Consider the following 1,153,433-nt stretch of genomic DNA (forward strand, 5'->3'; position numbering starts at 1 on the left):
TGCTATCTTATGATATAAAAAAGTTACAATTAAAGTTTTGCAATGTTCGGCAATGCGGAGTCCCGCAAGGGATGCGCGCGCCCTCTGTATGAATCCGCCACAGGAATGAAAACGTGATTCAGTTTCAAGAAAAAATGGCCGTTTATCGGTTTGAAGTTCTTTATTTGAAATTATGCGGAAGGGCTTCAAATTGATTATTAATTTCCAGATCTTTTATCGCAGTTTAACTTGATCAAACATTATTAATTTATCTCTTATCCATTTGAATGACATGGTCCCACGCAAATAAAAACGATAGCATGATTACTAATGAAATATGGTGGTATTGATAAATCGTTTGAATGAAAGACTTTCGGGATTTAACAAAACATTTATGGAAATATCTTAAAAGGTTTAAAAACTCTTGGTCTCTCTCACAATGTGTCTTCATACAGTACGCTTTTTGTTCACTCAAGTTGGCTACTACGACAACAATCAACACAAAATTCTACTTTTTAAATAAATAAACAAACAAACAAAAACAAATGCCCGGCAACACATTTTAAATTTAACTTCTAACAAAATATGTTTCTGAAGACAATATTAAATGAAAATTTTCGAACCAATATCATTTTTCACAAATTTCAGGTCGGAAAGGTCGGGGACTTTTTTTTTCCTTGAAAGGCGAAAATAATTGAGCCTTTCACACTTTCGCTTTCTCTCTCTCTCATCATCCGATTAGCTCGCGCTCATCGGACGGCGAAGAATGCGGAGTATTTTATCAATGTCAATCCAATAAGCATTAATTCAATATTGACCGTGGCCAAGGCCTACGAAACCCCACCTGGCTCAAAGGATCTATGCCTTGCGCTCACCGAGTGTCTATCATTCTACACAAGGGAGTGTAGTCGCCAAATGGATAACACACGATAGCGGATTCCTCCCAACTTGATGAGTCAACCGCGCGATAAGGCGTCAGTGTTTGGACGCAGTTGACGTGCGAAGTGCATTTGCAGTTATGAGAACTTCATGAACAAGTTCTACTATCAGTGCGTCCTCACCTTAAGATTCTTCCCGCTGCACCAAAGGATTCCCATGACACCGATGTACTGATCCTGCATTGATTTTGGATATCTAACTTCATCAACCCAAACATGGACCCAGAAGACTATTTGATCTTTGAGGTAATTAAAAAAATATATTTCTAATACTTTTTCTGCGATAATCTCCTCATATTTGATCCTGAAAAAATTTTAAGAAAATTTATGCTCTCTCAGAGTAATCTTAGTCTCTATTTTTCTAATGGTTTTTATCTATACAGAAATAAAGACATGTGTTGATAGTATTAGAGTTTATAATGTAACGGAATTATATCACTAGACCCGGCACGGCGTGTCGTCACATGCCTAGCAAACAAGCATTCAATCGATGTCTCCGATATTGTTCCGGTCAATAGTTTTTTGCTGTTGGCGAGATGGGGAACGATTATGATTTTTATATCTCTGTTTACTCGCTATTCTTCAGTCAGTGTTCGGAGAAGGTTTGACGGCTATACATGCGGAGAGGACGCCGATCTTGGGGACATGCGAAATCGCGACCAATTTAACTCGCGTGCTCCTTCCTTGCCTCACGATAGTGGAATTAACCTCGTCTAACCCCGATGATATGCGAAATAGGTCCACCCGAAAAAAGGCTTCGTCTCTTTGCCCTGTATCTGCCCTTGACGTGACTCCACTCAGGAATTCGAAATCGGTTCGACGTTCAGAGAATATCCATCATCATCCAACCATTTTGCCGTTTTCGAAGTTTTTCAAATAAGGAATTTTCTTTGCAATGAAAAAATTAATTGCAAAATAGATTTAGAAAAGATGGGCTCTCCGCATAATTTCAAAATTACATCGCAGTGTTTGTGGTCTATATTTCAGGGAGGGGGGGGACCCGGACCCCTCCCTCGCTACGCCACTATTCCACCACGCGTAGCTTTGTCCTTGTAAAAGCTTGATAATAATTATTTTGACACGCTTTTTTCCAATGCGAAAGGTGAACTAAACGCAACCCTTGCTTGATCGGTGTTCTTTTTTTTATCACGAATTACTTCTTAAAACTTTTTCTCGTCTTAAAATGTTCGGATGATATACAGTGAGTTCTTATTAATAATGAAATACACTTTGTTACCTCCACAAAATTCAATTTGAATTTCGATTCAGTGAATTCTTGTCGAGATTTGCCTATGCCTCAAATTTTAAAATTTGCTTCAGTTTCTTCTCATGGGAAAACATCTCATATTTGAGATTCTGGCAAAGCTTGGAAAGAATCGACTGCCTGTGCTCTTAAAATATCGAGATAATAGCGCGTGTTTGAAACTAATTATACACCGCGAAACAAAAAACAAATTACCACCGGTCCAGCAGGAGTGATGTTTCCATTTAAGCACATGCAAGCATCCACACGCACAAACGTAACTCATTATATAAATCTAGCTTCAGGCTGATTCACGAAGTTAGAGAATGCTCTCCGTGGACAGTTCAGCTACAAATTCATAAGAAGTTTAATAATTGAGTATTTAATAATTAAGGTGAAGAACTGGACCGAAAAAATACTTCCACCGCGCGTAGCTTTGCCCTTGTAAATTTTATCGTGATTATTTTGACCCGCCACTTTCCAATGCGTTAGATGAGTGATTACTCCCTCAGAGTATATGTATACGAATGATAGCTTGGTAAATGAGGGTAGACCTCATCTATTAACCGCATGAAATTCAGGTATTCAAGATAATGGAGGACCGTAACCTTTGCCGGACTCACCTCAAATCAAAACCAAAGTTTTGAAAGCAATTCAGAGTTTTACTACGAGCATTTGAGATGGGGATAATAGCACATAATTCCTCATGTTATTATCTGAAATGTTTCCTTTTCGCCCTCGGATTTTAGCCCTACTTCTTAAACCAATCCTAACAATAACTTCTTCGAAAATTTAATCCTAATTTTCTCATCATATCTGATCATGCTTCATTATGTGGCCGATGTGTCTCATCCTTTTATTTTAGGTTTTTTTTTCAAAAGGAAGAGAATTTATGAAACCCAAGGAACAAGTCGGAACAAATAAACTGGAAATTACAATAACCAGTTAACGCCTAGCGGTACCATATGGTACCAGCCGATAGCGAAATGCTAAACGTGACTTTTTTGTCACTTATCGTAATTTATTTGGGTTTATGAGAGCTTAAAACAAAAGAAGAATGTTTTTGTTTATATTTTTCCGAAATTTTTGCTTTTTTAAAGCTGAAATTAACACATTTAGAGCCGTTTGAAACTTGAGAATTTTCAATTACCCGAAAAAAACGTAATTTTTCGTGCAAGCATTTCGATTTTCTGTAGTTGCGTCTTATGTACTCATAATTCGAAGATTTTTTTTGTGTAACTATGATTTTTATAACATTTAAATTTCTTATTAAGTATGGTTTTTTGATGTGAGCCTAATATTTGGGATGTTATGATGCAAAACATTTTGGTGGTACCTACCATATGGCACCGCTAGGCACTTACACTACCGTGTTTTTGCGGAAAGGGTAGATATGAGTATTTCTTTTATTTTTCATCATTTATTTTCATTATTATAAATTTAGCGTTATTTAGATGTTTTAATGCATATAAAATGTGTATGTACGTTAATTTTTTATTATAAGGGCGTCATCCAAGTGCATAAGGCCCTTAAGCATGATGGTCTGATGAAGGCATTCGTCCAAGGATAAATGAACGGAAAGAAAGGCAAAGGCCTCGAGCGTGTTATATACGATTTTTTAAGGTTACAAAGAGCAGGAGCGCAGCTAGGAATTAAGGCTAGGGGGAGTTTTAGGCCCAACCGGCCAAACTAATACTGCAGAGTCTGGGGGCCCTCCTCCAGAAAAAAATTAAGCTAAATAATTCAAAATGGTGAGTTTTTCGGCTTTCTGAGGGATATTTTATCAATACTCACACTATTCTATAAGTAATATGAATCCAATTAAGTGAAATTGATTACATTTTTTAAAATTCTATGGACTCTGGGGAGTTTTTTATTCCCCTAAACCCCCCCTCGCTGCGCCACTGGCAAAGAGTATAGATAAAAGATTAAATACATGAATATGATGAGGTTATATGAAAGGAGGGCGGAATGGAGAGCAGATTAAACCAATATTCGGATTGCTGGCGTATGATGCTGATGATCTGCATTCAAAATTCAGCCGATTTATTCACGAAAAGTTATCAAGGATGCGAAATAGCAAATGTTCATAAATGTGAAGAGGTTAGCTAATAGAAGGCAGGAGTATGGAGCCTCGTCAAACCTATCTTCGGATTGTTCAAAGCAGTAGCTTTGTACGCAGTCATGCAAACGGGTTCAAATTTATAAACACCTAGGATGAATAAATAAAACGAACAAACTTTGTATTAATCAATTAATTAATGTGCATTATTTATTGAAATGAACTTCCACAAAGCTGAGCCTGTGAATATAGAGATTACCAAGGATGAAGTTCGCCATTAAAAAATACAGTTCGCTCTGGCAATATGTCGTGGTGGTGTAACTGGCAAACAAGCCTGATTGGGAAATCCGGGTTCAAATCCCGACTCAGCCAAATATTTTTGCCATGGAAAACTTCATCCTTGAGGTTTATAAATGCGGATTGTTCATTTACGACGATGACGATCATCAAATTCTAATATACAGCCGGCTCATAATGCTGGGGCATTGAGCGTGTTGAAAAACTCGCAGCGCTTACTAGTGGCAATTAATCTCTGCGCGGAGTGACAACCGGGAAATAAGCAAACAGACGACAGGGAGAGAGGGATCTCTTCGAGGGAATCTCTTCGCTTCGCCGCATTTCATGCAAAAAAAAAGTCCTGCTTCGCCCGAAAGAATTCTTTCTCCTCCTCTCCGCGCGCACTCCCACAGACGACTCAAGGCCTCGAAGTCTTCCTTCCGCCTGCTGCTTTCTTTTCCCTGCCCTCCGTGATTGACCGCGTCTGAGGCCCAATATAGCATCGCGTCCAAAGCTCCCGAAATCTCTTTCCAATCATGCACGTGTCCCCCTTCCGCTTGGGCATGGGCTTCCACGAAACCCCCCCCCCCCCTTCCGAAAGACGAGAAAATACGCGGAAAATCGTTTATGCAAATATTCACCATTTTTTTATGATTCGCATTCGTCTGCCTCGGTGAGGACGGGGTAAAGTCATCGCCTAAATCTAAGGTAGCAAGTTCGAGTCCCACAGGGTAGGTTGCCCCTGTCCGGAGCGTGAATGTTCGTGTTCGTTTAATTGTTAAATTTTATAATAACCCCGTTGTAAAGGCCAAACAGCACTGTTTTCGGTGGTGTGGCAAAAAATAAAAATTGAAAAAATTAATTAATTGCGTAAGGTCAATTATAATTAATATTCTTTGCCAACTTTTTAGTGGTTTCAGTAATTTCATAATTCCATCTTGAGAAGTATTAAACCTTTATGAAGAAGTCTGCATCCACAAACAAAATTATAAATAATTATATTAATTTACCTACATTATAAATTAACTTTTCTCGAGTTTCCGCGCTGGTAAGATATTCTAAGAAGGCCGACGTTTTGGATTCCGACTCGTCATTCATTCTCAATTCTACCTCAATCCATTATAATTTAAAGTATACATAATTTACCAGCAGTTCCCCAAATTTACCTCAGAACTTTAACCGACTTTAATGATATACAATTAGAACGTTAGCATAAATTGGTGGAATACATACAATGTTTATTAACGTGAAAATTATTATCAAGCAGGGCCGCCCAAGTTTCCCACCGTAAGTTACGCTACACAAATATAATTTGGGGGCCGAGGGATTCTAAATTTTAAAGGGAAATGAAAAATTTGGAAGGGATTTTAAAATGCATGCCATCTGCCGTGGGGGGTGGGGATTTGTTGCCTTTTGAGAGAATGCGACATCACCCCATTTGTCAAGAAATATTATAAAATATAGATTAATATCAAATGCATGTTAAAATGTTTCAAATGAATAACATAGGTACATACACACCAAATAATAGAAATTAACTCTTCCCCGAGTGCAGAATAAAGTATTTATTTTAGTAATATGAATTAATAAAAATATTAATTATTCCTGCCAAGTGACGAAGTAACTGCGCTACACTGTGTAAAAATAATAAATTAATTTATCAACACCCGGGCCGCGCTGAGATATTTATGAGCCTGGTGTTTTTCCCCACTTCTTCCCCACCTTTAAGAGCGCTGAGAATAGTTTTCAACGTACACCACCAGAGACAATCGATAAAAGATATGCATATAAAATTAGCTGGAGTACGATATCTTCTGTTGTATAAGTACACATTTTTATTCCATATGTTTTTATTACTAACGCTACGCCGAAATAATGTCTTCATTGTTAACAAACTGTACATGATTCATTACTGAAGAGTATCACCTCTATCAGAATATAAAAGGAGATTCATAGCATAAATATTGTTGCGTATAGAGTCCAATGATTGCTTCATCCTCAGTTGTGCGTTCCACCAAGTTCAACTAGATTGAGCTTTATTGCCGAGCAAATTTTCGGAAGTAAATCTCTTTTAGTAATGATAGTGTTAATTAAAAGTTATTTTTCCATTCAAATTCTAATGCTATTGCATGGACTGAAAACAGTGTAATCCATTCCCGAGTATATTTAAGTACCATACATTTCACCAAAATTAGTGAAAACAATATAGTGGTTGCATTCGCAATGTTAACCAAACAATGACAAGGCGTCAGAATAAATTTATTAGGCTCTTCCCCTTGTCTGCACGTAGACAGTACGAGAACTTTGCTATATATGGATAATTTTGAACGCGAACATTTGCTAACTTCATCCAGTTGCCTTTCGTGTAATACTAAGAAGGTTCAGCTGGGTTCACAAGAACTACGGTGGAAATTACGGAAAAGGAAAATGAATTTATCACATTTGTAATGCATCAAACGGAAAGCGGTCGGTGGATACAGGGGAGAGTTGCCTAAATCGCACCGCTTCCCATATCGCACCACCATCCTAGAAAACAAAGTATTAGATATGAATGCATTCTAATGGCTTCATTTAGAACACCCTGCATCACCAAGCATACCACATTTCAATTGTGGCCACCAGTGTAGTGACAAGTTATGTGCGTAGGTATTAAGAGAAGAAGTGTCTCTTCTGCTATTTCTTTCGTCTTTTCACAAGAATATTGAAAACAAATAAGGAATATTCACGTAGTTTAAGCTAGATCTCATATTTTTGAAGTCTATTGTGTTTCATTTAGTGCTATTAACGGCGTGGAATGATCACTTGTTTAGGCAGTGTAAATGATTTCATATAAAATGGCAGTCGCTCCCAGTGGCGCAGCGAGGGGGGTTTTGGGGGATAACCCCCCCCCCACCCCAGAGCTCAGAGAATTTTTTTAATTTAACCCATTTTACTTAATTTGATTGATTTTATTAATATAATATTGTAAGGATTAATAAAATATCCCTCAGAAAGCCGTAAAACTCACCATTTTGAACCATTTATCTACAAAATTCCGCAATTTATTAATCTCGTTCCTACCGCTTATCCTGGTGGGTATTCCATGCCCCACACGCCCCGGTATTAGTTGCACCTAAACCCCCCCCCCCCCAGCCTTAATTCCTAGCTGCGCCCCTGGTCGCTCCCATATCGCACGTCTCTCTAAACCTGTGCGATGTAAGAAGTCTTAAAAAAAGCTGCCGTGAAATGACTATTCTAAAGCATAAACACTTCTACAAAAGACTTGTACATTTTTTCCAATTATTGCAGGGTTTTTTATCAAGCAAAAAAATAACACCTATAATTAATGTCAAAGATATGACTTACTTAATTTTTTCGTTCCTTAGTTTACGGGTATTTTAATGTACATGTTTGCTCTGTTATGAGATCTAAAACATAACCTTAAATAACTTGCCTGTCTGCCTCTAATTTTCGTTGAAATATTATTTCCTAATTTTGGCCTCCAGTGATGCGATTTTGGGAAACCGGTTGCCTAAATCGCATCGTTTGCATAAGTTTGAAATTGAATTTTTATACACGTGTTCAACTTGGAATTGACTGTCCCCAAAAATTATGAGAGAAGAAGACATTCCACCTCACATAAAGCAGCATTAAAAACTTATATTGCGTCACTTGTTTTTGATTTAATTCGTTTTTTTCCAAAATTGGTGCGATTTAGGCAACCTTAACCTACCTTTTAAGTGGATAATAATGATTGACCATATGCTTATCCGCTTTCCGCTCGTTCCGCAGATTAGATGGCATGAGAACCCAGCTCAATTTTTATACTCATGAAAATGTTCTAAACCAATTTTGAATGAGGGATCATTTAAACCAATCTCAAGCTTTCGTCAATGACTTTGGGAAAAATAAGCACCTGGCATTTTCATGAATGGAGTTTATCTTGTGGTAATGTTTCGGCGACGCTTATCTCTACCCGCCAGATATGAGTAGGTATTGACTGGATATCCGGGATTGTTTACCTAAGGCTTACTCCAGTTTATTATCGTTCAATCTGGGAAGAAATATTGAGATGCTGGAGAAAATATTTGGAGGCGTGAGTGAGAAATACGCGGAAAAAAATCTAAAACTTTCATTCTCCATGAAATATGAATCTTGAAATTGTTAAAATCCCCAAGTATTTTATCGATTAAAAGACGTTGCGTCAAAAAAAAATTAGGTCACAAAATTGATTTCCTCCGTGTTATTTTGCATGTAATAACTGCAACTTTATCTTACAGACACACTTATGAGATGCAACGAAATATTCGAATATGAATTTATGGACAAAAATGAATTGTCGTATCAAAAGTTTTTTCTCAAATTACATCGTTAAAATAATTTTAGCTTAATGAAATTAGTCATTCATATCATAATTTATCATAGGAATCTTTGAAAACATCAATAGTCTCACTTCACGAAGTGTTTTGGTAATTCACCGCTCACTTTGATGAGTCATGTTCGAGGTCGTCTGAGAGTGAGTATTGTGAGTGATCCTGAAATAATTTGAAACTTTCACATCAATGATTATGGTCATAATCACCCAATGTCAATTTTCTTCTCGGTATTTTTTTCCATCTGCTTCTCCAACCGCCGTCAGTATCACTTTGTAGTCCTGCCACGAAAATATACTCACTAATTTTTAGTTCTCTTCTTTGTTTTTCGATTCTAATCGAGCACATATCCCATAATTTTCTTTATTCATTTCATCTTCATAAGAATAAAATAATAATTCCGTATTACTGTATTCCATTTCCCGTAGATTTTTTGAAGTGGTAGTTTATTTAAGCCAAATCTGATCATAGCGTGTATTATCTATTTCGCCAAAGCCTCATAATTTAACCAATAACTTTCTGAAACAATGAGGAGTTGAATATGAGAGCAGTCATTGACTACATTGCGGTGTTTTTATTTTAAAATTAAATCGATAAATTTTATATCTCAACGTATTTTTTGCACTATTTGGACGCGTGAAGACAGTGTGCCAAAGATTAGAAGTTAAAATGCCGGGCGACAAGCGCACCCATCGGCTGAAAGTTGTTATTTACTTTTCATTAGTACATATTACGATAGTTTTGTGGAAGAGAGACAGATGGAGGACATTTACTGCAAAGAGAATACTTGTTTTGATTCTCCTCGATGATTTAGACCTTTATCCGTTTATAGTAACTCGGTCGTGTGAGCTGAGTGTTTTTTTTTTCATACTGTAACCCCATTTCACGAGTGCACAGACTCATTGGGTCGATGAACATGGAAATGAGATAAGCGCCCCATAGGTCTCGTTTGGCCGATTCTTTGGAGAAAACTAATGGCATCAGAGAACCATTGGGAATATATAAATTATAATCAAGGGAATAGTGTACGGGTAAAGTGAGGTCATTACGTGGAAGAAATAATTTGGGCATCTCTCACCTAGATTCGAACCTTAAATTCAAGGTCTATTTATTTCCAACTTCCCTTTATTATTTATTTTCATTCATTTAATTAATTTAAATGTTCGTAAAAAACATACATGTGAATTAAAATCAATTCTCAAAAAGGTGAAAACTAAGCGGGTGTTCTAAGATAGCTTGAGATAATGGCACATTGAAATATATAGTTTACTCGCGATACTTACTAAATGTTTGCGGTAAAAAGAAATGAGACGATGATTAGGGATGGATTAGTGCTTGCGGCATGTCTAGTTGCGAAAGAGGCGCTCAAAAATGGATATTAATTAGAAAATTATTCACTTCAATTTTACAATAGGGTGGTTTCCTGTTATTTTTTATTGCCTAAGTCGAAAGATTATTACTCCTGGAGTATGCATTTCACGCTCTTAGATTTTTAAATGCCGATGTCTATTTTTCACGATTAAATGAAAAGTGAAAATTTTCATTTAATCGTGAAAACGTGACGGCTAAGTGTGAATGCTGGGAAAATCCCGTGTGACGTATTTCTGGTTCCCGCTACCGCCGTGTGAGATGACCTTGGGGCGAGGCTTTAAGCGCCGCTACGATGCAGGCTGCTAGCAGGTAGCAGAGTAACCAGCTAGCAGGTAGGGCTTGGCTTATATAAGGATTATTATTATCCTATCAGAAGAAGAAAACTTTCCCACCTTAGGCAATTTTAATGGGCGATTATTAAGAGATGCTTCCCTGAGCTCTGTGCCTCATGCATGCATTAGTAATCTCAAACGATGTAAAACTCCTGACTCCTTATGCAGGCTTCCGCGGGTCGATGAATATGAAGATACGTCTCTTTCGGGTAATACACCGCGTGGGTCCATTGCGAGAACAATGGACCCACGCGGTGTATTACCCGAAAGAGACGTATCTTCAAAACTCCTGACTATTCGTTTAGCATCTAGGTCGCTGTGACGTCACGTGGAATGGCATCACATGGCCGCCAATCTGGCCTTCTTCAAAATAGGTTAAAATTTTCCATTAACATTCGTCTAAACTGGGATTTCTAAAACCAAATAATTTGTATATTATGAATACACTAATGGTGGGTAACGAATCGCAATCAACGCATTTCGTTTTCTTTGATGAAGGAAACTACCCTAATTGCACAATTTTTGCATAAAAATTTAGTTTCCTAAGTTTTTTATTTATTTACAAAGGTGCTCATGAATCATGACAAATAAAAGATAAAATGGGCTCATTTGTAAATTTCCAACTTTGAAATTTTCTATGAGACCTTCACAGAGCGTGGTAGCCTAGTATATAAAGCTGTCGGCTGGTCAAAGGGTGCCCGGTTCAAATTCTGGCCGAAGCCTTCGGACCCCTGCGAAACAGATATTCTTGCAGTTGGAGGTGAAACAGGGAAAGAAACTTGCCCCACCTGGTAGCGCAAAAACAATTTAATGTGTTTAAAATTCATATGTCTTCTATTGAGGCCTGGTTACACAGTACGTTATATATATGCGTGTTATAACATGCAGGAGTTAATTTGTGAATTCTTGCACGATTTTGGCGGACCGGAACAGAATATGTACGATGCATAAACCAAATTATAGAATAGGTTCTATTTTCTGTTAATGCGTTCGTGCATAAACTTGCACGAACGCATTCCAAGGTGTGATTCCAAGGTGAATTTTCGTGTTCATTCACGCGTTCTTATATTTAGACATTAACTCGTATGTTTAAATTAATCGTGTAACCAGGCCTTTAGACTGTGGTGGGCTCTACGATCACCGATTCAAACCAGCCTTGGGATTTGGTCTCTGTGTGAGTAGAATATGGCCGAGACATCTATTTAGAAACTCCTTTATATAATTATAGTATATTAAAGTCTTACTTCTTTATGCAGATATATCTACGAACTCTAACTCTAGTTCGGCGTGTATATTACCTAATTTATCTTGTCATCAGATCGACTGGATATTTTTTGCCGAATCTTTATTCATCATAAACTTTAATAAATTCATTTAAAAATAATTATATTTAGCTGTTTAAAATATTTAAATCATTCATCACGTGTATTTTTACGAATAAAATCGCATACTGCACAGGCGATCGGACTTCTCTGTGATTTGAACCAACCGCGCGAAATTATGGTTCACTTATGGGCCTGTAGATGTCCTCACTCAAAAAACAAAAGACAATTTGGAGGTCACCTTGACCGCAAGCTTTGACTTCTGCAGGGACTTCTTCGGTCGACCTTTGCAGTTTGGCACCCCAGGGTACAACCACCACTGCACTCTTATTTGACAGCCTTTATCTAAGAGGTTTGGCAATCGCCCCTGTTACGCCCTCTCCCATTCAAAAAGTGTTTTTGTTTTCATATTGATATGGTTTTATTACCGTATCGGTGTTTGTGCCACTGATTTAGTTTTTCTTCGCTCAGGTTACTCCTAGGGACCGACCAAAATACAAGATGCATGAAGAAAAGACACGATTTATAGAGAGGGGGTCCCACAAGGGAAAAGGTATAGCTGTATTTACTAGCGGAGGAGATTCCCAGGGTAAGTTGATTCTTTGGTCGGTTTTTCAGTTTTTTTAATGTGCTATAACTGTGGAAATGAAGCCATACCTTTATTTGGGGTTATATTTTAGTAATAGACTGCCGTGAAATTTCATTGTTTTGTCTCATCCATACCTCACTCATTCAGTATAATACGATGTTTCTAGGTATGAATGCTGCTGTTAGGGCAGTAGTTCGCATGGGAATATACCTGGGATGCAAAGTCTACTTCATTAAAGAGGGTTACCAAGGAATGGTAGATGGAGACAAATATATTGTTGAAGCCACATGGTCGTCCGTATCTTCCATAATTCACAAGGTAAGCTTGCTTAGAGCTGTATATTTACCGGCATGCACCTATGTGATTACCTACCCAATGTTTACTGGAATTCCTGACCACCCCAGATATAAGTACTATTTAGAGCCAGCCGGTGATAACTCTTGATATCCAAAAAATTTTCGTACGCATTCAAAATTACCGGAATAATCTACCGAATTCGTCATCTGCGTCCACTATGTGGATCATACTCATCATGAGTGTGTGATGTAGCTGTGTTTTTTTTCGAACTTGCGTCGTAGATATCAGTGTAAACGAAGTGTTTTTTGGCTAAAGTGTTCTAACATGCCAAAATGAGATGATTTCTTGTATGATTGTTGGAATAATTTTTTGCATTGCCTATAAATTGCATCATTCTTGCCCATTATAATCTCTTCAGACACCTGCTCCTCAGATTGCCAGGTGTTGTAGTTTTCATTTAATTTCCAATCTTAGTCTTCCAATAATACCAGATTATATGCCCTGTTCACCTTTCAAATATTAACACCAAAAGAACTCCTGTTATGTACATAACAGTGCCTTCAGTTGATGCATTTTTATGAGTAAATGGTTAGTGGCCATTGTGAATGACCTTTCAAGGACTTTGACCTCTAAGTTAAAAATGTATTTAAATAAGGCCGAGAACATGAGATAGACTGATCTGTTTCACACATCCTTCCATTTATTGGAGAATGCTTTGAGAGTATCACTAACGTCATAGGTAAACCTTTTAATATCTGGTAGTTATTGTGGAGAGCTAGTGTTGTGTTTGACAGAAGTATGTCAGTCTCAGGAAAATCATGTGTTTAAACTTGGGAAAATATCCTAGCTTTTCCTCAAGCTTAACTACTGATAGTATATTACTGTTTCTGTTCAATTTAATGAGCTTAATTTATCTTGATCGCTGTATATGTGGAAGCGTCATGTATTTTTCTGGCTCCAACAGTCATGCAGATCATAATTGTAAATGATAGTATGCTCTCAGATGTGCTCCTCTATTCTTCCTCCATTCATTGAATTGAAAAAGAGCTAATGTTAGTGGCCGGTTATTTGGCTATGTTTATTGTCTCTGAATAATCCATTTCTTTGGTAGGAAGATGTAATTTTAGCTTTTGCCGTCCTATTCTTTAAAGCAAGCAAAATAATTGCTGTGAGAAGATTATATTGAAGACTTTTTCTCTCAAAGATACACAGATTATTCTTTGTTACATGCTTCCATTTGGAACTTTTTTCTGTTCTCTGAGTATGGCTTCTTGCACTTAAAGGTTTCTACTGTACTAATTTTGTATTTCTGTGTTAAGAATTAGTTCACTGCTGACTATATTCAAAAAGATCTTTTTATTTCGTTGTTTCAATTGCTCCTTTTATCTTATCTGAAATATTGTTTGATGATGCTATATACTATCAGTGATATCCCTTATACATATTTTGTTTGTATGTGTACCTCATTTTAATGTATCACTGCTTTCTATTCATTTAGTATCTTTTCTTTTCAGGGAGGTACTGCTATTGGCTCGGCTCGGTGTTCTGATTTTCGAGAACGAGCTGGGCGCCTTAAAGCAGCCAAAAATTTAGTTAGCAAAGGAATTACCAATCTGGTTGTTATCGGTGGTGATGGATCTTTAACTGGTGCTAATCTCTTCAAGCAAGAATGGGGCAGCCTTCTTGATGAACTGCTCTCTCAGGGTTAGTTACAAATACTTTTTTCTCTCAAGGTTATGTGTAATGTTCAACATATATTATGATATAACCATTGTTGGATTAAGTATGCTTGTGAGGTTAATTATGCTTACCTATAGGTTTGGCCGAGAGATCCCTGAAAGTTTTTTCTCCCTAATACCTCAATGATTTGCAACACTCTCTCCCCATTTGCTCAAGGGGAATCATTACTTGCTCTGTCTACAAGGCCCCAGGGGTGTCAATCCAGCTCTGTTCGTTTGACCTCTACTTTCCTTAAAGTTGAGTTGGAGAAAAAAGTATGTGTGGATGAGTTGTATTCTCTAAGTATGAGGTCATTCATTCAGACCCAAAATCACAATTCATTTAAAGAATTTTTTTGATCGAAGGAAAAAGTAGGCTGCGATGAAAAAAATCTTCCCGAGTCAGTCTCTCACATGTAATTCTGAAATAAGAAAGCATGTAAGTTGGTGCACACTTTTGATGAAAGAAACAGCAACACTTTGCAGGGGACGAGGGTGTCATCAATTTGTCTGGGAAATAGTCGATTTTTTAGTGCAAATACATATGTAGATTTAGCAATAGGCGTTGGGTGGAATAATAGAAAAATACGGGTCTCCTTAAATTCTCTATCTCTACTGAATCGGGAAAGAGGTCAATAAGATAATTTGCTAAGCTTTTAAAAAAATATGTATTTTATCTGCAAAAAATAATTTGGGCTCCCATGATATTCTCCATGTCAGGCATCCCTTTTGCTAAGTCTTGTGCCTTTTCCATGCATAGAATATGTCTCTGATTAAAATTATATGCAGGCAATAGGGTCATGAAATTCCTGAATTATCATTGACCTTGAAGTGAGAGGAAATAAAACATGTGGTCATACCAAGGTCATGATCTTGACCTTGGATTGTCATTTCAAAAAAGTATAGGTTGTATATATGAACTGAAAGTTCCCAAAAATGTGTAATCCCAATAGGTAATCGATCCATCCTATGAATCCGATTCATTCCAAGGGTTTTACCTTATGTTATTTTCAGACTGAGCTCACTATTAAAATTATTATAACCTCACAGGGAAAAGCTGAATTTATCCTTGTTCTCTTATGACTAAAACAGAATTTCTATGAAAGACTTAAAGGGTCTAGCCGGTTAAGATGGTGAAAAGTGCCCCCCGAGATTTTGAAAAATAAAAAATATACACATAAAGTGCATCCAAAATAATATATTTCCCCAAAGTTTCAGGCCTCAACAATGGAAAATAACTCTAAAAAAATTGAAACACGATTTTTAGTTTGTTAACCATATCTCCAGTATTTATTTCTTAAAAATCGTTATCGTGATTTTAAAATGTAAATACAGTTATGTTTTACCATCCTGATTTTTTTCAAAAATTTTTGATCCAAAACTCAACTTTTACATAAGTTTGAAATTTTCAAAATTAAATTAAAGAATTTAGGAAACAATAGTCACTCTGAAAAAAATATATGTTGTCACCCCTACCCTGAAGTATAATCTAAATTTTTTTCAGATTTTTAAAAATTGGTGGAACACTGTCAAAAACACGAATAACTGCTTCATGCCATTTGCATCTATGTATTCCAAAAGGATATTTGATTTGATTGTTGAGAGCAACTATTGTTGATCAGTTTCTAATATTATTGAGTAAGAATAAACATTAACATGAACAATGCCTATCACACTTAGATTGATCGTAATTATTTTTTATTACCATACTGTTAAACTTTAAATTCCTAATTACTGCGCGAATATGACAGAAGCGGTGATAATTGGTATATCGCCTTTTCGAATATGCATAATGGCCGTTTCCCTGGAAAAATCATTGCGCAGGTTAGTATTGAAAACATTTGTTGAAATTGCGAGAATCCGAGCCTGCAGTGAGAGGAGGGCCTATTTTCCGAGGGCAGCACATTCTCTCGTGCGTTGTAGCAATTCACCGCTTTACACGAAGCAATTTTGACTCTGCTTTCGTACATACGTAAGATTGCGCAGTGATGTGACCGGAGTAAAACGGCCTAAGTCATACTAGTACACCATTTACGGCACAAAATATCTTTGAACCAGACCACGTCACTAATTTCCTAAGAAATTCCTTCATAAACTAAGCTGTGTTAAGCGACTTTTTGTGTGCGATTTTTCCTTGCAGTGAATGCCACGCCTTACACATTTTAATCCATATTGTTTCCTTGTTGGCATGACTGTCCATTAGAACAGATATATTGGCTTTAATGTAATGCTCTACCGATGAAGTTATTAACAGTATGTTTGTAAAACCAAGAAATAGAATGGGTATACAATTTAAAAATGAAGTCATATGTTGCAGTAGCTATGCTTTATTGCAAAATGATTTTTTATATTACATTTTAAAATTAATTGTAAACAATATCTCCAATATATAATACCATTCATAGAAAAGGGCGAAAAACACTCTTTATTTTTTTACAATAAACGTTTCGTCATACCATCGTTAACATCACAATCTCTAACCCTGTCAGTTATTTAATATAGGGTATCGTATCTCTTCGCGTTCCTAAACTTAGAAATGGAACCCTCTACGACTCAACTTCGTATGTCATAGGGCAGCTGCCTGGTTCCTTTGGAATACAATAATTGCACTTTTCTCAAGTTGAAATTCCGCCATTGCTCCTTCCGAATGTGGTGTCTCTGGTTCCTCTTCCGTCTCGGTGAATACCAGGTGCCAACGGACGAGATTATTCGACTGCCCTATTTTTTCTACGGAATTGGACTAACTCTTACAATGTACACGCATGTAGACTTTTATAATCAACATTCATGGAAACCTGTCTCTCACTTAGCAATTTATCCGAATAATTTTCTCTCTCAGTGCTGCACGTGACTCGTACGTATTGTTTCACATTCACTGATTAAGAAATTAGGCATCAGAGAAGGCCTATTGCTGGCATTAACAATGAGGAGGTGTCATTGCCTTGTCAAAAACCCTTCCCCGAATATTCAGTCATATTCTCATACTATTAGGAAGTTGGCTTAAATGTAGGTGATAAATACATAGTTAATTAGAGTCAGGAGATCATTCTTAAAAATCATTTTGGGCAGACGTATTTGTAGAAGCGTGGGGGCTAACTTAACCTTTCGTCAGGCGCAGTATTGGAATTGCTGTGTTCAGGCGCAATTTGCCTAGCAGGCAAAGATGTAAAATAACATAAATAACTCTTAGCGCGGCTCAGTAGTTCGTCTTTAAACTCATAAGCGCCTTTATTAGCGTAGTCTAACACTTAAATTAATTAAAATTTGTTATGTATAATACAAGGATATATTATATATCCGATCAAGTTTTTATTTCGCTTTATTTTACCATTATTTTGCTTAATTATGCTTGGCAGGGAAAGCCTATTGCTGGCATTAACCATAAAATTCTTAACTGATATGTTGGCATAAATGTGGAAACCAAAAGGCTGCATGTAGCATTAGAAAGCAAACAGATACTATGAGTATAAAAGGTCTATGACACCTATTGGCAAGAAAAGCGCAGAGTCTGTCAGATCCATTGCTCCCGAATGAAGATTAAAGTTTAACAGTATGGTTATAAAAAATAATTACGATCAATCTAAGTGTGATAGGCATTGTTCATGTTAATGTTTATTCTTACTCAATAATATTAGAAACTGATCAACAATAGTTGCTCTCAACAATCAAATCAAATATCCTTTTGGAATACATAGATGCAAATGGCATGAAGCAGTTATTCGTGTTTTTGACCGTGTTCCACCAATTTTTAAAAATCTGAAAAAAATTTAAATTATACTTCAGGGTAGGGGTGACAACATATATTTTTTTCAGAGTGACTATTGTTTCCTAAATTCTTTAATTTAATTTTGAAAATTTCAAACTTATGTAAAAGTTGAGTTTTGGATAAAAAATTTTTGAAAAAAATCAGGATGGTAAAACGTAACTGTATTTACATTTTAAAATCACGATAACGATTTTAAAGAAATAAATACTGGAGATATAGTTAAAAAACTAAAAATCGTGTTTCAATTTTTTTAGAGTTATTTTCCATTGTTGAGGCCTGAAACTTTGGGGAAACATATTATTTTGGATGCACTTTATGTGTATATTTTTTATTTTTCAAAATCTCGGGGGGCACTTTTCACCATCTTAACCTGCTAGACCCTTTGCTGTTGATGAATATGAAGTGAAATGTGTTGTGCTTCATTAGTACTTATTGTACACTCTTTGACAATGGTGTAACTTATAGATTGGTTAAATATTGCTTAATTTGATATTTATTCTTCTTTATAAGGAAGAAATCATTAAATGTTTATCACACTAAATCCAACATGTGGTTTGTAGGTCTTGATTAGAGGATATGAAAGAATGGGAAAGTTTGGTTCTAAGAGAGACAAATAGACTTTTTTTAGATGTTAAAATTAAGAATGACCATTAGCGGTGATCTTAATTATTTGTATGGTTTTTATCTTATCTGATGATACATATGTATCACTTTTTTTAACTCAAATGAAAAACTTCAAACCCTTTTTCTTATGTCATTTTCCTGGCCCCTTGTATTTGTTCAGTCTTGATTATGTGATGGTTATATTTCCTTGCCATAGCATGTGTACCGTAATTAAGGACTGTTTTTTCACTACTGTAAAATTCCCAAATTTTAGCTATATTTTATATTCACTCTGTTATTTTAGCATTGTAATGACATGCTATGGAATGACAGGTATTGGTGCCTATAACCCTTTTTTCCATATAATATCATCTGCTGTAGTTAAGCAATGCATCAAAAACTCAACGATTGGTAATACAGTAAGTCCTCTGTGTACGAACATTTAACAAACGAACTTTCAAAGATAGAACATTCAAAAATTCAAGCGTGCCCAAAATTTCAAATTTGGCATCATTGAGGTCGTCCAATGCAATGTCATGTGATGTAGAGAAACTCAATTATAAACTTCAGTGAAGTCAGGAACTGTTCAGCATTTCGCCTGTTCTTCCTTTCCGCCGGCAGCAAATTTTTTTCGGCTCCAGTCGCATTGTATGTGCAGCTAGATGAGTTTGTCACCATCATAAGTTAATGCAAAATTGTAATGTAGCTTTGCATTCTGCAGCATAACTACTCTTTTCAATACCTTGGTTAGGTTTTTTTTTTACTTACAAACAAGGTCTCTGAACGCATCATGTTTGTATGTCGAGGACTTAACTGTAATGCAAAAATTTCATCTACCCACTCCTCTTTTACCCTGATTTTTTTTTGTTCTCAGTCATGGATTTCCTTGTCTTTGAATATTATCATACAAAATCTCATCAAATCCTGACTAAAAAATTTGAGCATATCTTTCGTTTACATAAACTAGATCAACTCTCTGTAGCACCTTTTGAATGAAGTCAATGTCAGGAATACATATGTAGATGTAAGCATTATTATTTTCTTGCAGTTTGGTATTATTTATGAATACATTGCTTTCTTAATTTTACTGCTGCTTTTAAATTTTAACTATGCAGTGTGACTTTTCAAAGTTTTTTTTTTTATTGGCTCCTACATATATTGAATTGCAACCAGCTTTGACTTCATTGCTTTGTATCTATGTATTTGTATAAAAAATTATATTTGACATTTATTTCTTCAACCATTATCTGTGCACTTTTGTTTCCCTGGATCATTTAGAGGGTAGGGAGCGTTGTACATTTTTAAACGGCTCCTTGCATTTTTCCCTGTTTTTTTATGTACTTATCATGCTTACAGGTGCTCAAGTTATTTTTTTAGTTTCTCGAATCTTTATTTTATTAATTTTTTTCCCCAAGTAGTTTTGTCATACCTATAGCAAAACACCTTAGTTGCTATAATTTCATCATTAGCATTCCTTTTGATTTTTAGGTGAAATTACTAAAGAAGCTCGAGAAAAATACAGCCATCTTCACATAGCAGGGATGGTAGGGTCTATTGACAATGACTTTTGTGGTACTGACATGACCATTGGCACAGACTCTGCTTTGCATCGCATCATAGAAGCTACTGATGCTATCGTATCTACAGCTTACTCTCACCAGCGTACATTCATTATGGAAGTCATGGGAAGGCACTGTGGGTAAGACCCTGCTGGCATTATTTATTCATTTTTCACCTGTCTGTGGATTTTCTTCAAAATGTATCTTATATTTTAGTCTCTAGACGCCATACATGATTGGTAAATTAAATTAACTATGGTTAATTGTGGATATATGGCACTGAAACAAATTTAATCATCAACATACTGTGTAAATTCGTAATATGTTTATCTGTGTGTATTTATTTTAGGAAAACCTTCTATTTGTATAAGTTAAGTCCAATCTAAAATTAAGTTTATCCAGAGTATCGCCATGATTTTACTAGGCTATATCTATTGCATGAAATAGAGAATACACATAACAGTAGAAAGCTTATTTATGCCCCTTTATTGGTGGGTTGGATTATAGTCACTAACATTCAACAAAACATTTGTTCAAATCAGTTCCTTCCTAAGCTGATAATTTTTCATCACATTGTTCATTGGGTATTTCGGTTAACTCTCAAGTTGTGTGCTGAAATTGTAAACAAGTTAATACGCACATTCATTTATCAGAAAAATTAAGTTTCTTGTGTTTTTGGCATATAATTCATCATTTTAAAGTCGGGTAACTATTGGAAAACACATTCTTAGTAATGAAGAAACTCTACGTATTCAATTTTTTTGGGCTATATTTCCTTTATTTTCATAGACACACTTGCTGAGTGCATATGCATTAACATATTTGCATGCTACTGAAAAGGATTTATGAATAAAAAATATTTGGCTGGCTTCTGTTCCTGGTTTTTGAAAATCTTGATTAGATGACTAGAACTGATGTAGTGATGTTCATGGGGGTAAACATAGCTTGATTGACTGTGTAGTGGGTTTTAGTCCATATTCTCAATCAAACAGAATGTTATAGGGTTGCACATGATTGCGGGTGGCATAATGAATTGATTGGGTGAGGGAGATTAATGATCGAAATTTCTGATGTTAGTTTGTTAACATTAGCTGAAAGAGTGGGATTTACGTGACTTGGAAAAATACTGCCAGTTTCAAGGATAAACTTTGCTGAGAAAACTTATTTGGCTTGGCCAGAACCACATAAATGGTTAATATGTGTTTCTGGTCAAATTTGACCCTAACAACACTTTTAAACTTCCAAAAAAATAATGCTTACAACATGTTCCAATATACTTCATGGAACTCGTAACTTAGTGCACAGTTGCCTGCTGAGGTGCAAAGTCACGAATGCCAAGGATAAAATGTCCTCTGAAAAGGTCATTTAGTTTGCCTTGGTTTTGAACCAGGATATCACAATTAACAGTCAAGTAGTAACTAGTTACACCACCTTCAGTAACATTCCTTGGAGATAAATTGCAGGGTAGTTTTTCCATATGAGGTGTTTGTGTCAAATCCTCATTTAGAACGGGAGACATATTTTGTAAGTTATTTTCCAGCCTCAATGGGGGTGGGGTAAAGTCTTCGCCTGTTAAACCAAAGGTCTTGGGTTCGAGTCCCGAGAGGTTGGACAAAGGCATGGATATTTTTGATCACCCATCGTTACTTATTGTCAGCCTCCTTGGTGTAAAGGCCTAGTTATTCTGTCTCCAAGGAAATTAAGTCAAACAAATACATGTACCCACAGTTGAACTGGCTTTTCTCCTCTAAAGCTATATTTCCCCCACCACATATATCTTCCATGCAGTCATGAGGACTTTCCACCACACCATAATACCGTGTCGACTAAAAAAATATAATCTGAAATTTGTCTAGGAAGAAGATAGGTTCATAGTGTAATGATTGTCATACCTGTCAGTTTTGAAATCAAGGTTTGATTCCCAGTAAAGCTGAACAATTATTTCCCTAAAGATTTAATCCTTCGTCTTAATGACTCTGTGCCTTTGTATGTGATTGAATGCAAAGTTATTTATTCCATGCAATGCTTGTGAATATGTTGCTTGTATGATGAAGTAATCAGGTCGTAAAGAACCTGCAAAACTAGTCAAACAAAGAAAAAACAGTTTTGGGTGTATTTCAAATAATAATTATTTTTGCATATTTTTATTAGGGAATTGATATTCCACTCCCCCCAAATTTTATCGGAGCTCAATTTCATCATCTCTGTTAATTATTTTAACACAATTTCCCCATGCAGAACTCTTTATTTTTACCGGCAAGTGGCTACTTCCTATTACTCATAATTCCCATCATAAATCATTTGTTCAATTTAGTTTGTTGCCCATCATAATTAAAGCCTTAGTGCTCTAGTTTGAAATCATGTGTTCTAATTGTAATTTGAAACCAACCATTGAAATAGTTGTTACATTACACCTAATATGATTGTTGTGCCTTACGTTTAATGCTGTTTTCAAGATTCTTTTGTTGCCTTTAAAAATTTTGATTTCTTTTAATGAAATTGAGGTGGTGAAATTGTAGTTTTAAGCCTTTACCCAAGATAGAATGATATGCTATTTTGTGGCTGTGGTTTTAATTTTTCTATTAACTTATAGTTTCACTAGTCATGATTCATCTTTTTCCAGTTACATATTTTGTTTTAGGAATTTATATCATCTCATCACTAAGAAGATTTGGTATTAGTCAAGGGTGGGTTTTAGCTTAACCATTGAAATTGTTACGTATGTAGACATTTTGAATTGATTGCATATAATAATTACACTGTACATGTATTTATTTATTAAATGCTGCAGTTTTTGTTCACCATTAGTATATTTAACAAGTTGACCATTTCTGTGATGTTTCAATTTTAATTTTAATTTTGGATAAATGTGATAAATTCATTCTACAAGTTGGTATTTTATTCATGGATTTAATATATTGGGAATCATCAAATTTCTCTCTTGTGTGTATTTTTTTTCATTGAGTCAACTTTTCTTTTCACTGAATATTTACCAGATTTTTATCTGAACTCTAGTGCCGATGTTTCCCCTTGTCTGCTTTCCTCAGAATTTGCATACAAAATACGTTAAAAATTTCAATAGCTATCTGCGTAAAAATAGGGTTGAATGCCTTGAAAATCCGATTTGTTTAAAACTTGAACAGGATTTTAGTATTTAAAAGATCAGTAATATCTCATGGCTATTTCGATAAGCCATTACATACGTGAAAAAGTTTACAGGGATCATTGACACTTGAATTATTAATGACAAGTGCTGAAAATGAATTATCAAAAATGATGAACTGATCTCTGAAGTAATCATCGGAAGACATGACATTAACTCAAAAGTATTCACTAACAAAATTCATAGTGGAAAATATTTGTCTTTGCTCAATATGTACTCTTCAAAGGCAGAGGAACTTAGATAGTTGAAAATTCTAATATTTCAAATCACCAATGCTTGGAACTTCTGAAACCAAACGTACAGCATCTTGATTCCAAAAAAAAATTTATGCAAATGAACTTTTTAGTTGAAGCAAATAAACCATTCATGATCAATATTTTTTCATAATAAATATCTTTACAGATGCTATTGTTCAATAAGTGTTTTTGTAACTGCATATATTTAAAAAATTCCAATTATGTATTCAAAAATTTCACCTCGATTCTGGCTTGAATTACCTTGTTTGACTCTATTTCTTTTTTTTGCCAGGGATGTGGATTAACAGGTGTTTGGGTGAAAATTGTCTTTGTGTCACAAAATCGATAATTTTTGGCTGAGAAGCCATTGTGTCTGCATCCAAAAGTATCGGCTTTGGTGCTTTACGGGGAGATGTGCTTTCCTATACCTCATTCCTTTTGCTATCTGACTTGCTGCTTTGGAACAGGTACCTATCCATAGTGGCGGCGCTCACCAGCGAGGCGGACTATGTATTTTGCCCTGAGAGTCCACCTCCCCAAGACTGGCCTGAAAAGCTGTGCAAAAAGCTGGAGCAGGCAAGGCCGAATCTCATATTGCCACTATTTTTCAGGATACCTTTTTGAAGCCCCTCGTTTTCCCCCTATTAACTGTGCTTTCCTGCATTAAGTGTGTTAGTGTGGTGAAGCATAATATAATTAACTTTTTTTTGAGCCAGATTAATGCTGCTGCAATGACAATACACCAGATATCATGTTTGAATATCTGTCTTTTCTCATCCTATTGCGAGAGATGTTCTTAAATCTTTCTGCTTTTTAGTGATGCTTAGTTTTTTTGAAATTTTGATTATTAGTTTTATAGCGTTGCTGCTTAGAAAGGTATTTTGCTCAAGGATGAATAAACTCTTTACTGTCCTTCTGCGGCTGTGAAAATAGATTTATACTTAAACGATTTTGATTTTGACAATTCAGTCGTATTGCCATATGTTTTGGATAATGACTTGTCTTCCATTTTCAAGGTATGCACTTTGAGTAACACATGTGAAATTGGACATTCATTGAGTAGCGTGCCTTAAAAATGGAAGACAAGTCATTTTCCGAAACGTTGGCCAATACAACTGAATTTACATGGTTTAGAACCAGAGATTGATTTGTTAAGATTTACACTTATTTTAAATGTGGAAAAATGGAAGTGTTTAGATGTTTTACAAGCATTTATTCTTTGAATGAATGTATGAGAATTAACTCGATATTCAGACAGTCTCATGAAAGCATCTTGGGCAAGAAACCAATTCTTTAGTCATGAATTTCTCTCTTAGGCACTGCTTGCCTTTCTCTTGCTGTGGAGAACTATAGCTGCTATTTCAGTTGTTAATCATGACAATGCACTCCCATATTAAAAGCAGCACCAATTCATGAATCACTGGTGAAACATTTTTAACTGTCAACTTTTGTATATGTATAATATGTGATCTCACAACGTGTGCATTCTACCATGGTTTCGATTTGTGATTAAAATTTGCATTTGGTGTGTTACAAATTCTGTAAATGTGTTTATCTAATCGCCAATCCAATTTTTTGGGTGTGATTTAACTGTTCTGTACATTGTTCAGAGAAAGTACAAAGAGGAAAACCGATGGATACTATACATAAAATATTTTCAAAATCCTTTTTGGTGATCCATATGGAGACATTTTTGGCAGGTTGTAGATTCATCCAAGTTTTTTTTTATCCTAACAGGTCATTGTGATGAAATTACTGGAAACAACTCTGTTTTCCCATTATTAGTGGATTATTCAAATTCAAACAGTTTGCATTTATAGGAATAAACATTTCATTGTATGTTGCGGACATATCTGTGAAGCGTTGGTATTTAAGTATCGTGTAATAGCTCACTATTTAAGTATCGTGTAATAGCTCACTATTTAGCTATTTCTTTTTTCATTGTGAAACAATTACTAGTGCTTTGTGATGGTTATCCTCTTTGTGTGATGCTCTGATGAGGTTTTAAAAATAGTTCTATCTGTGCTGTTTTTCTCAGCATTTTTTCTGGTGGTAATAAGACACTTCCAGTGATTCAGTGAATTTAATACATATTCTAATGAATATTCTATGGTAATAACATATGTATAGCATGTTTGTGGAGTCAATCCTCTGTGCTGGAAATTACCCTGTTATTTCTTTAAGAATTTTACATCTGAATTATATCATGTTTCAAATTCACTCCTTCTCCGCATTTAATCTGAAAATCAAATTAAAAAATCTTTAAAAATAGGTACTTACTTTGAACCATTAAAAAAAGAAAATATGTATTCCAATCCCATGAGTTGTAGGAGATTTTGATCTGTTGGAATGTGAGAGAGGAGTGGACATCCTATTGCATTTTCCCTGCATTTTCCTCTCTGTTAATTTTGAAAAGCATCATTGGATATAGAATGGTTTCTTTTGGCCGCAATTATGTTGATTCATTGCACTGTCTTGAGCGATAGCCTCTCTAAATGAAATAAGCTTGTTACAAATCTGCCATTTCAATTTTTTGGCATGCATGAATATTTGCTCCAGGCATTTTATTTTGTCATAAATCATATTCTCAATTCATATGTATCTCAATGGATGAAATTTTATCTCCTTTTAATAATTTCATACTTTTTCTTCATTCATTGCCTATTCGTTCATCCATTTCCTTCATACCATTGGTGAAATACTTTTTATGAATCAACCATTCAGTTTTTTTTTTGCTATAGAATCATCTGTTCATTGACAATTATTTCCTCTGCATTATTTATAGGTCTCATAAATCTAGCTAGATAGTCAGGAATGTGAATTTGAAATCATGCAAATATTTGCCATCTCGTATTTTATGTTGCAATTACTGTGGCTGCATTCTGCAAAAAGCTGTCTTAGTTCAAAATTGGTTTTGAAGTTGGCTGGGTGATATGAAATGAAAAATTTCATGGGTATGATGATCGTAAATTAACAAAATATATAATCTGTTAAGTGTATGGGTTGTATGAAGTTAACTGATTTCATATATATTTCATAAATGTAATGATCTGTCTTGAACAATTGGCTAACTATTTTTTTTTTCGAAATTTCAGGACATAATATCCTTTCTCCATTCTATATAGACATCATCCTGTAAATCATTCATCACCATATAATCATCATCTTTGTTATTCTGCATCAGCAAAGTGCTGTTAACCGGATGATCCAGTTTTCTTCTCTATTAATTATTTTTCAACCAATTTCCAATGCTCTATGCATGATTGTCTAAAGTTTGGGTTGACGGTGTCATACCACTGAATGTTGTTTGAAATGTTGACAGTGTCATACCACTTTGAACCTACATCCATACCTGAGCTTGTATGGCCAGTGCCAGTGTATTAATATTGGATACCACAGCTTGTGATTAACTGGCTTGGTCACCATCTACTGTACTTGCACAAATCTGAGACAACGTTGTTTTTTCCGCTTCCGGACCTCTGAGGAAATGTGGGTTTGTCTTGCAACTGGAAGCCAACCCTTCATTCTGTGCCATCAAGATAGAGAAGAACTCCCCTTTGGCATTTTCCCTGGGCTGTAAAAGTAGTGCTGAAAGCAGGAAGCTTAAAATGTGGGGTAAAGCTGTAGGAGCGATATTTGATTGAATATTAAGAAAACAGTGCGAAATTGTGGGAAACATATAATGAGGGAATGAGAAAATAAGCTTCCAATGTATGTGGTTTTGACAATTTTGAATGCTTTTAGAGATTGTGTGAAGATTTCTCAAGATTGCTACCTGGTCAGGAACTGCATTACTGCCGACGTTTGACATAGTCCCTGAGGACTGTGTCCACCTTGACCATCATCCTCAAGGCTACGAGTCTCGAGTGAGAACTTTCCTTCCTTGTATACAGTCACTCTGGTGGACAGGTGGCTGATGAGTGACTATGACCACCATGGTGACTACATAAGCAAGGAAAATTCTCACCCGACATTCATTGCCCTTAGGACGATGGCCTAGTCGAACATCCAAACATCGGCAGTAATTCAGTACCTGACCCAGTGGCGATCCTGAGAACTCTTCACAGTGGCAGATTCATATGGAGGGCACCTGCCCCTCCCCCCCCCTTGCAGGGCTGACCGCATTGCAAAACAATGCTGAACCACAATTTTAAATTTTTTATATCATAAGATGGCGTCTTGTGTATGCGTATAATCAGTTTAAATAAAACTATCTAAAATTTTGCATGTAACTTCATTATTTTTCATTACGATAAAAGTATAGGTAGTGCAAAATATCTTTTTTGCCCCCTTTGAGTTTTTTCTATATCTACTACTGACTCTTCCCCCAGTCTATTTGCCGGGAAAGCACTAAATCTTTCTTCGCTTTTAAAGAATATTGCTTTCTATATTTTAGAATTTTTCAGGCACATGATAAATTTCAATGATCTGAATGCTTTAATGCTCCTTAAATAGATATCATTAGAAATTATCATTAGAAATTCAGTTTTTTCCAATCTCACTCACTCTGTGATTCAACTTCAAGGTTGATTTGTGTAGATGCTTGGTAAGGTAGAAGGTTAATAGGGAGGAGCTCACTCCAGATCCACCCCACTCCAGACAATAGAAAATAAGAATATGAAAAGAAGAATAACAATGCCTTAAGAATTCTGTTTGCCCCAGATTTGTGCAGATACAGTTTGCATGTTGTATCATGTTGTTATCCCTTACCCAAGCCATTTGCTTCTTGCCTCATTGCATCCATTTCTCTCGGGTTGACTGCTGGGAAAACAGCTACCTGGCACTCGTGGCATCGCTGACAAGTGAGGCAGACTTTGTCTTTGTACCAGAATGGCCGCCAGAGAGTGATTGGCCGAGCAAGATGTGTAAGAAGTTGTTGCAGGCAAGCAATCGGTCCAGTTAGGGAGGTTCAGGTGGAAGTGCACTTAAAGAAAGGGCTTATGCTTCGAGCGCTTGATGATGAAATTACATACATATATGAGTTGATCATTTAGTTCAAGACTAGTGTTTTTTTGATGGTACAAGAAACAAAAAAAAATAGACTAAATACTTGTGTACTTGATATGTTTTTAGAGGGGCGTGGATAGGCTGACACTATAAGAAAGAGGTATAGATGCTCTCAAAAATTCCTGATTATGTCTCATTCCTATTCTGTTTTATGCACATCATTTTTATGGAATACAGTAGTATATCATTTGTGCTATGAGCTATCTATACTTGGGTAAATAATATTCACTTGGTTTTATGTTCTTGGCCCATTAAAATGTTGGAGCAGTCGCCATAAGTAAGTTTTCAAATCCATCTTAAATAGAATTGAGAAGCTAAATACCGACTCTTTCAATATAGTTTTTGAATCCTTCTTTTCTGATGTATGAATTCAAAATTGTATGACTACATAGCAAAAAATTATAGATATCATGGACTTTTACAATGTTGAGTGCTGAATATCAAAATCCACATCACTTGTTGCTAGTAAAAGATTATTAGTACTTCTTTGTCCCTTCACTTATCTAATTTGCTGAGTGTAGGTCACTATCTAGGGCAAAATAAATTATTAAGGTAGTTAATTAGATATATATTCAATTATTGAGCGATATTTTTTTCCTAGATCTTTTTAAACAATTAATTTTCTGGAATTAGAGTCATCATGGAAGTTCACATTCAGCTGTTAAGGTCACATTATCAAGATTAAGCTAATCAATTTACCAGTCTGAGACCGTTCATCAACTTGGTTTTCATATAATTCATTTTGGTAATTGCTTTTTTTTTGACCAAAATGAATTTTAATCCCTGTAGAGGACAAAATAATAGTGCATATTCAATGTGCATTTTTAATGCTTGTGGTTTTCTGTACTAATGACTAGAATAGGTGGGTGTTCAATGTCCCTGCACTTTTTCATTTAGAAAATGCTTTAAAATTAGAATAGTGGATGATGTTTCAGCACTAATTGTTCTGTTTTTGGCACTAATATCTACTTCAATATTATTAGCTATTCAACATTCATGTGATCCAAACTGCTTTTAAGAGTTGAATTAGTATAAACATTAAGCCCTTGGGGAATTGATAACAATTATTTCTTAAATATTTATACCTAATGGCATTCAGTTTAAATGAATAAAAGAAATGCACAATGCAAGGCTCTATGCCTTTGATAAGTTGATTTAAATTCAGTTTTTCTCCTTTCAGAAAGTCAAATTTATATGCATTTATGTACTACTTTCGCACTTTCAATTAATTCCATGATATTTTAACTAATGGAATATTTTTACTAATCAGCCTCTGCTAAAGATCAAACAGACTAACGATATCCAAGCTGCTTATAGATTTTGTCTTAATTATTTGTCTAATTATTATGGTGTTTATGTAGGAGAGAGAAGCTGGACAACGATTGAACATTATTATCGTTGCTGAGGGAGCTATTGATCGGAATGGTGAACCTATTACTGCAGAAAAGGTGCGACAAGTTGTTGTTGAAAACATAGGTCAGGATACCAGGATCACCGTGTTGGGACATGTTCAACGAGGTGGAAGCCCCTCGGCTTTTGACAGAGTGCTTGTAAGTTTATTGGCTCAATAATTTTCTTAGTAAGTTTAAGTGCTTATGATAAACTTATGATCCAAGGATAATTTGTTTAGTGAGGGTGGGATGTGTGGAGAGGGCTTCAGCTTCTCCAAATTTTCTTCATATTTCTTAACAATCATGTGGAAATAAAATTGGTATTAGTGCACCGATCAATTACTAACATATAATTGCTTACATCATGGGTTTTTTCTTTTTACACTTATTTATTTTAACATGTTCCCATTGTTACTTAAAAATGATATTCTTAATTATACCCTTAGTTTTCGCTGCAGAAAAGTTTATGGGCTTAAGTAGAGAAACTTTTGAATAATTACTCATGATCCAGGGATAATTTGTTAAGTGAGAGTGAGGTGTGTAGAGAGGGCTTAACCGTCTCCAAGTTTTGAATATCAATTGAGGAAATAATATAAGAAATATCATTATTGATGTCTGTGGAGATTCATTTGCAGTAAATTATCATATTTTTCTAAGGGATGTCGTATGGGAGCCGAGGCTGTAATGGCCCTGATGGAAGCCACAAATGACACTGAAGCTTGTGTGGTGTCTTTGGATGGGAATCAAGCTGTGCGACTTCCTCTCATGGAGTGTGTGGAGAAGACCAAAGCAGTCTCCAAGGCTTTGGCTGACAAGCAGTGGGAGTTAGCTGTGCAACTCAGAGGAAGGTTTGTGAATATAAGAGCTACATGTCATGAAAAATCCCTTGTAACTTTTTATCTGATAGACTTCCCAGTTCGAATAATTGTAGATAGCATTTCAAGTAAAAATTTATCCCATGCTTGCCCATAATAATTGTGCATGCTATGCGTGATATGTAATATGTTGTAAGTATTTAAAATGCACTAATTTTTTAGTGTAGATTCTGGAATCCAACTTTTGATTTCTTTTTCATCCATGAATTTTGTTATTACTTTAGCTTTTTTAGCCTAATTTGTTATTGAATCTTTATTCAGTCCTAGGAGAATGTATTTTTACAATCAGAGTTATTAGATTCAGGAAAGCTTATCCTTCATTTTTTATCTCTCTTTTGTTTGAATGCCACTCAATGAAATTCGTTTTCTCTTCCTATAGGAGTTTTGCCCGGAACCTGGAGACCTACAAGATGCTGACAAGGCTCAAACCTCCAAAGTCAGCTTTTAATGAAGCTGGGCAGGGAGTTGTAAGTAATTTTCTTTTATTTAAGTCATCTTAAAGGAACTGATTCCTTACATATAAATATACGTACGTATACGTATACCTTACATTCTTGATTTAAAATGGGATAAAATGATATTTTAAGCTGTGGACATATTCTGTATTATAGCTCCCCCTGAAATTCCAAAGTCCCTTATCAAATTATGCTCTGGTGACCCTGTGATAACATATTAATGGTGTCATAATCACTTATTTTTGTGTGGGTTTACCTATCACATGTACCAAAGTCATCAACCATGATTTTACTCCCCTTGTGTTAACAATTTTACATAGTAATATGCGCTAATTGATGAATAACTCTTCACCAATCTACATAAATAAAAATATAATTTTAATGAGATGTTTTTGAATATTTTAGCAACTAGAAACCGTTGAATACTCTGTTTGGCTCTACCCAATTTTTAGTTCATCCTCATTTTTCAATTTGGAAGTTTTTACCAAGTATTTTTAGCCTTGTAGAAAGAGTAATTTTATGTTCCTGAATATTTCTAATGGTTACACAATCCCTGATTATGATGGATATTTTTAACCTATTTACAGAATAATGTGAAGTTGGTGCTAATGTTTTTGTGATCATAAGGTTTACTCTATCTTTGTTGAGCTTTGTTACCTAAAATACAAATGATTATCTATGGTATTTAATCACATCATTATATGTTTATCAGTTGGAGAGTAAGGAATCATCTGAAATCTAGGTGTTAATACAGTGTTATTGCCAACTTTCGAATTTAAAAACATCGATTGGCTGATTTTATTTTATTCATTAAATCACAGTGAATAGATTTTGTGTATATGTAGAGGTGTTTTCAGTTTTAAGGAAACAACTTGAGGCTATCATCATTACCTTTCATCTAATTCTAGGATTTAAGTCTCTATGCGTAAGACTATGAATAAAGTTTAATTAGCATTTGAATTTAGGCATGCTGGTATGTAATGCCTACTGTTATAAATTGTTTGGTAGGAGGATTATTAGTTAATGTAGTTGTTTACCTTGAGCTCCTTAGCAGGTTTTTGTATTGGTTCAGTGTTAGCATGAGGGATGTTTGCATGTAGTTAGGAACTGTATCTATTTTTAAATTCCAAAGTATCATCTGGTAATGGTGGATTGGCTCCTTATTATCTAGGGTATGAATTTTTCATTTGCCTCAGGAAAGTGGTATGATTTGAATCAACTTGCATGGAAGTTTTTAGGACATAGACATTAGTATTCTGGTTAATGAGAACTGGATGTAATTATAGCTCTACTTCATGTTAAGCATATATATATATTTGGAATTAGATAAATATGAATTATGCACATTCCACTGTGTGGAAAAAATATTCTTAGAAAACATTAATGATTGAATGTTAGGGACACAGTTATCTATTACACAGTTTTTATCTGCTGAATTAATTCAAGTAGACTGATGAATTTATTGTAAGGTGGCTTGTAACATGGTTGTGGGTGTAGGGAATGGCAAAGAATGGCGGTACATATGAACATACAAATATAACTCAAAAATGTAACAGCTACAGTGGATTTTCACTGGATTTCATTTTTAAGGGAACAAATCTTAAATTGATAATAAGAGAAACCTGTCAAACATATTAGCCTCTCCCAGGATAGAATGGACATTAAAGTGGAGGTTTTACTCTTGGGGGAATATTACATTTGAGTTCATTCAAGTATGACTCATTGGTGCTTCCAGCCCCCCGTGGAAATGAGGATGTATATATGCCACTGGTCGATAGTGCTTGAAATAAGGTATTCAGCAATTTCTGATGCACAAATGTTGGCTCAAGGGCCATTGAATCATATCCTTCTGAAGCCTTTAGTAGTCCAAATTTTACTGAAATCATTAATTCCATTCCCAAAAGCTCTTGAAGATCTCCAAAAATATGGATTTATATGTAGCTTATTTGATGGCATAGTACACTCCTATTTGAATTTTTTAGGATTTTCAGTGGCTTAAGCATAAGTCATTAGATGGTGGTCTAAGCAATACTAAATGTTTTTCTGGACCCCCCCACTATGAGGTAGTCTCATTGTTGTGGCAATGTAAATTGTTAAAATTAAAAATAGGTGAAAATATACACTGATGAGATGCAGTTAATATTTTGCCCTAAATAGGGAGTTTGCTCTACTTTGGCGTTTTGATCTTTTGTCATTGCTCAGATGTGTCGTCATGGTCATAAGGGTAAGTGAAAGCAATGTATGCATAGTTCTACCTGTGGCAGATTGATGTAGGCATGTGGTAATGTATTTACCTATTATACTTTTGATATTGACGATGCATTGGAAACCAATATGATGAAATAATAACCTTGGTGTTTTATATTTATGCAACCAATCAGAAATTATCTTGTTCATGATACTGTAGGCAAGTTATTACACTGAGGACTGTAGAGTATTTGAAATATTATTGTTATAGCTAATGTAAGTGAGTCAGATGTGGTTCAAAGTTGTCAAATTGTTATTTTTATTTTTTATTTGCACAAGTTTGACAGGTAGTTGCCTAATGACTCCTGTGCTGGAAAAAGTCACAATATTTTCAGTTATTTCACCAAAAGCATTAACTGCTGAATAATTTGTAATCTGCTGATGACCTTGTGCCCTTAATTTTATTTTACCTCCCTTTGTTTTTTAAAACCACAGGCTTATATAAGCACATGACTCTTTAACTGTGTTTAATACAGCACATAATGTCAACTAAAATATTAATTCAATTATTTTTTCCTCTATGCATTCGAAAATGAAGAAGCTTCCCAAGGTATGAACATATTTTGTTCTTATAGATGCAGTATATGTCACTGCATGATGATATGTCACTTAGACTAGTGCTTCTTTTTAGAAGCTGAATCACTCGTAGTTCAATTTGAAGAGTTTCAAAAATTGACAGTGCAGCTAACATTGTAACTAGTAAATGCATTGTGGTTGATGTATAGAAAATTGCTTTCAATTAACAATATATTAATACGTTCAATGCTGACAAAATAATAGTAATTTGACTTTTCTTTGCACTAATGATGGCACTGATAGAAACTTTGAGATCATAATTAGAACATGCCTTTAATCCAAATGCTTATGCTGATCTGTTAGTGATTAGTAAAAAAAATCTGATAAGGCAAAAGATTCTTTTGTACAAACAAATATACACTTCTTATTTCTTCCTTTCTTCTTCAGCAAGATACCTTATGGGGTCAGGTAAGATATGAACGATTGTTTCAGTCACTGTTAGATGTTTTGTGTTAAAAGTGATGGAGTTCAAACTTTTCCAGTGTTAACTAAGTATTACTTTGACTATATTCTGACATCTTAGATCAATTGCCATTTTCACTTACCCATTGGAAAATCATTGGTGTAGTTTTATGGTTACATAGTGCTTTATTTTTATTATGAGTATTAATTTTGTTCAGTAATAATTTTATATTATTTTATTGGATTTGTTATGTTGGCTAATACTAAGGGATAATGCATAAAAAAATTATAATTAGAGAATATGTTATTCTTTTTCAAAACTTTGCTTACATATATATGTAATTCCTCAGCTTAGTGATTATGATAAAATTTATGCTTAGTAAGATATACTGCGCACAAAGAATGAATTCAACTGTGGAGTTACAAACATAATTGGTGTTTTTTTTTTGTTGTTTTCAAACTTGAGTTGCTGTGGACATTAATTTCTGTTATGGATTTTATTTTTTATTATTCTGTATTATTTATTTGTTTAGGCTTCAAGATATTTTATTTATTCATATTAGAAATTAGTTATTTGCAAATTTTCATTTTTGGATAAAATATATTATTTACAAGTACTGAGCAGCAGCAAATACAGTACTTAAAACCTCATTCACACTGTCAGCATCTTTAAGAATTTTTTTCTAGAACAATAATATGTAATTGATAAGGAGGCTAGAGGTTTGATTTGGAATTCAGGTGCCGATTACAAAAAATCCTAATTCATTCTCTCTCGGATTCAAAAGGTCTGAGTCATTATCACCTCAAGTACTCTCCCTTGCCTCTCTTCATGCTTTCTATCTATGCTTAGCAATTGTTGCTTAAGCAGTTATGCGGTAAAATGCATTAATTTGGGATGTTTTGCCTGATAAATTATGGCAGTACTGTTAGTTATCAATTTGTCTAGAGTTATATTTTGTTTCTAGATTGATATGTATATGGATAAAAATATCATTTTTTATCAATTAATATTGCAGGAGCCAATTTTTTTCCTGTTCATTACATATTTCAGTGAAGTTTTATGTCTTATTAAATGTTAAAATGTAGACAATTTATACTTGCTTAGCTACATATCATATTATAGTTATCATTGTGTTTAGATATCAATCACAAACCCTTCATCCTGAGTATGAATATTACCTGCGTAGTATGTAGTATAGTTCTGTCTCATTTGATGTTTGCATCATTTGAATATGTTTGTGAATTTGCATTCATTTACATAGTTTCTTTAAAGGAAATGGCATGAATTTGGGGCATTTTCTTCTTGCCTGACATTAAAGCACTGTACATATTTTACACACAATCTTTACTCTAGGGTGGCTATTTGCTGTTTAACCAGAATCATTCTGGGGAATGGCTGTTTTTTTATACTTGTCAATATTGCAATTATTAGTCTAATTGAATATGTTGATCCCTGTTCATGCAGGCAATTCAAGAATCTCATGATTGGTATTTTTGGAGTTGGTATGAATGTTTTTGTGTTCCATTTTCTATTTTGTTATTGTACATATGGTGTTCACATGGCATACATCCAGAGATGTATGCTGTCACAAGGTGGCAATAGAATTAGGGCATGGATAAGTCCTCCATGCTTCTAAAATTTTGATACTCTTTTGAATTTGAAAAAAATATAATACATTTTTGCCTAAGTAATCAATAATTTGGTTCCCCTTGAATATCATCGTGAGTTGCGATTCTTTGCAGACATGATTGCTTGCTGAGTGGTCAATTTGGTGTGTGTCTGTCTTTGAAATATGAATTGGGCCATGTTTGGAGACATGAAAAATTATGGAATATCTTTAGATTAATTTGAATTTTTAACTTCCAATTTATTTTTCCTGCCACAGAAATGTAATCATCTAATTCTTGCCTACATTTTCATTAAAGAAATTGTTCATGAAGAAGTGGCCAAATTACGATTAGATTGTGCATCATTTGAGAAGCTATAAAATGGAGATACAAAATAGATATACAAAAGTACCCTAAGTTTTCAGAAATTTATATTAGAGTTTGACACATAGTTTGAGTGAAATAATTTTAAAACGTGACAAAATGACTGAGGAAGTCATGATTAAATTTCATTGTTGAAATTTTCCTGAAAATTCTGTTGCCACTGACGTGTAAATGTTTTCTCTTCCTTTTGATTATATGTATATATGCTTTTATTTCTTTTCAATTAGGATTTTAAAAAGTCCATTTAATCCATATCAATTAGGATGCAATAAATTTACATGTATGTATAGCATCTTTTTCTTATAACATCTTTCTTTGTGCTAGAGAGCTTTATTTCTTGCTGTTAAATGTTTTTTCAAACATGTATGAAGTTAGAAAAGTACGTGGAATTGTACTTGTTGTGTCTAATGCTTATTTTTCATCAAATTAGGAAGGATACACGCTGGCTGTAATGCACATTGGTGCTCCAGCTTGTGGGATGAATGCTGCTGTACGATCCTTTGTCAGAAATTGCATCTACCGTGGTGATACAGTATATGGAGTTCACGATGGCATTGAAGGATTAATTGTTGGAAATGTAAGTAAGAAAATTCCTACTAGCTATAAATGATTTTTAATTACCATTGCTAGCCTTATTTCTAAGTTATCATGGCTCGTAGTCTCTGGCGCGAGGAAAGATTTTGTGGAATGTAATAATACAAAATAATACAAAAAAGTTTTTGTTTATTTCCACTTCAAAAACTTCACTGTACAGCTAGTTTTCTCCCGTCAGTGCATCATCTGCAAGTACTACTACATCTTGTGCTCCCTAAGAAATATACAATCCCAAAAGTTTGTCATGTTAGCCTTCTATGTCATTCGTAAAATGCTGTAATTTATGCAGGCAATTCAAGAATCTCATGATTGGTATTTTTGGAGCTGGTATGAATGTTTTTGTGGTCCATTTTCTCTAATGTTATTGCACGTATGGTGCTCACATAGTATACATCCAAAGGTGTATGCTGTTGCAAGGCGGCAATAGAATTAGGGCTTGGAAAAGTCCTAATTCTATTGCCACCTTAAAAAAAATGCTGCGACTCTGTTCCTTGAGTAATTCCTTATATGTAATCGGAGATGAATCAATGGGTACTATAATCTGTTGTGTCTTGGTAATCGATTACTATAAAACAAATGCAAAGCATCATTCAAGGAGAACTAGACATAACTTTTAGCTTTAGCTGGAGCATTTAAAACACGAGAAACTTGATGTTAATGTTGAGAAGTAGTGAAGCTTTTTATGGTAAATATGTGTCATGAAATGGTGTGCTAAATTTTTTATATTTTCCTCTCAGATCAAATCGATGGGTTGGTCGGATGTCACAGGCTGGGTAGGCCAAGGTGGAGCATTTTTAGGCACCAAGAGGACGTTGCCTGGGGAGAGGTTGGACAAGATTGCTGCTCGCTTGGCTGAATTCAAAATTCAAGCTTTGCTTATTATCGGTGGATTTGAGGTTGGTGGTCATATCATCTTTATGCAGTGAATGTTTTTCATAAGTGTTGGAAACTATTAAGAGGGAAAAATTTTATAAATTAACTTGTATCTACCTTAGAATTTTTCTCCATTAATTACTGCAGTTGATTGGAATGAAAAGCTATTTGCATTAAATTGTTTTGTTCTCTTCGTCAAAATTGTCGATAATTTATATTAATCACATCATTTGTAGATAATATTTATATTCATATATGTATGTACACCTGACTAATCTTTAGTGCTGATAATTTCAGTAGATATTCTTTTTCTAAGTAATATTTTACTTGTACTTTTATGTTATGTTATCCATTATATTCTTCCTTCAGGCATACCAAGCAGGATTGCAGCTGTTTGAAGCTCGAGACAAATTCAAGGAATTTTGTATTCCTCTTGCTGTTATTCCTTCTACCATTAGTAACAATGTTCCTGGCACAGAATTTTCCTTGGGGTGTGACACAGCTTTAAATGAAATAACAGAGGTTGGTTATTATTTCATTATTTATTTGCATAGGCATTTTGGAATCAAATCCTATCATATGGTTTATTTTTACCCTCAGCCATTAATTATGAATAAGTATGTTGTGTTAAGTCACCATCTTTCTTTTAACTAGCATGTCTTTGTATGAAATTCATCATAATCGTTGAACTTTTCTTTTGTTTGTAGATTTGTGACAGAATTCGACAATCAGCTCAAGGAACTAAGAGACGTGTCTTTGTTATTGAAACTATGGGAGGATACTGCGGTTATTTGGCCACAGTTGCTGGTAAGAGCATTAAATTTGGAAGTACAATGCCATCATATGAGAAAACTTTATCATTTATAGTCCAATGTGTTTTAAATATTTGTTTTATGAGCATTCATAGGCCCCTCAACTTTTAGTAGCATTTCTCAAACAAATATGTATGACTGGATTCCAGAATAGACTGATGGGCGTAGCCATTACTGACAACCAATTGATGTCACTGAAACAATACTCAATGGCACAAACACATTTTTGTATGCATTTTGTGCTCCTGGAAGAAATTCAAGCTGTAAATCATTTATCCGTACCTAAGATATTAATTTCACTTCGTACTTGCTCTGCAGACTTGCTTTTCAAATTTTGAAGTTCAATGAAATATGAAATAAATGATAATAAAATGACCTTGCTTTCTTGTGGTTATCTCAAACTTTTTATGTATTTGTGAGCATTTCTTTGCATTGATATCTTCTCTATCATAACTGTGGAAAATGTATGAAAACTCATCAGAAAACTTCATCCATTGTTTTTGTTTTAAGTAAATTTTTTCTCTGTAGTTGTTTGCTCATAGATAATTCATTTTGTACTTCGTATTTCATAGGTTTGGCTGGTGGTGCCGATGCAGCATACATTTATGAGGAGAAATTCTCCATTAAAGATTTGCAGCAAGATGTTTATCACATGGCTGCCAAGATGGGTGATGGTGTGCAGAGAGGTCTAATTTTGAGGTAATTTATCTTGATATTGATCTCCAGTGGTGCCATTCCATTACGTCCTCCGTGAAAATGATGGAGATTGGAAATTTCTTTTTGCATACTTAGGTGATTGCCAGTTTTCCCTGTTTCTGTAAAAGTAAGTTTTAGTCGATTTTATGAGAAAGCTGATATGTTTTCTTAGTGTTAATCACGCACTCTGTTCAAGCTCAGCATTTCGTTGATGACAATATCATTTATCTTTGGGATATTGGATAGTAGCTTTTGATGATTTTGGGAACATAGATACATAATAATTTTTGAGGAGTCGAGCTATCAATGAACTTGTATTTATTTTCACATTATTCATTGGCATGCCTAGATACAGGCATTTCATTCATGATAGAATGACTTAAGGCTACTATAGAAAGTTCCTTTAGAGGGTGATTAATTTGATATTTTATATTTACTTTCATGTTGATTTGTTTTCTAATAAAGCTTAGTTGAATGGCATGGTTCTTGTGAGCCAGTTGTATTTAATTGCTTGACGTGTACTTGGTATAAATTCATAGTACATACTTACATTCATATTTTTTTTACTTATCTAGTCTCTTATTATCATACTAAGAGGAAATAGTTTTTAAAAAGGGGTCCAGAATTGACTATTTTTGATTGTAGGGCTTTTTTTCCCCTACCGAAGGGAACATCCACACTGATGACACTGTGCAAGCAAGTCTGCACAAATATGCAGCACCACAGAAAAAGTGAAGTGGCTTGCAAGTCATATTTTAGGAGTTGCTATTCCCCCTCTGAGTGTAAATCCACTTTAGAGCATATATGTATTGCTCTTCTTGCAGCATGCCTCCTTGCTAGTCTATCACTTTATGTTCTAGGGATATCATAGTCTTCTGAACGCATTCATTCCCAAGTACATATTCTTTTGTGCTTTTCTGTCGTAGAATATCTTAAAAGGCTACTTGGGCTGGAGATGGGAACAGACTGGGTTCCCGAAACATCATTTAACCTTTCCATATTTTTTACCAAAGCTTGCCAAATTACTTTAAGAGGCAAAGTTTTTTTCGACGACACGACAAATGACAAAATTTCTTAAATTGCCTTTAAGAGGCAAAATAGACTTCCCAGAAATGAAGAATCTAAAGTTTTTTTTCCGTAATTATAATTTGTTAGAGATATCAATGAATAGTTTTTAAACAGAAAAATTTGTGTATATTTCATGTCAATTTTTCTCTCGTAGCTACAACCCTTATCCATTACCCTCCCTTGATGAAAGGTACCTCTTTTACCCCCATCCTTCTCTCTTGTCCCCTCCTCTCCTTATTCCCCTCATCCCAGGGACCTTAACGACTATGGAGTCACACAAAGTGAGTGACTCATTGGTGTGTTGTGTGTGCTGCATGACGGCTCTCTCAAAAGTATCTCATTTTCCACCACTAATCCAGAGAGTGCCTTTCATAATGATGTACGAAAGCATATTGTTAATGTTTAAGTCAACCTAAGGTACTTCCTTTGTGGTGTGAAAGTCAAAAAGTATTTCTGTCCCTCAATCGAAGAAATAAACATGTTGCTGATGTAGTTTCTATGAATTGTGTGCCCAATTTTTAATTTTTTTGCACATCTTTGGATTTCATGATAATATAATACTTTTATACACATTTACAGGAATGAAAAAGCCAATGACAACTACACGACTGATTTTATTTTCCACCTATACTCTGAGGAAGGAAAAGGACTCTTCAGCGCTCGACAGAATGTGCTTGGTAAGTTAAACAACTACTAAAAGGGAAAAAAACAACCAAATTTCTAGCACTCCAGTCCAAAGCTGCTATTTTGAAATTTCAAATTTTATTGTATTTAACTTTTATTTAATTCATTTAAAAAATCTACTTTGGAACAGTAAATGCAAAGTGCAGTGAAAATTTAATAAAAGTAAGTTATGAAGTAGGTGCATAATGTGGCATAGGTTTATATTAGAAAACCTTTAAATAATGTATTTTTAGGTCATGTCCTGTAATAATAAAAACTTTACTTTTGAATCTAGGTCACATGCAGCAAGGTGGCTCCCCAACTCCTTTTGACCGAAACATGGGCACAAAGATGGCAGCTAAGGCAGTAGAATGGATGATAGAGCAGCTTGTCAAAAATACTCAACCTGATGGAACAGTTATGGCCAAGTCATTGGAGTCAACAGCTATGATTGGTATTGTTCGAAGACAGTACTGTTTCACTCCATTTGAAGAACTCAAGGCAGAAACTGACTTCCAGTGAGTAAAATGGACTCTCATCTTTGTTTTTCCAGCCTTTATATCAACTCACCAACCTGTCTGTTTGTCTGTTTGTTTGTCTGTTTGTCTGGTACAAATCTTGTAACTCAAATTTGACTCACTTCCTGTGAAGCAAAAACGCTGAAATTTTGCACACTTCTTCATTTCCGATGACAATACATGAAAATATAACTTTTTCTCTCCAACCCCCCTTTAACCACCCCCCAGTCAACCTATAGCCCCCCAAAACATGTTTTTGATCTAAGAAGTTCCAAATGGTCGATTTTCGTGTTTTGCGACCACAGTAAAAGTTATCCACTTTAGGCATATCCACATAGTAGGCATTTAAAAGCATAGGGGTGGCATTTTGAAACATAGGGGGCTTACCATTCACTGAAAATTTAATAAATATAGTGACTTTTTTAATACGTCACTTTTGGTTTTTCGGGGTCACTGAGTTTTTTTGCTTTGTGTCATATATAAACGTTGCTCATCCCCTGTAATCTAAATATAAAGGCTGGTTTAAAAAAAAAATTTTTTTATAAGAGCTTATTTATATTCTACTCAAGACTACTCTACTATAGACTCAAATCTTTTGGTGTAAATTTCAATTTCATTCCATTTCCTTGCAGTTAGGGCTGAAGGAGGGTTGGGTGGTTCTCATTGTGTGGGACCTGGATTCAATCTGGGCAGTAACATAAAATTTATCTTACATTTAGAGAAACATTAAGTCTTGCTCCTCGAGAAGGAGGCAAGTGCCGACCCAGGCATTTATAAATATCATGCTAGATGTTATGCTGCCAAGATACTGAGTGCTGACAGGGACTTGCTGGGTAACCCATTATAGTAGACTCTCGTTACTACCAACACTATTATTAAGAAGTTCTCATTATTATGAAGAAAATCGTTTGTCCCAACAGGTTAATCAACTTACGAACAAGGCCTGGGAATGCATCTAGTTGGTATACCGAGGAGTTACTGCATTCGGGAGGTTATCAACCCTCGAATGCATCCTGCTGCATTCTTCTATTGAGAAACTAAAACGAATTTTCGTGTTTTAATATATTTGCGCATAATTTAATCGTGTATGTTATATACTTTTTATTTAAACAATTCCTAAAAGAAACGTTCATACAAACTTCGTTATTACGAACCTTCGTAATAACAAAAGTCTAATGTAATCATCATGGCATTCACTCATTAATGGGGCACTTGTTGCAAGTAGTTATCTGAGAATTTTTATAGGTCAATTTTACCATTTGTTATTTCTTTTTTCAAGTTAGTCTAAAAGGCATTCCTAGATACCTAGATTCAATTGGTGCCAATTCCAGAGATCAGAGTTTGAATCCCAGTCAAGAGAAATGATTTTTCTAGTGTGGTTGCACCTTAAGTGCATGGTCCATTTGTCTGTTTGTTTCTTCATGTGATGAATTATTTTTTTAAACATATTTTCATCTTTTATATTGGGATTCCAAAAAAAAAAACAATGAAGTTTTTAAAATGGTTATCATGCACTCATTGCAGGCACCGTATACCAAAAACCCAATGGTGGCTTAAACTCCGCCCCTTGCTTCGTATCCTGGCCAAGCATGACAGCACATACGAGGAGGAAGGACTTTACATCACTGTTGAAGAGAATGTGGAGGCTGACTCAAGCATCATCTAAAATGTTCTAGGAGGCTTCTTAGAATACGTTTGTGTTGAGTGTTCATATAGCTCATTAATGTACACGAGGTAATTACATTTCTTTGTCACTGCCACATGCTCTGAAATTAATTTTTTATCACTTGCATCATTCAGTATAAAAATTAAACACTGTCAGTAACAGAATACTTTTCTCATTTTCCATCCATTACTCATTTAGGATTTTTTTCTGGTAGTCACCTAAGATTTTTTTGTTGGTAAATTTTACCAATTGTCATATTTTTTTGAAGTTGGTCCAAATTAATTGGAAACAGTTTGAAAGTTCAGCCTCCTAAGAATCTCCTTGTTCTTCCCAATATCACCAAACTTCTCATTAACTTTGAGAAATTTTTAATATTTTTCTGTGATTAACTTATGTATTAAAATTTTGTTGTTGTTTGAATGCCATTTTACCACATGTTCTGTGGGCTATGTTGACTATTTATTGTATTTAAAATCACCATCTGCTTTAGGCGTATCTCTTCAATACTTCTGTTCCTAGGATTATCCGAGGTGAGAGATATGCATTGTTAACAATGAGGCTTCCTATGGTAGCCAGTGTTAAGTTATTTCAAAATTAACTCTCAGTATTTTATGAAGAACTTCTACATTATTGTGTAGTTGGTTTCATTTTAGTATACCTATTCAGCAGTATCATTGATCGCATTGTGATGTATGTTGGAATTTTATAATGTCTATTCAGAATGTTATTTTTGACGGTATATTTGACAGTTTGTATTGTGAATCATGAAACATGTGGCATTACCTTGAAATACATGGCATCACATAGTACCAAAGTTATGGTTAAATTTACAAACTTTGTTACAAATGCATTTTTTTACCATAGTAGTGTCAATTAATTAAATTTTTTGAAGCTCTGTGACGCATAGAAATCAGGAAACTTTTAATTTAAAAAAATTGTATCCTTTTTCATTCCATTTGAAGCACACAAATAAATGATTTTGACTTAACATAGCCTAGCTTCATCCTGTTTGTCGGCCACATTCCTTGGATACGTAACATGCTGTTATATATACCAGTTGATTTATCAGTAATTGTGATTTGCAAAATTTTATTTTTGGAAAATTCTGTGTTGGGTAGTTGCATACTTTCATGGTCATTTAGCAACATTTTTCTGGTGTTTTCACTCTGATGATTTATTGTTTTAGTGATAACAGTTTGGATCTACTGGTGCAATTAATTGGTATAGTTCAAGGTATGTGAATGGTTATGAATGTAGTTCAAACTAGCTGCTTTATAAGAGTTACTCAATACAAAATTATTTATCCTTAAGATGTGTTTTATTTATTATTGTTATGTAGCAAGGTTAAAAATGTTATCTTTGATCCATCTATTATTCCATTTTTGCTCATCATGAAGACTGCCTTCATGAAAAAAACATCTCATTATACAAGTTGCAATTATTTTGTGGAGTGAATGGTCTCTAAAGCTCCTTGTTTATTTTTACTGTTAACCTTCCAAGTTACATGGCTTTTCTTCAGATTTGAAAAAGTTTTGATCTTGGACTCTCTGCAATAACAGGAACTTCCGTTTTGAAGCAAGGAATCTAAAAAACCACCTCCTAACAATCATTAGCATTTAATTTTATCCTGAATTGTTTTATTATAGTTTACAATTTTCTGTATACCCTGCTAGTAAATGTAGTACATCAAATGTTATTTTGTAATATCATTCTAAGAGGTTGTTGAAATTTAAGTACATACCTCGGTCACTGATCAGCAATGTATGTGTGGTCACCTGGCTTTAAGCTGGGTCATAAATAGGTCCTCTGCTATAGGGAATCTTAACTGTTGCATGTATATGTGCAAGGCTAAGTGTGGTATGTTCAAAGGGAATTATTATTTGGGTAAATATTGAAATTGTGGGATTCTTTGCGTGGATTCTTTCATAATAATTTTGAGGAAAGAAGCATAGATCTCCATATATCTGGGCTAATAATTATTTAATTAATATGTTATACATTCAGTAATTCCGAGCAGGAAATTTTGGATTTCAGGATATTGATCTGGACAGAGAGTTTAAAATGATTTAAAACAACATTATAATGTATGCTTAAAAAATTTATTTTGATGATGCATCATAAATATTCATGATTGAACAAATGGAATTAAATAGTGGATGAAATGATCTCTTTCATATTTGAAAATTATCATTCCAAATGGTTAATACATATGTGGTCATAAAATAAGTGCTGAGCAAACATTGATAGAAAATAATACTTGAATCAATACTTCCAAAGATTGAGGAAAAATGACATTAATAAGTGCAATAGGCACACTTGAACATATTCCAATCACTTAATACGTAGTGATTTTAGGACCAATTAAATTGTATTAATCATCTGATATTTTGATACAATGCATGACTAGTTTGATTATTTTCAGAAAAAATCAATCAATAAATACAATAAATAATGAAATCAAACCATTCATGTTATGGGACAATATTTCTCCGTAATTTCACATTTCAGTCGCATCTGGCTGACTTTAAAAATTACGCCTTATTTACGATTCCTTGATGAGAAGTACACACCAATATTGTGTGCTGTAATAATGCTTGTCAAATTCAATGCATTGCAAATTGATTTCCACAGTTTTAAGCAACTTGCTTTCAAATAAATTAAAATATAGATGCACATACCCACATACTTCATCCACTTTTATCATAGCAAATACAATCATTATAGATCTTATTTGCCAAACTTTCTCATATTTCAAATCGTGGGTGAAAAGGCTTAAATACCTTTGCTCTTTCATCTTATAAAATATTTCACCATATAAAATTTTACATACAATTCTCTTATGAAAGAGCTGCCCAGCAATAACTGAATATCATATATCCATGAGATAGGCCCTTCATATCACTGCAATGGATTTTAGCTACCTGGCAATTATTCAAATGATGGCACATTTTCACCCAGGGGATAGAAACAAGACTGCATCACCTTCACAACCCATCTTGGATGATAATGCAGTGTAACGTCATACCATAGTGTTTGATCATGTTTCTGGTTATGTGACCTCTTCCAAAGGTACAAAATTCCATGAAATTTGTTGCCAAGTTGGCCTCAGTCACACTCTTCAGAAACTTATAGCTTCTTCTTTACTCCCGGCTACATTAGGCAGGACATAGCCTTCAACCAAGGAATTACTTGATGTGAACAATTTCATTTGATGATATTAAATAGGTAAAAAAATAATACTGCTCAAATTAGGAGCACAAAGTTGAGCTCGCATCTCATGTAAAATGAGATGAGTGCTTATCACATACAATAATACAATAGTCAAATGATTAGAACTAACTACCCATAATTGCAATGCCTGCTCTTTTTCTTCACCGTGTAGGCTATTTTAGCCTGAAAGTCCTTCCCCACTGGTTAGAGATTTCTACCCAAAATAATGCTATGTACACCAGCCATTTGTCCTCTAAAGTAAGTGAATGTTATCTGTTGATTGTAATGGGTTCAGTTGGTTCAAATAGATGATCCTGTGCATCATCAGATCCATCTCCAAGATGCCTCCTCCTCCTTCCTCTGAAATAAGAAAAATGCCTTACATTAATATTGTTTCAATTAGGTACTGACTTATGTTAGTGAAAAATAGCTTGTCTTTCATCAAATGAAGAGAGAATATTTTTCTCAATAGGGTGGATTCCTATCTTTTTTTAATTACCTAAATCGCAAGATTATTACTCCTGGAGTATGCATTTCACGCTCTTATATTTTTAAATGACAATGTCTATTTTTCCCGATATAATGACAAGTGAAAATTTACAAGCGCGCGAAAACGCGACGGCTAAGTATGAATGCTGGGTAAAGCCCGTGTGAGATGACCTTGGGGCAAGGCTTTGAGCACCACTACAATGCAGGCTGCTAGCAGGTAGAAGAGTAACCAGCTAGCAGGTAGGGCTTGGCATAAATAAGGATTATTATTACCCTATCTAACGAAGAAAACTTTCTGACCTTAGGCAATTTTAATGGGTGATTATTAAGAGATGTTTCCCTGAGCTCTGTGCCTCATGCATGCATTGGTAATCTCAGACGATGTAAAACTCCTGACTACTCGTATAGCATCTAGCCCCTGTGACATCACGTGGAGTGGCATCATCTAGCCTTTTTCAAAATAGGTTAAAATTGACCATTAACATTTGTCTAAACTGGGATTCCTAAAACCAAATGATTTGTATATTACGAATACACTAATGGTGGGTAACAAATCGCAATCAATGCCTTTCAATTTCTTGGATGAAGGAAACTACCCTATTGTTACTCCAATATAAATAGTGAAGATTAATTTAAAGTATACCGGGACTAGCCGCGGTGATAACTTTTACGGGAGTCACCCGCAATGCACAATCGTGCGAAAGTTCCACAGAGAAAAAAATCATTCGCCTTGACCGGGATTCGAAGCCGGATCCCCCGATTTCCGGTCGAGTGCTTTATCCAGTTAAGCTACCGAGGCGTCATTCTTCCCTGTGGATATTTTTAGTCTAGAGCGAACACCTCTTTGTGTTCTATGTCCGGGCCTGCTCTCCGGCTGTGGCGCTGTGCGCACGATTTGGACTGCTTGTGGTATCATATGCTCAGCAGTCCAGCAACATCTTGTCCGGTAGTGTCCAATAATATCCACAGGGAAGAATGACGCCTCGGTAGCTTAACTGGCTAAAGCACTCTACCGTAAATCGGGGGTCGAATCCCGGTCAAGGTGAATGACCTTTTCTCTGTGGAACTTTCGCACGAGTGAAGATTAATTTTTCAAGTTGAGTCCAAGGCAGTCATACAGCCAAAAATTCATTTTGATGGGGGGCTAAGTTTTAAGTTGAGTGGCTACTTTCAAGAAGACTTTAGATACATGATCAGCCATTTAAGCCTCTAAGTTGATGTAATGCAAGTCAGCCTTCCCCGTTAATTAGCCCATTGTAGTGGAAATACACGAAAAATTGTTGAAATATGCATTCATAAATATGGTGAGTTTTTATAAAAATGATCATACACTAACTCTTCATTTAGTGTATTTAGTTGTGCATTGTATTTTAGGGAAAACTTAGCTCCAGAAATCATGAATATGTACACTAATGGAGTATGAAAGAGAGGAAATTCATAAATCTGAAAAGTTAAGGTGACAGGAGAGTTGAGTAGAGAATTATGGCAAACTGATATCCGGGTTTATGATAATGAAGATGTACAATATGGACTTGTGCTTGAAAAAGTCCTGCATTCAAAAGATTACTATGATTTTTACTCTCCATTTTTGTGATGCGATACTTGAGTACACATTTAACAAGGAAAATTATAAACTTCAAATTCGTCTCAGATTGGTAAGAGAGGTATTCAACCTATAATAATAAATTGAAAAACACTGTGTAAGGCTTATTGTGTGCATATGTTGTTGCTTTATTTAAATTTAATTTGATTTAAAATTTCACATCTTTTAATTTCAACAGAGGAGATTTTAAAAAAATCAATTTACTTACAATTTTTGGGGATCCACAACTCCAAATCCAATAGGAACGGTGACCATCTTTTCCTTCATTTTTGATAATGCTATAAGTGTTTCCAACTCTGCTAATCGTTGATCAGACACCCTCTTGGCTCTAAAAAGAAAGAAAACAATTCTGTTCATTATTTTGATTTAATTTACGAAAATTTTTACCTTTTCTTTAACTTTCACATCTTTCTTGATCATGAAAATGTAACACAAGATGGAATTGGTTGATAAAATCAAATATTTTATCAATACAGTTTGATGCTATAAAACACATATGTACTTCCATGGGGTTAATGTATGGTTTTATTTATATTCTGAAGTAGCCCGGACATTAATGCAGCCCTGCATGTTCATGCCTTATCAAATTTACTCACTCAACCCAATTGGTGTGGATAGTTGGAGGTCAGTTTAACACTTAGCGTGCTACAGGCGTAATATTATGCCATCCATCTTTTGAAAAATTGTAGTTTGCAATTTTTTTAACATAATGCTCAAATCTGTATCTAACCTTTAAATTAAAAAATGAAAAAAAAATAGCAAAATTTAGTTTTTCTAAATGATGCCAAACACTTATTCCTCGCATTAAAGGTTGTTTATTAAGATATAACACTAAACTATTAAAAATGACTGAAAAGCACTGGGGTACAGATTCACAATACCTAATAAGGGCAGCACGGTAAGTGTTAAATAAGTTAGGGCAGAGTCATCCCAAAAATAATCCAGGGGATATGAACTTCATTCATTCATAGTAGTAAGGGTAGTTCCTTGCCCTGCACCACTGGAAACATTTACTTAACTGCAGGGGTGCCGACTTACAAAAAATATTGGGGGGGCCCAAACCGGGGACCTTGCCCTGGTAAATTTTATAAGTAGTGAATTTTAAGTTTTTTAAGCATTTTAGAAGAGTCATATGATCAACATTAGAAACCTGATCACTCAAATCTCGCTCGATATCTGGACACTTCAGGGAAAATCGACAAGCCTGACATATTTTTTCCTCACATCTGGAACGATTTTTGGGGGAGCTCGGGCCCCTCAGGCCCCAAGGAGTCGGCGCCACTGCTTAAATGTAATTATCAGACATTGGAGAGGTACTCAAAGGCTTTACCTCGATTGGAACTGGGCATTGGTGTAAAGCCAAGCACACTCACCACTACATCATATCTGCAAAATTTCATGGTGTGTAATATTTCCAAGCCTGCTGCGTGAATAGTGGTGAAATATACATGAATTGCCATGAAGGAAAAAAATAACCCTGAACCAGGAATAAAACCTTGGGTTTGCCGGGTCACTGCACAGACCACTACGCTCTCCAGGTTCCTGAATTCTCATGGCAATGTAAATTTTTTTCCCATGGAAAGTCATGTGTATCATAGAATAGTAGTCCTGGTACAAAATATCTTATAAAACTGGCCCAACTGCAAGAGTCCAAGCTGCTACTCCAGCTCATGATTATTGGCAAGAAAAAATTTACTGGAGGAATGTCTAGTTTTAGGTCGAGGGGCATTCATTTCAGATGACTAAATTCCTTGTCCCTCTTTGCTTTGCCAGCTGAGTAATCTGCTTATGAAAACATTTGGGCTCTGAATCGACTAAGTATAAATGGAGGTTTGTGTGTGGGTGGAAAATGAACAAGCATGTCATAGCACCTGACTGGAAAGCATTTTGTATGGTCCTTATTCATCTTTTCATGCTCCAATTTATCATTCCCTGTAAACTTCTTTCTTGCTGTTTCCTGCCATCGAATCCCCACACTCAGATATTATGCCCGTGACGCTATCCTTTCCTCCCTCAGGATATCTAACATAACAAGCCGCCGTGTCTTATCTGACCTCATGTTTCTGCATAGAATCTTTAGCGGTTCTCTACGTACAAACGAAATTCTCCCTCTTTTCCGTTTTCATACTCCTCCTTGCCCCTTAAGAAACAACTCTCTGCTTCACATTCCGCGATTCCGTCTCTCAATGCTCTCTGTTCTACCGATTCCCATCCTTGTTTAACTCCATAGCTTCAAAAATCCCTTCCCTGGACCTATTTTCCTCTGACACTAGTTACAAAGCCACCTTAAAATGCCATCTGAATAATTCACCATCGTCTAATCAATAATGCCCCTTCTTATGTTTCATAATTTTGTTTTCTGTTAGTTTTTATTTTTTGTGCTATTTTTTGTTATCTTTTAGGCATTATTTATTTAAAGAACAGCCGATGTGAAAGCCTTTGTGCCGTTTTTGGTGATGAAATAAATAAATTTAGGTGAGACCTGAGAAATTGTACTGCAATATCGGTAAAATTGTCATTCATGCAAATGGACCAACTCGGTAGAAACCATTCAAACCACTCTGTTGAATCATCAATCGTCCACATGGCGAAAAATCGCAGGTTGAGATTAATGGTGGATCGTTACTCGACCCTTCCTGACAGTTCTATAATTTGTGCACGTCGGCAGTCTGGACCTGTAGTCTGGCCAATGCCGTAACTATAAAAAAATTTCGTGGGTGAATCCGTTTCCGGAGGGGGAATTCATTTGGAGGGAGTGCACTCAAGTTATGTATCTCCCTGATATTTCGGTGGGGGACCTTTCGCTACGGCCTTGGGATTAGGAAAATTCCGTGAAGTGACCGCACCGCTGGGCCTAACGATATGGGACTGGGACAAGTGACTCAGCAAGTTACGTTCGGCAAGAGTGGGAGAAGGGAATTTTCCCCTCAGTTTTCGGGGGTCCTAAAGATGTCCCAAAACTCAAATGGCGAGGAGGGTGAGATGGGAGGGAGAGAGAACGTAGTCCCACGTCTCGACGTGGCTTTGTACTAACTTACGGAACCGAGATTACGTGACGCGAAGTTACAACCCCCTCTTTTATCAGTAAAATTAAACGAGTAAATTTCATGCCTTTTTTTTAGTTTTTTGTCTCCTCATCGTTTGCGCTGTAGTATTTCCGACGCGTGTGACCTCATTGAAACGCAATGTTAGTAGTATTTCAAATTTTGAAAAAGACTTGAAATTGAGAATATATAGTTAGAATAAAAAATCAGGCATTTTAATTCGAATGGAAAGAAACAGTAATTAAATACCATTAAATCTCGATGCCTTCACAGAGTGGCGTAGCCAGGACGAGGGTCCGGGGGGTTCGGACTCCCCCTCCACCGATATATAACAGCGCAATTACTTTGCTTCATGAATGGAAACAAACTGTTGAAAAATCATGAATTTACAAAATATTTCTTTTAAAAATGAAGTTTTTTCTATAGTGAAAAGTATTTTAATTATTTTAATACCCTCTTTTAAGTACCATGTTTTTAAAAATTTCCCACCCTGGTTTTGGACCCCTTCCGAACAAAATTCCGGGATTCTACCACCCTCACGGTAGAAGTTGCGGAATTGTTTCCGATATCCGGGATATTTTTGCGCGTGTATTGGTACTATTAAATAAATGTAGTACATATAATTATATACTCTGCAATCATTGAAGTCGATCAACCCAAAAGAGGAGTACAATATTTGAAGAAGAAAATAAATAACGTAGTGTAGAAAATTTCTCAGCATTCTGATCCAACGCCGACCGTTCCGAGACCTGTAATTATATCGTACGGCGCCATGTGGAACTACGGGAATGCGGCTGCCGTGGGCTTTATATGGAGGAGACTGACAGGACGGATGTAGACCGGAATTTGAGAGAACACCAGGTAGGCACACATTATAGAGGAACGCAACTGGTCGTCCTTTGTGCATCGGCGGGAGCCTCGGGCATCCAATGAGAGATCTCCTTATTGGCGCCAGCTATTATGCGTAGCGGCACACGATCGAGTCATCACGCCTCTCCGGAGGTAAATTTGTGAAATTATCCCAATTTCGTATCCCTCCTACGCTATAACGATTGGTATCGGTCCAAATGGGTAGTCCTACACAAATCGGACCACTTGCCTAATTGCGGAAAATGCCTCAATGTGCGCAGCAGCCTTACGCCTCGGGGAAAACGCATAACACGTTCTGGTGGACGACCCCGATCAACTTGGCGAAGTGCTTGCATTTTTTACGCAAAGCAGGGCTCGGCGGGGTGTAATTAAATCTTTTCCGCTATTTTTATCAAACAAGTATATGTCTTTTTAATTTTTCATCGTGAATATTTTATTCGTGAAGGCACGAGTGCTTTGTTTAATGTGTAGGTTGCGGAAAGACCTTCGCCGTCCATGCTTCCCGAAAAAAATCGCTATATCACTCTTCGAGGAGCAAAGAAAAGCTACGTAGCATACATGGGCGAACCCAGCGAGGGGCAGGGGGGACAGCTGCCCCCCCTCCCTCCCCCAGAAGAAAAAATCGCAAAAGTCTTTAAGAAAAATCAGTACTGAATTGAAACGAAAGTATTCAACAATTTTTCTTTAAACCCACGAAAAATTATATGTAATAGTATAAGATATTTAATTAAAATAAAACTATTTTTTCAAGGAAATACTTTCATAAACTAATAGAGCGCGGTCATAATTTTCTTAAAATGCTGGTTTCATTCACCTTTTCCATGATAAAATGCCAAAACTTGGCTTGCCACCCCCCTTGACCATGGCTTTTCCACCCTAGTTATGATCCTGGGTACGCCCTTGGTAGCATAAACAGTCTTACGGCTGGAAAATAATTAGTGGCGCCTTAATTCATTAAAGAGACTGAACAGAGTTGGTTTATGGAAGATCTTTACCTTTGAGTAATAAAGAAAAATAGCTATTTTCGGCTCGGTTGGTAGATGCCCCAGGGCTATAAGTGTACCTCTCAGCGGATGCATATGCGTCGCGGGTAGTCGCCACCGGGGAAAAATATTCGGAGGTGGGGGGGTATTAATGACAAAAATCCCTCCCACAGGCTAAATGCTGGGTCGGGAGGGGATCACAAGGGTCTTCGACTTGCTCTGTCCTCAGAAGGTCTAGCCTCGATCGAATATTTGCTAGCACAGAGGAAAGTCCAGAGCCGGCCTTAGGGCGGGGCGACCGGGGCGACTGCCCCGGGCCCCGCGTTCGTGAAAAAAATTAAAATATACGATAGTTTGAAAACGCAATTTCATCTATTACTGTATTGTTAAGTCCGTGCAAGACAAAAAATAATATTATGAAAAAGGAATAATAATGCAGTAATTTAAAGTAAAAAGCGCGCTTTTTATGTTTATTTTACGTTATAATTTTATGAATAAATATAATTATAAATTTAATTTGTATTATACTATTTTGAACTCAAAGGCGTGATGGTATCATAACGGCGTAATTACGAAGTCTGAATTTGGGAGGGGAACACATACTTAGCCAGAGAGTGGTAGGGATTCAAAATGCTCGAGTTTGTAGATGGGGTATAGAGTTTAATATTTTAGTGAAGGGCCCCGCACTGAAGGTTCGCCCCTAGCCCCGCACCTGCTAGCGCCGTCACTGGGAAACCTTTGGATGGCCGCATTAGTTTTCGCCTAACTTTATTGCTGTCGAAAAGGTCCACTTATCCCTGCGTTTAGACGGTGCAAATGACCAACCACCTTGAGCAGGGAATGGTTACTCGTTTTGACACCCGGTTAGACGTTTTGGGTAGGCATCGGAGGATAGAGGTTAAAATTACTGGGGTGGGAATCTTTGGAAAGTAGGAGAAAAAGAAACCGACTCTGCGGTATGTATAAAATATACAAAGGGGATAAAGCATGGAGGGAATTAAGCAATGAAGTGGGAAAACCTAATTTCATTGGTAGGAACGATCATCAGGTCAAAATCAAATGCCGGGCGCAGAGGACCAATGTTAAAAAATATTCATACCTGAATAAAACAATTGAAGATTGGAACAGATTGCCTGCAGAGTTATTTGAGCCCTTTCCTAATAATGTAAAAATATTTAAGAAAAAGCTGAAAAAGTATTTAATTTTTTAGAAATTTTAATTAAATTTTAAAATTTCTACAACTGTCTAGTTGATATGTGACTTTGTGGGGATGTTGTGTTTTTCTTTTTTGTATATACATGTTACCACCTGGCCAGTTGCCAAATTGTAACTCATACAATAATAATAATAATAATTCCCAGTCGGTGAAGTCGGGTTGGGGGCGGTGCTCGTAATTTTCCGTTCAAGTGAAATTAAACGTGGCGGCAAAATGTGGGGGCAGAGGGCAGTAGAAGAAAGATGAGCAATGGTAACGAGGGGAAGAAGCCAGGGGCGGATTCAGCATCAAATTTGGGGGAGATGAGGTATGATGACATGGTCCGGAAAGGATGGACAAGTATGGGATCCCCCGAGAGAGGGGGGAGGCGTTCTCCCGTGTAAATTTTTTTTGCAGGGAGTTCTACGCTCTATGATAAATACAACACTAACTACTCTCACGTTGAGGACTTGAGGCCATTAATTTGCTCATTCAGTCCCCTACCTCCTTTACAAGGATACAAAAACCATTGAAATAAACGAAAATTAAAATATTTTGATGAATTTTTGGGGTGTCATGATTCATTTGATCCCCCCTCAATCTGCCACTGAAAGTGATATTACTCTACTCCGCGGATTAAGAGGGCCTATGATACCTGAAAAAATTGAAAATATGGTAAAAGGTGATTAAGGCGACTCTCCAATGAAAATATTTTGTTTCACCGGGTTAACAAACAATATAAAAATAAAATTGATGAATATCTAAAACCCGCTGGTCTACACCCATATCAGAACACAAAACAGAGGCGGATTAAGAGGGACCGTAAATAAAAAAAGATCGCAGTCTTAAAGGCGACTCTCCAATGAAAGTACTTGTTTCACCGGCTTAGCGAAAAATATAAAAAGAATTTATGAATATCTAAAACCAACTTGTCTGTATCAGACTTTAGGCACTACCGAGGCGGATAAGGAGGGACCGAAAATTAAAAAGAAATGGTAAGGCGACTCTCCAATTTAAGTATTTTTTTCACCAACTTTACAAACAATATTTAAATAGAATTTATGAATATAGAAAACCCACTGATCTACGCATATCAGACCTTAAATATTACAGAGGTGAGTTAAGAGGCGCCATAAAAAAAAATAAAAAATGGTGATTTTAAAGACGACTCTCCGATGAAAGTATTTTGTTTGACCAACTTGACAAACATTATTTAAAAATAAATTATAAATATCTAAAATTCACTTGTCTACGCAAACCTTCGACTCAGTATCGTTGATTGGTGTTGCATACCACCAAGGCAAAACTAATGAACTCTTCCCCTCCAAAACAACGAACTCTATATCCGTTCCTTCGGCTCTAGTCCAAAAAGGTCAAACTGAAAAAAAGAATCGCTCTTTACGAAGTTCTATGATGAAAATATTTCTTTATAGAGCGAGGAAGGTGGTTGTTCATCATCAGTAGAGATAGCACTAGCAAAATGCAAAGTTCAGACGCTCGCGGTCAGGAAGATTGTACAGTCGTGGTCAAGGCGGTTTTGGGCACTTTGCTCTGTACGAACGTTCTTATCTACCGCAACAAAAGAAATTTGCGCACTACGGATGAGCCGGTCGCATCCGTACTCAGCACACTTAATGATTATCAAAAATGATCGAAAAAAGGTCCACTAATCCATGCGTCTGTATTCCGCAAATGACCAGTAGCCAGTTGTTCCGAATGGGTGTGGGGGCTGTGCATGGGATATTCCTCCTAGGTGCAATGTAAGCTAGATGCATTACATAGTGCGAAGTTGTGATTCTGTAGCACCGATTAAAACTTCCCTGAAATAAGAGACTGAAATTTAATTTTGGTTTGGTCAGTTATTTCTACTATATGCTTCGAACAGGTAGCAAACACCTTTTTTTTTAGTACAATCAAAATATTTTCTGCCTATATTTACCAGATGTATTAAACAGCAAGTATCTATATGCCTACTTAAGATCTGAGAGACGACTTACTGCGTTGGCGTAGCAGCAATACTCAAAGTTTGGACACTTTCGGTTAGGAAAGTTGGGTTTGGAGCATTGGTGTAATGGTGCCGGAACGCGACGGAAATCAGTTCAGGCACTGGTTAACAAAAGGCATAATAGTCAGTCAGCCAAAATACACAATAATCAATCGTGATAGACGAATTTTATCAATTTTGTTGCCTCAATATTTCTAATATGTACATTCGTAACCAAAGCAAAAAAAATCGTAAAAAAAATGTAAATAAGAACCCGTAATATAAAACACAGAGAGTAATATTTCACTTCTAAAAAGTTAAGAAAAATGCGTTCCGCCACTGTTAATTTTGCCATAACGACACTGGTTTGGAGTAATGTGAGGAATACGGACAGTCGCGGTCAAGCCAGCTGTGGGCACTATGCGGAAAAATGACACTATTATCTACCGGACCAGCTGTAATTTTGGGCACTACGGATGAGCCGATTGCGATGAACATGCAGCCGATGAAGGGTTACTTAGGTAGAAAAGGGACCACGTTTGCCTGATTGGCCTGATCCGACAGACGAAGCGCTGTGCTTGTAAGGACCTCCTCGCTGCAGCCCTTAAGCGGAGATCTCTATTAATATCTCAGCCTCAGCCGGGATTTGAACCTGTGCCCACGGCGTAGGAAGCCAACACTAACCGCCAGACTTACTCGATCCCCAACATACACCGTTAATCCTCTAAGGGTTAACAATCTAAAGGTCATCCCCTACGTAGAATATGAGTGGGACTTTATTCATTGTATCAAAGTAAATTAAGCCGATAATAATGATAAATGCCGAACGTCCGCCAAACTAAACTAGATGACCTCAGAAGTCTCCTCATTTGCAAAGAAAACTTGATTTCAAGAGAGCTCGTGATAGAAGTTAACCGATGCTAAAGTATGAAATCGTTTTAGGATTGACTTGGTGGAAATGCGATACATCATGATAAAATATAAAACACAAAGAGTAATTTCCACACTAATATACAACTCCACAACTGACTGGTTTCAACACTATTATGTCATTCTCAAGGTATTCTTAATTCCTCAAGACATGTATCGAAACCATGTTCGGTAGCGACATTATATATTAGAGTGTGGCACTACTATTTATGTTTCATATTTTATCATGGATGCTCAGGTTTTGGGAGATGCGCGCGTTAGTCACTGTAGCTATTCAACTTTTCCTTTGATATGACAACTGTGAAAGCATTTACATCACGTAAAATTCCGCTCCATGTTTTATGCAACGAACCAATTTAGCACAATTGAAAGGCGCAGGTGCGGAAATTCGTTCCAATTCATTCATGTTCGTCCGGCCAGAAACGTTCCTCGGTAGTCTCGTAACAATTCTGTACACATTTCTTTGCAATTCCATAACAGACAACCTGAAACACTTTTTGGGGAATTCCTTTAAGTCTCTCTTTTCCAAACAGCTACGTTAAGGGCGAGCTGGATCCGTGCTTTTCCGAGGAATCCTAACACATATATTCGTTAAATTTTAAGGATAACCCTTCAAGGAATTCCGTGGCCGTAACACGTGCCTGGCCGAAGGGAGCGATTATCATTTCGCACACTCATTTATGAGATGGAAAACCTTTCATCGCAGAGCGTCCCGCCTCTCGGAAGAATTCACCATTCAAGATGAATCGCGGAAGAGATTCATGAATGGGACTTGTACGTTTCCAGGCAGAAGGTCGTCTGGGTGGGAGGGGCGGGCGTATCGGGGAATACGGCTCGGAAAGGTCGCTACCCTGGGTCCTCCCCAAGTCGGGTTGGCCCCAACTTCCAACCCGCCCGTGCCAATGCCCCAAGGCTTTCGCGTTCACTGGACAAATTAGCAAGACGCATGCGCGCTCCGAGAAATGCAACATCGAATCGAGTCGAAGTCACGATGAAGATGAAGCGGAAGAAATCGTAATCCAGCGTTAAGGCCGTTTTACACGGAGCACGTAATTGCACAATCTGACGTGTGTACGAAGGCGTTGTCAAAATTGTGTCGTGTAAAGCGGTGAATTGCAATAACGCATGCGATAATGCATGGACTCACGTGGCAAAATAGCCCCTGTTCTAATTTCGTTCGTGTATTTGCGCAATTTCGCGCAATTATGTTCCCCTGTAAAACGGCCTTATAACAAATCGTCTTCTTCATGCGCTTGCTATGAACGCAATGAATTAGTTCACTCAAAGGTGATTTTTTTCGTTGATTTACTTCCATAAAGAAATATTTAGCTTGGTTTGATTAACAATGGTAGTATTTTAGCCCCAAATTTCATTGAAAATGCACGTAAAACTCAGCAGCTCAAAAACTCAATTAAAACTGATACCGTATGGCAATAATGCCCAGTACACATTTGATTCAGATGGTGTCCCTTTTGCTTTGAGTAATGTAAAATGAGTCGGGTAACATCCAAGCTGATGATGGAGTGATCCAAATTTCCCTATCGTAAAACAATTTTCTTCCTCAAACGCTCATTATTAAGGCTGAATGTACTCAAAATAATATACGCATACTCCCAGAAATTAATATGCTTGCGATCATATTTTCTCTATCTTGGCGTACTTAATGATGGCAGCTTACTTCAGCGCGGACTATCAATCTGAAATGCCCGTAATAATCTATAGCTCTTGATGAGGCCCTTCAATGATTGAAAACGAGTTCGTAAATTATAAAAATAATATTAAATATTTAATATTCTATATTCCGCCTCCACTACAAAGCGTTCCAAAAATCATAGTAACGCCTGAAATTATTTCCTCCAGAGATAAGATGATTAGGTATAGCTAGAATCCAAACTACAGCGCTATCTGCAACAGGTTCAGACTCGCACGGCTATGCGCCAAGATCCACTTCCTGCCCCGGGCTGGGGCAATAAAAATGTAGCACCATCGGCAATATGGGGCAAAATCTATGGTTATAGAAGAATTTAGATATATTACATTACTCGCTCCTATAAATTATGACAAAGCGAAAAATTGTTAAAAATTGAAATGGGTATTTTATACATTAATATTTATTTCAATTAATTGATGAGATAAGATTTCTTAACGGCAAATCGATTATTACTCCGCGTCTATTTATCGTGAGAGAGCGATAAGAGTACCGTATGTGAAAGGTAAACAGTAAACCTAGCAACTGCAGCGTTTACAAACATAGGCGGGCGGAATGGGGAGGAGGGATAGCCTGATGCAATCGTTAGAAAATGTTACGGCGTCTGAGGAGATCGGCAGGTAGGTAGGGTAACGGAGGACGGGTCAGGTAAGAGAAAAATAGGGTCCCTTGGGGCACTCACCGCCTAATGGGCTTCGCTCCGCTTTCATCTGCCGACGTGAGGAGTAGCAGCAGGACGATAACCAATGAGCCGCACGCCGTAATCTTTCCGTTCGCGCGCATTTTCGCCGTCCACTTTTTTTTCTTCTAAACCTCCGAGGAGAACACTACAGACAGGTCTTCTCTCCACGAGACTTCACCGGCGTCTGAGAATCCTCCCTCGTAGTAAACTTATATATATGTCCCGAAACAAACCTTGAGGCACTCACACGAGAGAAAGTAGGGGTGGGGTAGACGGGTAGACTCCCTGGAAAGGAGCGAACGTCATGCCGCCTGCAGCCAATGGTTGCGTCTCGGGAAGGGTAGGGTGGGGGGAGAGCGGGCCCGAATGAACTGGACTGAGAAACTTGGAGTTTTCATATTGTTCTTTATGAACTCGTAAATTGCCCCGCGGCAATTATACGCGGTGCAATTATACGATCGATATAATTGGTCCGCGGCATTTTCTGCGGAACGGTGGAAATTTTCTCATTCCGGGGGAAAAAACTCGATCAAGATTTCCATCGTTGTGAATCGATGGATTTGCATTTCACGGTTCACGAGACTCGGTGCTTCATCGCATGTTTTTTTTCGTATTATAATGGTTTTTCCAGACCAAAGACGGGTTCCAATTTTCGACCTGCAGGTGCATGGATGGTAGCCAATCGATGCTGAGAATGCATGATGCAATAGTTGCGGGAATTACGATCTCGTCGCGCTGGTCGCCGATGGTGCATTTTTCTATTATATTGTGCTAAGGGCTCAAGCGATGGATTTTAGAAATATCTGAGGAAAATTTTTTTAATTACCCATTTTATAAATGAGAAGAAGATAGAAACTTAAATTTATCGGTAAAATTTATGTAAATTAAAAAAGTGAAACAGTCGCGAATGTAGGAAAAGCATATTGGGGGTGCCAAGACCAATCAAATAATGCGTCAAGTAATTTTATCACCTCATTACATTTTATAATTTAAATAAATATGAAATTTTGGACAAAATTTCGAAAGAAACATGGTATACTAGTTGATGCATATGGAGTACTATGATAGCTCTAAGTGGCGCAGGGTAGACATCCCAAAAACTAAATATGTTCCTCATTCAGGGGGGATTGGAACCTTTTGGCCTGTCCTTATATATGCCACTGTAGTGAAAAGTGAAGTTCAGATAGTAAAAAAAATAAAAATGGTCGTTTTTTACTCGAACTGAAGTAAAACATGGAATCTAAGAAATCACGGCCTAAAGTAGTGAAAATTTTGCGCATCTGCATAAAAAATATTCTCCCCTTTGAAAAATTTGGTTCTCTAAACATTGCTAAACTTGAGTCTCCAAACATTGCTGAGTATTGAGTCTTTATAGACGATAATTAGAACATTCGGATGAGCTAATGAATATTTTTTTCATTTCCTAGCCGTGGCCTCCTTAAATGTGAACGAGTTGGAACCTGGAGTATAGTTTCTGAGGACCCTTGCCTAACATGGGCGTACCCAGCGAGGGGCAGGAGGGGGCAGCTGCCCCCCCAAACCTCCAATAAGCAAAAATCGCAAATGTTTTTGAGGAAAATAATTTTTTTTAAGCAAATAATTTTAAAAGCTAATAAAGAGCTTTTACAGTTTCCTAATAATATTGATTTCATTCACCTTTTCCATGCTTAAAGCTTACTTGCAACTTGAACAACCATGGCTTGTTCCCCCCCCCCCCCCCCAGTTTTAATCGTCGGTACGCCATTATTGCCTACAGTAACTTTTCGAAGGTCTTTGCGATCATTCTAAATTCAATGATGATTTATTCTCCTCGACTTTTCTTTCTTCATCACATGTATCGGGACGAGCCAACGGTCGCATTCCCCGCCTTCCCTAACGTCCCTACCCAGTTCGTGGAACGCCTCTACGCAGGGATGGCAACTGAACCAGATTTTCCCCGTACCAACTTTCCAATAAAAAAAAAGTTTCGAATATTTTACTTCGAAATATTCAGCTTGTTTTGACTTGAATTCCCAACGAAAACAATTAATTAATACGGTGAATGTGATGAGCATCTGTACAATCCTGCCTCTTATCCCCGCCGCAACGAAAGTATAGCCTACAGCTCGCATATCCAACAAAGAGCGCCAATATTTGAATTGAATTAGTCGTGGGAAATGATTCAAGCTTTTTTATGAAGGCACTTTTTTAAAGATATCATAACCGAAGCGAAATGGAAGGCTATTTGGTTGGCAACGTAAAATACAAAATTGCAAATTTATTATTCCAGGAGTTTTTCATTTTTGAGAGACATGGAAATCAAGATAAACGTTACTATGCATTTATAAAATTTATCTAATTATATTTTGTGAATGTAATTTCAATTAAATTTAAAAGATATACAAATAAGTACACGCATCGTCATTGAATTAGCAGTGCATTTCTAGTGAAGGTTTTAAATCAATTTAGCGGCCAGTGAATAACAGAATAATAGGGAAAATAAATGTTTCCAAATACCAAACATTGGCGGATTCAGGACTAGGCTTCAAATTTTGATGATATAACTTCAAATATGGAGTAGATACCCCTATGAAAAAATTGTATAAAACTGTTTCAAATTTTTATACATTCTTATACATTACCATGGCAATGTATAAAACATTGAAACAGTTTTATACAATTTTTTCATAGGGGTATGTAATGGCCATATAGGAAAATAAGATGTTTGATATTTGTCGTCCAAATTTAGAGTTTAAAAAATCAATTGCGTGTGCCCAAATGGAAAAAATGGCCCGAATTAAGCGATTTTTCGCGTGAAAGTTGAAATGTTTTCTCGACAAAATTTCTGCGTGGAGCCTAAAGAGCTGGCAGAAGTAGATGACATGAACTAATATCTCCACGTCGTTCTTTAGGGAAATTTTTTTCTTGCATATATGACAAATGTGAAATATTCTAGGTACTACGACTTTCTGGGAATAGCTTCAGACAGGAACGGGTCCCTCTCTGCGTGATGTTGACAACCCCTGAAAGATGCGTGATTTTCTTAGTACTTCTTTTCTCGGAATAAACCGCTGAACACAAGAGAACCGGAGGTCTCGCATAATGAACGGAAGCTATGAACTGCTGGGCCTCCGCCATTTAGTTTAGTTACAAGCTGAAAGTAAAACTGTGGAAGTTACTACTACCATTCTTAACCCTCCGCACCCGTGGTACCCTAATACTCAAAGAAACCCTCCAACTAGCGTATTCAGATTCCCCCTCTTTTTGTAAGCACGCGTGGTGAATTATTCAAAGTAAAATATATGCATAAAATAGACGGGTTAAAATAATTAGTCTCCTAGTCCTTTGCTATTCCTCTTTTTTAACCACTATAGATTTTAATTTGTCATAATTGAAAAATTAAATTAATAGTAAATGAGTTATGAAATTGTCTAGAATAGATTTGGCAACATCGCGAGAAGCGCGCGGGACGCACTATGTAAACAAAATAACATGAACGTAAATAAACGGTGTATTTATCGACTGTGATCTAAATAATGCATCAGGAAATTATGCTATTCCATCGTAAAGGAAGTATAGAATATGTTATTTTTCCCGGATATTCGTCAATTTGATGCCTATACCGCCAATTTGGTCGCAACATGCACATAACATTGTGGTGCAAGCTCGGATAAAGGTAATCATCGTGATTTCATTTAATTATTATTTGCATCAAATGTTAGCTCACCCGATACTCAACGCTAACCGGATTTTCAAATTATCATAATTTGTTTGTTTTGGGTCCTATGCGTGCGGGCGCCTGTGCACTCGCTAAAAGAACAAGGAAACGTATGAATCATGCAGGTGTTGGGGAAAGATAAGATAAACTTAGCCTTTATAGCACAGGTAGTCATAAGGTACACTCGTTTTTTAATCTCTACCATCATTATCAATGGAAGTTGTCGCACCGTATGATTTAGATCATTTGCCTTGTATTTAATCCAATTTACTTCTAAGTTTGCATCTAGTCTTTGCACTAAATGAAAGTTATTTTATATGTTTGGTTATTTAATTTTTCCTGTTACTTTGGATTCATCCAGTCGGCGAAATGCCCAGCAATTTGTGTTTGTTATAAGTGGCACCAGCATCTCCGGATAGATTGTGTCAAAAGTGGTCTTGTCAATGTAAATATCGGACTAGATAATGGGGACGGAAGCAAAGGTATATTATTTTAAGATTCATTTCATTGTAATTTATTAATTTTACATTTATATTGGCCTTAGTGGTGTTGACGTAGCGGTGACACCGAAATTCAAGAGTGTTAAATCAGTCTTCATTCCAATGTTGGAACTGAAATTACTAATCATGATACTTGAAATATTGCATTTCATTTAGAAATGAATCGTCCATCGCAAGTGCATCGAGTGAATATTGAACATGGGCATAAGATAAAATTCAATACGAATTTGTTTAATTTTTGTTATCTAATATATGTTAGTAAATGAGGTGGTACATGATTATGTGTCATGCAACTTGCCTCTTGTCCATGCCGTATGGTTAGAATTTTTTTTACAGTCACATGTTCTAAAATTTAATGTAAGGTAGACGTTTTTTATGCTCACATTCTGTGCAAAAGACGACCCTGCGGCTAGATGACTTTGAGAATTTTGAATTCCAAGTAATGTTAAGTCTATGCTTATTATATCTTGTAATATTTCCAATAATATGATCCCCTCATAGTTCAAAGATCTTGTTCAAACTTCTCAATTCTCCAATGATATGCTTTAAATGGAGAGAAATGAAAGTAAAATGGATTGAAGTCATTGAATGTTTTTTTTTTCAAATGCATGACGTAGTATGTATATGCTAAAAAATCATGAATATTTGGTTTAAACAGAGGAATTTTTCCTCGATATGCCTATGGTTTACACAGGTTCATAAGATGTTGATCATAAAGTAACATTTTTACCATTCATAAAGATGAAGTTTCCATAAAATAGGTATTACTAAGTAGACTTGAAAAGTAAAGAAATTTTGTTCTGATATTGAAATTGCCTGTCTGTCTGTGGCTTATCTATTAGGGTGGCTAAAGGGACCATTTGGTCAAAACATACATTTAATACAATTGAAATTTTTGCAGGTTGCCTCTTTGTACAAAAGCAATTTATTTTATTTTCCAGTAAATTTACCTACTATAACAAATTACAATACAAATTAGTTTTAACCTTGAGGCTTATTCTGAACATTTTCGTACCAATTAAAGAGACCTAGGTTGTGTGCATATTGTTATCCTTTTAATCAAACAAATGGGCTAAAACAGCAGTTTTTGTGTCTTGAAAATCCCAAATTTCCAAAAATCGCCAAATTTCCACCCCCTTCCGCTGGGGAATTCCCTAGGCCTACTGTTTACCTCCCCCTCCCCTTGGTCAAAACTTAGATCTGCCATTGCAGCCTACCACAATTTTTAATGCTCCAATAATTTGCACCGCAGTTGGCTAGGTAGATCAAAAGGTGCGAAAAAATCCATCCTGGTCAAGGCAAATGATTTTTTCTCTGTGGATTTTTCGCAAAATTTGTTCATTGCTGTATACTTAAAATTAGACCAAAATGGCCTCATTTTCCTGTTGGGCTGACAGTTGTTGAACCCAGGCATGGAGGATTGTGAGATGCTTCGTTGATAGACATATTTTTCTGTCTCATTCTAGGATTTGCAGGTTCAATATATCCTGTACAAGTACTGGATTTATCCTACAATTCCATCTCATCATTGAGGGAGGGAGCATTTAACTCACCAAACTTTGTCAAATTGGAAAGCCTTCATCTCTCCCACAACTCGATCGCAGACGTATCCGTCTCAGCTCTCCAAGGCCTTGGGCACCTAAAACTTTTAGACCTTTCATATAATCGTTTGAGAATAGTATCTGGAAGCATTACGCCATATGCATTGCCTGCCCAATTCTTCAAGGATGCACCAAATTTAAGGTAATATAAGGATGGAGCAGTTCAAATATTCTTTTAGTACATTATTAAAACATGGTTTATAATAATGCCTTTATGAGTAGATGTAAGCTAATGGTGAAATATGCTAGACATAAAAAATCACCATATATTTTTTTCTGAAATGAAAGAAGCTTTGATGATGTGGAAAATTTATGCATATGATAAAATGTAACCTGGCTCACATATATGTAAACCTGAGATAAGATAGAGGGTTGATTGAAAGTAGTACATTTATATAGAATAGGACATTATTTTTTTATAGAAGCCTAAATGATAGGTTATAATCATCACCCTTGGCATTACAGCCCATGTAAGACTATTTATCTTCTTCATAGCTCTCTACCATTCTTCTTTGCACTCTGTTGCTTTATTTCATCTCCAGACTCCAAACTTCCTCAAATCTGCATCCTTCACCCGTTATTTCCTTGGTCTTTCTCTTCTTCTTCCTTCCGGTTTTCCCTCTAAAACTTGTTTCGTTACTCTATGCCCACCTACTTTTTTTGCTCATGACCTGCTCATCTTTATAATTAGACATCTAATTCTGGATTTCTTGATATCATTATTTTTTCTTTTCTTGACCTTGTTTAATATACGATATAATATTTCTTGGAGTTAAGGTCAATTTTAAAACAAGTTTCAGCCAACGTTTCGATTTATTTTTATATCATCATCAGGGCTATGTAAGAAAAAAGTATGAACAATATAAAATACAAAGATTAAAACAATATACAATATTTATACATAAAAAAGGTACAATCAGGTTTTTTGTACAATAATATAATTAAAAAAAAATATATATATATATATAACTATTGCATGAGGAGCGATGCCCGTTCATTCGGATGCAAAGAGGAGTGGTGGATAAGCCGATGTAAAAGGCGGGGCATTTCTGGCATGACATATATACAATGTTTTTTGTTGTGCAGGAAATGTCAGACATTGAGGGGAGAGGGAAGGCAAGGAATTGATCGGGAAGAGGATGCGACAAGTTTTGCATCTTGCACGGTTGCATGGCGAGGGTTGTGGTTTAGTATGTGTAATTTGCTTGGGCAGCGGTTTTGTCAATTTTAAAATGTTGGCCAGATTTGGTGGTCTTAGGTCTTAAGTGGGTATTTGGTTATTAAAGACGAGTGAAGGGCATCGTGGGAAGAATCTGGACGTGGTTGCATTGTCAGAGAGGATGGGGAAAAGGTCTTTTAGGGTCCTACGCAGTACGTCCACGCCCGGAAAAAAGGTCGTGCAGAGGGAAAGAGACTGCGACAAATTGTCCCCGCCTAGTTGTTTCGGGACATACGATTTTTTACGGATTTTATTACGGAGGAGGGATTCCGGGTAACCCCTTCTCCGAAGGGCATGGTGTAAATTGGAAAGAAATCTGTTAAGGGAGTCTGGATTGTTGCAAATTCTGTGACCACGGATGGAAAAAGAAAAAGGGAGGGATCGTTTCATATGTGTCGGATGACAGCTATTTTAATGTAGATATTGCTGTTTGTTAGTGTTTTTAATGTGTACAGAGGTGTGAAATTTATTGGTGGTTAGAGAAATGTCCACATCAAGGAATGTGACACAAGTGGAGGAGGAATAGGATGTAAAATTTCGGATGAAAATGAGTTGAGACAGAAGAGACAGTTGAGACAGGAATGGTCCATAGATCTTATGAAGTATTTTTTTCCACCTCTGTGATGATTTCTCTTTGCTTTCCCTCAAGTTTCACGCCTTCAATCCTTAGGTCGTATGACAGTTCAGTAGATTCTTTCATTTGTATTTCTACAAGCAGTTTTTGCTTTGAATGCTATTTTCTGAGAATAGTATGCTCAGTATCCTAATGCTTCCTGTACTTCAGTCTTTTTTGCAATACAGTCATCATTTGTCAACAAAATCTTCAAATATTTTAAGTGCTCTACTTATCTTCATTTATTGTAATATTTTTTCTCAGTCTTCTCCTCTTTAAAGAAAATCGTGCATATTGTTTTTAAGTGAAAGGTTGAAATCATTCTTATAATATTGAAAGTTTTTCTTCCAGTCTTAAAGCAAGAAATAATTTATGTAATTTAGAGTCATGATCATCAGCAAACATTTCAATTGCAAATTCAATGAGCATGAGTAGGAACATGCAGAAAGCATTCTTCGCGAATTAATTAAGGACTACTGTTTTACCATCAATTTGTGATGTGAGAAATTTTCAATCAATGGTTAACAATTGGCTCTAGTGATGTCAGTATTTTGTGATGATGCAAAATTACATAAAGTGAACAAGCATGAGTCTTAATCATTGTTTTTGGTCCAATTACTTTCTCATTCTTTAATCAGGACATTTTGAGTTCTAGGTTCAATTTTGAAATGAATGTGTTTATGTGGTATTATATTTGTATTTGGTAAATAAATCTTTGTATTTGTATCTGTTTATTGATACTTTATGAGGAAATTATGTTTTTCTTAGGGCCTTAAGACTTGGATCAAATCCTCTAGAAAATGAAGGTTACCATGGAAAGAGCAACAATGAAGAAGGCACGCCGTTTCTTGTTGCTCCTAGACTGGAATATTTGGATCTTGGAAGCTGTCACCTAGGCCATGTTGGACATAAAGCATTTGCTGGGCTTGAGTCCTTGAAGGCCCTTAACATCTCTGACAATCAGCTCATATCCCTCAATCCCATTGCATTTGAAAACTTGACGAATCTTGTTGATTTATGGGTAAGCCTTGATTTAAGTATCTCTTTTCATTAAGTTTCAGTTTCACGACCTGATATATGAGTGATTGATAAATTGAAGTGTTTGCTTAATTAATTGAAATAAACAAATAAATTCCTAATGATTTCTGATCTAAGTCATAGAAATTATCACAATTTCAACTCTTTAGAGTGGAGCAAATGAGTAAAATCCAATTCTGGAGTGGAATTAGTGGCAAATTTAGGGGGTAGGGCACAGTGGTCGTGACCATTATGTATTTACTGGAAAATTCAGGAAAAACATTTCTTGCGTGTTCAATTCTCACTTTTTATCTGCTATCCTACCACGTCAATGGCTCAAATTATTTATTTCTTGATGGACTAATTGTGCACCAAAATATGATTGTCGGTCATGACTTACAAAAGTTTAAAGCTGTACGTACAACAGTAATGTTTTTCTGCGGCGTATTATAATTAGTTGTTTCACGTATGATTTTTTGGAATCTTCTTGACTTAATGAAAAGCAAATAAAACTTTGTAATTCGACATAAATATTTAATGTACGACTTAGGTTTTGACGTGGCACGTCACGATGCCAGAAGATGACGTGCCATGTCAAAACCTAGATCGTACATTAAATACTTATGTGAAATTACAAAGTTTTTTTACTTTTCATTATGCAGTGTATTAAGATCATATTCAAGTTGGATACCCTGTTATCTTATGCATTCTTTGTTGGAATACATTATCATAATACCTACGTGGGAAAGATTGCAGAGCCTTAGACCCATGATTACTAAAATAAATGGGGGTAATATAAACAGATGAGACTGCATTAAGGAAGTATATTCCAATATCTATCCTCTAATCAAGATTCATCCTCAATTTATTCCATTATTTAATAATTTTTTCCAGAAGTTTAACAAGCCTGAATTGCATTAGATTGCCCAGGCAAAGCACATCTTTGTTATTGCTACTGTTATTATTAGATTCATATTCAAGTTCTAAAGGATAAATGGAAATATATGTACATATCATATCGTTATATCTACGTTTCATATTTAACTATACATATTATGCCATCCTATTAAGTATATCCCACAGAATTCCAAGGGTGCTTTCCAAATTTGTGCTAATTTAAAGTATAAAAATTTGTTAGATATAAGGGTACATTGTGTATGTTTTAAATTTGCATGTACTTTTAAAAATCCTTAGGATACAGATCATAAAGTGAACTCATTTTTTAGTGGAGATCTTCTGGATTACTAAAATAATTACCAAAATAGATGAGACTAGAAGAATAAATGCATTATTTAAATAATGAACTTTGTAGAAGAATTAATGCAGAAGATATTCATTTCATAGAAGTTTTGAATGCGTATTGTGCTCGAGTGGGGAATCTGTCTTTATATAGTGGAAAATCCTAAGCTTTAAATATAGCTGTAGTCCAAAGCCCTGCTTATATTCATATAGTCGAAGAGCTGAAACTTAAATAGTTATCTAAATAATTTTTGATTATTTTTAACTGCACTCCATTCTAAGCTATTATTTCACTGCTCCATTTTCCAATCAGTATGATTTGTTCCAGTGTAAAAAATGTATTCTTGCCCCATCATGAACTTTAAAATGGTTTACTGTGGCTGCAATAGGGTAGTTTCCTTCATCAAAGAAAACGGAAGGCATTAATTATGATTCGTTACCCACCATTACTGTATTCATAATATACAAATTATTTCGTTTTAGAAATACCGGTTTAGACGAATGGCAATGGTCCATTTTTATCTTCATTTGAAAAGGGCCAGATTGGCGCCTATGCGATGCCACTCCACGTGACGTCACAGGGACCTAGTTTCTATACGAGAAGATAGGAGTTATACACCGTCTGAGGTTACCATTGCATGCATGAGGCGCAGAGCTCAGGGAAACATGTCTTAATAATCACTTATTAAAACTGGCTAAGGTCAGAAAGTTTTCTTCATTTGATAAGGTATTTATAATCCTTATTTAAGCCAAGCGCAACCAGCCAGCAGGGTACTCAGCTACCCGCTAGCAGCCTGCGTCGTATCAGCGCTAAGCCTCGCCTCAAGGTCACCTCACAGGGCGGCAGCGGGAACCAGAAATACGTCACACGGAGAGATTTCCCGGCATTCATACTTACACGTCGCGTTTTCGCGCGGTTGAAAATTTTCACTTTTAATTTAATCGCGAAAAATAGATAAAAGGGTGAAATACGTACTCCAGGAGTAATAATCTTTCGATTTAGGCAATAAAAAAATAATAGGAAACCACCCTATTGGGTAGCACAACCCTGTAAGTGGTGATATATTTACCGTATATGTCTGAATATAGTCCCCCCTTTTTTTCCAAAAATGCCTGTGGTAAAAGTAAAGGGAGGACTATATTCAAACGCATTTTTTTAAATTTTCCCGAAACTAAAGCCTCAAAATTAGGGGGCTATATTCGGAGAAATACGGTAATCGTTGGCAAGTTAACTTTGTGGAAGTTCATATCGTAATTAATTGAACACAAATTTTGTTTTTTCCACACTTTATTACTTGACCTCAATAGGTTTCAATGTCTTTGAATAATTTTTATGAAAATATGTGAGGCAAATGCAAAATTTATGCTCAATTCATTACATCGCAGCTGTAACTAAAGGAACAGGTTGACGCTAAAAAATATAAAGCTCTTCTCTGTGTAGCAGATGACAATGATGCTAATTCACATAATCCTGATTGAATTTGTCAAACATGTGCCATGTTTGTCCACTACTTACCTAATTAGGTAGCACATATTTTCAAAAAAATAGTTTGATTACTAAATATCAACCACTCCTAGCCGCCAAGTAACATCTCAAAAAATCATTCCATTGAGGCTTATCTTGGATTTATATTCCAGAAAGTCTAATTATAAGTGTAAAATTTTAGCTGTATAGTACCAAAATTTCGTCCAAATAACATTTGTCATTATATATCTGACATACTGTTTTATGGATGAAATTTTACAAATAACATATTGTGGACCAGTAATTCAAGATATGCCTGAATGGAATGATTTTTTGAGATACTAATCTGTGGCTAGGAGCGGTCGTTATGTTGAATTTAAATATGCATAACATTATTCTGTAGCAAAACTCCTTTTGCTTCTGCTCAAATTTTACTATCTCTTAATTTTTCTTTTCAGCTGTATGCAAACCCATGGCCATGTGATCAAACTAGTGAAATGCAAATTTTAGAGGAATGGCTGTCCAAAAAAGAGTTTGGTTCTGCTTGTCCCAAAAAGATGTTTGAGAAAATGATTGTTGCTAGCCCAACTGATGCTGGACCTCAGAAAGCTGAAGATGACCGTTCCCTCTTATATTACTATGTACAGCTAGAATTAATTGCAGTGGAACAAGATCCTCTGCAGAAAATTTATCATCATCACATCGATATCCCTGATGATGTTCAAGTTTTTGATGAAAAGGCTTTAGATCCTCGTTTCCATCAATTTGAACGCATAACAAACTTTGAATCGAATTTAACAGAGGATTCGGTGTCAAAGAATGAAGTCAATTTCTCTCTGGATGGAATCCCAATTTTTTTTTATTTCATCCTTTCTTTTATGGTAAGTCCCATTGCATGTTTAGAACAGTAAGTTCAGTCATCTCATGTAATGTTAATGTGAATGTTTAATATATTATATAAGTTGAGTTCTTGAGTAGTGTCCCCTTTGTAGCCTGTTGTTCAATTTCTGGTCTACTATTCTTTCCAGTAAATGCTTCAGGTTATCCATTTTTAGTGTTTTATATCCCTTTTTGGCCATATTCATTAGAAGATTTAATTTTAGATCTTAGGGGTACATCAGTTTTTGAAAAATAATGTAAATATTGTCAATTTTTCGGAATATGATTTCTTCCTCCATTTTGGCTCTGAATTGGTAAAATTTTATATAACATATTTCATTTGGAACATGTTTTTGCTACTTTTGGACAGATTAAATTTGAAATGTGCAACCTTAGACAACTTATACTTGTTCAAGCCAATGTTCACTTTACTAATTTTCATATAAATCTGTAGCCACCTGAACACATTATTTTTCATTTTTTAACTTTTCATTTCTATAAATATCCACCGTAGAATGACTTTTCCTCTTTGTTCCCCTCTTTCCAAATGTGTTTCTTTTGTAATTTTTGAACTGTCTATTGCAATTGAATGAAGTCATAAATTATTTTTCAAAGCAAATTAGGTAAAACAATATGACTAGTGAGATGAGAACACAGTCTGGTTCTATTTGCTAATTATTTAGCAATAAGCAATTTTTAATTTCTGAAATTTATAATTACCAATGATTGATGCATATAATGCTGTTATAGAATGAAATTTTTCATTCTGCTGTCATGTTGGTTGTCATTGTTGAGCATCATGCCATTATCCAGTGAGCGAGATAACATTTTTATATATTTAGACTATCGCTGTTGTTGTGAAGATTGTGCTTTAAATTTTATAAGTTTTTGAGAAAATGATGTTATTGAAGGTCAGTGTTTGTGACTTTTTCTTTTCAGGCAGGAGCTCTGTTCTCATTCCTTTGTACATTTATGTATTTTACAAAACCTTGTGGAGGCTTTTGTGCTGATTTTGTGAGAATGCTTCGGCAAGGCAGCTCATCTGATTCAAGAAGAAGGTGCCTGAACCGTTTTAAGTCCTTGAGTAGGGGTGAAACCTCTTTTACTGAAATGAGATCTTCCAGAACAAATGGAGAAATGTATTCCTTAATTGACGGGAGTTTGGATGAAATCCATACTGTCGGCTTGACTACCCCTGTTATGCCAAGAGCTGCCCCTTCAGCTCCGAGGATTGAGACACCTCCACCAAGTTATGCAGAGCATTTATCATTACATCCAATTGGAAGAAACTCATAAGCCGATGTTAAGATCTTGAAAAAAATGTGTATCAACTTTATTGTCTTGAGAACAAAAATTTTTGCTGTAGATCTTTAAAATTTAGTTAACTGTGAGAGATAAAAGTTTTTGGTGCTCAAGTGGATTTTCTCTAAATGTCTTCAGAGATTCCTCACATCATGTTCATGTAACTGCTTCTTATTTTTATTTTTTTACCTTTTTTACGGGCATCAGCGATTTGAGTTTTTCTAATATTCAAGCAATCATCTCAGTGGCGTCGCGAGGGAAAGGGTCTGGACCCCCTTCCTCTTAAATATTGAAAAATCATGAATTTACATAAGATTTATTTGAAAAATAAAGTTTTTTTTCGATAATGAAAAGTGTTAAAATTGTTCTGAAGCCCTCCACATAGTACCCTGTTTTTCAAAACTTTTCCCCCCCCAGGTTTTGGACAACCGCCCCTGAACAAAATTCCTGGCTATCCAACTAAATCATCTATGTTAAGAACTAGAACCAATGTGTGTATAAACTTTATTGTCTTGAGAACAACAATTGTTGCTGTAGAGCTTTAAAATTTAGTAAACAGTGAGTGATAAAGATTTATGGTACTCATGTGGATTTTTTCTATATGTCTACAGATATTCCTCTCATCATAAGGTTAATCTAACTTTCTTTTTTTGGCCTTTATATTCCGGCATCAGCAATTCGAGTTATTTGAATATTCAAACATAGGTCTGCTCAAAGTGATACCTTCAACCTTGTATTACATTTCATGAATAAATACTCTAGGATGAAGTTATTGTTGTGCTGAAACTATGGGATTACTATGAAGCGATTTTTTGTGAATATTTTTGCCAATTTCAATCATAAAAAGAGTATAGTCTTGTACAGAGCTCCACAAAACCATTTAAAAGGGTTGAATGGTGTTATGAGAGTTGCATAAACAAAACCCAAGGCGAAAACAACCCTAAATATTTGAGAGATATGGCCAGAAATGAACCGCCTTTAAAATAATCTCCCCACAAAATGTCCCCCATCTCCATAAACCCCCACTCAGAATTATTTTCTGGCTGCCGCCCAGGCAAAAGGTCTGAAGTTTCAGCAGAATTCTGGTGTGCTGGGAAATTTAAAAATTGTGGAAATTATCATTGTAACGTATCTCGGCTGGTGTTCCATAATTTTTTTGCCCACCCTTAGGGGTCGGAAGAAAAAAGTGATTTTTGCTGTGTCCACATCCTTTATCGGGTGCAATGACAGGTGGGGTTCCAGAGGATATATTTTTGCAATTTTTTGAGTATATTTCTAAATACATGAGAAAATAATTGCCATTTTTAAAAATAATTAAACGTGTTTATACATCAATTTAAATATGGTTTGCCGCAAGGTTACAATGGAAAGCAAGTGAAAAGAGTGAAAAGTAGTAGACCAGTTGATTGGTAGTATGCACAATCAAATTTCCCCTCCCCTTATCAATTATTATATTAAAACCAACTTTCCTCCTACCCCCCTGGGTGGGGAGGAAAGTTGGTTAGAAGCATTAGTTTTTGGCTGATCATAATTGATTTATGTACGAGAAAAAAGTATATTAAAGAAGTATTTTTACCAATTTATGAATTATATCGACTGTGAAAGAGTGATAAATAACAAAATTTTTCCGTTTTAGATCTATCCCCGACTTATCAAGCCATTCTTGACTAAAAATCAATTGGCAGATAACAAATCCTTTCGCTGATAATTTGATGACGTCACGCGCTCTTGTCAAACAGGTCACTACTTCTCTGTTACTACTAGCCGTATCGCATCGGCCTCGGGTGGTCTGTTGCTATTTACACTCTTTTGAGTGATTCCTTCCCTCGATGATCGGCTGTCTATGTGAACGAATCATGGAACCGGGACACACATGACGTCACCAACTTTTTAGACAAATAGACGGCAACTTTCGCGTTTTTTTATTTGAATTTATGCGATAATGGTAGAAATTTTCGTTGCAACTTCTGTTTCCCTTCCATCTTCCGATTTGTTTAAAGAATTCCAACGATTTTGGATCTGATGGCACAAATAACATAAAGCTAGTTATTTACGCCGTATGTAAGAGAGGACACCCAGCGCGCAGTGGTCCCTAAACGATAAAAGCTGGTCAAAAGTCAAATTTTTTGGAGTTTACAATGGCGTATCTATTCGTATTCTGCAGGATTTAGCCCACAGTATTTTGTACCTTACAGGTTTCTGTAAGCATTGTTTATGGGTTCGTTTACCCATTTTTGAGTTATGTCGACGGTGAAAGTGTGCTATAAATACCCAAAAAATTCCATTTTTAGATCTATTCCTTATAAACCTCTCAAAATGGTCATATCGAGAGCATGCCCGACGCGCATAAAAAGTCAACTTATTCAACACCTCGAAATTTTAGTAATTGTCATGGGATTCATTTATCAACTTTTATTCGTGAAATTTGTTCCTTTATACATAATTTCTCGTTAAATAGGTCTTTATTATTTGAAATTAATATTATATTATTTATAATTTTTACTACTTTTGGGCTGTTTTTTACAAAGTTATCGACATGGTTTTGTGCTGCTCGAAAATTTAGATGCGGAATTCTTTATAACAGTACCTATTTACCACAAAACGCGTAAAAAAAATCGCCGATTCTAGCTCATCCGCTGCGGCGCGCAGTGGCCCCAAATCGAAAAAAGCTGGCCAAAAGTCATTTATCCGACTTTTTACGAGGAAGTTTTGAATTATGTATTCGGATTCTACAGGATATGGCCTACAATTTTTCGTACCTGATAGGTCTGTGTGATTACTATGTTGACCTGTATAACCCGTCAAACATGGGCATATTCAGCCTAAAACGCCCGACGCGACGCGTAGAAATAGTCGATTTTAGGGAAATCCAACTTAATAAATAACTATTTTAATTTCATGGGATTCATCTGTTAATTTTAATACGGTAATTTTGTATATTTTTGCACAATATTATGGTAATTTTTATTCGTTTCAGAATTTCTTATAACAATATTTAATTATTTATAATGTTAGATATTTTTGGGCCTATTTGTAGTAAAATGTGTCGATAAAGTGTTGTGCTGTTCAAAGATTCCTATGCAGAATCCTTGGGAAGAGTATATGCAACAAGATGGAGAACAAAAGTCTTGCCTATCCGACATCTAGAGAGTTTTAAATTGAGCGGTGCACCGCTCCGCTGAGGGCGGCTGGCCGGCGGAAGACCGAATGACATTATCGTTCAAATATTTCATTATCGGTGGTTGAACTCGCATTGTGTACACTTACTACTTGTACATCCTGTGAGATTGCATACATCAAGTGTTTCACGCCTACCGTATGCACACTTCTCGTTTGTGCACTCACCTTCAAATATTCATGAAACCGATGAGGGTCGGTTTTCATGCTCTTAATGAGAAAAATTATGAGTGATCAAAAGCGACTACATAAGTCACTATGTGAAAACCTTACAGTAACCACTAGATGCTTTTCTCTGCACAACTATCTTCATATTTCTATAGAGAATAGATCCCTGTCATGCTGTACAGCGTTGTCAGCGCGTCATTCCGCAATATTAAGGTCTTGGCGCTAAGAGAAATAAATGCTCCCTAATCCCCTGCCGCCCCAGTGCCGCCAAGAATTGTTCACAGGATCACTTCAACAGCCCGTAGACGTAGATAGGATGGAATGCGGGGGGAAAATTCGTCTAAACCCACCAAGGGTGCATGCATCTTGCGAGTGCATTTTTCTCATATAATAACGGAATGAGGATGACGGCCTCCCTCACCATGACAATTGCATGGATGTGGTGAATATTTCCCGCTCAGTTTTACTAAATGATTTTCTTAGTTTACAAGTGCTGTGCTCCGAACTGTGTTAACACTGCTAACTCGAGAAACTTCTACTGACCAGATAATTAAAGCACTTGGTTTGCCTTTGTTTGGCTTTCAAATTTCAGGATACGCCGGAAACTCAGAGGCAAGTCTTTATAAGCTTTTACATCTTTCATTCAATATCAACTGATGATTTTCGTTGTTTTTGGTTGAAAATAGACAACTTTTTGAAATCTCATTCATCGTTTCAGCCGTAAATATGCCTGTTAAATTTGAAGCATGAGTGCCGCAAATTTTTCGTACCTTGCGGTGTACAATAAAAATACAGAGAGAAAGAGTATTCATAAGCGAAGAGGAAGGAATATGTCGTGGAATATTTGGAAATAAGATTTCGACTGAATAAAATCAAGCATGCCCAAAATATTCTGACGCGCTTTATGCGAGGAATTTTTTTCCCGAAATACATGAGAAAGAGGATTCAAAGCACGAGGACAGATGAACATTTCAAAGAGACGTTCAAAAGCTGGTTGCAGAAGGAATTTAAATTCCCTCCAGAAGTATATCAATCTCCCTCTCACATCAAGTGAGTGCAAATAATTACCGTGCACGCACAGTCGGCGAAAATAATCATTCATTAATCTCACTCATCATATTTTTAAAAGTGGAGTTTTAATTCAGGATTTCATTTCAGGCAAGATGAAATTACATGTAAATATAAAATTATAATCAATAAGTAAGAAATATTGGACGCGTTTCCATGATTTTGAAAAATCTACGAACAGATGCTTTATATACATGAAATGCAATTATTAATGTGATTTGAAATTTTCATTACAGGTATCGATTAAAGACTTATCCTTCGACTTTCAGTGATATTTAAACCCCTATATTACGGCTTTGGGATAAATAATGAAGCCTTCAGCCTATATTGCATGTAAACAGCTGAGCTGTACACCGAGCTGTGTGGTTGGTATGAAATGCCGCCCATGGTACATAAAGTACTGATACATGGAACAGAAATTGGCAAAGAATCCTTTCTTCCAATTGGAGTTTTAACGGATGAAGCATTGAAGGCCCGGAACATAGACATGAGGAAATTCCGAGAGCACCGTGCAAGAAAATCCTCAAGAGTGCTAAATAATAAAGATATCTTTCGAAGACTCCTTTTAATTTTAATTACATCAGAAGTTCCAAAAAAACGAGGCCAGTCTATCAGGTGAGGTGAAAATCTGCTAATTTTAAGTGATTCGCAGAGCGACAAAGAGTCAGGTGGGGTGACATCAGACGACGATTCATTTAAAATTTGTTTTTTTGGATAAGTAAAATTGATTTTATTGAAATTTAAACATTATTCTCCTTAATTTCCTTAATATCAGTCAATTTATTTAATCTAATTAAATAAATTGACTGTTGTGATGTGACTTCTCAAATACATGGAAGCTGAAAATGTATAAGTATGAGTAGTTTTCCGATTTCGGTATCTCGCCGACTACTCTGATGGTCGCGGGTTCGAATCACGTCAATTTCATGTCGTATTTCTATCATGGCTTTTAACTACAATTTGTATGTATTTTACTTTAAAATTATACTGTTTTATAAGTTCTCCATTAACAGCACGTTATCGCCAATCGCAATGACAAATATATCGAGATTTTCTAAAAATTGTTTAAATAATGACAGCTCAAAAATGCTTAAATGAAGAGATAGCGTAAAAGTAATGCCAAAATCTGATTTAGGCGATCAAAATCTGTAACGAGCTTTATTTTTTGTTCCTAATTTAGGTAAAATTACGACGTTATTAATTTTGGCCAGCTTTTTTTCGATTTGGGACCACTATGCGGCGTCGGCATTAGCCTGCCCTTTGCGAGAGGCGGGAAGGAGACCATGGGCTTCCGTCCCATCCGACGGACGGAATGTTGAACTTTTATAGCCCTCAACAAAGAACTACTAGAAGGGATCGGGGGATCTGAACACCCCTTGCCTACTTGATCCCAATGAGAGAACATTTTCGATAAGCCGAATAGTTTAAAACTTAGACAAGGACCGCCGGCCGGAACGGCGTTCCGTCACCTCTTAGGGTAATTAGGGTTCTATTAATAATAATAATTTGTGAGCACCGTACATAAATAAAAGCTTTTAAAAATTTCATTGCTTTTATATTTGGTAAAACATGAATCCTCTTTGTAACTTTTATTATAAGTTGAAAAAAATCTGAAGTTTTAAGGAGGTGATTGTGTTTAAAAATCATGTGCGGATACAAAGGCGTACACAGGATCAAAACTAGGGGGGGGGGGGGCAAGGGGCAAGTCATGGTTCTTCAAGTTATAGGTAAGATTTAAGAATGGAAAAGGTGAATTAAACCAACATTTAAGGAACTGTAACAGCTCTTTATTAGTTTTTAAAATTATTTTCTTGAAAAAATATTATTTTCCTGAAAAACATTTGCGATTTTTGCTCCTAGGAGGGGCAGCTACCCCCTCCTGCCCTTCGCCGGGTACGGCCATGTGTGGATATTCGTTCGGGTACCTAAAATTTTATAAGTTGAGCTATGAGACCGTCATACTCATAGATGTGGATCCAAATTTACTACCAGTTACTCCTTTACTTTAGTTTGGCGTTCACACAATTTGACAGCTAATGCTCTGTGTAAACAGGCCTTTAGATTATTTACCCCTGCCAAAAACTTCTTCTATCTCATATTAGTGATAAACTGAAGTTTACTACTCTTTTATTTGTAAACAAGTGCTTAATTTGTCGCCTAGTCATTTTTCTAAGTCTCAAGTCAAAGGCCTTAAATGACGCAGATTCAATATACCGCGCATAGAATTCGCTTTACAATCGGTCCTCCGTATCGGCTTTATATGGTAAAGTGAGGGTCTACACTCGCACTGCTGACCTTGAATTCTCCTCATGAGTAATCCACTCCACTGCTGTGGTTTTCCTGCCTTCTCATGCACCCTGCAGAAAATTTGCCGAAATATATCCCCCAAAAATCCACTTCGTTTTAACTTGGCTTGGCTCTTCACCTCTTCCAGCGGCGCAATTACAACTCAACGATGGATCACGTAACCTTCGGGCAAAGCATCGCGTCGAGGAGGTGAAACGAGTTCCTATTTTTCTCGTGCACAAATCTTTCCCCGTCTTTTACCCTGTATTTATGTTCTTCTCTCGAGAATTTTATCGCTCGAGCTTGCGCGAAAACAATCCAGGGTGATAATCAACTGAAGAGAATGAGGTGATCCATCTAGATGGGGATAAGAGGAAATCCCCCTCACCAAAATGAGAGAGAAGTAGTTTTTGACGGGGGTAAATGATCTAAATACCTGTTTACACGGAACATTAGCTGTCAAATTGTATGAAAGTCGAAATACACCGTGTAACCACCCAACTTCTGCGAATGCATGTACAGAAAATAGAATGTATTCTTGTTTGATTCATGCATTCGCACGTGTTTCGTTCCGGTAAAAAAAAATTCATGCCATCGGACATATACTCGTGCGTGTTATTGTATAATGTAAACAGACCCACTTTGAAACCGAGTGCCATCATAGTTAGTGTGCGTTGTGGCGGTCTAAGGTGATTGGGCGCCTTCGGTCACGACCACCGAGAGACAGAAGGTGGTCTTGCCTCGGCTGGTACTCATGATAGGATCCTCCTTACCGAGGAATGCGGGGGTTCTCCCCCAGAAAATGTTTGGAATTATCATGCCCGGAAATGGATTTTGACGCTATTCTGGCCCTTAAATACTAAATAAAAGTTAATCAAAAATAGCATTTACGTAAGAAAAAATACTCTGAAAAGTGAGAATTTCACAGCTTGTAAAATTCAATAATGTGTTATGGTTATATTATTCATTTAGTGAATTTGTTCCTTGAGGGCCCTCGCGCACTGGCAACTTTTATTTAAACTGCGCTGAAATCTATAAAAAAAAACTCGAAAATAACATTTTCGAAAATCCCTTTCAAAAATGCATAAGGTTTTCTTTATTCTCCTGGAAACTTTATTTTTTTTATTTTTATTTAATATTTTTATAATAAAATATTTGTAAATAAATCAACTAATGAAAACGTAGAATTTTATAATTGGAAAAAATTGTTTCAAGTAATCTGAGACTCAGTGATACTCCATAGTAGTACCTACCGTTTTCTTAGCCTCTTTTTTCTTTGGTTGACAATCTTTTCTAGAAATGGAACCGGGAGGTCGAACCAGTTGGATTCTCAAATACTCGAGTAGACGCGGCACTCTCTCACTATTTTTGATTAGGCTGTATAACATGATTCACATGGAATTTTTTTCCGGAAAATTTATGCGGGGAGTTTTATGTAAACAAAATCGCAGGGACTGAAAAGTATCCAAAAATCGAACAGTCGCACCGCTTCAGTGGAGAGGGAATATTTTATTGAAATTAATAGTTTGCAATCAAAAATGTGAGTGATTGAACATAATATTTAATTATTTAAACAAAACTGTTAATATAAAATGCATTAAAATTATTTTGTAAACATTATTAATGACATAGTTAATTAACAATTGAACTTTGTGTCGACATCTTTTGCGTCGCGACACCAGGTTTCTATCCACCCTCTTCCTTCATGGCACAAATGGACTTGGTTATTGGGACATCATACCAGGGGCGGATCCAGGATTTCTTTCTGGGGGGACACAAGCAAGGCCGTACCCAGGATTTTGTTCTGAAGGGGGCACAAGGATACCTCGTAATACAAAACGAGCGCAATGATAATGGGGCCGTATTAAAAATCTTGCATATTTTTGAAGGGTCTGGGGGGGCACGTGCCCCCGTCCCCCCCCCCCACCCCCTTTAGATCCGCCTATGCATCATCAGTTACCATACCATTGGGACAGGAACCTAGCCGGGGCAGCTATTCGGGTTTTAGCCCCTAAAATAATTTCAAATCTGGCGACTACCCGCAGTACATCTGCTGAGGAGACTAATTGCGCAAGGGCATCTATCCTCTGACTCTCGATTTTGCCATACAGTTATATTTCACTATTCTTGCTCACAGCTAACAATTCATTTAACACAAGCATTATGCAAACGAAATGTATGACTGGTTTATTTAAAAGTATGATTTTCCAATTCATGCGAATTGACAACGAATAATCAGTGCAGGCAACCCTTATACCTCCCAACCACCGAAGAAAATGTCATGGTGCGCGCTGGGAAAGGGTTGAACAAAAATTGTCGGGAGATGCAATTCTAGAATATCCAAAGGCTGCAGCTGCTTCCGCCCGAGAGATTCTGTGGAAAGATTCAAGAGAAAGAGAGTCTGGGCGGGCGACAACCCTTGGAGAGCGAGACAAAAGGCGTCCTTCCAGGGATTGTCGGTCCGGTGACGAAGAAGGAAATTCTCCATCGCTAGACGCAGACGAGTACCGCCAACGTGAGTCATGCCCCCACCGAGAAACTCGACCTCCTTGATTCACGGCGCAAGATGGGGCGAAAAAGGCGGCTCATTGACCGGTATGGAACAGCCGTGGAATCCTACCCAGTTTCCGGAGAAGCGCTCCGTCGTAAATCTGAGGAAAGAAACCCTGTTGACGTCTCGTAAGGTGGAACATGGTGCGGAGTTGCATTAATTTTAAGTAGATCGGAAGATTTCGGAGGGAAAGATTTTTTTTTACTGAGGGTCAAACATGGAAGGAGTTAGGAGATTGGTTTGAGGGAGACTTGTTTGGGGAGAAGATTGCGATGATAATGGTGTCTGTGGGCCAAATAGAATAAAATAAAAGTAAATTTAGGCCTAGACGCTTTGCCTGCGTAACAACCCATCGAAGAGCTCTCGATCGTAAATCTGAGGAAAGAAACTCTGTCTGAATCTCGTTTGGTTACACAGCTTCGTGATGCTGATTTGAATAAATTACCTAGAATTTAGGGGAATAGATATTTTACTGAGGGTCAAGTGTGGAAGAGCTAGGAGATTGGTCAACAGAGTTAATTAATACTAATTATTATTTATAATCACTTATTTGGAAGCAGAATTAATTACTAATCTGTATCTCGGTTATGACTGATATGTCTCGTCGTCAGAAACAGCCGCGCACTAACTCTTTCTCCTTGGATATTGACACCTGAAGCTTTCCCTTAGATTGCATTGACGGATTTCTCGATATAAATATTAAAAATTATTCGGGACACAGCACAGCACATTCTTATCATACTCTTTTCCTTCAGATTTTATCTCAACTACTTGGTTTTTACATACAAAGTGTACCACAGTAAAACTTCTTCCTCCATTTTCTGACGAGGGACAAAAATGGGCGGCCAACTACTTTTTTGACTCTAATCAAAGGCTAGAGCGTGAGCATTGTAAGCAGAGAGAGGATGCCTTAAACTTGAGCGGAGTAAAGGATGTTAAGTAAGCGAGGAGGGGGGATGAAGAAACTTGAGACCTGAGATTGTGTAAAAAATGAAATATCGAAGATTGCGTGAATTAAGCAGAGAAATTAAATGTAGGCATGGGGTAAGGCAAAGCCGATTCGCAATATATTTCAATCTACTTTAATCTGTCTTAATGGTAAATCTAACTTGATAGGCAGATTGTGTATTAACTATCAAGATGTACTAAATTTTAAAGTAGGATATGAATTATTAAGTTTTATAGCCCATGACACGATTCCCACCTTTACGGGTTTTATTTTGAAAATACCCAGCCTTGGTATTTTCTGGATTTATACTAGATGTCATGCTGCTGAGTTTAGCGTGTCATTCAGCTTTTAAAGGCACTACCTTCCGCTGAAATGAAGAATAATATAGTAGGCAATTATATTTATATTTTTATTATTTTGGGAGATATTGTCAAAAAATGAACAGTAGTCGAAAACCATGGAAATAAATATAGAACCCCCCTTCAAGATGAGGAGTAGGAAGTGCAAGGAGCAAAATTTCTTTGCAAATGTAACGCTCTTCATTTTGAATAGAGATCGTTGACTTTCGTGGCGAACGTTGGCAGTCGCAAGAGGACTCAATGCTTCCGCTAGATCGGAGTTAATTTGCCTCAAATTAGAAGGCATTATTTGTTAAAATATGTCTTTCCATCTTTAGTTTTAACTTTTTCAAGTGTTGAATAGATTAAATGTTTGTGGGAATATTTCCGACCGGAAAAATCTTTTATTTATAAAAAAAAAGAATCAAAAGAAAGACTAAAAATAATGGAAATGATAAAAATTGCCACTTGCAATGGAGAAAAGTAATAAGATTATTAAAAAAAGAACAATGGGAAAAATGTTATGAAATCTGTAAAAAACTTTATGATTATCCAACATTTCTACAAACAGAGTGTGCTAAACCAATGCTCTCAATTTTGTGCTTAAGTTTTTGATATCACAAGCAACACAAGCAGACGCAAAAAATGCATTGTACTGTAAACTGACTGGTTTTATTAAACTTGGTTTACCCGTACGGCTGATACGCGCGAAACAAATTACGAATTTTGGACCGTGCTTTGTCATCTCCAAATTTTCATGACGTAAAGAATGAACCATCGTCATCAGTGGCATTTATCACAAATTTGACAGAAATCACCTCGGTTCCTTAACACAGGTTAAAATTTTTATTTTTGAGATACTAACCAGTCTAAATGTGGGTCTACTTTTTGTACACTGAAAAAAAAACGAATATGATCGTCCAAGTGTGTCCGATCGAGCAGGAGTGATGCTTCCTCTAACTAATAAAAAAGATAGGACCAGAAGCGATGCCTTTTTGGTGGCATACGCCAAGTTATGGTGTGCTGGAACACGGTTCAATGATAATGGTTAGGAAGACGAGAAAAAATTGCGGCGTCGCGTCGTGAAATAGTGCCTCAATACCTGCAGCAAAATTTAATTTGCGTTTCCTAACAATTTTTAGGCCACGCTATTGAAGTGTACACTATTTTCAATATTAATAATATACCTAAGGGGCATAAAATATGCTTGTACCCAATGGGCGGCTCACGAAAGGATTAATGAAATCATATCAATACCTTAAGTAGAAAAGAAAGGATTGGCTTGGAAAAATCTGATGTGACCTAATAAATCTGATTGGCTTACTGCGAACTTCGATTTTTGCATACGATAAGTAATTTAATGGCAAAATCCCAGGCTATTTGATTCCTGATGAGTCTGTTAGCTGAATCCTAAGATTGAGTTTATTTTCGCGATATTAATTTTGATTGGAAATGTAATTTCCATTTAATTTAATGCTCACAAAGAAGGAGAAGCATCAGGACTTATAGCAAATTTATAATTAGTATTTATAATTTTCCGGCTTGTATTATGATATAATATTTTCCTCTTATTTTCTTTCGTCCTCAGATATTTATCGTCACTAATGCTTAGCTCTTTCCCTACACTAATACGTAATTTATTTCACGCCAATTTTTATTTCCACGTATTTTATGTCAATTAGTTCTTTGTATTCCATCTATATTCCAGTAAACGAGGATTTTATGTCCTCAGATTTCCATGTAATAATCTAATAACATTTTTAATAGTAATAATAAACTTATTATATTTTTATACTAATTATGACATTTCCCACTGAAGTTGGCGTTTTAAATTTGGCTCCATTTTAAAGTTACTGTTAATCCATCTAGAGCGCTCTTGAATGTAATTAATCTGAGGAATAGGATAGGAAAATTGGCGGAAATTTTACGGTCAAGTACATAATGCCCCTTCCGTTCTTTACTCAGCGGGAAATTCGACAGCGTAAAATATATTCTGGTCCATGCGGTTGCGATTTCCAGCGAATCAATAGAAGTTTTCGATTCCATTGTACAATTGATGACGACGACGATCCTCAAAAATCGTCTGGCTAATATAGCCGGAAAAGGGCCAGCTGCCGGTGTGTATATATTATCACCTCTTCAGCGGCGATGAATGCGTGCAAAAAGCACATGCAGGAAAAATATGACAATACAAGTGTAAAGGGACCAGTGTAACCTTTCCAGTGTTAGTGAAGGAGAATGAGAAAGACAGGCTTCTAGTGAGCGCGTGCAAATATACACCATAACTAGTAGAACTAAACCTAGCTGACATCAGATGTCGGGAAGGGCCCTGATTGGCCCAAAACATTTGAAAATTTACAGGTATCAATTTTTGAAAATGAAAAAGCAGGAGCAATTTCCACAATTTTACAATTATTAATACTACCGGTTTCGCTTTTCAGCATCATCAGGTACCCGCCTGAAACCTCAGACTATATCAATTTTTGTTGAATTTTCAGAATTTGTTAATTTTTTTCGTGGCATTGTCATGCTTTTTGTTTGTTTTATTATTTTTTGCATGGCTTTTCGTCATTTTTCATTTTTTTCTTTTTGAAACCGTTTTACCATTTTTTCCCATTGTACAATTGATTCAAAATACCTGAAATTCTAATCTTGACACCTTACTTTTTACTATCGATCGGCTAACAATACCGGACATGTAGTAGACAACTCGCCGAGGTAATATTGCATGGGTGATAGCAGATGTTTATTGCCGAAATGTCACTATCAAGTGTTTGCCCTCGTTCAATCATTTCCTCCAAACTGCGAGAGTGGATCCGAACAACGGACTTAGATGAAATAAATTAATTGATAACTTTGTCAAACTCTCACACTTTATTTGGTTCACTTCGACCGATGTTAACATTCCCGTGTCATTTTCTGGAGGAAATGTCGATGCCTCTAGAGTGTCGCGGTCGAGAATTGAATCTGGTCGAGATATTCTAAATAAAGTGTGTGGATTAAAATTTTATCCTTCCTCCACCCTACGAAGAACCCGTAATTCTTTACCAAAACCGAACTTTACGCTACATAAACGATATTTCTTGCTATTTGGCCCAAAATTGTGGAATGAATTACTGGATTCATGTCTGAAATCGAAAAATAATAACCCAGTTATGAAAAATATTTAGTTTTGGTTGTTCACAGATTGGATTGGTTGTATGGAGGATGCATTAATTTTGATTTAATACCATTTAATATATGTATGTAAAGCAATTGGACACATCATTTGAATCTACATGCATGTGTTTTATACATACTGAACTTATTTTATTTTACTGTTTGAATTTATAATATATAAGCTGTGTCCAAAAATATTCTATGTGGCCTATGACCTTTTTGTAAAAGATGGTAGCAATGAAATAGGTCCTTCTTAATGGCTACCTAAAGTTACTCTGGTATGTATGTAATCTGGCTCAAAAAGTGTACCTTTTTTTGGAGCAATAAAAAAATTTGTTAATATTTTCCACAAGCATTTTTTTCTTGTTTTAGGTGAGGTACGAGTTACACCAAACACTTTCGTCTTTTTAAAAAAGTTAAAAAATTTTCTGACTATTCGACAAGTGTTTAAAATTACTGATTTTTGTTTGGCAAGGAAAAAGTTTTTCGGTAATCCGCTATTCTTGATGCATTTAGTGATGGCAGAGATAACAATTAGTGTGATGTGTACTTTATCTGGTTTCCATAATATCGTAATTTCCTCTTTAAGATCTTCATATTCTTCTATTTTGGTGGCATAGATTTTCGTGATGCTGTGTGTACGAGGTACAACAATATTTATCAAGCATATTGTATTGCGGTTTTTATGGTTTATTATCAATAAAGTTGTCAATATATTTATTTAACCATGAGCAGATTCCACAAAATCAGCTCGAAATCGATTTAAGATACACGTACTTAGATTCGACCACACGTGGAGGGAAGAGTAAGTTCGCCCGCCGTGATACTCGGAACTCCCGGATCAATCACTTCCCATCGCCAGCACGCCCTTAGCCTCGGCCGTGACCTCACTCTCCTTTTCGATTCCTCTTCCCGGAGAGAGTCGAATTCAGTGAAAGACGCCTGGGACTCCGGCGCCGCCGCCTGTCAAGGAGTAACACGCGAAACTTTCACTCTTCAGCAAGATTCCACAGGCGCAGAGAGGAACATGCATCCGGGAGTAAGTTTTCGCGTATCATTGTAAACCAGGTTTTGAGCCTAACATTTACCCTATCTAAAGTGGGTCGATTGAAATATGGGCCCTAACGCTCCTTGCACATTATACGTTTTCGCCCGTGCGGGAAAAAGCCGCACGTGTTTAAATCGTGACCAATTGCTTTTCATACCGTACGATTTTAACCGTACAAAAAGATTATTATCGGCAGTACTGGAGATAACTCCCGCACGACTGAAACCGTCTAGTGTGAAACTGTGCATTTGTTTACATGGATCACTGAGCAGAATGACGATACGGTAGCCGTGTGGCCCTAGTGGCACTGGACGGCAACAATGCGACTAAAAATCGTGCCCGTGTTTTAACCGTAAAATGTGAAAGGCCCCGTAAACTTCTTCAGTGGACTAATGGAAAAAGGCCCGTAGTTTTCCCGCGTAGTGGCTTTTGTTATTGTAATTTTTAGATGTTTGTTAGCTAGCGACCGACTCTGTGCAACAATACTCTTCTGATCTGATGTTAATTAAATGAAGTGTCTTGAGTTGAAGTTACATTTTTCACTTACAGCAATCCAGTGTCTTCTACAACTCCACGTTAAAGAATCTAACAGTGGCATTTTAAATCATCGACAACTATGCAGTTTATTCTCCCGAAAGTTGCCCGCTACCGCACAGTTGCGATTAAATAGTTGCCCCTCTGCTCAGTATATAATGGTTCTTGTGGAAGCTACGTGTGTCGTTGCACTCATTTAAAAAAAATGAAGATAGCCTCTTACCTTTGCATTCTTTTCTTTATCCCCTAGAACAGCGATTCCCAATTGGTAGTACGCGACGAACCAGTCAGGGGTGCGCCGAAAATAATCGGTAATGGCGGACGCCAGGAACTTTGTATCTCTTAACCAGAAAATATGTATGCATATTATACAGGTTTTTTAAACAAAGTTTCTACCTATACAATTATTTAAATCTAATAGTGTACCCGTAGTGAAATGATGTAATAAAATGCGCACGCTATATTTTTGAGGTTACAATATTACTTATATACGTATAGCGGGGTGCGGAAGGAAAAAAGTTCAGGAACCACTGCCCTAGATCCATCCAGTTTTCTACTATCTCCTAGCACACTTCCAATCACAAGTTTTTTTTTTATTTTCCGTATTCTTTGAGACGCGTATTTCAATGCGGCGCTGGCCGTTTCTCAATAAGCAAAATAAGCTTTTAAACGTCTCCCACCATTACTTTAAAAATTTTGAGACCTTTTGAAAACGCATGGAGCAAAAAATCTTCCCAAGATGCGCTCTGAACAAGGGATTGTCAAGCAACTGAATAGTCCCTGTTCTAATTTCGTTCATGCATTCGCGTAATTCCACACCATTTTAGAAATTAATGCAGTTCTAACCTGCGCAATTCCGTGCCCCGTGTAAAACGGCCTTAAGACATGGAATACCTTGAAGTAGGATCGCGAGGAATTTCACCGAATTCTCCTGCCTAGATCACAATAGATAAAAATGATGCAATATATTTACTCTAGCTGTCATCCGTGTCGTACGATCCACTCGGTGAAGTAGACTACAGACCTCGCGACAACTTTCTTCCGCTAGACGCACGGAATTGGGGCAGTGAAATGCGTGGGTTGGGTAAGAGCAAGGGACGGTGGGGTAATTGTGCACATGGCAGGCAGAATGGCCATCGTAGTCGTCTTGGCGAATAAATGGAATTCCGGTCCATTAGGACAATTCAACTCGTCGCGAAACAGGTACATGGCCGACCTTGCTCGGCCTTCCCACCTTCAGCTCCATCAAGGCAGAAATAATGCATATCCCGCGTGCGAAGAGCTAGAGGCACTCAAATTCGTATATGTGTATGATATTTATACTATAAAACCCGCTTCTGATCACTGTCTGACTGTTTCATACAAATGTTTGTGGTAAAGGAGACGAGATATGACAAGTGGTCAAAAGTGGACGAGATATGACAAGTGGACAAAAATTAACCCCTCTAAAAAGTTGACTTTTTCGAAATTGGCATTTTTCGAAAAGTCAATTTTCTCATCTCATATCTCGAGAAAGCAATTTTCATACCGGTCGGGGCACTTTTAATTTTAATTAAATTAATCGTAGCGGGCGTAACTTGGTGGGAATCCATAATCGCAGGAATAGAAGGATCAACAACTTTGCTATTTCCACATCGTAATTTAATGGCACCAACCATGGTTTCGTTACAGATTAACATTATCAAGGAGTAACATTAACACCTTGATAATGTTACTCTGCAACGAAACCACGGTCGGTGTCAATAAATTGCGATGTGGAAATAGCAAAGTTGTTGATCCTTCTATTCCTACTTTTAATTTTGTCCAATCGTGCAATTTCACTATTCCGTGAATTATTATATCAATAACGGGGGGTTTATATGTATAATATGTATAACATACGGTGTTGCATCATAGGATTCAACAAACATTGTGACCAACTGGCAAAGTGACCAGAAAAGGCCGCAGGCATTTCATATTTGGCGACGGAAATCATAACTTTACCTCGCCGCACACTAGTTCTGAATCGAAAAAAGCTGGCCTAAAATCAAATTTTAAACAGAAAAATTTGCGAATTTTTTCGTATTCTGCAGGATGTGACCTACAAAATTCTGTGCATTATTAGTTAATGCAACTATTCCGCTAACAATTTAAATCTGTCGAACAGCATATGCCGAGAGAAAAACACGTTGAGTGGTATGGCTGCATCTATTTTCGAGAAAATCAATTAGATAAAAAAACTGTTTTCGTTGAATACGCTGAATTTAGCATTTTTTGGGGTGTTGTTCATTTTAGGAAGGTTTAGTTCATTTTAAAGCAAATTTAAATTAGTTATACATAATTTCAGTTCTTATTAAAATATTTTTTATTAAATATATTAACTCTCTATAGCCCATTGTTGATTCTAAGCAACATCAAAAATGTATAAATTTTCAGCTCAATTTAGGAAATATCTAAACTACATATTATTTTTGGTGTGCATTATAATGACGAAATATTTATCTGCCATGATAATTAAAATTGAGCGCAAAATTTACAATTTTTCAAAATGAGAAATCTTGAAATTTGATTTCTCCCAGAAGCAGCTCTGGGTTAGAAAGGATTAAATGGTTTTGCACTTCCCGGTGCTCCTCAAAGATTTCTTGATAATGTGAAGTAATTGGGAAAGGAAATACGCTTCGTATTTGTGATAAATCACTATAGGAGAAGAAGATAAAATTAATGCGGCGAAATATCGACGGGCGTACCCCCACGCTGAAAAGTTCTTGACGTCGCTGACTTTGGCCGATGGACTCACTGCTTCACGGACACTTCTCGGTCTCGCGCATGCGTCTCACGTGGTTCATTATCCTAAACACTCTAATGAGCGAATATTTCCGTCAACAAATAGGTTTATTTGTTCAAATCAACGAACTAGAACTTTAATGACGTGAGTAACTCTGAGAAAGTGGGCGGCAACTTTAAAACTTATTTTTGTTATCAAGCTATGAGAAAATAGCCATGAGGAAGACTTTTTTCGACACAGATTAATAATCACTGGTAATATCTTTCCCATTCATCTACCGAATTATTTTATAACATCGCAATTTCGTATCTGAGAGATCGACCCCATTAAACAGTAGAGATAATTAATGCTACCGTTTCACCTGCAACAGCTATATTTTGGAAGATAGACTCTTTCAATCCCAAAATCGTCTACTGCGCATCAACTCAAGATTTCGAGGGGACTTATCTAGTTTTAGATTAGTTGTCAGGGGAGAGATTGAAATTAAGTGGTGCCCCCTTGTAATCAACTTCTCGCAGTCTCTCGAACATCAACTTAATGATGACTGAGCAAAAATTATGTCATGCTCTCTTTCGGAGCTATATAAATGTTTCTGAGAAATAAAACCTGCATGATGAAAATCAACTTTCTCCATGTTGGAGACTCAATAGTGCCCCAATTTTTCTCTGAGAATTTTTTTTAACTTTGAGATCCTTAAGAGCAATTACATTAGCATAAATATTTTGGCATCAGTGAAAACATTCTCGTGGATATTTGAGAAGAATTTATGCCTTATTTTACCAAGAAAATGGTCTGCATTCAGAGTGGCCAAATCCTATGAAATCCTTTTAATTATTAATAAATAAAGAAAACCATCTGTAATTGGTGTAATATATTGTCCACGATAACGGATCTTGAGCAGAGAGTTCTTTTGGTAAGATAATATCCATAGGATTTATTTAAATGAAAAATTCGAGCTTATATCGTAATTTAACATTTTTTCATTTGGGCCTTAATGTCCCTGATCTTATTCAAAAGATTTTGTCAGGAGTTTAGAAGAGTAGTTTTTAAAGTAATATCTGAAGATTTGCCAAATTTTACATAAGTACTCAAGGTGTTCCTTCTGCTCTATTTTCATTCTCGTTGTCGTTTGCGTAAAGGAATTGAATTTTTCTTTTAATTATTGTCGCTTAATGTCAAAGATGAATCAGCTTGAGAACGACAAAGTTCACATGAGGACCACGAGAAGAAACCTGAAAGGAGAGCTACATGTGTAATTTTTGAGATTTTTTGACACACTTCTGCCCACAAACTAAGCCATACGGCTACAACCATAATAACACTTTATAAAAACCAGCACTCCATTTTGGTGTCGCATTGTCACGAATATTTTGTTGCAGCTAGCAAAAACTCAATCCAATTGTCTATTTTTGGAGCCGGTCGGAATAAGCCCACTGACGTAAAGAGACGGGTACGAAACATAAATCCAATATGGACGCCTGCTGCCTGTAAATTACATGCAAGTTTCGTAAAAGTAAGCAGGAAATGGCATTTTATATATAACTTTAACTTTCCTTCATCCGAAAATGTGCTTTCTCTGAAGATTTATCATTTCTATCAAGTTCACTCATAGGTATTGGACAACCTTAGATCCTGACGTCGTTACTACCCGGCGTAGTTGTAGATATAGCTACACTAGGTGGTAAGCCATAGCTATGGGGCATTCTGAATTTAAAAAATGATGTATCACCAAAATATTTCAATGGATTGCTAAAGACGATCTATTGCTATTGATTTCAATTTGGATATCTATTGTCTGTAAATTACCTGCATGTATCATTAAAGTAAACAGGAAATGGTATTTTATAGCCACGATGAAGGAACGCAAATGGTAATTTCCACACTTTTTTATTCCAAAACTCAACAATCGACCCATGTTTCAACACATTCTGTCATTTTCCAGGACAAATCCTCCTTGAAAATAACACAATGTGTTGAAGCCATGGTCGGTTGTTGAGATTTGGAATTAAAAAGTGTAGGAATTACCATTTGTGTTCTTTCATCATGGATATACGAGCGTGATGCGCCCGCTCCCAGCGGGCTTCCCCCGCTCTTTTCAATGCAGGTCCACAGAAGGATAGGCGCGTTTCTAATTTTAAAATGTAGAAAAAAAAGGCAGGTTCTTATGTACAAATGTAATTGGAATGTTCATGTACAAATTGAGGTCAGAGGACCTCTTTAAACACAACATTGGAAGTAATTACACTATCCTCTGTTAAACGCACATGGTGACTCATACTTACGTATCAACAGGAGACTTGAATGTGGAATCAGCCGCATTTTGATAAAAGTCATTTAAAGAATGCGAGATATTGTTGCAAATGAACAAATGTATCATTTTGGCGCCGTTAACGTCAGGAATATTTACCGGTTTTTGTTTTTTGTTTTTTTTTAATTATTAAAAAACCAATTTTAGGAAACAATAACAATATTTAGGATGTAATATATGCCGTCGCATGTTCTTGATAAATTCTGTGCATTTTGACACCTCATTTGTCGAGTTTGGTTGCGTATAAGTTGAAAAAAAGGTATACAGTAGAAATAATATAGAAGATAGAACTTCCACCTGATCAAGCCAGAAACGATTTTATATGGGTATTTTTATAGATTATTTTACCTTTATTTCATCCAAAAATATGCTTTCCCCGTAGATTCAGTCTTGCTATCAAGTTCACCCGTTGAAATTGGACGACACTGGATTCTGACCTTGTTACCTTCCAGCGGCTACGGATCAGTCTGAGGAAAAAAGTCGATGTCACCAAAATATTTCACTGCATTACTGAAGACGGCCATAGGAGCAACGTACCTAAATGTCTCCACAATCGCAGACAGAAAGAAAGGGTTGGGTAAGGGTTGGAAACTATTTGTAACGATCCCGCAAAGTCGGTACTTTCGGAACAAACATAAGGGAATAATTTATTTTTTAAATTATGTCTTCTTCGTATTCTGGGCGCAGCACTTTGGTCAATCTCTCTCATTGGTGGAAGACAAGAGGAAACATTTGGGAAGGATCTTTAATCGAATCCATTTGCAAAGGAAATACCGAAGGTCTTCTTCTTAGAATCTCCCATCAATCTTAATATTTCTCTGTCCAATACTTGCCTTTCTTGTGTTCCACCGATGTAATGTGCGTGTCACGACTACCTAATGCGTCCTGCTGTTTCGGCAGAATAGTTTCACTCTAATGATTTTTTAACGATTTCCAGTAGGACTCTATGTTAGAAAGGAAGACTGTTAACTGAATCACAACTTTTTACCTTACTCCATATTAAAGCCATCAATGAGGATTTCCGTTCCCAAAGCCGAAGAACTTAAAGTTTTAAATTGAGCACCTGAATTAAGTCCATAAATTCGCCAAATATTAGTCGCTTAAAAAGGAGCATTCATCTTTTAAAAAGTGTTTAATTATTTTTGTCAGGAAGATTGGTTTTAACTAAATTCATGGAAACGGAGTTCAGAGACACGACTTCTGCCCTGTTTGAGGAATTGAAGAACTTGGTAAAAGGAGAAACCGTAATTTAATTTTTAAAATTTGAATTCATTAATATTTTATGTAATCTAAAAATGTATACGCATCTTAGCTATCACAATAGAGAAGTTTAGCGTCATGCTAATAATTTATCTACATCTAATACAAAAAAAAACAATATAATAACTAACGTTTTAAGGTAAATAATTTATTAATGTAAAAAATGCTCATGGTTGGAAAATTCATTGATTACTCGCGGGTATTAGTACAAATAAAAATAAGCCTCCAAATGTTTATTGAATTTATGTAGTCGGACATAAATTTTACAAAAATCTTTTTTTCCGTCGGTATTGAACGTAAGATGTCCGTTATTTATCCGAGTAGTAGTGTTTTTCTTTGACTTTTCCAGAATTTCAAAATATCTGACATATTCAGGCTTTCTCGATTTTCTCAAACGATCGGTATCCTGATTCTCCAATTTTTTTTATAAAAATTTATTTCCGAAACTTGAAGCACTTCACTATTGCGTGAATGTGAGGGCAAAACGTTATTGACTTCTATATGAGAATTTTTCGGTAATGAGGTTTTCGGTACCTTTGGTGTTACTTACATTTCTATTAAAGTTTTGAATAATAAATTTACATTAGTGATGAAATTCACGCAACTGATGAAATCATAATTTTTGCCTTTAATTTGCATCGAGTTTTCCACATTTTTTGTTGCCGGAGTCACTGGTGTCTTATCCTCGCCAGCTTAAAAACGCTTACTTTAGTAGGCTAGCTGGCCCACTAGCTGGATTAGCTTGCGCAATCGCTTTGACCAATTTTTGTTGCAACATGTGCATTGCAATTGCAACCAATTTTATTTATTGGAGGGTCAATTGTCAAAGTAAATAAAAAAGACAACATGAAAATGTAATTTTTACGTGAAAATATAAGTTTTTCCTGCACGTAATGAAAGAAAACAGATTAAATGCTAACCATAGAAAAATTCTCGTGCCAAATGTCGACGGCGAAAATATTCTCAAACTATAGAAGCATTCATTCGAAATTGTACATTGCATGGGGCTTTCGCCCAGGTCCGCAAACTTTAAAACTGAAAAAAAACCTGTCTGTCGCGATGTTCTCATGCAGCAGACTCGGGTAAGAAGTGAAATCTCTCTGAAAATGATTTATCAGGCTAGGAATGTTACACAAACGTTTTGCGTCCCGTTTTTGTCCTCATCTAATTGCGTCGATTTTACTAATGAATATGTCGGTTCAGAACTGGGCTAATATTCGCCTACTGATGTCACCATACGTACTGATTCCAATAAAATGATATTAAACCGATGAAAGAGCAATGCCGTTAAGTTTGTCTAGAGTTAATTCGTTGAGGCCTGATGTTTTTGTTTTGATGATGCAATGACCGCATCATTCCTTGATTGTATCGCTCCAGTTGAGACTATGCGAGCCATTCCGCTAATCATCGCATAATGGAAGCTAATGCTTGTAGTGCTCTGAAAGCCGCTTCCTATAATAGGTATATCTCAGAACTTCTTCCCTAAACGAATGGAATTATTATCGCCTTCGAAATTTTGCTTTTTCACAAATATATCTGAAAGTAATTTACGTATACCGGGACTAGTCACGGTGATAACTCTACGGAGTCACCCGAAATGCACAAATGGTGCGAAAAATCCTTCACCGTGACCGGGATTCGAACACGGATCCCTCAAATATGAGAATGGCGCCTCGGTAGCTAAAGTGCTCGACATCGAAATCGATGCATCCGGGTTCGAATCCCGGTCATGGCGAACGATGTTTTTCCTCCGTATATTTTTCGCACATATCTGAAAGATTAATATCATCTCAGTGGAATATTCCCTACTTTATCTTCTGAAGTCATTGTTTTATCGGACTTTTTTAAGATAAAATAATAACGTACTTGATAATTCGTCGCGTAATCAGCACTTTAAAAAGGGTGATCACACAGACACTTTGAAAACAAACACTTTGTTCGTAGTTAGTTTAAGAATGTTATTTCGTGTATGCTTACAATGTTCTTTGTTGTCCAACTACAAGCATTTCCGAAACTTTGATAATCGCCACTTACATCCTGGAATTCGTATGGCAGAGTTCGAGAAGCATATACAATTATACACATGCGCACGGCTCATATTATACGCCACTTCTCTATCAGTTAAAATCAATGCATTTTTATTTACTATGGGAAAAATAACCACATACATAGAAAATAATAAAAAAACTGGTCGTCGTGTTCCTTTTCATGCAAAGTTGAAATATTGAAAAAATATACTAAAACCATTTTATAAACATACCGGTGAGCAGCAACACAGCCATTTGGTGGATCCCCTCCCCCCCTCCAGAGCTCAGAGAAATTTTTAATTTTAATCCCTTTTCCTAAATTGGATTATTATTACTCTTAGAATAGTGTTAGGATTAATAAAATATCCCTCAGAAAGCCTTAAAACTCACCATTTTGAACGATTTATCTTAACATTTTTTTGTGAAGGGTCCCTGCACCTCCTACTTACCATAGCGGGTATTCCATACCTCCCAGACTCCATAGTATTAGTTGTGCCTAAAGCCTCCCTAGTCTTAAGGCCGTTTTACTCGGAGCACGGAATTGCGCAGGCTAGAACCGTATTAATTTCTAAAATGGCGTGGAATTGCGCGAATGCATGAACGAAATTAGAACAGGGGCTATTTTGCCATCTCACGTCCACGCATTCTCGCGTGTGTTGTAGCAATTCATCGCTTTGCACGACGCAATTTTGACTGCGTCTTCGTGCACACGTCAGATTGTGCAAGTACGTGCCCCGTGTAAAACGACTTAGGCTGGTCGTACACTGGAAGCGAGTTCAGACGGCTTCCCGCTCACGCGACACGAGCGTAAAAAAGCGGCTTCGCGCGGCAAATCACATAACCCAGAGTCAAACACATCCGCGTCCACTGCAGGTGCCAACCTGCGCGGAGCTTCAGGCCGTTCAGGCGTACTCATACTCGCGCTACACATTCTGTTTGGGTTGGATCCAGGGGCGGATCCAGGATTTTGTTCTGGGGGGGCACAAGCAAGGACGTATCCAGGATTTTGCTCTGGGGGGGCACAAGGATACCTCGTAATACAAATCGAACGCAATGATAATGGGACCGTATTAAAAATCTTGCATATTTTTTAAGGGTCCGAGGGGGGGGAGCACGTGCCCCCTTACTCCCCACTAGATTCGCCTATGGTTGGATCTGTCGCTTGTAGACGCTTGACCTGAGACTTCCTTTGTCTATAATTTTCTCTTTACTATTCAAAATATAACGGAAAGTGGCTTTTGTCATCTGATAGTCGTCCATAAACTTTGGTGGCTCATTTTCCAAATCCATGTGCAAATGGTTGTACTCACCCATCGTCCTCCTCTTCTGATAAATTGGGTTCACCCAACCAGTGGCGCAGCGAGGGGGGTTTTGAGAGATATAACCCCCCCAGAGCTCAGAAATTTTTTAAAAGTAAATCTATTTTACTTAATTGGACTAAAATTACTTATAGAATAGAGTGAGGATTAATAAAATATCCCTCAGAAAGCCATAAAACTCATTATTTTGTGCCATTTATCTTAACTTTTTTCTGACGGAGGGCCCCCGCACCTCCCGGTTACCCTGGCGCGTATGCCATGCCCCAGGCACCCCAGTATTGGTTGCGCCTGACAGGGGCGCAGCTAAGAATTAAGGCTGGGGAGGGTTTTAGGCGCAACTAATTCTTGGGGATGTGGGGGTATTGCATATCCGCCAGGGTAAGTGGAAGTAGCGGGGGCCCTCCACCAGAAAAAATTTAAGATTAATGGTTCGAAATGGCGAGTTTTACGGATTTCTGAGGGTAATTTGATTAATCCTCGCACTATTCCATAAGTAATGCTAATCCATTAAGTAAAATGGATTAAACTTAAAAATTTCTCAAGCTCTGGGGGGGGGGGGGGTTATCCCCCAAAACCCCCCCTCGCTGCGCCACTGGCGGCTGAAACCCCCCTAGTCTTAATTCCTAGCTGCGCCCCTGCACATAACAAGATCTTTTCTTACCAGCTATCATCCGACGTCTTACGCGGTAATTGCTGTCAAGCAGGTATAAATTCTATATTCTTCAAAATTCATATTTATTGATAACGCTGTTTTTCAAACAGCAAAACTTACGCATGTCTGTAGAGAATATACAAGTCCAATGGCAGCGCAAGTTCGCTTGCAATGGACGAGCCCTGCGCTTGTAGCTGCCAATCTTGTAGCCGCTTCTTGCCTCTCCAGAACGCGTGAACGCGAAGCCGCCCGAATACGCTGCCACTGTACGACCAGCCTTAATTCTTAACCCTGAGTTTGAAACACGTGTTTCAAACAAAAATAGGAAACATCTCATCTTAGTAGACGAAAAATTTCGCTGTTGCAAACAGTTTTTCAGTGTTTGAAACAGAAATTTTTGTTTCCACTTGAAGTCGGTAAAGATCAAAGGGTGTAGCAAACTTTTGTTTGAAACGCTTGTTTCAGTAACTATGTGCCGTTGAAACATGAAACAGAAACATTTCCTCCGCTACCCCTCCGCGCTTCCACCTCCACTACCACTCACGTGATCACTCGTCGCGCCATGTTGTCATCAGGGTAGTGATCAAGGTCGAAAGTGTTTCAAATATTTTCATGAAACATGGATATAAAAACCAAAAAACAAAAATTTCAAACTTTTTTAAGAATCAGCTGTTTCAATTCATTGGCGTAACTATGGGGGGCTGAGGGGATAGATCCCCCCTCCCAAAGCATGAGAGAAATAAAAAAGTTATTTAAAAATATTGCCTAGTTTTGAAATATAATTGCTGCATCTGCTTAAATTTAAATTTTATTGCCAAAATGACGTAAAATGTATATTCAGGCATGTCATTTTTCAAAAGTTTTCCCGCCCCGGGCCATCTCATCCCGCCCAAAGCATATTCCTAGTTACGACACTGTTTCAAACGATTGTTTCAAACAAAAGTTTGCAACATTTTTTTTGAAACTCCGGTGTAAACGCGGCTTTAGCTCCTCCCCTGACGGTGAGAACCTCTTTTCCTTTATCCCCGTATTGTGTCAACTCGAAAATACTGAATCTGCGGTGCTGTTAAAAATCCTTCCCTTGCTCTCAGGCACAGAGCTAGCCCGCACTGATCGCCACGTGCTCCCCTCCTCCGCCGTTTCATTCTCCTCCCCCCTTCCGAGAACTCGGAGGCTGTGAACTTCCTGAAGAACTTAGCGACGACAACCGCAGCCGAGGGGCTCAAGGCGCTGCGGCTTGATACAGGTGAGGAATGTAGACTATCGATATGTTCGGTAAAATCAGCTCTTGTTGAACATGACGATTCATCAAATTTACATTCAGCTGGAAATTTTGGTGATCGTCAATGATATTTAAGTCTCAGTTGTATTAAATTTTGCCAATATTTTTTGGTAGAACATTTTTCTCACTGAGGTCAGATGTTCGTTAAGTAATAATAAAGCACTTGTTAATTCGTCGTGTAATCAGGACTTTAAAAAAGGAGATAAGTAGCTAAGTGATTAAAAAAGCAAATACTTTGTTCGTATAGTTAGTACACATTTTTTTGTATTCTTAGAATACCCTTGGAATCTGCAATCACATTCAGACGCCAAACCACAACAAACGTGATGCAGACTACTTATTTTTTCTGCATTAGCCGATGCAAATATAAAATGGACCAGAGATTCATTTATCACTGACATTCGCTAAAATTTCCAGCTGAATTTAAATTTGATGAATTGCCATGGTAAATAAGAGTTGATAATACCGACAATTGCGATAGTTTTTGTTCATTCCGAGTAACCTCGATTTTACGAAAAAATATAATTTACGAGTCTAAAGAGAGGAAATTCAAATGATAATTTAAGTTGGCAAGAAAAATGTATCCGAAACAGGTTTTTCGATTGTCTTAGGCGGAGATATTTATCTACCAACTTAAATTATCATTTGGGTTTCTTTCCATCGGACATATTCAATTGAGCCAATTAGTAGCTCAAATTTCCTGATATCAAATATAATAATATCATACAGATAATACTTCGTTAAAACTTTCGCGGGTGCTCGTCATGTTGAGTAAAAACTTTTGGGCTACGTCGTCTCGTCAATTCTTGGGTGGCCCTAACGTTTCCCGACCGATGCTGGTCGCTTTCTCAAGGGATTCTGAAGAGTCGGGAATTTCAATTCTTATATATAGTTATCTGTGTCAGGTGGTGGGGGGAGGGGAGCGGGAGGTTGGAGGAGTGAGTTGTTGATTGTTTTTTCTCACTACGGGTTGCCAAATACGGCTAATTTTAAAGCCGGTGTCCCTGTTGAAATTGTTCTTCTCTTCCTTAGATATTTCAATGGCTTCTCTGACGAGCCTCTGTTTAAAACCTTTTAATTTGGCAACGATTTTTTTTAGGTCGATTGTGTGGCTCAGCGCTGCGTGTTCGGCTACCGCAGATTTTGTTGACTGCACCAGTCGAATCGCTCTCTCGTGCTCTTCTAGGCGTGTTTTGACTGATCTGCCTGTTTCGCCGATGTAGTTATTTCCACAGATCTGGCAAGGAATACGGTAGACCCCTGCCACTCTATCCTTGACGGTTTTTAAGAGATGTTTTATCTGTACGTGAGGAGAGAACTCCTCACTCCTCACTTACGGATAAAACATCTTTTAAAGCGCTTTAGCTCTTCTAGCGCTTTATCCCATTCTCTCCTCACAGATACCTATAAATAAGAGTTTAAATAGGGTAGTTTCCTTCATCAAAGAAAACGAAAGGCATTGATTGCGATTCGTTACCCACCATTAGTGCATTCATAATACACAAATTATTTGGTTTTTGAAATACCGGTTTAGACGAATGGCGAGGGTCAAATTTTATCCTCATTTGAAAAAGGCCAGATTGGCGCCCATGCGATTCCACTCCACGTGACGTCACAGGGACCTAGTTTCTACACGAGAGGATAGGAGTTATACATCGTCTGAGGTTACCAATGCATGCATGAGGCACAGAGCTCAGGGAAACATGTCTTAATAATCACCCATTAAAACTGGCTAAGGTCGGAAAGTTTACTTCGTTTGATAAGGTATTAATAAACCTTTTTTAAGCCAAGCGCTACCATTCAGCAAGGTACTCAGCTACCCGCTGGCATCCTGCGTCCTATCAGCGCTCAGAGCCTCGATCAAGGTCACCTCACAAGGTAGGAGGGGGAACCAGAAATGCGTTCCTACTTACGCGTCGCGTTTTTGCGCGCTTGAAAATTTTCACTTTTAATTTAATCGCGAAAAATAGATATCGTCATTTAAAAATCTAAAAGCGTGAAATACGTACTCCGGGAGTAATAATCTTTTGATTTAGACAATAAAAAAATAATAGGAAACCACCCTATTCCGAACTCTTCAGAATCCCTTGAGAAAGCGACCAGCCTCAGACGAGAAACGTTGGGGCCACCCAAGGACATAGCCCAAAAGTTTTTATTCAACATCCAGATAATAATATAATAATGCGTTTATGTTTTAAATGATAGGGAAGTGGCGCATAAAATGAGACTGAATATGTTTAATTGCTTATGTTTATCGAACTCTACGGATATCGTACGAATACTTTGTGTTTTCCCTAGTGCATATATATATTTTTTATAAATTTGTCGCATAAAATGAGGCGCGCGAAACAATCATATAATAGTATCTGGTCAACTGGACATCACTGGTCAACAATCCTTAGGTTGGTTTGACACAGCTCTCTAATCATTTCTGCTATCAGCTAATATTTTCACACTAACTAACCAACTTTCTTCTCTATCATATTCTTCTTTATCAAGTCTAAATATTTTAATCGAGGTCTTCCTTTTCTGTTTTTGCCTTCCTGTTGTCCTTAGAAAGACTGTCTTCATCAGAGCATTTATGTCTCAATGTATGGCCTACAAGGTTGCTCCGTCTTCTTGTCAAGGTTTTCATTTGGCTTCTCGTCTCTCCTACTCTTCTTAGGACTTCCTCATTACTTACTCGGTCGATGCATTTCTTACTCATCAGTTTTCTGTAGCACCACATTTCGTAGATCTCTGCTCTTGATTTTTCCGCGGCTATCATTGTTCATGCCTCACTCGCGTTGAGAAGCATGCTCCATTCGTAATTTCTGATAAAATATTTCCTTATTTTTATGATAAAATTTCCCGCTTTTAGTGGATCTTTCTTTTGGTGGATTGCTCTCTTCACCTGAACTATTCTGCAGAGAATGACTTCCATGCTTCTCCCATCGCTAGCTATCCTGCTTCCAAAATAAACTTCATCCACTTCTCCCAGTTTTTGTTCCCCTTTTTCAATGTCAGCATTAGTAACGACCCAATATAAAAGTTAAAATTCATTAAACTCTGTCATAAGAATACCATTGGAAGCGCGCTTTGCGTAGGCTGTCTAAGTATAAGGTGGAGTAGTACTCCGCCCTGTACAATCTGGGACTCGTGGGGTATAGTTGCCTAGGCAATAAACAACCTAAAAATTTTTGGGATACATGATTTGTGATTCATTCATCGCATTCATCTATGTAAACAGATGTAGTAAATATCCCTGGCGTATTAAGAAGTTGCGAACAAAGACATTTTCTGTACGCCTTGGGCAAACAGAAAGAGGCCAAGATGAGGTAAATGACGAATATTATTATTCAGATAAGGTAAAGTACGATTGATATCACTTCTGAGCACGAAACCTCTCCAGTGCCTTAGGGAACGCCGCCGATGAAACCGGCGAGAACGATAAAGCCACGGCAAGTCGAAGTGTAAAATTAACGGAACTGGGGACTGAAGAAATTAGGAAAATGCACGAAGCGTTTCAGGTTAGAGTCATTATGTAAAATTTTTTGCCATGCTGAATTATTAAGTCATTCGTATCAAATTCAGACGATTCGGTACTCTTTTCGATAACCAGAAGAAAGTCGCATTTATCTTCAATTAAATTGAAAAATCGATATTAAACCTAATTAATTTCATTTATTTAATTTTTAGAAAAGCAAAAATAAGATGTCAAAAGTAAAGTTTAAAGAACTGATCGAGAAAGTGATGAAGGCATCTTTCAATGAAGAGGACTACTCCATATTTTTTATGATGGTAAGTTTCAAAAAGAGATCACATTTACTAGGTAGGTATGTAGTATTTATGAAAGTATTCCCCGACAATAGTAATACAATAGCTGTCAAATGATAAATAGTTCAAAATGATTGATCAATATTTGAGACGAGAATTATATACTATTATTTTATTAGATGGAAAACCTACCTACATTTGCTCACGGTATTTAGCTATTGCTCATCAGATAGCTGTTGAGAAGTATTTAGTATTATTTTAATGGAAAATTTGTTAATTATTAACACCAGTTTAATAACTTTTAGTTGATTGTGATATAATTTATAAATGCTTAAGTTGCTGTTGACATGACAAAAATATTTTAAAATGAATCGAGGGGATTGAGTTTTTAGATAACGATAATGAACTTAGTCTTAGTTGGGTAAATTCAGGCTAATTACAGAAGTATCCAAGATGTTATTCACGAAATATGCTGCCACTGATATCACGGAGGCCGTTCATTGCGTCCAAATGACGTCATCAGTAGAAATTTTAAATCAAAGGTTGCTGTTGACGACATTTTGACGCACTGAATAGTCTCAGTTTCCAGTTAAGAATTAAATATATAGCACTGTCAAAAATGGCTTTGTTGGTGAAGAGCATGGCGATAAAATGAAAAAAAAAAACTTTATCGTCATAATGGATTATTCATGGGTCAAATTATGAAATACTTATTAATGACTTACATTTTCTTTGCTCTTATTTTCCCAGTGCTAAATGGTGAAAGCGCGTGAAAATATATATTTAATAGCATATTATAGCCGCAAAACCATATACCTAAATTGCCGTCTCCCCTTTAGTTGAAAATTCTTAACTTTGGTTTATTCATTGATTTATTAGCTCTTTCACAAGGTTTTGTATCTAATACTTAGATGGATGCCAGGAGAACTGGTGCAGTTGACTGGGACCAATTCCTCTCGCGACTTATAATTGAACTCCAAGGAAATGAACAAGTGGTGACCAAAGCAACGTGGAAGTTGCCGCTCTGTTCTCCCGTGATTTTTCTGCGTTCTAATCATAGACATCCAATTACAAAAATATTGTTCTTTCCAGCCATAAAACAGGTAGATATCATTTAAGAAATACAGAGCTTCGTGAATTAGGTAAGTATTTTATTTTATTTTGCACAAGCTAAACGGTGGTAGATACTTCAAAATGCACGAATTTTTTGATCGGTAGGAAACAAAAAACTCGGCAAAATCTGTATGAAATGACCATAAAATATAAAAAATTTCTATTTTTGACACCTCCTTCCAATAAATAGCATTTGAGCGAGGGTCAGGGGTTCACTTAGGGATCTCAAATTTTTAGGCCTTATTTTTTTGATCGGTTCCACAACTTTTTTCTTTGGGCCGGATGGAGTTGAAAAAAAAATCGATTTTTCCGAATCGCACTAGCACCTGATGCAGTGTGCGGAGTGTGCGGGACCTCCATTCAAACCACTACAAGCCACGTCGAATAAGGCGCCTTCTGGCAAAACCTCGCGCCGTGCCGTGCTATGCTGTCGGTGTGCGGTCTGCCAGTGGTGTCATGGCAAAATTAGCAGAGCGAGAACCCACTTTCCTTAACTTATTTTTTTACAAGTGTGTGCATTTTATGTGTCTTTTAAATTACAAGATACGTCTGCATATTTTAAAATTTATATTCCTTTGTTTAATCAATATTTAACTTTTTGTTTTAGTCACGAAATTATGTATTAGAAATTTATAGGACCAAAATTAATTAGAGTGTTATTGACTATTATGTCTTTTCTTAACTAGTGCCCGAACGGCGTTCCAGCACCATGACACCACTGTGATCGGCCTAACTCTTATTGTACGATTTGGCAAAACATTTTAGCTCTTCGTTTACATTGAGTGTCCTCGTATTGAAATTCCTTGAAGAAAATAATCTGGTAGAAATTACACAGAAATATTATAATTTACCGTTTTATTTTCAACTTCAATAGCTGTATTGGTTTTTATAAATATTCAGCCTATGATTTTTTAATTAAATTTCAACATCTTTATTTAACTAAGATGTGGTGCATTAATAACAAGGGAACCATACGTAAAATCAGTCTTAGCATCCATGAATTACGTAAGTCGTCCAGGGGGTCAAGCCGATTCTCACCTAATCTCACTTGCGGGAGTGGGGGATTCCTGGCAAGTATCAAGTATTTTTTCCGCGAGAAAAAGTGTATTAATCACTCTTGAGACCAGTGGCGTAGCTAGGAATATGCTTTGGGAGTGGATGAGGAGCCTGGGGCGACCCCCTACCCCAGCCAACAATTTTTTAAGTATGACATGCCTGGAAATAAATTTTAAGTAATTTTGTCACTTATTTAACTTTAAGCAGATGCAATTATTATATCTCAAAAACTAGAAAATAGTTTTAAATGATTTTTTTATTCCTTTGGGGCTTTGGCGGGGTGGGGGGGATCTATCCTCTCATCTCCCCCATAGTTACGCCACTGCTTGAGAATATACATGAGTCCTCGTGGACTGAATCATAATGAATATTCTTCTACCAATTTCACAAGTTCTCACTCATTTATTGTTCAATTTTTTCTGTGTGATTCTAGACTACGATATTAGTAATCTCAAATACTACTCTTAACTACTTTAAAATAAGAAATAACTAAACAATTTGTTTTTAAACAATTCAAACGCAGATAAGCATAGTTTAGCGTATTAACCCTGAAAAAAAAATCAAATTGAACCAGTGGCGTAACTAGGAATATGCTTTGGGGGGGATGAGAGGGTTTTGAGGGGGGATGAGAGGGGTTAGTGGGGGATATCCCCCCAGGAAACGGGGAGTTCAGGAAAAATTTTGAAAAATGACATGCCTGAATATGCATTTTACATTATTTTGGCACATAAAATTCAACTTTAAGCAGATGCAGTTATTATAAATCAAATCCAGACAAGATTTTAAAATATTTTTTTGATTTCTCCGAGTCTTTGGGGAATACATCCCCTAATTCCCCCATAGTTACGCCATTGTATTGAACAATCTCACGTGTGATTGGAGGGAGGGGGCGAAGGGGTCGAGCCAAATCACACGATATTTCAGCATGGGGGAGGAGGAGGGATCCAAAAAGTCGCCAAAATCACCTCACGTAATTAATGGACGTCCCCATTATAGAATCTCCAATGGACAACAGTGAGTTCATCACTACGGAGGCATTCAATGCATTGCTGTCACGATTCCAAAGCGTGTACGTGCATGTAAACTGTACTTGCCGAATAATCGACGTTAATTATTAAATTTATATATCCATATGGTCAGGGGCGGATCCAGGATTTCTTTCTGGGAGGGGCACAAGCAAGGCCGTATCCAGAATTTTTTTTCTGGGGGGAGGGTGGCGAGGATACCTCGTAATACAAAACAAACGCAATAATAATGGGACCGTATTAAAAGTCTTGCATATTTTTAAGGGTCCTGTGGGGGGCACTTGCCCCCGTGTCTTCTCCCCCCCCTTGATCCGCCTTTGCATATGGTCACTTCTTTTGGCACAGGCTTACCCGCATTGTAGAATGATGAAGTATTTTACGCGCGAAAATACAAGAGCTGCCACAGGACGTTTTACTTTGGGAGAATCACCAGTAAAATGAACCATCCGATCACCATGCATGGTGATCACATGGATCGGTCTCAGTATCGGTTACAGAACAAACTCGAGCTACCTTTACTTTTATCGGAATGAAAAATAAGGGGCATGCAAAGTTTTTAGAAAGTTTCATTTAAGCTGATTTTACACGTATACAAGATAATGCTATCTTATGATATAAAAAAGTAACAATTGTGGTTCTGCAATGTTAGGCAATGCAGGTGGCCCCGCAAGGGGGGGGGGGGACGCGCCCCCATATGTATCCGCCCCTGATCGGTCTTCACAATAATGATTTACCGTGGTTATTGTTTGAGGGCAGAGTGGCGTAGGGTCCCATGGAGTACGGAGGGATTTATGATAGCGGAATGGCACCGCCTCCGAGAGGCAAGTCAGCTTGAATAACCCTGCCTGCCTCCAATTGCACGCACTCAGGGTTTACACACGCTGCTCACCTTTTGGGTTCTTATTTTATTTTCATTTTTTTATCATTTGACAACATGAAGAAGTCCTTGATATTTAATATGGAAGTCTCCGGTTCGAAGTCTGATGACGAATGGCAATTTTTTATTGGCTCTCTTTTCTGAACATTATTTGAAAACGGTATTTACCGTGTCGCCTTTAAAATTTTTGATGTGAACTTTTACCATGGACAATTGCTCTTTGATTTCATTTAGGGTATTTTTTAAACACTCTAAAAATGAAAATACGAATATTCAAACGTACCTGAATCTCAATCTACCATAAACTCACATTGTGTGGTGATGACGATTATATACTTGCACTGTAACCACTGTTCTTGTTCATCCAAGCTGTCAAGTTTATTGAGACTTTATTAACATCAAAGAGTTTTTTATTCTTCTCATTTTTTTCTGTGCACGGCTTTTGTATGCATGTTTCATAGTTACACTCCTAAGAGGATGAAACTCTCTCACTACAAACCGGTAATCATTGAACTATGTAGGATTTTTCATCTATGTGAGGAAAAATACAGAACAGTTGCGCCGTGCGCGCGCATCTTCCCCCTCAAGAATCGCTTCTATGATGATACCCATATGGGTACCTTTTGACAAAGGGGTATCATATGATACCCCTTTGTCAAATATTCACAAAGAGACAAGCGAGATGAGTAATGGTAACCATACATTGTAATGTGATATTTTTTCTTTGTGACCTAATTGCGGTCTCAACTATCCAGACACAGCTGCGGGGATATCGGGTTTCGCTAGGGAAGTGAAGACTTCGAGAAGAGACGCGTCCAGCGCTCCAGCCCATTCCGGCCGCTTCACGATACACACGAGCGTTGTGGGGCCCCCCACTAATTTTTAATTTTTTCTTACGGTGCTAACAGTAGGACTAGATATTTTTTTTACATTCTCGTTAATTAACAACAAAATATGAGTTATAAAAGTACGCCAAGGCCATTTTATGCATCTCCAATAATTTTCGCAACTTATTGTCGGAGAAAAACACTGTAATCATTGTAGTTTTCCCTAGGTTGAGTTACTAAGTTCATGAAGTTGAAAAAACTGCTATAATTTCACGGTGCGAGGAGTCATTTATTGCCCTGGCGTTTCTAAATCTTAGACTTTGTCATAAAACAAAAAATAAAACAGAATTTACAATGATATAGTCTTTAAAATGACGTAATACTCATTATTTTAGCATGCAAATTTTCAAAGTATAACGGCACATCATTTTGACGCCGACAATAAGCTTGAGGCCCTCGGCGATCGCTGACCGCGGGCCGTCCCTCTGTTTTACGCTTTTTTTGAGATAACTCATTAAAAATGTTGGGTCCTTTAAAAAATGAACTGACTAGAGCCAAGTCAATCATTGGAGCCACTTCGCAAGTAGAAGTTGATTTAGTTCGTTTCGGGTTTATTATTTTCCACATAGCTCGGGTGGAATGCCTACCTACCTTTGGTGCAATAACTCTCAGCGATAACATATCTAAAACCTGATTTGCGTGGAAAAGTGCCTATAGTTATTCTAGTTATTTTTCAACATTGTTTGGTGAGCTGTCGAAGTAAACGATTTCATTGGAGACTCACCTTAAAAATTACAATCTTCTCGATTTTGACAAATTCCGGGTGTTGGGAGAGGCGGCCGGCCGCTAGGGATGCCAACTTACAGAAAATATTGAGGGGGCCCAAACCGGGGATCTTGCCCCGAGAAATTTTATAAGTAGTGAGTAAGTTTTTTAAGCATTTTAGAAGAGTCAAGTGATCAACATTAGAACCGTGATGACATGAATCTCGATATCTGGACACTCCTGGGAAAATTGATAAGCCTGACACATTTTTTCCTCACACCCATAACGAATTTTTTAGGGGGCTCGGGCCCCCTCAGGCTCCATGGAGTCGGCACCACTGCCGGCCGCTCCTCCCTTTGACAGCGAAGGGAGTCCAAAATAGTCTTCTGCCACTCATTAAATCATCTTCTCCGCTTTCCCTGAGAACGAAATTGTTACTCTACTCCATCGCAGCATCAAGTGCGCACTTGATGCTGCGATTTTGAATGCTAATAAAATTGATTGATAATTCAGGATAAAACTCCCAACTTCTTGGATGGACGATTTGTCACTCTCAGCAAAGACGGAGCTGTCAATTTCTGGTCACCAACATTTGAACTAGAGAAAAGTTGCTTTTCAAAAACACGTAAGTACTGTGAATGACTTGAATTTCTTTTTAAACATTCAGTTAAACATTCAGGGACAATTTATGCCATGTACTCATTTCAATGATGGATATTACTATGCATTATCTTTTTCCTTCTACCTATCCATGCATTTTATATGGAGCTGAATCTTCCTTTCAAGATTCAGACTAAATAATCTCACAATTTTTAAGTATTGTTTAATAGTGCAGTTTAAGTATCATAAAAAAGGCGACCCTGGAAACAGGCCACCCGTCACACGTGTGATGACTAATCTTGAATGTCATGCTTTGCCACTGAAGGCATCAGTCAGTCTCTTTCATCAAATATAATCAACTGTCCTTACAATCTTGTCATAGAGACAAATTTATGTGTAATTTATTTGGTATTCAGATTAAGATTGTGCTTCAATCCTCAAGATTAAAAACAGATTGACCTGATATATTGCAGATGAGAAGCGAATTCATCCAACTTGGATTACTGATATGATATGTTTACCAGATATCAATATGATAGCAACATCTTCAACAGAAAGGGATTTGAGATTTTATGACACAATGGCCATGCGATTTGAATTACGCATAGTGGTAAGAGCCATAACTTTATGAGAAATTTTCATTTTATCATCTGCTAAAATCTAAAGGCATGTATGCATAAGAATGGCATTTTTCATTTTGAGTAGTCGGTTGCAGTGGGCTGGTTTAATGATAGCTCTCCAAATGGGTTTTTCCCATAGGTACTCATTTTGTAGAAATGTGCTGTGTATCAGTTTCAACAAAATGACATGGTACATCCAAAAGAAAAAAATAACTATGTTTTTCATTATCAAATATTGAATGAATGAAAGAGATCTTACTGAATCTAATTCAGATAGTGGTTTTTCTGCTGAATATTTGAACACCATGGTGTTTCCGAACAGAGCTTCCTGCCTAGTTATCATCTCAGCCTGGCAAATTCACAAAACTGATCAATGGGATGTTTGTGAAGTATGTTTCAATATCCGGTGTCGCACCAGATGGCTTTGATATTGGCATATAAATAGGGAAATATTTCATCAGATAGTTCCTTATCAAAATTAATTGTAAATTTATAAACTAGATTTCAGACTTTTCCAAAGCCGTAACATGTATGGCATATCACATGGGAAATCAATCAGATGCAGTATCACATATTGTGACTGGAGATATGGGAGGCCACGTAAGAATATTCTCATTTGGAAAAGGTTTAATCATAGAGGGAAGGCCTGAAGTAAAAAGAGGAGGTAGAGGACCATTTTCATTTACAGCTGGGGATGACGTTAAAGTCTACTCTTACAAATCCATCAAAAAGGTATGTAAAAGAAAATGAATTTTCCAAATTATGTATATGTGTTTGGAATAAAATGTTGGCCAAATATCAAAGCTAACGATTAGAGTTTTTTTTTATAAATTCAGAGAAATTTTTTAACATTTAGATTTAAAAAGCTGATGGGATAAAATAAATGAACTTTGTTTTTTTTGTCACATCCATGGGTGATTTTAAAGGTGTGAGAGGTTTAAATGCTCCTCCAGTATTTAAATGCTCCTCAAGAAACAGGTTATCATATTTTTGATTTTCCGACATAAGTAGATATTGAATATCCCCCAAGAGTCATTAAAAGCAATGAAATGCGTTCCGCTTCCATTTCTCTCCCAAATAGTATAAAAATTATAAATGAAAAGTGGTAACTTTCTAATTCTATTAAAATATTTTAAAAACAACATAGGTTTTGATATTGAAATTTATATTTAGTTGTCTTAAGATGAGATGCAAATTCAAAACCAAAGTAGGTCCCAATAACTGGATGTGGAGTCTAATATAAAGTTAGTTCTTTTTATTAGTGAGTATTCAAAGCAATTTCACTTAGTCGTGCCTGATTCAAAAGATATTTGGGCATTTTATGAACACATATATTATATGTATTTGATTATCTGCTAAGCTATCACACATATACTTATATCAGCAGTTGAAAGGTTGCATTTTTTAACTTATGTGGTCATTTGTGATTTCTTCTCTTCAAATATATATCATATGCTAAGCTAATGCCCCCCCCACACCTCAAGCCACACGCAACCTGCCTGGGTAATTTACATGGCCCCTAGAGCAGGGGTTCCCAAACTCTTTTGTACCACGCCCCCCCCCCGCTACACATATCAGCTTTCCATTTTGCAATACCCTATTTCCACGGTGCCGTACATACCAACTCCTACTTGTACAAGTACTTGTACTCGTACAAGTATGTGCCTACTTGATACGGTGAGTAGGTAGATTTTTTTGTTCACTGTTGAATGCAGTAACGCAGAATGGAAAGATTCAATAATTGTACGTATGATGAAAATTAAAACAAGTATTACATGAAAAACGAATATAATTACTGATTCAAAATTTAACATTGTAACACAGATACATTTTCAATTTAAGGAAGGTGAAACAATAGGCCTACCTACTTACAAAAACAAAACATAAAATGTAATTTAGTGAGATGGGTGCGCTTGCATGTTCTGGATAAGTTGACAGATCCTGGGTTGAGTTTCAGACAAAGCACAGCGTAGGTCACTTTTGACATCAAGTTTGTTGCGGTACTGTTGGGTTTGGGAAGTTTAACCCTAGAGGCTAAAGAATATGTTGTATCATGATCCAAATATTGAGAGAGTAGACAAAAATCGCATTGATGGATTTAGCTTTTTAACCAATAAAGTTTATTTGATTTAGTGAGATATTTGATTTATTAGCCACTTTGAAATTGTATATTTTTAAACATTTTATTTATGTGGTGGTAAAGTGGCGTGGAGCCTTGTGGCCCTCCAGATGATACGAATTCGATTTTTGGCACTTGCATTCAAAAAGGTTCAAGACCTCTGACTTAGACTAATAGCCCAGAAAGACTACAAATCCCCCAGGAAGCTAATTTATAAATATTTAGATACCCATAGGAAGAATTAACAACTCTTTAAAAATTTCATTATTCTTCCTATTCCTTCCTCCATTGAAAGTTTATTTTTTTATAAGTTTGCTTAAGAGCAGGGATAAATCCAGGATTTTTTACTGAGGGGGGATAAGGATCTTCTCATACTTGAGATAAAAAACAAAAGAACAGCAAGAGGGTGGTTTCCTATTATTTTTTTATTGCCTAAATCGAAAGATTATTACTCCTGGAGTATGTATTTCACGCTTTTAGATATTTAAATGACGATATCTATTTTTCGCGATTAAATGAAAAGTGAAAAATTTCAAACGCGCGAAAACGCGACGCGTAAGTAGGAATGATGGGAAAAAGTCCGTGCGACGCATTTCTGGTTCCCCCTCCCGCCTTGTGAGGTGACCTTGATCGAGGCTCTGAGCGCTGATAGGACGCAGGATGCTAGCGGGTAGCTGAGTATCTTGCTGGCTGGTAGTGCTTGGCTTAAAAAAGGTTTATTTATACCTTATCAAACGAAGATAACTTTCTGACCTTAGCCAGTTTTAATAGGTGATTATTAAGTCATGTTTCCCTGAGCTCTGTGCCTCATGCATGCATTGGTAACCTCAGACGATGTATAACTCCTATCCTCTCGTGTAGAAACTAGGTCCCTGTGACGTCACGTGGAGTGGAATCGCATGGGCGCCAATCTGGCCTTTTTCGAATGAGGATAAAATTTGACCCTTGCCATTCGTCTAAACCGGTATTTCAAAAACCAAATAATTTGTGTATTATGAATACACTAATGGTGGGTAATGAATCGGAATCAATGCCTTTCGTTTTCTTTGATGAAGGAAACTACCCTATTTCTGTATGAAATATTCTCTTTATTTTAGTATCAAATTAAATGATTGAGGCTCCGTAATAGGTACACAAAGCGAAATGAAGGTAATGATAACTCTATAAAAAAATTTGTCTTTTTTTTAAGTATCTGGGGGGGTGGGTGCATGTGCCCCCATGCCCTCTCCCCCCTAAGTCCGCCTATGCTAAGGTGTGATATTTCAGTTTAGGAGTGTCAATGACATCATAAAACCTATATTTAGGTAGTAATCCTTTCAAAAAAATCTCCTGAGCCACCTGGGAGATGCTGCATAACAGAGACATGGTATAATCAAGCTCAAGTACAAATTTAAATGTTACATACAGTGAAACCTCTATTTTACACTTTTGAATGGACCACTTACAAAAAGTGCAAAATTGAGGATATTGTAGAATAGAGTATCATTATTTAACCCTGCAACCGTACACCTCTATTTCTGTTACACTAACCGTACACTGGGGTACTGAGTGCCCCTAAGAGTTAACAACGTATAAAATGCAAAAACTTATTTTTATTCAAAAAACATTGAAAACGCATTATTTTGGCCTTAAATTATTGCAAAAACATTAATTTATTTACTTGTTTTAATATTTTAACAAATATAATAAGAGAATTAAGAAACCTTACATAAAATTTACGGCAAAGTTAAAATTCCCTGGGGCACTGAGTGCCCCGGTGTACGGTTCCAGGGTTAAAGGTGGTATTGTTTGGGACCTGATAAAAATGGTGCAAAATCAGGGAAAATGTATAATGGGGGAATGCAAAATCGAGGTTTCACTGTATTTTGAGATTTCTAGCCCATGGCTAAGTTTTCTTTTCTTGAATTCACAGGGGGTTCTTCCTCTTTTGCTGGTTACGGAATATTTAGAAAGTCACCCTAAAGGGGAATGGGTGAAGCAGGTAGCATTTTGCCCAACCTTGCGCTCATTTATATCCTGCTGTGCATGTGCATCAGAAAAATCACTCGTACTGAGAGATGTGAGGGCAAAAATAAGAGTGGATTATGAATTTAATGTACCAAATGGAGTGCACTGCTTTTGCATTGATGAAGGCAAGTATGAATTTAGCTTTGAATTTGATGTCTTTTAAACAAATCATTTTTTCCATGTTACGTAGCATTTTCAAACGTGGACCTATAGCTTTGTTAAATACATCAATCATGCCACATTATTTCCCCTATTTCCAAAATAATTGCTGCTGGGAAATATTTTAGCAACATGGATTGACTGAGAGTTCTTTTCAAGATAACCAGACCTAGTCTTTCCTTTAAAAAAATAGATTTCTGTTGCTAATTAGGGCATATATCAATTAGTTGTATAATGTCTATGGCGTAGAAATGCCACCGATTCATTCTCAATATGTATTTGCATTCACAAGGAATCCTATTGCAAAGTTATAAATTTGAAGGTTTGATATCAAGGAAGCATGGTTGCCTAGTGGTTAGAGTTTTTGATCATCAAGTGAATTAACACATAACCTTTAACCTTGCACCAAACATTGGGCATAGGCAATGAGCATTTTCATATGCAGATAACCTAATGTCGGTTATAGCTGTCGTGGATTTTTCAATGCAAATGACCAGACGACGGCTATAGCTGACGTGGAGCAATGGAAATGACCATTGAGGTAGTAATTGTTGGATGCATTCAGGCCTGGCCTGAGACCCAGTTTAGTGAGACTTTGGGGCCACTCCTTGGCAATTTAAGCCCGACCGTCCCGCTCATTTATGATCATCCTCGCTGCTGAAATCCGTCGTGAAGTGGTTATTTTGACAATGGTTTTTGCAATGATGCATTTTGTACAATTATTTTAATACTTTGAAATGAATTCTTCGTTTGTTTCTGTGTGTAAGCATTTTTTAAACAAAATTTTAAAGTTGTTGTTATCAGCCCAAGGAATCCATTTAAAATTACACAATGCAAATAAATATGTTAGTAATTCTTATTATAGAGCAAATTATTGAAAATCAAGAACAATATTTGGTTAAAAAAACATTTGTAATGCAAAAAGTTGACCGTGAACTCATGCCAAGGGAGTGGTTACAGGGTCTATTCCAATGGCCAGGGTAAGGGGAATGCATGTTGCCACAAATTTGGAGAAGGGGGGAACCAAAGCTCCCCACATCTCCAAATTTGTAGCTACATGTATGGTGACAACACCTATAGCAGCCAATTGGGGAATCCCCTATAATAATATTCGAGGTTAATCAATATTTTTTTTGTTCGCTTATCATTTAGAAAGTTATACGCTGGCCACTGGTGGATCCGATTGTGTTGTTCGCGTATGGAATGCATATATGCCAAAGAAACACATCACAGCATTCACTGGTCACGATGCCGCAATCAGTGGGCTAATATTTGTGGGAGAATCTCATATCCTTTCAATATCAAGTGACAAGTGCATTAAAATTTGGAATTATAAAGATACCAGTCTCCTTCAGGTCTGTTGAATGAATATCTCTCATAGACTAGATTTATGATGATGGAGACATCAATTATTATTTGTATGTCCAACCAATCAGTATTTATGTTTTAAATTCATTTACAGTGCCCAATTTTTTTCGTGACTAAATCTTGAGCTGGGTTGTTCATTAGGTTTCTATTTTATGCCACACCAACATCAGTATATTAGCTGTAATTAAAAATGCAATGGTTGCAATTTTTGTTGTCTTACAGCAAGTTAAGCCCTGAAATTGGGAGAAGTACCTGGCTTTCAACGTATTTCCATCCCCAATTCATGAGACTTGTGAATGCTGAATAGACTAGATTTTGGATGATGAAGTCATAAATTATTATTTATATGTCCAATTGTTCTTTGCATGTGACTTACTTGAATTATTCGTCATTACTACAAAAGTGAAGGTAGCTCAAGATATCTATTGTGGCCCCACCCCCTTGAGTTTTTTCTGTATCTGCTACTGCTTCCACAAGAACTTCCGCCGATACAAAAGAAATCATGGACACTAAAGAGTAATACACACAACACCTACTTCAATGTTCCGTCTGCCTCCCACCCCCACTTGTCCGCCAACAGGACAGTGCACACCAACAGCCAAAGTTTGAACTAGAGCTTCCGAAGTCATCCTTAAAATGAATTTGTTACATTGAGAAAATTTTAATTGAAAACATTACCAAAATCTAGTTGAATCAGTGTTTATGTTTTAAATTCATTTATAACGCCTAATTTTTTGATTACTAAATCTTGAGCTGAGTTGTTCATGGGTTTTTAATTTGTGCCACACCCACATCTAGACTGTAATTAAAAATTTACAATGTTTTCCTATTTGTACGGATTTAATCAGTAGGTGTGATTGTAGGTGTAGCTGTAATTAAAAATGTAATGGTTGCATTTTTTTGTAGTCTTACAGCAAGTTAAGCCCTGAAATTGGGAAAAGTCCCTGGATTTCAATGTATTTCCATCCCCAATTCAAGAGACTTATTGTGGGATCATTGAAACTTGCAATTTTACCATATGGTCCTCCTGAAGATAAGACCAAAAAAGATGGGACGACACATTATCGAGCTGCAACCACAGCACTCTACAATACCCTCTTCAAATGCGTAAGCAATTGTTTTTTTTTCAAATATTTGCATCATCATATATGTACTTGAAAAATGGGCTTGCAAACAAAATTTTTAATATGTATGAAATATAAATGGGTAGGGCTATGAGACCGTAGGCTATACTGACCTTTTTAGAGATTCCGAAGTAATCCTTGAAACGAATTAGCAATATTGAGAAAATATTAATTGAAAACATTATCCAAATCTAGTTGAAGCACATTTCTAAGCATGTGATGGAAGTTGCACTAAAATGTAGGTTAATTACAGTAACGCTTGAGAAATACTGTGTATCCTTGTGTATATGCAACACACAAAACTTCTAGATATGAGAGGGTGACTATGATCCTTTCCAATGGACAGTTACAGATGTACAAATGTCCTTATAATATGCCGGTACATATAAATTATAACCTTCCTTGGACAGCCTCAAACTTCTGCAACTTCTAACGAAAAGAAAACTTATAACTGATAACTTAAGGCTTCACTTTGTGAAACCTCTCCATGTTGGAAATAAAGAAAGAAAACTTTGTAAGGTTCACTATTATTTTAATATGGGCACGACCCGGGTTTCGTAACATGATTACATCGTTAAAGTGGGTGAGGAGATGAGAGCTAAGGACGGTAGGGAGTAGAGTAGAGTAAGGATGGACGATGGACGTCTCCTCACCCACTTTAACCCAACCCTCCCCTTGCTGGTCAGATACCTATCCTTACAGGAAAAACCCTCGTCCCAAATCAAGGCTGCCTCTTCCCCCCCATTCCATTCCGTGCTTTACCCCCACCCCCACCCTCTCAACCAGTTCTTTCCCTTCCCGATAGATGTCCTCACTGTCATATGTGTGTATAAATATAAGATGCATGTAAGATCAGTCACCTGACGATGTAACCACGTTACAAAACCCAGGTCATGCCCATACTAAAATAATAGTGAACCTTACAAAGTTTTATTTCTTTATTTCTGAAAAGAAAACTGCCGCTTTTATCGAAATCGCACAATAATGCGAGAGATTTTGTCCATGCCATTGCTCTATAGATGATTTCCTTCATTTTTCATCTCAACTGTCACACAGTGGTGGATACATAGGGAAATGCAGGGGGTGCACGCCCTCCCCATTGCAGACCCGCCTGCACTGCTTAGCATTTTAGAACCACAGTTGTAACTTTTATACATCATAAGATGGCATTGTCTTGTATGTGCGTATTATGAGTTTATATAAAGCTTTCTTAAACTTTGCATGTGACTTAATTGTCATGACTACAAAAGAATAGAAGAATAGGTAGCTCAAGATATCTTTTGTACCCCCCCTTGAGTTTTATCTGTGACTATCCGCTACTGCTTTCACAAGAACTTCCACTGATACAAAAGAAATCACGGATACTAACGAGAAATAATCACTATGCCTGGTTCAATGCTCTGTCTGCCTCTCATGTCCACTGTAGTCTGTATACTGTAGGGTGGCGTACTGGCCCGCCAGCTACCTTAGTCGGTCTGTGAGCCATGAGCGCCGGGGGGGGGGGGGGGGGTGGAGGGGGGGAAAGGCCACCATAAAAACTATGGGACGAACTCAGGTAGCCGGCGGGCCTGTGCGCCACCCTACGGTATACAGACTATAAACCATATTTATTAGTCAATTGCAAAACTAATCATGAAAATTAATGCACTCAATAAAAAATTTGTGCTTGATATTTTAGCAATAGCTAGAATGGGTTTTCAATATTTGCATACAAATTTTAACAATTACAATTACTTTTTTGTAAACCTTAGACAGTAATTTTTTAATGCTTTTTCTGCAAAATATTTTTTTACATTTAAGGCATGCATTGGATGATTTATAAGTGCAATTCATTGATATTTGGCACATTTTTATTTTTTGTGGCCTTTGGGATGTGCTTGTTTGATTTGAAGATGTGTAAATAAATGGATATATCTACTATCCATCATGTTTACACCCACTTTGTTTTTACTATGAAATAGTATGGTCTCTGGTTTTCTTTTATTTGTTTCGGAAATACTGTTGTCTTAGTTCATGTTGCTTAGTAATTAGCAACAAGTTAAGGGTCAAATGACCCCCAGCCGCCCTTCTAGGAATAACCTGTCATAAAAATTAAAAACAAAACACAATAGTTGAATTTACACTAATACATATATCAAATTTTAGACCAAAATGAAGAAAATGAAAAAGTTTCAAATTAAAAAAAAAAATTAATAAGGGAAAAATTAATTTGAATTCTGAAAATTGGTCAAATGACCCCTGCCGTCCTTCTAGTGTTAAGTGCATTGAAAGCAGAGTAAATTATTGGCTGTAATACCAACATGCTCCTTATGGCCTTACCAGCAATACTCTTTGAAAAAATCAGTCTCATCGCTGATGGCCTATTATTCTTAAGCCACCAACCCATAGCTTGAGTCACTATAGAAAAGACAGTAACCATTAAGGTGGCTCTTCAATAAAATTATGCCAGTTTTTCTTTCACCTGCTCATAAAACAGTGCTTTTAGATATTTGGAGAATATCTGAAAGCCGCTTGTGCAAGCATTATAGATTAGAGGTGTTGCATACTACCAAGGTACTGTGGATATATGTATCAATTTTAATTGTGATCCATCTTTCTCCAAACTGACAACCTTAATAAGCCCCTGGAAGTATGGGACAAATGATGAAACAGAAAAATATGGGTATCTCAATTTTTTAAACTCCATTCAAATGATTAGTGATAAATGTTGAGTGAGGTAATTGTTAATAATTATGGAAGTACGTACTGATAAAGAGTTTAGGTGAACAAAATTACAAGGTTAAAAAAGTAATCTATAGTTTAGGTACGTTTTTTCTTACACAGCTAGTTACAGTCGGAAATGATTCAGCAATAATGATTTGGGATGTTTGGACGGGCAAATGCTTATCATTGACAATAGAAGCTCATTACCGAATGGAGTATGGAGTGAAAATGCCAGTAGAAATTACAGCAGCTGCTTTTGATCCAACTTCACATCAGTTTTTGGTGACTGGAGCTCGAGATGGTTCTTTGAAAATCTGGAATTTCAATTCAGGCCTTTGTGTCAGGCACATGACCATTGAAAAAAACTGGTAAGTCATTATATTACTAATAATTAGATGTTGAGCCACTCAATACTCCCTAAAGCTTGATTTATGTCAAAATAGGCCACTCTCAGATGAAGTCATAATGAAATATTTATATGTAAATGTTTTTGGCAAATGTGTTGATGAATACAAGTTGGATGGTTTAGTGGTGGAAGAGATGAACTTGAGAGCTTATGTGAAAGTTATTTAATAACATGAGAAACTATGCTTTGAACAGTGAAGTTACATCTGTTTTATGGTTGCAAAATCGGTTACTTGCTGTGGGCTGGAACAGACATATAACAGAGTTTGCCGATCTGGATTCAGGAGAACCAGCACTGGATGAAAACAGGCGTGGATCCATAGGATCTACATGGCCCACAATTCCCAGGTGGGTGATGTCAATTTCTCGCATGATTATTATTACATATTATTATTTTATTTGCCCAATGATCTAGTACATTAAATAATGGCTGAGATATAAGCGACGTTAAATAACACAATACATACATACATATAAATATTTACCAGCATAACAAACAGTATATTTCCCCATACACATATTTACTATATGTGTATATAATATGAATATATATATTTAAGTGTTAAAAAGCATCATCTAGATATTCATCAACTGAATGATACATTTTATTCAGTAAAATTTTTTTCAAATTAGTTTTAAACAAGATAGCATCATTCACATTTTTGAGATCAGCAGGCAAATTATTAAAAAGTTTTATGCCCATTTCTCTGGACCCCCTTTTAGCAATATTTGTTCGTACTAAATTATGATGTAAATCACTATGAGATTTTGTATAATGACAATGTACATATTATTGAAAGTATAATTTTTTAGGGTGTTCTTAACATACATTATAGTTAACACTATATATACACACAGAATCGTGAGGATAAGCATGACATTACAGATCGGTCTGCTGGGAGATTTCTAGCCTTCATGTGCAATGATTCGCATTGCACGTTTTTGTAAATGAAATATTTTGATGAAATGATGAGGTGATCCCTAAAAATTGTTGATGTTTTTTTTAATCCTGGATAATAGGTATTAATGTTTGCAAATTTTAAGTTAAAAATTTAGCTAGAAGTAAGACAGAATTGAGAAACTCACTCCTAAGGTGAGAGAGTTACATTATTTGCAGAGCATTTCATTGAAATCAAAAGATTTATCAAATTAAGAGTTAAATATTTTTAGTAGTTAAGGTATAAAAAATAAAATAAATTGCTTGTTTATCAGTTGCAGTCGGAGGATCTTTCCCATTAGCTCCTGTTGTTTTGCACATGTTTTAAATGCCAGGCTTTGGCCTCAATAGTTGATATTAACGATACCAAAATTATTTTGCACAAGATATGCTGCAGTAAATTACACTTTTCTAGGCATAACAGACTTGATTAAATGATACTACACCACCCATTGCTAAGGCTGAGGCAGGTAATGAAAAAATACAAATTTTCACAATATGTTGAGAAGTGGATGATGATATGTCCTTTTGTGATACATTCTATATTGAGCATGATAGCCTTTATAAATAAATACTGCTTATGGTATTTTGAGGGCATAATGAATAGTTTATTTTTTTTCTTAGTGCCAATATTTTGTTTCCTGATATTTTTAAAGCTGTGAAAGTGTAATATTAGAGTACTAAAATTTGTTTCTTTAAATTAGTTTTTTTTAGGGAAACAAGACACATGGACGATGTAGTATGTGCTGTTGCAATTAGTTTTAAATTAGTTTTGAAAAAGGCTAAAAGGAATTGAAAATTTGCCATGTTAGACATGTCTGCTTGATAAATTTTCTAAATTTTAAATTTTATGTCTCTCTCTGAACCAATTTTGTATAACTATATATGTAATGCTCAAATGTCCCCTTATTTCCCAGCTTTGAGGACCAACTTTTGCGACACATGACAATGAGCTAGTCCATATTGGTATTTTTTCATGGCCTACCAATATATTTATTGTCTCTAAGTATGCCTATTATTATAGAAATTTGATAGGGCTAGATTGAGCATATCACTTTTCATGATGAATATGCACTTTTGGAATGACCCAAAGATTTTTTATTTTGCTGGTTATAGATGCGCACCTAAATTTATAGGCTCAGATTTAGCAGATGTGTTTGATGGCAAGTCTTGGGAAACAAGACACACGGACGATGTAGTATGTGCTGTTGCAAATCCTCCACAGGCAATAGCTACAGCCTCCTACAACGGTGAGCTCATATTATGGCGTTTGGAGACAGGACAACCATACAGGCGATACCATGTGGGCAAGCCATTTAACAGGTAAATAGCAGCCTATGGTGACAATTAAATGGGATGAGATGATGTAATTTTACATCTCCTACTGTTTAAAATTAAAATATCTTCTTACCCAAGTAAAACATCCCAGCTAGCACATTATGTCATTGAGATAAGGTAAAAGGAAGAAATAAAAGATGGCACTTATAAAGTAAGCTTGTCATGGGTTTCTTACGGCCAGGCCGACAAACATCCAGAGTAATGACAAAATGGATGCCAAACTTTCAGCACTTCCATAAATGTTGTTTTTATTCCATGTTTTAGAGTAGTATTCATTAAGGGATTAATGTATAAGAATAAGTTTTCCATTCTCGGTGCTTCTATAGTATGAGTAGAAATATCATACAGCCATAATTTGAAAATCATCCACATGTTTCTTCTATCAGATGGCAGAACGATGGTCGTAAGAAAAACTAATTTCACGAGAATAATGAAGTAGAATATAAAAATGCCGGAAGGAATCTCTGTATTCATCGGGTTATCATACCATAAATTAAAATTCATAAACGTTAGAGCTGCAGATGTGTAGGTCACACGTTTGCTTCTCCCGAGTGTTATTTTTTTTTCTTTCCCCCACAAGGATAAAGTACTTGTATTGTGCTTTGTATCTTCACCAGCCAGTTGCTTGCAGTCGTTAATTTTTTTCTATTTTAGGAAAAACCTCGGAAAATCTGTTATCAGTTGTTAAGCTCTTACAAAGACTCACTGAATTTCACTGGTAGGCTTTAAATTCATGTCAGGATGAGCAGCGCAGCATGTGAAGTACGCTGTTCAGTTGGCTTTGGTGCTCCAACAGAAGTGACTTACGTTATCTGAGGATATTTGATGCCATTCCTTACCAATTCTTCCCTAATATCTTACCCTTGCCTTAAATAAGCTCCTTAACTTACGATAAGCTGCTTATCAATTTTTTCCGTAAGAAAACCATAAGAAATGGATAACTCTCTTATTTTGTGCTATCTGGAATATAATTTAATTTTATATGAGCCTACCTATCCTTGAAGAATTAAAGTTTATATAAAATAAAAATAAATGCAACGTAATATAAGGGGGTGAGAAGTGCATTTTTATTAGATGGTACAAATGATTTATTTTCTAAAAAAAGTGTGGTAAAAAATTTAGGTAAAGAAAACAAACTGGATCAACTAGATTTTAGATTTAGTTCAACTTAGTTTCAGCATTTCAGAGCAGTGCATTTGATTTTCCACTTGATGTCAGCACAAAACAAGGACTTACTCAAATCCCTTGGGCACCAAGTTTGTGTATGATTCTTCTATCAATTTCTGTACCTTACTCTGTTTACAAAAAATAATTACTCAAACCCATTGGCTTCTCACCCCCTCATATGTAGAGCGTTACTGGCAAATTCTCAAAGCTGTAGGAAAATGGCCCTCCAGGGGCAAGGGAACCACTTTTATTATACCGTGATCCACCAGTGGGTCATACTCTACTTCCTGCTTGTGCAAACACAAATTCATTATGTATTTTTATGCATTATGCGGCTGTCACCATTTGGTGGAATTAGAACGTAATAGAGACGTAAAACTCTTTGCGTCTACACGTGGTCAGGGGCACAGCCAGGAATTAAGGCTGGGGGGGTTTAGGTGCAATTAATACCGGGGTGTGTGGTGGTATGGAATACCCACCAGGATAAGCAGTAGGTGCGAGATTAATAAATTGCGGAATTTTAAGATAAACTGTTCAAAATGGTGAGTTTTACGTCTTTCTGAGGGATATTTTATCAATCCTTACACTATTCTATTGGTAATATCAATTCAATTAAGTAAAATGGATTAAACTTAAATATTTCTCTGAGCTCTGGGGGGTTTTAACCCCCAAAACCCCCCCTCGCTGCGCCACTGCACGTGGTTACTTATGTAGTGTAACCGGAAGTTAAGTTTGACCCACTGGTGGGATGAACCTCATGTCGCTGCTGGGTCATACTCGCCTCGTCAGTGTGCTTGTACCACTAGATTAAACGAAACTGTAGCTAACTGGATATGTACGTGACTTTCTGAGTGATTTTAAGCAAAAAGTACTTCTAGACAGAATTAGCTCTGATGTAGTTAAAGTGACATCAGGTGCAGTGGTGCAGTGAGGGGGGGTTTTTGGGGGACAAAAGAGCTAAGAGAAATTTTTAAGTTTAATCCATTTTACTTATGCAATTGGATTGATATTACTAATAGAATAGTGTAAGGTTTAATAAATTATCCCTCAGAAAGCCATAAAACTCACCATTTTGAACCATTTATCTTAAAATTCCGAAATTTATTAATCTCGCACCTACCGCTTATCCTGGTGGGTATTCCGTACCCCCACACACCCCGGTATTAGTTGCGCCTAAACCCCCCCCCAGCCTTTATTCCCTCCAGCCTCAGATGGTGGCTGCACAATGTTCTACCCATTCCCATCGGCAAAAGGCCCCTAAGAGTGGTATCACCTCCGGGCAGCGGCTGCAAGATGAGCCTATGGGTGACTCACCAGTGGATCATGCTGCACAGGATGGAGTGTACTCGTGACCCACTGTTTGGCACCTCCACAGTCTGAATCCGGGAAGGGAAACTCATCTCCACAGGGAACGTGCTGAAACAGTCCACCCTCTAAGTGTTAACGATTCAAATCTCTTTTTGATTTGTAATGGAGTACATGCATGGATAGAGTTCTGGGGGGGCCAATTTATGAGATGCTTCATCTAGATCCGAGTTCCTCTTGCTCTGAAATGACGAGTCTAGCTCATCATGAACATCTGATTCCAAATCCTGCAATAACAAGTGTACCTCGTCACAGTGGCGGCTGGTGGTAATTTATCTAGGGTGTGCATTAGAGCAGATATAGGATGATTTAATTATATTATGTTAATGCTAATCCATGAGCATCATATTTCGTCGTAATAGAATACATCGCAAGCAAAACATATAACTGGCATATTCTAACCTTAAAATTGCATGAACAGAAATAATATTAGCATGAATGAAAATAATTATTCTAAACACGCCTTTACAAGTGACGGTAGGCGAAATTCATTCTCCTTTCCTTACACCCTATGAGGAAGTAGTGTAGAAAACGGCCATACAGATGACTCTGTAGACGGACTAGGATCCTGGGCGCAGGTAGTGTACGTGGCGGCTACACCACTACACTACCTGCGAGTCACTCACCAAAAACATGCGCCTGCGCACTCGCATCGTTTTGAGTCTGCTCCCATCACCCATTTGAACTGCATATACCCCCCCGCATACTTCGTCCCGCCAGAGCACCCTCAAGCGATCGCATAGACCGAAAATGCGCCCGGTCAATGCCTTTGGCCCGGCGTGATGCCACTAGATCGCACACTTGTAGAGCGGTGAATTCGAAAAGGAGATAGCTGTAGCGTTCATGTTTCTAGCATATGCAGACAGGATTTTTATCCTTCTCGTTGCAAAGGAATAGTTTTCTTTTATAATTCATTTATCTTTGGGTGTGCACTTGCTAACATGCGTAAACGCACGCGCCGCCACTGCCTCGTCATCAGATTTACATAAAATTAGCACTATTTGGGGGAACAATATACGTAAATATTTTGTAAGTTAGTTAACATCCATAATGACATCAAGAAATCATATTTCATGAAATATGATGCATTGGATGTTATAAAATGATGTTATATGAGTAGTGATAGCTCTGCTCTCAATGTCTATTAATCACTTTTATTTCACTGTTCTAGGTATGTTGATTACAAACTACAAAATATCATTTCATTACCTACAATTCCATTTGAAAAGCACCGCAGAAAAAATAAAGAGCATAGAAGGACAACATTCAGAAAATAAATTGAAGTGTAAGGGTTTTAAACTGATAAGTATAAGAAAAGAAATCCATAATAAAAATTACTACCTTATTCTACCTAGAATGAAATTGGAATTTAAGAAAAAGAGGCCGGCAGGAGGTGAATTTCTGGAGAACCCATATGCAAGTGACACCAGGCTCTCCTTGGTAAAAAGTCATAAAGGCACTGGCACACCCTCAAAAAAGACAGTATCTATAAAGACATCCATGAATACTTCGATGGTAAATATTCTCACGATTAGTAAAAACAGTGCATGCCAATGGGCATTTTTGCCCCTAGCAGCAGTTGATATCCATTGGATATCTAAATAAGGCTGATATATCCAAAACACGTTGCTATTGCTCTATGGATATTTTGATAACATTACTGAGATATGCTATTTGTAACATCCACAATGAGTTGTAAATATCGCATAGATATCCAAGTCATAATATCTGTGGTATTAAAAAATTGTTATTCCGAACAGTATCTATGGGTAGCGTGTATGTTCTGTTTAGAATTGAAGAGTGCAAATGCTTTGTTTGTGTAGAATTTCAAATCCTGCCACGTGAACGATGGTGAAATATTCATGAATTGCCATGAGAAAAAAATTGCCCTAACCAGGAATCAAACCACGGACCTTTGGCTTTCTGTGCCACCGCGCAGAACACTACACTTGCAGGTGCCATATGTGCAATACATATTCGCTTTGCACGGCTTTAGTGCAGTTTTGAGGCTCTCAATCAGTTGTGACTTCTTTGAAGTGCTTTCTCCCTTGCAATGCCATCCTTGATGGACCCCTGGGCCCATCATCTAGTACCATGAGCCTCAGTACAATTGCCATAGAAATTAAGGAACCTGGATAGCGTAGTGGTCTGTGCAGTGGCCAGGAAAGCCAAAGGTCCAGATTCCCGGTCTTCACCAATCAAAGGTTTGATTCCCGGTCTAGGGGAATTTTTTTGCTTTGTTTGTGTCTGGGGAATGCCAAAAACCATAATAAGCACACCCATTATCAACTCATTAATATTGTGAAGACATGTAAGAGATAGTGTGATATAGATCAGCTTGTCCAATGTTGGACATTGCTGTAATGTTGCTTCGTGGGTCTTTTGGATATTTGGCAGATATCTATACAATGTTAATTGGATTGCATTGGATAAATTGGATGTCATATGTTAACGGCAACAATTTTGTCTGGATGTTGTTAGAATATTAGTTGCTGCTTGAAGTGTAGCGGAAACTTTAAAAATAAGGACCACCCTGATTTACATACATTAATATTTATGCAAATTATTTATTCCAAGTAGGAGCTTATTTTGGAATATTTAGTAGAAAAATGATTGAAATGAAGCTTATGGATTTTACAGGCTCCAACTTCTTTGGGAACAGTGAAGTCAGAATCAATTGTTTCCTCAAAATCAATTTCATCAGATGCTTCCACATCTTCACCTCCCAAAGCTTCGGAGCTTAAATTACTATCCTTTTCATCACAGAAGTTGAAGAGAATGTCTTCCATGCCAATTGATTTACCACCAGAGCAAGCTTCTATCAAGCCTGTGGTCATTTACAATCTTCTTTTTCTTAATGCACGCCAATGCCTTCCTGATGTTGGCACTCTTTTGGTATCTGTGGAAGGTGGTAACATACAGGTTTGTCTTTCCTTCACTATGCAATATGACTGATACAGGTGATTTTTGGTAGTAAGTATAGCCAAAATGCTGGAGAGAGTCCATTTGTACTTCAAGAAAGCACCACTTTTGAATTTATTGCTAATTTTAAGATGGAGTATGAAATAAGTGAAAATATGTGAAGTATGAATACATGTGTTGGAATTTGAAACTTCACTTACCAACATTCATTGCTTGAGAAAATACTTTTCAATGTTGATAATCTGTCATTGGAACAAATCTTTTGTTGGGTTATCACTTATTGGGAGAAGGCACTGAGAATCTTGCTTGTGCGTCAATGATAACATTTTTTAGTATTCCTTTACAATTGCTCTCACCCGTAAACAATTACTCTCATTTGGACACCTTTCATTTCTCAGTGTCTCTATGGTATCTTTTGACAGTGATTGGCATTGATTTATATATGTATATCCCTCATTGAATATTCTGGAAGAGGGTTCTCGAAACTTCCCCTGTCCTCTCGATGGTTCTGGCAAGGGAAGAGCAAGGATGCCGCATCAAGACAGAGTGCCGGTTGAATGGTACCACAACTTCATTGACAATTTCTACGAACACTCTTCTACTCCACCTCATCTATGTCCCCTTCCCCTTCTCAAAATAGCTTGTAGGTTTTACAATGTAGGTAATAGGTTCCATTCAGTAGCGAATAAAAAAAATAAACTCAAGGGGGGGGGGCGCAAAACATATCTTGAGTTACCTTTACTTTCATCCTAATAAAAAATAATCAAGTCCATGCATAGAGTTTAAGAAAATTTTAGTTAAATTTATTACTTGCGTATACAAGACAATGCCAACTTATGATATAAAAAGTTATAATTGCAATTCTGCAATGTTTGGCAATAAGGGCAGGCCCGCAAGGGGGGGGCGCACAGCCCCTATCTGTATCCACCACTGGTTCCATTGTTGCGGAGAAAGAGTTTGAAACAGAAACCAAAGAAAACATTTCTAAGACAGTGATCATGAATGGATTGAGCATCTTGTTTCTAACATGAGTGGGCAATGAGGGAATGTCATTAGTAGCATAAGCACAATACAGTGCAACCTCGATATAACGACACCCCACGGTGCACGAATAAACACTCGCTATAGCGAATTGTCGCTTTACCGGAGGTGGAGCAAATAATAGCCAATATACCTGTTGCGAACAGATATACAGGAACAGGAGTGGTACGGCGACAGATAAACATCTATCCGATAAACGTAAGCGTAAATCCAGACGAAAGGCGATGTTTTTTTGCATCACTAAATTTCCTTACTCAAATAACGACCAACTATTCAAACAATTTATGAGCGCCGCACTGAATAAAAATCATGCAAAGCATTGTTTCGTCAATCATTACATTTATCGAACGACAGTTTACCACATAAATTTGAGACTGAGCACTCCATTAGCTTCATTTCTAACAGATCGCTAGCAATTACAGAGGTTAAGGAGTCTTGATGAAATTCTTCCGGCGGTGAAACCCTCGCTATAGCGAGAGCCAACAACAAAAGGGTCTCGTAAAAACGAATTTTTTAACACGCTTATTATAGGGTCAATTGACGGTGCATCGGCTATCTCTCGTAATAGCGGGGTTGTCGCTATAGCCCGTACTCGCTTTAACGAGGTTCCACTGTATGAAACTTTGTGGAAAATGTGGCTCTCAACCAGTTGTGGCTTCCTTGAAGTGCTTTCTTCCTTGCATTGCCATCCTTGATGGACCCCAGGGCCCATCATCTAGTACCATGAGCCTCGGTACAATTGCCATAGAAATTAAGGAACCTGGATAGCATTGTGGTCTGTGCAGTGGCCCGGAAAGCCAAAGGTCTGTGGTTTGATTCGTGGTCCAGGGGAATTTTTTTACTTTGTTTGTGGCTGGTGATTACCAAAAACCGGAAATTAGTACATCCAGCATCAACTCATTAGATTTTGTGAAGATATTATGTAAGGGTCAACTCCAAAAAACTTAAATTTTCTACAGGCAAAATTTAAAAAACTAATTTTTGTTTATTGAGAACCAAAATTGTGTAATTACAGTTTGTCAATCAAATAATTTAATGATGTAAGCAGCAGAGATTGTTTTTAATATTTACAATTTTTTTTATTTTTACTTTTGTGCTGTCTACAGACACGATATGTATGTCCATGGGCATAGCAGAAGAGGAATATTGTGTTTACTCATGAGAATTTTTTTTAAATTTGTCATTGCAGTGGTCCTTTCCGTTGGGCTACAACCTTGTCGCAGTGGAAAGGCTTGCGCGTTCCTATGACCCCTAGAGCTGCACTGGCGGGATTAATTCTAAATTATTCCCGGTAGGGCCACCCATGCCAGATAGGTCGAAGGGTAGGAGCCAGACGAAAGGTAGTCCACGTGATGGTGTCACGTGAAAAACACTGTTGGAATGGAAGTGGGAAACCCTACCAACTATTTCTTCCCTGAACACATGGAGTACAACCAAATGAGCCTCGGAATCTCATCGTCCGGGACCCGTCCGCAAAGGGCGGGTGTCGGGCACGGCAGCGAGGTCGGAAAGGTCCTCGGGGTCGTCAACACGCGAAATCCTTGCAGAGACTTATCATCATCACCATCAGTGGCAGCAGCAATGAAGAAAGAAGAAAAGAAAGCCAAGAAGAAGATGGAGAAGAAGAATTCGGCTGTAAATGTAGGGACGTGGAATGTGAGGACTATGATGAGGGCGGGGAAATTAGAAAATATCAAAAGGGAAATGGATAAAGGGAGGATAGATATCTTAGGATTATGCGAGGTGAGGTGGAGGGAGGGGGGAGACTATTGGAGTGATGGGTATAGGGTTATATATAGTGGAGGGGAAGAAAGCCAGCGAGGGGTAGCTTTAGTATTAAACGGGAAGATGGGTAAGCGTGTGGTAGGTAAAGACCAGGTAAGCGATAGGATTCTGGTGGTAGAAATTGAGACACGGCCCACCAACCTTGTGGTGGTCCAAGTTTACATGCCCACTAGCAATCATAGGGAGGAAGAAGTAGATGAGGTGTATGAACAGCTCGAGGAAATAATTAGAGACACACCGGGTACGAAAAATCTGGTAGTAATGGGGGACTGGAACGCCTCAGTCGGGGAAGGCAGGGATGGAAACGAAATAGGAGATTTTGGTCTAGGAAAACGGAACGACAGGGGAGAGAAAGCAGCCGAATTTTGTAGGAGAAACAAATTACTCATCACAAACACGTGGTTCAATCATCATAAAGGGAGAAGGTACACATGGAAAAGTCCAGGGGAGGTAGGGAGGTATCAAATAGACTACATTATGGTAAGACAGAGGCTTAGGAATAGTGTGAAAAACTCGCGCAGCTTCCCTGCAGCGGATGCAGATTCGGACCACAATCTAGTGCTCATGAAATGCAACGTAAGATTCAAAAGACTTATAAGAGTTAGGAAGACGAAGAAATGGAACATAGAAGCCCTGAAGGGGAGTATGAGGAGAGAATATCAGGAACTAGTGGACATTAGTATACGGGAGATTGAAAGTACTAAGACGGTAGAAGAAAAATGGGATAATATTAAAACGGGAATAGTCAAAGCGGCGGAGAAGTCAATTGGTTACGCTGACAGTAGAAGGATAAAGAAGCCGTGGATAACGGAGGCAATGGTAAAAGAAATGGAGGAGAGGAGGAAGTGGAAGAACATGGACACAGAACAGGGCAAAAGAATGTATAGGGAATTGAATAATCGATTACGACGGGAAACTAAGTGGGCAAGGGAGGCTTGGTGGAAAAGACAGTGCGAGGAAATGGAAAAGTTCCATAAGGTTGGAGAAGTAGGTGCGTTGTATGCCAAAGTTAAGTCGCTCTCGGGCGGCAAAAGAGGACAAGCCATGTCTAAAATTAAGGCTAAAGATGGGAGGATGCTAACCGAGCGAGAGGAGGTACAGGGTAGGTGGAAGGAATACGTGGAGGACCTGTATGACGGAACGAACAGACCGGAGAGATTGACTCAAGAGGAGGAAAGTACAGTGGAGGAGGATAATCTTGGGCCGGAGATATTAGATTCGGAAATAGAGAGAGCACTTCGTGATATGAAGGCTAGGAAAGCAGTAGGCGTGGATAATATCCCGTGAGCTTCTAAAGAATCTAGGGAAGGAAGGTAAGAAAAGGTTTTTCGAACTAGTGCGCAGGATCTATGAGGAGGGATGTTGGCCGGAGGATTTCGTGAAGACGGTTTTAATTCCGCTTCCGAAAAAGAAGAAAGCTGTGGAATGTGGAGATTATAGGACTATCAGCCTAATATCGCATGCGGCGAAAGTGGTGCTGAGGATATTGAACAGACGAATGGAGGCGAGGGCAAACGAGTATTTGGGCGAAGATCAGTTTGGTTTCAGAAGAGGTAAGTCAACTCGTGATGCAATAGCAATAATGAGGTCCCTCGTGGAGAGGAACCTAGAATATGACCAGGACGTATATGCGTGTTTCGTGGATTTTGAAAAAGCGTTTGATAGGGTGAACTGGGTAAAGTTAATGGATATTCTCAAGAGAATAGGTGTAGATTGGAGGGATAGACGACTGATTCGTAATCTGCACATGGCCCAGACTGCGCAAGTGAGGATAGTGGACGGAGAATCAGGGTGGGCAAGCATTGGCCGAGGTGTGAGGCAAGGCTGTCCGCTATCGCCGCTGCTCTTTAACGTGTACACTGAAGAGATGGTAAGGGAAGCGTGGGATGAGTTAGAAGCTGGGATAAAAGTGGGAGGAATGATGTTCGAATCAGTGAGATTCGCGGATGATCAGGCGTTGATCAGCCAGTCAGCGAGGGGGCTTCAGGCTCTAGTGGATGCGTTATACGAACGTTGCGAGGAGTATGGGATGAGGATTAATCACAAGAAAACTAAGGTTATGCGGTTTTGTAAAGCATCACGAGCGAGGAATGTGAGACTCAAGATAAAGGTGGGTGGTGAAAAACTTGAGCAGGTTGAGCAATTCAACTATTTAGGCAGTACGTTAGAGGAAAACGGATACAGTAGTAAGGACATCAGGAAGAGAATAGCATTAGCGAAGGAGGCGTTCATGAACAGGAAGGAGCTTCTAAGAGGATCGTTATGTAAAAGTTTAAAGAAAAGGCTAGTGAAGAGTTTGATCTGGAGTGTAGCTCTCTACGGTGCGGAAACGTGGACACTGAGGAAAGAAGACGAGAAAAGATTGGAGGCATTTGAGATGTGGGTATGGAGAAGAATGGAGAGGGTGAAATGGACGGAGAGGAAAAGGAACGACGAAGTGCTGGATATGGTTGGCGAGGAGAGGCAGCTTTTGGATGAGATACGCAGGAGACAGAAGGTATGGATGGAGTTAGTGCTTAGCGGGGAGGGGATGTTGAAAATGGTGTTGGAGGGTAGAATGTTGGGGAAATGAGGGAGGGGAAGGAAAAGAATAGGATTTTTAGATAGATTGAAAGAGCGTAGGCCTTACAGTGAATTGAAGAAGACAGTGCTGGAAGGAAAGGGAGGCTCCCAGATCACTTCTTGAATACTTCATGGAAACCTACCTTAACCGGTAGAATACTTTAATAATAATAATAATTGCAGTGGTGCAGCGAGGGAGGGTGTTTTGGGGGATAAAACCCCCCCCCCCAGAGCTCATGGAAATTTTAAGTTTAATCCATTTTACTTAATTGGATTGATTATACTAATAGAATAGTGTAAGGATTAATAAAATATCCCTCTGAAACCCGTAAAACTCACCATTTTGAACCATTTATCTTAAAATTCCGCAATTTATTAATCTCGCACCTATGCCGCTTATCCTGGTGGGTATACCATACCCCCACACACCCCGGTATCATTTGCACCTAAAGACCCCCCAGCCTTAATTCTTAGCTGCGCCCCTGTGTCATTGGACATTCTATAACTAGTCTTAGTGTTGGTATCATCATGCCCGTTACCATCTGTCATGTCCATGGAGTGCAGATCTCACGAACATGATGTCCAAGGACATGATGTCTACAGACATGACGATTCCCTCTAAATTAAGTTATAGTTGGGACTTAATATAAGTTAGAGCACTGTCCTTAATACACTGAAATTGCATTTTATAGCTGCCAAAGATATCATCTCAATTGTAATTAGTAAAAGGTTTTACTTTTACTAATTTTCACCTGTCCACGGACATGACTGATGATCATGGCTCTTTCAAAATACTGAACTAGAATTGTTCTTCCAGCATCAAAACATTCACTAAACCAAGTACATATATAATCAAATAACCCAATAAATCTGACAATATCTTTCTCTACATACTGGTTGTTCAGCGTTGCCACCATATCCTATGAATAATAATTCTCCCTTTTTCCTGTGTGGCCACGGACATTGCTTTTTTCATTAGGACAAATGTTTTTTTTATTTTATGATAAATATTATGAAATAAAGCAACCAAAAAAAGACTATTTAGGAATGTTTATATTTTTTTACTTGTTTAATCATAGATTTTATAATAAATTATTTAGTAAAGGTTGTTAATACCATAAACACCTCTTCGAAAATCTATGTGGGACTGTCCATGGACATGATGAATCATAGTCTGTGGACATTAAATTTGGGGAACATAATTTATTTTCTTTGGTAATTTGTCACTAAAATTAGTAAAAGGGTTTACAAAATAATATGCCACTTTAATGTTGATTTACCAGTTTTGGCTTTTTTATGGCAGTCCATGAACAATTTTGTACGATTGTGGGAGAATGACCCATAAGAGATGGAGTAATATGGACCAGCATGTCCACTGTTGGACATCACTGTAACGTTGCTTCGCAGGTCTTTTGTATGTTTGGCAGAATCCATACAACATTAATTTGATTGCATTGGAACAATTGGATGTCATGACGTCATTGGATTGACATCATGACATCCAATTGGACAATGATTGGATGTCATTGGATGTACCATATTGGTGTGCAGCAAGTAATCTGGGCAATCAAACAGAGAGTTGGAAAAGGTGTGTGATTGTATGGTGTTGATGGTACCCACACAAGTTTCGCCTCCTAATGACCAAGTAAAAGATGTCCTTGGCATGGAGAACATCTCTTAAACCCCAACTGCCCCTTTTATATCTTGCCCCACAAGGCTTAAAACAAATGCAGCAGATCCTACTTTACAATGGATTTAACATGCGATCATAGCTGATTGTTTTCAAGAATTTTAAATTGTTAGGATTTTCATGATAAATTTAGACATAATTATTTTTTTTATTATAATTAATGACATTTCAGATGCAATGGTCCTGTAGAATGTACTCTGTTGTTATGATGCACTTTGAAATTATGTACAGTGAAAATGCTAAATAATGAAATGTGAGGGGGATCTGGAGCTTGTGATAATGTGCTCGAGGTATCCTCAAAGAGAATGGCATTTATTTTCACAGCGGACTTTGAATAATTGTAGACATTTCCACTTAACCTTCCGTCAGGCACAATATGCCGCAATATGCCCAAGTAAAAGTTGTTTGCTGCTGAATTCAGGCGCAATGTGTCTGACAGGGGCGCAGCTGTGAATTAAGGCTAGGGGAGTTTCAGGTGCAACTAATACTTAGGAGTGTGGGGTATTGCATATCCTCCTGGGTAAGCGGGATTTGCTGGGGCCCTCCTCCAGAATAATGTTAAGATTAATGGTTCAAAATGGCGAGTTTTACGGCTTTCTGGGGGATATTTTATCAATCCTAGCACTATTCTCTAAGTAATCTTAGTCCAATTAAGTAAAATGGATTAAACTTAAATGTATTTCTCTGGGCTCTGGGGAGGGAGGTTTATCCCCAAAAATCCCCCCTTGCTCTGCCACTGGGCACAGATGTTTAAAAACATTATTAAATCTTAGCTATGGCTCAGTGGTACACCTTTTTTTAAATTTTAAAGCACCATTATTAGTGTAAACGAACACTTAAATGATGTCTTATTTGCTATGCATAAACCCCTTCACACACCGTTATATGACCCCGGATCGATCCAGTATGGTGTGATTTAATGTGCTTTTTAGGCTATGAAGTATCATTGTATGTAATGTATTTTAGCATGTAAATTCTATAAGATCAGTGTTTTTTATTTTGTTGACTTATTTAGCTAATAATGCTTTTCTTTTGCTTTACTGTGCCATTATTTTTTTTTAACTATGATAAATGTTCCACCACTGATCTGTCAGCATAAATGCAAAAAGCAAAAGGCTGCATAGAGTATGTCAAAACAAAGAGCTACTACAGGTATAAACAGCAAGAGTCTATGCCGCTTAACCCTTTAGCTGCGGGAGCGTCAAAATTTTTCTGCCACTGTGTGCGGGAAATGAGCGGGGAAGATATTTTTCCGTCGACCCCGGGCGTGTGTCTAGCAGGTAGTGGACCCTCATAATCCGGGACTACCCACCCTACCCCCTGACGACAGACCATGAATACAATTGAGCCCTTTCTAAGAATCATAATTGGAATTAAAATATTTGAACGTTACTTTTTCTAAATTAAATGTAAATGAATTTTTTTCCTCAAATTTGGCCAGCATGACATTTTTATGAGCGATTTGATATCAAACAGTAAAAAAATCCATTGATTTTTAACCATATTCCTCAATATTTCAACCATACTTCAGCCGATTTGAACTTTGGGGAGCATTCGGAACGTATGTTTGGATGCGGTAGGTAAAGGTAATGGATAATAAAGGTTATAATAGGCATTCTCATGAAGGTGGTCCGATATTACACCAGATGAGGAGCTATCGAACTGGAAAATATGAGGAGTAAAATCATCAGTCCTGGACCAAGAAGATGATGCGGATTCAATGTCTTCAGCCAAATTGAATGGACCACCATCGCCGGATTCATTTGCATCATCCTCATCCGTCTCAGTATCCCTGATAGACACAGACACATCGGAAAAATTTTCGTCCTCACTGTCACAATCAGAGTCGAATAGAATATTGAGAACATCATTCTCGAGAGAAACCTTTCTCCTTTTTGGCCGAGATGGCAAATTTTCACTATCCATAGTGAAAATAAATGAAGAGATTCACAAAATGTAGTCACTCGAGTAGGTACTTGATTAGGAGCAAACGTACACCACCGAAACTCTGGAAAAACTGAGCAAAGATCAATAGAGCATGTGGAAAAGACAGGATATTCGAAGGGAAACCCATTCAGTGGGAAATCCAGAACGAGATTATAATACTCAAAGGAAAGAAATGTCCTTGGTAATTACGCAGGTGCGACAAACCCACCACCGAAAGTATAAGAAAGAATAACCAATGCTTTCAAATAAGTTTCCCCGGCTAATGGACAATGACAAGATTAAAAAATTCCTAGGAAATGTAAGGATTCATTGGAATTGTTTTCTTCGTGAATGTGCCGCGGAGAGCAGAGAGACCTCTCTCTCGAAGAAGGGATAATCTGGGTAGCGCTCCCCGTGGTGAGGGTATCCAGTCCTCGAAAGACGCCTTTGTGCTCTCTGCCACTAGGTTGGGCCGAGTTCAAGCAACCGCGGAAAGGATGGCAATAAAATCCTGAGGAAAGTCTGCCAGTGGTAAGAAAATCTGGTCAAACGTAGAAAAACGTTTTTCCCGCACTCACCATGCAGAACGTTTAAAAACGTTCCCGCAGCCTAAGGGTTAATGGCATGGAGAAATGAAAAAAACTCTTGCGCTGTGCATGTTAGATCCATTGCTCCCGACGGAAGGTTAAAAAGGGCATATTTTTCACAATACATATGCATATATAAGCTTTATTTTAAGAAATAACATAAAAATTTTTGAAAATAAATATTTGCTATTCTCTTTGTGGATTGCATAAAATGAACGAAACATATCTGAAGCACAATCTGCACAAGTTTTAGATCCCTTCCATCACGGCACATCACATTATTCAGCATTTTCATGATAACTGCAAAGTGCATCTACAAAATGTTTGCGTTGTTATAGAGCAGTAATTATAAAGTGTTGCTCCATATTTTTATAGGACAAAAAGTGCTTCAAATTGTCTCCCCTACCACCTCCTGAAGTATTGCAGATTTCTCTTGAAACACTCAGTATTATGCACTTATTTTAATACACTATGTTGTCATTAGGTCTGGTGCCATTGCCTTACTCAAGGCATTAAAGTCAAAGATGAGAAGAATAAACAGGATAAGGACAAGAAAGAAAATGTTTCTGACTATGGATTTCTTGGCTCTTTTTTGGCAGTTCACTCAGCTGGTGATTACGTTGTAACCATGAACACTGATGAAGATAATGAATTTCTTTTTACAGGTGCGTCTTACATTTCCACCTTTATAGTTACATATCAAGGAGAGGTCATTTCTGCTATTTTATTGGTTATAAATCCAGGTTTGGTTCCTTTCATCAGTTCTTGGTCCCAGGTCTCAAGCAAGAGTTTTGTTTTCATGGGATGATTTTCAAGTGGGTTGTTCCACCTAAGATTGACTCTTGGACCAAATTTCAGACAGCAAATCGATACTATTTGATTTCAAAACAAAAACCCCTCAGTTTTTTGGTAATACCTGCAACAGATTACAAGATATTGCATTACATATATGATTTTATATTTTCTTTGTGGATCGACGTATTTATGAAGTTTTCTTGGCTTTCACACCAGGTGATTGGGCTTGATATTAATGCCAAAATTTCAGTGGCTATGCTTGCCACTATCTTCAGGGCACAAGATGACATTTTTCAACGGATTTTTCAGCAACTAACTTAAGGGTTAATAAATGTCATATTGTGCCTCCAGGACGCAGAGGCAGATTTAGCCACTGAAGCATTGGCATTGATAGGCCCAATTACCTGCTATGAAAATAAAGTAAACTTCATTTTAAAAAATTTATCGCAATGCAGTAAAACTGAAATTTTATGAAAGCTTCTTCACATAGGAGATAATTTATTAGGAATAAAAGGTAGTATATTTTTCCATAAATATTGAATACAGAAAGATAAATAATGGATTATTTTATGAACTTTTGACAATTTAATGAGGTTAATAACAAAATGAGTAATGATATTGAAGAACTGGACTGAAACAGAAAAAGAGTTAACTATGGCCGTACCCAGCAAGGGGCAGAAGGGGGCAGCTGCCCCTCCTAGAAGCAAAAATCGCAAATGTCTTTGAGGAAAATAATATTTTTTCAAGCAAATAAGTTTAAAAACTAATAGAGAACTGTTACAGTTTCCTTAAAATGTTGGTTTCATTCACCTTTTCCATGCTGAAATCTTACCTACAACTTGAACAACCATGGCTTGCCCCCCTCCCCCCTAGTTTTGATCTTGGGTACGCCCTTGCACTTAACAGTACCTACATATGTATATCTGCATAAAAATTCGAAAAGTGTATACGTGACAAGAGCCCCCAAATATTTTGAGGATTCAGTAAGAGAAAAAAAGCCACTTACTCGAATATGGTCACCTGGAACATGGAATATAGCTTTTCTTCAAAATATTTTGGCAAAAAAAGGGAGTATCTATGTTCAAAAATGGAGTGATTATGCATGCATTTTAAGGATTTCTAACTATTTATGAGAATTATGGGATTATTTTTCCTAAAGTTTTATTATTCTATATGTCTAAAATAGATATGTATAACCCGGAGTAGGATCCATAAAACATTTATGTCATTGGAGTATCCCTGTTAACACAGATTATATGTATATGATATATATGTATGAAATCACCTCATGTTTAGTAATATTTATGACACCCCATTTCATGTACTTTGAGAATATAAAAAAGGTTGAGTAGGTAATTAAATTTTGTATCTTATTTTCAGGAGATTCTGCAGGTTATTTGAAAGTTTGGCTTCTAAAAAATTATTTTTCTGCAAGCCCTTCACCTAAAATTGTGATGCCAAAATATAGGATATTGTTTCCTTTCTTGCTCAAGGATAGGTTGAATGGCAGAGCAAAACGTGCCATCAAAGGGCAAGAGTTACCCTTACTTTTGTCAAGTTATCAAGCTCACTTGAGGGCTATCACTCATGTTGAGTACATCAGAGAGGCAAAAATAGTGGTAACGTATGTATAAAATTTTTTCACATATATGCATTGTATTCCTTAACGGTGGAAATGGGCATAGTAATTTTTCATACTTCAAAAAATTCATTATGAGGGTTTGCCATGACTTTCATTTGAAAAATTTGGCATTTTGTGACTTTTCACCTCTTGTGGAGATCTCTATGTTGACAGAGCTAAGTATATGGCATTTCCAATTTATTTACATATATATTTTCTAACCACTAAAAGCAGCACTATACACATTGGCCTTTCATATCACGGGTCATTAAACAAGCTAACAATATACATTCATGAACAATCATTATTTTTCATACAATACATATTATGATTTTGGAGAGAGGCAAGGCTGTCCTCTATAGCCACCGCTCTTTAACGTTTACACTGAAGAGATGGTAAGGGAAGTGTGGGATGAGTTAGAAGCTGGAGTAAAAGTGGGAGGAATGATGTTCAAATCAGTGAGATTCGCAGATGATCAGGTGTTGATTAGCCAGTCAGCGAGGGGGCTTCAGGCTCTAGTGGATGCATTATATGAGATTTGTTAGGAGTATGGGATGAGGATTAATCACAAGAAGACCAAGGTAATGTAGTTTTGTAAAGCATCACGAGCGAGGAATATAAGACTTAAGATTAAGGTGGGTGGGAGGTGAAACACTTGAGCAGGTGGAGCAGTTCAACTATTTAGGCAGTACATTAGAGGAGAATGCATACAGTGTTAAGGACATCAGGAAGAGAATTGCATTAGCAAAGGAGGCGCTCATGAACAGGAATGAGCTTCTGCAGAAGTTCGCTATGTAAGAATTTAAAAAAAAGGTAAGTGAAGAGTCTGATCTGGAGTGTAGTGCTTTATGGTGCAGAAGCATGGACACTTAGGAAGGAGGACAAGAAAAGATTGGAGGCATTTGAGATGTGAGTGTGGCGAAGAATGGAGAAGGTGAAGTGGACGGAGAGGAGGAGGAACGACAAAGTGCTGGACATGGTGGGTGAGGAGAGGCAGCTTTTAGATGAGATGCGGAGGAGACAGAAGGTATGGATGAAGGGAGCACTTAGTGGGGATGGTATGTTGAAAACAGTGTTAGAGGGTAGAATGTTAGGTAAGCGAGGGAGAGGAAGGAAAAGAGTAAGATTTTTAGATATAATGAAAGGGAGTAGGCCTTATTGTGAATTGAAGAGGGAAGTGGTTGATGGGGAGGGAGGATCCCAGAATTCTTCTCAAGTACTCCATGGAAACCTACCTTAATCGGTAGAATACTTTAATAATAATAATAATTATGATTTTGGTGTATAATAAGAATGACGAAAATAATTATCTTGACAAACATATATGTGCTATGTGGTACCTCAATTGGCCTGTGGTGGTGTATGTTAGTACATACACCCACGCTAACCAGTATGAGATGCATAAAAATTTAGCTCAATGCTATGAAAGATTTGACTACCTCTACTCAACCTAGCATTTAAAGTTCTTTATTATCCATGAAATAATGCATTTTTATGCATATCCATTTTGCAGAATATCTCTATTGTTTCATTGATTCTATCAGGCCTGAAAACATATCAATTGCTCTTTTAAGATGATGTTTTCCTAGTCATTCTGAATGATATAATCCAAGTCAAACACATTACCTCAGTGTCTGCAGCTGTGTAACGAGTCAAGGTTATAGCATTGTTGTAGAAATTTTTTATCCACAACTCATCTGCTACAATCAATCAAACATCAGTGTTAAATTGACTGCAACATGCAATTGTAATTTTAAAAAGGCCTGTTGAAATGGCAAATTGCTTGATTTCCAGTTGTAGTTCAGATTTCTCAGTGAGAGTGTGGTCCCTTGGTGGCAGATACATTGGTACCCTAGGCCAGCAACATCCTTGGCCCAATTTTGAACCTGGAAAAGAGGTGGAAGACTTCCCACTGCGGATTCCAAGCGATTTGGTCAAAGTTGCATCATTTACCTCAATGAAGGTGAATATAAACAACTAAATAATTTAAGTATACCAGGCAGTATTTTTTTGGAGAGGTCCGAAACCGGGGGGGGGGGGAAATTTTTGAAAAACAGGGTACTAAGCAGAGGGTTTTAAACTAATTTCTACACTTTTCATGACAGAAAAAACTTCATTTTTCAAAGAAATCTTTTGCAAACCATGATGTTTAATTGAAGCTCAGTGGAGCACTAAATATCCGAAGATCCGTGTGCTAATAATTAGCATCCCCTCTCCTCCTATCTGTTCCTTCCTTCCCTTCCCCCAACAGCTGAGTCGACAATATTGTTAAGTTAAACCCACACCTAAGTTTTTCCTGCAACAAGTTATCTAACAACACTGTTTACTGTGTCACGGTTAGTCACTGGAATTACTGCTCGGCACTGATGCGTACCGGGCACGTGAGCTTATATTTATGCTTTTTCGTGGTCATGTTAAATTTCTTTCAGCACTTTATTGATTCAGAATACCTAATTCTTCAGGAGAGAAAGCGCATCAATATAGATATTTTGGAAAATTTCAGGATTGATAAATGTGAAGCGAAGAAAGAGGCCGCGATTACTTTAACGGCAAAGTGAGGTGCGATATTATGCGAATTCAATGTGTAAGAGAAAAAACAAGGCAATTGACCTTGGAATCATAAAGAGATACATCGAATGAATGCCAGCAGCATTAAGTAATGAAGGCTTAAGCTTTAATAGATTATGACTCATAAGATGTGATTTTTTTGCTGATTCACCCAAAAATGCAAAATTTTGTTTTTATTTACTGATTTCGCATTATTTCTTGCTATTTTGCATTATTTTGCGTTATCGGGTCTCGCAATTTTCACGGATCTCTACTAATACATAATAATTTACAAAATTCATGTGGCATTGGTTTTGAAATACTTAAAAATATTATAAATAGTTAATTTTGTTAATAAATAGTAAATATGAAGCAAATATTAAACAGTGGACAAACCTTATGTTCTCTAAATGAATATCATAATTCTTGTGATATATCCTACCCTAAATTCTTGAGAATCCAATTTTGAAATAACTTGTCACATGCTCTTAAAAAATCGAACAAGTAATAAATGCTTCAAATTGAGTATTTTCTACAAGTGAATAAAATTGAAATCAAATTTAGAAAAAATCACATTTCCGCTTTTATTATGTAAATTCAGGTTTTCACTGGAGCACCACCAATCATTGACTGCAGACCAAATGGAAAAGCTGAGGATGAAATCATTAAGCAAGATGATGAAATAACCCGCCGCGATATTGATGAAAGAGCATATGGCCGAAGGCTGGACAAAGATAATATACTGGGGACTCACTTTGAGCTACCAAAACGAAGTGGAAAGTTACATCCACCCCCAAAAATAGATCGATCATACGGCTTTGTAAGAATACACTACTTTCTACCAAGCAAAAAAATAATTAATAGTTATTAAATATTTTTATCTATCTGCACCCTCATCTGTGGCTCATTATTTTTCTTGTGCTAGTTTACACTTAACTGTAGTGGCAAAACTGCATAGCAGTAATTCTGATGTGAACATTTTCAGCCAGTTAAAACATTGTTTGACAACATAGTATTTAATTTGTATTTGCAAGCAAATACATTAGCATCAGATATTCATGATTTACCTATATTTCAGTTGGTACCAGCATATGAACATATAGATTGTCCGCCTCCAACATTCTTCGAAGAACTTACCACCCCAGAAACCGTACTGAGGGTTCAAAAGCAGAGGTAACTGTTTAAATTGTTTTGAATAATTCATACAGTGTATGGAAATTTTTAGTGAACTGCTCTACACAAGCTTGTCATTAGTAAAAGTCAAACATTAGGCATCTTATTAATTAACACTAAATATTAGTGATTAAAATCAACTGATTTCGGCATTACTTGGTGGAACAATGAAATGTTCATGGTGAAACAAAACCCAGTACTGTTCCACAAACTTTTTTATTTGCTGTCAACTAGTTTCAACGTCTATACCGTCATTATCAAGACAAAAATGTTTGTTGGATTTGGATTTGTTTCGCCATGAACATTAGGTGATTAATTAAACTCTAGTCAAATGGAGCCTACGCCTTTTAGCTGGAGTCAGTTAATGGCAGACTTTAGCCAAACTAAATTCAATGGACAACAGAATGAGTACTACAAATTTTTGAAAAAGTCTAACTGATGCTCCCTTGTAAAATTTTTGCTAGGAAAGTCCATAATGACATACAAGGGTAAACATAAAAGTAAGGTCTCCTATGTCATTGCGTCACCACATGAAGCTCTAGGCGCAATCCGCCAACACCACCATGTTTCTTTGATTCCTCCACTACCACTCTCGAACACCGTGAAACATCTAGGTTTGAAATCCGGTCTGTCATACGATTTTTGGCCAGGAAAAAGGTGGTACCAATTGATCTTAATGGCCAATCCTTTGAGGGATATGGTTAAAAATGCTTGGATGTTAAAAACATTCGTAATTGCTATTAGTTCCTTTTCGGCCGTGCAAACGTCCAATGCCAGGTGAGTACCCAAACAACTCACTGAAGTCCACCAGAGGTGGCGCATGGAATGTGCTGAAGAAGTTTTGTGCCATTTTGAAGAGGAAATGGATGAATTTTTGGCCACTATCACCCAGTGATTTCCACATTTTGCTCACCCTGAAGAAAGAAATACCGAGGAGGAATGAAGTTCATGACGGACGACGAGGTGTAAGAGGAGATCAATGCCATCATAGCAACATGAACGGAAGTTGACAATGGCAATGGGATACAAAAGTTCATCATAAAGCGGATGAGGAAAGCAATTGAGTGCCAGGGTGACTACATCTGAATAAAGCTGAAGCCATGACCTTTCCAACAATGTATCCAGCAACGTAAATAAATATCATATTCAATGATTTAAAAAATTGGAAACCTTACTATTAAGTTTACCCTTGTAGTAAAAAAGATAATTTGTTCTTACTTGATGGATCTAACACTAATTTTTTGAGCTTTTTTATTGTGTAATTTATATTTCCGTATTTAGGACTTAATATTTGATTGGGACTTAATATTAATGGTTGCTGTTGGGTTTCAGAGATGCTGTGAAGGAGGAAAATATTGATGCTCAATTATCCAGTAGAACATTGGTTAAAAATAAGAAGATAAAAAGAAATAGAAAAGTCACAAAACAAGGAAAGGTGTAAGGAGCAATCAAAGCTTGAATTAAAATGGCATGAAAATAGATGAGTCATAATTTCAATGACGATGGCTGTGTGAAGGAAGTTGTAACTACTGTAACATTTGGATGAAAACAGATCATGATAAAAAAATATGGTACTTCAAAGGGAAATTCATTTAAAAAATGCATAGCTGGCAATATATTTGAAAGAATGAAGTTACTCAAATGAGTTCAAACCCTGTCCAGAAAATGAAAAAAATTGGCACAAAATTAGTAAAATGTAATTAAATCTGTAAAATATAGAATATATATTGAGTATTCAGGCATGAACAGTGCTGTAGTTGGGCCGGTACGGCATACCCCCTAAAATCCAAACTCGTTATAAGAGTACCGGTTAAAATACCTTTGCGGCCAGATGTATAATACATGTTCAGCTGTTGGAATTTTTGGTGAGTGCCTCCTAAATTTTTTTCCAACGACATCACTGGGCATGCCCAGAATTATTAATTATGCCTACATGGATTCTCGCTATTCCTCGCATTCGGGCAGTAACCTGTAACTAAATCAGGAGCAGATTAATCAGAGCAGTTGCTGTTTTGGGGAGGACTCACGTGAGGACTTCCCCGGCGCTTTTACGGCATACTATACAGCAATAATACATCTGTGGTCTGATGTGCGTAGGCAATAGTGGCTTATGGATATTCATCAATTGTTTGTAATAGGACTGGAACTAGGAGTTCCATCAGGGTGGATCCAGGATTTTTTTCTGGGGAGGCACAAGGGTTTGACAGGCCATGGTATGTTTTACATGGGGCACGTAACAGCACAATCTGACATGTGTACCAAGGTACAGTCAAAATTGCATAGTGTGAAGCGGTGAACTGCTAAAACGCATGCTAGAATGCATGGATTTGAGATGGCATAACAGCCCCTGTTCTAATTTCGTTCATGCATTCGCACAGTTGCATACCATAATGAGAAATTAATGCGTTTACAGACTGCGCAATTACATGCCCCGTGCAAATGGCCTTTAATGAGCTGAGGGACTCCTGACAGTCCTGTCACATTCAAGGAGTTGTGACTCCCCCTCCATGTGCCACTTGTTACCATAGGATTCGGGGCTCCTCCCCGGAACATTTCATGCCCAGAAATGGATTTTGAATCTATTCTGGCTCTTAAAAACGAGATAAAAGTTAATAAAAATACAATTTCATCAGAAAAAAGTACTGTGGAAAGTGAGAACTCCAAGGCTTATAAAATTTTATAATGCAAATCTATAACAAATCTCTAAAATAAGCTTTTCGAATAACTTTCAAAAACACATTAGGTTTATTTCCCTCTATTCTCCTGACACATTCATTCAATTTTTTTTAATATGATATTTTTATACTGAGTGTTTTGTAAATAAAGAAAATTAATGAAATCTTAGAATTTTACAGAAGCATAAAAAATTTAGTTCAAGTATAATCAGATTCTTTTTTATTACACCTTTAGTACATGCTTCGTGATAGATCTGAGTGTTGTGGGGACTTAAGCTTGGAGCCATTGGCGATCGCCGATCAGTTGACTTGGCTAGACCACCACCGCATGTGACTTTCCTTCTAGTGCCACTACTATTTGGTGGCGTTGGGAGTTCAATTACTATTGAACGTAGTTTTCCACTGCTCATCAATTTATTGTTGAAAGCCCAAATAAAATTTCCAGTGGATCCTGTAAGTGCAATAGAGTGCTAGCTTCCCACACAGCAGGTCCCCATTTGACTCCCGGAGGTGATAGCGACTTTTCAGAGGCTGCCCAATCTCTGCTTTAGAGCATTGTGGTGAGCATTTCAAGTACAACACTCCTTCCATCAGATGGGATGTTAAACCATGATTCCCTTGACTCCTTTTGTTAAGAGCAGGTTAATGCTGACTCTGGGTTTTTCACCACCCTCCCTACCGTCAGGTGCAGTGGTGCAGTGAGGGGGGGTTTTGGGGGATAAAACACCCCCCAGAGCTCAGAGAAATTTTTAAGTTTAATCCATTTCATTTCATTAGATTAATATTACTTATAAAATAATGTAAGGATTATAAAAATATCCCTCAGAATGCCGTAAAACTCACCAATTTGAACCATTTATCTTAAAAATTTTCTGGGGTGGGCCCTGCACCTCCAGCTTCCCCTGGTGGGTATTCCATACCCCCTAAATCCCCAGTATTAGTTGTGCCTAAAACCCCCCTAGCCTTAATTCCTAGCTGCGCCCCTGGTCAGGTGCAAATGACCTTAGCTGTGGGTTGCTATTCCAATTACTAGGAATAAATTTTCCAGAAATAATCTTAATTTTTGTTTCCTGGCAATAATTTTTAAGTAAGAACAATGAATTGTGATTAAAATAAAGAAAACAAGAGTTGTGTAGGTGTAAAGAGCTGTTTTCTGTACCTTACATTCCCACTTTATTGTCTCCTCTATACATTACCCCTCCCTACCCAAACCCACTTTTACCTCCCTCATCCCCAATACCATGATGACTCAATGGAGTCACATGTTGTGTGAGACGAGACATCTCTCTCAAAAGAGACACAATCGCCATCAATACATATTTGTGCCTTCTGTCATGAGAAGTCACCGCTTTGCGTTATTCACTTCAAATCTAAGACTATTCCAAAATTTTGCCAATATTATTCAAGGAAACCATGTTCGCAAATTCTGTGCTCTCTATTTAAAGCCTGAAGAAAACAATCTCACATGAGATTTAGCTCTTAATTTCTTAGACATATCTTCTAATGAATTTTGATAAATAATTTTGAAAATGCAAAGGCCTACTTGTCAACTTGGCAGCTGTGGAATGATTTAGAGGTAGAATTAAAAGAAAGATCAAGTTGTTACAAGCAGAAAAAATATGAAAGGGTTGGATTTTCTCCAATAATATGGGCCTCCCCTTGTTATTGTTCACAATAACATAACTGCTTTGAGAATCAAAATCTTATTGAGCTCAAATATGTTAAATATTTTTATTATTTTGACTTTATTATTATTACAAATTTTGTACTTTGCCATGTGTTGTTAGTGGATGAAAACATCCAAGGACTATAAATTAATATTCTATTTTATTCCAACTCCCAGATATTTGTATTCAAGATGTGTTGAATTCACTTGAAGGTCTCTGTGCTGGTGGATTGCAAACTGAATATTTGGTGAGGGGTTAGGGTGTAGAAGTAATGCCAGCTTTAATACCATATTTCCAGGGGTATATTGGATGCACCAAATATCCTTTAAGTGGAAGGGGAAAATATGCAATTTAAACCCTAGATCCGATGCTAGGTCACAGAAGAAATTAAGGTGGCTTCTTGCATGTAATTAAAAATGAGTGACTTTCTTGCTGTAGCAGAAGAATAAGTAGCATTTATTTAATGCATGCTACCACTGAGAGGCAACACCACCCAGATGAAGACGACTGGAAGACCCTCAAGGCACCGTAAAATAATGGGAACCAGGATTTGGCACTCTTATCCTAGGAGTAGGTAGTGTTACGAAATTGGTTGAAGGAGGATCTATGGTGCCTTAACATAATGGAACCAAGAATTTGGCACCCTTAGCCAAGGAGGAGTGTCCACGGACAAGGACCCTTACCTCTCCTGTGGGATGACGACCAAAATCCACAGCCACCTTGAAGTCATTCTAATCTTTAAGCCTACACTGGCTGTATTTCTACTCTTATTAAACTTGTTATATTAATATTTAGAGGTCTGTTCATTTGCTTTACACGAGCATGCATAAACCATCGACTCTTAACCCAGTGAGAAATGGGTGGTGGAATCCACGTTGAGTGGTGGATATTTGGTGGTGGTGGATATTGAGTGGTTGGACCCACGTGGAATCCACGTTGATTTCAAGTGGATTTGTGGTGATTAGCATAAAATGTTAAACAGAATTTCTAATTTGTGGAACTTAACTCTCTGGTGACATTGCGTCATTTATCATCCTGAAACCACGCTAGTTATGTGAAAATGTATCGCACATTCTATTTTTATATAATTCGTGGAAAGGCAGCCATGAGAGCACATGAAAAATCGTAGACACATATATAGAAGGTTTAGATATAGAGTGGTTGAGGTTTTAATGGTTTTAGGACAGCACCTACTGCTGTTTTAATTTTTCCACCAAATTTCCACGTGGATTCCACGTTGATTCCACGACCAAAAACACGTGGTATCCACGTTACATTTCCACGTGGATTCCACCACCCATTTCTCACTGGGAACTGGCTAAAAGTGAATTGCTGAAAGAAAAACAATCTGAATGCCAATTTCGGCATGAAAGAACTTCCAAAACCAGCTCTTGAAATCTTAGGAATTTATTTCTATCCCCCATAGAGTTGGCTGCATTCGACAACTGGAAAACATGTTGTAATACTCTACTACTCTACTCAAACTGGCATTATAGGTGAAGGGGGTTTGGGATAGTTCAGTAATTAACCTCACTTCAATAATGTAGACGGAAAGGGGTGACAGAGCTCTTAATTTCGAGCACCACCACAAAGGACAGCGACCTGGCTGAGGTCGTTGCCCTGGGACCCTGAGATCCCTGCCGATGCCACCAGGATATGCAGAGGCTAGTGCCAGGAAGGTGCCGAGAGAAAGAGATGCTCACAGAAAGGCTACGGAGAAGGACTTCCACGTGCGAGAGACGATAGTACACATCTGCATTGTTTGTGGTACACATCTGCATTAATGAGGTCGAAATTATTTCTGTCTACATTAATGAAGTGAGGTTAGTTACGGAACTTTACCAAACCCCCTTCGTTGGATTATCCCTTTCATGGAAAGTATTCAAGATAGCATTCAGGTAAGCTGTGGGCAAAAAAGTCATGATGCTGTCTGAGCTCATATGGATGCTTCAAATGATAACCACCAAAATCAGAGAGAAAGTTTTAGAACCGATATTATACGGTGATTTCAATGCAGTCAATACAAAAATTGCATTCATGATAAGGGCAAAAATAATGCAACATTATAAGAAGAAATAGTATATTTGTATCTCTTAGTAAATAAGACTGGTTTTATACAGTGCGATTATGTACAATGTAATAAAGCACCTTCCACATCGTTTGTTTCATCAGTAATAATCCTTCTCTCGCATTTGTCTATTATCCTATTAAAAAGTCAACAATATCACACAACTGAAATGAAAACAGAAAACCACCTCGATCCAGCTAGAGAAGAACAAATCCACTTTCCAGTTCATAGAAAACGATTAGCTTTAAAATAAAAGGTAGTTTCTCTGAGCAACAATGTAGCAAGGCACAAAAGTCAACAAAAGCTGACAATGTTCAAGACAGTTGGATTATTACATAATATGTATAAGTGAGAGCCTACACGTAATATCAAAGATTTTTTTCCAAGATTTTCCAAGGTTGTGAGAGGACCATTTAATAAACGGCTATCATGTCGTCGCATTTGTGTGACGTCTTGAGAAATTTGCCTTACTGTTCGAATTACCACTTGTCGTTTGTAAGAAAGATTCCAAGTTCCGAATTCAAGAGATGTACTATTTTTTCCTCTAGCTGGCTCGAAATTCCCATCATCACATTTGGTCACCTACATAATATCTTATGCTGTGGTTTGCATGCAATGCTCCAGTTTTTTTTGTTTACTATGCGGAAAGGGGTAATTATAACCTCCACGAAAGAATTCTGTAACAACGACGAAAAAGATTAGGTAAGAGAAATAATTGAAGTGAAATTATTATTACCTTAACCATTTCGATCCCTCTTCACCAGAGACATACCGTTTCGATATATCTTTCATACTTAATCCTACATTACTTCAAAGTAATTACTCTTTTTTCCGGCTATAGTACTACTAATAGTGAAATTCAATTTTATTATTGAATCGTACTTTATGAAAAAAGGATTAAGATTGTTTAAAACTATCAGATTTTTAATTGTAAAACGCATTCTTGTGCATTTTCCTATAAAACCATTTTACTATTTGGTGATCAAATTTGGCGTTTTTGTCACTAGTGCCCATTCTTTTGTTTCAATATTTTTTTCATTTACAAACGTCATCGTGGCCGTTTTTCTCTTGCACCAATAGTGTGCCCCCCCTTTTCTACACTGGTACAAACCATTTGGAATGTTTTAAGATAACTAAAATCTAGGCGTACGCTGTTTCTCTTGGTCGGACAGTGGATATAAGGTAAAATTCGAACACCGATACGAAATCATAACTTATACACTGAGATCAAAGAATTATGATAAACGTATTTCATAAAGGAAGCGTTAATATAATTTAAAATTATATTGACGCTCAAGAAAATCGGCATTCATGAAAGTTTCACCAAACCCGTCGAAAACATTCCATCTACTCCTTTCTCATTCACATTGGTCGCAACAAGAGTGTACAATTTTTGATTGCTTTTCCGTATATAAGCAATATGAAGATAGTGTAATTTTATCCACTGCTTGGAAGATCCCTTAACGGCTATGACTAGCAAAAAAGTATTCGATTTCATCTCCATATTGGGGAAGAAACTTGATATGTTCTTGTCTGGAAAGCGCTTATTCATAATAATGACAACTGTGGTAATTATGAATAATATTTTAAATTGCGTCAGCAACAAAATATCAACAGTGCTCATGGATATTATGTACACAATTTCTCTTTCTATTTACATTCAAGTTTCTTTAGACATGCTAACTTCTTATTTTTTTATTTACAAACGCACGTCTTAAAGTATCATGTCTTTGGCATGGGCATATTTTGCATTCCGACGGCATTAAAGCATTTATTTTTTTCAGGTAGTAGTTTTGCACATCATGAGATGCCCGAACAAATAAGAGGCCTTTTGCAATCCGTGTTCGTATTGACAAAATTATGATGATGCAGTGTGACAAAACACGCCTACGTGAAGAGTATTGCTGTATTGAGTTTTTGTTTTTCGAATAATGGTGAATGTGAATAAGTTTGAAAGACGATAATTTTTTTTTGTTTGAGTGAAAGACACCGCTTCTGTATCCGTGTTAAAACACACAGTCCGTAGCGCAAGAGATTGAATGGATCGTCCTTTCGATATGATGCCATTTCCCGAGGCCTGACCCAACAGATCGGGACTCGAGGGGATTCGCGAATAGCGACGATTTCATTATTATAATTATTATTATTATTTTTATTATTAATATAAATATTGTTATTGGGTGGGCCTCCACCTGGGCCGTTTCCGCACAGAGTCTCTGCTAGAGGTATTCCCTAACTCTCCGGCCGGGTTGCTTCTCCTCCACGCCCTCAATGCGTGACACTGCCATCGTGACCATACCGACCACGCTCGCGCCGCTGTCTGTGGCTGTCGATGGTGCCGACGTCGTGGTGGATGGCGTGGTGGACTGAGCTGTCTCTGTCGCGGAGGTAGTGGCGGAAGTCGTGGTCGTGGACGGAGTTGGGGGCTGGCACTTGGGTCTAGACTTGCTCCTCTTCTTCCTTGCTACGGCCTCAGCACCGTCCTTGGTCCCTCCTCTTGTCCCCTTCCGTCCAGATCTCTCCCTGGACGACCCCTCAGCCTTCTCTGGCACTGGAGGGGCCTCGTCCAGCTCCCCTCCTGTGCTGCACACGTCAGCAGAGTCCTCCTGGGCCGGTACGACCCCCACGGTTAGCTTAGGTGGTTGCACTGGCGGCTGGGGCTGCGGTATCCCGACCGATCCAGCACCCATCCTGACCAGAACCTCCCCCAACATCTCCTCCATGCGGTTGATTTTCTGGTTCAGCCTTTGAAGCTCCAGCTTAACGTCCACTTTAAAGTCCATCAAAGTGGCCAGGATTTGCTTGTACTCCGCAGATGGGAGGGGTGGTGGTTGGTACACGTCCGCTGGGGGCTGGGTAACCTTGACAACCGTCTCCCTGCCACCACCATCAACTTCATTGAGCCTCTGCTCACTCTTCAGGATTCCGCTGTCCGTTGACTCGACCTTCCGAAGGTTTGACCTCCTCCCGGACTTATCTTCACCCCCTACTGGTACATTTGTCGAAGGCTCCACAGCTGGGGTGGTGGTCCCTGCTGGTACTGGGGCCAGCTCAACCATCTCTTCTATTGTGTCTGTGGTCCTGGTGGCGATCTTCTGTCCCTTTGGGAAAACCTTTATTGCATCCAAAATAAAATTGATGAGTATTAATAACTGAAAAGTACTCAAATGTAAAACATATTCTTGGGAAATTGTTAAATTTTAGAGGCCTTATATGTTTCAATTGTAAGATACAATGAATGATGGGTATATTTGATTGTTAACCTTAAATTTACTCCCAGAGATATTTGGAGCAAATGCTAACCATTTTCTTCTGGAAAATAGATATCAATGGAGTTTCTGATTATTTAATACTCTGATGTGAAGTTTATTCTCATGACATTAACCAGATGACATTCACAGTCAGGATAAAACAAATTAAGTTACATATTTAGAGCTAGAGTGCTGAGCTGGCATATCACAAGCCAACGAACACCAAAACTAGGACTTTGTTTTGCACTACAGTTACCAATTCCGTGAACACAGTTACTAGTTCTAAATGGGCTTTAACCCAGGCCTTAAGTTAAGAGGCCAGCAATTAAACCTTTTCAAAAGTCTAGATATAAAACAAGCCTTCATCATTTTGAGGAGCATTCAATCAAACATTCAATAATTTGCAGATAGAAGTAATTATGTAGCTACAGAGATCGTTGTGTTAGACATCAACACACTAGCTTGCTAGATGAAGTCAACAACTCATGTGTATGAGATAGATGTGCCTCTATCTATGTATTCATCAGGCACTCAAATAATAATGATAGAATACATTGAACTGATTTCCTTAGCCCTTTCCTAATATAATCACTATGTGCATAAATACATATGTGAGTTAACTTCAATACTTCCTCAGGCAAACCATACCAATCCCTAATCCTCTGATGCAAGAAGGAAAATTTTTATGTATTTGAAAGCTGCAATTAATATTAATTCACAATTAATATCCTTCCTCATCAGATAACTAGGTCATTTTAACCTGTTTGATTGATCCCTCCACACATGATCTCTCTGAAAGTTGGAAGTTCAAACCCACCTTATTGCCAGATCCTGATGGCTGTGGTGAAGACCCACTGCTTCCAACTGGAGCTGTCCTCTCCTTCGGTGTTCCCTTTCCATCTGACTTGACCGCTGCCGCACCCGTGTCGCTGGTTGTGGAGTCCGCACTGGCACTACTCCCCAGCAGTCTCCCCCACTTACTACCGCCGACAGCACGCCCTGGCACTGCCGGCCTTGGCCTGATGGAAGTGGCTGACGCAGATGATGACGCTCCATCTTCCCGCTCGGCCACGCTGGTGAGTTTGGCAGCAGAAGCAGAGGGAGGTGCTCGCGTACCCACCCCTCCCCCCACGCTCACCACGCTCGAGACGCTCTCAGTGTCGCTGCTGCGCTCCCCCTTCTCAACGTCCCGGTTTGTTTGAGCTGTGTTGCCTCCTCCGGTGGGCAACGGGCTCTGCGATTTGGTGGAGGGAAGAGAAAGTATAATGTCATTTAAGGAGGCCATCAAAGATAATGAAGGGTGATTGACTCAATGAGGAGTTGAATAATGTACCAGAGATTTGGCTTGATTATAGATGAAGGAAATTAAATTTGTTCAGATAGAGTGAGTGCCAAATTTATCATCATTGCCTTAGCATTAGCCAGCTTATAGCAGGCTCCTTACAATAAAAATGAATGTGAGAGTCACTTTTAAGCCATATGGGAAACTTTTCTGTCAGTAAGAGATACATGAGTTTCATTCATGTAGGAAGGTTAATTTTATTAATTAGAAGTGCTACAAAAAATCATGAATATTTGGTTAGTACATATTGTAAAGAAATTTTTAAATTAATTAATTAATTTGATTCAATCAATCATTTAAACGACACATACAAGAACATACATGGGCCAAATGAATGGGGCTGTCAAGGTATCATTATGGCCGAAATGAGGCTAAAAAGCATACATATTTATTTCTGTCAGAAGAGGCATTATAACCCCTTGGTAATGACTAACTGAGAGTTTAATTTTTCTAGATGTTTAATAGTACTGTATTGAGGAGAAAAATCTTTTGGCCTAGGAATGGAAACTAGGACATTTGGATGAATTACAGATGAACGCAAATATAAAAATGTTATCAAGAATCACTGTCAGGGTTTGCAGAACAATTTCACGTATGCAGTTTTAATGAACTATGAACACAAAGGAGAATGTGTAATGGTTCCTGGAGATTGACTATTGGTCCAAAAACAAAAACATCTTTGGTTTTGTTACCAGTTCTGGTATATTATTTCCGATTATGTGAATTTCATCATCATTCATGTGTTAGATTCAACAATAACACATTTCCAATACTGTGTAAAGTTTAAATATGCCACAAAATCAGTGATAAACTTTAAATGAGGTTAATGGGACTATGGTGTTGAGATGATTAATGGTACCAGTGACACAGCGAGGGGGAGGGGGTTTTATGGGGGATAAAACCCCACTCAGAGCTCGAGAAAGTTTTAAGTTTAATCTATTTTGCTTGATTGGATTAATATTACTTATAGAATAATGTAAGGATTAATAAAATATCCCCCAGAAAGCCGTAAAACTCACTATTTTGAACTATTTATCTTAAATTTTTCTGGGGGAGGGCCTTCTGCTTACCCTGGCAGGTAATAAATGCCCCCCACTATTAGTTGTGCCTAAACCCCCCCCCCCCCCCTAGCCTTAATTCCTAGCTGCGCCCCTGAATGGTCCATAAATGATTTGGTTTGTATCTCAGTTTTCTTTTGTTACTGTGGTCCACTTTGGGACATTCTTGATAAATATATAACAATTTTTTGCCACAGCTATTAATATTTGCTCCTCATCTGAGTATGATTCTTTGTCAGGAATGTTATTCGCTCTGTATAGTAGTGTGTTGACATAAGACACTCTGGGATGAATGGTGGTGCAAATCCACATTCAGGAATCTGTCTTTGTGAATTTACATATTTAACCAAATACTGAGTATTTTGAACTCATCTTTGACTAGAAAAAACCTCCAATATGGAGGGAGAAATGTTGACTGAAAAATAAATTTATAAATGCAACATCAATCCTGAAAGCAGAATGGAGCAGTACCGTAATTTGCATCATTACTTTGAAAACCAATTTTCAGACATTTTTCTGATAAAATGTTTAATATGACAGAGCTATATTTTGGTATTTTATTGTTTACAATTGTCTCTTAATGAAATGAAATACATAATTTCTTTTGTTGCAAGTCTGGGAGAGAGTCAAGGTTGCAGTAGAGATATGTATGGGTATGGTTTAAAAGAAGAGCTATGAAGCCTAAGATTTACTCTGGATATACCCTGAATATGGTCCACAGCAAAGGCATGAAGCAGAAAGGCTTCAATAAAAAATTAGTGTGTACTCTGATTAAGATTGATTAAAATTAAGACCAGAATTGTGAAAATAATGAATTCCGATTTCTTAATTGGATTGCAATTTTTTTTAGTTTACCGGGACTAGCCATGGTGATATATTCACGGAGTCACCCGCAATGCACAAATTGAGGGAAAATTACACAGAGAAAAAAATCATTCACCTTAACCAGGATTCGAATGCGGATCTCCTAATTTCAGGTCCAGTGCTTTAGCCAGTCAAGCTACCAAGGCGTGTTTCTCCTTATTACCATAGATTACCATATTTTCATGCATGATCTAAGATTTTTAGAATTCATGGACATTTGATGGACATTTAAAGATCTTACCAGTGATATAATTTGCAAATTTTTAAATTATTGTTTTTATATTTTTTTCCTTTTAACTACGAAAGTTAAGAATATATTTGTTATTTTATTACATTTGCTACTATAGTTTATGTATTTCTGACATTGCATTTTTCTTGGTCTTCCATGTCAGTTGGCTTGTGGAGAGTGGACTGAGAATAGAGAAACTAATAAATGTCAGTTGGCTTGTAGACAACAGTTTCTCTATCCTCAGTTGACTGTCCACAAGTCGACTGATGCAGAAGAAAATCCAAGAAAATGCAAAGAAGAAACCATCACCTCAGAAACCTCTGTTCTAACATTATGTATAACTGTTTAAAAAAAAGTTGTACGTATTTGCTATTCTTTGCAGCATCCGTAGCCTGGCTCATCCCCTATTTCACCATCACCCATGCCCTAAAAATTCCTCATGAGAGGCCTTAGCATCCAACAATGTATGTATCTTATATACATACTTAACTTCAATATCATGGCATACAAATGAAATCAAATGCATTTATGCAAATACATATACATCTGTCTTAAAGAAGCAGAATATAAAATAAATTGAGAAATAGAACATAGAAATGAGAATAGTATTAGAAAGAGGAGATGAAAATTAAGTAAATTTAGCGTTAATCTCTCTCGGTTTTTTCAAGAAATACGATTGTGCCAATAATCTGGAGAAATTTTGCTTTTATTGCACATTAGCTTGACTATTTTAATATGGATCAATCTTTCAAAGTATTCATTTCTATGCTAGAGTTTTCTTTGACAGAGCTAAAGCAAGAGGAAAGAAAGGGTTTATCTGCTAGCCAAATGCTTGGATACAAGGTAATTTATTTTATACAGAATTACAAATGATTTTCTTCAAAAATTGGAAAATGAAAAATTGATCACTTGTTAAAGGATTGAAGGCATGTACACCATGTTGTCTTCCAGGGAGAATGAATTCTAAAACATTTTATATATATACAAAACTGATTTTGTCATATTGGTGCCAGTAGTTGAGCATACATGAACTTATTCAGTACGATTATTTTCCGAAGGCAAACAAAATATTAAAACTAACTTTAACGCATTCCGTGCGGAGCACGTCAATTGATGTGGTCACGTCCAAGCCGAGATACGGAGCACGTCATTTGACGTGCTCTGCCGGTCGGGCTGAGGGCCCTTTCTCTGCCTCCACACGTGACGTGATATCAACTTCCGAGTCTTCCGATCGTTTGCAGGGCCTTCAGCAAGCTTTCCTCTTTCGACCCATGTGGGCCGTTTGTAAATAGCAGTATTTGAACGGAAGTTATGGCGCGGAAACCTCCCTATCTTTTTCTTTCCTATTTTAAAGGTCGTATCTGACGACTTTAATGAAAATCGGGCCTGCATTGAATGTGTTAAAGGAGAATAAGGGAATACCACAATGCATGACAACTGATAAGCAAGAAAAAATTGAAATAAGGGGTCACTTAATTTTGTATTGCAAGATGATTTTTTTCTCATTGCTTTTAGAAAACCATGGATATTTGAACCACTTCATTGTACTGAAGGTAATGATAGAATTCTGTTAGTTTTAATGCTAGAAATTCAATTGAAAATTGCTAGGAATCAGCAGAAAACAATTATATATAGTTCCTTTCCATCTTTAAATAATTCAATAATGTTTATATTGTCTGCTCAAAATAAAATAGAATTTGTTAACCCCAAAATAAAACTGCTTGAAGTTTGGAAAATGAATGAGGGGTCAACTTCAGTTCTCAAAGAAGAGGGTCTAATCCCTTGATGTGAGAACAAAGGTTTCCACGGTGATTTTATCCCAAAATCTCCATTTTTAAGCTACTTCCATATTGGTTGTTGTACAGTAAAAGACGATTGTTCCACTATTTCTTTGATCTGAAGATGCTGGCTGTAGTGCAAAACTGTAGCAAAACTATTGTCTTTTACTGTACAGCAACAACAGTGGTAGTAACTGAAAAATGGAGAATCTGGGGGTATAATCCCAGGATAAGCTGGGTGTAGCAGTATAACCAAGTTCATTGCTTAGTCAACGATCACTCCCTTCATTAGCTAAAGTTGCCATTCTGTCTTATGATTGGGAAACCTCTTCAAGTATAGCCAATATTAATATTTTTGGGTAGAAATAACTGCTTTAACTGTAGCTAAAATTTGGCATGAAAGCATTTTAATAATACAGTTGAGGACCTCAAATCTGGAAAGCTTGGGACCAAAGGGTTTCTGGATTTTTGGTCTTCATGGTATATTTTGTTAATTAATTTATTTATAAATGCGTTCAGGCTCTTTTGTTCGATATTTGAGATCCCTATGTGCCCCTGCCTAGATTGCTAGCATATCTTCTCGTGTGCTAACTTCCTACTCGTCCCAGAACTAGGCTCGGAGAGTGGTGCCGCAAGGTGGCAAGTCGAAACACCACGCAGACGAATTTTAAAATGTTCTGGATTTCTGGTTTTCCAGGTTTCTGGATTTCAGATTTGAGGTCTTCAACTGCATTTATTTTAATGATTAAAAAAATAATGATATCTGCCGCCAATAACAAATAATAATGATATCATATGATAGATAATATGATGATTGATTAACAAAGCATGAGTGATAATTTGGGTAATGGAGGTCATTTTTGAGCCTAAAAAATTATGATGAAAAGGCCATAAAAAAACTGAGATTAAAATTTTTCCATGACTAAATGCTTCAGGGAAATGTCAAATTTAAATGATTGATCAATCATTTTCATACATTATAATAATCCATAAACAGTGGTAATTGGTAAAAAATTGTGCACAACTATAAAATTTTCTCTATTTGCATTGAATGCAAGACAATATAAAAGTGTGAATTTGAGCCAAAATACTTTAAATTGACAATAGCATCTAGTATCACATCCGACTGCCAAAGAAAGCACCATGTAAATGAATGAATTATTGTAATAAAATGGTATACACTTAAAATGAATTTTTACATTTTTTAATGCAATATAGTCTGTCTTGTTGAAATATAGGAAACATGCTACTGGAATGAAAAAGGGAGAATTACTATAATTAGAAGAAACATAAAGTGCAATAAAAAACAATGTAAGAATTACTCACAAAGAGAAATTAGACAAGTTTTTTCACATTAGACAGAGTGACATAACGAACATTGAATATATATCCACATTCAGGCAATAAATCATCTTAATTACAAATACATTTCATGCAATAAACATTTTTCAATAGTACCATAAAATGGGATATCACCATGCATACAATTGAAATTTTATGGTTCATTTTGGCTTAATGCCATAGTTGAAATAACAACGATATATTTCTTCAACATATAGTTTACCAAAACAAATCCAACCATAGTCAGTCCATCTACATTTAAGTGGGATTGCAAATACTTGAATTATTCCATTAAGATTTGATAGGTCTTTTGCTGCAGAAGCCTAATGCCATAGAATCACTATTCATTTATTGGAGATTTGGGTAAATCTAAGTCCTTAAGTTGCAGGGCTATATTTAATCTGCTTAAATTATGTAAACATTTACTTACGCTTAAATAGGTAGGTTTTGCAATAGTTCATCCCTAACAATAAAAAAACTGGCAATGGTAACACAAGAAGAAAATACATCATTGAAACTCCAAAGAGAGTTTTATAGTGTATGATAAAAATCGATGCATAAAGAGAAATGATTAACTGTAGTATTAAATGGCTAAAAATGTCTGATCCAAGCATAACAGAACAGTGCCTTAACTATGACTGACTTTTACAACGCTAAAAGAATTAAAATTTTGAGGATTTCATCGGAGAGTGAAAAATTTTGAAGTAGAGGAACAAATAACACAGGGAAAGGACAAGCTCTGACGCAAAAATCTATAGACTGCCTTTTTTCTTTGAAGAATATGTACGCTATAACGAACATATGGGCACAAATTTGCATACATATGTAGTTACACCATTTTGAAAATAATGCATTCTAAAATATGGAGATAAAAAAACCACATCTTAACTCTTGAAATGAGAACAGAACTCATGGACTACCAAGAAATTCCTTTTGCTTCCATCCGAACAACATCACTGTCAATGATAAATTCTCACGTAATTCTCTTACCACCTCGCAGGAAGAAGTCACCTATGAAGTACCTTTTCTAAATAATGATGAGCATTTACTGCTTTATGGAAATGTTCATTTTCAAATATAGTATTGTATGACTCTGTTTCTATATATTGCTATACTCCATAAATCCATGTTATGAAATATGGCCAGAATGGCTATGGTCTCTTTATTATATGAATCCTATCATTTAGTTTGAGTTTGATACATGTATGAGAAACAAAACATGATTTTACCAAATGAAAATTTGTATAACAGAAGAGCCGAATTGCATTTCCAAAATATTCGCACAAAACATAAAGTCAATTACTAGCTATTAAAAATTATGTACGTGTTTTGCAAAGCATTTCAAATCAAATAAAACAACGCCATGCGAACTTACAGATAAAGGTATCAGGCACCTAAGAATTCAGGACAGAGGCAGCCTTGTAAAAAAAAAGTTATCATTCATACCAACTACGTGATTTCTTTGATAGGTAAATAGATATACTACTATGTTTACGCATTTATGTATATCTTTTGCTATTATTATTTAACAGACTTTTATTTCTTCCCCGACGAAATCCCACGAAGGAAGGCAACAATGTGCCATACTCAAAAGGTTCTGGTAGAGGCTTCGTTCCGTTAGACTTGGCATCCGCAAGTTTGTTTTTCTCTCCGACCAGTGCACTCGTATATATATATAGATATGCATTATAGTGGTGTGTATTGGGCAGGACAGGTGGACTTTTTAAATTATCTCTTTATTGTCTTATTTTTTTTTTTGTTAAATACCGGGCTGGATGGGACTGCAATGGCGGTGCTTGTGCCATCGCTTCCCGCTGCGTGCTGTTGGTGTGCCGCAGCCGCGCCGCCTCCACGGCGGAACTTGGAGAAAATCTTCCTGACGAGGTGGTCTTGGCTCTGGTCTAGCTGTGGCTCATTCTTACGCCTCTCGGCTAACTCCCGCTCTCGTCTCACATCGGCCACCTTGCGGAATATGAGCTGCTCGGAGGGGGAAATGTCACAATGCACCAATTAACACAAAGGGACGGGAACGGGCAGAGTTGTGGTGGTGGTGGTAGTGGACTACTTTGTGCTTTTTTTTTTAATATTTCTGTATTTCATTTTTGCAGGCTATTATTTTTCCTTATAGGCTTACGTGAGAATAATGTATGAGGTAAATAAAACAAAACTCCAGCGTAGGAATAAATTTTTTTCTATTTTTTTTTTTGGTCCTCCTTCAGCCTTGTTTGCACCACTGCGTGCCATCGCTTAGCGTGGAATCAAATAATGATAAAATTGAAGCAAATTCAAAGATTGTAGTGAAAAAAAAATATGACTGGAGACAGATGAACCACTTCTAAGCATGTTCATGTGACAATCACCAAGAAATTGATGACTGTTATGTATTTATGCATCAATTATCACAAAATATAAGATTTAATATTAAAAGACATTAAAAAGTGAGATAATTACAGTGCTGAAATGAATTGGGTTAATATTTTACTTTATCATGAACGTTATGCTTCATTGCCTTTAGGGATTAAGGTGGTTCATGTCTTTGATAATATTAAGTAAAAATAGTTTTCTCTTCCTATTGTTTATCTGTGCATTAGTAATCTAAAGACTTAAACTGTACAGTATGGAAATCAGGTGATACTATTTGGATTGAAATGTAAGATTAGAAGCAAGCAGAGACTATATTGTTAGTAGTGTAAGCATTACATAGGTGTCTTAAGTCAGCTACCAAGAGTAAATACAAGACTGGAGTAGAATTGAAGAAATGGATTATGCCAATCTGAGTAGAACAGGCAAAAAGCTTCATATTGAGAAATATTTAGAAGAGCTTAACAAGATTAGATAAAGAGATCTATGAGAAGAATATTATCCAGAAGACAAGACTCATGCTTGAAATAGGCCACAAAACAAAAAAAATGTTGTTGGTTTTGATCCAGAGCTATAAGAAGAAGGAGGTAAATACTAAAAACATACTGAGAGACTACTTAAATGCAACTATCCCATTTTATTGCTATAGTTTTCTATTGACGTTACTCCCTCACAAAAAAGATAGAATAATGAATCATAAAATAATCAAATTTCTTAATTTTGTATTACAAATTTATATAAAAAGCTGAGTTTCTTAGATATAACAAAAGATGGAAACATAAAAAAATCAACATGGAATAGGCAAAGTCTTTTGTACCTTCCAGGAGAAGAAAGCAAATATATAAGATTAGATAACTTGTCCATAACACTATGTTTGACTCATCACGAGGAAATTTAGTTACTATAAATGCTATACATCAATGGTAACCTGAAGAATGTTTGTAGTATTTTTTTGACTTAAGCAAACAGAAGAGAGTGTTTCTACGCTTATGATACTCATTTTTAGGAGAAGTCATGCAAAAGAAAGCATTTTTTGAGAATGCATTTATTTCAGATGTCACACGTGCAGGCAGTGAAACGATTTGAGTACAATGTAATGTGATATTATTGTTTACCTGTCAGAATTCAACTCAGCATGACATGGAAACTAAATTGAGCAGGTATATTTAAAGATAACGATGATAGAAAAATCTATTTCTGTGAATTATTTGAGGCTTCAGTAAGGGTAACATCTAGACTGAAATTCATCCAAGTATAATTAATTTATGGCATGTATTTTGATTGAAACAACTATGAGCAGAGTCCTACAGTATTACATACAAAGTTTCACTCTTGCAGGGCAAATATTCATATTTCATATGATAAAAAAATTTATATTTTTCTATTTAAATGATCAGAACAACTAACTACGCTGGGTCAAAAAAGCTAAACAATTCCTCAAAATTGTATTCTAAGTGTGTCAGTGAAATACCAATTGTCTTCTGAAGAGGATTTGAACTAATTTTAAATCATGGATAAATTGAGCTAAAAATTTATTTATAAAGATTATCTCTCACATTCTTGATCCAGCCAGATTTATTCTTTAAATAATAGTTTTTGTGTTAAGGCTAAATGCTATTTAAGATATCAATTATGTTTAATGGATAAAAATGTTTATTATGGTTTTAAATATTGAGGTGTTCACTGTCAATGGAATTTAGGGAAGTGGCACAGATTAATGCAGTAATTAGTGCAGAAGAGGAAAGATTATTTAGGAATTACTAAATTCAATACTACCACAGAATTTTTTTGATGTGGCCAATTCAAGGCAGGTCCTGAGAAGTCTCTGGGGCAATTACTCTTCCTAAAAACAATCTGAGAAAAAAATATCACTCAGCACCCTGATTCACTAATCCTTACACCATTGCCATTCCCAATAGTTGATGAGCTTGCTCGTGAAAACACCCTATTACATTAAGGAATTAGATATCTTACCACCGAAGAATAATTTTTTTATATTTTATATTTTTACAGCAAAAAGTAATTCTATTTTTTTCTGGTAGATCTAGCTTTGCTCTGCTCTAGCCATGAACCAAATGCTCTATAATTGTGTGGATTTTCCCTTAATCTTTGGATAGTAACATACTTTTCAGTTTCTATCAGTGTTCTAGGAGTCATAGGGAGAGAATATTTATGTAAATTTTTGAGAAGACAGAATCCATTGTAGCAGTAGAAGGACCCTCCATCATCAGAATATTTGGTGAAGATAAAGTAAACTGCAATTCCTGTTTTCAATATCATAAAACATATCGCATTACTGGACGAAAGTATCATCAGGAGCTATTGTTATCTTGGCATTGAGGCATGGCATTATATGAAAAAATAAACTTCATGAATGAGAGAGTGGAATTAATATTAATTTTTTTACTCAACAGCTGTCAAAAATTATCTACAGAGTTATTTAGTAGCACTAATCATAGCTCTAGAAATAAAAACATCATATCTGCATCCCAGAAACTCAAATTTTCTCAAATATTGGAGTTTCCTGTAAAATAATGATGAATTTTGACAGAACTGACAAAATCTAGCGGTGTATACCAAATAAAGGTCATGAATCATGTGTTCTGAGGAATAGAGGAGCTTTTGTGACATTTGGGGTCAGATGTGCAGCAGTTCTTTGTGTAACACATAGAATGGCTATAGCTATACAGAAAGGTACTCAAGTACCTAGAGTGCATGACATTCAGAAATTTGAGGATTCAAATGCATTGATGTTGATACAAATAAGAGGTGCTGGCCACTAAATGTTTACTTGGGATATTTTATTCTTGATTAGGTAACATTACATGGTTTGCAATAGATGCACCATGATTACATCACATAGCTGTCTGATAAAGCGTATCAATATTGAGGTAGTAGGTTTCGGATACTAATATGCACTTGAATCTATTTGATAGAGAATGAACCGACAGGTATTGGTTAGATAATATTAGCAATTTATTAGTTTGCTCATCAGCCCATTTTTTATTTTGACTAGCAATGCCTATAAATAATGCAGATTTTAAAGCTGATAAGCTCCATCAAGTTTTGATTCACACTACATGAAACAATTTAAAGCACTAAACATCAGTCTAAATTATGTTTCAAATAATTCAATATGCAAACTAAAATAATTACCTAAATGAGGTCTACAAATTTATAGTTAGGATTTCGATAATATGTGTATGGATGGAGTAGGCTAGAAAAGTAATTTCGTCCTCATTAAGTTCAATATATAAATGATAAAATAAGAGTTAAATCTATTCATTATCGTAAATAAACCTGAAAATGGTAAACTTTAAATTGAGCATTGTTTTAGAAGACTAAATTGGTGATAAATTTAACTGCAGAAAAGTTTTGCTGAAGTTCTTAGAATTGTGTTATGGCAATTACAAATATATACTTAGGTATTTTCAGTAGTAAGAACTTTAGCCTTTGCCAGTATAGTTTCTAGTATTAATTGCCACATAGTTTCATAGCCTGTGTTTGCATTGGGTTCCGAGTATGGTAGTTTGGGTGTAAAACATACAATGTCAAAGGGATACATTACTTTAGGTTCCTATCTAGGAAAATGCAATTTTTAAGGTATTATGGAATAATTCAATCTGCATTATCTCAAGATGATTATGGTATAAATGTAATAAAAATGTTCTAGATTGCGAGAAAGTGTTTTAACTGAGCACATAGGCTTGATCTTGAATATTTTGCTGATACATGTTCTGAGAGAAAATTAAGATTTGGATTCCTATGCAAAAAATCTGCCTATATATAGAATATATATTGGTGGCAAAAATTGATTGTGTGGAATCACATTTAATGCCCAGTCATTGTGGCCTATAATTTTAACAAAATATAGAGAGCTATTTCTTTGCATTTTATCCAAGACATTATTCCGAAGCAGCATCATATACATACATACTAAGTTAAAGGACATTTTAGTCGCATATCACCATAGTGATGGATACTATGACTTAAAAGTGTTACTCAGGATTATAATTGGAATCTTAAGATTATATTTTTGAATGTGAATCCAGAAAAAGAAGTCTACCCTAGGATTGGCCCACTAAATTACTTTCCTAAAGCGATAGACAAGATAAACCCTCAAAAATAATTTGCACTTTTTTTTAATAAGTCCCTTTTAGACCTAAGTTTCATCCTAGAGCACTGAAAACAGTTGAAAAATTCTCCTGATAATATTGCACGAATGTAGCTAAACTTATGGTAGTTAAGTTTTTTATTTAAAGGTTATTCTGATTAATTTGAAGGAATTTATTCAGTCAGGAAAAGAAAAAAACATTAAATTTTTTACGCCACTTTGGCGTAGTAAAACATGCATACATCAGACAAAATTTAAGGACCTATATTTATAAGAACATGACATGCAACACTTAACAACTTCAAGACTTTATCAGGCACAGATAAATTATAAGTATTTGATGAACTTTTAATGCAAGAACAAAGACAAATAACAGAGCAAGCAACATCAATTAATCATTTTATTATTTCTGGGTATACTAAAAGGGCATATGCTTTTTTTCTTAAGTGCACAGCCATATATTAATATTTACAAGGTAACATGCTAAAAGCAGCAAAATATTTGGTATGCATTTATATACTCCATACTCTATGCTGCATGTTTTTTTTGACAAAATGGGAAGTAGGACATGAGGTACCTAATTCTAATTGATCCAAAAAAGTATAACGTTATTAACGATTTTTTACGACAGGTCTAATTTAGCTATTTTAATACGAGATTAAATATTTAAATCAACGTCACCAAGTGTATGCTTTCTATAATTAGAAAAATGTTTAATCCAGCTTATAATAGCTGTTAAAAAAAAAACTCAGGAGGGATAAAGGTTGATCAAAACCACCTTGGGTGTACTACGGCTCCCAAAAATATTTTACCTTAAAATATTCCCCGCTTAAATCTGTAGGTCCTTCAATTTCTTTTCAACTAGGAATAAAAAGCATGGTGAGAAAATGAAAATTTGGTTCAGAATCCAATATCTGAAGTGCGGGAACAGTATCCTTGATGTACATACTAACGGCTGTACATAAACGATAACCGGGTTGCATACGTTCACAAGATGAGCCACAAATGGCAACGAATAGCTCAAATCTTGGCAGTTTCACGGAGGACATGTATATTATTCGCACGGTCACCATTGAACCGTACAACGCCTACATAATTTACGTGGAAATGCTAAATTACTCTTTAAAATTCCAAAGATCAATGCCCTAATTTGGAATGAAATACGATCATTTCAATTACGTGAAAAACATTAGGCGATATGCAGCAATCATTTTTTGACATCGCCCGAATTTTATGCGGCCTTAAAATAAATTAAATAATGACATCAATTATAGACAATCGCAAGAGAAAAGCTTATAACATTCGGATAAAAAAATGCAACGCTTTTTATTCAATTTTTTTTCTTCCATGCACATATAAATGCGGAAGTTAGGGCAAGATCATCAGAGTGAAATCGTGCGTTTTCCTTGACATTCCAAAAATATCTCATCCATAAATGAAATGCTTTCCCGTCAGCGATAGAATGAATCCCGCCAGGCACCATCATCAGATGGAGATTGCTTTTAGGGGTACGTACCCGGTGTCTCAAGTTGTACGTTAGGATTAAGTTCCGCGCAAAGGAGTTCGCGAAAGCTTGGTAAAAGTCGAGGACTTCCAGCAGCTTGTCCCTCTTGATGGTGTGCAGGTCACAATAGGTCAGCGCCCTCACGTTGGCCGCAGACTGACCCACTGCGCTGTCCTTCCAGAACGAATCCCCGAATACGTCACCCTTTCCTGGAAAAAAAGCCATGAGAAAAAAATGATCGAAACATTCATTCGATTTAAGTATACCGGAAATAGCCACGGTGATAAGTTTGACCCATTATTACCCAATGTTGCTCCTAAGCAACATCAAAAATGTAAATACATTTTTATCTCTACTTGGGAAATATGTAAACTACGTATTATTTTGTAGTGTGAATATTAATGATGAAATATTTAGCTATTGCCACGACAATTATGATTGAGTGCAAAATTTTCAAGTTCTTTTAGATGAGAAAACTTGAAATTCGATTTCTTCTTGAAGCAGCTCTGGGTTAGACAGGGTTAAAGAGTCACTCGCAATATACAAATTGTGCGAAAAATCTTCAAAGAAAAAAATTTGCCTTAATCGGGGTTCGAACCCAGGTCTCCCGATTTCCGATCGATTGATTGCTTTAAGCGTTAAACTACTGAGGCATCTTTCACCTTGGCGGAAATTGGACGATTATACCGGACAAGGTGGTATGGACTGCTGAGCATATGATGCGACAAGCAGTCCAAATTGTGCGCACAGCGCCACAGCCGGAGAGCAAAGCCCGAACTTTGTACACATAGAGGTTTCCCTTCTTGACAAATTTTAGTATAACGGAACGGTGATAACTTTACAGAGTCATCCGCAATGTAAATATGTGTGAAAATTCCACCGAGAAAAATTCATTTGACTCAACCGACATTCGAACCCGGATCCCCCGATTTTCGGTCGAGTGCTTCTGCCAATTAAGCTATCAAGGCTTTTCCCCATGAAATAATCAAAATACAGCGATTGCATCATTTAAAAGAGCCAAATTTAAAGTAGTTATAATCGTAGCTTTAATCATATTGATTACCTTTTCAAAGAGTAATTTGAATTAGTATTTAATTACAAATTGATTATATATTTGGTTTTATGAGGGTGATATCAGAAACATGAGATTAATTTTGAGAAAAAGTTTGAAAATTTTCGGCTCTTTTCACGATAAAATTACAATATAAAATAAGGCTAGAGTTAGAATAATTCAAAACACAGCAAAAATTTCGCGAGAAATTTCGTAAAAGCAAATTCAAATGTTGTGTGATTGTTCCTCTTCATTTTTTAGACTTCAAATTTCAGTTATGATATTACATATTGACAACGATTATTTTGCAATGAATATACTATTTTAACTTTAGGTATGAATAAGATAGTATTTATATGAATCAATTGATAACACTTAAAACCCATGAATTATGCTTGCGTTTACAGTTATTTTTAAAAAATTAAAAAAAATAATTATTTGTACACCGCTATCTTTTTGTCATGTAGCAGTTTATTATTACTTTCCATCAGCTGAATAGTATCTAAAAATGTCATAGGGGGAAAAGAATATTTTAAGCAAAATAATCGTGGCAATACACCAACATGTTATTCAAGTTTGCGTACCATGTTTTTCAACTTTGATTTACTCTCTTTAAAAAAATCATGATAAATATTTAATGCGACATAGAATCCACTCAATCAAGAGTACACACTCGATTTGTATTCGTGACCTTCAGTCCAAAGCAAAATCAGAAAATTATCCTCAAGAGCAAACTCTAGAAAAGGGATATCATCCTATGAATGCCTTTCGATTTCTCGAAACGAGAGATTGTGGAGAATTAAAACAATTTGTTAAAAAAAGCAGAATACTTGGATGGAAAAGCTAAGTAATTAACTTCTCTCCAATCCGAATCCTCGATTTGAAAACCATATGCGACCGTCGTAGCTCCTGAAAAAGCTCTTTAATTGCAAAACTCCAATGGGATCTGAGTTCCTGCTGCACCAATTAAAGTGCCTCTAACGACCTCACCATAGAATTGCGAGCGGAGCATTTTTGACAACGAGGTGAACCTTCGACACTGTCTCCGCTGCTGAGCTGTATCTTCCCGGGACAGGATTCCCTCATTCATTCGGTCTCTTTACGAATTAAAAACAAAAACACGGGAAGTGAATAAGAGCCAGCCGGGGAATGGTAAACGTAAAGCCTCCAGTATTGTTATTTCATGGATTAAATGCAGTATTACTGAGGGAATTTAAATGTTTCAGCTAGAATCCTTTTCATTCTATAGTGAAATTTAAATGAATGACTAAGGTAATCGATGCAAAAGTTGCTAGTTATACTAGTGTATCATATATCAACTCATTTAGTTTATTACTCACTCAATGGTTTAAAATTAATTCTCGAGGGATAAAACATCTGTTTTGGCTGCTTATTAATCCTGTTAGCAGCAAATCACACGATTATATATTAAAAGTTGACGCATGATCCATGATTTGCCTTTATATGCCACGATAAGCTTTCATTGCTTACAGAGATGTGCCCTTTAACATCAAGCACTGCATTACTTGACTAAGAGTTGTAATCGCTCGAATTTATGCATGTTGAGAATCTAAAAATATACTTATACACGCTGATCTCAAACTTTAGATACTGTGAACTCAATGGATGGAAGGTATTGAACTTCAAAGAACAAAGAAAGCTGGCTGAGAGCTATAGGGAAAACCTAAGCCACGATTAGATAAAAATATAATAAACACTTCTACCTTCTCTTCAAATATGTATGGGACATAAAAACTCTCAGCAAATTCACAGTTTGATTCGAACATCACGAGTTCGATAAATGTCCCTTCTAGATTTCAAGTATCACAGAAAAATGATGGAGATTTTAACGTTTAACCACATATTTATTTAGATGAAGTATGAATTATATACAGTTAAATTTATTCAGCTGTAATATATATTTACGTTTTAAGAGGTGTGATTTATATACGCTTGGATGTCTTGGCTTTTTTGGGACATTTTCTTTTGGAGTGTTAGTTTGCTAGTGTTTTGTGTTAGAGAATAACGATGGTTTGTGTTTTTCATCGATACCGTAACGAGAACTGGAAAAAAGTAATGAATTTAAGATTCTCAAGCTATGTCCACATAGGAAATAAAGGAGTGAAACTTTGTCAGGTTCACTATTATATTAATATGGGCACGACCTGGGTTTCGTAAGTTACATCTTCAGGTGTAAAGAAGATGTAACTATGTTACGAAACCCAGGTCGTGCCCATTTAATATAATAGTGAACCTGACAAAGTTTTATTCCTTTATTTCCAATTTGGAGAGGTTACACAAAGTCAAGTCTGAAGTTATATGTCCACATAGGGTGATAATCCTTGAATACAAGCTAAATTGCCCTTGACAACATCGCCGCTAGATATAACGATTTTTATCTTACTTATTCGACAAAAACAAATCAGAATTATTCCCGAATCGCAATAATATTACTTCCGAAGTTTTAATCGTGGCTGTGGTTAATTGCCGTAGTTTAAGAAATAAGATTCCCGAATTCCACCATTTAATTCATAGTACGAAGTGTAACGTCATTTTTGGAACAGAAAGTTGGCTAACAGATGATGATTCAGACAATGAGATCTTCCCAAAATCGTTCACTGTTTATCGGAAAGATAGAATTAATCGAGTTGGGGGCGGAGTTTTTATAGCTGTAAAGAATTCAATCGTCAGCCAACCGATAACCGTAACTGAGACCAGCGTTGAATCTGTGTGGTGTTAAATTGAATGTCCAAAATTCAAAACTATTTTATTATGTTCGTATTACAGACCACCTAACTCAGATATAACGTCAATGTTGGATTTTCAAAATCAAATAAACAGCGTAGCATCCAAGTATTCTGAAAGAAACTTGATTGTGGGTGGAGATTTCAACGTACCTTCTCTAGATTGGGAGACTTATAGCTTCATTCCTGGTGGGAGGGATAAAGTGATCTGCGAGGCTTTATTACACACTTTTACATCTAATTGATTGTTTCAAATAGCATCCGAACCAAACAGAGGAGAAAATATTCTTGATTTATTAGCGACAAATATACCACATCATGTAATAAACGTTGGCACTGTCGAAGGAATAAGTGACCATAGGGTAGTAACGGCAAAGTTTTCTCTAAATACCGCTGTAAACTTAAAAAAAGAGCGTAAAGTTTTCATTTTTAAAAGAGCTGATTTTGATGGGTTTAAGAGTCATCTGAAAAATGCTTTCCCCGAGTTTCAAGAATCAGTATTAAAGTTAAATGTAGAGAATACTTGGAAAGCTTTTCTTTCGCTCGTAACTTCGGGAATAAATAGCTACATCCCTAGTAAAATAGTAAAAGAAGGCAGCGAACCGAGATGGTACGACGCGGAAGTGAGAAAATCATTGAGGCGACAGAGAGCGTGTCATGCTAAAATGAAAAAAGTCAGAACGGATTTATCCGCTAATGAACGCGAGCTAATAATAAAAAAATATAGGATGACTAAAGCCGCCACGAAGGAAGCATTCAGGAACGCGTTCACGAATTTTAAAAGAAAAACACTAGTAGAGCAATTACAGGATAACCCAAAAGCATTTTGGTCATATGTTAGAGAAGAAAGGTTTCTCGGGTTTTCCACCGGTTGATGTCGTCCATGTCTTCCGAAGAGCCCCTGAGGATGATCAGCAAGTCGCAGATCGAAACGTCGGGAGACATGGACGACATCAACCGGTGGAAAACCCGAGAAACCTTTCTGCAACTGATACGCCGGGAAAATCTAAGATCATACATATGTTAGAGAAGTTCAAGGTAAACGATCTACCGTATGTTCGCTGAGAAACGACAATGGAGATGTGCTGACAAGCAGTTACGATAAAGCCAATTTATTAAATTCCTACTTTAAGAGCGTGTTCACGGAGCCTTCCGAAAACTCACCCGAGACCGATGACAATCCCTGTATACATAAGATGCCAGCTATTGACATTAGTACGCTCGGAATAGAAAATATATTGAAATCGCTTAGCCCAAATAAATCACCTGGTCCAGACGAAATCCCTTCTCGCGTATATAAAGAACTAGCCTCAGAAATTGCCCATTACTTGCAGTTAATATTCAGTAAATCCATCAAGCAACACGAAGTACCTAATGACTGGAAAATCTCTAATGTAACGCCAATATTTAAAAGTGGAGACAAGGAACAGCCATCTAATTACAGGCCGATATCTTTAACGTCCATCTCTTGCAAAGTCCTCGAACACATCGTAGTCAGCTCGGTAATGAAACACCTAGACGCGCAAAACTTATTAATGGGAACTCAACATGGATTCAGGAAAAGCAGATCGTGCGAAACTCAGTTAGCGCTTTTCGCCTACGATATTTTAGTCTCCGGGGAAGACAACATTCCAGTAGACGCGATTTTTCTTGATTTCAAAAAGGCATTTGATAAAGTACCCCACGGAAAGTTAATAATAAAACTGAAATCTTATGGTCTAGACGAAGATGTCATTTCCTGGATAAGAGAATTTTTGAGCGACCGCGTCCAAAGAGTAATATTAGACGGTGCAGTCTCCAATGAGGTTAGAGTCACTTCTGGCGTTCCTCAGGGTAGTGTCATTGGCCCACTCCTATTCCTTCTTTACATAAACGACATTGGCGAAGTAGTGCAGAGTAAGTTACGATTATTTGCAGACGACGCTGTAGTTTACAGAGAAATCCGTTCCAGCAAAGATATAGATGAACTAACGAATGACCTTGCTGCTATCCAAGCTTGGTGCGATGCTTGGCAGTTAGAATTAAATTTGGAAAAATGCGTCGTAATGAATTTCTGGAAGAAGAATAACTCCCTACAGCGTAACTATGTCATTCGGGGCACGCAGTTAAAGGCAGTTGAATCTGTGAAATATCTAGGGGTTAGACTCAATAATGATCTATCGTGGAATAAACATATTCGAGAAATAACCGGTCAAGCTAATCGTAAAATGGGTTTTGTTAAAAGAATATTAGGAAAGTGCGACGACAAAGTGAGAGAAATTAGCTACTTTTCCCTCGTTAGACCACATTTGGAATACGCTGCCAGTGTTTGGGACCCTCATGAAAAAGGCTTAATAACAGAGTTAGAACGCGTGCAAAGAAGAGCTGCCAGGTATGTGAAAGGTCGTTACGATAGTCTTGTTAGTGTAACTGACCTCTTAGATAAACTCGGATGGGAATCTCTGTCGGACCGTAGATTGAAAAATAGACTAAGCCTTTTAGATAAATTCAAGAGCAGTGTCTTTTCTGACGAAGTTAACCATATCTTGCGGACGCCAACGTACTACGGAAGATCAGATCATATAAATAAAATAAGAGAGATGGATTGCAGAACAGACAGATTCCGAATGTCATTTTTTCCTCGATCAATAAGAGATTATAACGGCAGCAATAGAGCTCGTAAATAGATTGCATGACTTGTAGTGTAGCCTACTAACCTATGTAAAACTTAAAGCATGTTTCTGAATTTCTTTTCTATATTCTATTTCTAACAGCATATAGTAGTATAGTTTGGGGGACGGGACGTTTTTTGGACGGTGTGGTGTGCATGTGGGAGTCCAAATGCATGCTGCATGCTGGTGATTGATCACCCCCTGCCAAACACCCTAGAGTTGGCTCGCAGGGTATTATGTAGATGTAGATTCCTTACAGAGATGTGCCCTTTAACAGCAAGCACTGCATTGCTTGACTAGGAGTAGGTTCATTGGAAACAGGTTCCTTCGAAGACGGTATATCGGTTGATTATGACTCACCCAGGATGGCGACCACCTCGTCGTCCTGGATGACCTCCAGGGAGCCGGTCACGATGAAGCAGAGCGAGTCTATGGACTCGCCAGTGTGGTAGAGCAGGTCTCCGGGCGCCGAGTGACTCATGGCGAAGTGCATGGCCAGCGCGCGCAGGCACCCGTCCGACGCGAGCCGGAACGCCGGATGCTCGTTGAAGACCTTCCGGTTCAGGTGGACGCAGATGTCTGCCTTCATGTCTTTGGGGCAGTAGTTGAGCACCTGTCCGTCGAGCGTGGGGGCGGCGCGGGTGTGCCGTGAGCCATTTGGGGGTGGAAAGCGGAGGAAAAATCGCGCGTAACGATCAGGTATGAGGGTCAACCGAAAGATTGCCACGATGCCCAGGACTGGAGTCAACGTACGCTCAATGAGGAATAAAGCTGTGTGAGGAGAGGTTCCAGAGGTACTAGAATGGAGTGTATTGAAAAATGCATACTGGGAAAGTATAGGTTGTGGGATACTAAAGGGAAAGGGGATGGTACTGTTTTCGCCCGAACGACAAGCTGATATTACGGTCGTGGGGGTGGAGGGTTCGAATTCACGAAAATCCCCAAAAATTAGCCAGCATTACGCAATCATTGCCATCCTTTATTGGCAATTCACATAGGCAATGAACCTTGAAGTGGAATCATAAAACTCTTACTATTATATGTAGTTTCATCGAAGAGTATCGCTATATTAAACAATACTCTACACTAAGTCGTAGTCCAGATAAAAACTTTTCACCACAGACGGTGCACCAAACATCGACTTTCTGAGCCACTGTGTAGAATTCAGCAATTTCCTTGATCCGTACCGCATTTGTAGATTTTATGCAAAGTTATGGTATCGATATCACCCCACTGAGCTGATCGAGGATGGCAAAAAAGGGATGTATGATTTTAGGGGACTGACTAATGTTAATAATTAAACATCTAACGTTCTTTGGAAAATGCCACGAACAGAGACAGTAATACCGGTCCACAAGTGATACCGAAATTTACAATGAGCTTAAATACGCAAAGCAAAAACATGGTGAGAGCTAAGCCGCGCCGTAAATATGGTAATAACGGGCGTCGGTCAAAGATATTAATTCCTCCTCAAACGATATCATACTTAAGGACCACAAAAGTGACTTCTTTTTCCCACTGATTAGCTCATTTTATTTTCAAATAAGTTGATACACCCAGCTTTCCAAAGAGCGTGAAGCGCCGTAACAGTGATAGGGTTGGCCCGGAGAACCTTGCATAATTATGCCTGCGAAGTGGCTTGTTTGGAAACAGCCGCTTACATGTAGCCCCCGCCCCATAAAAATAAAGCCATTACATTCTTTAAAATCGTAAAAAAAACCACACATTTCAAAATACTCTGTGGCCATTCCACAATTTTGCAGGTGACAGCTCTAGTAACCACACATTTTCATTGCGCTCCGAGTCGATCCATGCAAAAGGATTTTTTTCAACAATTCCGAGCGCGAGTTGGATGGGTAGTATTCAGGGACATCGATTATATTATGCCATCCATGAATTGCGCAAGCAAATATTTTTGCTACTCTGCGACCCCTCCTTCCATCCCTACGAAAGAAAACCTATGATTTTGGTGACCCTCTCTCTCACCATTCGCTTCAAAATCAAGTAAGGGGTCATAGATATACTTATGTATCTACTTTTCGTGAAATACTACTTTTACGAATTTATGGCTCTCAATGGCAATTCAAAACCTAACTGTCAACAAGTACGAATACTATTATTTTAGGTAGAAGCAGCCACCGCCTACCAAGTAAAAAAATGAAAGGCTACACATGCAGAATTTTTAGAATGGGAAAAGATGTGAACACGTCATTTGTTACAATGGAAAATGACTACCAGAGGTTAGTTACGTGTTACTTCCCCTTTTATCTTTGACCCAATCGTACTTGAACAGAATGATGCAGTATGACTTTTCTGTTTTTATTACTTCTGTTACCTTGACACTTACGCGTCAATAAAAGCCTTTTTTTCGGTTAGATGAGACCTTGGTGAGGAGGGAGGACTTCTTTCCCCAGTGGGTGCAACATTAAGTAATTAGACGTGTCGTAGCTGGCTTTTATAACAAGGGATGTGGTGAGAATGTAAGTCATTAGGAAGTGTCTGTTCTATTTGTCTATAAATTTTTACCCTAACGGAGCTGCAATTATATCCCAAAAATAATTAAAATCTGACGTAAGTTGGTTTCAGATCCCCCGTCCCCCTGCAGAGGACAGTGTTAGTAAGTCCCAAAGCAGTATTGCGCATTTATTGAGATGGTCTCTTCTAACCCAAAAGAAGGTGAAACAAAATTGGGTTCAAAGGAAGTAGGTGTAGTGTTTCTTGATAATCAGAAAGGGGAAAAGCTACTCTCCCAGAGTATGGCAAGGTGTTGGAAGGAAAAGGCGTGATCTGGAGGTGCGGTGAGTGAGACTCGAGGAACACAGCGTTAGTGGGATAAGGTAGGGCTGTACAGGCGCAGTTACCCTCTTTCGTCCTTGGGACAGCGTGGATAAGCAATGAGTTGCATGATAAATACCAAGAGAGAAAACATGTAGAATGACTTACTTGAATAGGGTTAAAAAAAACCCTATTTGAAGGAGTTCTCCCATTTCGAAAAACGGAAGAAACATCCCATCCTAACGGTTCGGAAAGCCAAGTTTATTCGAGACATGAATTTTTTTAAATAAAAAATCTTTTTTGGAGAAAATTCGAATGAATTTAGTCAGAATAAAAAAATAAAGTTTGATAAATACCCGTGAGAAATTGCGATGAAAGACAATATTTTTTTTGGCAATTCATGTCCTCTTTTCGCACGATTCGTCAAAAAAGGGAAATAATTATTGCGAAAAAAATCCACACGTTGGCATGATTGGAAAGTTAGTTGGTTGATTAGATCTGTAGTAATGGTCAACGTGAATGGAAGTGATGATATGATAATGAAGTGTCACCTTACCCTATGGCTAACAATCTCGGTAAAAATATTTATGCGCATTGAACAAAGAATGTGTTGTAGATAGATTAAATAAAAAAAATGGACGGTTAATTCTACCAGCATAAATTTACATCTAGATTCCACTCCGTAAGAGTGGTCTTTCCCAATTAAAAGATGATTATCATACAGGTGAAATAACTGCGAAATAAATCAAACTCTTCTCTAAGGAGTAAGACCAACATTTTCCTACATCATTTTTTATTAGACATATATTGAAAATAATTCATGACAACCATTAGAGTCACAAAAGTCATTTGACATTGAATGTCTTAGGAAATGAGAAAATAATGAAGGCCGGATTTGGAATGAAGAACTCCCATCCGGTATTGAAAATCATCATCACCTTTGAATAAAAGCTGATTGAATACAAAACGAGAAAAATTATGCTCAGTAATTTCAGTTCTATTAAAAAAAACAATGTATTCGGAGCACTTAACATTTTATAACACTGGAATATTATTAAATACCTTAGTTAACAGAATATATAATAACCTAGGCATAAAATTACGATGCTAAAAATATTGAAAATCTACGAATACGATTTCGAAATCTATCAACAGTGGTATTACACTATCTAGAATTGAACAACGATACCTTATATAAACTATTTAATTGGTGATATAAAAATTCGCAACGGTGGCAGTGCAAATGATTGGATTGACAGTTTACCAATAGACAAATTTTTACAAAATGTTTCACGGCATCAGCAGTTTTCGTCCTATTGTACCAAAATTTCACTTAAAAATGAAGCTCTAAGATTTGAGTTCACATTCTGTTCGAGAAAACGCGTTAGATTGATAAAAATAACAAAATAAATCTAACGTGTTTTTAACGGAACTGTTATATCTAGAATGAGGCAACTGTAAGTACATTGTAATTTGCTACCGAAAGACGAATGAAAAAGTCAGCTTATATTTTGACTTACTATTCCAATTGGAAGAATCATGAAGAACATAGTTCATAACAAAATAGTGTCGCATATTTTCAAACGGAAGGCTTATGGTTCAAAATAGACGAGAGTCAGTATTACCATTCGTTTTGCACGCTTCCAAAATACTCAAGTTGGATTAGTACTTCAGCATTGAGGTATGGTACGATTAAAAATGAATCACTTTTACAGAAGTTAGGTAATTTTTACGGAGGATCACAATCTGGAACAGTTTAACTAAACATTTTTTTCTGTTTCCGTTGGTTGAAGGCCGCAGAAGACTTAAGATTTTTTAAATGTATCATGGCAGTGATAATATTTTTTTATATAATATGGTATTTCCTGGAGTATATGTCATTTATACAAAAGTTAGCAGCCAACGTTTCGATTTATTTTCTTAAATCATCTTCAGGGCTCATTAACATCAAAATTAATGGTAACCTAGGTTGTGGCAATACCTTAGAAACAAAACATCAATAAATATGTTCAAAGTTTAGAGGTATGTCAAAATATTTTATATATTCCATTCTGTTCTTATATATATGTTTATATATACATATTTCTTTAAATAATATTGTATTAAAAAACCCAATTGTTCCTTCTTTATGTATAAATATTGTGTATCGTCTTATTCTCTGTATTTTATATTGTTTCACACTTTTTCTAACATAGCCCTGAAGATGATTTAAGAAAATAAATCGAAACGTTGGCTGCTAACTTTTGTTTAAATGACCTATACTCCAGGAAATACCATATTATATATTAAATAAGGTCAAGAAAAGGAAATAATAATAATATTTTTTTACATATCTCACGACAAATAAAAATGTTAACGTCTGGACCAGACTACGAATTCTGAAGACGCTGAAGAATATAAGCGAAAACCCTGAATTTTGTTGCTCAGGAAAGAAAAAAATGCGATCGAATCGAGATTAACCAATTCATTACAAATTATTATCATCATCATATCATTGCATCAAAATAATCTCCAAGTGGACAAAAACCGAGATACTTCTCTATATACGTCACTAATGAAACGCGATATAACGAAGTACTTTTCAAATATCTTACGCATAGTATTTATTCTAAGCCATTTTTAAAACTAATACTTCTTCACTATATCAAGTGGCACTTTCACCGTACAATATCTATGCCATACTTTAAATAAGGATGACGCGTCGATATTACGCTACGAAATCACACAACGGGAGGGTGATTAATTTTAAAAAGTATTCCACAATAAAATATACAGAAATCACACGCAAAAGGACTAGCCCTTGCTAACCTTTTGAATTTACATCACGGGAATTAAAATAAATGGTTTTACGTATATATACTCGTAACTGATGCTTGAAAAAAGCTGATGCACTTTCTTTTGTCTTCGTATATAAGGTGCAAATTTGTGCAGTGCACTCCTCACCTGCCTTCTGTCACATCCACTGTGCAATCCAACCGTTGCCCTAGGACTCTATGTATATATATTTAATAAGGCACTCCGTCATGCAGTTTTAGTCCCATGCGACGTGGTAATATAATGAAAAATCGAAGAGAAAATGGAAAAAGAGAGCGGAAGTAGGATAGAGAGAGCAGAAGATGAAGGATAGAGAGAGAGAGAGAGAGAAGAGAAGAGAGAAAGAGAGAGAGAAAGAACTTAAGTTTAAATTTAAGTTACAAAATCATGAGTAATAATACTCTAGAAAACGATTTCTAGATTTAAGGCATGCATTTACTCCCAAGAAAAAAGTTAAAGAATTCGAGATAATTATCGTGGGCTCTAGATTTGTTCCCAAGGCAACGAAATTGAGATGTTGTAATTAAAGAAAAAGGGACCCACTTATTGAAATTCATCGTAAGTAAGTTACACTTTTTACCAAAAAGACAATGGTAAAAAAGGAGCTCAGTAATAAGAAAATATGGGAAAATGGTAATAGAGAGCGAAAATGGTTTGCTTATCCAAGCGGAGCCCATCATCAGTGGGTTTCAAGTTGCCTGAATAACTCGCAAACCCAGAGGAGTAAGAGATAAAAGATATAAAATTCGGAATAATATTTTTTCGAATCAGAGTTGATAGCGAGATAATTTTGTTGACAAAGATAGAGTAAAAGTTTGACAGGTATTCATAAGCGTTAGGAGATAAGAAAAAGATAAAGTAAGATATATTGTAATCAAGGATAGCATGTATACGAACGCTGAGATACAAGGCCTATACCCAAATAGATCCTTAAATTGATTTACAGTGTTGTGCTTATTTTAGAGCTTCAATTGAACAAAAAATAGATTAGTAAAGACAAGTAGTTATCCTATGAGATAATTTCCAAATGGACTAACACAGAGATACCTCTCCATATTGCCGATATTGAAACGTGACTGAAGTATTCAACACATGTTAATTACACCAAAGGATGAAGTTCGCCATGAAAAAATATTTGACTTAGCCGGGATTCGAACCCGGATCTCCCGATTGCCGGTCAGGCGTGCTACCAGTTACACCACCAAGCCACCTGACCGGCAATCGGGAGATCCGGGTTCGAATCCCGGCCAAGTCAAATATTTTTTCATGGCGAACTTCATCCTTTGGTGTATTTAACTTTGCACCCGTGCGCGTGACTGCGTACAAAGTCACTTGTTCCTTCAGTACTTTGACATGTTAATTATTCAAAATTATTTTGCAAAACTGGTACTTTTTATGATATTATCAAGTGGCACACTCAATTTACACTATCTATATAATCCTTTCAAAGAAGATTGTGCGCCGATAATGCACCACGAAACCACACAGCGGTTGAGAAATTCATTTTAGAATAAGGGATTATCAATACATACTTTTCATTTGCACGAAGAATGCTATCATGCAGGCAAATGTTCCGAGTGGGAGGCTATTTGTCACCCAATCATACTTATTCTTAATAAAACACACCTTATTCAATCACGGAATATTATGCAGATCAATGCAGGAAAATAGTTTTGTGATTTACAAGGGAGAGCGAAATATCCAATCGGATAGTTTTATCCAATTTTTAATTATAACATTCATCTGATATTTGTTCCCCTATAAATTATTGAGTCAAGCTCATTTTTTTTACAGAAAAATACGCATGAAAAAAGGTATTTTGCGTAATAAAGTTGACAAAAGATGGCAATGCCCATCTTTAATCCCCAGGAAATTCCGTTTTTTACTCATGATTCAATTTTTTCAATTTAAATACATATTCCGGGAAACTGTTACATGTTATATTTAATACTCCACATGCATCAAGAAGCCTTCAAAATGTTAGTTAGCCTGAAAGCGTTAGAGATAGCATGCTCAGAGGTTCAACAGTCCTGATGGTTAATGATTCAGATTGGCAGGCAAGTTGAAAAGTTCGCTTTTGCGCAAATATACTAGTCTCGATATAAAACGTTTATCATTTCTTTAAATCAAAATCTAGGATCAATGGGCAAACTATTCTGATTGGCAAATAAGCTTTAAAGCGAAAAGCATGCTGTATCATGTATCCCAGCGTTCGATGGTAGCATTCTTATGAATTACTCCGCCACTGAGGGAAAAAAATATACAAAAGCAGCTCTCTCTTCCAAAAAATATAAACAGATCAAAGGCAGAAAGAAAGAGGTTGAAATGATTACATTTCAAGGGTAAACGCATTTCAACTATTCATTTTGATAAGCCTAAAGAGTAATTGCAGGATCATCCCGCTTAAATTAGTGACCCACTGAAAATTATTTGAAATGGTAAAAAATTGTAACGGTAAATCTACAAATAACGTGCTTAGAAATAAATGTAAGTGTAGGCGAACTCTATTATGTTAGTTTACAGACACAGGGAAAAGATGGCGGTTTGGTACAGAATTTATAGCTCAAATTTGGCAAATATTTATCTAGGAAAACAGTGATCCATCAATGGATCTCATTGATTCACATGAAAGTATTATAAGACTAAAAGGTCAACAGACGGCAAAGTGCTCCAAACATATGGACTTCATCGCCACTTTTCACCGTGTCAATTTAAATGCAAATGAAGCAATGCAGAAATTTACAATAGGCTATGCTTTTAGGAGACCGAAAAGTAGTGTGGCTAGGAAATAATTTTGATGAACCAGAGAAGAGATTAAAGATCAATGATTAAAAAGAATAATCCAGATATAATCATTGAATAATTTCTTACTCGATGAGAGAACGAAAATTATGAGGCACCCTTTCATGATAGAAATAAGCTTCAGTCATTGCACTGTATAGTTATAATATCCCTTTTTAAAATACCTTTTAAAAGTGTTGCTTATCAGTGAAGTAGTTGAAACAAAAAAATCATTCTATTTTTTATGGATGAATAATTCCTGAGGTAAATGCTAAGAACTAAGTACATCAAGACTAGGTTAAGTAATTTACATTACGCATATTTATATCGAAATTTAGGTATACTTTAATTAAGTGTTACACTTAAAGGAGTATAAAATAAACTATTATGAAATAAAAATTTCAACTGATATATGCTAATTACAAAGAAATTTTACCATAAAATATCACAATTCATTTTTTCTGTTTATTGCCCACTGACACATTATTATCATTAAAAATAAAAACGCCAATATACATGTATCGTTTAAATTTACTCACTGTTTTTAAAAATGAGCATTATGCTTGTTTTTAAATCTCGAAATATGTTTAGTCTTCTGTGAAATGACGAGCTACTGTAATAGTTTTTCACGGCCCAAAGAAAGCTTATGGTTATCCAAGGATCTTTAGGAGAATTGATTTAGGGATATCCTCATGGAAAATATGGAAAATATTATCTAATATATAATAAATCGTTGAATACTCAAATTGACCCAAACTCATAATAATTCCAGCTAACGACCGAGATGAAAAGAATTATTTTGAATTCCCACAGTAGTGTAAAAAAGGAATGTATTTTTGAATACATAGGGTATAAATATATGCATGATTGTGCATATGTAAAAGTGTAAATAACTTGTTATATAAGTAAGTGCTTGATAAAATAAAAGTTCAAATCCTCTGCACGCTTACGGTCTTAGAGTACAGTTACTTAAAGTTCTATCAGTTATTTTGGCAGAAAAGCTTTACTCTTGTTTGGTTTTATATGCTCATTATTAGATGAATTACAGTACGACATGAATTAGCGGCGTTTTTTCACTGTGAGTGAGTCAGAGCTTATGGAAAAGTATAAATTTGTGAAATAACAATATCCATTTATGGGAAGAAAGGCTGAACATGGGACAGCAAGCCATTCGATGAAGGCTCTTACTAAGAGAAATAAAGGTCTAGGTACTTACTCATGGAATTATATTGACCACGCGAAATTAATTCATCGATTAGTACTGATAAATACCGTCATTAAAGATTTCACAAATTCATAAATGGTTCACAAAAGTTTCGTAAATTGAACGTTTTTAGTAAACAATAGTGGAAATTACTTTTTTTAAAAGTCCAATGTTTCTATTCGTGAGAATAATATGGAAGAGGAACAAATAAACGAATAAAAAATGGAAATAAACCATGATCTACTACTTGAGGTAAAAAAGGGTCTTTAGATTTTGGGATAAAAAAGAAAACTGTCTGAGTTTAACATTTTCCTTGATCCAACATTCAATTTGAAAATCAATGAAAAGTAGACTGGAATTTACGTAAGCATCACTTTCACATTATAAATGAGTACCTATAGGAAAAGTTAACAGAAGAAGAGTTTTCAAGTATCAAAAATGGCTATAAGGGAAATAAATGGACATATATCGAGCGATGGGAGTGTAAATTACGTTCCTCTTAACTTTGAAAGCGTAAAAATATCACTGAATCGCCGCGATTTTCCAAGAGATAACTAGCAAAAACAAAAGACGTAAACATCAACAGGATCAAATTCATGACTGATAGTAGTTGCGAAGTTTAGATCAACTAATCTCTCTCGATAGGCCGGTATAACACATCTTAGGCACCCAATTAACACTACCGTGGACCGTGCAGAAGATTTTCCCCTTTTTGTAACGGATTATAGTGTAAGACTTGAAACTCAAGAGATTCATCCTTTTGTGACAAATGAGATGATGAGGCCTTGATGAAAAAAATTGGTGTAATGATGGTAAAAGTTAAAATTTTGGGTCTCCAGAAGCAACGCTTTAAAAAAAAAGTTTTACAGAGCCAAATAGATATAGATAGAGAGAGAGCTAAGGAGAAATAGATAGAGAAGGAGGAAGAGTAGACAGTTGCTTGAATAGTGCAAGACAGAAGAGAATCGCACGATTGAGCGGTAGTAGCAATCTCCAACGGGTGAATAAAGAGCCAAAAAAATTATATATCAATTGAGAAAAAGAAAAGAGGAATCAAATTTTTTCCGAGATAGCATACTTGGCTTTCTCTTTTTTTCAAAAACTTGCCTGACCTGATTTACCTTGTCGGTGTCAAGGCCTTTCGTCATGGCCCAGGTGGAGACCACGTAGTCCATGACCCTCTCCGATAAGGCTTTGGGCACCTCGTGCAGCTTCATAAACTCCCTGACGTTGTTGAGCATGTCGTGGTACTTGGCCGTCGCCGACGTCATCTGCTGGATGATGGTGGTGACGTGCCCAAAGATTGTCGCGTAGAGCAGCGCTGCACTCGGTCAAGAGAAGATACAGAGAAGGGGGGGAAGAAGAGGGAAGATGAGGAAAAGGATAAAGATGGGAAGGAAAAATAACGGTTGGCAGAAGAGAGCAATATCGGATGGGTTGAGGTAAGAGATTTTTTTTCACGCAAAAGAGATAAAGTAATTAGGAGTAGGTATGGAGGTATAGATTGAGTATTTAAGGACATAGAATTATAAGGTGGAATTCAATAAGGAAGTAACGGAGTGCATTATTACGAACATAACATAATTGCGTGGATGCGATACGAAATAAGGAATTACGAGCAATAGATAGGTGAACATAAGAAGTGAAATGAATGCATGGGTATAGTAATAAAAAAATAAAATTCAAAGGAAGGAAAATGAACGGAAGAGATAACAGTTGTACCCAGAGGAATTGAAAACAAAAAAAGGTTAGAGCAACGTAAAAGCATGGAGACGGCACATGAAGAACACACATTAAAAAATATTTGGTATAACAGAGTATTACGAGTATTTTTAGAAGATAAGAAAAAAAGAAAAAAAAAGCATAGGCGGACACAGATGAGAAAAGACAGGAACGTGGAACGCAAGAAAATATGCACGGATTATGACAAATAAATTGTAAAATATTTAACAGAAGAAAAAACATGGCGAGAGAAAATAAAAGCACGAATAGAGGATAAAATAACAGCATATACGACGCAGAAGAGGCAGAAATTAAGTATGGTACGAAAGTGGAAGAGGGTAAGGATATGGAGGTTGTAACAAGAAAATGGAGAAAGGAAATTTACATAGTGGTCAAAAAAAGAGAGAAAATACATCGCGGAGGAAGTTTGGAGTAGTATAGTGGGGAAACAAGTAAACACGAAAGTGATAGAACGTGGTGCGTTGAACAGGGAATACGTGAGATGGAGTAGGATTAATAAAATTTATGATCATCCACAAAACATATGCAATGCGCAGAAGCGTGAATGGTGCAAGGCAGGAGCAAAGCAATGTGGCGCACACGTTTTTGATAATATGTATAAGGTGAATTTTGAATGGTTCAATAGGAGAGATCGAGGATGTAGAACAAGGAAGAATTAGAAAAGATAATCATGAACAGCAGTATTTTAACGAAATGAAACATTGGTAGGCATACAAAAATTGATGCGATGAATATTTTAACAAAGCAAAAGGTTTTATGAGGAAAAAACAATTTTTTAACGAAGTAAATTTCACACGAGGGGCAATTTTCAGAAATGAAAAAATAGTAGGAAGAAAAACAAAAAAATTGAAAATGCAGGTAGGAAGTGGCAAGGAAGAAATCAACGCATGAAGGAATTTGGTAGTAAAGCGTTTGGGTAACCAGAGATACCAATGTTTTATGCCCAACCGGTAAGCGGAGGGGGAGCAAAATTTGGAAAATGAAGTAAATAGAATTTTAAAATTGTAGATAATGTAGCAAGGCGCATGAAAAAAACATGTTAAGCACATTGAATCGGTAAAAAATTGTATGTACCGTGCGATAGGATTATAAGAAGAGAGTGCGGTGATGATGAAGTACAGGGGACAATGATTAAGTACCAACAGGACAAGGATAACAGACACCACATACAGTTAAAATGAAACATTGATAGGAATATACAATGAAATTTTTATGGGAGGGGAAAAGTACCACAAAAATTGCGCAAGAGTGCGGAAGGATGAGGCAGTGCAAGATCATATTGCAATACATATTATTTTAGGAAATGGAAGCATCAGTTGTGCAAAGGACCACAGTGGGTGCATCCCAACAGAGAAAGGACGATTAGTGAAAGATCAAAAATGGTGGAGGAGGCGAGAAAAAGCAATGGGTGGACGTTTGAAGCATGAGAATGGGCGGGGAAAGACGTAATGATGAAAAAAAGACGGGAGAGGGGGAAGAGAAGGATTTGAGGGGTGAGATTAAACAGGAAAACAATCTAGCAATAGTCATTTTCAATTAATTAGCGTCCCAAATGATCATCGACTCGAACACTGGCATATATTCTCAAACGACTAGCGGGTACTTTGAAAATACTTAAAAATAATCAATTCGAGAATTACATACCACAGCACTTAGAACTATCTAAGTACTAAGGATAAAAGAAAACATAAAAAATTGATTTTTCTAAAACTTAATGAATTTTGAAAGGCATATTTGGTGCACAAGAAAACAACTGTTTCATTTAAACTGCCTTAAATTATTATCGATAAGAATTTTACTTCATACTTTATTTTTTACGTTATTAATGCACAAATAGTAATGTAGTAATATACAATACAAACTAAAATACTAGCTAGCACATCATATGCAGCAATTGCTACAACGGTGAATATTTTTCTCCAAATTAAATATAGTCGCCCACTCAGAGTGGTAAGACAAATGTAATAATTGGAAAGTAGGTACCTAATAATAAAGCGACTTCAATGGAAGAGAAATTAGGAATTGAATATGAGAATTTCTGTAAGTGGCTGCAAGTATAGTAGGTATATTTTCCGATAATGGACACCTATTCCCGTTATTAGGCTTATTTGAGCGTTTATTACCACCTGTTTCATAATCAAAATTAATGAGGAGGACGAATAATATAACATTTGATTCACCATTGTATTATAATACACGCGTACAATAATCAACAATGAATAAATAAGAATTTAATTGGTAGCAAATTAGTAGGTAAGAGTTCTTTTATCCGTCATGGCCCTTTTTATGGCTTCCCTACTGTTACCATTCCGTCACCAAATATGCAGACATTAATGAGCACTTCCACCGATGGTAATTTATTTTACCTCCATTATTTAATGGCCCATACAACTGATATATAAATCATTATTAAATGCTCCGACGGGGTCAAAATTTAAACTATATTTGAGTTTTGAGTCAGTGGTCTAATGAGGAAACCTTAACATAAACTGATCCATTTTTACCAATCAATAATTCATCAATATTTAAACGGAACAACTAGTACTTCAAGCTCTTCGCCAATATGAAGGCTAATTATACCAACGTCAAAGCCATGGGTGAATTAGGGTCTTTGTTTGGGGGGGGGGAGGGAAAGGGGTTGGTTCATTACTTTCCACAGTGCCTTGATGGTATGCGATACCTCTAAGTGGTAGTACGTATGAAGCCTTAATTGCATAGACAAGAGGCTTTTAGATACCCATTAAATAGTTAAACAAATTACGCTGGTGACATTTAAACTTTCATCGCGGAACCGCTTTAAATATTGGCATCTTTTCAATATTACCAGAAATTGCAGGGCCGACCACCATTCCCCAATCCCTTCCCCCCTTAATCCGCCAGTGGTAAAAACCATGTGTGCTGTTATCTGCTAAGACCTTGGTGAGTTATTGCTTTGACAAAGTATGCAAAGCATTTTTATTTCGATAAAGATATTTTTGTTTAGGATGAACTTATGTTTTACAGTTTTAGCATACACTTTAACCGTTTTTGGAGGACCAAAAACTTGGTTTTATGACAAAACCATAGATTTTATATTGTTTAAAACAGACTACACTATGCATAAATACCAAAACCTTTCCCCAGAACACTCCAAAAGAGTCTCACCCGCAATGATCATCATGCAGATGGTGAATATCTTCTCGTTGTCTGTCTCGGCTGCGACGTTGCCGAATCCCACGCTCGTCATGCACGTCATGGTGAAGTAGAGGGCGGTCACGTACATGGTCTTCCTCGACGGCCCGTTGACAAGTTCCGGGGCACCGCCCCCGGCCACGACAACTCCGCCCCCGCCGCCCCCGCCAACCCCGCCGCCCCCGAGGTGACCGATGGCGATGTGGCCCCCGAGGGCGGTGGAGGAGGGGGAGACGGCGGGGGCGGCGGCGGACGAGCCGACAACCGCGGACGACGAGGCAACAATGGAGGAGGTCGCGGAGGAAGAGGATGAGGAGGTAGTTTCGTTGGACCACACGTAAGAGTAAGGCGACTGCGTTACGTTGGCGAGTTTCCATAGCCACGAGTACTGTAGGCCGTTGTCGGCGTCCGAGCGGCCTATGGAGTACCAGATACACGCTAGCCAGTGAGCCACCAGCATGTAAAAGCACAACAACAAGATCAACATGGCGGCTCCGTATTCGAGGTACCGGTCCAGTTTGCGCACCACGCGTCCGAGGCGAAGTAGACGCACCACTTTCAGCGCACTGAACAGGCTCCCGATGCCCTGGAACAACAGCCGAGGAGGATGAGAATGACACGTGGTTTTGGGGCGCACTCATTCATTTGTTTTATTGTGGAGGGTTGAATGGGGCTATCGGAGAGCGTGATGGGTCGAATTGGATGACTAAAGGGTGGACTCAGGTGGAGGTCAGGGAAGGAATGTGTACTTTATACAAATATCACATTATACAAGTATATAATACTCAGTAATCCTGCGTAAAATCATACTTTACATTAATTTATGGTATATTTAATTTTTTACTGACACTCGCCATATTCCAATTTGATTCAGAAGCTAATTTTAATTAAATCTTTTCTGACAATACTAACATCGATTCAGAGTTTCGAGTTCCTGGTCTTAAGGCAGGCATTAAAGCCTTTTATGAGAGTAAATGATCATAAAATGAGGAAAGAGCCAAGTGCACTTTCTCCTCTAAACGAGAACGTAAATAGGTTTAAGTTTCATTATTTAATCTGACATGAAATTTTGTTTTAATTTGCCCCTTCACACCGACTGTTTTTACAAGCACATCAAGGCAAGCAACGCGAACTAAACTGACAACGATTCTTTACATTTAAACACCGAACATTCATGAATAACAACATCAATCTATGACCTTTCATACGTAATTCCACTAATGCTTCAATAGCGCCATGTAGTATGTGGAAAATCCATCTACCTAAAACATTTCGTCAGTAGCATTCACAGACATACATTTTTTACTAGTATTTACCGTAATCTCGACCTAAAAATAAGGATGAGCATGATAATCTATTCAAGATGCAAGTACGACACAGAACGTTCCTTTCTCTTTTGTTAAACATTCTAACACAGTAACTACAACATTAAAAAATATAGTTCTTAACATAGATTTTAAACATTAAATCTACAATCCATGGAAAGGATTGTTCACCCACCCCAGCACCTTTTCAAAGACCACTGATATAAAATAATAGCATGGAAAGTTAGATACTCTCATCTAATTGGCCGATCGTGCCAAAGACAAAATCTTCATCAAACGCTCAAGTAGCACATCATAGTATAGATAGAGTAAACATAAACAGACACGATTCATGACAAAATGCAAGGCCAGGCGCAATCCCATTTGGCGCACACAGAAATTGACAACAACAGCACAATCGGCAACATTTAACGAAATAAAAAGTTAAAAAAAATGACAAAAAATGCGTCCGTCGCTTTTCTCTATTTTTTTTTCATTTCATTATTTCGAAATGGGTGGGAAGAAGATTAATGACAATGGACTGCAGGAGCCAAATCGTGCGGTGGCCCTAATAAAAGCCAAGGCAACACCGGCCGTTGGATTTATTAATGAAACACTCCGCTCAGCAAAAGACCAAAATGTTTACGATGCCAATTAACTCTGTGTGTGTTTGCCCTAGTGTGTAGGCATTATTCAAGGCCGAAAGAGCGACGGACATCGGTCCATCTCATCACAAACGAGCTTTCTCTCTCTCTCTCTCCCTTGTTTATCAAACATTAGTCTGCTCGTTTTTTTTCTCTCTTTGCAATTTCAAAAAAATCGTACAAATGAATTTTTGTGTGGATAGAAATTTTGGACAAAAAAGTTGATACGACAGGCTTTCCAAAAAAAAAAAAATTAAAACAAAGAAATTGTTTAAATTCACGGGCACGATTTAAAAAAATATATATATTCCCTCCCAATTCGTTTCATTCTGAATTTCCCACCAGTTTCACCCTTTTTTATACAACAACCACTTAGGAAAAATAAAAAAACACCGAACACTTAGAATGAACTGCATGCTTTTACACAAAGCATATATAAATAGATAGATAGATATAGGATTCACTAAAAAATATATATATATAAAGCCGGAATATTTCATGACAAACAGGGGGTCAAACGAGGGGTACCATTGAATATGAAGTAGAGTTGGTATCTCTTAAAAAAATATATATAACCACCAAAATAAGGCGAATGCTTTAGGGTCTGGACACAAGAGAGAGTTTCAATACAACAATAAAAACACGAAGCTTCCAAAAAAATTTCCATTCAGTATATTTCGTTTCCCAATGATTCTAGCACATTCTATGAAACATTCAATTATGGGGAACAGATAAGATAGTGGCGGGTTATTCATGCGTGGTGCCACACACAAAAGCATACACACAAAGAATTAACATTCAAAATATATAATGTTATTTATAGAGATTCATATATAAATAGAATCATCAGTTGCCGTGCTATTATTCCTCTCCTTGCTTTTCACCAATGGCACCGAATTTCATCAGGATACATTATTCAACACCATCAATCAATCATTGGTTTTGAATGAAATTTTGATAGTAGATACAACTTCTAGAGCGTGGCTTAGCCTATTGCCGAGGGATCTAACGCGCACGGTAAGTAGAGTTAAAATAAACCAGCAGAAGGTACGTGTCACCGTGATAGTAAAATAACTTCCTAATTGACAAATGGATGACTGTATACACAAAAATTGAAGCCACGGGATTGCTGGAATCTCTAGAAGTTAAGTGAGAAAAGAATTTCAGAGCGCTCATCAAAGCTATCTAAACTCACATAAAACGTTCTATAAATTAAGTTTTCTTCTCTTGTCCTCTACATTTAATATTTAAACACAGCACGATATTTTAAAACATTCCCTCGCAATTCGTTTCATTATGAAATTACCACCAGTTTAACCCTTTTTATTGCAGCAACTACTTAGGAAAAACAAAACGATGAAAACTTAGAATGAACTGAATGAATTCCTTTAAATACTTTCCTTTAGCGGAGTCGCATAAAAAATTGCATAAATACAGCTGTCTCATATCAATGTAATTGATTTCGTCTCAATATTTTAATCCATTTAGGTGCGATATCTTCCATATAAAATTATCTAGGGGAAGTTGCAGGAATTGAAGAAACATTTATCAGCTAGAGTTTTTTGTATTAAATACATTAACGAATCCCGTGGGTTCAATTTATGTATACTTCCGAGAAAGAATGAAATTTCGGCGAAAGGATAAATAATTCGTGCCTAAATGCGCTTTTTATTCATTCGGAAGTGTCTTACGTCAGACTATTTGATTTAGCTGGTTTTGTCGAAGTTGTATGTGACGTGTAACTCCTACGTCATCACTCAATGGAGCCAATGCATCAAATAAGTCGTACGCATAAAAGAATCATTCTCCAATATACTGAGTCAGTTAGTTATATATACACAAACGATCACAAATTCAAACAGACCTAATTCCTAAAATTGTAATTGAAGTGGTCCAATGTCAAACCTTGATGTATTCTTTATTTAGCGAGAAATAATCCAGTGATTAAAAGGCAATAGCGATTTTCAAAGGTAAAGAGTAAGAGTAAGACCGAAGACTGTATGACTTGAGTGTTGCCTTCATTCTTACTCTCAAGGTTGTATTTTCGAATAAAGAGTTGTGAAAGGGAAGTTAAGATACGAAGAAAAGAGACATGAGAGTAGGATCTAGGGAAAAAAGAGGGTGTGCTTGATAGAAGAGAGTGAAAGAGAGACGTGGGATGTTTTAGATGAGCGATATGATGTTGAGTGTGACATTCTTGCTCCTCGACTGTGATAAGAAAATATAACCACGACCACAAATTTCGCCGCCCCACCACAACTGTGAAAAGGTCCCGTATCTGGAGGGGGTGCCGTAAGGATTTAATATATCTTCAGGGGAGGGATTCTACATTCTAAGGACTGGTCGAATTTTGGAGGAGGTGATAAGGATAGGAAAGCTCATTTGAAGGGGTTTGCGAGCTAATTTTTCTCAAGGAGGGTATAGTGATTAGCAGCCTGCCCTTAAAAAATTAAGCTTATCAACTTTAACGGGAAATTTTGTAGCCACTTAGGCGATAAATTACGTGGATCGGAGTAATAAGTAATAATTGTTCATATGTATGCCACCTACAATCACTATTTTTATTTTCTTAACGTTTGGAACAGGAATAATCACTAGAATTAAACAGGAGTTTTATCTGAGGGTTTCATACATGACCAGGTAACTGGGACATGAAAATAATCGTAACAAGTACAGCTGATTACCTTTACCACTTATAATATAAAAGTTAATTGTTCTCTTTCGAATCAAAATTTTATGCAATATATTTGATTTTTTATATATTTCTGGCTTTATAATTTTCAACGTCAAATAAAAATTTTTGCTTGATGTTAGCATAGTGTTAACATCTTCACGATATTGATCCTATGCATGAATAAGTTATTCCCCTTAGTAGCATATAAAGTGGATTCTGCTCTCTGAATTCAAATATTAAATCGTTCAATATCTTCCGAAAAAACAGGGGTAAATAATTATTTCTGACGCCTCTATATGTAAACTAAGGGACTGGAAGTACAGCGTGGGATTATAAAGGTGAAATACTATTGGAAGTGAAGTTACTTCTTTATCTCAATAATGCTCTATTAGTTTGGGAGGAAGGATTCACAGTTTTTTACTCCGATACAAAAGCTTTTGCTCGATTTAATATTCGATTGAATCACCCACGTCTACGCCTTCAGTGAAAATAAAAACGAGACGAACTTCCAACTTGCGACGTGGAGCAGAACAGGAAGAAATGAAACCTTACAACAAGTTGTGGAGGCCAAAAATAAGGCCGGTGAGTTACGCAACTCAGATAATCAATATTTGGGTTTAAGCGGGAGAAAGTTGAGGAAAAAGTGAGAAAACTTACGACGGTACAAACAAGTGAACTGTGAGAAGCGATACTAATACTTTATGGTTAACACGTCCCGTCCATATCGTATGGAAGGTAACGCCAGGTCAGTTCATAAAAGTTATCTTCCAGGCTTCACGGGTAACATTTATTTGGCCAAAACTGAAAAACACGACTACACGAGGGATTTAATGAAATTTTAGAGACCAATCTTGCGTATAATGGGGCTTCTGTCACTACCATCAGTTTCTAAGTATCAGAATTAAATTAGTGTGATTGGATCTTTCTTCCAATCTGAACTTGGATCTAATTATATCCCCTGGAACTCGCGCAGGAAGAATTTTTTTACCGTTGCAACTATGAATGTAGATAATGAGAATCATAAAAGTAATTCTTATCCATAAATTACATTACACTACTCTACCATAGAAACTATGAATCTCTATTAAATTTCAAGAGTTTAAATCTACAGTGTCACTACAGTAAAATAGAAGAAATGGTGTCTACAATCGATTATTCAAATTATTAAGAAAATATTCATGGAAATATTAAGAATTTCCGTCAGCATTATTCCTATCATAGCCGTACGTATTACAAGAAGTTGAATGAGAGCCGCTATTTTGAAATCAGAGAATCGTAAATAATTATTTTTCCGACGTCGTTAATACTTTTATCTGGGCCTTCTCCAAAGTTTTTCTCATTTAGCTGACTAATGGGACGACAAATGGGAAACGTGGAGAAGAAAATGCAGTAGAATGATTATTCTTGTACGACGTTTGATTCTGAAGCCCACATAGTAGTAGCATCATCTCTGACTGAAAGTGGCTTTTAATGCTTTTACACATTACGGCAAATTATTTCACGCCAGTAAAAATGCTAGTATTCCCCATCCACCATCATCTCACACCTTGGCAGAAACCAGTTTTACGGCTAGGTTTGTTTAGCAAGAAGAAGTTAAAAATAGCCGATTTAGGATACAAGGTCTCGTCTACGATTTGAAAAATGCAAACTTTTATTCCAGTATCTCACTCAATTACTGAAATTAGATCCGTCAATGCTTCATCAGCTATCATCGCCGATAGATTTATTCGTCAATTCGTCACATTGTTTACGTAAAGATAAAGGTGTTATCAGTAGAATTTGATTCATTTCCATCGTATTTTTTGTTCATCATTTGGCTTCATTAGTTCATTTTGGGCATCTTTCACGACGCAATATCGACCTTCTTTTAAAAACCTTCTTCGGAAATCATTACTCAAGGAATTGAAAATATACTACTCAGGGACGACTGTACTACTGGGACTAATGGCGAGATTACAATGAATACAGCAAGAAGGAAGTTCTTCTCAGGCGTATATATCAAGCAATGCTTTTATCATTCTTGAGGAATGGACAATATTTTATCTGGAAGACCTACGTCCCCAGGTGTGCTTCGTGGCCGAGAACAAATACTTCCATGCATTCTAAGGTGGTTGAAAATAAAACCAGTGAAGACCTGGATCCGTGGACCAGGACAGACGGGGCAGGACCCGAGGATTTATTTTCGTTCGGAAACGCTCAACAGAGGGCATTATGGGTGCTTGGGGATCTGGCGAGGAGCGGGATTCACAGGTGTGGACAAATGGCGGTGGAACCTTGTGGCCGCGGCCCGGTAAACAAAACAAGGCATCGGTATACGGCGCATGACTTGTTGACCTCGATTGCTGCTTGAGGCGATTGCAAACAAACACACTTGAGTGGCAGTTCTGCAGCTGATGCACAATTCCAAAGTTCGAGGCACCACCTTCGCGGATTTCCCCTGAAATAACACCACCCCCATCCCCATTCCTACAATAAAGGCACCTCCGAGCCCAGGAAATGTTCTGTATCGGGAAGAATATCAAATTTGAAGGAAATAAAAAACGATCACGAAGAAGAAAAAAACACGTAGACAGATGGGTAAGTTGGAAGAATGTGAATCGGAGAGCAGGATGGCGTAAATATTTTCTTTTCAATTCGTTCCACACGAGTTCTTCCGTGGTATTTTCCTCGAAGACCGCTGGAGGATGTTCGTCATGAATAAGTAGGTTCTTTTGGTGCACAAAATCAAACAATACATATATTTTTTTGAGTTCATTCCCAATGATGAACTGCAATCCAAAGTGGTGGATGAGAGTGATTGTGGCATTTATCTATACGCTACTGTAAGAACACTTGCCAGGCAAATAAAGAGTGAGTCATAGTACCAACCATCCGGTGCCAAAATAGTTAACTACTTTGCATAATAATAGATGTATATATATATATATATATGATGAGTTGAAAATTCTAAGGATAATCATAATGATAGGGAACAAATATCTTTTGTGCACTTTTCTTCTTTCACTCAAGTGGATATCAAACTTGCGTATCGACGTCTCGTCAGGAACGCTTATTGGTGATGTCACAAAAAAATTTCATTTGCATCTACTGTGGATACCTCAACTCCAGTGATCATTCTCTTCAAATCTTGAACACACATGTAAACTTGGTCCAACAAATGCTGCAACACTGTGTAGGTATTTATAAATAAATATATATATATAGCGTGTTGTTGTGACACTCGGGTAGAGGCGTGGAATTCTTTTTTATACATTAGGTGGTGGGTTGGAAAAATCTGCGGCAGTGTGTTTTGATAATCCACAATGAATAGGTGAGGGGATTCAAAAATGTTGAATGGATCACATTGTTTCTCGTAAATTACTCAATGTAGTCGACATGATGATAGTAAATAGGAAATGTATATCGCCCGATAGCAAAGCTGACTCGTGCACTCTCCCAATCAAATGTATCAAAAAATCGAATAAAGCAGCGAACGCCTGCCAAAAGTGCGGTAGTAATTCATACAAAATAAGTTAAAGAAAATGTTTCATCTGTTTAAAAATGGCCATCAACGGTATTATTATATCAAAATGGCAATATTTTCATGCAGTCTTTTTAAGGAAATAAAAAAATCATTACAGCGTCAATTGCTAAATAAAGCGTTGCATATATATATATAAATATATTATGGTATAAAAAAACAGCCGCATTATATATAGAGAGATATATAATTTTGCCCTTTTTTGCATTAGGATTTAAGAAATTCTTTCGAAAAAATTTAAAAGCAGTAGGTAATGAAAGATAGATGTATCTTATTGAGAAAAAAATGCCGTGATACCAACAACAGCATTCCAGTAAGCCACGTTCTGGAAAGTCATATGAAATGTTTTTACGAATTTTTTTAATCAAGGAAAGGAACTTGCAAGTAATAATTTAGAGAGATTAGCAAGAAACTGAATCTGGCTCATGCATATCAATTTTACGAGTTGCGTGGTAACATTTTTACGAATAATAGTCGAAAAAAACGTTCAAAACTCAACTAATCTTTACTCTGACATGACAAAAGACTCGAAGGGAGAAAGTACACTGCAAAAAAATAAACAAGAGCTAAGCTTTGAATACTGTCGGGCGGTTTATATATTACGAAAATTCATCAGCGAACTTGCGAAGGGCATTTCACAATATATCGCAATGCATTTTGTACGGTTTCAAAAGGTAATTCATGACAATGTCTATTTCAAACATCTTTAAATCAATTTGTAATTGAATCACCAAGACAACATGTTTCATAAATAGCTAAAGATACATATAAAAAACTACACGTTTACATGCATCCGCGCCTACTAAGAGAGGCGAAAGCTTTTTTACTGCATGCGCACACGAATGCAATAAACGAACAATGTTCAATAAGCGCAAGCTTTCTCATGCAACAACAATAGGGTGCATTCAAAGCGGCATGCACATGCAAACATACGAATAGAATCCTTACAAAACCACAAGCAGCATTCACAAAGCAAGCAAGCAAGCATGGGTATACGCTTCACAAGAGTGACAGTAGCTTACAAGACATTAATTAAGACAAGAAAGCACATGTCATATCTTGCTATGCTATATACAACATCATCGGACATAACAGCCATGTGAAAAAATCTAAGCATCTCTTGAGAGTATGTTCTATATAAATATATTTATATTATATATTAAAAAAAAAACTGGAACAGGAAACCTTTTTCGCTCAAACCGCGTGGTTGTGGCGCCATTATGTGGTTCAGGATGAAGTTCCCACCATGATGTCACTTCCGTTAGAGTTGAAGATATTTTTGCTCAAAGAAAAAACAGGTACCCTCTCTTTTCCATGAGATTGAAAAATAATGTAAAAAAATCCGATTCACAAGTTGACGCGCGATGGAGTAAAATATGCGTACAAAGGAAAATAAAAACAAAACAATATTCTCTGTGTAAGAAGTATAATAGGTCATTACAACTGTTTGGGATGTAAGGGAAAATTTAATTACCAAATAATGTGCGTAATGTAACTAATGTGCTACGGCATAAATGACTGGTATATGAGAAAAACTCAAAACAAACATAAGTGATCAGTGAGTAGCCTATTAGAGAGCAGTAAAACTCCTGGACGATTGATTGTAAAATAACTGTATATAGATGTTTTTTGAAAATGGTGTCTTTAATCGTGTAAGCTACTGAGTTGAGTATCAAAAGCATACAGGTAACTGCTAAAAACTCATAATAAAACCGAATGAATTGACTATTCACTAAAGTATTCCACTACCAGTCGAAAATAAGTAGGTAAAGCCTAACTAAAAACAAAAAAAAAAAACCTATGCCTTGATCAAGCAAACTGCAGTTCTTTGAATGTACATAATATTTTTATTTCTTATTTTTGCAGTACTGATCACTACTGTCAAAGAAACTCCAATCGTATTTACATAAGATATAGAGCTGCGTAAGGATATTTTTTTTACAAGGTGAGACAGTGAATTTCTACTGGAAGAGAACTAAAGTTCATCGTAAAGGTATAATGTGCAACTACTCTAAAAAATGGCTTTCGGTATTCAGAAACGCTCCGATTTTCTTATTTACAACTTTGTTTGAGTGAAAAAAGATATGAATTTCGAAAAAAGTGTACCTACCCAATTTGGAAATTTCACTTCAATAGCATTGCAAAAGCTGAAGCTCCTAACCGTTAATAAATATGCTTGTGAGCAAGCGAAAATCGACTGACACACATTTAGTGCAGAGTGGAAATGGATCTATACATATTCTTTTCAAACAAAAAATCATTGCTTGATAGTGCGTGCTGGACCGTTCCTGATCACCGACCAATAAAGGCAACGAATATGTGGGCATGGGTCAGTCAAATCCTGCGTGAAAGGTGAAGAGGGCAAAACAAACAGGTGTACGCAATTAATAAATTTACGTATATAAAAACGAAATAAAAAAGTAATCAATTACTGGCTGAAACAAAGTAAAAAAAAGAGGCAAAAATGATATTGTTACGTAAAATAACAATGCTTGGAAAAAAACGAACGAAAAAAAAACAAAACGCCCAAACTGGTAGGCAACGAAAAATATAACGATCGCCTCAACTCAAGACGAAATCAAGAAAACAACGCACTAATTATGTGATAAAAACGTAATAGATGTATTATGATATTAATAATAATAATAAAAAATAATATAAAAGAGAGAGATATGTATAATAATATTATATATATTAAATAGAGCAGTAAAAGAATGAGAGAGTATGAATAGTAAGAAAAAAAGAGCAAGAGGAAGTGACATCATCACTGACGCCACCACCCCCACCCCCCTTCCGGCCTCTACTTACATTCTCGTCATAGTCGCCACCAGAGACACAACTACTTACATCTTCGTCATGGTCGAAGGCGTTGAATACGTCATAAGGCAGACACGAGAGAAGATCAATGACAAACCAGGATTTTAAATAGTTCATACGGATGACGCGAGGGTCGGAGACGACCTCTCCCCCCGCGCCCACGAACGTCGTGTGGAAGTTGAGCACGATGTCTATGAAGAACACGACGTCCACTATGGAGTCCACCACTAACAGAGACACGTCTTCCGACGTCTTGTTCTTGAAGGCCACGTTGTAGGGCACCATGATCGCCGTGTAGAAGGTGAGGCACAGGATCACCCAGTCCCAGATGGCCTTAAAGGCGCAGTAGTGGAGCAAGATGTGTGGGGGAGTCTTGGGGGCTTCCTGACGATATTGTGGCAGCACATCCGCACTCAGGCTCATCATCTGAAAAGTGGGAAAACGGATTAGAAGATTTTTTTTACACAGGTAAAATTATCATTAAATTGTCCAATGATTTTTGTTCATATTGAATCATTCGTTCAATTGTATTTGGCTCAAATATGTGGAAGTTAATACTCGAAAATGAAAAGGAGACTTCGCTGATTTACACTGATTTATTTCGTCCGCACGACATGTTTCAAACCATAGAGGTCATTATCAAGTACAACAGATTTGAATGGTAAGCAAACATATATACTCCTTGAAGGGGATGGGGGAGAGACCGGAAGGAGTGGGTTTCAGGAGGGGGAGTGGAAGGTGTTGGGTTGGAAACCCCAAGTGGAGGTTGCATTGAGAATTGAGAAAACAACCGTTTATTTTTCAACCGTTCCGTAATAATTTGTTTTTGGTTTTAAAAAATGTCTGTGGCGCGGTGAAGAGTGTAATTTGATGCACTTTTTTCCCCAATACTTTGGAGTATAATGTTTGTAATTGCGAGGAATAGCATTGAAAAGTAATAAAATTTGATTGATCAGATCGTTATGCATAAAAATTTCGGCCAAAACCGCTGATTATACCTTATTTCTCCGTGAGACTCTGATCAATTTGTCCATGAGCTACTCGAGAGGCAACTTTAGTTAACCCATTTAAATGCGCGGTGGTTGACATCACACTTATAGGTCGTATTGAGAATCCTCCTTTGTGATATTCTTGGGCGTAACTATGGGGGGATGAGCTGCATAGATCCCCCCGAAAGCCTCAAAGAAATAAAAAAATATTCAAAAATATTGTCTAGTTTTGACGTATGATAACTGCATCTGTTGCTAAGTGCCAAAACGATGTAAAGGGTATTTTCAGGCATTTCATTTTTCAAAAAAATTCGGACCCGGACCCCCCACTGGCTGGTAAGGTCGGCCTTCCCCATACCTCCCGAAAGCATATTCCTAGTTACACCACCGTATTAAAGTGACTCGGAGGACGATGATTGATTCTAACGTTTTGGTTAACCCAATATAAATTCGGTCACCGATAAGACCTCAACTTGACCGTATTCTTTTCGGGTTACTGCCGGATACATTTTTATGGGAACAGCAGTTTTGTCCATATTCCAGCTGGCGCCGTCAGGTCCTGAAACTGCTGTCCCCTAAAATTGATATTCCCCTGGGAAAAGATGTATGAGACATAACTTCGAGAAGCTCACCAATAAAATACGAAAAAAAGGTTTATCGCCATCTTGTCTTGACAATTTTTAGTCTTACTATAGTTGGTGTCGGACTGATATTTTTCGTTTTCTAAGTTTTGCTGAGAAAATTCCCAACGAGAAATGAGAACTGCGGCTATAATCTCTTATATTTAACTGTTGATTTTCATCGGAGTTATGCGATCATTCGTGATAGTAATATTAATGCATGAAATCCGTGTCCCATTATGCATTTTAATGGCGGGGATATCCTCGTAAATATACTTTTGTACTTTAATTGTGACCGGTCTGTGAACGTTAGATGTCAATAGACTGTAATGAAATGAAATTAAACTCTAGTAAAAGTGCAGCGACATGGCTAGCTCACTCTTTCAAAATTTTATTTTCAGCCGAGCAAGTTGTACAACGTAACCGTGGTGGCTGATAATAATTTTTACCAGGGAAGAGATGCTCGAGGCATAGCTTCGCGAAGCCTATCAATACAGTAAGAAATAAAGATTTACGGGGTGAATTGGATAGCGTATGGAGCCCTTCCACCAAGTTCAAGCTCCAAGTTTCGATGTAACTTCGTGTTTTTTTGTTGTCCCTTACCATACGAGACTCAAGTCACCGATGACGGCGCTGAAGGTGCTGACCACGAACATTACAAAAGAGGGTCCTCAAGTCGGCCTCTGAATGTGTTGTCACCTACCGCGCATTTTAATGGGTATACATAAGTCGCCACTCGCGTCGCTGTCGGACAAAGTGATCCGAGTTTCACGGGGAAATAATATACAATTAAGGATGTTTATCGATATGTATATAAATGATGATTTGATCCATCAAATTCAACGATTTTCAATGCTATTCCTCGCAATTACATATATTATACCGCAAAATATTGGAAAACAAAGTGTCGCAATGCAGTCGTCTCACCGCGCTGCGGACATTTTTGAAAACCGATTAAAATGCGACCGAAGTGGAGGCAGAACTCAGCCTTCTATGGGATGAAATTGGGCCTCCTCTATGTAGTCCCCTTGGCCAAAAGGTTTATCAGAAGGTTCCATATTGCAAATACATTGTGGCAAGTTAGAAACTCAGGTAATTAGTAACATTATAAATAGTACATGCTGCATACGTGATAACGTAAGTAAAACAAAATCATTAATATAGTGACCCAAATATAAGGATTGATAAATTCCTAATTTCGTCAACTAACCAATCTCTATCTTTACACTTATTTTTTCCCAAACAAATTGTTGCGATTGAAAACTGTTTTTCTGTCTTCTTCGATAGTTTTATTAAGGCCTGGTTACACGATACATTAACACGTACGGGTTAATGTCTAAATGTATGAACGCGAGAATGAACGCCAAAATGCACCGTGTAACCACCCAACTTGTGCGAATGTATGGACAGAAAATAGAACCTGTTCTAATTTGGTTCATGCATTCGTACATGTTCCGTTTCGGTCCACCCAAATAATTCACGCAAACGCACATTAACTTGTAAGTGTTAGTGTACCGTGTAACCACGCCTTAACACGCAATACTTCGTCGGTGAGTTTTATCTAATATTGGCTCTAATATAAATAGGTGTATATATCCACGGAGGATTTTACATATTAATATAGGCTTTATTTAAATAACATATCACCCCAGAATTTAATTAGCCACATCATGAGCGATAGAGATGTACTAGCCTCTTATTCCACATCCAAATGGAAAGGCAAAACAAAAGATCCTTCGTATGTATGTAAGTAATCATCCGCAGTGCAAAAATGTGCGAAATATCACGGAGGAAAAATCATTTGCCTTAACCGAGATTCATACCCGGATCCCTCTGTGGATATTTTTGGATAGACGCTTCGATAGCTTAACTAGCTGAAGCACTACGACTGAAATCAAAGGGATCCGGGTTCGAATCCCGGTCAAGCCGAATGATTATTCATCTGTGGAATATAGCACATTTGTGCTCTGCGGGTAACTCCGTTAAGTAATCACCGTGGCTAGTCCCGATATGCTAGAATATTTAGGTGGTTGTAAGCTGGAAGACAAGAGCGGTTCGCGGAAACAGATGAAAGGAATTCCATGCAAAAATATGCTATCGTAAAAAGGTGTCCGCTATTCCCAAATGGAACTCGAAATCAAAGCCATTCAACTATCGCCAATTCGGAAAATTTTTTCGAGACCAAGGGAGAAAAAAGAAAAAGGCGGATTGTATCAAGCAAATTTCGATTCCCGAAGGCCAATTTATGCGAAGAAAGGCCAGAGAAAAAAAAATTGGAATTTTTCATTTCGATGCCCTTTGCTTTTTTGGCTTTTCACCCAGGAAGTAGGGAACAGAAATGGGAGCGCCGATATAAAAACTACTTTCTAGCCGTAATGAATTCCCATTGGCGTGTCCTATCTTGTTTTCAGCTGCCTCCATGATTTCAGCCAAGGAATGGTACCGAATTTGCACGAATCGGTAATCTTCCGTTTTGCCTCACACATACAAGTTCAACGATCCAAAGCGTATTCGACAGCAAATCCCGAGGAAATGAATTTGGGCTCAGGAAAAGTCATAGTTGATACCAAATTGGATGCGAATCAGAGGCGATAATGATGGCTTTTTACTTTAGATAATCCGTAAAGTATTTCACCCAAAATTTGTATGCACCTTCATTTATAATGTGGGGTTTAGATAATTGAGGCTTAAGAGAAAGAACGCACCAGAAAAAGATATAGAAATGTCAGAATAAAATACTTCTTGTATTTTTCAAAAGAGTCCCCACCAGAATGAGAATAATGTTAACATATTTTTTCAAAAGATTTTTATTTACATATTGCTGCTACACAACAAATATCAGGTAAATTAGTATTGGTCTATACATTTATTTGATTACTATTATAAAAGTAGGGAATGGAATGTACTTAATATCCCATAAAAAAGGGAATATTTGCATGGGCGTACCCAGCGAGGGGCAGGAGGGGGCAGCTGCCCCCTCAGAAGCAAAAATCGCAAATGTCTTTAAGGAAAATAATATTTTTTCAAGCAAATAATTATAAAAATGAATAAAGAGCAGTTACAGTTTCCTTAAAATGTTGATCTCATTCACCTTTACCTCACCTACAACTTGAACAAACATGGCTTGCCCCCCAGTTTTGATCCTGGGTACGCCCATGAATATTTGTGAACCCCAACAATTACTTCCTCTTAATACTAAGGGGCTGGAGTAAGATCATATCAAACATATTTTCAAGAAGTGAAAAACAGAGGGGAAGATCGATAATTTAGTCTGAAAAAACCGATGAATATTGAACCTACTAAACCAAAAATTACAAAAAAATTACTCGTTTCTCACCATAAATTTTAAGGCAACACACTTATATCATGGTGAAGGACGAAAAAAATATTTCTAACTCTCCACTCTTTAATGAAACGCGCAAAGACCCTTGTTTCGACGGGTAACAATTATTTTCATGGTGCCGAACACCAACAAGACTGGATAGTTGCTAAAGAAGTGTATATATGCTATCATCATGATTAAGAAAATTCCACGAAATAAAATCTGAGTTAATTGTTCAAATGCGCAGTCCGTGAAGTATTGGTGATGAAATTATGAACACCAACACTACACATATTAAACTCTATCTTCAGCCATTTCCACCCATCACGTGCATGACTGGCGGAGTAAAATATTCAAGCAAATTTTCCACTCAAATGAATTAAAATGTTCGCTGATTGATCGAGTCGCATTGACATTAATTGCTTCATTTCAAATGACGGCAAAATTGGTCGACATCCCAAAAAAAAAAATACTAACCCATCAGTGGAAATTCCAAGTTCCAAATTTTATTCAATTAATCTTCGGGCATTATTAGTGTTTCGTTGTATCCTAAATGACATGGGATGGCCGAAATAACGGACGAACAAAAATAAACATTTATACCGTTTCAAATCAAGCAACTAAAGTAAATCCTTATCACTTTTTTTTAACGTTTTTCGTTCCGCGAGCAATTTTCTCTCATTATCATTCATCGGGATTGAGTTACTCTCCCCACACGAGAGCGCGGAGCGAAATGTATGACATGTTTTGACCGGACGTGAGATGGGGGAGGGCTTGAGGATTAACCACGCGAATCTGGTGTGTGAGTTAATGCTGGACGGGGCCAGTCACCATGAGCTGTCAAACCTGGCTGTCACGACGTCCAGGATTGATTGCAACCGAGTTCGGTTCGCACAGTGCTTTAGCCGTCGTGTGTGTTTTTTCCATGAAGATTTGGGGAAAGCCGATCCACGGGATTGTTATTTTGACGGCTTAATCGAAGTCCCACGCTTTGAGTGTGTGGGGTTGTTATTCTTCAATTTTTTTGTTCCACGTTCGCATTCCGATTTTAATTTTTCACGCGCTCTCTTCAACCCATTTTGTATGGCTGCGTACCGGGCACCCTAAGGTTCGGAAATAGCCTTCGCCCGAATTTGTTTTTACCCGAAAGCATTAATGATTGGTAATTTACCAATCGAATTCTGCAGGTAATTTAAAAGGAATTAGTTTCTCACCGGGAATTTTCAGACTAAACATTTAAGGCGCGTATTAAATTACTCGATTCATTGAATTTCCCACCTTTATGTCGGTGGGAATTATTCCTCGCCGGCTAAATCGGAGGTCGTAAGTTCGAGTTCCGTCTGCGTGAAACATGCCTATAAGGTAACTTTAAAATCACCTTTCTAGGTTTGTGGACATACTGCATTAGAAAGGTCGTAATTGAGGGGAAATAGAACCTTTAGAAATTTGAATGCACTGAATTCAGGTGTTTATTTTTTAAATCTTCTCCTCCAAAGTTTATCGATTTGCAGGCCTCAGTGGTACCCCATAAACCCCATAAAGGTGAACGACAAGGGTTCAAATTTCTCCCGGGCAGCACATTTCGTCATAAGGCTGTTTAAATGACGTATACGGAACACGGGTTTTTTGAGTGATTATAACGATAAGTGCATTTACGTTGTCGTTATTGCTGAGTGAATGAAATAACATGACAACGTATATTGGTTTTCAATGAAAAGAGCAGCAGATAGAGGAGATGGGGAAATAAAAAATCCCTTGGGAAAGAGTGCGAAAGAAATATATATGTTCACCTGGATATTTGATATCTCTTCCAAAAACATTTGCTTTCTCCAGCGGGTCTGTTAAATTTGATGTATGACCATCACAATGGTCACTTGAAAACCAGTATGTTTGGTACTATAAACATATGTCACTAATTTAATTGAGACGTTATTTTTTCATAAGCGTTCTAAGCTTCTTCATTCAAAATCAACCCCACACAATGCACAAAGCTTTTCTCCTATGATCCAGAATTTATACTGAAATTAATGAGGAGAAATAGTGAGTTAATTTTAAAAGTAAGTTAAGTAAGTTTAAAGCCTTGACGGGCATTCCATGGAATTATTTCGCCAGTTATGGCAAGCTGGAGTTTTACCGTGGCATATCATGGAAGGCGATATTGTTCGCAGTCCACATATCACATAAACTAGGCTCCAAATTATATATATATCCAATACTATTTGTCGATTTCCTTACGAAAGGTTCCCTTAAGTTAGATGAGAGAAGGCGGAATAAAATTGTCATCAAAGTCATAAGTCAATGAGTTTTTTCAACGAAAATTTCCATGAATAAGAGCATTAAACGGGTATCAATGGATGGTCCTTGATGAATATGGATTTCTTTCATGCCAGAAAAAAATTCTAAAATACTTGTTGCCGATAAGGCTACCCAATTATAAGCCCCTAGATATCCCAATTACCCTTCCCAACACATAAGTATCTTTCCATCCATTGCGACGCTAACGAACTTGTCATCGACAGAGCTGAATGACCAGTCAAATTGATAATAGGCAGCTAATTGGTAAAGCCAACGGCTACTGAGAACATAGATTGGCACACCTCGAGTGCTCTATACAACAGCGGATTTTATTTTCAGTGAACCCATAGTTTCAATAATTACCTCCATATTGTGCTTATTTTATTCCATAAATGTACAATAGAAATAATGACATATTTCCCGGGTACTCGCATTTATCATTTGCCTTAGTTTTTTCCGTCTTTCAGAGAATTAATTTAAGTTTTTTTTCTGTTGCTCTCAATATCATCCTGCCCCAACATTACCATCTCAATAATACTTTCTGATTAGATAAAACCTCATTTTAATGGGTCGTATTATAAGACTAAAGGGAATATATTATCCTAACAGCTATTGATTCATTTCTAATTCTATTTTCATAACTCAATTTCTAATCAGTATCTTGCGAAAGGGATTCACAGAATCTTTTTCCTATTTTTTTTACGAATTAATGCTTTTTTTTAATTAAATAGACGTTGCTATTATGAAGTGTGATGTGAATGCATTTTCTCATCTTCTGGGGATTTAGTAGCCGAGAGTTATATTAAAAAGGAATCTTATCAATCATTCCCTCAAAATTTACATGACAGTTCAGTTTGATCTCCAACCTCTCTATCAACAATTTACAAACAAAAGCGTTGGAAAACAGAAAATGAAATGGCACATTAAAGATATTCATTGCTTGGTTAAAATAGCGTATCGTACATAATACAGGAGAGATTCCAACTCAATCGTACTGCAATTAAGACCTTTTCGTAATGCACATTTTCATGTGTACAGTTTTCAAACCCCACTAAACTCTAACGAAGGAAGAAAGAACCGCCAAAAATTAAAAAATTGCATACGTTTTCTTTTATGCAAGCTCTTTTACTTAACAGAAAGCAGTTTTTTTCAATACGTGCCCTCATTGATGGAAACCCACGAATCAATCAATGTTTTCCCTCTTCTGGAGATTTAGTAGCGAGGCTTACATTAAAAAGGAATCTTAGCAATCGTTCCTTCAAAATTTACATGACACTTCTAGTGCTTTAACCATCTTTATAAAAAATTTAGATCAATTTCATAACAAACCCACGAAATTAAACTCCATCTTATGGCATGATTAATGTTCATTGGCGTTTTTAAGGCCGTTTTACACGATACACGGAATTGCGCAATCTGATGTACGTGCGAAGGCGCAATCAAAATTGCGTCGTGTAAATCGGTGAATTGCTAGAACACATGCGAGAATGTGTGGATGCGAGACGGTAAAATAGCCCCTGTTCTAATTTCGTTCATGCATTCGCGCAATTCCACGCCATTTTAGAATGCCTGCGCAATTCCGTTCCCCGTGTAAAACGGCCTTTACAAAATCGGTGGTAATAAAATGAAATAATGGCTTTTCTTCTTGCTGGCACTTTGGTTTGCTTGCTTGGATTTTTCGGGGCTCTCCTCTCCCTCTATATTTTCGGCTAATAAACAAAATAACAATTTTTTCTAGTGCAAAATGGATACCATAGGTTGGGGGATAGGTTGGGTTTGCCCTCCCTGGATCCACCACTGCCGGCAGCGTATCCTAACGTCTCACGGGGGAAAATAAGCACGTTTCTCTTACAAAGCCTTCGCACTTCCTGAGAATTATTATCACAAAGCAAACAGCCATCGACTGGTCATTTGCGCAATATGGAATTTCGGATTATTGGACTTTTTTCCCTTTTTGACGGTCATTAAATAAACGCATTATGGATGCGACCATCAAATCAGCAAACCTCTGCGGTGATCATTCAGCGTGTGACTCGTCCTGTCGCACTCACGCTCATAGCACAAAATATCTTCTAGATATCTAGAGAATGTCTACGATGTCTTATAAATCTTAAATATCTACTAGATGTCTAGAAAGCGTCTCCAAAGTCTTGGATATTTTAAATATCTACTAGATGTATAGACAATGTCTTCAATGCCTTGGATATATTAAATATCTACAAGATGTCTAGAATGTCTTTTTTGCCTCATTGTGTAAGTCCGGTGGAATCACCCAAGACACCCGAATCTTGAAAAAATGTTTAACTGCAATGCTTTTTTGTGGATGGATATTTAAAGTCGTTGTACGCCTGTACACAAAAAAAGCAAATGCAACTTTTCTGGCAAATGTTTATAAAAGCGATTTAAAGTTACGATGGTTTTTTTAAGATCTACTAGATGCCTAGAAAATGTCTATTCTATGGTGTCTCGTAGGGCGAATGGGATGGGGGGGGGGGAGTAATTTTAGGGGTGAAGGGGGAGTGAGTGGGGTAAAGGGAGGGAGAAAATTGAATTCGCGGGAGATAATACATCCTGTACCAGTTTCGCAGCGTGAGCCTAGCGGGGTGCATACGTTCCGGGCGATAGGAAATGGATGGGCGGAAATCCACGAAGCGCACCCGATGGGAAGTAATTTCCGAGTGGAATGGGCGTAGCTGGGACACTACTTGGTGGCAAGGTGATTATGAAACTTGTGGTGTAAATGGTGTGCAATTTTGTGGTGTAAACTGATTAGAGATAATTATATCGCCACGAGGGGTTAAAGAAATTCATAAAATTAAATGGCTAGTTCGAAATTACGGTATAAGATGACGGAAGTAATACTTGGATCGTTAGGTTGCCTAAAAACTCGTATCAAATCATCAATTTGCATGCAATGCATCTTCTAATTGAAACGATTGACTAGCATTGATGTAGTTGGAATAAAAACAGTGGCACATGATGTAACAGAGACGAATCACAGTTCAAGCTGGGTTTAAAATGCTGGTCAGCGTTAACAGGAATACGATCCTGCCTTAGTCTTAAATTAAGTGAATGACGACGGTTCATTAGCCTGAATCTTAAATGCTTGGCTGGTGTAACAAAGAAAAATAGCTCAAAATTACGGTCAATTAAATTAGTGAGAGAGTTTGCCTCATTCGCTTTACACATTCCACAAAATTTAAACAAAAAATTGTGATCGTCGAAGTTTTAATTTAAAGGTGTGGTTAAAACGTAGAACTGAAATTAAAATATTTTTTTTGTAATAGGCCATACTTTGAAGTGGAATGGGCGACAAGATAACTCTGAATACATGTTACTTTAAAACTTCCAAGCGTGAGATAGATAATAGTGGTCCAACTGCGACCATGCCACTCACTTTTTGAGAAAAAATCAGTTTTATTTTAAACAAAGCAATAATTTCGTTTCATAAAGTGTTAAATGAACTGTGGGTAAGTCGTGGAGTTGATATTTAAATATTTTTTCACATATTTTTTTATCTTCTAGGTGTTTACCTAGAGGCATAATTATTCTGAATACACTTTAACATTTCCAAGCATGAAATTGATTATTATGGTCCTGCAGTGACCTTGACACTTACTTATACCTTTAAGTGGAACGGGCAATCATTTATTGTTATTCAAATGGCTGTCGTAGGAAACAGGAATCGAAACGCCAGCTCTGAATTCCGGCCAAATATGCTGAAATTTCCATGACTTTTGCGTTCAGTGCACATCCACTTCCACAGCAATTTTCACTCCCGTGAGACCGACTGCATACACACCTCGCCGCTGCAAAATTTCCCTAGGGGTCACCACATTTCGAATCAAATGAAAACGCTCATCACAAAGCGATGTGGTTCTCCCGAAGGCCACATCATATTTTTAATTTCTAGCCATGCTATAGGGGTGAAAGATGATTTCTATCACAATTGAAGGTTCCGAAGCCGGTAATTTAGGAGCTAATAAAAGTTGGATGCAAAACCTTTTGTTGGCAGCCAGAAGGCTCATGGTTGAGATTTTCAAAAGAGGGATTTTTGAAAATTTTACATTAATATGTATCACTGCCTCTTCCCATCTATAAGTGAAATTGAAACGGAAATGGAAACCTGAGTAATGTGTTTTAAGTATAATTCAGTTTTACTTAAAATTAAGCCAAAGTTACGTATAAGTGAAGCCAAAGTTAAGTATAATAAGTGATCGTCGAAGTTTTAAAAGTGTGGTTAAATCGTAGAACTGAAATTAATTTTTTTTTCTCTAGGTCATACTTTGAAGTGGAATGGGAAACATGATAATTCTGAATACATGTTCCCTTACAATCTCCAAGCATGAGATAGTTAATAATGGTCCAACTGCGATCATGACACTCACTTTTTGAGCAAAACTTTTACCTTAGCTTACCTTACCTTTTAAATTAGCCTTTACAGGTAAAGGTAACCAATGTCATTTACATCTGTCAAGCATTTAAGGTCGAGATTTCATGGCTCCTGGCTCTGAGTTGTGAAGAGAGCGTTATAGGTAAAGTGGTTTCAAAGTAGAGGTGAAAGGAATTTGCTTATCATCGTGAATGAAAATCTATGACTTCGTGATTCCACATTTTTAATTTCAAGTGGAACGTCATCATGCCAGTCGTGCATAAGTGTGTGCTAGTCACTGATGATGATGTTCCTCATCGAAACCATGGTTGGTTAATAAAATTAAAGGGGTCACCTGACGCCACTATCTCACTGAGTGGTTCAATATTGGTTGGCAAGGGTTTGGCAAGAGTTCACCCTAATGTAAACCTTACATGTCTGAATACGACAATTTTAGGGCTAGGGTGCCTGTTCCTATCCCTTGGCCACCTCGCACTTTGAAGCTTCAAACGATTTTCGAACCAAGGACCCTAAGGTTGGCATCCAACCGCTCTTCTTACGACATATCCTCATGGAAATGGATGGATATTTCACCGCCCATCCAGCAGAAAGTTTTAAATGAATGACTTTTACTGTTAACCGTATCTCATGCGTTAGTACTTAGTTCAAAAAACTTTTGTCGCTATTGGAAAGTACTTTCTCACCTGCGTTGCCATCATGGATAAACCGCGAGGGCCTAGAGTCATGAGCCTAGGTAAACCTTCCTTAAGAGTTTTGGAACCAAGATACGAGTTCTCGAAGTAATAGCCGAAGGATGCAGTATCCCAAACGGTTGAGGCCCGTGAGGTACGAGTGCCGATCCAGGGGAATTATGTCCAAGGGTATATAATATGAATTTCACCACCGTTTAAGGGGAATGTTAGATATTTATCTCACTCTACCTAATAGCTATGTCACCATGCCACCCCTCATGTAGATGCATGTCGAGACAAATATTCACCCTGAATTATTATTAAAACATGCCTCTGGAGCGTGGCGAAGCTTTTGAGTGATGACAAAGCAAAGAAGAAAACGTGGATTGACGTCACCCACAAATTGAGCCTCGTCTTTTCGAGAGGCTTTTCATAAATTGCCGAGCCCCTCAGCCGATCAGACAGCTCGAAAAATTCAGGCGTGTAGGTATACTTCTCGCCATTGTTCCTGCCGTTCATGCGAAAGAGGTCGGGAGGATTCGGATGACAAAACCGACGCGACGACGAGCATTCGTGTCGCAGTGTGACAAAAGGAGCGAAAAAGAACTACCTCGCTTTTCGTCGGCGAGCAAGGTCGCTACGGGGAGAAAGTTTCGCGAAGCTTTTACCGTCAATTTTTTTCGGGGAGGGGGAAAAAAATGACTGCTCCGAATTCTCGCTTCAGTCTGGTGAATGATTCGCCATTTTCACGGATCGCGAGGCGAGTTCACGGGGATGCTTTGAATCAGTCCATTCGGAAGATGCGGGTACAGCAGCCACCCTTATTCAGGGTACTTTGATACAGGGTAGCCGAAACAAGAAAAGACTACGGCTCCTTCAGATTTTTACGGTAATTTTGACCGAGAACTACGATGAGATCGTCAATTTAGCCTCAATTGAATATGATCTCAATGCAAATTCTTCTACCTTTGGATGTATAACCATAGGAAACCCTCAAGATAGAAAGATACTACGATGACTTCTGACTTAATCATTAATTTTACCAACAACTACGATGAGATCGTTAATTAAGTCTCAGTTGAAAATGATCTCTCTCTAATTTTTTCCTCTCGAGCTTTAATCTCAGGAAAACCTCAAGGTAGAAGGAGACTCCGATTACTTCTGATTTTAACAGTAATTTTACCAAGAACTATGAAGCAATCGCAATAAAGCCTCATTATCTCACTGTAATTCTTTTCCTTTGGTGGTTTTATCACAAGAAACCCTCAAGACAGAAGGAGAATGCGATTACTACCGACCTTAACATTAATTTTACCAAGGACTATGATGCGGCCGTCAATGAAGACTCTATTGAATATGACCAAAATGTAATTTCATTTATCTTTGGAGATTTTATCAGAATAAACGCTCAGGACAGAATTAGACTACGGCGGTTGGGTTTAGAATGAGTTTTACTTTTATAATAGCCGCATATCTAAGGAAGCTGATTTATTCATTCATTCAAAATGTAAAAAAATCTTACATTGAAGCCCACAATTTCTACCTTTCTCAGGCTAGTTCTCCCGGTTCCTTAATATTATTCTCACTTTTGTCCTCCATTACATCCCCAAGTACTAATCTCTCATCCGAACTCGGGGGAGGATTTACTTCAGTTGCTTACTCAATCATGTCTTTCACGTTAATTCACATGATAGTATTTATGAGTGGTTGCAAGATGAAAGTAAAAAAAAATATACAATGATCAAAAGCATCCTGATTTTAACAATAATATTACCACGAACTGCGATGAGATCCTTCATTGAATAATGACTTTGTTGTCAAAATGTTTTATCTAAAGGGATTTTAACGCCAAAAACCCTAAATAGTAGCGCTGACTGGTCGACTGGTGATTATCGACAATTTTATAGCACTAAGCAAGGGTGGAACCATTTTAATGAAAGGTAGATACCATCTTAGTACCTCTTTGTTACCATTACGCAACATAACCAATTTCTAATGAAGTAACGAGATAATAGATTTGTAATAGATAAATAATATATAGAAAGATATAATAGATTAAATGGGCAAATTTTCTGAATAGATTTTTCACAAAATTTGTGCATTGCGCGTGACTCCATTAAGTGATCACCGTAACTAGACAGGGGATACTTAAATTAGTCTAGAGTTGTTGTAAACACCTCTATGCTGTGTTCAAAATTCGGACTTTGCTCTCCGGCTGCGCGCACGAGTTGGACTGCTTGTTGCATTATATCCTAAGCAGTCCATTGCACCTTGCCTGCTATAGTCCTCAAATTTCCACGGAGAAGAATGACGCCTCGGTGGTTTAACTGGCTAAAGCACTTGACCGGAAAACGGGGTCGAATCCTGGTCAAGGCAAATGATTTTTTCTAGATGGATTTTTCAAACAATTTTGAGTAGCGGGTAACTCCGCAAAGTTATCACTGTGTCTAGTCCCGGTATACCTTAATGAGATGACAGAATATAAAATATTTATAATGCTGCCACACTCGTCAATTTACGAAAACTCTACCGGTAAAGCCATTCGCTCAGTGCAGCTGAATGCTCTCCAAGATTGAACACCTTCACAGCAAGTAAGTAGTAACCTTTAAGTAATGCGCAGCTTGCATGTCCCCCCCCCTGGCACAGTTATCTCGACACTGCATTTAGCCAAACGTGTTTCCAGCTCAAGATGAGAATACAAGATGGAGAGCGTGCCCTGAGCGATTTCGCGTGCCGTGCTTGAAGTTCGTGATCTGAAAGATAGAGGGAGTCACGCGCGCTCGGGAGCACGCGAACAGCACCACGCTTTCGCACGCGTGTGCAAGGAATCCCACGGAAATCAATCTGCTCGCATAAAAGAACAACAAATTGTACATCAAGGCAGAAGTCACACGATCTCAAATGTTACTCTATGATTATTTATGCGTACCCAACAAAATGAAAATGTGGGGTAAATGTCCCGTATTGGGCTCCCGTGTGGCGGGAAGTACTAGAAGTGTTTTTAAATAGCTATAACTTTTATTACTAAGGGATTAATTAATGAAAGATGGATGGATAGAGGATTTAGAGACCCTACTTCATATATTCAATATTCCTAAAGGTTTCAATTATCCCTGAAATTTACTCTTTCCCGGCGCCACCCATCGTGAAAGAAGGGCATAAATCTCCAGTTCAAAGGCCACGGACTCATGGGTTCATATGCCTATCAGGTAGTTGCCCTACAATCTCAAATGTTACTCTATGATCATATATGCGTGATAGACTTTATAAAAAAATGTGGGGTTAATATTCATTATGTGGTCAAAAAAGACGGTACTTCAAAACGAGAATGATACGTATTTGTAGCTCCAAATGTTTGCCGAAGAATGTTGTAATTACGCATTGCAGAACTTATTTCGCTCCTCATTAGTATAACTATTCTTATATCGATATGAAGTTAATTGAATAATTATTTCAAAAGGAGAATGATAAGTACTTACTTGCAGTTCCAAAATTGTGCCAATTAATGTTTAAAATACGCATTTTAGAACTTTTTTCGTTCCTCCTCAGTATAATTCTTTTCATATTGCTATGAAGTATTTTGATAAATTAATTGGAAAATTATGTATAGCTACAAGGCATTGAATCGCCCAAAGTTTACAATCTAAGTTCACTTCGGGGACTTCGCTTCCGCGATTTTGTGAACAGTACTTCGCCATGAAAAAAATCATTCGGCTTAGCCGGGATTCGTACCCAGATCTTCTGATTGCTGTTCTAGTATGCTACCAGATATACAACCTAGTCATCTTCCTCCAAGGTGAATTTTAGACGAAAATGCTCCTTGATGTCATGATGGACGACGACGGCCGCTGGCTGACGTGACTTGGTCTCCCGTGGAAACGCTTTAACCCAAGTGAGAAAAATTAGCGCAATTTTGAAATACAGCCGTAGTGTGGCAATCGTAATTTTGTACTTGGGAATAATAACCTGCGATGAGTAGGATGTAGACTTGCTCAGGGGTTTCGGAAGTTGCAAATGTCTCTTAGCCCCTGCTTAGTGAGTGGTGGGAAGTACTAGAAGTGTTTTAATTTGCCATAACTTTTATTACTAATGGTTGAAAGTAACAAAGATGGATGTATAGACGATTTAGAGATCCTACTTCCTATGTACAATATTTCTAGAGGTTTTAATTATCCCTGAAATTTACCCTTTCCCGGCGCCACCCATGGTGAAAGAAGGGTATAAATCTCCGGTCCAAAGGCCGCGGACTCATGGGTTCATATGTCTTTCAAGTAGTAGACACAAGATCTCAAATGTCACTCCATGATTATACATGCGTGACAGACGTAATGAAAAAGTGGGTTTAATATCCAGTATGGGGTCATAAAAGACTGTACTTAAAAACGAAAATGATACGTATTTGTAGGTTAAAATTTTTGTCAATGAATGTTAAAATTATGCATTTCACAGCTTTCTTCGTTCTTTTTCTGAGTGTAAATTCCTATCCTATCTGTCACCGAATGAGCTTGTACCTGCAGATTCTTGTTGTTTTTCTTTGTAAAATTATTTCTTGTTTCCCCTTGTTATATTGTTTGTTTGTCCTCTAATTTATGTATTGTAACATGACCATTATAAAATGGCAACTGTATGCTGTATGTGGTTCTCTTTCTTTAAAATAAAAAATAAAATAATTCTTCTTGCATTGCTATAAAGGAATTCGGTACATTTAATTGAAAATTATTTATAATCATTGCGCATTGATTTTCCCAAAGTCAACACTCTTAAGTTTACTATGGGTATTCCGAAATTCCATGAAAGCACTTTCAACCTTGAAAACTGAAATGTTGTTACCACAGCGTAGCTTTCTATTGAGAGAACCTCTGAGTACTTCGACTTTGGGAGGTGGAAGGGACGAAGTAAACTACCGCCCTTACTCCTGAGGGACTTGAGCTCTCTCTTCATTGATTTAAATTTGTATATCTCACTTATATTTCGCTATTTGTGTAAAGGTATTTAGAAAGTTTGTGGCCCATGCGCAGAAACCCGTTTCTGAACCGGACGAGTCTATTTCCTCGAACGGTCCGCTCTCAGGGGTTCGGGTGAAAGAACTCATTCGACTCATTCTCCCTCGGGACACCGTTCAGATTGATTGCATTTGCTGCCAACCTCACTGATTCGGCTTCTTTTTTCCTCATTTCGCTCTTACGATATAGAATTTTTTTCGTAGTTCAGATAGGATCAGTTTTTTAATAGCTTAGCATTGCGTTAGTTATTTTAATTTTTAATTTTAGTTTTTGCTTAGTTTTCTTCTTTTAGTACATCATATTCAGAGGTAAAACTAGGTTCAATACCTTCATTAATTAAGATTTTACCGTGGTATTTTTTAAATTGGCGTACTTTAGGATTTTAAGTGATTAGTTTTGTTTAAATAAATATTATTGCTGTGTTTAGTTCTTTGGGGAGGGTTCATTGAAGATTGAACATTCTTTTCCAAGCTATGGTTTCCTCTGCGAATCGCTCCATTACTACTTAACGAGATTTCTCCGCGAATGCTAAAAACTACACGTAAAAAAATATGTATTTTCACACCCCGCAATCATAACACGAAGAGCGTTAAAATGGTAAGAAGATGCAAACAAGATTAAACAAATTTCAACAATATTGGACACTTTCAACAATACTGAACCAACACTAAATTAGGCCAGCAGGTATATTATAAGGAAAAATTAAATAAATAACAAGGGGTGGTAAACCATTATCGACATCGGAATAGGTTTAATTCTGTTTGATTCCCTACAACGAAGAAAAATTACGTATATACGATGTATTTCTCGCCCTCACGGCTGCAAACGGAGTAGCCAGGTCGCACGCCGCAGCATCCAATGTACTACGTACCTACGAGGTCGGTATTCTATCGAGTGGACCTGTGAGGATTGCGGCCGAGGGAGTAGTGGGTCTCAGTTTGCCCCGGGGCCGTGAATCGCTCACCGCGGGAGGAACGGAGGCCGCGGCGGCGAGGCGAGGCTCTTGCGACTATATCCCCCCTGGGAAGAGAGGCCAGCCACGTACACTGCCTAACGATGGTTGCCGATCGAGAGTCAAGAACCAAAAGGGATCCTAAAAAGGGAACTACCCACGGGGCGAGAGAGAACAGAAGAGGCCATCGGGGAGTTATCTCCCGGAGAGGAAGTGAACGGGTAATTGATGGAGAGTTCAAAGGAAGGTGAACGCCACGACCGCTTTAAGCCAGCAAGACGAACGTGAGGTTTTACGGAGAAAAAATTGCATGCGAAGAAAGATCGCAAGTCGAAGAAATTGTACACATTGCCGTGAAAATTTTAAATGAGTATTTTCTGAAGGGCCTATAGAAATTCTCCGCTCCTTGACCTCCCTCAGCTAATGGGAAAAAAACCCTCCGAGTACCTGAAAATAGTCACCATCCCCCTCCGCTATCTCACCCTAGACCAACGGTCAGTTTAAAATTCCCAACCCTCCTTTCAACCCCACCTTCCACCCCCAATTCTCAAATGTTTGCGAGTGTGCATTTTTATATTTATATTGGTACGGTTAATTTCTAGGTTTAGTATTGATAATGCTGCAGTGCAGCGAAACATGTCGACTTTTAATAAGCTTTTATGCGGAAAGCGCCAAGTGTTTCACTTCATATCTTATAGAAATATCATTCCTTTTTCCCTTTTTCAGCTTGCCTTTGGATATGATTCATTGTTACAAAGTCGTGCTCAAGCTAATATAGATTAATCATTAAGATTTTATGAAAATGTAGCAAGGAGTAAAAAAATATGGTTATGGTAACCTCTTATCTAATGCGGGAACTATATTTTAATTGCACAAATTAACATGAAAATTGAAAATGACCATAAAAATGATTATTTTTTTCTGTGAATAATAGGGACTAGAGAGTTAGAAATTACATTATTTGGTTCAAATTACATGTGATAGTTGTATGGCATTAGAATTGTGAAGATTTTATTAAGTTCTTTTCACATATAATAAGGTATCCATAGAATTTCTCAGAAAAATTACCAATTTTCATTTTCATTTTAAATTTTCATGTTAATTTGTGCAGTTACAATATAGTTCCCGCATAAGATATTTGGTTAAAATAACCACTTGTCTTTCCTTCACCTGGCTACATTTTGATTACATCTCAATGATTAATCGATATTAGCTTTGAGATTACCTTTGAGTACGACGTTGTCATTATGAATCCTGATAAAAGGCGGGCTTAAAGGTCGAGAGTAATGTTATTTCCATAAGCCCCCATAAAATACTCATTTTTATGCACTTATTTTTTTGTATCCCTTAGGTGTATTTTCTTTTCCTTCACTTTGCTCTTAGATTTTTCTTAGGCTTAGCTTCAGGCTTCTCATTAATTTATTTTAAATTTCTTGCTACCATCAAGTAATAGCCTACTTGTAGCAATATTTAATAAATAAACTTTAACTTGCAATAAAAAATTATTATCACTTCCAATAACACGCTTAATCAATGTCTACTTTTTCACTAAACGCAACATTGTGATATATAAATCACAATTCAAATATACGCAAGAACGATTTTCGGATTCTGTGAATGCAACAAATTGTAAGATTGAAATTTAAAAAATAATCTTATAAAAAAAACTTATTATTTGTTTTTATCATATCTCTAAAACAAATAAAAACTGAAATAAAAGATCAGAAATGTCCAATATAAGTAAAATTTATTTTTATTTAATAAATCCAAATTGATGGTAATGATGATATTTTACTCTTATATATTTATTTTATAATTGTAAAAAACATTGAAATAATCTTTCATACCTTCATGTATCAATTTAATGTAACCATTATAATGCGCATTCATTGAAGAAGATATGAGAAATATATCGAACCGTTAGGCGTACAATTTTGCATATCCTTCTCAGACCTATTTGACCCATTGAAAGATCTATACTCCGAGACTTTAATCATTATTAAACAATAGAGACCAAGAAAAAGAAATCGATTATTGTAATAAATAAGCATAATGAATAATTTCTTTGAAATCAAACTAACTCGCCAAATGCTATGTATTAAATGTATTAAATCTCTCCTGAGAAAGGGAAGAAGTGGTGATTGAACAGTGTTCACTGAACACCCGGTTTCGGCGTGCACTTGTCTGAGCGGCTCGGGGTCGGGAGTGCGCTGCGGCGGCCTGGCCGGCGTTGCAGACGTACTTCCCGGGATCGATCACTCCAAAACCTCCCGCTCATTCTTTCCCCCCTCTCGCTAATTTCCGTTTACTTGTCGAAGCATTGCCCTAAAGCAGTAGCCGCAAAACGATATATCACTAATGTTATCAACACAAGAGCTGGCAAAATTTGGTGGAGATTCTGATTTTTGAAATGAAATTTAGATCCCTAAAGCCAATGGAATTTAAAACAGAAAATAATATGATAAAATTGTTTAGTATGTTATAATTTAAATATTACTTTATTTTATATTATTTAAATATTTATATGATATTTATTTCACTACACGAATCTTAATGCGTTTAACCTAAATTAGGCGTGAATTAGTGCCTTTATTCATGAACCATGATATCACCCCGTGCCTTAGCTCAAATATTTGGAAAAGCTCTCTGAAGACCTGTTAGTGGGTGAATTTTTACTTAGTTGCTGACGATTCGCAATACAAATTTATATGCATAATATGAGCCGACGATGTATTCAATTTTGAAGAATGGCTGTTTATCCAGGCTGATTAACCAAAGTTTTTCTAATCAACTTAAAAAATAATGAAATGACTTCTATTTTCCCATTAATTCAGTTTTTAAACAACATTCTACAGGGTAAATTCTACCAAAATTGCCGGTAGTTCGCAAGGTATCTTAACACACATGTTTCGGGCCAACGTGTTACAGAGATGTATCTCCTAAAGTCAATGGAAACAGGAAATAGCATCTCCGAAACATATTTTTAGGTTGCCAGTGCAACCATCATCAGGGAGGAGAATACGCCTCAACCTGTTTGAGGAAGTGGTGAGAATATACTTATCGGTTTTACGAGATACACTTCTAAATTTCAGTGTCATTATTTTCTTTAGTCCCACTGTATCACATATGATACATCTGGTTTTTTATCATTTCCTGATCGTGACCTTAAAATAACGTCATTGAAACTATGATTCCGTGAGAAATAATGGGAAAACATCTGACACTTCCGCATTGCAGAGAAAGATTTCCACGCAGAAAAATGAAATTTTCATTGAAAATCATGGAAGTAATGATGAACAGCAGGCTTTTGTAAAATGAAAGGTAGAAACAAATTATAAAAAAGTGCCGCATCGAAGAATCTATGTCTATGGGACGGGAAGTTAACACTACAGCTACCACTCCAGGCCGATCGCCAATCAACAATTAGGCCCGTATTCTTAGTCGACTCTGTAGGGCCAACCGACCCTGGATACGTCATCAGCCCCTACATAAACTGATCTTGCGGCCAGTGGCGCCGACTCCATGGGGCCTGAGGGGGGACGCAGCCCATCTTTCTCAAGTGAGAAGAGGAGGGAAAGTGAGGAAAGGGCATAGAAACACTCACATTGAATAAATAAACTCGTCGAAGCTATCGAAGCACACACTTTGAATTTAACCTCTTCCCGGGGTAAGACCCCCGATATGGGCCCCCCCAGTATTTTTTATAAGTCGGCGCCCCTGATCTTGCCCTACATACGCCACATCAAGTCCTATATATAGCCGTTTCTGGAACTAAACGGGCCCTACTTACTGTCGGGTACCCGAACCAGCCCTACACCCTACAAAAACATGGCGGCCAAATTTCGTCGGCTGATCACTTCGATTAAAGAATCTACGTTACAATGGATATTAAGGGCGACGAGTTTACACGAATCATTTTTAAATGTACAGTAACACAGCAGAAATGTTATAATACTACCACATTATACCCAGCAAGTGATATAAATAATAAAATTGGCTGAAGTATAATAAGTACAATATAATTATATACATCACCTTTTTTCTTCGGATATACATTAATATTTTTCACGTTTGGTACTTGGTACGCTTTTGAGGAACCAATATCGTTTACGTACAACAAAAAAAAACATATTTTAATGCCGCTATTTGCCACCTAATAAACTTCACTACGGAAGGTAAAAGCGAATGACGAACCTTGATGATGCAACGTAAGTTTTCACGCCAATGATCATATTTGCCTCATATTTCCCACTATTTTGCACAAACAGCTTTTAAAGTAATTTAAAGACAATATGATTCTACTTTTGGCTCGGTATGAGAATAATTGTAACGATAATTAACGTATCAACACGACCTGGCGGACGACACCGATTGTTTATTTACCTTGAGCCGTTGCCTTAACGTTACGCCCGAAAATTAACGGACGTCTTTCCTCAGTTTCATAGTTAGGTCTTACTACGGTGGCTGGTGTTGGCTGGCGCTGTGCCATCATCTACGTCATTTCTGAGAACTTGACGATGGAATCACCCCACCACTTATGTAGGGTCGACTGAGAAACGCATGTAGGGGACTCATGATATGTAGGGTCGATTAAGAATACGGGCCTTAAGCTAGGTTACATGCCCGTGATGTAGTAGTGATGACGAGGTTATTTTATAGAGAGTGATTGACACCATAAACAAATTATCAGGGTGCGTTCAACCAAAAAACACGGATCAAGGACCGAAAAAAATGCGAGCTGTCTGAGTCCAGAACCGCCCTTTTCCATCAAGCTAACCAAAGCGATCACACCGACATTGCAATATTCAACAGCGCAGATCTCTCTTTTTTTTTTATCCCTCTATTTACCCATCACTTCCTTCTCCAGCCGGCGGAAATACCGCGCGCTAAATATTTATCAAAGCTGAAAGCGTACTTGATAGACAAATCTACGATTTATTCCTATTTTTTAAAAAACGTTTTTTCCCCTCTTACTGTTTGAGCGTGCGTCAGCCGAAAGAAAGTTTCGCTTTAAACAAACAAAAGGGTAAATTCGCATCAATGATTCCCTTGTCTCGACTCGTTTCCCCGCGGTTACATTTGATGAAAAAATAAACAGTTTACATCAAAATTGCATCGTCCTCTCTCCTAGCCGACTGTGTTTGTACGTTACAGCTTATTTTTTTTGCAAGAGAGAGGAAAAAAGCCCAGATGAAATGCATCCTATGATTTGAATAAAATAGATATGGCAATAAAAAAAGAATACTTCTCCTTTGTTCCTGGTAAAAGTTCAAGCCTCCTTTAATCCGCTAACGATCAGAGTTGATGAAAGAAAAGATTGATTTGGGCATTGGTTTGCTGTCCTCACCAGATATTTGTCACAGCAAGGGCATGAAATTAGAGGGATAGTAAATGAGAGAGAAGTTATCACTGAAATGTTGCCTTGAGGTACCACTGCTTGTCATATCAAATGAACTATTCCGAGCAGAATACTATAAAATTAGTATCAAAAGTAGTATTTTATCAGAAATTAGAAACAATATAATTCAAGGAAGACGATAATAAACTGTAAACATTGTAGCAGTAAGGAACACCGATCGACTTGAAAAATACAATCCCTTTTTATGATTCTTCATATACCAAATACATTTTTGTTAATTAATGTTCTTTAATAGGAAATCACTGAATTCCTAAGCATGTTTTATCAAATTCCTTGCAATGGCATTCAGTTGTTCATAACGAATTCTATCAAACGGTTAAGGGAATAGTCTAAGGGAAATTTTGAGACCTGACTAACATTCAATTCACATATAGTGAAGTAAATCTTTGAACAGTGAGGTTCAAAAAACTGCAGGGAAAGAACTGACTAACCAAATATAAATGTAATATGTTCAACTACGTCATGAACTAATTGATGTTATATAGTAGGAATGAAAAACATACAAACCAACCTGAACAATGCTGAGAGGAGCAATGGATAAGACAATAGGGAAGTGCACTAATTTTTTTTTATTGCTGAATTTGAAAGTTTAGCCTAAAAAAGAAACATTAGTATAGTCACTTTTATTTTCTGCTTCTGGGGTATGCACTTTAAAACGTTTTGAAAGTCGGAAAATTTCATGTTGCGCTGAAACACAGTGCCTCCATCTTGATTGAGATGTGACGTCACAAGGCAGTAGTCACCAGTGGAGTATCGCTGTATTCCGTCGCCTTCTTTAGCGCGGCGAGAGTTTCCGGGAATCGGTGGAGTTTGCTTCCTAAAAATGTCGTCTAGTACCGAAAACATGAATTCAAAATAGAATTATAAATGATTTTTTGTTCCAAATTTCATCTCGACGTCGAAACAAAAGCCTGGAGAAGATATTCATTCCCGTGCCTTAAGCACAAGCTATACGGAATAAATGGTTCAAGGCTGCTCCTGACTCTTACCTATTGATGATATTCTGTTTTGAAGATCATTTGAAGGTATTGTAAGATCAAATTGATATTTATATTATAATAATTTACTTAATAGGTACCTCAGTCACATCAGAAAGTGTGTTGAGTCAAAATATAGCATCTTCCGCGTAGACCTACGTAATTTATTAACTGAAAGTAGTTTGGTTAAAGAATTATGGCGCCACTGTTATTTTACACGACCGGGCAAAATGCGTACTTTGCCCATGATATGTGCATATATGATAACAAACGATTTTTGTTAAAGTTAATCTTTATTTGTTGAAATTAGTACATTTATAGGTGATACAGATATAAAGGTACACGGCAGGTCGCGCGGCGTAATTTGTACTCCACTGGTGACGGGTTCATCTTGCTGATCCAAAAAATTAGCTACAATACCTCGAACTTTGAAAACTCGCAATATAGGCAGTCAAAGTACATTGTAAGAATACATGAGACCATTATAGCCCAGAATGTACGTACAATGTCGAAATCCTTTGTTTTCAAAGATTGACGTATTTTATACGCCAGCGCGCCCGGTCCAGGGTTATCAACTTTTATTTCATCCTATTTGTTAGTTGAAATTATATTTCAGAATGGTTCTTTTAGCACTGCTACTGAGGTAAACTGGTAGGTACTGAGTACAAGGTACTGAGGTATGTACTGAGTAAGTAAACTCCCTTTGGAGTGATGTGAATTACAAGTGTTCGAGATATATGGCATTTCATATTCGCTTTGTGTTCTTATTAATTATGCCTGTACGCATATTGTTGCTTGCCGCGAGCCTTTAATGGTATGTGCTCTTGCAAGAGTGGTTTTCATTTTTAATGTGGAAGTTGGTCAGTATAAGCAAAGAAAAAATTAACATTTTAGCGCATACCAACCCTTGTAGTCATCGTATCTCTGCGTTTGTAATGACACTGCTAAAATACCTAAACGCCATAATGATGATAAAAAAATTGTCTCATGTCAATGATTGCTGCAATTATAATTAATGATAAACTTGATGCCGTATGATCACAATTAAGACAACAAAAAATAATGCCATGACCCAGTCCACGGTCCTTCGGGTGAGATCTATCCTTTGAATCGTGCACTCTACCACTACCCCAACCGACCCAATGATAACATTTTGGATTTATATATATAACTTGTAAAAAGTAACGCATGAAAATTAATTAATTACAGCCTAACTAACGCCCTAATTGAGAAAGATGCAGCAAGGTACGCGGTCTCCCCTTGTAAGCCCTAACGCCTCGCATTTCTATGGAACGTTGAACCTGTCCTCCTTATTCAGTAACCATAAATACATCAAAGTTTGGTATACCATTTATAAATCGTTGGAATTTTCCTTCTCCCAACCAAGATTATCTTTTCTTGAACCCATCCTGGACAGCGAACCATTGCAACACCCAGCCAGCTCGGGTATAAGGCTAACATCCCATGATTCTAGTTGCGAAGGACGAACGTTCCGGCCGGCGTGAATACATACGCAACAAATAAGTCTTGCAGTAAACCTCTGAAATAGGTTTATTAGCTTGACTCGGTTCTTACAAAAAAAGTTTTGGCATGATAAACGGCATTGTGTCAAAATATACCCAGCGAAAAATAAATGCCATCATGCATTTATTAAAGATTCAATGTGCTATTCGTACCACTCTTTCCAAACTTGAAGTTGACACGTAAATGAATATTAATATATTACGCAATGATGAAGTCATTTACTCAAAAGAGAAGCAGCCACATATATATTCTGAAGATATTTTATGACAGCAAAAAACGGGTACCCTCAAATTCTGTAATGTTTCTATGCAATAATAGTGGTAGAACTAAAAGGTGTAGAAGCTGCCTTCTGCTACTGCCTTGTGACGTCACGGCCAATATTCAACATGGACACCCGTTTTCGCGGCCTTTGAATTTTTCCATATTTCAGACGGTCATCTCGAATGAAGTATTCACTATTAGGATTTAAACTGTGGTTTTACGACATTATGTTATTCTGAACTCTAATTTAAAAAATGTGTTTGGTGCATTTGAAACACTAGTGCACTTCCCTATTAATGCCATTATGGTTTATCTGGACGAAATCCATTCTTAATATTATTATTATAGTATTCTACCATTTAAGGTAGGTTTCCATGGAGTACTAATATGCTTTACCGAATTTCATGGACTAAATTCGCAGAAAATGTACAAAATTCACCTTCAAAATTTAAATCTTTTTCAGAAGTAACACCAATATTTTGCAGAAATTGTCCGAATTTCACCATCATAAGACACACCTTTTTCAAGAACTAAATATTTTGAAAAGAGAAATGTTCATATTCTAAAAGTCCACCTATATATTTGAAATGTTCCCAATCGTATTTACTTAATAAACTTTAACTATTATACTAAACATTGTAATATTCAAGATAAAAATTGGCTTCTTCCATATTAACGCATGGAAAACTAAAATAAAAATTGCACTGTACGGTACAGAGCCTGTAGTGATGTGCGTGAAAATCAATAGGATTATTACTCATATTGCCAATATTTTATAGACAGTTTTCCATTCCATTTTACAATTTTCATACTAGCCTCCCTACCTAACACCTCACTATCCATTTTTCAGAAGAAAAAAATAAAACCACGCTGAAATTTCGTCTCCAGAAATATCATGCAATAGTAAAACAAAGAGTAACCATGGTTAATTCAATTAAAACGGAGGGAAAAATCCTTGAACAAAACACAACAAAACACACTGTTGTGTTTTGCACAAGGATTCTAGCGTAGTTGGAGACGTTTTAGTTGACCCAGTGTTGCCATTTAACCGAGTTTGGTCATCAGCATGCATCCCGCAGAATCTTATAGCAGGTACCAGACTACACTAAAACCAGGAGAAGGTCTTTGAACAGCAAGTTTGTACTCACATGGGCAAGATGGGATTGGCGGCTTGTGTCCTTTATGTTTGGTAAGTGCGACGAGAACTGAGACACCAGGACAGATCGACTCCTGGTCACAGACCGCGCCAACTTCGCAAATTTGCTCAGCCCTGTGGGAGATATTCAATTGAAAATGGGAGTTAGTCATGTTGTGTTAAGTTCCAGGCATGGATCGTGCGGTAGATAGCTAACAAGCCAAGCAATAGTAGAGGGGATCCTTTGTAAGTCAGGCGTATCTACGGTGAAAAGACATTGAGATGGTTTTCTAAAGAATATGTCCTCTCTGAAGTCATAAATGAAAAAAATGCAAAGATTCCTCTTGATTCTTCTTTTTTTTTTTAAAGATGACTCCTAAACGATGAAACTCATTTTAAATCCTTTAACGCAACTAATGCATTGCGACGCCAAATAAATTAATACGAAAAAATGTTCAGGATTATGATTCTACTTGAAATAATCTACAGATTTTCTACCGGAATAAGTTCTAATTTCTACATCACATGCCAAACTAAAGTAGATACTGCAAGGCAGGAAAATAGAACTAGGAGGAGGAAATAGCACTAGGCCATGTCAAACTTTGCATCAATCTAATGCACTATTCAACATCAGCAATATCACAATTCACTAACAGCAATATATCGGCAGCGGAATTTAGATATCTAAAAAATTTATTAGTATCAAGAAAAATTTCAAGAAAACTATTAGATTAAAAATTATTGGATCTTAAAATTTTGCATAAAATATTTAAAGGCATGGCAAGATCAGAGAAAATTATATTATCACCATGATATATTAAAATGTCAGTGTATTAAAGGCTTGAACAGTATATTTGACAAAAAATGCATTGCCTCAAAAAATGGAACGATTAACGTGTGACTAAGTTTGAGTCAGTGATTTTTAATGCTTCAACTTATGCTTCAAAGATAAAGACAATGAAATACCTACAGAAAGTATGTAGTGCAATTGCTTTTGAAACTGGCTACTCTACACGTCTAAGGTTATAGTAGTCGAGAATACACACAGACCTAGTGGATGGATGATTTGAGGGAATTAATGCGGTCTAGTTAGAGGAAATGAATAGCCAAGGAAAGGAATGGTTACTTAGTTTTACGGAATACTATCACCAGCAATTTAATCAGAGGTATTTATAAATAGATTTGCGCAGAAAGAAGATATTTTGTGGACCCCGTTCAAAAGTTGGTGGATTTAAAACAAAATGAATGTATTTGATCGTATACGAAATATATAACGACGGCCGAATCTGCTCACAGGGAATCAGCTGGAACAGGGAATGACTGATCACCAATAGAGGTCTGTGCCCTCAGTGAAGGCCATAAAGTCCCCAATGGGAAGACCTCTCACCTCCTAACCTCAAAGTATTTTTATGACGAGTCATTAGGAGTTTCATAAGCGCTCTCAGTAAATCGGAGTTATTTCAATGAATGAATGAAAGGTTTGCATGAATTTTGCTTAGACAAAAATCAAATGGACGATTTTGAATTCTTGAATAAAGCTTAGCATTTAAAGAATTCGGTGAAAAACTAAGAAAAAGAAAAATAAAGAGTTCCGTGATTGGACTATCCCATTTAATTAACTAGATTTGAAATCAATTAAAGCTTAAATAAAATATGTATGTATTGAGATACGCTCGTGCAAATATATTTATTACTAAGACATAGCAGAAAATTTACATTATTTTCAACCACATAAAGGATAAATAGGACAAAAAATTTATCGATTAATTTGTAAGAAGAAAATATCCTTTGTTTCACATTGTAGGAGAGTCCTATCATTACATCGCTTCCAATCTAAAATTCTCGTCAAAGGGCCAAGCTAGCGTGAGAATTTTAAAGTTGAAAAGAGAATTGCAGACTTACCGCAAAATTACTCTTTGACACGAACTAGCTAAAGGATTGCGACATTTTCTTAGACGCAAAAACAGAAATTAATAATAAAACTGGTTGATGTGAGCTGATCAATGGAAGAGATCTTATTTAACGATATAGGTACCTGAAATGTTCTACCCAAGTCAAGCGATATACGAGTTTTTAAAACTGCGGTTTTCACACGCTTCATGAAAAATGGTCTACTTAAGAGTTATTTTGCGGAAATCATCTACACTCAGAATAAATCGGAATTTTAAGAATAAAAGTCTTTCATCGATAAATCGAAAACATTCAAATTCTTAGGAAACAATTTGACGAAAGGAATTGAAATTAAAACAATTATTTAAAACCTTCTTTAAAATAATTCAAACAATTAATCTTTTCAACTCATAATTTGTATGCATTATCATACGCAATTGATTGAGAACGTGAAAATATCGTGCAATGTATCTAATCAATAGTGGCAATTGCAATTGTTTAAGTCTTTGAAGCCGATCTTAAAAATTATTTAAAAATTCGTTCTTTATGTTCATGATGATTGGAGGGTTGAAAAGGTAACCATTCCTTTTTTGGCAGACGAAGCATGATAATGATTCGTGGAAGTCATATTAAATATCCCCAGCGATTTCCAGACTTGGCCTAAAATAGCTATTTCAGGGCTGAATATATCGACCTTCAACTTTTAAAAATTGATTTTTTTTGGGCTAGGTCACAATGAAAACAGAGTCACTCCACACTAAAGTTAAGGAAAGTACTATCTTCTATTCTCAGCGTTGGTAGAACAGAAAAAACAGACTATAAGGTCGGCAACAAAATGCGAACACCAGCTAAATAAGTGATTCCATTCAGTTTTATTAGGATTTGCACTATATGTAAATAATCGATTTGGGAAGCAGGGTCGCGTTTTTTGTCTCTGACTTCCTTTATATTTGTTTTCTGTTATTCCAGCACAAAGGATAGACAGCAGTGCTTTCCAAAATTTTGGTGCACAACTTTGGCTCCGAGTTGATGGTTCACAAGAGCTTCCGGTGCCCACGACGAATTCATCGCCAGCCAAACAAACGGGAAACTTGAAAGTGATATGCGTAAAATGGCGTAAAAATGAACCTTAATCGATCATTCATTTATATTTTTTTTACCAAATCACCTTTGAATTTAGTTATTAGCAAAGGGCTGAGGGAGTGACAGATGATAAAAAGCATAGTGCAGATTAAGAAGATCCGTATAATCTTTTAATTAAAATGGAGTTGTTCACAGACTAAGAGAGTTTAGGAAGAAAAATCTGTGTTCTCCCTTCGGATGGGATTTGAAACGTCTAAAAACAAAATCGCTAATGAAACACTTCTTGGGAAATTTTTGTGTAGCCTGATTTAGAGATAATGATACCGAATACCCAGCTTATATTGATGTAATTGCTTATGCAAACAACGTTCATTATAATTAAAATTTGCTTGTTGATTTACAAATCTTTTTTGAAAATGGTGTACGTAAAAAGATATATTATATACATAGAAAGTAAATATTCAGAACTGGCAAGTAAATCAGAGAAAATATATACCATAGAGTGGAAGTAATGATGTAATTGAAAGTGCATATTTTTTATAGTTTTTTTTTTTTACGTCGCACCAATGGTGTAGAGTTAGTGCGTTTTCATTGTGACCCAGCCTACTAGAGAACAAATCCCTCAAAAAGTAGATTTTATGCGTAACAAGAGAGGACATATTGTTGATCTCGAACTCGCTCGAGAGACTACGATGATATGATATGTAGGTTAACAAGCTTAAGTAGGTATCATGATTGATTTTGAGTCGAATTGCTGATTTCACCTGAGGAGCCGGACAACGCACCTCCCTTCGAGTCGTCGGTCTCGATCGGCTGCTTGAGGGCCGTGATGTCCCGGAAGGTGAGGAGGAACAGGACCACCAGGTCCCGCTCGTTCTTGATCGGCGATATCTGCAGCAGCAGCCATAGTGGCGTCTCTGCAAGAGGACACGGGTGAGAGGAAAATACAGCCATTAGACAGGTGCAATATTGATACATCGGAACATGCAGAAAAAATACACACATAAAATCGTAAAAAAATATGTATCCGAAATCCAGTGTTGGTAAGTAATTGAGTAAAAGTAACCTAATTACTTATAATTATAACTTTAGCAGCAATTTGTACATGTGACGATTAATTTTTCAGTAATTTGTACTTGTTACGGCTACTTTTACAGTAATTAGTACTTTTAGAGATTAATTTTTCAGTAATTTGTACTGGTTACGGTTACTTTTGCAGTAAATTTTACTTGTAATGATTACTTTTGCAGTAGTTATTACTTTTAGTGATTACTTTTTCGGTAATTTGTACTTGTAACGTTTAATTTTGCAGCAATTTGTTCTTGCAGCGATCAATTTTGCAGTAATTTGTACTTGTAAAGATTACTTTTTACGAAACGCTCTTTAAACTTGTAATTTACTCCTTGAGATGATGGAAGAATCGTTAATTTCATTGTAATCGTTCCTCGCTCTTCATCGACGATTACTTTACGGATTTCACTGAATCGCCTACGCCTTCAGATAACTTTGAATCCTGGAGTACCGTACTTTACTTGTTTAATCCAGCCATCTGCATGTTTTAGCTTACTTATGGTGGGTACAAAATATGACGCCACTTATTGCTGCAGCAGTTATAATTGTTATGTATTGCAAGTGAAACTGCAACTTCAGAAATTTATTTGACTCAATTATTCCATATTTTTACTGCACTATTCGACCAGTTGTCAGCTGGTCTCTACATTGGATAATCTCACAAGAAATAATGATAATTGTTACTGCAATTTTACTGATTATTTTTTAAAATCAATAATTTTTACTCTTAAATGATTAGTTTTTTTTTTTACGAACTAACTGTAATTGAGTTACTTTTTCTCAGTACTTTTACCAACACTTTCGTGATATCTCGAAACCCAATTTGCAGTACGTGTCAGTCACAAAAACTCAGGATTAGAATATTTTGAGAATTTCATATTCATTAGGAAAATATTTAAATTCAGTTTCATTTAGATTGTTTAATAAATTTTAAGCTTTAAATATTGAAAACTATTTTCAATTTTTTTTCAATTTTCTGAAAAAACTACTGGTAATACTAGTGACAGGAAGTATATTAGTGTCTAAGTATTTAGAAGTATTTAATTTGACTCAATAGTAATCATATAAGCATATGAAATTTTAGAAAATATGATTTGATCATACAGAAGAGTATTAAATTTGAAACTTTCAAAAAGTATAAAACAGTCACTTCAAAAATCAAAATAGCTGTGACACTGTTGACGTTGGAAAAAAGAGATGATATCAATATTTGGTGATGGATGCACAATTTCTATGGATATATTGGTACAATAATGAGGCAGTGGATTCATCATTGTAACAAAGTGTGAATTCTCTCAGTAGTTCTACAGTTGTATGCAATCATTGTGATTTATAAATATTGGCCACCACGCTAAGAATTCACATCAAAACAACTATGTGAGGTGGTTTTCACATTGAATTTCTAACTGTTAACTATTGGCCAATAATGTGCTTCTGACTGCTATTGATTTCATGTAAATGCAGGTAAACACTTATAAACTATTCTATTGCTTTTTCCTATACAGTTCTAAGATGCTCTATGCATATCATGGATGATAGTTTTTCTGACCTAAAGGGAATGTATCTGGTATAAAGAAAAATAACTATAAAGGTCCAACGATTTAACAATTAGCTAAATGTTACTAACTTAATTATAAGAGAATATCCCTAACAGAAACTTCATCAAAAATGTATGTAATAAAATTGATCTTCCTAATTTGCTACAGATAATATCTTAATGTCACATTAGATAGGTATTACGCGTGATTTCTAGATCTAAATTTTGTAGCTCTATAATAACACTAGTATGCACATCTCGTCTTCGATGATTAAAATAATAATAGAAATGGTCAATATTTAAAAAAATCAGGAATTACATTAGTCAAATAGTGATTTTATTATCTTCATAAAATCAAATGGCTAGGAGTAATTTAGAGATTAAAAAATATTCAACTTCCGCGTTAAACTAATTTAAATGCGAATTCCTTATCGTGCTATCTATAAACCCTCACCTTCTCCAATCACCGATAAATAAGTGGAGAAAACCGAAAAAAACATGACTGAGAAGAGTGATTGATATATCATCAGAGGTAGATTCCTCTTATAATTTACCAGGCAAAAATTCATGATAATTTGAGTCTCTTAAGCTGAAAACCAAACGATATCTTCATAAACATCACAGTGACTGTTTTTTTATGTGTCTCCAAAATATTTTCTTTTAGCACCCTCAATCGTACAAAACTAACCGCATATGGAATGATTGAGCCTAAATGGAAAAAGTACACTTCAAAGGATCTAATAAAACTTAATTAAAATTTTAAGAAAAATTTACACCTTATTTTTAAGAAAATTTCACACTTGAGAGCCTAATATCAACACATTCCCTGCCTAATAATTTTAAAATAAAGGTAAACGTAGTATGAATACCTTATTCATGTTACCCCAAGTTTGAAATTGTCTCAAAATCAGGTGCATAATCAAATATAGCTTAATTTTATGCTCTGACGTGTACCTCTTTGTAGATAAAAGAAATATTTACTCCCAATCTGAGGGAATTTGGATTACGGATAAAAATATTTTTATGATCCACCGTAATGACTGGATGCCATTTATTTTTCCTCTCACACTTTTCCATCCCTAAGGCGAAGGAAAGAAGTGCACCTTTAGGCTACAGCTGAGAGGGGGCACGTCCGCTGTCAAATGCCCCGGGTTCAAGAGGACCGTGGGTGGGGACTTCCCTCTACATCACCGGACCTCGAGGACCTCACGTTCCCCTGTAACCTTCCGCAAACAGCAAAAAAAAAAACCCTCTTACCGCCAAAAACAGCTCTATTCCTCCTCTCTTCCCCCTCCAGCAAAGAACCCGAAAAATCCCTGGCATTCCAGAAATAATATATTTTTCCACCCTCCGCCACCTTCTCCTCTTCACAGCTGACAAAAGCGTCGGAGACGAAAAAAAAGTGACGCGAGAAGTGAAAGGTGGTGGTGACAATCCCGACGGCCAAAGGACCAAATATTTTTTCATTCCACATTTACCTCCAGAAACCTTTCCATACCCAATATAACCTTCCCCAGTACTCGATACCGACGTCATATCCTCATCAAATTTATCGCTAACAACGGACCTCGCAAACCACCATGTCAATGAAAACCACCCAATAAATATTTCCCCCTCAAAAATAATTCAAAAGATCGGTGACACGGCGCTATACTCCAGTTTATACCGAAAATTATACGAAGGGAATTTCGCCGGCAAAGAAAGTATTGCGAAAAAAGCCCATCAAATCGCACCTCATCGATTGCCATTTCAAGAGTCTGGGATTTTCACAGTACATTTGGGAGAAATACGTTAGAAAATCCAGTATTTTTTAAAGTTTCTTATAAGCGTGCTTGTCCGTACGAAGGCAAACGAAAATAAAATTAAGTATACCTTAAATATTAATTCTACTTTGATTATGGACGTATAAACGGCGATAAAAATGAAACAGAGGCAATTCACCGTAAGAAATTTTAATAGAGTTTAAGAAGTTTTAATATAGTTTTACAGAGTAAGTACAGTTTTTCAGAATATTTATTGAAGTATGTCAAAATTTGATTGTAGTAAAAAATTCGTACGCTGCATGAAATCAGCTGATAAAACTACTTAAAACTTAAACGTCTGTATGTCTGGTTAAACCAAAAATCCTATTCCCAGAATAATTATAATAGACGCTATAGTATCAATGCAATCTTGTTCTTATTTCTCATGGAGGAATCTTACAGAGGAATTATTTATTCACATATTTTAAAGTAAAGGTACACGTGTAATGAATTTGTCTTGTAGTGCGTGATATCGGTAGCACTTCGCATACGATTGTGGATACAATTTCAGTGGAGATTTTTTTAAACTTTCTACGTGAATTATTTGCTGCGGAAGAAAGACAACTTGTATTTTCTTTTTAATGGTAGGCTGTGGTGAAGCTATGGGAGGGAGGGGGGGGGATGAAGATAATTAAAAAATTTATTTAAAAATATTGTCTTGTTTTGAAATTTAATAACTGAATCTGCTTAAAGCTAATTTTTTGTGCTAAAATTATGTGCATGAGCAATTACTCCTGCTAATGGAGGGTATACTGTTCATCCAGTTCCTGCTCCTCTTTCTACTAAACTTCTTGCTAAAAGTAAAGTTAACGAGGGAGGTAAAAGTCAAAATCTTATATTATTTAATCGGGGGAAAGCTATATCTGGTGCTCCTAATATTAATGGTACCAATCAATTTCCAAATCCACCAATTATGATTGGTATTACTATAAAAAAAATTATGACAAAGGCGTGTGCGGTTACTACTACATTATAAATTTGGTCATCTCCAATTAGAGATCCAGGTTGTCCTAGTTCAACTCGAATTAATATTCTTAAAGCAGTCCCTACTATTCCTTGTATTTAAATTAAATACAAGGAATTAAAATTGTATACAATGTATTAAAATTAAATATTCCCAGATTTGCCATTTTTCAAAAATTTTCTCTCAAAATTAAGAGAACTTCGATTCTTTCATTTATTGCGATGGGGAAACTGCGGATCAACATGAAACAGGATAAGGTAGAAATTTCCCTGCGATTATACTTCCCTCTGTTATGACAGATTGAGGCTTTTGATGAAATTTCCGATTCGATGCGTTACTTGCGAAAGGAAACATTGGAAGAGAAAATAAAAGAAAAAACTTCGAACAAACTTGGATCAGGGAAAAAGAGTGAGCACTTCAAGCTGCAAGCTAGAATCGAGCTTTGATTCACTAGCGGGACTCCTGATAGCAGTTAAATAAAGTTAGCGGTCGACGTTGCGAAGTTAAGCCCTTCTCCACGAAGCATGAGAGTAGAGCCACACACAGGCTAACAAGAGTTTCCTTTGAACGGTAAATGAAGTCAAAAGTACGCAAACATGGACCAGATGGAGAGACGAACGTCTCTTTCGATGTAGATTGATAACGAAGCTACGTGACCTTCTAGATAGTAATAGAGAGGTGAAATTGTAAATGACCACTCAATACGTGAAAAAAGCACCCAAGGTATCAAAATTATATAAAATACTCTTCTTGATTTAGTTAACTTACTAGAAACAAATATTTTCAGATTTAGCAAAAAGAATAATTTCAATACCTACATGAATGACGGACTATTTTAGCTTATAATATAGCTATTTTAATGCAGTAATTGATTAATATTACTTCAAATCAAACATTATAATTAGTATCGACCTATAATTCCGTGTAAATAAATCAAATGAACGTGTCATAACTTAAATTAGCTTCAATTTGACCAAAAAATAAATACTTTTAGCATTTAAACCGAAACAACTTATTGCCTCCGTACATATTGCCTCATGGAATTGCGCTATAGATCTTCCTGATTCAAGGAATAGCAATGGACTTAGCAGTGGTGTGCCTTTATGAAGTCACCTTTTACGAGTAATTTTTCAGCGGCCACACTACAAACCAACGATATATAACGTGGATAAAAATCATAATAAGTGATAATAATTAATCACATTCAATGTTCACGTTTGCCAAAATGTGATGAATTTGGTACTTATATGAATTAAATATAAAATAATAGAAATATGATATAATACGCATAATTAAGGCGATTTTAAGTTTCTTGGTCATCATAAGATACGCATGATGTCGATATGGTTCCTGAAGGGTTGATTAGAGTTAGATGAGAATTACAGTGGTCAAATTGGCACCCAATAAGCATTGAAATAAATGATTAATTTTATTAACACCATGATATTATTCCACCAAGTTCCTCATGACTCAATTGTCCATAGATACTGGAAATGCAAATAATTGGAATTTAAGAACGAATATAAGGAAATAGCGCGAGCGTATTGCGATCGAAAAACAATTTTAAAAATAACAAAGACTGAAACACGTATGAGTGTTTTGGTCCACCAAAACCGATTTTTATTCATTATATGAGTCAATTAAGAAATGATTTGCTTAAAGAATACACGTATTAATTTAGCAATGTGAAAGCATATGTTCATCGAATAATAATTAGGATCTCAAAATAGATACATTTTATAGAAGTATAACAAGATTACAAAAATAAGTCACCTCAGACACTTTATATACACCTTTTAATCAATATTGTAAGATAAACTAATAACAAAGAATCTCCCTAATCAGCTATAATGTGAGCAAGCTTTCGATAGCTTCTAAAATAATTGGTTACGAGAAATAGGACAATTAAATTCACCGCTTACCGTCAAAAACAAATTTTTGTTGCCCATTGCACACTTTGGACACCTTCAAAAATTAGTGTCAGAAATATATTTATCGTGTTTTAGCAATTAATTCAAAAGTTTCCTCTAAGGGACCAAACATTATTCAACAATATTGCTAGAGCACACAGAATATTTAAATTAAATTGATATCAAATCCTTTCAAATAAAATTTAAAAAATACCCCAATAATCGAAATTGGGTCATTAATATTATGTTTATTTTTATAAATATAAAATATATCGTTAGTTTGCAACTTTTGACGATGAAAAAATAACATTATGGTTACGAGTGTTACGACAACAACACGTTTGAAATTTTATCTCAGGTTTATAAAAATTAAAAAGGTTTAATTGCAGTTTATTAAGACATGCAATTTATTTTACTGCCTTTATAAGACAGAATTCCAAATTTAGTGAGTGCGTACATTTATGGAGTGAAAATATGTGTGAAAAGATAAAGGATTTAATTTTTGCTTGCTTGATGGGATTTTTCAAATGTAGTTGTTAGGGAATTGGGGAAGTTATTTGTTCGTAAATTCATTGATAATATATATATATATATATATATATTCAACAGAATCGACAAAAAAGGGTTTTTCCGAAAAATCCTTGGAAATAGAGAAAAATACAAGCTTTCAAGTTATACCCAAATACAAATGAACTTGAGAAATCATTTCCTGCCTAACGCAGAGGAGTTTCGTCAGCCTAGGAAGATTGCAGGGGGAGGGGTATGCCGATTGCATTCTCATTGCTTTGATGTCAAAACCTTTTTACCTCTTCCGGCAAGAGTTGAATAATGGTCAAATTCGTGTCGTCATTTGAAGACTTTGGGCACCGAATAGGAAAAAAATGCTAGATGGAGCATCGTCAAAGCAAATTGAAATCGCCCATTCATATAACTGCCATCCGAATACCATCAAAGGAAATCGCATAGGAATTAATTTCAGTTTCTGGTATAACGCCTCAATTTGAAAGCAGAAAAACAAATTTATTTTTTACGTGTTTCAAAATATAATCGGAACTATTGCTTCAGTATGTTATGGTTTCCTACAATTGATAACCTATTCATCTGTGGGGAATTAACTTGAACTATGAACTTTTGTTTACAGCATCAAATTTATGATAATTGCATGAATTTAATTCTAAATCAAATGCTGGAAAAATATTATTAGGATACTCTATTTTTCTGTGTCGAGATACTTATTATAATCCGTTTCTCTGAGACATTGATACTTCTAGGACGAATTGAGAAATTAAAATGTAGCCACCGCCGGTAACTATTCAACTTTTTGTACACATAACAATTTCGTCATTTGAATAATAAAGGAAAAAATATAGCCTGCAGACCACACATCGGCTTCTGACATGAATCAATTTTACTTAGCAGTCGGTTTTCATCACTAAAAATGATTACTCCTAGCACTATAGTGATGCCTTGCATACGAAAAATTAATCTTACCAAATGACATCACCATACGAAACCTCGATTTTGTTTAAGTTTTTTCAGGTATGCAGAAGAACCTCATTTGAAATTAATTACATACTTCTTTGCGGAATATTTTCCTTATTTTTCATTGCTAAAAATGATGAATATTAAATACTTTCGCGTAAATTAAATCTATGTAGTTGCAGCTCGTTTGCTGTTTTACTATAAATTAGTTAACATCTTAGATTATTAAAAATTCATTCTAGTAATCGTAGAATTTGCCTATTAAGCCGACAATATCATTTTCTCTTCATTTAAGACACTTTATATTCCACCCTTTCCCAGCAAACAATGTTTACAGAGCGTTCTCCGGTTCAAAAACGTGAAGAATTGACTAATTTAGTGACAGGGTATCAATGCTATTACCATTAAATAATTCCCTTTAGTTTACAACACACACACAATGATTTTGGAAACCCGTGAATTTCTTGCGTTCATACTTATCCAGTCGTCGAATTATGTATGCCTGTGCCATGAATTTCAAGATCATCAAATCAAATGTGTAATTGCATGATTTTCGAAAGTTTTACTTTTTTAATCAAAGCACTATTGGTATTTCAAGGTGTAAAATTTAAGATATCTACTGCATTGAAAAACTGAAATTCGAGGTTCATTCAACGTCTCATGCCCTTTCAAAATATGCAGCACCATACGAACCGATTAGGAAAGGAAGGCGAAATCCCAAGACCATGAAAGTTCCATCTTCTACGGGAGCTACTTCTGTTAGCTTATTCCGCAGTGGCCCCGTGAACATATATTATCTAGTACTCTTTACGATTCCGTTCTTTGCATACCTTCTAGGATACACGCACCCCAAAAATGACATGAAATTGACTCTGTAATTAGTGAATTTAAAGACTGATGCACGTATATTCATGGAGAGTTAGCAATTGTATCTTATAACCTCGAGTATTTATAGAGCACGTTATATGTTGTTGACAAGATAGTATCCTCTCAAGGGTCTATGAAGATGGAAGAGGCGTGGTGTCAAAATGGTCTTTCACGTTTTTGAGTGCCATTATTTTTCTAGTGTCTAGCTTCATGATTCAATTCTAAGTAATGCAAATGAAATATGATGATTTACTTTTCAGGATTTCGAGGACGAAAATTGAGGAATCTGCCCGCACCTGTTCCTTTCTCAGTATCGACTGGGATTTTAGGCTTAGCAGGCGTTGTAAAACAAGGTTTCGCCTCTGTTTTATCCTTTCTGATGAGTTTCCATAAAAGGAGGAAGTAAACATAACCCCGAAAGAATTTAAAAAAGCAGTATAACAATAGTGCATCGGAACGCAATAATGCTAAAAAAACACTAAATGGATATTGTTTCCCACATTTTTTTAAACCTTGCCTTGTGAACAAAATGTTGTTGTCCTAGGGACAACGCTGAGAAGCGTCAACATATTAGAAGCCACGTTTATGTTAGAACTATTGTAGTTACTAACTCCAAGCTAATGAAAAAATATAACATTAAAAAATTTAACGAGACACATCGTTTGTAAAATTCAGAAAATATGATTTATATATAACTGATTTTAATTAACTTGTTAGTCATTCTTTACGCTCATAATCCCTCATTTTTAAAAATATATGGATACAAGCTTAAAACGAATAGATTGGTAAAAATAAATTGAAAAACAAATCTAAAAGCTTAATATTCACGCAAAATTATATGATGCCTGAAACGCTTTTTTACTAGTTTGAATATAAAAAAATTGTTGCGAGCATGAAAAAATAAAATAGTGTCGAGGAGTAAAGGAAATTACTCGGCAAAAAATGTTTTTTGCACTCAGAACGTAGAAAATAGATCAAATTAAAAATACCGTAATTGCAAAAAAAAATCTGCTGTACTGGGTTGAGTTTGTTAAAGAAAATCCTTTTGCCGTCCGCTGAGGTGGAACTTTTTAGCGGATGACTTGACTGTAACTTCATTTCATGCATCGGCAGGTTGTTAGTATTCACCCGGAATCATTGGCCTAGTCCAACGTTCTTTTCACAACTTTGTGTTAAATACGGGAATATGTGATGCGGGCATGTGCAATAATTCTTAATGCCACGGCATTGTACACTTTTTCATGGTGGACTTACTATCGCCGCAAAAAAGGCAGAACGCTGAACTTAAAACATTTGTATGAAATTCTGCCGAAGGTCTACAGGGTCTTGCAATACATTGTTTCACTCATTGTTTATTCTACTACAACATTATATCATTAAAAATTGTTTAAACGTAAACGTTTAGCTTCTACGATCGAAAGAGTGAAGAAGAACACGCGAAAAACTATGAGAACAGCGAAACGGTCGTCTTACTCATCTCGTCACGGGAAAAATATTTAATGGATGCATTTCATTATATTTTTTATAGAGAGAAAGACGCATTTGCATCACAAATAGCTTTTTAAAGTTGAAATTTTTCCATTATTTGATTTTTTTCCGAAAGATAGATTTCAATTTTCGAGTTGTAGAAAAGTAAACGAACATCAGAGGTGTGCTATATGAAAAAAAATTCCAAACTTTTCATACAAGGAAATGTGGAAAAATGTTCCTCTTACTTAAAATACACTACACAGACGAAAATTGTCCCTCGACAGTGCACGCTACCAAAATGGCAACATAAAATACTCATTAATCATACGAGAAAACTAACTGTCGATCCCAAATCGCCCTAAGGGAAGCATTGAAATGAAAATTACGCGGTATGTGTAATTAGGATATCATTATTATGTACTGTAAATCGCCGATAGATCTAAATAAACGCCTCAAAACTCAGTGCTAAATCAGAAGCATGAGGGATATTGTTAAAAATCGAAAAAAGTTAAAGGCAATAATACCGTTGCAAACACTTGGCTAAGTGATAAAGGCAGGTTACTCTGGAAGTCACAGAGAAATACTATTGCCACGAAATACAAGCAGCATCGTACAAAAAAATATTGATGAATATGCATGCCTATTGTTGCATTTTCCGGAGTCCGCTCGAAAATTTCCAAACCGCTAAAATAAAACTGCGCCTGATGCAAAAATGCAAAAAAAAACATGATAACCACGAAAATGGGAAATGTCGTTTTTACGCTCCGCCAGCAACATTCGAGGCTGGGTTCTTGATAGCTACGGTAGTTTCCGTTCACTCCACTGGCGGCGTCCGTTCGACCTGTGCCCCTCTTCTGCTTTCCCAAGGGGACAAGTCTATACCCCCAGGGGTGGACTTTGGATATGCGGCGCGCGGGAGAATCAGCTGTGGTAGCATTCGGGAGGGAAACGAAGTCGCAGGAGGGAAAGCAGCAGCAATGGTCTAGAGAGAGGAATACAAATAGAGAGAGTGGCATGGGAAGTGCCTGAATTAAGTACGAGGTGAATGGTCGAGTTGCAGCGCATTCTCGCGGGAGTTGCAGTAATAACGATGCCACCACCACAGCAAACATGTTTCAGAAATGGGGGATAAAAATAGAGATCTATTTATTGTCTTCTTAAAAATTGGAAACTGAATTCCAGCTTTGAAGGATCCGAGGTTTTCCCGGCGAATAGACTGGAGGAAGAGTTCTCTGGTTTCCAGCCGGGTCCAAGGGTTTTTCAGCACCGACGTTTCGAAGACGATGGCAGACTTATCCTTCGAAACGTCGGTGCTGAAAAGTCCTTGGACCCTGATGGAAACCCGAGAACTCTTCCTCCATTGAATTCAAGTCAGTTCAAAACGGTCGATAGAATGTATTTAGCGGCGTGAATGTCTAAAAGTTCACCCGTGATGAAGAAAATAATAATATCATGTTAAAAATATTTTTTCCAAAACTTTTTTCAAGGCAACAAATTCGTGGAGAAGTCGGCTTAGCGGCCTAATGGAGAATACGGATCAGCAATTTAGTTAACATTACATGTAATAATACTAGGAAGAAAATTCTTCCCACCTGTTTTCACTAGAAATCCGCCAGAAATTGGCTGAGTTGTCAGGTTTAATACGCGAATGAACGAACATATGATAGAATGCGGTCGTAAAGTACTCGCGAAAGTTTTCCCGGTGCAAAACCTCACGAAAGCCATAGTTTGAATGAAAATATAGCAAGGTAACTCTGTATCAATTTTCGAATATTTCTTTCAAATAACATCCGCGTAACAGAGCTGCAACAAAAAGTTTCAAGCAATAGTAAGATCCTACTTGATGATTTTGGGGTACAGTAAACAAGTAATCATTTGTAGGTATAAAATTGTGGTCTTGTATTGATCTATCTATCATGTTCTATCTGTATCTATCATATGGATACAGAACATAGAGATAATTTGTTACCTTTCAGTTGTAATAACTGTCAACAAAACTACGCAGTTCGTTCCCTTATGAAGTCAGTTATGCTATTCAATTCTTAAACTATAACCCATAAAAAATTCTTAAATTCTTAAACTTTAGATCCGTATGAATTCAGTTAAATCTTTTCATTTTTTGCTTTCACAAAATATCTTAACCTAATAGTCTTATCGCAAATATTTCAGTGTTTAATTCTTTAAATCTAATACCAACCACATATCTTTGGTTGCAGTTTATTTATAATCCAAATTATAAGCATGAAATTGTATATTCAGTTTAAAGTAAATTAAATTTCATAAAATGTTCATAACTTAACAGTAAACTTAAAATCTACCCTAAATCGCCAAAGTGATGTACCTTTGCCTGGAGCAAAGCGTTTTGCAAGGCAACATATTCGTGGTGAAGACGGCTTAGCGGCCTAATGGAGAAGACAGATTAGCGATGTAGTGCACATTCCACGTAAAATCCTAGAAAGAAAATTATTTCCACCTGTTTCCACTAGAACCACACGCACCCAGTATTATGAAGCAAGCAGAGCAGTATCTTGTCTATTAGGGGCGCAGCTTAGACTCAATCTCTTCCGGCCCGAAAGCACCTCTTATTTAACTATGGGCATCTCAGTCATTTATGACCAGATTAAATACTCTTATTCCCCTTGTAAGGTCTCAAAATAATTCAGTTACAAAGAAATTGGTCAAACCAATTCAGGTGGCTCTTGGAAGAATAAATGAAACATACAAGGAAAAGCAGCCACGGAATCCTTTTATTTCAAGTCCAGTAAATAATCAAGGTTTTCAACTGAACAAAACAAAATAATAGATTTATGAAGTAAAGTGGTCCTATAAAAAGTACGCCAATTTATTTATGCAATAGTTGATGTCGTCATTGAACTGCAAAGCGTAGAAAGGATTTCATTCCGACTCATATTCAATTATTGGAAGGGAAATGAAGGAGGAAAAAAAAAGACCGGAGAAAATATATTCCGGGCGAACTGTGGTTAAATTGAACTCGGCTCCGTGTTGCTTTCTTAAAGTCCGTGAACACCTCAGAATTTCACCAGGGTTGCGTCAAGGGTGACCCATTTTTCTCTCAGTCTTATCTTCCCCAACTAATGAACGCCAATTCTTCTCGTGATCCGCTCCTTTTCTTATCGTGCCACGCCGAAATAATAAAACGCGTCGCTCAAGCAAAATGAAAGAGGTCTCGCTAATTATCTAATAAAAAGTTTTACTTCCAGGGTACGACGCCGCCGAATTAAACGCAAGATTCAAGTGAAAAAAAGAAAATAAGGAAGGGATTGGAAACAATTTTGACTCGGGTGAAACCATTTTGGATTGCCTTTAATACCGCAAACGTAAAGCTTGCATTAAAAAATGAGGATAAACATTCTGAGGATATTTATTATTCTGCCGGTTTTGAGGACACTGAAGGATGATTACGTAACCATAAGGCTAGCGTAATTATGCATCCACAATTTCATTTATTAGAGCTCTTTAATTTGGACCCTTTTCCATTACTTATTTTCTCATCTTCTCAATTAAATGCACACTTGATTATAAGCTCCTTCATTGTTTACCTAATTATTATCCGTCTCATCTATATCGTATAAATATCTGGTGGACGCGTATCTTGTATTTTGCGTGAATTTTATTTTTATTCTTCATATAGAATAACTATCCAAATTTCAGCAGCTCGCCGATCGAAAAACCAAGCCATATGTTATAATTCGATGAAACTGTGCGATTAAATTACTCCCTTTTCCATTTGACTGGAGAAGAAAACTGGATCACCATTGATCAGTGAAAATTATAAGTACTCAAACAATTAATAAAATTAAATAATCCTTATCTGAGATTCCTTAATTTACAGATAAAATTTAATAAGAGCGTTTTGATTTATTTTATTTTTTTGAAAATACTGAATTATATACATCCCGCTATCATTTTGGCACCCGTTAATGAGCAAGTTGCATTCAATCTGGCGTCCGAGTGTAATTTGGCGGCCGTATACCGGACGCCGGATTACAAACGTGTAAAAATCGCTGGAATCGACTAATTACATCACGTAGACCCTATTTCCGAAAATTAGTATGGACGCCAATTTGTTAGCAATATGTGCAAATTTCGTATATTATTAGTTCGGCATAATTCCGGGCCGAGCGGCGCTGACCGCGGTGAATACCGTGCCCCCGAATATCTCCGCACAGTCTTAGCAGTAAGTGGCGTCCACTGCTTGGCAACACCGCTCTGCCTGGTTCTGCTATGAATTTCTCTTGCCCTTTTTGTTTGATTTTTTTGAAGTGAAGTTTTGATCCCTCGGCTGACTGCGCGTCAGCCGAATGCGCGTCATCCCGCGCTACCGCTCCAGTTTTTACTTGGTCCAAAGTCAGTTAAAAGGACTTGCGCTCTGGTAACTTCAATAAGAACATTACTGCTATCACAGTATTTTAATTGGCACTTAAATAATTCTTAGGGGGGATTTGAGTAAAATAAATAAGGATTAGTGTATCAGGAAAGCGTTTTTTCCGTATTAATATTTTGCGCAAAAAATCAAGAGAAATAATGAACGCGACTGATTTTACTATCGCCTGAGAGTATAATTGGATACCTATGTTCTTAATCATATAACCACTAGCATATTTTCTTGATTACAATAAATTAAAAGAAGGCCTAATGGCTGAGGGAGGAGGCACGGAAGGAGAGACTCACGTCCCAGCATGTCGTATGAATCGAAGAACTAACGCAATATTCTTGGGAACGCAAAATAAGAGCGATTATCAGACGAAGAGAAGGCAGGAAGCTTGAAAAAATAAATGAAAGTCAAAGAGAAAGGAAGGGGGCAGGGGAGGAGTGACTCATGATTTTGAAGTTTCCGTATGTCGTATGCATCGAAAAAGCAACGCTATATTCGTGGGAACGTGAAATATGAGCGGTTCGCAGACTAAGGGAAGGCAGGACGATTGAAAAATAAAAGAAGGCCTAAGAGCAGAGGGAGGGGGCAGTAGAGGAGAGACTCGAGAGCTCGGGGTTTCTGTAGGTCATATGCGTTGAAAAACAAACGCTATATTCGTGGGAACGTGAAATATGAGCGCTTCCCAGACGAAAGGAAAACAGGACGATTAAAAAAAAAATGAAGCCAAAAAGCGAGGGAAGGTGGCAGAGGAGGAGTGACTCGGGATCTCAAATCTATTTTTGTTTCGTTGGAAGGGGGCAGAGCGGGAGGACGTAGGGAAAAATGTGGGTGCGTGAAAGGGGTTCCCTTAGACTGGTACAAAATATTTATTTTATTTTATGCAATGGTTTTGAGGTTTATTGGGTTTTTCATGTCCATTTTGTACAAGTACCTACGCATAATACTCACGTGTTTTGAGTGTAAAAGCAAATTGGGTGAATATCAATTTAAAAATTAATGAGATACGAGAACACATTTAACACGTCGATCTTAAAAAACATTAGTGATTCATTTTATTTATATGTCAGCCTCAGAAACATGGTCTGATTATGTAGCAATTCCATATGGCGCATCTACAGTTTCATCTACTACTCTACAGGTTTGGGTGTTAGACGATTTTCGTCAGATATTCTGGAATTATGCTCTAACGAAACCACTTGTTGAATGATCTCGTCACTAACGTCATATTTTCTCTCTTAGCATTTGTATTTCGGTATAAAACAATTGGCGAGAATTACAAACATTCGCTTTTTTCACTGTAACAATGGTAGTAGATCTACAACCAAAAGTAATTCCGGGGTGGCTGCGAACCGAAGTGCTTTCTTCGTGAGGCATTGGTTCTTAGTCCTTTTACTAACTCATTCTTTGCAATAGTTAAGCATTTCTTCCCACGGCTACGCAACCCTTTGGCCAAGACTAACGCATCATATACATAAGAGAACGAAAGTTATTCAGCTGGAAATAGAAATATATTTTGAAAAATAAGAGCCTCATTCCCTGAAGATCTCATCCGCAATTGATAAAACATCTTATTTATTATAAGAAAATGGATTATTTGGAAAATCAAGCTGGTTTTTTTCTAGAGCATGGTACCCCAAAGGTACTATTAATCTCACTTATAGCGGATTCAATTTATTGTCGAATTTAATGAATTTTTCGTGTACAAAAAGAACAAATTAGCAACATTTCACTCTTAATAATGAAAATACTCTCGAAGATGGAACTTAAATTAGTTTTTAATTGGTTTAAGATTCCAAAGGTATACTTCTACATAGGCCTGAAAGAAGAAAAGTTCGGAAAGAATAATTTTATTACGCACGTACGGCAAATTTGATTCATTTATTTCATTTTCCCGCAGAATGTCAGTTGCAACATTCATAAGAAACATAAGCAAATAATATCAAGTAGACCTCACTATTCACCATCAGGTATTATCACCAAACTTAAAAATAATGTATTTTTTATCACATCGTGATTTTTATTATAATCAATGTTGAAATATTCATACAAAATTAGATAAAGGGATAAGTTAAACAATAGATTGAACTGGGGGAAAATAGGATAAAATTGTCACTTTAATCCTGCTAATAGTTCCAGTTTTAAAAATTCTTATTGAACAGGTTCTACGATTGAAGTTTCGATGGCATTTAAAATGCATCTTTTGTAATCCTAGCCGGCCTACCGAACTAATTTATCTCGTCGCCTTAACAGAATAACAATAGTTAATTTACTTAGATCATCAATTAAGCAAGGAGCTAGTGGAAATGAGTTTTTAGAAAGTAATACGGATTGAGACGTATTTTTTTCCGTCATAGGTTATCAGGCAATTGACTTCCAGGTATAAGGTCTAAGCTCAAACCTTCAAGGTCATCGGTATTCACGGGGGAGAAATGGATCGGTGCCCTCGTTCCCTATGAATAACATCAATACATAGAGGGGTCCGCTAGTGAGTCTTAAACACAATGGCTTCATTCCCTTCCAGCAGTCGTAGGCTCTCTGCGTCTCAGGAATAATGTTTATAGTGTGCAGCAATAGAAGGTGATTTTGAAAGAGCCGTACGGAGTAAAAACCAAGAGAACAATGGCAAAAAAATGGAATTCGGGTAGAAAAATCAAGAAGATATCAAGAAAAACCATAAACCTAGAAGGTAAATTGAAAGAGAATTCTCAGCCAAGAAATTGAATGGAGAGCGTCAAAGCGATATTGCGCGGAAGGTTAAACTCGCGATGTCTTATTCTGAATAAAGACGAAGTTAAAACATCAGTGACCTCAGCCCCACCCACTTTAACCAATCGCTCAGTACATATGGAAAGTTCATTTTGAATTAGTATGAAAAGGCAAGGTTGGTAATCGCTCCGAGACATTTAGTGAAAACTCCGGTTGGTTTCAGTGTTTTACGCGGCAAGCAGGTATTTTCAGTGCGGCGATATAAGGTGAATCTGCGAGTGTTGATTGCATAGTCACCGCAACATTTTCTGATTAACTTCAAGCTGTGATAGAAAGTGGCTCCTTTCTTCCTAAACTAGTTTTTAGTGCTGACGAGACGATATTGCTTCGGAAAAAAATGCAATCTCGTTCATTCATTTTCAGGGAAGGACAACTGGATCATATTTCAAGGCATTAAAGACAATTTCACGTAGCTGCTAATGCCTAATGGGACTTCAAATTAAAGCCAGCTCTGATTTTACATTCACAAACTCCGCGAGCAATGAAATGGTATTCAACTTAGCAATAGCCTGGTATTTGAATGTGCGAAAAAGGGGCCTAGATGAGGCATTAATTGTTTCTATGTTGGTTTGAAAATTTGTCAACTGCCGGCAATGCGTTATGAACCCCTGAGATAGCATAGGTTAGCTCACCCGAACGACGGGAGGGAATTTCTAAAGCTCGTACGAATTTTTTTTACGTGAACTAAAGTCTTTGAATGCATGCCTACTATTTTTAAAGCTATTATAAATTATAAATGTTTTTAGTAAAAAGGTTTTCTAAGACTATTAATAGGAATATATTTTGAGGAAATTCAATACCCAACGCCTATGCCGCCAGGAACGCATCTCTATCTTCCCATTGTTAAAACGCTCTCATACAACGCAATTTCGTATAGCGCAAAGATCCCAAGGAACGCATCCCTTGCGCTATACGAGGCATGGGTGTAATGAAGGTTATTTTCGTTTCCTTCGCAGGTAAGGCTTAAAAGTCACTGCAACACAATAATCTGTTTTGCACAAATTTTAAAAATATCACTCAGCCACTTCCTTACCGAAAGAAATGCTCTTACAAGCAGGTGATGATCTGTACCCCTTTTCCCTCTCCTTTCTCAACGATTTTCGCCAATATATTAGGTGAACGCGATTTGTTCACTTTTTTTGCTAATGATGTCCAAAGCCATTTTTTCCATACCGTTTATTGCATTGACAAATTCCTTTTCCTCAGCAGCAGAAAAATAGGAAGTCAAACGCCATCACCCTTACTTGGGCGTTGAGATGTGTGTCATTTCCCCAGGGTTCCAGAGACATGTCGTTGTACAGTACTCCTAGGAATGCGGCAAAACAAGGCTGCCCACGAGTAGTTTTGTTTCCGATTTTACATCGTTTAAAGAATTTTCAAGACCTTCAGTTGAGTAGGTTAGTCCAGCGCCCTCCTGAGTTTTCCTTGTACTTACCGCCATCATCTACAGTTGAGCAAAACGATTACGTCGAAGGAATATTTAAGCTATTGATTAGTGAGGTTAATTTATATAATAAGTATCTCCATGTCATTTTCATTCATATTAACTATTGGGGTAACTTGGTCCATGAAGCACCAGTTACTCCAGCTATTAAGAACTTTTGGGGTAACTGGAAAACCCCTATTACAAAACCCACAGAAAGTATAAGGGTGAGAACAACATATACGTGAACAGAATCAACCTTCACGTTTTTTCTAAAGTTGTTAATAGTTTGGAATTACACACAACATTACAAAGAAATCCAGAAAATCTAGCAGAGACAACAGGTCGTTGCTATGAAAAATCTCCACTCTAAAATTCCACAGCAGCCCAAAATCACAAAATAGCTGCAAATGAGGTAAAGCATTTTTTTCAAGGATCAAAAGAACAAGTAGGTGTACCAACCTGATAAACTTAAAATTACCATAAATACGCAAATAATCTACCCATGCCCCAGTTACCCCGAAGCACCTTATATCCTGAACAATGCATATCATTTTTGGCGTTTCGTTACTTTCTTTTTTTCTTACATAGGAGGCCGTCTACTTCCTGCCTTCTTAAATGGTTATATCTGATATTGATATAAACGATACATGTGGCAAATTCATTTTTAGGAAAATTCGTAGTAAAGTCAAAAAGTCGTTTAATGTAATGAAAAAGTAATTTCCAAAAGCGCTGGATACTGTCAAAAGTATTAAATAATTACTTGCAAGACCCCTATAGGAGTAACAAATTACAGCGTGGAGCCAGTAAAAAGTAAATAAAATGAGTGAAATACAGCTTGTGAAAGGCGTTAATTCACTCTATCTATAGCGGAATATAAATAAAAACTTGTTTTTTCATATAAAAGAATTAATTTAACTCGTCCTACTGAATGGATAACCATGAAGGCAATATCGCAAAACAAAATCAAAAGCACCACGCTAAAATACAAAAGCACATTCATAAGATAGAAGCAGAATCATCATTTACACGTATATAGAATCGCTTTAAATATTGTCGCCACAAAAACGTTCTTTGGGTACGTCTGGGACATTTCCCAACGCCCAGGATACGATAAAGTCTATCTTTACGAAAGGAGCAAACGTGGTAAAATGCCGTCGACGCTGATATGCCAACGAACGCAGCCACTGGAATAGCTATCCATGCACATGAAATTATTGGAATCAGCCAGCAAAATGAGTGATTTGTGAAATTTGCTTTCATTTAAATGTAATAGGATATTTAAGGCCGTTTTATAGGAGGTACTTCCTCGTGACTCCGATGGATTAATATAAGAACGGGACATCAACGAGCCGCAACATACCTTTTTTGATAAACACTTGAACCTTGTAAATGGGAGATGGAGTTTTTTCTAGCCTCTATGCTAGCGAATACGCATTGTTCAAGATGGTGAAGCCATTATTTTTCTCGGGGTATAATCGTACTACCTGTCAGAAGGATACTATCAAAATTTTCTTTCGTGACAGCTTTCACTTACACCGATGACTTTCCAAAAATTGAAATTCAACACTCAGTATTAACACAGGTAATAATATATCGGAGACCAAATGAAAACGAACAAATCCGAATTTAAAACCATGCCTAATTAAAAACACTCCTCCAAGCATTCCAAAACCGAAGATTTGACTGCATTACTTCCCTAGAGGGGAAATGACGAAACACTTCCACTATATAATTTCCATCCAAGAGAGAGGTATGAAATGGTCAGAGAATGGGAAAGAGGTTGCAACAAAACAAAGAAGGAAAGGAAGGGTAAGGGTACCTCTGGAGACTAACGTAGAATTGCTGAAGGATCATCTGACAGATGGGGGGACAACATCTGGAGAAATTGATCTAGCCTTAAATTATCGTGAGAAATCACGGAATCTTTTGAAAGAACTTTGCATAAGTACACTCATTTATGTAATAATTCCATTTAAATTGACGTTCAATCAACACTGCACTCATTTTAGCCTCACGTATTCACTCTTCACTCATTATCTGGAGATTACTCTCGCAATTTTCTCAGATTTCCTTATTCAATCGTTCAAATGGAATTATTGTTGAGTTGGTCAATAATTAGTAATCCACAATACTAACACAGACTTACGTAAAATCCCTTTTCAGGAATTTCTGAGTACCTAATTACCCCGCTTTTCTGTAATTTTGAGGGCCGTATCCAGTGGACTTAAAGTAAACTATACGGTTTTCTCAGCTTGTTGGCTGAAAACAGCTACATTCTTAGCTAAAATTTTATTTTTCCCTTGATATTTCCGTACCAGAAGGTATATGTGCCCCTGGCGAGTTTGCTTCCCGCATCACTTTTGCCTATTTTTAATTGATATTGTCATCCTAAACAAGATTGTGGCATACATCATCCTAAATAAGTTTGATTGCATCTTTACAACACACCGTTGATAAAAACCTTCCTTTATTTAATAATACTTAAGACTGCCGATTTTTGGCCAGCTTTTTTCGATTTTAGCCCACTGTGCGTCGTGTCCTTGGCTTTATAAAAACCAAGGGCTTTGAAATGCTTCTTCCTAAATGGAGTTAAATTAACTCATTTAATGCCTAATTTTGGCAAACTTTTAGAATCCTAGTTTCACGAAATTCACTCCTATGATGACTTAAATCTTTTTTTACAGTAATATTACGTTTAGTTAACAGTAGTTAATAGTTAATTGGAATAATTTCACCCATTGAATGCAATAACAGCTATATACTACAAAAATAACAAGCAAGAGCGAGGTTTATAAGATAGACATATTTGGCAACAGCGCAGGAAGCCAAAAAGGTACCGCGGTGGTGCTAAATATACAAAATGGATTCCAAAATGATGATCAAATGTAAAAAATATACTCCGGACGCCATAATGATTGAATATGGAATGATGCCAAAATGTAACCTGTCTGTACGGATTCAAGATGCACGTATATCTCCTGCAAATACATAATTTTCGTAAAACAAAATAGTACACAAGGTAGGAAATCACTCGGTTGCTCAACATACGCGATAATATAGCAATATATATAACTATTTCTGGTGGGCGCCAAAACGATGCAGAGTGTAAGGAAGGCAAAATGATAGCGGGATGTATATATATATATACAAGTCAACATTCACTTTGAAAAACTGTGATTGATCAAAGTTAATTGAACTGAACACTGAACTGATTACTGAACAAGCTCTTCCGGTCTGAGTATTTCAATTAAAGGAAATTATGATGAAAATAGTGAATTTTAAAAAAATACTACGAAATCCAATTAGAAATCCACATTTTCACATTTATTTAATTTTCACAACCTCTCGACCGAAAACATATCAAAGCATTGGTAGGGAAGAACCGATCAGCCCATGCTCTAAGTATGGCAATGAAAGAAAATCTTTATCAATGCACAAGTAGCACATGAGAGTGTAGATAGAGTAAACAGAAACAGACTATATTACTGAAAAATGATATATTGGCTCAATCCCATTTGGCGCATACGGATACTTAAAAACAGCACAATCGGCATCATGACAGAAAATCTGTTTCTGGGAACATGTTTGAAGTTTATGGCAACACAGCAATGTCGGCAATCAGAAAACAAAGAAGTGTAGTTTTGTCTTCCTTTGAAGCCGAGTTTATTTCTCTAGCCTCAGTAGCAGCTGAATTTCTTAGGCTCAAGCAATTGATACTTGAAATGCACATTGAAGTGTCACTCCCTGTAAAAATCTTTGAAGATAATCAGCCATGTATATGTTTTCTGTTATGGAATCTGGTTATGGGATATGCTGGGATCAGAAAAGACTAAAACATATCGATGGCTAAGTTCTAACAAACGTATCTCAAATTCGACCGGTCTGAGACTGATATCTTAAACAAAGTGTAATAACATTAAAAAAATAAAATACGAGCAAATATCAACTCTTTGTTAGCCAGTAAATGCTTCTTTTTCAGTTTTATGAACTTTGGTTTGTAATTTCAGCGTACAAGTAAAGCAATTTAATCGTTTTTTTTGCTCTCCCGCAAAGTTGCTATTTTTGAGATACGTGTTGTTAGAACTTAGCCATCGATATTGATGCTTAGTAAAATTTTACTAAGGACCTTGTTTTATAGTTCCCGGAACTTTTCTCGTTCCTCAGTAACGAAGGCAATATGATAATTTATACGACATATACCTAAAAAGAGAAGCATAGGGAGTGAGGTAGACTTCGGTGCGAGAGAATGTCATTGCCGCGCGGCCTCTGAAGATAAACGGAACGTAAAGAGGAAAGTGCAACTGGTTCTTCTGGGAGATTTTCGAAACCACTCGTGCACCACTTCCACGCAAGGTGGAGCAGGGAACGATGGGAAGGGCAAGGAGGAGAGGAAGGAAAGGGCTGGGAGAGGGTAACACGAGTTTGAAATGGGGAAGTAAAAAAATAAAAATAAAAGAGAAAAAAATAACGGAGGACCTGTATATATAAATATCGATCGGTCACTGGCACCGTGCCAACCGATCCAATCGATTGTGTTCGAGTTCGATTTCTTTCGATACGATTGCTCTGTGTCGGTCCCTCTTTCATGTGAGTTTTTTTTTATTATTATTTTTTTTCTCTAACCTCCCCACACACACTTCTCGTGGGATGGAACGAGGAAATTGGTTATCCTGCGTGGAAAGTGTGTGTCCGTGTGTACCTGAGGACCGATATTAAATTTTCCGGGTCATATTTACGGCCTCCTGGAATGCGGAAATTCCTTTCGTGGAAGGAGAAATTCCCACAGTAAAAAAAAAGAAAAAAAAAATAGGTCGAACGCGTATACTGTAGTAATTGGGAACTTTTTTCTTATTTTTCTGCTACGTATAAGAATGAAAAATAATCTGTCTTCTTTTATTACCTTCTCTTTCTCTATCCCAAATGAAGATATTTTTTCACGTATTTCCCCCTACGGATAGCGTTTTTTCCCTTCGAAAATAATCTCGCCAATAATGCGTTAAGAAGGAAAAAATAATATTTCTTCTTAAAATATACTCTCTTTCTCTATTCCAGATGAAAATTTTTTCACAAATTTTTCCCCACGGATAGCGTTTTTTTTTCGAGAAAATAATTTCGCCAATAATGCGTTATTGAAGAAGTTCTTGAGGTTGAATTACTTGCGGTTATGGCCCACAGCGGACGCTGGATCGTTTAATGAAACTTTATCAGTTTTTAATTAAGAGTCGCGATGAAAAGCCGGCGGGAATAGAATACATGGAAAGAGCTGCGGTCAACAGGCTTAAAATTAACAGGAACATGATTCAATTTTAGGGCGATTTAATCACTCTAAAGTACACATTCAGACGTTTCTCAAGTAAGATAAAGCGATGATTAAAAATTGCTACGCAAGAGCATAGAAGAACAATAAATACATAAGCTACTGATGAGTTCAATCGAATCCGATTAACATCAAAGGATAAAACTATAAATAAAATGGAATTTCACAAGGCTACCTTAGCACAGGGGAGCTGTTAGTCGCCGACATGCTGTAAAATTAACATCACTGGACAGAAGAAAACAGTTTCATAGCGGATAACAGCATATTTTAAAGCTATTTCAAGTGTATATTTTTTGCTCTCCTCGAAATCTCGAGTCTACGTCGTTACTGTTGAAGTTGTCGATTAAAGTCAGTTGAAAGTTCTACTTCTACTACTAAAAGTTGAAAGCAATACTTCTTCAAAAGAATTAAACAGTTGCCATTTTATTACCTCTACAAATCAGAAGCAAGAAAAACGAGGATTAGTTTTGTCGAAGTTTCATGAATATAAACGGAAAGGCCTAAATGCGACTTGCTACGCAAATTACCGCATAGATAGCCGTGAATAAAACCATTATTGCTAAACCTCGTAACCAGGTTATGAACAAGTGATATTCCCCAGGGTGTTCGCAAATCGCGATGAGTACAAATATTAAGGGTTTTATACATTTCAACCGATAAAAACTCGTAACATTCGTAAATGTAAACTAATAAAACCGTAAATTCAATAAAACATTACGGAACAAGGAATAAGTAAACAAGAGTTTCAACGATTTTCTTCAATAAATAGTTCTAAAGAAAAGACATTTGCGGGGATATGTGCACAAGAGCTTCAATAATTACAATTTGAGGTAATAGAATGGCAATTTAGCAAATTTGCAAGCAATAATCTGCCAATAAATTCAAAAAACGTCACTCTCTGAAGATTTTACTGCTTTTGATTTTTGTCCGAAAGCAATGCGTATATATCAGCCACCCCTTACCTAGTTACAGCCACCCCTAGAGAAAATATAAATGCCACACTATAGTATAAGAAGTAATTTGAAAGAATATAATGAAAAGTATCGTTATGGAAGTCTTCTATCGATTAGGTAGATTTGGATAGAGGGTTTACAAAGCATATTGTAAGTATATCCATCCTTCATGGACTTCCCTCTTCAACTGACAATATGGCCTAGTCCCTTTAATTTTACCCAAAAATTAAAAACCATTGTCCGGTATAGTCCTCAAATTTCCACAAAAGAGAATGACGCTTCGGGAGCTTATCGGCTAAAGCGCTCGAGAGAAAATCAGGTGATCCGGGTTCGAATCCCGATCAAGGCGAATGATTTTTTTTCTTAGTGGATTCTTCGCACTACCTAAAAATTAAACCTTAATCAATTTATTCCTCGTTTACCCAACATTCTTCCCTCCAAAACTGTTTTCAACACCGCCTCACCGCTCAGTACTCGATTCTTCCTCCCGAACGGGTCTCCTCCGTATCTCATTTAGAAGCTGTCTCACCTCTCCCATCATGCCCAGCACTTCGTCCTTCCTCCTCCTATCCGTCTACTTGATCTTCTCCAGCGTGGAGGTTTTCGGGGTTACTACCGCGCAGATTCATCTCTGCAGACGAAAGTTCCTCTGGCACTGCAGTAGGCTTCTTCAGGTGAATGAAGTAGAGATCCATGGTATCGCCCGTCTCTTATACATCCCGTCGGAGGCCGGTGTCTTCTCATTGGCTGGTTCAGGAGGCCGGGGTGGCTTCTCATTGGTCCGCACCTCCTGGCTCTGTCCTGTCTCTCCGGGTTTACTCTTGAGGACTATTTTCCATGTGTTAGGAACCAGAGGACGGATACCAGCCCGTCGGAGGCCGGTGTATTCGACCGTGCCGGAAGCTGGTATCCGTCCTCTGGTTCCTAACACATGGAGAAGAGTCCTCAAGAGTAAACCCGGAGAGACAGGACAGAGCCAGGAGGTGCGGACCAATGAGAAGCCACCCCGGCCTCCTGAACCAGCCAATGAGAAGACACCGGCCTCCGACGGGGTGTATAAGAGACAGGCGATACCGCAGATCTCCAGTTCATTGACCTGAAGAAGCCTGCTGCAATGCCGGCGAAACTGTCGTCCGCAGAGATGAATCTACGCGGTAGTAACCCCGAAAACCTCCACGCTGGAGACGACGAAGTAGACGGATAGGAAGAGGAACGACGAAGTGCTGGGCATGATGGGAGAGGTGAGATAGCTTCTCCTACTAGAAGAGGGCCTCCTGAACCAGACAATGAGAAGATACCGGCCTCCGACAGGGTGTATGACAGAGGGGCGATACCGCGGATCTCCACTTCATTGACCTGAAGAAGCCTACTGCAATGCCGGCGAAACTGTCGTCTGCAGAGATGAATCTACGCGGTAGTAACCCCGAAAACCTCCACGTTGAATCCTCACCACACTGCGAAAATCTACACAAGGATTTAATCTTCTCCAGTAGTATTATATCGTCCTCCATCCACGGTGTTCTTGTTTCCGCACCATAAAGCACTGCACTCCGGATCAGAATCTGCTCTAGCCATATCTTTAAACATATTTCATAATAATCTTCTTAATAGTTCCTTCCTGTTCATGTCTCCTTTGCAATAGCAATTCTCTTCCTGACTTTCTTACTACTGAATCTGATTTCCTCCGATATGCTGCCCAAATAGTAGAGTTGCTCTACCTGCTCCACCTTTTAACCACCTAGTTTTATCTCGAGTCTCACATATCTAGCTCGCGATGCTTTACAAAACCGCATAACTTTGGCCTTCTCTTGATTATTCCCATATAATATTCCTCTCAACGCCAGTCCAACGTATCCACTAGGGCTTGGAGTCTTCTCGCTGACTGGCTAATGAACGCCAGGTCGTCCGTGAATCTCACTGATATAAACAGCATTACCTCGCTTTAACATCAGCTTCCATCTCATCTCATACCTCTCTTATCACCTCCTCAGCGTATTCGTTAAAAAGTAATAGCGATAGTCGACAGCCTTGCCTCACTTCTCGGCCAATGCTTGCTAACCCTGATTCTCCAAGCGCTACATGAAGATAAAGTTGTAGCATACGCTAATCCTAAAATACATTTCGACAAAATAAATGAAAGGAAGCATTAGACTCTCCTCATCTACTTTGGCTACCTAACTTCGGCTACCAGTAAGAATTATTTTCTTAGTACCCTTCCATAGGACATCATTCTCTGGACAGGAGTAGGAGCTAACGTATGGTACCTCAAAAACATACTTTTCTAAAAAAATTCCTAATTCACACTGAGTAAAAAATTACGTGTAGGTACCTACGCATAATCATAAAGTACGCAAAATTTTTCGAAGCTTGAAAAAGTTTTATGATATGGAATAAAAACGATCCATATGACTTAAAATAAAAAATGTTTATAATTAAGGTCTTTTTAGTTGGGGTTTGTTTTTTTCATTAACATAATTAAAAATAAAATAATAAAGATAGAATTATATATAAAAGAGTAGGGAAAAGGTTAAGAAATCGTGATAAAGATAAAACGCAGGATCGTCAGCTTACTATCTTATGGTCGATTAGCAAATAGATGCTCTAATAGATGTGAATCACATAAGGAAATACGAAAATGGCGCTACGGTACAGCAAAAAAATAGCAAAAAAAATAGACTTAAACTTTATACATTTTCTTAATCCTCTTTTAGGTCGTTCACATCAATGCACGTATTTCATCCACAAAACAAATCGTTCTGCCAACATAAATTTCGAAAACTATTATTATTATTTATTCATACGGTACCTATTCAAAAGTAAAAAAAAAACAGAATAGCAAACCGTGGGATGTGGAGGATGTAAGGAAAGGATAAAATATGTGTACAGAGGAGATAAAAGAAACGGAAAACGGAGAAGGAAAGTGTATTGAGTGGAGAGAAGAGAGATAAAGTGAGGAGATATGGCCCCCTTTCCCTACTACGGCTACTCCGCCGCCCGTAACCAGTCCACATGCATCTCTCCTGCGCTCGCCAACGTCGTCATGGCAACGGAACTCCGATTGACGTCATCATTGTTGCTCAATACGCTAAGCATGCCTCCGTTTTATATCCTACTCCCCCCACTTCCCGCCATGCAACGGGGCCAACTCGATCCCTCCTGCTTCCCCATACTCCTCTGTGTATCTTCTCCCGCCCCTATTTCCCTCACCCCCAAGATCGCAACCTCGTACCCTGACCACGCGGCCCTTTAACCTCCTCATCCCACGACCCTTCATTACCTGCTCTTCATTTTTTTCCCGAACTTTACACCCAAGCGACGTATCCTTGTCCATACCACTGCGACTCCCGTAACTTTGCAAGAGACCAGAGATCGGAAGTCGCCGATAAGGACTTGAAAAGACCGCTTTGCATTGCTTGATAATGCTGATAGGAGCTACGCTTCCATTAGTATGATCGAGCAATCACCAATCACCTGATTCTACGTTTCTTGTAATTTTAAAATTGAAAATATCGGGAAAAGCATGATTCTACGCCGCGGCGCGCAGTGCTTTAGGATTCAATTCAATAAATTTCTAAAAATAGGAGTTCAGTTACTGAAAATATCAAAAATGAATAGTGAAATACTGAAATTTCATATAAAAGAGCATATTTATCTTCGAATTCTGGCTTAATGTTATCCTAACCTGAAAGTTAGGCTAACTTGAAGTTGTTGAATATGTCTACATCACAACTTGAAACATTGGCAAAAGCCTAGGCAGAGATACATATACGTAAAGAGTATAATTTAGTATATCTTTGTAGGATTTTTTTAAATCGCTTCTTTCTCGTTCATACTCTTTTGATGGCTAAAATTTATTTTCATTCAAAGGAAAAATCATGGAAAATAAATAGCTTTAAGCTTTATCTAATATGTTGAAAGTGTCAGCCATCAAAATGAAGTCAGAAACTGAACATTTGAACCAGTATAAAAAATGATAAAATTTTATAATTTATTAAAACAGATATCCAACGAAAATAAATCTCCTATGATACAGTATATGTAATTTATCTGTTTAGCGCAAAAACTAGAATCGCAGTAATGTGACGTAATGAAGAAAATATGTATAAGGATATACATTCTTTAGACATAGATCTCTAAATTTCATTCACTAGGCACAAGAAATAATGGACTGAAACCAGCACTTAAATCAATATAGCTTTGCCCAAAATATTACAAAAATCAATCAACGATTTCGGGAGTTACTTGGTCGGACCTAGTAATACTCAAGGCAAACAAAAAAGTAGGGCTCACTATTTATAAAGCTCTTTATCTTTAAAATTAAGCAATGGTCGTTGAATCTTGTCGGCAGCAATAAAGAGTTTGTTGTCCTATAATCAATTGTGTTTAATTAAAGTTTACGAAATTCATTCTCAGCGAATCTTTTGTTTTACACAGCAACTAAATCATCGTCATCCCCTACCATACGCTCTCGCGGTGGCTATCAGCATGCGGTTGGCGATACTCCATGCACCCAAACGCATACCCCTCAATTTTCCCCCTCCCATATCTTCAGTCTCCCCTCTACCTACTCCAACTCACAGCATCCACCCTACACTAAGCCTGACCCTTCTCGCTGCACCCCCTCAACATCCCATAACCCTTTCCCTGAGCCACCGCCGAACGCGCAGGCCTCGCTACCCCTCCGCCGGCGGCATCCAACCCGTCCCATTTCACCACCGTCCCCTTCATTACCCATTCGACGGGATCGCCCTCAGGAATGCTACGCGGAACAATGACGTTCCCCCACACAAAGGCACGGGACGAGATTGCCGACACCTTCGGGAAATGAAAAGGGAAAATATAAAGCGATAATATTATGAGAGGAGGTCGAGCTGGAGTTCTGTGGAAAGGGTGGACACCATTATGAAAAGCGGAATTATCATCAATTTCTCCTTTTTTTATACATCCATCGCAATACAAGCGATACTCAACAAATCTTCCGGAACACTTTTTTTTTACCGACTATCCCTAACTCTTTATTTTTCGGATTGTGCGAGGGTGCACACATCTATTTATGGTAATGAGAAAATCGAGAGAGCATTTATGCTGTCGCTGGATTTCCCACGGTACGGTGAATAAAGAAGTTGTGCAATGACCTGTGGATTCAAATGCGGGATCAAATAACGAGCTCTCGCCGCTAGACTCTATGAGCGAAGGCTCAACTATTGTCAACTATTCCCTCCGCAATCACACGTGAATATAGAGAATTTATAGCTGAATGGCATCTAGAGAAAAAAATGCACACGTTTAATATTCGTTGACCTCATAGTCAAACGATAATTAAACGGAAATATACCTCCAAGTAAAGCGTCACCATTCATTCATATTTGAATGCCTCTCTTATATTTCTATTCCATCTCTGAGTTGTTTATAAGATATACATTACACTGCGCCAAGCAAATTAACCCTCTGAGTGTTACATTTTTCTCATATCTTATTTTAAGCCCTTATTAGCCCTTTTGATTTAATTAAGATTTAATTTGATTAGCCCTCATATAGATTATTGCTTATTGTAGTGTAAGATCTCCAACTAACATTTTTCCTAATAGAACTGAAAATCACTTTCCTTAACATAAGCATTATTTTTCAAATTAAAATTGCGTAAACTTGGATTTTTGTGCATGATCATACTCTGCTATTTCTGGATTTATTGATATATCCTACCAGTAGCAGTGGCGTAGCCAGGGGAATCCGGGGGGTCCGGACCCCCCGAAATATAAAAAAATAATTATTTTTCTTCATAAAAGACGATAAAATACTGAAAAATCATGAATTTACAAAATATTTCTTAATCAAATTGTTTTTTCGATTATGAAAAGTGTTAAAATTAGTTTAGAACCCTTTACTCAGTACCCTGTTTTTCAAAAATTTCCCCCCTGGTTTTGGACGTCCCACGATTGAAATTCCTGGCTACGCCGCTGCCAATAAGTTTTATGAAATAGCTTCGCTTATACTTCTATATATTAAATATGAATGAGATTAGAACTATAATGGCCTGAGAGCATAAAATTCAATCATCGCATTCATTTTTCTCAAATGCACAAATATTAAAACTCCCGCACGACCCATTTTAAAGGGTAAAGTGACATCAAGTACTATTTTTTGAGGGGTTGGCAGTCAATGTAAAACACGGAAGATAAATTATTTAGCGAGCCATGTCAGATACAAACTGTCAATGAGATATCACGAGGAATCACAACACTTTCATGAATAATGCATAAAAATGGAAGTCTACAATCACGATCAAGTTATTTCAGACAAGACCGGAATTGGATCGAATGTAAAAATATTTCACAAGAGGACTAATTTGTCGAAGGAAAAGAGAGGCTAATGAAAGAGCTTTCTAATTTACATGTAGGCCATCTGCTTACGCAATGCACCGACCGTAAATTTCCTCGTGACAGAATAAACTCCGCGCCAAATGAACGGTGATCTACGGTCACGTACGTATTTATGGATGATATCTTCCTGATGGAATGCCATTGAGTTTTAGAGCCGACTTAATCCATTAACTTTATGGCTGAAGGATAGTAATTCAAGAGAAAATAATGTCTACTGCATGCTCATGTGTAGTTGTGGGATAACGAAGACGGAACAACGTTGCCTAACAAATTATTCTTTCAAAATCACCACCAGCCAAATAATCCTGTGACGACAGTTGACGAGGAGAATTATAGCGTCGGTTTCATTAAACAGTAATGTATAGGGATAAATGCTCACATTCGTAAATACTTTATGCCTACATACCATGGTGAGGAAATCGCCACAGATGTTCGACTCGAAAAATTACCTTTTTCACCAATTGTTTGAAATTTACACATTCATGTCCAAGCATGTGGGTTTTTATTCCCTTTTCGTAAAGTCTTTATAGAAGACATATTTATTCATTTTTTCATCGAATAAGTCCTGTCTTAGTTGGTATCATTACACATAAAATAATACAAACTTTTTCGGGTGCGTTTATTTCTCTGGCATGACCATGCCACCGCGGTAAGATGAGATAAAAAATGTATATCATCGCCAGGCTTCACTTCTTGAAAGTTATTTATATTTATGTATTCGTACTTTTCCACTGTATTTTACTACATGTGCAACATGTATCACCGCTGTGCTGCATAGTCGAGTACAATTATATCACAGAATACTATCGCAATTATTATAACCATGAAGAATTTTGTAACATGAATGCACCTGTTGATGCCACATTTCAGTGAAAAATTTAGTACAACTAATAAAATTTAGTGGAAAGGTACCAATAATTATGAATAATAAGATAAAAACATTGGCAAATAAAATATAATGACTTGAATTAATGACGCAAATTCACTCCAATTTATTATAGTTCTATAAATAATTTATCCTTAGCGTCGCCTAATGTAATGTACATATTTAAATGAATTTTTATAAAAAGCCAAGTATACATTATTTTGAAAATAAATAACATTAAAATCGGTGGTAATTGATACTATTAATGGTCAAATGAAAAAGTCAAAATCTGCGAGCGCGAAAATACTTCTAAATAAGAGGTAATATGTCATACCCTAGCTAAATTTTAGTACAAATTGTAATAAAAACTTTGGAAAGATCCCGATAATTAAATTTGAAAATAATAAATTGTTATACAGTCACTGTAAAATACAGCGAGAAATTATCAAAACGGGTATGTTGGTAGTTAGATCCACAATATTTTTTAAGAACCCCATCTTTACAGGGCATTCATAGGTGTGGTTAAAGGATGAACTCAATCACCCTCATACGTACCTCTAGGACTGCCTGAGGTGGAGCAGCGAAGAGGAGAAACAAGTAGGGAATACTAAGATTTAGTACAGGTGTCAAAACAGGTTTCCTTATTGATTTAAAATTAGAAACAGGTTTTTAAATTTAGAAAGCGCCGTAAAAGCCTTCATAATGGTGATGGGATTAACCTGAGGTTTTTCTTTTTTCTTTTTTTTACACACGAAAAACGCAGAGGCGTTTAACAAGGGGTCACATTTAATACATTGGTAAGCAAATTAAAGAAAAGTGTTTGTTACAGGAAGCCTTAAAAGCCCTAATACAATATTACTCATAAGAGAGCGCCTAAAATAAAATTTAAATATTAATTGTGCAATAAATTCAAGTATATAAAAATATGAAAGTGCTTTACAAAGGTGTAATTAAATAAGAATAAAAAATAGAAAATTCCTCATGCGAGAGAAAAATGAGAAAGTTTTAAAGAGTAATGCTCTTGTTTTACCGAACTTCATAACCACTCAGTCAATATTTCTGCAATGAAATCGTGCAGTACACAAGGCATTTAAAAAGTGAGAAAACTATTGTATAGTAAATGGAATGTCATGCCATGTGGAACTGTATGAAAGGAATAAAAACCGATGTATATAAAGAAAAATACGGCTTCAACGAATATAAAAGATGTTCACAGCTAATTTCAAGTATGTAGTAACGCTTTCCACAAGAATTTATTGAGATATTTGGAAACGAAAGCTGATTTATGAGACTCACTTCATTCTCCATGGATGTCAAAGAACACGTCACGGTGGATACTCGGTAGCAAAACTTGAACGATGCTGTATGAGCTCTTATTATAAGCTTAAAGTACATAACCAATATTTCTAGGTATACACTGAATCCAACTTCAGAAATACATACCTTACCTATACAACATTAGGACTCTTTACAACTGTCATGCAATCAATATCTACTAAATATTTTAATCAAAGGGGATGAAGTATTTGGAACTACTATAGGATATATTTACAAAAAATAACAAAAATACATATTTTACAATTACCTAAACCCTAATAACAATCTTACCAATACTTCAATATGCGCTGAAAATCAAACGTAACCAATGGAACTGGATGAAATCATTGGAAGGGAAAGAATATATCGTCTTTTACGAATAAAAGACATATTAAATAACTCTAAAACTTAGACTCAAGAAACAGACGAGGACCACAAACGCCTTCCTTGCTCCTAAAAAAACTACCAGAAACCGTACCGAAAAACAAATTTCCATACTTGTTTGCAATACACGCTATTGAAGCACCATAGTACCTCTAAATGAAGAGTTAGGAATTTATTAACTAACCAAAATTAGTATTTGTTGCCAAGAATTTCAAGTGAGATAAACAGTTGCCATGGTACAACTCGGGTTAAATTATTTTCCTTAATGTCTAGCATAACAATGCAATATTACTTGCTAAGAGACAGTGCTACCGCAAACCACCGTCAGTGATTTACAGGAACTTTTCCTGATCCCAACCAAAACGCATGTCAATTGAGATTATTACCTCCAAATTCAGCCTGAAGTGACGTCTATATAATACCAAATGTACACTACTGTTACGATTGCACATTATCATGACGGCTTGACTTTGACAAATCTAACAATCGAGTACCATTGAGATTAAGTGAAAATGGAAAAATGATTCCAGTAAATAAGTAAGAGTCTAGAATCTGAGTTTTTCCCGGCGTATGCTCTGCAGGAATATTTCTCGGGTTTCCCACCGGGTGTCGTATCGGGTTGTAGTTCCCAACGTTTCCATGACTAAGTCCGTCATCGTCATTAACCCCTGATGACGATGACGGACTTAGTCATGGAAACGTTGGGAACTACAACCCGATACGACACCCGGTGGGAAACCCGAGAAATATTCCTGCAAAGTAAGAGTCTGACATTGTAATACAGTCAATAAATCATCCGTAAAAATGTATAAAAAGGCACAAATGTATTAAAAACTATTATCCACGAGTATTCACAAATCTTTCATCCAAATTAGCCAATTTAACTTTCTTTTTATTAATCGTTTCTTCTTTAGTTTTTTGCCATCAGTAAAAAAAGGAGAAATACATTTTATCGCACGTTTGATGGTTATATAAATATTACCAGAAGATAAATGGAATCTGGAGGAGTCGATCCGTAGAGATGCTGTGCGCGAGTTTCAACTGATTGAATGTCACAGCCTATTATTTGGAGGCCTTTTTTTGGAGGATCTTTTTTCTGTTGCCGAAAACTTACTCGTTCTAATCTATCTGATATCGTGCAATTGAGGAAAACATTTTATATCAGAATTAAGGAATGAATAAAAAATATGAAAGCTGAAAACTGGAACTACACGCTTTAATATCAGCTCATAAAATCTCAATTCTATAGTCCGTAACTTATAAAGCAGAATGTTTGCATTGAAACACAGCACATGTGAAATCACCTTGCGAAACAGGGTTTGGCATCCGCTTCTTTATTACGATCGTATGTAGTCATTTTCACGAGTTTCATGAGTACCTAATAAGCCTTCATAAAAAGGCAGTAATTGCAATTCTTAGGTAACTACACTTGTCCCTACATTCGCTATCAGCTTCCAATATTATACCACTTTGAATCATTGGTATTTCTGAGTTAATTAACCTAAAACCATTTACTAGAACGGTAGATAATTTCATTTCCCATATAATCCTATAACACATTCAATCACTAGAGTTCAGAATTTTCGAGAAAATCTCAGTCTATCCATTAGAAAACTACTAATTAGGATTTTGACAAATCAATCACGTCCGAAAAAAATAGTTCAGCATATAACATAGAGGGTAAATTTTTGAAGCATATCCTAATCTTTGTAGCAGGTTTAATATTTCAAAATGTGAAATCAAGTCAAAATATACCAGACCTGCCGCTTATTAATAACAACAATGCGTGTGTCTAGAAGCCTAATTCTTCATCATAATAATCATCACCTCAACGACCAAACCAAATTGCGTGAGATGGTCCAAGATTTGTCAGCCTGCCCTCCCAAACAGCTAGACCCTCTTTGATAGATGAGCCTTCATGACCCACCGAACCAATAATGGAGACTGAGGACATGATGCAGTTGATAATATGTACGCGGCATAAAATCGGTGTTCCATCAACCGGAAACATTCCGGGAAGTATTTATGCGAAACCCTTAATTATACAAAAACCGCGCAAAAGGAATGACTGTGTGTACACACGAGAGAAATTTTCCCTCATAGGGTTCGCTTTTCCAGGGACACTTCGTTAATTTTCCGAAATGAGGGTTTCCCCTTTCGGACCCGACCATTTTATTGGCCGAAAATTAAAGCGACTAATGAAAGAAAGGATTGCTGCTACCCCAGGAGGGTGGAGAAAAAGAGGTGGGGACGGGGCAAGGGGGGGCGGGGCGGAGATGAATCCTGGTGGGAGTGGGTGGAAGCGCAGAAGATAAACAATAGGGGCGGAATTCCTCGCCTTTTCGGGTGGGGGACCGAGGGACAAGAGTACAGGGCCGGATCGATGCTGGGGATGACCCGCTAAGCTGGCCCAGCCAAACCACTGCTGAAAACGAAGTAAAGCTGAAGGAAGATCCATATAGGCTAGCATATTGGTGGCCATGGCTTCATATATTGGAGACCGCGTGAAAAAAAAATTTTCCATGATAGCTTCCATTGAACGCCAGTTAAGCGATGTAGAACCCCCATATGAAGAGTCAGGAATTAATTTGCGAACCAAAATTGGAGTGATTTTTATCGAATAATTTCAAGTGAGATAAACCGTGGACGTGGTTCACTTCGGTATTTTCCTTCATACCTGGCATATAAAAAATCAATATTATTTGCTGAGGAGACAGGGCTACCACAAACCATCGTTAATGATTGATAGGAATTTTTTCTGAGCCCAACCGATATGCAATGAAATGTCTCCCTTGAAATTAAACTGATATGCCGTTAATAAGATAATAGCAGACAGTTACATTTTCACGGCATAATTACGGCTCGAATTTGAAAAGTCTAACAGATGAGTGCAATTGAGCTTAAGTGTAAACGGTAAAATGAGTCCAGTGAGGAAGTAAGAGTGTGTCATTATAACAAAATCCCAAATCATCCGCAATACAAAGTACATAATGGCACAAATATATTAAAATAATTGTCCGCAAATACTCTATATCCTCTATTTAAATTAGAAAAGATTAGAATTCAGGATTACAAGGATACAAATACCTATCGCATTTTGTCATATATGGAATGAGAATATGATTCAAAGTTCTTTTTTAAGGAAATGACCGAGGCCTAACCATCCGCATAAGTTCACGGAGACATCCGTGAGTGCAAGTAAAGCTCAAAAATCCCCTTATCTTTCAATCTTGACCGTAATGACGATAATAAAAAAATATAAATACCAGCAAACGAGTTAGAGTAGAAGTTTTGATACTGTTTTTTCGTTCTAAGAACCAGAGTATGGGGTTGTAAGGGCTCCTAACGCATGGGATTTAGATGCTCTTTCCTAAAGTTGAGGCATTAAAATATGAAAATATTTCAGTTGCAATCGGAAAATAAATAAAAAATAATTATAAGTATGGGAGAAGGGTTATATTCGGTACTTTAACCCTATAGGTCTAGGTAGAAATTCCGAAAATAATTAAAAATTTTCAAGCAATTTTCGACTCTTCTTTGGTGCTGGGTGGAGAAGAATTCTAACATACAGTATCGTCTGACAGATATGACGTTGTGCTGACAAGATGCAGCAGCAGGCTTTCAAAACAAACGGCATATTTGGATTCTAGTGAATAGAGAAGACTCGACACCCCTTACTGCATGTAGAGCACTTCGAGCTAAATAGTTTTCCCGTGGAGTAGGACGTTAACCGGTGGTTCCCGTTACGCAATTCGTCAAGATCAGGCCAACACTGGCTGCCAGGTTTGCATTCTAAACCATCTCTCGTCTCCTCAGTAATTCTGAGACAAATGACAAGAAATATCGGTCGCTTCCTCCAAGTATGGACTTTTTCTCCATGCTATAGCATATTATCCATGTAAATAAAAAAAGTGCACCTAGTCTGATTCGTCTCCACATGTACCCTATGGATTAAAGGTTACACGCTTGTAATAGGCTATTTATATTTTATAACATTAATCAACGAAGGCCAAATAAGTACTTTCTAACCTCAATTTTGAATTAAAAAAATATGCATAATTATGAATTCCCAAACGACACAGAAACTAATGGAAGATAAAGTGGAATTCATCGACACCTTTCGTTCGAATAACACGAGTTTTATCCTTTTCAGTGGGTCAGTCATAAAATCATAAAATTAAATATCATATCATGGGCGTCTATCATTAATTAGAGGTCCTATAATTCCTGCGGTTGATCGTCAATTTATTTGCGGCATATATAAACTTAAGTTACATGGAGGAGGTTACATCGGCCAAATACAGGGCTGAAAGTAGCCTATCGTTAAAAAAAAAAGAGCTCAACTCAAGAGATAGCCAAAATACATTTTCTATTGCACATATCTCCTTTTACAAGGTTATAGCCGGTCAAGTCACACGCACAGCAGAGGGAGACTTGCGAGTTTGTAAATAGAGCATCATATACATTATGTAACACGCATTTGTGCGAGGTATATTGCATACACTTAATGAGTTGTCATATTAAAAAATCGATACCAGCCCATCAATAGAGTAATCAACTGATAATGATTTTCAATGATCTATTCTATGATTCAGATTCTATGAGAAAATTACATTCAGCCTTGAAATTCTCTTAAGATCTCATCGTATGGCATTCAATAATACCCAATACATACCAGTGAAATGGTCCCAAAAAGGGACTTTATCTGCCGTTTTAAAATTTTAACGTGGAAGCGAGAGTAATCGTGGTGTTTTAGGGCGGATTCATTGTGAGGACTAGTCCGCCAGTAGGAAATTCATCCTTTTATTAACATGGCTGGGAAGTAAGGCATTTCTTTCAACTTGCTCAACTCACTGTTCTTACGGTAATATATGGCGTTTGGACGATCTTTGCAGGTCATTCTCATTCTACAAAAAAAAAGGAATTGAAAACTGCCACTTTTCTATTCGCTGCTTATTTATAAATGAATGACTTGATGGTAGTCTCTATGAGAATTCGGAATCAGATGATTTTTTTCATAAAATGAGCTAAAATATACGCTAATGACGATATATTACTTATGAAATCGCAGACTATTATTCGTTAAGAAAACTAATTGTCTTGAAAAATTTTCTGTACCGCAAACTTTAGGTGTTTGAGGGTATTTAGCTCAAGGAAGATTGCCCATCGTCCTTCATCTTACGTAAGACCAGTTACTTGGCGGTAGGCAGCTATTCGTGTATAGTGTATGAAGATTCAGGATACTATCAAAGCATTGAAAATAAGAGCCCAGCTTTTGGTATAAAAATTCTCTAGTGATAAAGTGACGAAACTTTACAGACATGTAAAATATAGTTTCAACATAATCAGGAGCTAGGATTGACAGAAAATGATGATACATAACACGGAATTCCAAGCCATATTCACGGTCCATTCTTCCTTCTGGATAGATTTTCCCCCCTCATAAATGATACATACCACCAACACTAATTGGTTTAATCTTCGTAGTATTCCTCTCATTCAATTTGGCCACTACCCTCCCCACCTTTGGATAACCCCAGCTATTTCGATAGTTTCCGAATATTGGGGAACAAAGAGGTCGTTTAAATGTACAGCAGTGCCACCCAAGTACCAGACCACAGTACGAAAGCATTCCGCGCTCTATGTTTATGCAGTGAACTTCGAGTATCCCCTTTGTGCGAAACCCGAAACCACTGTTCAGGGATATTTAGTAGCCTGTACTGAACTCTCTGCAAAGGGAGAGAGTTGATACTATCATCAGTTCGGTAACTAGAGAGTCGTCGATCAACCAGCTTTGAAATCGTATACCTGGAGGCTAGCCTCGTTGTTAGATTTACGCTGGAGCGGTAAATCGCAGTAAAATAGTTCCATTAAAGGAAAAAATTCTCTCGAAAAGTAAAGCTTTTCGGATGGATTCTGTGTTTGATATCTGCATAGGTATCCAAGATGACCTCTTAATTCATAAAACAATAGAGGTTGACTTTTACAGGGAACTGGATTTATTTTCGCTTGGTATTGAAAATCCAGTTATATTTTAAATGAAATAATAATTCAAAGTTGTTTATAGAGGTTTCTGCGGAGGTGGTGTAGGTTTTCCTTCGCGTCGACTCATCTTCGTGACGACAATTGAGCCGGCGATTCAGCAGGAGTCTTCAGGTTTGAAGAGACCAGTTTGAAGTGACAGTGAAGCGCATCATCTTTGAGCCTGAAGAAGCCTACTGCAACGCTGGCTAAACTGTGGTCACACATATAAATTGACGCGAAGGACAACCTGGAAACCTAACTCCGCCTAGTGATTTGAATAGCTTCGGGTGCTAAACAAATTTGGCATTTATTGCAATACTCTGGGTGAAAATGAAAAATATATATTTTTAAGAATTAAGAATGAGAAAAATATTTCATGTAAATCGTACAACACGTTTAGCCTGCGTTGGAGCAGGCGTCTTCAGCCTTAAGATTCCTGCACTTCAAACTGGTCTCTTCAAACCTGAAGACTCGTGGTGCCATTGCTGTTGGCCATACCTCCTTTCATTTTCAAAATATGTCGGCAGAAATGGCAACTCAAGGCATTTACCCCAAATTACCCAAAATACCTAACCCACTGGTTATTTATCCGGCCCGCTTCCCTAGCACCTACCTAGTAGGATCTCACCTGATCCAGGTAAATACACAAATCAGCGCGAATCGCACCCCCCTTAACGCCCCTTTCTCTCTCTCTTGGGAAAGGGGCGTCGCTCCGAAAGTCACCGCTAACGACCCAATTCCGTTGCCACCCTTATTTACCGTCCTTTTGCCTCCTTCCCCTGATCCGCCCCTTTGAGCAGCGCCACCACGAATTCTTCCGACACCGGGGACCATTACCACCTGCGATCGTGGAAAAGAGGTATTCTGGTGGGTTGCGCTAGTGTGGCGAACGGGTGAAAATGGAATGAACTGGAGTTAGAAGCGTTCCCCTATTCGATTGCTCCGTTCAATGGCCTGAATAAGGGAATGGAAAAAGTCAAATTTTCCGGAGAGATATCGAGTAACAGCATATTAAATGGTACACAAATATATCGTACTTTCCACTAAATTTTAATTTCACGAACTCTATCCAAAAGTGTGCCGATTGGTATTCAGTCAATTTCAGGCAGTCGTGGAAATTGGGTGTATCTGATGATGATTGCTAATCAATCGAAACGCGAGTGGTGGAATTTAAATTATGTGGACAGCGCGACATCTTTGGGTGCCATTCTTAAAACATAACGCCCATATAACGAGGAAAGCATCGATCTGTGCTTCATTTTACAGTTCTGTACATTGAGAGTATTTGGACTTAAAAACACTTGCTTTTTGTAAAGGATACACAAAGGCATCGCACTTTCCACTTACATTTAATTTTATCAAACTCTAATACACGTGATTTGATTGGCTTGCAGATATCATCAGGCACAGTTTAAATTTTCACGAAAATTATCCCAATGAACTTAAATTAAATATCAACCTCAGTACATTCAAGCACAAGGGATAATTAGCATCCACACAAGCAACCAAGATTGAAGTGACAAAATCCGAGTATGATTACATTAGAACAAATTACAAAGAACGGTTTTGAAGATACCTAACGCAGTGGCATTAAATGGCTAACGCTAATCCATTAAGCAGTAATAATGACAGTGGACCGAAAACTTCACTCACAAGTTTTACAGGACACGGCTTTGGTCACGTCATCGCGATGACAATGCGTGAAAAGACTTCTGAGTATTGATATCCGTAATTCGATTTTCTGAATCCACTATCTTTAGGTCATTTATTGTTCTATAGTAAGTAGATAAAAAACTCTGAATAATGATAAAATTATTTTCAAAGAAAACTTATCATTTGGCTCTTAATTTGTAAAAGTACGGAAATGCCTTTAATGAAATATACATTAGAAGCGTTGCTCGGACAAAAAATTTGGTTTCAATATGAAAACTGTTTCATAAGGAGCTTTCTCTGAACTACTTCTTGCTGATGCCACAACTCCACGCTGACGATAGAACCACTTGCTTTAATTTTGAAGAGCATTAATGCAAATTCATGTCTACAAAAATAATCGAAGGGAAATCCTGGGTGTTCAAGGGTAAAAATGAAGATTATTGATATTACAGTATTCGTGTTACGAAAGGCACAGCAAATATGCAATAAATGTGTCAAAATTTGTCTCTGCTACCTCTTGCGCTGCTTAGAAGAGATTCATTCACGGAAAAACATCGGTGAGAGCGAGGCCCTATGCAGCCGCGCAGTAGCACTACCATTAAGTACGTGTTTTATGCTGGTCTCATTTTCTCAAAGAGGATTGAGTTAACGATCCACCCGCAAACGGGTATAACCACTTAATGGCTCATCCTCGAGTGAAGGGAAAAAAAATTGCGGATTCAGCTACATTAATGGAACCATCACTCCCAATGAACCAACCGTACGTCCTTCGCGAAGCAATATTTGTTCAAAAGTCAGCTATTTACTTGTATTTTTTTTTAAAGGCATATGGAGTACACCTTTTTTGAAAAATTACCTAAATTTGAAAATAGAAAATTTGGCATCAGAAAAAATACTGAGGTTAAATATTTAAAATTTGAGAAACAGACAGATGTGAGAAGGATCTAATATATCCACCACGAAAATTTTAAGGGGATATTGCAAGTTTTAAACAACGGCGAAGTCACGAAAAAAGACTGATTAAGCAGAAGATATGAGTACTCTGAATGAAATTCTTCGAGCGCAGCGAAGATTTAATGTATCAGATAGACGTAAATCATTAGACATTCTATAAATTGGATGACATTATTCACTTTGTATTATAGCAATTTACTCATCCACAATTTTTTTACAGTTAGTTGTGAAAGAGTTTGAAAAAGTAGCCTGCTGAATTTTTTCGCTTCTCAGTACATCCAACCACCCAATTTAAGATAATCAACTCCTTCGCAAATAATTTGATGACGTCACATCCTCCTGCCGAGCGGGTCACCGATTCTCGCTACTCCTCCGCCTTGCGTATTGTTCTCACGTCATTCATTGATGTTTAATCTCTCTTTTGAACGACTCCCTCCCTCAATTACCGGTTTTTCTAGAAGGCGTTAATGATCAGGACCATGAAGTCAGATCAACAAAAGTCTTTCAAAATTATAAGAAAAATGGATAAATGAAGAATATTTTTTTTTCGAAAATTCTCATTCTCTTCCATCACGAAATTCTTGTAATGATTCTTTATTTCGGGTTTAAGTGAGTAAAACTATTTTTACAATAAATTGCCCAAATGATAGTTTAAGAATTTCGAGTGTAATCACATTGAAGTTATATCCATATTCACCTTATATGTATGGCCTGGCGTCTTTTCCAATATTGCCATTCTAGCCTCAGCTGATCCAATACGCGGAAAAATGGTGAGTACTATTCCATTTTACAGTTGGTAAGGGCAAACAGACACTGGATAAAATTTGACCAATTTCTTTTCCCTAGGATACTGAGCACTTGGATGATAAGAATAGTTTGATCTATGCCTGACGAAATTTAAAAATAAAAATCCAAAATCCTATTTCGACCTCTCCACATATCCTTCCTTATATTAATTCCTTATATATCAACAAGGTTCACATCCGCTGCCAGCGCTCATGACTGGCCTCCCTAAAAATTATAATTATTATATTTTATATTAAATTAACATTCTCCATACGTAGTTTCTGACGAACGTTTGTCTTACTACTACGCTTGCATGTTCCGCTGTGAGTAGACAGTTCTCAATTTAGCATTCCCGCTTCGCCAGTGCAATTCTACCGACTTTCCCTTCATTCTATCGACAATGTAAATCCCTTCTATTTCCGCCCATGAGTGGGGAAATCAAGGGACCAGTGAGGCTAACGAGAGCACCAAACACTGAGGGGTAAACGACGTTACGGAGAAGTGGGAATCGATAAGACGATTTGGAATGTAAACGGAGTGGAGAGAGAGAGAGAGCGGAGGAGAATGTTTACCACGGGGCCTTTCCAGCTTTCTGATTGGCTTGTTTGCTACCGAGAGGGAAGAAGTGGGGTTTGGGGGGGGGAGAAAAGGAGGAGGGGAGGGAGATAGAGAGGGTAATACGCAACAATGAGGATAATGCACTCCAGCGGGAAACTCTTCACTTTAAAAGCTTTGATTTCGAATCATCACACCGAATCGAGCCTCTTACGTTGAATGGTAGGTTTAAATTTGTAGACCTCCTTCTAAAATACACGCAGGAATCCCACGCATAGAGCTCCACTAACAGTGAGTATTCACGCTGAATAAAATCGGTCCGGCAATAATGTCTCGATTTTTTTCTTTTATATGGGCCGCGGTAGTTCCGCAGAATTTTTCACTTTTTTCACCACAAATTTCCATCACAAAGCAAAAGTACTTATTTGAAGGATTGATATGAATATATTGGGTACTTCGAAGTGCGTTTACTTGAGACATTTGCAAACAGTTAAGTGTGGCTAGATGGATGGTAAACTGAGACTTCATATGCTGCCAATAAAATTTCGTATACAATAAGGATTTATTGTAGGATTAATCTAGGCCAGTCAAAATGCTCGCATCACCATAGTTTACAAATATTCTGTTCACGTGCTCACCAACGATTTTGTATTATTGCTATGCATACCACTGTTGTAGCCACTAACACTAAGGTCGACATGATTATCCACTACTTTAGTATAAAGGGCCTAGAAATGAACTGTATCTGTATAATATATAAACTAACTAATAACTAGGAAAGAATACAGCAAGTGATTCCTAAACGGTAAATTTTATATTCATCGCTCAATAAATAAATAACATATTATTATCACTATCTCTCAGTTATCATAATCAATTATAAATAAATTTTAAAACATACTTTATCAAAAATAAACGGAAACAGAGGTTTTTCTCTTCAATAAATATTACCAGAATAACAGTATGCCTTTATTAAAAAATATATACGCGTGTATTTTTCAGTATTAACGCGAAGACATACGATAATCTACAGGAGTAAAATATTAAAATTGAATTTCTTTCCACTGCTCAAAGTGAATGAACATTAGTGTTAGCCTAGAGTATTGAAGAGCTTGAAAATGAATATTTGATCCGGCTATAACGACCGCACTTAATACACCCAATGTCACCAATAACTTGATTTGAATGGATTTGCAATTAACGGTTGTTGTCATCTAGTTTATGATAAAATAGATGATACCAGCTGGGATAATGGAAATAAAATAACTTTACCAATGGACAGACCGCTGTAGCGGAGAAAGCGTTCCAAAGAGTTGTATGTTAAGGATTTAGGTTTGGCACCGCAAGTCTAAGCAAGTAGTCGCTTAAGTCATTAAGTTTTGCCATTGTGGAGGATCATCATCGCGGTTTAAAATAAACTACATGTTACCAGATTTAAAATAAACTAGAAGCATTAATTTGTCGACGACCTCACGTACATTTAACAGATTCGATTGCTTGGATGGTCGGCACACAGAAATTACTTCGGTGCTTTCCTTCGGCGCGCGGTTAAATGCAACCGCGGTCAAGGGACGACGTGGTTCCGGTGAAACCTATTAATGGGTCGCATTTGGTCAAGCACCCAATCCAAATACATCGGTCGATTTCGCCCGGAACAACTCTCATTCCCCAAGAGGCGGTAATCACTGTTCTTCGAGCTGTAAAGGCAGTAAGATGGGCTCAGGAATAATCATCAAGGGAAAACAAATCGGGTTTTACTGGTGCGGTCTAACTTGAGCGAAAGTTTAAGGTTGCGTGGTTGCTATTGCTATTGTTAGTGCTAACTACCTATGATGCTAACGATTAAGGACGTTGCAATGTGAAACGAAGTAGGTACATGATATTTCCAAAAGAATTAAAAAAAACACTGCTGAATTTCCTATTTTATAAGCAGACAACCAAAACATTTGACTTGCCTGACTATATTTTCTGGAAATTAAATTTCAAAATCCATATTTTCATTCAGGAAACCTAAGCGATAAGTAAGTAAAAGGTAATTTATGCCACAATACATCTTTCGGTTAGTTAAAAAATTGATAAATTTTTCCTTAAGTTTTAAAAATCATAATAAAACATAACTTAGGAACTACAACCCACTAATTTTGATAAAATATCAAATTATGGTACTACGGTCCCTTCAAATAGCCCCTAAAAAAGATAAACTTAAACATTTAAGGACCGAATGAACCAAATTTTCTGTATCAAAGTCTATTGATGATTTTTAACCTTGATAATTATAATTATCTTCTACAATGTTAATGATTTGTTCAGAAATTGCGATCTCAAACTCAAATCCTTAACCTACAACTGTTGCGAACGTTTCTCCTATACTCCTCTTCCATTAGTGATTTATTCATCGTTAAAAAAATTATTTATATTCATATATGTATATATCGGTATATTAATTTGATACCATCGACTTTATGACCTAGGAGACATCTGAGTGAGCTCAATAACTTAGTAATCGCAAACACAGCCAAAAGATGTTTACCATGGAAACTGACAGAAATATATATAAGTAGTCTAAAAATATTCCATTCTCATTAAAATGCTATCAGAGATATTTAAACTATCAGAGATAATTAAAGGCGATCAATTTTTAATGAAAAAATTGAAGTTGTAATAAATTTATATGTAAGAATACGCTTTTGTCTCATTAATGGCATACGCTTATCTCGTCCTAAAGACTTTTCAGTAATTACGATTGGAAATTGATTTCAATTAAGATTAAATTTCACATACCCCATCAGGGCACGAGAACACCCTCGATATTTGCATAGATAAGGGAGTAGTTAACCCGAAACAAGGAAAATAGATATTTTCATCCCCAGGTCATCAAAAATGAATACGGAGAGAGGTTCAGAGACTCTTGTTGCATGGATCTCAGCAGGTCTCCGAGTGATAGAATATACGTCATCACGGAAAATGCAGGAAGCACTTAAGATTCAAGAAAATTCCAGGCTCATAATCTTGGTAAGTTCTTTAATGAGAAATATCGCATTTCAAAACCACGGCTTCTCGAAAATTTAAGGTTTACTTAGAGATATTAAGAATTAAGTATAATTATATTAGGATAATTTTTATCTCTGAAGAAGCCTACAAGCCTACATACATTCCTACATAGAGTGGAAAATGTCTTATATATCGTTTCTTACCCAAAAATGTATTGCAGCTATGGATTGACACCTGAATAGAAATTAACTAATAGCATTTATTGGAACTGCTTTTAATCATAATTTTCACCATAACTTTATGGTGCAATTACTGTTTCAACAACCAATTCTTATTCTAAGAGGTAGCCAAACCTTAAGGCGTTAGAATTTATTTGTCGAAAGAAATTGGAGCAAATAAAAACCGGGAAGAAAACTAAAATGTGAATTAATTTCCAATCATGAGAAAACTCCGGGTTGAGACTTCAGACACCCAATTCAAAAATCCTCGAAGGGCTAGGTGACCTAGGGGATGGTACTGGACCTTTTAGCCAGCATGTGACCGGGGACGAGCTTTACCCTAATCAATCCAAAGTATCCTTGGGGTAGGGTCTTTGAGTTAGCGATGAGAAATTGCATAAACAGCTGAAGCGCCGAATTTTTCGTAGGTGCACCGCTACCGGTGCGGGAGGTCTTTTTTACTCCAACACACATATGCTTTTTTCACTCTTTCGCAAGTTTTACTCGTTGTTTTAACGTTGTTGTATTTGTACATAGATATTTATTTTTGAGAGCTGTACAATGTACAGTGTACAGCTCTCAAAAATAAATGCTACATACAGTGTACACGTCTTATTTCCTACGCAGATTCCGATGTGCGTTTAATATTGGTCCAAAGTATACTGAATTTTCATCTGTTATATTTCAGGATGTTATCTTCCTTGTTAATTTAAGTAAACACTTTTTTTTGTAAAAAGGAGACAAAAAAGGAGTTTAAAATAGACACAAATTCCTCAATGTAATGGAAAATTGGACAAGAAGACACGATGGCCACACTTGTATTTAAATCCGTATAGTCGAGAATGAAGTGCAAAAAATACTAAGAGAAAATGAGAAGGAGTTATTTGGACCACATCCGCGATTATAGTGTCACGTTAGACCAACGATTGTAAGTTTTATTGATGCATGCAATCTTGCGTGTCTCACATTATATTCTCAGCTAGTCATTCTATCAGTAGGTACAAATAAACGTTCGGAGAGCACCTCATCTTCTTGCATAGAGCCGGAAAACTAATCATCATCCGTCACACGAGTCTCCAGCCAATCATTCCGGAAGCAAACGCGGCAGGATTGCCCACCGTCAACGCACGAGAGCTGTAATTTCCTGCAGGGAGACGTGTGCGGGGACAAACGGATGGAAGATAGGGCTAGGGATATTGATTTTTGCCACAGAGACTACTCCCGTGGCACCGTGACGCTTGTCGCACGCTGGCTCCGAGACCATATCGAGAAATGATGCCAACGAATTGAGGATAAGGGCAAGAGAAAGTGTTGATAGTAGTAATTCCCAGGTGGAGACGAACGTAGCCAATTGGTAAGGTTCTCTCTGGAGGCCCACCCTTTTTCCAACCTTTTTCAAATTTCTTTCCTCAAATTGCATGCACCGTGGCGGTAAATAAATTCACCCCCTGCCAAACACCCTTGAAGTAGCTCACTGGGTAGTACTTAGATGCAGATGAAACCGATAGGTAGCAGTATTAATTATTAGGCTTAGTCATTCTGGACAGTTCAAAAGATAGGTGTATCGATGTCATAAGCCAAAATACGGCTCATGTGCGGTTAATTTCAAGTGTTTGCTTCCTGAAATTAGTAACCACGCGGGAAATGCTAAAAACGGAGTGGGGAGGAGAGGATTTTTCCAGAAGCATGCGGCCAAAATCTCAAAATTCTTCGAAAAATAGTTTTTTCACCGCATTCGAATATAAAAAAATGTGTGCTCCATCGATTGACCTTCATATTTACGATTAATTAATTTACCTCTAATTATTCGAATTTATAAATTATTAGTGCTACACTAGAGCTATTTCTGTACTACAGCTTTCTTTGTACTACACCTAGCCAAATCCGCCGAGGAGCCTCACGGTGTGATGGCTCCAGAGAACCCGGATGATATCTCATTGCTAGTGAAAATGTCGTATAAGTATTGGGATTTTACAGTAGCGAAGTGGCTACCCTAGGGCCCCTTAGGTGCAAGAATTATAGTTGAAGGAGGAAATGTATCACAGAGTGACGATAAGGCTACATACCGCACGCTATTAGGAGATTTAGTCAATGAAAACTTGTTTAGGCCATGATATTTCATATTAGTTTAAAAGGACATTAGATAAAAATAATGTTGGCATTATTGCATATAATAGAAATGAAGCTTCAAGCTTTTCCTATATAATGTTACTGCTATTTCCTTAACTCTGTAGCTTCCTGACTGGTCCAACACTTCTATATTTCGAGAGGCTTTCTCTTAAATTTCCATGCGTTAACTGTCTTACTTAAGTCCACCCCTTTATGTTTCTACTAGAGTTTCAATCACAAGTAAAAGCCATTAAAACAAAAAATGAAACCTTCCAATCTGCGTTTTTTCCACGCTCAAATCAGTGGGTCTACGACGGGTATGTCCTGAGGCAAAGGGCAGAAAATGAGGAGCGGAAAAAGAGAGATAGACCCTGATAAGAAAAAGGAGAAATGCCCCGAGGGAAAGAATAAAATAGTGTACGGGGAAAGCAGCCATCCCCAGCTGGTTGAAATGTGTCCCGAGGAATACTATCCGTCGCGTGCCTTTCGGAGATTGATAAATCCGCGAGCGAGCGATTAGAGTCTGGAGAAGAGAAGAGAAGGGAAAAAGGGAGGCACAGATGTACGTGGACGGGTTGAGGGGTGAGGGGAGGGAAAGAATTCTCGGAACCGAAAACGGGGACTTCTTCTTTTTTATTCCCTGGCATTGAAGCGGGGAGGAGAGGAGGTGGAGAGGAAGGCAAGATGGATTTTGGAGAAAACGACACGAGAAAGGTTCGGGGGACTGGTTTTGGTATCGGTAGGTCATTGAAAGAGACGGAGAGAGAGAGAGAGAAGGAATTGTTTGTGGAGAGAAGGAGCAGCAGGGAACGTATTGGATGGCTTTGTTTCCAGACCCAGAACAGCGGGGCACGCTCGGGGAAGGGACTACCCGCTGAGTTGAATACATTCGAGGGAAACTTAAATAGTGAATACGGCCCTCACACTTAACTTGCGTCCCGTAAATGTGTGGCCTGAGTAAATATCGTATATTTTTTAAATTTCTCTCTCGTGTTACGTATAGCTAGCATTACAGTATTTCTTTCGTAGCGCTTCAAGCCCTTGTCGGGCCTTGACCTCCTTTACAATTTGCCTTAAGTCCTATTTCATTTCCACTCGATTATTTTATAATCTTCATATGTGCTATTTTACTAGTTTATAATGAATATAATAATTGAACGGAGTCGTTATTTACCCCGTTCATCTTGTTATCGAATAGTGAACATTCCATTTCCAAACTAATGCTTCCGCAAAATTACCTTTCATATTTCCGAGAGGATGTAATTATACACTCTGCAAAATTCTTGTTATAATTCCTCGGAAATTGGCCCAGTGACAGTTTCTAAAAATACAGTAGTCCATTTCTCAACTTTTTTAGCCACTTTACCTGAATTTGATGCCCCTTTTCGGCTTTGGCCTTTCCCACATTTTCCCTTAAATCTTCCTTATATTCCGATTCGAATATTTTATTATTATAAAATAAATTATTTTAATACTTTTTAATGATGATATTAATTTAGTTGGAGCTTTAAGTTGCAAACAATTTCATGCGTTCGCTGATGCTTACGGATTTTCAGATGCTCGAAGTGAGCAATGCTACACGCAGAATTATAAAAGGTATTTTTTTCTGGGAAATGAGCTTAGAGACAAAGTATTTCAGCTTATATTTTGCAAAATAGAGCAGTCCAATTTTCCTCAATGTTAACCACTTAAACAAACTTTCTTCTTGAAAGGAAATAAATTTAACCTAGAGCAGTCGCGTTCTCTCACGACAAGTCATTTAAAATAAGCTTTGATACGAAGGTAAAAAGTTATTGGATAATGATTTTTTTGAATCAATCGGTCAAATATTGATTAATTTGAAAGTGGTCGTCCGAAAACGAATTCAATAAAACTGGAATAAAATGAGCATTTTGATAAGAGCTTAGCTCTTTTTAACGACTATGCAACTTTTGAGGGGATACTTAAATAATGATCGATGCGTGGTAACGTGCTACTAGTGTAAAAGGAGGATGAAGCATTTTAGGCTACGGATGATGGAAATTTAGACAGTTTGCAGCTCATGAAAAATTACAACACTCATTAAAGAGATGGCTTTAGTTGCCAAAAGTAGCTTTTGCCACGATTATTCACTATTTTTGTTCTATAATGTCATATAATAGGATGATAACTCACAGAAAGAGGGCGACATTCATGCATATTTAATAGTCTGAAATGCTCAGAATGAAATTCTCGGAGAAAATTATGCGTGAATGTGCTACTCAGTTCTCCCCTTGGAGTGTCAATGAAAGTGCACCAGAAACTATATAAAATCCTCAAACTCTATAAAATATTATTTAGCAACCCCACTGGGAACATTTTGCGATAGAGGTCGATCATTTATCCCTGGTTCTCATAGGAAAATCGCATTTTACCATAGTTTTTATGGTAGGAAATACAACATCAGCACTACCTATGATTTAGAGAAAAGTTTTCGCTTCTGTCATGACTAGGGATAATTACTTCCACAGCATCAAGGGGCCCGAGGGGCTTGGAAACTAATCCCAGTTTAATTATTCTAGCTAAAATTAAAGACCAGCTATCACTGTTTCAACCAGCAACAACAAACTACCAGCAACTACAAACGACCAGCTATCGCTGAATCAAACGTTCTCATTGATGGCAGTCTCAGCTATATCAAAAGATTTCGAGTTTTTCGGCTAAGTGCTTACTATTTATAAATTTTCAAGCGTTGATGATGAAAAATTGAATTGTGAAACTTGGCAAGAGAATTGGTTAATCTAGAAAAATGGAAATCAAATGGAGAACAAAGCAGAGGGATCATTTTATTATCGCGTGTAAATGTGCATTTCCTTGGGTGCTGACATTCATGACATATATACCAGGGGCGAATTTACAGGGGCGTCACAGGGGTCATTCCATCCCAATTTCATCATTTTTTTTGAATTCTTATTACTTTAATGGTTTTTGTATCCTTGTATCATTAAACAAGAATAGTCGAGTTCTCGCACGCCAAGTAATTTAAAATAAGCTTTGATATGAGGGTAAAAAGTCATCGGATATTGATCTACGATTAATATTCTCTTCTGGGTGCTCATTCATTTCCGTGAGTGTGTTTGTAAATTCATGGCTACAAATCCCAAGCGTGGGAGAATTTTGAGTTATATTTAACGTAGCACTTCCTGCAAGAAATTTTACACGGTAGAACGCCCGGGGGCTATTTCATACTCCCCGGACCCACTCTTCCCCCCTAAATTTTTATGCTGAATCCACGCCTGATTTATACCGACCTGCATCTGATAACTTGAAGACATTTACTAATTGAAAAAGGTCAATACGTATACATCCGTAATACCTATTCCTAAAATTTTACCTGCCGAACATCGATATACCACAGGCTCGATATTACTTCCATGGTTGCTGGGATTATGCGAAGAGAAGTCAAAAGAGTGTAAAGGGGATGAAAGGGGTCGGGAATTGAAGGACTTTCTCTTTTATTAGATCCGCATAAGTGATGGCTTTAATACGATGCCATTCCGTCACTTGTCCCTTTTATTCCGAGAGTGACAGGCGAAATTGGGAACCTGTTCCATGGGAGTTGGCGCTTTCTTCCTTTCTGTCCGTGATTTATCGCATTGGGACTCAATAACGTCTCAAAAGGACACTCTCTCGTCTTCTCTCCAAGGCAAGAAACGGAATGCTCACGTCATATGTAGTTATATGGCAAGGGTAAATATACTTTGTGTAGATCATTTTATTATCGCGTGTAGATGTGCATTTCCTTGGGTGCTCATTCATGACCTATGAGAAGACTCAAAACTTTGAAATGCATGAAGGTTGTAACAGTAATGGAGTAGTAGGAAAGGTACAATTAAAAAAAAAATCAGTAACTCTGTCTAAACCTTGTGATGTTCCGTTATAAGATTTCTTGGGCAATTAACCTTTTCTGATACCACTACTTTTTATATGACGCGACCCGGGTTTCGATGAGTAATCATCACCTTAGGACATAAATTATGATGCATTTAATTAATATAATTAATTATTTATTAAATATTTTAATTTCAGGCATAATTTACGCCTGAAGATGATGATTACTAATCGAAACTCGGGTCGCATCATATAACAAAGCAGTGGTATTAGTAAAAGTTAATTGTCAAAGGTAAAGTTATCCTGACCAATACATTGGCACGAATCATTAGATTACGAATTGTAAATACGTTTTGTATGTTTTGTATTCAGTTGTACGGCATTACAAAGTATTCGACTTCGAAAAAGAAGTCTAATCCTTTGAGAAGTGTTATATCATCTAAAACCAGAGGTTCACAACCTTCCAGCTTAAGCAAACTTAACTTTCGGTCACATTTTTTGACAATAAAGTTTTCGTACAACTAAGTGTGACGATATCTCTACTGAACTCAATGGGATACTTTTATTTGTGTTCCCATCGTTTTACTGGGCTGATGCAAGGTTGTGTGGTTGTGCAAGAGGACGATGTTGGTAACTACTGTGAAGGGATCGGTCTTATTTTTATGATGTAAGTAAGCGATATCCCTAGTCATGTGAGTGAGGATGGTATCTGAAGGTGGCGACTGACAGCTAAAGCCATTTGCGCCATAGGGAAGGGTATGGAAGGAATGACGGAGAGAAACCTGTCGTCGGAATTAGTTAGCTCTTTACGAAAGGCGCCAAAAGGCCCACGGATTAACTTCCCATCTGACGGACGGATTGCTGTACTTGAAGCACCCTCAACTTAGCACCCAAGCAGGGATCGAGCAGTGTCTGAAAAAATCTCTGCCATCGCCAGAGTCACAACACGAGCTCACAGGGTGGCAGGCCAACACTAGGCACGACACCAATCCGAACCAAGTTCAGTACTCTATATTTCGGCATTTCAATTCCCTAGCCTTGCCAGTGATCCGGCATTTTTAAACAGGCAGCTACCAAGTGGGTAGCTTGGTACTTTCGAGTAGTCTACTTCGCCTAGCCCAACTCAGAAAATAGGGTAAGTAGTTCTTACTGAGAGGGAAGAAATGCATGAACAGTTCAGAGGACTATTGATACGAAACAATACAGTACTTCAATGTAAATTTAATTTTTTTCTTGTAGTTTTCCTTTACGTTAAGACTCCGATTTGCTTGTGTGTGCAAATGCAGTGTAAAATACAATATTTTATACACATTTTTGTGTGCAATAAAACATAGCGACTGCCGTGTACTCGCGTCATTATTAGTGATTTCCAGTAATCCAGAGTTTTCAGTGATCCGGTAGGGTTCTAGTCTGATATCTGCTGGTTTACCGAGGTTCCACTGTACCAGACTTTATGTTCCCAATATTTGAAAATATGAGATACTACCTGATTAGAGAGGCAAAAAATACCGATTCTTTCACTCCAACGACTACTTCGACTTTCACTCTCAGAGGGGGTAAAATTTCCGGAAAGAGATGAACACACCTTCAGGAGGAACGGCGCCTACACGCTTAGGGGCGAAAATTGAGACCGGAATGCGATGTGTGTCCGTCCCTGACGATTCCGACGCCCTCTCTTGATTCAATTCCGAATCACCATGGCCACACGCACCTCGGATTCCGCCCGAGAGACAAATTCAGCTCGAAACTTTGAGGCTGTTCCGAAGGACTACTCGGGTGAAAGGACCACTTTTTCTGCCTTCTACTGCCCAGGGAAGTATGAGGACCGACGATATGAGGAGGGAAAGCGAGAAATGGCCGCTAAAAAAAGTTATGCACCCACTCGATTCAAATCCCTACATCGAGATGGAAAAACTTATATATCATTGGTAAATTCTCCTCGTGTATGGCACCGGGTATGGCTGTTTAAGGTCCGATAAAATCTTCTCGGGTTATGCACCGCGTAAGGCTGCTAAGGCCTCACAGGTAAGAGTCTCCTTTAGCAGGCTTTGTTTAATGGTAAGAACTCCCGGTAATGGTAAGAATAGCATATAAAACCGAATCTTAACTAAAATATTCTCGGTTTTGGCACCGGGTAAGGCTGTTTAAGGTCTGATAAAAGTCTTCTCGGGTTATGCACCGCGTAATGCTGTTTAAGGCCTCGCAGAGTAGAGTTTCCCTGAGTATGCTTTGTTTAAATTCCCGGGAATGGTATGACTAGCATATGACACCGAATAGTATGTAAAATCTTCTCGGATTTGGCACCGAGTAAGGCTGTTTAAGGTACGCAGGGTGAACCTACGATCATTTATTAACCGATATCATGACGGATACCCCATTCAATTACCATCGTCGGAAACAGAAACTTACTAAAATACACTTATATTCCGGTGATAATTATTTAGCCATTTTGTTCAGGAAAAAAATAAAAATTGTAGAAACATTTACATCATTGTGATATTTGAACACATGAGCTGCATAAAAAAGCAGAATTTAAAAAACAGTATTTATCACTGCCATGTAAATATGATTGGGAGGCTCTATACATCATGATATCCATGAAATCGCATGATGAGAACTGATATGCTAGTTAGATAGTATTGGGATAACCTATAGGTAACTCAAAAAAGTAAATTACCTACCTTTTCAGACCGAAAAATGACAAAAATTTAACACTTTTTTATCTTTATTTATTTCACCCAAAATATGGGTTTTGCGGAATCCGCGGCGAATGTTGAATTTTCAAATCATTTAAAAATTTGCCCAGCAAAATAGATCCATTGAAACATTCTCTTTGTCCATTCCTCCATATCCGAAAATTTTTAATTAATGTCCATTCCTCCGCAAATTTTTAAGCAGACACGGAGGGGTCAGCGTAGGGAGGTAGGAGGAGGAAAGAGAATTCGGAGGGGGAAGATACAGGGAACGTGTTTCCCGCGGCTGAAAAAAGCACTGCGCTGGACAAACATGGCCGCACCGCGAAAGGGGACGGCAGCGTTAATAATAAAGGAGGGCAAACAGAAAGAGAGAAAAGGGAGAGACGCAGGCGGGAGAAGAAAGAGCGCCAAAAAAGGAAGATGATTGGGAAGGGTCGACAGAAAATAAAAATTTCGTTAGCTCTGGGTCCCTGACTTCCGAAAAAAACCGACAGATATTCGCGCAACTGAATTGGAAGAGATAAAAATTAATTTATCAAACATATCATTCGCAGAAAATTTTAAAGACGGGCTAGTAAAATTTTCACAATATTTTTTTTGCTAAATTTTAGTAATATAGACACTTTATGCCTCTGACGTCGATGCGTACCCCGATATTTTATCATTTACCCAAAATTAAACCTTGTATTATTTTTCTCACCTGATGGAGTATGAAATTTGGCATTAAATAGGGTAAAAATGATTTAATTCACAATTTGTTTGATTTGTTTTTTTTTTAATTTCCGGGGGTGGGCCCCGAACCACCTTCTATTGGAACGTATTCCATACCCCCTAGAAGCCCGTTCCCAAAAAAATTTACCGCAATTGACGCTGATGTTTGTACGTAACATTTGCTAAAAAAATAGAGTCAATATCAAGTCGTTAGAATTTCATTATATAGTTGAAATTATATTACAATTTTGGGTTTTCCACTTGGAAAAAAAACTCTTAATACTTGGAGGACTTGTTTCCTATTGTGGGAAAATAAAGGTACGTATAGCTATGAATAATCCATATATTTGATAAAAGTGATAAATTTATTGAGTAAAATAGCGATCCACACTCCCTGGATCCTTCAAATGTCATGTAATGTTTCAATGAGATACTACGATGCGTTATAACCTTCGTTCATCTTCGATTATTCACATTGAGTCGAAAGTTGTTTAATTTTTGGTTTTGAGTTAAGATTTTCCACAAATAAGCTAAAAGTAGATTGGGTAAAAATTAATGGTAGAATATCAGTTTGAGGAAACGAATATAACATGTTAGACCTATCCATTTCTTCTATAAATGCTAGAAATTCGTTTAATGATAAATGTTCATCAATTATAAAATCGCATTAATAAGGATCTAAAATTTGCCAACGCATGCCTTCTATTTTAAGCCCATCATTATTTTTTCAAATGACTGATTAAATACCTATTTTTCTGTTCCTCCCATCCATGTACTTCTCCTTAAGATTGTCTTCTCTATTACGGTATACTTGCTAATGCAGCTGATACTTTCTCATTTTTTCTAACGTTTGTCCTTAGAATGATTTCTTATAAGGATAGCTAAAAGAGAGACCAAGAAAGTTCCAAAATGATGGTTATTTATGATATTGATTTCAGGAAGAACGAGTAGTCTTTTATCGCAATGCTAGTTCATAACCTTTAAGAAGTTTTCACGATAATTAGGATTTAGGAATCATCCTATCTGTGCGGCTATTATCCACTGACCGTCACATAAGAAATTCAAAGGTTAGATAGAAACCGTATGATATCGACAACCAGACATAGGAGTTTTTGTATTCGGAGAAACTCATGAGTATGGATTTGAAGAAATATTTGTGCAACCGGCCAGGAGAGACGAAGAAAGAGATGTATGGCGAAATGTTGAGGATGGAATTTTCCATCACAGCTAGGGGACGATTTCTGATCTCATAAAAAAAGGAAAACGGACACACAAGAGATGCGGAAGTTTCGTCTCGGTGAAAAAAATATAACGCCTGGTCCACTTGCGGAAGGAAGAAAGTTGTCTGAAGGCATTTGAGGCGGATCGGAAAAACCTGTTATGGGAAAAGATTTCGACGCTCATTCATTGCGGATATCGGTTCGTTTCAGAAGAAAAACACGACCAACGAAAATACCTTCATTCGGCTATAATTTTATAATAAGAGGGAGTATGAGAGAGAATTGTCGATGAAGAGAGAGAAATCGAATTCAGACAGAAACTTATGCCTTTTCTTTGCCTCCAATGATTCCAAAATGTATCTTCCGATAAGTATAACTCCGCTCCTTTTTTTATGAAAAAAAGAACGAAAAAGTTAAAAACATATTGAGACTCGGCGCAATAGCTTTTATTGAGCAGAAAAAGTTTAATACCAGTATTTAAATCAGTCTTGTCTCGCCCAAGTTAAGATTGAAGCAGATTCCCCGAAACATACATGTCATGTAAACGCTCCTGTTGTGTGTTATCATTATGGAATGTTAAGAAGTGTGTTATCTCATTTCCATTTACACTATTAGCTGACCTAATCATTTGAACATAGTTGTACACTTGACTTTATGAACACATATTTACGCACATAATAATTCCCATAATCATCATAAGTATTACAATCACTGTTAATAAGTGATACAAATCCATAAAAAGTTAAAAAAAAATGTGATTCTCAGTCTCTTCTCTCCTTATACAGGTAGTTGAATCAGATTCCCATTAAGAAACGACTTATATGTAGAATTCAGATCTGTTGTCACATTGGAATATTACTAAGTGTCATTCTATATTCATGTCTTCATTATTAGTAGCGCACTTGACTTGATGAACTCATATTGTCGGGTATTGGCATCAACACTCATATATTGAGGCCAAAAAAATAATTTTCCAACCATGATCATACAGTCTCCTTCATGACTTGACGGTTGAATGACTTTCTAACATGGATTATAATGAGAGTTATTCATTTTCTCATGCGTTAAATTTATATAGTTATCTTTTTTGCTTACTTATTTACACTATTTACATATTTCCGGATTTCATAGAAGCCTTAGCTCCTTTGTAAATTTGTTAGCCTGCAAATTACGTGGAAAGTTTATAGCATAGAGCTATTGAGACTTTAAAAAAATAAAAACAAAACAATAGAACATGCTGGCCTGGATTGAACTCAGTGATAAAGTTACAAAATCAATTACTATTTAAAACTTTCTCTTCGATTGTGATGTTATTCCATGCTTTACTTACTATTACTCAAAACGGCATTTCCGAGACACGAGCGATGAAGATAACCACAACATAAAAATCACTTAGCAACACATGGCGTGATAGTTAAGGTTTCAATTCCATAAAATTTAACTCTTAAACTCCATTTCCCTCCCCCCCAATCAGCCCATTATCATGGCCACTATTGATGTAACCTCACTTTACACTTCAATCTCTCATTCTGAGGGACTCGCTGCTCTCCGCCACTATCTTTCATTACGACCCACTCCTCAAAACCCTAGCACTGACTTCCTCCTTGATCTTTCCCATTTCATTCTCACCCACAATGCCTTCTCTTTTAACAATAACTACTATCTGCAAATATCTGGCTGCGCCATGGGAAGTAGGTTTAGCCCTTCTTATGCAAATCTTTTCCTTGGCCTGTTTGAAGAAAATTTCCTCACTGATTACCCTCTAAAACCTCTTCTTTGGCTGAGATACATAGATGACATTTTCATTCTCTGGCCTCATGACATCGACTCTCTCAATACCTTTGTTTCTTCACTTAACGCTTCTGCCTCAGTCTCTTTCATCTCTTCCATCTCCAAAACCAATATCACCTTCTTAGATGTGGACATACACCTTTCAGATAATAACAAATTCAAAATATCGGTTCACATCAAAGCTACCAACAAACAACAATACCTTCACTACAGCAGTTGCCATCCACCACACACCAAACGTTCCATCCCTTATTCCCTCTCTGTCCGGGGACACAGAATCTGTAATAACCCCGAAGACCTTCAAAAATTCCTCTCCAAACTCCACACCTCTCTTCTTCACCGCGGCTACCCCGAAAAACTCTTGTTGAACAAAATAAGAAAAAAACCGGCTATTCACAATAAACCCCGCGCAGACAAACATTGCTCTCCTTCTCTGCTCACAACCTACTTTCCCGGTGCTCATTTGCTACAAAATATATTGAAGGACCTGTACCCCATCCTTTCCAAACACAAGTCCACCTCTCAGATTTTCCCTTCCACTCCTCGGATAACATTTAAGAGACCGCCGAATTTAAACACCATATTTAAAGCCACCCGCCCTCGCCAAAAGTCGCAGTCAGTCACTACCTCCACACCCTCACCTTGCAATCGTCCCAGGTGTAAAACCTGCAAGATATTCTCTCCACCCCCTGCCTCTTTTCTCCCCAAGCTTAAATTCCTACCGATTTTCCCCTCCACTACTTGTACTTCCACCAACATCATTTACCTTCTTCACTGTAATTTCTGCCCTGCTTTCTATATTGGCCAATGCACTACCCCTCTCAATCTCAGAATTAACAATCATCGCGCCTCCTGTTGTCCATCTTCCCCCCACTCCTCTCTACCAGTTCCTACACATTGTCTTTCACATGATTCCATTTTCAATCAATGCTACAAAGTATCCATTATTGCCTCCCTCCCTCCCACCGACTCCGCCCTCAACCTCCACACCCTCGAATTGGCTTGCATTTGGCACTTTCAAGCCAATAGTTTTCCAGGTCTGAACGTCGCATCCTAACCCCTATTCCTAACTCCCCCTCCCCACACAACTCTCCCCTTACCCCTCTTCCAACCCTCTCCTTTCCTCACCATTCATACTTCAGCTGACGAAGAAGCCTGAAGTGCTTCGATAGCTTCGAGTTTATTTATTCAATGTGAGTGTTTCTTTTTTGTGTCTCTGTGTTTATCGATATTAACTTGAACTATTTATATTACGTGCCACGTGCATATCATATTTTCCAAAACATTGTATATATATATATATATATACGTCGGTTTTGGAACTGAAATGAATGTCTTTGTAAAGGTGCGGATTTTTAAGAGCATCCTAAAAGATGACTCAATTAAAAATCATTAAAATTATCCCCCGAGGGAGATTAATGGAATTTATTTATAGCTTTGCAAGACAAAAGAGTAGAGAGAGTTGAGAAGAATAGAGAATGTGGTGCAGAGAGATTGACGGATGGGGATCGGGTAAATCCTTACAAAGGGACACAGATGGGATTTGGCTGGTGGGGATTGATAAGGGTGAAAGATACGAAGAGAAAAGTAAATGGAAACAGAGAGTAGGAAGGCGGATGATGACTGTTTGCGAGAGGCTACAACGGGAGTTTCTCAAGGAAAGCAAGTTCCAGGTATTTCTACGAAAACGATGAGAGTGAGAACTCGAGAGAAATAGTATGGAGTTCATTACCTTCCCATAGATCCCATTGGCTGCTGAATAAAATGGAGGTAAACAGATTAATAAAAAAATAACTAATTTCCAAAACTATGGAACCATATGTAAAGTATCTTAAAGTATCTTATGAAGTAAATTAAAAATCTCTAAGGAACTAATGTAAAACTTCCTTCAGTCGTGTAGTCATTGAAGAAAATTTGAAATAACCTGGCTGGAATGGATTTTTTAGCTATTAAGTTTAGTGCTAAGGCGCATAATAGGTAAATATATTTTACCGCTCCCCTTCCAATAAATTTTACGCCTCTGTATCCCCGTAAGTTTAATAAATTTCACAGTGTTGCATTTGTAATTGATTCTTAAATGGTTCACTCAAGGGTGTCAAAACTTGAGAATTATGATATTCCCTCAAGACATGCTATTTTGCATTATTTTTGGCGACACAGGAGTGAAAATATAAAAGCAAAGAGTTGTGAACATAGAATGGGAGAGGACCAAGGAGCGACAGACGAATAGGTTCTCGAGAAATCCTCACCAAGAGATGCAAAAGGGGTTTGGCAAAGGGAAGGATGGGGTGGAAAGGGTAAGGGAATAAGATCTAAGAGCAGTGGGAAGGGGTCTGAAGGATGTCCGTGGTAAATTCAGGAGGGTTTGGAGACGGATGAACGAGGCGTGGAGGAAGGATGGTCGGGATGAAGACGGTGCGCTCGGGCTGACAGCAGGGAGAGGAAGATGTTGAAGGGCGAGGAGTGAGACGTCCTCCTGATCCCCTCAGAGGATCAGGGAGACTCGGCCGAAAAAAGGCATGGCGAGAGTGAATGAACCGCTGTTCTCAATGTCCTCGATAGGGAGGAGTAAAGGATGGTTGGAAACATCTACGAGGTTAAATAAGATTTTATGCTTTCCCCGCGAATAATTTGGGTAAATTTTGTACAATATCGGGCACGATATGGTGAAAGTTCTTAATATTAGTAAAATTAGACATTGCAATATTTCCACTGAGTTTTATTACGACACTACGCGTTTTGTCTTTACAAATAACATTAACACACTTCATAATGTTGTTTGTCACGATGAAACGCGTAGTGTCATAATAAAACTCAGTGGAAATATTGCAATGTCTAATTTTACTAATTTTGGTAAACTCTTCTTGAGATTCCCACCGGATTAAATTCTTCATTTTAGCCGACGCTTCGAACTCCTATTCGGTGCTCATCTTTATGGCTGGTGAATGTCGTTTTGTTTGTTGAAAAATCTCATCGTTACAATTAATTTGGTTTACTAAACGATAAAAAAGTAACCAAAAATTTATGATGCAAAACAAAAAAACGACATTCAGTAGCCCTGAGGATGAACCCGGAGTCAGAGTTTGAAACGTTGGCTGAAATGGAGAATTTAACCCGGTGGGAATCTCGAGAAGAGTTTACCCACATCTGCAAGGTTGTCTAACGTACACACCAACACACTGCCAGCAAATATGTTTTCACGCATGGAGATATATTTTAAGCTTTACTCGTAGCACCATCGCATCCTCTACTTGTGACGCCATCCCATACTAATTACGGACTATCCGAGATAAAACAATGCATAAAAGACGGTCAAAAAATTCCACGAAAGATAGTCTATTTCCTCAGTTTAATTTATAATTTATGACAAACATTAAGCAGAAGAAGGGACAACTTAGTTGGCCACATTTTGAGGCACGATGGTCTGATGAAGACAATCGTTGAAGGACAAGTGGAAGGGAAAAAGGGCAAGGGACGGCCCCGAATGAGTTATATAGGACAGGTTATAAAGGATGTAAAAGAGAATAAATATGTAGCTATGAAGAGATTAGCGGATAGGAGAGAGAAATGGAGAGCTGCGCCAAACCAATCTTAAGATTGTTGACTTATGATGATGATGATGACGCGGACATTAAAATATACCGAGCGATGTAAACTTTAATTGATGAATATATGCAGATTAGTATTATTTGTTGATTTAGTAATATTTATACTAATGACAAGAAACATGTACTCAAGAACCAGTAATATATTCAGTACTACGCAATTTAAATTTGTATATAAATGGGAATTCGAGACACAAAAAATTAAATAAAGTGTACTAGCGAACTCTATTTACTTACTGAAAATGCTAAAAATACTAAAAACCCACAGAAATTTCGCCTGGTATTTCATGACGTCAGTGAAATGCATTAATAGCTAAACAGTGATACTAATTTATTATTTCAATTTTGCGAGAGGCATTCTAAATATTTAAAGGGCTAAAGTAACGCTGGAGAAGATTGAAGGAGATTAAATGGATCGAATGAAAGAGAAGCAAGAATATCTTTAGAGGAGCAGGAGGTGAAAGCTTTACGAAGGACTGTAGAAAACAGAGCAGCTTGGTCAACCACATCATCAGAAATAGTCGAATGAAGACACTCGTTAAAAGACAAGTTGACACAAATAACGGCGAAGGGCCATTATTATACTTGCCTTTTAAAATGCATATGCTAATTTATTGAAAGCGTTTACAAGTGAACACCTTTAGACATTAGTACCTCAGGAAGAGGTTCCTAAATGGCAGAACTGAGGGGAAAAGCTATACTGAATCAATCCCAAGATTTTTTTGCTACGGCAGTAATGATGAAGACTGTAATTAAAACACCTAGCCAAATTTGACACAAGATGCAACTAGCTGTTTCCAGATTTCAATTTTAATATGAGAAAAAAACTTAAATAAAAAAGAGCCAAGAAGATGGATGCTAAAAAACCTCGAGCCCTTGAATCATTCGAAGAAACGCACAGTTTTCAGCGATACGCCTGCAAACGCTGAGATAGGGAAATTATGGACTCTCGCAGGGACTCAATTTATGAAGATGACATCAGAAGTCGTTCGAAAGGAACTTGAACATCCCCGGTTGCCGACCTGAGAAAACGCTTTCGAGGGAATGGTGCAGTAGGAGGTGGCACAAAAATCGTGGAAATGGTCCCGGCGGGAATCGGGAAACCTTATGAGTTTCAGGGTTGAGGGCAACGCTCGATCGTGAGGAAGGGTTTCCAGAAAAAGGACGGCAATTCGGGTGAACGTGTCTACAGATCGGAGGGTCTTTTGGTAGCGGTTCGGGAATCAATTTTCCTTCCACCTCAAACTGTTCCATGAGAATAATTACTTTTACAAAGTTAAGCAAGCATACATAAATCTATTAATATTTCAAACTAACATTCACGCTAGTCGCCACAGGTGAATATACAAACATAATAACGGATAGAAATTGAAACAAAGAGACAGACACATAAATTCAGAACGATGACACAGTGTGGCGGGCGTGGAGATGGAATGATGGCCGAAAACACATGGAAAAATTTAACCTGAACCGGGAATCAAACCACGGACCTTGTCCTGTATTTATGTTTCTGTCTCTTTGTTTCAATTTCTATCCGCTATAATGTTTGTAAATCTATAAATACGTATAAAAGAGGGTGTCTATTTGTATATCAGCTTTGCGTTTCCATACAGATTCAGGGATTGTAACCAAAGTTAGAACATGGGTGTATTTCATGTTCCCAAACCCCGTACTATTACTTTAGATTGCGTTCGACGCGTCTTTTACGTCGTTATATCATTACGGTTTGTTACGTCACGTCATGCAACTTCTGCGGTTGGCCATCCTGCCGGGTATGGACACGTCTTGACACGCTCAAAGAGGAAAAATTAAAATCATACATAACAATCAAATACAAGTTCCAAGTTTCCCACTTCTTTGCGTACTTTCCTTCCGAGAAACCACGGGTGGCCTGATATTATATAAATAAACAAATAGGTGATGTTAAAATAATTTTGCGCACTGAATAGTTCAGTTCCGCTCAGAAAAAATAATGGACGTTTCAGAATGTATAATGGAGTTTCAACGCTTTATTACATTTACCACAATTAAATCTGACACACATAAATGATACATAAAATCAAAGAGCAACTCAAACAGTTTTATTTGCTAGCAACAGTGCGCGTGTGCACCAAAAATTTCCACCGTTATTCGTTAAAAAGCGCTGGTAGCAAAGATCCATAGTTGCTAGTGAATGAAAGAGCAGACTAGTGAATGGAAAGTTTTTTTGTGTTATAAAGTTTGCAAAGACGGAATTTATAGTTTGTGTGCAACGTACGTTCCGTATTAAGTTCGGTTGTGATCTTCTGGATGATAATGCCTTCACTACCACCTGTCACTTCTAAATTACGAAACACGGTTGAAGCAGCTGTTGCAACAATTACTCGAGACGCACTAATCAACGTTTGAGAAGAACTCGCATCTGGTCTTGAGGTCTGCCGTGTGACGAATGGTGCACACATTGAACGCTTGTAGGCTTTTACGTAAATCTGTTTGAGGTACTCTTTCATTTTATGTTTCATTTACAGCTGTAAGTTTAGAGCAATAAATATTAGAAATCGTTGAAACCCCGCAATTCATTTCGAATCTCTCGGTACTACACCAGACTCATGCGAAATCCATTTACACTCACTAAATTTTAAGCACCACTTATTTTTATTGTTACGAATCAGCGTGAAAAAACATCTCTCGAGAGAAATTTGGAGGAAACCAATGCCACGCAAATCCAATTTAAGTTATTGGGGATTCCAAACACTGCTATTCCCTTCCAAAGAAGTAAAACGTACGATTTAAACTTTCATATTTAAAAGGCTTCCATTTTTATGAATAAAGAGAAGTTCATACTGAATTTAATATAGCACGATTTTAAACCTGATTTCACATTAGTAGGTGTTATATCGATTGATGTATAATTTCCGCAGATTTATAAACTTTATGTTGGCAAGGGAAATAAAAATTTACATAGACTTATAGAGAAATCCTTACAAATATATTTTCTCATATAATTATAGTCTTGTATAAGAGTTTCTAAGCAGTAAAAGTGCATAGTAAAATTTGAAAACGAAAATTATTATATAAAAAAGTTTTTTTTTTTAACTTTTCTTCCTTAGAGAAAACTTGTGGCGACACAGATGAGGGTTTATGTATCTGTAGAAGAGCATTGATGAGTGTAGCTTGAGTTTACTCTTTGTAGGCCCTGAGCTGAGTTAAATTTATATTGATAAACTGGCGTCAATTCAGAGTTGAGTTTTTAACATTTGACGGTGGCTAATTTTTTTTTATTGGCTCTAAGATATAAAATATTTATAGCCGAATGGAAATACGAAAATGTAGCAAGGGAGGAAATGGAGGAAAACTAAGACCTTATTCGCATACAGTCAAAGTTCAAACTCATGAGATGATAAAATATCCGAAATGTGCAAGTACGTGAGTTCAACGGACAGAAACGGCGCGGCGCCAGACTCTCGAAAAATCTAGCACGGATCACTGAGAACACGAAAAAATAAATGAAGTAATCGCAGAGTTTATCCAACATTTCGAATATAAGCAGACCCACTTTTCAAGCAAGAGCAAGTTACCCACCAACATTGAAAAATGTTTAAAGGGGATTTATCAGGATAAAAAGAAAAGAGAGATAGAGAGACAAATATTTTTCTCGTATCCACAACAGCTTGAGAGATTCAGTGCGGTGCGTGGCTCGCGAGTGACGTCAGCACATTGTCGGGAGGAAGGTGAAATATGGAAGAGGGAGACGGAAAGAGAGAGAGAGAGAGGAAATGGAGTAGTACGTGGAAAACACGAAAAAAATAGAGATAAGTTTCAGCGGGTGAACTTTTTCAGAATTTTGCATGAAAAGGTTTCGAAAAAGAGAAAACATATAGCCACGTATAGCAAACTTCTTGAAGCGTGAACACGACATATTTTCCACATGGCTTCGCTTGAAGACAAAAATTAGGCATAGCAATGGAACACGAATCAATATTGATCAAAAAAGATTATGCTAATTCCTGTAATAAGGCATGTTACGTACACTAGATTGCTTTAAGCAATAATTAGTCTCAAATGCACGATAGTTTTGGAAATTTAATCAAGGTGCTCGGATTTTAGTACAGGGTAATACGTTATGTTGCTTCATGATGGAACAATCTAAGTTTTAAATTTCCACTGAAGTTTTATTTTAAGCTCGCTAAATGAGTCACCGCACCGTGGCCTATTCATATGCAGCCTGGGCTTAATTTGCATGTAAAACATGAATATGCCATACTGTTGTCGAAAGCGTTGTGGGAGTTAAAAACATTTTTTGCTTGCAATATTTAAGCAATATTATATAAGCAATAATTAGGCAATATTTTTTGGTTGTCAAATTACATTTTAAATTTAAATTTAGTCACTTTTGCACCCTAAATTATTGTGAGACATAATTAGAACCTTAAAACAATTTTTTATGCTTACTATTTAGCATATTTTCACTACATAGTTAGCATATTTTCGTCCAATTTTAGTGGGAATAACAAAGTTAGATTATTTCATCATTAATGTTCAAAATTTCCACTACCTTGCAAAACAAGCGATAAGTTTTATAAAGTTGCTTTTTTATTTATATAGTATAAATAGGTCTGAAAACTAAAAAAGAACGCTTCTCCGACAAAAGTTGTAAAATCATTCATCATTATTCCTGGCACATTTAAAAACAAAAGTTATGCACTGAAGCCCGATAAATTCTTATTTATTCTCAAATTATGGCAAAATTGGAGGTCAAAGGACATCAGTGAAGCGAAAGTGAGCGCCTCAGTTGATTCAAACTGCATGATTTAGCAATAATCTAAAAAGAATTTCAGAAAAAATAAGTTGATATTCATTAAATAGTCGGTGAATTTGGGTTTTAGAATCAAAAGATTGTCTCTGAAAAAGTATCATTTTCCGAACAATAAACAGGATAGAATAAACTTACGTTTTTCAGAAAATGTCACAAGTCACCTATTTGTTTTTCTAAATAATAAAAACGTGTAAGGCAAACATTTTAGAACTTCATTTTTCCAAGTCCATGCTAGAATGAGAAGATGTTAACTGCTTTGAATATAAAAACTTTAAAAAGTTGCAGTCACCTCTCATATTATTTAAACGAGCAAAAGTATACTAAAATTGAACAAAAAACAAATAAAACAATAATCTAGTTTCACAAAAATATGTTTTGCTTTCCTAATTACATTTAAATTTAATTTTAGTCATTTTTTCACTCTAAATTATTGTGAAACATTATCACAACCTTTAAACAATTTTATGTACTTACTATAAAGTTAGCATATTTCCGTTCAAGCCTTGATAATGGAGCAATTTAGTCCGTAAACATAGTTCTTACATGAATCCATAATTAGAACAAAGAAGATGTCCAAGAATAAGACGTAATCGTCAATAAATACATCAATATGAACAGATTATAACTCATTCTATTGAATAACGAAGATATTTCGGAAGAAAATCATTCTTTTCAATCGTACTGTCGCGCTGCAACTTTTCCCGATATGCTCCAGATGGAGTATCAGCAAGGAAAACAGCATTCTCGTTCTTGAGGGAGTATTTATATTCATCGTTCTTCTCTTTCAGTCTCTCACCCAACCCCCTTTCACTCCCTCCATCTAGATTTACGATCGAGGGGAACGAGTCCCACCTTTCCGCGCACATTCCTTCCGCGGATTTCCATATTCGGGGCTGCCGCTCGTTGGAAAAACTGTTTGTCTCGGCCAACAACTCCTTCGTTCCCGAAAGAGCCGGCTGGAATCGCGAGGTAAACACACTCCGCCCGTCGAGCGTCTCAAATATTCTCTTCCTCAGCGAGAAAAAAAATTGAACATGAAGAAAACATAAAGCAAAAAAAAAGAAGCGCTGGAAACCCTTCCGCGTTCTCCGCAATACCCACAGTTCTTCCAAGGATCTCCCCGCCCTATCAAATGTTCCCTTCCCCATATCTCTCTCATGCAGTTATTTGCCGCGACAAAATCACATCCAGGCACCAAGAGCATTGGATCCCTGAGACAACTACCCAGTGATGAAAGGTGAAGAGCGAACGTGGATTTTTTTTCTACGAAAATTTCTTGCAATATTTCAATCATCTCTCATATTTTGACTTGAAAAAACATCTAAAAACATCTAATTGAAAACAAATAAAATAATAACCAAGAATAACAAATAAATATATATTTTTAAATTATTTAATTAATTGATATTTAAATAATTTCTTATCACAAATCCAGACACTGAAAGCATTGGTTCCCTGAGACAGCTACCCAGTCATGAAAGCGAACTTGGAGTTTTTTTCCATGAAAATTACTTGCAATATTTGAATCATCTCTCGTACTTGGACTTGCAAAAATATCTAAATAGATTGAATTGAAAGCAAATAAAACAATAACCATGAATTATAAAATATATATTCTTTAATTATTTAATTAATAAAACTTAATTAAAGTCTTATATTTTTTGTACAAATAATTCTTACGACAATAATACGGACCGGCAATAATTCGGCCGTAAAATCTATTGAGGTATTATTAAAACTATAACCAAGTGGAATAAGATTTTAAAAGCTGGACGAACGGAAAATCACCAGTATCACCGAAAACTCTATAAGGAAAACTGTGTAGTCTTGATGGTAAGAGGATGCTTTCGGGGTTAATAAATAATTTCAAAGCTGAGTTATAAGTGCGGATGTACCTACCGGAGCTTTTAGGCAAATAAGGCCTCGGGAGAGAGAAGGATAGAAACTCTGGAGAGAGGTGGTCCTTCTTAGCATAATTCCTCCCAAATCCCCCGTTGGGATTTCCTCGTCTCCTCTTTCCACATCAAAATCCCGTCCTTTCTGCCAACACTACCAACGCTCTACTCCCTCGCATTTCCGTTTCAATCCCCGCTCATCATTATACCATTCTCTCAAACTTTAATCCTCGGCAGCCTCTACTGCCCACCCTGTGACGTATTGGCCCTGATCAATCACTAATCCATTGGTGGATTTCAAGGATGTGGGGGGGGGGGGGTTGGGCACGGGGGCACGTGCCCCCCTCCAGATGCTTAAAAAAATACAAGTTTTTTTTAAAACACGTTTACTATTACTTCTGTATTTACGGAGCCTCAATCATTTACTTTCATATTCAAACGAGTCGATTGGCGCTTGAATTCATCAAGCGGGTTTTGGAGGGGGGGTGGGAACATATTTGTGACACGTGTGTTCAAGTATTAGGTCCATAAGTTCTTAAAAATCGGAAAAAACACCCAAAATACCGTTGAAATGGGCGGAATGGACGAACAACACGCTCATTCGCCCTCAATAATACTTAGGTCATCTTAGTAACCACGATGATATAAGCGTTGAGATAACTTTTTGGATTGAATATTAACGTAATGGAGATAAATATAAAATTAATGTCGTATTAAATATACTGGGACTAGCCACGGTGATAACTTCACGGGAGTCACCCGCAATGCACAAATTGTTCAAAAAATCCAAAAAGAAAAAATCATTCGCCTTCACCGGGATTCGAGGACCGAAAATCGAGGGATCCGGGTTCGAATCGCGGTCAAGGCGAATGATTTTTTTCTCTGTGGATTTTTCGCACAATTTAGTTTCATATTAATAACTTTCATATGAAAATAAAGAGAATATTTCGTACAGTAATTGTTGTATATAGTTTTTAATCTCAAATATAAGAAAACCGTTTGCCGGTCAGGCTCTTCGGAACCCCCCCTCGAGGAAAACATTCTGGATCTGGCCTTGCACTCATCTATTATTTTATGACTCAAAAATGCTCAAACCTCACGCTTAAGAGAAAAACATCCTTTCTATAATAGAATTTCAAAAGCTAAAAGAAAGCTTTACAATGCAACCAAAGCATTTTTAGTAAGTTTTCAACCATATCCAAAGCATCTCCTACCCTTATAGATAGATAAAATATTTTTTAAAAATAATTTTGAGACACAAGTTAAAAAGAAAGATTATAAATACCAATAATTTATCGTTGTAATTGTCTTAGAGGTAACTGACAATTGGGGTTAAGGGAACTGTTTTACATGTCTATAAAAATGAGAACAAATAGGATTATGGCTACCAATGGTATGGAAAAAATCTTTTATTGGTAAACATTAATATCAGTTGAAATCATTGATTGATTTTCTTAAATTTGTATTCGATTAGCACAATTAGAACCCAATAAATAGTGAGATAAATTAACCTTGGACAATATTTTAGCCAGTCCAAAAGCTTTCAAGAGGCTAAAAAAAAGAGGGAGACTGTTATTTTTCCATTTTATTTTTAATTGAAAAATGCTAAATCGCATAGTTGCTAACTATTAATCATTTAATAATATCAGTAGTAAAATATACCAAACTAAAGTTGATGCACACCGGAATTATATTACGCATTTCTGGAATATTGCTTTTCACATTCTACTTTAAAGAATTAAAAAAACTTAATATCCCAAGTTCACGCATTAAAATACATCAAACATGTAAAAAAATGTATTTAGTGAAGTTGAATTAAGTAAAATTACTACTTAAAGGCAAAAAATATACCCTCTTACCACCTATGTGTGATAAGATACACGGAGTTGAGGGAGTTGTCTCAGGGAGAGGTATTTTTTGAACAAAGTAGATCTATATGAGTCGTGGGAATGAAAGAACCAACCATTCGCCCCTCACAAATTTTGGCATGAATACAAGCTTTAAACGGAGAGAAGAGCTGAGGGTGTATGTAATATTGCATATAATTTAATCCAATTTGATTTTGAATAGCAGCGGCCTTTATGAAGTAGGGCACATTTGACGGGGGAGGGGGAGGATACGTTTTAGTGAACTCTGGCTTCTTCGCCAAATAGTCATCGAAAAAAAAATTGTTAAAAAAAATGTGACATTTAAAAAAGTAGCACTTTCCTAAATGGCAAATTTAATGGCGCAGTAAAAACGTCATCGTGGCTTAAAACAATACAATGTTTTATTTTTCTACGGAAAATGTCACACTTTATTATCCAAACTGCAAAAATGAACGACAAATCGTCGTAAAAATCGTTGTCGCCCACGCGGGAAGAATAAAGATAAACATGGTATCCTATCGAATATGTAATAACAAAAAATAACTCAAAAATAACTTTTATAATGTCCCAGGTTTACCTTGAAAATAGAAGTTAATGTAAAAGAATAGGTATCGCATGCATCGTATGCAGAATATTTTACTGAATCCTATTTTTACGCAACCATTTGGATAATAAGAACATCAATGTTTATGAAGATGAGGAAGCCGTACTGATTTAGGGATGGTCATACAATGCTTTTGGGTAATAAATTATTATAGTATTCTGCCGATTAAGGTAGGTTTCCATGGAGTACTAAAGAAGTGATCTGGGAGCCTCCCTTTCATTCCAGCACTCCTTCTTGGGAAATAAATAACACTCTTAAGAAATTTAGCGTAAACATGAGAGGTATACATGAAAATAGAGATGTCGCATGATAAAATATTTGAAATGAATATATTCCGATAAGAATAACTGCTTTTACCTTCCCCCAAATTTGAAAACTATTTCTTACTTCGACAACATTTGCTATAATTCACCTGCAAACAATAAAAGTGGCTTTCCTTCATTTTAAAAGTATTCGCAACTCTCCAGCTCCATAAAATCTTGTAAGACAAAAACTTAAATTTTTTACATCGCCTCAAATCTCACTTTCACATTTCCTTTTCCGTATTTTCCTTTTAATTTCATAGAAATATAATTGAACCTATGGTTGACCTACCAGAGAATGGTTCGCAGAGAATGCTATTTCTACTCTAAGCAAGCTAAAAATGTTTTTTCAAGGACATAAATGGGCATAGGTGTTTGCTGTGTCGCGACAAAAATACGGACGGAAGCTGGTCCCGGGGCAAATTAGCAAATCTTCTTTTTCTCTCTCCTCCCTGGAAATGGGGTTAAGCGAGCTAAAATTTTTGAGAGAACACAGTACTTCGAGTGACGATTTGAAAATGCAAGCACCGAGAATGAGGAGGCAAATGTCCGGCCTCTGGAAACAAAGACGCTCGCGTGATGGAACTTCTTTGAAAAATACATCATGACATTTCATGCTGGTTTCCTCATTCCCTTTTACAAGAAGTTAATCAGAATTCATGTTTGCAGAGGCGTACAAATCCATTACAGCACTGCCATCAAAAGCATGTAGTTCGCCTAATGAGGTTGCTATTCTCTAAGATGTGAAGTCGAGGACGCTTCTTACGTTAAACAAATATACAACGACGCTCAAGGTGGTGGGGCAGTAACCAAATACCGATATCAGCAATATAACCACCGAGTTTTTCACAAAAAAAAAATTCCCTCATGATTCAAAATTATAGAAACCTTTGAAATGTGAAATTTTAAGTTATAAGATTTACTTATTTGGAAGGAAAAAGCAGTGGGTGGAATCCCCAATGACATAAATTGGATTTTTTTTGCATTCGTTTCCTCCACATTGATATCAACAGATATGTTTTCACGCTGATTCGAAACCATAAAAATAAATGGTGCTTTAAATGTGGTAAGTTTGAATGGGTTTCGCTTGAGCTTAAGATACTACAAGGTTTTTCAAAATGATTTGTTGAGTTTCAAAGCTATCTAATATTTCATACACTATACTTACAGAAATGAATCATTCATTAAATGAAAGAGCAACTAAAAAAAATTTAAATGAAAGCCTACAATTGTTTAATCTGAGTACTATTCGTCACACGGCACACATCAAGACGATATGCGAGTTGTACTCGAGTGCGTGTTGAGTAATTGCTGCAACAGCTGTTTCAAGTCTTATTTCTTAATTCAGAAACGACAGTTGGTAGGTAGGCACGGATATTATTGTCACCTGGAGGACCACAACCGAACTTAATACGAAACGCACGTCGCACAGAAACGACAGATCCGGTCTCTGCAAACTGTAAAACAAAAATCTTTATGTTCGCTGGTCGTTATGTTTGCTTCTAGCGCTTTCCAACAGACGGCGATGGAAACAATGGGTGCATATATGCATTGTTATCAACTAACAAAACGTTTTAAGCAGTTCTTTCATTACTTGTATCATTTATAGATGTAAATAAAGTGTAATAAATATTATAAAGGATTAAAACCCTACATTCATTGTGAAAGACCCCGTATTATATCATAAAATGGAAAAAATAACAAATGATATTTCTATGGATATCATTAATAAAAGCTATGCACCTTTGTTACATAATGATAATTATAATTAAGAACGTTAATATACAATTTAATAAAAATAAAATTTTAAATCGGAATAAACAATATGAAAAAAATCGCTCTTTCCGTAATTAATTAATTGTAACCATCAGGCCATTAAGTAATGCCATACTTATATATATTATATTACCTTGATCGCATGTGTACAAGGCGATTGTTCCGATTTTTTTCACTGACTCTGTCATTACCAATTGAGAAAGTTACAGCCCCAGGTACTTAATACATGTCCAGCGACGGTAATTTGTCCTTGTGCCCCCGTAAACGTATACAAAAATATTCCCGAGTGTTTTAAGAAACTTTTATTCATATTTAAAAAAATGCAAAATAAATGCCAGGGTCAAGAAAATTTTATATCATACTCTACGGCCTACCAATAGTGACTAAATAAATTGGACCAGTTACACCTTATTTCAAGGAAATTCAATTTAAAAATCTTGAAAAATGCTTTCCATTTTCAACCTAAGGGTGTACTTTAGTTGGCAGTGTCATCAAGCTATTGAATGACGAACTGATATTGTGAGCTTCATTTGAACAACAATAAATGTTATTAGGAGCTCATTCGTAGGACCAGGATTTATTTAATATACCCTTCTTTATTTCCCCAAATATTTCCTTCGCATATATATCCGCTCAAGATGATTCTTTCCTATAAGTATGTAATTAGCCAAGTATTCCTATAGGTTTCCACCTCAAACTTTCAATTGCTATACCGAGTTTTGATATAAATCAAACTTATTCTAATTTGCTTGATAGAACCTCTTTGATTCGAGGAGAGAGATAACGGATCTTTCAATACGTTCCAAATTACAACCACCTGACGATTCAAGGATATCCGCAGTACATTTGATTGCTCAAATGGTGCTGAGGTAGCATAGCGTAGCGTTCGTTTACAACTGAGGAGTTAGCTGTCGGATACTAAAGGAGGAAGCTATTAATTTATCGGTAATTTTATTCTGAAATTAAGATTTAAAATGCTTTAAATTGCCTAAGCAATTGCGTACACTGCCTGATCCATTTATTCTTAAAATATTTGAACACTTTGGATCAATAGGTACATCTCTGGAAAAAGGAGGAGTAACTACTCAATGCTTTTGCTGGCTTAAACGATGGCGCTCTGTGAAGCTTGCAGGAACAGAATGCGGTTACAAGGAAGAGCACCGTTTTATCTGTTTTCTTTACGTTCCAGAGTTCTAAAGCCAATAGCCAATCAATTTATTATATCACCGCCGATATGCTGAGATTGAAATATTGAAGTAAGCTTCGTGTATGCGTTGAAGTGATTCAACTGAAGGGAAATTAAGGACGCTTCCACCAGCAACCTCGTAGAATGCTCTCCTCGACGATATCGGGCCGTCCTTATTAAAACTCCAACTACAAAAAGTGATAGGTGAGCAGATATCCCAAAGGCGCTTTCCTATTCATCCGGAGAGATTGGATAAAGAAGTGAAAAACTAATTTCCTTCTCACGTATCATGATGAAGAGCAAACATCCCCTGTGCCTGATCTCATTTAAGGGGGTGGAATGAATTTTCGGTACAATCTGTTTACGTAAGTTTTTTTTCCTAGAATTTTTCATTTCCACCGTAGCAAAAAATTATCCCTATCCTCAATATTCTCCCCACTTTCATCCCATCCCATGCTGAAGCAATCTACTCGTATTCTGCGACCCATGCAGGTATAGGCAGGATTTGCCAAGGTCCGCATCTTTTGACCGATTTCTCAGCTTAATCTCGGCCTTGTTCATTTACCCCCGTTGTTTTGCATTGTTCACGGGTGAAGATGAAGCCGTGAGATTGAACTCGCTCAGAACCCGGCTAAGCGTTGGCCATCTGAGATCTAGCCAAGTTGAATTAATCAGATGATACTTCGTGCAACGCGGAATGGGGAAGACTCTGTTAGGGAAATGTTGTATAAACTGAATAGATTGCTTCCCACCTAAACCCACTAAATAGATTGTTTAGATACCTACCTATGGAATTATTTTAAAATATTATGATGGGCATTCAATACCGGCAATTCCCTTTAATGATTGTTAATCTGACAGTTAACGGTATCTAGACTAATAGTTGGCTTTTAAACTTGTACCATTTGCGCTAAAACTTATGAGTTAAAGGCACAAACCTTCGAAAGCAAAATTAAGAGAGTAGGTTTTGCTAATCATTGATAGAAAATGAGAATACACCTAACTTACAGTTGAAGATGATATTATACGAGTAAAATGATTATATGCAGAGAACATTTTCACCATGGCGGCACATTAACCAAAAAAATACTAATTTCAGCAATAGAATTTATTATTTCTACATTATAATGAAAACTGGACAAGTTTAAATAATGTTTTAGTTAATTGAGTCTCAAATTAAAACCTTACCTTATTAGAGAGTCGTAAATTGAATGAAAGTAAATATTATACAAAACGTATCGTACACAAAAAATTGGTTCAGTTCCCACGAATAAGGATAACGGAACATTTATTGAATCAATTTGAATATATTCTATAAAATGTTAATGTCAAGTAATAGCCATAGGGCACACAAACTTGGAGTGATTTTTAACCGCCATACGCAAAAGAAGTGCCACTTACATAAAAGTTTACTGGTCATAAAATAGGCCAAGTCCGGCAGTTTTTCTCTTTAAGAGTAGGTATTGAATACAAAGAAAGGGATAAAAACGCTACACCTGACTGATAAAGTTTGGATTACCACTTCATCTAAACTGAGGTCTCCATGTCCTAACAGAACAGCTGTCTCCACCTCAAATCCATTCCTTCCTTCCGGAACCTCCGCCACTGCGCAAATACGTCAGCTGTTGGAACTAAAGCCGCGCAGAGAAGGGTTAAATATGATAAATCGTAAACTGAGATGTTTTCCGGAAAATGTACTAGACCATCTTTTCGTTCGTAAACATATTTGACCTGATGGTACGAATGTTTTCTTGGGTATGCCAAGTCGAAAGAAAATCCTCAGAATAGGGTCCAAAAACAGACACCACTTGCACCGAAACAGATGTTTCTTAGAAGAAAAAATGACGCTCCTTCCAAAGAAACCCCACTTTCCATGCGATCGACAAATCTCTCAGGATATGAAAATATTTACTTAGAAACAGTTACGAAAACAATATCACCAGAAGCACCGTGAGGGACTTAGGGAGATGCAAAAGAATGGAGTCGTTTCATAAATAAGTTTTTCATACAAATATATTTACCCAGATAAAATTTCTCTAAGTAAGATTAAAATGAAAGGCGTCGTTCTCATCACTAAACTGAAGTCGATACAAAATAAGCATGCAATGAATGAATATTCTCCGGAATCTAAGTAAATTCAAAGTCTGCCCGTCACTTAAATGCCAATACATTTTTGGGTGTTTAGGTACTGTGAAGGAGACTTTGAATAGGATGGTATGTAATGGCAATATTATTTTAATTTTTTACAAAGTACCATAATTTATCTACGATTTCTATTCTTATTCGTATATTTATTCGTGCAAATTCATTTCTAATTAATCTTTTATTCTTTTAGTATTCCAAGTGTGAGAAAATTGCACTTTGTTCCAAATTTCCCTTAGAAATCTTTTCATCTGCGTACTCAGTACGCCACGCTCACAAAATAATGCATTTTTTGGCCAATTTTTTCTTTCAAATTATCATCGAGAGATGGCAGCCTTTTTACATTTATCAGGAAGAGTTATTCGTTAGATGTGTTGTATTTTTTCCAAACTATCTAAGGATTAGATATTTTTTTGGATACTGAGTTTTAAAATAACTATCTATAGATGCTGAAAAACTGAAATATTAATAGAAAAAGTTGTTAATATTCTGGAAAATTCACTCGTAATTTGATCGACTCTTATTGAATGAACAATATTTATATTTAGACATAACGATTACGTGCTTAGATTGGTAGAAATTATAGAATAATTAAATGCCGACCTTGTTGTCGCCTCTTATGATATCAATAATGCATTTAACCCGCAGAGATTCTACTAATTAGTGTATTAACCAGTGGTGTCATGGTCCTGGAGCTCGGAGGAAACTGCACTAGTTAACAAAGTATATAATAGTCAAATAACACTCCTATAAATTTAATTGCCTCAAAATTTCTAATGCATACATTCGCAACAAATACAAAAAGTTTTGATGCACACGTAAATAATGAATTGTAGTAGAAAACACATACACATAGATTAATTTTTCACTTCTAAAAGGTTGAGAAAAGTGCGTTCCGGCACTGCTAATTTTGCCATGACGTCACCTGTGTTAACCACGGATTAAGTCGTCATTTTTGATCTTTTATTGAGCTGAGTACATTACCAATATTACGGCTATTTTGGAAACGAGGGAAGTCATGTTCGCATACCAGGGTTTCAGTTGTTTATTCTTCGAGATCTCTAGTGACATATTTTCTTCAACCGACCACCCGCTGAAGCGTCCTATTCTTCCACACGAAAACAGTCTTTTCTGGAGGCAGAGAAACACGGAAAACGTGTCACTTTTGTTTTCCCGAGATTTTCGTCACAGCATGCGATCTCCCCTACTTGTCCTACATTTCCGTCTCTTCGCCAGTGCCATACAGTCCCCGTCGAATCGAGGCGATATATATGTTTTTGGGATATCCATCCAATCCCCTACCCAACCACTTGAGTCTGCGTAAAAACAACTGACTGGCGACGGGCGACTCCTCGGTGTGATTTTCGTGGATCCACGAATTTCCCTAGTATTGACGACGGGGCGGAATGCGGAAAGAAATCGCGCGGCAGCCGGAGAGAGATACATTCCAGTATTTTCGTCGGATAAAATCCAATCTCATTTATTCAACCAAACGCAAGCACGATTCCCACTTCGCGGTGGCCAAGCCTAAATATTTTCGGAGACTATTTGGAGCACGTATAACCGCAAAATCCTTTTCCGAAAAATCCAAAAATTTGCTCAATAGCAGCGTGAAATGTGTGCTTCGATCAATGCATTGTCCCCGATCAAGAATACTTCACACAGTTTCCGCAATGCAATTCTATTTGTCCAGTTCCGACCGCGTGATTTAACTCTTCTCTGTCAATTTTCTAATTCCATCAATGTAGCCGATGAGAAATGGAGAATGTGTCCGCATCCATTGAGAGTGCGGTATTTACTTTCGAACTAAACCATATTCTTATCAAATGCTAGCACGAGGTAGTTAGTATAGTAATATTATTTAAAAGACACATATCAAAAGTAAGGATTGGGTATTACTTAAATCTATTTTTCGCGAGACAGATTTTTCACATACTCTTACGCGATGTATGGAGCCAAAAATTTCCGCCGGACAAGAATTTTACGCAAGGTGCAGATTAATTAGAATGAATGCGGCGAAATTTAAAGAGTTCAATACATAAAACAAGTACAGTACAATCCCGAGCAATCAAATTGTGGCCCAGTAGTTTTGCAAAAGGATAGCTAAGGGGAAAGTCCACAAGGAAAGCAGATAGACAAGTGAAAATACAATAAAATTGAACATGAAACTCGTGGTAAAGAGCCCGCGAAAATTATGATGTTCAAAATTGGGTGACTTAAACTCATTAAAATATTGCAGAATGATACATTTATTCATATATATTGCCACGGCTATCGACCAATTTCAAATTATTCCGTATCGAAGATCCAGGTTGGTGATACAGTTTCTTCTACATTATTCAACTTGTTTCATTATTGTACCTCTTCGTGTTTTACAAGGACGTCAGGGTCTTAATAAATATGTATAATATTAACAATTAGACCAGGTTATTAATTTATAGCTGGAAAATCGATTAATATGAGAACCATAATGAGATAACGATAACAATGGGACCATTTCTACACGCAGATTTATTTATACATATTTTTAGTAGTATTTCCTTCATTAAGTTTCTCATTTCAGTTCATTTTATTCGTTAAGAGATACGGCATAATGAAATATCCCATTAAATTACATCGGATACGATACTATTTGCGAAAGTACAATGCACATGAAAAACAATAGATTCAAGGCCCTTATTGCTAATTCAATTTATTAACGTAAGAAATGTATTTTGGTTGAAATAAAAACTATACCAAAATTAAAGTGACAAAAAAATTAGAAAAAATATGGCCAAATTTGGATACGGTCAAACTATAACCCTTACGCAAAAATGTACTTAAAAGCCAACAAAATCAACGTGAAGCATTTCACACGCTAGTGAACTTCTGATATTCACTAAAACAATGAAATTTTATTTTTACGTCACAATGAATTCTTGACCTCCTATAACGTATGTTCACTCCTAAACTAATTTTCTCGTGAGTATGATAATCTGCTCCTCATAAAATATGCATTTAAATTCGTATTTCACTATAAATATTCATGAAGCATTGGTGTTTGAATAAAAGTTGAAATATACGTGAATAACGTCATGGTATCCGAAGGAATAATTTAAGAATTCATTTTTTCAATTATTTCCAAGGTTTATGTCCGTGACAAAGTCGTAAATATTCAAACTGTGCTCAAATGCGCCAAATATCACAAACATTCAAGGCGACAAGAAAAAAAATGACTCCACTTTTAAATTTCGATGAGCTATAGCATAAAATATAATCAAAGTGACTTTTAATAATTAAGTGCCTGGAACAGAAACCAGTTTGGAATGAGTTCACACTTAATGCCTGGTAAAAATAGCGAGCTGAGGAAAATTATTGCATTGCCCGATTTCATGTTCAAAAACCATAAGCCTCAAGCAAAACCGATTTCCATGACATCAATTTATTGATTAATTAAAGAATATATTCTCCAAGGTAGCAGTAGTAATTGAAGTTAAAAAATTAATGTGGATGAATTAAAAATCAGGTCTACGATATCATGGATCATTATATGGATTTTAATTACTTTTGGTAATAGTAACTTAATTAATTAATGGATTTATCAATTTTAACAGCTCTACTGAGCACTTTTGATGCCCATTGGTCGGTTTTTAGTCAGCAACCGCTATTATGCAGCGGAGTTCATTGAATATAGTTTTTACCATGGTTGTCCAAACTTACTTCAAATATTACTGAGTTCATATTTTCAATTTATCCAAGAGGAAAACGAAGAGAATAGAGCCGTCATACATTTCTTTTAATAGATTTTGGTAAAAATAATTTCGTGTTTCAACCCTTCATCCTTATCGGCCTATAATTATTACATTTCCCTCTTGCGGCTAGAAGAAAATAGGGCACAAAATGAGATGAAATTCACATTAATTAAAAAAACGCATCAGGGGGAGTATGTGCTGGCAAATTCGCACAACAGAGGAATTTTTAACTCCGAATAAGTCAGAGCAGATGGTGTCCTCCAAACGTCGGATAAATAAGATTGTATTTACCCTTCAAAACTTCCAATGCACTTAGCAAGGTACATATGTCACATAAGTCACATTACGTTAGCCTAAATGAGTAATTATATTTTTAAGAGTTAGATAAAATGAGCATTTAATAGTAAATTCTTGACTGCATAAGTCTACTCGAATGAAATTTAAACTTGACTTCAGAATGACTTTATTCATTTATTATGTTAAAAATATGAAAAATCTATTTTCATATATTTTCATTAAATTAAAGATCTACCTAAAATATGATGCAGTCATAAAAATAAAATTAGAGAAATTGAGAAAAATTTAACAAATTAATTCATCTAGTCTGCTAAAATTGAGCTTTTTCAAAATAAACCAAGAAGACAACATAAAATTTCATTTTTTGGGACTTAGAATAATGCTCTTGGGCATAGAAAAAAAAGAAAAACAATTAAAAAACAAAAAGGATATCCATTAAAAGGCACACATCGGATGAATTGCTTAAGAATTATTGAAAAAAATGTAAAAGGTTTGTAAAAAAAGGTAAAAGGTTAGTTTGATTTTCCCGGGATAACAGAGATGGCGAATATTTATCATAGAACTGAGATACAGATTCATGAAGTAGAATTTGCAGTAGAAAATGAATTTAATATATGAAAAACAAGGAACATCTCGGAGAATAATACTACGGAATGAAGATATTTGGCAAAAAAAATACGGGGATATATAATCAAAGAGGGTACAAAAGTCGCTCCGTTTATTTCCAAGAGATAATCAATTAGAAAGGAAGGAAATGGACGGACACATGCCCTATTTTGCGCTACGGTTGAGTGATCCACTTTACAGGCAAAAACAGTCGCGAATCGCACGGTGGCGTGGCTTTCATCGTCCGGTTATCTTGATGAAAAGACCAATCGTGCTCGAAGCTCTCCGTCCCGAGTAAGATAGAGGTGGGGACGTCCCCGTAGAACTGGCGCACGGCCACGGGGTCAGGGTCCGAGGAGGGGAAAGGGGGGGACCCTATGCGGCCGGAGTGAACCCCCCCTAACCCCTATTCTTCTCCTATCGCAAGTCTAGAATAATTAATTGCTCGCATGGACTCATCCGACCTAATCTACTCCCATTATTCTTCTCTTACTCCTTTCCTTATCTATCTTACTCCTTGCTTCGGTTTAAGATCCAAGTAGAAGATAGAGTCACAAGATAGGACCGCAATAGTGTACTTCCGCGAATGAATTTCTACACAAAAAAAGTAGAACTCAGAGTTTTTACCTAATTAGTGGAAAGAGGTGTAAGGAATTTGGGAACACAATGCAGGAAATGTGCAAGCCTTAAGAGTACATGAGAGAATAATTCTATGAAAACTGCACTGAATGCGACTCGCTATCTCCTCAGCATTGTGAAGTACATGAGAATGTACGAGACGATTGTCATCCGACTGAGCTACGTTGTTCAATACTCACGGAATAAGGAAGTAAGCAACATCAGCAATTCACAAACAAAATGAACGAAGTAACTGAGTTTTGCTTGGAAATGTCGCCATTTAAACTAGAACAAAAATCCAATTCACTAATTTGATCAAAAATATTTTTTGCATTAAAATAGAGAAAGAAATTGTATTATGTCATTTAAAACTGGTGGAATTTTCTTAAAATTTTCAATAAATGAAAGATCCCATAAAACTATTCGTCATCACATAAAAAAATGATTTGCAGCGCATAATACCGGGGCGTAAGTGCCCAAATGGCGAAGTGCCGAAGTCAAAACCGGTCGCAAATATCCATGTGGAGCAACAAAGTTTCCGCTTGTAATTATTTAAAAAGGAATTGAAAGTAAACGTTAAAGTTAAACCTACATTCGTGGAAGTTTCAACATGTCTCTCTTTCTTTACTGGAATCCTTACCACACTTCGATTGCTCAACAATAACAAAAGAATGGGAGAAATGAATTTAATGGGGTATTGGTCAGACTCCATTAATGGAACACCTCGGGTGACGGTCGCTTGAATCAGACATGGGTACAAACCAGAAGACTACATCCACAGAAAGCATGTCCCCATTATAATTTAAACATGCACTTTCCCCTACTGACATCGGCGCAAGGGACGAAAAACAGGAATTTACAACCTTTTTCCTAATTCTGTAATTTAGTATTTATGTACTTCCCATCTAGCAACAAGTAAAATACTTCCATTTTTAATTCTATTTTCTTAATTGTTGAATTTTATGCTTTATTTTGTCCAATTTCAAATAGATTGTTTTGATTTTTAACTAATATCTGGCCATTACCGCCATATACGGAATACATTCGGAATAAATATGAACCTAATGACATAATTGCTCGTTTAATGTTTGGCTCATCATCCTCTCTTTTTCTGAATACTAATGAACAAAGTCTTCTTTATCGTGATTTTTAGGTGATGTCCAGCCATTACCGCTCTATACGAACAATTTTTACAATAAATTTGCATGCAATGACGCATCTGAATCCGTCCACCCGTTATAAAATGCAAGTCTCAGCGTTCGTCTACTAAGCAGCCGCGTTGCTAGTGTTTATACTCGGAAGATGAGCCTGAGTGGGCAGCAGAAAAGCGAGTAACTCAATGGAGGAGAGACCGCAATCTGCGGGGGGAACAAAAGGGATGGAGAGAGGGGTGGTATGGACGAGGTGCTCCCGTAATTGAAGGCATGGACCGATGAGTGGATGAAGGCGGAACGCTTGTACGGCTACGTGGGATCGACGGGAGTGTTTGGCTCATATCCCAATTCGCGAACACACTGACGGAAATACGGATTGTGGAAAGGAGGGGAGGATAGGCTTTATGGGGTGAGTTATGGATTACCTTGGATTAAAGAAAAGGGCTTTCGAACACATAAACCCCTCGAAGGATATTTTCCCTTATACTTTTCGAGCTTGATGATCAACCTAATTTTCTTGCATCTACTGCCGATAATTAGGTTGAAATTGCAATGGCAATTAAATTACACAAGCTGATTGATGCAAGTCAATTATGGCGCATTTTTTAAAATAAGCGTCTTTATTAGCGTACTGAGAGAGGTATTTAAATTGCAATTTTCATTAAATAATCACGCAAAAATGTACTTCTAGAAATTAACATGTGGTATGTAGGTAAACCTTAAAATATACTTTTCGACTCGATGACCAATAAACGAGTTTTATTTGTTCATAAATATTTTTAGCTATTATGAGGACACATAATTCTTAATGGTAACGCCGCGGCGTTATTTAATCACTTTCAAATTTTTCGTACATATTAGAGCCTCTTAATCCATTATTAGCTCAGTACTACTGAATAATTTTAATTCCTACACTAATAACTTACCTGTTTACCAAAGTACAATCTTAATACACCTGAAATATATTTAAGCAAATTAAAATAATGGTAGCGCATCGTACATCGAAATTCATCCTAAATGTATGTAATTTCCCCGGTTATAACTTGAAAAGATGATGCTAAAAAAAGGCGTGTAAGCCTCCAAGGACTACGATTCAGTTACATAAATTAGGAGTAGAACGTAATAATCGCATCTAAAAATCGCATCTAACCAGTAATGCAGAGAAACAACATCGAAGTCGTCAACCAAGCTTCCTCTACTCCTACCTCTACCATGTAATGCAGAGAGAACATATTTATGAATAAAAAATCTCTGTCATAACAGACTATATCTGGAAAAGTGATCAGTACCGGTCGCGGAACGCCGGAACCACCAAAACAATGACGCGGGGACATATCTCAAAAGATTTTTTGCCATAAAAATAATCCTCATCTTCGAAAATAACGAGGTCAAGTGTCCACGTAATCGAAGTAATCCTTTCCAACTCTCAGGCGGAGGAGAGGTCATCCTCCAAATTCCTTTCCATCGATGTGACCCATATACTCACTCGGTATCCGAAACAGGATAAGTTCCCTCTCCGCTGACCCTTTCCTACTTTTGGACCGCGAATGCGATATGGGGGAGAGATGGAGGGATGACGGTGTCAACTGCGCATGCGTGGGATATAGCCCGCCGGATGACGCAGGGGGTCTTGTCCATTTGTTTTCCGCGGAGACGTTTTTCAAGGGTCGACTCTCGCACCTGAGCTCCCGCCTGGGCTTTGCTAACGCTCCGCCCGTCTCATTTCCCCGTCTCCCTGGCGACAAACGATTCGGACCAAACAGCAGGGCGACAACAAAAGAAAGAGACCGAGACGGTATATCTCAAACCTGCACATAAAGATTCTGAAAATTTAGCTTTGACGATAACGGATGACTCATCGGGTTCCACCGAAGAACGCAGGAGCCCGTTGATATTTTTTCTAGTCGGATATTCATGTATGCTACATAAAGAATCTTTTGGCTAATGATAAATAAAGGGTCTTTAATGTAATATGTATTGATATTTTAATAAAAATATGAGGTGCATGTTAACAATAGTCGACAAATTCCCGTGCTTAAGGTTGAACCCATTGGTAAAGGGGTCGTTCACTTAAGACTTTATTCAATCTTAAAGTGGTCGTCCACTTCGATCTGAGACCGTAATTTGATAAGATAATTCAGAGGGTGGTTGGGAAGGAGAAGTTATAACGAACGAAGATTCTTCCTTATTCAGCCGTTTTGTCACAACATGTTGCTGCCCATTTTTAATGAGCTGGTGACGTCATTAAAGCGTGGGTTCGTTTTGAGATACCCGATCCTTGACGGAAAAAATCACTCGTTAGAGTATTCATGACAGCGAGCCACGAAAGTCGGTTGCGTGGAGCCAAGAATCATCGGAGAAAGCAATGAGCCTATTGGCAAGAGTCAGTGACGTCATAAACTCATCAACGGATAAATAACGAACGAGCCCATAGTTAAATGATGCACTTTGATGCGGCTTCTAGCCATTCTCAATTATATTATGTAATTACAATCTCTTTTATAACTTTGACTGTGACTTTCTTAATAGTTTTTTTTAAGGTGACCCTAACCAGACACTTAAAAACTGGACTCCAACGTTTTTCGGAACGGAATTGCCATGACACTAGTTATCTATCTCGCTGAATTGTATACTTTTTTCGGTATATTATCGTTTTCAAACAAGGATCTATCATCTTGTCTTTTCAGAGCTAATAAAATAAACCTTAGTTAACATCTTTTTCCCATTTCAAGTATGAAAATTTCACATCTGAGAACATGATGCGGTATAATTTTCAAATCTGAAATGCAGTCACTTGTGGATAAGGGTCTATACTATTTATCCTTGAAAATTGTAAGAAGTTTAGCTTCACACTACACACAAAAAAAGCACAAGAATATAGTCTGGTCGAGCGGGTGCGATACGCCCTTTTGAGGATATTCCACCAAAAAGACATATTAAGTATCACATTCATAATGATGTCAAAATATGCTTTACAAAGTTAACTTTGTTAAATTCAGCATTAAAAAATGGCACTGCCATTTCAAAAGGTTAAATTTTTAAACTGACTATTTCTAGAACGATTTTTTTACAATCACACTCAAAAGTTCTGTACAGGTTCTTATGAAAATGCTGCTAACTTGTATATTAACAACATACAGAATCCGAATAGAATATATTGTATTGGCAGAAAAAACTTATGATGCAAGGAATAATGCAATAGCTGTGACATAAGTGGAAAGAAATGAAAACATGTCAGTTCACAACTCTATTGGTTAATCTTCTTCTAATTACTTCCAAGGACAGGTTCTTATTCTGTTTTACCTTCGCCGTAAAACGCTGGAGAATTTGAAAGCGCTTTCCAATTGAGCGAGCTTTTCCTCCCTGCAAATATACTGAGGTAAATATAACTATAATTGAAATCAGGGTCAAAACGGAATAAATGGCCATAATTACGTCGATTTTCTCTTATCTCGATTTATTACACGGTCTAAAAAACAGCATAACGTAATTCTCAAGGAAAATTCCATCCAGAGGCCAAATAAAGTAGTCCAAAATATCAGGCACTGGGTTTTTTATGAAAGGAAAGTGAAGCTGGGCCCAACGTATTAATTCAAATAACTCGCATCAATATTTTTGAAACTGAAGTGAGTGGTATTTGGCCATCTCATGATTAATTCATATTGAATGTATATGGGTTCACTTTGACCTGCTAATTGAATGTCTGACGCACCCATATGCACATCAAAACGTACTCCAGGTAATTAAGTGAGTAGTTATTAAGCCAGTAGAGTGCTGGGTGGGGGCATAAAAGGATTATGCATGAAAAATGTCACATCACCATTACGTAATCTGCCACATCGACAATTGAATCGAGTTATCGATAAAGTTACGATATGCAGCCTGGCTGTTGCCCAAAAATTAGAATGCCTACTAACCACACAGAGCATAATTTCTATCTCTTTAATTGAGAATATATACGCCCATGCTGAGTGGCCGTGTCGATAACTATATTGACGGCTGTCATAGCTTCAGATATTACTTTTCCAGCCCTCAGGGAAAATATTTATAATAGAGCTGTTGCAGGTGGCTGCGCAGGCTAATTTGAAACTCAAATTTTGTTTTACTCTCCCTAAGGTTAGGAAGTAAAAATGCTTATAAATAGACTTTTAATACAATCCTGGTATTCCTGTTGAGGTAATTTTTTCATCCTGCAAAAATCTTGGAAGAAATATAGCTGTAATTGAACTGAAGCTCAAAAACGGATAAATTGCCATAATTACGCCTATTTTTACTTAGCACCATTTATCGATGATTGTATTGATGACAATTGTAAAAAGCAGCATAATGTATCCATAAAGAAACATTACAACGGAAGTCCCGAGCGAGTTGCCCGAAATATCACGCACTTTATTTTTTTAATTTTTTTAAAGAGTTTGTTTTGTTTATGAGTTTTTAGGGAGTTTTATGAAACGAGAGTGAAGCTGTCCTCGCCGTATTTGGCCATCAACTTTTAATGGAAATGATTTACCCATGAATTAAACAAGATGTAAATTGCTATCTCCCCAATACTAAGGGGAATTCCAGCCATGGCCCAAAAAATAATGAAATGCCCAACACTATCTATGGATCTGAGACGAGGATACTAAACAAGAAAGAGTAGAAATCATTGACAGTATTATAAAATAAGGTTTTACGTGATGCTAATCGACCCGCTCATAAACAAGGAAGGTGGAGAGAAAAATCAACAAGGATATCAGAGAACTCTGCAGGAGTAGCGATGATATCGCTGAAATTAGGGGCAGAAGAATTCGATGGTTTGGCCATATACTGAGAAAAGAAGACGGAGGTAAGATGAAGGAGGTTCTAAAATGCAAACCCAAATGGACGAAGACTGAGAGAAAAAAACAAGAAAGAGATGGTGGGACCAACTAAATTCTGATTTGGAGAAGGTTGAAACTTCAGAACAGGAAGCTAAATATAGAAAGAGATGGAGAACCTTACATTGTTGGTGCGGCTAAATGTCAACTAGGACATACGTGACCCCGGATGAGAGGAAGTGTAAAACTCTATCGTCTGAAACAGCCAATCAGACTCGAACAAAGCCACTTTAAACTTGGCAGCCGAAATTCGCGGTTACATATGCTTACTCTGAGGTCCAACCCATTCCCACTTTCTTTGGGAGCACCTCAATACACCTCTTTTTCTATCATCCTAACTCCAGGCACAATCTGTTTTTCTATAGCTATATCTTTTTGCATTAAGAGTATTATATTTAGAACACATTATTTTACGAATAGCCTGAGATTACAATAGCCTCTAATTTCAGTACACCACATATACAATTTATGCCACGATGGCTTCTCTAAATGAGCATTCATTAGCGAGATATCACCAACGAACTCTGAAGACGATACGAACAGATTGGTCAAAGATACAAAAGGGCTCTTGGCTTCCGACTTTACTTAACATACTTTTCTTCCAAAACTCAACCAACATTACTTTTTAAGGTAGACGGTTACTATACAATTGACTAGTAAGTAACCGACCAATATAAAATGGCAAAGAGTTTAAAAATATTACATAAAATCTACTTTGACATCTCTGTCCGTAAAATTTTCTTCCAGACAACTCGGTGCCACGAAAACTGCACACGGGTTTACACTTTAGTACGCAGCACCTTTATACATTAAACCAAAGTTCTCTGTAAGTTTAATATCGATACCGCCACTGCTCAAACGCTCAAAACACGCTCACCGAATCAAATCCGCTCATCTAGTAGCCCCAGTAGTACTAGATGAGCGGATTTGATTCGGTGGGCGATTGTTGAGCGTTTGTGCAGCGGAGGCATCGATATTTCCGTTAGAAAAACTGCAGTCCATGGGAGCAAATCATTTGATAAATAGTGTAGATGTAGACAGTGTTTTGATCCAACCTTGCATTTATTGGTTCACCTAAGTACCTTTGTATAGGAGTTTGAAACCCTTTCTGCGGCGGCAGGATCCGAATCCACCCAGACCTCTTTTTCACGCACGCAATTCCCGAAAATCCCGCCCGCAGCTGCCGGCTCGCATTCAATGGCGCACGGCCGTGAAGGAAGGAAGGAGGCGATGCGGTGCACTCGGGGCGCACGCCGCAATCGATCCGCAGTGGCGCGTGCACGCCTATCGCCCCTGAACTCCCCGCAACCCTCCAAACGCCCCGCTCCTCCTCCTTCCCGGCCGTTGACGACGCCGGCGTCACTGGTAGGCGCCTCCACGGAGAAGCCCTCATCTCTCGCTCCTCCCGCCGAAAATACTAGTCGCCTCCTCAACGAGCTCGGGCGAATCAAGAACAGCCTATCTGAAAACAAGCCATTATTACCTACACTACCGCCAACAGGGAAGAGCTCTGCGATTTCGGTACCCAGGAGCGTGTGCTCCTTCCTAGCTAGCAGCTCAACGGCTTCTTCTAGAATTAAGATCCGTATTATTTTCAACGATACAGTTTGCGTTTTCTGATATGTTTTTGAGTTTTCTGATATGAATCGATTTTTTCAATTCATCTCTTTCCCTTCCTTTGCCTTCCAAAAAAAATGCAGAAATACTGCAGCTATTTGACAAATCACAGCAAAAGTTATATAAACTGTAAGAAAATGCTTTTTGGATTTTTCATTTTATAGCGCACTATCAACTTCATCTCCCTAGAAATCATTTAGACATAAATTACATGGATTAAGTTATTATCCAGAAGTTCATAACAAATAACAGCTATGCTGGAAGAAGTAAAACCAGAGGGTTTTCTCACTAACTCATTCATCTTGTATTCAATAATGCCTCAAAAGGTAACTGTAAAAATATGTATACCAACTCACTTAGAGTCGATCACGATATAACAAAACACACCGCGGTTAACGTCCATTACTAGAAGTGCCCCACGTATAGCAGCCATTGTAGGGTAGAGTTTTCCATGATAAATTCCTCCGCTGGGTTCTATGCAATCGAAAATACATTAGCAGTCCACAAAAAAAGAATGCTGAAACTAATAAACAAAGTAAACTCTGCCATTTCCTTTTCGGTTTTTTCTCATACCCAGATACTCCAGTACTTCAACTGACATATGAGAGTAAATACGGTAGGCACGAAGATTTTTGCCAGCTAGTTAAAGGTAAGCGAACTTTGCCGATTGTCCGTAGCGGTATTTTTTTGGAGATAAAATTGTCAGATAGTTCAAAATTCTTCCGTATTTCAGTCTTTACTTTGTTTTCAATTTTTTAGTGGTTGGCTGGCCAGTGATTACCTACAATAAGCATCACATTTCTTGCTAAAATTTGTGGCACTCGGAACTAAGGAAACAGAATACGGAAATGAAACACATGTACGAGACAAAAATATCACAAGGTTTCTCCATAGACTTCAACTACCTACAATTTGACATTCAAATTCGTCGACACTAACCCTCGCCGTACCACGTACAAAATATCTTGATAGTCTCAGAAAAAGAACGATATATTTCATAGAACATAAATATAATTTATCCAAAAGAACCAAAAATAATAGTTTCTGAAACTTTCAGCCTAAAGTACGACTTATTATTGACACTAGTACGTCTGAAATTTAAATAGAAGGCTTTTATATTTGAGAGGTCCTTTTATTGCCAGGCTGAAATGGGGATAGGAAGAGCAACAGCATTTTGAAGCACAGCCTCATTCTGTGAATTACTTCAGAAAGTAAATCACAAATAACTTATCACACTTCAAATTTTCCCACCCGAGAGTACGGGGTATAAGGGTTTCATCATAAGTTGACTCTGTTGCTGTAAAGATTTCGTTACTGGGAATTTTTCCATGTTAACTGTTCAAATATGCCTGAGTTCAGAGTGATGCTACTGACATATATAATGATGCCAGCAAGTACACCTATCGAAAAATCTATAGAATTTCAAAAGAAACAATGTTTTAATTAACATATGCTATAAAAACTGTGGACCCGCCAGAATTTTAGCAATGTTATCTCATTTTTGAGTGATTAAATATCGACTCAGAGATAATATAATTAGCACTTTTACAGTATTTAAAAGGTTACTTGTTTTAAAAAACGATTAAAAATAAATTCATTAAAAATATCATACTTAACAGTATATTAATAATTTAGTTATATTAAAATTTATATGTGATACTTTAGCTGATTGTGCACTTATTTTGAAACACGGTTTTTATCTTTATAAAGATTTATCGGAATGAAGCGTAAAGCAATAATGTGACTGAACATGCAGCTAACAAGAGAATGTGCTAATTTTTATTATTGCCGGATACCTAATCACACATCAGAATATTAAAATACGTTCTTCGGTAACTTTGTGGTATTCTCTTTAAACAAAAACAAAAGGCACAAGGATTAAAACCACCCACGTTCACAAGCTAAGTGCCATCATCTGGTAATATTCAATTACACGGGTTATTTGACACTGAATCTCTCTTTTTAGTTTAAAAAAACCTCGTAGAAATACTACTAAGAAATAGTGAAATTCGTCTTTAAAGTAGAGAATATATTATATGAATTCATTTCTACTCTTGATGGAGATCTTGAATGAGAAATTAGCCATTTTTGGTGAATTTATCCCACTATAGTGCATTTAACCGACGGATAGACAAACAGGAAACAAAAAATCCAATAAAATGAGAGGAAAGCCTTAGTTTGCTAAGCAAGTTGAAGAACCTATAAGAAAGTCATTTGTATGGATAGATTTTCTCCTACCTCCTAAGAAATAATTATTCACAATTCACGGAGATGATCCTTATAATTTGTTACTTGCAGCGCATATTCCTTGTCAAATTTTTCACCTAAGGAATGAAATTACATTCTTCCTGATATTTAATTATACAGCATCACACTAACAGTTTTATAAGGAATCAATTTTTAATTAGAAGTAAAATGCAAGGCGAACATAGATCTAAAATATGCATATCCATTAAACATGCGTTCATGACCTGAGACAGGCAAGACATATGCAACAACAAACTCAAGTGCATAATGGAAAGAGACAGTGATTCCAGTGAGAGTATACATAAAAACACATACACAGACTTGCATGCAACCGAAAATTTTGGCCTTTGGATAAAAGCACGAAGCATACACCAAAAGCCGGAGGATGATGTTTATCGAAGGCCAATAGACGATACAAAAATACATTATTAATAATATTATATAGCTTAGGGCCATTATTTGTTGATATTCAGCATTGCAAATCAGGTTATCTTAGCCTGTAAATTTATTTTTATTTTGAAAAAAACCTCGTTGAAAATTTTTCTAAGATATGGGCAAAATCGTCTTTAAAAAAGAAAATTGGGTCGAAGATTTCACGTTGATCAGACTCGCTTATTATTTTGCAAATAGTATCTCCGTACACATTAAAAAACGTAAAATCGTAAACTCAAGATAGGAATTGATACATATTTATATATTTCAAAAAAATATGAATGATAAAAACCACAAGACCATCTGCTTAGAAAAACGTTCACATTTAACAATTAATTTTCATAATCAAGCAACATGTTGATGAATTTGAAGTGACCCACGGTATGACATTTGATCCGATATCTTCCTTTGATATAGAATTTATATCATCGTTCTATACGGGCGTAGCAAAATTAAACTAAATGTCATCGAGACGTACAAATTCAAATTAAACTATATATCATTGAAAGTAGAAGTGCATAAAATATAGCCTTCATATAGGGCTCGACCAAACAGATTCACGCAATAAGCTCCCCTTCTCAGGGAATAAAATATAGTTTTATCTCATAACAGTAGAATTTATCCATCTGTATAGTCTATTGTCTTTTAGAATATGCGAGTTCGCCTTAGTGTCACCATGCAATGCAGCCGCCCATCAAATCTGCGGGTGGGCCGAAACGAGAAACCGAAAAATGCTACAAATACAAAGCCACAGAGGCAAAAAGGAACAAACTTTCGCATTAAATCGTTCGCAAGCACATCAAAAACAGCATGCATGTGAAAAAGAGTGAAGCTTCAATAAATAGTATGTGGATATCTACACACAAATAATGTCGAAATTAGAGCAATGTAAATATCTTAATTAACAGTGTGATAACAGTGAAAGCGTGTCAGCACAGATTTGCTTATTGAAAACAAAATAATTAGAACAGGGCTTTGTGGTGGTAATTGCAGCACACATTCTGGGGAAAACTCACGTGATATGTAGTGCGGGGACAAAGAGTGGCAAAGAGATTGATTATTATGCATCTGTGAATTCCAATATAATCACAAATAAACACATGGAGAGGATTTTTTAATAAAAAAATATCATGTTACAGCGACTCCTTTTTACTGAAGGTAATTATTGTTAAAGGAATGGTTAGAATTGTAGCTATTTATCACTAAATGTGTCTTTTTTTTTAGAGTCGCGAGGACACTTATCTAATATAAATTTTCTTTATTCACTAGGCACAAATAAACACACGCACACGACACATACACACAGAAACATCGAACACCCATTCATTTCGTGGCCATATCAGAGACAAACAAACTCGCTACTCCCGCGCGCAAACACAGGAGAAACAAGGACGTATAGATTAAGTGAAATTGGGTATCACGTTATACAGGTGGGAAAACAAGTGAGGTGACTATTCTAAGACTCTTCACACATTTGGAAAACACACATTGGATTCAATAGGCACTATTATCTGTGAAAAAAGTTTGTACAGGAAAGTTTCCTCTTTACATCCACTATACAAAGATTGCAGAATAGGAAACATTTATGAAAAACAAACACAATGAACACACACTGAAAGCACATAGAGGTGCTATGAACGAGGAACAATTATGTACACATGAGGGGCTATATTTCGATTGATTCACAGGCAACATCCAAGCACCCTTTGTAAACATTCTAAAGTGAAACACAAGTATTGGAACGAGTTGTGAGCATGACTATATTACAATTATTTGGGAGAATTATGAAGTGGTCGCGATGGTCAATTGAAAAGCGCAATCATTGGCATTGTCATGGCTAATTTGTACCATGGGATAAAGCTAGTTTTCTCCACGAGCTCGTTTCCATTGCAATAGATCAATGAAAATTAACTAGGTGTAATAACTTAATGTGAAATGTATGGAAAACTTCAATGAGCGGTGATTGAGTGAATGGTTTGAGCACGAATGTTAGAAAAGAGGATCCTCAAGTCGGCCTCTAAAAGTGTTGTCACCCAGCGCGCATTTCAATAGGTTTACAAAAGTCACCACTCGTGTCGCTGACGGACAAAGCGATCCGAGTTTTACGGAGAAAAAAGGTATAATTAGGTGTATTAACTGAAATCTGTACACATAATGATGTGGCCAACCAAATTCATTTCTTTTCAAAGCTATTCCTTGCAAAGAAAACATTATACCGCAAAATATTGAAAAATGTGGATCGCATTGCACTCATCACCGCGCCGCGGACATATTTGAAAACCGATTAAAATGCGACCGGATTGGCAACAGAAATGAGCCTTCAATGGGACGGAATTGGGTCTCCTATATTATATATTTATATTGGGTTTGAGCGTGTTGTTCCCCAGATTCATTAGAACTATTTGAAGACTTTATGTTCACATGATTAATTTTATATTATATGCAATTCTTATCATCAATTTTCCTTTGAATGTTGAAAATCCACTTGAAATCTATTCATTTTTCTTTTTAACAAATTTTGTGAAAGGAGAAACTTGTACCACTACGAAGGATATTTTTAAACTGAGAAATTGGGTTTTTTGATTTACTTTCTTCACAGCTGTCGAGTTATGGACTGGAATTCTTTTCAGTTCAATTCTTAATAAGGACAAGAATTTACAAATCAGTGAAATAAAAGTATTTTTAAGATAGCAAACAAACTTGCCCTTTTAGCGTTTTTTTTTTGATAGACTGAGGCTAACGTGTTTTACTGCCTTCAGTAGCATTAAGTTCATTTTTTCGTGAAATGAGATCTTGTTCTTTCCCGTGCTGAAAGTCCTGCTACGATGCTGAAAGTCTTTTAGGGTTCTCCACCGGGTGAGTTCATTGTTGGCCGTCAATTGAAGCGTTGAAATGGGAAAGGTAGTAAGCAAAAAAATTGAAATTTAATTTTTTCATGTAGAAGGTAATACATGCACGTGCTAATGGTATGGACAAGGAGAAAGTCACGTACCAGTCGCTATGATTGACGAAGTTTGTACACTAATGTAAGCTTCACAATGTTGGTAAGCCCCTTTCTTTCGTCTCCTGTAAAATTAACGTTTAGTGACTTACTACCAATGTCAACGGTTCAATTGCATGTCGGCCTACAATGAACTCACCCGGTGAAAAACACGAGAAGACTTCAGGAGCTTAATTTTTCCGTATTCGAAATGACATGACAGTAAGAAATTATTGTAAATTGAAATTTTTAAACGAAGATTATAGAATCTATAATCAATATCGAGGCTTAAAAAAATCCCGTATAATAACCCGCATAATTAAAGGCTCACTTCGGAATTATCGACGACTTTCCTCAATGACTAGACTCAATCAGCGGTGAGCCACTAATCCGATTACCTGTAAGGCAGAAAGCGGAGGAGATCTGAGGCTTGTGAATAACCAATTGATCCAATTCAAAGAAACTAATGACGCTGTGAATAGCCGTGATATATAATTTCCCATTTCGGGGCGTCTTGAAACAAAATAGCCAGCGGATTGATGGGTGAAAATTTTAATCCATAGTCCCCGTCTGAGTAATGATTTATCTCTAGTACTCGCAAAAGGTATGTTGATCATTCAAAAAATTTGATAAAGCGGAAGCGTTGGGCAATTAAGATAATTTGTAATCCCCTTCCTTTTTGAACAAACGCAAAGACCTCTAACTTTATATTTTTTGTGTCTTGTAAACCGAAACTCGTGGGACCTTGATGAAAATCCACTTTGAATATGCTAAATTTGAGAAAGGAGCAAATAAAACATGGGGCACTTGAGCTTTGCGGACTGGACGAATTTCCTTAATTGCTGTTTTTCTTCCGTTCTTCTAATTTCTTATGCTTTTCATATTTAATTTCATATTTGTCATGCACACTCATATGCGTCCTTACTCCTTGCTTTTTCACTCTTAGTTTTACTTTAAGAAAATCCGCTGAGTCCGATAAGCTCAAGTTCTCCCAGTTTTCCTTGATTTTTTGTCAAACTATTACATTACGAAACTTATTACTCCTACTTAAGAAGCGACAGGGTCCGAAAAAAATAAATTGGTTGGTTTTATTGGAGCCAACCTTACAAGTGGGTTAGCTTTCTCCGCGAGTTCTGACATTTCTATTGTGTAGAATGCTGTAAAGCCAGAAAAATAAAAGCATCATAGAGTAAAACAAAATATCTTGGTTTAAAAAGTAAATGCAGTCCGCAATTAAGAGAAAGATCCTAGCTTAAAAAGATATATGAGTGGATTAAGTATGTTATACTTTTTTACTGAGAAAAAACATTAATCCCAAAAATCAAAAATTGTGCTATATCGCCGAAAAGGGAATTGCTGTTTGGACTTTTTCATTTTACAACTCGCCATAGAGCTGAAATCCCTAATGAGAATTTAAGTTTTAGCACAATGCATTATTTTTCATGGCTCAGATATATTTGATAAAAGATATCTGAGGGCTACAAGATAGGGCTTTATATCGGTTAGAGACATTTTTAAAACGATTATTTCCTTACTTACCTGGAATTAAAAATTTATTTCTTCAATAAAAACTACTTCTTGGAAAAAGAAACACTATCAACAACTCGTATTGTGCAAGCTCTCATCGCTACAGTCACGTTATTAATCCCTTGTGTGAAATTATGATCAAGGATGCCTTGCACACCCAGGAATGAATTATTTGGTATATTACACGGGTAACCTATCGCGTTTACCCTGATAAATGCAAAACAATACATTCTTCAACATTACACCATAAACCAGTAGTGTCAGTAGTATCATATTCCTTCTCATCGCTTCTTTTCACTTAGTTTTACTTTCAGAAAATCCGCTATGTCCTTAAATCACAAGTATCCTCTGCTTCTTTTTCTACTTTTAGAAAATTTAGCATATTCAATGTGGATTCTCAGCTAAGACCTGACTTTTGGTTTACAAGAAACAAGAATATAACGTTAGGGATCATAGTGTTTTTTTTAAGGAATGGGATTGAATGTTATCTAAATTGCCCCATCATCATTTTCTTCATTTTTTTAATGATCAAGACAACTTTTTACGAGTACTTGAGTTGAATTATTACTCATATGGTCTACCAACCAGTAGCGTGAAAGGTCCCACAGATCAAACGAGGAACCGTTTCCTCACCATTTGTTATATGCTCATTGAACACAGGCGGGCCCAATCGGAAATTGAGTGTGGGTGAATACGTCCACGTGATTAAGGTGATTGAAGATTAAATGAAGTTGGGAAACACCGCTCCACAGAAAGGCTCCATGACAGTGCCAATGTGGTCCACGCAAAGTGACTTATTGAAAAAATTTGCGCGTAGTAAAAAGGCTCGACTGAGGGATGCTCAATAATGTACCAGACGGACGTCACCATCGCGACCAGAATAATGATAAATGATGGTAATGAGAAAACAATGCCAGTTCAAATAAGACAGGAAGCGACAATTTATATCTACAGTGGGCACTTGAACTATTTGGAGCAGTTTTGAATGTAATTTACGATAAAATCACTAAATATATGAGTCGCGTAACTCTATTTGAGCCAAACCTTTCAATAATTATCCCGATTAAAGAGTAAATATGCACAAATATAGAACACATAGTGGCAGCGTGAGTGTATGCCATTAATTTAACTTACTAATGAACCACATTCCGCGATAATTCATATGTTTAGATTTCTATTAACATAATACGACTAAAGTACTAAATCTAAATTTAACTTAATAGCAATCATGGAATACGTAAATTGACTCGGAAAAAGTGATCATATCGATGATTACAATCCAAAATTGTCCCAATTATGACCAGAAACATAGCGTCAAGAATCGTGCTGTAAACACTGTAGCCAGAGTGCGTAACCGTTGGCAAACATTATGAGATTGATGATAAACCTAGCTGAAAATTGAAGCCGCAAGAATTAGTTTGAAATTTAACATTTTTAACTTTTTAACTAAATTTTTAAACTTTAATTTTTAAACTTTAAATTTAACTTTTAAACTTTTTAACAGTCGAAGAAACTATTTATACTCAAAACACACAATCATGCCCATTGTTTGGAATGTGAGATTACTAATTCGCTCATAGTTTAATGGATCTTCCAATTGGTCTGGCCATATCTAAAGTAACAATAAAACCAAATATTGATAAATAATTACAAAAAAGAAGAAAATGTAGAGCAAACACTGTTTGAATTAAATGAATGAAAATTGATGCTTCTCCATTTGACGGATACCATTGTTTCCATTACTTAGCGCAGTAATGCAATTACGGTTAATTCAGGTGTGTCGTTACTTAAATGGCCTCTTATATTCATGAGATGAACGAGGGTAAAAGCCAATAAAAAAAATCAAAAAGAATTCAATTAACGACATGTATTAGGTATTTTGTAGAAAATTTGACGGCATTACTAATGGTAGTCAACGAATATATTTTAATTTAATAATATTCTTTGGCTAAACTTAAGGCGTTTAATTAAATAAATTCACGTATCGGGATTCCAAAAGGTTAAACCAGTAATCTAAAATAAAAAAATATTAACCTAAAATTAAGCCGCATCTCACCCTATTCTTTACCAATTATCAAAAGTAACACCCTAAATATTTCGAATTTTTTTTTGAGAAATTCCAATGGACACAATTTGATAGGGCTAAAAGTTTTGCGAAGACTTATAGCAGATTTCATTTTCACCAGAAATCTCGGGAAAACTCAATTTTATCCGCTTCCAAACAATGGGCATGAAAAAACAGACAAAACTTAAATGGAACTGGATCTTTTACTAAAATGTATAATGTACGCACTCATCTGGCCACAACGAATGAAAAGAACTAGAGGGTGGTACATGAGTATCAACATTGAGCGAGAAAAAGGTTATTGTGAAGAATATGGCACACTTAAACACACACGCACAACCACACACGCACACACTTATAACTACTTCCTAATAGAAGGAGATGCACAAAGTCACTTACTGTTTTTCTTGTACAGGAGTATCTCGAACTGATCGTGCAGCTGTTTCTCTAAGACCTCGTCGATCCTCGAGATGGTTTCTTTGTCTGTCAGCTCACCGTACATGAAACTGCACCGACAGGACTTCTGCATAACCTGCGGAAATAATGTTGGACACTCACATTCTTCGAATTTTAGAATGAAGAAAACGATGCTCTATAATGGTCGCAAGTGAGAAAAATTTTTGGTTAACTTTTTGCGATCAAACAAGGCAAAAAAATCATTCTAAAATGTATTTTACGGTGCATTCGAAAGAAAACGGGAATTTTCACCTTTCGCGGTCTAAAACACTCATATTTTTAATATACACGTTACAAGAATTTTAATTACATGATGTCAACCTTAGTTTTATCTTGCACTGGCAGTTGCAAATGTGTAGGGCAAGAGAATATAAGCTAATTGATTCTTCAAATAAATTTGCCTTTGATTGATTAATCAAATGAAGTAATTCTACTAACCGCCGCAAGGCCTCTCTTCAATTAAATTGTGTTTACTCTATTTATGCAAGCGGTGTAAATGACATTTTCAGCCCAAAATATCGTAAATGGAAACAATGAGCTGCAATTAAAATTTACTACGGCACCATTACGTTAGTGAAATATTTTCAGCTTGAGTGTAATGATAACAATGGAGAAGAAAAATATTAGTATATGCACGTGTAAAATTATTTTAATTTCATTATTCTTGGAGAATATTTAAATGCACGATCGATCGACTAAAACCAGGTCACCACATATCGGTAAACTCTGCCGAGCGTATTTCGGTTAGATAAAAATTCGCTTACAATGTTTTCAGTTGATACATCATGCATGCAGAGTAAACGGATAGATGGGTGAGAGAATGAAAGAAGTGGGGATAATGGAGGTAAATCCAAGCCAAGAAAGAAAATAAAATCCATACCAATAGAGACTAGGGTTTTAGCATTTAGGGTAATTAGATACAGTGGCATGGTTTTCAGGTCAATTACCTCTGCCCTGTTGTAGCCGGAGATTTTGCAGAAGGATTCATTGCAGTAGACGATTGGAAAGTCCACGATCTGAGCATTTGCCAAGAGGAAACTGCTATCAGCTGCAAAGAAAAATGAGAGAATTAATTAGTAATACTTCAAGTGGAAGTGTCATTTCATTTAAACACAGTTAAATTAGCCAGGAGAAGTGGCTAAACATGAGAAATGCCTAGATTACATAACTGCTGCGCTGTACATTTTTACAAGTAATGGTTGGGGTGGAGTCACCATAGATACCGCGAATACTTTATATTCGGAACATTCTAAGAAAATTGCAACTCTTCAGTTTCCATTAGAGGTTTTATTATTAACGAACGTAAAGGATAAATACTATGAAGGTAAATAATTCAAGTAAATATCCACACCAGTGGTAATCATGAGTAGAGGGACCAGTAAAATAGGTAGGGAGATAGTAGTTATCTAACGAGGAAGTATTATAATTTTAAAATATACCCTCCTCGGTAGCTCTCAATTACACTTAGGTACATTTTCCTTCATGAATGGGGAGCAGGTAATTGGAATGATTTAACCGGGGTAATAATGGAGTCCTTCCAAATTGATACTCAGATATTTATGAGTAAGTAACAATAACTGAATTCTGAGGGCGTTTTTATTTTTTATACTTCATATTGTCTTAATATATTATATTTTTGTTTTATGTTACCACCTATACTATTCTCTACTACTGAATTTGGATTCTAATAAAGTACGGCGGATTTAGCCGCATATGCGTAATTTTTGGAACTTTTAAAAAGGGACTGCCCACTGCACGCGACTAACGGTTCACTTAAAGGGCTCACCTCCACGAGAACGATTCAATTCAACCGTGCCATCGTTTTTGCCTAGACCAATGGATGACTCATATGCCAATTCATTTGAAGATCCAACAGCTCTCCGTTGGTGGATTATTCCATTCGGAAACACCTACCCCCCCCCAAGTCGGAAGGGGTCACTCTTCTAATTTTACATTACATCCAAACATACTCAAAACCGACTGATGCGTACAAATATTATCAGGTAAAATAGGACATACCAATAAATTTTCATAGCTATTGCACTCCAAAAACAATCTAGGTGAAAGTATTCACTCCCGAATTGAAATGATCATCCTCCTCTTTATCCAAATCTGCCGTTCCGAAAAGCGTTTTAACAAACTGAATATATGTTATACAAATCATAATTTTCAAAGTCAATTTGCCGAAGTCAGAAAATCTGAAATTTGGGAACACAGGTATATTCTAAAGGTGGTGATGCAGACCAAAACACAGGCGATAGTAAAAGCCATAAAGGTAATAATTTCTGCTATAAACATAACTCTGTACCAGGTGATCGTCCAAGGTAATCAGGATTCAGAAGACGTCCTTTTGAATAAGATAACGACTCTTGCGGAACTAGGATATTTGACTCCATCGAAATGGCTATTACTGAACCCGAGAAGTGAACATGGAACGCATTAACTAACTTAAGACAGTCTTAATACATGCGCTATATATTGGAAAGGCTATATAAACAATCTACAAGGAAGACTTGCTTCCCAAAATATATTCTGGCCCTACTCAAATAACCCGAATACCACAAGTAGGGGAAGGTGTTATCTTGGTGAGAACGAAATCATACATTTTTCCGTGACTTAAAACTCATTTGATTCCAATTTCGCTCATTATTAATGTCAATGGTGGTTATCAATCGTTTAAATTATTAATTATGGTATCCTGGTTTAAACTAGCCTCTTTACGGTTATTTGTTCACGATTTCGACGAGAAAATGTTCTTATGCATCTAATAAAGTTGTTACGAAATCGTTTTACTAAAAACGTCATAAAAAGAGAATAGTTAAGATCGATCCGGTAACTCCACATATTAGGATCACGCGGCAGGATTAAAATATTACACATGTTAGGTCAATGTTTCAGAATTTCTTTGTCCCATTATCATATTAAAACTTGAATGTAAATATTTGTCCATGAAAAACTGCTAGAAATAGTCCACAAATATATTTAAAGGTCAAGAAGATAACTTAAAACTAATTTAATGTAAACTCATTTTAACAGAGATTCGGAAAGACTTTAAAGGCATGGTGCATAACATAAGACCGAAAACAATTCAACAATTCTGGGCGTGATTATAATACCTACATCGATTAGCATTGCAGGCGAATTATTTTTCTTATTCCTGGAATGTGGGAAAGATTACGTGAGTTCGAATTACGGCAGTCGGATTTCCAGCCCGAAAGTCTAGGGTTTTAACCCTTGAAGCGGTGGTGAGTTTTTAGTGATTCTCTTGTAAGTGCCAAGTGGGAAGGCATCCAAGTATCTGCTCACTGGATGGGTCTCTCTAAATCCTTCCTCTAGTCCCATAAAAAACGGTGTTCTATTGAGACCCTACCCATCTCCACTAATTACCTGGATTTGAATTAAGACACCACCTTTGAAACTTCTTGCTCACCGCAATCACCACTAAACCCACCTTGAATTACAACCTCACACTACCGAAGATAAGCAGCGACGTGATTTAGACACCTTTTGACAGTAATAAGGGTAAAAAAGGCTTCTCAATACAAAATTTGGACTTATTTAATCTCCGACCTGATTAAACTGTACAGCGAGATCAGTACTATAAGCCATTACATGATTGCAAAAGTAATTTATTCGCCTCTAATCAGTTTACGATCTGGCTGATCAAATCCACAATACCGTTTAAAAATTTCATAGAGTACTTCCTAATTGGTAGCACACGCATTGGCAATAATGTGAAACAATGTCATACAAAAAAATGAATTCCCTATGATGAAAATAGGAAACATGGGTTAAAAAATAAACTCTTCCGCTTTCGGTAAAGTTGGAATAAGTAAAAACGTAAAGATGAGGCTATAAAAACATGAACATAAGCACAGAAAATCACTATGACAATCAATAAATAGTTATTTACTTGGAAATTCACTATGGATTCAATATCTGTAGGTAACTTAAGTAAGCCTACGACGATATAGCAAAATTATTGGTGAATAATTTTACTAAAAATATTTATTGGTAACTCATCATATAAAAATATGTTTCAAAATTTATTTAGACATAAAGATAACGACTGAGTTGCATCAAGCGTCCAAATCAGTATCAAATAAGAGCATGGCATGTATAAAATAAAGCCACGAAAAAAATAGCTGCTATATCCTGCAATACGTATCACAGGTGTAATTTTTTTTTAAATACACACCCTAGTGTCCCCGAGTATTCCTAGGCATTTAAATTTCTTGTGATTATTCGTTGTCATTAAGGTCAGTAATAATCATAACATGAATCAGGAAAAAATATCAGCCAATGAAATACTTAACAGTGGAAAAACACTCGACGAAGAAAGGAAGAATGTAAAACCTGCAAAAATCAATCAATTTATGAGCTACCATTCTTTATATAGGTCATGTAAGTGGTTATTCACTTTTATGGAATATACAACGCCAAACTGCAGCTGATACAGTATCAAAAATAGTTCAAATAAAATTTTCTCATTGATGTGATTGAGAAATTTGCTAAATAAAACATTCTGTATTTTGCATCAATTCTATGGCAAACAAGTAAACTGGAAAGGTTCTCTTTCAAAATTCAACATCAAATTAATCCCTGCGTATAGCATAATCATGGTGCGTTTAATCCAACTGAAAATCAGTCCTAAGCAATATTTTAACGAATAGTACGTTATTTCCTATTAAATGAGGTCAGCCTAAGCATTAGATTAAAGCTGGATATAATATACCCTTTATTGCCATTGTACAATTACGGTTGAAATTTACGCACTGGAAAACTAACACTAAGAAAATCTAACGTTTATGATTGTCTTCATCTACACCTGCAACATTGAGCCACTGAAATTGAGGACTGGATTCTTATTTTCCTTATCTCACGACAGTATTTCTACCGCTCCATGCATATGTTTAAAAGAAATATGGGCAATGAAATAATTTAGTGTTCATGTTGAAATGACGATTGTCATAGTTATCGAAGTACGCGCAGCGTTAATTTTCAAACAGTTCCATTCATTTTTTATTGTCGTCACCCGGGAAATTCGGGATTGTGTTTATCAATTTAACAGGCCATTTAAATAATAAATAATGTGGTTTGGCCCATTATTCGGGATGGTCATGGAATACATTCCGTCGGATTCTCAACTAAGGCCTAAGGATATAAACGAGAGGGAGTTTCATAATTTCATGTGCTTAAACTCTTAAGTAGCATACAGATGATAGGTGTATTGGGTCTAGGTGAACTGGCCACAAAAGGGAATGGAAATACTTTTTCTTAAAGAGAGCATTTTACTAACTTATTTTCATTATAAAATTCTATTCAATTACGATATAATTCATAATTGGATAGGATTTTATTGAATGCTAATAAATACTATTTTCGTATACGAACCTCGACGGGGTATTTAATTTGGTGGATATTATTGCCACAGATGCTTACTATCCTTAGAATGTTGAGGTTACCGACGATATTGGCTCAAAAAATGCACCCCAATACACATACCACTTCTCTCTGGTCACGTTCATTTGATTGGTGTGGTCTAATATAATGATACGAGATATCTTTTAGCTATTCTATAAAGTTATATACAAGAAAACAATGATTCCAGTCACGAATGTATTTGAACCAGATAACGTTATTATTATGTAAGATATTTTCGATTGTAATGACGTAAACACCAGAGCGTCTAAGTTGTCATTACAATATCATTGCATACCGCATATCATGTATGATGAAAACGATTAAGGTTGGGCTTTATCTTAAGCTTTCCACGTAAAAAAAATTTCACTTAACGCCTAACAAATTATATTACTTCATTCGCGACAAATAAACGATGGTTTCCTCAGTTTAAAAACCAACGTATCACCGATAGGGGCTATTAAAGGAAGACCACTAAGCCACTTGATGTCAGAAAAGAGTTTATCCTTTGCTAGTAGCCGAAAAGATACCAGTCGAACCACTGTATCACGACTAAGCACCGGTGTATTAGTAGCAAGGCGAAAGGAACACACACCCAGCTTTAGCTGTCGAAACGCAAACACTCGGAAACTTTCCGGATTCCCTCGAAAGAGGGCCAAGAGTCGATGGTAAATACGGCAAAAACGGCTACTCCCAGATAAAATCCACTTAATCGCTTCCCTTCGGACAATTTCGCCGGAGGAGCCGAACACTGCTTCACACCGTTTTCATCGTGGGCGTTCTTTAAGTCCATCCAGAACGATCAGCGATTCTGCCTTAGTTTATTGTGACCTGAGAAAAGTTGTAAAATAAATTTATTTACGAACAACGTTTAAAGGCACGTATTAATACTTGAGAGAAAAGATCGTATTTCTTACCGAAGAAGAGAGAATATCTCTAAACTCACCGAAATAGATTATGCGATCATTCAAGTTCAATTTAAATAAGATATGACCGCAACCTTTCATTCCCAAATATTAGACGTTATTTTACAAATGAGTTTTATAAATGTAGAACTTCACATTTTCAATATATATCTTACATAGGTTTTTGCTAGAAGGCGTTCGTTATTAAAATAAGAAAAAGAGGGATTCTTCCCTACAAAGCAATGCTATAAGATCTTAGGTATCTGATTTAAGGTCATAGATAAAGACACAATTTGCGCCCACCAGAAAACGTATTCATAAATATGCTCATTGAAGTTTACAAATTTTCAATGATATAATCCACTTGTTTTTGATGAAATCTAAAATCAAAGTATGTAGTCTTTTCACCGATAAAGAATAGAACCATAATGCAAGTGCAAAAGAGAATAACATAAATAACTAATATAAAAAATATACTTTCCTTTACACCGAAAATTGAAGTAGCTTTTTGTTCAGCCCGGCAGACGAAGTAGGAGAAAATCTAGCGAAAATGTGATGACATACTAGTTGAAACGTATTCAACGCCATTCGTTTGTGTTCCTATGACTGATTAGGACTAATTGCACAGGATATCATGGTTGCTCTAACGTTTTTCTGTGGACACTAAATTTTTATTAACCTTTACAGGCGTCTTTTTTCGTGAAATCTCGAGGAAAAAGGAAAATAATTTAGAGTCATCAAATTGCTATCATAGATTATAGCCAATTAGTCTCATGGAAAGTAATATAAATTACACTATCAATAACGATTACTCTATTAATAATTTTCAATTTTTCTTCTTCTTAACATATTGTAAGTAGAACATAATAGCCAAGTAAGTAGTAAGTCGAACCCAATCGAATAAAACGTATTTTCTCACGCCATGGACCATTGGCAAACCAAACCATGTTGTTAAAATGAAGGAAAATGAAAACTTTAATTGCTATGATACCTCTGTTCCATCTGTTGCTTCAAGATTGCGGAAATTCCAGGATTTAATTACATACCCAACAGTATAATTAAGTTACAGCCTCTTATGAAGTAGCAGCAGTAAAAAAAATGCTACTGGCTCTCGGAGACAAAGCGATTAGCTCTTCAACCATGTATAAGCCGCTAACTTAGTCAGCTAGAGGAAATCTCACTGAAAGGAATTAAAGAGGATTCAAGGACACCCTTCTCATTTTCATCTTACAATAATTTAAGGAGAAGAATTGATCATTATAAATAGAGTTATATTGTAATTTACACGATTCCCTACGAGACTAACTGGCTCAAAGCGTGTAATATACATAAAACCGTTTGATGGACATTCATTTTTTTCTGTTTTACCTTGGCATTTTAGGAAATAAAAGACGTATATTGGGACTAACCGCTTCTAGCTTAGAGCTGCTCCTGGGATGAGTCAAATTTTAAAATTTCACATTTTAAAAGTATGAAAACTTTCCACTCAATCATCATTATCGTGAAAGCTACATATTTCGCCATTAAAAATTAGGATAGCACAAAATTAAGCCTATTTTTGATCTTTCCTGAATAGAGCTGAAACTTTTTACATTTTTTATGTTACTTGAAAGCAACATCGGGTTATATTGGTTTAACAAAGTTCTAGCTTTTTGTGAAATAGTGGCAGTAAAAAAAGTTAGCAACAGGCTCTAGGAGACAAAACGATTAGCGCGTCAACCATGTATAAGCCGCTTACTTAGTCAGCACGTGGGAATCTCACAGAAAGGAATTGAAGGGGATCCAAGGACGTCCGCGTCCGTCAGTGCTTCCATGGTCGTTGAGCGGGAGCAATTGCATGCGAGGTTAAAGGGTGAGAAAGTGGGCTAGGTGGGGGAGGCGAGAATAAAATCGAGTTCTCGAAGAGGACGCGTAACAATGGGCTCAGTAGATGGATAAGCGCTTCTCCGTTCAGCCGGTGGGTCTCGCTGAAAGAACATCTCGTCTACGATTACATAAAAAAAGAAGAATCTCGCGGGAGAGAGAAGTTATGGCGATGGAAATAAGGTAACGCTTGACGGAGGACGAGGCAATAAGGGCGTGATAAGGAGAGGAAAAAGGAAGAGAAGGAATCTATGTCTATTAATAATCTCTCTATCGTAGACAAGAAATCCTAACGTTTAAGAAGCGTAGAATTTGCTTTGCCCCAGCATTAGGGTTTATTGATTCCAAGGTAACCATTATCTTGTATGATGTGAGGCACGATATGGTGGAAGTTCTTAATAATTGTAAAATTAGACATTGCAATATTTCCATTGAGTTTTATTATGAAACTACGCGTTTCGTCGCTACAAACAACTTTATCCATAAAAGTCTGATACGTGAGAAAATATGAATGCTATCAAGTGTGATAATGTTGTTTGTAACGACGAAACGCATGGAGTCGTAATAAAACTCAGTGGAAATATTGCAATGTCTAATTGTACTAATACCAGTGTAGCCAGTTTGTCACAAGAAGCTATTTTTTAACAAGAAGAGAAGATAGCTTACTGTCTGAAAGCAAGTCATGACTTCCGTGAATCTATCCTCGTAATCGTACCTAAGTAGCTAATTTCTTCATACGCAGTCAAAAAACCTCCTCCGCTTTCGTTGAAAAAATTTTCCGAACAAAAAAATTGCAAAAATATAGAAGAAAATATGAATGATTTTAAAATGAATTATGATGTGGTGTGTATAACTAAAAACTCAGAAAAAATAATATCGGAACGTGAAAACAAATCAAAAACTAAATTATGGTTTTGAGGGCGTCTCTATGAATTAGCGCAGGAAATATGATTCCTAACTTGCCACAAATTTTATTCATTAAAAATCATAGTAAAAAATATATTTAAATTTGGCACAATCATTTAAATGGAGAATGTGCACAAGCAAGACTCATCAATTTATCTGTTTATATTATTTTTATCAATTGAAATTTTAATTTAATATCAATGGGTAATAGATTCGGAGAGGGGGAGTTTTGGTGGAGAAAATAAGGTAACGCTGGATGGAGACGGGAGTTGGGATTGTAAGGGTGTTGGGGAGGACGTGAAGGGGAGAAGGAGTTGAAAGGGTTGAAGGCCCGTGAAAGACCGTGGGGAGGGGAGGCGGGAAAAGAGAGAGAGCTGAGTTAGACGGATAAGCCAAGTGTAGGAAGTGGGGAGTGGAAAATTGGATATCAGCGAGAGTGAAAGAAGAAGAAGGGCTGAAGAGGCAAAGGGTCCCGACCACCCCACTGTTAAAGGAGCTGGTGAGATACACTGAGAGAGAGTACGAGTCAAAAATGAGTGCACAGAGTGGACGGATTTAAGCCTTCGTTTTTTCCCCTCTGTGGATTGCAACTCCTTGCTGCTCGATAGAGGTATTTTGTAGATATATGTCGGCACAATTTTATGATTCACTTGGTTTTATCGTATTTATCCTCACAATTGAATGAGAATTAAGAATACGGTTCTTTATGAACTCTCCATTCTTTTCATATGCATTTCGATAACAATATTTTCAATAAGGGCAGCTTCAACTAAACCTTATCAATCGCAAGAGGCTAGTCGTTGTCTTCTTTGAGCATTTGCTTTTTATATATAGACGGCTGGTGTCTCAACACCCCCTGCCACACGTCTTTTTAGGCGGTTTTTGGGGTAGTATGTAGATGCAGATGAAGTGACTTGAAAACAACGAATAAATTTACTTTCAAACTTCCTTAAATAGATGAGCATATTTTGGTTAATTCAAGAAGTAAAATGAATTGATAAGTAAATAAATATCGTGCACAAGTGAGTGCATTGATAAAGCCCGTTGCTAAAGGGAAATTAAAAAGGCACAATAAAATAAAGAGGGTATTACTAAATTGCATAAATGCCTCATGCATGCAATTACAGCGTCAATTAATGCAATTTTTATTTCCCATTCTGGAGTGCAGCCGTAACTTTTTATTTCTCAGCTAATTTTCACATCATCGAACGTAAACCATTAAAAGGATCGTATAGCCACGTACTTTTGACTCACAAAAAGGGAAAAGAAAGTTTTTATCATAAACGCAATTTTAACTGTACATCCCCCGCTAAACCTATTAACCCTTTCTAACCCAGAGCTGATTCTGGGAGAAGTCAAATTTGAAGATTTTTCCATTTGGAAACTTGAATATTTTACGCTCATTGATAATTATCGTGGCAGTTTAATATTTCGTCATTAAAATTTACACTACAAAATAGTAGGTAGTTTAGATATCTCCTGAATAGAGCTGAAAGTTTAAACATTTTTGATGTTGCATAGAAGTAACATTGGGTTATAAAGGGTTAATGAGATTCAGAGTGGTTGAGCAAAAGATATGAATATACCTCTGACATTTTTCCAGCACCCGAGAGCCCATTACAGTCATTACAGCTCCCACCGCGAGGCAAGAGAGTAAACTTGATACCAGGACTAAAATCTTATTTGCTGTTGCACGCAGGCTGGAAAAACGGCTGGTTACCATGGGATCTCACGCCATCCTTCTGGCAGCCCTACAACATAACGCAAGGATGCGATTCGAAAACGGAAAATAGCCGTTGTAGACAGAGGGCGAATACAAACAAGTACATAAATACATTCAGGTGAAGTGAGGATCGGTTGACCTTGGGTTATAGGCACAATAAACGGTGGTAAAATAGCGTGGTGATGACATCTATGCACATGCATATTCTCGCATAAACAGCTGGTTCTTGCGCCACAATTTAATTTCTACTCGGCGACAATGTACCCTCCATTGCATTTTACACTCAATTTCATTCCTAATTATGTTTTCACTCAAACAATCAATTCAACGAGTTATACAATGTTAGCTACCAATATTCAAGCAATTGTCCGCTTTTACATCTCGCTTAGATATATCTACTGCCGCCAATCAATTTCGATGGTCAATATAGTGTCGAATTTCGAAGTCATATAATGATGTCACATGGTTTTGAAAGTAATAATAACAGCGATAATCACATTTTTCGAATTTGCCGACTTCAGATGTTTGCGGATGAATGAAGTGTTCTACTCGAGATATGATTCCTTTTGGCATCAACTTTGTATTCCTTTAATCAGAAAATTTGGAAGAGGGAACTGATATACTGAAATATATATCTTATTTGTCCTTTTGGGCATGAAGAACACAGGAGGCGAGCTAAAACTGTAGCGGTACGGTATTAGGCGCTAAATAAATTATAATATCTACATTTAAAAAAGATGCCGAGATCTCAGACATTTTCTTGTCCAATTCCGCAATATTTGATTTATCTGTTTTTCCGGTTTGAGGCCAAGCAAATCCATCAGCACAATATGAGAGAGCAAACAGGTAAATGGGATTTAACGTGTTCCACATACTAGTAAAGAAACATGTTTCGCATACCTTGGTAAAGGTACCCTAGATTGTTGAAATTAGCTTTGTGTCTAGCGGGGGACCTTGTACCTAAACGATTTTTATAACGTTTTGAAGTTATTTTCATTGCCCAGATGATGATTAAAAGGCCTCAATTAAATATTGACCACGCTAACAATTAGTACCTATGCACTAAATGAATCTGATAGGGAAAATATACTCTTAAATGAAGAAAATGATTTTTTCACATGGATTTCGAGGAAAATTTCTAAAATCATAAATAAAAATAGAAAATGCTCGTGCTTAAAAATATTTTCAACTGAAGGCCAGGCAATGAGAGATGCTGAATATCGCTGGAATTCTATTCAAGAATAGACAAGAAAAGAGCTCGCTAACTCAAATAAAATGAGACAAAAAAAGTAACTCACTACATTCCTTCAATACACCTAAGGAAAATGCGGTTTTGAAATATCGAGGAACTGGTGCATAAGAGCAAATCGGAATGGATTTTTCAATTACGGAATTCCAAAAAAAAAAATTACGTAATTTAGCTTCAACGGGTCAATTTCATCAATTCAAAGGCCATCCTGGAAAATAAAACTTAATCCGAAAGTTCCATTTCAAAAAAATATTTCAATAAAATAAGTCAAATAAAAGTTGTGACTAAAGTGCATAAGTGGGATATATAAGGTGCATAAAGTACGATATTTTCAGTTCATCTTTTACGTTTTTCATAAGCTTGCAAACGCAGAATGAAGAGAGCAAATTGTGATCTCTGGTTCACTTTTATTATAAGCTGAGCCATTTTAAAATGCCTGGAAGCTGAGCATGGAAAAAATACCGTAGCAGGTAAACGGGGAGAGAAAACGTGTTAATGCGGTTTACGACGGAGTTAGTTAAAAGAAAAGCTCTGTTTTGTGATCCGTATTGCTTTTCCTTGTTCCGGCGACCCCGAAGGAATTTTAATATTTGAAGCGGAGAAGAGGGTTCCTCATTTTTTTCAAAATGTCTTTCGCCGATCTGGAAGCCAAAGGGGAATTCTTAATGCACTCCACTCCGAGCGTAGCTAACGCTTCCTACGTGAGAACTTCATCGCTCTCCCAAAACGACCCAGTTCAGTCAAGAAGTTCCTACCCATCCCTCTCCTCTTTTTCCACTTCCGACAAACCCATACCTTTGGCCCCAAACCCCATTTCCACATGTACCCTTTCCTTCAAACCGTCTTCGTACTTCTGGATTGCAAGAATTTGAGAGCCGTCTATGAACAAAAATGGTCTCCAACACTTGGTTTTTAGCTGCTAGTATCAATTGCCTGATAATATTATTTTCATGGGTAGCAATATCGGACATTGTTAAGCCTGGTTTTGGCAATGAAAATGAAGATTTAACGGTGCATGAATAGTATTTATAGATGCAGATAAGCTATGATTATTTAGTGGAATGAATGTGAGAGATGTTTGTAATGATTTGCGTACACATGGCAGTGGCATAAAGTGAACACGAAATAACATTATATGGAATGGCAAAACATAAAGGTAATAGCAGATGATTAAGAGAAACGATTGATGACAGATTTACATGGTTGTATAGACAATGATGATCTACAAATTATTTTAGCTCCTTGTGCGCATTGTTTAAAATTATGACTTTCAGAGCTGTTAATATAGGATATTGCAAATTTTCTGGAATATTCTGGTCAATTTTTATTTAGCATGACTCAATTTTCTGCAGGTTCCACTCGACTTTTGTCTTTTGAATGGTTCGAGTGACACAATCCAGATCTCAAGAATTAAAAATGATCCAGAAAAGTAAATTAGTAGATTGGCCTACTGTTACACTGCTACAGACCAATCCTAGGATTACCTCAGAAGCAATGGCGTAACTAGGAATATGCTTTGAGGTCTGGGGGGGGGGGGTGAGATGGCATAAATTAGTAGATTGGCCTACTGTTACACTGCTACAGACCAATCCTAGGATTACCTCAGAAGCAATGGCGTAACTAGGAATATGCTTTGAGGTCTGGGGGGGGGGGGGGTGAGATGGCATGGGGCGGGAATATTTTTGAAAAATAACATGCCTGGATATACATTTTACATAATTTTGGCACTAAAAATTTCAATTTAAGCAGATGCAGTTAATATATTTCAAAATTAGGCAATATTTTTAAATAACTTATTTATTTATCCGGTGCTTTGGTGGGGGGGGGGGATCTATCCACTCATCCCCACCACAGTTACGCCACTGCTCAAAAGGATATCAATGAAACTGAAATATTTAAGTAGAAATATAAATTTGATGTGTTATAATACCAAATAATGAGTTGTATGTAACACATACAATCACGCCTTATTACACATGATTCATATGTATACTGCCGGTCACATTTTGTCCATGCGTTATTGAAGCATGCTCAGAAGATATCAGCATTATTTGAATTCTGCATGAATAATGAATTAAGAAATTACGTGATATTGTCCATTCTCCAGCTTTTGTTCAGAAAAAATCATAAGTTAAAACTTATAAACTTCATGGTTAACATAACTTTAAAATCTTTAAAATGTATCTATGCTACAATGTTATATGCGAGGTAACCATAAAACAACCACTCTTAATGACCTACGTATTTTGTAACATTATTCATTTTTCATTGAATCGATTCCCGTTTTATCCCTCATTATAGTCCGTAGCCAAAGGAATCCTGTCCTTGACTGTAGCAATTTGGTTTTCCTAGCATTCTGTAAGAACACCCCCCTCCCCGCGTCCTACCTTCCCTCCCTTACCCTCCCTCCCCTCATCCACTATACAAAATATTCACACATAAGGACTTGCTGTTCATAGTTTTGTCCTGGAAAATGCCTTCGGCACAAGTGAAACTCGCTTCGCTACTCGAAGTCGCATTGTATGGAACATACGGAATGTTTTTATTTTATTTTACATGATAATGTAATTTCATTAAAAGTACGTGTATACCCATTCCATTAAAAAATTTTATTTGTTAGTATGTATTATGAAAAGGAAGGTTGGATCGTATCACAGGGCCCACCAGATGGTATAATCGAATGGAGATACACTTCTTACAAAATATTGCATTAGAATACAACAGAGGGAATGGAGGGATATCTTGCATCTCTACCCTCGAGGGAGTGATAAGAATTCGGTCGGTCCGCGAGGCTTGAAGAAATCGTCGCTCTATCGGCAGGGTGGAGTACTATCGGCTGCTCTTAAAAATGTTGCGCAGCGGGAAGGATTCAGGTTGTGAGGCGTCTCTGGGCTAATGAAAGAGACTCCGCGGTGGATTCAGAGGATGTGGCCTCCTTTTCCCTCACCTCTCCTCTCCATATATCGACCGTAAATAACGGATGTTTCCATGGTTTTTAATTCGCATGTGAGTCTCGGGGCTCGGTTCGTTTTTTTGTTTTGCTTCGGAGTGCACCCATATTGTAAGGAGTGCCTTCCTCCGAAACGGTGTCTACACAACGCTAGCATGACATGACAGTACAAACACAAGAGAATCCTAATGATGAACGGTCTTTGAATTATTTTTTTAAAGGGGAAAACAACACTCGTTAACAGATTGTTTCTTAGTATTTTAGGTAGGTACTTTCACAGACATATTTGATAGTAAAATACATACTCTGTTGAAAACCTCCAAGTTTTCTGAGTTGAATATAAGAAAGAAAAAAATTATCAGCATTACCAGGTGAGACAAACCATAAAATTACCTGCCATTAATAGAAAAATCGATAAAACATAATGGTTCCTCGTATATTGAAAAATTTTCAGTCAATAACTACTCTTACCATGTAGTATGACATATTTTATGAGTCATCGCAAAAACAACGGTTCATCAATCAAGATAAGACAGCGATAATGAATTAACTATCATCCTATGATATTATGCACGTGATAGTTGGAAAAACAGGGAGAAAGAAAATTCACCAAGTTTCCTAAGTGCTTAAAATTAGATAAATACATGCTTTGCAATCTTGTAGATACCAGAATTAGACTCCAGCAAAGCTAACTCCTAATGAGATTTTTAATATATGTGCTCAAAATGTTCCATTCAACTTTCAAAACAAACACTTTCAGGTAAACAGCAAGAAAAAATGAGTTCCTATCAATAAATTCTCCCTCTAATCAATCCACGTTATGAAAGAATATAGATAAACCCGTAACTTAGGTAGAAGAACTTTCTCAGCATATATTGTGCGTTTTTCTACCCAAGTATATAACATACCATGATGATAAAGATAACTTCACTAGTACCTCATCTTACCCAAATCACTTTTTCATCCTCATATGAACACCAAAAGGTAATTGCGTAAAAATATATTAGGGGTAAGCTGATTTACCGCGGACTACCTGCTGAGGGAGGGACGACTGAAAGTTCCTCAATACCGATACAGTGGAAAGCGTATGGGATGAAGGGATGTGAGGGATCTTTTTATGGGGTCATGAGGTGACCCTAAGAGAGGAGGATATTTCAAATCGATAATAAGAATTCAATCCCTTGTCCCTGAAGAAGAAAAGGCTCCGCACGGGGATATTAATACCAAAAACGCAAAAAATTAAAGACATGTCCATATAAATAGAAATGATAAGGAAATGGACAAAAAGTGGTAATTTCTACTCGAGGAAGCCGCTCTAACTCAGAATCGATGATTTTTTTCTCAACATTATGTTTCAAAAATGCATTTTTGAACACCTTGAATAGGGAGGATTGGCATCATGCATTCTAGCAATGAAAATTAATGACGAAGCGTGTCATAGTCTCGATGACTGATAGCTCATCAAAGCAGCAAGAAAACAATGTTATTCTAGTAAACTCACAAGATTACGTTTACCTGCCTGTTCTGAATATTTGACAGATTTTTGAATTTTCACTTTCTAATCAATAATTTAATTTATTTACAATAACAGTGAATGAGAAATGTATCTTATAGTCCATTAAATATGGAATACTAAAAATATTTTTATCTTATGTTTCATAACCCCTAAAAAATGGAAGCTAGGAAATTTCAGAGAATTAATTAATCTAGTTCCTAGAAAATTTCTTCATTACTTTATAGTTAACAATAATCCCTATGGCTACGAAAGCCAACCTTTTTTGCCCTAATAGGTTACTGTGAGACTCTCAAGGCAAAAAATAGTTGGTTGAACAAAAACTAAGAAAATATCGACAGATTTTTATGGTCATATATAAAATAAATTTTAAATTTGACAATTGCTGCTTTCACTCGCAGTTTATGGCACTGGGAGAAAATTTCAACAGGTTTATGAGGCTTTTTTTCACTTCAAAATTCCGCTGGGGTCCGCATGATTCGTACGCAGAACCGGGTCATGGTATGGTTATATTTGTGACCCTAATTCCCCTCACTTTGCGTGCTAGGTTGCGTGACAACCGCCGTCATCCACGAGTTTTATGGCATGCTCTTTGTTGCGGTTGTAAAGTACCCTTCCAGCTCCGGCATGCTTTCGGTCAAAATATTTCTCTTCCGACGTTACCCCGAAAAATTACGAAGTTGAGTCACACTTAACAAATAAGAGACGAGGATTTCCATTCCGAGATAGGATTTCCTCGTCGTGATTCAAAATGGTAATTTTTATGGGCATTAATGATCATGAATGCATATAACGATGCACACGACTTTACTCATTGCAGTTCCCTTAATGAAGAGTATTAGCATGGAATAATTCAGTTGAACACGAAGAGTTTCGGCATTAGGCCGATTATTATACGAAAAGTACGCAACCACTGCACTTCAAAATAATCAGCTAGTTTTTTTTATAAAACGGATTATATATACCAAGTGTAAATGCTATGTTTTTCATTAAAAAATTTCCAGCGTAATTTCATTTTCCAAACTTTTCTATTACCAGAGCAATAAAAAAGCCGATTTCATCGAAATGACCTAAGATACTATAAAACTATGTCGATACTCATCAGTTGGCTCAACTTTATGGGAGATATAATGGGAAAAGGGTTTGCAACTTTTTTTTAATACGGACTGAAATAATGAGATGATCTACTGTTCTGTTGTCAAAAATGCTACCCTAACCCATAAGTATCTTTATTTAAGCCGAAGAGATGGTCACAATAAACGCTGGTTGGAAAGAGGAGCATTAAAATCAATGTAACTACGTTCACATGGCCTTTATTAACCCACATTCACACATGTGCAACAATAGTATGGTAAATATTAACATATTAAGGTATTTTTGTGCTAATGCAATTTTGCACGAAATTTGCTTGCACGCGTTATCACAGTTTGTAATTTTTAAGCCAAAATTATACACTATTCTCAATTTCGTTGCTTCATTTAGTTAGGCAGAAGTGCAATAATGCAGTGCTTGCCTTGTCAGCCTCAGTCCATCGTTTTTGTCCTTTTCATTGGATACCCAATAAAATATGTAATCAACTTTTTCCACAAGTTTTACGTTGATATCAACAAAAAAAAGTGCTAAAAATCTTAAATTAAATCACGCATCTAGGGTAGATGTACCATAAAGTAGAACACCAAAATAAAAAGATTACTATTGAAGAGTATTGGAGCAAAGAAATCTAGCACATCATTTTACAAAATTTGCATGTCAATTTGGGAATAATAATTAATAATGGGTAAGCATTGCTTCAATCTGAACATTTATGGTAATAAACAAATTTGAAATATTTGGCGATATTGTTTCACTCCAGGAAAGGATTTCATTTTTGCCCCCATATCCCGAGAAAAAACTGATATGTCCATTCTTTAGGTCTTATTCGTTTAAAATAGAACGACAACACATAGCTCCAGATCGATTGTTGACGAGTTCTATTTGTGGAAATTCACCGATATCAATGATACAAACAGCTGTTGTAATTTTACACACTATTTTATTTTCTCAAGGACTTTCAACATTAACAAGTCGTTATCAAGAGCAGCATTATTTATGCATCTTATATGTCCAGATATAAGGAGAAGAACGGAACGGCTGAGCGAATAAAATAGTGTGGGAATTACTAAAATAACTACAGCTATTTTTATCATGAATAGAGTTGAATTTCCACAAAGAGAACTCGTGAAAAATCAATGTGGAACTAAGTGTTGTTGTCCTTGTTTCAATTTTTTTACGAACAAGATATAAAGCATAATCATTTCAGTATTTCCTCGTGGTATGGTACAAAAATGAAATCCTTTCCTTGGAGTAAAACGTTATTGCCGAATCTTTCGAATTTGTTTATTACCATAATATTACCATAACATTTCAATCTGGAGCAAAATAAGTGCGCTGATGCAAAATTTTATTTAGAGGCAAAAACCAAATACGACATTTACATCACCCCCTTATTTCAACATGCAGCGCTCAGAATAGTTTCCAGTCAAGCAAGTAAACGGTTTACCAGCTGTAACTTTTCAAATGCTATAACTACAATAGTGTGGAAAATTACTACATCTGTTTGTATCATTCCTTTGTTTCATCTTGCCCCTCTTTCTGATTTACACCTGCCTTCGTGTTCAACCCTCGCCTTCTCACCAAAACACGCTTACCGAAGCACACCGCCGTAGGGGAAGACATCGCACCCCATTTGACTGTGTCACCTCTGCTTCCCCCTTCAGATCCCATTAGACAAACTCTTCCACCTCCTTCCCATCCTCTCGTCCGAAACGGTATTCTAATTCGCCCACGTCACATCGCCCCATTAATCTCTCTCGCCTGAACCATAAATATTTAAGTACTTTCTCCCTTTGCCGCTCCAGCCGAAACTATTCTGGGTCATCTTCCTCGCACGTACATACCTGCAACCAGCGCTCGATTTTACTCCTCTTTCTTGCACTTTCTCTCTGGCTCCCGGGGAAAAATTATTTTTTCGCATATCCTTACCACACCTCTTCCCAAACGACGCGAGGTGGTAGCGCAAAAAAACCTTGGCGAGTCTTTATTTAGTTTCCTCAGGGGGATAGAGTACTTTTTACGCTGATACAAAATATGCTTCTCCTTCAATCCTTGCCAAAACATTGTTATAAAAATAGCATCATTCAGAAATTAGTTTTTTTATCATCGGGGATCGTCATCTCTACTGTATCTCATTTAAATCTTGTTTGCATTGGCCCTTGATACGTGCATTAATGAAGATATCGAAAATTCTGATTTGTTCTTTGAGTTGTTTTTTGATTTTCCCCAGCAAATTAAATTTATCTACTAATACGTTTCCACAAGTTACTTAGTTGTTATCTATTATCACGATTCAAATTTTTAGCATCAAGTAGGATCACATAAAACAAGGCCAGCCTTCATTTACCAGCTTCAGAGTAGGAAAAATAGATTTTTTTTTAGTTTGGGGCTGTTGAAAAATATGCCAACCAATCCATCCTTGCCAAAGATAGAAATTTTCAGGACAAAGAAAATTCCGAAGAGATTTATTTATGTTTTATTACCTTCCACAACAGATAGATGCAGAAATTTTATCTCACCAAATATTGTAATAATACTTGTTCCAAGTATACTTTCCTTCAACGTACAGGCATTCCTAAGAATCTAAACCTTTTGGATTAGGCCTGGTGTCTCCAAACTATGGCCCGCGGGCAACATCCTGCTCGACAAATAATTCCATCCGGCCCGCCAAACAAATCCCAGTGTGTTGGCCTTCAAACATTTTCTATAGTACGGCTTGCATCGCCGAATTATTGAAAGCTGGGACTGCTGACTGGTGTATGATGATCATTTGAAATCAATTCTCACAATTATCTCATCCAATCTGTTACCTGATTTGAATGAAATTTTGAGGTCAAAACGAGAGTAACAGTCGTCACGATAATTTGGTTGCATAAAACTGAAGGCAAGAACCTAGTTAGTTTACCCTGATTTTTTACAACAAGGTGTTTTTTTAATTTTTCCACGCTATACTCTAATTGTTGAGGAAATTAAATTACTGGCACTGATTTGTCGTTTCATTATTTTGTTTCCCTTCGGCCCGCATGAATGTGGAAAATATATAATGCGGCCCTAATATTGAAAAGTTTGGAGACCCCTTGATTAGAAAAACATTCTTGCTGAAGTTCCCTCGATAAAATATTCTTAAAAAAACTCTGTACATCCCTTTCCTTCCGGTCGACATATATTTATCTTCTCTACATCTGGCTTAATGCAACGAAGGACTACATTCCCACGGAGTAATGATCTCAACCTCCATTTCTCCATTCTCAACCTCCTTAGTGTTTTTAGATACCGTACTGAAACTTTTAAAGCGTTAAAGGCGTATGTGAGGCGTTTTGATACATAAGCTTGTTATCAAAAGCCGTCTATATACCACAAAAAATGAACGCTGTTTAAAATTTTTCATACCTCTTTGAACATTTACCTTCGCAAAGTAATTATGATTTTGATAATATACTTGCAAGCTTGCTTCGCACACCCTGTTCCTCAGAGGCGTTTTTCAGAACTTCGTTCCTTGTAAGGTCTGTATATCGGTCACATTTCCTACATTTCTTCCATAAAAAAAAACAAATTATATCATATTGTTGAATTACCATCAATAAATTTAAAAAATATCCTGCGGATACAGTCAGAAGCATCTTCAAAGGCAATATAAGGGTGAAAACATTTTTCAGTGACATTTTTACACCTTGACTAAAAGCAAATTTGGCTTGAAAAGCCAGTAATATCATAATGTAAGGTGAATAATGATTTTTTTGCTATCCTTACCATTTATTCGACTTCATTCCTGATTTTCTGTTTTGGGAAACTACTCTTTCCACCGGAGCTTGTCATCTCTGCTGCATCACATTTAAATCTTGCTTGAACTGGCCGTTGATACCTGCATCAATAAAGTCATCATATATTTTGACTTTTTGGTTGAATTATTTTATAAGTTTCCTCGGCATCATTCATCCAGTCACATAGGGTTTCACGAGTTTCGTAGTTGGTATCCATCATCTTGATTAAAGTTTTTAGAATTAAGATGGATCTTGATGGGCTGTTATTATCAGTTCTATTCACCTTTATGACCTTGGTTTTTTTCATCTGCCAATTTACTAGAACAATCCTCGTTGTAGCTGCGACCTGCCATATTTAACGTAATCATGTACTTAAATTCTATCACTCATAAACACTTTACACCTAAAGGTGGATTTCAGCTTTCGTTAAAGGTTTGCAAACATCTAGGTGAGGTGGCAGTGGTGTACCAATAGGGTTAAGATAAACTCCAGAATTTAAGGCGAGGAAAAAGAATCATGTGTTCCACAACAAATCCCTGGAAACCCTGGAAACTAGGGGTACGCCCCCACATCTCTTCTTTTTTGGTAGGGTCCCAAGATCTTCCGGAGAGTTGGGATGGCGCCAAGATGTTGACCCGCTAAAGGGTTCTTCCTTTCCCTCTTTTTGGCACAACACATCTATCTGTCCCCACAATGTCTCCCTTTCCTGTCTAATCCATCCCAGTACTTGCGTAGCGTACAAGCCTTTGAAGCATTTATCTATCTATATAAAAGAGGATGTCTGTTTGTTTGTCCGCTTTGTATTTCCATACGGGTCCATGCATTGCAATCAAAGTTAGTAAATAGGTGCAACTCATGCTCCCAAACCCCGTAGTGTTGCTTTCGGTTGCGCCCGACGCGTGTAATGCATCGTTTTCTCATTATCGAACCCTGCAAGTGCGCTCAGCGCCTCCTAGCGTCCATTTCCCACCCTCTGCTTACCCTCCCAACTTTCGGTAACATCCCCATTCAGTCTGCCATGCGTGTGCGTACTGTGTGCGAGGTGAAGACCGATTGCTGGACTTCCAGCTCTAATACAGCCTTCTCTCGCAACTGCACCGTTAACAGGTAAAAAGAATATCTTTGTTGTCCTTTTAACCGTACATTTCGAAAAAGCGTGTTTCTTCTTACGCTCTTTCATATTTTCCCATGTAGAGGTCAAAATCACCATGAATTCCTGGCTCTTAGTTTCCCCTATACTGGGTACTACCCTTCCCGAGCATAGCCGGGTGGTCTACTAGTGTTTATAAATGATAATTGAGAAGCCAAGGGTACAATTGAAATTTTGGATAAAAGTTCAGATAATGGCTGGTGAGGTACACAATGTTGCTGTAACAAAGGGATGCAAGCTAGGGCGGTCTGGCCAGGTCGGCTGGTCGGCAATCACCGATGGCCCCGTGCTTAGTAGGCCCCCACTACCCTCGTGTCTATTGCGAAGCGTATAAGTAAGCGTAATGAAATGAGTCAAGATTACAAGAAACCAAAGTTTTTTTGCCATTATAAATTTCGGCGTTTTTATTAGTTGCTTCATTTTAGTCATACTCAATGTAGAAAGAGTGCATAAAAATGAATGAAATACAGGTGTCAGAAGATAAAATAGAACCTGATGCTTTTCGAAATGGTTATTCATAAAGGTTATTATTAAGGCTTTTTAGATGTCCGTGCTGTTTCAATGAAAAAATTCACTAAATGGATAATGGAACCATAGTAAATTACTAAGTTTTAAATGCAGTCAAATTCGCACTTTCAATGGCATGAAAAAAAGCAACACCCTTATTTCCACTAAAACTGAAATCCCGACTGCGGTTATCAATGAGTAAAGAGACTATCTTTTAAGCCAGTCAGTTAAAAACAACCCCAGGTTCCAAAAAAATCAGAAGTTTGCTCCTATTTTAGCGTAAGGAACAGCAACTACCCTTCCACTCCAAAAGCATAACACAAATAAAGGCTTTCTGCTCTCTCCTCGTTCGAATCAAAAGATACGTTTCCAAAATTCCGCGGAGCATCAAGCACAAAAGGTAGGCGAATCCTACCCTGAATAGAAAGTTTAGGATTCCTCTCCGCAGCAACATTTAGAGTTTTGAAGGTGATACAAAGGATGCCCTTAATGGCGATGGGTTGTCCCCGAAACGACAACGAAACAATGGAGATAATTCTTCCTCGGGAACGCCAAGCTATGGGAAAAAAGCCGAATCGTCCCCACTCGCTAAAGAACACGCGCTGGTTTCTACAGATGGTACCTGGAAGAGGTGACACAGGAGGGCCCGAGCTTTAGTCAACGCGTCACGTTTTTACGAAGTCTTGGTTATGTAGATTTCTCTACTAACTCCTGCAGCTTATTTTGCATGAAATTAATGCCACTAATGCGCCAAGAAATCGAAAAAAGTTAAATAACAGCAGCTAAATAAAAGTGTGAACGGTCAGTAATGACCTACAAAACTAGGCAAATAGTTAACGAGAGAGCCAAATTTCTGTTACTTTTGAAGATAGAACGCACTCAGGCACTATAAATACTTTATGAATCATAAAATTCTTGAGCTTGTGCAAAAGAAAGCATATCTTGCGAGCATGTTTAGTGCTTACTCAATATGCCTTCAAGCCTTCAATTTCAACGTGTGTCAATACTGAGGAGGCGATTCCATTGTAAGTAAAAATAATTCTTCGCTAAAAATGCTGACCGTTGTAGACTTTCTCCCTTCAATTATATAATTCAGACCTATTATTTACAGATAATATGTCCAACGAAAAGAGAAGGCAACGATGATGACATTAAAGTTACTGACAACTAAAACCATTCACAGAATCATCAAGACTAGTCTAAGCAGTAAATAATAAGTTACAGAAAAAGAGAGCCGAAAATGTATTGATACATTCCATTACTTTTAAAAACGATTGGGCATTTGTAATGAACAGAAAAGAGTAAAATATTTGTGTGCAAAACACGATAAAACCCATCATACGATTAATGTATTACATCAGTCTTGTATATCATCAATCTGCACTGATGAGACGGAATAAACAACATCAAGCACATAATGCCAATCACATTTGACTGATGAATGATATTAGGTTTTCCCAGCGTATTAAGGGCAGAAAAGTTTACCGGGTTTTCCACCGGTTGATGTTTTCCATGTCTCCCGACGTTTCGAGCATCGACTTGCTGTTCATCTTTAGGGGATCTTCCGAATTTCGGAACGGAGACATTGAAAACATCAACCGGTGGAAAACCCAAGAAACGTTTCTGCAATTTGACTCATACCTCATTGAGTGCAAAAGAACTTTTTGGTGACTGTGGAGAGATGCCAGAAGTGTTCTATAAGATAAAGATTCTGCAGATTTTAATGACAACTTCACGCAACACCTCGACAGAATAAATTAACTTCCATTCCTACAATTATGCCAAGTTTGATCTCTCCGGACCATCATCGCAAAAATTAATACGCTGCTTTGGGGGTGGTCATGGAAATTAATATTGCAGTGACATGGAGCTGAGTCGCATCGCAATGCTTTGTTTTCTCATATGCGCACGTCGGCGATAAGAAATTTAACTGCAACCGGCGTCAAATGAGAATGCCGAGACTCTCAGGTCCGAAAGCGAGAATTTCGTGACGGTAACGCATACGAAAGAATCGCGTTAAAATATTTAAGTACCTCCGACTCACTCATCGGGTAGCCAGGATGAATTTATGATAATTGAAGCGAAGCAAGAAATGGCAAGAGATGGAGAAGAATAAGAAGAACGCTAATGGAATTCACTGGGGCACCTCTAGTTAGGAAGACCAGAATTACTCGAGAGCGAAGTTACGAAATAAAAAAGCGACATACTGGTGAACTTCTCCTTCCAATTAAGACCACTACTAGCTCCGGAGAAGGAGCGAGGACAGTAGTTGAGATAATGGCTGACTTCTAGGTTTTATCACGGGAGGAAGTAAGGGGCTTTCTTCTTACGGGACTCATTACCGCCGGTTGAACAAACGGAAATAGAAGTTTGCACCGTTTCTTTGGCTTATTCCTGTTCTTTTAACAGAAGTCATCATTGTGGAAAAAGCAAACTATGGAAACGTTTTCGAAAAGATTTCACCGGAATTATCATGTCGAAACAAAAGATTGCAGGCGTTAACGAGAAAGTTAAAGATAATTCAGTCACTTGGCGAGAGCTAGTTAAGCTAACTCTTGAGTGAGGAATAAATGACAGCACTGAAGATGAATTGGGCTTGAATAATGGTGATTGGCATCTTTAGACTTCACGTAAATATTTCATTCTTCTTTTAAACACTGATATTGGCACTTATGGACTTGAAGATCAAAATCCTCACATTAAAAACTATAATCACCTTTCCAAATACAATACGTTACTTATCAACTAAAATTTTTATGTACTTTACGGATCCGGATATAATTAGGAAAATATCATTCAAATCAACGGTTAAGATTATTAAGGAAATTTCAGTGACTGCGGCGTTAAAAAGTCTTACAATTCATTTTTTTATCCAGTATCCAGGGAAAAGGCTTACAAAAATAGTTTCTAGAGGGAGCAGAAGAACTTGGTGGCAGGTAATAACGGACGATCGTAAATACCGAATTACCGGTCGGTTAGGTGGAGACACACGTCTTTATATTTATATATATATGGATAGCTGATGGAGTACGAGATGAATCAAAAACGTAAAACCATGAGTTCCTTCCTTTTGTAAACTCTATCACAATCGCATAAAAAAAAAATGGTTATCAACTTCCATTTCTTGACCTAATGATACGTTCTTCGACAAGATAATCTGTCAGTTTCTTAAATTTAAATTCTTTCAATCATGCCCAACAGGTATCACTGTTAATATCAACATTTCAAACATAATTTCCCATATAGATAGATTGATAAGTTGTGTGATCAAGAAGATTCTAGAAAAGTAGAAAGTTCTATTATGAATAATATTCAAGAATTATTAGCACCTGATATATGACAAAATACAACTTATGGTTGGCATGCTTCACAAAACGCCACACTAATTCTTCTCCCATGCTGCAGACCAAATACCTTTCATGTAGCGATGAAAAATCTGTTTCTTTTCTATCTTTCAATATATTAGTTAAGTTTTCGTCCAGGAATAGGTTAACTGGTTATTACTACACATGCTATTCTATCAGTCTTCGATCCGGTACATTTCAAAACACATATTATATCGTTCAGATATTTCATTCCTACTTGATGCTCTCAATAACAGAAGAATATCTCTGAAATTATATCACTTGTAGCAAGTATCAAATAGACTCTCACAAATATCACATCATTAAGCTCGAATAACTTAGTTTTACCATAAATAAATATTGACAAGTGTTTCACGACGATAGTGATCATCTAGCCTTAACGATGCGTTATGATGGCAAACTAATTTATTTTTATATTTTTATAATGAAAAGTAAAGTATACGACGCCAAGCCAAATTCATCAAAATAATATTATTAATATCGAAAAAGTAAATTCAAAGAAGAACTTAAAGTTTCATTTTAGTTTTCACAATTTAATTATTATTTTCGAAATAATAAGAAAATTTCGAGCTCTCTGACTTCTTAAATTGTAGAAAACTATATCCGAACCATTCATATATATGACATTATAATTTCCTATATAGTATTTAAATGTCAAATCGGAGAAGTGCACATACTGAAACAGCCTTTCATCCATCAGCTGTAAGTAGAGTGTAAACAGCTTCAATCTCTCCAGGCGAAATGAAGGCACTGTTTAACATTCCATCTTGACATGAATCTCATTTCTCCCGAGATTTTCGAAGTGGTCCTCACTGATGACGTCATTCGCCACCCTCCAAAGTTCTCCCTCCCCACTCCACTTCCCTCTGAACCTCCTACTTCTCCAGAACGAGACTCAATACAGGTAGCAAGTCTCTATCAAGTCGGACGTCGGATTTGCTGTGGTTTGGTTAAAGTTTGCCTCCTCTGCAAGAGTGGATTTCAAATACGGTACTATATAAATTTACTTTTGACTATTATTAAAAAATTGCTTTTGTTCGCGATATTCTTCAGGGTTAAAAAATGTAGTCACAAATCGTACTTTGCAGATTAGCTACTTAAAAATACGACTCTCATTGTTTCAGTTTGGGTGAATTGTAAGTACATTTCCATTAAAATAAAGTAACATTGCTTCAGGCACTTTTAGATTCATTTATTTCCTACCATCACAGAAAGATGAATAATTAAGGGCCAACATTATACTATGCTTTCATGTTGATTGATCAACGATTCACCTCAAAAAGTTATTTTGGATAAAAAATAGTTTTTAGATACATCTTACTAGATTTCGCAATTTATACTCAAAGAAGAGCATCGCCATAGCAATAAATAAAATTATAGATTTACGATTAAAATTTCAAAATAGAGCATTGAAATCCCATCTTATTATAAAGAGACGAATAAGTAGGTAAAATTACAACATTATCAATTAAAATAATCATGAAAAACGAATTGAGTTTGTACCTACAACAAATAAGAGCATTGATTTGTGTTTGAATTAATTTAAATTTATAAAATATAGCATATAAATCCTTTCTTCTAATTAAGAGTCAAAATTATTACGTAAAATTAGAGCTGTATCATTTGAAATAATCATGAAAAAGGAATTGACTTTGTTTTTCGTGGCAAATTCCGCCTTAACTTGCATCCGTTCCGTGGAATAGAATTTCTTCGTGTCAAGAGGGGAAGTCGGAGGAAGGGCCCTCCGAGGGGGAGTTATAACTTTGCACTACTCTCGCAACGACTCCGTGGAATAAATATTGACTAGCGACTCAAGGATGCGGAGCTCCGCGCAAGATTAGAGACTCTCTCGCGTGGGTTTTTTCTTTTTGGGCACGAGACCTTCTTTAGCCGTCCGCTCCAGTTGGGACCGGTTGCATAAGAAGAAGCACTTGGGAGTTGAGGCGAATCCTTTGGTGAATTCACGTTCAGTTTACAACAGGTCGAGCTTAACTGGGAAATTCGTCCGATCCATATGGATTTCTAATTGAGTGACTTTTTCTACATGGGTATTCCTCATATGCATGCATGCATTGCCACGAAGCAATATTGGTTTCTGCATCTAGTAGTGGGTCGATTTTTAAAACTTGTACATCTTTCAGCTCGAAAATTTAATCTTCACAAAAAAATCATGAATTTATTCCGAAACATGAACAGAAATATACTAAATAAAATCCGAAGATTCAGAGGGTGATGGAGAGGAATTTTTCCATATTGAAATAATTATTTGTAATTTTCTGCGATTAAATATCATGATAATAGTGAAATATTGTAATTATCAATTTCAATAAAGAAAAATACTGAATTGAAATACAGGTTTTATAATTTTGAAGTAATAAACACTCGACTAGTTTTGCTTCTTGGCAAAAGACGAGCTACAGCAAACTTTGTTCCGTTAGCAATCAGGCGGTATTCTGTACATTTATCTACTCTGATACACTTCCTTTACGGTAAATTCACCAAAATATCACATTTTTAATTAGATTACAGCATAAAATTAATATTAATATGTTTAGCGTACTTGCATTACCTCTCAATTTTACGTGGTATAATATTTTATAATTGTGTGAACGGCAATTTTGGACTTAAGGGCCCAGGCCTAAGGACATAAAATATCCCAATATATAATGAAAAAAGGAAACATAGCTATAGCCTTACTTTGAAGGCTAGCTCGATGTCTTGCCTTACTTGCGTACACTCTGAGTACGAGATCAAGGAATGCTAGGCTTTAGAAAAAGCAACTCATTTATTCTTGAATGAGTAGTAATTCCAGAAATGTCAGTAAAAAAGCTCATTTTTGCTTTACCTTCGTAATTCATTAATTTTTATAGTACTCGCAGTAAGAAAGCTTGATGATTATGGAAGATAATTTTTTCAATTACCCCAGACGAGCAGTCACGAATTTGATGATCATCACGACTCACAGTGGGCCAAAATCCAAAAAAGCTGGCCAAAAGTCGAAAAATGAAGTTAGCGCAAATCAACCAAAAACAGTTGGTATTCATTATTAAGCATGTACTCTATAAGATAGGATACCATACAGAGCATGGAATACGTTAATATAATGTTTACAGCTGTTTAAAGTAGAGCATGTCGGAGTGATTTTAGCGACCAAATTTTTTCCGTTGAAAATAGCTAAATTTGTAGCTTCATTACAGTGTCGTTGTTACGAATATTGGTTTCAATGTATTTTTATCCATAAAATTGGTCTTCATAAAAGGAATATGGACAGTGTTTGTTTGATTTTACTTGTTAATTCATATTTTTATAATTTTTCAAAAACTGTGTTGATTTTTCATTGAATTTCATTTTTAACGGCAATTATCGTTTGTTTATACATCAGAATACACGGAGTTATTTGCACTGTGAGATAGACAAAAGCATATAGAATAATGTCCAGAATGCAGTTTTTGCGATAACTTGCGATCCTAATTTAAACAACCATATTTCTGTGAATCCACCCCGGCCGCACGGTCCACTGTGGCGGCCACGAAACGGCGGCGGGACTAAGCGAAGAAAGGATATGATATCCGTGCATAAAGACTACGGAATACTAAAAGTCCAATGACATTTGTCACTTGAATACATATTTTATGAATAATTGTCATATTGTTTTTGCACATTATACTGTAAATGGCTAAATTCAACGAATATCTTGTCGCAAATAACAATTTCTTGCTAGGTGATGGTTTTCCGGGTTTACACCGCGTTGATAAAACGGTGTAAACCCGGAAAACCATCACCAAATAAATAACCGCGGAAGCCTCCGTAATAATTTCTTGCTATATTGGTGACTGGCAATTCTACGATTAGGTCATTGGAAGGTTCCTCGGCAGAGTTATGGCTAAATATATTTGAAAGGATTTTCTCAGAATTTCGGATTTCCCTAAAGCATCATGGGCAGGCTGCGGTCGAGGGGTTTAGGAAGGTAATGCACGTGCAGCGACAGGCGCCCACGCCGAATGGTTGAGGATATGCGACCCTCCGTACTTACTGGCCCGACAATGCTGGTTTTACAACCTTACCAGTAATGACTCTTTTCTGCTTCCCCTAATTCATCGGTAGCTATCCCATGTTATGCTTTTTACACTTTTTTGTCTCTTTTTGCCGACCCTTACCGCCACTTGTTCCGACAAATGGAATTCTTAGTTAGGGTTTTTCGGTTGTTTTTGCGTACCACATCCATCAGTTGTCCTAGAGAGAGTGTCGAGTGAACATCCACTATAACACTGGATTGATCTGTTCAACGTCAGAAGCGCTTTAAAAGAGGATATAGTTACCTACTTGTTCCTGGGAACCAAAGCCTCCTTGCACCCGCCTCCGTTTCGTTGTGACTTCAATAAGTGTTCGTCGCATCCATCGAAAAAGATTTTACTTTCCATTGTAGCGAGAAGCAGTTCGAAGTTAAGCAAAATTTTTAAAATGATTCCTAGTTGTAGTCCGCAATTTTTTTTGCTACCCATGTAAGAATGATGATAGTTCGGTTTTCGATGGAACTGATTACCTGATATTTTTAATGTCTTTTTGATTCAAGTTTTTGACAGTGAAATTATTAGCTAGTATTTCTTCAATATTAAAATTATAAATTATTATGGTCTCTGCCACTGGTTTACATTTATGTTGCATTGCACTCAACTACTTATTATTTGCGGTGACTTAATGGTATGTACCCTTATCTGACGGCTTTACCCTTGGGTCTTCGCGCAGAGGCCGCGTGCGGACGGTAATAAACCTAACGGTTCGCGCGCTTTCCTAGCCCTTTTCACTCGGCGGCTGCCCACTTGTGTCCCCAGATTTGTTCTTTACTTTGAACACGTGCAAATTTTTCCAATCTAGAAATTTAATTTTCCCAAAATAAGCCGTCTAAGCGATTGGCTCGCTCATATCTAGCCGAGTCAGTTTCCTTTCAGTATTCCTTGTCGAATTGCCGAAGGACGTCCACAGAGTAGTTGCTCAGTTATGGATACAACGACAGTGACTAGTCAAGAATTACATAGTGTCGTCTTGGCAAATAGAGAGGGAACTATTCACAAAGTTTTTATAAATGGAGCGGGAATCGTGAAATATGACATTCTTCCTATTGGGCAGCTTTCCGAAGAGGCATTGGAAGCCCGACACAAGGATTAGAACATTAGAAGATTAGAAAAAATCGGGTAAAACATACCAGAAAAGTTGACTTTTTGACTCAAAATTTACCTTATGCAAAACTATTTGATAGCTTTAACGTTGTTAGCAGTAGAAAAAATTCTATTTATCCCTTGATATTTCCTGAGCATAAGATAGGCGTGCCCCTGTAGAGTTTGCTTCCCGCATCACATTCGCCTATTTTAATTGTTATCGCCCTTCTAAACAACATTTTGGCCTACATAATCCTAAATAAGTTAAATTGCACATTTACAATACACAATTTGTAAAATATTTCGTTAATTTACTTATAAATTAGACTCTAGCGACTTTTGGCCAGCTTTTTTCTATTCTAGCCCACTGTGCGACTCGGGTATCAGAAGGACGTCTATATTTCCGCAATTGGAATTAAAATAAAAATGCAAGTAAAATTCGATGCATGTGAAGAAAACATTCAATTTTGGAATATTTAAGGATCTTTGGATGTTTTCCTGCAGGCATAAAGGTGTAACAGCAAATTTTGGATAGGTGAATCATGATCATAATGTGTTTCGGTATTCAAAGTTGAATGGACGGAGGTGTCCATATGCATTTCTACAGCCAAGTTTTTTGATATTTTCTTCGGCTTTGTAAATAAATTTATCTTTATCAAATCTTAAAATAAGAAAATTATCTAAAAATATTTCATTCCACCGTTAAAATAAAGCATTAGCTTAATTTTATCAATATCACATGCACGGCAAAAAAAAAAGATAAACCATAAAGATGTTACCAACAGAAGACGGTAAATAACATGAAAAAAGGCTTTATTACCCCACTACTATTTTGATAAACATTTCGTCTAATGTGGGAAAGACTAGAAATATAATATAAGTTCATTGCGTTTAATATTAAAAATTATGTAAACTTTGCAATAATGGGCGGGAAAATAAGAGCTAACGGATGTTTGTCATAATTATCTTAAAATAAGGGGTTTCTCGAATACCAAGAAATTTTAAAACAATGCCCACTGATATGAGGTAAAAAATACAAAAACTTAGCGTCGTTGTATATGTTAGGCATTAATATTCAATGAAACAATGAAAACTACGCTGAGCATCTCAACTCCTTAACATTCGTATAAATGACTTCTATTTAATGCCCTTATTTACTTGAATAGCAAGGTGATAATAAATTTCTCACATTCTATACACATACATCTGAGATGACGGCAGTTACTTCTTAGAAGTTTGTTCAGTTCTACGACATTCTGACGGTTGTTCACATTCGATAATTCGAAAATACGAACGAAACGCGTTTATTTTTTCTCCCGCTTACCCGTGTTATTACTTTCAACTATTGTTTACATTCAAAGCTTTCAGGTAGGCTCATATTAGCAATATTAATAAAATAATTAGCTTTCTCCCTGAAATATCAAAAAGGGAGTTTCCGTATGGAGGAGATTGTTTGGTGGCGTTTCAAGTTCTATGGGTCTATAATTTGAAGTCATAATAATGGAAAATATTACTTTAGGACAAAAATTGAAGCCAAGGCCATGTCTGGAAGAATGTGAACGCAGAGTCAAGCATGAGGAAACGTCTCTTTCGAGATGCAGAAGTGGGACGGAATTGTTCCAACTGGGACGTTGAGACGGACTCTTAAATAAAAAACATCGAAAAAAAACGCAGACGAATGATATTGGGGCTCCCGAAACGGAGGCGACAGCTGACGGCGAAGCTTCCAAACCAGAAGGAGGAAGGGTAGGAAGTGGTTGGGGGGTTTGGGTAAGGGTAACGTTAAGCGCCAAAAAAGGAGGGGTTATATGGTACCTTCATCAAACAACCACACACAGCCGACGGAAACGGAGTGAGGAGGAAGGAAGATGATCTAAGAAAGTAAAAGAACGGATACGTGAACACACATATCGGTTTGAAGAGTGAGTATGCCAAAGAAACCAACTCAACCGGCGTGCCGATGATTTCGATTGTCTCTTTTTCCATCAGATACGGTAGCAAGATGATAGGCAGCGTAGAAGACGTTCGATAAAGCTGTGAAAAAAAAGAAAGGTGCAGAAGGAGAACGATTTTTACGTCGCGCGATCGACTATGCAGCGACATTCCGAAGAGCCCCCGACGTTACCAACGAATATAGTGGGACTTTACCGCTCTCGTAGGATGAAAAACATAGTATCATGGTGGTGAAATTCTGCGTTTCTAGGTTTTCGTTTTATAAGCAATGATAATAGTTCGTGTCTTCTTTAATTTATTTAAAAAAAATCACGACCGGCTTCGGCTATCGAATCATTATCAAGTTCAAGTCCGTATCACTTACGAGGAAGGTTTTTTTCAACCTCTGATAGCTCAGCAAAACCACTATAAAAGCGACAGGAGGATATTGCTCAGGTAGGGTAACCCCGCGTCCTTCGCACTACACTCACAAGGCAAAGTTGTTAGTTTAAGGTTAGAGGCAATCTCATCAACAACACCGCCTCAATTGATTCTCCCGCCAAGTGTACACTGCGGAGAGACAGCCAGAAAACTCGCCGAATGGCGTCAGCATTGATATGTCTTGACCTTTACGCCGAAGGAATTTTTTAATGCACCGTGGCTAGAGTGTGAAACAATGTAAAAAATTACGTCTATTTCCATTCAAAACAAAAAAGAGACATGCTGACCACTGAAAGTGTTTTAATCCATGACAACGATCGTCATCTCAGCACTGATATAGCCCAACCTTGAGCAACTTCAATGAGACATTTTCGATCATTCACCGTGTAATTCCAACCGAGAGCCGTTTGAATTCCATCTTTACGCTGCTATGAAGATATGGCTAGGAGGGAAGCGTTTTCAAACGGGCGATGAGCTTCAGTACAAAAGCAAAGATCATTGGAGGTCATTGGCGGAAATATCCTATGAAGAAGGTCCTCAATCGCCTAGGCGATTATGTCGAGAGGACACCACAAGTGAGCTCGATATTTTCCGATGTAATAATTTTTAATCATTCATTTCGTCTTCTGTTCATAGCCCATTGCAGCTTGGAAAAAACGGCCCTTGTACTTGTCAATTGCTTGATAGCCGAATACGGTATTAAATTTTTTAAATAAATTGTGGAAGTCACGTATTGGCATCATTGCTAATGTGGATCAATTCCACCACGTTCAAGCTTCAAGTTTTGATCTAACTTCGTGTTATTTTTTGGTGCCCCTTTCAATTCGAGACTCAATTCACCGATGTGCAAAATTTTCCCTGGTTATGTGGAGGTATTTCGTTACCTACTAGCTACGACAAATAGCAATAAAGATTCAGGAAGTAATAAATTAAAGATGAAATATCCACTAGTAACTCACGGTGATTACACAATGAGTTCCTAATGACCGTATATTCGAGACTACGATAAAAATAACACTATTCTAAGCGGGGTAGAAAGTGTAATACGTTGTTTATCTTAAACGCCTTCGATCTACAAACCACCGTCACATTAAATGATGAACTGTAGCGATGAATGGCAAATAAAACGCATTAAATATAAACATGAATGAATAAAATATATTACTTACGGTGCTGTGATAGCTTCATACCGACATAGAAACGAGAGAAATCAGAAAATATCCACTAATGCCCATGATCTGCCAACGTGGTTTCCTAAGGTAAGTAATTGCTTGGTATCCCAAGAGCTCTATTTCTACTTCTACTACTCTTCTACTTGGCTGATAGTTGAAGTTTTACTTGCCTGGACTATTATGGTTGTCGAATATCCACAAGAATAATGACGATAAGCTAATAATTCGCTAAGTGAATATGGTCAGAAACATCAAATCTAAATATCTTCTAATGCTAAAAGGAAAATTAGATTTGAAGCTAGTTTTTGGATTGCCATAAGCAATCATCAACCGGAATTGCTATGTTCTTTGATACTGCACATTTTGCTAAAATTTTCACCGTCCATCCCTCTCTTACGTAGAAAAGCATACTCCAAATGTCAGCCATAATTTATTTATCACCAAGATATTTTAGTCGGATGCACCGATGCTTGAGAGAAATTGCGATGGGCTCCACTTTTTTTCCTTCCCATTATTTCTAACGGTTCTCATTTTCTCAACGAAATGATGAAGGCGCGGTGATTATGAAAAAGAAGAAAAATTAAAACTTTCGCCTTAAAACGTTTCCGCGGACGGTATTTTTTCAGTCCGAGTGATGAGTGTGACGAGGCAGGGCGGTCGCCGAATGAAAAGGCAGAAGGTGCGTCTCTGAAACGACGGTGTGTGGCGAGGCGGCGTGCGACAGAAGTTGGGAGTTCCCTTTTGTGCTGCCGGAGAATGAGCGCCTGCTTCCAGTGGATTGAAATGTAGAGAAACAAAGAAAATACAGTCTCCGAAGTACAGTCCTTCTCCCTGGCCCATTACTCGACTGACCTCTAGGATGTAATGCATGATAATGAAAACGGGTAAGGATTTACAGAAATACAGTGGAGACAGTCACATCAACATCTAAATATTTTAATCGATGCATTTCACCAATTTTGAGTGCAAAATCCTTTACATATTTCCCGTTGGGGCTTCTTTTTTCAAAGATGTTCTAATAAAATGCTTCCTTTCTTCAACTCTTATATAGAGAGATGTTTCAGGCTTGATTTGGTAGAATTCTAACGTATTGGTAAATTAAAAGTTACTTACAAATACTCAACCGTTTTTAGATTCCTCTGTTTGAATGTGACAAAAAACGGGGAATAAAATTTAAAAAAATACGCGCCTGTCGGGAGACAGTGGAATATTTACTTCCCATCCGAAAAAAGGCCCTTAATTTTAAAGGTCATCCACATAAAACCACAGAGTGCATAAAAACTTAGTTTTTCATAAAGTCTTGCACCACTGGAATGGTGATAAAATAATGATTTTATTTTATTATTCCTAAATTCTGATTATACAGCTGAATAACAAAGATAATAAAGAGAAGGAGTTTTCGGTGGTCTCAGAATTGAGCCACTATCAAATAACAAAAATGTATGCCAAAACAAATGATGCAGTAAATATTACGTAAGTGTTTTAAAGAAATGACATCAAAATAAACGTTCAATTATTTCTTGAGAGAAAAGCTAAACTTTAGCAAATCTTAACATTTTATTTAAGTATTTAATTTTTTATGCAAGTAGGAAGTTCAAGTGTCAGTGTACCTGTATCGGGGTATCAGTTGGTCCATTATCGTAGAAACTTGGAGATCCAACTCCCGCTTCGTTATCAGGGCGAATACGAAGACAATGGATACTTTACTATCGAAACGTTGGCAGAATAAGATGAAATAACCCAATAGAGATACAGAACAACCTTCACGTATATCCTTCAATTTGAATACATTGCACACAAATAAATATCAACAGCGGTTCCTTCAAAACTTTGTGTACTTTAAATGGTTATGAGCCTTTACTTTTATTAAATAGTCTCATTACCAGCAATCAACTGAATTACATTATACTGTGGAAATACATCCAACAGACATCTGTTGTTCCTATTAAATTTATTTTGCTTTTTCTTGCTACTCCGAACTATAATTTGCTGCAACACATCTTAATATTTTAATTAATGCATTCCGCCAATTTTGAGTCCACAATCGTTTATATATTTCCCTTTAGGGCTTCTCTACGTGACAAAAAAAGAGAATAAAAGATTTAAAAAAATACGTAGAATACGATTCTTTCCAGAGGAAAAGGAACGAAATGGCGGAAGTAATCAAAACCACGGATCGATCTCCTTCCCCGTCTTCTTCTCTTCCATTTCTTCTTCCTCTCCTTTTCATTCGCAAAAGCCTCGCTCGCACTCACTCCGTGAGTATTTCATCGCACAAAGCGCGTGCCGTTTGCCCAGCCTCCTCGTCCCGCTACGAAAAAATAAACAGAAAAATTCTCCGTTCTCTTTGATTTCTCGGGAATGGAAGAGCAGGACGCGGGAATGCAAAAAAAATTTCAGCAGATGAAGGTCCGAGACGGGCCTGGGCGGCGGTGAGTTTACTCACGATCGCGAGGAATGACCAGAGCTCCTTGAGATCCAACTTGGAAAAGAGAAGGTTTTTCTCGGCGTACCATTAACCAAGGGGCCATGGCCGATGAATACACAGGCCGAAGTTGCTCTGAGAACTATCGATATTTTGTATGCATAGAAAATTAAAAATTCTTATGAGAGATGTACTGCAAGAAGCTTTTTTTTTGCGAAAATCGATGCTACTCGCTTTTTTGCAAACTCCAACTTCTTTTTTCCCCGTATTAGGTTACCCTTGCCTAAATTTTTAGACAACACTGTATTTTTATACCTATCCCAACTGTAAGTTTCCGGGATAGATAAGTCCTTAATGATTGCTATCGCCGTAAAAAAGGTAGAAGTACCTGTGTGAAATTCTGCCGAAGCTCAATAAGGTCGTGTCAAAGAAAGTTTTACTTATTGTTTATTGGACTATTATTGCTTATTTTCAAATAACGCTTTACCTAATGTTTATTGGACTAAAACAATGAATTATTAAACGCTGTTTAAAAATAAACGTATATCTTCTAGGGTCGGAGAGTGCAGAAGAACACTCGAAAGACTATGAGAACAGCGAAATGGTCGTCTTCTTCATCTCGCCCCGGGCAAAATATTTCTTTCGTGCATTTTATTATATTTTTTATGGAGAGAACGACATCTTCGCATTAAAAGTAGCATTTTAAAATCAAATTTTACCCATTCTTTGATTTTTTATGTGGCCGAAAGGTAGATTTCGATTTCCTGAGTGTATAAACGTGCATGAATATCGAAATTAGGTATGCTATATGAAAAATAAATATTTCTAAACTTTTCATGCATGAATATGTTCATATTGATTGTTCCTATTACTTGAAATAAGCCATTAAGGCGACAATTGCCCTGCGGCAACGCACACTAACAAAATAAACACTGAGTAACACGATATATGGCACGAACCTGTTAAGCTTCGGGAGAATTTCGCTTAAATGCTTAAAGTTCAGCCTTCTACCTTTTTTTTGCGACGGCAGTAATTCCTCATTCATTTTCAAGTTTTCGAAATATTAAGCCAACTGTTCCAATATAATACATGCGATCTTATTGATTCCATTTTTTTTAAATAGTTCTTCGTTATCATTGTCGTCATTTCATTTTCAGGATTGTCCTCAAGCACTTTCGCTCCGTATATATTTTTTCGCGGTCGGATTTATTAGTTAATCAATCCACAATAGGTATTAGTTTAGATATGTTAGTTTTGGGCCTCATGTACGCATAGTAGATGAAAGCACATGTTTTGGGTGGTGTCGAGAAGTTATTTCAAATATTGAAAAAAAAATCTATTTCCATCAACAGATCCTCACTGTCGTCGCCGAATGAAATGCTTATGCCTTACAAGGACGGAAGTTATTATATTTATTTTATCATTACGAAATTCATCCTTGGGGTAAATAACTTTGCATTCATGCGTGTAACAGCGTACAAAGTCAGTTGTTTCATGCAGTGTTATGAAAATCGTCGTCATCGAATAGAGACAAATGAGGGGTAATTTCTCTGACAGTGGCTTAGTAAGCCCTACTTCCGTCATATGTGCCGCATCGTGGACTTATGATGTCAACACCTTATTCGGTAAAACCCATCCTGAAGTTCGCTCTTAGAAGATGGCTTGATGGTATGTTTGGCTAACACGACTGAACGACATTCGGGAGATCTAGGTTCGAATCCCGGTTAATTCAGATAATTTTCCATGCCGAACTTCATCTTGATGTGCAAAACTTTGCAATCCTGCTCGTGACTGCGCACAAATTCACTTGTTTCATGAAGTGAAATTAATAGAATTGGTTGTTTTATCGGGATTTAGAGAACTTCTGGCGAGGAAAATGATTTTTTTCGTCGAGGAATTTCCGTACTTTAAGTGTACTTGCAGGTCTGAACTTCAGTACTTAAAGTGCACTCTCTGAACAGGTATGCCGCGTAAATGAGTAGCCTGAATGAAATGGCTAGTCAGCGTTATTCCTTGAATGATTTTGTTTAGTGATTTAATTTAGAAAGTTAGTCACCATTTTTCGACTTAGAAAAAGTAAAATACTGCAGAACTCATTACTAAAGATTCTACGGAAAATAATAAAAATATCTTGCAAATATCCTGCAAATATATTACAAAGAAATAGCCGTGAGAATGGGTAGCGAGTCGGTACCCGAAACGTCGGCGCTCTTAAATAATCTAACCCGCGCGGTATCCCGAGAAGATTTTTCTAAAGTTGTTCGCCGGGAAAGTGTAAAATCATATATAAACTGCTATTGTTTCACAGTTAGTTTAGTTTGGTTTAGAAATGAACCATAATATTTTTTTCTGTGACACTCTCGGATTTAGGAGAAGTTTATGGCTGAAAGAAATTTTTAGTCCTCCACAGAGACCACATTAAAAATAAAATGACAAAATAATAGCCGGGGAATTTGGTAAATTAAAAAAATACTTAAAAAGGCTACAGGAAGAGCTTAAAAATGTGGTTGAAACTCGATGGAGTCGAACAACGCCACGTTATCCCATAATACCTTAACACTGCTCGGCTCAATCAACTTTTAATCCAAAATTAATTGCTTGTTCTAGCCGAATAAAGCCACCCTTTGAGAGCGGTGCAATGATGGTGGTGATTAATTTAGGAATTCTAAATTCAATAACAACATACTCGCTGTCCTCTTATCACCTTCTCCCTTGGACGCAGCAGAGAATCCACTGGATAATTAATCACAACAAATGACAACCTGATTCTGTCTCGGGTGTAATCAGCTGCAGGTACAGCATTAATTTCAAAACGCTGGAAGGTAAATATTAATTATAGTGATATATAGGTCTATAGAACTCACAGATATGCAAGGAAAATGGATTTAATTTTATAATGCATTATAGTGATAAATTTAATAACATTTTATATGATTAATTTAATATCATTAAATTTATCACATGAAAGTGTTTAGCAATACGAAATCCATAATTTTGGACGACTTCGAGTTTGTGATGATTCTATGGATTTTATTGCACTCTATTACTTGTACGGGAAAATATACAGAAATGCATCGTTCAAGTCTGGAAGAATGTATGCAAAACACATTCAGAAAACCTGGGAAAAGATGCCTCATACGACGCAGCTATCTAATTCAGGCTAATAACTAAAAGCGAGCCAGTTTTTTCTCCTGAATTAATTTTTTTTATGCCTGCTACAAGACTCTCTTTGCCTTCCTACTGATATTCGTTCTGTCCGACAGTTTCAGGATAGCGGTTTTGAGAAATTTCCTTTGCTATCAAGTAAAACACCTTTCTCGTATTAAACTGGATTATCTTTAGCTAATCGGTGAGTAAGAGAATCGATATTTAGTGACCACACGCAAGAAAGCGACTAGAACGGGGGCGTTTGAAATCATTCTTCCCAAGGCCACAGACGTAGGCGAGAAGAAAAAGAAACTAGAAAAGAAGCGAAATAGGGTTAACGATGTAGAGCACGCATATGGCTCGAGTGAGGATAGATATGTTGCCATGAAAGGCTACCTGCAATATGATATAAAATCGGTATTTCTCACAAGATACGAATTTAAAGAAATTGGTAGTGAAATACGAAGCTTTCAAAGAGAACAATGAGCATGAACAGCCCTCAAACGCAAAATATTTCCTTTGCCCCGTACAATTACGCTCACTCGATTACTCTCGCAAAGGCATAAATGTAGGACTGCAGAAAGAAATACACCTATACAGAGACCGCATTCTTCCAAATTAAAGACATCTTTGAAGCTTCAGCAGTCAACACCATTAAAAATTTCTTACCCCTCCATAATATGAGAGATGGCTACGTTATTGAAGGGATGGGAAAGAATAATCTTCCTTAATTCCCTTAATCATATAAAATATATAAATTAGAATTAGAAGAAACGAGTAGACGAGTGGTTTTCATAGATTAAAGTCAATCAAGGCATCAATTTAACAAAAAAGCCGATACAGCAGAGATGAAGGTAGCCTGAAGGTCGAAAACAGGCGTATTCCAAAACGTCATTATGCATGATGCTTGTCATACGGTGCATCATACGGTAATTCCTCACCCTTTGTTATAAATTTTAGGTTGTTCGGTTATACTCACGGACATTATATAGCTTGAACACTGTTCAATGAACAGCTAAGGTTGTATCTCTGTGTATGAAACAAAACAATATCAAATGGTCCTTTGGTCATTTAATAATATGTTGATAATACAATATTCGTATACCGGAAACATTGTGGTTCGATAACTCAGCAAATTGAAGATCTGAGACCTCACGACTGCTGCCGATAATTTCCATTCATTAAAACATAATTTTTGCGAATTTCTAGCCTCGGTGGCGGCGGGAATAAGACCTCGCCTATAATGAATAAGGTCACTGGTTCGAGTCCCGACAAGCTGGATCTCTCTTGGATGAGTGAGATCGTTTATTGCAAGTTATTATTGAAAACGCCCACGAAAATGCCTAATTGCGCTATTTTCGGGCTGGTGAAGATTAATTCATAGATATAAATAGCACAAATATATTGGGTGCGGGAGAATTAGCCATTGCTAAGGAAAGAAAAGAAATTGTAACCGAAGATTCAAGCGTAATGGAAAGGAATGTTTCCATATTAAAATGAATTCATCCAATTTTCCATGGTTATAAAACTTATTGAGACCTGGATTTCAATGTAAAAATGGGGACACCAGTGGTGCCTTGAACATGATATAGTAACATTGAAACCTCGGTCGTAATAAATTTATGATCGTAAACAATTGCAAGTATTTCTTTCAAGATTGAAAAGGACCGAGACATTTAATTCAGTCGGGATGAGGCCGAGAAGGAATACTATCGGTCCGGGAAAAAGAAACGACCTCGATAATACGATCCGCGGATGAGAAAATAGGGTGAATGGCGACGGAGGAAGGCAGCGTTGGCCGGCTGATTGAACAAGGGAGGATGTGAGTTATCTTACAGCCTTCCACACAAGTCTCCGAAGGCTGATTGGGTCGTGTCCAAACCGGATATGGACCACGAAGGAAAAGGAGGATGGGAAAGAAAACGACACCAAATTTAAGAGGAACCGGTAGATGGAAATAAACTATGAGAGAAGAGAAAGGCAGTGAGGGGACTGCATGAAAGAAAAATGACTGAAATCAAGGAATATGTGATGATAAACGACAAAGACAATGCGAAAAATAGCCCTCAAAGAAAAAAAAACCATATTTAAAGATACGGCTATAAGTCCGCCCTTGTAAGCAAATATGGCCGATAAATGTCACCAGCGGCATAGCGAGGGGGTGGGTCCGGGGGGTCCGGACCCCCCCCCCCCGAAATATAAAAGCACACTTAATTTACATCACAAGAGAAAGCCAAATAATGAAAAATCATGAATTTGCAAAAGATTTCTTTAAAAAATGAAGTTTTTTCGATCATGAAAAGTTTTAAAATTAGTTTAAAATTTCTCCCCTTGGTCTTGCCCCTCCTTCCTCCCCGCACAAAATTTCTGGCTACGCCATTGAATGTCACTTATTAATCGGACTTGTTACAGACGGCTTATCATGGCTCTATAAACTGATTCAATGTATTGAAACCCAATTCCGATTTAGTTTTACAGCTAGCAATTTCTTTCTTGGACGAATTACAGCTACATGACAGCGAACGAGGACAAAAGTGCGTGCTTGCGCTTCAAAGAAAAACTTACAAGAGACTTCATGGAGATACTGTCGTAGAGAAAAACTCTCAAATGTTCTAAGTCTCCTGATAAAATGGTAACGCGAGAAATTATTAACACATCTTGGTCCGGCTCCCTTTAAACTAGACTAGCCATTGGGGCCGGTCATATTTTATGCCATAGGCCTCAATATATGTTCACACTATTATAACGTCGATAAAAAAGACGTCAATAAGAAAAAATTTCACAAAAACAAACAGTAAAGCTACCTGAAGACGCACAAACCAGAACTAGGTCGAAATAGTTCCAAATAAATCCGTAGAGGTCAGCAGGAGACTGCACTGCATGAAAACATGAAAACGTAAAAACGCGTGATCGGCACATAAGCGCTGGCGGCGGAAACACGTAAAAACACGTGTGTGGACCATAATGTGTTAACTGTTAGCTCTAAATTTTGCTCTTTGCATCGAAGGGTTCATCAATGAGAGCCTTTTTTAAATGTTGATACAAATACTGGAACGTTATTAATTTAATGAAACGCAATATGACGGAGGAAGCACCGTAACTTAATGTAACCTCGCTGAAACGTTCTAATGATCTAAAATCCAAAAGATTCTTAGCCAAGCAAACTTGCGCCCGAATAACTTCCGTAAACGATGACTAAGTACGTGCTTACGCATCAAACGAGTAAATTTTGCGAGAGACTTCTCGGTGCCCCGAATTCGGCCGAGGAGTAAACTCTGAACTGTTTAAAGCTTCCTGCTAAAAAGGCGACATGCTAAAAGACTACCTATCGAGCGACCCTTGGCGATTGCGCCGAGGCGATAGTCACCATGGAGATGAGTTGGGCGCCACAAACAATTCCCCCACTCCCTCTCTCCCAGCTACCTCCCTCCCTGCCACTCAACCGACATACAACACTCCTCTCCCACCCAGTTACAACTCTCGACTCCGTCCACCACTCGTGAGGCCCGACACATTATTCATTTTGACTCAACTTGCCCCTCAACCCACTCCCACATACCCTTGGCGAGCCAACACACCGCTCCGTACCCTATCTTCCGCCATGGCCCCACATTCCCCGACTCCGTGTGTGAGTGAATGTGTTTGAATACATTCCCAGTGGGCTTTCGGTGGGGTTGGTCCCTTAAAGAGGACGCGGGCGACGCTTATGACGTGGCAGGATTAAAGACCGTTCCTTGGACAGCGTAAGAACTTAACTTTAAGTGAATTAGCCAAGGGTACTGCATATAGGAGGCCCAATTTCATCCCATAGAACTCAGATTTCTGTTGCATTGTAATCGACTTACAAAAATTTCCGCCGAGCGGTGATAGGTGCAATCCACTTTTTTCCAATATTTTGCTGTATGGATCGGTGCAAATGCAAGGAATTGCATCGAAAAATTATGAATTTGATAAATCACATCATCATGAATGTAAATTTCGGTTGACACCCATAACTATACTATTTTCTACTATAAATATACTATTTTCTCGTGAAACTCGGATCAATTTGTCCGTCAGCGACGCGAGTGGCGGTATCTGTAAACCCATTTAATTGCGCGGTGGGTGACAACACATTTAGACGCTGATATGAGGATCCTCTTTTGTAACATTCGTGGAATGAACATTTGAGAATGGCATAATGTATAGTGTCGAAACCTGGGTCAGACTATTAAAAAAATTGTGGAAAATACAATATTAGTGTTCCAGTGGTTATGTTTTCTCTTACACATTTCCACCAAATGCATCCATCCACCCTTAAGTTGGTTTGTCAAGAAATAAAAACTCTTATTGATTATGCAGTGACTTAATTAGGAGGAGATTTGCGCACATTCACCCCTTCCTAATTGTCAAAGTTTGTTTTCATCAGAGGGCATATTGAGTATAGATTTTGTTGACGGCAAAAGAGAGGTTCATGTTATTAAAATTGTGATATTATTCATTTTTATAACGTAGTTGTGAATTTATTTCAAAGATTTTACTGTCTTCTTCAGTAACTTTTTTTTAGAAGACCTCAACCGTGCCTTGCAGAAAAACCCGCCCCCATTCGTATAACCCGCATTGCTTTACTTCGCCATAACATGTACTGGGGTTAGTTCATTACTAGAAATGAGTGATGCGTGCATCAAAAAAATAAGAGCATTTATAGATTTTGGGTATTACGCTAATTTATAAATATCTAGACACTTCATAGCAGTTAATACAGCCAGATACACTTTACAACGGACAATACAGACGGATACATATCCTGATTAATGGGATACATATTTATTAATAATAATAAAAGACACTTTGTTTATTCCACAAGTTTATAAAAATTTATATTTTATTACCGGTTTCGGCTAGTACACCATTATCAAATATAGAAAATATGTGGTGGGATCAGGTTTATACCACACATTTTCTGTATATGATAATGTTAATAGCCGAAACCGGTCATAAAATATAAATATTTATAAACTTGTGGAAGAAACAAAGTGTCTTTCATTATTAATATTCCCTTCCCACCACGTACGTGCTTCAAGTTTCGATTTAATTGGATACATATTTAGCTCGAACCCGATGGTTGGCGAAGAAAGGTGCCAAAACAAGAGAACTGGCGCATACGTGACTTGAGAAACAACAAAAAATACATCACTAACTACTCAACCCAAAATAATGAAGAAAACGCCCATTAGTGGCAATTATCGATTGCCATATGCAATTGTCGTTTCTGCCATGGAATGAACAATTAGTCTGCAGCAGATCGAAATATTCTTACAATGCAACGTAGACGAAAAAGAAAAACACTCTCGAATAAAAAAAACAACTGACTCGACACAAGAACGCTCGATTCCATGGGGAAATCCGTTAAACGATGTAATTGGCATGTAACCCGCTTGGTGACTCTGAGAGTTGGACGCTCTAACCAAAATTGAAACTCGTTCGAACGTATCCGGGTGCATTCCAATGCCTATACTTGCATCATCACCGTGGAGCCATTGCATCAACTTAGACTTATCCTCACCAGACTTTGAATCGGAAAAAGTTGGAAAGTATCAGGGTGCAATCCAATCACACCGCTGCGTCTGAGATGCAATGCAGTCAAGACGAAGTAGTATTTAGATTATGCGTTGCGTCGGCGTTCAAGGTCATTTTGCGCCACTTACGGAAAGAACTATAAAAAAATATTAATATGTTTAAAACAAGAATACTAGTATTAACTCGTTTCCGCCCGAATATCTTTCAGCTTGCGATTGTGAAGATATTTAGGTATTTTAACCCATGGCCGTCTTCAGTGATCAGGTGAAATATTTTGGTGATGCATCAACTTGTTTCTTCAGAATGACCCGTAGTCATATATCTGTAGGTACGCTGGGTGGTGACGAGGTCAAAATATAATGTTGTTCAATTTCTACTATTGAACTTGCTAGAAAAAGTTAATCTTCAAGGTGAGCCTATATTTCGATTCAGGATATCAAAATGCCATTTCCTGTTTACTTCTATGACCCTTGCATGTAAATTATAGAATGTAGTAGTCCATTTACGTTTTGCACCCGTCTCTTTCCGGCAGTGGGCTTATTACCACCGCCTTCAAAAACAAACTAAATGAGTGAATTAAGGTATTCCAAGCATCCGTGACAGTTCGACAAGAAAAAGGAGTGTGGGTTTTCTTCAAGAGCCTCATAATGCTCAGAATGGTAGGAAGTAGCCACATGGCTGCTGTGAGCGGGTATAGGTTAAAATATAGCAAAAAATAATAACAATTCAAATTATATTGCATTACAGAAGTCGGTTGATTTAAAAAATCTTATTAGTCGAGTGACATGTTCAAAGTTGTCTCCTTGCACTACAGTTAGGTTTCTCCCGAGGTTATGATTCACGCATGCATCCCATTATCTTTTACAGATCGTCATGAGATGCTGCCCTGTTAGTGGATTGACCCATTGGACACTCGCATTCTACACTTTGGAGCTCAATTTTCTCCTCCGTGAAGAAGTATGAATGGGTTAGGACTCAATGACCTGTTCTCAGGCGTACTAAAACGACTTCCTTTGGCAGACATTCCTCACGGCGGTCTACCACGCAGATGTTACAGGCTTACTTGCGAGAGGCTTGTTTTTTTGGACCGTAAGCAATTGGTTCTTCCAATTTTGCCAAATTACTTTTTTCATGACATTTCTCAGATATTCTGCGGGTACTACAGGCAGTTCGCAATCCGGAGACCTGAGTGCTTCTTTGGCTGATGCGTATGCATTTTCATTCTCGGTTATTCCCATACGTCCAGGGATCCAAGCAAATCTTACTGCGGTTCCTTTACTCGGGGATAACACGCAGCAATGCAGTCATCCTTCACGGAAATGAGGTCGCTTGACGCAGTTTCCGATCGATTTTAAATTGGATGATGAGTGAAAGGACAAAATAACTGAATGTGTGTAAGGACGTTCAAACTTATGGCTCAATTTGCTCCACGATATAATAGGTGGATAATCACTGACCCAATGGGCGGAGAAATCAAAATTATCGGGAACAATTCTAACTCCTTTAAAGTAGGTATACCGGGACTAGCCGCGGTAATAACTTTTCAAGGCGGATAAGTTTTTCTCTGTGAAACTTTCGCACAATTCTAACTCCATTTTTTGAAGAGTTAAAAATATTATTTAAATTAAAAAGCAAACGAGTGACTGACCGATCGCCCACTGCATATAAAATCTATCACATCACTCAACGGACACGATCGCCAGACTCTAGGTAAGGTATGTAGACAAATTTAACCTTTAATATCTTTTAAAGTTGCAGAGATAAATACGAAGTAAGCTGCTAGGATGTTTATTTTTCAGTAACCCGCCTTGCAGAGGAATGCGAATAGTTTTCTGGTTCATGAGACATAGTTATGATCGCATTTTGTTCAGTGCTAGCCAACTTGAAATTCATTCCCCTACCTGATCTGTACACATAGCCTCTAAAACCCCATCTTCCCTATGTCGCACATTTCTTCCAGCCCTCTTACTTACTACCTACCTTACTTACATTTAGGTATAATTATTATAGTATTCTACCGATTAAGGTAGGTTTCCATGGAGCACCAAAGAAGTGATTTGGGAGCCTCCCTTTCTTTCCAGCGCTGTCTTCTTCAATTCACTACTCCCCTTCCATCTGTCTAAAAATCCTATTCTTTTCCTTCCCCTCCCTCGTTTTCCTACCATTCTACCCTCTAACACCATTTTCAACATGACATTTTAAAAAGGTTTAATTCCAGGTATGGTAGACTATGTTCAAAGAATTAACGCACGCTATAATTCAGCAAACGGTTTTTCGAAAATATCGTCGTACTGCACCACAGAACTCAGGGGAAATCTCCCCCTCAGAACTCAACTTTGCCTCTGAGGGCACGATTTTTCATGAGTGAATGTGTGTGAGCAAGGGACATATGAGACGGACGTGTGAACCATTTCCTCATCTCTGGAAACCGTTCTTCTTTTGAAGTGCGAGGGCGGGCTTCCTTTTAATTGCGTCCGCTTTGAGCGGGGCGAAGGTTCAAGGGAGTTCCAGAAAGCGACGTAATTAAAAATTAAAGCGGGTCCAGAGCAGGTCGAGTGGATCCAGCAAAAATTCGTGAGTGGACTGAAGCTTGGACATGCCTACTTTTTTCCCATTTTTCTCACTGCATTTCCCACAAAAAAAAATAATTCAGTCAAAATTACGTAATTCTTAAAGCGCTGACAAGAATTTGGAGTAAAACTAAGTGAAATTAAAAAAAAAACACTACAAATCTAATAAAAAATGAGCTTACCTAGTATTTTGTTAGTATAATTAATGGTAAAGGGCGTAACTTGGTGGAAGTCCTTAATCGTTGGAGTTGAAGCAATAAAAACTTGGCTTCTTAGCTTGGCTTTATTTCTCCATCTCCTACGATAGTTTTTGGTGGTTGATTATATTCTTCAAGGCATTTTTTATTACTTATTCTATTCAGTAATGGCGTCCTCTAGATATTATACAGGCTTTATTGCCAAGCAACATTGTGTACCTGTATTAAATAAATTCAGGAGGAAAAGTTAACAGCTAAATTTTACATCTTCTATTACAGAAGATCATACTTGCTTCGTTACAACAGATCAATGTAACATCCGCGGATTTAGCCGTAATCAAATAATAAGGATACACCCACAAAATCCTCACGGATCCGATACGATGTCAGTTGAGGCAAATGAACTCGTTAAAATACTCGTATGTATCAGACCTGGCGAAGTCCCTTGAAGGTGAGTTCATTTTTATTGTAAGTTAATATCTAAACAAGAGTCGCACATCCAAGGCTGGTTTTATATGGAAAGAGATCCTAGGCTATTCCACCTTTCACCTCTCATTTAAGTTTGCAAATTACATGGAGGGTAATTATATACATAGTTACTACGATATATATCAATATGCTAAATAAAATATCTTGTGATCATTACTTATCTTTATAAAACATAAATAACAGAGTTCCCTGCTTTCAGATTATTATAATTTTAATTTTGCTAACAACTTGAATGTAGGCAGCTTGAATATTAACCGTATGGAAGTTCATGACGCTAAGTCCGACATTCGCCTTCAGAGCATATAAATACCAATCTCAACTCAAGAACTAAGCACGCCTAACAAAAAAAAAACCACGTACTTCTCGAATTATAATTTCCATTTGAACGTAGGTTTTCGCAGCGAGAGGCATCTTTGCTAACGGCTTCCGGTGCAGCTGCGTGTTGCGCTTTGTCGTGCAAGCTAAGATAATTTCCATTGTTTCTGTCAACCAACCAGGTGTTTTTTCCCAAAATATAACATAACGCACTCAAGTTCTGTACGCTTGGAAAAGCAAGCACGGCAGGCTTATGACAGTAGGTGTCAACAGAGGGTTGAAAGGCAGAGATTTTACGATCCACTCAACTCCCCCTACGAAGATTCGAAGGAAGCGGTGGAGCTGGCTTATTATGGCCCCCGCTCTCTAAGAGACAGGCAACCAGGAATCAAGGCAAGGGCCTGGAAGAATATTACACGCCGCAGTGACGACGATATGAGGCCTAAAAGGGGCCATGACACATATTCCACGGGAACACGCAAACGAAGCAGTGGATAAGAGATGATGCAACGATCTTCCTAAAGCCGCATCCCACGAATCTCAACGCGTAAAAGATGCACAGTGAAATGAACTTGAAAAAAAACAAACCCGGCAAATAATGAAAAGGATTGTTTATTGCTACAAGGAAGTTGTAAAGTTAGATAAACATCCTAAAAATATGTATGAATGGCATTTTCGCATTTCTCAGTAACAAATCATTAGTTTGGCGTCGAGCTTACAAAAATTTAGCAAATCTGGTCTATTTGCGACTTTCTTACGGGATCTGCAGTCTTTATTTTGCTCAACTTGAATATCAGGTTACTAAAAAAGTGTTTCACAAAGTGTTTTTCTCCCTTTTCAATGTAGTTTAATGGCTGTCTAGTGATGTTTTGGTGAACTTAATGGGCAATTTCTTGAACCTATATTTTGGTATTTTTTGTTTGCACGTCGAGAAATAAATATTTTAGCCACCGAGTGACTTCACGGTTTAGTTGTTGACCATTCAGTTAGCGAGCCTTGATTAAGCCGCTGCATTCATTACTTTATAGATGCAGGCAAGAGCCTCATCAAAGATGAATGCAATATTGCCGCAACGGGAAAACATTTGGCAATAAGTTAAATATTCAGTTAAGAAACATCGATATCACATAATGGAACGTATTGCGGAAAATAAATTGTTTAAAATAATTCGTCAATAAATCTTATCATTGCTCACGAAATTAAATACGGTAATTAGTACCTACATTAAAAGTTAAATGCGATTTTCCACAAATATTTTGCCGGTTATATTTACTTAATGAAGTTGATATAAACTATTAATTTACTAATACGTTGGAATTCAACCAGATTAAGCTTGGAAAAACTCCCTAATGAAATGAGAAAGCTGGTAAAATTCCACACTAAACGTTTATTAAACCCCAATGCCATTGTATCATTATCGAGGTATAAATACGGTTTTTTACTTACGGTATGTGAATACCTCGATGTTTTAAACTCATAGTGTAGTAATACGAGGGCATAGTTTGAAATGAATTTAAAAAAATGGTATCAGGAGGTTTGATCGACCGTGTTAGTAATGAGGAGGTCCTAGGAAGGGTAGGTGAGTAATGAATCCTCATGAAACCCTTAATAAGAAGACAGAGCAACCTTATTGGCCACTTTTTGAGACATGATGGCCTGATGAATACAATCGTTCCGGGACAAGTGGATGACAAAAACGGAAAAGGAGTACCTCGAATGAAATATATGGGACATGTAAAGAAGAATGTGAAAGATACGAAATACGTAGATGTGAAAAGAACAGCTAATAGGTGAATCGAATGGAAAATGGAGAGCTACGTCAAACCAACCTTTGGTTTGTTTACCAGTGATGATGACTTAATACTAAATAAAATTCCTAAAATCTTAAATAAAAAGTTTTTTTTAATTTGCTACTATGTAAGAATTCACCCATATCAAGTATGAAAAACCTCCATACTGAAATTAGGAAGATATCAAAACTCAACAATAAAAGTATGTTAAACACCGACCATATTTTTACACACATTTCATTATCAAGGCATAAATATGATTTTTGTTTCGTATGAGAAAACCTCATTGCCGCAAACTCGCGATGCAGTCATACAATTGCATTGTTTGAAATGCATTTTGATAACGTTATCAGGAGGTTAAGAGGAGGAAGGTTTTCTGGTATGTAAGGGAAAGGGTTCGATGATGTCATCAAGAAGGAAGACGTGACTGGCAGGCAAATATTTCGAGAGGGAGACGGACGAGGATAAAGCCGAGGGGTTCGAGAGGAGTGCGACTTGAAATGCCATCACCCTTCGCTCGCTCCTTCGCGACAAAAGGGCTCTTTACCACCTCTAACTTAAATGACTCCATCGCCGGTAGTTTTTCTCTTACGAGCAGGCAGTTCAAAACAACCATTTGAATCCGATGAATATTATCTTTTTCGCACGTGAATTAGGAGTGAATACCATCGTCTGAGGCCAAACGTCTTGCCACCTAACAAAGTAAATATTTTCAGGATGGCCTTAAAATAATCCGCAATGCGCAGATTAATTGTCTTCTATAAATTCATGTGAGGCACGGAATCTTAATAGAACGATTTCATTTATGAATGCCCTATTTTGCATAGTCTCCAATATTTATGCCTCAGACGAATAGCCAGGTATTTTGTATCATTTGTAGACAAAGTCTTCTCAGATTTCCGGCCATTGATAACCGCCAATATAAATATGAGATATCTGTCATAAATCCGTGATTGGAATGGAATCTTAAAAGTTGGTAAGTTTTAGATACCTGAATACCCTATTTTTCATTGCCACCAATACAATACGTACACCCCAGACATGTAGCCAGATATTTTTCATCAATTAAATGCAATGCTTCCGCAGATTTTCGAAATATGTGCTTCTCTGAGGAAACAATTATTTTGAAATTGGTCAGCATCACCCATCAATACTCGTAGTTTTCTCTAAATGGATAATATCGTGGGGAATATTCTTGGCTATACGGATAATAGTGAGATTGATAACTTTTCCGTATTCACAAAAGAGCATTCAAAGCTTACATGAGACTGGATTTGGCAATCGTTTCTTTTTAATGTCTTCCCTTATTAATTCTAATGCTATTATAAATCACAATGATAAAGACTTTCCTTTCCTAGAAAATTGTCCCATGGAAGTACGCTAACTCAATTCTAAAACTGAGAATTTTTCTTACATTAAAAACTAAAATACTTAGGATATTTAAAAGAAACCCAGTACCCTAAAATTAACGAAAACTCGAATAGCATGCTACTTCGTGTACAAATGTGTGTGGTATCTCTACAATCTTCTACCTTCGTTTTATGTTTATGTGGCATCTTTACCACATTATCAGAGAATAAACAGTAACTTTTCAAAATATGCGAACGGGCTAAGGATTACTTTAATTTTACACAGATATATGAACTAAAATATTCCCTAACTCCTACCATGCTTGGGAACCTATCCTACTATTTACATTTGAGGACACTTAAAACTTTTGTGTGAGAAGCGAAACGCGTCTGCCGTTGCTAATATGTATTTGGAAATGTATTTTAAATATCTTTTTTAAACAGAGTCACGTATTAATTAATTTAGGAAAAAACTGTTATTATAGTTCATACATTTTAAGTAAATTGATTGGAGATGCCTTGTTAAATGCGTAATGCATTTCTTTATTTGGGACACCAGATCTTCATACCTTTTCACACCTATTGAAAAACCAAAGAAATATCACCTAGGTGATTCATCTTTTTATTCCATCGTATTCCCCAGCATGGATGACGATGGTTTTCAAGCGTCGCGTCGATTGGTTTTTTTTCCGTACATAGCCTCGAGTCGCTCATCGCCTGATACCCTCATACTCGGATGGCACCCTCAGTGACGGGACAAATGTCGTCGGCATCGCGGATATTCCGTGGGCGCGCCCCGCTCTCCACTCATAAATCGTTCCTCACGATGGATCACCGTCATGTTCCCACCGTGTTTCCCGTCCCTGGCCGTAATTCTCTTGTCCTACACCCGTCAAACGGCTTGAATTCACGGATCGGCAGCGAAAAACTTTTATTATTTCGCCCGAAGGACTTTTCTTTAAAGCTCTTCATGACGAAATAGACATTCGTGAACACGTTCTAACAGGCATTTACCAAGGGATGAATAAAGCACATAGTACATAATACATAGGTAATAACTTTATAATGTTACTTATAGGGATTGTTATGACCTTAATGGTTGCATCTCAGCGCCTCTTGTAGATATTAACGCGTTAGATACGTTATTTTATCCCAGCAAAATGCCTTTTAAATGTATGAATGATTATCAAATTATAACACCTTATAATTACCACTGCAATCTCAACACGAAGATATGGGATTGCATCCGGGCGTCTATGATATTTCAAGCCGTGAATGCATTTCGATGAGTCTACAGTAGATATTATAATTACGAAGATGTTTAGAAGTGAGCGAAATGCCCGGTATAATTAAGCATTTACACCGTATCCAATTTATGCATAATTTTCCCTAAAAATTATCAAAAGGTTTATATTTTAAGTTTCTAGAACTGATAATAGAAAAAGATTTTCTACAGAGGTTCATAGTCACTGTTAAAGTGTACCAAAACATTTAGGAAGCTTTTTGATAGGATAAAAGAGCGTGCCTAACGCGTCAACGTGTACATGAGGCGCTGCGATGCAACCTTAAAGGTGTTATAATTGAAGGGCAGAGGGATTGATATGTCCTATTATGAATAGTCGCGCCTCAGAGGAGGCTGTTTATTTATATATTTGAACGTAAAATCGCATTACATACTTTCGATTTTCTGATATTTTAAGCACAACATGTGAAATGTAAGCTGAAGTGGCTGTATAATATTCGGCCATCAGAGCAATTACGTCAGAATATGAATTGACAGGCCTCAGGGCTCAATTTACCCCATTATATCAGGGCATATCATATCGGATTTACCCCATTGCATCATATGGGATTCTTGATTAGTCCTTAATGAGGGGTGAGCTCTACCCTCATCTATCCAAATCACAATTCGGGCCGAAACGTAGTGCGCTATTTTTGTACGTTCCAGCTTCAAAGGAAGATATGTTTTAAATATTTGGACGGGCAATCGTGACGTAATCGCTATTATGACATTACGTGAGAAATTCGCGCAGCATGCTAATTCAGGTACGAGCTTTACCCGCAACAATTTTAATTACCCTGCGGGTCGAAACATAGCGTGAGTGATTATCGGATATTCCTGATTCACAGGAGAGACTGTTTAAAAATTTAGGACCAGCAGTGGAGATACAATTGCAATTATTACATTTTATTACTAAGTCACACATGGCGCTTAGTGAGGAATGAGATCTACCCTCACCTGTTCAAATCAACCTTCCGGTTTTACCCTGGAGTGAGTGATTAATTGATAGAGAATTCAAATGCTCAACGGGAAACCGAGAATTATTATCGTGATCAACATCTTATGCCTATCGAATTGAGTCTTGTGTAATTTAATGGAACCGCTGTCCGCTGGCTGAGCACGATACAAAACTTTGATATGAAATTATGTGAATGATGACACAGACTTCGTTGTTCCACATAAAAGACTATATTTAAACAACCAGAGTTTTCATGCAGATGTTTCCACCAGAAGATGAAGGCTTGCTTCGAAAACTGAGTCGTTTCAGTACAGATTTTGTGTGAAAAAAAACGAAGTCAGCCTTATCATTTAGACGAATTCATATGAGGGGGTGAGAAGCCAAAGACCGCAAGTGATTTATTTCTAGAAAGAGCTAGGGACAGAAATTAAAGTAAAAAAAAAATAAACGATATCAACTAGACATTTAGTAGAACATTTGATTTTCCGCTCGTTGCCAGCACTGAACTGAGACTCATCCGTATTCCTCGGCCGCCAAAGTTTTTATTTTTTATTTTATCAATTTCTACACCTAACTCTGTTTAGAAAGAAAATCACTCGTTCCCAGTGGCAGATCTATGGGGTGGGGGGGAAGAGGGGAAAACCCCCCCTTGGGGGTCCAATTTAAGCTAGATAGAAAGTTAATTTTTTCCGACCTCCACTACTGCTGGAATTTTAACTCCCCCCTTGTTCCTATCCTGGATCCGCCACTGCAGTCGTACCCCTCGGATTTTCACCCCCTTGGACCGATTTTTTATCGAATTTTTACGGACATTAGAACAGTACTTCATTCAAATTATTTCAAGAGGATGTAAAAACCGGAAGTATTAAAACGGTTCGAAATTATTTTGCTCTTTGTTCACCTTTCCCTCACTACAGCCTGTCAAATAACATTTGTATTGGCCCCTCGTGGACCGTGCGTGAGTGAATGAGGAGCGAATCAATGAGGACAATAGGGTGGTTTCCAATTATTTTTTCATTGCCTAAATCGAAAGATTATTACTCCTGGAGTACGTATTTCACGCTTTTAGGTCTTTGAATGACGATATCTACTTTTCGCGATGAAATGAAGAAAGAAAATTTCCAGGAGCGCGAAAACGCGACGGCTAAGTATGAATGCTGGGAAAACTCCGGGTGACGTCGTTCTGGTTCCCGCTGCCGCAAGTGAGGTGACCTTGGGACGAGGCTTTGAGCGCTGATACGACTAAGGATGCTAGCAGGTAGCAGAGTACCCTGCTAGCTGGTAGCGCTTGGCTTAAATAAGGATTATTAATGCCTTATCACAAGAAGGAAATTTCCGACCATAGGCAGTTTTAATAGGTGATTATTAAGAGATGTTTCCCTGAGCTCTGTGCCTCATGCATGCATTGGTAATCTCAGGCGATGTAAAACTCCTATCTACTCGTATAGAAACTAGGTCCATGTTACGTCACGTGAAGTGGCATCGCATGGGCGCCAATCTGGCCTTTTTGAGATGAGGATAAAATTGACCATTGCCATTCGTCTAAACCGGTATTTCTAAAACCAAATAATTTGTATATTATGAATACACTAATGGTGGGTAACGAATCGCAATCAATGCCTTTCGTTTTCTTTGATGAAGGAAACTACCCTATTATCAAATTCGTGAATATCGTGCTCAGTCTGCGGGGAACTCTACCCTCACCTCTCCAAAACCAACCTTGGGGTCGAAGTTTGGAGTGGGTTTTATTTGTATATTCGTGTGCTTCATGAGTGTGCTCGTTCACGTTTCTGATGGAGGGAGTCTCAGAAGGGAGGTGGGGGAGAGGACAGGATCGATTGGTGTGCTCGCTCAGTCAAGACGGGAGAGAGGGCGGTGGTGTTAGTTGCTAGGAAGTGTGGGAGAGAGGAGAAGTCTGCGCTTGGGGAATTAGCCATCGCGACCTCGACGAGTTCTGGAACATGAGCGCGACGGCATCCCGCGGAATTCCTGAGAAAATTAAACCCTTTTCCGAGGAAAACGGGGAGAGGAGGAGAAGCAGCATGAAATGGTCAAATGGCAATGTAATGGGGCGGGAGGATTGCTTGAAATTGGATACATCCTCCCTCCTTGTGTGACGGCTTCATCGGGAGAAATATTTCCGCGAGGTTTTTTTTTCTTTCGCTACATTTCATCGCTGATTCGATTCCACGAATTCCAATTCATTCGATCGAAGCGCACGGGGGTGTGAATGCCATGGGGAGGGGAGCATTGATCTCCGCAAAGCAGCAACACGATAGGAAAAAGTTAATTAAGCTCAGTTTATAGAAACAAACATTTAAGTACTAACAAAAGTTTAATCATGAAAAATGAAAAAGATGAAACTTGAATATTTATTCACACATTAACACGACCATGGTTTCAAGGCAGTGATGATGACGTCTAACGTTGAAGCCATGGTCGTGTAAATAATAAATATTCATGTGAAAGCAAAAAGTTTCTTCTGTTAAATTTTTCATAATGAATCGCTTTCAGAAAGTTACGCCTCAAAGATGCATAAAAAGTTTAAATGTTTTGAACGAGTATTCACTAAAAATCAACCACGAGTTTGTGTTCCACGAAGTACACTTGTGAAGTAGCAACATTTATTCATATATAATTAATATCCCAATGCTGATCTAATGAATTCGGGGGTAGAAAACTTACTAGATATTTGGATATTCTCCCATACACGAATGTAACTTAAACGGAAACATTATGCTGGTAAAAGAGGTTGGGAGGTTTCATTGTGATCATCAAATAGAATATGAAGGGTAAATTAAATTAAGAATGAGTCCTCTAGAGCACATAAGTAACACTTTTTACGACTTTATTCATTGTAAATAGTTTTCAAATGAATAGACATTCATATACAAAAGGAAAATAAACATAAACTCCGCTCCAACTTTTTTGATTCAAATGAAAGCGGGATATAAACACCTTTTTCATAATACCATTCAGGTCAAATTAATACACAATTGAATGTGAGAAAGTGAAGAGACATTAGCAAAGATGGTAAAAAAAAAGAGAGAGGAGCAAATATGTTGAGCAGTACATGAAAGAAAAGTTGAAGAAACAAGATAATTGTGAACTATCTTTAAATGAAATATCGTTACAGTTAATTAAGCTTAAAGCAAAAAACGAGGAGAGGCGTGAAGTTTAATAATGACGGCACATATACGAGAAGAGCTGATTATGTAGCCGAAGTACAAAGCGGATGAATGAGGGAAAGCACTGCAGGCTAGGATGACAGCCCATAAGATTGATTAAAGTCAAACACAACTGACCACCGATGAATATGCTCCTGGAAGCGAATAAAAAAATCATGAACTCAAAAGGAAGGTATACGAGCATGCAGATAATTTGAGCATTTTTTCCAACTGTATACTCATTATCCCCTCATAACCAACGAATATCGTTGCGGGCATTGAAAATCTATTTCAATGAGAGTGATGGGCGGCTCTTATTTCGAAATATCCACCGATTATTAAATATCTATGTTGATCATACAATCGTATAAAATTCATCGCATGAAGCGAAACTATACGTAGTACAAATAACACGAGGAGATAACCGCGAATTACATCCCTTCAAAATTTCGCCGTGGCGTTGGCCTAAAATCTTGAGAGGAAACACTTATTTTGCCAAGGATTACCACCAGTAGTCATTCCATGTTACGTGGAAGTGTCTCTGACCCCTATGCGTTGACAACAACAAACAAACTAACTTGGTAGACTGACAGGTTGAAGATTCATAAATGCTTCGTTCATGCTCGAGATGATTTTCAAAAGTTTTGATACCACCAAGTATTTGTTTGCATCTCTCATTCCTTCAGCCTGACCTCTAATTATCATTTTTACCGTAAATTAAAATGTGACATACATCGTTCATTAATCTGGCCGCCTGGCACACCAAGAATTCGAATTTGAGTGGGTATAACTTTCCTTTTATTAATTAGGGAGTAACAACACGCTTCAGTGGAAGAATAATGGCCGAAATAAAATCGTAAATATAATAAATAATTAACCACGAATTCTTCAATCAAGTTGGTACCACAATAAATGGTTAATTCACACAATTTAAAACAGTGAACGGCGTTTTCTGGAAAATAAAGATAAATATAATGCTGGAAAAGATAAAAAAAAAATATAAACCTAATTAGCTGTAATACGACATATTACGGAATGCATAGACGAAGGAAGACCATAAAAATAAAACGTTGACCAATGACAAGAGAGATAAAATCTCTCCGTAGAAAGAACTACTGGCTTATTGAGAAAAAGAAATCAATCGTTTATGTTAATATTTTAATAATATATAAAATTTTACTTTCGAAACTAATATATCGCTGAATAGAACGTACCATATTGATTAAGCGTAGGCAAAAGCTGAAGACAGCCTAATACGTCCAAATTAACGGTGAATTAAAAACAAGGGTATTGGAAAAGAAGAAAAGCCAGTTACTAATAACCACAATGCCACTCAAAGCCTTAATCCTAATATGTAGAAAGGTGAAAAAATAAGACTTTAATGTGGACATCATGTAACACAATTGGTGTGAAAACTATTGAATATTTCCTTCGGAAAATCCTCGGCGGGGCCAAAAAATAAATTAATTTAAAAAAATTGCAGATCCTAAAACTTATCAAAAATTAGAGAATGATAATTTATTTTACCCGAAATATTACTACCAGGAATAATTACTTTCATGATACCTCCGAGGTAAATAAAACTTGAGCCATCTCACGGTATGATCTAGCAAATACAAACATCCATTCTCCTTAACCTCCCAGGTAACAATCACTATAACTAACGTCCTCCAATGCGACGCCCCATTCGGAGTTCAAAAAATCCTTCCCCCATCTCCATGAAAATCTCTGGTTTCATAATTGTGCCGGGCTAAAAGATAAGGGGATTTTATGCGACGTTCCCCGCTGCTCTTCGTGTGGAGGCTGTTTGAACGGTTACAGCGGAGCTCTCGCGAGTGATGGGGGAGATCATGGATGGAAGATTCCTGGAGCAGCGAGAAGAGGCGATGAAAGGACGCGGTGATGCGAGCTGACAGCCTGAAACGGATTTTGGTAGAGGAAGGGAGGGGAGAAGGAGACAGAGGGAGGGGGGGCGAAGTGCACGGGAAGATATTGCGGAGAGCCACCGAGCACACTGATAATGTTGGCGCAAATCGTTATAATGTGCAGTCTAGCGCACACACAATAGCGCAAAATATTTATAACGTATTCGTGTTATGATGAATCCCTCATCAGGTGATCAGAAGTATGATAAAGTACAGTACTCCCTCTCTAGTCTGGCTCTTCACTTCTCCGGACCTGCCCTTAATATACCCTTCCTCTTGCACAACCTTAAACTCTTGTTGTTCCATGCTGTAAACACTATGTTTTACCGAACAGATAGATATGGGAATTCGTTTTTCCCCCGAACCATAAAGGATTTTTATAAACTCTAATCGTAATTTTGAATTTCATTTTTTGTGTCTGAACGGCTGGTGTCCTAACACCCCCTGCGAAACGCCTTTCAGACGGCTTGCGGGGTAGTACGTAGATGTAGATGTAGGGGAACCCGAGACGAACGGGTGGCGGGGCGAAGCGGGGTAAGCGATTATTTTAGTAAGAAAAAGGTGCAGCGCTAGCTGCAATAACTATATCTAGTCCAGATTGGTGCTGCTGAGTTAAGCAACACTAATCTGGACTAGTTATAGTTATTGCCGCTTTTTTCGCACTTAAAAATTGCTTACCCCGTTCCGCTCCGCCGCCCCGTTCCGCCCCGGGTTCCCCTAAGTATATAGATTATAGCTTTTCATAATATTTCCTAACGTATTTTCTTTTACACTTCACAATGAACCGAGATACATAAAGGCGCGCAAACACATTCAACACAATTTTTTACGTTGATTGAAACGGATATAACGAATATATTACGTATGTATGCTCAGTGAAAGCTTCAATTACTCAGTTAACATCTTTAACACCATATATTGGCAGCAATTATCTTCAATATTTTACATAACGTAAGACTAATGGTGTTTGGTCACTAGCATACATTGACAAGTAGATGTAATAAGTCTGCGCTAATTGCTTCAGAAGAGAACCTGAACAGAATGCCACAGAGTGGAAACTGACTAACAAGAAAAGGCTCGTTTTTGCACGCTTGCACACTTGCCTCGCATTAGGCAGACAAAGCCGCGAATCAAGGCTAAATTGAGGCCTTACTTACGGGGTGACGCAAACAAAACGAGAAGCCCTCAACCCCACCGCCTCAATCCTTTTGGCTCCCATTGAACTGAAACGAGATAAGGAGACCGCTTCTCTTCGCCGAAAGCGTCGCCGTATCGAACGTAACCCGTGCGACGCCGCTCAAGTTCACGGAAAAACGCGAGAGAGGAGTAAACATTTCAGAGGAGTATCAGTTATTCGTGTCCCCAAAAAATGCAAACATTGAATGCTCACAGTGACTGTGCAGTAGCCAAGAGCTGAGGACAACATTGAAACCCCCAGGTTATATTAAATTATGCAAAGTGGAAAAAATGGTATCTGGCGTAATTTTTTGAAATGTGCAATTCATTTTAAACCAACAAGAAAAACTTAGTAAACATCGATGTTGCCATGTCGCGAAATAAGGTCATCCTGTGGCAGTGTACCGAGTTTTTCTTAAATCAAGAAAACGATTTTACAAAAATAAAAACTAGAGATGTGGTTAAAAAACTAAAAATCGTATTTCAATTTTTTCTGGGGTTGTTTTCCATTGTTGAGGCCTAAAACTTTGGGTAAACACATAATTTTTGATACGCTGTAAGTGTATTTTTTTTATTTTCTCAAAATATCGGGGGGCACTTTTCACCATCTTAACCTGCTTTACCCTTTGACAATGCTCAGAAAAAATGAGGAATTCAATTCAAAGTCTGCAATTTACGTGCAGGCGACAATTATCCATATGCTAAATACATATAAAGAATACATAAGTTGACCGCGAACCAATGCCGCAGGTATGGTCGTAAACCCGGAAAGGAGGGAGCACAACTACTCTCGGAGTCCGAGATAATGCGAAGTCCCTGCGTGGAGGGGTCGAAAAAGGTTCAGCGAGACCCTTCTTAACGAATGCCCTCCAAAAATACTCCGTACCACGAGAAAGAAGAGTCTCTTAGGGCTCAGTACAGCAGTCATGCTAAGACGAAAACTCCGCCGTCTCGAAAGGGTTTATGGTTCAACAGGAAAATGGAAAAGATCGTAAAATTAACAATGATAAATAGATTTCATTGAAATTACGTATCCCTTCCTTCTATGTGAGCGTGAAATATTGAATAAAGAAAAGAATTTGAATGGAAATTCACAAAAAAATAAATGTATTCAGCTATCGGAATCAGCCAATCAGACTTATACAGCCAAAAGCTGAGGGCAACATTGAGACCCCCAACTTCCATAAAATTAAGCAAAGTGGAAGCAAACAAGATGGATACCGTTGGATACGATTTATGAGGATTTTAAATCGTAAGATTTTTATCGTGAAAAATTTATTTGTAATGCATATTTTGAATTGCACATAGGTCTCAGTAACTCCCATACCTAAACTACTTATTGGTTATAAAGATGATCCACCTCCATCCTTCCTTTACTGACCTTTGTCTTGATACTCGGGCTCTTGTCGGCTTGAGCAATCCCTGTTGTAAAATTTTAAGATAGTTCTTATGTATTATTCCCATTATATTTTTATAAATTTGATGTACTGTTAAATGCTTGAAACTAGCCAATAAAAGGCTGAAAATTATTGACCCAACCTGCCTTTTCCTAAATTTCTAAATACACTACGCTTCACCCTTGGGTGTTTATACAAAGAATATTTCATCTCCCTCTATTGGTGAGCGTACGAGGACTCTCCTTTGTACCTAAATTAAGAAAAACTAAGTCATTCTTATTATACTAAATCGTCAGTAAATTCATTGAATTCACGCCCGAAACAACAGGATTGTAATTTTATCATGAGGTGATAGTCTGTTTCCAATTTTAACCACAGCTTATGCTAAGTCGCACAGCTATCGTGACGTTACAAGGAAGCTGCTCGCAGGAGATATAGATTAGGAGAGCAGAGGTTGCCACGCGGCGATTCTGACTGCTGTTGACTGAATCCAAGCTCACGTACTGCCGCAGAAGTCCTGCGTGACGTGAATCTTTCTCATTTAGCAGGGAGATTAAGAGTGCTATCAGACAGCCTGATCACCTAAAGCTCTCTGCTGAAGGCAATGAGCCTCCCTTTGCACACAAATGTTTAGCTTTGAGTGAGGCTACAACGAGATAACACTATGGGTAAGCAGTTTCAATGAAAAACCTCACCCCAATCCTCCTCACCAATGTCACGAAAGAATTTCACCTCTCGTCCCACACGTTTACATCACGAAGGGACGTAAGTGATAACGCGATCCCCGGGGTCAAAGAGAGAGATATCATTATCTTCCATGCCCGGAAAAATTGAGAGAGAGAGTTGGGGAAAAACACGCGAAATAAGCCTCACACGCACGTCCCAAGCAAAGCAATTAAGAGAGCAATGCGGGAGAAATGAGTTTGATGAAGCCTAAATCAGAAGATATCACAATCCCCAGTATTCTTGCAAGAGGAGGATGCTTAGGATCGGGTGAATTAGGAATACCATACTGGAGATACCACGAGACTGCTAGAATACTAGCTAGAGTGCTTTTTCTCGTAATAAGTTTGGGAGTACTTTCATGCTTCTTTCCCTAGTATCAGAAAGAAGAAGTTGACGCCTAAGCAATCTATCTCTTCGTAATGATTGCTAAGATATTTAATTGAATAATTGAAGCTTTTGCTGGTAATTTATAATAAAATATATATTATTAAGTGAAGGAGCCCCCACCATGAGAGGGGAGATGCCAGAAAAGGTGTTAAAATATTGGCTATATCTGCCGAAAGAGGAGGTTATTTTAGTAAGATATTTTAGATTATTTAGGTAAAAAATTACATAAAGTGTCGCGTAAAACGCATTTTTTTATGAGAGCACGATACAAAAACACTTCAAAAGACAAGTTGAAAAAAAACTTTTGTCGGACAGCACCCAGGGTAGTTGAGTGGATTTTACCTCCCTAAGGTTCTTCTTCCCCATATCCTTCCTCATCTGCCTTCCCTTTAAGGGGCCCGTGGCCGAGCGAAGGATGGAAATGGAATGTGTATTCCATTATTGACATGCATTTCCAATACATCTTTGAAATGCCATCCGAATACTCCAATTGAAAGTACTGAAAAAAGTCATTGTAAGATCAGTCTGCCACGCCATGCTTTCCGTACGGACTTGTCCCTTGGTTTTCCTCCGGGGATTTTTCCAGCAATTTTTCCTTCCATTATGTTTCCCAGTTAACGGCTGCGTGTCATAACTTGGCCAATCTACATCGTTTTTCTTTGGCGCACAGCTATCCATGGTGTCTTTTATTATTTAGCTCTTAATCGTGGAGAAGTGTATAGATAAAACTGCATACAATGCAAAACTAATAGGCGTCTAACACCCCATGCCACCAGCCTTTTAGGCGGCTTGAGAGGTAGTGTGTAGATGTAGAGCTGACGGTATTGTGAACAAACATTGGTCGTGCACGAACACGATCACGTGACGAATGTGGTCACAGACTAATTGACTCTCCTTCCAATATGCTTCCCACATAACTGCTGCGTCTCATAACGTGGCCATCCACCGTGTTCGTCTCACCCAGTGATCTATGGTGTTCTCTCTTCTTTAGCACTGATCCGTGGAGAAATGGATGGATAAAACTGCATCCAATGCAACATTGACATGGGAAGGTGAACAAAATTAGCAAACCAAAAACAATGCTGGCGGTGCAGCCACACCATCACGTGAAGAATATGGTCACAGACGTATTGACTTGACCACGTTGGAGGACGTCGTAAAGGAGGGTATTGTCCCTACGGAATCCCACTTCCTCCACCTAACACTGCGGACCCCAACCCTCCAGTCCTTTCACTTCCCGGTCTAACGATGGACCTCATCCCTTAAACATTCCGCGGACCTTCCGTCTTCACCCCTTCGCGGCGAGAATTCCTCGGATTCCTGTGGGCTTTCAGCTAAAAACGTTCCTGCCGCCTTCCCTCTGTCGATAACCAAAGTCACTTCGCATAGCACTGTCCAAAACACACAGCGGTACATCTCAAAACCCAAACCCAAAGGACAAACCTAAAGACACTATTTCAATACTGACCGCGTTGAAACCCAATACACGACCAACACTAGTGGTTCAAGTTCAAATACCTACCAACTGAGATCAATATACAAGGTAGTCGAAAATGCTAAAAATTCCGGGAAGGAGGAAAATTAACAGCATACAACTTCAAAATATGACTATCCTCCACAAAAAGGAATGAACAGAGAATTTATCGTACGGTATTTTGAGGAGGCCAACGACAGCTGAGGTCATTTGTGCCATAAGGGGAGGGTACAAGACAATAGTGCCGGCAATAGCCGACTCTTAAAGAAAGGCACCAAAATGATCATGGTGACGAATGGAATGCTACGCTTTAAGTGCCCTCCACAGTCCACATAGCACTCAAGTAGGGATCGTACAACCCCTGTGTAGTATCTCCCACCGTCGAGATTAGATCCCGCGCCAATGGAATACGAAGCCAACGCTCAAGCCACCACACCAACCCGACCCTTAGAGAAGATTTATGCTATGGTGTTGGAGGAGGCGACCGACATCTGAGGTCATTCGCGCCATGAGGGATGGGGTAGTAAAGTAAGGGTGGAGAGAAACCCGGCGTCGGCATTAGCCTACTCTTAACGAAAGGCGCCAAGGGGACCACGGCTCAACGTCACATCCGACGGACGGAATGTTGCGCTTGAAATGTCCTCCACACAACATTCAAGCAGGGATCGGAAAGTCTCTTAAAATCTCTGCCACCGCCGCGCCGGGATTTGAGCCCGAGCCCGTCGGGTGGGAAGCCAACACTCTAGCCACCACACCAACCCGATCCTTAGAGAAGACTTATGACCTTCTAACTCGACCCTTAGTGCAAGTCATATAATATTGGATTAGCGTCAACAATTAGTTCACAAACGCACTCAGTAATTCAACCAAAGGCTTGCTTTGAATGGGCCAGGGTAGCACTCACTCTCGCCTTGCCTTCAAACGTGTGAATTTCCTTCATTCGGGTAGGTTCGATTCCTTTTCCCGCGCTACTTCGCACTACGAGAATTTTTATTGCCAGCTGCTCGAAGACTTTTCTTGAGATTTTAACCTAAGGCACTTTTATCAGGTTGAAAGAGCTCTATTCACTAAGATAGCACGCACTCCAAATAAACAAATATTTCCAAAATGCAAAAAACTACGAAGTAGTGAATAAGAACTACATGCAGGTGAAGCACCTTGCCATTTTGGGCACCTGGAAACGAAATAATAACAAATTGATCGCAGGAAGGAAAAGTATTGGATGACAGGCCCCCCAGAAAATATTTGGGTCGATCAGTTACGGTATCAGTGGAACACGGAAGTACAAAGATGTAATATTTATTACGGTTGGACTGCTGGGAAACTAACCAGAGTGTTCTAGAATCAAAACAAGTGAAGCTTTGGAGTACTGCCAAAATTACGAGACGGCCTAGGGGAAGTAACACTCTCCCCTACACATGTAATATGGAATCGAGAAGTATGTAAGCTCTATCCTCACCTCCCGACGCAAAAGCATCAAGTTAAAGCATTGTGTGCCATTATATTTAATAGAGATGTTGTTTTTGGATCAAAGGAATTAACGGAGAAAATTGAACCTTGTAAAACGTTACCAACCGAGCATTATTTACATCGCTTCATAGTATTTTTTCTAAAATTCAGCACAGATTTCAGAGTACAGATATGCTTCCATTGGTCACCCCGAAAAGAAATAGTATCATTATGTTTCTGATATCAACTTTATTGGTAATTACGCATAGTTGCCTTATTCTCGCAGAGAAAGTGGCCAAGTTAGGGTAAAAATATTTACCTAATATTTTGAAAGGGTACTGAATGTAGAAACCAATTAGAGTTAAACGTATCACATAAAAAAATTATCGAAATTGTGATAATTGGAAGCAATTTGAAAAAATCGTCACATGAACGCTTGAAATGTGCTGTTGAGAGTACAAAATGAAATTTATCGTGATCTTAATATTCCTACATACGTATTTAAATTTTAATTTTTAAAACGTAGTTAATTGTTGTTAAGAATTGCTTGATTATTATGTCGGATATTGATTCGCAACTTGGCCGTACCTTGATGGACTCAACAGGGTCACCTGATAATCTGGAGATCCATAGGGGACATTCGAATCCACTCTGGGGTCGGCAAGGTATGTCGGAAGACGATACTGACGACTACCGCCTGTGAATGAGGAGGGTAGAGAAAGGGAAGCCAGTAGCCGGACATGCTAGGGATGCGGCCACGGCGCACCCGAAACCAGGAATGCTCCGAAAGCCTTTGAGGCCACTGCACCCCCACACAAAACACCGCAGGGGTTTAAAGGGGGGTGAGGGGGCTGGATTGGAGGTTGGGCTATCCCAGTTTGTGATTTCAGTGCAACCAACCGCCTCTTGCCACAGTCCTGACTCCACTTAAAGTTGGAGAAGCTGGAAGTTTTTCAGGAACTCCATGGATCGTCTGATGCGATGAGACCGCAGTAGCCGGAAGGAATGCTCACGAGTGGCAAAATAGGAAAACCTTGGTAGCAGAATGCAAGAGTGAGTGAGAATAAACACGACTGATTAACTAGCTTCCTTGGGCTCTAGTGAATTATATCCATCCAGAATTGAGTGACATGAAATGACTCGGAATGGAGGATAAAACATAGAGGTGTTTCCACTCTAAGTTTTCTTTGAACCCACCACGCATCATTTCTGAGGTCATAATTATAAGTTGTTGAAAACATTTTTCTCGACGCTAATTGTGATATCATATTGCTGTAATCGCTTAGCCAATTTAGTGGTTGACTGTCATTTAAAATCAAGTAAGTAAGATTTTTGATAATTATTACTTATTATAGAGGCTTATCATAAAATAATCACTAATTCATAGGAATAGAGTTGGGATAGGGTGGTAGAGATTTTTCAGAGGCTGCCCGAACACTGCTTGAGTGCCATGAGGAGTGCACTTAAAGTGCAGCACTCCAACCGTTGAATGGGACGTAAATCCGTGGTCACCTAGGCGCCTTTCGTTAGGAGTAGGCTAACTTCAATGCCGGGTTTTTTCTCTTGTTGAGTGACTAAGGGCGCACGTGTTGTAATTTATCAATTATTAAATTTTGTTGGCAGTTTAATTTGATGGCAGTGGAATTTGGACAAACAAGACCGACAGCATTTTTTGCCTCATGAAATAAGAATGGAAACCCTGCGAATGCGAAAAGCTGCTCTTTCTTTTTATACAAAGACCATTTCAAATCATGCAGCAATGATCGATCTCGAGTTAGTTCATCGACCCAAGAGAAAATCATCAGAGTTAATTGTGGTTTTTAAGCCACTAGTGTACATTCCGAAAATGTACATGCGCACTAACTTGAATTTAATAACACTCATATAAAAACTAAAAAAAAGTTTTAACATGCGTGAAAACAATGCACAATTTATTTTAGCTTATAATAATGCCCTGTTTTTCTAATTGAGAATGCGAAATTAAATTTACCGTGAGAATTACATTCCGAAATACACGTATATATTTTAATATTTAAAATATGGAGCCAATCGGCATTATTATTATATCTAATATTGGCTTGTTAAAAATATGACACTGGTTCAGCATGCATTGTATAATGATGTTATCCTCGAAATAAGTGTCACCTGGGGTACATATGTTCCGTTTTTGTTCGGGAAAACAAGAATTGCAATAATAGGTAGATGGAATAAATTGTGCATAATACATTAATATAAGTTTCCTTTGGAGTACAGCGGGCGCATTAAAAGAAGTCTAAAATTACAAAAAATAGTCATTTTACCCCTACGCCACTGCTTTTCGAATGGCGCTGACCCCAAATTATCGATGGTGGCCTCTCGTGGGACTTGTCATTGAATATCATACGAATTTGGTCGTTTGAGATTCCCTTTCTCCATATCCACATCCCGTAGTCATTGCCATGCTTCCCAAAGTCCAGCGATTCGTTTCCTTCTCGTCTACCATTCGCAAACTCTATTTCGTCCAGAGAGACCCTGATACATAAAATATCAATGGCTGCGGGTTACAAAGCGCCCTTCACTTCATATTAATGCAATGCTATTTAAGTGATGAGTTGGAGCGTAAGTTTGACCGTGAAAGGCTTTTCACATAAAATAATGAAAATATTTTTCACGCATTCATCAAGGAACGCATGTAGAAGCCGTAGTGAGACGTTAAAAGTCCATCAAAAGAATAGTCGCCACAGCATTTAAAAATTTTTAATTTTGTCTGACAGTTTCCTTTTCGACTAGAAACTTCATTGGAAGTAAATAAAAAGTATTTAAGATTTATATAAAGAGATTTTTAAATTCTGAAAGTTTTATACTCCTTTTCTTCCATATATATTTGCAAGTTTTTCAAGAGCGCAATGTATCGTATCAAATAAGGCGCATTTAGATGTGTATCAATGAAACTCAGTGCGGCCCCTGAATTATAGTACTGCAATATTAAGTCCACATTCAATCGATTCAAGTTAACTTCCGATCACTCATTAATGGTACAGTACATTTTCTTATTCAATTCCTCTCATTGTAAAGCCCTACGTTACGACCACGACATTAGTAAAAGGCTGTAGGTATTCTCAAAATGTCTCCCGCTATCTACCCTAGTATACACGTACAGCGCCACAGTTTTCATGAAATTAACGCTCCTGGGCCAATACCTAAAAAGGTTAGCCAAATATGGCCCTGAGTTCGAGATACTGGAGGTTTTAATTATAGCTTAATGTTGTAACATCATGGTATAACTCCTTTAAGGGATTCAGTGCAATGGATTTTAACCTTTTCGGTTTTAATATAAAATCTAGTTTCAATGTCAGAGGACAAATCAACAAGAAGTGATAGCTATGTCCATTGCGTGTATGTTGTAGCAATAAATGTTTTAGAGCATTGGTCTTAGGTACCCAAAAAACAGGAAGAAATGAGGTAGGTCTGGGAGGAAAGTATTCATCAATTGTATAATAAAATTTAGGCAGACAATATTTTCTAACTTTTAACTTGTAACCATACATTTTGATTTTTCCTATATCTAATTTTTTAAATGTTTTTTTTTGTGGTTTTATATTAATTTCATAGCAGTTGTTAGATGAAACGTAATTTTTTAGACATATTTTTACAAAATATTTTTTTTCACATTAAATGTTTTGGTCATGGAAAAAGTAATCTAGACAATTCTCTGACTTAATATAGACAAATTAACATAATAATTGAATGCGCGAACAAGATGCACAGTGATATCTCCACTTAGCCTCCGTGTCGCATGCATTTATCTCTTCAACCTCGTAAACTCTACCTCTCCATCCCCACTCCTCCCTCCCTCTCTCTTGCTTGTATACACATCCTCCATCTTCTCGTGTTCCATTTTCGTCGCACACGCACCGGGAGAAGCACATACTTACATGAGCACAAGCGCGGAGGAGACTGACTACCAACCCTCCTCCACCCTACCGTTCCCGAGGCAAACAAAACACGTCGGGACATGTTGAGATGCGTGGGAGCGCGTGGGGTGGGGACGCTCCTCGTCCCCTTAAAGCAGTCCATCAACGTCAGCTCGAAACGTCACCTCGTTCCAACATCACTTCTAGTCCTCTTCACCCTGTATCCTCCCTCTCATCCCACCTCTCACTCCCCCTTTCCACACACTTGTACGTACACTTGCAAGTGGCAGTGTCTTCCACGGTACGCGTAGCGGTAATCAAAAAACAGTAGGGAAATCATAGGGCGAGTTTTTTCGTGAAAATGGTATGGGGGTGTCATAAAGGAATGGTATGGTTTTGAACATGGCTTCAATGAAAACAAAATTAATTGTAGTTTATGTTGGTGAAATCTTCACGGGGGTGTTCAAACGGGTGAGTTGGTTGTAGGCCGACGTTTCGATGGCTGCCTCTGCCGCGGTCCTCACGACATATGCACACCAGTCGGGAGTTCTGGGTTTGACTTCCGGCTAAGCCAAATAACTTCATAAAAGGAAATCCCACCTTTGATGGATATCACCTTTTTCGACCTGTCGCTAAACATCGTCCTCATGCCCCGGGGACGATGACAGAGGTAGCCAGGCAGACGCGTCGGCCTAAAAGCAACTCACCGGGTGGAAAACCCGTGAAGATTTCACCAGTATCACACGCCGGGGAGGAACAAAATCATACTGTTAATTTTTTTTTTTTCGAATTTGTCGTCTCAAAAAGTATTTTTAATAATTGATAAATTTCAACATGTGCGCCCTTAGTCACTCGACAGGAGAAAAACCCGGCATCGAAGTTAGCCCATACATAACGAATGGCGCCAAGGTGATCTCGGCTTAACGTCCCATTCAACGTTTGGAGTGCTGCACTTGAAGTGCCCTCCTCATGGCACTCAAGCAGGGTTCGGACAGCCTCTGAAAAATCTCTGACACCCAATCCCTACTCTATTCCTATAAATTACTGATTCTTTTACGATAAGCCCCTATAATAAGTAATAATTATCAAAAATAGTAGTTACTTGCTTTAAAATAACAATCACCCACTAAATTGGCAAAGCGATTACAGCAATATGATAACACAATTAGCGCCGAGAAAAATCTTTTCAACAACTTATAATTATGATATCAGAAATGATACGTAGTGGGTGCAAAGAAAACAAAAGGTTCCTTGCATTTTGATCCAAGTTTTAAAATGATAATAAGTTGCTGTAAATGTTTCTCATAGGATGCACACACAAGATCTGGGTTTGAAATTCCGCTAAGCGAAATGACTTCTTAATAGGAAATTCCATTCCTGATGGGAATCACCTGTTTGTCGCTAAACCGTAAAGTAATGCTTACAGGAGAATTATATTCCCTTTTGTTTCATCAACGTTTATCTGTGATAAAACATGGACACTTGCGAAATATTGTAATTTGACCTTTTTATTTTATCCTGGATATATTTATGTGGATAAGGTTGTATTTAATAGTAGAATTGTGTTTAAGACAATCAGCAGAAAAGAGAAAGAAGACGGTCGGTGGGATTGCAGAGGCTTTTGGGTGAAAATTTAAACATTTATAAGATCTTCGAATTTTATGCAAACAAACCTAAATTATTACGACACCTAATACGTATTAAATATTGAACCAACAGCACTCTTGATTCCTGAAACCTCGTCAATTAAAATATGGGAATAGGTTGATAGAGGCGTATTTTTAAAGACAGGGAGAGAGAAAGAGTACTAAAATATTTTTATCCTTTATATAACTCTTGATTTTAGACTTAACTGTGGGAAACCTTTCCTTTATGGAAAATGAAAGAACAAAACTTGATAGGTTCACTATTATGTTTGAAAGAGCACGGCCCCGGTTTAATAACATAGTTAAATCGTTAGGTAGACGTACTGACCAGAGCTGTCGATGAAACTATGCCATGAAACCCCGGTTGTCCTTTTTAAAATATATTATAGTGAGCCTAACAAAGTTTTTTCTTTCATTTTCCATTTTTTATCTTTACTTAAACCATGGATATTTTTCATTAAGTATACCCAGAAGAAATCAATTTTTATTTGGAATTATCTAAGTGAATTTCTTATTTATTTTCGCACTTATATATGAAAAATCGTAAGGACTTATGGGAGGATCTCGAAGCTCCAAACTTTTCGCATTCTCACGTTCAAGGGAAAAATCGATGTCCCGAGCCTGGGATCGCTTCTCTTTAAAAACCCACATTTGCCAGCGCACAGATTCCAGGGCGGGAATGACCTTTTTTTTAGAGAGAGCGATGTTAAATGCATAGCGGTGCAATTGCCAGCGTGGGCAACGACAGAGCCTGAATAAAATATTTCGATCCAAGGTTTATTTCTGCTCGGATCCCAAACTCTCCCCGCTTTCCGATCCCAATAAATGACCCGTGATCATCGGTGGGATTTCACTCTTACTTTCGACGTCATTAATAGTCCATTCTCAACACCCGTATCTACTTTCCAACTCGCCAAAAATGGGTATTTTAGCTCGCTGAAACTCAATGAAAAGGAAATTAAAACAATTGTTATCGAAAGCGGCGGCCATTTCATCGTCTTCCAATTGACCAAATTTAAGATAGTTAGAATGCTATTAGCTAATATTTAATCATGGGAGTTCTAATGACATTGAGAGTTACCATTCGATGCATTTAATGCTCAATATTACGACAATTAGATGGGGTACTAATTCGAGTCAAACAGAAAATGTTTTCGCTGAGGATTCCGGCGCCTTTCAATATAGCCATAAAATTTTCCCCGTTCCAATTCCCTTCTCATTAAAGTTTTACTACCGCTTAAGCTTTCTTATTGTCATTGAATTTTATCTTTTGAATCTATTATATTATATTTTTCTCAGCAGGTGGCTTACGTAATCGAATTGAAGAGTAAAATATGTCTCGCTAATGCTTACATTGCCTGCTTCTGTGTAAAACTTTCACACATCTCATTTTCATATACTGGCCTACGTCTTTATACAGAGTTCATCATTATGAAGTGTTAAACAATGAGTTTCTATTGATCTACCTTTTTAGCTAGCCTCCACTTGTTTCATTGTTGTTGAAGTTTAGAACTGCTAATTGTAGGATTTACCTATAAGTTAGATAAATTTTTTTCCAAATTTATGGTGATATTTGGTCGCTTACTAAAATCCAATTAGGAAATTAAATAATATATACAAATAATATCAATAGTTTATAGATTTATCTCACAGTCAGTATTTGTCAGTATTTTTTAAATGCCCTCTTTGCCTTTCAACAAATTTTCCTTTGCATTTTCATATACCCAATTTTCAACAGGATAGTTAATGTTCAACTTCAGTATCGTAATAGACATAAGGAGGAACAACATGTTATCAACTTTTTTATATATACCTTTTTGTAAATGATATTTTTACTTTCCAAATTGTATGCATAACGGTAACTAACAATCCATTTCTTTACAACTACTTTATAACTTAATATTATTTAATATCCCAATTGAATTTTAGTAAGCTACTAAATGGTACCATAAAATTAGATAAAACATTTAGCTAACTTAAGTAAATCCCACAATTAGTAGTACTACACTTCAACCACCTTCACATCGACGATGGCGGAATGGAGGATATTCTTTAAAATAATAATCTAGGCTAGTTTTTTTAAGAATTAATTTCACTCCCTTATTAAGAGCCTCAAAGTAAATGGCCTGCTCATTACCGCGGCAACATTTTATCAACGTATAAAAAAAAGAACTTTGACCAAACAAACTCATTCAAATTTTTCACAAACTAGTTCGAACATTAATTTTTCAGACGGAATACGTATTTCGCGCACGACAATTACTCCATATCCTTCCTTTTTCTATGATTTCCTCGGATTCGGGCGATGTTCGTTCCACAATGCCCCAAGGCGGACGAATGTCTCCCTTTGATCGCATAAGGATCGATGCTTCACTTGCACGACATTTTGGCAAAAGTTTATTTATTTTTTTCAAAATCTCTTTAGGCGATGAAATTTTCATTAAGTCTGAGGAGTCCTCCAGGAATGATGTTTTGTCGGATGGAATCCGATATCCCGTCCCAGGCGGATGTGGAATACATCTGGCATGTTATTGATCTCGAACCGTATCTTAAATGGAATGCATACGCTAACAAGCGTACTCTTTATATCACGCTTTAGCAGTTTTTCCCATATTTTGTGCGAAAAAGCATAGCCTGAGAAGACACAATAACATTCTTTGAAGAATAATATCCGCCAACTATATTTGGGAAGATTTGTGGTACCACTAGTTAGTAATTAGCAGAATTTATAGTCAATGTGTCGTAGCCAGGAAATTCGTTCGGTTGGGGGGGGTCCAAAACCAGGGGGAAAATGTTTGAAAAACCGGGCACTAAGTAATGGGTTTTAAACTAATTTTAACACTTTTCACAATCAGAAAAACTTAATTTGTTAAAGAAACATTTTGTAAATTCATTATTTTTCAATATTTTGTTTTTTTTATGAAGGACTATAATTTTGTTTATATATTTGGGGGGGTGTTCGGACCCCCCCTGGCTACGCCACTGTTCACAGTCTTTGCTAAAAATGGAAAATACTCGCATAATTTTGATATTACTCATGAATTAAATCCTAAAAGAGCTTACTAACACACATGATCAGCCCAGCGAAATTTTGTTCACATCAAAAGTTCTTTGACAGGACACTTTCTGCACTGTTGCGACAACAATGAGACTATTTCCATTTTTCCATGAGATGTATACGTTTATTCTTCCATTGATTTCCATAATTTTCCACTTACTAGGGGTGTTTAGAAAAAAATTCCAGTTAACGTGATGGTCGATAGAGCTAACTTAACTAATTTAACTTACTAAACTAAGCAGGTGATTTGAATTTTTTTTCGCAAGGGTCATGAGAACGAATAAATAGAAGATTGTCAAAAGATTAGGTACAGTACATACTTTTTCCGTTGTCAAACAATTTTTTGAAATCTAAATGATAAAAAATTCACTAGTAATCTCTTAACAATAATCTCATTCGTATTGCGGCTGGTGTTCAGCTGCCGGGCTTCTAGACATTTGCTCGTTGAGGCGGTTTCCGAGGTAGTGTGTTGATGTTGAGTTAAAAAAAGCAGTTTGGAAAATTTCTTATTTCAAGCAATTTTTTGAAAACATAAACCTCATGCTACACCCTACGACGCTGATAGTTTCTATTTTACTCAAAAAATGTCAGGAGAAACCGCAAAGTAGCTTTGATGAATAACACGTTTGATTACCCAGAAGGAGACCTTCATTGGAAATAGTAGTAAGTCATCTGTGTCCTATATTCCCTCTTACAAGCCAAGTAATGCCAAGTTACCAAGGAAAATGTAAAATTTTCGTGCTTAAAAAATTAAAGGTTTCTGAACAAGGCGCAGTTATGTACTTAGCTTCTAACAAACGATGTATGAGTCGATGCATACGAGAAAAATTTGGCAGGAAACAAATTACAAAAAGAAATATTAACGATGACAAATTCAGGATAAGCTTTTAGAATAGAATTAGCTGATCATAATTAGGGCTAAATGATCAATGCATGGTGTAATTTTGATATATCTTTTTCATCGTAGGCCAAAAATTACAGTTAAACATAACTCATACATGATTTAGTCAGAAACCAAAAATTTTCATGGCAAATTGAACTTATTCCATAAACTTAATTAGAATGATATAAAAAGAGGGTTACGTTGCCAAACGAAAACGAATAGAGCAATGTTTTTCCGCGGACCGTAGGTAAAACATCAAAATAACTTTAATGAAATGTAAAAAAAACTTTTCTAGTTCCGCACAAATGCAATACTCTATGCAACATGTGTTTCAACGTGCATAAATTAATCGTTATTTATACCGATAAAATGTATACGTTTTGTTTAATTCGTTGCCCCGGGCGTTACTTCATGAAATCGATTTAACATACTGAAATGTAAAAAAAATCTACATTATTGAAATAAATTTCTGATTGAAAAAATAAAATAATTACGACGGCATCATTTGGCCGATGGGCACTTTCAAACCGTGCATGATTTGAAGTGATTGGGAAGAATTTGGTACGCAAAAATTCACAAAAGGAAAGATTGACGATGAATATTACATAAAAGGCTAATGCTAGAATAGAATTGGCTGATTATGGGCGCGGCTTAATGATTTTAAACCACCTGATAGCGATAAAACGTAATGCGCTGTTTAGATTTCCTTCCCACCAGACGTGCATTGTCGAAAAATAGGTCGTACAATGTTAAATTTACGTAGAATTACTAAATGATTTCATTATGAAGAAAAGTGTTTTACCTTTCACTAAGTTGAGTCGATTTCATGAGGTCACGCCCGAGGTAACAAATTATACGTAAAATAAATATTTGGTCATTATAAATCACGATTAATTTATGGAAAAAAATGTGTGCTTCTGGCTGTACTGCGTGCATCGCTCCGGACCGAAAAAAACAACAAAACAAAAAAACTCCCTAGCCAGAGAAGGTACTGCTCCCGCCGGCTGCCGGCTGCCTTCCCGCCTGGAGCCGACGGGTGATGTCGTCAGAGGCTGCCTCTGACGTCATTCTTTCCCCTCCCATGCGCCAGCTTCCCCTCCCTTTCCTCATCTCCCCCTCTCCAACGGTCGCCAGCCACACCATTTCGGTCCCCAGCATCCCCAGCCGCGTATCCCGGAGCCGACACTACCTCATTCCTTCGCCATCCCACCCACCCCAACCACGTGGCCTGGCAAAATCTATGTCCCGGGGCACAGGTTTTACCCAAGACTTCTTCGCACCTCGGAACCATTTTTGAATATTTCATGTCTAGTCATACTATCAGCGAATCCAGACACCATAGAGTGGAATTTTTAAAATAATGTTTGTAAAATTCAGGAAATGTTTATTCACGGATACGATCTTTTAATTCACCCAATGAAGGCATGTCTGAATCTTTCACCTGGCCAAATTAGTTTTGATCTCATTACAACGATACTCTTGCATTATGTACGTTTTTATTTTCATGTGATCTTAACGATCTAAAAAAGCACTCGAAAAATGTCGTTTAAAAGAAAATTCAATATAAATTTAGGAGTTCAAGGTTGTCAATTTATCTCATTTTAGCCCATAATTATATATGAGTATCTTATCCCAACCAAATTACACAAAACTGCACTCATAATCTTACTCTATTTTAGTTCTTTCACCGTATTTTATTCTAATATTCACCCTAGTATTTAATTTGGTTGCTCCAATCGGTACTTTCTATGGCATATAAATTTGAATTGATGTGGTATAATGCCTGAGAAAAATTGAACCAAGGAAAACAGTTGATCTAAAAGGCTATATAAAATGAAAGTGAGGGTATAAAACGTCCCTCAATTCGACTCGATGCAAAAACTCGATGGAGCGAAAAGAAAGCAATTGGTTCCCTAAAACATGTGCGCAATGATGATCAAATATACATGGTTTTTGAGATAGCCCCAACAAAAATGCACTTGCACTTCTCAATTAAAGAACCTGCATAGCGTAGTGGTCTGCGAAGTGGCCCGGAAAGCCAAAGGTCCGTGGTTCGATTCCCCGTCCAGGGAATTTTTTCTCATGGTAATTCTTGTATATTTCACCGCCGTTCACGCGGCAGGGTTAGAAATGTTACAAATAGCACTTGCACTTATTTTCACCTCCATATATCATGAAATAAAAATCTGTTCACCTCCATGGAAACTACCAAGGTAATCAAGTATTGCACATTACATTTTAAAGTAAAAGCATCAGAAAAATGCTACCAAAAGTACGCTAAAATTAATGCATATTCTCCGTTTTTGTTAAATTTCACACATAATCCCTGCGACTTATTTTATTATACTAGGCCAATGCCTTCAGCATGCTACCTATCCTATTAGTAGAAGTATTGTGGGGCCGAGTGAGATGGAGATTATGTTCCGCTAGAAGGCTGAAAATAATATAAGAGCAAAAAGAGAAAGAGTAAGCAAAAAAATATTTTTAAAAATTAACTACGATGCGTAGGCCGTTGGTGTCGAGGATAGGCGCGGTGTAAGGCGTTACTAATTCTGTGGCGAGCTCACTAGTTTTGAACGTTTCACTCGCACGAGCCGCATGTTCTAATTAGAAAAAATACATCCCTCTCTCTCTTTCTCTCCAAAAGCGGAGCTTTTTAATTAAAAACAGGAGTGTTACTTTGTTTCAACAAGAACATATTTTTCCTCGTCCATTCAGTGCTTGCTTGCCTATCCCACACCAGTCCTATCCTCCTTAACGAGCGTGGTCCTGCCGTGGCGTCTCAATTACAATGTTAATCTCCTTCGCAGTATGCTTTTGAAATAGTAATGGCCACGCTTACGGTGTAACATCGGATGAAATAATCAATGCCTGTTGAGATGTAGGCCACCAAGGGACTTGCATTAAAGGGCTGGTGCTTGAGATTTTACGTTAAATAGAGGCATCTTATCTCTCTCTTGGCATTTATTTTCTTCTTACTTCCACGACACCTGCGCGATGATCATATTATTACACGAACATTGTGAAATGTTCACTACAATAACTTCATATGGGTATTCTGATGCGGAAAATAGATAAAAGGAGCACTGACTCATTAATTCCACTGTCTTAGTCAGAAACTGATGCTTCCGGTACCGAAAATCAGAATTAGTAATTTATTCACGATTCACGTTGATCTCTTGAATAATGTAACACATTGGTAATACTTTTTATTGATAATCTTCAGAGGTTTCAAGAAAAGTTTTACGTCATTATTTAGATTAATAATCGCAAAACGGGGTAAATACGACAAATATTATACATATTTTAATAGCTTAGGCTTCATAGGCTTAGGAAGGTTCAGCAATCCATTTTTTCCGCTAACTGCAGAAATTTTCCATTTATTTCGCCTGCAGGATCATTTAAGCACAATCCAAGGTGATATAGGAAGTCACACAGCTGGGACATTCCTATATTGTTACAAGAGAAAAAGCGGCCTGGAAAATAAGTTATTGTTGCCTTGTATAGAGACAACACTGCCGAATTTTTATTGAACGATATCGCTGAAATAATAAGCTTTACAATAGATACCGGAGGAAATTAGCTAGCTATATTATCGCAATATATAGAAAAATTTTCATAAAACTGATATTGTGAGATTGGCGACAATCACAGCAGTTGTAGATTAATAACCAATACGTAGTCATCAGATTACATTGAGCTCCACGTTGGCTTTAATGAAGAGTTATAACAGCAGTAAACGATCACTGCATTAATAGTTGACTCACATGCACGAGATTAAACGCATGATTGAGAAGAATGAGGGGAATAACCCACATTTTGTATTATCTTAGGTAATAGAGAAGGACAGAGTCGAAGAATGCATTAAAATAATAACAAAAAATCCCTCTTTCAAAAACTTTGACTATATACCTGAATATCAAATATTGAACTTTAATTAGAGAATTTAATTAGAATATATTTTTATATATTCCTCCTGAAATGATCGCCCACCAAATAAGTACATAATTATACGTCATACCATATCAATAGGACAATAGAGCGAGAGGTAGAAATTCCAATTTGTATATGGAGTATCTACCCCTAAAATTGCTATATCACTCAAAGAGTAACAAGTGGAGAATTAAATATTAGAGTAACTCACTCCTGAAGCACCTTTGAAATGGCAAGTTACTAAATAAAAAGAGAATTTTGCAGTACTTTTCTTGCACATTCTAGGATAATCCTCAAGTGCAAGATCTTGTTATAAGATAAGAAAGGATGAGGAAAACGTAATTGATGGAGTAGGCTAAGGACATATACATCTGCAGAGAGTTAAATGGTTCATCCCCGTCACAGTAAGTGATTGATACAGAAAAAAACAAGACCACAACTCTTAGCTAGAAAAACAAGATGCCATAAGAATACAATCGGTGAGATGAAACGCAGACTCGTGGGAAAAAATATGAGGGAAAATGAGCGAGTCATAATGCAATTCGACCTCAGAGATCATAGGGCGTCTTCGTGCATTCTTCACAGGTTTCGCCGCATATCGCTCATCTCGTCATAGAAACAACAATGATGACCTCAAAATTCTGCTGAAGTCAACTCTGTGACACGAGAAGAATGCAGGTACATGGATAACAGCTCTAACGCTGCAGCTAAAAGTAATTATCGACAGAGCTTCTCGTTGTCATGAAGAGACGTCTTGGCCACTATGAACTCGTCTATAACTACACAACTCGTGCAAATAATTCTTACTTATCTAAAGATTAGTGACCCAATAAGGGCTTACAACATCTCGTCTTTAGAAAGGACTGCTTTTCCAGAAACTGATGAATAAGCTATTGATTCCCTCTAGAAAAGATGTAACTAGGTAGCTATTTTATTACCGCAATAATATTACCATTTGACGTCATAAAAAAGGGTCTAGAAAGCATTTGACTCTTTTAACTTACGAAAAGAACTTTGTGAAATAGGACTGGATTTTACCAGCTCGAGGCACACTAGTTCGTAGCTACAAATTGGTGCACATGGTGGAAATCATACTCACTCCATTAACTAATTCTTAAGAAGTTACAGTGAATTTATTGAATAGTTATTTTCATGAAATTCAAATCAAGAAGATTAGTCAAATATTGCATAGAAGAAAAGAAAGTAAAAACTTGATAATTGAGAATTAAACTAAAGTACTGATAATTAATTCGGCAAGGAGCGATATTTACTGAAAATAACCGATGAATCAAACAAGATTATTTTCGCAGTAACTTAAAATAGAAAACTGCCATATTTTTTCTTCAACACATTCAAGTGCAATACATGCAATGATCCACTTACTTTGTTTTTGATACGTGCGTTACTGAGTGTATATTAAAGGGATGAATATTCTCTAATGAAACTGCGAATGCTCAACCTTATATTAAAATTTAATGAACGGAATGGCTTTCGATTCTAATATTGTTGAACTCATGATCTAGAAAAACAAGAAATGATTCTGATAGGATATCTTTGCATCCACATGCCAAACATTATTTAAATCAACTTCACGCTTCTTGAAATTTATAAGCGTGACAATAGATTTTACTGTAAGAAGAGACGAAAAACCCCTTAATTGACCGAAGCACTTTATCTGTGGCTCTATTTTTCTGATATTACGTAATAGAGTAAAGAAAGCGTGATGCATTTAAATCCAAAAACAAAAATAATTGTATATTATTTTAATATGGTAGTCATAAAATCAATTGTTATAAAAGTCGATTTTACTGAAATACACCAAGGTGTATAATAAATTGGATAGAATTTATGGTATAAGTGAAATTAGCACTAATTTTAAATAAGCGAGGAAAAAAGTAAAGGAAATTTGAGTTGAAAACACAATAAATCTTTTTCTATCGAATTTTAAATATTATGAAAGGTAGAAGAATCTCAAAATCAGAACTTGGTTCTTTCCTGGAAGGTATATTTTTCTTCAAATCAAGCAAAATCAATAAATTCGCCCATTATCGTCACTCTCAAAATAAAAAATTGAACCGAATCATCCTCATTAAATGATTGTAAACTTTTCAACCCTCATAGCTCAACCTCTTTGGCAATAATTTTTATTTACGTCCATATGAGACCCAACCCAAAGCCAAGGGTTAAGTATATGGGCATGTAACTCGGGCGTCTCCTTCCTGCGCGGATGATTCTTTTCCGAGGGTTTCGGGATGGCGGCGAAGGGGAAGAAGAATGAGTACCTACCACCAAAGCTTTCCAGCCAGCAATCCCTGCCAACCGCGAGACCCCATGCCGACGAATGGTCGCCTCATTAAGGGAGATGGGATGGGAAAAGAGAAGCGAAAGAAGAGGAGCTGAAGGAAGAGGAGACGGAGGAAGTGGAATAGGAGTGCGTTTTTGAGGAAAGAAAAGAAGAGAGTCCAAAGGAAAAAAAATTAAGGAAAAAAATATTAAAAAGGATGGAGAAAAAACGTTGGTGGAGGTAGAAGAGCGGAAGATTGTGGGGATAAAAATGGAGGACATTAATCCAGGGGGAGTGCAAGGATGAGTGAGGAAAAAGATGAAACCAAAGGGGAAATTTTACGCGAGGCAAAATGGAGAGGCTCAGGAGCCGATAGAAAGAAGACAAAATGTGAATTAGGGAAGCATGAGACTGAAACTATGAATTCTTAGAAATGAAAATAAGATAAATAGTAGAATTGGGAATCTTGCGTTTGAATTTTCGCAATTCTGAACTGTAAAATAAGCATTGTGATAGATGTGTAGAATAATAATGCAGTGGTAAGACAGTGAATGAATAAATGCATTTGAAGTATGATGTTTCAGAGAAATACCAAAAGTACCCTGGGTGGCAGTTACCTATCACGGACTAGGCGGTGCTTAGAAGGATAGATGAAAGGGAGTTTCAAATGACAATGCTAAATTTGAGAAAGAACACCTAGATTGACCACATACGACAGTTCGACAGGCAATCTTGGTCAAAACCAGACTGAAAAGTACGCTATAGGGAAAAACCATTTGGACTGACCTAGACTGCACTACATGGAACAGTTAGTGAAGGCTTAACGATGATGATCGTACATATAGGTGAAATAATTGACCCAAAATCGGAGGAAGTGGTAGAATGTAGCAGACCAATCTTACGGCTGTGACCAGAGAACATGATAACAGGTGACACGTCCCTAAAAATGAAGGATATTAACCCGGAGGGAGAGCAAGTATTAGTGAGATTAAAGATTAAACCAAAGAGGAGTTTTTTTACGCAAGGGTAAGCAAAGAATCTCAGGAGTCGATAGAAAGAAAACAATATGTGTGAATTAGAGCATGAGACTGAAACTATGAATCTTTTAGAAGAGACAATAAGATAAATTCGAGGATCGTGGGAAACTTGAGTTTGAATTTTTGGCAATACTGAGTGGCAAAATATGAATAATGAAATATGTGTAGAAGTAAAATGAAGAGTGGTGGCTAATGAAATCATGAGCTAATTAGCATTACGGGAGAATAGCCCACTAGATAGAGCGTTCAGCTTCCATTTGCAGTGACCTAGACTGAAATGTACTGTGGGAGTCTTTAAACACCGTATGGTGTACGAAGACGATTGGCTGAAACGGTTAAATGTTTGCCTACGGCGAAATTGTTACTTATTTTGGTGGGTAGGTAAATAATTACTGCCACTAAAAGTCAGCCTCCGACAAGAAAAAAATATTCATCAATTCAAAATTAATTTAGGTAAGTATAAGGAAATTGCTAGTAACAACTTTCATATGTAGCGTCCAGTCTATGGTAGTGAGATCTGGACACGTGGTAAGAAAAGAATAGAGGCATTTGAAGTATGATTTTACAGGAAAATATCGTAAGTAACCTGGGTGGCAAGAGTCACAGACTGAGTATTCAAAAGTATAGAGGAAATACGGCGTCCAATTGAATGCTAATGAGAGGAGGAACATATGGATTTGCCATCGTCGGGAAATCTTGGTGAAAGCCATGCTGGAAGGTACACTGGAGGGATAAAACCAAAAGTGCAGACCGAGACTCGACTGAATCGAACAGCTGCTGACCTATGGATGCTTATCGTACATAAGAGTGAAATGATTGTTCCAAAACCGGATAAAGTGGAAGAATATTACCAAACAACGTTAAAATTGGAACCAGGGAACATGAAAACAGGCGAAAACACTTCCCATCTTAACTGTAACTACGCTGCACACACGCATCTGCTTGAAACGTCCGCTCGCAGACGAGAGTACATGACGATCGTATCCCTGGCATCATCCTTCCAGCCATCTGTTGACGCTCGACGCGAGGTCGGGTACCCACACATTGTTGCTTCCAGTGAACGACCAGTGACTAGAAAAAAAAAATCTCTGGGGCTTTTCCTCAAATAGTAGCATTTCGTTCCTCTGGAAAAATAAAATTCAGGTTTCGCTATTGTGATAGGTAGGGACGTTTACAGTGATGGCGCGAGAATCTCACATCCGAAAGCTTTGCAAACGTATCCTAACCCTTGGGAGTCGTCACACTAATCAGCTTCTCTCCGGCATCTAAAGAGTAACTCGGCGAATACGAAAGTGTTCTGGAGGATATACTTGTCATTCTGCCGGAACAGCATAGCCGTTAGTCGCTGGAAGACGCCAGGAAAATACCTAGAGGAACAACTGTCGCCTGAAGACACCCAAACGCGGACGAACAACCTACATGAAGAAAGATCTGAGGTTTTCCCGGAGTATGATGATGTTGAAGTTATTTCGGGTTTCCCACCGGATGAGGTTCTCCATGTCTGCCGACGTTTCGATGGTCGTGTCATCGAAACGTCGGCAGAGATGGAGAACCTCATCCGGTGGGAAACCCGAAATAACTTCAACAACAACCTATATGGCATAATTAAAGACATTATGATGGAGGAAATTTACAAAGGTTCATTGGAGCACAAACATACAGCGCTACGATGTGTACTGCCAAGTTTTCTAATTACTTTAAATTACTGAGAAGAAAGAAGAAAACCCGAATCTTATGCATTGTATCCAAAACTTTTCTCCGACAAAATTTACAAAGATAGGTGAAATTACCAACATTTTTTGTGCAAACTGCAAATACAACGAAGCATTCACGGTTCCTAAACATCCACTGTCATCCACTGCATTTCTGTCGTATTTGCTTGCTGCATCGACTTGCTGGCGTAAGTTAGTTTTTAAGACTCTTGAACAAAACGTTTTCCCAAAGAAACTACTTGAGTTCCAGGCAAAATCCATATCCTCAAGAAACACCATGATCATGTTGACAATGGATGACATTGCCAATTTCTCTGTAAATAATAACGCTAATCATTATTTACACCAATATTATTCTCCTACGGACATAAATAATTTCTCTCTATCGCCCACTGGGCACTTTAAATCTCGTAAATAACGAGAAGGGTTTATTCCTAGCCTTTGAAAATCGTGAAAACATGTCTTTAGCTGTAATCGCTTGGATGACGCACGACGGAAATATGCAACCTGAGACACTGACCTTTTCGCATTGGCTTTTACTGATAGGTAACCGTGAATTCAAAGAGATACCTACCGTAATTCACGGGGCAAGTCCGCTCTGACCGCGAACATGGAAACATAAGTAAAGGCTGCGTATTTCAAAGTGCTAATTGCTTCTTCGATTTCACGAATTCATCAACTCCCTAATGAATAGCTTCCATCAAACTCCGCACTGCTCTGGCGCGCTGTGTGGTGGAGTAGCGCGAAGATGTTGATTACTGTCAGGTGAAACCAGACCTGGGGGTCATTTGGTGAAGTAATTACATCTCAGCATGCCAGAATCACTGCGGGGAGTTTGTACTCCGGAGGTAGATACGAGTAAAAGCAATCGCCGAGGAATTCTCAGTTAAAGTTTTGATAGAGAGACGGATTTTTGCACACTGCGGAGGTTACATATATCAAATAACGGGTTTTACCTCGGTGTGAAATGTATTTGTAAACTTAGCGTAGTTCAATAACCCGTATTTATGAACCATTTCACTCATCCGTCAAGAAAAATTCGAAATAGATGAATAAAAATGGTCGTACTGGTTTCAATACGGTAACGAATTGAGGGGATATGTTTGAAGCATAGTTATATACAGAAAAATGGATGGATCAGGAGTTTATTTAGCAAAAGTGGCAGTAACAAGCTTCATAGTCAACATTTATAAAGTTATACATATTGAAATCAATGAAACTAACACAAAGAGGGAGTTATCTAATAACCGATTTGACAAGATTCTCGTATGTAACAGTGTGAAATGGATGCTTAAGCAGAGTAAAAATAGAACCCAATGTCTAAAAAGATCGAGTAATTCGTTGTTAGACGTATTTATCCAATATGGCATGACTTCTGCTATAAATCCAAATGAACAAAGTTATCAAATTAACATCAATAATTTACCGATGGAAGTTTGTCACCGGAAAAGCGTGAGACATTATCGATAATTAAAAGGCACTTTGACAAAAATCAGGACTCAAAATTTTACTAAATCAAACTTCTTCAGCTTGCTCGTCGAGTATGTAGTTAGTTCTTTCATGGATTAAGTATGCCAAATAATACATAATTTTATTTATAAAACAGGGCAACCAGCTCAACGGGTTTTAAAAATAAAAAAGTTATATTAACTAATAATTCTATAACATTGAAAAATGCGATCCGAAATGGCTATCTCAAGGCCATGACGACATCCAAGTCACTGCTAGTAGCGACTCATTGAAAAACACCACACGTTGGTAGAGTTCTCATGAACACCTGAAAAATATTTTTTACCCATGAGAAAGTCCGGAAATATGAAAATAATTTCCTAAATAAGTAATTTAAGGAGGACGATAATGATCAGTCGCATGAAGCAATCTTCGAAAGAAAATTAACACGCATAGCATCTAATTGTTGCAAAATTACAAGCAGCTTGTGAATCCACAACATACTTTTATTGTATTCTATTTACCTCTATATGAGTAACTATGCTTTGGTTTGCATGGATAACTGGAATTATTAGCTTTTTACGACCTTCAAAGAATGAGGAAGCCAAATTGATACCATTGTCAGTGCGAGTTAAATGAAGTGCTTTCCTCAATGCAGATGATAAATACATAAGTACGATCACAGCATTAAATCAAAGTTTAGTGCTTGATTCTAAAATACCATGGTATTAGGAATTTCCTGAATTCATATCTACGCATATACGCATCTATAACTTGCGCCAAATACTAGTTTGTAAGTTTTTACCTAATGAGTGACGGGAAATGCTCGTTCTAAAGCTTCGAGTGCAGAAACTTTATATTCCTACTAACTAAACAGGTTAACAGATGTGCTAGGAACAGTGGCCAGTTTGTCTACGACTAAAATTCGAGGTAAAATGAAATTTCATATCCAGATAGGCCACGGAATAACAGCAATGCGACGCTATTGTGAGAAACTATGGCATAATAATTTGGGCATAAAAACTGAAAAAAAACATGAGTATTACCTGAGAAAATTCGAGAATACGCCTTGCAAAAGTTGTAGTCGCAATATAGGACGCAATTATTCACTTTAACACACTTTTGGAGGCTACATTTTTCTCTGGTCTCGGGGCCCATGAACTGGTTTCAGTCGCGTCTATTGTGGCAGTGCCCGGTGTACGACGCAACGCTTTGTAGACGCCTTCATTCGGACATCTCGCAGTATATTGTGCCGACGGACTGAAAGGGCCACTCGGAAAAATTAGATGAAAACGCATCAAAGCGTCGGCAAGCAGTAGTGCCTCGTGAGCTTTACTTCGCGGTAGCTATTGGACACGACAGCGGAGCGAACAAGTTTTTATATTGAGAGAGAGAGAGCAGATCACTCACACGTCCTTGTACTCCAAAAAAAGAGAGCCCATTGTAGTCACCGACCCTGACGCAAGATATTTTTACTCGCCCGGCAACAGATGAAAATAATGGAGAACGAGGTTGGCACACACTCTATAATGTTACATGTTTCATCGCAATGGGAGCTCGAGGAACGAGGTCACAAAAGTAGTCCTCTAAACGTAATTTCCGGGGTGGACGGTGGCATAATTTCATCAATGTACAATAGTTACGTCCTTTATAAAGAATAACGCTAAGGACATTTAAGTGTTTTTTCATATGCGAGTGTTGATTCCAAAAGGAAAATTCCGTAGCAAATGTGCTTTTGTGACATTAAATCGCAGTGATGAGAGGCAGAGAAAAAGACATGCAGTTTGTCAATAATAAAATAAAGTGGCATTTCAGTCGATGTTCTGGAGACCATTTTAGTATGCCAGTACAGTTTGGATAATTCCAGGCATAATCAACTTGGGCCTGAAATTTTAGGTACTTCATGATGGTTAAATTAGTATGATAACCCAGCATACACAAAGTTCTCTGCGAGGAGTTCATAGCTATGCGTTGCAAACGGTCAAACAAAAATAAAACTGTGGAGAACCACCAGGATTACAAAATTACCTTGACCTTAAAAATGACACAATGAGTTGAAACCCTGGCTGGTCGTTGAGTTTTGGATTAAAAGTGAGGAAATTACGATATGTGTTCTTTTATCACGGTTACAAAATTACTTCTAAAGTAACTTGAATGAAGAATCGTTTTCAGTTGAATCAATACCATCTCCTGTTCTACTTAGAAAGAAAAAAAATTCCCACGTCTACCAGACCAATTGGACATACAATGAAGTGAAGGATGGCGGGATAGAAGTCTAATTTTACGGGTCTCGTCGCAAAAAAAAAAAATTCCAACAGACGAGTGCGAAATACTGGGGCGGATTTTTCGCGCTATCATTGTGTGCTCCGGATGGCGCGGCGGCGGTAGCCGTTTGAGAGCGTGGTAAGGGCCCAGTTCGGCGTTGCGTTGATGCCGCGGCTCCCGAGCCAATCAGAGACCGTCTTTGAGAACTGATGACGTCATGTCGCCAACTCGCTGCGTTGTCGCAGAAAAATCTGATCGTGTCAGATTTTCTCTGCGTGAAAGGGGCAGTATGCCGGCGATTTCGAATTGGTGTTTGGTTATGGGAAGATTAGTTAATCAAAATATGCAGGAGCGCCTGTAATGGGAGTGTCGAATGCTATTAACGATACTATTGCTCGATGCTCGTATTTCATTACTCACTATTATTTTGAAGTTTTAACCATAGATATTTCGTATCATTCGTTAATAGAAGACAAATGTTTACCCTAGATTAGATTGTAATCACCGAGGAGCATAGTTTACCATAACATTATCCCGTCAATGGTATTAAAAGCTAAATACAGCGTAAGAGCTCCTTGCTGTTGACTATGGTCGTTGTAATGGCCATTTTTATTTCATGATTGTACTCTCATGACCTTCTCAGTTGAAGCTATTTAGATAACACGACCGGGAAAATCTGCTTGAACAACAGTTATCATAAATAAATGCTCCTGATAACTTTTCACGATAATCAAGTTCACTGAGTGTATGTAATTTGTTATTTTTCGTATATTCCGACTTAGGAAATCAAACTTTAAGGCCATAATAATGCATTGGCAAGTGCCATCACCATATAGGTGCAAGAGTAGCGACTGTGTGGTCGCCAAATTAACTTCCAATGCTATTAATAGTTACGAGGAATATTTTAAGAAATGAAAATACGTAAAAAAATCACTAAGCAACACATGCATTGTGCGTTTGGCTCGAAATAATAATGCCCCGTTCACATTACGATCGTCCGAGCCGTCGTCCTAACGATAGTTGACCGAAATAGCCGTGTGAATGCAAGTCCTGACTATAGTTGACGTAGTTCCGAACGTTGCCACTTCACGATGGTTAGGCGCTGGGAGACCGGATACGGAAGCGACAAGAGAAAGACGAAAAGCTCGTGAAGCTCTATTTTTTCATGGATTTATCCTAGGAAGGAAGAATATGGGCGGAAGAAAAATTATTCGGTAAATACACGTTGAAAACAGTAATATCTTGTCCATGCATACCTCAACAGCTTTGCTAACCGTCAATTTCCCGTTCACTTTAGATGTCAGCACTAGAGGGCAGCACAGGTTTTAACCATCGTTGTGTGAATGCACGATAGTTCCGACGACGGCTCGGACGATCGTAATGTGAACGAGGCATTAGATGATATGCTCCCGGGCCGATTTTTTAGGAGCCGACGCTTTTCTCCTTTCATTTGTTTTCGCAACGTAGAGCTGTGAAGGGAAAAATTTGCTGGCGGGGCGGGTGCTCTCGTGGCCAGGGATGGCAGGTGAAACGAAACGAAAATGTTTCGTTTCGACCGGGAGCAAAATGAAAATACGAGGCCTGGGTTTAGTTTCATACCCGCACGATATTAAAATCACCAAGGAGTTTAGTTTAGACGTGGGACGAAACTTTAATCCCAAGAACGAAACTTAATCAAAACTACGCTGCTCATAGCCAAGTTTCGATCCTAGAAGTTGAGTGGAGGTGAATAAGTGCGAATAGTTTCGACCCATTACGTTTGACATGTGTGCAGAGAGGTTAAATCATTGAGCTTGAAAATCGAATGGCCAGTTTGCATTCACCGTTCTCCTGTTAGTGGTAAAAATATGAGTGCCCCATGCACTTAATGGCGTTAGGCCGAACCTCTACTTCATCCAACCACACTTCGTACTCGGTGTGTGGTTCGAAACTAAACCGTTCGAAGGTGAAGAACGTGGTCTCTTCGGCGCGGAACATTATCTGCGTTTCCTTTCGTCCCAGAGATTTTGTTAAGTTTCGACCCGAAGTAGTTTTGACTCCGATTTTCGTTTCGACCATAAGTTTATCTCCCCAGGTTTAAATCCATTTCGTTTCGTTTCTACATTTCCCTCTCGGGAACGAAAATATTTAAATTTTACTGATTTTGACTTTCGTTCCGTTTCATAGGCCGCTGTACAAGGCGAATGATTTCATTCGCATGATTATTCAGCATGATCATGCGCATGATCATTCACAGTGTATGATATAACAATTTGCGAATGAATCTTCATGAGCATGATCAATCAGGCCCGTCGCGAGGGCGGGGCAACCAGGGCATTTTGCCCTGGGCGCAGCAAGTTGGGGGCGCACCGTGTTCGCCGACGAAATTTTTTTTAAATATCCTTGTATGTTTTACTTTCATAATCGATAAAATATCTTTATTACGAAAAAACGTTTTCAATTATATTTTCAACTCTCCCGATTGCAGATATATCAATGTTATGGGGCGGGGGGGGGGGGGAGGATCCCAGTTCGCCCCGGGCGCCAGATCAGCTAGCGACGGGCCTGTGATCAATCAGTGAAAATTAGAACATGGTCTGTTTTTCTCGCATGATCCTGTGAATGATCACGTGATCATGCTGAATGATCATTCAGCATGATCATTCGCATGATCATTCGCATGATCATTCACCGTGTGTAGCGGCCTATAGGCCATCCCCGCTTGTGGCGTCGACGCAACGCAGAGCTGTGAAGTCATCCTAAAGGCCGTTTTACACGGGACATGTATTTGCACAATCTGACGACTGAATGCGCAGTCAAAATTGCGTCGTGTAAATCGGTGAATTGCTAGAACACAAGCGAGAATGCATGGACGTGAGATGGCGAAATAGCCCCTATTCTAATTTCGTTCATGCATTCGCGCAGTTCCACGCCATTTTAGGAATTAATGGAGTACAAACCTGCGCATTTTCGTGCCCCGTGTAAAACGGCCTTAAGACTCAACGGCACTGGATTGTTTAGCGCGATCGGCCGGAAGAGGAGAATGCATCGCGAAAGGCCGCGACATCGTAAGGCGTGACACACGCGCTGGAACAGACGAACGAAAGGCAAGGGGAGACATGAAAGGGGACGAATGAAAAATTCAAGCAAAGGGAGGCAGTCGCAATGGGGATGAGGCTGAGGACGCGAATCAAGGGGACGATGAAATATTAAAACGGGTAGTTGAGCAAGACAAGGGAGATGAAGGGTGTCGAAACAAGATAAACGCAAAAGAATACAAAAAGAAATATAAATGGACCCGAAAAACTCTCGCAGACTGTAGCAATAAAAAGACAAATCTGTCTATTAATTCACACAATTACATTTTTAGGAGCTCTCATTCTAATATCTAGATTCAATTCTGTTTTTTTACAAGCTTTCTAGTGTAGTTCCACAATCATTCAGGCCGTTTCATACCATCTACTAAGAACTCGATGCTTGACGGGAATTTCTGTACATTAAGACGCGAAAAAGTATAAACCCCACAACAAATTGTTCTGTGGTGAAATAAATATAAAATAACACATGACAGTGCGGGGTAATCATCTGAAAACTACATGGATCACCAAAATAAGTATGTGTATATTCCTACCTATGCTAAGACTATGAGGAAAATCAATGCTTGTCTTTCAGAAAAAATGCGAATTTATCACATTTATTTTCCCTAGCATTCAAGGGCTTTCTGGGCAACAAAGACTTTAACGCTTTCCAGAAGAGCAGTCAACCTGTTTTGGATCATGACTGTATTGGCATGGATTTGGTATTTATAATGACATTAGGTGACGGTTCCTGCGAGGGTATTCGCAGCATTATGAATGACTAATGAGGGTATTAGAATTTTATAACCGCGTTCATTGTATATCAAGTATAACCAATTTGGAATCAATCCTGCATTCGTCTACAGGTGATGGACGAAGAGGCTGGATTTTTACCGCCTCTTTATGTTGATAGCCTTCCTTTCGCTGCCATATAATACGTTAAAATTCTCTTCCACATGTATCTGTTTGAGATCCTTCTACAACTTTTCACCTCACAATTGGCATCCAATCAGTAATACGACGAAAAAAAATAACCAATCACCTTGCAGCGAAATGAACGGCCAGCGACATGAAGATGAGATGAAAATTCACTCTTTTCACCTTCGTATAATGAATGACTAACAGTCACAGGTTATCAGGAGTAAAATTGATGATTACAGAGCCTAAAATTCAAATATAGGAGTAAGACAATTGACGCTCTATTCATTTTCATGTGAAATAGGATATCAAAGTAATCCGTTAAACTACCATTTAGGCTAAAATATTTTTTGCACAAATTTTATTTGAGCGAAATTAGTGAAGCCTTCGTTTCTGCATTTTTAATGCCATGGAAATACTCCAAATTATTATTACCAAAACAGGAAGGATAAAGGAAAATAATTTTTGCGCAGGCAATTGGTATTATATTTTTAGAGCGATTTTCAATAGACATTATCAGCAATTTAAATGCTTCAAAGAGGAGAAAATTTTCCACAAGGAAAACCAAGGGAGACGATTGAAGGAAAACAAGAAAAGCTGGATAGATCAGCACCTGGGAAAGGAAATGAGAATTCGCATTCAATGGAAGAAAAAGGTTGGTTTAGCGAACACGATTTAAGATTTGAATGCTGATTTTAATAACGGAAGATCTCACAAAACTTCTGTGGATTAAAATTCAGAGAAATCATACAAATTTACAGTTACGTGTGTATATGTACTAAATCTTGGAGGGGAGGAGAGAACGTCAAAGAGGTCGGAGAAAATATCTATCGGTATACAACTGCCCTAGACGCGTTGGTAGGAAGAGACACAAAAAGGAAAAGGCGGAGAGAAGTTCGAGGGAGAAACGTGTGAATTAAGTAAATCCAAATCCTGAGAACAAAGAGGTGTGAATAATAGGAAAGCGTAAAAAAAGAGTCTGGAATGAATTTTAAGCGATTCTCCGCGTTTGGGGTAGGCGAGGAGTTAAATAACAGAAATCTGTACTCGACGAAGAAATTGTCCCTTTTGATTTAAATTAATGGAATTTAATGTAAAGAGTACAAGAATGTAAAATGCAGATTTTATGGACTTCAGAATCAAAAAGATCTTCCCACCGATTCAAGTATTGAGCTTTCCATTTTATTTAGTCGAGTAACTCAGAAGCTAAGCAACAACAATGAAAATTTTATTTACAGAAACAGTTGAAGGAATGGAATTAAATCCAGAGTACAAGGCCGAATGGAAAATTTGGAATATCGCATGAGTCATGGAAGATTAAAAATACGAGATTTTTCGGAAGCAAAATGAAATACATAAGGCATTCAAAGAAACTCACAGCGGGTTAAATAATAAGTATGAGTAGTGAGATAAGGAGACTGCAGCGACAAACACATTTCTCACTTTAAAATGCATTATGCATGATATGAAAATAGGAAAAAAAATTACAATTGAAAACCGGAAAACATGGATCGTCGGATAGATAAAAATCAAATTTAAAAAATGTCTTCCTCTGAGACTAATGGTGGACCTGCATTTATTACCCATATTTTTTAGGATACAGGAATGGTTTTATTAAAATGGATTACTTCATTCTTATGAGGAGAATATTTCCCATAGATCGCATTTTCAATCAAGCAGCAGACATATGTAAAGCAATCATCAATTATGATGAGATTAAAGTACCTCCTTTCTTGCAGAATAAATTGTATTCGCGTCAAAATTCCACAGATAAATAAATCATTCGCATTGACGTGTATTCAAATCCGGATCCCCCGGTTAAATTTAGTCAATTTCATTTGTCCATTTAAATAATTATTTGCGCATTGAGAGTGTTTAAGCAAAAGTCAAAACCATGGCTAGTCCCGGTTTACTTGAATAAAAAAAGAATTTCCTCACCTAATCCTAACTGAGGATACTTTTTTATTCTATAATTTTCCATTGAACTAGATAAATATACGCTTAAATTTCATCATTGACTAAATATCTATTGGCTTAAATTCAGACAAGAACTTAAGCTCCATGAAGCTCTTAGAAGATACCTACAAATTCCAATTTCCTAGGAGGGACTAAGAAAATAATTGAGTTTGTGTGGAAAGAGCACTCTAGTGACATACATTCTCTAATGGATTGAGCGATAGAGGAAGCCCCATATGCTTAGCCCAGTGGAACTAATAGACCTGAGTAGTTTGAGTGAAATGTTTCCCAATCTAATAGGAATCGAAAAGAATCGGAAGAGGTGACGCTGGCGATGAGGCAAAGTCTGCGTTCGAGTCTGTAAGTGGAGGTATGACGAGAATGGATTCCTTTATAGGCTTCGTATGATTGCCTTAAGACCAACTCGTGGTAATGACGCATGTTACTAGCTGAAATTACCTCATTAGAGTACCCTACTGTTGGCGCAAGCCTCACATTTGTGCGCGTCTTTGGGAGTAATTGAATTATAATGGAGTTTTCCGATTGGATCTAAATATTCTATGAGGGTTATTAGACGCGCGTATCCAAAATACAGCAGTGTGCAGCAACGTTGGAAATTAAGAGAGTTTTAAATGAGTGAAAATTTTCCAGTAAGAAGGAATTTCCACAATTTCAGGATTTTTTTCAATCTCTGTGAAACTCAAAGGGAAAATAAAACTACTAACGCATCCAATGGCACCAAATTCGCTAACTTTAGATATGAAAACGTTACGAGTCACTACACGCAAAGTGGCGAATTTTACATTTCATTTATTGAATGCAGAAAATGATTCCGAGGAAATTAATATATCAATCAGGTATCCCCTATAATTAAAAAATTGAAATTCCTAAAGTATTTCATGGGACACAAAAGATTTTACCAGGCCGATGACACTGAAACTCCTGGATATCTTTCTCTCTTCCAAATTTCCCTCATTTCATGTAAATTTTCACATTGCAAGGTATATACCGCTGAAAACTTTTGCTTATACATTGGAAAGCCATCAAAGTCGATACAGCTGCAGCTGAGAAAGAAATTTACCTTGAAATTCCTTAATATAATGAGGCATAATTCAGGGTAATTAGAATGCACATGTTGGCTATTGAGCTGCATAGATTGCCAATCACATTACTGCGAGAAATTCCTGATTACGTACCAACATTTGCATCACCAAAAAGCCGAATTCAGACCGCAAACTTAATTACTATCACACAATTCATCATTAGGAAGGTGAAATATAATTTCAACAATGATTATACATCCTTTATAACCTGCATAATTTGATATTTCTAACTAAACTCATTCCAGGGGGTCCCATACCCTTCTTCCCTTGCGCCTGTCCTTCAACAATATTTTTATCTGGCCATCATGCCATGAAAAAAAGTTTATTTAGAAATATCAAATTATGATGAAATTCATCGGATTTTCGTTTCATAAGGAACATTGAATATTTCGGTAACAATGACCAAACCAGTTCGATAAACAAGTAATAAGTTCAAAATAATCATAAAACCGTCTTAACCTGCGCACATGAAAGATTTTTCTCCCAGGAAAATATATTAACTATTGGAAATAATAAATTTAGGAGTCCGACCAAATTTTACGCAAAATAAATACAAAAAAGAAGAGAAAATATACACCTTAAAGAAGCATTGAAAGTGGGGACCCTCACGTGGTTGCAACGGATTCTAACAAATAGTTTTAAGAAATATTTTTTTATTGTATGCCGCATATAGTGGCCAACTATTGTTGCTGCTATTGCTATCCCTAATTCTACCAATTATTCACTCTACTTATCCATTCAGAAAATTACGGACTTTTAGTTGCAATAATTTTTTTCTTTTTTCTACCATGCTTTATTAATTAAAGCTATCTATGTAATATCTATTATTTTGCCTGCAACCCATCAACGTCTAAAGGACTAAGAAGTCCACGACAGCAAATGTTTTTTTACTTATTTATTTAACTTGGTCGTCGTCAACTCTGTTCAGCTTGAAATTTTCGATATGAAAGTTCCAGTTTTAAAACAAGTTACAAGAGACGGAATAGGATGAAGTATCACCAGTTGAGAGGGATTGATGCATCCTTTTCGTTCTTGAATTCCATAGCATCGAATTGGGTGGGTATTCTGCGAGAGCGGCGAGCCACCTGCAAAAAAAGTAATGGACACCTAATTTGTTCCCACCCTTCCTTCCCCATTATTTGCTCCCTTCGCTCGTAAAATAAAAGGAATCACTCCCCATTCAAACTCACTCTCTTACCTCTCGGGCAAGATTGTTTTCTTTTATCAGCCTTTGGTGGTGATGATGATAACCTCCCAAATAACCCGGGGTTCCGGCCCAAATAACCTCCATCTCTTTCCACCACCACTCCTGCCCTTCTTCCCACCGGGAAGCCAACTTTCTCAAATCCCCCGGGAAACCAGGGAACCCCTACTAATATAGCTTTCCTTCCGTTCCTTTCTTTCTCTACGTTGCTCTCTCGTTCTTACGCGTGATCTGTGGAACCCCTCGAATCGGAGAAATATCCCCTTATCGCCCCAACAACAGCCCCTGAGAAATCTCATGATCCATCTCACCCACCATGTGGGAAAGGGCGAAATGGATACTCCCCTCTGCACAAAATCTCTCGCAAATGGTTTGGTGCGAATAGATTGAAGTCCTCACGTCACTCAATATTGAATGTATTGGATGGTCGATATTTTGAACAAAGAATGTACAAATATTTCATTTATTTTACGGCATAGCGGATACGCTCTTAGACAAGGAAATGTAAATTATACAAAAGTAGCCACTTCTTTCTCATCTGGCGCTCCAAAAAAATAAAATAAAACGAAAAAAGGTTGTTAAAATTGAAGTTCAGCCGATTTTTTTACCTGCAATTGGCCAATTATAATGAATTTATCAAGTATACTGAAAATATTATGATCACCTTCTCCCTTTCCCGTACACCCCCAAGTAGGATAGAGAGAAAAGGATGCCTATCTCAGCACAAAATCTCTCGCAAATGGTTTGATGCCACTAGATCGGCCGACATCTCCTCTCCCGTCACTTAATATTGTAAGTACTCCATGGTCAAAATTTTGAATAAAAGATGTACAAGTATTTCATGTAATTTAAAGCATATTGAATATGCTCTTCAACTAGGAAATGTAAATTTAATGAAAGAAGATACTTCTTTCATAATTGGCGCTTCAAAAAAAAGAGCGAAATGATTGTAAAAATTGAAGTTTAGGCGATATCTTTTTACTTAAAACTGGCCAAGAATTTATAAAGCATAGTCAATAGACTCTAAAACAAGGTAATGTACTACTTTAATAAAATTATTCACTTCTTTCTTACTTGGCGCTCCAAAAAAGGAAAAAAATTGTATAACACTAAAAAAATAATGTAGAATTTGAAATTTAGCCGAAATTGTTCAGCAAAAATTGGTTAATTGTTATGTATTTATAAGAAAACGGCATTTCATGGTAAAAAGTAGGAACTAATATTATTTTCCTTTGCAAATAGGAAAAATATGCCAAATTGTAATTTTTGCAGCGGCAAAAAAAAACAAAATATGAGCATAAACCAAAACTTGAGACTAGTATTCCTTGTCGGTATGGTCCGTTGTGACGGAAGGTAATAAAAAAGAGCAGCAGGTTCATAATGACAGAAGAGATTACACGACCCTGTCGAAAAGGAAGCGTTCGGGGAAGTGTCCGGGTAGTGTTGCGGGAGTGTTCAGGAAGCGTTTAACGGTACGTGAACGCTTCCCGGCAGCTTCCCGAACACTTCCTCAACACTACCTGACTGTCGACCCTTCGCTTGCCGAACACTTCCTCGCCACTTCGTGGTTGAAACACTTCCCGGACGTTTCCCCGACACTCCCGGAACGCTTCCGAAGCGTGGGAAACACTTCCTCGACGCTCGCTGGACGTTTCCCCGACACTCGACCGCGACCGTTGTCGACACTCCCCGAACGCTTCCGAAACACTTCCGCGGAAGCGTTCCAAGTGGGCCATAATCTGCTTCCCGAACACTTCCGCGACACCTCCTCAACGCTACCCCAACACTTGCCCGCCACTTCCCGAACACTCCGTCCGACGCTTCCCCAACACTTCCTCAACACTTCCGTTTCGCCTGGGGATACAAGGTGCGTTTGCTGTCGTGTCACGCTAAGATTTCCAATAAATTAATCATAATTTTATCTTGCAGCAGGGTTCTGCTGTCTTCACATATGAAGAAACTTATTCCTTATAAATTTTCGATTAATTCTGCAGTAGCAACCTCTAAATGAGCCTCACAAAGGAAAGATAAGAGACATTTTCTAAGACAAGTAACTATATTGTACAATCCTATCCTCTTTGGAAACTGTATAGAATCTGAAGCATAAAAAAATAAGGTAATTTAGGGTGATGGAAGACGTGAAACCCATCTGCAACGCCATATAATTAGTGTTTCCATTGCAGGTACTGCACACAGTTGTGGGGATGCATAGCTACAAAATGCGTCAGGTCTAACAACGAAAGCTTCTCGACCATACCGATATCTCAAGACTCCGGCTGAGATCTTGGGGCGGTCTCCCCGAAAGAAACGGCGAGGAATCGAGCGAACGAAGGGCTAAGTGAGAGACATAATAGACCTCGATCGATTCGGAGGAGGAATTCAGTTACGTGGCGAACGGCTCAGTGGAGGGAAAAGGCGGTTCGATGTCAGGGGAGATGAAGAAGGGGGAGGGGCGGAGATTTCCAAAGCAGCAGTTCGCAGCACCTCAGGTCGGCGCAGTTAGGCTCTAATCGGCCAGGCTACGGAGATTTGAGGCGTTAACAGGGATATTTTATAGCTCAATAAGATGTTTAGGATCGCAGATATACATGCTGCTGAGTTTAAGAAGAGGTCCATGACAAGGCCGATATACTTCTCGTACCGTTTTCAATGAAATACTCTTTATTTTCAACTCATTTATAAACATACTTTGGTATTTTTTTTCTCGACTACTCCAAAGTATTTCATATGGTTGTTTGCCAATTTATTATGAAATTCGATACGATTGGTATAAAGGGTGTTTCTTTAATATGGAATCTGTCCTTCCTCAGCAACAGATACCAGATTGTTTGTTTAACCCATGATAGAAGGAAACACATTTTCGGTACACACAGTGGCGTAGCCAGGAATTTCGTTCGGGGGGGGGGGGGGGGTGTCCAAAACCGGGGGTGAAAATTTTTGAAAAACAGGGTACTAAGTAATGGGTTTTAAACTAATCAAACACTTTTCATTATCGAAAAAACTTCATTTGTCAAAAAAATATATTTTGTAAATAAATGATTTTTCAATATTTTGTTTTCTTTTATGAAGGAAATAATTGTGTTTTTATATTTAGGGGGGAAGGGTCCGGACCCCCCGGACTTCCTCGCTGGCTACGCTACTGGATACACACGAATCATACGATCCTCATTCTTTTCCCTCGGGCAATGAAAAAAATTTGAACCTCTGTCAGCAAGTGTTGCGAGTGATTTCCCCAAAATGAATACTAAAAAAAAGGTGGACAAGAAACAAAAACATGGGCAGCAGATGAGATATTTCATCGAATAGATACAAGACTCTCTATAAGAATAATAAAAAAAAAATGTTTCGTAGTAACTCAGCTCAAGTGACCTTCAGTAGAGCGGCCCATCCTCATTTTGTGCCTCAATAATAGCCACTAGGTTGATAACGGCCTGCGACCAATAATTTCTCTCGTTACCCTGGTGATGAAAACCGATGAATAGCTCAGCTGCAACGAAGTAACACTACAAACGTTCCCGCGAACAATTAGAAGACATTGTAATTGGGTTCTTCTCTGGGTCACGGTCTGACCTGATAATTCGAATGAAGCTTAATCAGCATATGTCTACGAAACAATAGCTAAACAAGTATTTATCAACTAATAAGTGCGTGAAGTCAAAGCCACTGGATTTAGTTAGAAACCATATCTGGTATAGAACTCGAGAAAAAATTCCTCAGTATGACGGTAACTTCACCTTGTGTTAGGTACAGCAAAGTGGGAGGATATTAATGTAGATTTTTGACTAGCCATGGTATCCCCTCAACAAAGTTGAGGTTAGTGGGTTGGCGTGGAAAATAGCCCCGTCTAGTGAACTAAAGATATGGCCGATATGGTCGAAAACAGATGTAACCACTTACCGATACAAATGGGTGTTATGCATGTGAAAACAACCACAGGGCTATTGGAACCCATAGATTCAATATGGGTGCTGCCCCCTAAGGGAAGTGATAAATGGATGTGAATGGCTCTAACCACTTCTGCTACGGTGAACGTAAATGCACGTGTATACATGGAAAACGATAGTTCGAGCCTTCCTTCTCTCCTGCTCTCCTAGTCTCCAGTGATTTTCATGGTCCAAATGTTCATTCTCGAGAGTGGCAATTGGTATGCCTCCCATCTTACCCAAACTACTCTCTTCTTTTCCTCTGTAGCGATCGCATTCCTTAGCCGTGGGGCCGAATGCTTGATTTATTGCTTTCAATGAAGACTTGTAAATAATTATACTAGTCCATTATCATCATTAATGGCCTCCCATTTTGCTGTACCTAACACTATGATAAGATAATACCATGCCAAGTCGTTTTATTCCCGGCTTCAACACCGGGTCTAGATTGTAACCTAACCAAGTATGCTTCTTTATAAGAGTGTGGAGTAACCATGTAAATGCCACAATTAATGAGTTTTAGATTTCACAAAGAAAGAAAAACTTTCAATAATTCGGCACTTTACACTCAACATGGATTAATAGTGCGAGTAATATTTATTAGAACGCTTTGGAAGAAAACCACTAAAAGTGATAAAATATTAATGGTATATTTTAAATGGGAAAATCACGAAAAAAACTTGATAAAATAGTTGTCCTAAAGATATACCTACGCCTTCTAATAATCTTTGACTCAATGGTCATAGGTCTAACTAGTCCGTAAAAGAATTTCTAGGGAAATAGCTTTTTTAGCTATATGTTGATTAAACTTCATTCGAATAATCAGGGCAGAGGTTTAGAAGAAGGAGATTTCTCAACCTCCTCTGCCACTCAGAGGGTCTAGCCACCAAAGAACAATCATTTCTGCACGGTTTGAATGAGCTTTCAAGTAGCTGTCGCAGATAATGAGCTGTAAATGAACCAGGGAACTTAAAAACTTTCAATGATTTGGTAGGAGGTGCCCGATATACGTGATTTTAATCCGTCAGTCTACGCGAATAAATAGTACGATTGGTATTCACAGAAAAAAGTGGTTAGGGATTCTAGACGCATTATTCCACCTATAGATTTTACGAAAATTTAACGGTAGCACTAATTGATTCATTTGACCATTAAGCACATATTGTTTTCATTTATGCATGATCCTTTGAAATTGTACTTAAATAAGCATGATGTCTCGTCACAAAATAATTGCTATATTATAATCAAGTTTATAGCCGTTGCTTTCTAATTATGCAGAATTCAGCGACTTCATCCCTTCCAAGATGATTGAGCACGCATACAACAGTCAAGGAGTAAAATACCTGATACCTGATTTATTCATTTTCCGATATGTAAAATTATGGTAAAATACTTGGTAAAGTTCAAAATATTTGTTTTTTTCTCAATCGATATCATAACTTCCACTGCCATTTTCGAGGAATGCTAGATTATGGATGCCGGTAGGGAAGAATTCCAAAGGTATAACATCAATTATAATACGATTATACCGTCTTAATTTGACAGTGACACTCAGGAGATCTATTTTTATTACTCACCACCATAGAATATTTAAAAAAACACGTAGAATGACAGCAAAAACACTTACCTGAAAATAAAAAATACAGAATTAGAAAAATATAGTGAATTAGAAATAAAATGGACACATCAAAATTCATATTTATTCTTTGGGAAATTACGCAACAAAAATATCATCAGTAAATGTCAAAGACAAATTATTGCAATACCTGCGTTCCATATTAATAAATGAATGCAAATGTATCAATATAAATAATTAAGAAAATTTATTACCTTATGAATTAAAATGAGGTCGTCTACATCAAAAGTTAACACATGAAATTCCATCAACTATGTGTAAAATTTAATGTTACAATAATAATTCAACCGTGGTTGCAATTAAGGAATGACATTTTCATTTCTTATTCAACAGTAAATATAAATTGAATATTGACAGAGCAAGGGGAATAAAAAAATACGCTTCATTAAAAAAGGCAAATTTATTGACCACGATAAGAAATTTTAATAGCTAGAATCAAAAGAAAATATATTTGCCTGAAATTCTTCTCACCTTTTTCCTGTTTAAAAAATTCACGGTCGTCATTTTAATCATAAATATTGCACGAGATTCCATACGGGAGAGATTATGAATAAGGCAAATGAACAACGTGTGTAAATACATTTGGTATGGGGTACGTAAATCTGATTCAACAAGCTGAACCTTGGTAAATCTGCACACGACACTGAAGGAAGGAAGCATGAACTCCCAAGCAATAGCACTTTACTATATTCAACAATAACAACAAATCTTCTTACTGATCTATCGCTGAATATAGAGCCACTCGCGGTAAAGGACTCGCGAGAATGCATATGTAAGCCTTAATTAATAGCATCTCTTAAAATTGGGACATAGAATGGCGGTACTGTACAGCTCTCTACAGAAACATAGCGTCGGATAATATTCTGCATTATAGGAAGAAAGAATAATACGATATATTATCCATCACAATGTTAAACGTAATCGTTCTTTTTCTGGAGTGTTTATCTATATACGAGGTTAGTTCGATAAGTTATGAAGTAAAGTTAGTAAGATAAGTTATAAATAGCACATTTTTTCATGGCCAACTTTGGTTGAAACAATTACTAGTGGAACCTTTTCAAATATTCCCGCTTTGCCTCGTATTGTTGCATTGGCTTATGATTGGCGACTGCGACATATGGAGCTGTTAAAATGGCGTATGTAACGGAGGTGCGTTCCAAACAACGGTGAGTGATTGAGTTTATTTTGGTGGATAACCAGGGTATCTAATTTCTCCATATTTCCGGTGCAACCGCGTCGGTTTGTTGGTGATGACAACAGTTTCGCTGGCACTGCTGCCAGCGTCTTCAGGTCGAAGATGATGCCGGTCCACGATTTTCGTCCTCCTTATATAGGGGGTCAGTCCCGCCAGTTGTGGCTGCCGCTCTCCTATTGGTCCGCCTAATGAGCCTCCTCCAATGGGCATCCAGATGGTAGCCGTCGTCTCTGTTAAAATTGTCCGTCCGGGCTATCTCAATGGATTCGCGGATGAGTCTGGGAAAATATCTGCCTTCTTTCACTATTATCTTGGCGTCGTCAAACTTAATGTCATGTCCAGGGGTCCAGGCGTGCTCCGATATGGCAGACAGCTGGAATTGCCTGTTTTTCGTTGCCCTTCGGTGCTCTTGCATCCGTATCTTGAGTGAACGGCAAGTCTCACCGATGTATGCTTTTCCACACGAGCAAGGTACCTTGTAAACACCTTCATGAAGGTCGTGCTGTAGTCTGTCTTTGGCTGTGGGCAGCAAGTCACCAATTTTTGTCGTACAGTTAAACCTGGTGGTGATGCCGTGCTTTTTCAGGGCCCTGGCAATCCTTTCGGTGGTTCCTGCGACGTAGGGAATGACGGCCCAAGCTCTTTCGTCTTCCGTTTTTTCACTTGAAAGTGGTTTTCTTTTAATGGTCCTTTTCAGGGCCGAATCCGGGTAGCCATTCTTTTTCAATGCTGCAATTAGATGTTTCTCTTCTTCTGCCAGCGACTCAGCATCCGAACCAGGGTATCTCACATATTCATAGGCACTTGCTGCATGTCTAAAGTGATCTGGTAGTGGATAAAAGCACGGTAAGTCGTTGGTGCGCAGACGCTACGCGCGCAGGTCTCTGAGAGCGATCGCCGTTGTTCACATACTTACGCGCGGACGAAACCCGTCCGCATCGGGCACAATGCCAGCTGTGTGTTGCTTGCCAAGGTCACACACAGTGGCGCCGACTCCATGGGGCCTGAGGGGGCCCGAGCCCCCCCAAAAATTCGTTACAGATGTGAGGAAAAAATGTTTCAGGCTAGTCAATTTTCCCCGGAGAGTCCAGATATCGAGATTCGAGTGATCAGGGTTCTAATGTTGATCATATGACTCTTCTAAAATGCTTAAAAAACTTAAAATTCACTGCTTATAAAATTTACCTGGGCAAGGTCCTCGGTTTGGGCCCCCCCAATATTTTTTGTAAGTCGGCACCCCTGGTCATACAGCCAAGTGCAATTCAAGCAACCGCTGTACACCAGGTTAGAAAAAAAACGGAAAAAGTGCCCATCAAAGGAGATTTTGGGTGTACCCTATTGTGGTACGCAGAATATTAACCCCTTGCGATGTAATGATGAGTCTATCTCGTCATGAACTTTCGACGCCAAACCGCGCAATGACGAGTGTATCTCGTCATCGGATTTTCATAATTTTAGCACTATTTAGAGGAACAATATAATTAATTTGAAAGCTTAACAATGTTAAAACATTCATAGTATGCATGAATAATTAATATTTACTGAAACATGATGCATTGGAAGGATTAAAATTATTTTATTCGAGTAGCGATAGCTGTGTTCTCCATGTTTAATAATCACATTAAATTTCACGGTTCTACGTTTATTACAAATTATCATTTCATTACCTACCATTTAAAAGAGAACCAAAGAAAAAATAAATAGAGAATAGGAGTGCGATATTCGGAAAATCAATCGAATTGGAAAGGGTTAAAAGCCGCTTTAGAGATCATATTTACTGAGATACGCACTGATAATTATAATTTTTTCAATTATTTTCCCAGTGTCAATAGGGTGGTTTCCTATTTTTTGCTCTTGCTATTAACTGCTTAAAAAAAAAAGATTATTACTCCTGGAGCACGTATTTCCTACATCTAGATTTTTAGATGACGATATCTATTTTTCGCGATCAAATGAAAAGAGAACATTTTAAAGCGCGCGAAAACGCGACGGCTAAGTATGAATGCTTGGAAGAGCCCGTGTGACGTCATTCTGGTTCCCTCTGTCACCGTGTGAGGTGACTTTGGGGCGACGATATGTGCGCCGCTGCGAAGAAGGTTGCTAGCAGGTAGCAGAGCACCCTGCTAGCAGGTAACGCTTGGCTAAAATAAGGATTATTAATACCTTATCAAAAGAAGGAAACTTTCCGACCATAGGCAGTTTTAATAGGTGATTATTAAGAGAAGTTTCTTTGAGCTTTGTGCCTCATGCATGCATTGGTAATCTCAGATGATGTAAAACTCCAATCTACTCGTATAGAAACTAGGTCCCTGTGACGTCACGTGGAGTGGAATCGCGTGGGCGCCAAATCTGGCCTTTTTCAAATGCGGTTTCAATTGACCGTTGCCATTCGTCAAAACTGGGATGTCTAAAACCAAATAATTTGTATATTATGAATACACTAATGGTGGGTAACGAATCGCAATCAATGCCTTTCGTTTTCTATGATGAAGGAAACTACCCTATTAGACTATCCATGGCGAGAAGACGCCCTCGCACTGTTATCTTTAATCTCGATCTATTTCCAATGACAAATCTGCTTGGTCTGCATCTGCCGTTAGCGTTCATGTGTAAGCACAACCCAGTCTCTGTGGCCGGTACGCGCGCGAATGATCCGCGGTGCGGAGCTGCCACGCGGATGGCTCCTCCGCGGGCGGACGGTCCGCACTCATGTGTAGGCTTCCATTTAGGGATATTATATACAATGTAAATACTAGGGATGGTCGGATGGGATACCTCGGATCCAAATATCCGCGGATATTGCCCTTCATCGGATACATCGGATCCAAAGTCGCGGAAGACATCGGATCTGGATCCGAAATTTTGAATAATAGCTTTAGTGAATGCAACACCCCATTAGGGTGGAAAGAGTTCCGATTATATCTTCGAATGCGCCGTCGCATGCGATTCTTGTCCTTCTCATGAACCGTTTTGTTTAAAAGCTCTCGCAGAGGTTATGTAGGAGAATTTCTGCCGTGGAAAATGAAAATTGCAAAATACGACTGGCACGTAGTGTGACTCTTCCCAACAGATTGAACTATCATAGGGGAATCTCAGCGTCAGGAATTCGAAAATGCATTTGGATCCGAAAATATCCGATCCGAAAGATCCGGCTCCGAAAATCAAGGATCCGATCCGAATCCGGATCCGAAAAAATCCTGGATTCGTCCATCCCTAGTAAATACTTTTCACTATAACTTATCAGAAATTAAAGGAATAAAAATAAGCCTCACATCGTCTAACTACTTGCTTAAAAGGCTAGAATTTCTTGCCATAAAAAGAGCAAGAAAGGGAAAATATAAAAAAAATGCAAATCGTCTTTTATTCACTGTATCCCATTCCTAAAAATTACACATTTTTCGGAGGAGCTACATTGCAATAGAAAACAAATTATAGAGTTACAAAAAATGTTACGAAGGAATTCAACCAATAAACCTTCTCGGCATTTATACACACAGCCAAAAGAAGTGGAGATTCAGACGAATTTCACGTAATGAAACCCATCCCTTTTAGGGAGAAGAAAAAAAGTCGGCTTTGGATGGCACACAAAGGACCGCAAAAAATGAGAGATTAGAATACCCGCGCATCGGCGAATATAAAATGAAATAATCTCCCTCCTTTTGATACGATTTTCAGGAGGGTACCTATCCAGCTCCTTAAGCGATTTCCACGGAGCCTGGGGAGAAGTAGGAGTTGGACCGGAGACTTCTTTGTGCCGAGAATGAAGAGAGAAGAAGTGTGGAGATTATTACGAAGAGGGTGGAGTTGAAGACCAAGCATGCGTGGGATGGAAGAACGTCTCATTCCCACTCTTTTATTTCTTTTTATACGCCGACAAAACTCGCATTCCTGGGACCCGCCGGTATCCAGCTGAAAATGAGGGAGTGGGGAAGATTACTGAAATTTGAGGGGCGAAAAGAAGAAAAACTAAAGTTTTGGAGAAGATCGTCCTCTTTCTTTTATTGCGTGGATGTTAGATTAATCTTCGTGCAGAAAAAAACGCCAAATATGAAATCCAGTTTTGAATGAATACGTGCTTGACATAATACGAAACAGTTATATAGGGAGCAGGGTTAGCACAAATACCTATTCACCATTACTCGTTTTCAGTGTATATCGATACGCACGGGAAAATGCTAACCCTAAAAATATTGAATTTATTCTTAATCGTTTAGCCTCTGCTAGAAAGTTTGACTCAAATGTCTACAAAAACAGCTAAAATGATTTTTAAATTAGAGAGGCCATATTTTTAGGTAACTATAATAACAATTATGATGTAGGTAGTTTAATTAACCTCAATATTGAGTAAAATGTCCAATTTCATCTCTTAGTTATCTTAATAAGGAGCATAGTTGTTTTGGTTAACTTTAAAAAAGCATCAAAACATAGAGGTAAACATTCTTAAATTAATACCCACCTATTTGGAAAAAAATAAATTCGTAATATTCACTTAGATACTTGATTTATTTTGGTTATTAAAATGAATGTTGAGGAAAAGGATGGCAAACGCTCTTTCCCAGTAGCATGAATGATAATGACACATATAAATCATTTGACTTCCCTAGTAATTCTTACCTGGTTAAGTTAAAGTAATACATTCTTGTGATAAGCAGCTATAAAATACCTGACCAAACGAGAGTTCGAATTCCCGTTTACTCCAGTGATATTTAGACCAAGAATTTCAACTTTGGTGCACTAAATTAGCATCCGTGCTCGTTAATTCTAAACAGACATAAATAATTCTTTCGAAATCAAAACGAGCTCATTTTATTACTTGAATGCCTTCGCGATATTTTTTTTATAACTGTACTATACTTTGTTTTATTAATTTATTACCATACCACCGAAAACAGCTCTATACGGCCTTTTACATCGGGGTTAATAACATGGTTACGATTTGACGCACACAAACAACCATGCCCTGAATAGGGGTAACTTACCCCGGCGGGACTCGAACCCGCGCCCTCCTGTTTGGCAAGCTAGGAATTTACTCCGCCGTCACCGGCAGTTAAAATATAACTAATTTGAAATATTTATCATTTTTTACGAGATATAATATTATACATTTATAGCTCACGATATAAAATATCTTAAACTTTGAGTTTTGAGACCTTGAGAATTTTCAAACCAACAGAGTTAGATATCGGGCCTCCCACAAGTCCTTATTATCCAAGCCATTCTGCTCCCGAAGAGCTGGAATACTTCTCAAAGATTCCCTCCCTCTCATTCCCTTAGGAAAGAGGAGGGTTAGCCCATCCCAGAGTCATTAAAAAAAGGAAAGGAGCGTCCAACTCCAGCCATCCGGGAGTCCTCTCCTGAGGGGCAACCTGCGCCTCCACACCCATCTTTATCTGCCGAGGAGTTAATTAATCATCTCCCGCGGACGTGAAGAAAAAGATTTGCGCTAATGGATTAATGTGCTGGGATATACGAGGGTGGAGCACCTGCTTCAATGAGAGAGAGAGAGGCAGCTCAGCTTTGTTTTTATTACCAGGGGAAAAATATGCCAGCAGACCTCGAGATTTTGGTGCAGGCTCTTAAAAAATAAATAAATAACGTCGGCTTAGCGATAGCATACCAAAACACAAGAGGGCTCATCCCCTATTCACGCCAGGGGAGTGGTATATCTCTATTTTCACGTGACCACCTTGGAATTAACTAAATGGGAGAACTTCATATCTTCAAAATACCAATGGTCTAAGTGATTCTGAAGCATGATTTAAAAGGCGAGGTTGTCTTCTATGATGGTAGCTAAAAACATCGAGCCGCAATCATCAACACAAATGTGTCCTGAGAATTAAACGGTTTGCTTTAGCACAAGAGAAAATAAAATAAAGTTCATGTGTAAAACAAAAACATTTTTATATCTGCTTGTTCTTTAGAAGAAATGCAAAACCTTTGGTTTACTATCGCTCTCTTAAAAATAAGAAATTGAATAATTGCAAGTTGCAACCTCGTTGCTTTCTTGTGCAGTTGAATCAGCTTCGCTGCTTTCTATACATACAGTCTATGTACACGTGAAATTCGGAACAGTGAAAATTAATCAATATTTTGGAATTCGATATGAGATTATACATTATCATATGGTCATACCTTTCTGAATAAAATACAATAAAATTTCGTAAATCGCGTTTCGTAAATCATGATCATCGATCCCTACTGCGTTCGAAGTTTAACCGCTCCAACGTAGTTAATTGATCGAATTAAGATTGACCATGTCCTCAATGAATTCGTTCTCTCTTCGGACAGTTTTTCAGCCCATTCGTACGAGTAGACAGACACTTGTAGGCTTTTATGCAAAACTGTTTGAGCTGCGATTTCATTTGTTGCATGATTAATAGCGGTAAGTCTAGTGTGATAAATTTAAGAAATAATGAGAAATAAAGAAAACTTTGTAATTCCACATACATGTATAATGTACGACCTAGATTTTCACGTGGCACATCATCGTCTGGTACAAATGCACATTCTCTGTCTTCTGTCACGTCAAAACCTTGGTCGTACATTACATATTTATGTTGAATTACAAATTTTTCTCTACTTTTCATTATGTCAAGTAGATTTCATAAAGTCACGCCTGAGACAACTAATTATAAATATAACTGAGACAACTAATTATTAATATTATAAAGCGTTAAAACTCCGCAATTCATTTTAAAACACCCAATAGTTGCTAAGTTCGAGCAGTTGAAATTTGAACGATATCTCTAGTGTAAAACTTTTATTTTACTGTGTAGGATAACGAGGGGAGATGGAGGAGAGGGGAGTTTCGGGATCATGAATAAGGTCTTAAAATTGTAAGATGTCTTAGAGTACAGGTCTGAAACAAAAAAATAGTAAGCTAAAATAGTAAGTAAAACCCCTCTATCCATTTTGAAACACCCGGCATAACAACCGAGAATATCTTTCAAAACTTCATAGTAAGCTTTCAAATGCCAAAGTATGGAACGTATAAGTGCAATAATTCTTTATTTTTTGGAAGCTCCGAATGACAGATTTGGATGCGCAGTGCTCGTATGCATTTTGGCGGATCATTCATTTAGTCCTCGCATTCTCAGTCGAATCTTGAATCCCATTCAGGAGCGCATCAAATCCCAGGGTGCACGGATCGCCGTCCCGGCAAAGCAGCCACGGAGAGACTACTGCCCTTTCGGGCCTCGGGGTCACGCTGGAACCCCGCGCCCGTTGTAAAACCGATGGTCGGATTTATGCGCCGCGCGGCGAGGCGATTTTTGAACAAACGACGGTAGAGGCAATGTGAAACTGCTCCTCCCCCCCTTCCCCTCACTTCCTCATTCCAAATTCCTACCCCCTCCCACCCTCTTCCCCTCCCCTCTCAATCCACCTAAATTCCCCAGGGGACACTTGCGTGCACTCGTGAATCCGTCACCGGGCGGCAGCACTGTTCCCGCGCGCGCGCTTCGGTTGACCCAGCGCTCCTGCAGTAAACAGGATGGCCAACCGACTAATCTCCCAGATTCCAAGTTCCGTTCGCGCGGCAAAAATGTGTTCGGATGTTCGCCCGCGGCGATATTCTATTTCTAATGTTATAAAATACCAGGATGCATATAAAAAACAGTTTAAATGCCGTAGGTGTTAACCCAGGTGTGCACTCAAGATTCGTCACTAGCATAATCAAGTCCGTCAGCGTCCGTTTTCCGGGATACGTCGCGTCAGTTGACTTTTCGTGACATCAGTTTCGTCCACCATCCTGGAGACGCCCTCCGATTGATTCGATAATCACATCCGTAATGCGTTAACCACTCCAGTTGAGTGCACAATGCGATAGTAGACGATAATGACATAGGTATATAATTGTATTCAGTGTATTAAAAAATATTTATGCGAAGTAAAATTGGCTTAAAAAGTGGAAAAACGTCACAACCCAACCTTACATAAAAGTAAGTACATTCAATCGTGTAGTGTTTGGCAAAGCTTCGAGGGGCAACTTGCTATAAGAACAAGTGATTCATGGATAATTGACATCATCGTATGCAGGCATACGAGGTGGATAATCGTTACGGGTTGATTCCACTATAAATGACTAATACATTCTATTCTCGTAATGAGATGGTAAATTCACATCATTTCTAAGCTATAAGCATGGCATTGATTATTAAGTCCACTGCAGTTTTCAACTGCCCCTAGATTTTGCGCCAATGTGCACTGCACTATACCTTGATGAGAGTGAAAATTGCAGTGCTCATATTGATTGCTTATTAACATAAATTTTAATTAAGTTTCTGATTAAGTTTGAAAAAAGTGTCCTCATTTGAAAGGTTGATTAAATTGGATTGCGTTGCAAAAATACAACTCTATAATGTTTATTCTCTAGTACCTACTACTGAGGATTTTTTAAATTTACTTTGAGATCACCAAATATCAACTTTTATTGGGTGTAATTTAAATAAAAATGATTAATCGGACAACTTGAATGTTTTATTTTCCGTGGCGCGTGTGTGTTTCGTATCGCTAACGTATTCTTTCGACCGATACTGATAAAAATTGCATGGGTACTCGGTACTATTTTTTTCGAGATATGAATACAATGGGATACGATAGTTGTGTGATACCTCCATCGTCTTAATAAAATTATTTGCCTATAATTATCGATATGTACGGCTACAGTTTTCCAGCATACCAGATTTTTAAAAATAACTTATTGTCTTTACTTGCTAGCTAAAGAATAATATGCAAGTAAGTTTAAAAATATGGATAGTACCATGTTAATTTGTCAATCCCATTATAAATTTAATATGAAAATCAATTATTCAATATTGGGTACACTCTATTTGTTGTTCTGCAACTAAAAATACCGTCGATGCAGAAAATTAACATCCAAAGCCAAACCTGCTAAGGAATCGATCTAATATCACGAACGAAAACTTTCAAATAGCTGGAAAAACATAAATAAAACTAAGCTGTCAGAGGCGCAATGGCATATAACCTAAGTGTTGACCTGCCCTTCTGAGGGTGATATGTACTGTTATTGAAGTTCTTTGGGAGCTATAGTAAAATAATTAATATGGTAATATGAACGTTATCATTGCTATAGAAAAATAGTCTTCTCATCAAAAAGCTTAAAGCTAAAAGTCTAGTGGGTCTTGGCTTAACGGTTTAAGCGTTCCAGGGTAGAGTCCAAAAGAGGCTTCCTGACTATGCTAAACGCTTAGAAATCTTAGTGTGAAGTGGCCCAGAGAATAGAACTGGAACAATTTCCCTAGATGTTCGGAAATCACTTTTTTGCCGCTTCGGTGAGCTCTGTCCTGGTCTATCAAATCATTTTTCGAGCTGAAGCACAAAGTGAGCGAGAGGAAAATGTAAAAGACTTCAACTTCAAAGTCTATTGTATGAACTACCGAGGAGCTAGACACTATTACAACTCATTTTCACTCTTAAGGGACTCCTTAAAATCTTCAAGACTCAGGAGGGAAGTTCTTAGGTAGCCAAGCTCTTGTGGCCATCGTGGCCAAGCCTTGAGACTGACAAAAGGTTTACTCGAACTGGAACATTCCCATCGGAATCATTCGTAAAATAATCACGTAAAAGTCGGTGGTTTGGCAGTCCTGAGGGAATGCATCCCCTGACGAGAAGGGAGTCTGTGGCGGCTGCAGAGGGAAACTATGAGGGTGAGGAAGGCGAGTGGGGCAGTGGTGGATCCTTGGGGAACTCGGGAGCTTTCCGCCTTCCATCTCATTCATGCTCTCGCATTCTTTAGACGCGATTTATAAAAAAAAGAAAACCATCGCAGCCGCGCTATTTTGGCCAAAATAATTCAGTTCCTCCCTCGAAACAAAAAATGGAATGTGGCAGGCAATATTTTTTTAAAACTTTCCTTTAAAGGCCTCCTGAACAATTGAGAATAACATGAAGAAAAAGTATAGACTAAGCGTAAGTGGGTCATAACATAACAGAGTTTGTAGTTCTCTTGTTACGTTGAGATTGAGCAGTATCCTGGCTATTCCTTTTACTTTCTCTATGCCAGACGTTTTTCGCCTGTCTCATAATCCGGGACTTATAATTCGTTTCACTCTTCATTTAGTCCTTTTTTTAATTAGATGTACATGTTTCGTTATTCTTCAATAAGAAAAGAAAAGAAAATTCATTCAAGAAAAACTTTCCATGCAGATGTGTCATTTGCTTTCTTTCACTGTTTTACATTTCTCTCTTGTTTCTATTATGTTTCTCTCTTGTATCTCATTATTATTTCTCAGAATTATGCATTTTGAAAATTCTATTGCATAACTATCACATAAAAGCAAGTGCAGAGCCAAAATACTTGTCGTAAATATTTGTCACCAATAATTAAATAATGCCGCCAATAATTTTTATGAAGACGATGAATATTGTAACTATTTTAATTTTTAAGGAAACGAAATAATTAAAATCTAAAATCACTATTTACCATAACTTACGGCTATACTAAAAAGACGGCAAAAACCGCCTCATATGTGAGGCGTTTTGACGCATGATTTTAATTTTGACCTGAAGTAACTTTAAAATCTATTTTTTATTCTAAACTTTTCCGACAAAAAATTTCTCCTGTCTATATTGAAATCAATACCGTCAATAGAATATGACCAAGAAATTTAACCTTTCATGAAAATAACTTTCATGAAATATAACAGAGTTTTTCTCCTCAACACTTAGCAGCATTTTTCAAGCAAAGTACGCAAACAAAAATTAAAATATTTCGTTCTGAATCACCTGGTGGCTTATAAATCTATGAGGTAGGGTATGCGAATTACATAATTAAAAAGCTGAAAGGGGTATGCGATATTTATTTTTCACATACATTGATAAATATCAGCGGAGTATTTAAAGTCGATATACCGGTATATTCGATGTTATTTTCAAAACATAGAGACCGAATATATTGCTCAAATGGAGAATTAATGCTATCGAGTTTAATAATCAGGTAGGCGATTAAATGGACCCCGTTTCAAAGTTTGCTATTTCAAGGGAATGTGGGAATTAATCCTACCCAATTTTTAACGTTATAATTTCAATGTTTTCAATGTAATAGAGTCATATATCAGAGCCAAGAGTGGCAAATTATATTAAATTCATTAAATTAGTAGCGATAAATGGCATATTTTACAGCAACAAACTTATCGCTCAGGCGTTATACTTTCAAAATATCGCATGTCCAACATACAGGTATATTTTATTCATTACATATTCATAATATGAGGTAGCGCCCAAAATAAAGTAAGTACACAAATATTCACCTCATTTTCTAAAGCACACCCATTTTCTCCTTATTCAAGGAAAGAATATTAGTATGCTTCCAAAATATTGTATGCATGCAATTAGGGCAAGCCACGCGCAGGAAAATATGCCAGGCAATGATTTCCGTGGTCTTGCGGTGAATGACGTCCTCGCAATTAATTAAATTAAGTAATCGAGTTATAATTTTGACCCCCGGCTTCCCTCTTAACACTGAAGCCATTTGCTCCCCTTACCTCCCCTCCCCATTGCCTCCCCCCGGGTAAGTCCCGAGCAGCTCTGCACTTATGAATACGAAGACGGAGGTCACATGCACCACTGCTGCATTCCAGTGGAGTGCGCAAAAAAATAATTTCCCGACGCAGAGGACACATGGCCTCGCCACTTGAAGTCAAGATGGAAATGCTGGTCGTGTCCATCAGTTTCAAGAGGTTACACGCGACTACGGGCGATTTTTGAGGGTAGACGGATGGGATGCTACGATTCATCAACATGTGACCACTGACCTCCATACAATGGAATGACGATAATCCGTTCCCGAGTGAGGCCAGAGATTTTTTGCGCATTCCGTCCACTCTTGCGGTGGATCTTTTCCGAGGACAACATACCGCTTCGCCATCGTCAGGCCACACCTTAAATTCGTAGCGATCGTTCGCGACCCGTCGCAGAAAGACTTAGTCCGTGAACACTTTAAAATACAAACCAAGTCTGCGAAATTCGTCAAAAACTGATGAGAGCGAACATTAAGCTTCACATAGGTTTTACACGAATTAGTTCGGGAGTAGTGATGGAAAATTCGATTTCTATTAAAATCGAAAAACGAATTTTGGATTCCAAAGATGGAGGAAATCGATATCGAGCCACGATCTTCAAGTTTCGATCCAAACTCGATTTTCAACTTCGAACTTGACCATTTCGTTTGATCTCAGCATCAACACTACCGGTCTATGATAATGCCATCTGTCCTATGTGAAAGAATTTCCTTTAAGGCCGGCAAATTGGAAAGCTCGCCCTCCATTATCAAGAAAACAAGGCAATTAGCTGATCTTTCTTAAAGATTTTAGGGAAGCAGAATGGCTCCAAGCGGTGATCTCCTAACTTTAATGTGCTTGTATTCGTAATTTTTTTCTACTAATTATTCACTCATGTATTATTATTAGATTTTGAGGGATTTCATCAAATTCTCAAATATGTATTTTGAGTGTTTTTCGTACGCATATTTAATATGTTTTTGTAATTTTTTAAGAACCGTCGATTTTACGATAAATCGATATTTCGGTTCAAATTTCGATTTATGTTGAAAACTCGAGCTTTTCCTCTCAATTAAAAATTGTTCGATCGAAAAATCGATTTCGACTGTCAATTTTCCACTGGTAATTACAATTGTGAGCTGCTATACTCAGAGGCTACGTACTAGGCTTGGGTTGCTTTTAGTAGCGTACTTTGTTCTTTGCAATGCAAACCCATAATGCACCAGGAACTTCGATAGTTCTTCGCTCGCGTTTGTGGTGGTGTAGTTGTTCGTAACCAGGGAAATCTCCTACCATGATAACAGATATCTTTTAGTTATTTCTAAACTAATCTCTTTTTTTAACTCGCAGTTTTACGCGTTTTGTATGAATCTTTAATTCAAACCCAGAAAAAAATGGATAGAAACCATAAAGAAATGAAATGTATGTATATTTATATGAACATAAACGAGGAAAGAAAATATTATTCCAAACAATTTCTGATAGGTACTTTATCTGGTTCGAAATTCCAAAAAGCCATTCTACTTGTATCCTAAGGCTAATTTAATACTGTAGAATAAAAACACTCAGTTAGGAGTCAGTTGAATATAAATTCTGTGGTGGGAGTCAAAATCCATCAGATTTAATACTACCACAAAAGGATGAACTAATAATTTCCAGATGCCTTAATTTTGCAATTTTACGCGATAAAGCATTCAATTTGTTCCATCCGGGCACAATATATTGAGTTTCATTTTCAGTAAAAATGTGTTTTTTTATTTTGATGTAAAATATTAGTAGATAATTTATATTTAAGTATACACAGGAGTGACTTGCCGATCAGACATATTCATCAAACTTTAACAAAATATATTTACTTTATAACAGCCAAAGAAATGAAAACCAATAAATCTAAATAAATAATAAAAATACATTATAACTGTAATAGTTCATTAGTGGTTCTAAATCTAATAAGAGAAGTATTTAAATGAGGACCGCAAAGTTATGAAGTATTTAATAAGTAACCCAAAAGATCAATTTTAGTTTTTTTTTTTAGCTTCCGGGACTAGCCGCGGTGAGTCTAGAGAAAACTAGTCTAGAGCGAACACCTCTTTGTGTTCTATGTCCGGGCCTTCTCTCCGGCTGTGGCGCTGTGCGCACGATTTGGACAGCTTGTGGCATCATATGCTCAGCAATCCAGCAACATCTTGTCCGGTAGTGTCCGAAAATATCCACAGGGAAGAATGACGCCCCGATAGCTTAACTGGCTAAAGCACTCGACCGGTAATCGGGGTATCCGGGTTCGAATCCCGGTCAAGGCGAATGATTTTTTTCTCTGTGGATCTTTCGCCAAAATATAAATTATAATAGCCAAATCTGACCCAATATGATGGCGCAAGAGATCAAATATACACAGAATTATGTTTTACTGGCATTGAATTTGGCACAAATTACCTCAGCTCTAAATGCGACAATGAGCGTAACCAAAGCGATCTTGTGGGAGGGACGATTAGCCCATTACCTGGAAGACATGAAGCCCAAGGCAATCACGCCATTCGCTGGAATAACCCCAGCGGCGATCCGATCCATAAGTTAGTCATGCAACATTAATATCAAGGTCAAAAGATAATCTTAGCACCCTGCTTTAGGGACGACGATCAGACGGGTGGCACATTGATCAGCGGCTATGCGACATGAGAATTCTCAGAACGGATGAAATAACTCGATAGACACGGTGCCTTTGAAATGCAGTGAGGACGACAAAATCCGATTATTGGTTGAAACGGTAGCTTGAATTTGAATATTTTATTTGGAATCGCTATCGAAGCGCTTTCCATAGGATTTCGTGGATGTTTACGTTCGTAAGTGTATCCTTATCAGAAATTATATTCAGAGAAACACTCCATTTTAACAAAATTGAGCAACCTTAGTAAACTTTCCATAGATTGAGCGACTGGGAATGATAGAAAGGTAGAAGTAAGTTTTACTAGTATGGTATTTGGCCATGAATACGATTATAATATAGCCTAAACTGAATACGATTTTTTTACAAAGCACTGCATAGAATGAGCGACTTCTTACGTAGTCACGCGCACAGGTGCAAAGTAATATACTCCAAGGATGAAATTCACCATGAATTTTTTTAGCCACCTAGCCAATTACACCTTCTTAGCCGTTTTCTCCCAAGGCAAATATCAGACTGGGTTGGCCGAGTAAGGCGTAGACGTCTTCAGTCCGAAGAATAACGACATAACCCATAATCCAAGAGTAGCAACTAAGAGGGGTTTATTCTTCCACAATGACTTAGTAAACCTTAGACCTCATCTCCTGTGCCACAGTGCGGATCTTGAAAGATAATTGCTTGGTGGTGTAACTGTTGGCATATCTGATTGGCAATCGGGAGATCCGTATTCGTATCCCGGCTAAGCCAAATGAGTTTTTCTTTGCAAATATCGGCCTTGGTTTTTTATGACGATTTTTATAGTTTTGAGGAAATGTAATGCATGAATACGTTGGAATAAGTTTTACAAGGGACAAACTATGATGTAAAAACGCTCAACTCATTTGAATGATTAATTCTGTATAGATGGTCTAAATCCGTATTTAAAATGAAATAAATCCACAGCTTGATGTAGCAATAATATTTCAAATATCAATATTTGCCAATTTAAAGCCCTCGTTTCATTTTTGTTCCGGCGAGAGGTCCACACCGATGGTCCTATCGGAGCAATGGTCACTTAGAATCAAACAAAGAATTCCAATAATTAAGAATTGCAGAATAGAGATTCAATAAAGAGTGTTAATACTAGCGCTAAGTTTATTTCGGGATATTCACAATCTTATAATCAGTACATTTGGATTCGGCCAATTTTCGGTTAGGCAGCGCCCGTCACTAAGCTAGCCACATATCAGAAAAAAATTATCTTAAGTATGGTAATCAATATATCCACATTCTTGGTCATGATTTTAAAATTGATTTCTGATATGTTTGGACACGAATGTACACCCAATATTTTTGTTTTCCTAAGTAGCTATGTCCGTTTTAATTCACTGCAGCTCTGAATATTCTTTTTAAAAAACACTTCTCTAAAATCCACGTGATGTTTTTTAGATCAGCCTCGACCCGGATTTTTCATCGACATCACCGCTATTATTAGAGATAGACCTATTTGACGGAATCACGCTCGGTATTAAATCTTTCACGGAGTTCCTTTGTTTTGTTGTGATCATACCGAGCACGTCGTTTATTGAGTTTTATCCGTTAAAAAGAATTAAGGTTCATTTTATTCGTAATAACTTAAGTCGAGAGTTTACGAAATGCGATAAATATATTATGACCTTGATTCATTTTTTAAGCTGAACCGAAGTATTAAACCACACGGAAAATTTCAAAAATAAACATGAATATAATTAAATTACCAATAAAATTCTCTCTGAAGAAATATCGATTCCTGGCTTATCGCAGCAAAATGTTTACCTTCATGATAAACTAAAATTGTGTAACTTATTCTTTTTAATTGATTTTGTTTCGTTGCCAGCGGTTTCTATTATCATCTCACTAATAGCCCGCGATACCACATTAAATCGAAAATGACTAAAAAAAACCTAAAGCAAAACCCATTAGAGAAGGCATAATAAATAATACAGGTTTAATCGGTCAATGACAGAGATCAATGAGCGCTCAGTGATGGTCTCAGGTGACCTAGTAAATAGTGGAGAAGATAAAACTCATTTTATGCCTCTGCGGTCAATATTATCGCTCAAGTAATGTGGCCACATCATGATACATTTTCCATATTTTCCAGCAGATTACCGGCTGAGTCGACAGAAAAAAAATGATTTTTCGATGAACACGTAGGGTAATTTCATTTAAAACAGGCGTCATTTTTAATCCCAAGGTTAATTGGCTACAATACGTAAAAAACACACATTGCATGTCCACCCCCTAAAGTTGCGTGGTATTTTCTAACCTATTTTCAATCGTGTAAGACTGGTATTCAAATACATCCCCGGATATGTCATTTAAATATTCCGGATGATTATAAACCAGCCATGAAGTGACGACAATTCAAAATGAAATGGGCTGTTTACTTCCTGATTAATTTTATCTGATTCTGATTAAATGAATTAAATTTTCATGTTAAATTAATCCGCTTACTGGTTAAAAGGTATAAAGAACTTAGAGAAAGAGCTCTGGAATTGAAATGGAGAATCTAAGTTCCTTTGTTCTGGAAAATCTCGAACGGAAACCTTCAATTGAAAGAGTTAAACAAGTGCTTGTTTAGCACCTAATATCCCAGTTCTCATTACTATCCTATCGTACTTACTATTTATCATCCCCTTGAAGCTCACTTCAATTACCGCACCGCTCATTCTTTTCCAAATTTCAACGTGCGGCTCAGGTACGGCGTCGCCGTGAGTTAAATGCGATCCCTATGCTCGTGGCAACATAGGCTCCGTTTATAAGCTTTTGTCTTGGAAACCAATGCATTGACCAATGGTTGAATGATAGAAGATATCATTCAACCATTGGTCAATGTCCCAAGAAAAATGCTTTCTAACCGAGGCCCTGAATCATATTTCAATCACCACCTGCGGGCATTAACCAAAGTGTCCCCAAAAGCCAAAAGTTTAACATTCCAGCATTACCATTCAAAAATTAAAATAAGCAAATTTTCAGCTTTAAAATTTTAAAATCGCATATTTTTCGTCGTTTCACAAGTCATTAACGATTTTGGATTATTTTTTTATCATAATATTATTTATTTGGATCTTTAAACTTACATCAAGCGAGTGATTAAACAAATTCATAGTTCTGTAGTACAAATTTAAAATTTCCTCATTCCCTCCATTTCTTCCATTCTTAAGCTATTTCCTTAATTTTCACGATTTCCCTCTTCCTTACACCGGCGAGAATCAATCATAGTGTTTCCAAAAGCCAAAAAATGTAAAAAATTTTAAACATTACCCCAGGTTTTCAACAATATTTGTTTAAAGTCATAATTTTTGTCGCTTTACAAGTTTTGAAGCCATTCTGAACCCATTTCCTTAATTTGCATGATATTGTTCTTCTCCATTGAGTCAATCTTTATTTGCCACCAGTTATTATTTCTTGGCATCCCTCGGGGGCATTAGAAAATAGGGAAGTTATTCAAAGATTATCATAAAAATTTACGAAAGCAGAAATTAAAGTAAAATTGCTAAATTTTAATGGATCAAATTGGAGGTGGACATCCGCCACCCGCCGACAGCGGAGAGTATTACGATGCCTACACTTCACAAACGCTCAACAACCGAATCCGCTCATCTAGTAGCCCTAGTAGTACTAGATGAGCGAATTTGATTCGGTGGGCGATTGTTGAGCGTTAGTGAAGTGGGGGCATCGATTACTGCCCGTAAGTTGCGGAAAGGAAAGAACTAGGGGAAAAATGTGTTGGGAAATATGAATGCATAAATTTGGTGATGTATGTATTTCCTATGTATTTGTGATACTGGGTGTATCGATACCTTTGATCGATACTATCGATTGTTAGTTGTCGGTGCGGTCTGGTTGGTAACCAGTAAATAAGTTGGTGTTCTTGAAGTTTAACTGTTTCTTCTCTCGCTTGTGTCACGTCGATGACTGTTTAATTAATAAACGCAAAGTCACGCAAAGTTTATATATAAATCATTCAACAAAATGTATTGTTTCCAGGGAAACTACTACTAAAATACCCGAAGTTGTAGCCCAGATAATTAAACCCAGAATGTGCGTAAGTCGACCGCTTTTGACTTACTTTGGGGTGAATTCTGTTGTAATGTATCCAAATCAACGCTTCTGTCAAATCCCTACGATTGACTGTTCTAGATTCTTTCCGCCAAGTAAGAGAGGGTAGAATATTCAAGAGGGATTTAAACACCATAAAGTGATGATCACATAAAAATAAATTTAAGTATTTTCTCACATGTAATACTGACGATGAATGTTTCGTCAGTGAAGAATATTTCACAAGGAAACTCATCTTTATGTTATTTATAGTATGATAAAAAAGGAACCTTTAGGAAGATATTACTCTTCGAAGGCTAAAAACTGTGCGAGAGGAAAAATAATAGCAAAAAATAGTTTTGTCTTGAAAATTCCCCCTAAGAAATCGCCAGGTATGGAATTTCTTTTTACGAAATAAGTTTTGCATACACAACTGTTAATATTATGGCGAACAGCTTTAAAATTTACTATCATCGTGTTTACGAAATATCACTCTCTTTCATGAGTTATTTATGAGAAACATCGATCACATGGAGAAATAAGCTTTTTTCTAAAATTATCAATATTTAGCAGTATTTGCAAGTTTACAGAAGAGCGTTATTATCGTCAACAGGAGCTGAGACGTGATATCTACCTCGGAAAGCCAGACGTTAGGATATTAACTTGACGCCTCGCATGAAACAAAACCCTCCCCACAACTCAAATGTCGGACATCCAAGCAGCAGCAAACGCGCTTCATCTGAGCATGGAAACGCCGACCCACGTCATCTGCTTGAGCGTCATCTGTCGACTCATTTCATTCATAAATATTAAAGCCCCACCGCTGATTGGCGCAACCAAAACGCGCCCGGGAGCAGACAACGTGTAATTACATCCATTTTCCCCTTTGGTGAGTTCCTCTCTCTTTGATGCGGAAAGTGGAGATGTCCATGAAGGTTCCTAATGGTTTCTTCATATCCCTCTCTTAATACTGAACACCCTATCTCATGTCTTTCTCGTGTTTCTCTTCTTCCTCAGGCTCCGTTCCTGTAACACCCTCTTCAGTCTCGCCTTACATACCTCCTTAACAATGTCTTCCACTTCACATACCCCATCGTCAATGAAAATTTTCACACAATTTACGTATTTTCATATGCTTTTCTACAAGAAAATGTAAACTGGATGACGGTTGTCTATTTATAAACAACATTTCTTCTCCTAAAAAATGACAGTTAAAATAGAATTGAATAACTTATTTTTCACACACTTTACTTATTTGAATTCGCTGTTTAACAAGAAAATCTGAACTGGATGACTAGTTGTAATTTTTAAAATAACTTTGCTGCCCCTGAGAAAGTAAAAATGGAATTGAATAATTGCTCTATTTTTATTTCAAAAGGATTAATTATTAAATATTACTACGTAAAGGCACTTTTTAGATTACACTACCGATGTCATTTTTGTTCCAACTTAAAAAAATATGCACTTTTAATTTACAGGCAGAAGTAGAGAAAAAATTCCCACCTGGGCTAAATTTTATTTTACGACAGTTCTCTGAAATGGTAGCTGATATATGGGGTGTACTATCGAGAAGAGGTGATAATGGTTACGCATGCTTGTCTGATATAATGACATTTTAATTTTTTTTGGGGATTTTAATCTCAAAGTATTGCATTTATTTTAAACGCTGATTGGGTCAACATTTTAGATAGCCAATTCAATCTTTAACTAAGTCCATTCATGCGAAGAACTAACATTTATATCATGAGAAATGGGGGTGCATGTTAAAGCATTAGCCATTTTATTTGCAATCTGAATTAACCTTAAATTTATAATGCTGAAAACCACATTGGTGATAATCTAGACACAAGAATGAGATCGACCGTGTAAGTAACGAGGAAGCGTTAAGAAGAGTGCAAGAAAATAGAAGTCTTTTAAAAATCTTTACCAGAAGACGGGGCAATTTAGTTGGTTACATTATGAGGCATGATGGCCTGATGAAAAACTACGTGGGACAGGTGGAAGGGAAGAAGGGCAAGGGACGGCCCCGAATGAGTATTACATAACACAGGTTATAAAGGATGTCAAATAGAAGAAATACGTCGCTATAAAAAAGCTAGTGGATAGGAGAGAGAAAGGAAGACCTGCGTCAAATCAATCTTAGGATTGTTGACAAATTATGATAAAGAATAATGTAAATATGCTCATTTTTCCGGCGTTCAATTAAATGTCAAGGCAAAAAGTGGTCCCCTTGTAAATGCCATGGATTATTAGATGCTATGTTATATGCTTTTACCGAATAATAATAATAGCAACGCTGAATGGTTTTTGAATTAAAGAAATCCTCCTCAAAATGAATAAGGCTTCTGAAAATTTTTCTACGCTACCTATAATTCGGTATTTCGTAAATCCTCAATCAAAACCTATTTTAAAAACTTAAGCTTGGATTGCAATGAATAAGTTCTATTTTTAATTTTAGAGTCATAGAAATGAAAATTATCGCTTTTAAATGAATTTAAAAGAAGTAGATGTGCCGTTACTTTTTAGTTGAGAGAGACAAATATCTACAAAACAGAGATAATGAAAAATATTCCATAGAACTGATTTCAGAGGGATACAGTTCGTGAGACTCCAGAGTGATGACTTTGGAAGAGAAAAAAGCTGCTAGTCCACCCCACGCAACAATTAATTTTGAAAATTACTTTACTAAACCCTACAATAATGCAGTCCCAGATAATATTTATTGCTTCGCTCTCGGATGTCCTATATTCAAATGATGGCATTCATTCAACTGTTTCTGCTGCGGGCGGATTCTAGCCGTCAGAAAACGTTAATCTAACTCCAATTAATTTCAAAAAAATTAACTGGAGTTTGAAAAACAAAGCATTTGTGTTTCAGCTCTATGGATTAGCTTGTTTCAACTAGATTGACAATCTAAATCTGAGCCAGGCTTTAATAGCGGAGGTCGTTAGTTCCCTAAACGAAGAACTAGCACGCACGTTCAGAGATTAAAATATATCCTACCCGCCAAACTCAGTGGCTAGTTATAAAAAATTAAAGCTAGTGGATCAATAATATTTTCATTGCAATCAAATCGGAAGCAATTTTTCGATGTCACATACAGGAAATTCAATCCTTCAGTCCTTCTACCAAATAGGATTTAAAAACCTCACTTATATTGAATTCTCATATATTTTAAACAGTTTTGTAATCAGCCACAGATGAGAGCATTTCAAATGCTTGTATTCCACCTTAAATTACTGGTGAACTACCATTTTAAATAGCATCCGCAGCAGATAGTTTGTATGTTTAATGCCATGTAAAATCTGTTTAATACCATAATTTCATAACTGTTTTACACCTATTTATGCATTTGATTTCAAATTATACCATATAGAACCTAATTTTTTACTATGATTTTTTTAATCTGGGCTTAAAGTTTTACAAAATTAAAGTTTAAATAGCAATCTAGTTATCAAAAAATGTACCTATTCATTAATCATGATTACATCAATGATCTCTATCACATCAATATTAAGGCGAGTACTATGCCCTCAGGCTGGCTAGATTCCTTTTTCCTCACCGGTGAAATGGCATTAAAACGCCAACTAACTCCTGGATAATACACGACCAGCAAGACTTATCTGCTTAAAGTGGTTGCCTATCCATACACTATTTCAGTCGCTCGTGATTCATGTGGTAATACGGAAGAGTAACTATCAAGTTATCAAGCACTTGAATATAAAGGCAATACACGCAATATAGGAAAAATCAGCTCATATTTGGTACATTGACGCAACCCATGAGCGTCCGTTCACTCCAGAAAAACACGAATGCCGACATAATTCTGGAATTATTCAGCGGAATGGTTTACGAGATATGGAGTGCGTGTGCCCATCTTCATCCACGACAGTTTCATCGGCATTGCACGTGGTTTTTGTTGCTATACATGCGTATTCGATTTCAATGTTTATTTCTCTGAGTTACCATGTGCATTGTTGTTTGTTGATTTTTTTTATTCTGAGGGGGTGAGAGGCCAAGGGGTACAAGTGGTTAGGTAAAGTTGATTGTAAAAATAAATACTATTCGTCTGTTCTATGCTGACATCAAAGCACCACTACGCTGTAGAAAATCAAATGCACTACTAAGTATCTAATCGATCTCGTTTGCTTTCTATAGCTAATTTATGTACATAACTTTGTATAGAAAAAATAAATCACTTGTACTTTGCTTCCAACCAACTCATATACCATAAGTTTCAGTGTGTGAATCTTGCAACTGGTAATATATGTGCTGTTAAGATTCAAGTAACTAATTAATTTCCATCCAGCTTGAAAACCAATCCGAGACAACAGCTTCTTCACGTATATGAATTGGTTTTTGTATTGCCACATTTACCACGTTCGCCTAATACTCTGTATGATAGACTATTCCTTTAGACAGATACGCCTTACGGGTCTTGCGTGATCCGGGGGCTAGCTGCCGTTCAATGCCACATGATCGACCTAAACCCAGCTGCTATACCGGTGAAACTGTTGCCTACGAAGTTGGACACACGCGGTGGATATCCCGTAAATCACTCTGCTGAATCTTCACCGCACCGCAAAATGCAACAGTCACGGTCAAAATGCTGGGTGCAGGGTGGGGGCTTCGTTTACATGTGAGTTCGTCCAGATGGTAAGAAAGAAAAAGGAATAATTGGAGAGGGAAGGAAGAGTATGATAATGCGAAAATAAAGGTCACCTGTGGGAGTGGAAGAGACCAATATTAACGAGAGAGGAGTGGATGGGAATGAAAAGTTCCTTACATTAAACTTTTTCTGGGCAATGAGCATTTTTAAAGGCTTTTAAAAATTTTATTTTCCCACGTTCATCCTCACTCAGTTCTTCACAATAGATGGATAGTCTGGTTAAGTGATAGCAGAGCTAATCGTTTCATCGCAGACTAAGTTGCAGGCATATAAATTTCACACACCTTTTGTATCAAGTGGTGCCAGTTCCTTTTCATGGACAACCTCCCATATCGAGTACTTTTTTGGGAAAGTCCAAAGTCTTCACTCAGAATAAGTACCCGAAATTCTGCAGTGAGTGGGCAAGGGCTCATTCCATTAAGTGCTACTACAGCCATCCTCGCTTTGTCAATGTAGCCAATTAATGTCAACGTTAAAACGCTACCGTCATCATACTGATTCCAAAAGGATTTTTTCATAAAAATAGAGAACTACATAGGAATGTAATCGTAGTATGTGTACATGTCGAAATTAAAAACTTTTTTTCACCCAACTTTAACTATATTGTAAACCAAGATATTGGCACTTTGTTTCAGCACCAAGGAACCTTTAAGCCTTTGACTGTCAAGTAGTCAAAATTCTGGAAAATAACAATTCATTCTAAAGTTTTGGAATGGATGCATTGCATTTTTTACCAAACTTTTTTTTGAAAGGGACTAAAGTAATCTAATTGAGTTCGGCAAGTTAGAGGGTAGCACGAAATAGTAACCATTAATAAAACATAAGGCTGGCCACTTCAGCTGTGGGGAACGCACGGATATGCATTTTGTACAAAATTAAGCCTGTTATGATTACAAAAGTAGTACCTATTACATTCCAACATCTACTCACTAATATTTCCTCTAATTTTTTTCTTTTATAAGACACGTATTAATTTAAAAAAACACTAGAAACGCGTCTTTTTACCCCTCGTCCATCCATCTCCACTCTAATTTCCGCAATGAAATTATTACCTTGACGCACAATTTCAACTGTACGAGTGAATACAAGAGCAATAAATACTACTTTTGAACACCTGTGCTTACTAATATATCCTCTACTTTCCACTTATTAAAGACGCATTTGTATTTTTCAAAGACTTTAACAGTGGGGAACACGTATACGTTCCACAAAATTAAGCCTGATATGATTACAAACGTCCTGTAATATATATTTTTATTGAAATTCACCTCCAGTTAATTCGAAAAAAACTGAACGAAACCTTCAATGAAATGGACAGTTCATTGCCACTTACAGACAGTCCCAAAACCTTTGCCAGTAAAGTAGTTAAATTACTGGGAAATAGCAATTTATTTTTTTAAATATGCAACGGATATTATCGCATTTTTCGTCAGACTTTTTTGAAGGAGACTAAAGGAATTTTAATTTAACGTGGAGAATTATAAGGTGGCACGAAATTCCAACCATAAATATTTCATTGCTTTCTATTTCAGTTTTGTGCAGCTTATGGATACATATTGTCCACAAAATGAAGCGTAACGTGATTAAAAGCGTCCTCCTATATGTCTTTCAATGAAATTTACTTCCAATTCATTGAACAAAAATGAAAGCAACATTTTCTTCACAAGGCGAGAAAAAGGAAGAGGAGGGAGGGAGAGAGGATCGAGGCATCTCCTTTTCCCAAGGACTTTTACCGCTCCCCCCATCCAACCCGGAGAGAAGGCAGCAGCACGGCGGCAGAGGACGGGGATAAGCACTCTAGACGAGCACCCTGGATGAGTCCTCGAGTTTGAACAAGACACCCATAAGGAGTGCGCGCATTGTACCCCAGGATTGATTTCCATGCCTCTTTTTTTATTCTCTCCCCCCTCGCTGCGATCGCTGCCGCGATATCTTTGCCCGAAGGCCGCGGCGGAGGAGAAGAGCGAGCTAAAACGGTTTCTCTGAATGAGTAGGCGGGATGAGGTACTGTGGCTGCCACTGACGGTTGAGATGATGGCTGGAGAATTTCAAACAGGCTGCTGGAGGGAGTTCGAGAGAGAGAGTGTGTGCTGGAGTTGAAAAGCAAACCCCCCAACTGATAACTGATACTTGAAAGGCAATGAAAACGAAAGGAGAACTCTCGCGGATACAAACTGTTGAAGGGTGAATGAGACTTTTTGCAGTGGGTAGAAAACTATCAATTGAGTGATAGGAGTGAGAAGTTACCACAGAATAAGTATTATAAATAGATCATACTGCTAAACAATTCATTACTGGTAAAAGTACTGGTACAGAGAGAAAATCAAACCCAAATGATAACTTAAACCTGAAGGCAATGTAAATGGAAGGAGAACTCCCATGGTTACAAACTGTTGAAGGGCGAATGAGATTTTTTCCAATGGGTACAAAGTTATAAATTGAGTGATAAAAGCTAATAGGCAGCACGAAGTAATTATAATAAAAAGAACACTCTGCTCAACATATCGATCATGGGAAACGTGACGGTACGTGTCCACGGGAAACATGTGGAAAACGTGCTCGTAGGTTGAATTTCAAACAGGCTGCTGGAGGGAGTTAGAGAAAGACATTGTGTGCTGGAGTTGAAAATCAAACACCCCAATTGATAACTGATACTTGAAGGCAATGAAAATGAAAGGAGAACTCTCTAACTGTTAAAGGGTGAATGATACTTTTTCCAATGAGTAGAAAGTCATCAATTGAGTGAGATGAGTTTGAAGATACCACAAAGAATAATAGTAAATAGAACATTCTGCTCAACCCATTAATAATGGGAAACGTGAGGGTACGTGTCTACGGGCAAATAGGGAAGAACGTGCACGTAAGTTTGATCCTTCCGTCTTATCTGCTCACCCTTCTCGTCAGTATGGCCCAAACTCTGGCATTCCTGTCAGGGAAGCAGGCAACCCTCTTTTCCAACCTAAACTAATCCCTCCCTGACTCTGAGGGGGCCCCGTTTAATCACCATGAGTTGGATAAGTTAAATGTGGTATTAAATTCATGTGAAAATAGGAATAAGTATAAAAAATTAAGAATATAAATAAATAAAACATCTTTGCTTTAATTTTTTACTATCTCCAGGTGAAACCTGAATCATTAATTTGTGGTCATTTAATGCTGGACAACTATATTTTTACATAAGTTTAAAAAATACAGGATCGATTGACGTGATCATATATTTTTTGTCCCTAATATTTCATTGTTTTTGGTCGTAAATTGTTATCAGAATACTTTCTCATAAAAATAAAATTCTAGTGTGATGAAATGTGTGTTAAACATCTTCGATCAGTTTTTTATACGCATTAATATTAATCTATTATGATGAAAAGAGTGTTGATTTCTACTCCCATTTAGCCAAATTTATTTTGATGCACTTTTGGTGCGTATTGAAAACTAAAGATAAGTAATTTCTTAGGATATAATGTAATAAACAACTGACAGGGAAAATATAGGGAGATGATTCACAAAAAAGCTGCGGTTACTAAGTAGGATACTAATGTGTTTGGTAACCTACTAGGTGAATAATAACAACTTGAAGTGCTTCTGGTTTCTGCTTCCATGTAGATGCACTTATTGTTTGCATTGAAAACCTGTGATATGTAATTTCTTACGATATTATGCAAAAAAAAGGTTTCCAGGATACCGATGTGCTTGGTAACCTATTTGGCGAATAATTATAATTAGAAGTGTGCCGATTTCTGATACCATTTCACAAAATTAATTTAAACGCACTTTTGGTGCGTATTGAAAGCCTCTGATATACAATTTTCTAGAATATTATGCAGAATACTGCCCGGTAAAATACAGGTAAACGATTGGGAAAAAGTTGTGGTCACCCAGTAGGTTACCTACGATAAGGGTCTTGAATCCACATAAGCTTAAGCCTTTCCACTTTCCTTCGATTCTGCTGCCTGCCACGCTCCCCCTGCCTTTCGCCCAATATCCACATAAAATCGATCCCGGTGCCCATTAGGAGCAATAATAAGGTACCCGTCCCTTGTGGACTCCACCCAGCTACTCTTAATCCAGGGCCTCTATCGAATTTCTCCGCCCTCTCCTCGCAGCTATATACTCTCTAACCTGGTTATCCGATCCTCACAATAGTGCATAGGTAGTCTCATTTAGCTACAGCAAGACGCAAAAAGAGAGAAAAAAATCATTCAAATAATGCTTTTCCAAGAACTTCACGTTATCTATTGTATGTCGTGCGATGAAAATCTCATTTAAATAACTGGTTGTCACATAATTTCTGGTGTTGCTAAACTTGGGTCATTGTTTATCTCTACACAGTTAGCTGAGTTACTCTGCCCGCTTTTCAAGGACTTGAGATTAATATTATGTTTTAAGCACAACAACTTTTGAATTAATTTACCTGGAGAATAAAAAAAATAGCAGTCTGTATGAAATCGTAATATGTATAATATTAAGTATGAGGGACACTTTTTGGGGAATACCCATGGCGCTTACAAGTAAATGATAAAAATTCGTAAACAAATACTTCGATAAACTCAGCTATCGCAGCAAATTGTAATTAACACGCATAACGCATCCAACAATTAACAGTTATAACGTATCCAAAAGTACCAAATAATCCTTGGTACGTACGTCTTCAAAATTCATAATAATGACAGTATTAATCACTCAGCCATTCAATGTGAGGGTTGCTTTGAGTAAATGAGGATAGAGGTTACCCAAGACCTAGCCATAACCGCTTGAATATAACACATTAAAGGTATGGAGGCAAGATTGTTTCCCTAAGCAAACCCGCCCTTCGAGGATTTTTACCTCAAGGTACCCGAAGGCCGACAATAAGACGATATAGAGACTTGTCACCGAAAATTAAAGTGAAAAATCATTCAGGAGAGACAATTTTAAGAAGCCGGTAAGAGATTAAAGTTACAGCTAAAATAATAAGAGAGAGAACAGAGTAAATGAAAATGGCAGGAAATAAAAATTGATTGAACCGGTAAAAGATTAAAGTTAAGACTAAAAGAATAATAGAGAACGGCGTAAAGGAAAATGGCGAGAAGACTAGGGTCCGGAATCGGAGTCTTGCGTGCATAGGCAAGGTCGTCGGAATCGTGTTTGAGAAGGAGATCGATCCATTCAGCGGCACTCTGGAAGTGGGAAGGAGATTGTGGGAGAAAACCAGCGGGGGATGGGGGGTGAAGAGGGAGAATAGGTAAGGGGGGAGGTAGGTGAGGGAGGGGAGGAGGTCAGGTGGGACTTAGAGGGAAGGAGAAAGGCAACAGGAAGACGAGGACCGAGTTGGAGGAAGCTCAAAAGAAGAGGAGAGAGAAAGAGAGGAGTAGGGAAGAGCAAGGTAAGGCGCCTGAGGAAGTGAGAGTACGTCTGAGGTGGGGTAAAAGAGCACCGTGGGACAGGTATGGGAAAAAGGTATCATGAAACTATGAATCGCCCGTGAGATGCAAATCCTACTTTTATTCATCGGGGTCGACTGAAAAGGCAATGAATTGTATAAGTATGTGTGCATCCATTAAGTGTACGTTGCATGAATAAATATTAATGGATGCCTTTCAGGGCATTAAGAGAAAATCATCTAATAACGTCACTATATTTTAGATATTCTGTAATTATAGGTCCAACAGAAATAATGGATTGAGAGAGACATTTTGCCATACGGATTAGTATTAGAATTCCTTTTTCCCCCAAACAAGGACTTAGAATAATATAATAAATTCTGGAAGGTAAATAAAATAAATAATACACGTAAATAAAATAAAAATCAACTCAGTACGCGAATCTCTTTTTCTTTTTTCTTCCTTCAATTGTTTTGGAGGGGCTTATATATTTTGGTCCAAAAATTCCCAAATGTGGTTGTCGGACTTCTGGTGGGCGGATATTGAGAGTGATTTAATTCAAATCCTTGACTTCATCTGAAAAATTCTCTACCCTCACCCATTCATACGTTTCGATTGAATCAATGAGTGAGTGATATTGTCCTTAAACAGTGGCGTAGCGAGAAAGGGTCCCCCCTGCGGTCCGGGGGGTCCGGACATCCCCGAAACATAAAAGCACACTTACTTTTCATCACAAAAGAAACCCAAATCTTGAAAAATGATGAATTTACAAAATATTTCTTTGAAAAATGAAGTTTTTCCGATTATGAAAAGTGATAAAATTATTTAAAAACCCACTACCCCTGTCTTTCAAAAATTTCCCCCCCTAGTTTTGGACCTCCTCCTGAACAAAATTCCTGTCCTTGTCGCTGTCCTTGAAATTAAATAATGATTGATGAGCTAAATTTGTTGTACAGTCTGCATTACTTGCCACCTTGATGAGGTTTTTAGCATTGAAAGATGGCAACAATGAAAGCAATACTTTCTTACCAATGTTTTAGAAATTTTAGAAATAAATATGCGTTTTGGACAAATTTGTTGGATAGCCTTCATTTTTAGTCGCCTTTTTAGGGTTTTTAACATCGAGGAATGCCATTAATGAAAGCAGTACTTTTTTTACAATGTTTAGAACTAAGTGTGCGTTTAGCATCGCGTGGTCATGGAAAAACTTCTTCACGACAGTGGCCTCATCATTTCCGAGCGTGGAAGGAAGCAGGTAGGAGACACTAAGGCTGGGGAAGTAGAGGCCTCACTCTCGGTGATGAGGAGGTGGGTTTTGCATTGTGTTGGAGGAAAACTAACCTTTGCCTCCGTCCCCTCCAAACTGACTACCTCCTTCCCAAAACCCTAAGCGAGACTTTCCCGTTGTCATGCTCCGCCAGAAAATGCAAATCCGTGGCCAAAGGGGATGCTTTTCCGCTTTTGCAAAACCCTTTCATCTCCTCACCTTCTGCTTCTGATTTGCCCTTCCTCCCCACACCCCTCCTTGTTTTCCTTCCATTGTTGCTGCCTTCGGTATCCTTTCTCGCTGTTTGTCCCAACTTTTCCCATGAATACGGTGCTCTCCCAAATCCTTTTCCTCCGTGAGTTTGCGAAACATCAGCCAACTTGAACCAAACGCATTCGTGGACGAGGGGAGAAGAAAGGATGACCAAAATGGTGAAGGTTGACGTGGGCCTAACCACAGGATTAAAGAAAATTCGTCATTACATGATCTTATAGTTTAAACCACAGGATGACAGGGAATTCAAGTGGAAAGCTGGATAAAGCCAATCTTAGTATCATTGACCGGTGTTGATAAATGTACCAAAAATAATTAGCCTAAATGAACGTAAACTCACAGCATGATTGCTTCCTGAATGCTAAATATGACGAGTTTTGTCTCGTAGTCTTCCGTGACGTTCTTTATTAGATGATCTCTCCATCTTCCGGGTTTTCGCCGCGTAGTAGAGAAACTTTGATATACCTAGGCCGACGACTGAAATTTATCGACAGTCATACCAATACTTTGGGCCAAAATTATTTCGTATGTTGCCAAGCAATGTGGCAAACTCGGAAAAAAGATGGGGATTTACATCCGCGGTCAAAAAATGGCTTATGCGGTATGAGGAAGTAGAGTTTCTGTAAAGAAAGGTGGCATAAAAAAGTTTTTAATAAAAGCTATATTGTATGTATGTAAGTATCTACCGATTCGATCGATGGATTTTTCTTCCTCATAGGAAAATCCACTAGGATCGCTAGAACATTAATTGCTTATGCTTGGTTTCCCTAATAGTAGGGCCCCCTTCGCTTCTATAGCGTTGGGGTGTTTTTCCCCCGTCCCCTCCCTTCCGCACCTATCCCTTCCCAGAGGCGTCGGCGGACTCCCATCGCGGCGGCGCCTCTATCCTTTTCCCTTCCCTTCCTTCCCCTCCCCGGGTGTCTGGGCGTATAAGCAACTGGCTTGGTTCCCGGCCCTGGTGTATTGTATCCTCGAAGGGCTCCCCTGAGCCCTCAAACTCTCTGTATGTATGTAAGTCTTATTGATTTATGTAAGGAAGTTTGTTATCTATGTATACATTTTGGAATATCAAAAGTGAATGCAATCGGTAAGAAAAAAATCACGAAATAAAATAAATTTATTTTTCATGCATGTTTGCACCAGACCTTTACAAAAAGTGTAAGATGGTATCCACAAAATATTCCATTAGGGGTACCTATATATTCTACAATTATTAAAGTATTTTCTGATGTAATATATTTGAATATAAATGGATTAAACTCTGCATTTCTCCAGGGTTTTCTTCCGCGTCAGATTGTTGGTTGACAACAGTTTCGCTGGCTATCCTGCCAGCGTCTTCAGGTCGACCAAGAACAAGCAGTTTCAACTCTCTGCCATCGCCGAACATGCATGGTCGGAACCCGGCCATGACATTAAATTTGACGAGAAGAAACTATTACTTAAGGAGTGCCGATATTTCCCTAGACAAATCAGGGAAGCAATAGAAATTCAAAAAACACCTTTGAATTTCAATAGAGAAGATGGATACTTCCTTCACAGCGCCTGGAAAAGAGTGATCAAAGAGAGAGCCTACCAGAGAGAAGCACCCAGTCAGACAGCCAATCACAGTGCAGCTCCCATCCAGCCTACAGTATATAAGCGAGGCAGAAACCAACAGCCGACACCTTCGACCTGAAGACGCTGGCAGGATAGCCAGCGAAACTGTTGTCAACCAACAATCTGACGCGGAAGAAAACCCTGGAGAAATGCAGAGATCAAACCATCGCCGCGGAAACCTACGCTCTAACATTAAATGGATTAAATTTATATTATTATTATTATTAGTTTGTCATCAGATTTATTTATGGATTATTTTATGGATCATAAACGTGGGCATTCACCAAAAAATCTCAGAAGAGCCTCAATACTTTCGAAAATAAGATATTGAGAAGGATTTTTGGGTCGATAAAAGAAGGAGATACATGGAGGATAAGGAAGAATAGAGACTTGAAAGAATTGTATAGGGAGCCAGATATTGTGGGTGTAGTAAAAAGTAGGAGGTTGAGGTGGCTGGGCCACATTCAACGCAGAAATGAGAGAGAAATAATAAGACAAGTGTTAAGAGGCAAGCCAGAGGGTAGGAGACCGCTAGGAAGACCAAGGATGCGATGGATTGACGAGGTGACGAAGGACTTGAGAAGAATGGGAGCAGACATAGAGCTGGCAGAAGACAGAAGTGCATGGAGGCGCATGGTTGGTGAGGCCAAAGACCACTTAGGTTTACAATGGCCACAGGAGTAAGTAAGAGTAAGTATTATTAGTTTGTCATAGGGTGACAACAGTAAAAATTTGACGAAGCAAAACCATCGACAAAGGAAAAAAGATAATATCCCAGGCTGATTAGGGAAGACGGATACATTTTAATCAACGCTTGGAGGAGATTGTTTCATAAACCGGCCAATCACAGCACAGCACCGAAGGAATCCGGCCAATCACAACGCAGTAGCGAGTAACGAACATGAACGCGGCGAAAGTAACAAAATCGGCACTTCGACATGAAGACAACTGGTGGAATACCGGCGAAACTGTTGCCACCCTAAGTCTAACAACGCGGTGAAAATCAGAAAGATGGAGGGATAATATAATCGAGTCGATCATCTCTCTAAAAAATATACACTGAAATGTACCAATTAAATATTATGTCCGTGACGAGATGATGAAGAATACCGTTTCGCCGTTCTAATAGTTTTTCGCGTGTTCTTCTTCACTATTTCGGCCGTAAAAGCTAAACGTTTCAGTTTAAACAATGAATAATGTTTAATGTTGCAGCAGAATAAACAATGAGTAAAACGATATATGACACGACCCCATGGCAGTTGCGTAGCCAGGATGGGGGGGGGGGGGTCCGAACCCCCCAGAAATATAAAAACACAATCATTTTCTTTCATAAAAGATAACAAAATATTGAAAAATCATGGATTTAAAAAATATTTCTTTCACAAATGAAGTTTTTTCGATTATGAAAAGCGTAAAAATTAGTTTAAAACCCATTATTTAGTACCCTGTTTTTAAAAAATTCCCCCCCCCCCCTGATTTTGGACCCCCCCCGAACGAAATTCCAGACTACGCCACTGCCCAATGGAGCTTCGGCATAATTTAATACAAGTACTTAAAATTCAGCGTTCTACCGTTTTTTGCGGCGATAGTGGTACCTCCCTCCCAACCACTGGAGTCTCGATATGACGTCGCAGCTAAGGAATCTCGCTCTAACTTGAACCCTTCACGCCGTATCCCTTCTATTATTTACCCCAAAGAGCCAATGAAGGCAAAAGGGAGAGAGATCTCCGCGAATGGTAGGTATTTCCTTTGTTTTCCTGCCCCCTTTAACGTGCTCGGCCTGTTTCTTCACATGATCGCTCGGATGGAATACGGTTTGCGTGTCCGTGGAGTGGAAATTCTGGCTGAATATCAGGGAGTCAATTAAATGGTTCATATTTACGCGGATCGTGAGGATATGTTTACTCAAAGAGTTTTCCGTCATGCCTGCAAAAATAGGCTAAATTCCCCACATTTAATCAGCAAAATATATATCAGCATGAAAATAAATATTTGCTCCTACAGACAGCGATTATTTTATAATTTGCATCTATTTCCTTGAAAAGATACGGGAAACGATTGTGATGTAATAAATTCAACCGTTGAATATTGAAAATTTTCATGTATTTTTTTATTTTCCTACCAAGTGTCAAGTAACACATACATGGCAAAATGCCATTATAGATCAAAATTTCTACAAAATTTATGCACCAAAATTAATTATTCTGTATTAGTTTTACCTACAATAAGATTTTTACGAGAAAAGGAGGTCTATATCTTTGAACAAGAATCACTGAAATGGATTGGCTCTGTTAGCAAGACATTGCCTTTTATATCTTAAGCCTTATCTTAAGTGGAAACTTATTAAAAACACTCTAGACTTGATATTCCAAATCTACTTGCATTACGGCCGTTCTCGTTTCCGGCTAATTAATTCTGAATATCGGAAAAAACCAGTGCTCACATTACGGTGCATAAATCTTTCTTGGTCAGGTGCCATAGAATTAATGGCGAGCTTCGTATTTGCGCCGTTGACGATTTAGTTAGCTCAATCTTTCTCAGAAAACATTAACCAACACTGTAAGATTTTTTCAGTAGCATTGTATACTGGGAAGTACAGGGCTCGTGATTCGGAGATATTTCACTTGAATCATTTGCTGTAATAAAAAAAAAGTCAATTTCATTACAACTGAAACTGTTTCCACTACTCCAGCTTTTTTCCATCTCGTAGAACTGCAGAAGTAGCAAAGATGAAATCTAAAATGATAAATTGCACAAACAAGCCCACATTGGTCCAAATCTAAATAAATTTTCGCGCAAATTTGTAACTCTCTTTATTTAAATAAATTCCTTCACGACTGCAAAGGACATTAAGGTGTCTATAAGAATCCTAAACAAATAATGCATATTTTCGCTTGTTTTTAAGTCATAAATATTTACTTATGAGATACGATTCACAATAGAACGGAACCTATGTTAGATATAGTGAATTCAAGATCCCAAAAATATATCATATGGATTATGCTAACAATATGCAGAGAAAAATATAATTTAAGATATCCATGGCATTACACCAGATGGGAATAAGCGAACACAAGATAGGAACGATGAAATAATACATTCAAATTAGTAATTATGATAGTTCCGGTCTGAAACCATATAAATTTATAGTTACATTTTCACCAACCAATATGAATGATTTGTTAAAATTACAGGTAAAAAAATAAAAATGCACATTGTCGGTGACTTTCCAAACAAAACACAATTTAGCTACAGACTCGATTCTTTGATATCCCATTGAATAATAAATAAATATATTTTTACGACACATGATTAAGGTATGGATCACCAAATAACTTCTTGTGACATTGTGGTGATGTAATTAGTGACTTTATGGCTATCGTATTTCCATTTATCGGAAATAACCACATAAATATGTCGCTGTTTTTTTGGGAATGAAAACCAATTTCTGATGACAAATATCCTCTTATCTTAGTTTGAAACTGTTTATCATTTTAAACGTATTATTACATTACTTTTGTACTCGCCATTTCCATAAATGTTGGATAATATCGGATATTTATTAAATTAATATTTTTTAACGATTATATTTCCATCGCCATTCCTCGGAATACTTTCTTTGCATGAGGTCATTTTATTCGGGCTATAAATATTTTGAGGCTGAAGTGAATCAACCAAATTTAAAAAACTGTGGAGAGATAATACACGAGAATGAATAACGGAGTATATTTTTTTTAAATATCCTTTGTTGAGGATAATCAAATTATATAGCGATGGGTGAGCTTAGATAGCAATTTAAAATTCTTTCGATAAACATCATTCGAATTCTCATTATTATTTGAACCTCCCTTGAAGCAAATTTGGTTCCGATTAAAACCAATAATGAACAATATTTCCATTTACCACAAAAAAATCCTTTAAAGTCACGAAAATTGGAATAAATACCCCTATTCAAGTTACTTGCAGCGGAATTAGTTAAATTTTAACAGTTTTACGCAATTATTTGAGCTTCCAAATAACACTTTCATCTCAATCAGGCATATAAAAGCTTATTCAAATCATATTTAAGCTAGAATTTGTATCAGATGCAAAAATTGAACGCATCCATACAGTTAATATGTAAAAATTACTTGAAGATCATAAACAACTCATACGTAGAAAAGAAGTTTTGCGAGTACACCCTAGTATTGAGATAAAAGCATTAATTTTCAAGCCAGCAGACGATTACGTATATTGAAATATTTCCGAATCACGAGCCCTGTATTTCCCATTATACAATGCTACTAAAGAAATCTTACAGTGCAGGTTAATGTTATCCAAGAAAGAATAAGCTAACTAAATCGCCAACGGAGTAAATATGAAACTCGCTTTTAATTCTATGGCATCTGACCAAGAAAGATTTATGCACCGTAATAAGAGCTCTAGTTTTTCCCGATGTACAGAATTAATTAGCCGGAAACAAGAACGGCCTTAATACAAGTAGATCTGGAAGAACACGTCACGAGTGTTTTCAGTAGGAGAATATTCCACTTAAGATAAGAATTGATACATGGGCTTATCTTGCTATTCATTTTTAATTAAATAACGACTTTCTCCGGGCCAAGATTTGAAGTAATTAACTCCACATAATAGCTTTAAACGAAAATGGCTTGAAAATTATACTGGGTATAATACAATCGTATATAAAAATATGGATAAGCTCAAAAGAAATGGGTTATGATGGCTTATTAAAATAGTAGGGGTTGAAAATATACTATTCCAAAACCATCATCGATAAAAAATGAACAACAAAAGAGCCTTGGATGGATTACTACAAATCGGAAAATGAAATGGAATAATGAACAAATATTCATTGAATTAGTAGATCACTGGGTCAATATAATGAAATATTCACTCAAATGATGGACAGAAGAAAACGTTTGGGCAACTCTTTAGAAAATATTAAAGCATAATAACACATAAGATGCATATAAATGTTGATAACATCAAGGAAACATCAACAAAGTAGTCATGCATCCTTTTACGGCCTTCTCGTCAACAATTAAATTGTAATTAACTTGATTCATTAAATAGTTCATTAATGCAGAATATTTTAAATTCATGGTTGGCTATCGAGGTTCAATAACATATTATAGGATATTATTTTTTAATCCGGCGATAACTCATAAATATATGTCAAACTCTCACACTTAAATAAATGAAACTAATAAATTTATACATTTCTACCTTTCCCATTCACAATTCCCCAATTAAAGCAATTCTTAGTAAAAATATAAGTTATTTAAAACGGAATATTAAAATATTTCTTGACATGTTTGAGATTAGAATATGAATTATTCAAAGGTTATAAAGTAATACGGATGAATTTTTACAATAAAAACAACATAACTAATTTGTGATAGTCATGTTTACCGTGAAAAAGGCATAAGCCATTCAGACCAACTACAATGGAAATAAAAGGAAACTTTTACCCACCAAACCAAGAGCAACAGAAACAAACATTAATGTGGGCTATGTAATTGATGTAACACATAGCAATCAATATTGACCTTCCATGTATGCATCGCAAGAAAGAGGGAGCTCGCGTTAATATACTTAAGCATTCACCGAAGTTATCTGGCTTCGTAACCTGTAATGAAGAATTACATTGATGTATGATCTTAGGTTTTCCCGGCGTAGCAGGTGCAGAAAAGTTTCTCGGGTTTTTTCACCGGTTGATGTGGTCCATGTCTCCCGACGTTTCGAGCAGCGACTTGCTGATCATCCTCAGGGGATCTTCCGAATGCCGTTCTTCGAAATTTGTCCAGTATATATATACAACCCATCCGTGGTCAGGTGTAACCTGATTGGTTCACGCGTGTTGTGCTTTTCCCGTCATTTTGTTGCATATAAGGGACTTCATTATTGGTCTCCAAGAATTACACTGATATGACGGTATTGCAATAAAAAATCAATCTCTACATGGAATAAATTTTCTTTTAACTTTCGTTCGTAGGTCTTATTTTGACTTAATGTGAAGAATAGTGGGTAAAAATTTGCGAAAAAATGCATTCCCTATAATATTTATGCATAAGTCTGGTTGATGGAAAATGCAAAATTAAGAACAGAATGGACATTTTTTCATAAGCGGCGATATGAAACAAGCATGTGACTTTTTCCCTCATCTTATCTGACACTCCATTATAATAGGATGTGTAGAGATTACACGTTTCTCGTCCATCATCACCGTTGTCTTGCCCGCGGCCGGTTTGACCTAATGCTCCTAGCACTGACCTCGACCCTCGGCGAACATTAGTCTGCCGAGCTTACGAGGCCAGAGCGCCACGAGGAGGCGTATAGCAGAAATTTATTATATTAGCCCGAGCGTACGCTTTTCTTGAAGTCCTTGGTTACTTTTTTTCCCCTTTTACTTGACATATCTCTCCCGGGCTAGTGCGCGGGAGAAAAAGACGTTTAATATCTCGCGGCAGCTTCAATTTTCAAGTCACCAGGTTTCTTGGAAGACTTTCAGAATTTACAGCACTTACCGACTGGAAAGAAAAAAACAATGAGGGTGAAAATGATGATGACGATGATGATAAGGTAAAAAGTACGACAAGGTACAAGGATGGTGATACCTTAATCTGTCGATCTATTTTATGCTTCTTATTTTTCTTTCTCCTAGAGCGAATGGTGAAAGATTATCAGCCTCGCATGGCAAGAGAGGGAGAGAGGCTTTTAGCGCTCTGTGAAGCCACAAGAACTGAACACGAAAGGGGTTACAGGGAATGGAACATAAATATGGCGTGAATGAAGGATTATCACCGTAAGTTTTGTGCCTATCGGGGTGAGTTTTAATGACCTTATATCATAAGGAGAAATTCAACCCTCACTTTATCGCTGAGAGTTAATACAAGTATGTTGGTTTGATAAGTGATACAGAACTGACCCAATTTTGAGGCCATAGCATGAGAATTTAACGGATAAAATTTAATATTGTTAGCTGGGAAAATAAGCTGTGATGAAGGTATTTTAGCTATAATTTAGTACTGTACATGAGGATAATTTTACTTTCAGTAAACGGAATGTTTTCATTAGGTACTTTTTTCTGATTAAAAGTCTACACTCCATTTTAAGAAGGGAGAGGAAATACGGATGGAAGAAAGGGTTATCATTTTATATGCTGCTCAGATCACCACAAAGCGTGTCACTCAGAGCGTTGGTTTCATAGGTGATGGATGGTTTCACTCAATATTATGAAATAAGCATGTGACTGTAACATATCTAATGCAATAATCTTACCATTTATTCTGGTAAACACCATCCAAAAGTAAGAACTCCAATTTTTAAATAAAAGATCCTTTGCAGGCTCCATGTAACAACTTAATTAATGACTCGACACGTGTCGACAATAATGTAACATTTTCGTAACGCATAGTGAATAATCTAAAGTTTTGAAAAGGTCAAGTACAACACTCAATCCGTCGCAAGCACTCAATCAGGGAGCGGTCAGTTTCTGAAAAAGGGTAATCTCTGGAAATACGCCGCCAGCGCTGGGATTTGAAACTGAGCCCACGAGGTGCAATGACACTATAGCTATCACACCAACCCGGCCCTCATAAAAATTCTAGAATACATTTAATTCACTTTTAAATACTACTAGAGTACTATTTACTATAATGGAGCGACATTCCTAAAGAAACACTTCAAAAGTAATATTTTAAACTTAGGCGTACTGTTAAATGTGGAAAATTCTTACTTAATAGTTCCAACCAAAGCAAAGGCTCTACTCGAACACTACTCCCTTATTCCTTCAAGTCTTTCCCAAGCAACTCTGTGACATCCCTGTCATACATTTCAAATAAAAATGGACAGAATCTGTACCACCTATCCCCAAGAAATAATATGTTACTCAGGATATATTAGCTACAGCAAGCTAATTTATAACTGCCTGAACGCGACAATGGACAGCAGCATGCAACGGGTACCCGCCCTTGAAAAATACATGAAGAGAAAATGGAACTTGTTGAAAATTTGGTTCATGCATTTGTACATATTCCATTCCGGTCTGCCACAATCTTTCATGAACTCTCACATAAACTCCGATCAGTTAATGCATCGTGCGACCTTGCCTTCTTGACGCAAGCAACTTACCTTTTACATTCTGCAAACTGGTGGCTAGGCACCCCCTTGCCAAACAATAACGCCGGGTGTTACGTAAATGTAGACGGCATTGCAACATTACTTATTGTATCGTGTATGTAACAATGAATCACTTAAGGAACCGCGCAACCACGCATTAATACTTGATACGTACGCTGCGCAAGCGACGTAGGTACCTCCTGCGTTCTGAAAGCTGTTGATTAGGCACCGCCTTGCCAAACAATAATGCCGGGTATTACGAAAATGTAGACGGCATTGCACCATCACATAATATATCGTGTATATAGTTATCGATTAATTTATCGTTCAACCCTCCTTAATACTTGATAGGTACGCACGGAGCGTAAGCGTACCTATTGCAAGGGTGGATCCAGAATTTTTTCGGGGGCGGGCACCAGGGTCTGATAGGGCAAACGTTATTCACACTTTTGAGATTAAAAATAACATTCAACAATTACTCTATGGAATATAATTTTAACTTTAATATAAAAATTATTAGTATGCAAATATTTATAATTTTTATGCTAAATTATTAAATATTTGTATTAAAAATCTCGTCTATTTTCTAAGCGTCTGGAGGGGGGGGGGGCGTGACACCCGTGCCCCCCCTAAATCCGCCTATGACGTACTGCATTCTCTATGCTGTTGATAAGTCTTCCCCTTGCCAAACAATAAAGAGATAGGACTCAGGGTATCACGTAGATGTAGACTGCACTGCAGCATTCCTTTTGTGAAAACGAAATGCAGTATGAGTACCTGCAGTCACTTATTCTCCCACCTAAGTCTTTTTGCGCCGTACGGTCCCCTCGTTGCCATCCATTCCGGTATTGTTATGGCTTTATATCCCGCTGCATCTTATCACTGCCACCATCCATCTTTCCTCACGTCTTTCATATCCCCTCCAACGGCCTTCTTTCACCCCTATCTCGCGTCCATCGCCATTTTTTCTGTTCTTTTTTTCTCCGCCCACTCCCACGCCTTTCAAATAAATGCCTTAAGCGCTGGAGGGAAGCAAAGGAATGAAAAAAAGAAGCTAATAATTTCTGAGAGCAAGAGGAAGAGTGAGGAGTTGATTTGGAGGGACCTTAATTGAAAGAAAATACGGCGAGGAGACCATCCAGCGACGAGTCCCAAGTTATCTCGTCTCCCATGAACCCGTGGGTCATGGAGTACGAGAGGTGATTAAGAACAAGTACAAGGGAGATTGGGTAAATAGGAGCTGGTATTCTTAAGAGTTACAGTTGGGGGGAGGCATGGATGCCAGGGGAACACAATAAGACTGCCGGTAGATTGAGTACTCCATGGTCTATATTGCAGCTATGTGCCGTTTCTTCAAATACTTTAGAGGCATTAATTTGAGCTATAATATTTTCAATAGTAAAATAAACAATGGTGCCGAATACTATGAGAAAAATAAATTGCTTAGTTACCGAAGCGAGTAAGTTAAATGAGCAACTTTTGCGCCCGAAAATATCGATGACATAGCCTAGTTAAACCAAAAATATATTAAAGAACGTCTTTGATCATTCAAATGACGGATTTTTTAAATCAGATTAGAGAGACGACGGAAATAATAATAATTATTTTATATTGTTATAATCGAAAGCATAGCAATTGAAAATATGTACTTAGTTGAATTTTTTTCATCAAGTACTGTTTACATAGCCTTAAAATAGGATTTAAAAAATAAACGCTCACTTATAAAATTAGGCATTATAATTTCATGGCATACTTATAATAACATGACATACTACTTATTTCCTAATCCAAATTAAAAAATCTAATATTCGAAAGGAAAAGTAATTTTTGACGAAAGTTTCAAAATAAGCTCTCATTATTGCACTTAAATTATCTGAAATGAGAATACTTGTGATTGCAATGAAATATTTTATGGAAATCGCAATATAAATCAAAATTTTTACACATGCACTTCTGGCATAACTGGCGTTGGAAGAAAAATCAGTTTTAAATTATAAGAATTGAATACCCAAAGTTAATGAAGGAGATTATAGGTAGAATATGAATGCCAAATATGTCCTAAAAATAACCGAAGGGTTCGTTCTACCAAACTTATTATAATAAGCAAATAAAGCAATTAAATCCTCGCAGGTTAGGTCAAATTTTGTTAGCTAGATGAAAATGATAATACCATAAATATAATAACAATAAAATAGATATAGCTAAGTAAATTATTTTTTAAAAACTTCACTCACTCAGTCCTTCAAATCAAAGATTGGTTGGATAGATGATGATGGAACTCAACCCAGACTTATCTATTGGCGTGTTCCTTATCCCTTGCTACCTCGAGCATATATAAGGGGATTCGATGTTAGAGCATATTTTAAGATGATACACGACAAAAATGATTTGCAGTTATTCAGTCGAAATCGATCATCCTCAATTGAAGGCATTGTTACCATATTTATTATTTAGAATATGTAATAATATATTAACTACACGATACGTCGATCATTTTATTTTGGAAGTTTTCGAAGGCCTCTCCCGAGATGAGAACCCAGGAACTTTCGATCAGCAGCCGATTTGTCTCCCAAATATGCTACCACGCTCCCCTTTCAGAACTATATGTACTGAATTTTCCACATTTTTCTTTATGCACTTATTTTGATCTCTGGCACTAGTAGAAATTCAATCTAAAAAGCAATAGAAAAAGGGAAAAAAAGGAAAAAAAATATCTGCACCTACGAGATACCATGCAAGCCACAATGGTGTGTGGCAATGGGTGATTACACACCAAGCATGAAACACTCATCCTAGCCTCAATCAGAAACACGCTGGCTTGCCGGACACAGTCCAAGCAAATAGGACAACGATACATGATCAGATCATAAATTGGAAGAGTGCTAAGGGCGCGAACCTGCTACTATACATATATATATCTACTAGTTAGTAATTTATAAAGGAAAAATTAGCGTGGTAAGTGATTCATGCGTCAGTTATGACACGCCAAAAAATCCATACCGATAGTTAGTATTATACAAATATGTAATAAGTAATTAACTATACATGAAGAGCCTCATTTATCTAGTCCGAGTCTAATACAGAGCCTAATTTATCTAGTCCGAGTCAAGCTATCCTAAGAAAATCAACGACACAAATTATTTGCATTTATTCATTCGCACTGAATCATCCTTTATAAAAGGCATCGTTACCGTAGCTATTATTTACAAATTTGTAATAAGTTATTTACTATGCATGCTCAGCCTATTTTACCTGCCCCGAACCAAGATATCCTAGAGTTAAACCATGGATGATTGTCGAACATTTTCCAAAGAAAACACGCGACAAAAGTATTTGCAGCTATTCAGTAACGTTGGATGATCCTTAATTGATGATATTTACAAATTTATAATAAGTTATTAACTATACATGTAGAGCCTATTTTTCTTAGTCCGCGTCAAGCTATCTTAGAGCTAGGCTATCGACGATTGTAGAACATTTTTTCAAGAAAATATACGAAAAAATCATTTGCATTTATTCAGTCGCAGTCGATCATCCTTAATTGAAGGCATTGTTACCGTTGACGTCCCCGAGTATACTGTGCGGTGTTGGCATGTCGTGAGGAGCGATGGAGAGGACTCAAGCCACACTACATGAGCGAGAGTAGCAGGGGGGGCAAGCGAGGAGAGAGAAAGCTAGCTAGCTAGCCGGGGAATAGAGCGAGAGGAAATGCTACCCCCATCGAGTTGTTGCCGCAGGGGGTTTTGCGGGAGATGTACTGCTTGGGGGCCCCCCTTTGCTCTGCTTGTGTGAGGGTGGATGATTTCTCATTAGTCGCCTTACCTCAAGGGAACGAGGACACATCACGCAAACCAAATGGGTCGGGGAGCGAGAATTGTGCGGTGTGGTGAATTAAAAAAAATGAAAGAATATCGTGCCGCGGCGGCTCGGAGGTTAACTTAAGGTCGCGGGGATGGACGAAGAAACCCCGGGAATGCAGCGTGCATGCTACACCGGCGGAGGAAATCAGGATAGACCACCGCTCACACGGTGGTGCAACTGTGCGCTGCGCTTGCATATGCCACGGCATTTGGCCCGCAAGGGACTCGCGGCAAGCAAGCCGCCACTTCCCGAGGGATTCGGGCCAATCGGGCACGGATCGGCCATGATTAAGAGGACGTATCACTCCCCCTCGGTTAGTAATATTTGGTATCTATTCGCGAGGAATCGCTCTCTTAACCCATTATCATCTAATTTTGCTTCTAAGTTGCATCAAAAATGTGTACATTTTCAGTTCCATTCAGGAAAGTTTTAAATTACGTGTTGTTTTGTGCTGCGAAGTCTAATGGCGAAATATGTAGCTGGCACAATAATTATAATTGAATGGAGACTATGCACATTTTTTCCATGAGAAATCTTGAAATTTGATTTCTCCCAGAAGTAGCTCTGGGTTAAAAAGAATTAAAATTCATGTTTTCTTTTTAATTTTCAAAGTACATGAGTTGATCACTAGTTACCAGTTTTAACTAGGTATGAAAGGAACGATTAATTAAGAGAGATATTCTTTTGAACGGATAAGTAAGGGGGATACGATTTCTCCCGATTAATAAAGGACTTGAATAAATTCTAGGTGGGTTTCAGCTTGAGTGTATTTTTTCTTTTTTTATTATTTTGTTTAACGACTGGTGTCCTAATACTCTCGCCACAGGCTTATTGAGGCGGCTTTCGGAGTAAAATATAGGTATATCAAATGTTAACGCTTTGAATCTGCGAAAATACTGCTTTCACATTTCCAAATTTGATAAAACGCCAAACAGTAGACAAGGTTTGTTTCGAGGAGGTACTATGTTTACGAGGATCGTTCAATAAGTTCTTAGAATCTCTGAGAAGGTTCTCTCTTAGCATCGAAAATTAATGTTAACAAGAAAAGTCAGCTGTTAAAGTTTCAGCTGTATCCATCTCTAAGTTTCATTGATGTTACCGATTGTGGTGAACAACTTTCATTTTTTTTTTACATAAACAGATAAAAGGTAGTTCCATGCGGTGATCAAACACTTGTTTTTGAAAGAGTTAACTCTAAAGGAAATCATTTCTTAGTTGCATAAAGTTCATTGCATTCTGTTTTTATATTTGTAACTATTTACAATTGAGTTTCTGAATTTAAACTATACCGTACATCCAAAACTATATATACATTTTTTCGGATGCCCTGTGGAAGTGTCTACCGCCGAAATGATAGACAAAATTCACGATATGGTTGTAAATGATAGACGAATCAAAGTGCATGATATACATTTAGGCCACAGGCATCGCGTTGCACAATTGGTTTAACTTTGCACGAAAATTTGTGTATGAAAAGTATCTAAGCAAGATTGATGCTGCGTTTGCTTATGGTGGAGAAAAAAACGCCATCGTGAGGTCAACTCAGAGGCACTTTTCCTTCGCAATCCCAAGTATTTTCCGCTTCGATTCATAACTTTTGATTTAATATGAACTCATCACTACATTGCAGATACAAAAAAGGTACAACAATAAAATTTTGAAGATAAACGGTCCCCAAAGCAGGCGAATATGGTTAAATGGGCCTGTCAGGTCATTCAACGATATTTTGGGATATATGCGGAATAATCTACAATTGCAAGGGAAAGGGAAAAACGATAACAGGAGAGCATAATGCACCGTTATTGGACTGGTTGCTGGCAGAAATTAAGAAAAGCGCCGTTATTTGAAACAGAAAATGTTTTTTCTTCGACAAGTCAATGCACGGTCTCACACCTGTTCAGTTGCATTAGCCAAAATTACGGAAATAAAGTTACAATTATCACCAGATTTGACCTCGAGTGACTTTTCTTCTTTTCAAAACTTAAAGGAATGGATTGGCCCACAAAGGTTTACTTCTTAAGAGAAGATCATCGCCAAAATTTTGCCTACTTTGAGGATGTTCCGAAATTCTACTTTTAAGACGGCTTTAAATGGCTGGGAAAGTATCGACAAAAATTAATAGAGCTGAAAGGAGATAATGATGAAAAACATAAAAAAACTGGCCCAATATAATTATTTTTTATACCTTTTTCTAAAGACTTTTTGCACGATTCTCGTATTAAAATTTCAAGATGATAGTGTAAGTTTTACAGATCTAACACAAGGCAAAATAAACAGTCCGAGAAGGAACGATTCTTCCTCTTAAGGAGACGCAGTTAATCAGTCTTTTCTATCGTAAATTAATTATTTAAAACTTACGATATTATCTTGAAATATATTCAGGAAATATGTATTGGAACCACATCAGCAATCGCCTGTATCAAATATACTAATTTCAACCTCGGTGGAACGAAGAAATACTCTTAGAAAATACAACTAAATCATGGCTCCAAAACTGTTTATTGCTATCAAAATTGTGTCATTACAAGACAAACAGACTTAAAAATTACGTAATTGTCGTCTAACAGTGGAACTGTATTTTTTATGCTTAGAGAGAGAATATCCAGCTCACAAATTAGAAAATTTTACATCTGCATTATATAAAATATATTTTTTTTACATTTGAGAAAAACAAGTTGACTAAGCTTATTTGATGAAAAAAGAGTTTTTTTGCTATTTACACGGTTAAAGTGTAATCAATGTTATTTTCAAATTATTTTTCCAAAATTCTTCCAAATTATTATATATAATAAAATTTGATAAATTCATTACAGTTTAGATGCATTTCACCTCTAAGTTCCAAAGCTGATTAGTGATAATTAAAAGAAAGCATTTCCTCCTGCTCTGCATGAATTCTCTCGTTTCCCCAAGAGAGGGTCAGTTATAGCTTTGATTCGAACGGCGGTCGCGTGGATAATTAAGGACTACGCCTACAAAGGGAATGCCTACTCGAAAATTCATTCCGGGAAAATGTTTGTGGGCGATGGCATGGCTTTCTTGAGAGCCATATGAAACTTCTGACCCTAGCGCTTGAGCCTCGAGTTGGGAATCCCCTTTCCTAGAAGGTTATAGCGGAGGCCGGCGGAGAAGGAAGATAGCGAGATAGATCGAAAGACCACACGAGGTCCAACCTCCTTTCCCTTAAACCAACTGACGAAATCCTTGCTGGCCCCAGGGGTTGAATTATGGTGGTTTCTTGGCCGTAAATGTTTGAATTGCCATCGTATATCTTCCACACGAAACTTCCTTCTTGCGGCGTCACGGCAATCCTTAGGAATAGAGCACAGAAGAGGCTGAATTATAGCTCTTGCTCAGGATGGATGCAGTTTCTCTGCTACTTGAAGACTAAAAAAAATAAACGAAAACGTAGTTCGGAGGAATTTTCATCTCGATCTGTAATCACCTTAAGTTAAAAGTTATTTTTTTAAATAATACATCATTTTCAGAGTTAAATTTGAAACCGTAAGTTATAGGGTTAATTTTGTACTCAGAGTATTATTAATCATTACAAAATACATCCTTTAACACATAATAACCGTTTAAAATTATTTTTATGAAGTGATTAAATTTAATTTTTGAATTCTACTCACTGAGACTACTCTTGAACAAATGTCAAAACTAAAATAATTGGTCTTGAGATAATAAATTTAAGCAGAATTTCTCCGCTTATTAATAAGAAAATGAAAATACATTACATTTTCGTTTTGATAGTCAGAGTGCTGCCGACCCCATTTTACTCCATTAGATTAATGATAAATGTTAGCTTGAAAACCAGTTTGAAGAAAGGTTGGCTTCACATCATTCACAATTTGCAAGGAGCAGGAGCAATAAGTTCTAATTCCCACGAAATTGTCCGGCTGGAACACGATAATGAAAGCAAATGGAATAAATAAGGGTTTTTTTAGGGAGGTTGACTTTTCGCAGCCAATTTGGGCCCAGAAAGTGACCACCATTTTCGCACAAGTCTTTTGCTATTTTCTATGAGCTTACTTATTCCAACTGGGTTAGCCTATGAGATCAATGTATATTCTCTTCGTTCCTTATCACTCCCAGCATGCAGAAAATTCATCGTAAACAAATATTACGCTGAAAGGCCTTCACTCAAAATGGTACTCATATAACAAATACCCGTTGTCATCAGATGCATTTTTCCCTAAATAAGTTAACAATGATAAGAATAATTAATTTCACATTGAATCAGACATACTGTAACTTAAATATTTTAGATTTTCTTCAGAATGTATCTCTAGATTAGTCTCTTTTGGTCATAAGAAAGCTTTTGGCTTCCTATAAATTCTACAGCTGCTACCATACTTGTCACTGATGCAGCGGTACAAAGCAATTTACATGGGAAACCGTTAGAAAGAAGTGACAAGACACTGGCTTGATATTTCTTACTCTTCTCAGGTAATTTTCTTATTGTATGAATGTGATAAATTAATGACTGCGACTTTTTTATTCGTTTGGAAGAACATAAAATTAATTTCTTAAACTATGTTTTGGTTTATGCACTGGTTTGTCCCCATTTTTTTGATGGAATGATTTAAGGAATTAATTAATATATAAGTGTTGCTATAGTATCAATTTAAAAGTTGAAAATAACAGGAAAGAATGGTATTATTTAAATAATAGCAATAATTCTGATAATTATTTTCTCTAGCAATGTAATTAGTTGGAGTATATTTTGATAGCTAGCAATATAAACATGATAATAAAACATAAAAAAGTCTCAAATTGAGACTATCTAATATAAAATACAGATGTATCCTGAATCAACTTAGCCCGATTAGCATTGGTTAATGTATAGCAAGTCAAAAGAACCACGTCTAGGATAGAAAAATAACTTTCCGGTGCTCCAAATCATGATGCATGCTGTCAAGGGGAGTGCATAGAGGAGGCCCAAATATAAGGCTGATTTCTGATGCCACTTCGGTCCCATTTTTCGGTCGCATCGGCTTTCAAAAATGTCCACAGTGCGGTGATGAGTGCAATGCGATCCACTTTTTTCCAATGTTTTGTGGTATAATTTTTTGTTATTGAGAGGAACAACATTGAAAAGTAATGAATTTGTTGGATCATATCATTATGTGTATAAATTTCGGTTTATGCCCTTATTTCTTCGTGAAAATCGGATCAATTCGTCCGTCAGCGACGCGAGAGGCGACCTCTGTAAACCCATTTAAATGAGCGGTGTCTGACAACACATCTGGAGGCCGACTTGAGGATCCTCTTTTGTAATGGTCGTGCATGCTGCCATCCAGTTTATGCACACGACCAGTCTATCGTGTTCGGGTAAAATAAATGAGGGAAAAATGACTTTCAAAACCTTGACTGAATGTCGGAAATGTCGTGACCGAAACCACTTTCTCCACAAACGAGATTTCTCGACATTTTATTCGCGACTCTGTTGTGATTGGACATAAATCAGTCATCGATCGCGATTGGCTTTCAATCAAGCGGCCATGATTCAAACGGTACAAGACTTTGAGGCTCCCGAAATTTTCCCACACAGTTCCCTCTTGGGTTTCCTATATTCCGTTTCATTCCAATGTTTCGTGTGCTGCCATGAAAACCCGTCGATCCAGTGGAGACTGGATGTAATTATGAGTGAGACGGGAGAAAGAAAGGTTGTCTCACTGAGAAAAACTGAAATCCATTAGAGGAGGAATGGGTGAATTGCTTTTGGGATGCCCAAAGGCATAGTAATAGACAGGCGGTGTTATAGGTGCGCAATACTGTGACATCAGGATTTGAGGGAACTATTTAAAAATTAATATTTTTAACCTTTATAATTATTTAACCAAGGAAGTGATATAGACTCCGTCATATAGGTATAATAAGTATTAAATATTTAGAAATAAGCTTTTTATGGTTCATTTTCCATAATTATATGTCAGAAAGCACACGATTATGTATCTGATGACGATACAAAGTTTTCAGCATTTATAATTGGATATGACCCGGCCATCGGCAGCGAGAAAATGGAGAAGGAGAGTTAAATGTTAGCTATAAAACGAAAATTAGCAGAATCAACGGATATAAAGAATATTTTTTCTGATAAAAATATTAACGACCGTGTCTGTTAACAAGCTTAACAAATGATCTGTGCTGAATCCGCTTAGAGGATAGGCATCCCAAGGTGGCTACACATTTGGTCAGACAAATAAAACTAAAATGTTTCTTCTAAATCTGAGATACAGAAAAAATTGACCACGTCCAATGTAATAAGGTTGCTAAATGTTTATTCGCCTTCTCAAAATACTTATAAATAAAATAACAATAAAAATTTTTTTTAATTAAATAATTTTTACTAATAAAATTTATTGCTGATAAATGTATGTATTCCGTTTGCAAGAGGCTATTCCCATGAAGAGACAAATTGCCCATAATGAAGACAAAAGTCAAATGGCACGCACACACATAAATTTTTAAACATTGAATGCTTCGGAAGTACATGGGGTTCAGAGAGATGAACTGTAGGCCTTAGATCGACGATAGTTGAAAAGAATATTAAACGGCTGATTACGAGGAGAGCCCTACACTAACATAACACATTGACTTAGGAGCGAAAATAATGATGAGAGATATATTAGGTAAGTAATATGCATAATGAGCTACAGCACTGCTTTTTTGGGATTCTTTTTAAGGTGATGCGATACACTTTAAATAGGATACGTGAGAATAAAAAGATGAAAACAATAATGGTAACAAATTTATACTTTGCCATTAAGGTGCCTTCTCTTCCTATATTATACTTGAAATCACAAAAGGCAAAAGATCGACTCACGAGCAAAGATATATCGTCCTCCTCCACCGTAAAATTGATTATCTCCGGTGATGAGGTTTCCGTGAGGTCGGCCGGTGACCCTTGCAGTGCAGGACACACGACCTTGTGTGCTGCTATATGGGTCGTGACGTAAATGCAGTGGCAAAAGAAAAAAAGCGAAGCGAGCGAGGAATGGCGGCGAGATAGAGGATGGGGTTGAAGGAGATGACGAAATCTAAGTAAGCCTTCGACAAAAGATGCTGCCCCAACCCCTTCCAGACATCCATTCCAAAAGAAAAGAAACGGAGGATGGGATTGGACGGGAGAATGACGTGGACGTCCATAGATAGAGGGAGGGGGAGGGAGAAGAAGGAGATAACGGAGGTGGGGTGGGGAAGAATCGAAATGGAATCTGTGAGCTGCAAACAATGGTCCCCGAGGGCGAGACGGAGGAAGTGTCGGATAATGCAAGGGAAAAGTTCCCAGGGTGGCGGAGATAGGATGGGGGAATATCGCGACCCCCGAGAAAAAAAAGGTACGATGACGTGGGAAACGCAGGGAAATGAATATAGTGATGAAAAAAATGTCGTTCAAAATATATTTTTTTATCGATCGATTTTCAATTGAAATGAAAAGATCGAATTTTCGAAGAAAATCGAACTTTTAACTGAAAGATAAATAAATCTAAAAGTTCTCAGGATGTTGGATATAGGATAGGGGAGTACAGTGCCCCGAGAAAAGGTACCGATGACGTGGGAAACGCAGGGAAATGAGTATAGTGATGGAAAAATGTTGGTAAAAATATATTTTTTTATCGATCGATTTTCAATCGAAATGGAAAGCTCGATTTTTCGACGAAAATCGACATTTTAACAGAAAGATAAATTGATCGAAAAGTTCTCAGGATGGTGGAGATACGATGGGGGGAGTATGGTGCCCCGAGAGAAGATTCCAATGACGTGGAAAACGCAGGGAAATGGGTACAGTGATGGTAAAATGTTGTTGAAAATATATTTTTTTATCGATCGATTTTCAATCGAAGTGAAAAGATCGAATTTTCGGCGAAAATTGACATTTTAACCGAAAGATAAATAAATCGAAAAGTTCTCAGAATGGTGAAGATAAGATGGGGGAGTATAGTGTCCTGAGAAAAGGTTCCCATGACGTGGAAAACGCAGGAAAATGAGAACAGTGATGGAGATAATGTTGGTCAAAATATATTTTTCGAGTAATCGATTTTTTAATCGAAATGAAAAGCTTGAATTCTCAAAAATAATTGAAAATTTAGACCGAAAGATCGATTAATCGAAAAAGTCGACCGATATGATTTGAAAGAAATAAAGCATAGACAAAAATTTTCGTTATTTACTCGATAAACAAATTTCAGCATTAGAAAAAATCCCAAAAGGTAATAAGTACACAGTAAAAATTTACAAATTCACGCACATAAAAGTTTGAAGATCAGCGCTTGGAACTGTTTCTGTTTCACCAAGAGTTTTTTTTTAAGAAAGATCAACTGATAGAGATTAATCCTTGATGATCGAGGGTCTGTCTTTTCAATTTTACCGGACTCCTTAAGAAAATACCTTAGAGAAAATACCTTAACATGGGACGGATGAATATATCATTGGCCGGTATTGATGCAGTTGAGATAAAAAGTAATGTTCAACATTGAAGCTTAAAATCGCGTTTGGATCGAAACTCGATGTTCATGGCTGAATCTCGATCTCCTATATGTGTGACTATTAAGGCTCGATTTTCGATTTTTATCGAAATCGATTTTTCCAACGCTAAATGAGGAAGGATGGAACAATCTTCTAAAATACTAACGAAATTTTAAAAAATGTCAGGAGTTGATTGAGCGACATATCGAGACTTTGTCGGTCTCGGTAACAGCGGAATTAAGTCATCGCCCGCGAAACCGAAGGTCACGGGTTCGATTCCCGCCTGAGTAATTTGCCCTTATTCAGGGAATGAGTATTTTAGTTGAGCATCGTTAATTTCGGAACTCACGTTGTGAATGCCTTTACAAGCTCTTTACGGGGAAGATCGGAATTAATTAAAGTAAATAACATTTGCAAATGATTAAATCCAATAGGTATTTTTAGTAACTCAAATGAATTCAAATTTTCCAAATATTTTACAAGCCTGGTAATAACGTACAGGAACCACGTGATACATCCTAAAAGAAACGAAAAAATACATAACTTAGATCAAAAAGAGGAATCTAAAAACAGTTAACGGCTTCAATATTGAAATTAGAGCGAGTAATAAAGTTAGAGAATGCTGATTTTCTAATTAAACTTTAGCAAAAACATCACCTAGTCCAATAGTGGAATCATTGGCCTAGTTTTCGGGTCGAGCATTTTTTTGTGACAGTTACTGAGTGCTGATAAAATACTACGTATATTCCTGGATAATTATTGTGTTATCTTGGGCTGCCCGCTATCATTACATATACCTACCATATGCAGAGCATGACTTCTGTTTACTTTTAAACTGCACCTTTCGTCGAAATTGAAAGCCAAGGCTACATCGTCTATTCGGTGACGATTTTGGTAAAAGGAACCATCGAGAAATCCAGGCGAGAAGAGAGACGATGAAAGCAGGGAAACTTTCGAGTGCCTACTGAGAAAAGAGGTTAGCGAAGGAGGGACAGGCGATATTCGGGGGAGAGGGGAGAGATTGGGTAGGGTCTAGAAGGGGGTTACAGTGACTCAGGACTCGGATATCACGCAGTGGGGGCGTGCTCGGGTCACGCGATGGCCTCGCGAGCGAGGTCAAGGCTTCGTGACCAGATTCGTGCGCATATAGGAGATTTGAAGGAAATGCATGGGGGAGGAGAGGCAGGTTTGTTGGCAAAAGGAAAATAAAGAGGCAATGGAAGTGGTAGGGAGGGAAAAATAAGAGGAAAAAAGTGGGAAAAAAGATAATTTCTCCACCCCACCTTCTTGACGACCTCTCACCCCCGCAGGGAGCGTGGCCATTTCTCATCGCCGCTTGGCCACAAATTTCCCTTGGCCCATTCCCACCTAATTTCCTTAGCGTCGCCTCATTGACTTCCAGACTTTGGTTTCGTCCTCCTCCATTCCTTCTCGAACAATCGAGCAAAACCTTCTCGGGTCGTTTTGATGCATTGCGCAACGTCGCGACCCAAAAAAAATAGATCGCTTCGTTTCTTCGGTACACGGATCATTTCGGAGAGGCGGTGTTTTTTGAGCGAAGAGGGGAGAGAACGTGTACAAATCTCCAATTAGAGAATAAATAAGCACATTTGCGATGTTACGTGAGAAGTTTGTTTTGTTCCAAATCCTCTTTAATTTCTTTAAGAGACGATTTTTTCCTAACTCAGATATTTCTCTTACATTTTTCTCTACGCAATCCCCATCGAATTTTTCTCCCCTTCCATTAAAAACACACGAGTAACTTCAACATTTAAATATCAAACGCTTCAGTTACATTGTGCGGCTCCACGGATGTGCTTTTTATTATTTATATTTAAAGGATTCATAACGCATTTATTTTATAATTAATATTATGAAGTTTAAATCAATATTTCGCTAGCTCTGCTGCCAGATAAACCAAATTATCCGAACGTTCCTCTTGTGTAAGAGTGCAGTGCGATTAATTTCGAAAAGTTCAATGAAGAATATATCTTGAGAGTATTTTCAAATGTAAAATGATCTAAGCAGCTGATTTAAGCCGGTCTTTCTTTAATGTCTATAACCCTCCTTCAATGCACGACAAGAAAGGAAGAAATACACCTCAAACTAGAGAAATGACAAATAATTTTCTTACATTTTAGCTATGCTATTCAAAAAATTTCCGCATCAATTGATGATTATTCGTTTATATTTAAGGCTATAATACGGATCAGTGGCGTAACTAGGAATATACTTTGAGGAGATGGGGAGGCCGGGAAAATTTCTGAAAAATGGCATGCCATGAAATAAATTTTACATCATTTTGGCAGCTAAAAATTAACTTTAAGCAGATTCAGTTACTATATACTATACCTAGACAATAACTTAAAATAAATTTTTTATTTCTCCGAGGCTTTGGGGGGGGGGGGTTCTATCCTCTCATCCCCCCCACAGTTACGCCGCTGATGCAGACTCTAGTATTTCGCTATCAGCCTTGATGATTTTCGCAGGCTACCTAAGCTATCGTCTTTATCTCACTCATTCATGGACAGTTCGGAAGTAAATTAATAGACTATGTGTTTTAAATTGATTTTAGTTACAATTTGAACACGAAAAATAAGCATTGAGATCAACGTATTTAAAATATACACCCAAAAAAATATTATCTCGATGGAATTGGTTTAAGGATGGAAAATTCAATTAACCCTACCTCAAAATACTTGGTCCGTACATTGTAGGACTCAAAAAATACTTTGCAACGCATTTAAGGCAATAATACTAATCTCAAAATATTATCTCGCACTAAAAAAACATAAATTCTTAAATTTTTGCTGATAAAAATCAAGATTACGTGAAAAATATGACTGTCTATGCTATGAAAAGCCCTCCGTATTAACTAGCGCGGGGAGACAAAGCTGGAACGGTACCGTAAGTGATAGAAGAAAACAAAATTAGTCAAGGAAATAAGGTATAAGGTAAGGCTATTATAGCATCCATTACGGCATTAACTATTATAGCATCCAATAAATTAAAGAAATAACTTTCACATTTTCATGGGGACAAAAATCAATCCACAATGTGTGCAGCTATGGGAATTTAATTTTGATCAATGGATACCTCCAAAAACTTTCAACAAGATATTGCCACTGTTCGCTTTCATGTGAGGTGGTAAAGTTTATATCAGCCATTTACGTGGCCTCCTCCATGTTATTTTTGCGTCTGGGATGTAACGAGTTAAAGGTGAGATGTGACCTCAATAGCCCCATCACGAGTGAAACTCAATTACCGACGGTGCACTAAATTTATCCCACACTTAGGGCCGAAAGACCTCACGGTAAAGTTTGGTTTGAAGGCCGAAACTTTCATACATCATAAACCGTATCCTTTGAGAAGGACCAGAGATGCAATGTGCCTAGAATTTAAGCAAGTAATCACAATAAATGAAAATACAGTATAAAATACGCAGTAACAGAGTAATCTTCTACAGGAATTGCAATTACAAGCTGGTTAATACCAAGGGGCAATGAAGTCCATTATGACATGATTAGCGTCAAACCTCTGGAGTTATAAGAAAGGCGGTAAATACAATAGCTACCATAGTTTCTAGTGTCCACAATATCTCATATTTCGAAATAAATTGCCGTCAGATACTTGAAAATCGTTCAGCCTCTTACTACGCAGTAAGCGTTATCATATTTCCATACTGCACCGACAGTGAAGTTCCGACGAGTACGCTGATATGGAAAGAAGCTGGCCTAAACCTCAAAAACAATTTTATAAGGTAGAAAGCAGACACTTCGCATTTTCTCAAATAAGCTATGCATTCTTGAAGCTAAAAAAAATGGCCGAAAACAGTTTCCATCATTTTTTCATATCTGCAGATATTAAGGAAATAAAATCCTTGAAAATATTCCAAATGGAAGAGAATGGAAGCTTTTATTAACACGGAATAGCATTTTTGTCAACAAAGTGATTCATGAAACCACTCCAAGAAGAAAAATTTCGCTATAAAAAGATAATCACCGTTAAACACTAAGGTCAAGAGAAAGAAAAAAACTCAAAACATGGATACCAAAAATGTATTGTTGCAACACAACTTGGCCGGTAAAACTCCCAAGAGCCTAAAGGCGATGGGTAAATCACTCACATCAGTAGAATATATATAAAGAAAATCACAAGAGAAGACGTACCTAAACGTCCTGATGATTACATAACTTATTGGAGCCGAAAGGCAACCCTCTATGATGACTGGTGAGGCCATTACACAGCCGACGGCAGACTTTCTATCCAGAAAAAAATGCCCTTCAGATTATTTTAAAAAGTTTTCCAACTTTCCAAAATTTTCCCCAACTTTGATGCTCTCATTAGATTTCCTTTATCAAAATGCTTTCCAAGTCTTCCCATTTTTATGGCCAAGAAAATTTTTTGCGTCCGTTAGTTTGGCGAACAAAGTAAGCTAGAGATTATCGGTCACTTTAACTTATTCAGACATAAATCATCTATTACATCTATTACTGGAAAAGCTCGAGTAACTAATTCGTACAGAGTACCCATTAAGTTTATGTTAGCACTAGGAAAATCAAAACTCCGAAATAATAACAATAATTATAAGTACCTTATTAGTAGCTAAACTCATTTTGATATGAGGGAAATGTTTACTTTAATACCTAGACGTAAGGATAAGAGAAAGAGGGGAATGTTTTACATTAAAAAATGGTGCAAGAAGGAAAGCTAATTGGTATGTATAACGGATTGTCACCTGACAAAGAGGAGATATAAGATGATGTCGGAAGGAAAAAAAACTGTTTCATTACAACGATTCTTTGGGAAGACTCATTTTTTTAAAGAAAACTTTCTACAAAATTATTATAAAAATTAAAATAACAAAAGTGCTAGAGAAAAAAGGATTTACGTTTCGGCATTTCTTATTTGCTGCATTTTTATCTTTTAGCGTGGCATATTTTTTTTTCAAATAGCGTAACATATTTAGAAGGAGAGCTGGTAAATAACTTAAACCCTTTTTAAAAAATCATCACTGTAAAAATCAAATTAAGAAAATCATTTTTATTAATAAATTTTATGCACCAAGTAATTAATATTGTATCCTACTTGTTGAATGGAATAACAATAATAATACAGTAAACCCAGGCTAAGGTTTGAAAACATATTAAAAGGTATGACATTAAAATTTAAGCCTAGTTTTTCCACTTTTTCTTTCATTAAAATTTTATTAACTATGAATAAAATTCGATTAAAAATCCCGACCGTCATTAGTTTTTCATTTTCATTTTTTCAGATAACAAATTTTCTAAATAGATCAGCACTACTTATATCAAGCACTCCCTATAAATGTGTTTCACAATTTAAAAAACAAAAATCTCTTTTTTTAAATCGGCTAAAATGACTGTTCTTCTGGTTAAAGTGCGACATTCATTATGGAAATAGACATCTATACCTAAATATACCAATATGCATGGCTATTTTCATCATTAACGTTTTGGTGGAGGAATGCGGTCCTCGATGTCATCGTAAGGGCATTGCATTAACAAAAGACTAGGTAATTTTGACGACATAATAGAGGAATACGTATATTTCTTTGAGAAATTTTCAAATACGTGACGCAAAACATTCGTCATAATTAATATGCTAAACTTTTCACTTCGCAACTTGCTGGTAAATATACATGACACTGAGCAGCGCCTACGACATAGTGATATGTATCACTGAATGCTTATGTATATATATATATGTTATATTTTATATCTTAATTGCATGTGTAATATTTGTGTATACTTAGCTTGTGTATACTCCACTCATTAACTATGTTGTATTTTACAAATAACACGACTTAAGCTTTCACTCAGTAGGATTTTCGCAGGTTTTTCACGCCCCCCTTCTTGTGTGGGCGTTTTCCTGCAGTGGGTTTTTTCGCTGAAGGATACTACACCCTTATCCTCATGTTTTTTCCCACAAACAGAAATTTTTTTTTTCACAAAATTTTCACATAAAGTTGTTTATATTTTTGACATTTCACAAATAATGTATATTGTACATCCTTTGTATTGTTAACGTTTGTCTACCATTTTTAATGTGCTTGAATTGACGCTATCGAGGGGTTAGGTGGAAGAGGGGATTTCCTAGTCTCAATCTCGCCTGAATAAACGCATTTTATTATTATCATTATTATTATTATTACATGCCTATTATAAAAAAATCACATCGACGATCGGGAATTAAATTTCGCTCCGAAAAAAGTGCTGCAACCTGAAAATTTTCAACTTTAAAGAATACATGTTCCTTACAACCCCCCCCCCCCATTGTTTTAATCGTCGTAGTGGTGCATTACCCTACAGTGAATCTCCCGTTTAGTGATAACACATTCTCAAACGGCCCACCGCCGTGTGGACCGGCAGAATCCCCTCCAATCTGCACCCGCATGGCACATAGGCGTTTCCCAGCAGCCAGTGACGTCAATCAACGTTAAAATTGAAACTTGATGGAAAGTTTCACTCTGGGGAGAGGGAGAGCGTGAGAAAGGGAGAGGTCTCGCGTCAATAATTCGATTCTGAGCGGGATAACTTTCGCCCGGAAACTTCCTGTCGAGTCTCGCTCTTCACTTCTCGCGGATATCGACGAAACCCAAGGCTCCCTGCGTGGAGAATACTGTCTGTTGTGATGGTTTAAGTGGTAAGCGCTATGCTCTTCTGAAGGCCTGTTTAAACGATACAATAGCTCGTTCAAGTTAATTTCTAAATGTATGAACGCGAGAATGAACGCCCAAATGCACCGAATGAACACCCAACTTGTGTGAAGCAAGTACAAAAATACATCCTGTCCTAATTTTGAAATAACGTTGGCCATTATGGAAAAATTTATCCTGTGGGAAACCCAGGAAGCGGCTACCCTCATCATTCGCCGGTAAAGCACCAAATCATATTTCACAAATCTCAACGGGAAAGATATTCATCGCAGCATTCGAGTCTTCCAGCAGCTGCGTAAGGAGAAGGCGAGATTATTCAGCCCTTAGGATGAGCCCCGAGTCGGAGATTGAAACGTTGGCCATTGTGGAAAAATTAACCCGGTGGGAATCCCGTGAAGTTTTCTAATTTTGTTCATGCATTCGTACATGCTCCGATCCGGTCCATCAAAATCATTCATGCAATCATAAATTAGCTCGTACGTGTTAAATTATCGTGTAGGCAGGCCTTGATAGCTGGCACTTTACCGCTATTTAGTTTTTTTAGTGCATCGCAATCGGTCACTGGGAGCCTGCCTTTCATCTGCTCCTTCACTTACACTGGATAGGTAACACTGGTCCCTTACACTTGTAGTGCCGCTTGTCCCCTTCGTGGGTTTGACACGCGCTATCAATCATGCTGAATAGGTGTCATTCTCCACACCGGCAACTGAACCAGTGTCCGGTAGAAATCTGGGACCAAAAAATAAAAAAAAAATCCATTGATAATCAACTGCAAAAAATAATTTATTAAACCTTACGTAAGGCGCAATATTTGAATTGCTGAGTTTAGGCGAAATGTGACTGACAGGCACGTATGTGAAAAAATATTATTAACTCTTAGCATGGCTCAGTGGTACAGCTTTAAAGTTTAAATCACCATTATCAGAGTAAACGAACAGTTACATTATAACTTATTTGCTATGCACAAACCCCTTCACATACCGTCATAAGGCCCCGGACCGATCCAGTTAGGTGCAATTCGACGTGCTCTTTAGGCAATTAAGTATTATGATACGTATATTTTTTAGCATGCGAATTCTATAAGATCATTGTTTTTTTATTTTGCTAACTTATTTAGCTAATATTGTTTTCATTTTGCTTTATTTTGCCGTTATTATGATTAACCATGCTGGAAAATACGTCACTCATCTGTGGGCATAAATTCGAAAAGCAAAAGACTGAAGATAGCATGTCAAAAGAAGCAGCTACTTTGAACGGCAAGGGTCTATTCCTCCCAAGTGGCACGGAGAAATGAAAAAAAAACACACGCACTGTGCCTGTCGGATCCATTGCGCCCGACGAAAGCTTAATGCTCATATGAAGAAAAATGAACATGTTTTAATCAATAATCACAATATTAGTGTATAAGTTTCTGCAAGCACAAACAAATGTGCTCTGAAATGTTCTGTTGTTAATTGGCTGGTTTTGGTGAACATGATTTACCGGTACACCTTAAACGCGTCTACGGAGAGCCAAATGATGAGGTTCTCTGGTGGATCGTTTTCATCTTTTCCGCTACTACTGCCGAAAGATGGCCCTGATAGCTGAAGCCATGTTCTAAGTGATTGAATGGATAATTTGTAGTAATATCCGAATTACTTGTATTACAAATTACAAGTAATTCGGATATCAAAGCTGGTGCATCGTCATCAGGTGCTATATTTCAAACGAATTTATTTTATTGTAAAATTTACTATTATAATAAATGGAATTCAACAGTGTGAGCAAGAGTTTGAGGGTTCTAGGTGAACCCTTCCAAGGATACATCGCACCGGGGCCGGGAACCAAGCCAATGGCTTATACGCCCAGACACTCGGGGAGGGGAAGGAAGGGATGGAAAAAGGATAGAGGCGCCGCCGCGATGGGAGCCCGCCGACGCCTCTGGGAAGGATGGGTACGGAAGGGACGGGACGAGGGAAAAACACCCCAACGCTATAGAAGCGAAGGAGGCCCTACTATTAGCGAAACCAAGCATAAGCAATTGATGTTCCAGCGATCCTAGTGGATTTTCCTATGAGGAAGAAAAACCCATCGGTCGAATCGCTAGATAACAGTGTGAACAGTATAAACATTTCATTCCCCGTAAAATCCAGACCGCTCTGCCGTCAGCGACGCTATTGGCTACATTCGTAAACCAATTTTAATACGCCATGGGTGACAACACACTTAACACTATCATCAAGAGAATCATCTATGACAACATTCCCGCTGATGATGCTAAGGTCGCAGTAACCCATATATAAAGCCAAGAAAACTGTGTAAAGGAGGCCAAATTCCATCTCATAAAAGGCTGATTTCTGTTGCCTTTTCGGTCGCATTTTAATCGGCTTTCCAAAATGTCCGCGGCGCGATGATGAGTGCGATCCACTTTTTCCCAATATTTTGTAGTATAACGTCTGTAATTGCGAGGAATAACGTTGAAAAGTGTTGAATTTGATAAATTACAATCATAATGTATATAAATTTCGGTTGACACCCCTAATTAAACCTTATTTCTCAGATGAATTTGGATCGTTTTGTCCGTCAGTGAGGCGAGTGGTGACTTTTGTAAACCCTTTTAAAAGCGTGGTGTGTGAAAACGCATTTAGACGTGGTGTATAACGACGCATTTGCCTTGGAGATTCTCTTTTGTAATACTCGTGCTTAGAGCAAGAGGCAAAAATCAGGCATCAAAAAATCCTCCATCTGGGAATGCGTGCGACGGCGAAGAACCAGGAAGAGACGGGAAAAGTGGCATGGGGCCACCCTCCCCCCGCTGGTTATGACCCAGAAATTGACCTTCATTAATAATCTTTCGCTGCTGCTGCTTCCACTGCTATTAGGGCGAGGGCCCATTTTCTCCGGTGAGCGTGTGTGCAGCGGGACACGCCCCCCTCCCAACCACCGACACAAAACGGTCGCACGCAGCGCCACAAATCACTTCTCCCATTTGCTCGCACAATTTGACCCGTCACCTCCAACCACCTCACCAATCCCAATCCCTCATTTCTTCCTCACGTCTCCCCCTCCCAAAAAAAATCACCCCACCAGAGGCCTCTCCCGATTGCGTGCACGACATTTAGACCGTTGACCGATATCCAGTCCGTTTGTTTTGGGGCGGCAAAGCTTGCAAATGGAATGACGGAGAAATTTTCTCACAGGCCCGGGAAAGAAAGGAAAAATTCCTCGTCTTGTTGGACAGGTATGACAAATCTTTTCACTATTAATAATAATAATAGTAATAATAATGAATATTATTGTGGCCCACCGTGAAGAGAAATGAAAAAAAGCTCCGCATCCTGTTGAGCAGGTATGACAAACCTTTTCGCGATTAATAATAATTTATGCAGGAATTTATTCATACAAGAATATAATGTACATTAAAAAGTTAAATATTAATTCATCATGAAGCATTTGCGAACTTGCTTGTCTCCCCTCTGATTCAGGACTTCCCTCTTCAATTCACAAAGGAGCCTACTTCCTTCCATTCTGACTTTAACTCGTTCACTGCTGTGAACATCCTGCTGGCTGCTATGAACGTACCTTTTCTTCCTCCCTGATATGCGATCAGCATTTTTGCCTCATGTGAGGGTTAAGTTTTCAGAGATTGAGCAGCAGCGAAAGGGTTAAATCCTATTCCCTTCCTCCACTTTTCCTTTTACCGAACGCTCTTCCCTTTAACTCGGTATTTACCATTCTCTCTCCACTCAGCAATCGCTCCATCCAAACAATCTGTCACCTGCGTATCCCAAATATAAGTTTCCTCTCTTCCCGCCCATCATTTCGGGTACTTCCTCGTTCCTCTTCCTCTCCGTTTCCTTCACCGCCTACATTTTCCTTCAAAAACACTCGAATGCCTTAAATCTTTCCTTGTCCTTTCTCAGCGTCCACATTTTTTCACCGCAAAGCGCTGCACTTAAGATTACAAAGAGACATATTACATACGCCAAAATGCAGTTGTATGGGTCACTCGAACGCATAAATTACTTCAAATAACCCAAAGCCTATAACCCTCGATCAAATTTCAATTTCGTAAGATATAAATATGACGTGGATTTTGATCATAGCAGATGAATTGTAATAACCAAACCTACCCTCAGACTGAATATACATGCTACCCTGCAAGCCGTCTCAATAGTCGTGTGGCGGGGGATGTTAGGACATCAACTGTTTGCACAATATAAGGAAAATTTTCAAACGAAATTACGTCTAACATTTGGTAAATTCCTTTATCGTCCTATCCGTTCGGCAAAATATCTCTCTCAAATTATCGTTTTTGTCGAACCTATATATGTAGTGGGGTACTAACATGAAGTCCTCCGTGTCGCTCTTAAAGATATCCATTCTCAATTGCTCAAGATACCTAAGTCTGGCGTGCAGCCTCCGGGTCTCTAGCGGCTCCCGACCTAAATCGTTTTACATCTGCGTAACGCTTTTTATACACCCATATCAGTTTTTCCGAAATGTACAGATTTTCTTTGTACTTTTTAAGTGCACTGCTTCAGTCTCTCTGCATCGGATCCCATATCCTCGCCGCATATAGTTGGTGCGGCCGGACGATTGCGAAATAGCACCGTTCTTTCACTTACACGTCAGAAAAATCTTCATACAATACGCTTGACTAAACCACTACTAAAGTTAAAATTAGTGCGTCAAACTATTAGAGTGAGTACTCACTCTCACTTTAATCTCACTAATATCGAAGTTTTCTACTTAAATTGTTGAAATAATTCCGATGAAGGAAAAACTTTTTTTGATTTCACCATTGCTTTCCATCGCGGGAACCAGTGGCTTTCAGAATTGAATATTCCTTATCTGGGAAACATGCAAGTTAACGATTTTCAAAAACGACGAGATAATTTCAAAAATTATGAAAATCTTCCATGGTCACACTTAATGTGCCTGATTACTTTTTCAAATGAGTATCGCATGTCAGGATATTCAAAACGCTAATCTCGCTCCCCAAAGGTTTAGCAACAAATTTTGATTAAAGTTCATTACAAGCTAACCTAAATCAAAGCGCTCAGGACTGAAAAGGAAATTCACATCGCTCAACTCATCACCCATAACAATGGCGTTGTGTGACGACGTCACTTCATCTCACCGAGGAGAGGGGGGAGGGGAAAAACTTCGGCAAGTGCGACATGACGCTCTGATGCGGGAAAGGAAAAAAATATATATATCGTCCTTGTCACATGCATTAGGTTATTAGTAATTATTATTCTAAATAACAGCACACATAAATTACTAGACATAACTCTTAATTCTCTCACGGAGGTGAAAGCGAAATGAGAATATAAATACGAAATTCGACTTCACAATTAAAAACACGCGATGAAACACAATCATACGGCCGTTGAGATAATATCTATATGAGACCGAAAAATTTTAAAACTTTATTACGGCCGTCTGCAAACATGTCAAATTGCAAATGAGGTTTTGAGGTTTTCCGCTTTGAGAATTACCTCCGCTGCGTATGAATTTAAGCGGTTTATTTACGGGCGTTGGTCGTAAAAGGATTATATATTTACTACAGGAAGATATATTTTTGAGTTTTATTTTTATTACTGAAATTTATCCCCACATCTATTATTAAAATCCTTTGACGTCGTTCCCGTTTCGACATAATTTCGAGTCGACCTTATTAACTGCAAATTATGTTGTCGTTGTTTTACAGCAGTGCTGTATGGGAAGCAAATTAAATCGGCTCAGCGAAATGCCGAGTTGGTAAACTTTTTGGTGGAAGGAGGCTTATCATATTGGGCTAGAAGACAATGATTTTTTTTTAAGTTAAATATCATCAAATAATTACAATAAATTGGAATAATCAATATCGGTCTTTCATGTACTATTACCATATTTAATCAATAAACAGTTAAAGATAGTATCTATTACTAAATCTTCCACTATAACTTCATGAAATAAATTCGATTAAGTATAAACTTTAAAATTTTGCCTCAACCTTCTATAAAAGGCGCCACTATTTTTCAAAAATGTATATCCTTTATCTAGGGAACATACATGCTAACGATTTTCAAAACGTGAGATATTTCAAAAATCACGAAAAACCTCCATGACCACATAGCAATGAAGTTCCTCTGATAATTTACACTTAAATTACAGTTAAATAACGGGGACCAAGTTACTGTGGGGCTTGACCTTGATAAAACGTCTATAATGAGTAAGATGGAGTCAATTGTCAGGACAGAGGTAGTATTGCACTATGGCTTTAAACAAAACAACTTTGCTTCCGACTCCATCAATATCCTGATAAAGAAAAAAAACTCATGCAGACCCTTGTATGGTGTTGTTTGCTCTATGGCAGTGAGACAGGGACTGTGAGGCAAAATGAGAGAAAAAAAAGGCATTTCAAAAATAGTGAAACAGAAGTATGCGCAAAGTGAGCTGGCAAGTGCGTAAGACAAATGAAAACGCACGAAATTTTACCCCACGTATCACATATAAAAGGCCTGAAACTTTTAAATAAAATATTATATGTAGTACTAACACTTTGCGTGCCATGGACGTAATATTACGTCCTGCTAAACCTTCTGAGGATAGCCATGGACGTAATATTTCGTCTTTCCATTTAATTGGCTTTGTATGCGTGAAGCCGTAATATTTCCCCCGTGGTACTTTTCCAGTTTACTGCTTAGGGGCTCTGTTTTTTCAAAAATCAACTGCTCGATGGAAAAAGAGTTCACTTTATGTCTCGAGGACAAAAAGTTCTCTGTAGCTACCGGCGTCCTCATCTTAGGCCACTTAGTGTGAAAATTCTTTGGGCCAATGGACCGTTCGTTGGGGGCCCCTGTTTGTCATCCAGGAATTATAATGCTTTGCTTGGAACAATGCTTTTTTATGATTTCCATGCTTTAAATAGTTCAAATTGAGCGTATTAAAAAATTATTATGCATGTTATGGCGGTACATCATATGTTGCAACTTTTTCATTTTTCAAAAACTGTAGGTTTTCATTGTTAAATTATATGTTTAAAAATTAGCAATAAATGTTATTCAACTCATTTATAAAGAAGAGCAAAGTCCATCTTTATTGAAATGCACATCGATATAAATATATTTTTGATGCTAATGTTTAACAAAATGTACGAATATAGTAAAAATGACTGGATTTTTCAGTAGGGCTTTAAATTTAGCAGCCGGCACTCAAAGTGCTAACAACTGCTCATCCCAATTTGAACTGTCAGAATCATGGGGTCAGATGTCCATGCACAAATCGCAGAGAACTATGCAGGTCGGGGCTGGATGAATTCTTTGAAGTCCTCTCTTTTCCTCCAACTTCAAGGACAATCGTTTTAAGTTCTCTTAGCGACTTTAAAAGTTTAAAAAATAGGTTTTACATTAAAATATTTGACATTAAGCCTATTTTTCGTTGAAGTAATTTACGCTAATCCACAGTATTTTCCATGATGCTCAAAACGACCACGTACTTAATTGGAATGAATATTTATGAAAAATGGCTATAAATATTTTTTTTCTCATTTTTACCTCACATACCAGATATGAAAATCCCTGTAAATTTTACATAAAAGATACAGTACTTACTACTGATTAAGCCAATGGGAACGGTCACATGGGGTCAGAAGTCAACATAAAAATCGCAGATAGAGCTATGAAGGTCGGGACTGAACGAATACGTCGAAGCGCTTTCTTTACTTGCAACTTCAAGGACAATCACTGTCAAGACTGGACAAAGCATGACACACTCCCTAGACAATCACGAATGCAGGCCACTGAGCCATCCCAGTATGCGGGGCCCAGTACAGTATATTTCCACCCCATGGACAGTCTCAATTTTCTTGGTAACTTTAAAAGTTTAATGAATAGGTTTCAGATATTGAGTGAGACTTTTTTCGTTGAAAGGATTTACAGTAATCCATTATATTTTCCATCAACCTCCAAACGACCACGTAAGTGATGGATACTTATGAAAAATAGCTGTAAATATTTTTTTCGCATTTGCCTCACACATAAAAAATAAAGTGCCTGCGACGCTAACGTAAAATAATGTAGTACTAGCAACTGCTCACGCCAGTTGGAACTGTCACATGGGGTCAGAAGCTAGAAATCCCAGAAGCAATGCAGGTCGGGGCAGGATGAATTCGTCGAAGTCTTCTCTTTTCCTGCAACGTCAAGGACAACATCGTTGCTGAGACTGGACAAAGCATGTCACACTCCCCGGACAATCACGAATGCAGGCCACCGATCCGTCCCAGTGCGAGGGGCATCTCCACCCGATGGACAGTCTCCAGTGACCCCCCAGAAGCAGAGTAAGTAGGCTAATGCGCCCGACCCCTGGTGGGACCATTTTCAACATACCTACTCGCTCGTTTTCGTTTCGGAGATTAGGCACGTGTTAACCCCACAACCTCCGTCGCGTCGCGGGGAATATTGTGGAGGAGCAAGAGGGGTGTGTTCCGGGATGGATATATAGCTACACGTAAGCGTGGGGTGGATGTTCGTGACGATAAGGTCCGAGCGCGACTGGCGGAAAAGGCGTGACTCGCATTAAATATGCAGTTGAAACCACAAACGCCACTGCGGCGCTGAGATGAGAAACGCGTGCGAAGCTACCTAATATGAGGACTGCATTCCACGGGGTGGAAAAGAACCGTTTTAAATCACGAAAAGGTCGCGGTTAGACTTCGTTGTGGAAATCATCAACTAGAATATGTTGACTGCCCTGGACTGACAAACGCGACGAAAGCTAAGGGTTTGTTCACGTGCCATAAATTATTTAAAGAAAAATTTGGCTAGGAATTAGGTTTAGAGCATGCTTCCAAATAATATTGAGCCATGGATGATAACAGCCACGGAGAAATCAAGGCGGGAAACTTTCGAAATGAGGTGCTTTAGAGGAAAGACGAAGATGGTATGTATGTACCGTGTGAGTAACGTGGAAGCTCCGAGAAGAGAACGTAAGAATTATTTTGTAAACCTTGAACAGAAGTAGTGGAAATTCAATTCTCCACATCTTGAGACACTTTGGCTCAATGAAAAATAACGTTGAAGGACAGGTGGAAAGGAAGATCAGCAAATTGAAGCAACGGATGATATGTATAAAGCAACTGATGAAGGATATAACGCAGAAAATTGTGCGGGTGTCAAAAAATTATCCGACCGGATAATTGAGTGGAAATCTGCGTCGAACCATGCATAGTATTGATTACTGTTGATAATGATAACCCTATATCATATATCATAAACATCGTACTCTATTACGGGAAAGCCCGTCCATCATGTGAACAGTGGATGCGTGGGTGAGGCCAATTAATGGGCCCAACATGAAAATGTTTTTCATGATGAATAATGAGGAGCTTGCCACGGATTCCAAGCGTAGTACTTCTCGTGATTGGCACTGCGCAGCTTGCATAACCCGGAAAAATAGCACAAAACTATGCCATTGAAAGAGCTCCTTAAGTGAAGTATAAACAGAATGATTGCAGTGGTCTGGGCTGATTCCGGGACCAACGGCCTGTAATGTGAGGTGCATAAAAGTGAACTTCGCTTCACGTATATGGACAAATGGCAATTCCATATTTATCATGCGTAGACTGGGCGTGATGATGCAGGAAAATAGCAAGCATAGTAACCTAGGCATGATGACATAACGAAAAATCATGCCATATGATGGCTTGACGAAGGAAATTATAGAAAGATGAGAGGAAGGAAGAATGGCAGTGTGGGTCCTGCAATAAGCTACACAAGGCGAATAATTAAGTAGAAGCAGTTGGAAAGAGAAGTTACCGTACCAGGATGTAATGAGTGAAGGTTTATTTTCCTTTACAGCATCAGCAAGAGAATAATAATAAACAATTCATAAATAGGCAGTGTAAAATGTAGTATTAATGTTAGCGAAGACACGAAGGAAGTAATTATTGAACAAAACTCCCAAAGGAACTACTTCTTGTCCAGCAAGCTCATTAACCCTCATATGGATTTACAAAATTAGTTACGTCGTTGGATTCTCGGCGCCGCAGCGGCGCCGCGTCATTTTTTGCTATTATCTTTCAAAGTTAGCCTGAATTTACAAGTTTTTTGATTGATAATGGTAAATACATCTATTATCTTTATTTCTTACCGTGTTTTGCTAGATTTTAACCCTTATTGTTGAAGTAATAACAAAAAAAATTGAACGCTGCATTCTTTTCCATTTCTTGCCGTAATGCTCTTTATTTCAGTTCCCTTTGTATGTTATTTTTGAGTGAAAGTTTTAATTTCGTGAGTAATTGTTGTTTGAAATATTTTTCTGATATGCAGAGCTCGGTAAACTCCGCTTTTTAATGTTTATATTGTTTATAATTTTATGTATCTAAATGCTAAAAATGATGACCAAATAAAATTCGTTTATGCCCATATGACATAATTTTGCTTCAACGCGTCCACCCATATGTTATATCTTTGCAGTGTATATAGAAGGATAAGTTATTAAACGTTAATAATGGAACAGATGTAGGTTAAGTGTGAAGAGACGAGTGTAACTTTCGTGATTTTTACAAGATTCTGGCGATCAAGACAAATCTTACGAATATTCTGGGAGCTTATGTCCTGAAATTAAAAAAATCACGTCTTATGGCTTTTGAAATATAAATAATATGGGATGATAAGCGGCGTGTCAAAGAACTCAACGCTTCTTTGGAGATGGAGCTAGAAGAGACGGTACTCTTTTCCTACCACGGAGCCCCATTCCCCCACTGGGGACGTGTAGCCCAAGCGAAAGGTTTCCTTAGATATGGACGGGTAAAAAAGTTTTGCGTGGGAGTGCATCAGATTAGGTTTTACTCCTGGATTAGTGGGAAGTCCAAAAAAAATAAATTCTTAGAAGTATGTGTTATTGGTGGTAGAGGAGAATGAGCAGCTGCCTTTTTTTCGTCCAAATCTGCGTGAGAAACTGATGATAATATGCTCTGGGGTGACAAAAATACCCCCACTTTGGAAGGACTTCCCTTACATTTTCTTTCCGTTTCCTTTCTTAGCGTTTCACTGACCCAAACATTGAGACTCTCCATACTTTCCCACTAAGCTCCCTTATTCGTCATTCACCACCTTCTTACCCCCTCCCACAAAACTTGATTGAACTTCTCACTACCCTAATGACCCACCGAGCTGGACCTTCTTGGAATGAAGGGAGGGCCACCGCGGGGCGTTTTGACAAGGCTTTTGTTCCCTGTCCTTCATGCAGCGTTAGAAGGATGAAGAAAAAGCAGGCTTTTGTATCTAATTGCCTCCTTGCACTCCCAACCTTTTTTGCGATAAGGATTTTCTACTCCTACCTGTCCTAACGATCTGGGTATTCCCCGATCCTTGGCAGTCTACAAACTACCGCTCCTTCACCTCAAAACAACCTCCTGGCATTCCTTCTCCTTTCTCCTTCTCACTCATCCCTTTACGTTAGTAACACCCCCAATGCATAAAACATCTGTACATTTCAGCACACATAGAAACGAGATATATGTTTACAAATTTTCACCTCATGGTAAATTGTCTTTTCATCTATTCATAATGAAACGATTTTTACCATGTAAAGTCTAAACATCGTCAGGAAAGAGAAATTATTTTCTATCACGAAATTAGTTGGGTAGTTATCTTGATTTCACCTCAATGGTAAACTGTCACGTCATCAGTAGCTATATAAACGCCAGCAATTTTGTATAGACTATCGTAGCCGCAAAGGGATTTTTTTCGAATGAAAAGTACAAGACATATAACAATAATTGTGCGATGTGTTCTTCACGGTATTCGGTGAAACTTCTGAATCTCTTGGTAAGTTACAGTTACTCATTCAGCGAGAAATATTCACACAACGGTGAGGAAGCATTATTCTACGAATTCGGATAATGCATTGTGTTAAATTTTTCTTAGAATTGCTGCTTGGAGTAATTCTAAACAGAGTCACTCTAGTATTTACCCAAAGCTGACTATCACCACGGCAGTAACGTGGACGCGGAGCGGAGAAGGTGCCCAAGCAAAACTAAGTCGGAAGCCATGGAAAAACAACTTTGAATAGCCATGAGTTTCTATGAATAATTCTCGCAAAAAGATGAAGTTTTGTCAATGAACATTATAACGAAGCAAACGTAATGATTCTTAGCTAAAAGAGAAAGCACAATTGGTATTGTAATATTTTCCTTTTGTTAAACAATTTCACTTGGTTTATAAGTTAAAAATTAAATAATAGGATTAAAATAGATTATAGCATTTCATATGAAACATTATTGCTTTGACATTAGCGTTGAAAGTGCAGACCCTGACGTAACGATGAGGAAATTCTCGGTCCAAGCAAAACTAAGTCGGCGGCCCATGAGAAAACAACTTTGACTAGCCATAAGTTTTTATGAATAATTTTGTAAAAAGATGAAGTTTTGTCAATGAACATCATATTGAGGCAAATATTTTGATTTTTAGCTGTAATAGAAAGCAAAATAGGTATGGTAAAATTTTCCTTTTGTTTAACAATTTCATTTTGTTTATAATGTTTAAAAATATAAATAATATGATAATAAATATATTATAGCATTTCATACGAAACATAAATGATTTGACATTAACATTGGGAGTGCAGTCAATGACGTAGCGACGAGGAAATACTGAGCGCCGCAGCGGCGCCGAAAATCCAACGACGTAACTTTTTCCATTAGAGGCCAATAAAATGTAAACTATCGACACTATGCTAACAAAATTTTATACGTAGACGAAGAAGGCAGAAAAAGTAGACTACTGAAAATTTCAGAATGATCCATTGGAATGGAAAATTTTTACACCACTTTTAAAACCACGAGCGCCGCTAAGGCGCAGAGAATCCATATGAGGGTTAAATATCGACAGCCACTGTGAATGGTTTTATTTCATTCTTTTTAGCTCCAATGTGTCAATACACCAAAGGCCGCAAGGAAAACCTCAACGATGGCGAGTTATCTACGAGGCTAACCGAATCATTCGGGATTTTATCCATGAATTAGTATAAGCGATCCAATGCAAGGCATTTATATTATATATTTACATATATGCAAGGTATATATAATTTGACTCGCAATTCCATTGTTTCATAAAGTTTTTTGAAGTTCGTACGCCGTAGTTACCTCAATGAGACACAGATCCATTTAATAATGGAAATGTTAATTTAAAATAGTACCATTTGTTAATTTACTACACTATCTATGAGCGAAGCGCTATTGGTAAAGAAAACATGTCCAATGAGCCAAGAATAGGGCTAACTTATGTGATGTTATGGTTAAGGATAGGATTCAAGGCGTGCCTTGAGGGTTTAGCCCAGTTCTTGGTCGTAATTCAGATAGTTCACCAAAATTTCATGCAGTCTGCATTCCCGAAGTGACCTCCAGCAAACTTTAGAGTGAGGCGCTCTTGGGATGGGATTATGGCGGAAACATTAGCGTGACGATATGAACTAATGAATGTCCCGCATTAGTGAAACGCTGCATCATGGCGTACCATGCATAAAACATTATCTACTGTACGCGAGTGTGCTCATAAAACCTATTTGCACTAACGGCAGAGAAGACGACTACTACATCTTTTACTGCTTTATAACTTTACTTTCCAAAATTTAAGTGAGGCAAGATTTATCTAACTCAATGAAATAACACAGACTTTGTATTTTTTGCACTTGGCGGTTTATTGATCGGTTTTAACGCGCTGGAGTAGTGGATAGTTAAAGAATTAGCTTGTCGTCCAATAGCTTGCAAGAAGAGAACAAGCCGGCAATGGTAGGAGGTACAATGAAAGAGAGAGCTGATCCAAGCAAGACAGTGGAAGTTAGGTTATCACTTGGGAATAGTATTTTGGAATCAGAAAGAAAGAAGGCAAAAATACGTGGAAAGTTTTTTAACAGAATGAAAAAGCATGGAAAATCGAAATTGCAACTATGGTATGACTTTCACGAGGTTTTATCACAACAATACGACCATTAAATATCAAATACGCTATAATCGTGTCAAAATACGTTAAAAGGCTCGTGAATAGACTACAAGGGATTCAACCACCTTGATATGAGCAATTTTTTATTCAATGAGTCTAACCTTAGTTACTCATTTAAATTTACCGGAAATGCTCCCCCTAAGATTGATTTAAATATCTATTATTTCATGTATATCTTGCATATAACCGATTGCAGTAGCTGCAATACACAACATTTATATCGCCTACAACGACAAAGTGTTTTTAGGGAAAAGAATTTTGAAATTAGGAGGAAAATAATAAGAATTTGATTCGTGGAATGTAGATGTAGCAAATAAAACAGCATGGAATAATTAAAGTTGCTACTGTAGTACTAATTACACGAGGTTATATCTTAAAAATAAAATTTTCAGTCATGAAATACGCCGTAATCGAGTCAAAATACGACCAAAGATTGGTACCAGGCAATAAGGGATTCTATCACCTTGATTTCAGCAGTTTTTTATACTATGAGTCTATCTTAGTTACTAATTTAGTTCTGCTGGAAATGCTCCCATGAACAAGTTGCCTATTTGAATATTTCTTTTTTCACGGATACCCTGCAAATGACCAATCGTATTTGCTGCAATACAATACAATTTATATCGGCTACTGCTGGGACGAAGTTTATCAACCCTTTTCCACCAACCGTAGCCATATGGCACATTCCTACCACTTTGAGCACATGAAGCTCTTGAAGTAAACCAGCACTCCTTTTTTCTGTCAAATTGTTACCAATATGTTGCCAAAAATTGTAGTGACGTAATGCAATCATTAGTTTTCATTTGAAGTTGGTCGAAAAGCTCACTGACGGAAAGAGTCGGGTGCAAAAGGAAAATTCATTATGGATATCTATTGTCGGTAAATTACTTCCAATCAGAGTAAAAGTAAACAGGAAATAACATTTAATAGATAATTTTCAGCTTCCTTCATCCAAAAATATGTTCATCCTGAAGATTCATCCTTCCAATCAAGGTAAGTCGTAGTAATCGGACAACGTTACATTCTGTACTCGTTACCACCAACGTGTATGGCTACGGGTCATTCTGAAGAAAGAAGTTAAAGTTAAAGAACCAAAATATATCACTGGATTACTGAAGACAACCATAGTAGCAACTTGCCAAAATATGCTCATAATCCCTGGGCGAAAATAGGCTAAAACACACGAAATTTTCCACTCATTCATCACAAGCGAAATTCTGATCGTCGATATTCAAGTAGCAAAGAAATGTTCGCTGCGGAAGAAGCGCCAGAGGATAAATTATTTTTTTAAGAGAGGAAGACAGGACACGACCGGGGGGCATGTTTCGTGTTATGTTTGTGTTTCTAATTCCCTCACGGGCGGCGATGCTCATTTTCTTTTATTCCTTCCCATTGCTATCTCCACGAGTGGAAAAAAGAGCACGTCCCGTCGCTCGAGGGCCTTCCCAACGAGAGCGCTAGGTGTGTGTCCCCCTTTTCCCAGTCTGTTCGCCACACATGCACACAAAGGAGGCAGTTACATCGGGAAAAATACAGCGGGTGCCCTTTTTCTGCTTTGGCCAAGAGAAGGTATAACGGGCGGGCGAGGGATAGCCCTGGCGCGTGACGACACGTACGGTCGCCGCTACGCTAGCTGTTCCCCTTTCCGTCCAAGTCGTGGACGAGCATCGATGGAGGACCATGTGATGAAAATATCGATACACTTCAGATGGACTAATTGATTTGGCGCGAAAGGCTGGTTTGCATGTAGGCTGCTACAGTAGAGGCTCAAGAAAGAAATCTCGCTGATATTATCTTCACAAAAATATCACGAGACTGCTGGTGTGCTTCGTGATGGCATGAATAGAAAGGAAAGCGGTGGAATGAGATTTGATAACCTCCCGGCGATGTTGGTTAACATTTCTCGGGCTTCCCTCCGAGTTAAAAATTCAATTTCTGCCAATGTTTTGAGCACCGACTCGGGTTTCATCCGCAGGGTTACTGAATGTCGTTTAATTTTTTGTCTTTTGATTTGTTTTTTGTCGTTTTATTTGTTTTTTGTCGTCCCATTCATTATATTTCAAACAAATAAAACGGCATTCAGAATCCCTAAGATTGAGCCCCGAGTCGGATCTTGAAATGTTGGCAGAAATAGAGTTTTTAACCCGAAGGTATCCCGAGAAAAGTTTACCCACAAAAAAGATGGAATTTGCGTAGGAGAAATAATTTGATCTCCCCTTATTTGTGAGATTATTAAAGCAATTTCTGGCTTACCATCGATGATAAATCAGTAATAAATAGAAAATAATCAAGTTGAACTGCTTCAACTTCCCCAATAGATCGAATCAGGACATCAAACGATTCGTGTACTCTTTGTAGTCAACTTGTAAACCCAACTTATTTCTTGGATTACACATCGATGTGGACTGCTGTAGCAAGCGGCGATGATACATACATATTATATGCCACCGCATTTATATCGAGTTGCTGTTTACGGCGCACTTATAAACATCAATTCTTACAGCGTTAAAAATTCAAACTCTTCAAATTTCTCCAACTATCTTCAATCGAATCATGGTCCACCACGTTCTGATTACATACGACAGTACGAGGTTTTTACTCTTACCTTAAGCGTAAATCATTCGTTTTTCAATTTTATTTTTGAGAGACATTCATATGATATGAGTTGGGTGATTAGGGTCATTGCTCAAAAAAATATCAGGAATATCAAATGACAAAATGACGACGCTTTGATTATCAACCACTAAATTATAAAACCTTATATCATATATGTATTAAAAAATTACTTAATCCCTGCCCCTGAATCTGAACAAGGCACCTATCATATTCGACATTAGTTAAAACGTTTTATTTTCTGCCTGTGACATCGATTTATGCGTGATATATCTCGATTTCATATATGAGAATTTGATTTTTCCTTATCGATGAGGAATCTTGTATCTCATAAGGAATAATGTACCAAAGTACTCATTCCTTTTTAGGACTTAGGTGCCATATGCAAACCATGACTGTCAATAATATTTGCGTCTAAGTGAGCAATATTCATTCTTTCGCTGTTTAGCCCATTACAGATTAAAATATTCACCTATCACATGTCACTAGGATGCACTATATATATTTAAACTCATCACTTTTCAGGCATTTCTAACGTGAATATGACCAAGCAGAAATAGCCCTTTTACACTATGCACTTCATTCATTTATATTGCATTCACTAGATTAATATTATCACTCACCATCGTCGATCAAGGCCTTTAAACATCACAGAAAACAGCAAAACACTTACCTGAAAAGAAAAATAGTAAATGAATTAGTTTGAGGATACACTAATATAAAAAAAAGATATTTTAATTACATTGGTGCAAGAACTTTTTGCATTGAATTAATGATTTCATTGAAATTAATCTTATTCCTCAGCCTGAGGATGCACATAATGATTTTTTCCCAGTTCGAAATCTTTTATAATCAGGCAATTCAGGAATCAAAATTTATATGCATCATTCATCGAATGAGATAAGCATTTTGCGAATGAATAAAATTAAATGCAATTTCTGCTTATATTTACCATCATCTGGAGGAAATAATTTTGCTGAAGAGATTTCATGGTGAAGGCACATGTAAATGTTCAAAATGATCTACTCAATATATTGACGTTGATTGCAGTAAAACTTTGTGAGAGACGAGCTTCCGGGAGATATGGGGGTATGAAATACTTCCCAGTGGATGAGAAGTGGTTTAAGTGCGAAAACAAACTGTGTCAAGGTTGTGAAGCTGAATTACCGCATTTGTTGATTGTACGAATCATACTATATCCGTGTTAAATAGCGCCCCTAAGAAGTAGTTATAAATACAATTACGCCAATTCATAACAATCTCATAAAATTCTCTGTGGGACATATACCACATATCAAATATTGGATCCCCTATGCACACTACAAGATCGAAGCCAGTGAGTCAATATTCCCTTTTCATTTTAAGATGACAGAAAAATCTTCAAACGAGAAATTAATCACGAAAAATAACAGTCAAGAACGGGTGTCACGCGTCCTCTTATAAATTCCGTTGAACTTTAGAGGGCAATATATATGTATTTCTTCTCTTGTTCTTGCTTTTCTGCCTCTGCGTCACATTGCATACCCTTCACCCCTTATCCTTCCCCTTAACTCTATCGCGGTGGCGTCAGAAATCGATTTCATAGCCTTCGCATCACAATCCAGCATACGCGAGATCACACACGCACATAAACGAAAGTGCACGCTTGCATACAGCCGCCAACTCCCTTCATCTCGTTTTAAAGGACAAATGCGTGGTAAGGGGGAAAATATCGATTTTTGGCATCGATATTTTGTTCAAATCAAGTCAAAGATGTGGTTGTAGTTGGCATTAATGAATACGGCGTAGTGAAAGTTAACAGAATGTAAAAACTAATAAAATATAAATTATAAATTAGGATACAATGAAATATGTACCTAATTTGAATAAATTCACCCGATTCAGGCGTGATGTAATGGAAGTTCGACAGGTTTAAAATAAAAGGCACTTATTCACAATTATTTTAATTCGTGAAACGTGCTTCGGCTCACAGCACCTTCGTTTGGTACAGTCATACTCCCCCACCTCATCCGAAATAATAAATAAATGTGAGTTCTCACGTAATGTGAGGTCTTGTGCCAGATGACGGCTCTGTGAGCCGAACGAACGAACGTGACGTACGCATTGAAATAATTGTGGAAAGGTGCAATTGCCTTTTATATTATTACATATTATTTGATCTAATCTCTTGCCAATGCCGACTTTTACTAACACACTCCTCTAAATTAACGAGCGAGGAAAAGTTATGTGACCTTCTATGAACTATTTATTCATCCTCTTTGTTATATCCTGTAATTTAGGTCACCCTGATCTATGATGGACAAATAACTGCACCAAGTCGAATTATACCACCCCAGGCTGTTTAAAAATTTGCCCTTATCAATGTCTCGACTGCGTCGTCACTTCAAGTTACGTCAAGTGTGGTCATTCTGTACGAGGATTCATTTGTTATTATTTATTAATAAATAATATGTCTCAAAATCATATAAGTTAAGCTGGCAGATTCGTCACTATACCGTAAAAAAACAAAAATCTTCGCGAATGCTATGTGAGAGAAGTTTTTCCATCATATACGCCATCCGTTTATGTTAAAAAGCGAAAGTAGGGCGTACAAAATGTTGACAATAATGCCAGATTATTTTAAGTCAACCCTTTCACTAGCTGTTTCAGCCGGCCTCAAAGCTTTTCTCATTTAATATAACGTGATTTGACATATGCTCATACATAAATTTGCTATTAACTAAAAAATAACCCCGGAACGTGATTAAATTTTTGTGTAACTCAGATTTATTGAAAAGCATATCAGTTGCAGTATAATGTAATATGCATTACACTAGCAATCAAAATCCTATCAATAATAACCAAACCTGTGTAAAAAATTGATTTTCAAACGGAACGAAATTTTCCAGTTTTGTTTAATTGAATAAATAAAATTTTTAAACCATAAATTTGTCACGAAAATCCCATTTTTAGTGTCCTCCAGTTGATATAGGAAAGTTATATGAATATATTCAGAAATTCCCGTGAAAATAACGATTACTTCGCGTATTGCACGAACCTAATCAACAAAGAAATATAAATGCGATCATCCAACTGCTTTGAACTGGCACGCGATGTGTTCTAAAGTTCTGGAAACCCAAGTGCCGCCAAGTTACGTTAGGTTAAGTCGTTGTGAACTTGGGTCGAGTGGAGAGGAAGCCCGAGGCGGAAGGGGCATGAGCAGAAACCGTAGAGGAAGGGTGGAAGGTCACATCTTTCCTACGGGATAGCGTATTTGTGTGTGTGTGTGGACGTCACCACGATTCCAATCAAGATTTTATTGTTGCCCGGCTCCCGAAGGCCTTTCTTGGCGCACAAAAAAAGGAATATAGACATTCGTTCCGTCGTCTTTGCAGAGGGAAAGATACGAAAAGGAAGGAAGAGGACATTCATTCCTACCGCGACTCGGCCATACAACAGAGTCGGGGGGAACATAATGGAAAATAAAAACGAGACGATCAAACATTCCACTGTTCCCGACCGCTGATCTGCTGCCGCGCGCACGACCTAAATGGGACACGGACGGAGAAACGGGGTCTAAAAAACCAATTTAATAAGATGTGTTTTCATCTTCGGTACCTATTATGTCTTAGAAGTATGAGACTGTTTGTACGAACTCACAGTCATCATCAATTAGATCTGTAAGCTTCCTGGAATGTGCAATATGTTTACTATGAAGTGCAGACGCTTTTAAACTGTGAAAATTATACAGAAAAACCTTTACTCGTCAGTACTTTAAGGACCTAAGTTTTATACTTAAACCAGAATGAAATACTAAATTAAACGTATAATCGAATAATACCGCATATTTATCTATGATAACTTTGCTGCCATAATTTTTGCCTCTCAGATTTTTGAGTTGGAATACTATGTAATCTTTTAGGTTTATAATTTTTCTGCTTTGATTTGGTTAGTAGCAATGTGTGAATTCTACGAGCACGAAATTAATGAAGGCCTTGCTACGATTTTTATGGGATGTCTGCTTAATAAATCTGAGTACTTACTGCACTTTACTATATTACGTTCATTTCAATATATTAACGAGTTATGAGCAAAATTTCAGCAAGTAAGCCACTTTACCGGTGGGGATATCCTTGAATATATACTTTACTACTCTAATTGTTAGATTTCCGTTCGCTATTATAAAATAAATACCAGTAAAATTACAAGTAAATGACTAGTTTACCTTCGTAAATGCTTCCATAATCATTAGTATTTCGCCAGTGATTGTCATAGGATTTTTTTCCATCATTCGCGATACTTCTATTAATGTATAAACTCTGTGTCTACTAGCCACTTTACTGGTGGGTATATCCTTGAAAATAAACTTTATTACAGTAATTGTTAGATTTCCGTTCGCTATGATAAAATAAATACCAGTAAAAGTACAGGTAAATGACTAGTTTACCCTCGCAAAATTTTATTTTCAGCTGAGCTTGTTGTAGAACGTAACCGTGGTGATTGATACTAATTTTTCCCTGGGAAAAGATGTTTGAGTCATAACTGCGTGAATCCTACCAATGAAGTAAGAAAAAAATGTTTACATTGAGCGTTCCATAGCTTATTTTAATGCATTAACGAGTTATGAGTAAAAATTTCACCAAATAGTAAGCATTGACCCTTATGGGATTATCAGTGTTTTGGTCAAAGTGGGCGTGGCTTGTCCTACCCAAGCACCCCCATTCCTGCCACACTTCGCTCCACTCTTGAAACCAGTGGTGCCCCCTCCAGATATTTACAATCTCCTTGGATGCAGTCTTTCGTTTCTATGCATTGACAAAGTCTTGTGAGATAACATGGCAACGCCCGCCACTCACTCTACTCATCCCACAGTCCTATTGTCGCAGGTCCCACATCATGTCGCGACGACACACGAAACATTCCGTGCTTGCACGACTGCGCCAGTCGAAAAGATATATGAAGAGGATCATAGTGGCAGTGGAGCTTGAAGCATGCAGCCGACACTTTCTCGTAGGGTCGCGCCGTCCTGACGCCAGCCCCGCCAAGACAGGGAAATGACGACCCCTTCAAAACACGATACGACAACAGCCGCGGGAATTCACATTCGTTGAAATCATATAAAAAATTTCGAGTTACGCTGAGATAGAATTAAATGGCGCTGTCCTCCCACCCAAGACAACCGGTTGTTAGTGGTTTTACTAAATTAGTCCGCATATTAATCTGTTCCGGGGAACCGATCGTAAAACGAATGCAATCGAATGTTTGATCGGATTATTTACGTACGAGAAATCGGTCAAAATGAAATGAGCGCTCGTAAATGCTGATAAGTTGGAACTCATGAATCGTGAACGAATAAAGCGAGAAATTCCGCGCTAAAATTGATGAAACTGTGCGAGAGGCAACAATATCGGCGAAATTGAAAACTTTGAAAAGCGCACGCAAAATTAGTTCAGATCGTGCACCGAACCCATCACAAAGCTACTCGTTAGGTTTAATGTATTTTAAACCCCAAATTGTCTACTGCGCAACGCCACTCTTAAGCTTTCGATAAAACTGGGCGAATACAATTTGAGTTTGTTTCCAAAAAATACCACTCTCACGAGGTACATTGTCGAATAATGACACTCAAGGTGCCATGGAGCCGCAATAGACTCACGAGCCGCAGTTCTTCTGACCTCTGGTTTAGCCACGAAAATTAAAATTGAGGATTATCCAGTCGGCCATTAAATTTGTTCCTACCAACCGCACATTTAAATGCATTTACAAAATTCATTACTCGCTGATCTGACTTTCCCGGAAAAATAACGTATAATTAGGGCTGTTAACTTAAGGTAGCAATTGAAATCAAGCTTCTAGGGGACGAAGTAGAACTTCAATGAATTCAACTGGGGTATAGAGAATGAAAGTAGTGAAGAGCTTATGAGTAGCGACAGAGACAGGCCAAATCGCAAATTTATATGCAAAATAGGGATGGGATCTGTTTAGTGCCCGCAGAACTATGTTTTTCCCGCCCACGTGATGGCGTGAGACGAGGTCGCTGACGAGTTAGAATTCTCACACCGCACAATAATTGTCCCCTCTGCCGATAGGCAGCAGCACGCGACCCTGAGCCTTCAGTTGTTAATTTTGGGGTTTCCCATCTCCATCCATAAAACCCTTAAAGAGTTCCTGTAACGCCCATGTCTCCTTGCTCCACCTTCCTCATAATTTGATCAGTGCCCAAATTTGGGGCTAACTTGGGCCATTAGCAGAGGCGTGCCACAGCACGAAAGCAGTGATTATAATCGCGACCAGGAACAACCGCTGTATTCCTTTCATTAGCCTTCAGTGGCGTGCACATGTTTTACACTCTATAAGTATAGTCGAAAAAATCTGCAAGAATTCAAAACCAGTTCATCCATCAACAATACTCTAATAATCATTCTCAATAGGAAATACAATGGTACAAAACATAACTGATATAGGATAATTCATATCCCGCCAATTTTTGCCACTTAAAATCAGCGCTCCATTAGGCGAAGTATATATTCTTGGTATGGTATTTGGAGGAGGCGTCCGACAGCTGAGATCATTTACGCCATGAGGAAAGGTTAGGTAAGGAAGGGTGGATAGAAACCCAGCGTCGGTATTAACAAAGCTCTTAACGAAAGACGACAAGGGGATCACGACTGAGCGTCCCATCCGACGGACGACTGCTGCGCTTGAAATGTCCTCCATACAACACTCAAGCAGTGATTGGGTTGTCTCTGAAAATTCTCTGCCGTCGCCGGGATTTGAACCCCAGCCAATGGGATGCCAACACTATGGTCACCATACCAACCCGAATCCTATGTTTTCGTTTTCGCGAACTTGTAACATAAAATGTGGGTGTTATTTTACACGATATACTGTTTTCCACGTGCGCGGAATTCGAGCGAAAAAACTTCATGCTTAACTGAGTGAAACCTTTCCATTATGGAGAATAAAAGATAATAACTTCGTTAGATCACTTACATATTTATAATGGCACGACCCGGGTTTCATAATATGGTTTTAGCCTGAAGTGGTAGCTAAGGTATGAAAATCGTGCCTTTTTAAATAGTGAACCTCACTAAGCTTTATTCTTTTATTCTCCACAATGATACAAGTTCACAAAAAAGTTGATTAATCCACGTAGCCTATTGTGCAGCACTAAAGTAACCATTGCTGTGGAATGAAAATTGAATTTTATGAGGAGTGAATGGAGACCATTATTCGATGGTTGAAGCACTCACTGATTTAGTCGCATGTGTCTCATAGTCTTATTGTGCAGTTTTAAAATACTCGTTGACAATAGAGATGTGCGAGTCGAGTATCGAGTATCGAGCTGAAAACTACTCGCGAGTATCGAGTCGAGTATGGTAATTTCTGGACCAGGAAATACAATATGGCATACTCCAACATATTCTCTTTTTCCCAATCCTCTGGTATACTTTCTATTCTGAATGCTTATCCTGATGTGAAAAGGAAAACATAATGAGGAACGCTGGTATGTAAATAATGGTAATTGTGTCAGCATTAGGAGATGAATGAAAATTAATGTGTCTTAAACAGTTCCATGAGCACAATTTAAATGAATGAACCCCTAGTAATATGTCGAAAATTTAATTAATGTGTTTATCTAAACGGCCTGGAAGAGACCTGAGTAAAGGTAATAGAGAGTAACAGAGATAATAATAGTAATAGAGATACACATAAATTAATCACTGGCTTACTGGTCTCGGCACCTCTGTAACAGAAATTACTCGACTAGACTCGACATTCGTAATGCTACTTGAAACAATTGAGGTGAGTACTAACTGCTCGACTAGACTCGAATTTTTTAGTATTCGCACATCCCTAGTTGAGAATATTTTCAATCATCTTCTAGCACAAAATTTAAATTTCATCCAATTTTCTGCTGATCTTAATAATGTTGCAAAAATGTCAATAATTTCAATATAGTCCGTAAAAATTACTATGATACTCACCCTAAGAACAGGGTGGAATTAAGAACAAACCCGTGAGCAAATTAGTTCAGGCACGGATTTAGGTCAATCAAAGGCATTAAGGGCAAAAATATATTTAAATATTTTAAATAAAATACTTTTTAATATAAAGAGGCATATTATTTCAAAAATATCTTAAAATATTTTATTACTTTTAGTTTACTTAGTGTTTTACAAAATCAGTACACGCGCTCAACCAGCTTTAAACTCAGCGGTTTAAAAAAAAATTAGAAAGAATGAACCCCCTCTTATTATTGCTACAATACTCAACCTAATCTCCCCATTGTCCAATTTCAACAAAAGTATTTTATACATGATCTGAATCGACTCTCCGCGGTAAATTGGTCGCACTTGAAGAAGAAAGATTGCTTGTTTCCGGTCATATTGGGAAGTAGTAGAGCTTCCATCCGCACCTCAGCCCCGTCGCTGGAAAACTCTAGAAACCTTTCGAGTGCGATCGGAAAGAATTTAAGATAAATAAACCGAAGCAATCAGAGAGTAAATCTGCCCAAGAGTGATTTTCGGCCTCAGCAGATGCAGCCAAGATTAAAATGGCGTAATCCCACATCTGGTAGTGGGTCTGATAGCCGGATTACTTATCTCTTTTCCATAATAGCTATCTCAGATACATCTGAGTTCTGCCTCCCAAAAACTTAGTTTTTCACTTCTTCTACTAGATACGATTAAATTTCCAGGCCTTACATTGTTGGATCATCTACTTTCGCACCGCGTTCCGGTGATATTTGAACAGCTTGATTATTTGAGAATCTTGTCACTCAAATAGGAAAAAGTATTTTGTTTCCAACGTTCAAATCTCGATCTTCATTGAGAATAACATTAGAGTGCTCGGTATTCAATCAATGCTCAATATCTAAATCAATGTTCGACTTTTTTTTAATTTTTCCGGAAACTTCCGAAACCTAAGATAACATTTTAAGTATCGTATTCTTAAATTTAAAATTCTGTAAAACACCCAATTGGGTATATAATATGTAATTAAAATATCAAAGAGTGACTGTAAATTTTTCGGGAGTCACAGTGAAATGTTACTTTTGTGTAATCTTGTAATTACACATTTTTTCATTCTCCAAAACGAAAACAAGGTTTCCCATGGTGACATTGCAGAAAACCCAAAGAAATCATTGTTTGCACACCCACGTTTCATCTGATTCAGATTTTAACGGTAGTGATCATGCAAGGCTTTATCCTAGTTATATTTCACTCGTTATAATCCTCGAATTTGCAAAAAGTCGGGCATATATCCTGTGAAAGTCATGAGGAGCCAAAACTGTTACATAAATTAATTTAAGAGTTTGAGAAAATTAAGAAGTTTAAGAATATTACCATTTGTAGACGAAAAATTAGTAATATTTCCTCTTTTTTGTTTCCTTATGGGTTCCTTTCGCTAGGGAGGCAATATTTACGCTTAAATTTCACTAGCCGCTTTTATTCCACGAGGTGGCACCAGTTATAATATTATTATATACAGCCTTAATCAAGGTCATCATTTGAAATTTCGGCATAAAGATTCATTCAACCTTCTGAGCATAAAAGACATAAATAGACATGCAATAGATGTTTTAAATGCTTGGCCTGTAAAATAGCCCTCCTTAGTACGTTATGTTTCTTCATCGAGTGAATATAGTTTGTGTTGAATGTATTATTTAAATGTCTAAGGAAACTTAGCTTATTTTTCTCACAAGCTTAATTGTGTAATAATTAATAAAAGACAATTGACTGACTCTTATTAGTACAATATATTCAAAAAAGGTAACAGCTTCTCATTTGAACGAGTTTTCAAATAAAATGCCCGTGAGAATTCTTCACTACTCCTTTTATTTTTTATACATAATTTAATTAGTTTCACCTTATCTGAGGAGTCAACTTACTTTTTTTCAGTAATTTATCTTTCATTTCTGCGTACCTATCCTATCCACGACATCCAGCCACCACCAACCTTAAGTCTGTCACCCGGGGCCTTACTCCAGAAACCTTCCTTTAAAGGGGTCGGCTGTTGAATAAAGCGGCCAAGGTAATCGGGTTTAATTTAATGCACGTGACTGGGATTAGCCGGATATTTGTAATCTGAGCGCTTCTTTGGTAGAGAGTTAAGGTTGGGGCAATTGCTTTAGTGACTGACTCCCTCCCCTAGGGGGAGAAAAGGGTTAAAGGCTTTCGGAGGGGAAGGGGGTCAGCACTAACCCGAAACAACACCTTGACTAAGGAAGGCCCCTTAGGGGAGAGCGGGACAGGAGCTGGTTCAGGTGAGGGTAGGGTATGGACTGGGATTGCGACAGGATCGGGGAATGGGATCCCTCCCTCAACGAACGCTCCCCTCAGGGTCCACACGATGAGCCTCCGGACTACTAGGTTAGGGACCGGAGTGAAATAAGGGCGTAGGGGGAGATGAGGGGGTTGGAGGAGTAGTCGACAATGGGTTTCCACCCGCCAATGAGGACGGCAGTACGCTCGACTCCCAATGGTATTCCCGAGGGATGGGTCAAGTTAAGTGGCTCCTCATGCCAGTTGACGGGCGTACCATGAAAGATCTCCTCCTCCAAATGAGGGTCGAAGCGCTTGAAAGCGACTGATTTTTCGGCCTGTGGTCTTTGTACCTCATCTAGGTCACGTATTTATGGAATATGGAGTATTTTAACTGCCCTTATTAAATCACGAGATTAAGTTCAACCGATTCAGGGGTGATATAGTTGAAGTTGGACATATTGAAAAGAAAGCTAGCTGCACTTTTCCACAACTATTGATGCGTACGACTCGTTTCGGCTAATTACCCATTAAATATACATATACGCATCAAATAATTGTGTATTGTTGTCAATATAAGTGCAACTACCTTCCATTTCAATATCATGAAATTAACTTTATATAACCTAGGCTCCAAAAACCAATATAATATGCTATTAACAACTAATTTAACTTCTCTCAGGATTGTTTGCTTAATAAAATAATAATTATATAGTTCGCAATTACGCTGACGCTTGCATATTTGAGCATTTGGTGAATTAGAGACTACGTAGCCCAGTTTTCATTTTTTTAATTATCGCCAGTGTATTTCATGAACCTTGACCGACTCCAGCGGTGTGCCTTGAAGAAATTATACAAGTACGGTTTAGTCAGTACATTTTTCCCCTTTATCATATAATATTTTAGAGTGCTTCTGGTCATAAAATTATCTTCGCCATATTTCCGTCGAGCCAACGGCGTGTGTTTGTCTTAATTATGAAAAAGGACGTTTTGGTGTCTTTTCTGAAAGCCAATTACGTTTACCAGTGAACGTTAATCTTCTTAGAACACATAAATCGGCTTTAATGAGAGCAGTTTGGCTGCTAAAACTCCTTGTTATTCGGGGGATAATGAGTTGATTTACGGGCGGGTAGGATATAAGGTTTTAATTAAAGAATTTCATGTAAAATCAGAGGCAGTGATTCATATGACTTGGGCATTGGCTTCGCACATCACCTTACGCGTGGATGCTTGATTATGAGGACTTAAAATGATAACCGGGAAATATACCGATTTTTATCATTTCTACTAATTGCTGTGCCACTGGTTGATAATCACGCATGGAAACGGAAAAATAGTCACAGACGAATTTGGGATCATTTTATTTACCTACTTTAAATTATCTTGAAACACTACGATTCTATGCTATTCACTTCCTGTTGCATTTTTTACTACACTATACCTGCATAAAAAGTATTGATATGTTAGGAACTCGCATGAAATTTTAACCAGTAAAATATAATTAGGCATTGGAAAAAATCCTCCAAACTGTAAGCATTATACAGATGTATGCAGATAAAACGAAGCTTATGAACTTTTGAGGTATTTATATCTTTTCCATACCAAATTCAGCTCTTAGAAATCTTCTTCAATTATTATGGAACATAGGTTGTCAGAATAATTATATTGTTCAATTAAATTGATAAAAGTGAAAACGTTGATGGTATTTTGAGTTCGATGGCTAAGGACCCTCAACCCTGAAAACTCTTGAAAGTTACGCTGCACTGTTTAGAAATCAAAGAGAAACGTTAACAAAATTATTACGATTCTTTCACGGATTCTGAAATTTTTAAAAACTTGCGGTAAATGATTTCCAATTATTGAATATACTGAACTTAGCTGTTCTCGAAATTTAGAGGATGCACAAGAAGAGCTATTGCGAGCTCTTGGCGGGAATTTAAAATCAAGTTATTGGTTGAAGGAGATGTCTTAACCACCTGCTCTAAAATCTGTTTTCAATGCATATGTGCGAACCATCATTGAGTTTTGCTCTCCAATGTGGATAAACGCTTCCCCTACCACCCTCTGGGCCAGTTATACAATGTTTAGCTAACTTTTACTGGAACGTGATGCAGCCGTAATCTTAAATTTGTAATATTAGAAGTTACATCAAAGCGAAGTAGTAATAAAGAACGTTTGTTTATGCTTTTCACCGTAAGTAGAAGAATTTACTAACTACATTTTTCATACTTTTTAATTTTTAACCATACAGCATAAAACTGGTCCTAAAAACTCTAAACCTTCCTCTCAACTTATTTTATATACATATATGTATGGCGCGACAGCACGTACATTAGTACCGGTTCTCATCTCGCGTGGACATACTCTTGGCCAATTTTCCCACCCTCCACCGAATCTCATCAGACCCCAAGTCTCTGCACTCAATTATTATCAATGGCTCTCTCCGCTGCTCTGAGCCCCTATCCTTATTTCCACTGCACATCCCCACTCGCGCACCCCACAATATAGAAACTTTAAACAACCTCAATTCCGTTAATTTCCCCACGATCCATATTTTACCGTATACCATCCCTTTTTAACACCCTCTCCGGCACTATTCATGTCCTTGACAAATCTGACTCATTAGTTTCATCTATCGGTTACAGCCACTTTCTTGCTGATTTCTCCCCATTGTTTTTGTCGTTTATTGTTTCCATGTATATTCTTTGATACTAATGCATTTATTTATTACTTTTACTCAAATGAGAAAGTGCTAAGAATAGTGTAAGAAAAGAGGTTTTCTTAAAATCTTCAAGAAAAGACTTGGTGGGCCACAGGACTGCCGACTTATAAAAAATATTGGAGGCCTCATAATGGTGTCTTTCTCCGGGAAATTTTATAAATAGTGAGTTTTAAAGTTTTTTTAAAGCATTTTAGAAGTCATATGATCAAAATTAGAACCCTGAAAACTTGACTCGCGATAACTCTACACCCCGGTGAAAATCGACAACCCTGACACTTCCTTTCCTTCCCCACATAACGAATTTTTGAGGGGGCTCGGGCCCCCTCAGGCCCCATGTAGTCGGCGCCACTGGTGGGCCACATTATGAGACATGATGGCCAGATGAAAACAATCGTAGAAGGACAGGTGGAAAGGAAGAAGGGCTAGAGTGAGTTACATACTACAGGTTATAAAGGATGTAAAGTAGAATAAATACGTTGCTATGAAACGGCTAGCGTATAGGAGAGCGGAGTAGAGACCTACGTCAAACCAATTGTAGCATTGTTGACTAATGATGATGTTTGTTACTGACCTTATTTGAAGGCCTTAAGGCTGTTTTTAGCGCTGAATACATATATAATTTGATGGATAATAGGAGCGTTCAACTGAGTCTTATCGTAAATAGTTTTCAAAATTTAAAGCGAGTCGAAAGAAAATCAGGCCGATCAGTCCAAAGCAATGACATTTCACGCATTGAAGAATCAGAGCTAGCAGCAAAAACACGCTATTACGAAACCACTATCGCTCTCCATAACCTTACTCGCGATTTGACGCTACAAAAGAGAGGCGGGATAAGCGAGAGAGGAGAGTGCTTGCAAACAGTGAATCAACGACGCGATTCCACTTTTTTTCGTTCTATATTTTCTCTGGCGTTGCGTCGACTTACGAGCGTCACTTAGCGTGTGAGGCGTGAAGCAAAGGGAAGGCGACTACGTAGTTCATAACACAGTCCTTTCCATCACGGCTCGGGGTTTGATCCTGGCCGAGTGACGACAACAGAAGTGCTTCAAAAATCTCGGATTAAGCGAGCATTGTGCGAGCGGCGGAGCTCTTTTGTTTGTCGGCGAACCCTTTTGCGGCCAAAATGGCAAGCGACTGCTGCGCCGCGGAGGGAAAGTGACTCATGGCGGATGAAAGGGGGATGAGGTTAGAGAGTGCCCAAGGAAAGAGAAAAAGACAAGAGAATGCTGGATAATAACCGACTACGACAAGGGTTCAAAATAGTTTACACAAGAGAGAAGATATATAAGAGGGAAAGGGACTGTTACTTTATGTTACACATGGGAAAAGTGGTACGTAATTTAATTATCATTTAGAAAACATGCATAGAAGAGAAAAAAATTATATCAATACAAAGACAGCACTCCATATGAAAAACGTCTTACAAGTGAGAAATCCTGCTTCAGGAATGCCATTCGCCATTGTTTTAAGATTAACTCCAATGGCAATCAATATAATTCCATTTTAGGATGTCTGGGGTTTAGAAATTAATCACCAGAATTACAAAAAATCATTAAAACGCAGCCACTGTGTTGTACGACACTATATACTTCTTCGTACTGAAAAATAATGATAAATGATTTTATTGAAAAAACAAATTAAATTAAAAAATCACAGTTTGTTCACTTCTTCGGCATAAATGCATAAAATATAGGTACATAACTTTTTGCGCTTTTTGGTAAAGCAATAACATTCAACCAGAAAGCAATAAATGTTAAATAAAATTTTCGGATTTATTTAAAACGGAAGAGTGGGGCCACGCTGTTAAAAAATAATCATATATGGCGTATTACTGGCTGGATACGAGACTTGAGACAGTTCACCGCAGCCTTAGTCTAAGGGAAATGCGGCATTTCTGTCGGCAGATTAGCGGCGCGCCGCGGCGTCATGAAACTAAGATTAATCTACCTTTAAATCGATAAGCATTGTTAGGCTTTTTGCGTCGTACAACTGGAAGAGTCATGCAACTAAAGATCGCTTAAGAGAGGTTTCCCTGCATATATTAAACTAAGCCCGTGGGGTCACAATAGGGTAGTTTCCTTCATCAAAGAAAACGAAAGGCATTGATTGCAATTCGCTAACCACCATTAGTGTTTTCATAATATACAAATTATTTGGTTTTACAAATCCAAGTTTAGACGAATGGCAATGGTCAATTTTAACCGCATTTGAAAAGGGCCAGATTGGCGCCCATGCGATGCCACTCCACGTGACGTCACAGGGACCTAGTTTCTATACGAGTAGATAGGAGTTTTACATCGTCTGAGATTACCAATGCATGCATGTGTCAGAGAGCTCAGGGAAACATTTATTTATAATCACCAATTAAAACTGCCAATGGTCGGAAAGTTTCCTTCGTTTGATAGGGTATTAATTATCCTTATTTAAGCCAAGCGCTACCTGCTAGCAGCCTGCATCGTATCGGCGCTCATAGCCTCGCACCAAGGTGGCCTCACACGGCGGAGCCGGGAACCAGAATGACGTCACACAGTCTTTTCCCAGCATTCACACTTAGCCGTCGCGTTTTCGCGCGCTTCAAAACGTTCACTTTTAATTTAATCGCGAGAAATAGATACGGTCATTTAAAAATCTAAAAGCGTGAAATGCGTACTCTAGGAGTAATAATCTTTCGATTTAGGCAATAAAAAATAATAGGGAACCACTCTATTGTAAAGTGTTTGGGGAATCGGTTAATATAATAGGAGAACTGCGTTATGTAAGAGGAACCCATTGACTGAATGCGACCGAGGCGGGTTCCCAGAATACCTTATACTTGATTCCCGAAGAAGTGGAGCGAATGAAAGCCAATGAGATAAAGTCATTATTTTTTTATACATTACAACAATGGGTTTTTGATCCTTTTTTTCGTAATTACGGCTCTACCAAGATAACATTTAGTTTTTCATTATATTTTTTTATTGAAAATGTTACATATTAGTAACTTGCTGGAGTTCAATTTTGTCATAAATTTTACCTCCTATTCCTATTATGTTCAGGCTCGTAATATAAAAACTCAATAAATCTCCCCCTATCTGGGTTGCCTTATGGGTATGCTACTGCAGTGTGATTGCAGTACACGACTCTGTTAACCGGACAGTGTATAATACGGTTGATTAGAATTACGTCATTATAATTTAAGGAAAAACGCGCAGATACCCTCTGACTACAAGGTGCACTCAACAATGAGGCCCGCCATATTTCAAATAACAAATATCAAGTTCCCTTAATTAAACTCTGAAGCGCGCTCTTAAGGACGGCAGAGGTAAATGGCTCCGGGATTTTACACTGCGGAATATTAGCGTACCAAAATAGGTTTAAATAATTATGTCACGACTCCAATGAAAATATCAGTGGCAAATGAAGAGGGAGCAAACATAGATATTCATATTCGTCCTCGTTAACACATTACCATTGTTCTCCATACCTTGAATAGAAGGACGAGAGCATAATTGAAGGTGTTTTCACTAGCAACATCTTGGTATTTAATTTGTAATGCAGATGATTGAAGATCAGAGAGCAATGATGGGAAGAGTATATAATAAGAAAAAATGCGCCACTAGGAGTGAAGTTGATTGATGCGAGAAAAAAAAAATTACGAAAACAAGTTTTCAACGTTTTAGCCTTCTGAATTTAATACTGGCACGTCCATTCTAATCCTACTAAATTGCTTCTTTGTAATTGATCCCTCTGAAAAATATTCATTTTGCTCTTCGAGCTCATTAAAAATTTCAAAACACTGGAGCAGAAAGCTTCAAGTAAGCATCATACGTAACACTGATATAAAAATCATAGTGCTTGGTTCTGCTGAAGCCAAGATTGGCTGTACAAATGAAAATATAGACGAGAAAGAATAAAAAGCTTTGAAATAAATACGTACCAGAAAAAATAAAAAAACTTGAAATTGAAAACGAGAAGTCTGATGCATAATGTCTGTTTTTTCGCCGGCGAACAATGGCGGTGAATATTTCTCAGGCTTGAACACCGGGTAAGGTTTTCCATACCTCCATGCAGCATTTCGATAACCGACTCTCCCATCGGCCTCAGGTATTCGGAAGTGTTAGATTTTGATTCCAGATTCCTTGAAGACGAGGGGGGAGTCGCACATCAAAGCGTGGGAAAGAGACATGTAAAATCCTCCCTGGTGTGAGAAATCTTCACAGGCAGAAAGAAGCTGCATGGCTAGACGTTTGGGAGACTCTTATACTATTTAGAAACCTAATATCTTTTAATGCGCGGTTCTATATGAAGACTTAGCTAGTGAAGGAATCTTCACACTTTCCTGGAAAACCAAAAGTTTTTGAATTAATAGCCTGCCAGGTTAGACTTTAATCGGGAAACTTAGGTGAATGGCTTCATATTTAACACGGTAAATGAGAAATATTCTCTTATAAGCTAGTTGATTTCTGGAGTTTTAGAAGTGATGGGAGATTTACGAATTGGATGGAATTTAAGCATGTACGTGCACTCAGAAAGGCGTAAAAAAACACGAATGACGACGACATCAGACTTCTACAGCTACCCCTGCAAGGCATCCTTACTGCCAGCTTGCTATATAACACCCACGACGCAAATAACGTTATCGGCTTAACGCCACAAGGGGCTGCAGAAAAACAATATCCTTCAAATGTGAAGATTTGAAGCAATATATTTCCCGAGAATCTGAAAAAATGACTTAATTCCATCTATCCATCATCCTTATCCAAGAAAAATAATTAGGTCTCATTGTTTACCTCGCCCATCAGGAGGGCTGAGAAGGAGATTATTTCCCCACTGGCTATGCTCATGTGAAACACGCCTCCATGACGAAGATGGTCATCGCGATTCCTCCAACTAGTGAGAGATTTACGCTCAAAGGTAGCAGAGGATACAACCCCCCTAATAGGAGGATGGTGGTCAAACTTCCGTGCTTAGGGGGGTGGGTGGGTGAAAAAGAAATTTTGAAATTTTTTAACACGCTTTCATTGAATTTTTCGAGTGTTACAATAAAGGATTATTCAGTGGATCACTAAATGCGCAGTTTTGGAAAATTTTGTCATTTTTCCAATGCCTAATACCTCTGTAGGTGGCCTGTAGGGTAATATGTAGATGTAGATGTGACCTACCGCGCATTTAAACGGGTTCGCTTCTGCCACCAAAGCGATCCGAAATTCTCGCGGAAATGAGCTATTATTAGGGTTTCTAATCTAAATTAATTCCCGTGATCATAGAATTAACGAACTCGAAAATTTGACGTGCTATTCCTTACAGCTCAAAATAATCTACCGATCTGCGGACATTTTTGAAAACCAATTAAAATGCGCCCGAAGTGGCAACATAAATCAAACTTCTACGGGACGCACTGGGGTCTCCTCAATGTATTTTCCTTTGAATTTGGATTCCCCCAGCAAATTGACGCTGTAAGAAACAGAGGAGGCGAAACGACGTAATGACGAAGCTGTCGGGACAGTGGTTAAGTGCCAGACACGTGCCACAAACTTCAATTCTAATCAAATTGCGCGATGCAGCTCGAAATTCCACCGATTCATTGTCACCTTCCCTGCCAGGCTTCAATGGAATTAAAATTACGTATTTGCCAAGCATTTCATACAACAGCTTAATAGATGCCATATGGAGTCTCACTAAATAGTATTTGACGTCAAGTGAGACTCTATGTGGTGGTGTGTGACAGGGAACGTGTTAAGGCTCTATGTTAGTCATTCTACTTGCAGTGTGCTGAATTTTCGATTCCGCTCATTTCACGTAACCCTTACACACATATCGCCTCCTCTATTTCGCGCATCTATAACAGGGGTATCTTAATTTATAGTGCAAGGGCCACATTATATATTTACCACATTAATGCGGGCTGAAAGAATAAAAAAAAACAAATCCGTACCGATAATTCAATCTCCTCAATAATTTTGAATATAAACATGGAAAAATCAAAAAATATCCTACGCGAAAAAATCATGGCAAACTAAAAATAATGGCCTTTAGTTTTATACAGCCAAATTAGCAGGGACGGATCCAGGATTTTTTCTGGGGGTGGGGGCACAAGGGGTCTGACAGGTCTTTTCACATTTGAGATTAAAAACAGCACGGTCTTTTCACATTTGAGATTAAAAACAGCACGAAACAATTATTATGCATAATATTCTCTGTATCGATTATTTTCTTTTATGATTATTCTAGACTAATATTTAAGGTTACGCCTAAGCGCCTCACGTATTTAATGGATGTCCCCTTATAGTTCACCGCTGGATAACGTAATTGTGCAATATTTACAGGATTGAATCAACCGCGACCACCTAACTATCACTTTTTCCACGCGCCGAAATCCCTCATGGCACACATTGTAATTGCGGCGAATCGAACGAACTCGCTAGGAATGCTTAATCGCATCAGCCCGCTCTCTTCTCCTCTCGATTCAGGCGAAGCGTGCAGACGAATCCAATCAGCGCTTGGGGAAGTGGGATGGGGATCGTTACGTCTAGAATAAAGGGTGAGGAGGACTATCGCGTGGATGAATGTACTCCTCCTCCTCCTCATGGGACAAACAGCTCCGGGGAAAATGGCGTCACGTCGTCGGCGAAATCGAGGAGAATCATTTATGTATGCACATATCTAAGGCTGCTAGGCGCTGTCGCGAGACGCTCGGATTGTGTCACGGAACGTCCTTTACCTAGATGGAGAGTGGGTTGTACGGAGAGGAGGCACGCGAAGGGTGCAGGGTGTAATGTGCATTGAGAGGGAAGTGTGACGCCAATGCAAGTGTCGCATCCGCGAAAATAGACTGTAGCTTCTTGCGACGAGAGCCCTTGGCTTAAGACTTGCAGTCTTCGCGATGGCTCTCTTCCTCTAGATTAGGGGTCTGCAAACTATTACACGCGGGCCGCATCCGACCCGGCGCATAATTTCATCCGGCCTGCGAAACAAATCCTCGTTTGTTTACTGAAAATTGGCTCGTCTAATCTGGAACCTGGTATAAAATTTTGTAGTCAAAACGACAGTACAACTCATCACATAAAATGCATAGGACAATTCAGGGGAGGGGTAACGGGGGCACGTGCCCCCCAAACGTTTTTAACGTAGACAAGATTTTTAATGCACAAACGCTCACCTCCGAAGCTTGACGAGTTGAAGGTGAGCGTTTATATTATTATTAAATCAAAATTGAAATTTATATGCCATATCATAATAAGATACCATAATGTTGATACAAATATTTTAGTGAACCTCTAAAAAATAGGAAATTTTTGAATCATAATTTTTGGCTCTTTCGTCTCAAAAGGTTGCTGACCCATGATCTAGACTCTTGGCCCTGCCCTTTTCCAACATCATCGACGCAATAAATGTGCTTCTGGAACCTTTAGGAGCATCATTTCACGTGACGATTCAAATTATTCTGCGGAAATTGATACTGCTGATCCTAAGGGATGGCTTTCTAGCGCGGCGTTGTGTGTGCACACGATGGGAAACGCATACCATTTAAGATCATTTACGGTTCCCATGTCAACCATACGGACGGCTTTTCAAAATTCATTTCTCAGGTAAATATGACAATATATGCCTTTTATTCATAACGGTTTTGTTCTTCAGGATTTCAGACGGATCAGAATTTTTTATTGGATTTGTTTTCATGCCTCACCTGAGTCGAGAGGACTGAATTTCTAAAGAGTTCTTACGATTCGGCGCAATTATAGCGTGAACCAAGAGGGATTTTGGAGCGTGTAAAAATTGGTGGCGTGATAACGTCGCAGTTGATTAATTCCTTCAAGGATTTTAATGCTCACGTTCCCTTGCAGTGATCTACAATATGTTACAACAAAAACAAATATTCAATCATGTATATCTAGTTCTCACATAAACCTTACTTTACACAAAGTGCTCATGCAATCTATTCAAATAGCACGTCACATGATGATTCGAGTGCTTCTAAGGAGGCTGACAAAATTGATCCATTCCAAGGTTTGGCGTATCAGCACGGCGTTTGTGTTTGCGCGAAAAGTGGAGCCCTTATCCAGAAATTTCAACGGTTTAATTCTCTTCTCGGCATTTGTAAACGGCTATTCATGATTCATTTATCGGAGAATTATGAAAATAATTACGGCATATTCCCAATTACTTTGTTCTTAAGGATTTTGGGCAAATGAGAAATGCCATTTGTATTCTTCTGCACATTTGTATTCGGCGTCAAATTTGTGGTGGGAAAGTCATGTCCTCGGTCCAGGGTATACCCGAAGAGAGGGGCGATCTCCCGTGTAAAATCGCTCTACAATAAATACAACTCCGCCTTCTCTCACGTTTGGGACTTGTATCTATCTATTCATTTGCTTACTCACTACCTTTACTCCTTTACAAGAATACAAAAACTATTAAAATAATAAAAATTAAAAATTTTCGACAAAGATTTGGGGGGATCATGACCCCTGAGCCTCCTCCACTACTAAATCCGCCCTAGCGTCTCTATGCCTCACCTGAATGGAGAAGCTAAGAGGGCTCACAGGGAATTCGTTTGATTCACTGCAATTATGACGTACGCAGTGAGGGATATCTACACGTGGGAAAAGTGATAGTTTGAAGGTCGCGGTTGATTCATTTCCACGAGGATTTCAACACTGACGTATCCCAGCAGTGAGCCATAAATATGCACTATCAAAATCAAACGTGCAATAATCTAGTCTTGAGGTGATCCTTATATGATGAAATGTAGGTATTTATGCAATCTATTCGAATGAAATATGTGACGTGAATATACCAATTTTTCTACTGAGTTTGGTGTTGTTTATCCTTTAAATTTTAAGGGGTCGCGTACCGGCCTCTCTGTACCCAACGAGAAGTGCTACTTAAGAACTTTCAAGTAGAAATTCCTTTCCTTCTGGCGTCTGCTTTTTCGCAACGAGGAGGCCTATTCAATAACTTTCATGGTGAAAATCCTTTCCTTTCCTCACTGAATGCCTACTCTAGATTCAACATGTATTTATTTTCATATTTTTACACCGTGACGAAAACGGTCGTTTGAAATAATTGGTATACATATATGTGATTTCCACGTTCAAGTCATAAGTTTTTTTCTCAAAAGGGATATTGCGATTAAAAATTTGGGCAAGTTAGTCCGATTCGGCGCAATATTTAACTTCGTAGAATCTCGAGTGATTTCAAAAAGTGATAGCTTGACGTTCGCGGTAGATTTATTCCCGCAAGGATTTGAACCGTTGTCATTCCCAACAGTGAACTTTAAGAAAATGTATCACTCCCCCTCAGCCAAGTGGGCCCGCGTTACTTTTCTTAAACTTAATAGCCTCTGAACTAAAATGCAAGTCATTTTAATGCTCAAAGACTCAACTTTTAATCATGTAAGAGTCATTAATTTATTTTTATTTTATCTACAAAAAGTATTAATCGGAACTTGCGCGATGCCAATGTCGACGCACCCAATAACCTTACAACACTACTAACGACCGTATTTTTTCCTTTTCGTGATATATTAGTTGTTCAAAACTTCTGTAATCAGTTATAAATATGCAAGGCATGTTGTTCAGTCCTATGTTAATATTTTTCTCCTTCTATAATTATATAGACTATATATAATTATATAGCTGAGTATAGACTGCGGTAAAATTGTAATAAATAAAATGTTAGCAAAAGTATTTTTAGCGTCTACTCTGTACACCTTGCATACACCCTTGCGCGTGAGGGTGGTGGTATAGACCTTTCACGCTACTAATTAATAATTACTTATCTTTTCTCGTCCAAAGGTTAATGATGATTTGTTACAATGAGAATTAGCAAAAAGATATACTTAATTTAAAAAGGCATTGATATTCATTATTCACATATTAATATATATTTCTGTCAGTTAGGAAATATTATTAAGTCTCAGCCGCAGTAATCGTTATTTATCTCTTCTTAACCACTCTTATTTATTCACCAATTTCTTCTTGCAGGCATTACGAAATCCGTCGCAATAAAATACCCAGAACTTATTCGTATGCAGCTTAAAAAAGTCATTAAACAAAGAGGTGAAAGAAATTATAGCCTTTTGATGCACACCGAACATTCGGCAAGCTAACTGTTCAAACATGTATCTCATTCCATAGGTAAACGACTTCGAATTCACAATTAGCCATTACCCAACCGATTATGAGCACCAAGCTGCTTTATAATAGTTGCTTAAGAGACAACAAGACGTCCAAGATAGTAGCCTAAATTCTAGCAATGTAACAAGCAAAAATATGCTTCATGCCTTCGTATGTATCTATATATATCTTCAAAGTATATTTCAGGATCTGGTAACAGGAATGCTGGAAGAATGAAGACAAAAAGGTGCTCATAAAAATGAATATAAACGAGAATCTCACCCCTCTGTCTTCCTTTTATATTTATGAGAATTTTGGTTGCTAAGAATGCCTACCTCTGAAGTTTTCACCACGGCGCTCAGAAGTAGTCCTTTCAACTTCCGAAAAATCTTATTCGAGAAACTTTCTTTGTGCGTTCATTCGCTGGGCTGACTTAATCCTCGACCCGGAGGTCGAAAAGGGAGAAAGAGTTAGTCAATTACATCATGCGACTAATTTCTTACGAGTCGGAGGATATGATAATAATCCTTATTGTGAAACGCCGTGTAAACTCTTGGGATAGTGTGTGTGTGCGCGCGAATTAACGCGGAAAACACAGAAAGCTCTATATGTATAAAGGAGGTTCTTTGGTAAGAAGAATTCCTTTCTCGTTCCCGTAATATCTCATGAAAAAACACTATTCACCATCCCAGTTTCTCGTTCTTTAACCACAAAGGCATGGCATTTCGTTCTTACAAAAGGAAGGAAAAATAAGAAGTGGAAACACATACAAAAAAATTACAACGGCCTACTCCCTTCTTTTTTTCCATTTGAGTGAGCGCACTGAACAACAATACGGGACCTTATTACGGCAATATGCCCTCTCAAGAGGATGAATTTTTCGCGGGAAGAATGGCAGAAGTTTGCGGGGATCCAAGGCGAAAAGAGGGAAAAACAAAGGGGTACCGTAACGTTATAGGGGCTGGAAAAAGGGCGAGGAAGGTGAACAGCGAAGTAAAAAGGGTGTAAAGCAAGGTTTGGTCATGAGGTCTTAAAAGCTTCACTTAAAAGCTTATTTTCGGCGTACCCCCGACTGGTTCATCGCGTACCCACGAGGGATACGCGCCTACTATCGGTTGGGAACCGCTATACTAGGCCCTCGCGGTCCATCAAGGATAGCAACGAATAGAACTTTAAAGAAGGCACAACCAGTTGAGAGCCTCAAACCTGCGCTAATGCCGCGCATAGTGGCATTTTTAATATTTCGAAGCCTCGCGGTGAAATTCACATGAATTGCCATGAGAAAAATTACCCTGGACCGGGAATCAAACCACGGACCTTTGGATTTCCGGGCCACTGAGCAGCCCACTGCACTATCCAGATTCTTTGATTGCCATGCCAATTTTACCGAGGCTTAAGGCGCTAGATGAACTTGATTACGTGTTTCGATTCCCGGTTTCTCACGGAAAATCATGTTTATTACATCACCGTTCACGCGGCAGGCTTTGAAATATTATCTCTTGTCTACTTGAATATAAAAAGAGTGGGAAAACTGGTACATCAGAAAAAGTGTGATTAAGTGCTGATCATCTGAGGGTGCGAAGGGAAGGTAATTGACATGGGATTAAGGAGAGGGATGGAATAGGATAGCAGTAAGATTTCCATGAAATATAACTTCCTTGACATGGACTAATAATTACTTCTAAGACGAAGTGTATCACTTAACTTGTTATTTTCTTCATCATCATCACTGGTCAACAATCCTAAGATTTGTTTGACCCAGCTATACAATCAATTCGTCTGTCAGCCAGTCTTTTCACACTTACGTATTTCTTCGCTTTCACATCCTCCTTTACATGTTCCATATATTATACTTTGTTCAAGGTCTTCCTTTCCCGTTCTTGCCATCTACTCGTCCCTCAACGATTTTCATCATCGGACCATCATTTCTCAAAATATGGCTTGTTTGGTTTGGCTAAAGGTTGTTCCGTCTTCTTATCAAGGTTTTCATGAGGCTTCTCTTCTCCTTCTCCTTTACTCTACTTAGGACTTATTCATTTCTAACTCGGTAGATCTACTTATTTGATCCTCATTACTCTTTTGCAGCACCGGCCTAATGAAAACAGGATGTTAATAGTCCCGGTACTTTGATTGCAGAACACGATAGACCGCAAATTATAGAATGATAGCTGCATTCGATGACACTGTGTTCGAGATGGCCTCATGTACTCATGGCCTCATGACCTGGGTACTAACTCACACAGTAATTCAACCCAAAGGTTTGCTAGAGTAAGTTAGGGAAGATCTCAAGACAAAGTTAGCTACAGGCGTAAGAATATCACGCATTGAGGGTAAGATGTTCCTTTCCTTGGGCCATCTCGCACTTCGAGGGGTTTATTTGGAGATTTTATTTCGTTTTTGAAGACTTCAGTGGATCGGGTTGTGTGTTGGCTGGTGTGTTGGCTTCCCACCCCGCGGGCTTGGGTTCACATCCCGGTGTTGCCTGAAAATTTTCATAGAGATGCTCGATCCCTGCTTGAATTTTGTGCGGATGACCTTTCAGGTGCATAACTCCATCTGTTGGATCGGATTTTAAGCCGTGATCCCCTTGGCATTTTTATAAGAGCAGGCTAATTCCAACGCCGGGTTTCTCTCTCCCCTTCCTTCCATACCCTACTGTCCTGGCTCAAATGACCTCATCTGTCGGTCGCCAACCACAAAAACCATACCGTAGACTTTATCCTGGATCCTATGATGAGCATCCAAGCGCTTTATCCACTCGGCTTTCGGGATCTAAGGCCATGAAAAGGAGCACAGATAGCGATTATTTCACTTTTTAATTGCAGTAGTACTCCTAATTAAGGCCATTCCAGAGTGTGACTAAGCCTACAAGATTATTATTCAACTATTAGACCCATATTTTCGCAATACACGTGGTGACTTCTTGAGTTGAGCATCTGAATAAACACTAACCGAAGGGTAGCGTCTACATATTCCGAGTGAAGCCTTTGGGCAAACATAGCAAGAATGTCTCAATTAGGACTAAGCAACGGGTGTATGAAATCAAAATAATCATTTTAGGAGGGAGTTGTTGGTTTCCTTCTTGGACCAACTCTCATTTCCAGGACTTCTTTGTTTTGGTTTCCCGGAAAACTTCACCAATATTTGAACCTAACCCCCTTCGATCACCATTGAAACGCTCTACCTCGAGGGATTTCGGCACGTGCAAAAAGTTATATTTCTTTCATTGCCTGCTCCATGAGTATTATCCGTGGGTTTCACACAATCGGCGATATTTCTGAGCATTGCCGTTTAAAAAAGCTGAGTATATAATTCCGTACCTTCCACTCCAAAAGTCTACCATTTCCGGCCACTTCATTTCGCTTATTCCTAGCACGTCAAGGTTCAGCATTCACAATTACGTTCAAGTTCTCCAGCCTTCCGCAGTTCCTGCGTGATCCCACGCTCCATGTTTTCATCATCAGACTTTGACCACCTTAAGCCAATGTACCCTCTTCAGTAGACCCCATCCGGAGATTCGAGACTACTCTTGGTTTACCTCTGGGATATTTTATTCAAGAGAATTTCATCATGTCTTGTAAATATGGCTTAAGTAGCTGCAAAACCTCGGGAAAATAAAGTGGTGATTTCCCCTTGCCTTTCAAGTCGGCGTACTGTAGCCGTTGACGTAAATTTTACCGCTCATGCAGTGAAATGATTGTCTCTGTACTGATTACTGTGGTCTCCACCGACACTCATATGAATAAGAGCTACTACCCTCTCCAGAGCAGTGTTTCCGTCGCCAAGTCACGGCATCGTCAAAGGCTTAACGTATCAGCTCAATCGATTTAGGCGTGATATGGTGGAAATTTGACATGTTTAAGTAAAATGTAGTTTCCTTTTTCGACAATACTTTAATACGTATGACGCGTGTCGGCTCAAGGTGCCATCATCTGGTACCAGAGTCTTGTATCACGTATACGAGACTCTTGTAATAAAGTCTTTTGCACCAGATGATGGCTATGTGAGCCGAAACCCGCCGTACGATTTATGTATATTGTGGAATAAGGCAACTAGTTTTGAAGTATCATTGAAATGGCCTATTTTACCCAAGTATATTTGCCTTCCACACCGCAGTACTACAGCCACTGAAGTAAATGTTACCACCCCCGTAGTTAAATGTGAGTCGCTGTACCGACCAATCTGGTCTCCACCTTCGCAAATATGAAGAAGAGCTGCTGCTCTCTCCCCCGGGTGATGAGAGGCATAATTGTTGGCGGCCCCCAGTTTCCAGGATACATCATCTGCACAGGTTTCTGTATCATTTAAATGGTCAACCTTACCCAAGGATATAGACCAATACCACCTCAGAATACCATCGCTTTTTGCCCACGACTGCTTATTCGACGAGAAATACCCGCTTATATCGCTGATAACCACTATATCAAGAGTTCGACCCACCAACCGTAACCCGGTGGACGCACTCGGTGGCCTTAAGCTTAGCCACGAGCTTTCTCCCGTATAAAACCAAAAACTATCCCGTCATCCCCGAGCAATTCCCTCACTCCTATAGTTCCGACCCTGTCCCCTTTTTCCAGCCCAGCCCCGTAGCTAGCAGCAGCACCCTATTACCCCACTGATCCTGTTTGTCGAAAGCTGCTTAAGGCACTGGTTGCCTTGTTCCCTGCCTCTTATAAACTCTCTCCCTGCACGCCAACCATGCCCCCCATATTTCCGCCATGCGTATATCACGTGCTTATCCCTCCCTTTACCCCCTCCTACATTTTTATTTCTTTCGCTTTCTATCTTTACCTGCTCTTTTCAATCCTATACACATTAACCTATTGTATACAGATCTAACCAAGGCGATGCAATACAATAATAAAACGATTTATCTTTGAAAAAAATGGTATGAATCAGGGTAGAAACAGTCGAATTCTGAGATTGGACAGGGATTTAAAAGGAACGTTATGCGATGAAATGCATACAAATAAAAAAACAAATGCTTCTGAAGAAGGTTTTGCCTCCATTGTTGACGGATACTCAAGAGTTAATGCCATTAAAGATTGTTCTTCGCAATCGATTGAGGATCTCTATTTCTCAAAGAATTACCTGAATTAGTGGAAAAAGTCGTTGCCCTCGAAAATTAGAATTCCCCTGTTAGCATGTATTTTTTATAATCATTTGAAAAATTTTAATCAGATATAAAGGTACTTTTAGCAAAATTTAATTTATTTTTTAAGAATTTAAAAAAAAGTCGTTTGTGCCCGGTTATTGCAGCTGTTGAAACGCATTTCAAAATTGTCAAAATTAAGTTTTCAAAAGGTTTCGTCGCCTGCTGCTTGAAAGTGAAAGGTCAATATTATATAACCATGCAAAGAGTACGACTTTTATCATCATAAAAATCGTTTGAATTCATTTATACCATGTTTATTCATTTTGGCATAATTTTCAAAATTTTTAAAAGCTATAAAAGAACCTCTCTTGAGGAACTTTCGAGGACACCACTCGTCCGGTCTTTAATGTTTGAGCATTACTTTTTCAAAACTTATACGTACGTTCATCTGAAAATTTTCAGGGTGCCTGTAGTAAGCACTAGTTCATGTATCTCAAATTTAGAAATTTTGCTGCATAATTTACTAAAATTTAATTTTTTTTATTTTTTGCATAGGAAATATTGACAATGGCGCCTCTGAGGGAGAAATAATTCACGACAGAAACACAATATACAACCAGTTGATCTGTGTGACGCATCCTCATAAGCGCCATCATCAGCTGATTAATATGCTATGCTATTCATTTTTGAGGTTAATTCAAATTCAAATTTTCTTAATATAAAAAATAACCTCGGAAAAATCTGAGTTATTTATTACAATGAATAAATTCGTTCTGCGCCAAAAGAAAACACCGAAACCACGTTTTACAGGCATCAAAAAATGAATAAAAATTTTAAATCTTTTAATTTTTTATTTTCACGTGCATAGAATCCAGATAACCCAGCGAGGACATGCAGCTAAAAGCACAAATTATTTTTCTCAGGCTAATACTCCTCACAAGGGTTCTACACCTCCCCCCTTTTCCATCCCTCGCCATGGTAACGGCTCAACCACCCACATCTCCTCTCTCAAGCGCATGAATAAAAAAAAAAAGAGGGTTGATGACGAATTTTTTTCGAAACACCTGTCGATGCCACTCGAATCATCTGCCGTTGTTTATGAATTCCGACCGCGTTGACGGCGACTGTCAAGATGATTAATGGGACACGTTGCGACGTGGAGCGGGGGAAGAGGTCAGACACAGTCAGGTGAGTTTGGGAGGGTGAGGCCGAAGAGAGGAGATGAGGTTTCGGAGGAGTAAATATTTTTAATTCGCCACGTTAGAAAGTTTACATCGCATCGAACCACCCACTTGAATCCCTTCGCGCACAAAGTTGCCACTTGATCGACTCCCTCCAGATTCCAGTGCTGCCACTCCAAATTCAGCTGTGTCCGCTCTTTTTTTCGGATACCAGATTATGATGAGGTAGTAGGATTAATGAAAGCAGTCTTTGGGTCACCCTGGCAGGGAAAAAACCGCAATACATTTATACGTCCCAAAGTTCATCCGATACTCGATCGCGACCAAAAATTTCACTTTAGTCCCAGGTTTATCGTCATTAATTATTCGTTTATTTATTCCCGCAGCACATAACCGCCTTTTAACATTGGTTTTTTCAACAAATTTAACAACTATATGTGCACCAACGACCATGCCCTAGATATGTTCAACCTACACATGCGGGACTCGAACCCGCGACCTCTTGGTGGGCGAGGATATTTAACCCGCCGCCACCGTGTCAGGCGACTAATTTCACATGTGGATCTGTCCGAATAAGCAAAAATGCTTATAAACAAAAATATCTAGGCAATGTAATTTCTACGAAATACATATTCTCCTCCTTAGTTTGAGCGTAAAAAGTAATATATATATATATACCGCTTTATTGTTTAATAGCTTTGATAAATATTATTTTAAATGGATAGCTATAGGAATAACGAATACAAATCATAGTGATCTCACTAATATCTGTGCAACCTAACCGGCAAGGAACACAATTAGGATAAATTAGTGATTCTTAAATAACTTTGAGATTAGATAACTTCCCCTCCCCCCCTACACCGCACCGCGACCTTTGCACTTCATTCAAGCTGATAACCTTGCGGCAAAAAACCTGTTCTTCATCTCAATAAGCAGTAGGTATATATTTCATCAAGGGAGTTTGGGTAGTATGGTGGGTAGAGTGCTGACCTACCACCCAGTGAGTTAGGGTTCAAATCCCGACGGTAGCAGAGTTTTTTTTAGAGACTGTCCGATCCCTACTTCCTCTCAATCAATTCTGCAATCATTTATCTTATCCATACATGAAAAGTTACTACATAGCGCTCGTTCTGAAATCTCTTTCAAAAATACATTGAACATAAGAACAGAATGTAAAATTCATTTCAACCAGCAAAAAAATGTGCTTCTAATGCTACATATATTCTGATGCGGGGTAACCCGTAAGATAAGCACGGGGAACAATGCAGAGGTTATTTCATTGTTTCATTTAATCACTTTCACTAAGTATAAATGATTAAAATTATAAAAATTCAATAGATAAATAATAAAGCTACTTAAACCTGCGTTTGAGGAGCGTCAAATCTCATTTCATTCCTATTAGTTTGCCTTTTCAGCTGAAAAACTTAGATTTTCTCTAGTTTCAACAACGAGGTATTTGCTTGGTTACCACGGCCCAGCAGTTTTAATAATGGCCTCGTATATAAGTCACTATTTTTGTTTCTTTGTTAAGAGATCGGGGCGGTCGAGTGGGCTAAAAGTCAAGGTCCTGGAGCAAAAAAGTTAGGTCGACGGGAGAGCCAGTGCCGAACCACCTCTCACAGCCCATGCAAAGGCAACTGCGAGATATGGGTAGGTACACTTCGATAGGATAGGGATGCTTTGGCCCGGCTATTTTTATTAACAATTATATTCGGTCACCTGTCTCGCGCATCTATTTAAATACAACTTATAGTATCTATGCGGTTGAACATCAAAGTTTTGTATCTTTTTAAAGGTTATTTGAATTCGAGACTGCAAGGCAGAACAATTTTTTCCCTCGCAAAATTACCGATTTGGTATAAAACATTAATTAAATCTTAATTAAAAACCTTTTATCGATGGTGATATTTATTTCCCTTTAGTCAATGCAATATTATTGAGTTCCTTAGTTACTTTTTCCGGTAATTATAGAAAAGCATTAATTTGTACCTAATTGCATTAAGTGTAATATTCCTAATTACTTGTCATATGTAACCCTTCTTAAGGACTCCTTCGCATTTTTCCGGATCCATTTGACCTCCAACGCTTGTCTTTATTTGGCCATCGTGACACGTAGTGCGGCCATTGAAGTAGGAACTTTTATGTCTTCCACATATTTATTTTCATTTTCAATGTTTTTCTTATAATTTCATGTATTCTAAATAATATATTGTGGTCGCAAAGCAGTAAACACGTATGTAAAATGTCTCTTCTGGTATTTTTCTCGGTCCGGTTGCAATAATTTTTTATTACCGGTGATATTAGGAGAAGTAATAAAGGATAAAAAGTTTTTTGGCTTGGTATTCTATGACTGGAAAAATAACTCGGGTATGAAAAAAACATAGCTCTTTCAGCTTCCCGAAAGGTGCAGTCAGGTAAATGTTTTTAACAAAAATAATTGATTTTTAATAGCGTAAATTTACAAGGAATAAATTGGTGGGAAATTTTCGAATTTCTTTTGATGTCTATTTTTCTGGTACTTAGATAGAATAACAACGATGTCTCAAATAATATAATGCATGGTGTCAATCGCTAGGATGACTCATTTCATTTTTTTTCTTCCACAGTTATAACCTAACATAGATTTGTCATAAGAATAATAACCGTTGGCAAGTTTTGACTTTGCATGTATTTGTACGTATATTTTGCGATAATGCAATATATTTTTATGACCGTGAGGTGTGCATGTGGTGGTCCTCTTCCATTCTCCATGTTAGTGATTGATCACCGCCTGCCAAACACCCTAGAGGAGGGCGGAAGTGGGCTAATATCTCAGTGGGTTAGATTTCCGGGTTCTGCCCGCGTTGTAATTTCTCCATTTCAGACTGGCCTGAAGACGCCTACAGCACAGTAGGTGAAACGTCGCCATCAAAATGACAGCGCGGACGGAATCAGGAAATCTACCCTACTGCGAACCTGAACGCCGCGAAAACTTACATCAGAATGGGTTAATATGCTATCAACACTATGCTTGAACATTATTACAGCGCCAGGGACTCTTATCTTTATGCTCAGTTACAATAAAAAAATCCTACTGCTTCTTCGCTCGTCCATCGGTCGTCCTTTCCAATTTTGCTGAGAAATTGCACCGGGGGGGGGGGGGGGGGGGGGGAAGGGTGGCGAAAGGGTCACGTGTAACGACTAACGACCGAAGACCAGCAACTTCTACTCCTCCGACCCCCTTTCACGCGGGAACGCTCGTAAACAAGTGAGCCGCAGCGAATCCTCTTCGTCGACGAAAAAACTGAGCGACCGAAAGCGGATAAAAGCGAGGCAAAAATCCCAACATAAACCAGACGTTACGGCGGTCGCTGCCACAAAATTTTCGAATTTTCTATCACACAACGCTCTCCTGAAAAATTATGGGGCAAATTTTTTTTATAACGGAAGCTCTAGTTAGAACTAATCGTAACACATGCCACGCATTTCAGACTATTAAACTGATACTACCCTGGTAGTGACGCAAAGTAGGATAAATGCATTCAATTTACCGTAATTCCTAAGATTAGTAGTCAATTAGGGTACAGTCACAACAGTCTTCTGTGTATTCATTAGCTAAATATGCTATTAAGCTCGCTTGTTTTGGTTTTTTTAACGTGCTCGCGAAGTATCTTCAGAGCCTTTGAAGCCACAGAGATTAAAAAAAAATAGATAGAGATGTCAAACTATGTGCCAACCAGCATCAAAACAAAGGACAAATTTGACCTTTACTTATTCATAACTATCATTGGGATTTATAGAATTGTCGTACATTGGATATATAGCCTAGACCAAAGATCATGATTATTTATAAAATATATTCACTTGATTTTACTAAGCATATGTTACAATAATAACGGCTGCGAGGGCTATTTTCTGGCGGCTAGAGCTCTTCTTGAACGTCTTCCAAAACTCAATGATTTCTCCAACCATACAAATTGGGAATAGATGATTAAAATTCACTTTCCTTGAGTAAATCATCGATGACATGCAAAAGAGCTATAAATAACAATGGATACCTACTTATTTACACGAAACATTTCGCAGTAAGGGGTACGCTGAATCCATGATTTCTTTTATTAAAATTACTCTCTCGCTCCATCCATTTGATCTCCATCATTGTCCTATGACACCACATTTCGAAAGTTCCCAGCCTTAGTTAAATTATATATAAAAAATGATGACTTGTAGAGGTATAAAAACAAATTCCCAAAATATTTAATATAATAAGTTAAAAAAAACTAAGCTTTTATTGTTTTCTTGTGTTTTTGGTTAAATTTCCCATCAAAAATGGCATTTTTCTGTGAGAAGAAGATATATTCATGATGAGCACAATGATACCTTTTAAGCAAGAAAGTTTGCCACAAAAGAGAGAGAGAGAGATAAGCACGCATTTTTTTGTTTACAAGGGAGCACTAAACAGATAAATGAGTTCACTCCATCGGTAGGTTACGGCACTTTCAGAGGAGACACCAAAGGTCAAGAATGTGGGACGCTAGAGAGAGAAATAGGGCGGGTTGAGAAGTGGGAAAAAAACAGAGGCGACCCGAAATGCACGTTGGCGCGAACTTCTGCCACCGATGCAGCAGCGGCACTAGCGGCGAGCGATAAAAGTTTGACCGAATTATCATCGGTTGGATCACGTTGGAACGACGACGCGGTGAAAATAAGGCAAGCTGGGAGGAAGGGAGATGGAAGTGCATACGTACTGTACGTGTATGTGTGGAAGAATTTAATCCATCCAAAAGGCGTAAAAATCAATTGGCCTACTTTAGGTCCGATTTTCGAAAGAAGTGAAAGACGGGTGAATAAAACGAAGGAATATGTACTGCCCAATGAGGTTGAAGTATCTGGAGGCCCTGTTTTCGAGTTTATAGTGTAGTCAGAGTTCCGCCATCTTTATCATCGCTGGTCAACAATCATAAGATTGGTTTGACGCAGCTCTCCACTCAATCCTACTATCAGCTAATCTTTTCACACCTATAGTATTTCTTCTCCTGCTAGTCCTTTTCCCGTTTCATAAATTTAGTTTTAGGTCTTCCTTTTCCGTTCTTGCCATCCAATTGTCCCTCGACGATTGTCATAACTAGGCAATCACGTATCAAGATGTGGGCCATCAGTTTATTTTGTCTCCTAATTTATGTTTAAGTTTGATAAATTTTGGACTTTTAATTCTGTTTGTATCTGTCTCTGACTGATGTCTTGAGTTTCGTTTCGCAAATGCACTAAGTTTAACTAGAACTGCTGCAATGATCACTGTCATTAACCCGGTGATGGCCATGGGAGTTTCCCGTTCATTTGTGACTCTGCTATTAATGTGACTAACTTGCGAATAATTTGTAATAAATGACTGTATAGTCCTAAATTCGGTTGTTAAATAAAGATTAAATTATTACAAACATTTTCATTGGATTGTGATTTCGAATCTTTGTAAAGGGGATTGAGAGTAATATTTCTCCCCTGCTCACCTCTCTCTACATCCCTCCTGATTCCCACACAAACACGTACAACCCTTCCTTCCCCTCAGTCATCCGTTAACCGGGTTACCCTGAATTTTTTCATCCCCTTTCTTCCTCACCGCCCGAACAACGAGCGTCGACGTCATCGCCTTCATCACACACCGGTCTCTCCCACTACTAGGAGCCTCCAGAATTTTTTTGTAGCTTTCCCCAGCACTATAATTGATGGGAAAATAATCAAGTTGCTTAATAGTTGATAAGTAGCGATTTTGTGATTACCTTAACGAGGATATTCTTTTTCAAAACGGGGTATTTTTTCCGAGTATGAAAATATTTAAAATCACAGCCTTGACCGATTTTTCGAAAAATTTTGGCGTAGGCGATGCCTACTTATCGAAATTTTAGCAATGGAAATGGTTTTAGCTTCTTCAAAAATGCTGTTAATTAGAATTGGTGCAAACAAAATCAAGTTGCTATGGAGCGGAAAAGTAGTGGTTTGTGATTACCATAGAAACAAATATTTTCTATTTCAAATCGGGTATCATTTTCTTAATATGAATATCCTCAAAATCATAGTTTCCACTGATTTTTCGAAAACATTTTCCGAGCTAAAGTTTATGAAACTTTTATCTAGGAAAATAATTTTATCGCTACTAAAAATGCTACCACTTGTACTACGTAATATGTAAATAAGAATTAATTTATTAAAAGGGATGAAGATGATTAAAAGAATTCTTCTTAAATTTCTGTTACAAAATTCTGCATTTCCTATGAAATATTGCCAATAGAATTTTAACTACATCATACATTTAAACACATACACACGCATACACATCATACACATAAAATTTTAACTACATCATCAGTTATATGATCATTGGCTATTGCATTGAAACATTTAAAGGGACGCGTGCTTACCCCAGTAAGAGAATGAAATACTGCCAGAAAAACTCGTTATAAATGATTCAGAACCAAATACTGATTATCACAAAGGATTTCTCCGATCGAGTAATCATCTCGACAAGTTCATAAGTCACTCGAAATGGATATATAATTATTCATACAACCCTCGCTCGAGTACGGAGGCTCTTCATGTAGGGGTCATCCGTTGAAATACGTTAAATTTAATGAAGAACCCTTGCTACGTCTCGTAACGCCCGCGACAAATGCAGAAGGGTGAGAGATGGGTTCAGGAGGACAAAAAAATATATGTAAGGTTTGAGGAGAGAGAAGAGAGGTCTTGTTTCAGTTAGAACCGCGAAGGCGGAGAAGTAGCCTGGAGAGAACTCCTAAAGGGTAAAAAAAAGCCACAATTCCACCCCATTATCCAGCACGAAGATGCATTTTTTTTCTCTCTCTCACTCAACCAACCCTCAGCCTCTGGACCTTCTACTTCATCTTTTTTTTCTTAATTTCGTTTGACGAATGACCTCAAGGCCCCTTTGGGTACATTTTAAGAGTCTAAGAGTAACCTTAGGAGGGGAAAGATAGCGGCAGGAGTTGCACCTCAAAAAGCATTAGTTAAAGAAAGAATAAAAGGAGGGTTGGTGTGTTGGCTTTTCGACCCGTGGGCCTGGGTTCAAATTCCGGGAGTGCGAAGATTTCTCAGAGAATACCAGATCCCTACTTTGTGGAGGGAATTTCATACACAGAACTCCGTCTGTAAGATGCCGTTGCGGTCCCTAACATTAGGCAAATACTGAATATTTGTGGCACCTTAAATTCAAATGCATTATTTATAAGTAAATGCTTAAAAATTTTAGCTTGAAGCTGAAAATTGTTACAAATGCTTTCCATAGCCGTGATTCCTGTGTCGACATGTGTTTACTCTAACAAAACAATGAGTGAGCTAGGCTCGGTCTTACCTGTTATCTCCTAGAGACGCAAGGAGAATAATGCAATGGACACAAGTCAGCATAAGGGAAAATTTTATCAAATAGAATATAAAGTATCAAATTGGTGAAATGGGATTTAAATTCAATATTTAAGTATTTTCATAAAAAATAGTTTTTATCAAGGAGGAGGTGTTTGGTAGTGGCAAGAGTGTTGGCCACCCTCCCCGACGGCCCGGGCTCAAATTCCGGTGGTGGCAGAGATTTTTGCGACACTCCCCGATCCCTGCTTGGCTGCCTTGTGAAGGGCTCTTAAAGCATTCCACCTGCCGAATGGAACGTTAAGACATTACAACCGTGAAGGGGAAATTATCTGCAATGCCGAACGATTGTAATTCTTTCCACCAATTCAATGACAAAATTGTGGAAGCGAATGAGTCCCTTAGGAAGTGGCTCCTCCATGAGTAGCAAAAGCCATCTGCTATTGCCTACACAAATCTACACCCATCCCAACACCTAGATTACCTTCCCATCCACCATCCCACCACCTTAGATTTGCAACCTCACTTCTCTAAAGATGATAATCGTGTTGAATTCGGTATCCACTTTTTTGTTCTCTTTGACCAACCAACACTATCCAACTTCCTAACCGATTTTTCTCACATCAAGAGTCATTTATTATACCCACGATATCTTGCAACCCTTCAGGATCTTCTAAGGGTGCTACGCGATAAAAAAACTTGAATAATTTCTGAATGAAAGAAGACCGAATCGGCGTGTTAGCAGTAAAAAAAAAATATCACGTAAGAAACAAGGGTTTTCTCAGAAGTCTCACAGTCCTTCCTGTCCCGCGGACAAAAAAAAATAATGGCAAAAAATGAATTACCGACCACCGACATTCGCTTCGAGCCATAAATAATCGACGCTTCATTTCGCTCTCCAATAAATTTATCTTTCGGAATGAAAAAAACATGAATTTGAAGATCTAAATGATGTAGGAAGTGGAGGAAAGAGTCGAGCTTCAGTGCTTGCGATAGTGGGTGAGAAGTGAAGTGAATGATGTCGGGGGGTTTCCAGGGACCTCGAGTAGGAACGGTTTCACGTAAGAAAACGGAGGAAGATTCGAGCGCAAGAAAAATATGACGAAACGAATCTTGCCCCTTGAGCGAAAGGAAAGACTCCACGATCATCAACGAGTGACGAGATTCGTCAACGTTGGTATACATAGCAATCAAATAACATGACTCAATTAATGAAATTAGTGCCGACGATGCAAAGCAATTACGGGTAATAGTTCTAAAATTGAATATCTGTAAACATTTATCGCTTTCCAACTTATGGTATGTAACTCTGACACCTAACCTTCATGCTTACGGTGAATTCTTTCTAGTCTCCATTTCAATAGTCCTCTTGATATTTCCCAAAGAATACTGTAAAGCCGAGCATGTTAAATATTACATAGAACGAGTAAATATGTAATTTATGCAAAAGATTAATTTAGGTTTTGAGTTCTTGAATTTATCTAATTTTTTTTTGAGTTTTCTAAGATAAGAAATATATAATTGGTGTCATGTGCGGCATATAGTTTTGATTACTTGTAAATGGTTCGTTTTTTATATGCACTAACATGAGCATCTTTTCTGCTAGTGCATACATTGCCTCAATCCAAATTATATTGCAATTATGAGATAAGGGTGACCACATGATTTGCAATGGAAGAAGGTCGAAATAAAGACAAATTTAAAACATAGATTCTATACAAAGGCGCACTAAAACCTGAACATAATATTGGGTTAAGATCCAAAGTATACGAAAGGCTACCAAGATAAAATCACTCTAGATGGAACCAAATCATACAGCACGGCAAAGAAATCTTAAAATGTCTAAATAGCCATTGTATCAGATTATGGCTGCGCTATACCTATTGGGTATGACTTGTAGGGAATAATTGTTTTTGTGTTCGCCTAATGTTATAACTTTGAGAAATCGAAGTAAACGCAGTCCAAATCATTGCACAGAGAAGGGTGGCCACATAAACTGCAGTTGAAGCAATGAGAAATGAATAAAAATGAAATAATAGATTATATAAATAGCCGCTCTCAAACCTGAATATGGAAATTTTTAAGGGTTTATAACTTCATAAAAAAAGATTGGGTTAAAATCCAAAAGATAAGAAAGGCTACCAGGATAAAATCACTCTAGATGGAACCAACTCATACGGCACGGCAAAGAAATCTTAAAATATTTAAATAACCATTGTATCAGATTATGGCTACGCTATACCAATTGGGTGAGACTGGTAGGGAATAATTGTTTTTGCGTTCGCCTAATGAAATTAACTTTGATCGATCGAAGCCAACGCGGTCCAAGTCACTTACACATGTGAACGGAGCATGGAGTGCCACAGCTAATACTCCTCCATTTGTTCCGAGTACCATAAACCACCAGGCATACACAAAAATGAACAAAAATTAAAAGAATATATTCTACAAATAGACTCTCGAAATCTGAACATTCTATTGAGTTAAGATACAAAATACACGAAATATTAACAGACCAAAACCACTCGGTATTGATTCAAATCATACGGAATGAAAAAGATATCATAAAATGTTAAACCAGATTATGGTTGCGCTATCTCCATTGGGTAAGACTTTTTGGGAAAACTCTTTTGTGATCGCATTGTGGAGTTTACTTTAAGCAATCGAAGTCAACGCTGTTCAAATCATTCAAAACTACCAGAACAAAATCACTCGAAATCAAACCAAATCAAATGGAACTGAATATTTCTTCAAAGATATTTTGATAGTCATCGTATCATATTAGAGTTTTAATATCTCACTTGGGTAAGTTTTCTCCGGAAAAATAGTTTTTGCGATCACTTAATGGAATTAACACTGAAAAGTCAAAGTAAACGAGGTCCAAACTTCTCGGGCATTTCCTACATGTGCACAGAGTATGGAATGCCGCAGTTTTCACAGCTCCAATGGTGCCGGCTCGTACAAACCACCACACTAGTGAATAAAAATCAAAATAATAGATTCGATAAATATGCTCTCTAAAATCCAAATGTATTAGATTCTAGGTTTAGATCAAAAACACATGAAACACAACTAGGAATAATCACTAGTGATTAAACTGAAATTGAAATGGAAGTAAAACTTCCTTAAAAATATTTTGATAGCCATTGAATCAGATTAAAGTTGGAATATCTGAATTGGGTAAGGCTTCTCCGGAAAAACAGTCTTCATGGTCGCCAATGATGGAATTATCATTGAACAATCAAAGAAAAGAGGACCAAACTTTCGGGCAAAATAAAAAAATCTATAAATGTTATCTCTAAAACCTGAACATAATATTAGGCTTAGATTAAAAATACACGAAAGACTTACAGAGAAAAATCACTCGAAATCGCACCAAGTCAAATGGAACAAAAGATTTATTAAAATATTTAAATAGCCATTGCATCTTCTTATGGCTGCGCCATGTCCATTAGCTAAGTCTTATTGAGAAAAATTAATTTTGCGATCAATTTTATGAAAAATTGCTTAATTCCATTTTGCGAACACAAAAATAATTTTTCTACCTTTTGGAGATAGCGCAACCATAATTCAATACAATACCTATCTAAATATTTTAAGATTTATTTTTCGTGCCGTATATTTGAATTGATCTCGAGCGATTTTTACTTCTGGTAGCCTTTCTTATACTTTGTATTTTAACCCAATCTTTTTTTATGAAGTTATAAACCCTTAAAAATTTCCATATTCAGGTTTGAGAGCGGCTATTTATATAATCTATTATTTTCATTTTTATTTATTTCTCATTGCTTCAACTGCAGTTTATGTGGCCACCCTTCTCTCATGACTGCAATAGAAATTGGATTGCAGCAATGTATGTTCTTCAGGAAAACATGCTCGTGTTAATGCGAATGGGAATGAACCAATTGCAAAGACTCAAACCTGCAAGCCGCAAATGATCCCAATTATAAATTCCCTATCTTAATTGCAGCGAAAATATATATTATCACCGGATGCCTTCTTATGAGCGCCTAATGGAATTAACTTTGAGCAATCAACGTAAACGGGGCCCAAACTTCTCGGGCTCCCCCTACATGTGTACAGAGGACGAAGTGCCGTAGTTTTCACTGCTCCACACGGGTGCCGGCGCGTACTAACCGCTAACACACTCACACATACAGACACACACAGAGTCACGCGGGGCGGCAAAAGGAAAAAGGTCGATGGCCAACTGCGTCGCCTCCCACCCCCCGTCCCCCCCAACCTCACCTTCCCCTCCCTTCCATCCCCCACGACTGAACTAATCGATAGTGGCGCCGTGCTGCTACTCGCGGGGGAGGCAGGAAGGAGAGGAGGGGGTGGGGTGGTGTTGAAGGGGCGGACATCGAATGGAGAGACAGGGAAGTTCAAGCGGGAGTTGGCAGTCTCCGGGAGTTTAGATGGCGAAGGAATGGAGTACGTAAAGGTTGAGAACGAGAAATGAACGGGTGGAAGTTATAAAGCCTTAAGTGCGTGAATTTCAATTTACGTGCCGAAAAAATTTACCTCATAAATTATATACAGAAATGCTTCAATTACTACATTTTATTAACATTTTCTGCTACTTTCAATTTCTAAGGAAAATTTGAAGATGAATGGAATATGATACACAAGGGTTAAACACAAATTTTACATTAAATGTATATTTATCAACAGTATCGTAACTAGGGATATGCTTTGGGGGGATGGGATGGCCTCAGGTGGCTATCTCCCCCCAGGCAACGGGAGGTTCGGGGAAATGTTTGAAAAATTACATGCCTGGAAATAAATTTTACATTATTTTGACACTAAAGATTTTACTTTAAGCAGATAAAGTTGGTACATGTCCAATCTAGACAATAGTTTAAAATATTTTTAATTTATATGAGTCTTTGGGGGGGATCCATCCCCTTATCCCCTCTATAGTTACGCCACTGTGTATCACATATGATACACACACTCATTGAAAACTTTTCATTGGAGCCCACACCTTTACTAATTACTTTCTTATAACGACAACATAATTATACTGATTAATCTAGAGGTGGCTTGGAAAACTCTTCAGGTAGTCATGCGGAGTGTGGACTTCCTTCTGCAAAATGAGAACCCCATCACCTATAATACTTACTGGCTACTTCGAGAACCACATAATGTAGCAGTGATGTGTATCATATCTGGTACCCCATGCGTTAGAGAGGAAGAATTGTGCCCTTCAGAAATAACCGGCAATCAGTGTAGTGTATCACACATGATACAAGATACAGTGGAGAGTTAATTAGCATTCCGAGTCGACTGCGTTTTGTAAGGGTTCTTGAAGAATCGAAATATCTAGATACGGCAACAATTAAATTTGAGGAATCGACTTCATCGCGATCCAAATCACTCACGACTACCAGGACAAAATCTCTCGAGATCAAACTAAATCAAATGGAACAAAAAATGTCTTAAAATATAGTCATAGCTTCCGTAGGCATCAACTTCTGTATGTTTCCTTTAAGCATTTCAATTGATGCAGTCCAAATTATATTGCGATTATGAGATTAGGATGACCACATAAACTGCATTTAAAAAAATAGTTTTCTATAATTTGATCGTCATTGAATCAGGTTATAGCTAGAATATCTCCATTGGGTAAGGCTCCTCCGAAAAAAATAGTTTTCATGATCGCTAATAGTGGAATTTACATTGAACAATAAAAGTTAACGAGGCCCAAATTTCTCGGGCATTCCCTGCATGTGTAGGTACAAAAGATGGAGTGCTGAAGTTTTCACAGCTCCACGGCTGCAATATTACCAACCCACTCACTCAGCGATTTAAGTCAAAGGTTATTTTGGATGGGTGAGAGTAGAGCTCATCCTGGACGAATGAGCTCAGACGTGAGAATTTCGCACATTTAGGGTGGTGTGGCCCGTCATTGATATTTAGCTTCATGCAGTATTAAAAATTCCAATTCATGTACCGTAGATATGAAAAGGTTGCTGAACCTTCTTTTAGGAAGTATTTCAGCAACATTTCTATCCCGATTTCCCTATATTATTTATACTGAATGCATTTTATGAATAAAGTGATCACATTAAGAGATAATACGTACCGTAGGGACCGATGTTTTTACAATTTCTTCCCAGTTTCAAAATCGAATTTTCCCCAAATCGTTGAATGGTAATTAGTTGGAACATAAAAACGGAAAGTTCTGAGTCGTTGCATCCTCGTTTGCCGAGTTGAAAGCATTTTGATGAGTTCAAAAATTCCATAGGGAGAGGTTGAATACTACAGCAATACTTAAACTAAATATTTTACCTGTTTCGAATCCCACTAACGGCGATTTCGACGTAATTTTCTGACAAAGGTGCGATGAATGCAAGCATCAATATCTATGCGGTTCACCTTTCTTCTTTTGTATTTTTCGAGTGGTAACAAATTCAGCAAAATGCATTAAATTACAAACATATCAAATGGGATGGAGCTACATGACATATGTAAATTCATATTCGTGAAGTTTGAAGCTTCCAAAAAGTACGAGTACTCTCTTGAAATTTTCGAAAGCTTTGGAGCTTCCCTTTAAAAAAAAAAAACGAGACGATAAAAAACCTTTTGTGAGAGAAGATTTTTTGTCCAACATTGCACCTCAGCCCAGATAATTAGATGGTATAGGGGTCGAGGGGAAGTGGTCAAATGCCAACCTACGCCCGCCAGTGGCGTATCGAAGAGGGGGGGGGGTTTGGAACCCCCCTTCCGGAATATAAAAACACAATAACTTTGCTCCATCATAAAAGAAAACACAATATTGAAAAATCATGACTTTGCAACAGAAGTGAGCTCTGACTCTGCATGCATGATTCTGAAAATGAAGTTTTTTTTCGATTATGAAAAGTGTTAAAATTAGAATAAAACTCTCTACTTAATAGCCAATTTATTTTTGTTCCTCGGACCCCTGGTTTGGGACCCCCATTCTCCTCGAACGAAAGTCCTGGCTAGGCCACTGACGTCCGCAATACAACGTCCCGGGTCTCTTTGCAGCCGATGTTAGCTGCGGAATAAAATAACTTCTTTTCTTTCATCGAGGTCGATCGTAACCACTGAAGAGAGGGCTTCTCGGGACAATCTTCAAAAGTTAGTGCGTCGTTCGGAAGATGCTATGTGGACGGCGGTTGTAAGTCGCGGGGTATCGCGGGTTCGCACTGTTGTCATAAAGTTTACCAAGGATAAGAAAGCTCGAAAGAGGCTTCCCAAATTCAGGAATGATTCCAGGCTCACACTTTCAAGTCCACCACTCAGTTATCCATGCATTATCACGGAAATGAAGTGAAGTAAAAGTGAATAATGTGTAATAGGTTTTCAAACAGTCAACTTTAAATACTCACGCATGCAAATAAACTCTCTTAAAAGCCGGTTTACAAGTTGCACGAAATTTAACGTAATTGCAACCAGACGTATGTACGCAATTGCGACGTGAAAAGCAGCGAATAGCAAGAACACATGCGAGAATGCTTTGATACAAGATGGCAAAAATAGACCCTGTTCTTATTTGGTTCAAGCATTCGTGAAATTGCTGTTCTAACATGCGCAATTACGTGCCCAGTGCGAAACGGCTTCAAGGGACCTGAATCGCAATTTGGAGCGACAAATAAATAGACAGGTTTTTCCTTTACATATATTTACTTAGCAAAACGTGTCCCACGGGAGGACTCCGAGCGGCCTAAAACAAACATTCACTAGGTGCACCGAGAAAAAAAGAAAAAACATGACCCCCTTACCTTGATTGTGTGAAATTCACACGCCTGTATCTTTGGATGGGGTGACCTATAACTCCTCCTTTTCACAAAAACCGTCCAACTGAATCACTGCGCGGGTGAACTTCACTTATCAACAACACCCTTATAAATTCGCTGGAGCTGATAGTGCCATTTCATTCCTTCAACAGGCGTTGCAAACTGTCTCATAACTACTTTCAAATTGCGATGAAAATCACACTCGTTAACTACTCGTCACACTCTTTAATAATTTTCACCAAATAATCAAGCAAAATTTCGCTTAAAACTATTTCACCAGTCGGATTTAAAGGGAGATTAGCACGGGTCAGTGCAATTTTAATGGAATTTTCTTCATGGAATCGTTTTAATGGAACTCAAAATCTTCCCTAATCTCTTCAAGCCGGTTTACAATGATTCATCACAGTTTTGTTAAGCCTTATAAAATATTGTATTCGAAATATAAGATAAGATATCGCAGTCTTTTTCTACTACACAATGACTGTAAAATCTTTAAAAATATGTCAATGTAGGTAAGATTTTACACGACAAAGGTTCGAATGAACAACTTCCTAATTATTATCAAGGCAAATACAATCTTAATCATCCCTAGTAATCAGTCTCAGTCCTGACAGAGATTATACTTGCGATAAATGGAGATATGGACAATAAACAGCCAATGCGCGGCCAAACTCGAGCAATTTACTTGTGGCTATGCGAGCTATTAGATTGGGATTTGGTAAGACTCAAATACCAATTTTTATCAGCAGAGTAATTAAGAAAATTAGGTTCAAAGCGTTTCAGTGCGACGTACAGTAATGTCATTTCAATTGGCCTGGCAGAAAAAATGAATCAAGAAATATATTTTTCCCAAAATACAGTAACAATCTTTACTTCTACTTTAAACACAAAATTAATTTACGTTACTCAAAAACATTATGTAACTTATGAAACAATAATATATGACCATAAAAACTAAGCTCCACTCCGGGCATTTCTTGCATATGCCTACTTTAAATTATTCCCTTATCCTAGACTCCAGTAATTCGGGAATTCATACCCCACGCCCATATGTCAAATATTAATTAAGAAGGTAAGTCCTTGCGAGCCAGTAAAATAAAAAGAAACAGAGAGTAGAAAACTAGGAAAATGGGTACAGAAACTTCAATATTACTTGATGAATCAAGCCTCTGCTGAGGGGTAGAATAGACCCATTGTTTAATCTCAAACCTCACTGGTAGCTACGATCTTGTGATTTTATCACTCAATTTAATGATTGTCCCTGATTAACATATCTAGGCATTTACGTTTTGATTTCCGGTAATACTACGCGCTGCGGTATATCACCTCGATTAAAACTTCGATAATCACATCTTCTTTGAGTTCTTTGATCACTGAGTTTTTATACATCAATCGCCGCATTCAAGGCCTGGCAACCTCTAACGAGAAACTCATTCTTCTGCGGATGAATAACTTTATTCTTTGTTATTTAATATCATGAAAGCATCTACATAAAAAATCCATTTTAACTTAAACTTTTTAAGTTTCTTCGTAAAGTAACCACATCACCAGATGTTAAAATATAAAATAACATAAAATAATATAATACCTACACTAAGAAGTTAAAAGAGGGTTATTACCTCTTAGGGAAAAAGCTACCGAAAATTTACAGTGTGCCGTTTTATCGTTCCTTTTCGGGAGAGGTTTTATTTTCATATATTACTTGTTGTTTTTTATTTAAGTCTCCTCACGGAGCAGCAGAAAAATGTCGAGGCTTGCCGCAGTAAAGCACTGATAATCATTTTTTTAAATTTACTTATTTAATTATTTATTCAAAAAGAGCCGAAACAGCCTTTAAATTGAATACAAAAATTAAAATCTGCGGCCTTAAGAAATATATATGTACTTAACAAAAAAACCTATAAAAAGGATGTTAAACAAAAAGATTCAGAATATGGCTCTTCAAAGCTGCCTTTTGAATGATACGATGGACATTGAAAGATCCAGGGAAGGGTGAGTAGTCAAAATGGTATTGAAAGAAGTAGGGAGTCTGTAAAAAAGTGATCTCTCGGAGAGATTAAGACGGAATCTAGGTTGGTGTAGTAGGTGGTTATTACCTTAGACCATATAAGAACTAGACCCGCCATTCCCCACCCCTACCCATGTCTCGCCGTGTGGCCAACATCTCCCCTCCGCTCCCTTCCTTCCCCGCCCACTTTTAAAGCGACGTGACGTCACGGTTGGGACGCTCATCGTCGTAGCGCATGGCTACGAATAGGGATTCACTGTATCACTGCGGTATTCTGACCATTTTCTTCGCGATTTTTCAATTAAAAGTACTAATATTTATTGCGTTATGTACGAGAAGTATTCTCTCAGCCATGGTTGGATTGGTGAACTTACAATTAATGAACAGTGGCATTTTTCGGCATTGGCAGCGATGAAAAAATATTGCGGCAGTAGAATGAAGACAAAGCCCTTTATAAACTTCCGCAGATATTTTTCTTATCTCGTTAGTGATCTAGCATCATTCGGAACATTGTTATTAAAACATGAAATCTTGCACAAAAGTTGTAAACGGGGGGAATTTCAGAGAGGAAAAGGGTCATGGTGTAAAGAATTTGCCGGTCGTCCACGAAGTAACGCGGCAACGCCTTCGCATATAGTAATTTTTAAACGGTCAATTATGCGATGCAAATTGAACTGCGCGCTAGCGCTACTAAAAAGGGATGTCAACAAATCAGAATTCATATTATTTAGGTAAGTAATTTAGTTATTTCATAAATGCATAATTTTTTACTTAGCAGACAGCTCTCGAGTTATTTATATTTTGCGATGATGGAAAAAGGTCTAGCGCCGGCTTTGCAAGTGACACCTACGATTTACGTACGCTACGGAAAATTCTGGGAATAAATAATACCTATTAACATATTTATAATTAGAAAGAAAGAGAGGATTGGATTAAAATAATTTTAAAGATAAATTTGCTTTAAAACAATCAATTATATTTAATTCATTGAATAACTTAATAAATATATATTCTTGTAATGTTGTACGTATGTACTTACCGAGTTTTCAATTAAATTTTTAAAAACTATTTATGACATGATTTATTTTTTAGATTTTTGTCATAATGCGTAACAAAAGAGGATGCAAATTCAAATATCGTCTAAGAAGTGAATCTCATTTTATTAAAAAAATCCAGGAGCGATTACTTTGTCTAATGTGTGAAATGTAACGGGTAATTTTCTATTTTTCACGGCAGTAGGAATGATATTTCGAAGCACTTGGAGACGCAAGAGCATAAAAGATATTTAAATACTTCTGCATCTTCCTCCAACATACAGAGATTTATAATAAAAACGAAGAAAAGAAACTTGCATCAGCAGAAGGATGTCTCTCCATACCATTTTTCATAGTCATTCCTTCAAATCTAAGGCCTGTACATCACAAGTTATCAAATCGGTTTTGCAGCGCACAGGATACACAACGCCGTTCAAACAGCTGCTGTTTTGTTGCCCGCAGATGTGGAAAATTTTGTCATTAAAATATATATTTCTATTTCTACATTACACTGTGCGTCTTCAAATGCTGAAAGAATTTTGTGAAACTGCGGAAGTCGCATGTATAAGAAAATACTTGGTTACTGTCAAACGCGCTAGTTACCTCTTTCGTCAGCTGTAGTTAGAGTTTTTAAATTATACTACACCATGAATTCCTACTTTCTATATGGGGCTTAATGTCCTAGAATTGTAGAAGAGAGTTTTGAAAAAGAATCCTCAAATTTAGCTAGAGTTTAAAAACAATCAATCACCTTTTTTTAAAATGCTATTGAAGTTATTGAGGGTGATAAAATTTTGGTAATCGAAGTAGCGAATGAAGTTTAAAATATCTGTATCAAAAGCGGTCAGAAAGTCAAAGCGGTCGACTAAAATCTCTATGACTTTGACCCCCATTATGACTTTCGGAGGTCATTATATATAAATTGTTGTACGGATGAATGACCTGCGTAACCGTCTTTGGCACCCCTCAAAACCTATGGTTTGACACGTTGGTTGTCATGATGGCCAGCCATTTAACTCTATGACATTTGACCCCCATTGAGACCTCGGTGGTCAAAAAATCAACAATATTAACTGAGAAATCGACTTTGGCACCCTTCAAAACATATGGTTCAAAACCTGGGTGTCACGATGGCCGGACGTTTACCTCTATGGCCTTTGAACTCCGTATTAACCTTGGAGGTCAATTAGTGAATAATACGGGTATTTTGGACAATACCAATGACTTGGGTGCCCTATACAATCCATGGATCGACACCTTTGTTGGTATGCCATTCTTTTTGCCACCCTTACGACCTTGACGGTGACCTTACTGGGTCAACGGTTGAATTTTCGTAAAGGAAAGTGTTTTTTTTTGTTTCTTGCGTCAGAAAACCCAACAATTGACATTTTGGTCAATGAAATTCAGACATTTTTCAATCTCGATTTTTTACATTAAAACCACATAAGGCAAATTAAAATTTTTGGTTTGGACCCACATTGTGGGGTCAAAAGGTCAAAATTGTAAAATTTTGCTTAACCTCAACAAAACTTAGGACCTTTCCCCATATTAGTGTGCCAATTTTCATGAATATTGCTCTATGCAAAGTTACTAAAATTACGGGTTAAAAATGACACACGACCGTTGGGACAGTCTTAATATTCATTTTCTAGGAATGTCACCGTTAGGTTAATCTACTAGTAATAAGCAATATTTCTAAAATAATTTTGCCTTTTTATGGACCCCTCCCTTCATCCTTTGTGAGATATCGTGGGATTTTGCTCCACGCCTTCTTTCTAATCTCACGTAGGATTTTTCAAAATGCGTATTTTCAGTGTAAATACGTTAATCTAGGCTTCATTTTGTTGGGTTTATAAATAAAACGATTTGTTTAATTATTTTTATTGAAGATTACCGAGATCGCAATAAACTGGTTTTTGCGGAAAAAATTACGTGATACTTGCCAGAACCCCTTCTTTTTACCTAGAGGGGGTGAAGCCATGGTCTAGGAGGGGGGGGCAAGCCAAGTTGTGACATTTTAGCATGGAAAAGATTAATGAAACCAACATTATAAGAACTTATAACTGCGCTTTATTAGTTTATGAGATTATTTCCTTGAAAAACTAGTTTTATTTCAGTTACTTAACTTATACTAATACACATCATTTTTCGTTGGTTTGAAGAAAATTTGTTGAATACTTTCGTTTCAATTCAGTACCGATTTTGCTTAAAGACTTTTGCGATTTTTGCTTCTAGGGGGACAGCTGCTCCCCCTGCCCTTCGCTGGGTACGCCCATGTTTACATATGACATTCTTAATCAATTTATTTAATACGATCGCTTTTCGCTTTATCTTGATTTATTTAGCTTTTTGCGCACAGTCAAGGCTATAAAATGCCTTAGTTCATCGTAAAAATATATTTATTAAGTGAATAATCATTTTGCGTGCCCAATATCGTCACTTTTCAGCGACTTTGCAGCGGATGAGTGTTAAAATATCTCAAGCGCGCATACGGAATATCGTCTGCAGTCCCAACCGTGACGTCACGTTCCCTCATCCCACTCACTTCCCCGCCGTGCGATGTTGGCCACAGCGTTCCGCCCGAATGGCAGGTCTACTTACTTAAATGGTCTAAGGTTATTACGGAAGGCGCGGCTGGGAATGTAGAGAGAAAAGAATGGGAGTATTTATGAACATCGGAACTTGGCATTTAAGTTATTGTAATTAAAGGAAAGATCATGAATATTCCTACGAGTGTATTGGATAGTGGGACGAATGATAGGGCAGACATTTATATAATTCGTCGAAAGACAAGGGTCACACTCACGTAGCGGTGAATTTTGTTTTTTTTGACATTCACTCACACGAGTAGGCGTAGCTACATTTGCTTTTGAGCGTCAGATGGCGTGAGGACAGAGGATCGGAAAGTGATTAAGTGGCCCGCAGGGAGGTCAGAAAACATTTTAAGCAACCTAAAGGGTCTAGATGGAGAGAAATGAAGCGTGACCGGAAGAGATTTAATGAAAAGAATTACTCGCTCCACTGACGGTGTATCTCGCAACCGAAATTAAACGCTCCCAGCCCCACTTATCGACCAAGGTAGGCATTAAAAGACGACTAAAATATCTGTAGTCAACCAATTGAGGAACTCAAAAGTTTATGTCAACACCGTAATCAAATAAATGCTACATTACGATACAATATTGTAGGGTTCTATCGTCATAACAGATCCGATCATATGAAATTTCCACCACTTTTGATCGCAAATATTCATTTATTTAATTGCCAATACCGAGGAAATTCAGTGACTACTTTAAGACGTATTTCAACAGCAAATTAATTGTAAATTTGAAAGAAAAATTAGCGAATGTCAGTCACTCAGACAATTTTGTCATTTATTAATTATGTAGTACTCTACCTGTGGTTGAATTTTGTTTTCATGAGAAACCTCATGGTGCTTAATTGCGTTTTAAAATCTTCATTTCTAAACAGAATCGCATGGTGATTGACAAAAGTAAAACTGAAATATAAAATAGCGTTTCGACAAAAATCTAACATAACATTTCGTTGTAGCATAAACATCGATTCGCGCAGGTATTTAATCATACACTTTCTTAGTGATAAGTAATTCGATACCACATGTGACTGAAGAAAAAGCGCGTAATCTAAAAGACATCCTGACCCCGAATCCATGACAAAAACTGCTATTCTTAAAATATAAACTTTAACATTATTAGTATGCTATCCGTTGTTCCCACTTTTTTTGTTATTTAAAATTGAAGAACTTGATACTTTGCTTCATCACCGCCACACTTGGGGAATTTTTTTTGCTTAACATGAACATTCGACAAGAGATCTCGATTAAGACGAAATTAATGACTAAAAAAACTGTTTTAATCAATAATCAGTGTCGAGTTTAAACAACTCCCCACGCTTACATTCCAGTTTTAAGAGGCTACGTACCTTCAGCAAGGGAAGATAAAATGTTCTTTTTTTTCAAAAATTAAAGCTAATTCCCATATTTTGGTTATTTCAACTCAGTAAACTATCATAAAGTAAATAAAAAAGGAAAAGGATGATTAATTCATAACATACAATATGAATTGAAGCTATATTTCAAAACAACGTGGAAACCTAAGCATGATAGGTAGTCAAGCCTCAAAGGATAAGATAGAATGTAATTTACCTCCATTGAATTATCCCTAAAAGAACACAAAGGTGTCAAAAGAAATGGATACGGGGTAGGCAAAGGTCCGACGCGAGACAGAAGTGTTGGAATAAGATAGAATTAGTAGTAGGATATCGTAATTATGAGCGACTTCGTCGTCGGTTGGTGGATTCAGGGAGTCCATGAATTTATCTTTAAAAGCATTTGAGCTGTCACGAGGCACGAGAAAGCCGTTCGCTTCATTCGCTCCGTTAACATTCCAAAATTAGCCAAGCGATAACATGTCGCTCTTCCACCTGAGTACATGTCGGGATTCATCTCTGATTGACAGCACGTTTTCATTTTGACACTCCGTCCGTCGTCCGACGATCTCAGAGAGCGATATCACCGAAGCCATGGCTGCTTTTGGAAGGTAGACCGCCAGAAACGCTCGTTTCGGACTGGACAGATACCAAATTTTGGCAATTAATAAGCGAAAGGTCCATTCTCAATGCTGTATACAGAGAGCATGAGTATAACGTATTAAATTTGGAATAAAATATCACTTCTTCCATTGAATCCATACTTAAATTTTATTTCTTCGTGCATAGGAATATTTAGTACTGCTGTAATAGTATATTATCCTAATCTATAAAAGATACAGTGTCCGGCGTGATGCGGTGGAAATCTTTGATATTCAGCTTATTAACACAACTTGTCTGGGAACCATGGTTTCGGTAACTTGACCTTGACAATGGCACAAGTTACCGAAACCATGGTCGGTGAGAATAAAAGAGTGTGAAAACAGAAAAGTTATTTTAATAAGCTGGTTATCCTAATCTCACTTTTTAAGAAGATTAATATTTCAATCCGCTGTAGTGATTTTTGCTTTTTTCAGGTATTTGAATACTTCTCATCCCTATGTACAGTTTAATTTTTATTCTTTTATAGACAAAAAGGACAAAAAACTCTTAAATGCCGAATACATTCGTCAAGTTTTGTGGTTGTCGATCTACAGTTAAAACTTGGCGGGATAATCACTTGGGGCGACGATGTTAATGAGACTGCTACTCTCCTTAAACTGAAAACTTATTTGATAAGTATATTTATTCTCTTTTATCGGCAAAAAAGTAAAAAAAAAACTCCTCAATGGCGAATAAATTCGTCGAGTTCTGTGGTTGCTTATCTCCAGTTCAAACTTGGTGACATAATCACATTGTTAATGAGACTGTTACTCTCCTTAAAATGAAAACTTACGCTAACAAATGAGTGATCGAGCGCAGTTGCCTCGTGCAGTACCCTGTCGCATGAACGGCGATTGTGCTGAGCGATCGAAGGTTGAAACAAAAAGAGCCCTCGAAAATACATTATTACCGGCCTCTGTGGCGGTGGGGTGAAAACCTTACCTCCTAATCTAGAGATCGCGGGTTCGAATCCAGCATTGGTGGGTTTCCTCCCATTCAGGACTTGGATGTATGTTGCGTGTCCATTAACTTAATTGTAAGAGAAGACTGTATGGTCTTAAATTCGGTTGATAAATAAAGAAGTTATTATTATTATTAACATAATCATTATTGCCTCCTATTCTTCCGTGGCGTTCTTGATTCCTGGATCTCTCCATCGACAAGATTTTTGCCGCGTTGTTTGTCAGAGGTAGACTCAGGAGTTGGAATTCCGGAGAAACTGTCACCAGCCTCTGACAAACAACGCGGCAAAAACCCGGAAAATGCAGAGATCCAGGAATTATAATCATGTGTCGCCGGGCTCGGGGTTTCCCAGGTTCTGCCTTTTCGGCCGACCCCTTTCTCCCGTGGTCTCCGCTAAGGGGATTTCACTCGCACCCTTTTGGAGTGAGGGTTCCCTGGCAGTGCCGCTACTCGAGGGTCAGTAACCCTTTCTCACCTGGGCCCTTGCCACCGGCGTGGGTGTCACATTTGGTTCTCCCAATCAGTGTGTGTCGAAATCCGGGAGAGTAGTTTTTGCAGAGTTTTGCCTTGCACTTCGTCGGAAGTCACGCGCAAAATAAATCCGCATTCCATTAAAGGTGCACTCTACTTTTATTTATCATAACCTGGGACTCACGTCCCAGCGCGCACGTCTATTGGCCCAACACGGGCCGGATTGCAACCACAATAATCTACATCTACATACTACCCCACAAGCCGCCTAAAAGGCGTGAGGCAGGGGGTGTTAGGACTCCAGTCATTTACACACAAAAAGGAAATGCTCTAACGAAATAACGACTAGCATTTATTAAAGCTGTTTATGGTTCGGGGGAAAAACGAAATCCCATATATATCCGTTCGGCAAAACATCTCTCTTAATTTATCGCTTCTGTCGGACCTGGAATTAAAATCATCAATATTATTACTTTATCTCCCGCCGCTGCATGGGGTTCCACAAAGAGTTAAAAATATCGGGTAGGCGACGAGTAATTATGAATTGTTTGTTACACGGCTTCTTTACTTTCGCCCTGGAGCATTATATGTACACCACCTGGGCAGAGTAGTTTAAGGACAACGGATGAGAGAAAGGACCGCAAGAGAGGAACATAACGCGTAACTCGAGGCAATCCAGTTTTAATGGACTCTGGAAGGAGAAGAGAGTGAGAGAGGGGGGGAGAGGGGAAGAATTAAACAAATGGGTCGACACACGGGTGCTTGCGAAAGAGAAGGGCCGCGTTAGGTAATGGTTGCTTGTGGCGAAAGGGAGAGCCAGAGAGGTTCATAGGGGTACCTTACACATTCGGTGGAAATTTTTTTCGGGTAGGAGATTTCGCAGGAGTGTATATGAAAAAAATTGAAAAAAGCGAAGGTTTTTTTTAAAGAGAATTTGGGTGGTTGCGATGAGGGCGAAAAAAGAAATACAGAAGGTTTTTGCGGGATAAAATAAGAAACTTGAGCAAGAAAATTTAAAAAAAAAGAGGGAAAGGCAGAGAAAGAGAAGCAGAAGAGGGAAATGGCATATAAAAAAGTAGAAGTGACAGGTGTAGCGAGTGGGTGCTGGGTAGGCGGTGGTAAAATACAGGGAATTTGGAGGAGAGTGGGAGGGTGGGTGGGAGGGAGGAATTTGGGGAAAAGGGATAGAGAGAGAGAGAGAGACACACACGGCCGAACAGCCGAACGCACAACTGCGCAACAGGGCAGACCTCTTCAGCCGTGCATTGCCTACGTAACGGGGAATATATATTGGCGGAAACGCTATGTCGGGGGGTCAAAAAAGCCTAAGGGAGAGAAAGCATTGATATGACGGAGTGACAGGATAAAACTGTGATAGAAGGACTTGCGTTCGGGAAATAACCATGAACTATAGTGTGCATACCGTAAGTTGGCGCACGGGCCCACGACGTACCTGAGCCGCGAGCAAAGGAGGGGAGGAAAGGACCGACAAAAAAACTTTATAGGACCGACATAGGTAGCTGGTGCGTCCGGTTAAAACAAAACGTACAGTATAACGGCTAAAAAAACTTTCGACCATTTCGTTATTTACGGTCGGAGCACTTCATGTTTTATATCATTCTTCTTAGCTTTTTTTAGTACTTTACAAATATGCTATTTAGATTGAGATATTATGAGAAAGTAAAAAAAGTTAATAATTCTATTAGAGGTGCTAGTTGCCGTCGTAGGGGGAGGAAAAAAAAACGGGCGAACGGACCCGCCAGCTACCTGTGCCGGTCCCATACAGTTTATTTGTCGGTCCTTTCCACCCCTCCTTTGCTCGCGGCTTAGGTACTTCGCGGGCCCGTACGCCAACTTACGGTATACACACTATTGTATGAAACGTACCGTACGTAGTCTCCTTCAAACGCATAATTGCACCCACGAGACAATTTCACCTGGGACAAATGATAATGCCAGCTCACATGATAATCTCTGATTATAACTTGAATTTCCTGGATTCAGATATACTATCGCGCAGTTAGAATTAACTCACCGCCAGAGCGGGCTTAAAATCAGAAAATAAACGACGACAAAATGTTTTCATTGATAATATATGGGGTCTACAAGAGATATCTTTATAAGATCACAGATATTTTTATGTACCTAATTCGTATCACATGTCGCGTCGCAGAAAGAGCACATACTGCTTTTGATACGGAGGGCAGTTAAAAGTTTTAATAATGAACCCATCATATTATAGTTATAACAGCTAATGGATTATGATAATAAAAACATCTTTATTAATCAGAAACGCCATTTAGAACTGGAAGTTAGACATCTTAGCCAAGTGTGAAGGACAATGTAAGTAAAGTAAATGTGGAATTTGGGAAATTTGGAGAAATTTAAGGTGGTAGTTTTGGAAATATATGCTTACAGTTTAACCTCTATGCAACAAATTAGTTGTGATCAGAAAATTTATTCTATGTAAAATAATTTTCTGAAGTCGCCTGTCTCATTTTTTCCTAATTTATTTTGTGGCTGTTTGCTCAACCTACCGCAGAATCTTCAAATTCTTCAAATCCTTTGACATTTTAAATAATCGCTCCATGGCATCTATCGCGTCCTACACTTCCTTCCGACCCGGGCGCACCACACGATTGCTGGGCTCTTCTTTATCTTCATCGCTCACATACTGTGTCTCCGCCAAAATGTTGGGATCCCCATGATCGGCAAATACAGCGATATCATTATAAAAATTCGCATTATCTTCGAAAGTTTAACCTCATCATCATCACTGGTCAATAATCCTATGATTGGTTTGACGCAGCTCTCCATTCACTTCTCTTATCAGATAATCTTTTCACACCTACTTATTTCTCCTCTTTCACAGCTTTCTTTACCCGTTCCATATATTTTGTTCGTGGTCCTCCTTTCCGATCTTGCCCTCCACTTGTCCTTCGACGATTGTCTTCATCAGGCCATCATGTCTCAAGAAGTGGCCTCTAAGGTTGTTCCGTCTTCTTATTAAGGTTTTCATGAGGCAACTCTTCTCTTTTACTCTTCATAGGACTTCCTTATTACTAACTCGGTCGATTCATTTGATCCTCATAATTCCTCTGTAGCACCACATTTCAAAGGTCACCATCTTTGCTTTCTCCGATTCTGTTATTGTCCATGTCTCACTTCCATGCAGGGGCATACTCCGAATGTAGGTTCTTATTAATAGTTTCCTTACTTCCATATTTAAGTTTCCTGCTGTTAGCAGGTTTCCTTATGGTAATTTTCACCCCCTACAATGTTAAATAATGCAGCGACTTCACCTCATTTTTTACCTCTCCATTGGCTATGGATGGTCTTGAGAGTCCATCTCTCCTCGAAAGCCTGCCCACCTGAAGCACTTCGGGGTACCGCATCTCACTACTCCATCGCAAGCAGCACAAAGAAAGACGCTGATGTCTTACAGGATGTTCCACGCGAGCGACTTATTCTTTAGTTTTTTTGAATAGGCAGGAGAGGTCAACCAAATTTTCTTATGGGATGGGGACAGAGCAGGCATTAGCGCTCAACGGTTGAGTAACTACGTACTAATGAAGTCGAATACTTCGCCCCCCTTGGTCTTAAGATAACCGTCCACCTGCCTCTCCAAAAATAAACTTCGATCCCGAAAGGCAACGTGGAACGATTCTTTAGGAAAACATGGAGCTCGTCCCGTTCCAGAGTTCCAGCGAATGTAACCAATACGGAAAAGTAATATGATACTTTTTTAGAAGAAAAAATTTAGCTTGATTCAATCAATCAACTCCTCTGCGATGTAAACCGATACCAAATGTAATCTGATACGGTTTAGAAAGGGAAAATTGAGCTCCATCCATACCACCTGCATCTTCGCAGCCGTCCCCCAATTAAGAAAGTAATCTGATAACATAATGAAGTGAAAACTTAAACGGAATGGGGGGCGAGTAGCAACAGCAATTTTAAGCGCAGACATCACCTCTCAACAAACTTCAACTCTGATATTTAATTTACATTGATACAAAGAGTAGTGTGAGAACGGTTGAAAGGAAAGCTGGATTTTTCTCAAGGAATGCTCTATGGGATATTATCCAAATTAAATTCTGAAAAGAGCTGATTCGCGGACTTACTGCTGAACGTCTCGACTTCTGAAACGATGAGGTGGCTCAGTAAGAAGCGCAGAATTACCAAGCGCTTCTGCTCGGAGCGGGGCAATAGAATGAGCCGCGCGGTGCGCAGATTTGGCTTCTCAAGCATGTTTCTTATGGTACGAACCATCGGAGTTTACTATGGCCTTCACGGAGCAGGAGCGTCAAGTTTCCTTCGGGCCCTCCGCGCCGTAGGTCATCCGTGACTGTGACCCATTTCGAAGCTCGGAGCGGAACGGTTAAGACTGCGGTTCTACTTCTTCCTTATTACCTTAATATCGATGGAAAAGTTACCTGAGAATGCCAATTACTACGTCACTTCGTGGCAGAGAGTTTTTGTAATTAGAGAGGTTTCTTTGCGGGAGGTTTTCTTGGGTGCATTGTCCATTGTAAGGGTCCGGGCTCTTACAATGGACTGTACCCGTGAAGTGTTTCATTGCTTTGCTACAGATAACCAACGTGCATTTTTAGACAAAATATTTCAAAAATGTAAACACATGTTATTGTGGTTATTTAGTCCTTTTTTATCCATTTTCATGGGCCCGAAAACAGCCTTTGTGGACCTTTCACATCTAAGCTAATAACCAGTGACAACGGGCAATAACAAGTAACAAAGTGTTATAATCATATAGAAAATAACTTCTGTATCATATACATGAGTGACAACGATTATATTTTCAGTGTTATACTTAGTATGAAATGCCTACTAAGTCACAAACATGCATATGGTATTGTACGTTTGCTGAAAGCTAAAAATATTATATGCGATTGGTAATTGTGCATTTTATTTTTCCCCAATTTAACGGTGAAATTATGCCCAATATATATAATTATCATAAAAATTAAGATGAAATTTTTGAAAATGCGCACAGTTGAATGGAAATAACGAGACCAAGTTGGTTTGTTAAAAAGAATTATGAATATTTTTTAAGCGTTATAAAACAAAAAAGAGATAAATGTGAGATATAAAGGAAGGAAATTGAATTCACTGGATACGAGCGTTGTATTCATGCCATAAGTTGATTTAGGCCAATGAAGATACTTGAATAGCAGGTGAAGGTATTATAACGCTATGCATGAAATATTAACTTCAACGACTACGCAATTGCACCCTTCAAGTTTCATAGCACCGTGTACTTGGAGGACACTGGATGAGATATACAGGGTGATTCAAAAAGAATTTGGAAGCAGATTGGGTTTGTTCGCTGGTTCCTGCACTGATTTCTCATTGTTGCCGATGCCTTCAGTACTGATGGTTCTACCTGGACGGTTGGTACTTGTCGGGTGTTGGTTATGGATGACTGCTCTGAGGGTCTGCCCTTTCTTCCTACTAGTTCCTGTTAGTTGTGGTATTCTTTTTGAATCACCCTGTATATTCACGTTAGGCACCCATTTTTATTATTTTCTTTCTTTTTAGAACAAGCGTAATGCCGCAAAACGATACCCGTACGTTTGCATAGTGACGCATGAGTAAAACTCGGAGAGGCGGTCATAAGAGAATAGGACATGATAAAGGATACACCTCGAGGATGTAAAAGGTGCACCGATCAGCAGGTATAAGCGGAGTACGAGGAAGGAAAATGCTAGTTCGATTGAAGAGAGGCGGCGATAAATCCACAAGGAAAGGAATGTCGCCTTAGAGCGTGCATAAAAAGTTCCCTCGTATTAATATTTCATTAAATTGTTCCGTTCGCGGAGGTACGAAGGGGGATATTATAACAGGCTCTATCGCATAAACTCAACAAAAATTCTCCGACACGGAAGGATGATGAAGGTAATGAGAATCCTTATAGCATATACCCCTCGAACGAATGGGATTACGAAAGCATTCAAGTGCGCGGTAATTAAAAAAATAATGGAAATGAAACGCAAAAGCAGCCGAAGCAAGTCGCCTTACTTCAATATTTATCTCGCCCAGTGCCCTCAAACTATAAAGTGCAATCAATGTGAGAGAGAGAAAGCAATAAAGCTTCATTAAAATCTTTATTTCACGCATGCCTTTTCATTAATGTCTTTAGCTATTCAAATACTTCTATTGCCTCCAAGTTAATATTAGATATGTATACAACATAGCTGGAAGGGACGGCAACATAATTTCACACTCTAATTAGAAATAAAAACAAATATCAGTAGGATAAAGGAAAATCGCTGTTGTTAATTTTCAATTCGCGCTTGGTACATACTATTTCTATTTAAGTAACTTAGTAATCATTTCATACTTAATAAAAGGCTATCAATATACTCGCGGCAGTATTATAAAATGCAATAGCTATTTTAGCATTTTTTTTAAATGAATGGATATTCGTAATCGCCCGTTGTTGGGTAGGTACTTTATTAGTTCCGATCAAAGGTAAACAGAGACTATTTTCAGGTGCATAGAAATAAATATTTAAAACATTATATCCACATTTAGCTGTTTTGCATGCCTTAGAATGCACATTGGTTTTCTGTAGGTTATCAATTAAAATTAGTTATAAATAAATTAGCGTTGCAGATAATATGGAGGATGAAAATAAATACTTAAGTAAAACGCAGGAGAGCTTGTAAAATATTTTTTAAAGGTTTCAAATTTTGACTGGATACCTTTTATTCATATCAATAAAGAGATTGACCTCAGTGGCAACACGGACCTTTATCCTAGTAAGCATTAAGACTAATCCCGCAGTCATATTAACTACTTGCCTTCAGGAGCAGTACATGATTACTTTATAAAAGCTATTCTGAAGTCCGACCTAGGTGAAGAAAGTAAAGCCTCAAACTCAAAGAGTAATTACGTTTCTCCTCAATTTTGGAAAATGGGTTTTTAGTTTGAAAACGTGTACGTGTAAAAAAATTTCCCTTGAGTTAAGCAAAAGACTCCTTGTTATCAATATAGTTAGTATCATTATGTCCTTAAATTGTTGAAAACCTATTATTTTCACTGTATTATACCTTTCTATAGCACAATAATGCATTTTCCTCTAAATTACATGGGTATACACATTTATATGCAAAAGACTTGCGATTGGAGAATACTTGCAAAACTCGGCAAGGGACTTCATTTTAATTATGCAACATAGAATTCAAAGTTTTTTGCTATTATTAATCACGAAAAACAATTGTTTAGTATTAAACTTTAAAAATTTCAAGTAAATTAATGGCCATAAATTTCTCACGTTTACATCAAGAGGAATATAATTTTCTTTAATGTTACATATTTAAAAACACGCACATAGTTGTTTTTTCTTTCTTCGTCCTCTATCGTTATTTATGCATTGGGTCAATTGCCGCTCTGCATATTTATCCACCACAGTAAAACTGCAAAATGATATCCTCTTAAAATCATTACCTACTACTCTATAAAATTCATCAAATCTCATCCCAATTAAACGAGCAAGCGTTTTGATTACAAGGCCCCAGGTTCTATGCCCTTCTGGGACTATTCAGAGGGGCATCGATCGATACTAAGCTACCTTGCGGAGAACACTCAAAAGCGTAACGTTCTGTAGTCCAGCAAGCTAAACACATTAAGGCTCCTTCCGTCATTATCTGGCTCTGTCGCATCTGTGTCCTCCATCGCTTGTTCCATACGCATTCATTTTACTCAAATTTTCCCCAAATACTACGCTTAATAACTTAACGGCTCAGCTACCGATATCCTCATACAAAATACATTTTTTTCTAAAAAAAAAAGAGCAATCAAGACATCAACGGTAGATTAATTAATTGATCGACTAAAAATAAAGGTCATAAAGCTGCATAATCGGATAACTCTATCGCATAAAGATAAATAAAATATTGCCACACATTTTTGTCACACATGAGAATGGAATTTTTAAAAATAATAAAAATAGGTAAATAAAACGAATCTACATACATCTACATACTACACCGCCAGCCTCTTAAAAGGCGTGTGGCAGGAGGTGCTATATTAGCAGCCGTTTACTCATTTAAAAAAATTAGCATTCACCAAAGTCCTTTAAGGCTCGTGGGAAAAACGAAATCCCATATCTATCGGTAGGGCTACATATCTCTCTTTTTATCGCCTCTGCCGGACCTTAAAATATAGTGGGGCTTTCATTTTATGTTCTCCGACTCGCTCTCTTAGATATCTATTCTCAATTGTTCAAACAATCCAAGCCTAGCGCGCAGTCTCCGAGTCTCCAGCTTACTATTAATACCTGAGAGGGACTACTTATGAAGAAGTTGCAAACAACGGAGAAAAGACACGATAACGATGGAAATAGGAAAGGAATATTTGATTATTATATCCAAAACTTTTCAAAACACAAATAGAATAGTTTCTACCAGATGGGATAGACACGAACAGAAAAATGAATGAAAGGAAGATAAAAACTAACTGGAATGGGAAATCACAGGTAGCAATGGCACTAAGAGAAATGGAATCAGAGAAATTGCTGGAGAGAAAAATGAAAATGTTTGAGGAAAAACGTATAATTTGAAAGCATAACTGAAGTATTAACTTACTAAGCATTTAACCCGGCTTTTATTTAAAACAAGTGAGCGAAAAGATCACCCCAGAGTGTTGAACAACCGTATGAACTTTACACATGTAATTTAGATCAGTTTTTCCACTTCCTTTCCATGGCCTTCCTCTAACCATCGAGGGTTATCACTCACAAAAAAAAACAAATAGAGGCTTTAAAAAATATATGAAATCGAAGGAAATATGTTGACTGAATTTAAGATAAATTATTGAAAGAACATAGAGACCGAGAAGACCATTTCCGAAAATTCATTTCCTTTTCACCTTTGGAAGCGAGCATGCCGCGAGAAACGATTCCGAGAAAAACGAACCAAGGTCAACTTAATACGGCTCCCCATAATCACATCGACTATGCTCGCGATGAGTGTGTAGAGATAAACTATTACTAAATCGTTTCGGGCCGATTAATCGATATAACCCATGTGGTGGAGGACATTTTCAGCAGAATTGAGCCAAAAATCGTTCGACGCCCTCTTAATTCCCCTTTTGAAAAATCGATCAAGACCGTTTTTTAGGATCATTCATCGTCCCCTCTCCTTACAAGGATTATCAGCTGAGAGATAACATCTCACCTTGGAAAAGCAATTTTTGAACAGTCGATATTGAATCAATTTCAAATGAATGCTAAACGTGAAAACCTATCGCCAATAATTTAAGTGGGCACACCTTCCACAGAAAATGTAAATGATACCATACAAAATGTCTGCATATTTTCATTGAATACTATCAACTTGGATCTATTCAAATCTAATTTGTGTGGTCCTTACACAATATTGCTATCGCAGAGTTGGCAGACCGCAGCTCATAGTTCCTCCTTATCCAATCCCAGTCATTGTAACTCTCCGTGGTTTTTGTTGCCCATATATTTCTTCACTTTGCCCTAAGTACCAGTACTATCGGGGTCTTATCCTCCCATACTAACCTTGTTTATTCATTCATCGGGTTCCATTATTGAACTTAACAACTGTACTTACCTGGCTAATCTATTCGCATAGGGCTTCGAATAAAATCAGAATTAAATTTGCACTAGGGGCTCCTCACTTAAACATTTTTAACATTTTACTTAGAATAATTTTAAATGCCCCTAAAAATGACAATTACTTCAAGAAATAGTTAGTTTTAGGCTGTTAGAAACGCGTTAAATTGTATTGTTTCTCCGCTTGAATTAGCAGAAACGCGTTGCAAATTTTTATAACTGCATTCTTACAACTGCAGTTTCGTGGCGGTATTGAGAGTCAGAACATGGCAATAAAAAAGTATAGTTCCCTTCGCTTTAATCAATTGTAATCACGAGTATTGTTACTCTATTCAATTGCAAATGAAAAGCTATGACTTAGAAATGCCACATACATTGTTTATTTAACCGACCATGGTTTCATGACACGTCATCTTCAGGGAATTACGCATCATAAATGATGACACACCATGTCGAAAACATGGTCTGTCTAATAAATTGTGTTGAATTACGAATTCATAGCTCTTAATTTACAATTTGCAAACTCCACCACGTTAAGCCGGATTCTCTCTCTCAATTTTATAAGAAATTGGTGAATAGGAGAGCAAAACCTATGTTGATTTATATGAGATCGCTGGAGGTATATTCGAGAATCAAATGGTGAAGTCTTTTTCTATAACTATTGAGGATGCATAGAATAAGCGTCACGGCTTTCCTTACGACCCGGGTTCAAGAGAAAAGCGTAAATAAATTATTGGCGGACCAAAATATTTTTATTCTGCCTTATTGCTTCAGACAATTTACGCCAACCATGATATAGTATTTGGCTGTATTTTCAAATTACGACAATAAGCTTAATTTTTACCTCTAATCCAAGATTTTGTGTTTAAAAAATGTGAATATTATAATCAAAGGGACAACAGTTTTCTTCTTCGATTTTTGCACATAAAACGTGTTAAATTTCTCAATAGCAATAATCGCTGACACCTAAATAAATGATGCACAAAATAATGATATGAATGGGATTTCAATCCATTATCTGCTAAAGAAAGTATGACAGCGAATCTATTCAATCACACTGGACTTGTAAATTCGTGCTCGATCGAACGATATGCTTCATTCGCCAACAAAAGTGGAGCTCTAGAAATTTTCACCAGAAACCCTACCATCCCGCACTAATTTCCGCGCTCTTTCAATTTTCTTACGGCATTCCGAGGTGAACCTAGCAGCAGGCTTTACGAAAACTTTCCCAATCAAAGTAGCTTAGTTTGCATGTAGGCGTGGCGAAGCACAAAGTTTTATGCTAATAGCTTTTCTGGTGGCCAAAAAATTTCACGCATGCCTCTCTTTCAGAGTTTTTAAATTCCCCACCTCACATTCTTTGTTTTTTCAGTCAATGAAAAAGTGATTTTACCCACTCTTTCATTCAAAAGCATCATTTTCACCAGTTGTCGAAAGAATCTAAAGTTCTTTGCGACTTGAGCACGAGGAGGACGGATGTTTCAAACTACCTATGAGGACTACAAAGAGTCATTTTGATTCATTGAATTTTTATTCATTCGTGCCATCGTATTGTCTTTTTTTTCGTCATATTTTAATAATGCAAAGTGATTAATCATCAAAGATTAAAAATAACTTGCAATCAATCTCATTCATCTAGCAAATGCCATTTTTTACGGAACTCTTACAAAATACGTAAATATCTGTAATGTAAGCCACTCTCTAAGCAGGAGAAGTTCCCGTGTGGAAGAGTAGTATTCATTTGGATTAAAAAAGTTTCAAATATCAAAATCTCTTCTGATTGGTCATTATTTTTGCATATGTATATATTTGAAGCCATTTTTAGAAGAAAATTCACTCACAAAACTTGACACAAATGCCAGGAGAGGTATAGGTGTAAATGGCCCATAGCCGTACTTCTACGTAATAAGTGCATGAAAAAAATTTAAACAGTAATAACAAAATTTATGAGGAATAGGGTATGATACGTGTTCGGTAAAATTCAGTTTTTAAGATGACATATGGATCAAATTCGTGCATTTTTTCCTTATAGAGTGATCAGTTGAACTTAATGCAGGCACCTATTCCCCAATGCTCAAGACAGGCAATGCAGAAAATAAGACACTATCTACGAGCGTACAATTAATGCTCCCTTCTGCAGAAGAAAATGAAATACTCTGACAGGGGCTATTCTTTTCATTTTTTAAATCCTGATATAATTTATACGGGGTATTTCAGGAGTATCTGTTCAGGAGGTGGTAAAGGGGGACGATTTTAAGCATTTTTTGTCGATAAACATGGTATCTCAACTTCTTAGTTACTGAGCTATGGCAACGCAAACATACTTCTGAATGCCTTTTGCAGTTACCAAAAAACTGTTTTCTTGAGTATCCACACTTTTCGACATTTCATTTAATACCCTGGCTTTTTAAGGACATTAAATTATTAAGGGTGGACGAATATCTGCGATTATTAATGCCGAAAACAGTTAATCATTGAGCTAATTTAAAAGCGAGATTTGAGCTAGTATCAACTCACTGCGAAATCTCACTAATTTTAAGACTGTTTTCATTTTCAGATGCATTAATATTTTTTATTTGTAGGAGAACATATATACCAAACGAAATATAGCATCAGGTACCCCACGAAATATGATGGGAGGATATGAGGAAAGTGGATGTAATATAGGAAGATGCATTGAACATTTAGCAGCGAAACGTCTCCTATAAATAGCAAAGCATAGCCGAGGGGGGAAATGGATTAACAAGCACGCTTCCCGGATTACTCGGAAAAACTTAACACGCAAAGCTATTCTGGTCGGATTTACCCAACTTACTAATTCAATTTGCTCGTATGAATTGCTCGAAAGACAAGGAATCCATAGCAAACCGCCGGGATGAACTGGATGGGAGAGATGCAACATGCCAATGCTGGTAGGTGATTTAGTGAAGCCGTATAATTAAAAAACCTTTTCAACTTAATTCCTGCAGCAAAACTCCATCTCTGTGGGAGGAAGAGACCGCATCAACCCTGCAAGGATAGTAAGCACTGGCTCCGTGCCAAGTTCAGATGACGTGGGCTGGGATCACGCGCCTAGCCACTTCCCCGTGAATCACGAGGAGGTTTATCCCATTCTCATTCATAAATGCTGGGAGACATTGCATCCCTCGACGTCTCAGTTTCCATCTCTCCCTTAAGACGACTCCTGCCACATTGTGTTGAACTATAGGTTACATTTCTGTTGCCCTGTATCGCGTTCGTATATTCTCGTAAGGAGTTACAAATATTAAAGGTAGTAGTACAATACATTAAATGCACCATTATCATTTTTCCAATAGTAATTATGATGTACTGCAGTGATTTGTCATCCATCGTCTTCCGTCTCTTTTGTTTTTCACATCAGCCAGACGTTGAATTGAACGAAGATGCACTCTCAGTGACACCAGACACTACATATGCAGTGCTGTAGTTGGGCCGGTACGGCGTACCCACTAAAATTCAAATTCGTTATAAGCGTAACGGTTAAACTACTTTTTTAAATCTGTAAAAGGATAGTTTAACCGGTACGGACTGTTGACAATTGTTGGTGAGTAGCGCCTAAATTTTTTCTCATCTACAGCACTGTACATAAGACATTGAACCCGAAGCGTTTTATAAATATGTGAGGGTAGAGATCACCCCTAATGGTCAAAGCCACTGGCATGTGAATTTCGCGCATTCGGAGCGGGGAAGAGGATTCCTTCCCGTGGGTCACCTCGTTTTTAGAAGCTTTTTGTTTGAGGAAGTCCGGTGGCTTCAACTAGGCTAAGCGCTCTACACACTAGGCTACTACGTCCACGTTCTTCTCTATCGACCCATATATTTCAAGATGACAGCGTAAATTTTCAACAAGTAAAAAGTCACGATAAATGGTTTTAGGTATACCGGGACTAGCCATGGTGATAACTTCTACAGGAGTCACCCGCAATGCACAAATAGCTCGAAAAATCCTCAGGGAAAAAATTATTCGCTTTGACCAGGATTCGAACCCAGATCCCCCGATTTAAGGTCGAGTGCTTTACCCAGTTAATGTACCGAGAGGTCTTTCCTCCCTGTGGATATTTATGGACACTACCGGACAAGGTGTCATGGACTGATGTGCATAAGATACCACCAGGAGACCAAATCGTGCGCGCAACGCCACAGCCGGAGAGCAAAGCCCGAACTTTGACCACATAGAGGTGTTCGCTCTTGACTAGTTTAAAGTATACCGGGACTAGCCACGGTGATAACTTTTACGGGAGTCATCCGCAATGCAAAAATTATGCGAAAAATCTGCAGAGAAAAATTCGTTCGCCTTGAAATCAGGAGATCCGGGTTCAAATCCTGGTCAAGACGAATGATTTTTTTCTCTGTGGAGTTTGGAGTCATGGGTGGTGCTTAATCTTCACTGGTTCCTACAATAACATCAGCTAAGTTTTGTAGCATGGCATTATCTTTGATTAAAATGTGAGTTTTCAATCCATTTAAAAAGAGATTCAACGACAGATAAATCATGAGAGGACGCCTTCGAAATGTGGTGCTACACAATGATAAAAAAGATTGACCGAGAGAGCAAAGAGTAAGCAATACGAAGAGAAAGAAAGGAGATAATCCAAATGAAAATCTTAAAAAGAAGGCGAAGAAACTTAATAGGACATCTTATAGCATAATGGTCTAATGAAGGCTGTTGTCGAGGGACAAGTGGACAGCAAGAACGGATAAAATATGTAGAACAGTAAATGAAGGATGTGAAGAGAAGAAATACTTTGGCGCGAAGGCATAAGCTGATAGGAGAATTGAGTGGAGAGCCGCGTCGAAACAATGGCAGGATTACAGAAAAAGAAGGATCTAACTTTGTTAGGTTCGTATGTATTTGAAAAAGCACGGCCCAAGTTTAATAGCATAGTTATATCGCCATGAAACCAGTGTCGCGCTTTTTCAAATATATTAGTGAACCTAACAAAGAGAGATTTCGTGCTCTCCCGGCGAATAGACTTAGTGAGGAGTTCTCGGGATTGCCACCGAGTCAGGAACTTCATAACCGCCGACGTTTCGATACCCGACTCGGCCATCGAAACGTCGGCAGTTATGCAGTTTCTGACCCTGTGGCGATCCCGAAAACTCTTCACTGAACCTAGAAAAGTTAAATCTTTCATATAACATCATGGATAGGTTTCACACAGTTAAGCCTGAAGTCATCGGTTTAATAGTAGCATTGTCGACAATTGATGACGATGAATCCAGCCCAGCATGGAAGCAAGTTTTCATCGTCGTGGTAGGAGGCGGTCAGATGAACACGTCATCCCAGGGCGGCATTTGCGCACCAGGACCTTGACATCGATTTGCCACCTTTCTTCCCGTTGCACCAATGTGTCGCCGCGTGAGCCTCATCGATTTTCCCGAGCGCCGCATTCCAAATGCACGCCGGCCGCCGCCGACAGAGCGAAAGTTCCGACCGACACCACACCACCACGTTCACGTAATCAGCTCGCCTCCTCCTACGAGCCCTCGCTAATCGCTCCCATTCTCATAAGGGTCGACGACCCACGGAAGGGTCACCAGATTCATGAAAACCTCATTCGCAGGGTCATTCAACCAGAGGGTTCCATTCCATAGGTAAGGTTAGAGCTCACCCTTTATTGAGGCACGGACCACCGAGTCATGCGCTAGCTCAAAAATTCAACGCGGTGGTTGGTTTGAATAAAGTGAGGTTAGAACTCATCCTCTTCTAAAGTGGCCGGCAAAGGTAGAAAAACCTTTGATAGGTAAGGGCAAAGCTTATCCTTAACTGAGTTGCGGATCACCAAATTTGGAGTCTCACGCAGGCTCAAAAATTCAACCCGCACGTTCTTTTGAATTAGGAGAGCATAGAACTTATCCTGGATAAAAAAAATCTGGTCAAGGTAGGAGTAGATCAAAACCCTCACTAAAGAACGGATGACCAAATTCGGAGTCTCGCGCTTGCTCAAAAATTCAATGGGAAGGTTGGTTTGAATAAGGTGAGGGTATAACTCATCCTCGACTTAAGTAGCAGCTAATGTAGGGCTAGAGGAAACCAAACCTTCATTAAAGGATGGATCACCCAATCAGAACTCAGGCTGAATCAACGGTTCAAAGATTGGTTAGATCAGGAGAGGGTACAGCTCATCTTTGACTAAAGAAAGGGTCATGATATTTCGATCCTCATCCTCATTTGCAGTGTGATTCAACCAGAGTGTTGCTCTGAATAGGTAATTGGTAATCGCTCTCATTCTCATAAGGGCCGACTACCCCCGCTCTCATTTCCACGGTAGGGTCACCAGATTAAAGAAAACCTCAACCTCATTTGTAGGGTGATTCAACCAGAAAGTTGCTTTGGATAGGTAAAGGTTAGAGCTCACCCTTGACTGAGGGAAGGATTACCAAATTTGGAGTATCACGCTCGCTCTAAAATTCCACGATTGGATTATTTTGAGTAGGTGAGGGTAGAAGTCGTCCGCGACTTAAGTAGCAGGCAAAAGTATGGGTAGAGTATAGCCTTTACTGAGGGACGGTACACCGAATCATCCAACCAGGGAGTTGCTTTGGGTACGCAAGGGTAGTCACGCGCTTGCTCCAAAATTCAACGCGGAGCTCCGCCGAGGTTGGTTGGAATAGTTGAGGGTGGAACACATCCTAGACTAAAAGTAAGTGTATGAGTAGAGCAAAACCTTCACTGAGGAAAGGATCACCAAATCAGAAATCTCACGCCTAATCTGCAATTCAAGGGCGGAGGTCGGTTTGATCAGGGGAGGGTGCAACTAATCCGTGATTAAAGATGGTACTGATGCAGATTTAAATGCACCACAATTATATAATCTGTTCATAGGGTATTTGATGCGTGGCATATTTCATGGGGATGTTTCTTTTGTATTAAGCATCTACTTAAACTGAAAGTAACAACACCGTATTTGCTGAAAAATTATAATTTTGTGACTAGAACGTTAAAGCTATGTTACTGGCAAAGTTGAAAACTAAATTGCACTCTTGTTAGCCTTTATTTGGGTTGCACAATAACCTCGAAAAAATACTCTTTGCATAATTGTTAGATATGAGTGATGGGGGAGACAATACTCACTAAATAAATAAGAACAAGATTTTTTGTTTGAAAGTTTCTTTTTTAGCAAGAGGAATACGTGTCGGATGGGAGAAAGACATGAAAAAATAAATATTTCATTTATGAAGAAAACAACAAGAGGATTAAAAGTAAAAAATTAGGATGAGTAAAATGGTATCTTAGCTTATATGCTAGACAATTTATCCACCCACAAACTCTGAATTCTAGATATTGTCACCTACCTTAAAAATAATGGGATTCAACTACTAAACATTTCCCTTTAGGCCCGTATAAAACGTGACTGACCATCCATTCTGTATCATTTCCTCAAAATAATGGAGTTGTGCTGATATCCAGGAGGCCATTAAATATTTCTGCTCAGATAAACGAAACCATCCACTTTTATGATCGGTCACATGGATTCCTCGGGTAGCGTACACTATTTGGTTGAAGATGTGAATGCAGAGATAGCAGATACTTTACTGGATGGAAGTCAATACGTTCTCATTAAACTGACATATATGAGTGCATTTATTGAAAGGCCGGTTTTTTTGCGACAAAGAGCGAAAGTAAACTAAATCGACCTCAAAGGAGAAAACATGTTTGTGAAAAAGTAAGTAAAGTAAGTGTTACAATAAGTGTAACTAAGTGCATGAATAATGATGCAGCATTTGTAGGAGTTAGAAAAATACGAGGTTTATCTATAAAGTAAAGGTCGTTTGGTCACAGAAAAAAATATAATCATGTGAAATAAATTTTATTGGCACATTTAGTTGGCTTGTGGCGTAACTAGGAATATGCTTTGGGGGGGATGAGAGGGGGTGGGGAAAGGCGCCCCCCCCCCCTTTTAGGAAAATTTTGGAAAAATTACATGCCTGCAAATACATTTTACTTAATTTTAAGCACTTAAAATTTATGCTTCATTAAAAGGTTACGTTAAAATTTACTACAAGTAAAAACTAGGCAATAGTTTTGAATACTATTTTTATTTCTCTGAGGCTTTGGATCTTTCCCCTTCATCCTCCCCCATAATTACGCCACTGTAGTTGGCTACAAACCTACTTCAATTCTCTAAATAATCTCATTGGACTAAGCCAAAGGCTCACACTGCTGTCAAAATCAATAAGAAAATTCAATATTTTTGTTGGGAACTCTTTGACCAACCACCGTACAGTCCTTATCTTGCACATAGCGACTATTTCTTCTTCTTTCACTTGAAACAGTGGCTCGATGGACAACATTTCGAAACCGAAGAGGAACTCAACGCCGTTGTCAATTGGTTCAACTCTTAGGCGGCGAGCTTCAATGCAGAGGGGTTAAAGTGGCTGGTGCAGCGGTACGAATAATTATTAAAAGTGAACGGCGATTATGTAGAGAAGAGAATTAGGTTTGTAGCTAACTAAAAATGCCAATAAAATGTGTTTCATATATGAGTATATTTTTTCCTGTGACCAAACGGCCCTTACTTTAAGAATATGCCTTGTATTATTGTCACAAGACATGAAGTAATGATGCTAGAATTTGAAAGGAGTTGGAAAAATATTACTATTACAAGAGATAAAGCATGAATGATGATGATAGGATTTAATGAGTGCAAAGAAGGAACTGATCAATGACATGCACTCCCAGCCCCTACGGCAAAGTTCTTCCATTTATGCATCAAAATCTTTGATAATTTAGCATGGGAACGACCAAATAAAATTCAAGAAAATGCCGTTTTAAGTAAAGGTATTAAAACATCCAAATGTAATACTTAAGACGGTAATTTTCATTGGCAAATATATGCCAAAAAAGAGGTCGCGACATCCTCATTCTAAGATGGATGCTTTACTCGTAAATACATCAAAATGACCATTCCTCTAGACCGTAAGAGGAAAGGGAGAAATAAAATAAATGAATAAAATTATAACAGATAACTTCATGGATAACAAAAAAATGTAGGACCGGATGAGTCACTAATTGTGTTAAACCACATGTTCCGTGATAAAATCTGTGGCAATCACTATCTTTCATAAGAGCTTATTTTCTGAGTCAGTATCAATTATTGAAATCGATCATATGCAGAACGGCTCTCACTTATACAGAGGATAGAGCTATGCTTGCCTCACACGTGATCGTCAATCAAAATCCATCCTTACCGTGAATTCTCCCCTGCATATCGCTACGATAATAACAACTACTTGACAGCTCAAAAAAAATATATCTGGCACTATTCATTCTTGTCGAAAAGGCGGACTATATGGAATTCAGCGCAACGAAAAAAATAGAAAGTAGTATTTCTTTCTCCTGGTCGAAGGAGACTCGTCTAAGAGTTAGCTAGAGCATGTAGTACCATTTCTCTCCCTCCTCCTACTACTATGAATGCATCGTCTAGGACGAAATAAATCAAGGGACATGCCAAACCCTTTGAATAGCGGAAATCTAGAGCCTTACTCCGAGGATACCGAGAAGTTCTGTTGGCCTGGGATAAACATTTTTCCCTCCCTCAAAGCGTAGAAAAAACTCGAGCAAAATTCGAGGACCATCGACCAATCCCTTTTGACCAAGATATTCGGAGACTTTTTTTTTCATACATTTCCTTTCCACCCCGTTGACTCCAAGAGAACGGCCCTTAGCCTTGATCTCAAGCGGCAAGTTATGCTCGGGAAAATAACCCATGAAGCTAGGCGGCTCATGGAAAGTTTGCACGATAAACGCAATTCCCATTTTGGGTTGGTACCCTTGTTTGCAGGAGCCCACAGCTCTCTCTCTCTCTCTACCCATTACGGTAAGGCTCTCCTTCGCGCCCAGAACTATGACCATCATTTTCTTGCTAACATGAGATTTCCTCCATGATTCGAAGCATCAGCATCCAACGACCATAGTTGATGCCATGAAAGATAAAATATTCGAGACGGACCCCAAGGACGAAGCTCACATAAAAAGAAAGGGATCTCTTCGGCTTCTGGGTTCATCTTAAGAAAAGAATTCAGTTATGGAACTGATGTCCAACATTGTAAAAGAATTTTAGAGCAAATTCACTCCCTGCGAAGAATAGATATACATTAGGGATAGATGTGGTCAAAATATTGACTGAATAATAACTAAAACAATTTATTTAGTCAATTAATGCTGCTAGGACATTTTTAAGTCATCACGTAAGCGAGTATCCGATTATTTGGCGATTCACTATTCGGGGTATGTTACGTAATTCAAAGCGTAATTGGAAAGAATGGTGATTATAATTTTTATCGGAAATACGCAATCTTCAATACATTAACAATTAAATCTCCCATAAATTAACAATGAAATTAACGTAAAATGCCTTTCTAGAGAAAACGCTATGACGACTTAGAAATCTGTAAGTGAGAGGTAGAAAATTCTGCATATCAGAAGAGTAATCAGATGCTCTATCCATCAGGCCAAAAACTTTCAGTAATGAATCTAAATCGCTCACAAACTGAAACAGTAACATCACAAAAGTTGCAATGGCACAATATTTCTTAGCAACGGTAATTTGAAAATACATATCGAAAATGGAATTCATGATTGACGTCATGCATGACGCAACGTTCCCCCGGCCATTTATAAGTTGAAAGTAACACTGAAAAAAAGACAATAGCAAGAAATCTTCTCGCGTGTGTGTAAAATTACCGCGAAGAGAAAAATATTTCCTAATAGTAATGACTTACTATCTCTGATTATTTTACTCACAGATTTTAAAAACACCTCTGCAGAGAAAATTGCCAACTGCTGAGGAAGACTGATGGAAAACACTTACCTGTAAATGAAAAGACATTATATCAATCACTTATATACATATAAATTGAGAAAGTAATCTAAAGGCTGCAAAATTATCACTACTGATCTGATTGGAATATTAGAGGACAACAGGATAAATGAAACAAGTATATTTATAAAAATTTAACGGTGGAAAATATAAATGTATATTAGTACTCTTCAGAGATGAGCAGGCAATAATTTGGGCATTGATTAATCATTGAAGGACATTTTATCATTATAACTGGAATATAACGGATCTCAAACAGAAATGGCGATTCTTACAACTAGAATTAATTTTGTAGCATCACTTCATCATCAGAGAACAAAAAGGTCATCGATGTCACAAAAAATACATTATTATAATAACCTTATTCTGCAACGGCAGTTCATTGCAGGCAGACAATGGAAACTAGTTCACATGACGCGTGTTGTGCTTCTCGGAAAACACAATGCTATATTTTACAGAGGGTACTTCAATGAATGCCTCCATTAATCGAAAATATCGTCCTTCAATGCGCTGCAATGCAGACCCGCTTTGTAATGATAGGTAGGTAGATCATTAACTAAGTAGATGATTAGTAAATTGCTTATGGTCTGCCAAAACCGATGGGAAAACTATAATTACAGAGTTCATCAATAGCTCTAGCTTTATTTGACATGCATATTGAATTATCCGCTGCATGATAGCTATAGTGATTGAAAATAAAAGAGTTTTCTATGCAATTATCTCCACCTAGACTTGTTGGAAGTTTAGAATATTTACAATAATGACAGCTGTTTCAATTGACAAAATCGCTTCTCGTTTTCAGCAGTTACGTGTCATCATTACCATCAGAAAGCCTCAGAAGATGACTCAACTTTTTCAATTCACCTCGAGATAAATAATTTTAAGTGCATTGAATTTTTTTTTAACCTTAAAAAGCCCTGATGGAAGTGTATCAATATACCGAAACGTTATCCAAGATTTTTGCATTTTATTCTTAATTATCTACACCCCAAGACACTAATCAACATTATTAATAACTATTTAGAATGTACGAATCAGGTGATACCTTACGCAGATTGTTTTTGGGAAATAAATGCATAATTACCATCGTTTGAGACTGAGGTTTGCAAGAGCTCAGGAACATTCTAGGCCTTGATGAAGGGGAAGAGTCGGAATCCGAAACTCCGGCTGCTATCAACGATCGTACCAGGTGGCAAGGCCGGGAAAAGGTGACGTGCTAAATACGGGAATGTGCTAAATATATAGTTTTGACTGGCCATATCAGCTGGAATAGGTTCGAAGACCTGGGTTTGTAACCTTGTCATCTATAATGATTTTTCCTTCCTCATAAAAAGTTAATAGGAACGAGGAGATGTCTTTCCCTTTGGGTACCAGTTATGGCAAGTGATTTTTCCGCAGTGGGATTGTTCGCACTATGAGAACCTGTCGATCCCATACTGTACGCACTGAATCCAAATTGTATACAAACTTTCCACATTGGACCTCATACTTCCTACTTACCCCCAGTTCCAACAACAACCCATGCCACCCCACAAATTCCCCCCCCCCCCAACCCCCACCTCCTTCTTCACCTGCAACACACTATACGCCACCTCCCTCTCTCGCCTGCCTCGTGAAAAGGTCACGGCTGGCAAACATTATCTAATTAGCTGCTCTGGATATCCAATTACGATGGGACGAGGGAAGCCAGGAGGGGTTGAGGGGGAGGGAGGGGAGGAGGGGTGGGAGAGACGTGGGTGGCGCGTGTGCTACTGGGAAGGATCGCCGGACTTAGAGGTTGCGGAGGGGAGACGAGCCGGCCGAAAAAACTGCGTACCTGCGCGTATTTGTATCTGCGTTCGCCAAAGCCAAGCAGGTTAAAGGAGGTAAAATAGAGGCACCATATAGTGTAGCATTATTTATTACTACCACTAGATGGCAGCACTAATGCCCTGTTCTCATTAAGATGGCAGGACATGGTGTTGGGAGCCCTCAGGAGTAGTAACGGAGAGTAGCAGTTATTAGTTGGAATACTTCTGCTGCAATGCAGCCGAAACTGTAAACTACCAAATTCAGCAGGGATGCCGACTTATAATAAATATTGGGGGGGCCCAAACCGGGGATCTTGCCCCGGGTAATGTTATTCGTACTGAGTTTTAAGTTTTTAAGCATTTTAGAAGAGACATATGATCAACATTAGAACCCTGATAACTCGAATCTCGATATCTGGGCACTCCGGAAAATTGTCAAGCCTGACGCATTTTTTCCTCACACTCGTAACAAATTTTTGAGGGGGCTCGGGCCCTCTAAAGCCCCATGGAGTCGGCGCCACTAAAATTCAGTAAACGTTATAGGAATCATACATGAACGAAGTCACGAGAAACCTCGCAGTAAGGTCTTTTGTTGCCTTTTTGTCCATTCGTCGCTTCAAATTCCAGGAGGATAATTAATAAAAAGAAATACGATTGACTGCACTTAATATTTGGTATGTTTTTGAGTCATAAATTGCTAAGAATCGATCTATTGTACAATAACTAAGGTTCCAAAACGTTACAACATTACACCCCTGCACCGCTTTAACTTATCCAATGAGATGAGAGAAGTATAAAAAAGAGCATATTTTTAACAAAATAATAGCAAACATTTGCAGTATAAATAATTCATTAAAATCAGCATTGGGCCCGTATATAACCTCGTCCGGTGTCGATCTGTCTCCCTTTCCTCTGAGTTACATTTCAATATCACGCAGTCTTTATTGTTGCATACACTGCATCAAAAATTCCCATCAGTATCAATAATGCCCCTGGATCGTACTTTTCAAGCCTTCCTATTCAGCACTTATGTCATGAATGTCATCTTGATAGAACCACACACGAAAGGAATTATATTGAGTACATAGTTGAATAATTCGTTCGTTTGACATTGTGAGGATATCCTTTAGAGCCTCCATACACGAATTATTTTATTGAGACAAAACGGCTTTCATGAGCTTTTTATTTATACTTTATTCATTAGTTTCAGGCAGCACTTCAAAGGTTTATTTTATTTGCTTACATGAACCTCGAGTAATACACCATAGTCTCGTAATGCACTTTCCTCATTCGCCTTCTCTGTTAAAAGTGCTCTTCAACTGCATCTGCGTCGCTAATTAAGTTGAACTCATTTTTTACCCACGTTTTACATAGGAGCAAACTATTAAATTATTTTTTTACGTTATTTCTCTGTAAATATATAAGGTGAGTGGGAAAACTTGACCTTTTTGCCTTTAGATTACATTTTGTTTTCATACCATTCATCCACTTTCATAAAAATTTTCTTCTAGAATAAATTTTCTAGCCTCTTGAGTCCACAACTGCCTTCAACACAGTATTCACGTGCTCCTACTCTTAGTAGAGATGGGAAGTCTGCTTACGATGTATTTTTAATTCACTCACTATACCGTATTTTCCAGAACACAACATTCCATTATTTAAAAAAATATAAAAACAATACTTATCTAACTGCATTTTATCCACTGGTGACAACAAAAACAGACTTTCCGTGTAATGATTCCCGAAAATTACAATTGCAATTCTTATAGCGGTACTTCTCAAATCAAATAAAAAATATCCATTAATGCAGGAATATACCGTACCTAATACAATTTGATATTTCCATGCAAAGTATTAATAATGTATAATTCCAACTTTTACGCCCATGTGATCGCTTTGGACAGCTCAACGAAAGTCTCTAGCCAACTATCTTATAATATTTCACTTCATTAATTAGTATATATACGAGTTCCAAATTCCCAGTCATGTAAAACAGAAATATTCAAACAATTATGTATGTGATGTGTACCTATGGGTTTACTAGGTAGTTTTCTTTTTCTCTCCTGAAAATTTAGCCAAATTAGACATGATACCTTTTTGCAGTTAGCGGTTCATGTACAAACTACAAAATGGTAATTATTAACTAAATAAAATTACCCTATGACCCAAAGTTTTCAAGTGGCACTCATATCAAATGGAAAATGAGTCATATAACCCTTCTAGGAATTCTAATGTGAAATTATCGAGATTCTGTGTACCTCATTTTTAATTTTCAACGACAATGTTAGCCGTCTAGGCGGGCCAAACTTTTCTTCGGAAACGTACGAAAAAAAGTTACTTTCCGCAGCCGCGAACCTACCTCCTTAATATTGCTTCTCTTTTTTTTGGGCCAAATATTTCTTACGTAATCCATAGCTTTCTTTGTTTTCCTTTCTCTCTTACAAAAAATTTCCTGTTTTCTCTGGACAGCACGTTCATTTGCTTGGCTTCTCAACTTCCCGTAACGCCTTCATTTGTTGGCTACGCTGAAAGAACACCTTAAAAACCAGCTTTAGCTAAGCTATGCTCAGCATTTATCTTTAATAGTCGTATGCAATCATATCGCATACAATTTAGTGAATTTTCTAACAGCAAAAAGAGGAGATTTTTTAAATTAGACCGTGTCCCATTGTTTCATTATGACTTGCCGTCACTGAAATTTTTAAATTGTATAGTGTTCAATGCGTTTATTATAAGGCTTTTAATCAAATTTTAATATTCATGAAGGAAACTTTCATTACTCCTCTTCACTTTTCTGCCATTACGCTTATATATAGAATATCGAATGATGAAATAAGATAAGAGATCGGCATTCCAAGAGAAAAGAGGATGACGAAAAATTAAAATGAATATAACTATTTATTTCATCAGTAATTTGCTGGAATAAGCTTTGAGCTGATTCCTTCATTGATTTTATGTTTATACCATGTTGATCTCGAAATTTAAAACGGCCATGAATAATCCTTTGTTATATCAATATCCTTTTTTCTTCCTCAATCCACTGTGATGAAAAAAGAGAAAATACTCTTTGTTCATCCCAGAAAAAACACACATCTATGCTTTGTCGCACTAATCGCCCACTTACTAATTCGCTAATAACACTGAAACTCAACGAGTATTTGCCGTATTTATACCGAGCGACTTCAGTAGTAACATTCAGTTTGCTGCCCTTGTAACTATTCTAAGAAACGCACTGGTAAAATATGGTAAGATATTCTGGGATAAGGTAAAGGGCAATTGGTGGAATGAACGAAAAGAGTATTTTTAAGATTGGTTGCCAAGTACTGCTATATTTTAGAGCTTTTTCCACTTAATTTAACATTCCTGTTAATGCGGATGGGCTAATAAAATGCCACCATCACCTGTTCAAAATATTTCACTGGAAGTGTACCCCATGTTGATAAAGACAAGAGCCACTCACACCAAGTTATTCAAACCAAAGGTTGGTTTGAAGAGTAGAGGGTTACCTCGGACTATGCCACAAGCATGCGAGTTTCTATTCATTTGGGGTAGGTAGGTAGATAGATATTTTATTTGCTCTAGGATTGTCGTTTGGAGCATAAGTTCATGCACAAATAAGTTTGAGAAAATCATGTGGAATTTTCAATGGGACACTGAATATTATTATTAATTGTTGATTAAAAAATACTAACATGAACATCTGAAGAAGTATTACACTCATACAGATCCACTTTCTAAATTGACGCAGTCATCAAATTTCATAATAAATAGAGAAAAATACAGTCACAGGAGCAAATTTCATAATAAGTAGACAAAATACAGTATTTCATGCACAGAAAATACGATAACTCTCAATATTTTAACATAAAAATCAAATTTCGTTTAAATAGAATAAGGATAATCTTTTTTTTAATCATCTACTGTCATGATGTCTTTCAGAGGGGGTAGGAGGGGTAGTTACTTTCCCTGGACCATTTCGCACTTCTATGCTTGAATTTTTTTCGGTGTCTGAAAGCTTCAATCGAAATTTGAATCCAGGAATATTCGTTGGCGGCCGAAATCCTAAAACTTTTTGCACTCAACCTGACATCGACCTACAATAACACAGTGTAAAAACAGCAAGGAGGTGCAATTTTATCTACTGCAGGGAAATCGACCGGTCGAGATATGTGATGTAGATTAATGAGGGAGCGGAGGAAACGATGTAGATTAGGTTCCAGGGATGCGAAGGAATCGAAATGCAAAATGAAAATAGAGCTACGGTGGGCTAAATGAGAGGGATTGAACATTAATATTTAAAAGAAATCACTGTAATGTCGTCACTTTACATACTCATTTTTTTGTCTTTTAGTTTTCAAACTTATTATCCATAATAACAAAATTTAAATAAGATCATTTACGATTCAAAATTATTTTAAATTACGCAGTCATGAAGGAACCAGACTTCGGGTCGCATCTCTAGGTAAAACAGTGGAGGAACCAGCAACACCAGCATCCTTGGGAAAGAGGTAGAGTTCATTCGCGAAAAATTGGCCGAAACTCAGTAGCCTACAGCGCAGGTGGGCCTAGTCCATCTCAGAAAATAGGGGAAGCAGCCTATACTGAGAGGGAAGCCATGCGCTAAGTTTCCCAGCGACGGGAAAGATTCCAACCCAATCTTTTCCACTTTTTTACCCACTCGCATGACGTCATCAGCCAACTTTTCGCGAGGAAACTTAAAGCGGGATAGAGGACAGATGCATTGGCGACTCAAATCACCACTAGCGGCGCTAGCGTCGGTGATGTAATTTTTCAAAATGGCCGACACAATGGTGATAAACTTCGTTACTATATTAGATAGCGACAAGCTTTATAAGGCAATATTTCTCCATTATCTGGTATCTACATTGGTGCACATTTTTCTACGTTGGTTCATTATAAACTTCATTTTAGAACTCTATCGTAGTGTTTGAACTTGTACAGTGCAATCGAAAACAGTAATGAGGCGATTTCCCCGCCGAGGAAAACGGCAACAAGGAGAAATTTTGCGTTTCTCAATATTATTCGGTAGCAATTACACCCTAAATTCTGAACTCCGCTTCCACACATTTCCCTCAGATTCCTTTTTTTGAACCTGGTTTCTCCAAAAGCCATTTTCTTATTATGCGAATTTCTTGTCATTAGAAATGCGAGATAAGTCAAAGATCTATTGAAAAGGGATAATAATATGATAAAGCCAACAAGTGTCAGTATTCACGATAAGGCACAACGCAGACTGCATTCGACATATGAATAACGTAAACCGTTCTACGCCCAGAGATTCAACGTGCTCAGAGATGGTTGATGCCAGGCGCTCAGGTCGCGGGTTTCTGTGCTGTCTGAGTCAGTTTAGGCCGGTTCTGATTGGAGGAACCAGAGTTGGTTTTTTGCGCCATTTTAGTGATGGGATTCCTGATGTTTTTTATATTTAGCCCTTTTTCTCTGCTGAAGTTGTTTTTGGCTAATCGTATTTCAATCAATGGTGATTCTATCGCAAAACCCTTTGGAATGGCAAGAGCAGAAAAAAATCCTTCTTGACATAAAGAAATAGTAAGCACAGATAATGCATATAGCGCATTACTACATGATAAAATTCATTCCCTGCCAAACACCCTTCGAATTGGCAGTGAGTGAATTTACTTTGCGTAAGTTATGCATAGTAATAATAAATGGCACTTTGTACCTCCCACACGGATTTAGTACTTGGTAACCGGTTTCGATGCATTATATTAATACATTTGCCGAGTTCTCTAAGAGTCACATATAGAATTCTGTGTCATTATCAAGCACAATTACAGTTTATCATCTACATCTACATACTACCCCACAAGCCGCCTAAAATGCATGTGGCACGGGCTGTTAGGACACCAGCCATTTGCACTTTAAAAGAAAATGCTCTTACGAAATTACGAGTAGAATTTATTAAAGTCCTTTATGGTTCGGGGGAAAAAGACTTCGCATATCTATCCGTTCGGCAAAATATCGCTCTTAATTTATCGCTTCTGTCGGACCTGGAAAAATAGTGGGGCTCTAATATCATGCTCTCCATGTCGCTCTTAAAGATATCCATTCTCAATTGTTCATACAATTTAAGCCTTCGAGTCTCCAGCGGCTCCCGGCCTAAATCGCTTAACATCTTGGTAACGCTGTCTATACAGCTCGTAGCAGTTTTTGACGAACCGCGCGGCCTTCCTTTGTATTTTATCCAGTTCGTGGATTAAGTCTTTCTGCACCGGGTCCCATACGCTCGCTGCATATTCTAGGCGCGGTCGGAAAAGTTGTGCAGTTGTGCTTGATAATGACGTAGAATACGTCAAAACCGGTTGCAGAGTATTAAATCAATGTGGAAGGTACACAGTGCCTTTTATTATTACTGCCCTTCAAATGGTTTGGATGTTAATAGGCGTGTAGAGAGAGAAGAGCATGAGGCCGCAAGTGTATCTACCGCAGGAGCTGCGAGACCGGTCGAAGCGTGTATGTGCAGGCGGTGCGATAGGGGTCGAGCGATACGGTGAGTAGGTAGGCAGGTAGGTTTCCGCTAAGCCTTTGATCGCGGGGCTGCAGGAGGATCAGAAGGAATTAATGCGCACGCAGGCCGCTGGCATCGTCGGGAGAAGGCCGGGGGACTCGTGACAGGCCGGATAAAGCGGCCGTCGTGATGGGGTTTATTAAGGGCCGCCCGCGCGCTCCAATTGGAAAGCGCTCTCGAAAATTTTAGGTGTTGCCCGCAGCTGGATTAAAGCTTACGATATAGGTGTCCAACGTGTTCAAGGGAGTCCCAAGTAGGCAGTAAATCCATCAAGCTATGGGCAAGCTATATCCAGATCGATGCGGGTTACACGAGAGGAATGATTGGATTTCAATGCATCAAGTTTTTTTTATTTCTCCTATAGAAATTATTCCGTGTTATGAGACTTCCATGACGTTGAATTTCTGTCGTTTTCATTTAATTATGGCACCTAATTAGGTGGCACTTAAAAACGAAAAATGCTGTCGAGTGAGTACAAGAAATTGTGATAGTTAAACATGTGCAATTGGTTCCCCAGCATTATATACTGAACTGACTGACCAGATACACCCCGAGCAATATGACTTAACCAGAAGAACGTTAGAATCGTAATTCATTTTCCAAACGAGTTACGCGGTTGAATAAAAAAAAAACTGTCGTATATATCAAGAATAAACTTTGGCTGGAAAGTGATCCTCAAGAAGACCTCGTTCGTCCAGGGAAAATGGTGAAAATGTTATTCTACACCTCGTTCCAGAAATAATATCACGAGCTAATTACATGTTTTGCAAGAAGATAACATTACTTTTTGTAAAGGTTAAATTACTGCCTTAATTAGGTCTTTTACTTCCATTAAAACGTGTAATATCAGCTTCAGTTGTCAGACGGATTAGATTTCTTCAATTACGAAACATAGCGGGTTTATTTTTTTTCAAGAATAACCCCAATGGAAAGGTCTCGAAAATGTCAGGTGCCGCCCACTGTTACCTTAAAGCTTCCGATAGGGGTGTCTTACGGGTGCAAGAGAGGCCCAAGTCGGCAGTATATCATTCAAGCTACGGCCAAGCTATATCCAGATCAATACGAGTTAAACTAGAGGAGTAATTGTATTATAAAAATGGGTCTTTTTGAACTCTCTAAATAAAAACTAACCTTATACTTCCAGTCTTTCAAGACATTGGGTTTCTTGATGATCTTAAATTATGTCACCGTTTAGGGGACACTTAAAACTAAAACTTTTTGAGGAAACTAGATTTTATTTCGAAAACTTTCGGACACAATTAAGTCTAAAATTTTCTGGGGGAGGAAACAATAAGATAAAATGCATGCGATTTACTTTTGTATAAGTAGGTACTACGATCAAATAGAGCCAACCGTCCCCGTCCCCCCCCCACTCCTCCAGGTTTATACGTGCAGGTATTTAAGATGAACAATTAATGTGACCCTCTCCCGAGGATGACCCAGAGCGTTGAAACCATGGTAGTGATCTAATAAATATTTTATGTGGAAAACAATTTCATAATTTTCATTCAATATAAATAAATACCATAAAGTAACGACTCAAACCATCAACGTCTTGAGTCTAAGCAAAGAAGCATAAACTACGTCATGGGCAAGGAGTTCGTCTCCATCTATATGTACATAACTCGCTTAGCTCGCTGGGGGGGCTCTGCCCCCCCTAGGCCCCCCCGAAAAAGGCCTTCGGCCTGTTATGCTCACTGTGGGAGGTCTTACACTTTTTGTTTGCTACTTGTTACTTAAGGATCGTTTACTTTTAAGCTGGCTAACTTAGGTATAAGCAATATTTCCACTTTCACGTAAAACGAGCGCATGGTACGTAGGCTACATTATGAATGTAAATATTTATAAAGAGAAACGTTTTTCTGAGGGGCTAAAAAAGTAAATAAATTTCTACGAGTTTCTCTAACTTATTCAATTCAAATACAAAAAACGTTGAGACCACGTTCCACTGCATACGTAATATCATAACATAACACCACCTAATGCATACGTAATATCATAACATAACGACTTTACGTATCACAATGAAAAACACGTTTATTAATTATTTTCCACAAAACTCAACCAAATTCTTGATACACGAATAAGATGTAACAGCTGTTCCCCTTCGTAAGCGAATTACGTAGGGACAGAATATCAATATCTAGAACAAATGCACCTAAGCATGAATTGGGGCTAGTATGATGAATTTTATCGAAATATTATTTATCGTGATCGCTAATGATTTCACTTCAGAAATACCTCTATTTAAAGTTTTAATGAATCGGGATACACAAATATCTCAGCTTTAATATCCAACGCAATGCGCAATAAATCTGGTGAGTAACGGATCACAGCCTTTGGTGTACAAGACATTGTGAATGTCAAGATTTCGATAATTTTCACAGCTGAGTAACTTAGTCACTCAAGGAAACGTGATTTTTGCAAGACAAATAATTGAATAAGAAATACCTTTATTTGCACTTATCTTCCATATTGTATTATTCACATTTCTCCGCTTTTCATTTGAATGCGCTTTGATTTAAACAGGTGTTTGTTCTTGCGGAAAGAAGACGCAAAGAAATAGACACTTCAATTATTACTTTCTTAATTTTCTACCTTATATTTATCAGTTTTTCGTTCATTTCCTTTATCTTCTTTCCCAGTTTAGCTCCTCTTGTTTGCATAAACAAATAGTTGCTATGATTGTTTGCTTGTATGACTGCCGCGCCGCCATTGGAATTTGGTGGCCATTTTTTGAACTAATCCCCATACACTCAATTTTTTATGAATAGACTGATAAATAATTGTAAATTTAGTGTTTTCATAATTTTTCCTGGGGTTTCAGACAATTTTAGAGGGGGTCTTCATTAGACTTTTTGCCGTATCTCGTCTCGTTCACCCCAAACATTTGTATACGTGAATGAATGAATGAGTGGTCGTAAGGGGATTTTATTATATATATATATAGAAGATGCCACGCCAGCCGCCTAAGAGACGTGTGGCAGGGGGTGTTAGGACACCAGCCGTTTACACATAAAAATGAAGTCTTCTAACGAGGTTTGGAAAGCGTTTATTAAAGTCCTTTCCGTTTATTAAAGTCCGCTCTTAAAAATTTCCATTCTCAATTGTTCAAGCAGTCTTGTGATTGCAAATCAATTAATAATTTTAATAGTTAAATTACTGTTAACGGGGTATATATCTGCCACTAAAACTCGCTCTACGAATCTGAGGCACCTGTTCACATCGATTTCATCAAACAGTCGAATAGGTTAAAAAATATGAGATAGCTACATACGTGCAAATGGTTTCCCACCATTATATCCTAGACTGACTGACGAGGTACATCCGTTGCTTCGGTAAAATTTTACCTGACACTAATTGCCACAAAAGTTTGAAATACTTGTGGAATCAATTCATGAAGGTGCGTTACTCGAGAGAGCTACTATTTATCGCTTTCAAACTCTTTATCAACGAATAGAAGCAGATTTTCTGCCTTACGTACAGTATTAAAAAATTGTGGATCATACCGACTGAAATTAAGTCATAGTGTGATCATACCCACCTTATCGTTATGAATTTTCATTCTTACTCTGCACCTGACCTACAAAAATTTCAAAGTATAATAAGATAAACATTATTTTAGAACACATTGATATTTTTAGGAGGCTTGTTTGTGCATTCCCGTTCATCGACTACTGCTTTTACGACTATTCATGCATTGGCAACTTTTTAAATGCATATTGCGTTCCACTGCCGAGGCTACCGCGGTCTATAAGGGATTCAAGAGATTATATTTCAATACTATGTACAAGTTTGGGGAATCCAATGCCAAATCTCAGATAAGGTAAGTGATATAACGGTTTAATAACAGCACGGAAAATCGCACCGCTTATAGAGCACTGATGCGTGGAGATTAAGGGTGGTTTCACAATAAAATCAGAAAAATCACCTCATGGCCTTCTTATGAAGAAAGAGAGCAGGGGCCATAAAAGGAGGAGGAATCCCTAACCCCTTCCAGTCACCAAGTGCGAATTCTTTTCTTTAAGACTTCTTCGCTGGCCTCATTCTAATCACGTAGGTACCGTGCTCGCGGAATATGACTGCGCAGATCCTCGTACGCCATGCAGTCAATTTCCATGATCTCTCCCTGACCTAAGGAAATGACACGCTATGTGGGTAATGCCTTTCGACGTCAAATTTGAACCAGTAAGGCTTTCTAGAAGTTGTGGACCCACTCTGAATAGTTATTATTACCTGATGAGCATTTAGAATGATTCCTCAGGATGCATTCGCAATGGTGGAAAGAACATGGACCTAGAGCAGGCGGTCATCTATCGCACCAGGTCAGCGGTCTAGGTTTTTCTTGGAACCGTTCGACCGGTCGTATTTTGTCTTTCTTTCGTAGGGGTGAAATCTGTTAGAATTTCCTTTGTCTTCAAGATATTTTCAGAGCATGGAAGTGAGGCATGGTCAATGACAGTAGTGGAACAATCAAGGGTGGAGATCTTCTAAATTTGATACCCCAGAAGAATGATCAGGATCAAATGGATCGACCATGAAAGTACTGAGGAACAAAACAGAAGAGAAAAGAAGCTTCGCGAAAACTACGATAAGAAAATGGAGCAACGTTATCGGCCGCATCTTGAGACGTGATGGCCTTCTGAAGACAATGGTAGCGGGATAAGTATATGTCAAAAACGGAAAAGGAAGATATCAAATAAAATATGTGGAACAGGTAAATAGAATGTTTAAACTTTTCTCGGGATTACGCGCGGGTAAGATTTTGTAAGAGCGCCGAAGTTTCGGGTACCGAGTTGTTACACATTCTCACGGCTACTGAATGTAGTGGCGCAGCGAGGGGGGTTTTGGAGGATTAAACCCCCCCCCCCCCAGACCTCAGAAAAAAGTTTATATTGTATAAATATTACTAATAGAATAGTGTAAGGTTAAATAAAATATCCAATGTAATCCAAGTAAAGGCTTTCCATGACATTCCTTGATACCTATCGTCAGTGTTGTCTTCTTCCTGTCGAACTAACTGGCGAGGGGGGGGGGTTTGGGGGATAACCCCCCCCTCCACCCAGGGCTCAGAGAAATTTTTAAGTTTAATCCATTTTACTTAATTGGATTGATATTACAAATAGAATAGTGTAAGGTTTAATAAAATATCCCTCAGAAATCCGTAAAACTCACCATTTTGAACCATTTATCTTAAAATTCCGCACTTTATTAATCTTCCACCTACCACTTATCCCAGTGTGTATTCCATACCTCCACACACTCCGGTATAAGTTGCACCTAAACCCCACCCCCAGCCTTAATTCCTGGCTGCGCCCCTGTATGAATGAATGTTTGAAGTGACCGTTGAAGCTCAGCACTAGGAGGGGCGGGATTGGTCGAGTACGGATTGTTGTCGCGGAGGACCATGGACCAGCGTAGACTTAGTTCTGGCAATCATAATTCTTTTAAGAGTTCTTTTCTATTATTTTGCGCTCTCACAAAATCTTACCCACGCGGAATCCCGAGAAAAGTTTAAATTTACTGTTCGCCGGGAAAGTTTGAAATCTTAGGTAAGGGAGTAAAAGAGAAGATATAAGAAGGTGTAGGATAATTAGGATGTACAAGTAGATTTAGGATAATTAGGACGTATGAGTAGATGTAAGATTAGCCCATAGGATAATTGAGTGGACATCTTCGTCAAACCAATCTTGGGATTGTTGAACAGTGAGGATGATAGCAGAGATGGCATTTGTTTGTGTTTCCGTGACTCTTAAAAATAAAATCTATACACCAGAGAAGACACTAATTTTAAATAATTACTCATGAGATACGTGTAAATATTGACATATGATTTCTGAATATACGCAGAAAATTTCAGGATTGCATCTTAACGACAGAATGAGTTCGTTGCGAAAATAGACCGGTGAAGTGAGACTCATGCGTCCTCTTAAATGAAAAACTGGTGTACTGGGAGGGCGTTTCTAAAGCCCGAGTTCATCAAGCATAACCGTCCGTACACGTGCCATGTAAAGCCGGAGGAATATGGCACGTATTGCCCTTGCCTAGTGACTCATTGCTGATGCCAAATATTGTGAAGTTCACCGCAGTTCAGGCATTAGATTCAATTTCTGCTGAAAAGTACATTCAGTTGCACTGTTTGTTATTCAAATAAAGCCGATTTAAAATTAAGATCATGTCGCACAAATAAACCATTTACTTACTTTTGTAAACATTCTCAATATTAACTGCTCAGTTTGGAAATGATTCCCGAATTGCCAAGCGGAACTTCTCCAACGAAAACATTCGTCTTCAAGCCACAGCTAAAATAAATATTTTGACATTCCGCTTCAATATGTTGAATGAAAAATTTATTCCACTGATGGAAGCAGTGCAAAGAGAGGGTTTTCTCCGTACCGAGAACCGATTTACGACATAATAAACCACACGGCCCTTAGTAGACCTCTCCAAAATAGTCGTAATAGTAGATAGTCGTAAAAATGGATAAATTTGTAGAAATCCTCATTTTAATTCCAATTAAATTAAATTCACAATAAAACATGCATCCATTTTATTTTCATCCCAATATTAAAAATGAATGGTAGTTTCTGCAAAAGAATTTAAATCAAAATATTAAATATTGATAACAAATATTTAAAAAGTGCTTTTTCATTTCAGATTAACAAAATCTTTTAAAATGGCACACAATTCACCCTAATCTGCGTATAGTTTTTCATCCAACTCAGAAAAACAAACTGTATAGTGGTCACATAAAAAAATTTGATGGCCATATGCATTCTATGTAATGTCAACAATTACCTACGGATAATCATACATTGAAAATTGAATCAATCAATCAATGATAAAAATATGAGACTCTTTATTGCAATATCACTTTAATATTCACCAAAGCCTTCATTATAAATGGCTTATTCATCTTCGACTGAACCTGGAGAGACGACCAGAATAAGGAAAATTATAATTTAATGTGGCCTACCCTTATCATAATAAAAGGTTGAGATTACGAGCTAGTCACACAAGAGCTAAAGGGACCATATTTTCCTCCAAAAGAATGCTTTTCTTGCGTTATGATGTAAAATAATTTGTGCTCTGAATGTAACCCTCTCCTCTGAGAATATCCTCCTAAGTACCTCTCCCCACATTACCACTCGCGGCTACATAAGTTCATTACGCGTTACGACCGTCGTGCGAGTCAAAATTACCCGAACTCATACGTAGAGTGCATATTTATCCTGGTGAATACCCACGTTAAATACCCTGAGCGTGTTCTCCCAATTGCCTTCCATAAGAAAACACATTTTCAAACCGCTAATCACCCTAAGCATTTTATACCTCCATTAGCGTAAATAAAGACATTTTGCGGAACAATTTGATTGATAATACGATGGATAATATTACTTTTGCCTGTCCCATATAGTTATATTTAGCAAAGTAGTCTTCGGAACAAACTCTTTAATTATTACGGTCCTTATCCATACAAGCAGAGAAGAACATAATATTGGAGCCCCACTATATTTCCAGGTCCGACAGAAGCGATAAATTAAGAGAGATGTTTTTCCGAATGGATAGATATGCGAAATCGTTTTTCCCACGAACCATAAAGGACCCTAATAGATGTCAGTCGTAATTTCGTAGGAGCATTTCCTTTTTTCTGTGCAAATGGCTGGTATCCTAACACCCCCTGCCACACAACTTTTAGGCGGCTTGCGGGGTAGTATGTAGATATAGATGTATCCAAAAGTTAATTTATCCTTTTTGACCATTTCACACAGTTATTAGTAAGTGTGTTTCGACAGTCTTTATTAAACAGGTTTGCTTTCCGCTGAAAAGGTTTAACGATCACGATGGTCGTATTCATGAAATACGGGGCATGAAGCTCGGTAACGTGTCAGAGCTGCATGTCGCGAACACGACGTGACACATATTCTTCGGCATCTGCTTCCCCTCGGCTTGCGTTGAATGAATCCGTATTGGTTTCCGAAACTCGGGCCTGCCTGAGGCATCACTCGATACTAGGTGCCTGGGAAAAAAACGCCACCACACAGCGTCATCATTTTTCGTGCTCTTGGCTCCGTGACGAAGTAAGTATTTTACGAGAGAGATTCGAATTTCAACTTTTTATGATTGATCATTTCAGGCCTAGCTTTGTGAAACCTTCCGATTATAGAAAATGAAAGAATAAACTTAGTCAAGTTCACAGAGGTACTTGAAAAGAGCACGATCCGGCTTTCATACGATGCTATGAAACCTGGGTCGTGCTTATTCAGATATGCGTGGTTTGTTAAAAAAAATATGTAGACTGATGCCATTTAACAAAGTATACTTTATTTACCACTTTCTAGTCTCTATACCCTTCAAAGTACTCCCCTCCCCGACGGGCACACTTTTTCCACCAGATTTTCCACTTTTGGAAACAGTCCTGGAACGCTACTGTGGTGATAATCTTCAGCTGTGTCGTCGCATTTACAAAGATCTCAGGAATCTTTTTTTTTTTTTTAAGTAAATGAAAGGTCGTAGCACTTTGTGGAAAATTTATCACATGTTACGATACTTGACAAAAAGGTTTCATCTTCTCCTGAACATTCCAGCAACTCCTGACAAGTCTGAACGCGATGGGTCTTCTGGTCTTGTCATCAGACGTGGAACAAATTTCGCACCAACGCGGTGAATCTTTAATTTCTCCGTCAAAATTTCGTGGCATGGCCCGTTTGATATCAAACTCTTTTCAAAAGTTCCCTGACATTCAAACTTCGGTTTTTTCGAACCAGGTTACTGATTTGGTTGACATGTACGTCATCAGTTGAAGTGGAAGGACGTCCAGTGTTCAATTGACTAAAGACCATTTTTTGAATGCGCATGCCAATTAAAAAATCTCGCACGCTTCAAAGAATTGTCACTGTAAGCTACTTTGAGCATATCAAATGTTTCGCCCGCAGATTTTCCGGGTTAACGCAAAACTTCATGGCAACTCTTAGCTCGTTCGAGTCACTCTTCCTTAAATACGCCAAACAACACAAAACGCGCTTCACAAACAACTGCGTTACTAATCAACAAATAATGATATCTGTAAAAACAAAACCACCTTGAGATCAGCTGATGTTTGCAAAAAAGCTGACATCAAGCGAATTCATCAAGAACTAACTGGCACAATTCAAACAGTCAACGTATTTTTTGAACAGACCACGTATATTAGTGACCCAAACAAAATTGATTCTTTCATTTCCCTTTTTTTAATTATTATTGATCAATATGATGGCATCAAAATGACCAGTAAATGGTGGTACAGTTCCACAACGTCAACCTATGTAATTTAACACACTCAATCAGGGCAAATGTTTCGTGATTTTCTTTCCTTTTCTAATTGGATTGAGTCTACTTCAGTGCACTGAATTATAAGAGGCATGGAATAAATTCAACTTGGTTTCCGTGATCGGCTGGGTAAAGCACATTTTCGGAGAAAATATTTTCTTTCCGTTTGACGAAAATATCTTAGTAGTGACGGGGTCAAATACAAACATACCGATCCAATGGTCACGTGTTCGAGTCCCGAAGCGTTATTTAATCTATAGAGATCAATTATTCTCATGAAATTTAAAATATAATATTCCTTTCTCTTATGCTAATGGACTTAGGCTCCAATTTTATGGGTACCTACTCATATTTATTCCTTGTTTTCGATTTCAATAACCTTTCACCAAAATTGTCTTTTTCGCAGATGATTTTTATTCAGCTGCGACCTTTGAATTGAATTTTTCCAAATGCTCAGTATCTTTGGTGTACGACAGAGACTGTGTATTAATACGTACTACTCGGAAATTATTAGTTAATATCCAAATAGAATCAATTTATCAAATCAAGCTTCTTTGAGGATATAGTTTCTAATTAATTTCTCCAGAAATTTATAGTGGCTAAACAGAAAGGTGCACTGCTACTAGAGTTATCCTTTGAGACAACACTCCCTTTTCCTCGTAGGTTTGCTTTAACGAGTTCCTTAATTTGCCTTGCTATGATATCATTTTTCCTATGATGGTTCAATTTGATTATTAATACTAACATGAAATTGCTTCATCACTTTCGTACGCAAATGAGTAAATATTAAATGACAACTCGCGTCGAGTCGTTCTGATTGAGAGAAGTAACTCAGTTTACCTTCAACAATTTATTTAGTTGAAGATGTTACACCAATTTGTATACTACCAGTAAAGAATGCTGAACTTATAAGTGGTTCGGTTTTTCGGATAAAAATAATACTTTAACTGAACTTTAACAGGGAAAAATTTGCTCGCTAATAAAATCGATTCAGTTAACTACTTGCGTCGGATAAATATGGTCTCCAAAGTTACAAAACGACAGACATCTGGGCTAAAAACTATTATGAGATAATATTCTCAGTAGATATTGCGCAATAAGGCCCCGAACGGTTGCGCTAAAATAACAAAGCATTAATCTTCGATGACATTGCCGGGTCACATTGAACCGACTTGAGTGCAAAAAGGGTTAAACGCCTGCCTTTCAAGAATCTTCTCAAATTCGGAGGTCACGGGTGAAGCAAAATGAATGATTCTGTTGCTCGGTCAGCACGTGCTCCATTTTCCGAGGTCCAGAGAAATTTATAAATCGGACCATTCAGGCCAAAATTGATGTCGAGCGTTCGGCTTCCTTTCCTTGTTCCCGTCCGCCAGTTTCTCATTCCTGAAAATCAATTTAGCCCAGCTTCTTGACAAGAAAAGGCGTAGAAATAGGGTTTCATGCCACACATTGAATGCCATGAAATTGTTACGGGGATAAGGCGATGAGAAAAATAGCTTTGAAAGGATTATCCTAGCTTGAAGATTGCTGGAGAATGCACAAAAAGTTGTTGAGGAAGCCTTGTCTCCAGGAAACATTGAATGACATGACATGATTCGCATTGTTACAAGAATAAGACGGTGAGAATAAATTGCTTTGAAAAGATTATTCAGGCTTGAAGATTACTGGAGAATGTGCAAAACAATTGCTCAGAAAGGCTAAAAATTAAACAAGTTCGAGGGAAAAATAAAATTCCCAAGCAACATAAAACATTTATTGCGATACAGAGGCAAAATAATGTGTAAATAAACTGATTTATTAATGTTACGTGTTGAATGTAGATATAAATAAGAGTTTTTCTCTCCGTTTCTTCTCCCGATTGCAAATTGAACGGAAACACTATCGTCTCATTTCTACCAATATAATATCGATGGCGTTTGAAACAAGTTTCTGAAAAATACATACTTTGCAATGTGTACGCATTGAAATTTCAAGAACAAACGTTTCGGAAGGAAAATTCGTAAAAATCATCACAGAAAGATGCATAACCAAGATTTTTAGGGAAGAATCAGCTTACTTCGACAACCCCAGTCGAAATGATTTAAACACACCTATTCCCTGCTGTATCGGCCCATTAAAAATCCTCGTTAAGCCCTTGCGCGCAAATTTCTTCGCAAAATTTTTCAACACGGAAGTGTTCTCATGAGTAGCGATGCAATCCAAGGAAATTCCGCATGGGGAGAGTGTATACAAATAAATATTTACCAACTATCATAACTAATATCACTACTGATTTTTGTAGCTAAAGCACTAAGTATTATTTTTAGCGTTTATATTAAGCACGTTAAGTAAAATAGTTCAAAAAACCACTAAAAAATCCCTAATATTTGTTGACCTTCGCTACTTTAACTCTCAGTGTTGAATTTCAGGAGTAAGTGAACTAACTGATGCTCTATTTTTTTTAAAATAACATTTGTTTAGTTTAAGTTGAGCGCCATCAGAATTTCTGTTGGAATATGGTATCCATATCTTCAACTCAATTGCAGATCATTCAATATTTTATAGCAATGACTCGCGATGTTGGGGCCACACCTGACCGCAGCAAATGGATTAAAATACGGCCATATATATGCATGAAAATGTCAATGAACTCAGGGTACATTAGCTAAAAATTCACAATCACTCACCATACCTGACCTATTTAAACGCTAAAACCACAAAATGTGTGAATTTACAATGATGAAACCGCAAATATCCCCGCACATCCGTGGAAATGTCTGTCTATCGTGGCTGTATCACGCGACTGAAGCCAAGGGTTACGATTAATACGAAAAGAGGGAAATCTATTTTTCTATTCCTTCGTGCAATAACGAAGAAAAATGATCTTATGGGAGGCTAGGGGGTAGTGGGAGTGTCACTTTATTTTTCGGGAAATAAAGCGAGTTTTTGGGAAGGAAGGAAGATGCTCACGACGGGAGGAGAGATTGGAAAAAGTTTTCAGCAGCCTTGTATGATGGACTTGAGGGCGTCCGGGTTTTAAAGACATAAAGGCCGTGGGAATGACGAGGAGTAACCGGGGAAAATATCTTTAAGGGATATTCTCACAATGGTCCCTTATTTGGACCTCCTCGAAAACAGTTACACAAAAATTCATGCTTAATCCCTGCTCAGAGATTGATGGATGACTGGAAAAAAAGAAGATAACTACCACTACATTCTTCGACAGTTTAACGAAGTTTGAATGTAGGTTTAAAAATTAGGCGTGTCGCAGGTACGAATTAAGGGGCCAAGCTGAGTTCAAACCTGGTACAAATCATCCACAAAATCCTTGAGATTAATATTTCTCCGTAGAGTAGCTAAAAAGTAATTATAAGTGAATATGAGAAGAGACCTTTACTATTAGCCCTGAAATACTGGTGCTAGATTAACGGAGTATGCACTGTTTTATTCGCACGTGTTTTGTTCAAACCAAGTCCAAACATTCAATATAATAATAGTGTTTTATCTATAAGGAGTAACTAGAAGAAAATCAAAGGTGAGTGATGGAAGTCATCAGGATTTGTAACCCTATAAATTTTAAGTCTTGCGCAAACGGGACCATATGTGTTGGTCTTTGCCATTCGCAGTCGAGAATATTCTAGAGGAAAAAACGTCCAGAAATGTCCAAATATATCCTATTTTCTGTACTCTATCGACTCTCAATCAATACTAGCCGACCTTTTATGGTATATTTTATTGTGAATTGAATTGAAACTTTTTGCCAATTTCCAAAGTTCCCAATGAGATTTTTCTATTTTTTTCTCGGTCACATTCCTATAATGTACTTTAGTTTTTTACATTTACTCAGAATTTGAACCGATGGGTCCATTTAAAATGAATACATCGTAATATTAGTCTTTTCGGAAATTGACCTATATTAGGGAGGAACAAAAACCTGAAAGTGCCTGATTACAAAGGCATAATCGCGGAAAAGTCGCTCCTTGTACCCTGTTTTTAAAAAAAGCGTTTTGAAATTGAATCATACCTACCGCTCGCATATCTTGAGCAGAATTTGGAAAATTTTTAATAGATATGAATTTTCTCGGTATTTTTAAAAATGATTCTGATGAGCCAGTGGGGTCATGGTGTCGGATCGCGACGGAACGCCGCGGCGTGTCGTTCCTGCACTGGTTAACAAAAGACATAATAGTCAAATAACACTTTCATTAATTTTGTTGCCTCAAAACTTCTAATTTATACATTCATAACCAAAACAAAAAAAAATTAGCAATAAAATGTAAATAACGTCATGTAATAAGAAAAAACTGAGTAATATTTCACTTCTAAAGAAAGTTAAGGAAATTACGTTCCGGCAATGCTAATTTTGCCATCACGCCAGTGAAATGAGTAGAAAAAATTGATACTTTTTCTACTCATTTCACTTGATTCACTTCAAAAATTGATAAGGATTTTCAAAACTTTGATCAAGATATAAGAGCGGAAGAGATGGTTCGATTTCAAGATTATTTTCTTACAATCAGGGTGACAAGATGAAACTATTCCCTGCTAATTCTATTCAATTCTGACACTTAGGTGTTTTTCCGTCCAGTCCACTGTATATCCTCATTGTGGTGGTGACAAGGCAAATGGAGGTTGTGACGCCTATGTCAGCCCGCGTCCCCTAAGGCGCCACGCGACCTTGGCCTCTTGGCACTGGACAGCACGGAATCGCCTTCGGCAGTTCCACCGCTACAAGGGCGGGGTCAACAGAATTCGTTGATTACCCCCAAACAAAGGAGCCCGGACCCCGGTCCTCCGAGCAAAAAATAACCCAACGCCCTCCTGAAGTTATTTTGAGAGAAAAAAAAATGCTCATCCTTTTCGGCCCGTAACATTACCGCTACGGAAGAAAGGGTGGGTTTTACTGATTGATTTCAGGCCTGGAAACGCAGTTCCTAACCCATTTCCGCCCAGAAAACGTGCTGAATGTGATTTTGATGATATTTCGGTGAGAATATCTTATTTTCGTCCTAAGTAATCTACTGAAATATTTCGGTGAAACATCAACTTGTTTCTTCAGAATAATCCGTATCCTTATAGCTAGAGTGGTTGGTAACAAGATCAGAATCTAATGTTGTTCATTTTCTACGAGATTGATCATAATAGAAAGGATGAATATTCAGAGCAAGCTGGATTGTTTGGTGTAGGAAAGTTAAAATAAAAAATAGTAGTTGAAGGTCACAGCCTAAGAGCCGCAGAGTGCGATGGGCAGGGCACATATTACGAAGAGAGCAAGAGGCCCTAGTACAACAAGTCTGAGCAGAAAACCCTGATGGAAGATGGCCTCCAGGAAGAGCGAGAAAAAGATGGAAGGATGAGGTGCTGATTGGTATGGGGAAAATGGGAGTCGGCGAGGCGGATGCAGAAGTTAGAAAGAGTTGGAGGCAGACAGTTGGCGAGGCTGAATACCGTCTAGGGTAAAAATGGCCACGGGAGTGAGGGAGTGAGGAAAGTTAAAATAATCTTCATAATGGCATTTTCTACTTACTTTTATGATACTTGCTTGTAGCTTACATACGGTGATTTTTCAGAAACTGCTTCAGTATTTTGTGGAGGGCACTTCTGGTAAAGCACCCCGTTCGTCAGATGGCACTTTAAATCACGGATCCTTCGACGCTTTTCATTAACAGCAGACTACGGCCGAGTGTCTCTCCTTCCTTTCTTTCCCACCCTTCCCTCATGGCGCATGTGACCTCAGTTTTCGGTCACCCCCTCCAATAACTATACCTTATCACTTTTCGTGCTATGCAAAATCCTTCTATCTTTGCTATGAGCGTAAAATTACGCCATCCGTCTTCTGAAAAATCGTAGTTTGCCAATTTTTAACAAATTGGTTAAATTCTTAATCTATCCTCTAAATAAAAAATTAATAAAAATGAGCATTTATTCATTAAAATGATACCAAGCACCTATTCCTCGCATCAAAGATTGGTTGTTAAGAAATTACAGAAAAGTGCCAGAATTAGGATATAGATCCACACGCAGTACGGCAGTCAGGTCAGCACGGCAAGTGATAAATTTAATACAGGTAATAAGTCCTGCGATAACATGAGTTCATTCTATTTTACGGAGAACCTTTTGGGGAAAAACAATTCCGCGTACACTTGAGCCACGATACCCTTGCTACGAATCTTTCTAGGCTCTAAAAGTACGGCAAACGTGACCGCGAAATTTTACGGCAGTACACTCGACTTGAGCTATCAGCGGTAAATAAAGTGACGGCTTGGTCGACCATTCACCTGAAATCCAATTTTCTCGACAGAGCATGAAAATACCAAATGCCTCTCCCTGATTGGATGATAAGGAAACCTTATGGATGACGTATGAGGGCCTCTTCCGGCATTCCTATGCCACCATATGTAATTATAAGCACAATCAAAAATATATGTGACACGCACAAAAAACTTTGGCCAACCTTTAACGATCATTAAATAGTTCAGAAGAGTATGAACAGGAGGTATCATCTAGTAAGCTATGAATATTGTAGTGTGATTACCCTTACCCGCAGGAAATAAATAAGAATTTTATTCCGTTATTTTCTCGCAATTCTTCGCGAGAAATACGACCTATGGCGAATGGCGCGGTGAGTATCAAATACAAAAATCCATGCTACGCAAAAAAAAAACGTTTGAAATAGTTGAATTTAAAAATCTGGAGAGAATATATCAAAAGTAAATTTAGAACACCCAATAAATTTACACGAGTTTTATCTCAATGCTAGTAATGCAATTGAGGATGCACACCTTATCAGGGGGGGGATCCAGAATTTTTTTAGGGGGACACAAGGGTTTGACAGGCAAACGATCTTCTCATACTCGAGACTGAAAACAACATACAACAATTACTGTACGAAATATTCTCTTCATTTTGACATGAAAGGTATCAATTTGTATTAAACGATTGAGGCTTCGTAATACACAAAACAAAACGAACGTAATGATAACCGTATTAAAAATTTTGTCTATTTATCTAAGCGTCTGGGGGGGCGCGTGCCCCCGTAAATTCACCTATGATGCACCTTATAGAGAGCGTGTTAGAACCTCTTCCGGCATACAGGGCCTTCATGAGAAATCTGCAATATTTCAGAGGATGATAGGCAAGGCAACTTTAAGTGCATTATTTTTGTCCACAGACATGTGGTCGCAACTGTTTCGTTACTGAGCTGTGGCAACGCAAACATTTATTGGGATGCACTTTGCAGTAACCATGAAAATGGTTTTTCTACGGCATCCAGCCTTTTCCGTATTCTTTTTAATACTCTGCATTTTTAAGGACACAATTTAATTAAATTTGGACGAAAATTTGCTATTACAATTGCCTGAAACAATTGATATTTGAGCTTAATTAAATGAGAACCTTGAAAGAGTATCAACAATACTATTGCTCAATCTCCCCCATTTTGAGATAAAACGTTTCAGACAATTGTGATCGCAAATTTTCGTCCAACCTTAATTCTTTAATATCCTTAAAAATCCAGAGCATTAAATAAAATTTCGGAAAGGCTGGATACACAAGGAATTCCATTTTCATGGTAACTGCCAAGTGCATTCAAAAAATGTTTTCGTTGCCAAGGTCCAGTATGTTGCTACACCATGTTTATGCACCAAAAAAGCTTTTTGTCTCCCCTACGATCTCCTGAAGTATTGCAGACACCTCCTGTAACCTGACACCTCCTGTAACACCCTGTATTGCATAAACCATCTAGATAAATGTTCTGACCTCCGAGGCTTCAGCATTACTTGACATTCCTCTCACAGAAACAGCCTCAGGAGCCTCATTAAAGTTTACAATTACTCAAATCAAAGCAGCACCCGAGAGAAACTTCCCGCTCACTTCAGCTCCTTCTTGAAAAATCAACTTCTCGTCAAGGCTTACGAAAGGCTGCATTTTTTAAAGCAATCGCGTCGAGAGAGAAGTTTACGCCCGGGACGCTGAAACAGATTAGCCCCACCTTACTGCGCAAAATTCGGCCACTTAAAAACAAGAGACGGAAGAGGGAAGGCTGCGAGGATTTCCATACTGAAAAGCGTGGCCGGTGATGACTATGGAATAGATTAAATATGGAACAGGGCGGAGGAGGGCGGGCCCAAATAGGATTTCGCGGAGTGAAGGGTTTCTGAGGTGGAGAGTAATCGGGGTTTTTGGCGAGTTGGGCGGAAGAAAAGGTAGGAAGGAGGGGTGGTACCCATGGAGAGGAAGAGGAGGGGGGGGGGTTGGGGCAAACACCTTGGTTTGCGGTTGATATCGGATGATTGATGGCCTGCGGTAACTTTGAGCGATTGAGCGAATTTCTCACGAGTCACGTGACCGATCGATTTGAAGCCCAGTTCCCCCCCGGATGACATTGTGGAAAATATGACGACTACTCTCCGCATCGACCGAACCACAACAGATATCGCCACGAGTTCGGAACTGTCTTCTGCCAGGATTCAATAGGATAGTTTATAACCCATGCTACCAACTTATGGGGAGAGGAGATATCGCTTAATTACTTGCGGCAGGTTATTAGGAGGATAAACTATGATTACCTCTCTCAATCCTCAAACCCTTCAAAACGAAATCATCACTTGGCTAAATTATTTGACCAAGGATGAAGTTCGCCTCGAACAAAATATTTGTCCTGACCGGGATTTGAATCCGGATCCCCCGATTGCCGGTCAGGAGTGCTAACCAATTACACCACCAAGCCATATTTCTACTAAGCGAATTTCACGATGGGTTTTAGAGAACAAGGTTTTGACGTCAAAATTCCACACTTAGATCGTATTTACTCTACAGTGTACACGTACCTTTCACTGTCGGAGAAATGAAACTTACTTTATCGCTATAAAAGATATCTTGGTAGTGTAATTGGCCAGCACACCTGACCAGCAATCGGCAGATCCGAGTTCGAATCTCGGCTAAGCTCAATATTTTTATGGTAAACTTCATCCATGGTGCGTATAATTCATTTTCAATTTACTTCGTGTGAAGAGTCACTTATTTCATGCAGTGAATCTTTTAAATCATGTGAAATTTTTTGGATCAATTTGTAACCAAGAACGCCAACAAAGCGCCCATCGCCCCTCGAAGGTAGCAACACTCTGGACATACAACAATGATTTTCATGTGTTGGCCGAGCCTCTGAAGTTCTTTCCCTGACTTTGACCTAATTTACCCGTAATTTTCCTGATTTCTCTGACCGGTATGAACCCTGGGTATTACCAGAAACTAAAAATTGTAACAATTTAAAAAATTGAATTCTTCTCCTGGGACTCCATAGAGTCGTGTGTAAACTATGTTGCTAATTTATGGGGAGAGAGAATATTGCTTAGTTACTTGCCGCTGGTAATTAGGAAAATAAAATATGCTTACGTATCCCAACCCTTCAAAACCAAACCATCTCTTAATTTAATTATTTGACCAAGAATACATTTCGCTTCGAAAAAATATTTGGCTTAGCCGAGATTCGAACACGGATATCCCGATTGCCGGTCAGGCATGTTAGCCAATTAGAATTCTTTGAAAACTGAATCTTTGAATTTAGAATCAGAGGATAGCTGGATAGATGCATTGGAGATTATGGTCTTACCATCAGAGGCATCGCAGGTAGTCGCAACATGGGAAAACAAAATTCGGGGAGTGGATGTTTCAGAAGCCCCCGAAGCAGGCCCACCCTTGACTAGGTGCCCGAGCAGAGCGGGGAGGTATGCATCCTCTTAGACTGCAAATGGCGAATCGGGAGTAGCGACACGGTGCGCTGAAGGGAGTGACGTGAAGAGAGGAAGTTTTTAAAGGCGCATGGGAAGGCGAGGAGGACGGTTGACGGTGGGAGGGAGGGGCCAAGTAGGTCACGGCACTTGGGATTCGCAGCGGACCGCGGATGCGATTGTCGGGCGCTTAACTCGGCCCTAATTGCTCGCGAGGGGAGGAGGAAGGTGTGTTAGCAGAGGCAGAAAAAGGCGAGCGGAGAAGGTGAGGCTCGAGTGGGATGGAAGAGAGCTGGGCTGGAACGGAGGTGTGCACGAGAGAACGAGATCTGGCATTTGGTTAGGAGCACCGCCACCCGCAGTATGCTGTGTCAGAATCACTCAAAATTGAACTTTCTTTCAGTTACAGATGTTTCAGAACCATTTCTTATGATGGTTAGACCAGAAAAGTTTCACACTAGTTTTGTTATCTAATTGAAATCCAAGAAGAGTGTTGCAAATAGAAAAGGAAAATAATAGGTAACGTAGCAGAGGAATAATAAACGATTTTAATGTATGATCTTAGGTTTTCCCGATTTTAATGTTTCCTGGTGAATACTTCTAACGAATATTTCTCGGATTTTCAGCCAGGTTAATGCTTTTAACCTTCCATAAAGTAACACAGCCTTGAGGATAGGAGACAAGTCGTCTCCCGAAACGTCGGCTTGTATAAAAGCATTAACCTGGCTGACAACCCTAGAAATATTCGTTAGCAGAGGAATATTATAATTATTATCGATTTTTTTCTGTGTTGGTTAGTTTCATATATTCAAATGTAAAAACATCTATTTTTGTGGAAGTAACGTTGATGCTCCATTTTGACTGCATTTCCATTAATGCTTACAACTTATGTTTTTACTTAAGATCTTTTTGTTCTTTTGGTTGAAAATTTGAATTTACTTCACGTAATTTGAGAATGTACCTGTAAGTTAATTGTTTTTCTCATTTATATTTCCTTGTTCGAACACCATCTTTTCCATTTTATTCCGTATATATTTTTGTAAATTTCTCTCTTTAATTCCATCAGATATATATTTTAAGTTTAATAAAAAACTTAGGTATAAATATCTCCCTATGAAATTCCACGTTTGCAGATGCATAATATCCTATTGAAATGTAGGAAGCAAACCTCTGGTGCTAAAAACCTTTTTGTGATGAAGTATATTGCTACAAAGTTGCATTTTGCTTCTGATAAGGATATTAGTAAAGCACGTAGTGAATTCTTGATATAATACAGGAATAAAATAGTTTTTAGAACGCATAATAGTATATTTATAACGATGGCGGATAGGCTAAGTTGTAATTTGAAGAGGTGAGACGCGGTAAGACGCTCATCAGGAGTTCGTGATGTCACCAACTTATCTTCTATAAGGTTAACGCCATCGATTTTTCGCCACTAATAACTCGAGAAGAAGATGGTGGATCTCAAAACGGGAAAATACGGGTTTTTTTATTTTAAGCACCATTACACAGTCGATAAATATATTTTTTAAATAGTTAACGAGCCTGATACGGTGACCTTCACGGGGCGCTCCGTGATTTGCATTAAATTCCTATTTCCAAATTTTCCACCCGAGATTTGAACCTGGGACGCTTACATCGATGGCAAATGTTAGAGAAGAGTAGGGAAGGAAGTTAAGGAGAGGGCCAGGATCATGCATGGGAAGTAGTGCCAAAGACGATGATCATGATAGGTTATATTCTCAGCATGGGCTAATCCCTCGCGTGGCATCGCATGCGATGTAGATCGACCTTAATGCGCTTTTGACAACTGATTAGAGAAAGAAAAGGATTAAAACCACCGCCGCAAGTCTTCCGTGAAATGGTAACGGTTACCATGACGGCGGCGTCAATTGTTCGAGAATGCTAAGTGTGCAAGGGATGTGGGTAAATGAGAAATTTGTGAAAATTAGTCTCCTCATCAGAAGGCTGTATCCTATCCAATACGTGATCTGTCTCTTAAGACCGAAGATACTCCATGCACATGCATATACTTTCGCTGCAAATGATTGTGAAAAAGAAGTACGATACTTTCCGACTAGATGTATTTTTATAAGTCTAAATTTCTTCTTTCTTCGCATTAAGGGTTATTAAATAAAAAGGTAAATAATTTAGTTTCGCAATGACATAATGATGCTTATCAATGCAGATGTTAACGTTTTTCACTCTTATTTCCTACCCATGTCTGATATTGAACTCTATCGTCACCTCTGCAATTATCTTGACGATGTGTTGGTGAGTTTTGTTCCTAGATGATACATGAGAACTTCATCACAGAATGTTAACTTTGCCTCCACGCTCATCCGGGTAAAATTTCCATTGAAGGATGTATCGATGTTACAATTTTAAAATTTAGAATCAAATGAACCTTGAGATTATCAAACTCTAGACGCTATAAACAGAAAAACTAGAAAATATCTCTGAACCAAACATTATTGGTGGGGTAGAAAAGTTTCTCGAGTTTTCCACCGGTTGATGTTTTCCATATCTCCCGACGTTTCGAGCAGTGACATGCTGTTCATCCTCAGGGTATCTTCCGAAGATCATTCGGAGGATTCCCCGACGATGAACTGCTGCTCGAAACGTCCGGAGGCATGGAAAACATCAACCGGTGGAAAACCCGAGAAACTTCTCTTCACCTGATACGCCGGGAAAACCTAATATCATACATTATAGGTGGGATCAGTCTTGAGAAATTAAAAAATAAAGCTCAGAAATTACAACCACCCTCTCTCTTCCATGCTACTTGCCCCTGCCTGACACCTCAGAAATCATCATGTATTCCATCATAGAGATACATAGGCTAAGCTGTATTTTTCGAAAGATAAGAATGGCAATATTTTCACTGAAAACATTTCCCAGTATTTTCAATATCTCACAAGATTTTCTAGTGCTGATATTCTCGTCCAAAAGTGAAATATGAATTATTCTTCGGTAGGAAGTTGAAAATTTTGTCCTGAAACTAAATGTTGATGTGGTGAAAAGTGATTTAATGCAAATTGAATATTATTTTGCGATATCACCATTAGGTACTATAAAAATACTTAAAAGCGAATTTATGAGCGTTACAGAAGGCATCTGTCGGATTGGGCAGGTCACAAAGTTATAGGAATTGCAACTGGGTTAACAGGTGCGTTTTACTCTTGCAAAGGCCGTAATATTTCAAAAGGTCGAGAGTGAGGCCACAGCGCGCAAGTATATCATTCATCTGGGGCAGGCCTGCATATAAAAACGCACAGTGAATTTACGGCGAAGGAGCCGAAAGCTGCCTAAGGTAGTTTTTTTTTCGTGTGACTCAAAGGGACCGACACATAAAAATAGTCCCTCGGAGGGAGCAAATAGCCCATGAAAGGCAAGATCAACCAACAGCGTCAAAACATACCTAATGCATGGTGAAAAAATATCACTGACCTTTCAGTGACTTTATGCCGATAAGTTTAGAAAATGTGACGTCTATTCACCTTCTTCCTCCTTCCTTTACTCTTCACCCAACAACTATGAGGCAAATTCAATTGCAAAGCCATATTCTCTTACATAATTACGCTTAATTTGGAATAATTATAAAAGAATCTGATAAAAAGGAAAACCAGATTTTAGGATTTAACAATGGGCAGAAAAATTACAGCCATTTACATTTACAGCCAATTAGAAATTTGGACTATATCGCAATTTTTATAAGCTTTTAAAGAATAAAATACACTTTGCGTACTTTGGAAATTTAATGGAATCGAGAGGCTATAATATATACAGTAAGATTGAACACGCCATTCGCAAGATCGGGCCCACCATTTTTCTTTAACATATTCAATGTGACAAACAACCGATACGTTTACATTACTGATACGGCCCTATAATGAGCGAATTGAATGAAATTACAGGCTTAAAAATAGTTTGATGGTGAAATCATTGATCACTCACCTACCTTGCGCACATATTGGCAGTAATTTACCACGTGTGTTAAGCTTCAATAAGGGGGAGGGAAGCATCCATATTTTGTGTATATGTTATTGAATATTAGCTACAGAATTTAGTGGGATGACAGAAAACTTTTAAGGCAAAAACGAGAATTCAATAGGCAAAGAAAAAATTAAGAAAACCCTGGATTAATATTAAAGAGGGATTTTTTATTTATGTTTTAAAAAAGAATATTTATTGTTTATAAAAACTATGAAAAAGACACAATCTCATACATTATAGCAAAATTACTTTCATTTGGTACTCGCTAATTTGGAAGCGCATTTTTTCTATTTACGATCAATAGTGACTGGATAATTAGTCAAAAGTAATGCCTTTGTAGCAAGCTTTAGGAAGCCTTCTTATTTTCATTGTCGCTGATGGTAGAACGCAGGTTTGATTAGTGGCGATTAAACTTTTGGCACTTGTTTCCTAAAATACATACTGCTCAAAAATCAAGGAAAATACTCTAGGATGGCTTACAATAAATTATCCTCCATTGCCACCGAAAACCATAGAACCAAAGAGAAAATTTAAGTTCAGCATTAAATTCAAAAAAGGCATTACAATACTTTTCGTAAAACGCTCAACTATTTTCTGGGTTGCTCGCATACTTCTTCGTAAAAGTCAGATGCTTTCTCCATGAAAAAAAAACGAAAATAGATTGAAACTCAAATTTTATGAACTTTCAGTTTAAGGTGTTCACATTATGTAGACGGAAAATATTTCTGAGCGATTCTGTTATATCAGACATGCTTTTTATCCTTTCTAGGATATTTCATAACTAATGATTTTCCTTCAACATACTATCTTCATCTCAGGATAGAATTCTATCCAAAACTTATTAACTCCTCTAATTATAAGCGTTATTCACAAAAACTTTTATGACTTCTTATAAGCATTCTTTTAAATTTATATTTAAAATTGCTACACAATTAAGGACTAATTAATGATATTTAAGAACGTTTTAGTGAGAGTTTTGTCTGTTTAAGGAGAGTATTAGCCAAAGGGTGTCAGGCAAGTGCGGGATAACTCGATGCCATTTTCTAACGGAGAGCGCCAACTTTCCGCCTCGTAAAAGTACGACGTTGCGGCACTGGACGCACCATTAGCCATACTCCAATCCTGACGTATCCCTAAGAGTAGATCATTTCTCCATATTGCTACGTCCCACAGGATCGTCTATGATTTTACCAAGGACACCCGCAAACGAAAGAACAAATTATCGAACCCATTTAGAAAAAATAAGAAAGGCAATTTTAGGACTCTCGACGTCCACAAGTGCTTTCTTTTCGGGGGCCACTTTCAGACATATACGAATACAAAAAATCTTTGGCACCAAATCTCACTCACGGAGAGGACTCTGCTTGAAGAAGGTTTAAGGGAAGGATTGGGACGAATGCGACGCATGGGGAAAGGGTCAGGAAAGATATAACGTATTTCACCGGGCGACGCTTATGCATAAAAAAAGAAGGCCAATGTGGATCATGCCATCGAACTTCATGTGGTGGGGAAAGAGGGACGCACAAGAAAAGCAAAAAATAATATGCATGAAAGTATACGACCAAAGATTTAGGAGAACCGCGGAGCATGTAAGTCTGACTTTATTGGATGAATGCACGCGGAACCCGCAATGAATATAGTGAGTAGGAAAAGTGGACGATGGAAAGCGCCAAGAACAGAAGGGCTCTGGAGAAGTAAAATGATGAGGTAGGAGATGAAAAGGGATGAAGAACGAAACACAGCCTTTGCGGGTCAAGACATCTATACCTTATTTTTTCTGCTTAAGGTCTTCGCAGCGATGGATTGCATTTCTCTCCATTGCCTTTAGGTTTAGATGCGTCGAAGTTGAGTTCTGATGACGTTTCGTGGCCTATGCTGGTCACATCTTCAGATGAGGCCTGAGTGCCGATAGATACTTCACTTACTGGCAGCGCCGAAGGCGCGAACGTTAGAATTTTAACGGTGAGCCAATGTCACCGCAACCAGTCAGATAACATAAGTTTAAAAGGTGACGTTTGCACATATTCTGTTGTCGTCTGTAGTGTTGTTTGATTGAAGATGAAACTTAAAATATAAATAATACTTGAGGTATTTGATCTGAAAAAGAAAAATATATTTTTTTAAATTTTATTATTGCTTATTTTTGGAAATGACCCGCTGTATATACCATCCTCAGGATGGCCTAGTGGTGGCTCGACCGATTAGAGTCGAGGAGCTCGATTTTTGGCGTCCTGTTTTGTGTATAAGTCTTTTCCAGGTAGTTTTTAAGGTGTGTTCATCTATTAAAGTTTTCTGTTAATTTTTCGATTTCAATAGCCTCACGAATGATGCGAGGAAAATGAAATCGTTCTTTGGCCAGGACCTTTGGTTCCCCAATCATGATATTATGGCCGCGATTATTGACCGCAAGTTCTGCTACTTCCCTTTGCTCAAAATATTTATTTTTGAGAGACCCTCGGTGTTCGGTCAGTCGGACGGAGATGGCTCTTTTAATTTGTCCGACCTATCTTTGTCCGCAGCTGCACGGGATCTCATGCACTCCTTCATGTTGTAATTCAGCGATTGCATCTCTGCATTTAGGAAGATATTGGTCTATCTTCTTCATAGCACTGTATCTCAGCGTTCGACGTAGCTAACCCGAAAAAAGAATGGAGAGAAACGGACCTATATTCTACTGTATAGGGTACTTCAGGAGGAATCTGTATTACCTCTAGGGGTGTTAGGGGAGACAACTTTAAGTATTTTTTGTCCTGTTAGCATGGGATCGCAACTCCTTAATTACCGAGCTACGCAACACAAACATTTTTTAGATGCAGAAACAATCTTTGGCCTTGGTTTTACGAGATCTTTGAGTGAGTATCAGCGACGCGATTGTACGACCTCACCCATTAATTCAGACAATAATAATCGCTCAAATTCGTTCGAAAGTAATTCTTTAATGTTCTTTAAAATGCAGAGTATTTGATAAAATGACGAAAAGGCTGGATACAAAAAAAAAAGTTCAGCTCACTGTCGACGTTTCAATTTCTATGATTTTGTACGTCATCCGAGTCCACGCATTTGAATATTGTAATAATTTTCTATGTTTATATCACTGTAAGTTATTATCCCTGCAGGAAAGTCTATTACTTTAAAAAAAGCAACGAGAGCAATAACATTTCCACAGTAACATTTTTTTACAGGGCGATCAAACACGTAAATGAAAAATCGTATTCTCCGTAGTTATATTTCCTAGAGGCGAGTGAACAAATACATGTTATCGTGGCATCCTTCAATACGTGCTCAGCCTAAGAATAGTATACAACAATATAGAATATCATCTTTTCCCAAGAGCTTACGAGGCGCCACTTGCCACATTCATTTGCTGGGAAGCATTTTTGATTTTGAACATTTTTGATCCAAAGTTCGAGTACGATCTAAGAGGTAAACGTCTTTTTTCTTGATAATAAGGCCATTCAACTGACTTTGATTAGCTTCAAATTTCTTAGCAAGGAATTTTCTTAAATTTTTGGTTACTATGAATTATTGAACTATCGATAGCTAATCAATACTAGGCTGTTTGCCGAATTACCAGTAGGACAGGTTGACTAGTAGCGAAGAGGGTAAACAAAAAAGGATACGGTTAAAAAGAACTATAAGGCAGTGAGGGAACAGGCATGAGATGAGAAGAAATGGACGTGGTAGCAGGTATAGGACAGCAATGCAAAGGCACGTGGATACAAAGTTAGGCGTGCATTGCAGAACAATCGCGCGGGGGTGACATACAGTAGAGCAAATTACTGTTCCTCACAGACACTTCACCCTTCCCATCCGCCGTGGAGTGTGCACGAGGAAATAGATAGCTCGCTAGAAAAGTGGATTCTCACTAATTTTCCAACCCAGAAAACTCGGGCAGATTTGATTCCACCCCAGCTACGGCAAGACTTTTTGCAGTCAAACCAACCTTTTCGAGATGCTGTTTTGAAAACAATCCCAGCAAAGTGCATCGCCCGACAAAGCTATCTTCCTCACCCCTCCCCCCGAACGAATGTTACCCCCTCTGTCACCACCCACTCAGCAAGGAGGAAAAGTAGGTTAGGGCCTCCACCTCGCGGCTGGCATTCTTCCCAACCCAGCCTTTCCTACCACCCTCTCTTATTATCCAGACCACCTACGGTCGCGCAAATGACCCCATCTCCGAGCTCCCAACCCAGGTTCGTCGCTCGCACACCACGACACTTACTAATTAAAAGTTTACGTGAGGGATTCCCACTCAAAACTCTACATGTTTCCCCCTCTCTCGAAGCCGAGCACAAACGTTGGGACTAATATGAAAAAGAAATAAACAACATCGCTCGCGAGAATTAATGCAAGTCATGTCATTAACTCGTTCCAACGGAGTTGTTCCCATGCTAAAAGGAATTGGAGGATTCACGACTACGCAACATACAGTTTCCGAGGCAACCGCAGGGACTTGCGGTCTTCTCTCCAGGTTGCCGGATAGAAACGTGGGTGGATGCGAAGAAACTTCGTCATTTATCCATCCGAGATTCAAGTTACAACCGCTGTACCTCTCTCCCAGTCGGTATTGTTTTTAAAACAGCATTTTGAGCGTGGAAAAGGTTGGTTGATTGCAAAAGTTTTCTCTAGATGGTGGAATTAAATATGCCTGATGAGGAATACTTGTGAGAATCCTCTATTGCAACCAATCTCTATCCGTGTATATTCCATTGTGGATGGACATATTTAGGTGATTTTGTAAATAGTAAGGAAATAGTAAGAAATTGTTGTTTTCCCCACTTTATGAAACCCCCACGTGAATGTAACAGCATATACACCTGTACAATAATATTAAAACCAATTAATTGTTATGCAATATTTAAATTTATAATAAATGTAAAATAATATTTAAATTGCAACAGTACTCAGTCAAGCATAAAGAAATGATGATGAATTGTTCGTTTGTCTCGTTAAAATAATTAATTTAATTGGAAAAATAAATATTTTCCCGTTGAATTCCGTATGCGTGCCATGCTTTCCATAGGTGACTGTATGACCTGTCACCTGACGGACGATGGCCGCACAGGCGGCCATAAGGCGGACTAGGAATGGCCACCTCGAAAAAAAAAAAAAACAGAAACTTTTCAAACGTTAGAAAAAAAAACTTTTTTCATACTGCTAAAAAATAACGCGAGAAAAGTCTTTTCCCGATAACTTGATGAAGAGCGCTTTTCATACTATATCCTTTAATTTATTAACCTGGATATGAGTGGATTGGAAGCCAAGGGGTACAAGTGATTTCTCTTTTCTATACAGAGTTAGGTACATAAATTAGGTACAGAAAACAAACGAGATCAATTACATACTTAGCAGTGCATTTGATTTTCCACTCAATGTTCGCACAGAACAGAGACTCACTTGTTTTCCTGGGCAATCAGGTTTTTGTGTACTTATTTTAACAATTAACTTTACTTAACTCTGTTGATAAAAAAAATCACTTGTACCCTGGCTTCCAAACCACTCATATGATAATCAAAGTTTTTATACCTTTAACATGTAATAAGCACCTTCCTTTAGTTTCTTTATTTCGATACTTCCACTGCACAAACACTCAACAATGGCCCAACGAATAGCCCAATCGCTCTAGTAGTACTAGATAAGCTGATTTGATTCGGTGGGCGATTGCTGAGCATTTGTGCAGTGGAGGTGTCGATTTGTTTCTAAATAACGAGTCCCCAAGATATCGAGTCGAATAACACTGAGTGTTGACAATAAGTTTTGCAGGCGCTTTAAATATTTCATAATAAAGTCACCTGCTGTACTTCAATATTTCCATATAATAACCGATCTTCGCAAAACAATAATATATCAGTGATAATTTATCGCGAACAATGAAAACTTGATGCTTCAACAAGATGCCTTGCCAAGTAAACATTTAATGCAAGAAAGGAAACAAATGCGAAAAAATGTTTTACTTGAAAAAGACGCTTTTTATTTGGCGTTATAAAACGCCCACGTGAAATATATTATTCTCACTACCAAGGTGGACGAAAATTCTAAGAATGTCCTCATCGCATGGTGGTTGCACTAATTAGAGCACATTACAATTTCTCAGAGTCACTTTGCTCTCTCTCCATCCACGGCAGATTATCTACGGCTAAAGATTGGTAGGCAAATTCCGTATCCATAGCAAAAACACGTCTTCGTAACACGCAGCTCCCAAGGTATGGATATGCGGTCTTCTCTCTAAGCAGCAGGTAGGCAGATAGATACATAGATGGATGCGAAGAAACTTCGTCATTCATCCATCCGAGACCAACCGGTAACTGCCTCCTCCCCTCCCTGGCTCCGTGGAGGGATTTTGATCATTATTTTTCACCGCAGCGTGGAATGGGGAATCCCTAGGGGCATAGAGCTGTTTTCTCGCGGTAGCAACATCGCCGATTTCCGCGGAAGCGAGCTTCGCGGGATAGACGCTAAATTAGGCATGACAGTCGTATTAAGGTCACATTCCTGACGTGTATGTAGGTCGTAGAATACCGCCATAAAGACAGGGCAGGAGCGCAGAGAATATAAAAAGAATAGTTCCCGTGCCTAAAAGCCAAAATACTCCGCAGTAAAAAAAAGAAAGCGACGCAAAATAGAAAACGCTTCCATACAAGACATTTTGGGGAAAAATATCAAGTTATTGCGGCAGAATATTCTATGTCAACAAATTTTATTTTGGATATGCAGATACTGAATCGAATAATTGACTCCTGTGCTTAATAAAGCCGTACACAGGAAAGGATAGCAATAATATTATGCATTTCACCCATTGAGACACGAATATCGTTAATTTTTTAGTTAAAAAAATCTGAATCAAGATTAATTTTTATGATTGTATACTTAGTCCATTTTCCGACATTACCTAAGCATAAACCTTCCGGAAAAACGATGAATTAGGCTTTATAATCGCATTATGGTCATATCGTGGATAATCATAAAGTCACTCAAAAACCAAGTCAATAAAGACAAATGAATTGCATCTTGGTGACAAAATAATTTTTCGAGGCTAAATATAAAAATAATTCTGGATTAAAAGCCTCCAAAAACAGCACAAGCTCACTCATCGAGGGGTTTGGAAAATATACGATTCTTAAGCATATAGCATTAAATCAACGAATGAATATATTTATAAGTAAGAAAATTAAAACTTCCAAAAATGTACCCCATACACAAAGGCAATGATGCCTATCATTTGATACAACCATTGCATTTGGACAAGTTTATTTGACATTTGACTTTTAACTCTGTTTCCACACGGTTAAACCGTTGATACATAATATACACAAAAATGCTTATAATGAGCATTTTTAAAATAGGATAATATGTAGTGAAAATATAGAGCCAAAACGCTTGAGGTACCCCCTTCACCTTTCTAGGCTCCTTACGGCTCGGATATTTGTTGGAATTATTCCGTAAGTTCATGCCTTATTTCACTACTAATTGAATACCTAATAAGGAAATGTAGTAAGACATCTCTGGACTGAAGATAAAAAAGTAAAGCTGCAACTAATCTGGACATACAAAGCGGTGGAAGGGAGAAGAAGAGAAGTACCAAGGAAAAGAAGGGGTACTGTATGAATAAAAATTGTAAAGGACTTACTCGACGTGTTGTTAAGTGATGTTCTTGTGTCAAAAATAAGACGAAGGGGAAGGCAACAACAAGGGACGTAAAGGTTTGCAAGGGTTAAGGGGAAAGCGGGAGGGGTTTAAAAGATTCAAAAGGAAGTAGGATCATAAAGGAAAAGGGAGAAGAAGAGAGCATACGTTTCGCAATGGCATACGTTTATTTTTTGAATTTTAGTGTTTCATGTTTTTTGATTTGGTCTTCATGTATTCTTGTGTGTAATACATTGTGTAAAAATGGATTTTGAGGGCTTTTTTCAAATTCTTTTGTACTTAGTATTTTATGTTTAATATTTTTGTTTTTGAATATTTTTGTGTGTGATGAAACCTATCGACCAAGCTGGTTCTTCGTATCTTATATTTTTGTCTTTATATATTTTCTGACTTTATGTTACCAAACGCCTTTATGGTCAACTTGTAACCATTTTTACTATAATAGCAATAATAAGCTAAGAAGGCAGGATTGAGAAGAATAAACAGAGACAACGTTCTTGCCGTCAAAACGGCGAGGTAATAATTAGAGTGCTGGTGGTTCGTAACAATCAACAAAAAAATATAAAAAAATGCAAGCATGAAACGCAACCCACTAACCGTCTCTTGAGAACCTAGATGCAAAAATGCTTACCAATTAATCCAGCATTAGAATTAAACCTCGCGAAAACCAACTACGGGAGATATAACGAAATTCAAGGTGGATATTACGTTGTCCAACCCAGAGTATTTCATTGGTACGCATTTAATCTCAGAGGGAGACTATCCGATATACGATTGGGATTCGTTGGAATAATATTGCTTTCCTTGACGGACTACCTGATGAGGCTACGAAAAAATTTGGATTTTGCTTGTGCTCAAATAAGTCCACTACTAAACTTATTAATAAAAAATGAAGCATGATAATTTTCTTCCCGTTCGTAATGAAATTTTCAGAGTATTTAGAAAAACTGAATGTACTAAATATGATCCATAAGGTATAAAACATTATTTCCTAAAGGCATACTTTTAATAACAGCCATTTCGACTTTTTACTTTCCATAGAAAAGAAAACGTCAAGAGGCGAATATTGTAAGAGATATTGCTTTCTTGAAGACCCATTAATCTAAAGCTATAAATGAACCTTTAATTAATAAAACATATTCCACATATTATTATGTATACATCCATCAATTCTAAATATCCATCCCATCCATTTGATATTCTCATGCAAAACTCAAATTCCTGTAAATGCTCTGAGCTTGAATTGAAGACGAATTTATCATTTGATTATTCATAAACCATATTTTGTGGGATGGGATAGCAAACTAGTACATTTTTCCTCATCGTAAATAAATTCGGTTGAAAGAAAATACCGTAATAACGCAGCAAAGAAAATAAGTATGGATTACAACAGGATTATAACAGAAGGTAACTAGGTAGAACCAACTGCGAAAGCAGTCGCCGAAGGATCACCTCATTAAAAAATACAAGTTCCTGAGAAAAATGAAGACCCAGAAGAAGTGATTTAGGTATCAAAGGAGTTGAAATTCAATAACTATCTTAAAAGTGAGCTTCCGTATCCTTCGGTCGATCGATATCCTTCAGGTATGAGACCCACGCCTAAAAAAGATTTCAGCAAAATTGGGCAAAAAGGGCGTAAGGTAGCTGAACTTAATTGGTTACTTGGTGAATGCTTTTTAATGTGTCTTGCATACCTCTATAAATTCCTGATTGTGATCCAATACTTAAAGATTTAAAACACGTAAAAATTTCAAACCGTTAACAACAACAACAGAGGTAGACATGTATAAGCCCATGCTATTCATTAATCCTGTTCATAAATACCTTCACTAATAAGTGAGCATCCTGCTCGCATTAATATCCCGGAGTCACGACGACATAAGATATATTTACTCCATTTTATAAATATTCTTCCAACTCATAATATTCCCATTCCATTCATAAATCCCATTAATAAATACCGCCACCAATTGGTATTTACCCAGACCACTTTACTATCACGGACTCGCGGCAAATCACTATCATATTATCCCCATTAACTAAATGGTAGAAGTGGGTTTTGGAAGTGTGGGAGACAAAAAAAAACAATCTTTGAATTACCAAGGAAAACAAACAGACGAGAAGGAAAAAAAGGTTGAGAAAAAGGCTCCGCCCAACACTCTTCTTCAGAAATTCTCCGCCCCAATTCTCTCCTGCAAATCCCAACACAAGCGCTCTTCCGAAGTGGCAGGTCCGATAAATATTTCACGTGACTCATTCTCCCAAAAATCCCCCCTCCCCTACGAACCTTATTCCCAAAAACTCCCCCACCCCTATGACTCGGGCACACCCACCCCCCTTTTCTCACCCTTATTCATCCATCTCACATCCCACTACAGTTTCTCTCCTGCCACGATCTCCTCCTCCAATGCTTTCACGAAAAAGGGCGGAACCCTTTAAGGAAAACTTCCATCATATTTTTTCCCACTCTACCTTCTTGCTAATCTTTTCTTTTCTTTTCTTCTCCACGCGATATTCGTACACACTCAAATCGTAAACATATTACTAAAGCAGTAATCATAAATCGGGATTGATCAAGTATTTCAACGCACCTCCGAAATGAAAACACATTAAAACGCATACATTTGATGCTTAAGAGGAACCAGTGTCATTCTTGCCATTAAAAATGGAGCAAAACCTTCGAAGAACAAATTATTTCCACCACAGTCAGCCAACCGGTATAAGTAGAGGAAAATCTGCTTCACACCTCGGCCTGTCCGCATCAGCACAATGCTTTTATACTTACACATGGCCTATCTTGATTCTATTCATGAACCCTGTCCTCGTTAACCCATCTTGCTTCAATCACGGTTTTCGGTATTCCTGTACGAAGTATCAGCACATTTTCTACTGATATTTAACCTTTATCATCTAGCTGATTAAAAAAATCAATGTTCACTTATAATTTATGGCATAATAAAATTACTCCAGATACTGTACCCCTATTAAGGATTATTTATTTCACGACCACGGTCTCCTCAAACAGTCGGCATCGTATAGAGAGAACATGCAGAAAATATTTTACTTAAATAGCAAAATGAAGGAGGTAGTAGAGAAAGTGGAGCATATGAGGTCGACAAACATTGTCTAGGAGCGTGGTAAGCAGGTCAATCGTCTATTATAGCCAAACAATTTTTAAAATAAATTACTTAATAAGATTCGTGCGTTTTGGATCGCGTAGTCTCGAACCTGCATCTCCTCGAGGAACCAATCCCATTGAAGACGTGTCGGCTCAATTGACTGATTAATGACTATTGTCGAAAGGGTCGTGGAGGAGGCGGCGACAGCCCCGGTGCTTTCTTTGCCTCGGCATCTTCGAGAAGGAGGACTGCTGAGCGAAGTAATGATGGAGTTTTGGGAGGCACGCGAGGGTGAGAAATGACGAAGATGATGAGTAGGTGCGAGAGATAGGGGGAGGAAGGGGAAAATGAGAAGTTACTTTGATGAGCATTTACCAACTTTGTCCTGCCACACTCGACTCGGCACTCTTAAATTATTCACGCGATGATCCTGTCTCCCGGCCCCTTTCACTTTCCTTTCTCCTGACAGCGCCGTATTTTCTCCATTTTTTTTTAAATCAATAACTTTGCTTTTTTCGAAATGAATGGTGCCACTTTTTGGCGCCCTCTCAGAGAATTTTTCTCCTCATGTCTTCAGAGCAAAAAGAGAGTGCACATTGAGCTGTATGATTACTATTTCTTTTAATTTTACTAAAATGGAAAAAACTCTTTGGGAAAAACTGACGTTTAACTTTCGCTTTTAATTGGTGCATCACTCAGGGGAATTTTGTCTCCTGAATTGAAATCTTTCGGTATTTCACGCGCATAAGTTTGTACTGAGCCACTTAAATAATTGGTATAAACGATTTACCGAGCAGCAATCCTAGACATTTTTCAACAGATTTAATTTGAAAAATTGCAAGAAGAATAATTATAGATCACAAAACTAAAAACTTTTTCTGCGCTGCATAAAATAATTATAATGCCATCAAGCAGCAGAGGTGTCGCTTCCTTATGTTACTTATGGAATTTAAATGACTCAGTATTCACGAGGTAAAATTATAGAAATAACTTGTATAATAGGGTAGTTTTATGGTGCCAATTGGGGTGACCGATTCGATAACTTTCAGGAGGAAGCCAGAGTGAGGGTTGACCGTTGTAACTGAAGGAGGCGCGCGAACTGGTTCTACTTATCCTTCTACTGGCTCTACTAAAGGATCGCGGTTCCATAGCAGCAGGAGCGGCCGGAAACGTATTGATACCCAAAATGAGCTTGTAATTTGTGTAATGTTTTGAATATTATAGCTTGTAATTTGTGTAACGTTATGAATACTAAAGCTTGTTTTTTTTAAACATTTTTGATTCATCTATCCGGCATCACGGCAAGTTAGTTTTCTTTACTTTTTAACAGATGATACACGTTTCCTGTGCGTCCCATATTTTTTCTACAGATTTTCATGCATACAGCTCTTTCTCCTACATGGATCCGATTCCTCAACTGATAATTGTTTTCGGTTCCTTTTAATATGAGCGTAAAAACAACCAATAAACTGGACCTTAATGAAACTGATGAATATTTTTCTTGCATAGGACACCTATACTAGACGAATGCATATGAGAATATTTAAAACTTTAATCGGTATCATGTCCCCTCATTGTAGTGATAACCTTCCTCAGTAATTCAATCTATGTTTGGCTTTCGACAAATGAGGATAGAGTACATCCCAGAGACTTGAATCACTGGCGAGTGCTAAACACAAATTCAGGGCATAGGGGCCAGTTCCTTTCCCTCAGCCACCACGGTTTTTGAAGATTTTGTTTGGGGGCTCACAAATGCTTCACTCTTGGCATGAACCCATGTCCCTTACATTATTACCCCAAATGTTCTGGCCACTGGGTTACCATACTCCTTAAATGAGCTTTGAGGATCATTTTTTCTAGCTCTACCTGCTAGGCCTATTAAAGACCCAGCATGAGCATAACTCAATTTTCTTTATCTTTAATAATAATATGCATAAATTATTTAAACTTAATTAATAATCAAATTAAAAATTTCCATAAAAACAAATAGGATATTATTTGGCGTTGACTTGTTGAATCTATCATTCATGTTGAACCAGCTAGAAAATCTATGCACACGTTTACTTTAGGCACAGGATTATATATTAGGCAGTTTACCATGGTTACGTCGAACAATCAACATCATCTACCTCTGATCTGCTTCCCACGCTCCCAGCTAATCAGTCTGTCGACCTTTTATGCTCCTTTTTCTCTACTGCCTCCTTGGTTTTGCTATTTGAGCAAAATATGTTCTATATATTGCTCTCTTTACGATGCCGACTGATCGAGGCCATGGTCGTGAAATAAATAATCCTTTGAAAGGGTGAAGCATATACTGTAACCGTATTATGTAATAAATTATAGGTGAACAATGATTTTTTTAAACCAGCTACATCATAATGATGAAATATCAGCAGAACGTATAGCGGGAAGTTGAGCAAAAGGGTAAGAATTCAGAAGGGATTACCGAAAATCGTGATAGAAGTAAAATTCTTTTTAGTTCGACGTCTTTTATATAAAAATAATTCTTCAAACAACGGGAGCAATGCAGAGAACGTAACAGGTTCAAGAGCCATAAACTTTTTATCCCGAGGGAAGTCCTCCACCTCACTGAGAGACGGTGGAACAGATGATGCGACTCATCACCCGGCGGAAATGTCAATTTCCTTGATTACGTGTAATTTGGCACGGCGGGCGTCGCCTAGAAGAAGAAAAAAGGTGCAGGAAATATGGACGGCAGTTTATCGCCCAAAACCGCCGACGTTTTATTCATCCGCGCGCCGCAGAATTGCTTCCATAAGTTGATCTTGGGTTCCCACTTTATTTTTTTTTTAGTTCTTGCCATCCTTAAAGTTAGAGTTGTACATTTTCCCATCACGGGTTGATGCCCCCGGGCTATCCTTGATACTTTTCACTCAAGAAGATAAAACGACGCATTCGTTCTTCTTACTTACGTCTGGATTTCTTCCGGAGAGATTATCCAAAAATATAAATAGGTAGTGTATAAACCTGTACAGAGTTACGTGATGTTTGCCTTTGCTTTTACTTGTTCAACGCCGAAAACCATTTACCTGTGCCTTAATTTTAACGACAGTGTATTTAAAATTTACCCCCGACAGAACTACTTTGTAGACGTTTCCCATTTTAGAGAAAGAATGAAGCTTTTTTAATTTCCGGTCAAGGAAAAGTATACCGTGTTGAGTTGGGTGGAAATATAGTAGGGAGGCAAACGAAGAGCGATATCTGACGCTATTTTAAAATAGAGAAGGTCTTGTTTCGTAGAATATTTAGAAAATGACGCCGGGCCTTGTAGTAGAGACCAAATTTCTCTGTAAAGTAGGACACATGTTTTGCAATGTATACGGTCACATATTGGTTTTCTTATTATCTGAAATTTTCTTCTAATTCTTTTGCATTGGTAGAGGACTTCCCTTAAAATCTTAATAATTATTCAGCATTTCCTATATTCATTTCATATCCATTAAAACGAGGAATAAAAAAGTAGCTTTACTTGGTAAAACACTCGAGAGACAATTCATTCACACAAAAAATAAGGTTTCGTGGTACATAGTAATACGAGGTTGTGTGAGATCAATGGAGCACAAGGCCTTTCTCACTACGTCTCTCCTAGCTCGTAGTGGGAGAGTATGAAATAGGGCCGAGATATCTAGGTCAAGACAACTGCAGTAGATCCCATACCGTTAGCTCCTTAGCAAAAAAATTGGTTTTTGTATTTTCAGACGTATTTATTCCCATTCTTTTGCATTTGTCGAGGATTTTCCTTCAAGTATTGATTATTATTCAGCAATGTATCAATAAAGAACGTGAAATAAAAAAAGTTCCTTTGGTCAGAAAACACCCGAGGTGCAATTTTAAAAATTATCATTATTATTATTGTTATTATTAAACTTGAAATTGACCATTTGGTCGGGTGGTAACATAGATTAGTTACAAGTTTACCCAAATTATTGGTTATAGTTTACCCAAGTTAATACAAGTCTTTGAAATGAGGAAAAAATATGTACATGGAGAAACACATAAACAGGTTATACAATGTAAACTTTATCCCTGACAAATTATATAGGCAAAATGAGAAAGACTCTTACAATTCAATGCTAAATTTCACATGAAGGTCTTTAGGTCCATTCACAAAAAAATAGGCGCTCATAGCACATGGTAATACGCGCTTGCTCACTGGAGGACAAGCCCTTTCTCATTCTGCCTCCTATAGTTAGTAGAGGAAGAGTATGAAATAGTGCCGAGATAACTAAGTCAAGACAACTAAAGTAGATCCCTTACCATTAGTCATATGGCCAAAAATTGGCCATTTTTCGGATGTTTTTATTCCTATTATTTTGTATTTATCGAACGTTTTCCCTCAAATATTTATTGGTGTTCACCATTTTATCAATAAAATCGCGAAAGAAAAAAGTAACTTTACCTGCAAAACACTCAAGGCACAATTCAATTTCACAAAAAATAGGTTATCGTGGTACATTTTAATACACAGTCTATGTATTTAAGGGAAAAGGTATTTTTTCGTTGAATACTTGAAAAAAGACTCTGTATCTTCAACTAAATAAATTTCCTTGCAAAGTACACGTTTTTTGCATTCCATATGGCCACTAATTGGTTTAAATATTTTCTGACGTTTTCCTTCTCTTTCTTTTGCATTTGTTGAGGACTCCCCATAAAATCTATACATAATTTAGCAGCTTTTCCATAAAACGTGAAAGAAAAAAGTATCTTTACTTGGAAAACACTCAAGACACAATTCATTCACACAAAAATAAAGGTACTCATGGTACACGGTAATGAGAGGCTGTGTTCGCTCACGGGAAGAAAGGCCTTTCTCAGTATGACTCGCAGAAGGAGAGTATGAAATAGGGTCGAGATATATAGGTCAAGACAACTACAGTAGATCCCTTACCATTAGCTCCCCGCGAAGGAACCACAACTCGGCCCGCCTTACACCGGCACACCACAATCCACTTTCATCCTACCCGCAGAACATTAACGACAGAGCCACTTCTCTGTTACTAGAGACGCCTGGAAGATACTTCCCTCCAATTCCGATCTTCCTCCATTATTAAACAGCTTATTTCCTAAGACTCGAAGTTTTAGCTTCCCACCAGCAACTTGGGCAAAAACTTTTCGATGGCTCCGACTAATGCAATCAATTGCGAGACGCACTTCACTTAAACTTGTGCTATCTACTCTAATAGCTCATGATGAAGAACAGCTGTCTATCGACTCAAAAGCAAGAACCAAGGCCAAAATTTACTATCTTAAAACTGAGTAGTTGCATGATAGCAATCGTCTTATATCGTTTCAATGGAATACCTAGACGCCATAAGTGTGTATCTGGTCTAATTAAAATTACATAAAAAACCAATATTCTTATTCTAGTATCCAAATAAATTTAAAATTTCTTGTCACAATTATCTAACTTTTTTTACACGAGAAAAACTTATTCAAGTAATATACCCTCCTGTAGTCACCCGTAAGTATACATAAAGAGCGAAAATCCCGCAGAGGAAAAATCATTCATCCCGGAAAAAGCGAATGATTTTTTCTCGATGGAATTGTCGTATGTGAAGAACTGTTTGACCACTTTTGATGCGGCCGCAATAAAACTCGTTGTAGGCAGCATTTCAATGCATTAAACAATTTTCCAAGAAATCGAGACAGAATTTACAACATTGATCCATATTTTGGGGTCAATTGAGTATCCTACGGGTCAAAACTCTGCGTCAGTTAGATTTCCTTTTTTATTTAAATAGGGTAAGTGTACAATCACTATTTATATAGCAGCGATGAAACTTTTTGTGAGCAGCTTTTCAATGAAATAAATATTTTTTCCAAAAATCAAGAAAAAAAATTGCAGCGTTGACTCATTTTACGGAGCCACCAGATCACCCGTGTGAGTTAGGTTACCTTTACTTATTTAAATAGGAAAAGTGGGTTTACCACTATTGATATACCCACAATAAAACTCTTTGTAAGTAGAATTTCAATAAATTAAACGATTTTCCAAGATATCATGACAAAATTTGCAATATAATATAGTATTTCTTGGAGTTTAGGTCATTTATAAAATAAGTTTCAGCCAACGTTTCGATTTATTTTCTTAAATCATCGTCAGGGCTATGTAAGAAAAAATGTGAACAATATAGAATACAGAGAATAAAACGATACACAATATTTATGCATAAAAAAGGTACAATCGGGTTTTTTTATACAATATAATTTAAAGAAATACAACATTGGCTCGTATTAAGGGGTTACCAGAGCACCGAGTTGAAACATTGTGTGAGGTTTTTTTTTCTCTTTTTTCTATAAATCAGAGAAATATTTAGCAACTCTTGATTTAACTACCTTAAACTCTTTGTGATTATTTTTTCAATAAAATAAATTATTTTCCAAGAAATCAAGACTAAATTTGCAACTTTGACACATAATACGGTGACAGCAGTTCATCCCTGGTTATAAGGCAATCCGGAAGCCCGGATTGTTTTTCAATGGAGGCGGGTGTTCTTTTAATCGATACGATTAATAACTTCGGAAGTGGAAACTGGAGGACTTCTAAGAAAAAGCATGAAACGCTCTCAATAAAACTCTTTATTAGTAGCTAGTAAATAAAATAAATAATTTTCCCGAAAATCAAGACAAAATATACATTTATTCATATTATGGTGCCATCCTGAAACACTGCGTGATTTAGCTTTTCTTTCAAATCTTTATCATAGCCAAACAGGCAATATAACACGCCCACAGCAGGTGGATTGCAAAGGAGCTGGTGGATACAGACATCCGCTAAAAATCCCCCACACGATCCCACACCCAGGAGGACCGGTGACAGCTGCTCGGGCGATCAAGACTCAAGAACAGACCCTGTTGAATCACGGGGATGATTCTCGCCCCGAGGAAAACTTTCTGGGGCCGATTACTCAAACGGGTGACACCGTGACTCGTCCCAAAGTTTGCGGAAACATCACCCGGAGAGGGAGAGAGAATCTCAACTAGTAGAGCAGTCTATCCTCGCCCCAGCGTCAATTCCACTCCACTCCTTGCTAGATACGTACGTCGATATTGCGAAGCTTCAGCGTGGAGAACCGAGGGTGCATTACAGATAAACACTCGTAGCCTACCCGCCACTCCACTCAGTGAATTCTGAGGGTGTTCGACTCTCCGCCCGTCTCTAACCCGCTTCACTGGTCATCAGAGTTATGATGGAGCGAAAAGACAAATAAAGGGAAGCCGCGAGGTACGTTATGAAAAGGCATAAAAAGACTATCAGAGATGATTGGAGCCTCAGGATGGTACTCTACGGAGCGGCCGAAAAGTTTTCAGAATTAAATTAATTTATTTTTAGTACGCAAAGCTTTTAACAAAATCGCAAACTCGGGGTTAAACTGCCAGTGCCACCTATTGGCAATGGGTGTTGAAACCCCGTGAGGTGATGATATCAAGCATTTGCGGACAAAAATCAAGTTATTCTAAATATGAACATAACATTTTCCCACGAAATTAAGCCTTATATAATTGCTTAGTCGGTGAAAAAGTTGAATTTTCGGATTACATAGAGTGCTTAAGGACGAAACAGCATGAAAAACATCGAAAAGAACACCAAGAGCCATACTTCACCGATAAAAGTAATCGTACGCTGAAAGTGAAAATGAGAGCCCAAAAATATAATTTTTTTTAAAATCCTCATTATCAAAGACCGAACTTTTAGTGAACAACTACTCTATAAATTAAATAAATTTCCACAAATAAAGACAAAATGTAAAACATTTTCCCATACCATGGGGACAATAGTTTCAATAGACAATAGGACAAACCTTCGGGTCGATACGGTGAGTGAGTTAGCTTTCATTTTCTTCTTTCAATAGGAGAACTCATTGACCACTGTTGATACCCACAATGAAACGTTTTTGAGTAACTTGTCTATAAATTTGATAATTTTCCAAAAACCCCAGCAAAAATTTGCAATGTTGGCTCATATTACGGTGCCACCAGAGCACCCTTCGGGTTGAAGCAACGTGTGATTTAGCTTTTCTTTCATTGAATGGTCATCAGTCTCTTGAAAGTTTAATAAACCCTTACCTTGTGACATGTAACCATTCAAAGAGAAATATGATACATGCCTACATAGAGATTCCTCAGCACCATTTATAAAATGTTATCGGATCTATATTAATGTTTCACGCTGCTTTTCATTTCCTTCGAAATTTAAATACGACTCACATGGCATCTTTTGATAAACCTTAAAGTGCCACCTCACCTTAGTCAATTAGCTACGGGTTAGTTTCAATCGCCTCCTTTACAATTTGATCGCAATAGTCATTATCGCGGCACAGAACCTTCGCATTTTTAAATGCATCCTATGACCGAGGTCCAAGCAATGCTCAGCTACCGTCGACTTTAATGGATAAAACAGGCATATGCATTTTTCATGTTCCGTCAACCGGTTTTCGATTGTGCAGCCATTTTCCCCAATGTAAACGCGACCGCACACACATTCGGACGCTGTGCACTTCTGAAGTTTTGTGGCCCAAGTCAATTTTCCCTCAAACTATTTGCCGGGAAAAACTAAAATTCTACACCTCCAAAATTGTAAGGACGCAAGAACATAAAATCTGTTATAATTCAATACGTGCATACGAACATACTCTGTGGAACAAAAAAGGTTACAGCTTCACGAATTCACGAACGTTAATACGTCGTAAAACCAGATCTTAAAGATTTTATCTCGCAGGAATGAAATTAGCATATATTTCCATTTGAATGCTGAAATATTGGATTCGAGTGGTTTTCCAGCTACGACCTCCGCTTTCGGTTGTTACGCAGTCAAGTCAAGCAATTTGGGGTGAAATTCTTACGTTGAATAACATCCATATCATTCCCATAAGTTTTCCATATAAAGCATCTTCCAAGAGCATTTGTAGAAACCTAAGCTTCTCCTTCGCCTGCCGCATTCCGTCTGCGTCTGCCATTAATCGCACCCTCGCAAAGTTGCCTCAAATTCGCGTCTCATGTCACATTGATGAGCGGCGCAAGTTCGGGATTACCTGGGACTCCTCGGGGGAGTTGGAAGGAACAAGGGTCTCTCCCCCACCCCACCCCGTTCCACACGCTCCTCCTCCCTGCTGCCATCTACTGGGGTGAAGACGTCAACGCGACGCGTTTTGTCAGGGAAGGAATTTGCTGGCGGTTGGTGGGTTGCGACGGGTGATATGAGGAACACGATTGAGGAAGCCACGGAGACAGGGGACGACGACGATCCACGAAGAGTTTCGGCGTTAAATTTCCTTCTGCCTGCATTTCGATTTTTTTCCATTCAACAAAGTGTTCACTTTGACGTGCTCGAAACATACTTTTATAGTATAAGAGACGTGCGTAAAGTAATTAAACTTAGCAAAATTTTCAATATATTAATCATTTATTTTAGTCAACAATTCTAATCACACCGCATTATCTTCAGAGCTACAAACATTAAATTAAAAACCCAATTGAATTTAAATTAAACTATAAAATTAAATGCTAAATATCCAATGAAACTTTTTGAGTAATTAAACAGGTACTCAGTCCTAATGATGCGGATAGATGCGAATGTGGCAGGAGATTTTCTTTACGAGATCACCTTTTCCAGGACAGACTTAAGATATACATTTTTAAGAATAAATCTTACTAATGAATCAGAAAGTAACTTGACGAGCTATTCCATTTTAGAAGATAACAAATCACCACCATAAAAAAAGGAAATGAAAATGCGAATGTTGGAAGTCAACATAGGCACTTGTGATATGATAATTTTTCAACGTGTTGCTCATCAAGAGATAATGCGTATTTGATAAATTAAGTTGCAGAAACTATAACATTCTCCATAAAATGCTATCATTCCATCATTTCAAAGCGTTATTTTATCTATTTTACGTTGCAATATTGTATAGTATGTTCTAAAAATTTGGTTTTAAAAGCTGCGATATTCCCCGAAAAAAGACATAATTCCGCTATTTAATGGTGATATTGGTTTAATTATAAATTGCAATAAAGCAATTTGTGAGGTAATAGAACCTTCTCTTGATTCTTAGAGATTAATAATCCATGCAAAAGGCATGGAGCGTATTCAATAGAACAACAAAAAACCGCAAAGAAAAAATATCAATAAATTTACGCTCTAATTACAAATTCACTCCGAATTTCTGGAAAACATTCAAATGTGTAATGGGGCCTTAAAATTTATAAAATTGCCAAGTGCCTGATTAAATAAGCAAAAATTTCGCGATATTGTGAAATTATTCAGTTTTTTTTGGTAGGGGAACCTCACGAAAACGTTATGCGTAGGCGGGAGATTTTCTTCACGTGATCACATCCTCTCCTTCTCCAGGATAGATTTCAGGCGGGGACGCTTTTACACGCACGCACGAAATTATTCCACGAATAATAAAGGTGTTTGTTCTACGCTATAAACTGATTTTTTTAAACGCAATTTACCCATTATACAATTATTTAACTGCATTCCTCACGTGAGATGTGTTGAGATCACTCCATCTTTCTGCTCATTAGGTGCGAAGCCATTTGTTTTTAATTTTGTTGGCGAATTATATGGATAACTTTTTATTGGGATCCCCACCGGGTTAAAAACTCCATTTCTAGCAATGTTTCGAGCTTCGACTTAGGGCTCATCCTCCCTGCTACTGAATTTATTTTTATATATTTTTTGACATTTCTAGGTTTAGTCCCGAGTCGGAAACGTCGGCAGAAATGAAGTTTTAACCCCGGTGAGAATCCTGAGAACATTTTACCCACAGTTTGTATTCAAAACGACATTATATTATCCCTATTATGATAAGTGGTAAATAACCAAACATACTGGCTCTAAATAAAATCCCAATTAATAATGCTCGTATACTCAGAAATTATCACACCCCAGGAATAAAATATCAGAGGGCATTTGGAATGTTTTCTTTCACTCATAATCATCAATTTCAGCACGTTGGATCCCAGAGCGTACATCACCTTATATTATAAAGTTGATCCAAAGATAATTTGGAATTTGGGCTCGGTATAGCATTTTTAACTATCCCTATGCCTGTTTACCAAAGGCTTACTTCAAGCCTAAGGGGTTGTGATACGCAGGTAATCCATTAGGAACTCCAACGACAGGTGGGGACAGTGAATAAGGTCGCACGGGGGAGGCATGTGGGCGTAGGAAGATAGACGGACGATGTGGTTGCATGATGCGAAGTGGATACCCACTTGATATTCATAAGGGGGGAGGGGAGCGAATGAAGTTGTTAAGGGAGGCGGGAGTCATGTCAAGGGGTGAAGAGCGTCGCCGGCGCTGCGTTGGCGGTACATCGAGGCAGCGCCGACGACGATATCAAAGGGGAGGAATGGAATGTACCACCGTGACATTCACTACGTTTACCAATCCAGGTTAACAGGACGCATCACTTCCACTGCATCGGTATTTGTTCCCGACAAGTTTACCTACTTGCTTTACAACATACGATAATAATCTTGAAAATTTATGGGTGAGAAGCATAGACTAAATTTACTATAAAGAAAGAATGCAACTTTGATATTTCCACAATAATGTTCTCACTTGTATCCAGATTCGATACAGAGCATTATCCCTGGTCAGAGGATTTAACTACATGCTTTACGTGAGATATTGTGAAACCACTTCATCCTTTTAATCCTTACGCGCGAAGCATTTTGTGTTGGATAAAATTACATCTACATAATACCCCGCAAGCCGCCTAAAAGGCGTGTGGCAGGGGGTGTTAGGACACCAGCCGTTTACAGCTAAAAAAAAATAAAGTGCTCTAACGAGGTTGGGACTAGCGTTTATTAAAGTCCTTTATGGCTCGGGGGAAAAACGAATTCCCATATCTATTCGTTCGGCAAAACATATCTCTTAATTACCGCTTCTATCGGACCTGGAATTTGATGCTCTAATTTGATGCTTTCCCGACATGTTACTTGTTAAATGCTGTTTCATTTAAATCCACTGTATCGAAACCAGTCGCAAGTGAATAAATTATCGTGGAACTGGCAAAGTTTTATTCTTTCCTGATATTCATGAAGGAGTTCCAGCAAGTAATTCATCAAACCACCGCATTTAAGTGAAAGTGATAGTGGCAACTGACATTGTGGAAATCCACCATCACAGAAAAGTAATTAAACTTTCCAAAATTCTACTCAATATATAAAATATTTAATCTAGCAATGACTTTTCATTGCACTGCCACACCATCATAACTAAAAATATTAAATTTTAAACTCAATTAAATTTAAGTTAAATACTAAATATTCACTTAAACTTCAAAGTAGTTAAACAGCTACTCAGTCCTGGTTATGCGGATAACACATATGACAATGATGAATTGTTAATATACCGAGAGGAATTTTGCAAAGTTTAATTACCTATCTGTAAAAATGGTAGACCCTGTGCGATCATTTGCAGCAGGTATTTCAAGCATAAAAATTTTATATCTATATTTTCTCCAAAGTGAAATAATGGTATTTGAGATATAGCCAAATTTTGGAACCTATAATCAATAATGTCAAATAATAAATCTATAATGTCAAACCTATAATTCCTGAACATTTGAAGATGGTACGCATTTCTTAATCAATCCACGTAATCAGCTCAAATTTTTCTTCGCAAATAGAGTAGACCATTGACATTTCTGTACCGGAATTATAAAAAGAGTCCTTGGGTATTTTCTCCGTGAGTCGTGAGTCACTTACCCAGCCTTTTCTGGGATGAATAAGGCTTGAAAGTGGCTCTTTAAATTGTGAACGAGATTAGTGATCCTGATCAAATGGATTATGTAAGAAAACTCATATATAATAATTTAAAGTAAATTATTTCAACTTATAGCTTGAAAATGAAAATTGTTACGGATGCTTCTTCAATCACGTGATTCCTGTGTCGACATGAGTTTCGAAATAAGTTTGAAATCTGTCTTACATTTTATCCTTCAGAGACGCACATAAAATAACGAAATGGGCACAAGTCGATATAAGTGCAAATTTGTCGACATGATTCCAAGAATGGAAAGCAACAAATAGATGGAACGGGATTTAAATGTAACGGTTACGTATGTTCCTTAATAAGACTTCTCAACTCAGGTTTTGGTGGTAGCTAGAGTGTTGGCTACACATCCCGAGGGCCCGGGATCAAAGTCCGGCGGCGTGTGAGATTTTTCACAGATCCCTACTTGACTGGCTTGTGAAGGGCACAAGTATTGCACTCCACCTGCCGAATGAGAGGTAAATCCATTACAACCTTGGTGCTTTTCGTTAAGAGCAGACTTATGTCGACGCCAGGCTTCTATCTAGCCTTTCCTTCTCACCCATTCTGATGGCGCAAATGACTTAACTGCCGGAGCCACCTCAAAATACTACATCATTCATTAATAACAATACACTTGACGGTCTCAGTGACTGCAATCCTTGCCTGCTAAACTGAATGTCACGGGTTCAAATGCAGCTTTCCTCTATCCAGGTCATGCATGTTAGTGATAGTCTATTGTTATTTGTTAAAGCCGCCAGTTCAAAGGTCTATCAGTGCTATCCTCGGGGTGATGAATATAAATATATACACCAACATGGTATTAATAAAATTATTATCTAATCAGACGATTTTGTCCCACACTTGTTTTGCCCCTGCAATCCTACAAGGTGTAGCCTGTCTTTAAGTTTCTCAGAGACCGGACTGTATTTACAAATAACCATCTCCTGAGTGCTGAAAACCCCACTCAGACGGGAGTCAAACCCGCGACTCCAGGATGAGCGTGCGAGAACTTTACCCCACCGCCACCAGGGCCATATAGCACTTAGCACAGGCTCCTTGTCAGAGTGAATAGGTGCTTCATTGTCCCGGCGGTTCACAGCTGGTGGATCGACATGAAAACGGACAGCAAGAGTGAGAGCGGGACGCATGTTCGCACACGATATCATCCCCACGCTACGCCGTGCGTTTGAGCTCACAAGTCGCCCCCACACCCCCTGATATGGTTGACCGCACCCGGTACCCAAGCTTTAGCCTCCCGGCGCACTCAAACGAGGCCATCTACCCCTTCCTCAGGGAGGGCGATTTGGGGGATGAGAGTCCAGCGGACCGACTCTTGTCATCATCCATTATGTATGTGTATACGGGGCCACTGCACCCAAACCACCCTTCCCCATCCCAAAGCCCAGGGTTCCGCTGGACCCTTTATCAAGAGAGGACCCCACCCCCGCCACAGGGAGATGGCCAAACCCCATTTCAACCCTTCCCTACCTCCCTGCACCCACCCCTTTTCGCGGTGATGGACTGCATCTCATTTTTAGTTTAATGACGCCCCGTGCCAATTAGCATCCAACTTTTCATCCCCATTTTCCGCCCTTGGAGGTTTGGAGTGCGAGTGTGGACGGGTAGAAAGGGTTGAGTCGTAATTACGCGGCCATTTGGATCGAGTTTCGGGTCGTGCGCGGTGCCTCAAAATCCATGCCTGGCCGCTCGTAACTCAGCGGCGGATTGGGGAAATCATCCCCAGGAGATGATCGCGGAAAGAGTCGGGGTTGTTGGGGATGCTGGTGGAGCCCTTGCAATTTTAAACGCGGCGAGCTGATTGGAATCGAAAGGGAAGGTGGGATTCGCAGAAAGTGAGGCAGAGTGCGCGCGAAAGCTTATGGATATGCGTCGAGGACGAATTGGATACTAGATGAGTGCACTCTCCAAAACCGGTGCCGAGCGAAATTAAAATAACAAGGTAGCGGTGGTGCATGCGACATAGAGATGCATTGGTTAACTATTTTGAGGAAATTAAGAGTCAAGTCTCTTCGAACTAGAAGTCGCGGTAGAGAAAGTTGCCAACAGCGGAATTTGTACTATTGCTTTTGTTAATCTTGAGGATTGGTTGATAAAATTTCATGCATGTAGTTCTTTGCTAATGATACAATAGATTTATTCGTCAACCTCAGATTTAGTAACTATATTCGAAAACTCGTGGATAAAAACTATTTAATGATTCACGAATTAAATGATAGCATTATGTACTAATTTCATAAACTGTCACAACTGTTCCTTACAGATACATTATAGTTTCATGGTTGTGAATTACTAAATGGCTGTTTTTTAGCTACAAATTTTCGTTGAAGTTCCAATCCCCGACGATGACAAATGCGAGGCATATTCATTAAGTAAGGGTTGTGTGCTTAATTCAAAACTTTGTGCTTCAGAACACAGTTTTACTCTTGCAACGCCATCTACCGATTCATCGTGAAACTCGTGAAAGCCTACAGCTATTAGATGTGCAGAGTAGTGTGTTGGAAGGGTAAGGGAACAGGGGGAATATGAGCTTGTAGCTTGGAGATTGACTAACGTAACATCTCAGCGTGGAAAAGGAATTCTGACCTGCACTGGACAATTCGACTCGCCGAGAAGCATTGAGCAAATATAGCAGAATTTGTTTTGTTTAAGAAATCGTTTGCTTGTACGTACATGCAAACAACAATGTCCTCGACAGTCGTTGATCCCTCCACTTGTGAAGTGCGTTCAATCGTAAGATTCATGCATGCAAAAGATTTTCGTTGGAAACTCTTTGACCGCCCACCGTACAGTCCTGGTCTTGCACCTAGCGACTAATTCCTGTCTTTGCACTTGAAACAGTGGCTCGGTGAACAACATTTCGAAACCGAAGATGAACTCAAGAACGGCGTTGTCAATTGGTTCAACCCTTAAGCGGCGAGCTTCTATGTAGAGGGGTTAAAGAAGCTGGTGCAGCGGTACGAAAAATGCCTAGAAGTGAACGGCGACCATGTAGAGAAGTGAAGTAGGTTTGTCGCTATCTAAACTAAAAGACTACCTAAAAGAGCCAATAAAATTTTTTTCATATGAGCATATTTTTTCCTGTGACCAGACGACCCTACTTCAGGAATATGCATCGTATATTTATCGAAGGATGGAAAAGTACTAAATAAATACTTTCATTTACCAAACCTTGATATCAAGGGAAACAATTACATTAACTTCATGGTCAAGGGGCACATTCATTCAACTGGATAATTTAACGCATAACTTCGATGAAATTGTACGCCACCAAACAAAAGCTGTATGGAGTTATTACGAGTGTTGTACCTTCCTTCCTGAGGACGGACTGCACGCTCAATGCTTCTCGGCGAGTAGAATTTTCCGATACAGGTCAGCATTCCATTTCTACGCTGAGATGTTACGTTAGTCAATATCCATGCTACAAGCTCACATTCCGCCTCTCTTTACCCTTCCCACACACTTCATTCTGCACATCTAATGGCTGCAGGCTTTCACGAGAACTAACTCAATTTAGCATAGGATGAAAGACTACCGGAATGTCTCCTCCGTGGAATTCTAAATCAGCGAGGCAGCCACAGGTTTATGCAGTTTATGTTATTGGTCACAGGGTTCACGGTTCAAATTCCTTTCAATACGCCTTTAAACGACGCATGTCTCCATCATTTTTTCGTCTCCATCTCCAATAAATTGAATTTCTTTGCACCGTATTTTTTTAACCCACTATAACCCTATGTTGCTACTAAGCAACATCATCAATGTATACATTTTCAGCTCTATTCAGGAAATATCTAGACTACTGCACCAGCTATTAGCTACACCAGCATTTTCTGGTGTAAATTTTTATGACGAAATGTTTATCTGCCAATTATAATGGAGTGAAAATTTTTCAAGTTTTTAAAATGCGAAATCTTGAAATTTTATTTCACCCAGAAGCAGCTCTGGGTTAGAAAGGGTTAAATATGGTTCCAACAAAGGATCCTCCCAAGAATGATGTCCGTTCTATCCATCAGGCATATTATTTCACGGCTGAATGACATTACAACTTTATTTTTGCGGATTTAAGGTAAAACGAAATGGCGTAAAATAATTTTGTACGCAATACGTTCTCTTTTGCGTTATATTTTGTAGAATTGACAAATATAAAGGAAGTTCAGTCGAAGATAATAAGCAAAAAGAAGTAATCGTCTTCAGATGAAATATTGAATGCAGGTGGGCAGTACCCGAAAGTATAAGCCAGGGTTCATGTCATGTAAGTTAAGCCCGATAAAAACGTTTCAATAGATAGGGAAAACGTGAGGGATAAAATTCCTTAAAAAAGGTTAGTGAAAAGCTGACATACTAACAGTGAGTAAATAATTTAACGGAAACTTAATTTTCAATCGAAATGAAAAAAATAGTTTTTCAACGAATTTAAATTGGATTAGCTGATGGATATCATTTTATAAAAATACTAAATAACAATTTCATTAAAATGAACATCGAAATCTATTCCTTAATTATTTTATTATTATTTGATATTACATTTTTTTACCTGAATTTCAACTAAATCATATATTTTTTGAAAAATACTATTTATTTAATATTATATTTGATTAAATTAACCGTTCGCTGGAGTTAAGTTCCTAAAATTTATTAGCTATAAGCGTTTCAAAATTCAAACGCTGGAAGCAATTGCCAAACAATACTTTCCCTTTGCTGTCAGATGTGATCATCCACCTCAACCTGTTCGTCAATATCTTGCCCGTGCCACATTTTCATTCATTGTCTCTCAACCGCAGTGCTATCAAACTACTGACGGGATCGGAACGGAAAAGTACTGCCCGCGAATCAACAACTATGCATCCGATTGCCTCGTTAGAAAGTAGAGCAGAAGACAATGAGGAGCTAATCACCCGGTGCTGATGAGTCCATCGCGTCGAGCAAGTCGAGAATCAGCTGGAGTGACGTTGACGAAGAGCCACCACATTTTCGCAGGCTGTTCACATGAACGCTCCACGAGGTAAATCGATACATGAGTAAGGTTCACTACCCCATTTTAGAAATAAAACAACTGAAACTATTGCTAAGCGTGTCGATTGATCAACCGATGCAAGTGGACTGTATAGAGGAGGCCAAAATTCCTCCCATAGAAGGCTAATTTCTGTGTCCACTTCGGTCCCATTTTAATCAATTTTTAAAAATGTCCACGGCGCGGCGATGTGTGCAATGAGATCCACTTTTTTCGCGATATTTTGCAGTGAAATGTTCGTAATTGAGAGGAATAACATCGAAAAGTTATAAATTTGATATATCACATCACCATGTGTATAAATTTTAGTTTATACCCCCAATTATACCTTATTTCCCCGTGAAACTCGTATCGATTTGTCCGTCAGAGGCGCGAGTGGCACTTTTTGTAAAGCCATTTAAATGCGCGGTGGTTGTCAACACATTTAGAGACCGACGTAAGGATCCTTTTTTGCAATATTCGTGAACCGATGATTGGAAAAGGTGTATACTGCAAGGTATTTTTAGTATTTTGCTTTTTTACATTTTTTAACCTATGCATCTTAGACCTGATAATTACGTGATTTCTCACTTTGGTCAAACTTGGTCAAATTAGCGTGAGTACGGCTTTAACACCTCATGTACGCCGGGCAAATGCTAAGCCAATATTGTAAAAATACTAGCTGAACAAATGAAAGAGCCACGAAATTTTCGAAGGCTGTTCATTTGAGCGCTCCTCGAGGTATATCGATATTTGAACAAAGCTCATTACCCCTTTTAGAAATAAAGCATATCATTAAGCGAGTCGGTTGATCGTCGAAGTAGTTTAGAAGCGAGGAATTTTTATTGTTTAGTTTTTTCCCATTGTGAAACCTATGCATCTTGGGTCTGTTAATAACGTATGAATGAGTAATTGAATAAAACTGTTCGGTGATTTCTCACTTAGGTCAGAATTGGTAAAATTAGCGGCAGTGTAGCTCCTGTAACCTCAAGAACGCTTGGGCATATGCTAAGGCATTAAATTACAAAATGTGAGAGAAATTGGTGAACCAAATGTAGTAAAAAAATATACGCGAACATTTTAAAACGAGAAAATATTTACACATGTTACAAATCATTGCAAACATAACTAACACACTCTTATTCACTTCGAGTTACGCTTCACTCGCTCTTAGTGAACCAAAATATCTCAAATTTTCCATAGCAGCTCAAACGACTATACTTGTGCTCTGTTTTTTCAACTCTAGTTTCAGATTACCCTCCCTCATCTCATCTTTCCCGTACCATACTTTGACGACACTGTTCAGACCCTCCCCCGAATCAAATTTCAAGTGGTATCTTACAAAGTTAGTAAACTCTTGGTGAAAGAAACTAATCCTTTCACCCCCTAAATGATATAACGTAAAAAGAAGTATTACAACTCAATGTTACCCTGACAGTATATCCTCTTCAATTAAACTTCGCTCAAATCAGTAGAATCTATGACTTTATAAACTTTTCACACAAAAAATTGGTGACCAAAATGTGATAAAAATTCCACGACTATTTATTTACAAATATAAGAAGTCATTTTTAAAATACCTAACACACACTCTTAGTGACTTTGAATTACGTTTCATACACTCATAATACTCCAAAATACCTTTTCAAAGACATAAATAGGTCGTGAACCGACAGCTTAAAACTGTCATTTCCGTCATGGCTATGAGTTGATTGTCGTATCTATGGAATCAAATTTTTGTGAAATGAATGGACGGTTAACTGAAAATAGAGGAATACGGAGTTAATGAAATAGGTCGTAACCCAGCAAAATAGCATTTCGAAGGAGGCAATATTTTTTTCAGAAGCCAGAATTTATATGCTCAAATCTTAACTTGCTCATGCTTGGTTTTACTCACATACTTTACCAACTCCACAGCAAAGGAAATGTTTAACCGCTAGTGAAGGTTCACGGATTGCACTTACCTGAAAAGAGAAAGACAAAACATTAATCAATCATTGATAGTGACGTAAAAAATGAAAAAAAGATGTATAATACAATATAGTCAGAGAACTAAGTGGATCACGAGGAGAAAATTTATGAAATGTAAATTAACAATTACGCTCATGAAATCGTATAATTGGAAGTAAAATATTAAATTCAGAAATTATTCAACATTTAATAAAATTGATGAGATAAGACTGGAGCTTGTCAACTATCCTATTCTAATCTATGTAAATTATTCTAATAGGAATATAAAATTTTTGCAGCTCAAAATAATTTTGCTATCTAACGCTTCCACAGAAGAGCGCAAAGTTACAAATTATTAAAATCACAAAACTACCTAAAGACAGTCACACTATGGAATGGCTGATAATCATGTAGTTGAAATGGAATCAGTTGAGTTCACAAAGAACACGACGTTATCTCTGGAATACCAAATTAGTATGGCATGTGATAGTGGTACCTTCCTGCTAAGGTTGCTGATATACTCGTCTTTGAACTATAACAGCAGCAGTTATCGATCGATTATCGTAAAAAAACGTATTTAGAAGTAAATCAGAAATTCATATATTTTAATATATCAATGGGCACCAGTGGCGTAGCCATGGGGGGAGGGGGTTTTCGGGTTACAACCACCCCCCTTTGAGCCTTTAAAAGAGGCCCCAAAGACGAGTAAGATGGCCTCAATGAACCCCCGGATCCCCCAGGAAGGGCCCCAAAATCTCCGGTAACCCTATCATTTCAAAATCGGAGCTGATGGGTGCTTACAGATATCTATGAGAATACGTAGGTTTATCGAAATTTCAAAATGTATAGTTGGATAATTATTTGCAGCTTCTATAGGTAGGATCTTAATCTTAAACAAAATACTCGCCATTCGGCAAGAATGGCGCGTGACGTCTTACGTCACAGATTTCAGTTACATGAAGGTGGGTCGTATTAAAAAAATAAAAATCCTACAAATTGGAATTCACTCGAATTTTTATAATATCTGCTTTAAAAGCTATTAAGTATCAAACTACAAGTTTATTGCTTAGAAACAGTCCCTCCTGCGTAGCTATTACAAGGATCGAAGCCCAATCAAGGCTGCAACCTTCGTGATGATAGAACGTCGGCCCCTAGCCCGGATCAACCCACGCGTCTGAATTCCAAATGAGGTTCACGCGGATTAAGTCGAATTATGCCTTGACAGAGAGAGATCATACACCTCCACTTGCGATAAGCTTGAGATACAATATTCATATCTATAAACAGCCATAGTTTCCGTACTTGCATCCGTCAAGACAACTAAATTATGTAAAAATAAACTTGAAATTTTGAACTGGTGACTTCTCCTTTTCTGGACTCCTTTCAGGGCTAATAAATTTTCCCAGCATACGTTACACCAGATTTATATTTCCATAAGAAACATTTCATTCTGCTGGAATTCAACCGATGAACCTTCGCGTTCACCATTACGCTCTAGAGAGTTCTTATTTTTCATAAAAATTTCATGTGAAATCCAGTCTATTATCGAGTCTGAGAACTGGGACCATCTTGTAACAAATTTAACAATTTCAAATACAAAGGCGAACGGGATGAATCACGAAACTGGGCTTCAAGCAAGCCCTGCGTGCATGCAAAGTATCAAAAACACTGGAATTACTCGGGAGTAGGTGACATTTCCTCCGTCGCTCTGAGCTATAAACGTGGAGCCCATGGACCGAAATTGCCAAGGCACCTATTCCTTGAGGAAGGAAATGGAGTAAGCTGTCGAAAGGTCGGCATGTAACCAAATTTAACCCGGATGGAAGTCCCAGTGAAGCTTATCCTCTTAATATGCTAGTCATTTAAATCAGTTATTCCTATGATGTTAACATTAAGATCGGGCTCTTCTCCGCCAAAAACGGGATTTGAACCAAGATTATTAGAACGGAAAGTCAATGACGTCAAAATATACCACATTGACATGATCCTCAGTACAAACATGCAATTCAAATCGCATTGGCAGTGAATGAGTAACGTGCTACAAGGCGATACTGATCATAGATTCACCCCTTTGCATTTTGTCGTTGAAACTGAATGGCTTCTCAAGCTAATCGGTTTACCACAGCTGACCAGAAAATAAGAAATGTTGTTTGCAGTAAAGATAATCCGTTCCCTAATAAAGAGTATCGCTCGCGTATTAAGAAAATATCCTTACTTAGATACACTCCTGCAGCATAACCTAAAGGCAATATTTTTTAAGCCAGTACACGATATTTGTTTCTCCTTGGTACAGCGACCGAGACGCTAAGAATAATTAATTTTACAAGTGTATAAATAAGAAATTAGAGAGAAAAATCTATAATTCAAGACATTTCCACGGTAAATCAGCGTCATTATCTGCATTCATCGTCGTTAACTTTTTACAAAACAAAAATATGTATGTTTGCCATTGCACATTCGACATCATGATTGCTCTCCGGAAACACCAATATTTAAAAAATTCAAATGTATCATGGCCAAGAATAGTTCCACAATTTCCTTTCAAAAGATTTTAAAAATTCAATAAGTAGCCCTACTGGCTATGGCTATATGATGTCTTGTTTTATGTGTGGTACGATGTGGTGGAAGTCCTTAATATAAGGTAAATGAAACATTATAATATTTTTACAGGTTTTATTCGACCACGACGCGATTTGTTATAGCAACAACATTGCCCTTTAATAATGTTGCTGATTTATCACTTGATAATGTTGTCACAACAATAAAATACGTCGTTAATGACTAAATCCTGTGTAAATATTACAATATTGCATTTGAATAATAATAATAAATTCCAACGCAACTTGCTTCATAACATATAAGACATTATATAGATATATATTTATTCCACTGTAACAAGATTTTGACTTTAAAATATTGTTGTAACAACGAAACGCGTCGTGTTCTAATAAGTCCTGTGAAAATATTGCAATTTTTCTTTTGACTAATAACAAAAGATACGCGATGCATCAAATTTTGTGGAGAGGGAGATTGGAGGAAACGAAAATATTAAGATTTGGGAAATGTGAGGAGCTGTGGGAGAGAGAAACTCATAAAACGCCTCTCCTATATTTTTGGCCGAACCTCTATACGGGTGGCGTACTGGAAAACAAGAAGATTATACTACCAGGAGCGGAAAATGAGTTCCACCCTTAGGTTGATGCGCTGAACGAAAGCTGGAAGTCGGCGGTGGGTCGGGAATTAGTCGCTTCCGAAATATTCATACGCCTACTGGTGGTGGTGGGTTGGAGTAGGGAACCGTCCAAGTCGGATAGCGTGGACCTCGAAGCGGAAGAGACGAGGGGTATTATTATGATTGTATATTTTTTTAGTCCGCGTACCGATTAGAGGTGGAGTTATGGAGTCAGCATCCTCTGGACCCTTAATGCTCTTAGTGGAATCGAAATTTCAGCCTGGCCTGGGCGTTGGGGAGGGAATGAGGGGGGTCAGACGAAGGGTGCCTTCATACCGTATCCGCCCTCATAAGACTTTCCACCCTTATTTTCCTCTCCAACGAAAAATTTGGCGCTCGATTTGCCAAATTAGGTGCGGCTCCACATTATTCTGCCTCAGTGCACGGTCCTGTTGAAAGTTAATACCGCGTGAATAACCTGAAATTACTTGACGCGGACGAATGTTATAATTGGGTGACTGATTTAGAAGAAGTTATTTTAATATAAGGCAGACCAACTGATTTTCACTCTAAAGTCCAAGTAAAAATTCGAGATGCCCGAGTTTGAAATGCTTTATCTCGCTAACTACCAAATGGTTGTAATAAAGTATACTGGAAATGAGAGGAAAATTATTTTTACATTTTAGCAACATTATCAGCAACTTAGTGTTGCTTTGATAATTTTATAATTCTTTTGATAATTTTGGTACGCGGATTTGTAAAAAAAGTATAGTTTTTGTTACTTGGAAAACGTCAGCTCCACTTTGAATAAACTCTCAATTAAGTGACACGAGGGTCAATAGAATGATATAAAGGCGTTTCTAAATGCTTATTCCAGAGAATAGCATTATAATAATCCCACGAGCGCCTAAATATTTAAGTAACAGTCAGTAAGTTAATAGCCAAGCGCAGAAGAGACTTATTAAGAAAAAATGAGGTGAAGCTAAGGTATTTTATTTAAGGAATTGATGGCAATCATGATAATCTTTCACAATTTAAGACATAACTCCACGCGTCGACCCCACCTCGAAAACGCAGCAGCTCATGAGATCCGGTTCCGAAGGATTTAATCTCCGAACTGAATAAAATACAAAGGAAAGCCCAAAGATTTATCATTGACCCCTACGAACAAACAGAGAGCTTTATACATCTTTTAGACTGAATAGCTTGGGTTCCGCTAGGGAATTGAAGGCTATTCGGTAAGCCTAAATTGCTTGCAAAATCAGAATAGGTGCGTTTGAGAGTGACAGATAGGACACATCAATTCCCCCACCCAAGATAACTTAAATTTTTAGTGCATTAATGGATTAATAGCCGGTGTCCGTACACTCTCTGCCCCACTCATATTGAGGCGACTTGATTTGTTGCTATTTGAGCGTAAAATTCATCAAAATTACTGCTTCCTAATAATTTTTCAACGTAATTGATGTCAATTTGAAAACTGCATGCTAGTCTCGCGGAGATCCAGGATTTTATTAGTGGATGAAGTGCTTTATTTCAAATAAAACGCTCAAAATTGAAAATGAGAGTCAAGGATAACTTTGCAACCCTCAATATTTGATATTACGAATTAAGCATTTTAATATTTAACTTAACGTCCAAAACGAACCTAAGAAAAGTAGGATGAATTTTGGAGTTTACAAATAGTGAGGCCAGGTAGGAAACGTTACGAACAGCTAAAATGAGAGTCTCGGATAACTTTGCAATCCATATCATTGAACATGAGAATAGTAGGATGGGGTTTAGAATTCACAAGTACTATGGCCGGCTAGGAAAATTTTCGACCACCGCGCAGGCGGTAATTTTATATTTCCAGTTCCATTTCCAGTTTTGGACACATGCAATGCAAATTCCGAACCAATGGAATTTATTTTAATGCAATGCGCACCAAACTATACATTCCATAACTTATAAGAGAAGGTTTAGGGCAAGTATTCTCAAGCTGCTGACGTGGATGTTACATTACGAATTTTCCTCCGATCCTGTCAAATTCCTTTTCCGAAATGTTACTACCGCTACCATTAAGAATAGGTCACATCAAGGTTTAGTCAAAGTTGAACAACTTACTTGGATAAATAAGGGATTGGTCAAAACAAACCGTAGAACGCAAATCTGTGTACAGTATTACAGCAAACTGAATTGCCAAATATAATCCTTACGTCAAAGTTCAACACGCTTGTGCAAAAAAACCTTCAAACTGATAAAATATTTTTTTATTTATAGGTGTCCTTATTCATAACTAATTATCATTTTCACAAGAGAGATGTTACATAGTTTTAACACTAATTTTATGAGTAAGTGAATTTTCTACACTTGACTGTCACATTCAATTTGATACCGGATAGGATTTTTTAGTGCTAGTTTCCACTTCAGATAGAATTCATTACACGCATAATATCTGTTGAGTTGTTGGAGAGTATGCCTCTCGCGCACAGAATTAACATCCGTGGAATTAGAATAAATACTTCGCGACAAAACGTTCCTACGTTCAAGTGCCATCGGTTGACAGGGCTTTCAGCGAGTTTGGAGTGAAACAAGGGAAAGGGGAGAGAAAAAGAAAGAGAGAGAGGATTGAGTGGGCCAACGTTTGTGTTCCGCGCCGTGCAGCAAGAATAGCGTAACAGTCACATTCGCATGAATTAATCTCGGGCGTTGGTCGGACGAACGACGGGACGAAAATAAAACAAAGCGATGCAAGCAGTGCCCAACGCTCCGACCATTCACCGGCGCGGATACACTTCAACAGGCGCTCGGACAAATAACAGAAGAAAAAAACAAAACGGCAGCGGTGCCCCCTTAACAAAATGCGGGCTATACCACCGCGATCCACTTACTCGTTGATTTTGGCGATAAATTCGTTCTCGTTTCGATGCGGTAAAAAAAAAGAGAGAGGGGAATGGGACACACCTGGAGTTTCTCCTTTGGTCATTTCGGAAAGGAACAACATATCCATCCTTTAACCACGATATCTCTCTATATCCTCCCAATCACGTTCTGGATTTTCTCTCTTTCTCAATTCCTACGTATCGAAGCGCCGCCATTTCGACACTGATGATTTTTTCTTGGCATTCATTTACTTTCAACGGATCCACTATTTACAAAACAATATACTTTTATATGAAAAATAACAAAAACGCAGTACATATCCGTTAAATTTAGTAAAAACACGAAAAATACAAAACTGAACTCAAAAAGCAATAAATAGTTAATATAAGTAACAATTATACATAGAAATACTAAAATATTAGGTGGTATATATAAACATGCACCCAATCAATTCAATATCAAGCCAATAATTACTACTTTCACCCTTGAAATTGATAGTACTAAATCCAAAAAAGTTAATTTCTGATGTTGCATCTCCACCAAGAAAGACGGGACTTGAGAAGCTACAGTTATCGGTATATAAGGCAGGTTGGTATTTTGTGATGAAGATTTTCCTGGAGCGTATTCCTGCTGGTATCTTTATTTCAACCTTCACTAGGAGATCAGGGCAGTCTATATTTCCTTTCGCTGTTTTAAATAGGAACACGATGTTAGACATAGGTATCAACCATTCATTACTTTCATGCTGTTCTCGCATTAGTGTAGTTCTACCTTCCAGTATAACCTAAACTATCTCACTTGCAACTTTTCTTGAAGGCACTTATTAGATACAGAGAAGCTGTTTTCAGGTATTTCTTACCGTTATCCTCCCTTCATTTCTTCTCTCGACTTTTAGTTTTAATATAACTAACCTACTTAACTTTTGAAAGGAGATCATTAAATTAAATTTTTTTAAAACCTAGTTCCAACTGTTTTCCAAATTTTAGAATGACATCGGTTACTAATAAAAAAATTAGTACTTATACAACCTCCATTATTTACCACCTCACCCTTGAGTTTTCTTTTGTTCCTCACCCTCAGATTTTCCCAAGGGGAATGCATAGAGGAGGACAAATTCCATCCCGTAGGAGGGTGATTTCCGTTGCCACTTCGGTCGAATTTTAATTAGTTTTCAAAAATGTCCACAGTGCGGTGATGAGTGCAATGCGATCTACTTTATTCCCATATTTTGAAGGATTATGCTTTTCATTGCGAGGTATAGCATTGAAAAGTAATGTATTTGATAGATCACAACAGCATGTGTATAAATTTCGGTTGATACCCCTATTTATAATTTATTTCCCCGTGAAACTCAGAACAATATGTCCGCCAGCGACACGAGTGGCGACTTTTGTAAACCCGTTTAAACCCGCGGTGCGTGACAACAGAATTAGAGGCCGACTTGAAAATCCTCTTTTGTAATATTCGTGGTTTTTTCTATTCCACTTCAGAATAATTCCTGCGCCGGCATAAGCTTAACTGTTTGCCCATCCCCAGAATTGGCGGGACGTCTAATGGGTCTTCGAACGCACTGTTGAATGGGAAGATGCGTTGAACGGTGATTGGACAGCTTAAATTGAGAGACGGTCGTTGGGAATCAATCCACTTCGGCGAACGGTACCGTCGGACATTTCTCATGCTCGGGCCGCTGGGTTCGTCGAATCAATGTGCCAGTTAGCCGGCGATCACACACGCCACATGTTACCCACTTGCCGACGGCCCTGCAGTCCAATACCCCTATAAAAGCGAGAAACTCGACGGGTCACCCGGAAAGTTTATTGAGCCGGTACGCAGTCTCGCGAAATACCCAAGCATTCATGTTTAAAGCTGTATGCCGAGGGTATTCACCTGTACGAATACCGAAATTTCGAGAAGTACTGGATACCTAAGCTGTGGACGATAATTATAAACAAATCATATTCATTACAAAAAAATAGCCCCGATGGAGATATAAAAATATACCAAAGCTTTGGCGAATTTTTTTGCATTTAATTCACAAAGACCTACACTCCAAGACACAGATCTATGAAAGTCATAACTAAAAAATGTCTAAAAGCTTAAATAAAATTTGTGAGACGTAAAGCAATGTGGGTTGAACCAGTATTATCTTTTTTAAGGGCCTGTTTACATTCTAAAGTTTCAAAAATAGTTAGGAGAAGGTCTTTTACATAAATTCTATGGCCTGTTTTCAAGTCTATATTAAAGTTACTAACCTACGAACTCAAGTTGGAATTTTCAGTGCATATGGAGTGCACCCTGTTAATATAGGCATGTATCTCAAATTTGGTTATTATTACACCTCGTAACATTTAGTAAATTCCTCCGATGTATTTTTTTAATATTTGAAGTATAGGAAAATGGTGAACAGGGTCTACTCTGCTTTTCCTGAAAATTTCAAGATGATAAAATTAGCTTTACGCGAAAACTGTCACCAAAAAGACCGGTTGAGAGAAAGGTAAGCGTCCTCTGAATCAGAATTCATAAAACAATAAATATCCATGTTTTGTGCATCCTGAACAAATGTATCCATTTCTAAAGACAGTAATCAAAGTTCATTTACCCGCACTATTTCTTTTAAGCGCTAGGAACTCAGACAAGATAACGACTGCAATGATTGAAGTAAAAAATGTATTTTCTCATACGTCTGATTTCTTAGCATTAGTTTCTTCTTTTGCAGGTCACCAGTATGAATGCCCAGTCATTGTAAAGCAATAATTCATTGACACATCAGCATCCAAAGATCTACTTCAGACCGAATTGAATGCCTCAAATTACCGATAAAGACAGCAAGACGCTAACAAACAAATGCAAATATTGCCCAACCTACACCATCTTATGTATACACTCGGTGAAAAACGATAACATATCCATAATTGCACGTGTTTTAGCACATGAAGAATAAAAAATATAGCAAACCAAAAATCATGGAAAGCGAATACGTTTCCCGTAATTATGTGATTTTCAAATACAAATCATACGAAATATTTTATGTGCCATACTTCTCTGTGCAGCTCAATGAATTTAATTCATACACGTGTTAAGATTGGGCTCAAAAGACTTCATCGAGTGTTGGCTACACATCCTCTTTTGTACCAAAGGAGTGTACTATGAATATAGCAATGAGGTGCAAAATGATTTCTTAATTAGATAAAAACGCCATTTTTACAAGAAGATTCCCTAAAAGTGTACATGACCGCCAGATCCAGCATGGGGGAAGGGGTCTACGTGAGGGGCCAGGAGGGTACCTTCCCAGAAGATGTGGGGGGTCCGTTCTTTTACCATTATCAAACAAAATTACCATTTTATTTAGCGTCAATTGGATACCCAAGGGGGTTCCCAAACCCCCTCCTAGTTATCTAAATTCACCACTGACTGTACTTGTTTTTTTCCACTTGAAATCGGAAACATCATATTTTACCCAAATGGATAATGTTCCCTTTCAAACACAGATGACCGCAGCACGGTATGATCGCGGTATGTAATCCCCGCGCATGAGGAGCATTTATGGTATCCGATTTAATATGGCGTACTACACCAAGAAATTATCTACTACCCACAACGCAATCTACAAGCAATCTAAAAGGAGCTATGGTTATTTTTTTATCCCGGGCTCAAAAACTAGAAAGAGGGCGATGGAGAGAAGTGCCATTAAAAAGCGACGATAAATACACCTCAACCCGAACCTCTCGTGCCAAGCAAGCGCAAAACTACCGCCTTGCCATCAACCTACATACTTTTCCCATTAAGTCCTCCCTCTTCTCCCCACACGCCGCGAAGAAAAGCTTTCCATTCAACACACCTGATTGCCCCGAGCCCTTTCCTCGACCCGCTCCTTTCCGAACAATTTTCCCATCCATCCACACCGTTTCGAACTACTGCCGGTGCCAAAGTGACGAGCCGTTTCACTTTGAAACTTCATATAAGAGTCTTTATATGCGTTACTCTATTATTTATTCAATAAGATAATGCTTAAATAAAATTCCATGATCATTAAAATCACATCTCTTAAATCTTCGTCTTGGAAAGCACTCACGTATAATTTATACCCATTAAAAACGATAACCTTCCCCCAAAATGCGTGACGTCATATTTAACCCTCCGTCGGGCGCAATGGATCTGGCGGGCACAGCGCGAGATTATTTTTTCATTTCTAGGCGGCATAGACGCTAGCAACTTATAGTAGATTTTTGTTTTGGCACGCTTTATGCAGCTTTTTCGCATTTATGCCGACAGATCAGTGGCGGATTATTCAGCATAATTAAGCAAAATAATCGCACAGCAAAGCAACAAAGGAAATGGCAAATAAAATCACTATTAGATAAATAAGATAGCAAAGTAAAAAACACTGGTCTTATTGAATTCACATGCTAAAATTCATTACGTATAATAATACTTAATAGCCGAAAGAGCCGATTATATCGCACCTTGCTGGATTGACCCAGAGCCGTATGACGGTGTGTAAAAGGGTATATATATATATATATATATATATATATATATATATATATATATGGTAAATAAGGCATCGTTTTAGTGTTCGTTTACATTAATAATGGTGCTTTAAACTTTAAAGGTGTACCACTGAGCCATGCTAAGGGTTAATAATGATCAGCTTAAGGTTGGAAGGCGATATTTGGTGGAACTTGTAACTTTAATAATGTAATAATGTGTAACTTTAATAATGTTTTTTCACATCTGTGTCTGTCAGGCACATTGTGTCCGAACTCAGCAATTCCAATATTGCGCCAGATGAAAGGTTAAATGTATAAAAGGAAGGCTTATCTACATAGTTTTCGGTACAGGCAGTACATCTCAAGGCCATGAAGCTAAGAAGAAGAAAAATATAAATTTAACGTACCTTCCTGCCCAAATTTAATGAACACCGAACCGAATCGTGAGCCGTAATCAAGGCACCTCTACACTGAGGCAGAGTTTTTTAAATTTTCATGTATCAAAATCAATTTTCATTCATGCATTTTTACTATTAGTGGCATTTGAAATGCTACCTTGTGAAGCTAAAGACCATTTTCTTACTTCAAAATTAGAGTTGCCATCGGAATAAGCTCAAAAATTAGTGGTTTTCGTACTTTCATGAACCTCGCACCGAATCCCAGTACTATCTAGGTACCGAGCCATAATATTTCCATTTTTATAAAAAATAGTATCAGCAAAGCTGGCAATTTTAAAGCCAAAATTTAGATAAAAAGTTAAAACTTGGGGAACATGCAGCGCAATTTATACAACTTTTGCCAGGTGACCCACCAAAGCAAACCAAAAAACAAAACACTACCTATTTAAAATTATGTTGAAAAGCGATTTTATTCTAATCAATGCGTCAAGTTAGAAATAACGTTTCCGAGTACCTTATGATTCCTCAAATATCCTATTGAGTACATGGTATAATTTGGTAGTGTAATGAATTGCGCGAATATTTCCTGATCTGATATTGGAATTCATTATATAGCGCCAATAGTAAGGTAAGAAAGGGGAAAATATGGACACTTTGCCACTTCTTTCTTGTAGTTCATCCGCGTATACCCCAACCGATGTGCTCAAAAATCTTCCTTCTCTTGCCTCGCGAACGCTGACGTTTCCATCGTATTTTTACCCCTATTTTTTCGTAGCTAACAAGAGCCATCCATCAAGTGCCTTCAACAATTCCTCTCCGACATCATTCCGACCTCCGCCTCCACAACTATTACCTACCCACATATAGCAGTTTTCCAACATCTCTCTACTCCTCAAGCAAACTTTCTTCCCATTCATCTCCACCTGAAAATCATTTCTCTCTCCTGTCCTCAATATTTCTCCTCCAAGCACCTTCCCTCACCTAACAACACTGCCGAAGCCGCTTACTTTCGCCTCTTCGCTTCACTCTGTGAACTTCCGCAAGTCCCTCGGCCCCATTTCACGAACCTCATTCCAAAGGCACGGCATCATCGTCAAATCCAACCTTCCCATCCCTTTCCTATTCTTCTTCTACTTCTCCATAGATTCCTCCACCACCACCAACATCACTAGTACTCCCACCAACCCTTTCTCCTATTCGTTCTTTCTCGGCCACGTTCCGATCGTATCGTCCGGAACCCCCGGGAGCGATTTTCAGCACGCACGTGTCACACCGGAGAAAAATTGAAGCGGGAAGTGTGGCTAGGAGGCGGAGGAAGACGCTGGAGGCCAGAGGCAACCTAGGTCACGCGCGAAAGTAGGGACGGGTGAGGTAACGTGGGCGAAGTAGGATAAAGATCGATTCGGGAAATGACATTAAGGTGAACCTCAAAGTCCAGTACAGAAAACTTCGCTTCACTTAGCGAAACTATGGTGTAAGAACACTTGAGTATAGTGGCCATTAGTTCACAACAACTTAAGTTCGCAACTCGACTTATAACGGCCACTGTTTCAACAAACATCAAGTATCTATTGGAAGTAGCAAGCGGTATTTAAAATAATAATTCATTTACCTTCACGTTTAATTTCCGCGTCTAAGGCACGTATCCAAATGCCGTTGCGTCTATAACTCACGGCAACCAACTAGTTTACATAAAGCATGAATTGAATTGTACCATATATTTGCGTTGTCGTAGTAAAGTGTTGTTTGTGTGAAGAAGAATCTTAAAATTAATTTTCGGACAAAAAACAAGAGTCAATTGAATAAACTACAGATTGCTGATTGATGCAATGATTTTTTAAAATTTTTTATTTGTTTAGATTTTAAATATGCATATTTTTTCCAAAGTTATTTTCTTTTCATTTATTTTAAATATTAATTACCTATCGACAGCCATTTTAACTATCCAAAGTACTATAATCTAAGCTTTGATTGGAAATTTTCTGGCATCGGTACGAGGGAAATTAAGTCAAGTTGTATTGTTGCGAATGGGGCTTGACTCTTGGTTTAATGGAGGCTTGAACCCTGGTATTATTCCGATCTAGGAATGAGTCGAGTAGCCTCGTATAATCCATGCATTAGCTCGAGTACTTAAGAGTATCAAAGAGCTCTATGTCTACCTTCATCCTCTGCAGTGCACTACTTGTTTCCAGGTGAATATCTGCACATTCAACATTAAGCTTTTGGCTCCTGATTTCAAATCACTGGAAAACGAATACAGTCTACGTGGGGTGCGTTCCATCGACGCACATCAGGCCGTTTTGAATCGGGCATAGATGCAAGTCGACGCGGCCCAGCATCAAACATTACCTCCAGATGTGCGAAGCATCACCCGAATCAGAAATTCTTGGAGCTGTTGATGTAAACGCGAGAAATTTCGCTACCTTTCAAAGTGCGATAAAAATTTTGGTATTGAAATAGGGTGTTATACGACTTGATAGTGTTTCTATAGAACCGAACGCACAACTTCAGTGTATCCCCTGTCTTTCCTCATGAGTTCACTTCTAGACGATTTATTTACTGTTTTTATTTAATTTTTTTTACTTATTTTTTTTATTTACTATTTAACTCCCTGTCCTGGAAATATAATTTTTTGGTTTTTTCCCGGCGAACAATTGCAGTGAAGTTTTCTCGGGTTTCACACCGGGTCAGGTGCTCCATTTCTCCTTTCAACGTTTCGATGAACAACTCGCCCATCGTCTTCAGGGATTCAGGAATCCAAGGTCCCTGTCCTGGTTTTCATTGTTCTGACATTTCCTCGACTTCCCTAACCAGAATGAACTTTGAAATGGGGAAACGATTAAGAGCTACAGAGGAATAAGGCCATCAGTGACGCGGAGGGGATTAGCAAATCGAAAATGAACCGAAGAGAAAGACTAGATTAGGAAGGGAAAGAGGAAGAAAGAGAGGGAGTGATGAGGATAAAGACGGAAGTGACTGAAGCCGCCATTGCGGCGACCTGAGAGAGGAAATTAAAGGTTTAAAAACAAAAAATAAAAGTAGAGGAAGAGGTCAGAGATTAATCGCCCCGCAGAAAATGAGAGCGAATTCCCCCGACAACATCTCGTCCGGAGACACCGTTTAAAAAAACGCCACCCGCCTCCGCAGCAATCGGCCCCCTCCGAGCTAATTTCTGTTGCACGCCCGGGAATCGAGGTTGATTATCACTGCGGCAGTCAAGCCTTTTAAAACGCATTGCAGTCACGTATAATACCCACCTTCACACGCAAGTGCTTTATATGATCGACGAGTTGACCCAAATTTATGAGGGCGGAGGTTATGCGAGCAACGATTCCATGAAAAAAAACATATTGAGGTCAATGAACTGTGAAAAGGTCGGCGGGTCAACCAACCGCGGTGCGATAATAATATATATGGCAAAATATATAAGAGTATGAAAAAATAAAGACGTGAGAATCACTTGAAGATAATTTACCAGTACCGACTTCAGGGGATTCATAAAGTAAAGACCAGAAATTAGGGCTGTTAAAATTTGCGTAAAATGTAATTAATTTCCTTAATCACCTGCACTGCAATGACGAGTCTAGCTCGTCATGAACTTTCGACGCCAAACCGCGCAATGACAAGTGTATCTCGTCTTCAGATTTTCATAGTTTTAGCACTATTTAGAGGAACAATATAATTATTTTGAAAGCTAAATAATGTTAAAACATACATAAATAAATAATTCATATTTTAGGAAAAATGATGCATTGGAAGGATTAAAATGATTTTATTCGAGTAGCGATAGCCGTGTTCTCCATGTTTAATAATCACATTTTATTTCATAGTTCTACGTTTATTACAAATTACAAAATATAATTTCATAACCTACCATTTAAAAGAGAACCACAGAAAAAATTAATAGAGAATAGGAGCACGATATTCGGAAAATTAATCGAATTGGAAGGGGTTAATTTTGTTCAGAAACACATGCTTCGTGATTATTGAACCGTAACAACTACATTTTAAAAACTTGGGCCTAGGGTCCCATCTCTACCCACCGCCAGACCGCACCGCACTCATCTTTCTTTTAATAGCGGCTAATGTTATTAAGTCAAATGATGTGAAAGAGAACAAATAATTAGGTGTGGAAAGATTAGCTGATAGAAGAATTGAGTGAAGAGCTGGGTCAAACCATTCATAGAATTGTTGACAAGTAGGTAATGATGATGAACTATACAGACTGGAGAAAGATATTTTCTGGTGAATCCATTGAGATGAACGACGTAGCTATATTTCTACGGTCACTGTGGATGAAATAAGGTCCCTGTGACCCTATCTCCGTTCTCTGAACTCTGAACGTGTAGAAAAAATCCCTACTAGCAACGACTTGTACAATAAGAACAAATCAATCAAACTGTGGCACTAATAATTTTCATATTAGCCATGGATCTTTAATAACCAAAATAAAATTTTGGACATTAGGTTCTGACGATACATACTAACGCAAAAGTACGGGAAAACGTCCTTTCTTAGATTAGAACAATAACATGAAGCCTGCGAAAAAACTTGTGCGGGCAACCTAATGGAAATTGGATGACTTTAAGCATTGGATTGCAGCCAAAAGACTTCATACAAAATCCAACGATCTGACATCTAAAAGGTTTTAATCTCCTGAGGTAAAAGAACAAAATTTATGGATATCAGTCTGAATCAGAACTGAAAAGTTCCCGGATGGGCTTTTGGAACGAAATTCCATGAATAAAGATGTAGCAGTTGGCTCATAAAAATTCTTTCTCTGGACGTTATCCGCTTCAATTTCACTCGAAAATACTTCGAAAGGCAAAGAACAATTCCACAAGGAAATGTGAAAACGACTTTGAGTGTCAGCTGAAGAAGATAGGAAACACCGGGAAATGAAACGGATTTGAGACGAAAAACAGAGAGTATATACTTTCCATTTCCGAAAATCTTTTTTCCGCACAAACATCAATAATTCATCCCCTGTAACAATGTTGGAAGGAAAACAGATCAAGGAAAAACACACCCCGCAAGTTAGGAGACAAGGAGGAAGCTCTCTCAGGTCCATCGATGGTCGATCAAGAAAACAGCGGATAAATTTAAACCAAGGTGTTTATTGTTGATCCACTAAAAATTTTGCTAGTGTGCATTACCGTGGGGCTATTTTCATCTTTGTGGTTTATTTTAAGTAAGAGGAAAAATTAAACTTTTCCTAAATAAAAAGTTTAGAAATATTTTTTTCATATAACATTCGTAACTTCGCTATCCATGTACTTCTCTAAAACTCGGAAATCGAAATCAACTTTTCGGCCATTTAAAAAATGAAGAATGGGTAAATTTTAATTTTAAAAAGTTATTTGTAATTCTAAGACGAATTCTCTCTATAAAAAATACAATAAAATGCACCAATCAAATATTTTGCCCGTGACGAGAAAAAGAAGACAGTTTCGCCGTTCTCATAGTTTTTCGCGTGCTTTTCTTCACTCTTTCGACCGTAGAAGCTAAACGTTTACGTTTAAACAGTTTTAAATGATTTATTGTTGTAGTCGAATAAATGATGATTAAAATGATCTATGACGCAACCCTGTGGAGCTCGGGCAGACTTTAATACAAAATACTTAAAGTTCAGCGTTCTACCTTATTTGCGGCGATAGTAAGGTGTCTATTGTTTCTCCACTAACTCTGTCCAACCCATATGCTTTCTTTCCTCCAACTGCCCAGTAAGCGTGCCCCATATTTTGCGGCTTGCCGTTCACTCAACCACTGGAATGTGAACGAGGTTTCATCCATATTCCGCACATTGTATGACCGTCAAAGAGGGTCGAAAGAAGTTCCACAAAACTTACGTCTGTATTCCGCAAATGACCAGTACCTGGTAGTTCGTTTTGTGAAAAGAATTCCCGGAATAAATGCGAAGACTCAGTAAGGGAAGGCTACTTTTCCCTCGTGAGACCTCAGTTAGGGAACGCCGCCGTTGTATGGGATCTTCATGAAGTAGACTAAATCAACGAGATTCAGCGCGTGTAGTTGCTTTTGGTTTCGTCAGTTATGTGTAATATACGCCTAAACTACGCAAAAAAAGACAACTTTTTTGCATCAAATTTTAGATCAAAGATTTTTTCTGCCTATAGGTAGCAGACATATCCGAGAGACGACCTATTGGCGTTGGCATAGCAGCAATTACGAAATTTGGACGATCGCGATCAGAAAAGTTGGGTAAAGGGCACTGTGTGGAAAACGGGCGCTCTTATATATCGAGGAAGGTAAAATGTGCGGAGTTCGGATGGGTTGATTAACGAACCCCGGGGTGGTATCATCCCCCTATGCACAACTGCATCTTCCAGTATTTTCAGCCTCGCTGCGTACGCTACGATGTAGCTTTTTGAGAAAATGTGAAATTGTCAGCATGAAACATTATTTGCTGAGTGCGAATGACCTGTTTAACGAACCTCAGAGTGGTAACTTCCCCCTGTCCGCAACTACTTCTTCCAATATTTCTAGTCTCGCTACCAATGCTATGAGGTAACTTTTTGAGAGAATGCGAAATTGTCAAAATGAAACAAATTTGCGGAGTACGAATGACCTGGTTAACGAACTTCAAGAGAGATACCTTCCTTCTGTCCACAACTGCATCTTCCAATATTTCTAGCCTCGCTACCTATGCTATGACAAACCTTTCTGAGAGAATGTGACATTGTCAGAATGGAACATAATATGTGGAATACGAATGACCTGCTTTACGAACCTCAAGAGTGGTACCTTCCTCTTGTCCACAACTACGTCTTCCAATATTTCTAGCCTCGCAACCTATGCTATGAGGTACCTTTTTGAGGGAATGTTAGATTGTCAGAATGAAAAGGCGTTCCCTTTCTTACGGCCAATCTCCCCCATTCTCCTCCCTATCGCCGCCCTCCAGCCTTTCTTCTGCCCTATAAGAAAGGAAAATCCATGTGTTCCGTGCCAGCCGGTTCCGGGGCCCGAATGCGTTCGCAAGGAAAGTTTCCAGGAGAGGACAAAGGGAGAAGAGAGTGAAGGCCTTCGACCCGTGTCACTCGGGCGTGTAGATGGAAGGGTCGCCCGTTTCAATTCAAAAGAGGACGGACATCACCAGCGGACACATCACATATCCTATCCACGCCGCGTAGACTAAGTTTAAAGCCCTACGGAATGTTTAACTCATTACGCAAAGCACAAACAATGTTGACTAAACAAGGTGATTTTTTACGTTGATGGAGACTTTCGCCGGGTGCTACGCAAGGTGATTTTTGGTTAATTTTTTCTACCATTCCTCCTTATTGAGGAAAATAACCAAACCTTCCGTCGAAATATCGAAAGGAGTGGTGGAAAGGTGTAGGTAAGGTCAACCTATAAATTTAAAAATTAAAGGAGCACTAATTGTAAGTTATTATAAATTACTCCGCCATAAGAAAGACTTCGACTGGCGAGCTGCTAGTTAACTGGGACTCTACGTGGCCGCGAACTACAAGTGGGCGCGGGCAAGCTACACCTCCGCCACTATATGTCTTATTCCTTAATATATTTTTGTTCTACAACATAATTATTTAAAATATTCTGTATTTTGTCATATAAATGTGTTTCACTACATTTCATCGTCATCTACCTCATTATTAAAATAAAAAATAAACGCTACAAAATGCGATAAACTGTTATCGAAAGTGCGATTTTCACGTATCTGTACTCATGATTCAATTCCTACGCTGGGACGCCATGCTGACAATTCTGCATGTATTGTGTTCACTTTCCCTTCCTCTCTTTTCTCATACCCATCCCGTACATTTCACCCTCTCTGTTCCGCTCATTCGAAGGGATTAACTTTCGGGAGGACTTTAGGTATTGCCATCCATGGTTGGTGGGTTGCATAATTACTGGAAAGCTATATTCTTAGCCATTCAATTATTCTACCGGAGAAATCTGACACTGTAACCTCCAGATCTTTTATATATTTACTGTCAACGCTTTATATTTAATTTTTTTTGCAAAGAGTATGAACCCTCTGACAAAATGCAGCAGTCAAACTGGCTGTTATACCTCGCCTCTCACATCGTTAACCCCATTAATTTCTATAAATCAAAGTACATATCATTAAATGGGGTAATTTTAAATTCTAGACAAGTATTTACGCTCAAGAGGATCCAAATCCGTGGCTTTTGAAAGAATAGTGTGTTCGATTTAACGCTTTCAGGAAAGAGGAACTGAAAATTATACTTTAAAATGGCATATGAACATCCAGCTAATATGTTAACGTGGTTAGTAATTTGATTATTTTTTGTAAGTCTTAAAAATGTTTTCAATTGTATATTATCATCATCATATACAGGAGGAATGAAAACAGATACGAATAGCCATTCTACATTTAAAAATATAGGAACGTATCACACTATTTTGCCTCCATAAGCAACCATTACTAAAATACGTCCAAGTTGCGCTCCTTGAAGGTCTTATTTGGTGGGTTTCATATGCTACACTATACCTGCCAACGATGAAAAGCGGGGAAATGACAAATTAAGAGGCGCCAACCATATAACTCTAACGCGCTGTTCTAACTCATTCTTAAAAATCCCATTTTTCCCCCAGAGATTCATCCCCCCCTTTCAGGCGAATTCACCCGTGCCATCTGTCGTCCTCTTCCTAATTCCAAGGGTCTCCTTACAACCAAGCTCCTCTCCATTTCCCCACTCGACCATTCATAAGGAAAGTGAGACGAGAATATAAAGGATGAGGAAAGTTTCGGCTATTAGGACCCACAATGGCCTACGAGACGTGTCCGTGGAGTCAAGACGGACACATCCCAAAGTACAAGGGCCAGTCGTGCAAAAGCTAGCAGCGATGCAAAGCGGAAAAAAGGAAGTTTAAATTCTCTCAGTTAGAACGAAAATTGATTAAAAATCAACATGGCACTTTACTTACGTTCAATCGACGAATAGGTTAGGTTTAATTTCAAATTTACAAAAATATTTCGATAAATTTTGATCAATATCATTTATTGTTTTGATTCACAGCTTTTAATTTGAAATATTTTCGTATTTTCCTCATGAATAACCTTGGTTTCGCAAAGAGATGTATTCACAATTACCAAAGCAAAAGGAAAGTTTGCGACAAACTGAGGAAGATAGTTTATTCGCGGATAACGGGTCTCCCTGATATTTCCGAAACATGATGAGATTCACAATATATGCTAATTTAAATTCCTATTGGATGTCCTATAGCAGCGATTGGCATAATTTTAAATGAATTACCTTCGTGCACGGTATCCATAAGATGGATTATTTTTAAGGAAGCGAAATCATATGTATGTTCTGGACACGCAATACCAAAATTTTTATTCTCTGAAATTTTTGCACCTCGATGGCACTGGCATGTGAAAGATTTGGGTTAACTGCGGCTGGTACGAGGTTGCTTCCAAAATTATTGAGGGACAAAGGGTGATCTCATACAGCATTCCATCAAAAATATGTTGCCTACTAGGCGGGTTACAGGTCTGAATATATATATTAAATTTACACCGATAGGAGTACCCTTCGAGAAAGTGCCTCATTTTCTTCGCCACAAACTTTTATCGTGCAAAACATATTGGTGGAGGAATTGGTAATGCCACTTATTTTTAAGCATAAACTTGAAAAATATTCACCTGAAGGTAAAAAAAATGTTCCACCATATTGATCATAACAAACTTTATTTAAAACAAGTTAAATTTTTAGGCAAATTTTGGCTCGCATACATTAAAATAAAACCTTTCTTTAAAAAAATCATCGAGAGGACCTCAAACATGCATTTCAATTCTCACTTTTGCCTTTACGAAAAGACTTATCGGTGATTGATAAAAAATGCCATGCATATTAAAGCTACGGCATTTGCCTTGGGTCTTTGCATCACGAAATATCAATTCCCATGCTTTAATTCACGCGACGCACTGACTCGAAAATCGATATGAGCTCTTTTGGACCCCGCTGGTGTCAGGGCTAAGGAGTATTTCTTCCCCTTTCCCTATCTACCTCCTCCCAATCTTCTCCTCCCCAAGGGAATTCTCCCCATCAAAGGCGCCCAAAGAGAGGGACGGCGCCAACCACCCACGGAGCCTTTTTCAGAGTCCGAGGGACTCCCAGATCAGCGCTTCCTCCTTTCAAAACGCTTTCGCCAGACAGACCTCTGGGCCCTTTTTCTTAAAGGAGGTCCCACTGAGACGGTAGATATCATTTCAAACGAATTTTTCTTTGTAACTTTTCCTTTATCGACAGACAATCTAAAATTACATTTTGTAAAATATTTTCTGCAGCATTTAACGGTAAGAAAACTTGCGTGAGTCCTCTTGCGACGTAAGCGAGGCTCGGTAGCAAGGGAATAACGCCCTTCCTTGAAGTTCTGTAGGTAGCGGGTTCGAATTCTGCGTGGGTGAGTTTCCACTACCCATGGAAAGGACGTGAGTGGATTTCCCATTTATTAGATGTAACAAGGGGTTATATTTCCCTAACTTTAAAAGTTGGATGAAGAGGCTGGGATAAACCACGACTTTTAGACATTTATTACGTTAATTAAAATTTACTATACCTTCACCTACTTTCAGGTGCTTTTACAGTCAGCAATACCAAAATCAGTGTGAGTTTAGGTACAATTGCAACACATACTTAGGTGCATAAACAACGGAAAAACAATGAAGTTCCTTTTTTGAAATAATTATTACGTAACAATATTTATACTGGATAGCGCCCTAGCAGATGAGGGTTTGGACCAATACGTGAGTAAAAAGTGGGCCTTTCATCCAAGGGGAATTTGAAGGACCTTGCCGAAATTTTACACTAGGCCCTAAGAGTAAAAACAATTCGTATTTTGTTGAGGAATAATATGAAAATTTGCCGGAAAATATAACAAAATACTTGTTTAAGGTGGAACCTTGAAAAAAATGGATTTTATCTAATGCTAAATATAAGTTTAGACTGAATGGAGGGAATTATAAGGAGAAATTGCATGGCTCTATTTTCGTTAAAAGCCGTAAGGTATTTACTTATATATTAGACATTGGAGAAGAAGTATTTTTGGCAACGTATATTTTCATTTAGTTCGGGAACTGTTACTGTACCCACCGACCCACTCCATTATTCCCCCGCTGTACACAACCTACTTCATGAATTTTAATAACCCTAACCAATATGATCCCTGCGAAGAGCCAATCAGCAGTCTGCTCGCTAACAAAAAGAATGTAGAGAGATAGGAGTCGCCCAAAATATGACTAATATTTTCAATCTCGGTCTAACACGCAGAAAGAAACCAGAAGCTCGATCTTTTCCCATCCTTGTTCTGAAGTCATGAGTCCGCGTAGCAGTGGATGAGAGGGGCCTTGAGGGATGCGGGAGTAGGCGGGAGATCCAAGATGAAAGGATGCATACGGAAGAGGGCAAAGAGCGGTGAGGCTCGCGTGGGAGGATACGTAAACGGCAGGGAAGGAACAAAAGGGAAGTCTAAGAGGTCTAAGGAAGGGGCAGGGGATGGTCTGTCGGAAGGCGGTGAGGAATATGAAATCAAGCGAGAACGTGGGGCGGAGATGAAGTAAGAGAAGGGAAACCCCTTCCCTTCGCCAAGATTGGAGCTTCATTTTCGGAGGGCCAATTCGCTCCTCTTTCATTCTCAAGAGTCCCCGCCGGCTCCTTCCACGCGTTCGCACGCTGAAAGAAAGGGCACGGGGCGCTCTTCAAAGGAGATGAAGTGCGAGGAAAAGGAAGAATGCCACGAAAGCGGGGTTGCATTCGTCTTTCCGGGATGCAGCAATCCCATTCCTCAGAATAAAAAGCAGTTTTACTGACCAAAAAAGGTCTGATGCTTTCCCGGTGTATAATCAGGGATGCCGACTTACTAAATATATTGGGGGGCCCAAACCGGGGATCTTGCCCCGAGAAATTTTATAGGTACTGAGTTTTCAGTTTTTTAAGCATTTTAGAAGAGTCATATGATCAACATTGGAACCCTGATAACTCGAATCTCGATATCTGTACACTCCGGGGAAAATCGACAAACCTGACATATTTTTTCCTTACACCCATAACGAATTTTTGAGGGGGCTCGGGCCCCCTGAGACCCCATGGAATCGGCGCCACTGTTTATAATGGTAGTGAAGGTTGCTCGAGTACTCCACCGGCTAATCTCCTCCATTACTACCGATGTTTCGGGTTAAGAGACGTATTACACCCTCAGGGCTGAATTTCGTGGCTCAGAAGATCCGGCTAACGAAAATTAACATCAATAGAGATTGCAGTTACTACATCTGCAACACCTGGAAACCCGTCTTGCGAAGAATCCCATTGGCCAAAACCAAGAACCAATCAGAGGGGACTTGAGGCCCCGAACACCGCTATATGAGGCGAACGATTTCTGACCCTAGACATAAGGGTGTATAGTCATCGCTTTTTTGGCGTCATAGGTACTCGATCCCAGATTATCATTAAAACCGCATACCAACGCCGCAATAGCCAAAGCCCGGCAGGCACGATTCGCACTCAAAGGACTTCTAGCTAAAGACTCGCCATTGACCAAAGACAACGAATTACGGCTTTACAAAGGTACTTATTGTTCGTCCCATCCTGCTCTTCGGAGCAGATGCTTTCGCAAAATTCCTCCCAGATTCAATCAAAATTAAATTATTTTCAAAACCAGTCCCTCCGTAAAATCCTGCACATTCCCCAGGGAATGAGAATGCTCCATGTCCTCCGTGCTCACAAACTTCCGTCATTTCAACAATTCATCTCCAGTCAGGTTTAATGCATGGGTGCTCGACTTGTATTTAATCAAAATCCGTTACTCATCAATATCTGGAATTATGACGAAAATTTACCGACTACTCATCCACTGCCTAAACATATCACTCGCCCATGAGTCTTTCCTATCTCTTTCCTTTTTGCGTTCTTTTTTATAAAAACATCTAAAAGCCTTTTAAAAATTAAAAGATGGGTTAAAAAAAACTACAGAAAATTTCAAAAACTTTGTAAAACCCGCAAAAAATCAAAAAAATGAAAAAGACTATAATCTAAACAAAAAATAAAAAGGCTGTTAAATGTGGCAATTAAAAATCGAAAAAATAATTACTCCATTCTTTAGTTTTATTGTTCCAATTATTTTTTTCTAAGGTTTAGTTGTTCAAATAACGAACAGAAAATTAATTGTTAAGCTCCCTTTTCTCATAAAAAACATATTACACTAGTCACGTAAACAATAGTCATTTTTATTTTTTTTATCTTTTCATGACATGTGGCCTAATTGACTACCGGGAAAATTTTTCAATCGCCTTTGGCGCAACATTCCGTCTGCTCGGAGCCTAGACATTCAGCCCTGAGGATGGAGCACGACTCGTGCCCCAAAACGTCGGCAGCCGTGGAGGAGATTACCCGGTGAAACACCCGAGCAACCTTCACCACCAGTTTTACAGATGGTTGAACTTTAGGAGCGTGGTAAACTATAAAGGTAAAATGCACAAACTCATAGCATATCTCAGTCTTATCAAAATAAAATTACATGAAAAATTACTTATTAGTTATACTTAAATACATGTTTATAACATTTGCGTTCTAGACTCATTTTTAAGACAATTTTTAAAATGAAAAAATACCCCGTTCAAAACCGAGTTTAATCACGGAAAAGGTTAAATTACTGCTTCGTATCAGCAATGGCATCGAATAAGAAGTACCCCATCCTGGAGATATTTTTCTGCTTAAAAGAAGTACATTTTCTTCACTGTCCAATGTATCCATACCTAGATAGTTTCACCAAACTAAATAAACTTGCAATAATGTACTATGTGTATTCCACACGCATTCAAGATTATTTTAAATCACCTGCTCAATACATAACTATTGTGAAATTAGGTGAAAAGGCAAAGTGAGGGCGACTTTTTTTTGTCTTACCCATGGGGAAGTATTTCCTGCATTGGGTAACACGTAGCCAGGTCACTTCCTGTCAAGTTGTTGTAAACAAAGCTTTAGAGTTACTTGGAGACTCATTGGTACAGGTACTCGCCTGCACACGTGTGCTATGGCCAGCAAAGCAGAAATGAATTTCCCTTCGTTCTCCGGGTCACGCATAAATTACTTTGAGGGTAGAGTCCCTGATGAGAAGCGAAAGTACACTCTTACTCCACGATTGATCTTTTCCCGATATTACAACCGGGAGATTATTATTTTTTTGTTCTCCCACCGGTGATAAAAAAATAAACGAGGAGTCAGAAGAAGTTGGCATATTCAAAAGCCGATTTGAGACCGGAAACCCCGGATTCCAATCTACCGTGACTGAATTTTTCCTTATTTTTTCTGTAAATTGTCCTCTTTCTCCGGATGGAAAGGAGCCTTACACATTTTTTTTTATCTCCACTCCATCAGTGGGGTGCATGAATCATGGTTGACTGCGGAGGAATTAAAAAGCAATCACGGCCTATTTTTTTTATTTTTCCTTGAGTGGGAGAGGCCTTTGGGTCTGAGGGATGTACGAGTGTCCTTAAATTAAAATGAGATAAAGGTCATCAGGTATCAAGTTATTTTTGGAGAATTTTCTCCGCGATGAAAGTGATTATTGTTGTAATTTAATTCAGGAGATTTCGAATGTCAAAACGAATATACCTAAGCTTCTATTAATGAAAATGATTGCCCGGATCATTAATCTTTGTACATATTTCTCCATTCATAATTAAATTTTCCCTTTGCGATGACGTTCTAGTAAATTATTTCCGAGATATTTTCTTTTCAAAGGCTTCATGAAAATATCAACTGTCAGAAGAAAATACAAGCGTCTTAATTACGGAAATTGAATGTGGAAATGTGTTGGCTGGAGGAACTAGAAGATCATTGATGTGCTTTTTCACAGTTGGTCGGTGTATCAATTGTTTTCATAAGCGGACATAAGTGGATTACGTAATGAAGTAGTAAGATCAAAAGGTAAATGTTAAATGTTCAACCCCATGGCTATAAATGGAGTAGTGAGGTCAAAAGATTAATGTTTAATGTTCAACCCCATGACTATAAATGGTTCAAATATAACGGCTAAGTGCATCGCTTGGTTTTAATATATTTTGGGTGCTCGATAAATGCAATCTTAGTAACAGCCTTTTTGTGTTGTTGTAAATAAAAACTCAGTCCTACAAAGGCTACGCGAGGACCTGAGTCCTGAGGATGCTAGGATTATAATTATAGTGAAACGTTAGCCAATAAGCCGACTTTCAGTACGTCTGTAGATGGCGAGGGGTCGATGATTTTCTCACGAATATTACATTAGATGGTTGCCAAGTCCGCCACTAGAATTTTTGTCGCTCCGCGCAGATTAATTTCAAAATCGCCACTCGCGGTGCAACCAGTCATCAATTACCATTCTTCACGATGAAATTTCACGGCAATAATACGTAAATGAGCCAATAAATCTCATAAACCACACATTTTACGACTGCGAGACAATTTTAAACTAAAAGAGACCACCTCCACTACGGCTAATGGGGAAAGTCACAATGAACGAGATACCGTTACCTAGTGGCGCCGCCGAAAAAAATGCGTGCGAAACGGCAACATATATCAAGGCCGTTTTACACGAGGCAGGTACTTGCACAATCTGACGTGTGCACGAAGGCGCATTCTAAATCGCGTCGTGTAAAGCGTTGAATTGCTAGAACACACGCGAAAATGCGTGGACGTGAGATGGCAAAATAGCCCCCGTTCTAATTTCGTTCATGCATTCGCGCAATTCCACGCCATTTTAGAAATTAATGCAGTTCTAACCTGCGAAATTACGTGTCCTGTATAAAACTGCCTCTACGCTTAACCGCCATGTTCTTGGGCATCCTTTTATCGAGTCCCCTTTGATTTTCTGTTCAATTTTGGCGCTATTGTTATACACCCACGCCAGGGCACGAGGGGTGTCGGGCGAGGGGGGGGGGACTGAACAAGCGCTCAGCGGGCCGAGCTCACTTGACCTGACCTCATGTGAAACAAAAACGTCCGGCTCAGTCGCAATGAATAGGCTGGAGTGGGTTAGCGAGGCATGCGGATAATATTGCGTGACGACGGAACAGGAGAGGCTAGCGGACCGATCATCACTGGTTTATCCGGGTGAAATTGAGACCGCGAGCACAGTTTTTTTTAGCCACCCGCCCACGCAAATTCAAGTGCTTGAAAGCACAGACTACAGTTAAACAAATTTGAAACAGTATGACAATGAGTATATTAGTCTCCATTCTACTAAGCATTCTGAGCGGCAAAGAAGTCTGTAAAGAAGTCTTCTGTTCTGAAGTCAGTTAATTATGATAAAAAAAGTTGTTGTATTCAATTCCACACTATTAACCAAAAACCTACCAGGGTTGTGGTGACGATTTTAATTCACTAATAATCACAAATAAAATTTCAATTAACTACCATTATTATCATCTGTATCTAAGTCTAGCCCCTAAGTAAACAAATAAGTAGTGTGTTGCTCAAAAATTTCTGCACTGGTTCAGAAAACCTTGTTGGAGTGTACACATCAAATTTTCATCGCAATGGGAGAGTTGGTATACGGGATCATACGGGTCACTCTAAGATGCCTTCATTTTCCCAACATATAAGACGCAATTAACGAAGGCTTTACGTACTGGAGCCAATCATAAGTCTATATTTTTGAAAAAAAATTTGAAGCTTGGAAGAAAAGAGAAAAATAACATTTAAAAAATGGCATCTGGAATGAATCGGATAATAAAACGGGAGCCAAAGTGAAACATGCTGACAGTTAAATATATCGATTGATAAAAAAGGTAATTTCACATGCCCACACTCATTTATCCTTCAAACCATTCATGGAATACCAAAAATAAAAGAAGAACTAGTGAACCAGAATCTTATTCTAGGCGATAGGGGATAAAGGTTATATTCCAAGAAAAGCATTGGAATAAAAAATACATAAAGCCCTTCCGCATTCTGCTATACTTTGGAAGCATTAAGAGCACCAAGAAGCGCGGCATAATTACGGACAGCAAAAAATGAGGAGAATCGCGAGAATTTTAAAATGAAATAGGATGTGCGTTATGTCTGGCACCCAACCCCTTCCAACACCTCGCCGTGAACACCTTCTCTCCACTCAGGAAGCTTTCCCTTATACATGAAACTATTCCTGGATTGGGTCACCGAACCCACGCTCCTGCCCGCCATCTCCCTCCCCATGGAGTCCGCTCCGGAGGATTGACGACGAGGAAAAAAAAATGTTCCGTTCCCCAGAGTCACATGGTGTCCGCAGAACGAGGTCTGTTTTTTTTTCTTAATAATAGGTAAGAAGATTCGCATGGTGTCACAACGAGAGTAAAACATACGAAACGCGTGCAGCCACCGTGAGAGTTTTTTCAACGAATACAGTATTAACATTTAAAAAAAATAGGCGAAGGATATACTTTAAGCTCATTAAAATTTCTTCTCACGTATATTGCGGATTTTTTTTCATGTATTCTTTATTATAAGCCATTTATTGATTTATAATAAAAAAGCATAATATCTTTCTTTGGCGAACATTGGACAAATTCTTACGTTAAAAAGAATTTCCCTTGTTCGACCCAAACAAAAAGATAAGTTAATTCAAATCTTAGAATTGCTATAAATTATATATTTCACCTTTCTTATTATTATTTTTTATTTGAACTAACGTTTCGAATTGGTTATTAAATGTATACTCAGGAGTTAAAAATCAGCACCGTCCAGTAAAACATTATAAAATCAGATTAGATCATGGAATACATGTACAATTTTTCTTAAGATTAAAATAATAAGTCACACAGGAGAGAACAAGACCACTCACTCATCAGTAATATCTACATCAAAGTAAATATCGGCAATTTTATAATAAAAGTTTATGAAATAAAACTATGTCATTGGTGGCGAAACGTATGTGAGCGTGATAACACCAAACGCCAGTTAAGGGCTCACAACCAAGAATGCTCCCACTCTATCAAAAATTTCTCTTTTTCATTAAATTTTAATAAAACCCCTATTTTATAAACAATCATCCTAACAGGAACGAGATATTATTGTTCGCTTCTAAAACATAAACTATAGCCCTTTTTGGTGACGTTTAGAAAAAGAAAAATCCAGCGTATTAATGCATTGACATCTGATATGAAATAAGATTCCACAACTGATTAGTTTTAATCTAGCTGTAATTCATAACTTTCTTATTCCAAAAAAAAAAGGATTTGGCGAACCAACGTAAATTGTCTATTAATTTACCCTCAATACTTAATAGCGAAAAAAAAGAACTTCAAAACTACAAAACTTCTCTTCCTTCCTGTGTACCCGCGCGAAGAATAAACTTGATTTATACAAATGCTACGATCTCATTCATAGACATGGCCGTTTGATTAAGTAGAGCCTTCTTTCCTACACCCAATAGCGTAAAAAATAGAAATCATGGATTCATACTTTCTAGGTTAACAATTTGCGTGCTAACGGCGAAATATTATGCCACGTGAATCCTTCAATTTTTGCTACGGGCGTAATTACGCCATCCATCTTTTGAAAAAACGTAGTTTGCTATTTTTTAACAAAGTGTTAAGTAGTACAAATAAAAAAACAAAGAAACATTCATTCTTTAAAGTTATGCCAAATACCAATTCCTCGCATCAAAGGTTGGTTGTTAATAAATGTTTAAACACAAAAGTATTGAAAATAGTAAACATTAGATTTCTATCACCACTGGATCTTATAGTACTAAGATCAGCATGGTATGTGTCCACAAGGTGAACTAGAAAGTAAATATGCTTAATTAAGGGACAACTATGTTTCCACACATTTCAAGACCTAAACGTTTGATTAAATATTACGCCAAAATCTCGACGCTTCACAATTTTAAGGGGATCGTTAAGTGGGTGGAGTTGAGATGAGAGGGGGTGGAGGGTTGAGGGGATAGGATTATAGTGGGGGTTGGGGAGCATGCGGCGGCGGCAAGCAGAGGACGGAAATAGAAGCGCCAGAGAAACCCTTAATATTAAATGGGACTTAAAAATAGAACCTTATTTCTCCCCACCGTAGAATGCGCCTGCGGTCCAGTCTAATGGCTCACCTCCCACGCCGCCTACCGGCAAATTAGACACAACACCGGTGTTCGCCGAATCACCTTCCAGCGTAGCGCGTAACACCCGATATATTTTCACAGCGATCAACGTACCATTACAACGCTGAAGCGTTGGCCCCTTCGATCATTGAAATGTTGAATGCATTACTTCGGGAAATAATTTGTCTCAGAGAGGATAAGCAATGACCTCGAGGCTAACAACGACATAGTATAAATTGGCATTCTACTATTACATGCAAAGGTACCCAAATTCCCATGTGGGGAGTATCATATAGTGATGGGTACCGCAGAAAGTTTTCGCAAGCTCGAGGATATTGAATGAAAGGCAGGCATCAAAATAAGAGAGAAAATAATATTTAAGAAAATGATCACAAGGAAGGGAAAAATATTGGTTCCCACAATGTACAATAAACTAACCTGTACAATAGGTACCGTTTAATTCATCGTAATGAACGAAAATATATATACATCTATATACTATCCCACCAAAAAGCGTGGCGCGTGACCCTAACAGAACTGGCGCTGGAGAGAGATGCTCACGATCAAATGGACGGTCATGGAGAGAAATACGGAGATATACCATGGAACAGGAAAACAAGGACTACATAGAAAAAAAAAGATAAAGAAGGTTAAACGCTTACGTTGAAGAAAATCAAACGCAGAAAAAGTACATAACTGGAGCAAAATGTGGAATGAAAACCCCAGCGTAGAATACTTGAGGAAAGTACATGTCCAGATGGAAAGAGAGCAGCATTTCCTTAGCATTTGGCGTCCAAGGATCCTCGGAATATTTAATGTACATTTGATATTCCGAAGACCATAGTAACAAAAAATAAGACAAAATTATAAAATGACGCCATTTTATGTTATATTACCATTTAGAAGCTTTATGGCAATGATGTACTCAACGTCAGTTTAATTTTTATAAATTTAGATAGGTAGAACCCTCTTAGAATATCAATTCGGCCTTCTATCGTACAGTTTGGGATTACCTGGTCAAAGAGAAGGTGAACAACGCAACGTTCAAGCAGGGTCAATTTTTAATGAGCTCAACTATTGAGTATGGATATTCTAGCGATGGGAGGAGAAACATCTTTTTAAAAATTACGTCAGTGGGAAATATACGATAAATCATCAGATTAGTGAGATCAGATCAAAGTAGTAGCTGGCATCCTAGCCAATTTCAGCGCAATCGGAATTCGACATCTCTTCTGAACCCAAGTAAATCGAAGATAAAGAGAAGGAATCATATCTACGTTCACCTCAATCCATTCTCAAATAATCAACTTGAAAACCCATTTCATGGATAGTGCGAGAAAAACCATTGTTACCTTTTATGACCAGAAATATATTCTAGACTTAATGTTTCGGAAAGGCAACTTCAGTCAAACGAGACGTTTACTCTAAATTTAAGGATTCCCTTGGAAACTCATGGTTTATGTAGAGACTTTTACGACTTTAAGATGAATACCACACGTGCAAGTTCAACGCTCAGAAGCCTAGGTTGACTTTTATGAGCCCTAAAATTACGTATGAACGCGTTTAAAGAGTCTAACAATTCGCAAAGAGATTTGCCAAGCTCTAAAACCCGTTTGTAAAAACTGTAAGGAAAAGACCGATGAATTTACAGGAGACACATATAGCTTATCTAGATTTTTTTAATTTGTTGCACGTAGCACCTACTGGAGATAAAGTTGTGATATGAAAATGTAATAAAGTAAGTTGATGCATATCGATTTTAGCACAAGAGTGAAAAAATGTTGACAGCGAGTTTTATGGAAGTTGAAATTAACATTCCTGAGCTTGAATTGAATTCCAAGACCAACTATCACATAAAAACAATTTTAATTATTTATTGTGATTAAATAGTCATGTTACCCGCTTTATTCCGTAGTATGACATAGATATATTCCATTTAAATCATTTATCCCTTAATTCCATATAAATTACTTATTCAAATTATGATGACCCTTAATGGTAATGAAACATGAGTTCATTATTTCTTAAGGACTATTAAAAAATATGTAACCCTAATCCTAATTTACATTCTTTTGTGTTTATATTTACAGGATATGTAGGTACCAAAAAGAATGAAAATTTGCAGTGAAAAAATAATGTAACTGCACTGTGAATATAACCCGAGCCTCTAAATTATCAGTATAATATGCCACCAGTTACACTTCATAAAACAGGTCAGCCTGAAACAACAATCTTGGGAAACTGACCGGTAGTTAACCAAGAGAAATGAATCGTAGGGACCCGATAACTGACGCGAGTCAATCATTCATCTGCTGACATAAGGGTATGGTTTTCAATCCAATGCAATCTTTTGAGCGATATTAATTATGAATTCTTGGAAAGAGACGCAGCTACAAAAGAAACTGCACTAAAACCCTTAACGTGAGAAAATTCACAGACGATATTCGTTTACTCTGAGGTTAGCTCTATTCAGTGGCGTAGCGAAGGGGTGGTCCGGGGGGGGTCCAAACCTCCATCCCCCCCTCCCGAAATATTAAAAAAAAAACAATTACTTTCCTTCATAAAAGAAAACAGAATATTGAAAAATCATGAATTTACAAAAGGTTTTCTTGAGAAATGAACTTTTTTATTATGAAAAGTGTAAAAATTAGTTTAAAACCCTAAACTTAGTCCTGTTTTTCAAAAATTTCCCCTCCTGGTTTTGGACCCCCCTTCCGATCAAAATTTCTGGCAACCCCACTGGCTCAAACCTTACCAATCTAAGCCAGGCTTCGAATGGAAGCACTGAATGGGATTGAATGCGACAGAATATGAAAGGACTAGGGTGGATTTAATTATTCACAGCCAAAATGAATTGAAATACAATGATTAGCTGCAGAAAATAAATAAATATACTTTATACACGTATTTTAAACTATAAATTAGTGCCTGGGGGAAAAAATTACAGCTTCTCACGAAAACCAACCATTAAGAGTGTAATTAAATATTTTATTAAGAGAAACATAATTCACTCGGAAAATATATCCTCAATGGATATATCTCGCACGACTTTATTCAATTCTTTCACCGTTTTTCAACCCATTGTTAACGTGACGTTGAAAATTGGCCGGAAATTGAATCACATCCGCCAAAACGATACTCTATGCGAGGTGCCTTTATGCATTTTTTCCGCGTCAAACCGTTCGGATGAAATAGATGTGAGAAGCGGCGAGTAATAGGCATGGAAAAGCCAAACACTTTAACGTACGACGTGGCAGTGCGCTCGCTTAGACGAGATTCGAAGCAGCACATTTTTTTATTCTTCTTTCTCGCTTCAGTTTCCTTTGAGACATGACGGATGGCAAAGATGTGAGAGAGAGGGAGAGAGACTAATGTAAGGAACGGATCTCTGTAGCAGCAGCGGCAGCAGCTGCCGCGATAAAAGGTCGGCACCCTGGTGGCGCTAAACCGTGCGCGACTTGAAAAGCATTGCTCATGGTCGTCGCTTCCATTCTGGTCTCGCCCAGCAAGCGGCGAGTGCAGCTCGCAGAGTTTAAACCGTGCACACTCACAGGCACACAATGAAAGAAAGCTTTAGTGGTTCCATTTCTCACGAAAAAACCCTGCGACGTGGCAAAAAGATCCTGGCAGGCAGCACACGGGAGACGGGGTGGAAGAATAGAAATCTTTAAAGGGATAGGAAAACACACTTGAGGGCTCCTGAAAGGACTGCGTTAACGTCACGGCGATATTTCCGCACAACCTCCAAGATGCCTTGACAATCTTGGTATTTTTCACAGCCTTCTCCGACACGTAACGTAATCTCTAACGATGAAAATTGTTGCGTTGAAAAAAATGCCCCCTTTGATGAGTGAGTGGAATTTTCCCTATTAAAACCTCCGAATGTTGCCAAGAAAATTGATACCCGAAAAGCACAACAAGTCAAATATTTATGGATTGTATAAAAATGTATTACGGCAAATATTTATGGATTGTGTAAAAAATGTTCAATTAAGAGGAAAAAGGTTTAAATCAGGATCACTGATCTTAAGTAGAAGACTTAGGTGATACGAATAACACATGCATTTTTTGTTTCAATCATCCGCTTTCTTACCTGGTATAAATTCGTCAGGACCCGTGACGAAAATATATTATCGTTCGGTTATATTCGGTGTCATTATTTTTATCATCTTCCTTCTTTCATTTCAACCTCAATTTTCACAATCCCTTCTCCAACAACTAGATGAGTGTCCAACGATGAAAATTTTTATTTAAGAAAGCATTTTCCCTTTAATGAGCGAGTTTAATTTTTCCCTTCCAAAATTTATGAAAACTACCAGGAAAAATGGTGCTAAGACGACAAAAGGAGGTTAAACAGGTAAGCGTCCTGTTTTATAAATTCTTTAAATATTTAAGAGGTAATGATTCAGGATAATAGGCATTGAGAAAATGCATTATCCCCAATCCACTGTTCTTTTTCCGCTGCTCTCATGGCAATGTAAAACTGAAATAACACATACTAGAGTTCCCTTCGAATATCTTTGAGACTGAGAGGAAGACCCAAGTTTTTCGGAGGGGTGAAGGTGGAGGTCAAGTGACTACCTGAAAACCAACCAAAACACGATCGGCGGAGCCTAAGAGAAACCTAACCTCCGGGACATTCAGTCCCTTTCAAAATTCCGTGGTGAACGCTTTTTGAGTATATTAGCTGCGTTGCCAAGTGGAAAGTGGATGTTTGAGTCAGTTTTCCGGTTCCACGTACTGTCTAAGTATTTTTAAGAAAACTTGAGGCACAGTTAAATGTTGGCCAAGTTTTACATCTTATACCCTAAAATGTCAAGATGATAGCTTCTGTTTCAAATGCGTAACTGATCAAGAAAAAAAGACTAAACATAAGGAAGCGTTAAGCCCTATCAAGAAGAAGCTGTAGGAAATGCAAACGTGCGTGGTTTCCTACTTTTACATTCCAGTATCATTTGACGAGCTGGAAGCAATAACGTGCGCATTGTAGCGTTAACGTTACTTTGAGTGAAACCCCCTACACTCCTAGTTGCCAGTCGTTTATTTTGTGGCAACTCTGCCTTCTACCCTATTCCCGAAGTTGCTGACGTGGTTTATGCACGACCCCATAAGGAATGAGCAGACTGTGAAAAGGTTCGTGGAAAAGGTTAGAAGAAGTTTTGAAGTTGGGAATGGGTCAAACGAGGTGGAGCGGTTGTCACAAAGGAAATAGGAGAGCAGCAGGCCCAGTTTCGCCAGGGTGATAACCTGACGTCCGAGGGTAGACTCTTGGTCACGAGAAGAGGATTAAAAAGGGTCTAGGAAAAGCCTGAAAGCAGAATAAAGTTAAAGGATCGTGACGGGAAAAGGATTATACATAAATGCACACGTGTACTTTGATACACAGATTTTCCTACCCTGCAAAATAGCGCCTATCCTTCGGAAGGCTTCTCGCATATGCTTTTCTTCTCTCTTATGTGCGTCATCACAAAACCAGGGTATGGATTTTATTTATCGCCATCGAGCTTCATGATGAATTCTAACAACAACACAGAAAAGGATATTTATGGCGATGAATGATAGAAAGCGTATGAGAAATTATTTGTCATGGGACGGTAGTGTATTTTCAAAAAACCTTTAAACGATTTCACATGCGATTTATATCATGCCATTTCAATATCTAATTGGTATTCAATTAGTAGTGGTTGCTTCTCAAGCGAGGCATGGAATCACGACGCTAAATATCGCATATCAATATGAGAAATCATCAAAGTTCTCCTTCCTCCAAACTTAAGGTATAATTATTAAGGCATTCATAATAAGCAAACTTATTATCTTGCGATTTCCGAAAACCAAATGAGGTTCTGTTGAAAGGCGGTTAAAATTGGCCATTTCCATTCGTCTAAACCGGGATTAAAAAGGCAAATTAATATTATGTGAAAATTGTATATTATGAATACACTAATAATGGGTAACGAATCGCAATCAATGCCTTTCGTTTTCTTTGATGAAGGAAACTACCCTATTGTACCCAACCTCACGGAACTAGATGTTCGGTCCTCGCGGTCGCTCAAGAATGGTAACGCGAGGGAGGAAGGAGAAGAAGCCACAACCGGTGGAGGGCCTCAAATCTGCGCTAAAGCCTCACATAGCGGTATGTATAATATTTCAAAGCCTGTGAAATAGACGAGGTGAGTTCAATTAGTAATGCAACACATTTTTATCACGGCCAATTTTGGTTGAATAAACTTGGCATTTCTTGTGGAACATTTTCAAATATTCCCACTTCGTCACGTACAGTTGCGTTGACTTCCGTCCGATTGGTGAGCGTGCTATACGAAGCTGTTAAAATGACGTCTGTAACGGAAGTGCGTTCCTAACAACGGGCAGTGGTTGAGTTTCATTCGGCGGAAAACCATGGTATCACAAATATTTATAGGCGCTAACAGTATATTTACAGTGATCTGGTAATAAACTAAAGCACGGTGAGCCGTTGAGCAATGCACTTTTCATCATTTTCGCTACGGGGATGATGAAGAAGTTATTGGTGCAGTACGACATAGGCTCCGTAATTGAATGGTACCGTGCAGATATCCAGGCCCTACTTTCAAGGTGGCGTCAACCCGTAGCGTTGAATAGAGATCATGTTAAAAAATAGTGCTGTGTAGCTAAAAGATAGGGGAATAACACAGTGTGTTTGAATGCTGAATAAAAAAATCTATTTCAGAAAAAAAAGTTTTGCATTAATTATTGAACTTCCCTCGTGCTTGAATTGCCATGAGAATTTCCATTTCTTGAATTACCGGGCTACTGCGGAAACCACTACCCTATTGAGCGTATATTTCACTACCGTTCACGCGGCAGGCATTGAAATATTACACGTATGGCATACGATTATATTCCAAAGAATCAATACATTGTCCCACTAACACATTTGATGCTACCTGAAATCATTTCTCTCCTTTTCCCAAAAAAAAAACATGCTATTCAGCAATTTCACGCAATTTCCCTCCGAGCTCACTTTAAACGTGGCTTACTCGATTTAAATTCCTTTCCAGGAATGGAATAAAAGCGATCTCATAGCCACACCGATGATTTAAAAAAAAAAAAGAAAAACGTCCGACCCTCCTCGCCTTGGGCTATATCTGGAAGACGGAGAACGCTTGGCGGGCGAGAAAAAAAATTATGAGAGGTGGAGGAGGAAATCTTTTTGAGAAGCACACGGTGTGGCGCGCGATTAATCCCAAAAGCCTTGTCCCTAATTCCGACGACAGCGCCAACACCAACCGAGATCTTTTTCTCGACTGTCAACACGGAAAACGGTCGGAGAGCGACACCGGGACTTGAGATGCAGAACTGACGAGGAGAATGAAGGAGAGAGTGGAACACACGGATAGGAACAATGGACAGAAACTCTGAAGTGAAAGGGAAGGAGAGGTGGAAGAAGGTTACGAAACGGAACTCAATAGACAATACCTTGCAAAAGGAGAAAAAAAGGAGGATTTTCGATTCCCGGGTTCCCAGCTTCACCGCACCAGCGTGACGTAAGGGACTGTAACGTCTCGTCCATGATGTTCGGCGTGATTGATTATACATTGATGTTTGAATTGTATTTTATTTGTATGCGTGTTTGTGTTTATATTGCTGTTTTGGAGTTGAGGGCGCTATGGTGATGGGGGAGTAAACAACGGATTGTTAGTAAGGGAGCCATTTTGTATGCAAGAGAGAGAATAAAGCTCTAAAGATTACAAATGACTATCATTGTTTGAGAAGAAAAAAGGTTGCGACATCACAGGGACATGAATCACCTAATGGAAGTGGTGCCATGGTACCGGAACGCGCCGTAATGCCTTTCCGGCACTGGCTAAGAAAAGACATAATAGTTGAATAACGCATTTATCAATTTGTTACCTCAAAAATTTTAATAGGTATATTCATATACATTCGTAACCAAAACAAAATATGTAAAATCGTTTCTGGATTGATTTGGTGGAAGTTCGATGTATCCATGATGAAAGAACACAATTAGTAATTTCCACACTTTTTAACTCCAAAGCCTTGAAACCTTGAAAATGGCACAATGCGTTGAAACCATGGTCGGTTGTTGAGTTTTGTAATTATAAATGTGGAAATTACCATTTGTGCTCTTTCATAATGGACCAAAACAAAAATTCATATCAATATATGCAGACTTTATTTGTTTTAAACAAAACGCACAGAGTAATACTTAACTTGTAAAAAAATATAGGGGAAGTGCGTTCCGGCACTACTAATTTTGCCATGACACCACTGCCCAATAGCGTACATTTTGAAGTATTGGATGCAAGACAAGGGTGGAGTAACGATAAAAAGGCGTTTCAAATGCGTACTAAATAGTCATTGATGGCACTTGGAGGCAATACCTTTTTAAATAAAAGGACTTGTCTTGATTCTAAGTTCTCATCATCACTTACGACACCGTCGTACCAGCGCGACGTAAGGGACATAAAACCCCTAACAGCGTGCATTCTGAAGCATCGAATGTATCGTAAGAGTGTTGTAAAGATAATTAAGCGTTTCAAATACGTACTTAAAGTATCCATGAGTCTTAATTCAGCATTATTAAGGGTTGATAGCAGTCTTTATGTTGTCATAAAAATGATATGCCGTTTTAAAGACGTGCTAAGGTTCATTAGAAGGGCATTAACAGCCTATCGATACGATACATGAGCGTTACAAAGCGTTTACGAACGTCTTTTGGGATACACATCAGGGCTACGTTAATTATATAGGGTCTCTTCAACCGCAAAGATATCGTCAAAATCGTTCAATAAATATTTTTTATCATACTTAATAGCAAAGTAGTACGTATTCTTAAAGGCGAAACACTGGCTTGCTTCAGCTTTTTATTGACATTTCGATAAAATATTTCCAGCACATCAATTACTCAATCAGCGATAAATAAAGAAAAATATTTCTGAAGCTTTATTCTACGACTTCTATATGATTACACTTCACTGATAGAAATAATGGGCTTATTTTCTTTAATGATAGATACATTCAACGACGAATCATTTCTCAGCTCACAATCCTATAAAGCAAGTTTAAGATCTGATGATGCCATTAAAGGCTGATACCAGTTTTTTTTATCGGCGACGGAAAATTCCAGCAGCCATAGTAAAATTCCAAAGTAGCTCACGAGTGGAAACTGTTGATCAACTCGGCAACCTGGCAAGTGACAAGGAACTAAAGCCATGAACTTTCGATGCTGGGGTGACAATCATTGATTTAAGGTCGAAAGAAAGGAAACCTTTCTCGACCACGTTATACACTGGGATCGAGAGAGAGAAAAAATCCACCAAATAAACATGAATAATAATGTACTTATTACTAATCATATTTATATATTAATATGAAACTTACTAAAAATGACACAATATATGTAAATATATACGCCAATTTCAGTCAGTTTCTTTGCAGAAAATAGAAGAGTGGGAATTTAAGTGATCATTTAAAACTTATTTTAGCATTTAATACATAGAATGAACACAATTAAATAGTGAAATAACCTCCTACACTGAATAAAAAAAGTTGACGATAAGGTTTTCAAAAAATGGACAGGCATTTTAAATGTAATCTAAAAATATCTACACTGAGACAATGAGGTTTCACAGATTGGACGCGGCCATTTTTGTTGTTAAATAAAATCAAGTTTTTACCCATGTGTACATCCCAAAAAAAACCTGGCTTTCGTAATTTTTTCTTTCGGAGGACGATATTGAAACGTTTTTTTTATAAATTATGGACAGACTACAGTAAGTTTGATGTTCTGTGACACAGAATAGCTTGGTTTCTTCTACCGTGAGTGTAAACTGTCTGATTTTCACTGGGCATGAAATTAAATCAAGATGAGAAAAAAAACTCAATTAATTAAATTAATTGAGAGCATTAATCTATGGTTCATATGCCTCTTTTATCAAAAGGATTCATTGTCCACTCCATTACGCTCATTTTTAATGCGCGATTATAATCTTTTAATACAGACACTTAGATGTTCGGGTATGCAATAACTGAATTGCAATTGTTTAGTAACCCTAAATTTTAATACGTCCTGTCGTGAATACATGAAGGAATTTAAACAACTAAATAAATTAGCAGAATGGCAAGGTTTATTCATTGCTATGTTAAGGAAGAACGGGTATTTAGGCTTAAAATATTGAATTTTATGCTTTTTTCCAAATGTTTCCGCAAGTTTAAAATCTTAGCTGAAATGCAGAAATTTTCAGGAAAAATGCTATACATGGAGTTATGCCTTGTGTTATAGAATTTATATATTCTAATTTAAAAATTTCCAAGAGAATCGAACACCTTGCGAGGTAAAAAACGATTCAGCTTCCAAATATGATGAATTTTTGACGTAACTTGTAACATATATACCCGAGAGACCAATCTAAAGAACTGGGCTCGACTTCCTTCCAGGTTAAAATGACTATTGCTCAGCAGAATTCATTCTTGGAGGGCCGTATCGTCTTGAACTACCGTCTCAGGAAAACACTACGCATGGGTACACAAATAGCTTTTTCTTTTTGACGAAGAAGATATTTATTATTTAAAAATAGGTATTCCCTAGCGACAGAGAATCGTTGATGAATGATGAGAATACAATCATTATTATAGCAGACATCAAGGAAGTTTTCCGGACTGGATGCGATAGGGCAGAAAGTTGCAACTTCATCTTAATTCAACGATACTCCCCAGAGTAAACGCTCTCCAAGCGCATGCATAATGAATGAGTAATCGACTTTAGGCGAAGTTCCCCCATATTTCAAAAGCTTGACTGATTCCAGTCGGGTAGCAAGTCGCACGCTTTACTCATGAAAATGCAACATCTGTAGCTGCGCATCGTATAAGCGTATCCCTTGCAGTCATTTCGCTCAAACACATTTGCAGCAACGTTCCCCTGAGAAATTGACTTAAGTCTCTGAGGAACTCATGAACTTCAAGAGTTCCGGTGCTATGAGCCGAAACGTAATGGAGACAAAAGGAAATACGGGATGAAAAAAAAATTATGGAGGCACATCAGATGCTTTGGAATCCATGAAAAAATATGCTAGTAGGTATAAAAATGGCTTCTTTCAATTTGATTATGCTTCCACTCCACGCCGACAATATCATTTCTGCCAATATTTTGTGATGCTGTCAGTATCTAACCAACCTACTAGAAAACCCACTTCCGAGAATGGTAGACTCAATCACTCATACAAATCCATGAGATAAACGAGACGAGATACGACAAAATAGTCACAGAATCGACCCCCTCTTAAATCTTCTGAAACGCAAGGAAAAATTGTGGAAAACACTGAATTTTTCATATATATTAGTGTTTCCAACTGCCACTATGCCTCTGACCAAATTAAACCAAGGTTTAATTTAGGTAATGACCATTTAATTTAACCTACATCGATGTAAAAAGTCTGCAAATAAAGTTTTCTTGCGCAACTGCACTAGATATCGATATTGAGTAACAACGTAATTCAATTGTGAGTATTAAGTATTCCTCTCGAGCTTACAAAGGGAAACTGTAGTCACACATTATTCACATTTCAAAACAAAGGTTGATCGTTTACCATAATAATATATTACGGCGTTTGTGTGAGCATGTATAATGGTAACCGATTTTGACTAGTTGTTATGCTACCACGGGGAGGTCCAACGTTCAATGTTTCTTAAAAGCGTATTTTTTCCCCAATTTTTTGTATTTCTTTAGCAGAAACTTACGTTAAACTCGTGATTTTATGATTTTGAATCAGAAAAATGTTTTTTCTGGGTGGAAAATCTTTCACATGTGCACGCTACATCGGTTTTATCATCCTTTTGATTTTCGTAGTTTTTATCGAACTGCTGTGGTCAGTTCGGTAACAATTACCAAACCAGTTTGATAGAATTAACCAAACTGGTTTGCTAATTGTAACCAAATTATTCAATGCTCCAGATGAACCTAAAAGTTTGATCATCAGAACTCTATACTTCTATAAAAACTTTTTTCCGTGTGACCCGGTGGCGATCCCGAGAACTCTTCACGCTGAGGTCACTTTCATTCGGAAATAGAGAATTTTTAACTTAAGGCTTTTACAGTATCTTCTTTTTCGCCTCATTCCTTCACAAATTATTCCCCTCCTATATTCTCCCTCGCTTCACCATCTTCCCTCCCCCTGACGATATCTGCTCTTTAAAAATGCCTCTCCGCGTCGCATATTACACGGCCCCTCGTCACACTGCCTCCTTTCCAAGGCCATCCCCACTTCTCATAACTCCCCTCCTCCATCCTCGGGGGAAAAAAATAACTGCTCACACACATCGGAGGCCCCTCTCGACACCTGCCGCCGCCTTCAAGCGGGGCCGTTCCGAGTCCTGCAAACCCTTTCCCCAAAAGCTAGAGAGTAGCGTAGTGCCACCGAGTCTGTTTTACATGACGTTATATCCAACACACGGTCTTTTTTCCGTAAAACCGAATAAAAATGACAACATGCAGGTAGATGATGGAAAATCCTAATTCACATGACGTTGTATCTAACAATGGGTTGGTTATTTTGTAAAACCGAATGATAATGAACACATTCAAGGAGCTGTTGGATAATTTCATTCAATGAGACATTCATTACTCGATGACGCAACGATAAGGCGATGGAAATGAACCGTTCCCCTTCGAATGAGCGCTGAGAGGTTACCGTGACGTATGCGGCCACTCATTGAACTTCTAACTTAGTCCCACAGAGTCCGTTTCACATGAGGATATATCCAGCAATGGGTGGATTATTCCGTAATACCGAATAAAAATTAACACATTCAGGGAGCGGTTGGATCTTCACATTTAATGAGTCGTTCTTTTCTCGATAACGCAACTATGAGGCGATGGAAATGAACCGGTCCCCTTCGAATAAGCGCGTTAAGTTACACCTTATTCGCGGTTTCTGAGTCGTTACTGTGAGGTAAACGGTCACCCATTAAACTTCCAAATAATGCATGTATTTGGCTAAAACTGTGAGGCCATCCAACTTTGAGACCAAACTCGGACATACCCCCAAGTCTTACAAGCACAAACCGAATTTGGTGGCGAGGATTTCGTAAGTATTTTTTCAGTCTAATCTATTAAAAATTGCTTTCCTTTATAATTAATAGATTCACATAATGGCAAAAGCAGAGGGGATGTAGGAATTCAAACTCTCCTCCCCTCCTTCAAATATTTTGGAAATACTACAGCCACCTAAGGAAATTCAACACTCAAAATTTTCTCTAGCAATGCCGTTGGTCAACAAAGTAAGAGAGAAATGTCTGCAACGCTGCGGCGATGAGATGAAGTGTATAAAACGTACTCATGTACAAATTGGCGTTATCGGGGAAACAAAAGAGTCCAGTATCTATCCACTGCAGGTGCAGTGAGTAAAACCACACACACCATGAAAAAAATGCTATTCAACTTGCTCGTGTGAGGTATTGAGACCAGGAAAGACGGCAGTTGGAAACCGGAGGAGCCGAAAAGAAGGAAATATATTTCTTCAGGACGCAAAGGGACCTAAAAGTTGGAAATGGCTTCTTTCCACTTCCAAAAAAAGGGAAGGTGAGAGTATAAAATGAAACAAAAAGCGAGTGAAGTTATATTTATTTAGAAAGTAAAATCGAAATTAATATGACTTTCAAGTGCGTAGAAGATGGTGTTTCTTAAGCTTATTACGCGGATTAAATAATACAATGCTTTCTTCGTAATACATAGGTCTTCTTCGCGTGCGTTAATTTTAATCGATAACAGTTCACAAAAATGCAGCTCTCGCAATTTTTCAAACATTTCCTGTTTCTGTCTTGCCGTGCATTATGCAAGTTCATTATTAACCTTTAATATCTCACCCTGAATATCTCTTCCACTAAACTTCTTTCTACCCCGGGTGAAAACAAGCAAAAAAACAATAAAAGGTAGATTTTATTATCGCAGCACTTAACTTCCATTATTTGACCCTTTAGCCCATGCAAGACACACCCACCAAAAGTAAAATCAATATGACTTCGTTTTTATGGGATGTATTTCAATAGAAAAAGCACAAAAATATTTTATGTTTGTTCATATTTTGGTATTTCTGGGTATGACTGGTATTTTTAATATCGATGTCGCTTTGATGCTGGTAGAGGCTCACGAGGACGATTTGGGAAAGTTTAAGTTGATTTAAGTTGAAAGTTGATTTAATTTCAGATAAGAAATGGATTAGAGAGAAAAAGGAGGGAAAAAAGGTAAATCGATGTGCACAATACATCAAAAGTGAAAACCATAGGGAAAACAAAAAGCACCCATTCGCTCACTTACGACTAGAAGATTTTATGCAAGGATCCCGCAAGCATAAGTACGTGCGTGTTTTGTTTTTTATTCGGCACATCGATTGATTTCATTGCCTTCCTTTCTTCTTCATCCCTTCCTTTACCAAATCCTTAATCATTTCCAATTAGTAGTACGGCTTTGAATAAATTATTGTATTCAAATGCTTTACGGCTATAGAAATTTAGCTAACATCGCTCACCCAGTGATCAACCCGTAGGTTGGTTTAGACAGGCGAGGATAGAGCTCACCCTGTTCTTGCCCACGAGCTAGTGAATTCACACATTCATGGTAAGAGGCCAGTTACTTTTTCCATCTCCTACTTTGAGGATTATAGAGCGGGGTGTCCAAAGATTTCAACTGGCACCTGATCCAGCGACACTTTGGTAAGCAACTTAGGGCTCTTCCCACTAGAGGCTACCACACTCCCAATTACTTGATGTTGTGAAAAATAATAAAATGTGAAGGTACACGTAAAAAAAAGTGCACGAGTCATCCGTTGGTGCATAAAATGCCATTACACACTCCATAAAAAAATACGCCATCCGCTCGTGCCTCTTTTTGCGACAGCTAAAGATGGCAGGTGGATACTGGAGGAGATGAAAAGAAGAAAGGGTATTCTTTCAGGAGGCACAGGGGCCAAGAAAGTGTAAGAGGCCACCTTCCCATTCCAGGGGCAAAGGAAGGAGAGAATATAGAAGGCGAAAAAAGGTGGGATAAGGGAAAGGATGGCTGAGCAGTAGTGGGTGTGTCTCCCCAGGAAGGGACTGAAAGGTCAGATAACGGATGCCTACAGTGTTGCCATGATAAAAGCTACCGTCTATTTCCTTTTTCTTGCTTTCATCCGGGATTGAAATAAGTTGAAGTGATAGAGAAATTAAGGGTAAGACAATGAATGTGGGTAATGAGCTGGGAGCTCGATACCACCGTATGACAGAAACTTTTTTTTATAACCGGCAGAGCCACTGTATTCGCCGAAACTGAAACGCACTCGGTAAATTACTGAGAAATGTGGGGATAAAATCTTTAAATCGTCAACTCTGCAAAAAGCTAGAGGACCATCATCATCTACCCTCTATAAAATATAAACCTCAAATGATAACCCCCACATTTAATATATAATTTTATAGCTATGTAATTTTTATTCAAAGAGAATGATATATAGTGTCGAAATCATGATCGGGAGTTGAGTTGTATATTTAAGAGTGTAATTGCCATTTTTTTGTTTCTATATTTTATCATGGATGAATCGCATTTAAAAGGTGAAAGAGTTTTCTTCCCTGGGAAGCCGAATTACCAACGATGGACGAAGCAAGAAAAAAAGAGTCAGTAGAGACAGCTTTCTACAAAAAGAAGAATCTCCTTACAGCTGAGAATACAAGCATAGAAGTAAGGAAACAATTCATCAGGTGCTACATATTTGAGCATTTTTCACTATGGCAGCGAGGTTTGGACGTTGACAGCAGCAGAGGAGTCAAGAGTGGAAGCATTCAATTGCGACGCTACCGAAGAATGATGAAATTAAATGGATTGACCGTGTAAGTGACGAAGAAGTGCTAAGAAGAGTGGGAGAAAAGAGAACTCTTAAAAACCTTGAGCAGAAGACAGGGCAACTTAATTGGCCACATTCTGTGGCATGATGGCCTGATGAAGACTATCGTCGAAGTACAGGGAAAAAGGACAAAGGATGCCCCCGAACGAGTTACAAAGGACAGGAAAGAAACGATGTAAAAGAGAAGAAATACGTCGCTATGAAAAGGCTGGAGGATAGGAGAGAGGAATGGAGGGCTGCGTAAAACCAATCTATGGATTATTGACTAATGATGATGATGATGATATCGCCTTCACATCAAGTAATGCCTGAAACGATTTCATACGATCGCCTCCTACGTAACAACATTTAACCCATACTGATACTGTCTTTTCTCCTTCAAAACATGTCGTAAAAACTATTTTTGATAGTATTTGAACCCCGGCTCCATTTTTGTTTTGGCAAAGACTCACACGGAAGATTGAAGACGTGTTCACGTTCTTTCCCCGCGTTGGCTGGTATGTAATCATAACGGCTATGTAGGAAGTTCCTCCGGCATCTTCGCATTTGAACTTATGGTGAGGTAGGCAGCGATATCATTGCCTCTAACCAAAAAACATTGCAAAAACGAAACAATACGTATTATGAATGGATTATATTGAACAGTCTTCTCTCATTCCACAAGGTTGAATTTATAACATGAGCAATAAGTTGCGGCTACAGAAAACAATCGTGAAACACGTGAGAAAACCATTTCAATTTGTTGCAACAGTTTTCGAGTATACCAACTCTTAAAGTTTATTTTACAGACTGGGCATTGAGCATTGGTTCAGAGTTATACATGAACGTTACAGTTCCACGAAAATTGGAATGAAAATCGATTTTTAGCCTTGGGCTTCATCTTCATAGTAAAATTACCCAACCTCGTCCAGTATCCGTGAAATCATCTCAAAAACATATCCTTAGTGAATATTCAGGAACCTGCGTACTTGAATATTAGCCTGGCCAAAGGTTAAAAAATACAAATACAGAGATGATTAATTAACCAATCTGTATAATAGCCACAAGTGAAACAAATGTTGGTAGAATAACAAAAGCAGTAATTGTGGAAATTTCATACAGGAATGCAGCACTTCAATCCTTCATGGGCCTTAAAGCCGTTCGACCTGGCCTCATTCCTTTTCCAGCTCTTCCCACTTACTCGCAATGTTACGCCGTAAAAAAAACTCAGTGAGCCAGGTGAAATTTCGAGTACATGAAAAAGTTACCCTTGAGTTCACATAAAAATTATTCATGCCGCAACAACCATTCCTTCTTTTTTTATGTTCACTTCTTCCTCAGCCAATTCCGTAGGAACCCGCACGACAAAAACCACGCCCGCTTGGGTAGACTCGAGGAACTTGAAAATGCCTTCCTGGGCCGTAAAACAAGCCCATTGGCCCTTAACCGATGATCAAAACACGCCAGCGGAATGTCCCAGGTCATGGTTGGCATAAAAAAGCGATAGCCGGTAATTTGGGAAAATCTGCAGGGGATTGGACAAGGTATGAGTTTCATATTACACATAAGGACAGACTCGACAGAATTTTTCGCAATTTCTTTTACCTGTGCTGCGGAAAAAAATTACCTTCAGGTAACGGAAAATCGTTAGCGGTTCGTTTCTCACTGAAGTCTATTTTAAAAGAAATAAGCAACAGAGTACTGATCGAGCAAAAACTTACCTGTACAGGTGGGTACAAGCTTATGAGCCTCAGATCAACCCTGACATTTTAAGAATGTTTTTAGTGAAATTTATTAAGTAACCCCGGCCTTGTCCGAGGAGAGTAAATTTCCATGGAAATCCATATCCATGGAAATTTACTCTCCTTGGACAGTTGATTTATCTTCATTTAAGAAAAAAACATCGTAAGATTTTCAGAATTTCTCGATAAGTATATTATCATTTTCGCCTATGATTCTGGAAGATTTTGTAATATATGGGAAAGAGAAATGCTGGGAAAAAATCTGTTTTAAATGCTTTCAATCGTCTTCACTGCATCGCATTAAGCTGCAGTCTAAAAAAAAAACTTTATTGTAAACAGTAATGCGAAAGAGCTTTGATAATGCGAGATGATGAGGGAGGAACAGAGAAACATCTATATTTAATGGCTCTGTAATGAGCATGAAGAAAATCCTCAATGAGTTCTTTCAAAAGTTCAAGTTTTTATTAAGCCAGGCGATGACAAAAAGAATGCAACTTCTACACTTTGTCCGAGAGACTGTCAAAGAAATTTGCTTCTAAAATAATTACATAGGGTCTGTTTTGTAATTTCTATTTAGCGTCAAGCTGAACATGATACAGTCGCAACCTCAACTTGAGAATATTTTAAATTTGCGGTAAAGCTGAGTAGGTTAGACTAACGCGTACTGAAATCGAAGAAACTAATTTGAAGCATGCGTATATTGCGAATTTTGACTTACCAAATTTTTTCATTTTATTTATTTCCATCCTTCTCGAAAACAGAAAATAACGGCCTTTACAACAGGGGTTCCAACATTAACAATGCGAGAGAAAAAATCATTCGCCTTGACCAGGATATGGGTTAAAATCCTGGTCAAGGCGAATGATTTTTTTCTCTGTTGATTTTTCGCACAATTTGTGCATTGCGGGTGACTCCGTAAATATATTACCGTAGGGCATAATATATCCCAGTATTCTTAAACTATCCAAGCCCTGGTTAGGGATCACCTACCCAGACGAGATTCGAACCCATGACCTTCCAGTTGGGCAGGCTAGGACTTAGCCCTACCGCCACCGAGGCCGGCATTTGAAATAGACATTATAAAACTTGTCCTTAGTGGCACACCTGACCAGCAATTGAGAGATCAAATGTAGATTAATTCAAATGGTTTTGTCTACAGCTTTATTGCCCATGTATATTTGGAGGAGAGGAGGAGGAGGCGAAAAGTATAGGTGGATCAGAAGGATACGAGAAGCAGGAAGACAAAAGGAGGCCGAAAAGATTTTTGGCTGAAGATATCAGAAGAAGGAGGGATCGGGGTTGGATCGAGAATTGATCTCCGAAGGGCTGTGAGCAAGGCAGTTCGGAAAAGGAAGAAGGATTTTCTTTATCACGGAAGCGGCGAAAGGGTCCGGAAATAAGGAGAATAAAGGGAGGCGCTGTGGACTTGAAGAGGAGTTTACGAAAGAGGAGGCCGCCTCGTTCGGTGGCTTCGGAACGAGGTCAAAAGTGTACGGATCGAGAGAAAGCGACCGACGCGCCATTGACGAGAACTTTGAGAATCCCTAAAAAATCTTGAAGAGGGCAACCGGGGTAAGGATTTTCAAGGCCGAGAGAATATTTTTATAAAATGGGCATAAAGTGTAAGAAAGAAAACAGTGAAATGTCTTGGAAGGAGGGGAATGCATAAAAAAATGAATTCATTGATTTCTTTGCAACGGTGCAAGAATTAATCGTTACCTAGGTAACAATTATAATTAATAGTCAAATTTACGGTCTAACTATTAGATCTTTCCGCAATATATTCAAACGCCCTAGCTTTAATTTAAGTGGCCAATTTTCGAAATTCCTAAGAAAGACATTTCAACATTGATGTCATGATTACAACACTACACTCATACACTGAAATAATAAATTAAATAATAATTTAACGCTCTTTAAATATTTTTCTTGCCTGATCTTACCTCCCTCTTTCAATTATTAGAAAAAATCTCTAACGACAAAGCCAAAATTGCGCGAATCTAATATTGCAGATAGTCACGATTACCTGCATAAATATAATGAGATTTTATTATTAAATCAATTATTTCAAGTTTTCACTTACTAGAGAAGATACCGCAATGCATATCGCTAACAAAAATACAGCTATTTTGAATGAATGAACGTAAGTTTTCTTCTCAGTGAACTTAAACCTTTCAACATTTTGTACAAAACTCTGCGACGCGACCGAGTTAAAGCTGAGCATGCTAAAAAAATATGGTAAAGTAAAAAATAAAAAGGCAAGTACAACTGAATTTTCAGGACCCAGCAGTTCCAAGAAGACAAAGAAATGTAAGAATAAAAATGCCATATAAGATTGTTTCTTTTTCTTGGAGAGTGCTGAAAAATATAGAGAGCCGATAATCGAAGACTGCCACACTGTATCACAAAAATCGACGATAAAGTTTTCAAAAAATGGATATGCATTTGAAATTCAATCTAAAAATATCCACGCTAAGACAAAGAGGCTTCGCAGATTGGACGCTGGAATTTTATATGTTAAAATAAAATCAAGTGTTCACCTGTGTGTACATCCAAAACGACCAGTGAACATTAAGTTTTCTTCTCAGTGAACTTTTCAACATATTGTGCAAAACTCTACGACGCGACCGAGTTACAAACGAGAATGACACCTGAAAGTGAGACTACACGTGTTCCCTTCATCTTCGCAATGCGTTTTGCGGGAGATGGAAGTTTCGAGACGCGGCGCGCGAGGGGTCGAACATCAAAGACGGCGCCACCGCCACGGTTCCGGGCTCAATGACGCACTAAGCTGGCTGTCATTGCCTGCAGGTGTTTGCGCTCATGCAGGGGGACGGGGGATACTTAAGGGCTTGGTGAGGAGAAATGGGAGCCAACCGAGCCAACCCTGGCAAATTATATTGCTCTTGAGATGGAAGTATAGCGGCATCAAACTTTAATTTCGTTATAAAGGCTTTCGTAACTTCTTTAAGCAACATAGGATAAAGTTCTTTTTAGAAGAGAATGCCTTTATTTGAACAAATAATACGAACGTGGTCCTTCTAAGCCATAAGGCTAATCAGAAGATTCCAATATTATATTACTTAGTTGAATTTAGCAAGCTTAACATTTTATATACTGCATAAAAATTACGTTACTGGTACACTGCTTGGATTATATTTAGATTGTTCAGTTTTGTTGCGCATAAAGCTGCATCTAAATTCGATAACTCAACGCTCATTCCCACGGAGTAAGGATATGAGATTCGAAAAAGCACGACTTAATATCCCTAAAATAACTTCTGTAACGAATACTGAAAGTTACTGCAGGCTTAATCTAGTGGAATTCAAAGATATTATCAAATTAAAAGTTACAGACAATTTTCCAGTTATACTTTATTTTCACTAAATGACTGCTTTGAAAAGAATTCAATTAAAACTTTTTGAATTAAAATGCCAAACGATTTTAAATTGTCCTTAGAACTACCAAACGCGCTGGTTTCAACATGCAGCTGTAACATATTTTAAATGATATTTTTGTGAAAATATTTACATTTGTTTTCCGTAAATAATATGAATAGATATCCAATGTCCAGTTCTTCAATTCAATGTTCCGTTCAATTGCTCAGTTTTGGGTAGAAATAGAAAGATATCAAGGTAATGATTTAGTCACAACAAAAAACTGAAATGCACCCGTTAGCGAAAACATCCACCACTGTTATTGACGTCATTTCATGCATCTTTGTGACGGCTCAAAACCGTTTTCGATATAGAAAATGAAGCTTGGCAACCCAAATTAACATGTGATGTCCTACTTCCACATCTTTACGCTTCATTTTCTCGGGAATGAAGCGTAGGGATGTGGAAGGAGCTGACACTAAAAAAATTCGCTCATGAAATATGCATTAGTTAGGATGTCCTTAGGGCCAGATTTTCCTAAAGGCTAACAAGGCTTAAGCCTACGGGCTCAAGATCAAGAGGCGTCGATATTCTATCCACATTATCGACGTTTTTTTATTTATAATCCGTCCCACATTTATTTAAGATATTAGTACCAATTACAACATGTTTAATTTAACATACTGATATATATCACTGTATGATGTATTTCATTACCTCTCATACATTTTACCGTCTTAAAGATGGGAAATGAAAGGGCCTAATGAGTGGAATAGCCTCTTTTAATCTAAATCTGGCCCTGGGTGCCCATAAGGGTGACACAGTTTCGAAAATCGTGGAAACCACAGAATAAATACATGAAAACTATCTTCACAGTCTGCATAATACGTGGATGGTATGATGGCTAGAGTGCTAGCTTCCCAATCCGTGGGTCAAGGTTCTAAACTCGGTAAAGGCGGAGATTTTTACATTGAGTGCCCGATACATGCTTGAGCGTTTTGTGGTGGGCACTTCAAATGCAACACGCCTTCCGTCGGTAAGGACGCTATGCCGTGATCCCTTAGTCACGATTCGTTAGGAGCAAGATAATAATGCCGACGTCAACTTTCTCCCCACTCTTCCTTCCCTAGCCATCCCTATGACGCAAGTGACTTCCTCCTCAAAATACTACATCTATTACTGGTAATGCGTGAATCTATATTCTATAAAACCCACTTCTGGCCACTGACTCATTTCTACAAATTTTTTGGGTGAAAAAGATGAGCTATGACAAAAATCATGGAATCGACCCACTCTAATATCTTCTGAAATCCTTGGAAAGTTTGTCAAAACACTAAATTTTTACCTATCTCAGTGTTGTCAACTGCCTCTAAGACTCTTCTTTTTGGAATCCTTTGGAATTCAAAAAATTGATGCTTATTACTATTTTGAAGCTTGATAATGGCACCAAAGTCATTATGGCAGCCGTTGGTCCAAACCTTGCAGCAGTCAAAAAGCTTGAAAGCCAAGAACTGTTTAGTATTCCTAGGACGCAATTTAAGGAGGCTAGATATCACCGAAAAAAAGGGGTAACTAAGGGGCAAACGGTGACAAAAATCCTAAGAACTGACAAAGGGATCTGAAAAGGCTGCAAACCGAACGAAAGTGAGTACGTTCATAAAATAGCGCCGTATTAGCTCCGTACGTTTCTTCTATTCGTTCACACATCCACCCACACTTGCATGTTCATCGCATCAAGGATGCGTCACCATGCAATAATGGCAACTGGATTTTGGTTACTCAACGTTAATCCGTATGAAACGCATTCCAGCGAGACCAGGATGTTCACAGAAATTTCCCGCTGGAATGAGATAAAAGGGGTTCAACTCTTGGAGACATACATGGCCAAGACAAGTGGGGGAGCGAGGAAACGATGGAGATGGACGCATGGCAACGTCTTGGAAAAATGAATGTAATCTAGCAACAAAGGGAAGTACGATGTGAGTCAGGCAAGTAATGGAAACTACGGGAAGGGGTGAAGACCAGAGGGTTGAGGGATGAAACAGAGGGTTGAGAGGCGGAATAAAAAGATGAAGTAGAGAGAATACGCTGATGACTCAGGAAAAATGGGAAGACCTCTGATCTCGTCGGAAACTGTCCTACAAACTGTGCTAAAAAAACATTTGCGTTTTATCTAGCTCTAACGTCATATCGATTGTCGACGAGTTCACTTAGTGGAAATTCATTGTAATATAATACATACAGCCGTAGTATTTTTCCGCACTGATTATTTATTCGCTCAGCCGTTTTTTTTACGTTTATTTGCCATTGTTTCAGAGACAGCTCTTGAAAATGGCGTGAAAACGTTGAAACCGGTTGAGCGAATAAATAATATGTGTGTAAAATTACTACAGCTGTTTATATCTTATCTCCACCATAAGGAAAGTATTTGCACACTCAATTATGTTGGTAACATTTTACAAGAAATTGATTTAAGCCTAACTCTTTGGAACCAATTCATCATAATCGGAAACTTTGACAAAAAAGAAAATACGGCTGAAACACATAAGGCATTTCAACGGGGGTGCTCAAGAGAATCTTCTACTGCAATTTTTCAAAGCTAAATTTATATTTGACACCAAAAAGGTTCCATCCGTTCCTTCCCCACAAAGGTAGTGGCATAAATATAAGATTTAATAATTTGCTTATCTGGAGAGAGAAAACTACCTATTGAACCATGGTAATAATTACATGTTATTAAGTATATTGTCCAAAGAAACAGGAAAAACATCAAAATCATACTTCAAATTATGATCTTTTTCAAACCTTTCCAAAAAACGATATTTGTTTTAGATTGTTGTTGTTTAGATTTGTTTTTTTCTATTTCCCAATTCTCTGGAATTTTTTGTCATCAAGTAATTAGTCATGCTATTAATATCCTAAAGTAATATCCTCAAGTATTCGTCGTTTTTTACGTGCAGTATAATGTGCTTGAAATGACATAGATAAGTTAAAAAGTGCTCTTTTGCTTCACTTAATACTTTGATACTCCAAATTTTCACTGTAAAAAATCTACTAGCTAAAAATAATCTTCAGTATTTTATTTTACACATTTTCTTAATGAATATATCTTTATCATTATAATACGTCGGTGATGGTAATGGATGAAAAGCTTTATAAATATAAGAGGAAAAGAAGACCTTATGGATGCTTGCCCCATTTACATTAAGTCGCCTAGAGAAGAAGATGGCGATGGAACCAAAAACTGATATCTAAGAAATGGGATGAAAGAGTAAAATGGCGGAAGAAAACGCAGCACAGGGGAATGGAACGACAGAAGGAAGAAGTGTACATGGACTTGAAATGAAAAAAAAACGCGCAATTTCAAGGGCGAAATTACTTTTAATAAAAACAGCAGGGTAGATAAAATACAGTACTTGAAAAATCGGATCCATTGAATTGCTCGAAAATGAAAACGTTTTAAACTTATTATTAAACATATTCGTTACCTTCGCTATGGCAGAATATTTCCCATTCACATTTTTTACACCTAACGTCTGCACAATTATTGACAAAATCCCATTCAAAATCATTTATAACCAGAAAAATATCTTATACTTGTGTAAAAACAGAAAACTATCGCGCGAGTCAAAATTATTGAAAACCTTCTTTTTGATTCTCTCAGCATTATTTTATCATCCAATCAATAACTTTCTTTCACCATCAACACATTCACTTCAAAGGATATCACCGAAAAATAATATAAAAGCCAATGGTAAAAATTACCAATAAACTAGGTACTTTTTTATATATAATTCCAGTGCGACATTAATTTATTGAATAAAAACCATGTTCAACATGTAGAAAAAAACGAACGTACATGAAAATTCGTTCCACTACAAAGGCACAAAATCCTAAAAAGACGAAGATGGCGAGGGAGAACCACACTTTGACACCCAAAAAAAAACGACAGAAAGACAAAAAAGACAATGCGGCGGCTGTGGAGAATGGAATGGCGGAAAAGAGTGTAGGGACACCAAAGAAGGCCCGGACTAAAAAATAAAAGAAGAAAAGAAGCAATTTCGAGAACGAAATCACTTTTTCGGAAAGGAGGGATCGGGATGAGTGCGAGGAAGAGGAGAGGAGGAAAAGGAAGAAGGAGGAGGAGAAAGAGAGAAGATGATGACAGAGAAAAAGAGGGATAAAAAAGAGAAAAAGATGAAAGACCTTGAGTGGGAAAGGAACGGAGAAACTGAGAATTGAGGGAGAGAGAGAGAGAGGAAGTTTTTTGTGTACTGCTGCATGATGGGAAGAAGAGAAGGAGGAATAAGGAGAAAGAGGAGTGGGAGAGGGGGAAGAGTACAAAACGCAAGGAAGGCCTTGGACCATTTATCGATCAGAAGGGAGGCTGAGGAGAGGAGTGGGGAGGGAGGGTAAGACGGGAACGGGAAGGGGGAGGAGGGGAAACATAGGATGGCCTAGCGAGGAAATGGAAGGGGGAGAAGTGCAGGGGCGGCAGGATACAAGAAGGGAACGAGAGATAAGAGGGTGGATATAGATAAATAAAAATGTCTTTATTATATGGGGCGAGATTCCGATTCAAACGGTCTCCCTCCTGCACCAAAACAGCTCCTCGTCAAACAGCAGGGAAATGTATTTAATTTCCTAAAAAACAAGGACCGAAAAAGACAATGACTAAAAAAAGACATGCTCACGAGATGAGAGTAATTACTTGAAAATATTACGGTCGAACTCGGGTAACATTTTCCATATATTTTATCATCACAGTAGCTATTAGTACTTGTCCATGCATATTGTGACTTTAATGTACAAATTGTTACAACCAACCACTTGGAAAGTAAAAAGGTACCGACGAAGGATTAGTGTATCGGCACAAGATGACAGTTGAAATTTTAATTGAGGAAATCCAATTTCAAATTCACCGATGGTCAGTTTTTGGGCAGTTACAGACACAAATTAGTGATATACCTTTGTTAAATTCCCTAGAAATGTACTTTCAGCACATTAGCACACAACAACATTACTCGGGTAAGACGGCCGATATATTCGTGAGAAATCATATTTTAGTGATCATCTAAGAACTTACTCCGTAAAATTTGAAAGGGAAATGAATTCAATTTCCTAAAAGCAAGGACCGAAAAAGATATGCTTACAAGTTTGGAGTAATTACTTGAAAATATAACTTTCGAATTTTGGTGACACATTATTATAAGCGTATGGGCATATTTGCGTACGGATAATTGCACAACGGTGACAAAAACTAATAAGTGGCATAGCTACAATTAGATTCCCTAAAAATATACGATGTGTGCACACAACAACATTACTCAGGTAAGATGGCCGATACATTCTTGAGAGAGTATATCGAAGTGATAATTTGAGAACTCACTCTGTATAATTTGAAAGGGAAACATATTTATTTCCTAAAAAAAAGGACCGAAAAATACCTGCTCACAAGATAGGAGTAATTACTGGAAAATTTGAGTGTCGAACACTGATGACTATATTTAAGCATTAAAGTGGTTATAAGTACACGTGAATCCATATTATGAGTTTAATACACAAACAGGTACCAGCAGTCAATTGGAAAGTAAAAGACACCGGCGAAAGATTAATGTATAGACACAAGATGACTATTGAAATGTTGAATCATCATATTCAAACTCAAATACACAAATGGCATTTTCATGGGCAGTTTGAGTCACTTATATATGATATAGCTACGGAACCATTTCCTTAAAATGTACTATAAGGACATGTGCACACATCAACGCTATTTAGACAGGACAGTCGATACATTCTTGAGAAAACATATCTAAGTGAGCATGTAAGTAGCTACTGTGTAAAATTTGGACTACGGGCGTTAGGGAAAGATGTTTTTATAAACTTTGAACATTGACTTTAAGAACAATTCCCACGTGATATTAGTACAAGCACGACCTGGTTTTAAAGTATTGAGAAGTAAAATTCTTCTGAATATATATCATAAAAGCACAATAAAACGTGTACCCATGGTTTACATAAGCTGATATACCTACATCATATTGTTCTCAATGAAATAAAAAAGCTGACGAAGGCATTGAAAATGGTGTGAAATCAATACATTTCCATGTAAGTTACAAAAAAACAATTTCAATCATATCCTAATTCCAATGGAATACTCCATTACGTAACCAGTGCAACAGACAAAATTGATCATCGTGTATCGTGCACTATGGTCAATGAAATATAAAAAGTAATCAATTCATTTCAGGTAGTTCATCATAAATAAGTCACCCGAAACTATATCTTTATCCACACAATATTCAATACTAAAAATAGTTTCAACGCACAGGACCTGAAAAAGTCACGTATGAGGTGAAATTTTCTGTGCTATTGTAAAACTTCAGAATATATAAACACAGTTTTCTTCCACAAATCCATCTTTAAAATTACAAATAAGAATCCTTTGTGCAAATATCTGAAATAAGTGAATACGCTAAATACTTTTGCGGCATAATCAATCTTTAATGAACACACGAATGCTAAACTGCACAATGATTTTTTTTTTTAAATATCGAAAAAAATATGGTAGAAAAATGCCTTTGAGCGATGTACAGAATGGGGACGGAGAGAAAGGAACGTCCATGGCCATACAAATCCACGGGACGCATTTCCCTTGGCTGGCGTCTCCATGGTCCCCATCTGATCGGCACTAAAAACCAAGAAGTGGAGAGAAAGTGCTTGAGATGGATAGCCTCACGGGTTGACAGTGAGAAAGATGGCGGGGGAGATGGTGGGTAGTAAATATATAAAAAAAAGAGGGAAAGGGTATTGCCATGCAAATGCGAAGAAGAAGAAGAAAGAAAGTCAGGAAAGAATGAAAAAAAAAATACGAAAAGAATGAAGGGAGGGGAGTGGAAGGATTCGTGAACAAAAGAATTCCCGCAAGAAATTTGCGCACGGAGAATAGCGCAATAGAGACAAAACTAGCCATCATACTCCATTCACTCCACAAGTATCCATGGGGCGCTTAATATACGTAATAAAATAAGTAGAACATAGAGGAATGGGAGAGGCAATTACTAAAGGCGATACAGACGTAAATAGAGCATATTTTAAAGGGAGTGGGATAGGCTCAAAACCGTCACTTGGAAAATATTTTTATGTGAGCGGAGAAAAAGAAATAAAATAAGGGACACAACGGACATAATGTGTGGTATAAGTCTTATTTAAGAAGGAAATACTACGCGGGAAACAGATAAAGCGGAGTAATATGTAATGTTTACAGAGTATGACCACATTAACCTGTAGATTACTCGCAGTATCAAAATACTTAGTTTGTCATCTTAATGGTCAACGTCATACAAAGTCATGAGCACAATAATATATCGAAAAGAGGCAGTTTTAGTTTTTATTGGCATACATACTTTCCCCCGTAACTAGTCATTTGCTAGGCCAAACGGAAATTCAATCGCTCTAAACAGCCATATCAAAGTACTCAACCCGACGATAAGTTCGGATAGCTAAGGGTAGAATGCATCCCAGATTAAGCCACGGGCATGTGAAATTCGCACAATAAGGACAGTGCCTTTTCATTTCACCTGATTTCGAGGAATTTTGGTTTGGCGAAAGTTCAAAGGCTTCACACGGGATTTGAACCCAGGATTTTTGATTAGCAGCCCAGCACATGGCTAGACTCACTATGCTAAACCAGACTCATTGGGCTACAACGCTCGTTATAATATTTAAATGATTGGCAAAATTGGCTCCATTTCTTAAAATTATCTTTGGGACTTCAACTATAAATATATATTTCCCAATATTTATAATAATGGTTAATATCGTTTTCACGATAAATTCCCTACCCTATATAGGTATTGGAACAATCTCAAATGTAGGGCATACGAATTATTTTTTACCATTAAATATACTACAAGGCCTGGTAACAAGATACATCAATCAGTAAAAGTTTATTTATGAATGCTTTAAAGGTTTTGACGTACAATAACGCAATAAACACAAATGTAGGAACCAAATTCGAAAATGAGTACCATATATCCTGTTTTTGCATCCCTACCAGTGGGGTGGAGGTTTTTGTGTACGGAAAATATACAAATGCAAGAACCATATTCGAAAAGACCCTATTTTCTCGTCATGACTTCCTACAAGTTGGTTGATTACAAGTGCGATGCATAATCGCGTTTATTCTAACGCTAATTCATTTACAACTTAACTTCTCGTAAGTGTTACATTATCGTGGAACAAGGCCTTAAGACGAATATCGTGGAATTAATGCGATCGCCTCTTGGGTGAAATTGAAAACGGAGGTATTTGGCGAGACGTATTCCGTCAGCCATGTCTCGTTGTCGGAGGTTTTGTCGTTCACACACGAGCATCTCGCTTCGCCTCCACTCAAACCTTCGCTCCACCCACCAAAAAAGAAAACAAGAGAAGACGAAGAAATAAAATTTGAATTTTTTATTACTGAATGTACTTAAAGGCCTGGTTGCACACGATATATTAATCGGTGAGAGCCAATGCGTGAATACATTAAAGGTTTTGGTGTAAAGAGGCATAACAAATACAAATGCAGGAACCAAATTAATTACTTCAATTTCTGTTCATGATTTCGTACAAGTTGGGTGGTTACACGGTACATTTTTGACTTCAATCCAAAGTTAATACATGTACAAATAATCTCGTTGGAGCTAAATTTTCGTGTAACCAGGGATAAGGCGTTAGTAGCACGAATATCTTGTAAGTAAACTCGTTTTCAGAGGGTATGCCGCTCACACGCGAACATTTCGCATCATCTCCACTCACGAAAATGAGCAAAATAATTTGAATTTTTATCATTTGATGTTCTACTTAAATGCCTAGTTGCACGATTTATTAGTCCGTGAGATATAATGTGTGAATGCATTAAAGGTTTTGGTGTGCAGGGACGTAACAAATACAAATGCAAGAACCAAATTCTAAAAGATCCTATTTTCTGTCCATGCATTCCTACATGCTGGGTGATTACAAGTACGGTGCATTTTTGCGTCCATTCTAACGATAATGTTTTACAACTTACATCGCAACTGTAAAATTATCTTGTAACCGGGTTTTAAGACAAGATTCGTGGAAGTAAAGCGATCCCCTGGCAAGCAAAATTGACAACGAAGGAAATCGGCGAGGCGTATTCCGTCATCCGTGCCACGTCTTCGGAGGTTTTGTCCCTCACACACGAACATCTCGCATTGCCTCCACTCAAAACCTTCGCTCCACCCAAAAAAAATGACAGAAGACGAACAAAAAAAGAAAAACTTTTCGGCGAGACAATGGTTCCGCTTTTCAGCGGTAGCAGCAGTAAGGAGTGATCTTGCTACACGAAGGCAAGGCGTCTCTCTCTTGTGCGAATTCTGCATTTTTCATCCGCAGTTCTTCCCTCTCCATCTTCTCCTTCACGTTTTTTTTATAAGTGCCGAAACGAAATGAGAGTATTTTTGCGGCCAAGTGCCTTCTCCTCTTCCTCATACCAGCAGCAATGCATCATTTCGACCAGTGCGCGCCTTTTGTCCCATGCCCGAGATATAAGGAGGAGAGAAAAAAATGATATAAACGTCACGGACAACACATTCTCGGTGAATATTTCATTGGCCCTCCTGAAAACTTCAGCGGGCTCGTTGTCGAAGTAAGACGCAGTAAAGATGTGTGCACCGCTTCGCCGCGTACAACGAAAGCTAGTCCACGCCGTGCGGAGGGGAAATGCCGGGAAAAGCTGGCCGGGTCAAATATTACAGTAACATTTTTGATGGCATTGTGTTCTCGGTTTAAAAGAGTAGAGTCTGATCTCAATTTCTCCGTAAGCAAAAATCCCAACAAGCACCTGATAAAACATTCAAAACAGAACATTAATGGTACCTATACTATGACTGTCATGTTCACTCAATGTCTAAATTAATGTGAAGTATCCGGACTAATCTGCATGCTTTATTAGCCATTTTGTGAGGCAATGATTCAATCTACTAGACTAACAATAAGTAGGACTTTTTAACCAAAACTTACTATATAGTATTACTTTTTAGGAATTTAAATTATAAGGTAATAGTAGTCAATTAAATAGATTTAATAGGATAAATAAAATTTTATTATACGCGGTCGTGATTAGATAAATATTTATGCGGAAAAACAAAGTTCAATTTTCATTCATTATGAGTAAATTCCACAAAGTGACGCCTCAATCCATCAACTTCTTTAAATATTATTTTTATGAGCTATATATAGGACATACTTCATGCTTGGGACGGTGTGGGAACAATTTATTTGTTTATTTTACAAAATAAAATTTTTGGTCGAGCCTGAATACTTCAGAAAACTTGATATACAATTTTTTTGAAATATTGAAAGTTGACGATAACAGGAAATGAAAATCCAGTGAGTCAACCGAAGGGTTCGTTTGGGTGAGGGCAGGGTTCAACCTGTACAGGCGAGTGAATTACACACATTCAGGGTATGTGGGCCAGTTCATTTCCCTGGGTCACCTCGTACTTCGAGGATTTTAAATCGTATCGTCCGAAGGCTTCAGCCGGGGTCTCAACCCGGGACCCCTCGATCAGCGGCCAAGCGCCCTACCCGCTAGACTATCACACTCTCCGCATTGCATAAAATCAGTTCTAATCGTACTAAATGTCTTTTTAAAAATCTTTAGCTTTTTAATGAGCCACATATTATAACTCAACGATAGTTAAGTGAAGAAAGGGATGGGGAATTACATTACATTACACAAGATTCAAAGGCTCGTTTCCTTATTTAAAAAATATGAAGCAATTAAAACACACATGAATCGCACAAAACACTTTTCGCAAACAGATCTGGGTCGTTCATTTTGATGGAAATCCCCCCAGAAATTTAGATCACTATCTAAAACCCTAAGGTCCAAAGGTTTATTCAATTGCTGTGAATTAACCATCAGATGACGTCATAAACATCTAATAGTAGTAATTTCATCACTTAGTTTCAAGAAAACGTCTATTAATTACAAACATTCCATTTTATTTTCAAGCAAAATATCACCTCAGGTAACTCATCACATCTAGACTTCCTGTAATCCATAGCTATTAATTTAATCGGCCATTCTTTAATCATTTAATTCAAAAACGTTTCATTTTCCCAATATATTTTAATACGTTGGTGCATTGACAGACTAAAATAACGAATTACATAATTAAAGACTAATGAACTTTACGAATAACCTAACACTAATAATAAAAAGTGATCAATCACAATGCCTTCATATCTTCTGTTGCAAAAAAAACAAAAGAGCACTCAATCCGAATCCAAACACAATATTTCTAAGGTCACCGTAAATTGTTAGCCGAGATTCGTCTACATGAAGGGTTAGTATATTTCAGGAAACTGGAGATTGAATGATAAGATATTTCAAAACGGGAAAAAAAATCATTCCACTTCGACTGTTGAAAATGTTGAAGTGGAAAGAGCAATTGCTGTGCGCACTGAATCTCTCAAGAAGGAAATTTGTCGCCGGGATCCTTCCCCACCAAGTGTTGCGACTCAAAAGAAACTGCTGTGGGAGTAGCAGTGCGAACCAATGTTGGGGACTTGAAAGTGCAAATCCTCCGGTTTTATCAATACAAGATCAGGCGCCTTTCAAGTTATCGTGAGAGGAATAAAGGGAAAAAATCTCAAGAAAATACTCAAGAAGGAATGTCTGTGAGACATCAACGGAGGAAACAGCTGAAGAAAAGAGAAAAATGGGTTGGATTGAATAGAAGAATATGGGCATGACGCCGTTGTAGGGCCTTGGCACCAGCGCGACTGAGGAAATTGGAATGCCCGGAGTTGATCTCAGAACTAGGCCAAGAGCTTTTCAACATTTAATGATATCAACCAAAAGACACCTGTACTGTCCACATTCCGTGCATTCTAGTAAAGCTCCTTTTTTTTCTTATTCCCCCAACCGAGATAACATAGAAACACGAGAGTATGGGTACCCAGTGAAACTAGCATCAAGCAAGACGAATAAAATCTCTTTTATTCCATTTACCGTGCTGGGAACGTTATATTAAAGTAGGCTGGGCACTCAATTTATGTCATTTTCCGTTTTTGTTGATTGCAACATTTCACAGTCGTGGTCTTAAAAAATTAAGTGCCACATGTCTTTGATGAAAACAAAGAAACGAAATGCAAGGCTCTACAATTGAAAACTGTGATGGAAAACAGCGTGGTTTTTTAATGATGGCTAAGTGTCGAAGTATAGCTCTGAGAATGTAATTCAAAATTATTTTCCAAAGTTTCGATAAATATTTTATTACATTTTTCTCTAGGCTATGGATGATAATGGTTACAATAAATTGATACATGGAAGGCATGACATATATTCACAATTTCCAATTACAATAATAAATATAAAAAGAATTCAATGGTACGTAAACAAAAGAGAGGAGAAAAGAATTTTGACATGCCTAATTTGCATGAATGTTCACTAGTTTATTTTATTATAAACCGTCTCCCGAGTGATCAGTAAGTGTGGCTGTAACACCGAAAGACCCCTGAAAACTGAATCAAGGCTTCTTGCGGCGGCACGAGGGAGTGAGTGAGTCGATAGCGGTAGCAGTCGCATCGGCTGACCGGAGCTCATAAATTCACTTCCTCTGCGACCAATCTCCCAACCTCCCCGCGCTCCCACCGACGCAACGCGCGGCCATCTGGAATCCACGGCGACCGACCTCACATGCAAGCCTCTCCACGCCACTACCAATACGATATGCACACACTTCCACGAACTCGTACCTTCCCTTCCTTCCTCCACGGCCCTCGGCTGATCGACCCCGCTTCTCCAACACGGTTCGATAACTTTCCAGACTCGGGTGGCGTCCATGAGCACTTAGCTCTACCAAGTCCTCTTTTAAGGAATAAATGAATTAGAACTCGTGCATTTTAGCTTTAGTAAGGTTAATACCTTACAACATTGCCGAAGTAAGCTCATTATTGTGTGCACCTTCTTTTTATCATTACAGTAAAATAATAATGATATTACTGTATTACTCCGGATAATTCATGCATAATTGAGCCTTAATTAAACACTTGGGGTTGCCTGAAGAATAACCTATGTTATGGCAACCATCATTCACAAATACGTTACGCTCAAATGTATACGACAGAAAAAAACGTCATTTTGAGTGTGTTGCTGAAAACAATTTATTTCAACATGATTGTCTTCGATTCAGATAGGCATTAGTGGGGTCTCAGTATGGTGTTCACAAGGCATACAAGCATAAGTTACTCTGTCGGTTGTGTTAGGGCCAGGGGCGCCGACTTATAAAAATTATTGGGGGGGCCCATATCGGAGGTCTTTCCCCGGGAAAAGGTTAAATCCAAAGTGTGTCGCAGCACCGAAACACCGCCATGATTCACACTACTTGATTCAGTTAACCTGCTTAACCTTATATTTATTTGTTTCAACACACATTGTTGAATTTATTTAAAAGGTAACTATCGTCAAACATGGGAAATAAAAATTAACAATATATTTTTGTGATTTCACAAAACATAATATAACTTAATTATTTTCTTGAATTATTGAGGGGGCTCCGCCCCCCCAAACGAATCTTTGAGGGGGCTCGGGCCCCCTCAAGCCCCATGGAGTCGGCGCCACTGGTTAGGGCACGATCTAATCTGAACAATTTTAAACACTACCAAACCCGTCCATTCTGTAAAAAACATTCCTATCAAATGAAAGAAAAACTTACTTTTCACATCTAGAACAAACACCAAACAACTTAAGATTAGACCCACAAGTATCTGCAATAGATTGCGTAATGCAAAAAAATCGCCTTCAGCTATTAAATGAAAATATCCAAGGACTTATGCCTCTCATGTATATGTGCATCAATATCTCTCCCCAGGAAAGACTTTAAATATGTTCCTAGAAATTTATAAATCTATTTAGAAATAAATGTTCTATGACTCCAATAATTCATCCATCTCATTACCTAGGGTAATAAATGCACAAAAAATGTATAATATGTATCACAGTACCGCCTAAAAGCAAAAAGTTATCCCTATAGTAAATTCATGAGCATTAAAACTCTACTGGTAATACAAGTTGGAACTAAAAATAATTGGATTAGGTACCTTAGATTAAAAAATAGTAATAACCCCGATTGTACTTCTTATAACCATATTTCTTTAATCTTGACAAGGCGATAAGCAACTGAGGCAAGCGAGACGGTTGCTTTATTCTTTTATATTTATTTCTGCATTTCTTTATGAGCTACATAAGCTGCATAAATAGTCGTATTGCATGAAGTGGAAGGTTAACCGGAAAAAATTAAAATGGCAAAGAGAGGGAAAGATGAAAAATGGAAAAAAGGAAGAGAATATGCATAATCATAAAAACATTCTAGTACATTAAAATGGTGCAAGATAATCCGTTTCATAAATGATAACTGATGCATAGACAAAATGTGGCCCTTTTTTTCCGAAGATTTTTATTTATTTCAGACACTTCCACATTATTATTTGCTTAGTTTAAACACACTGAGTTGAATATTTAAGAATTAGGTGAGAAAAATAAGTTTGGTAAGGTGAGTAAGGAGAATAGGTGGAAAAAATAAGTTTAGGGAAAGACTAGTAAAAGATATTGAGGTTTGCAATTTTCCAATGCCAACTTGTAGAACGGATTACCACATTTACTTCAGCTATAGAAGAAAACACTAGTCACAATATCACAAGTATTGACATTGCAATGCACGCTATGAATATAGAGTTTTACTATGAACTGTTATTTTTAACCAATATAACTTTTTTGCTGCCTTTCAACTATCAGAAACCTATTCATCTGAAGTGGAGCATGACAGCTTATCATGTGAAGCAATCAATATTGAGGTATTCCATTCCACAATCGATAAAAATTGAGATGAACCTTTAGTGGAAAAGAGTCCCGAGTTCATCAAGGAAAACATCTCTACAAGTTAGGTATCCAACCATTTTATGCGACCCATTTTACCGTTAAAAAAAACGAGCTCACTAGGGTTAACCAGTTATTTCACTATCCCGGGGAAAAAATAAGCTGAGGGAAAGAACGGAAAAAGTTTTTGAGGGTTGCGATTTTGCAATACCTGCTTATAAACGGCTTACCACTTATACTTCAACTAGAGAAGAAAAAACTAGTCATAATTTCTAAATGGCATTGCAAGGCATTTATGACTGTAACGTTTTCCTTTGAACTGTGATTTATTAGTAGTAATTAATCAGTATAACTTATTTGCTCTCTTCCAGCTATCAGATACCTTAAGGCCTTAATCAGCTTTATCCAGTGCCAAAATCGAGAATTTAATATGTATAGCCTACGGTCTTTCATCAGGAGCCTATTCATTTAGAGTGGAGCAAGACAGCTTATCATGGTCAGCAATCAATATTGTGATAATCCATTCCTAAATCGATAAAAATCGAGATAAAGCCTTAGTAAAACCGAGCCTCGAGTTCATCAAGGAAAACATCTCCCTACAAGTTAGGTATCCCGCCATATTCTTCGACCCGTCTGTCCGTCAACAAAACCGAACTAACTTGCTACGACAGATCTGTAAGTTCATTAATCAGGGAAAAAATTAACTTATGAAAAGGCTAGTACAAGATATGGTAATACTAACTTATGGAGAGGATGCTACTTTTACCACTATATTACATTATAGCTTATTATTACTTCTACTCCAGCTGTAGGAATAACACCGGACACAATATCTTATTGACATTGCAATGCAAGTTATGACGACACGTTTTCCTTCGAACTAATTTTCAACGAGTATAACTTTTTTTGCTTGCCTTCAACCATCAGAAAAGTATTTATTTATTTTATTTATTTGGTTAATTGCTCACATACAGCATGTCTACTACTTTATAGTGATGCAGTAAGAAACGTGGAATTTACACGTAAAGAACAAAAAAAAGAGTGCAGGTTGAAAATAGTAAATCACACAAACACATGACACATGGAAAGGGAGGCAGGAAAAAAGGCATTCTATTCATCCAGAGCAGAGTATGACAGTATCTCATGTTTAGCAATCAATATCGTGGTATCCCATTCCACGATCGATAAAAATCGAGATGAAGCTTTAGTCCAACCGAGTCCCGAGTTCATCAAGGAAAACATCTCTTAGGAATCCCGCCATTTTCTCCGGCCCATTTGACCGTTAACAAAACCGAACTAACTCGCTACGGCATTCGATCCCTCTATCTCTCTCCTCTTTTGTTTTCCCAACCCTCCCGCGGAATCGCGCGCGTTATTCATCCCAATTTGTTCCCGCTGGCGCGCCGCCGGTTCCGCTAATGATTTTGCATCCCTTTTTTATTGATCTCCTGATGATGATTTCCGCATGCTCCCGTGCCTCAAAAAAACAACCAGCCCCCCTCCAGGCTGCGCGGAGGAAAAAGAGAGGATTCTTGATAATGGAGGTCACAAGCTGCGTCATGGTACGCCGTGAGCCCACTAAAAAAAAACACACAAACGTATACATCTCGGGGGCACAGGCTGCGCGCGGGAGCCCGGCAATAAAAGGAGGGAGAAAACAGTCGACAACGGGAGATGCGCAATGTTGCATGAAAAGTGCTTCCACGCCGCTGAAGCGCGTGCCTACCGCATAAATAAAAAAAAAACCGGATGAAAATTTTAACAACCCCGTGTATTTGATAAGTAATTTTGCCGAGCTGCCGGAGTTAGAATAACATTAAGGTAAGCCTTTTTATTGAGGCTCTCGGTTATCACCCTCGCGAAATGTCCCCAGAGGTAAAAATATTCGATCGCACGTGTGTGAGGCTTTCAAATTAGCTCGCGCTCGAAACGAGTGCTGTTCCTGCAATTTTCATCGCTAAAATAATATAAAATCTCCGAGTTCACTATGCTCATATGCATCTAAAAAAGGCCAAACGGTAATGAATCACATTTTTATCAGGTTCCAAAAAAAAATATCATTTAAACTTTTAAAAATTGCCTTAAATCGACCTAAAAATATTCATACATGCGCCCATATTAAAGAGAATTTAGAAGCGAGCCACAATCTACCAATATGCGCATAAAATCGTTTTTTTCATAACTAAAATCCGCCGAGGCTCTTCGTTTTGAGGCCGTGTTTTTTGAGCTCTTCGACATATTCCTAGATGCACTGGCACATTCTCGAGGACCTCTAGAAAGCAAAGCAGCAACGCATTTTACCGCCCAGAACATCTTTTTTTTGTCTAACAGGGGTGCGATTTTAAAATCTTAATGGCTATTTTAGTAGAAACTGTTTTTAATCAACTTCTCTCATTAACTCCTCAACAAAATGATGGAGTTTACTTCTAGTTTCTTACATCGAGGTACGGGTCAATATACACTAGCTACCCTGTTTTGGATCTTTGGATATGTAAAAACGGAATAGATGATGGGTCAAAACTAATATTCCATTAAATCCATGAACGTAGGCAGTTGGACTTAACTTTGGTCCAGATGCATCCTTGAAGACAAAAAAAAATATGTTGCTAGCCAAATAAAACAACCAACCACCGGTCCAAATTTAAATAAAATCGACACCTATAGCCAAAAAGGAATCAAACAGTTACAAGGATTAGATTGCATTACGTTCCCACGATTAGTCAACCTGGTTGTTTTATAAATTTGATCGGTAAATTTAAAAAAATTCTTTGCGGCATTAAAGTGAAACTCCAATAGGCCTAGAATGTTTTACTCATGATCAAATAGTTAAACAAAACATGGGATATACTTCTTCAAAGGCACCTGGGCAAATTCTAATAAATGTTCCACGGAACCTCATAAATTTCGTGAGCAAAAATTAGAGATCATGGCCAGCTGATGGCCAATACCCCAGCCCTGTCTTCCCCAGATCGGTCGGGTCCCTACTTCCTCGCCCGCTGAAGAGAAAAAAATAAAGGCGAGTCCTCTTGTTAAGTACCCATAAATTTTCCCAGTGTCCAGCCCAGGGAAACATCGTTTTCCGCGGCACAGCTGATGGAAGCCTGCCTGAGCGTCGGAAACCAGGCGCTAGAAGCCGATCATGAGAGAATATCTTCCACGGAGAGGGGAAGAAAAGTTAACCTTGGGTAAAACTAGTTCTAATACTACGGTCAGGGGTAAAATCTGGGTTACCGTTCTGGTGTTTTTTTATGTTATTGAGTCCTTTCCTTCTTCGATCATGTAGACCGATATTTCATAAAGGTCTCTCCCTGGATTTCTCCCGAAGCATCAACCACTAGCTGAAAATTTCGCCGAGATCGGAGCGTATCTATCAGTACTACACCCTTAGATGGATTTAAGGGGGCACGGGGACACCTGCCCTCCCGACCAGACGCTTAAAAAAAGACAAGATTTTTAACACCGTTATCATTACTTTCGTTTTATTCAGTGTAAAACGGAGAATTAATCATTTTAATATAATCTTAAAAACTTCCCTATCAAAATAAAGAGAAAATTATGACAGTAATTGTTGTATTTTGTTAATATCTCAAATATGAGAAGACCAGTTTGACATTTGTGCCACCCCCTCTCCCCCCCAAAATTAAACCCTAGATCCGCACCTGATTATACCAAAGCACCCCTCTCCATAGAGTAACTTCATCTCCCCAAACGAAACTTTCAACTCAATATCGTTACATATTATTGTCGATTTTATTTTTGGGATAGGTTTAAACGAGACAAAAATGTTTGAAGTAAAATTGACGACTAGAATCTACGAACAAGCGATTTGGGGAAGCCACATAAGAGCAAGTAAAACCGCTTCCTCTACCTCTCCACACACGATAGGTTTCTCGAAGACCCACCCCTAATTCGGTAAAGTCAGCTTATGCATGAGCCACTGTATTACATGCGTACTTTCACGCAGTCTCGGGCTAAAAACCCATGCCCATAGACTTTCTCATAAAGTAGACCCTCAAAAGAACATAAAATTAGCGGCATGAAATATCGTTAAACTTAGCTCAAAAAGTGGTGCGGGTGAACTCTGAATTAATACACAGCTTATCTACGGAGAACTCCACAAAAATTAGCGTAATTTCGTCAATTTATTTCAAATATAGTTATAACACAACTGATTTAGATTCTGCTGATGAATCTGTCATTACTTTCGGTTGGGTAAGAATTTTACTCTTTTGCTCTTTTCACAGGTTTGTTCAGCACAATTTCACATATAAAGCGTACAAATTATTCAAAATAGGTTTATTTACCTCAGCTAATTACAAAGGGTTCTATTTCTATACTGTATTCAGGAGATGACTCAGGCATAAATTGAAAGTTTCCACTGTTCGATCCATAATTTTACTAATTCTGGAGTTCCCATTTTAGCTAGGGCAAATAGATGTCAATAGAGAATATCCTTCAGAAAAATCATAAAGCAACGGCAATTTCAGCCAGTCGAGTATGAATAACAAAACTTTTCACAGAAAAAATAACAAGAATATTGAATCTAGTATTCAGTTGATTTTCAACACTCTTGGGTCTTGTATTAGAGCCATCCAACATAAAAATAAGCCATACTTTTACCAATAATTTATCAGCGGTATTCAACTGATGTAAATGAGACTGTTCATAGACCCGATCGTCATATGTTCCAGAGATATTCTAATGAATTTGAAATAACGACCAAGATCAGGTTTACATTCCCATGTAGTGAAAGGGCGGGCTTAGACAATAAAATTTCATAAATACCCGAGACGAGAAAAATAAGACAGCAATCATCCCAGTTACCCAAAAAAATATTAAAATCGGAAATACTAAGTATATCACTCATTCTACGAACCGTTTACGTGGCATGAAAAACTATAAATAACCAGTATATCGTATTAAGCAATAGAAAAGTATAATATAATTCTCTTGAGTTCTGAAGGCAACTGTCTTGAAAAACATCGTAAAAATATTAAGCGAGTAGTGCTAAGAAACGTAATAATATTTTTTTGTAATTTTGTTCAAATTTGTACTCAATATGATTTTAATCTCAATGATAAATATAATAATTACTGAGGACCCGCCATAGTTTTGAAATCGTCTGATATTTTTAAGCATAATTTGTTTCAATAAAGGCAACAGTTGGATTCGGCACTGGGATGTAAAAAAGACACAATAGAGGTTACATTGACATAGTTAAAAAAAGGCCTTAAATTTTAAAATTGCACGGTAAGGTAGGGGATTCATATTTCTATACACTTGAATATCAAATGATAGATTGTACTTTTGGTACAGAAATCATAATGAGTAGTATGTCGTAGATAATAGAAGTACGTCGCGAGCAAAATTACACGTAAAAATATCCGAAACATGTTTCAAGTGCTAAGAGTTTCTACGGTTTAACCGTTCAATGTTTAAGCAAGTCAGTTGTCTTCCACAAAGTGTCTACACTTGTTTATATTGACTTATCGAAAACATCGTAGTCCGTGGACATTTTTGCAAAGTTTTTTCTCTCAACATTTTATTCAGAAAATCACTTACATCAATGCAAATAATGTATGTAATATGAGCAAAAGACTAGAAGATTAAAATTTGATACCTTCACGTGTACCTCTATCTTGAGATAAGACACGATATTCTAGGTAAATGCTCTTCATTTTCAGGGCATCATCAGGGTTCAGTTATAATTTCAGGGTATAAAGCTAATATCGAAATGAGCTACCCCCTCCCTCATAAATAGCGAAGTTGGTCAATGAAAGTTTCCAGCATAAGCTATGGAATGAGTGCTCCAGCTTGGAAAAAATGAAGTAAATACTTATATATACCCTATATACTTATACTTATATATACCCTATATAGCAAGGCGAAAGAGGCCAATTCTTTTAAGTTCCGAGAATCTCACTTAACCGCAATAATATAATAGAAAACGACACGACGAAAGAAAAACACTCTCTTTCCCATTTAATCACATTTAAAATAATCGCCCTCTCTCAAGCTAAGGCCTTGAACAAATCAAGAAAAAAGATCTTTCTAGACTCGCATCATTCCATGAACGTCTTTAAGACTAAATCAAAGATGATTAGCAACGGATGAAACCAAGTTTAACACTGAATTTCACATTATATTAACAGCAGCATTATGACAATTAACATTGAAAAACTCTATTTATCAAAATTAACAACTAAATTGCTGTAACAAACGTTTTCTCATTGCACAATGGAAATTTAAATTGATAGAAGATAAAATACAGCTAACTCAGTCCACTCCATGAAGACCACACCAGAGTAATAAAAAAGAGAGTCGTAAAAACACATGAATAATATATATAATAATATTATATACATTATTCATGTGTTTAAATAATAAGATATAAATAATATTTTTCAGAAAAATGGGTAATACACCGTGGAGGAAATATCTTTGCAAAATTACTAAATAGGCATCAAACAACTGCGAGATAACATCCAGTAATGACCTAAGAGTTTACTTACTAGATACACTGTCATTACAACGCAAAAATATACAGAAATAACTAAATCAAAATCTGCGATAAATGTTTTTATTCTTGAATAAAGCCCTCTATGTGGTTTATGGTTTATGTGGTCGGTAATGGATTAACATTATGCACTCAAATTAGAAGGAAATTCAAATGCAGATTGAGGGACGCACTTCTTAGACGAGTAAGAAAGGTTATGACAGCCTGAAAATAAAAGAGACAAAAAGAGAGAATGAATATTTCTTGAAATGGAGTGATGGCCCTTCTAAAATATATTCAATCCAAAGAAAAGATCTTATTTCTAAACTCGAAACCACGTCACAACTAAACAACCCTTGAGACCCTCGTAGCCAAATGACAGAATGACTGCCACGTGCAGGGAAATTAGATGGGAGTAAAATTCTTGAATATTAAGGTCAGAGGTCACGAAGACACATCGCTCATGTTTGACGTGACAACAGCCAAAGCCGAAAACCGTGGGGAATTGACAGTAAAGAGTTATCCAAATACTTAAAAAAAAATTAGACGATGAAAAGGAATGAACAAACGCATTTATCACTCACAGAGTAACGAAATATTTTTTAACCAAGAACTCGAGGGGCAAAGATAATTAAACAGGACTACAGGTAAAGAGATACTGAGAGAAATAATGAGTAATCATCGCAAATGAGAAAAAAAATTTCATAGGCTCTTGAGTCAACCCATGAACTAAGTCCGTGATGACGTGTCAAAGAAAATTAGAGAAACACAATACATATTTCCATTTGCAAGATAATAGAGCCAAAATAACCAGAAGTGATAAGAAGCGCCATTAAAAGCTTAATATTATAAATACTTAGAGCAAAGGTATTCATCTCACAATAATACGGTGCTACTTTTAACTTGAATACGGCTTATATCTGTAATGTAACAGGATTGATAGATAAATAACATTACAGTATGCTCACACAACCGAATATCAGCAACTTACTAGAAAAATATAAATCCTAATTATGATTTTCAGGAGGAGAAATATTCTAAGTTTAGGTCATTATATTTTGCAATATTTACACGAAAATTTGAGGAGAAGTACGTCTTGAGTGGTGCAGTTATGGTTCGTATCTCCTTACGGACGAAAGGAAATGTTAAAAGAGGAGAATAAAGGGGTGGGACAGACATTCTCCACTTCCTTTTGGCGGGAAGTGACGGGGATGAAGCAAGAGGGCGGTGTGAGGGGGTGGAGGAGGTGGGGTGGAAAATGAGGAGGAAAGGGAAATGGCGGGAGGTCGGGGAGGATCTCGGGCAATTTGGCAACAGCGCGGCGCGACTCTAGGACTCCCGGAGGCTCGTTCCAGCCGAAGAAGGGAAGGGTGGAAGAGGAAAGTGAAGGAGAGAGAGAAAGAGAGTGTGAGAGAGAGAGTATTCAGAGTGTGGCTATTACGACTGTTACTACATAATCATTGCAACTTGGACATTAGTGACACATATGTAATAAATAGTTTACCTCCATGTTTATTGTTGTACCCGGATTTTCAGTATTTATCAAAAGTTATCGATCGTAACTAATTACGAAATATTTGATTTTTTTAAATATGTACATTGATATGTTTAAATTGAAATTTAAGTATATTTTTTAAATGTGAATGAGGAAGAAACATTATTTGTTTCTTCATTCGCATGCTAATCACAATGAAATAACCAAATCAAATAACAATTCTGTAGAGTAAATAAATAAGGGTGACAATCCTGCTTAACAGTCAAACGATGCGCAAAGCTAAAAGTTTAGTTATAAATAAGGAATATATAATAATGGATGCGATAAATTCCAGGAAGGGAAGCAAAACGTTGTTAAACATAAAGTAACAATCTTTTTGATAATTCTTGAAACCATTCACAATCTAGTATTATTTAGAAATAAAAATAACAATTCACCTATTTTAAAATTTTCAAGGCCCATAACATTACTGTCTCCAAAAAGTTAAATTTGGAAAGCTTTTTATTTAATATAATGTTACAATTTGGTTATTCAGCTTAGTAAAACCACTTGTCTGTTTCCACACACTTTTATTTAAACCAACCATGGTTTCGGCAACTCGTGCCATTATCAAGGTCAACGAGTTACCGAAACCATGGTCGGTTTAAATAAAAGTGTGTGGAAACTGACAAGGGGTTTTACTTGGCTTAATATCAAAGATTTCCACCTCATCACGCCGGACTATGTATCTTTTATACAATTTGGTTATTATAATCTGTTTTTAAGCCTTTTAAGACTTAGGAAAAACCAAAAGCTTCACTACGTTTTTGCGCTAAAATATCAGAGAAGCGATCTATCCCAAAGGTTTCGGTAAAACATCGTGCCACGTTGACCGGTATGAGAAGGAAGAGGAAGTGAGAGATGCAGAACGAAAGAGAGATAGGGAAAAAGAGAAAGGGAATGCTTTCAGAGGGAGGAAAGCCAAGGAGAGGAGGAGGTTGAAGGATAAGACGAGTAGCAGTGGGGAGGGAAGGAGGATAGAGGATAATGGGAAACAATACTCGCTGCCTTGACAACGATAAGGCTTCTCTTCGTCCTTTAACCCAGCAACGCCTCCCCCACACCAAATCTCCCCATCCCTTTTTCCCTTTTCTCTGTCCTTCAGGAATTCTTGTTTTTTTTTATTTCTCCTCCTCCTCCTCCAACTCTCCAACCCTCTCCTCCCGATGTGAAAGTGCCACATGTCCGAAATAATAATAAAAAATAAATAATACCAAACACGAGAGAGTAAAAATAAACAAAAAAAAAACGAAAGAAATAGGGGTGAGCGGCTCAAATGATGAGGATGCGAACACATTCCTCTCGCTTCTAAGCTGTCCAGCGTATCGCGCGAAAGAAAATGAGGAAAATTTTCCGCCCACACACACAGAATGAAAAAAAAAAATTAAACAGATTTAAAGCCCCGGCCAAATTACTCCAGCAAGTGGCGAGAAAAATATTTCTAGGGAGACTTTTCTCGGTCCCGAAAGACGACCTTTCTAAAACTTTATTGCTCCCCGTTAAGCGTATATTTTTTTGCAATGCTGTTTTTTTTTAGTACGGCTGAAGTTCCGTTAACTTGGCCGAATTTGAGGCTAAAATTGCTAAGTGATCGTCTGCGGCCAAACATTTTCTGAAAAATAAAGTATAACTTAGGAACTTCCTTCAACGCGCCTCAGTTTTTGTTGCAAACCTATTTTGCGCGAACAATAGGATTGAAACACGTAGGAAATACATCGGGAGAAACTCTCACAATAAATATTGAACAAGTTCCAGTGGTCTTAAAATAGATTACATAAGTTAATATGGGAACATAGGCTGAGAAAAAAAAAACAGAATAGTGAGTTGCGGTCATTTAAACTCAGGAATGTTGAACTATCATTAGGTCAGTAACGTTATTCTTGTGAGGAAAAACATATTCAAATGAGTGCAAATCAATTTTACTGGACACATTTTCACTGAAGGTGTTTAAGACTGTTTGTGATGAATGATGATATACTGCTCGCAAACTTCCAGCTAAAGAAAAGGAGACTATTTCAGGATGTGGTACTAGTATGCTAACATAGTTATGTCCACTCACTGCCACCAAAAATAAACCTACACAATGCGACATATATTAGTAGATGATTCAAAAGCACCAAGGGGTTCAATACCAGAGCTAAATTGTTTGCATATCTTCCGGATCTACTTTGAGAAGAATTAAGCATTAATCCCGCTGAGGAGATTTAAAGAGAAGATAAAAAAAACGTGAAAACTACAAGGGAAAATAAGAGGGTGACAAAAGAAATATAATCTAAAAGAATAATCCATGCTATGATTAATGTTGGTAATCATTTGTCCCAAATGACTATAGAGGCGCGTCAAGAATTATAAAATGTACAATTAATTTCAGCAAATAATTATCGTCTGGGGATCTTCCGAGAAATATAAAATTATATATTGCTGTAATATGTCACAAACTCCAACGCGCAAAATGTACATCCATCACCTCCATTCGTCTTAATATACAAGTATGCATCACTCCTCCCCACGGGACAAACAATGAGCAATGACCTGCCAAAAAGATTGCGAATTATTTTTCTTTTAAAGGATCCCGGACGAGCTAGCAAGCCCTTCACTATTTCCTTAGCCCATCGAGGAATTCCATTTTTCTCCCTTTAAGCTACAGACCCACTCACGCACATCTCCAGATAATTATAATTATACATTCATCCCGTCAAGTGACGGGCATTGAATGGGACAAAAAAATCTCAATAAAAGGTTTTGCTCGAAATGAGCCTGTTTTTTTCCTTCATTGTATCTTGGACGTTGGTTGAGTTATAAATTCCCCCCCCCCCCCTCTTCCACTCCTCCATGTCTATTTCTCTTGGTCCCATGAGGAGAGGAAAGCTTTCCGCCATCCGCCTCCCCTTCGAGTAGCTCCTCAGCCGACTCGACCTTACATATTCAGGATAGGCATTGAGGCGTTTTAAAGACGTTTTTGAGGGTTTATAATGCCTATTATTACATTACTAATTAGTAATTTAGGTAAATTAGTCATTATTATTAATGTATTTTTAGTAATTTCGCAGATTCACTTAGATTATTATTTATATTGTTGCTAATGTTACATTTCCTTGAATTAGTTTTGGTTATGCTTTTCAAGCTTTTTTTAAGTTTAGAAAAAAATTCGTGGCGTCGATATACCGCGAGCGAGTAATCGGCATGGAAAAATCGAAACTTTTAAGTCAAATTTATGGGTAAATAGTGAAATTTGATATTGAGATTGTATTTTTCTTCGTAAGCCAGTGATTCAGCGTTTAAAATGATACCTCATTTATAACTGTAGGTGAAGTACTAACGGAGAATATTCGGAATGACAGAAAAAGACCTTTCTGTATTTATATCTGATATAAGACGCTAAAAGGAGTTTTCTATGAGAATGAGAATCGAAAAGCGTTTTTAATGACCTTCAAAAGCCTTGCGTTCCATGGTGACGCATCACAATCGTTCTACCAGTCTTTTTCATTTCACATTTATACAAAAAAATTTAGTTCATATCTCGAAATTTTCACGGTGCAAAGGCAAAACCCTGAAAAACTTTCCATTAATACAATTTGAAATTTTTACTTCAGTATGTTCTCATATTTATAATTGCTACACGTTAAATACTGGTAAATGTCAACATGGAACACTTGATGCATCCTTAAGTTTACAAGATTAAATTAAAAACAATCAATACCTTTCCTCCGATATAAAATACCTCATGTTGATCTGAAGTCCCGTAAAGGCGCTGCTGAACGCCAAGCGCTTCCTCAGTGCAAGGCTGCGATAAGTGTTTTGTGCTACTCTCGATATGCCTCAATATTCTATTCGATATGTATCTTGAAGGTATTTCTACAACCATCATGTAGCGCGAAATTTCTTATAAGGGTTTCAACACGCCTTTCAATGAACTTCAGTTCTCCAATGAAGCGCATGATAAATACCTCGAAATCGCTGCTTTCATTTTTGATAAACAAAAAAAATGACTGGATGAGGAAGGATACGTACGTTTGATCAGGAAGAAGAGGAAACTAGATCAGGAAAAATCGACGATGTGATAAGAATCGTTCGAGGAAATGGTAGCGTCTAGGTTTATATACCGAATGGCATTGCTATATCCATTGCTCAGAAACAATATCAACACAGAAGTCCCTCAATGGTCCCAATACGTTTCGTGATGACAGAAGTTAAATAAGAAAACAATTACCGGAGGGGGTATGTTAGACCTCGTGCTTGATATTTTTATAATTACAATTATGATTTTACATATATTTAATAGTAATCAATATATAATATATTAATTAATCAACATATAATTTATTAATTAATATTATGGTAATTTTAGCTTTAATTGCGCCCTATGGCGTCAAAATTGAAAATGGAGATCTGTAACAACATTCTTTGCCTATGTAATTCACTCAACGTTACCCCCTAGCAATATAAAGACTGTCCCACAGGTCCTGTGTCATTTTTGACCTCTAATTTTAGTAGCTTAGCCTCGAGCAAAATTCATGAAAATTGGCATACTTATGGGGAAAGGTCCTAGGTTTAGTTGAGTGTAAAAAAAGTTTACAATTTTGCGTAGAAAAAATTTGACACGAAATTTTAACCCTGGATAGCTTTTACCAGTATTAACCAAAATTACCGATGAAGTTTCGGTCGAAAATGCACCATTTATAAACTGCAGAAACTTGTAGACAAGCGCTCCTATTCGCCGCGAGTTTGACCTACTGCCAGACGCGTAGGATACATTGCAATATCGGACAGACAAAGTACTCGAAGTCATGAGCTAAAGATTGAAAATGGAGCTCTCACCTAACATCGAAAAGACAATACCCGGAAAAATATTAGCAAGTAGCAAGAATTGGCAATAAAAAATTATATGGAATATGGAACCGGTATATAGCACCTATTGTCATCTTTGCTACCGGTATCATGGTAAAAAAAATAATAAATATTTTAACAAAACTCAACCTTAAACCAAATACATACAACAAAAGGCAAAAGACCACAATAATTTCAGCTAGCCACATCACGAGAAAATTTCTCAGCTCAGCAAAACCGTAAAGAGTTACTTAGGTGAGAAACCAATCTCTTTACATAAAATATACTACGTGAAAACTGAAGAAAATCTGATGAACATGATAATAATAATAATTTCGGCTTTTTCCCTGGTATTTTTTTCTATCCACGCGTCCAATGAAGTATCGATATTAAATTCTCAGGCTAAGTGCTCCGTATGGATAATGAATTGCTGATTTTTCATATCAACTAGCCTTAACAACTAATACTAATAATTCCAGCGTCAGCAAAATATCTTTGTGTGCAGTGGGAAAACGTTTCTTGGGATTCTCACCGAGTTAAGTACTCCATTATATCCGACGTTTCGAGCTCCGACTCGGGGATCATCTTCAGAGCTTATGAATGCCGTTTATTTGTTTCTTGGGTGCTAAGTCTCATATTTACCATAAATTTACACTAAATTTACAAAATTAACAAAATAATTATCTCCCGAAAAACCATTTAACCACATTATTCGCCGGGATAGCATCAAAATCTTATTTCATCTTTGTGTATAGCTTAAATCCGGATCGTTACAAGATGAAAGTAGTTGCCCTTTTTGTCCGCGAGGGCTGATCATATCTGAGGAACAGAGTCGTTGAATTCCATACTAAAGATGTCCATTAAAATATCCATAAATATTCTGTTGACCATGTTTTACGGGTGATTTCGCGGACTTATTAGATTTGTTGCCCGACGTTCCGTAGCCGTTGCTGGTCACTTTTTCTGAGGGATAATGAGGATAATTTTTCGTGAATGCCAAAGAAATTGCCAAGGTGAAAAACTTTAAACCGCTAATCCACAAGGAGTTGGAAACTAGAAAATGCGACCATAACTTCAATAGGGACTGTAGCTTATATATCAGCCACACGTGAGATCTTGCTCTGACGTTACATAAAATAAAAGAACTACTCCTTCACCCCCTCCCCTTCCATCCTCCTTCCCATTATGAACGCCACCCAACATATATACCCTTCACGAAAAACTATCATTATTCCCTCCGAAAAAGTGGAAAGTGACGGTCACGAAACGACGGGAAACAGACCCAATAAGTACGCGAGGCACACCCGAAAAATATCATCAACAGCTATAAATGACTCGCGAAAGCGAAGGAACGAATATTCTGTCTCGCATTGCCCTATCAGCCAAGGAAGCTATAGGATCAAATTTTACATAGGTATGCAAATGATCTTGAAGGCCCAAATACAATATGCAAGAATGTAGGGTATTCAGGGCCATTTTCGAAGCGCTTTAATTGAAAGACCATCCCACAGGACTCGTTTCATTGGCAATAATTTAATTCCATTTTCTTCGTCAGCCACTCGCTCTAGTGACCAGAGAATCGCTACTGAAAGTAATGAATCTATCTTCTGGTGATGAAATAATATTACAGAAACTTTGCACAACAAGAATTTTCCTTCATATTAAGAAATAGAATGGCATACCATGGTTTTTAAAATGGAAAAAAGTCAAACCCACACGCAAAATCATTTTTCTCTACTAGGTGTCTGTAATGTGTCAAAATTCATTATTCAAAACTACTTAGCAATTATCTCTCAGTTTATGGAATTTTTATCATGCAGCTTCCTTGCTTGCATCAATGTAAAAAATAACGTATTTTCCCTACTTCCCGGAGTGAAAGCATTTCATTTCCCTGGGAATATGTAACGCGCACACTTTGATTACAGCTCTTATTATCCATTGTTACCCTTTACCATGGTTCACCCCGAATAAGCATTATGGTGCCTTAACGATGCATTGTGTGTGAAATTTGCAACTATTCACCCATTAAATATAGGTTATTGATCAGCTTGTTTTCGAATTTTACCAACTGTGCGCCACCCTCCTGATTTCTTAACATAGTTATATATTAATTTCACTTTTAAATAATATATTACATTCTATACCTTATTTCTACAATTGATGCTGTTGATTAAAAAGCACGCCATTTGGTCTTCAGTCGTAGTTACAGAAATGGAGAGGCCAATCAGATAACTGAATATTGGGAGAGAACGATGGGGATATCGCGAAATGGAAAGAGGATAAGGATAGGGGATGGCACGGAAAGGAAATGGCATTACGGGTTAGGCGCGAAGAGGAAAATTTCCCACAAAATCATTTTTTTTCTCTCTCTCTCCTAAGATCGTACAGAGGGATGGAAGAGGGATTGGTTGAGTCCCGGAGCGATAGGATGGACGGAAAAAAAAGAAGGACGCAGACGGAGACGTAAGAGAGGATATCACGGGACGGGAAATTGGACCTTCTTTTTGATGAGTGAAGCGTATAACGGAGATACGGAAGCGAGGTTAGAAACGCCGACGGTTCTTTCGAAGTTAATAGAGAAAATGAAATGAAAGCCGTAAAGAAGAAGAAGTAGAGGGATGAGGAGGGAAGGTTTGCCGTGGTGTGTGGATTCTGCGGCAGATGGAGAGGGTGGGGGAAAACATAAAATGCGGAGGGAAAGAAATTTGCAGCGCGAATTCCCCATCGGGCGAAAAAGAGAGGACTCGGAGAGTAGGAAGAGAGGAGGGCTGTTCCGCGGAATCGCCCGAGATAAGTCTCCCACAGACCACTGCGAAAAATTATTTGACGGCTTACGCTGCGTTTGATATCATCTTCACTTAAACTCGTCCTCCGTTCTCCTTCCGTGGCAATGCAGTCACTTTCGAAAATAAGCTACAAAACGCTTTGACGAACCCGCGAAGAGATATGGGAAAAAATATCAGCGATGCGATATCTTCAGGGTTATCGTTTGATGAAATTGACTCATAGCTTTCTTATAAAATAATCTTTTGGAAATTTCTAGTGATTTTATTTTGATTTTCCTTGTAAGTATACGTAGTTGAAAAGTAACATAATACCTAAACACTTCAGTCGAAACAGTTTTTTACTCGATATGCTACTCAATAAAACTATAAACATGCCGATATGAATATTGTCGGAGGGGTTACGCTGAGTTTGATATCATCTCACTATCAACTAGCTCGTCCTCCGTCCGTGAAAATGCTGTCACTTTCGAAAATGAGCTGCAAAATGCTTTCACGAACCCACCGCAGATACAAGGAAAAAATATTAGCCATGCATTCATTTCAGGTTTATCGTTTTACTTAACTAGTACATCGCTATCTAATAATTTGATGTACAGAGTATGCATAGTGAATATATTTTGATTTTCTTTGTAAGTATACGTATACTGAAATGAAAGGTAATTTTACTTCTTCGCAATTATTTGAATGCTTTAAAGACGCGTTTCGGCTCGATGAGAAAAGTGCAAATACCTTATACTTTAATACGTCGAACTTCCTTTATATCAAGCCTGAATCGATTGAATTCGTTAAGCAGATATTGTTAAAAAGTTACTTCTACTACTTTAGCTATTCAGTCAAAACAATTCTTTTTTCCTCAAAACTCTTTGACGAACCCGCGCAGAGGTATGGAAAACCAGAAATGGCTAGCTAAAGTGAAATGATGTAAACTGTTTCATTTTAAAGAACACTGAGATATTTCCATATACTCTGTAAGTGATTGCAAATCTCCAATTGCCTTTTTATAATCATAAAAGGGCATCTGCGAGCTATTTCACTAAATTCATGAATAATATTTCATTACAATATCATCAATCAATCTTCAACATATTCGACGGTATAATATCTAATTCAAATCTTCCTAATGCGGCACTGAAATCTATTTCAAAGATAAATGCAAACGATTTTTCGCAAAGAGGTACAAAAATGTCAGCGAAAAATGAAAAACGTCATTGTTCTACCAATCAGACTTCCGCATTTCCCGTATTCTCTAAAGTTTTAATCAAAATACATTAAAATTTGTATTGTGGAGGTTCAGGAGGAGATGCATATATAATAACTTATTATTCTTTTGTTAATGGCAATCCTTCAACTCACAATTTCTAGATAAACTTCACACATCCCACTTTTAATGATTATATTAGATGCTCATTGACTTTTTCGACGGAGATGAGATTTTCAGTACTTTGATTTAATATGTTTCATACTGTAATTTATTAAAATCAATATTTATCAAAACAATTTGTTGTCTCCGAACAAATATATTAAAGAAACGAATTCTTCTTGCGTTTGGGTGGTTGCCAAAAGAAGCTATATCGACAAAATTTTGTGCCTAAGGATTTTGATAAATAAATAAAACTACTATCGATTATTCTTACGATGATTTCGGAAATTCTAACTTTGCAGAACTATCTATCTAGCGAAAATCTCAACTTGCTAAGTTGAGATAATTGCTTAAGCGACCATGCTCGTGATATAGTGACCATGAAGTTTCGCGACGGAGAGTCTCCCGCAATCAGCTTTACACTCCACATAATTTTATGGCTCCAGCATTTAAGCACCTGACTCTGATACGGACCAGTCGAGTACTCATGGCTGGCTCGAAAGACCCAATGTTACGGCTAGCTACCGATTAGGAAGGCGAGAAACCGGTACCGAGATGCATCTTGCCTCCCCCTGGAGCTCCATATTAGCGTTGTTATGGCATCCACGCCGCCAAGTCTAGTTTCATCCCAGTTAGGCTGTATAAACCAAACCATGTAGTCATATGGGGAATCGCTAGAGCAGAATTCCACTAGGTAGATCCACAAAACTGTTACTTGAAGGACGCATTACGGACGCGAGATTGATTTCATTTTGTCTTTCTTCATGAAGTATTGCATTTTTAAAACTAACGGTAAAATTTTGAATTTTTCATGGCACATTTTGCCAATTATTTACTTAGGTCAATTTTTTTTAAGATTAAATTTTTGAAAACGTTATCCGTGGCGGAAATATATTGATCGAGTAGGAGTGGTACGGCCCCTTAATCAAAAATATTCCGCTGTAACTAGTCAATTAAGAGAAAATGATCAATTCACATCTTAACGTGTAAATGTTAGTATTAAAGTGATATTTTCTTGCATGGCGCAAGGATCTAAGAAAATAATTTCGACGACATATGAAGAAGAAATTTTATTGAGTATATTTTTAAGATTACTATCATTTCAGAAATTTTTGCCACACTCCTGGCTTTTTCATGATAACGATGTAGTTTGACGATCATTGCAGCATTAAAAATAAGCATATACTGAAGATAGGAGCCTATTTTATATTAACTGGAGAGAGCTTATAACGTAACCAAGATATCAAATCCATGCACCTTAGAGGTATGCCACAATATCTACGCTAATTATTCGTTTATAAAAATAACACGTTAACGAAACAACCAGTCAACACATTAAAGATCAGCACTCGATGATTACAACGTTCGGTAGCTTATTATTTCTTGAATAAATAAATAAATTTAACCATTGCTGCGGAGAGCGCGTCAGAAAAAGTGGCTGTTTAGCTACTTTTTTCCTAGATAAAATTACTTCATACTGAGTATCCACCAACCTAAAAAAATTACTGTTTCCATTACCCATGAACCAATGGTATAACCCGAGGGGAAGCAACATAAAGATTTGTCATAATTGCATCAAGACAATGCTAAAAGTCACTATCTTCTATACTTACTCGTGAGTATCGCACCGAAAATGCTTTGACCTGAGGAGGGACTCACGTGGGGTTTCTTACATAACCACCTTCTATTCTAACTCAATGTAACAAAACCAATGCGATTGGAACGTAGCAGGAGCGGATCCAGAATATTTTTGGGGGGTGGGAACAAGGATCTGACAGGCTAACGATCTTCTCATACTTGAGATTAAAGACAATATACAACAATTACCTGCTGTAGGAAATATTCCCTTTATTAATACGATAGTTATCAATATGAAATGTGATGATTGAGGCTCCGTAATGGACAAAATAATACGAACGCAATGATAACAGTATTTAAAAAATTGTTTACTTTTTAAGCACCTAGCGGGGCACGTGCCTCCGAGTCCCCCCTAAATCCGCCGAAGCCGAACGTAGCTTGTATTTGCTCCATGAAATTTCTGAAATTTTAACCTATTCGTGAGTTGAAAACTGACCCTAAATAATTTTCAAGGCAGCAGTTTGAAGTATCGGAAGAAAAGTAATTAAACCAACGCAATAGCTGAGAAAATATTCTCAATTCAAATGCTAACTCAGGATAGAAATTGTTTCATACCATGGGGGAGAGGAATGGAAAGCGATAGCACTGCTGCCAACATTGGTTGGACAATTAATTATGGGGTAAAAAAACCATTAAACCTACGTAGGCAGTTTAGGTACGAGAACTTAGGTACGATTGCACTAAGTTCTCTATTATTGTGGGCCAAAGCTATGGATGGAATTGGAAAGAAATTGGATTATTCGCCGCACCGCGCGGACTGCATGAGATGGGTCCCATGAACCACTTAGACCACAAAAAGGCAGGGCAGCAAAAGAGAAGAAAAAAAAGCGAGGCTAATTAGGAATACTTTAATGCACAGCATAGGAATCCGTTGAAACGGGGCAATAAGATTGGGGGGATTTGAAGAACACTAATTATGGATGCTGCACGACTCTTCGGGTCACCAGCCTCCTTTTGATGTCCCCAGGTGCGGCTTTCTTATGCAGTTACATTAGTCGGAGAGGGTGCGAGACAAAGAAAAGGGAGGATAAGAGTGGCCTTAAGTGAAATAAGCATCTCTCTCCCCCCCAAGGGAGAGGATGATGAAGGGTTAAAAGGAGAAGGCCTCCCTCTTTGCCTCCTCCTTCTACGAGCCTCTCCTTGCCTAGCTTTAAACACATCTGAAACCTCTTAACCATACCCGTACTACAGTGACCATGAAGTTTCGCGACGAAGAGTCTTCCACAATCAGCTATACACTCCACATAATTTTATGGCTCAAGCATTTAAGCACCTGACTCTGATACGGGCCGATAGAATACTCATGGCTGGCTCAAGAGATCCAATGTTAAGGACTATTCAGTCAGATAGCCGTTTATTCACTTTGATTAAAATTATTATTTTTGCCATTCAAACTGAACTATGGTATCATGAACAATTTGCCAGAAATATTTTCTATTTTTTGCAAAGTAAATTTTATGGTCTATCTCCATGACTATGGACAAGTTGGAGAATGGAGTATGGAAAATGAGAGATTAAAATCCCCTAAATTTCATGTCCATTTTATTGGGCACTATGAATGAATGGGTTAGGTAAGGATGTGCGGAACATATCGGTACACCGGTCAAACCGGTATAATTTTCCCGCCCTCGTTGAGGCCTAACGATACCACATTATCCCAGCTATGGCAGTGATCGAGGGATGCCTTGAAGTCACCCCCCGCACATTTTTCTCGACTTTCGCTCTTTCTCCATAAATAGATTACTATTTATCTTATAACATATTCATATGTGGCATAGAATATATATGTACATATATTCATATCGGGATTTAGCGGCATATGATTATACTTATGGACTTAAATTCATTTTTAGTACAATTTCTGAAAGTTTCAAGATTTTTCTCGATTGCAAGTGAATATCCAAATATCGTTCAAAACTCCGCCCCCTTTTACCTTCGAGCTTAGTTCCTTAGTACCATACGTTGCCAGCCACTATCTCCATAATAATATAGCTAGATGAACTACGTTTGCACAAAATCAGTCAGAGTTGAAACCATATTAAAATATTAGTGTATCATATAATTCGAAGAAAGTGTTTTCTCATGCGTTATCAGGTTAACAGGGCTGGTTACACATTACAAAATCATTTACGAAAGCTTGAAATATTTTGGAATACTGGAATAGAATATGTGGTAGTACATGAACGAAATTAAAACGGAACATTTAATCTGCTTATATCAAACATGGTGTATTTCTGCGTCCCTCCTCGCGTGCATACATTAGCACCTTAACTTGCACGTGTTAACATACCGTGTAACGAAGCTTCATTGTCAAGTTTGCAGGCATATGCAGATTCTGAGTAACTTCATTTTAAATGCTCCTTTTATTGTGATCTAATTAAACTCAGTAACAAATTGCAAAACATACTGTTCAACATTAAAAGTATTAAAATGAGGAAAAAATGGCAGCAAAAATTTATTTTTTTGCATTTACTACAAATTTTTCAATTACAAGATGAAATTCTGTGAAAAATTCGCCGATATCTCATTGCATTTATCAACAATTTTAACGCCGGAAAATAACACAATATATTTTTTAATTGTAAATTATCCCTATCATCAGGAAATTCTTTTTATTAAGTTCAATTTATGTTCTAGCATTTATAAAACTCGTTCACAACGCTCTAATAATCTCAATAAAACAATATTGAATTTGGCGATGGGTACGAGCTTTCTTAATACACATTGATCATCTGCTGGCAATCTAGTACGGAGTGTAATTAGCGAGCCAAGATCACTGTGTAAGAGGTCAGCCAAGATCACTGTGCATTATGTTTAGTTATTTTAAAAGGTCAGATTTTTACTCCTTCGGCATCTGCATGTTTATAAGGTATGAACTTACGAAACACAAAACATGAAACAAAAAGCTGCATACTTGGTGGTTTTATTGTTACGTGGAAGTACGAGGTAGGCATTCTAGGGAAATTTTCGGTGAGTCTTTACCGCATAGCCGAAACGTTCACTAAATAATATCTGACTAGGCGACAGATGAACGAAAGAAAAGCCAACTCCTTTTATCTATGGACTCCATAATCGGAGCAATGGCAATTCATCCAATATTTCCAGCGATTTAATCATTTTTTCCAGAAAAAAAAATTATGAAACTCATCATGCCCCTATAGCCTCAAGTTTGGCCTCAGCTATTTGCTCATGCGCAGTCACCTCAACTGCTCTTGCCTATATTTACTCTGAGCCACAACGATGAAGTTTAAGAAAGGGCGTACCTCTTTACGCACATTATATAATGGAGAACGCTTTGAGAAGCAACTCAGCGTTGTGGGAAAGGAAGAAAGGATTGATATAAAAGTCAAAGAGTGATGAAATCCCTTTATAGGAAGGAGAGCCTCCGCTTTTTAACGGGCGAGAGAGGAGAGTTAGTTGGGAGGATAATCTGCTTTCCTTGAGAGAGCTGCGAAAATAATATCTCGACGCTGCTGTTGCTGCGAAGGTAAAAGAGAATGAGGAAGAGAAGCGTGACCTTTGATCTTTCTGGCTCCGTCTCCCTTCTCGGCGAGGGCACAAAATGTGGAATTAGATCCGATTGCTCCCACATGAAAATGAGACCCCAGTAGCGAGGATTATCTTATCTCGAGGAAAATGTATACTTTCACCCTGCAGGCTACACATGAAGCCTGAGGATTCTTGGAAGAGCTAGGATCAAGATAATTTCACGGGTAAGCTTGAAATATACTACTTTCCTTCTGCATTCCGACGGCATCAATGTCACAGGTAGGAGGTGGATGCGACACGAATAATGCGTTAATATGGCCCTTTATCCACGGAAAAGTAATTTTTATCGTGAACATTTTTTATTTATCTTTATCTTTAAATACTCATTGCATAAATATTTTATGTAAATAATGATTATATTCATGCAATAAAAGAAGTATGAAGACTGGAGCGAGTTGATTGCATTGGTCCGTTTTTGCGGTGAATTCAGGAGAAGCCATAATTATGCAAGCGTAAATATACAGTCATTAGCGCTAAAATTGAATTACAGATTAATGTCCATTGTCTGATAAAGCATAACATCATAATAAATGAATTATTCGTAAAAAAAAGGACTTTGTGGATTTATTTGCGGGGATGTAAAATTAGCTATTGTTTCGAATGGGTAGATATTTAATCTTATTTGGGATCTAAAAGTTTCCGAATGATTGCGAATCGGAGAGAATGCATCAAACAAATTTTTTTGCGCTCGCAATTTGATAGCAATATTATCAGAACCAATCCCTTTAACTCATATAACTTTATAAAGCCTTAATGAAGACGCATAAATTATCCCTTTCGGTCAAATCACTGTACTGGCTGTTGAAGTAAATGCTGGCTTCATCAAGCATCTGAGGATAGTTTTAAGCCTTTTAGTTCATGCGCTTTCTGGTCATGTATTTACAAAAGGTAATTTTCAAGCCTTCCGCGTGAACGGTGGTGAAATTCACAATTCCACTGGACAGGGGATCTAACCATGGACTTCTGGCTTCCCGGGCCACCGGACAGACCACTACACCATCCAGGTGCCATAATTTCCATGGCATTTCTAGCGACGCTAGATATTTCCTCACAGAGTTAGATATTTAACACTTTCTGGTAATCAAAAGGTCAGTAGTTTTATTCCCATATAGGGGAGTTTTCACTATGGCTATTCAGTATCAAGAATGTGGAAACACAAGCCAAGAGCAATACAATACTAAATGATTAGTGACAAGTGTAACATAAGACTTGCTATCCGCTTTGGTTGAAGAAATCTTTCTTCGTCTTCAAATAGTTCTTGACCTGGCTGCATCCAGACTGCAGTGATCAATGTGTTAATCTTCTCTGCCACTGTTCCGGAATATACCTGGTGACTCGTAAAAGACACAGTAGTCACGATGCCAGGAAACGACAACAATAGACAGGTACAAAACAAAATGGATGTATCCGTGACGGTAGGCAACCTCCTCGATATATGTGTAGAGCATCTTGCCAAGTTCCACGGGTAAAATTCACAAAAAAAATTTAGGCCAGCAATAGGGCGAGAAATCCCGTTCCAACCCACTTGTTCAACTTCCCTCATTCGGCTAAATAACAAACAGTTCACCCCAACTTGATTAGGTGACAACCGATCATTTCGGTTCACTCGGTTCGGAAATAGATTTCTCAACTGGTGCCGTAACAGGAGCTCCAACACGCCCTCCTGAGCAAACTGATTGTCGACGAGTTGACTTTGTGGAAGTCCATGAATAATAATAATAATTGAAACAGCTGTTGTAATTTTCCACGCTTTTTTAATCTTTGCCGACCGGTATCAATGCTAACGCATCATTCAACGCCAAGAGACAGTTCTTGAAAATGATGCGTAAGCATTGAAACCGGTCGAAAAAGATTTTTTAAAAGTGTGAAAATTTACTACTGCTGTTTCAATAATTATTACGCCCTCCTGAGATTGAAGGTGGTGGAGATCTGAAGACTGCAGACTATATTCTATTGACTCTGATAAGTGGTGCAAACTTGAGGGTGAGAGTCCAGTCGAAAAATTCCGGAAATTATCGTAAAATACAATTAAAATGATGGGGATTTAAGGATGGGGAACTTTTGCAATGTCAAACTACAAAGTACCTTATTACATGGAGCATTTCTATCTTTCAACCAAGAGTGCAAGTATTATCACCTTAAGTTCGCCAATTTTTTATTGACGATTGTGATTAAGTTTAAAATAGAAAGAGAACCGTATTTTTTCCGTTCTATAACCGAACTCTACTTCTCAAGCTATTAGCGGTGAAAAATTGACGGCCCTAACCATTTCGAAGATAAGTTGATGACGTCAATATCCCATGGCAAGCTTCATTTCAAAAGTCTCCATCGTATAGAAACAAGAAAGCAGGCTTAAAAAATAACCTCTTGTGACTATCGATTGAAAATAAGTTCATTTATGTTGGCTACTCATGGATATAAAAAGCTTCATGGCATGGTTGCTCATGAAATGGTTTGCATTGGTGCTGCCTCTGAACGTAACTAATATAATTAGGGATAAAAAAGTCACATTTCTTCCATTCCGCTGGAAAGGTAAACAATGCATGAGCATTATCCACATAATATAGGATTTTTAATATTCCGCCCAAATTAATTCCACGAAAAATTTAGTGTGAGCTTTTAACAGAATTAGATCGAATTGGAAAGCATTGCTCTTCTTTGATGATGAGATTAGCTTACTGGATTAAATTCCTCATTAGACCGTAACTTTGTAATAATCCCGTATATAAATGTAAATAATGATAATTGTAAATTATGTACATTCATCAATTTGATACATAGCTAACAAGCTGATATACTTTGGGAACATTAATAATCTTAACATGTTGATTATTAAAGCGCATCGATTACAACCGAGCAAATTGAGTTCGCAATAATTTCACAAACGAAAACGCAAGGATTTAAAAAAAGTAATTAAAAAAGTATTTTAAAAACATTTCCACGGTGAACACCGCTGAAAATTCCATAACGGTATAAAATATCACATTCCATGAGTTACATTAATCATCATTAATACTGTAATATCCGTCTATAATGTAAAATACAGGATACGTTGATTTAATATATTATCCTTTAATACAAGTGCCTACAAAACAAAAACTAAGTGATGTTAATGAAAAATATTCTGTAGTGTTGTGTAACCCTTTCGACAAGAAATAAAATTGCATTTGAGGACTACTACCATATAATACTGCGGAGTTTAAATATAAAAACTCTTTTTCATCGGTATTTTACGCACACTGACGAATTTTCTGATCTAGGACCTCAAACATGTAACATTAAGCAATGAGAAATTAATCCTAACAACATACTTACTGATCGCTAGTTTTCATGTAGACATAGATAGACATATTGATTTAATAGAAGTACAAACGTTCATTAACGATTTATATTTTTCCACTGATACTTCTAAAAGTTTCGAATTAATGTATGCACTGCATTGATATAGCCACATTCAAAACTCTTGCTCACGAGTAGTTCGCGACGTTCGATTGGCAAATATTAACTTGGCGTCCTAAGCAAGCACTTACACTAAGTGAATCGATTTTGGAAGCAAGCAGCCTTGTCCTTGGGAACGACAAAGTTTGGTACTCTGGTCCTTAACTATTAAACTGGGAGAGCTTCAAATGGCCAGTTATGATAATGAGAGAACATGCCCCTTCATGAGCGCAATTTTGACCTTTCGGAATGTTGTATACTGTAGGAATGTTGGAAAAAAATACCAATATTTATTTTCCCAACCAAAAACTGCTAGATAATTTAATTAAACATGAAAGGTTTAGCTTAAACTGAGCAGCAATTATGCATAATATGTTTCATTTATGATACAAAAAAATATTTAATATGAAGCAAATATTAGCCTCCATTCTGTTAAATTTACTTCAATAATGTTAAATATATGGTCCCAATCCGTAGGAGACCGAGGCATATTAATACCCTTAATACGTTTACACTCTGGTAAAATTTCAAAAATCGTTAGGTGGACTGCACCACTTGTCAGACAATATTGAGGCTGTTTCCAGACCGACCTTTTTCTAACTTTTGCAACGTCAAACTACAAAGCGCCTTAGTTCATGGAGAATTTCCATCTTTCAGCCAAGAGTGTAAGTATTATCATCTTAATTGGCGCAAATAACAAGTCATAGCTTGAGTTTGATTTCTTCATACTTAGGCTTAATGTAATAGATGTTCGCAGTTTTAAACTGACCAGCAAATCTTTGGGCCTATTTACTTCCCCAAACCAAAACAATTCAGGTACAGTGTAAATTAGTCCCATTCAGAGCATAACAAGTTTGACTTGGGCTTACCAGAAATAATTTTTCGGGTCCACTGATGAGGCAGGAAAAAATTACATGCAACAGAGGTTAGGCCATTCTTGTGGTTTACGTTTTGTTTCTAAACAGCTTTCGAGAAAAATACAAAAATCAAAAGCCTAATTCCCCCCATTCCTATGGTATGGTATTTGGGGGGAGGGAGAGGAGGTAATTCGCAGCTAAGGTCATGTTCACTACATGTGAAGGCTATAGAATGAAGGGTGGAAAGAAACGCGGCGTCAACGATAGCCTGCTTTCATCGAAAGGCGACGCGGGGATCACGGCTTGACGTCACATCCGACGGACAGAGTGAAGTATGAAGAATACACATTTGCACCCGACGAGGATCAGATGCTGGCGTTTTCAATTTTGAAGGATTTATATCATGCATAATATTCACACATCCTTCATTTCTTATTTTAGTTACCCTTAATAAAGTCCTCTAATAGTAGAAAGAAAGGGAACTTTCTGAATAAGAGGATAAATTCATAATACTTAATATTTTTAGCCAATTATCTATATTATCAATCTTAAGCAGTCTTTCAATACAGCAATGAATAGGCGCACGACCAAGAAGTCCTAGCGATATTGTTTTGCTCGGCAGTTACTCAGTTATTATTATATCTTAACTCCTTGGGCATTTCAGGTTTCTTAGGTCGCCGGACTCCCTGGATGGGTCATTGGGAGACGAGACTAATGACGAGGGAGCGGTCGGAGGAGGATGGATGCGGGAGATGAGTGTGGTGGTCCAGGAAGAGGGATGCTGTCGCCAAGGAGAGGAGACCTAGGTAGGGAGATTGATGACCCATGAGGTCAGAGTCGGAGAGCAGGCGATAACGGCACGAGCCGTGAGACAGGAAGTGCAACACACACAGGAAGTCCTGGCAATTTCAACAGCGCCGGTCATTTACAAGTGACAGTGGGGGATATTTGGATGCGTTGAGAAAAATATTTATGATTGGATACCTTTCAAAGGACACTGTTTTTGTAATTTGTAAAATTTCATGTCGGGATATTTTGTATTTCTGTAATAAATATTTTCACAGCGTATTTCATATCAGTGCTGTGTCGAAGGAATGCGCCAAGCAAAAGAGCCCAAGGTGACGTATTCCATATAAAGATGCTAAGTTCAAATTTTCAAATTCCTGCCTTAATTTTTCTTCACCAATATAGCACAACGCACTCTATATTATACAGTTATACGGTCCTAGATGCGGAATTCTTCTTCCACCGATTTCATAATTGAAAAATATTCCTTGGAAAATACAAGTGCGAGATAGCATGAATCCCAGACAGTCCTAAGCTGAGAGTATATTAAGGAAAAAAGAGCCAAATCCTGACAAATCAGTACGAATCAGATCTTTTCATTCATAGAGTCACAACCATTACTAGCAGCATACGGAGAGAAACCCGTAAAACCTACATTAGATTTGAATGAAAAAATATAACTACGGCCATTTTCAAACCGTATTTTCGAAGTGTTTCATTTAAAACACAATTTATATCACAATTAGAGTAGAAAATGAATTGGAAACACGAAATAAATAAGAATATTGACTTTTATAGGAAGAATGTTCTTTGCAATAGCGACCATGTAGCGATTCAGTGAAAGCTTCCATTAAAATTGACGAACTTGGCATCTTAAGAGTATATCGTGCTTCAAAATTGGAAATACCACCATCCAAATTGATAACCATGAGCGGATAAGGCATTTAAATTCCTTTCAAAAGACCCACGGAGGAAGAAATTTCAGCTATAGCACACAGTGTGTGCTCACGCCAAGCAGTTATAACGGCGAAATATCTTCGATGATAAAAATATAGCCTTGATTAAAATTCCATCAGCCCTTTTGAATCCAAAGATAAGGGAAAATAAACGCGTATCTCGTGTGTGAGATTAAAGCAAACGTAAGGTGATACAGAATCATTTTTAATACAAAAAATTCCTTTAAACGCTCTCACAAAGTAATATACTTCAAATACTAGACCTCATTTTTTCACCAGCAATAAATGACATAAAGACATTATGAAGAATATATATTTGTACCCGATGAGGATCAGAAGCTAACGTTTTCAATTTTGAAGGATCTATATAATGCATAAAATTCACTCAATCTTCGTTCCTTACTTTAGTTACCCTAAATATATCGTCTAATAATAATGTCAAACAAGTAAAAATTATTGCACTAACTCGAAATAAAAAGGTGGTTTCTGAATAAGAGGTAAAATGCAGAGTACTCAATGTTTTTAGCCAAATATCTATATCATCAATCATAAACAGTCTTTCAATACATCAATGAGTAGACGCACGACCAATAAATGCTAAAAAATGCTAGCGGTAATATTTCATGCTTGGCATTTTACTCGATGGACGTTTATAATCTTATTATCTCACATGAGTGCTAATGATTTTACTTATTTCTTCCATTTTTCGCAATTTTAAGATATGTTCAATAATGTCACCGTTTCCACTTAAAAACTGCATTTGGATGGGTTATCGCAGAGACACTTCAGGACTACAATTTTTATAACGTACGAGTAAAGATAGTGATCAATAGTTGAGAGCAAAAGTGGAGTCAAATATGAATTGCAGATATAATGATAGAAACCGAATAAAGAAAGCAAATTTAAGACTTAAAGGCGAAGCGTTAATCTATATCAGAGGATCAAATTTACACATATTTGTGACATGTTGCCACTTTAAAACTTAAAAACTAATCACATTACAATTTCTAGGGTTTATAAATCTAATTTCTACACCATTTGTCAGTTTAGAAAACATAATAATGTTGGCAATTCTATTTTAATCGAATTTATTGGCAGGTTTTAGCCATTTATCTTCCTGGCCACTTATCGTACATATGCTCAAAATTTCAAGTAGTTAGATTAAATTTTCAATCAAGTAATTAGTCAAGAAAAAAATCCATTCTAGCGGGAATGTTTCTCCCTCATAAAGTAGTCTTTGATCAATTTGTGACGCATTATGGCATCCTAGCCATATTTTACAAGCGCCGCACTAACGCTACTAAAAACGACAGGATACAAAGGAGAAGAATAATACGAATAAAGATGCAGAAAGAAAGGATCCGGGCACTTTTTATTTTCGGGAAGACGGAATGTGGGGCATGCGACCTTGGAAGACACGACTGAGGCTGCAAGGGTAAGGCTGAAAGGAAGGAAGGAAGGACGACTCGAAGGACGAAACACGCCGTATCTTCCGAGGGATCGGGGAAGGGAGAGGTGTGCTTGAGGGGACGAAATAGGGAGGAGGTCTTTTTTGGACCTCGTATCTCGCTTACCGCTGCCTCCTTTTAGCCCAAGAAAAGAAGACGAAAAAAAAGCGAAAGGCCTTACGCGGGAAAAAATGAGGAAAAAAAATGATGAAACATACGGAAGGGGGGGACGAAGAGAGAGATAGCGTGGTGTTGGGTGGGGTGAAGGACGGCAGAGGGTTTGCCCACTTGACGTGGTTTGAGGGCACTGTCTGTCGAGGGCTTCCCAACTCTGACACCCTCCAGAACCCCTCGTCCACACCCAAAACTTCCCCCACCGCTCTGCCGCTTCGAAAAACTCCTTTCCCCACCTCCTTCTGCCCCACCCTTGACAGCTACCGTGATCCATCTCCGTTGGCGCTGTGCTTTGTGCCCCACGTTGGGAGAAACTTTTTTTCACGAGACAGATGGGAAGAGGCAGGACTCCAATGCTGAATATCTGACGAGAAACTGCACGGGAAAATTATGGGAGTACTGTACGGACGGAAGGAATTGAAAACTGTAATCATAATAAAAACTCTCTCTCGCTCCCTGGGGGGACTCTGCCTCCCAAAAAGGCCTGAGGCTTTTAATGGCCACTCATCCAGTTCTTTAAATTTTGGTATTCCATTGGTCCTTAGATAAGATCTTTTTTTTCAAATGGCTAGATTAGAAATATGCAAAAACTCAATAGAGACTCCGCTCGATCATTCGCTTAGAAATAAGTCAAAGTTCCCATTTCACTTGTAAAACTAGAGTATAGTATAAAGACTGCAATATTAAAACGAATTTTTACTAAACAAACAACGTTTTTCTAAAGAACTACTGAAATATAATAAATTTTTATTATAGCCTGAATGAGTCTCTAAATTATATAGGCAACACTCAATAGGCAATTTCAAAAGGCAGAATTGGGGTTGACTAAAAATCCAAAGAAACTATAAGAATGACTCAATTCTTCTTCTCCTCGCTTCTAACTCCTACTCACAAGTTTAACTTCTCCGTTCTAACATCCATCGTCATGTAAGCTGTCGATATTTTTCAGAGATGTTTATGGAGGGCTGAAAAACATTTTCGTGCAAGTCAATTTTTATAATATTGAGATATACATGGCAACTGATTCCTCATTATTTGATCTACCTAGAAATGCAAAGATGCAAGTTAGAAAGACACTTGGTAGCTCCAGGTAGCATCACAGACCGTAGGAAGCCCTCAGCGCAGTTCCAACTTCTTAGCGAATTATTATTTAATTACTGAATAACTATGATCTTTTACTCGTATCAATATATTATGTTCAGGCTTCACTTGGTGGAACAACATACCCATAAACGGATTTAGGGCACGTGTCCCCCCCCAAATGCTTAAAAAAAATAGACAAGATTTTTATCACGGCTATCATTACGTTCGTTTTGTTTCGTACGGCCGTAAGTAGCCTCAATCATTTCACTTCATATTAATAACTTTTATATTAAAATAAAGAAAGTATTACGCATTATAATTGTTGCATGTTGTTTTTAATCTCAAATATAAGAAGACAAATTGCCTGTCAGGTCCTTGAATCCCCCCCGCCCCCAGAAAAAAGTTCTGTATCCGGTCTCGTACATACCTATCGAAATAAACCGGTTGGTAATGTTCCACAAAAACTTTTATTGTTCCAACCTACGGTTTCGACTTGTATTCATGATAACTACTATTAGTAATTGATAATGAAAATATAAATGTACAATATTGTTGAAGTTAATAGTAATTGTTTTAACGAAATGTTAATTTAAATCAACAAGGGAAAGTGTTGAAGTTTATAAATAAGTAAAGGTTGTCAAGGGTAAAAATTTGTTCATAAGTTACCAGTGCAGATGAATAAATAAGTTAAAAAGAGATAATAAATTTATAATGACTATAAACTGGTCGAAACCCTGGGTCGGAACAATAAAAGTTTTTGCGGAAGTGATTTATTTCACAGTATTCACACCAATATGTTTCTAAGCCCTCCATACTATGAGTTTCACGGTTTCTCAAACGTTGTAGCCTCCTTAAGAGGCTAGCCACGATAAGGGATGAGTTAGTGTGGAGTAGGAGAGGGATGAGGGATGAGATAAGGAAGCGATGATGGAGGGTCGACCATCTTCCAAAGCTTTCCCCTCCCACCACCGCCTCCCGCCTCCCTCTCTCAAGAGCGAAGATGGCGAAGGGGAAAGTGGCCAAACTCCCCATAAAAGCTTTCCCTTCTCCAATACACAAACCAACCCCCACACTCCACCCTCAGAACCCCCTTACCCCACCGCCCAACTCACCTGCGACCGCCGACGTACTCTAACCGCCTTGCACCCAACACCAATGGCTATCAAACAGGTGCGGCTAGATGGGGTGTGGTCAAAACCGATAGGCAACACTCCACCCCCGGCCCCCTAATGCACCTCAACCCTCTTACATCCCCCTCAAGAGATTGGCTCATATTTTTTCCTCGGGGGATGCTTCGCAGCTTCAATAGCTCAGATGATATCGCTGAGGAGAGATTAATGCAAGCCACAGCCTGCAAGCAATAGACCGAGATGCACGTTTAAAGCCTAGGTATCCAAGTATGTGAAATACAAATGATATCGTTGGTTAAGAAATAATTCAAGGCTTTACGGGGTTGAAACCCGGTCTCCATATTGACACTACATGGAGACTGCCACGGAGAGCGTTTATTGTACATTTTTGCACGATCCAATCGAAAAAAACTATTGACAATATTCAATTCTCAATTCAATTCAAGGACACTGGGAAGAGCAATATCAGGGAAAGGAAGGAAATTGCTGGGGAGAGGAGAAGTGAAGGGCTTAAGTTTGCCATTATCAGCCCACAGTCATACTGTAATGATTTAATTTTAATTTTACCCTGTAAAGACAGAACGAATATTCATTTTTATATGGTATTAATTAGTCCACATATATCTCACCTACGCACTTATAATAACAAACGCCAAACTCCTGTTCAACTATTTCAAAAGGCAGAGATTATTGGGGTTGACTAGAAACCCAGAGAATGTATAAGAACGACTCTGCTCTTCTAAGTCTTCCTATTCAGGTAAACTTCTCCGACTTAATTACCATCGTCATAAGAGCTATTGGCAATATTCAGAGATTTATAAGACGAACATCATGGTTTCTTAAAATTTCCCTTGCATAAATATTGATGATAAATAATACTAATTAAAAATTGTAAGCAACCACTGTATTTCAATGAATATTCTAGTATTAAAAAAATAACAATTCTCGTTCCTGCGAGTATTGAATGTTATCGTCAGCAAACAGAAAATTTGCTCACACTACAAGGGTAAAAATATAGGAAATACTCAAGAAAATCAGAGCGTGGGAAAGAAGGAGACGTTGGAGGTCAAAAGGGCGTCAATGGTTGGGGAACGATCTCCAGGAAGTGCTCGCGGAATAGGGCATTACGTTCTCACAACAGTACGACCACAAATTACAACGAGTTGACGTATGATAATGCCCTCTATAAACAACTCTGATAAATACGCAATAAAAACAGTGGCCTTATATAGTGCTCATTCATCAAACGCTTTACGGCCTCTTTTCCTCTTCATAGGACAGGCAAGAGTTCTATGGGAACAGAAGCTCTTTTTCTGCGAAGGCGACTCCAGCACCCATCGAAGACCTGGATATCATTAACCACGTATTTATATATATTGCTATTGTCATCGAATGTTCGAATATTATTGGCTTGGCAAAGTCAAGTACGGTGAGTCAGTCAGTAACCAGAGCGCCAAGAGAACGATGCACGACATGTAGGCGATGTTAGCCCATTTCGAGTGGCTATCTTGGTATCTGTGGCAAAACTTGAGGAGACTATTCATCTGACACATTATCACTTTCTGCGGGGTGTACCTCACAGAGATACCTCTCGGTCTATGTTAACAGCGATAAATGCGTAAAAGGCTATTTCTTACAGTTTTTTGAGAAAATAGTAACCCACGAATTGAATGGTTTCGAGTTACTGGGTTGTCTACCTCATACCTAGAATATATTCCGTGTACATTCTGCAAACCTTCCGCACTTTACTCCAAGTCGGCATCTTAAAATGGACACACCGAGAATACGGGATCGGCTCTATGTGATATGGTATCTATGACCATAGACAAAAGCCTTAAAAATAAAAAAGGGCATACTAGAATCCACAGTGGTCTACGAGAAAACCCCCGTGAAAATTCTACAGCTCACGCATGCTTGAGGGTAGTGATACGAAATGGACTCTCACTTAACGTTACGTCATCCCTCTAAGCTACGATTAATGTAGCCATATATTTTTAGGGATTTATCCTAAATGAGTGCATATGAGCCTTACAGGTGAGTAAGGATTAGCATGCAGTATTAATACATGAAACTAATCAGCATACACGCTTTATTCTCCCAGTGATGAAAAGTTATTTTTTTACTTTTCTAGCACAGTTTATACTGTTTTGGAAAAAGTGTGCTTTTATAATCAATTGAACTCTATTTTTACTTCTTACTTTTAGTAGTAAATTATTAAATCGATTAAACCAGGGCTGTTAAAGAAATTTCTACGCAGAAATTAATGACTAACGTCATTTTTGAGAAATTTTTAAAAACAATTTTTCCATACAGAAATTAAGTTAATTGATTAGAGCAGAGCTGAACAAGATTTCAAACCTGTGATTATAGAATATTTTATTTTCATCAGAAGTAAGCGTGTAAAATGTCAAGCTGATCTCAAGTCTGACAATTGGAAGTGGGTTCGAAATGATTTGCGAGGTTCCATCGATGAGGGACCAAGGGGACTGTATACAGAAGGCCCAATTTCATCCCAATGAAGGCTGATATCTGTTCCCAATTCCGTCGAATTTTAATCGGCTCTCAAACATGTCCGCTGCGCGGTGATGAGTACAATGCGATTCACTTTTTTCCAATATTTTGCTGAACAATGTTTATAATTGCGAGGAATAGCATGGAGCTTTCATTAATTTGATAGGTCACATCATCATGTATATAAATTTTCTCCGTGAAACCCGGATCAATTTTTCCGTCAGCGACGCGTGTGGCGACTCCTGTAAACCCATTTAAATGCGCGGGGTATGACAGCACACTGACTTGAGAATCCTCTTTCTTAATATTCCTGGATGAAACAGACAAAGAGACGAAGTAAGTCAACCTTTCAGAAGACGAGTGTGCCACATGGATGTCCCATAGTGTTTCATTCGTGCCCCTTTTTCCATATGATGGCATAATTTTCAGTAGCTGCACATTATTAAGTCCTCGAAAGCCTCACATAGTAGTTTGTTAGTAATCGTAACATGGAATGCATTAAATGGCGCGCTCACGGAAGTGGGTTGTGACCAAGGAGGCTGTAAATATCTGGAGGGGGCACCACTTGTTTCGAGCGCGGGGCGAAGTGTGGCCGGAATGGGGGTTGTTGGGTAGGACAAGCCACGCCCACTTTGACCAAAACATAGGCAATTCCATGAGGGTCAATGCTTACTATTTGGCGAAATATTTGGTCATAACTCGCTAATGCATTAAAATAACCTATGGAACCCACAATGTGAACCTTTTTTTCTTACCTCATCGGTAGACTTCGTGAAGCTATGACGTGAATATCTTTTCCCAGGGAAAAAATATTATCAATCACCACGGTTACGTTCTACAACCAGGTCAACTTAAAATAAAATTTTACGAGAGTAAACTAGTTATTTACCTGTAATTTTAATGGTATTTAATCTTATAATAGCCAACGAAAATCTAAAAATTACAGTAAAAAAGTATATTTTCAACGAAATCCCCACCAATAAAGCGACTAACAGACACAGAGTTCATAAATTAATAGAAGTATCGCGAATGATGGGAAAAATCTGTTGACAATCACCAGCGAAATACAAGTGATTAGGGTAGCATTTTTCACTTGATGTAGCGCATTTTCAGATCAAAACTTAGCCACCTCAAAATATCAGTCGTGCACTAAGTCCAAAAATTGTCAAACTAAGATGGCGGGACTTTGACCACGCTAAATACTCGGAAATAGCGCCTCCAAATATTTACAACCTCCTTTGCTGTGATTAGGCCACTTGTGTGGCACACGCGCCGTAACATTTTTCTGTCAGCATCACTTATAGCAAATTTTGTACGATGTTTGCCTTCTTCCGCGCGCAAGCAATGTTCGGTAAGTTTATACTACTTATATGTGTACCTCGGCGAGTGGCCTGCTTCCTTGCTTCCTCCACAGGGGAGGGGGCGGGGGTAGAAGTGACCAAACTCAACCCTTCCCCCGGGGTGATTAACAAAGCTGCACTCCTACAGTGTACGAGCGGGGATTCCCAGTGGTACCGTTTATTGAAAAAAACAGTGATTCTTCTTCAGGGTTCATTTTCTCTTAGCTTGGCTGACGCACGGGTATTTTGGGTCTTTTGCTTGGGTGAGAGCAAGGGTCTTAAACCCGCGGCCCCTATGCCGCATGAGGCCCACCAGCTAGGCTCCTAGAGGCTAAATAAAATATTGCATCTACAATAATAAAACCAATTATCGACTCACTCATAAATAAACAATGTCAAAAATCGCATTGATTGATTGAACTTTTTAACCAATAAAGATTGTTTCACTTCGAAATTATATGTTTTTTTTATATTTTATCGATGTGGTGGTAAAGTGACGTAGAGCATTGTGGCCCTCCGGACGATGTGAAATCGAGTTTGGGCCCTTATATTAATAATCGATACCTCCACTGCACACACGCTCAACAATCGCCCACCGAATCAAATCCGCTCATCTAGTACTACTAGGGATACTAGATGAGAGGGTGGGCGATTGTAGAGCGTTTTTGCAGAGGAGGTGTCGTAATGGTTGAAGGCCTCTGGTTCAGAGCGTCCTCTTTGCAAGCTCGCAAAATAGTTAACGGAATTGGAAGTGTTCCGTGTTCATTTTCTATTCAATTTTCAGTGCAAAAAAACGAGTAATAATGACGTGGAAATACTGTCGAGGAAGAGATAAGATAAAATTCCTGTACTCACGTTGCGAGCTGGATCTCCTTATGATGTTCTCTAAGAAGGTGTTCTGCGGCGCGACGAGACCCCTCCTGCCGCCCGGCATCTTCGAGGAGCGGTGAGTGAGCGCTGGTTCATACACTCACACACGACCCTTCAATTAACACACTCTCTCTCACTCACTATCTCTCCCTCTCTCTAATACTCAATCCTTTTCCGTCATATTGTTCAAGTTGATCACAAAGAGAGAGAGAGAGAAAAAGAGAAAAAAAAGATAATTCTTCTTCTCCTTCTTCTTGTTGAAATCTTCCTTTTTTTCTACATCATCTCCCTATTTTTTTAAAATCACTTTCTCATATAGTAGATTTTTTTCTCTCTATATATTTATATGTATGATCTTTCCTCTCAGGAAAGAGATGAAAAAACAAGTGAGTCCTCAATCGCGTCTTTTTTTTAATTGAGAGTCGCGCGAGGGGGGAGGGTGGATACGATGTGGGGGCGGGAGGGGGGAGAGGCCGGATGGAGGAGGTGAGCAGAAGCGGAGTAGTGTTCGACTGTAGTCAAACACACACACACACACACGCACAAGAAAACAGTTGAAGTAGTCGGTGTCGGGAAGTTAGAAAAACTGTGGTGGTGGTGACGGGAATTGGTTGTTTTAAACTTTTTTTTTAAGAGACGGTTTGAAAAACAAGGATTTGTTCAAGGCTGGCGGCCGGATGAAAGAGGTTTTTTTGTTCTATTTTTAGAGGATGAAGGACACGATTGCGGCGAAGAATATGGGTTTATTCTGGCTATATTATTTTGTTATTAAAAAAGAGAGGAGGTGATCAAGATGGTGGTGTGATGATTCTGGTGCTTTCTCAATTGGTAGTGGCTGATTTTGGTGCTCGTGATGACAGTGCTCTCTTAGTGGTTTGTCGTGCAGGGCCGGTTCAATATGATGTAGGAGAAAAAATGGTGAAGAAGAAGTAGAAGTGGATGATGAAGTCTAATGATGGTGATGAGGCAGATGAAGACGCCGCGGTTGATGGTTGGTTGGTGGTGGGTTGTGGTGAAGTCTCCAGTCACCCGATAACTCGGGGTTACTAGAGCAACACCAAGGGGTGGTGTCCTTGAAGAAGGTGGTGACGGTTGGACCGCAGAGATATACAGAGAGGAACCTGGACGAAAGAAAGGGGAAATTCAGGAGATTGGTATTTTCAATCCGGCTGCCCGATTCCTCGAAAGGAAGGATAAAATAAAGGTATTGGTGTTTGGAGTGGTACGTAGGGAGTTTTTGGGATGGAGTAAAAGGGATGATACAAGATTGAGTGAGCGGAGTGTGAGGATTATTAGGATTGGGTGGTGGAGGATGGTGGAGGGGGGTCGGGTGGTGGGTTTAGGAGCAGGGGGGGGGCGCAGGGCTTAGTCACCACTCCACGCCCGCCCCCGCGCCCGCCTCAGCTCCTCTACCCGCCGCCGCTGTCCAACAGCCGCTGATCCTCTCCTGACCCCATCGCGTCGCGACGCTAGGCGCCGGGCCCGCCTCCGCGGTCCGCCTCCATTGTCGACGGCACGGCGCCCGGAGGCGCCCCGGGTGGGCCGGACAAGCGTACCCTGCGAAGGAAAAACAAGAGACAAGGTAAATATTAGTTAAGTAGTACTCTTTCATATAGTCAACTCATTGTCAAGTCATTGTTTCGATTAAAACTTTTCTCGATCTACACTCCAAATATAATCTTAAAATTAACACGGGATCCTACTGGTCAAGATAAATATTCCGGAAAAGGGGCAAAAGTAGGAAATGCTAAAGAAAAACAAGAGACAAGGTAAATATTAGTTAAGTAGTACTCTTTCATATAGTCTACTCATTGTCAAGTCATTGTTTCGATTACAATTATTTTCTCGATCTACACTCCAAACATAATCTTAAAATTAACACGGGATCTTACTGGCAAAGATATATTTCCCGGAAAAGGGGAAAAAGTATGAAAATATTAGTTAAGTAGTACTCTTTCATATAGTCAACTCATTGTCAAGTCATTGATTAGTAATGTTAGGCTTTTTCAATTATTATAGTCTTCATTTACACTACAATTCTATTTCATCCTATCTCAATCTAAACTCAAAATATAATCTTAAAATCAACAGGTCATACCTATATATGTGGGATCCTACCAGCCAAGACATATTTTCCTGAACAGGTTCGAAAGTAATTACATTATTAAAACTAATTTATTCAGAGCAAATTTATAACGAACTGTAATTTAAAAAAACTGTAATCACACCTAAAAAACATAAATGCCACATGGAAATCAACTACCAATATAAACAAGTCATAAAAGCTAATAACAACCTCTAATATCTCCCTTTGTTCACATAGCATCAGAAAAAATACAATAACAACAAATAGCTCTTAAATTCAAATTGGCCGGAGGTACCTTGAATTAATTTTTACATCGTTCCATGAATTATAAAAAATATATTACATCTAACAAATAAATCCTAAAAATAATGACAAACTCCTAACGTCCCCTTTGAGTTTTAGCAAAAAACTACCCAAGTATCCACAATCTTCATCTAAAGTGGATCAAAATAAGATGCTTCATTCTCCTGAGAATAATGGGAGTCTATGTTATCATACTTCTTCGGGGAAAAAATGTTGTCACAGGGCTAAAAACATTTTTCTACGTATAAAACGTGAATTTAATCCGTTGGTTTAAGAATGAATGTACAGTTTATACTTATGCCGTAAATATTTATGTCACCACGTAAATACATCAGATCAGTTTCCACTAATGCCTAGTAACCTATTTTCCAGACTATGCAAATCAAATCCAAACACTACTACTACTACGACATGTGGGAATACCAGGGAATGATAAGGCAGATTCTGCAGCCAAAGATGCACTCAGGTCTCCGGATACAGATTTTCAATTAATGCCAGCGGAAGATTTAGGAAATGCCATGAGGGATATACTTAGACAAAATTGGAAGACGCAATGGCTTGAAATTCAAAATAACAAACTTCGGGAAATTAAGCCCGTAATAACTGCGTGGCAGACCTCTATAAGAAATGTCCGCAGGGAGGAAGTGGTTTTAGCACGCTTAAGAATTGGTCACTGCTTATTAACCCATTCATACCTCTTAGCCGAAGAGAGAATACAGCCCCAATGCTTAAATTGCGATTGTCCACCAACAGTGCGACATATCCTGACGGACTGTGCCAGATATCGGACTGCACGGACGAATCATAAGCTCGGAGATAACCTAGCTGAGGTACTAGGAGACACTCCCGTAAACATTTCCCGACTGATAGCATTCCTACACTCAACTCGACTTTTCAATAAAATATAAATGATGCCTCTTGTAAATTATTGACATGTTAATTTCAGAAGGGGCCTAAACCCCTTTATTAATTCCAGTCAGTGAGTGGTGCAAAATGGCCTTAGCCGCCGACGCACCCTATAAAAGAAACTACTACTACTATGAAAATCAATTTTCAAGGATTTTTTCCTCTACGTGATTCGAGTATTTAAACATCTAAAAAAATATTGGAACACATAAGAGTAGTTATACCACAGCTTCTCTCTCACAACGTCTCAGTAATTCTTAAATATTATCTTACAATAAACAAGTCCAAGTTTATCATACGGGATGTCACTGGCCAAGAAATATATTCCCGAACAAGTAAGGAAGTTACTATATTATTAAAACATATATTCAGACGACATATGGAGTACATGTTTATTGAACGGCAATTAAAAAAAAAGAAAACATGTCATCATTAGGCGTAGGTACACTGTCTCCACATGTTTCTTAACTAGGTGGTAACTTGTAAACGTTGAATTGCATCGCGTGTTAAGAAATAAACGCTGTGAAAATTTACTTTAAAGACTAATCATGGAGCAAAGTTATTTTCTGAGCTCAAAAACACGTTAATGTCATGGAAAAATTGGCCATGAAAATCCATAACAAAACAAGAACTAAAAAAATTAACCCATATTGGTCAAGAAACAGATTCCTAAAGATATTTTTTACCCTAAGATGCCATGGGAGGGAATTACATCCCATCAACATCGGGAAAGGCTAGCACGAAACCGTGGGATGCAGCTCGGGATTCTGGGCCATATGTCATCCGAGAAATGGGATTTCCAACGACACATATCTGGGGATGTAACGATCCCTGGAGTAGCAGAATGATTCAAGTCTTCAAGTGTCTCATGGGTTTTTATTACATGATACTCGTTATTCGAGCAATTCTACGGTATAGCACAAAATTATGTTTAAATTCTCCAACTTATGAATCAAATAAGAATGCCATGTTAAGGTATTTTAAAGCATTAAAATAATTATTAATTAATTAATTATTAAAATAATTTTCGTATGGCAGAAAAAATCGAGATAATATCAATTTGCATCAGCCTTCTAAACACAGGTCAAGAGACCATGAGTCAGGGAATCATGAAGAAGAGGAAAAAAATGAAAAATTATAAAAAAAGATGATCCTTTACGTCTCATAACTTGCCTCTCAAGATTCCCTCCATAATGAATAAAATCTCAAGAAGTAAGATATGAGGGAAATTTACTATGCTACAGCAGTGATGTCATGCCAAAATTGGCAGTGCCGGAGAGCACTTTCCTAAAATATTTTTACAAGTAAACTATTCCTCTTTGTGTCTTTATTACAAGTTACGTCTGCATATTTTTTTAATTAATTTTTTTCGGTTACGAATGTATTTATCAGAAATTTTGAAGCACTAAAATTTGTTAAAAGTGTTGGTTGACTATTATGTCATTCCTTAAGTATCGGAACGGCGTTGCGTCGCATTTGTGCGCCATGACACCACTGTGTTAGAGCTGAAATTACAATGTTTCAGCAAATTTATAAAGTAGAATTGTAACGAGACCAATTTTCAACGAACACGACGTAAGGGTACACTAAATTTCAACCCTTCAGGACACTCCTTCCCCTGATTGACAGAGGCCTAATCTCCACCAAGATGGTAACCAAGGTTTATTAAAAATGAAGTTGATAGAATGAGTTAATGTTAACATAAGAGGCACAACTACAATAGCAGTATCTATACACGGCTTCGGATTATGCGACATTGGCAAATAGGAATAAGAAAGGAAAGCCAATTTAAACTAAGGTGGATACAATGCGTTGTCACAGACGAAATATTTGAAAACAACCCAGCCATCTTCCTCTGTTTCATGAAAAAAGAACCTTTAAACGGATTAACGAAAAACAGGAAGCAATGAGAATATTAATAAAAATACCGTAATGTAATAATAATGTAATATGTACCGTAATGTAATAATAATGTAATATGTACCGTAATGTAATAGAAAAACTTACTATTACCTTATCATGATATCGACTATGAGCACAACTCACTCACAATAAACTCCATACAAAGGAGAAATGTATTTAGTTTATGTTTACAAAGAAATCGCCTATTTTTGTTTGTTTTACTTTTTTGTGACCTTTAATCGCTTCAAGACCACGTAATCGCTTATTGCCAAAATTTCAGCCGGTGCAGTTCCAGTTGTAATCTTCTACAGAACTTTCCGTGGAATTTTGGCCCAGATCTTTGATCCGGATAAACCGTAGAGAGTCGGATCATTGATATCCGGATAAACGAGGTCCCTTGTATTGAAAAGCCAAACATAAGCACATCTCCCAAGACTGAGATGTGTCATATCGTTTCGGAAAGAAAAATGTTTGCACGAATCAAATATAGTAAAACTCGCTTATAACGAATACGCATGTAACGTAATCCCGCCTGTTACGAGGTGAGTTCCCGGTCCCCAGGAATTTCCTATGATAGCCAATGTTAATTTCCCCGCATGCAACTAGTACAGATGATATGAAATCCCCACAATTACGAGCTATTCTTATGTCCCTTGGGAATTTTTTCGGAACTGTTGCTTGAATAAAGACAATTTACGGAAAATAGGTGGAAATACAGTGGTGTCCAAAATCCTTCATTATGGATATAAATAAATCTCGTTTACAACAAAATAGAAATGTCGTCCCCTGAAATTCGTTATAACCGAGTTTTACTGTATACCACATCTATTTTCATTTCAGAGGTCCCTGCATTGAACAGTCATGTTTATTTTCTTTTTAGAGCCCACTCACTTTTTTTCTCAACTCTCATCTTCAAACTCCGGGCGTGAATTTTTAAAATTCCTCTCCCACATAAATCGCCTTGCTTCAAACTGTCTCAGTAACATGCATCACAAGTTCTCCAGCTCTTTCACCACTCCAGCGAACCACAAAATTGCACAGCCTTACATTTATAGCGTACCATAAATCTAATCTCCCCCCCCCCCCCCTCGACGCACTCAACTTTGGATAGTTTTATGTTATGGAGGTATCTCACGAGAGTTCGTAAATAGGGAGTAAATCAGCCACTTCAGCCGGCGTATCCTATGAGTCTAGCGGGCGTGAGTGTATAGTAAGTGGTTGGATCCAATGGCAGATGTGCCGAGGAGCGCGATGGAGTGGGAATCAGAGTTATCGCCTGAGATACAATTACCAACGTCCTCAGGCTGCGATACTTTACAAGGCTGTAAATCATCGTCACAGAAACTTAGAGCCATCATAGTAGCCTCTAGCTGATACATGAAACCATACACTGAAAATTCGTAAGCAATCTTTTTCTGATCGACTTAACATCGACTCTCTCTTCTCTTGCCTTCCATCCACGGTTTCAGATTATGGGGCATTGAAAATAGAAATAACAAAGTAAAGCCAATTTAAAATTAAGTGGATGAAATGCACAACCACAGATGAAATTTTGAAACGCACACAAGCCATCCACCTTCGTTTTATGTAAAATAGAAGGTTATTTATCCGGATTATCTGGGACCTGACATATTTCGGATGCACCGGAACCAAAGGAATGTAAATAAAAACTGTAATTACTGTTCTGTAATAGAAAAAAATTCCATTTATTTTCATGATATCGGCCGTAAGAACGACTCACAACACAACAAATTACATACAAAGAAAAAACTTACTTAGTTTTTGTTTACAAAGGAATCGCCTATCTTCCTATGTTATAATTTTGTTTGCTGTTTAACCGCTGCACGATCGCGTATTCGGTTGATTACCAACAGTACAGCCGAATGAATGTCAAATGTAACCTTATACAACAACATTTATACACCAACATCTACTTTTTCTCTTCGCCTTCCAATAATATTTTCTAAATAATGAAATTGAACATCTTAAACAAAAATAATTCTCATGCCTGGAACGCTTACCTCAGTACACGAAACGAAATAGGAATGAAACAAATGAAAAACGTAATATTTTTTTCAATATCAAATCCTCTCTTCTAGGTCATTTTATTTACCATCGTTCTCGGTCATTTCGTTACATGCGCATCATCAGTAATCTCAGCTTTCCGAATAAGACACCGTATAATATCTCAGGCCACCAGATATATCACAGAATGCTTGACGTCAATTTCTGGACAGTTCCCGAAGGAATAATTTTCTAAGGAATTCGTACAGCAAATTATAATAATATGCGCCCTACATACTTCGTACAACAGATTGAATATTCAGCAGTAGTTAGGGACCAAGTACAGCGCCGAATTGACTCCTTGAGATACACTGCAGGAAACACGTGCAAAAAAAATTTAAAACAAAACTTCTCACCCATAGAGCCCAAAATTTTTCATTCAGCAAATGACTCAACTTCTGTGCTCCGTATAGCCCACGATTCCTGTAACTCCTCACACACTTACTCAGTGATTCAACCCGAAAAGGTTTATTTTGATTGGTGAAGGTAGAACTCATCCCATACCAAACCACAAGTGTGAAGTACAGGGTGTTTCAATAAAAATATACGAATTTCCAATGCATATATTTATTAAACTTTAAGATTCGAAACTTTGGACACACATTTACGAACCTCTCAACATTACAGATGTTCATTATGTCCTCCATCAGCGACATGAACATGCTGCTGAGACAGTTTGAAGCAAGGCGATATATATGAGAGAGGAATTTAAAACTTCATGAGAATTCTTCTTTAACTTAAAGAATTCACGCCTGAAGTTTAAATGTGAGAGTTAAGAAACAAATGAGTGGGCTCTAAAAAGAAAATAAACATGACTGTTCAATTCAGGGACCACTGAAATGAAATTAGATGTGGTTTACAGTAAAACTTGCTTATAACCAATTTCAGTTCAACAGTTCAGTTCTTTCAGGGGACCACCGTTTCATAAACAGTATGTCCTCCTTCAGCGAAACGGACAATATCACATCGATAATCAAATTCCTCCCACACTCGGGCAAGCACACTCCTTCGTATCTGATGCTATGGCAGTACGGATCTGGTTCCTCACCTATTCCATGTTTTCTGGGAGTGGTGGCACATAAATGTTGTCTTTAACAAAACCTGCAATGAATTGGATGTGTTCATGTATTTATCGATACACAAATCCAATTAATTGCAAAAAAAAGCTCCTGATGAAGATTTAAAAATACACCAAAACGTTGGCACAAAATTTGCATAATATTTTATTTTATTTTATTTTATTCTCAAACCACCGGATACAGCTCTTATTGGCCATTTTACACCGGGGTATTCAACAAATGTAACAAGTAAACGTACACAAACGGCCATGCCCTGGAACGGGGAAACCTACCCAGGCGGGACTCGAACCCGCGACCTCTTGTTTGGCAGGCGAGAACGTTACCCGCCGCCACCGAGGCCGGCAATATATATTCAAAAAATATTCTCAAAGACCAACACCCCGAGACACTAATCAACGTTAAAAATTTACGACAACAGTAAGAAAAAAAATCAATTTTTATATTTTGTATCACTCGTCAATGAATTACGTGCAATAAGAAGATCAAATTATATAATTTAAAAAATAAAATTTTCCTCTTTTCTTTTCGGAGGAACCTAATTAACAGATGTGAAAAAAAAATTTCTCATTGCCCTTGCTAATGATTTATGAGTGTGCATTTGGAAGGGAACCCTTAACAACTAGATAAGCCTAACTCGTAATTTCCATGAATGAAGTCGCGTAAACACCCTAGTTTAGGCGTGCAAACACACAGACGTTACTTCCTCCACCGCGACACTTCACAGCAAGACTCCTACGACTGTACTTGAACTCTTGAGACTCGAATTAACTCCTTGATTAACACTTTCTCCTCCAGACGAGTGTCATCCAAACAATCCACCTCGCGGCACTCTCTGAACGCGGCTGCGGAGCAAGGAGACATCTCCTTTACTTTTTTCATCACATTTTCCCCCATCGCATCGTCTAATGAAACCTTCCCAACTCGCCATTTCTTTAAGACTGGAAACCCTTCTTTTCACACACGGGGTAAAAGTGAAGGGGAGCAAGAGGGAACCGAAGTTTGAGACGGACAGATTGTTCAGGGCGAGAGAAAAGAAAGGATGGAAAAATGGTGGAAAGGGTTACTGGAGAGGGTGGAGGGAAAAGGTATTGTTGGCTGCGAGGATACGGGTAGGGTGTTGAGGTGAGAAGACGGTGCGTGGGTAGTAAGGGAAAAAGGTAAGGGGTTCAGGGAGAGGGGTCACATCAGGGATGTAGTCGTGAGACCCTGCACCCTGAGCGGCCTTTTGGGGAAAAGAGAGGGAAGAAGAAAGGGGTTCCACAGGGTCCCATGCCAGGGAATAAATCGCGTTGCTCAATTACTCCGCGTTCCCTCGACCTGCCTCTAGTGCAACGCTCACCGTTCTGTAGAGTAAAAAGGTGAAAAGAACGTGCCGAAAAGGAAAGGGAGCACATAAGAAATGCTGCGATGCTCTTTTTCAGTGAAACAGCGTCTCAAGTTCAAGTATACCGGTTTTTTATAATTAATGGCCGTGTTTTAACGCTTTCTAATACGTTAGTTAGAAGATTTTCGAAGCTTCTTTTTTTATCTTGTATCTAAGTTCCTTTCGGCAAAAGGCTGTCCTGAAAATACTTTTCGCTCAACGTTTTGCTTTTCTTACTGGAAGCTTTACCAAGAGAATGAGGCCAACGCTCTCGTCTCTATCTCATATAAAAATAATAATGCATGTTTTCTAATGTTTATTACAATAAACTTACAGCTATATAAAAATCTCATATCAAATGAAAGTTCAACTCAAAATTTTTTTACATAAAAGCCTAAAAGTGCTCAATTTGAGCATTATTTTTCACACGGCACACCTGAAGACGGTATACGAGTTCTTCCTAAATGTTGATTAGTGTCGAGTAATCGCTACACAGCTGTTTCTTCAATCCTTTCTTTTATCGGAAAGGTCAGCTGGTAGTGGTGGCACGGACTTTATTATCACCTGGGGGACCAAAACAAAAAAAAATACGGAACGCTAATTGCACAGTAACTATAGTTTCCGTCTTTGCAAACTGTAAAACACAAAAATCTTTCCGTGCACTTGTCGCCCCCTTTGCTACGAGGATTTTCTAACGGATGGTGGCGGAAACATTGGGTACCAGTGCCCATTGTTCACAACAAACCAAATTTTTTGAGTTGCTCTTTCAAAAGATGTGTCATTTATAGCTATAACCTAAGTACAATAAGTATTATAAGACGTTAAAACCTCGCAATTTATTTTGAAACACCCGGTATACGGCAGGCCCGTTTCCCGCTGGAAACTTCCTGTCGGGCAGTATCTTAGGTTTTTCCACCAAAGAGAACAACGGAGCGCATTTTTTTATAACCAAAAATTTGAAATTTTTCTTCCGTGTTCAGTATCTTTTCTCACGAGTAGAACTTATTCGAAGGTTTAATGATAGGTTACTTGATGATCGACTACTCATGAAAATCGATGACAGTGGCAATGATGACTCACACAGGGAAATAAACTTAACTTTCTGTTTGGCACACGTATGAAACAGTATAGTCCATAAGCATCTTTCTACTAAAATTTTAATATTCAGATATGTTTTTTCAGCCCTCTTCAATGTGTCACAAAGCGTTATTGGACGAGTTGTCACTACGTGAGGGTGGCATTATAACAATAATTATGGGCCTCATCTTCAATAATTGATTAAACTAAGCGTTAGGTAAGACGAAAAGCAACCGTTCAATTAATAAGATGTATAATGAATTAATTGACGAAAATTTTACGACAATACATATAAACCTACCTACTTTACATCTGTGAAACTTAGGTATACTGATACAAAAAATAAAAATGACCTAAATTGCGGCAATTAACTAGGTTCTGCAATCCACCGCATGTATTTTATCGCAGGCCATCAATTTTATCAACAGCCAACCAAAAAACGCGCGAAAAAAAAATTCAGGACAAACGAAAATCGAGAGCATTCCAAAAGTAAAAATTATTGACCTGGATGATTTCCGATGACAAAAATTAATATCACCACATCATGGTCCGATTCATCGTCTAATATCATCGAAATTGGAGCGCAAGGATACACTTCATCCAGACATGAAGTCGATGGCAGAGACCATCCATCGCAAAATTCTTGTGCTTTACAACCCGCAGTCGAGAAATATACTCATCGTGCCATTTCCGTAATTCTCTTTTTTCCTTTTCCCATTCCTCCTCCTCTTCGTCGCCGCATTTCATCCCGTGAGTCGCGAGTGAGTAATTGCTACTCGAGGAGGACTGCATCATTATCACCTGATTCCGTCCCCTCCCGCACATTTCTTTTTCGTTTCTCATTTTTTTTTCACACGGCCCGAGTCCCCTTGCCTCTTTCCCCCCTCTCTTTCTCGACGCGGGACATAAGTATTTTTCCGCCAGATTGCCCTTCCTGGCGACGGAGAGGGGGACCCGAAAAATAATGACGAGAGCGACGATAATGCAGGAGGAGAAGAGGAGAAGGGGATTTAAAAAAAAAGAGCTGCGACTGCCCGTAATCGCGAAGGATGACGGCGGCGCGGCGAATCACGAAGGATAAGCGTGGCGCTTTTTTTTCCCGTGACCCGGAAAAAAGAATTGAGCGAGGTTTTCACGTTTTACAGGAATTGGGAATAAGTGCCGCGATCTTTTCGAGTGCATCACCCACGCTTGGCATGGTGATGGGGAGAATAGGCGGGTCCTCTCCCAAGGTGGAACGCGGCGCGACGCATTTCAAATGGTAAGCCAAAAACTTCGGGCTTATCAACCTCGAATTCCAACAGCTATAGGACATTCTCAGTAGCTGCTCTGCACGACTCTAATTTTTCCTTTGCTTATCCTCGTTTAATGAACCTTCGTCTACGTTTTCATAGTAATAAATATTTTGATATTTTGAACATAATAAATTAAAGCGAAATATGAAGTGAAAATTCTGAAACAAAACTTTAAATCACAGAAATGGGGGCTCAGCTGTCAAGGAAATTTTCAAAATTTTCAGATTGGTAGTTTGAAAAAAATATAATCATCTTCCTTTTTTTTTTAAATCTAATATTAAGCTTAAACAAAACTTGGGTGCATATTTACATGGAATAATTAGTTTTCGGAAGGGTATTTTTTTACATTTCAAATAGAATTAAATATTTTGATTGAATCATGAGATAATTAAATGCAATATTTTGTCAAGAATCGCAAGTGATATATGGGCTAGGAAGCTATTGACTGACTATTCAAATTTTTCTCTGGACGTCCTAAGGATGTATTATATGTACCTTTACTTGAATTCTACCATGTGAGAAATTAAAAAAAAATCCGTACCCAGGAATGCAACTTCTCTGCCTGAATGTACATGGTGTACGTGTTTAATAACCTTAATTTATCTTGTTTACTTGTTGCTACTGCGTTACTGGGCTATCTATTACGTTATGCACGCCATATTTTTCTTCTTCAACTAAATTTATGTAAACGCCCAACAAGTTTCGATACCCTAGTTACATTGCTAATAGTAATGAGCAAAGGTGAGTCGAAATTGATATGAAAATTGCATGATTCTCGAAAGAATGAAAAGGTTCATTCTTCCAATACGACTATTTTTTTTCACTATGTAGGTATTGCATGAATAAATTCAAGATATCCATAACGGTATTTCTTCTTCACCAAACGGAAAACATTGAAATAGAACGTAAAATAAAAAACACACCTACTTATTCATAAATTTATCGGCCCGGTTTCAATTTTTAACCATCACTATCAGAGGACACTGACTGATAGATATATGAGTCACAAAAATTGAAGTGAGACCAGTGGAATAGTAGTAAGAGTTTTTGCAATTTTATTTCTTAAAATTATTAAAAAGAACATTCATGAATCCTCACGCTTTACTTAGAAAACTCTCCATCGCGACAACATGCTCTATAAATGCTATCAATTTATTTCTGTTGATTAATATGTTCACAGCCATTCACCAATTTAACATGACGAAAGTTATAGAGACTCCTTTACCACTAACATATTATCTAACAGAGATAGCTACGAATTTCAGGGAAACGCGAATGGCATTTAATGTGGTCAAACTCGAGGGTTATTCATATTCTTTTCCGGTGGCACAAGCTTTAATAAGATACACGCATGTTAACCGGTTGTAGACGTGGATTCCAATAATGACGCACGAAAATTTATCAAAATTCAGATGAAATATTCTGCTAAACCTACATTTCCAATACTCACTCGTGAAATTATGTTAAAGAGAATTACTGTGACATTTTTGAAATGTATCGCGTCAAAACCAGCATTTCAAATTACTGCTTTGATTCATTGATATAATAATGAAGCAGCAAACATAACTAAACTATCTTGATTTAAGTTCATAAATGCATTTTTACGTGTATTACTCATTAAAGCTTGTGCCATCGGAAAATAACATGAATGACCCTCGAGTTTCACCGCATGTAATGTCATCAGCGTTATTCTGAAATTTCTCTGCTAATTTCTCTGCTTTCACTGTTAATTAATATGCTCAAAGTTATTCACCAACTTAACATGACGAAAGTTATAGACACTCCTTTGCCACTATCATAATAACTAACAGAGATAGACATGAATTTCAGAGTAACGGGAATGGCATTGTATGCGGTCAAACTCGTGGGTTATTCGTATTCTTTTCCGATGGCTCAACCTTTTAATAAGTTATACACATGCTGAACGGTTGTAGAAGTGGATTACAATAATAACGCACGTCCATTCGTCAAAATTTAGAAACTAACTGATTAAATTGTTACCACCACTTCATGTGTTACGCTATATTATATCCATTTGCAGAAAAAAAATCATGACAATAGCATTATTTTCTATAAAGATATTTTATTTTAACTTTAAACACTCGCTTTGTTGTTTGTCATCTAGTCAAATCTTGCAACTCATTTCAACCCACTTTACGACTACTAGACTGCGACCACTAGCCATCGAGCTGAAATTTTCAGGATAACTCAGAACCATATGACAATGCAATATTCTTAAACTTTTATTATAATTTTAATTGTATTTCGATTGTTCATTAGAATATAAAATCAAAAATGGAGATTAGTTCAAAAAGTACCACCGAAATCTGATGGCCGCACTGCGATCACTTAAAGGAACGAAAATGAGAAAGATTCATAGCAAAAAATTTGTTTGCATCAAGGTTCATTGAAATATTGAGTGAAAAAAAAATTTAATTTTATCCCGTTTAGTTCGAGTTTATTACAAATTATTTTCACCTCGTATTATTAAATAAACCTGTTATCATCCCAATCTCTGTTAATTAATATGTTCACAGCCATTCACCATTTTAACACAACGAAATTTATAGCTACTCCTTTGCCACTTTGGATTTGATTTTAACTCGAGAGAGACGCCGCTGTTGTTTTGGCTTATTGGCATAACTCGTTCGAGATCCTTCGTCCATGAATTTCCCTCTGTTTGAGATCTACAGAAACACCAATTAATCATAACATTCCCACCATGGTGGCGCCCTCCTGAATTCATGATGCTTTGAACACATTATTTATTCCATTCCTACCCCAATCTGACTCCGCAAAAATGGGGATGATTACTTTCCCGTCCGCTCCACGGCACAGCTGATTGACGCTATATCGCCACCTCAGCGAGAGAGAGTGGTTTTCACCCTGTCATCGATGCGGTCATTTTTATTTTTCGATTTAAAATTCTGTCATTCCCACGTGCACCCGAATGGAATGGACGACTGATGAAGCAACTTAAAACACTCCCCTCCGGCAAATACTCAATCACCAATTACTTTACTTTGCCGCAGATATATGTATCATATGAGAGCCGTAGAAGCCAGCGGTACAAGTGCAATTTTTGTGATTTTGGATTTAAGTGCAGGTAAAAGTTGGTGGGGTGCTCAATATTGCTGTAATAAAGGGATATAAGCGAATCACTGACTCTATATATCGATAGCTAGGTTTTAACAACTCGTATCTCTTTTGATGAAATCTTCTCGGGAAACTCGTATCTCAAAAATAGCAACTTTTTAGGAGAGCAAAAAAACAACGATTAATTTTTTCAATTGTACATTATTTTAATTGAAATTAAAAAAAAAACACATAAAACTGAAAAAGAAGAATACGTTTGCAAACAAAGAGTTGTTTTTTGCTTGAACTTTATTTTTTTTATTAACAGCATTGGCAGTATTAACTCAGACCGGCCAAATTTTGAGATAAGTGCAGTTAAACTAAGGTATCGATATTTTAAAACTATATAGTTAACAGGGATTCACCTGTTTTCCAACGCCACAACAATGCTGTGTACCTCAACAACCATTACCTGCACTTATACAGTCTGGAAGGTTAAACTCAACAATACCTAGGTTAGCATGTAGTTTTATGTCTCTAACTTCTTATTTCTCTAAATAGCGACGGCCGAAAAATTAAGAAAAACAGTAAATTTGACATATACAAAATTTAAAAAATAACACTTGTATCCATTGGCTTCCATGGCCCTCATGTCAAGTCCCACCATTTCCTACGATTATGCATTATCATTTTAGGATACGCACTTTTTAATTATGGGTGCGAAAGCACTTTTGCAGCTTTGAGTTTAAAACTCTCGCGGTCAACAAGCTCAAGAAATAAGCATTCAATAAATATTCCGGGTCGCTCCATTTTTCGGATAGAAATTGTTTCCCACAGTTATTTATTGTTATTTTTACTTGAAAAAAATATGCCAAAATGTGCGACTACCCTGTCCTTGAATTCTATGAAAATGGAAGTAAATTACTACAGCTAGCAACCTCAGTATGCCACTGATTGGATTTCACTACCAAATTTTACATTCCCCATGAAAAAACTCGCCTCTGATATTGATGACGTAAGCAACCATTTTAAAATTGGTAGTAATCAAAACACTTACTTGATCAGAAAAGCAAGATAATTTGTTTTTTTTTATGGTGAAATATGTAGAAATTTTGAGGAACAGAGAAATTGAGGGCATAAACGCACTAAAAAGAATTAATCTTTTATGAAGTAAAAATACATTTTTCTATCATGACCACCGAACAGCTAAGTAACCTTCTCTACAACATATGCAGTACTGTAGAAACCATAATAAACAGCATAAAAATTTTATTGACTGCATAAAGGTTTTAATATGATTTGAGCACTAGTTCTCCTCTTGATCGAACAGCATATAAAAGTATTTAAAAACGCAATAATCAGTCATTAGAGCACTTAACTTAAGTTGTTAATTTTTAAGTTAGACAGGTGGATACAGGGGTGACAACAAGGAAAACTATGGATATTTCCTGGGCACTATCTATACGCTTAATCAAAATTTCGAAATGAAGGCAATGTAAAATGAGGAAAGAGCGTCTCGTGCCTTCACCTTACCACCAGAATCTTCATCTTACCATTATTACTTTCATACATTATAAAGTGAACAACTATGAGGAAAATAACTCTCTTGAAGGATTATAATTGACTGGATGACCCATTTCAACTCTATGTTGTATACCCACTTCATTTATATCGTTATTATTTCGTTATTTTAATTTTCGTCATAATTTCCTTTCCATATTCATTTATATAACTTTATGCCCGCAACCTACGGTGAATTTTTGCCGACATTAAATTCAAAATGCATTTCGACGTGCATTCTAGGCTACATCAAAGAGAAATTCCCTCGCCGCATTTAACTTATAGGCATAAAAAGAACTCTTTCACACGGCAACAAATATTTCACGAGGGCAGGGATTTCAACAGCCCACCTTTTTAATTAAAGTTTTGGATATTTCACCCATGTAGCCTGGATGACTTATTTTACAAGGTTAAAAGATTTTGATGTCCAAAACAAAATCAGGAGTCATTTGATAAATACGCTTCATTTGTTTCATAGCCTTAAAATTTCACATAATCCATCCTTTTTCCCAAGTATTCAGTATTCATATTTTCAAATAAAAATCGTCCACTTTTGAAAAATGAGCGCTGGAATTCTATCCGAGTAGGATCGATTTTAGAAGTTTCAGTGCTGGAGCAGCTGTCACTACGTACAAAGAGCCCATGAAATTCTATAAACTAAGAGATCTTTACAAAATAAATCAAGGCATGCAAACAATTAACTCTTGGGGGACAGGTAAACACAGTTTTTGTTTCTTGAGTTTGAAACCTAACCGAGTTTAAGCGCCCTCGTTCGTGTCTTTACTCTGACAATACTATTCGAAGGATTAGCCGATAAGCACTGGTTCCTTTGACTGATCTGGTAAATTATTCAGACGCGAAAATTTGCCAATGTAAGCATGATAATTCCTCTTAGCATGGCGCTTAGCAGACCTTGTTTTGCTGGAATAGGTAATTCGATACGATAATACAAGCCGTTTTGAGTATTAGTCAATTTAAATTGACAGCATTTCTCCACAAATTCTTTCATTTTTCCTTCACGAACGGTTGCAATGTACTTTTAAGTATCTTAAATTGTGCAAAAACGGTGGTAGAAAATATACAGGCACCGTTCCAAAATATATACTGCACACGGCCCAAAATTAATTTTTCCAACAAATATATTAATTTTTTCCGTGACCGGCTGCAATACTCTGTAATACCTTCAGTTACCCAAAAAGGTGGTACAATATGTATTGAAACCGGTCGTGGTAATAATATGAAATTATTTGCAGGAAAATGCCAGTTTTTATCTTTTAATATACAAATATGCTATAGTTCAATTAGAGTGACCCTGAAACAACCCTTCCAGTTTGGAGTACACAAGGCCCTACGAAATAAAATTATTCTTCACCTAAACTCATTCTGGCTTAGACCCATGTCGGCCTCGAAGAGTAGAGTCCACGCCTGCCAAATAAGTGGTCGCGGGTACGATTTCCGCTTTGGTAAGTTTCCCCAATCCACGGCATGGTTGTTCGCGTACGTTTAATTGTTAAAATTGTTGAATACCCCGATATAAATGGCCAATATGAGCTATATTCGGTGGTTTGGAAATAAAATAAAATTAATACAAATAAATTCTTCATGAAACATTTCTCAGGTTTTCCCACCGGGTATGGTATGGGGTAAATTCTATAGCGCAAAGAGAAACTCTCCTACGGGGAGAATTTACACAGTACCACACCCGGTGGCAAACCCAAGAAAATTTTAATCAATCTATACGCCGGGAAAACCTGAAACTTTAAATAAATTCTTAATTTAGGAGTATTCCAAAACTCCCCAAAGCTGAGAATTTGTTTCCTCTCTAAGGTGCCAGCTAGCTTTCGGTCGAGTACTAATGAAAGGATGGTGAAATGGAAAGGAGGACGCGGAAGAAGCGAAGCTCAGAGTGCGGAGAAGTTGGTGCGACGCGAAAGCAGCGAAGGGGAATGAGACTCGGGGAAGCCTCAAAAGAAAAAGAGAACGCGTGTGTACATAGGGGAGAGATGACACCGCCGCGAGTCCGTGGACTATCGTCCGCGAAACGGCGATAACTCGATGCTTCCGATACGGATATCTCTCTTTTCGCCACACCGCTACGAACGTCGACGACTCGAGACAGAGAGAGAGGGAGTAGTTCGCCCCGCGGGTCGCTTTTCATTTTTTTTAATTCTTGTTTCTGCAATAGCAGCAGCACATGGAAGGAATGTGTGCCCCGAAGGGTGCGATCGATAAAACCGGTGCGAAGACCGGGAGAGGTCGCCCGAATACTCCTCGCGGCTGAGGAGTGAACGCAGTGGAAGAGTAATCGTGAGTAATTGAAATAAATTGAGTGAGGAGTAGATTTATAACGAGGTACATAGGCCGATTAAGGAGGATAGGCACGGGGACACCTACCTCCCACCCCTAGACGCTTAAAAAATAGACAAGATTTTTAATGCGGTTATCTTTACGTTCGTATTATTCGTTCGTTCGTTTATACGTTATTTATCTTTAGTTTTATTTTCTGTATTGTGGAGCTTCAACCATTTAATTTAATATTAATAACTTTCACACCAAAATAAAGAGAATATTTTATACAGTAATAGTTGTATTTTGTTTTTAATCTGTTTATGAGAAGACCCATCAGAATCTCGTTCCCCCAGAAAAAATCCTGGATCCGCCCCTGATAATATTTACACACAATACACAATATACTGATTTATCATCATGTAAATAGATAAAATTAAGGTAAAAATATTAATAAAAACTAAAGCTTTCTGAAGCAATAAATTATGAATTTTGGAAGGTTAAGTAAATACAGCCAATACAAAATATGCCAAGAAAAGCAATAGTAGTTCTGAGTTCTATGGTGCATTGGTGCACTCATCAGCACCAAACACAATCTACTGACTGGTCATCATAAAAATTTATAACATTTTGGTAAAAAATATTAATAAAAACGTAGTGAGGACGCAATGATAATACCAATGCCTAAAAATATCATTTTTTGTGGCCAAGAAGTTACAAAAACGGCATGAAAAGCTTAAGGCGATTAGCCTTGTTTTCCAAGTATCCTATTCTATCTTGATATTCATGGTGATGAGGGTAAGAATTATGAAAATAAAATGTGCGGTTGAAAGTTTAAGTTCTAAGTGCTGAGATTGAGATAATTCTATTGAGAAACTTGGGGATAATTTTTAAAATCATAACCTCAATATTGTTCAGATAAACATTATGCCCCCTAAGAACTTCAAGAACTTTATCATTTATGAAACCAACTATTATACCGGAAATATATATACGATGTATGTTTTTATTCTATTTGTATGTATGTGTATATTTTTATCTTGTTTAATCTAATTAAGGTCAGGGTACCCGCTGAAAAAAAACAAAAATATTGTTTATCTATAAAAAAATATAGCCTCCAAGTTAAACCCTGGACCACTTGTAAAACGGATACTGATGAAAAGGTTCCATTCCAATTTCAGCTCAGGTAATTCATTCAACCAAGGAAACGTGAAAAATGCTAGTGGCGAGCTTAGATTTGGTGCTGAAAATTGAAAATGTTTTTAAGAGGGCATAAAAAGACATTTATTGCTTGACTTAATAGCAGTAATAGGGAATTTGTATCCACTTTTATTGCTGGAATGGCACACTTTCAAGTTTTTCAAATGTTTCAGCATTTTTATGAAAATTTTAGCAATAAACTTCCAATGAACTGTTACAGTGAGATTCATAAAATGAAACCGACATACATAAAGCCAAGGCCTAGCTCTGAAAAAACAGTCACTTTATTTTTGCAGTAAGGTCATAAATCTCTGTAACATAAAAGCAAAAATATTCGTGTCAAAAAGTGCATATCAAAATATTTTCACCCTTAGAACTGGCAAATATCCTATTAAAAAGTTCTTACCGGACCTGTAACAGACACTATATACCATTCCTGAGCAACTCCTCCGGCTATATAGTTGGATACTGAGCATCTGATAAAGTTTAGCCATTCTAGCATTTCGAGAATACAATTCGAGATTGCGTTTCGAGAATACCTTTACGCAACATGACGTTATGATTTATGATAAAAGGATCGACTGTCATGCCTCTAAAACAGGCAATAAACCTAAATATGGATGCAATGTACGTCGGTGCTATTTCCCGTAGATATTCAATCCAACTCGTCTCGTGTTACTGTATTCCCGACTTCCCTTGATCTAGGTTTGAGTGCTACGTAAAAATAGAACTTTCTATATACCTTTGGAACATTTATCTCGTATTCTTATCATCCAAGGCAATATAATTTATAATGACATTAAATGCGGCAAAACCTTCTCCACAATAATTCGTTATTTACTGAGTAGTGCCCAATCAAATTCTCATTAGTTCAATCCCAGGCTATGATTCGTTCATTTTAGGACTTATACAAATATATCACAGAAAAAAAGAGTAAAAGTTGGAAGGAAAAGCCAAAATTCTTAGAAATACATAACTCACCTTGCGTACACAATCAATTGGGCATCCGATATTTAACCATAGGTATTCCAAGTATTTTTAAATCATATCTGATGGTAAACGGGTTTATGGAATCGAATTGTACTGAGGCAGCAAGGCGTTCATGGAAAACCCATTCATTTAGAATGCTAGTTTGATAGGATTCTAGACGTGAAGGTTTAGAGCACTATAAAACGTGGTCGTTCTCTACAATACTCGAGGACTAAAATGCTCATGTATCTCGCAGGAATAATGCTACTCGTAAAGCGACAACGGTCGGTAATGTCGGGAGAAAACTGCAAAAGATTAACATCCTTAGAGGCAATTCCATTAATGATATCGGGTCACAATGCGGGGAAACTGGAGCAGACAATATGGAATATTTTTCTTGTCTTTCGCCATTAACGTAGTTGGTTATAATACAAGAGATTCTCTTTTACCAACAACAGTTTATTGTGACGTTGAGAGGGCCTATAATCCGGTTATTTCCAAGCGAGCATAAAAAGGAAATTTCTTTTGCTCGAAAATGCAACAGTGAAACCCTTGTTCACTATACTATGCATGTTGATTTCCTCCCGCTGAAATTTCCAAGCTTACATTCATCCATTACTTTTGGAGGTAGCCACCAGTGACGTCATGGCAAAATTAACACTGTCGGAACGCACTTTTCTAATCTTTCTTTAGAACTTAATATTACTCAGTGTTTTTTTCATTTCAAGTCATTATTTACATTTCATTGCTAATTTTTTCGGTTACGAATGTATAAATTATAAATTTTGAGGAAACAAAATTGATAAAAAAGTTAAGTGTTATTGGATTATTATGTCTTTTGTTAACCAGTGCCAGAGCGCCGTTCTGGCGCGTTTGATACCATGACACCTTAGGTAGCCACTGAAAGAGGGATATGAAAAACTGTAAGAGCGTTCAGCTTATTAGAAATAAGTATTAATCTGGAAAATCATCCCGAGGCCCGACTGAGCTGTAGGTTTTGTATCAAGACTTTTGGAAATAACTGAATCATAAAAATGGAGAATAATCAGAGGCGAAAAAGGTTTCAGATTCTTTTAATTTCAATAAATTGTGATGAAGCAAGAACGTAAATTTTAGATTCCCATCAAAACCTTTTCCCCAGATTAGGTAGAAATACTTTCGAGAACTAATAAAAATGAAGTAATTACTGCATTAAAATTGCTTACTTTATTAAAACCAATGAAATATGTATATATATTTGACATCATCATCGGATGATGAAACCAAGATCGTTGTTGAACAAAAGAGGGTTAAAATCTGAACCAAGTATTCCAAAAATTCAAAGGAGTCCTACCATGTAACACCGAACGCAAGAGTCTAGTTCTCTCAAAGTGGTAGCATGTAGGGGGATGTAGAAAGTGGGATGAGCAGGAGAAAAAAAGGAGCAATGAAGCAGTCTACACGGGAGGGTGAGAGGAAAAAATTGCTTCCTAAGATAAAGAGGAGACGGAGAGTATGGATGCATTGAGGATGAAGATAACGTTGAGAGTGACGTTGAGTCATGAAGTTCATGATAGTGATAGTCAAGTCTGTGAGGCCGGAATGAATGACACCGGGAAATATGGACAAGAGAGGCAGACAAATTCCATCAGTAAAGGCAAAAATGATTCCACGAAGAAGACGTGTGGGAATCAGCAATCATATTGCCGTGCTAGCTGCCATATCAAAGTATTCGCTATGAGAAAAGCAAACAAAATATCGCTAGAGGACATTACTTGAGACTGGTTCACGAGAGTTTGGTTAAATTATAAGATATCGATTTCTGATTTTTAATATTTTTATGAATCTTCAATATGTTAAAAAAAATCACAAGCAGGTACAATTCAGAATGCCATTTCACTACAGCAAATAAACGTGACTAAAAATTTTTCGGCCAAACGCTCAGATGTTAATGCACTTTAAGCTCCGATGAGTACAATAGTTTTATAATACCATATAATACCTAGGTGATTTTACGCAAGATTCTGTTCGTGCGGAAAAAGGAAAGCGTAGGTATGAACAAATACATTAGCCCCATGAAATTACGTAATAGCAAGGTTAATACGGCGCATAGTATTAACGAAACCTCTCAAATTCTTGGACGTATTTAAGTTCAAACTTTTCCAAGAATTTATCAGACAGAACTCTTAAAAGAGTAGTGCGACATTCCAGCAGTATTTTTTTTTTCGAAGTTTTGCGCAGTCATCTTCGAGAAATTCCAGGGAAAAAGACAGGTTTCCAAGCGAGCATTTTTAGAAAGCAGGGCACAACTCGGAGTGAGGGGGTAAAATTTTTATGAGAGCCGCAGGGATTCGCCAGGATTAGGGTTTATTATAAATACAAATGTCGAAACGGCGAGAACAGAACGCGCTCGCAGCGAGACAAAATTAAATCCTGGGAGAACAAATGGCGCCAACGTTTACGACCCAAGGACGGCATCCGAATGCCTCTCTAAACTATTAATGAAGAGCAAGAGGCTGTGGCCGGCGCGGAGGAAACGCGAGTTGAATGCGGGATTTGGGGCATTCCTTCCATTGCAGGCCCAAGTGGAAGGTCAACCACTCACTCCTCCCGATATTACGCCCTGCACAGGAAATGCCAAGATGACATATGCACTTACCAATGGGTGCAGGATGAAACTCAATGGGATACCTAACTGGTCAGTAACCTGAGAAATTAATGCGAAAATTCCACATAGAAAAAAATCATTTGCCTTGACCGGGATCCGAACCCGGAACCCCCGATTTCCGGTCGAGTGCTTTGGCAGGTTGAGATACCGAGGCAACATTTTTCCCTGTGGAAGTTTGTGGATGAAGTAAAAGAGACTGCACTTATCCTCGAATATTTTTATTTAAATATCCGGGTTCGAATCCCAGTCAAGGCGAATGATTTTTCGCAGTGAATTTTTCGTACGATTTGTGCATAATGGATGGCTCCGTAACAGTTAAAACGGTAGCTAGTACCGGTAAACTAAAACCTAAGTTATTAGTAATAAAAATTATAATAATAATGATTATAATAATAATGTCGCTTTTCTTTCAAATGAATTGAGGACTAGATAGTTCTTTCTTATAATTTACTTGTTTAACAACCACATACATCCATGCCCTGTATGATGGTAAATACACTTAGACGGGATTTGAACCGGCATTAGTAATTAGGGTATGAAGTAAAGATACTTGGCACTTTTCCGCATAAATATTTATTTAAAAATGAGTCAACATATTTCACTGCACTGAGGCATCATCAGGACTCCAGCATGTATTGAGGGAAACATGTTCAATCATTTTAAGGTAAATATTTATATAGGTGTATAAGTGCAAAGTATCTTTACTCCATATCCTACAATGGACTTCAACAAAGTATAAAGGCCGTTTTATTTGGGGAACGTAATTTTGTAGGTTATAGTAGCATTAATTTCTCGTTATGGCGTGAAATTTCGCGAATGCACGTACGAATTCAGAATAGGGGCTATTTTGTCATCCTACGTCAATGCATTCTCGCATGCGTTCTGGCAATTCACCGCTTAACACGACGCAATTTTGATTGCGCCTTCGTACACACGACAGATTATGCAATTACGTGCCCCTTGTACAACGGCCTTAAGCCTCCAGAATTCAAATGATTTAAACTTATTAATTTTTTTGGGCGAAATGTAGTTTTGAAATTCGGTTAATTCCTCCGTTTATGCATTCTTCTCGATGATGTATGCTCTTTATTTATTTTGAGTCATGGAATAAAATAACAGGAAATATGTCAGTTCGACGTCGTAAAACCGATGAACTAGGTAACGGTTGGATAGTTACTTGGAAAACCGTGTTAAAATCCTTTCTGATTGCTGATTCCTGGTGATGAGCATAAGAATAATGAAAATTATATGTGCGTTCGAAATTTTAAGTTCTAAATTTTGAGAGTAGGATGATTCCATTGAAATATTTTAGGAAATTTTATAAAATTATAACCTCAATATTGTGCACATAAACATTGCAAAAGACCTAAGCGTGAATTAATTTGTCCGCAGTAACCTCTGAAACTCATTATTTTACCAATAAATGAGGTCACAAAGACCACGAAAATTTCAAACTAAAATTATTGATTTTTCAATATTTCCCAGAATTTTCGACGTTTCCAGACGTACAGGTAATATTAAAACACATAATTAACCACTTTTTAAATTATACTGTGTCCTATTTGCGCGGAGGGACGCGGGCTGAGTGCAGGATTGGGGGCTAAGCATTCCTTCCATTGCAGGCCCAAATGGAAGGCCAGACACTTACGCCTGACCACATTACGCCTTCCACAGGAAATGCTACGATACCTTGTGCACTTACCCGCGGGTGCACAATTAAAATCCATGGGAAACCAGTTTGAAACCTCAATAACCGGGCGAAATTTTGCTTTGAAATACATTTAATTTCACGTGCTCATTTGTTCTTCACGAATTCAGTGGCGCCGACTCCATGGGGCCTGAGGGGGCCCGAGCCCCCTCAAAGTGTCGTTAGGGGGGGCGGAGCCCCCTCAATAATTCAAGATAATAATTAAGTTATATTATGCTATGTGAAATTGCAAAAATATATTGGTATTTTTATTTCCCATGTTTGACGCTAGTTACCTTTAAAATACATTCAACGATGTGTTAAAACAAATAATTATAAGGTAGTAAGCAGGTTAACTGAAAACAAGTGTGTGTATTATGATAGTGTTACGGTGCTGCGACACACTTTGAATTTAACCTCTTTCCGGGGCAAGAGCCCCGATATGGGCCCCCCCAATATTTTTTATAAGTCGGCGCCCCTGTTCACGATTATGTACGTTACCTTTTCTGGTGATGCATGTGATGTACTAACATGTAATACATAAGTTTGACGTCTTCTCTCGAGCTAGACTTACCTGAGTATCGATTTTTATCATCTGAAACTTGTTATTTTATCACATAGTATGGTCATTAGGGCCACTTAAATATTGAACTGAAATTCCTGACGTTAAAAATTTCCATACATTTTTCGCTATAATATAATACATCAACAATCACTTTTTTAAATATATAGTGACCTTTTAAGAATGATGGTCAGGAAATGATAATTCTCTACTTCCAACGTTTCGGTGAATTTATATAGCTGTTTGCTTGTTGTGCGGAATCCAGATAGCTAGCAGAAAGTCTCAGAAAAAAATTAACTTCTCTGACCTTTCAAATATTCGGGAAGAATGTCCAACCTGATGATAGAACTCATGCATATATTATCAAAAAGCGACATTTTAAAAATTCCCACGCGATCCGCCATGATGCACTATAGCATTACCCGAAGCTACAGCTTTGAATGCAACTAATTACTGGTGCAGTACTTAAAATGGAACGCGGAGTGCACGGTGAATCAGTAACAAAAGGATGACATAATTTAGTGAAACAAAACGTGGGCCACATAGTAACCAGCCAGAGTCACGGAAAGCTAGTTCCGAGGTGCGATTTCTAATTCAGGAGAATTTTTCTAATGATGATTCAAGTAATCTTCTCAACACCAATAAGCGACTTATTGGCAAACAAACGGTTACATCGGAATGCTAGACAAACCAAGTTTTTAAACATTCTTTGGGTTAACAATAATTGTATCAAAATTCGGTATTTAACCAATAATAACAAAAATTTCCCAATTTTTCACAATATTTTCCACAAAAAAGTAAAATTTCCTCGTATTTTTCACATTCCTGAAGAGGTCATTGCCATAAAGAAACGCATTACTCTAGAAAATTCAATGAGGGTGAACGGTATGGAGTTATCACATCTAAATCCATTGTTTTCACTTGGAAAATCACTAAACTAAGGTATTATTTATGCCCGAAGGGCTTCTGGCGTCATGGTCCGGGGCTCAGCTCCGTGAAACCCAACAGTTAGTCCAAGTAAAAATCATCGCTGAATTTTTATAATAAAACGTAATGTCATTGATTTAAATTGGGTCTGATTAATGCAGATAACTTGAGTTACAGAGAATCTCAATCCCAAACGGTAACCCGAAATAAGTAAATAACGTCACAAAGAATTTATCAGAATATGCTAAGATTTGCTGATGACATAGCCTTCATAGCACAAATAGAGAAGGATTTGGAAAATATTGTGGTAAATATGGGTGAGTCAATGGGTGAATATCAACTGAAAATTAACTCTAAGAAAACCAGGATGGAGCAGAAGATAAGTTAAGAATGACATTAAAATAGGAAAGCAAAAACTGGTAAAGACGGATGAATTCTGTCATTTGGGAAGCAGGATAACTTGCGATGAGAGAATCAAGAAAGAAATTAACAGCAGAATAGAAGAGAACGTTCCACCAAAACAGAGAACTACTTGCAGCGGGAAACTTAAATATGGAAGTAAAGATACAATTCATAGGGACCTACATTTGGAGATTTGGAGTAGGCTCCTATACCGAAGTTAGGCACGGACAATGACAGCAGCGGAGAAAGCAAGGATAGAGGCCTTCGAAATGTGGTGTGACAGAAGAATGATGAAGATCAAATGGATCGACCGAGTTAGTAATGAGGAAGTCCTATGAAGAGCAGTAGAGAAGAAAAGCTTCATGAATACCTCAATAAGAAGACGAAACAACCTTATAGGCCACATCTTGAGACATGATGGACTGATGAAGATAATCATCAAGGGAAAAGTCAGTAGCAAGAACAGAAAAGGAAGACCTCAAACAAAATATATGGAACAGGTAAAGAAAAATGTGAAAGAGAAGAAATACACTGGTGTTAAATGATTAGCTGATAGGAGAATTCAGTGGAGAGCTACGTGACACCAATCTTAGGATTGTTGACCAGTGATGATGATGAAGAAGTTATCCTAAACTTTAAATCCAAAGGAACCGTAAATAGATGTGGCATATTTTTATATGATGCAGAAGTATAGAACTCAAAACATTCGCACCCAAAATATTATGCTGAAATTCAAAACGTTCACAAAGTTCCTCATTAGCATTCCACACCTATTTTTGGCGTGTAGAGGAAAGCTTCTAAAAATTTTCCTCGCTTGAGTCCTCATCAAACATCCCACATTCACCAAACAAACTAATAATGCATTTTATCATCTTCAAAGTTCCCGCGCCACGTTTTGTACAAGAGCAAATGAAAAAATCCTCTTGAACCGAAAATCCGCAGGTAGCTGAAGCACATTTTACGATAAATGCACACTGAATAATTAAACGAATGGGATGAAAATTTGCGGCCAGGTATTGCGGAGAGATGAGAATCCGGGCGGAGTGAGAAATAAGACAAACACGTCCGGGAAAATGGAATCCAGATGTGACTGAGATAAAAAGAATGAGCAAGCTAAAATATAATGAGAAAAATACAGGGAAAAAACTATAATAATGCAAAGGACATGCAAATGTTTGAGATAAAGGCAATAAAAAATAGAAAAATAGTGGAAAATTGTTAAAAAGGTAGCGTGGAGGGCAGAGTTTATACGGGACAAACGCAATTCCGCATCGGGTACCGGTAAAATGGGCGAATCGATGCTGAGAAAACAATTTTAATGACAAATAAAATTGTTTTCTCAATCTATTTTAATTTTCTTTTCTACCCTAAAAGGACAAACAAGGAGACACGAAATATTAAGATTCTTATTTAAGCATACCGGAACTAGACACGGTGATATCTTTACGGAGTCACCCGCAATGCACAAATTGAGCGAAAAATCCACAGAGAAAAAAATCATTCCCCTTGACCGGGATTCGAACCCGGATCCCTCGATTTCCGGTCGAGTACTTTAGCCAGTTAAGCTACCGATTCGCCGACTTCATGAAATTTTTCCATCAAATAGATCACTCACAAATCAAATGCATGACAAATGAAATAAATCGCTAACTTTAAATCCTGAAGCATTTCAACTACATTACGGTGGTAGTGAAACCGGTTTTGACTTTCTGCACTTAAGTACATTTTTATACTGAATTATGGCAACGATACTTTAAAGATTAAGTTAGTTGCAATCATGCTTGCACCATTTGACACACTTGCTTACGAATATACCTCAAGTAAATTAATTTAACCGAACACGTGTACATCTTAGATCACCCATTTTCTAGAACACAATAGGGTGGTTTCCTATTATTTTTTTATTGCCTTAATCGAAAGATTATTACTCCTGGAGTACATATTTCGCGCTTTTAGATTTTTAAATGACAACATCTATTTTTCGCGATTAAATGAAAAGTGAAAATTTTCAAGCGCGCGAAAACGCGACGCTTAAGTATGAATGTCGGGAAATATCTCCGTACGTCTCTGGTTCCCCCTCCCGCCCGGTGAGGTGACCTTGAGGCGAGGCTTAGCTCTGATACGTCGCAGGATGCTAGCGGATAGCTGAGTACCTTGCTGAACGGTAGCGCTTGGCTTAAAAAAGGTTTATTAATACCTTATCAAACGAAGAAAACTTTCCGACATTAGCCAGTTTTAATAGGTGATTATTAAGACATGTTTCCCTGAGCTCTGTGCCTCATGCTTGCATTGGTAACCTCAGACGATGCATAACTCCTATCCTCTCGTGTAGAAACTAGGTCCCTGTGACGTCATGCGGAGTGGAATCGCATGGGCGCCAATCTGGCCTTTTTCAAATGAGGATAAAATTTGACCCTTGCCATTCGTCTAAACCGGTATTTCAAAAACCAAATAATTTGTGTATTATGAATACACTAATGGTGGGTAACGAATCGCAATCAATGCCTTTCGTTTTCTTTGATGAAGGAAACTACCCTATTATCCTGAGAAATTCGTGCATTATATGCGAGGAGGTACTCGTAGAATAGCCGCGATTCCATGTCATTCCTATTTCTCCTAGCGAATGAGCATCCCAATACACCATATTTTTCCTAACGACACACCAACAACAGAGTGACCTGGCCTATTTCCCGAAGGGTAAATATATGCCACCCTATCCCTATCATCCTATGAATTACTGAAATCGTGCCATTATTTTATAATATCCCTGTATTTCAGGTGCGAATATATATTAGTTGGATCCAATTAGACATTTTTCACACCTTAAATGCACTAATCTCGCTTTCCAATTTCGCTAATTTTGCAAATATGAAATACATGGGAGTTGATCTTGTTTGGGAGTCCCGAACGTGTTTCAGCTAGCTTCAATTGGGAATTCCAATGAAAAAAGATGATTATGCGATAGAAAAATATCCGCTACACTGAAAAGTACAGTGAAAGCAGTTCTTCTCTAACCTGCGTATTATTCGTAAAATTCCACTTTGAAAATTGTATAGTAATCTTACGCTCCAAACGACCCATCGCCATGTTTGCTGAGCGTGACGTCAGAGTCCAGTAGACAATACATTTACGTGGTACCAGTGGACTATTGTCCCAGTTTTAAAAAAAACCTATGTATCTCTCAGTACTTTTTCTCAGTAAAATTTATTTTTTCATTGCAATACATGTTAATTTCATCAACAGTCATATGTACCTAATATGTGTACGTAATAACTGAAACGGTAGAAATCCTTAATGCCGTAGAATAAATAAGCGACCATGAATTAATGTTCCCAGAATATACCTTTACGAAGTCGGAGTCAGCCATTGCGCAGTAAGTACACCGTAAAATCTTAAAAACTGTTCACAATTGTTTTTGACACATCCTTCAAGTAATGAATCACCACCGTCCTAGCTGTTTGTTATCGTCGTTACTGTTTCTTATTGCCATCGAACGGATCTGTTTACTCGCATTCTGACGTCACAGGGCGTTCTGGTAGCGCGAAAGAATTCAGTGACTTTTGCGAACTTTGAAGCTGTGTAGCAACAGGAATATTGAGAATTATGAAGTCATATTTTGCAAACATTTATAACTTTAACTAACTTATCTATACATGTTAAAAAAATTAACATTTTAATTGCATGAGAGCACTCCATTGATCCCGTGCGCGGAGCATAGCCATCAGCGTTCCATTGTTTTGAGTTCATTGGTACACACCTCGAACTGAGCAACAATCGCTATCGGTTTTTCATACATATATCGCAGTCGGAATTACCGATTCCCATCGGCCGACACCTCCACCGAAGTCCCTATACTGGCGTATGTCAATCCTGCGGCCGCAAATCCTGTCCGCTACCCCTTGAAGCGCCCTCCGCGACGCGCCTCTCCAGCCATGCGATCAAGCATCCGCGCGTGACAGACATCCCGCGGGTGTCGGACCGCTTGGGATGACAGCGCTGTACCCCTCATGGCAACGCTCTGGAACCACTGGTCGCGGTCAAACTGGTATTGACCCAAATTTACATCGCTCTGTCTCCTTGCCAAAAAAAAGAACGCGGTGATTCAGGGGGAGGATGCGAAGAGGAGGGGAAGGACTTGTCGAATGGGGGTGGACCGAGAAAAAAAGTTTTAGGAGGCTAGGAAATCGGAGCATGTAGGTCTCCTTGACTTTCGCGAGCGCAAATTTTTACAAATTTCCGCGAATCGATTTTTTACTGGCTATGGCGGCGCGCATTTGACGGAATGTGCCAAGGAGCATATATATATATATATATAGAGGTGCGCCCAGTTTATCTCGTATAAGCGCCATTTATGCTGCCATTTGTGGAGCATTTGGATTTGTTTTCAAAAATATCCTCAAAGCGGCGATGAGCGCAGGGCGGTCTAAATAGAGACAATGCTTATAATAGTTATTGCCCTAACTAAAGCTCATTTCTACGAGACATTTCGAATACACTCTAGCGATTTTAAGGTTGATAGCACGTGAATTTCCAGTGAAACCTTTATCTAAAACATAAATGTTGTTCTATTTAACGAGAATTTAGCGCTTTCATTACCAATTGAGTATTGAGCATACTGATATTTACCACGTTTTTATCCCCCTATTAGTCATGCAACTTTGACCTTTTATCTTCTTATGTTCACCGGGTTGAAGCGTGAGTTAAGCAATAAAATACTGAAGATCTGAATAATAGCTTAAGCACATCAAAAAGCTCTATCCTCTCAATCGAATTTTCGAACGTTTCGAACGTTTCATACTGAATTTTGGTACTTTTTATCCTCCTAAGTGATGCACAAAGATTAAGAAAAGACTTAGCTGTTTCACAAAATAAAATATATTTGCGACCGGTTTCGATACAGCGTATCATCATCTGGCCAGATGATGATACGCTGTATCGAAACCGGTCGCAAATATATTTTATTTTGTGAAACAGCTAAGTCTTTTCTTAACCTTTGTGCATCATGAAGGAGTTTCACCATGTTACGCCAACCACCATCGCATTCCTCCAAAGTGAAGTTTTTATCATCCTTTATCAAGGTGCCCTAGACCTCGGGTTCAGGCTATACGTCACCGCCTTCCTAAGAGGAGAAACTACCCTGAATCTTTCCTGCACGGAGCCTTCTTCCACTCCTTTCAGCACATTCAATATCCTTTTCACGTGCCCGCGTAGCTCCAATAGTTCCAACGTTGCTCTGCCAAGGAGGGGCTGGAATTTTTTCTTCTCTAACTCTCTACTTTTCCTAGAGTGTAACCGGTGAAAATTTCCTAAGGCCGATGAAATGGGACGCCTTTTTTGAATGTGAAATTTTTGCCCAATAAATAAGTCTCTCTTTTTATACATTCCTGTGTGCTGGGTTGCCCCAAGAATTTCTGGCAGCTTCTACACGATTTTAACGACTCGTGGTTAGTTAAAAATTTTGATATCTGCAGGGAAATAGTAATAAGGGAAGTTGGCAATTATACTCTTGAGGTTTCTGTGATGGATTGATCTGAAAAAGACTGTAGAGAGTCTGCTCATTGATGACCATCAAATAGACTCTTATTATATAAAGAAACCATCAATCAATCAGATCCACTAATTCAAAATATCTCCAACTTATGGTAATAGAATCCCTAGTTAGCCGGATTAGTTATTTACGAGAAATGGTTACCGTAGAAGACAAATATAGTCTTTATTTATACCGAAAAATGTCTTCGGAATGGATTGTAAATTTAGTTCCAACTCCAGTTAGCGTAATTTAAAATAGTGCATAGCGTTGCACGAAATATAATTTTTGTCTCAAATTTAAAAAAATATAATTTTCTGAAATAATTAATCTTTGAGCTAAATTAAAAGAGAGATTTGAGTGAGTATCAACAATACAATTAAACAATCTCAATATTCTGAGATTTTTTCAGGCAATTATAATCGCACATTTTCGTCCAACCTTAATTCTTTAATTTCCGTAAAAATCCAGGGTACTAAATAAAATGTTGAAAAGGCTGGGTACACAAAAAAACCGTCTTCCTTGTAACTGCAAAGTTCATCCAAAACATGTTTGCGTTCGTTGCCATAGCTCGGTGACTAAGTAATTGCGACCCCATGTTTTTGAACAAAATATGCTTGTAATTGTCTCCCCAACTGCCTCCTGAAGTATTGCAGATTCCTCCTATGACAACCTGTATTTATTCGTTGACAGCGCGAAGGATTTCATGAGAAATTGAAACCAAGCATGAACCTTTTCTTCGAGGACTCAATAACACGAATGGGAGAATGGCATTCTGTCATGGCCGCCCTCTTATTGGCGCAAGGAGCGCTAGAAACCGCCACCGCATTTCCTGCGAGGTCTCTCTCTGTGAATAGGATTGTGCCTGAGGTAGGATTGTGCGCGACTCTCGCCAGGATTCTCAGGAAATCTCAGAGTCCCAAGATGTCGGTTAAATCCGAAGAAGATATCTAGGGATTCGCTGGAATTTCGTACCAAGATTAATGTTTATTACCTACTCTCTATCCCCAACGTGTGCGGACTTCTTGAGTGATCATGTGTTCATTTTGTATTCTCATTAAGTCTCAAAAGTCCAAAATCACACACAAAAATTGCCACTAAACTCGCAAAAAAAATACATCAATCAAGTTTAGGCTAAAAGTAAGTAATGGTAAATATGCTGAGCTGGTTTGGTGAATGATCATTCTATTATTCATCAATACTAATCAATTTTTACTGTTCTGGAAAAAACAAAATAGTTTTCCATGAAACCCATGTCCGTGCCGATTTAAACAGCAAAAAGTTGGTCCAAAATGCTATAGATGGTGATTTCATCTTGTACACAAATTTTATACTCAATACTAGTTGCACAAAGTACTCGTCACTTATATTCCCAACTTTATTTCGCGAAACAAGAAGAAAGCTAATAATTTTCTTCCGAGTCCAAAGAAATTCCATGAATCGAACAGTTTATTCGAATAGAGCTGAAATTAATATTGGAATAGATCCTTACTGATATTTACCACGAAGAAAAAGAATACGAGCTTGGATACAATAAACTGGTGCGGAGGCGGAATATATTTCTCCCCAAGTATGCATGCGAGGAGAACGGAAAAGTTTTTAATCCAGACACACCATCACAAGGAGGACGCGGCAGAAGATGCAACAACGAAAAATATTACCCACATAAAGCGACAACCATGGAAAACGGCTTCGTAGAAATCTGCGGAAATTACTCGAACGCAAGCAGTTTCGTTCACGAGTTCTCGAAGTATTAAAAAAAAAAGTACGGCAGTGGAACTAGTAGAAGGAAAGAAAGGATGTATATACGTATGCAGAACGGCGTCCTATATATTACCACCACTACTATAAGGTTCGCCGGATGCAGAGGAGCTACTACTTTCCGACGCAGCGCCGAATTCCGCAGACGGCGTGGGCGGATGAGGCGACCGACTGACGGGAAAAAGTTCGCGGGCGCCCCCGCAAATAAAAAGCACATCGGAAAGCGTCCTTGCTCGGTGAAAAAAAAAGAAGATCGCATCGCGACATTCGTGTGAGAGGGAGGATCGGGAAAGAGTCGGGAGCAATAAATGCACGACGTTTTACGACAACCGGGTCCTGGATTAAGATGGGCACTCGGGGTAAATTGCTTCCGTTACCAAGTCACACAGGGTATCGTCTCTGCATTTAACTCCAGATAATGAGGGGATGGTGCATTTTTATTGCCAAAATTGAGCCAATAAGAAATGAAAGACGGAGCGTGAATAATCCGAGTGCGGTGCAGGAATCAATGAAGAAGCAGGTAAATGTAACAGAATTTACTCGATACACTAAAGTGGTACAAAGACTAGCGTAAGTGGTCTCCATGGTACCGATTGAATTAGTAAATCATAACTGCGGAATGAAAAGCAAAACTATTTATTTTTTTTAACTTTAAAATGCTAACGCACACTTAGTAATATTTTTTGTATGACTAATCCAACAGTACATCGAATTTTCAATATCATGCCAGGCCTGAATGTAAATTCTATAATAGCTTATGTTTTAGCTTTCGCAGTATTTTTACATAGGGATCAGCATTAATGAAAAAAATTAAGCACAAAATAACATCACTATATCAGATAAAATGATGTCGCCAAAATCTGGCGATTTATCGTCATGGCTCGGTCGTCAGGCTTAAATTCTATACTTCATATGCAAAAAGGCTTGTTACATCGATTCATTTATTTCCACAAGAACTGGTTTAAAAGCTAAGTACCAATTATCTGAGCCTCGCTCGCTTTTGTCTCAATTACGAAATTAGGTAGGGTCGCAATGCGGCACTTTCTTACGTAGTTCAATAGCATTTCCCTTGGCTCTATATGATACGACTTTGATATTTTTAAGAACAAAAACACAAATTTTAACTTCCATTAATCAACTAACACGACTTTATGGTCATATGCAAAACTGTGGGATTTTCAAGACGTAACATCAGGTAGTTACTACTTTTCTTGCAAAAGCTCCATAGAAGAACAAAACATTGCAATTTGACATGGCATATTTACCTTTGTAAAGAGAAGGAGAGATCTTCTGCCAGCATTACCAGCTCATGGTAGTAGGAATTAAATTCGTTTTAGCCGAGAACGCATGGCCGAATCCATTTTGTAGTTTATAGGCAAAAAATTTTCAAGTAAAATAATATATACTAATTTTAATTTCTCACTAGTTGATATAAAAAGGAATAAAGTAAAATAAAGGATAATCACAAAAGCAAATTTCTTAATTACCAAATCAAAATCAGGAAAATGTCATGATATCTCACATAGACTACTCAAATGAGCGTCTTGGATTTGTTACTTTAAGACCTTATAATATCTGGTCCGTCATTAAATATGGTCATCGGCCTATGCAAGTAAGCAATTTGTCCTTCAAGAACCATAAATTACTTCATGAATCTTACGTAATTTACATATTCAAATTTTAAACTTTTCATAAATAGAACTTATGCGCAATTTCAATTTTCATGTATGTGTAAATATATTTTCCGTTGATGTAGACGCTTAAACTATCGATAGAAGTATCAACAGTTGTTACCTGCAGTTAAGTTCAGAAGGATACAGCGTTGAATATAAGAATGAATATAAACAAGAAGAATATTTGGATTATGAGTCCGCGGCAAAGGAATGGAAAAACCCGTGATAGATTCTATATGTCTAATTATATAGGCTGATTCCGACCACAGCGTTCATTTACATGTTGTTCGTTTCGAATGGATACGCAAATTTCCATTAAATTGAATAATCACGAAGAAGGAAAATTAAAGGGACCTTATTCATCAATAGATATATTCTTAAATGCCTAATCAAAATCAGGAAAATGTCATGCTAGCTCACATAGACTACTCCCTAGAGCCTTGAAGTTGTTACTCTAAGACCTTATAATATCTGGTACGTCATTAAATATGATCATCTGCCTATGCAAGTAAGTAATTTGTCCTTCAAGAACCATCTTAAGTAAATTACTAATCGAAAGTTCCCTCATCTGTACTTCTCGTTCCCCTTATCGATATTTAATTCGTTTACTCCGCCATTTCCCATCATAACACCGAAGTTTGGGTTTTCAACTTTGCCCTCAGATTTTGATCACAGCACTGCCACTTTGAGCGATCTTGTTTGAATACATTCAGGGGATATAAGAACCACATGCAAATGGAGAAAGAATGTAATGGGACAGAAGAAAGCAGAACACGTCACACGCAAATCCTAGGATTACTACACTATGCACGAACGTATCTTATTCAGAGCACTAGCAAGGTAGGCGGGTATTCGAAGCGTCGTTTCTGCCCCGCACAGAAACGGGGACAGAGACTCGAGCTATTACCGCTTTTGTGGGAAGGAGGGTTTGAGTATATCAGCCAACACCTGTGTCTCGCGGTAAAGATAAATAATTCGATGAAGGGGGGTAACAATGGGACTGTCCAGGAGGAGTAAAAAGAAGGTAGGAGGAGATAGCCTGGAAGAGGGGGTTCGGAGGCACGGTGCGGTGGTTTCAATCGGATTACCATTTGGAAAAAAAAGGGAGGGAGAGATTGGTGCGACACGTGGCGGAAGTAGGTCGGGAGCACAATACCCATTTACGAATGCACCGGCGGTGCCAGCTGATACTTGGAAGATCTCTCAACAAAAGTAACCCCGCAAATAAATACATACATACTCTGGGCAGAATTACGATTGAAACAGCTGTTCATAGCGATACCTTGTCTTAACTATTTGCATTACATCCATCTGAACCAAAAATGTCCTATGGCAGTGGCAAAATACCAATGGTTAACCAGTAGGGCATTACCAATTCATTTTCCTCGTACTTATTGGGTTACATCGCGTAGAAAAATGATTAAACAAAACTACGGAGCGGGAAAAAAGTTGGCGTTAGGCAACCCGCTTTACGTATATATCCCTCTGTGCTGTTGATGTGATATAACGTCATGAATAAAAAATTGCATAGCTATCAAATTATAGCCATGAAATTTTTTTCATTGTTTTTATCAGCTCTTTTGGCATCCATGCCTTTTGCATTAAAAAACGGAAGCCGCACGTGGGGATAATTTCGACTTTTATGTGGTCAGCATTGAAAGTGAGGATCCTCGAGGTAAAAATGGGGGAACGCCATACTGTACCTGAGATATGTTAGCGATGAAAGCGAGAGGGTTCTAATATTTACCTACATTACTCCTAATTCCCGAGACATGTCTACATATTTCTGGTTAATTAGATGTTTTAAAACATTAGCCTTTACTGTGAATCATGCTTCTGTAGGATGCTATCATCTGTCAGTAGGCATTGAACTAGTTGCAAAAACGACATTACGCTTAGCCAAGTGGTGAAAATATTCGTCATTGATGCATTTTATAGAATACGCAAGGATCGAGGAGTTTTAAAATAACTAGAAATAATCCTGATTCTCTCTCTTTCTTTATACAACGCAGTAACAATACCGTCAATTACGAGGCTACAATAATGTTCTCTCATAATAAGTGTATACCTCTTATTTTTTCTTAAATGGTCAAATAGAGGATCCTTTATTGATGTTAAATGTTATTTGCCGAAATATAGATATAAATAGGTACAATAATTTATATTTTCATTAATTCACTGCAATGCAACCCCAAGCTAAGTGTATCGTGACACTGTAGCCCATCCACAAACTCCCAATATGTTCTTCTAACTAGTGTAAATTTCAGAAATACAACGACGTCTGATTACAAAAAGGGCATCATTGTTCGATACTTCATTCCATTTAATCATAACCTAGGGCATGATTTTTTTAAATATTGTTCCATTTTTAAGATTGCTGGAGTACTTAAAAAAAACAATTAGTCCATATTACTTTCAGCTCTGAGACTCGATGATATCTGATAACCTACAATTTATGAATGAATCTTCAGTAAAAAATAGTTGACCATCGCGACGATGGAATGGAAATTGTTAATCGAATTAATATCAAAAATGGACTACCATGAAGGACCGCAATCGAAAATGACTGAAATTGACTTCAAATCGTCGACGGCAAAAATATCGACATGGATTCGATTAATCGAGAAATAAGACAATCTTGGATGCTAACCATGACATTCGAATAACTCTCTCCCCTACTTTGCTTCGGACCCCTAAAGAATAAACATGGTAGGAAAAGTTGTACCGGGTTATCCACGACGAGATTTAATTTTTTATCCAGCCTCCTGCCCACAAAGAATTCTCATTAAGTTTCATCGAGAAACACAGGAGGGAAGATAGGGGTCGCTAAACCTGAAAGGATTGCCTCTTAGGTATTCCAAACCTGCTCTTCCCAACCTCCTGGCGTTCGTGAGGGCGGGATCATGTATAAAACGGGCGTATTTGAGTGCAATAATGAAGACGAGGAGAGGGAAGAAACGAGGGTACGAGGCGAAAAAAAAAGAAAGTTCAAGGAGGGATGCTTCGGCAGAGGGCAAAGAAATGGTGGAACCCTACACCGACCTTCCGACTGTGGATGAGGGTTTAATGCTGCATTCTTCTTCTTCTTCTGCTCTGTAGGGTCAATTGCTGACGCGGCTCACGAACTTTTTAAGAGCCGCGAGAGGGGTACCGAAAAGGAAATACTAAAGCGGAGGAAAACAGGAGGTCTCGGGGAAGTTAGGAAAGAGATGGATTGGGATGGATTAGCGGGATGTGGAACGAATAACGGGGCTTCTTTCTTTGGCTTCAAACCCTTTCCCAACCAATCGGTTCCTGCACTTTCTGATCTCTTCGGAAGAAACGCATCCTAGGGGGTAGGGTTTCTGAGGTGGTTAGAATATTGGCTTCCAACCCCACGGGTGCGGCTTCTAATCCCAGAAGGGGCGGAGATGTTCTCAGAGACTGACCGATCCTAGTTCGAGTGCTATATGGAGGGCATTGTGAGTTTAGCATTCCGTCAAATGGGACGTTGGGCCGTGGTCTCCCTGGTGCCTTTCGCGAAGAGCAGGCTAGTGCCAAAGACGGTTTCCTTTCCACCAGGGATGGCAATCGAAACTAAACGAATGTCAAAACGAGTAATATTTCAATAGTTTCGTTCCCGGGAGCGAAATGTAGGAACGAAAAAAAATTAAACCAGGGGAGCTAAACCCGAGGTCGAAACGAAATCGGAGTCAAAACTACTTCGGGAAGAAACTAAAAACCGATTATGTTTCGCACCTGAGAGACCACGTGCTTAACCATCAAACAGTTTAGTTTCGATCCACACACCGAGTACGAAGTATGGTTGAATGAAGTAGAGGTTCGGCCATTAGATACATGGGGCACTCATATTTTTACCACACAGAGGAGAACGTTGAACGCAAACTGGCCATTCTATTTTTCAGCTCAATGATTTAACCTTTCTACTTTCTGTAATGAAATGGGTCGAAACCATTCCCTTTTATCACCCTCCACTCTACTTCTGAGATCGAAACTTAGCTATGATTAGCGGAGTTTCGATTAATTTAGTTTCGTTCCTGGGAGTAAAGTTTCGTCCCGTGTCGAAACTAAACTCCTAGATGATTTTAATTTCGCGCGGGAACGAAACTAAACCTAGGCCTCGTATTTTTGTTTCTCTCAGGGTCGTTTTCGTTTAGTTTCACTCGCCAATCCTCCTTCCCACCCTTCATTTCCTACCTATCCCTCGTGGCGCAAACGACCTCAGATGCCGGTCGCATTCTGCAAGTGCCATTCCATACAAGATACGCATCCTCCCTCCCGTTTCTGACTTCTAGACATCGAAGGATCCTTCTCGTAGACATCCCAGCGGAACTCTCCCCCGACTGATCAGCTCGATAGATAACCTTCGCTCGTCCCATTCATTCCAATTCATGACCAATTTACATTTAATTGATTATGTTAGGGTAACCTGAACTTAGTCACAGAATATCACACTCACAATTTCAATATCAGGCAGCCTAGTGGACAAGAAGGTTAGAGCGATTGGGTTCTGATTAAAGGACTCCAGGCTCAAGTCCTGTGTAAAGCCTTTGGACACGCCGGGTCAACAAAAAAGAATCGAAGAGTGAGGAGGCATAGATAAATGAAATGAAAGAGTTAGTTTTAAACACCTGCGATCAGATTAAATAGAACACCGCACTGGGTAATAATTCACTGAATTTTTATTTACAACATGATTGAATTTTACAAAAAAAACATGACTACGATAAATATGCAGTACAAAAAGTTACATATATTTTAGTTTTTGAACTGAAGTTAAGGCGAACAATCACAATAGATTGGCGAGACACGAGTTCTAAGAAGTTTAGGGGAAAGAAAAGATTTATCCCACTCACATTCCCATACCTCAGCCATTTTTTGACAGCCATTATTAAGTTCAGAGTTATAAAATAGTTTAAAAATTCTCGCCCGAAATTTTCTGGTACAACTAAATCTGGTCTGACAGGAACAATATCAAGTTTTCTCTGTTTACATTATGCCTGATATAAATTTCGATCAGGAAATGAGCTGATTTACATCCCAATCAGTGACCCGTCTGCAATCTGATCTGGTCTCATGTTAAGCACTATCAAGTAAGGAACTCCATATCTGCCAACGTTTCGATGTCCGACTCGGTCATCGTCCTCAGGGCTGTGAATGTAGTGGAAGCTTCACAGCCCTGAGGACGATGACCGAGTCGGACATCGAAACGTTGGCAGATATGGAGTTCCTGACCCGGTGGCGATCCCGAGAACTCTTTACCAAGTCCATTCGCCGGGAAAGCACGAAATCTTTCTTCACTATCAAGTAAGGTTAGACTTCCTGGTCATTATTTAAATCAGAACGTTTCCCGATATAATTTTTGATCGGACATGAATCGAAAATTTCCATGCGGGTTATATTCAGCTGAATTGATTCCACATAAATAGATTCTTACCAATGTCACTACTCACTGTATTAACTCCATACAATTTGATAGAACTATTGAGCAACTTGAAATGCAATGTAAGTTTCTAAATTTTAGATCCACAAAAATATCTTTTTTTTTTCAATCCTTCCGCTGTAATTTCACGTGAAAATGCAATCGATTCTAAGTCTCACTGTCTGACTACACGAAGTCAGGCGCAATAATTCTAACTGGGGACATTTTTAAAAATTCGAGGCAACTTTTTCCAGGCAAAACGAATCATTGAGAGAAAAATGTCGAAAAATGAGGCGCCCTAATTCACATCAACCCGCTAGTAGAACGCTAAACAGGTAGAAACCGGAAAATGGAAGCGTGCCTGATATAAAGTCTTGCTTTTTAAGGATCCTCAGCGCAAGCAGAGTATCTACATTGCTCTTAGGATGACTTCTACTACTTCGTAGGGCATGTTTAAATTGAATCCTACGTATTTTACGTCAGAAGAAATGAGAATGGATATATTGTAGGCTCCTTCTAGGCGACCATCTTCGAGATATGACATGAGTTTTCCTAGAAACTTTCATCTCCCACCTACGCGACGATGGTATTGCCACTGCGGTATCGGAAGGCATATGGGCACATTTTTTCCTAAAATGTTCCAATATTTTTCAGAAACAGTTTCGACAAAATTAAAACAAAGAAAACTTTAAGTCGACTAGGATCGATGTACTAAGTTGAATAAAAATGAGCATTCATAAAACCTAATCGAGAGATTTTATATAAAAATTTGGCTATAAAAGAGGAATGTATTATAAGTGATTCGATAACAATTTGAAATGCTAGGACTCACACTTGTCTTCAATTTGTGGATATAAAACATTCCACACTACTGTATTGGCAAACATTCTGGTAAATTCAAACAGGTTTCAAGCAATTAAAACAAATGGATTGGAAAAATAATGCACAGATTTTTTTATTCTGGCATAGTAAGTATTAATATCTCCATCAGCAATAAATTTTACCTAGTATTATATTAAAATTATTTGTCACAACATAAAAAATTCCGATTAGACCCATGTATTTTCTGGCAATAAACCCGTTATAAAATTTACTGAATTCGATTATTTTCAGAATGACCCTTGTTGAATATCAGTTTCAGTGTACGGTGAAGAGACCGTTAGTGCTATCATACGCTTTAGAAGTCATAAATCATTTAAGGTAGTTCCACTGACGAATTAAGTACATATATATTTTTCCGGGATAGCCAAAGAAAAATATTGATTCCGGCCGAATGTGGTCACATATTAAATCCTTTCTGCCTTATTTTTTACAATTTCTAAACTTATCACATAGCGTAAAATACAATAAAGGATAAAACACGAAGAAAAATTACTAAGGTAGTCTTCACTTATTGAATAAATATTTTCTAAAGGTACCTGACTTTCAATAAGAAGGCTGTCACTCAAAATAACATTAAAGAGGCAATACCGTCATTAGTTTTGAAATAATAAAGGACAGAGATTAAATGATGGGTGTAGCATGACGAACAACTATCAGAGGAAATCATCATTTTATTTTAATAATCATAAATGACCTTTCTAAAACATATTGCTTCAAACGCAAAGGGTCAAAAAGATAATACAAAGTCATTTTGGTTATTTATCCACACATTTGCGTAAATTTACTAATGCGCAGTAAGTACCCTTTGATACATTTCTTGGCCTAGGCAATATTTCCCGTTCTAGCTACTATTTACGGCAACTATATAACGACATAGCAGTTGTAAACTATTGCTTTTTCCACTAGCAAAATATCTTATTAAAAGATATGCTGCTAGTGGTACCCATTGATATCTTAGCCTAGTTTCAAAATACAAGCTATGACAGTACAATGCGTATTTTTTCGCGAGTAACAGCATTTCTATTCAAAATTTGAACTTATGGACACTAAATCACATGATGTGAAATTCATTCACATCGAATTTACCTCCAAGATTGACTTCAAAGTTTATATTGGCAGAAATTATGTCATTCTCTTACCTTTAGATTTGCAATACCAGGATCCACAGCTCTCAAAGACCATTTCGCCACTTCCGTAGTGAAAGCATCTGAAATAAAGGAATAATGTATTATAAAAAAATATACCAAGAAACGAAATAAGGCATTCTTTATGATAGCGTATTTGTTACTTTTATAAAAAAATTCTTAAGATATAACAATTCGGAATTCTTGAATTTATTCCTAACAAACACACCCATTAACTAAAATAGCATTAATCTATTCCGCAGTAACTTGAAGAATATTACCAAAAAAACATAAAAATCTTAAGTCGAGCGCATTAAAGGTAATTTAAACCTTTAGCATAAAACTTATCAGTAACCATAAACTACCCTATATATATGGACTAGTAAATTTCACAAACATTTAGGCATTTGAATGGCCTTGTAATAATATTATGCTTTGCACAGGATAAATATTGATGTTCCTAATTTCAATTTTTGGAAATAAATGATTTTTCTGATAAATTCTAAATAACATAATATCCCAAAGTTTTAAAAATACTTCTGCATTGCAAAGTGGACAGACATAGTGGATATGAATTCTAAGTAAACATTTTTCAAGCATACTCCTATCAGTAATGACTATTATATCAATTACATCACAAAATCGGTACTGAATAGATTGTCGTGGGCATTCTCTGAATACAAGCTTACAGTTTTATTGGATACGTAAAAATCAAACCAACGGAATATCACTTATTGTTAGATATAGCGAAATGATTTGATAATGCCCAGGAAAGATCAGTGCGGTCTTGTTTTTTCTGAGTAGTTCAATTTTATAATCTTCTAAGGTAATACTGGTTAACGCAATCCTTGTTTTAGTTCAATAAGAAGTGGCATGGTAATATTTGAACTTAATTGGTGCAAAGAAACATGCAGTCAAGAAAACTAATTAGGAGATAATGAGAAAATTCATTCGAATACATTTCCTACCTCTGAATCAGGTTGCATATTTTTACCAGTATACTATCACAAGAGTTTCTTGTAAGGAAATGAATTTTATAAACCCTTAAAACTTAGTGAAATGCTTAAAAAAAAACTTCGATCTTCCAAGAATAATCCGGATTGAAGTTTTCAAATTCGTGATAATTATTCACAATTCTCTTTCACGAAAAATTTTCCAGTTATTTACGACGCTAAGCTAAGAGCTAAGACTTTTTTGTTCAAATCAAGAGCTTGTTTTTGATGCTGAACCATAATTAATCCATAAATTATACGTAAATACACATCTAAAAGAATCAAAAACCTGAGTTAATCAGCTAATAGGTATTCACTCATACAAAAGACAAAACGTAACAGGAAATCTCCATAAAAATATATGATAACCATGTAACTGAATATTAATTTAGCTCCGAAGGAACACAAGTAACTCATATATTGAACAGCTCCAAAAATCACAGTTAGTTTGAGCTATTAATGACACTCAACTTTATTGAACAAGAGGTTTAATTTATTAGACTCTAAGGAGAATAATCGGAATACAACATTTTTATTTTTCCGAGCCAATGTTCAAGGAATCATAAACTGCGACCTGCGACAGTAAAACCCATTTCTGTGATAACAAATTTTGTACTCATACAGGGTAAAAAAATGTTTCCGGATCAAATCATATGATGCTAAATGTAAGAAGGACGATAGGTACATCAAACCCGTAGTTTTTAAATGCGTGAAAGTAATTTCTTAAAAATCGAAATACAATGCTCTGCGCAATGAAGTTACAACTGGCATTACACTCCTGAACACTAATGCAACCATATATACTTAAACTAGAGTAAATAACAAAATAAACAGTAAATAGTGGCAACCAAGAAAACAAATTGAATGAAAAAGTTGGTAAAAAAACTGAATAAAGTATCAAATTATTTGCGTGTACAAAAACAACTCGGAAAAATAATGATAAGGCATTATTTGCAATCCAATTATAAAGCAGGTGAAATAGTATTTAACACATTGAGTTTAACAAGAAACCCCAAATAACTGCAGAATCTTAGCAACTTTAATTTTGAACCATTGCCATTACTAAAGATTGCAGCAGGAAAGAGGCAGCAGTATGAAAGGGCTTAAATTAAAACTATTTTAATATATTAACGAAAACATTAAAGTCTTAAAGTAAATCAAAACCCAAACTGAAATAATGACTCACTAAAAACAAATTTTCCGCGGAATACTCATTGCAAAATGGCATTATTACACATTATTCTTTACAAAATTCCGGAAAAATATTTTCTGTTTGTGCGGAAGCCACTCTGTGACGCATGATCAAAATATCATCTTGATTAAAAATTCCGACTTCTCTAAAGCATCTGACTGATGTATTTGGCCCACTCGGTGATACTCTCTTGACCAATGATCTCATTCCGCGGAGGAATTTAATTAATACATGGCATCCAAACGTAATGCACCAAAGCCCAGCCGGTGTATTTCTCGATGACCGGGAGCCGCCACGCCATTTATTCATAGAGCACTTACGGGGCTATGACGTCAAATGCCACCCCTTAATAGACTTTCCACCTCCCCTTCCGACCCAAACGTCCACCTCAATAACTCGATCCACCGTGCCTAGGGATGTTACCAGAAATGAAGCGTAAATAAAAGAATAGTTCCAAGCAAGGTATCCCTACAGCCACACCCACGAAGTAACCGCAAAGAATGGTTGCGAAGAAAACTTGTGCAGGAGTGAAAGCTTAAAAGTAAAAACGATGAAAATATTTCTACTACCGAGAAACGGCACATCGAAATGGAAAAATAATTCTCTTCAATACAATATGCATAACTATAAACTTTCCTCTTTATGGAATCTACCAACAAGATGTTCCACATTATAGTCACACCAAAACGCAATTTACGTTTGATGATGACAACTAATCATGGACTTTTATTGTACGGACTTATCCTTTTCTCCAGTGCTTTAACTTATTTGCAAGTTTTTGATTTACTGCATTCCCTTAAAAATTAATATTATAATTGTTTAAAATTGCATATATAGTGAAAGATTTAATCCATCATTTTTTGACTCAATTACTCTTCGCTTTCCATCAATTTTACAGTTCTGCAACTCTAATTGATCAATTTTTACATGAAATATTCGATTAATCAAACAAACATCATAGTTGGCAGAGGGAAAAGGAGCGAAATTAATATTCCCTCAAGCAAAAATTAGCTTCGATTATCACATCACCGAAAATAGCATAGGGACCAAATATTTTACTGTGAACAAATCATTTGATGAAGAATAAAGCCATTGATCATTATTTTCTTCTACCGCTTTGCAAATGTATTAAAATCGATTGAGAGTCAAAATCTCTCTCCAAAACCTAATTGGAAGGCTTCGAACAGACATTGACAATGCATTTAGTTCACTTTAATTTCAAACCCACGGTACAGAGCCCTTCCTTCAGGGAGCATACCCATCCAATAACCGAGAGAATATTTTATCCATGAAAATCGAAACGCCGCCAATGGATAACATTGTTTTTTTCCGAGTAAAAAAAGTTGTAATTGAATAATTTGCTGCATATATATTCACAAATGTTTTACAATCTTATTTCTTTCTCTCACTTGCTTATATTTTGCGGCTTCTGGAGTAGATCAACATGAACAACATCAAAATCTTTTTCTGAAGAAAAATTAGAAGGGTTGAGGAAAGCCAACAACTGTCAAATTATTTTTGCTTATATTCCAAGCTCTCTAAAGTATCAAGAGGTATTAAATGGAGGAAATTGTTTCTCACTTAATTGCATAACTTCACTATATCCCAAGTCGAATAATATTATTCCCCACATTGCAATATAATTGCACAGCTTTGATAACGCTATATCTCCTGATAGCGTGTTTCACTCATTCCGTGGTATGATAAAACGCGTCTCCGTGTTACATAAGATTCGTTTACAATCAAATTTATAAGCACCAATGTCGGATAAAACAATCGTTTTGTTCTTTAAGCCTGTTTCAAACCTCTGACTAAGATCATGCCAAACTTAATACATTATAACCCAATTTAGCTTCGAAGTAACATCAAAAACTTATACATTTTCATTTCTATTCAGAATATATTTAAACTACGTGTTAATTTGTGCTGTAAAGTTTAATGGTGAAATATGTAGCTTCCACAATAATTATGATTGAGATGAAAATTTTCACTTTTTTAAAACGAGAAGTCTTGAAATTTAATTTCTCTCAGAAGCATCTCCGAGTTATATAGGATTAATGGACTTTCTACCTCCCTTTACAATCCAAACTTCTCTCTCAGTAACTCTACACATCGTACCTGGGATTTTACTAGAAATGAACCGTAAATAAAAGAATATATTCTAAGCAAGATATCGTTACAGCCATATCTACGACGCAACCGAAAAGAAATGGTAGCGAAATAACACAACTGCGAAAAACTACTCCGCTCAAAGATAAAAGTGAAACACTAGCAGTAGACGGCATGGACCCCTACCTAATTTGAATTGAATATCAATAATAACCCTCACAGCCCATTAAAAACTTATTTGCTCTCTTCCTCCCTCATAAGCACCGATGGCTGCAATGGGATTCGCCTTATACCATTTTCTAACAGTCTCTGATTTTTAAGGCTATTGTGGAAGCATCTTCACTGGATACATCTCTAAAGAGTGCTTTCTGTAGGTTGACATGCATGAATAATGAGCTCATAAATATTCTGAAAAATAGACACTGATCTTGGGATGAAACGAGACGTAAATTTCATCCAGCTATCAGCCGTGAATTAAATCAGCTTTGAAATCACACGCCTGGGTAATTTAACATTCAGAGACATTATTATCTACGTAATACATATGCAAGCATAGAAATAAGGAAATAATTCATCAGATGCTAAATACGGAACATGTGTATCTATGGAAGCGAGGCTTGGACGTCGACATCAGAACTTATGGGTGGAACCATTCGAAATGTGATGCTACCGAAGAATGATGAAGATAAAATGGATCGACCATGTAAGTAATGAGGAAGTGCTAAGAAGAGTGGGAGAAAAAAGAAGCCTCCTAAAAACCTTAAGCAGAAGACGGGAAAACTTAGTTGTCCACATTATGAGGCATGATGGCCCCTTGAAAACAGTTGTAGAATGACAGGTGAAAGGAAAGAAGGGCAAGGGACGGCTTCATTAGTTACATAAAACAGGTTATAAAGGATGTAAAAGAGAATAAATGCGTCGCTGTGAAAAGGTTAGCGGATAGCAGATCAGAATGGAGAACTGCGTCAAACCAATCTCAGGATTGTTGACTAGTGATGAAAAGACGCATGATTGAGGTAATAAAAACAGAGAGATTTCTTTAACAAATCACACGGTAAGCTGCGATATTGAAAAAAAAATGCGTTTCCGTTGGAAATTTCAGAAATTAATTCAAGTTGTTTTCCTGATATTCGACTTTTCCAGATTTTCCTTATTTACTTTTAAATTTAATGAATTTTGAAATCAAAGGTTTAAGAGGTAACTTTGCGGATGCGTGACATGGTTGTGAAACATGAACTTCGTTGTTTTTTTCCACAAATCAGCCGTTTGCTCTAATCAAGTGAGGAGGACAACTAAGAAATTTTTTGATAATCTATACCTTTTTTCTGGTTCTTCGAAAATGAACTTCCACGGCAGTCCTTTCGTCTGTGTAGTAAAAAATTGCGATCGTGTCGTAAAACAGAATGGCTTCAGCTCTAAATTGTTTACCTAAAATGAAATAGCGACGCTTCAAAAAGATATATTCAACTTGTCTACGTTTTATTACCTGCTTGAGAGCTCTATATCTTTTCGCTTTCACAATCATTACAAATCGTTTCGTTTCGCGTTTCACACCACTTTCAGCAACTGAAAAGTTCCTTTCCCAATCACACGATAAATTAATTACTATGTTTAAAGTCCCAAACACCAAGTACATTTTTCGTACCATCCGGTCAACTATACTAAGAACCTACCAACGCACAACTTTATATTGAATTACCCTCTCGCCTTAAAATCCGAATTTTTTAATGCTAAAGCATCTCTTTTCATTGGCAATTTGATCAACATATGTTATTCAAAGCCTACTTATACATAAAAAATAATTGTATCAATGTAATACATATATACTGAAGTGAAAACAGTTTCTATCAATAAAGGGATGTAAATAAAAGACAAATACCAGTTCCTATGCTGATTTAAGGGTTCAAACAATAACAGGGCACAAAATAAACTTTGAAACTAATAGTGGAACTCGCCTTCTCTATAAGGAGTCGAAATTTAAAAATGTATCGATTATAATTTCAAATAAAAATTGTATCAAGTGTTCTTCTTTCTTGCGTGTGCCCAATCTGGGATCTGAAATCTATTCACATTAATGAAATGCATGTATCAACCTATTATTCCCACAGTCCTGACGCATTTGATTACACATCCTACCCCTCTAGTTCCTCAACCAAACCGCAGCCAATAGGGAGACTGGAATGGGAATTGCGTAATCGCTCAAAATGGCGAAGCCATCTCACCTGTTCGATGCGGCCCATGCAGCCGCGTAGCAGTCCTCTCTATGTGTATTTAAAGTGTATTTCTTATTTTTTATCTTCTCCTTTATGTTCCACGCCCGGATCAATTAATCCAATAGGGTGGCCTTGCCGACATGGCAGAACTCAGAACTTTCGTTGCCGGGACCGAATAGCACAGCCGATGCGACAAGTACTGCGTCCAGAATCTGTATTATTTTCCTGACAACTCTGTCCCCCTCCTGTAACTGAATCAGGGGCAGGTTTGCCTTGGGTATAAATTTCCTCCAGCACCAACAGCACCAATCAGACTCTTTCCCTTCCTTCTTGAGGCTTCCTGATTCAGGGTAGCCACACACACGCCGTCAACTCGTTCTCGATAACCTTAGAAGACGATCGTTCCAGTCGCATCTTTCCGTGAACGTCTTCCTTCAGGGCTTCACGCGTTCCGATCCATGACCGTGCATTTCCACAGGGTGAACCAAAACTGGGAAGGAAAGGAAGGACGCGGAGGAAAAACAAAGCACTAACTTAATCCGTGCCACATGCGAAGGGAACCATCGGGATAATTCGCGTAGACAGGCGTAAGCAGGGAAGAGTCACTATAGCATATCCTGGTGCAGACGATTAGTGCAACGGTTCCCCTTTACTTGAGCACAAAACACAAGCACAAACACACGATGCAAAACTGAGGATGTGAAAATCCAACTTGCTCTTTTTCATGAGTCGTGTATTGCGGCTATTTGTTGGGAAGTGGGAGAGGGAGTATATATTGCTTGTAATTGGGGATTGCGAGGGAGCGGAGACGAGGGTAACCTTATTCTCTCGAAAGGCAAGTTGCACCTCGGTTCCCTCACAGGATAATTCCCCGTAGAGAATACATAAAAAGAGCACTACCTATACCCCGTTCAGTACTTCGAACCACGCGACAGGCGCACCAAGCATGATCCGGCCTAGGATCTCAGATAACGGAGGCTGGTGATTGTCGCATAAGGACAAGGGGTAGTAGAGTACTAAGTTGGTGAAGCTGATTAGTTTCTCGGAGGGGGGAGGAGACTGGCCTAAATTCCACCGAATCGTGTGCCAAAGCACTGGCAAGGCGGTGTTCTCTCTGGATCGTATCACTCTTAGGCCTTTTCCAGGAAATCTTGCTGGAATCGAAATGTGACGGGAATAAAAGCCCGTCGCTGTTCCAGTCTGGAACCACTTCACTCAGTTGAGCCGCCGGGAAAGAAAGATTTGAGGTACAAATTACCTCCCTTTCCTTTCCACTACTTCTGCCACAATGACGTTGCGCAGTCCCGCGTGGTTTGAGACTTAACCTGGGGACGTTCACACTATGGGTCCCACTTATGACGGCAGCCAACACTCTTACTTGCCAAAAACAAAAACTGGAGATGAAAAACCTCCGAAGAACCAAACACACTGAGGAGGTCGATTCAAACCCTGATGACAGGGAAGAAATCGCAGCCGAGGTTGTAACGAGGAGAAGCTGAGAGTAAGGGTTCCGCACACTGAACGGAGAATAAAATTCCGCAGCAACACACGTATAAAAGGGTTCGAGTTTAAACGCGCTACTCTGACGCGGCGATGTTGAGAGAAAAAAAGGTCAAACGAACTCTACAAACAGCGCACTGCGATAAGACTCCCTCTCTTCCCCCACTTCCCTCTCCGTATCCGCGCGTCTATCTAGGCTGCTTCTTTCTTCTTGCACTCTCTCACGGGGAAAAAACTTGCTCGCTTCCTCGTCGACCCCTCTACTTCTCTCCAGTTCCTTCTTCTTCTCTCCCACTCTTTATCTCACTCCCTCTCCAGCGAGAGAAATGCCGCATAGAGCCGAGTGGAGCCCGCTGCTGAGTTACAAGAGTTCGCCGCCGCGGACCCAGACGAAATCACTCCTGTGAGGCACCGAAAAAGACCCGCCGGAAACGGATGCTATCAAGAATAAAAAACGAATCTTTCGTCCAAAAAGATTCTGACTTAATCCTTTCTCCACCTCACACCGAAAATCCGCCGTCCAAATGACGACTGAATAAATAAATGTTACAAAATGTCTCAATCTTCTCAGGCTTCAACCCCAAAATATCTTTCCTTAAAAAGAGGTTAAAAAAGGAAACTCTGGTTTCACACACTGAGGGAGGGTGGGTGTTTTTTTTCTTCTATGCTGTGGTGTGCGCACGTCTGGTGTAAGTATGTTTTAGTTTGTATGTTCCCTTGTGGAACTGGTCACAAGTCCCTGTCGTTCCCGGCGCGGTGGCGGTGAGCGGTTGGGACTTCCCTGGGTGCCGAGCGCTGCCGTTCGTCGTGGAGCCGAGCACTGCTGGGCCGCTTCCTCCCCATGCCTTCCTCCTCACCCCGCCTCCTACCGCGGCGCCCCCCGTTCCTCGCCGTCGACTGCGGCTGTGCGAGAAAGGGGACCCGTCTGTGGCGATCCTCCGTCCCTTCCACCTCACGCGCGGCGGCGGAGTCGAGCGCATTGCCCGGCGAACCCACGGACCTCCCGGCAAACCTCCATGGCCCCTCAACGCACGGTGGGGGGGGGGGGCGCACGCAGGAATAAAAGGGGAACCACTCTACACGGCACTCACTATACTACAAGGGAAGGTGAGGGACAATCCTAGGTCACAAAAGTCACATCTCTCACAGCTACGGTCGGTACAGACACCAGTTTAGGCCCCAAAAAAATACCTTTCGAAAATGTTAAGTCGTGCGGTTAATTTTTTTTTCTTCCAAGAGCACTTTTAATTATGCACACACACACACTTTGATGTAACCCTCTTTTTTTTATATCCAAAGTTCTCTCCTTCCCTCGCCTTCTTCTCTTTCTCTCCCCCTTTCTTTCCCTACCAAGTCCGTGTCACGACTAAAACTCTGCGAGACTCTCATAGCGCCACCGGTTCCCTAAAACCCCTCTCCCTTCCCCTCTTTCCCTTCCTTTGACGTACCTCTCCCCTTCCCCTCAGCGCGTACCCCTACTTTCTCTCCCCCCTCCCATCATACACCCGCGTATAAACCCCCCTATCTCCTCCCTACAGGGTATTCCATCCCCCACCACCTCCGCACGGCAACGAAAAACCCTCCCACTACACACTGCACTCCTCCCTTCCCCTGCATTCTCTCCCTCCCCCGCCTTCGACCTTCTCCCTCCCCTCTTCCGCACTCCCCCACCCTTCCTCCTCCCCCCCGCCCACCTGCAAGCATCGACCAAGAGACCAGCCGTCGGACAGACCGAGCTGCGCTGAATTATTCACACGCCTTACACCCACCCTTCCCATCCTCCTCCTAATTCCCAGGCACATTCCCCACCCCACCCCCCCCCTAACTTCCCCTACACGCATCTAACTCCACCACCTCCTCCTCCCCATTCCGCCACGTTCCCAAATCTCTTATTTTTACTCCCCACCAAAAACCCTCATCTCTTACTACACTCGCTACAACCAACCACAACCTGCTAATTGTAAGCGCAAAAATTTCAGGGTGCAGATTCGATGTGTGAAGGGTAATCACCCGCGAGTAGATAACGGAGAGGCACGGAGAACATCATTTTAAAAATTTACTCTATTTCAAATGTCGACCAAAAATATACATATTAGAGAGATACTTTGCCGAACGGATATGAACAGCAGTTTTAGTTTCCCACCGAACAATAAAGGACATAAATTATACTATGCGGGACTAGGTGTAAGCATTTTTTTCTATCAACAACAATGAAAATGGTCAGACGCAGCTTTCCACTGAATAAACTTCGCGACTTAAGTTCTTTATATTTTCATTTGTAAGTATTTATTTTTCTTAACAACCATAACTACGATATATACAAACGTCATCCATTGGATATATAGACACCGATAAATAATATAATGTTCCGTTCCTCCATGTTCTCCATCTCTTATTATAACCCCATCCCCACCACCAAAGACCCTCATATCTTAGTACACTCGCTCAATCCAACCACATGGCTCCGCAATGTTAAGCGTAAAAAGTTCAGGATGCAGCTTGGATATGTTTTGGGTAATTGCCTTCGAGCAGATTACAGAAAGACAGAAAAAAAACATTTAAAATTTCACAATAATTCAAAAGTTTGAGAGAAACGATATATTAAGAGAGATATTTTGTCTAACGGATAGGCGTAAGAATTCGTTTTTCTCCCGAGCATTTATAAAAATTATCCCAAGCAATAGTAAGTAGGACTAGGTGTAAACATATTTTCGGTAAACAATAACAACAAGAATGATTTTAAGAAGCTTCCAATCAATCAACCCTCGCAGCATAAATTCCATATGTTTTCATGTTATCGTATTTATTTTCATTAGCATCCGTAACTACGTCAAATTATATTTCATGCAAGGCCTATAAAACCACAAATAATTTCATTCTTCGCCATTCCTCCTTGTTCCTTAGTCACTTATTTTAAACCCCTCCAAACCCTCACCTCTCACTTAAGTCCTTAAACTAATACAACCGCCATTACTCCGGCGAGCTAAGCGTAATAAGTTCAGGATGCTGCTTGAACGGTTGTGCTGTAATTATCTGCGTGCAGATTACAGAACAACACACACAATATCTTCTTAAAACCTCACCATATTTCAACGGCCGACAGAAGCAATAAATTGAAAGAGATATTTCGCCGAACGGATACGATTAGGAATTCGTTTTTCCTCATATAATAAAGAACTTTAATAAATTGCGGGGTAGTATTCAGATTAGGATGTAGATTTAAATGCAAGATGGGACTCATTACTTGCATTTTCTTTGTATTCCTTTATTTTTTTGTCAACGGCTGGTGCCCTTACACCCCCGCCATACACCAATCGAGGCACCTTACGGGTTAGTACCCATAGATACGGTAAAATATTATTGCTACCAAAGGAATTCAAACGGTTGAGGTTTTTTTACTAAAAGAATCCCACTGATCACCCAGACACAAACTTAATGAAAACTCGTTGTGGAATGGTCAGAACTGAGCTAAAGGGAAAGAGTATGTTAGCGGCAGACAAATTGCTTCATATTTTATAAGTTTTGGTAAGACGATATTTACATTCAATAATACTACCGTTAACGTTCTTGAGCGTCATTTCCATCGCAACGAGAACGACAAATAATATACCGAGAGAGAAAAAGCCGAATTTTCAGTTTTAGCGATTGTGTTGCCACTTTATTTTTATTTTTTTATTTTTTTTCATAATTTAAGCTCGCCCAACATGAAATTACTCTAATAGGGTAAACTATTCCCACAATTAATCACAATAACAATGAAACTAAATACAAAAACAAAATCAATCTAAATACAAAAAAAGAATTCAAAACATTCACACGGTAACCCGTGCGAAAATTTCACACTGTAACTTAGTTTTCATTTTTAATATTTTTTCCTGGTTATGTTACGTTTATTTGGTTTAGTTATGGATTTAATGGGTTTTTTAACCTCTTTTGAAGATTTAAATTTAAAAAATTGTGGAGTCGATATCCCTCGATCGAGTAATGGACATGGAGAAATCGAAACTTTTAAGTCAAATTATGAATTGGTAAATAGTGAAATTTGAGGTTGAGATTGTATTTTTCGTGAGAAGCCGGAGATTCAACGTTTAAAATTACTGTAAGAGCAGTGCTATTAAATGAGCATATACGGAATGACAGAGAAAGTCCTTTCTGTAATAATACATGCGGTGGTACAATTAATTACCAAAACGGTCAAGGCCGGCTGAATGTCACATACAAAATTCTGTACAACTTTATAGTGTCGCTAACGTCGACGATACTTTTTGGGATACTTTTTTTAACCAATAGAACATCTTAAGTGCTTTTGTGCGAAACGTTCCTCCAATTACTTGCCTTTCTCGCCGCTCACACCTCGCTAGCGACGTGTTTTTGACTTCCGCATCCGTCCAAACACGTCCCCGTTACCTCGAAGACAAACCACATCGAATCTACCAACACACACGTATACACGTCTATTTCTCTCTCTTCCTCCAAATCCAACCCCATGACTCCCCTCTCCTCAACTCTCCCCACCCCTCTCACGTTACCTTTACCCCTACTTCCCCTCCCTTCTTCACCTTCACCCCCTCCATTTCTCGTTCTCCCCTCCCCCCACATCGCTTTAGCACGTCAATCCCTTCCGTCACCATTTCTGAAAATCCCTCCCTCCCTTGCGACTCTCACACTGCGCATGCGTGAGGGGATAACGAGGGGTTACTGTGCGATTAACTCGGATGCCGTCGAGGAACTCCAAGGAATATAAAAAAAATGAGTGAGAGAAACCCTAAAAAAAAACCCTTACCTGCGTGTCCTGGTGGCTGGAAGAGGGAGGTCGGGGACACGAGCCATGCGGAATGGGAGGGGGGAAATGGGGAAGGTGACGTCACAGTGGGGTGGTGGCGGGGATTGTCGCAAGCGTTGCAATGGATGTCTGCCGCAAAGGAATGCCTCGTTTGATATTCACCAACAACCCCTCACAATCAGTCCTCCTAATAATAAAATAGAATAGATTACATCTACGTCTACGAAGCACCGTTCATGTTCGACTAGTAATCTGAATTGATGCAAGGTATGCAAGGTAAGCGCAGTCGAAAGGGTTAATACAAATTTTTGGCGAATAGGTACTATTTAAGGTGTAGTATTTAAATCAAAATGCTTTTCAGCAATGACTGGCCAAGACTTTCGAGATAACATATCCTATCTTCATATCCTCTCCTCCGTAAGTTATTGCATGGTCAACCGAAAAACCAGCTTCGTTGATGAAATATCCCGATATAATTGGCTTTTAAACTATTCATTCGAAAATTTCCCATTAAAGCCATCATTCTGTTCCTTCAAATCATCTGGAAGAGATCGTGGCGACCCTTGTGAGGAGAAAATTTTTTACTTTCGAAAATGGAGGCAACGAAAGTGACTTATACTGCTTCTATCACTGGATTAAAATTCATTCAACCAAATATTGGCCCTGGAGGTCAAGTGGTATGGCATAAAAAATTACTATTTTATTTTCTGAAATTTTCCCGTACATTAAAGGTTTGGTTGGATTTCAATAGCAATAACCTTTATCATATATTACCAAGGTAATTCGTATTTGCGATTTAAGGGCTACGAAAAAATTTGTAAATGTACATGGTGCGTTCCGAATGTAATGCAATTGAATGTCTCGCGCCGCTCCTATTGGCCGGAATCGATTCAAACAACTTGGATTGGGTGGAGTGAACATTATGCGTAGGCTAAAAATAAAGCTAACATCCCTCCAAGCGGTGGAAGCGGCAGCACGTCAATTATTGCGAACCTCTGAGCGTCGTTCGAGTCACAAAAAATGGAATCAACGATTGACGTTTTGCGCTAAACTGAAGAAATCTCTTGGCGAGACAACCAAAATGATTCGTGAGGCTTACTGGGACTCAGTTCTGTCCTACTCACAAGTTTTGAAGCGAATATAGGCCTTTAAGGAGGGCCGGGAAGAGTTTCACGACCAAAAAGGCAAGAATGAGCAAATGAAAAGTGAAATCAGTACTCACTGTCTTTTTGACAGCATAGGAGTGGTCCATAAGGATATTTTTCCTCATGAGCAGACAGTTAAAGCAACCTATTACATGGATGGGCTGCCGACTCGTAAAAAATATTGGGACGGCCCATACCGGGGATCTTGCCTCGGGAAATATTATAAATAGTTAGTTTTAAAGTTTTTAAATCATTTTAGAAGAGTCATTTGATCAATATTTGAACCGAGAAAACTCGACTTTCGATAACTGGATACTGCGGGGAAAATCGAAAAACCTGAAAAAAAATTTCCTCACCCCCACAACGAATTTTCGAAGGGGCCCCTCAGGCCCCAAGGAGTCGGTGCCGATGAAAGGCTATAAAAACTCCTAAAAAAGGATCATCATTATACAACAAAAGGCACCTTCAGACCTGGCTACTCCATCCTAGCAACGCGCCTTGCCACAAGGCGCGTTGTTTAGTTATCAAGAGGAGTCCGCGAATTCCTGGCCAAACACGGATGCAACCGCTGATTCACCACTCCTACAGTGCTGAAATCGCCCCAGCAGACTCCTTCGTGTTCCCTCGGATTCAGACAGCCCTTAAAAGAAGCAGATCCAATAGCATATCATATAACAGATCCAATCACCCGCGACGAAGACTTTGCAAGAGGTCCCCGACTAACCCTTCCAGGGCTTGCACCGGTCATGGAAGAGTCGCTGTAAAAATGTGTAGAAGCTTAAGAGCAGTATTATGAATAATTTAAAGTGATCGTGCAAATTTGTTCAATAAATTTTTTTTCATAAAATAATTGCATTACTTTCGGAACGCATCCTGATTTATTGACCTTATGAATTACCACGACTATGCCCACAATTATATTGACAGTGCACGGAGGGTTTGAAAGCACGATCTATCCCGGAGACATGACTTTTGGTCACCATGCCCACCAAGTGATCCGCAGCGGGTGAAAATCCAGGCCATACGGTGATAATAAAGGGATTTTTTTAAATTTTGAAACCCATTTTTCCACCGAGCTACACAGTCTCGAAGGAAAATTTCGCATCAATTGCCAACATAATAATCATCCAACATCACGATAAAATCATCCAACTCCTTTATGCGCATATTTTCGAGTTCGGAGTGGGGCCCTACTCCTCAAAGTCAAGGAGAATCACATTAATTCTCAGAAAAGTTAGGTGATGCTGAAGGAGCATCATAAAAATAGAATGTGGTGATAAAGCAAAACATGAGAATGTATTGAGAAGGAAGGCCACTGCGGAGTACTCTAATCCAAAGAAGATCATGGTGGTTGAGACGTGAGAGAGAATAATTACCTTGGAAGGAAAACGGAGGTAAATTTTAAAGAAATAGAGGAACAGAAACCCAGCCAATTTGTGCTGAAAAAGGTCGTATGAGATGGGAACTAGACAGATTTAAAAGCACTGCAGGAACAAGTGACTTTGTACGCAGTCACACGCAAGGATGCAAAGTTGAATAGGTACACCATAGGATGAAGTTCTCCAGAATCCAGGCTAAGTCAAATATTTTTTCATGGCGAACTTCATCCTTTGGTGTATTAGACAGATTTAATTAGACTCTGGGCTCACTTTGGATTCGACTTAAGACATGATCTGATTTTGCGCACTCGTTCAAAATTTCAAATTAACCCTATTTTGTTGCCTCTCGTAAAATATGACATCAGTTATCTAAATCTATGCTTTTAAGCGAAACACATTTTTTTAACATAGCAAAATTTAAATGCACCGCTGGTCTTTCATTCCTTGCCCGGAAATAATGCCGATCAAACATAAGATGGATTTCTCTTTACAATCGTTTCTTCAGAACTGATTATCGCAGTAAGATGCAACCGAGGTCGCAAATGCCAATTACTTTAGAAATATATGGTGAATGTCTTTGGTTGGATCTAAAGTTTCTACAGCGTTTCTCCATTTAAGTCACGGCTTTCGGGAGTCCTTCCGCGTTGTGTTCTCCATTGGTGACGACAGTTTCTCCAGACATCCTGCTGGCGTCTTGAGGTCAGAAGTGTCTTCTTCTGACCTCAAGACGTCTGCAGGATGGCTGGAGAAAATGTCGTACCTATGGACAACACAATGCGCAGGAATGCCTAAAACCTGTGACTCATATAATATAATTGGTATTGAAATCCAACCAATTTTTTTAAACAAGGTGAAATGAAATTTTCATTTTTATTTCTTACATTTTACATTCGGGACTATTATAAGGATGAATGAATTTTAATTGAATGATAGAAGCAGTAAAAGTTCATAACCTTTTTCTCTATTTTGGAAAGTCAAAATTTTTCTGCCTATAAAGAGTGCCGATATATCTTCTAGATGATTTAAAGGCAGTAAATGATAGTAGATGATAGGTTTCCTGTGAAATTTTTTCGAATACGTAGTCTGAAAGTAAACTAGAGTAGGAAATTTCATCAATTAAGCCGGTTTTTCAGTTGACTATGCTATTACTTATGGAGAAGACAATATAGCGTTAACTGGAAAATCATGGCCTTTGTAGCACAAATTGACTATGACACAGCAAAGTTTATAAAAGCCAACTTTATTTTAACTCTATTCAGCACTAGCTAAGAATTGCCTTAAAGGCCGCATCAAAATGTGCTTGAGAATATAAATTTGCCACACATACGACCAGAATACAACAAAATCACAGAGGTCAAAGCAACCAAATTATGTCAAACTGCCTGCAAGTTGAACTGGTTACTCTCGATGGACGCAAGGCAGTACAAGAAAAATCTTATTCCCGCCACTTAATCGCTTTTCTCTACCCTTAGAATAGCATTTTCACGATAGATCAACTTGTACTTTTTTCCCAAAGCTAAATAAATGAAACATAGCATTAAAGTAAATAAAGAGGTCTAGCTATGGAGCAAATAATAAGGTATATTATTATTGCTCCGTTTTAAATCGATACTTATTTGATATTCCTGTGAATAAAATAATGCTGTCAGGTCACTGAATAATCTAAAAACTGTTAATCGTAGACATATTGTGAGTAAATAAGTATTGTGAGGCAAAAATGTGAATAAAATACACCAAAAGGCAACTACCAAAACATATGGTACAATTTCCTTTACCTCAATTCTATAGTAATTCAGGGGTAAACTAAAAAGTCGGTTATTTCTATCGGTAAAGTAAAATCATGTAACTTATTCCGAACGATCATTGTCTTTTAAGTTATACCAGGAAAGAGAATCCTTTGTTATGCAGAGTATATGTAAATAGGGTACCCTGTCGATTTCTGTAACAATAAAGTCTGTTCATTGTCTGTCAGTTGGCTGTTCGTTCCCTGTTCCCTGACCAAGAGAGAACAGGCAGGCGACTGTTCGTAGAATGTAAATTGGAACGCCTTGTCTGTTCCTTGTCTGTGAGAAAAGGGTTACTTGTCTGTTCCCTCCCTGTTAAGAAAGCGGCATTCTCTGTTCCTTACCTGTTGGACCACAGACAATGAACAGGCAGGGGACTGTGCGCTGTCAGTTCATTGCCTGTTTTCTTAGGTTGTTTGTTCCCTGTTCCTTGACCAAGAGAGAACAGGCAGGCGACTGTTCGTAGAATGTAAATTGGAACGCCTTGCCTGTTCCTTGTCTGTGACAATGTGGGAAGATGGTTATTTGTCTGTTCTCTCCCTATGCGCATACTTTGTTCCTTAAGTGTTCGCTGTTGCTAAGTTGGACATAATAGACAAGAGATAATATATGTTAAAATAGAATTAAAAGTTGAAATTCATTTGAATGATTGTAAGAAAAACTTTTATTGTGCTTTTCCACATATTCCATTAGTTATAAAAATCTTGAATAGTTGCAGAAAAGCAAGCTTTGTCATCATTAACAGAACAACCACTACATCAACAAACGTTTCACATGCCTTCATCAAAGAAATATGTACTTCCTTAAATTAATACAACTCGGATTCTGCACTATGTCAATATAATACGTGTGGTTTTAAAAGAGAAACACGCCTTTAAAGAATATTTATGAACACGATGATTTCACTTCTCACAAACAAACCTACAAGAAAGACAGTCCTCTGACAATGTTTGTTGGTTCTTATTTACGACGTAACGCACATACGCATAATACAAATACAATACAAATCTCAGTACTTGCTCAAAAACTTAAGAGACACAATAAATTATTAAATAAACACACTCAAGAACAAATATCACTTCACGACTTTCACTATCACTGAATGGATGCACGAATTACTTAATTCGTCACTGCGGGCATTTAGCACAGGCTAAATAATAATCAAATAAATAACTGTTTTCTCCGCAACCAACAACTTCACCACAATATAGTCGACCATGTGCTCGTAAACTGTCCGGATAACGGTATCGGTTATTGGCGTCATTGTTTGCGTTTGCTATCTTCTATAGGTAGGTAGCAGCACCACGCTATCTTTCCGTCGTTTCCGTCCTTGTTCAGAACCTGTTCACTAGCTGTTCACTGTTTTCTGTTCGTACCCTGTACCGTGAAACGGACTATGAACCGGCCCTTGCCTGTTGACTGTCCGTTCACTGTTGTCTGTTCGTTCCCAGTCCGCTGAAACCACAGAGTACATACTCTTTGGCTGAAACATACGGCCCCTGCCTGTAATTCGCGAAGTAAAGTATTTAACGTGCGTAAGCCGAGCAGTTAGCTAATATAATTTGCGTGCTCACTTCAATAACCGTCATCCGTGGTTGATGGTAATCGTGATAATGAATTCAACCGTATATAATTACTGTTTAAGTAGACGATATTTTCTTTGGATTCAATCAAACTTCCTTGTACTCAATTAAATTTGGATTAATCCAAATTGTTGTCCAAATTCCGAAACTTAAAACAATTGTTCGTACGTTGTTCATAATCTGTTCTCAAAATCTCCAAAAGGTTCCAAACTGACAGCGAACAGGCATCATTTTTACGTAAATCGATAGGGTGTTTAGTGTTTGTTCACTGTTGTCTTTTCATTCCCTGTTCGGTGAAACATACTACCAACCGGCCCCTGCCTGTTAAAAGCTTGTTCACTATTGTTCCCGAAATGCTTGTTTCCTGCCTGTTAAGGAACAAGCTGCAAACAGAGTACAAACTGTTGGTAGGCTGTTCGTAAGTTGTTCCTACTTGTGAGTGACCCGAGATTGTTCGTTGGCTGTTTATACCCTGTTCACTAATCTCGAACAGGCTATCAACAGACTTCAAACAGACAGCGAACAGGCATTGTTGTTTCAGAAATCGACAGGGTACTTCTAGGCCATTTCACATATAAATTCTCCCTTCCTTGCACAAATTTATTATGATTGCTTTTTCAATGACAGCGAGAAAACTGAACGTACCGATTACTTGGTATGCATGTCGCCGATTGATTTCCTAGAAGTCAAAAAACTCCACACACTTGATTCACTCTTCAATTGGTTGACTATCATTGTTGAATTAGTAATGTGGCAAGGGGCGGGCATATAAGTCCAAAGACATAGTAATCTAATTGTTGTTTTGTAAGATTTGAGAGAGCAATTTCTCATATGAACACTGTAATATGATTTCGTTAAGTGGTGTCCTCTATCGGTAGCCGTGTGTGGTTTTGTATTATGGTATGTGTTTTGTTACTGATAGTGTACTCGTGATGCCGAGGTGTCCTCCATTTTGTGCGTTTAAGAGAGTGAAATATAAAAGATCAAAGAAATACTTTTAACACTTTTATTTTCAACCTGACCCTTAACAAAACTAATGATCTTAGGTATAATAAGAGTTTAACATAAACAGTATCGGCTACTAAAAATGAAATTAAGCTCTGAGTGTATGAACAAGACACGGTATTATTTAGCCAAAATTGAGACGCGATATAATTTGATTGCCACATAAATAGAAATTAAAATAAGTCCGAGAATCTGCCAGACGTACAAAAAAATCAGTGTTAAGATACATAAATGATATTTAATCTCATCTTTCTGCTTCTCAACTCTTGGACAAATACTTGGAAAATTAATAAGTGGCGATATCAGAAGATGTGGAATACACTGCCAATTGTACTTTTTTCATTGCTGGTCAGATAGCATGAATGCAGCAAGCCATAATTTTGAAAAAATACGACGTATACTGCCGTTACAAAAAGAAAGAAAAGGAACTTTTCTTAGTAATTTAATAGAGGAAATTTTGTTTCAAAAACTACAAAATAAATACATCAAAACAATATTTTATCCACTTTGCGTGTCAAATATCTAGTACGGGATATCTTGGTTTGAAATTTTCTATGATTTTTTTGGATTCCAAAGAATTTTCTAGAGTTCTTGGAAATGAAGAAAAAATGTATTTTGAAGATAAGAATAAATGTAAAACGATTTCACGAATCAAATATTTCTCAGAAAAATAAATTGACCCTAGTCTTGAGTATTATACCGTTCGAAATATTGATTTTCGTCCAAAATTTAGACGTTTACCATCACTGTCAAATTCCACCTATTTCATGCAAATTTTCCTATCGTTTGGGGACCCAGAAAGGTGTATAATCCCACAATAATTCATACGAATTCTGTAAAACGACAGATGCATTGAAGTCCGAATCTGAGCAATGGGGGACTTCACGAAAACTAATAACTGTTGGTTAGCGATGAAGGTGACGTCTTACAATGCAGCAATTAGTGGGAAAAAAGCTATCTTTTGCTGAGAGTAAGGATTAGTAGAAGGTGGGTGACGTCACTTTGGTGCCAATTTAGATCATAGTCTAAGGGTGCCAACATACCTCGAGCGCATGAATATTACAAAAGAGGATCCCCAAGTCGGCCTCAGAATGTGTTGCCGACCGCCGCGCATTTAAATGGGTTTGAAAAATTCGCCACTCGTGTCGGTGATGGACAAATCGATCCGAGTTTCACATGAAAATGAGGTAAGTGTAATTAGGGTATGGTATGGTATTTGGCGGAGGCGACCGACAGCTGAGGTAATTTGCCCCTTGAGGGAACGGGTAGGTAGGGAAGGGTGGAGAGAAACCCGGCGCGGCGTCGGCATTAGCCTGCTCTTAACGAAAGGCGCCAAAGGGACCACGGCTTAACGTCCCATCCGACGGACGTAGTGTTGCGCTTGAAATATCTTCCACACAACACTAAAGCAGGGATCGGGCAGTCCGAAAATTCTCTGCCACTGCCGGGATTTAAACCCGGGCCCACCGGGTGGGAAGCCAACATTCTAGCCACCACACCAACCCGATCCGCGTATTATTAGGGGTATTGACCGAAATTCATGTTGGTGTTATTCATCAAATTCATATCTCTTCAATGCTATTCCTCGCAATTACAAGCATTATACTGCAAAATATAAGGAAAAAAGTGGATTAATTTTCATTCGTCACTGGGCTGTGGACATTTTTGAAAACGAACCTAAAATGCGACCAATGTGGCGACAGAAATTAACCTTCTGTAAGCACTGCAGGAACAAGTGGCTTTGTACGCAGTCACGCGCACGGGTGTAAAGTTAAATACACCAACGGATGAAGTTTGCCATGAAAAAATATTTGATTTAGCCGGGATTCGAACACGGATCTCCCGATTTCCAGTCAGGCATGTGAAAACATCTGACCGGCAATCGGGAGATCCGGGTTCGAATCCCGGCTAAGTCAAATATTTTTTCATGGCGAACTTCATCCGTTGGTGTATTTAACCTTCTGTAATATGGAATTGGGCCTCCTCTATGAAGTCCCCTTCATTTACCTGCACTTATACTGGTATTTAAATTTATTATAGCCAACAACAACAGTTTACCAATTTCAGCAATAAAGTATATTTTCAAGGATATCCCCACCAGTAAAGTGGATAACAGGCACGGAGTTTATACATCAATAGGATTATCGCAAATGATTGGAGAAATCCGATGCCAATCGCCGGCGAAATACCAATGATTATGGAAGCATTTTTCACGTAATGGAATTCATTTCCAGAACAAAACTTAGCCACCTCAAAATATCAGTCGTAGACTAAGTCCAAAAATTGTCAAACCAAGATGGCGGAACTTTGTCCTCGCTAAAAATTCGGAAACAGAGCCTCCAGATTGGTGATAGTTTTCCGGGTTTACACCGCGTTGATTCATGTTTTTGCGGACGACAGTTTCGGACGCGTTCCAGCTCCCGTCTTCGGGTCCAAATGATCATTGATCAACGCGGATCAATAGTATAGTATTGATCAACGCGGTGTAAACCCAAAAAACTATCACCAATCAACTCACCGCGGAAGCCTCCGAAATAATTTTAGAGCCTCCAGATATTTACAACCACCTTGGTTTGAATGAATCAGTGGATAAGTAAACGGTGAATAAGTAGCACACCCTGTCACTGCTGTCAATGCCGTGAGCAGATGACTCCAGCGCAGGGAATGATGGGTGTACAGTAAGACATAAAAGGGAGCGCATTCGCTGAAAGAGAAGAATAAATTACGTTGAACGGTAATTGCGACGAGAATACTCTCTCCGTAACCGAGAATCGAGGCATAATTGCTGTTTTTTGGGCTAAAACGTTGGCCGCAATGCAACAAAACGTCTGTAACACTTTAGAGCCTATCCGAACTAACATCCAGAATCTGCCACAATACACTCACAATCAGTATTCAGATGCATGGACGACACTTAATCTAGGCAATTATTGGCAAGTAAATTTCAGGAGCAAGATAAAGATGATACTTGTCCTTATACCTGATGTAAAAATTGTCAGGAAAATAGTCCAATTGAAGGTGGTATTCATCAAAAATTAAGTTTCCTAGTCAGTAGTCAGATAGGTGGGAATTTAAACTTTGAAATAAGAAAGAACTTTATTAGGACGCGTGGTATGACTAGAGAAAATAGTCAGTGGATAACTGGGCGGAAGATATAGTATAGTATTTGGAGGAGCCATCAGACAGGTGATCGATGACACTTAGAGCAGGAAGGGTAAGGATTGCAGAAGAGAGAAACCATAGCTGTGCCGGAATCGCGTGAACTATCACGCTGTCAACCTTGCACTGCCCTCTGCAACGTATGTGGGAGTGGGGATTGCGCATACACTCGAATAAAAAGCCTGCGAAAGCCAGGATTTGAACCCAATTCTTTGAAGGGGAAATTAACACTCTAGCTACTACGCCAACTCAATCCTCGGAATTAAAATAAGTAAAAAAGTAATGCGCAAGAGAAACACGAGAGGGGAACACGATTGGAAAGTGATATTGACCAAGAAAACTTTCTTTTTCCTCGGGATACTGAGCTATCAAGGATTTTTAAAATCCATATTGCAGGGTATCGCCAGATGCCGTGATCATATAGAATAATAAACGAATGTCACTCTATGAGGAGACATTAATTAACCTAGTGAAGAAACAAGTAAAGAACTTCATCAATGGATGAGTTGCGGCAGGAGATATTACCTATCGTATTCACCGTGTTTCAAGCTTATCCTATACGAATTATGTTAAAGATGTACTTACTTAAGTTAAAGGTCGGAAAAAGGAGATAGAAGTCCAATGGATGTACATTTACGTTTTAGATGCATATACGCAAGGCAGGGAATAAAAGGGTTAACGAGATGATCGTTTGTTAAAGAAGAAGCTAGCATTTATCGTAATGATTCAGCTTTCACGCTATATCCAAAAACTATTTATGGTCTTATAGTCCATTAAGTCCGTAACTCTTGTACTGAGAAGTTGTGAGTCACCTGGAATATCATATCATATCTTGGTGAGGGAGTATTGTTGAGAATGGGTGCCTTCGATTGATCGACACAAGTTGATACAGGACTAGTTCCGCAGTTTCCGAATACCAGTTTAAGCCAAAGGGGGCAGGCACTGGTCCGAGGCCGTACCCAGGATCAAAACTGGGGGGGGGGCAAGCCATGGTTGTTCAAGTTATAGGTAAGATTTAAGCATGGAAAAGGCGAATGAAACCAACATTTCAAGGAAACTGTAACAGCTCTTTATTAGTTTTTAAATTTATTTCTTTGAATAAAAATTATTTTCCTTAAAGGCATTTGTGATTTTTGCTTCTGGGGGGGGGGTGCAGCTACCACCTACTGCCCCTCGCTGCGTACGCCCTTGCACTGGTCGGCTCGCAGTAATTACTGAGTTTTCGTGAGTGAACACAACGCAATTCGAGAGCCGCTGAATGGAAAGCAAACAATACAGTCTAGAGGATTCAGCGTCTCAAATGCGATTAGACTCTGATAGAGGCAAAACAGAGGCCCACAGTCTAATATTAGGGTGTGATACAGCTCCCCGTGATTTAGAGTGGTGTTACGAATGGCCATTTAGAGGACTCTAGAATCTGACGATAACCGTATCGCGGCCATTGGTATTAAAAATAAATTTTATGTAACATATAAGACTAAAAATTTCCTACAACCCCTTAAATTAAATTCATAAATTTAACTTAAATTGAATTTGTTACAAGGAAACATTTTAACGATTACCGAAGCCAACATTTCGAGCAGCATTTACAAGATTAACGAAGTTAATTTTTGGATAAACTACCCAGCCGTGATTATATCTCGCCAACTAGTCAGTCAGCGCTTCACAAAATACCGCATGAAGATCAGAGAGAAATGCGTAATATGCTAGCATCTTATATTGAAATAGATGGTACTTGATTTCTAGCTCCATAAATAGGGTTACGTACAAATTTTACTTTTTCACAAAATATATTTAGGATATGAGGATATTTAACCGGATATTGTTGAAGCCCGGGATTCTCTGCATCGCCAGGTGTAATGCGTTAGTGAATCCAAAATTCAGCCAGTTCAAGATGTCCGTAAAAAAATTAAATTGAAGAGAGGACACATAGTCGGAATTTTCATGTCACAAACTGTTTCCCTCACATAATTACCGTTATTATCAACGTATAATTCAAACACACCCACGTATATATTAACCACTTCCGTTTGTTTATTGTAACCCGTGTTACCTTACGACATTGGATGCAATACATCAATAAGGTCAAAGTTTAGTGAGTTCAAAATGTTGGACAAGAATGAAATTGAAGAGGGGAAACAGAACCAGAAATTTTTCGTCTCTTAAACTGTTTGCCTCGCATTAATTCCGGGAATTCCTCCAGGAATACGCCGTCGCAAGCAAACACGAGAGAAATATTTTATTTTAGCCCACGTTTCTCTCCCACCCTCCCTCCCTCCCACTACCATCAAACGCTGGACGAAAGACGCGAGCACCAGTAGAATCCAATTTAAAAAAAAGCGAAACCCATACGTACACACACACACTGTGAGACGAGAACGCAAAGGGCATAGAAGAGAAAGAAGAAAGGGCAACAAAAAAAAACGACAGCCGGTCCCTTGTCACAATTGAGAATTGCGCAGGAGGCTGGGAATCTAATTTATTTTTTTAATAAACTTATAGCGAAAGGAAATGAAATCGAATACTACAGAAGAAAATAAAAAAACACGCGCGCGAGGCGACGGGAGAGAAGGATTAAATCCCCATGATCCCACAGCACATACAACACCCAGGGAAAACGTATCAAAAGCGAGGAATTTGCACAGCAGCGGGAGGTCGCATAGTGAGATGAGAGAAGGGAAAAAAGAGAAAGTTTGGAGATTCTGGACGGGAAATGCAAAGAAGGAAGGGAATGGAAAACAGAAAGAGGGAACACGAAAGAAAAAGATTGGTAGCTTGAATTGGAGAGGGTGAAATCAAAGGTGTAGCCAGAAAATGAATCTGGTTTGGGTTGTTTTAAATGGAGATTTTCATGATGACTCTACTCTAAATCGAGACTAAAATTGCAGAGGATATAATACATTGTATAATCTGCGTAGGATTTTTTTAATATGGAGATTTTCATCATGAATGTACTCTAAATTGAGGCTACAATCATGAGAGCTGTAATACATTATATAATCTGGGTAGGGTTTTTTTAATGTGGAGATTTTCGTGATGATTGTACGCTAAATTGAGACGACAATTATAAAAGCTACGAGCTCAATATATTCTGGGTGAGTTTTTTTATGTAGATTTTCATGACGACTTTACTCTAACTTGAGACTACAATTATAATGGCTGTTTCACATTATGAACATTACCTATTACCGTCAAACGAATGTTATAATATAAATAATATTTAAAGAAACACTACCCTTTTTCATAATAATTTTAATAAGGGTACAAGTGACACTATGTGCTAAGGAATTATGTTAGGATGTCTGGATAGGGAAACCGGGGGATCGATAGGAGTTAATTAATTATTTGCACTTAGTAATTAATAGATATACTGACCTTTTATCCTCTGTGGCGGGTTCGTCGCGGAGGCCCCATTTAATGACAACCCCGGATAGACAGCGGGCGCCGAGGTCGCGGAGCTGCGGGAGCGACGGATATAAAAGGCCGTGTCTTGCGGCAGTCGGGGGTTATTTTGCTGTAAAACCAGACTGTGTAAAGTTGCTTGTTGGCTACTCAATAAAGAGGCCGAAACCCGGAACGGAGTTACTTATTTTTACGGCAACAACACATGGTGTCAGGTGTGTTATTATGTCGAATAAGCAAGTCGAAGGGATAGGAGGTCCTACCTGGTCCATACCCCAGCAGTTTTCCTTCGTGGCGGAAGATTGGCCAAGATGGAGTCGACGGTTCGAGAGGTACAGACGAGCTTCTGGACTCGCCAAAAAGCCAGAAGATGAGCAAGTCGACGCATTGATTTATGCAATGGGTGACGACGCGGACGATATACTATCATCCTTCAACCTATCGGCGGAAGAAGAAAAGAAGTACAGTATCGTGTTTGGAAAGTTTGAAGAGCATTTTGTCCCGAAGGTAAATATAATTTACGAACGTGCCCGTTTCAACAAGCGACTGCAAGGAGAGACCGAAACGGTGGAAGAATTCGTTCGTAATCTGCATATTCTCGCTAAAAACTGTAAATTTGGCACCCTGCGTGAAGAATTGGTGAGGGACCGTCTGGTAGTTGGTTTACGGAACGCCAAGTTGTCCGAAGCCCTACAATTGGATCCGGAGCTTACGCTGGAGAGAGCCGTTACAAAGGCGAGGCAAGCAGAAGACGTGCACAGGCAACAGACGCTGATAAGGAGTAACTCAGGGGAAGATAAAACAGTCCACTCGCAGGCACGAGGATCTGAGGTGGACGTGGTGCGGAAGAAGGCTCCACGGCACCAGAAGGCATCGACGTCAACAGCCGCCCTACCCGACCAAATGAAGGTGAGTGGTCGCAAATGTCCACGGTGCGAGAAAACGCCGCAGCACGCTTTCGCACGATGTCCGGCGCGTCAATCTGCGTGCGCCCTTTGTAAAAAGAAAGGACATTGGGCAGCAGTTTGCAGAACGAAGGCGGTTGCTGAAATTGACAAGCGGCTACCGGGTGAAGACGACCATTTCTTTTTGGGAAGCATTTCGACGGGAGAAGAACCATGGAGGGTCTCACTCGTCATCGGTAACCAAGAAATCCCCTTCAAAGTCGACACAGGCGCGGATGTCACTGTCATCGGCGCCGAATTATTTAAAACGTTGAAGGGAATACAACTCGAAAACACCACAACATTCCTCCGCGGCCCAAATCGAAGCAGATTGCAGGCCAAAGGAAAATTCCGGTCACTTCTACGTTGGAAGGATCGCGTGTACGAGGACGAGATTTTCGTGGTGAATGGAGTTGAAGATGCGCTCTTGGGACGTCCAGCTATATCATCCCTGGGAATTTTGACTTGGCTGCGAGAAATAACAACTGGCCATCCGGAAGAAAATTACCAGGAACTTTTTCGTGGGCTAGGAAGAATGCCGAAACCTTACGTCATTCGCATCAAGGATGAAGCCGTGCCCTATGCGGTATCTACGCCGAGAAGAGTGCCCTTGCCATTGAGAGATAAGGTTGAGAAAGAAATCAAGAAAATGGTGGGGGAAGGAATAATAACGGCGGTAGAAGAGCCGACGGAGTGGTGCGCGCCCATGGTAGTAGTGCCTAAAGCAGACGGAGGAGTTCGAATATGTGTAGATTTCACTAAATTAAATAAATGCATTCGGAAAGAACAGCACGAACTGCCAACCGTGGATGAATGTCTAACACTGATGAAGGCTTCAGAAGCGAAAATTTTCACAAAATTGGATGCTTGCAGAGGATACTACCAAATACCACTAGAGAGGGAATGCCGTCCGCTGACTACTTTCATTACCCCTTTTGGAAGGTATTGTTTTAACCGGATGCCGATGGGATTATCTTCAGCTGGAGAGCATTTTCAAAGACGAATGTCTGAAGCATTGACGGGGTTAAAGGGAGTAGTCAACGTTATGGATGACATACTCGTATTTGCAGCGACGCAGCCGGAGCACGACGTGAGATTGAACGCCGTCCTCCAGCGTCTTAGAGAAAATGGGATCACGTTGAATCGCGAGAAATGCCGATTTCGGGTCGCAGAGACAAAATTCTTAGGTCATGTCATATCGGCCGAGGATGGAATCAAGCCAGATCCTGAAAAAATTACGGCAATAGAGAAATTGCCGCAGCCCGAAACGGTAGCAGAGATACGTCGATTTCTTGGAATTGTGCATTATCATCTGAAATTTCTCCCTCACTTGGCGGATGTTACCCAACCGTTGAGAGAGCTGATGAGGGAAAAAGAGCCTTTGCCATGGGCTGCTACGCACACCAAAGCTTTCCAAGAAATCAAGCAAAGATTAACTAGTGCCCCATCATTAGCCATGTACGAGACAAATCGACCGACAAGAGTATTAGCCGACTCATCGTCATATGGATTGGGAGCTACACTAGAGCAGCGGCAGTCAGATGGTGAGTGGAGAGCGGTATGTTTTGCGTCACGGACGTTGACAGATACCGAAAGACGCTACGCCCAATTGGAAAAGGAGGTATTAGCGCTTACCTGGGCGTGTGAAAAATTAGCAAATTATTAAGTAGGCAAGAAATTTCTTCTATGTACGGATCATAAACCACTCGTGGCACTATTGGGAACAAAACCCCTCAGCGAATTGTCCGCCAAAGTGCAGCGTTTCCGTATGCGCCTCATGCGTTTCGACTATGAGGTAATTTATGTTCCCGGAAAGAAATTGTATACGCCAGATACTCTCTCACGATCACCAATCTCCAAAACCCCAAAAGAAGGCGATATTCTCACCGATGAAGACGTGGAATTGTACGTCGAAGCTGTGAAAGCGGATTTACCAATGAGCGACAAACTCATGAAGGAAGTGTTGAAAGCGCAACGAGAAGATGAAAGAACTCGACGAATAACTAAGTATGTGAAAGAAGGCTGGCCACGTAAAGAGAAACTGCTGTTGGAGGATAACAGCTTCTACCACGAACGAGCAAATCTTTCCCTCCTTGACGGGCTACTAGTCAAGGGGACCAGGGTTTACATCCCGGAATCATGGAGGAAAGAGATATTGAGCCGTATCCACGAAGGTCATCTAGGTATTTCAAAGTGCCGGAGGCGGATGCAGCAGTCGGTGTGGTGGCCAGGAGCATCCCATCAAATACTGGAAATGATAAGCAAGTGCCCGGAATGTCTCGAACGTCGTCCATCGCGAGTAGAGCCGTTGAGACCTACGGAGACACCGGCACGGCCCTGGCAGATGGTGGGAATGGATATTTTTCATAGCAGAGGGCGTGAGTACTTAGTCATCGTAGACTACTTTTCAAAATACCCTGAAGTCGCGTATTTGGAAAATACGCGGGCCACGAACGTGATAGCGAAAATAAAATCGATATTCGCACGTCACGGAATCCCACAAGTAGTCCGAACGGACAATGGGCCACCGTTTGGAGGAAGAGAGTTCCAGGAATTCGCGAACAAATACGGAATGGATGTCGTAACTAGCAGTCCATACTACCCAAAGAGTAATGGACTAGCGGAAGCAGCGGTGAAAACGGTAAAAAACATACTGGCGAAAGAAAGAGACCCGTGGTTGGGGTTTCTTGCATACCGTGCATCACCCATGGAGTCGGGGTATTCCCCAGCGGAACTATTAATGGGGCGTAAGCTGAGAACGACTTTGCCATTTCATCCTACGAAGTTGAATCCCAAATGGCCCAGCCTCACGGTCCTACGGGATAAGAATAAGGTCATCGCGGAGAGACAGAAGAGGAACTACGACCGACGACACCGGACGAAAGAACTACCCCTATTGCATGCGGGAGCCACCGTTTGGGTGAGAGATCGTCGGGAGTATGGAACGGTTGTCGGAGAGTCGGGCCATCCCCGGTCCTATCTCATTGAGACGGGTAGTGGAGTCATCAGGAGGAATCGGGTGGCGCTGACATTAGCTGAACGGCAGCCGAGTATTTCGAGTGATTATGAAGCATTTTTTCCAGACCTCGAGTCTACAGCGAAGAGCCACAGCCCACCAGAGACGGGAGTATTCAGGACGAGATACGGACGACTTGTGCGTCCCCCTCAACGATACACTCCTTAGACCCGTTTCCCTGTTCCTTTCCCTGTTTTATTCAGTGTTTTTTCAGAAGGAGAGATGTGGCGGGTTCGTCGCGGAGGCCCCATTTAATGACAACCCCGGATAGACAGCGGGCGCCGAGGTCGCGGAGCTGCGGGAGCGACGGATATAAAAGGCCGTGTCTTGCGGCAGTCGGGGGTTATTTTGCTGTAAAACCAGACTGTGTAAAGTTGCTTGTTGGCTACTCAATAAAGAGGCCGAAACCCGGAACGGAGTTACTTATTTTTACGGCAACAACACATCCTCATACTACTTTCAGAACAGAAGTGTCCTGTGAAGAACACTTGCTAAATTTGGTGTTGTGCGGTTCAAGGGATTCGTGGATAATTTGGCATTGTGGGGTGCCTTCTAGGGATTCGTCGGGCATCGATAGAGGTTAATTAATTGGGTGTAACTAAATATTATTCGATAGATTGACTCTATAATCCTAATGTTACTTTCAGAAAAAAATTTCCCACATAGTAAAAAATCTCCACTGCTCGGGCAATTATTTTTCTGCGGCAATTAATGTATATTTCACCGCCGTTCACGCAGTTGATCTATATATACTAAAGAGGATTTCTGTTAGTCTGTCCGCTATGCGTTTCCATACGGCTGCACGGATTACGACCGAAGTTTGTGCATAGGTGCATCTCATTCTTATGTACCCCGTTGCGCTACTTTCCTTTCATCCGACGCGTCCCTTGCGTCGTTTTCTCATGACCATTTGTTACGTCACGTCATACAAATTCTGTTGTTGCATATCCTACAGGATATGCACACCTCTTGACACGCTCGAAGGAAAAACACAAATTAAATTATATAACACTTACCTATTTACCCTCTCGGTGGAAACTTTTTTGCTGGGGTATGCGTTCACATGACTTTTTGGCTGTAAATATACTGGAGGGGGCACAACTGGTTCCGAGCGTTGAGCGCAGTGTGGCAGGAATGGGGTTGCTTGGGTAGGACAAGCCACGCCTACTTTGACCAAAACATTGATAATCCCATAAGAGTTAATGCTAACTAGGTATTTGGTGAAATATTCGGTCATGATCATTGTCACGTTAAAATAAACTATGGCAAACGAACACAGTAAACCTTTTTTCTATCATTATGGGAAAGCTTCGTGAAAATATGCCTCGAATATCTTTTCCCGAGGAAAAAGTTTTGTCAATCATCACGGTTCCGCTGTGAAACTAGCTTATCCGAAAATAACATTATACAAGTGTAAAATATCCATTCCCCTGTACTTCTACTGGTAGTTAATAAGATAATAGCCAATGGAAATCTTACGATAGCGGACCAGTCGCAATAATAGTACGAGAGTTTGTTCACGAATATATATTACCACCACGATATGACTATATGGACAGTTTAATATACACAGTAGTATGACGAACGATCGGAAAACTCCAACAACAACCAAGAAGTAATTGTTGCATTTTCATTTTATAAATCAGAGGCGATAAAAGGAATAGAATACCTACTTGATTATATACGTACACTGTTTGAGACTAATTCCGAAAATTGTCAAACCAAGATGGCGGAATTCTGAACACGCTTAAAACCAGAGTCCTCTGGATTGATGATAATACACTACAAAGTTTGATGATGAAGATGAGAAGAAATGATTTACCCTGTTTCAGACTTAAATATGAGAGTTTCATATCCAGAAAAACGTCCTGTGAAAAGAATCAAAACTTGACTGCAGGGCCGGACTGGGACCTCTAAAAGGGCGCTGCCTTCAACTTAAGAAAGGGCGCAGTCCGAGGGTAGGGCTGTGGGATATTACTTTGAAATTTAAAAAGTAAATTTTGAAAAAATAGGGTATTTTTTTGAAATGGTTTCAAAAAAGTTATTTAACTATTACAACGCGTATGCGATAGAAGGTAAGCTAATTTAACAAGCGAATACTCCAAATGATCATGTGTAATTGGCTTCTACTTAACATGGATATATTCTAAATATTTTATATTTTAATATTTTCAAAGATATTCATTATTAATATTACAAATTACACTACAGCCACTATTTACAATGTTTGAATAATGGAAAAGATAAAACTTGTAAGCAAGATTAAGGCTATAAATGAGTTTTATTAATGTATACATTTATGCAATCCAAATCGTACATGAAACAAGAGACGTATTCAACTGTTTTATGAAATAAAACTAATACAAAATGAAACATATCATTGTATAAATACAAAACAGCCTCTGAAAACTGAAGTTATCACTAATTATTGTGAAGGCCACTTAATTTGGAGCCCACTTTAATTATCAGAAGGAAAGTAGGCGCTTCATTTCCTTGCTTCGGAAACTGAGTTCATCTATAATTTTTTCATTGCTTATCTTTGTGACTAATTCTCGTTCCGACTGCATCAAGAGGAGAGCTTCCAAATTCTCATTGCTCATAGATGAACGAATTCTCGATTTTATGAGCTTGAGCTTTGAAAATGCACGTTCGCAGCTCACTTGGGTCATCGGTATTGTTAAAAGGAACTTGTAAGCCTTATGGAGTTGCGGATACATTAATGAGTACATATTGTACTGATAAAGTATCTTCTATGCACATTTAATACAGGAGTGGCATTTGTTGTTGCTTTTAGACCAAATTATTTCTCCATCTTCATCTTCTGATTTAGAACTTAAATTCACGTCAATGTCACTGGAGTCCTTCTGAAAGTGATCTTGTAAATTCATATTAAAGATTGGCCATTGCTCAATAAATGATTCCAGTTCTTCCTGGAGCTTGCCTTTGTCAATGTTGGGGATCACAGAGCATATTTTTTCCAATGCATGTTCTGGTATTCCATTTGTTCTTAACTCAGAGAATCTTACAGGATCAAAGCATGAAAGATCTTGATAAACCCGATTTTGATCAGAAAACCTTGCTTCCATACTGGCGTTAATTTGGTCAATAACCACATAAAACACATTGACTTTTAAACTCTCTTCACTGCTGAATGGAGTTTCTACGACCTCATCACTTAATTCATTTGGCATTTTTTTTTCGTTTTTTCTGTCTTCTGGCTGGCAATTCACTCTCTATGCTGATGTTGTTGGAATATTGATACAAAATTGGATTTTCTTCGATTTTATTAATCAGACTTTTTGACATGAACTTGACAAAGTTTTTTGCAGCATGGACAATGCCTGAAAACTCTTCTCTTATTCTCTTAAGACTGTCTTGAGCTGATGAAATCAAATTCCAAGCCTGTGCATAGTCTAAATTTTTTGTTTGAAGATAGTCCGACAAAGGCGTTGTTGATTTGAAAGTAATCAAGAACATCATAGCATTTAGGATTGTTTCAAACGACCAAAACTTTTGAAGAAGACTGTTTGCTTCATTTCTTGTTTTGGAACTGAATTCTTGGGCATTTGCCACGATAGAAAGGGAAATGATCAATTCTATGTACACAGTTTTATGTAGTTTTCCTTCATCTTCCGCCAATTTCATCCAGTTATGGAAAAAGCCAAAGATCTTGGAAGTGGCGTCACTCTTTGATCTCCAATTAGTTGCGCCAAAAGCACCTATAACTTGCATGTTGCTCCAAATAAATATCCAGTCTCTTGTGAGATTCCCTTACAAACACTTGAATTTACTGCAGTAAACCAAAAAACGAAATCGAAGCCGTCACAACTTGTGATGTGTCTACCATAACCAAGTTTAAAGAATGGGAATAACACCATGCATGAATGTGGTGTGGGGTCTGCTCTTGCAGCCGGGCTGAAACGCCCTTATATGGTATGGTATGGTATTTGGAGGAGGCGACCGACAGCTGAGGTCATTTGCGCCATGAGGGAAGGGTGTGGAAGGAAGGGTGGAGAGAAACCCGGCGTCGGCGTCAGCCTGCTCTTAACGAAAGGCGCCAAGGCGACCACGGCTTAACGTCCCATCCGACGGACGGAGTGTTGCGCTTGAAATGTCCTCCACACAACATTCAAGCAGGGATCGGGCAGTCTCTGAAAATTCTCTGCCACTGCCGGGATTTGAACCCGAGCCCGCCGGGTGGGAAGCCAACACTCTAGCCACCACACCAACCCGATCCCCCAACGCCCTTATATTGACCACTCATGTTTGCAGCTCCATCAAATGAGTTGGCAATACAGTTGTTGGTATCAAGTCCTGCTTCCCTTATTACTTCGGTAAATGTCTTGAATAAACTTTCTCCTGTTGACGACGACTGCACGCTCTGCAAGCCAATTATTATTTATTCTACTTCTGTATCGTAAAACACTGGCACGTATCGCAAAACAATGGCACATAGGTCGAAACCAGAGATACCTGTAGTTGAGTCCTTTAAAACAGAGTAGGTCATAGCTTGCTTTACATCATCAGCGATAATTGATTTCATTAAACATTTTATAATGTTCATTATTTTATTAACGGCGGTTTTACTCAGATATGTCACCTGGCTTCCCCTTTCTCTGGCTTTAGAACCATCATCGTCTGCTGATTTTAACGCAGCTTTACTCATTTGAATGGTTTTTTCACATGATTTTCTAAGTTTCTGTCATAACTGCAGAGGAGAAGAATTTTATATAAAAATATATCTCTTTATCGTTTGGCACCATGTCATCTGCATCATAGGTCTGCATTCAGTGCCGCCACAGCTGTCAACGTTGTCTCGCAACGCGCAAACCTTTGCAATGGCGCAGCGCGTCATTGCATTCATCACATGTCGCTGTCATCTTAGTTACAGTATAAATTGTGTCAGTTGTTTTTGTATGCTAGTGTTGGGTTTTGAATTGACTGGAGCACCTTTTGAAAATACGTACCTTTGCCTTGCGGGCGCAGGAACGCATTTTTCAAAGGGCGCACCGGCCCACGGGCCGATGGGCCGGCGGGCCAGTCCGGGCCTGCTTGACTGAAGCGCGATTATTTGTTATTTTTCACGATTTAAAATTCCCAAATTGATAATAAAATGTTTCTACTACATCAAGACTGAATATATTATAATTTATAATTACCGAAAATGCGACAGAAATCGCGTATCTATGAAAAAAACTGGGTTTATATCACTTTCTCCCATAAGACTCTATAGAGACGGAAGAACAAAAATGGCGGATTTTTCAATTCCCATAGTGGAAGTGTATGGAACGACTCGACCCCATGAGGGAGTAGTGTAGAGAATTGCCATCCAGAGGACTCTGCTTAAAACTAGAATAGAGCGCTTCCAGATATTTACATCCTCCTTGCTTTTTGGTCTTCGCATGTACGGACACACACAACGATTATTGTTGTGGAGCGGGGTTAGTATGGAAGCTGATACCGGATATCGGCATTCGTTTTTTTCATTGCTTACTGGTCAGCGTCTTCCGCTCACCATATTACTTCAATTTTGAGTCAAAGGACATCGGGGAGGGGGGGACCATTATCATTACTGCTTTGTTCCTTTACCTAAATATCCTACCACGTGGCCATGAATTCAAAGTTCCAAGTTTCCACTTATCTGGGTACCTACTATTTTTCCCGAGTAACGCCGAGCGGCCTGCTAGTATTGAATGCGTAAATCACATTTATGTTCATATTTTTCCCGATCGAATTGAGATTGGGGGGGATCAAAACCAGGGAGGAAAATTTTCGAAAAACAACGTACTAATTAGTGTTTTAAAATAGTTTTAACACTTACCATAATCGAAAAAAATTCATTTGTCAAAGAATTATTTGGTAAATTCATGATTTTTCAATATTTTATTTTCTTTTATGAAGCAAAGTAATTGTATTTTGATACTTCGGGGAGGTCCGGCCCCACCCCCTCGCTATACTTTTAATCTGAGGGCTATAATGCCTGGACTACGGCAACGGTAAAAGAAAAGCCAACCGTTCTCGCTCGCTCGCTCCCTCTATGACTGGGCTTTTCAGCCCGGATTTAATTCCACTGCTTCGATGCGTATCAGATTACCATTTCCGCACTGGCGAATGAAGCAAGAAAAAAGCATTGGAGAATAAATTTTATAAGCGTTGGGAGTAAAAATAACTTGTCAAAAGGGTAGGAGACCAGTGTACGCCTTTCCAGTGCAATTGAAGGAAAAATTGAAGTAAAGACTGCTAGTGAGCGCGTGAATTGCACACTAAATTAGGAAGAATAAAACTAAAATACATGAAAACAATTCTGAACAACATCAATTTAAGCTAATACTAGAAACTCAACAACTAATCGGCTTTACATGACGCCGGCATGTGGAAAACCGAGCCTGAATTTGGAAACATTATTTCTTGAACTCAAATTAGAGAAACAATAACAAGAATTAAGCATAACATAAGAGCATTAAAACTAACCACGAGCCTAACTTTGTGGCGCCTGGTAGCGTCTTTGTCGATGTCCCACTGGGTGAGACGGTGAAGCTAAATCATAATTTAGATTCGAGTTTGCAAGCATATTATTCATCCAAATATTTTCATCCAAACCCTTACACTTAATATATCAGCAGTATAGATAAACATTTTATAATAATTTAAATTATTGTTTTAAAATTTGCACCTATTCATGATAAAGACTCGAGAACTAGTGAATAAATCACGCTGATGGTCGTGCCGATTGCTTGCCGTACTATTCTCTGTATTTCACGGCGTGCCGTGAACGGCGACCGGCGGAAAGTCGTCTCGTCTGAAAGCTGCCTGAATTTCACGGCGCGGTGCCGTGGACGGCGGCCGGCGAAAAGCCGTCCCGTCTGAAAGGGGCCTCAAGGCCCGAGTTGCCCGATGACAGTTAGAAGGGTCTAGTTCGGGGTATGGGGCAAGGTTGCCAAGTAGGAAAGGGAAACGCCCACGCCACATGTAAACGAAAGTGTTCCGTGAAGAAAGGAGACAGAAGGGACGACGAGCGTGAAGGACCGAAAGGAAGAATTCTTTATTTTGGTGACACGAAGGAAGAGCTTGTTTTGGTGGCTCAGGCTTGTTTCAGTGCTTCACATGCATGTGACCACGTTGTATGTCTAAGCGAGGGTGTGAGGTGCGTTTGGGGACAGCGATTGGCTGCAAACCGTGCTGGCGCAGGGTTCTTCACCCCTACTTTTGAACTGTCATCGGACAACTCTCGCCGGTTGGACTGCAGATTAATTTAAGAGCTGGAAAACAACTTTATAAAGGTAAAAACCTTGTTAAAAAAGAGTCGGTCCACTGTCCACCATCCTCTCCTTTCCCTTTATGTAGATATATCTTACCAAGGTATGCTTTACTATAAGATATTTAACAGGGAATTCTTGCGAAACACAATATAGTGACACGCTTTAACTGTGTCACGAAGACTGTCGACCTCTTATAAAGGGTCAAGGACCGCCAGCCCATAGAGATAAAAAGCGGAACATATCAAGTCAAGTGCTCTTGCGGGGACTCATACATTGGCCAAACATCAATAGCCATGAAATGCAGAATGAAGAAGCACCAAAGGGCCGCCAATAATAGACAGTTTTGCTGATCCGCCTTCCCCAGGCACGTATGGGAAGGGCCAACGCACAATGCGAACATCGAAAATGTTCGACTCATCGTCAGAGAGAAGCATTAATATCCCACAAAGGCGGATCCAGGATTTTTTCTGAGGGGGGAGGGGGGCAAAAGGGTCTGGGAAGCAAACGGTCTTCTCATATTTGGGATTAAAATCTACACACAATAATTACTACACGAAATATAATCTTTATTTTTATATAAAAGTAATTTGTATGAAAATATTAATAAGTTACATGAATTATAATGACAGTTTTCTTTTATGTGTTCAACTGAAGATGATCAGTACTTCACTAATGCTTACTTTTAACTTACTTAACACGACACAATGTCTTCATGGATATGCTTTACAGCCAGTACATTCAAACAATATTCTGTCATTCTCCCGCGAAGATGTGTTTTTAATCGACTTAAGATGGAGAAAGATCGCAAAGCTCAGGGTTTAGCTGTTTGCTCATAGGGTCAACCAGGGAGAGATGTCGCACATTTTGTAAAATAACTATATTTTGTCCTATTTTGCTTTTTCCATTCAACTAAGAAGTAAATATGGTGAATAGTCTTGTTCCTGACGTACACACAAAAATGTGTACTTGCATCATAAAGGTAAAATAACAGACTCATCTCAGTATTGGCGCCTTAACGTCTGAAAAACCAATCAAAACAAACGGGACATCCTCACTTCCCTGGCATTTACTCCGTCTCAGCATTGGGTATTTGCCCGCAATCTGTCAGGAAACGCCGAAACTATGGGGCAGTGACGTACCTATGGGGGGGATGAGAGGATAGATCCCCCCAAAAGCTTCAGATCAACTTCAGATCAGTAGCGGATACAGAGAAAACTCAAGAGGGGGCGCAAAAGATATCTTGAGTTACCTTTACTTTTTTCGAAATAAATAATAATCAAGTCATATGAGAGCTTCAGAAATTTTTAATTAAAGTGATCATACACATATTCAAGACAATGCCATCTTATAATATAAAAAAGCTATAATTGTGGTTATACAATGTTTGGCAATATGTGTGGACCCGCAAATGGGGGGCGCGCGCCCCCTGCGCCCCCTATCTGTTACCGCCACTACTTCAGATAAATAAAAGAATTATTAAAAACTGTTGTCTAGTTTAGACGCATAATGACTGCATCTGCTTAAAGTTAAAAATTTATATGCCAAAATGATGTAAAATGTAATTCCAGGCATGTCATACGTCAAAATTTTCCCTGACCCCCATTGCCTGAGGGGGGAGGGGTTGCCACCCCAGGCCATCCAATCCCCCCCAAGCCATATTCCACTGCTAAGAGGGGTGCACAGTCTATCCCGTGTGAAGCATCTCTCACCAATTTATCCTATGCATTTCCATAGACACGCACTCACAGAGGGGAAGGAGAGAGCGTGCGACAGATAGAATATCACTGAGTTCAGAGTGATATTCTATCTGTCGCACGCTCTCTCCTTCCCCTCCACAGTTTTGCAAGTGTTGCAATGTTTTTATTTCGAGCGATGACTACACAGCGAATGACCTATGATCGGCAAATCTGTCTTCCTGACTTGGGCTCATACGATTGAGGCTCTGTACTAAAAAAAACAAAAAGAACATAATGATAGCGGAACCCTATAAAAGTCTTGTCTACCTTTTAAGCGTCTGATCTCCTGACCTCCCCCCTAAATCCGCCTATGATATCCCCCAGGGGCGCAGCTAGGAGGGTTTAGGTGCAACTAATACCAGGGGGTGTGGGGGGGGCATGGAATAAGGATAAGCGGTAGGTGCGAGATTAATAAATTGCGGAGTTTTAAGATAAATGGTTCAAAATTGTGAGTTTTTACGGCTTTCTGAGTGATATTTTATTAATCCTTACCCTCTAGCTGCGCCACTGATATCCCCAACATATAAGAGAGGCTATAGAAATGGCCAAAACATCCACTTTCAACAGGGAGGACGGCTGTTCGCTCTCCAACCCCTGGAGGGTAGTCTTCCACAAACCGAGTTATCAGGACCCACCTGGCCAAAACTAAGGCCTATATGAGACGGGCAAAAATTTGCATCCGACACTTCAAACCTGACGACGCCTTCTGCAACGCCGTCGAAACTGTCGTCAGGAAGATGAATCTACGCGGAGGACAACCCGGAAACTTTGCTGCGCCTCATCTCTTTTACGCTTGGACACAGACACTCGAGACACGTCACCACATAACACATAGAATAATTAAAGTCGGACTTTTTTCATGCATTCCTTCACCAACATTCGCAGTGTACAGTGAGACAATCATACTGACGTTCTTAGAAGCGGAGAAATGAAATAAGAAAGCGCTTATATATACTTACCCTTTGCTGAATTATGTCGCGATGGGTAATGAAAACAAATATTCTTGTTCTTGTCTTCTCTGTAGACATAATGCAACACCTCTTAACAACACGCCAAACATTGCACCACATTCGACTGCTGACAATTAGACAATTGAACAGGGAAAATGCGTAAAAAAGCGAAAGGTGTAAATAGTACTTAAACGAAATTAAAAAAAGGACACCTACGCTAAAAGCGGCTTTTTTTCGCTATATTATCGAAATTCTAAATGGAGTTAATCTTTCTGAAGGTAATTGCTAAGAGGACTGCATAGAGGTGGCCCAATTCCATCCCATAAAAGGCTAATATCTGCTGCCACTTCGGTCGCATTATAATCGGTTTTCAAAGATGTCGCAGCGTGGTGATGAGTGCAATTCGATCCACTTTTTTTCTAATATTTTGCAGTGTAATGTTTTCCGTTGCGAGGAATAGCATTGAAAGGTAGGAATTTGATAGACAACATCATTATGTGTGTAAATTTCGATTAATACCACTAATTATACCTCATTTCCGCGTGAAACTCGGATCAATTTGTCCATCAGCGACGCCAGTGGCGACTTAGGTAAACCCACTTAAATGCGCGGTTGATGATAACTCCGTCTTGAGGATCCTCTTTTGTAATATTCGAGGTAATTGCGATATTCAATCCATTTATGCGTTGGCCCATGTGTTCGGACCATAGGGTAGGTATATAGTTCTTTAATAACTCTATGGTTCAGGGGTGGGAAACCGGGGGTCTGAGGAATTCCCCATAGCCGAAGGTGGGGTTTTGGGATTTTGGAAATTTGGGATATTTTTATTACTCAAAAACCTCGGTTTCAGGCTGATTCCTTGTTTAAAAATTCCACTACTTGGCACACGTAGTGAGTCGCTTTATTAGTAAAAGGTTCATGGCGATCATTATGGCCCGGTGGTTTAGTTAGGAGTATAATAATACATTGTGGTTCTATTATCTAATATTTGGTGAACTTGCTCCTCAAAACGGAAAACTAAAAAGTCCTTGAAACCTCTTTTATATAATCTTTTTACACTGAGAATGCATACATTTAAAAGCAACTAATGTAAATTTAAAATTTTATATCGCAAAAAACTTTGGTACAAGTAATGTCTTTATTTATTTCACCTTCCAAACACGCTTTACGATAGACACGAGTGTTCTGGAGGCCCCTAAGACTCAGGGCCCTTGGCGATTGCCGACCAGCTGACCTAGCCAGACCACTCCTGTCGGTCACTATCAGCCAGTGTACAGTACTCAGAAAGTATAAATTTCTGGACCAAGGATTATGGGACTTTTTTTTCTTGTTTTGTTGGTTACTACCGCCTCTTGAAGCACTGGACACTTTTTTTCAAACACCCTGAGTAATTCTACACGTCCCTCCAGAATATGTGCCCATTCATATACCCATCCTACCATTATTTGACAGCAAATCCCAACTTTAATCATTAGAATGATACCCTTCCTCCTTCTCTGGAAGGCTAAATTTAATAATCATTAGTCACTACGTTTCCACCTACCTTGGCTGTAATGAAGCTGGCCTTTTGATTCTATCTACTGCTGCTGGTCAAAACCGATGGTATGTTTCAGAAACATCCAGTATCCTTCTACAGGTTTAACTATCCACATTCAAATACATCCACTTTGACCTAAAGATGAAGAATGGAATGTTTCTGAAATATGTCATCTTTATTCACCAAACACAGTGAGAAAGAACCTGAAACATCAGCTTTATATATTAACACTCAATTACAGACTTAAATCAAAACATGAACTGAAACCAGTCACTGCATAACTCTGTAGAAAAATGGTGTTTATAATTGAAATCTGAACACTTCACAAGGTTAGGTCTGTATCAGTCCATCTTGCTCAATTTCATGCCCTTAATCTACAAAAAAAATACATCCAAATTCAAAAGAAAAAGTTTTATTAGTAATTCTAGCAAAAAATAAGCACAAAGGCATACATAATAATCTGTAATATCCATAATAAAGCTGTTTTAAAAATATCACATCCCAAAAGAATTGGTAGCTATCGCATTTTCACGAACGATACATATAATATGCATACATTACTATAAGGTAAAAATATGAATACAAAAATATAACTGTACAAAGATTGAGAAAAGTTAATCGAATACACTGAATTCCAAGTGATCCCATGATTTTTCGAGGTTACTCAGAAATTAAGTTATCATGATTTAAGTCATTCCAGAAGGGATATAGTAATCCTTCAGGAATCTCCCCAAGCACCAGGGCCAGCACCAGCAGCACCAGACCCTGATACAGCTGCACCAACGGCATCCCTGAGTTGCCTCCGCAATATTTTACCAGATGTGCTGATCGGCAGGGCATCCACAATGACGACGCCTCCTTCGTCGAGCCGCTTGTATGGGGCCACGCGTTCAGCCACCCACTTCTTAAGAGAGCTCTCGCTGGCATCTGCTGATGACCCCAGATTCTTCTTGAGTACGACAAAGGCACGAGGGACTTCTCCTGACCTGTGATGGGGTACGCCAACGACTCCTGCATTTTCCACAGCTGGATGAGTCCTCAGTATCTCTTCCAGCTCAACAGGTGCAACCTGTTAGTAATTACATATGTAAAAATAAATTAAATGATTAGAGACTCAGAAAAGTTGCAACGAATATTAATTTTTAAAAATGCAACTGAAATCATGACTGCAAAAAGTTTTAAAAAACTGGAATCACCATGTCCCAAAATTGGAAAATACAGCATACTCCCGATTATCCAGGGAGAGGCAGTACGAAAAATCCAAAATTTCATGGTAATTTCTTGTAATTTTCATAATTTAGGCAAATCAAACTACCAGTTATTAACTGCGCACATTGTCTGTCACTTTAGATTGCTTTCTGGAATCATTTAGGGCTTTCTTTTCCCAACCGCAATCTTTTTTATGGCGATAATGTGATCTTACTCGTATTCCTATCACTCCATGTAATAACTGGTTTCCAAAAACCGTGGACCCATGCCTGCGAGACCCCGGAGATTGGTTTGCACAAATGCTTCAAAACAGCAGTGCGATGTTGGAAACTACACTGTCAGGCACAACGCTAAGTAGTCATGTTTCACACAAGTTGCCCAGTATACGACTGCTGCGGGACGTGGTTCAGTGATCACTGAACACAATCACGCACCGTTATGTTTATATATCATGAACACGGAGCTTCCATAATGGGCGCACGACCATCCCATAGCGCAGTAGTGATTATAGGAAACCTGGACTGTTGGCGATTTGTCTACACAGGTGAGTGTGAGTGCCTGGCTATGACTCATGCTATCTCTACTCCCACTTCCTTCGCTGCCTTCACTTCTATTATTCCCTTCCTCTCCAGTTTGACCTTGACTAGTCACAGCGTAAATAATAATAATAATAATTTTATTATCGTTAAGCCAATTTTGGCAATAGACAACGTCAAACATATGCATATACAAATATTTAATACAATTATCACATTAATGACATTAAAACAGCATTCATTGTAACCTTATAAAATTTTAGACAATAATATCATACAAGATACAATTTCTTTTACAAATTGCCAGTTGCAAGCAATCGCTATATTTTTGATTCAAAAAATTCCTGCAAGGAATAAAATGGTCTTGCAACAAGCCATTCCACTAATTTATTTTTGAAATTAGGTAACAGCAGGTATATCTACTATACTACAAGGTAACTTATTGTATATTCTTATCCCTATGCTCTTGTAGTTGTTAAATGATGTGGATAACCTGTAGTATGGTAAATTTAATTTGTTTCTGTTCCTTGTGTTGTGACAGTGAATATTTTGTCTCTGAAGTAGATGAGGTAAATTATTCTTTGTGTGTAATAAAATGGAGTAAACATATAAGTTAACAACTGTCAGTATTTTAAGTTTGATGAACAATGGCTTACAGTGAGCTAATTTATCAGCATTCAGCATTATGCGAATTACTTTCTTCTGCAATAGTAGGATATCATTAATGCAACTACAGTTACCCCAGAGTGCAATTCCGTAGGTAATTATACTTTGAAAAAATGCAAAATATGTCTGAGTGCGACGAAATCTCCAGTTCCTTTGGGCCGTATTCAATCGAATGCAAGGCCATGGTGATAATTGCACATTTGCGATATGAAATATACAATTGTAGATCGTAAACCACGCATCTCTTAATTTGCGATTGGTTAACCATTGAAGAATCTTATAAAATTAATCAAGAGTTTTTTTCCTGCCGCTGATCATCGTCTGCATGCTAGAGCAGACGTCCAAGTAAACTTGAAACATTCCTTGTCTAACAGTAAATAAAACAATTCCCTTTTGCAAAGAGGATTCTAATGAAAACAATGATCCCAATGTAGCTTTGAATTAAAATACAAATATATCGGTTCTTATTCGTCCGATTAATTTTTTTATAAAGATCGTGGAAAACATCGATGAAGTGTAAACTCATGCATGGATAAGCCGCAAGACAGATAAACCACAGCCCGATAATCGAGAGTCTGTTGTATATTTATCACCAGCCAATTAAATTTTCACAAGATGAAGTCACACCTTGCCTAGCATTCCCATTTCACTGGCTTGGTAAAATTCCTATGCAAATCTCTGATTAGAAAATTTAAAATCATGGATCGTGTTTAAGTTCAATCAGTTAATTTCCAGCCAAAGAACTAAAGAATGCAAAACTACAATAATTACTACACAATTTTAATGCAGATGAATGTTTTCCATAGCAGAAAATAAACTTGAAAACTATTTAAGTAAATGAAATCAAGTTATAGGTTTGGGGATAACTGGTTCAAATGTAGGATTTAACATAATTAAGTAAAATAAATATTGCCGATAAAACACACCGTTACCAAGTGTGGTGAGCTAAATAGGAACACTTTCACATTAAGAATTTAGGTTGAAGGAGCCAGAATATTTTGTAATGGATCAAGTTTGAAAGCACCTACAGAAAATGTGTGTGTACTTACCTGAAATCCTTTTACTTTAATGAGTTCCTTCAGGCGATCCACAATGTATATTTGCTGTGCCTCATCATAATATCCAATGTCACCACTATGGAGCCAACCATCTTTATCAATAATTTGCTTGGTAGCTTCAGGATTATTCAAATAACCCCTCATCACCTAAGGAAAAAAAAGCTGAAGTCATCAAGTGCCAATTTTGAACAAAAACCATTTCATATTACAAAGAAAATAATAGCAACCTAAGCCAGAAATAACAGAATTAGTAAATGCTAATAGCTAAGTAAGTGATTTGAATAACAATATCTAAGAATAAGATAATTTCAACAGCCAGCAGTCCATACTTCATTCGCATGACCTCCTCTGTCACACCACACAAACACAGTACAACAGTATTATAAAAAATTGACAGCTTGATTCCATTTTAAACTATCCAAAACTATTAGTGTAAAATTAAATAATTTTTTTCCCTCATCTTGTTCTTGGGTAAGCATGGATAATCAACGAAAATCCACAGACATTACTCAGATGTTAAACAAATTAGGCTGGGAGCTGCTAGAGACTCGGAGGCTGCAACTAGTCTTAAATTGCTTGAGCAATTGAGAATAGATATCCTTAAGAGCAACCCTGAGAACATCACATCAGAACCCCACAATATTTCCCGGTCTGACAAAAACAAAAAATTAAGAGAAATATTTTCCCCGTTGGACAGGCATGGGAATTCATATTTCTCCCAAACAATAAAGGGTTTACATTACTGCGGAAGCCTCCGTAATAATAAAGGGTTTACATTAGAGATGGGTCGAATAGCAGATTTCTCGAACTCGAATATCGAATACAAATATTAAATCATTGCTCAAATATTCGCATACCTCGAATTTCGCATACCTCCAATACTAAACGATGAATGCGGGAATGTTTGACTCGGTTGCCTATGCAGCAGGAAACAAGATTTTGGGGAGTAATTTTGATTTCCTTTAAAGGATTCGAACAGGAATTTCACAGATTAATGGAATATTTTAATTTTATGGAAACAATTGGGCATATAGTTGATTCAACTAACATCTCTTTCAAATATTCTAAGGGGACACACCACCTCGCGAAAAATGATTGCATGCCGTCTCGGCATTTACACTGCTATAATGGATTTCTGTCTAATGTATACATTCTTATCTACCAAACACCATTTCAGCGGCACGCCCATCTGATACTCGGCTTCATCCAGCTTCTTATTTTCAACAGGTAGCTCTCTTTACCCCCATTCCTGCTCTCAAGTGCTAGCGGACAATCTGAGGCATTGTGCAAAATACACGCACTTCTCCACCGCATTTTCTTCTTCTTCAATTATTTTCAGTCCATCTTTGGAAGTTCTCACGAGATAAGAAGATGAATTCGAATTGCTATCAGGGAGAAACCAAATATCCTGAGAAAATATCCCTTTCATCTGTGACTGTAACAATAGAGATTTATAGCACAACTCATAAATTGTAACTTGATATATGTTTTCGGAAAAAAATACCGCATCAAATTCGGAGAAGCTCTGCTGCTCATATCGAGTCTCGCCAGAATGCTAAGTCTCCGTCGTATTTTGTCATTTATTTACTAACGTAAAATGCTTAAATAAAGTCAGAAATGCGTCTCGTTTGGTCTCATTATTTTTTAAATTACGCGCACATTACTAATATTTCAATCCAATAAATGTGTAATACCAATTGCCGAAAGTCATTGTTAGACACCTTTTGGGCTAATAGGTGATTATTGCAGCAGTTGACCTCCAGAAACTGTAAACTTTGAAGCAGGTAGGCTGAAAAATGTCAGTGGGTGAGAAAAAGGGGGGGGGGCACAAAACATATTTCTATTGTTCTCGTGTAATTTGATTTTTTTTTCGAAGCTAAGCTCCTCGTAATATGATCCCTGCGGGAGCTGGGATCATATTACGAGGCCTTTTCTTATTTCAGAGAAGAGGAAAGCCTCAGAGTGCTGAACTAGGAGGATAGTGGATCTTGGGAAATGCACTAATGTAACTATCCCACGGTACTCATGCAGCAATTGACCTCCAGAAATGGGGAACTTCGAAGCAGGTAGGCAGAAAAAGGTCAGTGGGCGAGAAAGAGGGAAGGGTGAAACACGATTCTATTACTCTCCAGTAACTTGATATTTTCTTTTGAAGCTTTTCATTTATGGTCTTCCTAATACGAACCCTGAACCCTGCACGAGCTGGGACCTTTTCACCTTTTGTTTGATTTTGGAGAGGAGGACAGTGTCGGAGGCCAAGGGCTGATGGATGGAGGGGGTTTGGGAATTGTGCAACGTAGTTACTATCCCACGGCACTGAGGTTATCCTGGTGGGGGATAGCCAGGGATTTTTGGATTTTTTCATCCAATCATTTTCGGTTCCTCACGTCGGACTCTTTTCACCGCTCTAATCCGCGAATTTGATGTAGTTCGTCAACTTGCCTATAACGGCGCTGCATGCACTAAACGACTAGAGTTCTTTACAATTTTCCGAGTCAACTACCAACGACAGTGTGCGACAGTGTACGGTGCAAAATTCAAAGTATTCGAGAGCATACCTTAAGCATAATTATTTGAGACCTCGAATATCGAATACATTCTAGTATTCCAGTATTCGCGGATACTATTCGCACATCTCTAGTTTACATCAATGTTACACATGCTTTCACTACAGCATATACTTTTTATTTTTTAACAGCTGGTGTCCTAACATCCCCGCCACATATCTATGGAAGCTGCTCGCAGGGAAGTATATAGATGTACTAAAGCTAAGAACATAACACATTGCTCTCCCAAATAGCGTGAAGATTAGTCAAGGCATTGATCAAAAACACTTCAATTATATTGCAATCAATTGATGCATTTTCAAATTACACTTAAGCTGGAAATCAAGAGCAAGACTAGATCAAGAAATCAAATATAGTAGAATATCATTAATTAGGAATTCTAAATAACAAAATGATCAAAACAACAGAAGGTTTTCTAGAGTTTTTCGAAATTTCTATTTTTTTAAATTAGCATTTCCGTAAATACAGCCAGGCTATAAGTTGTTCAACAGCTGTCTCAGAGCCTGGCTATCTTCACACAAATCCTGCAAGAGCTAATCAACTAATTTGCCATTTTCTAATGAAAAATATTAAATTATGTGAACTGGGATACCTGGATGTAGTGTTTTCAAGTACATAATAGCATTCACTTCATCAATGTACAATGACTCGAGCTTTCCGGTCTAAGTTTACATTGAGAGTGTCACACACCCAAAATGACTTATACAGGCGGTCCTCGACTTTCGTACACTCGACTTTCGTACAATTCGCACTTTCGTACATTCATAATTGACACCTTTTACTCGACTTTCGTACGCTAAATTCGGACTTTCGGACGCTGGTCCGTAATTTTTTTAAAATTCCCGCCATGTTTATTGCGCATCCCAACATTCAATTGTTTCAAATTGCAGTATCGGCAGTATATGCGAACAATATGAACGTATATAATGAAGGAAATTGTTGGTAATTGACTCTGATTTAGGTGATTTATTTGGGAGAGAGACTGCCTGCTATAGGCTCCTTTATCAAGAGAAGAGGAAAGCCTTCATTGAAGATATTTTTCAAAAGAAGTTGACTAGACATCATCGAATAGCTTTCAATAAAACTAGTAAGACCTTCTTTTTAATTGTGTTTTTTCGTTTGAGTGCTGTTTAATTCATGTAAACCTTCAGCAACGATATTGCACGAAATATCACCCGAATTCAGTTTGTATTTTGTCTTTTTTGAATAACATGCGGAATATACGCGATCACGAATGTCACCTGCCAAATGTCGAATTTTGGTGTAAAAATTAGACGGTGTCCAGAGTGCGGGTTCAACGAATACATTTTTTTTATGCTACTTGATATGTCCTTTTATTTATAGTGGACGTAATAAGTGGAATGTCAACTTAAACGCCAAGAGGAAGTTTCACTCGATAGCCAACGGAGTTCTTGTTTTTTAAACTTATATTTGCATTTTCTGCATATTTTCGAAATAAATTAGATGATTTGAGGAGTTTTATTAATATATTATTTAAATTAAGTCAATTGAAATGAATTCCGTGAAAAAAAAGGTTTTAGTACGTAAATTCCGCTCTTTTGGAACGTAACCCCTAATTAGTATGGAAGTCAATGGTTCGACTTTCGTACAATTCGACTTTCGTACAAGTTTTCGGGAACGCATTGTGTACGAAAGTCGGGGACCGCCTGTAATCTATCTGAGGAGATCTGCCATACTCAGAAAAATGTTTGAATCATGAATGACAATTGCTTCATTTTTTCTGTCCCTCCTTGACTTACAATTGCCTACTTTTTCATTCACTGAACTCCAACTGTCGTGACGAGGAATTATACCGACATCCTTTATCTACACGTACTCAATGCAGCAGCAGAGAGAATAAACATTTGTTTAACACACATTTCTTCAGATGTTGTTATCCCAGGTGAAAGCACACTTTTTCCGATCAGAAGTTCATTTATTCTAAATCCACAAGTGAAATAGGTAGTCAGTTGTTTCAAGCGCGGAAACTTAAAGTATTTTTATACCAGATATGTAAATCCTTTAATCACAAGTAGACATTCTCAAAACAATTTAACTCTTCCTAAATGAAACCTGGGATTGAGATACACAGTTCTAAGAGAGGAACAAAAAGGCCACCAAGCATTACGTTCTCAAATTGGTCTTTAAGTGGGCGACCTCTGCCACGAAGCCCGCAGCTAGAAGGGCCTCTCTCTGAATGAGTCATGCAGACTTGTCGAAGATTGATTATGAAGTTGATGCCAAGTAGTTTTTCCAAAATAATCGCTTTCCCTGCACTTATGAGACTAGTTGGGACTACTTATATTGAATTTAAGAGTTAAAATTCACAATTTATAGCTACACATTCAAAGTGGGATAACCTCCAATGTGAGGATTAGATAATTACCGAAAAGTTGAAGTATGTAGAAGCAGTCGTGAAAGTGAGATGGAATTTGTGACAGGTGCATGTTGAAAAACATGGAGGGCAAAAAATGGATGTTCTAGTCCACTTAAAGAATGATGTGCCATTTTCAACATACAGATGCAAATTTCATCAAGATTACTTTCATGATATAGCATGAGATTATTTTCTTTCCCGATTTACAGGCAAAGAACTTCCTCAAATCTTCGAATCTTACTTAATCACGCCATTAATCATAAATTTTATGAATTGGATTTTTCTCATTACTTTGACCTCTGACTCAACATAGCACCATTTTTGCATGTTAAAAAAAATCCGTACTGCAGAGTTGCCTGCATCAAGGCGCCGGATCTATTTACCAGAAATATTGTTTATTTGGTATGCATCTAGTCCCAAGCATTCCGGATTATCTATCTTCTACTGTAGCATGTATAATCCAAAAACTATCAAAAGGCAGATTTACTGCATTGTAATTCTAATGATTATAAGTCACCACACAAAATATATTGGCATCTTAATAAAAAAAAGTTTCCACATCCAAAAGTTCAGATGGAAATCAACCTTGGTGGAAATCCTTACCTGGGGTCCTTTGACACACAACTCTCCTCTTTTCATTGGTCCCACACATTCACCATTTTGAAGATCAATAAATTTCACAATGGTATTTGGCAGAGGATGCCCAACAGAAGCAAAGTTTCTTGGAAGCTTGCTGTGAAGCGTTTGATGACAGACCATTGGAGATGATTCAGTCATGCCGTAGCCTGAATATGATCAAGAGATAAAATGATACCAATTCACTTTCAGGAAGTGAAAAATAATATCATTATGCTCCTACACATTAGTTATTTCATGAATGAGAAGACCCCAAATATGAGCTGTCTTCAATAGACAAATGGTTCCTAATTTTTGTTGCTTCACTCATGAGAAATGTAGTATTTCTGAGCCATTATGCAATTTGATGGTGCATTGACAATGCAAAACAGAACAACAAGCATGGGGAATAGTGAAGTCTTTTGTCATCCTAATTTTGGCCATTAACTACAAGAATATAATCAGGTCAGGAGATGGAATCCAATTTATTTCATGATGAATTATTATATAAGAGAAAAGCACCATTAATGTGTACATGTATTGAATTGAGAAAGATAAAATAAATGAAAACTTTAGAGGTATCGTGGCTTCACAGTGACCAAGACCTACCCAAATGACCACCTCCACTCAGCAGCTACTTTTCCCTCAAACCAAATGTATTTCCCATGTAAGCCACATAATTCCCCAAAGGCCAGAAGCCAAATTTACCTTGCAAAACAGTAACTTGTTTATCTACTTTGTTGGTGAATCGCTCCACATCCTTGGCTCCAAGAGGTGCAGCACCGCTCATAATAGTTTCAAGATGTTTCAGGGTTTTCCCATTGACTTCAGGATGAGACGTAAGGAACAATAGCAATGGAGGCACCAAGTACAACAAGGAAACCTTTTGAAAAAAATTCACAAAATTACTGTATGTTTAAAAAAACAATACTTATATGAATCATACACAAATGCCGAGAAATGAAAAATAACACAAGAAGACATCCATAAATAATGCAAGGTGATTAGGAGGTTAAAAATACATATAATGAAGAAGAAAAAAATATAATGGCATGGATATTAATTTTTTTATTGGTATCCAATTTTTATAGCATCCATAATTGGCTCATTAATATGCTTTTCTAAAATGCTGATTTCAATAGAGTTTTGGAATATAAAGAGACCTATATTTTTCCATTTTTTTATCCAATCCTCAACTTCTCTGGTTGTTCACAGTTCTCGTTGTTGAAAAACTGATGGCCTTCACCCTTCTATAGGTAAGTAGAACAGTTAAACACTAAATCGTACCTATTAACGTGCTCAAACAAACGTTTGGTATCTAACGTACAGTTATTACTGCTCAGACAGTCTCATCAATTGTGTGCCAGTTTTGATACCAAATTATAGGCACTTAAGGTAATGTGATATTGAAAAAAAGTCACACACACCCCAGAGAAGGTTGTAAATTTTGTTTGACGTAATCATTGGAAAATTGGCAATCATTGGATTCCTGGATCCCTGATGACGATGGGCGAGTTGCTCATCGAAACATCAGAAGGACATATGGAGGTGCGAAACCCAAGAAAACTTTACAGCAGTTAAACACTCCTCCCAAGAAGGTTACAGCTTCTAACTTACTTTTCTCCTTCAGGCAAGGGCATTATTTGGTTAGTCCTTCAAATCTTGCAACTCATTCCATTCCTCAAAGAACAGCTCTCTCTCAACACATTTAATAACCTGAACTCCAATAGTGTAGCTAATTCATAAAAAGTGGGCCTCAACCTTCCCCCTTTTTTTATTTTGAACTTCCAAAAGAATGGCTGAACGAGAAAGATATTTCTTTTTGTCCTATCTTTCCCTTCTATCTTACAAATCCTTTTAATTGATTCTAATTTCATGTATGAGGGAATGACCCCATTTCAATAACAATGGAAGGTGATTCTTTTATGAATCTAGTGAAAAGAGCAGAAAATCAAGCAAATATTTCTCATTTCCATGGAATTTGCTATTTTAAAGTAGTGAGACACTGAAAAATAAAGTCACTAATTTATAATTCCATTACACTCACTATGAATCAGCATCCTACACTCCTTATTGAGACCTGGCATCACATTCAAATACTTTACACCTATTTGCCTCCACAGCAGTTTCCCAAAGCAGTTGATGTGAGACCCCACTCCATAGGGAGAGGCAGTAAAAAATGTCAATGAAACTATGAGGGGGAAGAGTCAAAAACTGATGAAAAATACAAAGCCTAGCTAACAGCAGTGACTTAACTATGGGGGGATGAGGGGATAGATCCCCCCAAAGCCTCAGATGAATAATTTTTTTTTCTATATTGTTTAGTTTTTACACATAATAACTGTAAATCTGCTTAAAGCTAAATTTTAAGGGCCAAATTGCGATGTAAAATGAATTTCCAGGCAGGCTATTATTCAAAAAATTTTCCCAGAACTTCTCTGTTGCCCGTCCCTACCCTAGGCCCCCCCAAATCCTATTCCTAATCACGCCAATCCAATGGGATACAGAAAAATGAAAGGCTGAAATAAAAAAACCAACTCCAGGACTGGCACTATAATTACACAACTAATAAACTCTGCATATTAGACTGATAAATATTTAGTGCAATACATTAATATTCAACAATGTGACAAATCAAATAGTATTACGCTAGCATAAAAGACACAGCTTAGACTTGTAGTATGGGCAGCTTGGGATGAATAGTCCTCAGCTGTTTTGGATACTTTTTATTTACGTATTTCTCAAACAAGACATAGCCTTGAGGGAAAGGAGAGACAGTTTATGTGGCTGTTACAAACCCTCCAGAAAGCCAGGCCAGACCTACCCATGCCACACGCTCAATAAGCAATATGATATGATTTCCAGCTGACAATAAGCCAAATAAGCCAGCTGACATCACATAAATAAAATGACAGTTGTCATAAATAAGGGCAAAGTCCATTACATACAATAGATGAAAGATTTCTCTAAGAAATGCAACTGATGGGGAAAGATCTGAATAGGGTTTCGTTTGGTAGTTTATATTTAGAGACACCTCGATACAAGGCCGGATCCAGGATTTTGTTCTGGGAGGGGGGGCTGAAGCGCCTCGCTATCCACCCTTGCCATCACCAGCAGCTCCTCTCCTTCCCGAGACTTTGGTAATATCTTAACTTTTGGCTATTCTAGATACACAAATTCATTATTACTTTGTCTTTTCATTGAACTGATTTGGAAACTGTTATTTTACATGGAAATAAACTTTGAGTTAAAACTTAAAACATTTGTGCGTGATTATTCACTTCCTGACACCAAGGGCGAGAACCCACACAATTTAAAGCATGCGACCCACATTGTGGGCCCGTACCCTTACAAATTTAATTGTAAAAATATTATGTTTTATTAATAATCAACAGTGATGGTGAAAGTATTGAAGAAATGTGAAATGTCTCAATTAAAATTACTCAGTCAAATTTGCAGTTAATTGCAATTACAAGTTACTCTTTGAAAAACCAATCAGAAGGCTTAAAATTACATACTGTTGATTACTTTACTATTGAGGGTAATAATCCTAACATACCTTTATCATTCATCAACCACATTTTTGCCATTATAAAATTATTTCCAGCAGGATGAAACTTTTTGCCAACCTGATACATTCCATTTAATTTCATACATGCTTGACATAAAGTTTTCAAGCGGATTTCAAAATTTACCCGGAGAGAATTACAACTCTGCCACTATCAGCCACACACAAGCGGAGAGAGAAGAAATGTGTACATGTAAATGAATAGAAACCAGCCATTCTGAAGCATGATAATAGGGCATTGCAAAAAATAAAATGAAAATCCAAAAATTCATTTAATGCAATCAGTCAATACCCAAAGTGACTACAACAATAACAAAGGCACAGCCAAAAAATGGGAGCATGGTCACGACATGGAGTCAAATATGTATTACAAGTACTCATGAACGATTAATATAATTCGAAAGATGATTAACAAAATTGAATATCGAATGTTGACAGGAAATGCCATAAATTAAAATAACATACCGGGAAAAATTGAAGCACACAGTCATTATCGCTCATTACTATGATCTGATTTCCCTCATACATACCTATTCATTTACAACTGGCTGTGCCTCTGATAAAAAGTGCAACGACCAACAAAGATGAGAATCTAAGAAAATTTTATGAAGTGAAACTAATGATAAATGCTGAGGATGAAATGAAGTTTGTCGTGAAAACAATGCCTTGCTAAACATTCAAAAGGTAAAAATAAAAACTTTACCATAATACGATCAAAGCTCCCAGTTTTAGTGACATATCAGTCTTGTTGCACGTTCTCCGCCATTAGAATTTTCATGTTAGCTGATTGACTTTAAATTTCCACTTTTATTCTTTTTCTCTTTCCTTCAAACATCAAAATAAGGTGTCATTTCTTACAAAATAAAACATTAGGTCTAACAACTATAATGACTTCTATGGAGAATTTATTTAAAAATCTAAATCAATTAGGCACTCTGAACAAGTTACCTTGTGATCCACTAACCCATCAATGAAGGACTTTGGCTCAAACCTAGGTAATGTGATGATTTTGGCACCAACTGCAAGTTTGCTCAATAATACTACCACCATTCCATAGATGTGGAAGAATGGTATCACAGCCAGAACTCTTTCCTGGTGTTGATCTGAATTTAAAGCACCATAGTCAGTTCATTACTCCCATCATAAAATAAACATATTAAAAGCCATTCCATAGGTGAAGACAACAACATTACAGAAGCAAAAGAATCCATCCTTACTAATAAATTCACTGGTCTATAGCTAAACAAGTGAATGAGGTATCAATTAAAAATGAATGCAATAAATCTAATTTCTTAGACCTTCAAGTAATACAGAAAGAGATTCGGAGGGTGATTAAAAACAATTTAATCATTCAGAACTAAATTTTCCTAAAAACTGTTCAAAAACATGTCTGAATAGCAATGGATACAGAACAACTGTGAAAATCTAAACCAATATGGATAACTTACACTTTTCTATAGAGCCGTGTGAATAGTGATTCATAGCAGTGCAAGATCAAGCAAAAATTTGTAAAAAATCTTGAATCTCGAGCAAGATCCGAGCTTCTGGACGAATAAAGATGATGAAAGAGGAGGCCATCAAAATGTTGGCAGCAATGGCCATCTTGTTTCCAAAGAAAACTTCATCATACTTGCTGATGCTCTTTCGCCCACAAGTCAAAAGCTGATAAATTGCCTCAGAGTAAATACCTGAAGATTGACTCGGTAAAGAAGTCAACCTTCAAGAGATACATAAGTGGTAGTAGATACCTAATTTTGCCTAATACAAACAGAAAATATGCATATTTTGAAGGAGACTCCAAAATAATGCATAAACCAGGAATGAGTAAAATGCAGGGAAAGACAAAAGGAGTAACTCTTGAAAGTGTCAGAAAAGAAAAATGAGCAAAAAGTGGGTAAACATAAAAATCTGGGAATAATGAAAAAGGCTCATACTTTTGCAGTTTCATTGACCAATACATATGTATGCATACATTTCGGTCATTTGGGCAAAAAACAATTGCATTACTACCTTATATTCCCTGACTCAAGACAACATTTATTCATATCTTTCCTTTCCAGACATAATTAAGTTTGATTCACAATTAGGAGTCAAGTTTTTCTCTCTAAATAGAAAATATAACATAGACCAAATCTAGAGATGAATAATACTTAGCATGATAAAATTGACTACCTTCAACCTTTTCTTACCGAGTAAAAAATGCTGATTCATAGATTTCAAGTTTTAATTATTTATAGACATCATATACTTTTGGTGATGGTTTTCCGGGTTTACACCGCGTTGATTCCTGGAAAACCATCACCAATCAACTAACCGCGGAAGCCTCCGTAATAATCATATACTTTTATTTGACATTTTACAAAATTTCCACTTAGGTATACAGATGAAACAGTGGATGCTTTATTCAAGCTTGTTGGATCCTTAAAAATAAAGGATTTAATATCATCACCTACTCTATTGATTCATTAACTTCGAAAGATGATCATGAAATGGAAAAATAGTCTCACTGAAGAGATAATAATATGTTGCAATGCTCTGAGTACTGTGGTTTTTTTAGAAATGACAAGAGAGAAAAACTTACAATTCTTTTTTCCTATATCTTTAGTCTCTTTGAAGTAGATAGCAGTAACTGTTCAAAGACCAATGCTCCATTTTTAATTCCAACACCTTATCTCCTCACCACTGACTGTAAGTGCATGAGGCAGCAATCTCTTTTCATAGTGACTTAACAACGTTCTATAGAGAATTTTTGAGGGGCAACAAGGTTCTCTCTATCCACAGCAGAATCCTACCATCATTTCAAAAACCTATAAAACTTAGTAAAATTATGTTCGACACCCATTTGGTTCCCATTTTCTTCCCAACAAATGACCAACAAACACCAAATTCCAGATATTAACTTTATTTTAACCCTTTCGAGATTGTGGAGTTCTCTCCTTAGCATTGACTGCTGGACTGAGTCACAAGAGACTCTTCAGTCCCCTCGGTATGAAGCATTTTTGCAGGAAATTCAATAGGAAAGGTCCGGTGGATAATTACACACTCTGAGCACCAACTTTTTTCGACCTAATGGGGACTCCACATTACCTCACACTCCAAGGGTAGTTGGGCTCCCTCCTTTCAGGGTTTATTACCCTACTAACGGCATTGGTTGGCAGTCAATCATGCTCATTTATATGAATTAGCTATATGGATAATTGTTGCTTCCAGGTAAATTGCAGACTTCGAACTGAATTCCTCGTTTTATTCTGAGAATTGTCAAATTTTGAATGAAGGTCTACCGTCACTATCAATGCATTTAATGCATCAATAATTTCCTAGTCGATTTTTATACTGAAATCGAGATATAAGTCAATATTTATGATAAATTTTCGTTTTAAAATTGTAAACGCTGCTCAAAAGACAAAGAATTCAATTCTTAGTTAAAATTTTTGAAAAAGGAACAAACATTTACTTTGCAAACTCACTGAATGAACAATTGTATAAACGCGTTCCCTACCACAGAGAGGGGCTAATGTAAAACGAGGTGTCCAGGTACCTGCTCCCGGATTTCAAGGGTATGGCCTAAGTGCCGCTGCATTTTTCCCAAAACCAAGACATCGCGTACCCACGATAATCATAAAAAGGGGAGAGCAAGGAAACTGATATTTTCGGAATTCATTCGCCTGCATAGGAAAAACTCCAACGAAAAATTTTGGCTTTCATCTCCCGGGTCAAGAAACGTTCTGCTGAATATTTTTGCCATTAGCAATAAAGGGTTAACACTACAGGAAAATTCAAAAGTGATAAATAAAAAGATTTTTGGAACGCATTTAGTATTGACTGTTGACAAAGACCCACATTTAGAACAGCATTTTACTTTCAAAATATGCACATCTTTTTCAACAACCCCATCAATTCACAATGCATTATTTTCCCTGTCCTATAATATGTCCTGAGCATCACTCCTAAAGCTTCCACGGACAACCAGTGAGGACCCATAAGATAAGGAGGAATTAAATGAATACGTATATAAAAAAACAGGAACTAACCTGTGGTAGGTTTCAAAAGGGTAATATCCTTGTGACTTCCTTGCGCAGAATTAGCAATAAGATTTTTATGACTGAGCATGGCCCCTTTGGGAAGGCCAGTTGTTCCACTTGAATATGGCAATACTACTGTATCTTCAATGCTAAAATCCTCTGGTGTTTTGGCATCATCAAATTTTCCATTTTTTACCATTTCCTGAAAGCTTACAGCTCCATCGGGAATTTGTGAACCAGTCACTATAATCTTGATGTGCTCCTTCACATTTGCAAGTTTTCTCACAGCTTCTGACACGATTCTGTAGTTGTGAATGTCAGTAGTAATGTGAGTTGCACCACAGTCCTTCATCTGTCGACTCATCTCCTCTGTAATATTAATAAGAATTGCCAAAAAAAATTCTTTCACTCACACAGAATTAAATTTTTTCATAAACAGCACCACAGTAACAAATATGAATGCACAGCATATCCTAAAAGCTGTTTTACACAGGTTATTTATTTGAACAAACTCTTCTGTGAACTCTTGCATGAGTCATCTTGTTATGACAAACATACAAAGTATCAAATTACCATATTTCTCCGAATATAGTCCCCCCCCCCCTAATTTTGAGGCTTCTGTTTCAGGAAAAGTTAAAAAAATGCATCTTAATATTGTCCCCCCCTTTACTTTTACCACAGGTATTTTTGGAAAAAAAGGGGGGACTATATTCAGACATATACGGTATATGGCAGTGAAGATTTCTTGAGCTTCACACTTGGTAGGTCCTCCATATCTCCTTATGTTTCAATGCGCAACTCGCTCATCGTCCTCAGCAAGGGTGGATCCAGGATTTTTTTCTGGGGGGAGGGGGGGGCAAGGGTCTAACTTGCAAACAATGTGCTCATATTTGAGATAAAAAAACATACCATAATTACTGTATGAAATATTCTATTTATTTTAACATGAAAGTTATTAGATAATATGAAATTCAATGATTGAGGCTCCATAATAGACAAAACAAAATGGACGTATTGATAACCATATTGATCTCGTAAATATTAAAAATCTTGTCTCTTTTTTAACCGTCTGGGGGGGGCACGTGCCCTTGAGCCCCTTCCCTAAATCTGCCTATGGTTCTAACCAGCCAGGGTCAAGTCTTAGACTGCTAACTTAAAGGTCAAACGAAGGTTCAAATCCTGCCCCGGTGGTCTGACCAAAATCCAGGGCATGGATGCATGTAATTGTCAAGCAAGTTAATTGTAAGAGGACTATCTAGTCCTAAATTCACTTGTGAAATAAAGATGACATCTTTACGTCTTGTCCTCAGGGATTCAGGACTTCATCTTCCATTGGATTCAACTCCTAAAACCCTGACGACAATGGGCGAGTTGTTAATCAAAATGTTGGAAGGATATATGGAGGATCTTATACAGTATGAAACCCAAGAAATCTTCACTGCCATTGTTCTCCAGGAAAAAAACAGACAGTAAATCAAATTATAATATGACTGATCATAATATATAACCTTATCTAATTTCACTGAGACAAGAATAAAATTTTGCATCCATTTGTTTGCACCATCTCTACCACCATGCAAAACAAATACAAACTGTACAGATTCTTACACTCAGGAGTGCAAAAGTTAGAATCATGAATGGGGTCATTCATTAACATCCAAAATCACCATTTTAATTATTCGGTCAACAGAAGGCAAAGAGAAGTTATGAAGGGAAAAATTTTCTGCATTCAGCCATTTCCTCACAAGTTTAAAATTAAAATGAGGTGAAAGATGCTGTCAACTTTTCTAGAGTTGATGACGTCACTATCAAAATGGTTCATTTTCTCATTTAGGGAGAAAATTAAAAGTAAATGGCAAGTTTCCACAAAAACTTTAATTTCACTTGACAACCAGTTTCAAAACGCTTTACATTGAAACCAGTCATGAAGTGAAATTAAAGCATTTGTGGAAAATTGCTCATAATTTTTATTGAAAAATATATTAGAATTCTTCCAGATAAAGCCTGAAACAACTCACTACTTATACAAGTTCATGACTGGTCCCTTAGGGAGTAACTGCTCACAAAAGTGAGAACAATAATGAACCAAACGAGACCAATGGGTGATGCAGCAGAGAAGTGGTGGCTCACTCAATAGGGATTCATGACATCATCAACTTATTTGTAAAAGGAACCAAGTCATAGATATTCCAAAAATAGTTTGAGAAGTAGACGACAGATCCAGAAACTGAAAAAAAAGGATCTCTCTATTATTTTGAGCTCTATCACAATTTGCTATCCATAAAAATTGGTGAAGGAGGTAATAAAAATTTTCAACAAACCAGGCTCAACCATCATTAAAAATACCACCAATAGATTTATTCTGATCTCTCTAAGGAAACATATAACACAGAAATCATAAAAAAAGCAGAGGTATAGGAAATAAGTTGGTTAAGCATCCTAAATTTTTTAAATCGGAATGCCCGCAGTCAGTGCTACAAAGGTTGGCTGGGAGGAGAATGCTCCTCCAGGTGTTGTGGAGTTGAAAGGATTTTCTCAGCGTGGTTTAAGATGCACACAGCTTTGTAGCAAAAAGAATTATGGCTACAAATGTTTGCTCATTTCTCCTCATGCATTTCCCTCCTTTTTACTTAAATTCATCAAATCTCGCATCAGATTTATTAGCAATATTTGCAGCAAAGTACTTGAAATTTAATCTACAAGTACTCTGTCACATTTTTGAAAGGGGTCATATAATACCTCAATTCCACAAACGTTTCTGCCTAAGGGTCTCAGATTTTGATGAAAAATTTCAGGAGCACATTTTAGTCTAGAATCACTCATGATTATGCATGAATTAGCCTGTTAGTCTTGATAATGACGGTATAGACATCAAAACTAGTGACAGCTAATAATAAATATGTATATTATAAATTTTGACTGCATTGGCAGATAATCATTGATATCGTAATTCATATTGCTATGGTCTTGAGTAGTTATTACATCCATGAACTTGTATTTTAAGCCTACCGTAAGTACATATATATAATGGAGGAACTATAAAGCCATATGAGAGAAAAGTGTAAATATTCAAATATTGAATATAAATCCATTTGTGTGCTTTCACTCAATTTAATTTTTGGGATAGTAATTTAGATAACAATATATTAGATAACAATAACCTTAACCCAACTAATTTCCATCCTAAAATCAACAAAATCTCACACAAAGAAGTGCCAAACATCTGCAAATCTTTCTACAGCCTCCAGTCACCTTCCTTCATTCATCAAATACTCATGTACCACTTTCTAAGCATTCTGATCTCAACCCACATTGCCAGTAGGAGCAACCTCCTTATGGTAAAAGTTGACCTCTTTACACGTTAATTCTTCTTGAAGAATTCCTCGATTCTCTATACCATTTCCTATTGAGAAGTCCTAGAAATATTCATTACACTCCTAACCAGACTCACTGAACATTTCAAAACACCACTTTTGGTCATCTCCCAAATACACATAAACCATTTCATCGCCCCAGACTAACCCATCATTTCCAGCTGTAATTTTCCCACTGAAAGAATATCAGACCAAGTAGACAACTTTCTACAGCCTCTTGTCACCTCCCTTCCTTCTTTCATCAAGGATTCCACCACCTTCTAGACATTCTGAACTCAACCCACATTCCCAGTACCAGCAACTTCCTTATGGCAACAGCTGATCCTTTTACGCGACAAACCTTCACGAGGAAGGCCTCGATTCTCTACAGCATTTCTTTTTTTGAGGACCAACACCACATTCCCCTCCACCAGCTTCATAACCTGCCCGACCAAGCTCATTCTAACTAAAAATGCTTTTAAAGTCCAAAACAATGCCTTTCTAATGAGGAGTGTCCGGTGGGTACAAGAATGACCCATTTCATGCCTATCTCTACACGTATCATCTTGAAACCACCTTCCTCAATTCTCGATCTCTGCATCCATTCATGCATCAGGGTCTGGGACCAGCTCATTGATGACATGTTCCTGCTATGGACCCATGGGAGAGATACCTGTAATTCTTTCACTGCCACCCTTAGCTCTCCTTTCTCAGTCTCCTTCACATCCTTCATTTTAGCCTTCCCTCTCTCTTCACATAAATATATTTCTAGAAAACAACTATTCAGCACTTCCATCCACAAAAAGCCCACCAATCATAAGCAAAGTCTTCATTTTACAAGCTGTCATTTGACTCACACCAAACACTATTACCTGCTCTCTCTCCCCTCTCACTCTTCACATTCACAAAAATTTGCTCTCCATACATCATGCCACACAACACTTTCACCAAGTCCTAGTGAAGCATAGCTGCCCAGAGCCTCTTCTCAAAAGGAGATTCTACCACCCTCTCATAAATATGTACACTCCATGCATCTAGACAAACCAATTCAGCTGACTAAACCTCACAATCATATTCTTTCCTGACACTCAAAACATATGCATCAGTTAATAAATCCATAAACTTGCATTTTAAGCCGGCTGCATGCATTTCTAATGGAGGAGATTTAACACCACATGAGAGAAGAGTATAAATATTCAAATATGAAATAAAAATCCATACATGTGTTGCCACTTAATTTAATTTCTGGGATAGTAATTTTGGTCAGTGGCGGATCTTTGGGGGTGGGGGGGACTACAGCTCCCCCCTTGGATATCTAATTTACACTAGATAGAATGGTAATTTTTTTCTCACCCCCACTATTACTGGAATTTGAATCTCCACTTAGTCCCCTCTTGTCCCTATCCTGGATCCACCACTGATTTAGGTATTATATAAAATATTAACCTTAACCAAACCAATTTCTAACATGTCTGGAGAGACCTCCACCGAATCATCGGCACAAACCATACAACATTCATCCTGCCCATCCACTTCCTGCCCATTTATCACATTCAGAAGACATCCATCCGCCCCCATTATCTTCCCCCCATCTCATACCTGCCACCCCTGATCTTCCTCCTCACACCATCCAACTGCTAAAGATTCGAATGCTGCTTCTTGTTTTGCTCCACCATCCTCACAAGTCATCAACAAATCTTCCTATTCCCCATACTACACCTCCTCCAATGTCATCTTCCACCTCTCCTGTGATTTTTTCCCAGCCTATTACATTGGAGAATTCACCATGCTAGTATCCATCCAGAAGAATAACCACCACCACTCCACCCCGACCTCCCTCCCCCCAAAACACCAACACCCACAATAGTGCTTTCGACCAGTGCTTTTTGGATGAAATCGATAGAGTTGTCATCATCATGAGAATGTGAACCAATTCCACTTTGCGAAAAAAACTGTGAGAAACTGAACACAACAGCGACTTAATACCCAAGGTTCTACACCACGGCAAGAAGGGAAAGAAGATGGACGTTGCAGAAGAATTGTACATCGAGAGGAATTTGAGCATGGGCCAGCTCTCCTTACCACTATCCCTCTGCAATTTACCCCTCACCAAACCAAGCACTCCCACCCCTAGCCAACTACACAAGTCACTAGTCACACAGCACAACCACTCCCCCACCCACCCTCCTGCTCCACCCCAAACTACCCCCTCCATTACCTTTCCCCCTCATCCGTGGCAAATGCATATTGCTAAGTCTTTGCAATCAAGAATGATGCCTTAGCATCGAAACGCGTCATTCCCAATAAATAATTCAGTGAAACTTTACAAAGATCTTTTTATGGATTCTGTGTCATATGTTACCTTAGAAGATCTAAATAAATCTATTGATGGTAATTTTAATGATGATTGAGCTGCGATTAGATGATGCCAGGAACCCTTATTGAGTGAGCCTCCATGGTGCACCAATTTTAATCAGCCACCAGCTTCTCTTACACAAAACCACACCAGCCAATTTGTGCTCTTTGCACCTACTTTTTCATGCTCTCAACCACTCGAAGCTGATTTAAATAGACTTTTCCATATTTCGTTTACAAATTGGCCAGTATCTGTTTGGAAACTTCAAGACCATCCCCAAATTGATATGACTATGAAACCCTTTGGATTGATTGTCAACAAATGACTGGCAGTAAAAATTTTAAGTATATTTAAAAAAAACACGGAATGCATTTACCTGCGGTGTAACTTGGATTGACAGTGGTAACAATCATTCCAGCATGGGAAGCCCCAAGGAATGCTGGTGCATACTCAGGGCAATTTTGCAGTATCAATGCCATAACATATCTTTTATCTTTCTTTTCTCCAATTGATTTACGAAGTGCTCCAGAAAATCTGTAAGTGGCATCCTTAGCTTCGGCATACGTATACTTTTTTCCTGTCTTGGCGCATTCCTAGTAAAAGATAATAAAATCATTTTTACATAACATCAATTCTTTCTAGAACGCTAATAAATCATTTATGAGATCAATCTGACAATTTAACTGACGCAAACACAGCTTTAAGAATTTTAACCGCTTGACCGCAAGCTGTATCAAATGACACCACAAGATATGATAAAACTTTTCCTGGAAGTATTTAATCACTAAAGCGCAGACTTACCAACGCGATTTTATTCTCCCATTTATGGACATCACTCCAAACAAATTCTGTTAGAGATACGTTCGGCCACGAAACATCAGGGTAAGCTGATTTGATCACATGCTGCAAAATTCCGGGGCTTGTGTGCTTTTGCCTCCAGCTTGCATTCTTCAAACTTAACAACTGACACGGAAACACTTTTCCAACAGGAAATGTCCTACTAATGCTGAAGAAATGCCGACCATGGTGAAAACGAACAAAAGAGGGGATGGCAAAATTAATATTCCACGTCATCTCACAACTGATTTGCGCCTATTTCACGAAGAACTGCCTTCAGTTGGAAACTCCTGGAAGGAAGGAATGGTGCATAGTCACGAATAACTGAGCTTCAAATGATAACACCGAAATTCACTTCCGACTTGACAAGACAAGGTTTACTCTACAGTGCTGCCTTGAACAGAAGCCAAGGGTTATGACGCAAGATAAATTCTATATCTTAACTGCTTACAACTTCAGAGCAATCAAATTAGATAAAACTTTTCAAATGACTTAAACGTAGGGGTAAGAGCAATCGAGCTTTCACAATCGAACTTACTCCAATTTTACACACGAATAACCACCCCCGTCTCGCGTAAAATCCAAAAATATATGCAAATAAAAAGTCATAAATACCTCCGATCCTTTGAAAACTAACGTCGGCTTTAAAATAATAGTTTCATTTTCCAGAGAGAATACGCTCATCATTCAGTCACCCAACTCATACTTAGAAGCACGCAACGGAGATTGCATAACTGAATGCCATTATCAGCCTATAACTTTAGTAGTCGGGCTATAAACTTCCAATAAAGATGCTAGATGGCCTTGAGATTTGTTGACAACTATTTCTGTATCAAGTGCATCAGTACACTGTTTACTTTTGATGGCGAGACGCACACATGACTGGTACACCGAGGCCGAGGGTTGGGGGATGAGGTAACAAATGACGAGCCGATAGCATCTTCACCCAAGCGCGGATTTTCGAAATTGATTTTAGCGACGAAAACTAATTGCAACGATTTTCATTAAGTCATGCATCGTACTTAGCAAAACATTAATATCAACAAGTAATTTTGCATTAAATACTAAATAAATACGAGCCATAAATGATAAATATGAACGATAGGCTTATTATTTAGGACCTGCACCCTCCCGCTTGGAAATCTTTGGTGCCCTCCTGTTCCGAAAGTGACAACTTAGTCAGTCAGGATACCAACATAGAGCAGTTAACTTGGTTTCAATGATGTCTCATTTATCAGCATAATTAGCACCATCTTGAGTAAACAAAACAATCATTTAAATTAATATAATTCAATTCAATCTCAAGAGGGAAAGGATTTAAATTTAAAAATTTATTTTTATATCCATGTCCCCAAACCCTACGGTAGTCCTCCCCCTGCATAGTGCTGGCACCCTCTAGCCATGGTCGTCCACTGCTGTAAGAAGGGGTCCAGCATGGGCCTGTCCGTATCAATCAGCACCTCATCCTTCAATATTTTTTTTCGGTCTTCCTGGAGGTCGTCTTCCATCAGAGTTTTCTGCTGACTTGTTTTACTAGGGCCTCTCACTCTCTTCGTATTATGTGCCCTGTCCATTATATAATCTGACGCTCTTAGCTTGAGTTTAAAGGGACCCTGATTTCCCTATTGTGTTTTGTTCTCCAGATTCCATTTTCTCTCGTGGGTCCAAAAATTTTATTTTCAAAGGTAATAAACTTCTTTTCCTTTCTTACGTCGATAACCCATGTTTCAGCTCCATAGAGAAGGATTAGTTTTATAAATTTTAGTTTGGTTCTAATGGATAAAATTTTTTATGTTAGCAGTTTGTTCAGGGCATTGGCTGAATTTCTTCTGTTTTGTATCTCATGTGAATCTCTATTTTTTTAGTTGACTATGATACCAAGGTTTTTAAATTCATTTACTAAAATTTTCAAAATTGTGATCCTCAATTGCAATGCTTCTCGAGTTGTCAGGGTTTCGACCGAAGGACATAAATTTCGTCTTATTAATCATTGATTTTCCATCCAACTTCTTGGGTTTCTTACACCAGAATTTCTGTCATGCTTCTTAACCCTTTAGCTGCGGGAGCGTCAAAATTTGTCTGCCACTGTGTGCGGGACATGAACGGGGAAGATATTTTTCCGTCGACCCCGGGTGTGTGTCTAGCAGGTAGTGGACCCTCATAATCCGGGACTACCCACCCTACCCCCTGACGACAGACCATGAATACAATTGAGCCCTTTCTAAGAATCATAATTGGAATTAAAATATTTGAACGTTACTTTTTCTAAATTGAATGTAAATGAATTTTTTTCCTCAAATTTGGCCAGCATGACATTTTTATGAGCGATTTGATATCAAACAGTAAAAAAATCTATTGATTTTTAACCATATTCCTCAATATTTCAACCATACTTCAGCCGATTTGAACTTTGGGGAGCATTTGGAACGTATGTTTGGATGCGGTAGGTAAAGGTAATGGATAATAAAGGTTATAATAGGCATTCTCATGAAGGTGGTCCGATATTACACCAGATGAGGAGCTGTCGAACTGGAAAATCTGAGGAGTAAAATCATCAGTCCTGGACCAAGAAGATGATGCGGATTCAATGTCTTCAGCCAAATTGAATGGACCACCATCACCGGAATCATTTGCATCATCCTCATCCGTCTCAGTATCCCTGGTAGACACAGACACATCGGAAAAATTTCCGTCCTCACTCTCACAATCAGAGTCGAATAAAATATTGAGAACTTCATCCTCGAGAGAAACCTTTCTCCTTTTTGGCCGAGATGGCAAATTTTCACTATCCATAGTGAAAATAAATGAAGAGATTCACAAAATGTAGTCACTCGAGTAGGTACTTGATTAGGAGCAAGCGTACACCACCGAAACTCTGGAAAAACTGAGCAAAGATCAATAGAGCATGTGGAAAAGACAGGATATTCGAAGGGAAACCCATTTGGTGGGAAATCCAGGACGAGATTATAATACTCAAAGGAAAGAAATGTCCTTGGTAATTACGCAGGTGCGACAGACCCACCACCGAAAGTATAAGAAAGAATAACCAATGCTTTCAAATAAGTTTCCCCGGCTAATGGACAATGACAAGATTAAAAAATTCCTAGGAAAAATAAGGATTCATTGGAATTGTTTTCTTCGTGAATGTGCCGCGGATAGCAGAGAGACCTCTCTTTCGAAGAAGGGATAATCTGGGTAGCGCTCCCCGTGGTGAGGGTGCCCAGTCCTCGAAAGATGCCTTTGTGCTCTCTACCACTAGGTTGGGCCGAGTTCAAGCAACCGCGGAAAGGATGGCATTAAAATCCTAAGGAAAGTCTGCCAGTGGTAAAAAAATCTGGTCAAACGTAGAAAAACGTTTTTCCCGCACTCACCATGCAGAACGTTTAAAAACGTTCCCGCAGCCTAAGGGTTAAGTTTTCCTTGTTTTCTGCTAGCAAAACTAAGTCATCTGTAAAAGTGAGCACTGATATCTTTTTCCCTATTCTTATTCCTAGGTCCATTTTCCTGATTTTTTTAGTACCTTTTCCAATACCAATTAAAAAGAATAGGTGATAGGCAATCTCCAATAAGAGCAAATAAATACATGCATCCCATATAGCCAATCACTCATAGGTTTAAATAAAAAATAAAAGTTGCGCCCCATTTTCCATGAAGTGAAGAGTCATTAGTGTTATGTTTTCTCAACTCCTTCAAGGAGAATCTATCATTGAGAGAAGGAATACCTCAGAAGAGAGTTAATACGCCTTTCCTGCCGGCGCCTACAATTGGAAAACGTTTTCCATGCTTCGAGTAGCATGAGAATATTTTTAATCTCTCTGTACTGAGCTCTTTTTTGGCGTGGTATTTTCATCCCTCAGATTTGGGACCTAACTCAACAGGGTGCCCAGCCCTTATCTTGGCTAATGGACTAGACCCTCTAACCCTATCTTAGCATGAATCCACTGTCAACTTATTGCGTTACCAGTTTTTTTTTTGACCAAATATTGCACTTGATTTTCTGTAATTTACTCTTATAAAAGAATTACTAACATTCTTTTAAGCATTATGGAATTTTAAACGAGTTTCTAGAGCTAATAACAAAAAAGTTAGCTAATACAAGGTAATAAGTCCAGAAGTACATTATACTTAACGCTAAAATTTTGTTTAAAATTGCTCACTCACAGAATAAAACGAAGAATTTATTTCAAAGTATAAAAAATTGTAGTGTGCAACAAAATACATCATGGAAAAAACTACTGAAAATATAATCACTTTGCAACGGATTCTTGTGGTAAGGATGATCGTAAATGAGTGGAAGGGTCGGGCATAATTGCAGAGGAGTGGCCAGTGGCGGATACAGATGGGGGGCGCAGGGGGCGCGCACCCCCCCTTTGCGGGGTCACCCGAATTGCCAAACATAGCAGAACCATAACTTTAACTTTTTTATATCATAAGATGGCATTGTCTTGAATGTGTGTTAAATCACTTTAGTTAAAATTTCTGAAGCTCGGAATGTGACTTGATTATTTTTTATTGCTATAAAAGTAAAGGTAACTCGAGATGTCTTTTGCGCCCCCCCCTTGAATTTTCTCTGTATCCGCCACTGGGAGTGGCCCTAAGGACTTGCTAAGCTGAGTCTCAGGCCGGGCCTGAACACATCTGACAATGGTTACCTCAGCGGTCACTTCCCTTCCCTAGCGTCGGCCAGAGCCAACGTTTGCTTGTTTGCATTGAAAAATCCATGACAAAGGCTGTGGATTATCTGTGAGGTAAAGAGGTTTAAATGTTTTATTTTTGATTCAGCTTCTCTAATTTACTCTAATTAGTAGGTTGTGTAATTTATGAAGTTTATCAGGTCTTCCGTGTATGAAAATGCCCGTCGGCTCCACTCAATGCTCGTGGTGAAAGAGTTAACAACAATGAACCACATGTGACCAATGCCTGAGATACAGGAGTAGCAAAGAAGTAATGAGCCACTTAGCTAGAATTTACACAATCCCCTTTTCATCAATTATATCTTGAGAAGGCAACAGATTGAGAAACGGAAAAATATGGGTCTCTTAATTTGTTATGCGTTATCAAAGTCGAAAACAAAAAAATGGTGAAGGAGACGGTTGCTCCCCTCAATAATGAAAAATTAGGGGCCATAAAGATGCAGTGGGGCAGAAAAGGATAACACCTGTAAGCAGTGGTGTTACTATAGTACCAGTGGCGTAGCCAGGAATTTTGTTCGGGGGGGGGGGGGGGGATTTTTGAAAAACAGTGCACTTATTAATGGGTTTTTAACTAATTTGAACACTTTTCATAATCGAAAAAACTTCATTTGTTAAACATTTTTTTTAATTCATGATTTTTCAACATTTTGTTGTCTGTTATGAAGGAATTTGATTGTATTTCTATATTTTGGGGGGGGGGGGTCCGGACCCCCCCCTAGCTACGCCACTGACTACAGTACAGCCGGCGAGAGTTGTCCGATGAGAGTTCTAAAGGAGGGGCGCAGAACCCTGCGCCAGCACGGTTTGCAGCCAATCGCTGTCCCCCAAACGCACCTCACACCCTCGTCCAGTCATACAACGTTGTCACATGCATATGAAGCACTGAAACAAGCCTGAGCCACCAAAACAAGTCCTTTCTCCGAATCACTAAACAAAAGATTCTCCCTCTGGGTCCATCACGCTCGTCGTCCCTTCTGGCTCCTTTCTTCATGGAACCATTTTGTTTACATGAGAGGTGGGCGTTTCCCTTTCTTACCTGGCAACCTTGCCCCCTACCCCGAACTAAACCCTTTTAAAAGTCATCGGACAACTCTCGGCGCCCGGACTGTAGTACTGTGGTTGGGGGGGTTTGACTGGGTTGAAAAGCACAACACACCACGAAATAATACATAAATTAATTTCATAAGCGTATTAATTAAAAAAAACTGATAAACTTCATAAATTACACAACCTACTAATTTGAGTAAATTAGAGAAGCTGAATCAAAAATAAAACAATTAAATACTGTATTTCAAACAAGTAGGAATGCTCGTGACAAATATTTTTCTGTTATTCTAAGAGTTCAGGATGTTGGGAGGATTTTAACACCCTCGCCCTCTTTACCTCACAGTTAAGCCACAGCCTTTAAAGGTATTGGTTCTTTACTTTCAAGACCGGGTCTTGCAGCTCTTGAATCCTTTGCAATCTATTACTAGCAATGGAAATGCTTGGCGTGACCCATTACCAGGCAAGTAAAAATCAGTTTAATGTGAAGAGGACAAGGAGATTATAATTTGGATAATGGATTTTAGATGGAGTTTTGATGTCTGACTCGGCCATCGTCCTCAGGGCTGTGAGTGACCTTGGGCGTCAAAACATCGGCAGTTATGAAGTTCCTGACCCGGTGGCAATCCTGAGAACATTTTACGAAGTCTATTCACCAGGAAAGCACCAAATCTTTCTTCAATATCAATGTAACAATAAGCATTAAAATCTTTCAAATTGATAAAGGATAAAACAAAATTTAACCTTCAGGCTTACATAAGATTAAAAAATATTCATCAGGGAGACCGATGACACTGACACTAGAGGAATAGTCCAGTCATAAAGGAGTCAAATGTTTAAAAGGTGGATGGAAATGGGAATATTTAAAATCAGTGAAATAATTGAACAATTTGAATCAAATTAATACGAAATTCCAATATTTTTAAGACTGTGAAGAGTATCTTTTTTTTTTAATCTCATCCAGATTAGGTGCGAGCTTGATATTAAAATTGCACTAGCATTCTACTCTTTGAGATGCTGTGGAAATTGCCAATTTGAGAACTTGAACTGTGTACTACTTCTCTGTAAGGATATCAACTTTAGGCAAATAATTCAAGGAAGATGGGTCATCTACAGAGAAAGGCAAGTCTATTGTTTGTCTACCTTGTATTACAGAAAATGACTAGTCAATGTTAGGTTTTCTCAATGCAACATTGCAGGATTTGCTTGGAGAGTAGTACTCAGTACTTCTGTGGAAAGTTTTCTTCAAAATATATACTTCATTGTCTTTCTCATCAATCTACCACAATGTCTCACCTCTCAGTTTTTGCCTAATTCACATAGCACAACTTTTATGATGTCCAATTGAATGACATGGTTGCCACCTTCAGATTTCCCAGATAGGCTAAGCCTACAGTTTATTTGTTTTTCTTCATTTCAGGGCAAAAAAGGAAACTAGATAGTAAAATGAATAAAAGAAGACTGATGGAACTAGAGGAACTGCCTACCAGAGAAATTCAACATCATGCCATTCAGATCTAAGTGGGAGGGCATACTCAAAAGAATCCACATACAATGCTGCTTAAGGAGGAATCATTTAATGCATAGTGGAAGCCATTTTCCCCCCGACATATTCTACTTTTAACCACCTACAAAAGGCACCATCAGTTAGGAAAGGAGGCAAAGAACTGCCACTCCTCGTAATTTCAGACTGAAAGAGAATAAAAAATACCATTTGGTCAAAAACCGAACCCTTCTACATCCTTACATCTTCAGTTAGCCAAATATAAGCATGAATTAGGTACAATTGGGAGCAAGGAACATGAGACATAATACAACGAAGTAAATAGCCACATATTTGAGCAGGTGGGTCAGTTAAACTTATGAGCAGCAACTAACACATCAGATATGTAAAAAAAGAATGGATAAGGAAGGGTGTTACGCTAGCAAATGAAGGGAGTTACACTAACATGAATAGAAAAGATCTAGTGAGAGGATCATTGGTTTAAAGGCTAATGAAGTCTGATTTGGAGTCTAGTACACAACAATGCTGAGTGCAGAAATGATAACTATGGACTGGTAATGAATAAATACTGGAGGTAATCATAATGTGGGTATGGAGGAGTATAGAAGACAGATGGCGGAGTTGAAGAGGTACAAGGAAATACTGTAGATGATGAGTGAGGGGAAAAAAAAACTTTCAGAGAAGATAAGAGGGAGACAGAGTTTAACAGATGGGGGAATAACAACAAGCAAGGAAGGGGCTAAAACCACCTATGAAGAAGGTTACGTTGATGTAGAAGGGAGAGGAGGAAAATAGGGTTTATGAATAAAAAGAGAAATCCTTACGAGAATTAAAGAGGAAATACACTGTGAGAAGACAGGATAGCTCAAAAAATGTTGTACATAAACTTAATCAGTGCAGTGCATAGAAGAATTTTATTAAGCTGTCATATCCATGAATATGACGTTTTGAAGTCAAAACCTTTCGGTATTTATGTTACACAAAATAATCTGTAGAATACTTCAATTGCATTGATTTTCATTATTAGATACTTTCACCTGAAACATGAAGGAAATAACACAATCCTAAGATATTACTCCTTTTAATAAAAAAATAACCTGGTGAAATATCTTTTATTTGCTACTCAGAACACTGGTAATCAATTTAACTTCATTAGCATGAATATACAGCAAAGATTCGCAACAACCATGAACCTTACTCATAGGGTTCTTGGCTAAAACAGAGCTAACCTAATTAGATGACTATCTTCTCATACTGCACAGGATGTACCCTTTGGAAGTTGACCCACAGGTTAGGGACCTAATGTCCTGCACTGGTTTTCAACACATTCGGAGGGTACATCTGAGATGGATTGCAATTTTTTCATACCATTTCCAAAGAGTCGATGCAAGATGATAAAATACATTTAAAAAATAAAAAATAGTAACATTTAATTCAAGAAAAGTGATTGACATCAGCGAAGTAATTATTGTAAGTATTGGAGGCAAAAAACAGCCATAAGACAAAAGTAGAAAAAATAGTGTTTCGAATAAGTTCACATGAATACTTTTTCATTATTGCCCATAGAACTACTCTATATACTCCTAAAGAGCGAACTCTAACGTAATAATCTATTGTTGTCAGCACTGCCAACTTAAGTCTGGTTCAAGTGGTTATCCCCATTAAATCCCGCTCAGCCACATTATGGCTCCATCCGAATGATAATATGTTTACATAACCCTATACATTCAAGAACGAGGCTGATTATAGCCCATGCATGATGACAGAGCAGACACCCTTGTATTCTCTGTCTCGACTAATGCAATGCGAGAAAAAGGTACCTGAAACTACCACGCTGTAAGGATGACTTATGAAAGTATCAAAGGCAATATATTATAAGTAAGTAATTCAATAAAATCAAAGCTGCTATTAAAACTTCCTCAAAACAAAGACCCAATGAACCATGTCAACAACTAAGTCGATGACTGAATTTAACGGACTTCAACCACGTATGTCGCGGGTGAAGAGCTAACCATCCAAGTAAGCGAGGAATGAAGTGGATATAAGTGTTCATTAAATATTTGTGAACAACATTACTTCATAACCGTAATAGTCTCAGAAAAGCAGATCAATAACAAAGGAATTGAAACCCAACATTTCCCCACAACATAACCAAACCCACTGGTTCCCACATAAATCGACAAGAGATCGTAGAGACTGAAGCACAAAAGATTAAAACATGAAATAATATGATGCCAGCTACGAAAACACACTCACGATGCCAGCAATTAGAAGAATTAAAGTTAACATTCAAATCACCTGGCAATCCTCCATTAAATTATCCACGAAACTCACCGGAAATGGAATTTTATTGGCTCGGAGGCAGGGAGTAATTCTTATTGGTCCATCCGTTATCTACAGGGGCGCAACTTCCGCATCAACAAGGCAGCGAAGAAGCTGGCGTTGCTTGTGTGCGAAAGTTGGAGTGTACGTATTTTAAATGTATTACGTCGATACTGCATGTTTATAAGAGTATCGTTCGGGGGAATAGTAGCATACTCGAAATTTTAACATTGGAGATCTTGGTTGGCGCTGCAGGTCATTATGAATCATAAAGTAAGTGAATTTAAATCCTAGTCTGTTACTATTTTGAAAATGTTTCTGTTTTCCAATGTGAGATTTTGGCCCCAAGGGAAAGTATTTCATGCTGTTGTGTCGCTGATTTGGAGTAATAAGTAGTGTGTTATTAATATTACTACTTTAATTCATAAAAATAGGATACGAGAAAGGCTAAAACGATGCCCAGCATCAAAGACGATCGTGAGGACAGTGAAGGCGAAGAAATGGAGCACGAATCTGGCGAGTCTGATAAAACTAGTTCATGCTCTGGTGACAGCAGCGATGGAACAGACTCTGATGATAGTTCAGGTAAAATTAAGTTGTATTTTAGTCAGCAATTTAATCGAATCCTTATTGTTAGCTAATGGCTCGCTCCTTGTTTGCAGAGATGGACGAAGAGGAGTGCGAAAGGAGGAGAACGGAGTGCATGGAGAACCTAGCAGACTTAGAGAGACAGTTTACTCTTCTTAGGGAACAGTAAGTTTGTTCAATTGGACTTCATTTGTGCATTTTGCCACTTCTATTTCCTCATCTGCCTTGCTGATCGAATGTTGTGTTCTCCGGACGTAGTATGACTATCGTTTATAATCCAGTCTTAATTTACTTGTAATAACTTGAGTTTAATTTTAATTTTAGGCTATACAGAGAGAGAATGACTCAAGTGGAATCTAAATTAGACGAAGTTAGATGTGGTAAAGCTCAAGAGTACCTTCAACCTTTAGAGGAGCTACAAGAGAACATGAGAATTCGAACTGAGGTTGCCGGAATTTTAAGAGAGTTGCGACTTACCAACATAAGGAATAAATTCGAAGCGGAGGAGCTGGCCTGTCAACAGAATTTCGAGGTAAGTTAAACTAAAAGTTAGACTTCTAATGACTTAAGAGATTTTATCCCCTTCCTGGTGATGGTAGAATTATTCTGTTAGGCGAACCTGATTTCAGCTCTGTTCAACGCAAGTTAGGATGTAGGTTGTGTAACTTTAATTTTTTTTGGATTCTTCCCCCTTCGAATTGTGAGAATGACCAGGATGTCGCTCTCCATATGCATAATCAGATAATCCTTCCTATAATAATATCAGTCTCTATCGTTGTGGGCATGAAAAATCTTTCAGTGGGAGTTAATTGTGTTCCCTATTTTCATACTTATGAACGGTACGCTGTATATTGTTCAAGTATTTGCACATTCATCAACTGGTATGTGGCATACCATTTCAATTGTTCTTCAATCTCTTTGATGGACTTTCAGTACATCTCAAATTAGTGATTTAGTAAGGATATTAATCTAGTCTGTAAGATCTCTAGTAAGTAATAATAAGGTACCTTAACAGCTATAAGGGGCTGATTGCCCTTCAATTAGTCATTTATAGTCCTTTCAGCCTGTGCTGATATTTCCTTGGTTCATAATAAAGTAATTCCCTTTATTCTAATTTTGTATTTCCTAGCAAGATAGAATTATATTATTTTCTACCATGACCTAGTTTGTGTTGTGTATACATTAGAGCAGTATTAATCAAGTTACTTCTAGCTTTACTATAAAATATTGCCCAATATGTCCCGTCTCTAATTCCCGAGTGAAAACCTTTCCTCCAAAACTTCACTAGTGTCCGCTATCATATCTTCATATTTTTATAGTTCCTCGGGAGCTGTAGCACCCACTTTGAGAACCACTTCTATAGAGCTTAGACTATTCTTTCAATTGAAGAGGGAATTTCAAGTGCATGAGCAAAAGAGATAATACAGCCATGGCATTTTTCACTCTTGTTCTCAAGGTAAAGTAGATGTTTCAAAATTGGGGAAGGGAGAGTAGTGCTGTATTTGGGGGACTGGGTAGGTAAATGATTAGCTAAGAATCACACATTCGCTCTGCAGAAGGAATGACCATGGCTTCTCAATTCAAATCTAATACCTTTTCATGTACATAAATAAGTTTTTGCCATCCCAAAAAAAATCCATCAATTTCAAGAATACAATTAGGGTGCATGGAATGTTCCCATAAGTATTTTTTAAACGTCAGAGTAGTTGATACTTTTACAAGCCTGACTGACAAGTTTAACTGAGACTTGACCTTAATTACAGTATTGATTTGCTTATAATAAAAAATGTCTGGTGATCGAAGCCAGATGCTTTCTGGTGACTTAAGTGACAGAAATTACCCGTCAGATGCTAATAGACCCTTACAATGATAATGAGGGGTTGCTGAGTTTTCCCCAGAATTTTTTGAAGTGACATTCCTGAGAACTTAAAGAAGAATTGAGTTCAATTGAATGTTTCAGTAGTTGTTTATGATTATTTGCTCTTTACTAGCAACAATATGCTTGTTGCTATCTTTCAGACATACAATTTTTTGCCATTTATGTTAGAAGGTGCTTGCTTAAAATAACTTGCTCAATAATTGTCACTTTTGGTGTATCCAGCTTCAGGTTGGGTTGGGTTCAAGTAACAGATTTGTGATAAAAACGTTATACACTCTGGAAGGTTCTTCCAATAAAAGTCTGAAGATCTACCACCTGACGATTTCTGAATTAAAAGTCAACCTTGAAATGGTTGATCCTATTAATTTACGAATATTCAACTGCCTCACCATGTGTAACACATCCTACATTTTATTTGCAGAGTGAGAAGAGTTTGCAGAAGGACTCAATCCATAGAGACTTGGAGGACAAAATCAGAAGGTTAGAGGAGGATAGGAATAATGTGGACATTACTGCCGACTTGTGGTTAGAACAATCATACCGTAAGAGCAATGTGCGGGGCAGAGGTAGAGGTGTTGGTGGTTCTGGAATGAATTATGATTTTTCCAGTGCTTATGGATGTGGCAATGGTGGTGGAACTGGTAGTGAAAGAAAAAAGAAGCCTGTGACTGTGTCAGGACCTTATATAGTGTACATGCTCAGTGATGCAGACATTTTAGAGGATTGGACTGCAATAAAAAAGGCAATTTCCGTTTCAAAGAGGAAAACAGAGAGGGAATATTCTCACTATAGGCACTGACGTTCTGAAATTCTGTTGGTTTTATTTAATACCCAGTTTAACTGTAGGTTGAATCAATTGAAGTGGTTTTGATTTGGTTTTTTTTACCATGAGGTTGATTGCTTTTGTGTTTGTGTAGTTTTGATAGTCCAGACGGTTTTTAGCTGATGGCCATTTTTTTTGGTGTAACAATCTCTGCAAAATCCTGCTTCTTGAAGTGGTGTAAATGTTGGAACAGACTATTTGAAAAAGTAGCCACAACATGTACCTGAAACATGATCTTAATCAGCCCTATGGGTCTCTTTCTGTAAATATGTCTGTTTGTTTTGAAAAATGTTTTGAATTGTCCTTGTTTTGCTGTGTGATGTTTATTATATTTTTTGTAAATATGTAACATAACCTTTGACGAATTTTAAAAATGAAGGTTATTAATGAAAACTGTCATGTCCTAATATACTTGGCATTCAAGTATAGGCTATCATCATTCAATGACCGAATTAAAGAGGACAAATATATATATCAATTTTCATAATTCAAGATTGTGACTTAATGGTGTTAAACCCCAAGTAACTTTATTTGAATAAAAGTGGTCATCACATATTGAATACGGTTACAAAAATCAGTAAGATAATCAATACAGCATAAAATTATCAACTTTAAAATATATAATCTATGATGAATTTCAACAAATGAAAATGTTCAAAATGGCATCCCCGTGAAAATTTTCAGTCTAAAATTGTATAGACATTAAAGCGTCCGAATCGCAAAGAAAGTTTCCTAAAATTTGAAAAAAGAAATTTTAAAATAATACGCTGCTCAGTAAATTTGTTCGTAATAGGCACAACTTCACCTGGAGTTACATCACAGTCAAGTACACTCGGAGATCATTAAATCTATAACAAGACCTTCATTCAATGATGAAGAGAACCACATTGATCATTCTTGCGGATAATCCCAAAAGCACGTAAAAAAATTATTTTTTTAAAACTCACTGCAGCAAATGCCAGATAACCATGGAATGCACACTTTTATCACAAGCTCATAAGCATTTGTTCAGTTCTGAAACTCCCCAACAACGACTCATTGACAAGAACAAAAGTGTTTTTTGCTAACATTAGCCATTTGATCCCAATCTTCCTTTCCACTCAAAACTTAATATAATGTCAACTTTGAAAAGTTAACATTTTCTATATCTGTAACACGAGCCCAGCAGAAGATATGTTATCACCAGCCCCGGCTGTATGCTTGGCTTTGGTACAAACGAGAACAGGTGCTATGCACACTTCAACCACAGCTGTTTTGGAATCACTTCCTTCTTTCCTCAGAGACAACTCTTCCTGCCAACAAGTGACAGGTTTATTGTTGTCAAAATTAATTCTTCTACTTCCAGAGGCAACAGATGTAGCAAAACTGTCATCCATTATTAGAGAAGACTTAGACAGGTCAACCTGTTAAAAAAAGAAAAGATATATAATTACCATTTCTTTACAGCAACTGATATGCCATTAGGGCATGCTCACATAAAACACTGGTTATAAGTGCCTGAAAACCAGCAGCTTGTTTCCAGCATTTACAAGTGCAGGCAATCATTGTGGCCTTTCATGTAAAAAGTCTGAAACAAGTTCAAGTCCTCAGTAGTCGAGACATCTTCTCCGAGTGATGAAGTTTTCTTTATTAGAAAATGTCGAGTTTAAACTGGACAGCAAAAGAATAGGGGTGCATGATGTTCATATCAAACGAAAGAATTTACCACCACCTTTTTTTTGCTTAGTACCACCATCTCTTTCCTCACTTTAAACATGAAAAAGCTAGATTTTTTTCATGCATGAGAATGGAAATAGACATTTTGCTACATTCTACAAAGAGTTAATGGAACATCAACAAAGAACTGGGGAAATTGGCAGAAGCAGCCAATATATTCAGAGGAGCGCCTGGTTGTTTGTTTCACGTAAGTCTATTGTAAAACAATTATTTTATTTAGTAAATGTGTCAATGGTTAATCCCCAGTAATCTGTAATAACCAGTACACCCACTGCACTTCACTCCTACACAGTTGGAGTCTGCTGGTATTGTAAGTGCTGGAAATAATATTTCAAACAATCTAGTTTGCCCATAGGCACTTACAGCCAGCAACAACGAGTCCGAACAAGCTTTCTCTGAGAACAGATGCAAGAGACAGTGCAAAATTTTACTTGTATTGATAGCCGTCAGCAACCGGCATTCTACGTGAACGCACCCTTAGTAGGTAATCAAAAAAAGCAACAGTACCACTACACACAGATTTAATGACACTACCAAAATTGAGGTAAATTGTAAAAGGAAGCATTGTTTTAGGAGTAATGATGACTATAGTATGACCAATAATGTATTTATAACTAACTAGTGTCGATAATAACTACCAATGAAATTTTAAAATGCACATTCTCCAGGAAAATACACTGATTTGAAAGGCATAATTTCAACCAAGTCATGCCTACAACCCAATATCATTTGTGTGGCTGGTCAGGACAGCACCCAATTGGTACTGAGGACAGCAAAATCACACTCCCATAAATGAAAAGATTTGAAAAATAGAAATACATATACATATTAAGAAATGATGAAATAATCATGCACTTCAATGAAGTATTCACCAGGGCAAAATACCCAATCATCTAGTCTCATCGCAAAGCTTTAATTTCAAAATCATCACTACTAAGCATGCTCACCAAATGTAGAGGACTACTTTTAGCAAACCTTTTCTTCAAACTCTTATTTAATGATCCTCTCACCAGCTCTTTCTAATTGTAAACACTTCTTTTTCTGCAGCGTATATCTTCCTGATATCTCTATCATTGAGCCAGTTTGCCACTAATATGCTGCACAAACAGTGGTGGTTTCAAAGGGTGCAGTTTTGGGGAAAATTTAAAAGACAGAAATCTTTGTTGGGGGTCTTCAAAGAAAGCTTTTACTTAACCATTTTAACAAATTAATGCTTAAAAATGATAGATGCATATCTGTAAACCAATTGCCTGCGCTTATCAGTCCTTAGTCCAGAACCCTAGATGCATTAATGCTGAAAGGTATTGCATACCAGAAAAGAGCCACTGTAAGTAACTCAACCCTCCCCCCAAAGAAACGACCTTGATTCATCCCTGTGCCCAAACACTTACATTATTCCACCTTGTCATCTTATTGGTTAAATTGGGGAACAAGACCATAATGATTGAGTCTAAGCATTAAATTTGACTCATGTAACTATTCATTCTATTAATGAGTGTCACAATGGACTTGATATGCATGTATTGACATAGAGAGGATCACATGCCATAACTACGCCACACACATTACGTTAATCAATCAAATTCAGAGGGGTCTAACTAATGTGGCACATACAGAAAATTGGCTGAAGCAATTCAAGAAATGTGAAAATGCAGTGATGTACTTTAGAATAACATTTTGAGCAACCCATTAATTTTTTTAAATCTTTGGAAGCAAACTATGCATCAGAATTTTCAATCATTAAGAAGGGCTACAGTATTTACTATAAATCTGGGATTTGGACATCTATTAGAATCATCTTCTAAGACAATTTTGATAACTCTCTCATCACACATTGAAACATTAAAAAGAATCTTCTTAAGGCTGAGGAAGTCACCTCTTTGCCTCCTTAACGGAAGTGGAATTGTTACGTACACTATAACATTGTATATTCTTCCAGTCAAATTAACAGTAGCCAATATATTTGACTATTACAAATACTTAATCCTTTGATGACGTACCCCATGACTTTCTCCAAATCTTTCTAAGAAAATTTGAGAAAGGATTCAAGGGGTAGAACAAGTTAGGTATGTGATCATCTTGTGGTGTTCTGCCCGTCGGCAGGTCCCTTGCACCAATGCTGTCTCCGGCCATTTCTTTGAAGTCTCCATATTTTCCTATTTTTAAGTTATCAATAAACTTCAGCTTTCTCCTTCCCCTTCTTCTGATCCCTTCCACCGTTCCCTCCAAAGCTACCTTCAAAATGCCATCCCTCTCATCAATTGTCCTTCCTTTCATTTATTTTATCCATCAACGTTCTTTCCTCATCTATCCTATTCAACACTTGCTCATTCCTTACTCGATCCATCCACCGTATTCCCTCCATCTTCCTCCAAACCCACACCTCAAATGCCCCAATCCTGTCCCTGTATCTCTTCTCCATCGTTCAAGTCTCAGATCCATATATAACCACACTCCACACACAACACTTCACCAATCTCTTCCTCAATTTTAATTCTGGGCCCTTGATGCACAGTTAGGCACGTAATAACAAAATTAATAATAGGCTAATTTAAGTACATATATCAGGACCAGTCAAGGTGAAAACTTAACCGAGTCACCCGCAAGTCACAAATTGTGCAGAAATTCCACAGAGAAAAATTCATTCGCCTTGACGTGGATTCAAACCCAGATCTCCCAATTTCTGCTCAAGGGCTTTCGCCAGTTAAGCTACCAAAGCATCATCCCCAGTGTGGAAATTTGTTGACTACACCGGACAAGATGGTGTTGTGTTAATCAAGAGCAAACATCTCTTAGTGTTCAAATTTCGGACTATGCTCTCCGGCTGTGGTGCAGAGCACACGAATCAGACTGCTAGTACATAGCATAATCTGCTCAGCAGTCCACATCATCTTGTTTAGTATAGTAATTAACCACTAATTTCCAGAGGGGGTAAAATGCCTCGGTAGCTTAACTGGTAACCCATTTGCATCCACAAGTGTACTGGTATGCGGCCTGAAGCTGGCCACAAACACCACAAGGGTACCGGTACACAGAATACATAGTGATATCTATCAGTTGATCCTGCTGCTATCTTACAAGTTTTTTTTTTAAGTTTTTGGCCAGATAGCGCACCTGATAGTAGCTGCCATCTGGTGGATGTGGATAAATTTTTTTCCATTGCACATTGCCTTGGAAATATTTATACTTCAACCAAATGTAAAGGCAGCTAACTCTTAATAACATATCGTAATTTGGTCAAAATCAGTCAACAAATACTCCATTAAATGTCTTGTTTAAACCAACACTACAAATGTGTTCAAATTCCTTAAAAGTCAGCGGTGTTCGGGGTCGATTAAATCCCAGGGGATGGATGCGAATGGGTTAACTATTAATCCTCTAGGTGCAAACCTTGTTGCTGGTGTATGCGTATGCACAATGATTTTGGTCTACGCACGTACGAATACACAATGATCAAAGTTGTGGAGTGGAGTACCCAGGCCATGTAAGTTGATCCCGTGCACGGCACACAGAGATAGATTTTTTTCATTATCAGCTGTCTTACAAATGTATGCCTTAATTGTACTTGCTTTGTTGTTCTACCTAAAAAATACTACCATCCGATCATGAATTCCAAGTTTCCCACTTCTATGTGTACTATCCTTCCTGAGCAACGCCTGGTGGCCTGCTAGTTAAAATAAAATTTATTCAAGCGCATATATTCAAGCGTGTCAGTCACTCCTTCATTCTGCATAGGCCTATAGGTCACATTTTCTCATCTACTCATGTTTTCAATGATTAAGCGACAAACTCCTAGTGTTTTCTTCAAGGTGTGAAAGAAGTGCAATGCTTGATATTACAATTATTGTTCGATAATCTTCCTATTAACCCTTTCCCTAGTAACAATGCATATTTAGTCAATTGGTTTCCTGACCGAGGAGACAAATGATAAATCTGTCAAAGATTCCTATGCATAGACATTATTTATAATAAAATTTGGGGAGAAAAAGAGTTCTATTTTTGCCTTTGATAAATACAAATGGTGACATTGAATGATGCCTACCTCTGGTGACCCACACACATGTCTGTGGGCTGTTAGAGAGGCCTTGGCTGCCGCTGCTTCAGATAATTTCCATGGTGACCCATGAACGGTCATGATGGCTTGGTATGCCAAAGTGTGGACATGAAGCCGAGTCAACTGCCTCCCATTTCCTTCATGCGCTGAAAGAATCCTATCCACAAATAAAATATTAGATACACAAAGACACTGACACCGATAAATAGCAAAGCAGTGATAGTGAACATCCCACTTGCCTGAAAACTTCTCGCATCTGATCAAGGACAGTGGCCACTCTGGGGTTAGTATCAGACACTAGTGTTAACTTTCCATGCAGCAACAAATTGCACAAATTCGGCAATTCCTTTTTGAGCAAACAGGATATATTAAGAGTGAAAAGAGAAATGGAGTGCATGAATGGGAGATTGGAGAGGTGAACAAGAAAATTTCTAGCCAATTAGTTCTGTTCAAACACCACACACTGTGACAAAATGTTTACGGCACACTCACTCACCTGCTCATTCATGCCTAGTGAGTCAGCATAAGGGACTATGTACTCCACCAGCTGTTTCATTAGGTCGAATTCTGAAAAGGATGCCATTTCAAAATGCACCCTTGTATCTTCAGATACTGACAACATTTGGTCCCGTATTTTTGCAAGTCTCTCCTCTCTTGCACCTGAAAAAATATAGATTCAATTGTAACGAGAATTAATTTATAACAGATGACCGAGTAAAATGCACACTTTACCAACTCAATAGCTATAAAATGGTATTTAAAGTCTGAAAAGTACCTCACAGTTTTAATTGATTACAATTTTTTCACTTGCAAGTTGATATACATACTTAATTAACCATTAGTATGACTCAGCACATTGATCGATGTGCTCTGCTGATAATGTAAGATCAACAAGTCAACAGCCATGTTCAGCTGACAATATTTTAACAGTAAGAATACCGTACTTCTCCGAATATAGCCCCCCTCTGAATACAGTCCCCCCCCTAATTTTGAGGCTTCAGTTTTGGGAAAATATTTAAAAAATATGTTTGAGTATACCCCCCTTTACTTTTACCACGGGCATTTTTGGAAAAAAAGAGGGGACTATATTGAGAAAAATACGGTAATTAAGGAACATATGAGTAAGAGATCAATGATTCATTTATTTGAAAGATGAAAAGGTATCCGAAAAAAGATGGGATGCTTTCTCGGCGTATGCTGGTAGTGAAGGCTATTCGAGTTCTCCACCGGGTAATCTCCTCCATGGCTGCTGACGTTTCGGGGTACGAGTCGTACTCCATCTTCAGGGCTGAGTGTCATTTCTCGGAAGGTGTTCACCTTATATAGCGTGCCGGAATGTCAGGTTCCCTCTGATTAACCCTTGGTATTAGCCAATCGGATTTTATTCAATACGGGTTTCCATACGTTACTAAGGGAGTAACCACCATCTCTGTTGAGTAAGACTCGACCCCGAAACGTCGGCAGCCATGGAGGAGATTACCCGGTGGAGAACTCGATTACCCTTCACTATGTACCATGAAAAGGTATCAATAATATAAGTAATCAAAAAAGAAGTATTCCATCCTCTGCCTTGTACGAATGAAAGAGGTACACATTTCATCACATTATATCATCAACCAGTAAAAAATAGTTTTTTTTCCTAATGATGCTTCAATCATTTGCACAGTAACACCAAAAGCTGATATTTGCACTGAAAAGGTCATTCATTGAGATATAGTTTTACACATGCATCTCCAAATTGCCAGATGGGCATGGTACCACCTTCAAAGAAAATTTTTAAGAAAAGCTAGCAAAATAAACTTTTAAAAATGCAAACAGATTCTTTTTCTTTCGACATTTATAACTTTGTACTGGCACAATGACAAAAACAAATGTCATTCGCTTATCCATAGCTTTTAAAATGCCATCTGTTGTAGAGCAATAACATTGGGCAACTTCCCTCTAGCATTGGCTAAATAAATACATTCCCGATGCCAGAGACACTAAGTGGATTCAGGATGTGAAGATGACAATCGTCAGATGCCTGCAACATTTGATTCACAAGGATGGCCGTGAATGGTGATGTATCTCATACCATATCTAACTAGCAATCCAGAGTCTGATTCCACAGATGGCAAATGATTTCTTTGCAGGGAACTTCTTCCCTTTCTTTCATGGTAGTACATATTTATATCAAAGCATCTGTGGTTTTGACTGGGTACAAAGTCACTTGTGTAGGTAGAGCTTCTATTTAAATATTGTTTAAATTTCATTTTAACCAGTGAAAACATGAGCCAAAAACTATATGTATCTTGAAAAGATTTACATCACCTTTGATAATTACAAAACTTCTCATACTCCCCACAGCTGATGAATTTATTTATTTAATTTATTTATTTCATCACCAAAAAAGGCACAAAGGCTTTTACATTGGCTGTTCATTAAATAAATAATACCTAAAAGATAACAAACAAGAGCACAAAAAAATAAAAACTAACAGAAAAAAAAATTATTAAACATAAGAAGGGGCACTATTGATTAGACAATGGTGAATTATTCAGATGGCGTTTTAAGGTGGCTTTGTAACTAGTGTCAGAGGAAAATAGGTCCAGGGAAGGGATTTTTGAAGCTATCGAGTTAAACAAGGAGGGGATTCGGTAGAACAGAGAGCGTTGAGAGATGGAGAGACGGAATCGCGGAATGTGAAGCAGGGAGTTGTTTCGCAAGGGGCGAGGAGGAATATGAAAACGGAAAAGAGGGAGAATTTAGTTTGTCCGTAGAGAACCGCTAAAGATTCTATGCAGAAACATGAGGTCAGATAAGACACAGCGGCTAGTTATGTTAGATATCCTGAGGGAGGAAAGGATAGCATCACAGGCGTAAAATCTGAGTGTGGGGATTCGATGGTGGGCAACAGCAAGAAAGAAGTTTACAATACAGTTGAGCAAGTTTAGAGTAGTGGGGCAGGCGGTAGACCAAACTGGTGAGCAGTATTCTAGTATGGGGAGATACATCCGAAAAAAACTGTTCTTAAAGCAGTAAGGTCGTGAAGGTCAGTGAGTCGATATAGCATACCAACAATGGCCATTGCTCATTTCACGATCATCGAAATATGATCCTGAAATTTTAATTTGTCATCAAAGATCACACCTAGGTCGCAGTGGGAGGTCACAAGAGGGATAGGCTTATTTAAAAGACTGTATGAGTGTTTCAAGGGATTGTTTTTAAAGTAAATGTCATGATCGCCAATTTAGAGGGATTGACCCGCATCAGCCAAGTAGAACACCACTCGGAGATAAAATTACTATCATGTCTCTTTTATCACCTTCCCCTTTGACTGCTAAAACCAAAATGAGAATGTATCATACAAACCAAACCATTATTGAAAAAGGAAGTAGTTATGCAGTACATAAAATCCATATCCCAAAAAATTTATTCATAATGCTTAGTGGATGTAATGGTATCTTACTGACCTGGTTTGAAAGGATAATTGTCCATCATTTGCAATCCACTGACAACCAAGAGATTTGGACTAAAGTTCTCAAGAACACTGCCAAAGCTTTCCAGTGAGCTCGCTAATGGATTATTATCATCATTATGCACAATAAACCTAAAAAAATAAATATGAAATATTAGTAAAACTTCACTTATGAACAACAAATCTTGAAGAGATGACATTAGAAATAATATCTCAAAGTGAATATTAATTATTAAAAATCATATTAAGCAACACAAATTAAAACCAATTCAGGCCTTTAAAAATAATGGAGAGTGTACTTTTGCACAAAGGTATTCATATGATAGGCAAAATTGTGATTTAACCTATTCAACCCAGGTCATGCTATTGCCAAAACCCAAACGACAGATGGAAATATTTGGCCAATAACTATGGATGCCAAAGCACATCCTCCAGCATCATACCACTGCAAGCTGGTTGCCTTCTTCTTTGTGCCTTTTGGGTTGAATGCATTAGCTCCTATGCCTGGGGATATTTATTAATGGATAAAGATTTAAAATGGACAGATACCTCAAGAAAAAAGATTCACGTCAAGGTAATAACAATACAACAGAGGCACAAGATGTAAAGTAGAGAAGAAATCAATGAATAGTAAAAAAAAATCAGACCACAAAACAAAAGCGAATACAGCCATTTCACACGAGAGAAATAAAATAATGAAACATTAAATAAAAATAACTAAAGACGATAAAGATTAGAAAGAGTTGAAATGGTAAAAGTGCATGGAATGTATGTTTTAACCAAGCTATACCAAACTATTGTATTTTATTTCGTGAAAAGACAAGAAAATAAATATAACAAAGCAATATAAACCAATTCCTTTCCACGTTGCAACTTCACTCAAAACAACTCATACCAGAAATGGCTATTTATTGAGCCCATTCTCACACTTGTATGTACTACTGAACCTTTGGCACACCAGTTCTTTTCCCCAATTCAATACTGATATGTAGCATAAATTATGCTGTTCTATTCCAATGAACCTCTTTTAAACTGGACTCAATAAAATAGGAGTTATTCAAATTCTAAATTTAAGCAACTTGAATAATATTCTTAGAGAAGAATCAAAGGAGTATAGCATTAACTGGTTAATGTTTAAATTAGTTTGTGGTCCCTATTAGGCTAGAACGAAACTATAATTAAACCTGCTCAGAATATTGATGCCCAGGAATGAGTATGTATTCGAAATATTACAACTGGGTTTTGTTAATTGCAATATTATTTGCTATTCAAGGATTTTAGTGCTATAGTAGCGCTTGGAACCTGGCATTAAATAGGACGAGGAAGGAGGAAAAATCCCGGACCAATCAGAGACCACCTAGGTGAAGGAGGAGGGTATATATATCGAAACACCGCGACAACGGCATCATCAGCCCTGAGGATGTTGGGAAAGTCTCCCAACGAAACGTCGGCCTACACCATGCAGACCCTGACCCGGTTGGAAACCCGAGAAGCTTTCATCCCAGCTGTAAAGATCTTTTGATTAATGCTATCATGCAATAATATTTTTTTTAATACTCACAAATAATTGCTAAACAGAAGCTAAATCAACACCCATGCACTAAGTAAGGGGTCCAATGGTTTATGAAATTTAAATGCATAAATGAGCCAATAAAACATAAACATATAAGGAATTCTAGAGGAAAATTTTTAGCCAGAAAAACTATGCCCTTTTCATACTTGAAGTTTAATCGATTAGCATGCACCATTTCCATTTTATATCTACGCAGTATCTAAGTACCCAACAAGACACAGACAGCACAAGCATTAACACAAAAAGAATAGGACACATTAGAAGAATGATGAAAATCAAGGAGGCCTAAAGGATAATGCATGAAGAATTTTCGAGCAAACACTACTTTCCCTTCAAAGCTATTAAAATTATGAACAGTGTAGTGACTAATCCAACCATAAAGGTTTGTAGTGAACAGAGTAAATTCTTAATGACCTTTCCAAGAAAAAAACCTCATCTTATAATATGAATATCCAAGGAAAATATAAAAAATCAGGATAATGAGGATGGAAAATTTCACAACAACAACAGCAGAAAACACAGAAATTGGCTATTCAGTAAGCACCTGTTTGCCCGTGGTGAAACATAAGGACCCCATTTCTCCCCAGCCTTGTACTCCATGATCAGATGAATATCGTCACTGGCAACTTCTCCTCCAACAACTACCATAGCAATGCAGGAAAGAAGGCAGAAATGTGATAAAGTCTCTAACTTCAAGAAATACAAACAGGGATTTGCATGTCAGTGTTAGTATCTATAATAATTTATGAGTCAGCCAATCAGGGATCACCTTTCATTCCGTTGGGAAGAGATTTCTGAAGTTCTTGAGTCATTTTTGCCGCAAGCAGTACATCACAGCCTTCACGAAAAAACCGAGAAGCCATCACGGGAGCATTTCCGCCAAGTGCATAATATGCCCCTGGTATCTTGGACGCTATTTCTACGGTTTCATCAAAGAACGTAGAATTCGACATATATCTCCTAAAATGGAAATATTTCAAATTAATGAGAATTAACACAATGAGCATCCACTGACAAAATTGAAATGGTTGCTCAACTTACTCGGCTGCAGCTCCATGCCGAAAGAAATAGGCGTATGTTTTCAACAATTCATCCCTGTTATTTATATCATCAATATGCTCCGGTTCGTTCGCAGCACTGCTGAATAACAATAAGTTCTTTCCATCAACGAAGAGATCTTTACAAGCACCGTACCCTATCGCTACTTTCGGCTTCAATAGAAGGGGATACTCCTTTTCTAAGTGGATTAAACCCACTAATACATCACTCAATCTATCACTCGGAGGTACTTCAACATTTTTGTAGTAAATTAACGCTATAACAACAACAACTACCGAAATTATTACATTTAAAAAGTTTAAAGCCATCGTTGACTCGTGAACACAATTTCAAACGTCATCTGTCCCAATCCGGCTTCAAGGTCCTTGCGCATTTAGTTACTCGCATTTCTTAAGAGCGGTAATTCAAAACCGATTTCTTACGGACCTACTCCATGAATCTATGAACGAATATGAAGGAGGAGAAGAACCTTTTTGAATTTTGTTAGGTGGAAAAGCTGTCATTCAATGATGCTCAAAAAATCAAAATGTGAAACGATTTAAGCCATAATTTATTGTAGAAGGTAAAAATTCCATTTTAAATCGACCAGTAAAAATACTCTGATCCGTAGGAATTTAATTCAACTCCATAACTGCCCCTTTAACCTATTTATGTAAAGTTCTATGAATTAATTAAATACGCATAAAAGAGCTTCAGAGCTAAGATGACGGAAAGGCATCACCCCACACAGTACACTAAAAATTTATGCCGTATAAAAGTTGCATAAATGGATTCGTATAATATGCAAATAATATTCCGTCGATTATGTACATAATATTCGAACAATATGTGAATAATATGCAAATATTATGCCATCGAAAACTGTAAATAATATTTACACAATATGCACATATTTTCTCATGGATATATACCTACACAGCACAAAATATCAGTTGGATATTCATAACAATCCGTGTATGTAACAAAATTTATCCGTAAAAATCGATGATCATACATCCTCTGTATAAAAAAATGTAAAAAATTATATTTTAATACATCACTAACAATTTCGTATCGTTCACAGTTTACTCTATAAATTATTATTTTTTTATTTTCCACACCGGCATATTCCGGTCTGGCGAGGTAGGCTGCTTCGTAGCCATATTGCCGTAGTTTGGTGAATTGCACGTCTCTTGAAAAAGCTAAGATCAATGAGGAAAAGATGGGTTTACGGAACTATTTTTTGTCATAGTACTATTCTGGTAACGCGTAAACGATAAGGATGAAGAACTAAAACGATTCATAGTATGAAGAACAGGACTGTATTTAAAATCCAAGTAAGTACACGTGAGTCGTTGTTGTTTGTCATAGCGTTTGCAAGCAAATCTGAAATTATTACGCTCCTAATTTTGTGCGTTATTCCCAGTATTTTAATTAATTCTTTAATTACCTAAATCTATGTATAATGAAGACACTTTTTCAGTCAGAGTCCCAGCTTAAAAAGTGAAGGAAGGCTATTCCAAGGAAAGACGAAGTTTTGGCACTTAGGTACTGATCGAGTTTGTGAGCTGCACTTTCGCCCTGAAGATATCACGGATACCACATACTTGATAATATATGCATATAATTATTTTAATTTGTGATTATTGGTGACAATATTATCTTTATTGTTTCGGGGTGCATTTTCAAGAACGGCTTGTTTACATCGATTGAGTGATTGCTCACCACAACTCTTATGACTCTCACAGAGATAGTTATGCGATTAGAAAACCTTTTTGTGGCTTGGAATCACATTTTGGACCATTTATAATACATTCGTACAGAAAAGACCGTAGATGTTCACCCATGCGGATGTCATGGAAGGAATCATCGCGATCGCGAATGTTGTGATTGTGAATTCGTGTGACATACTTTGTACTTTCTAATCTCAATTTCTTGAGTAACGATTATGGAAGGGTGAATGTTTGCCTTTAGATGTCATTTACATGTTATTTCAACCAAATTTGCAAGAATATAGGACTCTAAAAGAATATTTGTAAATTCGTGATATAACGCTGAAGGTATGAGGATTATGCCCTGTTTTAGTGCAATGTACCTATTCTGTCTCTAGATGAACGGTTCATTAAATTTCTCCTCGTTTCCAGAAATCACTCTTTTTATTTATGTAATTTTCAAATATAATGCAACTGTATATTATCCCACATCAACGGTATAAAGTGTGCATAAAAGGTACGAGGATATGGTATATATTGGCATAATATGCAACTATATATTAGCCCACATCAAGGGTAAAAGTTGTGCATAATATATGCATAAAAGGTGCATATAAATGGTATAATGTCCTCATATATTCCGTATATATACATACGTTATGTCATCCATTCAGTGTATATATTCCGCAAATATCGCAATTTATGAGGACATTATACCATTTATAAGCACATGTTAAGAACAATATTATGCACATTTTATACCATAGTGGTGGCATAATATTCGCATAATATTTTAATAATATGTGCATTTTATTCACTTTGTGCTGTGTGGGACGGAGAATACTGAATAGATTAATTTAATATATATATTTTTCTGTACACAGATAAATTTCTCCAATGAGACATGCGACGTGAATTTTATCAACAAACATACCACCACATCTTAATTCTGCAAAGGTAATAAGGTTTACCCATTACCAAAGAGATGATTTCTAAAATTACTAAAACAATACGTGAGAATCGGGACTTAAAGGAAGCGAGTGTTGGAGAATGGAAATTAAATTCAGAGTAGAGGAAAAGAGGGCTTGAATGGCTAAATTCGCTCAGTATTTACAAAAAATCAGATAGATTACATTTAGAATAAATAATTTTTGACTTAAAATAAATCCTTTTCAATAGAAATTATTCCGTGATGACAGCCAAGTTCCGAGTTCTTCAGCCGCGTCTGCCGTTTACCTGACCACAGTTTCGGAAGCCATCTTGCTTTCGTCTTCAGGTCGAAGGTGAGAAGTGTTGATTTTTTTTAACCATAAACGACAGACGCGGCTGGAGAACCCGGAACTTGGCAGTCGTGAACAACCAGGGCCGTTTTAAGGTCATCGTAGGACCTCCCCGACTTCATTTTTAATATTTTTCAAAAATGCACCCACATTTCTTTGCGATTTGAAATCTAAATGAACTGTCCGCATTGTTAATTATTCTATGCAGACTCTATGCAGTGATGATGTAGTAATTCCGGTGTTACATCATGCACTTCGCATTCGTTGTTTATTGTTAATCGTGTGCTTATTTTTTCTTAAAAATGTTTAAAAAGTTTTAAAATTAAGTTTCCTTTTCTAAACTCAAATAGATAAAAACGTATCTTCGGTCAACGATGGGACAAACACGACGATCCTCTCTGGCATTACTTTCAATTGCAAAGGATTTGATGAGGGAAATGACATTTGAGGACGCCATATGTGACTTTGCTAAGACAAAGAGCAGAAAAGTTTACTGTAAAGATACTATAATTTACAGATCTACAGCACTGCAGCTTGACTTGCTCAGGTGCTCATCTCACAAGGTTATATATAGTTATTTTAATACAAGCATTATGAAATTTTACTGGCATTCTGAACTTGTTTTCACTTTATGTTCTGGCTTTCGTAGGCCCTTGAAAAGTCCGTAGGCCCTAGGCACAGTGCCTACTGTGACTAATTGATGAAGGGGTCCTGTGAACAACGCCGCGGAAACCTACGCAAGAAATTATTCCATTTCGGCCTACGAAGTAATTCCAGAAGTGTATTACGCGTCGTACAAAATAATGAATTTTTTCACAGATAATCCACCCAGTCAAGTGCGACTCTAGATGTTGTAGTCAAGATTGGAAACCGATTAGGAATTTTTATGGATAATTTCCCAGGTAATCTTACGATCATTATTTCATAATTCAATGTTTTCAAAGCTAATGTTTAGTGAAAACCCCGATCTTTTTCTTGAATCAACTTCAGCTTAATACGAGTCGTTCGAAAACTTCTTTTGACTCAACTAAAACCCCGCTGAAAACGTAAACGTTGCAATGATCACATAAGTACCAATCGTTTAAACCACTGAAAAATATTTATTTTATATTTATTGGCTTCGTTCGAGGTCATCAGCTGGAAGTGCGAGTTTAGTTTAAAAGCTCTTGCAAGAGGGGGCATGAGGAAAACTGCATTACTTACCTACTGCTTCGGCGGCTCAATTCCTTTCCTTTTAATTAATCTATAAATGGCTAAAATATCGGTTTATTTGTCAAATTACCGATGAATTCAATCGAATCTCATATTGAGGGCAACAAAGAACAACGACCAGAAAAGGAGCCACTGTAAACGTAAGATAGGTAATAATTTTTTTGGATATCAGGTTGGAGTGGTAGCTAGAATGCTGGATTTCCGCCCAGTCGGTCCGGGATTAAATCCCGGCGGTGGCAGAGATTTTATCAGAGGCTATTGATCCCTGCTTAAGTGCCTTTTGGAGGGCACTTCAAGTGTAGCTCTCCGTCCATCGAATGGAACGCCAGGACGTGGTCCCTTTGGCGCCTTTCGTTACGAGTAGACTAATGCCGACGCCGGGTTTCACTCTACCCTTCCCTCCCTATCCTTTTATCATGGCGTAAATGACCTTAGCTTTCGGTAGCCTCCTCCAAATACCATACTAATAGGCACTTTTGAATATTATTACACTCCATAGAGCACTTTTTACCCAATCAATGCAATGCAAAAGTTTACAACGAATCTTAACTATGCCATAAATTAATTTTGGATCTTTAACTATATTACCGATGAACTACTATTTCTAAAGCATCAATAGAACGGTAACTTTTATCTAGAGCACTTGCATAAAATTGAAACAGTCGAAGATAACACGGAATAAATGAGGACAACCTAAGTTCGACCTAACGACCTCTGAGAGTTCAACGCCATTTACGCTTGTCTGAAGAGAAGAATTCTGGATTCGCTGGGTCTGGAATTGTTTTCCGATAGTGGCGAAGAAACATCTTAGGAATGCATATTCTTAACTGAGGAAGAAGGAAGTGGCACAGTGAAAGAAGTCCATCGTTTTGTTTTTCTGGTGACACGGTCTGTTAGGCTCCGCGATACGTCCCGTTAAGAATAAATACGAGCAGCTCAAGGTTAGAAGATTCATCCACAGTAGTAAGTCGACTAAATAAATAATCCATATGCGACATAACTGATAGAGCATATATATCGAAAAAGGAATTTGACTTCAGAATGGCGAGTTTAAATAGAAAAAAATCTGTGATGGGTTTTAGTATAGTAGTTCAAGCTGCTATAGAAATTTTATAAATAATTCGCCTGTTCGTAAGGCAGCGGAAAAGTGAGTCAATTTACTCTCCAATAAATTATTGTGCTATACCAGAGTAGATATATTTTACAGAGGGACGGCTACTATTTCTGCGCGAGGTACTACTTCGGCTGAAGAATGCTCTGACAAGAAAAAACTTTCATCATAGAATCGCGGACTTGTGTGTGCATAGGTATGGCTTTAAAAGGTCACATTTCTTTGGCATAAAATGACCGAAGACAAAGAAGAGTGGAGGCGAGGGCAAAATTTATTTTGGGTTTGCTTAACCACAGGAGTAGGAGTTGGTAGAGTAAGTAGGTGTATTTCTTTTGCCAAAATAACACGTCAACAATTGTGCCTTCCATAACATCAGCCGACTTTGGTGTAGATAACTTCAGTGGAAGTTTATTTATAGCCATAATACATTCTTAAATTTTCTCGCAGAGTTCATTACAGATGCACATAAATTCCTAATTTAAGAAAAACATTCCGAACATCTTCACTGAATATAGTTTATAGTAATAGGTATGGTTGTATGCCAGTAACTCCGGCAGTAACAATCATTTTGTCCAACGTTAGAACAGCTTTTATTCGGACTAATTGAGGGACACAAACAAAAACTCAATAAATAACATGATATAATACTGAAAGCACAAAGCTACAACATATTATTTTACAAACATATGACTATAATCGATCGATAATCATTCGAAATCGAAAAAGAAATGTTTCAACACCTTAATGTAGTACTGATGAACCCTATTTTTGTGTAGGATCCATCATTTTTTACTCCAAATCGTAGGTATAGTGACATACTCCTCGTACCTCGTATGTGCCTAATACGTCGAAAAAATCCATAGACACATACCTCTCTGGGTTGAAGGGACTATTTGTATAAAGAATAACCACGACTAAAGCACAAATCCGTTGGATAATATGCGCAACTATCGTTATAAGATATGATAATTCATGCTATTTCATCTTCATTTCAAAGATTACCACACAGTTTACTTTAAAATGTTTGCCCAGCGAAAAGGAGGAAGGCGACGACTTCTACTCTTAAAATGCGAGATAAGATTAATTACACTTCTGGTGATAAAAAGCGCGGATGCTACATAAATAAAGCAGACCCCAACTCGCTTGAAATGTTGAAATCGAGATGATTAGCGCACAAGATTCCAATGAGCGCTTTATGAGATATAAAATCATTCAAGAAGGAACAGAAAAAAATTAAGATGGTTATGACTACGAAACGACTCATCTTAATTAACAATCGTTGGTTTCGCGTAAATTATTCTACTAAGTTTTTCGTGCTTGGAATGAGGGTGGTGGTCTCGACTTTAGCGCATATTCTCAGTATTTTTGAGTTAAAATGATGAGCATGTGAGGTACTGCATAAAGAATTCTACTGTGAGGTAAGCCACAGTCGATACTTAAGTCACTCCAAAAAAAAGGTAAGCGTTATCCATTCCCATCAAACTTATATATCACTAGTGATACTAAAAATATGACGGTGTATTTCTTACTACAGAGAAGGGCATTTATTAAAGAAAATTGAGCTAAAACATCAACAGTTGATTTTATCTATCAACCAAGCATTCCACTTTGTAAGGGTTTAAGAGCCAAAAGGTTTTTCCTCAAGGTATCCAAAATCTCCAGCAACCTGTGAAAATTCAAAGAAAAGTGAGCGTTGATGGAATAAGCCCATGTAAAAAAATCATCAACACGTTGGAATCGCGGACATAATAAGTGAACAAAATAAGTCAACAAGGTATATATGAAAAGCTTTAAGCCACAATACCTGAGTTGAATATCGAGAAATCCATTAGTATTCCTCTCTCCCGAGGCAGCCAGCTTATTAATTTCGGTTTCAATCATTGCTACCGTTGGTGAATCAATTTCAACTTTCCCGTAGTCACTAATCATGCCCGGGATTCCATCAATTTTCCCATCACTTAGCTTGCAAATTTCTGCTGAAGGCCCATCAATCTGCACGGATTTGTGTGAAAACGAAGAATTATCGGCAATATTTTTGATTATCGCCGTCTGACATTCTTTTTCTGAGGTTTCTTTCACTATTTTCTCCGACGAAGACATCTCATCTATTTGCCCATAAATCCAGTCAAAGATAAGTCTTGCTTCGTCAAACCAAGAAGATAGGGAACCCTGAGCTGGTGTTTTGATCACAGTTGTGTCTGATGAGTATGGAAGTCCAACCTGGCGTCTTGAAGCCATTAGGACGGTGGCCATGTGGATACGAGTCCCTATCTCCTTGAGCATTACCTGTGGAAAGTAATAAGATTGTTAAATATCCTGGCTTTGTGAGGCAAAAAATGTCTATGATAAAGCAAAATATTCTACAATATAGTAAAGTAGACAAGTCAGTGAGGAGTGAGATACTTCGTTTGCTTTATTCAGGTGAATTCGAATAGTTTTGTCATTAGAAAAGCTTTCATTCAATTTAGGACATGGGCGTACCCAGCGAGGGGCATGGGGGGGGGGGGGGGGAGGGAGGAGGAGCGCAGCTGCAAAGCACCTAGCAGCAAAAATCGCAAAAGTCTTCAAGCAATATCAGTACTGAATTGAAACGAAAGTATTCAACAAATTACTTTTAACCCACGAAAATTCGTAAGTATTAGTATAAGATATGTAACTAAAATAAAATTATTTTTTCAAGGAAACAATCTCATAAGCTAATACAACGCTGTTATAATTTTCTTAAAATGTGAGTTTCATTCACCTTTTCCATGCTAAAATGTCACAACTTGGCTTCCCCCCCCCCTTAGTCATGATCCTGCGTACGCCCTTGATTTAGGATTTAATACATCGATAAGTTTTAGGACCTGCATTTACAAATGTGAGGATTTATTTTATAAGATACCCAAAACGATTAAATTATTTCCAAGCATCAAACACGATACTAATGACAATAAAAACTATCGTTGAAGGACAGGTGAAAGGGAAGAATGGGAGAGGTAGACCATTGATGAGATACATGGAGCAGGCAATGAAGGGGAAGTAAGGCATAAGAATTATGAAGGTGCTAAAATATCTACCAATAGGAGAATTGAGAGGAGAGCTGCGTCAAACCAATCCTAGGATTTATGACTGTATACGTAGATTTTTTATTATGATGATATGCTGCTATGCTACCGATAAATCGGAAAATGCTAATTTTTTCTCCGTGGATTTTCAATCCTGACGATTTTTCTTTTGTTTCGTTGATAGCTCTTTACATGATGAATCTATATGATGATTTCTAGGGGAGAGTGATAGCCTAGTTGGTTGAGCGCTTTGCTGATGATCAAAGGGTACTGGTTTAAAATACCGGGAGAAGCCTTCGGACACCCTAACACTAAATCAAGTGATAGGTGGCTCTGGGAAAGGAAAAAGCCCTCCTGCACTGAATGTGTAAATCTCATTGTGGCTTAGAATGGGATGAGCTCTACCCTCACCTGTGATTGGTAAAACCAACCATATTGCTGTTTTTTGGTGTGATATGATTGCCCGTGAAACAGGGATCAATTTGTCCATTAGCGACACGAGTGGCGACTTTTGTTAACCCATTAAAATGCACATGGGTGACAATACATTTAGAGGCCTACTGGAGGATCCTCTTTCGTAGTATTAGTGATTTTAAATATATCCCACATCTTACCCTATATCCACTTTCGATAGAGTGACAAATTACATTGAGCCTTTGGACGGATTCGGAGAGGAATTCAATCCTCCGCTCAGACTTGGCCAGCTTGCACTGTAAGTCTTTGACGACGCCTCTCTTAGACGGTGGTCTCCGAGCTGGATGGTGACTCTCGGTGTCTTCCGCAGACGGCGCGATCGCTCCCCCTTTCCTTGCCACTCTCTTCATTTGTCTCCGTCTCTTGCGAGTCGGAGCGAAGTTGACGGCCTTCGCGTCGCAGCTCGAAGCGTCACCACGCCCGGCAGACGAGTGCGAACGTGATTTAGCGGAAAGCGAGACAGGTGAGACCTCTGCCGGCTTCTGCACCTACAAAGAGAAAGAAAGTGAAGATATATCGCTTACCCTCATATATATACCGAAGTGCCGAAAGTGCCGATCACAAAGGACAAATGCGAAGCAGTTCTCCTTCTTGAATAGGACCATAAGGGACTGGAGCGACCTACCAGCAAAACTATTTGAGTCCTTCCCGAAAAATTTACATAGTTTTAAAAATCGGTTGAAGAAGTAGGGACCAAGGGCTTTTTATAATGTTTTCAATTGTTTTTTTCATCTTATGTACATGTTACCACCAGGCCAATGGCCTACTTGTAAGAATTTTAATAATAAATAATAATAATATACATCAAACTTAGGCTGAAGGTGCGCGAAAATTTCACAGAGGAATAATCATTCACCTTTACCGGGATTCGAAGCCGGACAAGATGACACCTCGATAGCTTTACTGACTAAACCACTCAAACGGATATCGGGGCATCCGGGTACGAATCCAGGTCAATGATTTTTTTCTCTGTGGAATTATCGCACAATTTGTGCATTGCGGGGGGCTCCGTAAAGACATCATCGTAGCTAGTCCCGGGATACTTAAACTAGGTTAAAAAGCTATCTCGCCAGGCACTCTAGAGGTCGCGGATCCAAAGCCCGCCTGTTTGGGTATTTCACCGTCCAAGGTTTTTATTCTTTAATACCGGATTTGGGCTCTAATTCAGACGTCGTCACTGATTTACCAAAATGCGGGCATAAATTGGAAGATGAATTAGTAACTGCCCCCGGCGCGCGAGTGACGGCTCACTTGCAGGGATCATTCCACCGGAACGGTTCATTTCCATTGCATTATCAGAGTCCAAGCTCTAAAACAAGTGTCGTCGTTGCTTTCTCGAGAAATGAATGGCTCTACGAACGATTCATTATAAGAGGCAAAACCTCTCAGAAAACGGTCATTTTTATTCGGATATACTGAATAATCCTCCATGGCATGGATATTTGTGATTGTGTACCTCGCCAACTATATATTCACGAGGATAAAGAAATAATTAATCATCATTATATGTATTCTACCGGTTAAAGGAGGCTAATTTGCATGGAATACCTTACGCAAAACCTCGGAATCATCGATTTTCTTTATTCGGTGAGGTATAAGACTGATTATCCCTCATGCTTTCCATATACTTCGTATCCTTCTCCATCCCTCGCTTACCCAACATGATTCCCTCAATCATGGTTTTCAGTATTCCCTCTTCCCTAATTACACTCTCCAACCACACTCTTACCTTTCTCAAAAGATTTTTCCCCCACCATGGCTAGAGCTTCTTCGTTTCTCTTTCTCTCCGTCCATTTCACCTTCCATATTCCGGAAAAAGTAATTTTTTATTGAAAGAATATAAACTACCTTCGTAAAATTTCATTGAATTTTTTATTTGGTACAACGCGTTTCGACGCTAAGGCGTAATCGAGAATGACAGGAACGCGTCGACCCAAATTGAGAATTCTTTAAAAATTTACAAAGTTTGTTTATCTTCATCCAGCAAGTATTTTCACCAAGTGAAGGCCGTATCTATCGATTTAATCGTTTATTTTTCATTCAAATTGTTTTGGAACAAATTTAACTGTAACCACATTATAATTTAGTTTAATGATTAATGTATAATTAAATTCACTAAAAATCATTTGAAATTAAAAAATAAACATATAGAACCAAGCCTTCAGCGTCTTTTCATTCTCCTTCTTAAGCGTCAATGTTCCCATTCCTTTTAGCACTACGCTCCATATCACTCTAAGCAGGGGCGTAGCTAGAAATCAAGGCTATGTGGGGTTTTAGGCGCAACTAATACTTTGCGGTGTGGGGGTATTGCATACCCACCAGGGTAAGTGGGAGTTGCCGGGACCCTCCACCAGAAAAATTTTAAGATTAACGGTTCAAAATGACTAGTTTTACCGCTTTATGAGAGATATTTGATTAACCCTCACACTGTTCTATAAGTAATACTAATCCATTAAGTCAAATGGATTAAACTTAAAAATTTCTCTGAGCTCTGGGGGGGATTTTATCCCCCAAAACTCCCCCTCGCTGCGCCACTCGTAGCCACCCTTTTCTTTACATTTTTACCCAATGATCCCCTCATTAACACTTTTGCGTATTTAGCAAAGGCTCCTTCACTGAAGCCACTCTTTCCCTGAAGTCCTGACTGCTGCGTCCGGTTTCCTCCGAAGAGCTCCCCAAATATTTAAATTGCTCCACCAGTTCAAGTTAGCGACCCTCTGCTTCTAAGTTAAGCAATTATATATTTACTCTCGAGGCTTAAAATATCTGAAAGACTTCAGTGTTCAAACGGTTCATCCATTGGTATAGATAACGAATGATTCGCCTGTCCCTCCCTCGGACCTCCCGTTCTCAGGATTTCAGCCATACTTGATGCACAGAGGGGGCTTCCGAGTCTTATATCTGTGATTGGGATTTAATAGTACCTTTTAATGATTTAAGATAACATGTGTAGTCACGAAAATATATGACCTTATACATCAAATTTACAACGGTAGGTACTCAAAAGTCACCCCAAGGTCGCGTTCAATCTTCTCATTGTGAGAGGAAATAAAATCTTGGGGGGTAAGGGGGAAGGTCCATTAATTACGTGAGATAATTTTAGCGATTTTAGACCCCCTCTCCCACCTTGGTGAGATATATTGAGATTTGGCTCGACCCCCTACCTCTAATCTCACGTGAGATTGCTCAAAATGCGCATTTTAAGGGTAAATACGTTAATACATGCTTCATTGAGTGGGGTTTATTAAAAAAACAGTTTGTTTCATTATTTTTCCTTAAGATTAGCTAGGACTAGTTTTTAAGATTATACAGTCCAGAATCACACTTTACATACACACACAGACACACTGTTTCTTGTGGGAAAAAACATTACGCGACTCGTGCCAAGACACCCCTCTACCCACGTTAGATTGGGTGAGAATCGGATTGAACCCCTCCCCTCCCTAAACGCCTCACGTAATTATTGGATGTCCCCTTAGGCGATAAGTGTTTTTTCTCAAACGTCTAGAGGCCCTTAATTTTCGAGGTATTATCGACAGAAAGTACTAATTGATCGCCTTGTTTTATGCAACCCGCATCGTGAAACAGCACTACCGCAATTTATTACTCCAATAACATTTACGTAGGGACTTTTCTGCCGTTGCTAGGCTCGAGGAAGGGGCCTGATGCTACGGCAAATTGGACGTAAGAGAAAAAAAACATTTGTCGCTTAAAGGTTCATTTTCTATCTCTCTGCGAAGTTAGAACCCCATATAATGGTGACACATGTACACTTTCCTTTGCTTATCTCCATCAATCAACTCGGATTAAACTGCTACGCAAGGGTGTAATGCATGCATTACTACATCCATATACTGCCCAAATTCAAATTTTCTATTTTTATTTTAGCATAAAATGACAGAAAATCACATTTTCCGTCACTTTATGCCAAAGATATGCGACCATCAAAAATCGTATCTAAGAACTCCCGATACTGTGGTGAAAGTTTTCTGGTATATTTTCTTGTCAGCGTATTTTCAACTTAAGTAGTACCTCTCGCAGAAAGAATTAGTTTTTATGTAAATTTCATTAACTATGCTGCCTATATTCTTTCCGGAATCGAATTTTTCAGAACTGTGTTGGTCATTCTGTCAGTAAAGGAAAAGAAAAAGTATGAGAAGCCAATTGGGAAACGCAAAAAGTAAGATTACCAAATACTGCCGAACAAGGAAGCTTTCTACTCGCTTCCATTACGGATAATACCCAACCGCCTTCATTTTTTTTTCTTTCCCAGCTTGCGACTGGGTCCAAACTGGGAATGCGGTGCTGGAGTAAAAAGACAAGAGGGACTTGAGAGAGACCTTAGTCCGATTACCTAATCATTATTCACTACAGATTACGTAGCAGATCGTTGGATGATTTTTTTTCTCGATTCGCCCGTTAAATTTGGGAGACCAATCAAGCATCAACGCCAATGGTAACGCATTGAAGGATGAACGAACAATTCGGAGCGTTTACGTCATTCGCAAATAACTGGGCGTGTCAGACGGACACCGTGACTTAATTATGTAGATTGATGTAAGGGTTGGTATGTGTTTTTTAAAGGAGTACGTTTTTTTCCAAACATAACGGCTCACCATTCACAAGTCCATCATTTCGATCTGAGCCCGAATAGAAGATTCGCGCATGTTTTTGCTCTCAGACTGACCATTTTAGTGATTTTTGTCAGCAGAACACATATACAGGAAGGATTTCCCTTTAAGCACGGCAGTAACGGTTCACTGCACCTCTCATATCAGCTCATACAATGTATTACGCGACAAGTAGCATATCTTTAGGGGATGAGGAGGATAGAAATCCTGAAAATAAAATTAATATATTCGTATAGCAGTAATCCTACTTGTAAATATTATATATACGAGTAAGATTATATAATATATATCAGTGGCGTAGCTGGGAATATACTTTGGGGGGATGAGATGGCCTGGGGTGGCAACGGGGTCCGGGAAAATTTTTGAAAAATGACATGCCTGGAAATATATTTTACATCATTTTGGCACTAAAAATATGTAGTAATTAAATGCCAAAAAACAATAGTTTAAAATATTTTTTTTAATTCTCTGAGGCTTTAGGGGGATTTCTATCTCCCCCCATAGTACGTCACTGATATATATTATTGACGAATTCTAGCAGGTTTCATAAATTATTAGGCCCGATTTAAAGCAAAATATCGTGCATTAATACCCGGTGTGGAGTGCTATTCAATTTGATCCAATCCCAAGGCCCCGACCCCCAATCCAAGTCCTAGTTACGCCAATGAACACAGCAATTTCATCGTGATACCTAAGGGAAAACTCTAATAATTAATAGATTTTGGAAATTGGATTCGGAAGTGGAATTTATCTCAATGTTTCATTTCTTAAATCACACGACCATTTTTGCTGTTCCTTCTCTTCTGGTTTCGATTTTCAAGGCGCGCCACTCTAAATCCATTTACAGCCAACCATACCTTTATAATTTACCCTCTTCCTGATCTCCCTCTTTCGTCCTAACTTGATGAAAGATTGCATCGGTACCTTTTTAAGGACGGAAAACAGGTGTGCTAAGTAATACGGATATCTAACACTGGATTCAGCTATGATCACGTCTTTTCAGGGAAACATTGTCTCTATAGAGGTCGGATGAAACGATACCTTGAATCAGCTTCTGTATTCAAAGATTGATGTAATGTGTGTAAAAATACCTCTAGTTATCTTGTTTCAGATTACCCTACTTGCCTTTCTTATTAAATTCTTCATCCTTATGTTCGGATTATGTTTTTCGGCTTATTTGCTATGCAAGGATTCGTACCACTTATAATTTGATGAATGAATTGAAAAATTATTTTTGGAATTCATTTATGAGGATTGTGTAATTATTTTTGTACAAGTAAATTACTTGGTTACCCCCCACAAGTACTCGGGTAACCCTAGCTTCCCAAATACTGTCCATAACACACTATTATATTTTACATTGAATAAGCAAAAAAATATTACTATTTCTTTCAACGTAACATAAGTCACCTCGGCATCCGTATTTGCTCTCCTACGCTCTAGGACAGCGACATTATCATAATGACTGCCGTAGTGACAGACACCATGAAGCTAGCGGAGGAATCAGCCGCCAATGGAATGGCACAAAAGAAATCGTGACGAGTCGAAACAAAGATTTGGAAGGGAAAGACGGAGCCAAACCGCTCTCCGCGACGAAGCAGGACTAATAAGGTTTCCCGAAATCTCCTGACGTCGCCGGATGCCATTTGTGGTTGGAGACAAATTCGCTAGTCACGTTTCGGGAATTAGCGCAAATCATTGCGAAAATATCGAAAAAAAAGGCTTGAAATACGGAATCAGGAAGAAATAGCAATGGTTTCGAGAATTGAGCGAAACACCGAATGAACGCGATGGGATCGAATTGGGCGGAAAGTATGGCTTCATTTAGGTGATTTTACACCTATTTCTACTCATCGGAATCCAAATAACTCTTAAACTACTTATGGGATACTTTATTACGGGGTCAAAAGCTCCTAGACATCGAAAATATCACATTACTCCTTTCAACGATTTATCATTGGATCATATTTTGCTCAGGAATACTAATATATAAAAAGCATTGTAGCTGAATAATTCATACTGCGCACATGCGTATAATTTTCACTTTAAATCCATATTATGTTGATGAATCCTGAATTTTGTTGAAATTACTAAAGATCCAATTAATCTTGCTGTAATTTAATATCGATAAAAACATGTCGTGCAAAGAAATATATTAATTAATATATATTGTTAAGGCATTTTTACACGATACTTTGTCACGCACGAGTTAATTCGTGAATCCATGAACGATTTTGGTGAACGAGAACAGACAATGTACGAATGCATGAACCGGGTATCCGGACCTCCCTCCCCCCTTCGAAATATAAAATCACAAATACTTCCCTTCATAAAAGAAAAAAAGTATTGAAAAATCATAAATTTACAAAAGATTTCTGAGTTAAAATTTGCTTAAAACCCTTTATTTAATACACTGTTTTTCAAAAATTTCCCCCCTGGTTTTGGACCCCCCCCCCCCGAGCGAAATTCCTGGCTACCCCACTGGCTTGAGCCAAATAAGAACAAGTTATATTCTCTGTTCATGCATTTGCACTGGGAGGGAGGTTACACGGTGAATTTCCTTGTTCATTCACGCGTTCATAAATTAAGATATTAACTCGTACGGGTTAATGTACCGTGTAAACGGGCCTTTATAGAATCATCGGCCAGCAAATAGCTTCTAGGAGATGCATTACTTGACTAATATTGGTTTGGTGAATGATAAAATGCAAGGAACTCCTTGAATCAGGGAAACGGAGGGAATTCGACGTTGCGGAACTAGTGAACGTACACTAAAAATATCAGCGCTGAAGAGTTTTCGCTCCCCTCTCCTTTTATCTCAGCGTCTGGATTAGCTGCTATTCAATTGATGTTTCTGGCAGCTTTGACAGAAAATTCGTTGGATTTCCCATGTTCATCGAATTCTCAGTGAAAATAATAGATATTTCACGGAGAAAAAAATAAAGTCAATCGGACGCTTTTTTAATAAAAAGAGGAAGGAAATTCACTGAAGTGCAAGATGTGTTTCGTGCTCAGTAGATATTTCCACTTTCAATCCCATGTGATAGGGCTAGAATGAGAAACGCATATGCACACACAATACTGCCGCTTAAATTAAAAAAATATGAGTCCAGTGTTATAGTAAAAGTTTATGTTGATTTTGTAATTTTTTTCAACCCCTTTTAAGTCCTTAAAAATATGGTAAGCATCTGAACACGTCAGTAATTCAGCGTTTTTAATATTTAATTTAGGGAATTTATCATTTTATTCGACCGCATTATATTGAAAATTTCGACCCTCGCAAAAGAGTTTTCGTAAATCTTCATGTTTTAAAAATTAATGGGATTTTCATAAAAAGACCAGCGATTTAACATGACATAGTTTTCTCACCAGACTTTGCAGAAGTTGCACACGATGACCAACATATGACACTGATTATATAAACCCATTTTAAAGTTGTGAAAATGTTTCGAAACTGAATCACCTAAACAGGAATTCGGTATGATCCAATTCACCAGCGAAATAGAATGCTACGACATGTTGGAATCTATGTGTCTCGCCTTTCATACATATACAGAAGTATCATCATCATCATCATCAGTGGTCAACAACAACAACCCTAACACTGGTTTCACGCAGCCCTCCACTGTATTCTCCTATCAGCTTATCTTTTCACATCTACGTATTTCTTCTCTTTCACATCTTTCTTTACCTGTTCTATATATTTTGTTCGAGGTCTTCCTTTTACGATCTTGCCATTCACTTGTCCCTCGTCGAAAAAGAAAAAATGAAGAACAGAAGTATACACTCGTTTATCTCAAGATTTCTACCACGGCAAAATATTAATTTAAAATTCCATCTCTGCATTCCAATGCAATTAATTTATTTGAAATTATACCAAATCCTAGTAGAAACGAAATACAAACTTCGAGATTTCCAAAAAATCAAAATAGATGTTGATATATAATAGGATCTCCAACTCCTGCTGGGTCAAAGAAAGAGGGACTGATATTACGATAACAATTTGTTTCATTCGATTCGTTCGGACAAAGCTAATACACTTAAAGTGCTATTTAGACACACTTCATGGAAGCTGCTGTAATCCATATTGAAATAATGTTCGAGCTTCACAATATGCATTATGAAGTAGGTAGTACAAAGACGTCGAAAAAAGCAAAGCTCATTTCAGTATAGATTTTCCGTACACAAATCACCTTGATTCGAAAAAGTTTATAGGAAATTCCATTTGGTACGATTCTTCATGAAAGTCCCTGATATCTCGAGCAAAACCTTTCCACATTCAAAGAAAACGCTGTTGAAATCACCGATAGCCCAAGTAGTCATAAGAAACTTTAGCATTTTGGATAATGGTATTCAGATTTCCACACCTCTCACCATAAAGGTTTACGAAGAATAAAGGAATAAAAAGTATAAATTTTAGGTAAACACATTAGTAAAACGTATAATTTTCTTGTTCCCGTACCAGTCGCGACATAGTATTCCACATAAAAACATATGGATAACATTGTTAACAAAATAAAACATGGGAATAAAATGCATACAAACATTATAGCGTGCACTAATATACACACCATAAGTTATATAATATATTTTTTATACAATTGACTTCATAACATTAATATCTTTATGGCAATGAGTAGGAAAAGACGGAGGTGAAGTACGAGGTGAACGGAGAGTGTATGCTTTCCGCTTGATCCTCCGGGTAAAACGTTTTCGTCTTATTCGTATGGACTGTCAGCTTCGTGAACTTGTTCCGGTATTCTTTCTCCGTGACTTTACCTGAAAGTAAAGTTAGTTCAAAATTATTACAGCAAAAAACATATAGTAACACACAATAAAAAATTAAGAAAGCGTTAAATATAAATAAAACTGTATTTTTCAGACATTATATTCAAATGAAGAGAAATATGAACGAGGTTTCTCCTTACGAAAAAAAAGAAACAGTCGAAAAGCATAATAATATGTTAAACCAAGAATTATGGTGCGTTATATTTCTCTTTGAAAGTACGTAATTATTGAAAGGTTTTACAGGATGTATTTTCAATTGCATCACAATCCAGTTGTTGCTTCATGTCATTCTGTTCATAATTTCATTATTTAACAATATCTCTCAAGCTGCCGTAACGGAGTGTGGCCGATGATGTTTGGCTGGCTGTTTAATGAAAAGGGCCCCAAGAAGTACAAATTGTGCGCAGGAGAATACCGTCAATTCAGTTGCGATTAACTTGCGATAAAAACTCGAGAAAGGTAACACCAAAGGGATATCTCAGCAAGAAATCGGAGGCGTAGACAATATTCCCGGTGAAATGAGCGATAGGGAATGTGCCGAGAGGAAAGTGCGCTCAATCAATTGGAAAATGGAAAAAAATACCAATAATGGCGCTCTCAATACCAGGCAAAAAAGGAACCTAAGTAATTATAAATTTTCTCTACGACCACCACATTACCTTATTGAATTGAATTTTTCTCTCCTACTTATGGTATCTAATACGTTTCCATTAAAAGTTATTTGATTTTTTTCTATCTTTAATAATGTATAGCACAATGTATAAAGATGTAGAAGAGGTGTACACGTACTGGAATGAACTCGGTAGAAACAACGGTGTTGATGGACGATAATATGAACACCTGCTACTTTTTCACACTCTTCATTGCACCAAACCAGTTTCGATAGTATTTTCAAGCAGCTAATCGATGATTGCTACTTGGAAAATATAATGCCGATATGAAATTTATTACAAATAAAAAGTTGCGATTTGAGGCATCGGGGTACAGTCCTAGCCAGCCAAAATGAAGGACGTGGGTCGTAAGTTACCCCTAGCCAGGAAATGGACGTTTGAGGTCGTGTATTATTATTTGTTATAGCCGCCAATGTAAAGGCCAAACAGTTCTGTTTTGGGAGCGGCTATTATATAAATAAAATAAAAATAGTGCACCTATTAACGTTAAAATTTCACGAGATACGAACACCACAGCTCATATTTATTCAAAATTCCACAGAGAAAAACTATATACTTAGCTTGGACTTGGTTAATACGGCCCCAAATCCGCGCAGAGTTCTTAAAATCATTACGCCCACACACACATTACTTCAACCCGAAGGTAGGTACGATAAATCATAAAAAATAATTTGTACCTCATCCTAGGATAGACCATTGGTGGGTTAACGTGCACATATTCGTGGCAGAGGTATCAGTTACTCCCCCTGTATGGCATCCGAAGGATTTCATCACTATTTAATCCCGGGGCCCTTCGATCGGTAGCTATACAGTCTGCCAACTTCGCCACCAATTGAGCGATCAAGGATAACTTCGCAAGATCACCCTTTCCAAATCTAGTCAAAATTTAGGTGAGGAAATCTATTTATCCTCAGTAAAAATACACTACACTTAGTGTCTAATTGCGGGTGATGCTGTAGAGGTTTAATGATAGCTATTCAATGATTATTTCCTGCGTTAATTGCATTCTAGCGATCTGGTTTGAAACTCACGTGTGCATCAGCCGAAAGTCAACCAACGGCATAAGTTCCATCAAAGGTAAACGTCCCATCCAGATCAAATCACTCACCTGAGGGTCCATCTTTTGAAATCTTGCCCGAATTGTCGCCGGCAGAGGGCGGAGGGGGCGCCTGAGGGATGGGCGGGTGATGCACGACCTCTGGGGCGTCGGGCGAGCCCAGGTGCGAGGGCCAGCCCTCGACAGTCTCGTGGCTCCTGTCCTGACGACCCTCCACTTCCTCCTTGCCCTCCTCCTGCTCCTTGGAGCTGTCCCAATCCTCCCACGGTATGGGCTCTCCCTTTGACCCTAGATGCGAGAAGTCCTCGACTATCCATCCGTAGAAGCTGTCATCGTCCACCAACGGGCCCTTCTCCTCCTTGGAGCCCTCCTCGGCCCCGTGGCCCTCCTCATCGTGGCCTCCCTCTCGATGGCCTTCATGACCCCTGTTGACCTCAGCTTCCTTTCCCTTCCCTCTTCCATGACCTCTCATCTTTTCAGCGTCGTGTTCCTCTCCGCCATGTCCCTTCCTGTGTGGCTCCCTCTCCTCTTCATGACCGTGGGCCTTCTCTTTCCCTCGGCCTCTCTTGTGGTGCTCATCTTCCTTGTGATGGTGTCCTTCGTCTCCACCGTGGTGTTCTCCGTGCCTGTGCCTTCCCCTACCCCTACCAGCGTTCCTTCCCTTGTCCCTGACTTTCTCCACGACTTCCGATACATCCTTGTCCTTTCTCCGGTCTTTGATGATGGCGTGGGTCTGGTCCGGGTGAGCTGGCTCATCATTTCCCTTTTCGGATTCTTCCTTTCCGTGGCCATGACCGCGGTGTCTGCCACGACCCCTGCCACGGTGTTCATGTTTTGGATGAGCATGTTCTTTCCCTCCTCCGCCATCGTGTTCAGCTTCTTGGCCTTGATCGTGTTCTTCCCGGCCGTTGTGATGTTTCTCCTCCTTGCGCTTGTGGTGGTGTTCATCCTTTGCACGCTCATGTTCTTCTCCACCCTTATGATGCTTTCCACTTTTGTGTTTGGGGTGATGTTCCTCCTCAGTGTGTTCGTGATCTTCTTTGCCTTTATGATGCCTCCCACGTTTTTGTTCGGGGTGATGTTCCTCCTTAGCATGATGGTGATCTTCTCCACCTTTATGATGCCTTCCACCTTTGTGTTCGGGGTGATGTTCCTCCTCAGTGTGTTCGTGATCTTCTTTGCCTTTATGATGCCTCCCACGTTTTTGTTCGGGGTGATGTTCCTCCTTAGCATGATGGTGATCTTCTCCACCTTTATGATGCCTTCCACCTTTGTGTTCGGGGTGATGTTCCTCCTTGGCGTGCTCGTGACCTTCCCTGCCCTTGTGGTGTCCACCATCTTTGTGCTTGTGGTGATGGTCCTCTTTGGCGTGCTCATGGGACTTCTCCTTTTCGTGATGGGCTTCGATCGGCTTCTTTTCTTCTTTCTTCGGGTGCTCCTTTTTGGGCTCTTCTTCCTTCTCGTGATGTTCACCCCCACCTTTACCACCACTACCATCGTCATGACCTCCTCCATCCTGCTCTTCTCCACCATCGCCTTTATCCTGGACCTCGTGGGCATCACCTTCTGGAGCCTCTCCACCGTGTCCTTGCTGGAAATACTCTATCGGGAGCGGTATGCCCCAGTAAGACCCGTCCTCCTCCTCATCCTCCTCCTCGTTTCCTCCTCCACCGTGGTGGCCGTAATATTCCCAGCCTCCGTCGTCGTGTTCCTCCTCACCGCCACCCTCCGACTCCTCCTGGTAGTGGATCACTTTGACTTTCTTGGGAGGCTGCGTCGTTGGCGGAGGGAACCTCGGTTTCTTTGCCCTCTTAGATCCTCCAGCCTTCTCCAGGTCCCAGCCGATCTTGTAGTGCTTCTTCCACAGTTCCGGGTCCCACGTGGTCCCCTTCGGAACCTCCTCCACGGGCCCAGAGTTCTCCCTCTCCTTCAGCTTGGTGGCCGTGGCGAGGGTCACCACGGGGGACACGGTGAACGGGGTCGGGCTGGGAGACGCCGGCGAGGGGGCAGGGGTCGAGCCCCCTTGACCCCCGTCCGCCCGCGGCCGGGTACGGGGAGCGTGGAATCCGAGCAGGACGGCCAGGCCGCGGATGAGACCGTCGAAACTGCGTCTGGGCCTGGGAGCAGAGCCCTCGGAGGCCTCGATGAGACCCGCTTCGGAGAGGTCGTCGATGTCCGTGTTGCTGGGTAGATGGATGCCGCCCCAGCGACCGGCGGAAGAGTCGTGAGGGACGACGGCTGCGGATGAGCCATCGGAGCACCAGTTGAGCAGCAAAGAACAGAGTAACAGCGAACACCGCAAAGTTGGCTTAATCAAGTCCTGGGCGCACGGAGAGTAAAGAATAAATCAAATTGCAGCAGTTATTAGAGTAATAAAGAGAGACAATTTTATCTTACACCAGAATTATGCCTTAGAACTTAAGCTTCAACTACGTTACCGTTATCAGTGGCATTTTTACCCCTCCCATTCCCATGTAAATTATCTCCGCATTTTCCTTGAACCTGCTTTAAACGATGTCTCTGCACGTAACACTACCTATAAAATTGTAAGTTTCTAGAAGATGTCTAAACTAGAAGTAGTTGATTAAGAAACTTTACAGGCGCGTTAAAACAGCTACGTCTATTTTAATGCAATCACTTCTCCATTTGTAACGATAAACACGAGATACTGCATGAGTACTGCGGTACTTAAAGGCTTTGTACACACCTTAGGCCAAAGTTTTTTTTTTACAGTGTCAAATAGCTTAAGAATATATTGGAAAGGAATAAATCTGAACAAAAAATGAATTCACGAGAATACAAAAGAGTGAGAAAACGTTTAGGTGAGAGATAGAAAATAGAAAGACGACTCTTAAGGATATAAATTGTTATAAGCTTGTCTCAGACAATACAAATAATTGAAAAGATAATATACATTAACATTAATATCTAATGCTGCAATGCAAAAAAAAAGCACGAGGCTTTATTAACTGAAAGTGTACATAACTAAATATTTTTAGCTCTTTTTTGAATGACATAAGCATGAAATTTGTTGGTAATCTAACAATATAGAAATTTTTCGCTGGATTAATATGCTTGATTGACATCGTTCTTTTTATACTGATTTTATTTCAGTCACTTCACCCTAGCAGTTACGTTATAATTCAGGTGAGGCGTCTACATTCTTGATAGGGTATGGCGATGAGAACACTGTTTTAGTTTGAGCCAACATTTTTCCCGAAATAAATTTATGCAAAGCAGAAGAATGAATTAATATAAAATTCACTACCCCACTACTTGATCTAGAGAAATATGTACGAAAACACGTTTACATTTACTCACTCGCCACAATTCTTTACGATGTATCCGAAAACGATAGACGCAGTGCGAGAAAAATAAGTCGGAATCAAAGAGGAACAGCTTACCGAACCCTTCATCCCGGTGCCATGGTATGGAATTCGTCTTCCTCTCCCGCGTCCCCACGGTGTTTCAGGCGAGGTATCCAAAGGAGCCTCTAGCGTCCGCTACGCCTCCGCAGGTGGAATGATCCGAGAGGGTTCAGCAGCCGTCTCCATCGAGTGCCTTTCCATCCCCCACCCCACCGCCGAAAGCCTCTTCCTCCGCCGAGAGGCGTGTCATGGTACAGAGTGCCACTTCTTCTTGCACTAACTCTCTCGGAGTCAATACTCAAAAGAGTCCGTTGCTGCTTCACGCTCGGACGACGTCGATTCAGCCCCAAAACCCCTCGTTCTCCGCATATTTTCCGAGCGTGCAATCCACTAAGGATTGGCCACCGGCGGCTGCAGGTGACCAAGTCGGATTTCCTGCCGATTCCACGCGAGGAATAGTGTGGCGAAAAAAGTAATTTGGTACGAATATCGCGAAAACGAGACGAATACGATTGAAGGATGAGAATTTCCGGAACGGGAAATTTTTTGCTCACGCTTGAAAGTACAGGAAGAAGCGCCAGCTGGAATTCTAAATCCTCACAAGTTTTCTTTTCAATATCAGATATGCAATCGCGCTTATCAATACAACGACAATCCACCCTCGAATGAAGAGAAAAACGCGAATTCGGCCACCTTACGAAGGACCTCAGAGCATTGGTCTACATTGTACTAACAGGAACTTAGTGCACATCAGAATATATCTTATTTATCCAATAATTTAGGATGGAGAGGGAATATGGTCTACATAACTGATACATAGACACCTTCAAGTTGTTAAAATACTTCAACAAGCGATTCGCTCAGAGCCAAAATTTCACATTTTCTAGGTTATAACGTATGGGCACAAGTAATTTCTAATAGGTAGGCCTTGTTTTAACTGATACCGAGCGTAAAATTGATAGTAATTATGGCGTCTTCGTTATTTAAACTAAAATAATGTTTAAAACCACGACACCAGAGTTTATTTTCCCAACTTCCTTTGGTTATCATCGATGAAAAATGGCAAAATCTGTGCGATATCACATGCAAAGTAAGGTAAGTTTACAATATAAATATCCCCTGAAGTCGCTCTGTAAACTATTGTACCCCATTTTACTGACAACGTCCATTGATTTCGACTGCAGCACCATATCGGGGAGTAGTGAAAAATGGAAAAGGTTGACAGACGGAAACATGCACACACAATTTCCCTGAAGATGAGCATTAAAACTTTATACAACGTCATAGTTTATCCTCTTTTACTACATATGCACAGCAAAAACTAACGAGGTTATGCATGCCGCAGGCGTAGCTTTTGAGCTTAGCGTATGCTCATCGCAGGACGCTATCGAGGGTTTTCTGCCACATCAATGCATGCAATTACAATAACTTTATCTTCAGAAAAATTGATGAAATCAGGTTGCTGGCTATGACACATCTGGACTCAAAAGCTATTACGTACGAGTACTGATGCGGAGAAAGCCTAAAATTGGGTGAATTAATATTCCAAATCAAACCAAATCTGCGATTTTAGTTATAGGTATGAGTATAATGTTGTAGGAAAAAGAGGAGTAAAAGAGCAAGAAACAGTGCATGAAAAGATTGCTAGGAAATCATACGAAAAGAGGCTTGCAAGGAGTGTCAAGTGGAGAGCACCATAGCGACTTGTCTAGCACCTTCTTTTACTTTTATTGAATGCTCTTTCTTAAAACAACGAACACCATTAAACACATCCTTAAATTCCTCAGTTAAATTTTCTCTTGCATCACTTTGGCTGATTCCTTGTAATCAATGTACCAAGCTATAGTTTAGGCATGAAGTTACTTAACGCTAAGATAGAACCACATTTAATAATAAAGATATACTATACTGCGCGGAAACGTGGAAGCTAGGGGAGAAGAATAAGGTAAAATGGAGATGGTGAGATGGACCATGAGAGAGAGTGATCTAGGAAGTCCAAGAAAAGGAGAGTGACGAGTTAAAATATCTAGAAGAGATAAAGAAGATATAAGGAGCTTGTGCATAACACGTGAATTAAGGCGAGAGACGATGCTTAAAGCCGTCATATTTATGGTAAATAGAAATATAAGGTACGTATGCGGACAAGGGCAAGGATGGCACGAGCATTTATAGAAAAAATGAGGGTTAATATGCCTAATTAAGAGCTTTAAGAGAAATCATCACTCCCACTCGACCGGTCCTCTTTCCTGGCGTACTACTTGTTTGAAACTTTAACAATCGTCTTGAAATTTCCCGGATATATTGAGTAAACCCTTATCAAAATTAGCCTGTATCTTAAATATGACCCTTTTGACTCAGTATTTTCTCTGTGGCAAACTTTTTATGTTTGGTATGAGGGTAGAGGTTGATGGTTTCTGGCGATATTTTATGAAATTTACTCATTTTGAATGAAAAATTAAATTTTATTTTTCTACAAAATACTTTTACTAATAAACTACCATGGTTTCAACGCTCCGTCTCATCTCCAGGATCAGGAATAGGGTAGTGTACTGGTAGTGTGCTAATAAAAATATTCTGTGGAAAAAGAGTTTAATTTAAAGTAAGTTTAATTTTTCATTCAAAAAGGTAAATGTTGATAAATTAATGAGCCCTGAAATTTTTAAGACAACGGAGAATATTTGAGGGATTGAGATGCCAAGGGGTAAAAGCGATTTTTTATAAACAAAGTTAGGTACAGAAATCAGCTAAAGAAAACAAACGAGATCAACTATACATATATTTAGTAGTGCATTTGATTTTCCAGTTAATATCAGTACTGAAAAGAGACTCACTCGTATCCCTGGCACCAAGTTTTTGTATATTTCTTCTATCAATCTCTGTACCTAACTCTATTTAGTAAAAAAATCACTTGTACCCCTTTGATTTTCAGCCCCTCATTTCATATGAGTAGTAGTAAAAAAAAGACAAAATATAAATAGTCGAGAGAGAGAGAGATGCGTTCTCTTTATAAAGGAATTACTCTGTCGGCCACAACTGGTATTCTGCTAATTTATTCCATGAAAAATTAGGTAGATAACCTGTGATTAGGACTGCTGTGGCAACTGATTGCCGTCCCCAACAGGAATTGTACTCAAATCTTCTTTTCGCTCCCTCAACCATCCAACCCGACGACCAAGCCACAGGGTCGTCGAATTGGATCTTCCGTCTGGAGACATGCTCGACTGAGCCAGAGGTGTCCCATTTCCTCTCTCTCCCCACTGCCCTCGTTCCCATCGAGGAAGATTTTTTTTATTTCGAGGGATGAGACTGCCCTTGAAATTGCCACCCAAAAAGTTTCAGATGGCCTACTTCCTCAGATGAGCGAATCGGATCTCTCCCAAGATCGTCCAGAAAGGTGCCCTTTTTTTTAAAGTTTTGAAAAAAAAATCCTCGGATGAAAGGGCGTAGAGTTAGGTCAGTTTCTTGCGTACGATTCGTGAAAGGGTAAATGAAGATTCAATTTTATTTCAGAGTTTCCATTTCCAGTTTTGAAGCAAAGATTAGGTTGAGGATATTTTCTACATCAGCATAAACCATACCGACGACTTCAAGAGTGTTAGAATGAATTTTTCTCGGTTTTCCAACCGGGGACACTTTGGATGTTTGGAAAGTCTCCCAACGAAAACGTCGGCCAATAATATGAAAATAAAAACCCGGTTTGGAAACCCGAGAAGAATCAAATGAAGTCATTCATTGGTAGAAGCACTGATTCTTCTTCAAGAGTGATTGTTATCGAACGATTAAGCTATAAAATGCAATCCACTACCAACGTATTTCTTAGCAATAAGAATTTTATGACGGGGCCGGGGCCATTCATAAGAGTGCCAAGTAATATCACCGAAAAATTCGAGGTACCAGCGCCATCCCCTAAAGCTAGCTTATATCTACTGGTTTATATCACGATACTGAAAAAATCGCTCTCGTGTGAAGTGATGTGACTTTCATGTTACTCCTTCAGGCATTTCCAAGAAATACGATCCGCAAAAAAAATGTCAAGCAACAAGGAGATCTGGATTATTACACATTGCAAGATAAAGATTATGTTTTCTAAAGTTTCAGAGGAATAGATATAGATCCTAACTATTTGCTGCTAAAAAGGAGTACAATTTTATCTGAAAATAGTAGCGATGGAAGAGTTGCTCTGCATTATTTTGAGGAATACTATGGGCGCTAAAAAATTAAAATTTCGGTAAGTACTTATACAAATTTTACATAAAATAAAAGAAAAACTGGGATTAAATTACAAGAGAGAAAACTCAAAAAATGAAAAGGAAAGAGGAAAAGCATCTCTACAACCTTGCGAACGAGATTAGCGATAATGTTAAATATATGCCCGCAGTATCTTTCACTTTCCTCTCGCTATCGCTTCAACCGAAAAACGACGCGACGGTACGCGTGGGGTATTTTCCGCGCAAGTAAAGTGTCGTAAATTGAATATCGGAGAATAATGAGATTCCATAATTCGATGAAGAGGAACAATAAAACGACGGAATCAATGATAGAAGAGGCATCATTAATTCCGACCATGATATTGATGAACGGAGAAAAATAATCATATCAGAGCACACATACACAAATTCTTAAAATCAAATATAATCACTTAAAATCGTTATAATGAGTCACTGAAAGATATTGTTGAGGAAAATTCAGGGTATTTCACAAGAAGCATAATAGAGAAATACTCGTATAAAATCCATCGACAATAAAAAACATTTAAATAGATAATTAAGCGCAATCGAATGCCACAGCCTTTTAACAGTAATCGTTTTCCCAAGTACAGTAATAGAAAAGCCTAAAAGATTTGCATTTCCTCTACTGCGTACTAAGGAAATTTATCATAATATTTTACCCGTGCATAAAACATGTGAGCTCATAGGACTTGATTTTCTCAAGTGAAAGGGTTTTCAAAGACAGTAGAAAGTGCCCCGTTGACGAGAATCAACCAGAGAAACAGACTTCGTAAAAAACACGAGAAGAGAGAATGGACGGCAAAACTCGAAAAATATACCAACGAACAGACATTCCAATCAGAGGATACGGGTGTAGTAAAGAAGAGGACACGGTAAGACCACCATGCAGTTAGCACAGAACAGGATAGGAAAGGGAGCAGAAAAATCCAATTCCTCCAACAAATTAGAGATTAAAGCTTGGTAAATTTCATGACTTTTCCAAGTTTACAGGTAGAAATTACCTTTTTCCATCAAAGACCTTAATTTATTCTCCATGACGGTGATAAATAACTTAATATGAAACACCCGAAAAATCTCTTAATTAAAACTTCATTTCATCTACCGTATAAAGCGGATAATTTAAAAATATTTTTTTTTCTAAAATATGCAATCATTTCAAAATATGTACTAGATTTAGAATTTAATAAAAGAATGTCCAGCAGAATGATTGCTGGACCTTTTAAGCTAAATTTCTTGAATTTTCCATGTGCAATAAAATTTTATGACATTTTCAGATTGGCAGACATCACGTTTATTTACGACACTCGACAACTACTCTCCAGAGAATTAGTCCATTAAAGTTTCCGGTTTTCGAAAATCCTGTAAAGCGTAGATGTCTATAACTGTTCAAATATGAATGACTAAACGAGGTGGTACATTTGGAGGGGGACACTTAAGGCGGTGTATGATCTTAGATTTCCCCGGCGTGACTTGCTGATCGAAACGTCGGGAGACATGGAGGACATCAACCGGTGGAAAACCCGAGAAACTTTTCTGCACTTAAGGCGGCATCTCCAAAACATGTCGGAGAGAGTAGGACTTGCTAATTTGCTGACCCCATGATCAGTGCTGCACTTAAGTGCCTTCCACACGGCATTCAAGCAAGATTTCCTCTGAAAAATATCTGCTATTCCCGGAGTCTGAACTCGAACCCTCCGATAGGGAGGAGAATACCATTGCAAACTAAACTTATTATATTACTTCATGCAGTAAGCAGTAAAGTGGTATTCCATATCAATAAAATAAATATAACTTAGAACATACACAAATATTTTTGGATATTGGCGACTTGGAATTCAACATTCATCAAGATGACAGTTTTTGTAGAAGTTGAAACTTGGCTCATAAAGATAATAAAATGTAATATACTAAGTTGTAACTATTTCATTCACACCTTCCCAATTGGTAAGTCTGTCGGTCTGTTCAAATAATATTAAAGTACGACTATCGACTGGAACATCAGGTGTATCGATAAATAATCAACATCAGAACGATAATCAACAATAATTTGATGATTAAGGATTAAATATAAAGGACAGAATTTATGGGTTTCAGAGGCTGGAGAGATTTTCCGTATTTCCGAATCTATTCACGTAATTCAAATTTGATGACGTAACAGATTTATCCAATACGGGCATATGGAATTTCAATATGTGACCGCCTACGGTGGACTGGTAACGGTTCTCATACAAAAGGCTCACTTCAACGGGAACGGTTATTTCTATCGTGTCCTAGTCGGTACCTCATTGACTCATTAAACGATTCATTTGAAGATCCAACAGTTCCCCGAGTGTGGTAATTTTTTTTCGAAAATACAGAACAAACCCATTGATACCCTTGATGGCAGCTGTATGAGAGGGATCACAGAAACAGACTTGCCAAAAAAATCATGAGAAAGAGATGGAAAGGCAAACCTCGCAATAAAAACCAATTGATAAACAAGAGAGAATGTTGGATGTATGTACTTCAGTACTTCAGGCTTCCGCGGCGTCTGATGTCAGAGTTTACCTTTCAAGCATGCTGTCGCGTCGGAAGACTTTGACAGCAGGGGCGCAACTAAGAATTAAGGATAGGGGGTTTTTAGGCGCAATTAATACTTTGGGGTGTGTGAGGTATTGCATACCCGCCAGGGTAATAAGAAGTTGCGGGGGCCCTCCTCCCGAAAAATTTTAAGAATAATGGTTCAAAATGGCGAGTTTTACGTCTTTCTGAGGGAAATTTGATTAATTCTAACACTATTTTATAAGTAATACTGATCCAATTAAGTAAAATGGATTAAAATTAAAATTTCCTCTGATCTCTGGGGGGGGGGGGGGGGTTATCCCCCAAAACTCCCCCTTTGCTGCGCCACTGTTTGACAGACAGCGATTTCGTCCTCTTACCTTTCCGGAGACGAACCTGCTTCTCTATCACAGTCAATCAACGCCATAGTAAAATATGGAATTTGATGCGAGAAGATGATAGATACCACGAGAGAAGAGAAGTCAAGTGGGTAAGAAGCGTGGGCAGTAGAGCAGTCGATGACATAGCGATCGGGACGAAAATGCGTTATGAAATCGAAAGAGGACAAAAGCCACGGCGACGTGGATTTCACGCTTTCTCCGTCGCCGTCGGTAAAAAGAGGGCGCGGAGAAATCGGCGGCGCGTCTGAGGGACCAACGAGGTGGAAGGCAATCGGAAAGAGCGATGATGAATGAACGAGGAAGTCCATTAGCAGTGGAGGATGCGACAAAATCAACTGATAAGGGATACGGCCCGAGTCAAATCCCTTGTACGAGGAGGGTAGCACGCAAGATTTAAAATGCAGGCGGGAGGGAAATAGAATTGAAAGTTTAGTTGGTAATCAAAACCTTCCGAATTTTTTCTTCAAAGAACGCATTGCTTCAAACCAATTTTCTTGTAGAGACAGGTTTTATCAAAAGTTTATCAGCATCATAATTCCACGATCCTAAGATTGGTTTGACGCAGTTCTCCATTCCGCTCTCCTATCCGCTAGCCTTTTCATAGTGACGTACCGATTTCTTCTCTTTTACATCCTTTGTGACCTGTCCCATGTAATTCCAAAAGTTTATTAAACATGAAAAAACATAGTTTATATCTACGTCAGCCAAAATCGGTTTGAATGTTTAAAACTGTTGCACTCAAATTCAATAGTTATACATTTACATATAACTCAATACATTATTTTATTTTCACAATGTAAGACCTTTAAAACGCGCCATTAATTATATAAATCGCTTCCAATATCTCGAAGATATACCGGCATAAGCGAAGGAGCATTTATATAATCCAAGTTTTACGCAATCGAAATTTCTCTTAATCGGTTTTATGAGTAAGAAAACTGCTTAAAAGTTATCTTTATGCTATAAAATGATGACGGTTTGCTGAATTTGGTCAAACTTAGATACTTGAACGACAACCACCTACATTCTCCTTCCCCGATTGCAGGTGATTCTCAGTGTATACAGGGAACTGTATACTAGTCAACTAGTTAACTAGTCAACCTTAGCAATTCAAAAGATATGTCCTTGTATCGTAGAATCTATCACATTCATTCCCCGGCATCCTGTTATCATAGAGGAATAAATCGCAAGGTAATAATGATCTTTTTTGCAATACATTATTCATTCAAACAAAATTTTATGAGGTTCCATTCTCTGGCTCCGACCAGCTTATCCATTACCATGAAATAGAAAACATTCAGCTTGAATATGACGCAATTGAAATCACTACAGTACTTTATCAATAAATTTTAAGAGATAAGGATGCAATATCGTAAGATAATTATAGAAATGGGAAAGTTAGGAATTAATGTTGAACAACAGTCTCGATGTACTTCCTGGCCTATCTCTGTATATCTCTCCCGGCTGTGTAACAACATAAATACGCAATAATGCCGAGGAAAAAATAAATGAAAAAGAACCTGGACCAGAATAAAATTTCCAGCGCGACCGAAAATTTTTTTTTCCAGCTTACATCCTGCCCCGGAAAAGAGAGTGACAATTTTTTTCGATACATTCCAGAAAAAATAATGAAAAGGAAAAAAAGTGATAATTTAATACAATCAATAATAAACTCACCGACAAGGGGATGCTGATGCCATTTGTGGCGGGTGAACAAAAGGACAACATGAGAAGCGATCATGCTTTTGGGGAATTTCACAAATCCTTGCGTTTACGAGCACCTTTTCGGTTTAGCTGCAGGCTGAGGCAGCGTTCTCAAGAGAAATTGCCTCAAAATGCCTGCCCACAACGGTACTTATGAAATGGAGGACACTTCGCAAACGTGCAGTTCGTAAAGTGAAGGACAATCGAGACCTTTGAGACAGCTTTAAGAACGATATTGTCAGCAAGTCAACCAAGTATGTATAACAAACGTGGCTGACAAGAAACATGGACATTTCAAATTCTATGGACCTTTCCTCGTGACTTCTCCGGAGGTAACAATATAAAAAGTCTATCATCAAGTTACCTCAGTTGGAATCGATATCCCCAAACTCACATATATTTATAAAATCATCATTTATTCACAAGTTAGCCTCCGAATGCTTCGGATGAATTATCTTTCACTCCCTAGGATAACTGATTAAAATGATTGATAAACGCGATTTTTATCAATAATTCATTTTAATTAATTTACCCCCTTTCATGACACAAGATAAGCCAATCTCAAGTTTGATAACGGGTGTAATGAATAAATCCTTGAAAATATCGATATTCTAAAAAATAAACAGGCTGCTACGCAAGAGAAAAATTGGTTTGTAGGAGCTTAGTGCTCTCAACAGTAACACAGAGACTCGAAAAAGAAAGTTCATTCGAAAAAATTGACCACAAAATCTCTTCATCGATTATGAACGTTAACGTAGAAATAAAAAAACCGAAACTATCATATCAGTAAAAACTGTAACTAAAAAGATTAACCCGTGAGTAAACAATGATATTGTAATAGTCATGCCGCAAGATACTGAAATAGTACTCGCCGATGTGGCTAGTTAAAGTCTAAGTAAGCTCGATTTGAAAAAGCTTTGCTCTCCTTTATTGTACCGGATTATCTCTTCACCTTCACGTATCTTATGCTTAGTATTTTCCCTATTCTTACACATTTTCTCTCTATAGCACAATACCGGCAGGCAGTATTAGAAATAAAATACATCACTGTGGCAAAAACGAAAAAAATATCTCGATGACACGATAAGTAATAATAATTTAGTGAATTGATGATATTTTAAAATAAAAAAAAACTAGACGAGGCAATGGAAAAATCTAGACGAGGTTCTACAATACTTAAGGAATTCATCGATCTTGGTTACGACTTAAACAGTTATAAATGATTTCGCCTTGAACACATTGCTAATATGTATCGGTTGAAAACTAGAATATCTCCTTTTAGTGTGATATACTTCTTTTGCTGGCTAGAATTTGATCATAATTACTGCAAGGAAAAATTTGTAATTTTTAGTGATAATATCTGCACGTCAACAGAATTCAGTATTGCCTAGACTTACACGCTAGTAGAATCACTAGAAATTCAGGAAGACGGCAGTTGCGAAGAGGCAAATTCTTATTTTTCTCGAAAGTCAGAACTTCAATAGACAAGGATGACACGGATTCGCACGAAACAATAATCTCTAAATGGTCTGGAATGACGGGGATGAAAAAAAACGAGAAATCGAAATGCAACCACATGGAAAACGGGATTGTCACGGTCATAGCCAATTCATAGCTCGAACAGGTACCTATGGGAAAAGGTAGCACTTCCCGTGCATGCATTGAAGCCGCCTCACACGTTAATTAAAAAAAAATGATGTGTAAAATTTTATTTCAATGTGTACGATCAGAAAAATTGAAAACAGAATTGTGTTAAATAATAAATTTTTAAAACGTTTAAATTGTGTTAACTTAATCTGGGAAAATAAGCCCTATTCAATTTTTTCAGATCCGTTATATTGCGCAAATGACTGCACAAATTAAAGTTAACACGTAAGTTATTCGAGTAAAAGGACCTTAATATGGTCACTACCCTCCCTTACTCAACGAAGTAATTGTTGAATCCATAATGTGGATACAAAATTCAAAGAGCAAAAAAAAAATGTTTTCTACCTTGATCTTACTACACTAATGTTCGATCGCGGAAAATACCGAATTTCTATGACAAATATTAAAAAATATGTTCATTTATTCCAGGAGTCTCCAATTTCCTAGGCCACGAGGGCCACATTCCAAGTTCCGAATCGCCCCGCGGGCCGGATAGCAAATTTGCCGATGACTGAAGTATTCGATTTCAACGTCTATTGAAGTATCCGGTGGCGTATTTCTTCTTTACGAAGAGTTAAAGGCGACTTTGACGTGTAGTACAGCTCTGCAATGCTCCTAGCGGCGTCTCTCAGAGTTAAACGAGCGAAAATCGCGCGCTACTTGAAACGAGTGCGCGGGCCGGATGAAAGTCCTCCGCGGGCCGGATGAAAGTCCTCCGCGCGCCGGATCCGGCCCGCGGGCTGTATTTTGGAGACCCCTGATTTATTCAATATTATTTAATTTTTCAAAACATCCAGCTGTTTCTGAAATTTCAGCGTAATTTTCATCTCTCCGAACACTCTCACCTTTACCCATACAGTATTAAAATTAGGTTTCCATCTTTAAAAAATTATGCTTTCTATCATGAACAGTACAGTTTATGAATAAGTTTCCTGAGGGTTGACGTGAACGCGATAGTCATATTTCATTCAGCAATAATCGGGATGCATTTTATGGATTTACTTCCATTTGAAATTACTCAATTCGAATAATCAGGCAACAAAAGATGAAATTAAAGACGGTAGTTCGAAAAATAATTTGATGACAATATATTGTTAATAGCGTTAATCAGTTTGGTTTTTTAAGTGGTAAAAGTACTGAACACGCATTAATGAATTATATGACTGATGTTTTTGAAGGTATTAATGCCAAGAAACGAGTTGGGACTATTTTTATTGACATCAAAAAAGCATTCGATTCATTAGACCACAAAATACTGTTACAGAAATTAGAAATGGCTGGCGTAAGAGGTATAGCTCTTAACTGGTTTCGGAGCTACTTAACTAATCGTTCACAATGTGTAAAGGTAAAAAACTCGTTTAGTGCCTTTAGCAGTATCAATACTGGTGTACCTCAGGGTTCTGTATTGGGCCCTATTCTCTTCTTAACTTATATTAATGATTTATGTAACCTTGAATTAAATGGTAAGATAACAACTTTCGCAGATGATGTGGCCTTAAATTATGTGTATTCTACTTGGGATGAAGTTGTTAATGCCACGCAGCATGACTTATCCTGTCTACGACACTGGTTTCAATATAACGGCTTGGAATTAAGCGAAAGAAAAACACAATGTATGTTTTATGATATTTGTGACTATTAAAATCTTGATGTCAAATTACAGTATCACACCTTAGACTGTTCAATGCACTCTTGTACTTGCCCTGTTATTAAAATGACAAAAGAAGTGAAGTATCTGGGAGTAACATTAGATTATCGCCTGAAATGGGATAAGCAAATCGCAAATGTAAGTGCTGTTTTAAAGCGTAGTCTCACCAAATTTTATTTTATCCGTAATAAATGCCCTCTATTTGCCCGAAAAATGATTTACCATGCTTTTGTACACTCCAAGTTGGATTATGGGCTTACTTGTTGGGGTGGAGCTTATTTTAACACCTTAAAATCAGCCTACTTCGTGCAGAAAAAAATTGTTAGACTATTATTACTTAAAAAGCGTTACGAACATTCCCGTCCTTTATTCATTGAACTTAACATACTCCCGCTAAGATATATGTATTGCTATAAAGTGTTAAAAAATTTTTTTTTGCGTAGTGGATATAGCCCAAAACTTTTTGGAAGCTATGTGCTGTTTAATTCTCGCAGAGGTTTCTCGATCCCTATGCACAAGCCTAATTTAACGATGTATAAAAGGAGTTTTTTTGTATATGGGACCAAAATTGTATAATATGCTACCAAATACAATTAAAGAGACAAATTGTTTTGGTAAATACAAAAGGTTGATACAGAAATGGATAATGACTTTTGAAGACATCGAAAAGCTATGGTAAAGGGTCGGTATATTGCAGAAAATACCCTAGGCATCATATGTGTTGTACATTATAAGTTGTATCTCATCTTAAGGTCAGCTCTGTTATTATATTATTACGCACATGTATTTTTTTTCTCAAGGTATTGTGTATTTTGGTTGTATGTGTTATCATTTCCGCAATTTATGAAAATTGAAGTTAGCCCAAACACAGGCTTATTGCCTTATGGGCTACCTTACTTCCTTGAATGGATGTAATAGTCTGTAAAAAATATGTATGCATGGAAGAATAAATTATTATTATTATTATATTATTATTTGCATATTGCCCTAATGGCTTATCTAGCGACTTTGCACCCAGAATTAAACGAAGCGCCTTCGCTACGGGTGTGTGACTTCTCGCCAATGCGCTTACTAGGTACTACTCATAACATTGCGATTATCGCAGATTTTAACATATGTAAGAGACGCTTTAAAGTAAACCGAAATCATCACACGATCCATAAAGTCTTAGCGTTCCATTTGATGAACAATGCAGCTCGTAAGGCTGTAAATGAGAGAGGCAACGATTAAACCAGTTTCGCAAATTTCCTTCGGTATGTTAACGCATGATTTCCAACATAATTATAGAGTTTAATTTTCGGAAATAAATCGTAGAAAACGTAATTTGTTTTATGATTTATACTGAGGTTACTGCAAAATAAGAATGAATACCCAAATAATAATATCAACGGGATAAAAATGTACCATGCAACTATACATATTAAATGGCGATAATATTTAACATACCGCCCATTAGTGTGTGAAAATAAGTTTTTTAAGGAGCTTAAAAAGGTAAAAAATATCTCCCTCACTATATCATCGTATATGTAAATCACCCATGAATCCCATGCAGTAGCGGATACAGAAAAAAACTCAAGGGTGGTGAGCGTAAAAATTATCTTGAGCCACCTTAAAATTTATCGCAATAAAAAATAATAAGTAATAAAGTCACATGCAAAGTTTAAGAAAGTTTGATTTAAACTGATTAAACACGAATACAAGACAATTCCACCTAACGATTCTAAAACGTTACAATTGTGGTTCTGCAATTTTAGGCAATGGGGGCGGCCCACGACCACCGAGAGACAAGGCCTGAGCGCTGAACTGTTACGTCACGAGTCGTAGGCAGACGGAGGGAGTAGCGAAGACTGCCATTGATAGCGCCGATTGGTGGGGAATGCGTAAGAAAACCAAACGATATGTGAACAGACATTTCTCCGGCTACAATTTTCCTTATATAATATCATATGTACATACACTTAAATGATGTTAACAGTAAATCCCTACCTCGGGAAACATAATTGTCTCGAATGGACCTACGCCTTCGCCGAAAAATCTTCTTCGAAGAGAAACAGCTTGCTTCCAAATGCATTCGAAACCTCGAGAATATCATCAAAAGTCTTATATTCAGTAAAACATTTTTTACGCATCAGTGGAACTTATAACATAGAAGTCATAGGATTTTTACATCCTTCACGGGGCTTCTATTTTTTCAGCATCGCTGCATTAAACGATAATGAAATAAAAAAGTTATGTTCTTACACATGCACAAGATTTGGATAATACTAGATTGTGCTTCTGTTAAATGACATAGGGATTGTTTTGATTAGACCTATCTGCAAACTATAATTTCATGGCAATTTATGCACTTAACGGGGCGAATTGTAACCTTTTAAGAAACGGTGAACTAGGATTTGCTGCTTTAAAGTACCTGGGGAAATAGTTTTGAATGGAAAAATACCATGTCCTACCTGATAACACAGAAATGTAGCATATATAACGCATTCAGTTGGGAAAATAATAGTTTTTCTTATTGATCCAGTTGTTGCGAATACATTTAAACATATGGACAGTCAAGCCTTTAGAGTAATGGTCAAGAATGATGAGAAGGATGTGGATAAACTATACTCAGCCTTGGTGGATTGGTGAAGAGAGATACTGCCTTCCTGTTGATGGATTTGTTTTCACTTATAACACAAACCACCTCCAGACCAACTTTTTCGAGACCAATGATGACTTTCTTCAGAATATCTTTTAGAACACAGGCTGACCGAGTACTCACTGGCAAAATATGGACAACATCTTTAAATGAATATAGTAAGTTCTCTACCGCGAACTCATGAGCACTAGAAGCTAAACTGCTGGAGTTATATGCAGGTTCTACTATACTCTGCCCTTGTAGTCAAGAAAGGGTTTCTAATGAATGAGGGTGATATAACGCTCGTGGCTCTGTAATGAGATACTCGGTGCTTCACGTAAGATAGAAACCCATGCTCATTTTTCTCATTAATTGGACCAACTTTAAAAGAAGAGCAGAGCCGTTTGATAGTAACTGGATGTGGGAAAACCAAATTACCAGAATTGCGAGCAAATATATGAACTTCAGGAGATACTAACAAAACATTGCAGCAAATACAAATATGTCACAGATGTACCTTACTTGTCTTCTTTTCTTGAACCTACTTACCTTTTTTTCTGGAACAAGAGACATTTGTGATTTGATAAAGATATTCAAAGATTAATTTGCAAAGTCTTTAATTTTGCATTCTTCCAGTAGAGCTACACTATAGCTATAAATATTTACAGTTTGTGGAGTTTTTAAATTCTATCCAACACATCATTGGTACTTTTCATACATATGAAAGAGGCTTGAAAAAGTGGAGTGAATTTGCCTATTGCTTTTAATTCCCTTTTTCAGTGGTATACTTTGATATTATTATGAATGTATTCTATTAATGAGTAAGTAATAAGAGGTGGTGCACACTCTTCCAAATGCTTTAATATTATAGCACACGGCTTCACGACCACATCCCAAAATGCTGAATGCTTATTCATCTTCACCAGAGAATTTACGTTTCCGAAAGAGTCTAGCTCTTTCTAAGCCTTATATGCTTCCTGAGTTTTCAAACTCTCAGCTAAAGCAGCTTCCACAGTAGCACTTTCAAGACGCTTTTCCCTCATTGATGGCGCATCCCTGGTCTGCTCTGAAGTGGTAAGGTGCCCAGGGCAATCAGGGAAGATCCTCGGCATGGCACCATCCCTCAGTTTTGGGCTGTTCAATGGTACAGCCAGCAGTTTTCCTGACTTCTCATCGAAGTAGGAGCTTTGATGAGGCACATCTTCAACCAGAAAATGCCGGATACACACCTTAAAAACAGAGATAATTTTATTGGTAGACGGAAAATCAAATGTATTTCAAGTGAAGAATACCTTCGTCTGATAAGGGTGTAGTAAACAAGACTTAAATAATTCGCTGTGCACACAATGGTAGTTAGATTAACAATATTTTATCTAAAATGCCAACTTAGACATGGGCCATATTTATCTCGCTTGTAGGTAGCCCATTTATTCATCCCGAGCGTTTCACATGTTTCCATAATTGATTAACTACTGAAGAATCATTTATTTAATACCCTCGAAGACTTTAAGATTTCGCTCTCTACACAATCGTTCTCAGATTAACACGATTAGTTAGTACATATTACCTTTGTAAGAACTGCTTAATGCAAAAAAATCTTCTTTTCTAAAACAGTAATACTACCCTATGCATGCGTAAACATACAAATAATGTAAAATGCCATCGTAGGCATGGGTCATATTTATTACACAAGTAGGTATCCCATTTATTCATCCCGAGTGTTTCACATGTTTCCACAATTTACTAATAACAAAAACTATTCATAACACCCTCAAAAAATCAAGTTCTTCTTAATAACAACACCTTAGAACACGAGGATAAGCGCCGTATTCTATTTAGCGTTGATATACGAAAATTTCAAAGACATTTATGTACTATGAAATAATTAAAACCATTAATTATTCAAGCGATAACGCAAATAATATTGAAATCAACCTGCAAATATACTCGAGAGTAGAATTGTTTCAAGAAACCAATAACAATTCGTCTACCGGTCAATGCTTATATCAAGTATCTTTTTAATTCACTTTTAATGACGATCAACATTTACATTGTACTAACATTTCCCTGAATAATCACGCCGTCCAAATAGAAAGAAAAAGATAGTAACTCACCTTGGAATATTTCGCCGGCTGGAAGTCTTTTCCTGGATTGGTAAGTATCAATTTCCTCTTCGTCTCTTCGTCCTTAGGAAATTTGAAAACGCACACTTTCGTTTCCTCCTTGTATTTTCCTCTGTACAGAGAAAGACAACTTTAGCACACCATCTCTTGAACACTTATATTCAATACTGTTGCCCACAAAACATCGCAAAAGCTTTAAAACTCCAAATAACTTAGCGTTCAACAACCCAATCACCATTTTCACCGCAATGGCTTATAAATATAAACAACTGCAAGCATTGTCGGAAGGCGTGGTTGATAACCTACGGCTCGTGACGTCAGACAATTAGAAGGCATCAGCGCTCAGGCCTTGTCTCTCGGTGGTCGTGGGCGGCCCCGCAAGCATCCTCCACTGTACCCATGTACCCAGCCACAAACCTTTCCCCGATAGTTCCTTGGGACCACGTGTTTCGATGGCAACCGCTTAGCCAGAAAAAGATTCGATCCGTTCTAAGCTCAAGAATGGAAAGCGAAAAATATCAGTTTCCTTCCCCACTCATGAGTAGCGTTTCACTTCTTTTAGTGAGTGTCTGAAATTGAAAGCGGTCGACATGAAGCTGGTACAAGCCCGCTGAGGAATTTGTATCAATGCAACCCATATATAACCGAGAAAATTGAGCAAACATCAACCGAAAAAGCGAGAAAACTTAACAACCTACGACTTAAAAACATCAGCTTACACATTAAGGATACACAATCAAAGGCAACACACAAGGCGCACAGGAATAATAAGAAGTAAGTTACTAGTCATTAGTCCTTGCGAACTTTAAAACTAGGAAAACGAACAATTGGAGAAGGCGAAAGAGTAAAAACACCACTGAAATTAAATAAATATCGTTGGAAGAAGAATGAAAGATATAATCGTCCAATTGGAGAGGAGAGAGAGTCCATTCTTAAAAACGGAAATACTATTTACATATGAATATAAAATTTTCGTTTTTAAATAATACGATTACATTTAATTATGCTACCAGCATCTTTTTTACTCGCTTATTTGGAATGCCTCAATTATTTATCAATTTTATTACATTTTACCTGTATTATTTCCAGATCTAAATAGAATGCTCTATTTACATCTGCAAACAGAAGAGAAGAAGCAAGGAAAACACCATGAGTCATTTAAGGATAAACTTTTCAATGACAGAGAGTTGGGTATGTGGATTTCCAGCAGAAAATTCAAGGGTAAAAGTATTCTGTAATGCTTTGAAAATCGAATGGATTGACGAAGCGAGTAAAGGTGAAGAAGGGTTAATGATATGAGGAGTTAGAAGCCTATATAAAAAACAGGATAACTGAATCGGCCCCATTATTGGATAAGAAAAATAGCCCAAGGGCAAAAAAATAGAATGAGCTGGAAATCCTCGCATTTGGTATATTAGCGGTCAGGAATGTACGGTTCCCATTCAAATATCGAGCTGCAATTCAATGGTTTTTACAGACTGTCTACATTTTTACAGACGATTCCATGACACCTACTTCATTAGCTATTCATACTTACAGGAGATGAATTTGTGATTAAGAGCGACTAAATATTAGCCAAAAAGAAAATTAAGAGAGTAAAAGATGAATTTTCACAACAGTAGAAATCCCGCGTATATGATAAGACGATCGAAAATTTAGAAAGTATACCTAATATAGCGGGGAAACCTGAATTCAACAGCAAAATAAAGGATGATTTTTTGATGATGACACTTTTATTTTAATTTTTATTGAAATTCCATGACTTTCCAGACAGAAGTTATAGGTATTCCATTAATTAGAGAGAAAAGAAGATATAGTAATAATAACAATTTCGTCTTTTATTGACCAAACGTATATAGGACTATGCAGTCCTCTCTAACTATTAAACGTAGATGGAAACGCACCGATATTGAAGCCCTGAATAGGGGAGAACCCACGCGAGATTCAAACCCACGACCCCTGGGTTGGCAGACGAGGATTTAACCCCGCCGCCAACGAGGCCAGTAAGAATATATGACACCTTAGAGGATTCCGGTAGCATTTAACTTTGATTCGAATTGCGACACCCGGAAAACAGGTGTTCTAAAGTATCGGTTGAAAGATATACGTAAGTGTTTAATAGAAAAAAAGGCAATGGTGACAGAATACTTACTTGGAGAAAGTCATCTAATCAATCCCAGTATTAAAGCATTATCTTGCGCTTTCCAGCTAACAAGTAAGGTCTGATTGGTCCTAAGGAGTTTCCCCCAGCAGGGTCTTAATTTGCCCAACGCAGCGTTTCTATGTACGACTCCAATTGTTAACCTTTAATGATAAACAATGTGAAGCGTTTTTTAGAAGTTTTTTTTTCGACATAATGGTAACACTTTAGACGTTATCTACCTGTGCATGTTTAAAAGAATTTTCTAGCATCGACGAAGAAGCTATAATGGGCTTCTTAAAGTGTGATTTTCAAAAATATACCTCTACTGAATGGAAAACCCAATTTTTATTAATCGGCAGTTAATTAAATACATATATAATAAAATATTCCCTTTGAGAATATCGCAAAAACATAATTTTACTTGATTCTCGGAAGTATCGCCAAAACTTTAATGACCTTTTAGTGAATTCCGGTTGTATTCATTGTTGATTCGAATTGTGACTAATTTGCCGGCAAACAGGTGTTAGGAAGCAACGGGAGAAAAAGTTTCCAGTTCTCGCCACACAGCAGCAGAGGCGCCTGAGAGGGCCGAGGTCACTCTGGAAGGTATTGTGTCCACCTGCTAGCGCCAACAGTGAAATGAAGAACTACCATCCGAAGGCTGAAAGCTTGGGATGAAAGGCGCATAAATTCAAAATAAAGTTTTGACCGAAAAAAGACAGTCGTACACTTAAAACGCTCAGAGTAGATACAAATAGCATTATCTGAAGTATATCTTCCATCTAATGTTGAAGATATCATTACGAGGATTCAAAAAAAAAAAAAATGAAAAAATAACGAATTTATTTCGGAGCAAAACACTTTCACCATTCACTGCCATGTATATTAGGTTTACTGCGGGTTAAAATTTTTACAGTTATATTAGATGCAATTTAAAAAGAAAAAAATTTAACGGTTTAAGAGTTCAACCAAACATAAATGACGTAACGAGGACCTTTTGGTCCCGCAAAGAATTTAGATGCCTATTTGTATTTCACGTCAAAATTAAAGTAGAATTAACCTGAAAACTAATAATATTTCACATAAAAAGTTCAGTAAAATTTTCAACAAATGTTTTCCGGAAATGACTCACGAAAAATTCATTGATAAATACGACCGATAATCCGATATCAATATTTTAATCAAAGCACAAACAAGAATTATCAAATGTGAATATAATCGATAATGGCGCTTCGCGATGAAACATGTTGTGCAAGCATTAAACTTTAGTGGACGATTACTAATATACAATTATGAACGTACGAGATGCACGTAAGGAATTTCCGCAAATTGACGTTCAATTTTTTACATCGAAATGAGTTTACCATGGCCTGAATTTATCGTTTACGACTTTCACATTTATAATAAATTTCGTATTCCGAGTCCGAAAAGAAAATTTTTACATAAAATTTTTGGTGATAAGACCTCAATGGTCACTCATTAAAATCTGGAATGTTAACTTTTCTACCACTTATGAGTTTTCTGTCATTAAAGTCAAAAGGGTAGTTTCCTTCAGCAACGAAAACGAAAGGCATTGATTGCGATTCGTTATCCACCAATAGTGTATTCATGATATACAAATTGTTTGGTTTTAGAAATCCCAGTTTGGACCACCACATAAAATATCCACAATAGTGAATATATTATTTTTATAAACATGAAAAATTCGGACATTATTCGAAAAAGAAAACAAATGGTAGATATATTCACACATCACCACGAAGGAGCAACTATAGAACAAGCACCAATTTTTACGAAAGTGACCACAACCATTCCTTCTCTTGGGGACGACATCACGTTGCATCAAAGTCGGCTGCAGCACAAATGAGACGTGAGTGACATAAATGACGAAGGATAATTAAATAAGGTTATAGTAATTAAATGTAATAAGTGCTAAAACGTATGTCGCATAAGTAGCTCAAGCGGTCAAGGAACAAACCCTAATAATTCATCTCTTTATATGATACTATGACAAATATTTACTGGAAAGTAAAGTCGTCAAGGGTAAAACCTATCACTGATCAGCATGTATCAAATAAAATCAAACGAAGAAGGCCGCATTAGCTGAAAGTAACGAGTAATGCTGAAACAAAAAATAATAATATAGATTCATGTGTGTGGAACTTAAGTGAGTTTGCTTTCAACTCATAGTAAAAAATGAGCCTATAATTTGATAAATAATCTACATACTAGCAACTCTCTTCATTAATAAATTAATCTCGCAGAAAATTCCGGGGACACAAAGGAGCACAGAGTGCACATAAAGGTTCATTCGTATGTATTCAAAAATATAAAATACCATGGTTTTGTTCTCATTAAAACAAGAAGCTTATCTCACCATACATTTACCTTGGCCCCTCACCTATTAACGGTCCATCATATAAAAATATTAGAAGACCGAGTACGCTCGAGAAAAAGTAATGCAAACGTGATGATTCTGGAAAATATTACGGAAGTGTCCTATCTGTCTCTAGTCACCGCAGTGCCGTATTTTTGGATGGGTAATAACTATTTTTGAAAGAATTTCTTTTTAAGTTTACACAACAAGGTCTTTAAATGCCCAAAATTTTCACGAGGATAAATGATCTGGATCAGTGTGGTAGTGTATTCGAGACTTAGTATTCAATGACTTTCGTAGGTCAAAATTAACTTTTATAAAGATTTCACTGAATATCATTAGTCATACATTCATCATGTCAGGGGAAATTTAATATCAAACGCTCAAAAATCTTAGTTCTTTTATATTTCTCTCCGAAATCCTAATACACGCATACCTATAAAGGAACGTAAAATGTGAAAGGGGATTCATTGCTTTTTTGCGGTGCCTTGGAGGTATGTAACTTATAATCTTATTATTACTTATAATCACCGATAATGCGTCCCAGATCTGATGTGCTTTTGCATATCAATCAATTATTTTTTATATTGTTTGCTAAGCTGGTGAAATTAAACCCGTCATTTGAGTGCCTGATAAATTATCATTCTTTTCAAGAAATTACGAGGGCGATGGACGTCCATTCGGCAGTCTTCTTACTCCACCTCTGTATCGCTGAGGGTACAAGTTAAAGGTTGCCAATAGTAAACTCCTCAGAAGGGAATATAAGGGATATGACGTTCGCCCTCCTCAGAATGTAAATCTGTCTACGCCATTACGAACATAAGTGCATAGTTATGCAAAAAATAAAGGACTGATTACGAGCGGGGACGTCTCCTTCACAGTAGATTCATTACTTTTCACGAAGCCTTAGTGGCATGTAATGGATCCAATCGATCATGCGTCTGAGGTCTGATATGTTTTTACATATGAATCAATTATTTTTAAAATATTGTTTGTTAAGCTGGTGAAATAAAAGCTTTCATTGGAGAGCCTGATAAATTACCATTATCTTCAAGATATTACGGGAGTGGGGTATCGGGTTGGTGTGGTGGCTGGAGTGTTGGCTTCCCACCTCTTGGGCTCGAGTTCGAATCTCGGAGGTGGCAGCGAATTTTCAGAGACTGCCCGATCCCTGCTTGAATGTTGTGCGGAAGACATTTCAAGCGCAATACTCCGTCCGTCGGATGGGATGCTAAGCCGTGGTACCCTTGGCGTCTTTCGTCAAGAGTAGGTTAATGGCGACGCCGGGTTTCTTTCCACCCTTCCTTACTTACCCTTCCCTCATGGCACAATTGACCTAAGCTGTCGGTTGAGGAAATAATTGTGCGGAAAATAAATGACTGATTAAAAGCAGAGACGTCTCCTTCACTGTCAGCTGTATTACTGATTTTTGTTTTCAAGTTTATAAAACTAGGGTTTTAATTTCCCATAATTTTCACTAGGATAAATGATCTGAATCATTGTGTCTACTGAATTCGAGACTTTCAATCCCATGACTTCTATTGGCCAAAATAAACTTTTCCAAAGATTTCGTTGAATTTCATAAATTTATCATTCCAGTGGTGATTTGATATCAAGCGCCCTAAAAACTATTTTTTTTTAATTTCTCCCAGTTATCCCAACAAAATCTTACAAGGGAGCGTAAAATGTAATTTTTAGAGAACAAAATTGCGACAGTCTTCATAATACAGAGATGGGAATAGCAATTTCAAGCGGTACAGCAGCATGACTTCTCCACATTTTTATGAGAAAAAAACCGGACTTAGCCATAAATTTTCAACGCGGGGAAAAATTTCAATAATTTTCGAGATTCCCCAGGTCAGCGGATATATGATGATCGGAAATCAAGATATTCAAGTAATTCGAATGATATAAACGAGTGAAATTATTCATATTGTGGAGTGTGATTATATATCCAAAGCCAAGAGAAATTGCGCTAACGATAAGATACTCATGCTCATTGTAAAGCTGAGAGCACTCAAAGGTAACGAGTCACGCGTCAGTAGTGAATGGAATCCTGTTTCACGACAGCTTAAAATGAATCGGGTCATTCAAGCAGCCGCAGGTGTGGAGATATTTTGACTGCTAACTCATTAAATATTACCCCTGATAAGCTGTACCTCAATACAAAGGTCGAAAGGACCGGATCAACAAAACCAGATTTTCCCAAAAGATATACGAAAAACAAATCTGCTGAGTTAAGTACGAGTGATTGTAAAAGACTGATTGGCCAACAGCATGGTTTGACAGGAGTAATTTGATTTGATGGATACGCCGTCGTCAAAACTTTAAGGTTCTTTTGACAGCTTAGTAAATACGAATCTATAAACTCGATTGTTTGAGGCTTTACTTTGTGAAAATCTATTGTAAACAATAAATAGTTATGACACTTTTTCACACGATTTATTCAAGACGACCGGTTTTGGAAATTCCCCTGAAGCTGAGTGAAGCTCCAACCCCAACGCAACCCTCCCCTACCAACGCGCAATAGCAACCAGATAAACAACAACAAAATAACTGTAAAAATAACGATTTCTGTACCTGATGATGTCGCCTCTGCGACGAAACCGGTCGTCTTGAATAAATCGTGTGAAAAAGTACTATAACTATTTATTGTTTACGAATCTATAAGACGAAAACAACACTATCGCAAATAATTACTTGGAAACATAAAATGGCTCAAACTAATTGAAACAAGTAAAAAAATGGTACGACTCACTTGCTTAAAAACTTAAAAATATAGGTTAGTGGCCTACACAGAATCATTTTTGTTGAACCAGTAACACATATGTTAGAGTGCTATGAAAAAAAGCCCTTAAAGCCCTCAATTAAAGCCCTGAGAATGGTTTACAAATAAACGGAAACGTCGGCAAAGCACTTTTGCATCATTTGGCCTAAACTCCAGGAACTTTTGATCATTAATAAATAGAGGTCAAGACAAGAGAAAAAATCGTAGATGTACAAACATTCATGTCACCAACAATTAACACATTTAATGATATAGATGTTATAAGTTTTCGCTGCTTCCAATAAAAATTCTATCGTATCTACGTCGATGCCAATCGTTCCCAAAAGTAAGTAATTCTTAAGTGATTCGTGTCCTTCAGTATGTAAGATTTTTAGTGTCGAATTGGAGTCAGAATCTGATTGGTACTTCAAAAGGCGAAAAATTGATTCTTATCCTTCCAATACTTGAGGCAATGAGCGGTTATCTCAGTGATCATTTTACTATATTTCCCTTTATTGTGCTCATGAGAAAGAAAAGAACCAAGTTTGAAATAGTAATTTGAATACATGATACCTAAAAACAATCAAATTATTGTGACAGAAATATTTTCTCTTTGATGCTCAAACACTCCTACAGGAATGCTATATTCAAAAGTTAAAAATTTATTCGTAATTTGCATTGTGATATATTATATTATTTGCGTTCAAAACCGTTAATTTATGTAGTGTTTCTCTCTTCGTGGCTGTTTTGTGACTTCTGGGGCCTTATTCACGAAGGCCTCGATTTTGTCGAATCCTCGAAAATGTCGAGGCGGCGGCGTTCAAGCCTCGACGTTTCCGTAAGTTGCAATTCACGAAGCTTATTGTCGCCGTTTCGAGGCCGCGCCAGACGGAAAAAATATCGAGGCGACGTAGGCCTCGACAATAATTTCGAGTCTTGTTGATCCTCGATTTACAAGGATTGCAACTGCAGCTGGTATATTAAGAATCTTATAGTTCAATAGCTGACGCACGTACGACGGTGATTAAGGTCATATTTCATATATTTAAGAAGGCAAAGTAGGTATAATGATACGTATAGTTGTATAATTTTATATATGATAATTCCAAAAACCGAAGTTTCATGCGGTTGTTTAATGAGCGATCACCTGTGAACTAGCCTTTAACTTATTTTATGTGAAGAATCGTTATTAAAATTCGCCATCACGAATCTCAGTCACATTAGAACAATATTTATATAGCGGATTTCATAGCCCCTAAATTTGTGGAGTTAGGCAAAACTCATGAACTCCCGGTAACTGATTTTGGGTTGTGTCTACGTTCGTGTTGATTTCGTGATTATCATTAAGGGTTGTGTTCTTCTTTCCGATGCATGTTATATTGCTGTGTTTTCTGCTGTAGGTGATCAATGTAGCAATGCGGGAAAGGAGGAAAATCTCTGTAGTATAATCGAGAAAATGATAACTTAATTGAGGATTGTTTTTTTTACCTAGACTATAGCTCGCTAGCATGGAAACAATTTACAGCTGTAGAAATAAATGAGTGTTTGTTTTCAACTGTACGTGGTCCAGGCCCAAGTCACAAAACAGCCACGAAGAGAGAAACACTACATAAATTAACGGGTTTGAACGCAAATAATATAATATATCACAATGCAAATTACGAATAAATTATTAACTTCTGAATATAGCATTCCTGTAAGGAGTGTTTGAGCATCAAAGAGAAAATATTTCTGTCACAATAATTTGATTGTTTTTAGGTATCATGTATTCAAATTACTATTTCAAACTTGGTTCTTTTCTTTCTCACGAGCACAATAAAGAGAAATATATTAAAATGATCACTGAGATCACCGCTCATTGCCTCAAGTATTGGAAGGATAGGAATCAATTTTTCGCATTTTGAAGTACCAATTAGATTCTGACTCCAAGTCGACACTAAAAATCTTACATACTGAAGGACACGAATTACTAGATAACGAACAAGTGAGTAGAATAAATGTTTACACTATAAATAAATCTTTTAATATTCTGTTATTTATTATTGTATGTTAACACTTTTAGCCGCGGTTGTAACGAACGAACTATCCGTTTCCGATAGTGCAAGAGAGAAGAACCGAATTAAAAAACTACTAGTCGGTAAAACAAGATATTCACATGCAATAAAGGCTAGGCATTAGGTTAGATAAACATTTTAGCTCTATATGCCACATTTAAAACTCATATCTTATAAAAAAAAAGCTTTGTAGACTTTTAATACGCAAAGACTAGGAAGTGGGATATTTTCTTTTCTCTTTTAGCCGTTGCTAATTTTTCCTCTGACTTTGGAATTCAAACATCCTCTCCGTCATCTGCATGAAACTTTGTACACCGTTGAAAGTGTATAAATGATAAAGGGTCTAGAAAGTTAAGATGGTGAAAAGTGCCCCCCGATGTTTTGAAAAAAAATATATACGCTTAAAGTGCATCCAAAATTATGTGTTTCCCCAAAGTTTCAGACCTTAACAATGGATAAAAACCCCAAAAAAAATTGAAAATCGATTTTTAGTTTTTTAACCATATCTCCTGTTTTTATTTTTGTAAAATCGTTTTCTTGATTTTAAAATGTAGATACAATTATGTTCTACCATTCTAATTTTTTTTTTCAAAATTTTGTGACCGAAAACTAAACTTTTGTATAAGTTTGAAAATTTCAAAATTAAATTAAAAATTTAGGAAACAATAGACACGCCGAAAAAAATATATGTTGTTACCCCTACCTTAAAGTATTATTCTAATTTTTTCAGATTTTTAAAATTGGTGGAACAGGGTCAAAAACACGAATAACTACTCTGCGCCATTTGCATCTATGTATTCAAGGAGGATATTTCGTTTGATTGTTGAGAGAAACTATTGTTGATCAGTTTCTAATATTATTGATTCAGAATAAACATTAGCATTAACAATGCCTATCACACTTATATTAATCGTAATTATTGTTTATAAACATTCTGTTAAGCTTTAATTTCCTAATTACTGCGCCAAAATGACAGAAGCCATAATAATTCGTATATCGTCTTTTAGAAAATCTATAAAGACCGTTTTACACGGGGAAAGTCATTGCGCAGGTTAGTATTGAAAATATTTGTTGAAATTGCGAGAATCCGAGCCTGCAATTAGAGGAGGGTCTATTTTATCCTCTATCAGCAGTGCATTCTCTACTGCGTTGTAACAATTCACCGCTTTACTCAAAGCAATTTTGACTCTGCTTTCGTACATACGTAAGATTGCGCTAACCCCTTTGCATACTGATATTCTTTTCCGTTGCTTAGCTATTTGTGTCCGAACTGGAGTCAACAATATTTTAGAACTAATAGTAGACTTGTCGAGGAATAGGAAAGCTGTGTCCACACATAGTCGACAGTTAAAGACCAGTGATTTTGACAGGGTTATTAATTCTATGCCTGTTTTGTTTTCACATAAAAATCAATATTTCATACAAATACTGCAATCAACGAGAAAAATGAGATTGAATGGACCACTAAGAGCAAAAAATCAAAGTATGACTTAAAATCGTGACTAATTGCAGACATTGGAAACCATAACCTACTTCGATTGACGTTCCTCTCAGAAAGAGTACGACGATAAAGAGGGCCCGGAAAATCTGGTTGGAAGTGTAGCGGGAAATCCGAGACAAGATACGCAATTAACTTGACCGCGTGTTAACCTTGCGGTCGCTCAGTGAATAATTGCGCGGTCGTATTGGAGCGGGTCACCACGAAAATCGGATTTCTCCCTCGCACGCAACGCAATCATTGCACAACAATTGCCTAATGATTCATTCATTTTTTTCGAACATCGAATATTTAGAATTATCCCTACAGCCTCCTTTTCTTCGACATGAAAAATATTGAGAACCCTGCTGCCAACAATTTTTCCTTTATTTTAGACACGTTTCCTCGGTCCGTATAACGACATTTTAAAAGAACATTCGACCGCCTGACATGGTATCTAACGACGGGGAACCTGAAACTCGGCATGAAAAATTGAGGGTGAAGACGAGCCTCATATCCGTCATACGTAATGTATGCAAGAAGAAAATAATATATCTCAAGGTAATAATTTAAAATCATCAAAAAAACTACACAATATCACTAAAAAGAAAAAATGAAAAGTTTTCTTAATGAATTTTCCCCATTATTACATTTAAAACGAACAGTAACTTGCATAGTCTAAAATGGAAATTGAAATATAAGTAAATAATAATATCGGCGCCTCCCATCAAGAGAAGACCGGACCGCCTGACATGGTATCTACAGAATACTTAAAGATAAGGATTTAGAAGTTGAAATGATCTATTCTATACTAATTATCCACATATCGGTAACTAAAGCATCTCTTTCATCTTATAATCGATTTAACTTAACTGTACGGGCTACACGGTTTTTATTCCGGCTGCATCATAGTTATATTGACTCACTGCATTTTAAAAGTCCAGTGGTAGGTACTAATGACAACTGATAAGTCATTATTACCATACATTTGCGTCCATAAATCGCAGACAGTTTTACGGTGTACTGTGTATAATAACGCGAGATACATCCCAGAAGTAAATATATTAAAATTAATAACAAACAACAAGAGAACATATGCGCACTTCAGCTGTACCTTTGTAATTCTGTCTGACTGGTTGAGGTGAGGTTGACTCACTGGTACAGTAATTATCGACGCGCCTTCGGCGCGGCCAGTAAGTGACCGGTTTAGATGACTTTGAGATGTACTGCTCATCAAAAATCTTAGTGGACTCTCTGCTCAAGAGAGTTAAAAAAAAATGTCTATATAAAGCGTTATATCGGGAGTTACCATCCAAATTTAACTCTTTCTAACTCAGGGCTGCTTCTGGGAGAAATTAAATTTCAAGAGTTCTCATTTTAAAAATGTGAAAATTTTCAATTCAATCTTAATTATTGTGGCAGCAACATATTTCACCATTTAAATTTACAGCACAAGAGAACACGTAGTTTAAACCTTCCCTGAATAGAGCTGAAAATGTACACATTGTCGATGTTACTTAGAAGCAAATTGGGTTATAATGGGTTAAATAAATCATTATAAAAGATGAAAACATACTAGAGCCGTTAATCATGGGACTCGATATTCATTACTTATTAGATTAATAGAAAAACCACGAAATGTCATCAGCTATGGCAGCCAGACCCCTTTCATTTCACATCATATTTTCTTCTTGTATTTAATAAGTAGAAATGCCTTCGCATCCTTCTTCGATATTTCAAGTTCGGGGGTAAATCGTGGAAAAAGAAACGAGAATCAGACCAAGCATGCTTTTTGTATCACAGCGACATTTTCGCGAGCAAGTTCAGGGAAAAGAAAATTTGGAACAGACCCAATAAAAGGGTTTCAAAACATCTCGCAAGTTCAACTAGTTCCATTAATGCTGGCATTACAAGAATTTCCGAAATGCGGTCGGAAAAAGCACGAGGAGACAACCACGGATCCTACGGCCTGGAATATTTAGTTCACTAGGGAGTCTTCGATTGACACAGCCAACAAAACCGGACGACTTGCGATACCCAACCCAATCCAACACCAGGACCTGTAAATGAAGTTACCTCAGAGTTCATCCAGATATGGAATCTGGGGCAAAGTGATCGTTGATTTTCAGACTATTTCAATGCAGTTATTTATCATTGTAGCAAAAGGCATGAGGCATTAGGTTAAATTGTTAAAATATTTTGGTTTAATCATTGGATAAAAATGAAAGTCATAGAATAAAACGGAAAAACGTAGATAAATCTATGTTTGAAAAATACTTTGAAGACACAAACCATAGAGATTTATTTGATGGGCCCTTCATAAATTCAGAGTTAAAAATAGATGAAAATTGACATCTTCTTCGTAATAGGAGGCATGGCCATCGCACGAACAATATTATTCGAGACGTATTGTCAATTTAAAATTAAATTTATATTGAAACTTTCAGGTTACAATGAGTAGCCTAATGTCAAAGTTTGCCTGAATCATAAATACGAAATTTTTATCGTAAACCGGGACAACATCCCAGGTTTTGAAATAATATTATGTTTGGCGCCCTAACAAGTTCCGGAACCAACCAAGAGAGGCGGCTATGTTTTCACCATACAGGCGATATAATTGACCCTCCTTACAATGAAACCCCTGGCATCTTTACCTTTTCTGACGAAAATGTATAGTTTTCTTTTCACATTGAAGTTCGTGAATATTAAACATTTCACTTTCAATGCTTTAAGAATATCTATGTAGCTTTCTTCATATTAAAGAGTTTTCAAAGTTCAATATTGTTTTATTGACATTTCCACTAGTTACAACTGAGCTGATAAAGTTACCCCATTTCCAAGGAATCTTTTCCTACTATGTTTTCAATTTTTTTAACGCATAAACTTTTACTTAAGTTGTCTTTTTTCACACATTTGAAAGTAGGCAGCAAAATTAATGGTTTATGATGGTTTCAAATCATTACAGTACTATAAATTAAAAGAAAGCTGTCGAAAAAGAAAAAAAGCGGAAAAACTGTCCCGGTTTACGGTACCTCAATATCCTCTCAGATATAAAACTTCATGTTTGAGATACAAATATTTGATGACAATTTTTGATTTACTCTATTTGCTCTGAAAATTTCAAGTTAGTTTAAGTTTTAAAGAAAAAGTTACAATAAAGAAATACGACGGGTGAGCGGGATTGATACGTCCTCTCAACGACCCGGGCTCAAATCCCGGCACTGGAATTTATCAGAGGATGATCAATCCCTACTTAGGTGCTCTGTAGGGTGCATTTCAGGAGCAGATCTTGGTTTTATGGCCCAACCACACCCTTACTTCCCCAGCCTTTCCTCTAATGACGCTACTTGTCGGTAGCCTCTACAAAATACCATATACATAATCCTAAATACAGTCGAACCTCGTTTATCAGGATAGACTAGGATCGGAAACGATCCGGATAAAGGAAATTCTTAATAAATCGAAAGTAATAAGAATATCAATTAAAACAGTAGTACTGCACTGAAATAAAAAAATTGCCATTTATTTATCATGATATCGACCGCAAGCACAACTCACTACACATTTAACTACTAACTAACTCGTATACACAAAGGAGAAATGTATTCAGTTTTTCTTTAGTAAGAAATCCTTAAATGTGACGTTTAGCCGCTGCATTGAAAAGTGTAATCTAATACGGTACTTTTCGTGGAATGGCCCAGATCTTTGATCCGGATAAATCAAATAGCCGGATAATTAAGGCCCAGAAAAACGAGGTTCTACTGTACTAAAAAATCTAGATGAAGGTTTCTCGGTAAACCTCCTGCGGCAGCCGCCCCATCCTGTTTGAACGTTTCGATAGCCAAATAAAATTTTTCTCATTTCTTCCAGTTTCTTCGATCCCTGAGAATGATAACAATATTGGCCGTCGAAACGTCGCGTAAGAAGAAGACGCGGAGCAACCGACTCTGGGGTAAATCCGTTCAAAAGAGGTTACCCTAGAAACTTTTATACACATCCTCCTGCGGCAGCCGCCCCATCCTGTTTGAACGTTTCGATAGCCACATAAAATTTTTCTCATTCCTGCCAGTTTCTTCGATCCATGAGAATGATAACAATATTGGCCGTCGAAACGTCGCGTTAGAAGAAGACGCAGAGCAACCGACTCTGGGGTAAGTCCGTTTTAAAAGGGGTTACCCGAGAAACTTTTATACACATCATCCAGCCGGGAAGCCTGAAAACATATTCACTTACTCCCAGGGTCACTTATGTCCTAGTTGACATTTAGCCGCACTAACAATTTCTCTCCATTGCTTCCTGTGAAAGCATATTCGAAGTAATTAATTAGCGCATATGATAAAAAGCGGAAAAATTACTCATAGGGACTTCAAACGCGATTGTATGGGCACTGATTTCAACTGGGAGTGTTAAGTTCAACCGATTCCAGGCCAGGGTAAACTTTAACGACGTGCCCTATTACGAAATTCCGAAAAAAAAACACGAGCTAAGATCACGAGACAAAGATTTTCGTTAAAAGGTCGACGGAAACGACACTTCCTCCACCGCTCCTTTTTTTTTGTACGCGACATAATCTGAATATGGTGCACCCCATAAAACTTTCACCTCCGCGAACACGCACGTACCGATTAAATTGATAAATGAACGGAGCGCTATAAAAGCAGTCATTATGAGATTTCGTCCAGCACAAGGCTTTTTTCCCCCCAATCTCCCTTCCCTCCGACGATGGAGAAGGACAAAGGATCTTCCACTCAAGTGGTGCGTTGGGAATCATATTTCGTAATTCCCCAACAATGGGACGGAGCCGCGAAAATCGCGGGGCTACACGAAATGGACGGCCGTGGCGGTTATGATGACGTCATCAGGCTGCCACGCATGCGCGCTCCAGTTTACGAACCATCTCCGTGAAATGAGAGATCGCTCGCATATATATTTATACATTTTTATTCGAAACATGGAGGTCGTGCGCGGCCATCGGAGCGAATAACGACATGGGCGGAGCTGCAAGATATGTTTTTTTTCTCTCTCTCTAGAACGTCTGTCTTGAAAAATTGTGATAGGGAAATGAAATCACGTCGTTTTTGTAGCGCACGAGGGATGACACAATAAGAAAAGACCTCTGTTAACGACATTCAATTGGTCATGATCGTAGAAAAAAAATCTGTCTCTCCAAGATTGATTTGGAGAGCTCAAGCCCTGGAAAATTTTTAATACTAATGCACATTTTTTAATCATCACCTGAGCTAGAAATGCTAGAAATGCCTCATAAAAATTATGGCGACGTAAGATATTAGATAAATGAAAGAACGTAGTTAAAATTTCTCAAGGTAAGATAAGCATTTAAAGATGTTTATCATTAAAAATATAAATAAACGTATGAATAATGACAAATTAAAAAGATGAAGCAGAGAAGAGATATAGAGCTGTGCCTTGATTGATTAAAAAGGTTTAGGCTGCTATCTTCAGGAAGTTTCCCCTAAAAAATTCATGTTGGCTATAAGCTAGTGAGAATGCGTCTCAAACAGGAACGGTAAGTTTTCCAATCTCTTGCAAGACACACAATATTGGTAAAATAAACTCCGGAGAGTTACCTAAATATAGACAACCTTAGCGATAAAAGACAGTTTAAAATTATTACGATAATGAGTGTGAGTGCATTTGTTGAAAAATAATACTACCAGAATAGATAGATAACACTAATGAAACAGTGAGATTCCCAGAATCAAAGGCTATAAAAAAGGATCCGGTGAAGTGGGATGAATCCCTTTTAAAAAATAATTAATGTTTTCAATATTCTGGTCTTTCACTTTCCACTTACTATCAAATGAAACACCCGAAAGAGCCATAAAAAAATCCACGACGAGCATATATCTGACCAATTCCTTTAACAATTAGCAGGTGTGGTATATATATCAATATCTTCCGCAACGCACGTGATCAAAACTTTAACGCAATATTTAAAATTTTACCTGAAGTGAACTAAAGGAAATTAATGCAGTTCCTTAGCACTAAACCTCACCCATCAATTAGGATATCGATTCAAATTACTCAAATGATTGTTTAGCAGCGCCTGAATGGTATGATATTTTTTCTCGTTATTTTTTTTCTCTTTTGATTTTTAAAAGCTTTATTGCTTTGAAATCTATGCACCTTTGAGGTACTGGTTTTTGTAACATGTAATTATGCCTTTTCTCTATCCCACGATTTTTTTTACATTTAAATGCTATTAATTCTGGTAAAATTCGTTTGTTTTTATTCGCAATTAATTAATGTATCAAGTTATATACACCATGAATCCTCTGTGTGATAATTTTTTCATTATCCCATTGAGTGTAACAATAATTTGTACTAAAATTGTCGCAATTTCCTACAAACGACCAAGACCACTCGAGGAGAATAATTTTAAAAATGTTCACTGAATGAATTTTATGAATTCCAAACACTTTTACTATTGTTGAGTGTGACCTTTTTTGCTCAGGTTTTCTTTCGTGTAAGTTGGCTTGTGGATAACAGTTTACGCCTTTGACCCAAGACGGTCGACGTATAGTCATTGGATCCGTTGTCCATAGAGCAAATGACACGGAGGAAAACCCAAGAAAAATTCAAATCACACCTCCCATTTCAATAAAACCAACGAGAGCCCAAAGAATGAAAAGAGCAAAGGTAATACCACTTTTGGGCGGTAAAATTACAGAATTAGGGACGGAAAAATGAGAGAGTGATCCAGAAATGACAGCTAAAATTTTCATTTTCAGGGTACCTGAAGGGCTACCGACAACACTACACCTCAGAGAGGCAGAAAAACGATCGTATATTTAGGATTAATGCGTAAATGTAAACATTATTTTTATAATTACGAGCCTACATGATGATGACCCCATTTTGACATCATATTACGGGTTGGGTTACCTTTTATTAGATTGTTACATACAATAGAGGAAAATATTCTCATTTTTGGAAAACAGCGCCAAAATAAATCTGTTACAACCAAAAATTTTAAATTTAAATCTTTTGTTCATATGGGATATCGTTGATGTATTATCAATAATTAAAATATACGAAATTACCATGGCGCTGAAACACACGACCTGCATGTTTTTATATGTATAACATCAACTTGAACTCATAACACCATAGAGATGACACCAAGAGGCTTTGAGAGCTCGCGCCGGCTGCGCAGAAGTGTATGTTACGATCCAAAATAAGCTCACGTGACCATGACCAGATGTCATAGCGACGCGATATTTATTACTCTTTCATCGTTGTGCATCGTAATGTTGTGGTATTAAATAGCTATGTTTACATTCGGAATACTCAGGTACGAATATTCATACGTATTGGTGTAGTTCAACCAAGAATATTCGATGCAAGAAGACCTGGAGAGACTGTCCCGCAGCGGAGTTCTAGCCCGGGCATTATTACCCTGGGGAAGGAAAGCAAGTAAATGATTGCTACTGTAAAGGATTTGAAGACGATGATGCCATTTCCATCATCTCATTTGCGCAGCTGTGAGGATCATTTCAAAATAAGTGCAGTATAATACTTTGTCTCGGGCGTGCATTCATGGAATCGACTAAATATAATGCAATGAAAATAAAACTTGGTGATTCCGCATAAATTTAATACTTTACGACCTAGATTTCGACGTGGCACGTCGATGTATTCTCTCTCTCCGATGAATATGTACCAAATGATGACGTTCTACGTCAAAGCCTAGGTCGTAAAGTATTAAATTTATATGGAATGAAAAAGTTCTTTTTTTTCATTTCATTAAGTAAGTGCAGTATCATTAGAGAGATGTCCCAGTTGACGTCTCGATACGAAGAGCTAATGGCCGGGCTATCAATAATCAATTAACGTTGCGAAAAGAATGCGAAATAAAAGTCAAAATAAAAATTAACTACGAAAAAAACGATCTGGATATTTCCTTGCGGACTGATGGAAAACAAACACCACTGCTTGCAATAAATTTTATGGAAATAGCTCGCGCTCTATTCTCATCATGGTTTCCTGTACTCTGGACGCTTCAGTACACTTCAGACCAGACATCACAGGGACGTTCAATAATGAGACATAATGTCTCGGAAATCGGCGGACTGTGGACGTGACTTGATGCTGCTTACCCATGACACTCTTTTTCTCCGAAGTCGGCAGCAGCGATAATTAGAGAAATCAAAATCACTATCACTAACGTGATGGGCTGACCGCAAACGCAATAATGCACCATAATCAAGCCATGAAGTTTCATGTAGACGTGTCAAGGCTAGCAAGTCCAACAATGATCACGTAGAGTATAACAATCTAAACATATACGGACTTCATAATACCGTTGGACAAAGGTTTGCTGCGTTCCAAAGCCATAGCTGAATATTTAATCGATTTTCTCGGGTCATAATATTTTATTTTCTCAGTAAAGCTAGGAAATATGTTCACAATTACACATATTTTAAAAATAAAGCAGTTTCGCAAATTTCTCTAGTTGATGCGTTTTTTGGAATAGAGATGTTAAAAGACTGATATCCTGAGAATTAAATTTTAAAACACTTTGTTCTATAGTAGACATACGAGCTTATTTTAATTATAATATATTGAAATAAATTTAGAAAGCCATAATAAATGCTGGAACCTGGAATCTTTTTCTGTGAAATAATGGAGACTATACTCTTCTCAAATAAAACCGCGCATCTTTTTACAGTTCTCCAAAATGAAAAAGATTTACGTATCACATGCTGCCACTCATTCTTGAGTTTTTTTATACGCATTGTGAGTTACTTTTGGGCTTAACTTAACTTTCAAATTTTTGTTCGTAACGCAACCATTATTTGCCTTCCCAAATTCGGACATGGTTAGCAGCCATCGATTAACTAGTCACTCCATCAATTAGCTGCGATTAGAAGTTTTTTTCCAAGCGATTTTGAAAACTTAGTTTTACGAAAAACAGAGTGCATATTTATTTTTAAAAATCACCAATTTTTTAGGCTTTTCTGAGTCAGCGATTAAAAAGAGCTCCTCGCCTCTTCACAATATGTGGTACTTAAATGTATTGCTTATCGCTCGAGACACTTACGATCCTTTTATGATGGCTGTATTCGCGAAGAACAAGAAACGAAAGGCTCTCGATAGTCATATACTCGAATGCTATGGCAATCGGTAGAAGAGACTTCCCGTTCCCGGCATTGGTTAGCTATCATAAATCGAATGAAAAAGTCGATAACCGCCATCGATATCAATAGTCACTTTAGCATCGTCGACTCTGGCCTTAATGCAGTGGAATGACGAAATCAACGTCACCAATAGAAACCAAAAAAATGCGCATCCGGTCATCTTGGAACAGCCATCCGGCCACAGAACTCCATTTAAATACCTGCTGTTGAAAAAATTTTAATCAGCCCATATAATTATCTTTGATTGAATTTGAATTCAAATAACAAAATAATAAGAACCTATATCACAGTTTAAGTAAATAATTTAAGAAGCACTTTCCTCACATCCTCCGTTTGCGCATTTCTCCCACGGAAAATATATATTACCACCACCCTTATTTGGTGGCTCCAGTCTACGTTCACAAAAAGATAACTTAAGTAATCAAACTTAATAGAGAAAGCCAGGGTATATCAAGATGCATACAAACTTTCGAAATTTACTAACCTTAAATATCTGGGTAGCTGTATCATATCTAATGATAGGTGCACAAGGGATGTTAGAAGTAGAATAACACAAACAAAACAAGCTTTTATAAAGAAGAAAACTCTCTTTGCATAAAAAAAATGTTTATAAATCAACCCGGAAAGAATTTTTCAAAACGTATGCGTGGAGTACTATGTGCGGAGCACAGGTACTCATCCCACAGAATTTTTCTTTGGTTTTGGCGTACACTTTCAGATCTTCCAAGGACATTAAGTGATTGATTATGGTATCATTTCTACGATTTAACCTATACCCGATGTTACATTTCTTGAGCAGAGCTGACAGTGGGTTTATTGCCGAACAGAACCATAGTGGTGACACTGAGTCACCCTGAAATATTCCCCTTCGGATGGCCAGGGAAGACATTTTTTTGAGATTTCTTGAGCAGCTCAGAATAGATATATTTAAGAGCTACACGGAGAACATCACATTTGACCCAGAATTGCGGGAACTTATGGCTGAGATGATAAAAACCTGGAGGAGCAGCATATCTGACCGGTAATCGGAAGAACCGGATTCTAATCCCGGCAAACAAAATTGATTTTTTCATAGCCAATCATTTCATCCTTGGTGTAAACTTTTCAACCGTGCGCGTGACTGCGTACTAGGCTGCTTTTTATAAGCACCAGTGCTTTGAACTTCTTTGATGGGTTTACCGATGAACTCGGTAAACTGTTAGCGGTCTTGCGTTCTGATGGGCTGAAGGGAGGTGACAGCTACGGTTTATCTACGGAAAAAAGGACATGCCGAGTGATAGTAAAAGGGATTAAAAGCCCATCCTTCGAGCCATCGCGGAAACGATCGCTAGAAACAATAATTTTTACCGACATCATAGGAGTTGTCCCTCATCCTTGCCGGCCTCGGTGACGGAGGGGTAAAGTTTTCTCCTGCCAACCCGAAGGCCGCGGATTCGAGGTCCGCATGGGTAAGTTACCCTTATCCAGGGCATAGGGTGTATGTGCATTGTGCACGTTTGATTGTTAAACGTTATCAAAAGCCACGATGTAAAGGCAGCATAGTGCTGTTTTCGGAGGCGTAGAAAAAAATAAATGAATGTAAAAATGATAGTGTGATTCGGCTTACCACTGATTAGTGGTGTAACTGGCAGTATACCTGACCGCTAATCTGGATGTCCAGGTTCGATTCTCGGCAAAGAAAAATGATCATTTCATTGCGAATTATTTGATCCTTGATGTAAAATTTGCACCAGTGCGCTTACAAAGTTGCTTGTTATAAGCAGCAGTGCTTTGAACTCCTTCGATCCCCCCCCCCCCACCTCTCCTCTCTGACCCAACACTCACAAGAACACAACCCTGCCTCCGACGGAGCGGGACCACTTATGCCATTAATGGAACGGGAGATGACGGAAAGGATTTTTACTATGCGCGTACGTGGATAGTATGCGCGCCACTTTCACTGCGCGGTGGGAAGTTGCTCAGTCGGGTTCTCCCTTCCCCCGCCTTCAACCGTGTCTCTGTTACGCACGGCGATGCGTGGGTGGTTTTGAGCTTACGTAACGGTCCCCACCCACCCAGCCCCGGTCCTTCCTCGTGCCCCGCATGATGCCACGGGGCTAACGCGAGTTTCGTGGATGGCCCCGTAGTGCCCCCTCTCCCCTCCGAAGCGTCCTCTCACCTCTTCACCTTTCACCCCGATCGAACATTAAGTCGAATACACGCCGATAACCCATCAATTGTAAAGTCTTTTATTTTTTTTCACGCTAAAGTCCAAGGATTATTTGAACCATGTACTGAAAATTGGGGTCAGTGGCGCTCCCGCAGGGGACCTGCTCCTACCGCTAAGGTCTCTGTAAAACCGAAATTAACATTACATGTCAAAGTCACGGTTGTATTTGGTTTGTATTTTGTAACCAGTAGTTGTATTTTTACCTGCACATCAGGTACAGCTACTTAAAGGATGCACACATGTCGTAACTTGTGTGTCCTATTACAGGTTGCAAAATGTAGTGATTAAATTGACATGCTGGTAGCATTTATGAGGCCTGGTTACACGGTACATTAACCCGCACGAGTTAATGTCGGAAATGTGTGATATGTGTGATTAATGCGTGAATAAACACGAAAATGCACCGTGTAACCTACCAACCTCTGCGAATGCATGCAGAGAAAATAGAATCCGCTCTAATTTGGTTCATGCATTCGTACATGTTCTGTTCCAGTCCAAAAAAATCGGTCATACAAACAGGCATTAACTCGCACGTGTTAATGTATTGTGTAAACAGGCCTTACGCCAACGATCGGGAAAACGGCGGAACACCATTAAAATTCCTATTAATTCAAATTCATCACCCCAAAAATAGTACAATTAGGTATATACATCGTGGGCCTACAACAATTAATAATAATGGTCTGTTACAAAAATACATGCCCTGGATAGGGGCAACCTACCCAGGCGGGACTCGAACCCAAGTGCTTCGGTTTGACAGGCAAGGATTGCGAGCCTGGAGATTTTCTGAATACTTCAATATCAAGAGTATAACTGAAATAGATAAGTGCTACTTTGAGAGACAAAACTCCTAGTACCTCAAATCTCCTGCTGCATTTATTAGGCTAAGGAAACAAGCATTATTCAGCCAAATCTATGCTGGATGAATAATTCGCTCCTCCCGGAAAATCATATTCAGAATAATAGGCAAAGGATCTGAGTCAGAAAATAGCCAAGACCGTCACAACATAAACCTCGGTGAAGTAACTCTTGCTGGTAATATCGTACATAGGCTGTTAAATTATAATGAATTAAACACATAACTATTTATTTATTCTCATTTTTTCGCACCGTCATTATGCCAATACATCAAAAGTAATTATAATTGAATACCTTTATTCGTGCAATAATGGGCCACATTATTTCCTGATCAGCGGTTAAAAGTGTATTCCATTTTTATCAACAGGTGGCAGCAAATTTAACACGTATACGTGATCTTGAAGACAGGATTTCTCGTATTCAGGTACGTAAAATAAAGGAGCCACAGATGATGGTAAAAGTGATCCCTATAGTTGCCACTACTTCTGAAAATGATGACGTAGGAGAGACATTATGTAATGTAATGACATGCTGTAATTGCCACTTCCCATGAGAAAAATGATCATCTGCATAAAATTTTTCCATGCGCGCTGAACACGGAGAAAAGTACAAAAATTTGAGACGCAACGGGTAAAGGTGCGATTATTCACTATCCTCACGATCTATTCTCGAGTTCAGAGGAACAGGAAAGGATATTCAACAACCGAAATACATGTGAGCGCCTCAGTTTTTTGTCTTCACTTCTTTTCTTATGGGTGTGTTGCCCAAGCGGTACGAACTCTACGCTACGGGCCGTTTAGTAAATCTTTGGGGAGAGGTGCTTGTCACCGATCGGAATTATTCCGATCGGTGTCCATTTTGATCGGCCCATTCCAATTGAATAGCAACGCGATCGGAATTTATTGAGGTTTAAAATTTTCTTTCATATGAGCTCAACGTTGTGGGTCCTCGAAGTGAACATTTTTAAACACAAAAATTTCCGATCCGGATGCATTCCTAATATACCGATTGCAAGGAAAATCGATCGGATTAATTCCTATTGGTGCCAAGCAAATTTTTAGGCAGGTTTCAGGTTCAAATTGAATGAAAAATTTGGACTTCTATCAATAATCTTTAAATATTCACGGAGTAATTATCAGGGGTACAATCCCGGTTCAATCCTTTGCGTAGGGACGATAACGGAGTCGAATGTAAATATCAATATCAGTAGCTTTCGCTAGAGATTGATTACAGCGCTGTCGTTAGCAGATGCAACAACCGAGACAATAAAAAATATTGCGTGCATTTTTACCGCTGGAAAATTAATTATTAACAGCTTTGAATTCAATGAAAAGTAGCAAATAGAAACTAAATATATTTTGGAAAAATCCATGCGTGGAGTGAGAAGAGCTAAATTTTCACTTCGATCCGAAATATATATTATTCTTCTTCGGTATTCTACTCATTTCTTTACTGCGCCTTTTCCCCTAAGTGTAAAAGTGGCACTCTCTCACCTCTATGATCGCAATCTCCCTGTGAAACTAAAACACATAGTCCCAAAAACTGATCTCCTACCTTCCCATATCCAATCCCCTCAAATAAACCTATCCTGATATGCCTTGACTCTAAAACCAATTGATTGAAACCAATAGGAAAGAAACAAGCAGAAGAAATCCTAAGGCTGGGAATTATTTCAATAACGCAAAGAAATACACCTCGTGCGTGCGTACTCATTTGAAACTTTTTCTCACACACAGTAGGAACGTCTTTACCCGTCAAACAAATGGTTACAATTTTAAAATATGACGCAATTGCGACGCCAAAGGTAGAAGTGCAATTGTTTACTATCCTCACGATCTATTCTCGAGTTCAGAGGACCAGGAAAGAATATTCATCCACCGAAACACATGTGAGCGCCTCAGTTTTTTGTCTTCACTTCTTTTCATATGGGTGTGTTGACCAAGCGTTACGAACTCTACGTGCGTTTGCAAAGTTTGAACTTGCACAGTGGATGCGTTTTGATCTTTGGGGAGCTATAGCATCCAAGTAAAAAAATAGAATATTGAAATAAAATTACTTAAATAAATTTCTAGCCATGCGGTAAACGCATGATGTAAGGGATCTTTTAAATAGCAAAGAGGGAAATAAACATGTATATCGTTTTGACTCACGCAATCGCTGTGGGATGTTTTGAGGGGGCGATGGTATCGGGCGCACGATTGAGAATGGCCTGGTAGCCCTTCCTGCGTCACGTAATCACCTCTATCGTTCTCGGGATCACCTAACTCACTTTCTAGCCCATTCAAAGGCAGATAACGTTTCGGTTGAAGGTGGGCGGAAGGAGTGATGGGTGTCTTCATCGCGTCCCTTGTACGTGGTGGTCCCTTCAGACGTAATCGGGTGTCGCCATGGCGCATAACATATGAACTTGCCTCACCTTTAGACGCCTTTTTGTCACCAACATCGAGGGTCATGCATTATGTGATTCAATGGTCATGATAAAGAAATCTAAGTGGGCATCCTAACCCATTGGCCACTTAAAAATAAGCTGTCTTCCTATATAAGGATGTGCGTAACACAATAATTTTCAATTTGCAATTTTTATTAAGGGTGTTCTATCCAAATTCAAAAATCCAAATTCAACCGTCGCCGGATTTTAGTTGCGAAGTCGGCCGCAACGGCCAGTGGAATGGGAAACCTCCTTGGGCGGAGGGGAGTGGTCGCTGAACGAAGGAAAAAAAGGAAAAGACGAGGGGTCGAGCTTCGCTCCGACCGAAAAAAACACCCGGCGCTGTATCAAATTTCACTGCGGAGGTGCGATATTGAGAGTGGTCGGGATTCGGAGGTTGATTTTTGCTCCCTGGTGGCATTAGTCCCATCTCAGCCACTCGCTTGACGTTTCTTAGAAGAATCCAAATACGCACGCTCTCGACGAGGCTGGTAAGTACGGCCGGCTTCTATGAAGAAAGGCGATTACTTGCATTGTTCTCTCCTTATTCGACTCCCCCTCGAACGGGAGAGCTGGTCAACGTTCTCATCTCAAAATTGTTAAGTGTTCTTCAAAGCATCGTCAAAGTCAATTACGCTAACCGAAATGCGCGTACTTCGTGAAACTTTTTTTTAACGTACAACTTTACATTTTTACGTTATTCCTCAGTATGAATGAAATAGTAACCACCCACGTACATTTGAAGACGTGTATTCAATACAGTTACTTTCCGAAACATGTTTATTCAGTAATCGTAGCGCTACAGGGAGAACACTAATGAGAAATATGACAAATAATGAATGAACGAAAATTGATTTTCAATCATCTTTAATATTTATTGATTTATATGGTAAGAACATCGTAAATTGCATATTGCATCAGACATCACATACAGCTTTAATGAAGCCAATAACCCTGAATATATCGCATCGGGTAATATTGACTTTTTCTTGGATGTTTTTTTAACAAAATGATGCCGTTCGAACTAAGAGTTTTTCTGGTCTCTAATTTCTTGTAATTCTGACTGAAGTAACGTTTAATATTCAAAGTGTTCCCTAGTTTTGCTGCAACCGACGTTTTGACCCGATGCGACCGAAAGTGCTACAATTTATTCTCGCTACCGATCCATCGTGGAGACGATTAAAATTCATTCGCTCGAATTTGGCTTGATGAAATCGCCGATGACTCATCTTCCTGGAATACACCCATGTGCAAAGTGTGTATAATGAATCATCAGCATTTCGCCTCTTTTTGCGCAGAATTATTAGATATAATTGTGAAAATCACAAATCTCTACTTTAATTCTGTTTCTGGAAATTATGCAAGAGATCGTGATACAAGCAGTTCAGTGAAGATGAATAACTGGCTCTTATTAGTCTCCTTTTTCTCTCAGGTGCGTATAAAATTTCCCATGTTGATATCAGGGAGATTTGGAGCAAAGAAGTCTATCAAATTTTTTCCCGTACACTGAACTATCGGATTTTTTTTCTACGGTGCATTAGTTTTTATGACCTCAGCACTAGACTAGAAAGTAAGAAAAGTGACTAGTAAGCTGCAGTTACTGAGTTCATTAATAAAATATCCAACAAATTTGAATTTGCAAATACACCATCAGAGTGCATCACGATCCTTGAGCAACTTATACCATTTCGAGGCCGATGTCCTTGAACGCAGTATCTATCAAAAAGCCAAAGAAATATGTTATTGAAGTCATTGCTGTGGTGGATGCTAGGAAATTTTACCTACAAATTGAAATTTATATGGGTAGGTAGCCAGATGACCTTTCAAAGAATCCAATTCACCTCATGAAATTGTCACACGCTTAGCAGAGCACATTGGCTGCAGAGGAAGAAATATTACCAGTGACAGTTAGTGTACCAGCATGCCTTCAACAGTAGAACTTTATCAAAAAAAGATTGAATATGGTAAGGACGATGAGTAAGAACAAAGCAGACGTTCCTCCTGAATCTCCCCCAAGAAAAAATAGAACCTTTCATCATAGGCGAGGGGCAGGGGGAGGGCAATTGCACCCCCTCCAGAAGCAAAAATCGCAGAAGTCCTTAAGCAAAATCGGTACTGAATCGAAACGAAAGTATTCAACAAATTTCCTTTAAACCCACGAAAAATGATCTGCATTAGTAGTTATAAGATATGTACTTAACTAAAATAAAAATATTTTTTCTATGAAATGATATCAGAAACTAATAATGCGCTGTTATAATTTTCTTAAAATATTTTTTTCATTCACCTTTTCCATGCTAAAATGTCACAACTTGGCTTGCGCCCCCTTCTAGACTATGGCTTGCCCCCCCTAGTTATGACCCTGGGTATGCCCTTGTCTTACATCCTTCCCTTTTTGCTTTACTCCCGACATTTCCGCGTTGTAATACCTACGTTTCAATAAAATCCATGTAGTATTTATTTCTGCCATTATCCATGACGCAAGTATTACTGCCTCAAGTGGTAACAAAATGCTTCCTGGCATTATATCATTTTACAATACTGTCAAGGGGGTGTGGATTCAAATGATCAGCTTTGCTTAAATTATCGCTGGACGGTATGAAAATCGGCCCTGACACCATTCCTGCTATTTCGTTTTTAAAATGACCTCCTAAATCTGAATATTAACTCTGTTTTTCTCCATCACCCACCATTTTCGGAAGAGCCTACAATTTTTACCACTTTTCGGTCATTTGGAGAAATTAAAAGGATTATTTTAGCATTTAAATTTTTTCTAGGGGTTTTGAGGGGTGCAAAATTCTGAAAAAATAATATTAATGGTAAAGATGTAGATTTGAGGGGAATTAGTCTCCGTCAAGTGTGTAAAAACGTATTGAAAATGACCAATTTTGCCATTTTTTCGCAAATTTTCACGTATTTAAAAATATTTCCAGCTTCTATTTCACATCATCCTCCCTGAAAGATAATAATACAAAGCAGCAAGAAACAGCAGTATTAATAAAAATATTTTGCTGTTTAGCATAGCAGCAATAATTAAAATATGTAGCAATAGCTCGGAAGATTCACTTTACTACTCTGGCCCTCGCAGTGCCTCTCCCGCTCAGGCTTGGACGGCAATTTTCTTGATTTCGCAGCTAAAAAAAGAAAAGTAATACTTTCTAGTTCCACGAAGAATGTAAAACTGAGATTTTATAATTTCATTGGATTAAAAAAGTATTCTTTCTCCTTAATCATGGAATTCCGCAAAGTATCAGCCTCTAAAATCAATTATGTATATTGAAGTTGTCATCATCTTCCCTCGGTATACCTCTAGCGATCGCAGAGTCAACTCTTTCGGTGTTCTGGACAAGGATCCTTTTTTTCCAAGTAATTTAAATAGTGCAAAACAGTAAAAAATGTTTTGCTCCGGCTTTTTCCAGGTGAATGTTAGTATGTGGGCTTGAGTTGTGAATATTACCGTGATTTAATATGTAAGTAATTAAATTACACGTGCGTAAAATCATCGTCATCGCTTCTGCTATGTTTGCGGTGAATTGACTAAAACATCGCAACAATAATCTCTTTCTTTAATTCTTTAAACTGCTTATAAATTTTTCTCTGGCTGCCAAATTGGCGGTCAGGGCTAGGATTAAGCTCCAAGTGTTTGCTGCACCACTTGTTACAGTAATTTGACCAAATACTTGGAGAAACTAATGTAACATATGGTACGAAGTTGCGCCTATATGGATGCCAATCTCTTACAAAAGGGCATAAAAATCTTTTCCAGTAGGACAAGAGCGCCAACACTGAAATTAATTTCTACGTAAGATGAAGGCTTGGTTTTTTTACTGTAATTAACTGCATTGTTGATAGAAATTATGATGCCATGTGACCCAGAAAAATGGAGACTGTTTATGGATTCGTCAAAGACAAGCTTTGAAGTGGTCCTGTTGGCCAATGGGAATGAGTTACCTTCTATCCTATCTGCATACTCTGCTGATATGAAGGAGACGTACCGGTATATCATGTAATCCTTGAGAATACTAATTATCGTGATTATAATTGGTAAGTTTGCGCTAATCTGAAAGTTGTCGCTCTACTCACGGGACTGCAATCAGGCTTCACGAAATACTGCTGCTCCCTTGAATACAACAGCCGCGCCCGAGAAAACATTACATCTTACGGAAATGGCCTCTGCAAGAAAGCTTCACTCATGGTTATGAAAATGTCGCCCATGTTTCCCTGGTTCCGACAGAAAATATTCACTTGCCACCATTGCACATCAAACTAGGACAGATGAAATACTTTGTGAAAGCAATCGACAAGACAGGAGCTGAATTTCAATTTTTAGCTTAAATTACTTGTCTTAGTGACGCTAAAACCAAGGAAGAAATTCTTTTAGGTTTTTAGAAGACTTATTTTAATTCCCACTTTCTTAGCACTCCTTCATTACTTACACATTCGATCAATTTTATCTTCATCATTCTTCGGTGGCACCACATTTCGAATGCTTCCAATCGTTGACTTCTCTGCTGCTATCAACGTCCAAGCCTGACTTCCCTAGAGAATCACACTCCATATGTAGCGTATGATGAATTGCTTCCTTACTTCTATGCTTGTATTCTCATATGTGAGAAGATTCATCTTTTTGTAGTAAGCCCTCTTCGCCAGCGCTATTCTACTATTTCTTTCTTGCTTCGTCCATCGTTGGTAATTCGGCTTCCCAGGTAAGAAAATCTCTTCTAGCTTTTGATTTCTTACCTTAATGTTTGTCCTAGCCTCCTCTCTTTTACTACATACTAATATCTTAGTCTTCCTTTTGTTGATTTTCAACTGATATCTGGCCATTTTCCTTTCTATATTTGTCAAAGTCTTCTTAAAATTCTTCTCTGTCTCGGCTATGATTGCTATGTCGTCAGCGAATCATAGAATACTATTTTTCTCAGTCAATATTGACACCCAAACCCTTCTCCTTCCAATCACCTAAAATTATAAGGTTTTCTTCACGTCTTACCTGTTTGATTACTGCGGTGATATCTTCATAGACGCCTTAAACTTCTTCATCCTAGTAGTCCGTCGTAGGTATGTTAACATGTACCACTACGGTATCTACCGGCTTAGTCTCTAGCTTTACCATAATTATCCTTTTATTTTGGGCAGAACCTTTTTCCCTGAATTTCTATCGTATGCTCCCTATCTTTTACATAATTAACGGAAGGAGGAATATTTCTCGCAATTTTTCAAAGTAAATTAGTAAAGGCATTAGAAATAATTTATCCCCTACGAAATTAAAGCGGGCCAAATATTGGCAAAGTCGAATCCATTAGTTCGGAATCAGACATAACTTAGTCCCAAGAAGATACATTGAATGAATAACACGCCATTTGTACGTTGAAGATGTTGTTATATCATTGAAATCTAGGTCACAATAACTTTTCTTATAATCGTGGAAAATTGCAAGTGTTTGTTTCAATATGGAAAAATTCCGCTCCATAACGTTTGAATCTTCGGATTTTATTTGTAAGTTGAATTAAGTATATGTTTTTATGTAGAGCGTTTGAAAATCATTAATCATTCTACCAAATAAAGTTGTTAAGCATGGAACGGCAACTAAATATTATCTATCGTACAGTGGTTACAGTTATTTGTGAAAGAGGATACTCCTGCGTCACATGCAAAAGGTTTTGTGCTCTCATTCATACAAAGTACTGCGTCGAAAAAGCAACTTTGTACGCAATCACGCGCACGAGTGCATAGTTAAATACACTAGTGCATAGTTAAATAAGTATGATAATCGACATGAAAAAATCATTTGACTAACCTGGGATTCGAACCCGGATATCCCCGATGGCTGGTCAAATATGCTACCAATTATACCTCGAAGCAACCTTTTTCCTTGAATATGAAATTCTCCTTTTACTTGTGTCTAAGATTCGCCTAGAAAAAAATTACTTGGTAATGTAGCTGACCGGAAATCGGGAGGATCTGGGTTTGAATCGCGGCTAAGCGAAATGTTTTTTTCGTGGCAAATAAGTCTTGGTATATATGTATTCTCATTCATGTTAAATAATAGTGGAGTATAAGAACTAAAATTCCCTTCGGAATTAATAAAATGGGAAACATATCAAGTAGAAGACCTAACTTCAATGCAGGGTTCCATCCCGGAAGGGTCATACAGTTTACTGAGGGGTAGAGAAAAATTGATCGGGTAATGCTCCTGAGAAATTTTAGTTTCTTCCCAAAGACTACAACCGCGCTGCGGTGATGTTAGTATCATTCTAAACTGAAGAATTTTTAATGAAATTACATTTATTTGTCATAAATTTCTGGACGCATTATTATGCCGAAGAATTTCAACAGTTAAATATAATGAGTCTACCTGATCCTGTGCACTAGTATTTTATATGAAGTCTCGCATATTTATATCGCAATGTGGTCGTTTACTCTGACACGAAATCGTAATTTTAGTTAATAATTCGGTCGATGGATGGGCAAAAAAAACTAACTACCTCGTTCAGTCATTCTCACAAAAATTAGAATTTGAAAAATCGCGGAAGTTGCCGCCCACTTCCGAGAAATGTTGCATTCATCATCAGAGTTTCGGTTCATTACGACCTGTAGTGAGAACCATTCATTGAGAGAATCAATCGCTCAGAAGAGTGTAAGCAGCACGTGAAACAGGTTGTTGGTGAGAGATATACCGCGAAGTTAGCTTGCATAACTTCACTCGAGCGAAATAAATATCCCACATTCAAGTTTTATCCGTGTGTATTGTTTGTTTTCTCGTCATTCCTGCTACACAAGTAAAATTCTTGCCTTATACTTGTAAAACTGGTTCGCAGGCAGGATCTCGTGTATCTATTTTTTGCATACAACAAGCATATTTACGTAAATAGGAGATAGTTAACGATTAAATTCGGTTATCTTGACGTCATCGCTGTATTACATCGACCAAACATCAACCCCTGCTTAGTGATACGGTGGTTCAAGTTCAAATTCTTTCTTTTGGGTGACTCACGAAATAATTAATAATAGTAATTTTAATGATAAGAATATTTTTATAAGAAAATAACTTTTCGAAGTTTTCCCCCTCGGTTGCAAGTTATCGAGAAACATATATGTCGGAAATGCAAGACAAATAAACCAGCGTGATACTTTTCATATCGTGTTTTGATGACATAACGGTTACTTTTGAAAATATTTAGACACGAAATGAAGATATGCACGTTATATTACCTACTCGGTGAAATATTTATTCTTGATTATCGTCTGCGAGAACTTAAAAGGCAATGGTGTAACCTAGAATCTAATTGATAATGTGCAGTACATTCTCTATATTCATCTTATTTTCAATGCTTGCTTACAAAAAATTATTATATTATAGTCATAGCCAATACATTATCGAGAGGTACTTACTTAAAAGCAGTTTCTCCTTCTGCAGTGTAAATAACATATTGTTGCAGGTTTGTAATGACTAAAATGGTTAAAATAATTTGATAGTCTATTTATTAGCTGCATCACGTTATTAGAGATTTTACGTGGATGAAAATACGTGTCTAAAGATATACAAACTATTAATAATGAAGCATACTTCAAAAGGATTTATATATTCACCATTATTCCTAGTACTTCTTTTCCACCTTCCCACATAAGATATGCTTCCTCTTTGATTTCCTTTCACTTTCCATGCATAAGAACAGAAAACTTGAAAACTCGCGCTAGCCCCGTTTCAAACATGCCGCTCGCAACACAAGAACACAGGGCTTCGGATAATAACGAAATGAAAACTGTTGGCCTGCTGAGTCAGACGGGCTTCTTAGGTCGAGGAAAGCATAGAGGAAAAAAAACAGATGGAGGGGACCCAAGAGACGATGGAGGGGAGGTAGTGAGAGAGACTGCTGTGGGGTGAGAAGCTCTTTCACCGAGAGTGGGGGGTCATACAGCAGCGCCATGGAAGAAAAGATCGTAGGCGGTTGACGTTGAGAAAACACGCTCGGGAAATTGGGCTATAGCGTGGTTATTACAAAGATCACATTGATGAAACGTATCTTATTTCCAAGAAGAAGGAAGAATGTTCTCATTTCCCAAAAAAAAAATTCAAATCGCGCTTTCTACGTGGTAGAATTACATCGAGAAAACAGGCGTTTTATTGTGTTTTTCAGCGCCAATAACTAATTAACAAATGCTTTTCAAATATTTTTTTTTCGCTTGCCGAGAACAATAATCTTAGCTTAAACCATATCCAAAACAAGTTCTCTCCAGAGTGTATAATAAGCGAGCAAATGGCGAGCAACCTGAAGTCTGCAGAGCCGTTTTTCGCGGAGGTATAGAACACCCTTAAGTTCGACTGATTCAGGCGTTATATAGTGGAAAATAGACGTATTGAAATGAAAGGTAGTTGCACTTATCCACATGTAATTTAATTCGTATGATGCGTTTTGGCTCATGGAGTCATCATATGGTAAAAGGTCTCATCAGACGCTTCGTACGCAAGTCAAGTACGTACGTCAAGTGCAACTACCTTGCATTTCAATACAATTTAATTCCAGTTATTCAGTTGATCACCAACGATACTTTTTCATAAGTTTTTAACGAGCCACCAATTATTTTCTTGACCTATCTCCCCCTCTTTCTGGGTCTTTCGCGAAGACTTCCAAGCGTATCGTCGTTCAAGAATCATGTTAAGTTGGAAGCGTTGCATGTAAATGCATGTTGCATGCGCGGCGACGGATAGGCGTCTATGAATCTAAGCAAGTATGTTTAAGGTAGTTTGAGCGAAAAATCAATCATCATAGTATTCTATGATTTTTATCTCATTGTAAAGAAAAAGTCTTGATCTTTCCAGTGATATCATAATATACACCCCTTACCGGGCTAAATTCAGAGATATTTGTGAGCAAAGAGTAGCTGATTTACATGGCATAGATAGGAGCCATGCGCTTTGGCGACAGAATTTATTTAAAAAGAATTATTTCCCGTTCATAGAAATCGACAAAAAACTAACTGAGTGTAGTAAACTTTATTTATGAATTTTTGGTTGCATTAAAATTATAGGTCACCGGTAGTATAATAAAAATATAAAAGAAAAACTTTTCGTCGAACAGGCATTGGAAGCGTTGTATGTAAATGCATGTTGCATGCGCGGCGACGGATAGGCGTCTATGAATCTAAGCAGGTATGTTTAAAAACACAATTTCAAAATAATGCAAGCGTGAATTGTGTGTGCTCCCCTAAAAATTCCCTATCATACTACATGATACATGGAGTTATTTTGTCTGTTTCAAGACTAGCGTGAAACATAATACACTGTAGGGTAGGGGGAATAAGAGGAGCAGAGAAGAGTAAAATCGTAATGCCACGGTATTCCAGCAATTGTTTCCAAAAGGCGGTATTATAGTTATCGTTTTCATTTAACAAGGAATTTTTGGACCAGAAGGCCCTTGGAGGAAGCCCATTTATGTGGGTTGCAATGGATTCCATTCTTCATGAGGATGTATCGTGAACGAGGACGTTCCAGACCTTCGTTTGACATCGCTAAAGAGAGCAGATCTGTCATATAAGTCGTAAATCGTTTTGGGATGTGTTGCAATCTCAGTGATAATCATCTGAACTACAGTCAGCGTTGCGTTGGACCTTCTCTCGAAGGATCACTCCCTACGCGGTCACCCGGCCGCGTTTTCTGTATTACAAGGGTGATGATTACACGACCTTGCTAACGTCTGAATCAATCAATCATTTTTCATGAATAATTTCAAATAGTGTCGTGAAGTATATTTTTATTCTAAAGTTTTTCTTAACTTCACTTAGGGTCTTACTGTCGTTTTCTATAGCGATAATAGCGCATTCCCAGAGAAGACGCCGACAGCATATCGAATATAGACACCTTTTCACATAAATATTACATTAGATCTGCGAAAACATAACGACCATGACAAATAAAAAACTTAGGAACTTCAACATTCTTTACCCGGACTTTTTTTTCGCAAATTGAAGAAAAAACGAATGATAAATCACGCTATTTAATTGTAAACGGGGCTTCATTCGACTCGAACTGTAATAATCCTTGAGAGTATTTAAAAAACATCTACACCATTTGGTCTAATTTTTCATTTTACAGTGGAAAGATTTAATCCCTGGTATAAGTATTTTTTCAGACAAAGGTATAGAAAAATAAGGATTTTAGAATAGTTAGTTAGGTTAGAAGAATTTCCCGGAGGGGAGGAGTGGATACATATTGTGGGAAGTAGGTATATTTTGGGGTTTTATAATTGATAATAGGAGAAGTATGCTAAAGGATGAATCACCCAACCATTTCGGGGTAGGGTTCGCCACCAATGACCCACTCCCCTCCCCCGCTCGCTACGGCCTTGACCCGCCGAGTCACAACAGAACCTCGAACAAAGTTATCCTGCATTCCCGAATTCGGGCTCAAATTCGGATGAAGCCGCAGATTTATCCAAATAAGGAAATTTCTTGGAAGTTCAAAAAGTGACCACCTTCGGCGCGCGAGTAATGGCTCACTTAAAGACCTCACTTCCATGGTAAACGGCTCGTTTCCATGGTGTCATTGGTTTTGCTTCGAGCTATTGACTCATTGAACGATTCGCTGGAAGATCCAACAACACTCCGAATAGCTTCGGCTCTCTGTGATTTATCGCTAGGTAACTGCTGGGCTGTAATGTTACTTATAGTTACAATGATGGTACTTATTCATTTATTCCTGTATCACCGAAAACAGCGCTGTTGGCAAAAAATATAATTTTTGGGAATATTTTGTATTTTATGTTTTCCCTTTTTTAACTATATTTTAGCCGGCTTCGGAGGTATCGGGGTTAAGTCCTCGCCTGCCAAACTGAAGGTCGCGGGTTCGCGTCCCGCCTAGGTAGGTTACCCTTATCCACGGCACGGGCGTGTGTAAATGTTCTTCATTGTTGGTTGTTAATTTCCCATTGTAAAGGCCGTAAATGCACTGTTTATGGGGCAATGGAAATAAATAAATAAGTGAATATGAAATGGAACTCTTTTGCTGCACTGTCTTGTTGCACTGTAGTCTTGTCGTCATCAATCACAACGAGTAAGTGAGTTGAGTTAATGATTTTATTTTTGTCCTATAAAATTGCTTTTTTTCTTATAGTGATAGGCCATGTGTCCCAGAGCAATAATTAACTTTCTAAATTAAACTTTGTGTAACATGGTCGTTTTCATTAGGGAATACAGATTAACCCCACAGATAGAGAAATAAAGGGTAGCTGGAGGGAAGGAATTATATTTATTATTAAATTATTACAACTAGGCCATTGGCCAGGTGATAACGTGAAAATATGAAGATGCCATGAAAAAAATGGAAACATAATAAGAAACCCTTGAAACCTACTTCTTTAACCTTTTTTTTTAAAATAAGTAACTTTTTCGGGAAGGGCTCAAATATTTTTGCTGGTAGGTCGTTCCAGTCCCATATGGTATTATTCAAGAATGAGAACTGCTTTACATTTTTCCTGTATGATCGGCAGTTTATCTTGAACAGGTGATCATTTTTCAAAACATGCTTGGTTTTATAATTTTCTTCCATAATTCATCCCATTTTTTCCTCACTCATTATTTGGTACATCCACATAGCCTGCTCCTTTTCCTCCTCCCGTGTAAACTCTCCCATTCAAATACTCTAAGCACGTCTGTAAAGCTCTCTGTTTTTGTGTTTTCCCAACAGATACCTAGCAGCTTTCCTCTGCACCTTCTTCAAGTTCGTCGCCTCTCCTTCATTATGTGGGTCCCACACAAGAAGTGCGTCCTCCAAAGTTGGTACAGTCGGAGAATTTCAAAAACATATTTTTTGCATCACGTAACAAGTGTCACAACAAAACCGATTGAACTATCAGCATTTTATAGTAAGTGAAATGTATTGAAATTAAAAAAAATAAATCAATGCATCGTTCGGCTACAAATGGTAATTATGAATGTATTTCCTTTGTCTGACGCCTAACGCCGTACTGATGGAAGAGTCAGCTTTTTGCCAATAAAGTCATCAACGCTGAATCATCATGTAATAGATCAAATATTACATCAAATATCATGCGGGTCCCAAACAAGAGATGCGAACTCTAAAGTTGGCTGTACCAGAGTTTTTTAGGTTTTCTCTTTAGTGGTCTTGGTGCTTCTTCTGAGGTTGATCTGCTCCTTAAAGCACGCGGGTAACCTGTCGTGCGAATGACAGCCTAAGGCATAGGTAAAAGACGTAACGAGGACGCCCGCAACCAAATGTAATGGGCGCCCACCGAGAACGCTCCCAGGCAACGCCTCCCACTCCACCAGCCAATTGCAGAGGAACAATGGGAACGATTTTTCCCTTGGTCACGGCCGTGACGGGCGATTGATCAATTAATTAAATTAATTCAATTAAGTGCCGGCAATTGACGTCAGGCAATCGCTTAAGGCAGGCGTCACGCACCGTTTAAACCTCTTCCACTTCCATTTTCAACGTCAGCCTTTCATTTATGTGATCTCTCTCCTCGTAATTATGTCACAACAGCAATATATGATAATATCTTAGCCATTTAGTTAGCACCTTTGAGTGTTTGGCACCTGGCGAGTTTAAGAAACACATTTTTCGCATCTCGTAGTAAGTACCACATAAATATCGACATCACACACAGCATTTTTAAGTGGATAATATGTATTAAAATAGCTAAAAATTTAATAAATCCATCATTCGGCTACAAATGGTAATTATAGACGTATTTATTTATTTCAATTTATTATGTGTGAATGTATTTGTATTTTTATGTTTGTTATATAGAGTCACTGTAAACTGGCAAGTAAGCTGTGTGTAAGCAATTTACTAAATAAATAAATGCCTTTGTCGCCTGACGCCCAACGCCGTACTGAGGAAAGTATCAACTTTTTGTTTGATAACAAAATCATCAACGTTGAATCATAATGAAATAGATCAAATATTACATCAAACTATCGATTAAATAATAAAAAATTAAAAGACAGAAAGGCTTTAAAAATAGAAGTAAATGCACATTTTACAAGAAGATGATGAATAATTATCTCGGATACCCCACCAAATGATGAATATGAACAAAATACTGATAAATGTGATGAATTAACAGTTGCTAGTATACGAATATCTTAATTATAGGAAATTAAAATGAATTTTCTTCCCCATCCTAGTGGTTTAAATACCGTTTACTATTGCACTATATCTACTACTGCACAATAGCCGTCGATCTACTCCATTTCAAGTACTTGACATTATTTCTTCCAACATGTTGCTTGAAAAATATTTATAAATAATCAAAACTAAAGAAACGATAGTAAAAGAGGAATTTACTACTATAGATGGTATTTAAGAATATGATACAGATACTAAACAGTAAAAGGACTCAAAAGCTGCAGTTCGGTATAAAGCTTAGCCTTTTCTGCACCTTACAATTTCATTCTCATTCTGAGGCATTTTAATCAGCAATCATACATTTACTCTGTTGTTTTAAAATATAAGGTATCATTTGGCTAAAAAATAAACTAAACATAAAAAACATGTTAATAGATACACAATCCTTTATAAGATAATGAAATACGATGTCGATATGAAATACGATACGGTGCATGCATCACAATTTTCAAATATATTCCAGATAGCTTTTTAAATTGACAAAAAAATTAGAAAAAAGGTTTCAATTCAGTTTTACTTCTATTTAGGAGTAGGAGCTGAAGATATTTCGGTAAAAGTAGCGTATTGTACAAGGTGATATATCAAGTTTACATTAGTTCAAACAATCAAGATAACTTTGGATGACATTCATTCCCTAGTTGCTTCGACGGTAAAATTTTATAGGCTGAACTTTTCAGCGAGAACATTCGAAATTCCACACCGATTGAATAAATCATAAGTGAATGCACTAATCATTCAATTAGTACGATAACTACAATCCTTAATCCCCAAAACTTTCCGCATTATTAGAAATAAGCAAAATTCATTATTTATAAAACTCCAAAAATATCGACAAACGTAGTGAAAAGATCAAATCAGGTGAGACAATTATATTCTGTATCAGCAAAATAACTTTTTTCCAGTTCTTTTTCATAAATTGGTTTACTGCGCACAGAAAAAATTATATTCGTGTACCTAAGGGCAAATGAATTAACTGAGCGATCAAATTCAAAAATGCATCCCAAACATTTTGAAATAGCTGCTCACACAAAAACGAAAGTAAATGCATCTATCAACCACAAAAAATAGGAGTACATATCAATCAGTTTGCAACGTCAATTAGAGCGAGGAAATCAATCACGCAGGTGCAGCCTTTAAAGAAATGGATTTTGAAATAAACGAGTCCGAGAACTCAAATTCAACGTACAACGGGTAGCATAAAAAATATGAACAATAAAAAAAGAGTAGCACCTTTCCTAAAATACAGGATATGGTAAAATGTATCAACTCTCTAAACACTAATATTTTTTAGGGAGTTACGCAAAGTGACGCCAGAAAACTTCATTTGGAGAGCTAAAAATTGATGATCATGTTTTGTTCCTGAGGGCATGGAAACTGAATAAAAAATCACTTCTTAATATGCGTCCTGTATACTCCAGAAGTCAAATGGAGCAAGGGAAATCTCGTTTGCCACAATTGTCAACAAAAGCAATATATTACTTTATTCGGGGTTTTACTTTAAAGCCTATTCATTATTTCATGATTTTTGTGACCTCATTATACAGGCAAGAGTAGGGGTGGTTTTTAATGGGAGCAGGCAAAATTTTAATGATACTCAAAACCAGCTATAAGTGCATCTAGTGAATTCTAGTTTCCAAAGATGAGTGAATTCCTATAAAGACTGTAAAACTGAAATTCCCCTTTACTTCAATTCATTTTCGTCGTAAATCTCATGTAAATTATACGATATGCCATCCCAAAGTTGTGTAGATTAAACTTATGATGACACAAGGAAAATAAGAACGATGGATGTGAGAACGTAGGTTTCCGCGGCGATGGTCTGATCACGGCATTTCTTCAGGATTACCTTCCGCGTCAGCTTGTTTATAGACAACAGTTTCGCTGGCTATCCTGCCAGGTCTTGAAGTCGAACTTTATCGAACTTTTGTCTATAAACAAGCTGACGCGGAAGATAACCCTGAAGTAATGCAGAGATCAAGAATGTTGCATACTTGCATAACGAGCGCACTGAAAATACCCTGTTCTAAAAAAATATACCCAGAATTCTTACAGGTGTAAGTTTACCGTAAAAAAATGAATGTCGTAAAAACCTGAACACAGATTATTTCGGGAAATTTCATGCCAATTCCCACTCAATTCCAGTAACTTAATCAATCCAATAACTATTGACTAGCAAAAAATAGGCCAGTGTAATTGAATTACTTAACTCACCCAAGTACTTATCCAATTATCACGATTATCTCTGCAAAAACCACCCAATTTCGCACGCATGTGTAAAATTATACGTCCATCGGTATTGAAATAAGGCTCCTGGCTTAGGAAGAGTACACTCTCGCCCAAATAGCAATCTAAAGTGTTGTAAGGAAAATGAAAAAACGAAGACTATTCATATGAAATAATAAGAGGCCCAGATTTGGTGACACTAATTTCATTCACCTAATGATTCAATCCCAAACGAAAATATACACAATGGAACAATAATTATTCTCGAACGGGATACTAACCCGGATTCCTTGAACTTGCAAGATTGGTTACGATAAGCGGGGGCAAAGCTCACCCCAGACTAATCCAAATGTGTTAAAATGTTCGCACATTCTGGGGTAGGGGTAGTAAAATATTCCTCGTCTTTGGCTACCTCATGACGCTAGGATTTTTAATTTGGGTGCCCAAAGGCTTCACTGGGATTTAAACAACACACACTCCAGCGGGTAGTCTAGTGCTCGACCCGTGAGCTAGCATTATACCCACAATAAATTATTATGGAATGCAGAGGTAATGCATTTGTAATTATTTTATTATTATTTATTATAATGCATGCGTAAAACCGAATTCACAAAAAAGACAACAGGGACGAATAAAAATCTTGTGCTCTACCGCAGCGTATTATGCTGGTGAATTTACCTCGGATTTTTTATCGCTTGCTCAGTGTCCGTTTCTCTCAAAGAAATGGACGAGATCAACTGGTGAAACATCCGTGATGATTTGACGAAAGAAAAAAGGTATTCAGTTTTCTTCAGTGGGCACCAAACGTGAATATTCCATCCAGCTAAAAGAGCACACAGGTTCCCCAATAAATTGGTCCCGTGATATCTCAAGTCTTTACAATAACAAGACGTCGCCCGCAGCAGGCTCCCGTATAATTACCCAATATTTTATGAGTCTAAAACAGACAGAGGATTCAAATGGGTGTAATTGTAATCGACTGAGAAAAATCAGGCATTAAGGACTGGAGAAAACCCGAGTGCTTGCGTTCGTCTAAGAAACTGCGGGGGCAATCGCAGGGAAGTGGCACAGGAAAGTGCCGACGGCCCTCATAACGCGGTTCGATTTCATCTTGACCGCGGGGGACAACACCAAAAGCATGTTCCGTCCAGCAACACGATTCTCGACCGTCCACTATATTTTTCACACACACTGTGATTCAAACGTAACAATTAAGTAGCCATTTGTTTCAGCTTCCGCCGCAGAATCATCATCAAGCTGTCTCCGCAAGCAGCTACTAAAGCTAAGGAGATTAGCGAATGACACTGCTACTGCGCAGAAGCTATATGAACTCGTAATAATCCATTTAAGGAAAGACCGTGATATTTAAAGCCCAATATGAAGGAACAGCAGCACAAAAGGTTAATTACCCTCTAAACATTAAGAAAATACTAATCCCTGGTAGTAAATAAATTTATGGCACTGCTTGACTTGAAAAGATTTTAATGAGCGCAAAGCATCGAGAAGTATCAAATTTATGACTGAGTAATCATAATATCGGTTTTGCTCATTAATATCGTACCTCTATCTTCAAAGGGTGCAATAACATAAGACCCCACTTTCTCATAGGTTACAAGTATATCTAGAACAGATACGTTTGAATCCAAAGACGATAATCAATCTCTTTTGTCAAAGGGGGTATAAGCTTACTTTTTATGAGTATTTTCACTTAACGTATTATCATTTTCTGAGTATCTTTATTTTAGTGATTTTACACCGTTTCAAGTGCAATTTTACCAAATGGTTTTACATGCAAAATCGAACACAGTTTAATGGGAGTCGCGAAGCAGTGAATTTTGGAGACCGAAGTCATAGGCGCTGTAAATTCGAAATTGCTTTTTTGTTATCGAACTTCCAGACATTTTTTATGATTGACTTTTTAATCAACACGAACCATCTTTGAAAATATTAAATCACGAATATAAATATTACACTACGTGTTTCATTTGCCGGCCTCGATGGCGGCGGGGTATAGTCTTCGCCTGCCGCACTGAAGGTCGCGGGTTCGAGTCCCGCCTGGAAAAGTTACTCCTAACCAGGGCATAATTGTTTGTGATTGTCCTATTTTCATTGTTGAAAACCCTCCGATGCAAAGGCCAAATAGTGCTGTTTTCGGGGTGATGGAATTGATAAATAAAGAAAATTATAGAAAAATATCATGGACTATTCCATCCCAATTCGAACGGGTGTTTGCCCCTTGGGGCACCGATGTCGACCACATTTGGCAAATCATCGTCATTTTAAAGCAAAACTCTTGGAAACCTAAGTCACGGTGAATTTTTGCAATAAAATATAGGAGAAAATGAAGTTATTCTTTATAATTATATATAAATTTATATCTCCTCCCTGTATTCCTCGAGATTATATAAAAAAATAATCGTGCGGGGCCACGTGACGATAATCTCTCCCGATAAGCGATTCAGCGCGCGTTTACGCATCCATCGCAACCACAACAGCACCCACTCGGCCGATAGCCAGTTATGGATCATGCTCAAGAATGCTTAACGGCGACTGAGAAAGTGATAGTGCCTCAGAAACTTGCCATTGTCTTTCAACTATTCATACTACTCCTGATTTTACAAATAAAATAACTGAAAACCTTCCTGGAAAATTGGTGGACAGTTGTGCACCTCTTGGTCATCATGGAAATGAAAGCCAAACTGCAATAAAATAAAAACAAGGGAAATCTTACTGCTTCTACGCATGCGACCAAGGTTGATATGGCAAGATACGAGCACTCGTAATTGGTCTGACGGACTGACTAAGCCGATAACGGCTGCTTTCACTTTGTTTCTTTTTCAGATTGGAAATAATATTTCCATCCCATTTACCTTACGAAAAAGTACTTATTAAAGTTTAGCTAATGGTAAGTATTTAGCTTGTTAACTCTTTCTAATTCCCATAGAAATATACAGCTGGAGTTTTTATGTCACACCCAGCTTTTGGTTACATCAGTCACCTTGAGTGCTCAAGCAAATAATTACTACGATGGGCCAAACTCAGTTAATTTTTAGATATAGTTATCATGAAAATGAAACTAAAAATGGAGAATCTAAATCATTACCAGCAAAATTGCCAAAAGTAGCCCTGCTTTAGGTTTCTCCCACCAACAAAATTCATCCGATAACCAGGCTGCTGCATCGCCTCTCATATTCTAAGAGTTTTTTCTCTTAGAATATGAGAGTTTATGTTTTCCTAAAAATCGTCCTTACTAATAAGAAGTATCCCAAAATTTATTTTAAGTTCATTTATAGTAATGTTTGCATCATAATTTGATGCCAAATTTTCTGGGATTTGCAGAGTTAAAACTGCCAATAAACACACCTTCGTCACATTATAACAAACACAATCGGGATTATATTTACATTAATAGGTGTCATTCAAAATTGTGACAGCAGCACCTGTAACTGGATGCTTCACTCATTATTGACAAGGTAGCTGACACCCTGGAACACTCACATGCCTCCTATGTCTTCCCGGTTACGTCAACGCCCTTCGCAAATACAGCCGCTTCGCGGCCAGATAGGCACGTACGAGCATGAACCAACACCCATGGATCGCCTTCGGCCGAAAAAAAAACAAGGGTTACCAAACAGGGTGTCACGCATAAGGCAGGACATTTGAGGATGAGCATGGGGAATGTATTGCATGCGTGAAGGTATAAAGAGGCGACACGAGCGGGGACGATCAACCAGTGTCCTAAGTGATAGTGCAAAGGGAGCTTCCCGGACGGTCTGAATCCACACACAAATAAACCTTCAATCATGAAGTTCACGGTATGTAACTCATTTTATGTCTTCAATTCGCACGTCGAGGATGTTTCTTTAAGGGGTGTTCCAACACTTCACTCGGATCGGGTCCATTGGATCGGTTGCCAAGCGCTCAATCCACCAGATCACTTTGCTGCCCCTTATGGGTAACATGCATGAAATTTGTTTGAGCCCCTGAATAGACCGATTTTCTATCCACTTCCTCAGCCTGTCATCAGTGGATACCGTACTGTGACATTACGCTCCGATGACGTCGTGTTTTCTAGCAGCCGATGAAGAATGATTTTTAAAGATTTACAACTCAGATAAAAACATTATTCATCCTACATATTTTCGGTGAGTACATTTGAGGTAGGGACCTTCTTATTATAGTACTTGAAAAAAATAGTGTATGTTCCCCATTAATTATGTATACTTTAGAATTCGGGAAATAAGCTGCAAGTCTATCGATAGTACTGTCAATGCCCGATAAAATGCAGAAAGTGCACACAACACAAATGATATGTATGCACAAAAGATGAAGAATATTTCAACGATCATTAGGTTATCATTAGTTCTTCATTAAACGTTAAACTATGAATTATCTTCTTTAAGCAGAAATTTCATCATATAGACTCTTAAGGCCGTAGCCAAGAATATATTTTGGATGGGAAGGTTCATTTAAAGAGGGTGTGAATTTCTCGTGAATCTTCCAAATATTTTGCAAGCGTATGGGGCCTCAATACTCCCGCTTGCCACATTCTTGTAACATCTGATAATTCTCTTTATGAAGCCTAATATGCTTTCAGTGCCGACATTTCTATGGAAATGTATGTCTAGTTTCCATAGCGGTGAATTTTAGTAAACAGAGAAACCCACACAAGGAAAACGTGGCAACAAGGATACTGTGAGCTCAACGATTACTCACGGATAAACTGAGAGCCTGTTCAAACACCAATTTTTAAATTAATTATGCTGAGATGAGTTCTCGAATTAATCGCAGATTAAAGAATTTAAATTTCAGTACTAAAAGGAAATTAAAATACACAAAAGTTTTAACAGTTAAAACTTTTTAAATTATTTACGTATGTATTACACTTAGATAGCGGTGATAAAGCCGATGAGTAGATAACTATGAAGTGCTCCAACGAGCAAAAATTATTTTAATTACCTATTTATTTTCCAATATTTTTTATTTTATACCACCCTTATTGCGAATAATAGGGCGAATAATTTTGTTGCAGTAGAAACAGTAAAAACAGCAATTTTATTGCTGTTGCTACCGTTTTTTGTAATTTTAGAAATTCTTTATTGGTATTTTCCGAAAACCAAGAAGGAAAACATCGACACTCATTTTTGAAATCAGCGAACCAACGAAAGTGTTACTAAACCACCTAACGACTTCCAATGAAAAACCAAGTCAATAACTAACGTGCATCAGGATTAAACTGCGTGAATGAAGCCACATGAGGAAATGTAAAAAGATGGAAAAATGATAACGACAAAAAAGTTCCTCTTTTAAGATTTTTTACTTAATGAAAACATTTTCCGTTTACTGCTACGAAATTAATGAGCACGACGAACAATGAACGGTGAATAGATATCTATGTCGCCACTAGAAGAGGGCACATTAAAACCCGTTTATAATTACACACGTAGTAATGACAGATACAGTAGAGATTTTCGAGGCCCCTGACCCGAGGCCCCTGACCCGAGGCCCCAGGTTCAATGCAAGAATGCCGAATACCAATACGCGCTAGAATGATACATACAATTTTGCATCGTCGATTCATTGACCTGATTTTTGAGGCCGAGGAGGAATGTTTACTTCAGACAGCCACTCCTCGATTGAGAACGCCGTTCCTGGCTTTGTATGAGGCTGCTGGATAATCTACGATCGACGACTCGTTCCGGTAATCTTGCACGCGAGATCGAGCCCATCCTCGGCGTCCTTCGAGTCGTCCACTGCCCACCTCATTCACGACGCACGGCAGGTCTATATCAACGGGAGCTATCACCCAGACAACGTCGCTTTCCCTCTCATTGAAGAAGGCTCTCGATTGAATCCAACAAGTGCCGTTCTAACGGTGCATCCATGCGATGGCACCGGCGGCGCGCGGAGTTGGAGGGGGAAGACGCCGCTACTATCCAACCTCCTTTGAAACGTGAACTGCACTCATGCATCAAAGCCTCATCCGAGGAGACTCCATTAACGGAGGGCCAAGAACATAGCTGCCAGGCGTTATAGTTGTTGCTGTTTTGCGCGCATTTTATTCGGCGGCGCCACTAGGCAACTTTATCTCGTTCTGTGAGTGTTCTTTCGCCATTAACAAAAGTGGAAGTTGTCTTTTTTAGTTGACAATCGTCTCGTATACGTTAAATATGTGGGTTATTATTGGCTCAGTTACGCATTACTACCGTGTATTTAGTGGCGGACTTGGGAATCCTCTAATATTTGTGGCCTCATCGTACAAGTGGTTGTTGTAGGTTGAGCCAAGGGGGGAGAATATCCCCCAGCCAAAGGGGGTTCGGGATGTCTCCCCCGATAATTCTTCACTTTCACGTAATGAAGATTTTGCTAGCGTGTGAAATTGGCCCTTAGTTAAATAAAAATTTGCTTCAGACCTCTGCGCCGCCGAAACTAATAGCTCCGCGGAACCTACGCCAAGTAATATTGTGAATCTTCCAAAAATATGTGGGCAAACTTCTCTCGTGATTCCAAACAGGTTAAAACTTATATATAAATATAATAAATATAGTTTTATTTGTTTTTTTTTGGATACTATTCAGTATCCCTAAGGATGAGTTCAGAGTCGGAGCTCGAAACGTCGGCAGAAATTGATTTTTTTTTAACCCGATAGGAACCCCTAGAGAAGTTTACCCACATAAATCGCCGGAAAAGCATAAAAATCTTATTTCTTCTAAAAACATACTACCATGGAAAGTTACCCAAGTGTTACCCCCATTTCGCGTTCAAGCGTCGTAGTGAGATTAAAAATAAAGTTTTGAGAAATAAGAGTCTCTGCTAAAGCGCCTTTTGAGACTTGGTTTTCCAGATATTATCAATGGAAAGTACGAGAAAAAAATGGATACATTTGAGCAACCCGCGATACAAAATTACCGCTTTATAACGGCAACATAGCCCCTTCCTCGCTCTTCCCCGAGCCTAACAACAAAAGAAGAGTCTCCGTAAATCTGATTTGGGATATAGTATTACCATTAAATGGTGATTTTTTAAAAGTAATCGTGGGTTTCATAAAATTAGACGGTTTACTGATATTTTCTATCGTTAATATCTCGACAACTAAAACCCAAAGAAGTATAACAAAAAAAATTCTATCACACCGCGAGATTTAAACGCGACCTGTTGGTGACACTTGGGTATTTTGTCTTGTCACTCGATGATGAATACTCATCATTCAATCTTTATATTGCGTTTCATAATGACTATAGCTCAATTTACAGTCGGCAGTGATTAATTCGCGCTCTAGGGATCATCGGATTGGAAGCGGGCGCCGCCGCACGCCGAAATTATATTTCTGGACGCCACCGCCACCGAATTCTACAGTCTTCACTCAGGTTTAATTTGTATGCCAACTCTTTATAGTTGCTACATTTGCCGGAGAATATACTTGATTACTTTTGTTAAGTGTTAGTCTCCAAAATATTCTATTCTATCTAGCGACAGAAATAGAATTTCATTAGAGGCTCATGGGGTTACATTGCCATAACAATTAGACATATTTTTTTTAAATCACGGACTGGATGAATTTAGTCGTTTTACCGGTACTTTCCATCGATAATATCTCAAAAATTATTTTCTACACAAATGAGGTGAGGGGATAGCCTGAATACCTTCTTCCCCATTGATCCGTTACTATATCATATCTACAACTTAGGCGAGTTACATTCTACGTATTCATGATTGACAAGCGGTCTGAGGCTTTATTGTTGAAATTCTTCATATGTTGGTCTGGATCACAATCTATTTCTGACTACAAAAGAAGACTATAAAAAACTAAAGAGTTCAAATACATTCCTAACCTATGAGAAACCCTAGAGCTCTTCCTGATTGTAATAATGATGATAATTTAGTATTTTGCGCATTTCAGCACGTCTTCTTGCTGATAGTCGTGAGTATGGCAGCCCTGGCTACAGCGACCGAGGATAAAGCAGAGAAGCACAGTGGAGGAGCAAAGGAGAAGAGGGCACTTTTCCCTTTTGTTCATTCTCCAGCGGTGGTCAGAGTTCATAATTTCTACACGCCGCCAGCCTTGGCCTACCATCCGGTGACGGTGCCAGCTTACAGCGTCTCCGCGTTCGGATATCATCAAGTACACCCATACACATACAGCTATTCCTACATTGGATAAGGAAGAGCAGGACGTACCCCATCCCAGGAGCACTTACAGGTCAGTCAAAGTTCATGGATTGCAACGTGTCATGGTAATACGCGGTGAGAATTTTTTGCGGTTGAAATATTACACTTGATCACATAGTGGCAAGGTATATATTTCAGAGAGGTCAATGGACGTAATAATATATCGTGCAAGCACGAACTTCTAAATTCTTATTGAATGGGGTTCATATTGCCTTACAAATTTGATAAATGAATTTGCTGTCGAATGAAACGCAAAAGAGGAACACTCATGTTTCCGACGAGGATTTCAATTACACACTGGTGGAAAAAACAATAATAATAAGATGTTTTTTTCAAGGAGAAGTAAATTAAAAGGACTTAGGTGACTGTAATTGTAAAGAGCCAAAAGAAATAATGACCGTGATAAGTTGAAAGAAAAGATAACTTTAAATATTGAGAATTAACCTTCGAGACACTACGTACCCATATTTAAGAATGGTCACTGTTTATGCCATGTGTAACGCATAGGAATAATCGTACCTAATTTTTAAAGGCTTTAATTCATTGGTCGCCTTAATTGCGTGAGTGATTGATCGTTATTAAAGCCATAATACATTAGTCTCTCAATGCTAATTTTACTTTTGTATCCTTTTCATTTAAGGTATTCTCGAAGCTCAGAAAGAAACTATACTTCAAGCTCGACTAACAGTGGGCATAGTCACAACATATGGCAATCATCTTTCTGCAATGAACCAAAGCTACAAAACGTCAGTACAACTTGTGATAACTTCGAATTTAACAACTTTTTTATTATTTGTTTATTTTTTCAATAAATTTATCAAATCTTATATGCATTTATATCACTACTTCCATGCATGTAACCTTCCTCAACAAAACTCTCTCATTGAGGTGTAAGAGATAAGAACTAAACATGACAATTTTTACGCGCTGGGTTAAAGCTGATTTTGGCTGATTTGACTAAATATGGAGCAATGGACGAGTAGTAAATACTGAATACCCGAATAATGGATTTCCCATGATTAGGACACCTTTTGCTAGCTTTATATTCTCACATCACAAATGGGAGTGTCGGGGATAAACTTTACTGAACACTGATTTGAGTAAAATGTCAGAGAGGAGAATGTTGTGCAACTAACGTCTGGCCAGGAATTACAATTACAGAGTATACTAAGAAATGAAGAGGCAACATTATGAGTAGATTTAGGAGTTTTCTGGAAGAAACGAGGTCAGTGTTTCTGTGAAAATTTTTGAAAATGTTCTTTTTATAATACTCTAATAATGCTATAAAAATAGGCTTATAAAGCTAAGTTTTCGCATTTTATAAGATTTTCATATTTATGCAATTTTTTCAAGCTCTCATGGTAACCCTATCAGCCCAAATAAAAAAAATTAAATAAAATTACATCTTGAATTAAAATCAGTAATGGGCAAAAATTATTTATGGTGAGTAATAACATAAAGATCAAGAAAAAATGTATCGCATTCACCCAAATACTTTAATTTCTGAGTTGCATGCAGTCAACGAATGAATAAAGTCTTAAGGAGTTAATTAAATGTTTAAGATATTTAAATCGACGGACTTCAAAGCTCGCCTTTTAGTTGAATCTCTAGCCTCGTTCAGATTACTACTGTTCTAGGTATCGTGAGAACTATAATGAATTCACACAACGATGTTTAAAACCAGTGCTGCCCTCCAGTGCTAAAATCTAGAGTGAAAGAGAAATTGACGGTTAGCAAAGTTATTGAGGTATAGAGGGATAATATATTTCTGGGTTCAACGTGTATTTAATGCATAATTTTTCTTCCGCCAATATTCTTCCTTAATTGGACAAATCCATGAAAAAATATAGCGATGGGAGCTTCACAGACTTTTCGTCCTTCTCTTGTCGCTTCCTCTTCCGGTTTTGCAGCGCCTAACTATCGTAAAGTGGCAACGTTAGGAACTACAAATCCTGCCAACTATCGTTAGGGCAATCGCTGGGACAATCATAATCTGAACGGGGAATCTCAGAATAGCTTTGTGCACAATAAAGAAAATATCTACGTACAGCCCTTTTTAAAAAATTATAATATTTTAACATCAAAAAAGGGCACTCGAAAAAATGTATTCTTATTACGAAGCCATGGCCGGTGTTATCAAGTAAAACCGCAACTTAGTGAGGGAATCTCTGAATTAAAAAAATGCCTGCACATGAAAGATAATGTTGCGTTAAAAACGTCGGCAGTGGATGGCAGATATTAGGGAATGCTAGATATCTTTTAGGTAAAATAAAATTCATAAAAATTCGTACGCACTCAAGAGCAAGAGAACACGTATTCTGTTATCGTTAAAGAAAAAATGTACTGACTAAAAATCTCATGGATATCATTATTTGGATTATTCAAAGCTATCTAGATGAGAAGGAAAATAGAAAAGCCGCTAGTATCATTTTGGCCCACCAATTTCCGCCTATTATGGTAAAAAATAATATTTACAACTAATTCCACGAGATCGATTTTAATTTCTCAAAACTTATTAAGACCTACATGAAATAAAATTCGTTTTCCGCGAGAAACATGACAAGCAGTGGCCAAGCATGCATTTCGCCATAGTAAGTTCTATGCAAGCCTCGCTGTCAACAGGTGGAATTTATGAAGGGGTGTCCAAAGAGTTGCCTTTAACATTTGTCACGAACATTTTGCAGCCGCACTAGAGTTTTATCATTACTAAAATTGATCGCTGACAGAATTGGGATAAGGGCACTCGGGGCTACCAGGGACGAGTGAGACACGCCCGAGACAGAAGCTAATTCTAAAGAGTCACGAACCAAATGAGACTGATGGGGAGGCAGGAAGAAAAAAAAACAAAAGCATCAAATTCAAGAAAAATGTAAGATGATTAATACACAAAATCCTAGAATTTAGATAAACACCCTGGGAAAACATCTTGGAAATCAACAAAAATGACTACTATTTACGATAATAGTATTTGAATGCTAATTCATTAGCCGTTACATGCTACTATGGTGGTCTAGCAATTGTTAACCTTCTGGAGCAAAATGCAACATTGACGACAGTTCGACTGTACACGAACTTCGTAAAACCTCTCACAATAGTTTTGTGCACATGAGAGAAAATATCAATATTCCACCTTTTCTTGAAAAAATATGATATATTATTATCATCATAGAGTAACAGAAGTGTTTACTGAGTGGTCTCTTTGAACGTCGGAGAGTTCAATTCTTTGAAGATATACATGGTCCAATTAGTATAGTTATTAGTTTTACACTTTTCATTTTTAAACATTCAATCCTCATAAAAATTGAAAAACTTCTAAAAAGTATTTCGTAGTCCTAATTTAGAACGAATGCATAAATGAGTTACGCGGTTGTAAAGATTTTTGAAAATTAAGTGCCGAGAATAAGCGAAGAAGCGCATACCTAAGTGTGACTGGCCGTTCAAATTCATTGCATTAAGTCTTTTCAAAAAACCAATGGGGCAGAAAAAGAGGGTAAACTTAATATTTTACATCCGTGACCTTAATCATGCTTTACGAGGACTGTGACCCCACCAAGACGTTATGTGAGAGGTAGGTCTCTCTTGCTTCAGTGAGCTTTAACCATCGCGTTAGCAGACCACAGAAGCTTGGTCAACCACAATTGGATAAACTACAGTCGAAGAAAGCGAAATCGTGGGGATAATGAGCATCAGTCTCTCTTCAAGTAATCATGAGAGATGGTGGCAAGGGCATCGCTTTGAGTCACATCTATAATGCCTATGAGGAACGAAACTCACGAACTATTTCGATAATCAGCTTGAATGTCATTTTCCCATTGAGAAACGTTGGAAAGTCCTTGATAGGTTTACAATGGTGTGGTAAATAAATGCCAAAATGGTACATGACGATAATTTCATCGGACTGCACTTGTTACGAAACAACGGCTGGAGATGTCATGTAAAACAGCAACTCAGTGGGGGAAGCCCTAAATTTCAAAAATTGGTTGAATTTGATAGATAGTGTTGTGTTGAAAACGTCGACAGTGGGCGGTACATACCTAGTAGGGAATGCTAGATATCTTTTACGTAATTAGCTAAATAATTAAACCTAAAGTTCCATCCATACAGGCCCGCAACTAGGGTGGGACAGTGGGGTCACGAGTCTCGGGCGACCGATTTCAGTGATTTCAGTCACTTCGGCAAAATACGAAAAGTTTAAGCTTAAAATTATTTTATTTTAAATTAAATTATTTATCATTAATTATTAATTTCTATATGATCATACAATAATATTAAAAAACTTCATAATAGCAAACATGCGGAGCGTAATTTCAACTACCGTATCTCAAAAAAATAACTTACGTATGTATTGACTTAAGTGGTGGGGGAGGGGGAGGGACGGAGCAAGGGGGAAAGTGATCTTTGACCCCTCTTGACAAAACTTCTACTTCCGGCCCTACATCCATATTACGCACTTTAATAAAATAAAGAATGCGTTTTACACAATTAAATACACGTTCATGAAAAATAAGTGAACCATGCTGACTTCAAGGCCTGAGTGAATGGCTGAATTACAGTATGGTAGAGATTTAAACCAGGACGAAAAATCATTCGAAAGAGTAACTATAATCAATGCCCTAGAGAGATTTCAGCTTAAACTTCTATTGTTAGATACTTGTATTAGAGGCATTTATCACAAAACCATGATTTGGTAAAGGGATACTAGGTTTATTTCCCGCAGTCTCTTAACGTTACCATCCTAATACATTTGAACGATTGAGAGCTTCATTTAAATTTATAATACAAATTTTTGATATCATGATGATTCGGAAAGAGAAATTAATTTGCATTATGAACAATATTTTATTTTCTCATGTAAAACAAAAATTTATTCAAAATTTCATATTTTAAATGAACTTATTTAAAACTAAAACAGAATTTTTCTTTTGCAATGAGTAATGCAATTTGCGTCTAACTACATGATCGGAAAGCAACAAATCAGACCTTATATTGAAGATATACCCTATAATTTAACAAAGCTAAACTTTTATTTGCTAATAAAACTGTGAAAACGAAAAAAGATTATGGACCTGGATTTACGAACCAGTGATTTAAATGATCAGATATATTCATATAAACTCTTTATCAGTAGCAATTACCTCAGGTGCTGCATCGCTAATGCTAAGGGTATGAAATGCGATGATTTGCAGTATTTCAACGTGGGACACACTTCCTCAGGTAAAGTGGGAGTTGGCCTTGGGCGATATATCCACTCAACCGAAAAGGGGCTAAAATTGGCTCATGCCAACGAAAACATGAGATACCTCGCGGAAAAAGAATGATCCAGTTCAATTCACCCTTTCAAAGACAAACAATAGAAGCCATTGAAACATCAGCACGTGTGAGATAGATGCTGAGAGCTAAAAAGGCTTCTTTTAAAACGCTTGCTAAGGCACACCACAATAATGAAGGAACAATAACCAGCTATCTCAAACAAAACTGGCAAAACTCCATTAAAAAATGCTTCAGCTTGCAGCCTCTGAAAAGTATCAGACTTGAAATAACTCCTTCGATTTCATCGTCAAATCGTACTAATAAATAAGAGCGAGCTTGATTCAAGCACTCATCGTCATGCTTTCCAATTGATAATGAATATGTACCGGGAGAGAAGTACAATGCAGTGACTTTACATGTATATTGGATTGAGTGCTATACTCGTTGTTTTTCTGATATGTCAAAGAAGAGAAGAATAGTTTTATGAAGAATGGCCTTGAAAATCTTTGTCCAAAGAGCTCGACAACAGTCACTTGCTTTCAGATTTCAGAACGACACAACTTAGGAATGCTTTCCAAAGAAAATAAAGACATTCAATTATGCTTAACGCTCTTTTAGACAAAGGAACGTCAACGTGTGGCATTACATACAAAGAGCATTGGTGCGATCGTATCAAGTGAAGACTTTAAAAGGTACCGTAGTCCTGCTAAGCGACATTGGCCTAAAAAAACATACATCCATGCCATTCGAAACATTCCTATTAAGGGGCCGACATCTACAAAAGGGTGAGTGTCAGAAAACAATCGAACTACTAATCCGTTACCGCTAATCTGTCGGATTCGCCGCAAGGATTATCGCTGTAATCACGTGCGGCCTTCTGGCACGTGCGAAATCAGGCAATTCTCAGAGAGACACAGTATCTCGTTAATGGAAAAATGACTTTCGCAAATGTAACAGTCATCCAGATCTGCATCTTCCTAATTCAAAAAAGCTTTTACCGTCTAAAATGTCGTTGTCCTGGGGATGATAGAACTCCGGACGATGGCTGGAAAAAGGGTGCCATCTATCATTAGAAATTAAAGAGTATTTTTTTTATAGGTTCCTTTTATTTTGGTCCTGAAATTCCTGCAGGAAGTAAAACGAATTCCACTACCCATCTTTTCTTATTTTGGAACAAAGAATTATTTGAAGGATAATGGAACTGCTATAGATTTTAAAACTATTTTGCTCTGACCTTCAGAAACCTCCAAAGGAATCAAAATAAAAATGAGTATTTTCATCATAGGAAAACTATAAACAGTGACCTGGACAAAAGGTAAATCGATTAAATTAAAACAAACAAAAAATCCCCACAAGCTAAACAGCCCATTTTTATCGAGGAGAAATAAATTAAACCCATGGTTGAATATCAATTCAAAGTGTTGATGCTATTAATTGAAATTTATGGTCACGGGAAGTTTTGGAACGTGCTGAATCATTGTTTTTTTTTAACTCTTCTGTTTTCCTTTCATTACGCCTGGCCAAAATTATTCATTTGGAAATCTCAATGCCGTTGGAAAGTGAAGGGCGAGGTAATGAAGACGTTTTGAAAGTAATGACATTCCAAAATGAAAAATGGAAAATTACACGAGTCCATATAAAGCTCTGACTGAAAATTTACTCAAAAAGGCAGGGATACGCTAACAAAAAAATTGCAGAAAAAAAAGAATTGTAAAAATTATAAAAGTAACTGACTGTAATTTCCAGTGCATAAGCCAGACATTTCACGATTTTGAGTGAATTCACTTATTTGGCATTAATGAAGCCTTGAAGGAACTTCTATTCCTTCTAGGCAGGGATTAACAGATGGAACTCATTAAAAAAATATATACAAAGACACTTGATGAACTCGAAGGAATACATCGGCTCAAGCCATTGTTTTCAACTGGAATTTGAAAGTTAATTTAACCATGACCACCTCTTAAAATAAAATTAGATTTTTGCTAGCCTAATTCTCAAATGATAATTAGTCAAAAATAATGAAAAAACTCTGAAACCTGGAAGGTTCCTTTTAATACAGCTACGACCAATTTTATTTAGAACCCTATGGATAACCAATGGTACAAAAGAAGGATAAATCAATTATGATATTAGTTCCACGGCATTAGATGTAAACCCAACCATTTGCAATAAAATAGTTAAATAAATCAGAACAAATGACTAGTACTTACGATAATATTATTTGAATGCTAATTCGTTAACCGTTACGTGGTACTTTGGTGGTCCATCAAATTGTTAACCGTCTGGAGCAAAAGGCAAAATTAACGAAAGTTCGACTGAATGCGAACTTAGTTGAACCTCCCACAGTAGTTTTGTGCACATGAAAGAAAACATCAATCATCTACCTTTTCTTTTAAAAAATATGATATACTATTATTATTATAGTAGAGTAACATAGAAGAGTTTACTCTGTGGTCTCTTTGAATGTCGGAGAGTTCAATTCTTTGAAGATATACATGGTCCAATTAATATAGTTAGAAATTTTGAATAAAGTTTTTAGTAATTTGCATCGTAGTTGTTTAGTTTTTTGAGTGGTTTCATTTTTTAGCAATTTTTTTAAAATTGATAAATCAATATTAGGTACAAATAAAAAGGGCGGTTTTAAAAGAAGGGATGGAAAATTAATAATTCATCAATTTATAAATATGCTCACATCAAAGTTAATATTTCAGAGTCGAAGATCACTGCTCAGTTACAAATCTCTTCCACCTAACACCGGACGCGTAGTCAGCGAATCGATAAAAGATATGAAATCCTATTTTTTTTCTGTTCTGAGTGTTACTATTCTGTCTGATATTAACTTTCTAACAAGTAAATTTAATCACTAAATTTCATGAAGGAAATACGTCAAATAAAGCATACGAATATTGATTCGATATTCCATTATCAGAAATATTTAAAGGTACTTTTGCCGTTGAACTATTTCAGAGGAAACAAATATTAAGATGACTAATATAAAAGTGAACAAGTGCATACATCATATAAATTAAGGGAAAAACATTTAATTAATTCAAAATTTCTATCCTCGTCTCCAGCAATATCAATCACACATACCGTAATAAGCTCAGTGAAGGTTACATCAAAGAGTCAACATCATCGGTTAAAATAATATACCTTTACATTAAACGTCACTTGAAGTCTCGAAATAAATAAAGACGGAAGGTGAGGGAAAGGGAATGGGGAGGACACGGACTTGCGAGGTTCACTTAAAGTTGGAGTTCACTAAAGGCCGGTGACGGGGAGATGAGAAGGTTTTGTTGTCTAGGCCCATCTAATTATACGAGGAGAATGCATCCCAGAAATATTTTCATTTAGCGCTTAACTCCCTCTATCGCAATTTCTTTCAATCTCCCGGGCTTTGAGACTCCTTGGGCGTTCTCGAGTGGTTATCACTGAACTTTTTCAATACTTATTAGCAAACGTTAATTATAAAATCCAAAGACTAAAGCGTGATTGAGTGGAATTTTTCCATTTTGAAATAAATATTTACCATTTGCAACGATTATAAACTTTATTACAACTTTGATTTTGAAAGTACTACATCATATACAACTTAAAGATGATGTAGTAACATCGAAACCTGTGTCGTAATAAATTTTATTATTGGGAGAAATTGCAAATATTTATTTTCAATACAAACTTCAACAGCCGGGAGCTGTATTCGTTGGAACAACCACCTGATATCGTAATATAAGGCCCACCGAAAAAGTCACGTAAGAGACACAAATTCACTGGTGCGATCTCTCTCTTCAAATTCATTAGCTTCAAGCGAAAATATGGAGTGGAGGAATTTGTCTTTTGCACTCGCAAAAAATACGCGTCTCTTATATAGAGAGCATGAAATTCTCATTCACAAAAGTTATTATATTCGATCAAGTTTTACCAGGTAATGATTATACTCTCAGACGAAACCAACTGTTTGTGTAATTCAGGTCATTAAACTCCTTTACGAAATTCTTACGAAGCCTTCCTTTCCTATTAATTTTTCACTTGAAGAAAATGAATTTAAAAAGATAGATCTCACCACGGACTTCGTAGGTATTTCTTATGGAACTTTTTCAGTAATAAAATTATTCATTTTCACTTTAATGTCACAGCTACTTTGGGGGTATGTAATTAATTACACCTGCTCTCCATAATACATCTTATATTACGTTTTTTTAGTTCTGCTTTTACTAAATATAAATTCAGTGTCATGTAAATATACTTATACTGCTAGGATCAATACCGGACAGGACTTGATATCCTCATGTAGAAATGTTACAGTTATCTGTCACAGCAGTAATCAAACCATTCATTTTTTTTACTTTAATGTTTCACCAATTTTTGAGAATGTAATAAAGCATTGCTTCTATGTAAATTTTGTATTAGCTTCTCATTTATTTCTTTAATTCTTCTTCATTTATGTAGCTTTTCATTTCATTTAATTTCAATTAACAACTACTCAAAACACCACGCACGTTATGTATTTGCTGCTTTTAAGGGTATTTACACAGAGCATTGAATAAATCTCCTCTATTACCACAGAGGAATTATTCACTCGGGTACAACATGTTTTAACCGCGCGTGGAGTGACGCAACACATCGTGTGTTTGATTGAGGAAAGCGAGGACATTGAAAGAGAAAAGGACGAATGTACTGGAGAACGGTAAGAAACGTGACGTAAGGAGAGGGTAGCGATGAGGCGCCGCAGATAACGTCCCTTTCCCGAAAAATACACTCGCTTTCAATCACCACTCAGGGCGTGCATCACGGCGGGTGCACGGACAGGCATCAAGGCTCCAGCTGGAGATGTGAAATGCGACCTTGTGACCACTCTCTCACATTGTTCGCACGCCTTCAGGATGCCAACGAGAGGGCAAATGAATCGTCGCTCAGTTTTCGAGGACTCAAATATCTATGGAACCATGACTCGCAATAGGAGAAGCAGTTCGTGAAATAACTTTTATGCATTATGTAACAGCCAGGACGGCTCTGCCAGCCGTGCTCAGAAAGTTACAGAACAGCTTATTCATTGGAGAAAAAAACTATGGGACCAGAAGGTGCAGAAAGGTTACCGGGTTGTCCTCCGCGTCGATTCATTTTCGTGATGACGGTTCCGCCGGCGGTGCAGCAGACGTCTTTGAAGAGTTTGGACTGCAACGCCGGCATTACTGTTGTCACGAAGACGAATCGACGTGAAAAATAACCTGGAAACCTACATCTTCATAATATCCCGAAAACTGCCTAAAAGGTGGGTGGCAGGGGGTGTCAGGACACCAGCGGTTTACACATAAAAAGAAAGTGCCCCATGGAAATAACGACTAGCATTTATTAAAGTCCTTTATGGTTCGGGGAAAAACTAATTCCCATATATATCCGTTCGGCTGAACATCTCTCTTAATTAATCGCCTCAGTCGGACCTGGTAAAATAGTGCGGCTCTAATATTATTTTTGTCGCTCTTAAAGATGTCGCTCTTAACCCTTTAACAGCGGAGTTTTATTTTGTTTTCCGTTAAAAACTGCTTAATTACTGCCCAGGCATTCAGATAAACACTTAGTTTTAAAACTCTGTTGATTCGTTCTTGCTAGAGGGGTCGTGGCCATATGGGCACGCTAGCCGTTCCGGCCACCGGTCTGCATTCTGCAGAAGAATCGCTCGAACCATCAGAATTCTCAATTTTATTTGTGATACGCCATATATTTTTGCATTTACCTATAATATTTACTTCTTTTATTTGGCAATTTGAAGTAATTTCAAATCATTATACTATATTTTTTCGGTTTAAACATTTTTTTTTGCTGTACAAAGAACTTAACAGTATAAAACTCAGATTTGAAAACAGTTATTGAATGAAAAAAAAAAACACGTTATCAATGAGTTGATTAACAAAATTAGTCCTATATTGCTGGATGAGTCTTAGAATACTATAAATTGGATTTTCAATCGCCGAGTATGATAGAATTTCATTGAAGGCAAAGACCTGGTCACTTAGCACATTCTGAGCGCGCGCAGGTAGAATATTCTTCATAAGAACATCGGCGTTTATGAAACGGGACAAATTGGTTATCACTGCCATCATACCTCATGTCATCAGACTTTCTATGATTGGTTGCACTTGATAGGAAATGTTAAATACGACCACCAGGTCTGGGTGAGGTACATCTTCGTTACAAAAACACTTGTGCAATCTCTCGCCTAAAGGCTTACTGCGGTATATTTGAACCGTAATTTTCGTTACAGATCCAGGCATTTACAATGACAGCATCAAGGAGATAGCTTCATGTGGACCATCACCATTTTTTTTCTCTGATAACATTCCTTTACCTATTGAAATTTTGATCCGTGAGATCAGTTCCGCCCATCTAAATATTGTAGCTAGAGACCACTGCAGGCTGCCTAACTTGTACCATTTTTGAGGTAACACATGGGAATCTCGTGACCTTTGTGAGTGGGTGCACACATAGGCAAGGTGAGTTGACAGTCACTACCGAATAGTCATTCTATCTAACAACAACAATATTCCCTTTTTTCTCCCGTACGAGAGCATGGGAGCAGCGGGGCTGCTTAGCTAGTTGTTTTTTCGATCAATGGGATACCTTTGGGTATCCTTTTTCTCAGAACTGCTCCAGTACCCTCATATCATTGAGATTTTAACTGACTTATAAGAGGAAAGCTAGTAAACCAACTGTCAAAATAAATGGAAAAGGTATGATTTATCGCTGGCTCTAGTAAATTGTCCAACATGATAAGCAAATACGAAGAGCATTTACCTACGAATTTATGGTAGTTATTTTTTTCTTCAACACTCAGTCCCTGCTATATGCTGAAGTCCACCAAGTAATCTTGAGGAGTATTCAAGCACCATATTTTAAAGCCGAAACTTTCACCCCGTATGAACTGTTTGCAGCCATGATTGCCAAAATATTTTATCATGGATTCATCGTAATTTAGCTCGGGAGTTGGCACATAGTTTTCTAAACAAACGTACTTTATCATATTTATGAATGGCATATGTGTGCACATTTTTCCGCTGTTATCGTAGTGATTATTATCTGCACAGTGAAATCCCCTCATTATATTTTGCAACCTTGTGAATGGCATCATACACCAGGGTGTTTCGAACATCATCGCCACTCTCCCAAAAATTCTCTTCCTGCAGACGGCAATAACCACTCAGAATAGAATTGAATAGAACAGAGAAAAAAAATTTCTTTCGTCATGAACATTTTGGAAACCTCAACTAGGAATTTACCGGAAATGCAGCGAAATTCATTATGATGAATATATTCTCAGCGAATGACACGTCATTTCGTGCCTATGCGTTCGTCTCGGTCTTTTTGCTGTCTCCTCCATCCTTTTCAGGACTAATACTGACGGAGCTTGTAATGGTTGCTTGTTAACTTTCGCCTTGATTGTCTCCTTGCAACTTACAACCACGGATTGGACTTAGTTGGAAAAGTTTAACTCGAGTTCAATGTGGTCGATGTGAACAAGGTTCAATCTACTTTTTATTGTTTCAAAGTTTTATACGCGATACAAAGCGCTTCACCATGAGCTTCATCATTGTATTTATCAAACAACCTTTCCCCTTCCATCATGCCCTAGATTGTTGGGTATGTATACCAGTGGTAGAAAATAGCCCTATCATTCTTCATACTTATTAAAGATATTTGAGCAAAGTATAACGCAAGCACCACGAATAAAAGTGTTGAATAGTATAAAATGTATTTTTTGTACTAAAAATTAATGGAAATATTACAAAAAAATACAGCAAAAATATTGAAGTCGTTAAAATCGAGTGACATAAGAAAAAAATGAAAGATTGACAAAAACTTAGCGTTTTACATCGACATTATTTGATAACAGACCCAATACCGACGTTTGTAGCGAAGGACACCCGCCAAAAAAGACACCCCCGGCTACCGGCTAGCGTGCCCATATGGGATCACCCAAAAATAAATTCAAATGCCTTGTCTCATACGAAAGATATCACAATTCTGGCAAAAGAAACCGAAGTTGACAACATTCATCATGAGGATAAGATTAAATACTTAGCCGAGTATAAAAAATAAAAAGGAAAAAAATCACATTTACTGAAGACACTTCGCCATTTTTTCTCTTTTTCCTCCTCGAACAGAGTGAGTAAGAATGCCTACCTATCATGCTACAGTCAACTGCTGGTACAAATGCTGGCCGTAAGCACACGAACCGAATAAAGTGATACATTGTAATCATTTTTGGCGAAAACAGCATGCTCTATAATGTTTGGGTTGGAATTTATACGAAATTCTTTAGACAACTGCAGCTGTGCCCATATGGGCACGCTAGCCGTTCAAGGGTTAATTTTTCAAGCAATCTAAGCCTAGCGCGCAGCCTCCGAGTCTTCAGCGGCTCCCAGCCTAATTCGCTTGACGTCTGTGCGCCCGTAGCAGTTTTTGACGAACCGCGCAGCCTTTCTTTGTATTTTATTCAGTTCGGGATTTAAGTCTTTCTGAACCGGATCCCATACGCACGCTGCATATTCATGATGCGGTCGGATGAGTGTGAAATAACACCTTTATTTTACTTTCTCATCCGAAAATAACGAAGCTGTAAACATAGCTGTGCCTTTTACTCCCACAGTTTCGCTCTCCAATTTTATTTAATTCCTATATCTTAAATGTCTTTTAATTCATGCATTACCTCGTAAACTCAAACCGCTCTCCCAAACTGCACGCATGAGTATTCCATTCTTAGATTACTGTAAGTTTCCCCCGGGGATCGGGTTGGTGAGGTGGCTAGAGTGCCTCCCACCCGGCGGGCTCGGGTTCAAATCCCGGCGGTGGCAAAGAATTTTCAGAGACTGCCCGATCCCTGCCTGGATGTTGTGTGGAGGACATTTCAAGCGCAACACTCCGTCCGTCGGATGGGACGTTAAGCCGTGGTCCCCTATGCGCCTTTCGTTAAGAGCAGGCCAATGCCGACGCCAGGTTTCTCTCCACCCTTCCTTCCATACCCTTCCCTCATGGCGCAAATGACCTCAGCTGTCGGTCGCCTCCTCCAAATACCATACCATGTGAGTTTCCCATTTCACAAGTTCGTCAGAACAAAAGTTGATCGAGTGCGGACAGCAGATCACGTCCCTCGGCACAAAAGCGGAAACGGTTCTATTCTTAGGGCGGTCATTCTCGACCCACGAACATCAAGTTCGCATCCAACACGCTCCAATGACAGCGCAGTCACTCAACAGCAAGCGGGTCGAACATGGCCGCACGAAAAGTGAAAGTCACCCCGCCCGGTGTTCGAACCCGGATCAGTGCGCCCCGGGTGACCGTGCTTTTAAAAGAGTCCACGCGTCAACTCGAGCGTGCATAAAACATTCCCTCGTCCGGTTGCTAAATGAGCTAGAGACGAGGAGAAAGGTATGGGAACCGTGCGAATGGTCTGGGGAAATGCATGTACGTGAACGGGCGCATGCGCGAGACAACTTTCGTTCGGCTGCCTGTTGATTCAGATCGACTTTTTGTAAACGGGCAATCATTGATAGGCTATGGTTTCTTAGGCATGGAAATCAAGAAAAATAGTCAAAAAAAAAAAGAACGAAGGAAAAAGGCAAGATAGGCTTTATTTAAGGAAACTATCAGAGAAAAAATGACTCGTTACTTGAAACAGCATGGGGCTAAAGGCATGATGGCTTGTTGAAGACAATAGTCGAGGGACAAGTATATGGCAAGAATGGAAAAAGAAGACTTTGAATGAAATATTTGGAACAGGTAAAGAACGATGTGAAAGAGAAGAAAACGTAGGTGTGAAGAGATTAGCTAATAGGAGAATTGATACAATCTTAGGATTGTTGACAAGTAATGCCGATGATGGAGCTGAAGAAGGAAATTGGCGGCTCAGGTGTCCAATCAACGCGACATACTTATAGTTATGTGTTATATTTGACGCGGTGCGAATATTTATGCGCTAATGTTAGCCGTTTTAGCCATCGTTTATCTATTCATACAAAGCTCTCAGGTTTCTAAACGGGTGTGAGCGTTTGTTTCCAATTTTGAGGTACGTCACTTGCTCGTCTTCAGAGAATGATGAATGAGAAAAAATGAACATTATTGACCTTGAAACATCGGACATAATTAACTACCTCGCCCGATTGGAAACCAGAGAGGAGAGCGTCCAATTTTTTTAAATTTCTTTTAACTAAAAATGCCGCAAAAAACCTAAAAGCTCCGAGACATTTCCATGTCTAGCATCTGTGGCAACTATCTTACTACCTCACCCCAACAAAAACGTTTTCTTCTTTTCCGTCCCCTAAATTTCTTCAATCTTCTTTTCGCACGTCTCCTAACGTAAGACGTTTGTTTTTTTTCGAATCCTCATAATTTTCCCCAAGATACAGTCCTCTTTTTTGTCTCCCTACTTCGATTACCTTTCCCTTTCTCTCTCTCCTCAACAGTTTACCCTCTCCTTCTATCAAACACTCCCTAACAAATTTAAATACCAGTATTCACTAAACATTAACATTATTTAAATATCAAACGTTACAACGCCTAAAATTCTATCGCTTGTAGTGCATTTTCATTCCCCAACTTGGATCGAATATAGGAGATGAAATAGGAACAAGGGCTCTTTTTTACTGCAGACAATAAAACACCGAAGTAAAATTGAGCTTCAAAATAACAAAATCAAATAACTTTTAAAATAGATTAAGATTCAACGTATTTTTTAAAAACTGGTACTCTTTGCAGTGTTCAGAGTTGTTTCCTTTAGCCTGCTGCAAGAAGGAGATGGATGCGGATTAATACACTTCAAACACATCTGAAAATCATTTATAAATACTAGCGAGAATTTCTATTATTCTTCATTTTTCTATACGATATTTTCTATACGGTATAAATCTGCCAGCGTTAAAAATATTTTTGTGCAAATATTTTGTAAAATAATAGAGGTATTTAGCATTTTTTCGGGTCTAGCGGTTCACATCCCCCCTTTAACTCCTTCTCAAATTAGTTGGACTCGAAGTCTACCTTTGTACTAGTATTTTACCTCGATGTTATTCGGTTTCAAAATAGAAGCATAAATCACAAATTTGTCCACAAATCAATGCCTGCTTCCGTGAAAATGTTTCCGTCGAGTTTAGGAACGTCATAAAATTCCTAAATTCGACTCGATTAATAAAGAGAGAATGGAAAAGGAGAACGAACAGGTGAATGAAAAAGAATGCCTGGGAATGGAAGGAGTTATAATGTAAAAAGGGGTGAGGTGAAGGCAAAGATGGCGGGAGTAGGTATGCTTCATGGTGGACTGCCGGGCGGGTAAGGGCGTGTGGGTGGTGAAGATTAATGGGCCGAAATCAGAAGGGATGGACGCAGTCGCTCCCTCAGTACACAGTGAGAGAAAGGCAGGGAATCAATCAAGAGCCATTCTCAGGAGTGTTTCTATCGCACCCGGGGCTGCAAAAAGGAACATATGCTTGCTGAGAGAGAAATGGGGCTTATGAACCACGTAGGAAACGGCTACTGCCAGTAAATAAGGCTAAAGGAAATTAGTAAGGGATATGCAACAATATAAATTCCCTTATAACATGATAAGATTTTAATATTCTCCATCTGTACTTAAAGACAGTGAGAGAGGCGGAATTTCTGGTAACAATAAAATACACCCAGTGCCTGGAGATGTATACGGACTTAACTCTGATATACTAAATTGTGGATGAAAACATGATTCAATTCAGAGTTTTAAACCAATTTCACGATTAATTCACAATAATATATTGAATTATTTAATTTAATATAATTTTAGATTAGCATAATTTTAGATTATTGGTGAAAATTCGGTTTGAAAATTTCATTGGCGCACATAAAGTGGAGCATGTTTTCCTTACTACCGTTATTTCCTTAATTTTAGGAAAAGTTCAAAGTAGGGGATGTCGACCCACCAGACCCAAACATTACAATTCTGTTCGTAAAATTATTAGCTCTCATATGTAATATAGTGATACTTGCAAGTAGCTGAAACTAAATGCAGCATTACTTACAATTGCATATTAATAAGGAATATATTAATAATATTATATAGAATTCAAGCATCTTCGTCCACGTAGTCTTCCTCACTTCAGCATGAACTAAATTTGGTCCAATTTGATCAAATGGCAAAAGAAAAGCTCCTACTGCAACCCACCACTCAAGAGTTCTCACTTTCCCTTAGGCAACGCAAAAGTTACGCAACAAAACTTCGAGATATAGTAACAATCCCATTAGACACCGAACTAAGGGAACTAGATTGGAATCAGAATGAAAACATATTTTGTGATCCATAGCGAAAATAATTACAGTTTTTCCATAATTAAAACAACGAACTTAGACCAATGATAATTTCCATCAACAAGTAGCGACTCACCCAATGTCATTCACACAGTGGTTCCACCCGAAGAATGCTTTGGTTAGGGGAGGGCAGAGCTCAACCCAGATGTAGTTACAAAGTTGCGAAGCCACACTTAAGTTCCTCCTCGGAATTGTGAAAATTTTGTTTGGAGGCTTCAACCGGGACCTCCCAACTACCAGGGGGTCATTACAATGTTTCAAATACATTTAGCACTCCTCATTTATTCCAACAATTTTTAAAGGGATGATATTTTCTTAGAGAACTGCAAGGCTATCTGATGCACTCATTGATGATTTATTTAGAAAGGATACACTCTACTTCCGCCTGAGCAAGAATAATTCATTTCTTATGGTATATCTATCGAGTTTTTGGGTGCACCTGTATTGTTTCAAAGATTCCCTTAAATTTACGAGGCACATGCTATATACAGTCAAAATTAATACATTCAGACTTTTGCGTAACAAATAGAGCAAAAAACAAAACATACCCTCTGGTTTATCACACGTAAGCATATTCAAGCAGCAATTTAAATTCAAAGACGCTTGCATACCAATAAAAAACTTGTATCCTCTATGATGTAATGTCTGTTTCTTTCCGGGCGAGCAGTGGAGATCTCTCGAGGTGTGCACCGGGTAAGATCCTCTATTCCTCCTTCCAACGTTTCGAGAAGCAACTCGCCCATCATTTTTAGGGATTCAGAAATCCTATGCCATTTCGTCCATGCTTCGGGGTATGTATACAAATATCCATGGTTGAGAGCGGTTGCCCTCTCAGCGTCTTCTGATTGGCTGCCAGTCCCCTTGGATTTTCAGATGATTCCATAAATGGCTAATGTTGTAGCCACAGTCTCTGTAGATCGTGCTGTAAAATTTGAATGGATTCTTTCATTAAGTGGCTCTAGTATCCATGGGATCGACACCGGAGCTTCGTTCCTTCCCAGGGAATCATGTGGTTTTCAAGGATACTGTGCTCGGCCACTGCCGATTTTTCAGGGTTTTCTAGTCGTAGGTGTCTACAGTGTTCTTTTACTCTGGTCTCTATTGTGCGTCTCGTTATCATATTACCATCTAAGAGCGGTAGACCGGTGATTTCCATACCCCACTCCTGCTTGGAGGTCTAAGGTTCGATTGTTGGACTCGGAATTTTTTTCATAAATTGTTTCTACCTTTCATTTTACAAAAGACTGCTCTTCATCATTATTTCCATGATTTTCATTAAAAAAATTATTGTTTTATGTGGAAATCATTTTCTGCAATGTGGCAGCGTCAGATGTCAGATGGACACTACCCTAACGCTTCCGAAACGCTTCCGGAGACGCTCCCAGTGGGCCATAATCTGCTTCCCGGACACTTCCGCGACACCTCCTCCCGCAACACTTGACCGCTACTTCCAAAACACTCCGTTCGACGCTCCCGCAACACTTCATCAACGCTTTCGTTTCGCCTGGGTTACCTATAGCCTTTTTTATCACCAAATTGGCTCAAAAATCAATTTACAGCAGAATGTTAAATAAATCATAATTAACGTTTCCTTCCACTAAGACATTAATATGGAGTGATTTGATTGTAGAGAAATAATTAAAATGTTGAATACAAAACGTACTCTCGATTAAATTTAATCTTATTGTGTCTTGATTTCTTTTGAGAACGAATAGACAAATGTTCCCATCAAAATGATCTAACATACACATCTTTTCTGATATTGGCAGCGACATACATTGTATCCACGTGCTACACCTAGTGCAATGCAATACAATGAACAAATTTATGTGTCTTACATTATATGAGAGAGAAAAACAGAGCATTTACATTTTCATGAGATATTTTTAAGGAAAAATGTAAATATCTTCGATATATAAAATTAAAGTGAGAAAATATACAGATTATAATGAAAACCATCATTGGCTTGAGATAAACTGAAGTTGTATCAGCCAATAACATTATGCCCCATTTATCTTAATGATAAGCAGTTCTGCAAATGTTTTCGGTATTTCAATTTTATCTTAGTTACCATGAATGAATATCTGCTATTAATGAATTTGTGCGAAATTTACACGAGACTTTCCACACTTCGAATAGAAGGCTTACCTTTCCTCGTCGGCAAGGCATTTTTTGGCCAAGGGAATGCGACTAAGTCACAATGAAGTTTTATTTGTTTTTAGCCAAGACATGACTTCGCAGATTTTCAATGACGGCCACATCACGCTAGGCGCTTCTGTAGCGCATTAAAATCACATCGAAATTATTCTCCCTCTCGTTTTTTAGCGCACGTTCACTGACCTACATTGAATTCACTGTCAATATTGAGGCGACGGGACGAACCGAAACATTTGAAGCTTTAGCAAATGGGCGAGACCATGAGCAGCGAAATTAGGGACCAGTGCCCTGGGACAGGATTACCAAACCGGGAGAGACACGAACCCGCGCCCTTCAGATTGTCAAGTGAAGTCATTTCCCGCCACAGCTGAGTATGGTTAACACCTATCACTTTTAAGGTGCATTCAGGGAATTCGCAGTGATCGCGTGATTTTTCCGAATGTATGATAACGTGCAACATACTTCTGGAGGAACAGATTTGTCCCATGACCAACGAAAGGAGTTAATTTTAAAATTTCACGTGTTTCTTTATTCAATTCTATCACTGGATTTTGATGGATTCCACCTTCTCGTACGTAATTATACTTCGTCCCATCTATTGCTTTGTCGCGTGCAAATAAGGAAGTACCTATCAACTCCTTCCAAATGTTGATAGAGGCTACCGCGGAGTGGTGCTGTACTTTTTCTAGCTATGTTTCCGAGTTGTCTTGCACGTCTATTCTTCTTCGTGACGACAGTTTCGCCGGCGTTGCAGCAGACGTCTTCAAGCTTGAAGTGTCAGATGCATGTTTTTGCCCATCTCATATAAGGCTTGGTTTTCGAGAACTTCAAAGGAGGATTTTCATAGTAAATAGTCCCTTTTTGAAGTTCTCCAAAACCAAGGCCTACATAACTTGGGCAATAACTTGCATCCTGAACTTCAAACCTGAAGACATCTACTGCAACACCGGCGCAACTGTCGTCAGGAAGCTGAACCGACGTGGAGGGCAACCCGGAAACCTAGCTGCGACTATAGCACCACTCCGCGGTAGCCTCTATCAACATTTGGAGGGAGTTGATAGGTACTTCCTTATTTGCACGCGGCAAAGCAATAGATGGGACGAAGTATAATTACGCACGAGAAGGTGGAATCCATCAAAATCCAGTGATAGAATTGAATGAAGAGACACGTGAAATTTGAAAATTAACCCATTTCCGCCCGCCGAAGCTATGTGGCTACACCCTACCGTGCTGGGCAAACGAGGCTATTGTGGAAACACTGCGTACTATTTTGCCACTTTTAAAATTGCCACAAGGCTTGAGGTTTTGTCAACCTAATCCATGTATTAGTTCATTCATGACGCTGGTAGAAATAATCTCACTCCCCGAAAGAGACTGGTGCAAATAGGAATTTCAATAGGGATGCCTAATGACTGTAAATAAGATGCTAGTATAGTAAAAGTAAGAAAAAAATAATTTTAACTCTCCTCCATCCAAAAATATGCTTTCTCCGAAGATTCAATCCTTTTTATGCCGGTATAAAATGGACCTCATGAGATTTTGACGTATTACCACCCATTGTAGCCGTGTGGCCTAGGGTCATGCTGAAAAAAAAATGTTTATTTTACTATGGTATCCACCGATTAATGTAGGTTTCCCTAGAGTATTAAAGGAGTAATCTGGGAGCCTCCCTTTCCTTCCATCACTGCCTTCTTCAATTCACTATAAGGCCTACTCCCTTTCAATCTATCTAAAAATCCTATCCACCTCCTTCCCCTCCCACGTTTACCTAACATTCTACCTTCTAACAACTGTTTTCAACATCCCCTCCCCGTATGTACCAGCTCCATCCAAACCTTCTGACTCCTCCGCATCTCATCCAAAAGTTGCCTCTTCTCACCCACCATGTCCAGCACTTCATCGTTTCTCCTCCTCTCTATGCATTTCACCTTCTCCATTCTTGTACATAGTACCCACATCTCGAATCATCAATCTTCTCTCGTCGTCCTTCCTTGGTGTCCGCGTTTCCGCACCGAAGATAGCTACACCCCGGATCAAACTCTTCACTAACCTTTTCTTTAAACTCTTATATAACGATCCTCTCTGAAGCTCCTTCTTGTTCATGAACTCCTCCTATGCTAATGAAATCCGTCCTGATGTTCACCTGTTTGATCAATTCAATGTTTGAAAAGGATAACTTGAGACGACCGTAAGAGCGAAACACCTAAATATCTTCAAAAACGCAGACAAACAATTTTTCTGGGCGGAAACGGGTTAAAACAGTTTGAATACTCGAGCCGCCGGACTCGTAGACGGGCCAGCTGCCTTCGACTCTACTAGCTACTCTTATGAGCTGTATTATGGGAACCAATACAACTTTCTTCCCACGGCCCTTCCCCCCCCCCCCCCCCCTCCGCAACATTACCTCAGCGAGCGTGAGAACTCGCCGGCGGAATCGGTGCCAGGCGTGTCCCGCCTAAGAGAATCACAACCACCCCGCTCACAGTGCGACCCCTAGCGACCCGCACACGTTGGAGGCGTGCCTCCGTACTACGCCGACTAAGGCCGGAGAGGCGGCGATGACATCCGAAACTTGACGAGGAGCGGTAATTAATCCACCTTTTTAAGGGGAACCGCGTGAGGGAAAAGGGGAGGGGAGCGTGGGAGGATCACGTAATATTGCTCCCGACATATCCACTACAGCTGGCCGTCCAACTCGCTGGGTCTGAAGGGAACGCACTCTTGCACTCAACAGAAGCGTGAGCAGCCTCTCTTGCTATGCTCTTAAGAGAGTATTTCTAAACCGCGGAGTGTGTATTCGCGGCGTGGGTTTTGCAGAACGAGTCCGGTGTGTACGTACAATCTATATGTTCGCCCTAGCATCCATTAATATTCTTTCTCGCGGGCCGGTTTTTAAGTCTCGTATTCTGTCGACGACGAGAAAGATCTGAGGCAATCGCGAACTCCGCTCGAAGTCGATGTCGATCGTGATGGAAGAGTAGACTGTCCAAGTTTATGAAATATTGTACAAGATTGTCTCAAGGAATTTAAAACATAGAAACAGAACATTTTCCGATTTTCCTGGTTCAGTGCGGTACTTTTTTATTTACTTACTCCAATACCACCGAAAGCAGCTCACATTGGCCTTTTACATCGGGGTTTTCAACAAGATAACATTTACACGTGCACGAAAAACCATGCCCTGAATGTGAGAAACCTTCTCAGGCGAGACTCGAACCCACGACCTCTTGTTAGCCAGGCGAGGACTTTAGCCCGCCGCGATCGAGGCCGGCAAAGGCCACTGACTGCGTATCGGCAAGGATGTTTCATCGTGTTTTAAAACGGGTCATCGCCAAGTCTATGGAAAATAAAGAAATAAGAGATATGCTAGCACGTAAAAAACTTGAGCTGGGGGAGATGGAGGTAAAACAGGAGTAAGAAATATTTTATCTAACACGTAATCACGTGTATATATACTTAAACATTTTGCATTTTCAATAGACTGGATGACAACATGAAAGCGATGAAATACGTTTTATCCCTGCCTTTATGTCTAAGCTAATCATGAAAAGTGCCATGTATACTCTACTTATTGACCCATTTATTCTGACAGGTCTGGCCCGACTCAATTGAATCCGCCCTATCGTTTTACGAATGAGTTTCACGGTATAATGAAAGAACCTATAAAAAGCTCCGTAAACTTGCTCCCAATCCTGTATTAATATGAACGACGGAGTAAGTTAGAATAAAAAAGCCACATGGCAAGCAAAAATAGTGTTAAAACTTGACTGAAAAGATTCGGATATGATATTTGAAATAATTCAAAAGGGAACTCTTAAGGGAAGGGATATCACGATAATTCATAAGTATGGCCGTGTGTTGTGAAATATTACCTATTTACATGCTCTGCATCAGTGGGGAAAAATTATTTGAGAGGGGAAAGATGGCTGAAAGCAACGGTTAGGCATTATAGGCATTACATCCGACATACATTGAGAAATAGGAAAACAATGCCTCATTTGAAGAAGGAATACTACGCAGCCTAGATTTAAATACAAATTGGGGTTACAGCTACGATAAAAGAGAATATTTTCGTCCAAAACCTTCTTCAAGTAAGTTTCATTCTGAAAACGAAATTGAATAGCCCGAACCAATGTTTTTCATTGATCTAGTCTCATCAATGACGGAACGAAATACGTTTCTATAATATCAACTATCTATAAAATAGGACGGAGAAGCCGTTGAGCTAAAAACTCGCTTTCGAAACAATGTCTCTAACTAGAGTTAAGACGTTTCGATTATATATTAGATTCTGGAATTCCAAGGAAAAGTTCAGTTAAAGCCATTAATCAGACGTCATGTTAAACAAGCACATAGGCACCGGTCTCTGAATCACATTGATTCTTAATGAATATGTGATATATGAACCTGTCATTTCTCTTTCAATGATATTCTTGGAAATTCATCTTCTTCACAGCTAATGTAATAGGGAAAATGATGTATTATTCAAAGTTACCTGGACGTCTAAATCTATTGAAAGCAGAGGGTCGATAACAAAACGTGGAACTGTCCATTGCGCCTTCGTAATTGAAAAGGAAATTGAGCTTTGATCAACGAACCAGGTGGCGTAAGGCGCGATGAAATGCGTTTGATAAAAGGATTGTGTATCCTTTTAATGAGCAAACCAACACGAAGATGAGAGATAAGCGGGTAATGCTATTTGAGCAGCTGAAAACCTGTTTTAAGACCGGATGGTACCGTGCTCTCTTAACATACCTATCTTGAATTGCTCTTCACGAAAAAGAAATTCAAGAAAAGTAAATGCATGCTTCACTCACACCTCGAGTATTATCACAACATAGGTTGATTACCCTTTACATTAAGATTTCATATGAAGTTATAATAACATTTGGAATATAAATATAAAAATCTCACCACATATTTGTAGAAGCTAGGGGCAATTCTGTCATGACAAGAACTTTTATAATCCTATTTCCTAGCCAGATGAGCGGCGAGTAATGAATTATCTTGGAGAAAACTGATATTCAGTAGGGTACTTATTGTCCAATGATAAATAAAAGTACAAAATAACAATATAATCTATCGACTTGGGAAGACTTTAGACTAAAAATTTCACCAGAATCCAGTTTATTTTAACGGTAATGTACGCCAAGAAATTGTCCAATAGATTTTAAAGCTGGATTATACCACTATATAGTTACACATATGGTAAAACCACAATGAAAAAGCATCTTATAAATCTTTGCCATAGCAAACTGTGCTTATGTCTTTTGATGTCGATAAAAGATGTAAACTATAGTTCCTCTTCTCTACCGAGAATAAACACTGTGTGGATAATCGGAAACGCACAATACATTTTGGGGATAAGTTAAAATAATTTTTTTTAAACTATTAAAATATTAGTAAAATGAAGCAATATTTTCAATGGATTTCTCTTATCACGACGCGCTTCGTTGTCTTCAAGTGCATCATGCGCAGCCAAGTTTTCCCGTGAGTATGTCTAGCTATTGAAGAAGAAGAGAAAGGATCGTTTTTTAGGGTCTCGTGTGTGGGTATCACGTACGACTTCACTGTCTTCCGGAGCGTTGCGATCGTCAGGATGAAGTCCTCCTTCCGGATGATCTTATTATTCTCGGTTTTCACCCCGTGTCCGACTTCTATTGGTCTTGAATGGTGTGTGGGAAGCATTGCTGGGCAAGGATGTGCATGGTCCTGTCGCCATTAACGTTTATATTTTCTGGAAAATGACATCTTGTTTTAAAACTCCACAACTACCTCCGATTCTGAAATCTTTGCTAAGTCCTAACATAACTTGGTGAACAATATTATGGTCATCAGCGAATAATGATAAAATCCAAAATAAATTTTGAGGGATGCATCACTATTCAAAAAAGCTTTTTATACCGCATAAATAATAACTCTCACGAATCCTTAGTAAATCCTTAAAATAAACCTGCATAAAAAGAGAGTAAATATTACGCAAGGAGGATTACAAGTGGAGTTATAAAGTGCATGGAGGATTACAAGGGAGATTACAAAAAATGCAGCATAATACGGAGAAGAGGTGGTGGCACCATTTATACAAGCCAGAGCCTTAAAAAGCACCAAAAAGTAGTGGAAGTCTCATTAGCCCAGTACCAATGATTTAACAGATATTCTTGATATTACGTAGAGAAACATTTCTAGATTTTTCTTCTTCATACAGTATAATCTTCCATTTATCTTGGCACAGCAAATTCGGTTTCGCTGGTAGTAGCTCGCGTTGCCTTCACGGAGTGCTGATTCTCTCATCCCTTACCCTTCCTGCCTTATTCTCACCCTGGAGCCGTCGTCCGGCTCTCATCGCGAGGGCGGGTCCTTTCCCTTTCTCCGTCCTCTGTCCTCACCCCTCTCGAGGAGCGCGAGTGTAACACGAATATTTTTTCCATCCATTTCGAGAGACAGTTCAAGCGAACGCTCCAATGATGGCGAAAAAAATGAACGTTTCACGCAATCATTTTTCGCGATTGGTCGAGGGATGGAAATCCCATTCCTTTTCCCATTATTCGGCACGTCCCTATTAATAATAATAACAATAATGTCAATAATGATCACAGGTTCTCCCCAATTACGATCATTATAATATATTTGGAAAACATTTAAAAAACACCCACGCCCAGGCGGGACTCGAACCCGCCACCATCGGTTTGGCAGGTGCGGACTTAACCCCGCGACCACCGAGGCCGCCACCTTTTTCTGTAGCTGAACCATTGCTGGCATCATTCATCAGCCAATCAGAACGGACGACCGCTAAGATCGATTGTAACGCCACTTTTGGCTTTTACTTAAACGACAATCGTAAATAAGGAAAGTTACGGAAAAAGGGATGGTGGAAATGACCGTGTGATTTAGAAAGTGATCCATCATTTCGTTGGACCCTGAAAAGCTATCGTTGAAGCTATCACTCAGAGGGACGAAAAAAATGAATGTGTGACCTAGGCTTAAATGCCTTCTTAGTCGGTTCGTTGACACGTACAAATTAATGTGTAAAGTTATTAATGATTTCGCTGGATCGGAACGGAATATGTACGAATGCATGAACCAAATTATTACAGGCTCCCTTTTCTGTTGATACGTTCGCACGAGTTGAGTTGCATTTTCACCGTGAACCATTAGTAGATGTGTGAACGCGTGTTCACTCACGCGTTCATACATTTACTCATTAAATGCTACATTTTCATGTATCGTGTAACCAGGCCATAATCTTCGGATTCGGTTCCCGCTCTCGAGAGTGTATCCCCACGGGGCCCGCCTTCGGTACCCGAAACAAATCCTTGATAGTATCTGAGATGAAAGGGGCCTAGTATCCACAGCTACAAGGACGAATCACCTATTTCGAGAAGATAATGCGTTCGAGGACGAGGGAATAAAAAAAGGAAATACACGCGCGAAGGGGGTGAGGTGATGCTTTAGAGGATTGCACACCCGAAACATAAATAGTGTATATTCGTCGGAATAAGGCGATGAATGTAAGGGGCTGATTACCTAACTTCCAACTCCAGCGGCTGTCCCCGAGGTTATCAAGTCTATGCTGTCCAATTACTTCGCCATTCCTCAAAGGAAGCATTTTATTTAATTGATGGAGAGGAAAAAAGAACTCATCAGTGAGAATATTTCACTTTCGCATCTTCGTAGTAATCCTTCTTAAAAGGAGGTATTTTTTCCCTGTTTCTCAAAGTATTTCGCATGTAATGTCTATTTGTTGCTTTTAAATCATTAAATTTTTTATTTTCCACCTACTGATGTAGGGTATGTAAATATGTAAAATTTCATAACACACGGCCATACATATGAATTATCCTGATTTATAAGAAAACCCTTTTGGAAGTATTTCAAATCCCCTATCGGTATCTTTTTCACCTAAGTTTTTGCACTATATTTGGCATATTATGTTGCTTTTTCATTCTGATTTGATTCGCCAATCATCATTAGTACAGACATAATTGAACGGGAGCAGGTATAAGTGGCTTTATATAGGTTCTTATCATATAAATATGAAATTCATCGGCAAAATTGCAATTCTCTTTCTCTTCCTTATCCGCACTCAAAAATTAATAAATTGCATCCTTTAATTGAGAGAGGGTGTTTTGGGATTGAAACGGTGGGCATCGAGGCATATTTAATGCTATACTTTATCTTTCACTAACATTCATTTTTGATTTTCAACGCAAGAAGTAAATTACCGTTTCGTGAGAAAACCTAAGGGGCGGGGGTGTAGTAGAGTACTTGATAGAACGTTAGGTTACTGACCAAAAATATTTCGGGTTTAAAACCCGGGAGAAACCCTCAAGCGGTCTACCGGAAACCTTCACTCAATGAAGTGAACCAGGAATACATACTGGCCTTCCTACCATGCATGCGAGTAATTCACGCGCGTGAGTCTTCCTTTAGGATGAGCCCTACCCAACCCCAAATCGGCCATCGAGTAAAAACACTGAACGAGTGAGTAAAATATATGCAAGTAACTAAGGTCGACGATTTAAGCACCACAATTGCGGCGTAGCGTACGCTATCGTACGAATTTGAGTCACAAGAAAATTTGTGTGTGCTGGCCAAATAGTAGAGTTTGTCTACTGACCAAAATGTACCGGGTTTAAATTCCGGGCGAAGCTTTGGAGCATTCTACCTGAAAATTCTCGCTATACGAGATAGCCCAGGGAAAGGAACTGGCCCCTTACCTGGCCAAGTGTCTGAAAATCACAAACTGAGGGTTAGTCTTGGGTGAGCTCTTCCCTCATTTATCTAAACCAGCCTTCAGGATGAAATATGGACGAGTAAACATGGATTGCCATGAGAAAATATGTCCTTGGACCGGGAATTGAACCACGGACATTCGGCTTTCCGGGCTAATTCGCAGACTACTACGCTATCCAAGTTCCTTTATTCCCATGGCAATTGTACCGTGGCTGATGGCACTAGATGTTAGTCCCTCGCGGTCCATCAAGGATGGCAACGCGAGGGAGGGAATTGGGGAACCTGGACGAGGGGATTAAGAACGCATAAATCCTCACGGCCGATGTTTTTGGTACCACATTGGTGGCATAGCGACCGCAAAGGATTAACTTAGGGTTACCTGAATCGGAAATTACGCCATGAAATTTAGGGATTCGACGTCGAATATTCCATGTCCACACAAATTCGTGAGCGAAGCGGTGTGACGAGATCAGATGAGTTATTCCATATTTTCGATTGAAAATGACCATCTACGGAGAGCTGTTGGATCTCTAATAAATTGCTGAATACGCAAATACCCACGGCCGACGTTTTAAGCACCGCAGTTGTGGAGTAGCGATCTCCGTGGCATGAATTCGACTTAATTGAAAATTTGTGTGTGGTGGACAAATGAGAAGAGAACTTTGCTACTGAACAAAATACAGGGCGAAGCTTTAGACAATTCTAACGGACTATTCTTGCTATAACCCAGGGAAAAAAATGGACCCCCCCTACATGCCTGAGAATTTCAAGACTCAGGTTTGATCTGGGGTGAGCTCTAATCATTGCTCGGGTGTACCACCATGGAGGGATGGAAGTGAACCGTGCCGGTAGAAATGAGGCCTTCAAGTGAGCAAATACTCGCGCGCCGTCATAGCTCGTGAGCCAAAATTCGGATTAAAAAAAATAACCCCCCAGGGCGCAAGGCGCTAGCGGTGCATATGGAAAGGCTTTGAATGTAATTGTGGGAAGGATGTCAATTCGATAGTCAAGAGGGCGTTCCCACTGGAGGATATAGGGTGGGGAATACAGGGAAGTGAAAGTGCATAAGGGGAGGGGGGCAGCGAAGAGGGGGTAAGGGTGGGAGGACAGGCTGATGCGTTGTATAACAAAGAAAATCACGGGGAAGGGGAATAAAAAAAAAACAAACAGTCAGAATGCATTAGTCAGCTGCTCGGGCCTCCAAATTTCTGGAAAATTCGAGCACGCTCATTATTTCCAGGCCTTCGGAAAGGAACACGGTCCTTAACATTTTGTGAGCGTATTTTTTTAAAGAATATGTTGAGGAAACTAAATGAGTGGATGAGGAAAAAAATACAACCACAAGCATTTCTAAATGGTTAGATCCTCGTTAGTTGAATCTGATCTTGCGTCACGATTCGGAGGCAGCCACCCACAATGGTCGAGGAAGAAGAGTTAAGGTCGAACTCATTGCCATTGCGTAAGGATTCATTTCGAAGTCCAACTCGTCCCTATGCTGACCCTTAAGTCACATTTCGGACAGGTGGAGCCTCCTTAAATCGCTCAGTAAATGCAATAATTCCAACACATGGTTTTAAAAAGGTGTTACATATTAATTTCCCGAAAATTTCAAGCACCAATAAATTATGAATTTCAGTCCGAGTGCGTTCAGTTAATTCACGCGCTATAATTTCATCTACATTCTTTTTGAATGACATTGCTAGAAATAATGAGTCTCCTGCCATATTTAAGGTAAAGAAAGTGCGACAAAATGGTATTTTTTTCACATTTTCCACTCACAATGGTTTAATATTTAATTTATAGTAACTTTTTTGAGATTAAACTCCTTGCCGAGCTTGCATTAAGAAAATTAATTTCTTAACGAAAATGTCGCACAGTTTCAATAATTTGCCTGGAGAAATCTTTAAATTAGCATGAGAAGTCCGCGGACTTGGCCAAATCTATGTTCTCTCAAAATATCTTTCCGTCAGATAAACGAATGATCGAATTCATCACACATTTACAAGTCAAAGTTATCATGTCCACAGTCAATTGTTAACTGTTTATCATTAATGTGTAATGAAATGGCAAAACCATCTATCAAACTTGAGTTAATACATTTAAAACAAGAATCGATTAGAAACTCTCGAAAAATGCTCACGTATGGTAGGTAACACCAGTAGCGCAGCTAGGGGGGGGGGTTTGGCGGATAAAACCCCTCCCAGAACTCAGAGAAATATTTAAGTTTAATCCATTTTACTCAATTTGATTAGGATTACTTATAGAATAGCGTTAGGATTAATCAAATATCCCCCAGAAAGCCGTAAAACTCCCATTCTGAAGCATCATCATCACTGGTCAACAATCCTAGGATTGGTTTGACGCAGCTCTCCACTCAGTTCTCCTATCAGCTAATCTTTTCACTCCTACGTATTTCTTCTCTTTCACATCTCTCTTTATTTGTTCCATATATTTTGTTCGAGGTCTTCCTTTTCCATTCTTGCCTTCCACCTGTCCTTCGACGATTGTCTTCATCAGGCCATCATGTCTCAAGATGTGGCCTATAAGGTTGTTCCGTCTTCTTATTAAGGTTTTCATGAGGCTTCTCTTCTCTCCTACCCTTCTTAGGACTTCCTCGTTACTAACTCGGTCGATCCATTTGATTTTCATCATTCTTCTGTAGCACCACATTTCAAAGGCCTCTATCCTTGCTTTCTCCGCTGCGGTCATTGTCCATGCCTCACTTCCGTATAGGAGCATACTCCAAATGTAGGTTCTCATAAATTGTTTCTTTACTTCTATATTTAAGTTTCCCGCTGTAAGCAGGTCTCTCTTTTGGTGGAATGCTCTCTTCGCCTGGGCTATTCTGCTGATAATTTCTTTCTTGCTTCTCCCGTCACTAGTTATCTTGCTTCCCAAATAACAGAATTCATCCACCTCTATCAGTTTTTGCCTCCCTATTTTAATGTTGGCATTCTGAAGCATTAATCTTAAAAAATTTTAAAAATTTTTCAGGAGGGACCAAGCAAATTCCGCTTACCCTGGCGGGTATGCAATACCACCAAACCCATAGGTATTAGTTGCTCCTAAAAACCCCCAGCCTTAATTCTTAGCTGCGCCCCTAGGTAACACCACATGAATACAATTTCTCCATCACAAACTGTTTTCAATTGCAAACCATGCTTGACCGCAAGTCAAAGACGCAGGGGTTAAATTGTTTCCTACAGTTGAATGATTTTTTCTGGAAAAACTACTTTTAAGGTTGACACCCAGCAATCACGCACCTCGATTATAAAGGTGAACAGCTGTTTCATGGTTGGGAAAGAGAGATACATTGGGCGGTATTAACTCTTTTACGTCGGAATAAAAGAACTCGTGTAATCACCCCAATCCATCACAAGCGAAAGGAAAAAGTGAAATGCTCGTTGACCTGACGGCAATATGAGGTTAAAATAGATAAAAAAATCGAGAGTTATATTATCACAAAAAAGATAGGTATCAAAATTTTACAGAATTTTTACCGAAATGCAAGAAAAATATCCAAATGCCAACAGGAAAAGGAGGAAAACATTTCTATTTATATGATTATAGTTGAATTTGTGATGCCGATAGCCCACAACAATAGGCTATTGTTGATTTTTACCCTAAAGACATTCATTCATGTATACTAAATGTACTGATTGAATCTCTACTCTCATGATTTCCTCTATGAACAGTTAACCTAAAAATGAAAAAAAAACTCGGCAAGAACCGGTTCGTTAGAAAATGGAAATTGCAACCATATTTTTAACGCACGAATAAACAAAACTTAATCAGGCTTTCACAAGAACGTTTTATTACAAAAAATTCTAGTTCTTAGATGTAAGGTGAGAGAAATTGATGGACTCAAAAACTAGTCTTAGAACTCAGATGTGAGCTACCATATTCAAAGTTACCGAATGAACGCTTGTAAGTATTTTAGGCAGATAGAACATATTCAAAGACTGCATTTTTTCAATTCTTCAAAGTCGTTATGATACTGATTTAAGGAGCGTTATACTAAAACAACACTTAGATGCGTAAGTACTTCACCAATTTTCCATTCACGGATTGCAGATGATTATCTTCGTAATTGCAGTAGGACTACGCAGTCAAAATGGAAATGGAACAACATTCGACTCAAATAGCCCGAAAAAGTATTGTTTTAAAAATGTATCTGCTTCGAAACGTCCACATCATTATTATGAATGCTCAGATTTTGTCTAAGAACATCCATCGGTGCCAGTTACGAAAGCAATTTTTTTAAAGAGCATAAGCAAAAAGTAATTGTCTTGAGTCACAACAAAATCTCCTCAATTAACCGCACGCACACCGATGCATACATCCAAGTGCCAATTCTCACCACATGACATGGTTTAAGAGTTTTACCGGGTTAGATTGACAGGGAGAAAGGGTCTTAACTGCACGTACACCTCTCTTACGTCATACGCGGCCCCCTAATTAAATTGGAAAGCACCAAATTCAGCGAGGAGCACACAATCGACAATCTTGGGGATAATTTATGCCCTTCCTCGAGAACACCGGGGACCGCAGATGACTGCTATTGATACAGGGAGCCGCATAGCTGGGATTAGAAACGGAAATTTGATTTCGGCCGGAGAAAAAAAATACAACGCCAAAGAAATGGGGCCATGAGTGCATTATTATTCCGCTACTTTTAGAGACGCCTGCCATAAATTCCTTATCAAGATAGCACGCTCCTTTGTTAGCAATTGAAATGAACAGGAGATCCAGGGAGAGTGAGCGAGAAACTTAAGTCATTGGGTGTTCCGCCTAAAATGATGTCAAAACAATCGTCTTCCAACGCATGCTATCACTTGTGAGAGATTACCATTCCACCACTCATCTACGGCATATTTTGGATTCAAAATGATTCACTATCAATGCAAGTTTCAGGGTGCCAGAGTTTCCAAAAATTATAAAAAAATCCCCGTTATCCATCATAGCCATCTATTGATACAGATCGTCAATGGCTTTGTCAATCTACTATCATTTATGATGGCGTGATTTAATAGATATTCCTAATTGGAAGAGGTGAGACCGACGGTGTGATGATTTGTGAGGCAAGGCAAAAGTAGTAAAGACGAGAAACCCGACTTTGGAATCAGCCTTTTTGGCCGAAAGGCGTCAATGGGATCACGTTTTAAGGTCCCATCCGACAAACCGAGTGCTATTCTCGAAATTTCCTCTATATTGTACTTCGCAAATTTAATATCATATAAATGCATAGATACAGATGAGGATGAGCAAACACTGAAAAATCTCTGCCATCCCCAGGATTATAACCTGGACCCACGAAATGGGAAGCTACTGCATCTACCCACCCTATCCCCTTTTGAGTGTTACACTGAGGAACTACAGTCTCCTAGTCTCATATAGGGGCGCACCAGATACAGGTATATTCGAGGATCCAGAGGGTACTTGAGTACACGGACGCAGCTAGGAATTAAGGCTAGGGGAGGATTTTGGCCGCAACTAATACTGAAGGCCTTAGGGGTATGGAATACCCGCCAGGGTAAACGGGAGGTGCGGGGGCCCTCCTCCAGATAAATTTTAAGATGAATGTTTCAAATTGGAGAGTTTCAGGGCTTTCTGAAGGATATTTTATTAATCCTTACACTATTCTGTAATTAATATTAATCCAATTGAGTAAAATGGATTTATCTTAAAAATTTCTCTGAGCTCTTATCCCCAAAACCCCCCCTCGCTGCGCCACTGCTTGAGTATCCAATCAGATGTCCTAATGCCATATGTGAATTCAAATGCTAATACACATAGATACACGTACGCGGGAGAGAGATAGAAGATAGCAACATCTCCTCAAGAGATTTAGAATGGAGCATATGGAGTTATACACCTCTCTATGAAGCTGGGGATGTAAGAAGGCCACGACAAAAATAAACGTCAAATTTACGTGAAGAATACATCCGTAGGAGGAATTGAAGGAGTCCCCCAGAGGAAGACAGAGAAGGCAGTAATTGAGGCAGATAAAGATGCATACTACAAACAAATCAAGGAACTGGAAGGACTAGCTTGGGAAAGGTAGAAACGGAGAGCTGTAGTACGCCAATCTTTGGATTTTATTAAAAGATCGGACGTATATAAATGTTTCAAAAGCTTTCATCTACATTAATTATTTATATCCTATGCAAGCAACTCCTAACAAGCCAGTGGTTCGGGAGAACTAATATTGTAATTTTATATAGCATTTAAATGTAATCTATCCACACATTTTACCATGTTGTACTGTAAAATTTACTTAATTTGCCGGCCTCGGTGGCGGCGGGGTGAAGTCCCCGCCTTCTAAACAGGAGGTCGCGAGTTCGAGTCCAGCCTGGGTAAGTTACCCATATCCAGGGAATAGCTGTTTGTTTGCGTTAAATTGTTAACATGTTAATAACCCCGATGTAAAAGGCCGTATAGAGCTGTTTTTGGTGGTATGAAAATAAATAAAAATAAAAAATAATAATTTGGTGAATAAATACCTACCCAGTGACATGAGTTAAAATCATAAATGCTATTTTTATGGGCTACATGTGTGAATGCCTACATTCGACTTCACCTTCGCATTGATGCATCATATATCATGCACCTGTAATGTATAATTTTCTTTGTACCAATAAATAACTTCATTGTTGCATGAGGATAGGTTAGAAACTCGGAACAGCTAAAAAAAGGACACAAGAGAGAAAATCATCAGGCAACTACGGAACTTGGTTGAAAGGGAGAGGGATGCGGGGCACCAGCCTTAGGATTTCGGTACTATGAATGAACGTGCGTGCATAATCGACACACTTACGCCCCCCCATATCCCGTACCTCTACTCTTTGCTCTCCCGTCAGTCCGCTTCGACCTCATACGTCCGATCGGGCCAAGAGTTGCCCCGGGGCGATATTGGGCAAGTGGCCCGTCCATTTGCCTTTCCCTCTTCCGGCCCCGGGGACGCCAGCTGCAACGGTGGGGAGGAAAAGGTGTCGAGATCGCCTCTCGAGCAATGCTCACTCGCTCACGCAGTACAAACGGTAATAGGGCTCGGATCGAGAGAGGGAGAAAAAAGTCCAACGCATAAGAGTTTATCCATGCGGCATTTCACTGCAATAGAGCGTCCCATATCGAGTCTTGAAATCTTTTTACGCCCGCGAGATCATTTCCCGGCTGGCCCTTTCCCATTACCTCCGTGCGACTTGCATCGGCAAATGCAAAAGTGCCATTTGGAAACGGTTTCACTCTTTATCAAACGATTCTTTTTTTTTAACCTCGGCTCCACTTATCACGATATCGCGAAGTGCTTGAAAGTTCCTTCGAAGGAGCAGTTTTCCCAATGAACGGTACATCAACAGCATCCATGGAGGCTTGAGACAACATCTTTAGGACAGGCATAAATTGGAAGACGTACTCCAGCAAATCTAAACTTTCGGTCGCGGTGTATCCACGTTCATTCATTACTCAACGTGGAGAGTATTACCAGAGATGAGGATCCTAAATTTACGTCATTGGATAACTAAAAAAAAGATGCAAAAAGAGAAATATTTTCAACTCTCCTGAAATGCGATTAAATGTATTAAATATTTAGCTTTAGGTTACCTCTGCATTAGAGGGGAATTATAAACAGGCGTCTCGGAAGCAGAATACAAGTTTTTCTCATTTTAAAGACAAAATATAGGTTTAATGTATTAATTCGATAGCCGAATTTTACACTAACGGTCCCATTACCCCCAACTCTCGCTACTCGACTCTAGTCTTTGCTCTCGGCCAAGAGTTCAGTCAATTTCATGCACTCAAGGCAAGATTAAACTTTTAATTAAGCTTCTCAATTTCAAATCAAAGCCCCCATCGGAAGCGAACAAAATATCTCAGCTCATTGGTATGTAATTTCAACACTAAGCGACAGAAAGGGCCCATATCCAATACATTGTGCAATATTAATCGTCCAGCTTCATGGAATTTTAATAAAAAATTACTTGGGAATTTTATTTGTATATGATGTATAAAACTGAAAAAGAACGTATGATTTATAACATCATCCTCTGGACGAGTGATTCTTCAGCATGAAAATCTTTTCGACAGGAGCATTATAACAGGATTGAATAGCAAAACAACCACAATATCGCAAGGAAGGAATGGCCTTGGTTAAGTAAGGGTCTCCGCAAAATTCTCATCGCAGCTTCAATGCGTTCTGAATTGGCGTCTTCTATCCACGTTGGCGAGACTGATCAAAATGCAAATCTCATGAATAGTTAAACTCCGTAATTATTCTTTCCCACTAAAGCGAACGCATTCACCTTTCGAAAGAAGTATGCCAGGAGTCATAAAGTCGTTGAATTCCATGACGGCGAAACGTCGTAATCGACGAGGGAATTGAGCCATTTCCCTTCACGAATGAATATCTTGTTACGTGAGAACTTTTTGCCCCTGAAAGGAATACCATGTGAATGAACGGCCAACTTTTTCTGAATAACGCCACACAATCATGCTCGTACTCCCTCCATCAAGCGTAGACTTACTAAGGTAAGGAAACCTTCTGAAATCGAAGGGTGGAAACATAAATGCAATAATTTCGACTTTAGAGGTGCCAAAATATTTATAGTAAGGTAGGAAACCAAAAAAGTGTCGCTAACATCTCAGAAAATTCATAAGTCAGCAAACTAATCTTAATCAAATAACTGCATATAACTGCAGATAGAGAATTAATTGGCTTCAATAGTTCGTCACGCAGAGTATTCAAATCTTGAGTCAAGCCTTCCAAATGAATATGCACTCTAAAATATCTCACAAAAACTAGCACATTGCACTACATACACATATTTCACTAAAACTTCTTCACATTATACCCAGAAACCCTTGAGGAAAATATTTTTCAGTTGCATACCTGCGGCAATATATAATCTCATGCATTATTTCTCATACAGCGGACTCACAAATTTCTAATGGAATTATCCGCCAGTAAATCAATTTGCCGCTGTATCGCAGAGAAGACCGTGGTGGAAAGAAATATTACGAACAGATGATGAGTCGATTTATGCTTATTTTCATCCTGCTTAAAAACATACCAGGCCGTGCAAATATTAGCAAAGATCTTATGTTTCACGTCAAATGACTTATTAATAACATTGAGAGGATAGCAATAATAAAGATAAGATCTCTTTAAAATGATATGAAGTCATGAATTATATTATGGGCAATAGTAACGTAAAATCATTTAAAAAATAATTCTTAGCATAAACACACATTGTACGTCGAAAAGAAATTACCTTGCAATGGTGACTTCCAAATATAGCAATCTTAGTGGTTAAAAGTTATAAAATTTTATACTCTAAACACATTTCATAGCCTGTCTAGAAACCGTTGAAATGTAAAAAAGAGCATTTTTACATGAGAAAATAAAATTTTAAGATTGGTTATGTTCAACATTTTGGTGAACGTTCAATGCAAATCATGAATTATTGCCACTTGTTTTACGTGGTTTTTTTGTACATATCATTTTCTCACATCCCGATATGTATACGATTTGTGTAGAACCTTCTAATGAGTCTAGTAACTATGAGAGACTACGTTCGGTAATTAATGAGATAAAGTAATAGTTACGATAAAATCAATACGGTGAAATTGCTAAAAATTGAAAGGCTAATTGAGCTGAAGAGAATTTACTTATTCAAATGATATCATTAAATCTATACTCTGTAAAGGTAAAAACCAGCTGCTGCATTCGTTTTTTAAAATAAATTTACGGTTGAATAGTGGAGAAAGAAGTTATCAGCTGAAAACATAGAAAATGAGCGCGAAGAAGTCAACTTTCTACGGACAATTGAAGATATATTTTTGATCATCGCATAATTTTATTTTTTACCCTTAAAGTAAAACAATTTTAAACCTCATAATTCAACAAGAACTGATTAATGAATATACTAAGCCTCTAACCCCGTAATTGACATGTTTTTCTAAATTGTTATGAATTGATTATGCATTTGAGTGAGACAGCAATCACTTCATGAGATACAAACTGGCACGTGAGGTTGATGCTATCACATGGCAATCACCAAGCATTCATGGTGAAGGGTGGTTACGAGAAATGCAAGTCATTACAGCGTCATCTGCGAGCTGAGGGTCACATACATCAGCGTGGACATGGTGGAGAGAAGCTGCAGGTTATATCCTCCGCACATCCCAGAAAACTTCCCGCGGAAGCCTAACTATACGTCGCGCGGATCAATACCATTCTTAGGACCAATGCTTCCCGTATGGTCGGAAAGACTTCGTTCTAAGTTATAACTAATATCAGGCAACACGAGGATTTTATTCATTGTATGATAGCCGTGAACAGAAAAGCTAAGCGAGAGCAAAAGGGGATCGGATTTGTGTGGCGGCTAGAGTATTAGCTTCCCACCCCGTAGTTTCGGATTCAAATCTCAGCAGTGGCGGAGACTTTTCATGGTGGGTCCATACTCTACTTGAGTTCTTCGAGGAGGGCACTTCAAGTACAATACTCCACCCGTCGGATAAGACGTTAAGCCGTGGTCTCCCATTGGCGCCATCCTAACGCCAGCGCCGAGTTTATCCCCATCCTTTCTTCCCAACAATTACTTATGGCGAAAACGACCTTAGCCGTCGGTCGCCACCTCCAAATACGAGAACAAAGGGTTGTGGAAGTAGGCAGAGAGAAATTGATTACGTAGCTCCCAGTGAAGAGAGAAGTTGGGTTTAAATGAATATTTCCTCTCTCGATCCATTAGTAGAGTAAACGAAATATTTATATCAACCTGCGAGTAAATTCCAAAGGCAACCGAAATATGCATATACCACCAGCGAGCTAATTCCAAAATCTCTACGCCAAATCTCTATACGTCATTTCCGAATGGTTTATATGAGTTATTCTAGTGTACTGTAATATTCAGTTTTTATTCCGTCTTTCTTGATGGATTCAAAATCTATTCTAATGAAATTCTTACCCTGGATCTGTAATGTTAGCCGCTTTATGGTATAGTGTCCATGGTACATACACAGCAGAATGAATATGAAGCACTCATAGAATTAATTCGAAAAAAAAAACGCAAATTTCCTTTTAAAGATATTTCTTTCTATTTTTTTAAAACTACTATCAAATTTTTGAAGTAAGATTCAAAGAATTTATTTTGAAGGCGCTAAATTATTTTTTCCAAAAGAAAGGTGCAAAGCATTCAGGATTTTGAATTCATTCATCACAAACACGGAATCAAATATCTTGGTTAAAAACTGTCAGTATCTAAAATAAATATACGTATCCCGCACTATAATATAACCAAGCAGTCTGATACATAGTCCAATGCACCTTTCAAAGGCATTGCAAAACGTAAGGCGAGGTATAACCAACAATAGCATCGATCAGGAATGATAACGCGATTTCACTAACAACTAATGGCTGTCCGCAGCAGGTGCACATGACCTGGGGAAAACTAAGTTCCTAGAACGATCAATTCACTGAAAGGCAAGAAATGAGGAATAAATGTATGCACTTTAACGATTCTCGAGGTGAAAGTAACTAGGTCATAGAAAACAATAAACGCAACGAGGCGGTTAGTCTGTAAAAAGTTTTCCATTCATAATCGAGCTGCGCGTCTTACAGTTATAATACCTTGTCATTACAGAAACCTCATGAACGCCGAGTTAAATATCTTCTATAAGTAACCAACAGCAGAAGTGAGCTAATGTGACTAGAAAATATGAGTCGATTAATGGTGCTATCTTTGGGCTCTCAGCTGAAACCAATAAAAATCAAGTATGCCATCAGTTCGACTATTCCACGATAATTCTATACATATTTTAAAGATTCTGATAAATTCAGTACAACTAAGACCATTACCGCGAGATATCTAAAGAGGATGCATAACATTTACTACTAATAAATGGGTCTTTGATGTGACTTGTCAAAGATAAGTGATAAAATAAGCGTGTATCACTTAGTAAGCATTTTTGTGTAATATACAGGTCAACTGAGCACTGGTGACACATGTATTAAAAATGTTCACGGTGAAAGTAATCCCAAGGGCAAATAAATGTTTTACCATCTACGTTATTACAATTACTACAACCATGCTTCCGATACCTGAATTAAAACATGATGAAATATCATAAATATACGGATACGAAAGTTCATTTTTGTACTCGTTCGCTGCAAATGGAAAATAAAATTCTGCGTAGCAAGTGCAACAGAGAAGGCAATGATCTGTAGTATTAATTAACCTACTGAGTTACTTAACTCTTCCCAACAATTGTTTTACTTGTAGATTAACACATTCAGCATTGATCCACAAAAGTAATTTATATAACTACTGTCAATAATTAAATCTCCATCATGGAGATAATACCACCGCAGTACATCGCCGAGTATATTAAGGAAAACTTAAACAAAAGTGAGAAAACGATAGAGGGACCGATGGAAATCAGACACTGCGCGGCGGGGAAAATGAGGAATGTAGAATCATTAGGTAAATAATGATGCGGGAATCGAATTTACCCGGAATATTATTATATAATGATATTTCATCTATAATTTGAATAAATATAAAGTATTTTTCAATACGATGATGATGCCTGAGAAGTAACACCTTATCTACGCAAGCACCCATCACTACCATTACCAAGTCAAATGAGGAATCATTAATATTCCACGATAAAAAGTGAACACTTAATCAAAACAAAAGGAACAGGGGCTGTTCTTAATATCTCTATGAAGATCTAAAGATAATCATAATGTAGAAGAAGAGAGAAAGCCCGATAAAAAGATCAGGAAATGGAACTGAGTTACCATGGTAGTAGAGACGTTGCTACGCCACAACAATTCATAAGAATGGACATGCAGACAACACGGAAAGAAAACCGATAAGAATAATGACCAACATCAGATTGAGGAACAAAAAAAAACTACTGATGCATAAAAGATTGCGTAAAGATTCAAGTGTGTAGTGATGCAAAAAAATAAGCGTAAATAATCAGGAGAAAATCAATTCTATAATTGTTAACTCATGCCTTCAGGCAATCAGTACAGTGCAACTGGGGGACAAATCAAGAATAATTTCAGCAAAAATTTATCAATATATCCTTCGATATTACAAGTTATTTTAACGGCATTGATCAGTGGAGAAGACCTTCAAATTGATGCGTAATATTGAGATTAAGGTATTTCAACTGAATTTCTGAGAAAGAGTATGGAATAAAATCATTTTCATCCAAAGATAAACTCAAATTGTGCAATTATATTTCACATGAAAGCTGTGTATGAACCAAGGACAATATGCCATCATCATCAGTAGTCAACAATCCTAGGATTGGTTTGACGCAGCTCTCCATTTCTCTCTCCTATTCGCTAACCTTTCAATACCTACATATTTCTTCTCTTTTACGTCCTTTATAACCTGTCCTATGTAACTGATTCGGGGCCGTCCCTTGCCCTTTTTCTCTTCCACTTGTCCTTCAACGATTGTCTTCATCAGACCATCGTGCTTCAAAATGTGGTCAACTAAGTTGTCCCTTCTTCTGCATAAGGTTTTTAGGAGGTTTTTCTTTTCTCGTTGCTTACACGGTCAATCCATTTTATCTTCATCATTCTTCGGTAGCACCACATTTCGAATGCTTCCGCTCTCGACTTCTCTGCTGCTGTCAACGTCCAAGCCACGCTTCCATAAAGAAACATACTTCATATGTAGCATCTGATGAATTGTTTCCTTACTTCTATGCTGGTATTTTCAGCTGTAAGAAGATTCTTTTTTTTTGTTGAAAGCCCTCTCTAAAATTACAGATCCAAAAGACCCTTACGTGAACCACAAAGTTTTTGGGGAAACGCTCCAGGCGCCGGGAAATCGTAAACTCCAATTTTCCTCGACACAAATCGATGCCCAAGCGAAAGATGTCGATATTAGGATGTGAGCCCAGTTTTTAAGCAGGTAGCCCCGGGGGGAATGGCCAATTAGTCGATAAAAGGACGCTATTACGAAATAAAATGCAAACCGCCGGCGAGCCGGGCCGTTAACCGTCAATCAAGATGGCGTTTGTGAAACGATAAGACAAGAGGACGAGAGGAAGGAAAAAAATGTGAAAAAAGAGGAAAATCAGTTGGCAATAGAGGGAAGGGTTGACCAATTGCGGAAAATAAAACAAGAGCGCATGGGGGGCACGTTCCCACACAATTGCAATCGGCCAATGAGAGCACGAGGCGGCCGACGAGAGAAGTAGAGTGCGCCCAAGACCGGTTAGTCACTATACTCGACGCTCCCGTTTCCAGTCTCGGCGAGATTGTTTCCACCTTCCATCGTGAAAATACTAGATTCGTTGCTAGGGCAAAATATTCATCCTGGCATCAAAAAATTTGCTCAGCAAATTTTCAGGAAACTCAACCCCTCAAAGCGCTGCAGAAACAAGTGACTTTGTGCGCAGTCACGCGCACGGGTGCAAAGTTAAATACACCAACGGATGAAGTTCGCCATGAAAAATATTTGACTTAGCCGGGATTCGAACCCGGATCTCCCGATTGCCGGTCAAGTGAGGGAAATAACCACGACCCTCGCCACATGTGCTACAGTGTGGACGTCAACATCTTGTTCGGTGAAACCCATGCCGAACTTCGCTCTGGGAAAATGGCTTGGTGGTGTAACTGGCTAAGACACCTGACCGGCAATTGGGAGATCCGGGTTCGAATATTTCAAAGTTCGAATAAATCAAATATGTTTTCATGGCGAACTTCATCCGTTGGTGTATTCAACACCTCAAGCTGGCTTGTATTTGCAAGGGTAGACCTCAGCCATGACGGAGACTTGTGTGTATTTCACGCATTCAAGCTGGGGGGTCCAGCTCTTTTCTCAGGGCCTCGTCCCTTTTCGAGGATTTTAAATTGTAGGATATAACTTGTTGATTAAAAAATACTGCTTATATTAATGAAATCCTTCAGGGCGTATCAGAAGTAGGGTGAATGGAATATCTATAAATCAAAAGATAAATATAGATTTAAATTAACGCTTTTTTCAACTGCGTGACAATTTTGAAAGATTGTATACTCTTTATTGGACAATGACAAAAAATACGAAACTAAGTTCGAGAACGGAGAGGTTCGAAAATTTATTGTTTCCCAAAACCATAACAGAACAAACACATTTCACCGCGATACAAAACACGATAGTACTGTTGCAAATTAGCTTATTTCTTACTCAATTATTAATTTATGATAACCCCAGGAGTACACATGACTACGTGCCCTTCGTTTTTTTTCCTTGGTTTGCAGGGATGGACAATGAGTCCCACTGGTAATTCAGCGGAATTAATGGAGAATGCTAGGTTAGAGCCCCAACATATGCGTGCACGGACAAATGTTGTACCACGTAAGAATAAGTAACATGTAGCATTTTGGGTAACAATACCTTCAGCCAATCACCCGATAAGAGGGTCGTAAGATATCAGTTAGTTGGAGTATATAAGATAGAAAGAGCTCAAGGAAGCACACGATATCCCACGAAACACTCGGTAATCCTTACAATTACCAACAATCCAATCCTTCAGTCAAGAAATAGCTAGTTTTTAAGTTAGTTTTAGAATTAGATTACTTTTTTCCAGTTTAAACATGTGATGAAACTAATGTTTATTGATTTATATCATACTATTATGACACACAACTTGCCAATCATCGATATATCAAATCTACGGTAAAAAGGGGCTGAGAAATTTTTTTACAATCTCAAAGGTTTTAAAGGCTCCGTCGCAGCGAAGCGATACATAGAAATACTAAATTCTTATGCATCACGCGTGCAAATGAAAAAAAATTCAGGTTTTCTTGGTAAAATTATTCTAATCTGAAGATTCGCCGTTAATGTAAGATTCGAGCGATTCAATAATTCAACGACCAATTCTTAACTGGACTACCAGTTGCTTGAGGCACGCTGAGCAATTTTCATTAGAACAAAATGTTTTCACTTCAATTCATCATTCCTTTTAGCCCAATAGCTCAGAAATTAGTACCATGTGTTATATTACCTTTTTATCTAAATATAAATTATGAATCTACAGGGCTAAAAGGTAACTTCTACCTTACTAGCGCCAGCAAGAGGAAATTTCCATTCATATAGTTCGGTGTGACCTACTCCGGGTGCAATAGCCGCAGAGATTGACATCATTCACTGGTTTGACCTAATGAAGTCCTTTAGTAAACTTAAGATGGCTGTGGACATAATAATAAGCCAGTATGTCATTATAGTATTGAATATTCATAAATTACGTAAGCTAATATAAAAGAGCTCATCGACGATATGGACTGAAATGAGTGGGTAAACTTCACTTAGGGTTTCCACCGGGTTAAAAACTCCATTTCTATCAACGTTTCCAACTCCGAATTGGGGCTAATTCTCAGGGCCGCTGAATGCCGTTTTATTTGATTTTTGTTTTCTTTCTCTTAAATATAAAAGCGGTAGGAATCTTGAGAAATTTACCAACACAATTCACAGGGAAAGCTTCAAAACCTAATTTCGATTGAAATTAGTGCTCATGAAATAATCAGTATTCTTCCGATAAATAAATATCCTTTGGTAAAAAATATTTGTTCAAGCTTTAGACATTAAAAAGAGCATCTGTATCATGAGATAACACTTGATAGCCATTGCTAGATAATCACAAACCAACGTAGCAAAGGCGATGAGTAAAAAAAAACGATAATTTCTAATCGAAAGAGAATGGAAATAAAAATATTAAGCGTGTCTGCTGCCGAATTCACTCGCTGAAATTTATCAGCAATTAATTTACAGCATTTACTAACTATGCAGATGTAAAGAGGCAATACGTGGCAATATTGGGTTAGAGCGCTTTTTATGATTGTCATCCGAGTATTATTATCCACCAGCTTGATTTGATGGTGTTCACCCATCATTCGTTCGAATACCAATAGCGGATGTGTTTCCAAATGAAACATTTATGTTTGAGCCGTTAATAAAAGAATTTCATCTTATATATTTCTTATATTTTGAGCGGGTGTATGATAAAAACATGTAAATATTTCACATTAAAGCGTTGAAGATGTCAACCCAGGAAGCACAAAACATCCTTCCCATGCATAAATTGCAAAGCGTTAGTTAAACATATTACTTGCTCCACGTTTAGAAATGAAAAGGAGCAAAAGTTTTCGCCTTAAATTTATACAGTTTTATTAAGGAAATTCTACTCAAGATGTTCCATCCTTTTCAGTATGACGGTTATTTAAATGATCCTTTTTTTTAAATTTACATTGAAAAATTACGCAAAAGATGCTTATCGCCCAAAAACTTAGACAAAAAAACAGCTGCTTGCGTATATGTTCAATATGGGAAACTACTGCAAGTAAAACAAATCTGATCGCAGAAATATTGCCTACGCCCTATGCCATTGCTACTCTTTTATAGAGCACTCTTTGCAATCAAGATACGATGACTCATTACATTTCAAAGAGAGAGAGAGCATTCCCTTTGTTACAAAACAAGACCGTCCACGAGCCACATGATCTCCTAATACGGAGGCATTCGATCCCGCAATGACGCGGACTGAGCGAGATACGGGCCGGATTGGTTGAGGTTACAAAGGCGGTGCGTGGGTATTTTATAAGAGGAACAGAGCGAAAGAAAAAGGCCGAGGGAGTGGATTCGAAGGTGTATTACGACGCGGGGGAAGCCAGGGAAGAGCAGCAAGAGACTGAGACAAAAATCACTCCAACGAGGCTTGGGCATCTTATGCCTAACTCGGCCTTAAGGACGTCAAATTAATTTCCGTGACGGAGAAGCTGTGGTATTAGGGAGATCTCAACGCCTGTGCCTACACACGTTTTGGCCTTTGGGTAACGATAAGCAAGGCAGGTATTGGCTCCTGCAAATGTCGCCAAAATTGAATTATCACAGACTAAGTACCCCTGATCTTTCAGTGAAATGGCCAATAATTGTTAGATTAATATATTAGCAGCATGTTTTGTCTTATAACGATGACTGGGCTCAACTTTATCTACCTATAATCCAGTTTCTCTATTTACCTCAGAATTAATCAGAACTGAGATTGTTTCAATGCTGGCATCGCCTTTTGGTTACAGCGCAGAGCAAGCTAGTACTCTTGTGTTTCTCGAGTTTCTATCCCGTGCCTCGTGCGTCTTTTTACGTTAAACGAAAGATTGATTTTATGTCTGATAATTATTAAAAGTAAGGCTCGCGTTGAAATATTGTTTTGATTTGAGTTATTTTTTCAAGAAAAATTTATAAGCACGGGAATATTACTGATAGAGAATAGACCGTTGATAAAGAGGAGGATTGATGAAATCGATTTGTGTTATTGTCTTCGGGAAAATGGCGGAGACAATTTGTAGCTAAAGAGTTTGAGATGTTTTAAGTTTATAATTATCTGAAGCCACAGTTAGTGAATACAAAAAAGTAAATATAGCAACTAAAAATCTTATGGTAATTATTATGTTTCCAATTTAGATGGTATGAAAGGGATAGAACTACCTGTACGTACCAATGAGCATAGGACCGCATTTGGATAATTCAAGTACACACTAGCACAGACTCAGCCTTGAAAAATGATTAATTTGCGATAAAGATAAATATATTCCACACATTATTTAAAATTTTACATGCGCTGGCTATTTTATAACCAGTAAATAGGCCACATTATGTAATATCACTCAATGCTTTAACCCACAGATTATCTAGGAAAGAGTTGGCAGGAGATCATCCAAAATTAAGCTACAACCATATGAAACACACAATTTGTGGTAAAGAAGCCATTCACTTTTCTAAGACCAACTTTCCCAAGAAGTGATTGTTTTGGTGGTACTCAAAGGCTTAGCGCCTTTTTTTATGGGGCCCTTTACTCACGCATGGCGAAGTGAACCGCTGCGAGATGAAAATATCAAAGTGAGATGAATGTCAATTTTTTTAAAAAGCGTTTTTGTACACCTGACAAAAATTCGAATAATTGTACAATTTATTCCGCAATGGTTGGGACTATGACCTAGGAACAGAACCACGCGTGAAAGAGATTTGATATTCAATTAAATTTAAGTTTTAAAGGGTGAGTAATTATTTGTCTACGATTTTCACAGGATCACTCATCTACCTTAATTATTCTCCTCGCAGCGGATGGTCAACAAGACTGCAAACTGCCCTTTCTTATCCTTAGTCATAGTCCTAAACGTGATCAGGAATACAGGCGTTGATATCTCCCTATTAGCATGGTATCTCCTTTGAAAATTGTCTCTATAGAGATATGTGGCTACCCTACCTACGTGGCTATAAAATAATTTTTATGGATTTAATATGGACACCTAAAAATTCAGTAAAATTTCTCAACGAATTTGCCTCAACGAATTTGGCATCAAGTGTCCATACTGAATGACTTAAAGTCTCAGGCGGGGTAAAAAAATAGACTACAAAGTTTCATTGAAGATAAGTTTTGACGCAGAAACCGTGGTATTCGGGAGACATCAACGCCAGTGTTCCTATTCACGTTTAGACCGATAGGTAGTAAGTATAAGAAAAGGCGCATATTAGCTTCTGCAAATGTCGCCAAAACTGAATTATCAGAGACTATGTACCCCTAGGCCCCTTTCAGACGGGACGGCTTTTCGCCGGCCGCCGTCCACGGCTCCGCGCCGTGAAATTTAGGCAGCTTTCAGACGAGACGACTTTCCGCCGGTCGCCGTTCATGATACGGCGTGCCTATAAATACAGAGAACAGTACGGCAAGCAATCGGCACGACCATCAGCGACATTTATTCACTAGTTCTTAAGTCGTTATCATGGTTAGGTGCGAATTTTAAAATAATAATTTAAACTATTATACAAAGTTTATCTATGCTGCTGATATATTAACTTTCTTTGTAATTATCTGTGCGTGTTCGACATTAATGGAATAATTATATACTTACCATATTTGTTCATTTTTTCGGCCAATTTAGAATATGGGAACGATGAAATATTATTCATGTCCGTATTTCTTCGCTGGTCACGCTACTCTGAATTCCATAGGACTACACGGCGGACGGCAGAAGTCGACGCGTCCTAACAGTCCAATACACCACAGTGTTTATTTCACGCCGTGGACGGCGTACGCTGGGCCGGATTGAAATGGGAGCCGGATACCACGGCGGCCGTCCACGGTGCCGTGCCGTCCACGGTGCCATGTCGTCCACGGCGTGATTCGACTCGTCTGAAGACACCCATAGCGACCTACGGTTATTTAAAGCTACGGTGCCGTGCCGTGGACGGCGGCCGGCGAAAAGCCGTCCCGTCTGAAAGGGGCCTAAGCTTTAAGTGGCATTATCAATAACTATAATATTATATTATCAGTATATTTTGACTTTAAACGGTGACTGTAAAAACTTCAAATGAAATAAATCAAATTAAAGAAATACATCGATGATGCATCGAAGCTGTTTCAAGGCCCAACTTTATTTTACACCTTCAATCCAGTTTCTCTATTTACCTCTAAATTAATCAGAAGTCAAATTGTTCAAATATTGACCTCGCTTTTTGGTTAAAGTGACAAGCACATCCAGTGGTCACGTTTAACTATATTATTATCTAGAACAAGTGCGAAACTCTTAGGTGCGCTGGCTGGCTTGGATGGCGTTTTACGAGTACATCTACATCTACAAATTACCCTGCGAGCCACCTCTAGGGTGTTTGGCAGGGGGTGATCAATCACCAGCATGCAGCATGCATTTGGACTCCCACATGCACACCACACCGTCCAAGAAACGTCCCGTATAATAACAAACTATACTACTATATGCTGTTAGAAATAGAATATAGAATAGAAATTCAGAAACATGCAGTAAGTTTTACATAGGTTAGTAGGCTACACTACAAGTCATGCAATCTATTTACGCGTTCTATTGCTGCCGTTATAATCTCTTATTGATCGTGGAAAAAATGACATTCGGAATCTGTCTGTTCTTACGTGGGTAAATATGAATTTCAATTATACAATAAATTCGTTTGATTTAGTTTTTTAAGCTGTGTGACTACTGAATAAAATAGCCATTGCTTTAGCAGGTGTAATTCTTGTTGGTTATATGTTTCGAGGGAAATAGCCATTGCTCAAATATAAATTGAATATTTCTTCTAACGCAAACTAACGCATTTAGTATTACAATGCACTAAGCAAGAGTACTTATGTACTGAGTTGATTGCGTGCCTGAGTAAAACAGCCTTATTATTTCTAATTTGAGTATCAAAATGTAAACTTGCCTCAATATTTACAAGAGACTTTTGAGCATCAAATTTTAAACTCGCTCTTTAGTTTTGCGTGATTCGGTGACATAGGACATTTTGCGCCTATACCTGCCGCACTTAGGCAGAGTCAATAGAACTTGGATTAACATGAGGTTTCCTCTTCTAGTTGTTTACTGTCACTACCAAATTCTAAAATGACACTCAAAAGTAATTTCACTTTGGCACACCGTTCTGTTTCTCATCACACCATTCCGCATAACAGCAACCCTGGCCGGGCCACAGAACATATTCGCATAGTAAAATTTATGTGGTCCGGAGGTGGCGTAATGAGCCACAGACCACAAGTGGGCAAACGAGATTATTCATGGGACCCCAGGAAGACTAGCCCATGGGGTCGTGAAAGAAAAACCCATTCGGAAGGTCGTAAATTTTGCGAACTCACGCACAACGCGTTTCCTTCGCTTTTTTTTCACCTGCTTTCTCTTTTTCCATCTACTCCATCGGTTCGGTCCGAATTGGAGCGGTCGGACCTTTTTTCACGCCTCCTTGTCGCCCTCCACAGAGGGGACCGGCGGATTGAGAAAAGTAAAGCAATACAATGCCCGCCTTGCTGAATTTCCAAACGAAAATGTACGGTGGGCCTTTTCCGACCCTCAGTCGTAAACTTTCAGCCATTTGTACACACTAAAATGTAACTACTCCCAAGAGGCATTCAAGAAATTTTCAAATTATTTTCTTCTTCCCTTTAACGCAAAAAAGTCGCACCCAAACCGTACCAACTCAGTATATAGACGGCATAAAATAAACTGCGTCCAATCTTTATTCGCATTGGCTCACCGGTATTGTAGTTGACTTTCCTTTAGTGGCCAGGAGATATAAAAAATAAATCTTGCGAATACAACGGGAATAGTAAACGGGCGTTAAGTGCGCTTAGTAAAGTAAGTGGGTCTATCCGCAGGGCTCGATCTTCGATTAATCCCATCATTCAATGCCTCTGAAAAGAATTTTTACGATCGGAATGCAGTCGCAGGGAAATTAGACTTATCTCTCGCGCCATATCGGCATTCATTTCCGGAAAACGGGTACCTACTAGGCATGTGTGTGTATCCTAGAATTTTTTCCCATGGGCAAGAAACCATTCGCGGCGGCAGTTGGACAAGGCGCTTACGTAAAAAAGGTCCACCGGCAAGAGAGTATATTTTCCCTACTTTCACCGTCGAGAAGTTTCCTTCGAGAGCGCTACATGGGTAGTTCGCCCGAAACGAGGTGAAAATCTTCGAAGATAAAGTGAATGTTGGCACGGAGTAATCACTCTACGTTACTTTTCTTAATCCACCGCCCCGTTAAAGCTATAAATCGTAGCTGAAAACTCAATAGCCCATAGCTATGGAGCTTTCGCAAAATAATCATAAATGTATCACTGAAAAATAAAAGAGTCAGAAACTGTCACGAATGACGATGCATATTTTATGTAAACAAAAACTTTATTCACTATATTAGCTCTTCAAAGACGCCCGAGCGGCTAACTTAATTGATCAAGCAGAGCTATCAAATACTTAAGACCTAACTAAGGACTACTAAGGCCTAAGTAAGCGGTAGTTCGCGGGGTTCCAATCCCCCCTTATATCTTGGGATGATACAGCCTTACATTTACCCCCACCAAGTAAAATCCCTCTCACAAAATTGCCTTCCTTCTCCAAAATTACGAATTACACAAATTAGAAAACTTATTCAGGAATATGTGTTGTGGAAGAGGGAAGGAAATATGGACTTAAGCATCAGTAAATTAAGGTTGTCTCCATTTTTGCGTGTGCCGAGTGGTAGAGCGTGTGAAATGATATCCACGTACGGCGTATTAACTAGGCCGACACCGACAACATCTAATGCAAGCGCACTCACTAACTGCCTCATCAAGCTCTTCACTCGTCATATGTCACAATAACCGATTGCTACTCCCTCCGAATCCACAGTCTACACCAGATAAAAGAGGCCAGGGGAGAATTAATCGCTGGAAAAATCAGAAAGTGACAAACTGTGGTCACCAATGGCGATGCTTAATTTAGGTAAACAAAAACTTTTTTCACTATCTGAGTTACACAAATACGTCTTAGCAGCTAACTTAATTGATCGAGCAGAGCTATCAAAGTATTAAATATAATAAGAGTAAAAGCTCAATCAATTCATTAAGTACTTCGAAAAAAGTTAATACAAGTCCTTCGGGTGAACATTCGGGTGATTAGGGTAACCCGAAAGCAAACATAAATGAGTATTAATTAGATTATATGGGCGTTAATTGTCATTCAACCAGAGAAGAGAATGTCAATGGTGAGAAAAAATCTACAGAAGAAAAAGGAAACCTGCAATTCGTATTATATTCATTCCTTACCATAAAGTTAAGTAACCCCGACAGAAAACAAGGTCACCAGTGTAACCTTCTTTGTACGCTATAATCACAACATATTCTTAAGCCGAAGAGACATTCAATTATAGGAAAAATCAATGTGCTGCTCACCTGGAAAAGTTTTCAAGCAGTTTCACACGATCGATTTTACGACAAATTAACCTTACGACTCCATAAAAAATTATATGACTGAACTTCAAATATAACGAAAATGTTTACCAATAAAATTGAGAAAATTTCTCTACTGAAATCTAGATTCTTTCACCGTCTTTACGAGTACGGAAAATACATCAGTGCTATTCGGTTAAAACTGAGGTAACACCACTTGGTATTCCAGGAATCAAAAATGCAATTTGGTGAGGGAGACGTGGAGAAACGCCAGTATGACGAAATTACTAAATCATCAATTGGAACGAATGTATTTTTCTCAGCGCCGTGGGCCCGTAAATGTAACGCCATCGTCGGTGATCTACTAAATGTCCTTGAAACCAACCTCACGCAGAATAGAAGGGATCTCGATTTTCCCGAGAAAATTTCATCATCGGGCATTGAACTCAGACTCTGACGAGACCAACACGTCGACCTCTTCGACATACGCTCCCATTATATGATGAGGTCAATCAAACACCTGAAAGAGGAGTAGATGCAATGTGACAGGGCAAAAAAATATGGCGAACGAGATGGTAAGATAAAAAAAGTTAAAACTTATACAAAAGGCACGGAGGTATGATTGATAAGGTATTGAGGGAAAATTTATCATTAGAAAGAGGAGAAAATTAAAAATACCGATTATAGCATTCATATAATTGTTAGCAGGAAAGATTGAGACAAGGTAGTTTTACAAAGACATAGAACTAACACATCTTAATTGACAAGACTTAGCCTAACGAGACTCATTAATTAAGGGGTCCGTATTCCAGCATCCCAAATTTAATCACACATAATTACGGCCTGTGTCAACCTCGAAACTCTTAGCGCAGAGCTATTTCGTACACCCTACTATCCTAGGTGAGCCGCTAAGAGAACAAAATATTTTATACCTCTCAATCCCTCCAATTAATACGCCGTATAATCCTCTACATAACAGTCTGCAGTGTCTCATTAGCTGTAAATGCACCATGCAAAAACATCCTCTGCTTATCTCACATACGATATATCTGGGTACCAAAATCTCCATTCTTTCGGTGCTACCGCGTCGGTTGTTTTTTGATGACAACAGTTTCGCTGGCATTGCTGCCAGCGTCTTCAGGTCGAAGATGCCGGTCCACGATTTTCGTCCTCCTTATATAGGCACTCAGTCCCGAAAATGTAGTCATCAAGAAACAACCGACGCGGGAGCACCGAAAAAATGTAGATTTCGGAACCTCGACACCGCGGAAACCTACGCAGTGTTGTTAGAATAGAACAACCACAGAAACTCAAGACCAAAATCCGAAGTCAGATCTCAATCTCAAATCAAGTCCTTACGATTCAATTCCTGAGCCTTAATCTTTAATGCTGCCGGTAGCTTCAAGGTAAGGTCACAGAGAATTCGTGACTCGCTCATAGATAACAGGAATGGCACAGTCATGGGCCACATAAAGCTATCACCCCGAATCTATCTCCTGTCGTGAACGTAGGACGAAACGAGTTCGTCGACGTCGACAATTTTGCGTGTGACCAGGAGGCGAGTATGTAAGTGTATTTTTTATCGGAGAGGGCGTGGCGTCAACAACCCGTCCTCCACCTTTCGCATCGGCTCATTTTCCCTGCTCGCGACCCGAGATGACGGCGACCGGACCATCACCACCGCGGACACACGCTCTCAAACTTTCCCTCTCGATTGCAACGCAAGGTGGCGCCCTGACTTATAAATCCCTCTCCTACGGAGCCGCCACCTTCTCCCTCCATCCCTCTCTGTAGGTAGCCATTTCTCTCACTCTCTTCTTTGGCATTTTTAAGCCACCGTAGTTATCATCTCCCTATCTGTTGTCATCGCTCCATTAAGAAGCAACCGTGCTGACCTTAGTAGTGTAGATTTACGTATATCCAAGTGCTGGCCATTTTCAATACAATTGTTACATTTTTAAAACAATCAAAATTTGATACGAGGAATAGGTGTTTGGTATCATTTCAAAGAATGAATTTTGATTTGTTTATTTCCTTTTGTTTATTAAGAGGCTACGCTCAAAGCGCGCAAAGTGTTAAAGAACTGATCTGCCTCTATCCCTCATCTTGCTCACAAATCGCGCTCTGTTAATGATCGCCCCCTTTGTTTTTCAACTTAATGAATCCAACGCCACATCCAACAGTCTAATTTCTCGCTCCTTGCGTCGTAAGCATCATTTAAAAGTAAATATATCTCGGTAAAAATTGCATGCAAATTACAAGGCCAGAGGACTACTGGATTTAATTTACTATAATCATTTTCGACGATTTTCGGACGATTTTAGGCATCATAGTCTTTCCAGACGGTAAAACTTGCTTCAGCTCACCCACTGGCGTCTTTATACTCGCACCACTAATGCGCTGACAAGGGAAATAGCTCAAAAACGCTGTATTTTCTGTAAAAAGATCATGTCACGCCAAAAATTGCAATTTTCGGCATTTAGTCCTTTTTAACACGAGTACAGTTGGTAGAGTGCTGCATGTAGTGTGATTTTTATGATTCCCATGAAATCAACATACAGTAATATAGAAGATCTTGAAATAATAATACAATATGCCAATGGTTAATCCTAATGGAGGTATACTCTGTAAGCGAAGTATATCATTGGGCAGAAAGAATTACGTAGTAACAGTGAGTTTGCCAGTCAGACTGGAAAGGGTTGTGAATTTAAATATGTATTCGTAAGGATTAACTTAAAACAGCATGTTTACTTCATAGGTTAACCAAATTTATAGGCTCTTAGAATCATGCTATGCATAAATTTGCCGTATTATTAGATGGGGGATGCACGACAATATGGGAGAGGCCACTGTGCTCCAGGAACTCGATTCGTCCAGCTAAAATTTTCTAATCGCAAGTTAGTGTACGAGATGTCGTATCATGTGGAAATCACAGATGAACCTCATCTGGTAGTAATGATTGCACACTTACATAGTCTGGGCTAGGTCACGCTCTATCTTTAATTATCAACTATCAACTCAACCTACGAGTTGAGTTAATATATTGAAATAGTGGGCTGCCAATTATATTCCTGACTTATAATTATTACTTAAATGAATAAAACAATTCCCAGTCTCAACTCCCATTTCTCTGCGGCCCGATCACAATCAAGATTTTCCGAGCTTTTCGATCGCGTTACGTACTTATGACAATAAGGACGTTTTGGACATGTTCCTGTCATCCTTTGGTATGCCACTAAGTCCCCGAAGATGACTTTAGCAGAGTAGAAGCAACGTTTCGATTATTATAAAGGTGCGACAATTGACCTATTGAGCGTTCAGGGGCCATTTTCATCTCTTGTCTACTGCTTTATATCTTGGCAGGTAAAAATATTCATTGGCTGGTATTTCTTTCTTTTGGCCGCTACCCAGAATTACCTACTCAGGTCCATCCTCCTGGTAATCGCTCTCCTTATTCCACCCCCTTAGTGTCCCACCCAATGAAGAGTCGGCCGTGTTGAGCAGTCAGTTTCAGGTAGCTACTGAGTTCCAAAAGATGACTGCTGCAACGAGCCCGAAACGTTATAATACTATGAAGGCCGCTATTTCTTTCTTTCAGCATCTACCCATGGGTCTCCATACAGTTCCACCCTTCTCGCAATATCTCTCCCTCTTTCAGCCCCTTCGTATCCCATCAAATGAAGTTTTTGTCGTGTTGAGCAGTCAGCTTCAGGTAGATACTTAGTGCCAAAAGATGACTGCAGCAACGCGCCCGAAACGTCATCACTATTATGAAGGCACAATTAAAATAAACCTACCGTGCGCTACTCTAAGTTGCCTGTTCAACCTCTTGGCTGCTTTCTTGTATCTTGCTAGTCATTCATATCGATTGGCTGCTATTTCTTTCTTTCGGTATCCACCCATGGGTCCCAGCCTACAAGTACCACCCTTCTCGCAATATATCTCCCTCTTTCAGCCCCCTTGGTGTCTCTCTCCCTCCTGTAGCTTTCTCTCCCTCCTTCCATCCCTTCCACCTCGTCCACTCTCGCCCGTCGCACTCGTGGGGACCACTAGGCTGCCAGCGCGAGCCGACACCGCCACCACCCCTTGCGTATAAAAGGTGAAGAAAAAGCAACAATGCACTGCCAAAGCCTCGGGAAGCCTAATAGCCGATGGATTCCTCGAACGAGGACGCTGCCCGGCGTCCGAAAATCAAAACGGCCGGCGCAATCTAGTCAACCGGAAGGGGGCGGTAGGAAGGAGGAAGGCAACAAGAGTGAAGATCAAGAGTGCGCAGAGCCTGGGGGAGGAGTCGAAAGTTAAATCAAGCGAGCACGCAAGAACCACCGAGGGGGAACCACGCCCCAACGTAGCGAAACGAAAAAGCCTCAGCGGACGCAACAGTGGGCTCACTCCTGCACAATATTTTATCATTATTTTTTTAAAAGATTTTTGAAGATGAGGACCTTTAAGGTGAGTGTGCTATCATCCATCAAAGAAGATATTTTTCGGGGAAAGGCTTCTACGGTAGAGGGAGAAATGGCGAAATGGGAGAGAGTTTGAAAGCAGAAACACGCTCGCGTCAAGAATATAAATACATTTAGCCCGAATCCTGGGGAATTGGTAGCGGATATATTGCCAAAAAATGAGGGATGGAGAAAAGAGGGACACAAATTCACTGAAAATCACACTATCGGCGTTAGATCGAACACGATATTTCGCACGATGTTCGAGAAAAAGATCGGGGAGAAGATTGAGAGCGTTTTCATGAACTCCGATGGATTTCACGGGCAATTGGTTTTTTTTTTTGCGGCGGCATCGGCGGAACCAATAATTACGCCAAATATATATTTAAGTATACACACGCTGGGATACATATATTTTTTCGCGTGACCGAGAGCGAGTTCTCGCGCAAATTCCCCGCAATCCTAGTCTGGAAGATTGAAGAGTTCGTTGGCCCCGAATCGAAAGTCACGTGCGTGCGGTCGGCAAGCGCTCTTTTTGAAGTGTCTCTCGCGCTAGTAAGTGTACGAAGAGGCAAGGGAGGGGAGGGAATGGGAAGGTATAGGGAGAAAGGCTCGCTGGATGCTGTGCGATCGCGAGACTCAGCCGGTGCATAGGGGATCTGCCTTGTGCGGTAGGAATGCCACCCCGCCCCACGGATTATGGGCTAAGCCCGTAAGGAGCCGATTGAAATGCGGCGCAACGAGCCACTCCGGGCAGTGGTGCACGCAGGAACAAACGAAAGAGACAAAAAAAAATAACGCGCGAGATGGTTACGGAGGGCGGAGTACGTACACGAGGTCTAATTTGTTCACTGGATTACTTTTTCATCCTATTCGGAAAAAGGGCAAAGGCGGTCTGGTTTCACAGGCGCATACATACAAGCAGAGAAAGGCTTCCAGTCGTAACAAAATTGTGCTCGAGCGGTCGAGATCACGAAGCCGCCGCGGAAGATAATTACAGGGCGCGAGTACAGTTAATGCTGGAATAAATAATTACTTAGAGTTTATCCCGTGACAATCACTCTTAAGAAAAGCAAGGGATTCACTTCTTTGAGAAAAAATACAAAAAAAATTACGTTGCCTATTCATTAAGAAGGACGCGAAATTAACATCTACGCAATATATTTATCTTTCAGAAAAGACATCCACTAAGGAAATAATTCTCTCCCTTTCCAACAACTCCCTTAAAAGAGCCCCCCCCCCAGCCAATCCACTCCCCAATACCAACAATGAATGACAGCGTTTAAGCACATAATAACGTAATCGGAGGATAAAATGATGAGGATAGATTAGAATAATCTTTAACTTTGCACAAGGTTATAGATGACCCATGGTGCAGTTTGATATGTCATCTTAATGGGTCTAGGATTCACTCAGAATACGATAGTGGATTTATCCGTCAAAAATTTGGCACCGTTCCATGGCGTCTAGCCTGGAAATATGAGAACTTATTCACCTAATAGAAAACCACAGTAATGGTGCATTTAAGTCAACGATGAACATTACTCTATAAAGGATTTTCCATGCAAAAATATCGATGACTACGAGTAAACTACTCTCACCGAAAGACCATATTTGAAACACCACAAGGTATTCTAGCCATCACATCACAGTTTTTAAAATTTGTAAGTTTCGTTCAGGACATATAATTCGAATCCTCCATACCTTTCTACTGAATTACTTTGAAGGCATAATGTACCGAAAAAAGGAGGGCATTGCCAACCTAAAGCAATAATAACATTGACATTAAAAAATATTCAGTTTATATAAAATCCGATGTTTGTTTCGGTGGGCATGTTTAACAAATGATACTCACATATTATTGAGCATTCTGCAATCCAGCGAGGGTAAAGATCAATTAAATTAAATTAATTAATTCAAGTCTCATATTGCAATGAGGATCACCTGTGCATCTATTTGTAATTGCATACCTTTTTAAAATCCACCAATAATCATTTAAGATTTTGTTTCTTTTAGCAAATACCGCATCACATGATAAAACTAGAGTACAACTTTTTCACCAGCAGGTAACACCAGCTGTATCAATAGTGCTCCTGGCTTTCATCGCCTGCCAAGTGAACCAGGTCTCTTCGATGGATCTCACACTTTACCCCTTGGAAGAGACCGGTGGCTGGGAGGTGGTGAGGAGCAAGAGGTCTCCGGTGGCACTCAGCTACGACATCGACCAACAGTTCGAATCGGGCCTGGGGCCCCACCACCATCACGTGGAGCACCACGCACTGGCCCTCACCCACACCATAACCCACGGCGTGGCGCACCCGTTACCCCACGGCCTGGGCCACGCCGTCTCCACCACGGCTGGACACGGACTGCTGCAGACCCACCCCCCACCGGCCTCCCTGCATCCCCATGCTCACCACGCGCACGTCCACCACATCCACAAGGTCGGCTACGGCCACGGTTACAGCCTGGGAGCCTACAAGGGATACGGCCCAGCCCCCCACTCGGTCGTGAACCTGCACTACGGCGGCTTCGGAGTCGGGATCGGCTACGGCGGGCACGGTCATGGACACGGCTTTTTCGTGTGACCTACCTCGGCAGGAAAACGGGATGACAATATCCTGGAGCAATGCGGAACTAGTCGTGAGGGTGAGGCTCACGTGTTGTGGGGACAGGGGGTGCTCGGGAAGGAAGGCCACGCCTTCTTCGGCTATAACATTACGTAATGCTCAATTTTATGCTCAAAGGAACGATATCATTTAGTCAGTTTGCGTAACTATTTACTCAACTGGGAGATTAAGATAATCCTCTGCCCTGACTCTCAACTCTGATCCTAACGTTGACCTTGGCAGCTAAAATGGTTCTAAGGAAAGCAGCAAATGCAAATGCGGTAGTCAGGGATACCTCGCGTCGATTAAATAGGTATTGGAGAAGTTAAGACCACACATACCTTGCTCACAAAATTACGAAAAGCTCAAGTTTATGCTTATCGAACACCTTAATCATACCCACCCCCTTTTTTCAACATGGATACTTATGCTAACCTGGACGGCCAGCAAGGGCTTACGGCAAGCAGCATTAGCGAGGTAGACTATCGGCCAATGGAAAATGGCAGATATTGTCAAACTTTGATCCTAGACTTTAGAGAACGCATGGTGACGCTCGATGTCGCCACGGTTAAATTTATCCTCCTTGAAACTGTACGAATACAAAATACTGGATTTTCTTCGAAAGTAGGAGCTGCATGTAGGTGGTTAATTCCCAACTGTCAATCTGGTTCAGATGTCTCCAGGATTCACCCAGCCACTATCAAAATTCAACGCTTAACGCCATTAAAAGAAAACAAATTTTATTTTGGTGAGTGGAAAGGAAAAAAGCAATAACTGCAAAGGATGATTTACTTCGGCGATTCTGATGTTGATTAGCGTTATTGCGGGAAATGTTTAAACTTACAGGCAACATTTTCAGTAACTATTGCGGTCTAGCAGTGGCTAACTTTCATTCATTCGATTGGGAAACTTCGAGATCAACGATAGAATTACGTCCAAAATTCCGAATCGATATTTCTTTGAACTTTACTTCGACAGATCACCCCTAACCTACTGCCAAGGACTTCTACCGGGCGTATCAGGGTCAGGCATCGAAATAAGTTCAACAGATTCAGGCTTCAATTGGTGGAAGTTAGACATATTTAAGTAAATGAAAGGTCGTAGCTCTTTTCCACAATAATTTTTAATGCGTACAACGCGTTTCGGCTCACTGAGCCATCATCTGGTACAATACCAGATGATGGCTCAGTGAGCCGAAACGCGTTGTACGCAGTAAAAATTATTGTGGAAAAGAGCTACGACCTTTCATTTACTTAAATATCGAAATAAGTCCTTCGTGTTCCCGGACGAAAGTGCACCTTAGTTTCACGGAACATAAGCAAGATATCCCTCCTTTTTCCTGCTCGGATTGTAAAAAAAAAACATTCTTTCACGCTGGTGGAGCGAAGCCGTTTTATTTTTGTACAAATTATTCAATTCATAGTCGACCATTGGCTGAAAAAGAAACGATTTAATCACCAAAAATAATAGATTACGACCATTGATATGAGAGACAAAGAATACGCGTAGCATACTATTGTTTTCGAAAGAAAAATACTTTTAACTACGATTTAACAAAAGCATAAAAATAAAAAGTGTTAAGCAGCTGCATTTAAGAGAGTTATATTGCATTGGAAAGAGTGAAAAGTTTTTTTTCGTAAGGAGGAGGGCTTGGGCCAACAAAAATTTCAAGTTAAAGCATGATTCGGTTCACATAACGAGTTTGTAATTATGAAGATGCATTCATGGAACGAATATAACTATATTTGGATCAAAAGAACACTTTGATAAATATACTCTATAGTTAGCAATGTTCCTATTGAGCGAAAATGAATTGTTAACCACAGAAAAATCATGAAACAATGATTTTAATGAGACAGAGCTTGAGATACTAAATAAAAAGAAGGGGCACAAGAAATTTTCACCGATAAAGACACTTCAGTCCAGAGAAAATTGTGCTACTCTGACGGAAGTGAATTATCAACATTCTTCTCCTACATTACCATTACATTCTAATAAGATAATCATTGAAAAAATTCACACATGTTAGCTTTATTATCAGAACGGTGCTTTCAAAATCCTTGATTTTAGTAGTCTTCCAAGATAAAAATGTACGATAAAACCCTAAGTTAGTTTGGAACAGCAATGAGTAGCCAAGATGTCTGTCGATACGGCTTACCTTGATGCTTGGGTTACTTACTTTTTGATGGGGTTTTTCCGAGCATAACCTCGTGCCGGAAATGTTGTTGGTCTAGCGCGGAATGAAACGAGAAAGAGCCATAGACTTCGGCTGGACGCGTCCTTGTTTTGTATGCCAACCAATTAAAAAAGGGGTCAGCGGTAAAAAAAATTGAGATTCTCACATGGTGATAACAATGACGACGACGAAGCCCAGGAGTTAGTCTCCGTGAGCAGTTGGCTGTGACTCCGCATCGGATTGTAGAGGTCTGTCCCCGCTCAAAGCCGATGCCAAAGTTTAGCCCGATCGACTGTTATCAAGACTGATGGAAAACTTTTTCAAAAATAAAATATTAAATAAAAATCACCACTATTTGGTGTTCCTTAAAAAATTTTATTGTGGCTGAAAATACTCACTACTGTGTACCGCATCATCCATACCTTATTATGATGTGATAACTGTGATTTATTTTGAAGAATTTTATAATAATTAAAGGACTGGAAAAATTGACATGCCCCGTGTTTTATTTTGATCACTTATTATGACTAAGAAAGAATTTAATATCTGAGGTTCCAATGATTTTTAATCGGAACAAAATTAATATAAATTCAGTGACTAAGACAGCAACGGCATTAAGATGAAGTGGTACGTCATCTTCTTCATCCTAGAGATTATGGAAGGCTTTGCAATCGAAAAATTGCAATGCAGCTGGAGACACTCTATACCGATTAGAAATTCTACATAAAATGTGTCTGCTTCGTGAGCCTATTACATCGTAATTATTTCATAATTTCCTGTTGCGTAGTAAGTAGTAGTTACGAGTTCTATTTGACACAAACAAACAACTCCCTAGAAAAATAGACTACTTTTCCACATTTATAAACTCTTCTGATACATATTTACAATCGCTGATTTTATTATCCATACGGTTTCAAGACTTCTATGCCTTACCCTTGCACAAAATGACCGTGGATGCAGTGGCGCAGCGAGGGGGGGATTTGATGGATAACCCCCCCCCCCCCCCCAAAGCTCAGAGAAGTTTTTATATTTAATCCATTTTACTTAATTGGATTGATATAACTAATAGAATAGAGTAAGTTTTAATAAAATATCCCTCACAAAAACCGTAAAACTCACCATTTATCTTAAAATTCCGAAATGTATTAATCTCGCACCTACCGATTATCCTGGTGGGTATTCCATACCCCCACACACCCCGGTATTAGTTGCACCTTGTTTTGCTTGCACAGCATTAATTCCTGGCTGCGCCCCTGGGTGGATATCCTCTGCATAATAAGTGACCGTCACTCGAATCACTTCAAAATTGCGACGCTGAAGCCGATGCACCAGTTGGCATTAATTACTTTTTATTCCCTTGATACCATTCACTGTTATGCTTAGAAACATTAAAGGCTGATATTCTTGTTTTTAGATGGTATAATTTATATTTCGCAAAATAGTGCCAATTTCTTGCTTGGAGACTAAATAATTTAGCGCATGAATGTGCACACTTAAAGAATATTTGTGATAAATCTCACATTAGCATTCTTTTAAGTCTGCATACTAGATTTTTTTGATGAAAATAACCTTCTCTAAAGAGGGGCTTTCAAGCCTTTATCATATATGAGAGTGACTGACATTACATACTTAACCCGTGACTATGCACGGTAACTCTCTTACCCCAAAATGTGTTAATGTTGTATAATTTGTTTATTTTGTCCATTTGGTATTTATTGTATTTGAACTCAACCACTATGTTATATACTTAGGCGACGAGTAGTTTTTTTTACATTAAATTGTTTTTGAAAACATCAATTTTTATTGGTGGGGTAACTGAGTTACCCCGCACAGCTGTTAGTGGGAAGGAAAAAAAAACTTTTTTATTATACGAGTGCAGGGATAAAAGTTGAATGCAATAAATTTTATCATATTATAAATTCAATAACGCCAATATTCTTCATGATGGCACCTTTTGTACTTGTTTTTTCATAGCATGTTGGTCAATGTACAGTTAAAATAGCAAAATATGAATGATTCCTGCCATTTTGCACCAAATAAATTGAAAAAGTTAAAACCAGCCTACAATGTATTCATGAATTATACAAATTATTGTATCATTGAAAAAGAGCAACGGTGTTAAATTGCAGGAAAGACTAGTATACAGCATTTAATTTATGAATTATGAATGGGGTATCTGAGATCCCAGTCGTTCGCGTAGGTTTTCTAGGCACAGTCACGGAAGGGTGAAATAAGTTGAATAAATAATCACTTATTTTTAAATACGCGAATTATTTAACTATTCAATTGGAACCTACCGACATTTTGTTACGCCGGGAAAAAGTATTTTGTCAGAGACAATTATTACAAAATATTTCAATTCGAAATAATAGGATGTAGAACCGAAAACGTGTTTAAACAGAATTTATCGTTCAGAAACCCTCAAAGCTTTGATATTTAAACGCTCCTATTTGCAAAATATAATTTTAAAAATTCAATATCAGCATTAATGGAAACTAAATTAAAGAGAAACATAACTACTCCTTAGCTACGGACATCAAATATTAAAAAAAACATTGGTATAATATTAATATCGGAAGATTTTTAGCACCTCATTGACATGATGCACATAGGCAAAGGGAAAATACTTAGCTTTCATCTACTAGTAGACATAAATAATATTTCACGAATTATTATATACACAAATTATGCACAAATATTCGCCATGTTTTGTGAATTCGCTGATTAATCATGGTTACGGTAACGATTCAATTTCGGTAAATATAACAAAAAAAGAACAGCAAAAAACTGCATTCATACCAGTCCTACTATAAAAAGGTAATGAGCTAAAGAACGCTGCTTAATTATAAAATCCTTTGCCGTGATGCGACATGACATTGCTTTCAGGAGAGAAATGCGGGAAGTGCAAAGAAATTAAAATATCAGAAAATACTCACTCATTTACTTTCTCTTAAAACCTCTCTTGCCACCTCGATTGAGACATCAACTATCATTCACTTAACTGGTGAAAGCATATTCTTATTTCGAATTAACTACTCAATCAACACGAAAGGGCGATTAATTTGTGACGTAATGGTGCTACTAGCAAAGAGAATGCTCTAGAGTCAATTTATATTAAATTATCCATTTAAAGTTTACCAGTTCCTTTTTCAATGCATGAATTAACACCTAATACAAGCCCTCGTTGAAAAAATATCACCAAGTTAACACTTACTTTCACTCCCTCCGTATACGCACGAACAATGGTCGGAAACGCCAAGCAGAGTGACTTTCTATAGCATTAAGACACCCTGGAAACAGTCCATTACGTAAATTTAATACGTTAAATCGCATTTATTTATGGTAAAACGTGGATGTATAACACATTTTCAGGCTTCACTTTATGGAAACACATTGAGATATATGGAAATAAAATCACTTCGTGAAGTTCCACAGATCATGGTTAGGTAATAGAGCTTTATAATGACTGTTTAAGCTGAAACCTTGGTCGGTGAAATTAATCTCCATGGAACTGTGATTTAATTTCTATACATCGAATAACATGTGTCAGAATTCGGATAATCATCACCGGAGACACTGGAGCCAGGATTTTGTGCTATTGCTTGTAAAATATTCCGCGTTATGCATAAATGGGAAAAGAAAGTGGGCAATGGAAAATGCGTTTTTCAACTGAATTCAGGCCAGCAGAAAACGAAAATTAAAGTAACTCTTTACTGATACTTGAATCAAAATTAACGTTTCAACAAAACACTCCCTCTTTCTCTGAGCTACTGGCAGATATGTATAATGAAGTGTGACCTTGTTTGTTTTCCAAAGAGTGAAGCCAAAGCATTCCGCTCAAATGTGCGTGAAATGAAGTCATGAAACTACGCAAAGTGAACGTCTTCACCACATTTCACTCTAACAGGCAAGGTTTTTTTTTCATCTAACGGAAAATTTTTACAACGAAATTCGAATTACGAGTACTTTGAGGGAGAACGGCCATTCTTGGGAAGGTACATTTTTGGTTAATGCAGTACACAGGCAGGAATCAGAGTTGTTAGTTTTTCTGAGTAATTTAGGCATACCGGGACTAGCAACGGTGATAACTTTACGGAATGATTTTTTCCCTGTGGATTTTGCGCACAATTTGCGCATTGCGGGTGATTTCGTAAATTTATCACCGTGGATAGTCCCGGTATACCTAAATTAGCCAAGAGTGGACACCTCCATGAGTTCAAAGTTTGGGCTTTGCTCTCTGGCTGTGCGCACGATCTGGACTGCGCGTCACATAATATGCTCAGCAGTCCATACCACCTTGTCCGGTAGAGTCCTAAAAATTTCCATACATTTCTGGGTAGTTCGTTCAAACTGCTGGCAATGTGAGATGTGGCGGTCGATACAGGATTGAGTAAATCTCATAAGCATATTAGTAAATGTTATTCGTAAAATAAAAAATGAAATCAGGTAAATTTCATCATACAAACAACCCGTTACCAGTGGCGGATCTATGGGGGGGGGGAGCTAAGGGGGCTACAGCCCCCCTTGGACATCCAATTTACACTAGATAGAATGACAATTTTTTTTCGGACCAGCAATACTTCTGGAAATTTACCCTATACTTAGCCCCCCCCCCCTCTTTGTCCCTATCCTGGATCCGCTACTGCCCGTTACCACCCGATATAGGCAAAATTCCAAAAACAAAAGTTACGCAGTTTCTATGTCAGAGGATATTCATCTTAAAATTAGGAATAAACACAATTACCAATAGGAAACATAATAAAAGATACACTGTTGTATGTTCTACAGAAGTGTTAATAACCGACCCAGGTTTCAACATTACACTGTCATTTTCAAAGGTGAATATACACAAATTTGCGAGCTTATATAAACCAGGGAGAGGGGGTTAGGGCAGGGAGGAGGTGGTGATGGTGGGAGGGGGAAGAGCTAACGAGGAAATGGATTCCTCGCAAATTTGTGTATATTCATCTTTGAAAATGACATAGTGTAATTTTGAAACCTGGGTCGGTTATTAACACTTCTGTGGAACATACAACACTGTATCTTATATTATGTTTCCTGTCACCAAGTTCCACCAAGTATCGCCACCAATAGGTCATATTCCCTTTCAAGTCATTAAGCGGGTCCTGGGAATAAATAAAGGACAGTAATGTTCTTCCGTCACTCCGAAGACAAGTGGCGGGTATATTTTCGTGCTCGGCGTGAGTAGTAGGCGGGACAATGGAAACGGGGTCACTCTGATGACCTGAGGTGGAAGTGAGAAGGACGAACGTATCGCAAAATACGCCTCCACGGAATAAGTTTTTCAGCGGTTCAAGGTTGTCACGGTTTCCACGATTTAGTCGGAAAGAAAGACACCATAATCCTTAAGCAGAGGATGGCGAGCGTAAGCCTAGTAATGTGGGTTGGATAATTATACAGGGAGGCGGTCATTTACAAATTACCCCTGGCCTATGTGCGAGGGTATTTATGACATAATATGCCTCGGATCTTGAGAGTAGTTAATAATATGCAAGTGAGTGACTGCGTAAAGACATTAATTTCATCGTAAATTAGCAGCCATTTCATGTCTGCGAGCCGCATATTAAAATAGGAAAGTAAACCCGTCTCGCATATTATATTAGTGTCCCGAGATATTTTCACTCTGGTTAGTTTTCTTTCCTTGAGTGATTCCAGATCTATGGTTAGAATAAAAGTACTGATAACGATTAAGCCTTATTTACAACAACAACACTCAGCTAGGCATAACTTAGGAGTTACATATTCAAAAAGGTCATAAACTGGTTTTCAAAAACTGAAAATGATGCAAATCAGCCCAGATAGTCATTAGTCAAGAAAAGCTCGAATTTCTCTTAATATGAAACTATTGTAAGGGAGACAGTTTTGCCTATCGAGAAAGATACTAAGTATCATGAGTCCTCAAAGGTATGCTGAACGATTTATGAGGAGTTCGTGCTGCGATTGAGGGAATATGTCATATATTTTGGTGGTTCAGAATGAATTATATCACGTGAATCGTACTTTTATAGGGCTTCCAGACATATATTAGAAGGGCCGCGGCAACCTTATGGCATCGGTTTGCCCACCACTGAAATAAATTATAAATTATTTTCAGGAGGACTAATTTTGATATAAAAGTAATGTCATTCATTCATGACTACAATCCCTCGAATAATTCCCACCTGTACAGTGTACAAGCTACTTTCAGCGCTCTACCTGTCCCTCAAATATAAAAACCAGATTATTTATACCACAATCTACCAAGGACGTATCCAGGATCAACACTAGGGAGGGGGACAAGCCATGATTGTTCAAGTCGTGGGTAAGATTTAAGCATGGAAAAGGTGAATGAAATCCACATTTTAGGGAAACTGTAACAGCTCTTTAGTAGTTTTTAAAATTATTTGCTTGAAAAATATTATTTTCCTTAAAGATATTTGCGATTTTTGCTTCTAGGGGGGCCAATTGCCCCCTCCTGTCCCTCGCTGGGTACGTCCATGCTACGTACTCGGGATTTATGTGGTATACCGGGAGTTTGCGTAAGCATAGAGTTCTGGGAAAGAAACTTTAGCAAATCCATTATGTGATTGTATAACAATTTGTCAACATATCAGCTAAATTTAGTCTAAATTTACCTACCTATTGATTAAATACGGCGAAGAGATTTCAATGCGGTTCAAAGGTTTCGAGTAGTCAAACATTTTGCATGACCCATTTCTTCATAATACGAAGTTAAAATTTGTTCTACCAATGCCGATTATGCACTCCAATAACATATTGATAACTGAAAGTGCTTTACTTTATGTAAATGAGTACCTAACCAAACATCGCTGTTACTGCCCAGATAAATATAACCTCTTGTTTTTTTCAACCGTTTTCTTTTCCAAAATTTGTCGAAATTGAGAACCTAAAAGAATCTCCCAACTATTAAAATTAAGTTTCACAGTCGCTACTTCTGTGCCTTTTTAACTTTTTCATTCAGTGGATTTTTGAGGTCATTGCGTTTCTAATACATGACCGTGAAATATTTTTAAAAAGTAACGCTACCTTCCCAGAGAATTCCGTAATATATAGCTTAGGAGAAGTTTAACTGAAAGAAAGAGTCCTGCAAAATCAAAACAAATGGCGAGTCATTTATTTCTCATACATGCTCAGCAAAGAAGCCGGTTCCCAAAGCTCCGGTGATGTCATGCGTATGAGAAGGATTCACATAATTCTTTCATCTCTCTCTCCCCTCATAATCTCTCCATCCGCACAATTTTAAATGACACTAGGACCTTTCCCATCCTTGAGACGCTTTAGAACATCTGTCCCTTTTAAAAAAATCTTAAAAATATGGATACACGAAGGAGAAAAAAAATTCGTAAATTCTGGAAAACCGACTCGCCCATTAATTATTTTCAAGAGCACAGATTTTGATCATGTGGCGCTACTTTTGAGTCCTTCGCTGGGCAAAATGACACCAGATTTTTATTTTTCAGATCTTAAATAACAATTTGGGCTATGGGACCCGTGAAAAAGCAAATGTTTTGAGAAACTAAAACTTAAAATTTCTATTAAATGACAATCATAGCTGTGTACTAAAAGGGGTAGGCTTACTGAAAGCATTCATCGATCACACTGGTAATTTCTCATTGTCAGGCAAGGGGAATACACTGAGAATTTCAGACTAAAGTTGTATGATGCATCAACTCAGTCTCAGTTTCTGTAGTTAGAAATATTTGAATGATTTCTCTCTTTGAAAAATGTTATTGTCACATATTTCAGCCATTTTTTCATGTTTTAGTGGTTACATTTTACGTTACGTTATACCTTCGTAAAAATATTCCTTAATAAATTAAAAGGGTAAGAAATGACTATTTCACTAATTTATTTTTTAACAATTTTTAACAATTAATTTTGCAACAGTTTTTTGAGATTTACGATCCAGCCATAGGTGAAATGGAGTTTTAACTTTCGTCTTTGCCTATTAATTTTCAAATATTAGTGTAGAGATATAGGTGATAGATTATAATTAGGAGCTTACGAAATTCATTCATTATTTCCCAAGTACTATCATAGTCCTTAATCAGGACCAGTTTTGGCTTAGGAGCATATGGTTATATCCCCACTATCTCATATCACAGCATGCTCCATAGATGGCGATACATAGATTTCTTTCTACCGACTGATCCTGAAAAGACCGCAAAGCAGCTGCGGGTGGTGAACACTATTCATAAACGGATAAAAATTCACTGCTTGACGCTAGCGGTGAGGTAATACTTTAGAAATTACGCATTCAATTACTTAGCGAGAATAGTAGATGTTACTTTAAGAAGCTACAACTTTCGCGATCAATATATTCCCTACGTTTCTGGGAGTACCTACCTGCGTCTCGTTGCCAAAAATTCATAAGAAAATAAAAACATTTTAAGAGCTAATTGCAAGATAAAATGAGAAAGAAAGTAATTAAGGGCTACATGAAATGCGTGTAGCTTGACAATGATTTTGTATCGGGCATTCTATATAATTTTTTTTAAATAACGAATGCGAGTTAAGTTGGCAGTGCACAGCAGTTCAGATGTTGCTGAGGACATTTTCATATTAAAATAAAAATGTTACTATACTATGCAGTTTGTTGGAATAAATATTCCAGTTCTAAGGTTAATTTAATCTTGTTAATAGGCCTTAGTCAAAGTATTTATATTTCAAGACTGTCAATTTAAAAAAGGTTTTGATTGGAAATATGAATTTTATTGTTTTGGACCTATTTATTTATGACTTCTTTAATTCGAATTTTTGGATAGTTCGATGTTTTTAACCTGTCCCTTGATGTTCGAATTTTCCAAGTTATCATGCATAAAAGTTGTGATAGAGGAAAGAATGCTGGGTACGCGAGGGAGAGGAAGGAAGATAATACATTTTTAGATAGAATGAAAGTCCTTGTTGTGAATTAAAGAGGGAATCCCTAGTTGGAAGGGGAATCAGACCGGAGTAATTGTAAAATACATCATTCAAATATAACTTAACATGCAGAAAAATAAGAAATATTCCTGCAGAGCATACGCCGGGAAAAACTCAGATTCTACATAATAAAAATCCTATTTTTATATCACTAGATGCTGGAAAGGTATTTCACAAGCAAGTAACCTCGAGGTTGTACTTGCTGCATTACGGGCTTGAAAGCAAGAGAACGAACTTAGACGCCCACGAGAGTCGATACCCAAATCGAATCCACCTATGGCTTTCCGTCCGTTGAGAGCGCCAGAAAAGCTGACACTGCCAACTAAAACTCATATGCAGGCACAGCGATCATCCAGGGCACTTACACCGCGGGAACCCACGATGGTCCACGACTTGGCACTCGAGTAAAAAATATTCATACGTCCAATTACAAAAAAGGAGACATAGAGAAAAAAGAGAAGGGAAGTAGAGAAAATGTTTCACGGACCAATGAGACACTGCTGCACGTGAATCGCGACTTAAATAGATAGGCGATCTATGGCTCGACGCAAGAGTGGTAAGCACCGTTCACAACAACGTATCTCACCGTAAATTTACTTACCGAGACTCCTACCGATGACTGGTATGTTCCATCAATCACTATTTATCACATGATGAATTCCTAAAATGGCGCATAAATCATGAAAATAATTTTATAGGCCTAGATACTGATTATTTGAGTCTATATAAACGAGGTTATTCATTAACTACCTACGCCACACACCTATTGAGGGAGCTTGCGGGGAAGTAAGCATATTTAGAAGTATTCTTGCGTTACCGTCTTGAAAATTGCAGGGTATAGAGTACATTACTAGTAGTAGTGTAAATGCCTTATTTTCTAAAAGAAAAATTTCACATTTAAGAATATGCCGAGGCAAATTACGAGTGGGGACAAGGATTTACTTTACATAGCTTGAAAACCCCAAGACGATAGCGCAAGTTTTAAACGAATAATAACTCACAAAATCCGGCAGGTACATCGGAAGGAGTGCGCCCTATTAAGTTATTGCACATCGGAAAACGCTCTTCTAAAATCTAACATCAGGATGGGTTTTACCGAACAAGGTGATGACGCCACAAGTCCATACTTCGGCATATGGTAGGGAGGTCGTGCCAATCAAGCCGCTATCGGAGATATAAACCCTATTTTGCCGCTATTCGCCGACGACCTGACTTCAATGCACTGCATAAAACAAGGGACTTCATATGCAGTCACGCGCAAGGGTGCAAAGCTATGTACACCAGGGATGAATTTTGCCATGAAAAAATATTTGGCCTAAAGGTTTGAACTCCGCAGTTACATCTTCACCTACACTACCCCGCAAGCCGCCTAAAAAGACTGTGGCAGGGGGTGTTAGGACAGCAGCCGTCTACGCATAAAAAGCAGATGCAGAAACAAAATTACGACTAGCATTTATTAAAGCCTTTTATGGTTCGGGGGAAAAACGAATTCCCATATCTATCCGTTCGGCAAAATATCTCTCTTAATTTATCGCTGGAAAATTAGTGCGGCTCTATTATTATGTTCTCCGTGTCGCTCTTAAAGATATCTATTTCCAATTTTTCAAACAATCTAAGCATAGCGCGCAGTCTCCGAGTCTCTAGCGGCTCCCAGCCTAATTCGCTTAACATCTGCGTAACGCTGACTGTGCGCCCGAAGCAGTTTTTGACGAATCGCGCAGCTTTCCCTTGTATTTTATTCAATTCGCGGATTTAAGTCTTTATGCACCGGAACAAGGCCTTAATGGAGCGGAAAATTGCGTCATATAACGCGGAGAATTGCTATAAAGTATGCTAGAAATGCATGGATGTGAAATGGCAAATAACCCCTGCTCCAATACCGAGCTCGCACTCTCGCAATTTCAAAAATGTTTTCAATGTTATACTGCGCAATGACATGCCCCGTATTAAACGATCTTTAAAGTTTTTAACTCCACAGTTATGACCGCGAACATTAAGAAAGAGGATCCTCAACTCTGCCTCTAAATGTGTTGTCACCCACCGCGAATTTAAATTGGTTTACAAAAGTCGCCACTCGCGTCGCTGACGGACGATGATGCTAGTTTCAGTGGGATATAACGCAAAATTAGGGGTGTTATCCGAATTTTTCCTACACGATGATGTTATCTATGAAATGAATAACTTTTCAATGATGTTCCTCGCAATTACTAACATAAACTACAAAATATTGGGGAAAAAAGTGGATCACATTGCGCTCATCACTACGCCGACGACATTTTTGATAACCGATTTTAATGCGATCGAAGTGGCAACAATAATCAGCCCAGTATGAGATGGAATTGGGCCTCCTCCATGTAGTTGGTTGGTTGGTTACGTCGAGTAAAGCAACACGGAGACGGATCCGGGATCTATTCTGCGCGAACGCGTCGGAGTGGCCATCGTGTATCGTGTGGCTTTTCGAACCGAGGAAGGAGCAGACACGAGGAGGAGGAGGAAGGGAGTGGCATTGGGAGTGGCAAGGGCGAGAGTGGCCTTGAGGAAAACGGAGAGAAAGAGAAAGGGATGAAGTGAAGGTGGTATCGGGTGGGATGGGGGAGGAGTTTTTGAGAGAGGAGCGGTGGGAGAGGTTGGAGACCGTATCAAGGTCAGGAGAGAGAGAGAGAGAGAAAGAGAGAAGGGGAGAAAGAAAGACTGGAGGTGGAGAGGATAATAGGAAGAAGCAGAGAGTGAAAAAGACCACCTGCATCATCTTCTCCACCTGCCACGCCCCTTTTTATCTTTCTCCTCCATTTCTCCTCTCCTTCCCCACGCCTACTTCGCATTAGTTAATTTCGCTGAAGGGCTGATTTTTTGATGCTTTGAGTCTCCGGGGCGACGCTAACACCCAAGAACACCTTTCGTTGCGAAGTCAACTTTTTTTCGGGAGAGATATCGTGGAACATCATATTGAAAAGGTACACGAAGATATCGTAATACCTACTTATTTTAATTAGAGTAATTCTGCAATTCATTACAACACATGTTTCTAGTATTTCTACTGACTTGCAGTCATCATTACGTATCTGATGATGACTGTAAGCAGATAGAACCATATCTTCGTATATTTTTTCCTTTCGTTTCGATATCGTTTTGAATATGACATAATAGCTGGGGGTATGATAAAAAAATTATAACGAAAAAGGACTGATTCAAAAATGGACCAGAAACTAAAGCCCGTCCTCGCATGAAAGAAGTGGCGGGGATCTAGCAGTAGCGGATACAGAAAAATTCGAAGGGGGGAGTGCAAAAGATACCATTGAGTTACCTTTACTTTTATCCTGATAAATAATAATCAAGTCACGTGCAGAGTTTAAGAAAATTTTAGTTAAATTCATTACCCACGTATACAAGACAATGCCATCTTATGATATAAAGAAGTTATAAATGTTTGACAATATGGGCGGTCCCACAAGGGGGGGGTGCGCGCCCCCTGCGCCTCCCATCTGTATCCGCCCCTGGGATCTAGAATGAATGCATCGCTCAGTTCTCCCCAAAAACTGAAATCAATGAACGGTGCAATATCCAATGGTAAAATGTAGGAGATGATACGAGATAATAGAAAAAGTTAGGTCGTTTGACGAATGAAGCTATGTTACCAAAACAATATGATGTGTTTACGAATCTTTGTGTGCTTTGGAAAAAAATGAGAAACAGCATGATTCACATTCGTATAAGTGATTTCATTCAGAATTATTTTTTTCCCTTTCCTTTTCTTGACCTTGTTTAATATATAATACAGTATTTCTTGGAGTTTAGGTCATTTATAAAATAAGTTTCAGCCAACGTTTCGATTTATTTTTTAAATCATCTTCAGGGCTATGTAAGAAAAAGTGTGAACAATATAAAATACAGAGAATAAAAAGATACACAATATTTATGCATAAAAAAGGTACAATCGGGTTCTTTATACAATATAATTTAAAGAAATTCAGAGGTAAGGAAAGAAAGGGATAGGAACATGGAATAGAAAAAGGACGAGGACAATGGTGCTGTGGTAGATGGAAAAAGCCAGAAATCAGAGGGTAAAAATGCGGCCTGACTAGGACTCGAACCCAGAACCGGCCAGGTGCTTTACCAGTTGCGCTACCAGGACGTTTAGATTTACCATTATATATATATTTCAAATTCACATTCACACAGGTCGCCACAGGCGAATATACAATCATAATAACATATAATAGAAATTGAAACAAAGAGATAGAAACATAAATATATAAAAATAGATAGAAATATATATATATATATATACTACTTCATTCGTTCACACGACGCCTTAAGCGTAAACATACAAATAAATTCACAGGTAAGGAAAGAAAGGGATAGGAACATGGAATAGAAAAAGGACAAGGACAACGGTGCTGTGGTAGGTGGAAAAAAGCCAGAAATCAGAGGGTAAAAATGCGGCCTGACTGGGACTCGAACCCAGAACCTCCTGGTTGCCGGCCAGGTGCTCTACCAGTTGCGCTACCAGGACGCTTAGATTTACCTTGATTTCGGCGGGGGTTTATACACAGGAAACTCCCTTTGCTTTGGCCCACAAGAGTAACCAATAGATGGCACTGGGGCAGCTCAGCACTCACCAACGGAAGGAATGGACGAGGACACAAGGATGAAAGGAAAGGTACACACTCACACGATATATATATATATAAGAACAGAATTGAAAATACAAAAAAATTTGACATACCTCTAAACTTTGAACATATTTGTTGATGTTTTGTTTCTAAGGTATTGCCACAACCTAGGTTGCCATTAATTTTCAAGTAACGAAAGAAATACTATATTATTTATTCATTCAGAATGAAAATATAAATCAAAATCCAGGAGATTCGAAACAAAAAGGATGAGGGTGTTTTTCAACGCGTTGAGGGAGAGAGTCGACAAGGCCGTCCAATAATCCTGAAGGAGTGGGATATCGTTCATGGAGAAGCGTGTGGATGAAACTACACCCTCCCATCCATCCAAGTCTCATTTTTATCATTATCCTTAAATTCACCTGTCCAACCGTTTTTTCCGCACACCTACTCAAACCAGTACATTTTTTTGCAGGGCTGATTTTTGGACGCTCGAATGCTAAGGGCGTTGCAAAAACACGACAACACCTTTCGTGAGGCTCACCTTTTGAATGCCATTTGACCGTTCGAGAAAAGAGAAAGAAAAAAATCAATTGTAATGAGAGGGTTGAGTCGAAAATGGATTCGAGATATTAAATCATATACACAACGAAAGAGATGGAGGGGACAAGGTTGACTTTCTGACTTGGGACAATAATGCCCGTTTGGAGGTGAAAGAAATAGTAGGATTCGATATTGAAAGCGATTCTCAAATCCTTCCCCAGAACTGAAATCCCTGAACGGTATTCTCCAAGGGAAAATTTTTAGAAAAGCCTTTGGGATAACTGCAATGCTATTGTCGAATGGCATGAAGATGGAGAAATTAAGTCTAGTACGAGATGTACTGGATTAGATACTTTTTTCAAAGCAATTCAGCGATGAAGAAACTTAGATTTATATTCATTTTCCAGTGATCTACGAGTAAATTTATATGATAATTACGTTTTAATCCAAATCTTTAAAGCACTCTCATACACTTCTGATATGTGTACTGAAGTAGTAATTCCAAGATCAGAACAAGAGGGATAAGGGTTTTTTACGCGTGGATTCTCATGGACTGTTCAAGAATCCTGAGTTAGGTTTTGAAAGATCACATGCCTCACCTCCTGCCCATACATTTCCATTTTCATTTTCCTTATTTCTCATTTCACCCCATTTCTTCCCCACACCTACACGTGGCTATATTGCTACAGGGCTGATTTTTTGGAAGTAGGTCCACAGAAATATGGAAACCAAGAGAAAACCTTTCGACTGCGTTTTGGTAACTACCCTCGATTTTTTTGTTGAGATTCCGAAACGATCCCAATTATTACGATATTTTACCTCCGCCCTGAGATTGCTAGCAAAGAACTCCAGCGAAACGTAGGCCGACATAGACAATCTGCCATTGAGTGAAATCCAAGGAGAATTCACCCAACACATCCTACGGGAAATGCTGAAATCTTTCAACACGCGCATTCGTAAATTTCGCTGCAGGAGAAGATGTTGGAGCTCAAACCCTTGGGGCGGTACAAGCTTAGATACTAACATACCTTTCGTGAGGTTCTCGATTTGAATTCTACATAACCAGTGGGGGTAAGGGATAAAAAAAGGAGATAATAATGACGGGGTTGGGTCTGAAATGGACTGAAAATGTTTTAAATTATACCCAACGAGTGAGTGGGGAGGAGAGAGGGTAGATGCTTGAAAAAGAAACATTGCGAACGACGCGTCGGTCCCCCGTGGGGGGAAATTGTGGGAATGGCCGTTGATTACGAATTTCAATCCTTGCATAAAGAATTGAAACTATGCACCTCTCATTTTGACAAGTTGGAGGGTGCTGTGGGATGACAACGCTTTTGTTTTAAAAAGCAAGATATTGTCTCCTCACACGTGCTCTGGACTGTTGATGAAGGCTTAATTTGTACAGAAATATTAAATGGCTTCCGGATCAAGTTTAGAACAATCAAATTTCCGTCCCACCGGAATCTTGTTCTGAGACCCTTTGGATCGAATTATTATATCTTGGTTAAAATAAAAATTAAAAACTCTCCATAAGTAAAAAAAAAGTCGCGCGAGAAATGTATTTTAAGGGGAGGAGTTAGAAATTCAGTTCCAGAATCCTAAGATTAGCGGCGCCCTACAATTTGGACCGTGCATCTGCTTGGTACACAAAATAAACTTCTTTTCCTACAACCGATATAGTTTTACCAACACCTGGGAGTAAGGATGGATTCACAGCCTAAAAGGGTGTCCTATGCATGAATAGATGACGTATAATGGACGTATAATGGCGTCTTCCTCATTAAAAAGAAAGCAGGGGACCATTCAGAAGGCGCGAAATATAATACAAGAAAGAACCTCTGAGATGAAAAGCATCCATTTTTAAATCATAAATTGTAGAGTGGTAATTTTAAAGCATCGTTATCAATCCCAGATTACAGTGTTTAACAAAATTGACTCAAATTGGATAGATCATGTTAAATATGAAAGGAAAAAAATAAAAAAAGAATCTTTTGAAAGCGGAAATAGAGAGTAATTTCAGCTATTCTCGATTGCAACAGGAATAGAGTTATAGCCCACCTTAGACCAATCATAGGTACAGGAAGCATAAAATCAATTCTTAAAATCCAAATAGTAAATGTATATTTGCAGCATAAGTTTATCTAGATTGTGAATCGATAAAAATATTTTAAGTCTTGAATACCTGTATGGTTATTAGAATACACATCATTGAGTATATTTTTACGATCATTGGTTACGCTGAATATCCTCCATATCCTATCAGCTAAAACCAAAAGGATTAAACACCGGTCAAAGGGCTGTATCCGAACGAGAAAAATACAAATTAAGAGAAATTCTTTCCCAAATGTAAAAAAAATCGCATTAAGAGTGACCTAGAGGGAATTCTTTCATATAGGACTCTTCAAATACAACTCCGGTCCCTCAGGATATTTGTTCCTCTCGTCGCTAATTCCTTAATGTCCTTCAAAATTCCAACCTTTCAGTTTCTTCGGTAGGCAACCTCGACATTCTTTTCCATTGCCCTGGCTTGTGTCCTTTTTCGATCGCGTATCAGATAACATTTTCCCCACAACTCGAGAATTCCAACTCTGGAATGAGAACGCGACAGAAGTAGTATGTTCTCTCGAAGACTTGATACGCCATGAATTCAAAATATTAGGGAGGTCAAAATTTTAGCAAGCATATAAATTATCCTCCTCAGAATTCCTCTTCCATGGAAGTGACCTACGAGAGGGGATTCCATTAATACAAATACTTTCATTAATGACTTAATGTGTGATAAATGCAATGTTTTTTGTGGTTTACGGTAAAAAAAGCCAGAACTGTATATTTAGAGATATAGAGGATCTCCCGGAATCCCTCCGCGAAAACAATAGCTTAATACTTCCAATTATGAACACTAACATTCAAAGTAAATAAGTCACTGTTAGCCCAAGTGGTGCATTTAGGGTGACAGCGCTCGGCTACTCATCCAAAAGCCATGCGATCGATTTCTCATTAATTCTTCGGACACTGCTTAACAAAAATCCACCAAGCATGATGAGAAAAAGAGGCAGGAATTACTAAATTTGTCAGTCGTATGTATTGACCTTACTTATTATGTATGGATTGCAACCTTAAGGTTGAAGAACTGTGTAGGAGTGAACGCTTAGGAGAATAAGGATGGGTAAAAAGGATAAGGATAGAAACGTGAGAGATGCAAGAACAGACCAGCAAGCGTTGGAGACTGACTTTTAATTCCTCTATTCGGATCTATACAAAGTTTATGTGGGGAACCAAGAGCGGGGAGTAGAAATATACTTCAGCAATATTGCATACGTATTTACAAATCCTAGGAGAATTCGCCAAAGCCATCTACCGGGAAAAACCTTATACCTTTCATTACGTTCCTTAGTAAATTTCGCTGCGGGATGAGATTGTTTGAGCTTAAATTCTCGGGGCGGCACAAGGAAAAACTATTGGTGAGGATCACGCTCTGTAATCGACATAACCGGTGTGGGTGAGGGATGAAAAAAGGAGAGAGTAATGACGGGGTCGAGTCTGAAGTGGACAGAAAATGATTTTAATTATACCCGACGAGAGAGTGAGATAGAGACGACAGTGTATTATAATTAGACTATATATGGTGTATATGAAACTTCATCTGAGCTTTTATATTTAATAAAGGCGACAGAAGAAGTCAAATAGCTGGGATTTGCGATAAGGTCAAACCTTATGTGGGGAACATAAAAAAATACTTCATGTAGGCAGGTCCCTTGAGAAATTAGGAATCGCCAATCGTTTTGATGTATTGTACTCAAACGAAAATGTAAAAGGCAGGTGTCACTTCCCATTCGTCAGGCCTAACCTCTAACACGAGGCAAGGCTATCAGATACATCGAAGAAAGATTAAATCCGCGAACTAAAGAAAATACAACGGGAATCCTTCGGGTTCTTAAGATGTTACTTTATTAATTAAAAGCGATACAAAGAAAAGATTTAAAAAATATATCAACACTCTATCGTATTTCTACGTCCAACAGAAACGATAAAGTAAGAGATCTATGTTTTTATTGAAAAGTTAAAAAATACCGTGTTCCCTCGAATAATAAACGATTCTAATTAATGTCAGGTCGAACTCAGGCAGGAATATTTCTCACAACACGCACTTAATCCTTTTTAGCATTTCCGTAAAAGTAAACGGCTGGTGTCCAAACAACTACTTGCGCACGCATATAGAGGCGGCTTGCGGTTTAGTATGTAGATTGTAGGCGTAGATACATTCATCGATCACACAAGCGGCCTTGAATATACTATTCCAATAGAAATATAGCCAAAAATATGACGTAGGTTTTACCATTAATTTCGATGGATGAAGCGACGGCAATTTTTTTCGGAAGAGGAATTTAATTACCGAACTCTTATCTCTACATCATTTTATCCGTGAAATAATCCAGAAATCACTACACATACTGATTACTATTAACTCCATTGTTATTTTAACATATTAGGAAACTTATTAAATTTCATTATCATTCATTCTGAATTCGAATTTAAATACTTCAAAAGAATGTTACCCGGAAACTATGCATCTAAAGGTAAACACCCGCAAGTCAAGTGATGCAAGGGCTTGGGATATATACATCCTTCGTTCTTATTGCAACAAAAATAAAATTTATCCTTTCCAGCCATCGACTTTCCAACGGTCGAAGCACACCTCTAAATAGCCATTCAAATTTTGCCTCTTATAAATCACAGACCTTAAATATTGGGTGAGCTAAAATCGGTATAAATGGTGTTGATGGCGTGCGTCGCGAATTGCAATAAATCAGATACGTTCAACTGCCATTAGAATTGTCGTAAAATAATAATCTCATAGGTGAAAACACTATTGAAATCGGCGTGACGTACGATTACAGGTATTTCTCGCGACTTGACGCCATTTCAATGATTGATTTCCTGTAATTGTGACCTGAATAGTAGTTAACATAAATCAATTTAATTTCACAGAAAACTTTCATGCAGATATAATATAATTTGATAAATAATAAAACAAGGTTACTGGAATGAGGTAATTCAAGTGGCAGTGAAGAAATAATATCAAAATCATTCGCTGAATATAATACTCACGAAAATAAATTTTGGCTACCATAATAAAAAGGGAGAATATGTAATAAAACTCAGGATATATTTTACTCGGGCAAGAATATTCGTGATCAATTCACTCTCAAAAATAATATTTTATGAAAAGAATCCTCTTATGTTACGGAGACAGACGTAGTACCCACCTCATGCCAGCAGTAAGCGTGGGCCTTGACATTTTCGTTCATATGAAGGAACAGTTTTTAATCCCTTCTTTCATGTCCGAGGGGCTTAAAAAACAACCTAACGATCCTTGCGCCTACAAGCCATTCGCCAAGGTAGAAAAACAAGACTTCCCTCCAATCAGCCAACTAAAGGAAATGCAACGAGGTTGAATAGCTCAATAGGCAATTTTATTTAATGATCTCATTATGACAATAAAAGTCATTAATTAATTAACCACCCATAATGAAGTAATTAACTCCAACAGCTGTAAAAAAGAATTTTTCGAAATGGCGGTACAAAGGGGAAATTAAAAAAATTCAACAAGCTTTAGATATTCATGCCACTGTTTTTTACAATTTCTTTTAAAAAAAACTCCACGGTAAGATAAGCCCATTTACGTGTTATGAATGTAGTATACCGCGCAAGAGCTAACCTATGACAATAACCTATATAAAACTCTGGAAAAAAGTCAGAGTGCACCGGTTGATAAGATCTGATAAGGTAAAGCGAAAAAAGATGAACTCCAAGAACACACATGTGATATTTATGACATAATGAACAATTGATAACCGTCCTTTGATATGGAAAGGAAAAAAAATATGCAAATATTTTTGAGACACGCACTATCAAGAGAAATCTGCCGAGGGACTGCAGAATAAATTGAAATGCACAATAAATTATGAACAATAATATACCAAAGATATCCAATGGTGACTCTATGCTTGTCTACTCCACCAATTATGTGTCCCATAAATTTCAAGTAGTTCTTATCAAGTAATTAGTTTGAGGCGAATTTGCAGAAGCATAAGCCATCAAAGTAGCACCAATTTAAATTTTGCTTAAATCTGCCGCAGCGAAACGTATGTAGTCCACGGCTGCTCCAGTGAATTACTTCATTTGATTTTAGATTTAAAAAATTAACTATGTGATATTTCTCACACTATTTATTTTTAAAACTCTACCGGTTTCGATCTTTTCACGTCATTATCAAGAAGTAAAAGAAGTTACATCTTGATAATAAGCTGAAAATGTTGAAAAAAGGAGTTTTTTAATAAATACTGTGTGGGATACAACACATTTTAGTTTTGAATCTACCACGACACCATTCCACGAATTGAAACCGCAAACCGTTGATTTCGAACGAAGCGTGCATCACATTTACTAGTAGCGAGATCTCACTTCCTTACCAAACCAATCATTTTATCCATTGAGTGAGTGCCGTGGCGACATTTTGCCCAGCCATCAATCTACTCGTTCCGGACTCACTCAACACTTTTCCACGCCTTCAGGAAGTGTCTAATCCGACGAACGAGCTTAGAAGTGGCTTTTGTCTCTCTCGCCAACACGGGCTAGAGCGTTTTCATCCGGCATCGTCTTGTAAGGTGAGGTCACACACAAGCTTCCTCATCCCCCTTCCCCTCGGCAGCTGCCTGGACCGGATTCGATTCCCCCCCCCCATTCCCCTTCGCTCCAGTTCCCCTTCCCTCCCCTCGAGACCCGCCCAACCCACTTCTCCGCTTCCGCAAGCGGTCATCAAATCCGGAACGGCTCGGCTCCGCGTGTGTGCGATCTTCTCCCTCCATCAGTTTCTCTTTCTCCTCATCCATCCTATCGGTCTCTCTTTCATCTCCACTCTCTCCTACCCCGACCATCTCGTGTCCTGGCAAACTTCCAGCCATCACGCAAGCTTACCTAACCTTCGCCCGAGTGTTTTTGCGTAAGATCCGCAAATCGTTTTCACCTGTTCCACCACCACATTCGCCTCAGTTGTTCTCTTTAGAAACATTCATCGAAAGTAGGGTGTGCAGTGGAAGACGACGTAATTTGGATAGTGCTAAAAGAGAGTGATTTACACAGTTCGGCTTAGATAGAAAATTCTGATTGCTTCTCTTTAAGTTATTTGCAAGTACATTATCTTTTTTTAATGGGCTCCATAGTCCAACGGCAAGAGGTGTATTAGTATTAATTATTTTAGCAATGTTATTAACACTTTCCAGGTGCATACCAGTAAGCACTTGCTGAGGTTATGCATTTAAAGAGAAAACGAGAGTCATCTCTCCCTGTGTTGGCCTCATCAAGACGCGATAGTAAACACAAACCCTTAGGAATTCCGAAAATCCTGGAAAAATTATTTTATTCCATTGCTTGTATAAATATAATTTTACTAATTCTTTAAAGAAACCTCAACAACTTCAGTTAAGATTTTTCGCTCCGAAAACTTCTGTATAAGTTTTTGAGACGATTAAGAATATTAACTGCTCATTTTGCTCTTTTATGTGTTTAATTTCACGGGAATATCTTTATTTCTATTCTCCGAGATTTTCCTAACGAAAGAGATTCTGTAAAAAAACATATTTGACTACAATTTATGCTAGAAATGCTATTCTGCAAGGTGGGGTAGGAGAGTTACCGGAATAATGTATGATCGTCGTACAGAAAAACAGATACACGGAGTTCATGGATAACTTGGCAGTAACCCTAATAACTTCCGATACCACAGCGAACTGAAAAAGGCACACACGAAGGTAGTGTCCTTTGATTATGAACCTTTGCTGGCATTTGAAAGTGGGAACCTGGGTGCGTCATAAAAGGCAGAGAAGACTGTATCAAGGTTTTCATATACTGTATCGGCATTAAGCGACGCAAGAGGAAGAGAATACTGATGGAAAAATGAATGGTAAGAAGGTGAAGGAGTTCCGCTCCTCGGGTAGCAGAGTGATTAAAAGATGGAGTAATCAAGGAAATAGTAGAATGGCCAATGCGTAAAGAGAATTTTTTTAAACGAGGAATTCGCCCCCAGCTGGGAATGTAAGCATTGAAGTAAGGATGCAATTAATTAGGACTTACATTTGGAGTATGCTTCTTTTTTTAAGGGGCGCGTAAATGATAATATCAGCAGAGAATTCGATTATAGAAGCTTTCAAATTGCGGTGTCATAGAAGATACATGAAACTCAAATGGATCAACCATAGAATTAACGTAAAGGCCGTTTTACACGGGGCACGGAATTGCGCAGGTTAGAGCTGCATTAATTTCTAAAATGGCGTGGAATTGCGCGAATGCATGAACGAAATTAGAACAGGGGCTATTTTGCCGTCTCGCATCCACGCATTCTCGCGTGTGTTCTAGCAATTCACCGCTTTAGACGACGCAATTTTGATTGCTCCTTCACACGTACGTCAGATTGCGCAATTCCTTGTACCGTGTAAAACGGCCTTAAGACACTTACAGAGAGGAAGAGAAGTTAAGAATTTTGAAAAAATCGGTTAAAAAGTGGACAGCATAGAAATAATAATAAACATTTATTATCGTGAACTCACTGGTTCTATAGATAATGATATGTAAAAAACAAAAATAATACATTCACATAGTCAACAAATAAATAAAACATATTAAAAATATTCAACTAAAAATTCTGAAAAATGTGTATACACAGAGTGAATTGAGAAAACAATGCAAAGAGCAATGCCTCGGCTTAGATATTTGGCAGTGAAAGATGTAAAACAGAGGAATTATGTAATATTTAATGAATAGCTAAGGGGTGATGAAGAGGGGGGATGGGTCAAACCAATTCAAGGATTGCTGACTTATGATTATGAATGGACGCAGGCAAAACAAGAGAAAAAGAAGTAATAATTGAATGTAACAGAGGAGAGGAGCAATGAGGTAAGTTAACGAGTCGCAAGTGGGCATCAAGCGACAAAAGAAGTGGAATTAAAAAGCAAAGAGAAAATAAGTGACGCGAAGTACATTTGAGGCCTGACGCTAAAATTTAATCTCTTGTGGCCACACCTTGATTCCTCAAACGGACCGAGTAAAGTTTTCACGGATGAACGAACACAGCTCTGCGCGACGGAGATAAATTGTTTGGCAATTGAATATTTTGTAACAGATCATGCGAGCGTTTTGCGAAATACAGGATAAATAATATACGATAAAACTTTATGATATCGCAATGAGAGTAAATAAGGCTTATAGCAATAAAATTTCCACTCACATAGCGGTGAAGCTTAAAAAAAGACATCTCACTGAGGAAGAAATAAGTAACATGATTTCCATGATAAATCATGCGTGGCATGATACTTAAACGATGTTTAGTCACACACTTTTCTACGGCAGAAAAATATGTGTTCAAACGTTTAAAAATCAACTTACGGAATTCATTGGTACATAAGATTCATAATTACGGCCTTCGAAATATGTACATTTTCTTTTGATTTCGCCAAGATTATTTAATAAAACACCCACGTATTTTTAACAAGTACGTAAATATATATATTACCCATTGATACTGAAAGCTGTACAAATCAGGTTTTTGCCGCGCTAAATTAGTTTATTGCCTTCATTGGAGATGTTATATATCTATTCTCTACCTCACGCCAAACTCCCACTTCATGGGGAGAGTTTTCTCACGTGACCAAAATAAGTCGATTGAAAGGGCGGTTACTGAAGGTGGGTAGCAGCAACAGCTGACATGGGCGTATCTCGGCCGTGGAGGTCAGAGACGCAATGAAGCAGAAAAGTGGAGAAGTTGGAGTACGAAATACTACATTAACCTCCTCAGTCCCTGGCCGGCCCTTTTATGAAATCATAACGAGCTACGTACCTCGTCATTTATTCGCAAGGAAAAATATCAGCGCCAATCCAAACATAAGCTATTTCCATGCATTTCACAATATCTGTATTTACCGGTGATTTTCCAATTGTACAGTTGTGCGATATGAAATTTTCCAGGTATCCATATTGAATATACTTCAATGCATTGGAGTCATTGGATAATTGAAACTAAATGATTAACCTTAATAATTTTATTTCCATTACATAAGATATAGTATGCATTAGTAACAACTTCTAAAGCTTAAATCCTTAAATTGAGGATCTTTTAGTCTTTATTCAACAAACTTGACCTCGATAACTACACTCATCAGTATTGCTTCTTTACTTAATTTAAATTAATATCTCTAATTAATTTATTGATTCAGCATTTTTTGCCCCAGTGATTGGCCTCAAGAATAAATATCATGTTGTAAAAATCAGCAGAAATAACAATTTTTATCCCATGTTCGTGCATTCCTACGAACGTCCGTTCTTTCAATTCTATCATATTTAGTGTACAAAAAATATACTTAATGCTACGAAAACAACGCAAGCCGGCAGAGAGAAATTCCATGGCGTGATAAGATCCGTGTTAGAGGCCGGTTTTGAACCAGCGGCCTTCAAGTTTCCCGGTGGCTGTGTCACCAACCGAGATGACGGCCCCCGCAACGTGTACTACACGCAAAAGACTTTTCACTTGGAACATTAAGCATTTTTCATGCATTTCAAGGACGTAGGTAAAGATTTATCCCCTTCTTTATTCTCACATTTCACCACTCGCGAGATGATCTTATTCCACCGAGGTAATGAGTAACAGATGTGAATATCATGGTGATTACCTCGTAGCCTTATATAGTTGGGTAGGTATCTATATAGGACCCTAATATAGGTGGAGTACGATCTCCAAGTATACCTAAATTCAAATGTAGCCTGTTCAATGGAATGTGTAATTTAAATAATGACCGAGAAAACATCAACAATTGGAGTAAATCCAACTTTCTAAGCATAAACCCTAGTAAGTCGCAAGCTATTATAATTAAATATCCTAAAATACTCAAGTCAATTGACAGAGATCAATTACCGAAGCTGCGCATTTCTGATTCCCCTATAAAGTACTGCGACGAAGTTATTAATCTAGGATTGATCATTGGTGAAAGTCTCTCTTGGTCATCTCATATAACTAAGATATGTTAAGCAGTGAATAAATAATTATTTCCTCTAATTCGTTTTAAACATATTATTCCTCTCTCCTTAAAGAAGCAATTCACTTCGACTTTAATATTTCCCCATTTCGACTATGCCGATGTTGCCTTTCAAGACATATTTCAGGTGCTGTCGACTAAACTTCACCGCTCCTTCAACGCCTACATTAGGTTCATATTTAATTTACATATATCAGATCATACTACCAATTATATTAACAATCTCAGCTGGTTAAAACGTAGTACACGACGCCGGCTGCATATCCTTGGCCTTCTCTATCAAATTTTACAAACAAATACACCATCGTACCTCAGAGACGAATTTCAAACAATTAGAACACGACTAAAATACTAGGGGAAATAAAAAACTCGTTATACCTCACCACCGAACAGTCAGATTCATTAAATCATTCATTGCTACTGCATGCCGCGAATGGAACAACAATGACTTACCGCTACGTAAATCATCACCACTCACCTCCTTCAAAAGGGCTCTACCATAGCCACCTGTGGCTCTACACGTAAAACTTTTTCGAGAACAACAACGAGACATGTAACATCATGGGAACAGTAGGAAAGATCCAACACTTTCAACACAGAAAGATTCATAGATTTACCTCCGGCTCCATTTAATTTAATTTTTCTTTCAAGGTACTCGGTGACATTTCCTATTTTTTTTATTTGTATTTTTGTATTTGTAGATACCCAGATTCACATTAGCTGTTTCTCAATAGTTTTTCGCAGGTTTTTCACGCCCCCCTTCATGTGTGGGCGTTTTCCTGCAGTGGGTTTTTTTCCAATAAGTCCTTAGGTTTTTCCCACGTTTTCTTACATCTTATTATACTTGGTAAATGGTTTAACATTGTTGACTTATAATTTTGTTTGTTGATTGAAAATGGAACTTCTATTACTCTTTATGAACTTTCTCTGCATGTAATTTCATAAGCAACTTGAATGTGTATTTATCTGCATAAATTTTATGTTTGACTGGGGGTAAGATGGAACATGGGACTTTCTAGTCCCAATTACGCCCAATAAAGGCGTAATATTGTTATTATGATTATCAAATTTAAAAAAAATGCTATCAATGTGGTAGTGATTGAGTTAGTCTTCGTTAAATTAATTATTATCGGAGCGAAATGTAGATGCATGCGCTAAGTTTCCATGAAATTAATATCTGCACCCTAATCTTGCGAAACATAAAAGAAAAATCGTGAGACCAAATGAGCAGGAAACAGAATTCGAATGAGTGCTTGTCTATTTAGACTAAAACTTAAATAGCATCCATAGAAAAGTAGACTCGATAGACTACAAGTTTTTCGTGATTAAAAATATACACAGAAAGTATGAAATTACGGGTGCTTATTTTTTCATCACGACTAACTAGTAATTCAATAACTTAGAATTCAATTTTTTTTCAATTTGCAGTGGTATTCAGATAATGTAAGACTATTTGACGCTGACTAATCACCCAACTTCCTCCGTTTCCACAGGGGAAAGATTTTTTCTCTCGTAAATTTTTATTCCGTACCTCGAATGTGTTTCCCTATTTTTGCTGACCCAACTGGACAAAAATATTTTGGTTTTCTTACTCCACTCCTTAGCATGACGTGTCCCTGACCATTCCTGAAACATCCTCGTACAAGAAACACGGGGTCCACCAGGTCACTGCTATAATTTACAGAATAAACAAGGCCTACCTTTTGAAGCCGCTACACCTGCCAGTATGAGGTTGGTAGGGCCGTTTGTCACCACACCGCTTTAGTCGACTCGTAAATAATCACATTCGATACCCGACCTCGGGAACCAGATGCAAAACGGGAACCACGGCCAAAGGTCACGTTTACTGTCCACTTATTTTGCACCCGCACACATTTGCTTGGCTTCCATTAAATACCTTTATCCTTGAATACGACCTCAGTCAATTCCTCATCGTAATGCTTCAATTTCTTAAAAACGCAGAGATTATTAAGTATTCCAATATGCTTCACCTCATAATTGCTAAGCCAGTTCCTTGGGATAATATAAAGGATAAAATGAGAGGCAGAAATACAAACTAAGATTGACTTCTTCACAAAAACATTTTAGCGCACTGAGATAAATAGGTAAATATGTAAGTTCGACAGAAACATCAATACCTAATTTATGAGCAAGAGAGGCAGAAATAGTATTTCTAAAGCTTGGAATTCTAACTTACAAAATGACACATTCCAAGAGATTTTAACACCAAACGGTTGTGTAATTCGAATATGGTATGACAATTAATGACTTGTAATGGAATGACCAACAAGATCAGAGGTTAATAATAGCATTAGTTTAGTAGGATGAAATTTTGTATCTCAAATTCTAATTAAAGCGCTACGCAGGAAAAATACCCTCAAATTATTTAATATGCATTCATGTAATTTTATGAGCCAATATTATCTTCCCTGGGAGTTTGTCGAGATCCGATTATATTGTCTTTTGCTGTAAATGTCTAATATTAGCCAACACTTAGTTTGATTTTTATTTTAGAGTTATTCATGGAACGAAAAACATAGAAATGATCAATTCTGAGCATTCTTTTCGGATTCATTTCTAAATTTCAAATATATTCACGTTCGCTTATAGCCTGTAGGTTAAATTTTTACTGAATTATCGTAAAGTTGTGAAAAACAAAAGCATCAATGAATTATTAAGAGTTATTTGTTCGATAACAAGTGGAAAAGTGTCCTCACTTGTGACATGTTACAAGCAATTTGATGATAAAGTCGTTAAATTGCCACTCACAAAATGAAGCTAATCAAATAAATCTGACCAGTTCATCCACCAATTTGTAGGCAATCAGGTGTTACCTAAAACTTAGCAAACTTCCATAAATTTTAACTACCTCACGTCAACATATGAACATTGGAAAGAATCTGGATGGTTAACAGGATGAACAAAACACTGCCCTCCACTGACATAAACAGTAAAAAATGTTACAGCGGATCATTGACATACTGAAATTATTGGAGTAAATGAATTCAAATGATAATGGGGAATGAATGTATCTATTTTTATTATTGAATGTATCAAACCTGGCTTCGGAATCCCTCGTCATTAGTATTATGTCACGGCTTAGTCATTGTGATGATCATCATATAATATTTACCATCTTATTTATCATATTTTTTTCATCACCGTACTTCAGCGAGATATTACAATACTCTGGCAATCGATGTTCTAATTTCAATCTGTATACTTCCCAAAAGCGATATCCCAATCGAAAGAGTCAAAATAATGCATTTCTTAGATCCGTAAGAAATGGCACGAAGGCCGCATGTGGTCAAATCTGGCCAACCCCTAGCTTAGACGATCAGCCAATTACATATTTTGCATAATTTTCTGCATCAATGGATCTAAATTTGACGTTTTAAGTTCGACGAGTATCTGCAAGGGAGTCGTTATAGAGCAACAGCTACGGCGGGTCCTTGAAGTTTCTCCCGTAGTCCTCTTCACCTTTCATTTCGTTATTAAACTTATTAAATCAGCCAATTAATGCTGCTGTCTCCCAATCAAGGGAGGCCAATGGAATCCGGCGTTGAGTTGTTAATCTGTGAGTCAGTTTTTATCATTCCCATGAAAATTCCTCGATCATACCTAATCCAAACGTAAAATTTATGTCAAAACTGGTAATTGAAGGCATGGGGAAACATTTTCTCGTAAAAACCGAGGATAATTGCTTTCCATGGATTCAATAAGAAATTATACGAGCTAATTTGGAAAAACTATCATTTTTTAGATTAAGTTAAAAGTTACTGGCGATTTCCCTTTGAATGAGTATTAATAGAATTTGGCAAGTACCTACCTATCATTATATTAATATGGAAGAATTCCACCAGATTAAGAAATGACTTTCCATACAACTATGAGGGATTTTATGTTGCCGACTGGTAGACTGCTCCATTCTGCTTTCAGCATAGGTGTGGTATTTTCAGGGTGCGGCCAAAATCTGAGGCTATTTGTACCATAGGGAAGGGTATGGAAGTAAGGGTTGAGAGAAACCCGGCGTCGGCATTGGCCTGCTACTTACGAAAAGAGCATAGGGACCATAACATAACGTCCCATCCACAGAACGGATTTCTTTACTTGAGCTGCCCTATACGAAGCACTAAAGGAGAGATCGGACGGTCTTGAAAATCTTCACCAACACTGGGATATAAACCCGGTCCCACATTGTGGGAAGTCAGTGCTCTAGCCACCACACAAACCTGGTCCCTCCGCTCAAGAAATTGCTGCCTCTAATTTTTGTTGATTCAGGATGAAGATTCTCCAACCTGATGATGCCACCATTACGGGAGTACAAACATTGTCTTCGAGCCCGACGACGACACCAAGGTAGGGATAGGGAAGGAAGTATTGGGATAGGAAATCCCACGCCGTCATTAGGGCGACGTGGGCCACTACTAGCGATACCATGATTTGATGATGCTACAGAAACGAAAGGATATCCTTTAATTTAGAATATTTTACACATTTTTCCGTAGGCTTCTTTCTGCAACGGATGAGGGCTCAGGGGAGCCCTTCGAGGATACAACACACCGGGGCCGGGAACCAAGCCCGTGGCTTATACGCCCGATCACCCGGGGAGGGGAAGGAAAGGAAGGGAAAAGGAAAGAGGCGCCGCCGCGATAGGAGCCCGTCGACGCCTCTGGGTAAGGGTAGGTTCGGAAGGGATGGGACGGGGAAAAACACCTCAACGCTATAGAAGCGAAGAGGGCCCAAATAAAGAGCGAAACCAAGCAAAGCTATTAATTGGAATTAAGGAAATAAAACTTTGTAAGGTTCACTGATTGTTTAATTAAGGGCACGACCCGGGTTTCGTAACTTAGTTACATCCTGACGATGTAACTAAGTTACGAAACCCGGGTCGTGCCCTTAATTAAACAATCAGTGAACCTTACAAAGTTTTATTTCCTTAATTCCAATATGGAGAGGTTTCACAAAGTAAAGCCTGAAGTTATTAGTTATAAAAGCTATTAATATTCTAACGATTTTGGTGGATCATTTTATGAGAAAGAATAATCCAACGATCAAATCGTTAGATCAACTTCTTTCTGCACTACAAACCTCTAATAAGCCCTAGTGCTAACCTTAGATTAAATTCTATCCCCGTGCAGAATTCCATATAAGGGAACAACCCGTTGCCCTCACGTCCGTGCGGTTCTTTGACCAAAATGTTGAAGGTCCGGCAAAAAGGCACGCCCTAGCCAACACCCGCCTCTTACTCCCCGGCCATTTCTGGTCATCAAAGGGACGCCCACGCCTACATATATCAGGCCCCTGCGATTCGGCCCGCTGAACTATCGCGATCCCACCGCAAATTCCGCCCTCCCTCCCTCGCCCCCTCGTCACCATAACAATAAAAAAAGAGAGAGAAGAGAGATGGGATAGTGGGGCCATATCTAAACCGCGTCTTAAAAGGTAGAGCGGGGGAGGGGTGTGCTTATAGGGTCCCATCCGCCCATCGACTCCCCCACCTCGAGATTTATTCCGGCAGCAGCAGCGGTCGTCCTTGGACATCACCCGGCACAAGCACTCTGCAGTCACCGACGCAAATCCAATCCCTCCCGCAAACACACACGGCTAGACATTATTCAAGGTAAATGATCGTGTAATAGTCAGCAGCGTACTCTCCTGGGGTCAATTAGGAACACGTTCCAGTACAATCTCCACCAGAAAATATCAACCTGTCTCCTGTGCCTATAACTTTGGCTTCCCGAGACCCTTTCACCTTGGCGGAGATGCAGAATTATAAGTTGACTTTAATTTGGAATCAAAGATATCAAGTTCAAGGGTAAAATTCGTAAATTATTAGCTTGATACTGATTCGGTGCACGTGTATTTAAACCACCTAACTATTTTAAAATCGTTATCTGAGGGGGTGAGAAGCCAAGGGGTACAGTGATTATTTTCTAAACAGAGTTAGGAACAGAAATGATAGAAGAAATATACAAAAACTTGGTTGCCAAGGGATACGAGCGAGTCTCTGTTCTTTGCTGGCATCGAATGGAAAATCTAATTTATGTACCTAACACAGTTAATAATACAAAAAATCACTTGTATTCCTTGACTTCTCCCCCCTTCATAAATGACTGTTACTTGCATTAACTATTTATTGCTATTTGTTTTCGGCATTTTATTTTTTTGTACCTTTCCTAAAGTTAATGGATATATTTTGCATTTCTGTTATGTTTCTTGTATTAGTATGTTGTTTTGTAAATGTAAAATCCGTTGACAATAAATAAATTAATTAAGAAAAAATGTCTCATAGGTAAAATCTTTAGCCTTTAGACCGGGATTCTTATCCGAATTCGCGCCAGTTGTTCTGCCGCTAATAAGGACTCACAATGCCCGCTCGACCAGACCATCATCGTGACGTAAACACAACCTACACTGCTATCAGGAAAATTTTAGGGCATATAGTTAGGATCCTAGTCGATATTTGCCCGAGTCTCGAATTTAAAATCAGTATTTTCTCATTTACAAAATGTTTATATTTGAGAAGCATTTACATTTCACAGGGTTATATCCTGTGTACCATGTAAATTTAAAAATCATCTAAAAAAGTGTAAGCATCTAACGCGCCAAAAGAAAAGACAAAGTGCGATCGGTTGAGAGACGCTGGGGCGTACTTTTAAGGCATACAGTATTCTTCCCCTCCGGAGTCAAGTTGCTTCAGTGGACAAGGTATTGCATGTTACCAATTGTACAATGTCACAAAACATGCATCCAGCGCCACAGTCACGATGCTATATCCAGAACTTCGAGCGCTAAGGTGTTAACCATGGACATAATTCAAGGAAATCACCGCGATAAAGTTAGCGGCGAACCTTCAAGGATCCACCCACAAGTTCACATTGAAAATTTCTCTGAGATAAAATTTGCCTCAACCAAGATAAGACTTGCCGTTTACCACCGTAATGCACCTTTTCATAAACACAGAATATAGATAATTATTGAGCCGGTATCAGTAAACTATGACCTGTTCCAACAAATTACACAAATGCGTAATGGCCAGCTAAAATTTTGACTCTGCACCGCTATTCAGACAAAAATATTGCCAATTTTTTATCGGTAATGACATCAGGGACTCTTGTCTATTAGTTACATACGTATAAAATCAAGGGAAACAGATTCTTCACGCCACTTACCCTTCCTGATCCGAATATTTCGTATCGTACGTAATCATCACATATACTGTTGATACAGCGCTGCTGAGCGGAGGAAGAGTGAACTACTCCAATAACTTATGCCGGGAGCTCTTTCTGGTCGGCTGCGAATTTTCTATGCCTGGTATATGAGAAGATATTGCTTGTATATTTTTTTCTCGAGTGGAATAACACATTCACACACATTAGGCCTGGTCCACCAACGAATTCAAGTTTTTAATAATTCATTAGCACAGATTTTAGGAGTAAGGCCTATTCAATAAAAAGTAATTATAGAAATTCAAGAGTGCGTGTTTCATTCATGCATCAAAGAATCCATGCCATGACATCAGATAAAAACTCAATCTCATCCCATCTGTTTTTTAAAATCAGATTTAACGATTTCAAAACATTCGATTCATAAAGTTCTGCTGTTTACATCAAAATTAATGGTAACCTAGGTTGTGGCAATACCTTAGAAACAAAACATCAATAAATATGTTCAAAGTTTAGAGGTATGTCAAAATTTTTTGTATATTCCATTCTTTTCTTATATATAATACCTATTGTTCACACTTTTTCTTACATAGCCCTGAAGATGATTTAAAAAATAAATCGAAATGTTGGCTGAAACTTATTTTATAAATGACCTAAACTCCAAGAAATACTATATTATATGTTCTGCTGATTGATATATAATTCCAAATTTCGTTTATTTTGTTATATACATTTAATTTTTACTTGTGTTCAACTTCTCGCATCGCAGTAAACAGCGAGGCTATCTCCAATTGCTTTATTCCAGATCACTAGACGAAAGAAAGGGCTCGCAGTCTTTGGCGTCCGATAATCGTTCAATTTCAATTCTCAAGTCCAATATTTGACTTAGCAAGGATTCGAATCTGGATCTCCCGATTCGGGTGTGATGCCCGTCGATCGGGAGATCTGGGTTCTAAACCCGGCTAAGCCAAATATGTTTTCAGGGCGAGCTTCATCCTATATACATTTGCATCCGTGCTCGTGACTGCATACAAAGTCACTTGTTCCATGCGGTGCTCTCTTACATATGTACACTGGGGGAACAAATTTGTGGGGTTAAGGTTGGTGTGGTGGCTACAGTGTTGGCTTCCCACCCCGTGGACTCGGGTTCAAATCCCGACGGTGGCTGAGAATTTTCATACACTGCCTGATCCCTGCTTGAATGCTATGTGGAGGGCATTTCAACACTCCGTCCGTCGGATGGGACGTTAAACCGTGGCCCCTTGGCGCCTTTCGTTAAGTGCAGGCAAATTCCAACACCGGGTTTCTCTCCACCCTTCCTTACCAACCCTTTCCTCATGGCGCAAATGACCTAAACTGTCGGTCGCTTCCTCCTAATACCTTACTATGCACATTTGTTCCATCACAAGTCTCCGGCACAACGCAGTCTTCCAACGCAGGACACACAAGAAGAACTTCGTAGCCCCACCAACGAATCAGCCCTCGGGGCAGACGCTTCGCCATGCCCATCCTCAGGTCATCCGCGAAGACTCCAGACGATTCCTCCTTTTTCTCTCCTCCTCTTCTTCAAACTTCTTTACCGACCACACCCTTCCAACCCACCTCTTTCTCTTTCCACGGCTTTCCCTCCCAGCGTCGGTTACCACCTGCCCCGGGCTAAACGGACGGCGGCGGCGGCATCAACGCCATCGCTTCCTCGCCCGCTCTTTTAATTCCCCACTTGGCCCCGCCTTGTCCGCTGGGAAGCGGATCCGCCGCGGGAAAGGAAGCGGTCCACGCGGAGGAGAGGGTCCACGGCAGGAAATTATGAAATGATACGCCGCGAGTCGGGCATTAAGAAACGCTGTGATGCTGGAGTGGATCATCAGGTCGGGGATTATGTAAGGACACGCCCAGGGAGGTCCATCTTCCTCCGATATGGTGTCATTGCCTTATTCGCTCGTTTCTTTACGGGGAGAAATTGTTCGCAGAAATCGGTGGGACGTCACAATCATTCGCCATGGCCGAAGTGGGATTGAGAGTGTTTGAATAGTAAATCCATTTCGCAAACCACCTAGCTCTCCATGAGCTTCTTGAATGAATGAATGAAATATATTAGTTATCCTGGAGCTATACCCCTTAAGAACAAAAAATAAACATTTTTGAACAACATAAATGGAAAAATGAACAATTTAGAACTAGCATGCTGAAAAAATTAAAAATAAATTAATACAATACTCGCAATTAAAAGGCTGAATCATGGGCGTACACAGCGGAGGGGGAGGGGGGGCAGCTGCCTCCCCTAGAAGCTAAAATCCCTAAATTCTTCAAGGAAAATCAGACTGGATTGAAACGAAATTTTGAACAAATTTTCTCTACACCCGCGAAAAATGATATAAGAATAAGACATGCAAGTAAAATAAAAAAACAGTTTTTGAAGCAATTACATTTAAAATCTAATAAAGAGCTGTTATAATTTCTTAAAATGTTGGTTTCATTCACCTTTTCCGTAAGTACTTAAATGTTACAACTTGACCATAGCTTGCCCCCCACCCCCAGATTTGGTCCTTGGTACGCCCTTGGGCTGAATGCAATGTTTTTAATTAAATTATTTAACAAAATTCTTCTGCATACTTTTTCAAAGTAAACAATATAAGTACTGCAATAATATACTACTATTAAAAATTCAAACACAACTACTATAAGCAATTAACATAATATGCAAAATAATAAAATGGTGGTAAGACAGTAAAATTATCATATTTCATCTTAAAACTAACATAAGAAGTACGATTTGTGTCTTGGTGACTGTTTTTTAAAAATGATTTATGACATAATTGCCATGCTGTAAAGCAGGGGTCACCAATTTACTAGACCACGAGGGCCACATTCCAAGTTCCGAATCCCCCCGCGGGCCGGATAGCAAATTTGCCGATGACTGAAGTATTCGATACCAACGTCTACTGAAGTATCCGGTGGCGTATTTCTTATTTACGAACAGTTGAAGGCGACTTTGTCGTGCAGTACTGCGCTGTAATGCTCCTAGCGACATCTCACAGAGTTAAACGAGCGAGAATTGCGCGCTACTTGAAACGAGTGCGCGGGCCGGATGAAAGCCCTCAGCGGGCCGGGGCCCGCGGGCCGTATTTTGGACACCCCTGCTGTAAAGCATCGGTCAACAACTTATCATTCAAAAAAGTCATTTATCAACATCACGGCTATTTAAGTTTCTTTTTAATGAAGAGGCAAAGATCTTAGACTAAAAACATAAGTATATAAACTATCATGCATTTCACTATAGCAGTTCAAAGCGGTGCCACTACAAAAACTCCATTGTGCCAATGGTTACTACTCTCCGTATGGCCACTACTCTCTATAAGCTTCTTGGTGACAGTTTATTTTAATGATTTATGACGGAATTGCCATTGTGTAGCGTATCGCCCAACAAACTCATCCGTCAAAAAGCCATTTATCAACGTCAAAACTACTGAAGTTTTTTCGTGGAGGGGCAAATTTTTTAGGTTAAAAAAACATGCGCCGGTAAACACTCGTCCTTTTAATTACGGCGGTTTAAGCTGTGGCAACTACAAAAATGACTGGAGATAACTATTTCACAAAATGACAAACGAGGAAAAAATTGTTATCCAGAAGAGTTCTCCGTCTTCAATCCGGGGGATGAGGTCCACGGCAGTCGAAAGTTCGGCGAAAGAGTTATTCATCGTCATCCACGCAATTTAATTCGGGATACTATGCGTATACTACCGCCCAGGTATCAGTTCGGAGCTGATAAGTCCATCCGTTTTATGATCTAGCTCCACGCTTTGTTTAGATTGAACACTCTCTCTCTCCATACAATGCAAAAAATCACTTACACTCTCGCCTATTGGCATTTCTTCAAAATCTCCTCTCTTGGACTGGAGAGTGACTCATTTTTAAAGAACAAAGAGATCAATCACACTGAACGATCATCGCATTCACACGTCGAGGACGAGCTGAATTCAAAAAGCATTAGATCCGCATTTTGCTCGTGATGCCGAGTTTGCCGACGACTTATTTAGGATACCCTTAAAAATAACCAATTTCCAAGAAACTCATCTGAAACAGGATTAATGCAAACTGTTTTTGGTGGAGAGGGATTCTCACGAAAAGGGCTAGCGTTTCTGCGCCATGGTAGTGATATCATTTCAGAAATTGTTTACTAGTACATGTAATAACGTCCATAGATATGAGAAATGTTTTTAAGCATGTAAGAATTCAATAAAAGGTAAATTGCAAATTTAAGCCACGTATTGCAGCTAATAAACCGTGGGATATCGGTCTTGTACATCTATTTCCAATTTTTATTAAATAAATGAGGTAAATATTTTTCATGACTAATCACGTTTCTTATGATAACTCTCCAAGCTAGTGGTGGAACTAGATTTCATGCCCTAAAGACTATCAGCTTAGGTAACTACTCAAAATATACAGGTTAATCACTTAAGTAGCACCTGGCAAGGCAAATGGTGGTGTAGGCGCAGCACGTGGTTTTAGCGAGGCCTTCTTAATCCTCACATAGCTAGGTCACTACCTTATAAGATACAAGGGCATAATATCTAGTTCTTCAAATCTCTCCATTAATTCCTGTAATCAATGGCAATTTTGCAGGTCTGATGCTTTCTCGACTTAGGGAATGCACAAAGATTTTTTACACTTATGGCCAGGTAGAATTACGGAAACCAACGTTTCTATGCTGCAATCTCCAAGTTGTTAATGATACGATATCCTTTTGTCATGTTATTTGGAAAAGTGTTCATCCGAAAATGCTTGATCAATGTAATACTTCTCACGTAACTTAAAAAGCCAAATGTCTAAATTCCAGGTTGGATGATAATTCAACACATACGAGTTCACGTGCGAATTTATGAGCCAAATTAAAATGAATTCAATTTTCTTTTCAAGCATTCGTACATGTTGGGTGATTTCACGTTGCATATTTGGATTCACTATCGCGTTCGTGTATTTATTTACATACTAACTTGTACGAGTCAATGTCTCGAGTAACCCAACATTAAGTCTCGGAGTTTCTCACTTGATAAATGGATGATACAAAAGTATTATCTTGAATGAGGCATTAAAAAAGCAGAGGGATAATTACGCAAGATTCACGGGTGTAGATGTAGATAACTTGTACAACATACACGGGGCAGTGTTCATTGCTACGCAGAGGAACAAGGGGCACGAAAAATAAAAATTACAGAAACCAGATATTTTTGCAAAAATGATTAATGAAATGTATTGAATAAAAACGATTAAAAAGTGAGATCGGCGCTACGAAAATTGCCATAGCATGAGCCAGTACGCACTAGTGGAATTCACTCACTATCACTTTTTTCACTTCCAAAGCTGATTCGCACCTACCACTTTTAAGGGTAGATGCTTACTTGGGATATGCCAATATCCTATGATTAAACTAATTTGAATTAAAATAGCTTGTTATTTTCCTCAGATTCATCATCATCATCATTAGTGATTACTGTCCTTAGACAGGTTTCCACTGGACTTCTCTCCATCTTTCTCTATCCTGAGCATCCTCCTTTAGGTCTTTGTATTTTCTTCCTCTTCTTATATCATCCAACATTCCCATCCTCCTTCTTCCTCTTCCTCTCTTTCCTTCTATCTTCCCTTCTATTATTCTCCGTTCCAAACAATTCCTTCTTAATATATGCCCTAACCAACTTGCCTTCCTCTTATGAATCATATGTATTAATTTTCTTTCCTCGCCTATTCTTCTTAGAACTTCCTCATTCTTCACTCTGTCAGTCCACTTCACTTTCAACATTCGTCTCCATACCCACATTTCAAAACTTTCTAAATACCTCTCCTCCTTCTTTTTAACAGTCCATGATTCACATCCGTACAACACTACACTCCACACAAAACATTTCATAAACCTCTTCCTCATCTCTATTGGAATTCTTTTTGCTGTTAACAATGCTTTTACCTTTCCATACGCTCCTTTACCTATTGATATCCTTCTTCTTATTTCCTCAGTACAACTTCCATTCCATCTTACCAGACTTCCCAAATATTGGAAAGTCTGTACTTGCTGTATGATATTTCCTTCTAAGGATATACAAACACAACCTTCTTTTCTGCTGATTCTCATCACCTTGGTTTTATTTATGTTTAAGTTCATTCCAAATTCCCTCCCCACATCCATTATATCACCCATCACTTGTTATAAATCTTCTTCACTTTCTGCCAGCACTGCCTGATCATCTGCATATTTAATTGTTTTTATTCTTTCTCCTCCTATTACAACTCCTCTAGCTTTTTCTAAAGCTTTCTCCATAATTTTTTCTGCATAAACATTGAAGAGCTCTGGAGAAAGGCAGCACCCTTGCCTCACTCCTCTTCCTATGCCAATTTCTTCTGTTTCATCATCTCCAATTTTTATAACTACTACCTGCCTACAATACATCTCCTTTATTAATCTCCTATCTTTCCAATCAATGCCAATGTCTTTCAAAATTTTCAATAACACATTCCAATTAACCTTATCAAATGCCTTTTCCCAATCAATAAAGCAAATGTACAAATCTCTATTCACTTCCATCATTCTTTCTCCTATCATCCTCAAGCATCCTATTGCATCACGAGTCCCTTTACCCTTTCTAAATCCAAATTGATCTTCTCCCATATTTTCTTTAATTCTTCCTTCGATTCTTTTTAATATAATCCTTGTAATTACTTTGGCAACATGGCATATAAGACTAATTGTCCTATAGTCTTTACATTCTTTGGCATTACATTTCTTTGGTATTGGTATTAGAATAGTTTTAAGTAGATCATCAGGCCAGCTCCCGGTATCATATATCCTATTGATTAAATTTGTTAGTCGACTCATTGCACTGTTACCTAGGTTCTTTAATGCTTCTGATGGTATTCTATCACATCCCATTGCTTTCCTTTCCTTGAGATCCTTGATTGCCTTTTCCACTTCTCTTCTCAGTATGTTTGGTCCTCTATTCACCTCTTCACATTCCCATTCCTCTTCCAGCTCCATCTCAGAATGATCATCTTTACTATCATATAGTTCTTTCACATATTCTTTCCATATGTTTTTGTTTTCCTCAACACCTGTTGTTATCTTTCCGTATTTATTTAACATTCCTTGTTTACTTATTTTCTTTGGCTCTCTTTTTGTGAACTTTTTAGCTGTTTTATACATTTCTTCCAATCTCCCTTGTTCTTCTAGGACTTCCATCTTTTCGCATTCTCTCTCCATCCACTCCTCTCTTGCCTTATCAGTTAATCTTCGTAGTTCATTGTTAAGTTTCCTATATTGCCCTTTTCCTTCCTCAGATTACCGGTGATTATTTTAAGCTATTTAGAACATTGTATAGTGTATTTACCGAGTCACATGTGGATGACAAGTGAATTCCAGAATATGCGAAATCAAAGTTTTTCGCCTGGTTTTGCCTACCGTCGGAATTTCCCTGCCATTTTCCATCTGTCCAAGAGAGCAGGAAATTTGTGTAATCCATTGACACCGGTTTTCGTGATATAATATCCGGAAACGGACGGGCCAAAATCCCCGACGTAATAGAATCAAACCCGTTTCTATAGAGGACACACATATCTCGAAAGACAGAAAACTAATTTAAGCATACGGAAAATAAAAATCAATTAAGTAAAAATTCTCTAAACAGGAAGGACAATATATTACGGCTTATTTCTGTTAATAAGAAGAACTAGATTTGAGTAATTTCCGGAATGAATTCCCTATATCCCGAAGAAAAGATGGAATAAGTGCGAGATTTCAAAATATATTATGGGAATCCAGCCGCTACGTCGTCATTAAGAAAAAGGAATTTCGTAAGGAGCAAAAATGAAAAATATCTCCGCTGGAATTTGACTATGTAAACTGATGAACCACGGCTGTTAGGACATATAACAAATATTTTAAGATCATTTTATCCTATTTCTTTCGAAGGATAAATGCGATGAAAGTTCGAATTATCGCTTCCATATGAATATTTAGCTGGAAATTTTACGGACTACTACGGCGAAAGGGATTCCTATTGCTTTCACCATCATTGACCAGGCCCGTTTTCTACCACGGGAAAATTTATTTAATCAACCAGACCCTTAGAATCTCAAAAAGCAATTGTGACGACTTGCTTAACCCTTAATAGATTGAGATTTTAAAATACTGAAAGGACAGTGCAAATAATGTAAAGGGAAAATGACCACCTAATGTAGAAAATTACTGTTGAAACTATCATTATCAAGGTTCTTCACAAGCAACAGTTGGAACTATCCCATAGAGCAACAGAAAGACAGATCGCATAATAAAAGCTTTAATGCAGCAGCAAGAAGAGTGGAAGAAAGTCTCTCGAGTATGTGGCGCCTGAATAGTGGAAGTAAGATACGGTAACCCCTTATTTGGCGAGATGCGAGAATAACTTGACGTTTATAAACACTCATGAAATATGACGATAAACAGTGGACCCGTGAGGCATCTCGCGCGACAGCTGGTTGATGCGGACACAGTCTCCTCTTCACCTAAATCACTTCTTGCCTCAAATTGTTTGTGCTGTCATAAAAGCCCAGGCGACTTCTTTATTCCACGTCTCATCTTAACTGTGCCGCAATTCGTAGGTGGTTCACTCGGACCCGTAAAACCTTGCTTGTCTTACAGAGAAATAGTCGCTGAGTTCCTACACCTCAGCACGGGAATAAAAATCTCATATACGTATTCACACGGTTCAAGTCATGGTCCTTACAATAATAGCAGAGCTAATATAGAAGGATGTGAATAGGGTGGCACAGCCACGAAAAGGCAACGAAAGGCAAAAGGCGATCTAAAATGACAAACATATGCAAAATATTAAGCTTAATATATGAAATTACTTTCAGCCAAATGGTTGATTGCTCATTGGACTGCAGTTGATGGCGTAGGCACACTGGGGGATTCTCCATAAGTTATAGTTCAGCAAGAACTTGAATGATTTCCGAGTGTTTTAACGATTTTATTCATACTTTAAAAGCATCTGATTTTTATTCATATCCTTCACTGATTGGTGAGAATACAGCCTATACTTTTATGTATTTCAAGGTATTTGTTTTTTAAATTGCTTCAATTAATTATTTGTTTATTTTTATTTATTTTCATATACATATCGTATACGCTGGATTTCCTGAGATGAACTCGAATGAAGCAAAGAAAAGACTTGACCCGCCCGACATCCCATACATACCGATGTCGTATTTTGTACTGTAAAGGCCGTATCACACTAGCGACTGCGACCGCCGCTGCGACCGCGAATTCGGCTGCGGCTGCGACTGCACCCCATCACACATTGCGGCCGACGCCACGGTCGCGCATGCGCACGTATGAACTTTTCTGCTTGTGGCTTGTTTGTTTACGAAAGCCCAAAGAATGGATAGAGAGCAGCAACTATTGAAATTGTTCCTAAAATATGTTAAAACGTACTTCATTATTAGTCACCTATGTACTCGGGTCCAATATCAAATATACTGGGCTTCCATCTTCACTTTAAAAATCCGAAATTATCTCAGCGTTATCTTATAACCTTCTTGAACTTCCCTCGCTACGGTAACCAAAACAAACACGACTGCCGCAAGCGCGCGAGCTTGAAATAGAGCTCTCTGATAGGCTGCGACTACGACTGCGACTCAGAAGAATAGCCGGTCGGCTATTCTTCGCAATCGCAGTCGCAGCGTCGACTGCCTCGCTCTGATTGGTCGACGGGCCAGTCGCAGCCGCAGTCGCGGTCGCAGCGGCGGTCGCAGTCGCTAGTGTCATACGGCCTTAAGAATGAACTTAAATACCAATGTAAAAGAGCCCTGGTTCGGGGGAAGAGGGGGCTGGATTGTGGCCTCACCCGAGCCAGGTAAAATAAAACAAAAGTCAAGTCAAGTGTTTTTAGGAGGAACAATGCGTCATTTCAATGGAGTTATTACGCTGGATTGCTTTCATTTAACACGGCCGAAGAACCACAATATCGATGGCTTAGTTCTAACAACACGTATCTCAAAAATAGAAACTTTTCAGGAGAGCAAAAAAAAGACTAATTTTTTTATTTGTACACTGACATTAAAAATCTAAAGTTTATAAAATTGAAAAAGAAGCATTCATTTGAAAACAATGAGTTGTTTTTTGCTTTTACTTTATTTTTTTAATGTTATTACACTTTGTTTAAGATACGTTTCTCAAACCGGCCGAATTTGAGATACGTGTTGTTAGACCTTAGCCATCGATATCATCATTTACATACCTTTTTACCGAATAAAGAAGCATTAAAACGAGTGATACCGCAATATGATACACCTTGGAATTAGATTCTGTTCAGTAAAATTGTGCAACAATAATTATTAACAAAAAAGCAATAACGGAAATTGTCTATAATAAAACAAACAATGATAATAAAGCCAAATGCAATAAATTTTTGGAAATTATATTGACAGTGTTTCAGTATGAGACGAAAAAAACATGTTAGACGGGAAAAAATATGAACTTCATTCTTCGAAGCATTCAAAAGAGTAATTAATTGCTTCTACTTAACAGGTAAAACTGACCATTATAATACATCATAGACGTGAAACTGTAGCCAACTTAAGACCGACAGACACAGCAACCTTGGATAAAATCCCTCAGGAGGTAAAAGGCTGGGGATAAATCTTAACATTCAACAATAGGAAACACAAGACATAATAAATGAACTACTGAAAGGTGGCGAGGTCACTTAGTCTATGTCAAACAAGAAGTATATTTTGCAACAGTGTAATGCCTTTAGAGGTTGGTTACCTCACTTCAAAGAAAAACCAGAAATACGATCATGTCCATTAAGAATTACTATCATCCATTAAGAAGGCTGCATATTGCAAGCATTTAACTTAGCATTTATCTTTCTCAAATGGAAATTACCTTCCAGTGAGGCTATAAATTTCATAAAATAGGCTACATAATGGAGATGAAGAGATAAAACACTCATTTTAGCGTATCTTGCCTAAAGAGCTTAACCAATTGATAGTGATAAATACGTAATATTGCGTACTTATACTGGGATTTTGGTATCAGAAGTGATAAACTCAACGTATGCGCTCATAAAGTTCTTCTTCGCAATAAGGAAGGGTAAAAATAGTAGGAAATTGTGCAGATAAAAGCTAGGCAACTAAAAGAAGATACCGGGGTTAGTCGACAGCAGTTGTATTTCATTTCGACCAACACTGAGCGACGATTAGATCAGATTTTTAAAAAACCCTAAAATTCTGCATCTTCCACAATAAGATACAAGGAAAGTAAGAAAGGAAAATTTTATCTATTTCTGATAACAAAGTTTTTCTCTACACAGTCACACAATAAGGAGAGGCGATTATGGGTTTTAAAAAGAGAGGATTCGATATAAATACTAATATTATTAATACATCAATGTTAAACCTCATGATGAAACATGTAGGCCCCTACTTAGTTGATTTTTCTTAGCTTCCATTTCAGTTGTTAGAAAATAATTGATGCATGCGTACCATTTGTTGGAGACAGTGATTTAGTGACTAGTCCAGCGTTATGCACACTATACAATACAAATTATGTTCCCTTTCGTTATGTACCATACAACCAAAAACGTTAATTTCATAAGTGGATGTTTCGTTGAGTCCCTGAAATAGAATAAAATTACCTACCTAACACCTTATTTTCCCATTTACAAGCAGATAGCAAATGCCGCATCTTAGCTAAAGGTATATCCTGTAAGTCACAGCCAGTGGTATAATTTATTATAACATATCACGCGAATTAAAAATTACTAAGCGAAGCTGCCCACTATGATAGCTATAAGTAACTCTTATTAAAATGTGAGTGATTATAAAAAAATAAACTGATCGATTCGACCGATAAATCGAAATAAATGATTCACTTTGAACTAGATGGTCTCGGCGGAGACCATTGGAAAGAATGAATGCCAAGTCGTAGCCTCCTACAGGCCGGAGCATCTGAATTACGATTGTCGTTTTTTTTAACTAATGAGCCTGTTTGTGTTGGTCTATGGTTGGTGTATGGGGAGATTTTAAAATTTTATTAGGTAACGTTATTTTTGCTGCTAATATTGGGTTATTAAAGCATATTCTTATATAATAATTATCCATTAATTGCCAATAATGGCTCAAGAGGTGTTTTACGTTATTTCCTCCAATATATGTATCAGCACCTATCTAATTATAAGAAAAACTTCGACCGGAATGATTTTTGATTGCTATTTGTCTGATTATTTTTCCCTCCAAAATACAACACCGCAATCTTTTTTAAAATGAAAGAGCAGTTTTCTATAAAATAAGCCGTGCAAATTAAAATGAATGCTTATGTCTCAAACGGCCATAAATACACTGCAGTAAGTTTTATTGTTTTCTAACAATAATTGATTAAAATTCAAATAAGAAGACAAATATTTTTATTTGTCTTCTTATTGCTTTCCCAAGTGTATTAATATTTAAAATGGAATTGAATTGGTCATAAAATGAGGCGTATGACAAGATATAACAGTTAATCTCTATTGAGATCTCCCATAAGAGTGCCAATGAAAGCGCTTTTCCCGCTCTTTGAGTAGGCCATCTAAATAATAGTTGGGAAGGTACCTATTGTTCCGAACAATACATCACGGAGGCTACGGCCAAGTGATTGCAATCCAGAGAGCGGAAGAACGATCTTGAGATCGCAACAGGGTAAAACGAGAGGGAAACTCGTCGAAATCGTTGCGCGAATCAAGTGATTCGTATTCGAGATGGGCAATACTTTTATCCAGAAGGAGAGATGAATTGGACACTGCGAAGCGGAAAAAGATACGTAAGAAGACTTCAATAGCGAAAGGAGGGGGAGAAGTTTGAGTGTTTACGTAGAAGAAATACGATCGCTCATAGACAGCGATCAGTCAGTTGGTGTCTCCTTCCCTCACTTCCGCGTCGCAGGTACGACAATACACCTATTGCTTCGAGCGAAGATGATGGCGGACCGCCAGGGGAAATAAAAACTAGCGCCGCAAAGATGGGGACAGAATGATAAACTGAATGGGAGAAGCATCTGAAAATCACCACGCACACGAACACTCCGGCATTACATGGAGACCGCATACCAGTTCGTGGTTCTCGAGGGAGGAGACGTGACTTTATGAGGCCTACCGTAACGTGAAAACTGCTGACGCTCTATGCTTCAACTTCAGTGTCCGTATTCAGTAAGGACTTGGAGAGGCGGGAAATAGAAATTTTAGGGGATAAATGTTCATTCTTCGGCGGATTCCCATTTTTTAAACTATGCTAAGGAACAACTGAAGGCTTTCATTTGCCTTAATGACTACGTATTTGGTGCACTCGCTGCTCTGCTAATTCATCAGTCGGTAATAAATGGGACTACGATGTTAGCATAATCTACAAAATGAATTAAGACCTGCCTGATTTGTTGGCCGTCGGCCATATTAAAATTTAACCCTTAAAACACAAAATAATTAAATAAAATCAATATTCAACGAAAATAGTGCCTATTTAATCCATCACACACCAAACAAAGAGAGCAAACGCCACGAAATAGGTTAGATGACTGCAGCAATCATAACCAAAATTGATAAAGTCCACATAGGAGGGACTACTGTAAGGTCGTTGTTTTTATTCGGGGGAGAGGGGTAGTTCACTGCTTTCCGCGGGGACCAGGTGGTATGAAATGCCTTTCAGGGATAATGTGACTACTTACAAACAAGTGGCTTTTAGATAACCTCCAATTATCCTTAATCAGTCTTTGTTGAGCACTCGAAATAAAAATTGAATTTCAGAGCCACCTAAATCATTACTATCTTCGACGAATTTAAGTATTCCGGGACTAGCCACGGTGATAACTTTTACGGGAGTCACCCGCAATTTCGCACATTACTATCTTTCCTATTTTCCCGGAGATTTCGGAATTTCCGGCCTGTAGGAGACTACGATTTGGTATTCATTCTTTCCAATAGTCTCTACCCAGACCACGGAACTCAAATAAAATAATTTACTTCGATTTACCGATTTCATCGATCGATTTTTAAAATGAACATTCGTATACTAATACTCGTTACTTACTGCAATTATAGATGTCAGACTTCATTTTATATGTTATAAATACGGGGTTGTGGTCGAACCCCCACCCCTTTATCCGCCACTGATTCCACATTCAATAACGGCTCACGTCATCCTACACCTCGACCTACTGCGAAGGCGGCAGATGAACACAAGACGGCTCTTCTCCGGGCATCGCTCCACCCACGCCATTTACAGCTGGCGCAGCAGACACGTCTCGCATGCGGAAGGAAATGCACTTGGAAAGAATTTCCACCTCATCGAAGAGCATCGCCTTTCCTATCTCCTCACTCCCCCTTCGCAACTCCTCCCATTACCTGCCACACGCGGCGGCGGAAAACTGTCTTCATTTCTATTCCGATCAATGATCGTCTCTCGAGGAAGCAGCTATGCGGCGATAAATTAAAGACAGCTGGAGACAACTTGATAAGCGAGCTAACAGAAGTAAACATCGACTCATTCATAGAAAGGAAAATATATATGCTGAATACTCAAGGTATCAAAATAAGGAATACCGTCAAGAAATCTCTCCTTATGAAAAAAATGAATTTACAATTGATGTGTGTTAAGTAATAAAGCTCTTCTTAATGTTGACATATACATGAACCGCTAACTGAAGAAAGGCATCATGTCCAATTTGGCCAACTTTATTGTAGAGAAAATACTTAGTAAACCAATATACACCACACTAATAGTTTTTTTACTTTTGTGTGAATGGGCATTTAGAACTTGTGTATGCTATGCACCTAGCAACTTAAAAAAAAGAAAAATCGTTCGACTTGGACCTGGTGCCTTTCTGCAGTTAGCAATTTACATGGACGTACGTCCGTCTCTCGGGTACACACGTTGGCTAATGACGGAGAGGTTACGGGCTCAAATCTTAGGTGAAACTTTTGAAGACTTTGGAATTAAGTTATTGTCTCTGTTTCTTGAGGTCTTAAACTCCTGAGTGTAATATAATTTACTGCAACGACTTTTGATAGCTTCTTTTTGGTTTCACAAAATATTTTTGCACTGAACACATATGCTAAGGCTCTTATAATAACATATTGCTTTTTTTTTATTGCTTGCTGCCACCAGTTTGTTGAATTACGTTAGTTGTCAACCCCGCCACAGTTATTTATTCATTCCTCAGGGCTGCCTACATTCCGCCTTTCATTTATTGTTTACATGTGTTAGCAATTTTGTGAAAGTGGAATTAAATAGTGTGTAAATAAAAAAAGCATAAGCAACAGTGATTGCCTAGAGTATTAAATAAAGATAGAAAGCAAATAAAGTCATTTCAGAAACAAAATTTGTAAGTGAGAACCATATGACACGTCAATTCAATAGCATACAATCATTATCACTGAAAACGTGATGGCTTGCGCCAACTTGAAAGAAATTATTCTTCTCCATCGACATTTAAGTTTCAAGAATGTTATTTTCCGGAAGTTCAAATATAAATTTTCGGCAAAGTTGGAATTTGAGGCAATCTTAGCCGGGATTAATTTTACTAGAGTAGGATAGAAACGTTTGGATTATTTTTATTAAATCATTTTCACCTGCAGAGGCACATTTTTTCGGCATTGTTTAAAACTTAAAATATAAGCAAAGGAAAAAAACTTGATATTCTGCATAAACACGAGAAACGTTAACGATTACCATTTTCACTTCAGTACTACCATTTTTTGGAGTTTAACACGTCACCACAACAAAAATACGAAGATTATAAAAGTCAATTATTATATAAAAATAATCGATGTGCCTTCCAACTGTATTGTTATTAAATTTGTTCTTATGGTTTTTTCTTGAACAATTAATTATTTTTCTACTAGTTTATCTATCAAAATGATTTTGCGGCATTTCATTTTGAATCTGCAAGAAACGGGGAAAAATTACACCGTTATCTTCATTTTGAGACCATTCACTACCCACGCAGCTAGATGACGGTGCGACGCCATGCCAACAGCGAGTGATATCGAAATGATCAAATGCATAACTTCGACATAAATGCGACCGGAATGATAACGATAATTTCTCACGCCACGCCCTAAGGACCAGCAATAAAGTCAACATCATGAAAATATTTTTAAAATGCTAATAAATCAATATTTTACGTAAATTACTCTCAGCTCTGAATATTGCTGACAGGAGTAAAGATGTGATATTTATTCAGAAATTAAAAATCACTCTTTGACAAGCAAGTACCAATATGATACTATATGAGGAAATTTTTCATGAAAATTATATCTACTGACACATAAAACAAATATAAAAGCAATATTTTTAAAACTAGCGCCATCAAAACAGGTTATAAAATAGATGCAACATCTTGAGACTTCTAGTGGAAGTTGTGGATTCAATGATGGGAAAAGGGAAATAGGATGAAGGAAAACCTAACCATATTATCAATATTAATTTCTGTGAAGAATTATGAAAGACCTTGATATAGATTATTAGAGCTGATTCTTTAAATTTTTTGAGAGTAGCATATTATAAAATAAAAATTTTAATTCACTCTCGGAAAAATAGAAAATAAGTAATTATAGGCTTAATTTTTAATAAGATTTGAGAAAATTGTTAATTGAATTATTACATTTGGTTTAGCAAGCCTGAGATTGTATTTAAAGGAAGCAGCTTTTTTTCAAAGCCTTCTTAGCACTAGTATTCATATAAAAGAAATAATTTTTCAAAGGCTAATAAGTCAACAGTATGAGCGTAACCGAAAATAATAATGCATAAAAAATACTAATTTTTTTCAAATACAAAGCCACATTTACTTCCGATATACCTATCGCTCCTTTCCAATAGGCATTTTCAGCCTTTTGGACAAACGAGAAGCAACTTTTTCTGCCAAAGAGCACTTAAAATGAGTCTAGTCATTTTTTTTTTAAATCATTAAGACAAATTACATAAAAAGAACAAGACATTGTTAGCGACGTTCAGTGTTTTCTTCACAGTCAAAAGAGTTTACCACGCATAATATTATTAAAAAGCATAAGAAAAATACATTGGACGTACATTTTCTCTATCAATATTACTGTGGTATTTCTTGAAAATCGGTTCCCTAGAGAGACGGTTCGATTAAGCTATGGGAAAGATGCATGAAATTTGTACATCATGTTACTATGTCTCATTGAATAGGCTATTTTCTCATGAGTCCAAATACATAAGCCAAAAATATCCTAGTACTCCACAAACGTCATTAAATGCTAATTAAAAGTGCTTGAATATCGCTTTAAGTCACGTGACCTGAAACACCTCGTGACGTCGTCGCACGGTATGCCACTTACTTCGCTAAGGGATTAGAGCCTTAATTGAAAGAGATAGAAATAAATAATCATTATCGAGCTTTGCAGTAATTCTTCTAAGGACATATTGACTTAAGAGGGATTTATGAAGGCATAATACGACATTTTACCTTTCGTCGACTCCCTTATGGTGGCTGATTTACTGTAAAACAATGATTTCTTCCTCACTACCGCGATGCGTAGAGTAGAGGCAAGCAGGTGAATAACTATGCGATTGATTAAAATTATTTGACGAACGTTTAAAATATTTATTTGTTTAAAGCCCTATTAGATTTAATACATCCACTGTTAGCTAAAAATGTATCTTAAGGATTTAACTAGTGACCTACCATGCGGAACTTGGATACTTGTCCCCAATGGGCCAGAGTTGAGAGCCAAATGATCTTTAAATGGTAATAAAAACAGTTCATAAATAAAAAAATAAGTTGAAAGTACTATTTACTCGAGTTACTTTTTTTTAACCGAGACCCACCGCAAAATCGAATCAAAATTTTGGATTTTGCATTTATATGAAGCAAACGTTATGGGCATCACAATGACATATATTGAGTTTACGTCGCCAAAAGCTTCGTATATTCGCCATATTTATCGTATATTCATTATTTTTTCCTCCGTAATTTAAACTTTATTCACGTGAATAGCCACTTATAGCTATATTCCTTTATATTTATTCATAAAATGAGTAGACTAATAGGTACAATTCTAGTGTCGTTTAGAAAGTGTAATAAGTGATACATCCTAAATTTGGTGGTCATAATAGAAAAACTGGCGATTCGATAAAACCCTAAGATAAACCTGATCATGAGTGTACTTACATTGAAATATATTCCGTTGACAATGTAGATAAAGTATTTAACTCCATTCTGTAGGTCATCAACCACTTTTCCATCTTATTTTTGTTCTTTGAGACACTAGCAAAAACCTTCCCCGCCGAGGAAACAGAGGTACTTGAGGGATGGGGTACTATACACGATATATTTGTTTTTAAAACGTCTTTCTCTTGAATATCCATGCTGCAATACACTCATTGCATTAAACAAATGATATATGTAGGTATCGTAGATCACAATCTGCAATCAACTTATTTTCATTTATTCTTTCCTAATACCCCCAAATAATCCCCTTTCTTTGTCTCAACAACGCCTTAGAAACCCAACATGTTCACAACCTGCAGTTTGGTGTTATAACAACAATTATTTTCGCCAAATTTTACTTTGAGGCACTACATCTACCAATTTTCTATCTACTGCCTTGCTCTGTCATTTGGACACCGTGCCGTGACGTATCGCGCCGGCGCTCCGATGACGTCGTGTTTTCATTCAGCCGATGAAGAGTAATAAGAGCCTTAAAGACTCATAAAAACATTATTCCTTCGGGAAATTTTCGGTGAGTAAATTTGAGGTAGGGACCTTCTTATTCTTGTACTTCAAAAACGTGCATGTTCCCCATTGCGACCCAATTCCATTGACGCACATTTACAGCTATTTTACGCCAAACAACATTCCGAAACTCCACAATAAACATCGAAAGAGCGCAGGTTACCTTACGTAATGTTGAATAAAATCAATGAATGTACTTTATATTCAGAGTTATAAATACCACGCATGTTTAAAAAATATCTTGAAGTAATGCCAGCTTAGTAAATATAACCACCTGTAGGCAAAATTTCATTCACTGCATCAAACAAATTATCCCTATGCACGATTTCACTCTGCTTGGAATAAGATACTCCTGAGCATTTCTTGGGTTGGTTACCGTTAAGTTCTTAAAAGGCTTCTAAAATAATTATGATACCAGCTGGCAAGCATGAGGCAAATTGTTGACATGGGGTTTCTTATTTAAAGACTTATTTATACCTCTTTCTTATATCTTATTACAATGCTCAGAAGGCTGATATTCCATTTTGTCTGGTAAAGTAAGTTTGCCTTCTGCTATTTAACACAAAATTGCGGCCGGAACATGATATTTTCCCCTTGAGATATGTCTATCACCCGCCAACTGTAACTCTGACACCTGAGTAAGGAGAAAAACGAAAGAAAGGAGAAAGTAGCGGCTTAACACGGAAGAAAGTAGGCGTCATAAACACGATGGATTTTATTTATTGATGGGTTAATCATAGCACAGACGAGACCACATGCTTGCGAAGGAAAATAATCGCTGAGCTTTATAAAAAAAATCTTCCACGAAAGGATTTCATGAACACAGGTCACGCAGATTTTGCATATTCTAAGCGCTACTGAAAGGATACGACCTGAGGTGGAGCTAATATATTTCATCTCAAAGCTTTCCCCTTCACTTTCATCAACGAAATGTTAATTTAATGAAGGTCAATTAAATCCAGGAACATCAATAAATCACATTCATTCGCAATAATAAGGTACACAAATATTTTCAAGGCCAAAAATAATTCCCTTTGATTGAATAATTATAAATGAATATACAGAAAATACTATCCAAACACACCATTAGATTTGCGTAGCGATATCGGTTATTCATTTTCACATTTTATTTCGCATCAGTCATGCATACGTTAAAATGTATACATCAAATCAAAAGAAACTTGAAATTCTAATTTAATTACTGAAAATACCTATACCCTTGAACAAGTGACCTTTTATGAGCTGCTCCATGGAAATTGAATATATTTTTAATAAATAAGCATTTTCCATTTGTGTATAAGGACTTATAAATCGATGCTTTATAATACTGAAAAGAATTATCAAAATGTCATTTGAATGTTTAAATTATTCAATGATTTGGTAGCTTGATGAACTACAAATGAAGAAAATATTAATCAATGCACTTTGCTATGGATACTTGTACATTGCGTTTTACTATGAAAATGAAGCTCAAAACAGCAAATAATATCACTAGTTCCTGCTGTAGAAAATTAAAGATGTTCAAGATAAAAGGAATCAAGAAATGATCTAAAAAAATGCCCTCGTCAGTTGGACAAAATACAAATTATTACTAGTAAAAATAATGGCATGGTAAATAGTATTTTGAAATTTGAAAGGCAACGACTAAATAAAGCTTACACAATTTGAAAATAAAATGATTAAACGGGTACGAATAATAATAACAAAATATTATGATTTACAACATATTGATAAATATGCGACCATTACAGGGCAAGCTATGCTCATCACCATCTTCTGCAGCCATTTAAAAACCAAATGGCGGAAGTTGATATGCAATGATTAACGGCTGTCATAGCAATAAATGATGGGCAATCGCCGAGGTTTGAGAACCGATCAAAAGGTTGCATCACCACAGTATTCTAGGAGAGAAAGGGCATTATAAACGATCTCTGAAGGTCAACAACGTGGCCTTAGAGACTGCTATTAAGGTATTCGTGAGATTATATCTACGACTCAATAGATGACCCCTCTGGTTCATTGCTATTCCTAAGGTAACCCGTGGATAATCTACGAGATAAATTTTGAAGACAATCGAGTATGTCTTCACCAGAGGAACCGTGGGTTACAATTATCAATAGTCAGCGAGAAAAAAACGTATAGGCATTATGAATCATGAATAATTTTACACTGACACGAAGTCTTCAAGGCCAAATACTTGATTCTGAAACATAATATTGGCATTTCATTTGACTCGAATGATTGATTATAGTGGTTGAAGGATATCAAAGATCTGGAGGGCTTGTTATTTGATTTCTCATCAGGAATGGGTAAAAAGATGAAAATATTAACAGTAACAGCCTTCACTGATGCAATAAGTTCAAAAACACTTTTACAGTTAACTTTTACACACTTAATACTTTTCGAATTTACTATAAACTAACGGGAAAAACATTTCTAAGTGCTACAGATTAATTGTCAGGTTCACGAAAACAATTTAATTATTTTTTTGAGTGGATTTAAAGATAACCTACCAATGATGCTTAAAAGAATTTAGACGCATTGCAAAATTCAAAAATAGAAAAAAAGGAGTCATAATGTTGTAGAAACTGGAATTCGATATTTAAAAAAGGATCAGAGAGTAATGAACTTCAATAGCATTAGCAAGCGTGTCATCAATACCAGTAAGTCATTATTCAGATAATTTATAAACTACGCATGACAGCAACTTGGAAACGTTAACCGTCTCCCAAGTGGCAATAGTCTCAAATGAAGAGAAAAAAAAAATTCACTAACTCTTGGTTAACTTGGTATCAAATGAAGAGGCCTGAGAGTTTGACAATTTGAGTGATACGTTTAAACCGTATGCGTAAATTCGAATCTGAAATTAAAATGCTTGCTATTAGGTTCCTGAGAAAAGGGGAAATATGCACCCCAAGACAATTTATATGGTAATAATTTTTATATTCTATAACAAACCTACTTTCCGCAATATTATCTCGTGAAAATTAGAGGGAAATTCAGGCAGAATTATGTGTTTATAAATTTATTAATGGCTATAGAGTTATTCAAATAAGGTATAAATGCAATTATTCAATACGCAGATGGGAATTTAAATTTTTCGGTGGAAAAATAAAATATCATCACTAAAATCAGGTCAACAAACATTAATTACTTCTGAGCGTCTTCAAATTATGCAGGCTTTATCTACAAATGTCAAGGGCAAAAAATCGGTAACTGGTAAAGGAATGGGATACCGTCAACTTTTGAAATGAATAGAATGTTAAATAATGGGCAGTAGAGAAAACTTTTCTTGTTCCATGATGGGTTTTATTCAAGATCACGAGACACACTGACAGCACATGTTTGGCGGTAACACGCACACACCACTATACAAAAGAATAACGAAAGTACGTGAAGTTCATAATATATTCACAACACCCCCACTCAATTTCAAGTCACCAAAATAAAACATTGAAAAATACTCTAAACACTTTGACTTGAAATTGTAACTGGTCATTTAACTAAAGTTCACTTTCACAAAACAAAATTATAATCAATTGTCTCTTTCAAAAATAATTATACACTCATTAATCCTTCAAAATGACATACATGCACCCAAAAATGATTAAGTCCTTTCAATATAAACATAAACAATTTCTTAGAATACTGAATTTTCCTAATGACAATGGTTTAGTAAAAATGTCTGCAACATTGTCATCAGTTGGTATATATTTTATATTTATCACCTTTTTTGAAACAAGATCTTTAATAAAATGTGCTTTAATGTCTATATGTTTAGAACGTTTGCTGTTCTCGTAACTTTCAATTAATGAAATAGCACTCTGATTGTCTACAAGCAAGTGGGCTGGTACTTCCCTTCCTCGACTGAGATCTGAAGCTACTCCTCGTACATATATCATCTCCGAGGCTGTGCTGGCTGCTGCGATGTACTCTGCCTCAGCTGTAGAGAGGGCGACTGTCTGCTGCTTTTTGGATGTCCACTGGATCAGTTTACCACCGTAGAATATAGCTGATCCACTGACACTTTTGCGATCACTCTTATCAGCTGCCCAATCTGCATCTGCGTAGGCATTTATCTCTTCCAAAGCACTGTTTCTTGTATATGTTAAAGCTAGCTCCTTAGTCATCTTGAGATAGCGTAAAACTCTCTTCCCTGCTTTCCACAGTTGGTTAGTAGGTCTATCTAGAAATCTGCTCAAGTATGAAGTTGCATATGTTATATCTGGTCTACTAATCATAGAGATATACATAAGACTACCTATGAGCTCTCTATAGGGAACATCTACAATTTCTTCTGATGAATCTATTTGGAAATGAGGTTCCATTGGAGTATTGGCCCCTTTGCAATCCTCCATCCTAAATCTTCCCAGTATCTTTTCTATAAAGCTCTCCTGAGAAATGGAAATAGTGTCACCTTCACATACTAGCACGGTCCCCAAAAAATGTCTGGGCACCCCTAAGTCTTTTGCATTAAACTCTTTCTTCAGTCTCTCAACAACTTTCTCATTTTTTCCTGCTACTAAAATATCATCTACAAATATTAAAAGCCAAATGTCTTTTCCTGTGTACAGACAGAAATCATTCCTGGAACGATCTAAACCATCAGACACAGCAAAGTCATCAAAACGTTGGTTCCAACACTTAGGAGCTTCACGAAGACCATACAAAGCTTTGTTTAATTTGAAAACCTCTACATTTGTTGACACACCCTGTGGAGGTTTTATGTAAACTTCTACATTTAGTTCCCCATTCAAAAATGCTGTGGGTACATCAAGCTGTTTGATGCTCCACTTCTCTTGAACAGCTTTTGCTAACATCATTCTAATGGTGGGCATCCTAGCAACTGGTGAATACACATTATATGACTCTTCCTCCTGAAAACCTCTGGCTACTAGTCTGGCTTTCTTTACTCCGTCAGCTTTAGTTTTTAATACCCATATGGTATCTATTATTGTCTTCCCTTTTGGTAATACAGTTGGTGTCCAAGTGTTGTATTTCTCATGTGCGTCCAACTCGTTGTGAATGGCATCTCGCCATTCTTGTCCCATTTCAACTGCTTCGTCATAAGTCTTGGGATCATGTGCACAAAGGCAGTAAGTAGTATAAAGTTCATAATCTTCAAATCTCTTGGGTTTACGAATTTGTCTTCTTTCCTTTTCTCGATACAAATTTTCCTCTTCCTTATCTTCAATTTCAGATTCCACAGATTGCTCCTTTTCATGACTTTTGTCTTCACATATTGTGCTCTCATTTTCCTTTTCTTGACCTTTGAAAAATATATGGCTTTCATTAAAGCGCACATCCCTAGAAACGACTATTTCATTTGTCACAGGATCCCACAATCTATAGCCACATGGATGATACCCAACCATTCTGACTTCTCTTGCTCGAGTTTCTAATTTGTCACATTTGGGTAGCTTGTATGCCCATGCCTTGGACCCAAATATTCTCAATTTTTCAATATCTAGTCTGCCAAGATATATTTTAGCTGGAATTTGTCCATTAAGTGCATTAGTTGGTGATCGGTTAAGTTGATATGCAGCACACCTAATTGCTTCTCCCCATAGTGTTTTCGGAAGGTTTGTTTCTGCTAGAAGGGTCCTTACTTTGTCTTGGAGGGTACGGTTCAACCTTTCAGCTTTGCCATTCATTTGAGGAGAGTAATGTAGAGTGTACTCTAACCTGATTCCTTTTTTCGTGCAAAAATCTTTCAGTTCATTTGAAGTATACTCGCCTCCATTATCACATCTTATTTTGTTCACGTATTTACCTCGTACAGTCTCCAGCTGCCGTATAAAGTTCATTAAATTTTGAGAAGCTTCAGACTTGGATTTTAGTATAAACACTACACAAAAATGAGAAAAGTTATCCATAACTGTCTGGTAGAATCTCTCACCATTGGCTGTTGGTGGATTCACAGGTCCCCCTACATCGCTGTGAAGCAGTTCACCAATTCTGCTAGATCTTGGATGCTGTACTGGCTTAAATGGTAGTCTAGTTGCTTTTCCTCTCATACACGGACTGCATACTTCCTCACTGTATGGTAGATTCATCATTTTAAGGCCTCTTCTATTAATATGGCCTAGTCTTTTGTGCCATAAGTCTTTCACTTTAATTGACATTTCACAGTTTTCCTCTTTGCACTGGATGAAATTGGCCAGATACAAATTTTCTGTTAGATTACATTCCATATTGAACCCTGTTTTATCATGTATCACTTCTCTGTCCTTTTTAAAAACAACACCCTTTCCTGTGTTACTGATTTTTCTCACTGATAGAATATTTAGAGAAAGGTTTTTAACTATTAAGGCTGTTAAATTTACTGTAAAACCCTCACTGATCCTTACACGTAGTTTACCTCGCTTTTCTGCTGTAAGTTTGTCACCGTTTGCAATTTGAATTCGCACGGGACGTGATAAATTTTCAATATTTGCCATAAGTGGGAGCAATGTCTCTCGTACAAGGTGCTCTGTCGCTCCTGAATCCAAAACAAACTTAAGATCATAGTCATGTTCACCAGCTAACAGACCCACAGTATGGGTGACGAATGTTGTTTCGTCATCTTGTGTGTTCACATTAGCACTCGCAGGATGATTATAACCATGAGCTCCGCGGTAGTAGCCTCCTGAGTTTCTGCCGACGTACCGCCTACCTCCGCGTCTTCTTCTTCGGAAGTTGGATTGTTGGATTCTCAAATTGGGACACCGGGATTTGTGATGATGCGGATCTCCACACTCGAAACATCCTCTGTTTTGATACGAGAATGCACCAAAAGAGCAGTCACTTTTGTTTTCCGGTTCCAACTGACAGTTTTTAAATTTTAATTCTGCGTCCAATAGTCTTCCTTTGACGAACTCAAGTGAAATTGACGATGAAATTGTCTCTAATGCTGTTATAACAGCCTCATATTTCCCGGGCATTGTAAGTAACAAATGACACACTTTGTCGCTGTCTTCCATGATAGTTCCTGTTGACTCTAGTTCACGTATCAAACTATCAAACTTCATAAAATGTTCTTGCAAGTTTTCATTGCCGCACTTTAACGATAACAATTTCCTTCTAACATATAGTCTAGAAAATATACTTTTCCTCTCAAAGATACCTTTTAAAGACGTCATCATTTCTCTGGCCGACTTCGAATCTTTCACGTATTCTAGATGACGATCTGTCAAGCACTGAATTATTGTCGACCTAGCCTTCGCGTCTTTAGTCTGAACACTTTTCTTCTCTGTCTCCGATAGGTCTTCATAGCTTTTACCACTATCAATTAATACGTCCTGGACCCCTTTTTCTTCGAGCAGCACTTCCACTCTAAATTTCCAATTGGAAAAATTGTCGTCTGACAATTGCGGAAACTGCAAAATTCCTGATGTCGCCATATTTTATAAACACAATTTTAGCGTTATCTCAAAAAATGTATGGGCCCATAACCTGTTAAATAATGGGCAGCAGAGAAAACTTTTCTTGTTCCATGATGGGTTTTATTCAAGATCACGAGACAGACTGACAGCACATGTTTGGCGGTAACACGCCCACACCACTATACAAAAGAATAACGAAAGTACGTGAAGTTCATAATACATTCACAACATAGAATACTAAAATCAACAGCAGAGATTACAATTCAATCATTTACTTTAAATAAATTTTAATGAATACTTTAAATGACATTTCCTCTTAATTTCACCAACAAAACTTTGATTGAAGCCTTTTGATCACATTTACAATCCTTGCGGTGCGTTTGTGTCATGTGCTTCCCAGAAAATAATGGTAATAATTCATCGTGGTATGTTTCCCAAGATCAAATGAAAAGAAGTGGCCCCCAAAACCAGAATGTTTGAATTATGCTGGAATTACCACTTTCCACTTTCACGAAACTTTGCCCAACTTTGCTAGCTATAATCCAGACCAATAAAAGATGTTTTCCTCCACCAAAGCTCAACCAGGTCCGTAACAACCAGGCACTCTTTCCAAATCCTCAAGTCAAAAGTCAAGACAGGTTACGTCAAATTTCATCACAGTAAACGAGGCATTAGGAGCGTGGTTCGAATCGACCATCTCGTTAGGTGAAAATACTACTTATACGATTAAAAACTCCTTCGTGTTCCCTCCATTCATGGAGTAAACTTGGCTATGGTGGTACAATTTTAGCAAAAACTATGTTGCACTTCAATTATTTTGATTAATCTCTAGCCCTTCGCCTTATCTCACGAGAGTATGCTATATAGTCCATAGCAAGAACCGAATTTTGCTCGCTTCTGCAAAACATGACCGACTTTTTATTTTATTTGAAAACCTTAATTAAGAGGTAAATCTTGACTGGAAGAGTTATTGAAAATAATATTTTCATTGTGAATCCGAAGAGGTCAATTGTGCTTATCTACAGACGCCACGCCGGCTAATAAACCCATACGAACCAATATAATCAATTCGACAACAGCCAGGAATAACAAGCCTGACGAGTGAGTTTCAGCGTAAATGATTTTGGACTAATTTTTGCTATTTGAGTAGAGGCCTTATGTGAGTAACCTTTTAATATACTTTTTCTCCAATGCACTTACACTTGACTTGCTTCACCTTTTACCAAATTTTAGATACGTTACATCTCTGAAAGAAAATAAACCCATATTTAATTACTCAAACAAAGTAAGGAAAATACAATGGTAATAGTCTATGGTCGTTTACGAAAGTTCCAATAACAATGTATTCACCCTGTACACAAACACAAACAGAGAAATACGTCTATAAATAAGTCTAAATCACCAGTTTTAACTAGGGTATTTAAATAGTAATTGTAGACGGCTATTAAGATGAATGTCCTGTCGTTTAGCTGAGTGAGGATAGCATCGGAGGAACTCCGCTGATTAACTCATTAAGACATGCATGCGGTCGTTGAGGATTCAATGAAAATCAACAAGCTATGAAATATTAGATTTTATTATGATAAGAGTAGATTATATATTTTAATCAGTTGGAAGTTGGGTCACGCTATTGAAATTTTCAAGTTAAATATTTGTAAATCCTATAGTTTCCAGAAAAGGAGTGGAAATGTCAATCTTTTTAAGTATTGCCAAAAATTGGAAAAGGTTGTATGGCAAGATAGGAGGGCATACTTTTCAGGGTTAAGGAGGGGTTTAGTCGCCCTATCAAGCCAATGCAATGAATTCCGTGGTAACTTCACTCCGATAGATTTCATTCAAGGGCACATAAAGACGTGATTTCAGCAATAAGAGTGGCAAAGACGATAAAAACAAAGCTTGTCACATGGAACGGGTTCCAAAACTGGATACAACTCATACGGCTTGAGCGTATATGGCAATAATTGGTAGTTTGGGAACTTGACACGTATTTATCTTCATTAAAGTGCGTTACAACGTCGAGCCGATACTTAAAAAAACATTTACAGTTTCACAGACTTTTTTTGGGCTCCTTGTGTACCCAATTGTGTCACCAACATTTTTCCTTTACTAAAAAACCGGCAAGAAGGAGAATTCTCGGAAATTCTTCTCAGTTAGGTCCTGAAGGTGCAACTCGGAGTTCTTACCAAGGCCAAAACAAGTACCCAATAATAGTCCTCGAATAGATGTCAAATAAAAAATGAAACCAAGATGAAAAAAACATACAAAATATCCATTTCATAATAAAATCAGTTTCATAAAAACAGTAATGCAGTGAAATAAATATTACCAAAATGTAGTTTAAAATGTTAGTTCTCTAAAAGCACTAATTTTAGCTGACAAATGTTGATAAAAACCACTCAACTACATACTACAGAAACATCGAGACATTATAATAAATGTAATTTTAAAATGGCGATATCGGTATGACAGCGAAGATAGTAATAGGAAAGAATTCCCATGAAACACCTCCTATGATAATAATAAAAATAGCTCAACTAATATGCTTTACTAATTTTACAAGGCACATGTGAACTAACCACGGGTGAATATTTGCGGAATCACCCTTACACAAGATGGAGGGAGCAGTCTAAATATGAATATCTGCACTTCAGATTTACGCAAATGTACATGAATAACGATAGGCTTATATATTGAAACAAATCAATGCTAACGCCTACCGTATATGCATTAATAGCATTATTGGAAGTTACGGTCCTTAGAATCACATAGGAGGCGTCATTGACTCAAAAATTGAGAAAATTTCCTTTGGTAGAATCCCAATTAAAATTAATCAACTGTCGATGTACCTGCAACAGCTATCATCTTCAATATTTCACCTTGACTACGGCTATATATTAGCCCGTACGCGATCTCAATAGTCAGCGGTGGTGTGGTGATATGATATCAGCTGTAATTGATACCAGGTCCACCGCATACATCGAAAAGTTAGATCACCTAAAATTGGCAATGAGAAGACAAAAAATGATCCTCCAAGTGACTAGAGGACCTCACATCTCCAGTGGATACATGAGCTACTTATTGAAGTTGATAGTGGGTGAATTTACTTTATTGAAGTTATGTAAAGTAATAATAAAAGACACTTAGTACTTTCCACACTAATTTAATAATGGGCAACCGGTTTCGACGTACCCTACGTCATTATCAGTTGTGTTTTGTATCAGTTATCATTAGCAGTTTCGCTCGATATTAACATAGAATACGTCGAAACCGGTTGCCGAGTATTAAAATATTGTGTAATGTACAAAGTGCCTTCTATATTTACCGCTGATTGAAGGTTCCCGTTTTCATATCCTAAATCAGAAAATTCTCATGACGAGAAATGATCCAGAAAAGTAACTGCCTCCTCTACTCTAAATTCGTAGCATTCACAAGCCTTTGGCTTGGCTATGACATATAAAACCAATATTTGGGATTTACTAATGAGTGAGTTGTGTCCGCGAAGGATGGATCCATCCTCATCACCTTTGTTTTCCAATTATTTCAGATCAGGGATCGATTAGAATCAAATCACACAAACTTCTATAGTCACAAAGATGAGGTAAACCGTAGAAGCTGCCTTGAAATTTGTATTTAAGGAAATTTTGAACCATTTAAGCGTCAGAAAATATCACAGGGTAAGCACATTTCTCGTCCGAATACATTCACTCTATACAATACACTATACCAAATGTTTCTGTTACATGCTGAACATTTCTGACACCAAAATTAATAAAAAAAAGAAGCGCTACGTTTGAAATTGGGCTCAAGAGCAATTCCATTCAAGGCTTAGATTTATTGCGGAATTCCCATCCATCTGGAACTTTCTTTTTCGAACATAATATAATCTTGCCTTACACTACCTACGCACTTCATTCGCACACGATTTAACGTTTAGTAACTTGAAATTATATAAAATTATCTCAGGAAGCTTTCCGGGGTCACCTTTGATTTATGCCCCAACTTGATGTACCTAGAAGATGAATAGTTTTTATGTAATTGATTCTACAACATTTTATGCTCCACAATTCAATACCTACTTCGTGCATTCAATGTTTTAAACGAAGTTAATGATCATTGGTTGTGTTACTCCGTTTCATAGCATATGTGATGCTACGAAAGTGAATGCTAGACTGGAAATAATTACACGTCATAGTTGTTTTACTAATCGAGGCGGAAGGAACAGGATAAAATGATAAGACCCTATCTAATATACTAGCTTAAAGTGCCCTATTTCAACAGGAATAGCGGCTTCCAATAAACTGTGTGCCTTCATTTCCACTGTGTTGTGATCGAAAAGTTTGAGGCTGAAAATCTTAAGGGATAGATATAGAAATGTCAACGAAGTCAATTCTACTGCAAAGAATTCGTCCTTTCCCTCGAAAGAGTCAAAAAACTTCATCGAGAAAAATTTCCTTACACATCGCACTTGGTATCTCAAGAAAATTAATCGTTCTTAAGTAGCTTCTATATTCTAATGTTTGCTGAAAAAAGATCACTCCAGTACAATCACCATAAAACCCCCAGATGTTTCAGGCGAGCTACAGTGCTGCCATCTATGAGAATAATTTCTCGTCAGCGACAATAGCGACGACAGATGAAGCTTTAAGTGCCCAGTCCTGAAGTCCGTGGCCAGGACTAATCAACAATCAATTTTGTACGTGAGGTAAATTATAATCGCGTAATAAGGTTATTGAGGTTAGCATTGATTATATTGCATCTTGTACTTTGGATCATCAAATCATTACTAGCATCGTTATCGAAAGGTCTTCAGAAAGAAAACTAACTTGCAAGTTTTAAGGGAACACCGATGGAAAATCAACAGAGGAGTTAGACTCAAGTGTAATAACATCCATATTGACCTACATATGCACATAAAGAATAGGTAAGTTACCCATTCCATTTTCAAATTTAATCTCAAGCCTTATCATTTGATGATTTCCATTCTCAGAATTAAAAATTTAACATTAAAATATAGTTAAGACATACATAGTAACAATCCCTTAAAACTAATAGGAAGAAAGATAATGTGTTTCAGCATTTTTCGCAAAAGAGTTACAATAATTTAGAAAGAAAGACGACCTCATTTACCGATGAACTGGTCATTCACTGATCATTTTTCCACCTCTGGAGGAAGTTCACAGGAAGTGTCGGGTCATAAAAATATCAAAACCTAAATGGCAGCCGAATCGCTTTTTTCCTGGTATTTTACCCTATGACTGGTTTATCTCTCCTAATAACCCAGAATCCACATACTTCATGGATGGGACCCAAATTCGTGCTTATTATCAAGAGTTTTTCGACTGACTGTCAATGTATTTCACATCGCTAAATTATGGACGCGTTATTAGGGAAAGAGAATCCTTGACTTGAAAGTTGGTGAGGATCACGATACCTCGAAATTGAGGTCGAACGATTTTAACAGCACACATTTTTAACATCAAACGCCAAACTCTTGAAGTATTATCGGAAAGAGTGAAACAAAAATATGCTCGTGTCAAATTTCAAATGTATCAAATGTTGAAGATAAGTCAGGAAATGGCAAATAACACTGGACGGCAAAAAATAATTTTTTCACGAGCCCTGGTACCATTCCAGCTGATTCTAATGTAAAATGACCTCTTAAATCCGAATATGACATCCGTTTTCCTCCATCACCCACCATTTTCGGGGGGCAGCCCCCCCTCTGATTTTCATCACTTTTGCAATAATTTGTAGGAATGAAAAGGATTATATTAACGTTTATATTTCTTACTAGGTTTTTGAGAGGTGAAAAGTTCTAAAACATGATAATTAATGATAAGGGTATAGATTTGGGGGGATTAGTTTCCGTTAATGATTGAAAAACGCATTAAAAATTATCAACCTTTCCTTTTTTTCGCAATTTTTCACTTATTTTCTTCATTTTTAAGCTCCCAATTCATCTTCCCCGACCCGAAATATCCCAGAATGATGGAGAAATATATCAAAAGCTCATATTAGCAATATTAAAAAATTTAAGAACACAGCATAAAAAATAATGAAAATTTGTGTCAACAGTGCAGAAGGTACGCTACCACGCTGGCGCCCTCAAAACCACACGCGCATCAACAAAGACAAAAATGACAAATGTGAAGAACGATGAATAGCAAAAGTAATTTGGTATTTGATTTCCCTTTATACACTGAGGTAGAATTTTTTCGTACAAAAACCAGCAGTAGGCCTAATATACATACCAGCATGCCCGCATTCAACTTCTCTGAAAATCTCCTCTCCTTCGGTGATATCGTCATGGAACCGATCCCTATGTTAATTTGAAATTGCTCCAACAATTCTATGAAAAAGTCCAGGTGTGAATGAAGGAAATGCATTTTTAGTGATATGTTACACCCCATAGCCTAATACGCTGACAGCAATTCCTCGACATGGGCGACATAATCGTCACTTCATTGTCACCCAAAAAGTTCTAACACACCTTTCAGAATCCAAGGCAAGCTCAATTATCTTTATGATTCAGGTGTTTCATAAACGTCGAATCTTGGAAAAGTTTCCTATACTGGGGGCCCAAGAATTTCTTCCGTGGTTTTAGCCTCACTAAAACGAAGACTTTAAGTAAAAATTTATATGCAGTTTTAAGAATTAAAGAAAGAGGTTATTGTTACGATTATTAAGTCAATTCACCGCAAACATAGCTGAAGCGATGAGGATGATTTTTACACACACGTAACATAATTACACATTAAATCACGGTAATAATCACAACTCAAGCCCACCTACTGACATTCACTCGGAAAAAGCCGGAGTACAACAACTTTTACTGTTTTGCACAATTGAAACTACTTTGAAAAAAGGACCCTTGTCCAGAACACCGAAAGAGTTGACTCTGCGATCATTAGAGGTATACTGAAGGAAGGTGACAACAACTTCAATATACATAATTGATTTGAGAGGCTGGCACTTAGTGGAACTCCATGATTAAGGATAAAGAATACTTTTTAACTCCAATGAGAGCATAAAAATCTCAATCTTATATTATTCGTATAATTAGAAAGTTTTACTTTTCCTTTTTTAGCTGCGAAAGCAAGAGAATTGCCGTCCAAGCCTGAGCGGGACAGGCGGGAGAGGCCAGTGTAGTAAAGTGAATCTTCCGAGCTATTGCTTTATTTTTTAATTGTTGTTGCTATGCCATGCAGCAAAATATTTTTATTGTGACTGATGTTTCTAGTTGTTATATATTTTTATCATTCGGGGGAGGATGATGTGAAATGGAGGCTGAAAATTTTTTTATATGCATGAAAATTTGCGAAAAAATGCAAAATTGACTTTTTAAAATGCATTTTTACACAATTTATGGAGACTAATTCCCCCCAAATCTACCTCTTTACCATAAATATTAATATTTTTGGATTTTTCTCCCCTCAAAACCCATAGAAAAAATTTAAATGTTAAAATAATCATTTTAACTCCCCCAAATGACCGAAAAGTGATAAAAATTGGAGGGGGGAGCTCCCCTGAAAATGGTGGGTGATGAAAAAAAACGGAGTTCATACATAAGTTTACATAAGAATCAGCAGGAATGGTGTCAGGGCCGATTTTCATGCCGTCTAGTGTAATTGTACAAAATGAATGAAATAGAACGACTTTAGTGAACATAATTGGAAGAACTTCTTGACAATTTTCTTATCCATAAACATTGGGACGCACCTTCTTAGTCAATGTTACGTCAACGCAAACATTTTTAAATGCACTTTGCAGTTACAATAGAAGTGGTTTTTCTTGGGTATCCAGCCATTACGACATTCTCTTTAATACTCTGAATTTTGTCTGTAACAATCTCAAAATGGGTGAGATCGCGCAATCGTATTGTATATACTCCCTCAAACCTCTCGATTAATTATACTCAAAGATTAATTGTTCCAGGCAATTATGATCGCACATTTTCGTCCAACCATGATTATTTAATGTTCTTAAAAATCCATTGTATTAAATAATATGTCTAAGAGGCTGGATAAAAATTAAAACCGTTTTCATGGGAAACGCAAAGTCCATCTAAAAAATGTTTGCGTTACAAGCGCTCAGTAACTGAGTCGCTAACCCCATGTTTAAGGACAAAAATCCACAAACTTGTCTCCCCTTCCACCTCCGGAAGTATTGCAAATTCCTCCCGAAAAGCCACACCTATGACCATTATACAACTAGAATCAGTTTACATATATGCTCAAAAACTTAACCCCCATTGTTTATTGTACAACCATAATGAAAAGAACAGTTAATTCATGCAAGTAACTGATGCAAAAATGGTTCACCGCATTTATTACGGCCATAGAGGAAACACTAACCTGGAATAAAAAACACTCTCGTAATCTAAAGATTTTCGCAGATCCGGGTTCGTCCCTCCTTGAACGGCATTAGCCAGTTACTGCTGAAAAAAACTGAGTTTTATCCACCAGAATTGTATGCTAAGACGAAGGAAAGTCAATGTAATCCGGTAGCGAAACGAAAATCAAATTGGAATCATGGCTCGGTTATTTAAATATTTTATAGGGGCCGGCTCATTCTCATTATAATTCCATAAAAGGTTTGTGTAACGCTCCATGAAATATATGTACGCGGTAAAAAAAAATTGCAATGCCATAAAACTCGAAATTCAAATTTGGCAAATTGGTTAACTTAGCGGGCGATTTTGACATAACAACCGCTTTGAAAAAAAACGCGTATAACTCATGCCCTGCACGCATGATGCCTTCCGCGAAGCAATCGGAATTCCGTCCATGAGGACCCGAGGGCAGTGTGGGTGTTAGCCGTCAAATCCATCGAGTCACGAAGCCAATCTGATTGGAACACGAAATATGCGTGTAGATACCTGTGGTGGGGGGGAGGCGGATTCCGTCGGCAGCGGGCAGGGGCTTTGCTCCGGGTGGCTGGTGAAGGACGCTGGTACGGCGTGATTCTGGTCACATACCTGCTAGGAAACATAAAAAAATAAGATTTCGCGCATGGTTAGCGATCCAAAAACTTAGGGCAATCACGACAGCCCTCTTATTAAAATATATTCGAGCATTTCAAGAAAGCAATTATTTGCTCCACCAATTACGGTTTGGGTACCCGCGCCACATTCCAGGACTAGGGCCTCCCATTACATTTTCACACGTCCGGAGTTTATTATTCTACAATTTCAGTTCATAAAAGTATTCATAAGGAGTACTACAGCTAAATTTAAGCTGATTATTTATTTATAAAATATCAAATGAAAGTATCGGTATTACGACACTTGCGCTAATCATGTAAATTTGAAAGTGGGGTCCACGGGCATTAAATATTTGCCAAAGCCTCAATTAAGGATTTATGCAAGGTAAGTATACTTTTTGGAAAACATTTATATTACTAATTTCTTAAGAAAAATCTTTAACTGCATTTTGCATGCCCCAAAAGTAATTTTATTCTTTAATAATAATATATTATATAAGATGCTCAAAATATTAAAAATGCGTATTAAAAAAACAAATATTGAAACAAGAAAATGGGTATCATCTGAGACATTAAAGATAAACTATAATTGAAGAGGAGACGACCAACAATAAATTTAAAAAATCAGAGTTATATCAACTATAAAACCTCAATTCAAAGATAACTAACCATCAAACTAATAACGAGGATCAAAGGATATTGGGACAAGATAGGATTGTCGGAACCAGGCGATAACCAAAATGGTGAATTTTCTAGAAAAAACGAAAAAAATAATAGTTCTCACTCTTAGCGAGAAGAACAAGAGTTCTAAACAATCTCTACGGGACTAATTAGGAACTCATGGTGAAAAATAAAAATGTAACCTAATAAAGAGAAGGAGGTGCTTCATATGCTTGCGGAAATCTCTTTTTTGCAATGCTTCGTTATTATGCACTTCTTGCAATCAGATCTTTTCTCCGACAAACGTTTGATACTCGAGTCAATGAGTAACCAATTAAAATTGTAAGATATCTTGAAACTACCTATTTTGGCCATTAACAATATAAAAATGAATTGGAAACTTGAAATTCTGAAGTTTCTACGATGCAAGCAAATATGGTGGTCACTAACGGATACTGCGACAGACACACAAATGAGAAGGAATGGTCATAAAAATTAAGGTAGCCACATTAAATAATTTAGAAACTTGTGAATTTCTTATGTATTCGTATTTTCAATTTAATTTCTTAGGGTAAAAATCAGTTACCTTATCAAAATCCTAAAACTTAACGGATATCGTCACGCAATAATTTTAGCATAAAAGACTCGAATTAATTTTTATATCTCTCTCTACCTTCAAAAATAAATGGATACATTGAGCTTGAAAATACTTCGATTTGTGGCAGAGTAGCAAAGAGACTATCCTGTTTGATAAAATTTATTCCATGAAAACATGTCTCAATAATGGTGAACTATTTTTTTATTCCAATGAAACTATAGATACACCACCATGTTACGGTACCGTTCACATTTCACTAGACTAAAAATCCTTAAAAGAAAATGGAAGGTTAAACAAACAAAGCCTGTGATGGAACTGCTATTTTTTGCACTGACTACTTTATAATGATCAATTATTACGGAAAATCTTTCTCCACGAATTTCTGGAACACCCTCGGGGAAAACGAAAAAAAACTCTTGAGAGAGCCACTTTTCCTTATATCAGCGATAATAGTAGAATAGACAGGTTATTAGGCATTTAAAATAAAGAAAATCCAGTTAATTACTTGATTCAAAAAGAAAACATATGCAATCATCTAGGAATCGGTTTTCGATGACATGCTGAATACTCTGCACTCATAGATAGATTTTAATTCCAATTCTGTAAACTTTTTTTGTAAGCAGTAATGGATAAAAATTTACATCTTGATCCATCTAACATAAATGTAAAGGTAAAATAAATAATGAACGCTATATAGAGGCAGGATATCCCACTCATCACAAGTCAATGTCACATTTGTCCCCGGGAAAGAAACCGATGTAGAGAAAAAGAAAAGGATAAGAGATCTAGCTATGGCATAATCAAGAGATAATTACAGAAATGGTACACGGAAACAAAAGTCAATTGTGCGTGAAAATATGGAAAGCCTTGGGGGACCGAAATAAACGATGCATAGCAGTACATTTTTATACCTTAATACCATTGAATAGTAACAAGGTATTGATAATATCAAAGAAAAATAATAATGAACAGCTGCCGATTCATTAAAGCACGCAAAAACAAGAAAAAGAAACACTCCCAACATGAAGGTAAGCGACGCAGTTACCAAGGGAGTAATGAGTTTGGGGCCAAGTTACGAATGAGCCTCAGAGGTTGGGCGTGGCGTTGACATTGACCGCGGTTACCAAGGGAAAGAAAGACTTCGTGGGGGAGATGAACCCATCGAACGAAGGGGCGCATTAGCTTCCGAGGGATGAGGCGAAAGATAGGGATAATGAGAGACTCGGAGACGCCCTCCCCACGGAAGATGCCTCCGCTAATTCAAGGGGAAGATGGATGCTGGATAGAATTCACGCGAAATTCGACTGAAATCAATTGCGTCCAATTGCAAAACTCGTCTCATCCATTTCATTTCGCCGAGTCATGTCATTTGGACGCATTGAGTACGCATATTGATTGGTGTACATTTTTTCGTATTCACATAAATACCATCATGCATGAACTATTTCATTTAAAACCTTGGACTGAAGGCGTCCAATACTTGGCATTAGGTACCACATGTTCGACTGATAGTTTAATAAATATTCATTCTTTTAAGCCTAGGCCCAAGCGAATAATAGTTTTTTCTACGAATAAATTAATTTAAATTAGGCACATTGACGACAACTTAGAGGATTAGTAATAATGCATAGAATCAATGATACACTAGAAAAGATAAAGAAAAGAGAGGGAACACGAAGTTCATATCAAATGAAAATTATACTGTCCATTAACGTAATCAATAATAATTTGCGTTAAATATGCTCACTAGTGGATAAACTCCTGAGTTTTGTGAGATATTGCTTCAACCAGCTGATATATTTATTCGCAATTTAGGATTAAGATTTCCTAAGCCCAAACAGGTAATATAATTTAGTTGACAGATGCAAGATTATGACTTGGAATCCTTCAGAGAATATGAGTACGCATATTGATCACTAACCATTTTTTTAGATAAATTAAATCTTAATGTAGGAAGAACTGAATATTCAAGAACTATTATTATTGAACTGAATATTCAAGATAAGAAGAAAGAAGGAAGAACTGAATGTACGAAGAAAATGGAGAGAGCGGAGAGAACTTTAGCACGTGCACAATTTTGAATGTACAAGTATTTTAATATAATTCTTTTATTCAATTCCCTGGATCAAATTTTATTTATTTATTTTGACTAATTTAGTTTTATTTTATTTGTATTCATTTTTTTAATATCTATTAAAAACGATTGAGCAGATATTTTACAAAAATCCAAAGAGGGTAATGTAAAATGCAAATCTTTCATTTCTGATTAGCAGTTATCCCACAAAAATTAGCAAGTTAGTATTTTTTATTGTTCGTTTAAATTTATTATATTTCACATATTTGGCTTAAATTTCATGAATGTACGGATAAAACAATGAAGTTTCTTGCAATTTAAATTACATCAGAGATCCTATTCCTCTAGATAACTAAGTTTTTAACCAGAAATTCACTGTGACAGAAAATGTCAAAAAACCGATGCCATTCCACATCTACGTTGGAAGAAAACACACAAGAAAATTATCACCCAAATAGATCATGGATTAAACCAGTTGGTAGCCCGGTAATAACTCTTCAACAACTATTGTCACCTTCGTTTTTGTAAAACGTATTCATATGTTGATAATTGCTTTGTTGGTTGCTTGGTTATTTCCCTTGACTTTACTATCTAGACAATAATTTGACCTACCTAGAATGGATATTTTAGCATGCTTAATCGGGTAATATTTATTACAAAAAATAAATGAGGAAACTGTGCATTTGGATATTTTTACGCTTTTTTTACACATTTTAAGTATTAATTTAGATGGAACTAAGGAAAAAATTTAACTCGTTCAAAGTAAACGCACGCGAGCACCGTCTTTTTCCGTACGTATGTATTGGAGCACCTGTTTTTTCAGTGTAGCATCAAAATAGATGAATATGCGCTTAATAAGGCTGAGTTAATAAATCTCCTGCACTCTACGTCAACGAGTCGTCGAATTCTCAGAATTTTACAACCCAACCAGTGACATAAGAAAATATTGACAAGAATAGTGTATTTGTAGTATACTTTCCGCAATACTGTGCACGTATTATACCCATTTCAATGAAGTTAGATAGGATTTAAATATAGTCAAGATCGATTTCTTATCACTCGAAAATCTTTCTGTAAAAGTTCGGAAAACTTGGGGCTAACAATTTGAGGGATAAGGCTTTTGATAAAAGTTGGCAGGTGATAATAGCTCTTCGACTGATGTTTCTAAATTCACGAATGGGGGCTTTTCACTAGAATGAAATGGATATCCAGGCTCCAACTCCAGGAAGTATTCCATCTTCATCGGTTTGGCCCTAATCATAATCACATTTTATTTTCTGAAATTTGCCTAAACATGTACCTACTTTAATTTTGGATTTAACGAAGAAAACCGGAATAAAACGATAACACTTTACATGTAGCAGGAAGGATGAGCGAAGTGACCTGTTGGGTTGATCGGTGGGTACTGAACGGAGAGTCACGGGTTCAGTTTCAAGGTGAAGACTTCAAACGCCCTTAAACAATTATCCTCGAAGTGAGACGTAGCGGCGAGGCCCAGGGAAAAAAACAGGCCCCAACCCTGAATGCGCCGTTTCACACGCTTAAAGGTAACACTGCGGTGAGATCTGCCCTCACACATCAAAACCAACTCTCTAATTGAAACATTGAGTGAGTGACGTCGCAAGAGTAGTAAAATATAATAGAGAAAAAGGGACGCGACACTCTTCTAGAGATAAGACATTCTACATAAGAAACGTAAAAACGCCTCGCCCGCATCACCGGGATGAAATTCACCGATATACGCCCCTCTTCTTGCACTGGTTGCATGATGACGAATATATTCAATTCATCAACTTCCCCAGAAACCTAATCACAATTATTTGTACTTGTATTGGATTTTTATTCACCTAACAGCGAAGTGGAAAATATAATTTGAAACGTCATTTTGGTACACGAATTATAATCAAAATAAATCAAGCCATTTTTTCCACATAAATCGTGAATCGTGATTAGGCCTTTGTGAGGAAATATTCTTGAAACAATCAAATCAAGAACTGCCATTCATTAAAAGCTTGAGTGAATTCACGAAAACATGGAATAACGATTCATTAGCGGGATGAAAATTATTTCTGACAAATAACCAATAGTGTTTTTCCGAGAATTATATTCTGAAAAGTATGGGAAAAGTAAATAAGAAAATGACACTTGAGTGTCGACAATCACTAATCAGATACTAACTAGCCACACTTTCGCAATTTGAGAGGATATTCAACCAATGGTGTGTAAAGTAAAGGTGTTCCTACAAGGTATCCAAGAAAGAGGTTACTTTAAGAATAGCCGTGGCTGACATGTGAATCTCCATCCCGTCAAAAGATTTCACCTTTTCTAAAACACAAACTTCACCCGTATCCAATACCCTTTTCTCTAATATCTAACCCGAAGTATGAATATAAACCCAAAAATTAAGAGTAAATTTTGCAATAAATAAATATGGTATCAGTCATTAGTGTAACAGTAACGAATCACTCACTCTGCACTAGTGGGTGAAAATTACACTGGAGAAAAATTATCGCTCTTGCTCAGTACATGAAACAAAATCCTATTGTTCGTGGCCAATCCTATCGTTCTGCTGTCAATTATAATATCATGGTGTCCAAGGATTTTTAGCAAGTATCGTAAAGGCCCAAAATAGCTCATTGGCATAAGCACTTCGTGCATAATGAGGTCACCTATTGCGCGTGCTGACCAAGATAAAGATTTTACTTAGTATACCACCGATGGGACCATTAAAAAAATAACCCTATACTTAAGTTGGTTGAAGCACTAAGCGCATATCTGGAGGCTCCTTATTTGATACTTGAGAAGGCGAATGTTGAAGAAAAAACAAATAAATTAGACAATTTCGGGTGACTGAGAAACTCTTATCGTTTTACACTTCCAATCCTCCCTAATCCTTGAAGAGAAGTTAATAATGCACCGAATGAGCTTCAAAGCTTGTTCATTTTCGAAGACATTACCCTGTTATGATACAATTAAAAATTCAAACAAATGAAGCGCCTTAAAAATTTCGGAGAATCATACAGAGACAATTCATTAGACTGAAGAAGGAAACAAGCCTGTATTCGATCAAAGCGCAGGAAGGCAAATCGAGTATCCCTAGTTTTAGCCCATATGAGGTTTGATGGATTTTTATTCCGCGAGGGTAACACTGTAATAGAGCGACCATAAGCTTCCTATCAATAAGTACTGAAGATGGAAATAGAATTTATAACATACATTGAAGTGAAGAGAATGCCTGAAAACTGAGACAGTTGATAATAACAACAACAACTAAACTTTGAAAAAAGTTAATGCTTCGAATTAGAAATGATTCTTCGAATCCATTAAAAGGGCCAATTCTTAGACGAAGTTTACGCCTTAAAATTCAAATAGACTAATCGTTGTGAAAACTTCGGTTGACTAGACGGAATAACTTCGTTCACCGAAAGATTAGCATCATATGAGGGCGACCAAGAGCCTCCTATCGATTAATTTTGGAAGACTAGGTGGAATATTTTCACTCACCGCAAATTTTACACAGTTATGGGGGTGACGAAGAGCCTCTTATCGATAAGAAATGGACATTGAATCTTTACCAATATACAGAAGGGAAGACAATACCAGAAGATTGAGACGAATGGTAGCATAAACCAGAACTTAACTATTGCAAAAGAGGAGGAGGACTATATTTCTGAATGAATTTAACGCCTTAATATTTAAAGGAACTAATCGTTGAGACAACTCCGGTTGACGGAATATCTTCGCACACCTCAAGGGAAACACCTCTATAGCGACAAAGAGCCAATTATCGGTAAATACTGGAGATGGAAGTAGAATTCATTTTATACATTGTAGCGAAGAGAATTCCTGACCACTGAGACGGTTGATAGCAACAAAAAGAACTTTGGAGAAAAATCAGGGTAAATTCCTCAATGAAGTTTACACCTTAAAATTTAAAGAGACTAATCATTACGACTAAATAGAACATTAAGACTATACGACAACTCCGGTTGACTAGGCGGAATATCTTCGCACACCGGACCACTAGCAACACTTAGAAAGAGTGGATGTCTTCGGGAAAGGGTTTCGGAGAGGAAAGATCGTTGGCCACCGTTGGAGACGCTGGAGAAGACTGCAGCGGCTGGCTGGTTCCGGCATCGCCCGGACCTCCGCGGACTGCTCGAAAGGGGGTCGGGCCAGGGAGGGTGGATTGGGTGGAGGGGTGGAAAGAAGCAAAAAAGAAAAACAAAGGAAGATAAGGGAGCGAGGTGGGCGCATTGGAGGGAGATGACAGGAGAAGCGAAGGGTGTGGTTGGGAATGACGAGGTGGAAGCGAAGAGGAGCAACAAAAAATATTGCCAGAGCCAAAAGCAAAAAGCCAAAGGGGAGTTGTCGGGTGGGAGGGAAAAATGCGGACGAGGAGAAAGGAGGAGAGGACAATAAGAATGGAAGAGATGGACAGATTTGAGAGGAGGAGAAGGAGGGAATGGGGTAAAGGCGGGTGAGGAGATGAGGCGTGAACGAAGGTGGGAGAGGAAGGAACGAAGGGGGCGAAGATTAAGGGGACGCATCACTGACTCTCGACCAGTCATAGCTATTCATTTTTTTTACGCATTACTCACTCGTTTAAAACTAAATTTATTACCTTGAAACGCTCGGAAACACAGAGTGAGCTTTATTCAATTTTTCCATTTCCTCAATATAAGAACTTAACTTCAGAGAAAACATGGAGCTAATTTTTCTAATTTAATGTACAGGAAAATTATGAGAAATCCCAATAAAATTTCACAATAATAATCTTGAGGCATGATGGCCCGATGAAGACAGTCGTTGAGGGACAATAAGATACCAAGAATAAAAAAAGAGGACCTTGGATGAAAAATGTGTGGAACAGGTAAATATGGATGTCAAAGAGAAGAAATACTTGGCTGTATAATGATTAGCAGATAGATGAATTGAGTGGAGAGCTGCGTCAAACCAATCTTAATAATTGTCGACCAGTGTTGATGAATATAAATTTTAATCGAGTAATAGGTCACACGAGAAGACCTGACGATGGACGAATGATGCATCCTGTCAAGTTCAATCTGAGAAACCGAACATCCAAAATGATTTCACGCATTCCAAATATGATTTAAACATTTACAAGCATATAAAAAATTCATGCAATTTATCCTTCCCGGAAAACAGGCGAGCAAGACTAGGTGACCTTAAACTAATTACACCCAATGATATAATATATTTTCAATAATTGTGAAGTTAAAAACACATTGAAGCGTCACTATAAAAGTAGATGGATAGGAAGTACGACGATAGCACTAAGCGGTAGTAGAGTAGTAGAGTGCCAAAAAAGTTTGGAAAATTAAAATTTCGGAGAGGAAGTGAGCTCTATGTCCCTCCATTGTGTACGCCATAGTAGTAATCATACACTAATTAATAATTTTTTACACCTTCTCATCAAGTGCACGGATTTTTGTGAGCGGCCAATGTGCTATAATACGCACATACACTCCTTAATCTTCGCCACTGTAACGAGTCGGACGAAACGGAAGGCGGGAGAGAGATGAGCGAGTGGAACGTGACGTAGGGATAAGGATATAATGGGAGGAGTGCAGGAGAGCGAGACGAGGCCGGAAAGCAAGTGGGCGTGGGAGAAGGAGAAGAAGAAGAAGTATGAGAAAGAAAAGAGAGAAGGAAACGACCGCGTATTTTACAATGGGCCAATAAATGAACGAGGGAGATGATGAGGGAGAGGTTGAGGTAGGAGAAGGATGGTGCAGTGGGTGGGTTGAAGTAAAAAAAAATATTAACTTTTTTTTATAGGTGGTATGGAGGGTGAGATGGAATAGGCGGAGAGGGTGCAAGAAGGTAGGCTGAAGATGGTATGACGGACAGGAGGGTGAAGGGGGGGGGGGGAAGAGGGAGGAAGATGAAAAATTGGTGGTAGGGGTTGGGGGGTAGGCGTCGGTGGTGTGAGGTGGGAGGACCTCAGGATTGGTATAAAAGGAGGCCCAATCCACAGGTCAAAACACAGACACAGTCGCTCCTGAGTCTTCACTTGTTCTCCAAGTCTTCTTTCGAAGCCCTCAAAACTTCCCATCACCATGAAGGTCCTGGTGAGTACGATCAACGATCCTTAGATTTTAAGTCGTAAGCAGTGCGCCGATTCAATTTGGATTGGGAGGATAGAATATCTCTCTTCTACCTCCTAGTACATTGGTGTCTTACAGATACCATTCAATCCTTGAAATAATTTTTAGATCGCCTTGTGCTCGAAGAGGCAAAACTCATTTCTGCAATTTCCACGGAGGGCTCAGTTTTTCAAAGGAAATCCTTATACATTTCCGTTTTTCTGTAGTATGGAGCACTTCAGCATGAGCTACGCCCAAACCTACTTAATAATACGTATTTTACCATGATATCTCCAGCCAGTATTTTTCCTGAGCTAAGTCTCTCAGATTTCTACGATTTTCCACCAGAAATGGAAAAAAACCCTTTTTTTCCATGCCTGGCCGCCAGAGATTTTAGTGACTTTCCCCTCGCTGTATAGTTTCTTTGGTGGAGTAACAGGCTCTCCTCTCCTCTCCAGTATTTTTACAGTTTCCATTAACTTAAGTCATTTTCAGTAAAATATGGGCGATTCAGTCTACTTTAACCATGATTAAACTTAGAGACGATAAAAATACCGGCTTTCAATTTGTGCTCGTAACACAACAGTGATGCAGGAGTTAACACTTCCTCTCGTGAAGACGCAACTTTGCCTTTATATAAATAATATTCTCAAAATATCCATTTAGTAGTCTTGCCTCCTTTCTTCAACGCTGATAATTCCAGAAAAATAGATTTGAAACGGAAATGATGAATATTTTATAAGAGTTCCCCGATAAACTCGCAAAATTTACAATAGTCGCTTCATCCGTAAAAACTAGTATCTATCCCTGTAAATAACGCTCCATTACCCCTTTTTCTGATTAACTTCAACATTTTTTACTATATCATTCCAACTCGTTTTTAACACTCCTGTGTTCAAAAGACCTCTGTTTTTTTTCCCTTCTCCTCTCTTGAAATTGAAATTAGGACTTTTTCCAAACAATTCCTTGGTAAACTCGCTACCTCCAATTTTTTCTTCCCGGAAAAATGTACATCATCCTATGAAGAGAATGATCCAGAGATTTTCTCCAGATAGATTTATATTTTACAGTGCAATAGTCTAATAATTCTCTCTTTCCTACTTCCACAGGCTTGCATTGTCCTCGCCCTCGTCGCCATGGCTTCCGCCGCTGAGCCAGAGAAGCGCGCCATCGTCGGACTGGGATATGGTGCATACCCCTATGCCGCTGCCGTGCCCTACTCTGCTTACGTCGCTCCCGTCGCCGCTCCTCTTCCCTATGTCGCCGCCAAGTACCCGACTCCCGCTGCCACCGTGCCCCTCGCCTACAGCGGATACCACTACCCATACGTCTACTAAGGAGGAGGCGCCACACGACTGCTATCATCGACATCGACCATGGTGAGCATCTAATCAATTCTATGCATTGCTTAGCATTTGCACTCCTATGATTGTACTCATTGCATTTTCTCCGCAATTACTTGATCAAAGAAGAAATGTTTCCACGGAAATGATAGTTCTTTTCCGAGTACATCCTCAATTAATTACAAAAGACTAGATATCACTAGCCTTCTGAAAAAAAGAGCAAATATATGTATCACGTAGACAGTAGTATTGAATGAAAACTTCATTTGCTTTGCTACGGTTAACCATCAAGTAAAATATGCAAGTTATTGTCTCTCGGTTGATGGTATTAAAAATTTCAAGTAGGAGCATCTATCATTGTACGTTAATGGAAGTTCTAAAATTTTCCAGTACGCTCAACACAAGAATCTGATTGCTTAAAATTTTGGTATTGTTCAAAATATGCATTAATATAAAAACGTAAAATCCACTAAATAATAGAGAGTAAGAAAATCATAGAATGCCGGACAGGAATTGTTTAGAGTGCACATCCTAGTCTGAGAACAAACACTCAGTAGATATTAGATTTTTCGCGTCATACCTAATCTTAAATTTAGATGCTACCAAATGGTAGTTAAATTTATCACTCAAAAGCTTGTATAGAATGATAACTAAGTAATATTATTTAACCAGCTCTTTGGAAAGATTATTATTTAGCTTTCTGCTACAGTTTGATTCATTAACTCCGAAGAAAGCAGAAGAAACTCCATAAAATTAGTTCAAATAGCAAACAATTCAAATAGTATTAGCTTCTTCAAATGTTAAAAAATATTCTAATCTTCTTATTCTTTCCTTGCAGGCCGGCTTGGTGATAAAGGAGTTGGAGGCTGCGAGAAGTCAGAACACCATTGACTTACGGCGGACAACTTCCTATTTCACCGAGAAATCATCAAAAAAAAGTATTCTCAAAATTGTACCCAAGCACCACTACCCTTAATTCCTGTATCCCCACAGCACCAAATAAAATTCATTTTCGGTGAAAATTTCTTTTGTTATCATTCAATCCGTAAAATTACCACAGGTTTAGCAAATTGGTACAGTACCTACCGTCGTCAAAAAGCAAATTCTCTACCGTTGCTTACGAATGCATATTATTTAAGTATTCTACCGATTAAGGTAGGTTTGCAAGGAGTATTTAAGAACCATATTCGCAGTCTCCCTTCAAAATATGGATTTACCACTTCAATTCATAATAAGGTCCACTCGCTTTCATTCCATCTAAAAATCCTATTCTCTTCCTTCCTCTCTCTTTTTTACCCAACATTCTGCCCTCTAACACTGTCTTCAACATTCCCTCCCCGCTAAGTACTCGCTCCATCCATAACTTCTATCTCATATATTCCGTATCTCATCTAGAAGCTGCTTCCCCTTAACCACCATGTCCACCACTTTGTTGGTCTTCCTCCTTTCCGTCCACTGTACTTTCTTCATTCTATTCCAAACCCACATCTTGAACAGCTCCAAAAAAATCTCTTCTAATATTCTGACGAGAATAGAAAGTTTTCCTCCATTTTTAATATTTCATGCAGATAGGATATCGTATAGCACAATGGAAACAGTAAAAAGTGGCACGTACTATTACAAATCGTATAAAATTACGCATTGAAATTTTACCATGAGAGAGAAATCTACACCTCACAGGCAGTGAGGAGTTCACACTGAACAGGCGCACGATAAGACTATTACTGGATACCTATAATTTAGGGCTCTAAACGAGTCAATTTTTTCCACCTCAATTCCAGAAACCCTCACGAAACAACGCGAAATGATACAATAAATATGAAACGAAGGCTATTATAAAGCCAACATATAAATGCGAAACTCGACCACATATAGGAGGGCAGTTGAAGAAGTTTCGACTCACGAAAAACGTATCGAATAAATCATTATACAACCCTTTGGTTTCACTCGTTTTCGAAGCCGAGGTCACTCTACGAATCTATGACTGAATGATCGTTGTAATCAGAATAAATTGCGTGGTTGCCACACACGGATTTCATCCCACACATTTGAACCTCAACTACATAATGTCCAGTAAGGCTAGAGCAAAAAAATGAAAAGATACTTGAAGGTAAGGACACTCAGCAAAGATTTTGAGATGGGTGTCTAATATACACATATAAACGCGACGGGCAGAAATAAAGCAACTACTGAAAAGATACCTGTGCCTAAACAAAATAAAATTTAAGAAATAGGCAATATTTAGTTCATTTTAGGTACAAATTCAATAGGTTTATGTAGAAAATTGAAAGTTTAAATTATTTTGACACCAAGAAAATCAATACCGCCCAGTGTAATAGAATAAACCGTGTGAATCAACTTTCCATCATACCTGAGACAATCATTACTCGATTTCTAACGTGGAAAAAGTTGTTAATACTTAAGCTACTATGAATTAAAATATTTGCTACCACGTCGTCGAGAAAATCCTACAGCGAGAACTGAAACGGATAACGAGATGCTAAGATCACCTCGGGAATGGATGTTATAAAATACAGAACTCCTCAGCGAGAGATCGTTTATTTTCTGTCAACATTACCATATAAAGCCATGCATGAAACTTAACAACCAAATAAAAATTTCAAATTTCATTATTTAGTTTGCATCGTATACTTTACGCTAACGATGAAGTTAATGTAATTAAATTCAATCAATCAATTCCGCAATAGAATTTATCTCCACTTAATAATGAAACTGAGGAGTAAATCAAAGACTTTAACGGATATTTCAAGGTGATTATCGCAGGCATAATTTGATTGATGGACCGTCAAGTAAGAGAATGCCTTTTTCATCGGCCGCGGCTGAACGGCCCATGCTCTCAACACCTGAAGTTCAGGCCACCACTCCCAAGGCTGACCTTGGACTTCATTTTGCATATACCCGCCCGGCGTATCTGAAACCAAGCGGTAGAGCAAGGTCAATCATCATTTATAATATTCCATTGCGATACAATGCAGATGTTATTTTCATGAATACCTGAAAATATATTCTGCAATTTATGTTATTCGTCGGCTGTTGATCAAAAACATAGGGTTTCCTAAGTCATACTCTATTGAAAGTGCATTTGTAAATCCAAATAATTACACAGGTTCTTAAAGCTTAGCTAGTTCATGGATACAAACACGGTTACTTCCTTCAAAAACTATACGTTGTTTGGATAAGAAAACTACATAAGTTTATTCATAACATAACCTTCAAAAACAAAAATGAAGCGTTGACAGCTTAGCTGACTTCTTCCGGAGTTGTTGGAAAATTACTATAGTAGTTGAAGTCAAAATACGTTACTTGAGTGAAAATAGGGTTACAATCGATTCAAACTACTGGAATGAGAGTAGCATAAAAAATTACTATTTTACATTCCTCTAGAAGTATTCAACTGAATATAATATATATATGATGCGAAAGTATTTTCAAACAAATATCGACAAAATTATTAATATCAGTGATTGTTACGAATTTCATAGTCGCGGTGGAATTGAGTGAAGGAGAGGTCTTTAAACAACAACTTCAAAACAAAACAGAAATAGAAAGAATTCAAAGAAGTGGGATGACTTTCCTTTTGCTATTGATGCAAAATATATTCTTAAATTAAAAAAAGATTCGCTTTTCCTTTATCAGTTCACTTTGAAACCCATTAAATAAGTTAAAAGGATTAGACATTGATTTGAGGTTCTCCAAAAGTTACCAAAACATAATCTGCCGTGGTGTTAAAGGTATATTTGGGATAAAATTACCAGGGATTCTACCGTACAGGTCGCAGGAAGAATAAACATGTTTGTATCCTTAATCCTTACATTAAAGATAACAGATAAAATGAATTAGCCACTAAGTAATAACCAATTTTTCACAGGCCGACAAATATTGGTAAAATGTTTTATCAATGATTTCTAGTTCAATTACAATATTCAATCAACTCCAACTTTGCAAAACAGAGTCTACCAATCAAAATGAAAAGAAGGTTAAAGGAAGGAAGAGCCTGAGACGTGTGACAGCAAAAACATAAGCAAATACTAAATGCCGAAGACAAAAAATAGAAACCAAAGACTTATGTTTGCATCTCAAAGACTCTGATGAAAATAACTGAGTCTGCGATTGAAGCGTGGGTGAACTTGCAGATATTAACCCGGTTGAAAACCAGAGACAAGGTGGTCCATCCATGTGGTACACCATGGATATTTAATATTTGCAATAACGTTTAAAGATATGCGACTCCTTAGAAACCTAGCAATGCCATAGCGCGTCCTGGAAAAATCAAAGGAATACATATATTCACTGTGAATGATGCAATATATTAATCGTGCGAAAGAAAAAAATCTGTGCTTAAAAAAAGTGTAAATGGTAGCAGCATCTTACAGAGTGAAAATCATGAGGTTTCGCGAAGAGGAAAATATTTTTTGTCGTTATGAATGCGGTCATCCGCGGAGAAATAAAAAAGAACTCCGAATGAATTGACAGTGTGACGAATGATTGCACTCAGAATTGGTTGCGCTTTCGAGGCCGCGCCCGATGACAGTTTCACGCAACAAGCCTTATCAAGGTTCAACACGAAAATGCACGCTAAAGGTCAACGTGAGGCACAGGATAAAATATTTATTCCTTTAGTAGATTCAAATTTTGTATACACTAACATTTCCAATAGTGTCTGATGGATACTAAGTCCGAACGAAGACATAAGTCCGAACTTCGGAATTCCGCTAAAACAGGGAAGGCGTAACTCTGTCGAGAGAATGAGTGTGTTCAGTCACATTTCCGCTACTTAACCCTTTGTAGTCCAAGTAAACTTACACTGACTTCAATATTATGCTATAGGTTTAATTAAAAAGTTTATTATTTGAAATTTATCTATGTGTGACCTCTCTTGACACATTTCCCTTGCAAAATCCCCTTATAAAACCTTGTGATGTTGAGCTCAACTATTCGTTGAACCTAATGCTTGCACTAAGCTGGATGAGCCAGCCTCAACCGCAAAGGGTTAGTACTTATTGAACACATAAAATCGAGGAGTAGGGTATGCTATCACATTCTACATTCGCCATAGATAATAATATAAATAATTTAAATGGACGATTCATTAAACTATGCCATAATAATTGAAAAAATAAATAAATGCAGAATGTTTTTTTTTTTAGGATAAAATATGGATTGAAAAGAAAAATAACGAAGAAAAAAAATAAAAATAAACATATCAAGTGAAAACAGCAATGATCAATGCGTCCCTAAGTGAAACCTCAAATATCATAGGAAAATAGGAAAAGAACATTGAGAATAAATTAACACGAACTCTCCCATATTCATATCGGAACGACCTTGAGAACCAACAAGGATAAATTGTAATCTAATAACTATTCAAGACGTGAATGGGGGAATGAACGCACCTAATTATATGGCTGAACAGCCTTGAGTTTCGCTGGATACATCGCTCCACACCATAAGGTTATTTTAATTACAAAGCTGTTGCTGCTTAAGACATCGGAGTAAATGGAGTGATGAAAGCGAAATTAATTATTTTTTTAATTAATCATGATTTCAACTTTTATGTCTGCCTTCCGGTTTATTAATGCATCACCGCTAATTAGCTGAACGATGGTGCCGCAATTGCTGAGAAAACGGAATCTTTCCCATCTCAAGACCGCTTAAGGGAAATTCTTCAGAGAAACCTAATTACAAAATTAAAAAAATACATTAATAAAAATTTTATAAGAATATTTACAATGAAACACATCCCATGTAGAATAAGTATAGCTTCAGCATCACACGACAAAAGATTTCACCAGTTCATTTATCACCAAAAACAACCCAGCTAAAATCTGCGTCATCTCACCTCTTATCAATAAAGGTCATAAAACAAGAGCCCACTAAGTAATGGCCATAATTGTAATGTAGAACATAGAACCCCAAATCTCATTAGACTCGGCTTGAGATTTAAAAATATAAGAATAGATTGGAAACTGAATCGATCAAAACCATCATTCATTGCTGTTACACAAAAATATGACGAAATATCTTTTTAAAAATGATGCTGTATAATGACATTTTTATGCGAATGTAACTTCATCATATATGAACTCCGCGAGTATTTGATTTTGTCGTGAGCTTAAGCTACCAAATTGAAAATTGTCAAAATAATGATATACGATTAGTTGAAATAAATGTCCAGTTCACTCATAGAGGCGTTGCCTGACGGATCTGTAATGACCAATGGAAAATATTGAAATAAATTATACACAGTATAATTTAATATTTAGGTTTCCAACTTTTTTCTTCTTTTAGAGCGAGGATAGTTTCAGTAAAATTCAACGAGACCGATTTATTTACTCCACAAAATTATTGTAGAAGAAAGGATATATCGTAAAGTGGATAGCCACCCCCCCCCCCCCACTACTCGGGTTATTTGAATTATCTACATTTTCACTTTGAATTTTTAAACACAATTGGTTTTCAGGCTCTATTAATATCACATTAAATATGTAAATGCTGTAAACACTTTATAATTTCATGCTGATGTTTAAGTCTCGACCCTTATTACTAAAGTATTTGTATTTATTTTAAAATATACCCAGAGAGAATCCCTATTACCTCTCATGTCATTTTTAAGGGAGGGGCGCCGCAATATCTTTCGCTTACACTAAAATAATGTCTAAAACCGTCCCTGAGAATGCCATTAATTAATCGCTGATTAATCTGAGGTTTGTTTATCCCCGCATATCCAATTTGGTTCCCATGCATGAGTGAGAGATCTGTTTGAACACTACTATAAAAACGCGTATCTTGAAATGAAATAGGGATAGCTAAGATGCATATTAAATTTCTCCCGTGAAAATAGCCCTAGGCGTGATTTTTTTCTTCAAACGTTTGTAAGAGTACATACGCATTACCTTTCACGTGCACTGCCTTCACATTACGTTGTTTGCTTTCCGTTCATATTTAAACAGATTTCACCGCAGTTGACTCTGTCCTTTCGATTCATTCCGTAGCATTGGAAAATTATTGCTTGGATTGGGCGTGACAGACGAGTACCTACTTTTCCTGAGTTCACGCTGTCTCTTGCGCGCATTCCGTAATATGATTGACAAGAGCCACGGCTGGATTTCACGAGACATTAAACACTAACCAAGCCAGAGGTTCAATGCTCGATGTCGAAATTGCAGGAATATCACTATGGAAATATTTAGTCTTCCTTGACGTCAAAGTTTTGAAGGGCACTTGCAGGGAAGGTTGGTGGCCCAGAGGGTAGAGCGTTGCACTACTTATCGCGGAGTCACGAGTTCAAAGCAGGGATGTGATCCGGTACGAAACTTTACGTTTAGTGCCCGGTCCGAAAAGGCACGAAACGATTTCGTGCGTTTTTGATCTGAATTCGAATTTCGATTCGAATTCGTGCCGAATTACGATCGAATCTGCTTATTCGTATAATATATCTAGCTCCAGCTTGCTAACTCATTTGAGTGGCCAATGACCTTTCCTTTTCTTTCCCTCCATTCCGTCTTTCCTAGAATTTTTGTAGATAAATGTTATTCCTCTCCAGCCTCCCTTCGCCTTTGAGTGAGTGAGATGTAAGATCCGAAACTATATTGCACTATATGGCACGAAACTATGGTGCCTTTTCGGATCGGCAGTTTTTTCCGTAAAGTGCCATTTCGGATTTGAGGAGGTTTCGTGCCATCCCATTTCGTGAAATTTCGGTTTAGTGCCTTTTCGGTTTAGTGCCTTAAAGTGGCAGCGGTCCGAAACTTATGAAATTTGGTGCTTTAAAGTGCTTTTTCATTTCGGATCACATCCCTGGTTCAAAGCCGAGGTAACTCTTTTGAAATAAATAAACAAGATGATGACGAGTTTTTAATGTACGGTAAAAGCCTTAAATGTGCGAGGCAATCCCAAAGCTAAGAAGTTGAGTTTGAGATGGTAGAAATCTAGAGTACCGATTAGGATGTTTCAAATTCAAATCCGGGTAAGCTCTTTTATAAATAAAATAGACCAAATATTTCGTAACGAGTGATAAACATACTGTGATGTACGGTAATAGCCTTGTCGAGGAGAGGCAACCTTAGGGTAGCACACCTAAGAGTGTGAGAAGGCACGTGAGGTCCTCAGAATGAAATACAGCTCTTTAAATGCTATTATCTAACTATCTGCTGTGAGAAACCATGAAATCTACCACAGGTGGAACGGTTATGTGAGACTACGTCACCGAAAATGATATAAGAATAGACGACAACTTGAAATCAAGGGGATTTTTCTAATTGAATGAGCCACTTACATAAAATGTACTCTTCATCGCAATCCGCATAGGCTAACCGATTTCAATCAACCACAGTTTTAATATCAGAATATTATAACAGAATTTCAAATGGCTGTGAATCATTCCGAGGTGAACTTCAATTCTTGTCAACTGAAACAACCAGGTGGGTTCAAATCAAGATATTGGTGCATCTTGGTTAACTTCAAGTATACTCGAGAAATAAATTAATTCCGGATAGTACCTACATTTATCATAAGAACTTGAGGATTTTTATGTAGTATTTCATACTGAATTGTGCAATTTTATTGATAATTATCTAATCACCGAGAAAAATGCTAAAATCAGGCTTTAGAAATAACAAATATCATCAACAATTAAAAAGATACCACTCAAAATGGTTTTGTTTAAAATTCATAAAATCTTTGAAGTGATACGTATGGATTGAAAATTTGGCTGCATCATCTAAGTTAGATATACTGGTATCCACCAAACATCCACGTGTTCATACTTGGCCACAAAATTTAGCCGATAGGTAGGTAGATAGGTAGGGAGGTGAAGGTAGATGGGTATGTATGATGGGTAGATGTAATAGATACGTAGATGAAGGACTTCTCTCTGCAACAAACTATATGCTTTGATGATAAGAAAATATGTCCAAATTGCACCCGTAACAAACAGTATGAAGTTAATTAAATTTTGAAGTAGTGAAAATTATATACATCCATGAAAAAATAAAATAACTAAGTTCTAATTCAAAGGCATTCACTTAGTATTTGCATTCAACTCTAAGCATGGATACTGTCTAATCCAACTTAGGCAGCTTACTGCCATATTTTTCATAAGAGTACAACAGAGATACTTAAAAAAAACGCTGAGAAACGCAACAGCTCACTCAGGTTCCCATACATCCTAAATGCTTTTTATTGCAAAAAATACGATTTTGCATTTGACTGGCACTACTTATCATCTGTAAATTACCTGTACAGATGTTACATAATTCATTTCCTGTAATTTTAGCTCAAATTAAACAGATAAGTCTACTATCAATAAATAAATGATGTACCGTGAATCTTTAGTAATCTAAACTTATCAAAACACATAATGAAAAACCAATAATGAAATCTGCCGAGAAAAATACCATTTGGGGATTCGGATCTCAACTTAGATCCCTAAATCTTGCGTGGGTGCAATTTGGATCAGCGGGTCCATTGTACGCGTGGATTTGGTACCTCGTGGACCTATCGGTACAATTAATACGTAAAAGTCACCCTTCGAAACGAATATAGTATGGATATGGTATTTTAAAGAGAGACGACCGACATATTAGGTCATTTGCGCCATGAAGGAAGGGTAAATAAGGAAGGGTGGAGAGAAACCCGGCATCGGCATTAGCCTGCTCTTAACGAAAGGCGCCTAGGGGGCATTAGCCTGCTCTTAACGAAAGGCGCCTAGGGGGCCACGGCTAAACGTCCCATCCTACGGACGGAGTGTTGCGCTTGAAATATCCTCAATTGGGTATCGAAGTATCCACCATTCAAGCAGGGATCGGGCAGGCAATGAATAATTCTCTGCCACCGCCGGGATTTGAACCCGAGCCCACGGGGTTGGAAGCCAACACACTAGCCACCACACCAACCCGATCCCCACGAAACGAATGTATCCTTCGTTTGCCAACCATCGCACCCTAACACATAACTGCATACAAAATTATATTTTAACTACTGCTTCTAACTATTTGGAGTATAAATATTCAATACTCAAAGAATAAACTTCTCGGGAAGGTAAAGACTAATTTTATCCCTAGGTACCGGAAACGTCTCACGGAGGGTTTCTACTTACTAACCACTTGTCCATAACGTAAAATGGCGTTCTACCTTTTACAGGCACAGGCTCCACCCGCACTGCATCAAGGAACGGACGAATGGCGTAGGTATTTACTTCCTCCTCTTTCAAAGAAAAAATAAAAATAAATCGGCAACCAGTTTTAGAGTTTTGGCCACAGCCCATAAAGCGCCGGAGTGAACTCTACGCTCCGACTTATAGGAGAGACGTGAGTAAAAACACGAACGAACGAGCAGTAAGTACACTTATTCCATATTTTAGCAACGTGGCGTTTTTAAATTCTCGAATATTTCGACCCTAACGCCCATCACTACTTACAAAAGAAATATGTCGAATGCAATTACAAAATTTAAAATAAAACCACAGCAATAAAATGTTTACCATTTATAACAGATAATTTATTTAAACTTAATTTGGAGATTTTATTTATAAATCTTACAATGCCATCCAATGTTTGGAAAAATTTTGATTGTTACATTTCCATTTTGTTTAATTTTTGGACGTTTGATTATGTTTTCGCAAAAGGAATTGAAAACATAACACATTCACCCCTACCCTTGTTTACTTAGTAAGAAAATTATGCGATTTTAATTCTTTAAAACTCTTTTCTTATAGGTATCATTAATAAGTATCCACAAAAGGAAGCGGCACGTAATTCGTTTTCGTTCATCCATTCATTTTTTTAACCAAGGAGGAAGTCCATACCGCACGCAATGCGTTCGTTTCTTGATACGGTTTGAGAGTACGGCGTGCCGCATAAAGGCAGATTACCGTTTTACGTTCGGGACAAGTGGTTGGAAAGCTTGAGAAATACACTCACCGGTAAAACGTTTCTGGTCAACCCATTTCTCAAAGGTAAAATTAGATTTCGCGCTCTTTCAGAGCTGCTTCCCCATCGCATCGGAATGAATCGACGGCAGAAAGCGAGAGGAAGCGAGCTGAAAGCGATGCGGGCTTGGCAAAGGTTCTCCGGGAACAGAGAGAGGGAGAGAGAGTCGTACCCTGACCACGCATTACTACACGTCTCGCCTCGCTTCAAACATGGAGACTCCCCCACTTTCCTCCCCTCGCCACTCCCACTAATCTATGGGTGGATTGAGGGGAATGGGATTACCCCGAAGCCCCACTGATCCCCTTTAAGGACCTTTTCAGCTCATATGTGGAGTGATTCAACCCCAACGGGAAATCTCCACGTTTTCACACGCGAGAATCTGAAATGAATAAATCAAAAGGCTTGAGCTAACTTTGTCAAACTAGTTCGAGCTATCGCAAAAGGACGAGGGCCCAAAGCTAACTTTGTCTAAGTTGTTTATCTAACTAGTTCTCATCGCAAAAGGCAAAGGACTCAAAATAGGAAAAGACGAATTATATCATAAATTAAAAAACAATCGACTTAAGACGTATTCAAAATCATTTTTAAGAGGTAATAATGTTTCCTAGCTAAATACTTAGCTCATTCATAACCCAAAACAAGTATCAAGCCAAAACAGCTTAAAATACGAATTTTCACTCAGTGGAAACAATATGTAGAAACATATTTCAGTGTAGAATTTCCCTACTATTTTCCCATTTATTCTTAAAATATAAAAATAAGACAGAAAAATAAATAAATAGCGTAAACCCAAGAAGGACCTTCCTTTTCATTTATTCAATTCAAAGATCTAAGCGGTGCCTCGAAATTTTATGCAAATGAAGATAACGTGTTCAAGAACAAACTGCTGATTACCCTACGTGAATGAATGAATTTCAAGCTGGTTACACATGTATTCAACTAAATACCAATTAAAATTATTTACGTAAGCAAACTCGAATCCGAATGGATACTTCTTAAAAACGAGAGGAAATAATCGCAGGAAATGCAGTCTTCGTCAATGAACGATTGTCGTTACAAATTATTGCCTTTTCCTTTTCCATAACAAAATTGAGAACATGGAACAAAGTTTAACTAATAAGCATAGAATTTTGGAGGTAACAGACAACATTTTGCAAAAATAGCAATGAATATCATAGGCTATTGACAAAGGTGGATCTGTCACAATATTACTAGATATTTCAATATCTGTTTCTTGACCAAACATGTGCTTTGAATGAACCACATGCAGAAGCCATGAAACAACGAAACGTGTAGCAGTCGTGGTATTTGCAGTATCATGTAAATAGTTTTGCTTGGGAAACGGTATAAATTTGATGAAGATGCGTAGGATGATAACTTTATAAGAATAAGAGGCGAGGCTCCAAATAAAAATTATGATTTCACATTAAAGTCCACCACATCAAGTATTACTAACTATTTAAGTCTAATTGGAAGTCAGAAATTAAAATTAAAATTTTAAGCATATGAAGTATATTTTGAAAGGGTTTTGGAGATGAAATATCCACATTTCAATCCCCATTTCCGAGGGTACATAGCTAGAGCACATGAAAAGGGGGTTGATAACTCTGCGCGAAATTTTACGACAACCCTTGAATTTCCTTCCATTGTCTTCGAATTCCTCGTCACCATTTTCCTTACCTGTACGCATTTAATAGCATATCATCCGTGAGAATTTTAAAAAAGAGGGGAAAAAATTCACAAAGATGTTTTTCTTCCTCTAACCAAGAGTTTCCTCCAAAAAACAAAGTAAATTACTTTTCCATGAATAAAAAATTTAGCCTTTTAATTATAGTTATTGACTGTCACTCAAAAACTGGGCAGCAGCTATGACTTGTTCATAATCAATATAACATTCTTATTGGAAATTCTATGTCGATGGCCCAAGTTTTATTAATTTATAATTGAAGAAATACCTGTCGTCGTAGATTTTTTTAGAGTGTTTTGTGTGTCTAAATGAACAAGGGAAAGACGTTTAAAGCATATCGAGTCTACTACTGCAGTTCCCTTTCCCAAAAGACGGAAAAACTCAATTTTTGGTGCCGTTAATTATAATTTTTTTAGACAAACAGTTTGGCAAGTCAGGATTGCACGGAAATCGATTCTCTGCAACAAAATGCATACCCCTTTATGGTCCTTTTATATTGCACTTCCAAGAGGAAGAGAAAGGGCTGAGATGACTGGACTAAATCCGTATTATCAATTTCTCCGCCCATATTTCATTTCAAAATCTTATCATTCTTATAAGAAAAACGGCATATTCTGCGACTCACAGCTGCCACATTATTTCATCGAACAATCTAAAGCCTGGGCCGGTTTATTTCGTAATTAGGCGTGGAATTAAACCAAGTCTTGCTTTCATTACGTAGCGTACAAAAGATTTCCAGAGAGTAATGCCAGAGACAGGTTTCTTATATCCACAACATTTCCCTTTCGGGCCGTAACAAAGCTCCCCCGTGACACATATACTTCCCTACGAGAGGGAAATCCCTTCTCACACCCATCCCCCACTCGCTGAACTGCCTTCGCGTTACGAGGGAGAGCGTTAACCCCAGCGGAGACGAGAGCGACATGTCCGGTTCTTACTCACCCGCGCCTTCATGCACTCCGTAGCGAACGTCCCCAACACCGACCGCGGAAAGGAGAGGTCGGCGGGGGTGTATAACTTAAAGGCTGAAGGAAGGAGGAGTGTTACAGGGTGAGATAGGAGTGGGGTGTCGACGGAAATCAAGCGGATAGCATCTGTTGGTGGCCACGAAGGGGAGGGGGCTTTCCGGGTTACAGCCCAACGTTGAGCTTTTAAAATAGGCTCTTTCATCCAATTTATGTACCCTATTTTGACGAATACTCGCAACAAAATTCCTGTTTTTGAGTCTAAAAAATTACGTTTTCAACATCAAAAAACCCTAAATTTTCCCGCACCCCAGCCCAATGTAATGGGGCGTTTTCATGCACTCCGCAAGGACCCGGAGATATACTATTCTTTATATCACGTACGAGTATTTAGTATTTATTAAAATAAAGTTTACTAAAAAATTGTCTATTTTAATTAGCACTCTAACAAAATTACTGTTTTTGAGTCGTAAAAATCACGTTTTCAGCATCCAAAATCGCAAATTTTCCCGGACCATCTTTTTAATAGGGTGTTTTCCATAAACCCCCGGAAGGACCCTGAAATATCCAGTAAACCCTACCCCCCATTTCAAAATCCTAGCTACGCTATTGGTATCTGTATGTATGACGGAAAGGTGTACTTGTGTGCGCGTGTGAAGAAGAGAAGAAGGCTAGCTCGCAGAGGAGAAACTGGAAGCAGTAGGTTGGTCTCTTTTTATGCGGCGCAACCGCACCCAACGAACGGGAGATAGATAGCCCCTCTCCACCCTCCCGTTGCCCCACCTGGCGTAAGTCTCCAGCCCCCTTCCGCAAGCGCAAATTGCATTCCCAACTAGGAGGGTGTGAGGGGTGATCGTTGACAGTCTGGTCCGGTGGAATGGGTGTGACTGTCTGGGATGCTCTCGTAAGACTGACTGAATTACGTTTCTTTTTTGAGAGACGGGAAGTGAGAAAATGAAAGTTATTATTTTAATAGTGGGTGGGGGAGAGATCTGAGAGTGAGAGAGAGAAGTCTATCCCTAGGGGGAGGTTGTCTAGGCGCCGAAAGGGGGTATAAAAACGGCGGACTACCTCTGGCAGATAGTCAGTCGTCTCCGAGTCAATTCTGGTGAATTAGTGGATCCGCAGCACCCACACGATACCAACATGAAAGTCCAGGTGAGTTGCTGGGGATACCAGATTGGGGGATGGGTTTGTCCAATTTACTCAAAGGATTACTGCGAAACAAATGTATTTCACGGGATTATATTTTCTTCGGTTTTTATCATTGAAATTCTAACGCAACTGAGGGTTCTAAATTTATAAGGGCCATAAAAAAGTTACATGGGGCAAAAAATTAATACACTAAGTAAGGTGAGACTTGCAAATCGCTAATAATCTTAACTTCAAAACAATCGCAATTTGGTTGAAAACTACTAGCAGCGAAAAATGTCAAAGGCTTACTATAAGGAAGAAACGAGTGCCATCGATAAAATGTCCACATATTTACAAAGATCTTTTGATTACGTTTTATTGAGCCACCGATACTTCCTAAAAATATATAGGAATTTAACATACAGTTTTCAAAAGGGAATAAAATTCACCATCGATAAATACTCTATCCTATACGGAACCACAGGGGGAAAGGCTAAGAAGGTAGCTTTCATCGATAGTTAATTTACTTGCCCGATAAGTAAGTAAACTCACTTAACTCATTTTATGTGATTTGTACCTTGAGTGTTTAACTTTTTCAGTCCCATACTTGATAGCCAGGCCCACACAAACGGATCCCTCTAAGGTTTTGCGTCGAGAAAATTATTAGAAGTAACAAAAATAAAATAGAAAATATCACATTCAATACTGTCAATTCCATTCTTAAGACAATATCCTAAGGCTGGATCTATGATGAATTCATTGCTTATATCGTCAACCATCGAATACTAATCAGATATAAATGCAAGAACTTGCAAGAAAAATTTCAATCAATAGCATGAAATATCAAAATTCAATATTTTCTCAATAAATTCCTACTAAATTCTTGCATAGATTCCTGCTCTTAAATCAACCAAGCATTGGTGAAGGCATTAATATAATGCTAAAAAAATGAGTAAAATATTTATGAATCCGAAAGATATGCAAAGACGGAGTTGGTATGTCAATCGTTAAAATTCCAATGCTGTCGTCTATTCCCTATGTTTATTTTTGCAAGCGCCTAACAAATTATATAATTATAACTCTTAACTGAATATCTAATTTTGAGAGCCAACGGAAAAACTATTACCTTCACGTAGAAAAAAATTACCAAAAAAAGTCGTTGTAAAGTAGCTAGCGCCTAAATTTATTCTCTCTTTCGTAATTTCGAATGACATATATTAAATGCTATTTTTGTAAGCAAAAAAACTCGTCTGATAGGATTTCCTTACTTACGAGATTAAGTACGAAAGTAAAATTCGTAGAGTTTTTATTTAGCAATAAAGGCCTTCGAGGGGGATTGAATACATATTTAAATTACGCTGAGGCTGCATAGCAAATACCTGAATGCAATAAAGCGTAAAAATATTTCTACATTCTAATTGCTCAGCACCTATGTTATCTAGCTGGATCCAACTATGCATAAAAATCCAGTTATCTTCCCGTGCAAAAGACTATCCTTTAATTTTATCTACCAAGATATTCCATCTTAACTCCCAAAGAACATTATTTTCATACTTTGAAGGCTTTCACACCCTGAAGGATTTGAAAAATAAATCGTTTTACTATATTTGACGTAAAAGCAGACTCAAGTGTAATAACATCACGTTGATAGCATGAAATACCGGACGAAGAGATTGATAAGTTCCCAAATAAGGTCAATATTGAGAACATTTACCACAAAGACAGCATGACCATCGTTCCCACAGTATCGGTAAATTACGAAGATAACAGCTGGATTCACAGTTTTGAAATTCATTTGTTCTCGTCATGACGTAAATAATAATATAGACAGAAATCTCTAGTCTCAATATCGGATATTAAGATATTAAGTCCTAAGTTTAAGTGAAAAAGGAAGCACTATAAATTAAGTTCAATTTTGTACTTAGTGACATTAGAAAATTATTTTCGAAAAGAAAAAGAAATTTCTGAAATTTCTCTCTTACAGGGCATTAAAAATGAAAGCCAAAGCACACACCATAATAATCTCAATCAAATCTAAGTTTCTTTAATGACACTAATGAATTAAATACTCGGATAGGAAAATTGGAAAGTCATAGGAAAGTAACGTACTAAATAACCTCCCAGTAAAACAACGTATACTTCGGGAAAGCAATAATTACTATGATAAGGTTTAACATGTTAATATTAAATAATAACCAACGTGCGCTTGGTATTTCAATGTCGACTTTAAGGAAGCGAGAAAATGATGAAAAAATTGCTTCACACGCGTTTTTATTTTACGAAGTAATTATATATTTTCCCTAAATCAATATAATAAAGGTTTATTTAGCATTAATTGAAATACAACCTAATCAAATTCCCAGTTGAGGTTAGTTTCCTCAATTAATTTTGATAATCCTCGAACTCACAGAGTTTTGCGCGACATTTCGATGATTCTGAAGAAGGGTATGAAGAAGGTACACGAGATGTTTTCGCATAAATTCACGTACCTCCATAGCCGTAAACAAGATATTTTCATAAAAATAGAGGTATTAGAGTGAAATAGACACAGCAAAGACTTTTTATGGCCATAAAGAAGGACACAGACCTCCAACTTCATGTGTCAATTATGGAAGGAGACTTTCAAAGCAAAAAGAAACATAAGTGAATGGTGAAAAGTAAGCCCTCGCAATGAAGAATGCCTGGATAAATAATAGGAAAATATTTTTGGATGATAGGGCAATCACATATATTACAACAGAAAGGGCTTTTTCTGTCATTGCGCATATGCTCCGTTTATGTTGCACCCGCAGTGATAAATGAGATATTATTTTAAACGATGAATCACCGCCTCTAAAAATACAATATGAATCTCAAATTTCACTATTTACCCATTAATTTGACTTAAATTTTTCGATTTTTCCATGTCGATTACTCGCTCGCGGTATATCGACTCCACGCATTTTTTTATTCGGAACAAGTACATAGAAAGTTTATGGTACACCTTCTTCTCTGTTTTAAACCCAATTACACCGTTCCCTTAGCATATTTACTTATTCCTTGATAGCGAGAGCGTGCAAAAGTTTTGCACGGGTAACTTAGTCAAGAATACTTATCTAAAATTGGCATCAAAGTTTAAAATTAATCTTAACGATAAAAATGTTTTTATTCGCGAATGAAGCTAGTGAAATGTACTCTTCAATGGAAATAAGTTAAACATTTCCTCACCTCAATTTTCATAGATCGATTAAAAAACTGCCATTTAAAGTTAAACTGAGATTGGGAAAGTTTCAGCTCAATTTGATTAAATGATAACTTGATCCTGATTCAGGTCGAGCCTGATTTTGTGGCAACATCAGTTAGTCACAAGGAACTTTACCGAATACCTTCATCGCAGTCAATATAATACCAATGGATTGATAAAACGAATTTAACAAATAACTATTAAAATCACGTATTTGTTCGAGATAAAATGAAGAAACTAATGGAAACTAAGTGAATAAAAACAGGGAAAGAATTTGACTTAAGGCGTTGAAATTTCATCCGGGAAAGGACTCTGTTTCTAATTTCGAACATGTATATTTTCATCTGTATAATGTAAACGTGCCAGTGTAAGTAAAGTGTAAATGACCAGTGCAGAGAGACTTTCTTAGTGCAGTGTAGTTAAGTGCAGTGCAGACTTTCTTCTTAATCTTCTTCTCTTTCTTCAAATTAAAAGGTGGGTTTAGGCTTAATTTTTCAATTTATTTTAATACTTTCTTATTTATAATTCGATTAAAACGTAGTTTTTCATATCATTTTTATCTATTGTAATATTAATGCTGAATTCGATTCTTTTACATTCACTCAACGCCGAATAGTTGTAAATAGCTCTAATCGTTAAAATTCATCTTTAAGCTGAGCGATTAATACAAATATCAAGAGTCAAAAATGGCGGTTCATACTACATTTGATGAACTAAAAATAGCGTAAAAATGCGTATTGTGCTGCTTTTGATCCCTATACAAATATTTAAGCCGATAGCTATTCAAAAAGTGGGTTAAATCAATGGCTTATCCCGTAAGAGCGAACAAATAAACACACAAGAAAGTTACTTTTAAAAACATAGTAAAAATTATCTTCTCCTTCATCATAATACGTTCTTCAATCGTTTTATAACTTTTATTATGCGTCTTAAACGAGCATGTGATAATTTGATAATTTTCAAAGCAATGACGAAATGTTTTAAATCAATGACGCATAGTGTATTGTATTACTGTGAATAAATAGTGAATTTAAACGGCTTGTATAATGCCAACCGCAAAATTTCTTCAAAAATTTAATATAACATTAGCTGAAATGATTATTGAAATTGAAAAATGCTTCGGAAATGACCACTTTTAACCTCTCATCTTTCAATTAATTAACTGCGGCTCATAGTAACATTTCCAATCCCTGATCTTCACCACGTTAACAATAAAAGTACAATAAGGGTTTTGATTGCTCCTTTGCTCCCATCGGTAAAAATTAAGTTTGAAAGTGATTATATGAGGGTTTACATGCTTCTAAATATTTTAATCCTAGTACTGGATTGAAAAATAATCAGTACGTCGAACAGGGCACCAGGAAATAGCGGGAGTAATGCATGACCGGTGAAATTCTGCTGTATCATTCCTTACAGATTACGATGAACTGTGGATCCATTTGGGTTCCGATTACCACAATATTCAAGGTCCTCCACCGCAAATATGTGAAAGTAGCGCGATGGCAGACCATGGAATATAAGGAACTTCAGGCCATTATCCCTAAGAATGTTCACCAGTAGTTCCTCTGTAGCACCGGTTGAAAACTGAAAACAATTTCCCGTTAACAGATTGATAATAATATTTGCATCCGTGAAGTCTATAAAAATAGGAATACTTACTACATACTTCAGCCTCGTTAGAAGATGAAAATACAGGGCGTTGAGTCGACAATCATTTCATACCTGCGAGGCGCATTTTTGATTTGGAATGGCCGCAGGGGATGCAAGTACGTAAATCTATATAAGATATTATCATTAAAAAAATTTTAGAGTCACATGAAGAAATAGGCTCAAAAAGAATCAATTCTATTCATTCTATGAAATAGAATGTTGCATGAATAAAAAGTTGTATTCTATGAAATAGAATGAATATCAACTATTTGTTTTGAATGCCGCATGAAATTTTTTCGTTGGTAACGTTCCTTAGCTTCAGCCACGATTCAATCATCAATACAACCCTTTAATTTAATGAGAAATTAAAAATCTGGTTTATTTGAATTTAAAGTTGTATTTTGTGAAGTTTTGAAAAGACTTGTCACACCATTCTAACATTTTCCTCTCGATACGGTCAACTTCCAAAAGACTTAATTGATTCACTCCATAATTTCTACTGATAAGGTTATTAGCACGCCATTTAGAGTAATTTTGGTTCATAATATGTAACCATACGGTAATCAACAGAGTTAATATTTCAATTTGTTTTTCAAAATTAGCAATAAAACTTATAATTCAGTAATTATGTTATTTAAATGGCTGAGATACATCGCGATATAACCTTCTTGATATTAATGGGACTTTCATTAGAGAATAAAGTAGAGCCAATAAATCATTTGTCCAGCAAGGACTTCCGGGACACATTAGCAAACGCGTAAGGAAGAATAGAGTTCTGAAAATGAAACGTTTCAGATAATAGGCATTTTAGGGGTAATAGAAAAGCAGTGTGAACAAAAGCCTTTCTACTATCTCAAAAAAAAGCTGCAGTGGAATCTGCTACGGAGAAACATATACTGAGAAGAAAGCGTCAAGTAAACGAAGGCATTCGATAGAAAAAAGTACATACTGAAGAAGAAAATAAAAATGGGTTCAGCAGGTTTAAAATAGGTACAAATATGGTGGAGAATGAAGGAAAACGAACGAAGATTTGTATGACATAGTGGTTGCGCAAGGCAAAAACGTAATTGATAAAAATGGATGTTTTTTTTCAATCCCAATGCTGTAACGGGGAGAAGTTAAAACAAGACAGGAGTCCGCGGATAGCAAAAAGGGAAAGGAGGTCTGTGTATTCAGTTAAGTGGGAAGCACATTTAGGGTTGTAAAACCTTACCGTTCGAAGGTAAATATAGATTGTACATTTATAATGTGCAAAGGTCATTCTGCTAAAATTTTAAATACCTCTCACATTTGATAAAATGATACAAATATTTATGAATTTAAGCCTGATTTGATATTATTTCATCTAATTTAATATTATTTAATATCTTTTCTGAATTTCTATAAAAATCTGAATGACAAAGCACCGTTTCACAGTTTCACACGATGCCATACGCCCGGTCTACATTCACAGTTCATTAATCAGTCTTAACTGACTATTAGAGATTATTCACGCAAACAAATTCTTGGGGACGGCAGTTTGGACGTGATGGATGTTTGAGAACCTTGTAAAAAAAACGGGATGGACTGTTAACTTTGGCATATATTGCCGCGAGGTAAATTCGTAGCAAATCAATTGGCTTGATCTCATTACTTTCGCACGATAACCAATCTTCGACCACGAGAATGAGAAAAAAATATCCAGCAATATTTCTACCCATTGGGAATTCAAAAACTCAAGAGAATTACAAGCCAATATTCCTGACGGCGAAGTCGATGCTTGCATGAATCATAGTCCAGACATGATCGAACAAGTTTGACGAATATAGCCGCATGATTAGTGTCGATCACTTTGGTCAGTCTTTCTTGACCAACAAAGACTGACAACAATACTCTAATTAATCACCAGGCTGGGAAGGTGGTGAAAGATTCGTGTCATTTGAAAGATTTTCAAAATGTGCTCTTCCATTTCCATTTCATCGAGCGACGATCACAACAGTTAGGCTTTCCACGTTATACTTAAAGGGAATCGCAAATTATAATATATACGTTTTATCATTTTTTACTTCTAGAGTGGTGGATAGTTGTCCAATCCTCATATAAACGTTGATTCCTGCTATAATGTATTAGTAATTTTTACAAAAACAAACTGATATTCGGTTTTTCTATATTTAAAAAATATTAAAACCAAAATTTAAGTACATTTCGGTACTCAGTTTTGGCTCGTTTTCACATGAATACTGAAAATGAAATAAAATCACACTAGTTAAATTAAATGAAGCAATGATCAGCTCAAATAACAGCTGCATAGAGCCTTAACTTATAAATAAAAGGATGGAATTTTCCACTTTCTTTGCACCTTATTGTCGGATTTACTTTCGTTGAATGTCGCCAACGGTGAAAAAATATTTTCATAACACAATTGACGAAAAATATTTGTTTTGAATTCCGAATTTGCGAACCACCTCTCGCATGAAATCCTCGAGAGTGAAGCCGGATGAATGAAAAATATTCACCTAGATTTTTTTTTCATTTCAGGCACTCATTCTAATCGCCCTAGCCGCCTGCGCTTTGGCCGTTGAAGTCACCGACGACAAGAAGCTGGAGAAGAGAGGATACCTCGGCCTCGGCTATGGCCTGGGCCACGGATACGGAGGATATGGAGGATACGGCTATGGCATCGGCCACGGCTACGGAGGCTATGGACACGGATATGGCGGGGGATACGGTCACGGCTACGGAGGCTATGGCCACGGTTTCGGATACGGATATCCCTACTACGGTTACGGACACGGCTATGGAGGCTATGGGGGCTATGGACACGGTTATGGATTGGGATACGGACATTTTGGCTACGGACATGGATACCACGGTTAATAACATTGGCTTCGCCATCATCTCTATGAAGTACTTCAAATTACTGCACGCAGGAAAGAAGGTATATAGAAATACAAAAGCAACCACAAATACTCAAGCAAAATATTTATCTTACATGGAGCTTTGAGTGGTAACTGGTTCGAGAGACCTCATGTCAGGGGTGAGCTCATTCCTCGTCTATCCAAACCAACCATCGAAATCAATAACGGTGCTGTAAGATTTTTCACTTTCCCGGAGAACAGAACATTGAAACTTTTCTCGGGATGCCGCGCGGGTAAGATTTTTTAAGTTGCAAGATGTGGCATTCCTCTTGGAAAACCTTGCCCGCGCGGAATTCCGAGAAAATTTTAAATAATAAAGGTCCTATTTGCGGCATCTTTATATCTCATTCGTAACCTATATGAATTTCAAATCAGAGAGCTCCCTGTTGAAGAAAACACTTGCCTTACTATCCATCAGGTCATTTTCTCCAAATTAGCTAATATTCCTAACACACGATTCCAAGCACCGAAACCCTTTTGACTTAATTTGGTAAAGGTATGTGTTTCCTCTTTAACTGAAGTAGGATGATTTTTAACGTTCTTTCTATGAATAAAAATCAAAATATGGATCTATTTTTTCCCATTTCTATTTTCATATTTATTTAAAGAAATTTCAAATGAAATGCTTGAATGGGATACCTTAGAAGTATTATTTACATTTTTGCCTCTGGAGAGAACCGGATCATATTTTAGGCATCCCCTGTTTTCAACAATTAGAGCTTTATTCTCATCTTAATGACCTCAAAGCATAAAAATCTAATGATAAATCAGGCATGTTCATCCTCAACCCAATAAGTGAAATAAAGCGGAAAAATGATAAAAAACAAATTGATAATTAATTGGCAATAAGCACCAAGATTTGGATCATTATAAAATAACTATTATTAGAAAAAGCCAGAACCCGTTTATATGAAAAAATTGATTAATCATGTCAAGATGGTTGACGCAATCTCTTTAAATACGTATAAAAATGGAAATACGAAAGAAAAAAAGAACCATAGTTTAGATTTCACGTACAGGAAGAATGTTAAAAATTATCTTACTTCAGATACACTGAAAACGCATACGTTTATCAATTAAAGTCAACATAGTTTCCCAAATGCATGTAGTTTACCGAAAAGAAATTAAGCTGCAGAGCACTTTCTGTTGTTTGTCCCGAACATACTTAGTGTTCCGCGAAAGAACTTTTTACGCCTATTTCGTAGCGTCAATTGTAATCATAGTTTCATAGTGAGCAATCATCAAGTAAGTATGCTGTGCATAAATATAAAGACATTCTGTGAGATAGGCTCATTCGGTATGACATAAATTCTTTCCCCAGCGAAAAAAAAGTACAAATAAATGAGTATATTCATTTGGAGAATTTGTGACCATAATGACCAAATAGCATTTTTCTTCTTCGAACATAAACACTCAGCTCATTAAAGAAAAAAGGAAGAAGACAATCTAAGTGAAGTTACTCCGGATAAACTGCATTTCTAATGGGAGGAAAAGCTCTAGAAATCGGATTCACATATTCCATAAAGTGATATCCATGCATAAACGAAGAAAACAACTGTCAGGGAAAGAGAAAAGTCGGAATATGATCATTTTCATTGAAGCAATTCATTACTATGTTTCCTCGAAGACTATTCAACTTATATCTCATGATTTACCCAAAATTAATTCCTGAGTGTTGGCAAATAGAACAAATAAAATATTTATTTCCTAAAATAAATTGATGTGGCACCTGCAGGTATTTATTAATTTGTATCTGAGAAAACAGCCCAAATTAAATTTCAACTTTAATGCCTTATTTTTCTTATTTGGTTTAAAAATAATCCACCGATATTCTGCCATTTAAAGGCCACACGGTGTTAGTAAGCTCATTTCTAAACCATTTATTGCAAAGATGCCACGGTTCTTAAACTTACTTCAAAAAACTATAGCCGTAATGACAGCTGAGACAAATAGCAAATATTTTAAAATGTCAGAAGAGTTACGTGTTATATTGCATACTTAAAATCCTATCATTAAACGAGTCCTATTTTCAGAAAAAAATAACTTCCAAATTTAATCAAAACATTCTTTCTTGTTTCAGGCTGTTTCAGGCCGTTGAATGAAAAAACAACGAGCAAAAGCATCGGAACCATCTTCTCTCATGAACAACTCACCCCACTCGATGCCAAAGCAGCACTAGCATTTCACATCTTTCAAAAAGACTGTATAATAGATGTATAGACTAAACTAAGTACGTATATCCCAAAAAATAAACAAAATTTAACTAAAACCCAAAGTATCATTCCTAGAGATTATGCAAATCAGTTTTGAAAAAAACTAACCTTAACATATTCCACCTTTTCCTCATCTAATTTTTCGATATACGGTTCATACGATACGATTTTGGCGATGAAATATTTACATGTGTACCATTCATCTCTATTGTTTCCTTTGCGACTGGAAGAATTTTTCCATAAATTATTGCAGTTGCAACGGGAAGCAATTTCATTCCGCACGAAATATCTATTAAAAATATACTCTGGTAATACAATTTCATGCACGCACAGTCCATTAATTTCCCAAAAATACTAATTGCAACGGGAAGCAATTTCATTCCCCACGAAATATCTATTAAAAATATACTCTGGTAATACAATTTCATACACGCACAGTCCATTAATTTCCCAAAAATACTAATTGCAACGGGAAGCAATTTCATTCCCCACGAAATATCTATTAAAAATATACTCTGGTAATACAATTTTATACACGCACAGTCCATTAATTTCCCAAAAGTACTAATTATGTTTGTATATTCCACTACTGGAGTGGTTTATACTTGAATGTTCCCATTATCATACTCAGAGGGTTTGTCAGTCATTTGATAGTCCTTCGTCTCCTGGCGCAATGTGATGTTACTATAAAATATAGTTTAATTCCTCACGAATCAGTGTTCCAAGCGTGGCTTTTCTTTCACCAAGTAAATTTTAGGAGGAAAATATTTTGTTCGAATTTTTATTGAGCATCTATACAAGTATTTCAATACAATTCCCCTCGTTTAGAACTCAGATGGCGCATAATCATTGAGGAGAATTAAGAGCGGAAAAAACGATTCCAGATTGGCTATATATAATGTGCATAGAAAAAGAACAAAGATATTCAGCCAAATCGTTTTTCAAAGGATAAGGATTATCTATGATACATTGAGACATTGGAGTAGCATGAGATCCCACTTTAACAAGTCACTCTTCTGGCACTGACATAGAAAACAAATTTAATACTAAGTTGATCGCACTGAATCGGGAATATTTAACGCTGGGCACGCAAAATATGTGCGCGAAAGTTTAACGACGCTGAGAAAGTGAAATACCGCACACTAAAATGTAACTTTATATGCATTTCAAATTTTAAACTAACAATTTTTTTGCAGACACTGAGTTTTACAACAACAAATTTTAAGTTAGCCTCATGATTTGAGTACATAATTGGCTCTCGCTAACACGAAGACGTTGCGATATACAAAACGCGTTAAGTTTCATCACACTGGTACATCGTGGATAAACCATTGTTGCACGAAACAACGATCCCAATGAATGGGTTCATCGCATCAATGGGCTTGCGGTATCTAGGCAGTTATTTCATGTCTATACTGTCATTAAATAATTAACGGTTAATTAAATGCGATTCCGTGTGCGGATAGTAAATTTCGTACATTCACATTTTGACCTCATAATATCCTGTTTCCAGCATATTATGAAATCAAGAATCTTTAAAAACTATATGCATACACGGAACGAGTCGAAGTCTATGAAAATGTAGAAAGATTAGAAATATTGGCCGTTTTATTTGGTTTCGTGGTTACCGGATGACCTCGGAGGGATGTACCTGAAGAGCAAGAGAATAAAGCTAAGAATGAGAAGAGAGAGGATAACGCCCTTCCAAATGGATATTTAGATTCCGAGGATTTCGTAAGTCAAGGCGTGGACCCCTTCACTGACAACTTGACCTTCAATTCGAAGGATTTCCCAGGATATACCGTGGAGAGGTTGGCGTGAGTTAGATTTCATGCGGAGATGAGAGTATCATATAGATTTCATTCAATTCTAAGAAGCAAAAGTAGAATTTTCAAGATGAATCGAACGTTGTAAGCATCACTAATAATCCCTCATTCAACTGATCAAGCTAAAACTTTCGTTTAGGAAATTTTTCCTGGTGTTCTGATGATGATATTTTGTGTCATAAAATAAAAATGCTCGCATTTAAATCCAATAAAAATGGCACACAGCAAAAACCATTTCACCTGCGCCGAACAGTCTACCTCATAAAGTTATTGTGAAATTAAGGTCTGATTACGAAGAAACGGTCAATTTGATGAGAATCGATACAAAATTGACCAAGCTTATTATCCTGTTTCTAGTATATTATAAAGACAGGAAAAAAAATTTCATCAGCGAGAGAAAAAACTACTGCTTAGTGCTAAGTAAAAAAGGTACAATATGCGACCTAGCACAATAGCGATTGATATACACTTTCTCTACTGGGCAAAGGAGAAGATGCTTTGGGTTAACGAAGAAAACTTAAAGAACCGACCATTAAACTGATGTACATATATATTAGAGCACAATTATAGCCAACAGAAACCTGGTGTGGATGGAGCGCCCTGTAGTAAATTTGAAAATTAGAAATACAGACTACCACTACATCGTTACACAACAACTTCATCCACTATCCAAGTCATTTCGCACATAAAAATTAAGAGAAAATAAGTGTCCGACATTTTTTGCATACTCTTTCGGAAACGGCGCACCAATAAAAGCGTCTCAAACGATCGTAAACACTATCCACTCCTTTCGAACACTTGCACTCGCGAATTACTATGTTTCGTTGCCTGAATCTGACTAAATGCATTATCACCGCCAAAGAGAAATAAACCTCATCAATTACGACGGTAAACCCACCTTTAATGCGATATCTATCCAGCAGTATATTTCAATGCAATAGAATGCGGGGAGGAATGGATTTACGAAGCCGATAAACAGCAACCCAACGCGGGAGCTACATAGGTTACGTCCCTATGGAAAACTCCGCCTCGGATGAAGACGGGAAACTCGACAGAAATGACGATAAATCTCACGAAAAAAAAAACTCGGAACGGTGTTCAATCCGAAGCGCGTAACAAATCACTGCCAGATGGCATCGCGGTGAGCATCGGGAGTCAAATGCTTCGGGCGTAGCGAACGACTTTGGAGTCGTGGGTAAAGTACGGAGGGGGGAAGATATGGACTCCAATCCCCCACTACGGTCACCTCAACCAGCCCCTTCCCTTCAAACTGCTATCCCACTGGCCCTCGTACCACCTACTCCTGGCATCATCCACGTCACCCATCTCATGACTGAGCACCTTAATGGCCGAGGGCGGCCGTGGAGATTTCAACACCACCATTGGTGTTCCGACGCGTGCAAAGCAGTCACTGGCACCAGAGGAGCCGGCCACCTCTTTTGTCCCTGTCATCGGAGGGAAGGCACCGTGAGGAGAAGAGAATAAAAAAGAGACGAGGAACAGAATGAAAGAACGCGGTTCAAGGAAATTCCTCAGCGAAAGCACTCCTCAAAACTAATACCTTAATCAGTTCACTAAGCAGGTATTGTAAGTGCCACCTTCATAGATGGCATGAAAGACATCTCTGTCTTCTTCTCTACAATACACAGAGCAAAATTCTTAAGTTTTTTTTTCAAGAAAGAATAAATATAAGAGAAAATAAGGATACCAATGCTTCAAAACAGTGCGTACCCATAGCCTTCGATGTAAGGTAAAATCACGATATTTACGTAGTATGTGTACGGTTTAATGCAATGCATTTTTGAAGTATAATATTTTCCATGGATTCGGGTCCAATCTTCTTATAAAAATAATGGTGAGCAATCTAAATTTTAATCAAATAAGTGAAGACGCACTCTGTATCTTTTTCTTCGTAAAACAGCCATTCAAACTAGTTTAACCTTAATATGTATTTTTTCCAGCCCGATCATATGCGATCGGATAGTTACACTAGAGATATTAAGATTTAAAAAAACTACAAAATTTAAGGTTCAAAAATGGTTTTAAACGTCAATCAGAGTAGCACATTCGATGAATTAAAGCACACACCATGCAAGTAAAATACAATTGGATTGCTCTTATAGGATAATTTGGAGAAGGTAAATAAAACTACGAAAAAAGAAGTATCGATACGGAAAAGGAACGGAAGAAAAGGGTTAAGAGGAGACGCTGAAATTTTTTGTCAAAAAACTCTTCCTCCTTTCCTAGTTCTCGGAAGGGGAGGGAACGATCGTCATAATAATAAAACACGCGATACGGGAAAGCTCCGTTCGTCCCAAGGTCGGGCCCCTCCCGCGGGCCGGCCAGGCCGCCTCCATGCGCGGGCAGCGGTGCGAGTAATTGCCGTGGGGTTTTTACTTTCACTGCCACTCTTCCGATGCGGGGAAGGACGGACGAACGAGGAGAGGTCGTCGAGGGTTCCCATGAGGGGCACAAAGTAAAGGGGCAGACCTGAGAATGAGTCGGCGAATTCGTTAGACGGAGAATATACGGATGGGGCATTGGAGCACGAAAATGGAAGCCTTAATTTTCACACAATCACGCAGTGCGACACTTCGTGGAAGTGATTAATATTCATTAGAAGAAGTAAATAATTTTTAAACTTCCAAACTAAGTATCGCTATTTTATTCTTCAGATCTGAAAGTATATTTTCCGCATAAAATTTGTGTTCGAATCATTTTTCTACTGAAAGAGAACTGAAAAATATTAATTCGCTTAAAAACATGTTAAATCTTGGAGAATTTATTTATTTATTTTTTCCAATTTCCCCGTAAACAGCACAGCCTTTATAGCGGAGGATTAACAAAGTACGACACAAACGTCCATGCCCTGGATAAGGATCACATAAACTGGCGGTATTCGAACCCGCGACCTACGGTTTGGCAGGTGAGGACTTAACCCCACCGCCACCAAGGCCGGCGAATATAGAATACGATATAAGCGGCGCTCAGCAATTGGAGGCACTCTTAGATCAGGAAATGATATATATATAATCAGATTATACATGACACGCTAGGACTGAAGAGGGTATGACCATCAGAAATACACGCGTCATTATAAAATCGAAGCAGTAACTTTCGTGAGGCATATTGTAGCACTTCATATTTTCGCAAAAATTTGCGTGAATTTTAAAAATTGTATTTATTTTTTATTTTCCATTTCTTTCATCATCACATTTTTTTTCATTTACTCAGCTTTCTGTTCTGTGAATCTCTGTAAGGCAATGTGTAGTCCTTAATAAACTTCCACAGATGATTTCAGCCCTTTATAATTTTAAACTTTTTTTCAGCTAATTTCTTATTTTAGCTTTTGTATTTTTCACTTTTTATAATTGATCTTTGTTTCATCCGAACAATTTTTCAAGCGTCAATTGCATTCAAAATTGCAATCAACGAGAAATTTAAACAACCGTTGGTTTTAAAATTGAGTCGTTCATCTATAATCCTTCCATAGAGAGGTGAAATTAGTCCTTAAAAGAGATGAAAGGTTTGAGAATACTCACAACTATTCCTACAATTTCTTGTGACTGTAATTATTTTTTTCCCAAAAATTTCCTGTTCCCACAATACAGGTAGAAAATGACTTCCTGAATGAATTCTTGATCGTCGTGAAACTCCTTTACAATAAAATACAATGTATATTAATCACATTTGTATAATAAATAATTACAGCAATATTAAATAATGATACTTAAGAACACCTGTTTCTTTTTATTCGTTCAAAAATTCATTTTGGATAAAATATACGAGATATAAAAGATTTCTCATTTTATTCTAATTCTAAGAAAGGTAAATTATAAAAATTATTATACGAAAATAAAAATATTACAATGAGTACATGAAAAACTATTTCAAATACAATTTTTATTAATGATTAAATAATCTTTTTCCTAAAATCGCAGCTCAATATGTAACCCTTAATAAGTAGACCGTATTAGGAAACCCACAACTGTTTCAGAGCCGGAAGTCCTTCAATTTTCCACAAAAATGGTGAATTCCCATATAATCACATTCATTATCACCTTTCAACCCACGAAAACAGCTACTCACTCACGAATAATAACTGTAACTTCCTCCTACCGTTGTACTCATTACACTATTCTTAGCTGCATTTACAAATCATTATAATATACCTAGTTTATAGAAGTAAATGAATACTTTGCCTAAGTAAAATGTTAAAATATAGCTTCTATTTATTCGTGCATATTTTACAACCCGCCTAAAATTTGAAAAATGCTTAGAATAAGTGAAAATTTCTTCCACCGATTTTCAAATCCCAGCCACAATTTCTCAATGGCACACCTTACGCCTTACCATCCCCTTTATTCCCCACTCGGAGGGGTAGTGGGTTAAAAAACAGACAGCACTGAAAATATGCCATTGATTATTGACATAATTCCTTTCATTCTTTTCGACACATCCAATCATGGCGTCGATCCATAGAAATTTGTGTGAACTACGCAAAAATATCTAAAAGAATTTGCAAGGCACATTAGAAAAATAGTGAATTATTTTACAAAAGTATATATAATTATATATAACTTCATATCTATGCTTCATAAGGAAATTTACCTCGAGAAAAGTCCAATTGGCCAGGATATACCGGTTGCCACTCAATAATAGACAAAAATCTAGCGTTGCCAGATAAATACCATTTGCTTCGCGGAAAACTACACATGACAACTTAATTTATGTGAGAATGAGAAATAATATACAGTCACCTGGTTCCAGATTAAGGAGTTGTGTACATAACTACCTGATTGGTGAAGGCAAGCGAACGTATCTACTTTTGATTCTTCTTCATCGTGTCACAGTCTACCTTCGTATTCAGACTGTTGCAGTAATGACGAACACAGACCCACACCTTCTGCCTATCCTAATCGATCACGTTCCAAATAGCAATCTAAACTAAGTGCTTCTCTTCTTCCATCAAATCTTATCTCGTTTTATACTCACCGCTCTCAAGTAATAATGGTAAAACCACCCAGTTATTCCTATCGCTCTCAGATAAAAATTTAAAATATGAGTCAAATTCCTTGTACTCGAATGGTTGCTGATGCTTTATAGCGATAAATTGGCTGAGAAAATGTCTAAGAACAAAAATATAACTTCATTTCTTCAATAAAATAGCCGCATTCTCAAAATTCTAGGAGGATCAAGAAAGGCTTATAATGCCGGTGACCAAAAATCTTCATTTAGTTAGACTTCATATCGTGAATTTTTATAAGTTACCAACTAAAAAGGCTTCAACTGCAATTGGCCTAACAGTATTTTACCATATGAATACTAAGCACAAATTACACTTATTAGCAAATCAAAACTTGCGTCACTAAAAACCTGTTAATACACCATTACGATCACCTGTAGTACAAATGAAATGTGTTCATTAGTTATTTAAAATTTCACCTGATTATTATAAATCCTTATCTTTCTCTTTTGAATATCCCATGCTACGCATTGACGAGAAACCAGAAGTTACAAAAACCAGTGAAAGAGACGCAAAACTACAATTTTGTCCATTGCCAAAGAACTCATAGCACCATGGAAACAATTCGTAGCAATAACAGCCTTGGTTCTTGGAAACAAATATTATGATTCTGCAATTCAATTTGTGATTTTTCCTTCAGACATGCTTTTGATAAATGCATAAGGGCAGTTAGATATTGTGCAGCAACCCGCACTCAATTATCATTCATAGATTTATTATTATTTATTTATTTTATATTTATCTCAATTAGCAGGCAAATACAGCCGTATCTTCACTTACAAGTCGCCTACCTTCAAAACATGGGCAACCATATACTTCTCTTTTTCGCACATAAGCAGTCCATGACTATTTTTCCATACCTTCTGAATTATGGTGACAAAAAAATGATCCCGTGGGAATTAAATAAAAATCTCCAAGTCCTTACGTATAAAGATACTTGAACCGAAAGCAAGGAAAATTATCGTGTCACCTGAGCGGGGTAAAATTTTCTGTGACATATTTCACAAATTGATTCATAAAAAAGCGCTATTTCAATGAATGCGAGAGTATTCACGTGGGAAAGTTAGCTGAAATCGCTTTATGAAACTCATAAAAGAATATGGCACGCTCAATTCCAATAGTGTGTCTCATGAAACTGTCCTTTTAAGTCGTACTTGTTTTGACGCCTGCGGCAGAACGATAAATCCTACAGAAAAAATGGTAAACAAACCCATGAAGGGATATTAATTCGAGAAAACTCTCGGCATCGACAAAAAAAATGTAGAGTACACTGACATAGGTTGAGCAACTGCTTTGGATAAAAGTATGCGATGCGTGTTTGCTGTGAAAGTAAAAGTGGCTATACATGGAATGTGAGGATCAAGAGATAATACAAATTATGCATTGCGATAAGGGAAAAAGTACAAAATGAGTGCCCCGCTGAGATGGTAAACATAATGAAACTTGAGTGGAACCAAATTTCCAGCAAAATTTATTGTTGAAAAATAGTGGATCTAACTCATAATGAAGTTTGAAATCATAAAGCTTAAGGTTGATTAGACAGAGAACACAGGGAGATAACATCTCTCGAAATACACAATGAAGAGTCTTTCTGCTTGCACTGTAATATGTAATTAGAAATGTTAAGTTATAAAATAGAAGTAATCCATTGCAGTAGACATAAGAGCATCAAATATAAATAATAAGTAGATCCAATAATAACATTAATTTAAATCCTGCCACTCTAATAAGCAAAAAAATTACTCTTTAGTAAGATCATGGACAAAAAATATAAACCTTGACTAAAATGAATTTCCATAGAATCGATCGAACGGAATATATTGTGAATTTAGCTTCACCTACAAGGAATTAATTTATAATAATAATATTCTAAAGTTATTTCATGGAAAATAGAGCCTTAGAGACAGAATATCCTCCGGAGTAAGAAATCGATGGTAAGTATATTGTAATGGAAGCTATGACATAATAAACAAACCATGCAGGTAGAAAACGTAAGTAGATAGGAAGAAAATAAAATTATATAAATAGCACGGCCGGGAAAATTATTACTAGATCTGTAATATTCATGGATTATAGCCTTCTACCTACTATTATCTAATGGTCAAACAGCTGTCTACCAGAGTCCACAGCCTTGACAGACCACAAGAGGACTTAGCCAAAGATTTTTTTAATATTGCCAAATGAATTGCAGACAACTTCGTTTCTCATACTTTGAATCAGAAAGTTCACATTGAGTAGCATTTTTCGCGAATGGACTATATATCTGTGTCTCAAAACGTTATATATTTAAGATGGAAGGTTCCAGAAAAATATCCAGGGAAAAATAAATTACTCTTGATGTTTGCTAAGTTTATTATTACCCAATTACAACTCCGAAAAATATTCATGGCCAGGATATTTTTACGTTAGAGATAATATTAATAAATTCCATTGGCGCTCAGCCATCATATTGCTACGAAATATACCAAACTATAAATATTTTATGCAAAATAACAGCATCTAACGCTGCTAATATCTTCCCAGATAAACTAGGTGAATTACGAGCAATACCACTCAACGTAGGTTCGATGACTTTCCTCTCCATTTTCATGAACAAATACTACAGGACAATCTATATAATTTAAAGAACATCCTAACTACAAAAAGCCTTCAAAAAGGTTTTAGAAAGGTTTCGTAAACACTTTTCATGATAGAGGCTTAGGGAATTTCTCACTAAAAGCGTTTCATGAGCAAAAAGAACAGGACAATCTACACTAACAAGAACATAATAAGTTCCGAAACCTTTTCACAAGGTTTTAAGAAGTGCTTCGGACAAATCTTTCATGATATAGGTTCAATTTGGAATTAAATTATTCATTTTTCCATGATAGAGGTTTACGGAATGCCTCAGTAAAAGCGTTTTTAAAACCATGCCACGGAAAATTCAACAGAGCACAACATAGTTAGGGAGAGCGAAGAAGTGCGAGGAAGAAGGGTTGACAAGTATTTTTTTCCCTCCTCAACAACGTGATTCAATGCGCCACGACCCTTGGGCACGCCACTACGTCCCGCCACGCCTTTAAACGGTCTTACCACGCCGCGCGACCCCACACCCCTCCCTAACGGGATGCATTTGTCGTGTCGCTCGTTCAAATCCCCATTTTCTCAAGCATTCTCCATTATGCCCCGCGGGCGTCCGGTGGGTATGGGTAGTCGAGATTACGGCAACGCCCATAGGATGCAATTGGCGTCCGATACGTCACGTCCAGAGCCATGCAATGAGGAAGGGGGGACGCACATATGACTCTCCTTGACTCGCGATCGAAGCTGGGGAGAAAATGCATCCCGCTGTACACTCATTCTTCCGCGTTAATCAGGACGGAAATCGTACGTTCGTGGAGAGCGAGGCCATAGGCGCCAAGGTTGCCACATTCTAAAATAATATTAAATATTAGGCATCCAACATGAGGAACAAAGGAACACGGCGCAGGACGAAGGTCAAAGGTATAGTCTGTGAGAGGAATTTGGGTGTTATTTGGAATGGTGTGTAGCTTTCGGATGTGCCTACCCTGGCGGCTCCGACAACAGTGATGTTGATAATTTATCACGTGAATATGAGGACATCCTCGTTCAGCTTTTATAATAAATGAATTTTACTTATTTACTCGAGATTTTAAACCATTAATAATTCATAAAATACTCAAATAATAAGCAAATATACATGCATTCTGAAGGGACAACTTTTATACTAAAAATTAGAAGCTAAGATACAGAAAAATAATGGAAAGAATGGAAAAGGAAGACCTATAATCAAATAAATGGAATAGGTAAAGAAGTAAGCATTGGATATTCGTAACATGAGGAAGGTTCTGACATTTCTGTTGAAACAAACACTAGTTATACTAACCACATATTTAATTAAACCTGGGTCAGTTTTCATTTATTTGGTAAGGACTTTTATTAGTGCTTGATGTTTTGTTCGGTAACGTTAACAACACATATTCAACAGCAAGGAATATAAAGGAACCAGCCACGACTGAAATTATTAACCATTAATTTTAAATATAATGGTGGCACCTTCATTTTCTAAATCATAAAGGGATCTATGTATGATTAACAACTATAACGTACTTGGAGAAGCCAATGCAATCGCTTGATATAAGTTTTTTATTAGTCTTGCAAACTCCCACTGCAACCTAGCTCACCCGATTCCAGCCGAGATAATTCAAATGAAAAGAGCTTTGAACTACAAGAGAAAGACGGTGAAATAACCATCTTCATGAGGTTACAAGATATTCACCGGAAATGGCTTCAAAAAGGCTCTCAATCGTTTATGTTACATACTATTTGAGGATATCATCATGGTACGTCGGATACTTTTATTGAGGCTTCCGTTATACTCTTCCAAACTCACTATGGCATAGTAATTATAAAAGGGAACGAGAACTACTAATATTTAACTAATTCTCTTCTGCAGCATCGTATTTTGGAAGTATGTAACAAGAAATACTTCGAATATATGAGATAAATTTTCTGCAAGAAATCAAAAATTCAAATACAAGAATCATTCCTGGGGAAAAAAATACGGCCCAACTGAAATAACTTTCCATTTGTTCGCACGAGCATGTATCCGGAGTTCAATTGAGTAGTATTTAATTGCCGGAAATTGCCAAGACGGCAGACCATGTACAAAAAAAGTACTCATTGAAGAGACCACGTTATAGCTGCTTACATTATAATGCAGGGTTCTTATAATATCAAAGTTTTTGTCACTTTCTCATTGAGAAACATTGTTACTCTTAAACACACAACTTCACTTCACGGTGAAATGTCATTACAACCATTTGCTTGGTAGATGAACGCATAATAAGTTACGAAGGTGAAAGAGCGAGAAAACTAGGACAGAAAGAAAAAAAACAATCCCAATGTTATACTTAATACTAATAACACGCGATTTTACAACTATTCAATAAAACATTAAGGAAATATACAGAATATTTGCTGTTGATTATAAAAAATGACGCACAGGTTAATGATATTTTAATATAGCATTATTATTTCCTGGCAAGACAAATATCACTTAAATTTGTGGTTGCCAAATCTTCTCAGGGGAGAAGTGTTATATAGGAAAAAAACATCTCTTACTATCGTATTGAGCAACAGAAGTTTGCTGGAGCCACACTTCTTGGCACTGTATACCTAGTCTCGACTCAAGAAACATAATTCCCTGGCAACGTTCTGTCATTCCCATACCCGGAAGGAATGCTATCAAATCCGCTTGAGGTATGAATCAGATGATATGCCACACAGTTTGCGAGTCAGAGATACACCAAAAGAAAATGATTACGATGGGGTAAATCACTAAACACCATGGGACCATCATCCACTGTACTTTAGCCACAAAAAAACTTTTGACAGCTGATCTAGGAGAATCCTTGCTGAACTAAGAGAATCGCAATATGCTATTACTGCCGTGCTCAAATCTTATCGATTTGAAGTGAATTCCGACAAATTTAAATAAAGTGATTCATAAATTCTTCTCAAGTTCGAGGCTGTTAAATTAGACTTACTAGACATAGAAACATTTTCTGTCTGATCAGTGACCGCTAAAAAATGCGGATAAAAATTGTACTATAATTACCTCCTCTTCAGGATAAATAGGTAACACCACAAAAACACCTAGGTACCAGCTATTTTTATAATCTCATGGTATTTCCCCATTACAGCTTATTTTCAACAAATGACGAAATAACAATGGATGCCTTCTTAAGCATCATAATAACTAAACACTCAGCAACTTATCCCTCAGATCTTTTCCTAAATTTAATCGAAAAGCTAATTCGTAAAAAATTACCTTGGATTGACCATTAAAATTACTCTTGTGCTTGAAAGCAACATGCAAGAGCCTATCTAATCCCTAAATATTTCATTTCTCCTCGCTACGAAGTATCAGGATCTAAAAAACAGGGTCCCTGAGAGAGCGATGTACAGTGAAGATATCGTAACCTTTCAAGATATTCCACCTCAACCCACAGAATACTAATTTTCAACACTTATTTAAAACAAACAGATTGACCGTATGTGTATTAAAGTGTGCCTACAGAGATTCATCGGTTGAAGGTAATAACGATAAGGCAATGATAACACAGAGCTTTATACTCTTTGAGTCCGAAAGTGTGTGAATACTTAACGATTTACAGTCATCTGCTTCGGAATATATAAAATTATACACAATGCTATAAGAATATAACTCAAAAATTAATTTCTTAAATTACACCCATATTATTTTTACGATACCCATGCAAAATACTACGGGATTGAAGAGTAATATATAAGCGACCGTAACTTATAAATTACCAATGGTAAAAATAACCTAATTCCCGTAATAATAAATGCTTCAAATTAAACACGAGTAATGCATTATTCAATTGCGCTTTATGATATGACCACGTAAAACAAACCTCGTCACGCTTAGCTGTTTAACACTTTACAGTTGCTGGATTCGTGAAATATGATGCAATATTTAATTTCTCCCGGGGAAGTCCACCAAGAAACAAAAGGCTTTATTTTACGACCGACTGAACAACATTACCATCGATTAGGAAATCGACGCGTTCGAGTTGGAAGGAGCAAGAAGCCGAGATTTTCCCGCATACCAATAACACTCAAATTATTCGCGTGTTCTCTTTTCCCTTGCATTACGCATTTGCTACAAAGTGACAAAAGGAAATTATGAAACAAGATAACGCTATCGCGTGATTCATCGAGCTTAAGCAAATATTTCCAGATCACCTCACGAGTTTCACGGATACATACGTAACACTTTAATGCTATTCAAATATGCATACAGGATACATAAAAGAGTACGCTGCTGACCATCTGTCGCGGGCGGGCCAGGGAAAGCAAGAAGGACCTCAGCTTTCACGCCGCTACCCTCCCCAAACTTGTGAAATTTTGTTTGCCTATATCATTGACTTAGTGGCCACTTAGCATTCGAGATGACATTGAAGCAGTTAAGCGAGTAACCAACCAGCCACGTGAGAACCTCAAAATTATTCTCTCGAGTCATCCTACACTGTGGTAACCGTCCATAAAGCTAAATCCAATCTTTTGTTATACAAAATGGAATCTAAGCCACCAATTCCAAAACGCCAGCTCGAGAAACCCATAACACATCAAATGAATAATCCCCGTTAATATTGCTCATGAAGAATTCTCACGTCCGCAGAGTTCTCTGAGAACTTCTGACACCCACTACACGTAAAGTATTCACGCAGTTTCGAACTCAAAGAGTGTAAAGCTCATTTTTATCATTGGCTAATCGTTAATTCCTTCAATCGATGTATCTCTGAAGGCACCCTTTACCACGGTCTGTGTGTTCGTTTTATTGATTCGTTGAAAATTAGTATTCTGTGGAAGTTATTGAGAGAACACGATAATATCTTCTTACATTGATAGTACTCTCTTAGGGACCCTATTTATAATATCCTGATATTTTTAAGCGAGGAGATATGATCGAAAAGGAAAACTTAATTTTTGTCAAAAATTTAAAAACCATTAAAATCATCCTTGAAATTTATAGCAATTGAACAGGCTCTTGCACGTAGCTTTCAAGCACACGAGTGATTTTAATGGTCATCCACGGTAATTTTTTGTATAAAAAGATGTTTTATTTTTTACAAAATTTCTTTTTCGGTTAAATTCAGGATATGATTTGAGAGATGACTTGCTAAGTGTGTAGTTATTATGATGCTTAAGAAGTCTTGGGGTAAGGTCTTGAAAATGGGGGAAGGTCTTGAAAGAACACGGTAATATCACCATAAATTGATAGGACTCTCGCAGTGACACCCACTGATTTCAACACCTATCCCACTCAGAGCTCTAGAAAAACAGTTTATCGATCGGGATATTGAAACAGTAGGATACCAAGCACACGAGGAGATTTCAACGCTCGACACGTGTTTCCACAGTCCTTCAAGAATAAAAATCTAGAGAGAAATCCCACCAAAAAGACGACGACTCTCCTCAGCTTCATCGAAGCGCAGCCTTTTTGTTATTCCCTCAAAAAACTCATAACGAGCGCGAGAAAAATTACGTAAAGTGATTAGCAAACTCGCTCATTAAAAATTTTTCAGGAAAAACTGGAATCTTTTATCAGGCGCAATTAATCGGTTCAACCGAGGTGGGACGGGCAAGAGAGTGTGTCCGCAGAGGACGTTTGCAGGCCTTAATAGGAATCCCAAGGGCGAAGCCCCAATGGACGAAAAGGGGGTCGACAATTTTCCCACCCTCGAAGCTGTGACCGAGGTGGTAGTTGTGGGGACATAATAAGGGAGCGAGGAGCTGGGCAAAAAAAAGCGATAAAAAGTTTGGAAACATCTACAGAATACACATGGCAGGGAGTGCTAGTGCAACGACAAAATGGATCGGAGAGAAAAAGAGGTTGGGTTTTAAATTACAAGGCTTTAAGGGCGAATAGCGGCTATGTGCTTCGACTGAACTTGTAAGCGGCCCGCTTTTTTTTCTTTCTGACGCCAATAATGGCCCGTGAGAGCAAGAAAAATCTGCCCTTTGTATGGTAGATTAGTCGTATTCTACCTTGCGGGCTTTAAATATGTACTGATCCTTAACTAACTCACACTTATGAGAACATGATTTGAATGAAGGGAAACGGGCGACTAAAAACGCTATTATATAATGCTCTCAAACTTACAGTTTAATGCCAATTATAAAAACTAATGTGTTTAATTTCGATGGATGTATTCTTTCCACAAAATGGAACTAATGCCACCTGGGACCTTAAACATATGCCGTAATACCTGTAACAATTATTAGGGAACGCTAGTTAATAAGCAGAATAGCAGCTTAAAAATAACTATGTTACTAAAAAAATTCCTCTCCCATCACTGCTTCACTTTATTTGAAGCCTTTCAATAAACTTTAATAAAAAATAATAAGTACTCTTATTAAGTATAACAATTTTTGAAATAATTTCTAAAGAAAATATCGAGACTGAACCTAAATTACACCTTTCCTCTTCTGAAAACCCATTTCGGATTTGAGATTCGGAGATACAATGAGATAAATACTGAAAGGGGAACCTGCTATCCGAATGTTCCGTTTCACACATTCTAAAGCAAAATTGGACATTCAGACAGTAACACACCTTTAGAAAGGAAGACAAGCTGTTTTCTGAACGGCTGAATTAACCTGGTGGAGAGTTCAAGAAGAATTCCTGAATATTATTCACCAGAAAAATTTAAAATCGTTTACATAAAGTAAACCTTCCCTACAGGACGGAAACAAGGCTTGTTACGCGATGCTTAAGAGAGCTGAATTTCGCAGGTAC

At 37.9% G+C, this 1,153,433-nt stretch overlaps 14 protein-coding genes and 2 long non-coding RNA genes across 32 annotated transcripts; 9 read left to right on the forward strand and 7 right to left on the reverse strand.

The window, feature by feature from the left end:
- The first annotated feature begins 764 nt into the window (after positions 1-764).
- On the forward strand, positions 765-44,951 carry LOC124154262 (ATP-dependent 6-phosphofructokinase). 6 transcript variants are annotated; one of them, XM_046527871.1, is made up of 19 exons: positions 765-1,163; positions 12,347-12,464; positions 12,631-12,782; positions 14,276-14,465; positions 20,337-20,547; positions 28,580-28,688; positions 30,175-30,363; positions 30,862-31,052; positions 31,459-31,546; positions 34,320-34,331; positions 34,745-34,765; positions 37,182-37,328; positions 38,083-38,241; positions 38,588-38,740; positions 38,926-39,025; positions 39,603-39,729; positions 41,374-41,471; positions 41,753-41,975; positions 43,500-44,951. In XM_046527871.1, the coding sequence occupies exons 1-19, from the start codon at positions 1,134-1,136 to the stop codon at positions 43,639-43,641; spliced, it is 2,460 nt and encodes an 819-aa protein (XP_046383827.1). In that variant the 5' UTR covers positions 765-1,133; the 3' UTR covers positions 43,642-44,951. The 6 variants fall into 6 exon arrangements, with proteins under 6 accessions (XP_046383827.1, XP_046383826.1, XP_046383828.1 ...); XM_046527870.1 differs by lacking the exon at positions 28,580-28,688 and adding an exon at positions 24,274-24,382 and having other exon boundaries at positions 769-1,163; XM_046527875.1 differs by lacking the exons at positions 765-1,163; positions 28,580-28,688 and adding exons at positions 12,098-12,227; positions 24,274-24,382.
- Positions 43,914-60,517, reverse strand: LOC124154263. The gene is made up of 3 exons (XM_046527876.1): positions 60,340-60,517; positions 49,152-49,271; positions 43,914-47,211 (listed from the first exon to the last, which is right to left on the reverse strand). Exons 1-3 carry the CDS (start codon positions 60,438-60,440, stop codon positions 47,121-47,123), a joined length of 312 nt encoding a protein of 103 aa, XP_046383832.1. The 5' UTR covers positions 60,441-60,517; the 3' UTR covers positions 43,914-47,120.
- A 3,261-nt stretch (positions 60,518-63,778) lies between these two features.
- LOC124154264 lies at positions 63,779-74,151 on the forward strand. 3 transcript variants are annotated; one of them, XM_046527877.1, is made up of 6 exons: positions 63,779-63,994; positions 64,398-64,518; positions 66,003-66,279; positions 68,738-68,990; positions 72,149-72,571; positions 73,509-74,151. In XM_046527877.1, the coding sequence occupies exons 1-6, from the start codon at positions 63,932-63,934 to the stop codon at positions 73,863-73,865; spliced, it is 1,494 nt and encodes a 497-aa protein (XP_046383833.1). In that variant the 5' UTR covers positions 63,779-63,931; the 3' UTR covers positions 73,866-74,151. The 3 variants fall into 3 exon arrangements, with proteins under 3 accessions (XP_046383833.1, XP_046383835.1, XP_046383834.1); XM_046527879.1 differs by lacking the exon at positions 63,779-63,994 and adding an exon at positions 64,112-64,203; XM_046527878.1 differs by lacking the exon at positions 63,779-63,994 and having other exon boundaries at positions 64,222-64,518.
- Positions 74,152-103,960: 29,809 nt separating this feature from the next.
- LOC124154266 (WD repeat-containing protein on Y chromosome) lies at positions 103,961-146,322 on the forward strand. The gene is made up of 21 exons (XM_046527880.1): positions 103,961-104,078; positions 104,153-104,270; positions 104,440-104,541; positions 105,429-105,620; positions 110,694-110,805; positions 111,254-111,390; positions 111,902-112,132; positions 115,432-115,651; positions 116,838-117,040; positions 117,960-118,160; positions 121,001-121,248; positions 121,481-121,633; positions 123,339-123,545; positions 127,448-127,607; positions 128,733-129,014; positions 139,090-139,270; positions 140,781-141,024; positions 142,816-142,984; positions 144,170-144,388; positions 144,647-144,741; positions 146,074-146,322. Exons 1-21 carry the CDS (start codon positions 104,074-104,076, stop codon positions 146,180-146,182), a joined length of 3,588 nt encoding a protein of 1,195 aa, XP_046383836.1. The 5' UTR covers positions 103,961-104,073; the 3' UTR covers positions 146,183-146,322.
- Positions 146,323-151,146: 4,824 nt separating this feature from the next.
- Positions 151,147-750,541, reverse strand: LOC124154267 (potassium voltage-gated channel protein eag-like). Of its 10 annotated transcripts, none has more exons than XM_046527888.1 (15): positions 750,254-750,541; positions 333,594-333,694; positions 332,590-332,722; positions 265,182-265,193; positions 232,206-232,337; positions 228,461-228,582; positions 200,917-201,312; positions 189,901-190,513; positions 186,126-186,334; positions 181,158-181,205; positions 175,800-176,052; positions 169,006-169,202; positions 162,782-162,991; positions 155,220-155,636; positions 151,147-154,264 (listed from the first exon to the last, which is right to left on the reverse strand). In XM_046527888.1, the coding sequence occupies exons 1-15, from the start codon at positions 750,330-750,332 to the stop codon at positions 153,371-153,373; spliced, it is 3,816 nt and encodes a 1,271-aa protein (XP_046383844.1). In that variant the 5' UTR covers positions 750,333-750,541; the 3' UTR covers positions 151,147-153,370. The 10 variants fall into 10 exon arrangements, with proteins under 10 accessions (XP_046383844.1, XP_046383840.1, XP_046383841.1 ...); XM_046527884.1 differs by having other exon boundaries at positions 200,878-201,312; XM_046527885.1 differs by having other exon boundaries at positions 232,185-232,337.
- Positions 750,542-750,547: 6 nt separating this feature from the next.
- LOC124154269 lies at positions 750,548-803,387 on the reverse strand. Its single transcript, XR_006863876.1, has 3 exons — positions 800,563-803,387; positions 794,063-794,130; positions 750,548-751,825 (listed from the first exon to the last, which is right to left on the reverse strand). It is a non-coding gene; the product is annotated as an uncharacterized LOC124154269 (long non-coding RNA).
- A 17,111-nt stretch (positions 803,388-820,498) lies between these two features.
- LOC124153226 lies at positions 820,499-823,607 on the forward strand. Its single transcript, XM_046526325.1, has 4 exons — positions 820,499-820,508; positions 820,928-822,781; positions 823,109-823,244; positions 823,346-823,607. Exons 1-4 carry the CDS (start codon positions 820,499-820,501, stop codon positions 823,605-823,607), a joined length of 2,262 nt encoding a protein of 753 aa, XP_046382281.1.
- A 202-nt stretch (positions 823,608-823,809) lies between these two features.
- LOC124153227 (uncharacterized protein K02A2.6-like) lies at positions 823,810-824,421 on the forward strand. Its single transcript, XM_046526326.1, has one exon. The coding sequence runs from the start codon at positions 823,810-823,812 to the stop codon at positions 824,419-824,421; it is 612 nt and encodes a 203-aa protein (XP_046382282.1).
- Positions 824,422-836,131: 11,710 nt separating this feature from the next.
- LOC124154270 (4-coumarate--CoA ligase 3-like) lies at positions 836,132-859,793 on the reverse strand. The gene is made up of 9 exons (XM_046527892.1): positions 859,515-859,793; positions 858,864-859,189; positions 858,439-858,655; positions 852,363-852,722; positions 849,280-849,434; positions 845,472-845,646; positions 844,752-844,933; positions 839,196-839,351; positions 836,132-836,804 (listed from the first exon to the last, which is right to left on the reverse strand). The coding sequence occupies exons 2-9, from the start codon at positions 859,134-859,136 to the stop codon at positions 836,454-836,456; spliced, it is 1,869 nt and encodes a 622-aa protein (XP_046383848.1). The 5' UTR covers positions 859,137-859,189; positions 859,515-859,793; the 3' UTR covers positions 836,132-836,453.
- A 7,810-nt stretch (positions 859,794-867,603) lies between these two features.
- Positions 867,604-872,245, forward strand: LOC124154272 (breast cancer metastasis-suppressor 1-like protein-A). The gene is made up of 5 exons (XM_046527894.1): positions 867,604-868,736; positions 868,898-869,048; positions 869,126-869,216; positions 869,376-869,583; positions 871,352-872,245. Exons 1-5 carry the CDS (start codon positions 868,725-868,727, stop codon positions 871,727-871,729), a joined length of 840 nt encoding a protein of 279 aa, XP_046383850.1. The 5' UTR covers positions 867,604-868,724; the 3' UTR covers positions 871,730-872,245.
- Positions 872,246-872,258: 13 nt separating this feature from the next.
- On the reverse strand, positions 872,259-883,973 carry LOC124154271 (ADP-dependent glucokinase). Its single transcript, XM_046527893.1, has 8 exons — positions 883,595-883,973; positions 883,323-883,513; positions 883,098-883,194; positions 880,976-881,112; positions 878,020-878,183; positions 877,763-877,869; positions 877,512-877,680; positions 872,259-873,156 (listed from the first exon to the last, which is right to left on the reverse strand). The coding sequence occupies exons 1-8, from the start codon at positions 883,918-883,920 to the stop codon at positions 872,896-872,898; spliced, it is 1,452 nt and encodes a 483-aa protein (XP_046383849.1). The 5' UTR covers positions 883,921-883,973; the 3' UTR covers positions 872,259-872,895.
- A 5,640-nt stretch (positions 883,974-889,613) lies between these two features.
- Positions 889,614-892,904, reverse strand: LOC124174106. Its single transcript, XM_046553237.1, has 3 exons — positions 892,568-892,904; positions 890,711-891,192; positions 889,614-890,572 (listed from the first exon to the last, which is right to left on the reverse strand). Exons 1-3 carry the CDS (start codon positions 892,775-892,777, stop codon positions 890,497-890,499), a joined length of 768 nt encoding a protein of 255 aa, XP_046409193.1. The 5' UTR covers positions 892,778-892,904; the 3' UTR covers positions 889,614-890,496.
- An 8,673-nt stretch (positions 892,905-901,577) lies between these two features.
- On the reverse strand, positions 901,578-907,055 carry LOC124174107 (sarcoplasmic reticulum histidine-rich calcium-binding protein-like). The gene is made up of 3 exons (XM_046553238.1): positions 906,979-907,055; positions 903,626-905,894; positions 901,578-901,837 (listed from the first exon to the last, which is right to left on the reverse strand). Exons 1-3 carry the CDS (start codon positions 906,988-906,990, stop codon positions 901,683-901,685), a joined length of 2,436 nt encoding a protein of 811 aa, XP_046409194.1. The 5' UTR covers positions 906,991-907,055; the 3' UTR covers positions 901,578-901,682.
- A 61,385-nt stretch (positions 907,056-968,440) lies between these two features.
- Positions 968,441-973,656, forward strand: LOC124174108. The gene is made up of 3 exons (XR_006868862.1): positions 968,441-968,517; positions 972,603-972,902; positions 973,512-973,656. It is a non-coding gene; the product is annotated as an uncharacterized LOC124174108 (long non-coding RNA).
- A 55,546-nt stretch (positions 973,657-1,029,202) lies between these two features.
- LOC124174110 (kininogen-1) lies at positions 1,029,203-1,032,660 on the forward strand. The gene is made up of 2 exons (XM_046553239.1): positions 1,029,203-1,029,517; positions 1,031,577-1,032,660. The coding sequence occupies exons 1-2, from the start codon at positions 1,029,503-1,029,505 to the stop codon at positions 1,032,096-1,032,098; spliced, it is 537 nt and encodes a 178-aa protein (XP_046409195.1). The 5' UTR covers positions 1,029,203-1,029,502; the 3' UTR covers positions 1,032,099-1,032,660.
- Positions 1,032,661-1,127,202: 94,542 nt separating this feature from the next.
- On the forward strand, positions 1,127,203-1,137,309 carry LOC124174111 (keratin-associated protein 6-2-like). The gene is made up of 3 exons (XM_046553240.1): positions 1,127,203-1,127,294; positions 1,134,661-1,135,060; positions 1,137,121-1,137,309. The coding sequence occupies exons 1-2, from the start codon at positions 1,127,283-1,127,285 to the stop codon at positions 1,134,997-1,134,999; spliced, it is 351 nt and encodes a 116-aa protein (XP_046409196.1). The 5' UTR covers positions 1,127,203-1,127,282; the 3' UTR covers positions 1,135,000-1,135,060; positions 1,137,121-1,137,309.
- Positions 1,137,310-1,153,433: the final 16,124 nt, after the last annotated feature.

This window comes from Ischnura elegans, chromosome 2 (assembly GCF_921293095.1).
Source record: "Ischnura elegans chromosome 2, ioIscEleg1.1, whole genome shotgun sequence".
NCBI lineage: Eukaryota > Metazoa > Arthropoda > Insecta > Odonata > Coenagrionidae > Ischnura > Ischnura elegans.

Bases quoted from the DNA above. Each gene is read 5' to 3' on its own strand.
- LOC124154270 (XM_046527892.1), bottom strand. From the start codon at position 859,136: ATGACGTGGAATATTAATTTTGCCATCCCCTCTTTTGTTCGTTTTCAC. The intron at 852,723-858,438 runs GTAAATGCATTC...TTAATATTACAG, and splicing joins CAATCCAAGTTACACCGCAG to AGGAGATGAGTCGACAGATG. The intron at 845,647-849,279 runs GTAACTTGTTCA...TTTTTTCAAAAG, and splicing joins ATGGGTTAGTGGATCACAAG to GTTTCCTTGTTGTACTTGGT.
- LOC124154264 (XM_046527877.1), top strand. From the start codon at position 63,932: ATGCCTATACCGCCAATTTGGTCGCAACATGCACATAACATTGTGGTG. The intron at 64,519-66,002 runs GTATATTATTTT...GTCTCATTCTAG, and splicing joins TAATGGGGACGGAAGCAAAG to GATTTGCAGGTTCAATATAT. The intron at 68,991-72,148 runs GTAAGCCTTGAT...TTTTCTTTTCAG, and splicing joins CGAATCTTGTTGATTTATGG to CTGTATGCAAACCCATGGCC.
- LOC124154267 (XM_046527882.1), bottom strand. From the start codon at position 750,332: ATGCCGGGCGGCAGGAGGGGTCTCGTCGCGCCGCAGAACACCTTCTTA. The intron at 333,695-750,253 runs GTGAGTACAGGA...TTTTCTTTGCAG, and splicing joins AAGGAGATCCAGCTCGCAAC to CTGATAGCAGTTTCCTCTTG. The intron at 154,265-155,219 runs GTGGGTTTGAAC...GATGCAATAAAG, and splicing joins CATCAGGATCTGGCAATAAG to GTTTTCCCAAAGGGACAGAA.
- LOC124154266 (XM_046527880.1), top strand. The intron at 121,634-123,338 runs GTGGGTGATGTC...TGCTGGTTATAG, and splicing joins ACATGGCCCACAATTCCCAG to ATGCGCACCTAAATTTATAG. The intron at 123,546-127,447 runs GTAAATAGCAGC...TATTCTACCTAG, and splicing joins GTGGGCAAGCCATTTAACAG to AATGAAATTGGAATTTAAGA.
- LOC124154272 (XM_046527894.1), top strand. The intron at 869,049-869,125 runs GTAAAATTAAGT...CCTTGTTTGCAG, and splicing joins AGACTCTGATGATAGTTCAG to AGATGGACGAAGAGGAGTGC. The intron at 869,217-869,375 runs GTAAGTTTGTTC...TTTTAATTTTAG, and splicing joins TTTACTCTTCTTAGGGAACA to GCTATACAGAGAGAGAATGA.
- LOC124153226 (XM_046526325.1), top strand. The intron at 822,782-823,108 runs GTGAGTGGAGAG...AAACCCCAAAAG, and splicing joins AGAGCAGCGGCAGTCAGATG to AAGGCGATATTCTCACCGAT. The intron at 823,245-823,345 runs GTATGTGAAAGA...ACGGGCTACTAG, and splicing joins AGAACTCGACGAATAACTAA to TCAAGGGGACCAGGGTTTAC.
- LOC124154263 (XM_046527876.1), bottom strand. From the start codon at position 60,440: ATGCGCGCGAACGGAAAGATTACGGCGTGCGGCTCATTGGTTATCGTC. The intron at 49,272-60,339 runs GTGAGTGCCCCA...CTTTCTTTTTAG, and splicing joins GGAGCGAAGCCCATTAGGCG to AGCCAAGAGGGTGTCTGATC. The intron at 47,212-49,151 runs GTAAGTAAATTG...TTCTTATTTCAG, and splicing joins GTTGTGGATCCCCAAAAATT to AGGAAGGAGGAGGAGGCATC.
- LOC124153227 (XM_046526326.1), top strand. From the start codon at position 823,810: ATGGATGTCGTAACTAGCAGTCCATACTACCCAAAGAGTAATGGACTA.
- LOC124154262 (XM_046527871.1), top strand. From the start codon at position 1,134: ATGGACCCAGAAGACTATTTGATCTTTGAG. The intron at 12,465-12,630 runs GTAAGTTGATTC...CGATGTTTCTAG, and splicing joins TAGCGGAGGAGATTCCCAGG to GTATGAATGCTGCTGTTAGG. The intron at 41,472-41,752 runs GTAAGTTAAACA...TTTTGAATCTAG, and splicing joins CGCTCGACAGAATGTGCTTG to GTCACATGCAGCAAGGTGGC.
- LOC124174107 (XM_046553238.1), bottom strand. The intron at 901,838-903,625 runs GTGAGTGATTTG...CTTTACTTTCAG, and splicing joins TTCAAAAGATGGACCCTCAG to GTAAAGTCACGGAGAAAGAA.
- LOC124154271 (XM_046527893.1), bottom strand. From the start codon at position 883,920: ATGGCTTTAAACTTTTTAAATGTAATAATTTCGGTAGTTGTTGTTGTT. The intron at 883,195-883,322 runs GTGATCCCTGAT...TTGCTATGGTAG, and splicing joins TCTTCCCAACGGAATGAAAG to TTGTTGGAGGAGAAGTTGCC. The intron at 881,113-883,097 runs GTGCTTACTGAA...TTATTTTTTTAG, and splicing joins GTTTCACCACGGGCAAACAG to GTTTATTGTGCATAATGATG.
- LOC124174106 (XM_046553237.1), bottom strand. From the start codon at position 892,777: ATGAAGAGAGTGGCAAGGAAAGGGGGAGCGATCGCGCCGTCTGCGGAA. The intron at 891,193-892,567 runs GTAAGATGTGGG...TACTTTCCACAG, and splicing joins CTATCGAAAGTGGATATAGG to GTAATGCTCAAGGAGATAGG. The intron at 890,573-890,710 runs GTATTGTGGCTT...GAATTTTCACAG, and splicing joins TTTCTCGATATTCAACTCAG to GTTGCTGGAGATTTTGGATA.